Source organism: Apostichopus japonicus, chromosome 21 (assembly GCF_037975245.1).
Source record: "Apostichopus japonicus isolate 1M-3 chromosome 21, ASM3797524v1, whole genome shotgun sequence".
NCBI classification, from domain to species: Eukaryota; Metazoa; Echinodermata; class Holothuroidea; order Aspidochirotida; family Stichopodidae; genus Apostichopus; species Apostichopus japonicus.
The window spans coordinates 13,588,971-14,742,403 of NC_092581.1; the positions used below are offsets into that span (position 1 = coordinate 13,588,971).

The window sequence follows — 1,153,433 nt, forward strand, 5'->3', positions numbered from 1 at the left end:
AGTATGCATATTTTCCTTGAGGGGGGGGGGGGGGGGCGTTGATGGAGTCATGTGTATACGCAAATAAGATAATACAATAAGAGTTATAAAGGGTACTAAATATCAGGCTACATCAGTCCAATCGAATTTCTGCAAAGTGCCCTTTGATGTCGGTGCCCCCCAGATTAAAAGTGCTCCCGCCGACCTTGATACAGATCAAATGAATACTTACTGCAAACTTGAAACGTTCTCTTCCTTCGAAATAAACGTGGACAAACAGCGATTATACTTTCATGGTGTGCTCCCTTCGTGCGATGTATTTTCTTTTTTTATACGATACGAAAAGGCAGGGAGCCACATCAAATATAAGCTTCACATATAGGCCTATGTATTGCATGTTTTCAGGTAAGTTTGATTGACCACTGCTCCAGGCATTAATTTTGTGGCAATTACTCATCCATACCTTCGTTATTTACCCAAAATATTCAAGGCTTTTTTATACGTTTGCTACACATAAGTGGAATGTTAGTGCAGCCACAACGCACAGCATTTTAACCATTTCCTTATTTCACCTAGCAATAATCTTTTCTTATAGAAAAAAACAGTTTTCTTAATTTCCGTTCCATTTCGGTAATTTTTTTTATTACATATAGTTTGTACGAAAAATAAAACAGAAAATCCTGTTTTCCCTCGTTCACTACTCCTACATGATTACACGAACCACGTGCAACGGAGGCCCATACACACAGACGTAAAGCTATCAAGCTTTCAATCTACTAGGTTGGTGATTGACAGTCAAACTAATGCAGAGTCCGACAAATTGTTGGTATTGATTTTGTCTCTATAACAGTCAGTCAGTGTGTGTTGCTGTGATGGCACAGTTCAATTTCGTTTTCATACAATCACTCCACAGTGGTAGTTGGTAAAATTTTTATAGGGTAAAATGCGATAAAATATTTGGATGGATGCTACAGCTTCAAAAGATTTCTTTTAGCCCACTGGGTGGTGTCTTTTTGGACCTATAGAGATGTAATTCGGGTAGCAGACGACACAAACTTCATCCAGTGCTGACGTTGAACATACAGTAGGAGTACTGTATTGTGTAGCTTACAGAATGACAGGTGTCCTGTGTAAGTGAATGTATGTGTGATGTTTGCTCTTTCCTGACGCAACTTGGAGCTTTATTTATTTTGAAATGGAGGTGTTACTGGACGTAACATATGCTTAGTGTATTTCGGTAGCATTTTTTCGCTATTCGTCATTAAAGATTAAGGTAAAATACTATAGTCTATTTCATTAGATATGATTTTTTTTCAAGGAAGCTCTCAGTTCGGCTAAGCATAAGTGAATACAGTTTAGAATCCGTCGTACATGTTTAGAAATTAATTTTATCATAAACCTAGGTTATAGGCTACAGAAGAAACTTACAATAGGCTTAAGTAACACCACGGCTTGCCCTTAGTAAAATTTAGAAATTTGGTCAAAGTAATACTACCGTTATTATTATTACGCCAAAATGAGTGTATGGCGATCAGTGCAAATTACTACACAGTCCCCCTACCTAGCCTACAGCCTAAATCAATGCAGCCTTTGTTGGCTATGTTCCGTTACTAAATTTCCCATTCAGCCATACTAGACCTAGGCCTAAATGTAAGACCTATCTATTTTGTTAGATATGTCACACTCAACTTGGACATTAATGAGTACATGAAACATTGTTCTCTCATAAAGAGGTGCAATAATAAATCTTGTTCAGATTGTAACTTTTAATGACAACAACAATTTGGCCATCATGATGAACTTTCTAGGAATATAGTAAAGGCTTCATAATTGACACCTTCGTAATTGACGCACCTTCAAATATTACTAGCAACGATATAGCAGGCAACCTAAACTTTTTGCAGCCAACAAGAGTTAAAATTTGGATGAATTTTAATCTATTTATGGGATATGCTGATCAAATTGTGTTTTTATTTAAAAGCTTAATTTTAACACTCTCTCCCAGTTTTGCATGCTTTATCTTTTGCATTTTGAAATCTTACTCCCTAAAAATAAGCAAAATTACCTCAATATGATACCACTTCTCTCTGGGACCTGACCTTAGAGGCTCAGAGCATACCAAACAGCATCCAAAGTCAATGGATGATACTTAGGCCTATACACTACAGTTAGCTTTTTTTGTGGTCAAATTCTGCTCAATTGTACATTGCATATATAGTAGGCACAGAACAATAAATATTTTGAGATCAATACATTTCTGAGGAACTACATATATGAAAAACACATACAGTTGAGTGATTTGGATTATTTGTTGATCGGGTATATCATTAATCAAATCCTTAAGTGTGTCAATTATAAGCCCACTATGCTACTAACATAGTCCAAACTCATTGGACATAAACCTAACTTATTATTTCCCTGACTTGTTAATGCACTAATTTTGAGATTTGTCAGACAAGGTAAGTCTTGGCTTGGATGACAGTACAAAGTAGCATACTTTTTTTAATATAATGAGGGAACATTTTAAGCTATAATTCAATCATAATGAAAGTCCGCATACCTTCCTTCTTTCCCCTCCCTCCCCTCCCTCCCTTCCTCCCTCCCCCTCCTTTCCCCTCCCTTCCTCCCTCCCTTCCTCCCTCCCCCTCCTTTCCCCTCCCTTCCTCCCTCCCCATCCTTCCATCTGTTCTCTTCCTGTCTGTAATAGTAATGGGCAGTTATGATCACATCGTAAATCTATAATAATTGAGATTAGATATAATTACTTGATGATTCTAAAGAAATGCATAATTAAGGTAAAAAGAGAGAGCTCCCCAGCAAACACAAAACATTATCATAACATTTTTAAAAGAGCCTCTAAAATATGTTTTTATAACTAAAATAAATGTGGTACGTGTTATAAAAACGTCGGCATAACGTTTTTATGAGATATTAATGTTATATTAATGTTTTAACGAAAACTTGTTTTGAAATAATAGCCTGAAAACGTTTTCGTGACATATTTATTACACCACAAATAACTTATCAAAACAAAAGACGAAACGTTTTAATAACGTTTTAAAAACGTTTTTATGTTTGCTGGGTCAGCTCTATAATAATTAGAATATCAGAGAACTAATTAAGTATGTAGCAATTACAAATATAGCCTCATTCTCTGTTTTAATTTTGCTAATTTTAGGGAGCTCTCTAGCTCTAGTTGTGTTTGAAAAAGTGTATGGTTTCTTGAGAGCCAGGTAAAGCTATATTAACCTAACATAAATATTAAATTGTTTGGAAATAAAAATATCAGGAGTATAAAAAGCTATAGATCTGCCCAGCTTTTTAATCCGACAAACGAAATATTTTTAAGGTATTGAATTCAATCAGGTTAAAGCTAGCTGTTGTTCTGCTATTTCTCTGAACACTAATTAAAATATCCTCAGATAATGAATTAATTATACCAATGAGGTTATAGCTTAGCTATTTGATCTGCATATTGATCTGAACAATAAAATTAATTCAGATAATTTTTGCCAATTAGACTATAGGTAGCTAATAATATGCTGTAGATTTGAACTATAAAATATCCTCAGGTAATTGTTACCAATGAGGTTATAGCTTAGCTATTGATCAGCTGTAGGTCAGTCAGAGCGATAAAATAGCTTCAGATAATAAATTAACGGTTATAGTTAAGCTCTATATAGGTGTTGATGTGAACAAGAACATATCTTCACTCTGCAGTTTATAGATATTAATCAAGTCGTGGCCAGAGATAGATTTACTTATTCCACATGACAAAGAATTATTTACCTTTTTTTAACTTTTTGTTTGTTTTATTGTTTTGGTCATTTGGTCAATTCAAACAGTAATTCTCAGGTGACCTTTGCAATGTAAGTAAAGTAATGCAATAATTGCAAATATATGGCCTGCATTGTAAATCTTAATTAGCATTAAGTACACATGCTAGTCAACCTTTAGCCAGATCAGATATCCATTTTATTGATTTATCTTTCAGTTTATGTCAACATAATTGTTTGCTCTTTATAAATATAACACAAAATGGAGTATCTGTAAATATACAGTAGAGTCGTGGCATGCCATGTAGAGTACATGTCTACTGTTGTGCTTGATACAGTCTATGGCTCATATTGGGATCTACTGTATCTTTGACGTATGCATGTATACTGTACTATAGGTGTCAATTTACATACTGTTAATAGAGCGTTAGACTCTAACATGTACATACAGTATGTACCATATTCCATTCACTTTTCCAGAGTAAACGTTTCATGAATGTAAATTTCAAATGTACCTGGAATTATTGCTGATTATGGTCGACACGTCATACAGGATTAACATACATTAACGTTCATTATCAAAATGAATAAATATGATGGTTGCATGGCTATAGCACATCTGTAGTATCATGTTCTGTTCAAGGAATTGTGATACACATTTGGCTTATGATCAGCACTTAACATGATTTCCAGTTTAATATCAAACTCATAGACCTATACCTGATTTATTGTACCTTAAATTAACTTCCAAGTTCATACAAGTTATTCAAACTTAGCATGTATGATAAATGGTTCATTAGCGCCAACATTTACATTTACAGTCTGTAGCAGCTACATGGACATATAATATGTACTCAGCCGTGAATACCAGAAACATGGTACTGTCTCTTACTGCAGCTCGTCCTATAGTAAACCTTTTGAACCAAATAGTAGTAATTAAATTAATATGAAAAATTATATCGGAAATTGCTTGAATTTGGATTTCACCATAAGGGTAATTTTGTGCTATTCGCATGCTCTAATGTGAAAGATGTATGCAGTATATAGGCCTCTGTAAAGCTTACACATGTAGTCTGTACGTAACCCTATATGTAGAATAAGCTGATCATTAGATATTATGGAGGAGTGCACATGATGCAATTGTCAGAACATTTCCACAAATTAGCTGTTTCCTTCCCCTCCCCCCCCCCCCCTTCTCCCTCCATCATGGTTATGAGAAAATCCCTCAATTAGATGAAATAAAGTTGCCCGAAGCTAACTAATATTTGATATAAAACCTCTTAGTCAGTTAAGAAAGTCTGTAACTCTCTAATGTACAAGGTTTCAGTGGCAAGTGGTTTCCAAATTAGATTTGTTTTACTCCCTGCAAATGATAATTAGAAATGTCTTATGTTTGCTTTTTAGTCAACAAACTATGAAGCTCTTAAAAGCAGAGCACTGAATGTAAGAAATTTATTTTCTTTCAATTTTGATTGGATTATTTGGATCCATCACATTTGTCAAATATATTCAGAATTAGCCGGTTATTAAAAAACACTTAAGACGATGGCTTCATAATGCAATAAAGAGACAGATATTATCTTTAAAATAGGCAAATTTACAAATTATGACAAATGGAATTATAAAATTTCTGCTGTCCATTTTATGTTGTTATGAATTTAATCTGGCACAGCTGTTGCCAGATGCACATTTTTAATGCAAATGCGAAAAATTATCGATATCAAAAATATGCTTTCATGAGAAACTTGAGGTTGTGGTTTTATATCTGTTGATGATGAAATTTAGAGCAAGAAGTTGAAATTAAACTTTGCTGCAATTGGTTTATGGCTTTCATTGGTAAGAAATGGTCTATCAAGTAAACTTTTACATTTGTAAAGAAACTTACATATATTTTACTTATATATTTTACTTAACTTCTTTTTCTTTTCTCTTTAGGTGAACAATCTTTTATCACATCTTACATGGGATATCTATTCTGTTGTGTTTTATACGATAGCATTTTTTCATTGCATTATCTTGAACTGGAAAAATAGTCTCTTCAAACGTGAAAAAAACATCACACAGGTTTAATTTTAAAGGAATTTTCTTTTTATTTTATTCCATCCTAATACCTGGATAATTTTGACAATAATTTTGTGATGGGATATGATCTCTATAAGAAACCCTTGATGTTCAAACTAGGAAATACATACATGTATATTTTATTGAAGGAAAAATAAACTTTTCAATTGGAAACTGGTGACCTTGTGTGGATCAATTTTTCTGATGGAAGTGAAGCAAAAATTTGTTTGCCTATATATAGACTGAAAGATAAAAAATAGAGAAGAAGAAAATGGCGGAGAGTCCTGAAAGTCCTACCGGGTACATCCCGTGTGAAGTTGATCAGTTAGACAGCAGCAGATTGGACAAATTGGAATCAGAGACGTTTAGGAGAAAGATTAAGAGCAAGTCTGGTAAGTGACTCCTTCATGTAACACTCTTTCTTTTGCCATTGTTTTGTCAATACATTTATATTACCAGCTATGAAGGACAACAGAAAAATTAGCAACAAATCCTGGAAGTTGTCATGGTAACTATATTCTGCAGCATTTACGATGCCCTTGGTCCAATTATGAATACTGCATAGTACGTAGTGGTTAAATGAAAGGCAAAAAGTGATCCTTAGAAAAGAAATGTTTTTTGCATAATATGGACCTAGTCATCAACTAATTAATAGTACTGGGGAAAGATGTAAGATTAGCAAGGTTACATTGCTAAATAGATCACAGAGTAAAGATGGATCTAGCTATTGGATAGGGGACAAGCTGTCAAAGTTATACTGCCATGGTAACAAGGTTAAAATAATTATGTTTAAATTCTGACAGGACACTGAAGTTCAAGTTACACTCAGCTAATGTCCAGGTACAACATTGATTATTTTTCCCACAGCGATGTATTTCTAAACTGCAAAGTCAGGTTTTAAGACAGCAATTTAGAGCCACTTCCGTCAGTGACTTAAACTCAATCATCAGAGTTAACCTAAAACAAAATATATCCAAAGCTTTCATCCAAACTATATTAAATAGAGTTTGGATGCCATATTGAAAAACAGAACTCTGAACTTGAAGATCATGAAACCCTACTGCTCCTCAAAACTTATAGCAAAAGTAAAACAACTTAAAAGACTTAGCAGGTGGTATTGGAAACCAACCATGAAATTATCTCTGTACTTCCGCAATTTGATTTCTTACTTTGTTTAGGTAATACAAGGCTGTTTGTTGATTGTAATTTTCAAAATATATCACATAATGTTGGGAAACATTTTGAAGAAAGTTCCTTTTTGCCTCAAAAAAAAATTACATTTACTTTTAGAGAAATATTAAAAGAAAATTTGATGAGAAAAGAAATTGGTGTGACAAGAGAGATGCCATATGAAACATCACCTTGCAGGAACATTGAGTATAGAAATTTATGAGTAAGGGGACTTGGGTTAGCGGAGCAATGGTAAAGGAGGGAGAGGGTATGGGGTGGCATAGGGGGAGGGGACAATTGACCACAAATGTAAGTATTGACCATGTGATCATTAATCCTTCATTACTCTTTCTCATACAATCTCCTCTTAAAGTTCAGGGTCCAAGCTAGCTTTCATGCCTTTCTGAGCATGGACTCTGAGGTGTGTTGGTTCCTCATGGAAAATTAAAAAAAATATAAAAAATTTAAAATTAAAAAAAAAAAGTAATAAAAAAAAATAAAAAAAATAAAAAAATATTAAATATTAAAAATAAAAAAAATAAAAAAAATAAAACAAAAATTGCAGATGTCTGTTTGTCAATTCTCTCCCATTTCGGTCAGCGGGGCACACATTTATGTCGCATCTCCAAAGTGTTGCTTCGATTGCTATTATTAACAGAAGGATTTCTCTTCAGTGACTGAAATATTATTTCAGAGACTAAAATATAATTTTTAGCAGCATGATATAAGACCCTCATAGTTAATTCAGATAATCCAAAGAATTAATTTAGTGTGGACATATTGCATTGCATATATATAGTCAATTTGAGAGCTACATACGTTGTCCATATCATATGAGCTACTGAGCTACTAATATTAAACAAGGTTCTGTGTACAACTAATATATATATATATATCTATATACCAATACCTCTTTGCATTTATGATGGTATAAGTTTTGCACAGCGTTTTATAGCATAAAATAATTCATATCCAGGTTTATATAACAATTCTTCCTTTCTTATAATTCAAATAGATATATACACTTAAGTTGAGTGCAAAATGTGTATTGTTGGCATATTTGCAATATTAGTTGGTGATGAAGTCACAGATGATTGAAACCTTCAGTAGGCAAATTACCTTAAATTAACAAAACATCACTAATTATAAGCTGCTTTCCATATATATCCTGTCAGCTGATAGTAGCCTTGTATATATTGTATAGCACTGTGAAATTAGAATGCATTTACATATCATGAATGTTAGTGTTGAAATGTTCAACCAGCTCATTTCAATAGTAGGTGTGTCAGATAAACATGAACAGTAGAAGGCGCGAAGATGTAATATGAATTCTCTATATGTGAGGTAGTATAAACTGCACTACGATGATTCCATTAATTGTTGATGTACTAATAATACTGCATACCAACTATATAATATGCATTAATCATTGTGTACATGTATATGAGTGATATTTTCCCCTTCCCTTCTGCCCCCGCCCCCCATCAGGAATGTATCAGTCATATGCCCGCAAGCTATGTAAGAGTACAATTGGAGATGAAATCCTCTGGCATAAATATCATCTAAATGCCAACTACAAATTGTGGTATCAGCTTTCTGGAGAATTTTTGGTAGGTAATTGTAGGGGTTGGTGGAGGAGCGAGGGGTATATATAGTGAGAGGAGGAAAGGGATAGAACTTGGGAAGGGCAAGAGAGATGGGAGGGGCAGCATGAAATTGGGAATTGGAGGGGTTTTAGCATGCAAATTTATTTTGCTTCATGGCAGGGGGCGCTGCAAAACTGGTGTTTTGAACAAGCACTGTGTCAACCTACAGTATTTATACTGAAGGGTGTAAAAATATACAGAGTTAATGGATTCGTGGGCAAAGTTTGTTAGGCTTTAATTCTCACAAATGGTTTATATTTATGAATTATACATTACGCTTAGAAAGAAATACTTGTGGAACTGTACACAAATGTAATTAAAATGAAAGGCCTACTTCAAGGCATCATTTGCATCTTATTTCCCATGCCCACACAAACATTTCTCTTATGTACATGCATCCCTCCCCCCCCCCCCCCCCCTCAGAATATTCATCTTAAACACTTCATGTCCTTCCACCCGCCTCCCATCCCCAAAATTGGAAGCTGGCTACATGCATGCAAGGTCTGATTCATTATCAAAATGATTACCCTAAATCTCAACTTTTATATCAGTAAGATAAAAGTACGTTTGGTAGTCATGTTGCGGTGGTGTGTTATGTATTACAATTGTACGTGTTGTATACTGTGCATATATAATGTGTTACCACTGTGTGCATGCACAGGAGTATACACATTGGAGTATGTATGCAGTTTGGTTTGTTGTTGTTGTCAGAGACAAGACTTGGATACAGACATTTCCTCAGCATAATTTCCACCTGTTTACATTCAGTCTTTTGTAATGTTTACATTTATATTATATTGCATTCTGTCAGTGTGTGAACAGACTGAGTGAAGCACCTGTTTTAATACAGGTCCACCTTTTACCTCCCTCTGCTCCTGTGTATTCCTTTGTTAAAAATGAACAGCTTGAATGTAAAATAATCTGTTTAAGCCTTTGCCCTAGCTGGGTCTACTAAAGTTACAAATCTGTCAGGAAAAGTATATACATATTGTCCTCTGTACCTATTGATGAATGAACTCAAACAAACTTTCATATTTCTTTTTTTTCTCCCTGGATTGTCCCTGGACAGTTTTTGCAACAGCTTCACTTTTTATGAAGTTGTAAATTAAACAGTATGTATATATATATATATATATAAAATTATATACTGTACAGAAATATTCCATACAGTCAAGTGTTGCGCATTCAACGCATTTGCTCCTCTGAAGTTGATTTTGTTTCTCGCACCAAAGAACTGTCACAACAACCTCTCAACAGACAGTATTTTCGGGGTACTATTGAAAATGCTTAAAAAAGTCCAAAAGCAAAGCCCGTACCGAAACATTGACATACAAAACTTGTCAATCCAGTTCTAAAAGGGTACCACTGGTTATTGAATTCCATCCTGGTCCCACCACTGACTAATATCATTCAGAAGAATTTCCACCTACTTTAAAGCACAGAACATCTAAAATCAGTTTTCTCAGAACCACCTGTCATTTTATTTACAAGACCCAGCAACCTACGGGACATTTTAGTTTGGGAATCCTTTCAGGATGACATCCCATTAGGGGAAAAAACCCAAAAAATACTGGATCATCCCCCTGTACACAAAATTTCAAGATGTGCTTACTTGTCGATTCTACTGGGGCCTTTCAAAGCAACCAAACTACACGTACCTTCCAAATCAGAAAATAAACTGCCTTTCTAAAATGTCATTTACCTCATCTACTGCAATATTTGCAACTTACACTACGTTGGAGAGTCTAAAAAAACTCAAGAATGAGAATGACTCAACATAGATCCGCGATCAAAACAAAAAAGATCAACCAACCTGTTGCAAATCACTTCAATCTCCCAAATCATTCCATTGAGAATTTACGTGTTATTGCCATTGACCAAAAATGATTCATGGACAGATAAATCTAGAAAAGGATAAGAAAATTTCTGGGAATAAACCTAAAGACCACTACACGGTTCGGTTTAAACATCCGAAACGACCTGCCGTCCCAGATAAACCAAAACAATTCTTTTGAAATTACAAATCTGATGAAAATAATCCGACACGGATTAAAATAATCTGATGTTCCAAAACTTCTGCTAAATCCAGCAGAAATCAGTATTAGTTGCATTGACTTCACTCTTCTCTATTAAATACTTTCAATTCCTGCTACTCCTTTCGGTGATAATATTTCGGTGATAATATATATATATATATATATATATATACATACACACAGGTATATATAGTGGTGTAAGCTGTGCATACATTAATATGGTGAAGTATCACCATTATAACTGTCTCAACTCTTGCAGTCACATAAAGCCTCTGTAACTTGTGATGAATTTTACAAGGTGCTCTAGCAAACGCTGATAATAAAAAGAAGGAAAAAAAAGACGACCAAACAGTTTTGATCTCCTTATATTTAGAGCCCACAAAAGCCAGCCTAATATCATATCTGCTGATGGCAATTTTTCATGCCTTCCGGCCACGACAAATCTATAAATTAATGTTCTTCAGGTCAATAATCATTATAAACTGAAAATGGTAGACTGCAAGTGGTTGCCTAGTTGCAAACAGACTGACATCAATATCATAGACTTTTCAAACAAGGCTTAAATAAAAAAGAAAAAAGAAGAGTTGATCAACCGGTTAAAAAGAGTAATTTTAAGGCTCATCATTATTATCCGCGGGTGGCGGGAAAATTCGCTGCACTTGCCTGAGACTTAGACAGTGACAGTTTTAGAGATTATACTTTTAGAAATATGTTAATTCTTCTTGAATATGTCATAAACGAGTTTATATATATGAAAGGAAGTTACACTACAGGTGGTATGTAGGCTGATTGCAGTTGATTCGTTAAAAAAGAATTTATTGAATAATTAATTCCTTTGTCCCTGCATGTATTCAGATCTACATACAGTAGCTAGCAGTATATAAAGTAACAAAAGGTTATGAGGACTTTGGCAACAGTCCAATTTTAATTATTAATTAAATTATATCAAATTGTCGAAAAGACAGCAGTATTGTATTTGTCAATGTTAAAAAATTGCCATTGTTTACAATGTTATAGTTCTTATAACATGCAATCGGCCTTTATGTACAAGGTGGAAGGTTTTACAGGTTTTATATCGGGCAAGGAATCGAGGGAAGTAGAAGGGGATGGGAATTTCCATCCCTACCATCACAAAAAGTACAACTTTTCATAACTAAAAGACCTAGTTTATGGTCTTATGCAGTATGCACCATTGGGCATCTAAAATTTTCCTTTATATTTTCTGATACCTGTATACATGTGGGAGGTTGCTTCAACATTGCCAGTGTTACAACCATTGCTTTATAAAATCCATGATCTACCAATATATATACCCTTTGTTAAACTGGCATAAAATTGCCTGAATGGAAGTAGTTACAGTCTACTTAATTTGCTTTAAAGTCACCATACATAAAATGGAAACTAAAGGCTAGCTCAAGTGTTGATGTCAGCTTTAACCCACATTTGCTTATGACATATAATATGACAGGCTTAGCACTCAGTGTAGAAAGCTGTCAATATGCCAATAAATTCTGAAAATAGAACCCATTACTGGATACCATATTCATTGTAAAAACATTGTGTAATAAAATTACAGAATGTTATGATCCAAGCTCATGTGAAAATGTTATATAGTCTCATATTTCCATGAAGTGCAGTAATTATTGTTGCCAAAAATATGACAGATGAAAATTGAAGTGCATGCATGCAATGTGACAAATTCGGGAGGTCTACTTAATATGTGCCAAATTATCTCCGGAATACTTTTTCAAGGCCTGCTTAGCTTACTGTAAATGAGTTCTGGAGTGGGCAGAAAAAATCTTGAAAGCGTCAATAACTGTAAGATGTGAAGTTCTGGTTTCCCACTTATCAACCATATTTTAGTGTAAAATGTATATTCGAGTTTTGTTAAATAAGATCAGCATAAAAGCAAATGAAATCAGTCAGAGAACAGAAACAGAAATGTCTGGAGGGCGTCCATCAGGAAAATTGGAAAACATTTCCTAACAAACATTTCTGGGGGCCACTTTTGTTTATAATGTTGAACAAAGGGACTGTGCCACACACACACACACACAAGAAAAAAACATAAAAAGAAAAAAAATATATGACAGCATGTTTAATTAGGATATTGGCCTTGTCTTAATTTGCAATCACAAATTTTCTAAGTTTTTGCAGCAGTATTTTATTACATGACTAAAAACAGAAAGAAAGCATTTAACATAAGTGGTCTGCAACCTTTTAAGACCACAACCCAGTTAAATTTTGGGGTTTGACTGGGAACCATCAGCCATCAGGCCCCCCCCCAACCAATTCTGCTCAATTTATCATTATAATTAATGGAATATGCAGTTGTTGACTATGCTTTCTTGCCAAAGTATGTTGACGTCAGCTTGCAGAATCGTCAATGCACTGTGTCCAACTTACATCCATACCTTGAATTAGATTTATTAAACACTTTTTCTGCAATGTCTGAATTAATCTCATGAGTCATGACCCATCAACCCATTGAATATATTTCTTTGCAAACCCACACATTGGGTGATGATAGTTAGTAGCAGACCATTTGTATATATATTCACAATGATTAGTGTACATACTACTTTTAATTTTGGAGAAAGTATATAGTAACCTGTTAATTGTTATCAGCATTAATTAAGATATCTGTCATATTATCAGCAACATTATTATGAATGTTAATCAAAGTGGCTGGACAACCAAGTTTAGCACATAGAGCCTCATTGTTCCAGATATTTCCCCGTCCCATGTTTTCTGATACTTGTTACAACCTACAATGTCTTGCATCACTCCCTGAAACCTGTTATTAAAGGCATTGAAGGCAAACCGCGTGCGGCCATCTGAAAAAGTTAACTTTCTGTTGCTTGCAAGTGACGTTTTCTGCTTGTCGCTACAAAATGCAGACATTAACGAAACGTGATACCATGTTATCTATAGCTGGACCTGAGATGTCCATTGCTGTATTGTTTGTACACTGTGCTGTGGGTATTGACCGCAGCTGTATGTACTGACTGTACACTATCGTCTAATTACCGTCGTAGCAAGCTGTGTGTGTATTTTCTGGGATTGATGGGTGGTGTCTAACACTTCTGTTACACCTCATTCAAAACTAGGTCAGATTACCGGCATTAGACGTTTCTTTTTGCGCGAGTCTTCACACCCTTTAAGCTTTTGATAAAAACTGTCTTATGGAGCTGAGTACAATATATGTCTCTCCATGATTGCTTGCCTCTTTTTAATCTTCCTTATAGGAAGGCATATATTTATACTCTCATGACTGTACAATGTCATCAGCAAAGGCATAGCTCATATTTATTCAAAGAAATATATTTATATAAAAAAAGAAGAAAAAAGAATCGTTCAAGGCTGGGTATTGATCTTTAAGATTCTCTCAGCCGAGTTTAATCTGCTTTACATCTGGGGAAGAGTTATACTTCCTCGACCCCTTACACTCCATTACACCAGCAGGAGCAAATTTTGTACGAGAACCATCGGTTGAGAGGATTTAAGAGGGGAAGAAAAAATGTGGTCCATGATTTCCATCTGGATGTATAGTCATCGGGTGCTGCCTAAAGTTCCGTTCTGGACTTGGACGGAATTGAGAATAGTGCTCAGTGAGCTAGGAATTAATATTGAGGGATATTGGGAGTTTGGGATAGGGAAATATAGGGTTATGGGAAAAGGATACTTTATTGAACCAGGTGCATGATACAGTGAGTGGGAGAGATGCTAGAATGTATGGGCTTTGTCCAACTGATTTTATATGGTTAAAGGGGTTGAGGTCACATCGAAATGTAAGACTTCCTCTGTGAGAACACCTGAACTGTAACAGATCACATTATATTGCATGGAACAGTTTTAAACTTTAATTTAATTTTCTAGGATGGTTATGTTGCAAAGGAGAGGCATAGGGGGTGGGGGGGGGTGGGATGGGATTGTGAGATCCATGTAGTATTTTTGCATACATATTAAGTGGGCAGGAAGTCATTAGTCATTAGTTATTGCAGTTGTGTTACCATTGATCAATTTAGCTCGTATTTTTGTATATATATTTTGCATATTTTTAAGCTGCGGATTCCATTTTATTATGTCTTCATTTTATGATTGATATCAATAAATTTTACTTTACTTTATTTTTTTGGTGCACACAGTATATAATTAGTGAGAGTGCTGATTTGGTGAAGAGACAGGTGAGCTTGTCACTTGTAAATATCCAAACCCGGTGAGAATTGGAATTTCTCTGGCAACACCCTGTTTTGACTGATGTCATTATAACTTTATGGGTATATTGTACAACTTACTATCCAATGTTGCAGCATTAGAGGTAAATTGGCATGCAAACTGGACAAACTTGACTGTACTGTGGAGCACAGTACAGTAGGTCTGAACTCAATCCCAGCTTTATTGGCATCGAAAGGGACGTACAGCTTGATGGAAGCTTCGTGGTTGTACGGTGATACCGTTAAAAGCTCATGCACATAAAACAAACTTCTGCATCTAGACAAAAATGTGATTAATAATTAATGACATTTAGATAGGATTTCATATAAGTCGTTAATAGAAGATGGTAGCTACTTCTATATTGTGTATAATGTGTTTTGAAATGTAAATTATCACTCAGGAAAGATAACAAATTTGCTGAAATTTGAAAAAACCCAGATGTAATAATATTTGGTAAGGTAAAGTGTGCTGACAATGTTCATGATTCTTCAGGTAGGGGAGGCTGCACCTATTCAGTTTAAGTTAACAGTTGTGGCCATTTTTATTATTATTTTCTAATAGTTCATGTACAGTGACTTCCATTTGGTCTTAACTGTTACTAAGTGCTCAAATAATGCTTCGGGCACACATTGGACGGTATGTCCAGGGCCGCTATGACAGCTGTAGCTATGACAGCTGTAGCGGCCAATAGCTCAGATGAAATGTGATTTATTTTGTGATTTTATTATTTTTTTTATTCTGAAATTTTTCCAGTACTTAAAATCCCACAAATATTATTTAGCTCAAAGGATGATTTATAATAGTGGCAAGAAATTTGGTACATAAATATAATTCCATTATAGTTAATGTGAATACATAATTACTAATTCTTTTCTTCTCGGCACATACTCGAAGCATAATTAAAATTCATTAAACTATATGTCTTCGGCGTAACAAAGTGCAATTGAGCTTTCTTGAACAGGAAAGATAGCTGTTATAACATTTACAAAAAGACCTAAATGCTTGACAATAAATCTTCCTTAAATTTTCCTTTCATTCACAAACTATAGCTTGAGTGTCGTATCACTTGTATACTGTTGGTGACTCAGAGGACTTAATAGTTTTCATGTCAAATCCAATAAAGAATATATGACTCACTTTTTCATATCAACGCCATCAAAGGTATAACTGGATTCTCATTTTTTTTGCCCCGTCCGTCGTCTCTCTCTCTCCAGTCCTTCCACGTTTTGATCTCTGTAAGATCACACGCATGTAATAAAATGTATGTACACAGTACATATATGGGAACAAAGGTTGGAAAAATTTCTTAAAGGAAACAGTTCAATCATTAATTTTTGTTTGTTTCTTTGTCCAAGATGTATTCCTTAGAGCTTTCAATTCTCCAAGTTCCTAAGGAAATATTGAGTACATGTTACAAATATTTCTTCCTCTTCATTAACAAAAAAGAAGGGGAAAAAAAAAGAAGAAAAATAAAAGAAGAGGAATATTAATACTGTTTCTTGCCTGGATGCAACGCTAGTCGATCATTCCATTTTCAGTAATTCTACGTTATACCGTTCAGCCGTATTCGTACCTGTTTCTTTTAATTCAATAAGTATATGCATTCATCTTCATAAATGTGGCCATTGCCGAAGGCAAAATAGCGAAAGAGACGTTGACACCATTTCTCATCAATCAAATGCTCCGAAAAAGGTTTCTCACTTGGAGATACAAATATATATAGGTACATGTTTTGCAAGTGCATTTTAGATCTGACAGTTAAACATTCATTGGACTTGAATAAGAAAGGAAACAAAATGTAATTGCTGTTGTGACATTGTCGAAGGAACAGATATGCAATTTTGAAGGAATTTTATTTGAGCCCCAGTTTAATGGGAGAGGAAGCGTGAACTTGTTTCTAAAAGACCAAAATGGCTAAATATAATTTGTACCATGCAGTATCAACTGACAGGGTTTTAGTTTATTATTCACATTTGTTTGTAAGTAGTTTTTAGGTTATAAATTTCTATCTCATGAAATTTCCAGCAAATAACAATGGTTGAATGCATCATAACTGCAATGCATCTTGAGATGTGTGTGTAATAATTTACCAAGTTTGGGGACGAGCGGGGGGTGGGGGAGGTGGGGGTGGAGGCCATGGGACAGAAGCTGACAGAAGGCTGCAGGGGAAGGAGAATTTGGGAGGAGATCATGTTGGAAACGAGAAACGGGAGAAGAGTTAGCAGAAGATGGTAAATGTGCAGGAATAGATAAGTGGAGACTATAGAAGCAAGTGGAAGAGGAATTGATGGGAAAATGAAAGGTAAGGAATTGGAAAAATGAAGGTGTATTGGTAAAAGAGCTCAGTCAAGCTGGTCAAAACTCACTGCAAAGCTTACAATACCATCCCTGTTGTTTTAGAGAAGTGTATTATTATAGTCCCACATAAACTAAAGAGATGTGTTTACGCTTGTTTATCACCGGTTAAGTGACCTTTGTGTGGGTGATGCCTGCATAGTGTTATCATTTGTTACAGGTATTTATAAATATTAGTAAGTTTAGAGAATTTTTGCTGCTGTCACACACACACACTCTCCCTACATATATAACCTGAGTGGAATCATTGTGGCGATGTTATAAATCATTTGTGCCCAGGTTAAAATGATCAGCATATAACAGAACCACAGATGAAGAAGAAGTTAGGGGGGAGGTAAAGGGTTAGGGGGAGATAGGGTGGGACGAAAAGATTAATTTACCTTTAAAGAAAAAAATAGCTTTGCCAATATATGACCAGACATCTGTAGAGAAGCTGTAAAGTTTGTTCGTACTCTCATCTAGCTAGGTGAATTTCTTTTCACCCCTTCTCCATTCAAGTGAAATCTCTGGTCATTGATGGAATAGAACATATCCACCTCCCCCCCCCTCCCCTGTTCTTTCCATAAAAAAGACCTGGCAATCAGGGATCCTCTCTGTTTATTCTCTACCTAATACTTCTTAAATCTGCTTCCACCAAATCAAAAACCACCAAACTGTTCCTCTTTGATTTTCTGTTGTTCTATTCCACATCCCACCCCTCCTCCTCCTCCTCCTCCTCCTCCTCCTCCTCCTCCTCCTCCTCCTCCTCCTCCTCCTCCTCCTCCTCCTCCTCCTCCTCCTCCTCCTCCTCCTCCTCCTCCTCCTCCTCCTCCTCCTCCTCCTCCTCCTCATTCCTTCCTTCTGAGATGAAAGTCCATTCTCTACCCTCCTTCATGTTTGAATTTGTATTGGTAACACCGCATTAATAAGTAATACTGCAAAGATTCATTACAACGCTCTCATGTTGCTTAGTTTTATAATCATTTATCCCAGTAGTTGAGGTTAGTTAATTAGTTTATTGATTGGTTGGATCGATGCATTGACACAGAAAGCTATTAGAATTAAAGATCGTTTGCACAATAAATACATCACATTCATTAAGAGCTTCCTTAATCGTCTTCCCTACAGTTTGGGTCTAACCATCCAAAGGCAAGATTTAATTGTCATTTATTAAATCAGACTTTCATTACTTCATTACAATACAGTAGTACTTTGCAGTGGAAGAAGACTAAAAAATATATTAAGAAAAAAAACACAATTGTATTTTTTACTGAATAGTTGAACAATTTCCCCCAATTCCCTCAGAAGCAAATTTCACACTCTAATATACTAAGAGCAAAATGTTGGTAACGCTAACAGATGTGTCACGGCGCAACAAACTTTTGCCCTTCCAAAGTGTGAAATTTGAGGCTTTTTCCCTCTTAGTCATACCTATTTTAACATTAGAATATTTCATATCGCGAAAATGTGAAAGCGTGAGAAAACAGTTCAAATGATAAATAGAGAACACCGCTGATGTTTGCCAGAAATGTCTAATAAACTTCATTTCGCTTGAGAATTTCCAGAACTCATGCAATGTAATGAGTGCGCTCATACAAATTTCAGGGTAAACCGACTTCGATACCTTGGGGTTGACTTGCCGATAAAAACCTTGTATTATTTGGTTTTTACTGTTGTTAATATGTAATCATTTGTGATTTGGTTTGTTTCTATATCCATCTTTCTCTCTTTTTACTCTCCTTATCATATGAATGCTTCCAAACATACTCAAGCCTTCCAGGGGCCACGAAAAATTCTCCCCGTGGCAAACCGCTAACATCATGCATCTTGCAAAGAAATATGAAAAAGAGAATGCCAAAAAAAAAAAGGAAAAAGAAATCCTCTTCGCTCTTGAGTGGCCCCCGGAGCCACTTTTCAAGTTGCAAATGATAAGCGTGTTCGCTATGTCTTCGGATGATGGACAAATCAAAGCTTAGATGTAGAAAGTTCAGCCCCAGAGCATAATCTTACATCCGTCTCCCGTAAGAAATTTCACAGGAGGATGTGGGAAAAAAGGGAGGACAAATTTAATTGCTTTTATTGAACTTAAGGGATTTCAGCTTACTTATTGTGATATAAAAAAAAAAGACTCAAAAGTAGTAAGTTTTTCTTTTTTTCCTAATTGTCTTAGAGCTAAATGGGAAATTGGATTCTTGCTCTCCAGTTGTTTTACAGATTTGAAGGGAGACAAAGTTCACCTTTCAGTCAGAAGTCAAGACAAATGTAATAACTAATATATATATAAAGAGAAATGTTGTGAGTCATGTAGTAATATTGACTCATATACTCTGTAAGAAACCACAACTAGTATTGTCAAGAAAGATTAGATTTATTTAAACAACCCGAAGTGAAGAATTGACAGTCATAGATTTTCAGTTTTGCACTGGTGATGTAAATTAACACTTCATAGTATATCAACTAGGAACATTGGCCGTATTCGCACTGGTTACTGGTTGAACAGAGGATCATTTCGTATTTCGTTTTTAAAATTCTCAATAATGTTGCACCTGTGTACCTGTCAGAATTTGTACAACCATACAGACCTATTCGTCAAGCACTTCGTTCGTCCAGCAAAAACCTACTCCAGGATCGAGTTTCAAGGAATCAGTGGGGCCAGAGATCCTTCTCCTATGCAGCCCGCAAAAGAGTGGAATAACTTACCTCAATCAGTAAGACTTGTCAACAGCCTTGGACCTTCAAGATAAACCTAAAAACTTACCTGTTCCAAATTTCATTTATGTAACCTTTTTCTGCTGTTTCTGCAAAGCGCCATGAGAACCTTCGGGCGGATACCGGCGCTATACAAAGTGTCCATTATTATTATTATTATTATTATTATAAAATGTGTGAGTGACCCCTCATGCCTGGTCTATAATCACACACTCAAATAATGCATTAAATATTATATATTTATATGATAAAGTAATTGTTCTTTTCTTCGTAAATTTACTCTTTACCGAAAATTGCTGTTTTATCTCTCATGAAAGCAATTTAATTGTCGACATTACTTCGGTCAGAGTATAAATTTGTCGCCTTAAATAGATAAAGTTACTGTGTGTATTAAACAAATAAAAAGTTGGAGAGCTAGAGGCCATCTTGTCACTCTTGTTGGTTTAGCCTCTACTTCAATTAATATTTTAAACCTTAAGTGTATTCTTAAACAAACTAATTCTTCCATGAAGAGGATAAAGAGAATATATATGATCGATATCACACACCAAGTGTGCTTTCTTGATAGAAACGAGGCTGAAATCTTAAATTTTAATACGTGCTTCAAAACTTTGGGCTGATACTCCCAGCAAAATAAGTATAAAGATGATATTATATACAGACCGATAGTGATAAAAACCAGGATGAATGTTGTGATAGAGGTAAGAAAGAGATGGGGCGGATATTTTAAAATATTGTCAGAAAAAATGTCCCCCAATGCGGGATCTTCAACCACGCCATAAATCGACAACAGACTTGTTTTGCGAAACTTGACAAGCCACGATCAGTGAAAGCACTTTGAATTCATTTGTGGTATCTCTGAAGGACACTTCTGGGCAAACAACCTGCATATTCCCTCGATTACACGTAGTGTAACATATTTGAACTATCATATAATTGCAATTAATTATAATTATCATAATTAATCAGCAGTTATTTTTCCGACACTTAAGCTACCACAAATGTGGGAGAAACCCGCAAGGGCTTATTAATTACAACTTACAAGTGGCACAGCTTCCAAATCAACATTTAAAACTCAAAATTGGAATCTTTTCAAATTAGAAAGTCATTTAAGATGGGAAAACCGTAGATTGCTCTTGGATGAAAAACCCATCTTACTATGACCCGGCCGGGTATCGAACCTGGAACCTCCCAATTGCTAGGCCTCATTGCTTCAAATGCCACCGCCTTTATCCATCCACTAGGCCATAGCACCGGTAGGTTGTAACACTAAAACTTCACATTTTAGCAAAAAAGTGTTGCCTACTGGTTGTTTGGCAACTTTACACTCGTCTGGTCATCAACAAATCAGAAAGTTTCTTTGACTGTATCTTTTCAACCACGTCCGCTAGACTGAGGCTATTCTTTTGACCTTCACTAAAATTGTATCAAAGTCTCCAAAATGAAATATACCAGACTTGTACCTGTGATTCTTCTTGTAGTTATTGAAGACAAGATTTTTTGATATATTTTTCACAGTTAGCACATAGATTCATATGGTTATAGTACTTTTCAAAATCTTTGGCGATCTGTAAACAGGATAGATCTCTCGCATTAGGACTCAGCAGAGCGGTATCTATGGCTCTGTTAGGACTGATATGACAGCGCCCTCTACATAAATGCTGAAAATCCCCATTCCAGTATCTATGGGTTGTTTCTATTTATATCAATGACCATATTAAAGTGTGCTGAGGTGTAATTTGACATTGCAATTCCTAGCTATGGGTTGTTGCTATTTATATCAATGACCATATTAAAGTGTTAGTTAATGTTTGGGAAGACTTAATTTGAAAAAGGCAATGTGTATTACAAATGTGAGGAGGGAATTGTAAATGAATTTGACCAAAAATTTAAATACCTTCCTCATTTTATGGATTTAAAAAACATAGTGATTTTATAAAAATATGCCTTGTTTTAGTTTAGTGAATATACCAAAGGGTTTATTAATTAGCCTACAGGGGAGGTGCTCATTTGAAACCGACTATCCATTTGATGATTATGGATGAACTTTAGTTTGCCTTTTCTAGCTTTTTCAAAGTGAACATGTTCAGCAAGGGCGGCGGAAGCACTTTTAATCTGGGGGGGCACCGACATCAAAGGGCACTTTGCAGAAATTCGATTGGACTGATGTAGCCTTATATTTAGTACCCTTTATAACTCTTATTGTATTATCTTATTTGCATATACACATCACTCCATCAATGCCCCCCCCCCCCCTCAAGGAAAATATGCATACTAGCACTGCAATATCCAATGTGCAAATTGGGAAACAAGGAACAAGTTTTCTATTGAGACAAAATGAGGTGAAATCATGCTAGTTGCTAATGTAGGAATATGCCGAATTAGAGTTTATTTCTTGTTAATATCTTAACAATTTTTTTCCATTCGAAATAGCTTTGAGTTTGACCCACATAAATTCATTAAAAGTCAGGGGCGTAGCCGGGATTTGCAAAGTTGTGTGCACGACTATCTGAGCGGAGCGGCACCATCGGTTGGCGCGGAGCGTACAAGAAAATTTTTGGTTTTACAAACCCCTCAGATGGCCGGAAACGGCCCTTCCCGAGTGTTCATTCTGGTTCCCTGGCCTCTTGCTAACTTAATACACCTCAATTTTTATGTAGAAAAAGGGCACATTTTTAACCCTGAGGAAAAGTGGGGGGGCACGTGCCCCCTGTGCCCCCCGGTTCCGCCGCCCTTGATGTTCAGAGATTTACAATGCAAGCATGTAATTTTGGCAGCGATTCCTGCTCGCAGAACTCGCCCACTCATCAGTGTCCGCGACTGAATGGAAGAGTTTAGTGTACTTCAGCAACTGCCTGCATCGACAAAATACAAATTGAACCGTTTGAAGTACAAAACAACCATCATAGATTATTATCATGTCTGAAGGTTTACAGAATCAAGTGACCATTGCCACATACTCATTAGGAGCTATAAAAGTGCATTATCTTTCTGTATTGATATGTAGATTTCCACACAGGGTAGGGTTTGTTTGATCACAACTAATTAAAGTGTCTGACTTTAATAGTTGCAGTATGTATTTCACATTAGCACATCAGTGTCCCACATTGGATACATAATTTGGACAATGATCTGTAAATGCTTATAGTGCAGTATTGTACACCAACAGATATGGGTAAAAAATGGTAAGTAAGTAAAGTAGGAGCATCTGCCATTCATATATGCAAATAATATGCAAATCATATATGGTAAATGTTATCCACATATGAACCTGGTATTTTGTAAGTTTTAACTTTCAAGTGGATGCTTGGCTGAGTTCCCCCCTCATTGAACTCACTTGAACCCTCTGCTCTTCCCCCCCCCCAATTCCTTGCCTTCTATCTCCTCATCCCTTCTCTGTGCCATGTACCTTCCCCCCTCCCCTTCCTTTCCCTTCTTCTTCCCCTTGAAAACCTCTTCTGCTCCCTCCTTTAACCCTCATGTCCCTTGCCATTGAATCCGCCCTATGGGAATTCTACATATTAACTCATTTATTAACTTATAGAAGACTGTACAGTAATTTGTGAGAAAACTGGTAAACACTTTCAAGTCAACATAATGAAATTGTATGTTAGTATATATACCAATGCATACCCAGCAGACTATGTGATGGCTATCATTGTTAATGATTAAAGTCAACAAATGGATCGCACCTGCCTGCCCAGAAAAAAAAAAACCCTCTTGATTCATCCAAACTGGATTACCCAGCCCCGTTTGAATTTAGTGTTAAGCACTTCGAGGTAGTAATTGATGTGCCTCCAAAAAGATTTGGGAGATGTGAAACGAGATTTGAAATTTGATAAGAATGTGAGTCAGCCATTAGGCTACATAGCTTTCAGACTTAAGAGTTAGCATCTTACCAGGAAAATGAGAATTTACTTATAAGGAAGATCAGAAGGAACAGCTTTTGACATCTTGAAATTTTAGGAATTAAACAAACCAATTCATTCCTGCTGACTTGTGGAATTAAAACATTGAAGAGATTTTCTCTTTGTTCCTTTTTTCTGTTGCTTTTAAGAATGTTTCAGAAAGAGGTCAATCGTACTTTTGCAATGAGGAACCAAGTGCATGTTAGGTTCTGCATAATGTCAAAGTTTTATCGTTCTCTCAAGGTTTTTTTTATTCCATAACCATTATTTAAAAGTAATGTTTCACGCAGTGTATTATCAAACAAATGTAATCTTTGTAGCTTATAGTCTCGTGTACTTTTCAAGGGCGTCATGGTATCTCACTATCTCAACAGATAAAAGAGTTTGTTTCGCATGATCGAGGATGAAGACTTTATGGGGGTAGCAACAAGAATGAGGTTAATACGTTCTCTACTCAGACATCACAGGCTCTTTACTATACAAACAGTGCATGTGTTTTTCCATCTAATCAAATTTTTATCCAGCCTAATAATCACTGTAACACTTTACATCCCTGTAAATAGCATGACCTATGATTTAATGAAGCTGTTGCTAAGGGAAATCTGTTCTTTAGCGACAATATCAAAATATTAACGCAGAGTATGTGAATGTACAAGTAGAATGAGACAACAATATAACAAGTACACAATGGGTGGGTAGGGTGGGAAAGCAAGTGTTAGCAATTCGCGGAACTGTTACCAGCACCCCGAATACACTAAAAGAAAAACGGGTTAAAAGGCCGTCCCGAAAACCGACCCTTTGCAGGTCCAAAATAAAGATTGATTATCCCGCACTATTCTTCTAGAACAGTGATAAGCAAGCCATGTTGGAAATGCCATCGATCAATTTAATTCTGAGAATTCTTTGGAGACCCGAGAACATTGAAGCCAAGTTATTTGCAATGGGTTCACAATCTTATAATAGAGCTGTTTAAAATGTCAAAACAAAAAACAAACAAGTTAATGACTGTGTGTTATCTGCTTTGCTTTTCCTTGTGTAGAATTGTTATTTTATTTAACCTCAGTGCAAATCTCACAGTCGTGCGGCAATGTTTCTCTTTGACTAGCGATTCGGTAACCTTGTTTCTTGAGTTGCTGAGTAACGTGAGAATTAGGCCATCGACAAAAATCCTGGGTTTGAAATTAAATTTTGTTTTTGTGTGTGGAAATGGGGTTTGGATTGGCTCTATTTTGAAGGTTTGTTTTTCATTTCATTTCATATGGTATAACTTTACCACATGATATAGGTCGCGATTTAAGATTGATTGTGGTTTGCCAATGGAAAGAAATTTACTGTATCGTATTTCTCGGAAGCTGTCGCTAAAGGATGCTGATATAGTAGACATTGTCTGCACTGACCCAAAAATTAACCGTGTTGAAGTATGTTGACAGTTTCTTTGAAGATATAGGGTATATCTTGCGCAGTATCATTTTATAGCCTGATTGAGAAGGGTTGACAAGTCCCTGACGCTGGTTAACCAGAGAGACCTTGCCTCCCCTCTGCCCCTCCCCTCCTCCCCCTCTCGTCCTTAATAGTTTTTACAGCAATGATTTTTGCAAAGATGGGATACTGCAGCGGCCACCATGGTCTATTCTCTTGACACCCCCTCCCCCTCCTGTCTTAAGCACAAACATGTGTCAGGATGTCGGACAGGTCAGAATGGATATCTACTGATCTAATTACTGTACAATGGGGCTTAGAATTGGAAGGGGAGGGGGAAGGGAAGGGAAGGGGGAAGGGAAGGGAAGGGGGAAGGGAAGGGGGAAGGGAAGAGAAGATGACATTATAGAGATGTATTTGGCTCCTTGTGGTAATAGTTAGATTCATGCTCTAAAAACAGTTTTAATAACATTTGCCTCAGAATCCCCTTAGAATAGATTCCTTAATTAGATGCCTATGAGATATCTTCAGTTTTCTAAGATGACTGTAAGTTACAACTAGACAGGGAGCAACGAGATGTCCGACATTTGCCCAGGCCGTCCCACATTCCATGTCCTGTCCAGTTCCATCCGGCATGACCTTGCACTGGAAAAAAAAATAGGGTTCGAGCAAAACTGTCAATGTTTGACACATTTTCAAAACTCTACGTGTAGCTATAATCCTGGCTTCCGTAAATTAATGTACATTTTCCCATTCATATTTACCACTGAACAAGTACAAATTTCTCATTCGATTAGTAGATCTTTTCTCGTTTCACATACACTGCGTAGTTATATATGTTGTACATCTAAATATGTATTAACATTGTCACATATATGTAACTTGCATGGTTTTCAACAAGCTTTTAAACATATCTGGCTCATGACAAGCAGATATTGATAATTCTCCTTGAGTCATCAATGTGGTCTGTCAAAAGGGAGGGGGGGGGGTGGAGAGGTGTGTCATGGAGGCTGGAGCCTCTGGTCCTGGGTTGATTAGGGGTCTTGGGAATATATCTAGGGGTCTTGGGAAAATATGGGATAAGGAGACTGTAGTGTATTCTCTTTTAAATAACTGCTAAATTGAAAAATTGGTTCTTTACAACCCAAGGAGGCATCCTCCATTTTGATACCATGTCAGTGGCCATCATACAACTACTCAATGATAAGTACATAGTCAAAATGTTCCGTTTTTCATTGTGCATCAATGCCGGCTATATTTTATATTAATTACAGACCTTGTTTGATGTGTAATATATGTACACCATTCTCCATGACTTAATACATTTTAATTTGATGAAACTATTCCCTTTACCATATATAATTGACCTTTTAACTTACCCTAATTTGTAGTTACCCCCATTTTCTTAGTGCATCTCTATAAAGAGTAAACGAGGAACAAGGAGTGAAACTAAAGTGCATTTAATTAAGGATCGTATTCCACTAATGGTCGCCGGCCAGGCTGTACGCTACAGGGAAGTCAATTTCGGGGGAAATGTCAACGAGTTATCTCAGAGATGCTCAGGCAATCCTTGCCTGCAAGAAAAATAAATAAATAGACAAATAAGTAAAGAGTAATGAGCATTATGTACATTGATATTTCAGAGGCATTAGGAACACTTGGTTGCCATAGTAATTATAGCAATTTTTAAAATTTATAATGCAAATGGACAAGCATTGTTGGAATTTAAATATGATTACAATCTTAAAAAACTACTTAGCAAAGTAATACATAATTGCTAAAGACAGTTTAGGAATAGTGAGTTTATTTGTTACCATTCCGCCCTACAGAATACTGTTACTTCAGGAAAGTTAAATCAACGTATATAAATGTTGTTCTGAATCATTGAAGTAATATAGTAAAACTTGTTAAAATTCTGCAATAACTACTCAAAGTTACCTTTTGAATTGATTTGGTCAACTTTTTCAATGCTCTTTGACATTAAAATTCCTAAAAAAAAAATTTCAATCGTTTTAAGCTTGACCAAGTCAAGTTTAGTTTCAAGTAAAACTCAAAATTTTGGTTTGCATTTCATGTTTTAAATAAAATATATGACAAATTTTTGGATAATTACAAGATTTTGCCACACGCTTCATAATATATTTTTGGTGTAGGCATGCAGGTACAATATTGTTTTTAGTGCAAAGACAACCTGCTGCTACTATACACAGAATTCACTTAAGTATTTCTTTATTATCCATCATAATTAGTTTTCAATTTTGGCTTGAAATCACATTCTTAAAGACTGATATCTTTGACGAAACTGGCCGACGTAAATTTGACCTAGTCAGATAAAAGTAATTTACCCTGTAATATCTGTTTTGAATGATTGTATCCGTAGGTTTTTTAAGAAATATGATCATGATCTTGATTGAAATTAACTCGAAAGATTCTATCAAATCCAGCAAGACGTTATTAATTCACTTTGCTAACCCAAGGAAATTTAAGTCAAAGAAAAAAAAAATTGCTAATTAAGTATCCCTTTCTTTTCCGCTGGTCTAAACAAAACTTTAAATCTAGTTTTCCACGTTGCTTATAAAAAAAAAGAAGGCTACAGCTAAAATTAAACGTCAGGATTTCTATTTTCATGACCCAACAAGTGAGAAATAGATACCCATTCTAGATAATAAAAAAAATCTATTTGTTGGCTGGCTTCTGATCGGACGGGTTATTTAATGTGCTAATGAGATGTGCATAAACGTTGGCTGGCAGCAGCTCCGGTCTCACCCGAGGCGTGCGAGAGAGAGATAGCCGATGTGTTTACCGATACAAGGTAGTACTGAGCAGTCGAGTCTCCCAGGGGCAGCGTGATTCATAATGATAACGCAGGGTCAACGATCTATTCGACAGATTTTTCATTTTGGCAAAATTGATTAGCTTAGCTTTTCGAGCATCTGAGGGAATTGTAAAGTTAACATTTATTTGATGGCTGTAGCATGTAGCCGATGATGAATGACTCTCGTTATGTGACCCACGTACCAGAAGAAGAGAATATTTTGTCCTTATTTTTCGGTTGTTTTTCTCTTCTCTCTCGCACTGCGGCCGGTACGGCAAAAAACAAATTTAAATTTTGGTGCAGGACGATGAGCTTGGAAGGCAAACAAGAGGTATGCGTTTTCTCTTTGGGCCTAGAAAGGGAGTTAGAATAACGTTGGTCGATTAAAATCAAAGACAGAAGTAATATTATTTTTCATGAAGAGTGAGAATTATTCCTTATGCCTGGGTACTTTGAATCCATCTAGAGAATAGATTTGAACCTCTGGTGACTTTAAATTTAACATAGATTTTATTTTTTATGAAAATTGATGGAGAAATTATTCAGGTAAAGATAGGTTGCATGATGTCTCATAAGGATAAACTCTCGAAAATTAGAAATGTGTGTAGAAATAACTAACACATGGTTTTAAATTAAGGCACTTTCCAATGGGCAGACCGTTTGTCAAAAGTAAACCTCTAAATTTTCAGTGTGTCATCAAAGCTGTGATGTCAAGCTGATAGACAATTTTAAGATAGTTAGGTAAGACGGTTTTTAAAATTGGAAAAATTGAGGGAATGCCTGGGAATACCATTTGCAGAGAGTTTGTCAGTCATCATCGCTTTGACACCACAATTTATATTTATTATTTATTTATTTATTTATATTATTATGCAGGAGTGGGCTGGGGAAGTGGGCAATTGTCATAGCATTCAATCATTTCCATTCGGGTGTGGTGTTGCCCAGGGCTGTGGGTTGGGTGGTATGGGCTGTGCCCCTGCCCATAACTTTCTTTCAAACAGCTATACATTTAAGAACACAAACTAAAAGATAGTAGCACAGTATAAATATTTAATTGAAATGATGGAAATATTTAAGCATCATCTAAGCCCTCTTATCCAAACAACACATTTCTCCTGGAGAGAAATCAGCCAACATTTGTACTCCAACCAAAATCATAGGCCTGGTGCTGCCGCATTAGTACCTGATAGGAATATGGTCACACTCATTGGGCCCATGGTAGTAGGGGTGGAATATGGTCTGACCTTTTGTGCCCACTATAGCACACCACCTGTAGGGGTGGAATATGGTCTGGCCTTTTGTGCCCACTATAGTACACCACCTGTAGGGGTGGAATATGGTCTGACTCTTTGGGCCCAGATAGAACACCACCTGTAGGGGTGGTGTATGGTCTGATTCTTTGGGCCCACGATAGCACACCACCTGTAGGGGTAGAATATGGTCTGACCCTTTGGGCCCATGATAGCACACCACCTGTAGGTGTGGAATATGGTCTGACCCTTGGGCCCACGATAGCACACCACCTGTAGGGATGGCTATGGTCTGACCCTTTGGGTCCACGATAGCACACCACCTGTAGGGATGGTTATGGTCTGACCCTTGGGTCCACGATAGCACACCACCTGTAGGGGTGGTTATGGTATAACCCTTTGGGCCCACGATAGCACACCACCTGTAGGGGTAACCCGGTGTTAGCAGTGCAAGTACACAAGATGGCCATCAGCGGTAAAATATTATGTCAGATCATTACTGTACCAGAAAATTACCAAGACAGGGACACCACTGAACGAGCACAGAGAAAATGGGTACAATGATTTGTATGCAAATTTACAAACATGAATATTCAGATTATAGTCAACCCACAACATCTTCTTCGACAGCACAATGAAATTAACAATGGTTATAATACATTATTAAAGAAGAAAAGTATTTGACTAGACATATATGCAAAAGAAGAAAACATAAACAGCACAGAGATGTTGGTATTTTCTTGAATGCAAATTGAATAAACAAGAATTTTTGGTCAAAATTTGCCAGAAATTGGCAATTAAGTTTTAAAAAAAGAACTAGAATAAAACTTCATATCTTCTCAGAATGGAATTTGTAAAGTCAAGCATCAGCAAATTCAAAAGAATTGGCTACCTTGCTAGTTGCTACAGTACACCAGTGTCCTCGTCAAATTTCTGTGTTAATTAGACTAGACTCCTTTATGCCGATCAGCTTCATGGCTAAACTTTCAATAGTGTAACATGAGAAACACTGAACGAACAAAAATTTTACCATATTTGTTCTGAAATTCATCAATATGTAACATGAGCAAGATTATATCATAGACATATGTCTAATTAGGAGACCTTTGCTTTTCTGAGTTGGAGAAAATTTGATTAAATTTGGGACAGAACATCTGGTTATTAACTATAGTCATAACCATGGAAAAAACTCTATTTTTCCCTTCATTAGTAAGCTGGTTGCATGTAGGCCTATTGCTGCAAGACCACAAGAAGTCACCAATTGATGTTTGTGAAATTAAATTGGCAGTAATGTTTGCCACATGTTTGGGTGAATTAATTTAAATAAGTAAAAAAAAAATGACCTTGCAATAGATTTTTATCTTCTCTGTTTGTTAATCGTTCATCTGTAGAAGTTGAGCATCAGACACAGTCTGAGTGAACATTGAACACAGAGACAATACAAATGTATCAAGCATGTTAATAAGTAAAAACCTGTATATATAAAGCAACTTAATATGTGTGTGCAAACATGTAACACATGTATCAGGCTCTCCTGTAACCGGGACACACGCAACAAAGGATTGGCTACACAAGGGGACAATGCTGAAGGGGGAAACATGCATCAAGAAACGTGACAAACTTCCCGGACACTCAGCAGAATATTTCTTTTTAAGGCTGACACTTCTTTTCTTTTTTTGCTCAGCTTTGGGACCAATTCATATAAGTGTTCCATACAAAATGACAGACCTGTATTAAGAACCACATGTATATATTCTGAATCATCAACTTGATCTCAGCTCAAACACCTTCTCATGAAATTTTCAAGTTTTCTGAATTTATCTGAATCTTCAAGTGGATGTACACTCGTCAGCTTTCTCCTGTGGAATATAAGCAGAAGGTGAATGCAGATGAAGAACACTAAAGAAAAAGAAAAAAAATAGAAGAAAGCTGCTCGCATAAGGTAGCGAGCGTTTACAAGTACTAATAAACTAACCAGACCTTATCAATAAAACAATGAGCGATTGAAACTCGAAACGGTTACAATTACCTACTGAAAGATTGGAAGCTTCCCTTTATTGCCGTAAAATGATGTTCTTATGTTTTTTATTAACGTGTGATAGTCCGTGCAGAGTGCAAACTTTTCTGATTAATCAATTTGTAATTTCTTGAACAAGAAATGGAAGGAGGAAAAAAAGGAGAGAGAACTAGAAAGCAGCATCAAATTCAAAGCCATCTCGACCTATTTAATGATCGTACTTTTACAGAGACGCTCGAGTCGAGCACTGAGTTTGGCTCATGAACATTGGCGATCAAATTTAATAACGTCTAGATGCGAAATGTGTAAAACAGTGGTTGTTGCTAAGCAGAAACAGTTATCCGTAAACAAAGTCGTGAAGAGCAGTTGAAGATGTTAATAACAGGATTGGTATCGTTGATTCGTCATTGAAAACAGCAGTGAATTAGAGTGGATGACCTCCCATGCGGAAAAACAGAAAATCAAACAATTAAGGAGCTTAGTGAAAGGGAAGGGAGGGGGGAAGGGGTAATTTATCACAAATCCTATAGCAAGCTGTATTTTAGGCAAGTATAATTGCTAAACAAGTGTAAACAGGTATATAGCACTCTTCTACACACATAACCTTTAGCACTTGCAATTATTTGACTATAAATAAAATGTATAAACCACAAAACCACTTATTTAAAAAAATTACCAGATTATTCCAGGAAAAGTTATAATCACTAACTTGGAGGCAAATGTCATGGAGTTGAAACGTGTGTCAACATTCATGCTTCTTTCACTTCATATCGATAAATGAATAAGCCTAAAAAAATATCTAGATTTCAACATTGACTCTTACTAAGAAATTATAATGATTTTTCTAAAAGTTTCTCTTTTTACATTAACTCTAGAATTTTTCATTCAATGGGTGCTAATAGTTATACTCATTTAATAATTCCATATGACTTTAAACAAAGTGGCATATCTAGACATTGTTCGAATTTTAATTTTTGTTTTGCTGCAAAATATTAAAAATGGGAACATTTGCATTTCGCCTCTCCTTTATTTGAAATGAAACTCAACATTTGCATTAATATGAGTTTAGTGTCAGCTTAAGACCAGATATGAACCAAAATAACTACAAAAAGCTGCTTGAATAATAATAAAATAATACCTTTCTTGGTTATGGCCTATGTTTACTTCTTTTTTAAAGTAATTTTATAAATCTCAAATTTGACTTTTTGGTTTGTTAAATAGTCTTTCCAATTGAGCACTCGATCAGTCTTAAAACACAAATGAGCTAAATTTGAGGTTAAAACTAGGAGAGTCTAACATATAACTGTAGGTGCTCTGTAGGGGAAACTTCAATCAAGTAATTAGTCAGCTGCTAGCGTGTGAAAGGACATCAAAATAGTCGACCCACCACTACTTCTTGTACTTGGCCTCAGCGAGGATCTATATATTCTTTTCAGACCAGCAATTGTCGTCGATGTGAGGAAGATGGTCAGCCTTAGTTGCCTACATGTATTAATTGAACCCTCAAGTAATATCGAAGGGCTTAGGCTAGGTTGCTTGTAGTTCAGAACAGAGTGGGTTTTTCACATGAAAACTTATACATCACGGGAGTTTAATCAGGGGTTATAAACTTTGAGGAATGAAAAGGGGGTGAATCCTGCATGGATGAATATGAACAGGACGAAAAGGTATTGACATGAATGGGAAAGGAATTTCATGTCGTCAACATAATATTAATACACTCGAACACTGGGATACAAATGTGACTAACACAAATAATATCAGGCCATCAATATTGCATCCAAAATTTTTAGTGAACCATTTAAGAATATTTATTTTTCTCTCCTCTCTGACCAGTTGTCTCTGTTTGGTGAGTGTTTATGCCCCCATTGACTTACTTTCGGGTCTCTGGTCATGTACGTAGTCTTCGTTCGCGACTGAAATTTCCAACTGTACAAACTTGTCTTGGTTTACATATTCTTTTACAAATGGTACCTATCGGCCTGTTCACAAGTGGTGATTTGGCTAAGACTTCAATGACAGTTGAAAGTATATCCCATGACAGTACAGTTCATTATAGTTACACTATAATTTAGACTCAGTCAAATGTTTTTGACAAACATTTTCACAAACTTATTTAACAGACTGAAATTGCAACTCTTTCAGAAAAGCATTGTAGACATAGAAAAAAAGGTTCCAACCATATGTGATCCAGTGATGATGAGAATGTTAAATGAGATAATGTATTGCAGATTTGCAGCATTTTAAGTGATCAGTTAGGGCATTCCTAGCATGATTGAACATTTTAGCAGTTATTAAATGGTTTAATTGTTTGATTGTATTGCTATTAAAAATGTATTACAGTTAATTGTGGTATCTAAAACTTGTCTGCATATTTAAATGATTCAAAGTTGCATAGCGCCCTCATTTTGTGTTATTTATTTTAAATTACTGTGTAACTTTGGATGTATCATATTAGCCATAATTCAGAATAGTTGCTCATGGAAAAACTAGAAATCCAATTAACCAGATAAGGGGAGAGGTTGAAATGGAGAGGAGTATATCTTCTGCTGAAAAACCATTCTGTAACATAGATTTATCATTCAAAAATTTTCTTTGCATGATCATAATTAAACATACAGTGCTTGCACATGTAGTTGTATGTGTAATGTCTTGTAGGAACACTGAGGCAAATCCACAACTGCATTTGCCTTCAAATACGCAGTATTGTAGTGCACGTGGAAAGCTTGCAGTATAAGGAAGAACTTTTCAGTCGTTTATGGTTTTATTTTGTGGGCGGACAACACATCAGGGAGTACAGTCATGTAGGAACCTACAAAGTGAGGGCGCTTGTGAGCACCGTGAAAGAGCTCAGAGTAAGTTGGCTACACAGCTAGCCTCTGAAACTGCAAATGTACAGAGACTATATGAAACTTGTAAGTTTCAACATCCAGTCAAGTAGGTATCATTCAGATGCCATTCAGATGCCAGTAATGCCGATATTGTAGCTCGCACTACAATAATCACATGAGATGATGACATATGATATGATAATGCCTTACTTTCTTGATGGGAATGATAAGGAGGGGAGAAATGTTGTGACAGGATTGTGAGATGAATTTTACCAAGTGAAAATTAGGCGTCAATGTCATATTACCAACAGTCCATAGCTTTTGTCACTCAGATGGGGATGTTAAGTCGTGGTCCCAGGACCAGGAACGGGATAAACAATTACACACCCGCATCGTAACTCCGTTGAACACTTATCGAAATGAGAAAACTTGAAAACTAAAAGCTAGTGCCCATACATGATCATCACTTGGAAAGGATTCAAATAAGATACTGTTGGTTTCCTAACCCTTAGGATTCACTGAGCTGAAGATACTTTTCTTCCATAACTTTTTAGTAATTCCATCGTAAGCAGATGTTATTTGAGGCCATGAAAGGGCTATAGTTTCCTTTTGAGTGTTGTGTTGCCTGTGGAGCAGTTGATCGAAGAATCTGAGCAGTCTGTATAGTCCAGACACTTATTTGATGTCTAATGATATCATTTGTCAAATAGTAAGAGTAATGCATTCATTGATAGCAGTGGTTTTGTAGCAGTCAACCACATATTAAACTTAAATTTTTGTGCCTGAAGTCAGTCATCCTTTAAATGACATTACTCCAAAAAAGATCACACGTCCTAAAATATTCCCAAGATCTTAGTAAAACACAATAGCGCCAACACTTTGTCCCGCAATGTGAGGAGAAGAAAGGAAAATAAACATTAGATGATGATGATGATTATCTGAGATGGTTAACTGGCTCTGCTATTCAATACAATAGAGCTATTAGTTCTTTGTACTACTACAGTGTGGTGACCTGTTGGCATGTTTTTGTAATAGGAACACAAGGATTACCTGTGGAAGAGTTCAGACATTGGAAGGTTTAATACGCACATGGTATAAATATTGAGGAACAGGATTGTGCAACACCGTCATGGTATACAGACATACATATATATATGTAAGTACATCTGAAAGAAAATAATATTCTTTATCTTCACAGGTTTTTGCATTTGCTTGATAATTTAGACAATACAGCAGGTTGCACCGTTGATAGTAGATCAGTGATGGAGCCATTGCAGATCACTGTTGCAGTGGTGTCTTGAAGGACGGGGGGAGGGGGGGGAGAGGGAGAGGGAGAGGGGAAGGTAGGGGGTATTTAGTTAATGTAGTTAATGTTGACAGTCATCTATTTCTTGCAGAGAGAAAGGGAGTACTATAGAGAGAGTGATTATCCTACTTTTTGAGAGGTTTCTTGGAACAAAGAGGAGAAGGAAAGGGGACCCAGTGAGGCAAGGGGGTGGGGGAGGTGGGGATTAACAATATATGACCCTGAAAAAGGTTATTTAAATGGATTAAAGGATCACAAAGACTTTTTGAAAGATAGTTGAAGGAATAATGCTAGGAAGATGCTAGGTGTATAGCAGTTTGATAAGGAGTACAAATGGAGTGTAAGGGAGTATGTTGGGGCCGGGGAGGGGTGGGGGGAGGAAGGTGAAGTGAGTTAAATCATCGATGTTTTGGATTTTGAAGTTATATCTTGATGTGTACATTATGTTTTTTAGGTTTGTCTTAGCTGTTATTGTTCTCCGTAGTAAGAATTTTCATCAAAATGCAAACTCGTGTTGAAATACTATTTTTCATCTTGGGTAAATAAAGGGAATATAAAATAATAAAGGTAAAAAGTAATTATGAAGAAGAAGACATTTTCAGCTTAATAACTGTGATGACATCATTCTAGACAATTACAAAGAAAATATCACATCATTTAGAAACCATTGTATCCTCATGATAATTATACAAAAATGTGGTTTGTTGACCTAAAAATGCAGAAAATATTCAATAATTTGCTACAGAATCACCTTCGACATGTGTCTTTAAGATGCCCATAATCTGACAGTACACATAAAGTCCCTATAAAAATATATTGACCAAACTTTATCATCATTATTTTACAGTCAATCGAAATAATTTTCTTTTGGCAAGCAAATTGATATTTTTACGATTGGGGACCATATTTATTCCCTTAATAGAAAAATAAGTAGGTAAACATGATCAAATAAAACCGGTTCAGAAAGTTATTACTTTTGGACTATTAATAGCTATCGATATTATTTTGGCTTATTAATGATAAGTTTACTTGTCAAGCTGATAAAAGAATGATTAAAGTCATACTTTAGATGAATTTGGATGTGGCAATTCATAAACTAAAAATATGGAAGATCGTTACGATAGGCAGCACATCTAAACACCTTCCCGCCCTTCCAACTTGAAGCAAAGCAAAATATAATGATCGTAATAATAGAATATAGTATAATTCTACGAGCAGATTTGGCATATGTTTCATAATTAAATCTCCACTTTTAATACAGAAATGATGGCTAATGCGGTAACCTATTACCTATCGTTAGATGACATTAAGATTTGTTTGCAATGCACTAGAAATGCTAAGCACATCGTAAATATGACTTTTACTTTGAGGGAGAAACACGTTGCCATGTATCCTGTTTTTGAGTGTTCAAGTTTTCATTTTCTCGCCGAGAAACTATTTGATTTCCTCTACCAGATGGAAAACGTGTCACACTTCTCTTTGCAAGCCCTTCTTAGATTGGTACAAACAAAACTTTTTACTCCTTTATGTGGGGGGGGGGGGTGGGGGCGGTATCAATTCAAGAATTTATGAACGCCTTATTTGGCTATATATCTTAAGAATTTACGTGCATGCAAGGATAACGTCAAGTCTGCTATATTAAAGCTGCTTGGAATTTCAAATTGATATTGATCAAGTCAAAGTCGACTATGCAGGACTAGAGATGAAAATAGAAAAATCTTGGTCAAGGTTATCAAATGTTACTTCTGAATACAGACTCTGCTACTTCTGGGTTTTTGTTTCAAGGATTTTATGCACTTTGTTGTCATTTTATAGTTCCAATTACCTTCACAATGGCATGGCTAGATGCAAGATCTTATGTTTGGTTTCATTTACATATATGCACTCTTTTCAAACCCACATTAAACAAATACAGCTATTTAACAAAAGTTTGTGTGTAAATCAAATAACACACCTACATTAATAGCTAACAAATGCACCAATTCATGTCTACAATTTGTGGCTGGATCCCCAGAACCCCGCCTACATAGGATAGATAGATACTTATTCAGCCACTGATCATAAAAATACAATGGAAATTGGGTAAAGACAAGAGCTCAAAAGTCAAAACGAGTACAAAACTAAAACAGATTCAAAATATAAATGGATACCAGGATGAAAATGTTGCTAAGGACCTGGCCTCAAGGATCACAGGGCTGCACTCCTTCCCTTTTAAATGCTGGAACCCTATCCTCCCCCCCCCCCCCCCACTTAGTTGCCTCCATGCAGTAGTATATTTAAGAGAACTTGTAAATAGGAAGCTATAAGATGTATCCAATCAATTGAAACTAATCACCAAATTAAATTAGTCATGGTGAAACCACATTTGCTTACTCATGATTATTCATTTAACTAGGTTACATATATACTAGGCATTAGAGGAGAGTGTGTGATTAGCCAACAAAAAAAAGTTACTTCAAAATTGATTCTGTTTCTAGTACTTGTAGGTCCATGTGAACTAATAGATCAAGTTTGCAAGTTTTAATTTCTTTTGTATGTTTTCTTTTAGACACATGGTTTTATTGTGATAATTATAACAACTACTCATGAATATTCATGGAACAAGGTTTACATATTACTGGGTATCAGAGTCTAAGAGTGTACTATATATAGCACTTGAAGGGTGTGAAGACTCGCGCAAAAAGAACGTCTAATGCAGGTAATGTGACCTAGTTTCGAATAAAACAAGTGTTAGACACAACCATCGATCCCAGAAAATACACACAGCTTGCTACCGTCGGTAATTAGACACTAGTGTACAGTCAGTACATACAGCTGCAGTCAATACCCACAACACAGTGTAAAAACGATACAGTGATGGACATATCAGGTCCAGCTAAAGATAACAAGGTATCACGTTTCATTACTGTATTTTGTAGCGACACAAACAAAACGTCACTTGCAAGCAACAAAACTTTTTTCAGATGGCCGCACACAGTTTGGGGCGAGTCTTCAATGCCTTTAATATGTGGTTAACAAAAGTTTACATTGAAGCCAAGTTTGCAAATTGAAATCTACTCTACCTGTTTCCTCTTAGCAATGCCTTTTATGCGCATGGTTTAACAATGCTTCCTTTTAATTTGATGGACAATTTGTTTTGAAGGAGAAATGCCAGTTTGCATAAGGAGAGTTATGGTTTTGATTATGTTATTAAACCTCTGATATTGAATAACTGGTCAGAGCTCTGTTTTTCTTTCCTGAAATAAGAATTTGATGAATATACCTGGCTATTTGTGAATGTCATCAGTGCTTAATTGACCCATGTATGGGAAATTCCCCCGTGGATTTGCCTTTGCATTCAGAGCCATGTTTCTAATTTGTTTATTCACCTGCGAATCATTGAAGCTGACGTACTGTTATGATAACCGACAAGATGATGAAATAAAATTCAATGTCACCTCTCCTGAGGTGGTTTAGGAGGCATCATGTATGAATGTAGATGTTAGTCCAGCTTCAGTCAAGGACTGTACACTACTTAAATTAAACAAAAAAATGATGCAGAAAATTCATCTTCTGTGGATGAATAAAAAAATGGCTGGATTTTGTTGGTTAGTTGGAAACCAATAGATGGTGCAGTGTGATACAGAAACAAACAATTTACACAGGTACCTGATCGTGCAGTGGAAGGCTTGGCCTTTTCCTTACACGGAGTCATCTTAAAAAATATCCGCTTTATATTCAAGACACGTTCGTAGTTATATAGATTCTGTTACGTCCCTTAATGATACAGTTAAGTTCACTGACAAAGCATATATACTCGGTTTTCTGAAAGTGTTCTGAAGTCAAAGTTGTACAGGAAGAACACAGAGGGCTAAAAGCACTAATCCACGAACCTTTCAAACATGCACGGAATAATCAACAGGAGAATCATGTATACCTCATCAAAAACAAACAACATTGTAAATCCTCACATCTTCACAGTTAAAAGTTTCGTATCAATTTTTTCTTTCATCAACAGCTTTTACCTCTGGCATCTGTTCATACGAAACAAACCAAAAAAATCGAGTTCAAGCAAAAAGGGATATTCTAGAGTCTTGCATTTTCTTGGTAATCCATTTCCGCCTGGGTTTGCTGCATTTTTTACAGATTTTTCCCCTAGCGGTAGATTTCTGCCATGCAGTCATGTACAAACAACTTTTTTTTTGTGCTGTTTACCAATCTCTTGCTTATATCTTAGCAATGCTTTTAAGGCTCTCTCTTAAATCTAGCAACGCAAATTGGATCGATTCATCTCGCTGGAAGAGTATAGTAAGGGAAACGAGAAACTAATGTTTGTTCCCTGTCATAAATAAGGTCACTCTTAAGAGTTTGTACAAACAACTTCCTTCTTTTCTTTCTTTGTTCTTTTTCGAATGACAAATTTTTACTAGGTGAGAGGAATGACCAGCTCAATGTATTTTTTTGTCAACATGTTCAAGTTGCTGGAGGGGGAGGTGGGAGGATGCATGGTCAAGGAGATGGAGATTTAAAGCTAGCTCAAAGCAACTCAATTTTATATTCTCCTTATTTATAAAGTTTTTGAGAAAAAAATTTCCCTCCTGTTTTCACAAAGAAGATGGAAGCTGGGACAAAAAGCCTCATGCATATATGCACGAAGTCACATATTATGGCCTAATTTCTACAGTTTATATATTATAGTATACATCTGACATAATTATGTGAGTTAATTGAATGTAAGGTCGCAAGAAAATATTCACAGATGAAGCAGGAAGAGAGATGATCTGGAGGGGTTGCATGGGGGAATGAAGGAGGAGAGGATAAGGGTTCAGGAGGGGGGTAGGGTTTTTTTTGGGGGGGGGAGGTACATAGTTGGGAATGAATTGAGTTGTGATAAATTGCCTCCTTATGAAAATAAATAAATTGATAAAAAACAAAGAAGATCAAGCAGTGAAATATGTCCAGATGAGGGGTTTTCAATTTATTTGCTGTCAGCTATTAAACCAGATACAAATATTGGTTATAATTATTCAACGGTCACAACCATCATTTTACCATGCCTAGATTGAGCAAGGTGAATGGTGGGACAGAGCGGGGAACCGCTCAAGCCGAATATAAGACTTTAACAGACTGCATACCCAATTAATGCCAGATTGTGGGTTGATATATTCCCTTCCTGTGCAGGACTGGAATCTTTCGCTGGCTGGATTTGGACCCGGGCTAGCAGGCTGAATCCTTTCATCTATATTGTGAACTTAGTACTTATGGAATGGACATGACATTTTCTGAATTCACTGTTTAATTAAACCTATAAACTAACGTGTATAATGAATGCACATGCAGTATAGATATTACAGTGGCATTGCTGTTTTACCTTTTGTGTGTTTTTGTGCACAGTTACAGCAAAACATATAACATAAACTCATAGATGAGAAAATCTTGAAGCATATACATGTAATATTGATAAAACTAGTACATGGTCCTTGAAGTACAAGATCTCATTACAGTAAAATTTGGCATGATCCAAGTTGATCCTTTATCCAACTTTAATTATATGCACATCTATGAATACTGGAAGGTAATTGTGTGTATATTCTGAGTTTCAACATTTGGATGATGATCTTATATGAGCCTAGAGGAGAGAAAATATTCAAGCATAATTATCACAATTTACTGTTATAAATCATGTTGCAGTGGATCATTATGGACATTCTATGTGGTGATTACAACAGCACACTAAACAACAAGAGTCAAGGAAACTTGACTATTTGGACAACCTTAGATTTCTGTAGTACTGCAGTGATTTCATTTGATATGTTGCAGTGTGTTTTATGAGATCCTTAAAGCTATTTGGATTTCTGCTTTGAGAGATCTCCACAGGCTGTTTATATCCCAGCATCCATGTTTGCCTGAATCTTACTAGGATTACCGTTACCACAGTCAAACCATAACATTGATGTGTATGTGAAGCCTCCTTGTCAACTGTATACCTAGTGTGCAAAGTTCAAAAGATTAATCTTTAATGTCTCCTTATCCTCAAAGAAGTTGCATGCCAGGGAGTAGAGCTCAAATTTACTCCCATGCTATGAGATATGCCTCAAGGTGTTATGTTATATGGTATGACCAAAGAGTAAGAGAGAAAAAAAGAGAGGACTTTTACAGGGCCGAGGGGGGGGGGGGGGAGTGAGATAGATTTATTGAGAAATTATGATAGCAAATAATACCTTCTAAATTCATTGTGGAGACAAAGAACAGATGTAGAATACATGTGGGATACAAGTATGAAAGTGGAGTAATACCTCTATGAAATATTAAAGTGCAATGTCCTAATTTGTAAAAAGTGACTTTTTTTTTTTTATCTACGGCTACAAAGAGTCTTTCTATGTAAAAGGTCAACATGGCTTCAAAAAATCTCTTGAACAGTTCTGCGGACTGAGGTAGTAAAAGGTATTGGGTTGCGGGGGGGGGGGGGGGGGTGGGGGAGATTGTTTCTGATTCATAACATTCAAATGTTCAGAGGCCAGGCTGAAAAAGAAACTAAATCTGAATTAGAGCAGTTGACTGTTTTATCTAACTTTTGTGCATCCACTTGACAAGTCATATACGTTATTCACGAAATGGATTCTCAAAGATATATAGGTTTAAATTTTAATGACCTTTAACACAAGGACTACTCAATTCATGATCCCTTATACTCAATCCCCCCAGGACACAATTTAGCAACAGGGATATATCCAGCTTTTTTCATTTCCCCCACCCTTTCCACCCCTTCCCCATCCTTCCATCTGCTTTTGCGGTATACACCCACAGACATTTTTTCTACGTACAATAGACTTGAATACATTAAACCTGTGCATGCCATTGGACAGGCAGAGATTTTTCAGCAGAGAAGGTTACTGTCTGAAGAGAAATTCTTAAAAAAAATAATAATACTGCTTTGTATGCATCGCAAGTTCATTAAATATTCCTTTGAACTTTCCAGATCCTTGATCAGAGCAATTTCTTCACCGGCCACTTTCAGTCCAGGCCAAATCAGGAGACAGAATCTATGCTTTACATGCCATGCCAATTAAAGCTTTCATACCCGATTAGCTTCAAGAATAGAATTGTGTTGCTAATTAAGTGCCACTTTGGTTTTGTGGTTTAGATTCCATCATAAATTGCAGGCGTAGGTGCTTGCAACATTTCTCTAAATAAAGACTACATGAATAGCTCACCGAGAAGTAGGCAGGCAGGAGTTATCGAGTCCCTGTTGAGAGCAGAAGATCTTCAGTTATATCTTTTGCATTAGAAGATGTCTATCAGCTGTAGCATACCCTAAGGGAGAGGGGAGGGGGTGTTGCGGTGGCGACAGAGAGGAGGGGGAGGAGCATAGGCGTAGGAGGCTGCAGCCCCCCTCCCCCCCCAACCAAAAATGTTTGTGAAAATTCTGGCAATATGCTGAGAATTTTTCGGGCACCTACTGAAAGAAAAATTATTTGCTATGTGTTTTTCAATGGTTAAACTGATATTATTAGTATCATTATTATTGTAATGACTTCCCCAATAATTATAACCAATATGGAAGGGTAATAACACGGAAAATGATTGTATGTTATTGGCATGCGGTGTAACAACCGATATCATGCCAATATGATATGCACATTAAGATGTTGAACATGGTTATAATTTTGGTTATATTTTTCGGGCAAGTCGTTACAGCCCCCCCCCCCCCCCCAAATCAAATTGGGCTCCTACGCCTTTGGGGAGGAGGGTTAGAGGGTGTAGGGAGTATTAGGCATCATGTCAAAAGTAGGATGCTGAGGTGGTGGCTGCATGGTCATGTAGCCCATGCAGGCAGTGTAGGTCATGATCCATTGTGCTTCAAGTTTCACAAATTTTGCTGATTCATATACAACATTTCTCTGCATGAAAAACAAACAGACAAATGAACAAAGACAAAAACGACAATGGCAGATTCTCTTTCTAAATCCAAAAACTTAAATAATTTCACCGTATAGAATTATTGAAATACTACATGACTTATCTGAGGAATTACCTTTGAAATATTGCTTTTATGTTATTAAATTCAACATTTTTTGGAGCAGAATAGCAGATAGCAGAATCAAGCAGAATATATGTTCCCAAAATTGATTTCAAAAACAGGTTCTACTGCCCCTTAAAATTTCAGCAACTTCACAAATTTTTAAAGTCATTAATATTGACCTAAAATATACCAAAAAGTCAAATATAATAGTCATGCATGATCCAACATTAGCAATGATTTTGCTATCACCCTCTAATCAATTAATTAATTTTCTCAATGTCTGAAAATAACCTGGATAGCTGGAATCACAAAGAGAGTAATTGTTAATGAAAACTTTTAGCAATATTCAGGATGATAACATTTGATTATGAGACAGGTGGCCTTAAGTGGTGTGTCCTACCCCCCCCCCCAATAATCGTTTTATTAAATTTAATTATTCCCTCCCTCATGTCGCCCCTCTCTGTAAAACTCGTTCATAAGAGTTTGACTGGATTCGGATTACTGGAACTGGCATGCCACATGTTGACAAAATGTATGAAGCTGATAAAGTTGCAGTCCAAACAAGGCAATTTTGTGTCACAGATTTGGCATTTTATTAGCAGCTGCATGAATTTATACAAAATTTATATTTATTTTGTTCCATCATTATTCTTGCAAGCTGACAGCATCCAGATGAATTCCAAGCAGGTACCATCCAAAAACGGGAAATTGTGGGGGAGGGGGGGGGGGCAGATCCATGTTTCTCCTGTCTGCTTATATAACGAAAATGTCTTTGTTAAAATGCTTTTGGTGGCAGGTTTAGTTACTTATATATGAATCTTAAAGGTCACCATGTATTGCCTACAAATTTTAGAAGGGGCAAAACTTCTAAATGCCTTCAAAAGAAGGGCATATATCCTTGAGGTTTTGAACCTCGGAATTATTTCGAGATATTGAGAATGGTTAACTTTTCGACAAATTAGACTCATCAAGAATGAAATCACTATTCCTTCTTCCATCATTCTCCTGTTTCAGTCTGTGCATGTTTGAAATAGTTTGTCTGCTAACAAAAAGTTTACCATGCAAAATTCTTCCAGGGAACTAAATGCCTACGAATATTATCGATCGGACATCTATAATCTACTTTGTCTTAATCCCTATTAAGCCGTTGAATTATTGTGTGAATGACCGTCCTTCGGGATAATATGGTTCCGGTGGGTAGGCCTATAGGTTTGAAAGTTAACGTACGTGCGTAGGCTACTAGACCACTGATTACGTCACAGTGGATCGGGTTCGTCACACTTTTTTGTAACACACGCTTGCCTGAATCCCAGAACATATGACAAATTGAATTGATGGAGTTACGAAATGTAGACCAACAGGAATACATGTTCTCTTTTTTCCGCACTTCAGTCTGTAGAAATACAACTTTAAGAACTCTGTATTAGCCCACCCGAGTGACCCGACCCGACCCGTCCTTTCTGATCATGAAACTTGCTCGAAAATTCCAATTTCCTTAGAGTCGATAGAGTTTGATAAAGTTTCTTATCAGAGAATGCTGTCATGAACTTTGTTTTCACAAGCAATTGAAACGAAATGTACCCGAAATTTCAAAATAAACTTATTAATTCATTAGAAAAGCCAATCGAGTGATAAAATGTTGAAGTATTGACTTATCTTGGCTCGTTCGTAACGAAATCTGTAAGGCCTTCCCGTTTGTAGGGGTGAGAAAATCTGTATTTTAAGACGTCTCGTGACATTTTATGAGCTCCGAGTGGATGACTGAAGGAACCAGTCGGTGTTGACGCAAGTGCACTTACCTCCCGCCTACCGGTATGTGGTAGTGTTGAGCACAGATCAGGTATGTACAGCTTTCGTCACTGTACTAAGTCAATGGGCTATTGACATACACATTCTTCATAATCCTCAAGTCATATGAGAGTTTGCCCCGCTTTTGTAGTAGGATAAAGTACTGTTATCGTGCCCGTGGAATTTAAAGGACCTAATTGTGTTTCAATGTTGTTGTGAGTTTAAGGTAAATATTTATTCATCTTGTTTTCATTTTCGTTCTCTCCTTAGACGGTAGGTAAGGTTATAAGATTTTTTTTTTTTTTTCCCGTTTCGATCGTAACCTTGGAGTTACAACGTATCGAGTAAAAATGTCGAGTAAAGTTAGGCCAGCAGCGAATAGTTCGATTACGTCCTTGCGATAACCATCTGTAGGCCTAACTTAGGCCTAGCTGTTACTAGTGTAAGGCCTTGTTACTTTAAAACTTGGGAAGTTGGAGACTGTATCTCAGTAAGTCAGTACCCCGTGTAATGATTGGGTCTGGCCTCTTGAGTCTGAGATCAAAGTTTCAAATGTACGCCTACCGCTGGGCAGCGCACTATACACCCAATTGAAACTTGCTTTGCGTTATTTCCACCGTGTCGCGTAAGATGAGTATTGGGGCCTAGCCTACATTGGGGATGGAATGAATGTAGCCTTGGCCCTTCTTAGCCATTACCTTTCATAGCACAAAAATCGACATTATGTCAGGTTAATCATGATCGATAATATGAGTCATTAATGAAAGGCAGTCACAAACCTAATACTATATAACTACGTAAGTGATGTATATTATTAACTAAGTTAGACTAAGTCAAGCCTAACTTTTTCAAAGACAATAGCCTACATTTCTTTCTTTCTCAATTCAAGTTTCTATCTAGCTGCAAGGACAGGCTAATCCAAGCAGATCATATGATTTAATATCGCTACATAAATCAAGTTGACCAGACCTGACACACCATGGATTTTGTGGTCTGTCTTTAGATTAACAGTGTCCCTGTAATTTGTCTGTGGATTTCAGGTACTGTCTCTGTTCATTCCCAAATTTGTATAATGTCCCATAATAAGGGTGTTACTAAAACGAATGACAATTGCGTTACACATAACGAATGACAATATGTTGTACACACTAAAAAATTGCGTTGACTAAAACGAATGACAGTAATGACAGAACAGACATTTGCTTCAACCAGATATCAATAAGTACGGACAAGATAAAAACGCACCTTATAGTAAGCGAAATTGTAAGTCTGATTTAAAAAAAAAAATTTAACGTCATTTTTCCGATATTAATTGTTAGAAACTAACAATACTATAATCTTGAAACGGCTTCAGATATATTTCTATATAAATCTACAGAGGTAAAAAGCACAGCACTCAAGCGCATTCTCACACACAAACTTTCCCCGTGGTTTCTATCCGTAAATTACACCAAAACCCTGCAACCACGTAACATGCGATTTTCCTCAAATCATTTTTGCGCAGAAAACCAATAACCACATTTACTCCTCTCCGTTAATCATTCTATCTCCACTCAACACTGTCCTTCGTTGTCCTTCGTTGTCATTCGCTGTCATTCGCAAAGGATAATTAACCCTGTACAAAGTCAATTGTCATTCGGTCATTCGCTGTCATTCGTTTTAGTTTGTCCCCATAATAATGTATCTTTGAAAGAAAAAAGGCCTGTTTCTAAGCCTAGAGAATGTATTACAGAAATAGAGGTATTTGACCATCATACTTGAAACATATAACACCTGCTACCTTATCTCAAAATCCCACCTGTCTCTAATTCAAATGTACAGTAATGTGTAGACCTATGATGCCAAGGCTTAATGGCAACATGATGGTCAATGTCAATATCATATCCCTGAAAAAAAGTATGATTACCTTATTATAAATTATAGCCATCCATCATTGATGTTTAATATTGTTGTAAAAGTTGTTGGTTCAGCAGGTCAAATATGTTAGGGTGCATAAGCATTGGCCAAGATTGTCTTGCTTTTAATTACAAATTCAGTTGATTAATTAGACTATAACTATGGCATAAAGGTATCATTCTTTGATTCTTAAACTAATGAAAAGAAAAACATGACTAGCTGTGGGCTAGGTTCAATGGGTCAGCTCCAAAGTTATACTGCTTGATAGCCTAAATCATATCAATCCAAACAGGTCAGAAAGGAAAGGTTTTTCATTTTAATGTTATATAGTAGTTCATCAGTTGTTGCAACCAGGAGTTTACTTGTAGTTGGCAAACTTGCATGGCTACAGTACACCAACAGTGTTAAATCATATTATTGCAAACAAAAATGCGAAGAAAAGAGATGGGTAGGCTATTTCTCGTTCATTTAGTAAAACTTTCTTCGTCTGTTTCTTCGTCTAATGCGTATATTTCTGTGTGTACTGTTGATACAGTACCTGTTGCATGATCACTTTGGGGGAAGAAAATTCGGGCTCTGAGAGATACAGTATTTATGATCATATGGTAATTTAACTGTCATGGTTACCATAAACCAAATAGTTTTGTTGAGTTGATTTCTGGTGAGTTTTTCATTCGGCTCAATATTTCCTAGTAATACTCTTTAGTAGTTCACATCTCATTGAGTTTCTCTTCAAACCAGTACTGTATGCTATTTATAAGCAAAACTTTCAAGATTTGAGAGCTGTTTTCTTTCATATGAAATTACAAGTGAACATTGTAGGAATCAAGCAACCTTGTTTTTACTTGGGGGGTATTATTTACTTATATTTTTGAAAGAGAAAATGTAAATGTGCAGTTTTCCCTGCCATGTAAACTGTTCACATTTGGGATGATGTTTATTCATAACTAAGTACAGTGAATGCTTTCTCAATTTTCTTCTTCTCTGTAACAAGAGTGCAAAACATGTATATACTGTAAACTCCTGAATTCAAACAATATGTCATAGTTCCATTCATATATTTTTAGAGGGATTTACAAGAGACTGAATATAGACACATATTTATCAAAGTTGCGACCACAATTTGAATTGAAAGAGCCAAAGGCCATGCATGGTTGACTCGACTTCATGAATCGCATTTCTTCCGTTTACATTTATCAAGAGTCAATTTCTTTTCTCTTCTCTTCTCTTCTAAAATTAGAAAAGAGGCTCCTAGTTTACTTATAACATGTGATTGGTCATGGTTTACTTTGCTAGATAATACTTGATTGTTTTCCTTTATGAATTCAAAGATATTTCTGTTGTAATATGCCCCTCAGTGGCCGGGTGAAAGATATTTTGTTTTTGATACGTCCCTCTCCACGCAAGCCGACATTTACAGAATAGATTAATAAGAGGACAAGATAAGGGTTTGAAACTTGAGAGGAAGTAAACCTACATTAGTTTACTTGCATGATGATCAGACTGATCAAAGAGCAATATTTCAGTGGTACAACCTTCCATACATACAGGGGGGTAGGAAGCTTCCAAAAAGTGGGGGGGGGGCACAACATCAGTGGGGCACTTTCTCATTCCACAACCACCACTCGTTATGCTATAAACCGATACACACCGGCCATATCACTTAAATGATATGACTAAAAATAAATAATTAAAATAAAATATTAAAATTAACAAAGGCTTAAGATATCCAAAAGACAGTTCTTTATCAAAGGGGCACATTTGATTTGCCAGTAGGGCACATTTTCTATTTTGGAAAAAAGTTGGGGGGGGGCACATCCTACCCCCTTTATACATAAGTGTACAGTAATGACATGTAATTTCATTGAATTTTTTTAATTTGTAACAATGTCTCCATTTTGGAGAAATAATTGTCTTGCCTGCTAATTATTAGTATCGTGGTAATACCCATGATCAAAAATGGTCCCTGCGCTACCATTTTACTGTGTTTAAAGTTCTAATAGGCACTTGACACATTGTTCCATACAATGTACACTACTACAGTACAGTAGATGCAATATACACATTTCATCATCATCCATGGATCTACTGATCTACTCTACTGATCTACTCACTGTACAGTATCCTGATATTTTAACAATAAAAAAAAAGGAGGTCATTAAATAGTAACAAGAAAAGGACAAGTGCAGTAACATTCCAGGTGGAAATTCAATTTGCTGTTGAATTTTTTTGTACTGCATGTCTAAGTTCATGAATGTAACCTTTGGGGACATACTAAAGTTTAAGAATTGAACTCTTATGAAAAGTAGGATAACTAGTGCAAAACACTACATTTTGTGTAATTTAAATAATGTCTCACAGTAGGCAGTCTTTAAGAACACTGTTCATAAACCTAATAAACTGGCTTGTAATTCATTATAAATGTCTTGTGACAATGACTTTAATGTGTCTACTTCCTGTGTTAGAAGCCCCGAATGTTAACTCTCTCTCTGATACAGGGCTTCGGCAATCAGGGGGGGGGTGTCTTAGAACTACCCTGAAGTATTCATACTCCAGATCTGTCACCGGTAATGTTTATCGAGCGGCTGATAAAGCCTATGAACTTCCATCAAAGGGACTGATCATACGAAAAAAGAATCTAAACTTCTGATGAGTTTTAAGCTAAACTATTGGAATTGAGTGGATCATCATAGCCAGCTCACACAGTAGTACGTACGTCAATGGTAGTACTGTGGATTCCTGTCGGGTACCAGCCAATCCTCAATCCGATCAATCACACATAATGTTTGGGTCAATGTTTGGAAAACCCTCTGACACACCAGAACTACTGTATTATACCTCTCATTTTCTTTATCCTCCCCCCCCCCCCCCCTCCCTGCATCGATGCCCTTTGCAGTATTTGTACTATTAAAAGATTTCAATTGCCCTTATATATATTCCCCACATGTATGTCGGTTCTTTCTGATCGAAAATCCCTTTTGGTGGTGTGTGGCCATTTTATCCTATTGACTGTTTGCTTTGCTTCATCAGGTGAAAGAGAAGACATTCAAAAGAAGACTTTTAGCAAGTGGATCAACGCTCACCTTCTAAAGGTTAGAAAAGTCTTTTTCTCAACTAATCCTTTCAGATAACATTGCAGGTTGCATGCTCTTTCGGATGTGGTTTATAAGTGCGAGATAATCTGTGAGCAAATTTAGTAGTATTTCGTCCATGCATGGAAGTACGTGTATAGATCTGTGTTAGGAAACAACTAAAGATTTCTGTCTGTGTTTTCTTAAAATTGGTGTTTTAAGCTCCAAAAGATGTGTGAAAAGTTATGTTTCAGTGTCAGTCGTAAGAGATTACCTCATCAAGAATATAATTAGATTATAATGTTTGTCCTAGCTACGAAACCAAAAGTCATAAAGCTGAAATAGTGTGTGCCTTCTATTCCCTATGGATCTCAGTACAATACTGTAGTTTACCTAATAATAATAATAATAATAAGTATATACTCCAGACTTATAAAAGTGCCTTATCCAATAAAGTATAAACGCTCTAAGGCGCTGCAACTTAATACCCAAAAATACTGTAGGGTAAAATGATAAATTGGTATCACCCTCCATCACTTTGGAGATACTGAAATAAAACCAAAACAAGAAAAGACATTTTAGCTGTGCACATATACAGTGTCACATAAGAAAGAGACTTGTAAGTACTTTATATGTGTTCCACTGCCCCCCCACCCCCACCCCCACCCCATATTAAAAAGGCAATTTCAAAAGACTATCACTAATTTGTGAGACTTCCACAGACAGTTTAATGTACATGTACCAACTGTATCATATAGAAGTAGTTTATATTTCATTGAGAATTTGGATGGTAACTCATGGTATGTTTTTGTATGACAAATTTAAACCATAAAATCTGAGAACAATTTGCACTGTAAGACATGGTACACTTCGTGGTAGGAAGCAAATTGGTTGGCTGACCGCTTTATGCCTTTAAACCAAGTCTCAACCCCCCCCTCGGGAGGCCTCCCTTGTGGCCCCTGATTTGTTCTGCTGTCACTCCCCAAGAACTGTCCCGCCGCTTGCAGCAAAGATAGATGCTTTTTAACGATCCGGGAAAATCTCATCACTTACATCATGTTTTTGTCTTAATTGGTCATTGTTTTGCCTTTTTTCTGCTGCTTTTTCTTTTAATTCTTTTAGAAAATAGGAGACGTCCCATTTCCTCCTAGCCGTCCTATAAATTCTGTTCTATTTTTCCTCCTTGTGTCACTCTGGCTAATGGCAGGAAGTAATTCTTTAACGTCAACAAACGGCACCAAAAGACTTCTTTTTCGATTACGTTTCTCATGCTGTGCCTACTACCCGTTGTCAATCACCAACATCTCGGGCTTTTGTTTTACTGTGTCACATGTAATGTTTCGTGATGGTGAAATTGATTGTCAACATTTACAAGTCTGCATGAGAGGCTCAAGATATGCCTGCAGGTACCCAGGTATTCCTTTAGAAGCAATCAGAAAAGTGTCTACTGATGGAGACAGAATGTTTGTGTTTGAATCTTTCATTCCTACCGCAGAAATCCAGACATCTATTCAATCAGATAGATGCGTAAACATGTCTACTTTCTCCAGATTTAGGGAGGAGGGTACAGCAGGTGTTAGAAACTATGGGAGGGGGGAGGGGGAGGAGGTTGTTAGGTCAGGTACAGGTAGGGGCCCCTCAGAATGTAGGTGTTTTTTGTAAGTCACCTACAGCTCACCAGTTTTACATTATTGGGTAAAACAATGAATAATTATGAAGATTATCTATTAACTTAGATTGCATTTGGGTCCAAACATGAAAATATTTTTTTATGATTTTTTTTTTGCATGGAGAAAAACCACACTAAAAAACACTTGCCCCTCAAAATGCTGGTCAACAATTTTGCTAATAATTTTCCAGGAACGTGATGAATTAACAACAAATTTTGACTGGTTCACTCATTTTAAACTCTCTAAGAGTTATTTAAAATTGATTGTGTTTCTTGTATTTTTTCCCACTGAGGTTCCCAAAATGCTGGTGTATTGCCCCTCAGAATGCTGATTTTCCCTAATGAAAAATACAAAACATGACACCTCCTTTACAAATTTTTTTTTTGTTTTCCCATTCCTTGGCATATTGACAGTCAACAAATGGAAAAATATTCCCCACTTAAGTAATAAAAGAGCAAAAGTAACCAACAAACATGCTAAAGACAATAAACAATACTTTGGATTTCTTCTAACTCAACTATCTACACTTGTACATATGGCTCCTGACATTGCTGTCGAGAACATTCCAAATCTTCTTATATCAACAACTGAACGTGGTTCTCAAACACATGAATCCCTGTTGTCAGCGTACAAGTGATTAGATCGACACTTAGCAGCACAGAAGGTAGCAAGACCAGTTGTCATTGTTTCTGATGGCCACAGTTCCAGATTTGATATTGAGGTGTTGAGGTTCTTGAGAGCAAAAGAAATGCATCTTTTCATCACTCCACCTGATACCACTGGAGTCACACAATTACATGACCAAATCAATCAAAATTTGCACTGTGAATACCATAACAGCAAGGGAGAACTCTTTTCAGCGGAATGCACAGTCAACAGGGATGGTTTCATGAAGAAATTGGCAGATGTTTGGCCACGGTGGGCAAACAAACTTGAAATAATAAAAAATGCAGCAAAACGTGTTGGTGTAACCATGGAGCTATAAATCCCAGGTTTATAGCTCCATGGTGTAACTAACCATGGCCTGAGTGTTGAATGGATGCAAAAGGACAAATTTGTTCAAGCATCATCTGTTTCAAGATGAAACTGATAAAACAGCAGGACCTTCATCATCAACTTCCAACACATCAATGGTTGAGTCGCCAGTTGGCATCAAGAAGTACACCAAGCAGTACTATACGCAAAAACTGGAGAACTCATTAGAAACCATCCAGAAGCTTGAAGATTCATTCAAGAGTACACCATTGAGGGAGATTGATGGACTACTGACAATTAAGAAAGTGAAGCCAAAACCAAAGGTAACAAGTAACATGAGGGTAACTCAAGTCTATGGATCCATGGAAGGACAACAAATATAAGAGTCAGTGGAGTTATTGAATAAAGAGAGCGAAGCAAGGGACAAAGCCAGACAAGACAATAAGTTGAAGAAACAGTGTAATCTAGAGACATTTTTGAAGTACAAGTCACATTGTGTTTGCCTGAAACCAGATGGCAAGTGTGAGGCAGAGAAGTTGAAACTGTGTCCCAAATGCTTGAATGTGCTGGCTTCCCAATTATATGCAGTAAAGCTGCATGTAAAGATGAAAATGGAGTCAAGCCTGATATGATTTTGCCTGCTTGCACACAAGGGAAGTGTGTGCGTCGGCTACTTCTTGTTGATGACTCATCTGTTGAAGAGATGTCTGTAGATGATATTGAGGTTGAAGGTGCAGAAGAGGTTGAGGTTGATGGTGCAGATGACTTTGAGGTTGAAGGTGTAGATGCTGTCGAGGTTGAAGGTGTAGATGTGATGGAGTTAAGAAGGTTGGATATGAAGGATGTGAAAGTGTCGATGTGGGTTAAGGTGAAATATGAAGAAGAAGTGTTTATTGGTAGAGTTCTACAAAAGGTGGGAGATGATGTATTTAGGGAAGCCATTTGGAGTAGATAAGGGTATGCCACAGGAAATGGAAAAAGAGTCTGCTTCCATATTTTATGGTGAAGTGTATGAAGCAGAAGTGCAACCAGGGATGGTGAAATGTGGAAGAATGTAGAAATACATTTATCAATAAACATGTGTTTGTGAAATGAAAAGTTGATTAATTTTATAGTTTAGTTATTACCCTTTACAAGTTTGTCTTTTCTGATGATGCTTTATTTGTTTCATTAAAGTTTCAAATGATAAAGTTGTTTATTATCTGTTAAATATAAATCATTACAGTTAAAAACAGATTGTTCTTTCTTCAGCTACATGAAACTGTTACATGTGAATGTAGGTTCTTTAAAGTGTAATTAATATTCGTTTATACTATATGTGTGTGGTACTGTATTTTGCGCCAACCCATAAGCACCCACCCAGTTGAACTCACCCACAATGTTAAAAATCTTAAAGATAGCAAAACTTACATCCAAATGAGATCTTCATTTATATAGTAGTCATTTTGGCAGTATGTTGTGAATTGTACATATCTTAGTAAATGTAATGGACATAGAATTGAGAGAATACTGTAGAAGGAAATAGTAAATATTTCTCAGAACATTTAAAAAAAATATGAGAGCAACTTATTTAATGTAGTTAAATTACAAAATATGTGAGGTTAGTGTTTATTTTTGGTGTTATTAGTGTAAAATTATATGTTTCATGTAAAAATACAGTTTTGATATTACACTATAATGGATTTATTAATTTTTCATATTTGTTTTTATTGACCCTCAAAACGCTGGTTTAATGCCCCTCAAAATGCTGATTCTGATCAAGTAATGATGTTTTCAAAAATATCAAGTTACGTACAAAGTGCTATATTTCACTGATCATCATTCTACAAACATGTAATTTTGCAATGTAAATTACCCCCTAGTTGTCCGTTTTTGATGCAGTGCCAAGAAGGTACACTTCAATTAATAGCAAATTTTAGATGCACGGTAAGCAATTAGATGATTGTACCCATATATTTTTTTTGAAACTATAAAATAATTTTTTAGTTGTTGGCAATTTTAAATTAATCATATATATATCCTATCTAAAAAGTATAATAGAAAGTTCATGACAGGTTCAGTTTTTTTTCTAGCCAATAATATTTGTTCACCTACATTTTGAGGGGCACCAGCATTCTGAGGGGCCCCTACCTGTAGTGTTATCAATGGACAGGGGGTAGGGTAGGATGAGTGGCTGGATGAGGGGTGGTGTTCGCTATCGCTGTAGAAGGCATTTGAATTCAATGTTTTGGTTGAGAAATTAATAATTTTATCAAGCTACAGGGAAAAATTATTACAAACTTGACAGTTTTTGAAAAAGTTTCTTAGCAATGTAACTTGCAAAATGTCTTCATTGCCATGAATAAAGAGCTGTTTTCAGACCTTTCCTCTGTAAAATTTTGTAAAAAGTGGACGATACAAGTGTAGGACTAATATCTTGCATAGGGGCGCATACATGTGTAGACTATTTTGTTTACATCTGTGTAATGAACATGCTGACATGGGCCGTCACAGTGATTTTACGGTAAATTGTTTGCGCCACACGGGCAACAGAAAATAAATTTCTTTCTTTAGATTGCGGCAGGTTTTTTCCATTAATCCCACTTGGTCAGAGTGCATAAATTAAGAATTTATAGAAACATTGAATCTACTTCGAAAGTTTGTTTTCCGAAATTCAGACTTGAACAACTAGATAGCTCTATGTACAGTAAAGCTAATGTGCAACATGTAGCATTTTGTCAGAAGACAAAGCATGTTCTTTATTTATGTCACTCCTTGCTTACCTGTCCCCCCACAACCTCAGTTCTCTGGCTCTACCGTGTCTAGAGTGAAGTGGTAACTTTTTAACACTGTGCACCCTCTATGAGGTTGTGAGGAGACAGGTAAGCTCGTCACTGTTTAATATCCAAACCCGGTGAGTTTTGAGATTTCTATGTCGGTTCTTGACCCTACCATCTGGAATGCCTTTCTTTTCCTCTTGCAGGTTCACAGTGGCAGCCAAACGAAGCAGAGACTGGTTTCAGATCTCTTCAAAGATCTCAGGGACGGTCACGTGTTGATAACTATTTTGGAGCTTCTAACACAAAAGAAACTGGTGAGTAATAAATAACTACTAAGGGCAGAGCAGTTTGTTAATAGTCGCTGGTCCTCTGAGATGACCAAACATTCTGTTCGGCCAAACGAAATCAGCTTTGGAGATCTGTCTTACAGATGGCTAGCTGTGTTCAAGTTCAGACTGCATTGTAACAACAGTAATTACCGCCAAGTAGTTAAAACGATAAATTGGTATCATCCCAAAAGACTTTGTTCTATTTATCAATGCTACACATCTTCCTGCAGTCTACATATGGTTCATTGCTATTTTGCTACATTATTTTCGGATATTAAAAATAAAATTTGCTTTTCAGACAACCAAAAACTAAGGCGTGGTTGTCCATGTGTAGGACGACCAGAAAATAAAGTCCCTACGAATTTATCCTGCAAAGAGGATCTCAAAAATATATATATACTGTATATATATCGTTCTAACAAATTTACATCCTTGCTTACGCCATGTATCTTGTCAAAGCAGGATCCTTGGATCTAGAGTATATGCCAGAGATGGAATGAAATAATAATGCAAAAATACTTGAATGCAAAGTAAGGAAATTAGATCTGATGCTGAACAGATCTGTAGGCTGTTATGTACTGTCATAATTAATCCCACTCCAAAAGTACGCTGCACAAGATATACAGAGCAAATGTGTAAGGAATTTTTTGGTCTTACTTTTTCGTTGTTCGAAAAGTAAATTTGGTTGTTCGAAAAAATATGATGAATGTCCAATATGTACACTGTAGGAGAGATGAGTAACCTATGCGAATTACCTGTGTAGTGAGTAGAATATTATTATGATATATTAAATTATTTTTAGCAAGGGATCATAGTATTTATAAGAAACAAAGTTCAGAGCCTTCAGAGCTGCTACAAAGAGATCTCACCACTCAGTAGTCCTAATATTCTACAGTACATTTGTCTGTCTATTTTGATCAATAGTCAATACACATCAGTACAAATTTGACCTAATTACAGTCACTGCAGTATTTATGTGAGCCGCAGTTTTCGACTGGCCAAACATGTCCTGTTCAATACAGGGAATAATGAAGTATTCAAAGTGTCAAGGCTTTGAATAAATATTGTCTCTCAAAAAAAGATCGTTTTTGTACTGCATTAATTAGTACATCTTTGCACTTGCATAGCAATTTGACTGTCTTGACTCTTGTATATTTTACGATGTGATGAGTATTGGGTGGATTATTCCCTGCAATATATATCACAAATCATAAATTGCATGAATTTGCATAATTGCATAATTTGCATTTGCATAGTTTGCATAAAATTGCATAAATTGCTGCACTCTTACCTGCCTCCAATCAACAATTACACCCTCCTTGACTCTGATTTTGTGGTTTGTCCAAGTCAGGACTTGTAACCAACATTATGAGATTTAGTAGTACATGATAGAACTCCTCGCCATAAATTTACCTTCAAAAGTGCAGACAATGTCGAATAGAGTCATTTCCATTCGTTTTGTCCTTTTCCTCTCAATATATCTTTTGAATCGGAGTACTCACCTCTTGTATGAACTTAAAAGGAGGTCTTTGAATTGGAATTTCCATGTTTTATTTCTGATTTTTACATGAATACAGATTTTACCCTGAGGAAAAAAAAATGGTGCTGTGTGAGAAAATGAAAAAATTCAACTTAGAGAAAATCTTGCCAACCACAAATAAATGATAGTCGAAGAGGAACCTCTGAGTTTCATTACTCTTCAATATACATTTTTTTCGGCACTGAGTTGTAATACAAGAGCTAGCCCCCTGGCTATAGTACTAGATGATTCCTTACCTGTTTTGTTAGCTTTGTAGAGGCGGACAAAATTATTACTAGTGGCAGGCACATTTCTGCATAGATATTGCTTACAAGCGTTATTATTTGATAACTCAATCACGCATTTAGCCAGAAGATGGGGGCCTACGTCTTGGTTTGATAAAGTTGTCATGACAATTTGATCCTTCCACAAGTGGTAAACAGTATCGTACTTTTCTCGTTATTAACGATGAAAATGTTCAGTATAGAAGTTGTTTTTGTTTAATTGATGTCACTTTCTTACATTTTATAAATTAAGAGACTTCCTTGTTCTTCCTTGATATCATTTGATACGGTCCAATTTTCCAGTGCTAATACCACTCTATACTGTCCAGTCATATCATGCTTCCAAGCACTTGTATTGGCAGCATGAACAGTTCCTAATCTTTATCTGATATCTAATGCTTTTAACTACTCTATACTGGCCTCCCATCCCATGCTTCACAGCACTCATACTGACAGTACAAACAGTTTATTAGTTTTGTCTGGTAGAAACAAGATATTCATAGTGCTGATACTTTCAGAGCGAGCGCTTTGAAGCATGACATGAAAAAACAGTTATAATACAAAAAATTTGTCCGTTGCTGGGTGCTTGATGTTTGAATATAGATCCATGTTATGATGTAAATTTATGCATCTTATTGTAACTCAAAAGTTGCAAGGGTTAACGACGCACTGAATACAACCTTTCAACAAGGGAGCGAAATATTATGTGGCTAAATTCCAACCCCATTGTACAGGTATATCTGTACATTCACTTAGAATGTCTGTTATGTAGTATCTTCATCTAGGGAGCTCTATGCTTCACTCATTCCCAATTTCCCAGTTCATCTGCATCTGCTCCTCCTGGACAATCTATTTACAACTGATAAATTATCCTGGTCATGCTTGGGTGGGCTTTACTGGGATCAAGGAGCTCTGTGAAGGAAGGTAAAGAAATACGGTCAATAGGTACTCCATGGATCTAGTAGGCAGGAAGTATAAGTACAATAAAGATTGTAAGGGAACCTCCAGCTCTTTTGAAATTTTTGCTTTGGATCTCTACAAAGAGATGCTATTTAAGAAACACCTGTCGTGCATAGAGGAGTTTTTAAGGGAGCTCTTATTACCTGTGATGATAGCGTTGTTCATGTACCGATTTGTGGAAAGTATTGTGATAGGGGAATTTCAATTTGTAAGCAATGCAATTTAGGTTAATTTTTATCCGGCAGATTGAGTTAATTATTGTATGAAAAGTTGGGAACCGTTTTAAGAGAGCAACGGTAGAATTAATCGAACCAGGGAAAAAATTTTGGAGGATCGAGGGACAGTAGGGTGGTAGATAGTTGGTAGATGGGATCATTGTGGAGATGAACGGTGAGGAAGAAGAGGAGGAAATTAATATTCTTGTGAATACAAGTGATTGTCATACATGTATATAAATGCATGCATTTTTCACATGCCATTATATTGCATTTGTATTGCATTACAAAGCTGTACAGTAATATGAAATAATAGAATGAAACTTACATGTACATATTGTGAGACTTTTATTGGATACAGTAACTTCAGAACGGTATAGATCTACACAGCTCAACTTTATTAGAAATACAGTACTGTAGATATATGTACAGTACATGTATGCATCATTAATTATTGCAAGTTTACAGAAAGATCCCTCTAGTTCAAATGATCACACATGCATGTATACAAATATATGCTACCTACCACATGCATATAAACTTTGAGGTTTCATATTGCTAAGGCCTGGATGATACTAAACCCATGACTAGTACACAGGACTGTTATGAATCGTGAAAGATCAAAGCACTGTCAACATTGCAATTTCACAATTTCCCCGAGCTAGTACTTTTGAGATTTACCTACTGTAAGTCCTGTCTGATGCTGTTTTCTCTCGAGAGATCTCCCCCTCTCTCTCTCGAGGTTGTGGCACTTCACGCTAAACATTTATATTCCTTTGATTCTTATAGTCTTTGTGGCTCTGCTCAATATCTTGGAAGCCTGGACTTTGTAAAAGATCACGGAAGAATTCTCACATGCTTTCTAAAAATTGTGAAATTAGTGAAGCGCTAGTGGATCGGGAGAAGTAGGAGGCATTAAGCTCTCACCTGTGAATTGTACAGGTTTCCAGTTCTGAGGATCACAAAGTACGATACAGCTAGCTTATTAATTTTTGTGGACGAGATTGCTGAAGTTTCTTGTTTCTTTCTTTCCGTGGATGTACTTAATATCTCATCTTTTCATCCCAGTCTTTTGGATTCTTCATCCTGGCAGTCTTCTAGATTCTAAGTTTTTGTTGATTATATGCAAACCTGCCTTCTATACATCTGCACATTGATGGACCTAGCTTACAACAAGAATGTGCAATTTTAAAACTAAATGCTAACAATAAATTTTAAATTTGTTCTGACTCTACATGAAATTGATTTTGCACTTAAAAATCACATTTTCCTCGAATCAAGTTTTTAAGTCGTGTTCGTGAGCAACTACAGTACTCATGTGAGAATTAGATTCATTCTTGTGTGATCGTTATCGTTCTTATGAGCATCTTTCCTTCCCTCCTCTGCTTCTCCTTCCCTCCACTCCACTACATTCTACTCCCTTCCCTCCTTCTACTCCCTTCCCTCCATTCCATTCTACTCCCTTCCCTCCTCTCCATTCAATTCCACTCCTTTCCCTCCTCTCCAGTTCATTCCACTCCCTTCCTCCATACCGTTCTTCTCCTTTCCCTCCATTCCATTCCCTTCCCTCCTCTCCAGTCCATTCTACTTCATTCCCTCCTCTTCAGTCCATTCTACTCCCTTCCCTCCATTCCACTCCCTTCCCTTCCCTCCATTCCACTCCCTTCCCACCTCCCTTTCCCTACCACCTCCTGACCACTCGTCGTCTCCCATTTCTCCTTCTCCCTTCTCTTTCCCCCTGCCCTGGCATTCTATTCCCATTGCACCCCTTTCTCACACATTATACCTCTCTAGACAGACTAACATTTCTGGTTGTAATATATTACAACTTACCCTGCCTGCATTGTAACTGGCTTATAGTCTATGCCCTACTGTTTATGAGACTGAAATTGCCCCAAAAATAAGCAACAATCATGCCAGATTTTAGTAAGACTTTGTGACCTACTGAGAAAGGATCCAGGGACTTGACCTCTTGTGGTTGGGTATTGTACAAAAAGGTATGAAAGTTCCCTTCTCCTAGAAAGGGTGAAAATGTCAAATCTTGGAAATTTATAGGTAAGACTGAAATGGTTTCCCTGGTTGTAAATCTAGACACTTAATTTGCTAACAATTGTCAAATTTGATTAATCTTAGCAGATGTTTTGCTTGTTTGGCCTGGAAGTTATTCAGCAGTAAAAACAAAGTCACAAATGTGTCCTGTGTGGGGAGTATAATTGGTGGTATCTTTGAGATCCAGCAACCTGTTTAAACTAACTCCCAATTTAGATCTAATGCTTACAGTAGCAATCAACACTATGAATACACTATACATCTGGGAAACTCATATATAGTATGTGCAGACTATGATGTGGAGTGTTGCACTCATCAAATTTAGCCCTTAATAAGGTAACCCCTAATTACAAGCCCTCATATATCATTTGAATAATGTGCCATATTTCTTTCCAAAGAAGACAAATTATTTCAAATAATCGCCTTCTAAAGGCCACAAACCTGTATTCAGTGTCCTTGAAACTAAGGTTGTAAAAATGACGGAAGAACTGAAAATTAGGCAGTTACTCCCTTTACATCATCAATCTTGCATAATTAGCTAATATTTATTCATATATGAACTTAGAACTATGAAAAGACTTGTAAACTGGTCTTTTAGGGATTTTGATGGGAGTTGCAGCTATTTTAATGATTTCATGATTTCTAATGCCTAGTAGAGCGATAATGACACTATTGTTCATAGGTGTCTGTACACCTTTAAGTTTACAGTTTCAACCCCTAAAGCAAAGCAGAATGTACATCGTTATCAGAAGTATGTTAACCATTAACATTTCAACACTGACTTTATGGGGGTTTTTTTCCACTTTGGGAAACATTTATTCTAGGTATCTGCTTGCCATTTAAAATCTCAGCTTATCTCTATAGAATTCAGTACTATTTAGTTGTTGTCACGTAAGCAATAAATCTTTTATGTAAAGTAGATTCCATTTCAGATGCAAAGTTTTGATTCATGGGGGTTGGTAAACAGCTATAAAAGATAAATTGGTTGTGCTTGTTGCTTAGTGTCTGTCAGTAGACCCATTTGTGCCCATAATACTGAGGTATTTATAATAGGTCCATTGGTAGTCCATTAAAGAAAGGTCACAATTTGTTTCCCCCCTTCTTAGAATATTCTGGCTGATTGATTGATTCTTTCTCAGCTAAGTTTGAAAGTGAATTTTTGTCATAACATTGATTTTAATGGTCTAGCTATATGATTGTACATTGTTTAATTGGTTTTCTACAGTGCATGCACAACTGACCATCTGGTAGCCAAGTCTGTAGGTTTCTGCAGGTTTCCTTTAGACAAGGGTTGTTTGTACATAAAAGTGAACTGTACAGTTGAAAAAGTATCTGAGACTTTTGTGTCATCCACTTAGTGCAAATAGTAATATATAACCAAGGAAATGAAGGGGTAAGGGGGAGGGAGAGGTGTGGTGGTGGGGGTTGGGGTGAGGTAGACACAACAAGTGAATGGAAGTTTTGTGTACATATTACACGTATCTTTTGGTGAACATCTCATCGAGGGACCGGGGTAATATATAAAGTTGTGTTGTTACATGAAGACTTTCACCTTACACCTTCCTTCTTAGTGCAACCACCGACTTCAATGCAGGTATTCCAAATACAATACTATGGTAACTGTTGTATTTTGTAGAATGTTTTCAAGTTGGAAAACTTTTTAAAAGGAACCATGCATCCTTAAAATATTCAAGACGTCAGTAAATATGTAGTGACCACAACATTTAGTGGAACTTGGTGGTCGAATGGGAAAGTTAACCATTATAATTTTACCATATTTTCAACTTATAAACTTCTGAAAAGGAAACATTAAGCCATCCCAAATATTTATTTTATGTTGGTTCAAAAGGGAAAGTGTTTGAATTCTCTAAGTAATAGCATCTAATTTCAGAATGGTAAAAAAGCAAAATTTGTTGGAAGGGCAAAAAAAATTCTAAAAAACTCTAAATTCAAGTCTTTCAAGAATCATCGGACAGAGCTTAGTTCAAATTATTTTGGCGTCCACATCATGCAGAGTACTAAATATTCCTTATAAGTGCCCAAATCTGCATATATACATGTACATTTCAAAAGTCACCGTTTGCCCAATACAGCCACGTACTGGTTGTGGAACTCAGAACATCACTGTTATTGTAGTGCGCGTGCGAGCTACAATATTGGCATAACTTGCCCAGTGAACGATACCTACATGACTGGACGTTGAAACTTAAAGTTTCCTATAGTCTCTGTACATTTGCCGTTTCATATCGTCTCTGTACATTTGCAGTTTCAGAGGCTAGCTATGCCGGCAACTTATTCTGAGCCTGTCGCTGCACTCACAAGCGCCCTCAATTTGTAGGTACCTATATACTATACTCCCTGGTAGTTTAGTTTAGTAGACAAAAAGGACAAGGAGGGACACTCAAGTCCCCATCAAGGACCCTATAGGAGAGAAGAAACCTGAAGACACAAAATATCAGACCCTATTATAATGCCGATTACAATGCAATGGTGTGCTGTCCGCCCAAAAAATAACACCATGAACAACCGAAAAGTTCTTTCTAACACTGCCAGCACTCCAGGGGTACTACAATAAGTACTGCGTATTTGCAAACAAATGCAGTTCTAGTAACTGTAAGTGCTTGCTACGGATCAGTTCTTCACTGGGTTAATTGTCGTTGGATTCTATGACATTTGTGTCAAGTATATTACTTGTATTATGGCTGATCTCTCGCCAAATTTGAACAGAATTCGTTTTAGATAAACAGTTGATTGTTGATAGTGTGGTACTGGTGTGATAATTTTTGAAAAGAAGACTAGAGAAATTCTAAAAGGTGGGAAGTATCTCTATGCTTTGTAGCCTTGACAGCTTGCTACTCATCTTGGCACATGAAATTCAGTGAAAATTGTTGGAAATTGGTGATCTAGGTACTGCAGAGTATTCACAGTGATATGGTACACCCATCACTCTACGCACAACAGTACGTATGCACCATGCGGTCACTTAGACATTGTCTGTCATTCAATGGGACAGTCTGAAGCAGGGAATGGAGTGAGGGTGGGTGGGGGGAGAGGATTGGAGGGAACACATGGAATAACCTACCTGGAATAATTTATCTGGTGTAGTATAGCAAAATGCTACAAAAGATGGCTAAATTGCTTTATGACATGAAAAGATGCATAATTTATTTTTTTGTACACTATAGAACATCAGTGCTACATTTACATCTGACAATATTTAACAAGGCTCAATAGTTGCTATGCAAACTCTGAATGTTCACTGAATTGTTTTTTGACAAATGTTTAAAGCAATCTTGGGGAAATAATTTTGCATGTTACCAAAAAGAAAAAAGAAAAATCGTTCAGTGTCCATCCATCAATACTTCATTTTTTTTTAGGGGGGGGTGGGGGGGTTCAGTTGTGCAGCGGTGTATCTTCATGACAATGAAGACTGAGGTCACAACAGTCCAATTGACTCTGGTTACATCCACTTGAAAAATGTGAAACTGGCTTTGATCCACCTCTATTAGTGGAACTTAAAATTTAAACACCAGTTCTGATTAAACTCTCATGACCTAATAAAAAATCTTTTTGAGTTATCCTACAAAAAGGTGAGACTTTTTCCACATGTAAACAGACCCCCCCCCACCTCCGACTCTCTCCCTACTACTAGTTTGTATTGAAGCTGACCGCAATTGTTATTTTGTTGCCATAAATGGGTTTGCATCTTGTAAAGTAGCAGTGATGGATTGTTAGTTATGAAAAGAACATTCTGGAGGGCATACCATTGCTAAGGCTTAGATCTACTTTCCATTATATACAGTATGGGTGTATCCATACAAAGTAGGTTTTATCCAAAACGGAAGTATAGATTTATTTTTTGCCGCAGTCAGAATAATTTCATTTTCAAGGTCGACGACGTAACGCATCTAGATTAATCTCCTTTGAAACTTTAGGAATGGAAAGCACTGCCTTGATGTTATCAGCATCTTGTTAGCTTAAAAGGATAGTCCAGAGCAAAAAAATACATTTTTGACTAATGAAAGAAGAACAAATATATGTTATGCTTCCTGGTAAAACTTGTATTCAATTCCTACATTGGCATCGATATTGAGAGATGAAATTATCACATTCTTTAATCTAAAGGAAGTTGAAGTTTACAGGTCTGCTTGCTTCAAGTTTATCTTGGTAAGAAACATGTAAACAACTTTAAATCTTGTTATCTGAAAATGATAGATGTATGTATATGGAAGGCAGTTTTCAACAGGATGCTTAGAATATATGTTCTTCTGTCTAACATGTAGAGTCAAATTTATAAATTATGTTCACCTGGACAATGCCTTTCATCTAAGGACCAAACTGGTATGATGCAGGGGGAAGGCATTCTCTAATTGACAAAAGACCGTGTGTATCTGTAGTGAACACCAATTGTTGGAATATTACTACTACTACAACTACTGAGAATGCAGTTCTTATATAGCCCATAAATATTACAAACATCTCAATGCGCTGAACTAGGAAGAGAAAAAGCCAACAGTAAATAAGTGTTACTGTACTTATGTTGTAGTATGCCTTCAGAACCTTCTACTGTTTTTAATAATAATAATAATCAGCAGTTATTGTTACCAGGCTTGAGTGACCACAAATGTGGGAGAAGCCCACAAGAGCCAATGGATTACAACTTACATGTCGGGTGGCTTCCAATTCAACATTTTAACTCAGATTTGGAATCTTATAAATTAGAAAGTTATTTCATATTGGAAAACAGTAGATTGCTCTCAGATGAAAAACCCACCTTACTATGACCCGGCCGGTTATCAAACCTGGGACCTCCCGATTGCTAAGCCTCATTGCTTCAATGCCACCCCCTTTATCCACTCGGCCCCAGCACCGGTATACTTTCTACTGTTCATATTCAATAGTGCAATAAGGACTACAAGCTATTTGAGTGATGGCCATATAGGGCCCTACCCCCCCAAAAAAAACGATACAAATTATGGCACTAACATTCTTGGTCAAGACTACTGTAGGTAAGGGTACAGTAGGGAGAGAAAGGGAGGTCAGTGATACTACTGTACTATCTGAACGTACTGGATCCTACATGTTATAATGTCAATAGCACATTGATAGCCAAACCTATTGCCAATGTCAGCTTGTATGTGAAACTGCATGATAAGTGCACTGTTTACTGTACTCAACCAAGCTCCTAGTACTGTAGTCCTTAGTTCTCTGTCAATGTGCCAGAAACTATGCTATATATAAATGAAAGCAATTATTTTGAAGGTGATGACTTTTGCCTGTTTTTGAAGGATATCTGTAAACTGAGAGTTATTCTGTTCATGGTGTCATCCAGGTCAAGAGAAATTGTTATTATCTGAACAATAGTCTCCTCTGTGTATTGTATTGACGGACTTAGTGCCAACACTGATGATATTGATATTGGTAAAGTTATGAAAGTAATAACCAAAATATGCACAATTTTTTTTATAATTTTAGTCTGTCGGAATTGGCTCTGAATGGTGCTTCAGATCCATCCACTGAAAGGATTAGCACTACACTGTTAGTTTAACATACCATATATCTCCATGTACTGTAGATTTTACACAAATTTATGTTTCTCTGAACTCACCGTGTTGTGCAAAATGGATGTAAGCAGCTCTAATTGGGTGCAGATTATCTAGGAAAGTTTTATCGTGATATAATTATTTTAAGGAACGATGTTTCCAATTTTATTTGGGGGGGGGGGAGAGATTGATTGGGTGTGGGTGGGTGGGTGTGGGTGGGTGATGTGAATGTTGGATAAGACAGTGGATTGAATCCAAAAAATTTCAAGTTAACATATTGCCTACTGTAACTTGCTGATTTTCCTTTCCATTTCCTCTCCCAACCTGCCCCACGAAAAGAAGTATTTCATTCATTTAGTGTTTTTCTGAAAATATTTTTAACTGTTTTTTGTAAGTTCAATATTCTGGAAATAACATGTATTGCACATGTTCTAAGTACCGTACACTGAACTGGATGGATGGTACATTAATAGTCCAATTCATTGAAAGAAATAAAATGCAAAGAAGAGACACTTATGTCCCAAATTCTCACTTATATCATAGTGTCAACAGTAGTTTTAATGTAAACAAATCAATCCAATAAGATTTTCAGGCATTTTCAGCTACTGTTTATGATTTCTTTCCATCATCCCAGGTATACAATGGATGCTTCTTGTTTATATAGCCAACTACTGTAATACTGTCCTTTAATTGCAAAGCTAATATATTCAAACGTGTCATGCCAGGTTTTCATCTTTTTCTTCTCTTCCACCCACAGAGACGAGAGAAAGGACATTTGCGCGTTCATCATCTCGGCAACGTGAACACGGCTCTCGAGATCTTGAAGCAGAACAAGGTTTGTAGCGTTACGTCTTGCTTTATAACTGTAGTAGCCATTTCACCGACAGTAAAAGCAAAATTTTTTTACGAGAGTTAGAGCAAAGAAAGTACTCTTATGGTGGTTTTTTATTACTTGCCTATCAGTTTTCTATTAAGGATTTCTTAAAACATGGATAATGAGAAACATTGTGTGCAAGCACATGCATATGAACTTGGTCAAAATCTTTCTCAGTGTGTCTCGGTTTCGCATTTAATAATCAGTGCAAAACGTTAATTAGTGCGTCAGTTGCTATTGAAGGCTTCATTTCACACTGTGTAGTGATGGCTACTTCTTAAAGCAGATATCAAGTTTTGCTTGTGGCTTGTAATGATAATTAATCATGTATATATGCATGTAATAATACATACAATGTAGTAATATGATAGCACAGAACAGATCAGTGTTAATAATCAGTGCAAAACTTACAGTAATACACAATACAGGGCTGATAATACAATATGTCAGTATTGATAATGTAGTATAATGCGCTACTGATAATATAGCATAATATTTACTGATAATAATAAATTACTGATAATACAATATAATGTATAGGTAATGCAGTGCATCATAGTACTGGTAATATATAGGACAGTCCACTACTGATAATATAGTACAACACAGTACAGGGATCATACAATACAATAATTATGATATAACAATGCACTATGTAATGCATGACTGAAGTACAGAACAGTAGACTTTTGGTACAGTACAATTCCCGTGCTGATAAAACAGTACAATGCAATACTGATGACACGATACAATATGATGATGATAATGCAATACTGATAATATAGCACAATACTGATAATAATAAATTACTGATAATACAATATAATGTATTGATAATGCAGTGCATCATAGTACTGATATAGGACAGTCCACTACTGATAATATAGTACAATGCAGTACAGGGATGATACATTATATATACAATAATTATGATATAACAATGCAATACTAATAATACATGTAACTGTGCAGTAGTGTACTTACTGTATTTTGATATTGATAACACGATTCAATACGATGATGATAATGCAGTACAATGCAATACTGATAACATGATACAATATAATGATGATACTGTACAATGCAATACTGATAACACGATACAATACAATGGTGATAATGCAGTACAATGCAATACTGATAACACGTTACAATACAGTGATGATAATACAGTACAATGCAATACTGATACCACGATACAATACAAGGATGATAATGCAGTACAATGCAATACTGATAACACCATACAATACAATGATGATAATGCAGTACAATGCAATACTGATAACACCATACAATACAATGATGATAATGCAGTACAATGCAATACTGATAACAGGACACAATACAATGATGATAATGCAGTACAATGCAATACTGATAACACCATACAATACAATGATGATAATGCAGTACAATGCAATACTGATAACACGATACAATACAATGATAATAATACAGTACAATGCAATACTGATACCACGATACAATACAATGATAATAATACAGTACAATGCAATACTGATAATACGATACAATACTATGATGGTATGGCAGTATTAATAACAAGATACATTACAATCATGATGTAATGCAATGCTGACAACACTATATGGAATTCTGATTACACATCACAGATCAAAACAAAGCATTACAAAACAGAACCATGCAGTGTAGTACCACACAGTACAGTACAGTACAAAAGATACAAGTTGACAATGCAATACAAATTAGAAAATTACAAGTAGACAATACGATACGATATTATACGATACAAATGCCATACCATACCATACATTGAATTGACAATACAGTGATAATGCAGGGAAAATTAGTATAATGTAGTATAGTACAGCACAGTGCAGAACTTACACTACAGTTGGCCTTCATTAAGTATATATACAGCACAATGCCATACTATTAAAGTTTGCTATTCATAACCACTCTAGGAAAGTCTCTTTTCTTCATAGCTTTTCCTCTCTATACTCATAACACAACTGTATAGACAGGCTTTAATATGACTTGCATCATGGGCAAATAGAAAGTTTGTTGTCAGAGTTGGTTTGTGTGATCATATTTTTGTTAAATAAAGCCTGTACTGCTTTAAGATTTTCTCTTGTAAATCAGAAAGCTATCTGCCCAGTAGGGAGCCATTTTGGTCCAGTGGAATTAAACATTCTGATAAGCATCCTGGGGCAATCTTGGTCTATTTCTCCTCATGTCAGAATCTGTCCTGACCCAGGTCATATCGTCACATTCTTTGAATTCCTGGCATTTCGTTTCTAATGTGGTTGGCAACTGCTCTCTCTGACTGGAGGAGCCCTGTATCTTTTTACAAACTGATGTTTTGTTGTTGCTGCTGCTACTGCCTGTCAGCTATATACATCACTGCAGCAGTTAGCTATTCAGAGTCATGTGTAACTTAATCCTTTCAATTGTGGCAAAGGTTGGCTCTCCATCTCTTTGACTGATTTGTTTTGTTTGGTCTCTCTCTCTCTCTGTCACAGAGGAGAGAAAGGGAACTAAGGTTATTATTCTGTAGGCAGACTGTGAGTGTGAGTCAGTGGCACAATGTTGTGTCCAGGACCATCCTATTGATAACCTGGTACAGCTGGGACAACTTGTAAATATTCGTGTTTGCTTTTTTAATGAAATCCAGGTGTTGCTGTGCTTTGAAGTGTCTTCTTCATTGTGGTGTTTTAATCAGAGTGTTTGGAAAGATTGTCATCGTCTTCTTCTTGCAAACTTGAAAATATATTCTTTTTTTTCCTGTGGAATTTGAATTTTTTTTCTTAGAGAAAATTCTTTCCCCCTTGAGTTGGATGTTGTACATATCAAAGAAAATTTCTGCTGGAATTTCATATTTTGGAGATTATGATTGGATGTTAAAATGACTAAAGCTACAAACTAACTTTGGCACATGCAGGAAATTAGACGGTGGTTTTAAGCAACCAATAAAGGGATAAAATTTGTGAATTAGACCATTTTATGAGATTTCATCTCTTCTGTGTTGGAAGGACTCTGTCATCTTCCTCATTGAGGTATGTGCTCACTTCTAGACAATGCTCACATTTTGGGGTGGGGGGGGTGATGTCATCTTGGGGAGGGGTGTTTCCTGACTGAACAGAAAGTTTGTTTGAGTGAAGCTGTGACTTAGATGAAAAATGTTACTATCATTCTCATCATTGTAACCACATTTGTGTAGGACTTTGTGTATGTGTGTTAAAAAATGTAATTCATTAGAAGAATGTGTAGAAAACATTGTGGGGTGGGGGGGGGTTGGGATAAGGGGATGCATTAACCAAGTTGTAAGAAAGTATCTTTATATATATGTATTAAATGTGTGTTTCAAATAAATATTTTTGTAATTTTGCCAAATTGTATTCTGCAAAAGGCAGGTTTGATAAGGTTGCATCTTGACACAGTCATTTCTAAGTTTGTACAAAGCCAGTTTTACTTTTAGTAAAATAAATAATGTGTGAGTTTGGAATGGGTTTCAGGACAATTAGCTATGACATTGAAACAATTCAGTTATTCACACACATTGATATTGCACAAAAGAAACAGCTAACCATTGTTGGCTGACCTTGTCAAGTATTGAATCAATAGATAATGTATTACACAAGCACTGTGGCTAGTCTGTACACTGAAGATATTGAGATATCTGTCATGAAGGCCAAAATCATCTCATTCAGTTTTGAAAAGTTCTCTACAATCACAATAAATTATGATGAGACAGTTCATTTCCACAGGAAATTAGCCACAAATTTACAAAGAATGAGCAAATGCAAGCAGCCTTCTCTGTGTGGCCAACAATTTTACCAAACCTATACAATTGTCACTGCTGTTTTAGTTTAACCGTTAACAGAACAAATGCCCCTTGCAACATAATTTACAGAAATCTTGTTTTCCATTAAATGGCCAGTCAGTCTTGTCACCTAGCATTTCTAGCAATTTGTGGAGAATAGCATCTTTTGTAATTGAAATTTCACATATACTGTAAAGTTGCCATTTAAACATGGCCTGTTTGCACTAGTACTGAATGGCAACCTTGGTTGTAAACAAAAGGCCTCATTTACATTCCAATTTCATCAGGTCGTACACTGGACTGTAATGTGTACATGTGCAACATTTAAGCAAAAGTGTGAGGCTGTAGCGGCAGTTAACAAACCAAGAACTTTTCTGGAAAACAGTTATTTACCATTCGGTGAAATAAACGGAAAGCAGCACTATAACCTATACCCAGCATTATTTCAAAATATTGACCAAATGTAGACCAGTAGACAGTTTCGTAGATGCATTTTAGTTTGGGTTTCTTTCCAAAAATGATTCACAAATGAAGGAAACGTAGAGAATGGTGTGGGGCAATTGGTCGTTCACACTCGACTAATTATATGCTTTGTGAATGTTTGACAAGTTCTGTAAACCAAACACGTACCTACACCATCATCATCAACATTGTTGTGCATTTAAGCAGAGCACTCTAAATTAGTGAAATGATGCCGTAAATAGCTTCAAAAGCCGAAAGAGAAGCGTAAAATGCCCCATTCTCCGTTGTCCATATTAACATACATGTGGCCTTGAGAAGGTTTGCATTACTGTTTACATAATGTAAGAAAGTACTCCTGAATATTTGAGATTTTCATTGTTCATAAGAAATCATAACAATCATTTGCAACAGCTTTGTGCATTTCATGTTGAATTTTATCAAATCAAACAAGTATCACTCATCAAAATAAGATAGTAGCCATTTGTTCAAAAGCTTTGTTTTACTACAAGAGGCTTTAATGAGCCAGTAAATCAGAAACCAGGCCAAAGTTTTCAGGATATTTCTGGTGATACCTCAGACAACCAGGTCTTTGGTTTTGCTGTGCCTGAACAGCAAATTTGGTTATCCTTAAAAAATGTAGGAGTCTGTAGGTTTAGTGGATAGAATGCCAACTTTGGTCCAGTGAAACTCCCCATTGTGATGAATCATAGGCCTTCCACTAATTGATTTGTCTGACTTTAGTAGCTACAAATTTTTTATGGAGAGTGATACCAATTTATCACTTCATGTATTTGGTGGTATTTATGATAGTAACAATGCAGTCCGGAATTGATTGTCGTTCACCGGACAACCACCACAGCTGATTTTGGTCATCCGAAAACAGAAATTTGTCGACTTGGAGGACTGTACAATAATTAAAAACTGTTTGACTGTTTGGCAGGTCTTGCTAGAAATTGCCTACTGTGGCACAACAATAACATTGGTTGCCTTAATTGAATCAAAAGAACATTTAAATAAAAAGTACTTTTATGAAAAACAAGGGTTAAAAAGATGATCCTGATTTTACCCCAAATATGCTAGGTAGGTTGAAATAATGGGTCACTGTTGTTCTGAAGCTTCAAGAAGGTGTTATGGTACTTTTCCTTTGCTTGATCTATTTCTCGAAGTTAGCACTCTCATTAACAATTTTACAATCTTGGGAAATAATTTGGAAGATCAGATATCCTTAAGTCTCAGTTAACTGTTCAGCACTTTGTATTATGTATTTTTTACACTGGGACTCATGTTAAACTGGGAAAAAGAAATACATATAAAAAACTAAGGTCTGTGATCTTTGTTATGAGTCTGCTGACACTTAAGAAATATGTCCACTTTGCCATTTACTAATGTTATCATCTGGCATGTTTGGTTTATTTTGGTGTTACAGCCAGTAAAGCTCTTGTGACTCATTTGCAATGTGCCACTGACACTCTACAAAAAATTTTCACACACAGAAAAAAAAAAAAAAAAAAAAAAAAATGGGGAATATAATCTTTCACAATTTGGAGCATTAGCACTTAAAACCCTAACAGATGATTTAGAGGTTTGCCCTTTGCCAGTAATTGCAACATTTATTATTATTACTCTGGCAAACCTATCTGTACCTTCTCTGCCTTGATGGTAATAATAGCAATCAGTCATACATCAGATGGAGGATATTGGCTGATGGGAGATAAACAAGACATTTGTCAATTAGTATTGACCAGCAGTCACTATGATTGCACATAAAATCACTTTCTCTACTGTATATATATCACAATAAGATAAACATTGCCTGTTGCCTTTCTCATGCAGCATGAAGCAATTTATCCGCAAAGACAATCGGCTCTTTCGGATTACCTCGGCTCTGTGCTGCGTCGTCGATCTCGATGCAGACCGCAGCAACAAGCGAGGAAATTCTCTCGATCTGTTCTAGAAATGGAGCATTGGGGAAGGCTGAAATTTCACTAATTGCTTTGACGTAGCAATCTACCATAATTTGCAAATGAAATGTGCGATTATCTTTACTTGGGCTTATATCATACAGATATACATTCTAGGTCACCTGTCAACCTCCTGGATTATTGAGCATTTTTTTTTCATTCCATATTTTGTTGCTTTTTGTTTTATCGTGTTTTGGGTATAGTATCATTCATCAAATAATATAGAAGTGTGGGTGTTTTTCAGAGTAGTAAACATCACTTTTTGCCTGTTGCTAATTTGTTTTCTAATTATTATCTCACATCTTCACAAAATAAAATGAGCATCTCACATCTTCAGATGGACCTTGTCACAAGTATTATCTTTGAGATATTTTGATGCTAAATAGTGTGTTCTGAGTGTCATTTGAAGGATATAATTGCCCAAATTTGTGACCCACTTTCAGGAGAGTTTCTCAACCATTTACTCGGCTTACCTTACTCCCCTCCCCGTCTCCTCATATCATCGGCCATTCCACCAAGATACACACACCCTCTGGATACACCCACAACCGAAACTGTGGACACATGGTTCATTAATTATTCATACTCCTTCATGTAACTAGAACTTTGTAAGTATTTTTACCTAAAATGGTAGCAAGGTTATGGACCAATCAAGTGGCCTGTTGTTGAAAGGTTCGTTTGAACATTCAGTATCCCTGCCTTAGTTGTACATGGAAGTCTGTATGACTCTATGAGTGTTTTATGTGAATATCACATGACTTATTGTTGCTCAGAATTTCTTAAAATGACTACCCAATGCAAAATGCAGCAGTTCTGCATGCCTCTAGTCATATGACCCTAGCACTTAAGGCTATGAAACAATACAAACATATCCTCATACATAAATTATTTTACTCACTGGAAGTAAAATAATTTCCAAATTTCTTTTCAGAATAGAAATATCAGCAGCAGCATGCTTCTAAAAATGATAAAAAGTAAAGAAAGAAAGATAAGAAGGATGACTTCAAATCCAAACCAAACAAACTGGAGGTAAAGAAGAAGTAAAAATTATCCTACAAAATTGAGACTGTTGGGAAGTTCGTGTAGTATTCTGCCCGGAGCGAATCAGTGCTCCCCAGATCATACATTTCGCAAGTATTAGGGATGAAACAAACATCGTTTGAAATCCCGCCGATGCGGAGGTAAAATAATTTGCAGTGTAATCACAGTCTTACAAGGACGTGGAATAAATTGAAAATATAATTGAATGACTGATGGTGGCAGAGGGGGAAATTTGACAATGTATGATCAGAACTGGTAATGTAACACAAGTTGTAAGGTTATGAGAAAAACAGTCACAGGATTTTGTATTGTTCCTTATGAGGTTTTCTTTGAATGATTTTCAGATAGATTGAGAATGAAAGGTTTGTGGGATGGGCAGGGAAGGGGTGGGGGGGAAGATGAAGATGGGCAGGGAGAAAGGATTAAGATGTAAAGTAACATGATTTGTTGCAGCCAGCTGTTTACACGTCACTCACATTTTCAAATTTGTTGGAATAATTACTCAAAAAGCCCATTCATATTTTATGTCCGTTTTTCAGTAGAGAGGCATTTCCCCACGACGACGTTGGTTGGATTTACTCCACAGGGAAATTTATAACCAGGAATGTTCAGTTTTGTGTCAAATATCGTGTCATATATAACTGGTGTGATTCACTGATGATATACATGTGTAGAACTTTGATCAAGGAGAAGAAACCATCATTAATTACAACATATATAATAGGTGACAGAGAAGCTTGTGATGAAAAGCTCTCCAAAACAGCTAAGGAAAATGTATTCCGTATTCGTGCGGGAAGAGTTGCCTTTTCTTGAGTATCCGTTTAATGAATAGTCTGATGTCGGTTACTGACTACCATGAGACTTCAAGGTCAACAGTATATGATTTTGTCTAAATTTTTTCTTAAAATAAAATAAAACTGTTAGCAAACTGCTTATCCACTAGAGAGCCTGTGTAGGAGAATGTGTAAAAGTAAGTTGGACTGACGTTTCGATCCTAGCAGGATCTTCTTCAAAGGCTAAATGACAAGTAACAATAACAGACGGGACAAAAACACGCACAGAATACAGACAGGTTTAATGAGCATGGTGAACACAAAGAGATAGATGTAAAGGGATTAGTAGACAAGGGATGGAAAGAAGAAAGAAAGAAACCAACAGGGGAAGAGGAGAGGTAGGAGATTAACAGTGGAGGGACAAAGAAAGAATTAAGGGAAGGGGGTAGGGAATTTGCTTCAAGTTATATGGTATATATGTATATATGGCATGTCTCTAGCAGTAATAACTACCATCCAAAGTAAGTTTTAGACAAACAGAAGGACTTAATTAGGACAATAAAAACATGATTCTCAAGGATAAGTTAAATTTCTCACTAAATTTGAGTCTTATTAAATTGACTTTCTAGCATATTCTGGGGGTAATCTTAATGTTGCCACAGGCAACTGAGAATTACTGTAAATGTTGGAACAACAGTGTATTAGTCAAAGATGCAATTGAGGTTTACAGTATGTGTATAAACAAGTAACAGTGTACTCAATAAAGTATGTGTAAACAAGTATCCTGAGGCTAGACATGCATTATAAAAAAAATGTAACAGATTTAAATTTTCATTCCACACGAATCACTTAAACTAATTCACAGCTTTTCCGCTGAGTGGTTACCATAAAATATTGCCCTGCTATAACTGTTCTACAGTCTACATGTGTCTGCAAATCTGCAATTTTATCAAGACCGCCCACTGGAAATTAAATAAAGCAGTTAAGTGAATGTAATTAGTAATCCAAGCAGAGACTGACAAATAGATATATATACCTAAAGCATCAGTTGGTTTAATTAATCATTAGCAAGAAACCCTCTCCTGGACCCCATCAGCGACCCACGCCTCAATATCTCAGTCCCCTGTAACACTGAATACGTATATTATCAACACACTGTGTATGCATGTTTAGCTTTACATGAAATCGAAGCTTTGAAGTTGCATGTCTTCAGCATGAGGGTCCTATGTGAGATGGAGTGACACATGGAGTAATTCTGTGTTAGATATAATTCCTTGCATACAGAAACTAGTCTGTGGTTTAATTAGTAACATAAAAATCCTTATCGATAACTTATACAAATATTGATAAATCTTTATCCTGCTTTGCCTTTTACTTATCGTCATCAGTGCCTCTCTCCCAAGTTTTCCTGTCACTCTGTCAAATGCTTTTCCATCAGACAGAGAATGATCTGATTATATCCCTCTTAGTATCCCCCGCCCACCCCCACACACCCCAGTAAGCTGATCTTTCATTTAGATATATATCCATTCATACCTCCCTCATAGAAAGAACCTCCCCTTCAATGGCACCATCATTATCACTGCCTGATTTTATCTTTGCTTTAGCTATATTAATGAAATGGAAATATAGTTTCGTATTTCATGTTCAAATCAAGCTGCTGGGCATATTGGAACTGAGCGTCTGTAGGTACATGTTGACTATTACAGTGTAAATTAGTTGAAGTGAACAGAAAAAAAGAACATTCTCGCAGAAGGTAAACCAACTATATGATGGCGTGTGCATCTGTGTGTGTTGTATGAGTATGTGTGTGCAACATCATGGTTCGTACACACCGTAACTCAATAAGTTCATGGTAGTTTAAATTACTTCAGAGGTTGTATGTCGATCCACCTTATTGAGTACAGGCAACCAATTTGTTTTTGGTTCGATTCAGTCAAAGGTCATTGCAGGTAATGGTCAATGTTCAGAGGTCACAATCTGAATACTTAGAAACACTATAACTGAAATATAGGATTGATGAACTCTGCATCAATTGGTACAGTATATAGATATATCATGAGAAAACTATTGTTTGTTAATTGTGTGTCTGGAAGGTCATCTGTGCTAAACTTTTCGTTAATACTGAAGCAATTATGCCTGCATCATGTAAGCCAAATATTTTTTTTTGCCGATTTTGCCATCCAAGCCAGATGAACTTTTCTGAGCTGCTTGTTCTTATGTGAGTACGTTTCTCATAGATCGTATATATTCCTCTGCACCTATTCAGCTTTTCCAACCTCGCATAGCTGAGAGGTTAGTCAGAGTATTTTTAAGGCTTGATGTTTGACCTCTCACTTCCATTTTCTTGATAGAGGAGCTAATTAACGGAACTTTAACGACTAGCCATCTCACCGAAATTGACTTTTAAATGATTGCAGTCATTTATCAGGCCTCTGAGATTATCTGTACATTATAGTCACTGGTATTTTTAGATGTTGTTCAAGTCAAGGTATGCTTTGTCATGTATAAAAGAATCCTTTATGGTTGTACCCGAGCATAATTGAAACATTCTTGTGTGAGAAGCAATGTTAGATTAAGTGGTATGAAATGAAATCATTGAAAGAGGTAATTGAGCATCCCTACATTGCAGTAACCTTTTTAATTTGTGGTCAAAAACTTTACCAAACTTAATTACTCAAAGTAAGATTACAAATTGATCAAATTATTTTGACACCTTTTCTAGATTCAGGCCTTGAAATTCAGACCAAAGGAAAAGTCACTTGCTCTTTTCACTAGACATTGAGAATATAAACACATGGCAAGTAGGGTAACAAAATTTTGTCAGTCAAAAAATTGTTGCATCATTTCCATGCCTAACATATAAAGGCCCTTGTTATATTTTCCAATTTGCTTTTCCAATTTGCATGTTAGTAATACAAATAAGACCAATAACATGACTTGTATTGTAATGCTCATTAAACATGAATTTTGGTGGAAAACAAGTCAATGAGAGGTGTTTTTATTGACCAAGTCTTGTTATATTTTGAGCATCTAATACTCTGCAGCCGTCATAGTAAACTTGTCGACCTAATATGCTACATGATGCAAGATAGGATGGTAAATATTTGTAGCAATAAATCATACTTAACTTTTACAGAACTTGCAATAAAAACTTTCATCTTTTCTATTCGTTAGAATGGTTCCATTTCATCAATCAGTGGCATGACATGCACTCACCCAATGTATCGATTACGTGATCAGTCCATTTGACAAAAAAATACAGTAATACTCACATTAGAAAGAAGTCAAGCTGTCACTTATTCCTAGGCCAAGAAAAACATTACAGGAATGTAGTTAGTCAGCAGATGTTGACAAGACACTGGGCACCTTCTCTCCAAAAATATAGAGGCCCCTAGATTTACTTACCTGTCAGGATTTAAATCCTTAATGTAACATGTAAGAATTTATGGAAAAATTAGAGGTATAAAACTTTCCTTTTGCTATAACAAAGATTAAGGGTTACACTGCATGCTCTTCAATTAACTGTTGGACAAGATTTATGCTTTAGCAGTTTAAATTTCCAGAGTACCATATATGATATAAAATTATTGCAAAGCTTTTATGACTGGGAAGGCAAATTTAGTTCCACATTTCATATTCGTAGGCATTATCGATACCCCCTTCCCCCTCTCAATATACATACATGTGTACAAATAATCCACCTCCAGTGGCAAACATGCTGTGAAGATTATGATTAAGAAAATTGCACAGCTAGCATTATTTTTGTCCCAGATCGACTCATTAGATGAGGACATTTCATAGGCTTCTTCTCTTTCATATTGCTTGTACTGTACATCAGACAGTCAAAATATGTCCTTTTAAATCCTGAGCATTAATTAGAAATATCTCTCGATGTAAACAAAATGTAAAAAAAAAATGATATAAAAGATACACCCACCTGCCAGCCAGGTTCCTCATTCAGAGAAAATGCATTAATTTTTGTTCCAGACCCATAATTGGATCAGGACTAATGGATGTAAAATAATTTTATAGGATTCCTTTCACATCAGACAGTCCCCCATCCCCCCCCCCCCCCAAAAAAAAAATAAACACTTTTGACAGTCCATATTATCTGAGCATAAAGAAGAATTACTGCCAAATGTAAACAACATGAAATATATATAATTATAAGTGAAACACCGCCCCCCCACATTGCCCGCCAAACAGGTACTTTCTCACTCTGTTTAAAACTCTAAGCAAACTGTTCATTCATTGTATACTATCACTCTGGATATAATAAATTAACTCTGACATTACTGTAGGTAAAAAGAAACACCAAAAAGAAAAAAAAAGCATGTTTTGCTTTTAGGAGTGCGTCATCTGTTATAGTAACTTAGGACAATCTCGCCCTTGTGTTTGTTTTTGTTTATTTTATTGAGAGAAACCCATCCCATCATAGCACTTAATGTAAGGACCACTATCCATTAACATGTTCCTGTGCCAGCTTTGTTTCCCAAGCAGCCACCAATTAGAGAATGAATATCCACTTAGTTCTTCTTACCAATACATACCCCTGTTAATATTAACCAGATGGACTGCCATAAAGTGGGGGTATTCTGTCCTAGCAGTGTGATTGTAGATCTAGCGTTGAAGATGTTGTGCTTTGGTTACTATGAAGAGGATGATGATGTTGGCTGCTAGGTTTCAAGTGTTTGAGATTCGGAAACACTCCGTGTAGTATAGTAAGCCTTCAGATTGGTAGATTTGGAAGGAAGAGGAAGGGAGTGTTGACCTTGAAATGTTGCAGGTCAGAGGGGAAGGGGATGCAGGGGCAGGGGGGGGGGAAGAATAGTTCTAAATTCTAAAATGACACAATTTACTTCGCTCCTCGCTTACCTGTCTCCTCACAACCTTAGCACCTCATTCTACCGTGCCTATAAAGTCCTGGTAAATAAATAACACTGTGCGCCCTCTATGACCGGACCCCCCTTCCGGTCCCTCCTCCTTTTTCATTCTACCATTCCAAGTGCCTACACGCATATTTTTCTTGTGGATAGTTTCCTTGGAAAATTGTCTTGGTTTTCTTCGACGATCGCCGGAAGTTTTTTAGCTTCGGATCTTTAGAAGTTTGACAGTCCTTTCCTGACCGATAAGTATCCTTTTTATCAAAAAGGGAGGGTTTTGGGGACTGTTTTCGTAGTGCGTTTCCTCCTCGGGTTGGTTTGCGGCGGGGTTAGCAGTTCCGCGAAACTGCCTAGGTTCCCGCCCTATTCCTCCCCACGCTATAGCGTGTTGTTGTTTTTGTGTTTTCTTAGCTTGTTTACTAGCTTTCTTCCCCCCAATTAGTTTCTCTCGTCCCCCTTTTGGGGATTCATATTGCTCACATATATTCACTCTTTTTCGTATGTATTTCTCGCTCTCTCATTTTTGTTTCAGCTTGCATTTTCATGTTAGGCCACCCCGTAGCGTTACCTTGTTTACCGTTGCTAGGTTACGCTACGCTCCACCTAAGCCTAATTCCCTCCCTAGTTCTCCCCTCTTACGTTAAGCTTCTATGGTTGTTCATTTATCACTAAGAAGTAATCTTCCTTAATCCGGTTATTCAGCATGTCACGCAATCCATTGAAGTGCATCAACTGCTCTATGTTTCGCCCAGGCAGAGCCTGGGACGAACACGACCTTTGTCCAAAATGCAGATCCTGCACTCGACGAGACCCCTGCCTGGTGTGTATTAAGTTTACACCAGCTCAGTGGCAGGACATCGACCTGTGGCTTGAGGGCTTACGTAGCAAGCTCCAGGGAAGGCTGGACTCGATCCCGAGCGCAATCGGGGCGCCGGAGGTTCCAGGAATAACGGGAGATAGAGAGGAGGAGGGAGTAGTAGAGAGAGAGGTGGAGGAGAGTGGCCAGGAGAGGGCCGAAGGAGAGAAAGAGGTAGAGAGAGAGGAAAGAGAAAGAGAAAGAATTCCCCTAACGGCCCCGGCTACGTCCGGATCAGTTACGGCCAGAGGGAAGGGCAGGAGCAAAGGCAAGGCTCCTGCCAGGAAAAGACCTCCAAAGCAGAGGCACAGCTCGGCCGGGCTGGAGACTCCGTCTCAGTCCGGGCCGCAGCTAAACAGACCCACAGAGCGCGGCCCCCCGGCCGTGGGAGGCTCGGGTCCTAAAGAGAGAGCAACCGAGGGGACGCGGAGACGGAGCCGGTCCCGTTCCAGGGAGCCGGACAGGGAGCCGGAGAGGCGGGTTCCGACGGAGATCCCGGCCCGAGAAAGTAGGGAGAGAGAGTCCTCCCGCCGACCCAGAAGGGAGAGATCGGGGTCGCATACAAGATCCCCAAGACGTAGAGAGAGGAAGAGATACTCTCCAATCTCCGACGAGTCCTCGGACTCTTCCGACGATGGATACAGAAGATCCAAGAGGAGGCGCCGGTCCCCGAGACGGCGTCAGGAAGAGGAACCAGCTTGGCTTTCCAAACTCACCGGCCTGCTACGGCCCCTGCTGGAGCAAAGGACGTCCACGGTAGCCGACGTGGCACCGGGCCCTACCAGCCCCGTATCGACCATGGCCCCGCAACCGGCCCCGGACCCGGACGCTCTGGATTGCAGAGCGTCGGTGAATCTTTCCGGCTTGGAGGACGAAGGGGAGCCCATAGATCCAGATCCTCTCGACTACGATCCTATGGAGGACAGCTTTGGTCACAATTACGAACCGGAGGAAGCACCCGTGACAGGAGGAGCCCTCCCACAGGAGCTAATAACACGGGCGGCAGACATATTCAGACGACACCTGGGGTTCGAGGAACCCGAGACGCAACCGCAGAAGGCGGGCCGGGTATCAAAATTGACGGCGACCGGCGAAGCGTCATATAAGCCCAAAACTACCATACCAGTAGACGCAACCTGTTATGACAGATTTGAGGCCATTGCCAACAAGACCAAGTGGACGGCCTTCCCGGCCAGGGCAGATAGAGCGGTCAGGGTACCTGACGAGGCATGGAAGGATCTATTCAGATGCCCAACCATTCCCCAGGAGGCCAAGGAGAGATTAAAAGCCGAACAAGGGGCCTCATCCACACACGTGTTCAAGACCCCGGACCAGAGGAAGCTAGAAGAGCTTTTGGTAGAGGTGGACATGGCAGCCCGTTCGGGCATGAAGTTCGCATCGGTACTAATGCTATCAGCCGAAGTCCTTATGCGACACCACCAACAGCTCCCTGAGGACAGCAGCCAAGTATCCAGGGACGAAGCGGGCCAGCTCCTCCTGCTGCTGGGCCCCCTCGTCAGACTCGCGTACGATCAATTTGCAAGGGTCGCTACCAGGTCCGTTAAGGCCCGTAGACAAAACATCGTCTCCGCCATCCACTGGCCTTCGACGGAGGCGAAGGACAGAATGCTGGAACTACCAATCCTCGGGGAAGACCTTTTTGCGGGCTGCTTCCAAAAGAAACTCCAGGAAGAGGTAGCCCGAAGGGAGACTCTGGCCAAATCAGAATTCCGACCCCCACCTACCCAGAGAACCAGACCCTTCCGCCCGAGGGAGAGCAGAGCACCTAGGGGAACGAGAGCAGCACCCGCCAAATCTATGAGCAGAGGAGCTCTCAGAGGCCGAAGCCGGGGGGCAGCCTTCCGTCCAACCCGCCCCTGGGCCCCCAGAGGAGGCAGAGGCTCCACGTCGACCAGACGGGACAGTGACCGCTCCTCCAATCGACCAGCGTTCGCCGCCCAGCCCTAGGGGTGCCCACCTCACCGCGGCCATTCCGCCGGTGGGGGGGAGACTAACAAACTTCTCCCAGCAATGGGAATTTATTGGCGGGGACAAGTGGGTGTTGGACACAGTCAAACACGGGTACAAAATAGAATTCTCCTCCAGCCCACCTTTCGGGGGCGGAGGAAGGCAGACACTCACACCCACGGACCCCGTCAAACGCTTAGCCCTAGAAGGGGAAATTCTGGCCCTGCTGGCCAAGCAGGCAATTACAAGAGTTCCGGAAGAGACGGGACCACTCTTCCGGTCCTCCTTTTTTCTGACCAAAAAACGGGACGGCACCTGGCGTCCCATTCTAAACCTAAAACCCCTGAACACAAAACACATCAGACCAAAACACTTCCGTATGGAGACCTTAAACTTAATATTACCCCTACTCAGAAAGGGCATGTGGGCGGCGACCGTAGACTTACGGGACGCCTACCTGCACATCTTGATACACAAAGAACACCGACGATTCCGGTACGCAGAACAAGACTACCAGTTCCGGGCGCTCCCATTCGGCCTAGCCACGGCTCCCAGAACCTTCACGAGAGTCGCGGGAGCAGTAGTCGCCTACCTCAGAAAAAGAGGGGTCACCCTCTACGTATATCTAGACGACTGGTTGGTAGTAGGGAACAGTCTATCGGAAGCAACCAACAACGTCCACAAAACGCTCCAGACCCTTCAAGAACTGGGCTGGATCGTGAACCAGAAGACATCACGGCTATCACCCTCCCAGACGATCCAGTTCCTCGGGGCCATACTGGACTTCACCACCGGGGTAGCCCGACCCTCAGAAGAAAGAGTCGCGGCAGTCAAGGCGACCACACAACAGATCTTGGCACACCGGGGGTCACCAACGGGGACACGGCTCCGGGCCCTGGGACTCATGGCCAGCCTCGTCGATATAGTGAGACTGTGCAGGCTACACATGCGACCTCTGCAACTGCACCTGCTGAGGTCCGCAGACCCTACAGACCCAGACAAAACAACGCTCATCTACAGGTCAGAGGAGGTCACACAACACTTTCGATGGTGGCTCGACCCAAACAACTGGAGTTCAGGGGTACCCTTCGCGATACAGCTACCAATGACATCGATAACGACGGACGTGTCACTGTCCGGATGGGGAGCTCACTGGAGCAATCGCACAGCATGGGGGACGTGGTCCCAAACAGAAACATCTCTCCACATCAACATCCTGGAGATGATGGCGGTCAAAAGAGCCCTGGAAGCTTTCAACGACCACGTACAGGGAACGATAACCACAATCTTCACCGACAACACGACAGTGGTGGCCTACATCAATCGGCAGGGGGGCACCCGCTCAGAGAGACTGTGCCGACTCGCGTGGGAGGTGATAACAGCGGCCGAGGACTCCGGCACGATCCTAAGGGCTTCCCACATCGCAGGCAAGCTCAACGTGATGGCGGACGCCCTATCCAGGGGGCATATAGACCCCAACGAATGGTCTCTGGAACAGGAGACTTGCGACAGAATCTTTTCGATCTTCGGCAGGCCCACGATAGACCTGTTCGCAACACACAAGAACAACAAACTCCAGACCTTCTGTTCCAGACGATTCCACCCCCTGGCCTACCACACGGACGCAATGTCCCTCTCCTGGGACCACATGGATGCGTACATCTTCCCGCCGCTATGTATGATCGGACAAGTCCTCAGGAAAATTCGGAACTCCAAGGGCAGGTTCACACTAATAGCCCCGTTCTGGCCTCGCAGACCCTGGTTCGCCGAGATCCCCCAACTCCTCATGGACGTCCCAGTGACTCTACCGGACAAGCCCCACCTACTGTCCCAGAGACAGGGAACTCTCTCCCACCCAGACATCAAGGGGTTACAATTAGTTGCCTGGAGGCTGTCCGGTCTTCCCTACGACAGAGAGGCTTTTCAGAAGCAGCTGCCGCGATGGCAGCCGACGCTAGAAGGGGAACGACCGCAGCGACTTACGATTCCCGTCTGCGGAAGTTCGACCAATGGTGCCGACCGAGACAGATACTGCTGCCTGCTGCCTCTGTGACACAGATAGCCGAGTTCCTCCTCTCACTCTTCGGAGAAGGGAAACAAGTCTCCACTATCAGGAATTACAGGTCGGCCATCGCTGCCATCCACCAGGGCTTCCCAGATGGCTCCACACTGAGCAATAACCCGTACATTGCACAACTCATCAAAGGCATGGCGAATCGTCGCCCACAGATCAGACGGCTGGCCCCCTCCTGGGGACTCTCAGCAGTGTTACATGCCCTGGCAGGACCACCATACGAACCAATGGCTAACGCCTCCCTGGCTGCCCTCACAAAAAAGACACTCTTCCTCGTCGCAGTTGCGTCAGCAAGAAGGAGGAGTTGCCTCCACGCCCTATCCACCAAGCAGAATCACATCAGATTTGAGGGCCACGGGGTGAGGATGGTTCCAGACCCGTCATTTATTGCAAAGAACCAGACCTTGACCTTCTTGCCAGGAGACATTTTCATCCCGGAAATTAAGACCAGGTCATCAGTAGCCGAGGACAAACGATGGTGTCCAGTCAGGGCACTGAAGTGGTACCTGAACAAGACAGAGAAGTTAAGACAATCAACTTCTCTCTTCATCATACCACGACCACCCTACGCAGCGGCCTCCAAAGACACTCTATCCAGGTGGCTAGTAGAGATCATACGCCCGTTCACATCGGGGACCTCCCGACCAAGGGCTCACGACGTCAGAGGGGTCGCGGCCTCTACAGCCCTATTCGCCGGCATCCCGGTAGAGGACATACTCAAAGCAGCAGCGTGGAAAACTCCAACTACGTTCGTCGCCTGCTACTTGACCGACACTTTACACGCCGAAGCGGCATTTGGTAGCGCGGTGATGCGAGGTCCGGTGGGTAACAGGTCCCACCCCTCGGGCCTCCCACCATCGGGCAGTGCCACTCGGTGCTAAGGTTGTGAGGAGACAGGTAAGCGAGGAGCGAAGTAAATATTCCAAAACTTACTGGTTTGGATATTTACGAGTGACGAGCTTACCTGTCTCCATTCCCGCCTCCCTCCCCCGAGAGGGTGGTGGGACACAGCCGGACGGAGGAGCGGTCGCTCGACTTGACTCATGACTCCGAGCTTCACACCAGATAGACAGAACCACCATCCACCAGAGAGCCATCGACTATGTCTATCGGTGAGTGTACCTATGTGTTTCCGTATGCGTTTGCGTACATAGTCTTCCACTTACGTTCTCACCTAAGTTGATCTAAGGGTAACAAGTGGCGGACCGTAAATCTTTAGGCTCCTTGTTAGTGTAAGGGGTAGTTCCGCCTGCAGGGTTCAGGAGAGTGTCCCCCCTTCCCGCTGCGCCGGGGAGGGTTACACTCCCCCCTGCTAAGAAGGCGTCAGTGAATTTTTTGTTAGGGGTTCACTTTGGGAAGTTAACTCGACGGGGGTCGTTGGGGGTGGCCAGACCTTGCCACCCCCACTCCCGTGTCCGTGAGGCCACTCTTTAGGAATGGTCTCATGAGAAAGGAGGAGGGACCGGAAGGGGGGTCCGGTCATAGAGGGCGCACAGTGTTATTTATTTACCAGGACTTTATAGGCACGGTAGAATGAGGTGCTAAGGTTGTGAGGAGACAGGTAAGCTCGTCACTCGTAAATATCCAAACCAGTAAGTTTTGGAATAACTTTTGTAGGATGTGTAGATTTTAGATATGAGGGCATATAGAATGTAGTCTGGTTTTCTCTGTTAAGCACACATCTGTAAATTTCATTGAAAGCTTTTAAATTTTAGCCCTGTAATAATTTAATCTATGTTTAATTTTACCTTTACTTTCAAACAATTTCAGAATATAATTCACTTTCTATATTAAATTTTATTGTTGGTGACTTCTTGGCACATGGAATGATTCCATCTGTGGATAAATGGATTGTATGTCACTAAACTAAAACATTTTTAGCTCATTATGACACATTTTGACATTTCAGGCAAAATTGAGTTAGCATGATGACGTCACAGTTAACTCTACATAAGGTCGGAATATTTTTACACAAAACTTTAAAAGTCTGTCACTTTATGATTGCTACATGCTGTCTGTTTGTATGATCTGTTGTTACTGTGAGTGATGCTGAAAATCATCACAAAACTCTTTAATAAAAATTATCTCATTAATTTTCTTCGCTCCTCGCATACCTGTCTCCCCACAACCTTAGCACTCTCGTTCTACCGTGCCTGGAACAAACGATAACCCATTGGAATATCCCTTCAAATATATACTAGATAGTAGATCTGTTTGCTGTGTTTCTTCATATCGTTCTCAATGTTTAGTGGGCATGGAGCACTGTCCTAGCCTACAGCCATAGATATAGTTATAGCTATTGTCAAAGTTCCTCTCTCTTTTCTTATCCAGTTGACACAGAAAACCGAGAAGAGGGCTATATTTGCCCCCCTAATTGGTTTATAATGTCAATTTTCAGGCAAGGTCTGCAAACATTTGTCGTTTTCTTCTGGAGCCATGTCTGTTAAATTTTCTCTCTTGTTTGTCACATGAAAAGAATCCCCACCGATTTGATTCTCCCGGTTGCCTGTCTCTGCTTGCACAAGGTCTCCGATCTGCTCGTGGAAGCCTGTCGGGTGTTTAGTTTTGGGATATCAGGTCTCAGTCTGGATCGAGAGGTAAAAAAGATATCAAAGGAAACTGAGTGGGAAGCTGACAGATTGCAGAAAGATAAACTAACGAACAGACTTTAGGTATCTCTCTTTGATTTGCACAAAATTCTTGACGCTGTGCTACATGTATAAATGGCCGGAGCTTGAATGCAGAACCATGATTAATATTTGCTTCTTACTAGGAGTATGCATATATATCTGTATGTACTAGCCAGCAATTTGTCTGTATGGAAGAAAGGTTTGGAAATTTTTGGAAAGCTCATTGAAGCTGGGGTAGAAGCAGAGTTGTAAAGTGCAACTTACTTTGAAAGTTGGTACGGACAGTCGTTTATAGTCTTTCTGACTCGAGTAGAGACATGACTCCGGTCATTTAAAAATAAAGTGTTTCCCAATTTTTCCCCGTTTTTTATTTGTAATTGAGGTGATATTTGTTGTGACTCAGACATCACTAGATTCTTGCCACACTGGATTAAAAAGTGGGCTTATGGTGTCTTTAGTGCTTTTTAAAGAACGTTAATTTATCCAGGAAATAATATACTTAATTAAACCCTGTGTTTGAAGAATATATATATGGATATCAATAGAAAAGTTTAATATCAACATTTGTAAAATGCTTTCTGAATCAAGGTGCGCTGCCCTCAGATCCCAGATCAAAATATGACATATATACATATTTTATGCAATATAACTTTTGATCCAGCGAAGATTCTGATCAGGTTCAAATGTACAGCTCTTATGTAGATGCAAAAGGCAGATTTAAGATGCCTTTTCAAGGTGCAATGTATCTCATCTTTCGTTTAGCGTTGTACCAGTAAAGCAAGCTAGTCAATGAGTTTGCATTTCTCACATGACTTATCATACTAGTGTATGCATGTACAGTATCCTCCTTAATTAGATGTCAATTTTCTTTGTAACCAAACTCAAACAGCAAGTGAATGCACAAATGGTGTACAGTACTAATAATTTTCTCACCCAGTGACAATTAACGGAAGGAAAAGCGATATGTTATTACCATAAGGAGTACCAGAAACCTTGAAAATGACACTCGAATTTAGACAGTAAATTTAATTTCTCTCTCTCATATTGAGCCAGCTAGTCCAGAAGATTCTCTGATATAAGCGTGGAACAGGTTCTTCAAGGTCGCTCTGCTATTTTCATCTTCCGAATGCAAATTGGTCTCAAGCTTGAATTATGTACAACAGAACATATTGCATCTTCAATTGCAAACTCTGTCCCCCTCTTCAAATCGGTTTAATTTGTAAACCATGGACTTAGCAAGGATTTTTTTGTCTGGCATTTCACCTTCAATTTCTACTCTATCGCCTCAATTATGTCTCTGAGCATCTGACTCTTAGAATGTCGTCCATCTACAGGAATTTTGTGAGCCCAAAAAAAACAATTTTTTTCATAAAACTATCGCATATAGATCGTCTGCTTCTAAAAGAAGCTATTCGTCTTTTATCATTTTCTCATGCAGAACCGCCCCTGTAGTACGGTCATGTTTGGCGGAGTTGTGTCAATTTTTACAGCTAGAGTAGGCGTAGATATCCATGTAGAGCTCGTGAAAACTGAGATTGCAATCCAGGTAATTCCTCTCTCATTGATTGCATCTTTTGAGGTTGGAGAAAAAAGAGACGGACCATTACAGGAGCTCTTATCCTTAATCAAAGAATGGGATGTGTTGTTAAAGTAATCATAACCACGAATAGCATATCAGATGAAGTGACCTAGGAAAAGTATTATTGATATTTATGAGAGCATCCTAGGGAGTACAGTCGGATGCAGTCGTGGATTTATGATATATATGCATGCTCTCGCTTCAGTCTGTGGATGGCTCGCTCTAGGCTGTGTACTTTTATGAGGCCATTTTTTAGATGGATGCAATCATGGCTCGAGATTTTCTCATATTCAACTCTCACTTCGAGGAGAAGAGGATGCTGTAATAATTGAACAACAAGTTGTATCTCGATTAAGACCGAGAGGGGTGACCGAAAGAAGTAGTTACGGTTTTGGGTGAAATTTGTTTGTTACCAGACTGTTATTGGTTCTGCCAGATATTCAATCATTTATTGTCAGCGGTTTTGGTGCAGATTTTGTGTACTTCTGTCTGGATTAGCAAGATGTGAAGCTACTATACTTACATAATGTGTATAGTTTTGGTTTCAATTACATTGATAAACCTACCGTATGTAATAAATGGTGGTATGCTGGGGTGTTTTGTGTGGCAGGTGGCCATGAGTGTGACGCCTGCTTGTAAATGCGATCTTTTAATTAAGAAGGGAAATTGATGGGTCATTAAATGTTTTGTGTGGATGCTGCATGTTTGAATTCAAGAAGTCGTTTGTTGTGGAGGGCAATTTTGAGGTCAATAGATTTGAATATATGGAAACTATATATTTACTTCGTTCCCTGCTTACCTGTCTCCCCACAACATTAGCACCTCATTCTACCGTGTCTAGTATGCCCTGGTAATCATATATCAACTTTGGAAAGCAATGTTAATTCCTACAAAAAACTAATTATGTCATTTAAAGAAGCCTCAACACAGTTTTACGTTAATTTCTAATCATAGACAAATTTTAAAATATAATATGAGCTTTTCAAGCTCATTGCCGTAATGTTTTAACATATCTTTATGCCGTTTCCAGTCACTAGCTCTGTATTAAAAGTACTTGACTTGATGCACTGTACCTGGCATGAACTTTAGTATCAGTTTCCAGCTTTGACATATGAAAGATTATGCATGTATTTTTATTTAAGAGCTTGAGCTTCAATAGCTGTATTTAGTGCACCTATAGTATAATACCAGTCAAGTTGACATAGCTTCATTTTAATTTCATTACCATATAAGGCACAGTTTCAAAAAGTATGATGCGCTGAGAGGCTGCAGCATCCTGCAGCCAGTCTGTATAGGATTGTAATCTTTTGTGCTCTGCAATGTCACATGATAGCAACTGCTGGTCTGCAGAGATTGATCCCTAACTTGTTTGATATCTATGATTCAGCTTTAATTTTTGACACTGTGCTACATTCATAAACAGTCTTTGATTAACATTTTTTTTTTTGCTTTATTAATTATTATGCCATACCAGTAGCTACAGTGTTTTAGTAGCATGGTGCTGTCTTCATAATGTGATGAGCACAAGGCTTTATAAGATACTTACTGTATAGTGTAATGTGGTACTTTATTCTGTATATAGACTAATTGTTTGGAAGAGCTCCAGATGGATAATGCCCTCAAATGAGAGTGAGTGATCTATCTTCTTACCTCAGTCCAAACTATCTTTAGCTCATATCATATAAAGATTACCATAAAATCCAAGAAAGTGATTAAAATCGTAACTTTCATGTACTCACACACGAGCATGTTTTATCTCTTCAGTGCTTAGGACTCTAACGGAAGATGACTACAGTAACTATACTGCTATATATAGTTAATGTAACACAACATGTGTAACACTAATTGTTGGAAGGAGCTGTGGATCATGTTCACATATATATCGTAATGCTCATATCGTGATATCAAACCATCCATCATATTACTGAAAGTACCTAGCTTGGATCTTTCTGTGCACAATTGAGCCTTCTCACAGTAAGTGCATGGTTAACCATGGTACATAAACTTACAGCCTTGACACATTATCTGTAATACTATCTTCACAAGATGAACACTACCCTTTAACGTACCGTTGCGTATACATACGATATTTATCAGTAGAAGCTCTGTGTCATCATGTACACAGCGAGTTGTAACTCAAGTTGGTCTTCTTGCAGTGTAAGGCACGTCGTATGAGATGGTGGGGTATACCCAGAGGTGCATGGCATCCAGTCACACCACAGCAGTGACCGATATCATCCGCCATATTTCCCTATTAGTCCAGCAAACGAACATACTGACAGCATTAATTATAGCACAGGGTTAACTCCTACCTTAATCTTTGAATGATTCTATCGGAACACAACAACTCACATTTTGGAAGCAAGCCTTTGATATTTTGTTTAATATCGTGCTCTTTGTTTCCCAAAAGAAGGAAATGTAGCAAAGAAAGAAAACACTGTTGCTTGCAAATGGCAATGATATTTACGGGAAAGCTGTCCATCTGTTTTTATTTATAAAACTAAATTTAACTTGATGTATTGAAAATAAACTGATGATATGACCTTGCCATTGCTGTGATTCATTATTCAATATGTTTGGTTTCTCGAAAGTTGATTATTATTTTATTTTTCTCGATATCACTGCAGTTTTGGTTTCCATTTGGGTAGTACTGTAATTGGCTGCACCATTTTGATTCGCCATGATGCAATATTCACACATGGTTTATACTGTGTAGGAAGGAGATATGTACATAATATACTACATAGCATTATATGTTATATTGTGCTCAAACACTATTGCGATGAAAACTATGCCTTGTTACCGTGGGATACAAGTTTAATACATGTAACACAGAAAACGTGTTATTTGTGCACATCATGTATAAAGGGTTTGTCGCAAGTTGAATCCCTAATTTATGAAATTAGCCTCACATACTTCTGCTATGTTGTACCTTAGCTAGCCTCCAAAAACAGCCACTTGTATGCAGATAACTACCTTTGGGTCTTGAAACAAGTCCTGGGAGAATTTACGAATTCATTGCAAAAATCCATCATCCGAAGCAGTGCGAGTAAACAGATGTACCAAACTGTGTGGGACGTCAGTTGGAAAAAAATATATCTAGATCAATGAACAAATAAAAACGTACTTTCCAGGCAAAGCTTCAAAGAGCATCTGACAGATATTTAAATGGTATGTGATTTCGAGGAATCACTTCAGTGATTATGTAGCTTAATTGAAACAAAAGGGAGAAAAAAAAAGGGTTACAACTGGACAGCGTTAAGTGAGTCGTTCATTGAAGATTGAGCATTATATGTCAAATTTCTCGTAATGGGTTTGAACGAATCGTGACTTATCATGTGAAACCAACCATTAAGGGGCCTATCACTGATTAATTTAAAGTCAAAGTATTTCATTGCATGCATCACTACACTAGGAATATGAGATGATTTGTGATATCTTTGTATGTAAATGAGGAGAGAAAATTAGAAAATATATGGGTCATATAGTAAACCCCCCACAAAATAAAGAGAGGAAGGTACTGTGGGGTGCGGGGTGGTTGAGGGTTGCTGAAGCAAAAAATAGGTTTCAAAAATTAAAATTCCAGATGTGTGAAAGAATGTGTTACAGTAACTGAAAAAAAATAATTCTTTTTATCTCTGCAGGTGAAACTTGTGAATATCAGCAACGACGACATAGTTGACGGTAATCCGAAACTAACCCTTGGACTTCTATGGAGTATTATTCTTCACTGGGAAGTAAGTCGTATGCAATATTATCACAATAATATTCCAATTTTCAATTCAATTTCAAATTCCTTTATTCCAGTATAAATTATATAAAGTTATAAGTAGGATCAACTATATACATGTACATAAATGATACACAAATGATTAATTAATTAAAGTGAACAGTACAGAGACAAAATTAAAAGAAGAAAAATAAAAGACATAAGAAGGTATGAGTATTAATATATTTCAAAGGATTGCTAAAATATGCATGTACAACTGACTCTTGAATGTACCAAGCTATTCAGTTGTACAGTAATAGAGTAGGACTATACCAAATAATTTTCTTTGTGACAGGCCTACAACTTGTGACTACAAGTCAGAAATCCAGGAATAGAAAAGCAAGATGATTTTGAAAATGACTAGCAGCAACCTTAACACAATGTGACCCTAAGCTGTTCATTGGCTTACTGCTAAACTTTGTCAACCTCCCCCCCCTCCGTGAAGTCTAGTTATTCCATCTTTTTGATCGGTAATTGTATTTTCCCCCAATGTCAATGATGATGCATGGATATTGCTTCGCCTGTAGTTTACCGTATATGTATTGTCTTTTCATTTCACAAGATAGGTGACATTGAAATTGTACCTCCTCTCCTACCCCATCTCCAGTCTACTTATGCACTTTTGTCATCAACCATATCTACTAAATTGGTTTTAGCCCTAAGCCCACGGGACCCTGTCCACTTTCTCCCCCTTCCAGATCTACCATTCAGGAAGTCAATTTTCTACGTATTATTCGTGGAAATTTCTGTCCGACAACATCTATTTGTTTTGTTTTGATTGTGTTAAAGTGGTTTGGATCAACAAAGGAAAGTGTATATATGTAGACTGGAGACATGGGTAGAAGTATCATCGTCAGACTTTTGTCGCTTATAAATTCTCAAACCAGTGACTCTTTTTTGGTGTGATTTCCTTCAAGCAAGGATTGCTGTGACAATGATAACATAGAGCTCCACACAACTAGTCAAGAACCCAGTGTCATCTGAAAACGATGGCAGCAATTTTGAAGAACAATGTCTGAGTCAGCCCCACCCTCCTCCTCCTCCTCCTCCTCCTCCTCCTCCTCCTCCTCCTCCTCCTCCTCCTCCTCCTCCTCCTCCTCCTCCTCCTCCTCCTCCTCCTCCTCCTCCTCCTCCTCCTCCTCCTCCTCCTCCTCCTCCTCCTCCTCCTCCTCCTCCTCCTCCTCCTCCTCCTCCTCCTCCTCCTCCTCCTCCTCCTCCTCCGTGGGCATCTTATCTAATATTATGATAAATTCCCAAAGATCTTCTTCTTCCTACTTCTTCCTACTTTGTAATCTAAACCTTGTAAAAGCAAATACAGATCAGAGATTCATTATTGTAATGGATTTTAGGGATTTGTGAGAAGGAAAACATTTACTGAGAAATTTGTCAGATCTGTTTGTCTTAACCTGCCAAACAGTTTCTCTTCAAGACTGCATTTCAAATTGAATTTTCACAATCTCATGTAATCATAACATAAATATGGCTGGCCTGACGATATAATCTGTTACGCTATGTCTGCTAAAATCGCACCAGGAATGATGAAATTGGCTTTAAAACAATCCATCTGAATAGGCTTGCAATGAAAAGAATAAAATTTTATGTTACACTTTTGTTTTTGAGTAAATGCCTCTAGTAACTCTCTATTTTGGGATAACCGAATTTGCATAATGAGTACATAGATTTCTCAGATAGATTCAAAGGTATCTATTGTTCTATAATTTGTTCGACTGTCAGAATGTGGAAAAACAAGTAAACTCTTTAACACAAAATGTAACGTAAAATAGCAGTTGCAAAAAGTAGCAATTTTAGCGTTGTTTTTGATCAGTCTTCAGCTGTAGTCAGTAATAAAATCCTGTAGCAGAGTGCAGTGTTTCTTAGCTTACCTATAGTCAGTTTTCTTGTGAAAAAAGAAAGAAAGACAACAAAAACACATACCAATACATAATTTCATCAAACAGTATTTTTGTTTTGAGACTGATATATAATTCAGAGATATTCAGTACTGAACATCTGAAACAGTATCATGAGTATGATAGGTTCACTAATTAAAGAATTTTCTTTTTGGAAATATTTACATCACAGAATAACAACACAAAATGCCATTGATGGAGCTTTTTTAAACTTTTGCATTCACCTTTAGACCTGTCTCTTAGGTAAATTCAGGGGTACATATCCGATTATTTGTGAATGTTACATGATTTGTTTTAGAATTGTAAAGGATTGGTTCAGGTGTTTGACATGTCTATTTTGTATGAAATAGCACAAAAAGACAAAAAGAACAGTGAAGAAACTACCATGATAGCATTTCTGTAAAGGAGATATGACACTTTGAAGATATCAAAATTTCTTTGAAAACGACTGGTGTAGAAAGACTTACTGTGAGGGTGTGACGTCACATCTTCACTACCTTAACATTTGTGAATATATTTCTTTAAAAATTATTTACATTGTTTAACACATTTGAAAATAATATAATAAAAAATTCTTCAGATGTTTAATCTCAAATACTTCCTTTGCCAAACATGAGATCTCCTGACATATCTTTTGGTTGAAAGTCATGACATCTCACAAAATATTTAGAGAATAAAACAAAACTTTTCAGGAATGTGAGGATGTGATATCACAGCTGGTCAAATTTCAGCAGTTTCTACACAATCTGTTAAAACTTTACACTTGAATATCTCTTTAACCGAAAAAGATATTTGAACAATTTTTTTCACCATTGTGTTTCTTTTATTGTCCTCTTTCATATAACATAAACATGTATGACAACTGAACCAATCCTTTTATAAAAAAACAAAAATTCCCAATTCCAGCACAAGATGAACATTTAGGACAGATCTTTGTAATGAGATTGATAAACTTCCGACAGTATTAATTACCAAAAGTCTGTAGTAGCAAAGTAAGTTAGTAATTAGCATAACTAATTAATTTTCTTGTGGGAAGCTAAAAACAAAGAAAGAAATACAACAAGCAGAAAAAAAGTTAAGGAATCCTCTTGCAAAGTGCCATTAGGGCAGCTGTTTGCTTAAAGATTTCATTTACAGCCGTGTTCATACTTTTTTTTTAAATATGCAGAATATCTTTTGCCTATTGTATGTTTGCCTTCAATAAAAGTGTTTAAAATGGAAATTTATTCATCCCGGTGACTTACTAATTAGTTTGCATGTGGTAATGAAATGTTTTTCGTGGTGGCTCACACACAGTTATATGTCATTTTAGTGATTACAATCTTATTTTAAGAAACAAAATGCACGGTGGTATGGTTGAAACTGATTGTCAAAACTGAATGTATAAAAAAGAAAAGAAACTGATTTCTCTGTAGTAACTAGCAAGGTATGCCATTTTGAAAGTTTGCCCTGTTGGTTACAAGAAAAAATGGCCGTCACTCCTGGACCAATCATTTATTTGGCCCTCGTTCCTTTCTCCATCATCCGTAGAAAAAAGATGGGAAAAATAAATCTGTGGGAAAGACAATTATTATCTTAACATGAATGAGTCAGATTTTTTTTTTTTAAATTCACAAAAAAAAAAATACATAAAAGTTTCAGTGCAGCTGCGTGGTCTAGTTTACAGAAAATGTTGGCAACTTTGCCATCTTGAGAATAAATGGTGGTATGGATGGCAGGTTGATTTATTCCCTGCCACATTAGCATTGATTGGAACGGAATGAAAGGAGACATTGATCACACAATGCCGGGACTCAAAAAAGTGTGGGTTCTAAATTATAGAATACTATACGACAGGAAGAAGATGAAATGTTTCGTCAGTGGGAACGAGAAGACAGGAATCCTGTGTCACGTATAAGGCTGTATATACGAGACTTCCAGGTTATTATATTGCAGAAAATAATATATCGAAAATTCAAATGTGTGAGCAGTGGTCTTGAGGGATTTATTCTATTTACAGTGTGGAAGTGCATGACTTTTAAACTGCTAATTAAAGTATAGGTCCCATCGAAAATGTGTTTTATAAAGTTACTGGAATTTTAAAGCTGCATTTTGCATTGAATTTTAACCCTTAAACCCTTACGCATTCGTTTTCTTTCACGTTTGGGTTTTAGTCAGCCTGTTAAAACCGTTGTAGCCTCTCCTACTGTCAATGTGGCAAAAATTCTTTCAACTTTGACCCGGCTCAATGGAAGGGTTTTTTGCCTTGTTGACAATTGTAGGTCGACAATTCATTTTCTCAAGGTCAAGATATCTTTCTTGGTTACAAATTACGTTTCAAGCATCCGAATAAAATGCTTATTTTTCATCAGAAATATTTTATCTTTAAGAAGAAGTTGGAGATTATGTTTTAAATTAGGCCTACATTTCCAGGATGACACTATCAGAATCTGACAGAATATGAGCGAAGCAACGACATTGCAGTCAGTGATTGGTTTTATAGTGGCGTTACTCTGGGATCTGCGAGGGATACGTGCAATTTTCACGTCCCTCACCTTGTCCTCTCACCACTTGGTGCTTCGATCGTGGCCCTGTTCCTTTCACGTTGGTAGCATTACAGAACTTTTATTTACCACGACGAAAAGTTTCATCACTGCTTCCTGCCCAGCACCTACTAGGCTTTCATTCCCTTGATTAACCAATAGTTTCTGGAGATAACATTGAGCTTTTTTTCTTTTGTATCATTATTTATCACCAAATTATTGATTTTTTAACCAAAGAATTTGTCACAGCTAGGATTATCCTCTTGTTGTCTCTCTCTCTTTCTCTCTCCAGTCAAAAGCTGTTCTCTCTGGATCTGGATCTGACGTACAGGAGCAACGTCTAGAAGACACAATATTAAATTGGTGTAAAGACATCACACAGGGGTAAGATTAGTTCAGATATAAATACAGTGACGGAGCGTCCATACAGTCAGGGGGGGCGGATGCCCCCCTGACGGACTCAAATGGACTGCTGGCGCCCTTTTCAGCTTTTCCACTCTTTAATTATTCGCGATTATTGCCTTTTTTTATTGCGCTCACAAATACCTATTGACATTTGTAACATGTTGTTGGTGTAATTTTCTGACAAAAATGGCGATGACATCTTTTTATTCTTCGTTTATCTGCAAATTGGCAAGGCCCGGAAAGGGTCATTTCCGGTGATCTAGGGAGTATCTTTACTCAAAAACTTTCTGTACGCTCCGCACCAACCTGTGGTGGCACTCCGCTTAGTGTCGAAAGCGCCCCTACAGACCATTCTCGCCCCCTCTGACTAATACCCCTAGCTCCGCCACTGATAGATATGTACGTACACAGATCTAGGGGCAGATTGGCCTACTTGTTAACGGACTCAGAACGACCATGATTCTGTGTCCGTGACAACCTGTCAATAAAGTGCCCATGAGCAATATAAGATGCCACCCTTTAACCCGTCTTGTGGGCGGATTGGCATTTTTTTTTTTCAGTTGATCTACCTAACAGATGAGTCATATCCAATTATGGCCCTTTGTTTGTATTAGATCATTTTCTATCATCTAATATTACTCAGTAGTGCAGAGAAGGAATATGGTTGCTGGATCTAGATAAACTATAATGAGGTAAAGTGTCATCAAATCAAACTCATAGAACACTCTCTTTACAGAAGAGATAAAAAATTACCATGAGCTGAGCTCCGGAAGGGGATAAACTTTGTTATCTATTACTAATGGTCAAATTCTGGACATGATTGACTTTCCTTTTGGTCGGGGAAGGTGCTAGTGTCGTCCATGGCGCCGATTGTGCTGCTTGTTTCAGGGTCCTGGTGCCTCCGGTTGGATCACTGTCCCAGTAGCAGTTTATACCTCAGTCTGCCTGTGCACAGATCTAACTTCTACCAGTGATATATAGTCACTTCATCTGGATAACTAAGCACTAACGTACCAAAAAACAACACAGTCATTATTTCATCTGACCTCAATCCTGAGATTGTTGTAAAGGATGTTGCTTGTTTCAGGGTACTGGTGCCTTCGGTTGGATCACTGACCCAGTAGCAGTTTATACCTCAGGTCTACCTGTACCCTTGCACCGATATAACTTCTACCAGCGATATTTAGTCACTGTATCTGGATAACTAAACACTAACGTACCAAAACAACACAGTCATTATTTCATTTGGCTTAAATCCTGAGATTGATGTAAAGGATGTTACTTGTTTACATCTTGACTGAGGTAGAGGTAGAGGTAAAGGAAAATTAAAAAAAAAAAAGAGAATAAGGTTTATGAAAATAACGTTTTCATTCAAAGTGTTGTTGAGGCAATGAAAAGATGTTTACTGTTTCTTGACTTATGTAGTTAGACATAAGGTTAATTTTTTTTCCAGGTTTAGGTTGTTAATGATGTTTGCATTCGAATCCATGTAAAGGATGTTTACGTCAAGACTGAAGTTGATGTAAAGTAACTTTGTAAGCTAGAATGAGGTTGTGAAGGATTTTTGCATCTAAAGTGAGGTTTTGGTACATTCAAAGTATGTTCACTTCTTGACTTAGGAAGACGTAAAGGTCATTTTATCCAGATTGAGGTTATAAATGATGTTTGCATCCACACTTGGGTTGATTTATTAAGAGGATGTTTACAACTAGACTGAGGCACAGAGGTAGAGGTAAAGGAACTTTGCATCTAGAAAGTGGGTGATGTAAAGGAGTGTATGGCTTGTACATAAATGTTGATCCGATATAACTAAGTACAATGGGGGAGGGAGGATAAGGGAAGGATCAACATGTTAGTGCGTTTGCATCATGGAGAGGGATCATTATTATTTCTTAAATTAGGTTTCATCCTACAGATCTGAACTTGTCCTTGTTTCATAGAGCTCCAGATAGATACCGCATTAGTCATAATTTACATCCATCCCGTCAGGGTCCTCGTTGTGTCAACGCATTGACAAGCTATTTTCTATTTACTTCAATATTCATTTTTCAAATGGCGTGTCTGCAGATTGACAAGCACCTTTTCCTCCATACAATGTAATCTGTCTTCTGTGGCATTTGGAAGAAAGTAACCGCTTTGGTTGCTACATACTTCTGACATTCCTGCTGCGATCAGTCTGAAAAGTGAGCCTATTCGAGAACACCAACGAGGCATACCCGAGAGAATCTTAGGTTTCTATGATGCGTCGATAACATCGATACATCCCTCACTTTTTTGACACAACCTAGTGATTGCCCTGCCTGTATTAGCTCATGAGTGAGCGGTTGATTCCAATAAGTCAAAGATGTACAGGGTCTAAGATTTCAGGATTGGTTCAATAAACCGTTACTTCAATGATTTTTACCGACGAAACGAATGCAAGGCTGAGAGAACTTTTTGCGGTTTCAAGAAAAATTGTGACATCCTAGAAGGATATTGGAAAATCGTCACATCAATCATAGGGTTTTAGGACATTCTAGCTATAATGGGAAGGAAAGGTATAGGGAAACTCTTGTATGTACATGTACCTTGAAAAATATTATGTTCTCATCTTATAGCTCTCTTAGTAATATTAACTCTGGCCATGACCAGAGTAGCTAGACGGATGGAAACTATATGACGCACTTTTACATCATCGACATTTCCTAAAACAATTGTGTTAGTTTGTGAAATATAATCAATTTTTCTTTCACTACAGCACTTTTTACTTACCATATTCATGAAGTTTCTATACTTTAAACAATAGGAAATGTCTTTTCTAGTTTTGGGGCAATCATCAAGAGTGATTTGCCAATCGACATTGGGAGCTATAAGTCACAATAAGATATTTGTCTTTATCAACAATAATGCACAGGTGGAGGGTAAAGGTCATTTTTGGTCACAAGTGGCTAAACTATCAAAATGTGAAAAAACCTTCCTCAACAACTGTAGCTTTGGTAAATCTCATCTAGGTCAGTGGGAGACAAGTGGTTCCTTAAAGCAGCATTTTGCGTCATTTTCTATGATTTTTCTCAACCTCACTGATTCCACTTTGCCATAACGACATACATAACTAGCTAATCTATTTATATTTTACTTCAAATGGTGGCATAAAAGTCGAAAAATTTGCAACTTTCAACTTTGTTGTTCTCCAAGATATTTTCCGTTGGGAACCCAATAAACCTCGCCCATAATATGAATATTTAAACACTACGAACGTCATTGACAGATACGTAATATAACACCACGCTTGATTTGTGTACAGTCTATATGGCAGTTGTACCAGGGAGTTGCATAACAACTCCCTGGTACAACCAAAGCGAAGTCTTGAATCTATTTTTAGCAACGGCTCATAACTAAACCTGCATCTCTGATTGGTTGAATTCAAACTAGTGGGTTTGACGGAATTGTATGCGATTAATTTTAACTGTGAAATTTGTCGAGGACACTCTTCTCATTTATCGACATAAATCGTTAATTACTCGCTAATTAACGCTCTTGGCAGGGTGAAACTTGGATGGTATCTTAGATTGCTGTTTTATGATTTATACATGTAAAAAAATCGATGCACATGTTAAAAAAGTGGAAAAAAACGACCCAACGCAAAATGCTGCTTTAATGAGTAGCCTTCTAGTATTGGTGGAGGTCATTTGAGGTCAGCAATGGTCAAAATCTGATAACCTTGGTATGCTTGATTACCTCATTAAGTTCTGCTTTGGTGAGTCTCATACTCAATATAGGTGCCTATCTTTAAATGAGCTTGTGGTTGCTATTTTTGTAGTGGGGGGGTCAAAGGTCATTGGAGGTTATCAGTGGTCACATTCTTAAAGCTTAAAATTATGGACATGTATGATTTAAGTAGAAAGCTAAACTTTGATAATTGTCAAGATCTCCACACTTCATAGACATAAGTACAGTCTGGATGAACTTTACAGATGTAATTTTTTTGCTGCATCCACATTGGTGTCAAAACCTTGCTGATCAGAATATTTATGAAAGTTTAAAAATTGTGTATAATGTGGCAAAGAATGTCACTCAACCTCTTCGCTTCCTGGGTGCAGTCATTCCAAATCAAATGCCAGTAATTCAGTTCAATTAAAATCAACTAAATCAAAAGTACCTGCCACACTTTTGTCTAGCAAGAAATTATTCGCCCTCCTAGAGTTTAATTTCAGATAATCATAATAATAACGAAAAACACTGTACAAGTCAATGAAGCAGAGCTATAACAGTATCCCTCTGACACTCGTATAATTTGACAGCTTATGATAATGTAACGTTATGTAATTAAAGCAGCCCATCAAAGTTTATGCTCATAACCAGATTCTAGAAGCTATTTTTACAGTTTGTCTCAAAGTCATCAAAACATCTCCACAAATAGTTGAGTTGCTTTCCACCAACCCCCCCCCTAAAATATTTCCACTGAAGTATTTGTTTGTCGATAATTCTTGATTTTTGTTATTTTCTGGTTTTCTTCATCTTTGTAATTCCTAATACTTTTTAACTCACAAATTGCTTCCTTATTATTCTGCTTGAGTTAATCTGTTTTTTTGTAAAATGTGATGAAAACCATTCAATTGTTAATACCTGTACGGGCAGCCCAAGGCCTTATTCTCAGCTTTGTTTCTGTTTACTTTCGTTTTCTTTCTAAAATAACATAAAAACTTGTGAGAAACCCTCGGAGCTCTGGAAATCTCAGTAGATACATTGTCTATAGCCAGTCGATCGTGAGCCAACTTGATTTTTTTCTCTTTCTGTTTTCATTTCTTACGAAATCTTTGAATATTTTTAGCCCGTAGTATATTGGATACGTATAATTTTTCTGTCATAATTCATAAACAACCACTTTATAGTTATTATAAGTTTTCCATCTCTAACAAAAAGGGAAAGAGGCAGATCAAATCGAATACTGTGTGAGTAATTGACGAGAAAATATATGCATTCAAAGTTGCAGATATTAATACCTACACAGAATCGTTGTTAGTCAGCTTTCTCAATATTTTTTTCCCCCCCTCGTTCTGTAGTTTTACTTTTTTTTATTTGTCACCTATGACGCACCAGGTGAGTTTATTGGTTTTTCCCCAATAGCTGTCATAACGGTTACTTATCGGTCTGTGTACGTAAGATGGCTTCTTATGGGTACATCTTACGAGAGTCCTCGCCCTCGGGACACGCAATTCTGTCTTCTCTACGACCGTCGAGAACAGACGGTGTCGGAAGGTGTAATGCGATTGCGGTAACAGGATGGCATTACGATAAACTCTGACCTAGTTGTTTTGAGATGAATTACCCCCAACGAAAACAGTTAAAAACATTGGCAGCTTTTTTACCGCAGGGTAGCTTGAAGTTCGGACGTGGGCAGATTTATGAACAGTGAGATATGTGTCTGGGGTCAAACCGTGCTTTAAGTTGATTATAATCGTCGCGAGGCCTCGTGATTGACTTGTTCCGGAACGGACATAAAAGAGAGAAGGGAATGCAACACCTGGAGGAGAGGCTAGGTTAGATCCCTTTTACGTGTATAAATTTATAGCAGCCTTTTTCGGTTTTGAGTTTGATCGATTCTCTTGTCATTTCTGTTGTAAACTTCTTAAATGAGTATTGAAATCCATAACAATGTAAGCTGAATGATGAAAGAATTAATGCAAGTTCCTGAACATATCAAGTAATGAAGTAAATGTTGAAAAGAAGAATATTTCAAGTTGTTAGTTTTGGAACCCCATCTCAGTATCTTCCTCCTGATTTGAAACATGGTTGATTGAATGGAAGCTATTTCGACTGGTTGCACCCACAATATGTCACTGGAATGGATCACAGTAGAGTTGTCCCTGATGTTATATCCCCAGATGTTCTTCAAAAGTGTCACTTTCCTATCATAATCTCCTTGTTGATTTATCTTTAAAAACTGATAAATTTGGAATGTTTGCTTAGTTATTTACCAATTTTAGTTTCATGAAGTTGCAACTTTTTTTTTTTAAAGAAATTTGTAGGAAATTATGTTATCCTCTCCTGTTTGAATAAGTGAGTTAAATATCATAAAGAACAACCACAAACATTTGTCATTAAAAATATATTTATATTTAATAATATTTGCTTTTGATATTGCGCTTAATACCAGTGATAGGTTCTCAAAGCGCTTTACAGACGTTATATTACCCCTGGTCAATGATAACCTGTCCCAGAGACAATCCTTCCAGTCGGCAGCAGTTATATACTGCGCCCAATGACAAGTTACCTCACAGGTACCCATTTAACCCCTGGGTGGAGAGAGGCAAGTGAGATAAAGCATCTTTCCCAACGTAATGAACTAGGCAGGAATTAAACCAGCAATCCTTGGATCACAAGTCCGACGCCTCAGCCAATTGGCCACCACGCTCTGCATTTATGATGTCATTCACTCTGTAGTTACCAGATGCATTTGCAAAATATCACAAAAATTGAATAACTGATATCTTTGCCATGTACAAAACGCTAATGAGAATGCAGGTTTTCACCTAAATATGCATACAATTTCCAGCAGTTTCATTTATAAGCAATCAATTTCTGCCAACAAAATATCCCTTTTAAGTGTGATCAATAATAGTTAAAGATGCAAAAGTGTCTGGAATTGCGAATAGTTTAGTCGATGTTGGAATCAGAAAAATTGGTTACACAAGAAATTAACATGTATATAAGGAAAGCATTTGTAAGGAGACAATATTTTAGTAGCAAAATTCCTCCCAAACCTTTCTCCTCACAATCCTCGGCACTATTGTGAGGTTGTGAGGAGACAGGTAAGCTCATCGCTCATAAATATTCAAACCAGGTACTCTAAGTTTTGAGCTTTGCTCAAAGTGAGTGAGGGAGCTCGTAAGCATTGAATATGGATTGCCGCTGAATATGCTTTCTTCATGGTTCTAAAGTACAGTCACATTTGGAGACTACAAATTGTTATTTCACTGAGAAATTCAATAACTCGGGCCTCTGATAAACAACGATGCCGCCATATATATATTTATCTATCGTGAGGTTGACTGATTTCACGTTCTTAGTGACATAGGCTGGTGCCCTTTTTATTGATAATGCTAATAATTTGGAGGGTAACAGCAGTCGTGTTTAAGAACTGTTTCGAGGAAAGATAAGGTAGGTCGGGCTGTCACGTTGAAACTGTATGGTTTTCTTTTAGAGACCGTATTGATATCCAGTGTTGCCAGAAGCGGTAACCCCCTGAAGATCAGATTGAACAGAGGAAACCTTTGGGATTTGTTCATTTTGTTGGCTGCTTGAGGCTATTTAAGTATTTCTGTAGATATATTGAAGGCATATATATATATACAGAAGGAAGACCTTTTTCATTTTGTTCAAACTGTGTTGGTCTTGAAATTTTGCAAAAGGTTTTTACATTGCAAGGTCAAATTGATCAATAACTGATTCTTTGTGTCCAAATGTTTAGTCTTTCCTAATTTGCAGAAAGAAGTTTGTTTTTAAATAAGGAGCAAATTTGTAAATCAAATCTAAAATATATTTGCTAAATGCTTTAGCTTAAAACCTGGAAGCCATTTTCATTATTATTATTATATTTTTTGGGGTAAATGAAGGAAAATGAACTGATTTTAAGAATTTTAATCACATTGTGGTGATTTGATGTATAGTCTGTCATTAGTAATAGAGATGCTGTAGGGAGACATGATACGTATATAGCTGTCTGTTCATATTTTATGTTGTTCTTAGTCATGTAATATATGTCTGTATTCTGTGCGTGTTTTTGACCCTTCTGTTACTGTTACTTGTCATTTAGCCTTTGAAGAAGATCCTGCTAGGATCGAAACGTCAGGCCAACTTACTTGTACACATTCTCTTACACAGGCTCTCTAGTGGATAAGCAGTTTGCTAACAGTTTTATTTTATTTTGATGTAATATAAGTATGAGTTAAAGCAGTAAAATGCAGTAGACCCAGAATTTATTGCACAAGTCTGGCCCCGAGGTTAACCTGGATAAGAAATCAGAAATCTAGATGATAAAGTTGCAGTGTAATGTTTATTTCCTGTGCGGTGTATTATGTAGTGTCCTGGTTCCTATACAGTTACTGTGTAGTGTCCTGTTTACTGTGCAGTGTATCGTGTAGTGTTATTGTTACCTGTGCAGTTTACTGTATAGTATGTTTCCAATGCAGTTTACTGTATACAGTAGGTGCTGTTTCCTATGTACAGTTTACTATGTAGTGTCCTGTTTCCTGTGTAGTTTACTGTGTAGTGTCTTGTTTCCTGTGTAGTTTACTGTGCAGTATCCTGTTTCCCATATAGTTTTCTGTGCAGTGTCCTGTTTCCTGTTTAGTTAACGATGTAGTGTACCGTTTTCTATGCAGTTTACTATACTATAGTGTCCTGTTTCCCATACAGTTTACTGTGTAGTGTCTTGTTTCCTGTGTAGTTTACTGTGCAGTATCCTGTTTCCTGTTTAGTTAACCTTGTAGTGTACCGTTTTCTATGCAGTTTACTAAAGTGTCCTGTTTCCCATATAGTTTACTGCGTAGTGTCTTGTTTCCTGTTTAGCTAACAATGTAGTGTACTGTTTTCTATACAGTTTACTACACTATAGTGTCCTGTTTCCCATACAGATTACAGTGTAGTGTCTTGTTCCCTATGCAGTCCACTGTGCATAGTTTCAATTTATCATATGCAGTTTACTATGCATTATCCAGTCTCAAATTCACTTTACTATGTAATATCATGTCTCCTGCCAGCTTACTATGCAGTGACTTGTGCCTTTACTATGCTGTGACCTATTTTCTCAAGCTTGATGATTGTGACAAAAGTGTTTTAGAGTATTTCCTCTACTGCCATTTTACTGATGTAGATGTAGAAGTCGGCAGGTTCATCAAAAGAAGATGATTTAATCGTTTTGCTACCCAAACTTGAAGCTCAAATTGAAACAACCATTGTCACATTTTTCATGGTTTGTAGTTTAACATGCCTGGTTGCACATCGATCATCTTGTAAATGTATAAAATTGTAGAATAAAAGCTTTTGCTGGCTTTTCAACATTTCATGTGGAAACCTCAAGGTTAGCAAACATAATGTTGTTCGGAACGTTCAGAAAACAAGGTTGTATTTTCGATTAGCAATCCCTTTACTGAACCAACCTATTTCTCTTATTCTACTTTTATTCTCAGCTATGCCAAAGTAGACATCAAGAACTTCACCAGTAGTTGGAGAGATGGTTTAGCTTTTAACGCTGTTATTCATAGATACAGGTAAATGCTGTCATTCGTAACTTGTAATTGCAATCATAGTAAGTGCTATTTTTGGTAATGAATATTTAAATTAACTTTTGGCAATTTTTTTTTTTTTTAACTATTAATTGCAATTTTATACTTAAGCAGTTATGGCTAAAAGTTATTGCTATAGTTCAAACATGGTGAAGTGAACATAATTAGAAAGTAAATTTATTAACGAAACCATGTGATTATCTAAGTGCCCATATTCATTTTCACATTAATATCAATCACATGAAAAAAGTCAAGCAAAATTAAAAAATGTTCAAAATTAGTTCTCAAACTTGCTTCAGTCATTGCCATGGTCAGAAATTTGAAATGGATAAAATGTTTACTAGGTTGTTATGTAGTGTAATAATATGCTGTAAAATGTTAAGCAATCTTTTGGAATCCGGAAGATGGGAAAGTGTAGTGTTATGGCGTAGACAGGTAAGTGTCTCTGCTCGTAAATAAGTAAAAGAAGAAGATTTTTTTAAGATGTTTTTACACATTAATACTTCATCGCGTTCGACTTTACGTGAGGTACATTCAACCGCCGTGTAACTTTATTATAGAAACGGTCGCTTTTCCACGTTGACTGTGATGGAATTATGAAAGAAGCGATGCCGTGATTTATTTAGGTCTGAAGATTCTAAGCTGAACCTTTTGCAATTTCCATAAATTCTTCATGGCAATTTATAGTCATGTGATCATCAAAAGAGAGTCTGCAATTTTAATAGTCTTTTCGGTGGCGGAGTGAAGGAAGGGATTTTATATCTCATTTTTGGTTGTTAATGCCTCGTGAATATTTTTATCACACAAGTTGTTCATATTTCACAAATTGTTGATAAACTTTGTTCCAAATTTTGTCCATAGAAAGTTATTTACAGCTGACTGTATCTAGTTGATTACAGAGTCAATTTTGTTACAGTCTGTGCCATTGGAAACTTTACTACAAGCTCTTTAATAGCTATGAGAAAATATAAAATCATCCATATATGTAGGAATTTGAGAATATGTAAATTACTGTGACTTTGTATTATTGCATCAGATGTTGATGGGAATCTAACCAAGAGGAAGAGCGTACAGTGTTAGTGCAGGTGGCCCCGGGAGTGGGTGGTTTAGGTTAGGGGGAAAGGAGAGGTGATAAAAACAAACTCTTTGTGTCACATGGACAATAGGCTTAGTGACAATCAGCAATATCAACAATTTAAGGAGATGAAATGAGAGGGGTGTAAGGGGGGGGGGTGGGAGGGTGTATTCAAGGTTACCTAATAACATTAAAAACCTGCTGAAAGTTTGCGGTCATAAAATAGGTATCATATTGTTCATAAGAAAACGGGATTGAATTTGACTCGAAAAGATTCTGTTGCTTTGCTACCAATGAGAGTGAGTTGTACACACCTGCAAGTTTTGGCATTTGACTGACAGTTGTGTCAAACAAGTAACCGGTCGTGTGTTATTCATTAAGGATCCTTTATAATCCTGCGCAGTTGTTCCACCTCCACCACAATCACTCGTTGGGCCTTAATTTTGTTTGTTTAGCAGACTTTGGTACAAATCTGTGATCAGCAATTAATTAGTCAAATCCACATTGTGCCCAGAATGTTATTGCAAAGGTATGCTAGACTTGGTATGTCTGCAAAATATTCTGGTGGTCTAAAGCTACTTGGTTTTTTAAAGGGAGCAGTTTAATTTTCAGGGCAGTGATAATTCACATTTTCTTAAGGTATAAATTATCTCTTGCGATTGAGCATTCACGAATTGTATCCAGTTTCAAGACGTACAGCAACTTAACATGCACAGTGATATAATGCAAACAATTTCCCATGAAAATATATACACGTTCATATGACTTTAAATAGTTAATAGTTAAATAATTTAATTGGAGGTATATCAATGGAATTTTCCATGGTAGTGTTGAAGAGCTTTCATTCCTCCCCCACCCCCCCCCTCCCCTTCCATATCACCAGATGTCATATTATTTTCTCCTGTCCTCAACTACCCATATTTATAAACCATATAGGTAAACCATGATAAATATTCAACATCAGGTAGAAATGAAATGCTGAATTTGAATATTAAAGCTTGTGTCCCCAGATTGTAGACACTTACTTCTTTTACCAAGGCCTTATCCATAATTCATTGGATATACTACAACTTGCTGACAGACATTGTATATTTAGCCATCTAGTATTAAAGGACAGTCATGAATCCCCTCTCAGGTTGTAATAGCTTGGTCACTTCTCGGAATTACCGCCCGCTCTTAGCGTAAGTAGGATCTCTACTCGGAAGATTAGATGGAGAGTTCAGGAAGGCGCGAGGCTCTGGTTGTCCTCTTTCTGTTTGTTGTTATTTTGTCATCTCGACAGGTTATCGTGGTTATCTGCTTAAAACTGCATTCTCTCATTCCGAATGGTCGTCTCAAGGGGCACAACAGTCTGTAAAGTAAAATTTTGTCCTGTTTCTGCGAGACTTTCGTTTTGCAGACGACAATATAACTATCAAAGGATAGGGCTGTTTTGTTGCTCTCTTTTGCGTGAAGTGCCAAGTTTTTTTGTACTCAGGACAGAGAGGTTGCTTATTCAGAGATATTTATCCACGGTGAGAGAAAGAAGAGTTGCAGTGGCTGGACCATCCTGTTTAGTAATCAGTATGAAACAATAGAGACAATCTCTGCAGACCACCAACTGTGCCTATTGTTTGACACTGCAGAATACAAAAGATTACCTCTTTCAAAACCTAGCTGCAGTAATGCTGCAGCCCCCTCAGCTTCCCACTGTTGAACGCAGTGCATTTAGTGGGATTGATGTATGGAAGATGAGTTTGGAAATTTGCAAAAGACAACTATAAAATTTCTTCATACTTTGAATATTTATATGTGAAATTGAGCGGTTCTTTAAAGCTATGGCCCAGTTTGTTAATCTATTTACTTGATTTACTTCGTTTGGTGCTAGACATACACATCAAAATATTTATTTGTTCCGTAAGTAATTCCATTTTTATAAAAAAGAAAAGATGAGAACAAAGAAAGAATTCTCAAGAAACAAATCTCTTGGATTGTAAAGTTAATTCGAAAACTAGCTCCCCTTTTCTAGAAGAAACTCAATATTACTTCGTTGAGAATATTGAAGTTTTTATCAGATGACATAAAGAAGGATCCTATGATGGCATAATTTAGTAGCGAAGGCTCACATATCGGGGAAAGATGAAAAGATATAAGTTTTCTTATATATTCTCAGAAGATAACGTCGTTCAGTTTTCAGAGGCCTACAGTAGATTGTACGAACATGAAAGGGTCTCTGTCCTTGTTACTCTGTGCAAACTATGATTTTTAGAGCGGTATGGATCCATAAATTGATGCTTGCAACTTTGCAGGGTTTCGATAAAAGCACATAGTTGATTTAGAAGCGGAATATTATATTACGCTAAAAGCAACATAGTGAATCCGGAACTTTTAAAAATACACCCAAATTGATGTTTCTCAAAAACCAAGCGGTAAGACCTGGTCGATCAAGGGACAGCCTGAAAAGAACAAAATCCTTAAATATGTGACCTGTTGTACTGCTTTTTAACTGTTTTTTTCTTTTGATATCCTCACAGGTGTGATTTGTTTGATTTTGATAAGATTCTCCAGAAGGATCCGATACAGAGACTTGAACACGCCTTCCTCGTCGCTCAGCTCCAGTACAGCGTTTATCCTCTACTGGAACCAGATGGTAAGGTGTCACTTATTATGTCTGTGCAACATTAAATGGTGACTTTAGACAGAATTTTTGTCTTCGTATTTCACAGTCCATGAAAATAAAGTTAAAACTGGTAACGAATTACAACCTGCACTGATAGCAATGATGTTTAATGGTCGTCTATGGTATATGAATCCTCCCCCCACCCCCCCACCCCCCCTCCCCACCTCAAGTCACCCTTGATAACAAATTCAAGTGATGGCCTTTTGAATTATGCATACCCCTCTGGTTAGAACATCTGTTCTCCACCACCTAACAAACACTGTCTTCTAAATTTATCACAGATTGTTTTCTTTGTTAATATTGGCCATCTCCCATGAAGAATCCTATCCCAGGATCAAACCAAAGTCATAAACCTTTGTTTAGGACCATGGATATTTGCAGGAGAGTGAGGGGAGGGGGGGTGGGGGAATAGTGGTCAAAGCATTAAAAGAGAGAGTTCTGATAACTGTTCTCTTCTGCCATGAAAGTATCACCAGTTCTTAATTGTTCACTGATAAAATCAAATCATACATATACATACATATAGGGTAATCATGAATGTGTACAAGCAAGAACATGATTTTCATCATAAATATAAACCTGTCTGTAATAACCTTATAGTCCATCTTCCAGAATGATTCCCCCCTAAATGCCACTTAATACAAAATCTGGAGAACAATGTCCAATTCCTGACATGGTGATGGGTAACCAGCTCAGTTTTTATTGTTAACTGGTTAAATCTTGCATCGTTTGCCCATTAATCCTTAGGACACTGGTTAACTGGTCATCATACCCCCCCCCCCTGGATTTTGTTCTACTCATTTCTATGTTAAGCACAGTATCAGTACAAGGTATATCCATCAGTAGTCACTGAATTATTTCCTATCCTCACTAAACTTATGTACGTGTCTCTCTCCCATCTATCTAAATAATTTGTAGTAATTATATGTCAACTCTTCATGACTGTACCTGTCCAACCTCACCCTGTACCCTCCCAGTTCTCCCACCGGTCAGGTGAAATCACAACCAAAGTACATGCATGACAACACCCTTGAACACAAGAAAACTTTTAGTTTTTTGCAGTAACAGACACTTAAGATCTTCCTAATTTTAAGGCTGTTCCTTTTCCAAACAAACATCAATATAGTTAGATAAGACCTATAGCACTTTTATAATACTTTTGTAATTTGCATGTATAAGAATTGCTTCTGGGAGAGGGGGTGGAAAGGATTGCGATTGTCCCATTATCTTGGTAAACTGCTAATTACCTGCTTAATGTAACTCTTGGATTAAAGAAGGAATGTTTTGATTTGTTCATAAGTGACTACTGTTATTGGATACTGACCATGGCCTGCCACCTTGTTGATTACAGTATCATATCACATAGTTGTTAACTAAAGCTTCCTTGAAACTCTTCTCAAATTGGGAACTTTGTACATTGGACAGGGAAAGTTGTGTGTGTCAATGTATGTGTGTGTGGGGAGGGGGTGGGGGTGTGGGGGGAGGGAGCTGTGGGGGAGGAGAGGCAGGAAGTCAATAAAGCAAACAGCAGAATACAAATCTGTAAGTTAAAGCCTTCCTATACATCTGTCATCTTTAGTCATTGATTGTATACCTCCACCACCCCCCCCCCCCTCTCATGACACCTCCGCCCACCCAACCTCCCTTCCCCTGCTTTCTTCTTCCTCGTTGAACACGTGCGGTTCAGGTACCACTGCTAATGGCGTCATACGCATTTCTCAAAAATCCACAATTGTGGTGAACCCTGACTCGAAAAGTAGCAGAAGGACAGCTCACCTACTTGGTGAGCGTTCCTTTAACAAAGCGTGACTGATATTTGAATCATTTCGTAGAATAATTGCAGGTAACTACTTTGGAATCTTCACTTGAAATGGTCGTTCGTTATCACAGTGAGAGCATTCCTCAAGTTCCAGTGCGTTTGAGTTGAGATTCTCGTCTGTAATAAAGCAAGCAAGGATCATTTATAATTGTCTCCGAAGCTTTATTATCGGGAAAGAGGAGAGATAACGTTCGGAAAAGGAAGACGAGGTTGAAAAAATTTATTCTGACTAGATACCGGGCTGCACTTGCGTTTGGAATGTATTAAGAGATGTAGTTGCCATGTTGTGGAATTAGTAATAGGAGTAGTAGTAGTACCATGCCGTATACTGTGGTTTTAGCTGTTGGAATTTATATTGAAGAATTACTATGGACAGATGGAAAGGATGTTACATTGTGACCTGAGTCAGGGAGTTCTCACAGACTTTGCAAATGGTTTGCTAGATTTAAGTTTGGACCTTGCGAGAAAGGAGGACACAAACCAGTATAGAACAGACAAATATTAAAGTGTTTATTTATCGTTCTTGTTAATCATCTGTGGCAGAGAGAATGTTTTTTTGGTTTGGAAATGGTTCAAAATGCTTAAACGTCAGAGTGTAGAAGAAGCCTTGTGAAAAGGAAAGAAGTTGCCGATGAGTCGGAAGGCGGTGGAAGTTTCATTTCTTTTAATTTTTATTGCAATATTTGTTGAGGTGGAGCTGCCAACCCCCCCCCTCCCCCCGTGTAACCGAAAAATGGTTGGCATCAATAAACAGGTTTTTTGGGATGTGTGCTTTTTAATTTCTTTAAGGCTGAATTTTGTATGGAATTGTAACTTTGTGTGATACTGAGCAAACTATGTAATATGCGCAGGCAATGGGGCTCTCCAGCATATAAACAGAGGGCGCTGTTATGTACCAGTCCTAATGTAAACAATCTGTACTGTTTAATCATCTCTACATGAAAGTTACATGATCATTTGAAAGCTCTCAGAAGAATGGGAACACACTTGATGAACTTGCACGTATAGACATATTGGGATCCATTTTGGAAGTTTGGCCTACTGAATAAAATAAATTGAGGAGTTTAAAACAAATAAGTTTTACTTGAAATTTCAAACAAAAAAATGTTTCAAAAGATCTCCTGTTCAATAATTATGGCCAAAATTGTATATTTCTAATGATCAACTCAGGGTAACATTATTATCTGCAGTCAGAGACTGTAGCTGGTCAAGATTTGCAGAACAAGACCAATGTGACAGCTCCCCTCTGTTGATTTCGGGCATAGCTAGGGAGCCACATTGGATAGCCCTCACTCTAATTAGAAGATTCATTTGGTTAGGATGGTTTGGCTTCTCCTAATGCACCAGATATTAACCAACAGTATACTTATCAAAAATATTAATCAATGTATTAATCATTATTACTCAACCCACAATATATTAATCAACAATTATTAAACAATGATCGCTTGATACACAATATTGTATCCCATACTGTTTACATATAAATGATATATTCTTACTGTACATTGGCAGACCTTTTTAGGTTTGGCCTGACGTCATCACTTCCCATGTAATTCTCTGTGGACTTTATATTATCATACATTTCCAGCTTTATTTTGATCCCTTTAACAACTTTATGTATCGTTTGACCAGATTTTGAACTCGAATCCAACAAAATTGACTTAAAAAGATGAAACATTTGTTTGTTCAAGTAATGATGACTTTGAAAATCTTCCTACATCCTCAGGCCTCCCCTGCCCCTTCCAATAAAAATATGACTTCTCCACAATTCATCTCCATTTTGTGAGTGTCCTCTATTGAATGTACATTTATGTTACTCTTCTGTTGTGTTTCTCAGACGTGAATGTTGAATACCCCGATAAGAGGTCGATCTTGACTTACGTAGCAGCCTTGTACAAAGCACTGCGCAGTGAAACACCAGTGGAGAAGGACACTCAAAGGCTATACACTTCACAGCTGAAAGTTTCCCTCCGACAAGAGGGTAACCCTTCATTCCAGTCCATCCAAGACGTAAAAAAGAACAGATACTCCTTGACATTATCTCTGGATGGGGTATGTTTGACCGGAAACGGACAATTTTTTCCCTCTCTCCCCCTCAACCCTCGTCACTTCAAGACAAATCATGATGCAACTCGCTAGTAGGCACGGGAGACGTGTTCTTCTTCAGGGATATTGTGATTGATGTATTTGTAGTGATACAGCGTTGCATGCAGCAGATCTCTGGTTGTAATACCTCTTTGGCCGTTACTCACGGATGAGTTACATTCAATAAGATCTCACCGGGTTACTACTCTTCGGGTTGGAGAGATGCAGATAGTGTGATGAATATAGCACTGGGCTATAGATTTTCCATTGTCATGCATGGAGTAATGGATCAGTAACTGCTAGTTTAGTGTAGCAACATGATAAACAAACATGGTCAGATTACCACAAAACTAAGTTACACAGATGTATCAATATTTTTGTACACTGAACCTTAAAAAGCAGTATTTGGTATTTCTAAATAAATGAAAGTGGTGAACCTCCAAAATGTACACTGCATTATTCAATCATGCAAAAAGTGTTTAACTAGGAAACAGGTGTAGGTGTAAATGCCTATATAGTATTCATTGTTGATTGTAATATCTGTGTGTTAACTGCAGTGTGTGTGTGTGTGTGTGTGAATGTGAGGGGGGGGGGTGGGGGAGAGGGTGGCAGAGGTCATGGAAATAGCTAAGTGTAGGTTAAAATATGAGATTCATAGACTGAGGCAATTGAAACTTTATGATGATACTTCCAAACCTGTGAAGGTAAATATCCTTGCAATATTGATTATTTTCACTGTTTCACTACATACAGACTATGGTTTTGTTGTATTTTTGTACTTTTCTAGTCTCTAAGCAACATGAGTGATATTGATGTGGACACGTACCAGAGCCACATGGAAAATGTCCTGGCCTGGCTACTGGATGCAGAAGACCATCTTAACGTGCAGGAAACGGTCTCGGAGAATGTCGAGAAAGTCAAAGAACAATTCCACACTCATGAGGTCAGTTTTAAATCATCGGTTCATCATTTTAATTTTTTTTAATTTCTTTAATTTTTTTAATTTTTAATTTTTTTAATTTTTTAAATTTTATTTAAGTCTTTGCCCCTTCCCAATCCCCTTGCCACATTCAAATGGATAACATGTAAACTGGAGGATTAGTTTAATGCAAATTTAAAGAATATAGATTTAAAAGGGAGATAAGGCAAATGTTAATTTATACAAAACAGTTGTTTAGTTGTCATCAATCATCTGTGAGTAAAATTTAATCACAATTTTCATGTTTAATTGATGACTTGGCAGAATCAAAGTCAAGCAAAAAGGGGAAAAAAATATCAGTGTTAGTAATGTTTCCATAGCAATTTTGGTTTCCAAGATAATAAATCTTCAAAATATGGTTAATCTATGGAAAAGGTTCCTTTTAAAGCATAATTTATTTCCTTAGTACAGACGTTCATGTTGATGTTGACGCATTGTTATTATAAATTCTGTAAACTCAATTAAAAAACATTCTGTTGACTTCATTTAAACAAAAGATCATCCATGGGTGACAATCAACACCACTTTGTCCTTGGAAAAATTTGTAAAGCATTGTAAATGTGTCATCTGAGGCCATTAAAGTCTCAAGTATTCCCTATTGAGTTTGTGTGTTGCATCTGAGTTAGTGAGCTAAATGGCCTGTGTATTAGATGACAACAGTCCAGTAAGCCCTAATTGATAAACCTTGCATGGCTGTTTAAAGGGTCATTTAGTAATAATTAAACCCGGTGACAGAAATACAACATAGGCTGAATAAGAGTGTTTGTTTAAAGGTATAATTTTGTGCAGTAACAAATGTTACTTTGTAGTAAAAAATGGAGTTAGACCCACTAGTGATGTAAGAATGCAATTGTTCAGCAGTTAGTAGATTACAAATGAAAGATTTAGTTAAAATGTTGCAGTCTTGTTCAACACTTTTGCACCTCTTTTCTATGTACATACTTGAAGAAAAAAAAACCTATCACGCCTATCTGCTTCCATCCATTCTTAAAAGCAAACCCACCCCGCAACCCCACAACCCATCTCCTACAGTTACCCATTGTCTGCCATGACTGATAGTTCAACAACTCTTTTTCTCGTCAACATCTTCCATTTTGCTTCTCCGTTCAGACATTCATGATGGAACTGACCTCTCACCAAAACAGCGTTGGAAATGCCCTTCAGGAAGGCAACCGTCTCATCCTGGACAACAAAGTCGCTGAGAGTGAAGAGGCAGAGATCAGAGAGCAGATGACACTACTCAACAGCCGTTGGGAGGCCTTAAGAGTAGCGGCCATGGACAGACAAGCTGTGTAAGTAATTAAAGCTGTTGAAACATGATATTGACTTCAGACACTGGGTATTCAGTTTTGTTTTTGATTTGAAAGATGCTTAAAAGTCTTGAAACAGTCTCTATGTGATGGGCTATAGGCTTACGAGGACAATGCAGAACAAAAATTAGTTGATTCATAAATGAATGTCTTTTTGATGCATAATTTTGTGTCAAAGGTCGAAAGTATGTACTAGAGTGACAAGAGCCATATGGTTATTGGTGCAATTTTGATACAGTGATGTAAAAACCAAGGATTTCCAACATCTGTGTTCCTTTATTGATTCCTTGTCTTGACCTCCCTGGACAAGAAGTGTAGCCTAACACACATGATAATAGGTGAACTGATACCTAGGCTAAACCTTTTTTTTATTCATTTTAGAGGTTAATAACCCTGTTTCCATGACATAAATTACCTATCAATGCAGATGCAATACTTTTTATATAATAATTAGATTAAAATATTTAATAGATCATTTTTAAGTTATTTTTTAACAATTGAAAATATGATGTTAGAGAAATTCATTGTCAACCAAAGTTTGATATTTTTGTACTGATAACAATATTGAGAGATTTATGGCATTTGTAAAAATGGCAATAAATACCAAACGTAGTGTTATAGGAGATGTCCCACAAATGTCCCACAAATCAAACAGTGAAGCATTTGTTTCATCAGAGAGTTAATGGCGACGTTTCCCCTGGTCTTCCGATAACTTTTATGTTACTCCTCTGGAGATATACCTTACTTAACTCCATTAAACATTTCTGTGTGACTATCGAAGGAGGTAATGAGTGACAATGCTCTTTTGTAAATCAATTAACTCGTTGACCTTGCGTTTAGGCAAACCCACATCAGGGAAGAGAAGTCTGAGTACATTTTGAAATGGTTTTTGATGATGGATTTACTACTACAAAGGTATCTCCATTGAATGGCAGATTGTGGGCCTTCCTCAGATAACCAAGAATTCAAACTGCTATATTGAACTTGGCATTTTGTGAAATAAGAGAGTCCATTTCATGTTGGGCATTTCTCAGTGATCCAACATATGGTAACCAAATAGGGGAATCTAGGTTGTAAGAATAGTTTACATATGGAATCCTTGCGGAACTCGGCATAAAACACCCTGTTACGCAGCAAATATCGCTACAAAATAAGCACATTTCGCGTTAACTCTTTTCATAACTTTCAAAGTACAGCACTCAGAAAACTCTTTCTTATGTCATTTTGAAGAATATTGTGTCCTCTTTACAATGATTTGTCGTTATTTATGATGTGTGTGAACTGAACCCAGTACGTTTTAATCTGTAAAAGTAAAACCACTTCAGAAAGCCATATGCCCCACATAACATACTATTTCATGGATTGTGTCAGTTAGGAGTCAGTCACAAGTAGCTTGGTATTTAGCTGTTTTTCCTCCTGCCTCATCTAGACTAGCAATTGAGTCAAATTTTGTTTACACATTTCAGGGAGCTGAGAAATACAGTAGATTTATTGTTAGCAATGGATAGCTGTGGTTGGTGGATAGTGCTATACATATTTCATATTTTGAAATCTAGAAACTGAATACAGCAGATGCCACCCGTGGTATGCCCTCTGGTGTTCAGGCACAGAACTAGACTATATAGGCTTTGTCATCCTTTACTACACCAACTATTTTGTTATGGGATAAATCTGGTAGACCGTTAAACTACGCAGCATTTCTTGTAAAAGGTGGATCAGAAAAGTGTCGAAATTTCTGAACTGTTGACAGATTGTTTGTTATTTCTGATATGTCACAGCATATGTGCAGTATTCAAATGACTTGCTGCACTTAAATGTTTTCATCCTAGAGCTGTTGCCAGAAACCTAATTCCCGATGGTTCTTTTTTGACGTTGTTGTGAAGAAGTTTCATTTCATTTGCCAAATACAGGTTAAGTTGCCATTTTTTGTAGCAAATGGGCTTAAAGTACCCTATAAAGAGAAAGTGAATGTTCTTTGTAACAGAGAGGGCATAAATAATAAAATTGTTTTTTGTATATAGTAATGTTGGTCCTACACATACTTCTTTAAGAGGAATGTTCTTTGGTGATAATAGTAGTACTAGCCTTTCTTGCATATTCCGAGGCAATAACAATGACCACAGACCTTTAACTTGTTTGGTTCTGGACCACAGATGACAGTTCTCCTAAACGATAAAAACCAAGGTGCTGGAATTGTTAAACAGTGGCGGAGCGTCCATTCAGTCAGGGGGGGGCGGATGCCCCCCCCCCTGATAGACTCAAATGGACTGCTGGTGCCCTTTTCAGCTATATACCACTTTTTACTTATTCGCGATTATTGAATTCTTTATTGCGCTCTCATCTACCTATTGACATTTGCCACAATTTGACAGACTCAAATGGACTGCTGGCGCCCTTTTCAGCTATATACCACTTTTTACTTATTCGCAATTATTGACTTTTTTATTGCGCTCTCATCTACCTATTGACATTTGCAACATTTTGTTGGTGTAATTTGGTGATGACACCTATTTATTCTTCGTTTATCTGCAAATTAGCCAGGCCCGGAAAGGGTCATTTCCGGCGATCTAGGGTGTATCTTTACTCAAAAAATTTCTGTACGCTACGTGCCAACCAGTGGTGGCGCTCCGCTTAGATAGTGTCCAGAGCCGTATATAGCTCTGATAGTGTCGATGGCGCCCCTACAGTCCATTCTCGCCCCTCCTGACCAATACCCCTAGCTCCGCCACTGCTGTTTAACCTCTCCTTCTTTCTAAATATCTTGCAGGCTCCATGAGGTCTTGATGGACCTTCAGAAGAAACAGCTTGATGACCTGAATGTGTGGTTGAACAAGATGGAAGAGAGTATCGCTGTAGAGGCAGAGGTGGGAGCCAGCCTAGAAGATGTCAAAAGTCAAATTGAAAATCATAAGGTAATAATAACAAATCGTCCACAATTCATCCATTTATTGAAAACTGTTGCAAAGGAGTATCTTGTTTCTTCTAAACACTTAATAATGTATCTATAACCTCGCACAGAATATGTTATCGTTCGTAACATTCCGTAACTTTTTGACTGTTTATTGAAGACAATTTTTGTTTTGCCCCAGAGAGTTATGTGCAAATGAGAGTAGATGTGCAAACATACGAAAGTATCGTGGGCGAAGGTTAACTCTTGATAACTGTGATGGTTAACTTTCTCTACAGTGGTATTAAATGTTAAAATAATGCAAAAACCTGGAAAATACATCTGATATACAAAAATTTGCTGTGCCAATTATTACTCACCCGATACATTGCTTGGTGGTTATGAAGGGGCAGTGAAGGGGTCGGTTCAAGAAGTGCACAAGCTCTCGTCTCGTGTGGTTTTTCGTTGGGGTTAAAATGTTGTATATTTGATTTCCCATTTATTTGTTATTGTTGTAAAGAGTTTGAAACCCACTTCACTGTTTCCTGGTTAAACATGTATGCTGAAGTGTAAGCTATTGTGAATCAAGTACTATTAACGCAGTTTGCACTTCTTTACAAGTAACGATTTTCGATAGCACCAAACAGTCTCTTCAACCCTCGAATTTTATCGAGTAGCCCCATCTTTACCTGAATCAAGATATTCAATTTTATGTAGACCAGTTTCAGATGTTTTAAATGCGCTCCATGGATAGTGCAATCTCTTCGAATTATACTCCCCAAGATTGAAAGTTGACGTAACTTTACCTACATGAGAGGCGAGACAAATTTACTCTGCCGTAATGAGATTGACACCTTGTTACTTGTGTTACTGTTATCATAGGTATCAGTCATCTAACCTTACAGTAATTTGGGGCGTAGAATCGATCAGAAATTTATCCGACACTTTTTGTGAGCTTTTAACTTGTAGTTTGCCGTCTACCGTTGTATTGAAAGTAGTTTTCCCATTGTCCTCCTTTTTTCCCTTCAATTTTGCCCCCGTGTGTTTGGAGACACGATAATTAAATCAAATGAAATTGAACTGGTTTGTTGTTACCGAAGCTGAGGCAATGGCTTATGTCTTCAGATAGCACATTTTTTAACACAAATTTTGGTCTGGATAGGGGATAATTTGAGTATTAGTTTTGAAGTCTCTGGATTTTGTCCCTTTTAATAATACTATGGTTCCTGAGTATAAAAAGGGTTATACCTCTTTGGACTTGTATAACATTTTGACCCTTTTGTGTAGCATTATACTAGTTGAATTGCTGCCTGTGGGACTTGTAAACATTACAGATATGCAGGTCTAGCTGCATTGTTTACTTTGTGTTTGGAAATTATGTCATTGCTAATATCAATGATGATTCTTGTTTTTCACCTCTAAACAATCCAGTCATACTTACAGTTTGAAATCTTTATTTTGAGTTTCGTTGCATTACGCAGCATTCAAATTGTGGTGGGAAATATTGCACAGACTATTTCTTATCCATCAAAATTAGATCAATCAAAATGTGATTGATCAAAAATACATCATGCACATCTACAAAACTGTTTGGCTTCTTTCATAAATGTTTTTTTGAATAGAATTTGAAAATATTAAAAACGTTTTGACTGCAGTATACCTACAATGTTGTGTCCAGTATAAGGTGTCTTTGTTACACTAAATAATGTGCATGTGTCATTTGAACTGTTGTATCCTAATAGTGTTAAGAAGTGTAAAATAGTTTGTATCGAAAAAAAACCAGAACACAGTTGATAATATTACTTAAAGATTTGGCTAAAAAAACTGAACTATCCTTGGTGTCGTCATTTGCATATGTGTTCAGGGCTCTCACAGTATGTTACAAGGCTACCACAATTTTCTACAAGTGGTCAAAACAGAAACAATCACATTGTGAAATAAAAAATTGAGCACTCTGTATGGTATTTTGCTGAATTCTGAAATATCCTGGATGTATTTTCTATAATTTATTGTTCAGTGTTAATATGATCTCAATCATTCTAAACATGAAATAAACATTTAAAGTATCCAGCGCACTTCCGCTCTCATACCTTTGATAATAAGATTTTGTTTGCCCCTTTGACTGATAAATGATACAATGGGATGATGTGATATTAGTAAGGTTTGCTTTTCAGTCAATACTAAAAATCAGTGCTATTCATTGTGGTTAGTAACGACTTCAAAACTGATGAAAATTTATCTTGTGTTAGTTCGAAAAGTATCGGTGGGATGATTTAACTTCCAGAAACACGTAAAAAGAGAACTAATTAACACAGACAGATTAAAACAAGAACATATTATCTCTAATTAGTTTGTTAATTCTTGTAAGCCTGCCAGTAACTTGTCAATTTGGTTTACCGGCCGGATCTTCTCATTTCATTAATCCTTCGAGATGAAAAGTAGACGGCGCATGTTTATTCATGAGGTGTCAGTTGCAAAATGGTGGAATCAAGCCCCATTATTTAAATTTAGTCGAACGGGAAATGTGTCTTGACTGATGGATTAATCGATTGATTGTTTCTTTTTTTGATTTAATAATTAAGTACAAACTTTATTGTCAGATTTGTTCTTCTCATTACTTCTAGACCTTGCAAGCGGAACTCGAAAATGAACAAAAGAAAGTGAACTCGCTCTCTCACATGGTGGTTGTTGTGGACGAAGTGTCGTCAGAAAATGGTAAGAACATCTCTACTTTCTTTTCATAACATCTTTATTACTACATCAAATTTGTTTGTTCGTTGAAAGGAGATGAGATTTTAACCAAAAGTAAAGAAACGCATCTGTTGTTCTTGCTTTAGTAATATATGAAACTGAAGTAATAGTTATACATGTTCAAAGTTTCTGCTGAGATCATCTGCTGGGATGGAAGATAGTCTAAATTTAAGCTTCCATCCATTAAATGAGACTTGAAAAACAAAGCAATTGTAAATTTTGATTGAAATTAATGAATCACATTAATTATAAAATTACTCATTTATGTTTTATATTACTTCTGATTATTGAAGGAGTTTCCAAATATTTCTTGGTAAATTTACCTTATGATGATACTGTCATTTTAGACTGCCAGACATCAATCAAGCATGATATAAGGGTGCGTAGGAGGGGGTGTGGGACAGAATCGACATAATTTGATCCGTTTTAAGAGTTGGCGATCTCATGTTAACTTTGACGTACTCTTCATCAGCTACTATTGAGCTTGAGGAACAGCTGACCAGCCTTGGCGAGCGATGGGCTCAAGTGTGCGAGTGGACCACCAACCGTTTCACAACCCTTCAAAATCTCCTCCAGGACTGGAATGGTTTCGAAAGGGAGAAGAAGTCATTCGGAGATTGGTTGACAGAGAAGGAAACCATCCTCACGGAGATGACGCTGGTTAGAGTCGAAACCAAAGATGACATTCTCTCCAGAGCCAAAGAGCTGAAGGTAAGATATTCATGCGGCAAAAAGTGTTGAAAGTTTTTATTAGTGTGAGCATTTGTAGTTAATACCATGAAAGATGGAACAAGTAGTGATTGAAACAAAACAGCAGGTCATATTGTAAAAATGGAATTAGTTTCTTGAAAACCTTTTCCTTCATCCCTTTCTTGTTTTTTGTTTGTGTTTGTTCTCAGTAATTATTCCTTGGCTTTATGAAAAGGGAGACTGCTTGTAAGAGCATTGCTTCTGCAGTCCTCCTCCACCTCTTTGTATAATGGAATGAATAAAGTTCATCATGGATACATTATTATATGTGATAGCATGGTGGCCAATTGGCTAAGGCGTCGGACTCGTGATCCAAGGATTGCTGGTTCGATTCCTGCCTAGTTTATTACGTTGTGTCTTTGGGCAAGATGCTTTATCTCACTTGCCTCTCTCCACCAAGGGGTTAAATGGGTACCTGTGAGGTAACTTGTCATTGGGCACAGTATATAACTGCTGCCGACTGGGAGGGACAGGTTATCATTCACCAGGGGTAATATAATGTCTGTAAAGCGCTTTGAGACCTATCGCTGGTATAAAGCGCTATATATAAAAAGCAAATATTATTATTATTATATCAAACTATGCTATAACCTCAGGAAGACATTTTCTTATAAGGACAGCCAATTTGAAATACTTGTAGCCCAGAAGGGCAGCAAAATGCACCTGGCCAAACTATTTTAGCGGTAAAAAAAAACTGATGGCATTTGCAGAGTGAAAGTATATCAATATTAAAACTTCATACATCATACTTTGGTTTCAAACATTTATATTCCTTGCAAGACTCTGGAATAATATCACAATGACAAGTTTCCATCATGAGAAGAGTCACGCAGCAATTGTTGTTGTTGTTTACATTATTATTTGTAGGTTCTGGAACAGGATTTAGAAGTTCAGCATAAAGAGTTTGACAGACTCAACAATGCCGCCCAAGCGCTAGCAAACTCCTTGACCAAAATCAGTACTGACCATACGTCTCTAGAGTCCGTCCAAAACACACTCGATGAGTACTCGCAAAGATGGGACAACTTAGTCCAACAGATGGAGGAACAGTCCAAAGAGGTATGTCTTTTGACACAAAGAGGTATGTCTTTTGAGAGCGTGGTGGCCAATTGGCTAAGGCGTCGGACTCGTGATCCAAGGATTGCTGGTTCGGTTCCTGCCTAGTTTATTACGTTGTGTCTTTGGGCAAGATGCTTTATCTCACTTGCCTCTCTCCACCAAGGGGTTAAATGGGTACCTGTGAGGTAACTTGTCATTGGGCGCAGTATATAACTGCTGCCGACTGGAGGGATTGTCACTGGGACAGGTTATCATTGACCAGGGGTAATATATATAACGTCTGTAAAGCGCTTTGACACCTATCGCTGGTATGCAAATATAAAATAAAAAAAATATTAAATATCTTAGGAACTTCAGGAGAAAGTTTTCTTTTTCTAGTTTTGATGCAACATCTTAGTCTTACAGTTAAAGGAAACAGGATAACACCTTTCCAACTTTTGACCAGTTGGAAATGTGTAACATGCATGTATCTATGCAATAAGACAGTGGTGCTAGTTGAGTCGGGTCAAAGTTTAGGGAACATGGCAAGGTTTAGTGTGAAACTTGATCCATGTTGGAATCCTAGACAACGGCTTATATCAAAGCTTCACTTGGAGACATTTTATTCAGAGAATAATGAGACACACAAATTAACTTTTGTCGCTCACAATTTCAGATGTCAGATTATGAATGTAAAAACCCTCTGTTAGTGAAAAAAATAATGTCATTTTCTCCATGGTTTGGTTCAAAAAGAAATGTTGGTTAAAACTTTTGTCATCATTTATAGCAATTTGGAGACACATAAAGAAAAGAAGAAAAATAGTGAGATTTCCTGTACCAAACATGCAGTTTTGATTTACAGGCTAATAAATCCGTCCAATTTCTTTCTTTGTTAGGTGGCTCAGTTTCTCTCGGAGCAGACCGTCATGGCAGAGGTGACGAGTGTCGAGTCTTCGTCTCCAGTCTTGAAGAGACCGAGTGAAGATCTGGTCCTGAAGAAGCAGTTTGATGGAGAACTAGACAGCTTGGTGACCTGGTTGGAGGACACTGAACAAGTCATATGTTCCTCTGGAGAACCCACACCTGATGACCCATCCCTCAACGACCAAATTCAAATTTTTGCCGTGAGTAGCACCATCGGTGTTTGCCCCCTTCCCACTGGCAACTCCCCACCCCCAAGAAAAACAAAGATTTAAAAATACACGTAAGAGTTTTGTAGCTAAGGTCACTAGATTTGTAGGACATGTTTTCCTGCAGTGCCACAATTTAGATACTCATTATTAGAGTTGTCATTTGTAGTCGGCAGAAGTAAAATTTGGAAAATAAGGTAACTTAAAAAAAAGCAATGCTTGGATGAGTTCTTCAGAACCTCATAGGTAGATCCACCATTATGAGTATGAAACGGGCGCTTTGGAAGCCTGTCACAAATGTGGAGGACTTGTGCCACGTGTGTCACCCCCATCCTCCATCCCTCTCTCCATCCCTCCCTCCCTCCCTCCTGGTTCTACTACTCCTCTTGTAAATAGGTGTTGAATTGAGAAGTAGCACTTAGTAGATTACATATATATATATATATATATATATATATATATATATATATATATATATATATATAAATACTATACGTTAAAATGTGATAAAAAATCACTTTCCATGTCGCCTTGTTCACTGAATAAACAGAGAGGGATGAAAGTTTCATTAATGTAAGATATTAATGACTTTGTAAAGTTATACAAAGTACTTTAGCTCCACCAACAAGTGCACCCCCTGTCTCTCTGCACGGAAGCATCCGCGAAGTCATTTACGATCGGATTCTGCGAAGGTAGAACAACAAAAAAGGGCATCTGTGTGCTTTTGGGGAAGTAGATCAGTTTGGTTCACCCTTGGCTTTATACTATATTTGAACTTCCCTGAGAGACCAATTATATTTACATTATGGATCGCCTCCTCTTGGAGCGTACCTCAAAGAAAGGTATTGATTTATCGACGAGAGAAACAGGGCAGGTATCGTGGAAAGCTGATAGAAGGGGGGCCGTTATATAAACATCTCAGAATGCTTCATGGCGAGTGTGTTCTGTCAGCTGCATAAATGTTCAATATTTGTAATATTCAAACTCCTCGGCATGAGACTTGATGTCTTGGGGATAGATGAGAGAAGCTTGGCCAACGGCCCCCCCTTCATAACAACATTTGGAGTTTTGGCATCGATATTGATACATTTTTCAAAACTATTTGATTCTGAAAACCCACAACATTGTAGGTCATATGCTTCTTTAGGTCAAGCTTCTTTTGAAATAATGAAGTGATAAGTAAAACAAAACACTAGTTCTGTGTTTTAATGTAATTAATACTAATATGAAACAGTGATATGAAGTTTCAATGAAATTTTAATTATCTTGCATTTGGTGGGAAAAAAGTCTAGCGGTGCTTTTCCGTTAGATCATTAATAGAAGAACAGGCCTCTTTAAGTTTGGTTGCGTTACTAATGAATACAGATGGCGTAAATGTTACATAACATGAAGTTTCATCAGTTTCATCAAATAAATTTGTATATCAAAATTTAGATTGCCGTTAATCCAAGTCACCACCCTCTTGAGATTTAAACGTTGTCATTAACTAATGATTTCATGTAATGAATATTCATGTAATGAATATTCATGTAATGAATATTCATGTAATGAATATTCATTACATGAGTCAATACTTTCTCTTCCTCTCTTGTCAGTATCAGTCATATTCTTTAAAAAAAAAAACCATCATGTTGTAAGGTTTCAGAGTTTCTCATTTTCTTCATCTGTTTTTATTTGAAGTGAGACTTGACCAGTCAAGCGAAGTGAAACAACTTGATGATGATACAAGTTGAGTGTTGATTTAATAAAGCAGCAGATACTAGAGCATAATGGAAACTTCAAACCAGCTTTTGTTTGGAAAAAAAAAGGACAAAACCAGCTTGTACATTCATCTTTCTTTAATACTGTTCTTCACTATATTAACTCAGTGTGTTGATTTCATGAGATGTGGTTCCAAAGATTTCTTTAGATTTTGTTGGAATAACTGAGCATGTGTATTATCTTCCTCGTCAGACTTTGGACAGTGGACTTAGAGAGAGAACTATGAGGGTGAAAACAGTATCAGAGCTCGGAAATAAGCTGATCAACCTCACCCAGAAAGGTGAGCTTATGTATGAGTGAATCCTTGCATGAGGGGTCCCATCTTCATATAGCTGAGGGGTGGGGGTGGGTCCATCTTGTGACAGCTGAGAGTGTCCATCATCTAATAGCTTAGGGGTCCGTCTTGTGACTGATAAATGTCCCAGTTACATTGTAAACCAAACAGGTTTTTTGTGCAATATTGAAACCTTTCAATAGACTAGTTTGCCCACAATGTACATCATTTACTTTCTCTCCTACCCTGTCAGTGAGGAAGACAGCACTTTCTACGTCACCAAACACAGTTTAGTCAGGGTCCTTCATAGTAAAGTTTGGTAACTCCCTTATAAAGTACCAACAGTCACATCTACTTGCTTCTGTTCTTAACAGAGATGCCAAAATTGTCACAAAGTTGGCTCCTTTATTCTACAAGAACATTTATGTGGGTTATAGATTCTCATTCAGTCGTATTTACATGCCTTCTTTGAAATCAATGTTTTATTTTTTCGTCTGCCTATCCTCTGCACTGTTAGGGGGATGATGAAGTGGTATTTCATTGATTTTTATGTCCACCAGAGGCCTCACATTAAAGCAACTACTTCAAATATTGAGTGGTGGGGTGTTTGCAAGTTTGGCATGAAAGCCATCTATCAATCTGAAAGGGGTGAAGATCTTGATGGGGGTTGTAACAAGTCTCAAGAAAACATGTTGGTAAAAAAGTTAATGTAAGAGCATAAAAAAATGGGAATATAAAAGGGAAGATTAAGATTATTTATGCAAGGAGAGAAGATTTTAAAAGGAGAAAATTCACCATGCCTAAACGGAATCAACATACTCCTTCCCATGATCAAATATTGTAGTATTGGAATGAATGGGAAAAAATTGCCATGAAATAGCTAGCGTTTCATGTTTGCTTGCAAGATTTTATTTGAGAATTATGTAACATGTGCAATTGGAGATTTGAGATTTGTAAAGGAAGTAAAGGAATTATTATTTTTTTATTCTTTTACATGATAATGTACTTGTATCACCAGGAGGAGACAGTCCAGTGACCATTAAAGACACCCTTGAGAAATTTAGAGAAAGATGGGAGGGGGTGACAGGCCTCCTGGAAGATAGGAAGAAAAAGTTGAATCAGGCGACCATCCACAAAGAGTTTCTGGACGAACTAAGGCGACTGAAGGAAGTGTTGGATGGCGTAGAGAGATGGCTCAGCGAGCAGAAGGCACCGGAGAAAGATGTCGAAGAGATGGAAGAGATGTTGAATCAATGCAGGGTAAGAAAGGCAGAAGAGGTGATGGAGAAAATGGTCATGGAAATTTTTTGGTGCTTGCTAGAAAGAAAGAGAGGAGAGAAGCACTTATTCACAGCTAAGCATGAAATTTGCACCATGGGTAATATTAAGCTGTTGTCAAGTTTAATGAATTTTTCCAAGTACACCAAACATTTGTGTCTTTCTAACTAAGTCAAGGCTTCTCTTTTTCCCTTTTTCAATAAGTTATCAATAAACTCCTGAATAAGTTTTTTCTTTAGAAACATGAAAAGCAATTGAGATTTTTTTTCTTCTTCCCCACAATGAGTAGCTGTGACCAGAGTTATGAACTTTTAACTTTCCAGCAAAGATCTTAATTCTCTGGCTTTTCTACCAAACAGGCAAGGCAGAAGGAGTTCAATATTCATGGAACAAGGTATCAGAACCTGAACAGTTTGGCACGAGAGGTGATGTCTCACGAATCGACGCTGTCCAGATCCACTCAGCGAGACCTGAAGAGCATCAGGCAAGGCTGGGAAGAATCCAGACAGAATCTAGAAGATCGAGAGATCGAGCTCGTGGCCGCCCTGGAGAGCGCCCCCTATCAGCACTTTCAAGAGGGTCTCCAAGCACTCATGGGCTGGCTGGAGAAAGTTGGCATCGTGCTCAAATCTCAGGAATTCTTTGTCACCGAACTCGAGCAACTTGAGAGTCAGCTCGACGAATTCAAGGTATTCTTTTGGTCTTCACATTCGCCAGAACTTCGCCATAGGTTTACAAACTGTTTGCTCTGTGGCAGACTTTTACCTTGTATGTTTTAGGGATTTTGTGTCTGTATTTGTTTAATCCATTTATTTTTGTTGGCTGAAAGCCAGTGGGATGAATTTAACCGGGCCGACGGAAACTAATAGGTAATTGAAACATCCAGTATCCCTCTGGCAAAGCAGGGGCTTTGAGTTTCTTAAAACCTTCCTCAACGAAACAATTTGTCACCGAAATTCAGATTGATGAAGACTTTCTGGCTGTCTTGTGGGACTAAGAGACCTAACATGGTTCATTTAGTAGTAGGGATCACTTCTATTAACTCCTGCAATGAAAGATACTTGATGCTTGTCACGGAACAAGGTATCATCAGAATCTGAACAGTTTGGCACGTGAGGTCTAGTGATGTCTAATGAATCTACGCTGAATATATCATAAATCAGTATCACATACTATTCTTCAAAGTGATAGTAACCTGGCATAAGCAGGCAATGTCAAGCATTAATGTGCATATTTAATCCCCGCTCCTCCCCCCCCCCCTACCGCATCATTCTCTCAGTCCTTTCTTACACCTTTATCCACTCTTCACCACCGCTTTATCCTGTCATATCATCTCTTCCCAATTTCCTCCAATATTTCAATTTTCTAGCCCTTTTTATGCTGTAAACATTCATATTATTTCAAAAAAGTAGCATAAACTATCTTAGTCGGACATAGTTTCCCTACTTGACACTAAAAAAGGTCTATAAAAAGAAGGCATAACACTTTTACAAGAAATATATATTTAACAAATCATTTGGCTACAAACTCCTTGTACAGAAACTACAAACGGACATCAAGGCTCAAGAGAGGAATTATTCTTACATCGGACAGAGAGGTAAGGATTTGATGGTCAAAACGCCCAACAAATCCGACGCCATCCAGAATGATTTGGACAAGCTGCACCGTACCTGGAATAATGTGACCAGGTCAGCAGAAGAAAATGAGGATAAGGTCAAGACTGCGGTCAAAGAGTTAACAGCATGGCAGGTGAGTAGAGGGGATGCGCGTGTCGTTATCTCTTGCGGCCTCCTCGTTTATGAGAAAGTCACAAAGGTTTTCGTCGTGTCTGGGAAATCTCAAAGTATAATTTAGTGACAGTTAAAAGCCTTCAATTGCATGAGAAAGATATTACTGAATTCGTACTTGAACTTAGACAACAATAAATAAAAGAATCAGTGGAAAAAAAATGGAGAAGTAAGGATAGAGGGCAGCATGTAACAATTGTACACGATGCACTTATTTTGGATAGTTGTTGAAGAAGCATTACTGAGTAACTATTAAAAGTAACTTTTAAAGAATAGTCCATAGTGTATATTTATATATATATAATGTACATCGCATACAGGAAATGAAAACTACTCTGTCTCGTAAGTGGTCAACTTGGCCTACAAAGTCGTTTTGGATGTTTTAATTTCTTTTACTCGCTGCCTTAGTTACACTCTCATCATTCTTTACGTTCACGTTACAGGAGGAATTGAGCTCCTTGAAGACTTGGATGACTCAAGTGGATCATTTCTTGAACGTCGAAGAAGCTGCTATCGGAGAGCAGCAGCTATTACTGGTTCAACTTGAACAATGCGAGGTGAAGGATTAAATAATTTATTTAAGTAAAGTTTAATAAATATGAGTGCAATGCCCATCTACTGGGAAATAATAAACAAATTTGAAAAGAGCAAAGAAGTCTTGACAAGAACAGTAATCAAACCAGTGACATCAGGATTACAAGTCCTGTCTTCTAAGAACTGAGCTTACCAGTCCTTAGTTGTCGGCTATCTCTAAATAGCCATTTCCTTGTTGTTGTTTTTTGGGTAGGGGAAGTTGGGGGGGGGTGGGGAAGGAGAGTGGCATTTCGGCCAAAAGCCTCAGTACCTTGCATTTTGTGTAACCAGGGGTCGCACCTCAATTTTATTTAACACTTCCCAGAAGGGGGTATGAAAGAGATTGTTAGAGAAAATTTCAAATCTAGTTCAATTTCTGAATATGGAAGGATATGTTACTCATGTCTAGGAACCTATAGAAAGAAAAAAGAAAAAGTATCTTGCAAACTGAAAAAAAACACGAAAATACTGGAAAGCTTTCATTTCTCTAAAGTATTCTTAACCACAGAAATAGTTTTAGACAGCAAACAAATTCAGCACTTCTGTGAGAAACTGAGAAGTCTCTGGTTTTGCAAGTTTGCCACTTAAGCCGAGAATTTTGTAGTCTGGTTGGATGAAAGAGAGGACACTCCCTTGCAGGAGAGGGAATGGGGGAAGGGTAGGGAAAGAAAACCAATATTTGGATTGACTTTGTGAATGTCATCTCCATCGTACATTGCAAAAGACAGGTCTACCTTCTCGAAGTCTTCAGTCCGGTCCTCATCGCCATGGAAACTGACGTCTGTATAATGAATTTATGTTTGTGAAAGTGGATCATGTTTTGAATCCTGCAGAGGCACTTGTTATTTAGTTTCAAGCTATTAGTAGTTCATCTAGACAAACGTGAGGGGATTGCTAAGTAATTTAAGGGGCAGATGAAACGAACGGTCAAAGAAGTAAATGAGGTACCCGGTGGGATGGATTTCTTAGGAATTTCAGAGAAATACAGTATGTGCGAGGGGACCGATTCTATTATGAAAGAACTCCTCATGGATCAAGTGAAAACTTGAGAAAGTCATATTTGACAGGTGATATTTGGTTTGGATTTAAAAACAATGTTAGGTAAAGTGTACTCAATGGGGCTCTGCAGCCATACCCAAAATCAACAGAGGGCGGTGTGTTATCGGTGCCCGTCTAGTTTCGCGAAATGTGACAGTCGATCTCTTCGAGTAAATGCAATTTCAAAGACATTTTTTAGACATATTTTAGTAGTTTCAAGTCAAAGCTAACAGTTTTTTAAAGCACCTTAAATTGTGTTTTCTGAAGCATGTTCTTTGTTATGCAAAGCTGCACAAGTAAGTGAACCTATGAACTAATATGTGTGCATCAGTAAGTAAATTCACCTGGCATACTAGCAGCTTGGGAGCGCTTTCATGTGATCATGTTACTTTGATTCAGAGTTTTTTAAACAGTACAGATCACACACATTTGAACCGATATGACGATGATGTATGAAGGAATATCGAGAATTAAACTAAAGACTGAAACTTTACAAAAATGGTGAAGCTATGGCAATGGCAGTGTATATGAAGGAGGAGAAGAGAGAAGATTTTCTTCCTGCCCCCCCCCCCATCCACCCACCAGAAAATTAGAATTTTTGTCTTGACATTATGTTTTTCTCCTTAGATCAATGGGATCACATATAAACAGCAGAGGGATAATTAATGTAAACTATGACACAATTGATTTTGAGAAATAACAGGCTTTGTTGACACTTAACCACAAGCCCTATTTTTTTTTTCTTCTTTTTTTTTCTCTTCAAGTTTGTGGATTCTGTAGGGTTAAAGTTTTTGTTGACTTTTCCTGTTTGAATGGTGTCAGCTTGTTTGTTTTTCATATCTAGTACAGGATATGAATCAGTTGGGGTTCACTTAGTCAACTGTAAATCGTAGAGTGCACTTCCCAAACATTGTATAGTAGTGTACTTGGCAAAGTAAGAGCATAATAAATGTCTGGTATTCATGTTATACTGAACTGGAAACCTTCATCTAAAAGCAGTTTGCTCATCTAGCAAAATTATGTCAAGTTTTTGTATAATCCAGCTGTTCATGGCACATTTAAATAGACCTGTATCTTGATGACATTTATTGAGAATATTCTATTTGAAAGTGATAAGGAGCAAAGAAGGTTGGAACCTTCTCAAAGTGATAGCATTAGCATTGACGCCAATTCCTTTTTGATAACCATTACAGCTCACCGTTAAAAGTTAATCCAGTTCCTGTAGTGGAAGTCGCTAAAAGATCAATATTTCTTACGATTTTTGGATTTGAGCCATTCTTAGGAAGTTTTTGAACTTTTTTGAAATAAACGTCCTATGCAGAACAACCCTAAGAGGTATCGTTTTAATTAGGAGCGAGTTTTGTATATATGAGCAACGTCTGATGCCAGTTGGTCGTTTCTGAGCACACCTGGTTTTGTTTCTTCCACCCGATAGAACTTGGAACACGACATCAAAACTCTGCAAACCAACATGGATAATCTGATAGAGACGGGGGAGCAGCTGATCAAAGAGAGCACTCCCTTGTTTGCGGGCTACCTGGAGGAGGAACTACGAGAGATTAAAGAGAACTGGGAGGATATCAAGGTCCTCGCCAAGAAACAGGAAGCTGCCGTCCAAGATGCCCAGGAGAAGACAAATAAGTATCAGACGGAATCGAAGGAATTCACAGAGTATCTGGAGGAAATGGCGAAGGATTTTGGGAAGGATTTCCAAGTAGAATCGGAGGAGGAGATACAGATAGAACTGAAGAGAATACAGGTAGGTTTATATACCACTTTTCATTGTTATAGTTGGGTTTGATTTCGTGTTTTGCAGTTTTTTATTGTCCAAAAATTAAATAATAATTAAGCATTGGGAAAGGGTTAGCCCAGAGGAAAGGGTTAATTTTATTAATAACTCTTTTTGTTGTGTGCTGGTTAAAATATTTCTCTAAAAGAATGGTGTCTGTTGGTAAAACCGTGACCTAGAAAGAAGGAAATATTGACCAACTAAAGCATGTTTGAAATGTGAATTTCAATGCTTAATCTGTAACAATAATTAAGAATTGGGAAGAGGTAGGCCCAGAGAAGAGGGTTAATTATAATAATTTTTTTTTTTTTTTTCACAGACTGGTTAAAATATTTCTCAAATAGAAATTTACCTGTTGGTAAAACCCTGACCCTGTTTTTTGTTGTTGTATAAATGGATATAATTTAATGTTTGTCTTACTAGATTTCAAATGGATTTTAAAAAGCATATAATAGAAAAATTTTCTTCACCATGTATGTGTGAGGATGCATATCAGTTGGTTTCTAAAATTTTGTCCAGAAGTGTATTTTAACTACTTGCAATTGTTTTTTTTCTAATAATTTTACTTCTGAACAAATTTCTCGAGTTAAAAACGAAGAAGAAAGATAACTCAGTACCGTTTAACACTTCAGAATGCCTTGCAAGAGTTGGATGGAAAGAAGTCATCTTTGGATAGCATCCAGGAAGCTGCCAACGTCATCACAGAGAAATCGTCGGCCACCCTGACGGAAAAGATTATCAAGGATATTGAAGACGGAAGACAGAGGTGGCAGACTATGATTGATAACTTAAAAGCCAGGGAAAAGGTAAGAGCTAGGGCAGCAGGGTTTACTCTTAGTGGAATGGAGTGGTCTGTGTTGTCGCTATTACTTTAAAGGTATTGAAGACTCGCCCCAAACCGTGTGCGGCCATCTGAAAAAGTTAACCTTCTGTTGCTTGCAAGTGACGTTTTGTTCGTGTCGCTACAAAATGCAGACAGTAATGAAACGTGATACCTTGTTATCTTTAGCTGGACCTGAGATGTCCATCGCTGTATCGTTTATACACAGTGCTGTGGGTATCGACTGCAGCTGTATGTACTGACTGTACTGTAGTGTCTAATTACCGACGGTAGCCAGCTGTGTGTGTATTTTCTGGGATCGATGGTGGTGTCTAACACTTCTGTTACACCTCATACGAAACTAGGTCAGATTACCGGCATTAGACATTTCCTTTAAAGCGACATACTACATTTGGACCAGGGTTGGTTGAAAAAAGCTCTCTGAATGTTCCCATGAGCATACTTGCTTAGTAGTTTCATATCTCCTACTGTTGTGTATGAAGCGGACAGGCTGAGCACTCCTGATACATAAGGGTACTGTACAATGGAAAGAAAAGTCAGGCATTTCTGTTGACTACTTCCCCATGCCCCCCTCAAAAGAGGTCTGTGTATTTCCTGTAAACCTGTTTCAGGTGGTTCACAAGATGTTTCAGCCCTGATTTGGACCAAGTACACAAAAGTCAAACATGAAATTCTGATTTTGCTTGCTGCCAGAGATCTGTCAAATTGCTAGACTACAGTCAATAAATACTGCTAGAGAGAGAAATGTTTATAGGTTCATTTTATGAAATTGTACACTAAAAAGTAGACTGAAATTTTATACAAATTTTGAAAGAGCAGCTAGAAATATGATATAATGACTACCACTAATGTAGGCCTGGATAGCTTTATCGGTATTACGGTATTCCACAGGACTGGTTATGCCAAGGTCAATGGTTCAAGTCCCATTCTATCCAATAATTACTCCTTTTTTTTAAAAGTTCTATTTAAGTGAAAACAGAGTTTTTACTCTATGAAAACAGCCCCCGTGACTATCCATCACTTTTGTATATAGGTCAGGAATATGATTGCCCGTGTTTAAAAGGTAACATTTGATAGTGAATGAAACTAAGATGGATCTCTTAGTCTTGAGGCGAACATGCCGGCAAACTTGAAGGCCATGCACGTTACAATTTTAATTGAGAAGGACCTCTTGAAGAAGTACTCAAACGTTGATGAATTTTCCTCTGTGTTCTCGGTCTGGATGTGAAGATTGAGAACGAACGCCTACGGGGTCTTGTGAAGATTGAGTGGACAAATAAATTCAGATCTGCTCAGTAAAATTACGTCAAAGTGTCCTTGTCTTTCTTTCTCTGGATAAAGCGAAAAGAGGTTCGAAGAGGGATTGTTTTAAATGATACTATGTGGTTGCTTAAGATTAGGACAGAATTTTTAATATTGAAAGGTACAAGTTGCCATTTCAAAGACAAGGTAGCACTTTATAGTTTTATTTTCACTTATTACAATATGAACCCTGTTTTAAATAAAATTTACTGATAAAAAACTCTGCACAACCTCTACAGAGAGTTGTCTTCTGACCTGACAAAGGTGCAATTAGCTGTTAATGTTCACCGGTTAAATGACAGTAAATATCTTCAGCCCTTATTCTTAGATAAAAAGAAGGCTAGGCTAGTTACATCTGCTGTGACAGTGTGTTAGGTTTGGCTTGTTATACTAGCTGTAAAAAGGGTAACTCACACTTTTAGAACATTTCATACATCTGTTGTGACATTGATAAACAAACTAACAATTTGCAAAATGTACTTTGCTGGATAGAAAATTTAAAATCTACTTTTTCCATACAAAAGAAGTCATTTAAATTGATAGTCCCAATGGCAAAAGGGCAAATCTTTATACATTGGTTTTTTTCCCTTTTCCTAGTTTTATATTTATTTTTTATTTTTTATTTTTAACCAGGCATGACATTGTTTATATCAGTTCTCTCTTTACGCATTTCCTTCTCCTTTGTTTTTCAGAGTCTGAATGAAGGATCGGCCAATTGGACAAAGTTCCTGTCCCTCCTGCAAGAGGAAATGACCTGGATGTCCGAATTTGAAAAGGAATTGAGCAATCCATCAACCAGCCTGGACGCAGAAGAACTCTCCGAGGAAATTGACGTACGTTCAAGTAACATGCTTCACACTTCTAGATTTTTGCAAAGTTTTGTTCCGTCTGATATTTTAACTTTTAACTTTTAATTGAGAATTTTTTAAATTAAATCTAACTCGATTGTTTAGACCCTCTACTTGACATATCTCATGATCAACAGGTTTTGGGGCAAATTTGAGAGGGAGGATGGAAATGATAATTTCATGGTCGATAGTTTACAGAAATAACTTGAGGGCTATTTTACTGGCTGAATGTATGTTGTTTCTTTTCATGGAATTTCATGGAATACAAGGAATTTATTCCTTTTTTGTATTAAAAATGACAGGTTTTAGAATCTAGCAGCCAGAAACACACAGTAGATAGAAAGAAGAAGATCAAGGAACTAGCAGAAACTCTTGTTGCTGCAATGGTCATGTCAGGAAGAGTGGAGAAAGATTCCAAAGCGTTCTTTGACAAGATTGACGATATCACTACAAAGGTGAGATATTCCTTGTGAGATGAGATTCCCTCATATTGTTTGTGACATTTTTCACTTAAAGCTCTTACTTTCAAAGTCTAGATATTTCTTATTGAGATATAATGAGATAACTGTTTGAGAAAGGATCTCTGTTTGTTATAGACATTTTCACTTCATGCCACCATTTTGATTGCTTCTTAGTTGGCAAAGCATTTAATTTTCATTTATAGGTAAATTGTCTGCACTCTGCGTTTGATTCTCTTTGTTTGAATTGCTTATTTTGCAGCAGATGTTTTAGTTCAAGAACCTTGAGATAGTTACTTCAGAATTTTTTTTTTTGGGGGGGGGCGGCTATTCTTAGCAGGAATTTTTGTTTCTTAAACAGACAAGATATTTTCTTTGGTTATTGTCTTAACTAGAAGCCTTATACAATCAGAAGCCTTTTAACTTCCTTATTTTCAACATGAAGCACTTTTTTATCAGTCAAAAGTGACCATCTGCTCATGAATTTTTGCATAAATTAAGGTTATTTTTAAAAGAAGAAAGCACCATTACTCTTATAAAGTATGAGGAGTTAAGACGTTCCTTGAATTATTGTACAATGCTATGTGAAAGATCATTTGAATATTTCTTTGTTTTTGTATCTTACTCCGCATGAAAGCTTATAAGTAATGTCTTCTTCTTGGTGATATTTGTTAATGCAACCGCAAACAATAAACTGATGGAGGAAAAGAAAAAAAAAAATGTCTAGCTTTAAAAATCCTTTCTTAAGTAGCAAGAGATCAGTAAACTTTCATTTACAACTGTGGTCTCCTTAGCAACAAACACTTCAGAAAAGTATCATCTCATTGTTAACATTAGATCTCTTACATAGTTATTATTACATCCTTTATTATCCTATAAGACAACACAACAGTGAGCAGATCTGGAAGCCCTGCAGGAAGTTGATGCCAAAAAGTAGTAGAGTCTTAACAAACATGAAGATGTGTAGGTTTGTGCAAATGTTTTTTTGATACCATGGCAACGGCACGATTTGGACATCGTTGTGAATAGTTCAGCTCAATGTTGAATACTTCATGAACACAGAGTTGAAAAAAAAATGGCTAAGAGTGTTATCATCATTTCAAGAGATGTAGTTTCGATGTTCTGTTTTTTCCTCAGGCCAAGGCCAGACAGGAGACCCTGGAGCAGAACGTACAACTCCTTCAGTCTCTTGAGAAGGACATGCTCTCGTTACAGAACTGGATCTCTGCCACTGAACGATCTCTGAACAATCGGCTGTCCAACAGAATATCAGCTGCTGACCTGCCAGATGAATATGAGGTAAAACTATTTCTCCTTGCTGTGTTATATCTGTCTGTCTGTCTATCTTTCTGTCCATCTATCTATCTGTCCATATGTCTGTCTATCTATCTATCTGTCCATATGTCTGCCTATCTGTCTGTCCATCTATCTATCTGTCCATATGTCTGTCTTTCTGTTAATCTGTCTGTCCATCTACCTATCTGTCCATATGTCTGTCTGTCTATCTGTATGTATGTCTGTCTATCTGTCTATCCATCTGTCTATCTGTCCTGTCTATCTGTCTGCGTTGTCTGCTTGTTATATATCTGTCTTTCCAACCGTCTGTCTGTCTGTATTATTTTGTATTTTATTGGTTGATGTCTTGTTTGTCAACATCATCTGTTCAACAGATTATCTCCAGTAGATCTCTCAGACAAGAATGAGGATAAAAATAAGTCTGTCTGTCTACCTGCCTGCCTGCCTGTCTATATTACTGTCTATCTGTCTGTTATGTTAATAGTTGATCTTGGTAGAATTGTATAACATTCAAGTGGATGTCGATTCTTCAAAGTACGCATCCTATTTAGGGATGCACCGGATATCCGGTCCGGCCGGACTATCCGGTCGGATAGTGAGCAATTATCCGGTTCCGGTTCCGGCCGGATATTTTTCAAAATCCGGCCGGATCTTTTTCAAAATCTGGCCTGAATTATTCCTGAAAAAGGTGTTGGTATTAACTTAAATCAATGTAAACTATTTCCAAAAATGAATAAAAACATTCAAAGTAAGGAAAAATTAGGTTTAACATGTTTAATTTAATTTTCTCAATGGTCTGACCCACTGTTTCTAAAGATCAACCAAAATAATACAACTACTGTAATAATATGAAGCTACAACAAATACAGTTTGCAGTGAAATCATTTCTTGCAGCCTTCATCAGTTTAATATTGTGCAGTTAAAATAGACCATTTATATACTTACAGTATCAGTCAAAATACTGTTCCATTGAATCTTTACTTTCCCATTATTGTTGGCATTCATGTTTTCTCTGAATTTTCATGTGTGAAACAATCTCTTATATGGTTAAATACGTCTTTTTTTTTTTAATTCCACGAAACCACTTCATCTTAAAGTTCATTCTTAAACCTTAGAATAACTTTAATTCTCATAAAAAAGATTAACTCCAGAGCTGACAATGAAAACAATTTCAAAAGTAACCTTTCTACAGTTATCACATACAGAGACAATTATCTTCATAGGTAGTATGCAGTATTTTTCCAGCAAACAAATTTACATCATGTATCAAGCTTGTCAACAATTATATTGTAGTTATTTTATTAAAGATTATAGATTACACCACTTCAAGTCATATTTAATCTCATAAATGGGGTCTTAAATTTCACCTTCTTTATAATATGCGTATACCTCACCTAAGATTTGCTCCTTGTTTCATACTTCTACTTCTTATTAACGATTTCCTTTTGTAAAATGAAAAAAATCCGGTTCCGGCCGGATTTTATCTGGCCGGATTTCATGTACTATCCGGCAAAATCCGGTTCTGGCCGGATCCAAAAATTTGGATCCGGTGCATCCCTAATCCTATTGGGATAGGCTCTCTTCTTTTTCAAACCTTTTCTCATTATTCCAGTAGCCCACTCTGTGTATGTGTACAGAATAAGTGACCCATTCAGTGTTTTGATTCGGTAATTAAACACTTAGAAAACTTGTCAAATCGGTACATGTTACTGAGGGAGTAAAAAGATTCTCTGTAATTCTTGTAAGAATAGTAACAACGCCATCTGGCTTCAAACGTGTAGGGTGCACCCTCATTCCATTTCTGCCAAATGTTAATTAGGCATTACCTTGTCATGAGTTTTAAGTGCAGTGTGTTAGAGCTCCCTCTATAATGAAAGCTACATTTTTTGCACAATCTTTGCCCAATTTTTGGCCTATTTGTACGAAGTTCATAAAACAATCCTGTGTATGGTATTTCTAATACTCTTTCAGTACAGTGGTCCTGAAGGGACATGTGAAGTGTACAATTAATGTGCTACAATAAAATGACAGCACAACCAATTTGGGTATCTTTGCCAAAATCGTCAAATCTCAGCTATTTTTCCATCTTGAAAAACATTGTCAAAATGTCAAGTTGCTGTGTCACACATAATTGGATAACACATCAAAAATATGACAGTAACCAATTTGTAAAATTGCACCGGCATGAAATCTTTACAAACATTGTCAAATTGTCAAGTTATGCTGACAGAGAGAACATTTTGACAAAACTTTCTCAGTCTTAGAGAAAACGTCTTTTTATTTTATAACTGTAAGCATACAACTTGCCTGTCACTTCTGGACCACCATACATCAGTGTGACACAGATACTAAACTAAGTTGACAAGTTTTATTGAAATGTGGTAGTGCTCCCTCTACTTTGAATCAGCCAGATAACAACTGTTCAGTTTATTTAAGTGAAAAAACAACATTGCATGGGGAGGTATAAATTCTAATATAACTATATGCTAATTTCAAACTTTTGAATATGGAGGGCCCTTTTAAAAGCAACTTTGGGGAAGGGTGGGTTGAGGGTTGGAAAGGATGGAAGGACATCTCCCCTCTGCTCAAGAAAGAGGAGAAACAAAAAGAGGGGGGGGGTGTTGTTTGTTAAACTTTGGTTAGGTTCATGAACTGCTTATTCTCCCATCTTTCTTGTAATTGTTAAGAAAAGAAAAGAATTTTAGGAAAATTTTAAGGAATTATGTGACAAGTTTGTTAGATGTTTACGGTGGTTCATTAACAGATTGTTTTGATGCTGTTTTACTTGTTTTCACTAACCAGCATCTGAAAACGGACTTAGCAAGCCGCGAGGTTGATTTCAAGAATATCAAAGAGAGAGCTAATGTACTGATGGGACAGACTGATTCCTCAGCAACACAGAGAATGCATCAACAAGTTCAGCTTTTGAGGGTAAGCAGAAATACAGGAGAACCTAACATAGATTATTTATAGTGTTTGCTTATTTCAACACAGTTTGGAAATTTTCCTAGTTTGATTACTCCCTCCCTCCCCCCTCCCCTTACCTATTCCCCCTCTCCATCCCTCATCCAAGAAATGAAGGCACAGACCATCTTTCCTTGGTGATGGTTCATAATATCTGGAAGGCAATTCTCTCATATTGTTGCACGACAGAGATTACAAGTTACCTTAATAACGCAATAGTCCTAAGTTAAATGCATATTCTCACCTATGAAGGTCGTGCTAGTTTATATAACTTTTATCTCCAAAAGCCATGAAAAATCAGATGGAAAAGGCAACATTTCTTTGTTCAATTTTAACTTGATGTTGGTAATAAACATTAATAACTTCATATGCTGATCAAATTGCTACTCTTTATTTCTTTTAGTTAGAGAAAAAAAATTGAATTTGTTTGCAAAGTATTCTACATGGAATTTAGTCTTTTCATGCATTTTAATTATATACTGCTTTTTTGGTTGGTTGCTATGGAAATTATCATTCTTGGTTTGCACATTTTTGTTTTCTTACCCTAATAGACCAATCTAGATGAGGTCCAACTTAAATTCAGAAAGTTTCAGAAACCGGCAGATTTTGATCCAAAGATGTTGCATGTGAAGGACATTTTACAGAACGTGGAAGATGGCATCAGTGTCCTGGACATTAAGAACTCTGAACCTGAGGTCATTCAAACACAGCTGGATGCATGCATGGTAGGTCATCACAAAACATTATATAGAAAAAAAAGGTAGATATATAGAAGGAAATTGTTTGTGTAGAACAGGATTGAAATCAGAAACTCCACACAGGATCCTGTAAACCTGAGTTCATTGTTTCGAGGCTGTTCTAGCCGTTACGGTTTTTTTTTGTTCTTTTCAAGTAGTTTATCATTTGCCAGTACTATTGTTGATTTACGGTAATTTATCTGTAAGCTCTTTCTTATATTATTGTGATATATTTCTCAAGGTAAGACATCACATTCACAAACAACATGGGATGTCAACTTACTGCAAATGTCCTTTCTGTGAAGAAAAAAGGAGTTAGTCCAGTTTCTTGACTTTTTGTTATACTTCTGTTATATCTGGAAAGTAGAATATATTGTTATTGAATATCTTTGTCTTCTACACTGTTAAGTCTGATTTCTGGTGCTAAGCAGAGTGTAGCTTTAATATATGTAGGCCCTTTATCTTTTCATTTTTATTTTGTATTTGTGGATGGGACCTGTTGCAAAATTGTCAGGTGAAATTTCAGAAAAATAATTTTTTTTAAACTTATTAAACTTTCTCTTCAACTTGCTCCACATTTGTTGTCGTTGTTGAAATGTTATTCCATTTTATTTTTAAATTCAGGGCTTCTATAAGACCCTCAGCGAAATCAAACCGGAAGTGGAGTATGTGATAAAAACCGGTCGGACGATCGTGGAGAAGCGTCAGACGGACAACCCGGCCGATCTCACGGATCGTCTGAACCATCTGAAACAGATGTACAACGTCCTCGGGAAGAGGGTCACGGAGGGTAAGACAGAATGCGACAAAGCTCTGAGGCTCTCGCGGAAGATCAAGAAGGAAGTCAACGGATTCCGGGAGTTGACGGAGAATATAAAAGGAGATATCTCGAAAAAGCAGAAAGATGGTCCCGTGCCGTTGAGTTTGAACCAAGAAATGGAATGGTGCAAGGTACGATTATCGTTTTCAAATTCGTCTCTTTATTATTTTCGCAAATTTTGATTATCCACGTTAGGAGGCAAATTTTTCTTAGCAAGAATTTACAGTAGAAAATGATAGATCATTACTTTCAAACAAAACAACATTTGATTGTAGATTGTAGTAGGGACGGATGGATGGATTAAGAAGGTTTATTGGTTTTGTGTTAAGAAAGAAATCCTTGTGACTGGTCAGTTACTTCAGAGGATTCAGGTAGGGGTCCTGTACCCCCTCGCCTCCTGATATTTGTGGCACCGAAAGTTTACTGCAAACATAATTTTGCAGAAAACGAGGTAAACAGTGGAAAAAATGAGCATATTGGGGGACAACTGCATTCTTTACTTTTTACTATGTTTTCTGATGTACCATTATTTTATTATATCTGGAGTAGTTTTGTAATCTAGTGATGCATGGGTCTCCCTGGGTCACATTTTCTGATAAGTCCTGTTTTGAGGTTAAAAAGTTCTACGGTTGGAAGTTCCAGAATAACTAGTTGACCAGATTCCAAGCCTACAGGACTGCCAGTTTTAAAAGCCAATCAGCGTGTCCAGAAGTCTTTCTTTCTTACAAAATATCAACACATCCATACATGCACTTAAAAGATATACTTTACAACTTGGGGAGTAATTTCTTTCTGCTAGTTACATTTTCAGCTGTCAACAAGATGGCTAGTCAAATGTTATATCATTGATTATGGTAAAATACTCATCTTTTCTGCATTGTGGTATTTGAAGCAACAGCATCATTGATTTCTTTTTTAATATTTCATACAAAAATCATGAAAGAAAAAAAATTGCTTTTATTTCAAATAATGATTTTCAGAATCTGAAAATTTGCCAAGTTTCTTTGTATGTCTGATTATTAGGCAGTATATATAAATACTTAGAAAGGGTATAAAATTGCAAAATCAATTGCAATTTTAAGTATTTGATGATATTAAATATTCACTCGGTGAAAGAAAATCTAGGAGGATGTAGATTTGGCATATTTTGTCCACAAAAGTTTTGGCAAGAAAATGCAACTTGCTTGTTTTGTTTGATCTTTTTTGCAGTCGATGGAAAGCGAAGGTAAGAAGAAGTTGAATGGCGTTGAAGACGCTAAGAAGATGGTGGAACAGCTGATTAAATACTCCAAGGAGGACTGTCTGGAGCCGATGCGGGGAGAGATTGCAGATTGGAAGGAGAAAGTGGAAGAGGCCATGTCTGAGGTAGCTGCCAGGAAGGTCATCATTAAGGTAAGGTTATGGAAGGATACTGGAATTCTAGAAATGAACTGAGTGGAGAAGGTTGGCACAAAACACAGGATCAGTCTCATAACCATCCCTTCCCACCCCGCCCCCCCCCCCTCCCATCCGTTTCCCCGATCCCATCTGATGGCGTACAGAAAGTTTGTAGAGAATTTGCTGAAGTGAGAAGGAAAACAATATAAGAAAATGCTAAGATGCAAAGGGTAATATTCTCTGTCCTTTCTGTGCAAGCCAGGAAAATTGGTAGGATGAGGGAAGGGTTGTCTGTGATAGGTTAGGGTGATAAGAGTGTATGTAGCACTTGTATCTAAAGAATTTATTAACCAACAATAGAAAACATGATCGTATTTTCTTCTTTGAAAGAAAAGAAAGAATAAACCAGCCTTTCCAACAACTTGACCTTTTTATTGAAAGAAAACACATCCCCTTTCTCCTTTGCCCTCTTCGTCTATCTTCGCTCTCCGATATTGCATCTTGTCAACAGGATGGGTTTTTCTCCCTTTAAAAATATTCAACAGATAATAGCAAGAGCCTGTAGGTTTGGAGCATTAGTTAGTGTTTGGAAACATCTCTGTTTTAATCAATGTCAGGATGAGAGGATGCAAAGTCCCAGATCGGTTTGATTAATTATGGCGAATGGGCCCAGGAATCTTTGTCTGTTCGGTTTCCATGGTAACCACACTGAACATTTCTGTAAATGGCAGCTGTTATCGTAAATCATGAGCTAAATGTTGATAGGAGTTTGTTGTTCAGTACTCAGTGCAACGATTACTTTTCCTTTCTGGAGACTTTCAAGTAGACATTTTAAGGTCTCATTTCCCCCCCTCACCCCCCTCACCCCCCCTCCTCACCCCCCTCCTTATTCCTTATTCTTCAAAAAGGCTTTTTCTCAGATAGTTGTGATGTAATGCTATACCATGAGTATATATTGTCGTCGTAAAACAAGTTTTGAAGGAGTTGGATTCTCAATTTGCAATCACAAAGCAACTCTGTGCATTTTATTGTAGTAAACAACATCAATGTCCATTTTTTGCTTTTCCCTAGAAGCCACTTTTGTGAGAAAGTTGAAGACAGCATTTAATTTTCTCTTATTGTGGCAGTCCTATAAAAATTAACATATATAGTATACACATTTTTCTGCATTACTTTTAAATTGTTCGCTTAAATATTTGTGAATTTCTTAGATAAATTTGGATTGGGTGATTATCTGCACTGTCCATGTTGTGACTGTTTTTATTAGGTTAAAGTGTTGCTTATTTGAACATAGAGTAAAGTCTAATACTAGAGTAAACGTCTAATAATAGAGTAAACATCTAATAATAGAGTAAACGTCTAATAATCGTAGCCCAAGTTGTTCAGCATGATAGGCATATTGAATTTATCAACAATAACAGGAAACTGCCGAGGGGTAAGAGTTACCATGAAAGTCAAATTCCTCTTTTAATAAATGTTCTTGCTTGTGCCTGTGACAAACTGGAAGCATCTAACTATATTTCGTATCAAAGACAAAACCCATCGAGAGATTTGTTACACCTGCAGCATCTGAAGGGGAAAATTGGCTTTGTGACATTTAGATATGAGCAGGAAAAAACAAATCCAATAAAAGAATACTGCTCCTGTGAAGTGAGATTGCAATGAAATATGTTTATTTATAATTCACAAGGGCTTTAGTTCTTCATTTTGAGTGCGGAAAAACGACAAACCTTATCATGATGGTTTTAAATTTGTTGTTTCAATTGATAAACAGGTGTTGAGTTTTGAAGGCTAAAAATGATTTTTAAAGGAGTATATTAGGTTGAAATCATTTCCTATTTTACAGGCCCAAAGCCAGGCTGGGGACAGGGAGGGGGTATGCCCCCTATGTATACTACTGTGCCCTACGAATACTTTGCCCCTCCTTAAATTAGTGGTCCTCCCCAAACTCAGAATTCCTGGATCTGGGCCTGCTCTCTAACCTGTCTCCTCAAAAGCACCATACTTTATTTACATAATTGTCCTTTGTTTTCCCTTAATTGGAGTAATGTACTGGAGATCTAATACAGGCAGAGACCAGGAATGACCCATATCAACTTTTTCATCTAAAATCAAGTGAAGTGTTCACCAACCCCCACCCCCCCCCCCAGGTGGTCCCAGGTCATCTGTGATCGCTGTACTTGTGTTTGCAGAACATTTAAAACATGTCTCACCCTCTACTGTTATTATATAACAAATGCTGTTTCATTTAATGAGGATCACATTCAGAGAGCTAGTGTAAACAGTGCAGCAGTAAACCACCCAGGGAAGAGGGAGTGTGATTTTTACTAATGGCTAAGAGGATTTGAGTTTGATCTAGTGTCAACAGAGTCCAAGTCAATGTGGTCTTTCATGTTACATGTATTCAAGAAACTTGTTGGAGGTGATTAATGTTGACACAATTTAATCAAATCCTTCATGGGATTATCCAATGTAAAGATGGAATCTGAAATGATCCCTTCCATAAACATCTTTTTTCTTTCTCTTTTTTTTTCTCCATGTATCCATTTTCCAAGTTGTACTGTGATGTAAACCCAATTTCACACAAGCTTTTGCAGTGCAGCAATGAGCTTTGTGTGACATTTGGGTTGTATTTTCTCTACCTCAATTTACCTACTTTATTCTAAAACCAACCGTTAGTGGTGGTGACATGAACAAAGAGAATGGTGGGAGGGGATGGGGAGTGGGGGTTTGTGGAGCAGGAGGAGGATTCTGGTGATGTTGGTGCATTCAGGAGTATTGAATGGAGAAAGTTTCCACCCAAATAATATTGTTTTCCGTTATTATGTTATTAGCATAATATTAATAATCCCCAAACATTTAGTTTAAATCAGTGCAGAACAAAGTGAATTATTATCTTTGTCCATCCCTCCCTCCCATCCCTTGACTCCCACCTGTCACTCCCTCCCATCCCTTGACCACCACCTGTCCCTCCATCCCATCCCCTTGTCTCTACCCCCTTTCCCTTCCTTCCTTTCTAAACCCCCTTATTCGTCCTCTGCCTTCCTCAGGAACTTTTCGTATGCAACATGCTATCCCTTCCCCTTTCGTATTTCTCTCCCCAGTTGTGGTTCTTTCCTCTCTTATTTATGGCCTAAAAGATTCACAGTTAAAAATTATATTTTTTTGTATAAGTTTATGGTTTATACATAGAAGGTGAAGTCAAAAGTTTAAGTCAATTAACATAGCACACACTCTAATTGTTAAGGCAAGGTGTGGCGTCCTTGGAAATAGTTGCTTTTGTTCCGTTCATCGTTTAGCACCTCCTGTGGTGTGTCCGTCAAAGTCATGTTAACAGCTGATAGAGCAAACAGTTTACCCTTGAAAAAAAATTATTATAGAAATTTTTAAAATTTATTCAGAATGGTGAATCCTCACTTAGGAGTTTATAGCTTTATTGATTTGTACCGAATAATATCTGAATGGAACATCGGGAATAAAATCGGAGAACTCCTTGGTTGCATTTTCAGATTTTTTTGGAAAATTTCTTCTTTCTATGTAAAGGTAAGAGATCCATTCTGTCTTGAGATTAGGATTGAAAATTGAAACATATAATATTTCATCACAATGTGTTTCAATATTAAGGATAATAGTCTCCTATATATGTATGTATTCTTTTTTTGCCAAAATCTCTGATTTTGTTATATTTTGTTATATAATATAAGCAAAATTGTGCTGAATCATATAAGAAACCTTAAAAAGATATGATTAAAGCAATGAGTGATTCTTTCATTGTATGTAGTTGCTTTTTGTTTCAATATTATTTACTGATTGTGTGTGTTGTGTCTATTTTGTGTAGTTTTTCTGAAAGAGTAATTTTTTGGCTGAAACAGGTGGATAAAATGATAATAATAATAATAATAATATTCCACTTTTATATAGCACTTTATACCAGCAATAGGTCTCAAAGCGCTTATATAAAACACCACAGTTAGCATACTAGTTCACTGATGGTATTTGTTTTTTCTGTACAGGTATGTTTGTGTGTTTATATGCACCTAGGTCCTGTACCTGGTCCACAGAGAGACAATATTTTGCATCTTACCAGTGTGAAACTAATTCTTAAATGAAATAAATAATTTCACTGTTAATGAATGCAGGGTTTTTTAGACTCCGTTGGTGTTCGAGGCAGACTGATTTTGAAATGTTGCTTGCATCGGACATTTTGTCGAGATTTAGTTCTACTTTAAGTTTGAGGCTAATTGAATTGACCTGATTCAGCCTTATTCACAAGTTTCATTCCAACTAAAATTAGGACATTTAGTGAAACTGGACACCAACAAATTGTGTCAACTGATCCCTTCCAAACTAATCTTGACCAAATTGTGTGATAACTGTAATTAATGGGCCTAGTGGGCAGGTGTTAAAAGTCACTCTGTATTCTTTTCTATAATATTTTCAGTTATTCATGAAACAAAATGATTAACCTGTAGTTAATAATTTGTTGTCAAAACAATATTCCCTCTTCAGACACAGAGGCTTCAAACCTGTGCCAATTTTCTTGCTTATTTCTTTGTAATTCTCAAGAGAAATCATTACCATTTTTGATCTCCTTGTTTGGTGAAAAGTAGGCCTTCTCTGATATTAGGATTCAGCTTTGGGAGATAATCCCGCCTGGATCAGACTATCCAGGTTGACCTACCAAGCTTCGTCTTGTTCGACGAGGAGGCCGACATTGCCTCATGTCAACAATGTAGAGTGATATCGAATAAAAACTTGGCAATTGCAAAAATTGAGAAATTTGGTCAAACCTGGTGGAAGTAAGTACTGTGCAGGTCTATATTTGATTAAGCCCGTAGCTCTGGGCGATTGTACGGAGATTGTCAACGACATGTGTACTTAAAACGAGGCCCTGATAATCCAGCCGTTGATTGATTGCAGATATATTAATTTGCCGAGAGAGGCGCTCACGGAGAACAACGATTTTTTGAGAATGATCGTTTGGTGAAAAGCAAACAGTGAAATTTGTACGACGTTAAAAGAAAACAGAACAGTCATTCGGACAAGAACTAAAACAGTTCTCTTTTGTTACGACTGAAGATGGTTAAAATATCTCTTCCATTCGTCATTTCACTTCTGACTGGACTGGTAAATATGTTGTCTTTGTTGTCTATGCTATCTGCTTCATCAGACAAAGAGAAAAGAATAACATAGAAGAGAAAACTATGTCCTAATTGAAATCTTAAGACAACATGTTAGCTAGAGGATAAAAATTGTTCCTGTAATGAAATTGTTAAAGTTGGAGAATCTGTTTGCTCTTTCTGTATGTCTTTGATTCTCTCGTCGTCGTCGCTGGTATATATGCTGACGTCGCATTTAAACAGTTGTTATTACTTTACTACCGATGGAGTGAAGCTGTTTTTGTGTGTGGATTGTTTAGATCTTGTTTATAATATGTAAGTATATTTTCTGCCATGTTTTGGCTAGATTTGCATGTTAGTTCCCATCTAAGACTAATTTCATAGAACTTTACAATTTATATGTATGATCTGTTGAAGGTAGCTGTTTCGAGATCCGGCTTTGAGATTCACAAAAGATTTTAAGTTTCGTTAGCATCATGATTGATCTCTATCATGTAAAGCGCCTTGAAGTAGTGACTTTTGTGTACTGATTTGGCGCTATATAAGTCTCATTTATTATTATGATTATTATTATAGACAATGACAATATATTCCACCTAGCAGAGTTAAACAGACATGACTAGCTTTGTTGGATACCTGTGGCAAGGCTTAAAGTTGAATGACAAACTTTCTTACTGGTTTTACACCTCTGGACATATAATCAGTGTCCATGGCCTAGTTGGTTAGGGCAACCGCATACTGTATAGAGCGGGAGGCCTGGGTTCGAATCCCGGTGAAGGCTGGAAGTTTTATCACTGTTCTGGATTTTGAAGTCACTGCCGTCACACGAGTTCCAAATACTTTTTAAAGTTGTTTTTGTTATAATAAACATGTTGATCAGATATTAACATGTAAAACCCAGGTTTTTATTTGGACATGTAGTACTCAGGGCTGGATTTGTGGGATTTAACAAACTCAGCACAATTTCCTTTATTCTAAAATGGTTTGTTGTTGTCAATGGGTTGGACACAGTGCCAAATGTTTTATGTTTAAATGATACTTTAGGGTTTAGAGATTCTTTCTAGATTTGTCCTAGAATGGTAGGCCTTGGCATACATTTACATGACCCCGGGATACAAATTTCTGCACATGTTGGCACTGGAAAACCCCCACCCCCCTCACCCTCCAAACATTTTAACGTATATATGCAGCAAATATTAACGGCGTGGTACTGCTTTGGGGAGTGCATTCTAGTGCCATCAGTTTTGTCAGCTTTAAATTTTTGCACAACTTATTGTCATCACAGTTCAGATCAAACAATCAAATTTAAAGTGCTTTAAAATGAATCAAGTTTTGCTCAATATATTGGTTGTAGCATATTTGTGATGTATCGCCCACGTTCAATCCCGGCTTCTTCGTAGCAGCATTATTACATTCCTCCCCCCCCCCCCCAATTGCAAACAATTAAAGACTATAGGACATGACTTTGTACTCTTGAATCATGATAGAGCAAACATCCATATATATTCCTATATAGAAGAAAAGTACATTTTAGATGACTTGACCTATTTATAGTTAAAAATGAATGTGGCTCTCTGATTTTATGATTACCGAATCTCTCCTTATCTCGGTTAGATAGATTGATTCTCTGACTGGTTCTTGTTACGGTCAATTTGACGTGGAAGCTTGGTCCATGAAGAAATCCTCGTTAAACATAATCTATGAGATAGCTACGGGATGAAGATTGAGAATCGGGGAAAGATTTTATATTTGATCATGGTGTCTGGATTGAAAATGGCTCCTTTTTTTCCCTTTTCTTTTTTTTAATCACAATTGATGATTCATAGTGATGTAAAAAGGTGGTTGAAAACATTAAGATTTGAAGCCAGACGAAGAAGAAGAAAGATCAAAGTCTTTTTGTTTTCCTTTTTTGTGGTGTTTGTTTGAGTGTAGGGGAGGGTGCCGGGCGGGGGGGGGGGATTGAGATGTTGGAGGGTAGAAGTATTAAAAGAGTGGTTAATGCATCTGTGTAATTTGATAGTAGTTTAAAGTAGCGAAGGGGAGGAGTCAAGTTAAGGTAGAGAGAAGTTTAAGTGTAAAAGAATGATAAACAGAAAATAGGATTAGATTGGCTTTGATAATCCTTTGATTAGATAATTATTTATATTAGATTTATTTTATTTTTAGATTTTAGATTTATTTATATTAGATTAGATAATCCTTTGATAGGCTTTATGGGTTCCCAGAGAGTGGTCTGTTCCATATTTCAGTGAGAAATAGATACTGTCATATTGTTTCAAAGCTGTTCTCAGCCCTCACTTCTTTGAGGGATATACCACTTGTTGTGTCCCACTCTGCTCCCCCATCCCCTTTGTGTCAATGCTGTGGGTCCATGGCACTGCATATTGTGCCTATTGGAGTAATGTAGACATTCTTCCCCAATCTTGATATCAGCTTTATGCATTTGTTAGGCATTATTAATAACACTTGAAAAAGTTATGAAGAAAAATCTCAAAATTTAAATTACAAATGACCCACCTAAAGACAACCATTTAGATGTCTTCAACTAATGAATATTCATTAGCAAGTAATTAATGATTTCATCTAAATTTCATAATTGTTATCACTCCATCTGAAACTGCTCCATATTAGTAATAAACACGTAACAAATCTATCAAATGGGAAATTTTTCAAGTTTTATTCTTTATTTCAGATAAAACTCGACTAGCCGAGGCTGGCGTGCTAATGAGCTTTAATAATTATCATAAGACTTTTATATCATATTGTTTGAAAAATTAACCAAAAACATAGCCCCCCTCCCCCCCCCCCAAAAAAAAAGACCTTCATGGATGTGAATTTCAGCGATTAAATTCCTCAAACGGGTCATGTTTTTTTTATTGGAATAATAATTTACGTACAAATTTGATGTAAGGACAATTTAGAGTGTTTTCGCAGACATTTAATGCTGCAGGTTATGTATAAAGCACCATGATGTTTTATCGATTATCTTTCCACTGTGTAAATATCAATGTCGAAGTGTCAAAACTAGCTTGTTTCAACAAGACATTTTCCTCTCACGACGCTTGTCAACAGGGCTAGAAAAATGTTCAAGTGTGATGATGTTTTCATTACTTCAAAACCAGCAAGGGAATTAAATCGTTTCGATTTCATGCTCAAATATTCCCTGAGCAATTTAGACCATTTGTCAGTTGTATTACCCAGATGTAGAAAAAATCTGTGTCTCTATTTTGTTGATGTTCTCCCTTCTTTCCACCCACCCCCCCACCTTCCCCACCCACTTGTTGTGACACTTGCCTGGCTTTTAATGGCTACTTGGCATATTGAATTTGTAACAGAGCCATGATGTAGAAGATAATATTAGCCGGTCTAGTTTTGTCTCGATGAATTTCACCAGTCACACTAACAAAGTGATAAACTTGATGGTTGCATACTGCTGTGAGTCAATATACTCGTATCTCCAGGGCGAAAAGGGGGGGGGGGTGCAAGCCAAGAAATCTACGATTAGAAATTTATTGGAAAGGAGAGAAATTTAAATTAAAAAAAAAGAAGAAGGAAAAGGTTGTAATGAAGATTTAGAAATGTCAACGACAAATGCATTTGTTTGACTTTGGGCGAGAGAAACCCCTAAAACGAGAGCAAGACTCTGCATTTTTATTAGCTCTGTGAAAGCTCGGTTATAGTTTATTATCTAACCGAAGCACGCATTTCCGTCTCTCTGCGAAATAGCAAAAAAAAATGAGAGAAGATAGCAGAATCATCAAGTTATCAGCTGCCAGTGTTTCAAGACATCTCCAGCTCTAAGCATTGTTTACAACCATTTATCGTTGTCGTCGTGTGGGAGATTGTATATAAAAACAGATTACGTCTGTTATGTGGCTGTGTACAGGTGTGCAAAACACACACCAACAAAACTCCAGGTGTTGTAAAGCGAAAGGAAATGTTGTTCGAAGATTGATGTAACAGGTAGCTACTACTAGAGCTAGGAACAAATTTGTTTGTTAGCTAGGAAAGAGAAGATAAGAGAGAATAAAGAGCTAAATCGTCATGGTGATCTTTTATAAACTGATTCATGAATTTGTTTTTTGTTGTTTTGGACACACTGCATGGGGTGTATATATGGAAAAAGGGGAAAATCTGTGTGAATTTTTCAAAATTAATGTATTTTGTGTGATTACGCCATGAGCCAATTTATACTTTACTTGGAATCTTGACAATAATTAATACAAGAGAGGTGGCGTGGTTTATCCATTCAAATTCATTCAAAGTTCATTCAAATTGGATGGAATTCATCGGTCTTCTTGTAGAATTTAGTGGAATGTAATCCTGTGTTAATCAGTACAGCATTACATCTGATCACAAAGGAACTGTATGCAGACCTCCAATTGAATCTTGCGTATCCTTTTAATAATATAGCAGTTTAAGACTGGTTTGGTCATACAAGGGGTTGGTTGCATTTTGAGTATAACATAACTTCTTCTTCCATCAAAATACTGCCGAACAAAATTATTTTGATAGTCTCTCTGTTGCATTAATATAAACAGAATCTCTGTTTACAATTTCTAGACAGTCAAACAACACTTAGCAAAAACCTACCATGCTTTAATATAGGATACGTACCTAGCCTAGCCTTCTTTGCATATAAGAATAGGGGTAGAATCCACTACTTTCATGCACTGTTTTTTGTTGACCTCAGGTATGAACATTTGCCTTGGTGGATGAAAATGATAAAATCTTATAGTTTTTACAAAATACTGTCTATCAGGAGAAGTTTATAACATGAAGTCCTACAATAGATCTACTGTCAGCCAACAAATTTAAAGGTGATGAGAAGTGGCCACAAAGTTGAAATGCTAAAACTTGCTAGATTTCAAAAGCCATTTTCCTAAAGGTTCTGATCCTGCAAATTATTCCCAGACATGGGCGGATTATTGTAATTACTTTTAGAGTGACAGTAAAATGCTTCTTGACATTTGAACATTTGTGACCATTTTTCTGACCTTTTTCTGATCAATTTCAGACTTTCTAGCATAATTTGGGATAATTGTAGTTAAACTTAAACTGTGCTATCATAAACAGATAGTCATAAGTTTAAAAAAAAATATCAATTGGTGGAAGATAAAAGTTTGTTTATTGAACTAAGCAGTTTGTAATCAATTCTCCAACGAGGAGCAGCCATATGGTATCAACTAGGTAGATCTCATAGTTATAGTCCTTCGGTTACATGAACAGATCAGACAGCTGCCCTCTGTGTTCAACGTTAAAACATGTTGAATTGATGTTGAACCTCCGCCCAATAATATTAGACCTATGTGCTACGGTAGTCTATCGCAGGGCTGATACATATCGCATAGAGGCAAATAGAGGGGTGGGGAGGGGGGGGGTTACAATTATATGTGCATATTATTACAAGGTTTGGTTATCACAACCCAATGGAAAATATGGCTTTAAGGTAGGACAGTACTAAGAAAGCGTTCATGTGGTGTTAACAACGACTGTTCCATACCTTTTCTATCCACTGTTGTGTCAACTAAATGAAATAATGATCCTTGATTCACAGGATACCAATAATAGTAGCATGGGAATTTGATCTTCATTGTATTGTCTCTGTCAGTAAAATGCCCCATTCAGGGATTTCTCAAGGTTATATTTCTGAGCGTAGGTGTTGATAATGTTGTTCACGGAAACACCTTTATGTAAACCACAAAGATCTTTTGACACCTTGAGGTATGGCATAGACTTTTAACTTTTAACAGACAATTATTAAAAGTAAAATATGGCACAGTGATGGTATCACAACTTGATATATAATTGTAAATGTTGCATCCAAAATCATTCTGGAGAAAAAGTTGAATTGTATAAAGTTTTGGGTTGTGATACCACATTGTGGCCATAAATTTCTGTGAGAGTTGGGAGAGCTACGGTAGTGATGAATGGTGCGGTCTCAGTGTGTAAACGCACAGTCAACCAAGAACAAGTAAGCTTTAGAAATATTTTTTTAAATAATTAGAAGTTTCATTCCGAATGTTTTTCAACATAGCTTCTCTGGATGAGGATCATTTCTGTGTTGTAGAGGCATAGTCTTTTGTGCATATCACATCCTGCATTTTGTGTGGGAATTTTGTGTATACGATATATATGCGGGCATTTTGTGCATATGATAGGTGTGGACATTTTTTGTATAAGATATGTTCGGGCATTTTGTGTATATGATATATGGGGGCATTTCTATGTATGAAATATGTGGGCATTTTGTGTATATAAAATATGTGGGCATTTTGTGTATATCAAGGATGTACATGTAATATGTAGATAATATCATCATGTCGAGGCATTTTGTGTACAGGTATACAAATCAAATACACTCCTTTTCTCAGTGTAATCATCTCAGTGGATTAGCATACTTCAAACAGCATTTTGCACTTTTCGTAGCATCACTGTCAAAGCATGCCCAGATGTGTACAAATATTTTCACAAAAATGAATCGCCCTTATTCTATCTATAAGAGAGTTATGTGTATAGTGGTTACAACTAGTTAGCTGTGCACTATATCAAGTTATTAAAGATAATTTATTCCAGACAACTTATGATCACAGTAAGGCATAAATTTAAATGAACAAAGAGTGCATTTCTTTGTAAGAATCCTTCCTAAACAAGAACTTATTCTAGGGATACTTTGCAACTGAAGATATGGATAATTTATTTTGCTCCAGGACATAAAATTACGTCCCACAAAATTTAAAGTGTTGGTTTATTTTATTCCAAATATTGTCTAATTTCATACAAGTTTATATGCATTTAAGTAACAGATTATGTTTTCAGGTCAGTGCATGGGCATCAGGGGCCAAAGGATCGTCTTTTTGCTTGTTCAGCTAAGGGACCCTCTCTTCAACATCACTCATTATTTATAAGCACAGTCTTGTGTTTATTGACCTAATTTTACAGCCTAAATATGCCCTCAGAAGGCACCATTTGGCATTTGCATTTTACATTTTTTTTTCGGGTAGAACCCACCCCCCTCCCTCTCTCTCTCTACATGATGTACCTCCACCCCACCCCCCCCCCTTGCATCCTTGAAATCCCGTCATGCCACAATTTAGGTAACATGGTCTTTCCTTCTACTTTCCAGTATGGTGTCATCAGATTTAGAACTAGCAACTTACGATGCAAAGTGTAAATTTTAATCATGGTGTAGTGTTTCTGTGTTACACCTATTAAGTGAATTCTTCCATAGTTTATCAATCCAGACCTTTCCTAAATGTGTCCTACTTTAATACCTAATAGTACTTTGATCATTGTTTTCTTGTTATTATATATTTTAATATTTTGACAATGGTCAGTATATCTTACAGAGAATACAATCAGATTATCATATATGATAAAGTATCTGAAAGATTAGTTTATTAGGGTCAATCTTTAAACTCTTGTATACAGATTATCAATGGAATAGCTCAACAATACCCACACAATAATATTAAACTTATTCACAGACAAAAAAAAAAAAATAGAAGTATCAACTGACTTTGCATATTGATATAAATGGCTGACTTAATAAATAAATACACCCATGAAGAAAAGACAGTATTTAAAACCGCTGAATCAGCAGGTAAAAAGCATTGTATTACTACTAGGCCATTGTTTGACATGTTATTCTGTGATTTTCTGGGGGTTGATCAGTTTTAAACTATAGGGTTAAGGTGATCATTCAAAGAGATAGTTGTTATAATCTATTGTGTGAATCTTTTGTGCCACAGCGGTGTTGTAATGTGTGTTAGCAACAAACCGTGTTATAGTCTTTGCCTAGAGACGGCTTCCAGAAAAACAGTAAAGGGAAGTCACGATGTAATACCGCAACATTTCTGGCTTTCCGAAATATTAGATATCAGAACTGCATTGGAACTTTTGTCTATCCCTTAATGTTGCAGAGTTACCAAGATCAAGTTAGCAAATTCAAATTGGACTTGAGAGATATTAAAGACTGGCTGGACAAAGCTGAGAAGAAAGTGATAGAATCAGAGACCATGCCTCGAACCCAGCAGGCATCCGATGAAGAGCTTGCATTTTACAAGGTAAGATAACAAAATCAAGTATGCCCTAAGGTATATATGGGCACGAAATCTTCTAGATGAAGTAGCTCTATTTTGGTAATCATTTCACTAAATTTATGTCACCACTTTCACCTTAGATTTACTTTCTTTTGTATTTGGCGGGAGGGAGAGGGAGCGGGCGGGGGGGGGGGGGTTGGATTGGATGGAGAGGAGTACAAGTGGGAGCAAGAGTTCCTTTTCTAACAGATTAATAGGAATTTAAGCAAGAATCTACATAGTTTACCGGTGTGTACCTTTTACAGTGTAAATATTGTCAGTGGGCGGTAGCATATATATCAGTCACTTACTTGCTTCTTTATTAGCTACAGTTAATACTGCAGTCTACATCTAGCTGTGTACACTATATATATATATATACAAGTGCTCCTTTTCCTGGGTTTTTGAGTTAGATGCTGGTATTTACCTAAGGGATGGAGTACTTAAATTGTTAGCAATCTCCCAAACACTTACCCTTTAGAGTATGTATGTGTATAATGTGTGTGTCATGTATACATAAAGAATTACCTTCTATCCAGCACAACAGGGATATAGCAGTCTCTGTATCTCTCTCTCTCAGATAGTGTAATCTTTAATCCATTCAAACTGATCCAGTATTAGTTTACATGCTATGCTCTGTAGTAGACCAATACTTGTTGCACTATAAATCTATCTATCATATGGAAACATTCCATTGTGAACATTTTCTCACTTGGAGAGGATTTGTAATAGCATGTGATAGCTAAGTCAAGATAGATTATATCTCTTACTCAAGTCATTTTCCACATTTGCAATTTTGTGGTAAAAATGGAAGAAAAAAACAAAGTAAGTTTTATTTCTTTACATCTTCAGGTAATTAATACTATTTATTGTAGACCAAATTCTTCTTCTGTTTGTCGAAAATTTTCCGTCATTCGGACTTGCGAAGATTGGAAAGTTGGGGAATTTTACATTTATTTGAGTAGAGATGAATTTCTAAATACCAGAGGGTACAAAAATAGTTGTAAAACTTCAATAATGCATTTGGCTGAATGAGCCATACTGAGTGTGTAGTCATTCAATTATGTTGTATGGATATAAAATGTATTGCTAGGAAGTGCAAATATGTCAAAGCATGAAAAAAATGATTTATTTTCCTTTGCTCATATATTTTTGTACTGTTTTGAACTTTTATGTGCGAGACACTAATTTCCTTATTTGGAGCAATAAAGTTTTACTTACTTACTTACTTACTTACTTACTTACTTACTTACTTACTTACTTACTTACTTACTTACTAACTTACTTACTTACTTACTTACTTACTTACTTACTTACTTACTTACTTACTTACTTACTTACTTACTTAGCATAACTGTGTAAACTCTACACAGGAAATAACTTAAATGTTCAAATTTTGTGTAGCTGTTTTTGAAGTTTCTGACATTGTTTACTCTTAAGTACTATGGTTCCCTGTGTACAAAACTGCTATACACCTTTGCACTTGGATAGCAATTTGCCTATACTGTATAGCACAATTGCGATGCAATACCGATAAGTTAATCCCCTGCCGTTTGAGTCGTAGTAAATGAGGCTTCTGTCACTTTCCTATGTACAGTAATACTATGTAAATTGTATAAAAGGATCCATATTCGCGGCCTGTAAGCATGAAAATTGCAATGAGTTTATAAGCAGCAACCACCGTGCCTCTGAGATTTCAATTAATTAAATCTTCCAAGATAACATCGTCGTAGACAGAATGATTGTTTCACTATCGTTGCCGGTACATTTCAAGTGTCTGTTATTAGAGGAGAAGAAATTGCGGTGATTACACATTATGTAGTCTGACGACGCTCAGATTAGTAATATCGTAGCGAAAGTCAACTGTGTGTGTGAAATGGATTACATACGAGTTAAACTGGTGAACGTTAAAAGAAACTGAAAACAAGGAAAAACTGGCTGTTTTTTTCCAGATTCATGTGAGTCTTGAGGCATATCTTTTTTCTTTTTTATAATTTGGTGATTTCTGATGCGGTATCACGTATTGGGGGGGGGGGAGGCTAGCGCAGACAGCAATAACTTGACGAAACCTGTTGGATTGAACTTTCAGTTGTCTTGAATCTGAGACAGCTTAGCCTTTCTTTTTTAAAATCTGGTCTGCTTTAGTTTGTATATTTATTTAAAATTACAGACACATTTCATCCTTAATTTTTTAATCTCTTTTGACACAGTCTATGTCTGATGTCATGTTTGTCATGGTGCGGTGCAGTACACTGTTATTTTTGGCTGGTTAATTTTCTTTTTGTGATTTGATCTTCTCAGGTTAGATTACTTTATATTGAGAAGTTGGAGGGAGGAAGGGCCAGAGTAGGAGAAGGGACTGGGGGGAGGGGGATTTGGAAGGGGGGAGGGAGAATACTTTTTATGAATATTGATCATTTCCAAATATAATCTGTTTATTCTGTAGCACCCAAATTTTCAATACTATCTGAAACTTGCATATGCTTTTATTTTTGTGACATAATTTGCAGAATATCAACCAAATATCAGAGTTGCTTGGGTAATATAAAATTCATAACAAAATGTGTGGGAGTCGAATCCCCGACAGCTCTTGTAACATGAACTGTTTAAGATAGTTACAGTATGTCTGCATGAAGTATCTGTCATTTGCACTTGTAAACATCCTACAGTAAGTAAGTGGATATGTAGTACCAGTGATTGTCATATACTTCTCTGCTTTCACATACATATGGGGGTCTCTTATGCACAGATGTTGGAATTATATGAATTATGCATCACAGATTCAACCATACCTGAAACAGTTGCAATGAAGCTTTGAAAATGCGTAATGACAATTTTAAGCGACAACGTATGCAGTTTTATCCTCACAGCTGATAACTACAGTATGAGAGGGTTTTTTTTTTGCTGGGCTGAGATCTAAAGAAATCGTTATCTTTGATTGCATTAACTCAGAAAAGCAACAAAATATGCATATTTGTATTCCAGAGGGGTATATTTAACTCCACAATGAATGCCTAATAGTATATATGTTTAGTTACAGCTAGTAAAAGACAAGGTTTGATTAGAGCATTGAGAAGATTTTTACAAGACACATCCAATATTTGAAGTATCAAACATTAGGTGCATTTGGACTGGCAAGTTTGAGTCATTTATTTAGTCAAGTTGACTTTCCATAAACCTGTTAACACACTTGCATAAAATAAAATAAGCGACAACGTATGCAGTTTTATCCTCACAGCTGATAACTACAGTATGAGAGGGATTTTTTTATTTGGGGGGGGGGGGGGCTGGGCTGAGATCTAAAGAAATAGTTATCTTGGATTGCATTATCTCAGAAAAGCAACAAAATATGCATATTTGTATTCCAGAGGGGTATATATAACCCCACAATGAATGCCTAATAGTATATATGTTTAGTTACAGCTAGTACAAGACAAGGTTTGATTAGAGCATTGAGAAGAGCATCCAATATTTGAAGTATCAAACATTAGGTGCATTTGGACTGGCAAGTTTATGTCATTTATTTAGTCAAGCTGACGTTCCATAAATCTGTTAAAGGGTGTGAAGACTGGCGCACAAAGAAACGTCTCATGCCGGTAATCTGACCTAGTTTCGAATGAGGTGTAACAGAAGTGTTAGACACCACCATCGATCCCAGAAAATACACACACAGCTTGCTACTGTCGGTAATTAGACACTAGTGTACAGTCAATACATACAGCTACGGTCAATACCCACAACACAGTGTACATAGCAGCGTGGACATCTCAGGTCTAGATAAAAGATAACAAGGTATCAAGTTTCATTAATGTCTGCATTTTGTAGCGACAAGAAGAAAACATCACTTGCAAGCAACGGAAAGTTAACTTTTTCAGAGCGCGGCACTCAGTTTGGGGCGAGTCTTCAATGCCTTTAACACACTTGCATAAAATGACGGCCTCCCTCAAACAGAAACTCAAGTCTTTTGTCACATTTGTGACACTGTGCGTGTATACAGAACCGCTCATTGAAACTTCCCATTGTCTGTTCATTGCCTAAAAGTTGGCTTTTCTCACCATTTAAGGTGCCAAATCTTTGATTGTTGTCCCAGTTCGGTATTCCTTAGTGATCTTTTGATGGTGTCTACTAGATTTGGAGATTCTATCGGGTTTTCCTTTTTTTGGCTGTTCTCTGTTGACCTTAAAGTCTGTTGTTTCTGCTGTCAAACTCTTGAATGGAAGTATTAAATCCCATTATATAAGTTGATTAATTATACAAAATAACCTTGGACTTTTAGACAGATTATGTCAGTATTAAAGAAGGAACCGAGATAATAACAAAATGTTTTGTTTTCTGATAAAATGTAGTAATTAGTATATTTAATAATGGAAGACATGGAAAAGTGTGTCTAGGTGAGAAGTCTAGATCATTGTCAAGCTATACCTATGAAAGTTGCCATTGGATCTCAAGATTCTGTCCTTGATACCCCAGATTAACTGTGTAGATCTTTATATGTATACAATTTGCATCAATTGTCATAAGTAGAATCACACAGAAATACGACTTTTGGATAAAAAAAAAATTCCAAGCGAGACAATGTAACATTTTGTTTTGTGTTAGTATAAACACATTCTGATCCCAATCCTCCTCTGTCCCTCCCCCCTCTTCCATCACCTCCACCCAGGGGGGTAGGAAGCTTCCAAAAAGTGGGGGCCACAACATCAGAGGGGCACTTTCTCATTCCACAACCACCACTCGTAATGCTACAAACCGATGCCATATCACTTAAATATATATGATGTGTTAGTATGCTATCAATACTATTATGGTATTATGGTGCACATGAATAATTGAAATAAAATATTAAAATCAACAAAGGCTTAAGATATCCAAAAGACAGTTCTTCATCAAAGGGGCACATTTTATTTGCCAGTAGGGCACTTTTGCTATTTTGCAAAAAAGTGGGGGGGGGCACATCTCCCATGCAGTGCCCCCAGCTCCTACCCCCTGCCTCCACCCAACATTAGTTCCACTACACATTTTGACTTGCAATGGAACTTTTAAAGTATAAAGTTTGATTTGATTCTTGCAAAGTGTGAACACACAATATGGTGATAAAAATTCTCTGCATGCCTATTTCCTTCTGACCCTTCAGGACTCCTTTCCCAGGTGAAATTGGTATGTCCCCCCCCCCCCCCCCTTAAGAAATTGTACCTTCACATGTCTTCCTTAGTGCATCTTTGATGATTTGCGACTTTGGTTTGAAAAATTGTCCTAGGTTACATATATTTTTAATAACTTAAAATGCAGAGTGTATTTTGGAAGCAATCAAGAGAAATGATATTGTTACAAATGTACTGTTTGCTCATACTTTCCCTTTTTCTCTTTTTACCTTTTTTTCTTCTTCTGTAAAATCCATGAACCGCAGGAATAATCTTTTAAACTGGAATATTGATTTAGTTGGTTATTGCAAGGTAGCATCAATAAAATATCTCCAAGTTTGATTTTCAGAAAGTGTTGATTGGGGCACAAGAAAAGGGAACAACTGTTAGTCTTGAAATGAACCATAAGGATAGGTTATCATGATATATGCTGTGAAACATGAGATGTTTGATGCTGTGATATATGTATAAATAAAGTTCTCGCAATATTGTTGTGTACCTTTATGCATATAACAGGCCTGTGATTAAAGATTGTTGCTATGTCCTAAGTCCTTTAGAATCTACTATGCAGTGTTAAAATGCAGTCAGTTGTTTTATAAGAGAGAGAAATATAAGCTCACTATCTAATCAATGTGTTTCATTATTTAGAATTAAGGTAATTAGCATGAGGAAAGGGGGGGGGGAGTCACAGGAGGGGAAACATGCTTGCTTTTTTCAATTCTGGGTTTTCAAATGGAACTCAGTTTCCTGAGGTAAAATAAATTCCTTACAAATTTGTATTCCTTGTTATCAAGGTCATCAACATTGCATATTTCTTTGCTATTTTGAAATAATTAATTTATGTGATTGATAGCCAAACTCTAATTGTCAAAGTGTCCCCCATTCTTTTTTCATTATTATTAGCAGTCCATTCTTTTTTAATTTTCAACCCAAGTCTGTAAATGATAGAGAACATTTAAAGTATATACCTCCTCAGTGTTATAAATTGTTGCCAAGAAATTTCTCATATCTATCTAAGCATTGTCCTTCTCTAATATACATTGATAATATTATATTATTATGACTTGAGGCTTTGCTGGAACTTAAATTTAAACACCAACCTCAAGTTCACCCACGTTCCTAACAATAATGAGCAGGGACTCTGATGTGAGATTTGGGGCCGGGGGAGGTGGCCCCGGGATTCTGACCTATGTCCACTGATATTGAAATTGCGGCCGTTGGTCAGACCACATCGTTATGAAAGTTTTGGCTGTCAAAGTTATTGGGGCCATGGCTTCTCCTTCCACATAGTGTTGGGGTGTTTATATCGGTAAGACCGAAAGATACTACTCAAGAGAAAGGACCTAACACAGGCTAACCATTAAAGTGAAAGTTGTCCTAGGCCTAAAGGCCGTAAACAAAATAGGGAGATGTGATTGGCTCATGATCTGTTGGGCGGGGTTTGCAAATTTTAGTTGGAGTTTGTAGACATCAATCAAATGAAAACATCATTTTTGTGTTCTTTCAAATACTGTTACATTATAATCCTATATATTTCAGCATTGCTACAGTAAAAGTTATAACAGATCTTTCTGCTTAGCCCTCCGGTCCTCTGAAAAAAGACTGATATATACTTTTCTCTCAGCTGCGTGCAAAAATTGCCAAACAACATTTTGAACTTTGAAATCGTATATCGCTTAATAGACATGATTCCTAGCTGTTAATGGGGTGAAAATTCCAAAAATTCCTGTGGATCAGTTTCTATTTTCCTTCTCATGTGTCTAATCGATCGAAGTTTGGAATCTTTGTGGATTTACAGAGTTCCAGTCCAATTTCTAAACCCTTTGTTGTGATTTCTTTTTTGGGTCATTCGAGAATTTGTCGGTGCATAGCTATTGTAACCTACCTGTGGGTGGTAGTAATAAAATACCAAAACCGGAGATTCCCCAAATCAGTTTGTGAAGGCTAATCAGAGTTGAAACAGGGACACTCTAGCCCTAGGGGTGTAGAAGAGGTTCCAAAGTCATTCCCCCTCCACAAAACTGAATGCCAAGCTATCAAGAAGCTGTCATATTTTGGAATTGTTACTTTCGCTGGAGATCTTTGTTTAATGAGAAGAGTTCTCTTGTAGTTTTTGGAAGCCCAATTGATGTTATCTGTAGGTATGTTATAATTAATAAGCATACAGAACAATGTATGGATTCATTATTGTGTATTAAATTGGCTTTTGTCAGAGTGGTCAGCCTTCTCTCGTTGTGTCACAGTGGCCAGAATAGTATATCAAGTAATTTCCGATGCCAGTTTGTTTCGTCAGGTGAGGGGTGTCAGTTATGCAGTGAAAGCTCTTCAGCAGTGTCCCACTTGTCGAGATTGCTTGAAATGGCGAAAGAAGATTTTGAATAGTGCTGAAGGATGACCGGTGCATTCACAATATTTTTTAGCATGGCAGTATATTTCATTATCGAAAACAGTGAAAGCTCAACTATCAAGAAATTGGTCATATTTTGGAAGTTTACTTAAAATGCTAGAGGTCTTTATTTAACCTTGCATCGTTCTATATAACTTGGCTATTGATTGATCATGTCTTTAGGATGCTATTATCAATCAGGACACCACAATGGAGAAGAGAAGTTTTCAGGAGAATGTTCGTCAGTCATACCTTTATTACAGCTCTTCTGCAGTGTCTCCAGTATGAATGAATTGGTTTGATATGGTCAAAAGGTTTTGTAAAGGAATTTGAAGTAGATAACCAGTATTTTCGTGAGTTTTTAGCATCTAGAATTGTTAGTATCCTGAAAAACAGTTAATGTTAAACTGTCAAGAATTGGTCTTACTTTTCTTTCTTCTTTAACTTCCATTGCTGGAGCTCTGTGTTTAAAGGTAGTCAGTATAGGCCCCAAATTATAGCATGCTATAATTGCTAGAAGTTTTAAAAAAGTACATTCCTGGAGGGTCTTTTCTTTCCAAATTGTTTCTCAGACATTTTTAAGGAACACAAGATGACTGAATGTCTAAGTGAGGCAGATTTCCTCCAAGGTTGTAATAAAAACAGTTCAAGAATTTTGAACAAAGGTGACCATATTTGAATATCTAGCATATTTGGAGCCAATACAGCATACCTTTAACTGGAAGAGGAATTCTGTTGTATTTTGCCGAGGGCAGCTTGATCAGGGTACTTAATCAGGGGGGAGATTAAATAGGGCAGAGGGAGGATTAATGAGGCTAATAATTCCATAGTTTATGCATGTTAAGAATTGCTTTTGGTTCCCTGAAGGGCTTTCCTGCCCCTTCTGATCATCAAAACTGTTTTTCTCAGACTTTTAAGTTCTTGTACTTTGAGGGTTCGATGGAAAACTATATAAGCAATTATCAAGTGATAGATGTTGGCAGAAAAGTACTTGTTGAGGTTGGAACATTTTCATTTATTAAAACCACTTTAAATAGTAAATATTTTTAAATAGGAGTACAAAAACATATCAAATATCAAGAAACAGCATGTTATAAAACAATTCAGATATAAATGTATAAATAGTAAGTAAGATTCTTGAAAGGTTAATGCATAAAATGTATAATAAATGACTAAAAGTGATAGTAGAGTTTCTAAATGATGGATGAATAATTGAAGGAATCCCTGTACAGTTGAATTATATATTTAGGCAAGATATACAGATTTCAGCTGCAATCAATCAAAAGACCAATAAGTGGAACATGGAATGGGTGGTTTTTGTTATTCTTAATAATTGTGTCCGTCATTCTGAAGAATTCACTCCTAGCAGCAGGAGAGACCGTTCTTTAACTTTCTAGCATACTTGAGGCAGTGCTCAATGACCTTTTATCACATGTGATGTAATGGACTGCTATTTGTGTACAAACCATTGTTGTTTGGAGTATTGGGGTATGAGCAGATTGTATTTATTCTCGTTAAGTTATATCTTGTACTGGCTTCTGGACACCAGATGAGTAGTAAGAGTAAACTGGATGGGTACGAGTACAGGTATAGAATTACTCATAAGTGTGAGTACCAGGGTCTCAGCAAGAGTATGGTACTAGTATAAATATATGATTTACAAATATAATTACAAATCCTTTAGTGTGAGTACAAGGCTCTTAGCATGAGTACGGGTATAAACATATGATTTCCAAGTATAAATATGAGTACAAATCCTTGAGTGTGAGTGTAAGACTCTCAGCAAGAATACGGGTACTAGGTATAAATATATGATTTACAAATATATATATGAGTACAAATCCTTTAGTCTGAGTACAAGGCTTTTAGCATGAGTATGGGTACTAGGTATACATATTAGATTTACAGGTATAAATATGAGTTCATATTCTTTAGTATGAGGACAAAGCTCTCATTATGAGTACAGGTACTAGGTATTAGATTTCCAAGTATAATTATGAGTATAAATCCTTGAGTTTGTGTTCTAGTATCAATGCTAGAGTTCCAAGTATTATTATGAGTACAAATCTCTGAAGGTGAGTACAGCAAACAATGTATGAGTACAATGAAGGACTCACTACCAATCTTCAGGACACTTAGTCCTAAGGTTGCTAAGTGCCTTCATACTATATGCTGACACTTCATACATAGTCATACTGCAAACTTAGCATGACCTTAAAAAGAAATGCCAAAACGAGCAGGTTTTTTACCCTGATCACAGTCCTTAACTCTGAACAATCTACATCTATCTGTTATTTTCAACTCAAGCAACTCATTTCTGAAGCGACGATAGTGATGTTTAAATAGCACACTAATGGCTTTGGAAGGCTGGTGGATATTGAAATTTGAACAGTGTTTTGCTATGATCTCACCCTCTCCATTTCTAGCATCTTCAAGAAGAGGTCGAAGATTTGGTTCCAAAGGTCGAGGATGTAAGAGATCAGGCCCTGGAATTGATGAAACAAGGAGGAGACTGCAGGAGATCGGCGGAACCAGACCTCATCGCCTTGAACCAAGGCTGGGAGGACATTTGTAAAAAGATCAAGGTAAAATAGCTAGCAAATCTTTCCTTTTAATATTAAATAGAAAAATAATCATGCTTCTTTGTATGGTATATGGTACTCAACAGGCTCATCACTGTGTTGGGAAGAAGCAGGTGAAATATATATAATTACCTTGCTCAAAAATTATTCAATCCCTTTTCTTCGAGTTTTAACTCGTTTGCCACTTGGATCCCTACATGAGTAAAGTATCTCATGGTAAGATACTACAGTAAATATTTTGCTTGTAGAAAAATCAATCGTAATTTTCAGTTTTTTTAGTTTGTCGTATATTGGAGGCCATTTTAGGTAAGATGTGGAAATTTTTCCCCAAATTAAATTAACACTGGTTGTGTATTTTAGCGAGCATCTTCCTCGGGTAACATTTATACAACCCTGGGGAGAGGAGATAAAAAACTTAATCCATCTTTACCTTGCTACAGGCTTCAGCTTTCATACGCATGTGCAATTGACTCTCAATGAGAAATGGACATCTTCATCTCATTTTACTCAATTTTCACTTTTCTTGACTCAAAACTGTAAGAAAAAACATTGATCCGTGCAGGAATGTGTGAATGCTTGGTTATCATAGTCACTTCTCATATCAGGTTCTTTAGTAGGTCATCTTGGAAAAGTGTAAAAAGGATGGTTTTCAAACAGAATACTTGGTTGTGATGCTTTTTGATTTGTTTGTCACTCGTTGCAGTCTCCTATCTGGTTATGTAAACTTTTTTATCACCTTTGTTAACATCATAAACTGAACACGAAAAAGCAGCATTTTAGAGATTTGCAAGTATTTGCTGTTCTCCATCACATGATCGAAATTGATGTTATTTCAAATATTTTAACAGTTTTATGATGATTTTTTTGGGGGGGGGAGGGGATGTCATTAAAATATCTGATTTATTATTTCATATTTGAAGAGCCCTAATCTCGCCATATTCCAACAGTTGTTGCTTCTCTTCAGTAGCACTACAGTAGTGATATACTTAAGTTTGTTCCATTAAATCCAGTTCCTCAACAGAAAGAATACCTTGACAAATTGCTTTGTACTGTCCAAAAATATTCGTTGCTGAATTACAAAAATCTATTTCAAAGACTTCACGGATGTTCTACTGTATACAGCATTTAAGAAATGTCTTTCAGGTTTATTCAAGGTCTGTCTTAATTTTGAGAGATGGAGAGATAGGGTCCCTGGTTCCCTGACTTGTTTTTCAGTTTGTCACAAATAGGAAAACTGTCCTGGGAATGAAAGCTTATAGTCATTACTTACAGCAGTGGCTTTAAGTCTAGTTCTACCATAATCTAGCAAAACCGGCTTAAAAAGCAATCCATCTGAAATATTGCAGTCGAGAATGTTTAATATCAGCCCCGGATGTTAGATCAGACGGATCTTGGCGCTTGATTTGCATTAATCCATCCCTGGGGTTTTCCTGTCTCAGTAGTTTATATAGATATTTACAGAATTTTGTGAGTGTTTACAACATGACAAGAATATATTAGCTCACAGTTTCCCTCTCTCCTTTCTCATTTTTTGTTTTGTTTCTTTTTTCCTTTTTTTGTTGTCTAAGTAGTTTAAGTTCAGTGCAGGGTCATGTCTATTACTTAAAATGAAACAGCAGTTCAAAATAATAATGAGCTTTAAAGTTGAATTGATGGGAGTCGGGTAAGGGGAAGGGGAGGGAAGGGGGTAGGAGGTACAGCAGTTAGATTTACAAAAGATCAGTCAATATAGATATTAAACGCACATTAGGACCGATACAACATTAGGACCGATACGACAGCACCCTCTGTGGATACGCTGGAGAGCACCATTGTTGGCAACTCATGCCTGGCATCAGTGGTTGATATAATATTCAATGACATCATTTCACAAAAAGTTTGTACACAATTCCGTGCAATGGTTTAAATTATTTATGTACAGTCGATTTTTATTCATACCAATTATTCTCAACCAAAAACAATCTGTATTTTGGGCACCGATTTTCTTCAGTTTAGTACGACACCATGTCACCGTTGGACAGCTTCCATTCATATATGTCATTTTTCTCAAGAAGGGACAACCTATAATTGACATTTAATGTTCTTCCTTTTCATTCTAGGATCATCAGGTCCAACAGACTGAGATCGTGAAAGAGCTGGAGCAGGACCGGCGACATAAAATGGAGATAGAGGCAGCCGCAGAGAAAGCCAAGGAGGAGATTGAGAGATTGGCCAAAGAGGTCCTCGTCCAGAGCTCACAGAGTTCAGAGGGTGAACTCAAGGAGGAGGATGAGGATGGCGAGGATGAGGCAGATATGTCACCCGTGGAGGAGAACATTGACAAGATGGATCTATCCGTGGTGGAGAGTTCTGTGAACCTGGACGAGGTCTTCCAGAGGATGGAAACAGAGGAGATCGAAAGACCAAAATCCGACGAACAGTTGGAACAGAATAAACGAGTATCTGATTATCACGAGATATTAGACCAGACAAGGGTGGCCATAGATCTATGCAACCATCGCCTCAGGGAGGAGGAAGGTCTCAGAGTAGAGGACTTTGAACTTGGCATAGAAAACAACGTCAAGGTACGTTAGATTCATTTTAAGGCAACTTTAACTGGTGGATAGTCTGGGGTTAATTTGTGCAAAACTCCTCATTTTTGCATTTGGTGGTAATTCATGGTGAGTTCATGATAGATACTGTAATTTGAGTTTTCAAGCATTACGTTGAGAGTCATTGATGACAATAAAAATGAGGGGGTGAGGGTGGGCGGCAGTAGTCTATTCTTCATTGTACCCAACCCAAGCATGCTTCAGGAAAGACAGTAATTTTTATAGCTTTGACCATATAAATATGAGAACATATTTTATTCCGCAGTGATTGAAATTTCATAAATTAATTTGAAACGAGCATACAAAAATGCAACCAAACAGGCAAGTTATCACAAAAATTAACAGCATATTCAGTTTGTGGATACCTTGTATTTTCTCAAACTGTTGATGGAATATGATTCACTCATTTGGTAAACACACAAATATATTTTAAAGAGAACAGCATTGAAATTGCCATAGGTGGCAGGGAAACTGATGTTGAACTTCTAGAAAGAATCAAAGTCTCAACATTAAAGCATCCAGGTGGGATTACTAAGATAAAATGCAACTTTAACTTATAAAACTGTTCACAGTTAAAATTACAAGAACTACCACATTTATTCCCTTTTAACTCTCTCTTCCCTAGGCTAGTCAACATCCCACTGAAGTGCTGACCCATGAATAAAATACAGAGCAGACAATTTGGTGCTCTGAAGAATTTTCTCAGTGTGAATATTTAAAATGCAATAGCACCCTCAATTTGGTTCTCGCTGTTAGCATGTATGACATTTTCAATATGATAGTTGTTGTCGATAACTCAATATGGACAACACTGAAAGATTGAAGGGAGACTCCAAACTTTTTACAATCGTCATCGGATAAGTTCAAGTTTTTACTTATTGTTAGCAACTTTTAGGGTCATTTAAGAAAGAAAAAAAAAGAGCAGAAAAAAGAATCATACATTTAGGACACAAAAGTTATCTTGATTTATGGGATGTTATAATCATATTTCTGCATCCTGTGTATGTTTTTTTTGTTTTTTTTTTGGCAGCAAACTGATGAGGCAATTGAAAATCTTAGGCCAGATGTTGAGGGGATACTCTCCGAAGGAGAGAAACTGTTAGATGAGACCAAAGACGTCGACGAACATTTAGCCCTCGAATTAGAGGCAGACCTAAGGATGCTCCGTACGCACTGGAGGAAATTGGAGGAAGATGCAGATCGTAGGAAGACTGTCCTCAAGACAGTCGTGCCCCAATGGCAACAATTTGAAAAGGATGCCCTTGAATTAAAGGAATGGATCGATGAGATGGAGAAACGTCTCAATGACGGGAAAGATGATTCTACAGTAATTGAGGTAAGGAGGACAGTATCAGACGTCGGCATATTATTGCTAAAATTGAGTGATATTGATGGAAGGGAGATAGAAGGGGTGCTTATGGTGAGATAACTGAAGGAAGGAGGACAGGATGTTAGGGGGGCGAGGGATGAAGGGGGGAGGAGTGAAGGTTACAAGGAATGCTTTATAGTCGCTTCAAATGTTAGCAGTTTCAGTGGTATGTCAGTAAACTCATGCACGGAATAATTTAGTGTTGCAATTTTTAAAAGGCCCTGAACTTTTTCTCTCATAAAATACTAAGGTTCCTGTTTACAAAATAAACTGCTGCATCTTTACACCTGTAGAGCAATTCCGGATAAATTATTCCCTGCCATTTAGTGAGAATGTTATCATGCCTGTCTGGCACCCTGTCATGATGACAACTTGCTTCATTTTTGCTGTCAGATAATTTAGTTTGTGCATTGTTGTAGGTTTGACATTCTGCAGGGATGTGCTCAGGAATATTTGAGTGCCGGGCAGATTGTGCGGTAGTGTGATCCACACCCTGTGAGTGAGGGATCTTATGGGTGGGTAACCCCTCCCCACTGGACAAATTTTGCACATGAAGTATGCTTAGGTGGTGCTATTTTTCCTATTCTCTGCCATGTATTCTCCCAAATTTTTTGGTAATGGTAAAATTAGTTAAATTATCATCAAAAAAGTGCCGGGCGGAAATGTTTAAATACTGTTTGTGCAGGGCGGCAGCCTGGTGCCGCCCAGTGTGAGCACATCCCTGCTTCTGGTATATCAGGATGTTTCACATCGACGTCAACCATACAGAAGCTGTGGTGGTATTGCCAAGGGACAGATTGGGTGATTGGAGTACATGCAATCTTTATATTCTTTTCCAAAGCTTAACATTTGTAATATTGACTTCCATCCACACATCATGGAAGATAAAGCTCCCAAGTTAATGAATAGTCAGCTAAATTCTTGATTTTTTTTAGGGATGGGTACATGGGGACAATGAAACGATTCACAGTATTACTAGCAACAATTTCAAGACGGAAAACTTCTCTGTTGCATCCTTAAGCAGTATACTGTTTGTGCAATGTTTGATAGGCTATATGCATGTTTTATTTATATGAATCATCTTGACCTTACTGGCAAATATGTAATACACACAATTTGCAGTTGCAAAATTTGTGAAATGGCTTAATTATCAGTTGTGTATGAAAAAGGTAACCAGAGTCTGATAGGTCACAGAGTCGTTGCTTAGAGACTGCAGTAGTCCCCAACATTCTGAATACATACCTTTCAATGACCTTTGACCTATACCATGACAATCATCACTCTCTTTCCCGGGTACATTTCTTTGGGGTTTCAACTGGGTCAGTGATGAATCGCTGGAGACAAAGCTATTAGTACTTCAGCGCCATGATATAATAAGAGACCTCCTGCTGGGCTATTAAACCATGTCATTTGATGAACACATAATCTGAGGCGCAGGCATTTGAAACATTCGTATGGAGATAGGGCACCTCGTTACAGATGTGACTCCTGATGAAGTTCGACAGGTTTAAAGGAAAGTTCAGACATGTTTCCTTGGACTACAAACGAAAACACTTTTATAGGATGTATTATTTTTAAGAAATCTGGAAGTATTATAACAGGTAAAGAGGTAGTAAGCCTTTCTAGAAGCTTGCCTTCTCCATTGACCCTTATTGCCACCGTTACCCTCTCACAGATATTATGTCACATCTCACCTCCGAGAAATATTGGTAAAATGTAGGGTTATGAAATGCAAAATGGCACTTCAATTTTGCAACTTTTGTTGAAGAATTTTCTTCTGTTTATGTTGTACCGTACATGCATGTCATATATTTATGTACTATACAGTGTACAGTTTTGTAAGTACAGTACTCTGTCTTCCATTGGGCACCCGGGATGGGGGCTGACCCCCTCTCCCTGATTTTACCCCCTGGAAGAATATGAGGTTGCCTGCCCCTGTCGCAAACAAGTCAATTGGTTCTGCATGCCTGAGTAGGCAGTTGTTTGGGTTGAGTTATTACATTTGCATTTGTACTGATAAACAGGGATGGTGATTAGTTTGTATTTTTACAGTAATAATAGTTATTGATAATGGACATTACAAACTCACAACACAGAATCAGTGCACAGACAGAAGTAAGCATTGTATTTTGTTATTTCTGAATCAGATCTCCTCATGGAATATAGACTCATTTCTAATCCAGATGTTAGTATTTACACTCTTGTCTTTTACTTTGATTAGATCTATAGTGTATTTGCCCCAGTTAGACTCTACAAAAGATCCTGTTAGGATCAAAATGTCAGGCTCCTTGACTTTGACATTGGATGAGCAGTTTATTAACCTTCCCCCCCCTCTCTTAGACTTGTATTTGAATCCATGTGTATTGTCCATAGATGTGTATTTGAAACTGTATGTATTGGAAATGTGCTGGTATTTGTCTGAGGTATATGACTACAATCTTTTTGCAATTGAAATGTAGCAATTTTCTCAAGAGTAGAAAGATTGATAGGATCGTCGGCAGATTGAACTACTATCTGAAGGAAGGGTTTTCTAGATGACCACAACAAATAAATAAATATGACAGCCTGTGTAAAATTACAGATTGTAGTATGTCCCCACAACTCTACCATTATTGAAATTCTTAGGTCTCACCAACTCTGGGTCTTCTGTGGGTGGGGGAGGGGGTAGAGCCTTGGCAGCCCAATAATTTCACAGGAACGATGGTGTGGTGTCCAACATTGATCTGGCTCCTGGGCATTGAACTTCCACCTTTTCTACTGTGCCCCTTGTCCACTATCCCCCCTCTCCCTCCCCTCCCCATAAGTTGCTATGTGGTACCAGATTATTCCCTGTTAATTAGCACATGTTAATCCAGTGAACTAGTGTAATGGCAAGAAAAGATGCACTTCATATGAAGGATCAAGCTTAATCCTACACTTGTCAGGGTTGTCACTTCTTTAACATCAACAACACAATATCTTTATCAATCATCGAAAGTGACGTCAAACGAAGTTTAGCAGAGTTTGTTGTCCGAGACAGAAAATAAAGTTAATGTTCCAATCCCTCTTCCATGCCTCTTCAAAGCAAATAATAAAAACGACAGAGAACATATTTTCAAAAGGCATGAGTCATATTCAGTAAGGACTGGATCGAGATCGCATAGAGTTGATGGATTCGGAAATTTATTAACGATGCCGCAAGGGAACTGATGTATGTAATTTAACGAGTCATGTTACATGTAGGTGAACTTTGAAGTCGTAATTTTTCATCCTGAGTCGTAATAGTGCAAGACGGGTTGCATGGCAAATGTAGGACCCTGGTGCTATTACAGCTGTGTGAATGCAGGCTGTGCATGTTGTATTGGGATGAATAACTTTGAGCCACTCTGACCAAGCTGTGTACTGTAAACACATAATAGGATATCCCTCGGTTAAACCAAGTGATGTTTGTGGTTACAACCTTTTGTGGCTGGTCCTGATGAGCAGTTAGTAACAATTTTGTCCAATACAGGATAACATGTGTCTCACAAACTTCATTTAATTCTATATTTTCTTAGTTCCGGATCTCTGACTTTATTATCATTATTATCATTTTTATCAGTATTATCAATAAATCCATCGTTCCTGATGTAATTTTAGTGATCAAAGTAAGTACAGTTTGTTTCCATGTACCATCTCCGTTCTTTAACGGTGCAGTTTGAGCTACATTATCTGTCCTCTAATGGTGGAGTTATTGTATCACAAGGGTCTAGCGAATTCAAGGCAAAATGCTGCACCTATAAAATGATGATTATAAAGATTGTTCTTTCCGGAGGGTTGGGGGTTGAAGCCATCCAAGAGAGAAATATTAGATCATGGTCATTTCTTGATCCTATAGCGAATGAAAGATTAGGATATGGTAAGAATGGTAAACAATCTAATTATTTTGACAAAATGTACAAAAATGAGATTACCATCAGGAGGCCATGAGTTGTATTCCTGAAAGTTTAAAGTAAGGTATTCAGAATAATATTCTAGTCACTCATATTACCCACTCCCCTTCTCCTCCTCTCCCACCCACTATGAATGTTCAAGTGTTTACCACTCTTCACATTTGATATATATATCTCCATCAAACTGTCAACCTCAGTATAAGCTGGAACTGAATTCCACGGTGAGTTGTATTATAACTGACCAACATAACTTTAGTTTACTGCTTCAGTAGATACTCAAATGACTGTTAAGTAATATTTTAAAGGGGGAGGGTGGTGGATAACTTGAATATACATACTTGTAGGTCAAATTTAGTACCCATTAAGTCACGAAAATAAAAACATCTCATTGTACCAATCAATACCTTCATTAAAAAATTCCAATTAATTTAAGTAGCTGATCACCTTAAACCCCTCAGGGGCCGGGATGAAGACACTGTTGATTGAAATCAAACAGAAAGTTTTGTTGTGAAGAGTTCATGGCAGTAGTGACAATTTGAACTTTGATAATAATATACAAACATATGATACAAGTGCAGTTATGTTAGTTACATTTTTCAAGATGTGTTGCTATATTTGGCAACAATTTGTTGTAATATGGATTTAATTTTTGGAAAACATTTATAAAATTGTGACACATACTTCAATGAGTTGGTGGAAAATATAGAACACCTTTTGTTTTAAATTTGTGAACTCCATGGTTACTATGACATATTGACATATTTTTTTACTGGGTCTTTTTGTTTCTGTGATCAATGCAAGTGAAAGAATAATTATTTTAGTAATTAAGGAACTGATATCAATGTTTATTTATTTTATCAGTGCCAGCTGATTCAGAAGCTTAAGTATTGTCATTTTCTTTCAGTTAATTTGACTTATAAAAAAAATACCATTCAGTTGAGTAATTTTATTTCAATCAGTCAATCATATCAATCGATCAATCAATCAAGGCAAACATATCTAGAACTTCATACAAGAGAGAGAGAGAACAACACTGTTAAGGGATAAATATGAATAAATATACATAAAAAACAGTACATTTGTTGGGAATGGGAAAAAATGGTGGGAAAATTAGATACTAATATGTATTAATATATAACCCTGTACTCAAGTTTATTACTCTCAATGTCGACGAACATGTCAGAGAATGAAGATGTATAAATGGAGTGACATTCTGAGACGTGAAAGAATGTCACCCTATACGAAGTGATTTAACGTCAAAACATGCTCGTGGAAACAGCTAAATTGAGTGAGATAAGCATTAGATTTGAGACCACAGTATGCTTAATGAAGACAGAACTCCCAGAGGACACCGACGGTGAAAAGTCTTAACCTGTTTATCAATGGTTTTTTAACATCTGGACATGTAACTCTATCAGTCCTAATTAACCGGTTTGCAAGAGGACGCAAACGATGACATTTGAGCACAAGTGTTTTGGTCCTATCGTATGCATCGTCGTCATAGTCTTGTTATAATCTCCCAGTAGTCATCGGCATCCGTTTCTCAACCCTCTCTTGGAGAGGATGGAATTTTTTTGATTTCAGAAGGCGGATAAAGATTATACTCGTCTCATAGGGGATGGCATTTCACTTTGTTCATTACTGGAGGGCAAAAAACAAAGACTCTTTTCGTAGGGGGATGTTGTCCGTTGATCGTAAAGGAATTTACTTGCAGAGGACGAGCAAGCTCGGCTATTAGGAAGCTATTACGAGCTTAGTGTGTGGATTTACATAGCTGGATTTACGATACTCTTGCCTGTGGAAGTGATTGCCTAGTTCTGTTTTTCTTTTGTTTTCTGTAGTCAACAAAAGTTGGACATTGTTAATGGCACATCAGTGAGAGACAAAGAATTTTTTCGAGTTTCAGTCGTAATTCAGACACTACCATTATGCAGTATTTTTTTGCCTTTTCAGTCATATATATCAGTCCATAGGGTAAAGTACACATCTGGCAATTGTGACCATAGGCGTAGGAGGCGGGGGGGCTGGGGGGGCTGCAGCCCCCCCAACCAAAACTTTTGGTGAAAATTCGGGCAATATGGTGATATTTTTTCGGGCACCTACTGAAAGAAGAAAAATTTGGAGTGTGTATTTCAATTTTTTTTAGTGAAAATTCGGGCAATATGGTGATAATTTTTCGGGCACCTACTGAAAGAAGAATAATTTGCAATGTGTTTTTCATTTTTTTTAGTGAAAATTCGGGCAATATGGTGATAATTTTTCGGGCACCTACTGAAAGAAGAATAATTTGCAATGGTTAATTTGCAATGGTTTTTCAATGGTTAAACTGATATTATTATTATTATCGTTATTATCGTAACGACTTCCCCAATAATTATAACCAATATGAAAGGGTGATAACACGGAAAATATAACCCAAATTTTCGCGCGCTTCGCGCGCATTCAACATCTTAGTGTGCATATCATATAAGCATTCATCGGGTAAAGGCATGTGATGTAATAACCGATGAATGCCTATATGATATGCACATTGAAATGTTGAACGCGCGCGGAGCGGGCGAAAAATTTTGGCTATATTTTTCGGGCAAATCGTTACAGCCCCCCCAAATCAAATTAGGCTCCTACGCCTATGATTGTGACTTGAGAACTTATATAGATTTGAGCTTGTTCTATTTATTTTTACATATATATTTAAGGGTGAAAGTGAGCAGTGTAGACTGTAATATTTACATCATCTCACTGGGATCTATTCAATGTTTGTATTTGTTGGTTACATTTCATGTACTATGTGTACTATATCATAATGTACTATGTGTGTCATATTAGTACTATGTGATATTACTGTGTCATATTGTATGTACTATGTACTACATTTCATGTATTGTTTGCCATTAATCTGACCAAATTCAAGTCCCACTAGCTAGAAGCTTTTGAAGGTTTTTTTTTGTTTTGCTCATTTGGATTGAAGAACTCATGGTTTCGTCAAAGTGACGTACAATGAAATAATTGTTAACTATGTCAACCTCCTGATCATAGTCGTTGATAGCTGTAGTTTCTGATCTCAATGCAGTTGATTTAAATTATAGATTTGTCTCTCTGTAATTTGGTACTTTTGTGACTGGTTGCTTAAGACCTGTTGAACAGTGGCCTGTTTTGCACACGTTTTTGTATTCATTCCCCTCCCCCACACTCACCCTTCCTACCCCCCTTCCTCCAATCATTCATTCCATTCTTGTTTGTTTCAATGACAGATGATGAGTTAACATAGCATATTTAAAAACAAAAATTAATTCGCTGTCATTAAGCTTTTAAAACATATGATAAATTATAGCTGCTCTGAAATGAGTCGAATTTGCTCTGTCGCAATCAAAAAGAGAATCCAAATTTGAACTCTTTCAGTGACTACTTTTGGCATTTTTTTGCAGTTGTTTTGTTTGGAGATGTTTTCCCACTCTTCAAAATGTTTGCCTTGTTCAAGATGTTTGTGAATTACATCCATTTTCCCAAGCCTTCATTCCTTATTCTGAGGATCTTATTTTTACTAACTCCATTGAACTGTTCACAGTGCTGAGGATTGGTGTATGAGTCAATTGAAATTCCTGAGAGGAGAGGTGGGGGTCGCACTCAAAAAAGAATTCTTTGCTGCAGTAGGAATGCAGTGTAGAAGAGATGCCAGCAAATAAAACTAGGGTCTCCTCTATAAAGTTAACTTTGTATCATGTGATGCCATGTCTTATGACATGATATGCTCTGTATTTTTGAAACATTCATGTCTCATAACTTCTGTAACTTTCAAGGATTCACAATTACTTGTAGAATAGCAGGATCAAGAGGGACTACTGATGGATTATACTCAAACATTTGTCCTCTGCACAGTAGGCTAAACCACAATATTTTGGTTGACTGTGTCTGGCTTTCAGATTACCTTAATGAACAATTGGTGTGACCTTTGACCTCTCTTTTACCCATTCATGAAAATCCTCTCCCTGGGACTCTAAAATTGGTCTTGACTGCACTTAGTCAGAGGGAGAGTAAAAGAAATCATCAGTTTTTCGGGGATCATTCATGAAAATCGTGACAGAGACCTCCATTTTAAGCTTTGTACCCTTGGATTGGAAGTTACACAATGTTGTGGTTGTTTTTATAAGAGTGTGTTCATTCAGCATCTTCTCTGTCAAAGTTTCCATACTTGGCAATGAATATTTTGTAACTCAATCAGTTCAGTTATTATTATGATTGTTATTATTATTCTTTTCTCTCTGTTTTTTGGACCCTATTTCTTTTTGTTTTGGAAGGTCATTTTGTGTTTCTTTTTCATCATCCACACAGCTTATCACTTTCAGTTCCCTTTTCTAGTTTTTTCAATTGTGGGGATATTTTTCATTGTGCTCAATAATTCCTTGGTTTGAAACTTATCTGAGAATGACCTCCACTCAAAGAGGAGGAAAGATATAAAAGAACTGGTCGGTAAAATCTTCTGACCTTCATTTTGTAAATCACAAAAGGATTTGTCGTCAAAAGGGTTATTTTTTTTTGTGTTTCGTCGATTAATTAAGTTCAAGCTGAGCTAGAAAGTTTGCTTCAAACTAGTTTTTTGTTGATTTCTGAGAAAGGTCTTGTTGTTAGTTCAGTGCAGCTTCAATTTGTAGTTTTCAGAGACTTTCCTGTTGTTGGAGTTTTATTGGTGTCCATGTTCTCATTTCAATAGTGGAAGGATTGATATCAACAAGACTGCCTGATATGTGATTTTCATTACTTGGTTGAATATTTCAGCTGTAGTCCGATGGAAGGAGCTTCTCTGAAGGTTTCAGTTTCACATTTCTTGTATTCTTTATGATTCTTTGATGATCTAGCTCTTCCTACAGGCTGTATGCTTTAATTTTTTTTTTGGTTGGAATGGGGGGGGGGGTGCGTTTTTGTTTTGTTTTTTTGTACCATCTTCGTACTTCTTGTTCGTCTACAGAATTAGTCTTCAACTTGTCACAGTATTTGTTGAGTATTTCAATCATGTATTTGTTGTAATGGGCTGTAAGAGATTTAAGTAAATAGCTCAGCACAGATCATTGAAGGTTTAAAGGCATTGAAGACTGGCCCCAAATCGTGCTTGGTATTCATTTATCAAAACAAGTTTTTGCTTTATAGTTCTGCTAGAACAAGAAATGTTGAAATTTATATGCATGGTATTTCCCTTCAGAGAGTCAATAATTCAAGATTCTTAGGTGTATAAATTGATTTGCAGATCTCCTGGAATGTTCATATGAAAGGCATTGAAGACTCGCCCCAAACCGTGTGCCACGCTCTGAAAAAGTTAACTTTCCATTGCTTGCAAGTGACGTTTTGTTAGTGTCGCTACAAAATGCAGACAGTAATGAAACATGATACCTTGTTATCTTTAGCTGGACCTGAGATGTCCATCGCTGTATAGTTTGTACACTGTGCTGTGTGTATTGACCGCAGCTGTATGTACTGACTGTACACAAGTGTCTAATTACAGACGGTAGCAAGCTATGTGTGTATTTTCTGGGATCGATGGTGGTGTCTAACACTTCTGTTACATGCGCGAGTCTTCACACCCTTTAATCTTAAAACCATTATTAGAAGCAAATAAACACAAGACATAAAGTGGTATGGATCTGTTATGTCCAGATCAGTATAGATACAGTGGAAAAAAGTAACTTGTAGATTAAGTATTATAGCTGGGTGGAATGCGGAGATGGAGAAGAGTGAAGTAGTTGAAAGGCTAAGGGTTGCCAGATCATGTCTCTGGTGAGGCTCTCATCATCAACTATATTCTGCAATGTTTGGCAGAGGATCTTTAAGGTTTATCACCATTGCTTGTGGTCAAATCTCGTTATAGAAGGGCCTCATTCAATTATTTCATCAAGGTCTGTTCTATCGTTATTGTTGCTTGTGAAAATTTTTAATAGAGACAGTAAGGGAGACTAATCTCAAATTTTATTGCATACACGTAGTAGAGTCTCTGTTAATGTGTTGGTAATAAAGGGATAAAGTATCCATCACTCTTCTGAAAGTGACCAATCGGAATGAAAGTAAAAGTTGAGAGTAAACTTGAGGCTGAAGGTCAAGAATGAAGAGTTGTATATCAATTGAGTGGATCAAGTCCCACTCATCGCCGTTTTATTGCTTTTCTTCGGACTATACCATTTGGTAATAGGTCCGCGTCAAGTTTCACAATTGTAAAAGGTCGGCATAGGTTAGGGATTAATAAGAGGATAAATGATATTTATTCACTAACTTTAAATATGGTTAGGCAATGTGTAGTGTGGTTTTCTGAATAATTTGAGAACGACAAAACTGTTTTAGATTCTACACAAATACAGAACACCCCTCTCTTAACAGTGGAATATACCGACCGGTGGCGAGTGGGACATGATCCAATTTAGTTAAAAGTTTTAACAGCTTACATGATAAGTTTTCACTTTGCTTTAGTGTGAAATATAGTATTATTGAATTTTGTGGAAAGAACATTGGAGTGGGAGGGAGGCAGGGAGGAGGAGGTTAATGGAGGATACTCACCTCATTATTGGTTACCCCCTTCCCCCTACATCCTACCGGTCATCCATCCCACTACCAAAATGCCTGTGGACAGTGTTTGTTTTACTTCACAATTATCTTCAATATCTTCCTTGTGCCTTCTCCCACCTGTCACTCCCATCCAAAAGAGTCTGGTGAGTTAATTGACCACCATATAGTAGCATTGTAAAATGTTGCTTCTATTATGGTCAGGTGGGTCACAATCCGAGGAACGGAAATGGAAAACGTCTGATCGGAATCTGACAGTAAATGTTGGAGCTCCCTAGCTGCCACGTAGTCATTTTTTTCCCTAAATGTTAAGCAATAAATGTGTGCTTGTTGTTTAGTAACTTCAGTCAATGTGCAATCAGTTGCAATCAAATCAGAAAATGTGCAGTTAAATCATCAATAACCAGGTGTAGGCTATACACGATTGATGTAAATCATCAATGACCAAGGTGTAGGCTATACACTGATTGATGTAAATCGTCAATGACCAAGGTGTAGGCTATACACTGATTGATGTAAATCATCAATGACCAAGGTGTAGGCTATACACTGATTGATGTAAATCATCAATGACCAAGGTGTAGGCTATACACTGATTGATGTAAATCATCAAGGACCAAGGTGTAGGCTATACACTGATTGATGTAAATCATCAATGACCAAGGTGTAGGCTATACACTGATTGATGTAAGTCATCAATGACCAAGGTGTAGGCTATACACTGATTGATGTAAATCATCAATGACCAAGGTGTAGGCTATACACTGATTGATGTAAATCATCAATGACCAAGGTGTAGGCTATACACTGAGTGATGTAAAGCCCAGCTGCACAATTGCCTGACTGATCACCACTCGACAGTTGTTTTGTGGGAATTGTGCATAGTCAGGCAGTATGAGTGGTCTTAAGACTGCGACAGATCGAGGTTTGTCAGTTTTAAGTCATATCGGCTTCTGATGGTTAAATTGAACTTTAAGCCCTTTCCAGATTGGCAGTCTGCAGGTTGCAACTAAACCTGCCCAGTCTTAACAAATGTAACCGCTCCTTACTAGAAAACTGTTGTTGTGTCTTCAGGCGTCAGTCTTAAGGTCATGATTATTCATGGCAATTGAAAACTGGTGTAGTCAGGTCTGGAATAGTTGGAGTAGTGTGCGCTAAGCTTAGCACTTTCGGAAATACATTGATTGTGACCGGTCAAGGTTAAATCGTAACACTGGTCATAAAGCGCAACATTTGGGCAGCATAGATTTAGAATACAAGGATCATTGCCTTTATATTTATTTCCTCTGTAAGTTTGCTGTTCTGGTAAATTATACATACCTGTATATTGCTTTTCCTTCGAGTAAATATTTCTCTCAATTGAGCTTGTTTCTGTTAAAAGGACAGAAAAGTGAATTGAGCAAAACTTTATGATAGACATTTTTTTGCAGGAAAGAGTCTCATCCAAACTTTTCATCCCGCATATATTCTGACAATATTCTCATGAATTACAAAACTTCCCTTTGGAGCCAATGAAAAGTGTGTCGCTAATTGAGTAAATTTTCCATCGGAAGTTACAAATACAGTCGTTCTGTACTGATCAATGTTCACAGAACAGACTCTCCTTGTACGACATTAATTCAAATTAGAGGGTGTTAGTTCAATTTTTAATATGAGCGCCCTCTAAAGTAGCAGTTGAAGATTTTAAGCCGTAAATTGTGGAAAGATTTGAACAGTCTTAGGTACATTCCACTCTTCAAAATAATTCCAATGAGGATATGAGAGAGCTGTTTCACATTTTCAACTGTCTTCTGTCGTCGTCGTGGATAATGCTCGGGGAAGAGGAACCAGTTCTAGCCACCTTTGTGGTGTTGGTGTATTTCTTAGTTTGGTGCTCCCTTATCGTGTTCATGTGGATTGTGACCAGTCTCAACTACCATCGGGTATGTGCTTTTGTAATGTCTTAAAAGATGTGTAGATATTGGTAAATCAATCAAGAAGACCACTCTCGACTTAAAAACTTACATCTTTTTTCAACCCCAAAATTTGAATAAAATGGGTAATTTGGGTTCATGACAACAAGTATTTTACCATTTTATGTAATGGTTTAAATTGCATTGATATTTCAGAACAGTGGTGCTTCAGCATTGACTAAAGAAGTATGGCGCCCTCTTTCTTAGATATGTCCCTGTACGTCAACAGTTTACAGTGTAAATTTGAAACATTCCATCAGGTTGTACGGTTTCCATGTCGACAGAGTATGTGCTCACAGTAATTGTTGCATGCTACCCTCATCTTGCTGGATTGCCCAGTTTCATATAGAGTCTGTGGGTTACAGATAATGAATTACTGTCAATCCAGGGAGTTGCTTTTCAGAATGAAGAAATATAAAAAATATTTTTAAAAATGGAATAATTGAAAATTGTATCATTTTGTGTCACAATTTCTCACAGACAATGCATTCATTTGTTTATGAAGTATGTGGGAAAATGTGTGACAAATGTGTTTCGTAGCTCTTACAGCTCTAGGCAATGGAGATGTTAGTCATATTTTAGCCTGATCGATGCTTAGTATTGTTGACGTCCCCAAATGTTTCTGGATACAACAAGAAACAATGAAGTCGAAATGAATCCAAAGAGCAAGGTTTAGTTTGATGGACTTTATTATTTTATTTATTTTTTGCAGAATGTAAATTCATTGCTATATAATATTGTTCCTGAGTCAGTGGTTGACAATGGTGCCTGTCATTCAATGTTATATAAATTTTAGAGAAATTTTTTAAACTCAGTAAATTTATATTTCATTTTTATTTGCCTAATGAGTGAAGAATTATATGACCAGGGTCAATCACAAAACCTCTGGACTCTTTCTCAATTGGACAATTTTCTGGATTTTGTTGATTCCTTCTACACATTTTTCTAAACATTTATTTTCACATTTTTTTTATCAATCTATTGCCTTGCCAACATTCATAAGTACCCTTCAGATAAACTGTACGCTAGATTCTGTTGTGAAATAGTGGGCGGACTCGTCCTTGCAGTGGCTTTATTCGTAGTCAGTAATTTTAAATCGCATTGGAATTTTTCAGTGCAGGTGCTTCCGAAGGATACACTCGCAGACAAGTCTCAGGAACTTTTGGTTGAGATGGAAGGAAAAATATAACTCAAGAGAAAGTATAATATAAACATTGTAAATTGCTCTCTTCTAACAAAGTTACCAGATGTAATTTGATATAATTTGGATCAGATATTTACATTATAAATCTTAAATGTAAACATAGAACGTATTAAATTTGCTTTGAAGGTTTTCTCGTCTTTGGTTTCCAAGGAAAATGATGGACTAGTATACAGCAACCGGGAAGTGCAAAAAAAAAATGATTCCCTTATTTTGGGAGAGGTGACGGAAAAATTTGTTCTGGTAGTAAGTGAAGACAGCTTTTTTTAAAGTTGGTTTTGGTATAATTTTGGATGCCATTCAATACTAGACCCCTGTCCCCTTCTCCCCTTTCCCCAATCTCCTTTAACAGTCTTTTTCATCAGATTCACTTGTGTCAGTTTCATTTCAAATATTAAACTAAACATTGCAAGCATTTTAAGAGTTGATAAAGGTGATAAGTGCTAACATGAAAAATTTCTGGGAGACAAAATATTAAAAGCAGCTTTCTAGAGTTGGATGTGATATTATTTTTAGATGCTGTTCAATAGTAGACCCATGACCCCCCGACCTCTTCCCTCCCCTTGCTCTGCTCCCCTTTAACAATGTTTTCATCAGATTAACCTGTCACTTTCATTGCAAAATTTAAATATTTAATTTTAAAAGCTGAAAGTGTTATAAATTCGTTCAACATGATATATAGTACTAACATGAAAAAATACACAGCACACCAGGGACACAATAAAGTTGGACCAATAATTAGCTCGGTTTTAATACTGGTTAAAACAATGACTATAGTACCTGGTTGTAACCTATTTATACTGATTGCAGCAGTCATGCAATACAAGCCTTCCTTTTACTTTTCGCTTTCACAGGTCTAACAGTACAACTAGGTGCAAATGACATTATGTATATTGCTACAGTATATTGTCATAGGTAAATACTGTATAATTACTTGACGTGACCTTTAACCTTAGGAAGAGGGTGGCAGCCTGGAAAGAATTTAGAGCACTCTCTCGTGAGGTTCAATATATGACCTAGGATCAAACTCCCCCTCTCTCTCCCCCCCCTTGCCCCCCCAGAGTGATTATAAATTATATTAGATGAATGCACAGTTAGCCCATAAGCGAGTTCAGGTTCAGTTAATTTCCCTTTGCTCATTCAACAGAACACATGTATGCAGATCGACGGACAAATGTCTGTTAATGAAACTGTCACAGTTAGCCAAGTAGGAACTTGAGGAGGGGGGGGGGGGGGTTGGGTTGGGACATGCCAATTATGTGTGGAAGGCATATAGAAGGTCAGAATTGGGTGGGGGGAGGGAGGTGAGAAATGGGGGTTAGGATGGAGAGTTTTGCTTATTTAAATACCATATGTAAAATAAATTCACCATGACCTTCAAAGTGTACATATATGAAGTGGTGTTTTTCCTTGCTTCCTTGCAAACTACGGAGTTTAACTATATAGGTATGGATTTGAATGTTGACCCACCTACAGTAATTGCTTTAAGTATCAATCCTTATTGATGCTCCATGGTGCTATTTTATGTAAATCAGATCAGTTTACTTTTGATACTTTTTGCCTTTTTTCCTGGTATATGATGGGGTGGGGGGGGGGGGGTATAACCTAAACTCATTGTGCACTTGAAAACTGTATGTTGTTAAGCTCTTGTGGAGCCGGACATAATTATTCCAACAGCTCTCCCTCCATACCATCCCCTGCACGTTCCACCACCTGCCCCATATCACCCCCTGCCCCATACCACCCCTACCCCATACTTTCCCGTACCACCCCCTGCCCCGTACCACCCCCTGCCCCGTACTGCCCCGTACCACCCCTGCCTTGTACCACCCCCTGCCCCATACCACCCCTTCCCCATACCACCCTGTCTCATTCCTCACTGTATAAACCATATCTATACAGGTTCCTTGAAGAGTATTTATTACATTTTGACTGAAATCATTACTAGAGCACCACAGTTCATTTGTGTCAGATAACTTTTCAACTTCCATGTTATATTATATGACAAAAGCAACAAATTTTTAGGCATCTTTGGGGATTTAAAATTTTACAAAAAAAAATGTTAACAGCCTGTTAGTAGAATCATTATGGTATTCAACCCTCCAAATTTTTAGGACGCTTTTTTTTTTTTTTATTTCTCTTCTTCTTGTGTTGGAATATATTGTAGTACGCATTTATTGTCATGTGACATGGAAACGCTGGATTTTTCTCTGATTAGTATTACGAAACGCATTGTAGCGTCCACCCTGGCAGACAATATTTAATCAATTCTCGGCTCGGGTTTAGCTGATTAGCCTCTCCCATGGGCACAGAGTGTTGCCTTTCCCAGTGAGGATGTTAGGCATCGCAATTAGGTATGTTTCACTCATGTGGCTTTTAGAGAAAATCCAATCGCCTTTTGGATATAAATCAACTGGCGCATGAAAATAAGGGATATGGGTGGAAAGAGATACTCGTACCGCTTGCCTTGTGACAAATCAATTAAGGCCGACCCGTTTTTGCAGCTCTATCAAATCTCTGTTTCTCGCAAAATATATCACGAAGACCCGTGGCAAGTGCCGTAAGTTGTTGATTTTTGGTATTTGTTCCCCCCAACTATGGCAACACAGATATTACTCTCATAGACAGAACATTACATGCACAACTTCCCACCCTACTTTTGTCATTTTATCATTTTATCAATATAGTCATAAATATTATTGACATGTTAGGATAAAAGGCAGGGGGGGGGGGGGAGAGATGTTTGGCAAACTTAAGGATTGAACGAAGTCTGATAGCTCTTATGAATCATATCTAATCGGAGACAGGTATTTGTATATTATGAGATATATAATGAATTGATCACATAAAAGAGATTACTTAAAGAAGATTACCCTGGAAACGTTTCTTTTAAGTCATGTTTTTCTTGTTCAGGAAGAGAATTTCCTTAGAGAGGGAGAGAGAGCAAGACAGATCTTAGAGAGAAACAGAGAAAAGAAACTCTCACATTTAAGAGAACTTCAATCTCATCTCCAAGGCAATCAATTTATGTCTTATTTCATTATGGAAAAAAAAAAGAAATGGGCAGGTTTTGGAAGAAGATATTTCTAAAAGAGTCTATTAGACTTTCCCTTTTTTACTTTAGTCATGTAATCCATTTAAATCTTTAATTTTCAAAATAGGACAGTATTTTCTTCAGGCAAAATAATTCATAATTTTTTCTATGATAAATGTTACAATGATGAATGTGTGAAGAGATACGTTGTGTGTATGTATCTATGCAGATGGCACGTGCATACACCATTTATTCCTCTAAACTTGCTAAAAGATCTTGAAGAAGAAAAAAAAAGGAAAATATTTGAATTTATTGCAACTGTTTGTCAAAGTTGTGTGGAATATGCCTCGTTTTCAACATGGCAACAGTACAGATTAAAATTCTAAGAGATTAAACTTTGCAAATGCTTTTAATGTCCCGTTTCAGCTTTGCTTAGTGTGACTTACTTCAAGTCCTATAGTTCTGTTCCACAAATTTGACAAAACTGATTTTTTTTGGGGGGGGGGGGGTGAAGAAGAAAAAATTGACTTTGCTAGTAACCTAGATACACATTCTAGGTTATTTATGTAGATTTAGTCTCTCTACTTACAGTAAGTGATAATGTTTTAATTTGATTGAGTTTTTAGGTAAAAGCCAATACTTTGGGTGGCTTTCAGTGGTGCTGATTAACGAGAGTAAACTAAGGAGGCCTGATATGTCTTGTGGGTATATATGAAAGTATACTCAGTTGTTGACACTAAGGAGGCTGATTCTCTTGTTCAATGTCAAAGTGGGTCCTTTAGTGACATAAATATAGGGGGCCTTTATTGAACACAGCTGTTGCACTTATTTGGAAGAATTGTCAGCAAACCCCAACCTCCCTCCCCCCCCCCGGAAGGTAAAGCATAAATCTTTTTAAGCTATTCGTAATTGTTGGTTGCAATGGATCTTAGCATCGTGTCAGATCATGCAGAAAAAGATATAGATGCAAGTACAGAGCCAAAAATAATTAAGTATTGAGAATACATTGTCAAATGAGACCCCTTAGCGACTCTAGAACAATGCAATTCTTAAGTAGCTGAATAACAATCTTTGACTTAATACTTTTCAGTCCTTACCACTTCTTCAAGTAAGTCAACATATAGGAAAAGGAGAAGAAATTACGGTTATCGTTAATTCATCTCGTTTTCCAGGCTTTACAGCGAGAACTAGAAAAGAAGAAGACTGACTACGATGGCCTTCAGAAGAGTGGCGATGACCTCAGCAGCAAGGGAGGGCGACCGGTGGTGGAGCCAACGTGGTTGGAGTTGACACGCCGATGGCACGAGATTGAGACACGGTTCCTACAGTATCGTAGACCGGTCGCAGAAGATGTCATCGTGGAAGAGTCGGTGGTGGACGTGCAGGCCAATTTTTCGTTGGAAAATTCGGTCCTGTCCACGGAGACGACCGATACCGTCAACCAATACGTCCATGATTTGGAAGCGCTTAAGGATGCCATTCTTCGCCTGGCGGAGGTCTTGAAGTCGCCTCAACTTAACGGAAGCGCTTTTGACAACTTTTCGGAACAGGAGGACAAGTTAAAGGTAGGTTAAAAGGTTTCTTCACCCTCTGTCCGAAGAATAACTATAGATTTCAACAACACATGTGCCACCGTCCGTTCCGTCTCCACATACCATCACTCTGTCTCTCTCCCCATCCCCCTCTACCCCCCAATCTTTCCTTTTCTCCAGGTCTTCAACCCCACCCGTCGTCATTTCACCTGCGCGACCATATAATCGTGTATTTTGCTTGAGTGATTCTCGCATGAGGACAATACACCGATCTCCCCCCTCAGGTCTGACTTGTACAAACAGAGACCCTGCATTGACATGTCTGTTTCCAGTACAAAGATGTGATTAAATTTGATTGCTCCGTTCGATATTATCACGATGGACAGTTTCTGTGATGAGGGAGAGCTGCCTGTCTCTCCCATGGGAGAATCTGTTGGTTGTTAAGTGATGTCACACACCAGAAGATCATTTAATTAATGGCCGGTCAGTCAGAATTCCTTTACCAGGGAGTAACATCCGAGCACAGAGGGGAATTGTTGTCAAACTTGTTATAACCATCACTCTTCCTTGAGTTTCATTAGATGTCTGTAATGAAATTTACAGCAAAATAAAAATCTATAGTTTTCAATTTTAAGGGGTTGTTCCACGCTCATCATTCTGAGAATAGAGGAAATACGTCCAAACTGATTTATGTTTTTTACTAATATATATATATATATTGAATGGTACTTTTAAAGGTAGGACATGCGTAGTTCTAAATCCCTCCAGTCATCAACAGGGCAGATTTGGAAGTGAATGCCTCTTCGTAGCCTCCCACTTGGAATAAAATTCGCTTTCAATCAGAGAGGTTATAGGCAGAATAAAACTCTGTCTTATTTTTGTTCTTCTTCATTGTACATCATCTTCGGTGTCTATGTACCCGTCAGTCACTTTGCCAGGCATCTCTCATGATTTGATTATCTTCTTTAGATCAGGTCTTATTATTAAAGTTTTATTGAAAGAGAAGAGAGCACCCCCGGAGAGATAACAAGTTGTTAACTATCACTTCTTGCCCTTCTGAAATACCGTTAGTTGCTAAGTTCAATTCACATTTGTGTATATGGCCTGCTTTGAAAACACTGGCATGTTAAATTTCTGCCTCAGTGTAAAAATTTCCTGTTAAGCAAAGGAAATATAATATTGTTGTCTCTGTTAAATTATTATTCGACAACATGTCGATCATTATTACTTTCTGATAAATGTGGATGTCAGATATTGGAGGTTTAGACTTTATCTCAATGTTTACAGCAAAATACCTTAAAGCTCTTTCACACCTCATTTACATAGGCCTTTCCCAATTTGCATATAACACCCACAGGTGAGAGGGATAGGTGAGATGGAGGGGGGGGGGGGCAACTGATTCACATCAAGGGTTTAGGCTAGCACTGGTCAGCAGATTTTACCTCATGATGCAGGAAGAAATACTGCCTCATATTGAATAAAGTTATTTTGAGTAAATATAGGTAGCCTTAGTGTACCCGGTAAAAGTCGATAAAAGTTGCCAGTTTGTTTCATTTGAGCAGCAACAACTATACTTTTAGACTTGAAGCATGTTGGAGGGGCAGCCCAGTACAAAAAAATGAAAAAAGGAAAAGAATAATACCACCTGAAAACAACCCTTTAGAGGTATAATTAATGCAAAGCGTATTTTTATGAACAAAAGAACATGCTTTCTTTGGATATATATCCATCACAAAGAACATTAAGGATATTTATGAGTGAAAGTGTGGATGATTGGGTGACCCACAGCTCTTAAATAAAGTAAATACCTTAATCTGACAAAATTTTAAGAATTTTTAATTTTTTTAATAAAAAGGGATCGCCACCAACTAAGGACTTGCTAGCTCAGTGTGTAGAGTACTGGGCTTGTATCTCAGAGGTCACTGGTTCAAATCCCCTTTTAGCCATAAATTTCTTTGCTTTTTTTCAATATTTTAATAAACAATAAGAAACATATATATATCTATATCAATTAAACACATGAGATCGGTTGTTCAAGAGTGTGTTGTCTGTAGAAAGCTTTTCATATACTCTGGTAATTAGGTATGCCGTGCAGGAGAAGTATGCCTGTTATTATTGGATGGGTTTCGTGCAGTGATCTCTGGTCACGTTGATTAGTCCTTGCCGCGGGGGGTATTACGTTAACAGCCAATCACCTTATTAATCGATGGAGACGTTGATAACCGATCAGAAAGTACATTGACTTGGTAATAGAGCTAGAACAATTGCTGTTACATCTTAAAGCCAGTGTTGTCGAAAAATCCTCAGACTCTTTATTTATTTTTTTTCATATTGACATGTGTTTGTTTTCATAAGGTTTATTATTAAACTTGCAATACTTCAAAATTAACATGATTTGGATGCATCGTGTGTGAATGTGTGATGAAAATCAGCTACTTTTGACGTGAACAATAGTATACTAAGCATTGCCCTGCAATCATTTATAGTGGCTATATCTGCACATAGCCTAGATTGCTTATATATATATATGAATCATGTAAATCTTTTATTTCCATGTATCCAGTCCATTTATTCAGTCCATTATCATTTACTGTTTGAGGATAAAATGCCAGTTAGAATTCAATCCTTGTGGACAAGAAGAAAGACTTGATAGGATCAGTACAGTCCCAACCACCACCCCACAACCACCACCCACAACCACCACCCCACAACCACCACCCCCAACCACCACCCAACCTTAAAGACGATGGAGCAAACTTGCGAATGACATTGTGAAAACGACCAGCACCCAGCCAAAAGTTATCTGTAGCAAACCCATGTTTTATTTTCTTGCAAAGTGACAAAATATCTGTGCATGGGCTAGCTGCGTAGGATGCGTCCGTTGTAGATCGCTCAGAGCTAGATATCAGCTTAGCCTGGATTCGACATTCCCTATTTCTGGTTTAATGATATTACCATCTGCTATAATCTCATCAGCTCTTCGCTTAATTTACTTTTAAGCCATTCAACCCCCTCGGCCCTCGTGCTGCCTCCATGTAAACAAGGAAATTTTGCGAATGAATTTGAAATAAAATGTATATACACTTACAAGGAAAAGGGTGATGAGAATGTATTTCCGTTGGTCAGAGATACTTTTTTCCCATCTTGCTCTTTATAAATCAGTTAGGACGATTTGGCCTTGCTTCTGGACATTCACAGACCTGTACAATATATATATATGTAGTGTAATATTTTAATTTGATTAAATTTGAAGTGGATAGTACTCGTGGACTCGGAATTGGAAGAGTAAAGAAAAGAAAACGATAAAATAAAAAGACAGATAGAAACGTACTTGAGGGAGGCAGGAAAATGGACGGAATTATTTGAAGGAAATGTTGATTAAACCTAAAGATCTGAAAACAACAGTTTGCATTTTGACCATTTCATAGTTTGCAGAAAATCTCTGAAAGTACCTAGTAGTTGTAAAAAGTTGATTGCAATTTTATAAAGATGTGACTTTAACACTCTTAAAGGAGGACTGTAGGCAAAAATTAAATTCAAAAAAATTATTTTGCTGTGGGCTTTTAAAAACAACAATGCTATGATTAGTTCAGGTCATATTTTATATTTGGGAAATGACTCTTTAACAATCTGAGTCACATGCAGTCTCTGCAAAAACATGAGACTTAATGTCCTTGAATAACCTGTTTAATATGTATGAAAAATTTGGCACAAAATGGTGTTCAAAGTCTTTCAAGGATCCTATGTTACTGTACGATTGTGAAAGAATAAACTTTTGATTGAGTTGAATTTATAAAATTTCATGATTTTATATTAATATTTAAGTATGAACTGAGGAACCGACACTCTTCATCAATTTAAACTTAAAGGATCGTTCCAGACATTAACATGTGAAATATCTTGAACAATAGACTAGAGGTATAGAGACATATTTCAAGCAATCTTTTTTTTGTTGGTTAAAGACATATCAAGGCTAAAATTCTGCCTTAGTGCATGTTTTAACACAAATATGTTTTAATTAGTATCTTGTAATATTATTCCATTTCAACAAATCTGTCCCCCAGCCACTTTGTTGAGCGTTGTTGCTGAAGCAAACTCTTTCTTCAGATGTCAACACAATCGTTGATTATACTGAAATATTTAAGTTGTGACAACATTTGTGGCATGGAAAATATGTGTAAAATTCAATCAAGATACTGTGTTTAAGTAAATATGAGCAAAAAAGAAGAAAAAAAATTACATTTGTACGAAATTAATTACTACTTGATGCCATCAGGATATCATGTCATAATGGTGTAAGCATTATTCTTGAAGCTGCTTCTCGTCAAATCCTGATTCTTGCTTTAAGCCTACATAAATACTAACATACATACTGGAAAGTGGAAACTATATATATTTTTAATAAACAAGTTTTTTTATTTATGTAGGGTATGGTTGAGTGTAGGGTTGGTTCATGCACAAAGATGGCAAATCTGATATCTCTGCCTCCACACCCCCCCCACCTCCAGGCACCCTCCTCCCCCCCACCACTACACAGAATGCAATTCATACAAGAGACGGAGAAAGACTGTTAAGTCATATAGTCATTAAATGGTAAACTTCTTGACCAACTGGCAACATAACTTGGGTTACCTCTGAGGGGAAATGTGAACAAACAAAAAATAAATAAAAAAGTAAAATTAAATAAAACAACTTCCATCTTTTCTTCTTCAGTATAGTGTAGGAAAATATAAGATATGCGTTTTCCATAAATTGCTAAACTGGTTTCTCATCATCAAACCCGGACTCCTAAGTTTAAGCCTGCATACATGGCCTGCACTTATTCATGGCTGTACGGTTCACGCACACACAAATGAGAGACTGATATTCTGTCTACCTGGGAGAGAGAGATAAAATTAAAGTATAGTATTACTCAGTCTGTAGTCTAGCTCTCTCCGCTCGGTATATATCATTGGTCGGTCGGTGTTAGTGTGCAATTACCTGTGTCTGGGATTGGTTCATGGAGCAAAGGGTATTTCTACAAATTAAATTACTGGTCAAGTTGCAACCATAGTCCTTTTTAAAAGCACATGGTGTCTTTACTTTTGCCTGGAGTGCACACTAGCTGAGCTATTTATCAAAATTGACTTCAAATGGACCAGAAAAATATTCGAAAGTGGAAAATGAAACTAGATAGTCAGTCTCTCTGACTGAAGACGTGGGCATTATTTCGTAGAGCTTCTGCAGTTGGGTGGAAAGGACAATAATTTCAGGGTTTTTTTCTGGATCATATTTATATTAGTTCTTGGAAATTGTGATTACATCAGTGGATTAAACCACCTGAAGCCACTGATTGGGATAATATATATCGATGCGAATTATGCACAGTAAGCTGTGAGTATTCACACACAGGACGACAAAATGTGTGTGTTTATTTTTCTTATCTTTATTTTAATTTGATTTTTGTCATTTGTTTAACACATCAGTTTAGTATAAAGAGGTCAGTATTCTTATTGATCAAGTATTTCATGGTTGTAAGCATACATATTTAAGGGAATAACATACAAAGTTTCAGAATGTTACCATAGTAACTGTATGGTATTTTAAACAGCCAATTTTTATCCCGGGTGAAGTTGGTCAATTTTGACACTATTCAGTATTTTTACGATGCCATAACAAGGCATATCATCCATACGCTTGACCACGCCAGCCTCATTTCGAGTAACGTCAAATTCCAATTTGTGGTACGTTTTATGTAGTAACGGTAATACGGATGGGTCTTTTAAGAACCTTTTATTTTTCATTGAACAAACATGAATATAATTAATGGTATTGTTTTATTTTGTGAAGATAGCTATTGAAGAGACTCATTTGATTACTCAATTTTCTAGCTTTGGTAACTTAGCAACCAAATACAGACAGCTGACCAGAATGTTGCTCGGTGCTACTCAAAAGTTAGCTTCTAATATGGAACTGTCACATTGCAGTAGGTCCATGATATTTGTCTCTTCCAATAGTACCTAATACTTTATTTATACAACTCGAAACAAACTTTTTGTCTCCTGATTTATGAGTGACAATATGCAGTTAAGGTTTAAATCTCATGCAGAGTTCTTCCTTCATAAAGTAGAGATCTGTCATTTGTTCATTTGATAATGTAAATAAATAGCAGAAAATGTTGTGATTGATGGTCGGAAGTATGCTAGACTGCATGACATATAAATAGTCTATAGTCAACTTCCTTGATAATCTTTAAATGTTTAACTTTTGTAAATACCAAATGTGATAAAAAGAAATGAGAGGAAATTATGGCTGTGGGAAAGGGCAGAATTGTAATAAATGAATGACTTCTTTTATTTTTATTAGGAAAGTATATCATAGAAAATTTAAGTAATCAACACAATGTTGCCGTTATCAGGGTTTGCTTGCTATTATAAAAAAAAAATTATTTCAGGGATTTTTTTACTGATTTGAACCTGTCAATTCTTTAAGCTGTGTGTTGAGTTGAATTACTGTATTTGTTATTTGCTTAATTGTTCTTTCCAAGCCATTTTGTAAGTTCATTGAGGTTTAATAAGTGGATACAAAACTTGTTGAAGCAGCGTGATTGATAAGGCATCCTCTCTTCTCTTTGCAAGAGTGACAAAGCAACAAAATGAAACAACAGAGCTCGTATGTGATGATGTGTAATCAATCTTTAAGAACAATTGTCTGTTGTATGAAAAGCCTTGTTTAACAAGCCTTCAAATTATTAATTTTGTCTTTGTTGGATATGACTTGATATGATTGTGAAAGATAATATGACTGTCAATTATCTTTGATATCTGATGTTTCTGTAGTTTAGACCAACTCCCTTCTCTCCCAACCCTCTCCCTACCAACCCGCTCCTTCCCAGCCCCCCCCCCCACCACCCGACGCTTGGATCAAGCGTCACTCCTGAGGATGTTCAGCATTTGTTTTCTACTCAGACTATTCACTTTTCTGTCTAAATATCACATGACTTTGAGATAGAACCAAAATACGACAACTGAAATGTCAAAAAATGTTGTACAGATTTTTAAAATAATTTCTACCATAGTTTTCCCTAAATTTATAAACCTATGTCGGTCTTTCTTTCTTTCTTTCTTTCGTTCGTTCGTTCGTTCGTTCGTTCGTTCGTTCGTTCGTTCGTTCGTTCGTCCGTCCGTCCGTCTGTCCTTTCGCTCTTTCTTTGTTAAAATTTCTTTAATTATTAAAATTTCTTTCTTTCTTAAAATTTCTTTCTTAAAATTTCTTTCTTAAAATTTCTTTCTTAAAATTTCTTTCTTAAAATTCCTCAGTGTGTGTCTTTGGTAGAAAACTTTTAGTTAAAGGAACTCTTTTGGTTATGCCTAATGTGAACCATGTGATCATTTTTGTAGCGATGAGCCAACAATTTTTTTACAGAAAGAAAACATAAGTTGCGTGTTAAACATCAAGGCTGATCGTGATTCTTCAGACCTTTTGCATTCCATATCATGGAAGCCTTTGTGCTTTACTTATGCCTCAGGGTCTTATCCCTGGGAGAGAGTGACTTGTAAAAACATTTAACAAAGAATAGCGGCAATGTTCTAGGTTCAAGTTAGATAAACAGAGAACATGAAGCTATGAATATGACTTTTTGGTATATATCACATTATTACCACATTCGTTGGCCATGTTTTACGATGTACTTTCATTATTACAAAGTGCATTCATGGTGCATTTGGATCTGCCAAACTTATGCTGCCCATACTGGACTGTTAAAAGAACAGTATCTGTTAAATTATTTGAAAATGTAATTTATGTTTCTGTAATCCACCTGATTTGTATCAGGAACAATGAATTTCGGTCAAAAATGTCAAAGGTTCACCAGTAAAAGTGTTTTTAACTGTTCCAAAACCACGATTGAAGAACTATGGTTACAGAAGCTTCCAATACTCTGGGTCTTATCTCTGGAACAAGTTACCAGATCACATTCGAACATGCTATAAACTTTCTACTTTCAAAAGTCTACTTAAGACCCATTTTTTCACTTGTTCTTTTGTAAATTAATTTACTTTCTTTGTAAAGCGCTTTGAGCAGTAACTTTTGTTACTGATTTGGCGCTATATAAGTCTCATTTATCATTATGATTATTATAAAAGAAATTACAGACATACAAACATTAAACGTGTCAGACATAAAATGTTTCCTGTATTCTGCCAAACAGGATTTAGAACTTGATAGTAACGATTGTTAGACTGACCATTTTTCCAAAACACTGAAGTCTTTTGTAATTTTAAAGCTCTTCCCATTGGCATATCTCGATAGATTGGGTTATAGCCATTTTGGTTAATTAATTATCCAATATTTACATTGAAAATATCTACATCTGCGTGTTTTAACTATATACAGCCATTCTTGTTAGTGTACTACTTGGTTAACTATTATTTAATAATCTTTACATTTTACGTTCTTGAACTTCCTTCCAAGTTCCATCTATTCGATGTTGCTGCGGTGTTTGTGCATTTTAACATATATATTTATCATCCAATTCCTATTCATCCAACATTTGTTGTTTCTCATAAAACTCGGTAAGCTAGGCTTCCTAATTTGCACTCTGAAAAATCCCGAGCACGAATTTGACCTTGCCAAAAGCAGAGAGGGGCAAAGTCTGTACACGTTTGTTACGAATTTAAGCAACTAGCACAACTGACACTGTTCAAGACGCGCAAATTTGGTGTAATAGCGAAAAATTAAAAGGAATGTCAGGGCTCGGATACGAAGCGTGTTTTCTTGGATTAATATTTCTACTGAGTACACACTTTTCCTGACTCCTGAGAATTCACTTTTTTGCAGGAATATTCTTTAAAATTCTCACAGATGGTAAAACTTGTTACCAATGTTTATTTCCAAAGGTGAGAGTCTATTTAATTGTTTGTAATTCTTTACTGTTGAAGCAGCAGACAAAATCAATGGTGCATTTACTTCAACGAAGCATATGTTGCTAATAATTCATCAACATATTGTTGTATCAATGTTGTAACAGATTTTGTTAAATGCTGCAGGAAAAGTCAATTTAGTTTAATTGAAAAGAAAGATTTTAATTGTCTTACCATTAAGTATCAACATTGAGGATGAAGAGAAGCTGTTCTCAATCTCTCCTTATGCTTGTTATGTTTTTGGTCAAAAAATAAAATGAATGGAAGTCAAGATGTGCTAATTTTAACTGTATATAAAACATATTGTATCAAGAAAATTTATATCCAGGACACCGTTTGATTCAATATTTGTTGTTTGAATGTATACTGCCTACACAACTCAGCATGAGCAGTGTGTTGAAGTTTGAAACAAAAACTGCTACCGACCTAACTAAACAGACAAAGTTAAATACATGACCCAGAGAACTGTGTGCATATTGTTTGTTACATCCAACTATCGTGGTCCCGATCAGTTTTGATAAAGAGATTTTTAATGCCGATATAAAACTTTGTCTTTGGCTCATGGTTAAGAAATATGTTCATCTTATATGACAATTAAGACAAATTCTTGTGATTGGTAATAGAGGTTGACACCGTTTGCGAGTACTAGTCCTGCCAAAAAGTTTCTTCGATCTGACTATTGAACTATTGACTCTTGTCAAAAACATCGGTCTCAAATTGGAGATATATGGTAGGTACATAAAGTATGTATGGCTATGGCTTATTGACAGGTAGTCAGTGATGTGATAAAATTAATTTGACTTGTGTTGAGACACTCTCCCAAATGTGATGGTTTTCCTGACAAACCACAAGACTTTCTGGACATCCTGATCTGATGAAGAATTATTGGTGGGTAGAGAAGGGGATGTACTGTACTCTCCCCCATCTCTCATGGTGATGCCCCTGTTTCTTCCATATTTGTTGACGGTACTAATGACCTTTATGAAAGCTGAGATGGATGAACACAAGTGCTTATACTCTTGGTGAACGTCATTCAGAGTGGGGCGGACAAGTAGGGGGAAGTGGAAGGGGCAAGGAGAAAAATAGGGGAAGGGGGACATATAGGGGCAGGGGGAAAAGTAGGGGGCAGGGGGACAAGCAGGGGGCAGGGGGACAAGCGGGGGGACAAGTGGGGGGCAGGGGGACAAGTAGGGGGCAGGGGGACAAGTAGGGACAGGAGACAAGTGGGGGACAGGGAGACAAGTGGGGGACAGGGAGACAAGTGGGGGAGAGGGAGACAAGTGAGGAGGAATGAGAGAAGATCAGTGATCTAGAATTTGTTTTCACAGTTTTATAGGACTGCACAAGTTATTGTGGAAATTTTTACTTTGTTTTTACACCATTGTCTGAATGGTCATATGCATATTTCAACAAATTTTAAGATACCTCACTTTATGTAGATTTAAGTTTAATTGAAATTGTTCCCATTTCTGAGGATAATTTTGCCAGTAGTGCTTTTAAAGAGATCAAGTAATATTTCATAATCAAGTAATCTTGCTAACTTATATTGCTACCCCCCTAGTTTGAAAGTGGTTTTTATGTCACAAATTGCTCTATTAATTCAGATCTGACATTTTTGCTTTGCAAGATGACCCCACTTAAGGAGGTAGCTATGTCATTAAATTTCTATTACTAATAAGGAAATATATGCTGCCAAGCAAGGCAGATTGTCGGACAAACATATATTTGATCCAAAGCTTTACAGGTGATACGTAAAGTTGTGCTCGTCCTTTGAGCTTCGGTATTAAATCGCTGTCTTCGCAAATTGGTCATTTAATTTTACCAAAATTACCAAGTATTACCCTGAATAATTTAAATAAGATGCCCACCTAGATTTTTCTGCCAATTGAAGGTTTTTGAGTGAGTTATAATATTTGATTTTCAACACTTAGTTTGTCGCCCTGACACATTTCAGATCATTAGAGGACAGCACATATAAATTGAATGTACTCATTAAAAAATGTCGTTAGAAATCACGAACCCCATTGGCTTTCCGCTTTTTTTTTGTTTTTTTTTCCACTTCTTTTTTCTGTTATAATTTCATAATTTCTCGATACCACAAATTCACAAAGAAAACTGAAAATAGAATAAAGACTTCATTTTTAAAGATTTAAAATTATTCTTGATTCTGCCATCTTCAGGGAGTACATACATGTACTCTCAACTATGCTATGAAAACTCCAGAATTTCAAAACAAAATCCCAGATATTAAAAGCAACCATACTGAGAGTGAGCCTTCATATGTTATCGATATAAGCAAATCCAAAAACAAAAATACATGCTGCCCTTTGAAGAGTGCAAAAACTCATCAGAATGATGAAAGGGAACAATGAGCTTAACCGAGCTGATAAAATGAATCAAATTACCCAAAAATTGATGGTAGATGTAGCACATTTGGTGTTGAATTTGGCTCAGAGGGATAGAAAGGGTGCTAAATTCCAAACATTTGATTGCTAGGGCTAAGATATCAGATATATATATATATAATGGAAAAGACAGAAAAATTAGGCTAATATGCATCTACTGGTTAATATATATCATTGATCTAAAAATTCTGTAATACCTTTTTATCTGCACTTTTCAACTGTGCTAAGAAACGAAAATATACGTTTATGTGGAGAGAAGTGAACATGATCCTGAGGTTGGTGGTGACGTTAAAGCAGAAAGAAGTTTATATTGGTTGATGGGTACCATGGTGAATTCATTGACAGGTCATGTGATTTGTTTACCTGGGTTACTATGACAACATTAGGAATGCAAGTTAGGTTAAATTGTCAAAAATGTGTAAATATCACAGCAAATGTTTCAAAGACTGGTTAAAAAGAAATGCTCAAAATGTGTAGTTTATTAAAATGCTGTGGCATTTTTAGCACGTCTAGCAAACTTAGGGTCACAGGTTTTAATAGTATGTGTTATGTTACAGTGCAGGGGTTTTCAAAATGGCAGTCTGTGGGCCACATCTGGCCCTCGGAAGATTTCTTTCCAGCCTTTGAAAAGAAAGAAATGTTGCAAATAATGGGATGTGTATGGGGGTTTGTAATTCCGTAGGCTTGAGTACCCTACCAGCTTAACCTGCACAAATATATAGAACGATTTTGATTCTGTCTGACCCTTTGCTCCAACCATTATTTATCTCTGGCCCTCTAGAAAGTCACTTCAGAAACCTGGGCAGGTTTATACAGGGATGTAAGTCTTCCGTATTTTTACGGAAATCCTTTTTTTTTTTTTTATTCCAATAAAGTTCCACAAAATTGTTCGAATATCAAAGACACAACGCGGCAAAAATGCCTGGCCCGTTGCAGCAAGCTAACTTCAATTTTCACTCATCGATCACTCAAAATACCATTTCCAGTTTCGCATCATCACATTGCACTGTACAACATTGTGCCATGTGAATATCGTTGCGTACGTGCGAACTTCAAATCGCTATAGCTCATTTCTGTCGTTGAAAAACCTTGCCTAATTCATGTTGATTGGACTGCTAATTAATATCTTCGTAACTGCTGGTGCTCGACATAAGTTTTGGAATTAACGCTTGTGATATTTGTGAGCGGCGGAAATCTACGGGATACGCATATGAAAGTCGATATTTGTGATCGCATTCGAATGTGAGACTGTTTTTTATTCCGTAGTTCGCTGCGACGTATTCGTAACTTTGAGCTAGCCTAACATAACGATAGTGTGTAAGTAGTAAGAACTAGGGGTAGGATGTGTTAGCGCTAATACTTCTAAGCTAGCCTAACATACAGTAACGATAGTGTGTAAGTAGTCAGAGCTAGGAGTAGGATGTGTTAGGACGGCATTCACCTGGGGTCTCCGAATATTTTTCCGTTTTTTTTTTTTTGGCTGCACTTACATCCCTGTTTATAGTAGCTGTGCGGAGGGGGAAGTGCCTGTCCTGTGGTTCCAGAGTTAAATAACAGTTACGAAAGTCAACAATTTGTTATTAACTTTGAAGTAACCTCGATATCTGTGTCCTTAAATTTAGTGTTCATCAAAAAGAAGATGGTGTCAGTGATCAGTAAGGGTTCACTTCACGTTTGGTCTTAAAAAAAGACTTCACACTCGATCTTTTAAAAGTCTTATTCTGTGATCGATATATAGTCTGCTCAATGTCTGTCCTTATGCTTGCTTTAGTTCCTTTGAGAAAAAAAGCAACTTTCGAAATTAAGGGTCCTTTGTAGACAAACTTACTTTGCAATTGAATTAAGCATAACTGAAAATGATAACGGTGGGGGAAAAAAAATTGATTTGATAAACATGCATAGTTTAGCCTAACCAGCTCTGTAACAATTTTTAAAGGCCAAAGATGAGGAAAGGATATTGTCTGTATGCCAAGAGAAGAATGGAGGGCAAGAAAGGATGTTGGGAGCCTCAATTTATTCACACAATTAGTTTAAGTAAGTGGAAAATGGAGAAAGCTTTTTAAGTAAATGAAATCAGTGCCTCAGTTTACATAACGCCCCATCTGGTGAGTTAAATAGGACTTGTTTGTTAAAGCCGGTGTGACGGAAGTTTGTGTAACTATATGGCTGTGTACATGTTGATGTTTCTTGGCAACGTTTACCAGGAGTATCAAACAAGTGTTTCAAAATGATACAATATGGTGAATTTTAGCTAACATTTATAGAATCTTCCAAATTGACATTTTGGAAGATAGAGATACCCAAATGTGAGGGATTGGAGACGGTTTTTTCCTTTATTTTTGTTATAATTTTCAATCATGTTATTTGTGAACAAGGTTCTCTAGAGCTTTGGTCAAGTACCAACCAGCTCTTATTTGCCAGACAAACTTTTTGAAAAAAATGTTGAGAGGGCAGAAGAAAAGATGGGCTGAAAGGATGAAAGATTTTAATAAAAATTATTTTGATTAATCTTAGTTAGTTTCAAGGTTATTTATTGAACTAGATAGCTCTTAATTTATGCTGAACTTGTCTATAAATCCTTCAATATATATGTTATGTAGGTAGTATTAAATGGTATCAGGTTGGTTGCTAAGGCGATTAAGGCTCGTTTTCTTGTAAAATGCCCAGAGCAGACTACAAGTAACCTTGAACTTGACATCCTTTCATTCCTTTATCTCTACATCCTCTTTATAAATCTCTCAATCGGTTTAAACAAAACAGTGGAAATGTTGTTAAGGGGTGGGATGGTGGGGGAGAGGGGGGTCAGATCAAATGAGAGACTCAGTTTAATAAATAATAAAAGATGAATGAAATCAAATTTGATTAGTCAATTAATGAAGTTAATTACCTATAGGCTATTTATCCTCTCTTTATCCTCCTGAAAAATTTCTGTCTTGTATAGTCAGGGCCTATCAGTTCCAATTTAAATCCCTACAGTGCTTCCGTAATCGGTGATTGATGGCCGTATTTGCTTATTTTTCATGTAATCATGTGACAATTTGATTGTACATTTGATGGATCGAGTGGGTTTCAATTTCACATCATTTGATGTAGTAGTTTGTTGTGTGTTTCGATGATTGTCTACCTTTATACCATCTTATGAGAGGATAGGAGAGTGCGAGAGATCGGGAAGCCTGAAGCATGCCAGAGAATGGGGAAATGACTTCTCTTCAAAATGTTAATAGAAGTTTACGCACAATTAGAATCGATCCATTTCAGGACGATATTTTACATACAATTATGCGTACAATGTCAAAAGTGTATGCTAATGTGGTAGTAAGTGGATTCGTGTATTTTAATGGATCTATATAGACTCGAGAGATTATTGAAAACTAGAACAATGGATGAACTATCGACAAAACCGGGTGGCTATTACTTTTCAAGATAGGGTTTTAGCTGAGAGGCAGTTTATATTGAGGTAGTGGGTTTAGTCTCGTGATACAGAAACATGTCAAGTAGTACTTCATTTCCATATATATTGCTATGTAAATGTGTCTCTCTCCCCCCCCCCCCTCCAGCTTCAAATGAGGCTAACAGAATAGGCAAGAGTATGAGATCAATTGGAGTAATCTAGTTTATGCTCCTTATTTTCAATGCTGTTTTTTTTTTTTTTTTTTTTGTGATGACACCAGTAAGAACTTGTAATAATATCAAATAGGATAGCTAAGTTTTCAAGTGGATTTCTGTTTTTTTAATTGAACTGGATGCTGTCAAGAAATTTAGGTACACTGCATTTTCATTTTTTTAATTTAATCTGATAGTCCATTTAAGAATCTCCCTCTCCCTCGCCCCTCCCCCTAAAAGATTGGATTTATTTGTCCATCAAGAATGTTTAGAAATGATATAAAACATGAAAACTTAAAGGAGGAGGATTAAAAGTCCATAACAGATTTTGTAATTGTTAGGACTTGTGCCTAAAGTAGGAAATGTACATAGGCCATAATTGACTTGATGACCTATTAAAAGTATCTTCTCATTGATAATGGCAGTGAAATGTGGTGGACTAAGTTATGGAATCTCCATATACAGTACAGTAGGAAAATGGTTGTAATAGCCGTAGCCGTAGAAATTCTAGAGATAGGGGGCACCAACACTGTAAGATGGGGCAAATATTTGTGTCCTGTAAGTTTGTGTACACATAGTGGTGACAGAAATGCATGCTGGGATGTAAGTCTGCATGGGTACCCCCCTCCCTCCCCATCAGTGGCCACCGGGTAAGGGCCTGTGGCTGTATATCATAAATGAGAAAAGGTGTATTCTCTATAGATAGGGGACACCAACACTGTAAGGAGGGGCAGAATATGTGTGTCCTGTAAGTTTGTGTACACATGGTGGTGACAGAAGTACATGCTGGGATGTAAGTCTGCATGGGTACCCCCCTCCCTCCCCATCAGTGGCCACTGGGTATGGGGCTGTGGCTGTACATCATAAATGAGACAAAGTGTATTCTCTATAGATAGGGGACACCAACACTGTAAGGAGGCGCAGAATATTTGTATCTTGTAAGTTTGTGTACACACAGTGGTGACAGAAATGCATACTGGGATTTAAGTCTGCATGGGTACCCCCCTCCCTCCCTCCCCATCAGTGGCCACTGGGTAAGGGCCTATGGCTGTACATCAGAAATGAGAAAAGGTGTATTCTCTATAGATAGGGTACAACAACACTGTAAGGAGGGGCAGAATATTTGTGTCCTATAAGTTTGTGTACACATGGTGGTGACAGATTTGCATGCTGGGATGTTAGTCTGCATGGAACCCCCCCCCCCCATCAGTGACCACAGGGTAAGGGCCTATGGCTGTATATCATAAAAGAGACAATTAGGTGTTCTCTGACCCAAATAGTCACAGTTTTAATTTTACAGATTCTCTCATATCTATGCCACTGCATGGTCAGTATATAATTCTGAACCATCTACACAGAGATCAGTACCTATATATGAAGAGGCTTAGATTTAGACTTTAGATTCGATCATGTGACCTTGTGTTATTGCCATGAGATGTATAAGAACATTTCATGCTTGGTCAAGTCCAATAACCAAACTGCACTCAAGGTGATCTTATTAGAATTATTATATATATGTACTCTAGAGAGATAAGATACAAAGGTATACAGACATTAGGGAATGACAGTTTAGCTTCTTCCCGTTATCATATATTTACTTTTTCTTTTTTAGTCATATTTATTTATGATATTAAAGCCAGTAATCCATGAAATTATTTTGATGACTATTCAAGTGTTTTATATCAAAAATATTATGACACAAAATTAATATAAGTTGATTTGATAGTAGCCTCTTCTTAATTTAAAAGATGGAAAACTAATATTACTCCACTCATAAACTTAATTCTGCTACCCTCAATAATTACCAACAGATAGCTCATTACAGAACATAAAATAAAGTTTTGTAATAACTTTTTGAAGTAAAAATTTGAAAGAAACCAAAATTGTACAACTTAAAAGAATGCTTTAAAGGAGCATTAGAATGAAGTCTGAATAAAAGTTGAATGAAAAATTTGGATTTGAGCTTAAAATTAAACTTTGTTGTTAAAGCTTGCAGTGAACAAAGAATGATAAAGACTATCAAATTTAAGCTTGGAGTTGAGCTTCAAATGAGGCCTGCATAAAAGCTTGGAATGTTGAGCTATAACATGGTGTTAATTAAAACATAAACCCTGATCTTGATAAACTTGACATAAAGATTGAAACTGAGCTTGAGAATAACGCTTTGAAATAATGCTTAGAACAATGATCAAATTATGCTTGAAATAGAGCTCGAAGTTAATGTTGGAATAGAGCTTGAAATAGTGCTTGGGAATAGTGCTGGAAGTACAGCCTGGAATTTACCTTTAAATTATGCTTGCAATAGAATTTGAAACCAGGCTTGGGATAGAGCTTTCAATAAACATTGTTGTTGAGCTGAAAATGGCTTGAAATGTCATGAAATAAATTCTGGAATACAGATTGGAATAGAGCATGAAATAAATTTGCAGCCTTTTATGTATACGATAATAATCAAACCCACATTTCATGTTTGTTTTGTATGTTTTTAGCAAAATCGTTTTCAATTACAAGGGCAACTGTGAAGGTGTACTTTGCCAATAGAACTACATACTCTGGATTAAGAGTTCACCAAATGTACAAAGTATAACACAAGAAAAATTGCTTGAAAAATTACAACTAAAATATAGTCTGACTTTTTCCTTCAAATGAACACGGCATTAGCAATTTTATTGTGATTTCATTTGATGCCTAAGATGTCCTCGTATGTACATGCTCCCTTCTTTAGCGTTAATCAGACACAAAAAGCCAATTTCAAAATCTCAACATTGTTCAATCACTCTTATATATAGAATATATATATATATATATAAATATATATATATATATATATATATATATATATATACATACATATACATATATATATGTATATATATATATATATATATGTATATATATATATATATATATATATATACAAATTTAACAAAATCAGTGACAACAAATGTTGCACTTTTTTGTGCCTGCAGTCATCACTTAAACATTTGCCAATTGATCTATTGTTTCAAAGTTAATTTAGATATCCTTAAAATGATTTTCTGCTGGACCTAATTTTCAAATAAAGTTCACATACCCAAAGAGGCCATTAAATTGTCATTTATGTACTCTGTATTATTAATGTTTGTTTTTCTATTTACATATATACAATATAAAGAGAACGTCAACTCGCTATAAAACAGAAGAGAAAAAAAAACACGAATCCCTAAGCTGAACATAAAAAGAAATCAATTTTAGCTATTTGATGAATTTACATTAATGGATTCAAAAAACCAATTTACAATTTATTAAAATGAAAAACATTAATAACAGTTTTTTTGTAATGTTTCTAGCAATATTATTACTTTTCTTGCTATTATTATGCCTCTGGTTTTTGTTTTTCTTTTGATACAATGTTCAAGATGAATACAATTTTACAGTTAGTAGTTAGTTGCACTTTGTTTAAAACCTCAGATTATGTTGGTAAAGCTCTTCGTACGTCCTTCCTTGTTTTACGACGATGGCGACACCAGTTATGCTCCCTTTACAGACTTGGTTTGTTGATGTAAATATCCTCCCAGACAATACAATCAATGTGTGCAAACTGTTAGAATTGATTTTAACTTGTGTCCAGTAATAGCAGCAAATTACTTAAGGTCTTATAGTATGGAAGCCTATGGGTTCCATATCTTGGTAGATTATATTGAGGGTCTTAAACAGTGATCTCAATTTGGGGGTTTAAGTTTGGTCAAAGTTCTGTCAAGGTTATCAACCACTTTGTTGTAGTGTTGTGCATAGAAACCCCTCTTCCCTTCCCCTCCCCCTCGTTACTTCCTGTTCTCCCCCTCTCCCATCCTCCAAGAAAAAGGAGAGAACAAAGTCAGCAACATCCTGATGAAACAAGATTGTGAGATTCAAAATGTCATCACACATTCTGTTGTTTGCTATTGAAAGGTTTGTCGAGGCTTCCATCTTATGGTGGTTATAACATCCGCAAGGTCTGTCTCTTAATTTCAGAAATCTTTCTGCAGAATTATCAAAGGAAAGGGGAAAGTTGCAAAGAATGCTTTGTATTTCTGGTATTTGTATTTGCTGTGAGCATCATTGAAGATATGTAGAGATTAATTTTTAAGCCACATCCAGCTGTGTGTCATCCACAAAGTTAATGAAGGCATGGCTATTTCATTGTCTCGGTTTCTGGAGGACATTTAAGAATGTGTCATTCTTTCACACTTGCGGGCAGAATTATCACTGATTAGCTGTTCATTTAGCTTCGTGGAGAAAGTGCTTTCAGTAGTAAGTTGAATATTTTTCTTAATATTTATGACACTTAATGTCTTTCCAGTTATAGGTACATACTAAGTAACTACATTAAGGTATAGCTGTACAGTGAGGTAGTAACTATGTGCTAAGCTGTCTCAGCAGCTGTTAATAGTGTACTTAATAAACCAGGTCTTGTAAACTCTACAAAATGTTCATTAAATTGGTTCCAAAGGTTGCTATCGTCATAATAGGAAGTGTAGGGAATATACCTACTTCCAGAAAAATATACTTTATCATGATCATGTGACTTTCATCTGTCGAGTTTCGTTTTCCAGTTTTTATTCCTTGCCGGAGGCAAAAGGAATCTATGCGATGGTGATGGCATGTGTGTATACATGTATGTATGATGTCATGTGCGTATGTATGTGACACTTGCTTGTAAACGCCGTAACTCAAAAAGTTAATGGTGAATTTAACTTCATACTTGGTATGTGGATCAGTCGTGTTGAGTACAAGAAGCCTTTTGTTTTCTGTGAAGTTCAATGGTCATTTGGGGTCAACGTCTTTGTTGAACGTCATACTTAGTGTGTAGATCCAGCTTGGTGAGTGCAAGAATCCTATTGAAATTGTAGAGGTCAAAGGTCACATGAGGTCAGCAGGCATCAAAGTCTGAAAACATGATAACTCCAAACCTAAGGCTACAATTTAATCTGTGAATTCTCCAGTGATATGATTTTCTTTTGTTCAACATAGTTTGGCCAAATTCATAGTTTGGTCAAATTCAATTCAGTTTAGTTCTGTGAAGGGGCTCTAGGTCTTCGAAGATAAGAAACCTGGCATCCAGGTAATGAAATCTGCTTCAGAGTTCATATTCTTGCTTTAAACATGCAATTAAACCTCCTGTAAGGATTTCTCCCTCTAAGCTTCAAGTGGTCAATAGGTTATCTCAAATTGGACACAAACTGGCTCAATGGTTTAACAGGTTATCTCAATATGTTGGCAAACTTGGCCATTTGCTGAATAATATTTCATAGTATATATATAAACAATATCATGTAACTATGAACAACTATTTAATGGGATTTGCTAGAACCTCAAATTGGTAAAAATGTGTCTTTATTTCACATAGGAAGGCTGTTCTTTTTGGATATTCAAACATTTTGGATTGAAAGTCTATACTGTAAATTCCTAACCAGTGAATGACATGGTTGATTCCCACAAGGGATTTCTAATAATCTTTTCACGTTCTCACTTAATTCTTTGACAAATTTAACTCACTTGCTCTACATCGATAGTTATTCTGAATTTTGAGCAACTTGTATGGCAAGGAATCACAAAGCTGACTGGCTTTCTGGTTAAAAATGTCAAATAGTTCTTTTTTAGGATCCTCGCCATTAGAAAGATTCTTGTGAGGATGTACTCACAGTACCTGTGACATTGTTAGTCTTATTTTACAAAGACCTCTGTTGAATATTCATGACGCACTAAGTTGCAATCGTCAACTAATATACGAAACGTGGGGTTCATCTTGGAGATATTCATACATATACTTTCTAACATATGTATACTTCCGTGTACTTGTATACTTTCGTATTGTATACTTTAATGTACTTATATACTTTACTCATACTTTCATACATAAACATACACTTTTCTTTTAAGTGGGTGTAACTTAAATGTAAACAACTTCTGTGTCATTATACTTTGCATACAGTCTCATTTGAAAGACTCAGTTGACTATTCATGGTTCTGATTGAATATTCATGAAGTGGAAGAAAGACATGTAATCACTAAATTTTGAACTCTTTGTTATTCACTTTTGGGACTTTCCAGTTATACCTTCTTTTTCTTTAATTTGATCCTGGTCTATATAGTTTAACACAAGTATCCTCTTAAGTCACATATTAGCATACAGTATCAATTTCAAACTTCTCGCTTTTCGGCCTTTTGGCTAAGATCATGTGTAGTATCTGTTCCCTTTCGAGGGGAATGGTGATGCACACCTGACGATGATCACACAGTCACAGTCCCGATGCAAGGGGACGGCTTGAGAGCGGATGAGTCGTTTGGTAGTTTGGTTTTCATGCCCAGGTTCTTTCCTGGGCGACTTTTCCTTAAGAAAAGTATCAATTTCAAACAATGACTTGTTGAATATTTATGAGCTAAACAGAAGCAAATGATCCACTGAATCTGCAGATCGTACTTGCTCAATTTGCTGTAGTATTTTATTTTAATCTTCTTCATCTTCTTTGCTTTTTCTCATCTCAGTCTATTAAAGAGACATACGATCAACTGAAGCCGAGAGTGGACGAGTCCCGAAGGAGGAAAGATGGAGTTCTGAAGACAGCGCAGAAAACCGATCAGGAGAGAATTGGAAAAATAATGGAAGAGTTGGATATCAACTGGGAGAAGATTGATAAAGATTACACAGAAAGATATGGGTAAGATAACATAGAGCCTGTATCGAATGTGTAAAAGATGTAAAAAGTCTGAATAAAGGAGAGGCGGGTATGGGACTTTAGGGAGCAAAATAGATAAGATCAAAGGGGGATCCAAATAGGATGAAGAAGAGAGTGGATGTAGTAATATCTGTCATCGAGCCATAACTTCTAAAAAAAATAATCACTTGTTTTGTTATCTTCCAATGCAATTGTATTCTAACTGCTTTGTTTACGTTTTGAGGGCTTTTTCGTTTGTTGGTACCTTTGTTTTCATTATAAGTATCACTTTCATGCAACCTGAAGGCATGAGTGAAAATGAAGTGGCTTTAAGGAAGTACATAGACAGAGGATTGGTCGCAGCTTTTGTGATTTATTTTGAATTCAAGTACTTTAGTGGGTCATGTATCAAAGGTAAAACACTTATTTACACTTTTTTCTACAAACAAAATATATTTGACATGATCAAAACTTGATTGCATTACAAATTCATAAATTTAATTATTTCCAGTGAACAGATAGAAAGAAGTGTTGTGGGAGGGTGGGGGGGGGGGTCACCAATGTTTTTACTGTCAGCAAACAGTTGATGGGTAGTTGGACAGAGGTTCCAGAAATTCAGAATGATGGGTTGAATTTTTTGTCAGCATTTTTCTCATCAACCCTTTCCTTTAGCTGAATGACACAAAAGGATGTCAGATCACCTCGATGGACACGATTCATCGATGATCGTAGTTATTGATATTGACGTTTCAAGTTTGATGTCCCAAGTGCACTGCCAGTAAAAATCCCAAACCCCTAACCTTGCCCCTAATTTAGGAGAGATAGATTCACTTCAGTTCGCTCACCGGTCTTTGTAGCGTAACCAATGGAATGAGTCATCAGACATACCAGGGGGCAACAAATACATTTCTTTAATAGTTTGAGGAATGTCTGAATTAAAAAATTAAAAAATGGTGCATTCTATGTGACCTTAACATACACGAATGTTTACGTCCACTTGTCTGATCATAGCCGCACACTGCAGGCGTGAAACTCCGAGTAACAACATGCTGTAAGTTACCGTATAGGTAGACTATATTATGTATATATAGATATAATGTGTGTATATATATATATATATATATATATATATATATTTACGTATATATATATATTTACGTATATTTGTCATACCACAAACGACACATTCATTTCATCAATACGTCTTGGCTTGCCTCAAAAAATGGTAATTCTGTGTAAAGTTGTGAGATTCAAAGCACCCAGGGGTGCAGTCTATACAATCATAACATGTGCGAAAAATGCTCTCGCTTTATAGAAAGCCTATGATAAGCATTCACACCAGTAGAATCACTGTGGCTTCGTGGTATGGACTTGACCTGTGACACCAAGGCCCAGGGTTCGATTCCTACCTTGACCTTATGAGACGCAGTCGAATGAAACCGATGCCGATCCAATCCATCGTTTTGAAATTCCTCTGAGAGTTCAAACATTTGAGGGTTTCTTTTGTGATCTGGATTCCTGTGCAAATGAAACCGCAATGATGAGATAATGAATAATTTCAAATGTCTCTCTATTTCCTGGTAGTAGGCATACTTGCCCTTTAATTTCAGTTTTCGACATCATTCTTCTCTTCAATAGCTTGCTCCAATTGATCTATATATCAATGAATTTTCCAGGTTACTTGTGTTAATTAACCTCTCTAAAAGTTTATACTTTTCAATTAATTTATTCATAGATTTTTCCAACGATGCATGGAAAAGTGGAGACAATTCCACTGCGATATGAGAGATCTAGCCTCCTGGCTAACAGAAGCGGAGACCACAATCCAGAGATGTAAGACGGCCGAGGGAAGGCTTAACGTCGCAAGAGTCAAGGAGTACCTACCGGTAAGAAACAGAACTTTTAAAATTTCTCATTTCAATTATGGCTTGTTTAATATAGTACTATTCTATAATGTTATTCTGCACTTAGACTGGTAGAGGTATAATGTTTGCTAAAAAACTGGACATTTGCAAGCAACTCTAGACTGTTCCACCCCCACTTAAAGGTAGTCTGTATAGGCCCAAAATTATAGCACGCTATAATTGCTAGAAGTACTTCCCTGGGGGTCTTTACTCTCCAAATTATTCTCAGACAACACTCAAGATGACTGAAAGTCCCAGTGAGGAAACTATTCCTCGAAGGTTGTAATAAAAACGGTTTAAGAATTTTTGACCAAAGGTAACCGTATTTGAATATCTAGCATATTTGGGGCCAATACAGCATACCTTTAAGGTTTTGCAGTTTCGTAGAAGTTAATATTTGCCCTGTTAGAGTTACAACAGGTGTTGCCTAAAAATTTTATTTTTTATAATTTGATTAGAATTCTTCACCTTTTTAATTACAAAAAAATTAACGAGAATAAACAAAGATCAATTCATAGCAATAAGCAGACAATTTTGTGGGTTAAATAAGCTCTCTGGCTGGTGATTTGATTCTACAGGTGCTAGAAGAAGGCATAGCAAACCACCAAGGAACTGTGACGTCCCTCAACAGCAATGGAGAAGAAATAGTCCAGCAGTCATCTGCCATCGATGGGGGCATGCTCAGAGACAAACTGTACGGACTTAATGCAAGGTGGAAGGGCGTATGCGCAGAAGTGGCCTCATGGAAAGAAAGGTAGGTTACTTAGTACTTAAATCAATGAACTTGTTACAATACCCTTTTAACTTGAACCACTACACTGTGACTTGATACATTACACTGGTAAGAAGTTACTTTTACAAAACACTACCCTGTAATTTGTTACAATACAACTGTAACTTGAACCACTACATTGTACAATACATGTGTAACAATAACTTGTTGCAATACACTATGCTGTAACTTGTCACAATACCCATGTTACTTGTGACACTACACTGATACACTTGTAATAATAACTTGTTATAATACACTTGTGACTGGCAACACTGCCCTGTTACTTGCTGTAATATCACAATAATTTACTCCCTATATAAGTTGTAGGAGAGGAGGATATTTGATCATTGCCTTCAAACAGAAGAAGACTGTGAAAAGCCCTGTTATTTAATAACAGACAATACTAATTTTGAAGAGCTTCGATTCCCCCTCTTTACTTCAAGTCCCCCTCGTCTCAGCACTACTTGAAATCAAATCCTAACCGAGGTTATGATCGTGCATTTACCCTTGCAGGCTAGAATTGATTAACCATTAACCATGTGGCAAAACCTATGTAAAACACTTCAGTGTATATGCAGATGTACATATATATCACCAATGTATAGCTCTAAAACCTCTTTACTATAGTTTGTAATAAATTAATAATAATAATGTATTTCCTTGTATTAATTTCAAGTGTCTGTTCTCATCAACTGTTTCTATCAGTAATAAACAATGCACCAGATAATTTAGTTTATACACTACTATGTACTCGGTAAATGAGTAAATTCTATTCTAAATGTAGAATGTTAGTAATGTTGTGGTTCACCTTGTACCAATAAACCTACACAATCATTAGCTTCTTACTTTACCATGATACAAAACTGAGTCAGTTATTTTCTGTTGCCTATATTTTGTTAATCCTCTAGTCAGCCAGCTTGCAGTCATTGTTGTCTCATGCATTGATCAACATTGGCAGGGTTTTTTGGGGGTTATTTTCTTTTAATTTGATTTATTTATTCATTTATTTTATGATTTTTTTTTATGTTGATGACTGACATAGTTAAGGTGGCTTGCACTTTAGTCGTACAGGAGTAGCTGCTGTACTAATTGGATATTGATTGTTTTAATATCAAGGTGAAACATTGTCAATAATCAGATTAGTCAGCTTGGCTTGTCTGGTCTTTTCCTCCGATCGCTGGCCGTCGCTAGGATGGCATGTTTAGGGTATATCGTGATTTGATACGACATAATAATAAGCGCACAGTCAATGATTGATGTGTAATAGTGGGTGAATGTGATGCGACTCACATACAAACATGTTACACAACGTAATTAATCAAAACGGTAACATGTAAGCAATGTCATTTTAAAATGGGCTTAGAGAGTCCTTGTCGAGGTATGATCCTTGTAAAAGGTTGTGCTTTTTCTCATTGAGTATCGATCAACATTTCATCATTGGAGGGAGGGTCTATGGTGGGATTTGTACAGTTTGACAGAAGGACAAACATGGAGGGTTGGAGGGAAGTTGGAAGGGGAGGGGGGAGAAGAGATGGGAGTTGGAGGAGACAGTTGAGGGATGAATTGGGTGATGTATAGAGGATGGTATTAGGCAAAAATGACAGGTAATATCAGTTACTTTTTTCATGACTGGTCCAATTTGTAATCTCACAGCCAGTATTTGTTATGTGGTGCATGTTAAGGGGGAGTCACCCTATTCCCCCTGTCCAATGTCAGTCATTCAGTCAGGATTTTTTCAAAATTCAAAAGTATTTATTTAGCACAACCTTATGTTCAGACCCAATTTATAGTATAACGTTACCTCAGACTGCAATATTTGAATTGTCCCGGAGGGAGGACCCCAGACCCCACCCTACAGGGGATTTGCATTCAACCACCCCACAGCCACACCCCATTTTGTCAAACTTTTGATTGGCCTACAACCTATCCATTAAGTTTAGGGGAGTATGGGTGTGTGGAAGGGATTGGGAAAGGGATATGGGGTGGATTGGGTTATATCTTAATTTGTGTCTTATGTTTCTTAAACACAAACAAATAAAATAGTAAATGTCTCCGTTTTATAGAGGGGGGGAGGTTGGCAGATAAGGAAGGGTCTGTGAAAGTCAAAACTTTCTAATTGAAGAATCTGGGGCACACTTAGAGGTGCACTTTAAGGAGCTAATTCTGTGATTCCTCTTAATTGGATCGCCCTCATTTTGGGTACTCTTTGCTAAGTATAAGTCTGCTCCGTCACCCCTTAGGGAGGAGTTTGGTCGACTTAGTGTAAAGACTCGGGGGCTGGAGATTTCCTGTATGGTTAATTGCAAACGAGAAGAAAGCTTCGGGGAGACGGAAAGTATGCCAACGATACATCTCAACTTCTGACTTGACTCTCAAAAAGCCCAAGGCAAGATAAAGAAAGGGGAAAAAAAAGAATTTAACTCTCCTATCTCTCTCTCTCTATCTCTCTGTCTCTCCTAGTTTGAAATGATGAGGTGTCTCTGTGGCACATATCTATTAGCCAGCCCTTGAAACATGTGAATTATTCCAACTAAAATAGAAAATGAAAATTAAAGTAATGAAATGCAAGAATAGGCCCGCAGATTAAAGTGCGACTGTGCTCGACCAACTGCAAAGATTTTAGGAGCCAGTGGTGCTTAAAAGTGTAATAATTATAAAAACACAGACATTTTCGAGCATGAGTTTTCCACACTTGAAGCTGTGTCGGAATAGTTTTTTATTGATAGTAAGTGAACCAAATCAGTCTTGTAGGCTTTTCTTTTCGTCTTAGTACATTTTTCTACACATTACCAGAAAACTTCCAATTTGTCTGTATTTGGTATGCAAAAGTAGCAGGAAACACCAATATCATATTGAAAAATACTGAAATGTTTGTTATAAATGTTCCAACCGCTAAAGTGTATACCAATTGACTCGGTGACCTTTGACCTTGGTATGCGATACTATATTGTTAAGTTATGGACACATTCATACCGGAATGCTCCAGCTTCAAGCACAGAATAAGTCAGTATCATTTGTAATGTATGTTTTTGATTGTCCATGATGGCTACTGTAGTGCTGTTAAACAAAGAAAAATCACTTTCTTGGGACCATTGGAGTCCTGAACATCAATGACCCCACAGCCACACCCCCTATTCGTCCAGCTTTTGTTCAGCCTGGAACCCATCTCTTAATATTCCTTCCCCCCTACCTTACTCAGTCTGACTCAGCCTAAATATGCCCCACCCCACTCCCCCCCTTCCCCTCACCTTTGAAATCTTTTGTTTGTCACTGATGTGATAAACCATGAAGAATTGTAAATCAAACACAACTGGTATGACACTACATTCATTTCAAAATTAATTTTGAGAAAGTTTGTGGATTACTGAATGTCCTTGTCGGGACAGCGTCATTGTGAAGTCTGAGACCCTTCAACAACACTGATAATTAATCAAAGCATCATCAGTGTTCTTTGATGGTAGTAGTGTAGGGTTTGGGTGGGGGGGGTGGTGGGAACTGGGTGTATGGAGGGGATTGGGAAAGGGATATGGGGGGTGGATTTGAGGAATTAAATTTGTATCTTACATTTCTTGGACACAAGCAAATAGAAGAGTGAATGTTACAGTTTTATGGGGGTGTTTTTTATTATTAGAATGTTCCAACTTCAAGCACAGAATAGGTCAGTATCAATTGTAATTCAGTTTTGTGATTGCCCATGATGGCTATTATAGTGCTGTTAAAAGAGGTAAGGTAGACTTCAGATTGCTCTGACCAAAACAAAATCCCTTCTTGGGACCATTGGCATCCTGATTTTATGTTGGACAGTCGTACTTTACACATGTATAGTGTAGATTATCTGTAGAGTAGACATTTCATGCATGTTTTTATCTATCGATCAGCTAGTTTTGGACATGTCATAATGTCATACAGTGCGAATTATCCAGGTGTTTATGTCAGCATGGACCGTTGTTAGTAAAATCATATGCTTCAAAAGCTCTACTGTACCTCAGAATGGTTGGTTTTGAAAGCAGGAACTGGGCATTGAAATGAAAGTGGAAGGTGGTGGTGGTGGTAACCAGGGTCAAGTCACGAGGTTTGTTAATGTAATAATATAAGGGAAACAGTTAAGTACGTATGATATTAGAATGGAGGGGGTTGTAATGGGTCAGTACTCGCTTCGTCATACACCCCTCATGGGTACTCATGCTCAATACAAGGGGGAATTCTATTTGTACTAACACTGATTGACTAATACCAGGGAGCGACTGTACCTGTACTGTACATGCTGTTGTCCTCTTAATATTACTGTACTATTATTAATGCTGTTGCCCTCATAATATTACAAGTCTGGTCAGTAATATCAGAAACAAAACATTTCGGGGTTCTCAGATTGGTACAGTCCATTCTCAGCCATCGCACACATTTATGTAACATTACAAATCATACTGAGCTACAGTATTTCCCATGAAAAAGAAAAAAACTCTAGCTTGTGAAAGCAGAATTAAAAAAATTTTAAAAAAGGACATTTTCTAACTATAGCCTGTTTACCCTTTTGCCATCATACAGAGATACTTTGTTACCTTGGCATTTCCAGTTTCTATTTACTTCCACTTAAAAGATTATGAGAAAAGATTAAAATATTCCTTATGCAATAAATCATTTTTGAAGAAATTTCAAAGAGTCGGGGAGGATATTGTGGTATCAGCAGTTTCGCGTAGGTGTTTAAGAAAGATAGTTTGTCAGGCATGAATATTACCTGCCTACACCCCCCCCCCCCCCGAGTAAATTGCATTGGGAAATTGCTGTTGATTTCACAAATTGTTCTAAATTGCCTAATTAAGTCCTTGAAGTGTACCATAATTGTTCATTGTTGTTAATAATTGTTCTTTAACAAAAGAGTTAATGAGTCACTCTAGATCAAGAAGTATCGCTGACTCAGGTCATTTATATATCTAAAATGAAATACGGAAAGGGAATCGATTCTGATGGTCTGGGATTAGATATTACGAATCAATCAACTTTGAAGCATGCATTGTTTCCAATTAAAGAGCACCCGCCTATCCAGTGTGTTTGACTGCAATAATTTTTAAAGCTATAATCACAAATGTCCGAGAGTATTTTCGGTTGGTCGGAGATCAATCCAGATTAACATATATAGATAGGTTGTACTCAACCAATGCTACAAATTAATGAATAAAGGTATTACAAGTTAAGAGACCTAGCATCTGGGAGGTCATTGGTTCAAGCCGTATCCTGCTAAAGTAAGGATATTTAGATGGCTTTGTGTAATAGTAGTTGCTTTTTATATAGCGCTTCATACCAGCGATAGGTCTCAAAGCGCTTTACAGATGTTATATTACCCCTGGTCAATGATAACCTGTCCCAGAGACAATCCCTCCAGTCGGCAGCAGTTATATACTGCGCCCAATGACAAGTTACCTCACAGGTACCCATTTAACCCCTGGGTGGAGAGAGGCAAGTAAGATAAAGCATCTTGCCCAAGGACACAAACGTAATGAACTAGGCAGGATCGAACCAGCAATCCTTGGATCACGAGTCCGACGCCTTAACCAATTGGCCACCACGCTCTCACACCTGACTTTGTGTAGTGTAAATTATAAGCCATGTGGGTCCTCCCAACATTCTACACGTGTGGTTGCGTCAGCATCTTAAAGCAACTTACTTTTAAATATCATCTTGAAAAAGTACAGAACTGAAATTTGTGTAATGTTTCATACGATGAAAGATAAACATAACTGCTAAATAGTATACCAATTTGACCTAGCGTGTGTGACCTTTGACCTTGGTATGCTTACTAAACTGCTAAACTATGTGTGCATGTTGTTATTATTTACTATGATTTATGTATTTGAATTAACCCAAAAAAAATTGGAAAATGGAATTAATGATTGATCAAATTCTGACCAGATCTAAGATCTTGTCTTTTGTAAAATCAAAGGATAATTAAAATTTTGTTTTAGATATAAAGCTTGGTAAACTTGTAGAACCCTATCAGAAAAGTGATACCTTGATGCTTCCCCCAAATATATCTCATTGAAAGGATGATAAACCACTTTTTCTTCTCCACCCCCCCCCCCCCCCCGTTCAGCTTCACTACACTTAAATTATGTATGCTTTATCTTTCCTCTGGAAAACTTCCTCGCATATGGCGGTATTCAGTCATATAAACTTAATGTGTTGCTTTAATGGCAATTATATTATAAAGCAGCATCTCTAATGGAAACCAGTAAGTCACTCACAGATAACTTTTTGCCAGTATTTTAAGAAATAAAAAGAAACCCACCCCCCCCCCCAAAAAAAAAAAAAAATTCTACTTAAAGTCATTAAAACAGGAGAAACCCATTTATATGCATTCATTTATACTTGGGCTTCATTAAACTTGCATTTAAACTTGCACAAAGCAGAAAGTGAAAGATAATCATTTACTTCCGATCTTTAAATGCAAGTGTCATTTTAATTGTGTCATTGAATGTTATGTTAAGTACGTATACCCATTTCCTCCAGAACTCCTCTCACTGCAGAAACATGTTGAGTATATATGTTCAATGCTGCCTCCCTTTAAACAGAATGTGGCATTTTCCAGTGCAGTATGCCTTTGAATGTAACATATTACTTCCTGCATTGGAGTTTTGACTTTGCATCCAATCTTTCAATGCTAGAAAAATAAGCTTAATCCGTAAATTAAATTTATCATAATAATCATTCGATGATCTGATGTTCCTGGAAAGGTAGGTGCGGAAAATTTTGAGTTCACTTTTGTGGAGAGAGAAAGAGAGTGTGTTATACCAAATGAATTAAATGTGAGCTAGAAAAGGAACTTTGGGTAGCTAATACAGTGAAAATTTACTATTTATGTTTTTCCAAGTAAAACATTTTGAGAAATTTCACCAGTGAGGCATGTGTATGTTTGAAGATGTTCACCCATATCATCAGTTACCTTGGTTTCCCTTAAAAACTGGAAAGTTTATTTGCTGTTGACAGATATCTAAGGAAAAAAGTCATTTTAAAGATCATAAAGTCAGTATTAATATTTTACTACTCTTTTTGCTGTTTTAGGTTTGACGTAGGTCAAGACGAGATCGACGCGTTCCTGAAAGAGGGTGGACATTGTCAATGCTTGGTTGGACGGGTGCAAGGAATTGACCACTTCACGGCCATCTCCCGGTGACGAGAAGGCGCTCCAAGGTAGCCTTAAGAATTGTAAAGGTAGGTCTGTTGGAGTAGCATTCTGCATGTCATAATCATATTATATATGTATATATATATATATATATATATATATACATGTATATACACTCCGTATAGCATACTGCTCAACATTTAAAACATTTAAAGCCATAGTCAAACAGACAAAAGTGTATTATTTTTTTCCCCCGATAAAGTGTATTATGGTATCTCATTACCAAAATTTATGTCCAATTTTTTTATGGTTAATAAAAATCAAGGTGTGTGCCTGATTGGATTTACCAAGTATTCACACACTTTTCTGCCCCTATTCAATTTAAACTCATAAATGTTATGTCACCTATTAATAACAGTGATATTTATTATCACTTCCTTCTTTTGTTTTAGTCACAAAAATTGACAGTATTAAATAATCAGGCTATTTTCATTAAACGGAAGTCTCATGACACAAATCTTTTTGTTAAATCTTCATAATTACTGATTATGAACCATAATTTTTCTGTCTGAGTTGCATAATCCTCTTTGGCATACACTGCAATAAGCTGTCATTTATACAATTATGTTGATTTGTAAATTTAATTCTGTGAATCATACACAGTATTTAGCTGAACTTACATTAAAGCAGCTGTCAAGAGTTGGATTCAATAAAGTGACTTTAACAAACATGATTTGTTAGAGTTTTGAATTTTAAAGAAGCATTGGTCACTGGACACAGATACCATACAGGCGCGTATCCAGGGGGGGGGCGTTGGGGGCGCGCACCCCCCGTGTATGAAAAAGAGGAGAGAAAAAAAGAGAAGAAAAAAGGAAAAAGAGGGGGAAAAAGAGGAGAGGAAGGAAGGGAAAAGAAAAAGAAGAAAGAGAGAAGAAAAAGGAAGAAAAGGAGAGAGTAGAAGGAAAACGCCAAGACACCGGAAGAGAAAGGGGAACAGTGACATCATTACAGCGCTGATCCCTTTTAAATACACAGGGTAGCCAGGGACGGATCAAGGATTTCAGAAGGGGCGTGTGCCTCACCCTACCCCTTACAACCGACAACTCCATTTTTTACGTTTCCATTTTTCCCCTCTCACTCCGGATTTATATATATTATAACTATATATGGTCTGTCATAACGCGTGTGTGTGTATAAACGCCTTAAACAATTGTAGAATTGTGCTATGAAACCAACTGTGGCTGGTTTCGAACTCGACTGTGTCGTCGGGAACATGACGCATTTCGGGAAGGGGGCTACCACCCCCCCCCTTCAGCATTATTTTTTGTGATATCGCTAGTAATTTTCAAAATAGAAAGTGCTTAGATGCAACTAACAAGGCCTGGGAAGTGTTTCCAGCGATCTGGGAGGCATTTTTGGCCAAAATTTGCTTGTACGCTTCGCGCCAACAAATGGTCCTGGTTAGTGCCATTTCCAGCGATCTGGGAGGCATTTTCGGGCAAAATTTTCTTGTACGCTTCGCGCCAAATTATGGTGGCGCTACGCTTAGATAATTTGCCTACAGGCTTCGCCCCTCCCTTGGCAAATTCCTCGCTACGAGCCTGTTCGAATTTGTAAAGCAAACAGCAGACTATCACATCATATCAGTGAGCATTAAAATGGCCTTCCAGGATGAACAGCCTCAAAATTGTCCGACTTGCCCGAAAAAAATAGCCAAAAATTTGGCGCGCTCTGCGCGTACAACATATTAATGTTGATACCATATAAGCAAGCATCGGTTAAAGTCGCAATTTAAGGACATTAATATTAACAATTTTGAGGAAGCAATAAACCTTGCGCAAGATCGTGATACGTGGCAGAGGTTAATCACTGAGCATGTCGGATAGACGAGACTCACCTTACTACTACTACTAAGCATCGGTTATTACATCGCATGCCATCGTGTACCGTACGGTCCGTGAAAGTTGCGCAGGATACCGAGGGATGCTAATGTAAATGACGAAATGTCTTATGTAGATGGAGAAAAAGCATGGAGGTCCAATCATGTCAAAACTCTCTTTACATTTAATAGTAATGGCAAATTCGGGGCTGCAGCCCCCCCCCCCCCCCAGCCTCCTACGCCTATGTGTGTTGTGTTCGGTTTCGGAAATATCTGCTATTTTTTCATTTCCTTCAACAGAGTTTTATAATAGCCGTTATAAGAGGTTTTAATATTTCTACAACAATAAATTAAATGTGTCTGAATTTTCGAAAATTTCTGACCAACATTCTTCATCACACTTCCCTCTACTCTTACAATTTTGACCGGTCTCTTAGGGGTTGAAGGAGGTTTTTCTATATTGTTTGTCCATAGATGAAATTTTGTGGAACGTTATGGGTATGTTTTGAGGTTAGTTTATTCAAGAGAAACTTGAATTTTCAAATTGGGAACAAATAATGGGCTTAAAACCTTGAAAAGTGGGGCTTTCGGATATTGTTGGCCGTGGCGTAGAATCACCTACAAAAGCAATGATCCATAGGACATGCAATGAGGTCGAACATGTTTTGTGACTGGTGACAATCTTCAAAAAGGTTATGGATGGAAAAAAAACTATTGGGAAATACTTGGTTCTCAGGCAAAAAGTGTACATCTGGTTGGTTATTTTCAAGCCCGAGAAGTGCCATTTCCGGTGATCTGGGTGGTATCAAAACCAGAAATTTTCTTGTACGCTGCGCGCCAACCGATGGTGGCGCTCCGCTTAGATAGTAATTTGCGCCCCCCGGGTTAGAAAACATGTAAAAGACTGTTATCCCCATGTTAGATGCTTCGACCTGGCGCTGTTTGAATATTCACGGATACCAGTATTTTGTTCCGTTCTTACCTATGTGCAATATGCTGGAGACATGTTGTTTTGATTATAGTGTTTTTATATACTTTCGAAACAGGGGTTTTCCAATCAAAACCACGACTCATGCAGTCATTATATAGGCCTTCTTATTGGTTAGTTCGCGCTCATAATAGAATGATTCAATATTACCAAATAGGCCTATAGGGGTTTTCCACCTGTCGTAAATTGTACGAAAGTTTATTTACATGACACGACACCGAATATTTTGTTCAGTATATTAGTATCATTATAAAGAAAGAAAATTGTATTTTGATGAACGACTCCTTCCACACGGTTAAAACAACCGACACAATCGGCGACTCCGAGCAGCGGTGGTCGTATAGTGGGTACCGAATCATAACAACCATCGCGCGACATGTGCGCAGTGTTTAAGCACGGGGGATTGTCGTAGTTTTACTCTCTAAGTGTAAGAATGAAAGGATCGAGCATGAACTATTTATTCATTTCACTGGGATGGCATATAAGAGGTTCAAGCAGTTCTTAAGGTTTGTTTGTCCAACTTTGGACAATGAAGATGTGATCTACTGGGCAAGCAAAGCGAGTAAACATCGACTGATTGATACTGAACAGCTACTTAATGAATCGTCATCTGAATTTCATGATGCAGGAGATGAAGAGAAAGATTTAATTCAAAACAGTTCATATAAAATGACAGTGCAAAAATGAACTTTTGTTAACCCTTATGAAGTTACGATCCGGGGCAAAAAATCTGGACCTTGCAGAACGCTTCAACATTTCTAACAGTACAGTGTCAAACAAAATAATAACATGGATAAATCTACTGTACGTAGCACTGGGAACACTGAACATTTGGCCACACAGAGACATAATCATTCAAAAGTCACCTAAGGAATTTCAAGAAAAATGTAAAGACACGGTCATAATCATAGATGCCACTGAACTAACTGTCCAAGTGCCAAGTTCAATTCAGAAACAGAGTGAGTTAGGCTTGCACGGTAAACCGGTTTTAGTACCGAAACCGGTTTTTTCCGACTGAATTTCGGTACTATTTTTTATTTTGAGAAAACCGAAAATCGAAAAAACCGGAAAAACCAAAATGTGAATTGCAAATACTGGAAAAAAATCAAAGTTTGTTGCCTTTGGTTTCTCTTCTTTACTGTTCTTTTTGCAACATGAAAGTAAATTGCAACAAGAGAAAGCTTTTCTGATAGACGACATTGTCAGCTACGATAGGCACACGCCATAACCAGTGCTTGAGGGTGGATAGCTAGGCCTAACATTAGGCTATGCAGCCCTAATATGCGTGCATCAGTTAGGTGACCTTGTAGTATTGAACTGACCTTGGTGGCCAACGTTAGTAGTTGTGAGAAGTACACCCTCAAACGACGAGATGCAGTTCAAAATAAATTGTTATATCCAACGTGTTTGTCCTCTTTGTGTTGTTCTTATTATTTAACCTCAATTTAACAGTAGAGGTTATGGAGAAAATCTTTCAAACACAATGATCACAGTTCGTGTTCAAAAAATGAACGTTAAAACTTGAAAGGTACATTGCGCAATCCACAATACCATACAACATGTACAGTCGCGGGGGGGGGGGGCTCTGAGTTTAACAACTAAGATGCAACAAGTAACATTAGATCAATCACGGGGGGGGCTCTGAGTTTAACAACTAAGATGCAACAAATAACATTAGAACAATCACGGGGGGGGGGGGGGCTCTGAGTTTAACAACTAAGATGCAACAAGTAACAGAACAATCACAGTCCATTGTTCACAAGAGACACCTGGCGTCAGGCTTGAGCAAAGAAAATTAAAGGAGTAAAAATGTTGCATACATGGCTGGAAATTACAGATGTTGCTGTTGGGACAATTCTTCTTGTACGCTAATAGATATTATTTTCTTTGTAAGTTTCCTTTAAACATTTCTTCTTATCAGTTTTCAGACAAGGCGTCTCTCAGTTGGTTTTTCGTTTACGTGGATGAACACATGTTTCCAACTTAAACGTTAACAATTTATTTTCTTTACCGACCTAATCCCGCTTTTGCCAATGATATTTTTCAACTTGTACTTGAAAGTGTAGACGGTAAATTCTCTTCACTCCTTGAAGAGAAATTTATTTTACCGCCAAGATACCACCCGCGAACATGGCTAGAGCCTAGTGCAATTTGGTACCTTCGAACACTTGGTCAGCCACTACTGAATGAATATATTTGACCAATCACATTGTAAAGTTTTTTTTTTACAATCTCCAATTGGTCATAATGGGGTTTACGCTCGGCCCTCATCTCCGAAAATATAACATATAATATAATATAACATGACCGTGATATTTTTCTCTGAACACGAATTTGAACTTCGTGAAGTACAGTAAACACAAGACAAACGATACGTGTACGTGATGTTTAAACTTTAAGAAAAAATATCACTAACATTTCTTTTCAACATATTTACTTTAATGTTTAGTTAACGTGGGTTATAAAATGAGAGTCATGAAGGCAGTAACATTTCTTGAATGTATTCTCCTTATTTTTAACCCTTCACTGCGAACGAACAGACTTGAACCCGCTGTTGGTAAAGCTTCAAAAATACGCATCTTAGCGATCGAGATTTGGATGTTTTCAATACAATTCAGTAGGGGAAAAAAAACGGTTTTTGAGCCAGATTCAGTTTTTTGCTAGAGAAAAACCGGTTTTAAGTTTTCACGAAACCGTGCAACCTTAGAGTGAGTGCTACAGCAACTATAAGCACCACACTACGCTTAAGTCATTGATTGGCGTAGACCCAATGGGTGGCGTGATGTTTGTTTCGCAACTTTTCGAAGGGTCAATAAGCGATAAAGAAATAGTAAAGCGAAGTGGGTTTCTCACTGTTTTAAATATGAAACTTGAATGTGGAGAAATCCTGCCAGGGGACGGTATCATGGCAGATCGGGGTTTTAATATTGGAGAAGACCTTCAAGAACTTGCCTTAAAAATAAATGTTCCCCCCTTCCTGAGGGAAAATGGTTGATTCAGTGGAAAAGATATCATACGAGCTCAGACTGTGGCACAACATCGAATCCATGTAAAGAGAGCCATAGGAAAAGTCAAAAGGTTCAGATTTTTCCAGTCATTGATCCCTGTATCCATGTTTGGAAGTATAAACCAAATTTGGACAGTAGCTTGTTGATTTCAAAACTTCCAGAACCCTGTTATTTCTGATGGAGGAGACAAGTGATTTTACATTTTGTTTATGTTGATGATCTGTCCGGCTCAAATCTTGCTCTCTCAAGTGTAGTTATTATTGGCTGTACCTTAAAATGCAGTTTTTTTTATTAATATCAGTATTAAAATGCAGGTGCTATGAACCAAAGTATAAGATTGTAGGACTAGGAGTAGGATTGTAAAGTAGGATTTTGAACTTTGCATGGTGGAAATACTATCCAGTAATTTTTGCAGTGAAACCATAATGTTCTGAACAAACAATGGTATTGAAGACGATCAGAGCTTACTAATTGAAACGTTGAGTTGCTAAACCACCCCAACTCATTGAGAGATCGTGGTGTTACCTCAAACCAACATATTATATAGATTTTTGTTAATGTTAATTTACTGCCATTCATTGTCTTAAAAGTTAAATGATTATGTTTCCATGTTGTATTTATTACCAGGAGCAGATCAAGGATTTTTTTTTGGGGGGGGGTGGTCATGCGTACACTTATAAATTTTATCATCACAGATAATAACCCCTGCATATTGTCATCTTTTTTATTTGTCTTTGTCAGAGCAGCCCCCCCCCCCCCCCCCCAGATTACACATGAAGAAATTCAGCCAGCTAGGCCAACATTTCTACATGTATTATTTAGTCAAATTATAGGATGTTTTCATGTAACTGCAATTATTTTCCTCTTGCCAGGCATCATCCATTACTCTATCAACTCAAGGTAGTGTTAAAAAGAATTTGTTTTTGTAGATGACATACTGTAGATGGTATAGTCTGTTCAATACATGATAGTTATTGTGTTGAATACATAAATTAAACTTACAATAATACTGTTGTTCGGTGTCAACCTGTTTTTCATTTATTTATTTTGTCAAATAAATACAACTATAGTAGATATACAGGTTTGGTTTGTTTGGTTGGTTTGTTTACATTGTATACCCACTATAGGTCACGCGACGCCGGTCGCCGATTGTGTCTGTTCAGACAGTTTTACTTTCATATGACCAACTGACCTTTGAACGTCTATTTCTCAACACAGTGAGTGCATACATCATACTGCATATGGGTGGTATTTTTTTTTTTATAAAAGTAGGTGCTTACAATACAAGTTCAGGACCAAATTACATCATATTCCACTTACCATCAGATTCACTTTAAAGCTATTAAGTTTACAAATATTGCATTCGAACAGTACTGTATATGCTGTGTTTCTCTCTAGAATTAATCTACCGAGTGGGTATATCTACTATATATGAAAGTGCGAACCTGGTCACATATTTGTACGTGATATAGTCCACTTCAGTGCAATGGTGGGTCATTGAAACAATGAGTAACATACTGTAAGCTTAACAACATATCAACCTTAAGCTCTTTAATTAAACCAAAAGGAACATGATACTAACCCCCACCCCCCTCCCCCCTCAAAAAGCGAAGAACAAATTGTCTATACATTGTCTATTTCTTTAGCAATGTACCGTTTGCTCAATTTACTATAGTATGATGCCACCCATCTCTGCTTCATTCAGAGCCTGTTTTAATGCATATATTGTGGCATTTCCTGCATACTTTCTCATCCATTTCAACAACATATTGTAGACTCTTTCCTTGTGGCCGTGGTAGTCTACTTCAATTGCATCCAATTCAGCCGGCTGAAACCCAAGCGCGTGACCTAAATCTTTCCATTCTCTAGGTACCCTTTTCGAAAGAAGCTGAAATAGAAGAAGAAGAAGAAAAAGATCTACCCTTGTTGATCTACCCTTGTTGATTAATTTGTCTTTATCAAGGGCGGCGGAACCGGGGGGTGCACAGGGGGCACGTGCCCCCCCACTTTTCCTCAGGTTAAAAATGTGCCCTTTTCCTACATAAAAAAATTGTACTCTTGATCACCTTATTAGGTCAGCGATATTTCAGTAAGAGATCTAATCCTAATTTAGAAGTATTAATGAATTTCTGTGGGTCAAACTCGGTGAGTGCCATTATGCATATTCAATTGTCAAGAAAATCCTAATACCTTTCCAAAAATGCATTGCTATATTACATTGTGACTTTGTAATAAGCAGAAGCCATTTATAGCCTACTATGTAAATTGAGAAAGTTTTAATATCCCATAACCTACCCCATCCTTTCGTATTTTGACATATTTCATTTGCTTTCATGCATGTATCGATCGCGTGTGCAGGGACTTGGATTTTATAATGATTTCACCTCATTTTGTCTCGAAAGAAAACTTGTTTCTTGTTTCCCAATTTGCACATTGGATATTGCAGTGCTGCATTATTTCCGGGGGGGGGGGGGGGCAGTGGCGAAGCGTCCATACAGTCAGAGGGGGCTGATCCCCCCCCTGATGGACTCAAATGGACTGCTGGGGCCCTTTTCAGCTTTTTCTATTGCGCTCTCAAATGCCTATTGACATTTTTCACATTTTGTTGACCAGTGTAATTTTCTGACAAAATGGCGATAACACCTATTTATTCTTCGTTTATCTGCAAATTAGAAAGGCCCGGAAAGGGTCATTTCCGGCGATCTAGGGAGTATCTTTACTCAAAAATTTTCTGTACGCTCCGCGCCAACCTATGGTGGCGCTCGGCTTAGATAGTGTCGAAAGCGCCCCTACAGACCATTCTCGCTCCCCGATCAATACCCCTAGCTCCGCCACTGGGGGGGGGGGTTAATGGAGTGATGTGTTTACGCAACTAAGATAATACAATAAGAGTTATAAAGGGTACTAATTATCAGGCTGCATCAGTCAAATCAAATTTCTGCGCAGTGCCCTTCGACGTCGGTGCCCCCCCAGATCAAAAGTGCTTCCGCCACCCTTGGTCTTTATGATTGTTTACTATGTCCAGAATTAAATCTTGTATACAAACCTGTAAATCTGTATTAGTGATAACTCGTCTGTCTTGGTCAGGTATGCAATCAGGGATGTTCATATCAGCAGCCATTTGTCTTCGCTGAATGTGCTAAATTGCGAAGAACAAAGATAGCCCCTAATTTTCAATACGCCTATTACAGTTATATATATAATTATTATTTATTATCATAAATATGTCATACCACATCCGACACATATGCATATATATATATATATATATATATATATATATATATATATATATTTTATATATACATATATATACATATATATATATATATATATATATATTTATATATATATATATATATATATATATATATATATATGGGCCTTTACACAGTAAACCAACACGAAAATCAACACATGCAGTTTTCAGTATTGAAATTGGTATTTTCTTTGTTCTATTAGGATGAGTGTTAGTTATTTGAAGCAGGGAGATAGCATAGAAAGTTTCAACATCTTACTTGAATTTTGAAATTTTGGTCCATTGGAATCCTATGGGAAAAATAACGGGCGAACATTGACATACACCAGAAATAAATAACGGTTGTAACACATTGACATACATCACATGGCAGGCAATTTTTCATAAAGTTTAAAACATATATAGTCTTGGACATTTTCCTATGATGGCATATAGTCATACCTGCCACACAACCAAACGAGAGCAATAGGTGATGCATATCAGGCTTAGTAGCGCATGAAATAGGTAACGGTCGAACAGTATGTCAAAAATGTTCGACCGTTATAAATCAAAACGTATACAGTGCATGTAGTTCCTTTTGTGTATACAGATGCCTACCATGAAATAGTTTATAAAAACCATGGAAACTTCATTTGATGATGCACATGGGGGTATAGTGGTACGTTTGAAAAAGATTGGCATACACATGAGTTACATTTTTGTATGTCAAACTTCTTAAAATTTGCCACCTGTGCCCCATGTGCACCAAAAAATGATGTTTTCAGTGTTTATATAAACCACTACTGGCTAAGATTCTGAGTGCAGTAACATGGATCATATACATTTCAAATCTTTTGAGTTATGCCATTTTTTAACGTAAATTTATAACGGTCGAACATTTTTTACATGTTCGCCCGTTATCTATTTCATGCTGTACTGAGCGTGATATATACATCATATATTACTCTAAGTTGGTTGTGAGTTAGACATGACTGTATGCCATCATAGGAAAAGGTCAAAGACTAAGTATGTTTCAAACTTTATGAAAAATTGCCATCTATGTGATGTATGTCAATGTTTTGCAACCGTTGTATTTTCTTGCCGTATGTCAATGTTCAACCGTTATTTTCCTATAGGATTCTAACGGGCAATTTTTTCAAAATTCAAGTAGGAAGTTGAAACTTTTTACTCTAGCTCTTTGCTTCAAATGAGTAATATTGAACATTACAGAACATTGGAAATATCAATTTTAGGGGTGGAAAACCTCTATGTTATCATTTCGTGTTGGTTTACTGTGTATTTGCCCATATATGAAATATACAGTGTATACAGGACTATATATGTAAAGGACTATATGCAAAAATCTGGTGAATGTCGCTGTAAACGAACAGGAAATTATAAAACAAGACTATGGTTAAAACTTGCCTACTAAGTTGATCAAACAGGCTTTCTTGTTAGTTTCATTCCTACAGGACCAGTCTTTGTTAAGAATGAGGTTGGCGTTGTCTGAATTCTACATGCACTGCCTAGAATTAACACTGCAATAATCGTGTATGATGTACCATCATGTACGTATTAAATACACACCCACGTTTTTGAAACCTTTATGATATGAAGATATGATACGACGTATCATGCACAATGGACTATATGCAAAAAGCAAAACTGAGGTGAAGCTAAAACAAGACTGAGGTGAAAACTTACCTATACTTTTAGTTGATCAAATAAGCTTATTTGTTGTTACAGATTCGTTTCTACAGGACTATAGTTTTTCTTGAGAATTTTGTGGTAGACGTTGTCTGAATTACACTCCATGCACTTCCTAGATGGAACGTCGCAATGATATAGTATGATACACGTAGATACACACTCCTTTTGTGTGCTATTTCCTATTGACTCGCAATGTACAAAGTTCAAGTGTAGCTAAAACGATATAATTTTAGAAAATTCATGAATGAAACCGCTAATGTAAATACATTCCCCTGCGATGAACTTTGGCACAGTCTGATCTATCAAATGAAATGCTATAAAAGACAAGAATTGTTACTATTGACACTGACACAGACCTATCATAAACAAATCTACTTGGATTATTTGTGCACTGATTTTGCTTTCTGCAGACGTCCATGTATTTCCCCAAACTAAATTTCTAAGCCATGAGATCTAGAACTGAAAAGGAGGTTAGGAAGCATCATGGGTACTGGGAAGTGTTATTTCCGGCGACCTGTGAGGTATATTTGTCCAAAAAATAAAATAGTAGCCTATCAGAGAACAGACACACGTCCCACCAATATCCAAGACTTTTATTCTTAAAATAAATACACACAATAATGTAAGGTACTTCTACGGGCATATGTATGTGGCATGGAAAAATGGAATTTTTATCATGATCTATTATAAAAAAAAAAAGAACTTGGTTCCACGAATCAGTTTATGGTTCTGCGTGATATATACAGTGTAGGCTACTGGTGAGAAGTCACAACACCGTATAAGTGCCTATACACGGAAGCATTTTGCACGTTTATCGACATTTTCAATATGCCAAGAAATTGAAATGCAGCTTGTAACCAGGCGCGTATCCAGGGGGGGGGCGTTGGGGGCGCGTGCCCCCGGGTAAGAAATAGAGGAGAGGGAAAAAAAGAGAAGAAAACAAGGGAAAAAAGAGGGGGAAAAAGAGGAGGAGGAGGGGAAGGAAGGAAGGGAAAAGAAAAAGAAGAGAGAGAAGAAGGAGAAAAGGAGGGAGTAAAGAAAAAAAACGTCAAGACACCGGGAAGAGAAAGAGGAACAGTGACATTACAGCGCTGATCCCTATTATATACACAGGGTAGCCAGTGACGGATCGAGGATTTTGGAAGGGGCGTGCGCCTCACCCTACCCCTTCACCGACAACTCCATTCATATCAATTCCTTAGCGCCATTCCCTGTGCGGCACACGAACTGAGTTTGACCGCCGCAGTTTTAGGCCTATGACTTTACCATATAGACCATTTTCCTACAGCCATAACGTGGAAAGTTTATACCAAAAAAAAATTAGTGCAAACGGCACTAAACAGAGAAATGTGTTGTTCTGTTATTTTCTTAACATTACAGTTCAAAATTCCATCGGACTTGGGTGATTTACGATGCAAGGTTAATAAATATCGAACTCAAAATCCTCATTGATAACACACAGTAAATACTGAAGAAAATCACCATTGATAGCCGTACTTTGTTTGCGTAACCATCCTCTTGAATATTCATTGACAAATTTAGTTCAAGCGGTTTTTGAAAGGATTTTTTCTTAACTTTAAATTGATGTTAAATTCATTTTCATTGGTCACTATCTTCAATCGGACCAAGTACAGTCCAATCGAATGTCTTCAAAGAAAAATATGTTTCTTTCTTCGGTGGGCACCCCGTTACGTAATCTGTGTATCCTGTACGAATTAGTCGGCCAAGCTTAGAACTTTATATTAAGTATCAAGGAGATTCATTTCCTTTAGCTACATCATTGCAATTTATTTTTCTTTCAGTAGGAGCCCCCCTCCCCCCCCCCCGCCTCCTACGCCTATGTGTGTAGTGTTTGGTTTCGGAAATATCTGGTATTTTTTCATTTCCTTCAACCCAGTTTTATAATAGCCGTTATGAGAGGGTTTAATATTTGTACACCAATAAATTATTTTCAAAAATTTCCTGACCAAAATTCTTAATCATACTTCCCACTACTGGTGTATTTTGACCGGTCTGTTAGGGGTTGAAGGAGGTTTTTCTATATTGGTTGTCCATAGATGACATTTTTTGCAACATTATGGGTATGTTTTGAAATGAATTTATAATTCGGAACAAATAATGGGTTGAAAACCTTGAAAAGTGGGGCTGTCGGGTATTGTGGGCCGCGACATAGAATCACCTAGAAAAGCAATGATTCACAGGACATGCGATGAGGACGAACATGATGTGTGACTGGTGAAAATCTTCAAAAAGGTTATTGATGGGAAAAAAAACTATTGGGAAATACTTGGTTCTCAGGCAAAAGTATACATCTGGTTGGTCATTTCCAAGCCCGAGAAGTGCCATTTCCGGTGATCTAGGGGGTGTCAAAACCAGAAATTTTCTTTTATGCTGCGCGCCAACAGATGGTGGCGCTCCGCTTAGATAGTAATTCGCGCCCCCCGGGTTAGAAAATCCTGGATACACCCCTGCCATACCAGGTAACTTATTCCCTGCTGGTGTATTTGCATGTCATCATAGACAAGCTTTTTCTTGTTTGTGGAAAAACTTTTTTTTTTAAAAAGAATAAACTTTCCCTACCTGAATGAACAATTATATAACAAATAATGGAACACAACAAACAATTTTGGGGAGGGGGGATTTCATTTACATTCATTTTAATATATATCCTAGCAATAACAAAATTATATATTTATATATGTATATATTTATATATTCTTATAATAGGTTGATATATTTTTGCACTTTTGATATGTGCGAGTATCGTAATTTCCTTTTATGGAGCAATAAGGTTTTACTTACTTACTGACTGATCCTGTATGTCATAGTCTCTGCTGTGTAAATCAATTCTGTGAGCGATTGAGTTCGAACCCTGAATGCTCCTTTAATTTCAGCTGTCAGTGTGATATCTAGTTTCTGGATGATTCTTGTTCCTACTGTCCAAAATCAGTCAAATTTGAATGGTTCATACTTAAAGGAGCAATTACAGGTGTCTCATTGTCATATAAAGTCATATAAACAGGGATGAAAGTCTGGCTTCTTGATCTTGCCTGCTGACAGTCTTGGCTTTAGGGGTTGACGGTGAATCATGTCATTTGATTTTTATGCCCAGGACCTATTTTGGGTGCCTCTTCTTTAGAAAGTATCTTTTGAGCTTTCATTTAAAGGGCACTATTGCATTTGGTTGCTTTAAGGTTAAAGGAGCAGCCAAGAATGTGATTCAACATCCAAGTATGAAGAAGGAAAAAAAAACACGATGTTGACATCAGAAAGAAACACATTCTTTCTGTCTTGCAACCGCACAAAGTTTGCCAAAATGAGCCAAAAATTTAAATCACTATCAGTTGAGACATTACAAATGTTTTTTTCTGAGATGATAATATTAGAAGTGAATATATTTACTAATTTTCTTTAGACAAAAAGAGATGTCTTTGGAGTAAAACGACAAAATTAGTAACATGAAATCAATAAGTTCAGCATCTTTCTTTCCAGCAAATCTTAAAATGTTTGAAAAATGTCACCTCCCTACCCACCCCAAAGGTAACTGGAATACCCTCAGAAAGGGAGTCGACTGACCAAAACCTGTCAGTTTCTTGTGAAAAACATTTTGTTTTCAAGTTTTTTCCCTCATTTTCTGCAATTGTCATCAAATCTTTCCAGATAAATTCCACCATACTGTATTACAGATTTAGAACCCATTTGCAAAAATCTATCAATTTATTTGAAATCCTTTTCTGCTTAGAAATGAAACAGTCTGTCAAAATTTTGCTCCTCAGCCTTAATTCTTGTTAAAATTTATCAGTTTATGGTGTGTGACCCCTAAGTGTATCGCATGATAGCAATATTAGTAAGTGCTTGCATGTACAGTGCAGTTCAGCAAGTCAGACGTTTCAATACATCCAACATTTTCTTCATTAATATGGAAAGGAAAATTTGATAGTTGAAGTTATAAAATGCTATGGTATTTTAGTTTTGTATAGTATTTATACAATTTATATTTGTATAGATTTATACAATTTGTATAGATTTATACAAGTTCATCTAGATGCAAAAGATCTCCACTCAGTTGCAAAATATTCCCCCCCCCCTCCTCGACCACTGTTAAGTATCTTTGTGTAAACTGGAATAGTCATATTTGAATAAAGAGTATCGGAATTGAGTTTCTCAAGCACTGTAGTATAAACATAACGGCTCAGCAGATAACTGATCACTTACGTAGATCTAAACGCTCCCGATATCTCGGCCGGAAAATATGTAACTGTCAAAACTGAATTAAGCATACTTGAGAGAACGTGGATCACGATTTGACAGAAAAACAAACTTAAACGCAGTGAGTCACGTCTTCGCTGTTTACGATGATAAACACGCATCTGGATTCTGTCATCCATCTTTAATGTTCGACGAGAAAATGAAAATAGTCACTGTTGCCATGGCAACCTTTGTGTATAACTAAATTTTGTTACCTTTCTTTCTTACTTTTCCTCATTCATTCATTCATGTGTTTGTCTCTGCCATGTCGGGGCTTTGCAAGTAAAATTCAATTTTGGATACTGTTAATGAATCATCAATAAACGTCATTGGCCCAAAAAAATTCCAAATCAAACAACTACAATAATTTTACTGAATTAGAAGTTGCATGAAGATTAAATTTGTGTGGTTTATATCAAACAAACTCAAGTGAAGAATTTTGGGAGGGGAAAGTTTGATTTTTTTACTTTGTCCTTGCAGATAAAAACTTACTGCACTTGACTACTTTTAGTCCTTCTGTGTTAACAACATGAAACCAAAGAAACAGGTGCAAATCAGTAGTTTTAAGGTGTGTTCACTGTTTTAATGAAAAGTTCTAAAGATAAAAGCAGTATGTTTTATTAGGGCTCACTGCCATCAGTCCCCACCCCCACACCCATTATTCCTTTGGGTACTATTGGCTCTCAAATATGGTACCCAAACAGGTACAAACCATGTCTATTATTGCCAGCCTTTAAGATATTTTCTTTTACCAAGAAACTTAAAAATGACAAAATTAATTGTGTTTGATGTCAGGTAGCCACTCAAGAAATGTCTAGCAATAACAGGATAAAATTGTGTTTTCTAATTTTTTTCTTTAATTCATTTTGTTGCGTTATCAGGAGAAACAAGCAGAACAACCAGCCCAGAGAGAGAGAAAAGGTCAATTGCTGGAGCAACAAGATATCTTCTTGGCCTGTGGAAAACTAGAACATGATAAATTAACCAAACTGAAATTGAAAATCGCTGACCTGACCGCTGCATGGGACACGGTATGTAGAAATATTTAAAAAAATGTTGGAAGGGTCAAAGTCTTGTTATCAAGACCAAAGCCTTCTCACACTACTTTACATAGTCATTCAGGGAAAAATTTATCCAGTATCGCATCCCAAAATGCTATGCAAAACAGTCAAGTTACTATGCAAAACAGTCGAGTTACTATGCAAAACAGTCAAGTTACTATGCAAAATGGTCAAATTGCTATACAAATGTACAGCACTTTTTTGCACTTTTTGTACAAAGGAAACATAGAGACAAAGTTCATAGCCTTCAAATGGGCTGTACAAAATTTGAACACTAAATTATAGTCATTGATAAACTTGTCACACCGACACACCCAAGAATCTACAACTGCAAGAGTCCCTCAGGAACTGTGCCACTAAATCTCTGTGTCTCAGTGTGGGGGAAATCCCATAGTGTTCAGACACAAATCCGGTACACTTGACTGTATTTACAAGTTATCCGACAGGTCCCCGTTTATGCAACTCGGTGAAGAGAGGCAATGGAGATAAAAGTACCCTGCCCAAGGATATCTGCCCAAGTACACATTGAAGTAGTGATCTGGTCTGGACATGAAGTTGGCAATCCTTAGAATGCAACTCCCACTGTATTTTGGGACCACAGCACTTCTTCATATAAATAGACATGGGTGAATTGTAATTTGAAAGTTAAAGACAGCTGTCTCTGTTGACAATTTCACCTACCTACAGATCAAGTACAAAGCAATAGAAGATTGCTATCGGTCATAATTTAGAAAACCTATCAAAGGTTTTTTCCACCTTCATTGTAATTTTGTGACGGACACTTTGTGTATATATTAGTATTAATCACATGTAAACTGCAAATTGGATTAATTCAAATTTTTGGAAGGAGTAAATTATTTTATTTTGAAAGGCGCTCATGGAAGTTTGCAAAGATTGGTTATATAATTTTAGTCCCTCTTAAAAGTATATATCTCAATTTCTTAGTCGATGCAAAAAATGTTTCTGCTTTTTCTGCATTGAAATGGATTTTCTGTACATTTTTGATGACTCCCAAACATACCTTTAGTTAATATGCTAGTGCATGGATGGGTTGTGCAAATTTTCTGCCAGAAAGATCTTAAAGACATTGTTGCACAAATTTAAAGTTGGAAAACTGCATTGCTGTGCTTGTCTGTTTCCAGTCGACCAATTGTTACAAAATCAGGTCAGTTTTTGAGCAGTCCAATCTATGACATCACTAGTCCTTACAGCCTGGTGTCTCCTATCTCCCATCCGCACCAATCCACTCTGATCATAACTGTCAGGAAAACTGCGATTCCTTTTCATCTAACATCAGGTAGCTTAACGAATCCATTCATTTCCATCTTGATCTCAAGTTAGATGTTTTCTTTTGTTTTGATTCCTGACAGATGGCCGGGGAATTGAGTCGCCACCATCAGCAATTGAAACGACAGCTGGAAATGTTAGCTAGCTTAGACAAAGAGTTGACTGACATGGAAGAGTGGCTTAAAGTGACCAAAGAATCGCTGACGAGCCAGAAGACGATGAAGGCACAGCTAGCTCAAAAGAAGGTCAGGATTGTTTGCACCTAACTTTTAAAGAGATATTTCCGTATTCCAAACCGCCAGTCGAAAACTCCATCTCAATATCATGTCTCTTACTTGAGATATGATTGGTTGAATAAGACCGAGTTTGACAGGCAAACCTTTCCACACTTCGGGCAGTTGTTCACGATAGGTGACCTTGGATATGGTCATGGCAGATGTCCCTGAAAATCTTTATTTTCCTATTTTAATCTTTCTTGTTGATTTATCCATGAAATTTGATACATTGGGAACATCAGCTTGATCAGTCAATGTTCTCTGTATTTTGACAATGTCATCAAAATGCAATTTGTTTGGGGGGGGGGGTATGGGGGAAAATATTATTTCCTTCTGTGAATATATAGTCTAAAGCTCAATCGCCATGAAGACATCACACACTCTGATGTATTGCCAGATGCATGAACAAAATGTCACCAAATTAGGAACATTCATATCTTTGCCAAACAAAATGCTAAGAGGATGTTGTTTTGACCGAATGATGCAGAAAATTTCCAGCAAAAGTTTTGTCAAACAATCAACTTAACCGAAGGAATGTTGTTTGAAGCTGAATGTATTAGGTTATTGCATTGTAGAATTCTAACCTAATAACTCATTTGTCATGAAAACTGAATACTAGTCATGAAAACTGTATACTTGTCACGTATACTTGTCACTGTATACTTGTCACTGTATACTTGTCATGAAAACTGAATACTAGTGGTTAACGCCGGCGTCTCCCAGTCATGAGATCCCCGGTTTGATTCCCCGCCGACAACAATGTGTGTCGTCTGGCAAGGGTCATCTGGCAAGGGTCGTCTGGCAAGGGTGTTGTTCAATAACAACTTCCCGACATGGACATTAAATGGATGTGTGCCGAGAGATTGGCTACGGTCAGCTTGCGAGTCTATAAGCCTCCATGGCTTCTTTCGCGAGTTCCTGCTTGCGGGAAGATCACTATACATACATACTTATCCCCTCTTGCAGTGCTTCTAGATAAAGAGGCCAACATCATCTAAATCACATATTTTTTGACAATTTTAAATATTTAAAGTATTCGGTTGCATTTTATAACCCCTATTTTCCTCACTGGCAGAAAAAAGCAACTTTAGGAATGCTTGCTACAAGATTTTCAACACCTGTAATTATCAAATGCATCAAAATAGCAAAGTAATTTATGTACTGATAGCAAGTTAATTGACGATGCTATTAGTTGTTGAGGGTATGAACAAAGGGAGGGGTGGGGGAGGTTTTGGTGGTATTGGAGAGGGGTAGGAGGGTTTTAGGTGTTGTGGAGAGTAACTAATATTTGCATTCTGAAACAAACAGCCATAAAATGTTTTTGCTATAAATATAATCACAGAGTGTAAATGAATCCCATTTAAGAGTCATGGAGAGGAATTAGTTGGTAGTAATAACATCCTGATAAATGTTTAAAATGTTCTAGCCCTTAATGTAAATGAATGTTTTGTATAAGATATGAACACATAAAAAAGAACAGATTTCTTGAGATACATATCGTGTGGGAAGAAAAAGAATCACCGTGGTTAATCTGGTTTGAAGTAAATCTGCAATCTCTTTGTTCAGTAACAATGATGATGTTTCCATAGTAACCAATTTTTCGTGGGAGTTAGAATGTTAAGCAATAGATAAGGTGTGGGTGAGACCTCTTTCAAAGGTATTAGTGACTAGAAACGTGCGCAATCATCTGCATTTATGCAAAGTCATAAGCACTCATAAACTGACGTAATCATAATGTTAGAGGCGTTGGTAATGTTTGGGAGGTTTCGTCGTGTGATCGTTCGACTCCTGACGTATGTCCTGTCCCGAAGAACTAAGTAATTAAGTAAACATTCTGTCAAGAAGACATTGATAGAATTTGTGGCGAAGGCAAATTTGATATTTTAGAGTTATGTTTGTTTGACGGTTTTGGTTTTCATCAATATTTATTTTGTAATCACTGTTATGAGATTTTAAATATTTTTTTAATGGTAATAACGTTTAATGTACATGTGAAGAACATATTAAAGAAAAAGGTTAATTGATGTTAAAAATACAAAGAGTTGTGAATGGTTGTGATATGTATGTAAACTCTTTTGAATTATCTGTTGCTCCAAAGGTAGAAGGGAGGATGGGTGGACAAAACGTAAATATATGCAATTAACCATGCTTGTCCAGGAATATATATATATATATATATATATATATATATATATATATATATATATATATATATATATATATATATATATATATATATAAGCATAATATGTACCTTAGGTCGACAGTTTATGGTAAAAAAGTGTACCTTAGGTCAACATTTCAGTGTCGACCTAATGTTTTCACTACCATTTTAAGACACTTTTTTATTGTCGCAAATAGCTTTATAATGTTCTCCGTCCTCTAAAACGTTCATTTAAAAGTTTTGGTTAGGGTCGGTTCAGGGTTAGGGTTAGAAAAAAGGGTTAGGGTTAGATTAAATTTAGTGTGTTAGTCAATGTAACTGTCGACCTAAGGTAGGATCCATAGTTATATATATATATATATATATAAATGAAAATCGTAATATATATGTATATATATATATATATTTTTCCCTGATTGCAGTTACTGATCGATGCAGTGGTTACCCACCGGGACAGCGTCAACAACATCAACGCTGTCTTCTTGGAGATCGCCTCAGAGGCAGACAAGGTAGAACGGGAGATGCCCGAAGCCCTGAAGAAGAGGATCGAGACCATGAACAACGAATGGGAACGGATCCAAGAATCTGGGTCACAGAGTAGGTCTGGATCAGACATGGAGGACGACAGACCAATATGGATTAAGCAAAACAGTAAGGATTAACAGATTAATGAGATGAAATTAAATTGAATTTAACCAAAAAAGAAGAAAAGAATAGGTTAGGCTCTTATTACGGTAAAAAAAATGTGCGTAATATAGATGTTCATGTATAGTGTTATGCAATCTTAAGTGTGGTCTATATTAAGAAGAGGAATTGTTGCACAGTATTTAATAATTTGCTTTATAGAGTGATCCAGATTTGCATGGGTGGAAATCATATTAAACCTGTGAATGAAATAAGTTTTAGAACCTCCTCCCCAAAAGTTGCTAGTAAATAGATGTAAGCGGTTTAGAGCAAACAAAAAAAGGTGGCTATCTTTTTTCTACAAAATTGCAAAAATTTGTGGATTTCCCATTAGTTCCTACTATTTCACATCAACCATTGCCAAGACTTTTTGTAGACACTAACTTAAGTACTTCCTTCCTTACATCACAAGAAGCAAAAAGGGAAAAAGAAAAATCTATCAACAATTGATTGCCTTTGTCAATCTGGAATAGCGCCAACTATTTTAGCTCACTCAAACAGAGAAACACATATAGCTTTCATTGGTCGCCAGGGCTTTGATCTCGCTGTTTGTGCTCCTTGACTAAGGTTTCAAGCTATTTTGAAAGTCAAGTTCATCCACGATAAAAAGATTTTACAAGAATTGTTGTAGTTTATCTGTATTAACAAGAAATGGTTGTACGTGAAGTGCCTAAAACAAGAGAGGATTCCTTGTAGATAAATACGTACAACATGATTTAGATCTTGCTTAGCACGACTTGTAAGATTGTGAAACAGATTTGGCATCCCTATAACAAAATCTGTTGACTCTAGGCTGCCAAAATAAATATATTAATGTTAAGATGTGATCTTGATGGGCTTTTAGAGGGGTTTGCAAAGTTACAACATTAAACCATTTAAAGGCCTATTGAAGTCCATATTAATCATTATGATAGTCTAGAATTTGGGTCCCTTTCATTTGCAAAATACTTGAAAGCCTTTAAGTTTTTAAATTAATTGCAAAAATGACAACATTTTGTCGTTTTGCATTTGAATCGACTTGTGCTACACTTTGACTGTTATAATTCCCTACCACTGACTACATACACATCACATCAATATGTTTACTGTATCATAAAATCTACTTGTGTAGCTTCCAGCTCACAGATTTGCTTCATACCTCTTTACTTAATTATGCATTATCTTACTTCAAGGGACATTTTCTAATCTAATTCATTATTGTTATCGCCATGGTTACAGAATGGCTAATCACCATCCATTAATTATTTCATAGTTTTCAAACAAACATTCCGTGGCAGCTTTATGACACGTCGAAGCTGCGTTTCTCATTATTTTTATTCGATGTAGGAAGTGGCTGATTAATATCAGTTTCGGTATTGTAAGTTTGCAGAGAGAGGACAGAGATAGTTCTTCCTGTGATAATGCCAGGGTTCTTTGTTGATAAAGATTTTACTACTGACTATATTAAGCTAACATGTACTTTGGAGTTAGGCAATCAGTTATTTGTATTGTAAAGACCTGTATCAGTTGTGGTTAGGCTCTGTATTGTTGTCACAATTTTATTTACAAAAATAGTAAATAGTGAGCCTTTTTTTTTCGGGCAACGGAAGATCGAATCTGTGTGAGCAGCTATGATTGAGGGAGATTTGCAAGTAGGTTTGAGGAATTGTTTGTTTGGATTTATTTGCATATATAGTCCTAATTAGGGACCATTCAACACTGCAGGATTTTTCTTATGGATGCAATCTCGATTTGCCAATAGAGAACTGGAATCCAAAATTGAGTTCAGCTTCTTTTAAGATAGTAACTCTACATGAGGATTTGAAATTGTGTTATCGAAGTATCAAATTTTGTATTTGTGTGTCGTGCACTTTGACCAATGCAGGAGTACGAACCAGTTGCGGAGGTTGACACCATGGTGAAACAAACATCTTGTTTGTATTTTACGTCTTGTAAAAATGAACAGTTCTGTGTTGTCGTCTACGATGTGAATATCAAACAGTTTATTTGTTTATTGTGCATTATGAACAGTGGAAAAGATTGTGGATGCATCATTGTAAGAAGCAATTTCACACAGGGTAAAAAACATAATTTTTCATTTTTTCCTCTTTTTTCTCTCAATTTTTTTTCTCTTTATATTTTGGAACACAGAGATAACAGATACCATCACTCCTACTAAAGTTGAAATTCAACGATCCAACTTCATGGAGATCAATGGCAACGATATCTCGGACAAAGTGATGGAGTTTGACAAGATGGTGGCGGAGCTCCGTGATTGGTTGGTCCTCCTAGACAGGACGCTGCGTACACAACCTGTTACCGTGGGCGACCTCGAGGAGATTGAAGAGACCATCGCTAGACAGAAGGTGTGTTTTTTTTTCCAAACGTCCTCAAACTACCGGTTATTAAGGCCCTAAGAGTCATATAAATGGTCTCTTTTGGGAAAAGGATCTTTTTGTTGACTTGTGAAAATACTTGCAATACATCTCTTAGTAAGGCAATGTTTGTTACAGCTCATGCACACCTAAATGGTTACATGGAATCCATTGGTTGATGTCCACAATAAGGATCCCAGTGGATGAACAATTTGTCCAAAGTTTGTTTATACATTGTCAACATGTGCTCATGTACCAGAAATATCTTTATACACAAAGAAAAGAAGAAATTTGTTTTCAGCGATCTACATGAATTTCTCAAATATAGTTGGCCGTCAATGTTACGTATGTCATTAATCATACAAGATCTCTCATACTCTCATAGGAATACGAAGGTGTTAAACCTTTAACAGTCAAAAAGCTTTCTTGGCATTTACTTTTCCTTTTGGATCTTGACTGTTTTAAAAAGTATAAATGGAAGAAACACAATGATATGTCAACAAAAATTCCTCTGTACTGAAAAAGTGTCTAACAATTCGATAACATTTAGTGGACCTTCTTCAGGTGCAAGCTGATGAGTCAGAGGATGGCTTTAAAGTTAAATAACAGACTCTCATCATGCAAAAAAAAAAAAATTGAGAAAGGTTTGATCTTCTCTGAATGAAATGACTGGCACGGCCATATTAAGGACCTACCTTAAAATTAGTTTGTGAATGTTATGCCTTACTGTGTGTATAATGTCTGGAGAGTATATCTTCATCCTTTTCTCCATCTTCTGATGGACACTTCACTGTTTTCACATTTCAGCACACTTCTGATTTTCTTTTTAGTGATTTATTTTTAATCAAGTAGGAAAAAAGGTGCAGGTTTAGCTTTGCATCCTGAAGAGTGATATGCATGGAAGTTAGTCGCCCAATCCTTAAAGTTCTGCTCGGCATTTTGTAGTTACCGTAGTGAATGGCGGATTTCGAGATATTCGCTTCATTTTTAGAAATCATTCTATTTATTTTCTCACAACAAAGACATAGTTGAAGACATAGCTTTTGCACATCTGCTAATCATAGCTAATCTCCGTTGTCACTTGAAAAAAAAAAACTCAAAATAGTTCAGTGCCAAATATGATTAATTTGGTAAACCTTGATTTTATTCAATCTTCAATTCTGCAGCAAAACATCTACCCGAAATTCTTTTTTTTTACTCGTCTGGGTGGACATTTTGCCAGATCATTTCATTTTGATTTTGCTTCAAGTTTGATTTGAAAATTTCGCAATTTTGTTCCCATCTGTTTTAATTAAGGGGAAAAAATGTTTTCCATCAAAAAGCAGCAGAAATTGTTACTTCTGTGAGTTGTGATTTAATTGAAATGTAAAAGCAAAACATTCATAATTTACAAAAGCATAAATCTCACACAAATTAGTCAACATAATATCGTGATATGACCTCTGTTGTGTAAGCCTTGTATACCACTGAACAAATCCTTCCACCATTTACAGTCAGAGCTGGATTTCCTGCGAATGGCCGGCAGGTATTGCCAACTTTCATTGCAAAACCACTTAATGAATTTTGAAATGCAACCTTGAATAATATTTGTCTCTCTTTTAGGAAATATGGTCCAGCATCCTTCCAAAATTTTCAGGCCTTAGTCCCCAGGAGCGTGAAACCCTGGGGGCTTGGGTCGTAGATGTTGTGAGCATGCTCGTTGACCTGGAGGTCAGTTGATTTGCATATATTCTTGCCACCACTGTTTCCACCTGGCCTGCACTTGACTCGCTACTTCCTCTGTTTCTTTTTTTTTTGTCGTGAGAGTTTTTTTGTTTTTGCATGCTGCTGCTGCAAAAAAAGAAATCTTGCAGCCCATGTTTGCTTCTTTTTTTAGTTATCTTTTTTCTTTCATACTGTTGAATATGTATATTTAGGAAACCAATGAGGAAACACAGAGTCCATGTCATGGATATTCATCAGTTCTCTTCAAATAATGTTTTCACTCTCTGTTAACAATTTCTCTTTTCGCACAAACTTTTCTCCGCTCACCTCGATCGACTAGGTCATCATTTTTCAAACTACCAAATACTCTGAAGCCCACTCTTAGGCTTAGTTTAAAAAAATAAGTCCTTTTGAATCTTGGTTACATTTCATCATTTAAAGAACAAGTTTCATTCCAGACTTTTCGAGTGGAACAACCATCTAATATTTAAAAATGAAATATTAATTCAGACCTGAGATCATATTTAACGTTTCATTTTAGTTCATGATTGAATCATAAATTTTTGAGTTTTTAAAATTAATATTTGGCACCTTCATAATTCATGTAATCCATAGAGTGAACTGGATCGTTGGCTTGAAAATTATCATTGGTTGAAGGATTCCATTTAAAAAGAAAACAGATGATTTGATTAATTTATGCAACGACAGATAGTGTATTGAGAGCTGCTTCCAGCCTTTTGTAGTTTATTTGGTTTAACACTTCAGGTATAAACACATAGATTCAACATATCATAAATTGTAATTACAGAAATAATATATTCATGAGGTGAAAGGAAGTGCACAGAAACCCGACAGGGGCTTGAAGATGTGCACTCCCGTATACAATACACAAAAACATCGAAAATATGAACAACTACGAAGACTAGCAGAAAAGAGATAGCTAGGTTTAAACCACAAAGTAAAAAATGGAAAGCACCCGCAACCTCCCATTAAACACTCCCCTTCCCCACCCATGAAAATTTAACAGCAAGTTGATATAAAGAGACAAGTAACAGTTACCTTCTACAAGATCAATAATACCTTCCATTACATGTAATATGGTTTATTAAACTGCGCAGTCACAAAAATGTCACAAAATTCTGATAACAGCTTTTTAACCACTAAATTGACAAAACCTCTCTGGAAGGCATATGCTTGACATTTTATTTGTCTGGAAGTGAAATTGAACTTTTTAAACCGAGAACAAGTTTCTGGGCAAGTTCGGGCAGGTGGGCAGCGACTGGGTTTCCTTCATATTGACAGGTAATATATTGCAATTTTCTGACTGCCTCTCCCCCACCCCATGGCTAGTGAGAACCACCCATAGTCATTTTGGTCAAAATGATTATGTGAACATGTGGAGAATATGGGAGTTAAACAGGGTGGGGTGGGTGCATTGCATGGGTGGGGTTATCATTAGGATCTTTGCTAAAATGGAATATAAGGACACCCTTTGCCTGCACCGAGTATCAACAATATACAAAACTGGAGTTTAAATATATGACAGTGTTTATGCATGTATGTTTTCGGTGCATGTTGTTCTGTCAAAGCAACGATGATACTTTTGTTTTGTTTTTACCTGTAAGTTTTTGGCATGGCATCATGATTATTTTGTCCGTATCCATTGTATGCAATACCCCTATGTGTGAATACCTGTGAACGGCTGCTCTTGAAATGTTACATAAAGAATTGTTGATGTCAAGCACCACTTTTAAGTTTACATAAATTAACTAATGGAAGTCATGCGTCGTAGTGAATTCGATCATCTGCCCCAAAGTAGGAAGTTGCATTTTTGGATGTCGCCTAACTGTGTAAAGCTTACAATCCATCTATGTGTAGTCTAAAACACAAAGTTGAAATGAGGAAAAAGTTTAAAAGCAAAGTATTTTGGGCCTTGCCAAAATCTTGTTTATGGGTAATATTCAGTACTAGCATACTTAGTATCTCTAAGTATAAAACAGATCAACGATATAGTCTTGTGACAGCATAAGTGAGTAGCAGAAAAAAAAAGAAGTAACCAGTTGCATTAAGTTTCTACACTGTTTTCAGGATCGTCAGTTTTAGGAAGGATAAAATATAGGCTTTTCATTCCAGATGCCTTCCATTCTTTTCGGACATTTTATTTTTTTTTTTTTTGCCTTCTGTCAATTTTCATACTTTCTACACCATGCCTCTTCCATTTTCTTATTTTAATGATATTTCAAAGTGATCAAAGGCCTGGTTAACTAGTACTAAGTTTTGTATCGACTATATCTGCGCAACTGTTTTTAAACATACTATTATAATGTTCATCTCCTCAATTATATCTGGAAGTTTGCAAAAATATCAAAGCTTTCCAGTTGGATTTAACCCAAAGGTAGTAATTGATGTTTTTATGACATGATTTTAGTTTCTCTTAGAAGAAGGATCTTTTGGGTGTGCTAAAAATAGTCAGTTTGTTTTATATTTTATCGACTACCCAATGATTTTCTTGTAAAGGGACACTGTTGGTGTCACATCCCCCCCCTCCCCCCGGTCCTCAGGACTAATGATAGCTGGTGGTTCATCTCACGTTGTATTTTCTGCACATTGCCTACCCTGCGCTTGTGGTTTAATAATATACTCACCCTGGGGGATTGGTATAACTCATGAATATGACCAGACAAAAATTGTTCAGAGTTAAACATGAAATGGCATAAAAATGTGATACCCAGGATATGGTGCCTTGTGTGTTTTAAAAAGTAGAAACTGGAACACAATATACTACAATCAAGATATTAAAAAGCAAAAAAAATCCAAATATTTCAGTGTGCTAGAATCCTTGTGAGAAGTCTAAGCACATAGTTTGAACATTAAATATTTGTTGAAGACATTTGCTTTTGTAGTAACAAAGTGGTTAATACCATGCTACATATCAATCCATCTCAACCTGGAATTTTGCGGATCCGTACAGGGTTCTGTGAATATCTTTGTGGGGTTCCAGAGGTGCCAGTAGAAATGTGGTTCATACAAGGCAAAGGGGTCAACTAACATTTTACTGACTTACATACGCTGTCAAGTTATACAGACAAGGAGTTTGAGAGTGACATCTCGTCAAATACAAAAACTGAACATTTTACTAACCTCTGCACCAACCATGGTGGGTTGAGGTCTTTAGTGGTGCTACCATTGTCTGTGGGCCTGTGAATTAATCCTCATCTTCCCTAGAGCCCAGTGGATTGAACAAAGCACCAGAACCTATGTTTCCAACGGAAGTAACAATAAAAATTGTAAACGAAACATTTCTTTTTTTTTTCGAGACTAACCAAAAAAAGTCATCATTCCTATCTTCAGTAAAATTTACTACGAGTTGTACAAGTATTTTGTCATATTCATTTCATCGCCATCAAGAATTTCGTTCAATCTCAAAGCGATCGCACTTTGTGGCACACAGAGAATTCTAACACTTTGTCTGAAGTCCTTAAGTGTACCCACTTCTAACATTTGTTGACATCAAAGAAATGTCATTCTGTATTTATTTCATTTTTTCCTTTTTTTTTGTCAGCACAGTGATTCATTATTAAATATTTGCATTCTATTGTAAGTGTATTATCATTTTTGGTTCAGTCAAGCCATCAGAATTTTTAAAAGTTCTCAGAATTTTAAAAGTGTATTATAATGTTTGGTATAAAGCTGGTACGAATCCAGAATGTCCATCCAGAATGTTTAGTCAAGCCATCGGAATTTTAAATGATATGTATCACTGGTGATTAAAGGTTGTTTCCAAAATTTGAAAAGAAAAATTCTGTTGGCAAATTTCTTGTATTTCTATGGTCCATATTGGTATATGGACGATATGGTATTTTTGAAGTAGAAAATTGCTCCAAATTTTGGTCTTTTGAGATTGTGAGACCAGGGTTGATATTTTGAGTCTGATCATTTGCAGTTGTTTTATGTCTAACTTTGGGGTCCTCTTTTAAGATTTTTAGATGTTCAGAATTTTTCTCTTTTTTTGGCTAGAATATGTTTAATCACTATGATAAATAAGATGCTTCAAAGGTATGCAGGATAGGAGATGTAAGCTGTTTGAATACATCTAAATTCACTTTAATTTACCAACAAAATGTCAATATCTTGCATTTCCACCAAGATGTTTATAGATTTAACTATGATTTGAGTTTTATAATCGACATCCCAAAAACATGTGACTCTTAATCACTGTTGTCTACGTGATCTTTATCACAGCACATTCAGAACCTAAATGTAATTTAAATTCTCACTGATGTCAAAGTAACATGCCAGCACATTGGCTGAAAGGCATGGTGCTTGGATGGTCTTTCTTCACGGATGAGTGACCAAGCAAAGAAAAAAGGGAAGGAGGTGGAAAAAATGGTCTCTGAAATGCCAAATCCAATTTTGCACTTTCGACAGTTTTATGAATTCAGTTTTCTGGAAAATTGTCACAGTCCAGTGGTTCTAAACTTGTGGTTTATAAATCAGTCAAGCAATATGTCTGTGGCTTTTAGCAGTATGTTGGTACTAGTGCTGGTCCTCTTCAGTGTATCAGAAGCCTCCAGTCTACAGTACAAGCTGATTAATACTGTAAGGGAACAAGCTTTTAATAGTCATTACTGAAACAGGTTTTAGACTAAAGGTGTGTAGTCTGCAGTTTTAGTTGTCAGATTTCCAGTGATTAAACATGACAAACTTCTTTTTTTACAAGTTGGCTGCAAGTAGTAAGCTGAAATCAAAATTATAAAAGAATGTGGACTTGGAAATATTTGCCTTCTAAGAATTCAGTGTGGCCATAGCAACCGTTCCCTATAGGAAATAGAAGCGTTAGTGTTTAAGGTTATATTCTACTGGTATTGTGTGTGTTCAATTGTTCTTGTGTCACGCGAGAAGGTTGCATAAAGTTCGGTCAAGAAGTGCAAAAGTTTGACGATTTTACTTTTCTTCTCTCGATAATCTAATCTCGTAACAGAAGTTACTTCAGGACTTGGCAGTGAAGCGACCTCAACTTGAAGATTTAGTGAAGCAAGCCGACAGACTTCAGGGTGAAGTCGGAGAGCCGGAGGACCAGAAAACACTGCAAGAGAAAGGTGAGGAGGAGGAGGGCAGTATTGTATTTACAGCTAGATTTAAAGGGAAACTGTGCAGAAGTTGTTTTAATTCTCTCATAGTACAAGAGTTCCCCCATAGACAGCCATCAGGCCGAATGAGGCCATTGAAAGATTTCATTCCACCCTTCGAATAAAATACCGCCTAAATATTCTACTGATCAGGTATGCAAACCCTTAAGGTCCTAAGCTTGATCAACTTGCCAGCATACACTGCATATTGTTCAACCTAAGTATAAAGGCACAACCAACCTATTTCTCCTGTCCTCGTAGAAAATTCAGTGAGAAATCTTGTCATGGAACCACCACAACCTTCTTGAAAGTTCTTGAGGAAGACACCACAATTTTCTCCCGTCAGACTTAATTTTTAATGTTTATCCACTCTTCCCTACATTCTAATAATTCTGTCCAAAATGTTTCTTCTTGAATTGATATCAAGCAGCCAAGGATACCAATCCATTGCCATATGTCCTTGACAAATTTCTAATTCATTTTAAATATGTTATCTCAGACTAGAGAAATATTACTTTCATACTCACTGATGTGTTGTGTTCCTGTCTGAGGGTGGTGACTTAATGGATCTTTTTGCTGAACTAAGTTGTTCAGCCGTTTCATTTGTAACCGTCCATCACAATACAGACGATGCGTGCAGAATAATGTTAACACACATAACGATCAAAGCACATTTTGAAAGGATGTGAAAACGATCACGCTTGATATTTTACGCAGAGGTGTGCATCTGTGTCTGTGTGCAACAAGGGAGGTGCGGTGGCGGAGCGTCCATACAGTCAGGGGGGTCGGATGCCCCCCCGGGCGGACTCAAATGGACTGCTGGCGCCCTTTTCAGCTCTTTACAACGTTTTACTTATTCGCAATTATTGAATTTTTTATTGCGCTCTCATCTACCTATTGACATTTGTCACATTTTGTTGGTGTAATTTGGTGATGACACCTATTTATTCTTCATCTATCTGCAAATTAGCCAGGCCCGGAAAGGGTCATTTCCGGCAATCTAGGGAGTATCTTTCATAAAAAAAAAATCTGTACGCTATGCGCCAACCTGTGGTGGCGCTCCGCTTAGATAGTGTCGAAAGCGCCCCTACAGACCATTCTCGCCCCTCCTGACCTATAACCCTAGCTCAGCCACTGGGGAGGTGGTACTGGAGAGCGAATCGGCGAGAGCAGGTAGAATCGTTCTAGATTTCAAAGACAATTTTGTCTTTATCAAGCAAACATAGGTCCTTGACGACAACTTTCGAACACATCCATCTTTGTTTCATTTACAGTCGACAAGATAAAGGAATTGTGGGATGCTGCTAAAGAGAAGGCCAGTTCTCGAACTGAAGAATTACAGATCATGCTGAGCGACTCGCAGAAATTTCACGAACTGACGGAGGAGCTGATGATATGGCTGACGAAGATGGAAAAGGCTCTGGATGAGAATGAAGTCATCGGCACGGAGATTATCATCCTGCAGGGACAGCTCGAGACTCAAAAGGTATCAGTTATATTTCAGTCGTCTCTTCTATCCTCTTACCCTGAAAATCAACCATACCAAGAATGTTCACGGTCCTTATTGTATAAGATTTCAACTAAGGCCGTCTTGTTCACATTAGAGAATAAAAAAGAGGGAACAGAACCTTTCTTTCCCCCATTCAGGGAGGTTGTATCGCCGACCCAAAACTCATCCACCGTTGGAAAACGGGTGGTGGATTATCGACAAACTAAAGATCAAATTGTCACGATGATTGGTTACAAACATATTCAGCCAGTTTTATGTGATGCAGTACTCCTCCCTCCCTCTCTCAATCCCCCTTGCCTCCCCCCCCATCCCTCATTGATACAGTGTGACTAGAGCAATTAAGCAATCACTCTTCAATCTTGATAGCCCCTCGTTTGTTCAAGATCCTACTGAGAAGGAAAGTCAGTGATTATGAGATCTGATCCTTCTTTGAGCAATCAAGCTATAAAGTTGATCATCCCCCTAATACCACATCCCACTCTCAAATGTTAACAAAGGCTTTAGGGGGAGTGGGTGGGTGATCTACCAAGATTTGACTTCCCCATATTATTGCTGCTACAAATCCTATTGGAACTTCACTTAGTGGTATGTCTTTTTTTTTTTTATTACACAGGCCTACATTGAGGAGATCGAGTCATGGAAGCCCAAGATGACAGAAGTACAGAATTCTGGAGAGAAACTCTCCAAGGACTTTACTTTGGATGATGCTGGACGCATCGAGCAGGTCATGGAGAGCTTGATGTTGAGATGGACTAATGTATGCAGCAGGTAAGATGAGGACCTCAAAGGAGATTTGGGGAGGGGAGGGAAGGGGGGTGAGGGGAGTTAAAATGGAAGGTTAGTGTTATTGGAGTAGTTGAGAAGGCTTCATATAGTAGCATTGTTTGACGGGAAAGGCTTACTGGGGGGAGTGATTAGGCCTTATCTTCCTCCCACGGTTCTAGGGTTATACAACCAGTATGTCATAGATCATTCTTGTTGACAAGTTTTAACTAAAGAATAGGAGAAGGACAAGGACTGACTATGACTTACCCCTCCCATCCCTTACCCCCCCTTCTTGACTCTTCCGTCCCCCATAATCTAATATGGGTGTAATAGTATTTACATTAAATGGGACATTTCTAACATATCTTTATATACATTCTTCCTAACCAATGTATAAATAATAAGCCATTTATATGTCTATTTTTAACTCCTGAATTTACAATTACCTCTTGCTAAATCAAATATCTTTTCTGAAGTAAAACAAAACCTATGATAGCTCAATGGGGGTACCTTTAGTATCAAACCGATGCTTAACCTTGCCAAAAGGTATGGATGCTTTATTGTAAAGCCTGAAAAGTGAGGCTAAGAAAAAAGAGAATTTGAGATGCTGAGGTCTAAAGAGAGGATTGTGTGAACCTCATGTCTCTGTCTTACCAAAATCCAAATAATTTTGTTTGTATTTAATTTTATTAAGTGAATGAACAATGGAAAGCTAACTGCAAACTTATTTAAGAATCTTGAAAAGAGCAGCGAAATTGTCTGACTTGAACAGGATTGAACCTATGACTTCAGAATTATGAGGCCTTTTACCTCACCAACTGATATCTCCACCCCCTTAGTTCATGGCTATCCCCCATATATAACAATCTCTTTGCTCGCAGTGCCAATCAGAAGCCAATTTAATTCGTAAAAGACGGATCAGTGAGAAGCAGGTGACCTTTATTGACCTCCCTCCTCCTGTAATAAGTGGATAATATTCCAAATGCTTTTTTGTATTTTTGAAGTTGTCCTTTTCTCTTCTTGGCAACAACTTCCTGCTCTCTTTGTACACTGAAAATGAGATCAATCAAACCCTTCGCAAAAGTGAATTAGAACATTTCTCACAGAGTATTCTCGTTCTCGACCGTGTCTGCATGAGCTAAGGTATTAACTGGTCTTCGTCTACCTTGATTATGTGGAAGGAACTCTTTTAATTCATCTTTTCCTGTTTTGTTGTTCCTTAGATCGAATGTTAGACTACATGAGTTAGAGTGTGCACTGAATTCACTCCAGGACATCGACAAACAGGTCCACGAGTTTCTGTTGTGGCTCGGAAAAGTGGAATCGCCGATTAAATCTTTGGAGAGGAAGACCCAAACGGAGGAATCTCGTCAGGATCGGGAAAAAGTCAAGGAGTGGCAGGGACAACACCAGGTAAGGGATTCATTTTTTGCTGAATCTTTTTTTTCTTTTTCCGTCCTTTCATCTCTGTAGCTCATGATTCACCTTTGACCTTTAAAGTCATAGACAGATCAATGGAAGAGTTTTAATGTTACTGCAGAAATACTCCTTTGAAAGAGTCTGCAGTCATGGTAGTTGTTGTGAGGCCAAGTTAGAACTGTCATGCAAAACCATCATGGCTCTCCCACTATCTCTCTCTCTCTTTTCCTACAATTTGATTGGTCCACCCATTCTCAAAGAAATTCAAGTTTCAGCTCACCGCCTCCCTCCACCTCCCTCCCTCCCTCCACTTCCTTCCTTTCCCATCCTCCATGAAGGTAAAATATGAGCGATAAGTGTTTCACCTAGGGAGCCTCGAAAAATCGAAACTTCAATCTCAATGAAACACTTATGGCAGAAAGCCTCCTTTCTGTTCCTACTTGACCTCAGTTTTTGTTCATCACCCATATCTCAGAGGTCAATTTTAATTTGTCAGAAGCAGCTCATTAGCTGCTTCCTGCACTGTAAGACCCCAAAGAGACTGGTCTAGCATGTCTTAAAAGTTAATACATAAGTTATTGAACAATAGACTGGGATATTTAAAACAAAACGAAAAATGTGGAGAGGAGCAAAGAAAGCTTTGACTAGAACAGGATTCAAACCGTTGACCTGCGGGTTTCAAGCCCTGACCTTTGTCAACAGAGCTATGCATCGCTTAGTTGGTAGGGATCCCTGCGTACCCATTTCTTTGCCAGTTGGAGGAGGGGTTCTCGAACTTTCAAAGGCATTTCACACCCTCCACCATCAAATTTTGTTCGATAAGCTAGAACACAATGGCTTTCGTAGGGTTGCTGTTAACTGGTTTAATAGCTATTTTTCAGACAGATTACAGTCTGTCAACGTTAATGAAACCATTTCTGCTTCCAAACATACCGAATGTGATGTTCCTCAAGGTTCTATTCTCAGCCCACGTTTATTTATTATTTATGTCAACGACATCATTAGTGCTAGCAACTAAATTCATGTGATATTATGTGCGGATGATACTAACCTGACCTATCCTGACCCTGATGTCACTTCTCTCGTAGAGGCTGTTCAGTCAGAATTTGTTAAAATTCACATCGGTTTTGTGTAAATAAGCTTTCAGAAAATGTTAAGAAAACAACGTCGGTGCTGTTCAGATCCCATTTTAAGCTAGTAGACTTGATTATTCATAGTATCCACCTATGTGGTGCAAAAATATTGTTATCTGATGCCTTCGAGGTTCTTGCCAAACGTCTCTCTTGGAAAGATCACATGCATCATATCTCCATTAAAATTTCAAAGGTTGTTGGAATTATAAATCGCCTTCGCTACCTAGGAATATTCTTATTTTGCTTTAAAACACTCTTATTTTCCAATATGTTTTGTATTGTAATATTATTTGGGGCAGTACATATGCTTCTAGAATTCAACCTATCTTTTTCTTCTAAAACAGGGCCATTCATTCTGTTTTTAATATAGATTATATGCATCATCCAACTCCACTTCTTTGTAAAAAATGAACACCCTTTCAGTTTATGATATAAATTCTTACCACATTGGTAGTTTTTATTTACAACTGGCTACAAGCTACTCTTATTTCCATGTTTAATAGTTTCTTTAATGTAAGTAATGACATGCATTCGTATCTTATAAGTGCATGTTATCATTTCTCAATTCCAAGTTTAGACGCACTTCCCCGCAACACAGCATCCGAATCTAAGGACCTAAACTCTGGAATTCACTCTTATAATGTCTATTAAATGTCTCTCAAATATTACTATTAAAAGTGCTCATAAACATCTTATTACCAAACAACTGTGACTTATAGTTTCTTGGTCATGTTTTAGCTTTTTATCACCATTAGGTAGCTGTGACCCCTTTCTTTGTGTTTTTTCACTCTCTCTTGTATTATTGTCTCATATTTAGATGTAGAGGGCGGTGTTTATAAGCTACTCCAAGCTTCTTGTGGGCACTCCCTCTGTCTCTTTCTCTCTATAAACTTAACATGGTCTGTGTCTTATTATGTTGTTTATTTCAAAAGTGAACTGAATATAGAAGTTCTATGGATCTGACTTAATATGACTATTAGGCTAGCTGGTTACATTGTCATAAACCATCTTTGGACTCTTGTACTCATGAAGACATAATGCATTCTTGATATAAATGGTCACAACAGATTTTTGAAGGTGTGGAGAACAAGCATCTCTCGACAGTCCATGATCAAGACCAGTTTTATCACACACACACACAAAAAAAAACCCCTTTTTTCCAATGTTTAAAAATCTCTCAAATTTCATCTCTGCAGAGGAGTGAAATGTTAAAGATGTTGTTTTTCCCCATTCTTTTCAAGCATTTGAACAGGTTAAATGCAAGTTTACAGTAATGGCCTGTAGGTGTGGGGAGCAAGCATATCTCGACAGTCCATGCTCAAGACCAGTTTTATCACACACACAAAAACAAAACAAAAAAACTGCCTTTTTTTCCAAAGTTTGAAAATCTCTCAAATTTCATCTCTGCAGAAGAGTGAAATGTTAAAGATGTTGTTTTTCCACCATTGTTTTCAATCAATTGAACAGGTTAAATGCAAGTTTACAGTATTCCTGTTGTTGTGATTAAAAATTTGATAAGTGGTAGGTGAAGAAATATTAGAAATTGCCCTTGGCCAATTGAATAAGTTTCAACGTTTGTAAACAAAGACTTCAATTGTTTTAAAGGTAAAACCTGCCCTCAGTCTACAAATTTTTGTCCCTGTTTACAGAAATTTGTAGGAGTTTTTAAAAATGTTCATTTAGTTATTGTATGACTTTTCTGCTCGGTTTAACCTCTTTAACATATCAAAGATTAGGCAGTCACATGAGATCCCGGTTTGATATAAGTTAACTTACAGCTGACCCTGCGTGACCTTAACCCTGGAAGCTGTTTGGATAAGCTGGGGAAAGTATTTCGCAGGGAATTGCAGGCATCTCAAAGGAATTCAATCGACCTTTGATATGGTAGAGGCCAAATGCCATCTATTTGAATAGTCTCTCCCAGGCTTTCCAGTGGTGTTGTGTTATTTATTAAAAGTGTGAGGAAAATTCCATGCAGGGATACACACTAAACAGTGTGTAAGAAAGCTTTGATGTATATATATATCTTAATAAAATATTTCTTATGATTGAAAACACCTGAAACAATTTCCTTTAAATGTGATTCATTTGATAGACTTTAAATATTTTATTTTATAATGGAAGGTATCTGAATTTATCACATGTGTGTTGGACCTGGACAGGGTTGAATGTGGCCTCTTTTAATATTACAATTCATATTACTAATTGAAAAGAATGTTTGATGAAAGTTGAGCCATGTGTATTGTGTGAGAGATATTAAAGAAATAAATAGGAAGGATATGTGTTTGTGTGTGTGTGTGGGGGGGGGGGGGGGGGTTACTGGGAAAGGAAGTGGGAGTTAGAAAAGAGGAAATAGGAAGTGGATAAAACTTTTTGAGGGGGAGCAAAGATTGTCGAGGGTAAAGAGGTGAAACAGCTAGAGCAGGTGGTATCATTTATATTGCTTCAAAGAGATTTAAAAATCCATCAGTACAGTTGTAATGTGTATTGGGTGTGTAACTCTGCCTGCATTCTTACCAAGCCATATATATATGATTACATTTAGTTACATACCCTTCAGTATAGGGGATATATTCCAATGGGGGGGGGTCAGCGCAAAAAATATTATGTGTCCCTCAAATTTTGATTGAATGCTTTGCATCAATTTGCAAGCGGTTGAAGTCTATGTTTAAAGTAACTTCCATCTTTTCTGGGACAATTTCCTACGGACTAGCAGTAACAAATCTTGCATTTCAAGTACATTATCTTTACTTTAACTCTGTCAACATTAGTACTTAGCAAATATTGAACTCCAGAATGTAAAACGTTGTAGTTTGCAAACAGAGTGGGGTTTGTTATTTTCTGAATGCAAAGTACACAGCCTATTTGTCCTCCAAGTGTCCTATTGTCCTCCAAGTGTCCTGTCAATCAGTTATCCATATATATTAAGGGCCAACTTCTCTGTTCCATAAATCACTTTTTTTTAGCCCCAAAGGTTCCACTTTTGACACTTATTTGTTTAAACAAATCCAAGAGATATTTATGAAAAGAAAAAAAAAGAACTTGATTTTAGCCAGAGTAGCTCTGTCTGTTTACATTAGTGATGGCATTTATGGTGTCCCATAGATTGATAATTGTCTGCCTGTCAGCTGTGGTTCCATACATTTACACAAACACACACATACAGAAAAAAGCATCTTGTACTTGGCCTGGCTTCCCTGGGTGCTTTAAGGTCAATTAGATATTAGACTACTACATGCACTGCACAGGCATTTAATGGTTGTATAAACTACAGTGAACTTGTACGATGGCTGCGCTGAATATTTTGACGTGACAGATGGTAAAATTATTGATATGCTGGATGGCAAGTTGACAAAAAAAAAAAAAAAATGATGATTATATTCGGTATGTATGGGGTAATAGCATGGCACTCTGTTATCTGCTGGTGAGGTATATATACTAGTATTGGTTCTTTAGTTTAGTGTGGAATACCAGACTTGCTCAACTTGGGGACATAAATATTGTCAGACAGAATCATTCTAACTGCTTGGCTGTGTAGGAGTAAGATAGGGACTCATAGTATAGTATGCTACTGACTGTGGAAGTCTGGATTTGTTATATCACTGTGCCTCCCCAGTGTGGTATGTATGCATGTACTGTAGTTAAATTTTATAGTGATCATGATTTTGGCATTTTGTCACAACATTATGTCTCTGTGTGGTGTTCGGTAACAGTGCATTGTATTGTATTTTCTAATGGGCGTTTCATCGTTGAAAAAAGTTGGTACAATCCTGAGAAGGTATATATTTGAATTAAATGATTTGAGACAGCATTTCATTCTGTGCATACTGGCATTTCGCAAAATTAATAGTACACTTTAACAATATTGGGGGGGGCAGGGGGGAGACACGGTGTAAAGCACTAGGAAATAAGACAATATTTTTGTCTCTTAGCATATCCTTCTTCACCCCTAGTTCACTTCCCTGCCCTCCCTCTCTCCTCCCTTCTCATCTCCCACCCTCCCATGTCCTTCCCTCCTTCGCCCTCCCGCTTTCCCTCCCACCTTCCTTTCCATCCCCACCCCAAACTTTCCAATGATTTGCATTAACAGTATGATAGTCAGAAATTATGTAGCAAGGTCCTGGGTACTCAGTCAGTCATTAGCATTATGTAGCAACGTCCTGTTTACTCAGTAAAGGCATGATCATCATCTCAAAAGGGAGGGAGGGTACAGGGATAGAGGACAGAAGGGGAGGGGTCATATAGGGATGGGAGGAGACCTAAACTTTCACCAGTTTCTCTCTATCCAATATCTATTTTTAATAGACTGTCCCAAATGGTAAAGTTTGCACATACATATTGGTTGGGAGGTCATCTTGGCAGGTTGGGGGAGAGGGAGAGGGAGGGGAACATGACGGTGGGTGATTTGAATTTATTATCAGATCTTGTTTAGCAAAAGAATTGTGATTCAATAAAATCATTCATGTAAATCGTTAGTAACCATAAGAGCTTGTGTAATCAGTGAATTATTTAAATTGGAAGCATCAAAACAAATCGTTTGGGACATTTTACTTGGTTTGAATTTTGCAAGAATCGACCAAATGAAGTTCAGTCATTGAATAGCAGCTTGTGGTTGCCAAGCACTACAATATAAAACCTGTGTCATGCAGGGGTGCATGGCACCCTTCAATTTAGAGGCTGTAATTGGAATGGTTGCTGCCTTGGTAATATGTGGACTCGTTGAGACGTAGGGGGTCGAAATCCGTAACGCAGTGATGCATTGAAAGGCTTGAATCATCCACCTACTCAATCCTATGTTGCAGATTGTAAACGTTTCTACCCCACCTCCCCCTCATTGTGTCTAAGAATTGCAAATACATGTTGATACATCATACCATTTTAGGAAATTTACAAATCTCCACATATTTTCAGTTGAGCTCATGCTGGTTTGTACACCCACGAACGTTAATGCTCGTTATGATTGCACTAGAAGGGAAAATATACTTCATCTTTGGTAGATTTTAGGACAAAAGAATCTGGATATAAATTTTTGGGGGGAAACAGGTACAGAACATAAAATGCACTGGTTATTTTGAATTTTGAATATGGTAATTTATCCTCGATTATTCTAACTTCTGCCTCTGAAGGCAGCACTGTATATGATCACTAAATTTGTAGCAAGTCAACCAGACAGTTATAACCAGACATAGAGAGAGTTCAAAGTACGATGAAAAGTGATCAATCTTTAGTATGCCTTCAGAATTCTTAATTAGGTAAATAATAAACCTACTTCATTTGATTATGATGACTGTGAACCCAGACCCCTAAGCCCAAACCAATACAGATTCAAATGCAAAACAATTTCATTATTTCAAAATATAGTTTCTCTCATTTTCTCTATTTTTATCTGTTTTTTTGTTTTACCGTATCAAATATTTACCAAATTAGTTCCATTATACTTTGCTGCATATAGCAAATTTGAAAAATTGTCTAAAATCTAACCAAAATGTTTGATCGCTTTTAATTCTCTTGTTGTTTATTTACGTTAACAGCTGTTTTCAATCACTGCACGTTTTATTGCAGGAGCAGAAAAATACCCCTCTAGCCGAACAATTTAGAGTAAATATAAGAAACTAAGAAAAATAAATTTTACATTTAATAGATTCAAAGTCATTTCCTGTTTTTTAGAGCAATTTGCAATGATGTTCAGTAGTAGAAAACAACACAGCTCCTTCTGTGTGCTTTCTCCCAAGAAAATAAACCATTCATTATATATGTGTGTTTAAGGTTCTCTAACTTCTCTACCATTTTATTTTGATAAAGATATTTTTTTTGGGCCTGTTTTTTTATTTGGCATTCCATTTAAAAATATTTGTCCATTGCTGGAGGGGTTGGTACTCACATGTACCAGCCTCATTGCATTGTTGTGTAACATTCACATCAGTCTGCCGGCGAATCTATGCTGAGGTATACACATAAGTTGATTTGGCAAGCCATCTACATTTTCTCAGTAGAGGGGGGGGGTTGGGGGGGCCTTGCATATTTTAGGTTATTAAAGTGGATCCTACCTGACTTTGGAAAATCTCCTTGTCAGACTTTTACTGTGGATGATATTAGAACCTGTTGATATTCTTGGATTTGGAGTGCTCACAAAGCCTGCCCCGAAGGAAAAATCAATATGATGTTAGGACACTAGGTCAATATGAGTTTGAACCATAAGAAAACAAATTAATTTGTTTGGTAGATAGAAAGAGGGAAAAGTCAGAAATAATTTGTTGAATGAAATTTGATGGTATTTAGCAGAAGTGGAAGATGCTCTCTCTCTCTCTCTTTTATTATTATCACTAATGATGAAAAGAATAGTAAAATGTAGAGTTTGATATGTTTTTAATACATATTCATAGAAAGTCACTTTGACAGATGGCCAAATCCTGCATCACATCGGTTCATACAGCAGGGCTCGAAAATAATCTGCAGAATGAGAACAAGGCTTATTAGCAGTTCTTAGAAAAGTTAAATCAGTATTTGTCGGATGCTTGAAGTGTCTACTCTGTCAAGGATCAAAAATATTCTGGAGAATGAAAACAAGGCTAAGCAGTGCTGGGAATAGCTAAAATCAGGATCAATCAGGTGCTTAAAATAACACTAGACTGTTTAGCTAGTTATGTTTAAATTTTGTACATTATAAAATGACGTTGCAAATATCTGACGGGGGGGGGGGGGGAATAAATGGGAATTGGGAAGATTATAAGTTTATGCTGTAAAAAGTTTTACTAAAAACATATAAATGTGAAAAAATGATTAAAGATGAGATAAGATGACATAATTTGGCAGTTGGAAATTGTTTCAGACCAGTTTGACAAGGCTCCTGATGAATTCTCTTTAAGCTTTGGTATAAACACAGCTAACTTGTGGGATAGCCTTAATGGGTTATTCTATGAATACAATACAATTAAGGGTATTAACTGAGTTAGCTTCAGAACATCTCATCAGTGGTGTGCCTGCTCACCTTTCCTGTCACCTGTCACAGTGTAATGTCAGGGAGCTGTTACTGTACCTAGGTCTTGTTCACACTTGAGAAAGCGAAGGGGGGATCGGGATCTTGTTTTCCCACCTTTGGGATACGGGTAGGTGGATCAACATAGAATAAGGAGCACTATTAAAGCAAGCGAGCAAAGGTCACATTAATTGTTTACAAATCAATCAGCTAGTTGTAGTATTTACTGAGTGCCTGCCTTTATACTTGCCACAGCCTGATTATGTGAAAGTGTTGATATCTCACAACGTGTGATCCCCAGAGTGTTCACACTACAACCTTTAGTGTTCATACTACAATCATAATCGCCCAAGCAGGCCAGGATCCTCCCTGAAAGTGAGATCATGATTCTGGGTGGTCTGATCTACACTTTGTGAACTTTCACACTATAAAGTTGATCGCTCTTGGGGTATCATATCTCCCTAGCGCTCTTGAATGTGAACGACACCTTAGTCCAAGTAACAGCCATCCCTGGTAGGATAAATATTCTGGAGATTGTATGCCAAACAGAAAGCTTCTCATCCCACAAGCAGAGGAAGCAGATACAATATTGGAGACAATGTTCAGCATAAACCCCCCCTCCCACCCCCCCTGACAGCTTGAGGCAAAAATGTTCTTGTTTTGGAATTGTCTGCCAGACCTTTTGTGTTCCCCATGTGTTCATGAAACATGTGAAGTCCTACAGTTCACCTTATGTCAGTTACAATGAGAAGGTCATACTTAACTAGATTTGTACTGGTTTCTTTTGTTGTGATGTCCTAGATTATTTTTAGTTACTTCATGGTTTACCTGTCCTAGTTTAATCCAACTAATCTAATTAAACCTGTTGTTTCAGTCAGTTCCATCTCTGCACTCCATTCTTTATTGGTATCTACTCCTGTCTCCCAAATTAAAGTGAGCCGAAGAGAAGAGTTTTGGAAGACTGTAATTACAAATATGCCAGAGGGGAACCGGGAGGGAGGGGTGGAACCAATATTAAAACCTTGGTTTTTTTGAAGCGGCTCCGTGCAATACAACGATACGGTATAATAAAGCCATTCACAATCCATGAAAGTACAAAACCAAAGAGAGAGAGACTAGGTTCTTGTGAACTAATTGTTTTCATGCTCCTTTGATGTCTATAATTTCTATGTATATTGATTATCAAGTCTGTATTAAAGAACATATTCTTGTGCACTATAAGGTCACATTCATTGCCCTACATTTTGGTTTGCTGAAAATTTCCTAAAAAGTTTCTGCGAGTACTCTTGTCAATGGTTTTACCCTTCATATCTCTCTGAAGGAAATATTTGAAGGTCAAATGAGACATTTAAATACTGTCTCTGTGAAAGAAAAATAACAGGACAGGGGAATTACCTTTAAAAGAGTGTAAAACATTGAAGGGGGGGGAGGGGGTTTACCATTATGTCATCTTACCAGTATTTTAGCAACTGTGGGAGGGAGGCAATACAAAGCTAGAATTGATATGGATAAACATATGTTGACTTTTCTTAATTGAAACTAGTAATCTCTTTGATTTTACAGTTAGGGTCATATTGTGAATGTACTGTTATCCTATGTGACAGTTAGCTGGTCACATTAACAGGTTTCATTGCTTCTAAAATGTTTTATACCCTGAATTATGCATGTCAACCAAAAATTTGCACTTAAACTCACTGCCCAAAATACACATCAGCATCGCTGTTACAACTGCAGTAAAAACAAGGGATGCATTTCTCTCCCGACCTAAAACAATGACACTGTGTTTGCAGGCATCTAATATATATGTTTTGCAGATATTTTTGGAGATTTAAATGTCTTTATTAAGTGTGTAAGGTTGTTGCAGATTCAGGAAAGAAAGATCCAACAAGTCAAATATAAATTTATTGGACCCTGTGTACATATTCTGGGACCTGAAATTGAAAGCTCCATTTGTGTTTACGTTGTAACTTGGCATTGTTCCGATCCAGACATTGCAGTCTTTGTGTAATGGTGGGGGGGGGGGGGGGTTTGTATGCTCTCTTAATTGTTGGCAAATGCAAATTAATTCCTGTTTCGATCTGTTTTGGCATAACTAGTTATTAAACGGTTATACTTTCAATCTATTACTTTTCTCTTTCCATAAATGGAGCCAGATTTTGACAAAGTCAACAACAGCAAATTACAGCTGTGAAACCAAAACTTTGATCCAAAGTTTTATTTCTCCCTCACTCGCTCTTGAACCATTTACAGGATGACATCAGAACAGTTTCAGAACACTACTGGTCATTCAGTTGTGAAGGTTTCATCTTGAACTTGATCCAGTTTAAGTGACTCATAGAAACTGTTGTAACTTGATGACAACCACACTGGGAAGTTAAATCTTCCTGGGGATTTATTGCCAAAAGTTTTTGACTGCCTGTAACAAAAGTCAAAAAGTTTCCTACATGGTCTAATTAGCGAGGGAAAGTAGATTCCCTAAGGTAGCATCAGTTTGCCTAGAATGTCACATTCCAACGCCAACCTCAAAACAAGGCAGGGTTCTGTTCTCCTCTGAACAGGGTCAGTGGAGGGTTTATGCATACCCTACAGTGTGCACTTCCCAAGGTACCCAAAAGTTACACAATGGTACTGACTTGACTGACCTCACTCACTTGCCATGTGGATTTGACAAGAGCTGTTGTGCAATGAAAAACAATTTCTCCTCCTTCCATGGATTGGATGTTGGTATGGTTTTTGGGTGAACATTTATGTTATTTGCTTGGGAATGTGACAGGTCAACTCCATGTACTACAGCATTTATAAGATATATAAACTGTGTACACAATTTAGAAAGCTGTTTACAATTCATGTTGTGAAAAATATGTTTGGCAGTTCAACTGCAGGGGTAGGATAAATCCCTGTTCTTGTAAACATTTATCTTTCAAGTGATGATATCTGGATGTTAGATGGTTTATATACCAGTCATAGGGCAATGCAGATTGTTTGGAAGTCTGGTGAGCTTTTGTCTGTGTCTAATTTCTGTCTCTGTCTGGGATTGGAAATATTGGAAGGAGTATTGTTTCATTTCATTTTCCTCAGAAATAGCTATTATTCCTGCAGAATCTGTGTTTTGCCTCTTAATCATCTTTTACCAGCGTTTCACATTGATTTGTGTGGTGGACTGATCCCTTGTTTGCCATTGTTTATTTTGTTGTCTTTTCCGGAGAGGAATGATCGATAAATCGTTTAGACCAGTGTCGGTATTCAGCTTTTCTTTCATTTTGGGTCTCTCTTGTTGGATATTATCACAGGCTTGGAGTAAAGTCAAAGCCTGAGCCTTGGTATGTCACTGCATGGGATGACCTTTGACATGGATGAATGTTGTTCCATTTCGGAATTTTAAATTTCCCGTCAGTTGTACGTCACTGCCGTGTGTCTCAGAGTCAGTTATTTTTTTTTCCTTTTACATTCCATCGGTTTTTCCTTCTTTCTAAGAATGCTAAGAATATCGTGGAAATAATACTATTTCCTTCCTCCAGCCCTACGTACCTGTTCAACCGTTTGCCTACTCTTATTTTTATTTGTAACCTGTTAAAAAATTGCTTAGAAAATGAGTGTATGCAGTGTAAATATTCATGACTAGGTGAGTTTTGATTTGACCTAGGGAGAAGGTAGCTATAGGGGGAAGGGAGCTATAGGGGGAAGGGAGCTTTCGAAAAGTGTGTCCACCCCCTCTTCCAGTACACACCAACACCCTGTTCATTACATCTAAATTCTAATCTTTCCAATTTCCACTCCATATGGAATTTTCTATCGCTGCTTTTCTATTCAGTTGATCCACTTGGTCCACAGGTGTTAAACTACATGCAAAAGTATTTGCGAACTGGAGTGGGGGGGGGGGGGGTGGTGCCCGGCAGTTATACTGTTCCCATACCTCCCTATGTGCAAAAGCAATGACCGCTAATGAGATGTTTTCATTATTTTTAACAGTCAAAATCCAAGGAGGATCTCAGGGACAATGAACACAAAGCCAAGGTTTGTTGTTTCTTGCATGGTGATGAGCTAGCTTGCACATACCTTTTAAGGCAGAGATGGTGATACTGTGGGGTCATATGGCACTGGTTACCATGGTGACGGGTATACAAAAGAAAGCTGCATTTCCTCAAACTTTGATCAAGTTGAACTTCTTGTGAAGCAATGTAGTTTTATAACAATTGCTTGCTTGTTCTTTGCGCTTTGGCCATTTCTCAAAAGTAGATCTGATTATTATTTAGCAAATTGGAACAATGACTTAATGGTCGGTGAAAAATTTGTATTGCTGCATTGTATATTGCTTTGATTATAAATAGTGAAATTACCCAGCAAAGATAGGAAGGATTAACTTAAAGGCTTTCACCAGGATGCATGGGGCTGGGGGAGGGGGATAGTTGGTTGGAGTTGGAGTTTGGGTTTGATGGAAAGCAAAGAAATCTGTTAGCATTAGGGGAAACCAGATGAAAAATAAATTTACATTTTGGCAGGCAAAATTAAACATTCATTATACATAGGCTGTCCATGTGAATCTCAATCCCTTTTCAATTCCTCTCCCCACCCCAACCCCCTCCCCCTTTCCCCCAACATCCTAAAAATAATCACCTGACTCACCTGCAGGCTAAACAATTATTTTTAACAACAACAAAAACAAAGAACTAATTTTCTAACTGCTGGGATGTCAAACTGACCCTCTGAACATGTATGGTTTAATTTGTTTGCATAAATGACATTCAACTCAGGATGGTAGTTGTAACTTTTCCTATAGCATTTGATTTCTTATTGTTGGATGGTGCTTTGGTACTGCGCTGCTTTCCGATTCTTTTCTTTGTTTCTGCAAGAGCTTTGGTGCTTGCTTTTAGTAAATCTCAGCTTATATATTTATATATACATGTTTATTTATTTATATTCAGTCTTTCTGTTTTCTATTTTTTTTCATTAATTTTTTTTTCTAATGTATATTTACATGTTGGAAACATTTTCTTTTTGTGTGTATACATATTAGTTGGTTATTTATAGTAAACAATATTCCATTTTGGAATGCCTGTTGCAAACAATAACTGTGCACATATATATTTATATAGCATCGAGTGCCACATACGGTAAGATAGGTAGGCTGTATAGGCCCTAAATTAGAGCACGCTCTAATTGCTAGAAGTTTTCAAGAAATACTTTCCTGGAGGTCTTTACTCTCCAAGTTGTTGTCAGAAATTTTTAAGGAACACACAAGATGACTGACTGTCCCAGTGAGGAAAATATCCATCAACGGTTGTAATAAAAAAAGTTTAAGAAATTTGACCAAAGGTGACCATATTTGAACACCTAGCATATTTGGGGCCAATACAGCATACCTTTAAGTCTCAAATGTAGTTCACAAAACTAGCTTAGGGTTAAATGGGTCAGTCAGTTGAAAGTTATATGTTTTGGATGCTTTTATAACTTAACCAATTGAAAATAAAAACAGACTCAAACCAAATTAAGCTACCAAACAGACCCAAAGTACACTACAGTAGTTGAAACTATTGAGGTGATCCAAATAATGCAGTACCAAATATCCCCCCACCCCCGCCCCCCCACCCCTACCTTCCTCCCTTCAATCTAAGAGATCAAGAGACTGGGATATATAACAAGGATTTATTATTGCTATAAACAAAATATCCCACAGTTTTACTAAATATTTGATGCATGAACAAAACATGTTGTCACTGCCTTGCAATTATGATTTCTATGTTTCATATTTTCTACCACTGTCAGTGATGGATTATAAAATGAAGGTTTCAGTTCACTTGTTTAATAGCTTCGTCATATCTTGGGTTCTTATTCGCTAAAAGGAGAGTATAAAACTCCCAACATTTCGGATATATAAATAAGATTTCCGAAAGACTTCATCTAAGTTCTGTAATCTACAAAATTTTACACCATGAACAGAAACAAAACTGTTGAATAAAATTACAGTGGTGCAATGACAGCAGATGGTTAAAAAAAAAAATAAATAAATAAAAAAAAAAGAGACCTTACATAGCGCCAAATTAGTAGACAAAAGTCACTGCTCAGGGCACTTTACAGAGAAAGCAGATTAATTTACAAAAGAACAAGTGAAAAGATAGGTCTTAAGTAAACTTTTGGTTACATGTGCTCTGTTTAATATGAGGATGGAATTGGGTGGTGTCTAACAAATGACCTTTGACCTCATGAAGTCGGGTCATCATGTAAATTTATATACAACCAGTGATTGGATCCTTTCCAAATTGTATTCTGCTTTGTGCATTTTTAAAAACAAACTACATGACAAAATGTCTGGATGAATACATTTTAATGTTGAATATATTGCCAACACACACTCAATACTATCAATTGGTGTCCATTTTCATCAATTACAATTAATTGTTTTTTTTATGTTTTTTTTATATTATTTTTATTGTCGCTGGAAATTTGCGACCAAACTCCCACTGCTTCTTATGAGTGGATTGTTTATTTGAAGATTGCATTTTCATCATCGTAAAGTTGTTATTTGCTTCGCTTATTTAATTAAGTTAGCTCCAAAGGGTATCTTCCCAGGTCTTTTGAAAGTACTTCGTTCATTACCCAGCTCTGTTCAATATCTTTCCCAGCATTCCGCTGAGACAGTAATACTGTACCTGTAGCATCATCAGCCTGTTTATTAGGATGTCGATCAACAAACCTAGCACTCGAGTGTGAGCTAAGAGCAGAACTTAATACAGAGTGTGTGCTCTTATCAAGAAGTGTCAATTAGTTTTGAGGTTTTGTGATAAGAGGTTTTGTAAATATCCGTCTCTTTTGGTGGATAATTTACCTGTACTAGCTTTTTCTTCTTGTTAAGGGGGGGACAGTGTCATTAAGTGGGGCATTCTTTAAACAGTCCATTCTTTTCCTTCTTCTGTAATAACCATGAGCAAACTTTAAAAAATTTATCTCTGGAAAAGCCATCATCGAGAAACAAGCTGTTCAGATGGCTCAATTGTCTATAGGAGTGTTGAAGTTTTTTTCTGTCACAGCTGTGCAGGTGTTGGAATGTTAACTTGGGATTATCAATCACAAAACCAGAGGAATATTTACACTACCAGGCACAAAATGTCAGTGTTTTATCCAAAAATCAATTCTGAATAAAGCCAGAGGGAGTAAAAACATCAAGAAGAAGAAATTGTGTGTTTTTTTTCCCTAACTTTCAAAAATATGAAGTATTTCTTTTATTTGCTGTCAGTTTACAAAAAAATACAGATTTGGAATTTTATAAAGTTGCTTGAATTTTCTGGAGAATTTGTTTCGGGGGGGAATTTTCTGCCTGTCGTAATGTTAACTAGATTTAATAAACGATTTGAATGATTTGTGTTTTTTTTTTTGACCGTTGGGAACATTTCTAGCTTTCTGTGATCCTATTTGCTGTTAACATCTGTCCGGTTATCAACGGATCCATCAAGGTGACAAAGCTTTGAAAGTTTTGTGTGTTTTGGCTTCTTTATAGGTTAAAACTTTGCTCACAGGTTCTGTTTTTTAGCTTCAGTTCAGTCAAATTTATTTCAAATTTTGAAGAAATAGGCGGAAATATAGTAGTTTGAGTGTTGAAATGTCTAAGACTTTTCACCCTTGAGAGCCAAAAGTGTTAAAAGAAGTTTGCATATTTTACAGTAGCAAGAGAAATGTAGTACTTACAGTGCCAGCAAAGTCCAAGTTAGAAATCCATAAAACAAAATGATTAATAGTTAGTTAATTCTTACTGGATAACCATCTTAATTCCTCTACATCTATTAAGAAACTTTTAACAGAGAAAAAATGTAGTTTTGTGAAATATGAATGATTTCATAGGAACCATGCTAGAAGATATATATTTGTTTGTTAAAATCTCCAACAAAATAAGCAAATGTTGACCAGTTTTTACACCAATTTTTTAAGTAATTGTGAAATTTGACAAAAGGCCGCTCAGTTCGTCATTGGGTGATCTCGTACTTGTTCACTAGCAATCTTCATCAGTCCGTCCCCTGTTTACAGATATTTAAAACAGAAAATTGATTTCTACCCCAGCGTCTATGTTTCGTCTATGTTTCATCTCTCTCCGTTTACCAGCTGTGAGCCCGGAATAAAAAAAGTGCAATGATTCATGGTCTGTTTTAATTGTCCTGTTATTGATTTTTGGAGGCAACTGTCCACTGTTTCCCGATTCAGCTTTTGTATGAAAAGAATGTTTGATGTTCTTGTTAATTCCATCTAAGACATTTGTTGTTCTGCTCTGTTGACACTGCCATTCAAAAGTCTTGGCTTTGATGTTGGTTTTTAAGCTCAAGATGCTTGGTTAGTTCTGTTCGCCGGTCTCCCTCCACATAGCTCGGAGGCTTCTAGCGGCTGGTGATCATTGGACGTGTAGGAAGAAAGGAGGCTGGAAGGCTCACCCTCAAATTTGCTTCCTCATGGGGTACCATCAAACAAGACAAGACAGAATCCAACAGTATTGTAGTCACTGTTAACTCTCTGGCCGGATCTGTATGTGAACAGCCGTCAATTTGAAATGTTCTAAACAAAAAAAGAAGTCCCTTTCACAGCTCGTTGCCTCCTTCTGCTACAAATTTTCCGAAAGTTATTTGGACATTTGGTTATTACTCTTTTTCCTGGGCGATCTGTTTTGTGTTCGGTAATGTTGCCGGGGTGTGTTTAAATAGCGAGAGACGATGATTAATGCATTTGTCAATTTTTGGTGTCAGTAGTCTCTTTCTCTTTGATGGAATGTTTTAGACGGTGGAACGTAAGAACAGTTCGACTGTTCTCCGAGGGTTACTTCTCTTTCTTTTCCTGGCTAGCATCATGGATGTAAGACCCTTTCTGAATCCTCAATCAGCGGGGGAAACAATCAGTCTCGTGACGGAATTCGACAGTGCGAGACAGTAAACAAATCTGTCTTCCTACTTCATCCAGAGAGCAGAGAAAAGTTACTCTTCTTCGTGGCAAAGACATCCGCGAAGAAGGGAGAAACATATCAGACGTTCAAAGCAACTCGAAGGATTTACAGAGATATTTGGAGAATTATTTATGGAATATTTCTTCTCACAGGACAGTGTGGTTAGAGAAACGCATTTCCAAATTCCCATGGTGGGAAATATTTTGCCTGTTTTTTAAAGTGGTCTACTTTTGCGGAAAAATATAATTTCTCACTGATCATAAGTTGTTTTATGTCTATAAATTGCATTTTTCTCCCCTTCCAAGGGTTCAAGTGTGCCTTGTGAACATTACCTGAAAAAATGGTAACTTTAGAGATTGACAGTTTTGAATAATTTATACTCATCTGAGAAAAAGGTTCTTATTATGAGTGAAAAAAAAGCAATTTTATTCTCTCCTAAATTTTTGCCAATATATGACCTTCTTTGGAACCAAACAAGAAAATGTAAAAAACATCTCAGAAAGTTCTCTCCTACTCTAGCATTTTGGGTATCGTCGGTAAACCTCTCAGTGTTCTCTCTCTTTCACTCTGGTTCCACATTTATGAATTTTTAGTGGAGACAACTTTTTGAAAGTCTCCATAACTTGATTTAAGTCCTTTCCCAGGAGGATCTGACATCACCTTCAATTCCCCCCCTGCCCCTGCATACATCAATTTTCCATAAGATTTTATCATGATTCTCCCATAGTATGGTAATGTGAAGGTTTTCCTTTTCTTGGCTTAGTCTCCTCCTATTGTCGGTGTCTTTCTGTCGTGATTTATTTCGAGAGACGGACGATCAATCTCGATCTCCGTCCCCGTGAACGGAAAATCAAGGTTTCCACGAGGTTGCCACTTCTGTCGTTGTCGGATTAATGCATTTCAAAACCGAGTAACAGTAAACTCTGTAAGCCTACGGTTTTAATTCCTGCCAAAAAGACAAAGATACAAGATCATTTTAAAACGTCTGGCTGTGGATATATAATTGTTTTTGTGAAAGGAAGTAATAAAATAACATTCCTAAATCCCGAATCATGACTGACGTAGAATGGGATTTCGAGATTGTCGATTTGGACGAGATTGATAAATGGGTAAGGGTTTTGATTTCTCTGTAATGTATTATTCTGAAAGTTCATGCCATTTATGTGAGATTATTGCAGATTTTAGGTATTTATAGTAGTTATCCCTGTCACCTCATTAGACGTATATTTCAGAAAAGTAAGATATTACTGTCGTGAATTGTATAGTATTTATCCCATTATCCACTGCGGTTGTTAGGAGCAGGGTATGGGACGGGGGTTACTAAGGGAAAAGGGGGGTTCGCATGTGATAATAAGCTTCAATCTCCAATTATCGGGGATGTAAATCAAGTGCTATGAATATTCACTACATGTAAATTCTTGAGCCATGATGTCTTGATCAATGAGTGAGCTACCTATATGTTTACTCATTCATTTAAGAATATGAACTTTTTTTTCAATAATATAAAAAAACTGTGTGACCCTATGCATCAACTGTTCATGTCAGTGTCCAGTAAACCTGTATGAAGAAATGTGCCTTTTAGTAAATGTAAAGTAAGTTAAAAAATAAATGGCAACAAAATTGACAATATTTACCAAGGAAAAAATTGCCAGGCAAAATAATTGAATTTTCTGAAGTAAATGCATCTATTTCTGAGAGATCAGTGGGGTGAATTAAAGTTTGCTACAAACCCATCATTATCCTGCAAAAAATTCTTGCTGTGTAATTTCTCAACAATTTGAAACAAATTGGAAATTTATCTCGGTATCCAACCACCCACCAGGCGTACATATAGAATTTTCTTCGAAAAGAGTGGTTTTGATAAAAATCTGTAATGGACTTCCTGCGGAGGGAAGCGTAACTTTCAAGCTTTTGTATAGGACCAAATTATTATATGCATGCTGCTAGCTGAGTAGAGAGCATGCCAACACATCTTATAACCACAAAAATTACAAAGTGAAGACATTCTTATGATGTAGACTTATTAGACTTGCTGGCAGGAAGCTAGCTGTAGGTAACTATAAAGTCTGTACAGTCACTCCTTGACCTCCTGGGATGCCTGACATATACTGTTAGATATTTGTTGAGTCATAGTCAGGATGGGAGCTTGTTGAAATGGTGTGCGCTTTCAGTACCACTAAAGGGTAAAACAATACTTGTAAGCAGTCCTGTGACATGGTATATGCCTTTATAGCGACGAGAACATTGTCCTAGACTGAGTAGTCCAGTCACTTTAAGTGAAGAGCCTCAGATGTTTAAAGGGTCATTACTCGAAAAGAGGTACAGAATAACAACATGGACTGAAATCAGTTCTTCTCGACAGTCAGATCACAAAATTATTTTGTGCCTGAAGTCATCCTTTAAATGATTATTCAGTGATAAAGAATGGATGACACTCAACATGAATTTTTCAATGATATATTTGGAATGCAACGTTTCCAAAGTTGAGTTGTGTTTGCATCTGAGGAACTGATCTAAAGGTCTGTGTTTTAGACTGAGCAGTCCAGTCACTTTAAGTGAAGAGTCTGGTCACATGTACAGTATGTCCAAAGTGTCATTTCTCAAAATATAAAAGTGGTATAGAAATGCAACTTGGACTGACAGCAGTGATATTTTTTTTACAGTCATGTCACAAAATTAATTTTGTGCCTAAAAGTCATCCTTCCTATGTTTACTTAAGGCTGATCAGAGGTGTGAATAAGGGAGGGATGCTGTGGGGTGTTTGTGTGTGTCTCTGTGCTGTTTTGTGTTAATGTTATTTTTGGGGGGGGGGGTGGTTATTTGGGTTTTTACGCCTTGAGCGCTCCGCAGAGTGGATATGTGCGCATTATAAATCCTTAATTATATATTATTAATACTACTATTATTTGTTTGACCTACTTACTGCTTCATGTGACATGTGCTCATCCCTGGTGAAAGAAAAAAGTTGTTACAACCTATTAACCATCTTATTGTCCACTTAGCTTGTTGAAACTGCTGTTTGACCGTGTAATAAACACACTTTGTCAACACCCATGCAGGAAGGCAGCAGAACGAAGTTCTGTTAGTTTTAGGCCTAGAATTTTCCACCGGTGATTAATAAAGCACTATACTGCAACTAAGCAGACGTCAGTAAGCTGCTGAGGGCAAACCATCATAAGAAATTTGTATGCTCCAGATATTGTTATGAACAAACTCCCATAAACAACTTAAGAAACTTTTGACCTATCATGTTGAGGGAGGATGGTGGGGGGGGCCCGGGGGGATACTAGGGGTGAGATCAGAGAACTCAATATGTTTCAAAAAACATATCAACACATTTGCACTTCTCTTGTTCTTATATGTTTTCTCTTTTATTCATTGTGTTAAATACTTCCTTTGAAAGAGATTACCTTTGTTAAAACTGTTGTTGATAAAGTTTTTTCACATCTCCTAATACTAACATGGTGATCATGTTCACCATAAAAATATGAAATGAGGAACATTGGGTAAAACTGAGAGTATTCACTTGGAGTGTGAAATTGTTACACCTTGGCAGAATGGCACAATAAGATATATTGAAACCTGCTCAGCTTTTCCCTCTAATAGTTGAGGCCTTTGAGGGGATGGAATAAATCATTGTATCTCCCAATCACAGTAAAATTCTTCCTCTCCATCAGCATTGTTATAACACAATGTAGACAGCTTCTTAGAAACTGCTATATATCATCGATATAGGCTACTCCTAGACTGTATGCTATAAGTACAGTATGTTAGGATATACAGTATATGCATGGTTACTAGGGGATGCAGATCCAGAGCTCTACCAATGAGATAATAATTCCTGTTAGTGTTGTGTGTTGGTAAAAGTGACTGCAGATTCATTGCTGCCAAGAACTGGAGCAAGATATTTGTTACCAGTCTATGCCAGACTTGGAGATGCCTCTCAAAGCTGACAGTTTTATCACCCTTCTTGCCCCTTCTAGTTGACTTGAGTTTCTTCATCTCCTTGCGGTTTGCAATCCTTGACATGTTCACTTCACACATGAAGAGGAGAGCAGCTCAAAACCAGTACTGGAGATTCATTATGAGATGTTTTCTTGCATTTAAGCACTATTTACTCTTTGTATATGATAGTCACAGTTTTTTCGTTCTCCCGAAAAAATGAGGCCCTGTGTGCCCCAAAGGGGCACCTTTTTTATTCCGAGATAGATTTATTATTTTATATACATCTTAGAGCAGAAAGAATGAAAGATGGCTTGATACATTTCCTCCTCTGCGGCGTTATCATATGTCTTCACTTCCTATTTGGTGTGATCTGGTCCCTGGTGTGTATATTCCTCAGATATCTTAAGAAACTAGATACAGCAGGAAAACAAGCTCTTACATTACTTCTGATCTTCAAAGAATTTCTGTCAGTAATAGACTAGCTAGAATAGACTAGAAACGTCTGCTCTCAGTTTATGGGAGTCTCAAATGTCTGAATGAGTACAGGGAAGGGAAGAATACTATGGTAAAAGCTCTATAGTAATAGCCAATATACAGATGTGCTATTTCTTGGACTATGACATCGCAAACATTTTAGAAAAAGGGACATCAATATTGGCCAAAATGTTTGACATTCAATAAATTGCAGGCAGTCTGCCTTCTAAAGTATTCTCCTGAAGGTCCTATAACCCACCGAACAAATTAGTTTCACTGACATCTAGGAATGTTCAGTGTGCTCATGAAATATTGACTGCCAAAAGGTCAGCCATCTTGTTCTTATCAAAACATAAAAGTTGTCATTGTCCTTTGTTTTCGTATAATCTGATGTTGTGGGACTCTGGGTATATAAGTTCTTGTTTTCCAAAACGTATCCTATCATTGAAAGTAATCTGTTGCCTATTCAGTCAACCTATTGGCCTGATTTTATTTACTATGTTTTTTTTTCCTCCATATATTGATAACTCTAGAATCAGATGAACAATAAACTTCATACTTTCATATTAGATGCTTCAAATTATATAAACACCATGTAGAATGTCTGCTGAAATGACATAGTAAAGATACCTTGATGGTGGCAGTAAAATCTTCTTTTTACAGTTACTGTAGGGCAGGATAGGCATTGCCAAAATGACCGTTGACATTCTAGCATGCTTGCTAGCTTAGCTATTACTGATGTCCTTGAATAACCCAAAAATTCATTTGCCATGTATCAGTACTGAATACATTATTTTCTGACATCTTGGGTGCATGTGACCTGAAAAGTCTCGATTGGTCCTTTTAAAGTAGAGTAATATGCAGTGGATGGTGAAATTCTCAAGATTATCATTTTACCATCTCGTTGCCATGAATGCCATAGCTCTATCAGCAATGTGAGGACAAAAGTTTTCTTCCAGCTATATTTACAAAATTGAGAATGTTCTTTTAAGCTGGTATGTTCACCCTCTGTCCATCTTTTCTTTTGTTTTGTGCGATGTTTCCTCATTAAATTTTCAAATTGATTGTAATTCGGACCTATTCAGTGACAGGCTACAGGATGCCAAAATTTGTAACCAATTTTCGGATTCATTTTCTGGCAGGCTGTTACGTCAATGCAAATTAATAAGACCCAGGGCCTTGTCCCTCACAGCGAACTGGAATATTCTCTTACAAAAAGATGCATTCTAATAGACTCCTTTTGTTTTTATAGTAGCCTTTTATAGCTTGAAAAATTGTGATTCCTTTTAAATTTGAAGTTTCTGGAATGCCTTGCAAGCAGACAGCGATCACTCTCTCAGGGAAAAGGAAAATTTGGGATATAAATGGAGCCAGCAGATTGGCAGATGTGGGCTTTCTCCGTCAGGTTTCGTGGACTGTAGGCAATGACATTCTTAGCACATACCCAAGCAGTTGTGAGTTGTTGAGGAAAGAATTGCTGTCGATATAGTTTTAATTTATGATATCATTCTCCAGTGGAAAACATTAATAAGTAAGCTCAACATCCTGTGTATTTGTGTGTACGTTTTGTTTTTCTGTTCTGAGATACTTTGCTAGAGAAAAAGAATGAAGTCACCAACCGTGATAAAGCGAGACGAAGCAAGGACAAAGTGAGGACAACAAAGCGAGTCCAAGAAAGCAACTTACATTTGGTGTATTCGAGACGGACAAAATTTGTCTGTTACAATTAGCAACCGTAAGCATTTGCTGTGTTACCATAGTAATGAGGCGGACATCTTTTTGACTGTTGGAATACAATCTACTAAATAGGAGAAATATTGTGGTGGGAGCGTCCAGTTCTAGATGAACGTTCCCTCAGTGAGGCCATGTCATTGGAATGAACTAAGTTTATCCAAAGAGGGTATTGGGAAGACTAACAAGCTATAATCAGCTAGTAATCTGCTAAAATAGTCACAGGATAGTGTGGATTCATGTTGTGGTTTGGCAGCAGATGTTACTTCTCATCATATCCCATTTTGTTAGCCTTTTCGCTCTTGAATATCAGTAAATTTACATACAAGTATAATATACTGTATACAAGTATAATATAGCTTATCCAAGGATATATACTAGTTGTCATGGAATACTGCCCTCTATGGTGAGATTAAACTATATTGGAAATATCCAAGCTTTATTTTAAGAGGGCAGACAATGCCTAGTACTAATAATATTCCTCCTAGTATATAGTATCAGCCTATAATAAAAATTTCTTTTATTAATCTTCAAGTTTTGTGGGAGTTGCCATGGAAACTTACGTTAAACCACAACTCTTTAACAGATTTTGTTAATATTCTGCATGAGGGATCTCTTTGTTAGAAACTGAGAAAGAGTCACCAAAAGTCCACATGTACCTCTGAGAGTATTAAACTCTCTGTTTTTTGTGGCATTGTTTCCTGAATAGGTGGTGCCAGACATCTGAAAATATTGGGCATAAAGTAATACTTTTATGATGCCATTCATTTCTTGGTAAAGTTTTCAAAGTGTCAAAATCTTTCATTGATCAAATTATATTGGAGTTGTGAAAAAGAAAGAGAAAACTCTTAGAAGACATCAGGAAATGATTTATACTTTTGATATTAAAGTCCAGAGACTTTCAGAGAAAAATGACATCACCTCCTTGTTTATACAATGCCCAGACACTTAATAAGCTGTGAAACATCAACAAACAGGGGGAGGTTTTCTGACATTTGGTTTCTATTTTGCTCCATTTGCAGTTGATAAGGATTGCCATTAAAAAGTACCCCCCATTTACCTCTCTCATAACTTCTTAGATATGGTTTTTTTGTTCCCCTATGAACCCTTTAACCCATTAGAAGGTAAAAGTCAAGACAAAGGAAGTTGATTATTACCCCAAGGGAACGTTGTTAGTATCAGTCAGTCTTGATGAAAGGAAGGATATAAAGCAGACTAGACAAATGTATTCCAGTTAGGTGGTATTCTAAGAAGATAGATCTATGGGTCCCACCTGCTCCGGGTACAGCGGTCTCATGTACATATGTAACCATCTCCATGTATTTCTAACGGTCCTATTAATGTGAACAAAATACCTTCGACATGACTAGAACGATTTAATGTCTTCATTGAAAGAGGATCAAGGGAAAGAAAGCAGTTGATATTTATGGTCTGTCTTGTAAAAAGGATAACCTGAATACAGAACCCATCGCTGATAAAGGTAGCTGGTAAAAATTCCGTTCAGTGTCAGCTTGGATAAGGATGGCACGACATTACTCTCTCGTTAAAGATTTGAAGAGGCAGATTCAAACGTGTTTAGCCAATAAATACCTTTTGGCGTACCAAACGAAACTCTCAGGTCCTAGTCGTAGGAGCGCCATTACTTCGCAATTATCGCTGAAGGACGGCTACTAATCAACGACTTCCAGGTGATTAATATAGGTAGGGTAATTGAGTTAGACTCAGCGTAGTCGATGCCACAGGGAAGAGGGGGGAAAAACATTCTGTTTGGCGGAAGATATACAAACCAAAGTCAGGCAAAGCCCTTCGAGTCTGTTTCGCACAGTACATCGGAATACAGACAGATTTATTTCATTCTCAGGAAAACCCACTTGGAGAGGAAGTTAGCTTAAGCGCTTCATCCCACGGAAACCTCCGAAAGCTCTAGTCAATTGTAACCGACATCCTACCTTTGTCATTTTGCAAACATCCTGTTAAACTGGCGCGGACGCCGACAGTTAAGGAAAAAGCAAAAGTTGTCGGAACAACCAGCAGGGGAACTTACTCGATTTTCATCTGGGTGATACAGATACGAGAACTCACTCTGGGACTAAAACCTTATTGTTGTTGTTTTTGATTGGGTGGAGTGATTCCTGTATGTGTGTGTTGTGAATGGGACAAAACTGTGATCTAGCAGTTACCGGTTTAAATCACACACGTTTGTAGCTTGTTTCGATGTATTTTCTTCCTCATCACAGGGAGTTTTTGTTGAGAGATTGTTTTTAGCAGTATTTATCATCTTCTATCAAACGTGCTGTACTTTTGGAAATAACTACTTCACATGGTATCAGTTGCAGTGACTGTTTTCATTGGTTCGGCTTACAAGTATATACCTCATAGAGTAGTACGCAGGTCTCTATTGCTGCTACGAATGAACATACCGTACTAGTCAGGTGAATCGGAACTTGACTTTGGGAATTTAGATTTTGACTGGTAACCAGGACGACAACTTCTGATTCACTTAAAATTGTGGAAGAAAAGAGGAGTATTTAGTTAACTCTGAGATAAATCATAGTCTGTTTAATGATACAGCAGAAGTGAGGGGGGTCGGTTTTAATTAAAGCAGTAGGATGCCTCAACAATTGTTCAACGGTGCTTCTATGACAGATCCAGGAAAACCCAAAAGTGGTAAACATGTCAGATTCAAGGTGAGCTAAATATTCTTGTACATGTATTGTCAGGCTTTAATGCTAGCCATTCTTGCCACAGTCCTTTACTCATTAAGAAATCAAAGTCAGAATTGTTCTCTCACCCCACCCCTCCCCTCCCCCCACCCTTTCCCTTCTTGTCTGCATTCTTAGACTTTAATCTCCATTTCTAGACTGTTATTAAAACTTTTTATGTCCAGAATTGAAGAAACCTTTGGACGTTCTCAATATACTGAGGGGATGAAACTAAAAGTAACAGTGGTCTTTTTTGGCCCCTTCCCATCCTCCCACTTCCCTGCCCCATCTTATCCCCCCCCCCCCCCTCTGCTCATCTTAAGATTAGACCTTTTACGATAACGTTTGAAAACTTTTTATGGTCATGCTGGAAATCGCTTTTGAGTATCGTTGATGGATATAATAGATGACCTTTCTTTAATTTCCCACACATACAGCATTAAACCAGGGTCTTATATTACACCAGGTTTTGGGTACTGTTTACTTTTGCCTTGTTATCCCTCCATTGTAACCCTATTGAAGACCACTCTAGCCCTTCATTTCACCACTCCACATTCACAATATTGAGAATTTGATGAGCTATTGACTTGAATCGGTGGAGGTGTCAACAAATTGATTGGATTGTACAATGCTTAAAGGTGACTCAAGCAACACCATAGTGTAATATATCACCATGCTTGACTATATTTGTAAATAAATACTAAACTTGGTGCAGGACCACCAGTGCACCCTTCAACCTCCAGACCACAATTGAGATATCTAGCAGATACAATATAGTATTATACAACAGTACACTGGTTTCAAGCTACAGTACAGTGAATAGGAGGAGTTCCGTTACTTGGTTTTCTAGTTTATTGTCTTCTAGTTTTATTTTTGGACCCTTTTTTGGCAACTTTTATCGCTGTTATTCAAACAAGAGTTTTACCTGGATATTGTTTGCTCTGTTTGGTTAATCACCCCTGCTGGAATTGCAATCCAGGGAGGAGTGTCAAATAGTGCATCTGAAATATTGGATACTATTAGCAATAACATATTTAGGCTCTGTTACACTCTGGGATACTATTTCATCATTATTAATGTGCTTCATTGTGTTCTCCTGTTGATGTGTTTGACAGTTTAATTGCAGCCTACTTTACCATGAAAGCAATAAATGTTAAACTGTCCATATCGTTATCTTGTGGAACCGTGGGGAACGAAACTTAATAATAATAACATTCTACCAGGGGAAACAACTAAACCAGCTCTGCTGGATCGTACCCCCTTAAACTTCGTTGGCCCAAGCAAAGAGAAACGTTAATTTGCATATTCATAATGAGCGGTTGCTCACCATGGCTTGTTGTCTACCGTTCTGTTTAAATGGTGATTGTCCCTTGGAATGGGAATCAGACGAGGAAACGGGTTTGGGTAAGGTTTATCTGTCCAGAGGAGGTCCTCTTCCGAGTAGCGGGTTTCTGACCTGGTTCAAGGTACGTGCAACTCCATACAAAGTAACACTCTGGTCACTTGGTCAGGGCTACTCCCTCGAATTCAGGTCTAGAGGAAGATTTGACAATTTGCCAGTAGATAGAAAACTTTTAGATAAGGCGCTTGCATTTACTGCCAGTAGATATTAAGAACAATTGTACTTTTCTAGTCAATAAATAGACATGATTTCTGTTCCTAATAATAAGCCTAGTCAGTATTACAGTTCATTATCACTGTTGTTATTAGTTTGCTCTTATAAGCTTGCACAGTATTGAACTTGGTTATTGCCAGTACTTAGATTTTTTTTAAGTTACTTGGAATGTTTTTAGCAAGTGGCTTCTAGGCCTGGAATCAAGTGTCAAACAGTGTAAGATGTGGTGCACTGGAAAAGAAATAGGGAAAGAAAACACATTTTGGTTGTTGTTTATATCACTGTCAGAAACGAACATTAAGTAGGCCAAGTTTATCATTCGTAATTTTGCTCAAGATTTAGATCAGGTATCACTGTCAGAAACGAACATTAAGTAGGCCAAGTTTATCATTCGTAATTTTGCTCAAGATTTAGATCAGGTGAGTGATATTTAAGTCTGAATACTATTGCAAGGTTGGGGGGGGGGGGTAGCTGGACTGCTGGTTTTGTCGGGAAGGAAGGGCAGTTGGCTTAGCTTGGTAATAAAATGCATTCCTTGGGGGGGGGGGGGGCTGCAACATTTCACATTTTGAGGCCAAACTCATTTTGCATTGTCAGAATTACCAGATTTTTAATAAATCAAAAGAGGTTACTTGTTGCATACCAATCTTCTCAAAACTGAAAATAAATTGACTTTTAAATGAACAAAATCATTCTTGTTACTTATACAACGTATATGTGTAACTGTATTCATCTGGACCAAGTCATACATATTCAACCATTTTATTAGGTCCTTCATTGTGACTGAAAGATCTTGAAGATCCTTACAAAGCCCTTCCATATTGGTTCAAAGCTCATACCCATATTTAAAATCGCTCAGAATTTGGCCCCAAACTGTAAAATTGTGATCAAGTCACTGCTACTCTGTTTAATAGTGTAATGTTTTTGTTGTTTCTATTATTGGCATGACAAGTTGCATCATGCCTTTTGCCAGCTTGAAGAAGTAAAATTTAAAAAAAACACATTTCTATCTTGGTGAGGTACATGATTGTTCCTTTATTGATTTAGTATGATACCACCAACTTGTGACAGATTAAATTGTAAAGGTTGCTTTTCTTGACAAAACATCAGAAAGTTAATTCAAGGTCAGGTTGGTTGGGTTAAGCCCGACAGCTAATTCCCAGAAAATTTTATTTTTGAAACTGTTTGTAATCAGAAAGGTCTTTTCTGATCTTGAAAACTTCAGGATAAATAATTGCAAGTGTCACAGTTTTGGTGAAATGTTTGGACAGACTGTAATATCCAACTGTGGACTGAGAGTGTCTTTATTTTGCTAGCTGTGAAGTAGTTGTATCTTCCTGTAAGGCTACTTCCAGGTTGTAATTATCTTTGATCTACCTACCAGAGAAATACTTCTGTAAATTCAGAGAGAGAGAGTTCTAAAAGATCACCCAAAGGAATTGTGGTCAGAATCACATTTGTGTTAAAGCAGCTTTTTTGAATTCGGACGGCAATTCGTCCAAACCCTCGCCTGGTATATTACTCAAAATAAGATTAAAAATTGATCACACTTAGGCACTCATCTAGATTTTCCCACCAAATGAAGGTTCGTTAGTAGTAGGTGATTATAGATCTTGATTCAGTCCTCGACATTTTGGTCGTCCGGAAGATTTTTCATATTAGTATAGCCAACACAGTTAAAAGAAACTACATGGCAAAATTTCCAAAAATTAGATTTCCACTGCAAATTTTCAAGTGAAACTTGGCTAGTCAAGCTTATGAGCTCTTTGATGTGAGGTTTTAGTGTTCTACATTTAAAAGGATGTGATCAAAATGACCTCAAGTAGCTGCTTTTTAAAGTTAGTGTACATATACTTACTATGCATACATAACATTATTTGTCAATTATTAAAATGAATTCCAGGGTAAATTTAGGTCCACTGGTACATGACAAAACCATTTTTTATTTCTAATGGGTCATGCCCTCTCTTCCAAGCAATTTCAAATTTTCTCATGATAAAAAGGTTTGTAATTTGTGGTAAAAATAGCAGATGGAGTCAATTTCGATTAGGGTAGTATTTCTCATCAATTGTTCTAGTTCATAGATTTTACAGTTGAAGTTTATGGGAAGGTTAATATATCTGCTTCAGAACAGACTAAAATATTAAATTTTGTTTTACTTTTGGACAATGTAAATGAAATGTTGGATTATGGATGTGAGTGTTATGTAGGTGCTATATACTCTTGTTGTTAGTAATGGAAACTGCTGGTTTTGTCTATTAGATGAAGGAGGGTATTGAGCTAATGGTCGATACGACCATTAGCTCAGTACAGCTGTTAGGATCTATCAACGACCAGTTCAGTGATCGGTCTGATAGTGGTAAAACATGTACATGGTGTGACCAATATTATGTTGCAATTATTTATTTTGGTTTTCTGAACACCTCTAGTCTATGAATGCGAAATTTTATAAACTTTAAGCGGTCAAATGCAAAATGTATTAAATTTTACTGGTCATGTGACCTGTAGTACGCAAGCCTATGAATATGCAACAGATATCCTTAACCTAGTATATATTTTTATTCATTTGATACCTCGACGTTTTGAATGCCTGGCATACCGAAGGAAATTGAAATAAAAATATAACAGAGGCTTTTCTTGTCCGATCACAAGGCGATCTATGACGGATGGTAGATCACTGTGCGTGGAACAGTTTAATGGAGAGTGCTGTCCGTCCTCTCAGTAGGACTAACTAGACAGGAATTTTAAAAGCCTTCACCCGTTCTACCATAGCAGCTTAACTGGGAATTCTTGATATAAATCCAACAAAAGATTGGTAGGGAAATTCTGTTAACGATGTAATACTTCTCGTATGTGTCGAACCGGAGGCAGAATAATTTTGGTGTGGACTTATTAATGGTTAATATGCGTCGATATTGGTTTGGCAGTTTATAACAGTGGTCGGTCGACTGAATAAAAACTGTGCCTACTCTGGCAGAACGAAGGAGGAATTTTGTTTACCCTGCAGTAAATTTATAGCCTGAAAGTTGTTCCTTTTTAATTTGACAAGATTTTGGAAATTGTATTTCTTCCTTTAACAATGAAAACTGGAAAGTGTGGAATTGGTGGTTTTCTCATTTTGGAAGTAACCTTTATCCTTCAAGATGTTTTGAAGAGATTTGAAAAGGTACGGTTTCATAGGACTAGCTGATATGCTGGACGTAGTATACGATGGAATTGTACTTGAAATGTAAACATCCATATTATTTCTGAAAGCAACATTGATATTTCAAAAGGAATTGTAAAAGTCGTAACAATAACATATATCAGTTCGTTAGTTTTGATGAGTTATAGGTTCGACTTGGAATTTGGTATTTGTTGGTGATTTATAGAGTAAAACACTGATATGGAATAGACTTTGGCCACATAAGTTAAGCATCACATAAAATCCTTTATTGAAACTTTTAGAGCAAATTTTCAGAATTGTTGCACAGACTTGTCTTTAATTTATGCCAATAAAAGAATTGACTAGCTTGCAAGCTAGTGAAGTTTGTCTTGATCATTGAATATTTAATAGCAAAATCTGTACAAAGAGCAAAAACTGCCTGAGGGGTCCATGTGTATTCGTTATTATTGTTATTATTATTGGTGTAAAGTGTGTACTTGATTAAGTTACTCTCTAAAATTACCAATCATAAATGTAATAAACATACTTTTTGTACAGGCTTGAGTTTGTGTTGAATTTATGGGCCCAATCATCATCAAATCTTACTGTAAAGATTAGATGAAATACCTAAGTCAATTTTGCTGGTAATAAAGATGGCAAGTAAATGTAATATACAAATTACTCATATACATTTTTATGTTCTGTGCAGAAGCAGTCTTTGTGTGTGTGTATGTGTGCTAGTGATAACTGCTGGTTATTTTGAATGTGCTCCTTCGTAAGTGGACAAGAAAGTTGTCTACAAATGATACCAGTGTGATGTTTCTTTGACCTTTGCAAAAACGATTCTCAAAGGGAAGAGAGCTTTTGGAAATATACTGTAGCTAGACAGGAGCAAGATTCATATATGTTTATTCCCACATTACACAATGATGTGGCAGTATTTGCCAACATTTACAGTGTAAGATATCTCAGCATAAAAACCATTTAACAGCAATGGGTCCCTTTCAGTAATTTTAGTTTAAATGTGTTTTTAAGGAAGAAATAATCTCACTTGTTCCTAACATGAACTTATAATTTGTCCTAACAGTAATACACAATTGCTGGAAACAGGTTTCCAAGCAGCTTATTTACCTAAATGACCACATATTGTAGTTACCTGCATAGAACTACAAAACAGTAATGTTAACATTTATAACATAATCACACTCTTGCTCTTAAATGTATCATATTTTACATGACCACTTTAATGGAGGTTATGTTTATTTGTAGTGTGTAACCCTTAGGAACATTTAACCCCTCCCTAAAGGGTTATCAATTTCTTGTGAAAAAAAGAAATTAAGTACCTCGTTCTCATAATAGGATTAAGAGGGAAGATTTCGGCATTAGTTTATGTTTCAAGAGAAGCATAACCAAGACTTCAAGCAGAAAGCACACTCAATCTTCTTATCTACAATTTTCATGGTCTCCTTTCCTTTGTTGCTATGCCGATCTTCGAGTGGAGGAAGTAATATTCATGTGCTAATGCATCTCGTCTTAAATGGGCAATTTAAACCATCCAATCATTCGTTACAATATTAACCATAAAGTTTGGAAATTTGTCAGACAAAAAAAAAAACGCCCGATTCAACGTTCCAGTTGTTCTCACGCTTCAAGACAGATACGACCCACATACTGTACGTACCCACACAAGACAGAATGAATATATATATTTATTTTAATGTTCCTTCGGCGGAAAAAGCAGTCATCTAACGAAGATATGAATATTTCCCCCGAGGAGAGTAGAATGTACTTTCAGCAGTCAGGGAGGTTTATTAAGTCATGCGAGTCTCATTTAAAATTGACTGTTATGGATCACCAGTAGTTTAACCAATAAAGAACCGCATTATGTTTGATCCACCCCCCCCTCCTCCCCCCAATGGTACCATTAAATATTCAAATGAATAACAACATCGGTTTATCTTTTCGGATGTGTGGGCTATGCCATAAGCCAGATGGTATGAAAGTCAGTTGGCAATGTCATAGAATGGTATCATCTTTTCTATTGTATGTTGCCTTTGTCTTATTTTAAATTTGGGAGGGGGGGAGATTATTTTTGGGATGGGGGGGATTGATTGGGGGAGATAACTTGAATGCTCTCTGTATTTATTATTTTGCAACTAATGACAGGCAAAACAACATTTGTTCTTCCATGTACGAAAGATGATTCATAAGTTTTTTTCTTGCTGGTCTTTTTGAACTGGCGATTTAAATCCCAAGGTTTAATGATTAACATTTGTAGCCTCTCTTAGTGCCTGTGACCATGTCTCGGGCTGTAATTAAATAAAAATGAAAAGTAATCTCTCTGACAGCCCCCGTTTTGTCTTGACGACTAAACTCTGTTCCACCGATACACAGCTGTTTACGGGGAGAACAGATTGCAAATCTCAGGACATAATTAAGTCTTTAATTAAAGTAAGAGCATAAAAAAAAAGCATGAAACCTAAAAGTACTATTAAAACTCCTCCTCGGGTCACGTTTGGGAGGGTAATTTATGATCGTTTAACGAGTAAATGTGCTACCGGTCCAGCAGACACGCAGACGTGATGTTGTAGTACTAGGGAAGCGCTTATTCTAGTCAGATGTGTATTTCAACAAGGTGTGTTCAGTCATACTGTTTACATGTGTGTGTGTACATGTACAGTATAGGGAAGAGGAAAGCAGCAAGGTTATATCGTACTCACAAGTAAAGGTAAAACGAACATTCAAAATTGTTGTCGTTAATTTAAAACGTTCTTCAGTTTATATAGTTTCAATTAATTTGTATTTAGTTGGGAAAGGTTTTTTTTTTTTTAGTTGAAATGACTAGCAGGAAGGGGTGTTGTATTTATTTACTCTTTTTTTTTTAATACAAGTTGATTGTTTAATGTGTTCCATTGATGGTGTGGATAAGTGCAACATAACTGTGTCAAACTTGTTAAGTTTGGAATTTAATTTTTTTTACCATGCTGAAAGTTTGACGCGTTTTCATGGATGTATTTTGGATGAAAATTCCCAACCACTCTGTTACTCCGTTACCGATTCTGAGTGAGTGAGTGGATCTCTGTACCAGCGTGTTGTGTATTTGAATCAGACAAACAAATCTCTCTTTCATCGAGATCAGATTTCTATATTTGTATCAGTATCTTGTTGAAGCCCGTAAGCCACAGCATATGATGGTATACCCTCATGCATTTTAATTACCTTATTGCCGTAAATAAACCTAGTACATTCAATGGTGCAGTGTTACCAAAGGTGAGAGCTAAAATTATCTACACAGTCTGTGCATGTTTTGGCTATTAAGAGAAACTGGGACTTTTTTTTCAACTTGCTTCCTTTGCAACGTGAAATGAGCATACATGTACGTTTACAATAGCTAGTATTGTAAAACTTAAAATTGCATTGTCTTAAACATTGGCATTACATTACATTCTTTCTTCCGTGGTTTTTGTTTCTGTCTGTTAAACGCTCTGCTTAAGATCTGCCCACGAGTCATTTATTCTTTCATAATAAGTGTTTCTTTTCCTTCAACATTCGGTACTCTCCTATTTCATATTTGCTTCTTTGCCTTATCTTTGAATTTAATGAAGTTTGATTTTGTTTTCAGAAACTAGAAGCAACGTTTATTGGACTGTAATTTTCAGCAAAACTCTTACCATGTTCGTTTTTATTTTCCTCCTTTGCAGGATCTTCAAGCTGAGATAGAAGCACACCAGAGCATCTTCACTGCGTTGAACGAGGCGGGTTCCAAGGCGCCATCCAACGAGGAGCAAGAGAATGACGCAGAGACCTTACAAGTCCAGTTAGAGACCATGAATGAAAGATGGAGCAAACTTCAGGGACAGTCAGCAGAGATAAGGTTAGTCATCTTCTGTTCACTTATCTGGAGAAAAAACAATTATTTTAAAAGTTTTTCAAATCTTCAACAATGAATGGTTTGTATCATTGTAGATTAACAACAAACATTCTACAGTATATGTTACTTGCTGGGCTGTTGCCAGGTGCCTCCATTAAATATAATCAGACTTGCACATTTATGTCAGCTGTATCGTCATGATGTCAAATTCTCCTTCCCCTCGACACCTTCCCCTCCCCCCTCAGTAAATGTTCATTCTGTAACTTCTATGGTTCCTACATCTGTCATCTTGCAGTTAATGTTGTGTAGGCACAGTGATTCAGTGATTCAGTGTTTAACTGCATTCTGTCAGATTCGGTACAGGAACACTACACATGATTCCCCCACCAAATATCTCTTTCTTTCCTTCAGAGCCCCCGACACCTGTGGGGGGGGGCAGGTGGAGCATGACCCCCACCCCACTAATAACTTTCACAGCAATGATTTTCATGCTAGCATGTTGATGCCATAGGCAGCAGTTTTAACACAACTGAACATTAGGGGTAGGAGTAAGGTAGGGGAGTAGTCAGACCAATGTGATACCTGTGCCGATCCCGGCAATCCCCCATACCGTTGCAAACCCCTGTATCGAATGCATCACCTCGTCTTAATATCGCTAACCCTGTCGATTGATTGATTGATTACTTGATTGATCATTATACATCTTACCTAACCTCGCACCTCCTCTCTGGTCCAATAGGAAAAGGTTGGAGGCCAATGCAGAGGAGTGGGCCGCTCTGGTGGCATCCATTGAGGAACTGCTGACATGGATTGAAGAGAGAGATTTGGAACTTAGCACTAAGCATCCAGTCGGTGAAGATCACATCAAGGTCAAGATGCAGTTGGATGACCATAAGGTAAGGCAGAGGCATCAAGAAGCTGGTCAGTCCATTAATTATGGAACCAGCATACACTATTCTCTATCCCATATTTTCCCAAGGCCCCTGACAGACCCCAGGCCATGGGGGGGGGCTGTTGTGCCTCACAATAAAACATAATTTGCTACTTCTCAATCGGAATGGTTGAAGCAACCATTCTGGGTCTTAGAAAGAAGGGATGGGTGGTGAGAGGGGGTGGGATGGTGAGAGGGGATGCGGTGGTGAGAGGATGTGGAGTGATGAGGGGGTGGGATGGGAGAAGGGGAAGAACATGTCCATTTCTGTAAGCCAAATGGTACCGTACAGTATACATCATTATCTAAGACACCATCTTTCAGAATTAGACATTTTGGTCACCCTCTCTAACCTCTCTCAAAACAATTCATATTTCGTAATTCACTCAAAGAGTGGGTTGAAATTTCTTATTACATTTTCCAGTTGTCAAACGAAAGGCTGTGTTTTATCCCCAGTGTAAGTGACTTCCCACATCTGTTAACCTGCTATGAGTTATATGCTGATATCTTGATGTGTGTGTTTCCTAGTTAGGCTTAACCAACACTTTTAATTAGATATGGCCTTGACACAGTATACTGCAGAGAGCTTATCAGACCATCAACAACTGTTGCTATCAATCACGTAAATGACCTTAGGAGATGGTAATCAGGAAAAGGTCATTTGATATTTGGAGATACACCTCCAGTTTCTCACAAATATTCTTCACTGTTCGGTGTTGACCATTTCAGTGCATCAAAGTTATCTCTCCCACCCCTTCCTTCTGGAGTTGCATTTATGGTTCATATTCCAGAAGATACTCAAGATTGTTTTGTGAACGTATCAAGGAGCCATCTTGTCTCCACTTACTGCTTCGACACCACTAGTCAAATTCACAAGCAAGGAGCCATATTGTCTCCACTTACTGCTCTGATACGCCTAGTTAGATTTACAGACAGCATTTTGCAGAATTTGTTGGCAAGATTTGGTGACACGAGTATCGCTTAAAATAATTGTATTTGGTGAAACTAAGATCCTCTCCAAGATGTGTTCACCAAGTGAACATTAATTAATGAGTAATTAATAATCCTATTCCATCCTAAACATTTCTCCCCCAACCACTTTCATTTATCAGTATTAAGAAACGGCAAGAGGTGAATCAGCAATTTTGAACAAATAATTTTTTTGCATTTGCGAACTGTTTTTGAAAGTTATTTAATCAAGATGATTAAATAAATGCATTGCCATGGCAGTTAAGTAAACATAATACCAAACTCAAAACAAAGAATCAGCTTCAAATTAAAGAAAGGGTGTCGCCTGAACTTTCATTGGTACAATCATGTAAGCAAATTTTCTATATCATGAACAGATTCATGAAAAGAAAATGAAAAAAAACTGGCAAAAATAGCCTTGAATTTCATGAAAGTAGTGTACTTTTCAGAAAGGGTAATAAGCAAGATTTTGCTTGGAAAATTCAATGAGAATTAAGTTATGCTCTAGACAGTAGAGGAGACAGGTGCTAGATTATTTGTCCTTAGGGATACAATGTCAGATGAGGGTGGCAATAAAGCATTGAAATGTGACTGGTACCTGAGAAGGAAAATATAATTTGACAAGAATATCCTCAAGATGATAAAGAGAAAGTTGTTTGTATATTTAATTCAGATAAGGAAAAATAGGTATTCAAGTTGAGAGTTATTACAATTGTTCATCAAGTTTTGTATTTCTAAGAAACCCATGGTTAAACTTCAATACCTCTCTTCCTCACTTGTAATTCCCCGATATGTTTCATTAAAATTGACCAAGGGTTCGGCTTTTTCCGTACGTTATTCTGTTTTATTTTGTAGCATGAAGATATGATATTGAAAAAGAGTTCATATAGTCTAGGAAAATGTATGATTTGTGGTGAGTTGTTTAATAGAAAGAGAAAAGGGAGCACATTATTTCATAATGTTTCTAATTTTCTGACATTTGCTAGAAATTTAAAGACGATCTCAATCAGAAGAAACCATTGGTGGATAAAACACTCCAGACCGGCAAGCTGTATGTGTATGACCAGCCAGAGTCTATCGCAGTCAGCAAGGGTAAGATCCATTTCCTACCTTCCACACCCCTTCCCCACCCCAAACAAAAAATGAGGAAAACTGGAGGTAAACCTTGCCTGTTTCTGTTAGGTAAAAGTTCAGAACTGATTGTACTGTCACTAAAGACACCATGAAGCAGATGTTAAGTACGAGTACAAAAGCATGTGTATGAGTACAAGTAGAATTCTCCTTGATATGAGTACAAGTAAAATTCTCCTTCGTACGAGTACAACAGCATGTGTATGAGTACAAGTAGAATTTTCATTGGTTTGAGTACAAGTAGAATTCTCCTTGGTATGAGTACAACAGCATGTGTATGAGAACAAGTAGAATTCTCCTTGGTATGAGTACAACAGCATGTGTATGAGTACAAGTAGAATTTTCCTTGGTATACAAGTAGAATTCTCCTTGGTATGAGTACAAGTAGAATTCTCCTTGGTATGAGTACAACAGCATGTGTATGAATACAAGTAGAATTCTCCTTGGTATGAGTACAACAGCATGTGTATGAGTACAAGTAGAATTTTCCTTGGTATACAAGTAGAATTCTCCTTGGTATGAGTACAAGTAGAATTCTCCTTGGTATGAGTACAACAGCATGTGTATGAGTACAGTAGAATTTTCCTTGGTATACAAGTAGAATTCTCCTTGGTATGAGTACAAGTAGAATTCTCCTTGGTATGAGTACAACAGCATGTGTATGAGTACAAGTAGAATTCTCCTTGGTATGAGTACAACAGCATGTGTATGAGTACAAGTAGAATTCTCCTTGGTATACAAGTAGAATTCTCCTTGGTATGAGTACAATTAGAATTCTCCAAGGTATGAGTACAAGTAGAATTCTACTAGGTAAAAGCATGAGTACAAGGCTGTAAGCACCAGTAACAGTACTTAATCCTGTAAGTATCTGTACTAGATTTCAGAACTGTTCAAAGTATGAGTATATAAATATCCATGAGGGCAAGTAGAGTACAAATTATCTATGCTAGAAGATGAGTACAAGTAAGTAGTACTCGCAACAAGTCTGTTGAGAAGGTGTGACATGAAAGTACCGTAAAGGGCGTTAACTAGGATAAAGAACAATTGTCCCAACTGGGCTGCTACCCAATAATAGCCTAAATTTACACATAATAAAAGTACTCTATTATTGTTAGATATGTCAAGTTGCTATTACATACCTCGAAGTGGTTGCATATCCATGTTCAAGTTTTCTAAATATTTCTATCTCTGTTTAAAGTGGGTGAAGATAACACCGAGCAGCTCGCTGCAGATGCAGCTAAGAAGATGGTGGAAACTCTGAGAGAAAAAGAATCCAAGTTGGAAGAGAAGTGGAACGGTTTGAACAACAGATCACAAGAATGGCAGAAGAAATTGGAATTTGTCCATCCGGTAAGATTACACCTTGTTTTATTGCTCATCATAGATATTTATCCTACTTTTGAAGATCTTTCCATTCTCCTAGAATGATATCGCTCGATTCTCACTTTTTGTTTTCTCCGAGTCCCCTCTCTTTACCCCCATATTTCATTGTGATAGACCAAAATGGTCACTGCTGGCAATACCTTAACACCTCTGCAGGCTATGCTGCATTAAATCCTTAGAATGCAATTTCTTACTGCCTGATCTCCATCCCTCTATGTCAGGACAATATTTTCAAAACTTCCAGTAGTTTCATGCTAAACAGATTTGGGGCAATCAATATCAGTGGATGTTTCAATCAGCCATTATCTTTGGTGCCCAATGTTATCAAACTAAGAGAGTTTACTCAAAATAATTGTTAATACAAATAATTGGATCTAGGACAGGACTAGCTTTCAGCCCCTAATGTGCTTTAACCATTGAGCTGCTACTGTTACATCCCCCCCCCCCCTCCTCAGTAACTACTGATACATTTGTTTTCAGTTTAAAATTCACCCTGTCTCTTTAACATTGTATGTACATGTTAGAAGCATGGTGGAAACATTTAAAAGTTTACTAATTAATTACTAGTTAAATATATGAAGTGAAAAATGGAGTAGTACGCTAACTAATTCAAGTTTTGATGGGATTTTTACATTATTACAAGATTTATTGAAATCAAACTTGAAAACTACTCTGATGAATTAGTTAATGAAATACCAGGTCTTTGCTTGCATGTACGAGAGATATATAGATGACATGCTTGCTGTGTGATATAATATGAGATATTTTTGTGGTCATATTTGACAGAAAATGCTTGCATTCCATCAAGTTCTGGATGCACTGTCTTCCAAAATCACGGATGCAGAAGCACTGAGGGCCAGATGGCCGGCAGTGGGTGAACTTATTGTACAGAGTCTACCGCACAACACAGACGAACTAAAGGTAATTGATAGGACTCGATAACAGGAAAGCCTCAATTATATGCCAGGATTCATTGTTACATGGAAGAAATAAATAGTCTACAGGAAGCATCTCATGATATGACCTGTTGTGACCTTGTGCTGGTGTGTGACTGTATAGCACCTTGTACGTAACATGACTTAGTCGTGTTTGTAAGAAAGTGACCTGTTTGCTTTGTTACAATGTTTCAAAAATTTCTGTGGAAATGTCTTGAAAAGTTAATAATTGGATCTGTTCAAAAACTAATACCAGTATTGAACCAAAGTCTACAACACTCTCACAGCATATTTATGATGTTTGCATAGTGGTACTAGATTAATACTCTCTTGACCATACGGCTCCATCAAAATGCGTGCTACCCCGCATCCCTCCCACCCACTCTGCCACCCAACCATCCTTATTAATTTTTTACTGGTACAACCCAAAATAGAAAGTTAGTATGTCTTTCCTAGAAGTGTTCGCAGGGAGCCCTTTGACCTTGTGGGTCTCAATCCACTGCATATTTAACATGGCAGTGAGGACTACCTAATCTTATTAGCATGTATTTAAGGTACTAGGCACGCATAATTGTCAGTAATTATTTATGCAGAGTTCCAGCTTGTGCTTTATAGATCTAGTGAGAAGTGGAATAAGATTTGAAAGTTTTTTGAATGAATACAACTCCATCCTCATGTAACTATTAAATGCTTCATATTGAAAACACACCATGCAAGTTTATTGGTTATCAGTATTCCTATGGAATGTCTATATAATGACCAAAATAGATCAGCAATACTCAAACTTTCAGAGCATTCTTGCTTACTGTGATATATGTACATTTTATAACTAATCCTCCCTCACTCAATACTTTGAGTAATAATTGTAGATGGAGCTTCTCAAAAAATTTAACTGCAGTCAATTTTCTGCGATGCTGCTTAAACTTCAGATGCAATACAGATGACCTTTTAAGACTATATTGTTGGATAAGTTTCATTTTTTTCCCCCTTTTATCCTCCAAAATTTCTCTTTTGAACCTGTTCCTTTGTTTTAATTCCAGAGCTTCCAACAGAAATTAACCCCACTCCATAACGATGTGGATCAACTGGCCTCGCATGTAGACCAGTTGTCCAATGTCAACGTGGTGCTAAGTGCAGCTTCCATCGAAAAGTACAATGACCTCAAGCAGAGGCTCAAGAATCTTGGTGCGTCCGCCGAGACCAGGTCCAGTCAGCTCCAAGAGGCAAATAGAGACTTTGGTCCACAATCTCAACACTTCCTCAGAGGTATGTGGTACTTTTCTTGGGGGGGGGGGGGGGGAGTGGGGATGGTTTACATTATAAAGTATAGGGATAGTTAATTTTTTGCGGTGGAGGATGGGGGAGGGGAGGCTTGGAGAGCTTGGAGACCTCCAAAGGTAGTCTGGGCCCAGGCTAATGCATTCTTCAGAAAATGACCTACCACTTTTCCCTCATAAAAATGGGGATCTCATGGGTGTTAGGTTCTTTTCTCAAAATTTTGTGGCATTTTGAAAAGTGGATTGACAGCTTCCCCACATTTTTTTTTTAGGGTAGGGGTGTGGGGAGTCTAAAAATGTCCATTTGATATATCTTGTGGAATCTTTAGTCATGTTTGTGTAAGTCTTAGCTATCCTTTTATGACAATTTTGCTCTTTTACTCTGATAAATTTGAGAACTCCCATCACAAAGATCCTTCCCCTGCCCCCAAATATAGTCAGTATATTAAAACCCTGTATAAGCCTATTATGTCTGAACAAATTTCTATCCGCCACTTCTTCTATCCGTATACAGCCTCAGTTCAACCTCCTTGGGAGCGAGCGGTTGCATCTAACAAAGTGCCGTTTTTCATCAAGTAAGTCTTTGTGGAATTCCTCCATTTAAAATATAATCAGGATTCATGGAACTGTCAACAATTCGATTTGGTCTTCACCTCCAGTCTTATTCCGCCATGAATTTAACGGAGACAGAAGCCCCACTTTCCACTTGAAGACACGTTCTAGACGTGGCCCCCCAAATTGTTTATCGACCCTTTTCCTGAGGGAGAACAGTTGGCAGGGGTGGAGGCCAACTTATAATCTTGTTGTGTTACCTCTGAAGAGGCTATGATCTTTATACATAGGGAACTGTTGCTTAAAGCAACCCTGCGCGTTGGCAACGTGTCAAAAATAAAATCTAATGCAGCTGCAGAATCCTCTGCCACAAGGCTGAATCAGTTATCGAGCATATAGAAATTAACACTTCAGACCAGAATTACTTACCTATTGTGTGATATTGCAGAGCACAATGAATACTATGTCCTATTGCAACCTGGCTGAATTGAAGCTGCAGCCCCCCTCAGCAACCAAAAGTTTCACAGTGCCTAGATTTTGCATAATATTTGCTACTCATATTAAATAAGAAAGCAGTTTCTGACATGAAAAAGTAAGAATGAAGGAAAATTGCAAATACTGGAAAATTTGACTTTTTTTTTTTAATCTATGTTAGAAACATTACTATTTGAAAGGTGTCTGTATGGACAGCAAAAAGTTTTCAAGATACTTTGGAATCATTAACTACTGTTACTTAACATTCACTTAGTGAAGAAAAGCTAGTAAGGTTTTTCAGTTTGAGTAGTACTTTGTAGGTTTGATAAAATGGTCAGAAAATTTGTGATCGAAAAGCTTACACAGGTTTACACAAGTTCAGTTCTGGCTGAATCTTCCTGTTCAGAAATTTGTGTAGGTAATATGTTAGCTGATGCTGATAACTTCTTACTCCGTTGTTACTTCACAGCCATGGGTCAGAGACCACTCACTGGGATCACCCTAGGATGTCCGAGCTCTTCCAGTCTATGGCAGACTTAAACGCCATTAAATTCTCTGCCTACAGGACGGGAATGAAACTTAGGAGACTGCAGAAATGTCTATGCCGTGAGTCTCCACTTCTTATCTTTCAAAATTTAAACTGTTGCCATGGTGATACCAAGGTGCCCTGTCAGCATGGTGAAATGAAAGACTTTCTTTGTACCAAAAAAGATGTTCTTTTCATAACCACATTACAGTTCTTGGGATGGGGAGGGTGGGGGGGAGAGGGGATGGTTACAGACAGAGCTTCCAAATCCATCCAACTTCCCCTATTGGAAACACTTTGTGAACTTTTATATCTTCAGTCCTCCATATTTATATATAAATATTTTTTTATTTTTTTATATATATATATATGTTTTATATTATTTTTTTTTTAATTTTTTTTTTTTTATGTTTTTGTCCTCCATATCTCCAAACAGTATAAAATATCATGCAATAAATACATATTTTTGTGTGCGTCTCTACAGTGGACCTGCTGTCGTTAAATGCGGCGGACGGAATCTTTCAACAGCACGAACTGATCCTGCAGAATAATCGTACCATGGACGTGCCGGAGATGATCAGCTGTCTTTCCACCATCTACGAGACGCTGGCCATGGACCACACCTCTATGGTCAACGTACCACAGAGTGTCGATATGTGCCTAAACTGGCTCCTCAACGTCTATGACACGTGAGTTTTTGTCATATCTTTTGTCATAAATGGGTCGAATTGGGGGGAAGGGCTATCCATCCTCTAAATCACACCCTCCCACCCCATCCTCTCCACCCCCTCCAAATATTTCAGTCTTAAAGGGGTTTTATGATATTAGAGCTTTGCATGTATACTGCAGTGTTATGTCCAGCTTCAGAGCACTCAAATTGTCAGTACGAGAAGTATGAATATCATGTTTCTATCAGATCAAGCTTAGGAACTGTTTGTACTGTCAATACCAGTGCTTTGAGAGCATGATATTGGAGTACAGTTTAGAGAGGTATTAGCATTAGGAAATTGTCCCAACTGGCTGGTGGAATCGAATTTAGCCCTTGGGAAGGAGGGTGATCCTAAGCCCCATACTTTAGTATTGATGTGTGACCGTTGAACAAAATAGAAAACGATTGTCAATGACGTCTTGGGATTTGAAAGAATTGTACAGCTTCTCCGGTATTGTTAATTATTTTAGAGAGAGATAATTGGATATACAAGCAATGAAGTAGGATGGTGTTAACTATCCATGACATATGGAATTATCCACGAGTGAACATGGAGTAGTTTAACTGGGAGTTTGTACTCTGATAGTTTTTCATCATCTCACTATGAAAATGTTGACTAATGGATGATGAATCATAAACTTTCTTATATTTCTCTTTCTCCGACCAGGGTGAGAAGTGGTAGAATCAGAGTACTCTCCTTCAAGATTGCTCTGATTTTGCTCTGTAACGCTCATCTGGAAGACAAATACAGATGTGAGTTGTTCGTTTAAAAAAGCTCAATTTATTCATAATTCTTTCTGGAGTTGATTTAACTACATGAACATTCTAAAGATAAATAATGATTAATAGATGATTTCGTTCGTTAGTCAATCAGGCCATCCATTTATGTTTAGATTGCTACCTTAACTTGATTAGATGTTTATTAATGTATATACACATATACATTTATATCAATTCTTAATGTTTGTCTCACAGACGTAGTCAGATGCGTCGCTGACGAGAATGGATTCATAGACCAAAGAGGTCTGGGCCTACTTCTCCACGACTGTATTCAAATCCCCCGTCAGTTGGGAGAGGTTGCCTCGTTCGGAGGCAGCAACATAGAGCCCAGCGTACGCAGCTGTTTCAACATGGTAAATAAAGGGTTTTCTCAATTCTTAATTGCTTCTTTTCTCTAATTTTAAATTGAGGATGAGCGGTCGTGTAAATCTGTGTAGTGGCATTGTCCAGTGGGCGCATCTGTGTGACTAGATAATAAAATAAAGGGTTTTCTCAATTCTTGCTTCCTTTCTCTAATGTTAACTTAAGGATGAGCGGACGTGTATATCTGTGTAGTGGCATTGTCCAGTGGGCGCATCTGTGTGACTAGATAATAAAATAAAGGGTTTTCTCAATTCTTGCTTCCTTTCTCTAATGTTAACTTAAGGATGAGCGGACGTGTATATCTGTGTAGTGGCATTGTCCAGTGGGCGCATCTGTGTGACGAGATAATAATAATAATAAATTACATTTGTATAGCACTTAATACAGTGTTTCAAAGCACTTTAAAAAGTAGGAAAGTGACAAAGGAAACCAAGGGGGGGAAAAAAGAGACTAGGAATCAAACAGAAATGTGAAAATACAAAGGGAGGGAGAGGCACGAATGTGAAATGGGAGTTTGTTCCAAAGAGAAGGCGCAGCGACAGAAAAGGCACGATCGCCATAACGAGTGCGGGTACGTGGACCAGGAGGTAATTGCAAATGCGCATGATTGGAAGAGGGAAGCCTAACTGTAGTTGACCGACGCAAAGGAGTAAGAAGGTCAGTGATATATTGAGGGGTAAGCCTGTTGATCGCTTTGTAGGTGAGAAGTAGATCTTCCACTTACACCATGATGTACCACGGGATGTAATCATGACATGGGTATACTATCAGGACACAGTACAGTGTGGCAGTGTTGTAGCAAGGAGCAACCTACCTGGCCCCGGTGCAGCAATAGATATGCCCCCCCCCCCCACCTTAAAGAGTGGTCCACATACACTCGAGCCCCAACCAATTTGGGCTTGGGCGATTTTCAGTCCTTGACCCAGGGAGTTGGTACCTGCCACAACAGCCTAGTTATGCACACTGCAGTGTGTGGTACATGATATGTCATACCTGATATGTCATAACATTTCGTGATGTTACCAGAGCAATACAAACGTATAGGCCCCTCTGGATAGTGTAATAGGAAATGTGTCAGTGTTTCTGCCACAAATAGGAAGTCTAAAGTGAAATAAAGTTTTGCAGAAGTCACACATTAGACTTGTACTATTAACTTTCTTTGTGCTTTTTCAGTTTGATCCATTCAATTGTGAGTATTGTGTATTTGCAAAGGTCTCTCTCTCAGTAGAAAGCAATAAATGAAATAAGAAAGTAGTGACAAATATTCTTGAGACTGTATATGAGTCTTTTAATATTGTAATTCTCTATTTGCTCAGTGGTGGTAATGTGCAAAGTTGACTTCCTACAGGCACCAACACATCCAAGATTCCCTGCACAGGTTTTAGATTGTGGTAGGGGGGGGGGGTCTTGGGGTTAGACCCAATGCTCAGTGATGCTGAAATAACTACAGATGGTGGCACCATGTCCACATGATAGCCACTTATGTGAAATTTATTTGGGGACCATACTCCCCTCCCTTGGTCCCGGTCCATTGGTAGTCCTGGCCCTGAAATGTTAACTTTTAAAACCAGTTACTCTTGGGTAGAGCATTCTCCCAGAGCTTAACAAGAGCTTGACATTGTTCTAATATTTCAACAATATGTAACTAATAAATCTGCTACAAGCCAGTTTTGAATCATTTTTTTTTTTTTTGTTCCAGATGGGAAACAAGTCCCACATAGAGCCGGTCCACTTCCTCTCTTGGCTCAAGATGGAACCTCAGTCCATGATTTGGATGCCAGTGCTACACAGGATGGCTGCATCAGAGACGGCTAAACACCAGTCCAAGTGTAACATCTGCAAGGAGTGCCCCATCGTCGGATTGAGATACCGGTGCCTTAAGTGTTTCAACTTCGACCTCTGTCAGGTATGTTGACAAAACAATATACATCGGAAAGATGAAGTTCAGAAAAGGGTTGTTTGGTTAATGGAGTTTAGAATGAATCAAACAGGAACTAAGGTGATGAAACTTCAATAACATGTAAATCAGAGCAAACAGGGAGAGAAACTGCGTTGAGTCCTTCATGTTTCTAATAGAGTTACTTGTCTCTTTTGCTATACATCAGACCAGCGTTTCGATACATCCATAGTGTGTAACCAGTGTAATTGTCAGGAGTCATTGCTATGTCAAAATTAAAAGTTTTAAAAAAAATAGATGGGAGAAAAGCAATAATAAAATTACATCACTGTTTAAACAAATTAGATGCAAATAAGTAAAATTTGTAGTTGTAAAAATAGGAAAATTTTCTCTTCAAAATGTAATCACTCATCTATATTCATATTCTTTTTTTGTATTTTCAGAATTGTTTCTTTGCTGGCAGGAAAGCCAAACATCATAAACTGTCCCACCAAATGCAGGAATACTGCACAGCTGTAAGTATAAATATTCATAAAAAGTAATTAGATATATTTAAAGTTGTTTTATAAACTAGTGTGGGTTTAAATAATATAAATTGAGTTACTTGCATTCTTCGGTTTTTATACATGACTTGTTACATGTGCCATGGTTTCCATTTATACATTGTATCAGTTCTACCATACATTATTATATACTAGTCTGGGCCTAAATATGTAAACTTTCAACAACTTGCATTCTTCGGTTTTAGGCGACTTGTTACGTGTGCCATGGTTTACATTGTTTCAAACGTTGTATATGTTCTACTATATTGGAAAATAGATGTGAAAGAACATTGGAATTAATTATGCTCTTTAGTGCAGAAATTGTATAAGGATGGCCATCAAGTAGATAACTTACAGCATACTGATTACTTCTCAACCAGACATTTTTTTTATATGAGCCATTCCAAAGCAATGATCCTTCGGAAAGTGCTCATCAACCAATTTGAATACTATCTGAAGAAGATGGAGTGAATAATAGAACAGTTTTAAGTTTTAGGGGGCACATATTCCCCATGTCCCCCCTCCCTCCCATTCCTGAATATAATAGTCCCAATGCCCATGTTGGTGTGTGGTATTATTAGAATAGCTAATCGGTTCTTTCAGTAAAATTAATTTCTTCTAACGAATCTCATTTATTTCTTTATTCATTTCATAGACTACTTCTGGTGAAGACGTCAGAGATTTTGCCAAAGTTTTCAAAAATAAGTTTAAATCGAAGAAACACTATCAGAAACATCCTCGAGTGGGATACCTGCCTGTTCAATCAGTACTAGAGGGCGACAATCTGGAATCGTAAGTATCTTCTCTTTCTCCCAAGAAAGCATGAATACCATCGCTGCATCAACAAAACAGTTTAGCTGAAGTATAAAGGTTACTGATTTACACACTCGGACGATTTCACACACTCGATGCTTAGAGGATGCTGATATGTGCTATGTAAATAACTCTTATTGAGTATAAAACCCTGCTGTTTTTTGTGTAGGTCAAAGTTAATTTGAGGTCAGTAGAGGTCAAAGTCTGTAAACCATGTACACAGGATAATGCCAAAAGTTGTTAGAATCACATCTCGGTTGTAGACGTTATTCCTTGCCTAGGACTCTGTTCCCGTACAGCATTTTATCCTGTTTACCTTTTCCTCTCGGTGAATAGAATGTCTTGTATTTGTCGCTTGACATGTTTGTGGTAAAGTCTTTTTGTCAACACTGATTTTAATGACACAGTAAAGTAGCTTCGTAACAAAAGAACATGTCTCAAAAAAATGGTCCCATTTTCTCACTGATTAAGTTAAAGTTAGGGAATCAGGTATTCAAATTCATGTTGAAGGATGGGGTCATATGCATTTAGGGAACTGGTCACAAAGTATCATTAAATTATACTTGCAGACACAAGCCTAATTAACGATATTAATTAATATTATGCCATATTCTCTTCCTTTTTCTGCAGTCCTGCCTCTACCCCACAGCACTTGGCTAACCAAGACACTCATACAAGACTAGAGTTGTATGCACACAGGTATGTTGTTCCTTCAACGAGAATATGTTTAAAAATTCAAAATTGAACCCTCCTTTTAAATCAAAAAATCTTCATTCATCTCATTAAAATTTAAGACCTTTTCAATCAGTCAAGTTGAAGATGAAGTTTGAAAGCCAAAGAATCTTTCTTTCTTTCTTCCTTCCCTTCCCTTCCTATCTAACCTACCCACCCCTCAATTGCCATCAAGATCGTTTTTGAAATATTGATACCATAACTTTTTGATATGCAGAGGCAACAACCCTCTCTTGTAAGTTATTGCTGAACTAACCCATCTAGCTTGTACTTTGTAATTTTGTTCCCTACGGTATTCATATCTTACTTAAGAATGATATTATTTAATCTTATTTCTCTATAAATTCAAGCATTTCTTTATTTTTGACCCATAGATTTCTGTTTCTTTTTCTTTCTTTTTAAAAACACTTCCCCCTGTAAACTTTCTATGTAACCCTTCAACCAGCTTATTATGCTTGTATCTCTAGTAATTGAATTTTTCTTTAACAGGTTAGCAGAAGTAGAATCTCAGTCCCAGGGCAGCCTTACAACAAATTCCAGTCAACCCGATATGTAAGTTTTGAAAGCCATTTTAACATATTTCTTTTCTGTTCCTTTGCTCTATAAAGTCACATGGAAATGTAAAAGAAACATCATCTCAAGCAACCTCTGTTTGTTGGCTAGCCTGCATTGTAGATGGTATTTATGAGTTGAGGTATGGCACTGTGTCAGAAAGAAAAGCTGCAAAATACCCTGCAGCAAGGCTGAATCAGTATCTAGGAATAGAGATTATCTTGGCAGACCGGCTGTATGAAACTGTGGAGCACAAACAAATCATGTCCTACAACACCTAGCTACAGTGATGCTTTAAATGTCACCCATTGACTTTTGCCACAGTGCCCAAATGGATGGCGCTACTCCAGAATAGATAATAAAAACAATCTGTGACAACAGACTGAAATTTAAAACCATTGGGTAACTGTTTGTGCCATGATCTTCTTTACCAAATCCCAGTTTTTGGGGGAAAACCTGATCTAAATTCAACCTGTGACACATATCAGGTTTCTTTACTGATATGAAATGAAAATGTTTTTTCCCTTCCCTCCCCCCGCCCCCCAACTGAAGTCATTGTGACATACAGATAATCATGTGTGTGCATTTTCTAAAGAGGAAATCATACGGAAATTGGAGAGCAGTTGTTGTATTGTATAAGTGTAGTAACAGAGTGAAACCACAATGAATTGTGTCCATTTGGGGGCATTACAGCTTTGTTTTAAGATTAAGTTGAACAGTAGTAATGGTATCTCTTTTCTTCTTTTCTCTGTAGGGACGATGAGCACCAGTTGATTGCACACTATTGCCATAGCCTTGGTGGTGACGTCTCATCCATGGTAAGTAACATATGGTGGGGGGGGGGGTCAATTGGGGAGGTCAATTGGGGGGAGAGGGTGACCAAAGGGATTTCCCTAGAGGTTTAAGTTGTTCAAGAAAAAGATGCAACATCTTCCAAAGTGGTCACACTGCCCGAATTGTCACATTTGGAGAGAGAATCGGTTAAATAACCCCTCATGCCCTTCCTCAAACATTTAAGCTGGAGGGATGTGGGAGAGGTCTTTATATGGCAAGTGTCCACCACTTCTAGAAATGTGTGCAATTGTCTTGTAGACAGTCTTAAATTTTGGACATTTTGTGAGAAATTCAAAGAAATAACATTTGATAAATATTCAGTGATTATCAAGAAGGAAGCGTGTTTGTTAACTTCCAAAACTTAACTGAACTGTGAATACCCTGGGACTCGTTAATGAAAGTGGAAGTGTATACCTCCGTGTTGCTGAATAAACAAATCGAAGACATTTTCAGATCAACAGTTTGATATCCTGTTTTAAAACAAAGAGGAAGTCATGCTTCTTCTTTCGTTCTGTATAATAATAGAAACAAGTTGCAGTTTCAGTTGGTTACTGAATGCGATAAGTAGCTAAGGCATAGGCCAAAGGAAACATAATTATGGTACAGGGGGGATGTAGATGATGTTTTAGCAGTTCAGTATCCATTCAGGAAATCAGAAATATCGCAGACATTTCTCAAATAAATAAATTGTCAGAAGAAATCTCTTAGTGTTTATTTCATATTCCTGCTCTTTACAAGACTTTTATCATACAGATACTCCTGCGCAACCACATCATAATTTTCCCAATGGGAGTGCCAATCGCAAGCCTTAAAGGCATTGAAGAATCGCCCCAAACTGCGTGCCACGCTCTGAAAAAGTTAACTTTCCGTTGCTTGCAAATGACGTTTTCTTCTTGTCGCTACAAAATGCAGACAGTAATGAAATTAACATGATACCTTGTTATCTTTATCTAGACCTGGAATGTCCACGCTGCTATGTACACTGTGTTGCGGGTATTGACTGTAGCTGCATGTATTGACTGTACACTAGTGTCTAATTACCGACGGTAGCAAGCTGTGTGTATTTTCTGGGATCGATGGTGGTGTCTAACACTTCTGTTACACCTCATTCGAAACTAGATCAGATTACCGGCATTAGACGTTTCTTTGTGCACGAGTCTTCACACCCTTTAAATAAACACAGGGTCCTGTCATATTTATCAAATCTAATTTTGATTAGATGCAGTCTCAGAATTCACCGATAATTCTTTCTTGGGAATCTCTAGCAAACACTTGTGGGCAAACTACCTGCACGTTCCCTAATCCATTTCACTAGCACACAGTTGAGATATAAAAAATCTTTGGAGATCACACAAACAGTAAAGATTTAATATATGATATATCAGCGCCCATGGTAGAGATGCTTAAAATCCCCATTGCAATTTCACCAAGTTTCAAGCAAATAAAATTTGTATTTCGTTTACTTTGCTCTGCTCTACTCTACTCTAATTAGCAAAGAGATTGTGTTGAAGGAATTTTAAGATACATTAATATTGATGTGAGGTCATTCTTTAACAAGTTGAGATTATTTTATTGTTTTGATCTATAATATTTACATTGTTTATATCTACTACAACCTTCTTCTTGTTTATATCTATCTAGCCTCAGAGTCCCACCCAGATCATCGTAGCTATCGATGCCGAGCAGAGACCAGACTTAGAGACCCAGATCAAGGATTTAGAAACAGAAAACAAGTGAGTCTCTCACCAGGATGATATTTATCACTTTCTGAAAGTCTATAAGAATTGCTTTCTATTTTTTTGTACTATTTTTGGTTTATTACACAAAGACCCTGACATGTACCAGGGGCAGACCAAAAAGGGAGCCCTGAATCCTCCCCCTCCCCCCCCGGGCCGGGGAAGCTTTCTGGCACTGGTAGCTGCAAACATATCAACCGTGCATAGTCCATGTTGAACACATGCATTCTTTATTTATATTCAGCATATCCTCAAGCACTTTGTCATTGTTAGTTTTTTTCGGTACTCGCCACCGAGCCCATATCCTAGATCTGCTGTTGTGTACTTGTACACATATGACAGAGATTTGTTAGGTCAATTCAAAGAATATGTAACATTTCATCCAAATAACACCGTAACATATCTCATACGACACACAGTTAAGTGATGGGTAACGCTACGGTACTGCAACCAATTACGATGGGTTACATCTGCACCATTATATAATATATTTGTCATTTCTACAACAACTACAAAAACAGGACCTTAACTGATGAGCTGGACAGATTGAGAGTGGTCCAACGGGAAGACGAAGCTAAGGCCAAGCAGCTTCTGAATGGAGACGATAAGAACAGATCTCCGGGGAGGAACCTTGAACTCTTAGAGGAAGCCAAGTTACTACGGCAACACAAAGGAAGGCTGGAAGCCAGGATGCAGATACTCGAGGACCATAACAGACAGTTGGAGGCTCAACTACAACGACTGAGACAGTTGTTAGAACAGGTAGGATTGATACCGGTGGGGGGAGAGGAGGGGGGAGACTGGACTGTTACATATGGTGGTCTTGAATGCAGGGAATTGATAAAAGGTTAAGGGGACACTTAAATCGGGGAGGGTTGATGCCAGGGAAGGGTTAAGGGATGCTATATGGAACACGAGTTGGCTTAATACCAATTAGGGATTAGGGTGCTTGATACTAGTGAGGGGGTAGGGGAACTTTAGATAGAGAAATATGGGGGTGGAGGGGATGTTTGATAGCAAACTGTGGGGGGCTTGATACTTGTCAATCGGGGGGGGCTTGATACTTGTCAATGCTGTGTGGTAGGAGACACTAGACAAGGAATGTGGGAGCTTGATACCAGTTAAATGGTGTAGGGAAGGTGTTCTCAACAGGCAACTTACAGACCAATATCCAGCTCATGAAAGATTTCAATCGGGCCGGCTAAGAAAGATCGGACTCGCTAGCTAGCACTAATTTGTGGTGCAAGCCCCTCACGTATTAGGTTTGTGCAAACCTTTCCATCTGTACATGTACGTGGATTGTCGGTAAATACGCTCTTCACATTTTACCTGTAGCCTACGGACCACAGTGCCTCAAGACTCTCGTCATCAAAAACAACGACTCCAGTCACTTCACGTCCCTTGCCAAGACCACAGAGGGCGCCCCAGCATAACTCTCATGGAGGCACCAGTGATTATGATAGCGATATGGCAGGTAAGCATAGACATTACTGCAAGATCAAAGGTGTTCTTAGAACAGGGCAAAAAGAAATGAAAGCTCTGTTCTGCAAATTCCAGGTTTTATATTATTACAACAAAATGTTGGAAGAAGAGGGCTGACTCTCCCACTGACATCCCCCCCCCAACCCCATGCAAAGAAAACAAAGCTTGTTTGGGGCCATATTATTCATGAACATTTCTGTGATGCATATACATAATTGACAGAGTTAATCAAGTGCTTCTCTGGTCCAATGATAGAACTTGATTGAAAAGTTGACACAATTTTTGTTGAAAAATTCAACTTATTTGAAGTAAGTTGAAATTAATTTTCATGGCAATTTATAATTTCTACAGGTTTATGTTAGATTATTTGTAGAAAACACGTTTTGTTTTTTTTCTTTCTGCTAATAGGCGAGGACCATCAAAGGCAGTCTCCCCCACCTTATTCATCTGTCACCAGCAACGGTTCAGCACCCTTCAGAAATGGAAACAATTCTGCCCACATGAACGGGAATGCGAACCACAACGGTAGAATCGACCTCGACAAAGTTATTCAAGAGTTAAACTCCTTCCCGGATGATAAACCAACAACAGGTTTGTGACTAAATTGAAGCAAACTAATGAATACAAAATTTGAAAGCATGCACAGATGATTGATAAATTGATTAGTTGATTATCTGTTTAAAAATTTAAATTTTAAAAAATTTTAAAAAATTTTAAAATTTTTTAAAAATTTAAATTTAAAAAAACTAAATTGAAATAAAGTGACATGGAATTTTGTAATAATATTTCTTGTTTATTTCCTTTGTGCCTATGTGTCGTCATGCAAGATTGCATCTTTCGAGACCAAGTACGGGTATTCCAAACGCTTCTGTCTTCACAACCTTTATACATGATTTACATAACTCTTGTATGTCATTAAGCAGCAAACTAATGAATAAAAAATATGAAAGCACGCACGAATGATTGATGAAATTGATCGGTTGATTATTATCTGTTTTACGCATTAGGAGGGAACAACGTCGGGAGCCTTCTGAACGCAGCAGACAACATCGGGAAAGCCGTGGGTACCTTAGTGACCGTGATGACTGATGACGAACACGACCAGAAAGAAACCGAGTCGTGACAGCCAGACTGAAAACGCTGAATAATTCAGACAAATAATTTCAAGAAGAGAAGAAGCCGGTGTACAGAACATCGTCGAAACAGTAACTTTCAAAAAATTTCCAAATTCTAAGCAAAAAAGGAAGGAAACTTTTTCAACCCACAGAGAGGGGATCGATCATATCTCGGAGAAAAGTCTGGGAATCGTGGAGTGTATGGGTTACCGCGGAAATAACTGTTTGATATTGGTTAACGATATACTGAATTTAAGGAAAATTCTAAACTTACTCTTAAGGGTAGCTGTCAACGAATGGAATAAATTTGAATAAATTTGAATAATTTGAGTGAAGATGTGTAGTATAATGAATATGCAGAGGGAAGCGGGGAAAAATTATCATCTAAATCACAAAGGCTTTCTGCCCCGATTCTTGATTTGGATCAAATTGAAATTTTTTATTGAGGGCCGCAATTTATGATAATAATTTTCTTGTTTGGATAAGTCATTTTTTAAATCGTTTAAATTACAAATGGGGTTTGTTTTCGTGTTTTGTTTGTGGTATATTTTGTTATGCATCCCAGAAGACTAAGACAAAGTGTAAATTTTACGAATGAAAAAGTTAATGGAAAAAGCAATGCCTACATCGATGTGTGCTTATAAAGTTATAATTATGAAATATAACCAAACTGCATTAAAATTACAAATTTTGTTCTATATCCGTTTATATATCTCTTCCCAAAAGATTGTAATTCACGCTGTAAAATTTAGTCTCACAGTATCAGGTTCAGCCGAAGAGGTTTAACAGTGCATTAGCACACACCATGTTATAAATAGATCTTGTAGATTTGGCAAGCTGTCTATGTTCGTTACCATGGGAACCGGGTCAGCCGTTACTGAAATTGCTCGCAGCTTGAAAGGTTCAGTATTTTTAGTCACAAAGTACACTTTGCGGTGAGGGGGGCATAAATGTATATGCCACCCTACCTGAAGAAAATTGACAATTTCACAGTCAAACAAGTGAGCAAGGACAACATTGCTTTCTTTACCCTGGAATGTCTGAAAATAGACAAAACTAGACTTGCACACAATTAATTTCTCATTGATACAAGATATGTATTCAAAGATGTTTTATTTGTCTCCATGAATTTATTCTCATAGCTTTTAAAGAATACTTTTGACAATTTGCAATGTCTCCAACTACGTTTTCAGTCGAAAAGTGAGGCATGTCTTCTCTTCATTGTTTCTGGTTTTTGGGGGGATTTTTTTTCTCTCTCCCCATAGTTATTATTACTTGGTGCTAAATCCCTTAATTTATTTACAAGGCCACTTCTATACAGCAAGCACAAAGAGTTTTCAATATTAAGAGCATATATAGTTATATTCATTTGTTATTCTAAACATAGTGGGTGCTACTGTGTGAAGTCAAGCCTCAATTTAGTCGTTCAGTTAGACAAACATTTATTTTTCTCATTATGTTGTATATTATGAATAAATATTTACAGCAAATTAGTATGACGTATATATGTATATATATTCAGTCAAAACATGGAAAACCTAGCTTACAATTTAGCAAGATTCAAATTCAAACTTGACAACCTATCTATCAAATTCAGCTCTGAATTTATCAATTTTATAGCCAGACAATTTTTATGTCCAAGTATTAAAAGAAAGCTGTCGTGTCTTTGTAAAAGACAAATCATCAACCAAAAAAAGAACAAATGTATTCAATTCAAAATGAATTTCATATAAGAAACCCTTTCCTTATTTTTATAAAGCATTTCCAATTCCTACTGTAAAACTAGTTGTGGAGCCATTTGATATATCTAAATGAATAATGTAGTTTTTAGAAAATTATCTACTTATATTCACCAGCAGTTTTATCCTTTCTAACAACAGACATTTAGGAAGCTAGAATCAGAAACAATAGCTTGGACATAATGTGTGAGGGGGAGGGGTGCATGGGTGTTGAAAACAACCAAGTGTAAAATTCCCCACTCCTGCGACTCTTCCACCCCCCCCCCATATAACCCCACCGTTTCCCCAAAAAGTTCAGACACTTCAGTCTTCTTACAAGAATTCTGGTTTTGGTAAGGTGTATCTTCAAAGTCATCATCAGTGCTCCTATTTGAGGCAACATCCTCTTCTCTACCCCCCCCCACCCTGCCCCCTCCTCCCCACAGCAATTTTGCATCTATTTCAATGATGTAAGGTTATCTTTCTTCATCATATGAACAAAGAGTCAGTATTCAAATTTTCAACATTTAAAAGAAATTAATTAGATAAAACCATGTTTTTTTTCTTTCTGGCATTAAAACTTGCTTTGATGTTACAGTATATGTTTTATATATCTGTATTGTTCAGTTGTGCAGGTGGTAGGAAGACATAACAAACTTGAGCTTCATTTGTCAGATTGCGTCAGAAATTCATAGACTAATGGATGCCAAGGTCATTATTCAAAGAGAAATGCCAGAGTTTAATTTATGAATCAAAAACCCCTGAAGCTTCATTGAAGCGTTACTCTTGATATGGAATTGTTTTCATTTGGTTTATTTTTTCAGGATTCTTGCTACTGGAGATAGCAACGGGTGGCATTTATTAATTATGTATAAATTATTTTTCCACATTTGAATAAAGAAATGCGTCATTTTACTTGGTTCATTGATCTTGTCGAGCTTTTGTCCCAAAATTGTTCCCTCGAGTCTCACGAACCTTGGTCATCATAATATCCATAATGAAGAGAATTATGTAAAAGATTTGTCTCTCTTTTTTCTGACAGTGGTCATTTATTCTACAAATTGTTACGGGAATACCAATATAAATTGTGACTTATTCAAGCTGTCGCACGTTGTATATATTTAATGAATCATTTAGTTTGTCTGTACCAAATCAATAGAAATTTACCCATCATACTTTGATGTTTACCCTGTTTGAATTCATACTTTTTTTTTTTTTTTGATGTATTTTATCATTATCATTATCACTACAAAATGTTATTGTTTTTCATTGTTCCACTTGGATTTTATTAACACACCCTTTTATACAATCATTAAGCAACAGCCTTTGTTTGATTTTAGTCTCTCCTGTCAAACAAACAAACAAACAAGTATCTTTTGATTGTAGAATTCTGTTTAGTGTTATAAGACATCAAAAGTGATTTTTTTTTTCAACAACATATTCAAACAAAAATTGACTGATCATGTTTTCCAATTTGATATCAGAATCCTATTTCTTATAGTCATATTTTAAACTGCTTGTACTATAAATTGTCATAGACGAATGACTTGTATTATACTCTTCAGAGTCATACAGGCTCTTCAAACAATCACACGTTTTGTCCTTATTGGCGTCCATTAAGACTTGTAATACCTGCGAATGAAAGCCAACCGATGTTTGCTAGGATGTGGGACCTATTTTCTAGAGGATGTGGGACCTATTTTCTTGAGGAAGTGGGCTATTTCCGGTCTACTAGTCAGTGAGGTCTTGTTAACCCACTTCCCCTCCCCACCCACTTCCCCTCCACCCTATCCTTCCCCCAATGTGAATCACAGTTGCTAACAGTAATACATTTTAAGCAAAGAAGTGTCTTAGTAAAAAAAAGTGCTAGCATTTCTGTGCTTGCACTAACTGGCCTCCCTTTTGCATAAGATTATGTTGAACTCATGACCACGCTGAATACATTGTCCATTATACTGACTATATATTATGGAAATTAGGAATTCTTAGAAAGTTCCAACTGTGTTTCAACTTCCTACACTCTGTGCCCTTTCCCTTAAACAATGTCAACTCATTACATTGAGAAAAGAGAGAGATAGTATCTAACAATGGCATATGTAATAAGTGAGGAGTCCAGAGATAATTTAAAAAATGATATATCATGGTTGATTAAGAACAGGTAAACCCAGGAAATTAAGCCATTTACATTAATGCCCAATGGCAAGTCACCTCAACAATAGACTGTATGTAAATATGCAAAATGAAATTGGACCTCTCGCACCCAAAGCAAGAATCATGCCTCTGGACCAACAAATCCTAAGTATGTAACTCAATCTGTAATAATTCCCACAAACGACCAAGTTCAATGTCTATGTATCAGAGGCATAACCCCCGGGACCTAGGCCCCCAAATATGTTCAGCACCACCCCACCAAATATGGGCTATGCCTATCCCCATAGTAAAGCACCCCCTCCCCCTTTCCCTCTAAAAACAGAAGTCTAGCTATGTCCCTCAGTATCATCAGTGCAAAGATGTGGACTTTTACCTCTACATTGGTAAACTATGGCTACAGTTATTACTATTTATGGAAGATAGTTATGTCATGTTAGTTAGTGTCTAGGAGTGTTCTTCTATGTCCTACACCTCCATTCATATCCAATGTCATTGCCATTATTATCTTTCCTATCAGTTCATTGACAATTTATAGATACACATATACAATAAAAATTTAACAAAATTATGCAGTAACAAAATGATTATGAACAGATTTGGGGATGTAAGCAAATTTTACATATGTTATTATACACATAAAGTTCAGTTCGGTTAAAGTATTTCGCATATACATAGACATACAAAAACAGTGCAGTAATGGTATATACAGGATACTAGAAAAAAATTTCTCTTTTGAAAATACTAGCGATATCATGAAAGCATTTTTTTTTTAATTTTAAAAAATGCTCAAGGGGGGCGGCAGCCCCCTTCGCCCCCCCCCCCCCCCCTTGGCTACGCGCCTGTTATCAAACACATGCATCCATGGCACAAACAACTAGAACACAAACCTGCATGATCTCGTTGTTCTTGCTCATGCTTTTTCTAAGTTCTTTCCTTCATTGTATCAGTGTATTGACAATTTCTTTGTACAAAACAGTTATAAATATACAATATATATAGACAACATTTACATAGTGAAAATAAATAGATAAGCATATTTAACCTAATGTTGCTAAATAGGCACCACCAACACATAACTGTGTGCAACAAGAGGCAACTTCATCTTTTTTACAGTCTATTTTACAAATTCACTGTAGAAAACATTTACCAATACACATATTATACAATATTTAAAGTGGTTCTTCGTCCTTATGTTATCACCTTTAATAAAAGATTCACGGGGCCTATCCGGGAATCGAACCCGGGACCTCTCGCACCCAAAGCGAGAATCATGCCACTAGACCAACAGGCCGCTTAAGAGATAAGGTTGTTCACAATATAGTTAAAGTACTATTAGCTGTAGGGTTAAAAGTTCAAAGTCTGTATATTGTTAGTAGGCTAAAGTATTTTGATAGGTGTGTTCCCGCCATGTGTCAAGGTATCAAAACGAAAACAGGATACTTAGTATAGAGGTGATATTTTGACCTTTGAAGTGAATAGTCCGACGTTTCCTCAAAAAAAGTGCAAGTACGTGTCGCTTTTGGCGCTCAATGGGAACACGTTATTTCAGTACGCTTTCAGAATCATTAGGCACACTGTGCGTTGTGCATAGAACATTTTGCATGCCGCGGGTACGGCGGATTTCGAGACGAAATAGCTTTGTTGAGACCGATAGTGACTGTACGAGCAAGGATTCGAGAAGTGACAGACCAATAGAAATTTAAAAGTGGGTGTGTGGAGGGTATAGGAGGGGAGGGGCAGAGGAGAGGGGAGTAGAATAAACAAATTTTCGCGTGTACTTAGTAAGCTCAGTTTGTTGCATAATTAGAACTATAATGAGCTCAAATAACATTAAATTATGACAAGATTCATCACCCAAAAGACACCTCATCCGCATAAACTTTGAATATACTCTGACTATACTTGATGAACATCTAAATGCAGTCGATAGGCTAGACATAATGTACAACTATATTACTCCGTTATCAGCCAATCCTATTATCATGACGAAACATTGTTAAGAAGACCACTAGTATTATAATGGCAGAAATAATACGTCTGCCCCTCAAAGTTTGTTTCCACCCCCCCCCCCCCGCGATCGTTGTCCCTCGCGCTGCCACTAAATATACTGTGTTTATACACATTTACAGCAAACACAATTTCACATATTATGTTATCTAGGCCTATGTGTGATTATATTAGCAACGACGTTCCCCTGTTTTCATGCTCGATCAGCGGGCCAAAAATGTTTGCAGTACAGAATTTAGTTTCCCACTGTCAATATGTATTGCTATATAACACCTGTTTAAGTATCAAACCTTTGACGTTTAAAAAGGATTTATTTCAACATTCTTGTTGCGATTCTGGTAGATAAAAGTAAGAATTAAATTATCATTTTTGATACGTTAGTGTTTCGTTAATGTTGAGGTACATATGGTAACAGTATAGGCCTACTATAAACTGCATCAAATTTAACGGTCTATACACCCGGGATCCGGTGACACACCGCGCTTGATGGAAATTGGGTTGGGTGTGTGGAGTACTATAGCCATGAGCCTACCAATGAACAATAGCTTGCGAATGTCCACCCATAACAGCATCCTGCCCGCATGAAAAGTTGAAAACCATTGCTCTGTATATGTGGGTGTTCATTTGTGGATTGCGCCAACTTGAACTGACCGGCCTCCGGTCTCATGCTAGGCCGCTATAACTGAGGGTCATCCCGGGGCCATGGGGATTATGAAGTAATCAGTGAAATATCTGGGAGAGTCAAATTATAACGCGATCCCAAGTCCGAAACCTGCAGCATTAAAACTTTATATTTATAATTATAGTCGGTTTGGAAAAAAGTTCCAGTCCATGGCAAACTTTTCTAGAATAGAATAATAAAAAAATAGCCAGGACACATTAAATAGGTAGATATGTTTATACCGCGTCTAAAATCAAGCTATAAAGGCTAATATTTTCAGAGATAAGATATGCCATCATTTGAAGGCCACTAAAACTTTCCGCTAAATTGTTCGTGACTTATGCATCAGATCCGGAATGACTTCATCCGGTTAGCTATTTATTCATTTATTTATTCTGCAACTAGTTTTATCAATGAATCTTAAAAAGGAGATCAATATGGCGCGTGTTTTTTAATTAAAGACTTGCAATTTTAGATAGCCTTAGGAAAAGACTTAAACAAGCCACCGCCATGCATTGCTCATCCGAAATTATAACCTTGCTCAAAGGGTTAGGTTGAAAGATTTTACAAACAACTGACCGACATTAAGTTGCCAAACACTTTACAGAATTACGCTCGATGAGGACTCTATACAAATCTGTGGCTAATATATTCAAAAGGAATGATGAAAATGAAACAGCTGTACGTACTGTATTCAGCTATCGATAGGGGCCCTTGAAGAGGAGTGATTGCAATTGAAAAAATCCTGCACTATTTAAAACATGTTGTTATCCTAGAGAGCAGGGGCTCAACCACTGCCCTTTTAATACTGCGGATGCCGAGAAATTTTGATCAAATAGAGGATGCATGGATGCAAATAGAATATTTTGCAACTTTTGAAACAATATGTTACAGAATTTTCGACTTGAACCAGGTAGTTGAGCTCAGGGGGTAGGAGCCGGGGGGCGAACGAGCGCCGGGGGGGGGGGGGCACTGGGGTGTTCCCCCTCCCACTTTTTTCTAAAATAGCAAATGTGCCCTACTGGCAAATAAAATGTGCCCCTTTGATGAAGAATTGTCTTTTGGATATCTTAAGCCTTTGTAAATTTTAATATTTTATTTTAATTATTTATGTTTAGCCTGTAGGCCCTACATGCTAAGGATTTAACCGAGGTTGCTAAAGACTTTTGTTCAAGTAATGAACACAGGAGGATTTTTTTTTTGGAAAGTTCTAAATTATGTATGGACAGAAGTACAGATGTAGGTTGATAGAGTCACGTGGACAATAATAATATTGATAGCATACTAACACATCATATATTTACGTGATATGGCCGGTGTGTATCGGTATATAGCATAACGAGTGGTGCATGGTTGTGGAATGAGAAAGTCCCCCTCTGATGGTGCCCCCCCACACTTTTTGGAAGATTCCTACCCCCCTGGTTGAGCTGACTCGACGACTTGACTCGGATTCGACCGAGTTGACTCGCCTTGATATGTCACTCCAGCAGTCTGACTAGACATATAAGCTTGTTATTCAATCCAAAAGCAACCCTTTTATATTACGGTACAACATTGCTTCAAGTGATACTATATAGTATCGTATTCTTTACGTGAGAAGTGCGTCGTTACTATGGATACGATAATCTCTTGTCTAGCGTGTGCTTACGCCTAAGTAAATGTGAATAGTGTAAAAGATTCCTTCCCTGGTCCAAACAATCGTCCCATTCAGAGCTGTTATAGAACTTGTTTTCTACACTGAGAGCTTGTCTCTCATCAATGTCGAGTTTCAAGTATCAAGTTTTCGGTGGAGTGGTTTACACAACGATACTATACTAACCATACCACAATTACTGTAGAGTATATACTGTGCGTGTAAAAATGACATAAAATAACCGAATGTAATGTTTGTTTTAGCACATTATCATTTAGCACCATTGTATTTTCGGCCTTTATATACAAGAGCATCAATCAAGGTAAAAAGGTGTGAAAATATAGATTGAAGGTGATATAAACCACTTTAGAAATACTTTTTGTTAAATGTGGATATTACTCCGAGCGAGCAGACGGACGGGTTGGGGTTCAGTATGCTTATAACTTGCTCCTCATCTAGCTCTAAATCTTAACGGTCATGATATGGAAATTTGCATGTGCCATGACAGACCAAGATCGATCGATCAGCTATCATGTGGTACGTGGGAGGGATATGACAAGTCAATGGAACGATTAATTGTGGTACGACACCTAGGAACAGTCTGCCAAGGTACTTTTTAAGAAAAAGTCACCCAGGAAAGAACCTGGGCACGACAACCAAACTACCAAACGACTGATCCACTCTCAACCACAGACCCCTTGCATCGAGATTGTCTGTGTGATCATCGTCGGATGTGTATCATCATTCCCCTCGAAAGGGAACAAATAGCCTACTACACATGATATCTTAGCCAAAAGTCCAAGGTAGTGCATGCATGGGCTAGAAAACTGAGTCCACGGAACAATACCAGATGAGTAGCTCAAGGGACAGTCTGCAAATCTATGGGTTGCGAAAATGTCCCGGTGAATCGCGGGGTTCTGCATGACGTCGGAAAATTTGATATTGCTTTTGGAGATGCCCGAATAAGATCACATCAATGAAGTTTATGTTTAACACTCATACATAGGCCAATCTATATGTCTCATGTACCCTATGAATCGATATTTATGAGTGGTGAGTCGATCGGTGAATGTAGCCACAGTGAAGATCCTGGGTTGTGGGCCTCAAACTCTGCTGACCGCTGGAGTATATTTACAACCGGCCAATTGCAAGCTCCCGGCAGTCCATGCAGCCGTAAGTACCTTCAATTATTACATGATTTAGGATAATCTATGACATAAATCTGCCATTTTAGGTCGTATTTTTCCTATTCTCAAGTAACACCAGATTTCGCGGTTACATCATTATTAATAAGTCTAGATCCTTCTTTAATTAAAAGAAGCTTTTCAGAAGGTCGTTTAGTTATCCATCGCACACTTATTAAATGAAGATTGCTATAAATTAAGACTTTAATAAGACCGTCGTAGTTTTTTTTCTCCAAAATGAAGCGTATCGTGTGAGTCAGGAAGTAAGGAATTTTATTCGATTTTCAACATTTCGTTGCCCAGACAATCTCCGTCTTCATAGTATTTATATGCAAAAAGCATCAGAGAATAACTTCAACATTTCTAATTAAAACATTTTTATCCTTACTATTTGTTCGACTATATGTTCGACTGCACTATATGTTCCTTACTATATGTTCGACGCAAAAACTGCGCGGTTAACATGCTTATTGAAGTCCTTTGTTAAAGGGTGTGAAGACTCGCGAAACGTCTCATGCTGGTAATCTGACCTAGTTTCAACTGAGGTGTAACAGAAGTGTTGGACACCACCATCGATCCCAGAAAATACACACACTGATTGTTACCGTCGGTAATTAGACACTAGTGTACAGTCACTACATGCAGCTACGGTCAATACCCATAACACGGTGTACATAGCAGCGATGGACATCTTAGCAGGGAGTTGTTATGGAACTCCCTGATCTCAGGTCCAGATAAAAGATAACAAGGTATCACGTTTCATTACTGTCTACATTTTGTAGCGATAAGAAAAAAACTTCACTTGCAAGCAACGAAAAGTTAACTTTTTCACAGGGCGGCACGCGGTTTGGGGCGAGTCTTCAATGCCATATAGAGCTTATAGACCGCCCTCGGTTAAGAAAATTGCTTAGTAACGTGAAAAGTGATTAAAATAGGAAGCGGGACAATTTTTGTTTTTGCAGTATAAAAGATGTTTCTATGTATTTGTACAGACATTTCCAACAGAACAAACTAAGCGTTATATCGTATCCATGCATGTGTTATACATCCATTGTTATATGTAGCAAGATTAAGAAATGCATCAAACTTGACAATATATCTTTTTATCTCCAGCTAGATACAATATAAACAATAAGCATTATAAAGTTGGTATACAAATCTTAACAAGTTTTATAATTAAAAATATTGGAGGGGGGTGGGGAGGGGACCACCAAGTAGACGAACGATATAGTAGAGACTACTTTCAGACTTTTTGTCACCACAAATTTATCAAATGAAGTTTCTATTATCATGATTTACATTCCTAGGTTATCGACAAGCCGAGTTCAGATTTTTTTCGTCATTGTTTGCCTTAAGAAACGATATGTTATAATCAGTTTACATGGAGACCGGGGAGGGGGACTCGACAGGGAAGCTATTTCACACAGCGTTAATTGCAGTGATTATAATTTACAAAGCGCGGTTTCAGTGTTAATGATTCTACTATTTGTTCCACCATCATACATGTGTATACAAAACTAAAATACAGAACACGAGTAGTGATGTGCCCCTCCTTGCATTGTTGGTGCCCGTCCACGACCCAACTCAAAATTCCTGGGTACGAGCCCTGCCCTCATACATTTGATAAAATAGTCAAATCAACAAAACTGACATTGGTTTCAAAGGGTGTGAAGACTCGCGCAAAAAGAAACGTCTAATGCCGGTAATCTGACCTAGTTTCGAATGAGGTGCAACAAAAGTGTTAGACTCCATCATCGATCCCAGAAAATACGCACACAGATAGCTACCTTCGGTAATTAGACACTAGTGTACAGTCAGTACATACAGCTGCCGTCAATACCCACAGCACAGTGTACAAACGATACAGCGATGGACAGGTCCAGCTAAAGATAACAAGGTATCACGTTTCATTACTGTCTGCATTTTGTAGCGACAAGCAGTAAACTTCACTTGCAAGCATCGGAAAGTTAACTTTTGCAGAGCGCGGCACGCGGTTTGGGCGAGTCTTCAATGCCTTTAAATGAAATCAGAACCACAAAGAAATTACTGGCTTAAAAAGAAGGATCGAACCGAAGACTGAATTATAGTACTGTACTACCTACTGAGTTATCCAACCCGCAGATGGTGGCGGCCCCTTATTTGTGCACAGTTAGGAAGCCACAGTATACCTGCTTCTCGTGTAAAAGCACGAAATATCATGGAAGGGATTTCATGAAAAATTTGTTGAAATATTATCTATGTATAAGTAAGTTATCTATCTTAGAAAAGGTAAAATCAATCAGTTAATTTCGTTCTCATTAAAAATTTTAAGTACTTACATTTAAAGCTAAGTTATTCTTTTCTTTTGTCTTTTCCTCTTTTGTTTTCATTTGTTTTCTTTGTTTTTCCCCTTCAATATGAAATTAGTCATTTTCACATTGGAGAAACAGGTGCACAAAAGTATATTAAACTACACATATAAATAGCAAGCATGTAAGGTATCTATCTTAGAAAAAAATTGTAAAATCATTCCATTAATTTCGTTCTCATTTAAAATTTTAAATACATTAAAAGTTAAGTATTTATATTTCTTTTGTCTTTTCCTCTTTCTGTTCTTTCGTTTGTTTTCTCTGTTTTTCCCTTCAATATAAAATAAGTTTTGGATAAGCAAATGCATAAAAGTATATAAAACTAAACATATATATAGTATCTTTTTTTTAAATAAAATATTAATACAAATAAGGCAAGCTCTGTGAAATTCTGCCATTCTGCATGCACCTACAAATTATATTTTACCACCTTAAGTTGGTTAAAAGGAAACATTTTACCTTGTTTAAATGCTCAAATATGATACAAAACATCACAAAATGTAAACAAAATAGGACAGGTAAATACACTAGTCCACTTATACGAAACCTAAGTGTTGATTAGTCAATCATAGTGAACTGTGAAGCACCTACATTAAACTCCGCCTACACTGACTCATGAGGATGATCTCGGTTAAAGGTTACAGTGAGCTAATAACGATGATCATTGAACAATTTCACGCATGCATGATCAGGATAAGCTAAACAAAGATGCACTAAACATGAAAAGTCAGGTTGGCCAAGGCCATCTATTACCGGTAGCTTTGAAATGTAACAGATCCCCCCCCCCCCTTAATGGCTCATATAATGAAATAATTAACAACAAGCACACCAGGATGAAACATGTTCCTTTGACTAATATGGAAAAAGTGACGCCCGGGTATATAGAGCCACAGTTTATTGGAATGTTAGAAATCAGCCCTTTGTGTAAGTACTAAGTTAAACATGATACACCACTTTGAAAAATTATATCAAATTTTCTATACGTGATATCACAGTTCCTGTGCGTCGTACTTCGAATATGATATCACACTTCGAACGTGTTGACATGCCACACAACATCATTCTTCGTATACATGAAAACGTAATTCGCACATGACATCGCACTCCGTAAATGACGTAATACTTCTTACACGATATAACATTTTAAACATCGTGCGAATGCAATTTCCCCGCACCGACATAAACGGCATGCTGATAGCAAATCCTATGCGCGACTTCAAAAGAATGTACTGTTTTGCACCGGTGTGAGGATATCCCCTACGATGTCAGTATACGCGTATTTGTCTAGGAATGGCATGAAACGTGGGAACACTTCCGTGAATGCATCCTTGCCCATAAATATGTCAAGATGGGCATAGTTTGGGATAAGCAATCTCTCGTAATACTGATTGGGATTAGCTTCCTGACAAGCTTCCATGGAAGCCTTGGATGTTTCTGGATCCCAGCATTTGTTATCCGATCCGCTGCAGAACATCGTCGGAATGTCAAGATAGGTCATCTGTTTCTTGTACTCGGGATCCAATACACGTTCCTTGGCGTTTGCTCCCGGCATGTACTTGTCTTCGCCTTTAAACGTAACCAAGTGACCCTTATTGACACTTTTAGCAAAATGTCTGAAAACAGTGGAACTGCAATAGCCGAACGACTCGTGTAGTGTATCATGCGTTAAGGCATTAAGATTTTTATGGTTCCACAACAGGTGATAAATGAAGGTAATCCGGTGGCAAACTGGGTTATCACAGTGTTCCTTGAAGGCTGTTGTTACATTGGCGACGCCTTCAAAGAATGGAATCGTCACCTTTTTGATCCAGTCATCTGAGTTATCCGAAAACGCAGCCATTCCATCCACACCAACACCGTGGAGAAAGCTGGGAAGTTTTACGGCAGACTTGAACGAGTTGAACTTACCAGCGACAAGACAGGGACCTGTTTGAGAACAGATTATGCTCCGTACTTTACCTTGCAGCTGTCCCTGTAGAAGACTCGTGAAGAAGGTGATGCCTCCAGCACAATGGACAAAAACCTGAAGGTCTGGTTTACCTGTCTTCTTTAAGACATAGTCGACAGCCAGAGGATAGTCGTACTGTCCAACTTCGTCGCACGTCCACTGCTGTCGACATCCAGGTAAGATAACGGAAGCTCGCCAATCAAGGTTCCATACGTCATACTGTTGCTCGACGAGGAACTCGATGAAGTTTTTGTCGATTGTGTCAAGGGCGTAAATGGAAGAAGAAACGCCAGTGCCATGGACAAGAAGAAGAGGTCCTTTTGTTCCTCCTTGGTATCTTGTCAAGAGCAACTCATATTCATCATGAGTTAAGAGTTGTGTAACCTCAGGCTGGGCGTCACCGAGCTGTAGTTGTCTCTTTTCTCTTGGAGGTGCATCGGGGTTGAAGATGTTCTTCGCGGTCGCTAGTGGCCCATAGACATCCCATAACACGCCAGCAAAAAACTTGCCGAATTTGGCGTTCCATTTGATCCGTTCTAGCTTAGATCTGGTATTGAAGACTTCCATCGTTTTCAGTTGTTTCCGGAAATCACTGAGCTTTATTTCCAATTTTCCTTTGGCGATGACTTTACCGGAAGGTTCGTCACCTTCATGAATATGAATAGCCAATGTCGTCGTGTCGCCAACACCAAGCTCGAAAGCTGAATCTTTGTGCACGCTTTTGACCCCGTCGAAGTAGAACAACTTGCCCTCTGAACTCGAAAGTACCATTCGATATATCATCTCTCTTGTATTTACGTGGTTCTCACTCTCGGCAAAAAGTTGGAAGTGGCCGTTGGAAATAGTTAGATGAGACCGTGACAATCCTTTGCAAGTCACAGTTCCGTAGATCTTCGCGACATGCCGCGTGTCCTCCAGAAATCTTTTCACGTTGTTTGTTTCGACAGTGAGAAGGAATTCACATGGAAAACTTTCCTTTTCGAAGTCAAGGTTGCCATGCATGCGTTCTGTGAAGCGAATTCCGGGTTTCACCATCACACTAGTGGGATCTGGGAAAACCAAGAGAGAAATTTTTCGTTTACATAGTCGATCAAAACCTTATGAATATCTATATAGGTCTTTCGAACACATACCACACATAAGGCATAAAATAAGTGGTACAAAACACTATTGGCTTTCCGTTATTATATAAACTACATATGTTCATTCCAGTAACAACATTCTTTGCGTCCTTGGATTTGGGTTTTCATGCTTTGACCTCTGTTGACCTCAAATGAATTTCGAACATCAGTTACATCACATTAAGCAATATTGTTCTTGAACTGACTTGTACTGAGGTGAATCTACGTACAACCTATGCCGTTCATGAAAGCTTCATTTTTTTATATTTCCATGGTTTTAGACGTTGGCATCTATTGACCTCAACTACATCAAACGACTGTTAACCTGCACACCAACGATCGGGTTGTATTCAATAAAGTGGATCCAATAATCCACTATGAAGTTTGTTTAACCTTTACTTTTGGAGTTACGATATTTAGAAGTTTCAGACAGAAATAACCTGTGATTTCTGCACTGTTCTTTTACGCAGTGCGGTGGATGAAGCCAACGGACAACGTTTGAAATTCCTCCAAACTTTGCTCCTGGAATTTTCTTTTCAAAGGCCTTGCCCTCTGTTGCCATGGAATGATCTTCTATCTGCTCAAGAACACTTTAATTCTTGTGCTCACTAAGGTGGATCCACGTATCAAGCCTGAGTTAGTTATCGTGGTTGCAAGCACTATGACATACAGACACACCCACGGCGCCATCATTGTCCTATAAAATAAATTATGCCTTCAGCAAGGACTTCAACCATGAGGCCGAAGACAAGGACAAAAGTAAGTTTAAATGACAAAAAGAGGAATTTGATGAATTGGGTCTATTTCTTACCTATCTTTTTGAATGTTCTGTAGTCGATATTCCATCCACTTTCTTCCGCCATTTTACTCAAGCATCTTTCGGCTAATACTGATATGGTCATCGTTGGATTAACGCCAAGGCTTCGAGGTACTATAGCGCCATCTACAACATATAGATTTGGGAGCAGTTCGTCAGTATCTCCCTTGAACACCTGTCCAGCGTGGTTAACTACTCCATTCTTCCCAGAATCGGCCATGCCACAACCTCCAAGAGGATGAACTGTTACTATTCCTTTTTTGTCGCGTATCCTCGACACCAGCCCGTGCCAGTAAGGGTTTGGTATGAAGAAACCCTTGAGTCCATGGGTAGCCATACGAGCAGCCTTGCGCACCTGATGAAAGTGAATAAATAAATCTACTATTCTTCATTTTCTTGATATAAGAAAAAACAACCACAAAATTCGAAGTTAGAGCAAAGGAAGATGGGTTACGATATTCAAGGGTGTCTTTAGGCAGATTTTAATCCTTTTTAAGTCATGATTTAGAAAGGGCAAAAACAATGATAGCTAGTGATGTTTCTACAGCTATTCCGATTTTGGAGATATCCCGCCTTTAAACCATGTTTAAGGTCTGGAAAGCTCCTTTGAGGCCAACTTCACGGTGATATCAGCATCTCATTAATGAAGGCCTCAATGTTAATGACAATCAATTGTTTTAAAAATCGTAAGAGCGAGAGAGAGAGAGGGAGATCGATACATAACCAACATCGATAAAAAGTCAGAAACGTGCGAAGCATGGGACTTTTTACCACTTTGTACCTCGTATTCAGCAGATTATGTAGGCGGCAACTATTTTAGTGTCAACAAAATTGCCGAACAAACCCCATCCCCGACCCCACCCACCACCGTCTCCTCCGTGGATGCACCTCTAATCTGGTGATAAAATGCGTTGCTAAACGGCTTTTTGTGCAATGGATCCTAAACCCATTGTATCAAATATACATTCAATACGATTATCTACGAACCTTTTCGAAGTTTCCTTCGTGACCGACGTTTTTATATTCTACCATTACACGTCCGCTTTTATCATCCAGTACCAATGTACCATCGGACTTGTCATGACTCATCGACAAAAAACAGAGGGTGTTCTTCCATCCTTTGCCGCTCCAATGCCTAACCTTCTCCCGCCAGTCGTTTTCCCCCGGTGTCGTATCTTCTCCCTTTTCTATCCAACTCACGAGGAATTTGTATGGTGCATCTGCACTGCTCGGAGGAGTACCATCCTCCAGGACCAGACCCTCTTCGAAGTGTTCCTTCGGTAGTCCCCTCATATCGATGACACTAACAATAGCGGGGCCGGGAGCTTTACCCTCTTTCAGATTCTTCAGTTCCACGCCAGCTGGGCGGATCTTCTTTTCGCCATTGTAACTTATGTTCAGTGTATCGCCATTTGTCGTGAAATTTTCTCCAAGTTTCCTTGAGAGGTGTAAACCTCCATAATCTCTAGACTGCATGAGAATATTTGTTGAACCTAGGGCTCCGGCGGCAAGAATGATTTTGTTAGCGCGGACAATGAGATCCCTGGTCTTAAAAGCCTGTTGTATGTGAGGAACGTAGTGGACTATCCAGGCGTCTTGAGTGTCGTCTCGCATTATGTACTTCACCTCAACCTGTGGACATGATTTAAAGTAGTCAACATTATGTTTGTCTTATAATCTCAACATTCTCATGGAATTTGCATTCAGTTCCTACATGTAATTTTTCTCTTCTTTTTTGAGATACTGTTATCCGAAGTAACCACTTCCTAAAGTGAACTTGAAGCAAACAGGTGAGATGTCAGGTAGTTGCGCAACTGACGATATGATACGTGTTGCCTTGCTGTATTGGAAGCTGGCTTGGACGGAGTTACAACTTATCCTTAAAGGTCATCAGTAGCAGCCTCAACTTTAAGCACGCTACAAATTGCTAGAAGTTACAGGTTCCTTTGCTTCCAGCAAGGAACCAAAACAAAATAATTTGATCCACTCTCATCCTCATTCCTCTTTCATTTGGGACTGTATGTATGCGATCATGATCGCGTCAAGCATCACGAACCTCTTCGAATCCCTGCACATGATCTCAGTTAAGATGGCATACTCAATACAGAGACATATCTGAACAGTGACGAAATTATGGTATCAAACAGGATTATGGCTTGGATATCACAGTTCTTAAAAGGAAGTATATGTGGTGCGAAAATGTGATACCATTTTAGGCCTTCCAAGAGCAGCGTACGAAAATTGTTTACTATTGCCTAAAGAGGTTTGAATACAAGTAACGGAAAATTCGGGCTCTCATAGCAAGAAACCTTGATGGTCATGATACGGAAAATATTCAAGAACGTTTAGAGATCATATTACTTTGACGATTAAGTGTGTCAGTCAATGGGGCAACTTATATGGAGTATGCTACCTCAAGGGTTGATGCCCACCAAACTGTACTGAGTTTCTATACCGATGCACACTCACCTGTGTGTAAATTTCGGCATTGTGGGACTTTGCATCAGGCAGGTAGTTCATGTTGAGTGTGTTCTTCGCTCCGGTGTTGCATCCTCCGCAGCAATTTCCGCATCCGATGCAGGCTGGCTGTGGAATACCCACGTGATTTTTTCTCTTGGAGACAAAATTGACGTAAAGAGGAGTCCTGTAACAGAAATTATATGAACATGATAAAAGTGACCAGCTATCATACATATGCTAAGACGGGTTTAATCTAGTTAACTTGGACACGAGTTAAATGCGTTCATAGTTATTGACTCTACAAATGTGTTATTATATTAGGTTTTTACTCCTTGTCATTACAAGTATGAAAAACTTTATATCATCAATATCCATCGAAACTTAAATCAAGATGATCAAAGATACCGATGGTCATGTCGCGACCACCAGAATAGATGCCATAAATTTCCCTTCAATATTGGGCATATTAAATATCATTTACATTTTCTTTAAATAACGACGTTTCCAGGGTTTCTGACCTCTCCAAAGTTTTCGGAGAAATTGGCTTTGTGATTTCTTGCCCATAGGTAACATTATTTAATTACATTGGTTTCAAATTGACACGATTTCATCGTAGAGTTACTGTTTTTACAATTATAGCATGTTCAAGATCCATGGGGCATTGACTAATATTTTTGTTAACCATGAATCTGATCTCCACCACTTTCAATATGGTTGTTGTACTCATCACAGGTCTTTATTAATAATTGAGGATCAAACGGATTGATGTCATGTTAACATGGTCATAAATCAGCTTCTTGCATTCCCTTTTTGCCAGATATAATAATAATAATAATAATAATAATCAGCAGTTATTTTTACGACGCTTAAGAGACCACAAATGTGGGAGAAACCCGCAAGGGCTTATGGATTACAACTTACACGTCGGGTGGCTTCCAATTCAACATTTTAACTCAAATTTTGAATCTTATTTTAGAAAGTCATTTCAGATGGGAAAACCGTAGATTGCTCTTGGATGAAAAACCCACCTTACTATGACCCGGCCGGGAATCGAACCCCGAACCTCCCGATTGCTAAGCCTCATTGCTTCAAATGCCACCGCCTTTATCCACTCGGCCACAGCACCTGATATAAGATCCAAACCTGCGTATTCATGCTTAATCGTGCTTAAATCATGCTTGATCGTGTTAACAAGGTGTTCACCTTTTAGCTTCTGGTGACCTCAAATGGCCTCCACCACAAACTAGGTATCTTCTCCTTAATATGGGGCACCCACACATCAACGATGAGACTAAACAATGTTTTTCTTTTTGAGATACAATGTTTACAAGATTTTCACATTTTGAACTCTGGTGACCCCAAATGACCTTTGAACTCTACTAAAACATTAGGGTTCCTGAACGAAATATGAGGCATTTAGTGTCTCCATCTTGAGACATCGTGTTCACAACCAGCGTCACATACACACGCACATAGACACACGCCATCAACATCGTATATATATTCCTGTAGTGGCGGACCCACATGCTGTCATCAAGGGATTAGGGATGGGGGCGGTGGGTGGTAGGGAGAATGAAGGGAGCTGAGCAGCTAAACATGAAACATGTCATTTAAGAATGAAACCACCGAACATAATCGGCTCACACTACATATGCCTTGCCACTACCCGTATTCCCTCGTCACGCCCCGCCTCCGCTGATATCAGTAAACGCATTATGTTCAACACACGACGTACTGAAATGGGTTGAAGAAAACAGTATCGTCTGACCATACAACATGTTGGCGTTTTCAAAAGTAATATAAACAGAGAGGTTCACTCTTTCAACCTGATTTACTTTTACAGTCAGTTTTGGAATTGATGGGAAATCCGTGAGATTCGTAAAACAATTTTAACGGAGACATGTTTTAGGAAGTAGTTAAACTATTTCCTATACGTAAACATGGAGTTAGGAATATGAATTTAAAGGTAACCTGTGGGTTTAAAGACAAATATATGTAAAAAAAAAAACACCAATAAATCCATCATAAAAGCACTATTACTAGACCATAAATTGGTTTAATCCTTCCAAAATGTTGTCATATTCCAGGTTTAAAAAAATATCGGTAAAAAAACAATGGTTAAGAAAAAAAAACAATCAACAACTTTGCAATAAATCCTCCGCGGTCCATCATTCGTATACCCACGCTTCAAAGTAATGCCCCGGTCAACTTCAGTTTATTATTTTTATTTTTATGCATCCATTATAACTTTCACCGAATTCGACCAAACTCATAATTTATATGCAGTTAAGCATTTTTGTTCAGCAACGATAGAAGCAGTGTATACACGTGTGCATCAATCATTCCAACTCGTTTCCCGTGTAATAACCATGAAAACAATGAGTCCATGCATGGTGTAACTATGCGAACGGTAGACTGCATACACCATTGTTGTATTGTATAGTGTAGAAGTTGTATTAACATCATGTTATTTGACCATGTCAACCTGTCCTGCATGTTATAAGCTCAGGAACTTTTAAACTATGCATCAACTTTAATTAATGTTACCTTTTAAAGATATCATCAACTTCTATGTCTTCGATATCTTTAGCGATGTGTTTTGCCGCTGTTTTCATGGCTTCCATTTTATGTAAAGTTGGCGCATCTTCTGGGTAGACTGTCGGTTTCAACATATTATACACCCGATCTCGGTACACACCATTGAGGTTATCCACGTCATCGCGTATTTCCTGTGGCCATACCTGAAAAGATGCGGAAAGATATTTCGAAATAATATTAATAATAATAATGTTAGAGTCACAATAGAGTCACATTATAGAGTCACAAAATAGAATCATAGTGCAGAGTCACAATGAAGAGTCAAATATAGAGTCCCGTATAGAGTGGCCATATATATGTAGTCAAATACAGAGCCACAATATACGCCGAATATAACAATCATAAAGAACCATAGACTCACAATATGTAGTTATAATATTAAATGACACTATTTAAGTCACAACTGCTTAATATTAGAGACATTAGAGTCACAAAGTGTCAAACTATATGTGGTATGTATATTTTGTGAATGTCTTCTTTGTTCATGTCTTTCAGACAAAGTCCAGAGATGGGCATGGGAGTTACCATGCTAACTGACTAACAACTTAACACACGTAATGTACAGAGCATTACATGTAAGGCGTCTTTATATAAAGCAGACACGGATTCAGATAGAGCCCCCACCTCACTCCACCCACCCATCCCACACCATCCCCCAAACCCACCCATCTTCTGCCTTTTGTGGCACTTACATTAACTAATAACTTAAGTTGGATCATAACCAGCAGATATATTTATCACGCTCTGTGCGCATGCATCCTTTCCTTTTCGGTTTCCTGAAAAGGAAACCATGGAGTCACTTTTATACCGACCTTGCAATATTAGGAGAGGAACTGCGGATTGCAAAGTCGTCAATGACTATTACGCGGATCGCAAAGTCGAGAACTACTATTTACGGTGTCCAACACGGGCAGCATACAGAAACGTTGTACTCAAAGCCGAAGCCAATGTGAATTAATCAGGTCACACCTCCGGAATTTATGCATGCTAAGTTCTTCAATACCGCCCTTAATCCCTTTCGGAAAACAATTCATACTGAACTTTTCGCACGAAGTACTATATAGTATTTACTGTGTTTAGGTTGTAATGAAAGTAATGTATCTCCCACCACACCCGCCTATTACGAGAAATCCTGGAATCCGCCACTGATAAGACACAGAACCTGGATGGAAGTGAAACGTAGGAAAGAAGAAACCTTGATCTTAAAGCATAAAAACAGTCGTTTGTTATATAAACAGCTGCATGGCGACGAAACAAAAATTGTATCTAACTCGGCAGACAAAAAAATGTTTTTTTCAGGACCAAATAATCACCGTGTTGGCACTTGATATGGATTGTACGGAAGTACACGTTCATCCACGCAATTAATTGGTTGAGCTCCCTATAGATGGAGTTCCCAGGTTCACTGTCAGTAACGGTCCAACCACGCCACATGCTTGTAGCGAGTCAATTCATTTGAAGGTCGAGTCCAGTCGTTATACCTGTAACTTTCCTAACCGTTGAGTCGAGTCGAGCCATAGACTGGAGTCACTGAGGTCACTTGAGTCTGAGTTAGACATGTGCTAAAAATGGTCACAAAAGCATAAAAAAACTACAACATAGTCCAGTTTTAAGTAATCATTTGACAGTTTGTCAGTCTGTGGATATTAATCTTCGAGTTATCCATCACTCTGGCACAATATTCTGTCTGGCTGAAATACGACGGATCAACCCGATTTCGCTAAGTGTTTGTTTGTGTAATCCAGAATTGTTGCCGATTCAATTAGTAGGCCCGCGAAAGGTCTCTGTTCCAAACTACACTCATTATACTGTTCTCCTAACACGAATGAGTTTAAATACTGGCTCAGTGATGAACGTTATTGTTAATATATGAAAGGGCTTGACAATACATATCAAAGGTGTTAATCATAAGCACCCAAAACCTTTACACGTTCTCGATGTAGTCGAAAGACCAATCAATGGCTGTGGAACCGGGTTTCCATGTATGGCGTGTAATTGGGGGCAAAATAACCAACATAATCAGTTTCCCGAAGTTATTACAAAGGAAACACAAACAAAAAAATCTAGGTCTCACAGTTCTGCTGTTCCTGTTTCCTTGGAAATATTGCAGCAGTTGTTTTTTTGACATTTTCTTGTCAAATACTAATTGGGATTTGCATAGAATAATCTAGTAACCTGGGTCGTGTAAAGTTGGATGTGAAACTCGTTACCTTCAGCGAGGTGGGCGCTAAATAGATTTCCTGTATTTGCTTATTTTAAACGGATGAGGTTTAGCATTTTGAAACGCTTAACTCAAAACTCACAATATATTTATTTTCGAAGGCTGCTCTTTCATTGTTAAAATGATACAGAGGTTCCCTGGTACTTCCATACATAAACATTATATACCGACACACAGGACATCGGCTGTCCTATAATTGAACTGTTATGTTTGCTTTGACATAGATAATACACACTGAGTGCAGCGATGTCGTTATGCTGATTGTTTGCATCGGGTTAAATTAATCTCCAAATTCTCATCAAGTAGCTGTCACCGTGACATCGGTGTAATATTCTACACCAGGTTGAACACTGGTCTGACTCCTAAACACCCCTCCCCCCCCCTCAAAATCCCATCCCTGCCTTCCCTCTCTAAATATAAACGCTTCCATCGAAGTCTCTGCATTACTTGGTTATTGAGACAGAAAGGTTCGAGTGTTTTTAACTTATTTCTAGAAAACCATCGAACCTCTCGATCACAGTTTCGAACCCCGTGGGTCAGCATGCATTCAAATCCACAGTGGCGTTCATGAGAAACCTCACCGCCGAGCCCACTGCATTGTGAGACCGCAATGTCGTTAGGACAAAAGAAGCAAAATTCAAGGCTGTACTTTCTTCACCATTGAACATTGGTGTTACCCCCTTCTGCCCATCCCCCCCCCCTCACTATCCCTTCTTCGAATCTCAAACCTGTATCGAAGCTCTTGGATTGCTTGTGAAAACCGCAATGATCGAGTTTTTCACAGTATTTCTCGTAAAAACCAGTTCCTCCCCCACGACCGTAAACTACTTTACCTCATCTTGATAGACTCGTGGGTCTGTATCCAATCCCACGTTAGCGTTTATGAGAGATCCACCGCCGAGCCCACACCCTTGTAATACGGCCACGTCATCACCCATTACGACGTCAAAAAGGTTTGTTGGACTCCCTGCAAATACATGAAGAAGAGGCAATGTTAAGGCGATATACAAATATACATATGCAAATATGTAAGTATGCAAGTATACAAATATACAAAATACAAAAATGTAGGTACGGGAGTATGGAAAGTCGTTTTCACATTAAATCCAGACTTTCATGTAATCTGCAACATTTTTGCTTATTTCAGAACTTAAAAAATATATCTGAACTTGAATTTCAGATACCTGAACTAGAATTTCAAATGTCTGAAATTCTGGGGTAAAAATATCTGAAGCTTATGTTAAGATAGCAGCAAAATGAAACTTGACTAACCAGTTTAACGAACTTTTATTACAATGGAAGTTTAGTACTGGATTGTCTACGAATAAAAGTACCACACCAATGCATTATTCAAGCATATTTCATGTATCGCTTACAGCACTCAGATTTAATTGACACATGAGGAACAATGGCTCGATCTCATACCTAATGAAAAGTGACCAATATGTTTAGGAGAAAAACATCATGTTAGGTATGTTACCATGCACGATGCAATTTTTGTTTACGGAAATGTCAAGTATTTGTAGTGAAGCAGAGGTCAGAAGACTTGTTCGACCTTCACTGGGTGGAGTTAAGGGTGGGGTTGAGGGTGGGGAGGGGAAGGGGAAGGGGAAGCGGAGGGTGGGAGGGGAGGGGATTTGCATCAACCCCCATTAATAGGTCGATTTCTCATTTCTATAATAATGAAGTCAGAGGCATCACTCGGGATGGCCAGCATATCCATCTTTCCATGCAGTGATGTTGGGTGGATGCATGCATGCATTTTAAATGTTACATCGAGAACACACAGCTTATAGGCTTTGGTATAACAACATCGATTTGATTTATCAGTACATGGTTCAAATTACCAACAGCGACAACCTTTGAATGACAAAACATGTTTTTCAGGTAATAAAATCGGTGTCTTCTCGGAATGTTTGATAGGTGGTTACAACTTTCAGGTTGGAAGGCCTATTTAGTACCCTGTAGTGTAAAACTATACGACTAAGTTGATATATGGCACACGTACAGATGAAGTCCGTGCTTCAAAAACAATTTACTTTAACGAGCATATGTCTTTCTGTATAGCTATTTGCGACAATGTTGCATTCGCTCATCGAGTTCCTGCATGCTAACTTCTTTCCACGGGAGCTTGCTGAGCTGTATATACTGTAAAGTAACGCCCGTTCTTGCCTTCCTTAGTAAATACCTACGATACAATGTAACGGTATTGGGGAACAAACGATGGAGAAGAAACAATAGACCTCTCCCCCTAATCCCCCTCCCCCCCCCCCCATCTCCCTCTCTATCCGGGGATATTCAAAGCTAGTGTAAACCTTCCACGGTACATTACGTGACGTGAGGTACTGGAACAAGTGGAATTACAAAACAGTTTAGTATAAATTTAGTTTTCTGCAAACGAGGTATATGGTGGGATTGGGGTGGGTTGCGCAGAGGGGGGGTGGGTGTAGTCATGCAGTATAGTGTAGAATCTCACCGCGGAGCTTTAACATAAAATTTGTATAAAAAATCCTTCCCATACGATATTCAGGGGAACATTCCACACTGTACACCACAGGAATCTGCACAAAATTTCACTGCAGTCCGTCTGGCAGAACAATTTTGTACCAACCCCATCTTTATACCACCATCCATTACACAGGTTTCAGATAAATAAGATTATTTTCTCCGTCGAGCGACAGAAGAGGAAATATGTCTTCTCATGGGAGTTAAATCCTTCAAATGTGAAATAAAACCTTTCAATGCGTTGCATCCGATTTCACTTTTCCACCTTTTACAGGGTGACCCTATGCACCCAGGTGTCGAAGTGATTGGTTGCGCAGACAGATTCACAATACCAAAGAATGCCCTTTCACACGACACCAGAGAGGGAAGATGATCGACCAGGAATTCATTTGTGTAGTAAATCTAGAATGCCTGGTTAACGTGATTACGTGCGTATACCGCAAAGGGAACAAACCAGAATACAAACGCATTGAGATTTCGATGAGTTCATTGCACTAAACTTCTGCTTGTAAACCAGAAATAGCTGGTCTTGTACTCAATGTGATGCATCCACACACCAAGTATGAGAAGATCAACGCATCCTGAAGGTGTACTTAGCGGTGTTTTGTACACAAGTTGTTCGGTATCCAGAACATCTGGAAATATTTCGTTAAAAAAAACTGACTTCCTTTCTATACCTGTTTTACACATTTCTTGCAACACAATGCAATACACGGCTACAGTGCTATTTGTTACAATGAAGGAACTAACCAGCGTGAGGTATACAACACTGTTTACAATAGAATGGAAGTTTTTCTTATTATCCTTGCAATTCCACAAATAATAAATATACCGTTCTTTGCAGAGTGGTAAAGATTTGGACAATGAAATCCAATGTATAACAAACAGTTTACACCTTTGGAAACAACGTGTTCAAGCAATTAACTCCGGTTCCACAGGTCTATATTTATATGTGTACTACGCAGTGTTATTAATAAGTAAAAAATAAGTGTATTTACAGTGTTTTCTCTTCTAATTCTGTTACTACGCGTAACGTTAACGCCCCGCCTATACTACCTTTCATGTGTTGCCGCTATTTCAGGCACTCTTTTTTGATGTACCGGTTTTTGCATAGAGCATTTGTTCATTGCTTTTTGTAGTCTGTAAGGGTATAGGCTATAGTATAGCCTTTGCCGGTATATGTAGTGCGCACTGTATATGCTGCCCCATAGGATTAACACGGACAGACGGGGCTGTCTTATAAAGTCATTCGAGCAATTCAACCGCACTTAAAAGTAGAAAATTACAAAACCTGTTCATGTTTAGTGTAGTAAGTTTCGTAGACGTATTTCACAATTCTGAAATCGCTGAAAAGGCGCATTATAGGCATAAACAATAACCATTTCAAAGACTCTGCTAAAAAAAAATAGCGAGTATAAAGAACAATCAGTAATAAAAGAAACGTCGTGTGTCTCGCTTGGTATGACCTCTTTATTATATGTTATTTTATTATAGTCAAGTTAAAATTCAAATATGACAAAATATTTCGAAAATTCAAAGGGTAGGCTAATCAGGATCGCTTTTGCTTAGTAAGAAAGTTTCCACGAAAACTTTCTTGCATCACAAAATTAGGACAAAAGAAGTGCGTCAATTATTACCGTCTATCTCTTGCTACAGTTTACATAAAATATATCGTCCTTGCAATTTAAACTACTGTATCCCGTTATCTGTTTCATAACAAATCCATAACAAAGTGTGTTTAATCACCTATCCCTAATTAGTACAGCTTCATTTTCACATTGAAGAATGCAGGCGCCGTAAATCAGAAGTCATTCCTTGCCATATTTTCCAGAAGAACATTAAACAGTAAAACTGAAAACAAGATTTCTAATCGTTGCCCATTATACTGCATTCATGGGATAAGCAAGGTTCTTGCACAAATGCGGACTTACCTATCAAGTACAAAGTTCTAGAAAGTTTTCTTTTGACAGTTATTAGGTTTACAAGGTGTTACCTCAAATGACCTTACCTCAAATGACATGCTCCACCAATTGTAATAAGATGCTTGTTCTCAACAAGAAGGATCTACATACCAACTATGAACTATAAGCAAGATGTACCTTTTCGGAGTTGCTGTGTTAACATGTTTTACATACTTTGACCTCTATTGACTTCAAATGACCTTTGAGCTGTACCAATTTCTTTCTGGTTCTTGTATATATTCATATAGGCCTACGTTTGGTTGGGTGGCGTCTTTCTTGGCGCAGCGTGCTCTATGGCCGGTGGACAGAGCGTTCGAAAACAGTATAAGGTCGCCATATATCATGATGCTAATCTACTCGAAATCAATTGTGAACCTTAATTGACAAATAAAGAATACCCCCCCCCCCTGGGACCTTCGTCAGCAATACTTGGCAGTTCAATGTCTACTGAACTTTGGTTCGTTAGCTAACTTTCTAAGTTTATGCATTGTTTTTATAAAAAAAAATATGGTCTCAACAATTAATATTTCGTGAGCCTGACATGCGGCCTCTAATGGTCGAGTATGCATACAAATTATTATACAAATAATGAATGGTTATGAGTGCAATAGTGCAAATATTTCATGAGTTGAAAGATGGAATGTTCCATTCAACGAGGCGCAGCCGAGTTGAATGGAACAAATTACATCTTTCAACGAATGAAATATTTGCACTATTGCACGAATGGAAACCATTCATTATTTGTTTTATACAACATATTATATTAAGATGGGTAAAATGCACTCATGCAACAGATTGTTTTGAACAGGCAGGTTTCTCTGCTCTCTTACCATTCAAAAAAATGCTACCAAAAAAGTATAACCCATGGTTCTATTTCATAGAGTGGAATAGAGCGGATTTTGCATGCAATCAACGAGCAATTGACCAATCAAATGACCAGAATACAATTAGGTGTTGTATAAAGCGCAATATGCAGCGGAAGGCAATGTAAAGCACATATAGTTTCAGCAGGCATTTAAACGCATGCGCTACAGAAATATGTCAATTCATTGCCGTAATCATTTGCATTCGAATATTCCCCATGCACATCCGGAAATCCTGTTATCCGTTTACGCTGGAATTCTCTATTTGTTCTGGCTTCCTCCAAATTTGTCTTAATAAGTAGAATATGCCTTTATTTGGACGTAATTTGTCAACTGAAACTATATGCATTTCTTTATTTAGTTTAACAACCTTAACAATATACCACCCACTCAGCAAACGGAGGTGCAACAATTCCCAAAAGAGAAAGCGCTTGTCTGAGATTATTTGACGAAAGCATGACGTGACGTCATAGGTGACTAACGCTAAATAGTCTAGCTATGCTTCACCAGGCGTGACCACAACTTCAATAACTTTCCAACCGAATCTCATTCATGGTGTTACATAAAATCACGCACACACACCAAGAAAAGACTTTCCGAGCCTTTTTATTTAACGATTAGATACCCTCGACAAGTACCTCCGGAAAAATGCAAGGAATTTGAGGTTAAAGTGATTCTGTTCGTTTGGTAAAAGGAAATACGTGGAAAACAAGTGGCCGACATTTACACAATCCCACACTATGCTTCAACTCAATACGCATTTCTTGACCTTAACAATTTAACAACCTTTAACAACCTTTCGAAGGGGTTAGAAGAAGTACCGTATATAGTTCAAACCTATATGCATCCCGTTTATGAAGCAAAAATAACCGGTTAAGTGAGATCATTAAGCCGCCAGTTAATGTAATAGATTCCTATTAACACGTTCTTCACATTTTTCTTCCGTCTACATTCCTTCCATGGAACGCCAAATATGAAACTTTGATAATTGATATCAAGGCTTTCTCGTGGATTAGACTTTTTTACAATCGTACAAAATTTGATAGAGGGTCAATGACTCCATCAACGTTAAATTCGTGTTTCTCAAATATGTCCACTGCTCTCACACCCTGTTTATGTAACGACAACTTATTCCATGTGATTTTCTTCTCACTCCACTCACGTTCTCTCCCCTCCTATCCCCATTTCTGTACCCCGAAGTAATGCACCCTCCTATCCCCATTTCTGTACCCCGAAGTAATGCATTCTGTGTGTTATAGTTTAATATTGTAACGTTCACTTCTTAGCAATTTCTTTATACTTATATATATATACAAATATGACGACCTGTATATGCGATATATGTGGCGATCTGTACACCGAATGTTATTATTGTAGTGCGCATGCGCGATACAATATTGGCATTACTATGGCCAATGGACGATACCTACATGATTGGACGTTGAAGCGCCCTCACTTTGTAGGTACCTACATGACTATACGGTTTGCTATCCGCCCAAAAAGTGACATCATGAACAACCGAAAAGTTCTTCCTAATACTGCAAGCACTCCACGCGCACTACAATACTGCGTATTTGCTGGCAAATGCAGTTCCCTAACGTGTATAAACTAGAAAGGCTCTATGCACCTATACTTTCATACTTTACACACTTTTCACGGAAAACCAATTCTCAAAGCCTGAGAACCTTTAAATCCATGATAAGCCTTATCTTTTGTATTCCTATTGTGTATTGGGTAACACGTGTTACGTAAGAGCGCTTTGTAAACCTGAAATGAATGCAATTTAACCCACTCCCAGCAGAAACGGTATAATCTTCTCACGTGTGATTCATAAGTTTTCTTGTGCTCTTATTCTTCTAAACAACGGACGAAATACTACTTGGAAAGTCATTAAGATTTGGGAAACCTGGCGGAATGCTACACACAAACCAATACATCGTCGTTAGTCTATGCATGTGATGATTGCTGATATGTTCTTTTGTGTTTGACATCGTTACGAAAGAACAGAAATATTTCTATCTGAAAATCTTCCTCCGCCCCTGGGACACCCCCCCTCCCATACATGGTTCTCCACTAGGGCGGTCCCTGTTTCCCAGTCAATAATAGCTTATCCCCACCCCCCCCCCACCCCCATTAAAAATATCCTACTCACTTCTGGACTCGCATAAGTGATGGTAAGTTGGAAGTTGACTATACTGTGCTCTCTTAGTTTAGTTCTTTGGGGGTTTGTTTTCCTTGACTTGGCAACAATTACTGGGACCTTCAGTCGTGTTAACCCACAGAACCAATGTAAATGGACAGCAGCTGCCTGGTTTAACATATGGCTGGATTATTAATTGGGAGTTCAACAAATTCCGATCACTGACCAATAACAATGCGATAAAAATTACACTATTTCTATATTCATCATCAAGATCGATAAAACTTTCTGATAATGAAGCAAAAGAAAAATAGCTTTTTTTTGCACTTTGCGAAATGATTTTGCCAATCTCTGCATATATACTTATGTGTGGTTGCGGTCTGTACTTTTGCATGTGTAAAATTGACTGTCTATGTAAATATAGCATCGTATCAATCGACTGTTAAATTGGCAACGTATATATTTATAGGCCTATTGTGATTCCAAAGAGATATGAATCCAAATCAATTCTCTGACGAACACGGTACGCAAATCAACTGAACGTGCCTTGAATACGTCTTTTACTGATTTAACCTTCACGGAACAGCTAAAATTGAGTCAATGTTACTTAACTTGCAGGACTATATTTTCAATGATCGTGTAATATCCCATGAAACATTGAAAAGGAAACTGGACATCCCAAGTTACATTGAAATAGCATTGGATATCCCAATGTACACAGTATTGCTCTATAGCAGGGGTTCCCTAACTGGGGTGCATGAACCCCCAGGGGGTGCGTGAGTCCATCCCTGGGGGTTCGTGAGACGTTTCTGAAAGTCAAAACTAGAGTACTTTTTGTTGAACTAAAATCTGATATATCATATAATTTAGTAATGTACAAAAGTCGTACCTATATCGACAGACTCTTTTCGCGTTCCATACGCATATATGTTGCCATAGTACCGTGCCGTGCATTTTTCATTACATTATTACACTATGAACTTGATCTTTTACGAAGCACTGTTATGCGTATTATAGTATAATAATGACTCAGATCGTGTCTCGAAAAGTTGGGGGTTCGTGGACTACTCTGACATCCACAGGGGTTCATGGGGGGGGGGGATAAAGTTAGGGAAACCCTGCTCTATACGCTAAACAAAGTTTACTGTTGTGATTTTATAGATTCACCGTAAAGGCAAAAAGTTGGGCTAATCTTTTTCTGCCATATAACATTAACAAACCTTGTCTATATTATATATAAGTGTGCATTTTGAGGATGATGGGTGAGGTAAAATAATACTCAGCTTCTCACTTTCATGATAGTCGGGAATTCATCCCTTGTGAGGAAACAGAGTTATAAATATTCAAATAAAACCATCTTGTAAACTTGGTCAATTTTATAAGTGTCGCATGATTACATTTGGGATATCACATCCGTCTTTCAAAACAACCAACCAACTCTCTACTGACATCAACCCGGCGTGATAACAAACAAAACTTCAAACCTCTGGAATTCAAAACGAAGAATATTGAGTATCATTTCTCTCGCTTTTCTTTCACACTTGTATTACATTTTAATGTAATTTTATCATTACTCAATTTGATCGGGTTGCCATTTCAAATCAAGAAGTAAACTTATAGGAAATATTTAAAGACCCTCGGCCATGTCAGTTTTGGGGATTGAAGGTAAACAATTATATTAATATTCGGCTTGAATTTTGGGCATGGTTTTGAGCTAACTAAGCTTTTCAAGGGGTTGAGTTTGGGACTGACTTGATCCAATATCATTGTTTTCTTTTCATTAAAGCAACCTCGGAGGAAAACTGTTGTATATATATATATATATATATATTTATATATATATATCTATATATATACATATATATATATATATATATATATATATATATATATATATATATCTATATATATACATATATATATATATATATATATATATATATATATATATATATATATATATATATATATATATATATATAGGAATAACGGAAAAACTGTTAAACAACTATGCTGCATTTAGAGAAAGGCTGGATCTCGAGTGAGATACAATAATTGAATTAGGTAAGTGATTGGAAGTAAAACAGCCAGAGCTTTCGAGCAAAACTATAGCTCTTCTTCAGTGCATGATCACCGAAAGTGACAAGGAGTAGCAGGAATTAAAACTTTTTTATAGAGAAGATGTCGGCATGGTTGTAAAGGCAAAGCGACTTACTGATTTCTGCTGAATAGAGCAGAAGTTTTAGAAATTCGGATTATTTTAATCCGCGTCGGATTATTTTAATCCGATTCCGTCGTAATTGTAAAGGAATTGTTTTGGTTTATCTGGGACGGCAAATCGTTTCTGATGTTTAAACCGAATGGTGCCGTGGTCTTTAGGTTTAGTTCCTAGAAATTTTCTTTCGCTTTCCTAGATTTATCTGTCCAAGAATCGTTCTGGTCAATGGCAATAACACGCAAATTCTCAATTGAATGATTTTGGAGATTGAAGTGATTTGCAAAGGTTGGTAGATCTTTTTTGTTTTGATCGCCGATCTATGTTGTGTCATTCTCATTCTAAGAGTGTTTTTTGACTCTCCAATGTATTGTAAGTTACAAATATTGCAGTAGATGAGGTAAATGACATTTTTGGATAGGCAGTTAATTTTGTGCCGAATTTGGAACGTGCGTTTGGTTTGGTTGCTCTGAAAGGCCCCGGTCGAATCGACAAGTAAGCACGTTTTGCAATTTTGTGTACAGGGCGATGATCCTGCAGTTTCTGTTTTGCTTTCCCCTAATGGGGTGTCATCCCGAAAGAATGCCCGAACTAAGATATCCCGTAGGTTGCTGGGTCTTTTAAAAGCGATGGCAGGTAATTCTGGGAATACTGATTTCAGGCGTTCGGTGCCTTGAAGTAGGTGAAAATTCTTCTGAATGATATTAGCCAGTGGTGGGAGACCAGGGTGGAATTCAGTAACCAATGGTACCCTTTTGGAACTGGTTTGACGAGTTTTGTACGTCAATGTTTCGGTACGGGGTTTGCTTTTAGCCTTTTTGATGGCATTTTCAATAGTACCCGGAAAATACTGTCTGTTTAGGAGGTGTTGTGACAGTTCTTTAGTGCGTGAATCAAAATCGACTTCAGAGGAGCATATGCGTCGAATGCGCAACGCTTGTACGGAATATTTCTGGTACAGTGACGTGGATGGCAACTGCTTGGTAAGAGGTAGTTGTGCTTGTTCGTAGGTTTATTGAACAAATCTGTTTTGAGTGAACCATTTTGTAGGGTCACGGTGGTGTCCAGAAAGTGAACGCCATGTCCAGAAAAATCAGCAGTGAATTTGATAGTGTGATGAAACGAGTTTATGTCATCAATGAAGAGTTTTAGATTAGCCTCACCATGGGTCCATATCATAAAGATATCGTCAATGTAACGTAACCACGTGTGTGGTTTCAAGTTTTGTCGAGATAAAGATTCTTTCACAGTATATATATATATATATATATATATATATATATGTGTGTGTGTGTGTTTAGGTGTTGCAGAATAACCCCCCCCCCCCCAACCAAAGTCACGAAATGCTTTATAGTGGTCTTCAAGGAAGTTTGTTTGCTTCAATCTTTTGCTTTCTAGATTCGCTAGAAGTTATACATAGCATACAATTGGGAAATTTCAGTTTAAGCTTCCTTTATGGCGAAGGTGATCAAATCAGCGTGTTAGAGGGGCCAACCAAGTGTTCCTTAGTTAGAGCCAATGATGAATATTATTTTCAGCCATTTTGTTCCTGCGGTGATAGGGGGGGGGGTCTTTTTATTTTGGGGAGGGGGACTGAGAGGGGAAATGAATATCGAGAAACGGGAGGAGGATGGTTTTCAGTATTTATAGATGATTTTCATAAGGGCCATGCTAGTACAATTGCTTACATGCGTTGATACGCTCATGAGATATATACCTAAATTATTAACTGTAATGTTACAGTAACTGTTTATTTTTTTTTTTGACTTTATATCTACAAAAGTCAGACCAGAATAAGGCCAACAGGGCACGAAACACAAAATGTTATTTCGCGGAACTAGAAGCCTCAGTGCTAAACCCCTAACACCGCGCGGAGGCAGCAGGGGCTACCATGCCATATAATTTTCACAAAAGTGATTTTCACACAAGCATGGTGCCGCTGCAAATGGCTATTTCAACATCACTGTACATTCGTCTGCTTCCTTCCCCGGTGCCGGGATGGTTTGCCCCCCCCCCCCACACTTCCCAACCGTAACTCAGACTCACAAGTTTTCGGGATACATGCATCGCAACTGTGACCTTATTGTGGTTATGGTGACTGATTATCCCGGATTCTGTATCACCATGGTAACAAGATATCACGCCTTCATGCAAGTCCAGTCCTATAGTATATTACATTTCTCTTTTTATTACTTATTCATGAAAATGCCATCTTCATCCAACTTGTCTCAAGTAGGTTGATACATAGTCCGCCATGTTATTATATATCAGGCAGGAATAATGATAATGAATACCTGCAAGAACTGAATGAGAAATGACCTTTCTATAGTCGTTCGCGCCACATAGAAGTATGGCTTATGTATGGTGACCTCTTTTAGTGATTCACAATGAAGCCTTGTCATATGAGATTAATCGATGGCTATACTGGGGTTGTAACAAGCTTTTCTAATATTTACGTGTTTGATGGAGCATCGTTAGAGAATTAATATAAAAAAGAATGCCAGTTTTGTTTATGCTATACATCGATAGGCTTCTCCATAACATGAATTAAAGACAATGGCGATGGGTATAGTGCGATGTGACGGGGGAGGGGGTGGACAAAGGGAGTGGGGTGGACAAAGGGAGTGGGGTGGGTGGTGTGAGGAGGCGATCAAGAATGAAAGGCAAGTAACTAACTTCTCCTTATAACAAACAAGTTGAATAAATAATGGCTTGGCTGTATGGGAATGTCGACATGAACGAGAATTACAGAAGTTTGTTTCGCGTAAGAAACCCATTGGTATACAAACAATAAAATGTATCATATTGACACAATTTACCTTTCCGTGTGAAGCAATAAGCAGTTTTTTTTATCAACCGCAGAATTGTTATAATTCTATTTCCCACGCAATTAGTCATTCGTCGTCAGTTTGGTGGGCCTTTTTGTTACCATTTTTTTTATCATTACTGATACCGGTATTTGATTCCTCACATGTTTATTCATGCATTTGAACGACCCGGTTCGCTGTGCAAACGCTTCCGAGAAAAAGTTTTAAAATTAAACATGTCCTTTATGCATTAAAATATTTATATGAGCAATTTATTTGCTTGTTATGCATAACGCAGATATTTCTTCCTTTGGTGCCTGTGTTGCTTTGCAAATTCTTCAGTTCGACCCTGATGAATCTCAGGTGAACTCAACTTGAATGTTGGTAGTATACGCACAAAATTAATGTACGTAGTATAAAACTAATTAAAACAAATATAAATATAATTAATATCTTAAAATCAATATTCTTCGCACCCAGGCAACGTAACAGCTCAATCACCGCTGAGAACTCAATCAATAAATGAATATGTGTATTAATTTTACTATTGATTGATTGATGGATTCTTTCTGAGTATGGTTCATATAAAGAGCGTGCAAGAAAGTAAATCCACCTTCATAGAAGGAAACGTTTCAGTACGTAACATGCAAATAACTTGACAATAATACAAGAATCATTTTATTTTTGTCCTATCCGATGTTCCAAAGTAAATACGGGTCAGTTATATGATTGGTCGTTTTTACACCGTGCACGTAACACCGCATCCACGTTTATGATCGAATGTTAGGCCCAGGGAGCCTCTATATCAGAGGTGGGCAACCTTTTTGAATGAATGGGCCAGATATAATGGGTGAAAAATTGACTTGGCCGCACCTAAAAAACGACCTGCTGTTGATTTCAAAGCTTTGATTCCGAGTACTTTCAAGCAATAGGTGTGTGTACTTAATCTGTAATCACAAAATAATAATAATGTCAATACAGTACAGTTGATAAATAATGGGGATAATATGCCCACCTGACAGCATCATTAGTGCCGATAAATTCAAAGCAGCTAGCTCGTTTATTGTGATCATGTAAAAGGATTTTTTTTTTCTTGAGACATCTCACGGGCCGCAAAAAATCACTGGTTGCCCACCCCTGCTCTATATGGTAGCTCACTGTTTGAACTGACAATATACGTGAACGTTCATATAATGTGGTGCGCTGTACGTAAATATGATAAATCAAAACGACAGTATCATCCCTGTAATATACCGACCCATCACCCGCCCCACAACGGCAACATACACTACACAAGCAGGGGAGGGGTGGGGTAGGGTAAGGTGGGCGGACTGGGACATAAAGTACTACCGCGGTTAACCCATCTTTCTACGTTGCAGCCATTAAAGGATTAGTTCAGGTGACACAAATGTTTATTTTATATGAAAGAGGACAAAAAAAGAAACCCAATAGTGGAGAAATTATTCAAATATCTTTTTCGGTTAAAGAGATATTCAAGTTTAAAGTTGTTCTATCTGATTGTGTAGAAACTGCTGAAATCAGACTAGCTGTGACGTCATATCCTCACATTCCTGAAAAGTCTTTGTTATTTTATTAAAATATTTTGTAAGATTTTATGACTTACAACCAAAAGATACGTCAGGATATCTCATATGTGTCAAATGAAGTATTTGAGATTTAACATCTGAAAAATGTTTGAGTACATTTTTTTAGATTTGTGAAAAAAAAATGTAATTATATTTTAATGAAATATATTGACACATGTTAAGGAAGTGAGGATGTGACATCACACCCTCACAGTTAGTCTTTCTACACCAGTCATTTGCAAAGAAATTTTGAAATCTTCAAAGTATGATATCTCCTTTACAGAGAATGCTATCATGGTAGTTTCTTCACTATTCTGTTTGTCTTTTTAAGCTCTTTCATACAAGATAGACATGTCAGACACCTGAACCAATCCTTTAAACAAACTGCACATTTGGCGATTCGGAAGAAACTAGCACCTTCCTCGACCAAGAGGACATCGGCGCGTCTTCAAAAGTGCACCAGGAGGTAGACCAATCCACCCCAGGGGAGGGGATAAAACTTGATCCGAGAATAATACTTACCGACGAGGTCTTTCTTTCCTTTCACGGTCATCTGTACCTCTTTGAAGGCTTTAAATTCGGTTTCGGGAAATTCCCCAGGCAGCCATTCTTTGCCCTTCTCCAGGACGCATACTTTCTGACCTGCGCGTGCGCATCGACTTGCTGCGATTGAACCGCCATATCCAGAACCAATGACGATGACGTCATAACTTGCTTTTATATCACCGGTCGGAGATGACAGTTGGTAATGAGAGTAGTCAGGACGAAACTGTGTCAAAAAAATAGAAGAACATCATTCTCATTTGGGCAAATAATTCATTCATCGATAGTCTTATTTTAAATAATTTCGTGTTGTTTAATTTGTCTTGTTTTGTTTTGTGGTGTATTTTTTGGTGTGTGTAATATTCAAGAGACAGATGGCAGCCTAGCAGGTCATCTAACCAAGTTGGCGCGGATATCGAGCGGACATTACATTATCTGTTCTCGCCCGTATACCTCGCAACACGCCCACCCCCTCGCTACCCCACCCCCTTCAGAAACGTTACCATCGCAGAAAAGATACAGGCTGAAATTTCATGGTAAGGAGATGTTCTAAACAAAATCAGTCCTATTTCTTCCTTCATCCATTCAATCCTTAACGTGTATTTCAGCCCATCCTCCACCCCTCATCCATCCCTCCCCCTACCTCCCGTATCAACATTCACAGCTAGAACACACAGAGACGTGTGATTTTTGATATATTCTACGCACTAGTATGCAGTGACACTCCCCACATTGGTGAAACATCCTGGACCAAAAGAGAATATACACTTTAGCGGAATTCTCTTTTTTTACTTTGCTTTATTGCCAAAGAAACCATATATAGCAGTTTCCGTTGTTTCCGTTTCAGAAATATGATTTTAAAGGTCGCACCAATTGTATCCTGGACCAACCTAGCTATAGAATTGGCCTCAGTTGCACAGAATTGTTACAAGTCCTGCTCTATCCTAAGAGATCATATAGGAGCCTGTATGTCTATATATAATACGCCATCAAACCATGTAAAAGCAATGGCATGTCAACCCTGACTGATTCCGAAATATAAACGTGACCAAAAAAAGAAATCGTTAACTTTGGGATACTTTCTGAATTTTGTCAAGCTCTCGTCACATAAAATTGACCCCAAGACTTTTAATGAGGGCAAACTGGCATTCACACCTTTACTTCGGATGACATTTCATACCATTTATCGATGACAAACTCTGTAATGCATTGTAAACATGTTATTTGAGGTCATAAAATTCTCATTGTTCCCCTTTTGGGTGTTAGATTAAAGGGCATTATTGCGTTAATCTTTTTCTTCTTTTTTTTTCTGGGGGGGGGGGCATTTCATTGTCACTTACATATCAGCAACTTACGATTGATGGAAGAAAGAGTTTTGCTCAGCGAACCCCTTATTAACGAGGAATTAGCGTTTTCATAACCAGAACACCAGTACAGTTAGCTTTGTGATTCATTGCCATACAATTTGCTCAAAATTCAAAATAAGTATCTGACTGCTTGATGGCCAGAGTGGGTAAAGCCTGATCAAGCCGTGCCAAACACGGCTCCTGCAGGTTAGCAAAATAATTAAAAAAAAAAAAAAAAGAACATCAAATATTAATACACATGTAAGGGTAAGCAGGCAAGTAATACACACTGCAGAGTGGAAGCTTTAAAAGCTACATGGGAAACTATAGTAGTTAAATACTGGGAGGCGGCTCCAGACCTGGCACCCCCCCCCCTCCCCCTCCCGGGATGAGACCTTAAACTGAGAGAAAAGAAAAAAGTTCTTCCCGGGAGCTGGGCTGTTCCCCGGAAGAGAATTATTCTTCCGGAGTTCGACTCAACTATCTCACTAATGTAGATTTGTCCAATAATTAAGTGAAAGCCAGAAACGGTTTGTAGCAATCCCTTGTGGGCGTCAACCATGTCATTCACTGGTTAGGATTTTACAGTATAGAATTTTAAACCAAAATGTTTCAATATCCAGAAAGAACAGCCTTCCTATATATGTTAAATATAGACACATTTGACCAATTTTGAGCTAGCAAAGCCCTTTGATAGTTGTTGAGAGTTACATGACATTGTTTAAACACCGTGAATAATTTTTCTAGAAAATGGCAAATTTTCCCCCCATTTGAGGTTACCTGTTGACCCCTTGAAGCTCAGAGGGTGACAATTGATAGGAGGTTAAAGTGCCTGTTTAAAGCAAGAGTATGAACTCTGAAGCAGATTTCATTACCTGGATACCAGGTATGTATCGTTGAAGACCTAAAGAGCCCCTTCACTGAACTAAATCTGACCAAACTGTTGATCATAATGCGTACATTGCTGCACTATACTATATGAACCATGCATACAACTTATACGATATACTATACTATACTGTGTTTTGATATCGCACAAAATAAACTTGCACAGACTACATGTAATCTATAGTACTCGCCAATGCATGACGAAATGACAAAGCTATTGTGTTCAAATTTCTATTCGCATCTACCCTATTGTTCTCGTCTATAAATATTTCTTTCCGTTGATATTAGGCCTTTGGAATAATCCATGGTATGTTCAGAAAACTTCGCTACCCAGGCTAGGCGTTAACGTGTTGACTAAGTGTTCAATTGGTATCCAGGACTGGGTATGCTCGGTCACGTCCGAAATACGTGAAACGGGATTGACAACACGTTATTGAGCTCCAAGAGCGGTGAGGTGGCAGAACGGGAGAGTACACGTCTGCAGTACCTGAGGTCCCTGGTTCAAACCTCGGTGTCGACACTGACACCAATTTTCACCCGGCTCCTTTCTCGTGGTAGGAAAGTGGCTACACGTGGAAAGCGGTACTCACGTCCTTCGGAGGGGACGTTAAATTGCGGTCCCGGGAGCAGGACTACACACCCCTGCCTCGTTACTTCAGGGCACTATTCGAAAAGAGAAGGCGAGTTTCGCCGGTGTCCTTCCACGCACAAAAACTTGGAACCTCAATAATTTCCGACTAAGGATTTCCTTAGTCTGCTGAAGCACCTTCGGGTGGAAGCGTAATACGAGGTGTATCATATCATATCATTTATTGAGCTCCCCCTCCCCCCGTAAACTGTGATGGTTTAAAACTAATTGTATGCATAGTCAACCGATAAAATTCCACCTGTTTTCATTGCCAATATTCGATCGAGATTATACTCGAACACTACACTAAAGCAAAGTTCTATAAGCTAAGAGGCATGAAACCATAACCTGATACTTACTGTAAGTATACATAGCGCAATGGAATGTATAAACTTTGGCAAATGTTACCATAAAATTCTTTTGCACTAACTTAGGACTTTGAAGTGTCGATGATATGCCATGGTCAATTAGAAAAGGCATGTTATACAAGTAATTTTTCTCTATAGCTATTCAAGTTTCAAGGACAAGTCAACTCTAAACCATGCCTCAAACTTAGGAAGGCTCCTTTAAAGCCAAGGCAAGGGTGACGTCATCGTTGACAGTCTAGGTCTACCAGTTGATTCTGTAAGCTCTGATGTATTGATGAGCCATTAAGTAAACAATTCTTACTCTCTTCCTAAAATTTCGCCCGACCGACACTTTTCATACTCTCTCATTAATCACATGAAAAGAGGAAACAATTTACAAAATGTAAGTTTGGAAAAGTTTCGATTTTTTTTATTAAAGAAAAAACCCAGTAAGTGTTGCATTAAAATTTTGCCCAGTTTAAGATATTTTACAGACAAACAGCATTCACAGCGTGCCATTCCGTCCTGAAATATGGTATAATGCAGGAAACACCTGTTCAACTGCTTTTTATTAATTATCTAAAATGGTTGAATTACATTTAGCAAGGTCTTGAATTTGGTATCCTATATCTGATTTTCTCATTTTCATTTGAAATTGTATACACCCAACGGAGTAACAGCGGAGAAAAAAAATGTCGTGGATCCGGTAAGATGAGAACCCAAAAAACATATGAACTCTGCTGTCCCTGTATATGAGAATTATTTACAACAGGTTCTTGTTTCCTTCGAGCGACTGATTGTGTTTCGTTTATTATCAAATTATCAAATAAGATTTACCCCCAATGGTATATAACAAGTGGTATGACAGATGTAAAATTCAATTATTACATTATTAATAATTTATAGGTCGTTATTCCACTTTACATAGGCTTTTGCCACCTGTATCGAAAAATGCTAGTCTTGGTTTGGTGACATTATTTGGCCTTACTCTGATCTGAGGTCAATCGTGTTGCTTACCAACTCGAAATCATGCGATATCCACTCAAGTAAAATGTCGACTGAAAGGAGTGTAGTGTAAATAAACAGGTTATCATATGTTACCAATAATATGGTATGAATAAACTAAACATTTCCGTTTGGTTTTTAATTCAATATAGCCTTACGTGGTATAAGACCAGATGTCATCGTCATTATGAAACATGACCAAATCATCCGAAAAAAATTTAAACCCTTCCTCCTTCGATCACGAAACTTATAAACAAACAATTTTTGGGCGTTGTCAACAATTTTTATAAAGTCTACCGAGTATTTCCTCAAACATAGATATGCCACTGATCAATCAATTGATTCGTGATTGATTGATGGATGTTATGAACTTGAAATGAAATAGAAAGTGATTAATGCATCTGTTCGATTCGAAACATTCTGTCGAACAGACATGCAGTTTGTCATGTTAAATATTCATCGCATCTATTAAGGACAAACTGGAAAATGTATCCAGAGTGACAAGGGGTGGGGGGGGGCGGGTCCAGGATTTCAACAAGAAAGTCAAGAGGCTTTGCGATTCGTTGCAGCATTTCGCAATGAAAGTCCCTGTGATAGTTAGTGTAATAAGTTTGGATGCACATACCACATATAAAGTTCAGTACAGCCTAAATTTTGGAGATATCCTGTTTTGAACTCAGATATATATGGGAAAAAACATCGGGGTTCTTGTACTTACTATGGTGGATCCACATATCGAGTTTGAGGTCCATCCAGTTTTACAAGCGTTTTAGACTTTGAGATATGTTGACCTCAAATAACCTTTGACCTCCACAGAAAACAGCAGCGATCTTGACTCACTGAGATGAATCCACATAATAACTATGGGGTTAATTCAAGCTCTGATTTTGAAGTATAAGAGAGTTTATGAAGGTTTCAGACTTCGAAGTCAAGGCTCTAACGACCCTTTACCTCTATGAAAATTAAATGAGTTTCCTGTGCTCACTAAGGTGGATCCACATATATTTAGTTTGAAATTCGTTCGTTGCACAGGTTTGATCCCGGGATAGGATCCTTCAGAGGAAACGACCAATAGAAACAAGGAGAACAATCTGTTAATAAAGGGGTCTTTAGATAAGTTCTTGTTGCAAAGTTTACTGTTTAGGAAGTTGGGAGAAATGAATAGGTGGGTAGGGTTAGCAGCATCAAGGACAGACAAGCCTAATGCTGATATAGCTGAAGGAGATTTTAACAGAGATGCATCGAATGGACTTGGGTCAAGCAGGCGCGGCGGAACGGGAAAATTATCGGGGGGGCTAATGTGTGGAGACTATCTAAGCGGAGCGCCACCATCGGTTGGTGCGGAGCGTACAAGAAAATTTTGGGTTTTTTCAAACCCCCAGATGGCCGGAAACGGCACTTCCCGAGTGTTTTATGCTGCGACGACCTAGCCCTTAAATATGGGTCTCAAGCCTGCAATTTCTCAGATTGCACGTAAAAGTCTGTAAAAACATTGTAATTTGTATATTCGATGGTGTTTTAAAAGAGTAGCTAGTACTCGTAGTGTTCTCGCAAAGACGTTTTTGAGTGTAGTAAGGGCAGTGGCGGAGCTAGGGGTATTGGTCGGGGGGGCAAGAATGGTCTGTAGGGGCGCTTTCGACACTATCTAAGCGGAGCGCCACCGCAGGTTGGCGCGGAGCGTACCGAAAATTTCTGAGTAAAGATACTCCCTAGATTGCAGGAAATGATCCTTTCCGGGCCTTGCTAATTTGCAGATAAACGGAGAATAAATAGGTGTCGTCGCCATTTTGTCGGAAAATTACACCAACAGAATATGACAAATGTCAATAGGTATATGAGAGCGCAATAAAATAGTCAATAATCGCGAATAAGTAAAAAGTAGTGAAAAGCTGAAAAGGGCGCCAGCAGTCCATTTGAGTCCGTCAGGGGGGGGGTCGGGCATCCGCCCCCTGACTGTATATATGAACGCTCCGCCACTAAGTAAGGGGATGTTGGAGAACTGGCTCAAATAAGGCAAGTCATTGGCCTAAGACGAAGTTGTGTTACGCTTACCGGTACTCACACTCACTGCTTCCACTTTTCACGGGGCGTGAAGACGCGGTTGGGAGACAATGTGGTCTATAGCCAGGGGACGGGCCGAGGGTCCCCCAGCAATTACTAAAATTATTACACCTATATAGTATACGTGTGCATCGGACGGATCGACAAGTATGCATTGAAAAATGGGCAGATGCACGTTTCGGAGCCTTGGTAAATATTGGGGGGCTTATCATGCATTTGCCCCCTCAACTTTTTCATTGGGGGCTCAGCCCCCCCAAGCCCCCCCCCCCCCGGTTCCGCCGCCACTGCTTGGGTGTGGAGTTTTTTTCAGGGATATGTTTAGTATTAGCGGAGGGCGGGGGGAGGTGAGGCAATGCTGTCATAAGTAAGAGAAGGCTTGATTTTAGAATTGTAGATACGAATTAGAGTATTTGGGGGGGGGAGATGTAGATTTTAGAGAGACAACGAAGATAGTTTAATTTCTGCCACCATTTAGCTGCGATAGTGTCACGGTGGGGGTTTGAAGGAGAGTCTATGGTCAAGGAAATTTTTTTTTCAGTACACACGAGGGTACAGTTAAAGAGGGAGATGGGTGTAGATTGGTTTCTTAAGGGTGCACAGGGGTAGCTGAAAGTAACTAGCTTTGACTTGAGTGTGTTGATTTTAACATATACGCAAGGTTGTACTAATAACACCTTTTAATTTTTGGTGTTAAAGGGGGGGGGGTGGGGTTACACTCCTTCCCACACGCCTTGGATAAAACCAGATCCATTGTTGTCACACACGAGAGGAGACTAACTGTGTATCTCCCTATCTCCGTTGACAGTTTATTCTTGTAATTTTATTTGCTGGCCATTGGCTTTATATTTCGATTGATTTGGGGAAATTTTATGATGTTGCTTCACATGTGATATTGTTACACGTAGATAACCCATAAATTAATTTAGACCCTTTCCTATCCACTACCTCCCCCATGCCAGCAATATTCCTGAGTACGGGCACTGTAGCGTGTTCGATCGCATGATGGCTAAGGTGCGTAGATCTCATAATGAAATGTTTATGAATTCCGCAGTTTCTTGAATGAATTTAAATTTTGAACAAGTATACTTCCCTAGTGGTATACAGACCTTCATTAGTTCCCAGACATTGTTGGGGAACGGGTGCTTCAAGTGTAATAATCAACTGCTTTCAAGGTTGACAATAAATCTGTAATGCTTGTTCAAAATTTCAAGATGAACAGAATAACTTACCACGAATGGATACAAAGTCCACAGGTGGGAAGGCTTTATGTTTCTTTATGGCTTTTTATCGTTTTATGAATATATACAATGAACTTTACCTGGTGCAAAACAAGGTCGAAAAGTTTGTGGAATCGCCGTCGGGAATACGAGCCAAATGTATGTGGTATGGTTGGGGTGGGCGGAGGGGGAGGGGTGGTAACATAGGGGTTGTAAATTTGTATGTATATACACGTACATTTTAAATCGTAAATGTGTTAGTGGGGTTAGTAACCCAGACAAATTTGACTCGACTTTTTGCTCCTGATATGTCTGGCTATATGAACGGTGTTACGTATAGTCATATGGTGACAGAAGGAAATTTGTATCATACATTATAGGACGTGAAAAGTGAAAGTAAGATAACGAACACCTATGCATCCAGCGTGTCTTCATATAACGTACGTTTTCTATATACATTATAAGCCTATACAATATTGTACATCAGTGTATGGAAACATGTATCTTCATATAATAATATTTATCTAGTTATGAGTGTCACTGAGAATATCATACAAAGTACAATAACAAGGTGGCTTTCACTCTTCTTCGTTTATACTGTGGAACGCGAATTTAACATTTTTTTTTAAATTTGAAACAAAGCATGTGATATTTTCATAATTATGTCCTGCGTGTCTGAATGATACAGGATAAATTTGCATATGGTGTTATATATATCTCGAGTCATTTCCATGTTTGTGATTTTAATTACAAGCAATCATGTGAAATATTTGCAATTTGGCCTACTGTCATCACTCCTGGCAGGTCCCCGACATCGAGTGGGTGGGGTGGGGGTGGGGTGGGGGTGGGGTGACGTTGGACCATAATTTACTATGGTATGGGATAAGGAATAATGTCTTCTCATTTTCATAATATACTTAGTAAAATGTAGGCCTATAACCACGAGTTTTGAAGACTTCGATAAGGGGGTCCAGTGACTTATTATCCCCCGAAGCCACTGTGTGTGTTTGTACTATATAGTTGTTTGTGTTTGTGTGTGAATATGAAGTCTGGACAGAGGGATGCTGGCATTAACGTGGTATTATGTGGAAACCTAAACCACACGTCGACCCAAAAAGCAAATGATGGTCATGGGTGTCTCCTCCAATTTGAAAAGGTATTGGTAAAATGAAGCATCATTAGATACAAAATGGTGCTATATTTAACAACTTGTGAAACAATATTAAAGAGAAGAACTTTCGACTGTGAAGGTTGTATTGCATACAATTGTTACAAATGATGTACTATACCCTAGCATATTTTGTAATATCCAGTATGCCAGTACCTCATTGTACTTTTCGGGGGGGGGGGGGGCGCTGGAGTATATGTGGTTGCGCCCCGAGTGATGGTTAGTAGGTGGGTGTCAAAGCGTCCATCTGAACTTTAGTTCAGTTTAGTTTAGTAGGGTAAAAAATGGATCAGGAGGGACACTCAAGTCCCCGTCAAGGACCCTGTATAGGAGAGAGAAATACTTTGTCTTTGAGACAGTTTTCTTTTTACAACAGGTGTTTTGAATATCTGAAGTTCGATGTGAATTTGTTTGTTGGTTGATGCTGAGCCCACCCACGAATATTTTGAAGACGACAGTAACGCATCGAATCAATAAAACGTATGTTTATATATACTACCTGTTTGGTTTAGTTTTCCTTCATCCTTCCATATAACCACAAATAAGTACGTTTTGTGATGGTGAAGGGGAGGACGGGGGGGGGCGATTGATTACTTGTGACAGTTTTGAGACATGCCGATTGCGTTAGAGCCGTCATGAGCACATAATGTAGGCATATGTATATATGGCTTAATGTGTACAATATATAGGTTTATGTACATATACAGCTGATTATGTACATATATAGGCTTATGTACATATATAGGCTTATGCAAATATATACATATATAGGTTGATGTACAACCTCATAAACACAGTCTACATCAAAAGTACAACACAGAGCGTATGCAACTGTATGGTGTTTCGTACACGTATGTGGGGTAGCACTAGAAACAAGATTCGTAGTGCCGGTCGGGGTCCTTCGCCCAATTGATTAAGGACAATATACTGACCAACCATTGTATTAACGAAAGTTGTAAATCCCTTAAAATGTGGTGATCTGAAAACCCAGCACCCTGCCCTATATAACTTCAGCGACAAATCCATTCGCCCATCTTCCACCCCCGTAATATAAAGGTCATCAGAGGGAGCTTCCTGCTTGACATAAAACATATTTTATCCCCCAAAAAGTATTGGTACTTTCCTTAACGCTCTGGCCTTCAACAATATTTCTGTAATTTGTATATATTGCTTAGATTGATATTGGACAGTTATAATTGACTGGGCGAATACAAAATGTTTTGAAATTTGCAGTTACATTTTTGAAATGTCGATAGCTTGTGACCATTCTTAAAACTGTCTAGCATATTTCTCGACAGCATTAATGGTCCTAAAAGGCTGGACAAGACGTGCGCAAATTCTCCACCTTTCCCTTGGACCAAGAAGTTGTACAACTGCCTTACTGTATTTAGACCCTGTGACACCATATGGTTCACCTCTGACCTCTCATGTTGCGAGTGTAAGATTCCTCGGGTCAGTTCTCTGTACGGAGCCATCCATGCACGATTAAGCTTATAGAAAAGTGTGGCAAAATAAACGTCAATGTAATCAAAATGGCATAACAACAACTGGGTTTCTATGGAAACGCTTCTTTCTCGCATCGCGAAAGCTGTAATAAATACATATGTTCCTTTTCAACATATCGAAAAGAAATTTTGACCTGGACTATTCTTTCAATGAAGGTTAATTAGCAGGTTGCAAGGATTGCAATGCAATGGTTTGTTCAATGAAAAGTGTATATGAACGTTTATCTTTCCAATTTATATACTTGTACTCTTCGACTTGACCCGTTGTGCGCGTAGTAGTCAGGGTATGATTACTACCATTGATACCAATCATACCATGGACGTTATGCACTGGCTGCCTAACCAAGCAATTGTCTGGTCTATATCACTGCTTTGTGTAACAGTTGGCTACCAATCGCATATCGTAGCCTGGTAAATGTTTCCTTCCGGTTGCCCCGATTATTTAGGGCAGAGCATTGTTATCTACGCAGGCAATGCGACAAGAACAGATTGATAACCAACTCTGAGTCAAACCGGACGAGAATGCACGTTTCCATGTTATCATGTCCCGTGGTATATAAGAACACATGGTATATAAGAGCGTTTGCGACTGGTATAGCATTGGGCAGGTATCAACTAAATTTGTAAGCTGATGAAGATACAAAGGTGAACATGGTGATTACATCGAATGTATAAACAAAGCCAGTGTGCCGATGTTAAAATCAACTACGTTGTTTATACAAGGCAAATCGGCAAACATGACCGAAGTCATGCTAACCTTTGGTTAGGCCAGGGTTAAGAGTAGCAACTTCCTGGTTAGGCAGCTACACACAGGCTAATGACTCCTGGATCTGTATTACGGTACGCGATCCTTTTCCTCGAATTTCGCAATGAAAATACTATATCCGAACGGAGGCCATACAAACACAATGCCGGTGGAAGCTACATTTAATTAACAACCTTGCGAAGCGTGTGATTTGGGCAGAGCCCGCCGGGAAGTGTCCAGGTGGGGGAGAGGTGCCAGATATTTTATAAAAGAGGGGCGTGGCCCTGGATCGTTAAAACCGATTCCACTGACGTAACCAGACTTTTTTATAATCTGGGGGAGAGGGCTGAGCGGGGGAGGGGCAAAGAGTTTGGGTGGGGTGGAGTTTCGCGCATGACCAGTTCGGTCATTTTAGGTATGTTTGCAATATTACCCATTCTCAAACACTTGAAACCATTGCAACGGTACTGTTATTTCTTTACCCAAAATGAATTCACATAAAAAAAATTACTTGCCCGAATCGAACATAGAATTTCAGAAAATAAAAAAAAATAAAAAAATTACATAGGGATGGGAGTCTGACAATTGGGTTCTGTTTCTCGTCCTTTCAATTTTGTTTTTGTCTGCAGTTATTAATTTTGGTCTGGACAATTCTTTGGGACAAGCTAAAACGAATGACAGCGAATGACCGAATGACAATTGACTTTGTACAGGGTTAATTATCATTTGCGAATGACAGCTAATGACAACGAAGGACAGTGTTGAGAAGAGATGGAATGATTAACGGAGTGGAGTAAATGCGGGTTATTGGTTTTCTGCGCAAAAATGATTTCAGGAAAATCGCATGTTACTTGGTTGCAGAGTTTTGGTGTAATTTACGGATAGAAACCACAGGGAAAGTTTTTGTGTGAGAATGCGCTTGAGTGCTGTGCTTTTTACCTTTGTAGATTTATATAGAAAGATAACTGAAGCCGTTTCAAGATTATAGTATTGTTAGTTTCTAACAATTAATTTCGGAAAAATGACGTTTAATTTACTTTTTAAAATCGACTTTCAATTTCGCCTACTATAAGGTGCGTATTTATCTTGTCCGTACTTTACTAGATCTAGATACCCACGAAGTCTGAACTGTGATATCCAGTTGAAGCAAATGTCTGTGCTGTCATTACTGTCATTCGTTTTAGTCAACGCAATTTTTTAGTGTGTACAACATATTGTCATTCGTTATGTGTAACGCAATTGTCATTCGTTTCAGTAACACCCCTATTCTTTCAACAGTACAGTTTAAGCTATCTCATTGTCTATGATTTACTACAATTGTGATTTCAAATAAATTTGTATATGAAGCTCAGTTTCATCGACTTACGATTTATTCATTCAGCCACTACAAAACTGTCTGTCCAGCGCCATAGATCACCAGTTTTATTAAATCTGTATAGTCGCTGGAAACAATATTTCGGTTAGGCCGTTTATCACGACTGATCTGTCTGTGTGCCGGTTGACACGTGCAATGTTGAAATTATGTAAAATATCATTCTACAGCTTCCAAGTAACAATATCAGATTAACTTCGAACGGTCGATATAACGATGGTATAAAGTTATAAACATACACGATATAACAACATGGTAGCAGGTTATTCTTGTTGGGTAGCGTGTGTGACAGAGGGAGGAGTATGGGGGCCTCGTAGCGAAGACAAAAATGATTGCATAACATTTAACTTGAGACGCAATTGGCTGGTATGAATTTGAGACATTCCCGTTAATTATGGATTAACGTTAACCACGAACTGGTTTAACTGAGCCTCTAAATGCATTTTGTAATTTTCGTCCAATATTTTATCAACCCACCAATGTCATTGATTGGGGGGGGGGGGGGTTGACTGGGGCTCCCCCCTCTAGTTACGTCACTGACCGATTACCATGTGGGGCAGGGACTGGGATCTCCTCCTTCAGGAAAAGAAAATGATGTTTAGACTATACGTAATGTCTACACACAAGGTTGTGATATTAACTACTTTTGAATTTTGTGTTTTTCTTTCCAGTGAAATAATCGAAAGGTAAATAGTTGAAACTATTGACTTACCTCTGATCCAGTGCTCTGTTTTTGTCCCATGTTTAGTCAGTACATTTTCCTTAGTAGTGTTCAGGTTAATACCACTCACTCACTTACAACAACGCTATTTACACGTACAGAATTTTTGAATGCTGGTTGTGCAACTTTCTCGCAAAGCAAAAACGAAACCAAATTATTCAAAATCTCCTTTGGAAAGAAGGCACATAAAAAGGATATATATACGCTGCTGTGTGGAATGTCCAACTGTTTGAAAATACACACACACACGCACGAATACACTTCCTGACCGAGAGTGGCTAAAACTGTTTATAAGCACGAAGGTACCTATAATACCTACATATATACAAACACGCGAATTGCAACAACAAAAAGGTCATCCAGTCGAGAGAAATAATACATAACACATATGGTAAGCCTATACCACCCTACGATGATCAATGAAATGTCCATAAGTTGTAGTAGTCGTCACTCAGTTCGAAGAGTACGTGCAGTCTGTAGTCAGTTCGAGGAAAAAGGCAAAACTGAACAAATTTTATGTAACCGCTGCCTCGAAACGGAGTGTAACCCTTCACTGCGCTTTAGCAACTTCCGTTCGGTCTTATGCAAACTGTTGGCACCCACTTATCTTCCGGTTCTGCTTTTTAATGTAGGTCTAGGACAGTCTGGCCTGCAGGAACAATGGGAACAATATGTCTGCTTTGATAATAGCAAAGCTAATACGCTTTTCACACTACATTAAGCAAATAACCTCGCGCCTGCAGTCATATCGTCTTTCCAAATTCACCTCGCTTAATATTACTGGAGGGTTACCTGATCCAGATATCCGTTACCTAACATTTGCCGTAAGTAACATATCACAATAACTGTGTTTGCTTCAATAACGTGCCCAAGATGTCAAAAGCCTGGACCCAATTCTACCCCAACCCCGCCCCTATATTGATTTAGGGGTCAAAAGCCTTGACCCAATTCTACCCCCATTGTACCCCTGTATTGATTTAGGGGGTCTAAAGCCTGGGCCCAATTCTACCCCCACCCCACCCCTATATTGATTTGGGGTCAAACTCCTGGGCCCAATTCTACCCCACCCCATGGCCCTGTATTGATTTAGGGGGTCAAAAGCCTGGACCAAGTTCTACCCCCACCCTAGTTTGATTTAGGGGACATGAACTTTCATGGAAGGGCGTCTGGAGAAGTAGTCTATAATTTTTCCCTGACTGAATACATAACATCCACGACTGACGATGGAGCTGGGGGTTGCTCCCAACTTGATACCTTACCTTGGCGTACGCCATTGCGTGGATTGCTTAACTTACTTTTACTTCTCAGTTTCTCGCAAAAATACCAGGTTGCTAAGTTGCACATGGGCCGAAATTCCACTGACATTAACATAGGCGTAGGAGCCCAACTTGATTTGGGGGGGGGGGGTGGGGCTGTAACGACTTGGTCGAAAAATATAACCAAAATTTATCGCGCGCCTATGGACATTACACGCAATTGCGGGTTCCTCAGTTTACTAATGCCTTCCTAATTTCTATCATCCTTCAAATATTACCAATTACATCGAAACGACTGATTACAAACAGCTAAATATGAATTGATATTTGTACAAAACAACTACAACTAACATAATCATAATAATAATAATCAGCAGTTACTTTACGACAGTCTAGTCGAGTTGAGAAACCCACAAGGGCTTACGGAGTACCACTTCCACGTCGGGTGGCTTCCTATGCACATTTTAACTGAAATTTGGAATCTTTTCAATTTGGAGAATCATTTCAGATGGAAAAACCGTAGATTGTTATTGGTTGAAAAAACCCACCTTACTATGACCCGGCCGGGTATCGAACCCTGGACCTCCCGATTGCTAACACTCATTTCTTCGATTGCCACCGCATTTATCCACAGCACCGGTTTACTACAACTACGCACGAAACAAAGAATGATAAAAAAAAAGAAGGAAAACAAAGATTCGAGAATATTCGATGGCAGAGCTATTCAATAAAAAAACACAACAATGGAGTAACTTTAAATTTTGAAGATCCGACGTCATCATGAGGAATAATGTTGAGGAAGTAGGCCTATTTCATTTAGGCATTTCCTCGGATGATTCATTTAATCTATACCGTTTTACGATTCAAAAGATCTGAACAGTTTATTGCTATTTTGATCTCTGGTTCACATGGATGCTGAACTACAATGACAGTGGCGTAGGAAGGTACTTTTGAGTGGGGGGGGGGGCTGAAGACTGATGGCCGGCCTGGGGGAGGGGTCTAAGGGGAGGGGACACCCCCTCCCATTTGGAATTTTTTGCATTTCCAGGTGGCATCAGATGCAATTTGGTGCAATATAGCACACTTCAACACCCACTCCATTTTGTAAACTTAATTTTGTATTTTCACCTGGCCTTAGATGCAATTTGGTGCTCCAAATGAGATTTTTGTTCTCATTTGGAAATGAAAAAGGGGTTTTCTGACTTGCGGAGCGGGGGGGCGGAATGATACTTCCGCCCCTCCACATTTTTCACTGGGGGGCTGGCCCCCCCAGCCCCCCCGGTTCCTACGCCCTTGCATCTTGATACACCCAAAACAATGATTCGCGCAAATGGTGCCTACGTTATAGTAACGAGGTTTCGACGGAATCCAGATCTTATCGTCAAAATGTATTTCCTTTTCACATATAGAAACAGTTGATGCACTAGATTTGCTCGAATATTGTGGAAAATTATTTATACTAGTTGAAATGAATTACAACTCACAGCTATTTAGTCACTGCTTGCAAAGTTGTTCTTACTTTTAGACAAAAAAATATCCTAGCATGTTCGCAAATGCTGTATAATATCTTACAAAGCCCAACCGTCTATATCGTTCCCCATGCTAATTTTAATTAGACAGAAATTTTGGGGAGATGGGTTTACAGATATGTTTAGGTCCCGGGGGGGGGGGGCAGGTACTCCCAGTCTGAGGGCTATCAACAATTTATGGAGGGCACAATACATGATGTGCTGTTACTTCAGTGTGAAGTTTTTGATCACATGATGGTGGGACAAATTAAGGGGATGAGAGAACACTAGTCTGAAAGCACATAGGTGTGCCCCCTGCACCCAGCCTTGCTACTGGACTGCTGGGGAGTCAATTTTCTTGAACATTTGTAAGGCAATTTAAGTCTACAAAAGGTGAAGCTCAGTAATTGATCTTAGAAAAATTGCTGCAATTTTCAACTGAAAGGTACCTCTATCACAACAATGAAACAACCAAGATGCCATTATTGCTGTATATAAGTTGATGCAGGTCAACATGCAAACAAATTTTGGATAGAACCTCCCTGCAAAATTTATTTCTCTGTGTACATACTGAATTATTTTCAATGCAATCAATGGACATATCAGATTGTCCAAATGGAAACTTGTACAGTATAATTGCAAACTAAAAGTCAGCATGGAAGTATAGATAACCTCCCACAAGATATCCAATCCCCCCACCCCCACCCCCGCAATAAAATGGTAATAGGCTTCTTTTTTTTTTAATTTCGCTTAACAATAATTGACATGCAGTCTCTAATGTCTTAAAATGTAGGCCTACATGCTTTTATTGAAGAATATTAAAGTTACAATGGAACATGGCACCATCAGAGATGTAGGCCTATAAACGTATATTGCAGCGTTTTTAGAAGTCTGCCACAGTACATCCTTGTCTACTTACATTACAAATAGGTTCTTTCTTCTGTAATGTTATGTTTTCATATTGTAAATTAATCTCCATATTGTAACTCCCGGATGCCTTCGATGATGCATGGTAACTCACATGTGCATACTTTAAGTTGTCATGAAATACAATTTATCACTTCATAACCTCAAAATGGATGCATACATTATTTGAGTTGAATTCTACTTGCATATCCTAGCAATTGGATATAGCTAGCTAGGCTAGTTACTACTGTTGGCAGTGTTGCATTAATACAACTTATAGTTATAGTTCTAGTAGTAATCAGTACTAGTTAACTTAAAGCTAGGCGAGACAAGCCCGTCTGTGTCACTGCTAGTGAAATGCTAAAGGACAGACGCAGTATCTTGAATATTGATTGATAAAACGCTTCAGTGACATCCTACGAATAGTATATTTGTTCAGTTAAAAGCCGAATCTCAATTTCTTTTAACCTTGAAAAAGTTGTTAAATGTGCATTTATGCTCCGTAGATAGGCACTGTTACGTGTTGCTACGTCGCAGAACAGATCGAGTAGTAACTAAACATGATAAAGATTCCGTTTCGTTTTTCATTCCGCAAACGTATAACGCCAAAAGGACCACAGGTGACGTTGCCACCCTATACAGAGGTTGCTACTATCTTAACAGGTGCTACTTCCTTAACCAGGAGGTACTAACTTAAACAGGAGGTGCTAATAACCTACATGCTATGTGCTAGCACTCTGAACAGAAGGTGCTACTACTACTAGTACTACAGGCGATGATGTATCGTCACTTATTAGTAGCATCGCCACCTGTTGTCTTTTTGGCGTTCCATAACAGTGGATTTTCAAATTCAGGCCCCTGGTCTTGGAAACGGAAGTACGTCATAGGTCAACTTATCTGTCGTCGAAACACCTTGAAAATACAATAGGGAAGTAAAAATAGTTACACTGTGTTGTCAAATGGTTGAATCGGTCGCTCTGCAAAAATTCCAAGGTCTATGTTGATTGGTACGATTGCAGTAATATACAACCAAATTTTTCATCTTTTGTCAGGGATCGTCTTTTCATTAAAACAAAAACCTAGGTTTTTGTTTCACGGAGGAAACAAGACGTTGTTTACACATACCGATGATGAGTAGCATTTCCGCGAAATGTAACATTGTACCTTGTGTACATTTGGTATTAATTAGACTTCATCAATTGCTATCGCGTCCATTCGCGTGCCAGACGGGAATACGGAATCGCCAATGTTTTTTTTTATAGCCGTTAGATATTGTGTGAATCTATAATAACTAACATTAGTAGCAAAGAAGTCTGAATTTACCTGATACTTAAAAGAGAACCCACCTGAAATACTAGGCATAATGCCATAAGTTCTAAGGCTAGTAGTAATAGACTACTATAAGGCTATGGTTCAGTCTGGACTTAATGTCAGGCTTGTCCAAATTGATGTTTATTCCAACATACAACCTATGTGGTACTTCCCAATCAATAACATTCTTGGACTCTAAGAGAAGAAAAAGTTGCTTTACCAAAATAATAGTCTAGGTCAATGCTTTTTACTTACACTAACTTGCATATTGAATTCTAAACCCAAACAGACCAGATCTGTTACTTATTTGCTAAATTAATTGAGGGTGTGAATTATATAGAATAAAACATTTCCCTCTTTGCCAACCAATAGTACATCCGCTCTGCAGATACTTTTGATCTTTTTGGCTATGTGGTGAATTCATGTCACTGTGAAATGTAACATCCCAATGTACATACAAGATCAAGGTTACCACAGTTTTAATAATTTTCTTATTCGAGTGCTATGAGTAGGCTATTATGGATTTATACTTAGTTACCACAAACTTCCTATCACATGGTATGCAAAGCATTTTGTTAATATCATTGTGTTGAAACTGCCTAGTAAGCACTCAGGTAATAACCTAACACTTTTTTATGCTGTACAGATATCAATCCTTTAATCCATCAAAACTCATGTATGATAGAGGAGAGTAGATCCCATGTGTATGCTAGTTCATTTCTTTGTATTGAAAGGTAAGGTAAGGTTTGATAAGCACCAGAATAATATTTCAGTTTTTATTTTTTTTCTATAGATCTACATATGAAATATCCCAGAGTCTTGACTTTGAAGAGAAAGTTCTGTTTATTTGAGTAAATAATCATCCTCACCTCCAGGGGTAGAAGAAGATGGAGAGTGTGAAAAAGATTTGTGTGTATGAAACGGATCAGGTGAGCTTTGGTGTGGTCATTTTCTCTTTCTGTTTAAAGTGGATAGTTGTATATGTAGCTTAACTCCATCAAGTATGCTTCCACCGAAACACTTTTGTTGCATTCATGTTAAAGCAGTTTAGCATTAACTTGAATGTGTTTGCATGGCAAAACACATTGACATGTAAAGTGACTTAGCTACTATAACCACTTGCTGAGCCTAAATTTGTTTCAGTTTACTTTTGAAGTTTGGAAAATTGAAATGTGAAATTGAAATGTTAGAGAATAGTTACTTTATATGATTGCTGTTTGCCCATAGATGATGATGTGTGACTTACGTTAATATCACATGAATATTAGTAAGTAACTGCATGATAACCCTTCCAGTTTTGTGACCACTTTGTTTGGGGGCAGGAGGGGGGGGGGTGATATATAGTTAGATTCAGTTTAACTGATGCAATTAACAGGATATATTTAACCTTTTATGAGACTTGTGTGTTAAGTTTAAAAATATGGAAAATATCCCAGATTTACATCTCAAATTGAAATAGAGCATTTAGCTGTGTTGATATTAATAATAATCATATTTAAATATTATTAAATATAATCATCATTAATAATAAGCTTAGTAATAATCAAACAGTTATTGTATGGTGCTGAAGCAACCACAAAAGTTGGAGAAGGCCACAGGGGCTTATGGATTACAACTTTCACGGCGGGTGGCTTCCAATTCAACATTTTATCTCAAATTTGGAATCTTTTCAATTTAAAAAATCATTTCATATGGGAAAACAGTAGATTGCTCTTGAATGAAAACCCCACACCTTACTATGACGTAGCCAGGTATGGACCCCAGAACCTCCCGATTGCTGAGCCTCATTGCTTTAAATGCCACCGCCTTTGTCCACTCGGCCACAGCACTGTCATGCAGGGAAATGTAACTGATTAGTGCAGACTGATTGTGCATTAACAACGTCTCTAATTACAAATAATGAAACTTATAACAATACATAAACTATACAAAAGAAATGTCTTTCCTTCCAAAAAACAAACAAGCAATACATTACTCACAAACTTGTTTACTTCTTTACACAGAAATTTTACATTGTTGGTTCTAATGGAGCAGAGACAACGTTTCGAATACTGGAAGTGGATCGATGTCACCCAACTAAGCTTGTCGTATCCGATGACAAGGTATTAATAAAGCCTTATTCAGAAGAGAAGCTACAATTTCTGCAAGCTCTCTTCTCTGCCTCACGGTAGTTTGAAATTTGGACTAATAAAACAAACGTTCTTGCATGCCAATTTTTGCAATTGAAAGGATCACATATGTCCAAAGTTCTCACATAAAGATTTGAATGAATGTTGATGCCTCTTAGGTACTAAAATTATCAGACTTCGGAATGCAATAATGAGTGCAACAGTACATTCAGTGTATAATTTATCGGGTATCGCAGAACATAGTAAAGTGCAAAACAAATTTTCTAGACCAGTGCAGAGATGTATAGTAGTGTTTGTGCACATAAACATATTACTTTCAATATTTTGTGAGAAACAAAATAAGTGCACTGCAAAACTGCCACATGATAAATGGGAAAACTAACTCAGTCCTTTTTAACAGATAATTAACATTACTATATGATATTAACAAAAAAGGTAAATATTTAAAACTTGTATGAAGCACAAAGTCACCTTATTTGTCTCTGCGATATAGGCTGAGTTTGTGACTATAAGCTATGAAAATGTATTTTAGGCCTAAGCTACATACTGATGTTTTGAAGAAGAAGTCTTTTCGAAAGGTATCCAAAAAAATTTTCATTAAGTGTACTTCCCAATTTCTCCCATTAGTGATTTGGCAGCCTAACATTCACTCTTGCTGATGATTAAGCACCCTAGTCTAGGAATAATGTGTAAACAAAGGTCCATGGATATAAGCCAATGAGGGTTGGAGAATGCGCCAGTGTTGGGGTAGGGGGAGGGGTTATGTGAGATTAAATATACTAAACAATAGACCATAATACCATGCGATCCTATTTAGTCACATGTTCATTCCAGAAATTAATCCAAAAATAATTTTGAATTATTGATTCTCTCAGTGATTCTCTCAGGCTGATGATCAAGCACCTTAGTCTAGGAATTATGTGTAAACAGAGGTCCACGGATAGGTGTGAGTTCATTGATGAAGTACATATACGATAGATCCCTTTACATACAGTTTAAATAACGTCTATAGTAATCTCCCACCATTTATTAACAGTGTAACACCTTACAATATGACTAGGTGAAACCAATCAAGGCAAGCATAATCTTATGTGACACATAAATTGTGACTTGTCACTAGGAATGTCTCGATACTCATTGACCTTCATTCTGCAAAAAAAAAGAATGAAATATATCTTCAATACTAAAAAAAATTCAAATATTCTTCTTTTTTTTGTAGGTAGAATACAAGAAACAAGAAATTCAAGATAAAATTAATCAATTTAAGCCAGAGTCTAAGATAAAAGACAAGCAGAGGAAACAGCATGGGGATATGCCAGACATGTCAGCGTTTGGTATTGTTGGTGAGTTTGTTTTTATATTTGTCTACAGTGAATGAAAAGGATGACCTTAGGAAAAATTGTTTGGTCTTGAAGTGTATAAGTCCAAATAAAAAAAGGGACAAATTTGAGTGTTTTATAGTAATGTTTCTATAGCTGTTATATAATCTAACCATCCTGGTTCAATTTGCATCAGTATCCTACTTTTTGTTTTTCGAGATGTTGACAATAAAAGTTGTCACTGCCCATACCAAAAGTGAACTTGAAGCAAACAGGTGTGATGTCATCAATGCACACTGACAAATAAATGGTTATCAATAGGAAGTCAGTTTTGATGATCAAATGATAATTGATGAAGGAGAAGGGATGATGAGGAGTGGTAAAGGAAAGGGGGGTATGCAAAAAATTCAACAGTGAAGAGATGTAAAAGATACGTAAAGAAAATCAAATGTGTCAAGTTTGTTACTGATGAATAATTTATCGATTTTAATTACAAAGTCAGTTTTTACCATATTTTGAATTATTTTTCTGAGTTGTATTGATTCTTCATCTTTGTTAACTGTATACATATTTCAAGAGCAATAGAAAAAATGAAGAAAAAAAAACGAAAATGACACTAAGTTGTAAGTTTTATCTTTACAACTTAGTATCATTTTCATTGATTTATGTTTTGTCAAATTTTCATCTGAGGTTATCAGTAAGAATAAATCAAGATATAGTTGGAGAAGTATGAGTGATGAGTTGGTGGGAGGGGGGCGCGTAGGGCTTATAAGGAGGGAACAGCAGTAGAGAAGAAAGCAACAGTGAGGAGATGGATGCAATACTCTGGTACAAGGATGAAAATAACTCTTTATATCAACTTTTGGTAAATAACTTTCCAAATCTTGGTATAATTTTTAACATTTTTCAATGATCTAGGTTTCGTGAAATTTTTGGAAGGCTACTACATGATTCTGGTCACCAAACGAAAAAAGTAAGTTTATAAAGTGAGAGTGACTTTAATCAATTAACATAGAGAATTCATTTCGAGACTGATAAATTTAATAGCATCGTAATTTATGTAAAAGCGTAATATTTTATGGTAGAATTGATGTAGACATTTTCAGAGTCAAAGAATGTTTAGCAGAGTGGTAAAATGTAAAGATAGAAAGAAAATCATGGGAAATTTGTTCAATTAGGACTGAATTTCATTATTAAATTTCTGTGTATATCTTTAAAAAAAAAAAATTATTTTTAAATTATGAGATATGTTGGAAAGTATCCGTTGCCCCAACTTGTACCATCCTGGATACGTTGACATAACCAAAAGAGCTAAGGGAGGTTCTTAAGTAGATGAAGAAATTTATGTTGATTTGATTTTGTGTTTGTTAACTCACTTTACTTAAGTCTCTACTTAAGTCACATCTGGAAGCTGTGATAATTGGAAGATGATAATAACGTTCATCATATTCCTCCCGTTATTTTGATCTCGACAGCGTTGCAGTCATCGCAGGTAACACGATCTACAAGGTTGAAGACACTTCAATGATATACATTCCAAATGTCGGAAACAGATATCATAACAACGAAGAGTTACGGTGAGCATCTGTTTGGTCAGAGGATAGGAAGCAATTTTACTGCAGTAGTTACTTTCCCCTTTCTCTTGAATCTTTGCTGAAGTATACTTTTATTTCTGCCAAATCATTCTTGATGCAGATTACTCTTCCTAAATATGTATGCAGCCGTATAATTTATTTCACAATTCCGAATTGTGTTTCGAAGTTCCAGGACGGGTCGAGCGATCCGAGATCTTTAACACATTCCTTAATTTGAAAGTTGGTTCGAGCCGACTGGTTACCACTAAAAAATGTATCCAAATCGAATTGTCGACATGAATCACTGTGCTATATTTCTTTGGGAGAAGCTTGACAAAGTTGTTCGAGGCCCCGCCTGTTTTTTTTTTTGGGAGGGGGGGGGGAGGAATTTAGTTATTCAAGTTATGACTTGCTTCATCGTTGAAAGATGCAAGCAGAAGGATAGATCACATTCTGAATAACCCATGCTGCATTTCTAGAAAACAAAGGAAGCAGACTTGCTGTTAGTTCTTGTAGGTTTTTGGAAACTATTCTGGTTAAGTTCATGTCTTGCTCCCCTTCTAGTGCCAGATTATGTACTAAGCTGTTTATTTCATAAATTAGAAAATTTATTTAGTACACTCCTGTAAAACTGGGCATGTGTAGTAATGAAACATTGTAATTGAGCTTTGATGAAAGTTGAAGATATCATCATTTCAGACCTGGATTCACTCAATCAACTTTTACCAGCCAAGGCTTACAAATTGTCCCAAGAAGCATTAAAAAAATTTTGAAATAGCTACTTAATTACTTTGGATGTATTTGTTCTGTAAAAACCCGGTCTTGTTGGGGGTTTGTAATAAAAAAAGATAACTTTTAAACAACATTCTTTTTCCAACCATGTTTATTTTAGTGTTCACTTAGAAGAAGAATTGACCCAAAAGTTTTGATATTTCAGTCGATCCGTCGTTAAATGAATCTCTTCAATATTTTTCTTTTCCCTTCTAGATACCTCAAAATATTCCAGAATATTGACTTATCAAGTAATTTTTACTTCTGGTAGGTGACATGGTCTAAAAAATTTATGTGAATAATGGAGGATAAATGGTCTGTTTACTGTAATAAAAGTTATGAAAATCATACAATCTTGATAACCACAAGTAGCTTCCTGATCATAGCATGTTGTGTTGGGGATACGCAATTAAATTTTTTTTTATTAATTACGTATCTGGTTGAAGAAGAGTGGGATGATAATCATTTCACATGAACAGCAACAATTTCTATGTTTCTTTTCCCGAGGCTTAAACTGACAGCTTAGCAAAATTGATGGGAAATGTTTATGCAGGGTTACGTACAAAAACCACATCCTGGTTTAGTATGTTTGAAGAGATGATATTTTGGTATGATATTTTGTAAAAACAGAGTGAAATTTGCTGAATATGTCTGTTTTTCTTTATATTATTTTTAATTATTTACCCACGGAGGACAGCAGTATTTCTAAAAAGAAAAGTTGCGGGTTGGTGAAAGATAAATTCGGAGAATATTGACAGCTTAGCAAGCACTCCAAAATTTTATCAAGTTTCTAAGGATTTAACAACAAGAAGAATATATAAGCCAGAGTAATTTGCTTTTGAAGAAACTTCCACCTGGATGACATCACCGACAACTAACTGTGATTTATTTCTTGGAGTAAGGGACGGGGGTTAAAGGGTGTGAAGACTCGCACAAAAAGAAACGTCTAATGCTGGTAATTTGACCTAGTTTCGAATGAGGTGTAACAGAAGTGTTAAAAACACCACCATCGATCCCAGAGAATACACACACAGCTTGCTACCGTCGGTAATTAGACACTAGTGTACAGTCAGTACATACAGCTGCGGTCAATACCCACAGCACAGTGTACAAACGATACAGCGATGGACATCTCAGGTCCAGCTAAAGATAAAAATTAAGGTATCACGTTTCATTACTGTACTGTCTGCATTTTGTTATGACACGAACAAAACGTCACTTGCAAGCAACAGAAAGTTAACTTTTTCAGATGCCCGCACACGGTTGGGGCGAGTCTTCAATGCCTTTAAGCCTGTTAAAATAGGCCACATTCAATCACCCATATCCTAAGATAGGGTGAGATAACGAGAAGCGGATTTCAAACTGTTACAATGTGGAGAGAATTTTTCTCTTTAAGTCAAGTGCTATATTTACTGCCTCCAGAATTTCCCCATAAAGATTGGTTCTCGAAAAATGTTAAAAGGAATGAGAGAGAGACATATAATGAAGCATTTTCATCAAATATCACTGAAACGTGATTTTGTTTTTCATCTTCTCCTCAGCTATACCTATGACTTGACCCGCTCTCTACAGTATAATCTAACAGGATGCAATACAAAAGGTTGGCAGAATTAACAGCGCTTATTAATTATTTTTGATGAATTTTCAATTATTGTTCTAAGGATATGATCTTTTCCTATGCACAAGTACGGTTTCAAATCATTTTTTTTGTATGACAGCTGAACTATGTAACACTTTGTTGTACTAGTATAAACAAACTTAGTACTGTTTAGCATCTTCTTGGGCTCCAAGGCACCTCCTCCCAGCCCCGTCCCCTTGATCGAGAATATGTTTAAAATTGGAATTTTCTGTAAGAGGAAATTGTGTCAAAGTTGGAGGAACAAAAGAGAAAGGCTACTGTAGCTGCAGAATCCTGCTCAGCTGAGATGAATCAATATCAAGCAACAGAGATTAACTGTGGGGTGCAGTAGACTATGATAATGTACTACACAGCCTGGCTGCATTAGGCTGCAGCCACCTCAGCATGGCCATCCCATGGTTGTTGCATTTGTTTTGTGTGAAGATTTGTATATAAGTACTTTATCAATAACTTTACACTACGATTTAAACGCATCAACGATAGCTGCATTGCAGTTTACGATATTGAAATTTGAAACGACACAAAAGTATGGATTTTGTTAAAACCATCCCAAGATTTCCCTTCCCCCGATCCCCAATGTTTTCAATGTTATGACAGTTTTAGCTCTTCTTTGACAAAAAGTTTCTAACTACTTCATTGCGCTTCTTTGCAGGCTCTCCGAAGGAGAAATTTGTCTGGAACAAGTATCATTGGATGTCGGCTAGGAGAATGATTTCCCCTCCTTGGACCATGGCTATCATTCATGGATTTGTGGGTCAAGTCAGTATCCTTTTCAAGATAAAGTAAAACCATAATCAATCACAGATGTATAACACAGATCCTGTTTGTATACAGATTTTAATATCCGTCCATTCGTTATTCTAAAACAAATCACTGTTAACAAACTTCTTGTCTCCAGCACAAATTCTGTGTTGGTTAATGTTGTTGGTAACATTTAGTGGGCCGGAAGTGCTGATTCCAGCAGGATCTTCAGAGGTGGACTGTTACACTCGTCGGCAAAGTTCATCTCCCCCGAGCCCTTCCATCTCTTGTTTCTATCTCGTCTCGTGTGGTCTCTTCCTGTCATCTAACTGCCCTTTATTCTGTCTAATCTCACTGTATTCATTGTTGAATGTTCCAATATATTTTACTTTTGCAGTGTATTGTATTAACACTGCACATGTGTTATCACCCTCCACATATACCTTCACTGCAATGTTGAGTACATTTGTAGTGTATTGTGTTAACACTGCACTTTGTGTTATCACCCTCCACATATACCTTTGTTGTCCTCTGTGACTGCCATTTGAAATTTGGCATCTCGTTTTGCCTCCTTCGTTTTTTTTCCAGTATAAGGTCAAATAACTATCATGTGAAAGTAATTTACTAAAACTTACTTTTTGTTTATAATTTCTAATCTTGAAACTTTGCAACTTAAGTTTTGGCTTGAAAATCGTTTTTGAACCACTGACCTCAGGTTTACAAGCCCTGATTTCAGGGTTTCAACCCTTGGTTCTACTGACTGGGCTATAATTGCACAAAATCACAGCTATTTGTAGAGTTTATGGCTTGAAACCCTGTCAGTTTTCTGTTTCTGTTTTTTTTCTCCATTTTCTTATGTACTTTGTACTTAATTTCTACTAAGACACCATGTCAAAAAGAAGAGCTGCAGCAGCTGCAAAATCCTCTGCAGCAAGGCAGCAAGGTGAAACTGTGGTGTCTATTGTAGGAAACTACACAGCACAAAAGATTATGTCCTACGCAGCCTGGCTGCAAGATGCTGCATCCCCCTCAGCATGTTTTCCAAGCAATGGAAGGAAACTCTTGACAGATATAACCAGATTTGATGGTTGTTAAACTGTAATAGTCAAGTGCACTAATGTTGCCTTCCTTAACCCTTGAATCTAGATGTCTCCATCTTCGGTAGACCTGTGTACGTTGCGTTGATAGCTCGAAGATCAAACCAATATGCGGGAACACGGTACCTGAAAAGAGGATCAAATGCTGTGGTAAGAAAATGTTGTATCCTTTAGTTTTTGACATAATGCTAGTTGCATATCTGTACTTAAACTTACACAACCCCTACTACACTTTCTATAAAATTTCATTTATTTTTACCCGAATTTTACATGTTCTGGTACAAAATGCTACCAAATAATACGTATTTCTTCAAATGGTACAGACAAGCTGCTGGAAAGTTCAACAAGAAAGATTATTTATTATCTTCATTTTTAGTTTTTGCTATAAAGGAACTGACTGAATGAATGATGGGTTTATTAGACTTGGTAGTCCAGCCACTTTGTATGATGCAGCATTTGATGTTTAGTTATTTATCAAAAATTAAATATCATATTAAAGGAAATTTATTCTGATTGCTAATTTTAATCTCCTGTCTCAAAGAAAGTTTGTTTTTTGGGGGTTTTGTTTGCATCTGAAGTACTAACTTCTGTAAACCTGTGGAAGAAAAAAGGACAACAAATTTCAATTTGTCATGAAAAGAAAATGTATGTATTTCTTTTTCAATTTCTTCAAGGGAGATGTAGCAAATGAGGTTGAAACAGAGCAAATTGTCTATGACGCATCATTGACCAGCTTCCAAAGAGGGCGTTACACCTCTTATCTGCAATATCGTGGATCAGTTCCAGGCCTGTGGTCACAGGATATTTCCTCCATGGTTCCTAAACCACCAATCACAGGTCATTATTCAAATACGGATATTTTGAATCTGCCGCATTGACGAATTACACTGAGAAAAAGTGTTCGGTAGTAACCATATGAGCCCCGGTTTATTTGTAATTTTTTTTTTTCCAAGACAACTGTCTTGTCGTACAACTCAAAAAGGTCTCCTGTGAGCTTGTCGGCAGAGAGATAAGTAAATTATGTAAAATTAAAAAGTCAAATTTCATCCCTGTTTTTGTCCTATGTTTGAATTATTTTTTTTCTATTCTCACAGTGAATGTTTCTGATCCTTATTTCAACCTTGCCGCTGCTCACTTTAATCGGTTGCTCAAAGTGTACGGCTCACCAATCATCGTCTTAAACCTGGTCAAGGTAGGTACAATGTTTTCTCGTTCCAAAGGAGAAAGACAGATTCGATAATTCATTGTGCCATATTATTAGCTTAAAGATTGTTGCTTTCATACAGATAAGTCTGCTGGTTCAGAAGGGTTGTATAAATTCTCACTGAAGTGTCAAAACATTTAGATTGTTGGTTGATGTCAGTACACACCACCTTTGCCTTACATCTACCTCGTCAGTCGCAGTAAACGGCTGATCAGTGAAGCCTGAAGGAGTCAAGGTTAATGTGTGACGGAGTGGGCTCTTGGTTTGATGACAGGCTGGCTCAGGTATGAGCTGGCTCTGGTACAAGCAGGTTCAGGGTTTAAACTAGCTCAGGTAAAAGCTGGCTCATGTACAGAAAGGCTCATGTATTAGAAGACTCATGTACAAGTTGTTACATACATGTACAAACAGGCTCAGATACAAACAGGTTTAGGTACAAGCTGGCTCATGTATAAACAGGCTCAGGTTTGCAATAGCTTAAATAGGTACAAGCTGGCTCCCATACAAACAGTCTCATGTAGCAGAAAGGATCATGTAGAAATAGTTACATGCACAAGTTGGCTCGGGTACAAACTGGCTTAGGTACAAGCTGGCTCCGGTACCAACAGTCTCATGAATAAGAAGGCTCATGTAGAAATTGTTACATGAACAAACTGGCTCAGGTACACACAGGCTTAGGTACAAGCTGGTTCAGGTAAAAGCAGTCTCATGTATAAGAAGGCTAATGTACAAGTTGTTACATGTACAAACAGGCTCAGGTACATGCAGGCTCAGGTACCAGTTGGCTGATGTACAAGCAGGATTAAGTACAGGCAGGCTCAGGAATGAACTGGCTCAGGTAAATGCAGTCATCGTCCAAAACTGTGAAGGGATCAACATGTACATACTACTATCTTTCAACTTTTCCTGCTCAACAGAAACATGAAAAGAGGAAACGTGAATCAAAGCTGACAGATGAGCTACTTGGCGCAGTACAATATCTAAACCAATTCCTGCCACCCCAGCACTGTATTAGATACAAGCATATCGACATGGCTAAGTACAGTAAAAGGTAAATATTGTACAATATCTAAACCAATTCCTGCCACCCCAGCACTGTATTAGATACAAGCATATCAACATGGCTAAGCACAGTAAAAGGTAAATAGTGTACAATATCTAAACCAATTCATGCCACCCCAGCACTGTATTAGATACAAGCATATCGACATGGTAATAAAGTACAGTAAAGGTAAATCGTGTACTCACAATAACCTATTGTGATCTCTCCTTGTAATTTGTTTTCTCCTTGCAAAGTGCAATTATATGAGTCATTTGTAGGATTCAAAGAAAAAGCCTTGACAACCTGTAGCTGTTAGTATAAGGTGTCAGGTTTCATAGTTTGTTGAAGGTCACAAGAAGCTCTGTGGACATGGTATCTGTGAGAAAATTAAATAAAAGAATGAATTACGTGGTCTAAGAACTACGAATATGGAGTAAGTTATTAACTATGAGAGTTTAGTGTAGAGAGATGTCCCTCTCCCCCTCCCCCTCCCCCCCCTTAGAAAAAAAAAACCAAAAACAAATTGAGAACAAGTAAGTATCATTGACAAGCAAAACATCATCTTTTCCAATGGTAACATCTATTTGTATATATCTGAAAGGATGGAGGAGGGGGGGGGTGGGGTGGGGGGTGTTGGAGTTGAGAAATGGGAATGCAAACTTTAACCATTGATTCTTCGTAAAAATTTTAATATCATTTCGCAATCATATCTTCATAATAAATATAAGCTATGTGAGCCAAGATATGACTTAAGTCCTGAGGGATTTCAATCATTTCTAGCGTACCAAGTACAAAGTGTTTGAAACCAAACTTATAGTCAGTTTTGTCGGAATGTTAGGTAGGAGTGGTTAAAGTGGCTTTAGAGGAGAATATACCCTTCATACTATCCCCTCCTTCCACCCCCACCCCCAGTTTTCATCTTCATCCAGAATAATGAGGTGTTCCATTCATTAAGATGTCATCCTCACTTTCATCTGTCTTACCGTACGTTCACCTTGTCAGATACAAGTGGAAGTTTCTTGATTATTCTTGGGAAATCCTGGTTATTTTTAGTAAAATTTTGGGAATGTTTTCCCCCCTTCAGATGATTTACCCTTAATATTCCGTTTTAATTATAGCCCTAAATTAGACGTTATCGCCAAGTTGGAGAGGATAGCAGAGTCTGTAGTCGAAGCGACTGGACTCTTCATGTACGGACCTCTTCTGGATCCGGGCAAACAAGACCCAAAGAGGAAGTAAGTGCTTATGATCTTTGGTATAATTGAACCAGACACTGCTTTGTAGAGTGCCAGTTATGAAAACAAATATTATCTTCAAAGAGTGTAAAATAATAAGTAAAAAGTCATACTCATAATAAACAACTTTGCCACCAAATATCAATTATATATATGTCTATATATCTATTTATATCTATATATAAATATATATATATATATATATATATATATATCTATATATCTATATATATCTATATATCAATATATATATATATATATATATATATATATATATATATATATATATATGTATATAGTATAGTATATATTAAGTAAATAAATGTCAAGACAAGAACAACAATTATTGTTTTCTACAGAGAACTTACAAGCCCCCCCCCCCTCCCCTCAAATCCCCCTTTTCCTGGGATAGTATTAACACTGTTACGAGAAAGAGAAGGAACAAAAGTATAAAAACATTATATTTGTGAAGAGAATACATCGTTCAATTGTCCACTTTTCATCCTTGGTTTGAGACTTGCTAGGCTCATATGTTACATAGAGAAATTTCTGGTTCCCCACTACCTCCCCCCACCCCCCACCCACCCACCCACCTTCAGGTGGTGATATTGATTTTGTATTTTAATTTTAAATTTGACCTCGTTTATTACAATGTTCTTACAATTTATTGCATACCTTACTGGAACTAAATTTTTATTTTTTGTTTTCTCAATGCAGCTTTTCGAAGGAAGGGAAGATAATCTATAAACAGGTATGACATCATTATGCATATTGATTCAACCATTGTATTTAAACTCTTCCTGCAATATAAAACGTCATGTAGGTGGGGGGGGGGGGGGTGGATAAGCTACAGATTACGAAGGAAAAGACAAAGAGCAAATGACAAATTCTAAGTAGAGAAGCATAGACCTAGCTGTATTAAGAATCCACCTTTTGAGATAAAATAGCAATTTTTTAAAATTATTGCAATTGATTAATTTCTAAATAGTTCGGATGGCCTTACATTAGATTATCATTCTAGCTTCCAGACTCAGAATGCTGAAAATTGTGAAATTTTCTGTAAGTACTTTTCTGGTTGGTTCAAACTCTTCCACATTATGACTTGATTCATTTGAAAAGTAATAATATAGCTTTTAACAAACTGCTTTTCTACTCAAAAAAAAAAAAAGGCTAGGTAAGTATTAGAACGTATAAACATTCGATGATCTGACATTTCTATTCAAGATCTCTTCAACACTAGGAAAAAGATCTTGCTATGATTGGGACTTCATGCCTTTAGTCTCTTATTTGAACAGTCCTGGATTAAACTGACTGAAGGGAGTGTCATTATTTGTGGTGGTAAGAGTTAAAGGTGCAAGAGCTTCATCATTGGTGATTAACTATAGCATACCTTTTTAAATTATTTAGGTTTCACAGTCTTGTTCAAGGCCAAGGCCCTCTCACAAGACTTCACAGCTTAACCCTGGTCATTGGTAACTTGTAACACCTACACACCAAAGTGTGCACAATTCAAACAATCTCTCCTGGGGCACAACAGTGCACCACAGCCACGTGTCCCCCGGGAGACCTCCCATAAGGTGCAGCCACAAACCGGTGCACGCAACTATTTTGGCAAGTTACCTCACAAGTCCCCATTTATTATACACTTGGGTGAAGAGAGGCAATGGAGATAAAGTGCCTTGCCCAAGGACACAACACAATGATCTGGCCAGGACTCGAACCTGTAATCCTTAGATCACAAGTCCACTGCCTTAACCACTTGACCACAATGCCCTCTTGTGTCAGGGGTGGTTGGAAGGAGTTTGAGATTGGTTTGGGATGACACTGGGAGATCCAAGATTGTCATTGGGATGGTGGGGGGGGGGGGTGAGGTGAATAACTGATTGAATGCAAAATGGTATCATATTTGTGCATCTTTTTAATTAAATTAATGTTTAAGAGTTTTCCACTTTTTTATTAGTCTATGAGAGACCAAGTTATTGATGGGATCAATACTCCCCATTCATCATTTCAGGGGCCTTTGCGTTTTAATTCTTCAGTTAACAAGAGACTGAAATGACGATTGCAAATGTACCCTAAATAACTTGCTTTTCTTCTGATTTTAAGGAATTCTAAACTTTCAGGATACAGAGAAAACATTGGATGTAGAAAGAATGAAAGAAAGTAAAAAAAAGTAAGTCTTTGAAAATTCGCTGTTTAGAGTGAATATGCCATTGATGAAGCGCATGTTGTGATTTTGTTAAATTGTAGACGGGAGTCGTTCGAACAAATTGCGTGGACTGTCTGGATAGAACAAACACAGCGCAGTTTATGATCGGGAAGCAAGCACTGGGAAACCAACTTTTTGCTCTTGGTTTTATTTCAAAGACTCATCTTGAATTTGATACAGACTGTCTCAGGTGAGTTCATGATATGCATAATACCTATGCCAATATGTAGCGATCATCTTAACTGGTAATAAGTTCTGTGTTCTTGCAATAGTAAATTACCCCCTCAGTGGTTCCCATCTAACCCTCTGTTACCGTCCAAGTCAGAAATTGTTTACTGTAAAAAGTTTCCTATAAGTGGTTCCCATGCGGTTGGATAGTCAGGAAAAGGTACGGAACGGGAAACACCTTTTTTATGATAGGTCATGTAAGCACTTGAAATGTTGAACTTTAGCCTGGAAAAGTGAGAAAAATCCATCGTTTGAGCAAGTTCTTCTTATTTATGTGTTTTCATGACTACATGAAAAAAAAACATTTCTATTTCAGCAAAAAGAGTTTATTTTTGGATGTATACTCTCCTGTGATTTGTTATTTCTATCATAACCTTCATGCAATTTTCTGAAGGCATGGTGTCTAGCCTATTCATTCATAGCATATGTTGGTAAGGGTATATATATATTCATATGTATATATATAAATATATATATATATATGTACATAAATATATATATTGATATTCATAGATATATATATATATATATATATATATATATATATATATATATATATATATATATATATATATATAAATATATAAATACATATATATATAGCTATGATTTAATATTTTTATTAAATGTTTCCATCTATAAACTTCCTGACTGTGGTGTTTGGAAATTAGTCAACTTAAATCAAGCTCATTACAGCAACCTGAAGCTTCCTGCATGCCTACTATGTCACAAATCTATATTAATGTAGGTGTTGCCGTGGGAAATAAGATATGTAACTGTTCATATTTTGACACTTTGTCAAAGATAATCATCAAGTGTTTGAGAGTCTCTTGCCTTATTGCTCACTCTGACCTTTGACAGGAAAGTCCAATTAGTTACTACTTTCAACCTGATGTTTAAAAGTTTCCGTTCTTACAGTTTCGATAGTTTGCACGTTCATATCTATTGGTAAGAAAATCAATCTAGCATCTAGGTTAAAAAGAATTCAGAAAGTGGCTGGATTATTTTTATTTCTATTTACAGAGGGAAAAAAATATATATATATATACAACAACAGAATAAATATAATAAATATAATGCCATATTTCAGTTCCTTGTAAGGAAAAGTATAATAGAAGGAACAGTTGGTTGATATAGTGCATTGCTGTACAAGGTTGTCGAAAGTAAACTTTGTTTTTTGGTATTTCTTATTAGTTGTATTAGTTGTACTTCACATCACTTCTTTAATATTTACAATTCTCCGCTAAATTAACTCGCTAATAGCCATTAAATTTTTTATTCGTTCAATCTTTTCGTTTGACGAGTGTTATAGTAGCTTTTTAAGTGGAGATGTAACCCAACTGAAGTGATTTGAGTTTTAGGAGTAACTTTGTTGACATGTTAAAGAGAAATGCCAACCAGATATTAACTGAACTGATGGAGATGCTTGTGATGAGCAAATCACCCCCCCCACCACCCCCCCCTCTTTCGACACAAAATATTAAAAAGAAACAACACTTGAGGAGAGGGTTTTCATTTGAAATTAAAGCTTAAATGTTGTTTTAATATCAAAACATACATTCGTTCATTCGATTCCTCTTTAGTTTTTTTTTCATAAATAAAACCAGAATTGAGAAAAGACTTTTAAAATGGTCAATCTTTCCTTTGATGGGAGTTGCAGCTATTTTCTGATGCATATTAGAACGATTACTGATTGTTCCTAGGAGCTATCTTCTACCCTTTCATGTTTTTTGCCCTCCAACATGCAGTTTCAAACTGATAAAAAAGTTGCACGTTATCAACCCAGCAGAGCAGAGAGATGTGAGCTTAAATGATTACTAGCGCCATGGTATAAATAGCATCTTACAGTTCTGCTCCAAAACTCACAAAACGGTTCAAGTATGCTTCTTTCTTTTTGACCAAATCACCAACAATTTTTATTGACATAGCTGTACCTTTTTATTTTTGTAGGATGCTGAGTGAAGTCTATGAGGAGATGGGCGATACAGTAGCATTCCAGTACGGCGGATCCCAGCTAGTTCACAGCGTAGACTCGTACCGAAAACTATCTCCATGGATCGCACAGTCAAGGGACATTAAGCAAACCGTTTCAAGATACTACAGGAATGCATTTTCAGGTGAGCTTTCTAGTGAAATGCATTGCTGGCAAGAGCCAGGTTGGGGTCCTGGGCAGAAATATGTGACCGGGTCCCCTTTAGAAGTCTTCAAATTTTCTTTCAGTACATTTTTGTCAAAATGACAGTATATATTCTCTATCCTATGTTTCTCTGGATCCCTTAGTTGACCCCGGGCCCCAGCCTGTAGTCCTCCTCTCCCCCCCCCTTCTCCTTCTCCCTTGAGCATGGTATCAGATTGAATGTTAGGTTGACTGAGCTACTAGTTTGTAGAAATATTTTCCATATGAAATAACTGAATAAAATAATCAATTTTGTAACAGCCAAACACAGAAAGACAAATATCATTTGAAAGCGTGTGTCTATGCAACTGATGGGAAATTTTAGACATCTTTTGAATTGTTTATTTATTTGACATTGGAAGAAATTGTAAATTTTGGCTTCTATTGAGCCCTTTCCCTCCCCTTCCTCTGCCAGGTTGGGTGGAGGGTAGGACCCGTCTTTCATACTCCTAAGAGCATCTGTCCATTCCATCATCCTTCATTGTTCCCTGTAAATAATAAGAATTATCTCAAAATGGTGCAATCAACCAGATTGGTAGAGTGTTTACTACAAACGGGATATCAGTGCTGTGGTTGAGTGGATAAAGGTGGTTGCATTTGAAGCAATGAGGCTTAGCAATTGGGGGGGCTTATAGGGCTCAATCCCCAGCCGGTTCATAGTAAGGTGGGTTTTACATCCAAGAGCAATCTACAGTTTTTACCCATCTGAGATGACCTTCTAAAGTGAAAAGTTTCCAAGTTTGAGTTAAAATGTTGAATTGGAAGCCACCCAACGTGAAAGTTGTAATCCATAAGCCCTTGCGGGTTTCTCCCACATTTGTGGTCGCTTAAGCGTCGTAAAAATGACTACCTGATATTATTATTATGATAACACATTTTTTCCACAGATGCAGACAAACAGAATGCGATAAATTTATTCCTCGGTGTCTTCAAACCAGAACCGGATGCAAAACTTCACCTGTGGGACCTCGAAACCGATCATTATCTTCACCATACCATCAATCAACCAAATATGGAATCTTATTATGAGAAAAGGTAAAAATTATAAAAATAAATACACAAAATACATTGTACAGGTTGTCTGTATCAATTCTGGAAGCCACTGAATAGATGAGGTACAGCTGTGTTCAAGAACTTGACAGCTACATTACTCCCAACCCCCTGAACATTTTTCATGTGGGGCTTTTAACTGGAAAAGATCAAAGAAAAGCCATGTACAATGCATTACATACCGTGTAACCAGAAAGACTGCAACAATACAGTAGCAGACTCTTAATGTCCTAACCAGGATTTCTGTCAACTTTTGTGGTTAATTTTGATAATTTTAAATAATTTCTGTCAATGAAGATATCTGTAGTTTGATTATGCCAATGTATTTTGCCCTCCTTTGATGGGATTCTCAAAGCTTGATAAATTCGCAAGTCCTGCTTTATGGTCAGAGAAACTTCATTTCTGTAAAGTACTTTGTCCTTAAAGAACTCCAAAATTTTATGCCATTGTCCTTGTGAGGATGCCATTCCAGTACCAATTTTTTTTCCCTGATCGGTTGAATGCAAATACTTTGTACAATGCCTTTGTACAATCATTAGAAAGTTTGTTGAGCTCCCAACGTGTTTTACCTCGTTATAATTATAGTTTCCTCATTAGTAACTTACTCACCAGGCAGATCTATGTTGGGTATCTGTAAGATATGTCATCTGTTCAATGAGCCTTATATTACCAAAGTAATTTGTCATCCCAAAGGAGTGCATAACCTGATTCTTAATTAGGTTTATAGGTTATAATTCCAATAAGATCAAAATTGGTAACAGATGGTGGTAAAAGTACATCTTACTTACCCCATGCCATCCCCCCACCCCACCCTCCCCCTCCACCCAAAGAAAGTGAAAGAAGAAAAACTATGGGAAGAAAAGATGTTTCTCTATTGACAGAGTTTTCAGTAAAGAAACCTTGGGGTAGGGGGTGACAAGTAAATCATCTGGAGGAGTCAGAGGAGGAGAAGAAAATGTTGATCAAACCAAACAGTACTTTTCTATGCAGTGCTAAACTTGGTTATGCTCAATTCTTTGCAGTTTTCTCATACAACGTGTGAACTGAATTCTCTTTGTTCACCAGTGGATGCAAATTGTGTTGAGAAATTGTTTGAACCTCCTGTTTTCTTTCTTTTTCTTATATTTCTGTGTCCTCTCTTGAAACTCATTGTTTGGGATGGGGCGATTGAGGGTGGTAGGCACTGTAGATTGTCGCTGACAAAGGTAACAAACTGTCCTCTTCAGGAACTGTGTGAAAAATGCAATGCTGATGGGGCTGCAGCATCCTGCAGCCAGGCTGTGCAGGATGCAATCTTTTGTTTTGTGCAGTTTCAAGTAATAGTCAAGGCTGGTCTAATGTTTGATACTGAGTCAGCCTTGCTGTGGGCAAGCTGCAGTTTTACCGTCTTGACAAGTGTGGTCTCTGTTTGATAGCACCTACATCCTACATGTTGGCAATTGGTTTATTTCGCTTAAAAGTTTGTTTCATGTATTTCCCAACCTTGCTTGAAAGTATACTGACATTATTGGCGTGTACTCTTAAACTGGCAGGAAATTAACTTGGCTTTTGACATGGTAGGCTCTGTTTGTGAGAATCGCATGCAGGGGATGTCTTTGAAATAAGATCAACTCTGCTGGTTAAATAACAGCTTCCTGTCAGTCCTCTGGAGTGGAAGTTACCCTGAAAAGCATTAAACATTTTACAACACACTTCGAGATAGATATATATATATATATATATATATATATATATATATATATATATATATCTATGTATATAAACATATTTATATATGTATATATATATATATCTATATGTATATATATGTATCTATATATATTTAAATCTATATATATGTATCTATATATATAGAAAAAGTCAATAGATGACATGGTCAAATCGCTGTCGATGAAGATTTGTCCTATGTATTTATCGCAACTTTTCGGAAACCACCTATCAATCCTGATCCTTGAGAAAGTTTTGTAAAAAACCACCGGAATGCTCATATAAGATAGAAATAAAGGGACAAGAAGGGGTACTCCAAATATATGGCACCCACCACCACCACCCCTCCCCCCCGGCACAGGTCTGTGTATGCTAAGTTGCTTATGAAGTATGTTTGATCTCCATTTCTTGATTATTACAAAGAGTGACTGTATTTTATGTCACAGTTCTCAGTGCCGTGGACTTAAACCTTGTTTCAAATAGAATTTTTATTAACTTAAAGATTCCTTGAAAACCTTGACACTTTTTGTATCATATTTTCTTTTCTAATCAATGGTTGATATGATTTTCATCTTTATTGCATCTATGTGTACCTTCACAGTCATACTCATTGGTTTGAAGACAAGGTTATCCAATCATTACCATTACCCTATGAGGAGACGAGGCACGACCCCAGGACAGCTATGGTACCCCCGGACGATCCCGAAGATGTTTTCAGCGAACATTACAACCCCGCCGAGTTTACACCCTTGGCGGATTTGTTCTGCATGAGTGTTCTGCCACACTCGACCAGGTACAAATAATTTCTCATAGCGTCAGTAAGTAGTCTGTGTCGCAACCATGAATGTGTAAAAGAAGGAACTATTATTTCATCAACGTTTGTGTTGTCATTAATTTATTTAGTTTTCCACACCTTGACGTAAAATAATAAATCGGCCGCAGGAAGGCTTGTCTACAAACATGCACCATTAAGTAAAGAAAATACAGAAAAATAAATGAATCTGTATATTTAGACTGGTTATAATATGTCAGATAAAGTACACTTATCATTCTTGTATGAACTAAAACAACATATGATATTGCTGTTGTAAAAGTTGCCCCAGATGTCAATTTAAAAGTATTTATACATTGGACAAGCTGTCATAATATGGTAATAATATGGAAATAAATCTACTACTTATTTATTTATTATTTCTTCAGGAATAGTGTGATATCCAAACCTTTTCAATACCAGTCCCATGCCCTTATTTGAAATGATCCTGTTTAAGAAGAAAAAAACATTTGGTGGGTAGGTTTTGTCAGAAACAACCTTGCATGTGTGTCTGGGTTCAAACCATACTCCAACCAAAGCTGTTTTTTTTTTGCTCTTTTAAACCTTATTGTATAACTTGCTTTTTAATTTTCTAGATAAAACAAAATTGTTAGCAAACTGCTTGTCGACTAAAGAGCCTGTGTAAGAGAATGTGTAAAAGTAAGAGGGCCTGACGTTTCAATCCTAGCCGGATCTTCTTCATATGCTGAATGGTTGCCTCCAGGCTGAAGAAGATCCTGCTAGGATCGAAACGTCAGACCCTCTTACTTTTACACAATTTTTTATTTTTATTTGACAGGGATTTTATGCCAAAGACTGCAATTGATTTGAGTCCATTCACTGTCAGGATAAGTCAACCACAGAGAAAGGAAGAATCCAGGTTAGTGCATTCTTTAAAATATGTACAATTTCTTCTTATTCTTCATCTCACAAATTTTTCTCTACATTTCCTTAAAAAAAGGCTCACAACTGTTTCCCCTCTAACAAAGACATGAATCCCCATTTTTTTTTTTTTTAATTTTTTTTTTTATGGGAACTAACCTCTTTCCCAGATGCTAACAATTTCCATTTATGCTAAACTGTATTGTTGCCACAGCTTACAGCATCTCTGCATCAAATCATCACTGTTGCTATGACTACGTATATTAAAGACAACTAACAGTATGTCGGTGCTTGTGTTTGTAAGATATTGTTTCAAAGAGAGGATAGTCCACTGGATCTCACCAAGGTATAGCCCTTACTTTTGCCTTACCCCATACCATGCACAACTGAAAATCCATCCCATCCCTTTTGCCACCTTCCCTCCCCAAAAACTCAAATGATGTATACAATTAAAACAATGGATCAAGAACAAGCATGATTAGAAAAGAGAGTCATTGTGGAGGGTGTGAATGGAAGGTACCTAGGACACTTGTGTTACCACTAAACTTCCTACCCACCCTTCCTCCCACCCCCCCCCCTCTTCTTTCTAGGACATGTTGCTCCCACTCATATAAAACAGGCATCGTTAGTATGTCTGAGTTTCTCATACATCCTCTTGCAATCACTTGGGCCATCTAGTACATCCACCTTGTTGCCCTCAAAAACACGAAATGCGTCTCTTCGTAACAGGCAACATGGCATCTTTAATCTGTCGTTTTCGAGGGATTCAACTAAGCCTAGTCCGGACGGATCCTCGTCGGGCGGTGACTCATCCTCCAGCGATGATTCAACAAGTGAAATTTCTCCTAGCGAGTCTAAGCATAAGGATGTGACAACTTTGGTGACCATGAAGGTATATACAAACCCCCCCTTTTTTTTGTATTGCATTTGGTTGAAAGTAGGTCATTTAGAGTCATCAGAGGTCAAATCGGGAAACCCTTGTAAACATGTTCACCATCACTATACATTACGTTAGATTCATGAAGAAAACTGCTCATGTTACATCATCAAAACCACAATGCATTTTTGCATTCTGGTTTTGTATTGCATTTGGTTGAAAGTTGGTGTCAGTTTTTTTATCAAACCATGTTTATATGCAGACATAATTGGATACACCTTGTTCTAATTAAGAGATTAAACTGTTGCAATCTTTGGGTGCTCCTAATTAGTGAGCTTTTAACAGTTTAATCCCCAAATCTACTGCAACATTGTATCGTGGTGTTGTCATCACCCTTCATTTCATATTTTATGTTTATGCCTATTACATCATTCCTCGGTGTGGAATTTGGTGGTCTGAATCGACGGTCTGCAAACTATGGTTGACGACCAAAAAGTGGGTTTGCTGGACATTTTATAGACATCAGAAAATTTATCTAGATTTTTCAGAGCTTCCTAGCATTCATACTCCAAGCTAGATTTCACGCATTTTTAACATCAATTCTGAGGGGTGGGAAGGAGAGGGGTGGGTGGTGGCTCAGTCCCCATGGATGCTACCTAGACATTGGGCCTAAAATTATGTAGACATGCTGGTCTATGGCATCAGACAATATTTGCAAGCACTTTATCTTTCCTTTAACAGCCAAGGATAATACTACCAGATTCTGACGTATACTCAGTTTCCTGTATTGCAAGTTATTGACTGTAAAATAACTTTAAATAACTGTAAAATAACAACCTTTGCGATACTATAAAGAAGATATTTGAGATACTTTAACTTCTCCCTTCTTGAATTTTTTATTTTTTTATTTTATGGAGGGGGGGATGGGGGAGAAGGAAGGGGAGTTGGACAAGGCCTGATAATAAACAGAAACACGATAAATTGATGTACATCCCATTAACTGTGCAGACAGGTTGTGTAAAAATGTACCAAATTTGACAGTAAACAGACTGCCATTGATTTGAAATGGAATGTGTAGTGTGAGGTAAGACACTACTCTTCTCCCAAAGCATTTTATGCTATAATCCATGTTGAAGTCAGAAAAAGTGGAAGTTTACAGGAAGTCTGCCCAGACATTTCTAATTCTGATCTTTTTTTTTCATCCATTTTATCAGGACATTTTCCCAACAATGCAGCAAACATATGGCGTCCAGCTATTGGAGCCCTCCAAGGAAGATGCAGCCTGTTACCAAAGGTAACATTTTTTTTTTAATTGGTTTCTTTGCTCTGATTTATTTAAGTTTTGTCTATACTTGACACTGTTAATATGGTTTCAGTCTTTTTAGCAAATTTAGTTTTAAAGAGCTTTTTTAAAGAGTTTTAAAGAAGAATGTTGTAATCAAGGTGGAAAGTATTAAATGTCATGGTGGGTGCAGCTTTTCTTCTGTTTCATAGAGAAAAGTGGTGGATAAATTTACCGAGACCATAAATGGTAGGAGAGAACAGGGTACCAATGATGTGGCTGTTGTGCTATCCATCTTTAAAATAAAATCATTTTTGTGTCAGCATTGTGGCATCAGGAAGCAACAAAAGTCACCTGACATTCTCAACACATGCAGCTTTTCTCCCGTTTTTAATAGAGGAAAGTGGTGTATAAAAAATATACCCAAACTGATGGTAGGAGAGTAAATTGCCATGGTGGGTGCAGGGAGGGCAAGAATGGGAGGGAGGGAGGGAGGGAGAGAGGGAGGGGGGAGGAAAGGGGAACCAATTAGGTAGCCAGTGGGCTATATCCTACTGTCTCAAATGTAGCATTGTGGCACCAGTTAGCAACAGTTAGTTACCTGACATTTTCAATACATGCAGATTTTCTTTTGTGTTAGCAATGTGGCTTGAATTATGTTTCTTTTTATTGGGGGCACAATTTGACCAACCATTTCTCCCTTGTAGCACCAATTTTGAAATTATTTTCGGGTGCATGTGTCCCTTCCCCCCCCCCCCCCCAATGCATACCTGTCATCAATTCCATCTCTTTCTCAATCTAGTTGCCATAGTGACATAAGTTTATTATGAGTATAGTATTGTATTGACTAATGAGGATCCTTCTTTTTCTTTCCTTTTGTGTCCAAGGTATGCTACCATGGCAACAACAGCAACCAGTGAGATGAAACAGGTGAAATCAAAGAGTGGTGCCACTGTTCCATATAGTCCAATGACATCTCCTACATTGTAAGTGTCGATTGCAAAAAGTAGTTTCTCAGTTTCTTGCGGTTTGTTGTTTTTTTCGCATGAAACCGAGCTAGTGATTGACAAGTTCAAACTTAACAAATTTTTTTTACCAGATATCCGCCAGATGAAAATTTTGTTAACTTTGCCCAGATCTTTGTTACTGAAAGTTTTACCCAGTCAACTGCTTCGTTATGGGATTTCAATTTGAATTAATATGAAGAAGTTAGCAAAATCAATACAAAATGGCAAGTTCATTCATATTAAAGTTCACTCCCAGCAACCGGCTTTCATAAAAAAAAATCAAAGAGAGAAGAAATACAGTTTCTGTAAAACGTTATTTAACCTCACATTCCTATCCTAGCGGTATCCCTTGCAGGGGAAAATTTAAAAAAAAGTAAAAAACCAGTGAAAATAGACAGATGGGACAGTCTGCTACAGACAAGTTAATTGGTGTATTGAAAAAAAATTTAATAAAATATAATTAAACAAAAAACCTTGACAGTGAGATGAAAGGAAACAGGTGATGAAATCGGTAATCTTCTTCTTGGCTCTTTACTAAGCTTCTCCTGAGTGTCAACGATCTTTTTACCATTTTAACAAATGTCCAGTTGTGTCGGTCCGTGACCCGTCGGGCAGTGTGCGTTTGCTGCAGATCTTGCCAGTTTTATGGCCCATCGGCTTCAAACGGGAAAACTGAACATGTAGCATTCCCACGACTGGCATTCATGTGTTTCAGGCTTATGTTCATTACTTCTGATTCCTATAGGTTTTGATCACAAATAATTCTATTGCTCGAACTGTTTCTCTCTTCACCTGTGAGTCAAACTTGGAAAATCTCTCTTCCACTCTTGTGCTCTTAGCTAATCAAGCAGTCGATGTCCCGAAAGAAAGAAAGAAAATGTGTTCTTTTTGTTCTCTCTTGTAGAAAACCCCTCAGTGAACTTCCAAAAGATTCCGTCTTTGAGGTAACACCACCGGTAGTGGCGAAGAAGATCCTCCCAGAGTACAATGCGTTCTTGAAACGAGGAACTTTAGGTGGAGTGACCTGTAGTAGAGAAAACTACCAGGGATACATAGAGTACTTACGAAAACATTAATAATATATGTGTGCTAGATGATGGTTTCTAGACGTGTGGCCTATCTGGCCAAATCAGGCCTGACGAAAGATTTCAGTCTGGACCGCAAAAGAAATATTGACCCGCAATCTTGTCCCTTAAGGCCCTAGGCTTGAGCAACCAACCGGCCCACCCTACACATTGTACGTTTTGTGGAAAAATTTATTATGAACCCTTGCACTAGACAAGCTAGTGTGTTTCATTCCTTAGAAAAAGAACAGAGGTTAAAGGAAAGGGGAACCAGAGATTAAGTGACAGCACAGGTCTCCGATTGGTTAAAAGCACCATGTGGAAGATCTAGTCCAGTTTGAAAATTCTCAATGAAATGTGGCGATATTTGTTTTTACTCTTTGACAAGTTTTTTTTACCGAAAATGCAGACAATGTTCTTTAGAGTCACAAATCGATGCCTTTGATCATTTTTTCTCCTCTGAGAAGAAGCGGCATTTCCCTCCCATGTAATGGTTACATAGGCAAATATATTGGTGACATTTTATAACAAACTTTTAAACCAAAAGGTATTGTGGGTAATCTAAGATTGCAGATCGCAGTTTAATTGATCCTGTCAGCCATTCTTCGAAACTGCTCTATACATATTGTGCCTGCTACTAAAATTCTTTTTTGAACCATGTCTGAGTTTTCAGGCGATGTAATTATAGAGTAGTTCCTTTTTTTCCTAATGTTCTAAGAATTGACAGACTTGTAATTGTAGTGAGACAATTGTATGCCATTAACTTGTTTTGTTTTTGATTAAAAGATTTGGTGCTATAAGGAAACATTGTAACCATTTTGGTCTATCGTACTTCTAAGAGATTCTTTTGTAAATCAAAGTACTTATTTAAAATATACACTAGTAAATATTGTCATTTGGAATATTAAATTATCAGCATATTCTGGGAGACTAAATATTGCAATACAATGCTTTTATAAAAGCAAATTTATAAATTTCTCATTAATCAAATAAATCTATATAGAATAATTATGAACAAAAGACACCCAAATAGAAAATGAAAAAATAGAGAGAAATGCTAGGAAGAACAAAAATGATATAAATATTCTGTTGCAGCAACGATTTGAGTAACCAACAAAATAACACAATGCAGAAAATGATTGATATTTTATTTGTAAGTTTACGACATGCGTACAGTAACTGTGCTGTATGGTAAAACTAGATCAGTCTGAAGGATTGAGAGTTGGTCAAATGGAGAATTAAGACCGCTGACCACTGATCAAGTCATCAAAGACAGGTAACCAAGGAGCAGAGTAAATAAAATAATATCTATAAATAAATATAATTGTGATATAAACAAGAACGTATTTCTTGCGGATGATCTTAGAGGAATGCTAAATTGAGGACAGTAATATTGATTGGAATCAGACGTTGTAAACTGTATATATAATTTATGTGTTTCATTTGTACAGATACATAGCATCGGTATTACAAAGGTGACAGCTTGGAGGCACACAAAGTAGGGAGCGATATTAAACGGCTGGTATACACAGCACAGGATTTATCCTGTCCTGCTGGTATACACAGCACAGGATTTATCCTGTCCTGCTGGTATACACAGCACAGGATTTATCCTGCCCTGCTGGTATACACAGCACAGGATTTATCCTGTCCTGCTGGTATACACAGCACAGGATTTATCCTGTCCTGCTGGTATACACAGCACAGGATTTATCCTGCCCTGCTGGTATACACAACACAGGATTTATCCTGCCCTGCTGGTATACACAGCACAGGATTTATCCTGTCCTGCTGGTATACACAGCACAGGATTTATCCTGTCCTGCTGGTAAACACAGCACAGGATTTATCCTGTCCTGCTGGTATATACAGCACAGGATTTATCCTGCCCTGCTGGTATACACAGCACAGGATTTATCCTGCCCTGCTGGTATACACAGCACAGGATTTATCCTGCCCTGCTGGTATACACAGCACAGGATTTATCCTGCCCTGCTGGTATACACAGCACAGGATTTATCCTGTCCTGCTGGTATACACAGCATAGGATTTATCCTGTCCTGCTGGTATACACAGCACAGGATTTATCCTGCCCTGCTGGTATACACAGCACAGGATTTATCCTGCCCTGCTGGTATACACAGCACAGGATTTATCCTGCCCTGCTGGTATATACAGCACAGGATTTATCCTGCCCTGCTGGTATACACAGCACAGGATTTATCCTGCCCTGCTGGTATACACAGCACAGGATTTATCCTGCCCTGCTGGTATACACAGCACAGGATTTATCCTGTCCTGCTGGTATACACAGCACAGGATTTATCCTGCCCTGCTGGTATACACAGCACAGGATTTATCCTGTCCTGGTTGATTCTTTCAACTCCTAGTCTAACCAATTTTATGTTGGGTTGCAGCAAAGATTGGTTGAAGTAACCAACAAAATGACACAATGTACAAAATTTCAAATTGTTGTTCCAAAATTTTTGACATGCTAAAACCGCTGAACATTTTTTAGCATGACTCCCTGCACGCTCTAAAATTAACAAGCCCCAGACATTGGGTAAGTTTAAATTTATCACAAACAATTTAGGATTAATATTTTATCCTTGATAACCAAATTTTCTTGCTTAACTGATTAACATTAATTTCTGCTGAGATTTATGTAAATTGACGGAGAGAGAGATCAAGCAGATTTAATTGTTTATTGTTTTATGCTTTTCCTTGTTTTGTCTTTTTTACTTTTTTGGTGCAATTACACTGTAAAGGAAGAATATGACTTGTTCCTGAAATGTATATTATATTTAACAATAAATTACACTTCTATCAAAGGTACATTCTAAGATAACAAGCAGTGGGGTCCTCATGATATTGGATATAGGGAGCCAAGCTCTACATCCCCCACTCCAACCCCACCTCTGCTACCCACTGATCATGAACCTTTATGGAATTGCCTCTTTCTCATTTGCATTCCTTCATCTTTTACCTCCTGTTACCTCGTTTTTCCTGTGTAGAAGGCAAATCCCTAAAATGGAGTTCCCTGTCTTGCCACGATTCTAGAAGTAATATTTGGAAGGGGCTGAAGACGCCCCTCCCCCTCCTCCTTTGAACTTTTCATAAGTCATTCGATATAAAAAAATTTTTTAAAAAAATGGAATTTGTGGACATGGTTTTGGGGGCTTTGCCACATATTTGGGAGCAGATGTCCCCGATATCTGAATTTTGAAAAGGCTCTTAATAATATCAGTTTCACAACTACTAAGGTAAAGTTCACAGCATGGTAGTTTGTCTCGACTCTATCACCAGGAAACAATACTTTAATATCATTTCGTTTATTTGATAATAAGCCTTCTTATTATCGAAAGTTATTTTCTTGAAGTACAAATTAACTTCAGGCAAGTCTTTAACAACGGAAACGACCCGAAAATCCTTTCCGTCCAATACCTTTGTCTGCGGTCGATAAAAGAAGCTATTATCACTTTGTTATGATTATTTCCTATACGTCCAAACCAACACTTCAGTCGAAACATTTTAAGTCCATAGTTCTTTCCCGCTCGTAGTAAATTTGCCGAGGCAACGTGAAGAAATAGATTGAAGTAACAGACACAGGCAAGGGCGTAGGAACCGGGGGGCTGGGGGGCGCCAGCCCCCCAGTGAAAAATGTGGAGGGGCGGAAGTATCATTCCGCCCCCCCGCTTCGCAAGTCAGAAAACCCCTTTTTCATTTCCAAATGAGAAAAAAATCTCATTTGGAGCACCAAATTGCATCTAAGGCCAGATGAAAATGCAAAATTGTTTACAAAATGGAGTGGGTGTTGAAGTGTGGCTAAATTGCACCAAATTGCATCTGAGGCCACCTGGAAATGCAAAAAAAATCCAAAGGGGAGGGCGCCCCTCCCCCCTCCCCTTAGACCCCTCCCCCAGGCCGGCCATCAGTCTTCAGCCCCCCACTCAAAAGTACCTTCCTACGCCACTGATCGAAACATTTTAAGTCCATAGTTCTTTCCCGCTCGTAGTAAATTTGCCGAGGCAACGTGAAGAAATAGATTGAAGTAACAGACACGGGTAATTGGAACAAATTCCTTGTGAATATGAGCTTGTTGTTTTCAATCAGCATGTGCCGGTGCAACGCTTTAGACTCAGTCACCTTCCAACAAGAATTAATTGTGTAAAAGTAAGAGGGCCTGACGTTCGATCCTAGCAGGATCTTCTTCAGAGGCTGAATAGAATTAATTGTGACCCTAATAGGCTTACACCACAGTGAATCTGTACGTACAGCATGCGTAACGTTTATCCCTTCCCCGTACAATCAAATCCTTGTGTTCTCGAACTTGCAAAGATAAAAGATTCTTATTTTGTTGCTCATATACAATTATATAGATCTTGTCCATTGTAAACAAATCAAGGAAAATGTTATCACATAGCATTTATATATATAGTTGGCCTGTGTGAACCCAGTCTCCGGTGGCAAGCGTGCCTTAGCGTGTGATATGTGACTGTTTTGTCAACATACCTGATTAGTTTATACAGTCCCAGCCACTTGGTTGACTGAACTGATCTGTTTACGGTGGCATATTCCTATTATAAGAGTCTATCTCAATCCGCCCGAGTTTTCTCCAATCTCAGAAACAGTGCCACAATGCAGCAGGAGAACATATTTTTGGGGTATGTCATCAATCAGGTAGGCTGTTTTTATTGTGGCTTCCATGCTGAAGAGCATGAGAGTACAAAAAGATTGGTAAATTAGGCAGTTTTAGAGCTCCCTTTAGGTCTCTCAGGAGCAGTGTACGAAAAATGTTTACTACTGAGTAAAGAGGTTTGTTTACAAGTGACGAAAACTTCGGGCTCTCATAGCAAAAAATCTGCACTGTCATGATATGGAAAATTGATAGTGTCATGAATGGCCAACTTGTCAGCTATCCAGTGATGGGTAGCATTTAGCTAGTGAGAACGGTAAGGTAATAAGGGCGGTAAAGAAGAACTTTACATGCATAGACTTCGGATGAGTGAGCTGATGAATTCATTTTGGCATCTGCTTTGAGTACAACGTTTCTGTTTGCTGCCGTGTTGAACGAAGCTAACCGAATTTGCGATCCGCGTTCTACCCATTACCACTTTGCATCAGTGGCGGCGGAACCGGGGGGAAGGGGCTTGGGGGGGGTTCAGCCCCCAATGAAAAAGTTGAGGGGGCAAATGCATGATAAGCCCCCCCAATATTTACCAAGGCTCCGAAACATGCATCTGCCCATTTTTCAGTGCATACTTTTCGATCTGTCCGATGCACACGTATACTATATAGGTGTAATAATTTTAGTAATTGCTGGGGGTCCCTCGGCCCGTCCCCTAGCTATAGACCACATTGTCACCCCAACCGCGTCTTCACGCCCCGTGAAAAGTGGAAGCAGTGAGTGTGAGTACCGGTAAGCGTAACACAACTTCGTCTTAGGCCAATGACTTGCCTCATTTCAGCCAGTTCTCCAACATCCCCTTACTTAGTGGCGGAGCGTCCATATATACAGTCAGGGGGCGGATCCACCCCCCCCCCCTCCTGACGGACTCAAATGGACTGCTGGCGCCCTTTTCAGCTTTTCACTACTTTTAACTTATTCGCGATTATTGACTATTTTATTGCGCTCTCATATACCTATTGACATTTGTCATATTCTGTTGGTGTATAATTTTCCGACAAAATGGCGACGACACCTATTTATTCTCCGTTTATCTGCAAATTAGCAAGGCCCGGAAAGGGTCATTTCCTGCAATCTAGGGAGTAACTTTACTCAAAAGTTTTCTGTACGCTCCGCGCCAACCTGTGGTGGCGCTCCGCTTAGATAGTGTCGAAAGCGCCCCTACAGACCATTCTTGCCCCCCCCCCCGACCAATACCCCTAGCTCCGCCACTGCCCTTAGTACACTCAAAAACGTCTTTGCGAGTACACTACGAGTAATAGCTACTCTCTTAAAACACCATCGAATATACAAATTACAATGTTTTTACAGCCTTTACGTGCAATCTGAGAAATTGCAGGCTTGAGACCCATATTTTAGGGCTAGGTATTCGCAGCATAAAACACTCGGGAAGTGCCGTTTCCGGCCATCTGGGGCTTTGAAAAAACCCAAAATTTTCTTGTACGCTCCGCGCCAACCGATGGTGGAGCTCCGCTTAGATAGTCTCCACACATTAGCCCCCCCCCCCCCCAATAATTTTTCCGTTCCGCCGCGCCTGCTTTGCATTACGCGCTCCCCTCACAATTTCGCAAGGTCGGTTAAGGGTGTGACTCCATAGTTTTGCCTTTCGGGAAACTAAAAAGACTTACAGCTCTATATACCCTCTGTTCTCGTTATCAATTGTCGGCATCTTGGAATCATATGCGTCCTGGTTGAAGTAACGGAAGTTACTGTAACATACTCGATGTATTTATGTAAACCATTATCACTGTAACTAACACCAGCCTTTTGAGTTACCCTCACTACATCCTGTTTATTGTAATAGTAGAACTTCCTGAGTGTAACTAATAATAATTGCCTCTGACCCATTCCTCCACATCTCGCACCACCTCTCTCTCTCTCTCTCTAATTGGTATGTTTTTATTTAGACAACTGTTATGTATTGTTATAAACGTAGTTTAGTTTAGTATAGAAAAAAAGAATCAGGAGGGACATTCATGTCCCCATCAAGGACCCTATATGAGAGGGAAAAAACTGAAGACACAAAAACTCAGACCCGATTACAATGCTTAATTAAAGTGCTTGTCCAAAGCATTCTTAAACCCATTGACACTACTTGCAAGTATACAACTTTCTCAGGCAAATCGTTCCACTCATTCACAACCCTGGTAGAAAAAAAAAGTTATGCCGAATATTAATCCTACTTTGTGACTTTTGGAGTTTAAGACAATGCCCTCTGGTACAACTACTAACAAACACGAAAAAGTCAGTGAAGGATAAATTGTCAAAACCATACACAATCTTGAAAACCTGAATCAAGTCACCACGTACGTATATATAACCTCCTAAGCTCCAGTGTGGTGAGATTCAACAGTTGTAACCGCCTATAATAAGGAACACTCTTTAAGGAACTAAACACTAATCATCCTAGTAGCCCTTCTTTGGACCTTTTCGAGTACTTCCTTATCCTTAGCAAAGTATGGGTTCCAAGCCTGCATAGCATACTCCAGATGAGGCCTAACCAACTGCTTATAAAGCCTAACTACTATGCCCTCTTTCAGAAAACTGAAGTTCCTCTTGATCATATACCTAAAACCCTATTACCTCTTTTAGCAGCTTCAAGACCATGTGAGAAGGTTGCAGAGATGAGTCAATGTAGATATCTAGGTCTCTTTCAACAAAGACCTCCTGTAACTCCACACCATTAAGATTGTAGGTATACTTTTGGTTACTACTACCAAATTGCATCACCTTGCATTTATCAATATTAAAAAGCATTTGTCACTCCCTGAGACCAAGAAGAAACCTTATCCAAATCCGTTTGAAATTTCTCAGAATCGCTTTGGAAGTAGGCCTAGTAGCACTGGGAGATTACTCTGAATACAGATGTCTAAGCACCAACAACTACTCTACTAATAATCTTCGTACCAAGTTAATTACAATTCTAGTCGTAATTTTTATTGTGTCAAAGAATAATTCGATCAAAAGCTCATTTTCATCACTATATTTGTGTTTTAAAAATGACAAATAATGCCAAGTCCGTTTGTGGCTTCGGAAGAAGGAGTGTATCCCCTGCTGACTAGCTCCCCACACAGCACATCCCCTCCCACCCAGGCGTCGAAGTTTCCATATGTGCCGTCGTTGTGTGGGACCAATACAATTCGTTAAAAGTTTAAGCAATGTATGAAAAAGAAAACTGTCTTTACCAGTTGCTGTTTCAGAATTCTTCCAGCCACTTTCATAAATTGATGAATTGCAAGTGTTTAAAGTGGGTCATTTAAACTTAAAGTGGTTGAGATACACAACCTTGACTGACAGTTTTATTTTTTTGTCTCCAACTGAGGTCTCAGTCTTCAGAAGACTGAGAACCCAATTGGAGAACATTTTAACCTTCCCAACCATACCATTAACGACATATGTCCCTACAGGGGATTGAATCCTTAGGTAGCCGACCTGACCTAGTACGAATCAGCAGAGAGAGGATGTGGATGCAACGCCTGCGCACATTCAACCTCATGGGCTCAACATTCAGGAAGGACATGACTAACTTTTCTTCTGTTCCCCCTCCTTTTCCCCTTATTCCCCCCCCCCTACCTTCACTCCTCTTCTCACAGCTCTCTTCCGCCCCTTTTTTTCTCCACACCTTTCTGTCTTTGTCCTTCTCCAGTTTATTCCCTAATAGTTCAGGTGTCAAAAATGTTTATCTTATATGAAAGAGGACAATAAAAGAAACCCAACAGTGAAGAAGCTATTCAAATATCTTTTTCGTTTAGGAGATATTCAAGTTTAAAGTTCTATCTGATTGTGTAGAAACTGCTGAAATCAGACTGGCTGTGACGTCATATCCTCACATTCCTGAAAAGTCTTTGTTATTTTATTAAAATATTTTGTAAGATTTTATGACCTACAACCAAAAGATACGTCAGGAGATCTCATATGTGTCAAGGGAAGTATTTGAGATTTAACATCTGAAGAATGTTTGATTATATTTCTTTAGATTTGTGAAAAAAAATGTAATTATTTTTTAATGAAATATATTGACACATGTTAAGGAAGTGAGGATGTGACATCACACCCTCACAGTTAGTCTTTCTACACCAGACATTTGCAAAGAAATTGTGAAATCTTCAAAGTGTGATATCTCCTTAACAGAGAATGCTAGTTTCTTCACTATTCTGTTTGTCTTTTTAAGCTCTTTCATACAAGATAGACATGTCAGACACCTGAACCAATCCTTTTGTCCCTCCCGTGCTTATCTCCTACCTCTCATCTTCCCCTGTTGCTTTCTTCTCTCCATCCCTTGTCTACTAATCCCCTATCTCATTGTGTTCACCGTGCTCATTAACCTTTCTGTATTCTGTGCGTGTTTTTGTCCCTTCTGTTATATTACTGTTACTTGTCATTCAGCCTTTGAAGAAGTTTCTGCTAGGATCGAAACGTCAGGCCAACTTACTTGTACCATGGGCTTGTACCATCCCAGGTTTATAGCTCCATGCTTGTACTCATTCAGAATTCTTATAATATGGGGATTTCCCAACTGACGTAATGTGTTGGTCATTTCAGTTCAGACTGCACTGGCTGTTTGTCACATCAATCATGACACTAGATCAATGGAGGCCGTAAACCACAAACAGCATATAGTTTGAACAGATTAAAATACAATACGAAGTAGTGGATCTCACGGTTGATAATATTGACGGCATTTTTTTCTCCATAAACAGGCAAGAAATTTGTACCTCCATTTTATATTGCATTTGTACATCTCCCTGTAAATGCCCAAACTACACACAGCTAGTTGGCTTGCGAGTTAGGATAGACAACAGTAGCCTGTTAGTGTTAGGCCCAGCGTTAGGTTTAGGTTACAATTACATTAGGCCTAATATTATAAGATCGGGGGGAAATGTATTTAGGCGATGCAGTAAGAAATTGTGATGTGGTAGTAGACATTATGTTAGACAACTACTATAAAACGGTAGCCATGTGCTCTCATGGGAGCCTCTGCTTGCAGGAATTCACCAATAAATAATGCTAGTAGTAGGCTAGGTCTAGTACTATAATTAAGTGGACAAATTTCAGTCTATAACACTAAGTTTCTAACTAAGCCCAAAGATAGGCTACTGTGTATGCCTTGGTTCTAAGTGTTCTGCTAGTTAGGCCGATAAATATTTCATTACAGTAAATAGGTGCATGACTTCTCAACTAAGCATACTCCTGTTCTGCCTACACTATAGCCTGGATTGGCCTAGGTCAAGTCGACTTGCTCAGAATGTTGTTGTGATATTGGAAATGTATGTGTTACTGCAAGGCTAATAGAGATGATAGTTGTATGTATGTATTTGTATGTATTTTAGATCCTCCTGCAAGCAGGAACTCGCGAAGAAGCCTCAAGCTGACAGAAGTCAGTCTCTTACATTCATATTTAATGTCCATGATCATGAATTGTCAACAACTCTGTAACTGGATGATATACATTAATCTTGGAGTGACTCGAACCGAGGACCTCATGATTGGAAGTGTAACGCCCCTGTACCCGGCCGAGTGGTAGCGTGGGTTATCAGGCAGCTGGAGGCCACCTGATGTCAGGGCAGGGGAAAGGGGGAGGCAAAGACTAATGGTAGCAGGGCTTGAACCAATGTACACAAAAATAGAGAACACAATATTTTAACAGCACTGGGTCTCATTCCCCAATTTAATTAATGAACTTAAAACATACACTTGGCAAAAATAAGGCAGTGTCTTTCTGCCGTACACAAATAATTGCAAACAACGAGCAGAGATTCAATTTAACTAAATACCAAATAAACTACATACCAGGGCGTGGGCAGCACGGCTCTTTAGAATCACGAGGATGAATACCCTGACACGGGGCGGCAACGGCAGACTGAACAAATACTGCTCAATGTGGTCCCGCCCTGATTAACTTCTACAATACCTCCGGGGAGAGCCCTAATTTGACCCTACCTCCGGTGTCTATTACATGCAAGGAAGCCAACCAGGACAGGAAGTTATTAGTTATAAAATACAATAGGAAATGGCGCCCCGTAGTCAGCCCTCACTCCCTGACCCGCTCTCTAAAATAAATAAACCTTGCCTTTAAAATAACACTAAACTGTAATAGCAGTGCTGCTCACTGCTGGTTTCCAGTTCTCTGCCCGAACCTCAGCGAAATAAATTTAAGTCTTCCAAAACACAAAATACATAACAAACAACATCGTCTTAATTGAACAAGGTATAGAGAGCAAGTGATAGTAAAATAGATAAACACTAAACAGAACAACTCGTGTGATAAAAGAGCGAATGCCTGGAATGCTGGTGATGGCAGACGACCAGGAGAGCGAGAGAGACCTGCATAATAGAACAAAAATAAGTGGAAAGGTGAGTGAAAGGGGCAACATATCGCATGGTAAATTATTCAAAACTTGTGGAAACATATTCTTAGTAGCCTTGGGCGTGTTCGAAATACGGGGCACATGCATCTCAAACACCCCAGGGCGTAACAGAAGGCACCGGCGTTAACCACTGAGCTGAACACTCCATAGATAACACTCCAAAAGATAGCACTCCAATAGTTGAATCTAAGTTTCAATTTAAAGTCGTAATCAAATTGCCTTTTCTCAATCTGACATTGACAAGCTTTCCATTGATTGCTGATGGCGGAGCCAGTGTAGCCGGCTATGTGGATTTGTGTTTCTAGTTGCCATGTATTGTGCAATTGTGCTTAGACAATTAGTGCTAGACCTATACTATAGGGACCTATTTGCTGACACATGATTTATGTACCATTCATGCAAGTTAACATCACATGGGAGTTTTAATTGCAGAATACATCCACAATATTGAAGGTCTAGTCCTATGTCAACACAGTCACTTGACTCACTTGATAGGACAAACATTTTGGGAGTAACACATGGCCTGTATATGCCTAATCAATAATCACAATGCACATGCAAGAATCAGAAAAAAAAATTGAAGTTCGAAGGGAGTTACATGTGTGATTACATTTTATCTGTTCAAGTGGTGTATGAACAAAAGATACAATTAAACTGCAATTTGCACTGGTTCTTAACCCATTTCCAGCAATATTACAAATGCAGGATTGTGGGTCCTGAATGCAAAATGTCAGCCAGGGACCTAAAGTCTTGAAACTGTTTGCATCCTGTGCAACCATTTTTTTTTTTATAGAACAAATCAACACATTGACTATTAACAAACAGCTAAGAACGAATTATTATTTCTTCTAATCCTAACCATCTTATTTGACAACAAAATTACAAATATTGTACAGCCAAAAGCAGCACTGACCACATTTCTAATATTACACAGTTTTCCTTGCTAGAAATAGTCAATAGTGCTTTACAGACTATTTGCTAGTGGATCTTTATTAAACCATTGCATGTATTCTCGGACTTTCCATAACCACTGAACCCAAACGTTTGTTTCGTTTTCTTTGGTTTCGTCTATTTGGTTTATCGCTTTCACATATAAACACAACAGATTCAACATACCATGTTGAGGAAGTTCAACTATTTTGTATGTAAACCAAGTTTTCTTTAGTTTATTCTCTGTCTGTGTTAACTGTGTATTTAGTGTGTGATATAAAAAAAGGTTCTGATTAACAACTTCCCCTTAGCAACTAAGAAAACTGATTTGCCTTTGGAAGATATCATGGGTTAAAAGTTGTATCAGGTGTTGACATTATAATGTCAGTGTGTGATGTCATCATACCAATCTAGCAGGATTAATCTCAAAGCTTGTTATATTTTCTTTGTGAAAATCAAGCACAGCAGCCAGTATGTTTGGTAATGTTTGGAACTTCCTCGCTTTTTGCAAAAACAGTCTGAGTGGCAAGTTATATTGACACCCAACTGTCAACGAAACTAAATATGTAATGAATAATATACAAACCAACATCCAATGACTCCTGGCTGTATGAAGTCACCCTTGGACTTGTTCTAGTCTTTGGGGAGTATATGAAGGAAGATCTAAAATATGACATCCACCAAACAGAACACATTTTCTCAGCTGTTGATGGAGTTGTTCATCATAAGGGGGTCTCTGTCACATTGTTCTTCTGTCACATGCGTGAGTGTAACAGGTATTTGTTATTATGCAGCAGCACTGATAATGTTGTTGTTATATGTACAGTAAATCAACCAAAGTATTGTTGGGTATACCAGTCAAGTGCTAGAATATTACATACAATGCATGCATGAATTGGTTGCATTCATATTTAAACTGTGTAAATGTACAAAATAAATACATGCATACATACACCCATATATACACACATGCACGCACGCTTACGACCATACATATACGCACACATACACCGGTACACGCAAACATGTACACACACAAATACTACATACATACAATCGTATTTATAACACTATTGACAATTGCAGCAAATGTTACACTTTGAAATTTCAATTTCTACAATTAAATTGTGTCAGATAACTTGCACGAGTTAGAAGTGTTGTCAAGTGCTGCAATGAAATGCAAACATGGGAAAATTTGATGGCAACAAGTACCTTTCAATTATGTCAACACTGTCAAGTGACGTTCATTAATAACAATGTGAAAACGACACTTACAACTTGTTTAGTGAAAGTAAATTTGATAAAACTACAATTGTAAAGTTGCTGCAAATTATCCCTTGTAAGCATAAGTAACACACTGCTATACAAAAATTCCCTCTTGGTTAATACTTAATTAGGTAACTGAACATCTTTGCTGGCGACTAGTGTCATTGGATCGTAATATCCTCATTGTGTATGGTGTCAAAGCCCATGCGTAGTTCTAATAGGAAGTATTCAATTTACTTGTTAGAATATCATATTTGACATAAACTACTATTGTAATTTGACAAAAACTACTATTGTAAAGTTGCTGCAAGTTATCCCTTGTTAGCATAAGTAACACACTGCTATACAAAAATTCCCTCTTGGTTAATACTTAATTAGGTAACTGGACATCTTTGCTGGCGACTAGTGTCATTGGATCGTAATATCCTCATTGTGTATGGTGTCAAAGCCCATGCGTAGTTATAGGAAGTATTCAATTTACTTGTTAGATTATCATATGCAGTAGGTGTATGACTGACACACAGTTGAGTTATGAGCCATTTCACTGATACAACAAACCATTTCCTCTTGACTGATGTCGGAAAGTCCAACCTCCCCACCCACACTCTTCTCCCATATAGATCCTTTTTCTCTTTTCTCCGTCGGACACGACAAACGGGGAATAATATGTCGATCATCGCATCTCCAATTGCCATGCAATGTGGGCAAACTGCTGTACAAGTGCAAAGTAGCATAGCATCTTTTGTACACACACAGGGACCATAGCATTAATGTTTAGAACATAAAAAAAACTGCTGCACAAACTTTTGAACACTAAATTATTCCTTGGTAAAATGATCTGTCCACATTTGGCCCTCTCCAGTAGATCCACAATTCATATATGATATTGCAATGGGATTGGTTTTCCTAGGTAGCTTCATAGTCATATGGCAACTGATCTTTGTTACTTGCCTATCCTCAATCCCTCTGGGTTTTAGAAAGGTTTAAAGTAATCAGTTAGTGTATACTTAACTCTCTCTTAAATGAGAGCATTTGCTATTATTCAGAGAAGGGATTAAAATGTTATTCTGTACAGGACAACATCTTTGCTTATTCCAACAATATTCCATGGTTGCACAACGCGTAAAGAAATGTAAACTTGCAGTGAAACTTTCAAATATTCTACAGTTCGGGTGCACCGAGCCAGTCAGTCTTATTGTGTGGTACGGTTCTACAAAGAAATTAATTACCGTAGTGGGGTGTAGTAGTAGGGCTTGCAGTTGCAGGGGCTGCAGTATTAGCGTTTACATAGTAACATGAAACTGAAGAATGATCATGAGATGCAGATTCTTGGGGGGGGGGGGCAGGTAGGTGCCTGACCATGTAACCTCGTACTTGCATGATTGATGATCATGTCAAAGGTCAAGAAAACTAAATATTAGTTTTTGAGCCATTTTCTGCATATCGGCATTTAGGAAAAAGTCATTAAACCACACGTTATGTAGAGAATGATGAGACAAATTTTAAACTAGGACATATTTAGGTGTTTAGGGTTGGGGTAAAAAGTCAAAATGACCTAAATTGTGCGAAAAGTGTGTTGCAAACTCCTCCTAGACAGTAACTAGGACCAAGTTTGAACTTGGTGGACCATGTTAACTCATGCATGCGGGATGATGACGTCATATGTCACAGGTCAATGGTCAAGATATCTAAAAATTGGTTTTTAGCCATTATCTGCTTGTCAACATGCAGGAAAATTCATTAAACTAGATGATATGTAGAGAGTGATGAGATATTTATATACTACAGTATTGGGTATGTAGGATAGTCATATACTGCAGTACTGGGTAGGATAGTCATATACTGCAGTACTGGGTAGGATATAAACTGCAGAACTGGCCGGGTAGGATAGACATATAAACTGCAGTATGGGTAGGATAGTCATATACTGCAGTACTGGGTAGGATAGACATATACACTGCAGAACTGGCCGGGTAGGATAGTCATATATAAACTGCAGTACTGGATAGGATAGTCATAAATGTACTGCAGTACTGGGTAGGATAGTCCTATACAGTGCAGTACTGGGTAGGATAGTAATACTTCAGTACTGGGTAGGATCATCATATACTGCAGTACTGGGTAGGATAGTCATATAAACTGTAGTACTGGGTAGGATAGTCATATAAACTGCAGTACTGGGTAGGATAGTCCTATACAGTGCAGTACTGGGTAGGATAGTAATACTTCAGTACTGGGTAGGATCATCATATACTGCAGTACTGGGTAGGATAGTCATATAAGCTGTAGTACTGGGTAGGATAGTCATATAAACTGCAGTATTGGGTAGGATAGTCATATACTACAGTACTGGGTAGGATAGTCATATAAACTGCAGTATTGGGTAGGATAGTCATATACTACAGTACTGGGTAGGATAGTCATATAAACTGCAGTATTGGGTAGGATAGTCATATACTACAGTACTGGGTAGGATAGTCATATACTGCAGTACTGGGTAGGATAGTCATATAAACTGTAGTACTGGGTAGGATAGTCATAGCTCTGAGGGAGCTGCTACTCTAACAGCTCCCTGGTCATATTAGTGCAGTCCTTAGTGTCTATGTAATCATACATGTATTGCAACATAGAGTGTAGATCATTGCCTTATATACCACATACAGTATCTATACTGTACCAAATATTATATGGTGTAACCAATATGTAGCCTCACAGCATCCCATTAGCTATGAGCAATCATCATTTTCATCTACAGTATATTAGCCTCCCTGATTATAACTTGTTGTATCACTGTCTCACTTCCCTTTGCCTGCTTCCTGTATGGCACAAAATTAATAATGTCATATGAGAATCCATGAAGTGAGTCATTTAGCCTTAGTTAATTGCCGAGATCCCCTATTTGTTGATAGCAACTAACTTTGCAGAAGACTTCATGCATACAGTGATGCAGTCGAAATTGAAACATAAGTCAATTGACAGCTTTTTTTTTAGACTGAACGCCTTTCAGTGGTAATCCTGTGACTAAATCATCGTATCCATGATATATTTGTATAGCAGTAGTTTGTACGCATTAAGTATGATCACTTAAGCATTGATCTTGGAAGCACATATACTAATTTCAAATATTTAGGAGCTTTTAGCGTTTGCCCAAGTACCATTGGAGAACAGGAAATGCTCCTTGTCAAATGTGGACATATCAAAATCTGACAAGCCATGTGCTTCATCTAACACTTTCTCTGCAAATAATTTTGATGTTAAGCTTTTTTTGGCAATATTTCTTTGTGGAAATTAGTTCATTCTTCATAGTAAAACATAAACTTTTGTGGGAATACACACTGTGGAAACCTCTTGAGGATTTTATTTCTCCAGTAAAGTCAACAACCATAAATCTGTGATTGGATTTTTTTTCTTTAATTCATCTCCGCTTTTTGACAAAAATATGAGAAAATGAAGTTTGTGGTGAGTTGCTTTCTATGTAAAAATTTGTGTCCTTAAAGTAAATAATTGCACGGTAGTGACTACTGGCTCAAAACCACATTTTTGCATAATTTAGTTTGCCGTCTTAATACACCTGCCAAGTATTTCTCCATGTAAGATGGCAGTTGATCAAACTATTAAAGACACTTCCCTAGATTTTATCACCGAATGGACAACAGTTTTAATAAAGTAAAGTAAATGGATAAGGCGTGGGACTACTTGTCTCCGAATGCGATCATCAATATTTCGCCACCCAGACACTTTTTTCCGTTGCATTCATCAAATATGAAAGGAAAATTGTACTCTCAAGAATTTTGACACATTTTTTAATATGTTAAATTAAGTGCCAAACTTGAGCCGTCAGGTGGATCAACTAAATTGTAGTAGATTTTAGAATAGAAAATCATCAAACTTTTCTTTCAGAATGTCCTCGAAGTGATGATCTATAAAAACAATCATTTTGCAGAAATTTGATGATTACATTACAGTAACATCAATCACGTAATATACCTTTAAGGACCACCGTATAAATTTTGGAAATGTGTCAAGTTGCAGCTAAATCATGTTAAACATCATAAAGGATATTGCCAAGTCTTCCTGTCTGCCAATCACAGGATGTTTCTAAGTTTTTATTTTTCAGAAATGTGTCTAAGGTGCAGCTAATCCATGTTAAACATCATTAAGGATATTGACATGTCTATGCCTTTCTGCCAATCACAGGATGTGTTTCAAAGTTTGTCTTTTTGGTCATGCAGTTTGTAAGTTGCCATTGTTGTACAGATGACTCCCATATTGGCAAGATGTAACACGCACTATGAAGTTAATAGGTAATATAAGGTATAAAGTAATAATAACAAGATATAAAGTTTACTAGTGGCGGGGGGGGCGGGGGAGGGGTCACCTACATAGTTGCTACCATCCACAGAGAATTTTTGCTTTGTCAGTTCAGTTTTTTATTCCCTTTATAATATCTTCATAGAGGTATTAGAGACTGGTAACATTTACAATAAATACAAAAAGAAGATTGATGCGCTACTGGGCATATTAATTCATACTTGATAACTGAAGTTACCTTGGAAAGTTGCAACCACTAGAAGATACTTTAAGGAATTCTCTGTTTTGGTAGAAGAAGAAAATCTATGATTTTGTTTTTGTATTATTAGATTAATTGCAAAAAGTGACAAAGGAATTCAAAATTTCATCCCTTGAAGAAGAATGTGTATCTTTGATACCATATTTTCTGCTGGTTTAGTAGTTTATACCTAAGATGACTTACATACTTAGTCATTAACATCATACATCATTGTCAGAGCTCTGCTGTATTGTTCGTTGATTATAATGGAATTGCCTGTTGGCATTAGGGAGCTTTACTTTTTGGTTTCCCGAAAGGGAAACTATAATGGAGTCACACGTACCAACCTCTCACTTTCACTAATCCTTGACAAGTGATATTTTTGAGTTAATTTCACTGTGAACCATATCATCTTGTAGGCTATCATATTTAGTGTTGGTGGTGTCTACTTTCATAGGACAATACTGGATTGCTGTCAATTGATGCTATCTTCTCAGGCTACAGGTCAGTCCCCTCACCCCCATACCCACCACCCCCTACCTCCAGTGTTCAGCATTACAACAATGTCAATGGAAGATGTTGAACCTCCATCGGTTTACAGTAGATCCTGTTCTTGGGATCAGACCTGATGCTCCCAATCGCTGAACAGGAAGTTAACATTTTTTGTATTTTTTTTAGTTAGAAGAAAAGGTGCAAAACAGCCTGTGTGATGTACAGTGCTACTATAAATGCCATTGTCAAACTTTATGAATAACGAACATACATTGGGAACTTAAAAGATCAATGCTGACCCGGGTCAATCTGGAGAGAACTCTGCATTAACATTACAAAATTTAAACGCAAGTGCCGGCTCTGATTCTCCCTCGGTCCTATTCTATCGTCCAAATTTTGGGACCCTTAAAATCGAACCCTAAACCATGGTTCAACTCTCTCTGTATTAGATTTTATCAACGCTCATTGCCACGTACGCCTTTGCTTTTGCTAAAAATTGACCTAACAATATAAAGAGGAAGTTTAGTTTATTAGTTGTTAACTTGTTATCATGCTGCTGCCTGCCGATGATTTGATTGTATTACAGATAGAATCAGGTTAAGTATTTCAAAATACTACTTTTTCAAAATTTGTAAGAAACTTAATTATTTTTACCCCTGAAAGCCAAACAATGGTTTGTGTTATAATAGTGTAAGTTGCCAATGGGGTGGTAGGTGTCTAAGGAATCTATAAATAAGATAGAAGGTCTTGTCAGAAGTTTGGCTTTCATTATCCATGTCCGTTGTGTATTAATTACTTCCTGCTGATAACTGTACTTACTGATGAGCTGTATATATATATATATATATATATATATATATCTGGAGTCATTTTGTATGAAACTGAAAGGATATGCACAGTGCATGGTGCAGACTTAAGTAATTCTTTGTACTTGTACTCATATTGCTAGCATAGTCTAACTTCAGTATGATACTTGTAGGCTGTCTTGTTGATTTGTATTCGTACTTTATATGAGTGTTAGCTCAGTGGGTTACGCCGGTTAGTTGTTAATAACGCCTGTGCCTCAGTGGTTAACGCCGGTTGCCTCAGTGGTTAAGTGGTTAGCTCAGTGGTTAATGCCGGTGCCTTTCAATCATAAGGTCCCAGGTTCGAGTCATTCCCAGATTAATGTATGTCATCCAGTTACAGAGTTGTTGACAATCAACAATTCATTATCATGGACGTTAAATATGAATGTAAGAGACTGACTTAGGTCAGCTTGCGGCTTTGATAGGCCAATTAGGCTTCTTCGCGAGTTCCTACTTGCAGGAGGATCGAATATACATACATACATATACACACACATACATACATACAAACATACATACTTGAGTCATTTTTGGGCATCGATGGCAAAATGATGTACTTGTATCTGAGGTTTGAACCTTGTACTTATCTGTGTACTGAATGCAAAGTGGAAAAAATAAGCAGGTGATATGGGAACCACCAAATTCTTTTGGTTTACCATTTTTTGTGGGTAAATACTGTATGAGAGGTTCAAAAGGAACAAGAGTAAATAGCATATTCCTTTTTTTGATATTTAAATGGGTTTTTTTTTTAATTAAATGGAACAAAATGAACTTTGAGGAACTAAATGAAAAGGTATTGCCAACCCAAACAGAAAAATAAAAGGCTTACATTATGTATCTGGGTTTGAGACAAAACACATATTTGAAGGATTAATTGCAGTTTTCCCCTCCAAACTTCAAATTCTTTGGGTAACGGGTATAAAAACCAGAACTGCAGTTGTGTCTACATGGACATTGTTGATGTTATATTTTCCATTTTATGGTGAAATGTTCCCTTCCCTACCATCTCCCCAGCATCTTATTTTCTTTTAAGGTAACATGTTTAAGTACGGGTTAAGGTTGTATAAATTGACAGCATATAAAGTCACTTTTGTATTAAAATTCCCTGAATAGTCTTTGTGATTTTAGTATTAACACTATAATCATGAAGGAATGTTTTAACTATTAACATGGATGTTTGACTTCCAATCTTCTTCTCTTTTCTTATCACTTTACAAATTATTCTTTGATCTGAATGTCAGTACAAGGGGACAATTGCTTTACTAGTGTCTAGAACATTTATTATTCTTACAGCTTTTGAAAAGTGGATTAATACTGCAGATGGGGTTCATTCTTTCAAATACAGATAAAGCTATTGTTTGACCAAATTTGAAAGTTTTGCTTGTTTTTCTTAGTATTTTAAGTTTTGGTGTTCCGGAATAGTCCTGCATTAATTAAAAATCAAAGCTCAGATGCATAGGGGCTGGCAGGATGGTGGGGGTGGGGTTGAATCATAGTCCCTGGTGGGGGGTGGATCATAGTCCCAAGTAGAGCCCTGGTATTCATGCTGTCACCACTACTGATGAGCATAATAAGAACCGAACAGCTGTCTTCTGATTACAACTAGTGTTGGATTGGGTTGCATGCAAAGTTAGTTTATTTCCAGGCTGTGATTGGGTTCCCTAAGTTGTTGAAGTACGGCAGTTGTTAAGTGGTTGTTCACCACCACATGTTGCAAACTGCCAGTCCGTAGTTATTTCCAGGATGTGATTGGGTTCCCTAAGTTGTTGATATACGGCAGTTGTAAAGTGGTTGTACACCACCACATGTTGCCAACTGCCAGTCCATAGTTATTTCCAGGCTGTGATTGGGTTCCCTAAGTTGTTGAAATACGGCAGATTGTTAAGTGGTTGTACACCACCACATGTTGCCAACTGCCAGTCCGTAGTTATTTCCAGGCTGTGATTGGGTCCCCTAAGTTGTTGAAATACGGCAGATTGTTAAGTGGTTGTTCAACACCACATGTTGCAAACTGCCAGTCCGGACGGACGCTACATGTCGGGTTTCCCCAACTGACTATGAAGCGACTTAATACTGTCAAAGTCTTGATTGAGAGTAGACTGAATTAGACATGCACATTGCCCCTACTATGGACAAGTGAGTCGGATCCCATTTTGTCAGGTAGTATGCAGCATTATGACACTTAGGTTGATAGCTGCCAAGTGTACCCTGGCAATGTGGTTTTCCTGAAGTAAGCAGGTACAGTACTAGGAAGACTGCTCTGAAGCATTGACAACAAGCAGTCATTGTTTCCAGCTGTTTGTTAAAACCAAGGCTCCAGGCAATCAAAACAATCGTTTTGTTGATTGTGTTCTAAATTCTCTGATGTTTCTTTGCCCGATTTGATATCATATAATAATGAAACACCGTCATGAACTTTCAGTCGCAGTCACGAATATATGTAACCATTCCGAGACATTTGTTCCCCTGCTTTATTTGCTTCCCACCAACAGCCAAAACACAGGTACCATTTCCCAACAACCCCCTCCCCATCCCCGCTTTCCAAAACACAGATTCTTCACGTGTATGCTGTGGCATGGGGTATTACCATGCTACAAACCTCAGCTGATGTAATGTAAGCATATCTAAGCATGTCATCTTTGTGAGTGCCAGATTCAGCAGGATTTGGGCATATTTTTGTGAATGTTCACGATTGCAAGAGTTTACCAGACCAATATTTCGAAGGTCAGGATAACGTGTGGTTTCTGTGTTCCAAAATCTCTATGTAAGTTTCGTTACTCAGTTCAAAATAAAACTGACATTTCTACTTATGTGGTGAAACAGGAGATGTGTTAGGTGTCCTTGAAGTTAACTAGGTATTTGATTATGAAGGTTTATCTCGAAGAAATATTGTTTTGAATTTCATGTTTCAGTTGTCTGTTTAGTGGGCAAGATTTGAATTTTCGTGACGTCAGAAATCGGCAAACATTTGTGAGGTCACAGGGTCAGACTCCCAACTGTTAGTGTATTCTGACCCCAAGGCACAGCCAGAGTCAATGATCCTACTGCTCTAGACATACAGTAGGAGAGTGATTTTCTACAACTTGAGGTACAAAATTTATGGAACACAGATGATAGGTTATACTTGTAAGGAAGTATCAGGGTCACCCTGCGGTGACCTGTTAGCAATATTTGAATCAAAGTATTTCAAACCACTACTCTGATACAACTAAAGGTAAACCCCCAGTTTGTCATGATTTGTCACATTTGCGAAGAAAACCCATCAATATCATTTCAAGACCAAACAAAAATTAAAGAATGTGTAAAAGTAAGTTGGCCTGACGTTTCGATCCTAGCAGGATCTTCTTCAGAGGCTAAATGACAAGTTACAGTAACAGAGGGGACAAAAACACGCACAGAATACAGACAGGTTAATGAGCACGGTGAACACAATGAGATGGATGAAAGGGGATTATAAGTAGAAAGCAACAGGAGAAGAGAAGAGGAAGGAGATAAACTGTGGAGGGACAAAGAGAGGATTAAAGGCACAGGGTAAGGAATAAACTGGAGAGGGACAAAGACAGAAAGGTGTGAAGAAAAAATTAAAGAAAACTGAGCTACAGTATTATCAAAATGATCTCCTTGGAAATTGCGCACTGGTTTAGAACTATGTAATCATGGATTCATTTTTACAAATAAAGTCATTACTTGGCTTTTCTGTTTATTTACATTTTTGGCCTCGTCAAAGAGGAATGGTCTGTTATTTATTTATTTTATTTTTTTGGTATACATAACCAGCATACATGTTTATTTGTCTAAAATAAGTGACAGGTTTATCTTGAAAGTCCAGCTATTTCCTTGTTACACATGTTGCACAGCATTCAATTTTGTCACATCATGTATATAACGTTTGCAGTCTTTAATGAAAATTAAAATAACAATGCCCGGCGTTTACAACCAACGGTTCTTTACGAATAGTGTTTACAACGAATAGTATTTCAAATGAATTATCAGCTATTTTCCTTTTCTGCGGTAAGTGAAACAGCCACTGCTTTCGTTTGCAATAATGGCAGCAGCGTGGGTGTACTCTTGATTATTTTGTCTTTCTCTATCATGAAGCACCTGAAAATATTATTTTTAGTAGTGCTGGGTTATAATTATGGCTTGTAAGTATACTCAGCTTACAAACAAACAAAAGTTGAAATCAACTGCACTTTAAATTCATGTCTTGGTTTTGTCACTCAATTATTCTGTTTTTTTTTCTTGGCTCTTGATATCAAACTACTACAGGTCTTTGCTACTAATCTGAGATGAAACGTGTTAAAGAATGGCATCACCTGGCAAGACAGCAGCCGCCTACATGGAGGCTTATCTGAAGTCGACCGAGGAGCGTGAACCGTCCCCCCCTCCCGATAAGATGGAAGTACCCCAGGGGCAGCCCGGTGTGGTCTTCCACCAGGCTGCGGTCTATTCCAACCCAGCCCTGCTGGTGGAGATTCTGAAGGGTTCTCAGAGAAAGTGTATGAATTTCACGGATAAAGATGGCAGAACGGCTCTCCATGCAGCCTGCTTGGGTGAGATGGAGGAGACCGCAGACAGCATCAAGTGCGTGACGTTGCTGTTGGAGGCCGGAGCTGATCCGAACATTGTCACATCGCAGGCATCCGGAAAAAGGGTGAGCAGGATATTTACTTCGCTCAGATTCTTATCACCTGGCTCCAGTTCACATTTAGCAAATTCCCATTAGAAACCTTAAATATGCACATTGATGACTGCCCATTTTCCCCTGCAAAATCTACCATGTATGTAATTAGAGAGTGTGTTTTGTCACAGACTTTGGTTTGGGTGTCCCCAAAAGTGGGATATAGGGGACACAGTTCTAAACTGTTACCAGTTGTGTACTGTATGATACAGTAGGTAGATTGCAATGTGCAGATGTAGATTAGAGATAGGTAAAGTATTGTTTATCAAAAATCTCCAAACCAGTAAGTTTAGAAGCACCATTTATTTCCAATATATATTCATTGATGGTAGGATTTATGAAATAATGTCTTTATAAGGGATTATTAAGACACACAGTTTCCAGAGTTGCTAATTGGTTAAAACATTATTTTCTGGTTGAAACCAGGTTGATTCAGGTAGACACATCATAAGGAAAGCTGCCTCGATGAGAAAAGCAGACATTTGGAAGTGGTGGGGTGGGGCACAGGAAAATGAAAGTATTATTTGGGGGGTCACAGAATGTGGTTAAAGCATGCTAGCATCTGAGTTTCAGCGGGAGGACCATGTGGAAGCCATGTTGGTGGTGGGGGGGGGGGGGGGGGTCAAGGAGGCGAAGACCCATGAAGCTTTGTGGTTTTCATCATTTCCAGAAATTATATCAGCTTCTGATCAGCAGAATTTTGGAGGGACACTTAAGTAAATTATAGTCAGTAGAAGTCAAAGAGTTGTTTATCTTCCTGCCTAATATTTTTATTGGACATGGCATATCCATTCGTGGGGGAAGGGTGGGGGGTAGGCACCAACAATTTGGGGGCAAATTCCGCCACGCCCCCATTGGTGATGCCAAAGAACACGTTTTCTCTGTGTTCTTGGGGGTTTTCAACTTCTGTTGCTAAAGATGTTGCATGTAGAGTTATGTTTTTGTTTGAGATTGCAATTTTCAATGCAAGGTATGCCTTTGTCATACATCGATTCATGAAGGTGTTTTAAACACTGGATAGTAGAGTACGTCTGTTGTCAAACAAACACGGTTGAACACCTCTAACAAATGTGAGGAATTTTCACAATAAAAACAAGGTTAAAAATACTTGAATGTAAACTTTGATTTTAACTTCTCTATCAGGAAGGTCAAGGTTGCCTATAAAAATATATATTTTATCAAGTCTTCTTTGTTGACTTATATTACTATAAAGTTTGGAATTTTCCTGTTTAGCCCGTCTTCCCTATGTGTGATCCAAACACTTGAGGGCATGTTAGTATAATTGTTGGGCAGACCTTAGCTAACAATCTTACTTATTTTTTAAATCTTGGTGGATTTTAAAAATCTTGGTGGTTTTTAAAAACAAGTAAAACAGTCTTTATTAAATAGGCACGTGTAAAGTTTCTAGTTTCTTTACCTATGTTTAGGTGTATTTTGGTGGGGGGGGGGGGGGGGTGGGTGTGAAATGTTTTTTGTTGGTGGCCTGGCCTTGATAAGCTCTGCTTCTGCCAGGTCTCCCCCACTTCACATCATTTGTATATCAATTGATTAATTCCTATGGAATGTATTTGTATTGTATATTCAAATGCATGTTCACTTTGTTTATGTTATGGTGAAGTGGCAATAAATAGTTTTCAATTTCAATCGGAATGCACATGTATGTAAAGTGAGACAGATTAGTATCAGCATTTTAAATACCCATATCCCATAAATCTTGGGTTCTTAACAGTTTAGAGCATGAAATTTATATGTGGAGCATGCCTTGGCAGTCTGAGAATTACCTACGACCTCAACCACTGCAAACATGTATGATACTCGGACGATCGTAAATTTGTGATAAAACATAGTCAACTTAAAGGGTGTGAAGACTCGCACACAAAGAAACGTCTCATGCCGGTAATCTGACCTAGTTTCAAATGAGGTGTAACAGAAGTGTAAGACACCACCATCGACCCCAGAATATGTACACAGCTTGCTACCGTCAGTAATTAGACACTAGTGTACAGTCAATACATACAGCTACGGTCAATACTCACAGCACAAGTGTGCATAACAGCGATGGACATCTCAGGTCTAGATAAAAAATAACAAGGTATCACGTTTCATTACTGCCTGCATTTTGTAGCGACAAGGAAAAAACTTCACTTGCAAGCAACGGAAAGCTAACTTTTTCCGAGGGTGGCACGCGGTTTTGGGCGAGTCTTCAATGCCTTTAAGGAATGTCAAAGTCAAATTTTGTACATATGTAGCATTATTTCAAAACAGTTTCCTGTTTGGTAAAAAAAAAGGGCAAAAGGTAACACAGAGTTGATGTAAAGTTAGCCTTGTCATATATCTGCTTGGTATAACATTTCTTCCTCTTGAAGTCTAGATAGAAATATAAAGGTAGCATGAAGCTAAGATGAGGTCTAACTGGTTGAGAAGGGATAATTCAGTAATTCCTATATATAGAGAGATTCCTTATAAATTTCAGGATTCATAACCGGAAATTGTCCACATGTAGTAGATCCTCTTTCAAAATTTATATTTTTAACTTGATTTCTCTCTCAAGGATTTCCTGTAGTTTGTTTAACTTTCAGATTGCTTTGATTTTCATCCCTAAACTAGTTGACTAGATCATGTGTTCAGAGTTCACCGATGTGTTAATACTTATATATGTTTACAAATATCACACAGCAAGAATATAGAAAGCAGAAGGGATGAAGGAACATGTGTTATTGTACATTATCCAAGCTTTATCCTTCATTCAACAAACACAGTTGTAAACTATATTATATGAAAATATTCAAGTTTTCAGGACCAGGGGAGCCACACTCCCTAAAAAAATTGTTTTAATTAAATTTAAAAAAAAAACAAAGAGTAAATAATATTGAAGGAGTTATTATTATTATTACTTTTTTTTTCATTCTTCAACTGACCCCAAGCTTGATTTGTTCTTAAATGTGTGATTTAGAAGGTCTATGTAGGGCCTGTAACTAGATTCACAGAAAACAGTATTTTGCAGTAAATATTGTACCATATATATACATGTACAATGTACCCTTACACCAGAAGGGCAGTTGAAATCACACACCAAATGTAAACAGTACACCTAACTAACATTAAGAACTGCACATTTTAGGGTAACCACATAATAGTTTTGAGGGGTGAGATCTCTAGCACATTTGGAATTTTCTATAAAAGACAAGGCCTTGTAATCAGTAAGCCTATAGGCAAGGAACATAACCAGTCATCCACTGGACTATGGGGCTTCAAAAATAAAAGTCAGAAGACAAAAAGGAGAGAAAAGAATGAACACACGTAGGATTTAGCCAGTGATTCAATCTCCACGCTGTTTGCACCTACTGAGGCAACTTGTTAAATGGTGGAAGAATTAAGTAGAAACGGTCTCAGTAAAGGTGCGCAAGAAACAGTTACATAGACACTTAAAGACCAACTATGGAGACTTTTCAATGAACATAAAATCCCACCATTTTTCATGTATGTAATCCTTAACTGACTCCAATTACATTGCTGTAATTAACTTTACCAATTTCGGACGTTAAATACGTGAAAAATGGGACGAAAAGTCAGCTTCTATTTCAGACATTCCTGAAACATTCCTAAGACATCAGGTGACCATGTGACGTCAACGTTTGTATACCTCACTCACAACTATACTTTTAGTGTGTAAAGTCGTATACTTGAGCTGCCAAAAACATCAACGATATTACTCCTTTTTCCTCAAAATGCCACAATTCTGTGTTGTTGGAGGTTGCAGTTATACCTCATCCAACAAAAGCATCAGCTTTTTTAGATTTCCGAGTAAAAGAACCGACGTAAAACGCCGCAGACTTTGGATCAATTTTTTGAGATCCACGCGGAAAGATTTTTCAGCACCCGGAGTATCTCATGCCCATGAGTCTACATGCATGACCCTGCTTCTGTGTATGCTGAAAATTATATACTGGCGATAGTTGTGTCCACTGGCGGATCAAGGGCCTTTGTTTGGGATGGGCCAAAGTGGCATTAGAGTGATATGGGGGAGGGGTCTAAGAGGAGGGGGTGTCCCCCTCCCCTTTGGAAAATTTTCTATTGCTGAATGCCCTCAGATGCAATTTGGTGCGACAAAAGTGTACAATGGTGATGTTAATTTACTGCTAAAAAAATGTTTCCCAGGTGTAATTTTCTAAAATATTTATAAAACAAAGTTGGGATCATCTTTCTCAAGAAATTTTATTTCTCATAGGTTATAAATTTCTTACAACCAGCCTGTAACTGCAAAATGGTGTTAAACTGTAAATCCTCATGCTCATACATTTACATAGCTCCCAACTCTTGAGAAGTCAAATGCTGGTCCATGCCACGAATCGCCGTCCTGGGGGAGGGGTATAAGGGGAGGGGGTGTCCCCCTCCCCTTTTGAATTTTTTTGGAATCCTGGTGATGCCTACATGTAAAATGGTGGCACTTAGAAAGGCTTTTGTCACCCAAAATTTTCTGAGAAATATGCATTTTTTTTGTGTGTAACATCAATAAATTGAATAGTAGGTGATAATTCATTCTTTCCCGTGGCATGAAAATGTTCGCTGCTCGCCCCAATGAAAAGAAATATAGGCTAATTTGAGGTTCAAATGATGCTGTAAAGGAGGTTTTATACTCTATAATGCTAAATGCTAAAGAAATGATGGTTGCTAAGTCAAAATTTGATGCAAATTTTTTTTTACAATGCGGTTTTTTCGGACGCTTGTGCAGGTCAGCGGGTTTGGGTGTTAGAATGCGGGTCTAATTCCCGCAAATTTCGGGTCAGTTGGGAGCTCTGCATTTAATTTTAAACCAGAAAATGAAAAGGTTTAGACTAGTCCAGGCGCGGCGGAACGGAAAAATTATTGGGGGGGGGCTAATGTGTGGAGACTATGTAAGCGGAGCGCCACCATCGGTTGGCGCGGAGCGTACAATAAAATTTTGGGTTTTTTCAAACCCCCAGATGGCCGGAAACGGCACTTCCTGAGTGTTTTATGCTGCGAATACCTAGCCCTAAAATATGGGTCTCAAGCCTGCAATTTCTCAGATTGCACGAGAAAGTCTGTAAAAACATTGTAATTTGTATATTCGATGGTGTTTTAAGAGAGTAGCTATTACTCGTAGTGTACTCGCAAAGACGTTTTTGAGTGTAGTAAGGGCAGTGGCGGAGCTAGGGTTATTGGTCGGGGGGGGCGCTTTCGACACTATCTAAGCGGAGCGCCACCGCAGGTTGGCGCGGAGCGTACAGAAAATTTTTGAGTAAAGATACTCTATAGATTGCAGGAAATGACCCATTCCGGGCCTTGCTAATTTGCAGATAAACGGAGAATAAATAGGTGTCATTGCCATTTTGTCGGAAAATTACACCAACAGAATATGACAAATGTCAATAGGTAGATGAGAGCGCAATAAAATAGTCAATAATCGCGAATAAGTAAAAAGTAGTGAAAAGCTGAAAAGGGCGCCAGCAGTCCCTTTGAGTCCGTCAAGGGGGGGGGGTTGCATCCGCCCCCTGATCGTATGGACACTCCGCCACTGAGTAAGTGGATGTTGGAGAACTGGCTGAAATGAGGCACGTCATTGTCCTAAGATGAAAGTGTGTTGCGCTTACCGGTATACTCACACTCACTGCTTCCACTTTTCACGGGGCGTGAAGACGCGGTTGGGGTGAAAATGTGGTCTATAGCCAGGGGACGGGCCGAGGGTCTCCCAGCATTTACTAAATTTATTACACCTACTGTATAGTAGGCCCTATACGTGTGCATCAGACAGATCGACAAGTATGCATTGAAAAATGGGCAGATGCACGTTTCGGAGCCTTGGTAAATATTGGGGGGGCTTATCATGCATTTGCCCCCTCAACTTTTGCATTGGGGGCTGACCCCCCCAAGCCCCCCGGTTCCGCCGCCACTGGACTTGTCTACCACTGCTATTCCTCTCGATTTTTTTTTAATTTCCAATCATATGATTTAGCGGATGTTCGGAAACACTTTTTGGCTCACCTTTGGGGGGGCCATGGCCCCCCTTGGCCCCCCTTGGATCCGCCAGTGGTTGTGTCGGACGATGGTCGGACATAGCTAATGTGAAATTGACCGTAAACACGCCCTGGACGTCCTTACATGTAACATTATATCACGCAATTGACAGTAATATATTTACTGTAAGAGATGACTGTATATATATACCGTGCCAAGGGTATAGCATTGTTAGTACATGTACGGTAGTTAGTTACAACTCTCACCGGCGTTGGATCACAGCATGTGTAAATAGCCATGTTAGGATTTATCTATTTCATTTGTTGTATTCCAGTATCATGAGTTTGTGATACATGTGTAATATTGTCCGTTCTGTTATTCCGACATCTGCATGTTCCAAGGAGTTGAATAAAAACGGTAGTATGTAGCGATCGGACGTTTTATTTCGTTAGTGACTGTCTTGTGATTGTGGGATGTTACTGGTCAAGGCCTGTTTCAACTAGACCTAACTCTATGGAATTACACACAGTCACGGTAGTTTTTCGCCCAGGATTGAACAAGAAACGTGGATTAGGATATTCACTGCTAAATTTGTTTATTGACAGGATACTTTTTCTGTGTTTGTACTTTTGGATATTAAATGAGTAAGTACTACGTAAGTATATTGTACCGTACGGACCTATTGACGCTACGCTATGTAAAAGATGCCTCCATTTGAGTGGAAATTTTGCTAATAAAATAACCAATTTAACTAAAATTTCTGCTTATAATTGTCTTAAAACTTGTTGTTAACCTTCATGTGTTCTTGTTTTAAGCTAACAGCTTTTCAAACGCTTGAAATTGGAAGTCAAAAACAGTACAATTGTTCGCTATCTGTGTACAAACAGTGCCTATATCAGCGTTTGATTTTCGCGGTATACCAACTTTGACGTCACACGGTGACCAGAGGCTCCTTTGGGTCAATCTCTGTTTTCAGACATTCCAGAGGTTCATGTCACGTGACTACCCAAAATGTCCATTTTCATGGTCGTTTTTGATGGGTTATAGTAGGTTTTCGAAGATTATTTTTTACACATGTTGATTATGGGTATGTAAACTCCTAAATTAATGGAAAATCTCAAAAAAAAAAAATTGCCTCCATAGTTGGTCTTTAAGATAAGGATGCTGATGGCAAACAGATCATGCAGGTTTGTCTGTGCCTATTTGGCATATTAGCATTCTTTGTCAAAGAAATTTAGCCAATGGGAGGGAAAGCAACTGCCCCCCCCTCTACAACCCTTCCCATCCTACATTAGCTCCCTCCCCAAGTGTACTCATTACAGTACTTCTTGGTGCCTGCTGAATCCCAAAGTTGAAATAGAAAACCATCATTTATAGCATTCAAACTTGGTCAACTAAAAGGAGAACACTTGTAACAAAATATTTCTGTTTGTAAATTACCCACTTTTTCCACATTTTCAATATTTAACTTCATTATGAACGAAACTCGAAAAAAGGATTTTATTTACTCTTCCTTCCTGTGCATGCTCCAGGTATCGAAAGTGAGAAGCGAAAACCAATAATAAAAGTTTTCAAGGTGATACATTTCTTTGTCCCTTATCACCTCATTCAAAATTTAATAGGTAACTTCCTCTTTAGCACATTTATATATTTAAAAAGGAGATTGCCGTGTTGGTTGAGAAAAAAAAAATTATCATGAAAAGCTTTCCTTATTAACCTTTAAATACTTCCTTTTGTCTGTGCAGTCAGATGATAAACTTTCACTTTCCTTAGCTATAAAAGTAGCAGATATATACTGTCGATCAAATATACATGAGCAGCACTCCCTCCACAAACTCGTCACGTACTGTAACTGACGAGATCTTGGTCGATCGGATTGTTGTTGAATAAGCCTACAGTGGTATTTTGCTGTACAGCGTGGTTGCAGGTCCGTTACAATGTCTCATCCCTTCGGATTATGGGTAGGTTTTCACATGTTACAGTTTTTATCTGTCTTATAGCCTTTAATTTTGAATTTATTCAGAGAAAATTTTCAGTGTTCACATTTATTGTGTAGTATTTCATAGGTTTATGGATTTTGTTTTTTAAAACTTAAAAATAAAATAATAAAATAATGAAGATAGTGTGACTTAGTGTGTGTACAAAAACTGCATTGTATTGTGCTATGCGATTACAGGATAAATTATTCCCTGGTAAATATAGATTTTACAGTATGGACAGAGACCGGATAAAGTATTCACCGGTATAAGCCTTGGATGTAAGATTATTTTGACCCAAATGATTGTATTGGGAGAACTATGGATCGTTAGAAACAGTGGGACTTCGGACCCAGTCTCAAATCCAGGACTTATATCAAGCACTAAACTTCATGCCTCTCTTACCTGTACATAATACCTGTACATACACACTACAATCTACCTAGCCTAAAATCCAGGGCTTATCAAGTGTTGTCAATGAGTGCGAAGGTAGTTAAACAGTGGAAACAGATCTATGCACTTTTCTGAGACAAATAAATATTTAAAGGATTGGGATCCTGCCAACGATATCATATGTACCAACGTAAACACAATGCTGTATAAACCGTGTTCTCTGTGAAACTGAGACAGCAAATGTTTAACAGTTGTCTGATCGTCAGAGAGGACCAAATTCCTGTTTGGACAACCAATATCAGGCTCTGTACGTGGGAAGTTGTCAAGCAATATTTAATTTATTTTATGAAATACCACCAAATCAAACCTACACGGCTCTGTGACAGTGTCCGTATTGTTCTTTCTTTGTCTATCTTGCAACATTTCTTGGACAACCAAATTTATTGTTTAGATTGTGACCAAAAGTTAAGACCTGGTAGTCCAAGGGACAACCAGAAAAAAATCTTTAAGAAGTCTATCCTGTGAAATGTTTGGTTCATTTGTTATTTCTATCATATGTTAAAGCATTTTTTATATAGCCTTTTTTTAAATATAATTATGTTGACTATGTGCATAATACTTCCCCCTCACCTTCCCCCCCCCCAAAAAAATAATATATATAAAATTTATACCTCAAAGGATCAGTTGTAATGCGAGTCCAAGGACACAATACACAAAAATTAAGTGAGTAAATCAAGCCTTTCATGGTCAAGAACTATTCATTTACAAAACATTCACATATTCAGGAAGAATAGGTCTGTATCAGGACGGACAGTATTTTCTTCGGAAAAAAATTAGTCTCAACAGAAGAAGCAAAAAACTCTTAGATCCAAAGCTTTTTTTCCCCTCAAATTAGCTTGCAATTTGTTTACATGAAGGGAATGTATGGTACAGTGTATACATATTATGCATGTGAGGAAAGGTTAAAGGTCAGATTGCTGTACAGTATAGTTAGTAGCAAACTCATGTATAGCCCAGCAAATTAAAATCAAAATCTTTTAAAAGTCTAAATTCTATGTTATCCATCTCAATTTCTCTTGATACGATTTATTAAAGTATACGCACACTTTTTAGTTTACATTGGCCAGCATTATGTGAAACCAACTCCTGCTGATGTCTTGTCAATGTAACCAGCGTGAATCCTTTACGTAGGTTTTGCAGCCATTTCCTGATCAACTTTGAAGAGGAAGGAAGATTGGCCACAACCAGAGAGACAATTTGTCTGAGCTTGAGTCACTCTTGTAGAATCCTTTCAAAGTCTATAATTTAGACTGTAATAACTGTTGGTTGTGTGTAATATCTACAACCAAGCAAAGGAGATGTGTTAGCAATACTTTTTAAACTTTTTAGTTTGGTGTTATTTATGTTAGGGGGGGGGATGCGGGAGGAGGGGGGAAGGGAAAGTTGTTGACCATATGAACTGGATTTAAATATATTTCTAAATATTCATATTTAATCAGTTTGAAATTTTAGTAGCTACAAATCATTAAATCTGCTTGAACAATTTTGCAAATTTGTGAAAACAATTTGGCAACTGCTCACAAGTATAGTATTGTAACATATTGGTGATGCTATAACATTATCAGAATCACATGGTGACAGTCCCAAGTATGAGGGGCTGGTCCTTGGGGCTGGTCCTAGGGGCTGGTCCTAGGGGCTGGTCCTAGGGGCTGAGTGATACAGTATACGTACCTATACTTGAACATATAAGTAACCTCTCTTGATAGGTATCACATGTGGCACTCTTTAAGTATTTCTTTAACATTTGTGTACTTGTTGAATTATTAGATATAAGTGATGATATTATTTTAAGAGAAATGACCAAAGCTATAGAAAAATGACCGAAGATATAACCTGTACTTGACAACCAAACTTGAACTTAACTAATACCAATTCCCAAACGCAGTTTTCTGTCATTGATGCTGTAATAAGTTGACCACAACGAAATGATTCAAAAGGAAATAGATACTTCACTTGATCGTGGTTAAAGATTCCGTCTGGAGTGACTTGTCGTGCAGCAGTGCTCTACAAGTACTGCACCAGCTCTTTATATGTTAACAGATACTTTTTAAGAAAAGTCACCCATTCAAGAACCTGGGCATGTAAAACCAAACAACCAAACAACTGATCCGCTCTCAACCCCAGTCCCCTTGCATAGAGACTGTGATCATCGTCAGGTGTGTACCAGGGTTTGCTACCAAACGGAACATGATACTATTTTGAGAAAAGTCACCCACCCATTAAAGAACCTGGGCACCTGGGAAAATCCAAACAACCAAACAACTGATCCGCTCTCAACCCCAGTCCCCTTGCATCGAGATTGGGACTGTGTGTCTGTATGTTAGTGATAACTATAGTGATAGCTCCTTTCATACGTAGTAGTGTTGGAGTCTGCATTTAACCAGTATACTCCCTGATTTAAATAACAGATCTATTACAGTACATATATGGTTTTTCATGGTTCAGTATGTTTGAAACTAATCTACAGGGTGCAGTTTATAGTTACAGTACTTAGTTCTCAGGTACTGTATGACCAGGGAGTTGTTCCATAACAACTCCCTGGTCTGACTATCTGTATGCCACATTGTGTACTGCTAATAGGTATGGAATGCATGACTGTGTTAAATAAAGCAACTGATTTCCAAGTTAGATATGCCTACAGCATCTTTTTGTGTTGAGTTTAAGTAAAGTTCAAGCCCAGGGCACTTTCACACGACTTTACAACTTAACTCTGGTCATTGGTAACTTCTCACACCCACACACCCAAGTGTGCACATCAGTCTCTCCTTGGGCACCACAGTGCACCACATCCACGTGTCCCCCGGGGGCTTCCCATAGGGTGCAGCCACAAACCAGCACACACAACTAGTTTTACTAGTTACCTCGCAAGTCCCCATTTATACACCTGGGTGAAGAGAAGTAATGGAGAATAAGTGCATTGCCCAAGGACACAATTCAATGATCTGGCCAGGACTCAAACCTGTAATTCTTAGATCACAAGTCCACTGCCTTAACCACTTGACCCTATGTCCTCCCCCCCCCCCTTCATTTCAGTGATTTTGACAAAACCTACTCAAGTATTGCATAAAAACTGAGATTGTAATGCAGGCATGAGACTCTTCCGCGGAAACGCGGATTTCAGATTTTTTTTTTTTTTCATTTTCGCGTTTTTTCTCGTAATTCGCGTTTTTTATTATTTTTTATTATTTTTTTTATTTAATTTTTTTTTTTTTTTTTTTTTTTTTTTTGCCGAACATGCTGGACTGTGAAGGGAAGGAACACCGAATTTGACCAGTGGTGGAATCAAGTAGCACAAAGCAAGCAAAAAAGCCTTTTCTTGGTTCAAAAAAGCTAATGGATAAATTATACAAGCAGAAATTCCACAATTTTTTGGCGAGTTACGTGATGTGATAGATTCCATCTAGAGTCCACCATTTTGCATTTAAGCCCTCCTTACCTGACAAAAAAATTCTAAATGGGAGGGGGACACCCCCTCCCCTTAAACCCCTCCCCCAGGACAGCGATCAATAAATTTCAGATTTTTTTTCCCCGGCTCAGTCTCATCCCTGGTAATAGGACTCTCCAAACAGATTTTAAATGCATAGTCAACAGAGAGGGCACCGCCATATTAGGTGCATAATCAACAGAGAGGGCGCCGCCATATTCGATCCCATCTAGTTCCCTCTTAAGTCTACCGTCTGTTTGTTATGAGTTATAGTACTGGAATCTTCAGCAGTAGGGTGGCAGTGCTACAAGTAGATCACCAGATGTGTACAATTTTGGCCATAATTATAAATCAAACAAGATATCTTTTGAAACGTGTCTGAAGTTGCAAGTCAAACTAACAGTTCTATGCACAATAGCTAGTATTTTAGATGTTTTTCGTTCTGCTAAACCGTACCAGTCGAGACACTATCTAGCCAATCATCCGTCAGAAAACAGAAACAGAAAATTTGAGGTATCCCTCTAAAACAAGAAATATAACATTTGGTCCTGATGTACACTTTAGTTTTTTCATGCCAGTTTCATTTTCCAGAGAATGGCCTTGTTTAATATGAGGTTCATGGCAACAAGGACAAAATTGATGCACAGTCAACTGTTTTTTGTTTTGCGTTTTTTTGCAAAGAAGTCATTATATTCGACTAGAATGATTTCAAAAGATTACATTATAAGCAACTGCATACTCAGTCATGCAGAAGCTCTAATTCGAGAACACTCTCGATATTTTCATTGTTAGGCAGCTAAGACAATAGTTTATATTAATTACTTTCGCATTTGATCGATCTCGTAAAGTGCATTGACTAAAAGGCAAACCAGACAGAAAAGATGGTATTTAACTTCCTTGCTAATCTTTCGTCATATGGAACAATACCGACATAGCATTATATGTTCAAAATGGTCACCAAAAAGTTGTACTTTTTATGCCATATTGTTATCATTTGAGGCTTTGAGCATATGTATACATGTAGACATTTTGAGGATCGCTATTAAGTCATTTAATGGCCTTTAAACTAGAAAAGATTTCTCTCCTTGTTTTATTATTATTTATTATTATTATTTTTTTTTGAGTGTTTTTATCTTTGCAGTAGTAAATGTGGTAAATTGTACCATATTTGATTTATTTCTACTCATAACTATAATATTGAGGAAGGCAGTGCTCAGAAATGTAAGAACTCAGAATGGGTTATATGGAACCAAAAATTTTACTCATCATCTACACATGTTGTCAAGTTCACTGTTAGGGTTGTGAGGTAGGGAGATTTTATTTTGACAGTAACATTTTTACCAATGGTTAATACAATATTTTGAAAACAATTTAGCAGAAATACAGTCTTGTTGAAGGCACTTTTTAATCCTTTTTCAGTTTTTTCAATATTTTCAATATTTGTTTGTGGAGGATAGAAATTCCCTTTGACATGTCTGTCCTCCTCTCCCAACTGCCACCCCCTCCCCCCCCCCCCCGGCCTCCCACCCTCTCCGCAATAAAAAGAAAAGAATAAAAAGCAAACGAATTAATGAAACATTCACCAAAGGGTTGTAATACAATTTGTCACAGGAAGAAGATATCCTAAGGGAAGAGGCAAACAATATAAGAAACTAGCTAATAAAATATGAATAATGGAATGTAACCTGTCTTACCACAGCCATAGCACTCTCACTTCAATATATGCCTAGAGTGAATTGGTAACATTTTTAGCCCATTGTATGCCCTCTGAAGTTCTAGTTTGATAATTTTGCAATCTCATAGTTAGTGAAATATTCTAAAAGTTTGGGGAAATTGCCAAAAGTTGCTTTAAGGATATTTATTTCTTAAGTTTTAGTACCAAGTTAAAAGGATCTACTTTTGATTATTTTGCACTCTCATAGTTAGGGAAATATTCTAAAAGGTTGGGGAAATTGCCAAAAGTTGCTTTAAGGATATTGTTAATGTTAATATGCAGTGTCATGCAGTTATTAAACTACCTTTTGTCAAGTACAGTATATACTACATACATACACTCACCCAAACACCCACACACACACACATGTTGGTTTTACATTCCAACCGAGGACCCCATTGTATTTTCCATTGTTCAAATCCACATACCCTAACCTAAACAATACCCCATACAATAGAAATTCTTCCGAGGACGTGGTTATTCTTTAGAAATCACAACCGAGGACCTGGAATTCTTTTGTTCAAGTCCTCGGTCAGATAGAAAAACAAACGCACACATCCACACACACACACACAAACTTGTTACTGTGTACTCCATATTTCTTAGTAAACACCTTAAGTTTTAGTACCAAGTTAAAACATAGAATATAGAATTCGTCTCAATGTTTGTAGTTTTTTTTACACTCTGTTTTTTTTTTTAAATTTTTTTTTAGACTCCACTCCATATCGCTGCCAGTACCAGGAAGTATAACATAACAGAGAAACTTGTGCAGTATGGAGCCGACCTGGATAAGTTGGATTCATCCGGTCAGACGCCTCATCTTTTAGCGGAGGAAAACAAGGACTTGAAGATGGTGGAATTCTTTATGTTCAAGATAGGTGAGATTAGCTGAGCCCACGAATGGTTTTTCATTGAAGTATTAACAGTAGATGTTAATTTCATTCATTCTGAAATGACGCTACAAAGTGTAGCTAGGCCTAGTTTCATCTGCTATGACGGGGGAGGGGGGGGTAGGCCTAGTTATGCCGTGGTTAGAAGTGTAGGATTATGGTACATACGCATAAATCTGGACATGTTCCTCTTCAGTTATGGCACTTTAAAAAAATGTGTGTTTTGTCAGATAGTTTTATACAAAGTTATAATAAATACGATTGGAAAACTTAAGGACGTCCTTGGCTGTGACTCGGCCATCTAGCTACAAATACAACTTTGAGCACAAATATGTTATTTATTTCAGTTTGATTGCAATCAGTTTTATCAATCAGTCAATCAAATAAATATTAAGATAATATAATATTAGTATAAGTTCACATAGAGTTGGACACACAGCAGACAGATAAATTGATAAGGGAGACGGAGCTAAGAAAGTTTAACCAACAAAAATTTGGTGGAATAGAAGTCTCCTGAGAGTCAGAAATGAAATGAAAAACAAAAAACTGAAGAGATAACTGACAACAAAGGCACTATGAAAGTATGAATGCAAGGCAGACTCCTCCCCACCCCCCCCCACACCTACCCCTCCATGTACCTCTTCTCAAATAAGGTTGACCCAACTCAGACACCATCCTACATGAAGTGAAGGCTTATGAGAGTTTTTCGAAAAGGACAAATTTCATATTAATATTAAATCTTGGCCTATCAGCAAATTGACCCATAAAAAAAAAATAGTAGCATTTACAACTTATTTCCTTCATCATTTGGAATGAAACCCAAAAAGCTGTTCTTTGCACCTTATAGAAATGTAAATAATTAATTTTTGTGCTCAATTGTGTTTTTTACCATCAAATCTGCAAGCAGGTGAATTCATTTATGGAAACATGTCTACTAAAACCTATTAAGGCATCCTCCCCTTTTTTTATTTGCAGCCAAACCTTGCAAGCTTTTATTGCACTGTAAAGTAATGAAATTGAATCCAATCTCCTTTTTTTTATTGTTGAATGTCACCTTGTATTAGATTAGTGTATTATGTGATGTTATTCATACGCTGGAAACTAGAGGCACACTTTTGAAAAAACTAGTTTCCATTGCATTTGTCGTTGCGTATTTATGCTTAGGTAAACCAAATCAACATCAGTGATGAATCAAACACTTTTACTTTCTCTCGTTTAAACTCTCCCCAATCTTTTTGTTTGTTTTTTGTATAGTTTGTATAATGTACATTTGATTACTTTAAACAAGAGGAAATTGATGTGAAAGGATAAGATGGACATGTTTTGTAGTGTGCCAGACACAACTGAATAGCCTTCGACATTGCCCAACTTTGCTATGTCAGACAAATTTATGTTTTGCTCCCTCCCACTTTTCACATATTAGTTTTGAAGTTCATACAGTAGGTAATGTTAATTGTGAGGTGATATATATCTTAAATATTGATAAATAGTGATAAAAATAATTTGATAACATCTGTGCACTTCATGATATTTTTGCAAGGGGGAGGGGGGTGGGGTGGGGGAGGGAGGGAGGGAGGGAGAAGGAAGAGGTAGGGGAAGTGAGAGAGTATTTTGCCATGACAAACTACAGGTGGTGGGCCTTGTATATGATATGAGCAATGCCAGATTCTCTTTCATATTACATTGATATGTGTAGAGTAGCTCAAGCAGTTGGGAGGTTCATGCCTTTATATTGTGTTTCCATGGCAACTGACGTAGGACGTGTTGATGAAATATTTTCTTGTCAACTTTGTCTTTTAGTGGTTCTTGCTTTTAATTTGATCAGTCAAAAACTGTCAAATTTGATCTAATTTTTTTTTTTTTTTTTTTTACGGTCTCTTGAATTTTTCAATTTGCAAGTGATTATTAATCTGGTGTCACATACCAAATGTTATCCAAAGTGGTATGCAAATTGCTTTGTACAGCTGAAGTTGGAAAATGGTGATGTATAGTTGACAGATTGCTTGCAAATTGAGGCAAAGTCCTACACAAACTTAAGTGCAAAATGAAAACCATTTTTGTATAAAACAGAAGAATATATTTCTATATATTTATCATATGTATTTATTTTGCAGTGCTTTTCGTGAGAGCGAGTGTGAAAACAGTCGTAAGCCCTCATAACATGCCACACAACATGTGAACATGACTAAATATTCCGTGCTTATTATAAAAGGGATCAAATCTAGAGACAAGACAGAGATACTGTATGCATGATTTTTTGTTCTATTGTAGAGGAAAGAGCCATCCTTCGCTTAGAACTGGAAAGAGATTTGCTCGAGGCTTGCTCAGATATCGACAAATTAATGCTGTTGCTTCAGAAACTCGGATTCTCTGCCATAAACTGTGACTATAAGGAAACACTTCTCTACAGGTAAGGGAAAAGTTTTGATTACGTTGAACAGTAAACAGAGGATAGACAAACCAAATAGAAGAAGGATAAACAAAACTAGTGGACAGAGAAATTGTAAACGATTTCTTAAAAAGGGCTCCAGTATGATTCACACCAGTTTCAGTACCAGGAAGGCCCGTAACCAATATTGGACTTAACTATCCTTCAATAAATGTAGGATTTGTTTGTTGCAAGTGATGTTCAACGAAAGTGCGCAACATCCGCTTTCACTTTGAACTATAAAGTACCCCACTTTCTGAACGCATGCCAAAACCAATCCGTGTTTGAAGTAGCCAGATCGTTCAAGAGATGATATCTTTCGATTTCTGTTATGATATTTATTTTGCTGTGTGATCACTTGTGTTGTTATGAAGAGTAAGTTAAGAAGTACATAAACCGTGGGAGAGATAAATGAAGCAGAGAATGCATAGTCAGAACCCATTTGGGATTTGAACTCTGGGATAGACTAAGATCGTAGGAGTACAGTCAGTATAATGTGAACGCTGCAGGATTTGATCCAGGATCTGACCTTTTACTTCAGTCTGTTATATGTTGCAGGTGTTTATCTGACACAATTACAGTAGTAGGCATTAATAGCAGCATTGCAGTGTGTGTGTGGGGTCTGATACCTTGCACTAGGTCTAATGTGAAAACACGGATGTTCAAAATCAGTTCTGTCTCGTTTTGACACCGAGGTGGGAGTCTGATCCGTAAATGTAAATCCTGTCTGTCTGCTCTGAGTCTGTAAATTAGTTACATAAATCTTATTGTAGACTGTACAGGCACATTCAAGTCTAGGTTTCTTCTTAACTCCAAAGATGTGTAAAAGTAATTTGGCCTGACGTTTCGATCCTAGCAGGATCTTCTTCAGAGGCTAAAAAATCGACTGTTGAATTAAACTGAGAAATTTTGGTACCAACGCTTGGACAAACTACTGATTACTTTTGTTGTCAGTGCCATACATTTGTGTGCTTAAGTCTGCTTTCACACTGGTATTTGCCTTCGGTGGTACCCTTGCATAATTTTGATGAAAAATGGGTTTTTTTTGGCACATTATTTGGGTATTCTTAAAATCAAACTATTACAGATCTGTGTGTTGCAACTGTTTCTCCGTCCTTTAATAGTCAATGAATTATTCACCAGTTTGTCTGATTGGGCGATACATCAGAACAAAATTGAATTGCAACTTAAATATACTTTCACTTCCATTCTTCTCCATAACCTTATAAAGAGTTAATGAGAGAACAAAAGTAAGTCTTATTGTCTTCGTTCCCATAGCAACCTGAGTGCTATGATTTATCAAATTTGTGGTTTTTTACTGGCATTTCCCTACAGAGCAACCGCTCTACAAAACGAAGAAGTCGTCAACTTTCTCATCTCGAGAGGAGCAGAAGGGAAAGCCAACCAAGACACCAAGGAGACACCTCTCCATCTCGCCTGCTTCAGGGGCTACTTTGAACTCGCTGTGAAACTTCTCAAGGTGAGTGGAATCGCCATTTGAGTTATAACACAGGAGTCAGCTGAGATGATCTGGAGACATTATTTAAAGGGTGTGAAGACTGGCACAAAAAGAAACATCTTATGCTGGTAATCTGACCTAGTTTCGAATGAGGTGTAACAGAAGTGTTAGACACCACCATCAACCCCAGAAAATACACACACAGCTTGCTACCATCGGTAATTAGACACTAGTGTACAGTCAGTACATATAGCTGCAGTCAATACCCACAGCACAGTGTACTAACGATACAGCTATGGACATCTCAGGTCCAACTAAAGATAACAAGGTATCACGTATCCTTCCTGTCTGCATTTTGTAGCGACAATGGGAAAAACTTCACTTGCAAGCAACGGAAAGTTAACTTTTTCAGAGCGTGGCACGCGGTTTGGGGCAAGTCTTCAAAGCCTTTAAACACATATTCTCAACAGCATAAATTTACAGAAAAGAAAATCCTCGCCATACATGCTGTAGACACAATGACCATAAGAAAATTTAATGCCAATAGACTGTCAATATTAAGAGTATTTAGTTGAAAGGACAGCCCAGTAATTTTGATGATTACCTGTGTGACAGGAATAGTATAGCGGGGAAACAATGTCGTTATGACCGGCTTCCACCCTGGAAGTTTACAATTTACAATTTGGATTCATTTACCTTGTAACTGCCCACATGTAGTTATTTTGGCATCCCTCAGTCAAAACTGTTCCTTGAAATTGCTTGATTTTCATGAATGTCCATGACAAGTTTCAGTCAGAAGTTAATCATTGGATGCCATCTTGACACTGGTTTCATGTTTTCCTTTTCTATGCTTTCAGCACACTGTAGGTAATAGTTCTTTGCAAAACTAAAAAAGACTGTTTTTGATGGCTTTTAGTAGCACTTAGCAAGGCATCTCCTACAATAACTTGTTGCACGTACCCATAAAGTGTTGTAGTGTGTTTTTGTAGTGTGTTTTTTTTGCATCTACTGAAGTTGAATTGGATGATTTTTTTTTTTTAGAAATTTCTCAAAATCAGACATATATCCATAGTTGAAATGATTGAAGATTTTATGTTTAAGCTGTGAATGAAATGGGAAATTTCTAACATTTGATGTGGAGAGTAGCCTCACAGTGATTCATTCCTTAGAGTAACCAGTTGGTGTGGGTTTATAAGGAAATTCTAGATGAGGAGTTCCAGGGAGGTGGGGGGGAGGGGGGACTTCAAGTTTACTAATCTAGAGTAACAAATAATAAAATAGATCCTGTCAAAAATATCTAGTGTGTACTTGTTCAAGATCTAGTTATGCTGAAAGTATCAAAACGAAACAAACTTAAAAGCTAGGGTCTGCATCAATTGGCAACCTTCATCGCTACGAACTAAACGTTGTATATAATTCATAAAACCTTATATTTATTAGATTTGTTGAAACCTTGTATGTGAAGAAACATTCCACCATGATCTCTCCCAAATGGCATGTGGTTCTCTTTTATAGCTGCCTAGAGGAGTTTCTTTCATTCAAGCATCGCTACAGTATCAATGCCAATAATGGTGGTTGGGTTTGCTTCTATTAACTGTGGATGGTGGGTTGTGGGGGACGGGGGGTGGAAGGGGGTTAGTGGAGGTGAGCTGTTTATCACAGCCAACTCTATCACATATAGGCCAATTATGATGTGGGTTCAAACCAATGTATCAATTTTTTGGTATCATTTTTTGATTTTTTTTTTTTGTATTTTGATTTTGATTATTGATTATCAAAATTGATTATTGGTCAATTGATTATTGATTTTGATAATTTTGATTTTTTTTTTTTTTTGGTATAATGCCTGGTATTATGCCTGGTTTGCTTCTTATAACTGTGGATTGTGGGGTGGGGTGGAAGGGGGGGGATTGGTGGAGGTGGGTTGTTCATCACAACCAACTCTATCACATTGGCTAATAATAATGATGATTGGATTTTGCTTCTCCTGGCTGTGGAGAATGAAGGGAAGAGAAGGAAGGAGATTTGTTTATCATTTGCATCTCTTTTTCATAGAACAATCACGATGGTTGTGTGCTGCTTCTCTCAGTATCGCATTTATTTTGTTCAGTTTAATTTATTTCTCTTGTCATTTATATATCAGCAATTTCCTTGGATGTCCAGCGAGCTGACAAATGATAATGAACTTCCGCTCCACTCAGCAGCTAAACAAGGCCACTCTAAACTGGTGCGACTTCTCCTGAATCACGACTACAAAGCATTGATGGATCAGGTCAGTTTTATTTTGCAAATGTTTGAAATGAAAGTGTGGTAGGCTTAGGTGAAGTGTCGTTGATTACTTTTCAAAACTAAGCGATGTTCCTTTAGGTTTTAAAAGCATTAGTTGAGACATTAGTTTATGAGCACAGTGTTTTAATGAGTTTGGAGGTGTTACATACGACCATCAGAAAATGCAAGTGCTAATTATATCAATTTTAGGTCGTAAATACAGAAAAAAATGCAGATAATTTTGTTTACTAAGCCAGGGTAGGGTGTCACTTTAAGTTTTATACAGTGAAAAATCATGTTGTATACAAACCTTGTCACCCAGCATGGGTAAGAATATTATAACAAGATAAGAAACGGTGATTTTTCTTTTTAGCTCCTACTGTAATGTGGTATTTTATTTGTTCAATATTTCAGAAGCTGTTGGTCAGGGATTCCTCAAAACCATCAACAATGTCAAAATATAAAGCAAGTTTCAAGTCCTATAAGGGAGAGTTGCCATTCTATATCGATCAATGTAACATCAACAGCCAGACGGCTTTGTACTTAGCCTGTGCGGCCGGTCACACAGAGGTCGTGGAGGAACTCCTTGATTACCAACCACGTAACGGTGGTGGTGCTGGCTCCCTGCTCCCAAACGGAAGTTCTAAACCGGCCATCAAGGTGGACACTTACACTGTCGAGGGGAGAACCCCCTTACACTGCGCCGTGTTATGTGGCCACATAGATATAGTATCGGTCCTTCTCAGGCATGGTGCAGACCCAAACAAACCGTTGCAATCCCTCGGCCATCTCATGGCTCAAACACCGGTCGAAGAGGGTCAACACGAACGTTTCGAAGAACGGGTCCACATAGCACCTACGGATTCGTCGGTCTTGTACGCAGCCTTTCAAAGATCAGACAGTAGTCTGGAAATCATCAGACTGCTCCTTAGTTACGGCGCCAGAGACGTGGACGGGAAGGTGCTGCTGTCTGCAAACTTATCGAGAAATAAGGATGTGATATCGCTCTTGCTGGCCTACATGGGCGTACACAGGGACCAAGATTCCACCATCAACGAGGCCTGTCGAGAGAAATTCAAACGTCTTCTCCTACCCATGGTGGGGATGAAGGCGGGCAGGCAGGCTTCCGGGTCGACGCTGGGCAAGTCTCTAAAACGTCGAAAGAGCCTTACCGATGATCATAAGTCATCCATCTTGAGAAGGAGGAGGACTTTGGCAAGTATAAAACGACCAGCGGGGATACATTCTTCTTTCGATACACCTGTGACCATTAACTGGCATGATCACAACCTGACAGATATCTATAAGGAATGGCTGGTCGAAGCAAGCCTTCGGTTTAATCCAGCACTGAAACACTTGGACAACATCGGCAACTGTATTCACGACAAGGTTTCTGTCATCACTAGAATAGATATCTCGGACAATTGCTTGCGGAATGTACCCTTGCTCATCTTCCAGCTTCCGTCTTTGCAAATGCTGAACCTTAGCAATAATAAATTGGTTCATCTCCCCGTGGATGGTCCGGAACGTATCCCAGAGGAAAATGGGGATGAAGAAGCCTCCATCGTAGGCTGGAAGTTGCCCTGCCTTAAGGAGTTCAAACTGGATGGGAATAGAATAAGTTCTGTGCCACTTGATGTATTCAAACTTCCCTCACTAGAAGTCTTAACCTTGGTTGGAAATGCCTTGAAAGAACTTCCATACGACATGTGGCGGGCTCCAAGTCTGAGAGTTTTGAATGTATCCAAAAATAGGTTGAAGGAGCTGCCTATGACCGCAACGGACACTGATGATGTTTTCCCGATGGAATCGTCCATGGATACACTCAGAATGGATTATTCTCTTCCAAACGGTGGTAGGACCTCAGACAGCGAATCGGAGAACGCCTATCTCCCAATGGATGAAAGAGAGCATTACGTCGACATGCACAATAATTCTTATCTCAACGGTAGGGACTGTGAAGATAATGCCAAATCCCAGTCGGGGAACGTCGCCTTCGGTAACTTTAAACGTCACCAGCTGTGTAGTTCGAGCAGCATGGTGTCGTTAACGATAGAGGAGAAGCCAACCTCCGAGGAAATATGTAACTTGAGAGAACTTGATCTCTCCCACAATGATTTTGAAGAAGTGCCACCTGGATTGGCCTGTTTGGCTCCTGGACTCGCCAAGCTGGTGTTGTCCAACAATGAAATCAAGAACTGCGGACCCATCAATCGCTTCCCAGCCGGTCTGGTCGACCTCTACATGTCCAACAATCTAGTCAGTCAGATCACAAACTCCAGCAGGAAGTTGTCCTGCAACCAGAAATCCAGCAAGTTCATGCTCTTCCGTGGCGTCCACCAGACCGACGAGAACTCCAACAGGACTGACCTCTGCTACAGTCCCTTCGTCGTCCAGAGTCCGACTCCGAGCAACGGGTCAAAGCACATCTCGCTGGATTCCTCGTCACTGTTACCGTCTTCGACTAAAACGAGTCAAACTCCAAAGAGTTACTACTGTCAGCATCAAAGACACCGGGTTTTGGCAAATCTAGTCACGTTGGAACTCTCGCACAATCGACTGCCATCATTGGTTATCGCCACGACTTCCTCTTCATCGTCACCACCGTCTCCTGTGGAGGGTAAAGATGATGTTTTGACTTCTGGGGAAGGAGACCCAACTTCATCTCCAGGAAAGGTTAGTAACCTCATGTATTTGATTTGATTTGATTTATTTTGTTTTTTCACGTGCAAATATACAAGGTGAAAGGAAGTCTTCTATAAAGCATACAATAGCTTAACAATGTAGAAGACTCCCTGAAGAAAGAAAACAGAAGAAAAAATTAAAGATCAAATTAAACGTTTCGACAATAAATCAATTATATTATATTTTAATTAATATGATGCAATTATTTCTTTAATATAACATTTTCTAAATGTTCTACACGATAATTTATTTTAAATAGTGTCAGTAATAGAATTCCAGGTTTTTATTGTTCGATTTCTGAGGCTTAACATTCCTGTTGAGGTATTCGTGTTGTGATAATGCGCATGATTTGCGTGTCTTGTGTTGTGGTGATGTATATCCGAATTACTGATTAAATAATTATGAAATGCATTAGGTAGGAGTCCATTCCAAGCCTTATAAGTGAAGGTGGCAAGATTTACACATATTATGTCATTAATTTTCAATACATTCAGATCCTTGAATAGAAGGTTGGTGTGATCACGTGGTGCAGCATGTGATATGTGGCGGACAGCTTTCTTTTGTAATATAATAAGTGGCTTTAGATTAGTATCACGTGTACCAGACCAAATTATTGAGCAATAAGAAAAATGTGGGACCACTAAAGTTTGATAAAGGGTCTTTAATATGTGTTGTGGCAGGTAGTGTTTCAATTTCGATAATATTCCTATAGTCTTTGCAACTTTCCTGCACACTATGGAAATATGATCACCCCATGAAAGTTTATGATCAATATGTACACCTATTTATGTACACCACAATATGTACACCACAATATGTACACCCATGTATAATTTTTTATTACATGTAGAACTAAAAATCAAGTCAAAAACTAGTTTGGTTTATTTATTTCTTATTTTTTATTTTTTATTTCTTTGTTTGTGTGTATGTGTCTGTCTGTTATACATTTGTATGTCTTTCCATTTTTCATTTTAATTGTACATTTAATTGATTTATTAAGTGTCTTGCATGATTAATCAGACAGGTTACTAATCTGAGGATCACATTAATGGATGACTTTTGGCAGAACTTTAGATTTTGTTATGATATAGTCCAAGAAAATAATAAAAAGTGAAATTGGGTAATATTGCTACAAATATTCTGGTTTCTAAGATATCCACCTTCAAAATATGCAAATCTCTCGAAAGCTCCTTCAAGGCTTCATCGATGATGACGTCCACTCTTCGTTGCAGACCTAAATATTATTGTTAATCCATTGTTTTATAAATTCTAATAACTGAAAACAAAACATGGTCTTAAACTTCATATACAGAAAACAGAGCACCTTTGGATTACATTCGACAGCATTTGCCCTCGACAAATTTTGTACTCCATTATATAGGTATCATTTGATGACGTAAAGGCTCATGTTTTCCCACGGAATTTTGTGTCGCATCTAAAGAAAATCGACCTTATGGTATCAGACTATATTGACCGATCGATATATATTGACCGATCAGTATATATTGACAGATCGATATATATTGACCGATCGATTTATACTGATCTCATTCTTTCCCGTTTTCAGTCGAGCCAGCAGTTGCAGGAGACCTCAGAGATTTATCTTCTCTTCCCGAGTCTGAAAGTCCTGTCCGTGTCGAGCAACAACCTCTCTTGCATTCCCGCAGACATTCAGTACTTCAGCCGGCTGAACAGTCTGAAGATCGACAGGAACGACCAGATACGAGAGTTTCCCCCGGAAATGGGACGACTGAAGAACCTCATTCAGCTGGAGTTTGACGGATGCCCAGTAAGGGACGATTACGGTAGAGACATGAGGGTTTCAGATATTCTCTCGTATCTCAACTCCATCCTGGAGGAGTAAGTTGAGAGAATGATTACGATTTGGGGAGAGATTCTGAAGGGCTGTTTTTTCCCGGAAAAGTTTTTTTTGCAATCTGAAATATTAATTTGAGTGTAATTTGTAAGCACAATGAGTGGGTTTATCAAGTTGTTTGATGCTGAATTCTCTTGTGTTTATTCACTGCTTTGTCATTGTATAGTAGTTTGATAATTCATGACTTGGATCATTAAATGCTCATTGTTTATAAACATGTCCATTTCACCCAAATCAGATTTTTTTTTGTCATAATGGAAATTCTACTGTTTTGAGAAAAAATTGACAGTAATATTTTCTAGGGTTTTTAGGAAACTGTTTGTTATATTTTACTCATTTATTCGATAATTGACAAATGGCGAGAGAGAGGGCAAAATCAGAAATGTTTCCTAAATTAAATCCACAATGTATCCTGCATTTTAGATGATTGTGGTCTGTTTTTGTGGTACCATGTACAGAACTGACCAAACTAGATATACGTTCTGCGATGTTCAACTCAGCTTGCGATAAAAAGTAAGGCGTTAGGTTGCAGCGTTATCAGCGTTTAGCAATAACAATAAAAGGAAGTTTACATTGAGTCTTCTATGACTTCCTACCACTTTGAATCTGTTTATAATAGTTCCTTACTTTTGCTTTTTTTTTTGTCGTCAGTGCCAAACCTTACAACAGGATGAAGTTAATGTTTGTCGGTAAATCAGACATAGGTAAGACCACCCTACTTAACGAACTCAGGAAGGACACCGCCGTCTTTGGACGCCATCCATCCGAGGTAAGATATATAAGTCATTTCACTTGACTTTTTCTCAAGTACTTTTGACATTTCTGAGATTAAAGTTGCTAACATGCTCCTTAAGTTAATTCCTGGTCATCAAATCTTGAAAATAAATGATATTCTGCAATATTTTGTCCATACTTTCTACTTACTCTCAAAACATTACATAACTGACATTGTATACTTTATATATTTGGCATATCACCTATTTTTCCATCTCTTTCTATCACCCTCAACACATTATATATATTTGAATATTCACTGCCAATCAATAGTAATTTTCACAGTTAGTGACTATTTTATAAGATTTCCAAGTAAAGACGTTTATGTCGTTAATAATGAGAAAAGCCTGGATGGAAAGTAAACCTTTTGTCCACAAAGATTATAATTTTGAATAATTTTTTGGCCTTCTTTCTTATTTGACTTACTTGAATTGGTTTTGTACACTTCAAATGTTGAAACATTGTAGCTAATCAAAGGAGATGATACTCCACAAACAAGCAAGTAAGAAAGTGAAGGGCAGGGAACTTGAACAGAATATACTCCACAGGGGTAGATTGAAATGTTCCCCATCTGCAGTGGAACAATCCAATGGATATTCATTAGGGCCATTGTCATTTAATATCATGTCAGTTTTAGTTATGAGACATAACCAATCAGCTTTTTAGCCCATATTTCGAGTTTGTCTCAATCGATTTTCGATGCTATCAAAAAAAAAATCCAAAATAAATTTCAGTAAAATTATGTAAGTAATGTAGCTGGCTAATGTTTTACATTGGAAATATAAAGGATATAAGAAAAGTTGACCATTTTGCAGTTCTCCATTGTGCATATTACATGTGATCAAGATGTTGAGAGAACTAAATGTTTGCGTGAATTGGTTACATGCTTATTAAACTTCATTAAAGTGAGAACAACATAAAATTCTTATTACCTTTCAAGTCTATGTACTAAATGCAACTTTCTCATATATTTTGTGTTGAGTAGATTTTGCCCTCTTTTGCTGAGAGATCTGGAAGCCCAAACATTGGAGGTAAAACCTTGAAAGGGAACTACCTGTCGACGGTCGGAGTGGACGTCGGGGAATGGACATACTGCAAGAAGAGAGGTGGCAAGAAAGTGACCTTTAGCACCTGGGACTTTGGTGGTCAGGTAAATTATATGTATTTGGATCATTTTGTGTATTACTTATGCTCCTCCCCCCCCCCCCCCATACCTATCAGAGCAAGCACTTTTGGAGGTCACATGTTGCACAAATTTGTTCATGATGAGAGTGACTTTAATACACATGATAAAAAGTGGAGTTCCTTTCTTTGGGAAGCAAACAGTTGTTATATGAAGTCACATCCTAGTTATATCCCTGGTTATATGGAATACTTCCTAGTGATCCCTGGTTATATGTAATACTTCCTAGTGATCCCTGGTTACATGTTATATTCCTAGTGTTTCCTGGTTATATGGAATACTCCTAGTGATCCCTGGTTATATGGACTACTTCCTATTGATCCATGGTTACAAGTTATACTTCCTAGTGATCCCTGGTTGTATGGAATACTTCCTACTGATCCCTGGTTACATGTTATACTTCCTAGTGTTTCCTGGTTATATTTAATGCTTCCTAGTGTTTCCTGGTTATATGGAATATTTCCTAGTGATCCCTGCTTATATGGAATACTTCCTATTGATCCATGGTTACATGTTACAATTCCTAGTGATCCCTGGTTATATGGAATACTTCCTAGTGTTTCCTGGTTATATGGAATACTTCCTAGTGATCAATGGTTACACGTTATACTTCCCAGTGATCCATGGTTACATGTTATACTTCCTAGTGATCCCTGGTTAATTGGAATACTTCCTAGTGATCCCTTGTGTTATGGAGTACTTGACAAAGTGAATATTGGGTGGCAGAATATTACATCCAGACCCCAATGGAGGCAGGATGCTTCCAAACTGCCACCATGCTTCTCCTGAATGGAGGCAGGATGCCTCCTAATTGCCACCATGCCTACCCCTAAATGCAGGCAGGATGCTTCCTAAATGCCACCATGCCTTCCCCTAAATGGAGGCAGGATGCCTCCTAATTGCCACCATGCCTTTCCCCAAATGGTATTAAAAACTGATGAAAAACTATCTACCATTATGTTTTTCTTCTCGACCAGAACGAGTTCTATGTGACCCACCAATACTTCCTTACAAAGCGTTCCATATACCTGGTGATTTTCAAGATAACGGACGGTCGAAGGTGCTTAAGCGAGCTGCAGCAGTGGTTGGTAAATATTCAGGTGAGCCCTGATAGATGATGTAAGGGTAGCAACAGTCTTGTTTTCCAAATGTAGCATAATCATGCTAAAAAATATGGTGTGTAAAAGTAAGTTGGCCTGACGTTTCGATCCTAGCAGGATCTTCTTCAAAGGCTAAATGACAAGTAACAGTAACAGAAGGGACAAAAACATGCACAGAATACAGACAGGTTAATGAGCATGGTGAACACAAAGAGATAGATGAAAGGGGATTAGTAGACAAGGGATGGAGAGAAGAAAGAAAGAAACCAACAGGGGAAGAGGAGAGGTAGGAGATAACAAAATTATGGTGAGAGATGGGGAAGGTTGGGGTGGAAGTTGGGGGAAGTGGGTGGGGAGATGATATACATAACTATATTACCCTATACCATTATTCTGAATATGCTGGGAATTGAGAAGTGAATATTGAATATCATCCATTGCTAATATCTATTGACAAATATAGAAAATAAAATTGTCAAGCGGAGAGAATGAAGGGAAATAACAGTTAGAGCAAAAAGTGATAATTGGGGGCGATGCCGTAAGCGGGTCTACAAAGATGTTCCTGTCTGTTTCCACAGGCCCGAGCACCAAACTCCCCTGTGATCCTCGTCGGCACTCACTACGACGTGCTCCATCAGAACAAGAAATACTCGCGCGAGTTTTGGCCGGACCTGAAGAAACTCATCGAAGATCGTTTTGTGGTGGATTCCCCTCAAGATATGGGTCTACCGAACGTTCACTGTTGCATAGAGATCAGTTGTACGGCAGCCGGCAGGTACCATAACCTCAACAATCTCAGAGAGAAGATTTACGATGTGGCGTTTACAATGAAAGGTATGCAGGGAATTTTGGATTCTTTGTGTCTAGCGTGTATGTATGTATGTATGTATGTATGTATATTAGTTCCTCCTGCAAGCAGGAACTCGCGAAGAAGCCATCATTGGCTTATCAAAGCCGCAAGCTGACCGAAGTCAGTCTCTTAGATTCATATTTAACGTTCATGATTATGAATTGTCAATTGTCAACAACTCTGTAACGGGACGACATACATTAATCTTGGAGTGACCCGAAGTGACCGTGTGAGTGACTCGTGAAGAAAACAATATTAGTCTCTTAACATTAGTCTCTTTAATGATATATCTTGGGGAGTTCTTAGCAGCTGACCAAGAGGCTAAAACTGTTCTACGAATATATATGGCCCTTTGAGAAAAATCAGCCCTCAATCTTGCACTTACAGGGTATGCAGGACCTTAGGACCTAACCCTTTGGGGACTCCAACTGACCTACCCTGTACATTGCTCAATCTAGCAAAAGTGACATTTTCCTTCTGCCTGGTCCTCTGCTTCAACAAATGTTTTTTCTCTGGCACTCTTAGAAATTAAATCAAGAATTCCTGATTTATATTGTGCTATGAATCTGTTAGTCCCGGATTTTATTTATCTTGAGTGGATTTGAAGTAGGACTCATTTCTCTTTGTACACATAGTTTACATTCCAAATAAAGAGTTGTATACAAACAAAATCCACATATTGAAAATGTATGAATAAATCTGCAAGTTTTAAACCAGTCATTTTCGTAACTTTGTAACTTTTGATATTGTTCCTTGTAAATGGGACTTAAATCCTGACTTAAAAAAGTCAGACACAAAGCAGGGGTGAGATTAAGGAGAAGGGGAAAATATTAATTGGCTTTGTGTCAACCGATTGCAAACATCGTATCCTGTAAATTAAAATTTACAAATTTCTTCTATATTTTAAAACAAAAATGTAGTACAATTTGAAACTAAAATGTGTTGTTTCCATTTTTTTAAACATTTCTTTGCTGTTATAATATCCAGAGTCCAAGAGAGTCAAAGATAAGGGCACGCTCCTAGATAAGAAAATACCGACGTCGTATCTTGCTCTGGAGAATGCCATTCGTACAATCGTGGGTAACATGAAGAGAGATAGTCGAGAACCAGTGATGAATACCACGGAATACAAGTATGTTTAATATTATCAGCAGAAGTGAAGGAAAGCACTTTCTCTTAAACACTGTAAATTATATAATCTATGTTATATTAATCATCATTGTTATGTCCATTCTTCTGATTGAAGTAGAATTGAGTTGTACACTGCTGGCCCTTGGAGAGTACACTTGTAAATCAGTACTGGGTATAGCAGTGTGTTTTTGTTCCCATCTTCTGAAATTATACAATATCAGCTGTTTGCTTACATTTACCTTCTATTGTTAGTTATCTTAGTGCACTACTGGCCCTTGAAGAGTACACTCGTAAACCAGTACTGGGCATAGCAGTGTTCTTCATCTTCTGAAATTATACAACACCAGCTGTTTGCTTCTATTTATCTTGTATTTTTTGTTATCTTTGTGCACTGCTGGCCCTTGGAGAGTACACTCGTAAACCAGTACTGGGCATAGCAGTGTTCTTCTTCTTCTGAATTATACAAAACCAGCTGTTTGCTTCCATTTATCATCTATTTTTTGTTAGTTTTGTGAGAGGATTGTTAAACCTATTACACTTTTGAATATAATGTTTTATACAACACCTAATTATATTCCGGCCATTTGATTGGTCAATTGCTCGTCGATTGCATGCAAAATCCGCTCTATTGCACTCTATGAAATAGAACCATGGGTTATACTTTTTTGATAGCACTTTTTTCAATGGTAAGAGAGCAGAGAAACCTGTCTGTTCAAAACAATCTGTTGCATGAGTGCATTTTACATCCAATTATCTCCAAATTTGAAGGTGTATAAAACAAATAATGAATGGTTTCCATTCGTGCAATAGTGCAAATATTTCATTCGTTGAAAGATGTAATTTGTTCCATTCAACTCGGCTGCGCCTCGTTGAATGGAACATTCCATCTTTCACCTCATGAAATATTTGCACTATTGCACTCATAACCATTCATTATTTGTATAATACCCCTTGTAATTACTATTGAATTCATATTGTCAAAGGTAAATAAAAACAGAAATTTCAATTTTTGCAATTGACAGGTTGTTTTTGAATGACAAAATATAGGAAAAATGTCATTTTTGTGGAAAGATTGATCCTGGAGGCCTTAACCCCTAACCTCCCCCTACTTCTTCTTCCCTCCCCCCTCCCCCCCCCCCCCCCCCAAATAATCTGGTAGACTTTTGCCATGAGCTGTCTGCTCGTGTTTGCATCACTTGAGATTTGATCTAGAACTACTAGACACATTCATTGGCAGTGTAGAAACATTACATGTTTTTATAGTTTGGCAGCTACTGACATTTTTTCACAATTCAGTACTTTGGGGAAACTATGGCATAAACAGAAGTGGAATAGGAGTTAATTGCATGTCACATTTAATCTCCGTTAAGGTTATCAAGATGTAGCATTGAGGTTTGTCAATTAATTTAATATATAAACTTATGAAATAATAACAGATAATAATGAATGAATAAATATATTAAGTAAATTTAATCTTTACAGAATGAAACTGTCATTTGATTTTCCATCAGTTGTGTGGTTAAATGTTTCAGTTGTTAAGTTGTTTCAATTGTTAAGGTTTTAAATTTATTTTTCCCAACTATAAACAGGACTGAAGTTGCCAGAGTTATGGTGGAAGAATCGGAAGTTTCATTTCACAATAAAGAAGAACTAATGCTTGCTACAAAATTCTTGCATAACAATGGTAAGGTTTGCATCCACTTCTGACACCATGTTATGATCTTCATACTTCGGACCAAACTCAGTCGCAATGAAGGCTAAAAAACAAGTTACATAACGTTAACAACATTTATTACATCCTCGTGCTTTGCCTGACAACCACAGAGTGAGCTGTCAGGGACCTAAACAATGCCACTCTCGTTACAAATGTGACCAAACTTGTCAGTAAGACATATGTTGTAAGATATTTCCAACATGAAAAGAATTCTTATTATCGAAAAACAGACATTTCCTTGATGCCCTTCATGTGTGCATAAATGTATGGTCTCAGTAGTCAGATGCTGATGGGGCTGCAGCATTACGGCAACCAGGCTGGGTTTTGTTTTGTGCTCTGCACTTTCACACGATATGGCATTGCAGGTATACAGAGAAAATTTACATTGTTAGATAATCATTCAGCCTTGCTGCAGGGGAGTTTGCAGCAGCTGCAGCTATCCTTTTTGACACAGTGCCTTATTCTAATTTGATAATACTCATCAAAATATACTCAGCATATTAGACTTTTAAAAATTAGTGATATTTGTGTGGTTTTCAAAAATTATTGTTTGCCATTTGCCTTATATATAAATATAATTTTTTTTTTCAGCAGACTTACTTCTTAAATACTGAAGTAAAGAGTCCATTCCATGTCCCACAAAAAGAGATATATAATTCTCTCGTCCTGAAGAGGGTGCAAACAACTTCCTGTCTTTAAGTTAGGATGATCAATTGATAATAATAACATGCAAAGCATAGAATCTAATGTATACATTAAACTAGACCATGTTATGTTGTGCAGTGGTCCTATGGTGAACTTTGGGTTGTCCTTGTGAAAAGTCTTAACATTTTAAGAAAGTGTATTTCAGAATACATTGAAATAACTCTTGAACATAGCAGAGAATTTTTTTTCTAGGGGGTGTTTTAGTAGAGGAATCGAAACCTGTGACCTCAGTATTGACCTCTACCTAATGGACCATCCAGCCCTTTGTTGATATAACATTTTTTCCTTTTCTTGTTTTTTTACTTTGCAGGAGTTTTGCTTTACTTTGAGGATGCTCTGCTCAGTGATTACTTTTTCTTGGATCCTCAGTGGCTCTGTGACATCCTGGCCAAGATTGTCACAATCCCCGAGATAAATCCAGAGGCCAGACAAGGTGAGCATCAGACAAGCTATTATAAGAGTCCCATACCACCCGCCCCCCTCCCCTCCAGACATGAAATGCAGATTGGGTGGTTGACCATTCTGATAGATATATATTTACTCTCTCATATGAAATTAATACCAAATATGAAGAAATGATAAACATTATATTAGGAATTGCCTTAAAACTGTACCGCACCCCTTATTTATCTTTTCCCCTTCTGCATGTCAGACTTAATGTCAAGACTAAACTTTTAAACTCTCATGTTTAATTGTTAAACATTAGTGTAATGTACTTGCCTTTCCATGGCAGGCGTCATGCTGATTCGAGATTTGGAACAAAAGTTCATCAACTCAAATGTCAACGCCTTCATCCGGGGCCTCCTGAACAAGTTTGAAGTTGCTGTCGAGTACGACAACCAGCATCTTCTCATTCCATCTCTCCTCCCGAAGAGAAATGATGCGATTAGTATCCAGATGGTACGGATTCCACAGCCAGACGATCACATAGATGAACAGGTGTGTAAACCTTTAAGCGGCCATTTTACTTCTTGGTTCTCTGTCTGTTATCTGTTGATAAAATTACTTTTGAAGTCTTTTAAAGAGTGATAATGCCAAGGAGGTGATCGGCTTGTGCAGCATAACATTTTAAAAATGTACATGACGGTGTTAAATTAATCAATAGATGTGTAATACTGGGAGAAAACTCTATAACTCTGTAGAACATAAGTCAACACTCTACCAAGGCCTAAATCACTTTCATTAATGTTCTTATATGTCAAATAATATATCTCGTTATCAAGCAATTATCTAATGATGAATGGCGGACTAACGTAATTTCAAGAGAATAGTCGATAGGTAACTTATTTTTGAATAATAAAAGAGGAATGTAATTTAGTCATCGTGTTAAACTTTGCATTCCATTCCCACGTCCTGTTTTTCAGTGGTGGTGGGGTCATATTGTGATTCGTCGTAATTTTTTTGAGTAAGATCATGGATGCAAATGTTCATGGAATGCAGCACACTTTCATCAACTGTATTATTTTCGTGGTCATATGAGCATACAACTCTCCCTGTTTTCTTTCTTAGGTTCTTGAAGGAGAAGGCATCATTCAGATTTCTTCAACTAGAAAAACTCCTGAACCTCTGACCTCCCCAAGCAGTGTCCAACAACCTTTATCTAGCGCAGTCAGCTGGAACAGGAAAGCATTGAAAAAATTCACTGGTATCTCGACCAAGATCACAAAGGGTGAGAAGGAGGACATGTCCTCGCCTCCCCCGCCTCTTGTTCCTCCAGGCCGTCACGGTAACCGTTATTCCTCTCCTGCGGCCATGCTAGTGGAAGATGTCGATGACTCCTTCAGCCATTCGGATGTGGCGTCATCGATATCCTCCCCACCGTTAGATTCTCCCAAACTGTCATCATCGACTCAGACGATTGACAATTCCACGGAGTGGACCAAAGTCAGCCCTCTGGACATATCTCTTCTGACCCCACAGAAGGAGACCCCCGTCGTCAAACCTTCGGTGTTCGAAGACTTCAAGATAACCACCTTCAAAATTCGAAAGCTGCCCCTCCGTCGGCTATACATCTTCCAGTACATTCCCAGTGGCTTTTGGTCACACATCATGTGCAGGTTCCTGTCCAACGAGCAGATCATGCAGGTCGTACGGGCCATGTTCGAACCCAAGAAAGAGGTTCAGAGCTTCCTGGGAGAAGAAGCGGTATCGGATCTGCCGAATCACTACAAGTGGCAATGCTGGCAGACGGGCATGGAACTGAAATTTTTCGACACGACTATCTTTCACATCATGCAGATAACGGATACGATAACAAACAGCTTTACCAAGGAGAGGAGACCCGACATGATTTACATGGTGAATCTGACACAGGGGAACGATTTCGCTCAAAGCGAGGTGTCCCTGATGCGCATCGGCCAGGTGGAGATCCTGATCCCAAACCAAGCTGTGCAGATATCTCGCAAGGACTGTACGTCGCGAAGAGAGAGGACCGTCCGGATGGAGAAGTCTTCCGAGCATGTCTCGCAGCTGCTCTCTCTCATCATGGATCTGGTGGAGATGTTGATCGACAACTTCTACCCGACTCTCTGCGAACCCCTCGGCACGACTTTCCATGGCGAGCTCTTCATCACCAGGGTCGTACCTTGCTGCAAATGCTGGAAAGAGTATAACAAGACTCTCTGCAACGACGTCAACGACAAAGAGTGGGTCTTCATCGACAATTCCGATTCGGATTATCAGTACTTTTTAGAGGAAGATTCTCTCCTGATGGGATCCTTTCACAGGAAGAAACAGACCCCTATCTGCTGTGCGATACCCTGCGTCAGTCCAAAACATAAGCGATACGCACAAATGGGGATGCAAAATGGCGTCAATCTGCAGCCGCCTTCAAGACCTGTATCCGTGAACAATCCCAAAGGATGCAACCATCGCTTCAATAACGGGGAGTCGTCTTCGGTGCCCATGATCAGCAGTGCTCTGGAAGCCAGGGAAGATACTCACCTCCTTCCATTGGCTAGATCTTTGACGGAGGTAGACGAAGCGTCCTTCGAGGAGAGTTTCAACGAGAACCACTTTTCGGCCAGCGAAGAGATCATTGCGTCGTCCTCTGTCAAGGTCTACGGCTTTCTGTTGGAGGAGTTGATTTACGAGGGTATGAGGTCACAGACTACTGAATGTCCCAGACATGGAGAACTGCCTATAGCAACTCTTGCTCCTGATGTGGTATGTAGTTTTTATAAAATTTAAATTTTTGTTCCTAGTCTTCAATTTCCTGTCAACTCTGACCTACGTTAACAATCAAACCTGTGGAAATAAACTGTCGGTGTCTCAATTCCCTTTTGAAAGCCAAACTGCAAGTCAGAATTTCCTGAATAAATTCATCGGAAAGTAATCTATTCAACAGGATAGTTTCTATTCCGAGATGGTTCGTTTATTTCCTGATGTTATTGTTGTTTAATACTGCATTGGCCGAACCAGGATTTCAAGGAAGAGTTGCCCTGGGAGACAAAGTTTCTGTAGATATCAGAATTAACTACTGAAAGAACAGTGCATGAGAAATATCTGTAAAGAGTGAGAATTCTAATGCAACAAACTTGTCAAATTTGGCCGACATGTTCCTTGTTTTGAGCAAACTTATGTTTGCAACTGACAAAAATATTTTAGAAAGATGAGCCCGGCCCCCTTCTGGATCCACCCCTGTACTGTAATGTATTCATTCGCAAAATTCAGATAGAATTGTATGATTTCTTTTCAAAAATCAACTTTTTCCATTCGGTTGACAGTTTTTTTTAATGCTACCAAGTATTTTTCCAACCTCCTAGTTTTGTCCACAAAATCAAACGTTTAATAATTCCATTGGATCTTGCGCATTTCAAATCCCCGACACTTTTCATATCAGCATTTAATAGGGACTGTCAAAATCATTTCCTCCGGATTCTAACCGGTCAATTTCTTCCCATTGTTCACCTCTTGCATAGTTCACATGTAAATATCGATTCAGAAATATTCAAACTTGTACTTCATTATTTAAAGCAGTCAAATTACCAAACTACATTCTCACAGGATATCAAGAACTTGATTGAAAAGTTTGCTTACTTAGGCCCTAGTTTAAATGTAGAATGGTGAGGGAGCTGTAGCATCCTGCATCAAGGCTGCATCCAGGCTGCATCCAGGCTGCATCCAGGCTGCATCCAGGCTGCATCCAGGCTGCGTAAGATAGATTCTTTCGTGTTGTGCAGTTTCATACAATAGGCACTGCTGGTCTGCTAAGATAATCTCTATTCCTAGATACTGATTCTGCCTTGCTGCAGGGTATTTTGCAGCTGCTGCAGCTTTTATTTTTGACACAGTGCCTTTAAGTATTGCATCTTAGTTTTTTTTCTTTTTGCTATCTTATTCTGTGGTAGGAAATACATATATTATACACATACATCTATCGAAAGAGCATTTTCCGAACCTTCATCGTTTGTATTTTGCTTTTTCTCTCGCGATTAAAGGTGTTTCACGACCTGGGACAAGGTATACTCGTCGATGACGCTCAGTTGGAGAAGAAGCGTCTCCTCGGTCGCGGTTCGTTTGGGTTAGTCTTTGAGGGTAAAATCTGCTCTGAAGACGGAAACAAAACAGCTGTCGCTCTGAAGATGCTTCAACCTTATCCCCCCGGGGAAGGGGCCCGTCGGACGGATCGCCACCGATACGAGATGGAGAACTCCAAATGGCAACGATTTCCGATCCGCTTTGCCTGCGAAGCTTATCGTACCGTTCGAAAGGAGCTTTCAATTCTGATGAAACTCAGCCATGTGAGCATCGTCCCTCTTAAGGGAATGTGTCATCACCCGCTGTGCCTTATACTGGAACTTGCTCCAATGGGGGCGCTGGATAACTTTCTGGAAAACTACAAACGAGGCGGTGCAAGATTGACTGCCACCACGATAGCTAATGTAGTCACTCAGGTAAGTGTGTGTGTATGAAACCTTCTTGCAGAGCAGATGACCTTTTTATACGGATTTATCCAAATGTATTTATAATCTATCAAAGACAGAATTTGATTTTGCTTTTTTTTATTTTATTTTATTTTCAATCTAACTCTCTTTTGTAACAACTAAGCAAGAATTTTAACAAAGACCCATAAACTTAGTGAAAACACTTGAAACAGGATTTTTCCATTGATCAAATATTTTAGTTTCCTTAACCATATTCTCCACTTTCTGAGGTTTTCTACTGTCCAAGGCAAGCAAGCGGACCTCAACTATGGGGTCTTCTGAACACTTAGCTATTCCATTCAATCAGGTCACACCTTTATAGGGCCCTCAGAGTTTCAGTGTTACAAGTAGCAGATTTTTTTCCGTCCCTTTTTTTTGGGCAGACCAGAAGGTCTGCAAATATGTTATTCCATTCTAATATTCTCTCATACATAAACATAACTGACAAAGGACTCTAGGAGGACATTTCTGTTATAAATAAATCCATTGGACAAAGAGCAGATGACCAAAAATGACTCGCCTATATTCCATATGTTTACGTATAGATATAATGCATATTCTAGTTTATTGTTTGACCGTTCAAAACCGTGACAATTTATTTCCTACTTTCCATTTTTGCAATAGATTTCCGGAGCTGTGGAATATCTTCATCACAATAAAATCATCTACCGTGACCTGAAAGCAGAAAACGTCCTAGTGTGGACATTCCCAGAACCGCACTCGTCCGAGCTGGAACCGAACGACCTGAAGGTGAAACTCGCAGATTACGGGATCAGCACCACGGCCCTCCCTACGGGGACTAAAGGGTTTGGTGGCACCCCTGGATTCATGGCTCCTGAAATAGTGAAGTATGATGGCAAGGAAACATATACAGAAAAGGTCAGTCCAAGAAAGGAAAAAAAACATTTGTCATTAATTAATAAATTATAATAAATACATCATTTATATAGCGCTCAATCACAAAAAGTATCAAAGCGCTTCACAAGAAACAAAACAAAAAACCATAAAAAGGAAATAAATACAGTGAAAACAAATAATAACTTAATAAAAAGAATCCTTAAATACCAACACAAAAAAGTAAAAAACAATAAGAGATTTTTAAAAATACAACAGGAGGTTATATAGAAAAAAAAACAGTAGGAGGTTATAAAAGTACAATAAGAGGTTATAACAAACAAGAGATTATAGAAAGGTAATATTACGTAAAATAACTTTAAAAAAAATACGTCTTCAAACGACTTTTATATATTGGCAGTGTTGGACTGGTCCTGATGTCTTTTGGCAAATCATTCCATAGCTTTGGACCAATGTAACTGAATGCTTGTTCGCCAAGGTCAAACCAGATGATCCATCTACTAAATTTTGTGATTTACACATCCAACAATAATACAATCAATCAATCAGTTTAGTGGTTTATTGATCAATCAGTCAACAAAGTGATTTTGAACATTAGGTAATGGATCAATAATTCTAGTGATTTCAGATTGATTGATTCAGATTCAGGTTGTCATCATCTTTGCACATGAAAGATATACTTTGAAAGATATACAGAGATGGAGAGAATTATAGCAATAATGTTTGGTGAAGTTCACTGACCAGGGTTACTGAGGTTTGTTAACAAATTGCTTTGCAGTTGATTGCAACTTAATGTCCTGCTTTAAATTAGCTCGTTCATTTGGTATCAGGTTGCAATTTAGTGTCCTGCTTTAACTCAGCTCGTTCATTTTGTATCAGCAAGCACCTTAGTGTCCTGCTCTAACCAAGCTCGTTCATTTTGTGTTAGGTAGCAACTTAATGTCCTGCTTTAACTCAGCTCGTTCATTTTGTATCAGCAAGCACCTATGTGTCCTGCTCTAACCAAGCTCATTCATTCTTCATCTTCTTGCAGGTCGACTGTTTCTCGTTTGGGATGTTTATGTATGAGCTGCTGTCCCTCCAGAAGCCCTTTGACTCAGCGATTGGCCAGGGGGTGGGTCGACTGGCCCAGGTCATAAAGCATTACATCATTGAGGGTCAAAGGCCACCCCTCTCCCACAAGGTATTAAATACAATAGAATGCTCTAAATAGTAGTCATTATGAAATATAAGCTAGCTTTTACATTAGTGAAATGTTTTAGTGAAATCCTAGCAACCATCAGTTTCAGTGTCACCTTTCCATATATAGTTGTGCCCAAATTTGATGTCCATGATAAACCTTGCAAGTTGCTTAAATGCCAGTAGTACTATATATTCTTTTCTCCAATCCTTCACACGTAGGAGAAATGTTGAGAGCACACCTAGCTCCCTGTTATTGTTTGTTCCTTGCCGGAAGCAAAGGAACCTATGCAGTCAGGTTGGAGTGTGTGCGTGTGGTTATGTGTGTGCTCTTGTGACACTTGCTTGGGTCACGATAACTCAACAACGGAGTGATGGATATTTGTCATACTTGCTGTGTAGATGTATTATAGTGAGAAGGTGTGTCTTAATGTGTTGGCTCTGACCTCATGAATATTAATGAAGTTATAGGGTCAAACATAGAAATGTTTACATTGAAATAACTCCTCAAAAGTAAATCAGATTATATCCAAACTTGGAATACAGTTGTTGGTTAATAGCTGGTACATGTGGGCATATATATTATGATATTGGGTGATGACATACAGCACTTTAATATTCCATAAAGCAATGAAACATAGTGCCTGCTGGGCTCTTGTTCATAGACCTCATTCATAAAACGATAACATAAATTTTTTATATAATGTTCTTAACTAGGAAAAGGCCTATCCAACATACATTTTGGATCTTATGCTATGGTGTTGGTCTCAAGAGCCCCGTAACCGACCTTCCATGCAACAGGTGAAGGAGGTGGCCAGGTTGTCCGAGTTTAAGAGCTTGTTGGACGTCTTTTCAGTGGATCATGGGGTTTCCATTCGAGATGCTTGTTTACTAGAGTTATCATACGAAGGAGGTATGTACACATTATAGGTATAACACTAACTCATTGGTTAAAGAGAGTTTGCTTGTCTCTTGTCTGGAAAATTCACCAATCAAGGGGGAAGGTGAAGAGGTGTTGGGTTCGGTTGGGTTGGGTTGGGTGGGTAATAGAGGAGAATAGTGTGCATTAATAATTGGTTTGCACCGGCCAAGTATCAGTAATACTTGAATAAGTAAATAATAGCTTATAGTGTCCTATTGAAAGGTAACTAATGTATTAGTAAACTAACTTACTCTCAATGGCATTATACTAGTTATAATTAGTCACCTCATTCATCTCAAGAAATATTGATATTATGATATACTGCACGCTCTAAATGAACTTCATCAGGACTATGATGTGAAAAGAGAAAATATTTCCATTTGAATGTAGAATCTTCTTGAAATTGTAACACCTGTTTTTTCCTTACAATATGGATAATTGTGAATTTGTTATTTTCCTGTCTAATTTAGCTTCGACTAGCGTCCTATGCATGAGTCAGAATACGAGCGAGTCCTCCAGTAAGCTCACCCTGTTCCCCTTGGAAAGGTTACCAGGTGATGAGTCCACCAGCCTGGAGGTAACCATCTCAGGCTCTGTGGTTCAGTGTATCTGTTCCGTGGGAGATATGCTCTGGCTGGCCCTGGCATCGGGATATATCAAGGTCTACAAGTAAGTAGAGGCAGTGATCAGTGGATGGTGTGAATAGCCTGACTTGAGAAATCAAAGACCAGCAGTGATGTTGGGAGGGCAGTGGGTAGAGAGTAATTTGATGTGGTGGTTGATTTATGTTTCATCCATTAAAGGTACTTTTAACGTATTGTTGGTATTCAGCCGGAATAAAGTCCTCTTCGTTACACTACTTTGATGTTAGGTGCTTGCACAGATTTACAGTTAATCATATTACCAATATTTTCTTGCAATTAGTGACCTATGCAGACAGGCTGGGGGGAGGGGATTGGGAGGGGGAGAGGGATGGTTCAGGCAGACATGAAGTAGGAACATAAATTTGAAGCAGTAGACAAATTTTGAAGTTTTATGTATCATGACTTTCTTCAAATATATTTGCCTTCCCCTCACCACTTCCCCCCTCCCCCCCATTCCCATTTTTTGTAATGTAAGGTAAGTAAATAGCTAGATATACTCCTGGCATTTTGCTACCCTTTCATTAAACGTTAGTAAGTTCCATCATGAGAATAGTAAAGTCGATATCAGAGAGAACAATGTTAAGTTTCTGTTTCTTTGTTTCTCATTTGCTTCAATTGGATTGATGCATTAGAGTTAAGTATCGGTGAGTAGAGTGTCTCTCCTCTTTAATAAAAGTGCATGAAAAAAATACAAAACACTGGGATCCAGACACAAATAATTATCCTTTTAAATGTTGTTCACTTTAACCATACTGGTATTAACTGGGTATACACAATCATATACCTTCAGGTTAAAGGGGTCATATTTATGTTAAATTTATGTTTAAAAAATGGGATATAACCACCCTTACTCTCCATTCCAGGTGGCTTTTCATTTTAAACCCTAAATGGTAAGATTTCGAAGGCCTCAGACATAGGTTGACGATGAAAAAACAGTCAAAATAATCCCAGAGGCTATACCTATGTTAACCTTTGTTGACCTATATCAAGGACTATTTGTATCCATGGCAATGAACAATTGGTTTCCTGAATTATCCTGGAGATTTCACAACCACATATATAAATTAACCTAATTTCACAAAAATGCACCGATATTCCAGTTACTGAATATCTTTATTATTTATAAAGATACTTACTTAAAAACAAAATATTAAAATCATCCTGTGATAATAAAAATAGGTCCAAGGTCTTTATACTCTGAATTCAGACATTGCTCTCCAGTAACATGGTTGGAAATTTTCTCTCATTTGTTTTGTACTCCTGTCATTATATTTAGCAGTAGAGCTATTTTTGATTCCTTGCCCGAAGGCTCTAGGAATCTATGCGATGGTGATTGTGTGTGTGTGTGTGTATGTGACACCCTTGGCTCGTAAACACGATAACTCAACAATGGAAACTTAAAGTCATACTCGGTACATAGATTCGCCAAACTGAGTAGAAGAACTCTATTGATTTGGTGCTCATCTCAAGAATATTAATGAGGTCACAGGGTCAAATGTAAACATTTTCAGAATTGAATCATACTTTTTTGTGAAGGTGTTGGTAGATAGCGGGTACATGATAATGTTTGTTCAATGTGATATTATGCACATTTATTAGGGGGCAGTGCTTGAGTTGGTTTTTGCTAAAAATAGCTGGTAAACATGATAAGTTAACATACTTAGTAGGTAGGTCCACAGTCAGTGAAAGAACCTTGCTGATCAATTTAATCAACAATGACGAAAGCTTGGGATTATAATCTCAATTGGCAAGGAATCACAATAAGCCCACTGGCTTTCTGGTTAGGCTTTCTCGTTAAACGTCCAAAGTTAGCTGTTTTGCTTCCTTTCCGTTTGATTTTCATTGTATCTCTTTCACAAATCACCTGTGCACAGGGTATAACTTACTCATTTAACGGTTTGCTGGAACTCGGTTATCTTAATTCAATCCCAGAGGTTACCAGAATAATTAATATTGTTTCCATTTTGTTTTTTCAACTATATATAAATGTTATCCCTACATATATAAAAAAAAATGTTTTTTACAAACCCCAGTCTTTAATGCAGCTCATCTTTGCAAAATGAACCTTGTTATTCTGCAAAATATACTATTTTCTTAAATTATTTGTTTTCTTGCTTTAATTTAAAAAATAACACATCTCAAAGTCAGTTTCTTTATCAAAGCTGGTATCTTTAATTCACCTATAGCTAGCCTATAATATACTTGTGAAAAGAAAACACCCAATGCTGGATATTTACCTACTTAGCATATAAAAGTTGGGGCAGAAGTTGTCATGATAATATGCAGGATAAGTACTGCTCATCTCACTATGTAGCAAATATTCATTCCTTGTGCAAAGATTACACCAAGATACTTGCTGAAATGTGGGAAGTGGGACATGCAAACACATCATTGTTAGATAAACCCACTTTTCTCACTGGATAAACCAATGACTGTGATGATAAATTTGGAATTTCTGGAATTGGAATAACACATTGAAATTGATATTTGTTCCGTTATCTAGACTAATGAATATGTATGTATTTTGCTGCTATTCTCCTTAACAGTATAAACCACCCACGCTGAGTTGTTACTTTGTCTCTTTTTATGGATTTTCTTTGATTTTCCTTATCTGTTTACTCTCTTGTACTTATGTGATTTTTCAAATTTTCTATTTTTTGTTAAGGGTCCAGACTCAATAAAGTTTTTACTTAATTCTGGTTCCTCCACTTCCATTATAGCATACTTTGTTTATTGTTTATTATTCTTTAAAATCCGTTCAATCACAGGCATGAGTTGCATATAATAATAATAATAATATTCCAAACTTATAAAGAGGCTTATCCAATAAAATATAAATGCTATAAAGTACTGCAAATAAAGGAAAATACAAATGAAGAAGTAAACAAACAGAAAAGTAGCACATAGACGAGAAGCAAATATTCACAAAAGAGTAAAAACCGCAAAAAAACAATGGAAAACTAGCAAAATTAACAAAAACAGAAGAAGAAGAAAAAAAAATGCAAACAATTAAGCAAAAGCAGCTCTTAAAAAAGGCATTTTTTACATGTTTCTGAATGAATGCATACCACACCACTCATTGAATATTTGTGTTCATATTTGTCTGTATGTTTGTATGTGTGCATGTTTGTGTTTGGTTATTCAGATGAAATGAATATGCATATGTTTTATGATTTCTAACTTCCTTTTCCAGTGGTGAATCATGCCAGGAAGTGGTTGAGTACTACTGCCATCAGTCCCACAGTAAGAGCCATTCAATCACTGGAATGAGACACATCCCACCGTTGCAGATGGTTGCCATAGCAGCAGACAACCAGCTCATCCTACAGAGAGAATCAGAGGGTTTGCCATCGGAAGAGGCAGGGTCCTTCCAGTATGTCGAAATGGTCGGTGAGATTACTGCCCTCGCTGTCAGTAACCACAAAGAGAGGTATGTAGCAATTCATCAATCTTTCGTAGATTCATCCATCTGTAGCCAGTTGAAATAGTAGCCCCTCCCTATCCCGAAGAATAATGTTGGTGCATTTCCTGTGCTCCAACTCCCCCTCCCTCCCTTACCGTTGACCCAAAACAGTTTTAGTAAATCACCAATGCTATATGGAGAAGAAACCTTGGAAGGTAGTAAATGTAACCAGATTCTTCTATCCCAGCCTACCTGCAAATGTTAAAAAAGTTTTCAGACAAATCTAACCAACTTACATGCAATAACATTACAGAAACTGTCCCTGTGGGTTGGATAGCGAGGGGAGGGACGGATGGAGGAGTTAAAATCAGTGGAGTTTATGTATAATTAGTAAAGAATTTACAACAAAGACTGGAATACTTTTCAGGGGGTTTGTCGTCTAATAGACATCAAGCATCGAATAATTTTCTGTTCTTAATTTGTAGCTCTATTCAAGTCTGGTGTGGTCATGAGGGAGGTCAGGTGACAGTAGTAGAAGCAGATAACCTAGCTCAGCCCGCTCAAGTGTTGTCACATTTTGAAGAGAGTAATCTGGTGGCCAGCGTCCAGCATCTGGTGACAGACCCATCATCGTCACCGCCATGCGTGTGGTCTAGCGTCTACCCAGGTGAGAAAGTAACCCCTAAGACACTATGCTCATCAACATGATATTCCTGTCATTTACACTGCAGCAATTTTACTTTTGTGTTTCCATTCCTTAAACGATCCTTGATTTTTTTTTGGGTGGGGGTGGGGGTTGGGGGAATGCTCACAATTCATTCATAGCTGATGAACCTAACTCTAGCCTAGTATGTTGCATATAAGAACCAATGCAGAGTTGTTGCTTTCATGAAAGTTTAAGGTTATCAGTTAATTTGACCTTTTTGGGGTGAGGGGGGGGGGGACAGTTCCAAACACTTCCATGGGATGGTGTAAAAAACAAATATTACAAATGTTAATGGAGTAACCTTAAGGAGTAAAAGTGATGAAGTAATTAAGAGTATGTAATTAAGGAGTATTTATGAAATGTCACCAATGAAACACACACCCACCTGATTTAATCCATGTCGTGTGTGCGTTTAAACTTACAACAAACAAGTTCTCTTCAAATATTCTGACATCAGTCCGCCCTTACCTGTCTCCATTCAACATATGCACTCCAAACTACTTAGTTTACAGCACTCTCTTACATTTTAGCACTGCCTAGTCCCCCTCGCTTCCACCCCCACTGACCCTCTCCAGGGTCAACGCCACTTCCTCTTCCAAATCTACCACTCTGGAGGATTACAACAGCTGTTCCATGTTTTATCCCCTGGATCCTTGTTGGTATTAAAGTTTTATTTTGTAGAGTCATGAGGGAGGACCTGAATTTAAGATTAACTGTTGAATGAAGATAGGTATGGTATAATGTCATTTGTCAATCCTCAAACCAGGTCTAATTTTAGATTTTTAAATTATTCTGTATTGTATAATATTGTATTGCATTCTATTGTATTTATTGTATTGTATTGCATTGTATTGTACTTTATTGTACTGCATTGTGTATTGTATTGTTTGTAATGTATTGTTTTGAATCGTATTGTATTGTACTGCATCGCATTGTAGTGTTTTGTATTTATTGTGTTGTATTGTATTGCATTCTATTGTATTTATTGTATTGCATTGTATTGTACTTTATTGTACTGCATTGTATTGTATTGTTTGTAATGTATTGTTTTGAATCGTATTGTATTGTACTGCATCGCATTGTAGTGTTTTGTATTTATTGTGTTGTATTGTATTGCATTCTATTGTATTTATTGTATTGCATTGTATTGTACTTTATTGTACTGCATTGTATTGTATTGTTTTGAATCGTATTGTATTGTTTTGAATCGTATTGTATTGTACTGCATCGCATTGTAGTGTTTTGTATTTATTGTGTTGTATTGTATTGCATTATATTGCATTGCATTGTATTGTATATTAAATTCAGCTATACTTTTCCATTTGGCATTTAGGGAACATTAAGTAACAAGGAGAATATTGAAACCATCGATCCAGTAATAATCTTGACAAGAGACGATGATCAAGAGAAGCAAAGCAAAAAGTTTTAAAGAAAAAGTGGGATTGTCAGTAAAAAAAATATAATAATTGAAGAAAATGAAGAGGACTTGTCACTGACCAAAGAGGAAACACCTCAATATATGAAGAATATGAATTAATTTGAGTATTTTTTTTTTCTCTTTGTTTGCAGATGCCATTGTCTATCAGTGGAATGCCAAGACAAAGGAAATTGAGAATAAAGTTGACATAATGGAAGTCTTACAGAATCAAAGGACCACCCGGAATGGCAAAATGATCAACTTTAGTAGAAATTCTGGAGGTGAGCAAATCCAGTGAATGTTTAAGAGATGCTCAAGAATTCATTGAATTAAAAGACCATATGAAAAAGAAACCATGCATACCAATAACTAATTAAACAAGTAATTAATAGCTCAAAGGTAGCATACTCCTTATAATTTCCTCCGTTGGTTCGTACACTAAGTCCCTCATAGTAATGTCATCTCTAAGTCCTTTTAGAAGTTCTCACTAGCTAAACCCTACCCATCACTGGTTAATGACACAATGAACATTCATGTCAACTTAATTTTCCTTATCATGACCAAGAACATTTTTTGGGGGGCTATTAGAGTCTGAAGAATTTTCATTGCTTGTATACAAACCTCTTAACTCACCAGTGATCAATTTTTGTCTAAGCTGCTCTTGGAAGGCCTTCAGTGGTCTAAATTTTGCCTAAAATGGCCCGATTGTTCGCACCACATTTTCCGCCATTTGTGTTCTCCAACATCCAAGACGACAAAAAAAAAACAGATCTTGTTCGATAACACACTAGTCTGATTGATTGCTTATGAGAGTTGTGAATTTGGACCAAACTGTCAAATATTTATATCACTTTTCACATCTGCACCCAAATGTGCTATTAAGCTGACTGGTATAGTTGAACCTGTGGGAGCAATATCACACATTTATAGGCAAATGTGTGGGGATGGTGATGGGAGGGTGGGACCAGGGGGGGACTGCCCCACGGGTAACAGCTTCTTAAAGGTATGTTCAGGGTTGTCTTTCCCGATTTGCAATCACATGAGAGTTTTAACGCATAGTCCATTTTATCTAATTCAACAATAACGTTGGCATTATTTCCCTCCCTTCCAGAGGGTCATTTCTTGTGAAGGAAAATATCAAAAGATAACACAGTTTTATCATTTTTCTGTGACTCAATAAGAATTGATAACAAAAGAATGTAAGTTGGCATCTCATCTGAAATTTCCTTTCGTTTTCTTGATTATCTTCCGTATTAATAAATTGTCCTGATCCTGGTCACACTTCGATTCCTCCAATCAGTCGATTACTATTATTTAGAGTCCATGCAATACTTTTTTTCCTTCTTCTGACACCAGTTACCTCGTACCAAGTCAGTGCGATGTGCCTTCAGAATCAGATCCTCTACGTCGGGATCAAGTGCGGACTGTTGATCCTGATAGATGTCGCCACCAGGGAGGCCCTCCATGTCATAAATTGTCACCAAGGAGCGGTGGACTTCATCCTCGGTTACCCTCGCGAGAACTTCTTCGACGACGGATCGCACGTCGCCGTCGCGGACGCCATCGACGTTCCGGTACCGAGGAAACAGACCAACAGCGGGCTGATCACCGTCGGGAAGCGGTTCGCGGATATATTCAGCAGTTACGGCAACGCGCCGACTCGACTGCAGGATAACGAATGGGATGCGGTGTTCCTCCTGCTGTGGAACACACAGCCATGGGAGGTCAGCCGCAGTTTGGAGATTAGAGAAAGCGACTGCTGAGTATGAAAATCCTTTGAGGTGAGGGATTATGTTGTATCCATGACAATAGGTCATGAAGATAGCAGGATGACAAGATTAATCTTGCAACATTTCTGTCAGATCCCACCCTCACCCCCCCCTTCCCCTTCCCACTGTTTTCTTTGTTCAGTTGGAGTGAGAACCATTGTTAAAGCTGAATTGTTAACAGCTTTGACACCTTATTTATATCACAATTATTGATAAAGTTTAGGATATATCCATTGGGAGATTCATTTCCATGAAAGAAAGAAAACGCTTCTTCGCATAGAAGAACATTTCCATGGATATTTGCGAGTGGGTAGTACCGGATACATAAAGGAGTAACCCTGTTCGAACCCCAAGGGGGGAGGGGTTCCATCAGGGGATATAGCCGTTATTGGACAAACTGAAGAAGGGGAGCAACAGGGTTTATCATTAGGACGTCTTTCTTTACGATGGTGCCAGAGGTTGCTTGGCAGGTATTCTGGTGAGATGTCTTTATTTTGATATTTTTGTATATAAAAGTAGTGAGTAGGGATGTGGATGTGTGGCTTTGAATATTAAGTCATGAATATTCATCGATTTTATCTGCATTGCAATATTCCTTCCACGCAAAGATGCACAATGAGAAATTTCTGAACATAAGCCGTTTGTATTTTTTGTTCATGATATCACACAATCGGTGTTTGTTTTTTGTTTTTTGTTTTTTTTGGTCTCATTTTTCATTTAAGTAACAACTTTGGTCATCACCAAAATGTGTTTCAAGCCAAACTGACTATATATTGTCTTGCCTTTTCCTGTCATTAATCCACCCTATACTTAAAGGCATTGAAGACTCGCCCCAAACCGTGTGCGGCCATCTGTAAATTCAACTTTCTGTTTCTTGCAAGTGACCTTTTGTTCGTGTCGCTGCAAAATGCAGACAGTACAGTAATGAAACGTGATACCTTGTTATCTTTAGCTGGACCTGAGATGTCCATAGCTGTATCGTTTGTACACTGTGCTGTGGGTATTGACCGCAGCTGTATGTACTGACTATACACTAGTGTCTAATTACCGATGGTAGCAAGCTGCGTGTGTATTTTCTGGGATCGAAGGTGGTGTCTTAACACTTCTGTTACACCTCATTTGAAACTAGGTCAGATTACCGGCATTAGACAGTGGCGGCGGAACCGGGGGGGGCTTGGGGGGGCTCAGCCCCCCAATAAAAAAGTTGAGGGGGCAAATGCATGATAAGCCCCCCCAATATTTACCAAGGCTCCGAAACGTGCATCTGCCAATTTTTCAATGCATATACTTTCAATGCACACGTATACTCTATAGGTGTAATAATTTTAGTAATTGCTGGGGGAGCCTCGGCCCGTCCCCTGGCTATAGACCACATTGTCACCCCAACCGCGTCTTCACGCCCCGTGAAAAGTGTAAGCAGTGAGTGTGAGTACCGGTAAGCGTAACACAACTTCGTCTTAGGCCAATGACTTGCCTCATTTCAGCCAGTTCTCCAACATCCCCTTACTTAGTGGCGGAGCGTCCATATATACAGTCAGGGGGCGGATGCCCCCCCCCCTGACGGACTCAAATGGACTGCTGGCGCCCTTTTCAGCTTTTCACTACTTTTTACTTATTCGCGATTTTTGACTATTTTATTGCGCTCTCATATACCTATTGACATTTGTCATATTCTGTTGGTGTAATTTTCCGACAAAATGGCGACGACACCTATTTATTCTCCATTTATCTGCAAATTAGCAAGGCCCCGGAAAGGGTCATTTCCTGCAATCTAGGGAGTATCTTTACTCAAAAATTTTCTGTACGCTCCGCGCCAACCTGTGGTGGCGCTCCGCTTAGATAGTGTCGAAAGCGCCCCTACAGACCATTCTTGCCCTCCATGACCAATACCCTAGCTCCGCCACTGCCCTTACTACACTCAAAAGCATCTTTGCGAGTTCACTACGAGTAATAGCTACTCTCTTAAAAAACCATCGAATATACAAATTACAATGTTTTTACAGACTTTTACGTGCAATCTGAGAAATTTCAGGCTTGAGACCCATATTTTAGGGCTAGGTATTCGCAGCATAAAACACTCGGAAAGTGCCGTTTCCGGCCATTTGGGGGTTTGAAAAAACCCAAAATTTTCTTGTTCGCTCCGCGCCAACCGATGGTGGCGCTCCGCTTAGATAGTCTCCACACATTAGCCCCCCCAATAATTTTTCCGTTCCGCCGCGCCTGGCATTAGACGTTTCTTTTTGCGCGAGTCTTCACACCCTTTAACCATTTTCCATTACGTCTTCTTACTTATCATTTGGATCATGTGGGAGAGGATTTCCACCCCTATCCTTTGACTATCTTCAAGAAATAGCAATGGAAATGATATCGATTATTAACGATCTCACTCGTTAGTTCTTGATGTATTCCTGTATGATTTGAATGGGACCACACACTCTGGTTTGTCACATATAATTATGTAACGTTGGCAACATTTTGTATTTTTATTTAATTTTGGTAAACTATCAGACTTATCTTGCTCATTAGTTTAACTTTATATTTCTTCTTTTCCAGCTTTTGAAGATTTTGGTTACCAAAGTTTGTAACCAGATCTTTGAGAGACTTATTTCATGTCAGACTTCAACTATTTATCTTTTTTCCTGTTTATAGTGTGTCTTGAATATCAGGAGATTTTTATTTCAAGCAAATTACATCGCAAACAAAATTATACTGAGGCTTTGTTTACATTTATTTAGGAGTCAGATCCAAAGACCCAAAAAATGGACCAAAAAATGGACCAAAAAATGAGAAAAAACTATCCACATCGCTTTTGTATCAATCTGCATTCCTTTTATCAAGTTGTGTAAATATTAAGTTATTTGAAAGATTGGGTATCGTGACATTGCTACATATTTGTTCATTTCCATACTGCACAAATCTGAAGTGAAACAAAATTTAGGTTAGAAAAGGGACGGAAGGGGGTGGGGGTGGAGCAGGGCGAGGAAGCTACAGACCTGGGGGTCAATTAGGGCACCAGGGACATACGGATAATAATAATGTATTTTTATTTTCGTAATATTTTTATTTTTGTAATATACTCAAAGGGGAGTAAAGACATCAAATAGGTGGTACCTGGTGATATAACTGTGTTTTTTTGCATGTATTGTTTGAACTTATATTTATCTCTATTCTATAAATGTATTTAGTGATTTTTATTTTATTTTATGTTATGTTTTATATTATGCCTTGGTAAAATTTTGGAAATTTATGTAAAGTCATTGTATCTTATTATTGTACTTCAGAATATGTCATAATAATTGTTGTGGTTTTAGGAACAAGGTTTGTAAATAGCACCAGCTGGAAAAAAATATTACAGAGCAGACTTTTATTTTCTTAGATATCATGATTTTATGTGTAAATATCTTTAAACATGCAAGGTTACTGCCGTTTGTAATTCGTATGATTCTTCCCAAATTCATGACAGAAATTTAGATAAAATTGATTTAAGAAGGGAAGAAACATTTGTCAAAAAGAACAAACAAGCAAAGTTTAAATGTGAAACGAGACAAGGTACGTGAGACTGAGAGCAAATGGAACAACAGAAAGTTTTTTTTTTTTACTATGAAGCATTTTACTATAAGGCATTTTACTATGCAGTCACTTCATGAAAAAAAAGACGTTTTGGCATAGTTTTCTATAGAACACGAATAAATGATTTTGATAAAAGAAAGATTTACCACTTTTATGGACATTGCATCATAACAAATTGGTGTTAATAGCATCCAATTAAGATATATAAAGAGATATAAAATTCAAGGAGGTTATTAGATAATAAATGTCGTTTTTATAATATTTTACTCACATGTAGAATATCCTATTGTTAGGTATCGGGTGCTGGTTTGGTCAAGAGGATTTAGGTCACCCAGGTTTGTGTCCTTTGTCTCTTGTTGTTTGTTTCCTTTTATATCATTGTTCCTTTTGTTTCATAAATACAATAGAGTGAATCATACATGAAACATGCAGTACACAATAAAATTAATAAAATGAAGAATAGACCAATAACTAATTGAAACTTTGTACTGATATGAATGTGGTGCAAATTTGGTAACAGGCTTGATTGACTCCACAATTTTCATTCTGCATTTTAGAGGCACATTTCATAGAGCTACCAATCCGAACAATATTTTAGTTTAACACCCTCCTCCCACCCCCCCCCTTCACCCCCTCCCCCTTTAAAATTGTAAGCTACTGTAATGTTTTAAGAGATGTCAGATAACACACATTGGATCCATAACTAGTCTGTGCAATATGTTTATATGTTCACCAACTAATTATTCTTGGTTCATATTTTCATTCATTTGGTTTTATTTTTGGTTATCTCAGAACAATGGAATAAATATTGTATTCATATTAAGATATTAAATGTAATCTGGCTATGCACTGTTCACATCATTTGTTCTTTTCTGTTGACTCGTTTGTTTTTGATTTTGTAACAGCTCCCCCAAATCGCAGAAAAAATACTACAAATATTAACAGCATAATAAACTAAATCATTCCTAACTCTTTCCTAAACATTGCAACCTGTCACAGACTCACAGTATCTTGGGATTGTTCTGAATTTTGAGGCTTTTTTGTAGTTTTTTCAAAAAAAATGTAGAGCTCAACTTGCAGCTTGCATGCATGTAGGCGTGATAATAACCGTGAAAACATTTCTCAAGACTGGGACCTTTGATATCTCACACTTGGCAGAGGTGTTCCCAATATCTCAGTGGTTAACGCCGGTGCCTTTCAATCATAAGGTCCCGAGTTCGAGTCACTCCAAGATTAATGTATGTCGTTCAGTTACAGAGTTGTTGACAATTGACAATTCATAATCATGGAGGTTAAATATGAATCTAAGAGACTTGACTTCGGTCAGCTTGCGGCTTTGATAAGTCAATGATGGCTTCTTTGCGAGTTCCTGCTTGCAGGAGGATCTAAAATACATATATACATAAATACATATGGAGCACAAGAAACCCACTGCTTCTTTTGGGAGGTTCATTTGAGGTAATAGCAAAGGCCAAAATATAACAACCTAATGAATATGGTATCTCAAGATTGGAATTTGGGTTATCTCATATTTGTTGAGTGGATGTCCCACATTTAATACAAGTGGGTTTTTTTTTTTTTGGGGGGGGGGGTTCTTCCAGTGTTGGTCAAAGGTTATTTGAGATTGGCAGAAACCATACTGTGAACATCTTGTTATCATGATATCATAAGAAGGGTTCTAATTATAATTAATATAATGTAAATATTTAAAGTTGAAATCTTTTGTGCACCTTTTGTCTGAAATGATCCACTACTCAATTACACAATTATGAATGACTTATGGACCATAGGGCAGCATTTTTAGGCCCAATAAACTTACGAGCTACATCAGGGGTGATACACAGATCTTCAGTCCTCCAACGCCGGATCAAATCGGCAAGACAGAGTACATGTATTCCCCCTACAGCAGACACAGCTTCCCCCTTACGATCTGATACATCAGCTGTCGTCTGCTAAGTCTAATTCTGCGTCTAAGTCGAGATCGTCTATCTCCTGAAAGAGGGATTCGTCTACCTCTACTCTGTCACCTGAAGGAGGATCAACGACGGATTATTTAGAAATGCTGGTCTCGGAAATTACATATTCTTTCCTTGTATTATATCTATGCTTATTCTTTGCTTTAACTTTTTCAAGCATTTCTACATGGGTTCCATCTCGACCCCTTCCTCCCTCCCTCCCTTCACCTCACCTCCCCTCCCCCTCTCTCAATGCAAATATGTTCCTACACTCCTATGTATAGGCACTAATTGACTGGAAAACCGATCCTTCATATGTATGGTCGGGTAGAGGACTTTCTTAAGTAGTGATTCATGCTAACAAAAAAACGTAATCTACGTCAAGGCTGACACTAATCCATACACATATACATATATATATAAAAATACATGTACATCAACATACTTTTGAAAAGTAACTAGCTCTGGAGTGCATGTATGTATAACAGACTTGAGAAGCTTATTTATAAAGTGGTTTGTAAACATACATGCATCATATGCTGAAAAGTGTAACTTACTTTCATCCAAAAGGTCCATATCTGATGTATCTAAATTTTGGTCTGTCATGAAAAGTTCCTTTCCTGTTATGCAAAATCAAAATTCAACATGGGTTATCATGTTTAGAATGTAGTCTGCGGCTAGCGAGGTCTTCTAAACCCTTATTAATGCATAACCTTGCAGCAAGGAAATGCGTGGAATTTATGTACTTTGGGGAATTTTGTTTACAAAGCCTACTTGTGGTAAGATAAGTGAAATATAATTATGGACAAAGTACATGAAGCGATTTCTGATCATTGATTTCCCATATGTGAAGCAACATCTATGTTTGGTACAAGATTTGACTGCAGTCTGCAAGATCAATTTGGTAATATAGAAATCAAATATAACTATATTATAAATATATAAGTCATTGAGGTTAATGTGAAAACAACCAACAAAGATATCACGTTCACCTGTAAGTTTTTTATTTCCACCTTCGTTTTGTTGTGTCTTGCTCTTCAACTCTGCCATCTCTTGATCAAACTGTTCCTTCCAAGATAGAAACGACTCTATCGTGACCGGTGTTCCTTTGAGTATCTTATCCTAAAAAGAAAAGGGAGATACTTTTAAAGGTAACTGTTTGTATTGACAGACGTCTTGATGTAACACACAGTGCAGTGAAATGTTACAACCCACAGTACATGACAGTATGTGACCACAATATAAATCAAAATTAAATGTTTGTGCCGTGACAAAGGAACTACACGACATTCAAACTTCAACTTAGACATTTGGATTGTTGGTGAACATGTGAGTAGTAGAAGTAAAACAATTTCTACAATATGATAATCACAGAAAACTATCCTCCCACAATTTGGACACATGAGACTAAATATTTTGTATACTGAACTAGTAACAGATGGGACACACAACAACAGATTGCTTTCTTATCAAGACTCTCAATGCAACTTAAGTTATCATCTGGCTGAACTATTCAGAAAAACTCATCACTACCAGATTTCCATACTTTTGATAAGGTTAATAGGACTAATGACCCCAAACCTGCGACCAAAACTGCAATGAACGAGACCGTTAGTTATACGTCATAATATAAAATACAAACTTATGTTGACACTTTCTTTAATTTCAATGAAAAATGTTATCAAACTCAACGGGAACAAGAATTTAACCAGATGAAAGAGTTACAGTACTTCCAATTAATAATAGACAACAGTTTGAGAGCATGGTGGCTAACTGGCTAAGGCGTCGGACTCGTGATCCAAGGATTGCTGGTTCGATTCCTGCCTAGTTCATTACGTTGTGTCCTTGGGCAAGATGCTTTATCTCACTTGCCTCTCTCCACCCAGGGGTTAAATGGGTACCTGTGAGGTAACTTGTCATTGGGCGCAGTATATAACTGCTGCCGACTGGAGAGATTGTCTCTGGGACAGGATATCATTGACCAGGGGTAATAAAACGTCTGTAAAGCACTTTGAGACTTATCGCTGGTATAAAGCGCTATATAAAAAGCAAATATTATTATATTATTACCCTCTCTTCCTCTGCAATTCGTTTAACCTCCTCTTCTCGCTCTAATTCTGCTTCCTTCTCCTTCTTCAAGTTATCGATCATGTCATTTAGAAACTCCTGGGTAGCAGAAACCAATGCAAACACCATGGCCATCCCAAGATTTTCTTCTATCTAAAACAAAATCAAGTTCAGGTTCGATATTTCAGTTTCCCATATACATTACCATTCACAGGTTTGACAATCTTCTTTGCACACAAAAGCCCCCATGCTTATACATGTAGAGTAGACTTGGTATGGTACCTATGCTAAAGAAGGCGTCAGTGGTCCATGCTTGACAGAAGTACATTCCTCAAAATCTGGGCAGTTAACTGGCTGATTAACAGTGGCATTAGCCATTCGCCAGTTGAAAAATCGAGGGTCTGGCATTTTTCTGACGACAGACATCAATAACATCAACACACAGTAAGTCAGTTAACAACCGTCGGTCAAAGAATTGGCACGATTTCTGAATTTAACATAATGTAACTTCACATCTCATAACAGATAAAGCAGTCTAGGTCTTATTAATACAGCGAGGGCGATGTACACAAGCAATGTCATGCAAAAATTGGAGGGAAAATCGTCACTAATGTTTAAAGGGATGCCGAAAGAATATGTATGTGCCACCACAATGACTTGTACATATGAAGGCAACTGTGGAAAGCTATAGACCTGCATAGCAATGGGAAGAGCTACATCATGTAGCCTACATGTATGCTAGTGCTTGCTTATCTCCAGCTGAATGTGTTTGTTTACCTGTTGTTCGAGGATCTGCTTCAGGTTTTCTAGGTGGCTTTCTTGTAGAGATTCATCTGGAATCACCTGATACTCCGGTGCTTCATCTGGATATGTAGGGGTATAGGTGAACTGGAGGGTGACCTCAAGGGGCCCTGGTGAGGCAAACATGGCAGACAATAAGATAACAGACCCACCGGCTACATTTTCTTACTACATCAGGTTGACTTTAAAGTGGTCTGACAGTCTGAAGCAACTTGACTCTTTGTTGAACAACCAAAAATCAATTAAGAGTCCCTTGTGTTATACTCAATGGATAGTTCTGGTTCATTCACCTTTGGATCACCATATAGCCATTAATTAATAACTAGCCCTTCAATTTTAAAGACTCACCATCTTCCAAATCGTCTGTTTCTTCTGAAGACACAGTTATCTTGAAAGTATGGAATGGTTCGTCAGAGAGCACTAGTTAAAAAGGAAAACGAGTATTAAAGACATAAACAAAGTGATAGGCCCATGCAGTTGTCCATTGACCTTGTACTTTAGTACTTTTGTATTGCATACCATTAGATCTCCTGTATGTTTTGTGTTTGGCCTACGAACCATACTATTATTATGAAAATCAGTAGATCACACAGATTGCCAAACTGTACAATGTCTGTTCAGATTTACATCTAGCCTGTCCTCGCAAGTAACATTGGCAATGACATGTAGGTCATGCCTATTTATCTTGTAGTCTTGTATCCAAGTTAGGCCATGTCATCCTGCCTATTTATTTTCCCCAGGCGTAGATCTGTTCGTTTCGTTCGTCTTGGTATGTTAGTCTTACGCTATGTCTTAGCCAGGCGGTGCAGTAAAAGCTAGCCTAGCCTGTGGAACAGCATAGGCCTATGATAGGCTAGATTCAACGTGTTGCCAAAAAGACAGGTCCTGTCATATTATACCTGTAAATTCATCAGGATAGATGGATTCCAGCGCCTCAACTTCATTCGTTTGTTCTTCTTTGTAGTCAGTCATCAGTACAGTGCGTCTCCCATCTATATTCTGCAAATCTAAAATCGCTGGTACATCATTCGACGGAAGGACTCTGCTAAGTGCTTATTACTAGTTTCTACTACGACAGGCGTAAGTACCTACTCATGGTTAACCTTACCGTTTTCTGTTTTACTTTTCGTGTATCATGCTTCCTCAACGGGCAAACTATATGAAAGATGACAAACGATAGTGTGAACCATGTCTAACCACACAGTCACGACCATATATGTATAGCAGAATCTATGTCCCACAGCTTGAGGGCCGCTGGGGCGACATCATCACATGATGATACGACACAAGCTTTCCACAAACGATCGTCAGCTGTACTCATAATTATGAGCTGGTTGAAGTCCATCCCAGTCCAGGTTTTTATGTTGTCAAGCCAGGTTTTAATCGGCCTGCCTCTCCTTCGTACCCCATCTGTCAGTCCTTGCAATATAGTGTTTGCCAGCCTGCCAGGTGGTTCTTCTGTCTCATTACAAGACCAAACCACTGAAGTTTAATTACTTCTTTTCACCACCCAGTGTTGAAAAGAAGGTTCCTGTTCCCCTGTGAAACTCTCCGTTGTTTGCCATACTTGCTTGTTCGTGGTACTGCGAAGTGTAATGGATCTGGAGAAGTCTCCGGTCTACAGTTCATTTCAAAAGCATTTATTCGCTTTTTAAAGTCCACGTTTCGCACCCATACAGGAACACTGTTGTTACTAGTGCTCTCAGGAGACCCATTCTAGTTTTTCATTGTGATGTTCTTATGATCTTATCCCTCCAGATGGGCTTCAGATTTGCCACTGAAAATGCTGCAACTGCGATTCTGATCTTAATCTCTTGCACTGACTTTGCATCATCCGTGATTGTTGCCCCTAAATATTTGAACTGAGCCACTGTTTCAAGTTCTTGACCTACAATATGTACCGTTACTTCTTCGACAGAACCCACCTTCATGACCCTCTGTTCTTCTCAGCATTGGTTTCCATGCCAAGTTGCTTTGCACTTTCCTCTAGTCTTCTGGTAAGAGGGGTAAGTTCCTCCGGTTGTCCTGCTACGAGGACATTGCAATGTCATTTGCAAATCTTAGGTTGGTAATAGTTCTTCCCCCAACGTTACTCACTGTCCCCTCAAATACCCATCCAGAGTTTCCATCACGATATATTCTAGGAATATATTGAACAATGTTGGTGGATAACAGACATCCTTGCCGGACCCCAACTCGGCGGGTGTGGAACCAATCGCTGATTTCATCTCCCATTAAGACAGCACTCTTGGATGCTTGATACAGGGCCACGATCGCATTTACAATTCCCTTGCTAATGTTAAACTTCCTTATATCTCAAACAATCCATTTTACCAGACCCGGTCATAGCTCTCTTGAAGTCGATGAAGTTATGGAAAGTGGTTTCTGGTCAGTACAGTATTTCTCATTCATTAGAGTAGAATATAAGTTGTTATATTCTGCGCTGCTATGGTCACGACCCGTTAGTGTCGACAAATTATTTTGGAGGGTCGAAAAATTATTTTGAAGAGTCGCCAAAACTGGGGAAGAAAAGTTGCAGTAATTTGTAGAAAAAAGGTGGCAAATTGTTATAGGCATAAATTTCAAAATTTGCAAAATATAGCAACATTTTGAAAACTAACCTCTTCCCTTACGCCCTTTCCCATGAAACAACCATGAGGGACGTACATTCACCATTTTTCAAGGGGAATGGGTAGAGTCATTTTGGCCTTTTGGGACCGACTACCTTAGTGAAACCGCCTTCGTTGCAACAAAAGCAGCATCTTGTTTTGTAAAATAGAACTGCACACTGGTGTTGGCTAGGAGTACAGAGTGAAAAGCAATATGCCCCGGCCGGAAATTCCAGCATAAATTTAGAAGACAAACAATCATGTCAGAAGTCTGAACTACTCTAAAATAAAGTGTTTCTCTAAGCCCTGGTGAGGGCCCAGTTGGCAAAGCCCTTAGAATTAGCTGCAACTTATTCAGACATTTTTGGCACCGAAATAGCATCGACTTGGGACTGACTTTTGTTTGATATTCACTATAGGAGACCTTGGATATATATCGATAACCGCCTCCCTGGACATCTCCCCCTGAAGTTATCATTCAGCATAGGTACATAGGATAGGACGTCACCAGCCCGGATAAAAGGAAAGTTTATATATGTTTGGAAGGAAACCCCGTAACTAGACTTAACTTAGTGTCACAGGTCAATGAACAACAAAAATGTGTCAGTGACGTCAATGAACTCACTCGATCATGTTTTGACATTTTAAGACCTATATGATCCTATCACTCTTCTGATTCAGTGTGTGTCTTCCAACTTCTAAGTGATGTCCATTATTGATGATGACATCACGAGCAATCTGATTGGCTGAAAATTCCGTACCTGTTTGGGGAAACAAAAATTCGCAACCCGGTACCGCAGCTGTCGCAAGTTAGAAATTGATAAAATTAATAAGGTAGAATTATTATTTACAGTTATGTAAAATGATTTCTCCAATATTTCTCAGCCTAGGGTTTCTCGTGACTACCAGGCGCGGCGGAACGGAAAAATTATTGGGGGGGCTAATGTGTGGAGACTATCTAAGCGGAGCGCCACCATCGGTTGGCGCGGAGCGTACAAGAAAATTTTGGGTTTTTTCAAACCCCCATGCAGATGGCCGGAAACGGCACTTCCCGATTGTTTTATGCTGCGAATACCTAGCCCTAAAATATGGGTCTCAAGCCTGCAATTTCTCAGATTGCACGTAAAAGTCTGTAAAAACATTGTAATTTGTATATTCGATGGTGTTTTAAGAGAGTAGCTATAACTTGTAGTGTACTCGCAAAGACGTTTTTGAGTGTAGTAAGGGCAGTGGCGGAGCTAGGGGTATTGGTCAGGGGGGGGGGGGCAAGAATGGTCTGTAGGGGCGCTTTCGACACTATCTAAGCGGAGCGCCACCACAGGTTGGCGCGGAGCGTACAGAAAATTTTTGAGTAAAGTTACTCCCTAGATTGCAGGAAATGACCCTTTCCGGGCCTTGCTAAGTTGCAGATAAACGGAGAATAAATAGGTGTCGTCGCCATTTTGTCGGAAAATTACACCAACAGAATATGACAAATGTCAATAGGTATATGAGAGCGCAATAAAATAGTCAATAATCGCGAATAAGTTAAAAGTAGTGAAAAGCTGAAAAGGGCGCCAGCAGTCCATTTGAGTCCGTCAGGAGGGGGGGGGGGATCCGCCCCCTGACTGTATATATGGACGCTCCGCCACTAAGTAAGGGGATGTTGGAGAACTGGCTGAAATGAGGCAAGTCATTGGCCTAAGACGAAGTTGTGTTACGCTTACCGGTACTCACACTAACTGCTTCCACTTTTCACGGGGCGTGAAGACGCGGTTGGGGTGACAATGTGGTCTATAGCCAGGGGACGGTCCGAGGGACCAGGGTCCCCCAGCAATTACTAAAATTATTACACCAATATAGTATACGTGTGCATCGGACAGATCGACAAGTATGCATTGAAAAATGGACAGATGCACGTTTCGGAGCCTTGGTAAATATTGGGGGGGCTTATCATGCATTTGCCCCCTCAACTTTTTCATTGGGGGGGCTTCGGTAATTAGACACTAGTGTACAGTCAATACATGCAGCTGCGGTCAATACACACAACACATTGTACATAGCAGCGATGGACATCTCGGCAGGGAGTTGCTATGGAACCCCCTGATCTCAGGTCCCCGTCCAGATAAAAGATAATAAGGGATCACATTTCATTACTGTCTGCATTTTGTAGCGACAAGAAAAAAACTTCACTTGCAAGCAACGGAAAGTTAACTTTTTTTTCGGATGGCGGCACGCGGTTTAGGGCGAGTCTTCAATGCCTTTACGTACACTTGGCATGTAGTTCAACCCTTGGTATGCAGGGCAGGCAAGACTCCAGTGAAGCAAGCCTTATACTCAACGCGTACGTTCACAACCGGTGAAAGTGTAAAAGGTTAAGAAATATTGATACAGGGCATACAATCAATTATTATTTGACGATTTATTTTATTCGGCAGGATGTGTTCTTCAAAGATGAATCTAACACCAAATGTGTCGCAAAATATGTCGAAATTTTTACGTTATTGGACGGATTTTTTTTTGTTCGTATTGTCTCTAATTACCCAACCATCAGTATATATTGGGTGTTACTAAAACGAATGACAATTGCGTTACACGTAACGAATGACAAAATGTTGTACACACTAAAAAATTGCGTATATGTATTGCCCCCAAATATGTGCTAGAAGTCATCCATTCTCAAATTTCAACACGCGATTTACTGCCCCTTTTTAAGAATAGTTATTTCCACATTGAGATTTCTAATTGTCTATGCTAACGATGCTCAATGGCTGGGAGAGATTTGGAGATCAAAATATCCAGGGAAACATTTTTGAAAATTTGGAAGCAATATATATGCTGATGAAACTAGAGTTGACATTGTCGTTTTTTCTGTACCAATAACGTACCCTTGACACACCTTCCCTTATTATCCAATCAAATGCAACTGCCCAGTGTTTACAACTGCCTTTCCATGTGGCAGTATACGGCAGCTATCTGACTTTAAAGGGAACGTTCAGTAATAAAATATCCATCGAGAAATGGTCACGAATCGATGCCTGACTCATATATTTCATAATGAAATTGAAATATTTAATAAAATAAAATTAACATAAACTTGGAATAGTCGTTTAATAATTTTGCCTCCCCTCAAACTGCAGACCTGGATGTACATAGCTAACACCTGTGTGCACTATTACACATACAGTTTAAATTCGCACGTAGCAGTTATACTATTAGTACTAAAAGCAAACACAGGCATGTACATATGCCAAGGCTAGTCTTCGCTGTGCTACCGGTACCACACACAGACGAGCATCATAAATACGACGTTGAAGTCGCGTGATTAGGAATCTGTCACAGTCACCCGTAGGACTCTATTTTAAGTCAAGGAATTTTGTCTCAATACTAATAACAGATATGGCATCTGAGTTGAAGGTAAGTCTCTGTAGTAATGCAAAAATACGTATCTGACATTCTGAACTAAGTTTAGGCCTAGGCCTAGGCCTAATTTTATGTATCCTAACCAGATCCTACGCATAGCCTTGGCATAGCCATTGGTATCTAACAGGCCTTTCTAGCCTAAGCCAGTATCGAACTCTTTGGACCTAAATTACAGCCTTATTTTGCTGGTTTACTTTAAGTGTCAAGTAAATTAAGATGAAAGATTAGTACTAGCGTAGGTCATTTGGCCAACGATTTGCAGACAGCCATTTTTATTAACTTATTACTTTGACTTTCCCTAGGTAGGCCATTATTAATATGAAAGATTAATCAACAGACAAACTGACTAGGCGACTGACATTCACAAATGCATTGACAGTGGGTTACCAAGAAAGGTTCAAAATATTTAAGATACTTAAAATTTGCAATAATACTAGTAAAATTAAGTGACTTTCTGGCTGCATTTCCACCAAGGTGGAAACTAATGCCTGTCAACCCAAGGTTGTAGGCTAAACCCTTTAAAGGTAGTCAGTGAAGGCCCCAAATTCTAGCACACTATAATTGCTAGAAGTATTTTCCTGGAGGTCTTTACTCTCTAAAATTGTTCTCAGACATTTTTAAAGAACATACAAGATGACTGAATGTCCCAGTGAGGAAAATTTCCTTGAAGGTTGTAGTAGAAACAATTTAAGAATTTTGACCAAAGGTGAAAATATTTAAATACCTAGCATATTTGGGGCCAATACAGCATATATTTAGGGCCTCAGCTAGGCTGAACCAGTTGGACCTTATGAAAAATTTAGATTTGTGTCCACTGCCGGGATGATCCAAAGACTGCAAAACAAAATTCAGAACTTACAAACTTGTTCATTATCTACATGAAAAGGTATTTCATCACACAATAACAAGTTCCAAGACATTAAACAGCAATAATGGAAATTAGGACTCACTCATATTTAAGTTCAGAAACAGTGTACGCAGAGGTGTGACCTGACACCATAGAGCTTCATGTGACCAAATCAAACACATTTAAAAACTTCCAAATTGTGTGTTTTAGTCTTTACTTTTCTTTCTTGTTTTGCTCCTCAAGTAACAGTAGCCTTAAGACTAATCCTTCTAGATTGGGCTTTGTCTGTGTCAATTTAAATCCAACCCCTTCCTGGAAGCAAAAGACTGACTAAACTAGACAAAATAACTCTCAGAAATGATCTGAGATTCAAAGCTGTTTATCGAGAGAATTTGCAACCTTTACTGATCTCCTCTGACAACCTCCCCCTCCCCCAATGCCCCAGCCCCCCTCATTGCCCCTCCCCTTCCCATATGCAATAAGAGAGTAGATTCTTTATGAACTGACCTTTTTATATTTCCATACTGCCATTCCTACCCCCTCTCCCCACTGTCTGTTTCTCCCCCTCCCCCTTACCTTGGTCTCATGCCTTAATTTTGTGCTGAGATCATTGTGATAGTGCAAGTACCATAATTGTAAAATCTACATTACATTAGCAGGGTGTTATTGTCACTGTGTATCGCATTCCTACGTTCATACCAGCAAGTTTTATGTACACATATAAGTTGAGGCCCAGGTTAGGTTCTTGCATACATGTAAAGTAATCTAATTAGATTGTTCATTGCCAGTCAGTATCAGAAGGTTTATTAAACTTCTTCTCATTAAAGCGTCTGTATTATAGTCATTAAAGCCAAGAGAATACATTGTTAGGGGCATATTTTTTGTAAATGCCACCCATCTTCCCCTTCCCCATTAATCTTTGTGCATATAGGTGGAAGGAGGATATGTGTAAAGTCTGTGGGCTGTGAAGCATGACTCAGCAATTATCATTTAATCATATTTCATCATTTATCATATTTGGTCAATGTTTCAATTTACAGTACCAGAGTGGATTTGGCAACGAATTTGCATCTGAGGATCCTAGATGTCCTGGAACACTGCCAGAAGGCCAGGTACTAGATTAAGTGCTTTGATAACAGTAGGGTCATTTGGTTATTCAATGAACCTGACTATATCCCATACCAAGATGCTGTATGCAAAACATGGCCAACTTAGGTACACAAATGGTAATATTTGTAGTAGCTTTCCATACATAGAACATGTATATTGTCATTATTTAATTGTAAATCAACTTTTACAACACAAAATTATTCTCTGAGGGTGGGCTGGTGGAAAGGGGATGGGATTGGTATTTTTAGCAAGGTTATGCAAAAACCCCAAGAAATTTGTAAAACTTGGAAACAAAGTATTTGTAATAGTTAAAAAGTAGATTAAATAATTAATGATTCAAACTGTTAGTATAAAAAACCAAGGGCGTAGGAACCGGGGGGCGAGAGGGGGCGCCAGCCCCCCAATGAAAAATATGGGGGGCCGGAAGTATTGTTCCGCCCCCCGCTCCGCAAGTCAGAAAACCCCTTTTTCATTTCCAAATGAGAAAAAAATCTCATCTGAAGCACCAAATTGCATCTAAGGCCAGGTGAAAATGCAAAATTCTTTACAAAATGGAGTGGGTGTTGAAGTGTGCTATATTGCACCAAATTGCATCTGAGGCCACCTGGAAATGCAAAAAAATTCCAAAGGGGAGGGGGACACCCCCTCCCCCAGGCTGGCCATCAGTCTTCAGCCCCCCCACTCAAAAGTACCTTCCTACGCCACTGTAAAAAACAATGCTCCTATATATTGCAGATCAGGATTCACAGTTTGCCTCATAGTTCTTAAATAACTATGACAGTTTTCCTGCATTAATTATTCACAAATAAGATGTAATTGTTGTGATCCTGGGAGGTTTGGGCATCTGGACCCCCTCTTCTGAATTACTTCTTGACATTAAAAGTAACTCTAAACTTAATATTGCTCAAAACAAGGTACATAGCATCGTACATCTCAGCCAGCTTGCTGTGATGCATTTTTTGTTTTTTTCTCCCAATTTTTACTTATATGCTCCACTCTATCGGTAATAATTTTGGTTAAGATCTATGTACACCAATGCTTGTCTCCTGGGCCCACCTCTTTGGAGAAATCCTCATTCCATCACTGTAAATAATATTGATATATATGTATATATATCTCCTCATCATACTAAGCAAAAATAGTAATAAACCAACTACTTTTTGTAATCGTACAATTGTATGTATATGTGATCTTCCCGCAAGCAGGAACTCGCGAAAGAAGCCATGGAGGCTTTTAGACTCGCAAGCTGACCGAAGCCAATTTCTCGGCACACATCCATTTAACGTCCATGTCGGGAAGTTGTTATTGAACAACACCCGTGCCAGACGACACACGTTATTGTCGGCGGGGAATCGAACCGGGGATCTCATGACTGGGAGACGCCGGCATTAACGCCGGCGTTAACCGTTAACAATTGCTGCATGCATTTGTCTCCTTTTGCCATTTAAATTAAAATATACTGATATTCTTCCAAATAAATTTCCTCTTCCACAGCAGTTAAAATATTTTTCACTGTGCTAACATATTTACTCATTGTATGAACTCTTGCCCACTCAGAACAATCCTCAGAAGTGTGCTTATGGACTTTACACTGAACAACTGTCGGGAACGGCGTTCACAGCTCCGAGAGTAGCCAATAAGAGATCATGGCTCTACAGGATTCGACCATCTGTCATACACAAACCATTCAAACCTTACCCACATAAATACCTGACAGACGATTGGAGCAGCTGGCAGCCAAACCCAAACCAGGTAAATGTAAATTCATAAAGCTTCATGATTCATTGTAATTTTCCACAAAAATTTTTTTTTGACAGTGATGTATCATTTTGTTGTAATTATGTGATTAATGAATTATGTTTCAAGATCTTCAACAATTTGCCGTATGTATTTTTGTTTTTGCATTGCATTGCAGGAAAATCATAAACAATTTTCTATTCTGAAACACATGTTTGACTCTTAATATTTTGTGGAGCTTGCCAAGCATAATGCAGACTTTGTTAAATGGATGACATTCAAACACACAAATTGCTGTAGGACTGAGAATAATTGACAAGTAAAATACTGTCAACTTTTTCACTTTGTTCTTATCTGAAATGGGGACATGATCACATGACCTTATATAACAGTAAGAACTGTATGAAAAATGTGTAATAACAGGTTGTTAAGAAAGAGAAGAATCCTAGGTGATATCCTAGTTTAAAAACAAGCACATTTGTGCATTGTTTTGATAAATCCTACTGAGGTGAGTGAGGATATTTATTAACTTCAATTATTGCCAACATCAAACATAAAATCTTACTCTGCTGTATTGAAAGGAATTAAAGCAGCCTTTTCCATTGATAGAGGTTTAAAAACAATATATTAATATTTGGGTGTGTTTGATACTAAAATCACTTGGCAATGGAGTTTGTTAACCTGACTAGTAAAAGTCCAAAAGTTCTGAAATTTAATTTTTAATTTTTTATATTTTTTATTCATAGTAGTATAGAAAGCCATCAGGGTAACAAATAGTGTGGAAATCAAGTATAAAATTGAAGATATGCTGTTTATAAGTAATTGAATAATGGTAAAATGACTGTGGCTTTTGACGACTGACACCCATATGGAAAAAAATGGCTGTATAGGGACCGCCACCAACTAAGCACTGGTTAGCTCAATCGGTAAAACTCTGATCGCTTCTAACCCAGAGGTCGCTGGTTCGAATCCCATTCTAACCATAAATATCTTTGCTCTTTTCCAAGTCATTCACTATTTTCCAAGTTCATTTTATATTGAAGAAATCTAGCAGAGTATCCAATATTTTATCAGTTGCTCAGTCTCGATTTTTAAGTCATATATTATGGTAGGTTTTGATAAACTTGCTGGAAATTGCCAACCAAAATGGTGAAAGCTCCTTTGAATGAATCACGTAGTTAGTTGTTACCCTATCTCCTGTGCCGCTGTATCGTAAATCACTGAACCGATGAAATATATCTGCTTCTTCTACCGCACAAACTACTGTATGAATACTAGCATGAGAAAGGTCAAAGGTGACTTTTAATGTTCAGAGCCAATCTTTTGGTTTGTGTGTAAAGAAGATACTGAATGATAGGTTCTAGTTAGGAATTATTTATTCTATTTACAGCCTGAAGAATGAAAACCCTGATGAGATGCTACATGGATTTAGTACAAAAAAATAAGAGATGATATCGTTTGATATGATGATGTTTAAGTTGGCGTTACTTATCCTTTAAATTGTTTCTCTGTTTGAATAACTTTGTTGAAATTGTCGCAAGTATGTGTGGTACAGCTGATTTGTACAAGCCATGAAACAAGCCCTATGGAAGACTTTATAGGGCCCTCTCTCAAGTTTTGAGACCTTGGCAAAGAGTCTGAAAGAGGAAGGGAATGTTTCCTCACAAAATATTCATGTTTCTTATCAGGTTTCTCTCACATATCCTATACCCAACAAAAATACTGGCATTACCATTGGGTTCATTCTGCACCAATGAACATTATTTTTGCAAGCATACAGTAGTTGTGTTACAAGTCTCTTCCCCCCGTCCCCCTCCCTCCCCCCGTCCCTCCCCATTGTTACCCACATCCCTTCACTGCCTCTATAAGATTACTGATTTCCTTCCTTCCTCTTCCTGATAGCAAAAGTAAGTTTCTCATTTTCAATTTCTACAACCCACAATCCTCTTCTGAAACAATTTTGAACTTTGCATTATTTTACACTAAATGATGGAGAAGAGATGGCAAAAATGTATGTCCAAATTTAAGAGGTATTGAAGACAGATGAAAGCCTTGTTCTAAAGATGCCTTAAAAAATTTAAAGCATATTCCCTTGCTTTCTAGTCACTTCGCCCAACAACCATTTCGCCCAACTGCCATTTCGCCCAACCAGCCTGGTCATTTCGCCCAACCAGCCTGGTCATTTCGCCCAACCAGCATGGTCATTTCGCCCAACCATCATAGTCATTTCGCCCAACCAGCATGGTCATTTCGCCCAACCGTGTTGGTCATTTCGCCCAACCTTATTTTTACTAATATTCAGTCAGAATAATATTACTTTTTCTATTCCACTAGTTCAATTTGATTTATTTTGGGTTAGGTTACTTCGTAATAGGTAAATAAAAAAGTGAGGTCCGCTCGATATCGATCGGAGTCGGAGAGTTATTTCGGGTATAATGGGAGGATTACACTACTTTAGGCGTTTACGCATACAATGGAAGTTATATTATTATACAAACACAGGGGAATCGGTCTTCATAAAAACCTATCAAACCTAACCCCTAAAACACTGATCCATCCTACTGACTAACAATTCCCGAACGTTTCCTTATTAAATTGAAAAAAAAATATATATAAAACCCGTTCGTAATATTAAATTACTATATTTAATCAATGTAACCACTTTATCAATGTAACCACATATGTAATCACATATGTAATCAATTTAACCACGACTTCAAGTTTCCTTAATACTCGGTTCGTATCCCGTTCCGTTAACAATTCCCGAACGTTTACTATATCAAACCTAACCCCTAAAACACTGATCCATCCTCAAGATTCCTTAATATTCGGTTCGTATCCTGTAACGTTAAAATTCCCGAACGTTTCCTTACTAAAGTTATACAAAGTAAAGGACTTCAAGTTTCCTTAATATTCGAACGTTTACTATCATACCTAACCCCTAACACACTGATCAATCCTCAAGTTTCCTTAATATTCGGTTCGTATCCTGTAACGTTAACAATTCCCGAACGTTTCCTTTTGAAATATCATATTTAATCAAGGTTGGGCGAAATGACCAGACTGGTTGGGCGAAATGACCAGGCTGGTTGGGCGAAATGACCAGGCTGGTTGGGCGAAATGACCAGGCTGGTTGGGCGAAATGACCAGGCTGGTTGGGCGAAATGGTAAGGTTGGGCGAAATGGCAGTTGGGCGAAATGGTTGTTGGGCAAAGTGTCCTGCTTCCATTCCCTTTCCCTTTCCCCTCCCCCATCTCCCCCCCCCCCTAAAACAAATACTCTCCTGCTTTTCATAATAATGACCAGTCCAGTTCCAGCAGCAATGCTTGAATACTGGTAGGCAATCAAGCCTAAGTTGAGATTTTTCCTTTTGGCTGTAGTGAAGTATTGGTCAGTTTCAATATACACACTTCTACTGGGTTCTCATTTGTTACCATGCAAAGACCGAATTTTGAAATGCACTCTTAAATTCTGTTCTTATCGTTTCAGCTCCGATGGAATCCATTTGACATCCCAAAAAGTGACAGTAAAGTTGACTTTCTTGATGTGAGTCCAAAACTTCTTCTTGTCCTTTTTTCCACATATTTCAAAATCAAAATCAGAAGTACAATTTTTGTATAATTCAAAGTGACTTATCAGATCAGTTTTAAGTATCCTGAACCAGCAGTTTTGTGGGCCCATGTTTCCTCTAATACTTTAGGCCACCAGTGTCTGTGGGCCCATGTTTCCTCTAATACTATAGGCCACCATTCTCTGTGGGCCCACATTTCTCTAATACTATAGGCCATCATTGTCTGTGGGCCCATGTTTCCTCTTTTGATGAAGGCCACCCTTCTCTGTGGGCTTATCTTTCCTCTACTACTATTGGCCACCATTGCATGTGGTCCCATGTTACCTCTGATACTATAAACCACCATTCTCTGTGGGCCCATGTTTCCTCTACTACTATAGGCCACCATTCTCTGTGGGCCGGTGTTTCCTCTAATTCTATAGGCGACCATTGTCTCTGGTATGACATTTGTTAAGGTGTTTCAAGAAGGCAGACATTACTTATTTTCAGTAGATCATTGAAGACAAAGACAAAATTTGTTATTTAACTAAACTAAAACTGCTCTTATATTATCTAACTAATATCTGACAAATCCAACACTTACCACTTTTCTATTCCATTTTAGAATATATATGTTAGTACTAGATTTGATTATTGCTACAAAGTTAACTGGCAATTTATCTCCAAACCTTGTGGAACATCAGAGATTTTTATTTTCTTTCATTTTCTATAGTGGTCCCAATATTTAACAATATATTCAAATGTCTGCAAAGAACATAATGGTATTTCCTTGTTGTTAACTTCAGTTGATACTCGTCCTAACTAACATTGAAGGGGAAAATTGCAATGTGTAGTTTCGTAGTCTCCTCATAATGTATATCATTACTGCTGCACGTAAAGAAACTCTGCTTCAATCCACGTCAGCAGTCATAGGCTGAGTTTTTTAAGTTTTCTTAAAGTTACTGCAGTATTTGAGCTTGTCCTATTTATTTCCAAATGTCAAAAAGATGGGGAAACTAAATCGTGGATTTTTTTTTTGGCATTGACACCACCAGGGCATGGCAACAGTTTGTGGAGGAGGCGATCCTCGCTCACGTAATGGCATCTCCATTCATATTTATGCCTGCAATTCATCTATGAATAATAGGTAGGTCTTGGGTAGATACAGTATTTGAATACTAACTTAGTATATATACAGTATATGAATATATATAATTATATGAATATATATATGAATATATAATATTTGAATATATGAATATATAATTTATAATACAGTATATGAATAATAACTTAGTAATAATATGAATAATAACAAGTATTTACTTAGTAAGGCACTGTGTCAAAAGAGGGATGCTGTGGGTGGGGGGGGGGGGACTGTAGGGAAAATTGCTTTGTGCTGTGCCATTCCATTTCCCACAATAGACACTACAATATGTTGTCTGATATTGCTTCAACTTTTCTTTTTGAAACAATGAAAAGAGCTAATCAGGAACTATGAAATTTTAAATGAATTTTTGAAAGCCAAGAAATTATAGGTAATATTTGGGATTCTAATCAGTGACCTCAGGTCAGTGACATGATTTCTTTGAATCTCATTTTCTGTTTTATAAACAACAGCCCTGTCTGTATGGACCTGTTGACGAACAAAAGTATAATTTTCCTCATTCTTTGCAAAAGCATTTAAATATTCCTGTGGAAAAGAAACTCTAATTGTAAGAGATTATCTAGGTATCATAATCATAAGGCATCGGCTTGTGCGTGTTAATAATGGAAATTATGGAATGGAGGGCAGGGCTGTAGGCCAACATTCAGAAGCAGCCAGCAAGGCTTGCAAGACAAATTCGTAAAAATTCTACATCGTCTCATGTATAAAGTAGTATGACGCTAATCAATTGTGTGAGAAAAGAAATGAAATTTACCTGTTATTTCAAGAATAAAGTAATTTTCACTTGTTGTTAAAACCCTTGCACATTCTTCTGCTAGTTTTCATAGTTTTTAGCTAAAAAATATAATTTTACTTTCACTTTTGTAGATGCCTTTACAATTCTGATGGAGATTATCTCATTGGTAAGTTTTTCTTTTCATGTTAGCATTTAACAGAAAGGGTGACTCACTGTAACTTGCATTCAAAACTAGTGAATTTAGATGCTGCACAACCGACTTTATTGTCCAACCATACGTTGGAAGTGACACAGATGTTCACCGATATTGCTGGTATTATATTTGACAAGCTTATCAGAAAGTAACCAGAGGCAGTAAGAATTCATTTAATGTGATCTTTCTTGTTTTTTCTTACAGTACCACAACAGGGAAGTCTGTACATCACAACAGAGTTTGGCAAATTGAAAGTGGATCCCAATGAAATAGTGGTCATACAGGTAAATTTACATAAAATTTGCATATATGTATAAATCAGCATTGCCAAGCATACTATGTCGAGTACTGGACAAAATATGATTACAAACTATGACAGGTTCTTCAGCTTAAATTCTAATAAGCCATTAATTATCGAAAGTATTTTCCTTCCAAACAGTAGTTTGCCTCCCCCTCATGCCCCTCCCCCCCCCCACCCTCGCATGTTTTTTTAGATTGGCCTAACATTCCAATTAACTTGCTAACAACCAATAAATCAAATAGCTTAGCTCTATTGAATTGTATTTAGTTATGTCTGAAAATATTCTTTGGTCAGAGGGATGTCAAATTATAGCCCGCTAATGTGCTAGAAATTCAAATAACGGTCACTCATATTCACACTTCAAAGGTACATTAACTGCCATTCCCCAATGTATTTAACTCACTGAGACATTTGATTGTCAAATTTAACATTACTCAATATTTGTGCATAATTAGAAGAGTCAAACCCCTCCAGAAGATACTGTACTTTTGACAATTTGTATTCAATTTTTAGCATCTTAAAGGTTGCGGTCGAATACTGATGACCTATTTAGCATAATGAGCTGCTATTCATTGGCGTCATGGCTCACATTAAATCTTTGAAATACCTATTTCTATCATGTTGTATATCCCCACATTACTTTTCCATTCTCAACACAATACCTTAACATAGCTCACTTGTCTAAATCAGATGTGTTATCAAATATAATAGATGTGAAATAACAAAAGAAGAAACCATACTTTGTAATAAATACTGATTTTTGAAAAAAGGGTCCATTTTTGTGAGAGGAGAATATCTCATCCTTTCCCCCCCCCTTCCCCTTATTCCACGACCACATTTTCTTCCTACTGACTACTACTGAGCAAGATACCATTTCATGTACCATAATTCATATATATATATATATATAAATATCACATTAATATTCAAAACACAGTGTTCCACAGCAGTACAATATTTACACATATACACAAGGTTCCTATGGGTTTTCCAGACAAACTGCTACGTGACAACTTTGGGCTTTTTACCTTATCTCTGCTATCTGTTTTGTTTTTCAGATTCGTTATCATGGCATTTGTTTACGATGTTAAATTTGATAATGTACAACTTTGACAAATATTTATCCTGTGCCTTATCTTCCTGAACTTTGACCTTTACTAGGTTTCATTATCTATATTCAATCTCTTGCACGTAAACTTGGGATTCCAAGTGAACTTAGTTCTATTCAAAAGAAGAAAGACACATTTTTTTGGGGGAAATTAACAAAACAAGGTTATTAAGGTGTTCATCGGTCGAATCTATTTTTCATACTGAAGCCTCAATTTACAGATGCCAGATACAACATTGACACTACTCAAATTTACAAAAATATTAATAATATTGTTGATATATTGATTTAACACCCTTGACCGTCTCGATACATGCAGCCTCTGTCGTGACAAAGGTATTTTACTCGAAGGAGGTGCTATTACACACATACACACCCTCAGCCTACTTACAATTTTTGACTCAATACAAAAATACAACCCTCATTAACTCAAAGCATAGAGTAAGTGATAATTGTCTTAGCTGATGTTCTATTGATTTGTAGTGAAAGTTTGTACCAGCATGGATTAGAGTATTGTAGACCACTTCTGTCCACTTAATGACCTCATTTCTGGCCACTCCGGATCTGCACACAAGTGTTATTTCAGGATGGTAGCAATATCGACCAAAAAATAATGGACCAAAGTAATTTACTTTAGAGTGTCACTTGGTAAAATGTCTTCACTGTGCAGTTATTTTAAGCAATTCCTTTTTTTTTATTGTAAAAGTATAAAAAAAAGAAGTCCCAAACCATGTTCTTAAAAGAAATAGTCCTTCTAATTGTGTTATATTCTGCTTTTAAAAGAAGAAATGAATTGTGTCATTTATGCTATCACTAGGGAATCATAATTTTGTGTTAACACCAGTTCCATTCAGTTTAGCTTAGATGTGAACAGAACTATCACAGGTATGTTTTGGGGGTTTTTGTGATAATTTTCATGACTTTTTTTGTTTCTCCCATCAGCAAGGGATGCGATTCAGTGTTGCCATTACGGAACCATCGAGAGGCTACATCTTAGAAGTCTGGGATGGACACTTTGTACTCCCTGATTTGGGTCCAATTGGTACGATTATTACCCCACCACGCCCCCCCCAACCCCTCCCCTCACTGATCACTCTACACTTGACCTTAAGCTTTCCAGGTTTTGAAAACTCTAGATTGCTGGAGTTCCTATAACTGGTTGACTTCCATAAAGTGGATAAAATGGACTCAAAATTTCATATTGAACATTTTATTTTGAATGGATAGTTTAATTAGTTTGTTTTGATATAGTATAGCCATGTGTCATGTTGGGGTCCCTGTGAAATTATAGGAATAAATATGCTTTATGTTGGTATTGAAATTATTCCTATTTCTTGGCATATATTCTCATCTACTGTAAGTAGTTTAGAAAGCACTTAAAGAAATCTGTGAATCTTTCTCTCATCCAAGGGGGTGTGTCTTTTATAGGTGATTATTAGAAATAAACGTGAAATGTCTTTATAAACCCTATGATGGAATAGAAACTTTTTTTGTTTTCATTTTAACAGAGATTCACTGATGCTCTCAAATTCCTAGAATAAACTAAAAATTAATAAATCCTGGTTTTGTTGATATTTTGTAGTACAGTTTATTTACAACATTAAAAATGATATCTCTTTCATCAAGTAGAGTTAATCCCGAAAGGTTAATTTTCAACATAACAGTATTTCTGTTTGACCTTTGACCAGGCGCTAACGGACTCGCCAACCCGAGAGACTTTTTGAGTCCAGTCGCGTGCTACGAGGACGTCCAGGTACCTTACACGGTCGTGTCCAAATTTCAAGGAAAACTCTTCTCAGCAGCCCAGGAACATTCTCCGTTTGACGTGGTAGCTTGGCACGGGAATTACAACCCCTACAAGTACGACTTGGCCAAGTTTATGGTGATCAACTGCGTTGCGTTTGATCATGCAGTAAGTATGCAGAGACCTGTCATTTGTACTAACCTGACTGTCTGCAAAGCTTTGGGGTACAACCCAATAGAAGGTCACAAAACTTTGGGGCACAACCCAATAGTGGGTCGCAAAGCTTTGGGGCACAACCAAATAGTGGGTCGCAAAACTTTGGGGCACAACCCAATTGTGGGTCGCAAAACTTTGGGGCACAACCCTATAGTGGGTTGCAAAACATTTTTGGCACAACTCAATAGTGTGTTGCAAAACTTTGGGGCACAACCCAATAGTGGGTCGCAAAACTTTGGGCACAACCCAATCGTGGGTCGCAAAACTTTGGGGCATAACCCAATCGTGGGTCGCAGGACTTTTCTCCAGACATCGGAATTTATCTACAGTTTTCCGAGCTTTCAACAGTGATTTGTTATTTTTAGGTTTTGTAGCATCTCTTTCATTCTGAGCATTGATTCTGATTGGCTGGGGTCTGGTGGGTGGTCATGGTTCTGTCCTTGTGGAAGATCCTCGGTCGTGGGCCTGAAGGTTTGCGAACCGCAGTGTTATAAACCAATTTCTAACTCTTGTTGCACACACAGAGAGAACACAATTAGAATGTGTGTGTAGTCTATCGGCTAGTATGTTTCTTTAGGAGGGCAGGGGAATGGGGGGGTGGGTGGGAGGGGAACATATATATGTGGAGGGGTCGGCCAAGCACATGTGTTTGTAGGTGGAGCCTCAGAACTGTTTTACAGTTGTCTGATTTTGCACTACCATACTTAGTACACATCTCATTCTAAGAAGAAAAAAAATTTGTTGATTAAATTTCTGTTACTAATTTGAAGCTTAAAGATAACTCCAACTTCCAACTTGAACATCATGCAATGGAGAAATGTGTTTGTGTTTTGTTTGTCTAATAAAACCTGAAAAAAAAATCACTTGACTTATATTTCTTGCCTCTTCTCCTCACAGGATCCCTCCATATTCACCGTCCTGACCTGTCAGTCAACGAGACCCGGAGTTGCTATCGCTGATTTTGTAATCTTCCCTCCTCGATGGTCTGTCCAAGAACATACTTTCAGACCACCTTATTACCACCGTAAGTAAAAGAAAAGGATTCCTTACCTTTTATTCTGTCTCGAATTTCTGTCATTATTTGGCCAAAGCAATCAGTACAGCATGTAGAGTGTCTTCAGTAGATTTACAAGGTTTCCAGGTTCTAACGTCCACCGGGCACAAAAGTATCTTGATACATTCAGGAATACTGCCATGGCATTACAATGGATTTGTGTCTTGGGTGGATTTAGGTTTGTGTATAAGGAAATGTTAATTTCTTATTTGTTTCATTTCCTGTTTTAAATTTTCCTTTAGGAACTTTGTTCACCAAAGTTAGGCCAAAGTTGTGAAAGTGTTCAGATTTCTTTTCATCAAATTCATTTGAGCCCTAAAGATTTTTTTCTTCCAACCTGTGTTTTTTTTAGAGAAAGATCTTTTCATGTAAAGTTACTAATGGTATTTAAATGTGTGATGTCACTTGCTTTTGCCAACAAGCTAAACACGTAATATTTCTTAAAGACCATTTTAAGTTATGCTGTTCGTTTGTAACATTGCATTATGTTAATGGAATACGACAGTGTACAATCTGCAAACTAAATGTGAACCTGGTACTTGAACTGTTAATCATCTGAAAACACTCTTATCATTATTTTCATCGATGGAAACAAACAATTATCTCTCTTTCTTTTTTTTATCGGGAGATTAAAGATAATACATTATCATGTGCAAATAACTTGTGTTATCTACATCAAGCATTGCCTGATATTTTTATCATTTTGAACAAACATTTTGTTGCAGAATAGGGGAGAGTTATAAATCCAGGGATGAGATATTGAAACCTTAGCAAACATATGGTTAAAAAACAGGTTGAAAGTAAATGGGAATAACCGAACGATCTGTCTAAAAGAGTTTTGCTGTAGTCAAATGCTGGTAAACAGAAATATCTTTTGGGGCACATATATTGGCTGATGGTCAACCTGGGGAGGGGAATGGTTGGGTCTGTAGCCAGCCTGTCAATTTTCGAGGGGCAAAATGGTACGAACCGCAGAATTTTCGTTTGAGGGGGGCATTTTCATTGGATCCACCATAGGGAGGTCCATTACTGAAACCATAAATTTGGAGCAAAATTGGGGTCATAATCAAAATTTGGGGATGGCATTGCCCCAGAATCCCCCCATGGCTACGTGCCACCCTGGCAAGGGTCTACTCTCTCTAATGAGAAATGTTTGTTTCGGTAAGATGACATAGATGGAAACTAAATTTGTGAAGGACAAGTTTAAAGGTTGCGAGTACGTAGAAATTTCTTCAGGTGCGCTACAAAATGTTTGCAATTTGGATGAAAGTCGAAAAAATGGAGGGGGAGGGGGGCATGTGCCTTGTCATTAGAGTCACATACTGTTTCACATTATGCATGTGCATTTGGAACAGATAAGAACTGTTCTAAATTGAAGACTTTGTTATGTTAGGAAACTCTTAGGAAACTGTTTATTGTCAGGCAATACTGTTAGGATAGGAGGGTGACATGTTCAGGACACAGCAGTGAGGCATTACTGTATTAGTATAACTTAGTATTGTTATAATAAAAGTCACTATGCATAATATATTGTATTTTGTCTGTTTCTTGCAGGTAACTGTATGAGTGAGTTCATGGGTCTTATCAAAGGACGATATGAAGCCAAGGTGAATATGAGTTTATATTTTCTTTTCATTTTTCAACTATTTAAAATGATATGATTACTAACTTGTTGTTGAAAGAGTTGGCAGCAAACTGCAAAAACGTCAAGTACAACCGTGAGGGAATTTTTACAGTTGGGGTTCGAATAACCCATAAACTTACTTCACTGTGTTTGGAAAAGAGCATTTCGATAGGGAAACAAGGGACAATATCAGATCTTTCTATTTTTCTTTCCTTTCATTATGGTGATTTCCCTCCCCGCCCACCCTTTCTTTTAATTTTAAGGTTGTAAAAAAGTTTAGGTGGATATCAAGAAGCTGAATTTAATACTGTTATTATTTCTTATAAAAAGGAATCCTGACCAGCTTATGCTGTCATATATATGGCAACAGATTATTTAACACACAATGTTTTTGATTTCATTGATAATTTTGTTTCTTTTCCAAAGGTGAATTTGACTTGAATTTTTTAATTTGTCGATATTTTATCATAGGAGGAAGGCTTCCAGCCTGGAGGTGCTACTCTGCACAGCATGATGACCCCACATGGACCGGACGCTGACTGCTTCGAAAAAGCCAGCAATGCCAAGCTGAAGGCTGAAAAGATTGCAGGTGGCACAATGGTGAGGATAATTCTCTTAAAACTCATGCCATGTTCTTCTTTGTTGTCATCCGACATAACAATAGGTCACATCTATTGTTTATTATGTTAATAAGAGTGAGTCAGTCATATCTCCAAATAACCTGTCAAAGAGAAAAGCTGCAGCAGTTGCAAAATCCATCTTCAAACAAATATCACAGAAAAGAGAACCTGGCTGCAGGGAGGCTGCAGCCCCCTCAGCTTCTGACTTTTTGGCACAATGCCAACCCATAGAAACAACATCATCTAGTTGACTGTTGACAGTTGACCATCTGTGTTGCATTAGTGGTTAGTGGTTGCTCAGTGGTTAACGTCGGTGCCTTTCAATCATAAGCTCCCCAGTTTGAGTTACTCCCAGATTAATGTATGTTGTCCAGTTACAGAGTTGTTGACAATTAACAATTCATAATCATGGACGTTAAATATGAATCTAAGAGACTGACTTCGGTCGGCTTGCGGCTTTGATAAGCCAATGAGGCTTCTTCGCGAGTTCCTGCTTGCAGGAGGATCTAAAATACACACAAATACATTAGTTCATTGTCATGGTCAGTCACCTCTGTAATAAATGTTTTTATTTCTAAGCAGATAATGGATCATCTATGTCGTGAAAGTGTCAATACTACACTAGGTCATTGCCATAGCATCATGTGTGATTATAATATTAACATTGTTACCATCTTTCTCTTGAAATTCATATAATGCATTCCCTTGTTTTAATTCTTATCCATTCCAGGCCTTCATGTTTGAATCGTCGATCGGACTAGCAGTCACCAAGTGGGCAGATTCGATTTGCCAGAAAGTGGACGAGAAATATTACGAGTGTTGGCAACCGCTCCAGAAGCACTTCAAAGGAGCAGCCAATTAGAAAAGGGGAGAAAGTTGAAATATATGAGGTACCTTGGTTTTATATACTGACAGAATATAACTTTCAGAAAGTAGAAAGACCAAGTTTTTCTACACACTGTCAAATTTTGAAAAAGGTCCTTTTTTTGGGCTCAGTGCTGTCCTGGCCCACAAAGGACATTTATCAATATTGTTTCCTTTAGAAATTGTCTATGGTTTAAAATCAGATTCCTGTATCTATATATAAAATTAAGGTACCTAATAAATAAAGCTGAAATAGATATAATGTATTGGAAAAATAACGGAAAGAGCATTTTCTCCTGCTTAGCAATATTATCAGGCTTTTCCAATCCCTCGTGTGAAGTGATTCATTTTTGGTTTAGGGATAAGTTTCATAGTCAAACTGTGTTCATTATGCTCCAGGGCTAAATGGCTTTTAATTCATTTGTGTCATAATATATCACACCACTTAAAGTTGTGGAAAACAACTTCCAGCCATCATCACTTTTATGTAATGTTGCTGCCAAAAAGAGGCTTTTGATTATTTATTCAGAGCGAATAATTTTTATGTACCAAATATCTGGTCCAGCTGGAAAATCAGGCCAGATAATGAAAGAGTATCCAGCTTCTGTTTAGTCTGGATCTACAAAAACAACATTGCCTGGAATTATCTCTAATAACATCTTTCCATAAAATTAAAAAGCAGCCTTTATTTAACCATTTTATTTAACATTTTGAACTCTTTTTTTGTTTTTGTAGTACACAACAAATACGGTATAAAGTGGCATCATGTTTTAATTATTTAATGATCATTGGTTGTTTTCTGACCAAATTTTAATATGTAAGTTCCAGCCAGGTCCAAGACTGAATTTAATACATCCATATACAACTTTTGAAGAAGGTTAATTTCAAACCCGTTGTTGTCGACTTTAACATTGGGGCCAATATTTCAGACAACCACTATAAAGTTTAGCCAGAAATATAAAACTATATCAAGCTTTGGATGTTTACTTCTGGATCCTGTAAAACAAAACTTCAGCAGTTCTTTTAATTTGTATAACATCAAACCTACCTTTTCATGTGCTTCCAATTGTTATAAAAAAAAAATTAAAAAATTGGGCACATCAGAAGCAATATTGTTGCTTTGCTTTCAACTGAAACAATGATACTGAAAGAGGTGTTTCATTTCAGACATTATATTTATGGAGATGAGAAAGAAATAATAATAATAATAATATTAAAATACTGTTTGCAGTAAACGTTACATCGTGTCTGTCATTTTTAAAATTGTTCAAATTTACTGTCCATTAATATTATGGATAGAAAAAATAAAAGCCTGTTTATCCATGATTTACAGTCACTCATGATTTACAATTAAATATTAATTAATTAATTAATTACCTGAGTCCATTCTATCTCTATATCTTTACAAAATGAGTTAATAAGAAAAAAAACATTTCTGTTTTGTATGGATATTTGTTTTTACTTCTACTCTAGAGAAAGAAGTTGGATAAATTGTTCAACCAAGTTTCTAGAGCAAAAGCAAGCACAAAATTGATCTTATCAGCTTTTGCTAAAATTATTTTGAGAAGCAGCCCGACGACATTCAAATTCACAGAGGCAGCCGAGTTTTGCCACAACTGCTATTGGTGTAAAACAGGTTAATGTAAGAGATAACATTGAATTAAGGCACAATGTCACATTGGTTTAAGTATGTGGACACATGGTTATACACCCTCCCTCTCTCTCCCCCACTCCCCCACCTCACTTTTCAACACAATATCGCACAAAAATTTATAATTAGCACAACGTTGCATCTAGGCTAAATATTCTTCAGAATACATCATCCATCTGCTTCAATGAACCTATTGCTGTGCCCCTCTTTAAAATACTGGATCTGCCTCTGTGCCCAACCCTCTGGTCATCACCCACCCCTCACTTTCCTTGCCCCTTTAAGGCCAAAAATAACGGCTCATGTCCATGTGTAGGTCCCCGGGAAATTACTTTAGATGAGTTGCATCGAAACACCTGGATGGTCAATTTGTTTCAATAAGAAATTCAACTTTTCCGCCATCAAATTTTGTGAAAAAAAACTTTTGAAAAAAGGAAAAACATCTTTCATAAAACAGTTATGACCACAAAGAAATGATTTGAATTGAGATAAATATGATGACTAGGAAAAGCAACATGTTATCATCTAAATACCTAAAATATAACTTAGAAAATGAAGAACTAGAATTGTTAAAACACCAGTGTAGCTGTCTTTTTCAAAACTACTGCCATAAATATAAAAGAGAAAAATAGTTTGCATAGAAAAGATAAGCACACTTTTCTAGGAATAAATAGTATTTTAATTGTACAATATTTTATAATGCAGCATAAAAGTGCGAATTTCCACCTCAAGGATTAAAAAAACACACAACTCAGGCAAAATTATCCTCATTAAAGAAAAACTTTGTATCTTTGGTACTACAAGATCTGCATAGCTGATAGACCCTGGTTGATAGCTTGCTGCTCCCACAGACGAACACACCTATATTATTACACCTATGGTGGAAAAAAAAAATAAAGAAAATATGATGTTTTGTACCAGTTTACAGGTGTTTGGGGTCGGAGCGGGCATAGAGATGAATTAATAGCATTGAGGTAATAGTATTATAAATAATAGCATTGTAAATAATAGCATTTGTAAAGAGGATATATTGAATAGGTTCGGTAAAAACTGGACCTAAAAACATATGGAGTCATGGGCGTCTGTGATGGGTGTTGAAGGGGTGTGGGGGGGGGGAGGCAAATCAAAATAGTAAATAAGAGAGACTGTATATCTACTGCTAAAAGCCTGTGTAGGTAAAAAACTAAATATACAACTGTTGCAGTTCCTGAAGTTTTGATCCTATAACAACCACCTTGTAATGCATAGTCTGATTTTAGCTGTAGTGATATTAAATCCGTTAAATATTGAATACTCACTTGGTTTGACATTTCGCAATTTCTTGAAAGATTGTCTTCATTTCGGGCCTGCCCAATGAGACTCTCTTCAATAAAAACTTTGGTAAAGTTGACAAGTTTGGAGTTGAGTTTCCTGTTAAAAACAGTCGGACGTTCAAAACATCGGGACAGTTTTCTCTCCATAACTGCAAATCAAGACGGACAGACACGTGTTTTCATTATCATTCAGTATTATTCATTTGATTTATTGTTATTATATATACTTATGGTATAAACCAGACTAGAATTCAGTCCAGGCTGGTGCTCCTGTTCTTGTGTTTGAACTCTAGTATAGAAGTAATTGTTAAGGAATTGTTGGATATATGGTTAAGAAGTGACTCCCAGCAATGAGCAGTCCTTGGCCTCAAAGTTGAATTAAAAAACAATGGGAGAGATACTAAACAAATGTAAAATTCTCGCAAATTAATTCATGAATAGGTGAACGCAATCACTGTTTCAAACCAGAGGAGAGTCCCTTCTCTCCGGCTACCCCTCCTCCTCCCCCCTCCCTCCCCAAAAATGTTCCTGTCTGTCTTCGACCATATTTACCTTCCAATATAAATCGGTAATCATCTCTGCGAACCACTGGAAGCAATCTACTTGACGACAGATCCATATCAAATATAGCGACCTCAATTTAAGGTTACCCAGAGATGCCCTCATCCTAAACCAAAAATAAGTCAATAAATTAAACATAAAATGTATGTAAGAAATGAGAAAAAGGATCATTCTAGACACACACACACATATTGATGACTTCAGCATTAGGTCACAGACTCTCCTCCAAACATGGGGGTAGATGGGGCATATGTCCTATCAATAAAACACTCGATAAGTGGTTTTCATAACCTCCCTTACTACTGAACCAGGTTGACTAGCCTATATAACCGAACATAATAAAAAAATAAACTATTGTTAAAAGTGCGAAATGTAGCACAAATTCAATCTAACCACCAGTCCTTAACTCCTCCCCTAAAGTACAATCGTGGATCTCCCTCCCGCCTGCAGACGTTCTTGCATCTTCAGCCCTCCTCTTACCTGATGGGCGCGCATCCCCCCCCCCATACCCATATCTGATGTCACAAACTACATCAATGCCCTGGATATCCTCCTACCTGAGTTCATTTAAGACTGCCGCAAAGGGTGTGATACCTACTCCGCCGGCAATACACACACTGGTGTTGTACTTAAAGACATCTTGGCTGGAACCACCAAATGGTCCGTCTACGAAAAACCTGATGGAAAATAGAGAACACTCGTTTACCAAACGAACTTAGATTATTGCTCAACACATCAGGATAACAACTGTGCCAGAAGGGCGTACATCTACATTGCTGCATAGTATTTAGAATTTTTAAATTGCAAAAGGATTCAAAGGTTCTAAACCACTGACTTATTCCGAGATATTGAGTCAAGCCGCGATTTTGTGGCATTTTCTTTCAAACAAGCCTTACAAAATTTTCAAGAAAGGGAAATTTCTCAATGTTTTTTTCAGGATGCTTATACGGATTCCTAAAGCTCAAAAATGGATTTTCCTCAACTTTAAAGTGGAGTTCCTTAAAACGTTACGCTTTATTTAGCCTTATTAATAGTAGTGAAACAATTAATAAAATTGTATAGAAAAAGTGGTATTTCTTCCAAATGGGAACGATTAAGAACACAATTTTGCCTGATATATAAAGAGAAGAGCGCTATACCCTATTTACATAGTTTCGGGAAGGATAGAAAAAGTCGCCATTTTGGCCAAAATTTGAAAAAATGATAAGGGTATAGCCTTATAAAATATTCAAGAAAAAGATCAAATTTCTTTCAGGATGCTTCTACGGATTCCTTAAGCTGAAATATGGATTTTCCTCAACTATAAAGTGGAATTCCTCGGAATGTTACGTTTTATTCAGCCTTATTAATAAGTAGTAAAACAAAGAATAACATTGTATAGAAAAAGTGGTATTTCTTCCAAATGGGAACGATTAAGAACACAATTTTGCCTGATATATAAAGAGAAGAGCGCTATACCCTATTTACATAGTTTCGGGAAGGATAGAAAAAGTCGCCATTTTGGCCAAAATTTGAAAAAATGATAAGGCTATAGCCTTATCATTGTAAGGCTATAGCCTTACAAAAAATTTCAAGGAAAAAAAGTGAAATTCTTTTCAGGGCCAAAATTTTAAAAGAATGATAAGGGTATAGACTTACAAAACTTTCGTAAAATTTGGGCAAAAATGTGCAAAAATGATAAGAGCATAGCCTTACAAAATTTTCAAGAGAAAAGTCAGTGCACCCAAAGGAATGACGGAAGGTTAAGGGGGGGGGGGGGGAGACAAAGGTGGCTGTTAAAGAGGTTTCATAAAATTTGGTTACAGGTGACCACAAAATAACATTGACTGTACAATTCACCACACTGACCAAACTGGCATTTACTTTAACCTGTTTTCATTCTGCACCAACCATGAAGGTCAAAGCTGCATTACAATACATACCGTAGATGATATTCCTACATACCCCCACCCCCCCCCCCCCCTCCCCCATCACCCCTTGCCTGTAAAGGAATTCTGTTTAGGTCGTTGTAAGATGGGAAAAGTAAAGAACCTCAAGTATGGACATATTAGACCTAAGGAATGAGGACCATCCACTTTCATGCGAAAGTTACATATCGTATTCCTATAATGCTGGTAACTGATAAATAAAAACAAAATGTCTACCTTGGTATACTGGTGGCAGCAGCTTCAATGTTTCTATGTCTCTGCTCCAGTAGTAGTTCCTTCACAGCAGCTAAGAACGAAAATATTAATAATTTATCACACTTATGATGTATTATATCATCAAGCTGCAGCATGTAATTTCATGTCTCGTTTAAACAAATCAGTAAATAATTTTCCTTGTCCAAAAGAAAGTTTCGTGGATTCTACAAAATTGTTGTTAGTTTTATTCGTTTTATACCATACATGGTTGCTGAATACAAACATCACGGTACTGGAAAGGACAAAACAATTCACTAAATATTGAAAACGCATAGACCACTCTCTCGTCTGCGTATGCCACTTTGTGAATTATAAAACAATCGCTACTTCACCATTTGAAAGTATTACCTTATAGTAACAACACATCAGAAACTTACATGTCCAGTCACCTTTGACCCTGATATGAATAGTAAATGTAGGGTTACATTTTGTAGGGCACTGCAAAAAAAGAGAAAATAACCTCTCAGTATTTCGTGACATAACATTGGTTATACATTGGCTAGTAACGCAACCAAACAATGAGAAGCAAACATCATTATCATATTACAAACACGCCAATCTTGGCCACGAAAACTCTGCTTTCTATTGTGGTTAAAAGGCAAACAGACCTTGCTACATATTAAGAATAAGATTCTATCTACATGGTAAAAATTGCACATGAACCATTTGTCTTCAGAAACGTTACTCGAAAACTTATTTGTACGTTTACAAGCGACAATACGTTTACTATCCCCCACCGATAAATGCCCCATCAGAATGCCCAATCTGAATGCCTCCATATCGGAGTCTTCTATCCACTTCATGTATTAAAATACTTACCCTTGTTAAAGTGAATGGGTGCCATTCAATGTGGGAGACCTTATCGCACATTAATAAGATGTACTGTGAGAGGAGAAATGAAAAACAAAATTGTATAAGTATTCATCACATCTAGAATAACACTAATTACGGTTATTTTAACTTCAAGTTTTAATTTTTGGTTTGATCAAAAGTTCATGATATATTTTATTGATCATTATTTTTACTTTCATGAGTATATATAGCCAGGAATTGAGTTGAAGGGGCGTCAACAATTTAAGGAGGGGAAAAACACTTGTGAACTTTTTGTACACATGATGCGGGCACAGATGAAGAGAGTACAATGTCGCCCTCTCTTTTCTATACTGAGTTGAAGAGGTGATGAGATTCTGTGAACTTCAGTTTTACCCTTTGACCCCATCATTCCTCTTGGTGATCAACATGTGATGGCAACTGTGTTAGATACATACATGTACATCAGAACGTAGCTTTTTCGTAACTGCAAATATCGAAATCATTTCGCTGTTTGAACAGGTGCCATGTCTATGCAATGTATATCACTAACTACAGTTCAATTTAGTTCAGCTCTTTTGAAGTTTTAACTGAAGATGATGGAGTTTTTAAGAGGATTTGTTTGTTCCTTGGGCACCACAATACAAAGAACTGAAGCACACACTGCCAATGTCTCTTCTCATTTGGAATTTAGTGTGTCACGCTGGAAAAGTGGTTGGTCCCTCCCTCTTTAACCCTGTTCAACCCCAGTCCCATTTTAACCCTCAGTGTAACCCTACTCTATCCTGTAAGGGCCACGTCATTGATAGATCCTTCTCACTCCTTCCAATTTACTTTTCTATTACACCTCGTCTTTATTTTTCTCACCTGTCCCGGTGAAGCTTTGAACTTTTCCTTTTCAAATTCTAACTCGACCACATCGGCAGGATGAAAGATAACTGACTGGACGATAACCGGATACCGCGACTGAAGATTCCTCCATACTTTGTCAGCAAGATAGATGAGTATCGGTATTAATACGTAGCACCATGTCTACAAAACCGAAAATCGGAGACAGATTTAGTTACAAACCGTTAGTCTTTGCTCCTTGAAAGCCATAAGAGGCTTTGGTCTCATTAAAATTAAAATGAAGGTGAAGCAGAAAATAAAAATCTTTACTAATTGAACAACATTTCCTGACAGTACCATTTTGTGTTACTATGTAAAGTTCATTTAAATTAGTACTCATATTGTAGTTATATCTCGGCTACTCCAAACTCCTAGAAGTATTTGCTACTCCCCCAGTGCAAACTGCTACCGGGAGAGCCCCACCCCACTCCAAGCTTTGTCTTACCACTTGGCACTTACATCTTAAATATGACTCTGCCCGAAGGCTGACGAAATAATTTTAAAAGAAATGTTTCAGTCTCATATTTTTGAGTATTTGATTTGGAGCAGAAAGAAAACATTCTAAACGAAGGCTATCCAAAGATTATAATTTATCAAGGAAAGTATTTGCAAATATCGCCCTCTATTCATTCGTTCCTATAAATCATGTGACGATTTTCTTGGAATGAAACCGGATTCGATAGTAATAATTACCTTAAGTTAAGTCTAGTATGAAAGCTACAACGGTAAAAACATAGTCATAAAAAAAAGTAATAAAACCACGCCTCAATCAGAACACTTTATATCAGTAAAACTCTTCACAGGAGAAGAACATTGTTGATATATAACATTATAGGTCATGTTTTTATAGATGGACAAGATGGCAAGAATACAGCAGTGAAAACGTACACAACTTTTTTAATGTACTGGTGGCTCACCTCTGATCGATGGGGTATAAATTTTGGCGTTTCTATGCATGATGTTGAATTTTCTGTAAATATCATATCCTCTTTACCCCAAACGGGTTCTGGTATAGCGCCAACGTCCATGGTACATCCGGGTACGTGAGTTTGAACGTTACACTGCTCTTTAAGCAAACCTCTAAAAAGAGACAATAAAAAGATGCAGAACTTATGATAAAAGCATAAACTACTCACAAACTGCTTGAAAAAACATAGTCTGTGCACTATACGTAGTCTACCACAAATTCCAGCATTTGAATGTTTTTTCAAAGTATGGCATTCTGTTTTTATAAATTTCAATTTTTTAACGAGCAGGTACTTTTCAAATAACAAAACAACACTTTTAATGACCAAAAAAAGGGTAAATTTCACAAACAAAAGTTTATGAGGTCACTTTTCAGGTTTCCGCGAGGCTCGTGTCTCCTGTCCTTTCTCTCCAGCCAACCCCCCCCAACCCCCCAACCCCCCAACCCCCAACCCCCCCCCCCCAGGATTGAAAGAAGATTATAACATAACTTTTACAATTAATAATTAACTTCCATAGATGTGTGACTATTTTCTTGGCCAATTAAAGATATGAAATGACATATTTACTGTGTGAGATGAACAATTTGTGCCATCTTACCCTAATGAATGGCTTAATAACAGCAGGTAGTAGACCGGGAAACAATGGTGAACATACCAAAACAATTGAAAGGAATGCTTTCTGTAAAACAAAGAAAACGAGAAAAACTGACATTAACATATGGCAAATTGCGAATATAAACAAAATACCATTTCACGATGGCTAACTGCTTTTGCACAGTCGTTATATGTTTGCATTTGGCAGAGGGGGAGGGGAGAAGGGAGGAGAGGGTAGGGGGAAAACTATGACATTCTCGATCGATATACGTGCGTACTAGAAGCTGGGCATGCAAATGAGGTTTATCTGCAGGTGGGTATGAGGGGGGGGGGGGTTACCTGAAGGTGGGGCTGGAGGAGAGGTTTAGCTGAAGGTGGACATGGAGGGGAGGTGTACCTGCAGGTGGGCATTGGAGAAAAGATTTTACCTTAAGGTGGGCATAGAGGGGACGTTAACCTGAAGGTGGGCATGCAGGGGAGGTTTACTTGAAGGTGGACATGGAGGGAAGGTTTACCTGATAGTGGGCACGGAGAGGAGGCTGATCATAACCAACAACAATACCATCAGAATACCACTCACACCAGCCACTTAAGAGAAGAGAAGAAAAACAATAGGGGTTATTACATTGTCTAAATGACACTGTTTGCGTAAAGTCGTTTTCAACATATATGCTCTCAGGGTAAAGTTTGAAATTTAGAGAAATTGTGGATGCCACCTCTTCCTAAATAAACGTAACTGTTCAAGCAACATCGGTATTAAGTCTCTCTGAAATGGCATAAAGACTTCGAAGAGATTTCCCCTAAATCACTATAAGTGTGACGAAGTTTTAAAGACAAGTTCGGAATTCTCTCCTTCAACGCTAAGGCAAACATAGAGCCTGCACATTAGTAACTAATCATGAACATAAATGTCCGTACTTCAATGGATTTATCACTGCAAAAAAACTCTGTCATTAAAGTGGCTTTAAACTTTTATAAGCAGCAGGAAATATAAGAACGCATATCATCCCTGGAGAGACCACAAAAGGACCTGGAGAAAAGTACCTGGAGAAAAGTACGAGCATTTTGAGCCCTGTAGTATAGAGCAACTCCAGGCTAAAGCGAAACTAAAATGGACGTCAAGACAGAAAGAATCAGGAACGATTTGGATTCGGTTCTGATTGCACAAAAAGCAATTTCACAAGTGTTCCAATCTTTTTGACGTGATGGCCCAATTAATGAAGAAATTTGGCAAAAATTAATGAAGTCGAAAAGAGCAAAGTCATTTTTAGCCAGGACTTGATTCGAACCAATCAACCCTGGATCAAAATTCAGTCAAAATACCTGAAGGACCTAATACTAATGAAAGAGTATATTTATCTTGCTTGAAGCTGACAATATTGTTACAAAGTTTGCATATAAAATCAAATACTTACATGTTGTTAGTATCAATTTGCACGGATTCTGTAAAGAAGTTAGAACATATGCAAATATAGTAAAACTGATGCAAATATGTAAATTAAGTAAACCATTTGGATGTGCCACCATCTCAAATAGGTAATGTGTATATTTCAAATTAATGTCTAACAACAGCCAATCCTCACGTGACACAAGAGAACCGTTTTGTACACAGTTTAATATGTCGAGCAATGTCATCATGCATGATACAGCCCAATGAATGTGGACCGGGAAAACCCTAGGGTTAGAGTTAACCTCTAGGGTAAACCCTAACCCGAGAAATACTGCATGACATGTAGTATCATGCAATACCGTACTTCTTGGGGCAATGCAACTTGCCAAATGATAACTTGTCTTGAGAAATGAAACAAAATGAGGTATTGGTGCCAACAACGTCATGGGAATGAATATTTAATACGTGACGTTATACAACAAGGGACATGGACATCGTCGGCTATCAGATGGCGGTATACAAAAATAACTTATCGGACCTACAAAACATCTATACGGTGATTTCTTTTATTGAGAGCTTCTACATTATTTCACACTCTAACTTTTCCCCTTCCCATAACCGTGCTATATAGAAACATTATGAAAAACATGTGCAATGTCGCCCTCTCTTTTCTATACTGAGTTGAAGAGGTTGATGAGATTCTGTGAACTTCAGTTTTACCCTTTGACCCCATTATTCCTGTTGGTGATCAACATGTGATGGTAATTGTGTTAGATACATACATGTACATCAGAACGTAGCTTTTTTTTAACTGCAAATATCGAAATCATTATGCTGTTTGAATATGTGCCATGTCTATGCAATGTATACCACTAAATACAGTTCAATTTAGTTCAGCTCTTTTGAAGTTTAAACTGAAGATGTTGGAGTTTTGAAGAGGATTTGTTTTTTTTTCCTTGTGCACCACAATACAAAGAACTGAAGCACACACAGCCATTGTCTCTTCTCAATACAATCTCAATTGCATTTTCATGGAATATGAAATACCGGTATGAGCTCTACAATACTGTCTGAAGTCTACGGTTACCCTTTAAAGTAGGATGTGGTTACAACCATGATGTCATCGCTGTCATTCGTCAGTTTTACTTATAGAGGAAATGTACTTCAACGTAGGTAGTGATTATTCTAAAGGTTGGCGAATTATTTATGATTTCCCGAAACAATTAACATTATTATAATTTGAATGTAGGCTATATAATATGTCTTTTACTCATAAATCTCATCTTTATAGTGAAAACACAATTCATGAAAAAAAAACAGTTTGAAAATTGAAATTGTTTTTTAATATCCCGTTTGGGGTAAAGAGGATATGATCTTTACAGAAAATTGGGTATTTGATGAAAGATTGAAATAGTTTTAACTATTCTTAACTCACTTATATGAAAACAAAATGACAGTGACTGAAAATCCAGCCATTTGGACTGTCGAAAGGTCGATGATACGCCAATGCCTTACAAGAACATATTTCACTTAAAATATATTTTACTGTAAAGTATTTGTATACGGCTTGACTCGTAGGGTAATTTTTATATACCAACACAGAATGATGTTACACTAAAAAAAGTTGTATTGTGTCGATTTCACTATCATCGGTCCGTGTGACAGTGTAGAATATTTTCTTGAGCATTTTATCATGGATGTTCTCAACTACTAGAAAGTCTACGACGGGAGATACTACATTGTAGTGTAGAACCACACCCCACCCTCACCCTCACCCTCACCCCACCCCACCCCACCCTCACCCCACCCCCCCCCCCCCACGTGAGCAGCGAACGACTAATTTTTAAAGGTAATTGGTAACGTTGTCAGTTTAAAACTTTTGCATAAAAAAATCACATTCCCTTATAGTTCTACTCACCTCTCCTTTAAATGTCGCTACGTTGACTTCTGAAAATTCTTCGTTAAAATTTGTAGAAAAATGAATTGCATTGCATATATGGGCTACCACATGAACAACTGTTGGAACGACAGAAAGAAAAAAGAATAAAATAAACAGCAAAAGGGAAACATTTCACTATATTTTTTCTTCAGAGAAAGGGCCTATCTATTAGTATAGGCCCATATCAGTTAGCGTTAAAAAAATACGGTTCCCCACGATAACATATAAATGCTCTGTGTGGTGAGGGAAATATCGCACAAATTCAGTTTTGTGATTTGTCACTGAAGTCACAAGCCCTTTTACTTGAGAATGACGAAACAAATGTCCATGGGTTCCTTATCCATGAGACTGCCATCTTTTGTTTGTTACCAAAATCATGCATCACCTTTTACGTACAGGAGATCTAACCCCCCCCCCCCCGCCATCCTCCATCCCTTTCTGATATCACTCTATCACAGATGGTCTCTTATAAGAGTCCATGGTTATGACATCAAGCATTTTTTTCTTGCAAAAATAATAATAATGATAAAACAAGATGTCACTCTCCGCAACTTCCTCAATATCCCCCTCCCCGGCCCAATCTCCAAATCCCGGCCCAATCTCCCCCTCCCGGGCCCAATCTCCCCCCCCCGCCCCAGCCCAATCTCCTCTTCCAGTATTGTGCTTCACTGGCAGTTGCACCTACTACGCTAACGTAACAGACCGTGACACGATTTTTGAAACGTTTAGTATTTGGGTTGTTTGTCAAATTTAAGAAAAATATCCAGCCTCATTGTTTTTGTGACGACAAAGTTTTAGCAAATCACAGAACTGACATAACATTTTTTTTGTGTGTTTCGAGACCGGTTACCTAGGTGACAACAAATAAATAAGGCACACATGTCAGTGTAACTAATTACTTCAATGGTCAGAGGCGAGTCGTGTAACCAAAATACACGTGATAATGTGGTCAAACAGTATTTTGATCTGGTTGAATTGGTTCTAAACCACACAACCACAGCCGAATGGAAAGAGTCAAGTACAATAAAACACATTTCTTTAAATAACATTTCTGAAGATGACAGTAAATTATTATTTATTATTATTATTTCTTCAAAGTGCAGTGACATTTTGCTTTGTCTAGTACGAGGCTTACAATCTTCCTGCATTACACATTAGTATAAGCCACCTTTCTATGACAGGCCATGATAAATTTCATATTTGTCAAAATAAACAATGATTTATCCCCCTCGGCCGTTTTATAAACTACATAAACATTGCAATATGCTGGTGAAAAAAGATGGCGCTGGTGTACCTGTTGCCATGAGCAGAAAGGAGGCGCAGACGACATGGATGAAGTGTCCACGATCAATACCGCGACGAATAAACCTCTTCGTCTGTGGAGGATATTAAGAATCGTGCGTCAAAGGTATATCCATGTTGTATAGGTATACCACAACACAATTAGAGTAGTGTACATCCGCTCGAAAAGTTAACCATTGTCGGAGAAGAGAGCTAAAAGTATAATGTAATGCTTGTTTCAGCATATTTTCAGTTGTTTATCAACCTTACGTGAAAGAGCATAATTCATAGTACAGATGGTGTGAAAAATAGGGAGGATTGAAGGTGATATAAAGCTTTTTAGAAAATATTTGGTTAAATATTGATATTACTCCGAGCGAGCAGATGGAAGGGTTGAGGTTCAGTATGCTAAACTTGCTCCTCTTCTAGCTCAAAATCTAGACGGTCATGATATGGAAACTTGCAAGTGCCATGATATGGCAAGATCCCAGCTATCATGTGGTGGGTAGGATATACCAGTTGAAAACTTCTATCTATTTTAGTGTGTAAGTCAATGGAACGATTAGTTGTTGTGCGACACCTTTAGCGACTATTGTTGTTCGTATGCTCTGTACAGTGTGACGTCATCACCAACCAATGTTTGTGATTCAGAAATATCAGCCCTATATATGTTCGACAATGTCGATCTACGACATATTCACAAACATGACTTGATTACTTTTGAGTTACATTATACTGCATTTGTGGTTCAGTGGCAACGAAGAAATCGTACGTCTAGATTACACTCACAGATTACATTACACAGAGAGCGGATTCACATAATTACATTAGACACAGAGCGGATTTGATGTACGTTTCATTCAAGAAAACCATGTTTTTTCCAACAAAAATAAAACAAAGTTTTCAGAAACGTTGTTTTATATTTTAAAAATAAAAAAATTCAAAAATAAAGTACGATTACACATCTTTTTTTGACCTGCGGCTAATCTCAACAACTAACCAACCTATCCGTACCGGTAGGACAAAACTCCATTCATCGAGACAATGCATCCGTTGTATGTGTACAGGAATAGGTGAGAAAATGACGAATGATCGGGTCACAAAATGCCACACGTTTTGAAAATCTTTAACTTTAAAGCGGCACATATAGTTTGTAAGAGAGATAGTATATTTGAATTCATGTATGTAATTCTGTTTTCGCCAATTGCGGGAGCTATTCACTCCCTGGGCTCACGTTTATTTACACTTTTGGTTCAAGCCCCATCCTTCAATGGTGATGTCTATTTTTGAAATGTAAGTGAATATTCTCGAGGCACTATAAAAGTGTGTTGTGAAATGTGTGTATATAATAAATAAAACTGACGCTGCACGAAGCTGATAATAGATACATGCCAACACTGTGATGTTATGCCCAACATTTGTTTCAGCATGATCGGGATGGGGGGGGGGGGGGGGTGGAGACGAACAATTAATGTGACGTTACGAGTTGATTGAAGTACATATGATGTACCAGACCAGTGTAAAGCTTCCAATAAGCACACGTATTCTATAGTATAGTCGCACGTGCTGGTACTCGCCCAGTGGATTTGTACTCATACTCGGGGGCATGTTACAAATCTAGTATAAATACGAGTACAACATAAAGAACTCGTGTATAGCGCCATCTACTCGTATTCGTACTCATGCTGTTATAAATATTCGTATACACTGAGTCTATGATGAATCACGGAACAATGAGAGAGGGAGGGGGAGGTAACATATGGTCCGATGGCGGGCTTCCGTCTGGTCTGAATTAAACCACACAGCAGAGGGTCGCAAGGTCAGCAGGTCAAATCATGTTAATGCAACTATAAATCTGGTAAAAATTATTTTACTCGCACAAACAGAAATTAATTCTTTTAGAAACGAAATACGTGATTTTTGAGAGTTTGTACTTCCAGTGACTTAGAATTACTTTCATGTGAAAGCGGTGTTTAAAAGTAATAAAATATCTTAACAGTGTGTGGTATTTGTGCCTTCTTTTTGTTGTTGTTAACTTTAAAAACTATTTTAAGTATCTAAATATGCTTTAATTCTTCTTGCACTATACATATATATACATTATACAAGTTACACAACATTATGGCAAATTAACAATACATACCATAATGGTTCCCTTCCGCTACCTCCTGAATGAACACCCTACCGCCCCCCCCCCCCCTCCACACACACACAACCCGAATACAAACCTTCTTACATGTTTCTTAATAGTTGATGGTTGGATGTCGTAACTTAACGATTGAAAGTAATGGGAGTGAAGATAACTAAATCAATTTACCATTTTTGTGCCTCTGAACTTCACCAGGAGAGTACGGCACATGGGCAAGAAAATGGCGGCGCTGTTTAAATTTAAGACACTCGCTGAACCTCTAGACAAACATAAACTGACCTAAAAAAGATAGAAGAACAACAAAGACACAATAAAAAATGAGAAATAAATACTTGATGGAAGTCAGTAAACTTACGTGTTTTATGGATTGGTTCTATACTGTTGAAATGTTCATAGAACTAATTTGCGTGAAACATACCAGCACGCGATAATCTTACGATATAATTTGAACTAAATTGTTTACAATCCAAAACAATCGATAAATAGAAACTGTGATAAGTTCATTTGAAACTTTAAGAATTTTTCTTTATTGAATATGCCACATGTGGAAACCAATTAGGAGGTTTTCAAACAGTTGAACTAACAAAAAGAAAAGATTTCTAGATTCGATAAGATTCGACAAAATAAAACAATTCCGATTGTAAGTGGCAAGTAGACCGATAGCAGTTCATCTGATGATTATGGAACGCCAAAAGGGCCAAAGGTGATAAACTTAAGATAAGAACATGACGGTTATGTTAGTGCACTGTCACAACATTACCATGTACTTCCATTGTGGTAAATTATAGTTCATGTTTGAACATGAGTGGCCATTATTTGACTTCTCTAGCATATATTTAATGACAATACTGATGACCTTTGAAAGGTCGACAGTTGTAAAAGGACTCATTCTGAACATTTTATCCCACCACCTCATCGTCTCGACAAAATAACTTTGAGGTTTAGAACCCTTCAGCAAAACACTTTTGAAACTTGCTAGCAAGTTGTAGCATGTTCATATTTGGAGACAATATACTGATGATCTTAAACATTTGACATGCTCGAGTCCCCTCAATATGAATTTCTGGATGAAATCTCTCAGCTAACTTCAACATATGATGTGTCATTATACCTTTTATCATAATTGTAAAAGGAGATAATTTGTCGTCGGGCTTATAAAGGAAACGCGCGGAGGAAGAGATTTTCAGCTTTGAAGGAGAAAGCGCAATGACATACATAAAATAATGACTAGTAAACGACTTGAACAAGTCTATGTCATTCACCACGGACGCTCGTCTGTAGCGTGCAACTAGGCTAAGTTATATCATCTATAATAAATATCCTGGCCTCTCGAACATGTTTATAATCTAAATCACAACGATGCCTTGACAACCTATACCTTCCTATGACATATTGATGAGTAATGTTGCATGGTAGAAATCACAACCTGCCTTGTATATGTGGCATTTTGAGAGGCGAATAACCTCATAAACTTATAAATATTAATCGTAGAAAGCCATTGTTTGGTTTGGGAGTTACGACATCAAGTATTTGACCACATAAATAGACAAAGTGTTGCGTGTGGAGTGGTTGGTTTGAGTTAATGTGTTTTTCTATTATTATTATTTTTTCCAACCACATTCTTTAACTTATAACACAAATACAGTGCTTACTTCGTAAGTCTCAGACGATCGAATTCGATTCCTCGAAACCCTAATACTATCGATGCGGTAATGGCATTGTGAAAATGTTATGAAGTCTTGTTTATATATCAAATGTTGACAAAGGTATGATAAAAAGTTTAAATCCTTCCTCGGGGATTTAACTTTCTAACAGAATCATGGACATACCGAGTTTTAATTTTCCTCATCTCCATTTTGGGTTCCTTTTGATTCTTTATTTAGATTTTTTTTTTACGCTATTCGATACGTTTTTTTTTACGATACGCTTCTTACGCTTGGTGATGAGAATGGTATATAGCTTATTTATATTCGTTTTATTCGGTGCGCAAAAGTTACACCATGTACTGTTGTGAACAATTGCAATCTTGTTTTAGTAATACACGCTAGGTTTGGATGGAGTGCCGACCAAATTAATAAAATAAGCAGTTTGCATGGTCTTTGACACAATCTAATCGATGCATATTCAACCATCCGGGGATTTGCATAACGAATACTGTGAAGCTTTACATATTCAACAATTACATGAATAATCTGAGTAAGCTATTATGCTTAAATAGTCCACGTTATCAAAAACGTCTCGCAAATTTAGGGGGAAGCGATTTAATACGAAGGAACGAACGATCGAACGATATGGAATATCTCATTTATAATGGGGGGGGGGGGGAGGGTGCACAATTATGTGTGGGTATGTGAAGGCTTAGTCAGATGTAGAGTTACTAGAGTATAAACAACCTAACACAATAAACAACTTTAATTCGACATCAAGATGTTCAGAGTTTGATATATGTTACAGCATTAAACATCTGACCATATAAATCGAGAAGGATTGGCTACAAGACATACGGCGATTTAGGGAACGTGGTTTTGATTTAAACCGCATTCTATAATTTATAGCACAAATAGAACGATTTCTTGGCAATCCTCGGTGACAAAGGGATTAGATTCCAAGAATCCCTTTATACCATTCTTGTGGATTCATTTTGAATATATTACTTCTGACATGCCTTATTCCCTTTGTTAATTTTGATACTGATGTCAGAAGTTTAATATCCTGCAGTATGCTTGTTTGTCCATATGCACAATTTTTAAATAATGCAATATTTAGCTGTAATTTCTCATAGCTAATAATTTGGCATACCATCTCTGACAAATGTTCAAGAGGAAGGTGGTGGGGGGGGGGGGGGTGGGGGAAGAGAGCGGGTGGCAGTACCAACCCTTACCCTTCCCTTTTATTTCCATCCACAGATACCCTTTGTCCTTAAATTAACAATAATAATATCGATAATTGCACGTAAAGGATTGTGTACACAAAAATGAAATATCTAATATCGTATTTTAGATATTCGCATACCAATTTAATACACCTTTCATTTCAACATTCTAATTTCGACCACAAACCACATGTTGTTAAACATGCTGCCCATATGTTACCACACTGATCGTCTTATTTACACACATGCAGGGATAAGGAGGGGGGGGGGGTTAAACCAGTTTGTTTTTCATTTCAAAATTTCAAAATTTGATCCATTTTTCAAATATTTCACAAACGATCGATATCTCACTGACTGACACAAGAAGTAGGTCAAAACTGTAAAATTATATTGAGACATGGTGAAAACAAAATGGCACTGGTGTATCTGTTGCTAAGAGCGGAAAGGAGGGGCACGTGATCAGGTATTACGCCAAATAGAGCCAAAAACAAGGATGTAAAATAGGTCACATGGGCCGGAGACACACGCATCGCGACCCACACTGTCCCTCCTAGTAATTTCCGCCGTAAATATAACAATCAGACTAAATGAAGTCTAACTAGTCTGAGAGCAGACTTACAGAGAGTTTTTATCCCTTGCAGAAACAAAATGTTCTTGAAGGCAAACGAGATTTTGGGCCGAAGTTTGTTTAGTCGAGGGCCGCAATGAAGTCTTCTCCGGACCGGATTTGGCCTAAAGGCCCCCCCCCCCCAATCCTATAGTGATAGCCCCTGATATAGGTGTGTTAGTTACGTATCGTACGATCTTATTATGATTGAATTGATATAATTTCAACTTACCCCAAGCATATCTCTGAGATAGAAAAATTTAGCTTCGTGTTTGTAGTACTGGTATGTAACGTAGAAGACGGTAATGTTGACACATGACCAGAAGACCTGCGGATATTAAATAATGATAGGCCCTATTATTAAAGAAATATGGACTGGAAGTTTAATCATTCTTTGCAGTTGTTAAGGATAAAAAACACTCTCTGTATAATATCAAACGTATGCATAGAGCTTTTAAACACATTGGTGATAACAATGGTTTTCGTGTGTTTCTTCTAAACAATAAATATGGGGTTTTCACCTTTTGTGATGTTTGGACCATGGGGGTATTACTTCGTGATATATTTGGACGTTCAGGCCTCAAATCGTACCCCGTTACAGAGGTAACACTTTCTACACGTCCAAAAGCAAAAACTCGATTATACAGAAACGGATCATTAACGTCAGCATGCCACGAAGCTTACATAATATATACAGAACAGCACGTGTTCACGGAAAACTGTCGCTATATACCTTTTTTTCGCGGCCCAATTCGCTGCACGTCATATTTTGTATACGAGAAAGCCAACTCTTTCCTTTCATGGGCAACGAGACATTACACCGAGTCATTACACCATGCGCAGGTGAAGTCACACAAGCAATTAAGACATTCCCTATAGGCATGAAAACTAATCAAGTTCATTGTACTGATACCTATAGCAGGCCGCCTACACAGCTTCCCCAATAGCCCAACATCGCGGGCTTCTGATGCAAATATTCTCCTCCCATTGTTGTTGTGGTCTGTTTGGGGAATATTAAAATTCCTGGATACAAACACTTTGACTGTTAAACAAATTGATCACGTACGCCAGATTTACAATGTGTACTAGACTGCACCGCCATAAGATATCCTACAGCAAGGTGTAGGTGGATGCATGCATATTCAGTTAGGAATGGTTTATTGCTATTAAACATCCTTATTCCCTCTTCCTCCCCAACCTCACCCCGTATCGGATTAACAGATGCTCGCCCTCCCGCGTTAACAACTTGATGTCAAGTTCATGTCTCGCCTGTCAGTGCTCACGGAGGCCCCTTAATCTCGGGGAGCATTCGTGCTGCGGGACCCTCATTTTGGGGACCCTTCATCTTGCGGTTCCGTGATCTTTTTATTGAATATCCGGCACCCCCTACCCCTCCCTCATCGACTGTCGGTGGCGACAGAAGAAGACGACGACGTTCTGAACGAAACTTCGAATCCTTATAACTGTCACACCTCCCCCAAGCTCACCCGCCCCCTCCTGTAACTCCACCTATGGCAAACTTTAAATTGACCAGAAGTGAATAAAAAATATATATATAGCGCCACGCACATTGTAATTACACCTCTTCATTCAGCTTCTGATAATCTCTCGTTATACAACCTGACCTTATAAAGTTACAGTAGGCAGACCATCCGCAATATTCTCTGTTTGAAATTTGGTAAAAACAAAAAGACAAAACATACAAATTTAACATCAAAATCCTCAAAGGAACAAAATGTCGACCTCATTTACAGTCATATTGGATGCTAATTTACCTTAGGGTGCAACAAGACACGTTTTATGGTCGCGGTCATGGCGACTCTTGACATATCTGTATTTTGTATAGACACATTCCAAAACAAGTTTGTTTTCGGTTTGCCAAATATAGGTGCGACCAGGCGTAGGTGTGATAGTATCCCGGCAATCGGAAGTGACGACAGACGAAGGGCATTCGCTAGTTCACGCTGATAACCGACGTTTGTTTGTACACGGATCCCCGTCCTTAACAATGTTTTTGTGTTATTATCAATAACAGATTTTTTGAATTTAGGGCTATGTCGAAGTGATGCATACACCATGAGTTATGACGACGCATCGTTACCATTTACGTACGAGACGCATATAAACACTATCCTCTGTGTCAAGAAAAAGATACAACATCAAGTACATACATTAATAAGACTGTGACAGACAGACAGACAGACAGACAAGAGTCCAACATTTGCCCTCGACTTTCACATTTTAGACAATCTTTGTCGATACCACTCCAACCAATCATTTTACCCAAGCGCCCTTCCCTTGAATCCGTGGTTCCACAATCTACCCTTTCCCATTCCTGTCGAACGCTTCATATGACGAAGTTCGTTAATAACCGTCGTCCATATACGTTAGCAACCGGCACCCATCCACCACCCCCCCCCATCTCCCGCACCATAACGTTGCACTCCTTTTACAGGCGTTATTAGCGACCCCCCCCCCCCTCGTTGTACCGTAATGAATTCTACTTCTTCAAATGTATAGTGGTCAACTTTGTCAAATGGCTGCGCATTTTGTTCTTCGGGTTAGAAGATAACAAAGCTTCAATGTTCCGTTTTGAATTATAGTAACGACTTGATCAAGTCTAAAACAACCGCAGATAACTATATTAGCTGATTAGTACTTGAATGTTTGATCATTTGTTACATTAGTTCATTTCCTGTAAACCTTATCTTCCCAGTTCGCTGATCTTTGTAGAAGCTTTTACTAGATATCAGTAAAACTAGATATGTGAGCTTGATTGGCTGCGTGAAACCGATAACAAAAAGACAAATAAGCAAAAGAAAAATAGGTCTGTGTACTCTACAATCACTTCCCCACTGTGAGTATAGTCGCTGCCCCTCCCAGATGGAAATTATGATTCATAAACATCATTATAGTTATCTATATTTTATCAGTCTGCTTCGATAAATTCTTTGAAATCAATATACAGGAAACAAGATTTTGTTATCAACAACGTATCAGTCCAAGGTACATGTTTTTTCCATTACATATATACTCGCGTTCTGGTGGTATCCCTAACATCATAGACTACACTGTAAGGGATCATTCCATTACATGGGTGCACCGACTACAAACGTAACAAAACATTTACCGCGACTGAAACAAAGAAGCTATTTATATACAAATGTTATAGACATTGTCTGTCATCTAATAGGTATTTACCTTTTCAGTATGCGAATAACCTATGACCTTATGTCATTACGCCCTCCTTACCCGGTGGTATGAGATTATTTTTCATTTTAATTTAAGGCTACTTTTGATCGGTGCCTATACTGGTCGGTAAAACATGAAAGAAATTATCATACAGGGGGGCATATATGTTGATATGAATCAGTTTCAGCTTTCTTGAGACACAAGCACAGAAATACTAAATTGTCTATAAAATGTTTCATGGTTGGTGTACAGTTTTGCAAATTCTGAGATATCCCCGGAAAATTTATTTTTTCTATAGAGTCAAAGAAAAGTAATATCAGTCTTTGAAGAAGACAAAAATAGCTATAGCCGTTTTTGGGCCACAAGTAATTTCAGTTTACGGAAGATATTTCAGATCTTTCAGATACGAGAAATGTTTCAGATAGTCTTATCTCCCCAGTCGCTTTATAGAGATACTGGTCATACATGTCAAGGCTGGCCCGCACCAATTTATATTAAAGGTACCATTAACATATATGGAGAAAATTTTTTGAGCTACTACTCAATATGCTTCCAGTGGCGTCGAGAATCAGGTCGGGCCCTAGTACCTCATGTCACCGGGTCCATTTTCTTTTCTAAGTCCTCACTATAACATAAATGACAAGAAGTTATTCATAACCCTTATTTCCATGGCCCCTTGATTGGCCCGGGCCCACGAGGCTGCAGTAGATCTCCTAAACTCTCTTTTTCGACAGGCTAGCATATCACCCATAACGAGTAACCCCTTCTTTATAGTACACAAGTGTATATGATTATTTAGTGTATATGATTATTTACCTTCTGTCATGTTGACGATGCTATGTTGTCGCAACTGATGCAGACGGCCTCATGGGATTTGTTCATCAATAAAGTCAAATCTTGGAGCTATAATTACGCAGCAATGACTTATGGGACCGTAAGACGGACACGGACTTAAAACTAAATCGGAGATATAAAGTTGTTATTTCCACTTTAAAGGGACTGTGTAAGAAGTAACCCAAGTTGGCTATATAAACTTGAAGCCTATATATATATATATATACACGATAAAATAGCCATAACATTTCAAACAAATTAAAGTGCACTTTTGAGCACTTCTTCTGGGAATTTAGGGAGTAGGCCTATATTTGCATTATGTTCTTATTTTACTTTTGTGAAGATCTTTGTGTTCATACGCCGTATGGACTTTGCCACAGGGAAAACTGAACGTTGCAGACTGATTGAGCTATAGCTTTGCACTGAATTTCTGTTGATGTAACCAAGAGATAAGTCTTGTTGCGTTAGTAAAGTCGGTCCCTTTAACACCATGTTTTATTCGCGCTGAATACGTATAATGATATCATCGTGAAGCTATTTCAGTTTACGACAGTCGGTTCGTCCCCGACTCCTTCATAAAGGCTCCCAATTGTCCATTGAGTATTAGCGCATTGGCTGTTCGTCATCGCGGGGTCAAAGGTCAGTGATTACACACGGGGAGTCTGTATGTTATAATTATTATCATGTTTCTATGCCACGTGTAAAAAAAAACTACCGATATGAACAGAAATAAATTGAGTATCTACAAATAAGTCAGAGCCCCCTTATGAATTAGAAACAGCACGACCTTTCATCTGTGTTAGCTACCTAGGCTTAAAATAAGAAATGTGCTATTGAACTCTTTGACGAACTAAAATGAGTTGTTCATGGCCGAGAATTTTAAAAAGTCAGACGGATGGGGCTCCCTGAATAAAGGTGGCAACTCGTTTGTTATGATATGTTTTAACTCTTGTATGGCAGCCTATAAACAGTAGCTCCCGTCTGTCAAAATGTACAGTGTATTATATTGTCCGGAAACCAATAAACCATATATGATTGAACCACAAACTAGGTGAATTGACTCTTCAAGACGATATTGATTTAACACATGGATTGTATTTATATACATATTTCAAAACTCGAAGAGCTTAAACGATGTTTACCCCCACAAACCCCTAAACATACGCTTACCTACCGGCCCTCCATAGCTATGCCTTCGTCTGTATGTTTTCCTAAAACTAGATTTGTCATGTTTCTTTATTAACATGTTGTAACGTCGCCGAGAACGTAACCGTAACAAACTGTGCGTTATTTTGAGCATTGTCGTTATGGGATCATTTTGCATTTAGTGCATTTATGTAGTTAATGAAGCATTCTAATATGACGTGATCATGCAAGTAAACAACAACAGAAAACACTAAATAATTAATTAGCGTACAAATATTCAAACGACGTTATAACGTCATAACAACGTCATTACATGTAGAGGGCCGTACTTTTAAAGCAACATATAGAGACGTATGAAGATATATACTTAAAGCCATATATATTCCCACGACATACAATTATATACTTCGCCTGATTCGAATACGGGTCACCTTTTAAATTTGAATACATGTCACCTTTAAACTTACCAGGAAAACAATGTGAATATAATCCCAGTTCCGTCGTCTGCAGCAGGTAACATCCAACGACGGTTGTTTTGATAGCTGACGAGGCCGAAAGGAAATCGTCACCGGTTCCGCTTCGGGGACACTACCCATCTCATCGACGGGAACAGCAACATACAGAAGGGTATAGCAACTATATAGACAATCCTACGAAAGTCATACAAATCCGAACGATCTGATGTCGCGTTTCATCCTGAAAAAAAATTATGAACAAAATGACTACTCAATAGTGCACATGCAGTGTCAGGCAAACTTGACATACAAACTCCCTGACGCGATGAAAACAGGAGTATACTTGTGTGAATTATTCCCTCACTCATGAGTTTAATGCCTACACGGCATTGTTTGACTCTGTATAGCCGTACCTTACAGACAACAAATCCTCTCCCCTATTTTCTCAACAAGAAAAAAAGAGAGAAAAAAGGCAAGCCTGTGATATCCTTTGTCTGTAAGTTACACTAGACTTTACTTGGTCACAAGTTCTTTGGTAGGGTAGTGTTGTTGTGCTAACCGCACTCAACTCGCCGCAAATGCAACCAAGCGTAACAGGAAATTCTACGATACCTTGCGAATACTTTGTGGTGACTCTATGCGGCAAACAGACTATAACACATTCGATAACAACCTGGCAATTTATAGCCGATATTTTCTCATTCTTTCTTGGCCGATTTGGAAAGTCCAATTTGAGGGCCGTTATTGAATGATGAATATTAAGTGGTGGTGCTATATATATATATATACATATATTTTGTACAAAAGGGACAGCGAAGTTTCAATGGAAAGATTAAAATGGAAGAAACAATAGTAAACCTTATTATAAACTATATAAAAACCCATTATCACAGCATTCTGCATTGCTTCAGCTGGGGCACGTATTGCTTGACCTTCGCATTCGTCACTACCAATAACCAGTGTTCGTACAGAGAGGAAGGAGAGCGACGGGAGGGATGGGTGGGAGGGGGCGGGCAGCAGTGACAGGGTACCAAAAGCACCTATTCATTGAGCCAAAGTTTCATCTTGCTATTTTCTCACATACAAATTTACGATTTTGAACGAACCAATGGGCAAAGTATTACGTTGATTATTATGTAGGATGCATCAGCGGGTGGAGAGGAGAGGGGTAGGAAGATGGGGACCTGTATGTTGTGTGGTACCTAACCACCCATCCCTCACCCAAAAAGTGGATACACCACTGCTATGAACAGTAAAGTAAAACGTAAAATCACACGGATTTCAAACTTATATAGACAATGACAAACTAGCATGTATTGAAGGTACCAATCTGGTTAGGCTATGAATGCGAAGTAATTATTATCAACAATTTTTCAGGAGTGTCTATAACGGCGACTGACTGCGCCCATGCATTTGATTGAAGGTTTTCTACGTGATTATATGTATACCCCAATCTTCACCTTCACCCGTGTCAATAATGGAACAACAAGACAGGCATTACAAAGGAATATATAAGTGGAAGTAAAGACGTGTCTTACCGTATGGTATGGTTTATAGAACCCTAATTATATATGTGAGTAATCAACGAGTAACGTGATTATCCGGTAGCGCATTCGAATTTGATTGAAGTGTGTATTTTTAGTTCTATGTACGTTTCGTTACGTCCGATGACGTCATAGGTCAAGAGGACTTATCCTGTACAATGCACGTTAGTCAATTGTTTTACCAATTCTGCGCATGCGTCACATACCAGCAACCTCTATTAAATATTGAAAAGCTCATATGGAATGTTAAAGCCTCATATTGAATTAAAAATGATAACTAAAAGCAGATGGCTATATATGATATGAACTGAGGAGTTGACGTCATCTCCAAGTCAGTTCTAAAAGAGTCAGTCTTGAAGTGAGACAGGAAACGTTTTCATGTGATTATCTTGAAAACTAAACGATTAATGTGCACCTAAACGAGTGGGTGTCTAAGTTTTATCCAGCTGCAAGTTTAGTTTAAAGTAATATTCGGAAGGATTGGTAAAGTCGTCGACCAATTTAAAAAAAAAATATTGATAAATATTGGTTGTCATTTTCAACTAACTATTATTTCTCTCTCCCCTAGCGTGGGGAAAGAACTAGCTCACTCTCAAGGTTGAAATATAATGGCGGGAAAAACAATCACCGAAAATTATAGAAGAAAATTCTGACCTATCCGTAGGGATTCTGCGCATGCGTCACATACCAGCACGCAAGGTTGACTTAATTTTGTTTATTATATTACTTGCCAAAACTTTTACTCGTTTTCAAGGACTCGTCCTTTTCCTTTGTTCGATGAATGTTGATAATACAATGGTTAAGTTTAGGTTAAGTTTACACCAAGATCTAATTAATGAACAATGCAAGTACACTGGTGGACAAACGTTACGCTACAACTGTAACCTCATTTAAGGTCACGTTAAGGTTACACTCAAAAAGCCTTATTAACCTGAGATCAATGTCACTTTAAAAGCGATAAATCATGGTCGTTAAAAAACACGCTAATGATATTCTGGTTTCTGTGGAATTTCCAAGGAGAACCTTCTTTAAAACCGCGTTGGGTTTTCAGTCTAAGAGTCTTCCCACTCCAAACTTCTTCCACAATAAACAGATACACGTACTGAGGTTCAAGCCCTTAAAGGGACATACACCTGTATTATTAGTTTAGCGAAGAACTCATTTCAAGCAACTAGTCTTTAGTATTTGGTCATCAAGGGAGTGCGCCAGTCAGAAGCAACAGTATCATTCATTTATGTATAAATCATGTAAACAGGGATCACACTCTAATCTCATCGATGCTTCACAGAAAGCGGCAAGGAAGGAAATTCCAAGAGAAATCTACCTTGTTCTTTTTTATGAAGTCCGAACTTTTCGTCGTCCCGGACACTTTGTATAATAGTGCTTTTATCACCCTCAACCAGATTTGGCCTGAATATGACAGTCAAAACAAAGCCTAGTTCCTTTTGTTCATCTATAATCCTATCCATACCCCCCCCACCCACCCCTTCCACCCCACATTCCCCGGTCCTTCTATCTATCTGTTTCCGATCGCTAATTTTCTATTCTATCAGTTTCTGAACTGTCCAAAGTATTTATTTGGTTACCCACTGCGTCAACTACAAGAACCGATTACCTCTTGTGTTGCTACTCTGGACAGACACGTATTGTGTGTGTCAAATATCCCTTTAAATATCTACATCTGTGGGTGGGTGGAGTGTTATTTTGAACACAAATGCTTAATGGTTAGTTTCAAGAACGATAAACAAGATTGGATTAGAAAAGAAAATGTCACTTGACCACTTGCCCACTTAGTAAGTAAGTAAGTTGTTGTTGATATGACAAACTACAGAGTTTTTCGGGAACCAAACTGTACCGTATAGGGGGTAACTAACCTAGACGAGTCACCTCTATAAATATCATATTTTGTTTTGATACAACTTTGCTACTTACTTGTTATGTACTAATCAATAACCTTTTTCAAGAGTGCTTAACATGCGTAAGGTTTACTCTACTCAACAAATTGACTAATAATTTCTGTAACTGTTATCTTTCCTAATGATCTTATCGATCCAGAATTTCCCTCCATCTCTTCAAAAAGATATTCTCCCTTCAGCCTTCATCTTGTATGGTAGATGTTGGGTGGGAGGTGGGGGAATGGGTGGGTTGTGAGGAGAGTTGTGGAGTGCGGTGAGGTTACCGGCCATCCTGCATATACGCATTATATCGCATCTGTAATCGGGTTCTTTGTGGGCTACTTACACCTACATTCTTGGAATATAGGACTAAACGTACTTGTAGCAGTACTGTAGTCATGACGTCATATTCAAAGTTTTTTTCCTGTAGTGTTGCCAAGGTGATTACGGTGACGACTTATTTTACACAGGTGTGCAATACAACGGAAAATTTACAAACAGATTATACAGGCAGTTAGTTTGTTGAGCCATTAGGGTGATTACTTAAGTAGCCCTACCTGCAGAATGGGTAAGGTAAGAGGATCAACAGGGTGAGTGACTCATAGAGGTAGTCACTGTCAACAATATCGACAACTAAGCTATGAATATTCATCATTACGAACTGGCCGCAGGGCTGCAAATAAAAAGTTGCAATTTTACACCATAACTATCTTTACAATATTTGAAATGGTAGGTTCGCCATGAACTATTTTGTCAAACCAAGCCTAGTTTTAACACCATTTTCTGAGGTTCAGGTAGTCTTGAGGTTCCAGAATGTGCACCCCCCCCCCAACCCGTATCCTTATTTATACGAAAACGTGTACCAGGACCTCTCCGACGCAAGAGGCCGGGTGGGAGCCATTGTTTCTCCTCCGCAATAATTTTCACAAAAGTGATTATCATTTAAGTTTTGTACCGCCAATTGGCGGCATTTTCAAAACAAGTAAACATTTGATTTAACTAAGTCATGTCCCTTCCGCTACCTCAAACTTGTGCCGGGTTCCTGTGTTATGCTAATAGTACAATGAGTGTATACCTCCCTCATTGGCTGTTCCGTTTACCACCTTTCGACTGCGTTGCGGGGATACAAGAAAGGAAAGAAGTGATAACTCCAAACAAAGAAGGGCATCAAATTCTCAAAAGTACGAAGATCGTTAAAATAAAGAAGAGGAACTCACAGTACGAACTCTATAGGCTGCGTTATCATGCTGCGTTATCAGCTATTTTCATAACAAATTTACGCATCAAAAACAAGGAGAGAAAATTGTTTTATACCCGAGGGTGGTATTATCAGTAACACGAACATTGGTTAGGTGTGTCATTACCAAATCACTATCAGAATAATATACAAAGTAATTCCGTATGACTCATCCGATACTTAACCCACCAGGTGGGTTTATGTTATGATGACGTCATAAAAACCACTGTGGTTACATACAGTTGCACAACTTTATAGGCTACAAAGCTTGGTTTTGGTTTTGACCAAGATACTGCCGAAGGGTAGCAACTCTGAAACAGACTAGACGTTAACAGTGAATTACAACGCAATGGATTAAATCTAGTTTAGTAAATAACTGACAAGGAAAATCAGTAGCACAATACACCTTCTATGATAAACTATACAGTATAGCCCGGTTGGCTCAATAGTAGGCTATACGACTTTCACAAATTGCTTTAGCATTGTTTAGCCCTTCGCAAATACGTAAATACTTCCGTTGCCAATATCCCCTGCACCGGGGTTTGGACTTGGTGGGTGGGGGGGGGGGAGTGAGCAGTAGTTAGACCAATTTTTAGTGGTGATGAAATTACCCCTTTGCATGGCAGTTGCACCAAATTCCTCGCCAAGTACCCTTGCTGTGAAAATGATCGGGCATTTCTGTTGCAGCCCGACCAGTCCCCCGGCATGTACCTACATGACATGCACGTTACAAGAAAAGATCAAAGTACTCTCAAACTATATATAGATGCCTACAGTGGAATTAAGACTTTCCTTACCGGTTTCGAACCACTGGGCGTACACACACACACACACACACACATATATATATATATATATATATATAATATTGAAATTGTAGTGAATTGGAAAAGCAAGAACAGTGAAAAAACTTCCAGCCTCCGCCGGGAATCGAATCCGGGCCACCCGCTTTATATGCGGACACCATAGCCACTAGGCTATGGGCGCTGATGGTATGTCCAGAGGTTCAAAACCGGTAAGGAAGGTCGTAATTCCACTGTAGGCGCTTGCAGGGGCGGCAATTTGTTTAAAACATTGGGGGGGGGGCAATTGCTTGGGTGCAGGCGCGTAGCAACTTTCATCCCCAAAATTGTTCGCGCGCTTCGTGATATTTTGTATATATATATATATATATATATATATATGTATATGGTTTACTGGTTGCTACAACCCTATTTTCCTCTTTTATCGGCAAACCAAATTTCATTAGGGATGCGGTCCGTCTAGCTATAATTCATTTCGCAAACAGTAAAAACTACTTCCGGTAAAAGTCTGTGACGTTTTTGGGTGATATTTAGTATCAAATTGTGACACGGAATTTGCCAAGGGAGGGGCGAAGCTTGTAGGTAAACTATCTAAGCGTAGCGCCACCATGAGTTGGCGCGAAGCGTAAAAGAAAATTTTGGCCAAAAATGCCTCCCAGATCGCTGGAAATGGCACTTCCCAGTCCTTGTAATTTGCATCTAAGCATTTTCTATTTTGAAATTACTAGCGTTATCATAAAAAATTGCTCAAGTTGGCCCCCTTCGCCGCCCCCGCCCCCTGGCTACGCGCCTGCGGTTAGAAATCTTGTAGGAAACAGGCCAAATGGAAATCCAGTGAACCATATCGATGTGAATCATATATATGATTGTACGTACTTACACTCATACACAAGAGATGTACAGACATTATGATATCATGAGTGACAACTTGCTATACGGTCACAGATCACAGAAACGACTAACTGAGTGTCTTTTACCTCATGCAGCATGTGTTGGATGAAGTTTTAGCCGCCGCCTAGTATGATTTTGATAAATAATCTCACGCATTATTTTCTATTTAGCCAGAAAAAAACTATGCCACCAAAAAATATTGGGGGGATATTAGATACTATTTCCCCCACCTGAAATATTGGGGGGACATGTCCCCCCCCACCCCATGATCGCCGCCCATGGGCGTTTGCCACCTGTATCGAACAAATACTAGTTCTGTTTTGGTGACATATTTTGCCTTATAAATATATATGGTTTGTGTGTGTACCTGAAACTCGAGTAACAATGTATATATATTTTTATACACAGACAATGCACTGATTCAAAATCAAACGAAAATGCAGCTCTCAGACAAATAGTTGTAAAAGCTTCATAAATAAGAAAAAAATAATTTATCTTACCTGTGGAAATAACTGTCATGCGGACATGCCTCTTGACTATCTTCGAAATAAACATGGGCCTAACCTTCTTACATTAGAGGAGAGACAGTAGTGAAGAAGAGGAGTCTGCCGAACAAAATTAAATTGACCTAAATTTGAAAGACGATCCCAGGTACATATACAAACATAGGACACGCCCATGAACTAATGACCAATCAAAAAGGACTTCTAAAAATACCGTGACGTACTTAACTACGAGTAATAACCTCGCAGCATCGTCCAAACAGCTTCCTCTTCCTGAACTAAGCCTGGTAAACAAAGAGCTTAAACAAATTAGCTTCAAGGTTCCAAACAAATTAGTCCAAAGAAACCACAAAGTTACAAAAGTGTCCAGATTACATCATAATTCGTTGCTCATCGACAAACAACACTTTTAGCCTATATACGGTAGTACTCCTGTACTTGAATTATGTACACATCCGTTTCGATTGTTGGACATATGGTTTTAGCAACCTTATCTAGTGTAAGGTCAGATTTGGAAATGACAAAATTAATACGTAAAAAATATATCTTTTATTAGTACTTACCTTAAAGAAAGCATCGTTTGACTTCGCACCATGATATAATGAAGGCCAGATGAAAAAGCTTGGACGGTTTAACTCCGAGCTGAGGCCGTCCCACTCTTACTATATAGTAGTATTGTTTCTATAGGTGCCCAAGGAAAACCGGCAACCGGTGAAAAAGATTATTAGGTGGCAGTGACCGAAATCGTTATACTGAAATTTGCTGCTTTCGTGGAAGATTAGAATCAGAAATGTTGGTTTTGGTGATCATATGTGGGGCCTGTCAAGGCAGAGAGCTTAGATACATAGAGGGTTAGCAGGCGACTGCTCTTTGGTCGAAATATTATATGAAATCTTCAATAATTTAAGAACGAACCTTTTCATAACCTCGAACACTTCTCTCCTTTTCTCATAACGCAATTGCAAATTAGATATATACTACAAATCGGCCAAAACGGTCACGTTTTTTTAAATCTTGAAACAGACACTGTAGAGCCCTATTTACCTCGTGTGTTTGCCAGACGTACAGAGGTGTAAAATGTCAGTTTGCGGTTTTCTGAATAGAGAGGTATTCTCGACAGACACCGAGATCAAGTTGACAGCTGGCGGACGCGAAACAGACAGCAACAATATACAAATTGCTCCTTAGTTGAAGAACTTGCACATGTAGTTTCGAGGAAAGTGTTACCATAGTAACGACTGGGAGCCGAGGACAGATACCGTCTATACTTTTGAGGGCTGACAAGTACAGTTACCGAACTGGCCTAGCCTAAGATGCGTATGTAGTTAAAAGAGAGCGCAATTATGGACACAATGGCGAGAAAGGAAGTAAAATAGGCCATATATACAGTACCGTTTGCACACTGTGTTAGCATTTATACATGAGTGTTCGCTTACAGCGGGAGTATTGTATATAAGGAATTTTGTTAAAAGGATTCCAACCTTTGCTATTGCATTTCGAATCCAATTTCAATACTGTGACCCTGCGCGGGGTGACAATGGTCCTTTCAAAAGACATACATTTGTAAATGGGGAGGGGGAGGGGGATCAGCAGAAGGGTGATGTTGGTAAGATTCGTCGAGAATGGTGTAACCTTCTCCCCCTCCGCTTTCTTGGTAGCAGCAACCATGTTGTATTTGGTAACTTGTTTTTGCAGGGTTTACGGATTTTCTTTATCTCTTTATCTCTTATTAAAATATTAAGTATTCACAATAATGGATCACCCCTCTATAGTCATTATACAAAATGACACATGCACGTAGAAACTGCATGTAGATCTGTGCATGGTACGGAAGTGCTTTGGGCTATACATACCATTGTGCCAGTATGACACATTCGCTGAACAGGCGAAGTAACACCTTACAAATGCCGAAAATTGTCTTATGCAAATTTGAAACCAGTTTACATAATTATGGTCTACATAAGAGATTCGAACATCTTTCTCTTATCACCCTTCCCCATTCCATCGGTCTCCGCCTGTCACCAGTGCCGTATATGTCTATATATACGACTCTGCCTGTCACTACTTCGCCCCGCCCTCACATGCCCCACTCATGACGTCACATAATCGACTAAGCGATAAGTTACACACAGAACTCACCTGAATGAGCTTGTAAAATATTAAACGACAAATGTAAATATAATAATGTATAAACTATTTACGTCGCCGTATATACGTGTTTAAATCATTTATGAAAAAAAAACGAATAAAACAGAACACGTTTCAGCGAGTGGAGGGTGGGGAAGAGTAAGCTTATAGCCTGGGAGGGGGAGTGGGTAGGTACGTGCTAGTGTGTGTGACGGTGTAGGAGGATTCCACAATTTTTATTTTGTGGAGTGTCTAAATCACGCATAACTGTAAATATAATTCTTATCATATCTATCACACAGCGATAACATTTATTAACCTTCCAATACATGGTTTCGTCTTGCGTCCCCTTATTGTGTCTTGGCTTGTTTTACTTTTTCTTTGTTTTGTTGTCGCTCTGGTACTCTCAATGGATTTCGTTTTCCCAGGGTCGCATGAACTTGTCCCTGGACGTGTTTTTGACCTGATACCCAATACTATCCAGCGGTGTTCTTGACATGATGTACTCACTGAATAGAAACCACGTATATCTGATAAGCCTCGGTGTACGTGAGCTAGGTGAGCGATAGTGGATGGACGATATTGGTCATGTTTCAAGAGTGTGGTCATTTGATTTATTATTATTTTTAATAATCTAAATATTTGATTATGGCACATTTCATCCTACCACAGAACATTATGAGTGAACAAGTGAACAGAAGTCTTAATAGCAAATCACATATTACTTAACAGAGCCCCCCCCCCCCCCCCTCCAAATAAAATCAGTATTTTCAACATGGTAAAGTCTTTATTCGCAAGTCGAATGTTAAGATACCTTATTTATTCTCAAATATTTCTTTCTGATATATATAATTATTCAATTTATCAAACTTTGGGACCAACAAAGAAGACCTGACACAAAACAAATATAGGTTTAGCATACAAAACAAGGGTAATACTGCCTGCCTTTCCTCTGGAAATGCATGCCGTGTATGTATGGTCATGTTCTTTCAAATAAATATTGGGAAGGGTCATCGGACAAAGTATGTTTGCAATTTGCTGACGTAATTTCGAATACATATGGTAGGTGATCAGATACCTTCTTGTAGGTATTGCTTCGAACAGGTCATCTGAAAGGAACCAACTTCAAATTGAAGAAGGTCTCTCTTCTAATAAAATCCATCTGCATGTGGTTTGGAAATGTGTTAAGACTCGGTTCAAATTGATCACGGAGATGGATAATTACCAACGGTATTTATTTATTTAAAAAAAAAGAACAAGAAATGTTTAAAATCTTGTGCCTGTGGTCTCTTATCCACGGCTTATACATATATATAAGCCTAAGTTCCGATATTTAAAGCCGCACTGTTTGAAAACATGGCTATATCGATACTACAATAGACTACTGGTAGCAAATGGAACATGTTATCCAACGTTTTTAACTATTTGCTATTTGTAGTTTGGTTGCCAGGAAAAACAGAAGGATGAACTTCTTTAGCGGTGATCCTCTTCAAACTAAATATAAAACAACAGGAATAGTGCTTAATCTGTAATCACAGTAGTAGCAGGGCTTGTTAGACGAGCATAAGTCCACTTTTTTGTACCACTTCCGACGGATTTTACTGCATCCATATATACATGTTGAAGGTCATATTGTTGCAGATATGCAACAATATAAAATTAAATGTTGTCGTTGCTTGACAGACATACTGCTATGTGGCGACCTTGTACGTTAAAACTACACTGACAGCAAAGAATGAAAACATAGTGATATGCGACATTGTACGTTAAGTCATATGGAACATACAGGCTTCTGTAGAGGATTAAACGATTCATAATTCTATTCAACTATATGACTTTCACCGTTATCTACTAGATAGAATTAGGGATATTCAAGGTGTTAAGTCACTAAGTAGTCCATAGTTTGCTCAAAGTGTCTCAGCGATACAATCCAAATGAGAAATGCAGCTTTTAAACAAACATCTGAATAAATTGGTATTGCTAAATTGTCGACATTACCTAACCTCCGCCCTAAGAAACCCCCCACCACAATGCATTAGCTATATCTAATCTTTATTTCAAAATGCAAACATAACGCCCTCCCCCCACCCCGCCCCTAGAAAAGAAAGATCCAAATTAACCAATTTATGGTTTGATTACAGAATGCGATTTATGCATAGTACGCAATATGAGGGTTCTATTTACATTGTAGAGGGTTGGGAGGGGGTACAAGATTGATGGACAGTGGAATTTGATTTGATCATCTGTGCATTCTGCACCACAAATTTCAGTATTTCAGAGTTTTAAAAAGAGTAGGCACTTGTTACTTATGAAAGGGGCACTTTTTTCGTCTTATGGAACTATTGGGGCACGTGCCTCCTGTTTCCCGGCTCCACCAGCCCTGACTGGTTGGGAATTTAAAGAATTAACAGTAACATTACAATTAATCTTAATAGTAAATTTACTTAATTTTGGTCATCAAGCCCTCTGTGTGCTAAAAACAATGAAAGCCCAGACCTATTGCAACTAGTCATCTTTGCAACGTATGGGAGGGGTAAATAAACAAAAACACAGGAAATGACGTCATTTTAGGACAGGAAGTAGATGGACGGGAAAATTGAGAGCTGAGAAAGCGGTAAAAATGTATTCCGCACGATGCAAGCCATGGGACATATGGACGTGATGTTAGTGGAACACTGCAATGTTTACCGGAAGTGACATATAATGACGTATTATTAACAGGGGTTGGGGCGTTTGTCGGTGTAAGCTAATACATCTGGATACAGATTATATTCGTCAGAGATATTAAACCTCAACCAATCAGCTCTTCAAACACGATAAGCGGAAGTCAAACCAGCGAAGAGACCAGGCCTGTAGCCAGGAATTCTGGGTTAGAGGGGCACCAAAAATTTAAGTAAAGACATCATGGATTTAAGGAAGGGCACAGTATCATGGTCCTCTAACTGAGGAAGCTTTTGACTTTACACATGATGGTGACACAAATAACGGGACACGGTGGTCTGCGCGGGGCGAGGGGGGGGGGGCCGAACAGACCCCTGTGCCGGCCTGGCTGTCGAATGTATGCATATGCATAGGACCATTCATCACTTTGAGAATGATGCAGAATGCTTTCTCCATCTTCAAGACCAGTCGGGGGGGGGGGGGGGGATACAAGAATGCGTACGACGATGGGGTATAGTCCTCTTACGTGGATATATGTATGAAAAAGAATGAATCAAAGAATGACGTACGCATAGGCTACATTTATAAGCACTATAAGTGTGAACCCAGACTAGACAGGTACTTTTGCCAAATTAGTCTCACAATGTTATATCCAGGGTCTGAGCCAAGAGTTTGGAAAGAAACGGATGTGACCCTGGGGTCGTTAAAGCTGACCCCCCTTACTTCGGGGCCTGGGTTTATCCTTCCTATATAAATTTAAAAAAAAAGTCAAATTCAAAGGTGTATTTAGATCAGAAATTAATTGTTATGAGGTTAAAGGGGATGGAAGTTTGCATCCTGTCACACCCGATCCACTCCCCTCGATCCGCGCGTAACATCTGTCACTCAAGCAACAACAACAACTAATACATCTGAGTAAGAAGCAAAGATGCATAAGGGAAAACATGCCCTTGTGTAAACTAGCTCACGTGGGACGTTCATACTTCTCATTGTTCCGGTTTGCGGTACTCTACACTTCCTTGCACCCTGGGAAAATATAATATTCACTAATTAAAGAAATATTGGTCTCGTTTCTTCCTACTAATTGATGGGAACCTGATAAGAATCTAAACAATATATATAATTTTAATCTAAAATTAACCCAATGTCATATTGCAAGGTCGATTAGATTTGCAGATATTCACATATAAAAAGTGGTCAATTTCTTTATCATTTCGACATTATAGGATATATTAACGAAAGAGGCTGGGCTTTTCGGATTTCCGAGTTTTATAAAGACTTATTGTAAACAGGTAATCAGTGTTGATAACAAACGACTTAATTGATAACTAGGCAGGCGTGAATCATCAGAGGCACAATAATAGTCTTAAGTTACTAACTTCATTGAGTCGAACGTCTTAAAATAGAAAACCGTCAGTTTTGACTTTGTAAATGACCGAACTTTGATTGTTTACAAATGAAGTTTAAACTATATAACACAAAATATATATATGTAGTGAACTATATATCTAAAAGTACTATATCAGATCCCCTAATAACACATTGAAAAATGGGCGCATGGGCATCGATTTTCTATTTATTTTTAAAGGGAGCGTGAATGAAGAAGTATGGATGGGAAGGAGGGGGGGGGGCATATACCCCTCCCTGCAGATGGATACTAAAGCGCATTTAGCCACGTCCTCACTGTTGTGGTTTGCAGCCCTTAATCGATGATGTTCACTATGGAACCCTAAGACCCGCCCTCAACACAAAAATTTGCTCACCAGTATTTAAACTGACTCATAAAGAGAGGAACCGCACTTTGAAGAAATATCGACGTTCATGCTTCGGTGAAAGAAAAATGTTGATCACGAGAAGGAGGGGGAAGATGTACAGGAATAATGGTTTACCCCAAGGTAGGGGAAAATGTGCATAAAGATGTTGCGAAATGTCTGGGGATGTCGGAGGGATACAGTCCCGGGCCCCGGGGCAATTAGGGAACCAGAAGAAAAGGAGGCCAGTATATAGATTTGATGAAGAAAATGCATTCTCGATCTCACAATATACTGCATTAAAAATGAAGATTGCAAAAAGGGGGCTCCATGACATCATTGCCCCGCCCCCAAGGCCCGACCTGGTCTTCGGTGGCTCTGGAGACAGGGAGTCAGATCAATGTTCAGTGTTGCAGAAAGTGCTCAGTTTATATCGAAACTACATCGTGGAGGGGGGGGGGGCAGTACTTCAAGCTAGCAGTCGGAAGGGTGGGGAGGGGGGGGGGGTTACTATGATCAAATTCCTCTTCTGGCCCACAACCTAAATGGGCATGACATGTAAATTTCTAACTGTCATGATGGGCTAAGTCATCAACTCTGGGAGCACATGTCAGTTTAATGTTGTTCTATTTACTATGTTCTAGCGGCCTTGGAAATTGACGAATCATTGTGTAAGCCAATTGGGCAATCAACAGTGGTAGGAGTAGGAATCCTGTATAAAGACTGAACCCGTTCATGATAACTTAAAGTAAATATACTGAGAACAATTCTGATTTATTCGAGTCCCCAATCTCACCGCACCCCCCCCCCCCACCCATTCCGTACCACTTACTGCCATGTTTATGGAATTCAAGATAAAAACCAGGGAGCTGCTATATGACAAAAGACAGATCCATGGTTAAAAAGGATTAAACCTAAAACTTAAGACTACCGGTATGCGTATTGAAATAACTGCTCCCGCGCGTGGCAGCCTTTGTGTTCGAGGACGGTTGTCTTCGTCATGTGGCCAACTAATGATTGGACCCTAATAAAGTAACTTCAGGATCCAGGATTTTAAGGAGGAGTTAGCTGCCTCCCATGTGGGAGTGTCTAGGGGGTAATCCCCTCTTTTTTTTCTTTTTAAATTTAGACTTTAAATTGTAAATGGTTCATTTCGAGGCATAATTAGGCTATAGATTAGGTCTAACATGTAAACTTCTTCTAAAAGTTTTATTGTAGGGTTGGATCCGTGTTGGAATGTATCCTTTCCCAATGATACAAAGAACCGTATGCAGCTTTTGGAACGGTTGGCATAAATAGAGGGGGTTATAGCAATACTTCAACAAAAATCATTTCATCGATGTATACGAAAGTCCGTGTCATTGTACTGTTGCTAACGAGTAAGCAAGAACTTGGCATGATGTTTGAGCTAAATTTTTGTACACTTTTTGCCGGTGAACAAAATCCAAACTTACAGCGTTGATGCTTTAACGTATTGCCAACATTTTGAAACTAACATTATGATAACCTACAATCTAATACGGAAACCTTACAGTTCCGAAAAGTCAGAGTTACTTACTTGCAAATTGTCGCCATTCCACAAGGGCAGAGAAATTATTGATCGAAGCTAGATGAAAACGAGTTCAACCGAATTCTAAAGAAGATGCGTCTTTGCCATATATAAGGAAGCTCTAATACCATATACGGCAATTCTCGGTGACCAAGATCATGCATAATTCATGTTTTAACGTGAGCTTCGGTAATGGAAACGACTCGGCTTATTTCCCGCTCCATCTCCGATTTGCCACTTCCGGTTTGTGCATCGGATTCGTGAAAGTTGCGCAATAACGGTCGTTTTCGACGAGGAGAGTTGTGACTGGTACTGTTGCTTAACGAGTAAGCAAGAACTTGGCACGATGTTTCAGCTAAAAAGTGTACAAAGATTTAGCTCAAACATCATGCCAAGTTCTTGCTTACTCTTTAGCAACAGTACCATAAGAGATAACACCCATAAGCCAGGGGCGTATCCAGGGGGGGGGCGCAACAGGCGCGCGCCCCCCCTATTGGCCGTCACCAAAAAAAAAAAAAGTTTAGCAAAAAAAAAAAAAAAAAAAAAAATTGATGACGACCTTTATGTGAGATGTCGGTAATCGCTCAACCCCCCCCCTCCCGTATGCTTTATTTTTTGTTTGCCAAAAAAAGGTTCTGGCGAAGTTCGGCGGCATAATAGTTTTAGAAACATAGATGGTAATTGTGTTTGTATTATCACTATAAACACTAAATGACATGCCAGCCATACTAAATTGTGCATTTTGTGTCCATATTTACTGGAAATGTTACTTATTATTAAGGTCGAAAAATGGATCACATATGGCCATGGGTGGAGGGGGGATATATCCCCCATGAAAATGGGTGGAGGGGATGTAATGCACCATATCCCCCCCCCCCCCACCAAATGCCAGGGATAAGAATATTTTAATGCCTACATTTATGCATCTTCGTTAATGTACGGCTCTTTTTTAGCTTCATTTCTCGCCTACCATAAACGCAATGCGATCTTTTCAAATAAAGCGTCTTTATAAAGCAAAAATAGTTGACTGTAGGCTTCATTGGCCCTATAACAACAAAATGTATTATTGCGCCCACGGTATTGATATAGTACATATATGCACCCTCATAGTATTCATATAGGCCCTATAGTAGGCCTACACACGTACATGTTCCCTCGAACAGCTGAGAATCTCATGTAACCAGGGTAATGCTTAATACACGTTTCACCTGGATGCCCTAGCAATCGGTACCTAGGAATGTAACTATGTGTAATTGTGTATTGCATGTGTATAGGCCTATAATAGCCTGCATGAGGCCATTTTCTTCATCGAATAATATAACAGAGCTCTCGAACATTCTAACGTTGCGCCTGAAACAAGATTGACAGGGGCAATTTTCCCAAAATAACACCCGAAGTTAAAAAAAAAAGTATTTTGGATCCTGATTATGAGATATTTCGGACATGACATCCCTATTTTAAAGTTGGGTATATGCCGCTTGGAAACCTCGGGAAGTGCCGTTTCCGGCCATCTAGAGGGTTTGTTAATCCCAAAATTTTCTTGTACGCTTCGCGCCAACTCATGGTGGCGCTACGCTTAGATAGTCAACAAGGTCATATCCCCCCCCCCCCCACTCGGAAGTACGGATCGCCGCCCATGCATATGACACCATTTTGCATTTCAGCCCTTCTTTGAAAGCAAAAATTGTACACCCCTCCCCTTAGACCCATCCCCCAGGACGGCGATCATTCATGCCTGGCGCCCCCCCTATTGGAAAATCCTGGATACGCCCCTGCATAAGCGACATAACCCCTCACTGATTCTCCGCCCCCAAAAATTACTGGAAAACGAGTTGTTGTTAGCTAAAATCTGACAGCCTTGGTTATACATCTGACAAAACAAAAACAAAACAACGAAAGAAAAACATCACTTTAAGAAGGGAAAAAACAAGAAAAACAAGGAAACGATTTTGAAATGACTTCTCCATGCTTGATCGAAATCCTATCCGCTGGAGTGTTCTTCATCAGACTACGTTCCGGGAAAGTACCAAGAAACAGAACTGATTCACTATAAGACCAACAAACGTAGAGGACTAGGGGTGGCAGTGGATCTGGCGGTTCCGTGAGGTGGTGGGGAATTCTTCTTTATTATACCTAAAACTATGAAATATACCTGATAAGACACTAAACAGTAACACTTTTTGAAACATTTCTCAGTGCTCTGTTGATGCTATACTAGTAACTTACCTATTTGTCTAGGACTCCCAAAGCCTTAAACTGATTATATTATCAATACGTGACATGGCACCTCCCACCCCCCTCCCGACTGGTACCCTGGGCAGAACACGACCCTCACCCCCACCCCGCTTAGAATGCCACTGTCTAGGAGAGAAAGAAGTCAAGGGAAAACAGAAAGCACTGGTTACTAGTTCTGGTAACAACAAGACAGGTATAGAAATGGAACATAAAACATAGAAAGTGTATTAGCATCGTTGTTTTCGACTGAGTAAAGTACAAATTGAAGAGTTTTACATGATCATATTCACAGTCAGGTATTTTGAAAGCGCAGAGATGCTTTACCAATGTCAGCAAGAAAAAAAAATAATAATAATAATACAATAAAGAATGATAACATTGAAAACGAATCCCCTCCTGGGCTACACATACGAGAAAGAGACTTGAGAGGTTATTAAAGCACACTATAATACCCCATCAGATCAGTTTCAATAAAAGAAATATAACTAGTTATTCAAGAGAGGTAGAAGAAAGTTCCTTAAATCCAATATTAAAAAGGGGACGGCAATTCCCCCCCCCGCTTGTTAATCCACCCCACAACAACAACTTCCCCCCATAATCCCCACCCTGTCATCCTCAAGCTTTAAGATCAATGCAGCTAAAATAAAAGGGAAAACAAGTTGAAACTCACGGGGATCTAGAGGTAAATTGTATGGCAAGAATTCAAAATCTCCACAGGATTTTTTCTGAAGCCTATACCTGGAATATTTCCAGTTGAAGCCCCCCCCCATCCCCACCCCAATCACATCTCACTTAATGCCTCTTTTCTTGCCCTTTTAACATTCCCTGCTTCAAATGATGGAGCAACCCACCTTCAATTAAATAATTCCAATTGCAACTTGTCCCAACATATGGAATAGACAGAATGTCCCAGACAAACCATCAAAGCAGAGCACGACTGAGGTAGAGTTGGACACATGAAGTGGGTGGGGGAGAGTGGGGAAGAGTTTGGGGGTGGGCGGGTGGGGGAGGAGAAACGTGCCAATTTATCTTCTTAATGTCGTTTCCATACAGGAATAAATGAAGCTGTAAGAAAAGAAAGTGAAGATGCTCAGAAACCATGGCCAAAGTCTATACATGCTATTCGATAGTCAAATGCCATTGGGTATGAACTTTGTTTGCATATACCCAGTGGCATACCTTGAATAGTTGGCATGCAGGGCAAAACCTTTGTCACCATGTGCGGGGGATGCCATGCTGTGGGGGAGGGTCCTGTGAGAATTTTTTGTTTATGTAAAGTGGCTTTGATGCAAAAAAATCTTTGGCAAAGCTTTGAATTGATTATGGAACTCAGGGCACACTGCCACACCCCCACCACCCCCCCCCCCCCCTTGCTTAGTGCACCAATTCATATTCCATTCTGAAAATGCACTACACTTTTCAATGTATACATTTCAATGGTACACAAGTGCACTATAATGGTGAAAAGTTCCAAAAATGTGCCCTGACAGCCGTGCGGGGAACAATCGCACAGGGAAAAAGGTGAACGGAATACGGACCGTGGATGAATTCAGACCTCTGTAGTGGCAAACAAAGATCTGTCTGACTTGAAGGAGACGACAATGGATCTGGGACCAATTTAAAGGTATTTAAACAAAGGCATGTTGGTAAATAAATGGCATACCGCATTCTTAGAATTGAAAATTTACATAATACAGTACTGAAATATACAAAATAAATATCACGGTCCATCACAACGTTCTCATCGTTACTCAAAATAGGTCACCAGTCTCTCTTACATTCCAAGAAAATTCCCCCCCCCCCACCTCTGTTCACTTTGATTAAAAGGGATATTCCGATTGCTGGAAATTTTCAATCTATTTTTAGGTCAAAACCGCATCCTCGTAGCAATTTGTATTGCGACTGTGTTTTGTGAAGGCATCTGGCAACAGCTGCGTGACTGATGTCAGAGATAAATCAACAAGAGATTTTAATAGCTTGAAACACGAAAGATTTTATAATAGCCTTAAAAAATATCCATCATGATGACATCATAGCCTGTGATCACTGGGATCTAGTGATCACCAGGCACGTAGCCAAGGGGGGGGGGGTTTGTATGTTTTTATGATATCACTAGTAATTTCAAGCTTAGATGCAACTTACAAGGCCTGGGAAGTGCCATTGCCAGCGATCTGGGAGGCATTTTCAGCCAAAATTTTCTTGTACGCGTAGAGCCAGCTCAGTGGCGCTACGCTTAGAGTTTTCAATGCAGCATCTACGGCTCTGATAGTTTGCCTAAAGGTTCGCCCCGGTCCCTTGGCAAATTCCTGGCTACGCGCCTGGTGATCACTGTGATCGCTGTGATCCATTTCCTGGAGAATGGGAAGGCTTAGCCAATCAAAATAACTTACATTAAAATCAACCATATCTCACATAATTGAGACAAGATATTGAGATGGGGTTTTAAACTAACAGATTGCAATATTTTTGTCCTCTTCAACAATTTTTATTTTACATTGTCTTCCATATCACTTGAATCCAATTTCCCCATCTTTTCCCTCCATTTTCTCAATTTTTTAACATATCTCTCCACTTCAGCGGTAAAGGAACACACAATTTTCAGAATCATTCAACGAAACAATTATTTAACTTTAATCTGTCTTCTAATTTGGATGACACAACATGATGAGTGACTCTGACATTTTCCATGAATACAACTTTACAACAAAAAATTTGTCCCAGCAGTTAGGTAGAATATGAAAGGCTGTGCATTGTTAGTGAATAAACTATTTTTTTTTCTTGTGTTAGAACAGTGATGTGCAGTGGATTTCCAAGGGAGGGGAGGGGGGAGGGGGAGAAGGAAGGGGAGAAAAATATTAAAAGCTTAGACATAAAATGTCGCATTGTTAGGCATATTTAGACTATAAATTAGGTCCAGAAGAAGTTCTAAATGCAAGTTTGTACCGATAAATACACTACTGCACCTTAGGGCATCCTGAGCCTGGAGAAGTGAACGTAAAATGATAATCCACTGACTGATGATGAACCCCCCCCCCGGACCCTTCGAACCCCTTTCCACACACCACTGTAATTAAGAAATTATAAAAAAAGATCTTTGCAAAGTTAATCACAAAATTCCAGAAAATAAAAAAATCCTTTTATTCTCGATTACTTTCTTTATCACGCATTAATAGCGTTTGCGATCAAGTGGATAAGGTAATTTGTACTTGCGATCTAAGTATTGCAGGTTTGAGTCCTGGCCAGATCATTCATGTGGTGTCCTTGGGCAAGGCACTTAATCTCCATTGCCTCTCTTCGTCCCATGGGGTATAGATGGGGACCTGTGAGGTAACTCATGAATATATAGTTGCACATCGGCTTCACCCTATGGGACGAGGTCAGGTAGATGTGGCACACTGTCCTGGTAGTGTCTGTTTGAATTATTCACTCTTTGGTGTGTGGGTATGACAAGTTACCAATGAGGAACTAACTCTCGTAATGTCATATGAGGAGGCCCTTGAGCAAGACCCTGGTGGGGGGGGGTGGGTAACATGAAACTGTTTTCTTTTACTAACATATTTTGTCACTTTCATACTTATCTCAATTGATGCATTTTCTATTTCTTTTAGAGTAGGGGGTTGGGGAGGGAGGGGGGCGGCCGAACAATCAGGAACTAGGATACGGCACCCTCTATGCCAAATGTGGATACTTTTCTGTTTTAAATATTTACTGGAATGACCCTGTATACCTGTACCTCCACCTACCTAATAGGTGAACTGATAAAAACAAGAAAACAAAAAATGTTGGAATGGTATCGTTTTCACAGAGAACATACTTCTTTTGTTTTTAATCTCACAAAATCTTTCCGTTAAACTACTCAGAGTAGTTGGAGGGGAGGGGAGGGGAAGGGGGGAGGGGGTGAGGGGAGATGACCTGTAAGGCTCCTGGTGGTCACACCCGCCACACCCCTCTGTCAAGAGGTTAAACACTCTCCTGGTGTGCACTCTCTCTGATGCTCTGTATCTTTAGTCTCTTTCTGACATCCGCTATCTTCTGCCTGATGACGCCCATGACCAGGGTTTGGTGGACCTCCGGGAATTCCGAACAGACTCGAGCTGGTTAGAGGGAGGAGCGAAAGATTAGAAAGTAACGTACGCCAGTAAAACTCTTTCAATTAATCAAATCACGGTAGCTGGAAGACTTCAAAGTGGATGGAAGGTGATGGAGTGTAAGGGAGAGTTTTCCCTTAAGACTCTTTGCCTTATTTTTCTGGGAATTACCATACATATTATACCTGCATTTTCATTTGGGAACATGTGGTTTCAAAAAGAGTTTGACACCTCCAACAATTTGCTTAAATTAATGAAGTTAAAAACAGAGCATAGGATGTAACTTTCAGCAAAAAGTTTTTGTAACAAGCTTTAAAAGGTAAGGTCTCACAATGAAACAGTGTTATTGCAACGCCATCATAGAAAATATCCCAATGGCGGGGCAGGGTTGGAAAACCATGCTGAATTTCCAGCACACATTGTTTTTCTAGTACCACCTGATTTTCTGCTATTGTTGTCGAAGTGGAAAACTGAGCCGTCAAAAGTATAAAAAGGAAAGTTGAACACTCTTGCTGATTTGGGGAAGTTTTATACCTTTAATTTATTTTATTTTTATTTCTTATTTACTGTTTTATTATTTTTTGGCGGGGATGGTAGTTTCCGGAGAGGACCGTGCATTTCCCACAAACCTGGTCCAGATAGTTTGTCAAGTTTTCAACCGTACACAAATAAATCTCCAAAAATGACTTACAAACGATGGCTTGCACAGCATTCTGATCCAGTGGTGGACGAGGACTAGCATTTTCCATGGAATTTTTTCCCATTGCTTTCTGACCTCTTGCCGAACTAGCAGCCATTGTCTCCTTCGTGAAGACCATTTCCATTAGACTCCTTGTGAAAAGTCGATAATTCTGCTGAGCGGTTTGCAAAGCGGTTTGGATACGACTGGAGGGCAAGAGGATGCCGCTGTCTGGCCAGAGTTCTTCCTGTAGAAATCAAAGGGTTAAAATAGCAACAAGAATGACACGTTACAAGTGGAGTGTTAGCTCAGTGGTTAACACCGGTGCCTTCCAATCATAAGGTCCCCGGTTCGAGTCACTCCAAGATTAATGTATGTCGTCCAGTTACAGAGTTGTTGACAATTGACAATTCATAATCATGGATGTTAAATATGAATGTAAGAGACTGACTTCGGTCAGCTTGCGGCTTTGATAAGACAATGAGGCTTCTTCATGAGTTCCTGCTTGCAGGAGGATCTAAAATACAATACAACATATACAAAAAAATACATTACTTGGAGGAAATCAGAATTGTGTCCAGATATGCTAGATAGTCTAATAATGGTCAGTCATATTCAAACGTCTACCAGCATTTTTCTGACACCCTTCAATAATAATGTCCTCCACTGCAGTTCACTTAATGCTTCCTCAATGTACAGGAATAACATGGAGGTGTGCGCCCTCAGAAAATTTAAAATTGGGGAAGAGAGGGACAGAAGGATTACCCTTGCTTCTTCCTTGCATAAAATCATAATGACTTCACCCCCAAACCCCATCCCCCCTCCCCCCCTCCACCAACCCATTAACACAAGTCACTGAGTAAGCCCTAAGTTAGACATAAGGAACTTTTCTATTTTTGAGCATTGAGACATATAATTGTTCTTATATATCTAACATTTCTCAATTCATATAATTTGGAGGGTATGAAGCAGCAGAAAATTAAATTTGGATAGAGAGGGGTGGGGGAAGGGGTGGAGTGGGGAGGAGGAATGACCCTTAATCCTGCAACCTTGACACTGAGTAGGCCTACTTGAAGTTTGACATAAAAAAATATGGAAAACTTGCAGCATTTTCTTCTAGCTCTTCATCTTCGTCTCCTTCATGTTCTCCAAAATCTTCCTGTCTCTGCTGCTTGACTCGAACCGGTTTCTTGCCACTACCGTTGACTTTCAACGGAGTGCCGGAGCATGCGCTACCTGTAGAGGGCGGTCTTGACAGCGGTAGTCCACCGGTGCCGCCCTGAAGTTGTGAGGTAAGTTGTCGTATATTCTGAGAAAGTTGCTTCACATCTGCTAAAGTTGTAAACGAAATCAAGTAAACAGGAAGATAGGTGAGCAAAGAAAAAAATACAGGAAGTGCATGTTTGAGAGTCTACTGACTAATTACAAGTCAACATTGTTGAGGAAAGGTTTGTTTTTATAAATTATACCTTATGACAAAAATCTTGAATATCATTTAAAAAACAATAATTGATGTTTCGAGAATAGATATGACCCTTGACCTGTAGATACTTCATGCTATTTTGCAGTGCAGATTTACGCATGGTTTCTCATTGATGGTAACATGAACTACACACACAAGAGGCTTCTTTGGTGGTAAATGATTCATTTTTACAAATGAACAATTAACGCACTGATTATGTAAATTTACCAAGCACACATGGTCTGGCTATTTTCAGTGAGGTCAGACTATATCATACCATACAGGGTGAGTGGAATGGGGGGGGAGGGGGGAGGAAGGGAGGAGTAATTAAACAGTGAGGAAATGTGTCTAACAGTATGTTATACCACAAGGTTTCTAAATATGTCATTTCCTTACATTTAATCGACAATCAACTTATCAATGTTATATAATGACGAATATGCAAATTACAATCACCAGAACAAAAATAAAATGAGGTCAGGGGAGGGGTCAACACCCAAGTGGTAGGGTGAGGTATTTCAAACAAGCTCTACTTAATAACTTTCTTCAATGTCTCCTTTCAACTTTACAGACTAGCTGATGTATTTCAATCAATCAGAAGTCTAATAAATGAAGGTAGACAGAGCAGAGGGGGTGCTTAGGCGAGGGTAGAGAGGGCTGAAGGGGGTGGTAGGGGAGGTGCCCCCCCCCCCGTAATTAAAACAATTTCTGCCCTAAAGATTCTTGTCACATCTCTCCCTCCGATGTCAGCTTTAAATACTTACTAGAACTGAAAGTATCTGTGAGCTCAGCTTTCAATCGTTTGTTTTCTCTTCGTAGCGATTTGTTTTCGTCCAATATCTTTTGAATTTCTCTGATGATGTCCACGTGGTGGCTACGATGTTGACTTCCGCCATCGTGATCCAGGTCGCACGTCCCGCAGGAGCACAAGCTGTCTTCGCTGCTACTGCTATCGTGGCGTTTTCTCTTCTTATCGACGACGGGCGAGGCGATATAGGTCGAAGTTCGCTGTTTCTTCTTATGTTTGGTCTTGTATTGGTTCATCTGTGAAGAACATAAAAAACGTGAAGGAATCTATTCAAACTGTACAGAACTGTGATAATTAAAAACAATTGTTGAAAATTACATTTATTTAATACAAAAAGATGTCATATCTTTTAAAAGTTTACTTACAGGACCATCTTTTCTCACTTGGAGCGGGACACAGTGTATATACAGTGTTGAAGTCAATTACTTTTACCCGAGTGCCAAGTACTTCCGAGTACATGATGTTCTGTGCACCAAATACCATAGTCCGAGTACTGCTTTTAACAATCTGAGTACTGACTATGAGTATTTCTTCCCGAGTATTTTCAAGTAATTCTCTAATACTTTTTGAGTAATTTTTTTTTAACTTATGAAGTATACAAGAACCTTTAATGCTTGATGGTCATTTTGTTAGCAAATGATGCAACAGTTGAATGTGATGACCTTGTTCAGATCTTGCTATTGTGTGCCAAAAAAACAAAAAAAAAAGTCTCTTATTAATATTGGAATGACAAAGCAAACAATATCCTGACATGTTACTAGCTGTTCCATATGTGAGCAAAAACACCTTTGTAAAGCCTATATACGTACCAATTTTTACTTGGTAATATACAAGGATTCATGTATGACATCACAAGAGCAGAGAAACATGTGTATATTTGTATAGTAATACAATGACATTATTATTTACTTCTTAAATTATAATATCTTAATATTCATAACGATCTTTGCATATGGGTGTGTGTGTGAGTGTGGAGGTATGTTGGCCATGTGGGGGAAGAGGGGGGGGGTGTAACAGGGCTTAGTATTGGGTTAACACTCGCTAAGTGCACATTATGATGGATCAGGCTTCTGCTAAGGAGCAGTCTACATGACATTGATGGTATCAAAATGGAGGCATCCTACATCAGTGACAACAGTTTTACCATAAAAACAGGTGAAAACTTAGAGATGGGCTTAGGATGCAGTGTACACATACTGTAGTATATAACTGCATGTTCATGTCACTGAATTTGTTAATCCATCAAAAGTTCAGAAACTGGTATGTGCCTAAAGTTTTTTTTGCAATAAAATTCGAAAGCTCTCTGAAGTCTAATGCAAGACTTGAAATATTGTTTTTCTCATCTTATTTCTAATAAATAATGCAAAAGAAATGCTTAATTTATATATAGTTTTTGGACTTGAGGACCAATTCAAACCCTGAATACTGCTTTTTAAGACCCAGAAGGATTCCTACCATGATGCATTGGGGTGGATCCCAAGTCCCAACTACACTTGATCTCCCATCCTGCCCAGAAACAAAAAACCGCTTGTGTTAAACAGTGTAATTCAGCCACCAGCACCCTCCACACACACAGACACACACACGCGAGTATGCACGCATGCATATACACAACACCAAAATTTACTGCTTGCAATCTCAAATAACAAAGACCATTGATTTTCAGCCCACATGACACAGATTTAGATGTACAAGCTGGCAAAGCCAAATATATCTATATATATCTATATATATATATATATATCTATATATATATATCTATATATATATATATCTATATATCTATATATATCTATATATCTATCTATCTATCTATATATATATATATATATATATATATATATATATATATATATATATATATATATATATATATATATATATATATATATATATATATATATATATATATATATATATATATATATATATATATATGTACATATATTTGGCTACCTGTATATATATATTTATAGTCCTAAAAATATACTTTCTAGACAAAGGAATACAAGACCACTTCCTGACGGTCTTTTCCAATTACAGCTAATTTTCGTTCACATTCAAACGAGACACAAGCAGGCTTGTTATTCTGACGAAGCTAAAAATAGGCTCAGCTCAAGCTTCATTTAGCAGCCCTAAAATAGCATTTTGAAATTGGAAAAGATGTCTTTTATCTTTTTACTTTAATACACCTGGCATAGCAAACACCCCGATCATATATATGTACAACTCCAGTTCATAGAAATTGTGACATATACACGTATGTTGATACAACTAAAAATAGTTCTTTTCACACTTCGTTTCTAAATTAAACTTTATAAACAATGGAAAGCAAAGAGTCTACACTGACGGCCACATTCATTATTTTATGCAGACCTCATTTCCGACACACGTGCAGGAATACAGGATGAAAATATCAGACAACAGCTGTATGCTTCACTTTGTCCTAAAAGCACTTACAAAAAAGCAGTTACTATGCATATTCCTTCCTTTAAACATGATTCTTTATCCATAATTTATCGATCAATGCATTTCTCTAACACGTATATGAAATATACATCGAAAGATTAACTCATATATATATATGCGAATTATCTTCTAGAAGTCACACAGCCACTGAAAGAACCCTTAAATCATCCATTTGCAATTTTAAACATTGTCCCCATACTCTTTGTACTAACCTGTGGTATATAGATATTTCTAGCGTCCAGACATCAGGAGAGAGCTGCAATATACTGTATATATATATCGAACACACACTACAGATGAATGCAACAACAATTCCACTATGCCTCGGCAGCAATGAAATGAGCAACTGATGTTACCCTGTATGACATACAAAGCAATCCCAATTAATAAAAGTTCATTGGTACAGCAGCATGCCTGTTTGCCTGTATCCTCCACCCACCGATATATATTACATGTTAAGAGGTTTGCAATATATACTGATACTGACCAATGTCTTGTCTCTGCCATTAACAAGGGCTGACGATCCGCAACTCTTTGCCGAGGTCGCTGTCGTGGCTGCTGTCGTCGCTGCTGTCGCTGAAGCGGGAGAGGTCTTCAGTTCCCTCAAGTGATAACCAGACGAACTCGACGATCTTCTTCTGGCACCGTTGTTCGACTTATCTAAGACACAAGGACGAGGGATTCTGAATATTAAACGGTACAACTCATCAGGGTGGGATGAGACTTGGATGCGGCCAGAGATGTTGTTTTTGTCTTCAGCTATTATAGTCAGATCTAACATTTGATTCAGTAAATATGAGTTGCAGAAGACTGTTCATTCTTGGGGGGGGGGGGGGGTGTGCAAACTGGAAGGGGCATATATGGTTTTTTTAGTAACGAGGGCGCTCTCTAAATACATAAATTAACAAAGAGGTACTTCTTTTTTTCTTACCAAAAAGAGGGAAAATAGGGAGTGGAGGGGAAAGGGGTGGGAGGAGCAGGTGCTCCCTGTTCCCGGGCAACACTACCTCCGGTTCTTCAATTCCTTTTACATAGTTGTTTAATGGTCACCATCTTCCAAAACTAATTTTTATCACATGGATCGATCAGGCACTCAACACTGTCAGTGGCACAAGATAGACAAGGTTACCTGTCATAGATAGCTGGGGGGCAGGGGAGGGGGTATGGACGGGGAGAGGGCCTGTATTTCACATTCGAGCTTATACCCTTCTTTTATCCCGCCAATCTATGAACAATTTACTGATGTATACCATCATATTGAATACTCTCATGTTAAAATTTTCAGCCTCATAAACCAAATGTTTCATATTTCTTTTTCCTTTCTCTGTAGAAAAACTGCACATAGCTATACTCTACTAAAAATATGGACAAATTTGACATTCTGAGCCTTCGGAGCACTGCAGCCAACTGAATATGTACTACAAGATTTTAACAATGTTCCTTTCTCCATTGGGTGACTCCCTCCTTCCCTCCCCTTTTCCCCAGATACATTCCTAAAATGATCCCAGAACTTTTTGTGTATCATTCCATGATTTCTAATCTATGCTTTTTTTTATTTGTTTCGAACAAGAAAAACACATGAGAGCTTCCTTGTTGTAGTACATGATATATTTAATTATGAAAATGTAACACAAACTAATGTACAGGTCATTTTACTCTCTAGTTTAGACAATTCTTACTAGTAGTAATGATAAGAATAATAATAATCAATACTAAATGATAAAATAATAATCAAAGTAGAAACAGTAACTTGAGGGCAGGACTTTTAATTTTTCTAAATCAAATGTCCGATACCACATGTATATATATATACCTTAATATTAACTAATATGTACACATCTTAAAAAGATCACTCATTTTTTTATTTAGCTTCAATTTCATTGAAAAATGTAAAATCCACTTACTCTTTTTTTTTTAATATATATAAATGTATATATATATATTTATATATATTTTAATTTGAAACATTGAAACAAAAATACCTTTAGCTGAACGAAAGAAGAAAAAAAACAAACAAATAAACAAGGCCTTTCTTTCTTTCAAGGATATAAATTGATCAAAATAATATTTTTTTTAAGTCACAAACAATTTCATGAGCTGCTTATGATGGGATGATGGTAGGAGAAAACCCAAAGAAAACCCCAAAAACTTTGAAATCTTGTTAACTTCATATGACCTTTGACCTTCACCAATTTCACTGTGGTTCTTGTATTTTATCAAGGGATATCCACAAGTATGAACTTAAATCAAAATGTACTTTTTCAGTTTTTTGTACTTTTCCAGTACATGTACTTGTACTTTTCAGTATCATGTTTGCAAGCCAAGGCTTCACACATATGCACATCCACATTAATACCATCAGCATCAACCTTTGGCAAGTAATATAAAGGTAGGGAAGGGGGAGGGAGGGAGGAGGAGGAGGGAAAGGGAAAATGAAAACGGTGGAAAGGACAACTGGACGGAAGTCCGAGTGGAAAAAACAACAATTATTGACTGGAATGAGACTTGGATAATTAAAACTGAGAAAGTTTGATACAAGAGACTTCTAAACAGCCCCCGAACCTTTATAGGATGGCTTTTATAGTACTGTGTAACGTCACTGTGATAAACACACAAGTAGTTAGGCACATTTGATATACTATATAATCTTGTCAGTACAATTTTGCTCAAGTTTTTTTAATTTTTTTATTTTAATTTTTCACTTTTTCATGATTATGAATATCATAGATTTTTTATCTTTTCTAAAGGTACAAAACTCAAAGACATTTATTTTTTAAGGCAAGTATCAAATTGAATAATTGAAGAAGTCACCAGAGAGTTACAACAACTTTACATACATTCTTCCAACCCTACCCTAACCTACTTTGCCTCCCCATCCTACCCTACTCCCCCTCCCCCACCTTCATCCAACAAGTAAAAACAACTACAAACAAATAAGTGGAATAAGATAACATGTAATAAAAACTTTGATAAATCTCTAATCACATTTTTTAGAATGAAAATTTTTTTAAAGTAAATAATGCCCAAAATGGATGAGTTTCCCCTCCGTCCCCCCCCCCCCCTCACCATCTCTTCTTCTCTCTTTACTATCCATGAGAGGAAGAGCAAAACAAGAAACAGAAACAAGAGGAAACAGCTCAGTCTGTCAAGGATGACTGGAAAAGGTGCAAATTAAAAATTTTTACATTGTAAAATTTAGACTGTTAATAAACACTGCTATTCCATCCATATTTTTTTTTAATTTAAAATTTTACCAGAAATAACCATTTGAGAGGTAATGCAACACTTGATAGGAAAAACAAAGGACTTTTATATGTCCTCAATAACATGTTTACAATGCATTGCAAATTTATCCAGGATCAATAGTGTTAAAGGTCAGCCAGGGGTGCTCGGGTTGCCAGTATGAACTTAAAAGAACATGTTTTGGATGAGTCATTCCAAAAAGATAAAAAATCATAAAACGATGGATTAACATTAAATATTGAGGACTGCACTGGGGATCTGACATCATCATCAATTTAGCCTTAAAGGAGCAATCCCAAGATTTATTGATACTTTAAAGGTGAATATAGCTATGGAAATATTACTAGCACTCCATTGTTTGGTTTTTCTTGGTCTATGAATTATCAAGATTAAAATCTTTACTCTTAATGCTTAAAGGCATTAAAGACTCGCCCCAAACCATGTGCCGCCCTGTGAAAAAGTTATCTTACCGTTGCCCGCAAGTGAAGTTTTTTTCTTATCGCTACAAAATGCAGAGAGTAATGAAACGTGATACCTTGTTATCTTTTATCTGGACCTGTGATGTCCATCGCTGCTATGTACACTGTGTTATGGGTATTGACCGTAGCTGTATGTATTGACTGTACACTAGTGTCTAATTACCTACGGTAGCAAGCTGTGTGTGTATTTTCTGGAATCGATGGTGGTGTCTAACACTTCTGTTACACCTCATTCGAAACTAGGTCAGATTACCGGCATTAGACGTTTCTTTGTGTGCAAGTCTTCTTCACACCCTTTAAATGTCCATGGTGAGACACAAACTGTGACTGACTATCTACGACCAGTTAGCTTTTAGTTGGTTTTTATGTTAATTAATTAAAAATATAAACTATAACTAGCAGGTGAAATAATAAATGACAACCATTTCTTACTTCTTTAACTAATACCACAAGGACTAATACCACTAGGATTAATTATTAATAATACCATAATTAAAATATAATAATTAATATAATACAATATAATAATATATTATATATGATCTGTAATATATATAATGCATAATAATTAACTCTATAATATATAATACCACAGGATTAATTAATACCAACAGGATTACTTAATACCACCATGACTCCACATGGCGGAAGGTTTGTAACATTTCTTCCAGGATAACTGATATGATACTAGAATGGGGAAACAGCCTCTAACTGACTTTAAGTTTGATTTACTTTATAATTAATCTAAACTATTTCATTAATTGGACTGAATACCATTGAAACGATAAGGTTGCCATCATAATTTTAAGATCTGTCTGTAAATATAGTATCAACTTCCAGCAATAGGATATATTGTTCAGATGATACGTTAATTTATGACTTGCAACGAAATAACTAGATCTTTGTATCTGAGGAATTCAATATGTTTTGCTGCAAATTGACAAAATCATTTATTTATCAAATGTCATCATTTTAAGAATTTACCACAAAATAAACAATTAATCACTTCAATTAAACATCTTACAACAGCATTTTTAATCATGCTTGGCATCAGAAATGTCAACATATCAACACTTTGCCACAAAGTTATTGCAGCAAACTTGCAGACAAAGATCTCAACATTTTGATGGCACCTCAAAGTTTCCATACAATCTCAAGCTAACGAATTGTCTGAGGATATCTGCTTAACAAACCAAAGTAACAAAATCAATTCAAGTTCTTCTTATTCAATAATGCAGTACCTAGCTGTCTTTCGACCTACATTATTTTTAACAACATAACCTGTAGGTTTCCATGAATCCAGTCTGGAATGCGTCCAATCATATCCATAACAATTATGGATGAACAACAAACTAAAAATATTGTCATTCATGCCAAAGGAAAGACTAGATCACAACAGAATTTTCAATCGAACGGTTGCCAACTTTTGGGGGAAGATTTTCGCTGAAACTGCAAGGGAAACGGCTTGAACAATGTATGGGGGAAATACCTAGTGTGGTTAATTCTGCTAACAACCATTGTTGTGTACCAGAAAGCATGACTTTTAGGCACAAAATTATGTCCAACAGGTTACAGAAAAAGAGGACACAAAGCCTACCTGTGTACAATTAGTAAATGGTGTGTTATGTGATAGATTTAAATATTACAAACAACCGCCCGCAAACACAGCTAAGAATTTCCATTTGGGAGAGAAACACTGATTTTATAACTGTTCTTTCACACACAAGGCAGGAGACTTGATCAAGTCTAAATATGACGTCATCAAGCCACATGAGCTTTATTATTTTCTCTATTCAATAGAAGATTTTTTTTAGCATGGGTTCCCTTCAATGTTATACAATATTTCTATACTGATTTCACTGTATTTGAGAAGGTACTTTATTACTCTTTGAACACTAGGAGGGGATCAGCAATCCAAGCAGCTGAACTACCCGATACGATTGGAATGTTTTTTTTTACATTTTTTATCTAACAATTGGTAGAGGAACACCTCTAGTTATGCCCTGCCACAAGATCCTGTTTTCTTCAGATAAGAAATGGGAACCCTAGGAAGATAAGAGTGTACATACTAAGAGCCTAAGAGGAGATAGGTAACTGGTTTAACACACCCCATTTCTTAAGGTACTGTGTCAAAGTAGGATGCTGAAAAGGCTGCAGCATCATGCAGCCAAGCTGCATGGTGTTTGATCTATTGTGCTCCACAGTTGCACACTATAGTCACTGCAGATCTGTGGGGATAAATCCGTATTTGTTGGATATTAACTCATTCTAGCTGGGCAAGATTTTGCAGTTGTCGTGCCTTATCTCTTTTCGTCTTAACGAAGAATTGCAAAACTTGAGAGAAATTTGATCCAGCATCATGTCTTTGAAAGTGATGAAAATGCAGAAAAACTACATCGGCATAAATTAATGCAATGTAGTGAAACATTTACGTTTTTTTAAAACGTGAGTCACAACATTAAGATCCAAAGTTTCTGACCCTTGTGGAAATATCGCAATTTTAGGTATTTTGGTGAAGGGATTAATCAAGGTCAAATGAGGCAACGCCAACAATGTTTTACTCTCTACCTGTACCTTATCAATTCCTACTTTGTCTGAAAATTTTTCTGGAATGAATTTTAAATGAAACTGAAATCTTACTGAAAATGAAATCTTACTCATGCAATGCCAAGTCGAATGAATAGAAAGTCTACGTCATAGGTAACACACTTATGCAAAGGGACGTGCGATGACGAGTCAAGGTCAAAAAAACTACCGCAGTTAATCAACAGAGAAGAGACGAATCATGCTTTTTATAGAAAAATCTCGATTTTAGCATTTGGTAATAAACAATGTAAACTGGTAGTCCAAAGTCAAGATCTTGACCCCTCTGAGCAACCTGTAACATCTTCTCTAGCCTAGGCATTAACAAAGACTGCAACTTACTCTTTGAAAAGACAAACCCTGACGATTGTTGCTACAATATTGAACGGTGTGATACATAATGCAATGTTGTAACAAACAGTTCTACATTCTTACGTAGGCCAAATGCACAGTTTCATAAAAGACTGGTACATACACACCTTACATAGGCCATTACACTCAATATTTATGAATATGAAAACTTGGGTAAAAAAAAAACAAATAAAAATACAGTTTGTGCTTTGAACAAATAAAAACAAAGTGAACATAAATGTACATAATTGTATTTTGTTGTCATGGTAATATGCTTCCCTTCCACATTCTCCTCACCCACCCACCTGCCCTCCTCTCCCCTGGCACCAACTCTCCCCTGGCACCAACTCTCCCCTGGCACCAACTCTCCCCTGCCCCACCTACCTCTCCCCTGTCCCACCTACCTCTCCCCTGTCCCACCTACCTCTCCCCTGCCTACTCCCTCCTCTCTCAAACTGCTGAAGTTTCACAGACTGACCATAATATTGCCCCCAAAAGGCAAGAATCTACAAATATCGGTCTACATAAACTTAAGATGAGTTGCATAAATCATTTAGAATATCTCGCATTTCAACTTCTGAATAGAAGACCTCTCCCCCCCCCCTTCCCCCCCAACTTCCCCCAGTCTTTTGACTTTTTCTTGGGAGGGAACCTCTCACAGACATACTGTAAACTGTTCCAGTATGCACACCAGTGTAGTGTTATGGCATAAAGAAACCCGAAGAACAGGTAAAATGCAAAATCATGCTCATGGGTGGAAATTCCTCACATTTTAAAATACCCTAAATTTGCTTCACAGGGTTTGAACTTATTCTTAGGTCCTTATTAAAATCGTTCATCTTATACTCAGTTTTACTGCGTCTTAAATTTATCTAACAACGAATAATCCTTTGGCTTAAAAGTTAAAATTTTGGTATTAGTCTTGCATTTCAGCCATTTTTACCGACTGATTTTTAGAAAATACTGAGTAAAAATTATTTCCAATAAAAATAAATTATAGAAAAGATCGACACTGATCCCAGACTGCAATCGAGATGGGATCTTCATTCTACTTATGTCCTTTGATGACAATAATAATCAAAATAAAACAAACCTTTAACACCTAATATTAATATTAGAGCTTTCACTCTTTTTCCCTTTTTTATAATAATAGCATTAACTAAAACAATGCATTGTTTTAAACCATCAAATTGTTTTGGTTGTTCACCCTGTTCTAAAATTATTTTTTCTTCTTCTTCTCCTCGAAAAGAAATTCAAGGAAATGTTCAGGCACTTTTTTATCTTTGACTTTTCTGAAAGAATACTCTTAAAATATCTCTGGGACTGAACCAACATTCTTCCGAGCAACTCTGCTTCCTTCAGATTGCAATAATTTGGAAAACCAAAACGAGAAAACATCTAAAACAGCTTAATAAAATCATGACACAACTACCTTTCCAGGATATTGGTATAGCAACCAGGGGGAGGGGGTTGGAGGGTTTTGACACGTCTGAGAAAACTTGTCAGGAATGCTTTTAGAAAATAAGTACTCCGCCTGCCTCTCTAGAAAAGTATTGGTCCCCCCCCCCGCTCCCCCCTCACAAGAAGAATCCTGGCTACGAGCCTACGACCCATCTGTGCAGGGCTTGAATGAATGATGGGGAAAAGGAATCTTTAAGAGTGAGTTAGGAATTATCTTTGATTTGCATTGAAATGGAAGGGGTACTACCACAGCAATCTTCTCAGCTTTAAAAAGGGCATAAAGGCAAATTTCACAAATTGAAAAAGGCACCAAGGTATATTTTCCAAGTGGTAGTAAACATCTTCAGAATTTTTTAAATTCTTTGGTTTTAGATTATTCCCCCGATAATTTAAATCAGACAGATCTTGATTTATTTACATATATAGATGATCATGAAATGAGATCGCTGAGCCACGACCCTCTTTTTTTGGTTTAAGTTTCTCACAGCTGCTTTTGATAGCCGTTTTCTGACACAAAACTCGACGGAGCTTCGCACATTTCCGAGCCCTGATTTATTTCATTATAAAACTCACATGGCAACTTGACTTTTAAGGGGCACAGAAGTTTTTGCCATCGGTAAGGGTTGATTATTGAGGGCAGTTTGTACATCAAGTGGTAGGGGCACTGGGAGTGCAGTTGATTAAGTAGAACCCTACATAAAACTGTAAGATGAAATTTCAGGACAATTCTAAGAAGCTTCCAAACACAATCACTGAAATTGTGAGCTGTCCCTTCAATACATCTATGGTATTAAGGTTCAAGCTGCATTTTGTGTTGAAGATGCCAGGATCTGTTGGTACTTAGACAGACCAGAAAAACATTCCGGGTAACGATAAACTGTTACTGAGAACTCCTCGAACCAAGGTTAACAACTTGGGAGTGATGACATATCAAATATTGAAAACTATACAACGTTCACTGCATTAAGTTTTGTTTTAAAAACTCACTAAATATGCATATTCAAATGGTTGCAATGGCATGGAGTGTCTTTGGGGAGTGACCAATGACGCTTCAATATCCTCAATGACACAATGTCACGAACCTCCGCAAAATGTAGCTTCAACGAAATTTGCTCTAAGATCGACTTAATCCGGGTATCTGTGCTCTCGTTTCCTCTTGTACGGGACCGATCCATTTTCTGACGGGGATGGAGAATGCCATTGTTCCTCCGTTCTTTCCCTCTTATTGGCTGTTGAATACGAGGTGCTCGGCTCGGCCTCTGGGACGGATTCCATACCCCTGACGGGTAACCTGCTCAGACTGTGGCTGCGCCGGAGGTCGTCGCTCGGTTCGGGGAACCTGCCGACCTCGGTAAGGTTCAATGCCGACTGCGAGAGGCGTCTTGTGAGATGGGAGCGGAGAGCTTCCTTGACTGTCCTTGAAAGTTCTTTGGTTTCTTGTTCGCTGTGTGTAGTACTGTTAGTTCTGGCCTGCTGCGAATGTACCAAGACCGTCTTCTGCGGGGATCTCAGCACGTTCAGACTGTTGGGGTTAGGATAGTGGCGCACGGGCAGGTCCATGCTGGCGCTCCGCTGAAGTCCCCGGAGACGCACAAACTGATTCAGACTAGTACGGTCGGACACTGGCAAGAAGGTTTGATAGAGACCTCCTCCGTGGTGAAAGACACCTTCTGGGGGGAGAGCGGCAAGTGGAGGGTACCCGGAAGGGCCGGTGCTGCTTCCGGGAACGCTCTCGGGTAAGGAAGTTCTGGTTACTGGATAGAAGGCAGACGGGAATAGATTCTGTCTGCTCGGGATGCTTTTGGTCGTTGCTGCTGGTGCTGCTGCCTGCTGTGGCATTGAGGGCGCCAGCTGTGGTGGGTCGGTCAAATTAGATGTTTGCTGCTGAGCCATCTTGAAAGCTTTAGATGATACTGGAATGGGTACTGGTATAGGGCAAGGGACGGGTACAAAGACAGGGTACGGTACCATGACGGTTGTAGGAGGCAGGAACACGCCATCGTCGTTGCCGAACACCCCAAACTCCGGCCGTAATCTGTGCGGCTTTGACTCCTTTGGTTGTTGAGATGTACTGCCTGTGAAACACCTTGGTGATCCCGGCTTGACCTTGTCTGCTCCCCAGTGTTTCACCGACGGATCGGACTTCAGAATGTCATCCATCGTAAATGACCTCTGTGACCTCTTCTCACTCACCTGACTGTTCCTCTCTTCCGAGCTATATCTCGCTCTCAAAGACTCGCTAGCACACGGAGTTTCAACCCCTCCGTCTTTACCGTTAACGTTATCGCTAACACTTTGCTGAATGTCATTTGCATACCGCCTTTGTAACATCTTTTTGATTTTTGTATCTCTGTCCTTGCCGGTCAACTCGGACGTATGCAGAGCGACACATTTCGGACTACAGAAGAACATTTTGACTTCCTTGTGGTCGACCTTGTGCATTTCCGACGACAGACAGACTTTTTGACACTGGACGCAGGGCTTGCTCCCCGTAAAGTACGAGCGTCTGAATGCTGCAAAGCATTTCTCACTGCAAAACGCCCGTGAGGCCATGGCCGTGTTGAGGGTGTATCTTTTGGAACCGGAGGACTCGCACCAAGCACAGATGATGATCTGCTCCTCTACAGATTGGCCACAGGTATCTGCGAGAGAGCAGCCAAAAAATGTGATTGTGGGTATCTATCTAATGAGATCTTTCCTAGGCGGTATGCAAATGACTCCAAATTAAGATAAATATGGACTTGTAAAAAGGCTTTTTTCCCTTTGATGCAAAAAAAAAAGAGAGAGAGTAAAAATAAAACCAGAAAAACCAAGTCAACCAACCGAGAATTTTAATGGCACCGGTGTCAAAGGTGGGATGATGGGAGGGGCTGCAGCACCCTGCAGCAAGGCTGCAGGGGATGTTATCATATATGCTGTGCTGTTACTGCTGAGATAATCTCTATTATTTAGTACTGATTCAGCCTTGCAGCAGGGGATTTGCAGCTGCTGCAGCTTTTCCTTTTGGCAGAGTGCCAAAGTAACTATTGATTCTATGTTTACAAAAATGTAACGAGTACAATTCACTTGAGAGTAAGATAAGCGAGTATTTCATCATTAAATTTGAATCGAACAAAAAAAAATTGAATATTCATGCTATTGTGATACACTGTTATGATATTTTTAATATAAAAAAGCATCGACAAATTGACCAAGTCAATAACACATTAGTTTTCACTAATTATGTGACAGATCAGTTTCTATATTTATAAACGAAGCCCTAGAGTCAAAGATTCAATCGTGAGTATTTCAACAACATCAGGTACTTCAACAACATCAGGTATGAGGTGAAATATTTCAAACTTTATGCACATTGGACTGGCAAACATTTTCCCCATTTTATTTTTTCTTAGCTAAAAGGAAATGTCCTGCAATGACCTTGTATCATTAAAACAGTGAAACTTCCACACAACAGAAATGACAAGGTTTTCGGCACAGACAGAAAGCAAGATTAATCATAGGTCATCAAAACAGACTGAAGAACATTGTCAGCCTTCTTCCGAACATGCAAATTTCAAACAGTTTTCTTTAGTGATCATAGCACAATAGACATAGCCACACAATTATTGTTTCCAACTTTCCATTCTCAACAATGGTATATAAGATTTTGTGTCAAGTCATCAAATCATTTGAAAAACAAACTATTAATGTTTGTGATAGTAAGTGATAGACAGTTTTATTTTGTTTTATCTGACCTTAATATGGAAACATCTGTGCTAACACTTTCCATTTAAATAGGCTGTGATTGTTACTGATCACGGTCATTGATCTGTATTACTTTACAATAGTCATACATTAATGAACAAACTTATTGAAATATTGAGAAAAGGTGGGACAATTTGAGGGAAAAGGAGAGTAAGCAGGGAGAGGGGGAGGGAAACGGAAACAGGATGCTGTACGGTTAAGAAAATAAAAAATTATGCTTTATTGTTTTGAGTTAAAAAACAAAAACTTGACAATTTAAAGGTGCTATAGAAAGTGGCAGATACAGTGACCAGATTGTTTCACTCATCTTTGCAAATTGAAAGGTTATTAACCAGCAATGGTTTGGATGATATGGCAATAAGCCATTGGTTTTACAACTTAGAAGCAGAATCATCAGATGACTCAATATGTGTGGACACATGTGCTGCTGTAAGGGGGAGGGGAGGGGGGAGCCTACTGTATGCATGACAGAGTTACTGGGATTTTCAGGATATCTCTTTGTTTTTCATCTGAGTTTTCTACGAAAAACTACATTTTGCATTTCAACCCGACCTTTCATACACTTTGTAAAAATTTTCAACCTGTACGAACGACTTCTGTACTTCGCATTATGAAGTCTGTTATTTCATATTCTGGTCCTCTTGGACTAAGACCTGTGTTTATTTAGCACGGTTTACAGAGACATTTTAACACAGTGTTGAGTATATAAATAAGTGCCAAGCCTTATGCTATGTTTGATTCTGAGTGAGAGAAGAGCATTGAATGCAATCCATAACTTATACTACACTTTGTTTAATATTCGTTAATCTGTCATACGCAGCAGCATATGTATAGGTTTTCCAACTCAAAAAAAAAAAGGTGTTCATTTCCTTCTGAAGATATGATTTTATAGTTTATACATTTTGAACCTCTCCATTACATTGTCAGGTCAGACAGAATGACATTGTGAATAAAACAACTCAGACAATTGTCAATAGGTGATTCAACTTTTTTAAAGCAACATGCTGATCAGGATTGATCTTTAGAGGCAAACAATGCCTTGAATATGTCAGGTAGGGAAATGTTTATTTTATTAAAAAATGAGAAAATCTTATCACACAACTACCCCTCCACCCCAAAAGAAGGTATGGAATACAAAAAGAAGAGGGGGGGGGGGGGAATTCAAGAGACACTTTACTTTTCAGCAAATCCTGAACGTATGTCTCTGTTTGCTAACTTCAGTAGCTGCTCATTTTTACAAAGATTTTTTACATTTTAATTTGTACGAGGAGAATTAAGGACTTTTAACCCATCAATCGTATCCGAGAATATCAATAACAGAAATCAAGGCTTAGCTCTCTAACTGTAGACCTGTGTGATCCTATGTGCGACTCAAGCATAAAATTAAACTGATAGTGTTGTCACTTTTCTTGCACGTATACTGAATTTAAAACCTTCGGGCAACACGAGAAGCCAAGCAAGGTACAGTAATACCTTATAGTGAAATATAACAAAAATATCAGAAAAGTGACACACTAGTCTGAAATTGACAATCAAACCTTGAAATCCCTTTTGGAAATTGAGATTTTATAAGATGTTAGCATTAATGTAAGCATTGCATGTCATGTACAGTGCAAGTCCACATGAAGGGATATCAATGGACAGTTCTGGCATACTGTCTGTGTATACGTCCAGGGTAACGAGGTCACTTTGATTCTTTCCATTTTCAACATTGCAATTCAGCGTATAGTTTACATAACTTTCTTAAGTTGTCAATGAGTATTCACTAAGCTGTTGGTAACCAAAAGAATGTGTGAAAGTCTCAATGTGTGTTTGCCAAATTTTAACTTTTGACCTTTCCAGCTTTACTGCCCTAAAACCTCAGTGAAAATAACACTGTTCTATGCAATTTTCATATTAAGAATCATTATTTTTATTAATTTATCTGTGGTTAAACATTTTGAGCTGAATAAAATTTGCCAGATCTTTTAACAAGTCTGTAGATTCTACAAACTTCACTCAAAATTTCCAAGCCCTGCCCTACAGATCATGCGCCAATCAAATCTCTCTGTTTTGTTTACGACCGTTAGGCATATGACTTACGGGTCGACGATACTAGTATATATAGGTTAAATTTTGTGTAATGAACATGCTGATAAAGGTGGTCGCAGTGATTTAACAGTAAATTGTTCGCACAATAAGGGCAACAGAAAATAAATTTCTTTCTTTCCATTGCGGCGGCTTTTCTTCATTAAACCCACCTGGTCAGAGTGCATTTAGAATAAGAAACATTGTATCTTCTTCGGAAGTTTGTTTTCCGAAATTCATCAGCAAACACATATTGAGACTTTAAGCACCATGATTTGTCCATCTTTCTGTTGAGAGTTTAATATCACATAACATCCAATTCTACAATCAATCAAAATATTTAGCGAGGTAACCAAGTCTTCCTGCTTGGGGTGGATAGTTGAGAATAATATCTTCCTGTACCTGGTTTAACATGGAGTCGAATTACCCAAACAGATTGGTATAAGAAACTCTCGTGTTTACGTAGTCTCCTAACAGAAAACAAAATATTTTCATCTTCATCCTAAAATTATAACCATAAATCAGAATTAAGAGAGGTCAATTTTCCTGTTGTTTGAATTAAGATTGTCCAAAAAGATGTAAATGAATGTCAAAAAACTTTTGACAGTTAGAATTAAATCTTAACTGCTCAAATCAGGGCTGGACATAAAATTTGATCTTGCTGGCCAAAGTCAAAGTGTATACCCTGTCCGTGGACCGCTCAGGTATGTACATACGTTATTGAAAATATTCTTTAACGTCCCACACTTGTAGAAACGATTCTAGAAGAACAGGATTTTTTTGGCGATTCTAATTCTGTCTGTTCCCTTAAAGGTGAAACTCCACCGATGTACACAGGTCTACGAGCATATAAATAAATATAAACTGCAAAAGACAAGTCTTTTGTCAATGTTTGTCTAAGAGGAAATTTGGTAAGCTGATAGTCTCGTTAGCTTGTCCCCCTGATCTTGTGGTTATTTTTTAATCTACCAGCAACTCTGATACTTTATGTAGATTCTGGCTAGCTAACAAACTAATACCATGTATCATGTAAAAGGAGATACATCTTTTATAAATAGCATAGCAAAACAAAAACCTTTACGAGGTTCCCTTGATACTGTGCCTTTCTTCACAAGCAGACAATGTAGACAGACAATGACTGCGGTTGGAACCTTTGCCAAACGTGAAAAGACAGAGGTGAACAATCCTAACATGTTATGCATACACTGTATGTAGGCACAAGTACCCAGCATGGCTTTATTAAACTGTGGGCATCGACCATATCGTTCACTCAAAAGGATTTTACAGTATAGAGTTTTAAACCAAAAATGTTTCAATATATCCAGTAAGAACAGTCTTTCTATCTGATAATATAGACACATTTGACCAACTTTAAGCTAGTTAATCCCTTTAAATAGTTGTTCAGAGTTACATGACATTATTTATACACTGTGATATATTTTTGAGAAAAGGGCCATGTTTTCCACCATTTCAGATAACCTGTTGACCCCTTGAGCCAGTTTTCGTCCATTTGCGATAACCCGTTGACCCCTTGAAGATCAGAGGGAGAAATCCTTACATGAGGTTTAATTGCATGTTTAAACAAAGAGTATGAACTCTGAAGCAGATTTCATGACCTGGATTCCAGGTATGTTTCATTGAAGACCTAATGAGCCTCTTCACAGAACCAAACTGAACTGAATTTGACCAAACTATGTTCACCAAAGGAAAATCATAGCATTGGAGAATTCACCAATTTATTGTAGCATTACTTTTAGAGTTATCATATATAAGAGTGTTAACTTGTGTGCTGAGCTGCACCAGAGTTGCAGCAAAAGTCACTTCAATTGAAGGTCATGTCAGGTCATTATTCTGACTCAATTCTCCTGACTCGAGTCTAATGTCATTGACTACAGTCGCCGTGCTATCTCTGAGAACGGACTCGTCCAAATGGACTCCCTCTAGATATTGAGTGACTCAAGTCATCACTTGCTAACACCCCTGAACTGCATTAATGTAACCCACCCCACCTCCCACCCCCTTCCAACTTTGGCACTGTGTGCACAGTTTGATTGGATAAAACAAATGATGTTAAAAAGCTGTAGTTTACCTTGGGTCAGATGTCTGCAACATTGGTAACCATATGATTGACCCTAATTACATAATGAGATAACCTTTAATCATGCTCTTTGGTTATAAAATTTTTCTAGGTTCCACTTGTGCAGTTTGTGTGGAACAAATAACATGTTTAACAGACAGAAGTGTATGTTATGATCTCTACTTCAAACCTTGTATTTGCTAACAGAATTGTACAATACTACTTGCGACCGACTCATGCTACTGCCTGCTGGTGGTCACATGTCGATGGTGCAAAAAGCTCATTATCACAACAGCTTGTGAATTTTGGTAGAACTAAAGAGAGGACCCTTGGCTGATTTTGATTGCAGCAGCTGGGAAGCCTCACTAGAAGGTTTGTCATATTTTAATCCATTTAAAGAGAAGTTTTCACATCTATTTTAAGTCGGGCTTCCGTAGCGAAATCTGGAGAAAAAAAAACTGAAAAAAAATTGATATCAAATAATTACCTGTTGGTTTACCCGGAGACATTTCTTCTGACTTCTTTGACACGTCTGGTGCCCCTTCCTCTTGTTTAACACTCACAGCTATGGAAGACAAATATGCGAACAATTACATCGGTGACATTTTTAATATCAAAAATATCTTCAATACTTGGCTTGTTAAACGTAGCGTGTCTTTCTCGGCTTCATGGTTTGTCTGTTCCCTTGTTCAGCTTGACATTTATTCACTGTGTTGTCATACTTAAACTATTCAAACAAACTTTTTTTTTTTTCTTCTTCTTCCTTGAAAGAATTGATTATTTAACCTGGCAAAAAGACAGACACGACTGTCTGACACGGGGATGCCATTTTATGGTGTTATGTATGACTAGGTGGTTTCCTCAAAACCATTCAGTGAGATTTATGTTGTGTTAGGATTCTAATTTCATCAAAGTGAAATACGAAGGTCGTTCCCCCCCCCCCACCCCCCCCCAAAAAAAACTTACTGGTTTTGGGATTTACTGGTGAGGATACTTACCCATCTCCACACTACGTTTGCACTCTTCCCATCATACCTACGCTACATGACTGGAAGCGTTTTAGCACTGTGCCTACTTTCTCCCACTTGTAATGTGTCACATCACATTTTACTACTGTACAGCATTCAAATAAAATTTAAAAAATCTTGTAATTAAAAAATCTCAGCAAGGGATCAAGCTAGCAAGATAGGAGTTGCACCAATATGGTATGGACCTATTAAGAAATTGTATTATGAATTTTTTTGTCATTTCCACTTTCAAACTTCATTAAACCTCGTTTTGAATGGATATTCCAGTGGTAGATGACTCCTGTTTTCAAAAATATGGGATAAAGTTTCTACATCAGCTGGCGGAAAAAAATCCTGATACAATTCTGTTATCATCATGCAGATCAACTTTAATAAAGTTTTGTAAGATTTTATGACAGTGTTTACACCAAGGCACAACAATTGAGCTACAAATTGTTTCCCCCTTTTCTCCCACCCCCAACCCCGCCCACCTCTTATAAGATACAAATCATTTATCAATAGCAGAAATATTTCTGTTTTTTGATGAACCCTTTACATTTGGAGTACATTCAACATCTATGCAAACATTGCAAGGTATCACATGTAAAGAGAAACCAACAAAAAGATCATGAACGTATAATTAGAGCTTTTCAAGTCACACCACTCACTGTTTATCTTGTTCTAAGGGTGGCATTAACAGATTGGAACTAAAAAAAAAAACTTTTTTATAGCTTGCTAAAAATTATCAAATATGTTCTAAAGTCCTTTCTTCTGGAGGTTCTATTCACAAACATGCTGTTAAGTAGTACTTTTAAAGCATACCAGTTATTGACAAGTTTTGCCCCGATTCTATAATGCATAGGAATGTGCTGCAGGCCTAGACACTAACAGAGTTAATTTTTGTTTGAAAATGTGACAGGCTCTCCCAATGATTTTTTGTCATCTGTTGTGACATGAATTGGAAAAAACTTGTGACACGGTTTTTAAATTTGGTTGTGAACTGTGAGATATGAAAAACACAATGCACTACAGTATATCAAACATACAGAACTATTAACAAACAAAGAAACAAACAACAATAAAAAAAAAAAAAATAAGGAGTCCCTTTTATCGATCTTGAGTCATTTGGCCCAAACAGTGCAACATGCATTCCAATGTCTTACACAGCTAAGCTGGGAACCATATGGGGAGCCTACTCATCATTTAATAGAGCTATTTATAACAAACATTTCCATCTTTCTCTTTTAAATCTTTCTATACCTGAAGTTCCACCTTCCTGGTCTTCGGATGCGAAATGTTGAAGCTGGAGATTTTCCGTCAGAGACTTGTCCATGCCATCGTAACCGTAGATACCCAACAACTCATTCATGGTGTCTTCGGCGTAGTCCTACAAAAGGGAAATGGAAACGAGGGACATTTTAAACTCAAATGAGCTTCAGTCCGAGGTGACCTACTGCCTTCAACATAGATGGATGTACAAGCATGTGTGTATGTGTGTGTTTCTGTATAGTTCCTGTGTGTTTATACATGTATGCATATATAGATGCAGCGAATAACATAAGTGTTCAAGTTTTGTGTCATGCAATTTGAAGGCTCTGGATTTTGTCCGTTATAAAATACTATGATTCACGTGTAAAGTAACGGAGCCCTACACATCTTTTGAATTCTATATAGCATTTTGACCGTTTGGTATACTGTAGCATTTTGACCGTTTGGTATACTGTAGCATTTTGACCGTTTGGTATACTGTAGCATTTTGACCGTTTGGTATACTGTAGCATTTTGCGATGCAACGCTGGGTAATTTATTCCCCGATATGGCAACTTGTATACATTACTGTATGTGTATGGAGTTAAATGAAGCAATGAAAGTTGTTTATAGACAAAAACACACAAAATGCACTAGAACAACATGAACAGGTTACCTTCTTTAATACACACTACACTACAGTATAAACACTGATTTGTTTTCTTCCATCCTTACATACTGTACACTTGCACTGCAGAATATACTTACAAAATGTTTGCCTTTTACAAGGTACATTTATTTTTGCTTTGTGTGAACTAAACCAATGTCAAAATGCTAAACGCTAAATTAAATGAGCTAAGAGTCATATATGTACAACTAATTGCGCACTGTCATGCTTCACTATCTTCAAGGTTCCACAAGACTTTGGCAAGCAGACAAGTAAACACCTTAACTGGTATTAAAGAGCAACGTAAGATAATAGAGCTCTATTAATGTTACATTTAATCTCTCTTCCTACCGACGACAATGTAGCAATGTATACTCACTGCTGATATTTTCATTAGCATACTTAACCTTCAAACCACATTTAAATATGCAGTAATGTAACAAGCAACATGTATATACTGTCAATGCCAACAAATAGAAATATTGTAACAAGTTACCATGGCAAAATTATCATAAAAAGACATCTTTAAATACACAATACAATATCTGCAATGGGTACTTGTCATGTGATTTCTATACCCTTACTTGTTGGCTCTTCATAGTTTACACAAATCATACTGCATGTACTGTACGTAGCTTCCAATATTAAAGCAGCATTCCATGGAATCAATGTTAGCGAAGTAATATTTAATGTTAGTGTTTCCATTGCACTGAGTCACACTGAGAGATGTTTATACACAGACAACAATTGATCATAACAAATGATAACGAATGATAAAATATTGCAGCTATGCACGTTCCACTGACAGAAATTTGTCTGAAAGATCGCAGGAAATCCAAGGAAGACTGTATATATTCCATATTTATATATGCCTACTGTACAGGACCAAGTAAGTTTTTCACAAAAATGGGAAAATTATACATGTTATCAATTAGGCAGTAACATATGATTCCACCCAATTATAAACCTTTCTAAAAATTCATACTATTCATCGTATCATTCATATGCAAATGAGCAATTTTTTATATTTTTTTATTCAAAATTTTCACTTGAAACTACTTGTAATTGAAAGTTTAGTCAAACTAATGACTTGCAATGTTATGGATTTTTTTAGTATCAAATTATATAACAAATTTCTCAACATCAATATTAACAAGAGCTATTTTGAACAAGTTTAAAAAAAAAAAACCAGGATTTTAATCGATTGTCCATTCATCAATTATAGCTCTCTTATTATTAAGGTGTTTGCTTTTGCCTTCAATTGCAATAGTAAACCACACACGTAACTTGTAAACCGAACCACAGGGATCAAGCTTACATGATTCCACTTCCTGAATCTGTGATCAAAGGTCTTATGGAAAAATTGAGCTTACTATCACACGATGCTATTTAGATTAAAAGCTTAGACGTGCACTCAGGTAGAGTCCCCACACAACATTACGAAACCAACATTCATAGTACATACAAAAAAGTATGGATTATCATTATCACCCTCGAAATAGAACTCTTATAATACTCTACAAAGTCTCCCTTATGTAAGGACACAAATTAGTGTTAAGGTTATCACTGCAAGGGTGCAGTAGTGAAGACTGAACTACAGTATATATATGTGAACACATACATGTGTGAAAACCCAACCGTTACGAAACCTTAAGTATGAAAAAGTAAAAAGTATGGATTATCATTATCACCTTGAAATAGAACTCTAATAATACTCTTCAAAATTCTATCGTATATAAGGACACAAATATTGGTGTTGCGGTTATCACTGCAAGGAAGGAGTAGTGAAGACTGAATTACAGTATATATATACTGTATATGTGTGGACACATACATGTGTAAAAACCCAAACTTTACGAGACCTTTTATGAAATAGTAAAAAAGTATGGATTATCATTATCACCTTGAAATAGAACTCTAATAATACTCTACAAAATTCTACTGTATGTAAGGACACAAATATTGGTGTTAAGGTTATCACTGCAAGGGAGGAGTAGTGAAGACTGAATTATAGTATATATATGTGGACACATACATCTGTGACAACCCAAGGACTTATGAGTGATGATGCTTTCCTGTCCCCTTTACATACGCACTCCAATCTTCCCAGCCTAAATACTGCTCTGCACCCCTCCCACCCTGCCCTTCCCCCCATCACCCTCTCTAAGGTCATCAACCTCTTCTATCAGAATGTACTATGCAGAAGCTCCACGATGCATTTAATTAACATCATTGTTGTAAGCTAGTAAGATCAGAGACTTCAGAGTAACATGTATACGACACAGGTACAGTAACAGAGAAGTGAGATAGATGTTGCTATTTGTGGGTAGTACCAAAAAATAAACCCATTATGAAACATCGTTTTTGCATATAACATTGGATATATAGATTCCATGCCTGGAAAGACTTAAAAACACTACAGTACCTACTACTGTCTGTAATGAAATAAATTTAATCAAACTGTTAATATAAAAACATTAAATGTACCTTCATCTCCACCTCTTGTGGTTCTGTTTTGACCTCTGCCGCCTCTGTTTCGGTTTCATCCTGTTCTCCACCTCCTTGCTCATCTAATGCCTCGTGTTCTTTAGTCTCTGCATCACCGTTAGTCTCCATCGTAATCTCACCGAACCTTAAGGCCAAAGGTCATAAAGCCACTATCTGAAAAGTAAGAATTTAAGAAGAAACCCTTGAATTTGACCATTCTGTGGTTCAGAATCTGTTCTTAGTTGGCACTGCAGAATATCTTAAAACTTGCAACGTGTACTTTACCCAGAGCCTGAAACTTACTAAGCTGCTTGAGTGCTTCGAATCATATAGACTTGTTTTGATGAGAAAATGAAAAGGACATAGAGGGCACACTACCTGATTCCTCTACCCACTAAAATTAAAAACAAAAAACCCAAACGCCACTAAATGCAGCGTTTGAAGTACGATATATATATGTGACAGTAGACCAATCTGAAACTTGACAACCATGAAGTGAGAAACTGGATTTGAGCCGATGCAAAAAACCCTCTTGCAAGATTCTTGAGGCAAGACTTTGCAGTGGCTGGATTTGAGCCGATGCAAAAAACCCTCTTGCAAGATTCTTGAGGCAAGACTTTGCAGTGGCTGGATTTGAGCCAATGCAAAAAACCCTCTTGCAAGATTCTTGAGGCAAGACTTTGCAATGGCTGGATTTGAGCCGATGCAAAAAACCCTCTTGCAAGATTCTTGAGGCAAGACTTTGCAGTGGCAGGTTTGGGAAGAGGGAAGAGTCAGGGGCCAAGAGTAAAATTAAGCATTTGAGGTACAGGAGCTACTTTCTGGGAAATGTGGCTCCGCTCGTTCACCTAGGCTTTTTGGTAGACCTAGCAGCCACTTTGCATGGACCAGGAGCCAGTTTGTAATTTAAAAAAAACGTATGCGTGTAGGTTATACCTTGAACGTGGTGGAGGGCTTGTTCAGTCCATGAACATCTTCCACAAAAAAGGCCAACTGCAAAGCCTGTCACATATGAGAGACTATTCATGAGCGACAATTGGAAGTACGTACTTTATGTACAGCAGATAGATAAGAGAAGAATGAAGTCAACAGTGATCTAAGCAGAAGCGATATTCTCTCTGTCCATCATAATTACGTAAAATGTTTGGCAGAATGTGAGAATGAGGGATCATAATTTTGCTAGAAGATTCAATTATAATATGCCATGAGCAATACCTATACATCATCAAACATTGCCTTCTAATTAAGTACTTCAAACCTTCAAGAAGTCTAGTCTTGGCTCGACATGTCCATTTATATTTCATCCACTTACAGATCTACAGATATTTCAAAGCAAAAGAAGGGATATCTAAATAAAATTAATACCCACACACCATAAATATGTACAGAAGAACAATAACGGTCCACAAACGGATAATACTTGAGTTTATATTGACTGTTTCTCTTCAATGTTATATTACAAAATGACTCAAAGAAGCATTTTCTGCTCTAGAACACACACACACACGCACACACACACACACACACAAACACACAAACAAAGAGACTGGAAAAACTAAGCTTGAACTGCATTGATTCAGTTAGGGTGTGTACAGTGTGTACAATATATGTAGTATTGTGTATTGACTAACGAGTGACTAATTAATAGTCTCAAGTCGTCGAACATATGCCGTTGGGTGCAAACTTAAGGATAATATTACCAAACCTACTTTACCAAGTACTGCTCAAAATGTATTCTTAACCCTGAGTGAACAATAGATCATATAAAAATATTAATAAACAGGAATATTATGATTAAGAAATATGAAAACTATAAATATTAGCATAAACATCATGTACAGTAACTAAAAAGGTTAACAAATGGATAATGGTTGCAACTGAATACTGATCAAGCACAAGTATAAAGACCCTCTCCAAAAATTTGTTTTCGCAATCTCACCGCTAATTAGCGAGGACTTAACGATTCTATTCGATTCTAAACACATTGGCACAGGACAGTGTTGCACAATACTGTATATTCAACATTGAATCATTACTGTACAGTAGTTCCAATATGCAAAACAGAAATTTTCTAAGCTTTCAACATTTTCTTTCTTAAAATTTCTGACAAGAAATCTGGCTTGTGGCTTGAGCTATTTATTAATGAACCACACTGTCATGGGATTTCAGTGTCAAAAATTTTGCCATAATCAACAAAAATTGCTGCTTTAGGGAATTTATCTCAATGGATAGTTTGACTTGTTGAAGAAGAAGACATACAGTAATTTACATTAAGGGTAAACAGGTACTGCAGATTACACTGGACTGTTGATTACATTTGGAGTGTTGTTTATGTTGGACTGTTGATTACGTTGGACTATATATACAGTAGATTACGTTGGACTGTTGATTACGTTGGACTGTTGGTTATGTTGGACTGTTTATTATGTTGGACTGTCGTTATGGTGGACTGTTTATTACATTGGACTGTTAATAATGTTGGACTGTTGATTACGTTGGACGGCACACAGTACATGCTGTACAGTATATGTCGTCTTAATTGCTAGAAACGTACACACTTTTCAATCATTTCCAGAAAACCATGTATTTCTAAATATTGAAAGTTTTCACAAAACATTCATATGAGTTAGTTAATACTGTCCACATGACCAGCAGTGATATGAAAAACATTTCCAGGTTTTCCAGTTATTTGAGTATGTGAGTCTTGATTGTTCAGGAGTAGGCACCATGTCCAAAGAAGGACCCAGAGGGGGCTGCAGCATTGCTATGGGAGCTGCAGCATTGCTGCAGGTCTGCAAACTGTTACATTGTTTGATATTGGTTCATCCTAGTTGAGCAGGACTTTGCAGCTGCTTGCAGCTTTTCGTATTAACACAATGCCTTGGTGAACATCCCACTTATTTTTCAGTGAAAATGTTATTTTCTATTTAAAAAATATTCTACTTTGCTTGATACAAATGATAAAATCTACTGAGTCTACTGAGGTGATGACATGTTAAGAGCCAAATGAAACAATATTAATTACTTGCCGGATAACAGTTTAATACCTCAACTTCCAAACAAATAATGTAGCAATCTTATCTAAATACTTGGGAAGGTTTGATAAACTTGCTGACCACACTCGAAAGCCTGCCAAAAGTCTCAAAGCATCTAGACCATTAATACTAAGTAAAGTATAAAGTTTCCTGTAGAGCATGTTTGATCTAGAAAGATGTTAAAAGCATAAACACTATCAGCTGCTATTGTAGTTTATGGTTATTTTTACTGCCGGTAAGAGCCCTGCAGTAACCCTGGTCAGAGCCTCTTTACTATGGTCTGTAAAACTATTTAAACACCTGCGGTAACATACAAACCATACAATGAAAGACTATATACATATATATACACAGTGTACTGTATGTGACATACAGTATTGTACAGTATATAGTAATAGATTGGTACACTCATAGAACTCTACTAACTGTAGTTGCTGACCACACTCGAAAGCCTGCCAAAAGTCTAAAGCATAGACCATTAAAACTAAGTAGTTTCCTTTAGAGCATCTTTGTTCTAGAAAGATGTTAAAAGCATACACACTAATCAGCTGCTATTGTAGTATATGGTCATTTTTACTGCCAGTTAGAGCCCCGCAAGAACCCTGGTCAGAGTCTCTTTACTATGGTCTGTAAAACTATTTAAACACCTGCGGTAACATGCCATACAATGAAAGACTACATACATATATATGTACAGTGTACTGTATGTGACATATAGTATTGTACAGTATATAGTAATAGATTGGTACACTCAACAGAACTGTGTTAACTGTAGTTATTTGCAGAAACAACAACACGGATGACTCACAAACTCCTAACAATCAAGTCTACAGTACAATAAGACATGACCAACCGATACAGTAGGGTCTGAGTTTCAACTGCTTTGTCCAGCATTCCAAATGACAAAGCTGGCAGAGGTACTGTATTTGGGTGATATTACTGAACTTTTTCAACAGTTTCCCCATTATGTACATGTTATTTTGTACTTGTATTAAACCAATATGAAAATATAGTGTACAGTACTTAGTATTATGTATAGGGAATCATTTATTCGGTATCGCATAGCAAAATGCTGTACAAAATGGTCAAGTTCACTATACCGAGTGTAAACATGTAAACAAGAAGTTTTCTACACAGGAACTATAGTACTGTACATATTCAATAGGAGATGGAAAAAAAAAAAATGAAAAACCAGAGCCTTTGAAAATGTTACACAAAATTTGAACACTAAAATATTCCTTGTAGTTGGTTGTGTATGACGTTCTATAACAACCTTGTTTATTAATATAAGTTTACTACTGTTTGAAGTCCAACAATTTACTGTTGGAAAGCTTTTCAAGTAAAATCCATGAACTGTTTCAACTTTACATACAACAGGTTTATGGTACTAATTTATTATGTAAATCATGGATATGATATTACTGTCGTAAGATTGTTTATCTTGAATAAACTGAGAATGTACAATTTGATAAGGTACTGACTGCACTTACGACATACTGTAGCACATGCATGGATACTACCGAGTAATACCCAACAACAATGGCCATATATATTGATCAGCGACATCAAACACTATATATGTATATATATATAGTGTATATTTTAATGTTGAAACAACAGTCTTAATAGTCTTGTTGATACACTTAAACAGTATGTTTACTTGGCAGTATTAAAATTACTTCTGACAAATCTAATTTGGTAGGGGTTGGTAGTTGAAAGGCATCCACAAACAATTTTTAGCCAGGGGGGAAATTTCCGTTGGAATCAAAGTGAGGATTTTGAAGTTACTTGGCATTATTTTTCAACACTGATCTATCAAAGATGATTTTGATTGATTAAGCAATTGCGATGGAGAAGATGAGAAGATTGGTCTACATTTGAAGCAGAATTTTCCCACTTTAGGATGAACAACTGTAATAAAATCGATTATATTACTTCATTTGAATTACTACTTGCTCACTCTCCCGATCACCTGTACGAAATTTTGAATGAAATAAATTTCACTGTTTTTTAAATTTATGTGGAAAAATAGACCTGATAGCGTAAGTAGGAAACAATTGATCCATGATTATGCAGATGGGGATCTGTAAATGACCGATGATTTAAAACATATCATTGCTCTGACCATTACATGTGTATGTCATCTCTTCGACTACATTACTGGAAAGAATTGTTTTAGTTCATGATATCTCAGCAAGTATAGCTTTACTATTGACGATATGTTTATAAATGGTGATTACTTTCTTTCAAAACAAGCTGGTGGTGTGATTTACAAATCAGTTTTGGAAGGATGCATTAAATTCACTCCTGAATGTCTCCTTATCTCATGCACCTTAGCCTAATATACTGTACTGGTAACATTCTTGCACTGCACCTCTGATCACTCCTTCAGGACTGTACAGTACATTAACTATTAAAAAACTTTCCCAGTGGGGCAAGTAGTTTCCAGAATTCATTTGCCCAGATAATTTTTTACTTGCCTTGAAATAATTGTCATACTTTAATTGTAATATGCACTGTTGTTTGTTTACACTGTCACATGTGTTCAATCACTTATGCGGATCATAGTGCTGCTGAACTTTGTGATGATGATGATGATTATTTGCATCCTTGTTTTGATGTTTTCATTCATTCATTTGCAATTATTGTAATCTACCTTTATTGTTGTACATGTGATTGTCATATCATTACCACGTGATCACTTGTTGAGATCATAATCTATGTTTGTCTTTAATCTATGCTGGCATAGATATCTTTACACCAGGATCGATTCTGAAAAGATGATTATACGAAAACTTAGCTGGTTTAGATATTTACAAACACAAACTTACCTGTCTCCCTAAACTGCACTCTCGCTCTACCGAGTGCAGGTCATCTGGCGACCTCGTTACCACCACCCTCTACCAATTTTGGTCTACCTCCCTCCTCATTCTACCTTCCAAAATTGTCTAAAGGCTCTGGAAGACTGGAATTACATAGTTTTTGTATTCCTCATTAACACATAGATCTGGAAAAACTCTTTTGGACTCTATCCAAGCATCCAAAGTATTTTCCACATCTTTTACCACACAAAGATTGGATGAGTAATATTCTTTTATTTTGGGCACTTTTGGGGAAATTTCAAAATTTCCAGGGTTTCCCACTTGCTTCTCCCCCATGCTTTTAGTGTGGGTACCAGTTTTGCTATTATGCATCTAGGTCCCTCACTCTCTCCCTCTTGATCTAAGATATCGATGCTGGTAACAACTTGACATTTAGAAATACCTCTAGCTTCACATCAATTGCTCCAAAAATTCAGTTTCTTGGAAGCTGTTTTTTGGTTCCACGGAGGAAACAATATGTCCTAGCCTTGGTGGCAGCATACAATGTAGCTTTGAGATGTTGCCTTCGTAGGACACAAGTCCTCAAATCCTAAAACTGAAAGCTACTTATTTGCTGAAATACTTTGCCCTCTTCAACTTGACTGTATCTACAGTACTAGAGCATACATTGCCAGTCTGCCATTGACTTCACATCTCATTAAATGACAATATTACCAGAGCTCTTACATGAGATCACACTGAAGTCATGTTCACTGTATCAATTCACTGGCTGGTCAAACTGCAAGCTAGGTCTTTTAGTTAGTTTAAAATCTTGAGTCACTGCATGACGAGGTGCACCACAAAGCCTTAACCTCCTATATAAATCCCAAATGGAAACAATCTTAATCCAAAGTCAAAGCTGAAGTTAACCATTGGCATTGCTAATAGAAACCTTCACCTCAAAATTTGGCATATATACAGTATATCATATGGGCCACTGCACAAATCCGGGTATAAACAGCTACCATAATGGCATGGGATTATGTCTAGGTCACACCTTAGTAACTTTCCAAGAAAACAAAGGTTAACAATCTATCTTTTCACTGTTGCAAAATAGATTGGTGATCCACTTCAAATGATGTGGTACTAGAGATGTTTGTTTTGTGTACGTGGAATTATGGGTAAGAGTTTATCAGGACCATCAATATAAATAAATCTATTGGAAAGTTATATTTCCTGACGCACATCCATTAACACACATCTCCAAGAACTGGTTGATATACTGGTGACCACTAAACCTGTAACATTGACAAAATGTATGAAAATCAACAAAAAAGATCTAATTTTGTTAAACAATTTATGAATAACCATTTTATTCAGGGTTTCAAAGAATCTTTAGAAATGTTCGTACATCACATTCCTTGGGCTGCAGTCTGTGAATAGACTTCAAACACATCACAGGTACCGTAACCATCTACTCTGCATCAAAACCCAATAGTCAACAATTCAAAAAAAAGTCTCCCATGACTCTCCTACTGTTAGTTGGGTACCTAGTAAAAAGACAGCCTAGCCACATTAACATGAGACGTGGACTCTGATGCCTTGCTATATAAACTGTGGAAATAGCAGACATATGTCTAAGACCGACAAAACCTATGCGCCGGGTCCCTGCTACTGTATTCAGGCTACCCTCCTTCATGACTAAGCCTGTTGGGCTACCAACATCCAAATCTGCCAACTTCCTTCCATGCACAATAAAGTACCACTAGAGCTGTATTGCACAAGTGCACAAAGCATTTAATTAAATTGAACATAAATGTACACACTGATACCTGTCTTGTGCTTGCAAAAATGCCTGACAGAAATCCACCATACTTTTTACACAATTTGTAAACAGTGCCCACTCAGACCTTCAAACAAAGCACCGACAATGTAATTTACCTTGTGATGTTGAATTTTTTTAATACAAACTATATACATGTATACAGTAGCCTATCACTCACATGCACAGTGTTTCTGGGGTTCCAGTGAGACTAAAAGTTACAGCAGATGGAAAATCCCTACCAAATCTCTTCAAAACTATTTTTGTCTTTTAAAGAACTGCGTAGAGCATCATGTATGCAGTTTTGAGGCTTTAAAAACCATCAATGTCTGATAAAATGATTCAAGTTTGAGAAATCAAGTTTGCATATCAAAATTTGCTGCTGGTTGGTTACCAAGTATTTCAAGCATGGAGCACTTACCATCTTGGCTAGGCTCAGTTGTTAGTATATAGCGAGCTTACAGTAGGACAGATTTTGTTAATGTAACTGAGAAAATTGGAGAAAATGATTTCATTCGGCTTGGTAAACATAGTGTAGTTAAATGTTTTAGTTAGGAAATCCTTGTGTCTTTTCTACATGAAATCACATTTGTTCATCACACAATGTCATTTCATAACATTTTTGCAAATTGTTGCCTCTCTGTTTGATTACATTTGCTACAAGGCTTGCAGCCTCAGTGTTATGTTACAGTGTTGAATGTAGTAGTTCAAACAGAGCTAATTATTCAAAGGAAGAAAGGGGAGCAATAGACTAGTAGTTTTCCAAATAAAACACAAACACCAAGTTTCCTGCATATCTTTTTGGTGGGGAGATGATCTAAAATAAAGAATCCTAAGTGCAATATAATACAATGGCTTCTATCCATTATCATCACATGAAATGTCAGAAATGTTCCATGACATAATGTGACGAAGAGTCCATAATGTTGGTTGCAAATGGTTTTCAAACTGGTTTTCACACTGGAAGGAAATTGCAATTGTGTGTTCTGTTTCTATGGATACGTAGATGCAAAAAGTACATACCACAAAACAAGACTTAGGCTACCTGAAATTGATTGTTACCTTACGACTAATAATATATGAAACCATTCCAAATATCGAGCTTAATTACCGATACAGGAAAAACATCTATCATTCTCTGCCGTAATAATCATCAAGTAGGTTAGCAGTTTACTGAGTGTACAGTGTTATATCATGCCTCATTCTGTTTACAAAACGAAAGTTTGTTACCATTTGACGTGTTAATAAACAAAACTAAAATGTTTTCAGTTATTACCTTAGGGCTAATTCCTGTTGAAAAGAAGTAAATTATCATAACTTTGTGATTCTAAGGAACCTGTCAAGAGTGAATGAGATGGTTTTGGCAGCTTTGCTATGCATCGGTTTGTTAGTATATTTTAGTATGGTGTATAATGGAATACATATATTACACTAGCTTCCTGTGACCACTCAGTCTGTCTAGGCCAAAGTCTAACTAAGTTCGGCTAGGACTAGTATTAATTATTATAACTCGGCAGTAATGTTTAGCTATGTGTAGCACTAGTTTACATAGATGTTACATGATAGAGCCTAGCTTGGAATAGTTTATCTTACTCCAGCTTATTTGTATAGGCCTAGGCCTACTTATCTAGTAACAGCCAAAACGTAGGCCCGGCTAACCATAATGGTATAGTACACTGTTAGGCCTTGTACTTGGTCTACAGCAGGCCTAGCCTAGGCACTAACTTTGTGCTACTCCAACATGCCAAATCAAAGGGCAGACAACTCACAAAGGGCAGTGAATTCGACGATGACAATCGTCTGAAAGTAGACCGGATGAATTTCACAAATTACGAGCACACACTCTGAACTGGATAATGGCCATCTCTTGCCTGATGAAAGAAAGAAACTGAAGATCACACAAAAATGACAGCTATTTGACATTCGCAGGTGTCCTTTGATGTAACAACAGGCATTTGTGGTCGCGGAGGAGGGATAATCATTAAACGTATATCAAAGTACGTATATATCTGTGTAAACATACATGAAAACGGCGCCCTCAAAAACACAACAATGGTTATCATATAAAGATCACCGTTGACACAGTTGTGACAATGACAAGAACGCTTTGTCTGGTTAAAAGGACAACCTACATGATACTCTAATAACAAAATAAGGTTTTTGAAAGGCGCCCCTCACTAGTCCAGAATAAGGTCTTAGAAACATTGACGAAGGTTACCAATTTCGGTAGTTAAATAATCATCTCATCCCTACATGAACTGTAATGGGGATGAGATATTGCACTGTTTATATGCTAAAGTGATATTTAACTTTTTGCCTACCTCACACCCCTTGAGGAACTGTCCTGCAACAAGGTGGGGTACCACAGCCTCCACAGGGTGACACAACAACATGGGTCGGACCTACCATTTATTGTGGGGGAGGGGGGTAAAGGAAAAAAAAAAAAAAATATATATATATATATATATATATATATATATATATATATATATATATATATATATATATATATATATATATATATATATATATATATATATATATATATACGTGCGTGTGTAGTGCGTGTGAACAAAAATGTGTGTTACGATGAAGGCTGATTGACTTAAAAATTGGTGGGTGTGTGCTAGGGCATATGATGTAGCGCCCCCGTGACGCATGACGTCTTACGGTTAGAATAAGAAAACAGAATTTTCATCACTTATTGGATACCAAAATGACAAATTGGTCCAAACCCACGAACCATGTGGGATATCAGACTCAAGTTTACAGCGCAATAATTACTGTCAAAGGTCACATCTTCGAAGGAGGTCAAAGGTCAATTTTGGCCAAGTTTGAGCAAAAAGTGTGCCACAAACACCTCTTAAACTGATATACTGATGGACTTGAAATTGGTAGGTGTGTGCATGGGTATGCATCGTAGTGCTCATCGACTTGTAACAATAATAATAAAAGTAAACACTTAAAAAGCGTCTGTATACGACAGGAGTCGCACATGTCGCTTTGCAAACTAATGACCAACAATGAAATAAACAAACAAGTTAGTGATAATATTTGACCTGGAAAGATAGGCCTTAGTAAGTTTGTTTTGAATAGACGCATGGTATTGGCAAGGTTATGTGAAGGTTGTAAACTGTTCCACGCTTTTGCTGCAGCAACACAGAAAGTGCTACAGCTCACTTTGTAAGGAAAGCAGAATGGTGTCTGTTATCATGTTGTTGTCTCCTTTGATGTTGTTGCTTCGATTAATGTTATTGTCTCCTGTGGTCTGGTGGCGCTGTTCACTTTTATGACCATCAAAATGCGTAACCAATTCAAAAGAATTTAGTGCTTCAGAACCGGCCAAAATGTCCGAGAGAGACCGACTAGCCCATCTTGTAGGGCAGAACCTACGACAGTCTTTCAAACTAAGAAAAAGAGATCTATGTGGTCAAGTTACAGGCACATACCTAGCCTAACGTTAGGTATATGAGCCTCTCGAGATCAATATTCTCAAATGATGCAGACAAGTCTAAGAACACCAAGAGTGTGAACTTTCCCTTGTTCGTATAACCTAAATAGTTGAAATTTCAAACGGTTTCAAAAATATAGTACAAGTTTGCATCAAACCGTGCACCGTCCTTTTATACCAATATGTCTTAAAAGAGACTCCTCTCACGATTACATAACACCTTATAGTTCCATAACCCAAACTGTCGTTGCGCCATATGAAACTGATTCACTTCAAACCGAGAGTCCTCTAACGCATTTCTGAAAGGCTTCGACGCAAATCACCAGAAAAAAAATGGCATCACTTGTTTTTTTAGTCTTCTGACACAAAATGGTCGTAATCAGGGGCGTATCCAGGATTTTCCAATAGGGGGGGGGGGGGCGCAAGGCATGAATGATCGCCGTCCTGGGGGATGGGTCTAAGGGGAGGGGTGTACAATTTTTGCTTTCAAAGAAGGGCTGAAATGCAAAATGGTGTCATATGCATGGGCGGCGATCTGTACTTCTATGGAGGGGGGGGGGATATGACCTTGTTGACTATCTAAGCGTAGCGCCACCATGAGTTGGCGCGAAGCGTACAAGAAAATTTTGGGATTAACAAACCCTCTAGATGGCCGGAAACGGCACTTCCCGAGGTTTCCAAGCGGCATATACCCAACTTTAAAATAGGGATGTCATGTCCGAAATACCTCATAATCAGGATCCAAAATACTTTTTTTTTTAATTTCGGGTGTTATTTTGGGAAAATTGCCCCTGTCAATCTTGTTTCAGGCGCAACGTTAGAATGTTCGAGAGCTCTGTTATATTATTCGATGAAGAAAATGGCCTCATGCAGGCTATTATAGGCCTATACACATGCAATACACAATTACACATAGTTACATTCCTATAGTACCGATTGCTAGGGCATCCAGGTGAAACGTGTATTAAGCATTACCCTGGTTACATGCAGATTCTCAGCTGTTCGAGGGAACATAAGAGCCGTACATTAACGAAGATGCATAAATGTAGGCACAAAAATATTCTTATCCCTGGCATTTGGTGGGGGGGGGGGGGATATGGTGCATTACATCCCCTCCACCCATTTTCATGGGGGATATATCCCCCCTCCACCCAGGATCGCCGCCCATGGCCATATGTGATCCATTTTTCGACCTTAATAATAAGCAACATTTCCAGTAAATATGGACACAAAATGCACAATTTAGTATGGCTGGCATGTCATTTAGTGTTTATAGTGATAATACAAACACAATTACCATCTATGTTTCTAAAACTATTATGCCGCCGAACTTCGCCAGAACCTTTTTTTGGCAAACAAAAAATAAAGCATACGGGAGGGGGAGGGGGGTTGAGCGATCACCGACATCTCACATAAAGGTCGTCATCAATTCTTTTTTTTTTTTTTTTTTTTGCTAAACTTTTTTTTTTTTGGTGACGGCCAATAGGGGGGGCGCGCGCCTGTTGCGCCCCCCCTGGATACGCCCCTGGTAATGACTATGTTTTCGAAATAATACCGAATATTTATTTCAGTCCGATATTAAATGGTATTTGTAGGAAAGCAACAACAATAATATTAATAATAATAATAACAATAATACACCTATACACTCTAAAAACACTTGGGTTAAAATTGACCCAAATTGGGTCACTTTTTGACCCAAATGAAAGTCAGGAGGGAACCTAACACATTTGGGTCAAACTGACCCAGAAAATTAGGTCAGAATAAGTGACCCAATTTATGGGTTGTAAATTTGACCCAGAAATATTGGTAAATATTGACCCCGGCAAGGGTTATGATGGAAATCAACCACATTTGGGTCAGCTTGACTCTTATAGGAAAAAATACATAAATACAAAAGGCTTCATTTGACAATGCAATTTATTGATGTAACTCCTTCAAAGAAAGTGAACTGCTGAAAAACTGCTAAAAACTAATGTAAAATTGCAACAAAACTGAATGTTTCATTAATATGGTACCATAGCACAAGATCTAAAGGAAGGAATTGTTTGAAGCGTTACCAATTAATCAAAAATGTTTTTTACCCCAGTGCAATTTTTACATAAACAATTTCAACATTTTATTAGACTTGTATGGATAAAATACAATTTGCTGAATGAATGAACGAACACTTTCTAGCTAGACATGTGTGTGTCTTCATAATGATATTTATCAGCTAGAGCATAGACTAGCTCGCATGGGGAAGTATTTGCCTTACTTACGATGTAATAACAAAAGAAGAAAATGACAACCAAAACATGGTTGCCAATTTTTAAAAGATGGGGTGCTGGATGGTCAGTCTTGAAAATGTTCACTAAATTAGGCCTCGTAAAGAAGATTCCCCTCCCCCCCCCCCCCTTTTTAACACTTATCCATGGATTTCATTAAACGGCGGCAAGCCTTTAAGTAATGAGTCCATATATTATGTGTAATATTTATACTGCTGTTGTACATAACCCAGCACAGGTAAATATTGTATATGTAAATATGTGTAGAATGGATACACATATTTCTGTATTCCAAGAGCCGTTCAATTGAAAATAGTCCAAGCAATTTATTTAGAGCAGATAACTGGGACTGGGACAATCCATATAATTTGCTTCTAAAATTTCATGACAGCAAAATATTTGTGAGCTGCAACTTTGGAACTGGAATTTATGAGATGAAAACAAATATGATCATACAGGCTGAAAACGTTTTGCCAATTCTTCTTAGAATACAAGCATATCTTTGCTTTGTATATGAGGCAAGTATGCCTTGGTCCCATAAACGTGATTCAACTAACAGTTGAGATTTCAACTAAAATCACACAACTTCAGATGATAATAAAGATTGCTCGGCATTGAACAAAATTGTGTCCAAATTCTTTCAACTGTCATGTAAAAAGGAGTTGTAATGGACAGTTGAATCGATCGCCAAGTTAATTCTAGTGTTGCACTGTGCGAATAGGTCTGAAAATTTTCAGCCCTACTTCCTTCCGACTTTCAAATATGTCTTCAATGACACAACTGAAGATGACATTTTCCCAGGTAAGTTGTATACAACAGTCTGGAGGAACTGCCAGGTGTTGTATGATTGCCATTGATAATTCATATCAAAAACATGAAAACATTTAAAACATAAATCAATGGCATTAAGCAGCGACTCCTGTGGAATGGCTTCTCTCTCTATGATTATGTACGTTTGTTCCGGGCTAACCCTGCTGCTTCCAATAGCTAGAACGAATGGTTGCTTTTGTTTCACCCCTTCAAGGTAGTGTGGAATATTGGTTCCAATCTGAAATGAAAAAGAAAAGGTTATGGAAGCAAACTTCTTAGATTTATTCAAATGCTGCCTTCCATATAGAAAGGATCATATATTGCAGTACTCCCCAGAAGGCAGGTTGATAGAAGCAATCTTTGTTTTGATTAAGGATGTGCAGTATTTAGCATTTCACAACTTCAGTGATGAATAGTGCCACAATTTCATAGTGGGTTTTAGAGGTGCCAGGTAGGAATTGTCGGGTCTCTGTAAGTTATTTTGAGGCTCATCTAGGAACCCTTGACAATTGATTATGGATGAACACAGTGTTCAGAAGTTAACAAGACACTTATACTATCACACCATACTGCCTGGAATACCACAATGTCCTATCCAATCGGTGTGAATTAGATTGTACACTCTTCTACTGCACATTCAACATATTCTGCATTCACATTTATATGTATTCATATATCATGTGTATACTGGAATGAAGAAATCATTGTTACAACTCTACCTGTAATAAATTTGGTTAAGGGTTTGTACAATGCAACCTGGTGCAGTGGTAGTGGGTTATGGTTCCACAATTTCTGGGGCTGGTGAGGTTCTTCAGGCATTTGATTGGCACAGCTGCAGAGCTTTAGTGACCGATGCTTTGATAGTCCCCTTCCACCATTCCCCTTGGGAAAGTGGCTGAATGCATCGTTCATGTCTTTCAGATGGGAACATAAAATGGTGGTTCTAGGAGCAGGGTAGGATTGTATCTGATGAATGTCTTGTCTCACCAATTGATGTACACTGCTCGCGAAGAGAAGGCAAGCTCTTTGCCTGTTTCATCCATAATTTTATCGTCTGTCAATTTTCCTAGATGAACCTGTAACCGACGATGATCTTATAAAAGGAATTTTTCTACTTCAAATTTAGCTTTCAGCTCACCTTTTGCAAATCTACAAATGAAGTGAGGGCATCTTCAATTGTAGCCCGTTTTCCTTTGCCCTTTATCTTCTGTGACCCAACAGGTAGAATGCATGGAATACACTGCAGTGCAATGTTGCATACTTCATCATCTGTAAAGAGGAAAAATAAGAACCTTGGGGAAAGATTCACAGACTTAACACTCATGAAGGCACTGATTATGCCCGTGTTATAAGGTAACACATTTGTGGGAATATATGATGATATATCAGTTAAAAAATGTCTTTCAGTGGAACAATATGCATTATATAGTGTGGATAGGATCTCTGACGGCTCTACAAATCCACCAATTTCTCAACAGCATCTCTGATTGTGATCCAAAGTTGGGTGGATGCCAGGCCAATGAATGTTCGTCGATGAAGCAATACAATATTACCAGAATTCTGATGCGAGAATAGAAAACATTTGTAGCTTATAACAAATCCGATGTCATCTATGTTGACTGTGCAGGGTTGTGCCCATGCCAGACCTGAGGCATTGTGTACTGAAATATGGCAATCAGGCATAATACTTGACACTATTCTGTTGCCTGACCACCTTAATCCCCTGACTGACTCCCTCTTCCAAATACACACCATTTTCATTATTTCCCCTGACTGAGGTGAAGCTCAACTGGGGGCCAATTGAAACATCACTGGCAGTGCCACATGAAAACAGTTCACATGCATTTTACCTGGGTTAATAAGTTATTGCAACTTAGTTACCTGATAGTTGACTGCTGTCTTGAACAATCCCCAGGTGTCGAGACCAATCATTTTGCTTGTCAGCATAATGCAGTAGGTTCCTAGCGACTGCAGGTGTCCATAACAGGAACAATTTGTCCCCACACTTTGGCTTGATGACTTCAAAGTCCAGATTAATCTGAAAAAGGATGAAATATGTGACAAGTCTGCACAGAAAGCATTTTTTTGTACCCAGACTTGGACTGTGAACAGAGCTGCAAAATAGTCTTGGAGGACCATCCAACCAAACTGATGTAGATGTCCCATATCCTGGCACTGAGGTGAATTCTTTTTGCTGGCTACTGCTACAGAGCATAAGACCATATCATCTCAGATGTTTTGTTTAACTAGAGATACAGGAGTAACGTGATGCTCTTGAAAATGCAACTGAGAGTACATATCCCACAAAGCATACCAAATATTTGTTTGCATCGATTTGAACAAAATCTTCCATTTTGCTAAAGCAAACTATGAACAAAAAAATGAAATTATACAGCAGGTATTATGCCTTTTTTTATTTTTGCGTTGTGCTTATAATTCTGCCCTTCCTGAGAACAAAAACAGTAAACCATTGAGTTAACTGATCCCTTTTTTGTTTTTACACTTCATCGTACCATTAGCTCACCGACAAAGTTGGATGTATTCCCAGAGGGGGTGTCTTTCGAGTATTGACAGAGGCCATTTATTCTTGCCCTATCCTTGATCTGAAGGTACGAGCAGATTTCCTCGCTGATTTCTTGTCTCACACATGAGAAGACCTACAAATGAAATTTGCCTGCTTATTACCCTAAGCTTGCCACATCACAGAATAAAACAACTATCTAAATAAAACCCACCAGTCCTGAAGTGTCCAGTAGTCTAGGATATTTTGCAAAGATGGCGACGCCCTCTGGATTTTCTCTAATCCACATGAGCCTGGACTTCGCTGTTTTTTGGTGGTATTCTCTGACTTTACCCAGAGGTTCTTTATTGTGTTTCATCCACTGTACCATCGCCTCAATGGCAGCAGGTTCGATGTCATCTGGAAAAGTTAACAATAATTGCCCTATGAAGAATGGATATACCAAGGAATCATGACAAAGATATTGTTCTAAATGTGAATTCTGAAAATCTGCACATTACAAAGGAGATGAAAAGGTATGCCAGGAATGAACATCCTATGCATGATATGTAATTTCTTCTTACTCTTGTTAACATTTCAAATGTTAACTTAAAAAAAAACACATAAAAATACCTTCATCACTCTCCAGACTACTGACTGATGAAGCTGTGGAGTCAGAGTTTGTTTTGTTGGCCTTCCGAATGCTCACATGATTCTTCTTTGCTGTTCTCTTCCTCACATTCCTGAGTCTTTCTTCCAAATAACCTGTAGCTGCATGCTGTCCAATGCTAGAAGTGTACCAAGCTTCCTGTGAAAACAACCAATGAAGGTAAAATGTTTTGCCTAAGGACACATGGTCAGAACTCAAACTCCCGATCCTAAAACTACTCAGCAGTTATGAATAATGAGCACCTAGCTATATGCTCATAACAGAAAGTCAATGTAAATGATGATTTCGCCCCGATTCATTTTGGTTTGAGGCAGACTGTATCGTGACCGGACACCTCCCCCGGACAGTGGGGAATGCCCGGGGGGGGAATTGTCCGGGTGGGGAATTGATGCGGGGTGAGATGTCCTAGAACCGAATGTAATCCCATCCATACGACCTGACACATCTATAATCAATGTTCTCTAGCTTCCAGCAAACAAATCATGAAACCAAATTGAACATTCAACTGAGAACTCACCAATCACATCAAAGTTGAAATTATTTAGTGAAAATAAAATGACAGTATTTTTTAATGAGCCAAGTTGAGGGGGCACATTCCTCCTCATCTCAAATGCATATGATCACATGGGCCGGGAGAGAACAATCTCCATGTTTCTCAGAGTAAATCAATTCATTTCTTGATGTTCCCAGTTTATGCCAAATATATATTTGTCAAAGCTATTTCATTGACCCACTGACTTAAAACGAAGGGTTTTCTGTATATGGTATATAGGCTACTTGGATAACATGTTGACAATTAAAAAGAATGGTAGTATCCAACTGGCAACAGCCATCCTTCTACATTTTAAAAACGTAATCCAAAAAAAGAAGTGATCTAACATGACAAAAATTGATACTAACATAACCATCTCCATCTTCTCCCTTCAGTTTGGGAAACTCATTTACAATGGATCTTGCAAGAGCCTCTTTTACATGGGATGTGGGCCTGAAATATAAACAATTTTGTGTAAAATAATGAGTTGCTAAATAAAAGTAAACATTGTGAAAACTAAAAATGTTTGTTCACCACTGGTCACCACTAATTCTCAAAGACATAGAATTCAAATCACCTTTTATTGAGTCTACATGTACATACCTATCTCCAAACTGTTCTATCAGGTGTGATACAAACATCCTGACAGCTTGAATCCGATATTTGTGACTAAGTAGTCCTTCGTCCATTTCAGACTCAATGATATCTCCGCCGTTGTTATCATTTAGTATTTTACGGATATCCTTTGAAAAGGAGAAATCGAGAACAAAGCTGGTGATTGGAGCTTAGTTGTGCTTTGCACTGTACCTATTAAAGGGGAACAACAGCCCCCTTACAGAAGACAGATCTGCCTGGTTAATTGGGTGTGTAATGATTGATGTGTGCACCATTTCAACAGTTCTGGATGAATTGTTTCGATTACTGTAAAAAGATGGCAGACTTATTAATGACAATCACATACCAATGCAGATTTATACAAGGGAGAAGTACAGTACTTACAAAATGTAACTTCGGTCTCTTTGGGGTATTGCTATGTTCTGGTGTTGAGGTGGTTATCAAAGATTTAGGTGATTGTAATGAAAAAGTTGGAGACTGCAATGTAGATTGATATGCCTGGCTATCCTGAGTCTGCAAAAAGAAAAAAAGAAAAACTCTAACAAATGAACCATTTAACGCTGGTCATTTTTTGCACTTCAAACTTCCCAGCGCTGGCTATTTTATAACTCATATTATAAAAGTGTCATTTGTCTTTAAATTTGCTGCAAAAATTCTTGATGTAAATTGACTTCTTGTACCATTTTATACTGTATCTTATCCCCCTTGATCTTGGAAGCAGGTCTCCCTCCTCCAGTCTTATATCCCCATCCCCAGGTTAGTCATGAATCCTTTATTTGCAAGCTCTTCAACAACACCAACTACAACTTTTCCACTTGCAAACAATTTCTCTGGGTCAGGATTGGTGGTATCTGGGTGCAAGGGCCGCACTCGGATTTTGGTGGTTGGTTTTCCTCCTTGCCAGTATACACTTCCCAGTGTAATTAATTTAATGCATACGCTTCCATACCCCCTTTTATTCACTTTGTGGGCATGTACTGTACTGGATGAACCCCAATGGTCCCTGCTCTCGTTGGGTGATGTTTTCATGTGAAGTGTAGGGTGACTAAATCCGGAAAGGGTCTAATAATAAGATGCCAATATTTGATTATGGTACGGAATCGGGTTCTAGACATTATGGATATTAAAACTCTGTAAAGTTGTTTTGTAAAAGTAGAGCTAAAAATGCACAGATTTCTTCAGGTGTGACTACAATCCACTGGCGATCTGAGGGTTCATCTGACCTGCATATAGATTTGTTTCAGTAACAATATGATCAATAAGACCTACTGCACCATCAAGTAGAGTCCAAACACTTCAACAGGGGTGACATTAGGTCTTCGAGTTTCAGTGGATGGAGGTATGTTTTGAAAACTGTGGACCTCATTCCAGCCCTAGCCATAGTCCTTATAGGTATGTTGGCGACCCTCACTTCCCTTCCTAAATCCATATAAACCTGACAACCAACACCTTTCTCACTCTTACTTGGTCCCATACCTGCGCCATTAACAGGTGGCCCAATTTCACTTCCGAAGCAATACTGTACCACATATGTTAAGATTGATAGGCCCAGGCATAACGATTGACTAACATCATTGTCATCTTTGGATTCTGAGGAATCTTTAGGGACCAGTAAATGTGAGCAGCTTTCAAGAATTGCTGTTCGGTACTGTGACGAAAAAAGATCATGACCGTGTAACTAAAAAATACATACCCATTCAAAATTTGTATCTTGTGACAACACAGAAAGCTGGATCATTTGGAGGTCCACTCTGAATCATTTGGAGAGGGTGGTAATCAAGCAAGTCATCAATACGACAAATTTCTGTTTTTCGTGGCTCCTGTGCTTCAACTTTGTATGCATGTAGGTGCCTGGAAAATCCAGTTGTCAGCCATTCTTCATAAATCAATCTAACTCCAGACTCTACTGCAATAATGTTAACAAGTTTACCGAAGACTGGATCTAGTTCAACATTCTTTCCAACAACCACCATCTGATGTTTCTTGTATGTGTGTCCAAATACTTTGCACCAATTTGCAAGGAATACTTCGTCGTATAAACCTAGTCTTAGCCTTATGTGGACAACATCTGAGTCTGTAATTGATGCCACAAGAACTGATGACCCTGGACCGATTTCAACTTCATCCCCAACGAGTGACAATTGTGACAAGAGATTATAGCACAGCAACATTTGGTTCCTGTAAGCTAATGTCTTTGCAATATTTTGAAAATTACACACTATGTGTGAAAGTCTCCTTGAAAAATTGTGTTTAGCCTCAAAGCGCATAGCCCAAAATCTTGTTAGAGGACCAAGTTTCTGGATGGCCATTGGGTAGTGTATCATATGATGATGTTTTGGTTTCAATTGCCTTGCATTACCAAACAGTTCAAGAAAATGTTGGTGATGATCTTGAATGAGGTGTTTGAGGTACACTGTGTCTCCCCTACTTATAACTGGTGAAAATATTATGTCCATGCATTTAAGCAACAAAATTAACAGTTCCCAGTGCTCATCATCCTCTGGCACTAAATCACCCATCATAAGTGGAAAGTGTCGTATCAAACACCACATTTGGGCAGCATTTTGCCCTGGAGCACCATCTGGATTAGTCATACTAGAAGCAGAGAAGATACATGGCTTGTTCTGGTTATCACCAGAACCATAGTTGAAACTAACAAGCCTACTATTCAACAGATTAATGTTGAACAATCTTTTGTCAATAAGAGCTTTTACCACCAATTTGAGCTCCAGTGGGCACACACCTTCTAGAAGATCATGCATGATATCCGGAGCAAAATTTTGAGTGACATGATAGTGGTGAATTTTGTTTAGGGGACTGTCGGACCTCACACCTGTATTTGGAAGGTCTTGAGCATTCACATCCATTTGATAGTTGTCTTTAGTGCGGAGTAACCCAACATTCTCAGATGTAGATAACTGGGCTTCAGCTCGGTGCATCTTACAAAATCTGCACGGGTAATTGGCAGTGAATCCTTGGGCAAAGCCAAAGAGAGAGTGTAATCCAAGGTTATCACCTGTAACTTGTGCTAGTCCAACACGTACAGTCCCTTGAAATGTGGGTGCTTCAATTTGTATACCATCATGTATTAATGAATTAAGATCTTCAACTAGTGGGTCAAATATTGGCTCATACCCATACAGTTTAGCATCACCAGCATTGAACAACATTACTAAATGACAGTTATTTAGCGATGATCTAAACTTCGGATGTATGTTGGTTATGGTGCAATAAACAGCACCAAGCTTGTGAGTACCAGCCTTTGGACTAAGTGGGTTTGCAACCTCAAAGTCATCAATGTAGAAAAGCAACTGAATGTTCCTTTTGTGCCTACAGAATATATTTTGTTGGCTGTATTCCCCATCATGGAAATCTCTCATTAACCCATCAAGACTGGGCTCATGCATTTCGATGTTCTCTAAGAAACCTTTACTTTCTAAAATAAGTTTCATCAGTGGTTTAATGGGCACATACTGAAAAGAAACATTTTTCAACACTTGAGAGACATTTCCTGTCATTCTGTTCCTCCTTTGATAGAATGCTACTGCAATAGGGATCTCCTTAGGTGCCAGGAATACACCACTTTGTGTGAAATACTTCTTTCTCATGTAAACCCCTATGAATCTGTCAAAGGTGTTTTCACATTTTTCAAAATCCTCCATCAGGGAACAAAATGAAAGATCATTAGGTTGAATCATGTTTTGCTGAGCAAACTGGGAGGTTTTGTGCTTCAAGTAGCCAACGACATCATCTAATAAATCAGATGTATGACCAACTACACCGTCTATTGTTGACTGTACGACACTGCTTGAAGCCAGCAATTTTGCGAGAAAGATGGCAATCCTTTGTTCTATCTCTGCTTTGTCAAAATCATCCCAATTTTGAACATTTGGAATAGGTTGCTCATCATGGTCCCCACGCAATGGCTCATTATCATCTGATGAATTATGATCGCTAGCATTCAACTCATCAGCATCATCAAGCAAGGGAACTTCATTTGCTCCATACATTTCATGTTTTTTTTCCACATGGGATTTAAATGTAGATACATGGTTCTTGAATGTTCTCATGCAGCCATCCTGCATACATGTGATGGGTCCTGTGAAATACCTCCCATTTACTAGTGAATGAATGTTCTTAAAATGCCATATTAGGGCCTTGCTGTGACCTAATATCAAATGGCCACATCTGAAACAAACAAATCCCATCTTGCCCAGTGTTTATAATCAAGTTCAGCAGAATTTAAGAAGTTGAACATACCACCACTGTTGTTTCATTCTGTTCGGAATTTAGCTCCTTGATCTTCTTAGCAGCCTTCATGCGTGGTCCAAGGGGAGGTATCAGCTCTTTTAAAGTTTCCATTTCTAATAGGACAAAGATTTCTTTGTCAATGAAATTCTCTGAAAACCAAGAAAAAGGGGCATTGAGACAATGAACATTTGATTGATACAGACTACAGAGTTAGCTTACAGTAGCTATATACTTGTATGCACTATGTGGAACCAACCAATGGCTTAAGAAGTTCATTTGGCCATCTAGGCAAAAATCCTGAAGGGATATTCTCCCACTGATTGAATAATTTGAAATGTATCCTTTGTCTCTTTGCTAACATCAAATATCACCATATTTCTCAAACCTGGTTTTGATGATAAACTATATATAATATTTGTTCAAGATTGGAGATGAACGACTCAATTTCTCACTTCACAGCAGGGTTGTTGATTTTTCCTATTAAAAAAATGATTAAAACCAGATTGTGTTTATTCAAATCAGATTAATTTTTTTGAATTTCTTAAATCCAAATATCAATTTATCATTTTAATGCCAAATATTCCACAAACACTCATACCCTCTTATATTACCTACAAACAGTGTTTAATTTCAGTTAAGCACAGTGTTTAATTTTGAATTCAGAATCATTAAGGACCTACTTATGCCTATAAATCAGTCAGTCCCACGAAGGGATAAAGGAATATAGAATCTAGGTGTTGTGAAGAAGCTACTGTTTGCACATAGAAAAATACTGTTTTAATGATGGACTGGTGCAGTCCAAGGTGAGTGTACACAGAAACGCTTTTCTCGTACAATCCTATAATAATTCAGTAGTAGGTGTGCAAACTATAAACGACAGTATAGTTTGAATGAATTGCACAGTTTTAACAAATGATGTGGTTGAACTTTTTTTTTTAAATGCCAAAAAATTAAACAAGACAGTGAAGAAACTAGGCCTAGAGTAGAGTGATTAATATTCAACCTCTTAAGAAATATTATTATTATTACACAAAATTTATATAGCGCCTTATTCAATTAAAAAATTGCTCTAAAGCGCTTTACAGCAAAAGATAAAAAATTTGTTCAAAGTATAAAAGTTAAAAGGTTATAAAAGATTAGATTGTATAGAAAAATATATGATAGAAATGTAAAAAATAAATAGAAGAATTATGACTAAAATACAAAATAACACCTGAATTAAGTACGTGCAGCAAATATTCAGGTAACATAATATTACCAATAAAAACGTATTAATATGCCATTTTGGTTTAGATAAAGTATGTACATTTTGCGTACCAGTAGTCAACCCCACAAATTGTTTTGTATTTTCCAGAGGAAGAAGCATAATTTAAATGTGATTCTATAGAAGGATATAATTTTTGAACTATTTGTAGGTAGGCCTAATCTATAATAAAATTTTTTTAGTTATCATTGTTTTTTGTATAGATGAGATTTAAACTTGGCAGCCATTTTGTGTTGTTCTATTATGGTAAACTTGGTCCAATTTATTATTTTTTATCATTTTTTCCTATAATTTTTTAAACGATGATGATTCATGACATACAGTATACAATATTGCTATAGAAAAGATTTACACATTGTGTGTGTGGGTGAAAACAGTTTATCACAAACAATAGCTTTCAAGTTGGGAAATTTTGGTAGCCCACCGGACTACTGCTACTCAGTGTTCTGACAGTTCTGGTAGTCCAACGTATATTTGGTCGTCTAGGGCTACACTCCGCTACAGCCTACTGAACTACCACATATTTCGAACCTTGGCAATTATGCCAGGGCCTATATAGATTGAGGTTTGCCTGGTGCAGGCATCATAATCCGAATATTTTCAATGAATGTTGAAGCAATTTAGCTGAAAAGTGCACAGTATACAGGCACCCAGTGCTACTTACTTACAACAACGCCCCCCTCCCCCTGCTTAACTGTACATACTTAATTTGTAGAATTAATATTCAAGTACTTATCGTAGGGTATATCAAGATGCCCGAATAATGCGGGGGCCGTATAATGCATATAAACCTAGGCTACCTAACAATACGTTCCAATATTACCGTAGCAACATGCTCAAAAAGTGCTATGAACAAATAAGATCTGTTAGGCCTACTTATTTTCAACCATAATATATGCAAAACGGGCTGTTTTTTTCACATCTTGACCAAAAAGACCTAACATTCTAGGCTAGGCCTAAATGTTAATTTTGTATGAAAATTCAAAATTTTCATTGCCAAGAAATTTTTAAATGAAATTGTTGTAAATTTATTCCAAGTTCTGCCTCTTGTTTGGTCTTCTTTGTCTTTTTTTTGGTAGGCCTAGGCCTAGTCTGATAAGCTATGTTAGTAAACTTACTGCTTTATCAGATGTAACATTAGGCCTAGGCTACAGTAGGTCTAGGCTAGGCAAAGCTATTTTTGTTATTTAGGCCTAGGCCTACAGTAACCCTAAAATTCTGGTAAAAACGCTGATGATTTTTTTTGGTCACTGGGGCTTGTTCCATAACTAGGCCTAACGTTAGGCCTATAACACTATGCGCAGTAGTGCCTAGCCTAGGCCTAACATTAGGCTACTGTAGGCCTACGACATTACGCATATTCCAAATGTTTCACACTTCAGTAGCTGCCCTGTGTGTACAAAAAAACCCACTCCATTAGCATGTCTAAATCTAGCCGTCATGCTCATGATCGCTGACCCTCATGATCGCAAATAGGCCTCGCCTAGGGGCCTAGGCCTCATCATATTTACTTACCAAACTTGGCACAACATTGCTTAGGCCTAGGAGCTAGGCTACTTATGCATTGTCAACAATGCTTACTTATGCAGTTGTGCATCGTCATATTTATTTTAAATATACAGTTCAATTAGGATTGTGGATTTATCTATCAGATACTAGAGGTTCCGTACATGTATACATCATCTCAATCTCAACTGCAATAGTGTACTCTTTACAGGCCTAGCCTATGTTATGGCTTAGCGTTAGGCTATAGGCTAGTACGACTACGAATTAGTCACCGACTTAGCCATACGTTAAGTCTTCGTATGCTACTTCAGCATTTCTTGAAATTTAATTACATATTAAAAAAGATATTTGCACATGATACCATACCTTGAAATGAATTAGCCCATTCCATCAAGCCCCATTCTTCTAATTTATCTTTCACGAACGAATCCATTTGTGCTTCTAATCATGTTCGCTCTGTCAGCAAACTTGTTCTACAGCCAATTTGTCTATGGCGCGCGCGCAGGGCCAATATGATCGGACGGTCAATGTGTGTTCGTTGATTGGCTGATCTGACATGGTGCACTCATATTCCTATAATGTTGACCAATCATAGTCCAATATTATTTTGACTCGTTGATGAAAGTCAGTTTCGGACTTAGCATTAGGTCAGCTTAGTGTATGGTACAACCCAAATTGGGTTATAAGACCATCGACCCTGCGTTTGGGTCATGAATATGACCCAGGTGTTTTAAGAGTGTATAGCGCAAAAATCTGCGGCCGAGTATTATAATGCACTTTACAATAAGAGAACAAAGTGCATCTACTATGCAAAGCAATACGACAAAAAGGATATGCTAATAGATTTCAGGTAATGATAATGACTGCACTAATTTAGGTTTCTTTGTTCATAATAAAAGAGGGAGATAATGATGATTGTAAGTACGTAGAAGCAATCTCCATTAAAAAAAAACAATTCCTGGATTTTTGTTGTTGTTGTTTTATTTTATGACTTTACATACTAGAGGTAGTCTACATGCTAAATTACGCCTACATATAGAAAACCCTCCGAGGTTGGTGTGAAATAATTGCACTGATTCAAATCCTTTGAAAACTTCATCGGACAAATTGAGTGGGTATTTACTGTATATAGACCTAATAATGCAACGTATAAGTTAGGGACGGTTTCTTTTATTATTCGAAAACCAAATAACTCTGTTAGAATCATTGCTCATTATTTCGTGGAAACAATAACATTTCTGACTACAACCGTTAACCGCGAAAATGTATCAGAGACACCGTGGAAAGGCATGCACGTATGCCATTTGGGGGTTATTGTTTGCCTATACTCTATCGCAACTCTGTGCATAATTCTCAACTCTTTCAATCCCGTGATTTTAGATTGTTTGGAGAAATCACCTGATCTTTATTGTCCATTATGGCGGTTTCCGATATGAACATTGGATTTGTTATCGTGGTCAGAGATCGTTTCATTACTTTTACTCAAATTCCAGATGATGTACCATTGTATTGTAGCTAGGAAAGTTTTGTGATTACATGATCGACCTGTCACGGTCGTAAATCGACCTCAGGCTCAACAATTAGCCTGCAAAGCTTCTTAACACCATTATAGGCTCTTTGTGTAAACACTGTGCGGAAATATGTTGATGTCTACAGTGTAGTTAATCATACAGCGGTCACACAAAGACTCTCATACAAGAAAAAATATGTGGCAGGCGTGGCAGACTAATTGGTAAGAAGAGGTCATTTTACGACCAAGGCAGGTCGATAACGTAATCTCAAGAAACTGTTCTATGATTGCGTGCTTTAGTTGGGTCTACACAGCAGACCATTAAGTCTTGATAAACTCATTCTATACTCATCCGTTCTAAGCCACCGTTACGTGCAAAAGAATTGGAAGCATTGCGAACAGTAACATTATCAGTCTTCGTCTATTGATCAAGTGTGCCATTCATCGTGCGTGCATAGCATACAATGTGACAGGAACCTCGGCAAGTGTAGTGATGGAGTTTTGGAGTTACATTGCATTATACAGTAACAGCTGCTGGTCGAATCATGTGATATATCTGATCTTGAACACCACGTATAGGAAGAGGGCTTTGCGCATGCTCAGACAATAATAACTCAGGGAACATAACAACGTATATGAAAGCTGTACGATAAAATGCATAAAATATTTTTTTAACGGTGTACCGGTATATCTCTCAATTTGCATTTCACGTTGAACATTGTAAATTCAGCTGCTCACATAAAGATAATGTTCATGACAATATACTTCGTTACCGTACACTTCACCAACCTACACAAACACAGATGTGTTTTACATTCAGACAGAGGACTCCATTGTTTTCCCCTATTGTTCAAATTCATGTACCCTAACCTGAACAATACCCCGAACAAAATAATTCGTCTGAGGACGTGGTGATTCTTCTTAAATGACGTCTGAGGACTTGGAATTCCTTAATGTCCTCATACAGAATACAAAACAATTAGTGCACACACACAGTTTCGAACCTCTGGACGTACAATCAGCGTCAATAGCTTAGTGGTTAGGATGTCCGCATTTAAAAGCGGGAGGCCCGGGTTTGAATCCCGGTGGAGGCAGGAAGTTTTTGCACTGTTCTGGAATTTCCAACTCACTACAATTTCAATTATATATATATATAGATATATATATATATATTATAAATCTTTATGTTGGCGGAAAATCCACAATTAAAAAACCAGCCTTCACCGGGATTCTAATCCGGGCCTCCCGCTATATATGTGGACATCCTGACCAACTAGGCCAGGGACGCTGTTTGTACGTCCAGAGGTTCGAAACTAGTAGGGAAGGTCGTCATATATATCTATCTATATATAAGCCTGTTCCGTTATCTTCTAAATAGTTAGGTTATACTCAGTGTAGGTCACGTTGTAGAAACAGAAGCATTCCCACAGTGAAGGGCCGTTATCGAAAGAGATTTCAGTGAAAGAATTTGAACGAAAAACTAGGGAAAGAATATCACTAATTGTTTGAATGTTTGTTAAGTGAGAGGATGAGCCTCCAGAAACCTTACTACTATAGATACCATTATACTCACAAAGTGGAAGAACAGTTCAATACAAGTAATAAGAAAATCTTGTCAAAACTTGCTTTTCTAGTGCTAAAATATTACATCATTTGTGTTTTTCGTGTTTCCTTTAGTGGGTTGCCGTTTACTGTTGACGTGTCGGTTTCCTTTTCGTTTCTTCTCTTTCATTTTCCTGTCTGGTATTATTTTGTCTTTATTGGTTTGGCTTCTTTGATATGTTTATTTAATGTCTGTACATTGTGTGCAAGCCCAGCTCTTCGGAGGATACACAGAGAATAAGTTAACCGGAACTAATTATTATTACCGTAGTATTTTTAATATGTATTTTCCCTTACTTGTTACATTTAGTCTCTTGCTCAATATGAGAAGCAGAGAGTATCTGTCAACCCACTTGGATAGCTTAAGTCATCAGTTTGTTCTTATAGGAGGTACGATGGACTGTGAGCAATAGTAGGGCCCTGACCCTGAGGAGGAGGGGCGGGGGAAGGGAACAGCAAAGATTTAGGTGGCAATTTAAGCAATACTTAACATTGTTCACCCACCCTCCCCTGAAATCTAAATCCTCCCACCCCCCTCCCCTCTAATCTAAATCCTGATTCAGGATCCCTGCTAAGAATGATGAATATATGTGGCAAGGTAAGCAAACAATTTTCAAAACAGACACAGACATGGTTAAAAGCTCCACCATAATCTTTAGAAAGGCTTCTCCACGATAATCTTCAGAAAGCTCCATCATGGCTTTCAAAATCCTTAGCATTCAGATTTTATTCACAGTATTCAAAAACACACAGAGAGACATAACAAAGGAAAACAATCGAATTTCATTGATATCAGCAATTGTTGTTTTGTTTTTTCATTTTATTTACCACAACCACATATTATGCTTTATGCGTTACATAGGCAAAAAAAAATATAGTGATTGTTGCCATTTTTTCATATTTTTTAACTTTTTTTTATGTTTTTTTTTGGTTTCTGTGACACTCTCTGGTCGACAGATGACTAGTTTTAACTCCCCTTTTCTCTTCTTTTTCTTCATCAAAGCATGCATTACATTCGAGCATAACTCAAAACGGAAAAAAAATCTTTACAAAACAAGTTTGGACTATTTTTCATTAAAACAAGATAACAATCGGAACGTGTTGGACCATTGGCAAATTTTGCACAAAAAGGATACAAAAAAAAAAGAAAAAAAAAAGAGGAAAAAAGATAAAATAGGATATTAAGAGAAACAATTTAGTTTTAAAGCTGCATCTGAGGTCAGATGGTAGTGAATGTTTACAAGTTGCATCTGAGGTCATAGGTCATCGTTAATAAATAGATGCATGGCAGGTTACTTAAATAATTCTTGAAGTTCATCAGCTCTCTGTAACAACATAATATGCTGTCCTGTGAAGAAATTTTATCTATCAAAAATTACAACTTTTTTTTTCTTCTCAAAACTGATAGCTCCTCACAAAACACCAACCTAATACTGGTTTTAAGATAAGTTTATGTCTTCATAACAGTTGGCATCTTTAATGGTGATGTCGGCTCTCTTTCTGTATTTTGTATTACATGGTACAATCTCTCTCTACCTCAGGTCTATAGCAGATGTAAGGTTCACCCTTTGGTTTCAAAGAGAAGTGAAGAGTCACTTATTCTATGAATACGAAAAACCCTTCTTGGGGTCATCCTGCTTTAACCTTTCAAAAGATTCAATATTTAACTTACATTTGAATATGATCCGGTTACGATCGAAAAGTCTGACCAACCAACTTCTACACTTTTAAAAATATTAAATTGATCTGTGTAAATGCTGCTACAGAAATTGAAGGGGTGGGTTGGTGGAAGGGGGGGGGGTGTTCCTTTATTGACCTGAACCAGGTTTTGATGTCACTGTGGCCTTATGAGTTTAGGACATTAATTGATTTCCCCTCTCATGCCAATCCACTGTGACATAATCCTGTAATTTATGGGTTCAAAAATCTCTGTGACATATTTCCTTGTACAGATGGCCCACAGATGTCCCAGCTCTATTCTGAGTCTACCTGGTATTGACTGTCACCAGAGTCAATATCAATGACTGAAGCATTGAGGAAAGGTTATCAACTTAAAACAAGCGAATAACATGTTGTACTTCATCAAAAGGGTCAAGCTACTGCCTACAATCTATTGCTGACTGATATACCATACCAACTGTGATAGGCTTAAACATCCTCCCCCCACCACCCCCCCCCCCGCAAAAAAAATATAACTGCTTTTCTATAAATGAAATTACACTGGAGTTGTTTTATGTGTGACTCTACCGAAGCATAAATTGAAAGTTATATTGTTACTAACAGCTAATCAAATTAAAAGTATGTGTTACAACTCTCTGGTCTGGGTTGTAAAAACCGACACCCCTGTATCAGAATCTGGAAGTCCTCTCCCTGCAATTTTTTTTATCCAAAATATGACAGGTCAAATGGTGCATTTTGAGGCAAATTTAGACTACAAATTAAGCAAAGGTTGTGCTGATTGCTATAAAATAACTACTTTTGAAAGTTGGGTGAAGATAAGGGAGGGGGTGGAAATGAACGGGGTGGGGGGGGGTTGTGACATCTGATGGAATGATGAAAACCTTCTTGTGCCTTCACACAAATCACTGTATTGTCAAATTAATAATCGATTGTTGATTTGTCAATGAGTTTTGCATACAAAAATTCAAAGATTTTTTTTTCTTTTTTTTTTTCTTGACAGTCTTTAGAGGACATGCTAAATTGTTGTTAATTTGCAAATGAGTTTTGCACACAAAAATTCAAAGAATTTTTTTCTCTTTTTCTTGACAGCCTTGAGAGGAAATGCCAAATGGTTGTAAATGTAAATCAATAAATATTGGGAAAGAACAGCACTAACATTTAGCTACAACTTCGGAAGAGACCAACAAACCACGTAACGCTATTAGTCACTGCCATCTTGATTGGCTCTCAAGACTTTGAATGTTTTTTATTATGTATTTTGTTCTCTTTCTAAAAGTTGAATGCCGTTAAACACTCAAAATGCTGTAACGAATGAATTGCTTAATTTCAGAATTATAGTACAAATGTGTGCAAAACTATAAGACAGACACACACAGCATGAACAGAAGAAGAAAATCAACATAAGTCAATATGAACTCACTGCCATTCATATTTTACACGGATAAAGAAATAACTAAATCACTTTTTCAAGTCCCAGTATTTACTGTATAAAACATAAATCATCTCAACTATCTGCAAATGATCCAAATGCTACCTTAGCACCTGATATCAGATACTTATGTCAAATACAATACCAGATATCAAATACTAGATATCAAAAATAAATACCAGATATCAAACACCAATACCTGATATCAAACACCAATACCAGATATCAAACACTAATGCCAGATATCAAATACTAGATATCAAAAATAAATATCAGATATCAAACACCAATACCTGATATCAAACACTGATACCAGATATCAAACACCAATACCAGATATCAAATACCAACACCAGATATCAAACACCAATACCTGATATAAAACATCAATACAAGATATCAAATACCAATACCTGATATCAAATACTTATACCAGATATCAACACCAATATCAGATATCAAATACCAATACCAGATATCAAACACCAATACCTGATATCAAACACCAATACCAGATATCAAACACCAATACCTGATATCAAATACCAATACCTGATATCAAATACCAGATATCAAACACCAATACCTGATATCAAACACTGATACCAGATATCAAACACCAATACCTGATATCAAACACTAATGCCAGATATCAAATACCAAAACCAGATATCAAATACCAATACCGGATATCAAACACCAATACCAGATATCAAATACTAACACCATATATCAAATACCGGATATCAAACACCAATACCTGATATCAAACACCAATACCAGATATCAAATACCAAAACCAGATATCACATACCAATACCAGATATCAAACACCAATACCTGATATCAAATACCAATACCTGATATCAAATACTAATACCAGATATCAGATATCAAATACCAGATACCAAACACCAATACCTGATATCAAACACCAATACCAGATATCAAACACCAGTACCTGATATCAAACACCAATACCAGATATCAAACACCAATACCAAATACCACTATATGATATCAAATTTTCAAACCTGATATCAAATGTCAATATCTGATATCTATATCCAATACCAAAATCTGATATGTAATATTAATACCTGATATCAAATATCAATATCTGACTTTAAGCAATGATATCTTATGAATAGCTTATCAAGCTATTTGGCAACAATTTCTGCTAATTTAATTTTTTTTTTGTCCTTTCATGACTTCTTTCCATGGTGCTTATCTTGGCTTGAACATGCAGTGCAATACATGTAAAAGACTAAAGTTCATAAGGTTTTGCAAAAACTAGGCTAGTTTGCCAAATAATTGTCTTTCACATAGAAACCCCCCCCAATGTCAGGGAATTATTCAGATAGTCAGAAACCTGAAATAAAAATACTTTTGTACATTTTAGCACAATAAACTTGGGAGGCAATAGGAACTGATTCTGTAGATGTCAAGGTGTGTTACATATAATGTCCTACTACTACTACTGGCTGTATAGCACTTGGCAATCACACCTAGCACATTTGTATCAGTGAGAAGAAAAGCTCTGAATTGCGATCACAATCTATGTCTGGTTTATAATGTTTTAGAGAAAGGATAAGAAAGGCAATACTTGAATATTTTTTAATGTTACTTGCATTAATGATGTACAAAATAATCCAAACAAGTTAAAACTGAAAACAGGCGTAACATGGCAGAGCCCAGCCAATGTATTCACAACAAAATTTGATGCAATTAATTTGAACATTTTATATTATAACTTTAGCAATCGCACAAAAAACCAACACTTATTAGCATTCAAATGTCTCTGACGCTTAATTTCTCTCCAAACACGGTTGTCTCTCGTAGAAGATGTCTGAGGAGTCCAGTCGATTATAAAAGGGAGGGGGTGAGGATATATAAGGGAGGGGGTGGGGGATATACATGGGTAGTCCAGCTGATATCCACACAATATACAATGACATAATTTCATTCACAAATGTAATTTCAGCAGGTAACAACATTCCCTGAATTAGGGCTCTGAACATTGCCTTTGACTAATGAAAAAATTGTGAAAATTTTTTAAACTGTAATTAATTCAATGTACCACAGTGTTATTACATACTTCATTTTTGATGGTCATATTTATGAATTCCATCCTGTACACCATCGTATATCAACAATGTATCATTGCTGATTCGTACCAAAATAGTCGGTCGAATTTAAAAAAAAAGAAGTCGGTTTTGATGACGATTTTACAGTTTCAACTGGTTATCAGTGTTTTACTTTTATCCTCCAGAAACGAATACTTCCATTATATATCAAGGTTATGTTAAACTATCCTTGACATTCTGGCATGAAAATAGGTTGAAAAAGATCATATTATTTAACTTTATAACAATGTACTTTTTTTGGCACCGTGGGTAAATGTGGAAGCCAGTACATTTAACACACAAACTAGAGGTTTAAAAAAAAAAAGGCTTTTACAGAATGCGTATTAAGCTGTAGAAATTCATAAATATCGGATGTCGATTATGTTTGTTTGACTTCAAATTCTTAAATGATGGCGGACACCCTTTGTGTACAACATATTGTTTGACCAACCACGGCAACAGACTCTCATAACTAATCGTGGCTTGTACAAGCAATTTGTGTGGACGGACAGAAAGAAAAATGGCCTAGCCTGCTAGGTGCTGGTTTTGCTATTGGCTAATTAAAAAAAAAAGGGTGCAAATTACAGAGGTCGAGTCTGGACGGGAAAGGACGTCGAAGAAACGCCATTATCTTAGATAAAAACTGAAATCTGAACAAGGTGTGTAATTACTGTACAAAAATCATAGATGAGACATGGATCAAACAGTTTAAGACATGCATATTAGAAATGAGGAAATATTTATCACCTAATTAATTTTTTTCCTCTGGCGTACATTTTTAACGAACTTCTCCTACAACAAACAAGAAGAAGTGGAAATAGAGGCATTCTGCGAAATTCTTCCCGTTCTTATACACCCAGGGCCAGAGTAAAAATAATTTAAAACCAAAGAATTTGTCAATAAAATGGATCAGAAGGATGGATGGCAAGATTTGTTGTCAATTATTTGATAATTAACAACGAGAGCTCTTTAAAGTTTGGCAAAACTCCACAGATTGTATCGGCAGAACTAGCTTTCAAACATAGCCTCTCGTTCGGAGCATACCAGTAATTTATTTATCACGATTCCCTTTAATGTGTCCTGTTCATATGGTGGAGTTCTACACAACCGCAATACCAACGATGAAAACGTCAGTCATGAATTTGTTGACGCTGAACGGAGGATGGAAAATGTTTTGTTGTTGTTGTTGTTGTAAGTATCTACGCATAATCATTCTGTTACGTACGGAAATCTTTCACAATTGCTATCATATATTCCTAGGTAAAGGACTCCGATGAAGTATTAACGTGTTTACGAGCAGAAGGAAATAAATTAGAAAGTTCTTTTGTGACCAACTAGCCCTTGCAAATTTACAAAATTAAAGCAAGAAAACGAAACAGAATTAAAAGAAATTTTGGGGTCCGACTTCCTGGCAGATCAACCGAATCAAACATTTGACCTAGAACTATAACCAATCAGGACGAGTTTTGATACCATGTGATTTACATAACAAAAGACGACCAAATCGGGAATATGAGCAGTAAGCAAAGCCGTAAAACAAATCATAAATAAAATAAAAAGAAACGTTGTCCTGACATGAAAATGTACCCATACTGCAATACCATTTACCTCTTCTTTGGTACACTAAAAGCTCTTGATTATCCCTGAGCATATGAATGAATGATGCTTGTCATAAATGTGCACATATCATGTACATTCACAATATGGGTTATGAATATGCATGATGCGTGACATGAATATGGAAATGTCATGCATGTTCATCCCCCATTTATCGTCACCCTTGCTAGGCAACGTCGATAGGAAATGTTCTTGTCTGGTAGGGCTACATTCATAGGAAGTGAGTTCTATTTTTGTTCATGGAACAGCACTTTCTACAATTAAGTCACAGTGATGAATATGCATGATGCGTAACATGAATATGGATATGTCATGCAAATTCATGCCCCATTTATCGTCACCCTTTCTAGAGGAAGTGCGTTCTTTTTTTGTTCATGGAATGGCATTTTCTACAGGATGTATCTTTACAATTAAGCCACACTCTAATGAATATATATATGATGATTGTCATGACTATGCATAAGTATGGGTACTAATCCAACCATGGAAGCCTTTGTGAATGCTAGTCAGGACTTTTAAAACCGAGATATCCATAAAATATAAACAAACACGATTTTCATTCAATTGACCGTGGTACAATGAAATTTATCGCAGAATTGGGCTTGACCTTTCAAGAGTAGATCTTGCATGAACTTAACCTCTGACCTATGCAAATTAGATATACAAAATAATTCAATAATTTAAATTAATTCAGGAACCAATCACAATCATTTCGTTTGTTTCCAGAAACAGAGAGATGCAGATGCAGCTTGACAAGAGCACAGATTTCATAAATAATGAAGACAATTGGATAAAACAAAAATGAAGTTACGCCCTTACTACTTTTGATGTTGCTGTTGTCCAACTACATGTTCTTAACGTTAAGCGGGTGGCAAACAGCCCACCTGAAAGCGACCAAGCTCAAAACCGGCGGTCGTAACGAGGAAAGACAACTTACGACAGAGAAGCTGCTTTTAAGCTGATGCCGTTCTCACCTATCTGTACACTGGAGGAACAGAAAGTGGTCGGACCATTTTAGATACTGTGTCAAAAAGAAAAGCTTCAGCAGCTGTACGCAGGCTGAATCATTTTCAAGCATCTTATCAAACATCTTGGCAGACTCAACAGTGCCTATTGTGTGACACTGTACAGCAAACAAGGGTACATGCTTTGCAGCCTGGCCGCGGGATGCTGCAGCCCCCTGAGCATCTTATTTTTGACACAGTTTGTCTTACACTATTTTTCTGTCAATGTGAAGGCATTATCAAGGAGGTCTGTCTGACCTAAAAGCAACGATGAATCAAACTAGAATAAGAAAGCCACTAAATTGAACAAATTTATCCTAATGGAGTAACAATATCAAAGGCTGAACAATAATTAGGAAAACTCTTGGCATATCATCATGACACTGGCTCGAAAGAACCCTTTCAAACGCAAAGCAAAAGCCGTAAACATTTTCTGGTAATGTGATACATCTTTCACAATTATTCATTACAGTGTATCATCCAAAATTGGTCCCATCATTGAAAATTCGAAGAGCACTGTTTTTCGCTTCTTGAGGTCAAAGTAGACAACACAAAGACTTATGCTACATGCACACATATATATCAAACAAGGTGTGTGAAGATCTACCGTTCAAGTCATGCACCTCAATTTCTTCACACAATTTCCCAGCTGGGACAATATTCTTTATATACTGTATTTTCATGTCATGCTACAAAGCACATACAATGACAGTATGAATATCCTGTCTCTATCAGATATTGGTTAGGAACTGTTCATACTGTCAGTATGAGTGCTATGAAGCATATGTGAGGACAGTATAGAATGCTGAATGCTGCTGACACTGCTGTTCTAAGCATATTACCAAAAACCTTGTAGTAACCATGACAACTGTAGTTCCCATCACAATAGATATATTCACAACCTCTGAACTTGATCTGAAGAAAGCTTAGATCAATGTTTGTTCTATAAACGTGAAGCACATGGAAGCGCTGCGTGGTGGTATTAAGGTTCATCGACATGCACTGTAAACTCGCGAACACAACAAACGTCACAACAGTACTAAACTTATACAAGTATTGTCTTCATAGCTCTGACTACCTCACAAAGCCTTTATAATACCCTATAAAGCCTTTATACTACCTCATAAAGCCTTTATACTACCCCATAGAGCCTTCTCTCTCACACACTCAGTTGTAATAGCTGCAAAACAAACTTGCATAGATACATACTGATGCCGACTATATACTTCCTTTATGTTAATTTCCACACCGGCATTTTTCTTCACTGGTCAGATTTCAAGTGAAAAGAACTATTACATAATGATACTGTCCTCACAAAGACTCCCTCAAGAGGCAAACTCACTCCAAACAATTATAAAATGGAAACCAGATTTTGGGTGAACCTCAAAGATCACAAACATCGAGGTTTAATGAAACAAATTCTAATTCAGCAACTGTTGAACTAACATAATCAGCTCACTGAATTTCACACGGACCTCACCGTTTATATACACGTGAGGTTCACTGAAACTCACTGTTATACAGGTGTCAATGCAAACCAATGCTTCACTTTGTGAGGTTCACACAAACCTCGTTCTAGACAATCTTACAGACGTTTCGAGAGAATTTAAAATTATGTGAACATCAATTCAAAACATTTAACGGGATAAAGAGAATTCCCAACAACATCATTTGAAAACGAAAGTCGACAAAGATTATTCCTCATCAACCCTACCCAGCGGAGGCAATTGATTCACAGGAAAGATTTTTCAAAATGGTTCAAATTTCCGTTCTTTTACAACCTCCACATCTGTGACGTTGAAATATTTACGGACCTCTAACACTTCACTCTAAATGGATACATCTAATAAACCATCCTACTAAATATCGTAGAAAATCTTTCAGTACCGAATCTGCTTATCAAAACTAGATATTCTTTTGTATCCCAGAAAACATTTTGCCAAATACTGCTCCAAAATTTACCTTTATAGAAAACCTTTTATAAGGAAAAAAAAGAAGAAAAAAAGACAAGAATAAAGATGGAAAGATTTTAAGAATTTTAACAAGGAATCATAATAATAATAATAATAATTATGTCCTAATAAGGAAGTTTTAAATGCATGGTGGAAATGTTAATTACATTAAAAATACACAAAAAACACTGTACAGAAGGAGAATACCAGTCAGTATACACTGAGGAGAAGAAGAAGAAGAAAAAAATGATATGCAAGTAAAGTAAGCCTATGTACAGGTAATATATAACTTAAATATTCATATAGTCAACTTTTGATTATTTTTAAATGATACAACAAAACTGATGAGAAGAGAATGAATTGACAGCACCAGAACAGGGATGGGGAAAAAAAAAAAAAACTTGTAAATAGGCAATGCAATAATACACAAGGCACGAGCCTTACATCCAAGGGGAAACGGTAATCAAGCATTACAATTTTTTTTACATATATATATCTTTAAAGTCACCACCTCCACTGTAGGGTAGCCACTCCCCCTCCCTCCCTCCCTCCCCCTCACTCCCCAATCCATGCCCCTCCTTAAGTTGTTAAGTGTCTTCAAACAGGAACACCAACATAGAATTAATGATTAATTTATCTCATCTACAGTATAAACCTACAAAGTTATTTTGAACAGCAGGAAATTATAAGAAACCAAATGTGTCACCTGATACTACAGTGGTCCAATGGGGACATCAGAAATTACATGAGAACATTGCAAAAAAAGTTAAAATTCTGACTTATATCTTGACAGTCTGACTTTTCAGCACAATATGTCTGCTTTTCATGACAAACGTTTCACTTTGACGTAGAAACTTGAATGTCAAGATGAAAAGGATGACTTAAGCGATCTATGTAGTTTGAATATATCTGTATGTCCCTCTAAGGCCTCTGTATGATACCACCTTGGTATGGCTGAGATCTGTCCCAGGTGGGATCCGTTCAAACAGGCTGTTAAAGTATCCCCCTGTCTGACTTATAGAACCAACAGTATGGAATACAAACAAGAAACGATAGGTGTACTAAAACGTGGATGAGAATTAATTGCTGTTTGTGACAAGAGGGAATATTGAAATAATTATTCGATATGGAACCACTGATGTTATACTGGGTTCATATTCCAAGTTAGACGACTACCACTTTAAGTATGACGTGTGTGTTTCAGCTCAATAGCAGTATCTTAATATCTACAGTGTATAAATGTTATTTATCACTCCAAATATTCTCTCAACAAGCCTACCCGGTGCAACATACATAATGAAGTTCTAAAGAGTATTGTAATCATCTGTGGCATATATCAGTGAATGTAATGATTTGTGGCATATACAGATCCGTGAAATCATCTGTGGCTGGGACCAAACTAAGTCATCATCTGCAGCAAACCAGAGTATGTAATCATGGGTGGCACATACTACTCTATGTAATCTTCTCTGCCATATAGCAATGTACGTAACCATCTGAGGCAGACACCAATCCGTGTAATCATCTATGGCAAACACCAATGTATGTAATCACAAGTGGCACATACTACTCAACGTAACCATCTGTGGCATATTGCAATGTATGTAATCATCTGTGGCATATTGCAATGTATGTGATCATTTGTGACATACACTTATACTTGTGACATATAACATACCCAAACCATAACATTACATGGTTACATTCTCAATTGGCACTAAAAAGAAAGTGAACACATCTCAATACAATCATAATGTAAACTAAAGGTCTTCTGCAATCATCTTTTCATAAAATGCAGTTTCCAGACCTATATGGATTCTTCCTTAGAAGGTCAATAGTTTGCTTCCTCCTCCTTCCCCCCCACCACTCCCCCTCCCATCTCTCCCCCCCCCCGCTACAAGAGAAGACTGGACAAGCAAACTCAACATGGATGGATGGATGACTTGGAAAGAAAGCAGACCGACACACAAAATTTTGTGAGACAAGGGAAACTCAAATCTACCACTCTTGAAGAACCAGCTGCGTAGAAAAGCACTCGAGTCTCAATATATACAACAATTAACTTCCCCTTGCTCCACACAGTACAGAATAAACCTGCTAATATATATATATTGCCAAGATTTCTGTCAAATTTCATCTACGTTGTAAATTATTTTCAAGGTATTACTACTGACCACTGTAACCATGGAAACCAGACAAACAGTTCCGTTACATCACTCCTCTACCTCCTGCATTTAAAGTCAACGTCACTTATTCTTTGCCCTGAACCCGTCAGAATAAAAAACAAGTCTTGCAGACGATTTCTTTCAGAATCATAACAATCTCTTTCAATCATCTTATTATCAATCTTTCAATCTGCTTAATTGTGATAAGTTAATGGCAAAACAGTGCAAATTCATGTTGATAGGTGGGATAAACTTCACAATTTTTTTAAAAGGTAAATTCCCTTCTTTTCTGGTTTTTTTTTTAAGTCCTTTTTTACATATTTTATTATCAATCTTAATTTTTTCTCTTTTTTTTCTTTTTTTCTTTTTAACAATCACATTTTGGAATGTCTTACATAATACACTCTGACCAATGTTTTCATTTGCGCAAACATATAAAGACACTTTTCCACAAATACCTTAACTGTTATCATCAAAAGCTACTGCATCGATTCTAGCAATCGCCTCCAAAGAGAAGTATCTACTGGATTGTATGATCCTCGATTATATACACATGAGGAAACTGTGGTATCCTATCCAAACTAAAAAAGTATCATGGTACTGTGGTAGGGAAGAAAGTACTGTTGGCACAATGTAGACAATTACTGATCACAGGCGAGTCGGTTATCCTTCTGGAAAGTGGCATAAACATTTGCCAAATAATTCAATGAAGGGTGAGAGCTTTTACCGATGCTAAAGAAGTTTGTCCGACCGGTGGCTGTGGTGACCCATGGCCCTCTGAATTTATCCTGTTTAATGTTGTTAAAATGATTTCTTTGATGTTGAGGATGTGAAGGGGTAACCGACATATCTGCTCCACATCATGCGATGATGATGGTGGACATTTCGTACGTAGTGTTTCACAAGAGTAGCAGACTAAACTTTGATCGTTATGTAATGCCATCGGTCATTGTCTTTTCGTGTTATTCCACGAAAGACACGAACTTGCGATAATCACTACGGACCCTCCGAGTGAGACTAACATTAACAGTGCTGAACATATTACATGCAGACATTCAGCGACTTCTTTCATGAAATTTAGACAAAAGTCCCAGAAAGCTAAAACTACTTCTTAGAATGAACCATGACTACAAATCATTATTCATCAACTCACTTCCCTCATTTGTACCTCCAGTCCTCTCGACTTACCCTCTTAACCTTTACACAACACCCCTCCTACATTGTTACCCATTTAACCCATCTTCCCCCTCATCTCATAGGTACATAGTATACAGTGTGATGGTCTGTATCATCTGCATTACCTTAACTTATCGCATACATTTATCCTATCCTTTCTGCCATAATGCTACTGTTATACATACAAAGTGATACTGGCCTCACAATTTAGTTTTACCCGATGTCATCAAAACTGACAAGCTCCCCTCACTTCCCCCATCTTCAGTCGATTGAGTTTCTCTTTGCTTTGACAGTTTTTCTATTTCGTACCTTCCATGATTTAATCGATAGGAACATTGTCGATAATGCTGTTGTAAATTATTATTCCAAGCGACAATTTCAAGTCACAGACACTTCTCAGAGACTAAATGATTCTGTCACCAATTAAAAGGTTTAATATAACATTTATATCTTTGCCTTTTGGCTTTCGTTTTATCCCAAAACATAAATACAAATGCAAATTGGAGAGATGAATTCATGTAATTTGTGTGTGTGGTTGAGTTCATGTCATTTCTGTGTGTGGTTGAATTTGCGTTGTCTGGATGTGTTGGGTTCATCTTCTTTGCATGTGTTGTTGATTTCATGTTTTGTAATTTATTGGTGTCAACAGCTCTTGTAAGAGCTGTTAGAAGTTCATATTTATGTTGATACATACTTTTCAATCCATTCCAGTTTATATATCCCTACCATATGAGATTGACAAACTAACACCCAGTGAACCATCCAGTCTTCTTTAAGAATTCATGAAAACTCTTTAATCAGCTCAAGATGGCCTCATGTATAACATTAATAAAATAATTTGTAATAAAGTACTAAAAAAATATAAAAGAGACTAAAGAATCAAATCAGCCTTTAAATGAACATTTCAGCAAACAAACTCGTCACATTTCTTCATCCATCCTCCAGGATCGTCACTAAATGGCAAAGAAATGCCTCTTGTCTCTTCTCCATATTGCTGAAAGATCTTTAAAGACAATTTCTACCAAAGATTATAGAACATCCAGGAAAGATTAAACAACTGAATAGAATAGAATGGACTCTAGCCAAATAATACCTGGAAAAGTTCTTCATTCCAAAACAATTCTATTTGTAACAATAGGATAGAACAATACTGAATCCAGGCTAGAAGAACATTACTGTTCATTTCATATCCAGCTAAAGAACAAAGGATATGTGTGCTGAACAAACCGTTCAGAGGTGCTAGACAATTCTCCACCAAAGTCACTCTTTAATATCACTGCTGTATGAAGGACGATGACTGTGCATGGCTAATTACTACAATTACATAATAATCCCTTCCGAGAAGGACACTTCCTTCATCTTAAAACACAAGAACGATTTAATCAAGACTTTATCGATAAAGTAAATACCCAAATATTTAAGACATACTAGCCAGAGAATCTGTCCATCACCGCAACAGCTGAACAAAAGGCAACTAACCGAGGGGAATGATTAAAAAGTAAGACGATAAAAACACAAATTAATTAGGAGCTAAACTGTAACAATTTTTGTTACAATAACGTTGTCATTTTCATGCCCATGCATTCAGCTACTTCCTTTCTTAGTAGTTTTTATTATATACCGCAGACATTTCAGTTAAATAATAACGGCCAGTTGACACCATGCTGTACTACTGGAACAGATCTTCACTGTACAGTGCATACTGAAAACTGAATTTATGTAAACTATGCTGTTTTAATGACCCTCCCTTGACTAATTTCACGCACACCCTTCCCTACAAACTCCTATTAACATAGATAAACACCAATTCAAATCCAGTGGGATTTTAGTTGCCAATGCAATGAATATTGAATAGTATTTTGCTTAATTACAATTAATTACAGATCTCTCGTCGTTTTTCTTCCTTTCTATTTCTTTTTTTATTGTTTTTGGTTTTTTTAGCTTTCTTTCTGTTTTCAGGAATAATCAGCAACTTCTTGCTGCTCTCTTGAGTTCCCAATTTTTTTTTTGTATTATTATTAAACCTGCTACTTCATAGCAGCTGTTGGAAACTTTGACGGAGAGAAACAGCTGTGAGTGCACTGAACCTATCACCAAAGCAGCTACTAATGAGAGGTTTTCTAGAAGTTTCTGTGGATTATCTTTGTAATGGAAAGATTGTCAGTGAATTATGAAAACAGATATATCTGCACAAGTATGCAGTGTATGATTTCCTATAATCTAATAGTCTATAAGACTAAGTTTGGCAATCTTCACAGCCAGGTCCAACCGCATTTGTTTATATAATGACTATTACTGGATAGACATTAATTAATCCGACCAACGAGGAAACTGCACACTGATATAAAACAGTGTTTTATGGTCCTGTTGCAATAACCGTCCCTCAATTCCATTTAAAACGGGACACGTTTACTGCTGTGTCATTCCCAACATAACAGTAGTTATCAGAATACGTCATGTGATCCTCATGTGTGAAGAATTACTGCAGATCTTAACTCCTGCATAATCATCTGTGGTCTCTACATTTACTACCTATTCGTGACATAGGGGGGTGACAGTAGAATTATATGTCGTACTCAGCTTGGCTGCATGATACGGCAAGCCCCATCATCTTCCTACTTCTGACATGGTACTTAAAATAATACTAATACTTTTGAGAATTCCAACCTAAATAGTGTTTTGTGCTTTGATTTATCTAATGCCAACACTGAGGAATCAGCTGTGAATTGGTGTCACATGGCAAAATGCATGTCACCAAGTGCAGCTGCTGTTTGATATGTAAATGCAAATCTACAGTGCATTTCGGGAGGACAATTTAGAGACATAAAATTATAGACTTTTTGCACACTATGACTCCAAAGTAGATATCTGAGATGATTAACAATAACACATATTTAAATAAATATGTATATTCACAAGAAAGGCGGCCCATTCTAGAATCATAACTAGGATATTCGCACGATGCGAAACTTGATTCAAATCTATGCAAAATGTCCGCTACAGTGTTATGTCCAATACGGCGTATGGATATATTTAACTTTGTGCTGCTTGCTTATGTCATGAATATTCAACACCTCTAATACGTCCTGTTCTAATTATTAAAGGTGGTGGAGGAGGTTTAACAGCATTGTATAATAATTTGATCTAAAAGATTTCTTAAATATTACATCAACCTCAACATTTTTTTTAAATTTTTTGTTGCTGTTATTTGTATGCAATAAAAGTTTTGAATTTAAAGAAAGTTTAAGAAGCAGGTAGTACTACTTTGGATAATTTTGAGTTCAACTTGAATGCATTTCTCCTTGGAATATTTGGCAGCAACAGTTTCTCTCAAATTACCTCAAAGAATTACTTCTAATCCGTCCACCTAACTTCCATACCAATATGAAATTGGAAACCCACAGTCACTTTTTGGCTAGTCATGCAACCGATTTCAAAAGATAACAAACTAATTATATATTTTTAAATCACTTTCACTCCCTCAAAAAAAAAAAAAATCAAAAACAGAATTGTAGGACCACCCTTGGTACAAAAAAAAAGGTGCGTCTAAAAACAATTGGTACCGTCTCAATGCCCATGAAAAGAATAATAGCTTTTTCCACTCAAACGTCTGTCAGCGCCGAGAGCAATGTTTCTAAGAGGCCGCTCCAATCACAGCGCCTTCGTGCATAGAATCTGTTAACTAGGGATGCAACTTCAAGGAGACTGTACGCTTGGTGACTCGCGAAGAGGAGGAGGAGGAGGAGGAGGAGAATGGTGACGACGACGACGACAACAAACTCGATCCAAACACTCCTGCAAAAGCACCGAGGAAGCACACACACAAGTGCAGAGGAGGACTTCTAAATTGACAAGCAAGATTAATAACGGAAGACGTCACTTCATGTACTCCATGATGGCTCGTAGAACGTAGAGGAGACCGGCTTGCATACGAGCTTCTAGCACCATGAGATTGACATGGACCTGATATAGAGTAAACATACAACAAAAAAATATATATATATATATAGAGATATATAAAACAGCCAAAAATATGATGCTTCTTGGAGCAATCTCTAAACAAATGAACACAAAGAAAGAAAAAAGTTCTTTCCTCCCCTCATCCCCACCCCAGCAATAAAAGAAGAAATGATTGAAAAAACTGAAACAAGAACGGAAAGAAGTGATCGTTTTGTTTCTCTTTAGATCAATGACATTGTGAGGTGTGGCGGCTTTTGGAAATCTTAGAGAGGAGAAGTAATCTTTGAATAAGATCTATCAAATCTTTTATGACAAAATAAACATAGTGGTGTGAATATGGTATCCATTCTAGCATGATCAATGAGATCTTACGGCGAATACGATTCAACTTTTTACATATCCCACTTGAATAAATCCACTCAACCTGGGGCAACATCTCCCACTTAAAGCCCATTAAACCCGGGCAACATCACCCACTTAAATCCCATTCAACCCCGTAAGAAGAACAATATCTCACATATAAAACCCATTCCATCTGTAAGTGGAGCAACATCTCCCACTTAAAACCCATCCAACCTGTAAGTGGAGCAACATCTCCCACTTAAAACCCATCCAACCTGTAAGTGGGGCAACATCTCCCATTTCACTAAACCCATTCCACCTATATAAGTGTGTCAACATAATTTTACTAATCCCATGCAACTGGAAGTTGGGGGCAGGGGGACCATCGCCCACGTTTCTATACACCCCTTCCTCCACATGTAACCAGTATGAAGACAACTCTCTCTCTGACCTTCTCTGAATCTTTGAAGTCTTTCCAGAAGTGGCTGTAGTCTTTGTAGGTGGTCATCTCGGGGAAGCAGCAGACGGATTTGATGTATGTCTTCAAGCTACGGTCCAGCAGCAGGTTGACCTCTGAGTAGTCGTAGTCGTCGTGTCTAATGCCGAACAAGGCGTGGACGTAATTCCAGATCGCTCTCCTCAGGAGAGATGTGTCCACCATTGTGTTTTGACCCATGCTAGAGGGGGGAAGAAAAATCATCAAAAGATGATGACTTGGGAGTCTCTTCCGGAACATGAAGGCTATGTGTGAGTTGTACATTGCTAATGAGCGAAGCCAACCCCCCCCCTCCCCCCCAAAAAAAACCCTCAACTTTTCAAGTTACTACAAAAGTTTCCTAGATCATTACTAGACAGTAACCAATGAACAGAACAATGGATTTTGTGTGATGAGTCATCAGTAATTATTTTAATTATTGATTATTCTCGCTTATTAAGTTGCTTGATCATATTTGATCATTGAAATATGACTGTCACAGGTTAATTATTGTTCAAGCATGTGACGAATAGACAGCTTTTACCATATTGCTGAAAGCACTTTCTCTTTTATGTTTAGGACCAGTCAACAAAAAGAGGCCTGGTCAGGTCATAAGGTCAAACACAGATGTGGACTTATAATCTAGTGATAACCATCTTGAATTATTCTCCACCAAAACATGCTCCATTGCTCCCTCATTGTTTTCATTTAAGTTTAAGTCTAGCATTTCCAAGGGTTGGGAAGCCAACTGAAATTTCACCAAGGTCTGTGTCTAAATTGCCTGTTAATCAACTATTCTTATTCAAATTTGTCCACCTTTAGATCTGTCAAAGGAGCAGAAAGTGGTGTTACTGTCAATAAAGGAAGACCTAGTACGAATCAGCAGAGAGAGGCTATGGATGCAACGCCTTCGCACCATTCAACCTCATGGGCTCAATATTCAGGAAGGACATGACTAACTTTTCTTCTGTCACCTCCTCCTTCTCCCCTTGTTCCCCCCCCCCCTCTCTTCCACTCCTTTTTCTCCACACCTTTCTGTCTTTGTCCTTCTCCAGTTTATTCCCTACCCCCTTCCCTTAATCCTCTCTTTGTCCCTCCAATGTTTATCTCCTACCTCTCCTCTTCCCCTGTTGGTTTCTTTCTTTCTTCTCTCCATCCCTTGTCTACTAATCCCCTTACATCTATCTCTTTGTGTTCACCATGCTCATTAACCTGTCTGTATTCTGTTACTGTTTTTATTCCTTCTGTTACTGCTACTTGTCATTTAGCCTTTGAAGAAGATCCTGCTAGGATCGAAACGTCAGGCCAACTTACTTTTACACAATAAAGGAAGAAGGTTGTAACTAAAGTTTTAGCATATTGCAGAACGTCTGTAAACTTAGAAAAGGTCAAAACATCAGCTTCAGGTATTATTTTACTTTGACAACCTTTGATAAAAACATATGAAAAATATTTTGTCCAAAAAAAATAACTTTCCAGTCAAATAAAAACGGATATGCTATAAAGAGATAATCCTCCTGGTTGGGATTATCTTTTTGCAACCACATGTTGTCGTTGTACAATGGAACAGCTTTTAATGGGGTACTGATGGTGAGTCAATACTCCCCCTTGGCCTACTCGTCGGTTTTCAAGGGTGCCTTTTAATATTTACATAATGCAGACAAAATGCATTGAAACTGGTGAGGAGTCCAGTGATAAACTTACGTATTATAAGTTAGATTGGAGGTCAGCGATAGTTTACCATCCAATAATGAAGCAATGTCTGGATAGTATCTGTTGACCAATGAGAAACCGTGTTCTTCCCACGAGTAATCCTATTGGACGAGAAAGGAAAAAGTTATGTTATGAAAATTGTGATGGAACCTAGAGGTTCAAATGGCATTTGCGGTCACTCACATTAATCTTTCAGAAAGTTTGGTCAGAAACAGAAGGGAGACTTCCTTTCAGAAAGCTGGAGTAAGAAGATTCTTATTTGAAATGTATTTTTGAGTCAGAGCTATGTTGACAGATAGCGAGACATGATAGCATTTTATTATCCATTAATCTGGATATAAATTTTTCCAACATAAATCAAAACAAATGACCCCATTACTATTGATTCTCCCCCCCCCCCTGATATCTTCAAGGGCAAAGACACGGTTAAAGCAATAAACACAGGCAATACATGTAAAAGGAGTACTGAAAAGGTTTTACATTGTTGTTATAACATGAAGGAAGCAATATATAGCAAAGAATTGTAAGATAGGAAGAGGGAAAATCAAAAAATCAAGGATATTATTTTAATTCCAGTGTTTGTGAGAGAATGTTATATTTCAGTAGATGTTGTTGATGGTGACCTAAAAATTGGCAGATACCTCTTAATAACCGGTGGTGACACTACATTGAAAGACGAAAACCTACAAAAAGTCGCTGTCATCAAATTTCACTTTGCAAAAGACGGTGTTGGTGTTCGCATAGATCTCGTTACCAGCAAACTGGACAAATTAAATTCAAATTTTCACTTCTTGCAGGTCTTGGAATAACTAAGATCATATTTAAAATTACAAACAAATTTCAAGCAACTTTTTATGAAAAGTCTGTTAACTATTGTTAATGAGATGTACAATATGATCTAGCACCGAACTACAACACACACGTACATGCGCAGTGACAGTATGAACTCTTTTTCATTCAATCTGTAAGGCACTGTGTGAAAACAGAAAAGCTGTAGCAGCTGCAAAATCCCCTGCAGCAAGGCTGAATCAATGTACACAATTGAGTATATCTTTGCAGACCCAGCAGTGACAGATGTGAAACTTTTCAAAGGTTTAAATAATCTATCCTTCGCAGCCTGGCTGCAGGATGCTGCAGACCCCTGGGATCAAAAATAGATGGCAGGTTGTCATCAATCATGGCAGGTTAGTTATTAATACTCTCCGTACCTGCTAAATAACACATGTTTAATGTTCATTAACTCAACAATCTGGCTACCATCACCCAATTTTTTTTTCTTTTTTTCAGAGAAATTGACAATCATTTTGAATCAAAACATCCATTTCTCATGAATACTGTGTGTTTTCTTTCATTATCGTAACATAAATCGTGCATTAACCACCACATGTCAATATCTGATCTCTCATTCAGAAAGTCTCTGCCCTTAAATTTTACACTTTTCTGAGAAACTCAATCTATAAATGTCAAGATATCCCTGCCATTAACACTCATGTCTTTACTCTCATCTTGATTAACCGAATCCGGCGTTAATCAATCAAGTCAAGAATAATATTTCATTCAAAGGTTCACTTTTGACGCATCAATATATCCCTGACATGAATATTCACGAGGTTTTCCAGAGGGTGATCCTTTCATATCATCATTCAAACTTAATACTTAACTCTTTTGATTTTATTACTGCCATAACAAATATTCTGTTAACCATGTCTTGATTGAGTTTTATTTATATTTTTTTATTTCTTGACTTTTAAATTATTTAAATTTTAAAATTATTTAATTTTATTGCTTGTCAAGTAATCCTATAAACAAAAATGGGCACATTTTGCTGAAGATACTTTATCTCAGAAAAATTAGATTAAACTTCTTTGTATTCCTCTTCTTGCAATAATTTCAAACAATATGAAGCATGGGACAGATCACATTTGACGATACTTGATACACAGATTCAGACATTAATGTGCATTGGGAACATAGTTACGACCTGCGGGTGATGTGGTGTAATCAAGTTATCAAAGAGCAGAGTACAAAAGGCGTGGTGGAGACAGACAATAAGCTTGAGACAAACGTTCCACAAACTGTCTGAGATTTGAAGACTTTGTGTCCAGGCCAGATCCCAATTGCAGATCTCAACGCTACAACTGACAGTTGGATTACCGAGTGTGGCAGGATTCAAGTACAGTGTAACGAAATGTAATTGAACCATCAAGCCACACAACTGGAAGTGGAGAGGCACCATAAATGAGAGTAACATGTAGGGGGCACCGAGTGAGGGTAATGCCAACTGGTGCCAGTTGTAACAGTACAAATACTGAGTGTGAAGCCATGTTGTCGGCATGGGGTTCAGTGACCAGCCATAGGGTGGGGGTGGGGTGAAGGGGGGGGCAGAGTCTCCTGACGACTTGCGGTTTACATCATTTCCAGATATTATATCAGCTTCAAATGAGCGGAATATTTTGGTAGGTGGTGGGAAGTAAATTACAATCAGTAGAAGTAAAAATGCTGTGTATCTTCCAGCTTAAGTTCTTTTTTGGGACATGGCAAATTTCTTGTTGGTGGTGAACACCAGGTGGGCCAAACAATTGGAGGGGATGGTGGAGGGGCACATGCCACCCTTGGTGACACTACTGACCATCAGTTGTAACGTAGCAACTATCAACAAGGTTCAATAAACTTTCTACAATTTGATGACTTTGGGTGTCAATGCTGAATCCCAGATGTATAATTCAACAACTCCATCTGATGGTCAGACACTGTACCCCTCCCTCCTGTACAGTGTAATGATATGCGATCATATGTGTAATGATATGCGATTCCAACCCCATTTGATGGTCAGACACTGTGCCCTCCCTCCTGTACAGTGTAATGATATGCAATTCCAACCAATAGCTGTCTCGGGTCATTTAATGGTACGCTGTATAAACTACCAGTCTGATCACATACCTGGGCTCTGAATGTCGGTAATTTGGACTCTTCCCCTCTCTTGGCAAAATCTTTGTACTTGAATTCTGGATCTCGTAGATAGTTGGACAGGTCGGACTTGTCTCCACAGCACTGCTCCTCTCCTTTTGGAGCCACTGTAATTGGAATAAAATGGAAAGAAATGCTCTCATTTTTATCTTTATTCAAAAATTCAAATTTATGCCAAAAAAATTTCACTCATAGGAAGTGGTAGAGCCCTTTTCAATGTTGATTGGATTTGCTATATAAACTAGCTTAACAGTGATAGAAATTGCCAGGCATCATCTCAAGATCTTGCTACATCAGCAAAATCTGGCAAACGCAATGACCAATTTGAATTGACTTTGATTTGACTGGCAACCTCCATTTTCAGTCTTTGAAGAGCCCGTTGGTAAAGAGAGATGTTTTCAAAACCTTACAAATGTTATTTTCTCAGACCCAAATGATTTGATTACGACTAGAGCAATTCGTCCGGAAAGAAAGAGTGAAATGACATCAAATCCTGACAACAAATTACAAAGTGAACCTCAATTTGATTGGCAACATTTTTAATTTTCAATCTTTGGAGAAATCTTTCGGTAAGAGAGAAAGCTTTCTCACAATCATCAACATTTTGTTTTTTTCCCTGATGCCAATCATTTTTACTGCAACTGCGCCGAATCCATGGGACCGAAAAGTGACATCACATGGAACCCTGGAAAGAAAACAGTTACCAATTTTTGAACCTCAAGTTCTAAATTTTCAACCCCTGGGAGAACACCTCAGAAAGAGTAGAGCTCATTTAAAACCTTAAAGGATCATATGTTCTCGGACACCGATAATTCTTATTATATACGTTGCCGATTCCAGCGGACCAAAGAGTGACATGAGAACGTCGACCTGTGCCGTTCCTCAACGACCAGAAACAAGTCTCGAATCTCCTGTCCTCCATCAATCGATGTTCTCCTTAACTTACATTCCAGGCTCTGCCTCTCGACTTTCTCGAACTGCTTGATGTGTTCCTCCTGAGAGTCCTCTGCATCACTCTGCTCTGTTAGCTGCTTCATCCGTTTCATCAAGGTTTCAACATCTGCACTGGCTCCCTCCAACTCCTGACAAGAGAACGGGCGAGAGAGAGAAAGAAAGATGAGACATTGACAGCAGAAAAATCAACCTGCTTTCCCAAGAGTGCTCTTTTACATTTCTTCATAACAAGTATCTTCCTTTTTTGCTACTTTTCTTCCGCCAGCTCGATGGAAAAAAGAAGGACAGAAGAAGAAGAAAATGGAAAAGGAAAAAAAAATAAAGAGATGAATAAAAATACATGAAATGCCCAGATAAAATTCATATCAATTTCAGCAAGCTAAAATTCCAACACTGACTTAGAAAAGGAGAATAAATTTAAGATGAGAGCGAAAGGAGGGTGTCACAATCGTTTGTGATTGGAGTTTCAATTGCATACTGCTGCCAGAGAGTGTAATCATCTAAGGTTTGCCTCTCAGAGGTGAAGTTTCGGAGCTTACAGGAGTCTTGAGAACAAATAGTGAGTCAGTACATGGAGTAACTTATAACTACGGGAAATAAAAACTGCATATAGTGGACACTGTTTCAGAAGATGTATTCAGGAGCTTGGTGCCAGTTGAACCAGAGAAAATGAAACAAAAATGTTCATCATGTACAATTATCAGGGGTGATCCAGGAAGGGCCATGGGGCTGAGTACCCCCCCCCGGTCTGCCCACCCCTTCTCGTTCGCCTTGCAATTTAGCTGTTTAAGCATAGTTGTGATTATAACACTGTACTGTACATAAAATAGCACTTTTTGCATGCTCCCACATTCCCACCTATTTACTGAATGTTTTCATATCAACATGCTTAGTTTCGCTACCAATTTCAGTAACTACCAACACCTTGGCTCCCCTCCATCCACTCCCCCCCCCCCCTTTCAAACTTTCTGGATCCACCATTACTGAGCATTAAGACCTGCTATTATACTTGTGTAGGGACACATATCATGTTGCATACTCATTCAACTACTTACAGCTAGACAGTGAGATACCATTTCAGACAAATCTTAATTAGTTTATCATTTTAACTAATAACAAAATTACCTATCTATCAGGTTTTTAATAGCTACTTTCAGTGGTTAACGTCACATATGTTTTGCCAAATATAGTATTTATAACTTATAATGCGAATGACAGATGTAAATATACAGAATATTACATATAACAGAAATATACATATAACAAATAGGTATGCATAACCATCATCAAACATCAAACAGATGAGAAACAGATGAGAAATCAATACATCCAGGTATTAATGCCATCTAAGGTCTGTTCAAGGAAATGTTTGTAACATGATTGCTTTGACCCATGCCCCAGAAAATGTCATTACATGTATAAGGAAATTTGTATGTTTACCACTACCATACACAAAGGAATGACAACCAGTACAGAGAGAGGATATCCCTGACATACTTTAACATGAACAAGAATAATTTTATTCCTACAAAACATCTACAAGTAAAGGTAACTTAGGGTTGACATGAAAGATCTTAAAATATATGATTTGTTTTCTCAAAAGAGTTTTCTTCATTTTATGTAACTTCTAACCAATGTTGTTTCCAAACATTGAAACCTTTGAATTAAATGTCTACATCAGCAAATCAATGGTTTTTAATATTGAGGATTTATAAAGCGCAGACATACTGTATCCTCCTATAACGGTGCTCAAGGCGCATCACAATATTACCCTGGTCAACTATAACCTGTCAAACATAGAGACAATCCCTCCACATGGCAGCAGCTAAACAGCGCTCAGTGGACAGTTTATCTCACAGGTCCCCATTTATACACCTGGATGTTGATGTAAGCTGATGAGGATATTGTTGCAGGAAAAGGAAAGAGGTAACTGTACATAGGGAAGTAAGGCTTGGATAACTCAGTCGGTCAAAGACATGACTTGTCTTACTGAGGTCAGTCGATCAAATCCCATTTTAAGCTGATTGATTTAATTTGCTCTTTTAAAAGTTGTTATTAATAGCAATGTAGTGTTGGATTACAACCCTTTGAGAATACATTTATCTTGGCACCAAACATCATTGTTACTGAACATACCTTATTGTTACCAAACACCATACCTTAGTGTGATGTCATAATTACTTAGGACCATACCTTATTGTTACCTAGCATTTTACCTTGTTGCTACCTGACATCTGACTTATTGATACCTAGCATGATACCATATTGCCAACTAACACCATACCTTAATGTAACCTAGTACCATACCTTATTGGTACCTAGCACCATACCTAATTGTTACCTAACAGGCTAGCACCATTCCTTATTGTTACCTAGCAGGCTAGCACCATACCTTATTGTTACCTAGCAGGCTAGCACCATACCTTATTGTTACCTAACACCATACCTTATATTGTTACCTAGCAGGCTAGCACCATACCTTATTGTTACCTAGCAGGCTAGCACCATACCTTATTGTTACCTAATACCATACCTTATTGTTACCTAACACCATACCTTATTGTTACCTAGCACCATACCTAATTGTTACCTAGCAGGCTAGCACCATACCTTGTTACCCAGCAGGCTAGCACCATACCTTATTGTTACCTAACACCATACCTTATTGTTACCTAACACCATACCTTATTGTTACCTAACACCATACCTTATTGGTACCTAGCACCATACCTAATTGTTACCTAGCAGGCTAGCACCATACCTTGTTACCCAGCAGGCTAGCACCATACCTTATTGTTACCTAACACCATACCTTATTGTTACCTAACACCATACCTTATTGTTACCTAACACCATACCTTATTGTTACCTAACACCATACCTTATTGGTACCTAGCACCATACCTAATTGTTACCTAGCAGGCTAGCACCATACCTTGTTACCCAGCAGGCTAGCACCATACCTTAATTTTACCTAGCAGGCTAGCACCATACCTTAATTTTACCTAGCAAGCTAGCACCATACCTTATTGTTACCTAGCAGGCTAGCACCATACCTTACTGTTACCTAGCAGGCTAGCACCATACCTTATTGTTACCCAGCAGGCTAGCACCATACCTTATTGTTACCTAGCAGGCTAGCACCATACCTTACTGTTACCCAGCAGGCTATCACCATACCTTATTGTTACCTAGCAGGCTAGCACCATACCTTATTGTAACCTAACACCATACCTTATTATCTTACCCATACCCTATTGTTACCAAGTCCCATACCTTATCATACCTACACCATTCACCTGTTACAAGAAGGATTGTGACTGTATGATGGCATATGGTAAACTTGCAGTAGTAAGGGCAATAATATTCATTTAAGAATTAAAATGTTAATGACAATCTTGCTGACTTTGCTCAGCGGTTTAGTTCTATCTTTTCAGCTTCATCATTTCATGGATACTTTGACCAAAATTCCACCAATAATATAGAGAGTTATACTTGTAAAGAACTTCAAGTCCTTGAAGCAAGGAGAAAAATTGCCCTAAACTTGTGCATGCGTTGAACTTTACTGTATACTTCAGCTAAACATGTGAAATAATTCACAAACACAAACATCTCAAAATACAAAATTTATGTTTCTTTATTTGACTGTGCCAAGTTTTGGCCATTTTCCGTTAAGGTTTGTGCTTGACAACCTGGTTACAATTTTATTTACAAACACTACAGTATCTGTCAGTGTAGCTACATACATATAACACAGTATGCCCAATTTAGGGTCAGACGAGATTGCCGTACACCCCCATACTACTATGGGATATGTTTAATCTAGCCTTACGGAGTCTCCATGCAATGTAACAATGGCAATAAATGCTATCTACCATAACAGTGTGTAATTTGCAATAAAATTCACTATCAAAAGGTAACAATCTTTTTTACAACAAAAGATATAAAGGTATTTTTCACCTGTGTACACAACTGGGCCTTTACTATATCTAAATCAATTTGTAATCAATTTGCTAGTTCTATTTTTGGATGCATTTGTTGTGTGATGCAGGTAAACTCACCTGCTTGAACAAGTTTTATTTCCCCTCTAGAGTAGACCAGAACCTTGGTCGATATCGGGCTATTTACTTGACATTTCCATAAAATTTGTCTTTCTTTGGAATGATCACCCTAACAGTATTATCAGCAAGATTATTTTTTGTTCAAGGGAGCATTATTAGTGCTTAAGAATATTCTGTAGCCGACATTTACCCCAAGGTCATCCCACTTGGAAAATACAAACAAGTTTCACCTGCTTGGGTTGGGATGTGTGTGTGTGGGAGTAGGGGTGGGGGGGGGTGAAGTTTTGGGTAACACAGAAACAAAATAGTGGGCCACCAAAATTTAGACTAATGCTAATGAAATCTAGAAAATGTAGTGTTCAAAGTGCAGTAGTTGTGTGGATGCATGTAAGTGGCATTTCAAGTACACTTTCAAGAATGGAGGGGAAGGGGCTGTGTCAAAAGTAGGACACTGAGGGGGCTGCAGCATCCTGCAGCCAGGCTGCGTGGTAAGGTATATAGTCCTTTGTGCTGTGTGCAGTTTCACTACAAGTCTGTACAACAAGTCTGCCAAGATAATCCCTATTGTTTGATATTAAGCTTTGCTGCAGGGGATTTTGCAGCTGCTGCAGCTTTTCTTTTTGACACAGTGCCTCTGTTAGCTCTTCTATACTTGTTTCGATAAATTGACAATCTTTTTTGAATTTTTTTTGAAATTTTTTTTTGAAATTCTTTTTCTTGAAAACAAAATGAAGTGGGTTTTAATAGAAGGAAACAATGATCTTGTCACAAAAAATAAACTGCTAAATGTATTGCATAATTGGTAAAAGATTGGAAGAAATGATCCATATTGTTGTCCCTTAACACTGTCACAATACACAGCGAGAGAAAGGGGGGGGGAGGAAGGAGAAATGAAAATCATGGGAGGTTTAATAGTCAGTGAGGCATTTCTTTTCGTTTGCCAAAACCAATATAAATTCTTTTCGATTAGTCGCATGAAATGCCTGGAGGAGACGGCTAAAATTGAAGATTATGGATTCAATATTTCAGTAACATTTAGCTGATATTTTCGTACACTCTTTCATCGTGGTTAGTTTAATGGCAGCACTGTTTGATCATCCAGCCTGTATACAACTCAAGCTTGAACGCAAACAATTTAACTTGCAAATTTATGCCTAAAAATATTTATAATAATATTAATATCAAGCAGCTGAAACAGCATATTTTTTTGGAAAATATATTCCGAAGTCACGTTGAGACAATTAAGTGGGTGTTTTTAAAATGTGAAATTTGTTTTGAGTGACTATTGAGTTATCACTATTAAGAACACAATGCATACTACTGGCCCTTGCTATGTATAGCACATATACTTTTAGTTGAATACTTAAAGAATGATTTTAATCTCATTTTAATTTTAATTTCTCAGTAAACACGGCAGATATTGTGCTATAATCCAAGCAAATAAAAACGTTCTGGAGCTTTAATAATAATATCAAACAGTATTGAAATTAACAAAAAAAAATTACTTGATTTCAATTTAATATACAAACTCAGGATGCTGATTATTTTAAATTTAAAATGGCTTGCTGCGGAACTGTTTACAAACGCAGCAATTTTTGAAAAACTTGGGTAAAATCAGTTTGCTATAAATGAATCTTAGAAACTCCAGTAATAATTTGAAGTAAGTTTACAGTGCAATATCTGGCTACCTTCTATTTTAATATACTTCAGACAACTGATAAAGCATATGGTAATTTGATAACAGTTAAAAAACAACATGTATATATGGTACAAACATATGTAACTGCCATATTTAAAAGGAGAAGGAAAAGGGGGAAATGTAAGGGAGAAGGAAAGGGGGAAGGAAAAGTGGAAGGAAAGGGGGAAGGAAGGGGGAAGGAAAGGGGACTGGAAAGCGGGCAGGAAAGGGGGAAAGAAAAGGGGCAGGAAAGGGGGAAAGACAGGGGAAGGAAAGGGGGAAAGGGGAAAGGAAAGGGGCAAGGAAAGGGAGAAGGACAGGGAGAAAGGAGAAGGGGGAAGGAGAAGGGGGAAGGAGTGAGGGAAAGGAGAGCGGAAAGGAGAGAGAGAAAGGACAAGGAGAAAGGAGAAGGATAAGGGGGAAGAAGAAGGGGAAGGAGAGAAGGAGAGGAGAGGGGAAAGGAGAGGGGAAAAGGACAGGGGGAAGTGAGAGGAAAGTGAATGTACTATCCTCTGTATGAGGACCCCCCCCCTCACCTACTGGCCCTTGGACGAAATCATAATTCGACGGTGGGCTACTCCAGTCTCTATCGCACAATACACATTCATATGTTTTTGTGTGTTTGCTTGTTTCTTGTTTTCTTCATTGCCTTTTTCTTATCTAATCCACTCTGATATAGTTATGACATTGATCATTACATAAATAATTATGTTGCTAAATATAGCTTATATTCCACCTATGAAAATTTTGCGGTCACCTTAGAAAGTATATGATTTGAACACTTCCTGTTCCTCACCTATTACAGTTTTCCTATACATTAACAGCAAAATGTATGGAAAATTAGGCAATTAATCAAACTAGATACAAGTTTAATGAAAACATGACAGGCCAGACATTAACAGCTTTTTGTTTCCTTCATAGGTTCAACATGTACACGACTGCTGTTATTGCTATCAGAAATAGGTAAAATATTTCATAATTAACAACAAATATATCAACTAATTACACCATTGAGTTGTGTTCGTCTATTTACTTCTGAATGTCAGATCACTTAGTACCTGATATTAAATCTGGAAGGACAATTTCCATCGTTCGTACTAATGGTTAAAACAAATTCTTTCTAATGAAATGTATATAAATATGTATTACCCATTTTTGGATTTATCAAAAAAGTTGTATCAGGAGCATCCATTTTCATTGCTTCACTTCAAACCCCTTTCTCCCAACCTTCTCCTCCAAACCCTCTGCCCTTCTGACTCCTTCCTTCCTCCCATCCCTTCTCCCTCTAATTCCTTCTTCCTTCTCCTCCCCTCCCCACCCACCCACCCTGTATCTATTCTTAATATATCCGTCCCTTAGCACTTTCCCTGTAACCCTCATCCTTGCCCAATATGATCCTCACTCTTCTTCCTCTTTCCATTTTTACATTTGTCCAAACCAGTAGCCTGTTCATACTATTTGTGGCGGAAATTTAGAACGCCAAATTACACAACACAGATGGAAATGTATTTCACTCGGCTCCAGCATGAAGTTTACTCTGTTGTTGACACACACTTGTAATGAAAAGGGCTTTTGGCAATGAGAAAATAAAAACAACCAAAAGAGCTCAAGGCAAAATAAATATAGTCATTTAAATATTAACAGAGATATTCAATCAAAATATGAAAGCAAAACTGACAATAACTCTTTTTATTTTTACATAAATAATGGATCACTTAAATAGCTTCTATTACAAAATCTGGTCATTGTACTTTACATAGAAGAAAACAAAGTCTAAAGATATCTACAATCCCAGGAAGTACAAGCATTTTGGCAAAACAGACAGACATCTCAAATTTGGTACAAATGGCTTCTGCTGCTTATCCCGCTAAAATAGATCAATAGATCGAATTAGGCACAGTGTCAAAACCAAAAAGCTGCAGTAGCTGCAAACTACCCTACAGCAAGGCTGAATCAATATCAAACACAATAGAGACTACCTCAGCAGACCAGTAGTGACTATTGTGTGGCACTGCACAGGTGATCAATAGATAGAATAAGGCACAGTGTCAAAACAAAAAGCTGCAGCAGCTGCAAACTACCCTGCAGCAAGGCTGAATCAAAATCAAACACAATAGAGACTACCTCAGCAGACCAGTAGTGACTATCGTGTGGCACTGCACAGGTGATCAATAGATAGAATAAGGCACAGTGTCAAAACAAAAAGCTGCAGCAGCTGCAAACTACCCTGCAGCAAGGCTGAATCAAAATCAAACACAATAGAGACTACCTCAGCAGACCAGTAGTGAATATTGTGTGGCACTGCACAGGTGATCAATAGATCAAATTAGGCACAGTGTCAAAACAAAAAGCTGCAGCAAGGCTGTAAACTACCCTGCAGAAAGGCTGAATCAATATCAAACACAATAGAGACTACCTTATCAGACCACAGTGACTATTGTGTGAAACTGCACAGTACAGCACAACAGTACAATCATATCCTATGCAGCCTGGCTGCAGCCCCCTCACATCCTATATTTTGACACAGTGCCTAAGGTGTTTGTATAGCCCACCTTTTGGCATGTGCGCTGCTTTAATACTTTTTTGGACCAAACAGCAAAACAAAGTTTTTTAGTTTTTTTAAAGTGGGCGATACAAGTGTAATTCGCTGTGATCATGTCCTTGACATTTCAAACTACATTAAAGTTCCACAGAGCTTACTATAAATAGTCTCTCGCACTCGAGAAGTCGAGAGGAGAAGTCAAGAGGACAATATTCGCAGAGCACGATGGATATGATGCGACTCTGATGCAATGAACCAGCTCCCCATCTCGCTGTCGTCTACGGCAACTAAATCATATTAAACCGAGGAGGATGTTACTGTTCAGCTCTTCAGGAAGTTGGACTTAAAGGAGCACTAATATTACTTGGTCAAACTTTGTCTACAATATTCTTAAACCATTTGATGCAGTTCCTGCAAAAGACATTCTTTAATTCTATTTACTTTGGGGGGGGGGGGGTGGTGGTTCTTTGTAATAATGTACAGTTCCAAAAAAAATGAAGGTTCTTTTTTCCTCTGCAAGTCAAGTTTTTATCTTGGGGTTTAATGCATATGTATTTCCTGTAACTTTTTGTTTAACTTTCAGTATTTTTCCTTTTTTGATCCCTTTGCAATAATTTAAATTACTACGAAGGTTTCATGAAGGTAATTAGTTTACATAGTCAAAGCTTCCTTCCCAAATAATGGAGAATAAGGATTAAATCTAAAGTGCCACATCTTACTTAATTCTTGCACAAAAGTCACAACAAATTATGTTAAATAAATTCTGAATAACCAAATTCTTCAAGTCATAATGGAGAGACCAAAATTACCCATTAGTTTGAATTAATAAATGCTTTTAGAAATACTGGGTAGTTCTTTAATAAATTTGAAACAAATATGTGAATCATAATACAGTAACAGCATTAATACCTAATTGTTATTATATGATTTTTACCACAGATCCAGAGGCGACAGATGTTCAGTGACCACCGATGATAAAACATATTTTACAGTAATTTTTTTTGGCTTTCTTTCTATTTCTGTTATGTACAGTATTTGACAATTTGATCTGACTTTACTGCCAATACTAATTCCCCTGGGGGGGGGGAGGATACTGGTCACATGCTTAAAGAAAAGAATGCTGTTGACATAGCAGGTGGTAATCAATGGCAAAATAATATTCTCTCCCAGAAGAAGGATATTGGATTGGAATTATTCAGAGGTAAAAATAACACTGACGACTTTGTAACCACCTCCAGCAGCTGCTTCCATTACTACAACATAACATCTCACACCGCTGTGGAGAGGCAATTCAACACAAACTCTATCATTACTTTGTAAATATTAATACATTTATGTCGTAACAGATATTAAAATACAATTGAAAGAGCCTTGTTTTTTCCTTTTCCCCAAAACAAACTTTCACACATAGTGCATGGCTAGGCTACGGTAGCAGATATTCCTCGCCTAGCTAACTTGACACATACGAATCGGAGCAGAAGTTTTTATTGTCATTGATTTGATGAGGTGAGTTACTAGCAATGTACCTAGCTTACTTGACACATAGGAATCTGGCCACAAGATTTTATAGTCATTATGTGGTGTGGTTAAGTAATAGCTGATTACCTAGCTTTAATACTTAATACATACAAATTTGATCACTATTTGTGTTTTGTTTGAATTGGTAAAGCTAATTAACTAGCTTACTGAACACATATGGATCTGGGCAGAAGTTTCCCTGTCTTTACTTGGTGAGGCTAATTAATAGGTAATTGCACCTGCTTTGACGAGGGAAATACTTCACAACATTCCGATACAACAATTAAAATAGTAAAGGGACTGCCTCTGATGAACGAAAGGAATGAATGAAATAAAATAACGTCTCATTTTATTCATGTCAGATGACCAGCTGATATTAAGATTATCCATACAGGAAAATATTCTTGTTTATTGAGATATATATATATTGTAGGATGTCAATAAATAAGAGAAAGCTACATTCAGTGAATGTAACATTTCATTAATAAATTTCAAAGATCATCAGTTTTGCACCAAAAAATATTTATGCTAAAAGGTTCAAAAAATGGTCACCTCTCTGCAGAATGTAGTACCCCATTTAATTGCCAGATTGAAGACCATTTCTGTTCAAGTCAGACATTTTACTGCTCTAACTTAATCACTCTCTTTAAACGTCTTAGAATAGTTCCCAGGGTCAAAACCATTGATCATTTCTAGAGTTCTATAATTTGGAGGCAATTCTATATAGAAGCCTTTTCATTTTATAATTCAATGTTCCAATTAAGTTGTGTGTCCATCTGCCTGTTTTACTTGTGTTAATATCTCTCTGCTTTCTGCTGGAGGCTGGGGTTAAAACGGTAGAATCTTTATCGTTTTTAAACTAATCCTTGAGCAACTTTATTTTGAAGTAGATCTGCAGTTTGTTGATTGTTTTGGGTTCTCTCTCTTTGGCATTTCATTTACTTTGTGAGTGAAACAATGCGACTGAATCAATCTGGTGCATGTGAACCTAGCCTGTCGAGCATCACACAAAGTTATACTTCATTTCTCTATGCATCATCTCCCCCCCCCCTCCCCTCCCAAAGGCAAATTTGAACTCCTATTGTTCAGTTTTAACTGGATATTTAAGCACTCTCTCTTCAAGGAAATTCTGACTAAAAGAAAAAAATGCCCAAATGATAGCATATTCTATTCTAATTTTGAACATACTGTGTTAACTTAAAATCAAATTTAAAAAAAAAAAAAATTGAGCAGAGGCATCCAAAAGTTATAATATTTACTTCAAATATTTAAGACATTTGATGCAAGGTTACCCCCTACTGTACGTACGTCTAACCTTGGCTGTGCTACTTTAACGAGAGAAAACTTCATTCATGTCAGAAAGAGTCTGTTAAATTTTTCGACGCACGAATGGTAACTGCTTTCAAGCGAAATGGGGAACTTGAATTATGCTGTCTGCCCTTTCATATTGATTACCTTCGGGGAGACAAAAATTGTCGGAAATCAAATTAAAAACCTTTCTGGAGTATCTAATCGACACACTTTTTGCAGTGCGCTCCTCTGCAGGCAATCACACAGCCTTTTTCTATTGTAATACTTTCCTTTTTGCTTCAGGATATCTATATATATATATAGATATATTTTTTCTTTTCCTGACTTTGAACGATGTTTCAATGCCAGTTATATTAGCCTCTAAACTTAAATATCACATTATCTTCCTATTCAGAGGACGCATCTTGACTTGTAAGTTTGGAAAAGAAAGAAAAAATATTCACAATGCAAGTTATTTTCAGCCGGAACTGTCGTCACATTTCCCGCTTTTTCAAAGATGATACTAATCTTTCAAGCAGGCTTTCAAAAGACCTCACAATGGTGTTTTTATAAATGGAGAAACAAAATTGGTGACAAGTTTGCCAAGTGAGGTCACAGAGTGACCTAGCACTTCTTCTCTTTTCCTGTGGCATGTTGTCATAGAAGCAGGAATCTGCAGACCTGGTCGGGAAATATTCTCAGATTTCGCCCTGCATAGCTTAATCGATAACTTATAAATGATTCCTCCTAACTTTTATCTTGCAGAGTCATGCACGTTCACACAGTAGACGGAAGGAGGGGCGCTCTGCAGTGAACTCTGTCTTATTTGGAGAGACCTTCGGCACGCCAAATGGTTCAAATGTCACAATGTTCTGAAGTTTATCAAATTTGTAGTGTTGATATTTCCCATGGAAATCAAGTACATGTCAATTTCGACAGTGGCCACATTTGTTTACATCAGCTGCATATCAGCTTAGAAAAATCTTTCAGAGCACCCTCCTATCTGGTGAGCTCTCTGGAGTCCAATACTAACACTCTGTACCATCTCTTCTAGGTCAGTTACATGTGGATCTTGCTATTGAGCCCACTTTTGACCCACCAGTGAATTTACTGAGAGTCTTACCATGTCCTCATATCAGGTGGTTCCTGATTTCCAGCCCACTAATCTTGACCCACCAATGATTCTCAAGAGTCCTGCATGCTATCATAGCTTGTGGTTTTCTCTGTATTTTAGCCCAATCTGCTTGCCCTACAATGATTAACTATTGAGTCCTTTATATTCTCAAAGCAGGTGGATCTTGTCTTTCAGCTTATTACTCTTGACCAGCCATTGACTTGTTCCTGTTAATAACACTCCCCCTAACCCTCCCCTCGTTTGAAGGACTATTTGAGACCATACCTCTGGCGTGTGGTTGTTATTCGTCATGGACGGTGACACATCTTCCGACTGGGTGGGTGACTCCATGGTGTAACCGCCCTCCATGTCCACCTCAAGGTTAACGCCACATCCATATACCAAACATGGAAGTGCACAAAAATGGCTGACAATTACTACTGCTTGCACCAGCTCCGATAAAGACCAGCTATTTGGAGGCTGTAATAATGGCTACAAAAAACAAAAACAAAACAGAAAAATATTATTAAGAAAAGAAAAATCAGAGTGAAGATCCCCGGAGTGGTTACTTGCCTTGACAGTTATATGCAGAACAAGCTCTCAAATAGGCAGGTTTATTATGTCTTTCACAATGAGAAGGAAGCTCATTGACCGGAGGAGCCGGTCATAGAGGGTGCACAGTAAAAAAGGATACCAGTACATTCTAGGCATGGTAGAAGGAGGTGCTAAGGTTGTGGGGAGACAGGTAAGCAAAGTACGTAGTAAATATATGTCTTGCAGAATGTTATATCAGGGAGCTGCTACTTCCTTTACCTTTTAACCATTTAACCATTTCTTGAGATATCATGTTTACAATGATTTCAGGTTTTCATCTTTGTTGACTTCATGTGACATTTGACCTACATAAAAATATGTAGACATTTTGCCTATTATAAAAGTAATCTTCCATATACATGTATATAAACCTTCACCAATTTTGGTCTTTGAGAGATACATATAGTTTTCACATTTTGGCAACTGCTGACCTTATATAACCTTTGACCTCCACCAAAACCATGGGGACCTTGTACTCATTATAGGGAGTTATGAGATCTCATGAAGTTTCCTATCTTGAGATATTGTGCTAACCAGGCTTTCAGAGTTTGACCTCTGATGACCATTAATGACCTTTGACCTACACTAAATTGTGTAAACTCTTAACAGCAAATAAGGCGATCATACCATGCATATATGAGCTCCTTTGTTGTTCAGGATCTGGAGATAAGCATTTTTGAGATTTTCACATATTGCCCTCTGCTGACCCCAAATGACCTTTGGTCTTCACCCAAACAATAGAATACTTTTACTAAATAAAGAGAAGCCACATCCAATAACGATTCCCATCTATAGATATCGTGTTAACCAGGATTTCAAGTTTTGAACATTTGTGACCTTAAATGAACTCTGACCTACACCCAAATTGTGTAAAAACTTTAAACAACATAAAGCGATTCTAACAAGAACATATGAGCTCCTTCGATGTTCAGGTTCTGGAGATGTTCATTTTTTGTCCTCTGTTGACCCCACATGACCTTTGACCTTCTAAGGTTCTTGTATTAATTATAGGGAAGCCACATGCCACATATGAGAACTGCAGATGTTGATGTTCATTTTTTTGTCATCTGGTGACCCCACATGACCTTTGACCTTCTAAGGTTCTTGTATTAATTATAGGGAAGCCACATGCCACATATGAGAACTGCAGATGTTGATGTTCATTTTTTTGTCATCTGGTGACCCCACATGACCTTTGACCTTCTAAGGTTCTTGTATTAATTATAGGGAAGCCACATGCCACATATGAGAACTGCAGATGTTGATGTTCATTTTTTTGTCATCTGGCGACCCCACATGACCTTTGACCTTCTAAGGTTCTTGTATTAATTATAGGGAAGCCACATGCCACATATGAGAACTGCACAGATGTTACCATTCTTGAGATACCGTGTCTACAAGCTTGGACATACACGGACGCACGCACACAAGCCAACTTGACTGCATAGGTTACTTGCCAGCCTATCGCAAGTAACCAAACCTAAAACTCATTTAATGCTTAAATTGTCTACCATTAGAGTGAGAAAAGCTGGAGAATGATCAATGCGAAAGTGTACAAACACACCGATAAATCATTAATTTCTGATCTTGGATTAATACCAGGCCTTGACGATAACGGTCGCCAACTCGCCATTGGCAAGTAGAATTTAAGCAAAGAACATGAGAAATAAATAATATTTTCCAGAGTGTATTACATAGGACTATGAATCTTTAGTTTATAGAAAGTATTGATGTTTGTAGTTATATACTATACTGCAAGCATGGAGATTTAAACATAGCGATAATATTGGCGAGTGAATTTTGCATTTTGGCAGTAGACTAGTCACGGTTGCCAAATGGCACTTACTACTTTGTACAATACAATAGTACTTTTGAATATACTTGTCAAGGTCTGATTCATTCTCAAATTTCTTCAACCTTTTATTCCTTTCCTTATCATATGTTGAACTAAAATATTAGTGCTCAAAATTTAACATTCCCAACAGCTTTGATAAGATTGATCCGGTGGGGGGGGGGGGGAGGAATTGAGGAATAAATGGTAAAATGTTACCTCTATCATATTCATATCCACATGCCATGGTTGATGAGCCGCACACTTAATTAGCTCGTATAAATTCTGCAATTTCGTTGGAATATTGTCAATGCTCTCAAGCCATGCAGGATCACCACCCTGGTTACGGAATTCATTTTCCTGCAGCTTGACAAGGTAGGTGCATCGATGCCTTGCTGCAGCCTGCCAATGGAAAGGGAAAAAAATAAACAAACACTGCGATGAAAGCCAATCCTTGCTTGACATTTCGGGCGATGAGAAAAGTAAAAGCTCTTATTCAAAAGCGAGAGTCTTTCGGAGGATATTGGTTTACCCAAGACAATACTTCATTCGTGGCTACAAATGTAAGTAAAGTGATACTTGATTGCCTATCAAGATATTTCACTGCATAAATTTCAGATTAAAATACAGAGGTTTTAGTAGAGACCCTTGTATGGTAATATTTTTGATCTATAATGAACAATTTTTCTACAAAAACTGGGTGTCCTCAAAATCCAGAATAAGTTTGAATTGCAAGTAGTACTGTCAATAAGGATAAGGATACACTTGTTCTCATAGGATAAACAGAGGAAAAAGTTTAAAGAGGAAGGTACTGTAGGGGTACAGGACAGGTACAAGTAGAGGCGGTACAGGAGAGATATAAGTCAAGTGATGACAGGGTAACACTTAAAATAACAAGAAAACATTTTTTGGTATGTACGTGTTTGGTTGGCAAATTCAAGAAATTTTACCCCAGAATATTTAATAATCCTAAGATTATGAATGAACACTCTAAGGAATCTAATGAGATTATGAAGTCACCAGCAACTATGTTAGCAATCACGTTCATAATTCTAAGGCAGCGTATTAAATTAATTCAGTGCTTTCTATTACTACTATTCTTAAAATATTCAGCAGAAAACAAAAATATTCAAATATTCAAATGCTTGATATTTTTTTCATTGTTTAAAATAAAACTTTTTGCTTAATGAGCTGCAGTTTTATGATAATAACAAACAGTACCACATAAATATTGTTAATCTATTAAAAGTTAAGCAAAAAGTTGTTCTTAGTTGAATTATTTCCCCCTCCTCTCCCCTATCCACTCCCCCTACCCTCCTCCCTCCATGTTCTAGACAAACCATCCTGCCAAAACCAATGAGTATTCACAATCATACATCAATACCTTCCACCTGATGATATAGACTGGCCTTTATGCAAGGCTAAGTGAGGCTCTCTATAATTTCATTTGCATTGATTTGAATGTGAAACGGTTCGTTTTCAAACCTTGGTATTCCGAATGCCGCAATGTTGTTAACGATTCTAAACCGGGTTCCACCCGATGGATATGCATATACTGTATGTTAAGTGTGTGGGTCATCATACAGGTATGTACATATTTTATTTACAATATGAACATTTTGTCTTACCATTGGGGGCAACATTATTCAATTACAGCTCAACAATAATTTTTTTTTAAACCTTGGTATTTGGAATGCCGCAATGTTGTAAACGATGGATACCGGGTTCCACCCGATGGATATGCATTATGTTGAGTATGGGGGTCATCAGACAGGTATTTATTTACAATATGAACATTTTGTCTTACCATCAGGGGCAACATTATTCAATTACAGATGAATAATAGTATTTTAAAGAGAAAGTTGAAACAAGAGGGAGGGATGAAACAAGAGGAAAGAAATGGGAGAGGGGAGGAGGGGGAAAGAGTAAGGGAGGGGAGAAAGAGTAATGAAACATGGCAACATGGGGTAGAGTAAGGGAGGGGAGAAAGAGTAATGAAACATGGCAACATATTATAGAAGCAAAAGAGCCCTGTTTAGTAATTTAAAATGATTAAAATAATGTCGATTTTTGGGGGTAAAACATCATACATGACAACATAAATCCAAGGGGAATTTCCTGTGGCCTAAGATTATAAACAACACCCCACTGCCACATACTCCACAGAGATTCACATACTAGTATACAATACTATTGTAATATAATATTAAAACACTTAATATTATAAATGTTATCATAATATATCATTGTATACCATGTAATACTATATAGGCTATGAAACAATATTATTGTGTATGTTTGATATAATATTATTATGATACAATATTATTGTATAATACTATGTGCAATGGGTACTACTTTATGCAACAATATTATTGTGGATGTTTGATATAATATTACTATGATACAATATTATTGTATAATACTATGTGCAATGGGTACTACTTTATGCAACAATATTATTGTGTATGTTTGATATAATATTATTATGATACAATATTATTGTATAATATTATGTGCAATGGGTACTACTTTATGCAACAATATTATTGTGGATGTTTGATATAATTTATTATGATACAATATTATTGTATAATATTATGTGCAATGGGTACTACTTTATGCAACAATATTATTGTGGATGTTTTATATAATATTATTATGATACAATATTATTGTATAATACTATGTGCAATGGGTACTACTTTATGCAACAATATTATTGTGGATGTTTTATATAATATTATTATGATACAATATTATTGTACGATACTATGTCAATCGGTGTCCTCCATCCCCCCCCCCATCCCTCCCATCCCTGTATTCATTCCACTCCCAATTTGATAGGAATATTATACACATTTCTATAAAGTGTGTTAAAAAAAGGTTTGTGTGTATGCCAATATTTCATAACCTGGACAGACCATTTCCTCACCTCTGGCAGAACAGTGTACTGTGTGCCTATAGCAAGTAACACATACAGTATCACCCAGGATCCCACCAGTGTGTAATGTATATTGTTGTTATACTCAGGCAGATATATACCACTTTGTTGACATATATTTATTTGAGAAACAGAATTCAAGGTCATTGCCATAGCAACCAAACTTGTGCAGTAATATGTGAGGAACACAGGTGGATTTAGAATTTTTTTTTTTTCAATTTTTCTTCAGGCTACACTACAAATCTTTAATGAACCTCCACTATGATAGAGTATATAATAACATAAGTAATACACATATTCACCTTTAACCTTAATTCCCTTTGGAATGGGAACAACATTTCTTGAACACTTTTTTCCAAGTTTACATTATAAACTGTACACCACACACGAATGCCAAACATTTTCTGGAATTCATGATTTCTTGAACTTCCCAAAGAGTCAATGAAAACACCATTTTGTTCTTGATTAGATTAGGATGTACCCAGAAAGTCAATATTGAAGTTAACCCCTTCCTCACCTCCAAGTACAAGAAGTACAACGTTACAGTGCTACCCTATCTTAATCTGTGAATGAGACTGGGAAGCATCTACTGTAGAACAACACCGTACACTTTTGAAGTGGTTTGAAGAGGCATCTCTTGATGATTATACAGTAGTCATTCAATGTTACAGAAATAACCTTTCTTCCTACTGTATCTCTGTTGGTATATTAAGCTCTTCCAACCACATACTTCAACCTTCAGTACAGATGTTATTGTGAGCATCATATGGATGGGAGGGAAGGGGGTGGATGGAAGGGAAGGGGTGTGGAAGGAAGGGGTATGGAAGGAAGGGGTATGGATGGAAGGGAAGGGGTATGGAAGGAAGGCCGGGGTATGGATGGAAGGAAGGCCGGGGTATTGATGGAAGGAAGGCCGGGGTATTGATGAAAGGAAGGCCGGGGTATGGATGGAAGGGAAGGGGTATGGATGGAAGGGAAGGGGTATGGATTGGGTATGCATGGGAGGGAAGGGGTATGGATGGGGTATGAATGGGAGGGAAGGGATATGGATGGAAGGGATGGGTATGGATGGGAGGGGTATGGATAGGGTTGGATGGGGAGAATGGATACAGATGGGGGTGAGGGTGTATGGAGGGGAGGTAACAAGAGGGGAAGAGGAGGAAGGATGGGAACATCAGGGAGGGAATTGGAAGAGAGGTGGAAAGAAGGCAAAAGGAAACGAATGACAGGGTAGTTTGTTGGATGAGGTTGGGTTGATATATCACTGAGGAAGGGTGAGGAAGCTAGAAGGAGAGGAGGAGGTATACGAGAGACTAAATCTTACCATTATTGCAAGGTAGTGTCTATATTCAAATGGAAGTGGGCCGTCTTTCTTCATCATGAATTCTTGAGTCTGCTGGAAGGCGCTCAGGTAGCGAGGGTGCAGACCCAAGACACTGCTCAGGTTGTCCAATCGTTGGTTTTGGATGAAGACTTCTATGAAAACATCTTTGGCATCCTACAGGGGAATATATAGGTATATTTATACATACATGTGATTACAAGTCAAGCATGGCTTGTTCATTATGCTGCAGGGAGGGGGGGACAGGGGGTGTTCCAATATTAGAGTAGGTATGTAAGTTCTAATCTAAATCATAACAAGACAACTTTTCAACAACTCCATTTCACATTTTCACAACTCCGGAAAAGTAAATCATATCATCCTTTCATAATGTGAAAATTTATCCATTTTCTTCTTTTCCAAATCTTTATCCAAATTCTTTATTCCAAATTCTTTATCCAAATCTTTCATTTTCTTTGTATATTAGACGGACAGTTCTAGTTACCCTTTCAATAGCCCTGAAACAAGTTCTAACAACAGGCAGTTCTAATAAGTTATAATAAGTTCTAATAACTCACTGGTTTAGATATACTGTATACCCATATACTGTGATGCTGTCTTACCCTTCTACCACACTCCCTGTACATTATCTGGTTTTAAAACCAAATGAGCAAAAATGTGGGATCAAGCACACCCAACACGATAGATGGTAAAAAATAGCCATCAGGCTGAAACAGGAGGGCACCGTGTAGGGGTGACACCTGTAACTGCAATTTATAGTTTGCATCAACCAAAAGAATATATTGTAAGCAAATACTGTACACTGTTGATGATTGGACAATACTGCTGGACTGTGGCAACTACAGTGTAACTAACCTTTACAATTTGCATCCAACACATTGGTAAGAACATTATATACAGTGGGACTGTATGGCCGGCCCAACAGTTGTATAAACTACACTTTCTAGTTTAAATGTGTTCTAAAGGGAACATGTTCTCAACCAAAAATAAACTTACGCTAGACAAAGTAGCTGCGATTTGCCACGACTACATTTTCTATTTTTCACATTTTGGATAAAAATGAAGTTGAAAAATTTTTTGATGCCAATGTGACTTACCAATTCATCTGGTCCGTTGCTGACAGGAATCAACTGAAGTAGAAAAAGAAAGGGATAAGAAAGGTTAAAGTTCATCTCCAAAAAAAATCAATCCACTGGAGGTGAAATATAAATCTGAGATAAATAATTGGTCTATAATACTTCTAAATCTTGTTAACATTTGAGAATGTACAGGGGGGGGGGGGATCTGATACCACAAGGGGCAATCACCTTCCTACTGTGAAGGCTCATGTACTCAGGGTCAGAGGTCACAATCATGATCTCCCTTTTGGCGAGCATCCTGACCCTGACCCTTGACCCTGCTAGGGTCATGAAGATTGTAGTAGCTCGGGGATCATGCAAGCCGAAATCTTTGGAGATCTTTGGTTAGTTGCCCCTGATACCACCTAACAAACACAGGTCGGTGAGAGTCTAAGTGAGTTGGACTGAAAATATGAACTGCACCTTAATGCTAAATGACAATATATAGTGAGTTGGACTAGAAATGTGAACTGTACCTTAATGCTAAATGACAATATATAGTGAGTTGGACTAAACATGTGAACTGTACTTTGATGCTAATGACAATGTATAGTGAGTTGGACTGAAAATATAAACTGCACTGCACCTTAATGCTCATGACAATATTTAGTGAGTTGGACTAAACATGTGAACTGTACCTTGATGCTAATGACAATGTATAGTGAGTTGGACTGAAAATATAAACTGCACTGCACCTTAATGCTCATGACAATATTTAGTGAGTTGGACTAAAAATGTGAACTGTACCTTAATGCTAAATGACAATATATAGTGAGTTGGACTAAACATGTGAACTGTACCTTAATGCTAAATGACAATATAGTGAGTTGGGCTGATGATGCAAAATTAGGAGAACCTTAGCAACTCAATATACTACCCAAAATATTAAAAGCATGTTAATAATTCATGTCCGTTATAATATTCAATATTCAATATCCACAGCCTCATATTTTCCTACTGTAGTCTGTCTTCTTTAACCAGCTACTCTCTTCAATTAGATAAAATCAAGTTTGACTTTCATAAACAATGCTAACGGCATTGTTCTAAAAAAAGCAACCGCGGCGTTATTACCTGCTTAATGAATTCACACTATGCGCAAAAGATAATACACCTCTCTTGACGTAGCTGGCATTCCTAAGCAGTCATTATAACTAAGACCAGTGATAACTCAAGATATTTAGAGTGACACAAACACACACAACAGTACTACTGTATTCCTTCTGCCATCTATTGCATTTATTATTATCAACTTTTAGTCCTAAGGAATGGCTTTCAGAATTCCCTTTGGAAGTCTGCTAGAAAAGTTATAACATCTCAACAGTCAGCATGGATGCAATCTAGACTTTTTATTAAATGAACAGGGACGTGACACAAGGAACTCACTTCATGGCAGGGGAAGAGTGGGGAATGGAGGGGGAGGGGGGGGACAGGGGAGGAAAGCAGCACAGACAGAACTCCTTGCACACTAATGAATATAACAAAAAGTAAGATTTCCTTCAAATTTCCCTTAAAATTACAGAAACAATTTTCTTACAAAATGTCGATACTGGATGATTCTCTCTTCATTAGTTGAATGTTACACCCAAAAACAGGCGTGTGTGCCCAATTAACCTTGAGACCTGCCACCTTGAAATAGTGTATCAAATTCATGAGCTTCATCACAAATGGATGTGTTCTAACTCTCATGATCAAATTATTAAGTTAGATGGCTCTATATAGGCAGGGTCTATTTGATTTTTGGTTTCTATTGGGGGGGGGGAGGGCCAGAACAGGCATCCTATCACAGGTCAGTCATTTATGTCAACTCCCCAAAGTAAACATACTCATTCATGTTCTTCCATTCAGTCACTCTGTGAAATTCATTCCATTAGTTGATTTATGGTTAATAGCAGTCTGAATTAACGGGGCTTTGAAAACCTCGCAGGGCCTGGATAAATGTTACACATGGGGTGGCACTTCGGCCCACCTAATTCCCCTAAATCATGATGTCCAGCTCCAGAGAGGAGATGGTTAAAGGGAAAGCAGTCCAAGTCTCGAACAGAGAGAGAATCAGGCGCAAAATAGTTTACAGTGAAAAAGTTGTGAGAAGACAGGTAAGCAAGAAACAATGTTATTTTGTTTGTCCTAAATTTGAAAGGAAGTTTGTTGACAGAGGAGACTAACCAGAGAGAATTGAATTAAATAATCATTTTGTTCTTTCCTTCATCCAATATGCTTCTTTCATCATCACAGCTATATCTCTCTTTCAATCCTTGCAACAACAAGAAAGCTCTTTTATTAAATCAACTTACTATTCATAACAACTTCAAAGTTATGGGGGAAAGGAAGGAAATACAGTATTTCCATTTTTGCGTACTCAATGTATATTTCCAAACATACTTTGTTGTGCAGTATTTGTGTGTACGCTGTAACTTTAACCGCACTTTCTTCCAAGCATTGAAAAACAAATCAATATGAAACCTATATAGCAATCGAAAAAATTTAAGCCACCATATTTGTAATAACCAATCAAGCAGTAATACTGTTTATTGCAATCAGATTATATATATGTAACTGGAGCAAAACAAACTTACGCGGCATTCCAGAGAGCATGAAATTTTGTGTTTTTCTTTTCAGCCTATTTTTGCAGTTTGTTATAATTTACCTCACGCTCGTCAATTGATGTTATTAAAAAGGTTTTTTTCCCCCCTCCCTTCCCCACAGCTTCATTTTCATTAGTTAATTATGTAGCAATAGCATTGCACAGTGCCAGTCTATCAACTAATATTTACAACATGAAATATGGCCGATAATTAAAACACATAAAGCGAGAGCAGGACCCAAGCCGTGCTGCGGTAATGAAATTTTAACGATCACATTTGCTCGAAAAAATGCATCCGTTGCTTCCCCAGGGATGGTGTCAACGACTCGTTAATACCCTTATACATCCATAAATTGTTAACTCTTTGGAAATCATCTGCATAAAATTCATAAACCAAACCAAACCAAATCTAGCTCAGAGATGATGAGAGAGTATGTGTTTGTGATAGGTGTCTTTCACGTATTAAACAAAACACTATTCTATACAGACTATTAGTTAAACACAAAGACTCTTCCTTCACTTATTCGCCTACATCTCGATGAACTACAGAACCATAGTTACAAAGTGGGAAAGCCATATGGAAATACTATGTATCTTGCATGCACACTGTATTATAAGTTCAAGCCAATTAAATATGTAGGGGGCAACAGCAGTAATGTACACAAACTTGTCAATCAGCAAGTCCACACTATAAACTATATGAATATATGTAACTACAGTATCATAGACCTACAAAATGGGCTTTCTTTAAAAGTTAAATATTGAGTATTATCTAAAGTTTACACTATGCAATTAACTACAGAATCATAGTTACAAAATGGGAAAGCTAACTATGGAAATACTATGTGTCTTGCGTGAACACTGTTATATAAATTATCTAATGTCCACACTATGCAACTAACTACAGTATCACAGTTACAAAATGGAAAAGCTATATAAGGAAATACTATGTATATATCTTGCATGCACACTGTATTATAGATTCAGGCCAATTAAATATGTAGGTTGCAACAGCAGTAATGTACACAAAATTTGTGACCAGCAACTCCACACTTTAAACTATATGAATATATGAAACTACAGTATCATTCATAGACCTACAAAATGGGCTTTCTTTAAAAGTTAAATATTCAGTAAATCTTAAGTTCACACTATGCAATTAACTATGTACATTATCACAGTTACAAAATGGGAAAGCTAAATATAGGGAAATACTACGTATCTTGCATGCAACAGCAGTAATACACAAAATTGGGGACCAGCATCAAGAAAGTTTAATTTCCCGTTTCCACGGGCTATATAAAATTATCGTTGCCAGAAATAAAATACCCGCTTAAAAAGCAGCAATCATTAACTGATCCCTGGAAGCTCTTGGGATGTCAGAAAAGCTGTTATGGCTGAGATAATTTACATCAAATGTGAAAAAGAGACTAAACCATGTAGAGAGAAGAAACGTTACTTGGCTGGGAATGATTAGCATCTCTGGGAATTGGGTTGCACAGAAAAGCTAAAATGGAGAGATTCCACTGTTCAGCTATAACAGTAAGCTGGTTTGTGACATTACTTGTCAAATAGAGGTGCCAGTGAGGTTCGAAATATTATATGAGATTTTTGGGATTTTCACTGTTATATTTAGCAGCTTGAAAACTAACTATGATAAAGAAGTTACTGTCATGAATGAATAACATCCTGCAACAGCTAAGAAACTATAATTCCACTTTAAGGTAATTTATCAGATTTAATGGTCCGTCACACACAAGGGAAGACTTGATCAAGTCTTAATATGACATCATCATGTTGTTATGCTTTGTTGCTATGTTGCTATGTTGTTGCTATGTTGTTATGCTTTGTTGCTATGTTGTTATGCTTTGTTGATTACAATGTTAACCTTTTGTAATGGATTTTCCGGTTCCTTTCTAACTTCCTTTTAAAAAATTTTCATTTTCTTAGCAATTTATGAACACTAATACTGAAAATTAATGCAATTCCTCCTTTTTTCTTATTGCACACCTGTCAACTTGATACATACCTCTCACGCCATTGGTGAATTTTTCGTGAGATTACAAAACAGCAGTGCTTTCAGTAATTTATCTGAATTCCTTTGAAAGGTCAAGAACATCAGTATCAACACATTCAAAAGAAAATGTATCTTTACCATTGTTATTCATCTACTGTAGACAGTTAGAGGAAGCAGTGAGAAATTTGAAATATTACTGTAGCTTGTTTGTCGTTAAGTGCATTTTTTATGGTTTGGCCACTTTAATACCGTTTGCAGTAACAGTAAACCTTCGCTTATCATAAAATTGGGATTAATCAAACTATTTTACCAGCATAAATTTTTCACCATAGGAACGTTAATTAATGACTAACTAATTGATTCTCTTCTTAATTATACAAACAATTATCGGTATGGCTCATTTTAATATTAAAAAAATACTAGCGATGAGCAAATTCCAAATGTCAAATATATCTGGTCTTTCCATAATTTGGGATGGAACAATTATTGAAGCTTGTGAGCCATTTTCCTCAGGGATTTCTGTTATAATGCAATCTATCAAAATTTTTACCAAAACTCATTTCTTAAAACAGAGGAGGATGTTTAAGCAAACCATTGGCGATGATGCATTTAAGAGTTCAGTGCAATAAATATTGCAATATTGAAACTTGTACCTGTTACCCACTTTGGTGGTAAAGACCATCACAGTAGATTTTAATGGTTCAGATCAAGATATCAAAAATTCAAATACTCTTAACTCAATTAAAAGAAAACTCAAGCATTACCTTTTAAATAATAGTACAAACCACCCACGCTGAGTTGTTACATTGTCTCTTTGTACGGATTTGCTTTTACCTTTCTTCGCTTCCTCTTTATTTTTTTTCTCTGTATTTCCTTATCTCTTTACTCTCTCTGTACTTATGTGAGTTTTGAAATTCTCTTTGTTTGTTAATTAAGGGACCAGACTCGAAAAGTCTCTACTTACTTCTGGTTCCTCCACTTCCATTATATAGCATAGTTTGAACTTTGTTTCTTGTTATTTCATCATATTGTGAGTAAATCACTCATTGACTCTGTTACTGTTTATATATGGAAAGTGGAAAATAAACTTGAAACTTACAAAATGACAGTACTTACCTGACCCCTACACTGCACATACACACTCTGATCTACCTAGCCTACACACTGGTAACATTCTTGCAATGTGCCCCCATAGTAGATTAGAGACAGGTCAGAGAAGAGCAGAGTTAATATATTGATTGCCACCAGAATATCGCTTTAAAGCTTGAGCGCATGATTTCACAGACAATATATAAATTTAAGCCTGACAGATATTAACGTGAGCATTTCATTTCTTATCGACAAGGTACCGAACCTGCTTGATTTGCATTGAGATGCCATTACTGCCATTTCATTACATACCTCGGTGGTGTTAATGTAATGCAAATCTACGATGTGTTACGTTTCACACGGAAAGGCCATTTCTACAAAAGTATTAACCCTTTGGCAAATGTTTGACAAAAAAAGACAAACAAAAATGCTTGAAATATTATCCATCTGTTAGCTAAATACAGTTTCAGAGGAATTGACTGATGACTGACGAACAGTATAAATTGATCAAGGACTAAGAATAAGATCCTGCATTAGAGCAGAACAAACGATCAAGCAACTCAGAAAAGCTAGCTCTGCAGAATTGATTACTTTGACAGGAGCAAGAAGTAGGCAAGGTGCAGGACAGAAAGGACAATGAGGAGGGGAGGGAGAGGCGAGAGGGAGTGGGTGGATGGATGGGTGGGTGGGGATAGGAAAGTTACCAAAAGCATAGTCTAGTTTAATGCAAAAGTACAACAATAGGCTAGAGACAGAACTATAAGCTACAATGTCACTTAAAATTGAATTAATAGTGTTATAGCCCAACAGGCTTTTCGTAGCCGGAATATTCAAATAGGGACCTTCAGACAGAAGGTGAAAAGGATGCTAGGATATTGGAATAGAGACCTTTCCACAAAAGGTGAATAGGATTTATCCACGTCTGAGGGTCGATGATACACTACAAATATTATAAAACAATAGTGAAAATCTTCCCACACTTAGAAGCGAACACGTAACTAGAATACTTGAAGGAAAAGGACGAAGCATGTATACAAGGGAGAGAACCCCTCTATCCGCGTACAGAGCGGGAAGGGAGGAACAAGGCTACAAGATATGCCCCAAGTGAAACTCCCGACACTTAGGAGGCACACGAGTAGCGAAACCCATGGAGAAACATGAAAATATGTACAAATATATGAAGGTTCAAACAAGAAACAACAACAACGTAATCGAACCGCCTATCCGTCCTAGTATTGGATAGGGGTTCGCGGCTTACAAGATACGTTACAAGGAGAAACACTTCCGACATATGGAAGCAACGTAACTAAACATATATGCATCGAAAAACTTGTAAAAAGGACGAAACATGTATATAAGGGAGAGAACCCCCCTAACCGCGAACCAGCGGAGGGGGGAACAAGGCTACGAGGTACACCCCAAGTCATGAGACTGAGGGAGCGCACGTAGCAACAACTGGAGGAAACATGAAAATATACAACAATATATGAAATCAAGGATACTCCCGTCTTAACATGAAAAACAACGAAACGAGCCGACCATCTCGACTAGTTAGGAGATATCGGAACGTGGCTACAAACTATGCTACAAAAGTGAAAACCCACACTAAAAGCGTAAAAATTAACGAAGTACATGAAAGCAAAACATCTTATGCTAAGTAAGAAAAGCTGAAACACATGTACATACGGAAAACATGCCTATCCGCGTAAACAAGGCGGTATAGGCAACGCTACAAATTACGCTACAAGGGAAAAACCCACACAAAAGCGTAAGAAGTAATGAAGGTACATGAAACAAGCAAAACATCTTATCTTTGAAAGTAAGAAAAGCTGAAACACATGTACATACGAAAATACATGCCTATCCGCGTAAACAAGGCGGTATAGGCAACGAACGAAGTAGTCTCGCAGAGCTACTACCTGTTACCCTAAAAACGTTACGTAAGAAAAAACGAACGCATGGGCGAGAGTGTACACTAAAAACAGCCCCCAAAAACACCCTTCCCTACAAGAAAAGGATACTTATCAGGCTGGAAAAGATCCTTGGAAGTGCAGAAGTCCTGATAGGAAACTTCTAGAGTATAAATCCAAGGTATTCCGGGCGAATTTCGCGAAAATTTTCCTAACTCCGAAAAACACAGTGAGACACTTTGTGGGTAGAAAAATGAAGGAAGGCCATTAGGGCCAGTGAGGGTGTACAGTGTTAAAAGTTTACCAGGGCATTCTAGACACGGTAGAATGCAGTGCATAGGTTGTGGGGAGACAGGTAAGTGGGGAACGAAGTAAATAATCTGCAACTTTGATCGTCCTGAACTATCTGAGCAATCACACGTGATATACATGTTTGTCATGTGAGTCAAAAACAACCAACTTCATATTAATATATATCACGTCCCAAGAAGTACTGTAGGCTGTAATATTAATTAAATATCACAGTGCAGAGATGCTCAATGAACTCACCCTAATTTCCATTGCAGCAAATTTCAATTTCGTCCTACTGTTTGCTTAAAGCAATATATCAGCATAAATGGTCATAATTTATATAAATATTACTGTTGATCAGCAAAAGTGGTCTTTCCTTGGCAAACAAATAAATGCCAAACTTTTTATTAGTTCTTTTGAAAATTAATAGTCAGTAATATGAGAGAGAATATTCCCACTCTCGAAACAATTTCAGACCAATCTTGTTATCTGATTAAATTATTAATTAATAATTTCTTCAACATAAGCTTAGCTGTTGGGTGTCTTCCATGAACTAGATGGCCTGCTACTGTATATGTGTATTATAAATATGCACATTACAAATGGGAATTGATGTGATCCAGTAACACCGATACCACTTAAAACCTATACTTTACTTCGGTCGGTATGGGTTTCCTGCACGTTTTAAGATGGAAGATGTATGTTACCAATTGTACATGTTACAACACAAAAACATGTACACAAAATAAGCCACGTAGCGTGTGTAAGAAAGTGGGCGGGAACAAACGTGCAGATCGCGGAACTGCTACCCCTGCAACAATAACAATTGGAAACCTTCTTGCAAAGGTCGCTCACACAAAACAGCCCCAAAATCCTTCTGATGGAAGAAAAAACTCCTGAATCCTCAGCTACCGTAAGGATGAAATCTGAATGAAATATTCCGATCGAAGAAACGTGTGCAGGCATTAAAAATGGAAGAATGAGAAGGAAGGGTAATGACCAGGGGTCCGGTCATAGAGGGCACACAGTGTTAAAAGGTTACTAGGACATTCTAGGCACCGTTGAACGGGGTGCTAAGGTTGTGAGGAGACAGGTAAGTGAGGAGCGAAGTAAATGTTACAACTTACCCAGAAAGGCCAACAGAAAGAGAGGGTCACAATCTCAAGCCTCCCTGCCCTGCATGGTGTAATTCACACTGTACGCTATGATAGTAACCAGATATATCTCAAGACTTTTAATACTCATGTTGCAATTTCCCATTCTACTTAGCAGGCCTCAACCAGGAGGCGCAAAGCCAAGGGGGGAGGACGAAGGGGGCGACCGCCCCCCCTTGAGCATATTTTTTTGTATGTTTTTATGATATCGCTAGTAATTTCAAGCTTAGATGCAACTTACAAGGCATGGGAAGTGCCATTCCAGCAATCTGTGAGGCATTTTCAGCCAAAAATTTCTTGCCAACTCATGGTGGTGCTACGCTTGGATAGTTTTCAACGCAGAGTCTACGGCTCTGATAGTTTGCCTAGAGGTTTGCCCCTCCCTTGGCAAATTCCTGGCTACGCGCCTGTCAACCAGTCAGAAGTATTGTCAGATTGGCTTCTTAAAACTTTATAAGCATTGAACAGTACGCAGTACGAAGCCTAGGCATATCTTGGCAAGTATGAATCCGACGTGAATTTCACAAGTTCAAATGCAAAGATTTTCATGCTAAGCATTTATCTATAAATTGGTGATGCACTTTAACACTGGTTATGCACTTTAATACTGGTTATGCATTTACTGTACCTCTTGCTTCAGTAGGAAGATGTAAGTGCAAGGGGGAGTGGAGGGTGTGGGAGGGTGGGTGGGAGGGAGGGGGGCAATCCTAACATGATACCAATTTATAGACTGGGTAGATGGGACCGTGCAATGATAGAATTGAGGCAGGTAACACAAGAGTTGATAAGAAGTACAAGAATGTTTACAGTTCACTGATTACATTGTACACATTGAACATAAGCTACACATACAGAACTTACATGTATGCACAGTATTTGAACATCGCAATAATGGAATGAGTCACCACTACTGTAGTAAACTTCTATGATATACTACTCTTGGCTAGATTCCTCCTTTTTTCTTTGTTTTTCTCCTTTTTTCTTTGTTTTTCTCCTTTTCTCATTGTTGGCTATCATTTCAAATTCCTGCACATTTAACCTTCGACCTGGAAAGATTGTCAGTATATTCCACATTTTTAATACACTAAAGGGAAAAAGCTATGTTGAAGACATTAATTTTGAAAACAACTTTTATTCAGTGACCTAGCTTTTATGTATATCAGCTAAAGTTAATCTGATAGTTCACTCCATATAATACCATTTAAAACATCATCTTCAATATGGAAGTAATTGAGACATATTTAATATCTATCACAGGTCTGACAAATATTATAGACCATCGCAGTAACTGACAAAAGTTGCAAACACTTTCCAGCCTCCATTTTGGAGACAGAGCAAATTGCAATAGTCAGTGCTGTTAAGTTGACTTTAATTTGGGAAGACTTTTGTTGAAGACGTTGTTTAAATCCTGACAAAATTGATGTATGTAACATCAGGGCCCCATAATCTAGGCTTTTTACTGGCTCAAATGCCAGTGAATTTTGCCTTTTGCTAGTATAGAGAAAATGGCATGGCATTTTTCCTGCCTAGTAGACATAAAGAACATATACTGTAATACACACTTTGTAAGTAGGTCAACAATCTTCAGTGCAAGAATGGGTATGATTTCTGTAAGTCCATAAACCCTGCATTAATGCTTATTATCAGCAGATCTTCATATTGGGTTACTGTTAAAGGCTGTAGAGTAAACTAATGTCTGTTGTAATTTAAGGGGGGAAAAAGGCCAGTAAGAACTAGATTTTAGCAAACATGGCACAAAATGTGATAATCTACCCAGCCTGTAAACATTCACAATTAAATGGATTAACTCTCGGTACAGATATGTAGTCACATGACACATATATCCATCATGATGACTCTCAATTAACATGTTACGAAACAGTTCAATTCAGTACAGCTTATTTGCTGCTCATGTTTTACATATATTCAAATCTAGGATGGTTTAAATCTTGTGTACTTGTAGTACTACAGAATCACCGTACGATGACTTTAACGGAGTGCCAAAAAAAAAATTGCCACTCGATGTATCCTGAGCTCTGAGGACGTGACATGTTTGTGTATGTATGCTACTACAAGGCCTGACTATGACAGATTTGACTAGACAAATGATTACCAAAAAAAAAGAAAAAAGGATGTGTAATTAATTACTTCCATATGGTAGGTAAAGTTCATCTTAATGATCAATCTTTCTTATATGATGATACTGTAAGCTGTGCAAACTATGTATAACAACAATAAACGATAGGACTGCACTAACATGTATGTAGTCACCTCGGTGACCAATTCAACAGCATTGGAGAAGTTTCGCTGAAGGTGAATCCATGCAAAACTGTATTCATGTCAAAAAAACAATATTTCAAGGTACGGGAGATATTGGGACCAATTTCAAAAGTTTCCAAGGTAATCAAATTATGATGAGATAGACCCTCACAAATGGTAAAGATTCGCAAGGGAAAGGTTGTGTGATATGCATGATCTGGAAGTGGGTCAAGAGGGGGAGGGGGTCAAGAGGGGGAGGGGGAGGGGGTCAAGAGGGGGAGGGGGTCAAGAGGGGAAGGGGATGGTTGAACAGTCCCACAATATGTCACTAATTTGCAGACCATGTTAGATGTGAAAGAGCAATAAAAGAGGAGACAGATGAGAGGGGAATGCAAAACACAACTATATCACAACAGGTGCAAAATCACTTGACAAAGAGGACAAAGACCTCTTTAGAACAATAGAACCTAACTTACAGGTTTGGGTATTTAGGAATGACGATACTTAAATGCAGGAGTTGTTGTGGATGAAAAAGACAAAACAGACTTTGTCCTTGTATCGAAATATTGCACAAAGACAAGTGAAAATCCAAAGCTAAAAGTATGTTGTAGAACTTTTGCCTGCTAGATTCTGAAAGAAGAGGGTATAAATTACCCTAGAAGGGACGTCTTTGAGGGCGCATTGCAAGATTGGTACTTGTTCGTGGGCTTCGAAGATCGGAGTGCTTATTGTATGTACATTGGAAATTGGGTAGGAGAGGAATGAAGCAACTGAATAATTGACATACGACACTTTCCAAGACAAAGATTTAAGTATTTTTTCTTGGTTCTCCCTTGGACAAACCAAGGCTTCCGTTGTCCAAACAGCAAATTTGATTGTCCACAAAACTGCTGCAATATAACAAATGACTAATATGGAGACTGCAGCATAGATGTGTAGGTTTGGTTAATCACCAGCATTGTGGGGCTTCAGTACTGTATCTTCAAAGTGCTGAACGATGATACTAATTTAAGCGTTTTCCCTGCAATGCAATCTCAATTGAATGTACAGTAATAACTAGTCTCCGTCTCGGCCGGTCCCCCCCCCCCCCTCTCCCCAGCTGATTTTGGTCATCCAAACAGAAATTTGGTTGTTTCGGAAGACAGGACAAGTTGGACAACCATTATAATTTTGTCCTGCTAGCTATTGGAGAAAGCTGATTGAGAGGACTATCGCTTTTCAAGTTTGATATTAAAATAAAAAAAATGGGAAAAAAAAGAGAAAAGGAAAGTCGCTTTCACGTTCAGCTGAGAAATGCACATCATCATACCGAAAATAGACGATCACAGAATGGAGGGATATTTAACTTTCGCTTCAAGATACAAAAAAAACATGTCCTAAAATCTTTAAAAAGAAAGTTTGACCTCATCCGTTCCATTTCAAGTTTACACTATCATCACCAATGCTCATGAAATGTAACATGCTAAACTGAATGTCAACCTTCTTTTCTTTCCTTTTAAGTTTTTTTTTTAATTAAATTTTTGCAAATATAAAGTTCCTTTACAGATCATCATTATCATTATCATTTTAAATTCCTATCAAAACCAAACTAACAGCTATGTAGGTCGGTCTGGCAAGCCAAATATACAGTATATAGTGTGTGCACAGATGCCTGGCACAAAAATATCTGGTTTGAGCGAAACCATCTTCTTCTATTTTAGGTTTCTAGTCTGTAGAAAATGTCTGACGGAAAGGCGGGGATGAAATTTACTGCATGCCTTGACAGAGAAACGTCTGTCAAAAATTGATGCGTCTAGACAAATTACCCGCCCGGAATTTTCGGAGTTACATATCCATTGGTTCATTAGAACTTCGCCTTGCGACATTTAATTTGGCTAAGTACACGGTCTACAGGGGAAGCGAAACATTTCTTGATACATGAATGTTGTACGACAAGGAAAGTAACATCAAATGATCGAAAAGTTACCAGAATAACTCTTGCAACATGTCTGAAGTATTTTAACGTTTCGTTTTGTAACGTTTCAAATGAATTTTCGTATACTATGTACATCGTGCTGAAACATTCCAATTTGAAATATGAGAAGGGAGTCACTGACCATATTGACGAACAGCCCCTCCCCCAAGTAGTTATTAAAGACAAATCTTTCCTCCATTTAAGAGATATCAGTTTTAAAACTCCTTCACACCCAAGACTGAAGACTTGATCACGTCAAAACGATGACATTATCAAGCCACATATGCTAAAAATTTTGATAGTTTACTTTTTTTTGGACTATAATATTTGTTTTCTGTTAGAGACATGGGTATTGCAAATTTTTGCTGAAACCCCCCATCCCCCCCCCCAAAAAAAAACACCGTGAGTTAAGACCTTCCCAGTGGTTACTTGCTTTGACAGTATATGCAGAACAAGCTTTCAAATAAGTTTACTTATTCTGGTATATAACTGCAACTTGGGAACTTAACTCATTCAAAGCTTCTTCTGAATCATTATATGTGAAGGATTGTAAACACAAAACTGTCACAACAAGATCATTATATATCAGTGACCCAATTGCTATACCAGAACCAGTTAACTCCCTAGAGATCATAGCAGTGTTTTTCAAATTTGTCAGAACATTTCTACCAGTAAGAAAATATTGCACAACTACTTCTGTCACTGTACATCTATAGATGATCAGATCATAGTTGACCTGTTAAAGGAATTGTCTGGTGGAAGATTTTGATACATTGTCCTTGTAGTTATTATTTTTCTCTTTCTAACCATGTAAAAATTGTCCCCATTCGACGTTTTCTTCTTGTAGAAATCTGGTTTTCAAATTCACCAGTTTCGCACCAAAAGTACCGTTTGTTCGAACGCTTCAATATGGTGATTGACGTAGTGCTTGCAGATAGGCAAAACAGGCGACTTGAAGTTAGCACTCCCAATTCCGCAGCAAATAAACTCACGTGTAAGCACATTGGATTGCCTCATATATATAACGTACATACTCGCGAACGTATATACTACGATGCTCAGTTGGTGTACTTGTATAGCGGTACACATAGTGCACTCACACTCAAACCACATTTCATTAACTGTTCTTCGAAATCGCTGAAATAAAATTCACGGATCAAATTAACAGTCAAAGGAAACTTGTAAAGTACTCGTTAAACCGAAAGATGAAACTTGGCGGAATCGATGTCATCGCAGAACTGTCCGATTGTAAACGTTACAGTAGCCTATACACGCGAACATTCTTCGCGCTGGAGCTGGATACCGCGATGTATAAACAACCAAGAGCCTGCTGTTAAAACTTATCTTGTGTTACACAAAGACCACGAAACCACCGATCTACTACATATACGGCGGCTTAAGGAGTTTTTTAAATCATATCTAATTTATAAGAAATTTCACCGGAAATTATTGAAGAAATTTATCGAATCGTTGTCAGAGCAGAATGTAGCACTGGGAAGCTTAGGCTTCGCAGAACTGTCCGATTGTCAACGTTTGAGTATAGCCTACATGCGAACATTTTTCGCGTTGGAGCTGGACAGCGCGATGTATAGCCTGAACAACTCAGAGTCTGCTGTTAAAATTTACCTTGTGTTTCACAAAGACCACGGAACCACCGATCAAGTACATGGCGGCTTAAGGAGTTTTCGAAAACATATCTAATTTTTAAGAAATTTCACCGGAAATTAAGGAAGAAATTTATCTGTATACAAACGCTGTTTTTGTTGTGATTACCGTATAGGTACTGTGCGGAGGGTGGGTTATGACGCAATCTGCTATGGCAGAGCTGACGTCACGTATTGTACTGTTCAAAACATATTTGAAATGTCTATCTATAACGATTAAAAAATCGTTTCTCTGTCAAACGCAACATTAGCGTTCTCATACTTTGACAACATGTTTGGAAAATTATTTACTATTTTTTAAGGTAACTTCTTTGGGCCACCAGACAATCCTTTTAAGGTCAAAGTGGTGAACACTGATACAGTATGGTAAGGTGATAGGGAAATACTTCTAAAAGTATGGTTTGAAATACTACTGAAAGTAGATGTTTGCCAGTACAATTAAGTCTAGATTTCATATGCATGTTATTTGCTATACACTGTGTCCTTTCAATGAATTTTCATCATAAGAGTAATCTTCCATGTACATATAAACCTTCACCAATATTGGTATTGAGAGATACATATAGTTTTCATGCTTTGCCCTCTGCTGACCCCAAATGACCTCTGACCTCCACCCAAAACAATAGGGTTTTTGTACTCATTATACAATTATGCAATAGGCAAAATATGAGAGTCAATAAAGTTTTCCATCTGGAGATATCATGTTTACAAATAATTTAAGTTTTGACCCCTCTTGACCTTAAATGAACTCTGACCAATACCAAATTAAATGAACCTTTACACTACATAAGGCTATTCTACCATGCATATATATGAGCTCTTTTGACGTTCAGGTCCTGGTGTTTTTAAGATTTTCACATTTTGCCCTCTACTGACCCCAAATGACCTTTGACCCCACTCAAAATGAAGAGGGTTCTTGTAATATTTATAGGGAAGCCACATGCCATAAATGAGAACTGCAAAGGTTTCCCATCTTGAGATATATTTTCTACAAGTTAGGACATCAAATACACACATACACACATACACACATGTTTGTATTACATTCAGACCAAGGACCTCATTGTATTTTCCATTGTTCAAGTCCACGTACCCTAACCTTAACAATACCCCATACAATAGAATTCTTCCGAGGACGTGGTGATTCTTTAGAAATCACAACGGAGGACCTGGAATTCTTTTGTTCAAGTCCTCGGTCAGAAAGAAAAACAAACGCACCCACTCACACACATGCACACATACAGACGCCAACTCGACTGCATGTAGGTTACTTACCTGCCTACCGCAAGTATTCAACAACAAAAATAGAAGAATAGGACTTAAATAGTACATGAGACGTACCTCTTCCGATGGAATGAAAGCTGAAGATCCCCTTCCACATTGTCGAGGGACTTGAATACCTTTCTCCTGAAAAGAAGGCAAAAGAAAAAAAAACTCTGTTAAGTTCACTTATCGCTAATGACTCTAATAACCAGCACTTCACCATCGCAGACAGTCAGAAGTGGGACGAAAAGAGAAAGCGAGGTTTAGAAATGGCTATTTTTTAGTTTTATAAGGAAGTTGTAACCTGAGAGAAAAAGGGCAAAATGGAGAAACTTCTGTCATTCATAGTATTTTTAATATAAGGGACAAAATTCAGAGCCTTTAAAACTGCTTCACAACATTACAACATTCCCTGCAGGCTGGTAACATTCTTACACTACTACACCCCATTGACCCCAATTGACCTTCTCTAAGGTCACGGCCCTCTTCCTTCTAGTGAAAACTTTGAGTACTACCATGCTACTTTTATCTGTGCTTCTGTGTTACTTGAGTCAGTCAGTCAAATCTTTTGAAGAAAAGTCAGTCATAAAAGTTCTGAGGCAGTCAAAATATGAATCGACTAATCAAGCTTCCACATTAATGTGGCATGCATCATTACAGAAGGTACAATATCTGTTTATGGAGTGAAAGTAAAACAAAATATATTCAGTTTTTTCAATACAGAAAGGAGGACACTCCGGTCTGGGGTGAAACTTGACTGTCTAATGATAATGATCAATCAACCAATTTTTATCGTTAATGGTACATATTACTCCTAAAGACAAGCTATTAAGAAACATCCATCATGCACTACTCACATTTACTACTTGTTTATGCTGTTACAAATGTTTGTGCAACCTTTTCATTTGTATAGTACTGTGTATTGTCAACAAACCAGTCAGCAATGCAAACCTTACTTCCAGTTAACCACAATAAAATCCCAAAAAACTTTAATTGTTTCCCTAAACATTGCTGGTTTGATTATTTACGGTACTAGTACATATACGGAGTATATATATACTTACCTGTCTCCATTCTACATATGCACTCAAATCTACCGAAAGTCGCCTACAGAAGTTTGTAACAGTTTAGCACTGCCAACCCCAGCCCCAAGTCCCCCCCACAAGTTCCCCAACCCCCAAGTGACCAACATCAGTGCTAAAGTGTCACAAACTTTTGTAGGCTACTGTAGGTACATTTGAGTGCATGTAGAATGTAGTAAGGAGCCAGGTACAGCAAGAGAGGAAAGAAGTAAATTCCCTATTTTTGTAATGAGTAACAAAGTGATGGCTACTCGCCCCCAAAGTAACGAACATTCACTGTTCAACTATTCCCAACATTAAAGACCACTGAGTATCCCCAAACTTGACGGGTTTGGGAATTTACTATTGTCTCCGTCTCTACATAATGTATTCACTTCCCTATCTACCTAAACTACATGACTGGAATGTTTTAGCACTGTACCCCCACTTATGGGATCCGTCCCTCCCCCCCCCAACACTTTATCTTTTTTCCATGATCTACCGTACATTTGAACAACTTTGCAATTTAAGCTACCGGTTCTACTTCTACCAAGTTTTCTCACTACCTTGACTTTTGATGATCGTTCCTTTTCTTATTAGACTTTGTCAGGACCAAGATTCTCTAGAATCACGTTTTCGAGCACTAAAACATTCCAATCATGTCGTTTCCGTAGATACCGACCGGAGGAGCCGGTCGCTGAGGGTGCACAGTGTTAACAGATTACCAGGGCATACTAGACACGGTAGAATAAGGTGCTAAGGTTGTGGGGAGACAGGTAAGTGAGGAACGAAGTAAATAAGGGAGTGCATATATACGGGAGCGTGAAGCATCCTAATCTTACTGGTTTCGATATTTACGAAAGACAAATCTACTCAAACATTGTCACCTTAAAGTTTGCTCTTAAAACCTAGAGTGTATTTATGTAACAATTGCTAACTCTTTTGCACTGTGCAATTGCTGACCCTTTATGAATCTGTCTGATTACAAACGTGATGCTTAATCACCAGAGGATTCTTTATCCCTGCTGAATCCGTCTTCTAACTTCAATCAGATGATGGCTACTCCGGTTTAAAAATAACTCTACTTTTGATACATTGTTTATAATCAAACAACAAAGTTTCTGACTAAATTGCTGCTAGTCAGGTTGGTCACTTGAGTTTGAATAATTCAGAAGCAAGAGAGAGCAGGTGGTCTCATTTCCTTCAGGAATTTCCAGCATAATAAAAATTTATAATATAACACTGTCATATAAAGACATAAATCACAAAAATTCACAATTTTTTTGGCCATTTGACATTTGAAGCTCACAGATCAGGAGGCAGTGGAGGTAAGAATTTGTAATAATTGTCTAAAAAGTGTTACAGCTTGTCCAAATTACGATGGTAGGACCCAAATATCCAGCAAATGACAAGAGCTTTAAATATTAAAATGATATTATTGCCCATGTATTTATTGTTTCACCTTTCTCTGGATTTGAGAGTACTGATAATGAAATATAATTACAGATTTGTACTAATCAGATAGCCACATCGTCAGCCCAGACCTGCCATTTTCTGTACAATGTGATCCTAGATAAAGTAAATCAAATTTGAACATTTAATAATTAATACAATGCGGTATATTTTCCTCAGATTCATTTATTTGGCAAACCATGAAAGTAGGATAAAACAGAAGACCAAAACGTTGAGTTGATTTACAAAACTGATTGTAAATACGCCAGGTGAAGCTGTCGGAAATACTGTATATTCAGAATATCCCAAAACCTACTGGTTTGGATATTTACGAGTGATGAGCTTACCTGTCTCCTCACAACCTTAGCACCACCTTTTGCTGTGCCTAGAACGTGCTGGTGACCTTTTAACAAGCTGCGCCCTCTATGACCGGGACATCTGGTCATTGCCCTTCTTTCTCATTCTACCATTCAAAGTGTCTAAAACGGAGTTTTCGAGAGGACTTTCTTCCATCGGAATTCGTCCCAAACGGTAACTAAGGATTGGGAAGTGTTCTTCCTCTGGATTGCTAAACAGCTTTACAGTCTATCAACAGCCTGATAACTTAAAGGCTTTTTTTGGTTTTTTAGAGAGACCTCCGCCCTAGGTTTCTTCCGTTAGCGTGACGGGGGTAGCAGTTCCGCGAACTGCTTTGTTAGCTAAAATCATGCCCTGGAAATGGCTTTGACATCTTACGTTTAGATGGAAGCCATGACTGGATTTTTAAAGTCAGTGGCGTACCTAGAATAGATGGCACTCGAGGGCGGATCCTTCCTTTGTCAACCCATGCAGGGGATGCTGTCCTGGAGGAGGGGCTAAGGGGGGTCTTTATGTAAGGTGGCTTAGATGCAAAATGGTGATATCTTTGGCAAAGCTTTGAACTATATGATCAATATGTGCCCGCTTTGTATGCCACTAGTAACAGTGAATATACAGAAGAGTTTGAATGTATACATGTATAGGAGATAGGAAAGAGAAGAATGCAGTAAAATATACCTTAACCACAGATCTGCAATTAACCACAGATCGAAACCCGCGATTTGTACCGCAACTTAGCTAGGATCTAGGGAGGAACGCCCCCTTCTTCATTGTTTGTAATGTAAACGCAACGTTGTTGATACAGGATCAACTTCCGAAGTTGTTTGTTAATTTGCACGCAATTTGACAAAACTAGGCAATTAATACTTGTAAGGGCACCACATACACAGCTTCCACTGATTTTCTTCTAGAAACCAAAACTCAACTTTTTGGCGGTTGAACTCGAGGGTGGGGGTCTGATACTGAATAATGGGTTTTAATGTAAATGCAAGGAGGTTCAAAATCAGTTCATCTTGATTGAATGCTGAAGAAGTAGCGAGGGGTCTAATCTGTAATGTAAAGGCAGCATAAGTGCTGTACGAAATCACACATTACACAAAATGCTTTGTGGGTATAATTTCACAGACAGTGGGTGGCAAAGTGACAAATTAAAATTGAAATTATGCTCATAATCCCCCACATATTTCATGAGTTTAGAAGAAGATTTGTCAAACTTACATATAAATGCCAGCAACTAAATATTTAATTCCCCAAAACTTACCTGGTTTGGGAATTTGATAACTATGTACTAACCTGATATCACATTTGCATAGATCCCCTATTATTCCATTCTGTATCTGGCATATATATCTTTGTCGGTACCAATAAGGCATGATAGGTTTTCTTGTTTTAAGGTCTGAACTCATGATTTTACATGTGATCTTGAGTTCACCAAACAGGCTTATGACTGCTTAGCAACAACAACTACAGTACTACCTATTGAACAACACTGGGGATAGATGCCAAACATGTCAGCAAAACAAGATACTATTGGCCAGATTTTGTTGTGGTACATGTTATTCCATACAAAAAACTACATACTATTACATCACCCTGCATACAAACACCCAAGATATGATCAATAAAAACTGGCAGGTATCCAAAAAAAACCCATAAAAATTGCATGCCCGTATTCAGTTGAACCATGATCAAATAAATAACTGTACCCTATTGTACAACAGAAACTTAAATTTTATACTTTATATACCACTAAATTGCACAACCTTACAATGCTTTTAGTACTATTTAACACTGTTACAATACGATACTCATGTGTGAATCGGTGAATGCGCTGGAATGATCTCCATAATCCATGCTAGATGATGTCATAGATATGCTTAAAGGGTGTGAAGACTCGCTCAAAAAGAAATGTCTAATGCCGGTAATCTGACCTAGTTTCGAATGAGGTGTAACAGAAGTGTTAGACACCACCATCGATCCCAGAAAATACACACAAAGAGCTTGCTACCAATTAGACACTAGTGTACAGTCAGTACATACAGCTGCGGTCAATACCCACAGCACAGTGTACAAACAATACAGCGATGGACATCTCAGGTCCAGCTAAAGATGGCAAGGTATCATGTTTCATTACTGTACAGTCTGCATTTTGCAGCGACACGAACAAAACGTCACTTGCAAGCAACGGAAAGTTAACTTTTTCAGATGTCCGCACGCAGTTTGGGGCGAATCTTCAATGCCTTTTTCTGTACATGCCCAGAAGTAATTTGAACAGAATGGAATAAAAAACCTTACACAGCTTCATAAAAGCAGTACACAGAGAGTTTGATTCCTAATACTTTCCAACCACACTGCAGTCTTTCCTTCTTTCTTCTTCAATTTGTTTCATATATCAATAATTTAGCTTATTTAATTGCATTTAAAGGAATCGTTTGTGAGGAAATTTTCTTGGTCAGTGCCCCACCAAATTTAATAAAATTTCCTTGATCATCACATTAAATGAACTTTTGTTACATTTTTTACTACATTATTAATTGTCAATAGACTTTTAATATCAAACAGTTTCTGAAATTGAACCAAAAACACTTGGAACAACCTGCTTTGATACAAAATATTTTTAAAATTTGTCTCTTCACAACATAAAGATCAAATTTTTGCCCTTCCTATAGAACTAAGCAACTTAATAAACTTAGCCAACCAACGACAGCTTTCTGCAAGCCATTGAACTTTGAACATCACTTTTACATATGCAATATTTTCCAGTTTGTAAGCAAAGCTCCAACAAAATATGAGAAAACAATAAAAATGAGCCTACAAAAAGTCAACATCCTGTGAATTTTTTACATCAGTAAGTTTCACTTTCCATGATTTCAAAAACAATCGATTAAAATGAAGGAGGAAAATTTGTAATTGAGGGAGCTTTTGTCATAGTTGTCCAAAAAATAATGTGCTGTTCCATTTTGAACAAACAATCATCTGTCCGTAGATGGGGTATAAAAAGAAAACTGTGGTATTGATTAAAATACACATTTTCTCTTCTTAGTGATGACACAACTTTGAAGACGAATATTTTTCTAACTGCGATCAGGGTTTGCTAGGTCAAGGGTTCATTTTTGGTGTCTGGTATCAGACTTCACTGAATGTGATAATGTTGCTGGCAGTTTAAAGGGACACTACCCTTAGTGATGACACAACTTTGAAGACGAATATTTTTCTAACTGCGATCAGGGTTTGCTAGGTCAAGGGTTCATTTTTGGTGTCTGGTATCAGACTTCACTGAATGTGATAATGTTGCTGGCAGTTTAAAGGGACACTACCCTTAGTGATGACACAACTTTGAAGACGAATATTTTTCTAACTGCGATCAGGGTTTGCTAGGTCAAGGGTTCATTTTTGGTGTCTGGTATCAGACTTCACTGAATGTGATAATGTTGCTGGCAGTTTAAAGGGACACTACTCTTAGTGATGACACAACTTTGAAGAAGAATATTTTTCTAACTGCGATCAGGATTTGCTTGGTCAAGGGTTCATTTTGGGTGTCTGGTATCAGACTTCATTGAATGTGATAATGTTGCTGGCAGTTTAAAGGGACACTACTCTTAGTGATGACACAACTTTGAAGACGAATATTTTTCTAACTGCGATCAGGATTTGCTAGGTCAAGGGTTCATTTTGGGTGTCTGGTATCAGACTTCATTGAATGTGATAATGTTGCTGGCAGTTTAAAGGGACACTACTCTTAGTGATGACACAACTTTGAAGACGAATATTTTTCTAACTGCGATCAGGATTTGCTAGGTCAAGGGTTCATTTTGGGTGTCTGGTATCAGACTTCATTGAATGTGATAATGTTGCTGGCAGTTTAAAGGGACACTACTCTTAGTGATGACACAACTTTGAAGACGAATATTTTTCTAACTGCGATCAGGATTTGCTAGGTCAAGGGTTCATTTTGGGTGTCTGGTATCAGACTTCATTGAATGTGATAATGTTGCTGGCAGTTTAAAGGGACACTACTCTTAGTGATGACACAACTTTGAAGACGAATATTTTTCTAACTGCGATCAGGATTTGCTTGGTCAAGGGTTCATTTTGGGTGTCTGGTATCAGACTTCCTTGAATGTGATAATGTTGCTGGCAGTTTAAAGGAACACTATGACTGACAGAAAACCCTGGATGCTAAAATGGCCACAAATCTTCAATAACTTAATAATATACAGTAGTCTCCCCAAAATTTACTGGATGAAATTAGCTACGGAAAGGTCGCTAGCAAAAACGTGTAGTTTCTTCCTACGTGGTAGATTCGGAAGGAGGTGTAAGTGGGCGGTGCCCAGGGATCGAGGGCGCTGTGCTAAAACGTTTCTAGTGTGTAGTTAGGTAGATGGGAAAGTGCAGATGTGGAGTGGGAGACAGGTAAGTATCGTCGCTCGTAAAGTGCTTTTCAGTTGTATACACCTCCTTGACAGTTTGTGAATATTTACTCTGCACTTGGGTTCACCTGATTTTGGGATAATCTTTATGTTAAAAAGTTGTCATGGTGACATAAAACTTGAGTGAGGTGTTTTTTCACTGAATTCAGGTATTGTTTCAAGCAATTTATGCCTGGTTTTGCATCACTAACCATGCATGGATGGCCCACATTTTTCTCCAAAAACCATCACTTCCTATAGGGGTTGCAGTACCCAGTCAGCATAACTGCGGAACCAAACAAAATGTTTCCAAGACAACACACTGATATTTTCCTTTACTAGCCAAATTTTAGGCCTTGGCCTAGTTACTACATATAAACCACTTCACTCAGATTTTGCTCAATCATTTGAATCTGCTTATTAGCTACTGTTTTTCATATTAGCTTACAGTACATACATCCACTGATAAACAACAAAGAAACTCTCAAATTTAGCTTGTTCAGTCCTACAAACTTTCATCTGCGACATCTCTCTTGTATTTACCACATGAACTTACAATTAGTCTAGCTAGGTATGGTACAACGAAGTGCTAAGGTTGTGAGGAGACAGATAAGCGAGGAGCAAAGATAATATTTAGTCTAGCTAGGAATTAAGGGAGAAAAATATGCACAACATCCTTCTCGTCCCCCTGCCTGCATCCTTCTTTGACCCTACCTCCTTAACCAGGTAAAGTTCCAAAAAGCTAAAATCAAAAAAATATAGTTTGGCTGTGACCTGCATTCTGAGTATGAAACAAAATGATAGTCTAAAATAAAAGACAGAACCTCCTGCTTCCTTCTCAGCTTATTGACCTAATGACTTGAAGACTCAGCTTAATGATTTGACACCAGTTTATCAATGCACAATCTTCCCCTCTGACAAGAGGCAACATGCCCAAACATTGTGGGACTAACTAACATCCTTACCCCAGCCAGGCTGCAAAGAACATATATTATCCTGGTAGAGTGGTTTAACACAATAGGTACTGATGGTCTGCCGAGATAATCCCTATTGTTTGATATTGATTCAGCTTTGCTGCAGGGGATTTGCAGCTGCTGCAGCTTTCCCTTTTAAAACGATGCCTTACTTGAATTGTGCCATGAACATTTTCTCTTGTTGCGCGAAAACAAATATTTGTACACACATGGATCACAACACCCCCTCCTCCCTGTACTTAACAAACAACCTAACTTATATTTGAGCAGACTTGAAGAGAAAATTCTCTTCATACTGAAATGACCAATTGCCATTACACAATGCTATATAGAGAAGGCCAAAAAAAAAAACCTTAGGTATCGTAAATGTTGAAAAATATAAATACAAAGCCTAGCCATAGCTTAATTTCCATATCAAAGCAAGAGTCCCTGGCACTTGGATTGAAACATCAGACCCTCTTATTATACATTTACATATATTTACATGATACAAGTGAATGACTACTAAGTACTGTACACTGTGAAAGGCAGACTGTGATCGTGGTGGTACTGTAGCTAAGTACTCCACGGCGCTTCTCCTATATGACAAAACAGTCTGCATGCACCGTGTGGTTTATAACTCAGGGAGGTAGAGTATACAACTGTGCTCCGAAACTGACATCCCTGCGTAAATTGTTTTTTGTTTATTTTTAAAAGCCTGTAATCTTCTAGTTTTGTTGATATGTTTACATTCCATGTACAAACCAGGAAAACTCCTACCATCATAGTTACCTGATTTACGGGTTTGACATTTGCCACGCTACGAAGCACCCGATCATTTCCACGGCAATGGAGGCGTTTCGAGGTACGCGTATCTTCCTTGCCGCTACGTGCGTGTAGTGCAGAGTTACCAGTGGCAGTGGCTATTTTTGGCGTTTATTAGTGTCTTAAATTTTGATCAACTGCAGGCCTTGTTGAGTAGCATATAAACTGTTGCTGGAAGGTACCAAAAAGATGGGAACTCAACAAAGGCACAGAATCAAAGATCCTTTGTACAACCACTTAAAAATAGACAACTAAATACTTTCTTTTGATAATTTAGTGTCAAAACCTTACATGTCATTACCATACTTCTGCACTCTTCTCTGCTGTACAGTCTGGTCTAAGGGTTCCCATTTTACTTTTCAAATTTCAGTTTAAAAAGTTTCCAGACTTTTGTGCCTTGCTGACCTCTGTCCCCCCCTTCTCTTTCCCCTTGCCTCCTTCTCCACCACCCCCCATTAAAAACAATATTAGATTCTTTTGTAGACTAAGGTGGATCCACATATAAGCAAGAATAAACACCATCCAATCTTTAGTTATGGGGTTACCATGTTCATAACTATTTCAACTTTGACCTCATTGAACTTCCACAACCTTTGACCTCCACAAAACTCAATATTACAGTTCTTGAACTCACTAAGATGGATCCACATGCCAAATAATGAAGTGTTAGGTTTATTCTGTTCACATAAACTTCACAAGATTTTTATAGGATTTCACTTACATTTCAATGGGGTTGTTGTACTACTCACTATAAGATGAATCCAGATACCAAGATCAAAGTTCAGCTTTCATGTACATCGATCACCACCGGTCCAGCAACAAGTTCACATGATATGTTAAACAATGAATTTTACACTGTCATGGAATGTTAGCTTAAATAATGTTCAAAAAAAGCCAAATATCAAGATGAGTTTCAAAAAGAATATATACTTCTTTTGAGAGATCTTTTGCTGCAAAAGAAAATGCCACATATTTTTTCCTTCTGGTCCAACAAACAGCAATCAGTTCTGTTGACAAAGACCAGCTTACAAGATTTTTAACTCCTTTCTAAATTCTGTCCTATTGTGTCTGCATAGATCCTTATAATTATTGCACCTTTTAAAGTCTGCTTAAAGTCTGCCTCTTTTCACATGTAATCCCAAAGCTTACAGTGTCTTTCCCTATGGAGACCCTAGATATCCATCAACTGCACTTGAAAGCACATTTCAACCACTACTATAAGTGGATGTCACAGCTACTTGGCTTTCTATAGAGTAGCTGAACACATTCATAAGTATTTATCATGACCTCCATGAGAGGAATGTTGGAAAACAGTATTTCTGCTAGCAAGGACTTATTCTTGAACACTCAACAGATCAAGTATGTACACCTATGTTTAAATCTACAATTTCAGAATGTATCTAAATATGATGTTGTCATCTGCAAGTTGTTTACTACAATAATTATATCTTTAGAAAAGAATATATAGATTGCAAGACTTCATACTAGTTCAGTTGGAAAAGGAAGCAGGCAATGCCACCTCCCCCCCCTCATATGAGACAATGGGGAGGGGGTATACTCTAGGAGGGTGAGTAGGATTTGTAGGGATGAGAGAAACCAAGCAAGTGGAATTTCACATAAATTTCTGGTATTAGGATACAAACTGTATACAATTAAACTACAGCTTCAGCTATGTCTATAGAGATTATCAATATTGAGATTATCAATATCAAGATTGTCAATAATCGGAGATTATCAAAGAGTCAATAGAGATTATCTTTTTCCAGACCACCAGCGTCTATTGTGCGAAGCTGCACGAAACAAAAGAACTTTTGAGTTCATTCCTCCATCTAATACAGCTGTCTATTATACTTACGCACTCTGACGTACCATGTCTACAGTACACAGCCTGTCTACAACCTACTGCACCCCCCCTCCCCCTCCCATACCACCATCCTACTTTTGAAACAGCTATTTCCCAAAAGTAAATGGCACTATTACAGCCGCTGAATGATCATGTGTGTAGGCAAGAAATGGACAAGAATAGAACCATTAAAGGGATACATTCTTGATCATATAAAAACAGAAGAAATGTCTTACAATGCTTGTGGAAACCATGTATCAATATCATGTCCGTAGCTCAACTTTAATGCGACCCATATTGACTGGTTTAGCCATCCCGCTTACTCCAGAAAGTGGATGACAATGGGTGGTAAATGATGCCATCATTGTAGTTGTTCTGCAAATGCCATTATAGCAGCAACATTCATGTGAATAACATCATTAGGTGACCTCTATCAAATGACAATGATCATCACACCTCACAACATATACAGTACCACCATGTGACCCCCAAAGTAGCACTCCTGTCGAGAGGTAGCATTCCACCAGGCGTGAAGCTTATCAAACTTTGAACCTACAAAGATTGGAAGTAATCTAAAAGTGCACATAGGTCATTTCGTGGAGTTGCTATACCAATAAAAATCAATGTGGAAGGAATCATACCCCAAGCAATCTCAATCTTGCGATCGCAAGTCAATTAAAAAGACCTGAGAAGGAGGAACGTGGTGTAAGCGGCCGATTGCCGGCCATTCTTTTTTACTCCATTAAAGGTGATCTGATTAATCCGTAAATGAAGCGTAAATTTTCCGTCCTGTTGACAGGGTCGGCGGGGATGCAGAGATTTCTTCTTTATTTTGCCTTCTGTATTGAAGACATTTATTAATGCCAAAGAGGCTATATCTACAAGCAGTATTTGCAGCAGCAATGCATGATGGGACTCGCAAATGCCAAGTGTATTTAATTGAAATGACCTGGTCTATATTGACTCTGCGTGGTACGAAATTGAACAAGAAGCTCAGATGCAATATTACATATTAGAGAAGGTAGACCATAGAGGAAATTGACCGACGTCAAGAGAGATGCATCGAATGAACTCATCTGGATGAATAGAATTCCATTCAGAATAATTGATACAAATTTAAGGGATTCTTGGATGAAACTGCTGTATATGTATCTTTGGGGTTTTAAAAGAAAGAAAATAGCTCCAAAATTAGAACTCAGAAATTAGAACTTTGTACTCTGTCTGAACTAGAACACTTAAAGGAGGCTGCAGCCTCCTTCAGCCATGCTGTGTACGATGTCATATTTGGTGTGCAGTTTAACACTGTTGGCAGGCATGCTTGTCTGGCGAGGTTATCTCTGTTGTTTCGAATTGATGCAGCCTTACTGCAGGGAATTTTGCAGCTACTGCAGCTTTTTTCCTGTTTGTCAATGAACCTCAATACCAAATAATACATAGTCAGCTTTAGTTAGTACTGTGAATGACTATATCCTTTGGTCCCTGGACAATTGTTTTCTTTTATATTTACTGCACAATAAAGTATCTAACAATAGTAATTCCAGCATGATAACAATGACAGCTAACCATCATAAATGTCACAAAGTTGTTAAACCCTTCTGTACTGGTCGGTACAATCTGTGTGACACCTCTCAGTCAAACACAGAATAGACATCAAAAACGATATTAAAACACTCGAAGCAGACAGCTCTGAGATGTAAGGATAGCTCATTCTTCTCTACTTTAATTGTTATTTACTATCTGAAGTTCAAGTATATGCATATAATCAAATTACTTGTACCCTAGATGACATGCATGGGTTGTCAAATGAGTGATGTCATAGTGCCATCAGCTGGTGGAATCTTTCACGTTTCTTCCTTGTTTTTTTCCATTTCTAACGCACACTTATTTGAATCAAAATAGGTATATTAACAGAAAAAAAGAATAAAAAAAGAAAAATATGTATATGTAAAGCATAATCCCATCTTGTATTGTAGGTTCTGTTGGTGCTTCTGTTAAAGTGTATTATGGTGTCTATGTTAATGCCACGGTACAGTACTTTTAGGTACAGTTGAAAACTCAGCAGTACGTACCTTAAGCAAGGTCTTTGCACATATAGCAGCTCCACGGAGGAAAAACAGCGCTCGATCAAATAAGAAAACACTAGTGAAGAAAGCGATCGTGGGCTAAATCATTTTAGACTTGCTTATCATGTTTTCAGATTAGCGAGCAAGTATTAAGTCTCTCTAAAAAAAGAGAACATCAACCATAATGCTCCTAAATTGAAGCAAAGACTGTAACTAATCTAGTAATGTATACTTCCATTTATAAGCACGTCAACTTTTGTTTGATACTTTTGTTTGATTTATCTGTCTCATCCCGCTCAATCCAATCAAGGATTATTGTCATGATTATTGTGTAAGCGCAGGTAGAGGCTACCTTCATCCCAGGTAGTAGTCCTATTTATTTCAACCTACAGGAACCTCAAAATTTAATGGTTTATTTATTTCAAAAATGGTAATATATAAATATACCTGGGAAAGCAGAGAACTCCCCATAAACAATGGTATTCCAACATATTGTGGCAAAGAGCAACATTGAAAATGTAATTGATTGAAGACCCACCCTCCCCCCCCCAAAAAAAAGTTACTGGTCTAGTTATTTATGAATGACTATACTTACCTGTCTCCTGTACATACTGTATGCACTAGGATCTACCCTAGCCAAAGTACTGGTAACTTTCAAGATTACAATGCACCACGACATGGCCCTCTGTTCCTTAGTACCACGATGTGCCTCCACTTCAATGGGTCATTTTAAAACTTAAACATTCATGAATGCTATTTAAAGTATCATACTGTGGCTTCATCATTTATCCCCCAACCCCACCAAACTTACTGGTCTGGGTATTTACGAACGAAGGTACTTACCTGTCTCCCTTACCTAATCACACCTACCTATATGGACTGTATCTAAGGTCTTGACCATATCTAAGGTGTCCTCCTTCCAAATCTACCATTCTGGATCCTATCACGCATGCTCATATTGGAAATTTCCGACCTTCATTTTTACGCCTGGGTTAACTTTCTTGTTGAGACATTTTGAAGTCAGAAAGAAGTTTCTTCATCTAGTTCACCTATAACAAATAACTGCTCAAGTATCCCCTCAATTTTTCCATGTTTTTGATGTACTTGTATTTTATCATTCAGGATCGCCCCTTAGTTGAAGGTTTTGTTGCACATGAGTGAAGTAAAGACTTGGCTTAACTTGAAAGGTATGCTGTATTGGCCCCAAATATGCTAGATTTTCAAATATGGTCACCTTTGGTCAAAATTCTTAAGACTGTTTTTATTACAACCTTCGAGGAAATTTTCCTCACTGGGATATTCAGTCATCTTGTGTGTTCCTTAAAAATGTCTGAGAACAATTTGGAGAGTAAAGACCTCCAGGAAGTACTTTTTGAAAAATTCTAGCAGTTATAGCGTGCTATAATTTGGGGCCTATACTGACTACCTTTAAAACATACAGTAATGACTCGACCTTCACTGCAGTATCCTGTACACTGAATTCATAGTGACACTCTTCATGAACATTGAATGGATTGCAGACTATTTCAGAGATCACACAAAAGAAGGTTTTTTTTTTAAATTTTGAAGTTTGAAAGCAGGATACATAAAGTAACACTTATGATAGTGACAAAAAAAACAAACAAGCAGAATATAAAAGAACAAAATGATTTTAAATTTTAATGAATAAGGGAATAATTGTGGCCCTAGGGGATCCTTTCACTGCTGTTTTTTCTTCTTCATTCAGTTGTAAAATGTAAAGATTGATGTGTAGAAACTTCCGATCTTATAGTTGGAAAAATTTGCAAAATGAGATTGGTTTCCTGAAAGAAAATTTTTGGAACTGTGGAGATTATAATGTTCAGCAATATATTAAATCACTGTAAACGGATAGTATACTCACGAAACTGTATAAATGTTACCAAAACAAAACTTCAGAAAATTCAACTAAATTTCCAAAAACTTACTCAAGTGTAAGGAGAGTGACAATAGAAATGGTAAGAAAGGGCTATCCTGAAAACCTTCCGAAATGAAAAGGATACTTATCGGGATGCCCACGAAAGATTCTAAGAAGAAATTCATTATTCCAATTAAGTGAAAAAGGCCTCAAAATACACAGTTTTGAACGAATAAATGTAGGCATTTTGGGTGGTAGAATGAGAAGGAAGGGCATTGACCATAGGGGTGTGTCATAGAGGGTGCGCAGTGTTAAAAGGTTACCAGTTCATTCTAGGCATGGTAGAACGAGAGTGCTAAGGTTGTGTGGAGACAGGTAAGTGATAAGCGCAGTAAATAGGATAAAATTAACACACAAAACGGATGTCTAGGCACTTTAGGAGGTAGAATCTGAAGGGCATTCACGGGAGAGGTCCGGACATAGAGGGAGCACAGTCTTAAAAGGGATACCTCTTTGTTCTAGGCACGGTAGAACGAGAGTGCTAAGGTTGTGGGAGACAGGTACAGTAAGCGAGAAGTAACGTAAATTTATTAAACCAATAATTTTTATTAAATAATTTTGTACTGTGGGCATTGTCATGCATGTAATTAGTGTCTTTGAATTAATTTATAAGCTGAATGAAGCAATGCTGCCCTACAAGGATGGAATTTCAATGACTGTTTGGGGCACACAACTAACTTGGGGCAAACAAAGCAAACAAAAGTACAGTATGAAATGCTTCCCCGAAAGGTAATGAGGGCGGTAATGAGGGCAGTATTGAAAAACGTAGTGTGCATATATTCCGGATGCGTAACCTGATTAATTCACTTTGGCTTTGGCTTTGAGTACAACGTTTTTGCATGTTGCCATGTTGAAAAATCTGTTATATTTAGTAATAACAGATTTCCGATCTGAGTTATAGTCATTGCCGACTTTGCAATCCACAGACCCCCTCACAATTTTGAAAGGTCGGTAAGACTGACTCCATAATTTTCCCTTTTCGCGAAACCAAAAAAGAGCAGACACTTCAAAGACCGATGCAATGTGACTAATTACTGTCACAGACAATACAACACTTTTACATTCGTTTGTTCACATACATAACAAAGAATAATACAGAGACAATTGTGAAAGAAAAGAAAAAAAAAGTAAATTGCTAGTTCTTGTAAATTCCCTATTCAAAAAAACAAGAGCTAAAAATAATTGAAGGCCATTTCCTTGTGATAGAACTAATTTTGTTAAATCATGTGTACACACTCAGTTTGATTTGGCAATACTTTTCATCAATCAAACCCAACCCCCACCCCCCCCCCCCCATATAAAAAACAGCATTGGTTTACCATCAATGCAGTTGCTCAGACCACAGATAAGCATCTTCTAAGGCATTACAGTATATTAATCAATGATTCCATTAAGCTTTGGAGCTATATGACATGCTTGTCACCATAACTAGCGCTAAGTGCATCCAAACCATTAATCAAAAAAATACATCTGGATTTTCTTGCATGATAGGACAGGTGATGATACATTCCAATGAAAAACTAGCCAGGAGAAAGAGGATAGTAGACAGGCATTGGGGGGGGGGAGGGGAGGGGAAGGGAAGGGATTAACAAAGGTAGGACAGTGCTAAAAACACAACCAGATCACTTCAGGCACAGTACAGTGAGTACGTATATGAAATTTACAGATAGATCAATCTGTTTCTCATAAAATTCTGAAAAATCGTTTTTCTGAAAAATTCTGCAAAAATGTTGTGTTTATTCTGGGCAGGTAACACCTGATACTGTATAGTAACTTAGTCAACTTTCTTTGACTCTACTACCACATTTACCCAGTCTAGAAATTGGTCACATTTTGAACACTACATCCAGCTGCAGTACATATATAACTCATTTCCTGTTAGGATGGTAGATTCGGAAGGGGGAGGTAAGTGACCTCAGATAGGGTCATTGGAGGTGCCAGTTAATAGGCCAGGTAGATAGGTGTGTGTAGGTGAAGAAGACAGGTAGGTGAGGGGTGAAGTAAATTCCAAATCAACACCCACTACTTTCATCATCCCTTTCTGTTGTAGTAGGGATTCCCATGTTTCTAAGTTTCATTTCTCATAAAAAATACTGAAAAATGCTGAAACACCACAGATGTACAGTATGCAAAAAAGAACTGACACAATGGGTGGTGTACTGTATATATATACAAATTATTTTTGTGTAGCAATTTGACCACTCTGCTGCACAGCATTTGGCTATGCTACAGGTGCCAGTTTAAATCCCCAAAACAAATATACATATAACAGGTATACGGACAAAATGGAGAGATAAGGAAAGCAAAGTATGTGAAAAATACAGTGAAAATGAAAGGATACTAATAGAGTGCTTCTTTAAATTGGCAGGGAAAGTAGTCCTGTGTCCAAAGATCTAAGATGTGATTCCCAAAAATCAGAAAAAAACGATCGAAAAACGCTAAGCAAATTTTCTAACAAAACGGGTAGTTTTCTTCCTGGGTGGTAGAATCGGAAAGGGGTGTAAGTGGACGGTGCCCAGGGAGCGAGGGCGCAGTGCCAAAACGTTCCCATGTATAGTTAGGTAGATGGGAAAGTGCACATGTGGAGTGGGAGACAGTTAAGAGAGGAGCGAAGTTAATTGTGTGTACAGGCTGGAGTGCTATGGTTGTACAGGGTCCAGGTATAGTACTGTAAGGCAGGAAAAGAATTTGTTTAAATATCATAATTAAATGCCTGTAACTTTAATGGAATTTTCCAAAAAATTTATACTGAACGGTAGTCTCAGAATTACGGAAAGAAAATTTATGAATTACTGTACAAAAAACTAGTTATTCAAAAGTGAATGGAAACTTGTTCCGTGAATGTGAGAGAACAGTTCACGACAGTAGCTCAGACTAGTTCTGTATCATCCTGTATCTGTATGCACAAGTACTGGATGCATTAATACATACCAATAACCATATATGCATGGCTTTCACATTCACAAGCTATAGTGCACTTTACGTATACAATTTGTTAGAGAAGTCTTTGACAACCAATGATCCTCCACATTAACCTGGTCAAACTAATTTTTGTTAGAAATGGTTGGTGTACAGTAAATTAAGAAAATTGTAGCATGTCTATTCGGAAGGATTGTGCAATAAGGAATTCCCCTTTGGAAGCATACTGTCATTATGCAAACACATGTAAAATACCGTGGACAAAGTGAAATTTATCTATCAACATTCTTATATGAAACATACATTTTACTCTTGCCCTCCCCCTACCCACCCCCCCCCCCCACAAAAGGAGTGTTTTTGATTCAATCAAATCATATCGCAGTGTTAACTTTATTCACAAGCTTAAGTGAACTTTATGTATACTATTTGTTATGTACAGAGAAGTCTTTGACCCCTGGCCTTAACCAAACGTTATGAACCTGTAAGTTGAATCTTATGAATTCTCCAGTGGGTCCACATCGAATACAATTCCACTGGAACAACCAATGATCTTCCACTTTAACCTGGTCAAACTTATTTTTGTTAGAAATGGTTGGTGTAAATTGAGAAAATTCTAGCATGTCTATCCGGAAGGATTGTGCTATAAGGGATTCCCCTTTGGAAGCATACTGTCATTATGCAAACACATGTAATATAAAACTCTCACACTGTGGACAAAGTGAAATTTATCTATCAACATTCTAATATAAAACATACATTTCACTCTTGCCCTCCCCCCTACCCACCCCCCCCCCCACAAAAGGAGTGTTGTTGATTCAATCAAATCATATCGCAGCGTAAACTTTGTTTTCTGTCTCTAAAGAAGACATTAACAGTCAATAGCTGAAACCTCCAAAAACTCCTTGGTTTGGGTATTGTACTGCACTCCACTCTTAACTGTCGCGAGTACACTATTGCACTTTCGCATCTACCCTAATGACTAGTAACATTTTAGCACTGCGCCCCCATTGACCCTCATCACCCATCACCTAGTTTTACTTCCAAATCGACCATTTGTGAAGTAAAGAAATCTTCTTCTGGTTTTAATTTGCTTTGTTTCAAATCACACTTAATTGGTGTTCTTCAGCAGTGTTTTGGGCTTTCATCATCTGGAAGGAACTTCCTTAAAATCAACACGCTATTCGAGTGATGCCTAAGTATCATTTGACTTTTTCACACATTTTTTCGATGTTGTTTTGTCTAAGGCATTGCGCCGTTCTACGTATCAATTGTTACACTGTGGTCTTATAAATGTACCAGATGTGCGTTAATTGTGTGTCTCTTACATTGCAGTGTCCTTTTCCAACTAGGCTCACACTCTGTAGGTACTGTATACTGTTATCCTTTTAAAGGTTACACATGTTACATGATTTAGTCTCTGACTAAACTCAACTGACAAAGCACTGTACCTACAGCCTGTAACACTGTATGCATAGTCTTTTCACCCAAGTGAAGTGGAAAGAAGATATGAGAAGTAACATCATAACTGTTAAACTACTAATATGTTGTACCATGGAGGATAACAGTTACATGGCTTTAATCAAATGTTCAATTCAAGTACCATACTCCAGGTGGACAATTTGTTATCACATTAACCTGCACATGACCTATCACTAACCTTTTCACACTTCAAAAGAATCCCAACATTGTAGAGCTCTGTTGTTTATCACCACAAGGTCCCTGCTGCAGAATGGAATCTTCTGTTGCCTAAATACTTTAACACCTACTGTACATGTAGTGTATTCACAGTGACTAACATTTTCAATGATATATGGAATGATTTTTATGTATGGTTTCTACAAGTCCTTGTAACTTGGCCTTGCAATGATGCAATCATATGATCATTTATACATGTGAAGAAATTGGCAAGCTCATGGAGCTAAAATGGGATGTAATAACTCCATGGTATGCTTCAAATCTCACAAAACAAAAACAAAAATCTGGCTAAACTCATTTTAACATTAACAATTAATACGAGAATGTTTCAGTAAATGTCTATTGATGTACAGAAAAATTGAACATATTTGAAGATTGATCTATTTCTGAAGGATGCAACAGTGTTGAGACAAAAGACAGAAGGATCGATTGTTAAATGTGTTTCAATTGAATGTTAGTACAATACCATCTATTGTATTGTAATAGTTTCTGTATGAATGAATATGAGACTGTGGGCACAATATAGAATGAATACATGTATAACACTTCACTGTATTGTAGAGTTAAGAAAGCTAATCCACCACCACACTGTAAACCACACTGTAAACCAGTACAGCTGCACATAGATGGAAATCAATATATCTTCAGTCTTCCAGTTTATAAAGAAGAGGGTAAGTTAGTAGTATAAAAGGTAAACAGACACTTCACACACAAAAGACTAAATCCCTCCCCTGTGAATAGGTGAAAGGACTGGCAAGTTAACACAAAACTTTTAACTTTCCCCCCCCACCCCCCCAACCCCCATAGTATTCTGTTGTTTTTTTCTTGTCAATATCCAAATTATAAGATCACTCCTATAATACTCTGCTTCAAGTTTATTTTTTGGTGCAAACTTTGTGCATAAATGTCAACAAAGCAGTTTATCTCAATAACAGCATGAAGGAAATAGAATAAAATGTCACAGGGATTTTTTTGGTTCCTCTTTCGTACCCAAGAAATAAAGTTTTCGGCAAATTATAAACCAATTTGGAATGATCCATTCTTTTCAAACATGTGTCAATAAGTTTCACAGCTTATAAAAGTTTTCAGTAATTATGTCTAAGCAAAATCCTCTTCAAATAATGGATGGAACATTTTCATTACAAATAACAATCAGAAGCTGAAGCAAGGAAAGAGAATTTTGGCCCAGGGTAAAAACTACATACACTTGACTATTATGATAACGCTACTCAATAACAGCATCCACTGACTCTCATTTTAATAACTACATATACGTGTATATACTTAGAGGCTTGGGACTATGCCAATGCCCTCTTATATTACTGACCATGCTATTAACAGAAGATAACTATACCATACTGCTCTACATTAGTCTTGCTCAAATATTGTAATATTGTAAAACTCCACCAGGAAGGTCTAAGTTGTGTTTTAATATTCCAATTGTATCTATATAGCAGTGCTGCCAGTTCTGAAAGGTCAAGCTGTTGTTATTAAGTCCAGTACAGGAAAACTGATCTTAATATGTTAAGTCCACACTTGTACACAAACTACAGTACGGTAACCAATTGCAATACAATTACTGCCAGCAACTTCAACTTTAATAGAAAAGGCTATATTGTGTTTGGTAGGAGAATGCTGGAAGCCTGGAAGATGTGGGAAGGTCCATCTGGATATACCAAAGGTGATCTGGGTGACCCTGATGGTGTGTGTAGTTTGCCTTGGAATCACTACTGTATGGGGTGGTTCTTTGTACTGAGTACATGGGTTTATACAGCAGTATATATATATAGGTACATTCCATCTGAAATTGCTCCAAGAATCAAATCATTTGGGATTTTGTGGGCACTGACAGGATTAAACCAGTTATCTCAAGGTCACATGCCCTATGCTCTACCAACTGACCAAGATCCCTTTAGACAATTCTTTGCTTGGAGGGGGAGGGACAATTCTTTGCTTGGAGGGGGAGGGGCAGGTGGTGGGGATTAGGGAGTGCCAGTTAGAAGCCACAGTAACTTATATCCTATTTAACCGGTAATACGCCCAACTTTCATTCTATACAACCTCGAAAGCAGCAGGAAAGTGATTTATTGTAAGTTGGAGGCTTGTAATATGAAGTTTTATCTATCATACTATAAATTACTATGGCTATTTACATGTCGTTTGAAATTTAATATTCCTACATAGTATTTTATTCTGTGACTATACAAGTACAGTACATATGAGATATCATATAATTTTTTACCAGGCTACAATGTCAAACCCTCATTTTACTGCCCATCACTTTATCGTACAGTTAACAACTTAGTGAGCTCTCATATAAAGTTACTGTAGAAGGAAACTACTGATGCCTGGTCATTATCCATTATCCATACATGCTAAACATATATACATACACTGTCCATCTTATCCTTCCTGGAAGGAGGTATAAAAGGCCTAAAGGGACTCTCAAATGAGTCATAAATATTCTAGATATATCTAGGCTTAGACGGTCACACTCACAATAATGAATAACTAAAAACATTATAACACATTTTTTAACATTTCTGTGACAATTTTGGAATAATTAATTCCAAGATATGCATATCTAACAAGAGACCCCCACCCATACAGTTTGTTCCAAACATTGTTAGGACGTCATGCAATGTTTATTGGGTATATACTTAGTCACACCATCCAGGCATTCGTTCTGGCATCATTTCATAATGTATTTCCTTTACCGTGACAACCTCCAATTTTTTTTCTACTTCATTTTTCCTTGCGATAGGGAGATTTTAACGTAATGGCATCCATTGCACAACTGTTTTCAAGTAGTTGTATCTCTACGTAATTTGTACAATATGAATTTACACCACTCAATGGCCCGTATGATATCACCACCTGCGTACTTTATTTATATGTATACATATGGAATGAGAGGCAATTAAAAAAATACAATACTTCAACCACTCAACCACTGTTGCAGGCAGGTTTGTTTTATTAATCTATCCTAAACAAAAACCTTTCAGTTTATTTGACCTGTGGTTGGTGTACTGAAACGGAGAGTGAAGATGGTGCAGATATTCTGTATCAGTGTAGAAAAAATAGTTGCCAGAGAAGACTCCTGAACTGCAATATATCACGGCGATGAAAAAAGGATGTTCCAGGAATGCAAAAGTCTGTGGGACACTGCTTAGGTTGCTTCAGAGATGGTAGATTCAGGAAGAAGAGAGAATGGATATGATCGAAAAAACGTGTGTAGGAACTTGAAATAGTAGAATGAGAAGGAGGGACAATGACTGGGGAGGCTGGTCATGGAGGGCACACAGTGTTAAAGGGTTACCACAAACCTTATAGGCACGGTAGAATATGTGCTAAAGTTGTGAGGACACAGGTAAGCTTGTCATTCATTAATCTTACATTTTACCTCAAGTTAGTGGATTAGGTAGAGGAAAGTGCATAAGTAGACCGGAAACATAAAAGAGAGGTAAACAGTAAATGTATTTTTGTGCTCAGATAATAAATTAGATGGAGTCAATACACTGATAATGCCTTTGCTCTTCAAACAAAGATCCTGAGGAAACCGTTCGATCTAACTACTGTAAATCGAATAAGAATCCACACAAAAAAGGAACGATGTAGGCACTTTGGGTGGTACAATGAGAAGGAAAGGCATTGACCGGAGGGGCCGGTCATAGTGTTCATTCTAGGCACCGTAGAATGAGAGTGCTAAGATTGTGGGGAGACAGGTAAGCGAGGAGCGAAATAAATTGTCATTGTTCTTCACATGTCATTTAGATTTATATGCTCTTCAAGACCATCTACTGTATATTGCCCAATGTTCAAATTTCCATGCAGCCTTCAACGGCGATCCTGAAAGGCATTTTGTTCACGCTATCACACAATTTAACATTCCAGCATGTCTGCAAATAATCTGAAAGGTCAAAATTTTCAATCAGTTACAGTATATATATATACAGTAGTGAAAAGATATTATTGCACTTCAGAATGCTAACCAACTGAAGGCTATACTCAATTCATGACCTTTAAGGCTTTTCAATATATACTGTTTTGAATAGCAATTATGCCATATGGTGCAAACTGTTTGACAAAAACTTTAACATTTTTTTTTTTAACTAGCTTTCTAAGTACTGTAAGTCTTTCTATTAATCACCAGATAACTTCATAGGTAAAGATATATTTATTTTCATCCACAAATTCACAGTACATTAAACATGTAGCAACAACTTCACACAGCTTTGAAATGGAAAGCATCATAAATTTGCTAGGATGCTACGCAGTTGTGCCATTCTGCAGGAGCAAGGAACGCCTTCAATGCCTGGAGGACTTCCAACAGTCTATGTATCAGTGACAACGTAATTCAATTTGACAGCCAAAATGACTTATTACGAACCCATATATTCAGAGGTCAGAGATGTATGTATCAAATTCTACAAACAATTAGAACACACCCTCTCTCTCTCTATCTCTACTGATGCATCATCATCTTTCCTGAATGAATATCAAGATACAGTAGTGAACTGAATCCCTCTTGGCCATTAGAAATTTTTAACAAACAATTAAACTTTCTAGGACTTATTATTAAGGATCTTCACAACCCTAAAGTATTCTCCTGCTGCTACCCCCTTCCCCCCCCCCCCCATCCTACCATGATGTTAAAGTTCAGATAATCATGGAGAAGAATCTTTCATCTGTTTGGACGCTGCAGCACTAGGTACAGTGCCAAATGTCACAGAGGAAAAAGCTATTTTAGCACTTGGAAGAGGCTAATAAGCCAATTATCTGGCCAGTCTATTATGTCAGATGGTCATTACTTTCTATTGATATGCTATCTCCAGACCAAGCCACAACCCAGTGACCACACAAGTCAGTATTTGGAGTGTACATAGCAAGGTATGCAATCAACTGTGTTATCAACAATTAATGGAATGTGCATTACATTCTGTTGAAGAGGGAACTATACTGTATGGGACACCATGCTGTACAGGACTACACTGTAGGCATATATATTACTATTGCATCATTCAACATGACTTTACAGCTAAACAAACTCAATTCTAATTTAGGTCAAGGGTTAATAAAGGAGACACAAACTCCAACAATCATCATTGTTCTGTGCAATGTAGATGTTATGAACATGAAACTGTACCAAACATCTAAGAAATTCCTTTCTCCTTTTTGAGATATCATCACAGATTTAAAGATTCTAGACACACACACACACACACACAAACGGCTGACGTCGGACTTGATCGACTCTAAATAGGTCGTCATTCGAGCCAAATGTGCTTCTATTCGATCGGTTACATTTTCCTGTCTCTATTACAATGTTTATATTTCGTAAATGGAGATGGGTTTTTGCAAATGTTGAATCTACAGTAACAAACCTATTCACATGACCTAATGATGTCATTGGTTTAAAGTTCCTAGTGGCACTACAGTATGACATCACAGATTTACAAAATGACAGCTCGCAGACACAACTTTTAGACTACGATATCTCCCTCAAGGAACAAGATTTTTCTCAGCTGTTTGGAGGCAGAGGGTGGGGGGGGGGATGGAGAGGGGGGGAGACTGTTCTTCACATTGATCTCTGTCATATGAGACAAAGAAGATGAAGGTTGGGTTTGCATCCCGTTAGAGGCTCAAGTGTCAAAACACTATAATACTGAGATTCATCATTACAGGTATCTCTACTGTACACATTCATCACTGGAATTTTTACGCTGATTAGATTTGCCCTTATTTGTCCTTGCAAGAGGCTGACTTTGTTGATAACAGGAAATGTTCTCTTTTGTCGGCTTAAGAACTGTATATAGGCTATAACCTACATTCTGCTGCAGTTTTCTTTTTCTTTCTTTTGAAAACATTTTGCTATTTTGTCAATTATCTGAAAAGAAGAAAGTCACACCTTAAGACTTCTCCATTTCAATTTCTTTATTCCAGTATAAATTACAAAATTTTATAAATCGGACACATAATAATGGTACACAAAAGACGTAAAAAGTACAATCATGAAGTATGAACAAATAAGAAAAAAGATGGAGGATTAGAAGGTTGAAAGATTAAAAGGATTATAACAGAGATTCGAAAAACCCATTTTTGGGGGAAAAACCCATTCTAAAAACCCATTCTGAATGGCAGATTCAGCAGGGACAAGGGCAGTGAGTGACCATTCAGTGGGGCTATGGGGGTTGCAGTGCATATGTGTAGGATATACTGTAGGTAAGGGAGGAATAGACTAAATATATTACATGTTATATAAAGGCACTGTACTGATACCCTCTCATTCAACCTCTAACTGAACTTGCACACATCTGGAGAAACTCTTGCAGCCTCACTATTAGAGGTAGTCAATAGATCAATTGCTTAAGTGTGAAGTTACAGGTAATCCAAGCAATACTGGTTTGGATTTATTGTGTTTCCAAGGTGTCAGACTTTGCCATCTGTTGACATCAAATGACCTTTGGCCTACTGTAAACTAAAACGGATAGGATTCTTGTATTCACTAGAAGGTAGATTTACATAGGAAGTTCATGTCAGCTGTTTGTTTGGAGTTACGGTGTTGAACAAAGTTTTTACATTTTAACTTCTTTGAACCTCTACCAGAAAGAAAGAAATATCGAATCTTGACACATGATCCAGATTTAGACATTAGAGACTGTGTAGTTAAGGGCATACCATCCTTGCAATAATTCTTTTAGTATTTCAAGTTTTGTTTCATGATCTATCCTGTTTAAACTACTGTATGCATTTAATTCCCTAACTTTGGGTGGGGAGGGTGGGTGGGGGAGAGTTCTCCAAGTGATGAAATGTGAAGGAGTTCTCTCAAGGGGAAGATGTTCACCAGTCTTCAAGCCAACAAAAGTCACAATCATCAATATACCCACAGTACTTAGGGTAGCATGCACATTCCCATCATGGTCTTGAAATTCTATTAGGGATTTCCAGTTCTAATTTGGTACATGTCAAACAATGGCCAAAATTGTCTACCTAAAATGGTGGATTTGACAAAATGGAAAGCATTTCAATCATCCAGTCTGTAAAAGCAAATAAAGTGTACTGTACAAACTACAGACTATTACAAAGTGTAAACATCCATTGTGCATTACTTGTTGTTTTCAAGTACTAGTAGAATAATAAGCCTTTCTCATACAGTACCGTTGAATATGTAAGGTTTACAGTACTTTTAAGTTTAGCTTAAGTACTAACTATGAACACTTCCGTATTATACAGTACCGTATACACACCATCCAATGAAATGTCCAATGGTTTTAGACTCCACAGGTCTGTTAGAAGATATACAGTCACAATCGCAAACATGAGAAAGTATTGCACCGGGAGACCGACCAGAACTCTGTACAACTGTTGGCTCTAACCAGAAGAAAAAATCACTGCTAACTATGCTAATTTATTATTGAACCTGAACATACCTATTCACAATTGATACAAAACAACACAAATTCCCAAACTTGAATGGTCTGCATATTTTTATTGGATCCTCAAAATCCACAGCACTGTAATTTTAAATACCATGTCTTGTGTGAACGCAATGGAGAAAGATTACTGTACATCACGTTTTAACTTACCTCTACAGTCTGTATTATTTAAGTGTTTAATAGTGGAGACTGTATGGAGAATGGAAGATATTTATATAAATATTACGGTATTCATCCATCCTTAGTCATATTAAATATTAGTCTCGTTATTTAAAGAATTAATACAAAAGTCGGTCACGATAGAAGTATTTTTAGTTTGCAAGCATCTTTCTGTGAAATTAGTTTTAACCATGTACTGAACTACTGTACAAGTACTGGTAAGGTGAGTTTAAGTCGTTATATATATATACTAAAAGGCCTTTAATAGAGGTCTGAAACTGAAGCCTGTGCAATATAAAGATTTACTGTAGAGAATGGTACTGTGGATTCAGATGGGATCTTGATCGAGTGGGTCAATGATGGGTCCAGAAGTGGGTCAATAATTAAGTGGACCAATAAGAGAGTGAGTGAGTGAGTGAGTGAGTGAGTGAGGAGTGAGAGGGTGAGTGAGTGATTGAGAGGGTGAGTGATTGAGTGAGTGATTGAGTGGGTGAGTGAGTGTGTGCATGCACGGTGGGAGGGTGGGTGAGTGGGTGAGTGAGTGAGGAGTGAGAGGGTGAGTGAGTGATTGAGAGGGTGAGTGAGTGAGTGATTGAGTGGGTGAGTGAGTGTGTGTGCATGCACGGTGGGAGGGTGGGTGGGTGAGTGAGTGGGTGAGTGAGTGAGTGAGGAGTGAGTGAGTGAGTGATTGAGAGGGTGAGTGAGTGAGTGACTGAGTGGGTGAGTGAGTGAGTGAGTGTGAGAGTGTGTGTGTGCATGCACGGTGGGTGGGTGGGTGGGTGAGTGGGTGAGTGAGTGAGTGAGTGAAGTACATTTTAAAGAGAAATCAAAGTGTTGTAATTGTAGTGTACCATACTACTTCTTCCATCAAATGTCAAAGATGGCTTTCACACTGTCTGTCTCCCAAGGAAATTGATATGAAGTCACTTAAATAAAGTTTAAGTGAAGCCATGAGGATTGGTTAAAGCCCAGCTGAATATTCATGAACAGTGTGTGGTTAATTAAATTGTCAACCATGTGCCAATCCACTGAAACCTACTGTTGGCATGACATCAGCAGCCACTATGATCTGTGTCCTACTTTTACTTGTAATGAGGTACAGTACTGTATATATATGAATGTCTTTCCTTGTTTGAAAGGTTGGAATAGGAAATGAGTAAAATGAAAACATTGCTGTTTGCAGATTCTTGTCGTTATCTTAAAACCAATAGCAAAGATATCTATGCTGTATAGAAAATATATGAAAATTTCAATCACAATGGTCCAAACTAAACAATTTTTTTTTTTTTTGGGTACCATTGTCTACTAAATAAGTTATAAATCAGTATTTAAGTCCATGGAAATTGGGCAGGGACGGGCAGGGATGGGGAGAGGGGGGGGGACAGCTCTACATACAAGGGACCATTTAACACTTTGTGATACAAACTACAAACAAGGCCTTTCTATTTGCAAAGAGATAAAGCCTTTTCTTTATCAGCTATCTTGCTCATGTTTGTTTTCTGCCAGGATCGTGATTGACAAACACTCTCTGATAAAAAAACAAACCTGGTGTCACTAGGTCACATAATCTGTCTGTGTTTGCATACCAGTATCAGAGTTTAACTTGTCATTACTTCATGGTTAAAGAGTTGACAGATAAGGCTAATTTCTGAAACAAGTCATTTATTTTGTGCATGTACAGTTAGGAGCCTACAAGTTCAGACTTGCTGACTACTTAAGGCCGGTCTCAACTTAAGTATAGATCTGTTGAAAATCACAAAAAGAAATTGTTACTGTACATCAATATGATGAACAAGTTCTGAACTTGAGTTTTATATTTGAGCAACTTAGTTTTTCTTCCTTTTCTTGACGAAAGGCAACATGCAGTGGTACGACTATTTTGTAACTTTTGTGACATTTCGGTTTATCACTGCATGTCGGGTTTCCTTCCTAACAACATGTTTTGTTGGAAAAGAACAATTACAAGGGTTTAGCTTTCATGGCAGATTACTTTTGTTTTCAAAAGTACAGGTAAACACTGAAATGTTAAAAAAAAATGCCTATTTTTTTTCCTTGATATTAAACTGCTTCAGGACATATCAACAATATACAGTGCTGTCAATACCATGATGTCACAAACATCATTGAAACTACGACAAAAAATGAAAACCACTAGTTATTCAAAGTTACTAGTACTGAGGCTTTGAAGATTGTTACACTACTACAACCTTCTGTGTATGGATTCATTCTAGTGCATAATGAACAAGTCTTAACATACAGTAGAAGACATCAAACTCTTATAGACAATTGTAGACAATTCAGGAACTAAAGAAAGAACAAAAAAAATCTAAATATAACTACATCTTTGTCATAGAGAGTTCACCTAGGGTACAATGTTTGGCAGGAAGTTGGAATGTAAAGGGAAAGATGCTTGGCCACATCGTGATCATGCCATAGGTAGGAATGCAAACACAAGATTGCTTTACATTCATAGAGTTCAAAAGCAAGATCCACAAAAATTTGCAGTTTTTGAAAAACTGCCAAGTCACTTACAGGTACAGAATCTGATGGTGGAAAACTAACAAGGTATTCTTTACATGAGTCATTTTGCTACCATTGTTAAGGTCCATTGAGGTTTTCTGGAGGTGGGAGGGTGTGGTGGGGTGGAGCAGGTGGGGTTGTCCCACTGGCTCCACTGCAAATGCTGGTCACAACATCACAGCTCTTGTTTCTTACTGTAGTAATTCAGACTTTACATTACAATATTCTCCATTTACCATTACTGTACTGTAGATACTAGTGTTTAAGTTCAAACTATTTGGGATCTTTATAAACAATTGGGTTTGTCCTTGTAAGAGGTCTCTATAGATGAGGACCTTGCACATTACAATATTTTTCCATCAGATACTACAGTGTTTAAGTTCAAACTATTCGGGATCTTCATAAACAATTGGGTTTGTCCTTGTAAGAGGTCTCTATAGATGAGGACCTTGCAAAAAGACATGGGTGTGTCCATCGTGTCGGTCCAAAGCAGTGACGAAACCAAGTCATTAAATAAACTCAAATTATGCTAACATGCTTTGTGGTTCCTTCTGGGTACCTCAGTGTAGGAGAAACAATGGAAAGTGATTACATCATCACGACAAAAGTTAAGAATTAGAGTGAAGAAATGCACTTACCTTAAGGGACAGTAACAAATCTGAACATTTGTTCTTCACATCCTCAAACGGACATTGAATTGAGAGTCTCAACACTTGCAAAAGAATACGAAGAAATCCCGCTTGCCAATCCTCAGAGGCAGATTGAGACGAATTGGTGTTTCCCTCGTCGTCGTCGTTGCCGTCTTCGTCTTCCTCTTCGTATTCCTCGATGTCTTTGTTGCTATCCGATTGCCAAACAACGATTACTTCATTAATCCATGTCTCCAACTGTTGCAAGGCTTGTGTACGTTCATTGATGTCTCTGGAAGCAATACAACTAAACAACCAGCTCTCGTCGGGCGCCAATTCAGCAATTTTAGACGCCAAATCCGTGGCCATTTAATGATGCAACTTTATGATGGGAAAGAGAGGAAAGGTCTGACAGTATTAGAAACTATTGTTTGGACGAACAGAGCAGAACAATAGAAACTATTGTTTGGACGAACAGAGCCAATGAAAAGGTGAGGGTCATACGGGAAAATGATTCGTCCAAGAACCACTGATTGCCTTGCAGTGTTTAATCTCTCACAATGAGATCTCTCGATGATTAAGCAATCCTGGTTCTAGCAGAGTGCCACTCCCCCCCCCAAACCCCTCCCCACCCTATCCCATCCCTCTTCTCCCTTGCCCGTGCATTGTATTACTTCTGGACACCAAACGAATACTGTGGCTTTGAATAACATATTCCAGAGACTCGTCAAGGCTGTTTGGCAATGACATCATTTATTCTTCTGTTGCCAGATACAATCACAAATTATCACCAAAATTAAAAAAAAAAAAGAACCTTGTGAGGATGTTGTTGGACTTAAAGATGTATAAAACTGCAATTTTGACAAACACTGAACTTCAGCTAATTACCATTTAAATTTACTTAATACAGTCAATAACTTCTGACGAAACTAGATACTCATATGTCATGTTTGACTCCTTGTGACTGTAGATCTGACAGACTAACTGCAGACCTGGCAGACCAATCCACAAAGGTTTTACACCAGGTATGGGCAAAAAATGTAGTTTGCAGGCTACAGTGAAAGTTTGTAGTCATTCTGTGGGCCACATCACTTGAGGAGGAACCTTAGAGCACACCCATAACAATAAAATAAATTGCAGTTAATGCTCAAAAACAGATCACTAATTTCTTCATGCACTTTGTCTGTTTGTTATATAAACATCCTGTTGCAATTAGGTCCTATTTACAAGCTCCACAATGCATGTACACATGTCACGTTTGAAGGTTTCCCTTTTCTATAAAGGATCGGCAGGTCAAATTAAAATGGTTCTGAAAAGCTTATGGGCCACAGAAAATTCCCCCTCCCCAAACAAGGCATGCGACCTGCAGGGCACACTTTTACCACACAAAAGTTTACATAATGAGAAAGCAAACAGATCTATTCAACACTTGAATTACAGAGCAGAAACATTTTTTGAATTCATCATCTACAGTAGAGCTGAAACATTTGAAAGTTCAGGTATTCTATTACTGTTTCTTCTTTTATTCCTTACATATCTTTAAAAGAGTTTAAAAAATGCAAAAAACATGTAAAAAATTTTTTTAAAAACCCTACAATTCCAAGCAGTTTTCTAATTTTGCAACTTAGTGAACTCTGGCCTCAATGAATTTTACACTCTGTCATATATCTCAATCAAGAATGCAATCAACCAACCTCCTACAAGAGTGACACTCATTGGAGATATGGTATAGCGTAAAGGTTCAAGTGCAGCGATGTAGTACCCGGGGTGAACACAGACTGATAGCTGTATCTGGTTGAACCTCACCTACTTAACCCTTGGTTAGGGGTTGTTTAGTGTTAAAGATAACCTTACACCATACTAGGCTTTTACCTAGCCTCTAATACTTTTTTGAAAAAGGCCTCAGTTAGTATTTTCTACCTTAAATTACCCTCTTTGTTGCCTCTATTATGTTCCTCCTAAATTGAGCACTACAAGAGCATTTAAATTTCATTACATGAACTTTAAATGCAATTTTGTCATCTCCTTCAAGTCAGTTTAAGCATTTAGAAAAAGATCAATATTTTCTTTTCTTTCCTTTTTTTGGCATTGGAATGTTCTTGCATAGGCTTGACTTGAAATAAAACACTCAACTAATTACACTATTAAATACCACGGAAGGTTTAAGGTTTCATCTGGGTAAATTGGTCAGCATCCCTCAGCTACAGTCAGACCCATTTATCTCTCCCTAAATATAGCATATAGGCATAGCTGTAATTTTTTATGAACAGGTGGGCCAAAAGACAAAGCAAAAACAAGAAAAGCCAACTGTACAGGAAGATGATGAGTTTTGCAAATTATACAGAAATGAAACTTATAGCCAGCTAATAATATTTGACAATATTTCTATGGTTTGAAAAGATTTTCTTTTAATGAATCTATTTTGAATATGTTACTCAATCAGAGCAAGGAAAGAAATTCAAATAATGTAAACTACTAATAATTATAAGAAGTAAATATATATGTCATATGCCTATTTCTGCAGAAAATTGAACTTCCCCTAATGAGTAACCCAAAATTATGTATTTTCCATTCTAAAATTGTGGCATCAATAATCAATAACATAGAGACAATATGTGTTTGAATTTGGTGAACCCCAGCACACTTTAGTAATGTTAATATCTTCTGAATACATGGCTGTGAATTAATGCACATTTTTTGTATTTGGGCTTTACTTTGTTAACTAAGAAATGAAGAAGTTGCTCGTCAAGTAAGTGGAACAATCACAGTGGAACTATGATCGCAAGAGGCAGGTCAAATTGTCCTTGGCAAATATATGGTACACTATCTACAATTTGTGAATGGTTTATATCTTTGCAACGGAGCAGTCATCCATTCCTGATTGTTTTTAAATATATAAAACTTCCAACTTTCAGCTAATTTGTAGGGCCTATGTGCCACATTTGTTTGTGCCTCCATGGGGCTCAGGTTAATGTCACTTCACATCCTTTAGCTTCACAATAGCCAATTTATCTTACATAAAATTCATTAGAAATGATACCAAGTGAATCTGCTCCCAATTATATCGCCTAGGCTACTGTATTAGGAATAAGGTACACTTTAGCCGCCCATCAGACTCTTCTTTTCTTGGGACCTCAGCTCAGCCACAATATACTATTTGTAGTATTAGTAACTGCTAGAACCTAATGTGCCCTAGTTGATTTACTGTACATCTAACGATAGACTAGGCCTACCTAGGACTGGAGTACACTGAATTAAACCCAAAACAAGATTGCTTGAAGTTTGTTTCTTGGTATACTGTAAAGGATGACCAAGCCGCATATCAATTATGATTTAATGAGACTGTCAGACGCCTTTTAGTGCAAGTGCTAAGTTTCTTTTGTATCTGATTAGCCTACATCAGGCCTCACATCAGGGCAGGTCCATTCTCAATCTCAGTTAGGCACAGTAGGTTTGGTCATGAAACTGAATTATCAGTGAATAGAATAGGTTAGTCTAAGTAAGGATTAAACTTAGCTAGCCCTAATAGTTCAAACGTTTTGTACTTTCTGATAATAAAATATGGCTAGGCCTATGCAAAGTTACAGCACTGCTTGTAGGTAGTTAATATGTAAAAGCTACAGTGCAAGCAGGTATTGTAGTCTGCTGGTAATATTTACTGCACCATGTGCCGTACCACAGTTACCACTGCCAGATTGTATTCACATGTTGTTTGTTAGGCAACAGTAATCCAATGGTCACACGTACTGGCAAAGACACTGACAGCATATCATGGGCGAGCACACACTACACACTCGACTTCATTAACAAGCAGTCTCGGTAACGTAGATCTTTCCAAGACAAAAATTCTTCACCTTCTCTAAATTGGAGTCCAAAATCAAGCTGTTGCCGTCCAAATGAAAGACGTAGATAACTTCCACACGGTTAAAGTCAGCTTTTCGACAATACTTCACAGTTATGTGTTTTACATAGAGAAAATATACCGGCAGTTTCCACAGTGCCTCCGGTGCAATAAACAAACTTGACACTACAGTATATAACATACGATAGAGCACAGAGACCACAGAGATTGAAGTTCTTTATATGCCGCATTCGGTGCTAGTGTGAACAAGAATTTAAAATCATAAAGGGTTTGTTTGCGCCGAAATCACTCCAAACAGATCATTTAAGTAAAAATTAAATTTATATACCTACATTTTATTCGATTGCAGTGAGTAACCCCAAAAGTAATATTTTTATTGATCACTTAGGAAACTTCCAGATTACTGTCATCTAGTTTTTGTATTATCTGAGGGGGTGTGATACCGATTGTCCAATCAGATTTTGTTTGCCTCTCCGGAAAATCACTTAAATTACTTGACCAGAATTCGTACAACCGAAAATGCTACGTGAAACCAGTCAAACATGTTACAACATTATATTAGAACAAGAATGCATATCATAACAAGTTATTACCTTTAGTCGATGAATCACTTACTGTATTACCAAACGCGATGCAGGTGCAAGGTGGGGCAGGGGGAATCTATAATCTAAATTGTAATTTCTTCCCTCAGACCTCCCTGTATGCAGGAGCCGGCTTCACAATCCCAAAGTCACATCCCTCCATGAGACTCCATTGTAAAAACCCTGGACCTTGTTCTGATTACCAGAATATTCCACTGGAGCATAGGGATTGGAAAGTTCCGAGAAATTGTCAATGGGACAACCGTTGCTTTTTCTTTAATACAAACTCACATCTTGTCTTCGAGGAAGAAGACAAACCTAAGGGAAGGAACTCCCTGGCAGTGGCACCACAATCTTCTCAATTCTCAAGTACGCAATTGAAATATTCTAGAAGATTTGGCGGGAAGGTCCAAACATTTCACGGCAAACTTTATGGTCTGATCATGTTTGTAAACAGGGCTATAAAACTTTCGGATCAGATAAACGAGGACCTTAAATAATTCCTTTATAAAGACAGGGGCGACGGAGTTTGGAAATGTAGAGAGGGTACGTCCCATGCCACCCCTCCCCGCCACCGAGAAAGGGCCGATTCGTTGAGAAACTGGAATTTGTAGTAGTGGAATTTGTAGTACATAACGAACATGTAGGGTCACTTTCTCGAGACTTTAAGCAGTTAACTTCCTCTAATCAAAAGTCACATGTCCCACTGTCTTTATAAGATTGTCCCGACCCCCCACCTACACCCCTCCCGGCCAGAGAGAATCCTCTGACGCTGCCTCTGGCTATTGAACATAGTTTTTCTCCTTCTTCTTTATTTAGGCGGGGAGGGATGGGTGGGGAGAGAATAGTTCTTCATGTAGTACAGAGGTGGAGGGCCATTGGTATTACGGGAGGATTGTAGTAATAGGGAGAAGGTATTTAAGTACACTCACAGGGGCATATGTTATATAGCGCTTTTGTTGAATCAAGAACTCTTATACACCATCTTAATCTTTAATGTGTCCTGAAAATGTTTGGTACTTATTACATAAAAGTGACAAACGGTCAATAGGTTGCAATATAAGACGGGTTTTTTTATCTTGGTAATTTTTTTAAATCATTGTTATATAATATCGCCAGTTAACTCACAACTTTGAATAAACATGACTTATGACCTATATGTAGAAAGCGACGGTATAGCTTTAGCACGTATGAACAAAACGTGAAGACCTACACGATATCAAGCATTCGTCATTGCAATATTGCCCTCATAATATTTTACAGCGTTCAATATCGTCGTGCACAGGATTTCAAAGGTGAATGAGTGAGTGTGTGTTGGGGGGGGGGGGTGGGGTTCTTAACACCCCAACTTTTTGGGCAAGGGATCAAACCTTTTATGGAAGGACGTTTTGGGCGTGGAGGAGTGGTATCATTCTTCCCCGACTGAATATAAAAATGCACGCGATTGAACGACTACACCCCACCCCCCCCTCGACTGACGATGGTGGTCCCCCTTCCCCACTGTCGCAGCTGTGTGTGGTTGTATGTGACCACCGTGTAAACTATGCTAATTCTCTGTTAGCATAATAAATAATTCCATCTATAGGAACTTTGTACTTTTTTGTTTTTACCAATCCTTACTAGAAAGGTCTTCCTTTTTTTAAGAAAATGTATATAGGCTAGTTGTTATTGATATAGCAGCTAATGAAATATGTGTTTTCACACCTTTTCCGTAATACTCTTAAAATATAGGTTTCCTGTGGGTAAACCCGCTTAGCTGACTGTATGACCGGTTCAGTAACAGGCTATAGAATAGAATAATCCATATGGTTCAACCAAAAAACAAACACAAGTACATAAAATGGTTTCGAAAATTAAGGATTTGAAGTTGGCAGTAAATGCTGTTTGGAATTTGATCCTAAAATGTCCATTTTGTTGGTACTTTCTACCATATTTTTGGAAAATACTCCTCGTCATTAAAACGTGAATTCAGATTTACTTACCATCGACTTCATGTCAATTAAGCTAAGAACCATTTTTTGTTTGTTTTACTTTTAATGATGAGTATATATTTGGAAATTAACCAATCTATATCACGTGACTGTAAGATTGTAGATAATGCGTCACGGATGTTACTTTATTAATCAGTCAATTTGATATTCATTATAGTTCATAACATTCTCAACTATGTCTCAGTGCCTGAAAGGCTGGCTGCGTTTATTGGCAGAATTTTTGTCTCCACATCTAATTACGGCTAGATGAACACATCGAGTCTAACCCAGCCAGTTGGGACAATTTCGTATGCTAAAACCTCTCTAAACTGTCCTAACTGGGCGGTCTTATGGTGTAGTTATCTCTTTACCATGAATGTTATTATGTAGCCTATAGGCTATGCGAACGATGTATATGGTTGTGTATATTCTCCGTCAAATAGAGCGTATATAACAATATACTACCTGCAATTGTCCCCACTGTTAAATGTTGTATACCGATAGTCAGGACGCTTGCGATAAGACGTAATTTAAGCGACTGTTTGTGAAAAACGATGCGACGGTTTTTTAAAGGGTACCGCGAACCCGTGAATTGAAGTCTCATGTGAACATTTCCTAATATTATCGGGCTTTATATAGTCTCATTTCATAAGTCACCTATAAGAACATGGGCACGATAATACAAACATGCTACCGAACAACGAGACTGTGATATCTCCGTCAGATGTGTTTCGCTATTCCCCTTGAGCGATACAAAGTCACCAAAGATATAGTACCTGGGCACGAAAAAACAAACAACGAACCGGCTGATCCGATCTCAACCCCAGTCTCCTTGCATCAGGACCAGTGGCGTAGGAAGGTACTTTTGAGTGGGGGGGGGGCTGAAGACTGATGGCCGGCCTGGGGGAGGGGTCTAAGGGGAGGGGGAATTTTTTTTGCATTTCCAGGTGGCCTCAGATGCAATTTGGTGCAATTCAACACCAACTCCATTTTGTAAACTTAATTTTGTATTTTCACCTGGCCTTAGATGCAATTTGGTGCTCCAAATGAGATTTTTTTCTCATTTGGAAATGAAAAAGGGGTTTTCTGACTTGCGAAGTGGGGGGGGGGGGGCGGAATGATACTTCCGCCTCTCCACATTTTTCACTGGGGGGCTGGCGCCCTCCAGCCCCCCGGTTCCTACGCCCTTGATCAGGACTGTGACCGTGTGATCATCGCTTCTCGGCCTTTTGGCTAAGATCATGTGTAGTATATGTTCCCTTTCGATGGGAATGGTGATACACACCCGACGATGATCACACAGTCACAGTCCCGATGCAAGGGGACTGGGGCTGAGAGCGGACCAGTCGTTCGGTAGTTTGGTTTTCGTGCCCATGTTCTTTCCTGGGCGACTTTTTCTTAACAAGTATCATCGTCATGTGTGTATCACGATTCCCCTCGAAGAGGAACAGATACTAATCATGATTTTAGCCAAAATGTCGAGAAGGGGAACATATAGTCTTATACAATATTTTAGTCACGAAGCGTCGACTCTTCAGTTGGCCACGTAGAGTTTCACATGTTTTAAATGCTGTACAAGCTATATGTCAATTAATATAACGACTTTGTGTATTTCAAATAAAATAAAACGTTTAGCACAAACTACAACAGTTTTCAAGCAATAAACGCATGCTTCCATATCAAATGCAATATTTCTAACTACCCTCGTGATTAATTAGACATATTATGTGTATAATTAAGCAACAAAATCACCTAAGGGGAATATAACCCACAAAATTTTCACAACACCTTCACTCTACGAATATGCAAATTTAACAGTGTCCCGATGTATGTTTATGGATACAAAACAGTAATAAAGTGAAACTGTTCACTCACGCAAAGGTTAAATAATGACTGTCAAGTCATTTTACACACCGTTAAAGACAATTTATACTTAATTAACGTTCTGCAACTAAAATGACATTCAACTGTTATTCTACGACCAATGGAGAATGTTAATTTACGGTATTGTTGTACGTTTACGTCCATAACGTGTTATTTTACAAGAATGGACAGTGAACGTAAATTAACGACGAATGCACATGCTATATAACTTTCGCCCATTATTTTAAGTATAAACACTGTTACATCGTACTAAAGGCATGATGCGTTTCTCTGTGGTACCACGATCGTAAACCACGGTTGTAAACAATCCAATCATAAGGTCCCAGTTCGAGTCACTCCAAGATTCATGTATCTCGTCCAGTTACAGAGTTGTTGACAATTGACAATTCATAATCACGGACGTTAAATATGAATCTATGAGACTGACTTCGGTCAGCAAGTTGCAGCTTTGATAAGCAAATGAGGCTTCTTCGCGAGTTCCTGCTTGCAGGAGGATCTAAAATACATACAAGCTGCAATTCGTTCTATTATTGAAGGGGTGAAATTTTCGTGAGTAATTTGGGATCAGCAAATTCAAACGAGATATTCATAACATTTTAGCAGATTTAGCAGGGCAATACTGTTGTACGTTTTTGTTCTAGTATTGTATGAATGAAAACCACGAAGTGCATATACGGTTGGTTCTTTGTTTCTTTTCTTTTTTTTGCAATGGGGCATAGTACATCCCTAGTAATAAGTAAAACGATCTATGGCATAGAATAAGTTCGTGGCAGTATTTCTCCTTTGAAGGAATACAACTTTCTAATATTGTCACAAACTATAGTCTGCTAAGAAGGAGCATAATTATGCTCCTTCTGTGTGGTATGTTACCGCGGTAAATTTGAGGTATATTTTTTCCTGTGAGTGCAAGGAAAGAAGGAGATGGGGGAGGAAAGGAAAATACAACGTTATCCAATTATCGCTTATGTTCCCCCTCTAGAGAAAATCATGTCACACATCTGTGTTCCTTGTATCTCCAATAAAAATAATGTTTTCATTGTAGAAACCCTTTGTTCTTGTGTTTCAACAAGTTTGTAAGACCAACACGTCTTTCGATGTCCTTAATATGAAATACATCAATCATAATAAATCACAGCATAATGTACTGAAGTGATAATGAAATGTTATACCAGGGAGTTGTTCAAATATTGAATGGCTCTGCATACGGCCTTTGCGACTTCTCCGCGGTCACCACAACAACCTAAAATCACAGTTATCAACGAGCTTGGAATGTTTTGAAGAGCTCCCTCTATTTAGCCAACTTCCTTATTTTTGGTTTCGATGATAATCGTAACCTCATGCAGGCGGATGTGTGTATGTGTTTGACGCCTTGCTTGTGAACACGATATCTCAAGAAGGGAAGCTGCGACCAATCTAATATTTGGTGTGTAAGAGTATATAGGCAAAGGCTTGGACCAGCGGTTAGAGTGTCCGCCTCACAATCCTTCGGTTCCAGGATCAAAATTCCGCCAGGAGCCAGATTCTCTTGACCTATTCAAAAATCGCCACAGTGCAGTGTTGAGGTGCGGAGTCTTCCGTGGATTTGGTATTTCTGGTTTGTGAACTTGGGTAAAGGGCTTTATTTCTGAGGCTTCACTTGGTTTCGCAACAGCTTGGTTCGTCATGGCTGCACTGCAGTGATGTAGAATGGGGTGCCTTTGCCTACCTCGGTATTTGAAAAAGTGTTCAGATGCTAGTGTTATGAAACAGTAATACCATCTCTTTGATGTTACCGAAAAACTCCATCGAGACACCTTACAGGCCTCTTATGTATTTATCTAGGTCATGGATTCAGTTTTCCCACGAGAAGTTTTTAACTATCTTATTGAATCTTGGTGCAGGGCCTTTTCCCAAAATAGATTCCATTATGTCTGTGGAACATTCGAGAAGGTTCTCTCACGTGGTATGGAAGTTTCCATAGAAAGGGGGATGGACTTCCAAACTCCCAACCAATCAGGGCAGATCAGTGCCAGCGCACTTATTTTTATATCATTAAGTTAATACAGGATGGTCAGGTCATTGGCTGCCTACTGATTATGCGCAGAGGGATTTTTATAGAAGTAAGGTATAAAAGAAAAAGGAGGTCAGAAATTTATTACTCTGTCAGCAAATTTATGACTTGGTCAGCAAATTTATCACTCCGCCGAAAGTTCATCACTCCCTCTAATTGCGTAATTGACGGAGTCAAGTCAAGTCAAATCATTGTAATTTAGTTTTATTTGTAAGAGAATCGACAGAGAAGAAATTATACCTAATCATTAATCAAATCCGATCTTGTCAAATTGTTTTTCTGTGAACTCATTGTTTTCGCCCGTTCTGACATCTCCTGAAGAAGCATAAATACGGCATCAAGATATCCCAGTACCTTTCTATCGCGAGTCCCGATATAGTTTTACTATCGGAGGAGCCGGGCTCGTCACAATATTACACTAGACGTTAAATGGCGGTCCCGGGAGCAGGAATGGGAGCGAATTCACACCCCTGGCTCGTTATCCTCTGAATACTTTTCGAAAAGAGAAGGCTTGAAATAAACCAGTGTTCATCCACGATCTAACACGGATAGGGTGTCAAAAAAGTTAGCCACTGTAAGGCCTCCTGATCCTTGGGTCGCTAAACTAAACTAACCCACATTGAGTAGAAGAAGCATATTGTTATTAGAGGTCAATGTCATTTGAGGTCACCAGGGGTCAAATTGTGAAAAAGTTTATAATCTACCGTACCTCCCACCGATCAACCTATTAGACAATATGTGCGTTACCCCTACTAGAACACAAGAGGCTGTTGGCAATTGGAAATTAGCTTAAGGGCATCTGTAGATTAGAATCCGAAGTCGACCAAATGTCCATTGACTAGAGTGTGACGCTAACTTTATACGTCGCTGCATATATACATGCCTGTATAATAAACGTATTATTTTTACATACAAGGTTGCTATTGGAATGGATGATTCATTGTAAATCATGGGTATTATATCTTTGCTTCCGTTGTTGAAGTTTTCCGTCGTATTTCGCTATTGTCGAGATTCACTGCCAAATAAACAATTCACGTTTGGATGTAGTAACGTTGGAGAAATGACCAGGCGCCGTTTACGAAAATTAACTGTCGCCCAGGTAGATGTTTTAAAGGCAAACCAGATGCAAAACATTGGGGACCAGGTGGTAAAATCGCCCAGCGTCTGCTTAATGTACGGCTTGTTGGTGTACTGTATTGAGTAGAAGAAGCAGGCCTCGAAAAAATACGGTTGCCAACTCGCCATCGGCGAGTAGAATTTTAGCTTTGGCGAATAGAAATGCACTACGCTCGACACTTTCCGAGTGACTCGTTGGATAGTGAAACCCGAATATTATCAAGACTATCGTTACAAACATTTCACAGAATGATGAAAGCAATACCTTGGAGAAAACTTGAAGCAAGCCTGTTTAAGGTGTAAACTGAATTTTATCAATGACCAATCTCAATGCGAATTTACTGTTTAAACTGGTTCGCTATCTGCAAGTGCATTATGTAGGAGAAAAGGCCTAATGTCTTTGGTAGAGATCAATCTGTAGGTCTAAGCTGAATACAAGAAAGCTAGTTTCCATCTCGGTCATCAGCTGCCAATATGAATATTGTTTGTCATATGATCAATGTTTCTTGAGTATACTACTTATTAGATTGAAGTATGTTGTTCATCCTGGCTACAACCCACAGCCTAGTGTGTCACATTCATATAAGACTATTCATGTATAGCATCATCGAAACCGCACTGCAGTTTTGTTGTCTGGTTATGATAGTGTTCTACTTTATTAAGCAAGAAAACTTCCGCAATATATAACAACTATATGATATGCTACTTTATATGGATCAAGTTTACGGTTTATACGTAATATTTGGTATGCACTGTACATGTTCTGGCGCACGGACATAGCGCAAAGCCTCACGGTTACAGAAAATTTCGGAAATGAGGATGTTTGCGTGGCTCCAATCGAGTTTATATTTCCAGCTCCACTGAACACCGGCAGTGCAAGTATAGCTTTAAGTTGGTATGACATCGTTTAAGCACTCAAGCACGTAATTCAACATCACAAAATGAACTTAAGAAACATATATCTAAATGTGAATGGCAGATATGGTCGAAGTGCAATGTGTGTCCATGTTAGTAGGGGGTGTGTCCAAGCGCCAGATACACGGGGTGTACACATAGGGAGGATTCTCCCAGACCCTCTAGTACATGGGGCTTGAACGACCCTGGGGTCATATAGCCGGCTCTTCTGTATCCGCATGTGATATGGGTTATCATGATATATGCTTCAAATTAAACACAAAATGAAAAATCATATAGGGATAAGTTCAACATTATAATCTTTAAACTTCAGTCGATAAACGATACTTCCTATTCTATACTGTATAATGGCAAAGAACGCGTTGCAAATAGGTCTATACAGCAGTGTATAGAACTATTTGCATATTATTGCTTCCTTCTTGGTTAAAGCGATTTATAAAGCTGCATACATGTTCTTTTGTCCCCTTTGTGTATACTTGCATGGATTAATTATGCACAGCACGCGATATTTTCAGCAACAGGGGATTCCCACTTATATCACGGTATCGTTTTTATTGTGAATATTATGTCTTTATTAGACATTTGTCCATCGAAAACACCGTGACCTCAGAAGGTGTTAACATTAATGAACGATATATATATATATATATATATATATATATATATATATATATATATATATATATATATATATATATATATATATATATATATATATATATATATATAACAAAGGTCTTCCAAACGTATGTCCACCTAAATCTAGCCATCCATATTGAGTCATAGAAGTTGAGAGTGGTTAAACTAGACGATTCAATTTCTCACTCACGAAAAAATAGCACAGGCTTTGAATTTTGCATACGAGTGGCCATTTTTTGAGTTTCTTACAATTTTGGGGGTAATACCGATACGCTATAATTAGATTGAGGATATACGTGACACTTCTACGGCGACAATCCACGGTTTGGGTAATGAAGAAAACCTGTATCAAAGTACGCGATTATGATCAAAGTTCAGTTTTAAGTTTGTTGTGTTCCTTTTAGGCGACACAGAAGGCCTATATCATACCATATTTGCAAACAAAAGACAATTAATGTATATGCATTATGGAAATTCTAAAACTTATATCATACTATATTTACATACAGGATACATTTAACGTATGCATTATGGACATTATAAACCGATATTAATCGTTTTGCACAACTATATGCATTTCGTAAATTCAGAGCCTTAATTTGTTTTCAACTTGGAATAAATCAATACAAAAATTCAGGCTGAATCAGTTCAAAAGGAATGTCACACATAATAGGTAAGTATAATCTAAACATTCTTTTAATGAATATTCATGACACATTATAGCCATGATTTTTCGAGGCTATAACAGCAAAATCAAAACTTTCAGAAAACAGATCAATTGGGTATATTGTAGCCTAGATAATCAGGCTAACATTTTAGCAATCTCTTCAAAGGGGTTTGAAACTTCTGTTTTCAACATATTTTAAGATATAATTTGAATTATTTTTCTGTCTCATATTATCTGCTTTATAAGGGATTCCATGGTATATATAATGTAACCTCATATTTCCGTGGGTAGATAGCGGGGAAATACCAGTCATGGCAGACAATACAATCAACCATTCAGTGTCGTGTATATGGCGCTTCGAGACTGCGGACCATCTTCAACAAATCACGAAGGATTGTTATAATCTGGCGTATATTTGGGGTGTAAGTATGGCCACACTCGACCCAACACGGAACATTGATGATGAACAAACTGGGTACGGCGAGGATGTTTTAACAAAAAAATCCTGGTAATCAGACTCGTGCAAATCTAATCGGTAAAAATGCTGTAAATAAAAAAAATATAAAAAAAAAACCAAAAAAAAAAAAAAATTGAAGGAAAACCAAAGAAAAAGGAGAAGAGAAAAACAAAAAAAAAAAAAAAACAAAAAAAAAAAACAAAAAAAACACAACCCCCCCTCCCCCCCCAAAAAAAAAAAAAAAAAAAAAAACATTCGCGGCAGTTTACCCATATAACATCGTTGCTAACTGGTGGAATCCCCGCCCATTTTCATATTTCAGAACTACAATACACGTAGCTCTATATAGTTCAAACGAAATAGCTTCTAAACACAAGAACCAAGGAAGGGTGTATGGAGTTTAGTAGTTTCTGATATATTTTTTTTTAGCAGAAACTATCAATAATTTTGCCTTGTAAAAGTTAAAGTTAACAATTAATCTAATAAGAATGGATAAGACAATGACAAAAGATAAGACAATGTACATCTCTTGTAAAAGTAAATTTTATTACACAGCCGTGCTGATACTTGAAAAAAAAAATTTGCTGACAATGCATGAATCAGAATAATTAAAACTTAATGATCGTGTGTCGTTAGAATGACGCTAACATGACTTCATACAGGAACTTGAATTGGGAAATTGTTTCAAAGATGCATAAAATAATGCAAACGAGTACATTTTATCTCCAATAAATACCTAAAAATGAATATTCTGAAGCATGTCATACAAAGAAAGACAACTATTTCTAAAAATAGGAGCTTAACACAGTTTGAAACAATACTCTACATTTACTAACGTGAAATTGTAAACAACTGCTCTGTTTATTAACTTGCAATTCAAGCTGGTTAGTATTCATATTCACCAAAATAATTATTTTAAATGTTCATTAAAATAAAATAGTGACTGTGTTACATTAAAGGGCTGCATGGAATAGGTTTTGGTCCATGTAGGAAATAGTCTTGGCAGAATATATAGTTTACAAGCAGCATCTAAACCAACAAAACTTGGCGTTCCATGAAAACATCGGCCGACTGCCGAAATCAAGTCAGACAACAATTGCCAAATGATAACAATATATATATATATATATGTATATATATATATATATATATATATTTATATGTATGTAATATATGTTTATTACATTTCTAAACAGGCAACAAATTTGATGCATCACTTCGCTGACTAAACTCCAACAACTAAAATTCTGGTCAACATAATCAATCTTTAGTACGATATGAAAAGCTATGATTATTAAATTTGTTTTTTAATTTTAGCTATTTCAAGAACATTTTATTCTCTAGGATAATCTTCATGTAATATTTGCTGAGTACTGCCAAACTTATTTTATAGTTATCGTTTCCCCCCCCTCCCCTCCCCACCCCACCATCCTTCTCTCTTTGTGAATAATTATTAAATAGTCATAAATTTCATGAATGAATGATGACATCTGGACATATTGAACTTTGAACACAAATGTGTAACATGAAACTGTTTTGTTGAATAGAACAACATGATTATGTTTGTACCAAACATATCTTGATTAAATATTTTTTTCAAAATTTCATATAATTCCAAAGCAATAATAAAGAACAAAAAAAAAACAGTAAACAGAAACAAAAGAGGAGTTGATCAACTTAAAGGCTACCAGAATTTTAAACTGACTAAAATTTTCAGGTAGAAGGAGAAACATCTATCTGGAATTTTTATATTCTTCTCGACTTTCTGCATGACACTTCTCCATGAGTGCAAAATGATAAAGAGGTAAAGATATCAAGAAAAAAAAATTAAAGGGCGCATGACAAAATTTCTAGGAAAGAAACATTAATGTAAATGAAAATTGAGCGACAAACGTTAGCAAAAAATGATGTTCATTTATCACTACCAAATCCTGTGTGCAAATAAACCGATCAACAGATATCATATATTATATTGAATATGAATTTAAAAAAAAAAATTAATTGTGATGATTCATTACATGACACATATTCTCTAAATATATTACTTTAAGTGGCATAATAGGAATAATTTAGCTAATCTAGCTAATTTCCTTAAAAGATAATACTAAACAAAAGGAAGATGAGTCCAACTGACGAAATCGCAATAAAATAAGTACAGTGCTGCTTGTACTGAGAACATTGTCATACTTTCATGGTTCATTGCAAATTTATAAGTTTTACAATTTTTCTGTTATTTTTATGCTATTAAAATGAATAATATTACCAAAATTTCATCTTAGAATGAATGTTATGCCCAAAAAAAAAAAAAAAAAGAAGTTCCAGATGTTTAGTCCAACAATATGGCAGTTAACAGCATAGACGACAACCTAAGTGCATCTGAAGGTACTGTATGCCAAAAAAAAAATTTGATATTTGGGTTGCCATGATTAGATTCTATTAAATATTATACCATAAAAAATTCTGGTTTTCAAAATGACTATAACTTTCATAACTTAAGTAACTATACTAAACTATAACTTACATAACTAACTATTTGTAAGTATTTATGCAAAATGTCTTTTCTCACCAACCAATTCCTACACCACAGATGATAAATTTCAGCAAAGGCTCTTACTTCAAATTGCACTGACTTACTCCAATTTTAGATTTTGCAAAGAGTTGTTCAAGTTAACATAATGAAAATAAGCTCTAAGTTGTCAGTACTTTTTTCTTTAATACTTCTGTGAGGCAACAATGATGAAAGCCTAAGGGTTCAGCTTAAAGATGGCCAGTGGTGTCTTCAGAGAGTTGATCTCAAGTGTGAACGAATACTTCACTCTCTTCAAATATTGCAAAACTATCCTGACAAAGGAAAAATAACACAGGCAAAGCTTAAGGGTGTAGCACACCCATAGAGTTTAAATACATAGAGGTACTTTCTAGAATACTAAGTGACAATGTTTAATCAATAATACAACATCTATCCTTACAAAGGACAATAAATACTGTACTAAAAAGAACAATAGCTCTTTGTTCTCTGCAACAATAAGGTTATCCCTAATATGATGAATACTACTCTCCATTGTAGAAAGACATAACCGTTCTTGTCGAAAATTAAACCGAGACACCCTACACCAATTGAATCAACTCTAAATATTAATACTTAAATTATACAAAAATGATACGAAAGCTCTTTTCTTTCTTAAATGAATACTATGAATACTTCAAAACATTATACCATCTCTGAATATTCCTTTGTTCAAATTGAACGAACAATGGAATGTTTTGTCCTTTTCTATTGTTATTTTTCATCTATGAAAGTCTCTTCAGCAAGATAAAACCAGGACACATTATATGAAAGCTCTTCAAAAGTTCTACTCATGACCTTTGTTTTTTCTTAAAGGAATACTACGAATACTCCAAAACATTAATCCATCTCTGAATATTTGTTTTCAAATTGCAAGAACAATGGAATGGTTAAATTTTTAAGTCATTTTTTAAAGCATGGTATACATATATGGTCAATAATACAATAGAGGTGTATTAATTTACATAAGAATACATTCTTGTTTTTTTGTTGTTGTTTTTTCACTTAGAAATTTGTCAAAAGCAGACTTAAAATGAATACACAATGAGTATAAAGGCCAAAGTGAAATGAAGGTCGCAGTGACAGTTGAAAGAACATTTGGAAATATTGGCTAAAATTTTTCAATATTTTAGTAATTAATGACAATTCAAGGATAACAGATTGCAGGCTACCAGCTCTACATAAATAATGTTAAGGCATAACGTACACACTGAAATATGTGTTTACTATGTGCAAGAGTTGGAAAATTACCAAAAAAGACAAATTTGGACAAAACATTCATACCAAAAACCACTTTAAAACAATGTAGTGAATTACCAATTTTAAAGTACTGCTTTAATTAAGAAACCATCAGTTTTTTTGTCATGATATGCAAATGAGGTTAATTAAGTAATACATGATCTATAGTATGTTGAACATGAGAGTACAAACTACAAAAGGCAAAAGGTGTTCACACTGATCACTCGGCTGAGGTTTGGTTGTCTTTACCTTTTTTACATTCAAGCAAATTATGACAAATAATTTCCAGATACCTGAAAATGTTTTGAAAATGCAACGGTGTTGGCATTAAGTAAAGTTGAATTTTAATTTTCCCTTGCCTTCGTGAAAAGTACCTTCTAAAAAAACTACCAAAACTGATTGAGAAAAGTGTGTCCCTATACAGCAGGAATGTGTAAACATGGAACAAATAACATGGAAAAAGTTGTCGATGGAACAAAATATGAAAACTATTATTGATAAAGTATGAACTTTTTAACCACTAAGTTTCTGCTATTAGTTTCTATTATCATCGTGTCAGTTTAGCGGTGGCTGAAGTCGGCCTGGCTTGATGTGTGCGGATAGCCTGAAGGTGGTACACGCTTCCACCGGCTTTGTTCCATTCCTCTTCGAATTCCCTCTCCAGGATTTCAGCGTTTGCCCTTCGGGTCAACCCAGTTGCTTCTAAGGTCATTTCACACATGTTAAGATCATCCTTTCCTGTAAATAGAACAAGAATATTTTTGCATTTTTTTTTTTGTAGCATCTGCTTTCTTTACCTTATTAACATTCAAGATCCTGAAAACAGAAAATTCAGGGGGCAATTTTATTTTTGATTGATGAAAGCGGTGCATATTTCTTAGCATCTCTGGGAAATTTGTATTAAGCAACTCCTACCTAGCATTATGGAGATGTGGGTACTTGAAAATTTTAACAGATTAGTTCGATATGTGAACTTGAAGCAAACAGGTGTGATGTCATAGCTGCACCCTATGATGTCATAGCTGCACCCGGGCAGCAGAATGGTTTGGTTTTCTGTATTTTTCTCACTTCATTGTTGGATTGGATAGTGTTCAAAACACAGCTTAGCAACCAGTTGATCTAAGAACTTACCAGCAACTAAAATAACCGGAACCTTATTCGGATGAATTTCCATTTGTCTAGCTATCCAAGGACCATCAAAATGGGCGAACCAGAATCCCCTCTGGCCCATCTCACCCGCGGCGAACGGCACGCGAAAGTAGCGCTGACCTGCTGGCTGTTTAACGGTCGGTTGAGGTCTAGGAGACTGTGCCAATGTATCAAACTCCATAGCTACGGGTGAGTACGGAAATCCTAATGGTTAATCCTTTTGTAATTGTTATAATAGACAGCCTGTACTTATGGTAACATTAAAGTTCTTGGCAAAGGACTCTTTGAACGATGGCTAATAGTAAGGAGACCAGACGTGCCCCCGGTTTGCCAGAGACCCTCCCCGGATTGCATGGGTCGTACCCGGATAAAAAGTGAGCCTTGATTTCATTTACTGTCACTGATCATTCCAAAATTTGCAAGAAGGTCCACAGTTATTTAAATTTGAAAAATAAAGAAGAAAAGAATGCCTGTTTCTAGATAATGTATAATATAGAGAGGTGTGCATTTCATCACCATTTCTTGAAACATAGCAACACCAACTATCATGGCATAGAAATACAGCAGTGAATTTGATCAAACTTAGTTTTGTACCAATGGTTATAATTTAAAATATGCTAAAAATTCCCAACCAAGTCCAGAAAAGAGTTTGATTACAAACATGTTGAGGTTCCCACTGCATCATTGGTCATTGTATCAAATAATTTGTTTAAATGTATCCAACCCCCCCCCCCCCCCAAACAACTGGCTCTTCGTCAGCTGTATTCCAGATACCCATTTAGCAACATGCACTTTATAAAACTTAAATTGACTGCAGTTAATAAGAGAATTATCCCAGAACTAATCATGGTAACACCCTAACTTTTCAGCAACACACTGACAAGAGAAAGTGATTCTACACATAGAAAGCCAAAGCAACTAAAACACAAAACAAATAAAACAACAGAGTCATTAAAATGACACATAATTATAAATCAAAATAATAATAAAAAAAATAAAAAACTGTTAACTGATTGCCTATGTACAGCATTGTGTAGCTGAATGTGCAAGTGTCCGTTTCTTTATGTAAAACTAATTGGTCTTTTTAAATTTTCACACATAACTATTTACAGCTGCTACCAGACAATATTTTTCAGCAAGCAAACTTGATAGGGTCACAACATAACACAGGAGATCTGTAGTTGACATGTTCAAAGCCAATTGTACCGAGGTTTTGAAGAGGCAAACCTTCCCGACTTTACAAAGATATTTTGAGATTTGCACTCAGGAGGCATACAGTCCTCACAAAACATGTAAAACAATATTCCACAAGGTATAATTTATCCGTTACTGCATAGCAATATGCCATGCAAGAGGGCCAAATTACTATGCAAGTGCATTGGTGTATGGCAGTTTTGTATACAGGGACCTTAGTAGTAGTGTATAAGAGACAGAAGTTCAGAACCTATGAAACTGCTACCCAAAATCTGAACTTATTCCATGTGACCTCTAATTTTATTAGTTATTTTTATTATTAATTTCATTATTTCATTATTTTTACTATTTTATTATTTTTATTTTTATTAGATATTTTAATTAGTTATTCCATGTGACCTCTATTTTTGAAAAGTGAAAACCAATTAAAAAAATATAAAAAAATAAAAAATCTGTGATATTTCTAGATGAAAAACTGACCTGACTGTATGACGGGTTCTGGGGCTCGTTTCTGCTCCTGCTTCTGAGCGTTGGTCTTCTTATTTTTGGTCTTCCATGCGTGGTAAGTCTTCAACCTACGATGGAACTCTTCTTTGCATGCTGCCAGCAACTCCACATCTGCAGGGCCAGAAAGAAAAAAACATGGAAAACTGATGTACAAACTGGTGGCATTTAATAAACAAGCTAGCAAAAAACAGGTCTTAAAACGGGATTTATATTAAAGAAGACACCAATCCAACCATCATCATTGGTCTATGTGATCAAGACAAACAGCTAAGGAACAAAAAACGATCTATTCCATTTGTGACATGTCACATGTTTAATGTTCCTTTACACACAAGACTAAAGACTTGAGTAAGTCTAAATATGACATCACCGAGTAAGATATGTTTAAAGGTTTTTAATTTTTTTTTCTGTATTTAGGTCAATGGTTATATTCTGTGAATATTGACCTATTGACCTAAAAATATTGACCTAATGACCTAATGATGACATGACCTAATGATGACATGACCTCCATGTCCACTCTGTCGACCAGATACCATGAAAATATTAAGAGAAGAACCAAAGCGAAGGTAAACGAATTGCAGATCTTAGTGGCAATACAAGAGATTTACAAAGTGACAGCCCTACGACACAACTTCTTAAACTAGGATGTCTCCCAAGCTATGCAAGATTTTATAACCTGTTTTAGTTTGGCATCAAAAATTTCTCAATCATATAACCTTAAGATGACTTTCAAATTTGGGACTAACTATGACAAGCATTGTATATTTTCTGTAATGCCAGAACAAACTACAGTAATACACAACTTTCCTTGGCTAGCTATCTCGTACCCCTCATTACACCTCAACCATACTGGAATGGTAGTAACACCGATCGAGAGATTTGAATCCTTCTTGTTCACGAAATGAAACGTATGAAGAAGGAATACATGAAACATCAAAGAGATAATGCAAGCGATCCAGATATCTTGGTCTTGACTTGCGTATTATCGAATTCATTTAATGAGATATTTCGAGAGAGGTTCCTCTTACCGGTAGAAGTGTTAATCATATCTCTAAGTTCAGCATACTTCAACTTGGACAAGTCTCGCTTGGTAGGGGCAGATGACTGAACAAGTATTTCCGATCTGTGAGAAACAAGTCATAAAGAAACTCTACAACTACAACAACAACAGAGTGGGAAATGGAAGCAAAGTTGAAAAAAATATTAATAATAATCATAACAATAATCAGTAGTTATTTATACTCCGCTTAAGCGACCACAAAGGTGGGAGAAACCCGCAAGGGCTTATGGATTACAATTTACACGTCAGGTGGCTTCAAATTGTACATTTCTAACTCAGATTTGGAATCTTGGAAGATTTGGAAAATGAATCCTACACGTAGACACTCATTTCTCTGATCACAAATTTCGCGAAAAAATTACGCACAGATTGAGAGGCAGAGATATCGGACAAGTGTGGTCTTGATTATCCCTGACTCTTAGACATCATTCTTAACCTACGACGTCGCTCACGTACGACGCATCCTTTCTCTTCAGTTGACCATTGTTACATCTTGAATGTGAAATCAGAGATAAACTTTATCATATAAACTGTAATCTCACACTGAGACTGCCGGCTCTTCCACTTGAATGACTTGAGCCTGGCTCTCGGCCGCCAGTCGATGCGCCATTTCCTGGTCCAGACGTTCTTGTTCCAGTTGAGCTTGTCTGAGGAAAGTCAAGAGATGATCAAGTGTTTAACTAGCAGAGCCTTGACCAATGTTTACCTTCTTTCACTTACATTTATTCAAACTGGTAATGCCATGGTAATGACAACTAGTTTAATGGTAACACATATTTAATGGTTCAATGGTAATGACAGCTAGTTTAACATGTAGACAGAGCATTTGATTTGGTAGGAACTCCAAACGACACTCTGTGCAGCTGCTGAGTCTGAGAGCTTCGTTTACACCGGACAAACAGCATTTTCTCTCTCCACATCTAACACCTATCTTCTTCTTCATGAATCTCCAAACACATCCTATCCCCACCCTTTCCATCTCTTAATCCTCCTTCTCCTCTAATATACCTGTTATTCTCTTCTTCCAACTTCCTCTTCATTAATTCCCCCCCCCCTTCCCATCCGAATCATTCCCATCCCTATCAACACCCCCTTAAGCCACCCTTACCATCTCCTACCCCTCCTTGCCCCTCTACTATACCTCCTTTTCTCTTCTTCCAACTTCCTTTGCATTAATCCCCTCCCCACCCTTCTCATCCCAACCCTTCCCATCCCCTTCCACACCATTTATACCTCCTTTTTCTCTTCTTCAAGCTTCCTCTGCATTTATTCCCCACCTCACCCACGCTTCCCCACCCCACCCACCCTTCGCATTTCCTAATCCTCCATCCCCTTCTAATATACCTCTGTTTCTCTTCTTCCAGCTTCCTCTGCATTTTTCCCCACCCCACCCACCCACCCTTCCCACCCACCCACCCTTCCCACCCACCCTTTCCATTTGCCTATCCTCCATCCCCTTCTAATATACCTCTGTTTCTCTTCTTCCAGCTTCCTCTGCATTTTTTCCCCACCCCACCCACCCACCCTTCCCACCCACCCACCCTTCCCACCCACCCTTTCCATTTGCCTATCCTCCATCCCCTTCTAATATACCTCTGTTTCTCTTCTTCCAGCTTCCTCTGCATTTTTCCCCACCCCACCCACCCTTCCCATCCACCCACCCTTCCCACCCACCCTTTCCATTTGCCTATCCTCCATCCCTCTTCTAATATACCTGTTTTTCTTCTTCCAGCTTCCTCTGCATTTTTCCCCACCCCACCCACCCTTCCCATTTCCCTATCCTCCATCCCCCTTCTAATATACCTGTTTTTCTTCTTCCAGCTTCCTCTGCATTTATTCCCCACCCCACCCACCCTTCCCATTTTCCTAATCCTCCTTCCCTTCTAATATACCTCTGTTTTTCTTCTTCCAGCTTCCTCTGCATTTATTCCCCACCCACCCACCCTTCCCATTTTCCTATCCTCCATCCCCTTCTAATATACCTGTTTCTCTTCTTCCAGCTTCCTCTGCATTTATTCCCCACCCCACCCACCCTTCCCATTTCCCTATCCTCCATCCCCTTCTAATATACCTGTTTCTCTTCTTCCAGCTTCCTCTGCATTTATTCCCCACCCCACCCACCCTTCCCATTTCCCTATCCTCCATCCCCTTCTAATATACCTGTTTCTCTTCTTCCAGCTTCCTCTGCATTTTTCCCCACCCCACCCACCCTTCCCATCCACCCACCCTTCCCACCCACCCTTTCCATTTGCCTATCCTCCATCCCTCTTCTAATATACCTGTTTTTCTTCTTCCAGCTTCCTCTGCATTTATTCCCCACCCCACCCACCCTTCCCATTTCCCTATCCTCCATCCCCCTTCTAATATACCTGTTTTTCTTCTTCCAGCTTCCTCTGCATTTATTCCCCACCCCACCCACCCTTCCCATTTCCCTATCCTCCATACCCCTTCTAATATACCTGTTTTTCTTCTTCCAGCTTCCTCTGCATTTACTCCCCACCCCACCCACCCTTCCCATTTCCCTATCCTCCATCCCACTTCTAATATACCTGTTTCTCTTCTTCCTGCTTCCTCTGCATTTATTCCCCACCCACCCACCCTTCCCATTTCCCTATCCTCCATCCCCCTTCTAATATACCTGTTTCTCTTCTTCCTGCTTCCTCTGCATTTATTCCCCACCCCACCCACCCTTCCCATTTCCCTGTCCTCCATCCCCCTTCTAATATACCTGTTTCTCTTCTTCCTGCTTCCTCTGCATTTATTCCCCACCCCACCCACCCTTCCCCACCCTTCCCATTTCCCTATCCTCCATCCCCCTTCTAATATACCTCTTTTTCTCCTCTTCCAATTTCCTCTGGTTCTCTGCCTGTTTCTTCTTGTCCATTTCCAGTTGTTTCCTCTCTTCTTCCAATCTCTTCCTCTCCTCTTCCAGCTGTTTCTGTAACTCTTCTTCCTCCTTTCTTCGTTTTTCTTCCATCTCTGCTTTCCTATGAGAAAAATCAAAATAGTTCAATTACATATTTAATGTTTGCAGTCTTAGCCACCAAAAAAAAAAAAAAAATTGCATCTCATCTTGCACGGGAAAAGTTCTGAGTCTTTCTTCAGATATTCAAGTTTGCTTTCTCCGTAACTCTATTTAGAATCCAAACTTTGAACAAGCCATACGCAGTCGTTCGTTTGAAACCTCTTAAAACTATCACAACCATGTGACGACTTCAGCTAATGCTCAGGCCTTCTCCTTTCAACACATTTCAAGAGAAATATCAATAGAAGCATGTCAAGAGAAATATTAATATATTATTTATTATATATTATTAATTAATTATTAATAAGTCAATATTAGCCCTCCCATTCCAGTTCACAAGTTAATTCTTAAACCTATCATCTTATCTGATGTACTCCGGTACCCTGTTCACCTTAAACTATATCTCTGATAATATTGGAGTCATTCAAAGTTTCGAGAAGATAGCGCAATGTTTTCATCGAGTGAACTGAAATTTCTGTGATGACCTATTAAGATTTGTTGATATAAATTTGCACAAGTCATTTTGCCATTGTTAATTTACTAATCAAATGTATCGAACAACTTTATTGTTTTAATTCAAACAAAATCATCTCGTCTTACTTTCGACGTTCTTCTTCCTCCAGTTTCCGTTTCAATTCTCTCTCTGCTTCCTCCAATTTCCTGATTCTTTCCTCCTCTTCCTTTCTCTTCCTCTCTCGTTCCATCTCCTCTTGGATCCGACGGAGGCGTTCCTGTTCGGCCGCCTCCGCTTTCTTGAGATTGATCAAACTCTTGATGTTCTCTGCTAGTTCCATCGATATTTTCATGTGCTGGTCTTCCATTTGCTTTCTGGTCATAACTGTAGTCTACATTATTCATTAGTTAAAATAAATGGGGGGGGGGGGAAACAAACAAGGATACTTTTAAAATCTGATAGTCCAACCAAAGTCATGAGAAAATATTTATGGACTGATGAGTCATGTTTTGTAAAATTTTTGTCTAAAGCCAAATACCTTTTCCGGAAAGAGAAAAAATATCTACCAATATGGCGGCAAATTGTACAAGCAAACACAACATAAGTAACTTCAAAATAAGATTCCTCAGACAGTCTAATGATACAAACTCTTGTAGGCAAAAACTATAAACTGTAAGTGCTAGGGAATAGTTGCCATGACAACAATATTTCTCTTGAGATCTGACATCATCAAAACAGCAATCACTTTGTTACTTTTCATATCACAGAAGATGTATTTCAAATTGTGAAAATTTTTGTTGCATTGCAAAACCGAGTATAAACAACCTATCACATCTTCATAGTTGAGTTACCTAGCCTAGCCTACTTTACATATAAGAATTGTAGCTGAAGCTGTATTAACTGTCATTAGCTGCTGAGGTTTGCCAGACTTCCCAGACTTTGAACAAGACATACTAAAGAAAACCGGAGTGAATCTGGTAAAAAGTGGAAAAGGGTTACAAAAGACAGCTTCTAATTACTCTTAATATGAGCGTTACTTCAATGTCATCAACAGTTCAAACCAAGCAGTGAAAACTGATTTTGATTTACCTTAATCTGTTTGATATACTGTTCAATCTTCGCGTGAGTTTCCTTTACTTGAGCTTTGGCTTTCTTGTCTTTTATGTCCTTAGCTAAAAAAAAAGGAGGAGAAAAGTCTTTTTTATCATAAAATTGTGAAATAAGTTAAATCAGTGGCACAGGCTGGACAGTTAAAAGAAATGATAATCTTAAATAATCTTAAACATCCAACTATAACCTACATTCTAGAGATGATACAAAAGTATGATTCCTCTTTTTAACCCCACCCACTAACCCCTTCCCCTTTCTTCTTTCTCTCACAAATTGTTGAGCTCTATACGGGAATAAACATACAGTGGCCTCACATAATACAGCGCATTATTACAGTAGGTAGCATAACACGTACCCTAACATACACCTAACGTAACATATCATACAATACTATAGTCTGAGGAAAGCAAAACAAGATTTAAATATCGAGAAGTAACAGCTCTTTTTGAAACTCTCTTTGTAAGGAATAAAACATGGACAAACAAATTATTTTTATTACACTGAAACACCTCATCATGTTATTTTTGAAATTATTCGGATTTGGCAGTTTGCCAAAGATCCCATAGATCACATGTTGGAGTATGAACAGATTTCATTTCGAGTGAGAGTTATCGCGATGACATCATCCTTTCTCCTGCATGAAGAAATATATTTTAAATATAAATAATAAATGTATATTTTAATTTGAATCTAGAATACTGACCGATCTTAGTCATCTTCTCGACTTCTGAGAAGAGTTTCTGCGCATTCTTCATAGCGATGACGCGAGGGCGGTGTTTGCGAAGAGCAATTATCATTCTGAATACACTCTGCATCTTAACCAGGGCGGCACGTCGGTAGAGGATCTTATTTTTCACTGTCGATAAATAAAGCCAAACTCTTTCATGATTTGCCTTATCTTCACAGAAAGAAATAGGCTTTCTAACAATACACTTTTTCAAGTGTTAAAGAGAACGTACCTACTTAGACATTTCCATCAAGGGGGTCTCGTGTGATAGACGACAGCAGAAGCAAACAATGGGTAACACCCACTTGCCTATTAATCCAGAAAATCTTTTTGTCATCCATTGGGAATGCTTTGCAAAGCACTCTTAACAGCTTTATTTCAAAAATTCTATTATAAAGCTGCATTTGGGCACTATTTGCTACAACATGGTGTGATCGCAAATGACAATTAATGGAACAACCAGGTACACAACAACAAAAAATAATAAAGAAAAAACAAAGAAGGGTCATATAAGTTCACGAAAAATACCACCAGCAGTGGGTGAAATCAGGTGTACCATTTAAACATAGAACAACTTTTAGGTCACAAATTTTTCTGTATTGTACTGAACAGTTAACAACTTGTACACTAGAATCAAGCAGCTGGCTGTAATGACAGAAATATCTTGAGTCAGATTAAGGGGTAGCCAACTATAATTCATATATGTCCAAATATTACACCTCTTGGTAAGAGTGTCCCATATTTACAACCGAATTATGAAGTAAGGAGCTTTAAGATAAATATTAAAATACTAACCCTCCAATACCCCAACACTCTCCCCATTATCTATCCTCCCCCCACCACTTTTTAGCAGTGTCTTAACAAAGTCTACCCCCCCCACCCTCACCATCTATTTTTCCCCCATTCTGTTTTGGAGTGTCTTATGAAAGTCTTCTTCTTCTTCTTTGGCTGTTCATTTTTTGTATCATAATTTCAAACTTTTTCCAACAAGTGACCCCCTTCCAAACCCAAAACATATACTATCTTTGTCTGTTCAAAATGGTTACAGACAAAAAAAAAAGGAAAAAGACCATAGTCATTTCCTCCATTTCCAGAAGTTTACCAAAACGGGACTTTTCAACTCACATTTGATTCCCATCAGAGTTCCATACTGTGCCTTTCTCCATCGGGCGCAGCGCAACCAACGTTTCACCTTCTCCACCAGGACCTTCAGACTCTCCGGGTCCGACCGCAACATCTCGTCAAACTCCGCAAACTTCCCCGGTCGAAAAAAGATCTTGGTGAGTCCGAACTTGTAGTCCTCGTCGTTGAGACCCAAGGCGTGGAACAGGGCCTACAGGTTACAAAAAGAAAAGGCAATGTAATTAAAAAGGAAATCTTGAAAGGGTTACACTGGGAAATCACTTCAAGAATAGGCTGAATAGTTTCAAACGTTATCGTAGATTTTTTTTTTTTTTTTAACATTTTCGAGTTTGTATTGCTGTTGTAAAATAATGTCTTTCTGAATGAGTCATATGACTAACTTAGCCTAATAAGCATATAGCCTCTAGCTACACAAGGGTCATTTGAGGAATAGTGAAAAGTTGTCTCATATGAGATTTTCAAGATGGATGCTTACTGATGCAATTTTCCTGGCCAAACTGACAACTCATGAGTTGATGCCTTTAGTTGTAAACGATTTCTATCCAGTCTAAAGCAAAGTGGTCATTCTTTATTTCCCATCATGCATCAATAAGCCCCTGCACCTAATGTCATTACTAATGTGCCTGTTACTATGCACGAGCAGAAATTTAGGACAGGCCTAGATTTGCGAATTGTGAGTGGATTTTGTTTTGGAGAGTAGAAAATTAAAGGCGCTTACTTTTTCTCTGCCATCAGACATTACCTTTGTTACGTCAGGTAATCTTCAACTAATTCGGGCCACAGAATTACCGACCGCTTAGAAACTCACAGACCCCATAGATTTTAAAAATAGAAACCTGTTCTCTGACTCACCCTACAGAACATCCTGGGATCGAGAGTAGATAACTCCTTGGGGAGGTAACTCTCGTACATTCGATACAGGGTAGCAAAGTTGGTTCTTGAAGGGAACCCACCCTGCATCAGGTCCAGCACGGATACCATTCCTGTTGGGAGGAATCGTTGAAAAGGAGAGGTTTGTTTATGACTGTCTTTTGCTCTTCTTTGTCTCTTAGTATTATTTACAGGCCATCATATTCCAAGTCATCAAAGATGAAGGAAGAGGCACAAAAATTGCAAAAGATTTGTTGTTGTTGAAGTTTTTAAGTTCTGTTTATGTTTTCAAAGATTGCAATAAGGCAACTGAAAACAGCTTTTAGTTCGTTGCCAGTTCTTATTTTAATTGAACTATTCAGACGAGATAATGTCTTATTCACTGCGATGTTTGACATGTAAAATCACAAAATTCATCCAACCTTCAAAAAAATTATCACATTTCTGCAATAAAAACAAGGACTAAACAGTTTTAAGCACATTATGTAGAAAGTTTCTTTACACTTATTTTAGCTGGATAAACAGTTTAGTTTGTATTTTTTCCCCATTTTGACTAATAATAAAAATAAAAATAAAAATTAAAGAAACCAACCTGAACATTGCAGTTGGCTGAGGATCTGGGCTCCTTCATAGTCGTTGCAGACCATTTTACCGTTCGGTTTGATGCAACGGATGAAAGAAGATCCTGTGCTGGTCAATTTCTGCATAAGCTTTCCGAGTTGCACCTTTGAATTAAAGTTGAAAAAAAAAAATTAAAAAAATAAAAGAACAAAGGGATATGGATTAATATAAAAGGTCTCGGTGTAACCCTGGTGTCATGAATGACACAGTGGGTTTGTTGTTTTCACTTGCTAGTAGAAGCAGTTTCTGTCAATAGTGTAGATAGTTTTAATTAAAAAGAGTAAACAGATACTTCCTGCCTCTGCTGAGTATATTGCAGTTTAGTGATGGTTATTTTACTTTCACAAAGCCTTTTTGTATGTATCCTTGCTACTTATCTCTCCTGAGATAAACTGAGCCTGCTAGACAATAGCGCTTGTGGTTTATACCTGGGACAATAGTATTTAGAGTCACAGTGTATGGTGGAAAGGGTTACAAAATAGCCCAGTGCTGGGGTAGGGAAGGCACATGGTGACATGAATATTTATAAGGACTAATCCATCATGTAATTACTGATTGGTCATCTTATTAGTTGGTCAACGGGATCATTGCTAGAAGTAACCAATAAGATGAGGGGAAGCCATGTGGCCCAGAGTTGTTGTCACTTGTTGTCACTTTGTATCTTGATTTAGTTAGAGTTTGATTCTTCACCTGGAGAGAGCAAGACTTCTCTTGCTTGATCTATTGTACTTATAATATTTTTATTAAAGGAAAAAGTGTTGTATAGATAGGGAGTTTCGAAGATGTTCATCATGTAAAGTTATATTCTTAAATTATGATGAGGATGTCATATTAGTATTTTTTTGGGGCCACTGTTCTGGATCTTGCCGAGATGGTTACCATGGACTTTTCATATTTTACTTAATTGCTGTTCTTGGAGTCTACCTGTACTTTGTATTTATCTAAGGAACCGGATGCTACCACCGAGCTGTACACGTCACTATAACCCTAACTATTTTATTAAATTGTCATACCGTTTTGTAAATCGCTGGACTGCAGTATATTACCAAGTCCATTATGGAGCACACTGATGTACACCGGAACCTTAATTCGCGAAAATGAACTTTCCGCGTTGAAACAAGAAAGCGAGCAGTTAGCGACAGCACCAGTGTAAAACCAGATAAGTTTAAGTATTCTTTTATTGTAACATTTGTCATGGCCATAGACAATAAAATTAAGTTTTCTAAGTTCTAAATGTTCAGTGTATAGTACAGTACACACTGTAACCTTACCATTGTTAACATTGTCTTTATAACCTGTGCTGCATCTTGATGTACAGTGTTCAGTACCACAGTAACCAGCATGTTATGTAACTGCAAGTATGCTTATTTAAGAGTTAATATTTAAGAGTGTGGTCAAGTTGACATATTTTGTAATGTAGATACTTTTTATTGTTTTGTGCCATTGATACCCTTATAACATCCCCATTTCCCATAATTGGAGGATTGAAAATATAAGTAGTTCATGGTACATTTCTTTGTGTTTTGTGTCTCTCATTGTAAACCTGTGTAGAACTGACTCAGCAGTTGTTTTGAATATATCAGCATTGAACCATTCGGACATGGAGATAATTTTATCCTGTCTTGAAGCCTAGGCCCACTTGATACACATATTGCTGACCCATTGTCCTAATTACCTTGACCGAAGGAAAGGAGGGGTTACATCAATATTTCCCTATAAAGTTGAGATCAGAACAGAAGTAGGTTTCTCTTCTTGCAGGGTACACAAACGACGAGACATGAAAAAACCGCTGGCTTTTTGCTTGGCAAATCTCGCAGAATTATTTGAATGGTGAGGGATAACTATAGAATAAAGGTGTAATAGGAAAAAAGAAACACCAAATAGAAGAACATCAAGAAATAACCTTTTTTCTTGTTGTTTCTTATCCTACTTAGGTGATAGGTGAATTTTGACTGTACTTAAAATCAAACTTAAACAGAAACTGTTAGCAAACTGCTTATTCACTTAAAAGAGAATGTGTAAAAGTAAGTGGGCCTGACGTTTCGATCCTAGCAGGATCTTCTTCAGAGGCTGAATGACATGTAACAGAAACTACAAGGGACAAAATACAAGCACAGAATACAGATAGGTTAATGAGCAAGGTGAACACAAATGAGATTGATGTAAGAGGATTAGTTGACAAAGGGTTGGAGAGAAGGAAAAAAAACCAACAGGGGGAAGAGGAGGGGTAGGATATACTCTGTAGGGGGACAACGAGAGGATTAAGGGAAGAGGGTAGGGAGTGAACTAGAGAAGGACAAAGACAGGAAAGTGTAGAGAAAGGAGGTAGAAGAGAGTTAGGAGAAGAGAGGGGTGACAGAGGGGGAACCAGGAGAGATTTTTTTTCTGTAATATTTGAGATTTACCTTGAATTTTGCTCCTACACTCTCAAAGATCAGTTTTTGCACCTTCTTGTTAGATCTCTGGGGGAAGAGACTCTTGAGGAATGAATCCTTGCTCTCTTGGATGATGGCCTCAAGAGATGCATGAAGGGCATCGTTGTTCTTATCTATAAATTCATTCTTTGAGTTGAAAGAACAGAAAAAATCATTAGCTGAAATACTCAAAACAAATGAAACGGATAAATCACAATTTTATCCCCATGATGAAAGAAAGAATAATTCAATCGACTTGTCACGACAATGATTAGGAATCAACCGTGAAGGTGAAGAGATTAGAGGGGATGCCCCACAACCTCTAGATGCCCCGTTGAAAAGCTTGCCAGGACCAAATCAAAAGTGCTGCAGTGCAGTGTTTTTGCGTGGCGCCTATGAGTTTCTGGTGTGATAATTGGGTAAATGTGTTTCGAAACACAGTAGTGGCAAACCTAATTGTGTTATTTCAACAGAACAAACAAAATAAAACCCCAAAACTAATCAGTTCCACAAATGTGAATTGTTCTAAGCCAGAAGTGTTTCCAGCAAATATTCAATGAAAAGGCAAGAACGTCCATTGCAGTTATTCATGAAATATGAACATTTTATCAGATTTTCAAATTTGGTGACTATCTGAAAGATACCAAAACTCACCGTTTGGTAGCAGACGGCACCTGCAAAATGTCTGATAATGAATCCTTCGTCATCTCTTAGGTTACGGTGACTGGTCAGTTTTGATTTCCTTGGTATCTATGGATGGTGTAAAATGATGATCGAAAATGCTGTGATAAAACTGAAAATGGTGCTCCAAAAATTACTAGAAGTTTCAACATCTTGTAGAAAATTTTAACTCTATCTATAAAACAGAGGCAGTTACATGACCCAGGAAACGAATTATACAAACTTTTAGGTAAATACAGAATGGAGAATAAACGTTCTAAAAAAAAAGTGATTATTGGTCAGTGTTATGTCTCGGGTTCAATTTGACCGATTGAGAAGGATAATAACACAACGGTTTTGATCGCTTTCTGCTTTATTGCTTACCAGACTCAAGAGGTCACTTCCAGGTCAATACAAGGTGTACACATATAAATTATCACCCAATACGATTCCATACGTAAACAAGGGTGCAAGTGAACACTACGATCACCATATCAATACATTACAGTCAGGAAATTAAAATCAAACAACTGGTTCCAAACATTATCCAAGTTGCTTTCTTTCTATACTCTGGTTTATTTCACAGTATTTTAACTAAACAACAACATACAAGCAATGAAAGAGAAAGATTTCCAGCAAACTAAACCAAACAACATTCCACCCTCTATCCTGGTTAAGCTTATCAAATATGTGTAGAGTTGCTCTCTTGAGACTTACAGTAAGACGGAAGTGACTCTTGTGGGTCTGATGCACCGAATGAGTGAAGTTGTTTGGGTTAGCCTTTGGAACTTTACTCTCCTCATCAAGGAGGTCCATGATACCAGTCTTAGCTTCAATCAGGTCTGTGGGGTAACATGAAAGGTAAAATAATATTAAACGATCTAGTTAACCAATGAATGGTGACATCAGAGATCAGAGAAATTGAATAACATTCAGAATATGAGTGGATACTCCCCCATGTTATTAAGATATATTTGTGGTTATAATCATGTCAAACGTCTACTAATTAAGGAGATGTTGACAGGTTAAATCTAATCAAGGAACTTTCTTTGTGCCTCACTTAAGGGGCTTTCTGTGTCCCTCAATTAAGGAACTTTGTTTGTTCCTCATTTAAAGAACTTTCTTTGTCCCTGACTCCCTATATCCCCCACAAACAATGGAAATGAGCCTATTTTAAAACACAATTAGAGGAACTTGGATACAAATAATGATCACAAAATGAAGAAGAAAACAGATGCATGTTAATTGGAAGATAAAAAACTAATAAAATAAGCAAACAAATAAATAAATAAAATAAATATGAATGAGAATTGAAGCGTACCAATGCAGTCTTGGTTATCCACGTAAGATACTTCGTTGACTCCTAGCCCTTCTTTGGCATATAATTCTTGTTCCTTTTGTTGAAAAAAAAAGGAGAAAAGTAAAGTGAAGCTAAAAAATAAACTTTTAATTCCAAAGCTATAGTTATACAAAAGTTATATGTACTTTCAAAAGAAAGAAATGTTACGCTTTTATCCATATTTTATCAGAAAGAAGTGTTAAAACAATACAGGCATGTAAACGCAAATATGTAACAATATAGCAATACAAGAATCCTGATACTCACAGCATCTGCTTCTATGTGAGTTTCGGAACAGATTAAACAGGAGGAAAGACTACTTGAGGGAAGACGAGATGGAACAAACCTCTTTCAAAACTCTTTGGTTGAAAAACTGTTGCAACTTTTCGTTGCAGTAATTGATGCAGAACTGTTCGTAGCTGTTGACAGTGAAGAACTCGAAACCTGCGATGTCTAAGACGCCGATGAAATTTTGTGACTTTTGGAACGGAAAGCACTGGTTGACTCGATAGACGATGTTATCGAAGAGATGAGAGTAGATGGCTTTAGCGAGGGCATCACGAGCATTATTGACCTGCTCCGCCTGTAAACGGACCCTGTGATGTTAGAGGAAAGAGTTACGGCCATCAATGGGGTGTTGTAAATGTTGCTAAAAGGTCTCGCCGACCTCTCTTCACTATTTGCGAAAGTGGTCAGAGGCTGAGGTACTCTAGTCACTCTAGTCTGTGACATGTCCTGGGAGCAGGAAGGGGTACGACAATTACAGGTTCATCATATTTCTCTGAACAATCACTGAAAAGATGTTTCATATCAGCTGGTATCAATCCATGATCATCACATGGATACGGTTTCAAATGAGCTTCCATTGGCAATCCTAGCTCCTTGGGCTTCGCTAAAGTTACTTTAAACTAACCTACATTAGTACCTCTATGTGAAGGTTCTCTCAAGGTTACACTTACTTGATCACACCCGAGGCAGAGTTCATCTTTCGACAAGTCAGAGCCTCCTGTAACTCTTGAGACTTGAGACTCATGAGGCTGGCCGTGAAATCCAACGAGTCTTTGGTTTTATCAGATACAACGGAACCTCCTGAAACAGAGAAAACAAGAATTGTTAAAATGAAACATATTTTTCCCATAAAGATTCATTGCGCATATATATGTACATATATGTTTATATACACCTACATTGGACATACAAATTTTGAAATGTAAACAACATGTGAAAATGAATTTTATAATCATTAGCAAAGTTAAATGTTTGTTCCATTAGTTTGTATAACATAAACGTACTGAAAGAGTTCAAAGTTGGCAACTTTAACAAGAAGTTCCTTGCAGGGTATTATTTTACACTTATTTTATACTTCATGCGATTCCTCTAATGACTCATAGAACACACAGAACATACAAACCAGTCTAAACAGATCTGTATGATACCATGAGTCCTCCATCGTATCACTATTTGATAATGCTGTTTCATAGATGTGTAAAAAAGTGACCCTTCTCCATTATTTTGTTTTGTTTCGGTATGTGTACTCAAAGCATGCATGTTTGTATATATGTGTTTATTGTTTATATGTGTATATATGTGTATATTGGTACTCTATGTACTAAATGTGTGGTACTCCATGTACTAGCTATGTGTACTCACATCTGCTTAGCAACAACACTCACCCTCTACTGCATCAATACTTTTGAATGCTATTGAACACTCACGTCTTTTACACTATATGTGTATATTGGTACTCTATGTACTAAATGTGTGGTACTCTATGTACTAGCTATGTGTACTCACATGATCTGCTTTATAGTAACACTCACCCTCTATTGCATCACTACTTTTGAATGCTATGTTGCCTAGATGTAGTACAGCGGCCGTCACTCTCATTATTTCATCCTGTTCCTTCTCGGTCAGTCCAATCTTTGCCATGGCCTCTTTGACTCGGGTGAATCCCAACACATCGTCCATCTTGATGTCAAATAAACCTCCTTTCTTCTTGTACTGTGAGTGTGTCAGGACAAAATATAGATACATAAATATCAATATAAGGAGATGTAGACCAAACCATCATATTGATGCTAACAGTGATGAAAAATTGTTAGGAATAAATCTAGTTTTAGTTGGAAGATATCACAATTACAAAGTCTACATGTCAGGGGGCTGTCATTATGTCATTGTTATATATCATAGTGCCAGAGGGAGATGAAATCACTTTAAATCCTTTATTATTATTGTTTTTTTTTTCATTCATAATTTAACACCATGATTCAAGTAGGGAATTGACTCTGATTATTTTACATCTGATGCTATCTATCCAGAAATCTACGCACAAAACCAACTTAACTTCACATTTGACTTCATGATGTCTTCATTGTTCTTTGTTTAACTTAACACTTGGAAGGTCATTTGTTTCTTACAACAAATATGCCTAGAGTTAAACATTGGTCATTCACACATTCATGGGTAATTTCACTTTTGAAATGGCTGATATATTGTTCAGAAATCATTCTGTATAGTCTAGATAACATTGACTTATTTTGTCTCCGTATTGTTGCTTTCACACTTTTATCTTTAAAAAAATGCCACTTTTTTCTTAATTTTTCATAATTATATTGTAATTGGTTATAGTTTTGTATGCTATGCAACTAAACATAAGGCCCATCACATTAGAATCTGGCTGAACACACCCAACTAATGTACATTTAAAAACAGTTAAAAAATATAATAAAATAAGGAAAAAGTGAAATTTGAAATAGAGAGAGAAAAATTGCAACATAATCAACAAGAGGAAAACCTTGTGATGTGTACCATGCAAAAACATGCTGAAATAAAAGCAATACTTATATTTGATATTTGACATCGAAAATAACAATATTATTTCAATAATAATTGCAAAAATAGAAATGTTCCTAAACTGCTTTTCAGTTTGTACCAATGTTCTTTATATTATTATTATGTTGTCATTATTAATACCACAAATCAGTATTCAATCCTGGAAGCATAATCTCCTAAATTGGTATTGGGCAAGCCTGGGTAGGGCAGTTGGGAGGGGGAGGGGAGGGGGGAGAGAATCTTGTGACAATCATGTAACGATACATCCTGTTCTCTCCAATATTCCTTGCAATGTAGCATACAAGATTAAGATACTAAACATAGTTTGTGTCAAAGATATCATAGATATACCCACCAGTAAGCACAAACATCCTAGTTTTAAACTGGTTGTAATTTTCTTTTTTTCGATGGATATAATCATATTTTTGGGGAAACTGTTCCACATGAAGAAGCTACACTTGTATAAATCTACATTATTTATCAGGGTAGTTTCCATTATTAATTTACTTTATCCTTCCCCTGTTGTCACCGACATAATTCTCTCAAGATTAATAAAACAACCCTTTCTCGCGGCAAACATTCAGGGAACAAAATTGTCCAATATTTTATTGAAACAATATAGTATGTCAGTATTGCAAATGGTAATCCCACATATGTCACGCACTAGTACACAGTGACAAAAAAGACCATATTTAGTCAAACCCTCGGGAATCCTTGTTTTATCGTCATAATTAGACGTACACTGTTTCATCTGAGTGATTGTTTGTACAATCTAAACAAAACATTGAAAGGAAATTTTTTGACAGAGAAAATTGGAAATTTACATTGTTTGGTATAATACTGTCCCCATGGGGGGGATGGGGGGAGTGAGAAATAACCTTGAAGACAAATACAACATGTGTTTACGGACAACAAGAGATCAACAGAATACATTGCGTGTGTGCTTTGCATGGTGGCAGCTGTCACAGAAATTAACAACACAGAAGACGGTGCCTAATTTAGAAGTTTGGTCAAAAGTTTAACATTAAACTACATATAGCATGAACGTTTAAATTTTAGAAAGAAAACCTACGAATAAGCACTTTGAGAAATATTCAAAACAGCCAATCAAGTAATGACTACCAAAATGTCAGTTGCTCAAAGGAACAATTTTTTTTTTAATCATAGAAAAAGTTGTGTTTCAGTTAACAAGCATATTTGTTCAAGTACTCTTTCTGCAGAATCATCTCCCCCACTCCCCCCCCCCCCCCACGCCTCACCCCAACCTATTGTTTTGCTTCTTGCCTTGGTGAAATTCACACCCAGAACTGTTTCATCATTTCATAAGGAATATCATGATGTTATGAAGTAGTATACCAAGGACTAATTCAAGTACAGAAGGATATAATTAGTCACAGGAAAAGACTTAACTGTTCTAGGTTTTCCAAACTGACCAATTAATCAAACTAATTAAAGATTAGATATTTCTCTACCAAACTAAAATACCTTGTCCAATTTAATTCCACATTTTTACAACTGCACAAATTATTATTGTTTTTTAAAATAATTTCTATTTTTAAAATAGAACTACTATTATTTAATAGAAAAAGGGAAAAAAATACAATAAAACAGCTGAAAGTTTTACATAAGCAAACAAAATTTATACTCTTGTAAAATGCCATGCCACATAGCAAATAAAACAGAAACGCAACAAATGATACTTTAAACTCACCAAATATATTGTAAAATATAGGTTTAAAGCTCAGTCAAAGGGCAAAATGAAAACATACAGAGGTTAACATCTAATAGCTGAGGACCAACAAACTTGAATATTATTATAAACTATTATCATCTTTAAAGGGAGTGAAGACTCCCGCACGAATAAACGTCTGATGCCCAGTAATCTGAAATAGTTTCGAATGAGGTGTAACAGAAGCGTTAGACACCACCATCGACCCCAGAACATACACACACAGCTTGCTTCTGTCGGTAATTAGACACTAGTGTACAGTCAATACATGCAGCTATGGTCAATACCCACAACAAAGTGTACATAGCAGCGCTGGACATCTAGATAAAGATAACAAGGTATCACGTTTCATTACTGTCTCCATTTTGTAGCAACAAGAAACTTCACATGCAAGCAAAGCAAAGTTAACTTTTTTCAGAGGGCGACGCGCAGTTTGGGGCGATTCTTCAATGCCTTTAATATAGAGTTGCAGGCTTTCCACTTATGTATATACCTCATCTGTGCATGGTGAAACTGATATCAGTATAAAGCTCCCAAATATGCTAGAGTGTCAAAATATGGTCACCAATGTTCAACTTTTAACATATAATTTACTGCCAACCTCAAAAGGGTCTCATTCCTCTCATGCGATGTAGGATCATCCCTAAGTGAACGTCCTCTATTTCTGGGAATAATATATTTAGAAAGCTAGAACCTCCAAAATGCTACTTTACCCAAGAAAATCCTGTTGATAAAAATTTTCATTTGGGGGGAAAAACTAATGACCTTTATTGTTTTATGTACAGCTACAAAATATTAACATTATTTTGACTTGCCTTGTCACATTTGTGCAATGCAAGGTTTTAGTCAAACATTATAGTTTATATTTGTCGTAGTATTTTCATACATTGCTACCAGGAGCTTAATGCTACCGTGTATAAAGTGCCCTTTCATTTTACCTACCCTAGATCTACCCAATTTATCTACCCTATAACATGAATAGGTGACAGTTTTTCAACTCTACCCCCTTTTCAATGGACAGATGTTTCAAAATCTGCATCTCCAACTTCACGTAATCTCAGCTGTGAAAACATTTCATTTAAGGAACATGGATTTGATTGCTTACCCACAACAACCATTGCTACATAGGTCAATGTACTCTCCATATGCATGTTTTTTCTTTCTGTTGTCAACTCTTTGTGAAACTTTAATTATAAATAACTGCAGATAACTGTTGAACTATGTGAAAAATTAAACAGAACAGCAAAGGTGCACATACCTGGTAACTCTTCTTATCGTCGGGCACACCCTTGGCAGTTTCCTTGGAAGTGAAGTACTGAGTGTTGCCATATTTCAAGTACTGTAACAAATAGAGAAAAGGCATTAGAAGCAGCGGGGAGGGGGGTTCATTGGGTACAACATCTTGGAGATGGGTCATGGTGTGTGATATTTTTTTCCAAACAATGCGTACGAAAGTACAGACAGACCAGAGAGATAAGAATCTAGCAGAGTGTCTGGAAGTATCATGTCTGGAAGTATCATGTCTGGAAGTATGCTCCCAAAAACTGGGAGACATTTCACCAACCGCCCCCCTCCTGCCCCCACCCCCAAAACATCCTAACTTTACAGTTAAAGCACAGCGTTTTCCTAACAAAGTTCACTGTTGCCCACCCCCCATCCCCTATTGTTGAAAATCATCTCTAGTGAATGGAAGGCAAGGTGACGGGGGGGGAGGTTGGATAGTTCAGTTTGAAAAGGACTTAATTTATATTTATGATTAAGAGATGAATAAATGATAAGACCTAGGGTGAAAGGTGAGAAGAACACATTGCCAAAGTCCTAATGGTCTCGAAAGGCATTCTCAGTAGATGAATGGTCAATACAATTCAGCATCAACTCCGAAATTGTAGGAAGGGGTTAGCTAGTTCAGTTTGTAAAGAACAGGATTTGTATCCATGGTTATGTATGAGTGAATGAAATCAATAATGACCTGACCTAAGGTCAAAGGTGAGAACGACACATACCTGAAAATTGTCTGGCTGGGTGATCCTGAGCATTTCTCTGGTCTTCTCCGGAGCTCCGGCACAGAGATAGTAGAAGATGTGATAGTTTCTTTCATTCTTACTCTGCCAGCAGACTCTCGGCTTCTCTAGGAGATAATGAGAGACGTGACCTCCAACGACCTGTGGCTGTAATGAAGAAGTAACATTCCAGTTTTAAAGAAAGACAAGCAGCACACGAAACGGAATAATTTATCCTGTATCGCATAACAAAATGCTATGCAAAATTGACCAATTGCTATGCAAAATTGACAAAATTGCTACGCAAACTTGACATATTGGTATGCAATATTTACAAATTGCTATGCAATATTTACAAATTGCTATGCAAAATTTACAAATTGCTATGCAAAATTTACAAATTGCTATGCAATATTAACAAATTGCTAGGCAAACTTTACAAATTGCTATGCAAAATTTACAAATTGCTATGCAATATTGACAAATTGCTATGCAAACTTGAAAATTGCTATGCAAACTTGACAAATTGCTATGCAAACTTGACAAATTGCTATGCAAACCTGACAAATTGCTATGCAAGTGCAAAGATGTATAGCAGGGTTTTTTTTACACAGAAACCATAGTAATTTATTAGACAAAATTCAGAGCTATCAAACTGCTACACAAAATTAAAACACTTTATTCTTCTGTGATGAGATGAAACCAAATTTATGTACAAGCCTTTGAAGATCCTGCTAGGATCGAAACGTCAGGCCAACTTACTTTTACACAATCTATTTTAGTGTCATAATAAAACGTTTAACCAATGCATTACAAATTTGTCAAGAACATAAAGTTGATTTCATACTTGGTCGCTTCCTTTGTTATCTGAAGCAAAAAGATTGTCCTGTGGCTGTTGTTAAGAATTTACAAAACAATGAATAAACATTATCAATTAGAAGTTTTAATATATTATCAATTAGACCTAAATTTCTAGTCATTCAGCATATTTTCCAAGGTGAATATTTTGAAAAATTTAACTGAAAAGAGAAACATGGGGGCATGCATTTTATTTGTTTTGGTCATAAACCATAAGCAAGTTTGTAACATAATATCCTCCATTAACAAGCTACCAAAATTCCTAATTGCAGAAAAGTCTTATTAATGAGGAATATTTGGTAACCACTATCGTAGGTAACACACAGTCGTTGAGCAGAATTACCTTGGCGTTAAAGTGCATCTCAACAAATTTTCCGAATCGACTGCTGTTGTTGTTTCTGACGGTCTTGGCATTGCCGAAAGCTTCCAGTAGTGGATTGGCTTCTACGATTCTCTGTTCTATGATGCCAGCACTCTGTCCATGAGACTCAGTCAGGTACCTGACACAAAGTTCAAAAATTAAAAAAATTAGTAAGACAAAAAGTCAAGCAAAATATTTTGTAGCAACTACCTCCACAACCCCAACCCCCGCCCCATTCATGAAAGAAAAAGAGAAAAAAAATATCCAAAATGTCACTACTAATTCATAGTAAATTGTGTACAGTAAGAAACATCTAACCCACCAGGAAAGTGTCACAATGGAACTTCCAACATTGGACTCTTGCAATTTGTCATTTCTATGATTTTGGAAAACGAAGAGTATGTTTTAATTTTTAAAGACAAAACTGAGTGTAAACTGTTACAAAATCTGTAAATTACGATGACAGAGATACTGACCTGAGCATGTACTTGGTAGTCTCGGTCTTGCCAGCCCCTGACTCTCCACTGACTATCACAGATTGGCTAACCTTATTGGTCACCATGTCACGGAATGCTTTGTCAGCTAAGAATAGGAAATTATGGGAAAGTTGATAAATATCAATTATGCAAATGATGACCAATGAATTTCCAGTGCAGTGGCAGGAGACTCACACTCATCAGGCACTGTGTCAAGAAGGAAAGCTGCAGCAGCTGCAAAATACCCTGCAGCCAGGCTGAATCAATATCTAATCATAGAGAATATCTTGGCAGACCAGTAGTGACTATTGTGTGACACTGCACAGGAGATCATTAAATAGAATAAGGAACAGTGTCAAAACAAAAAGCTGCAGCAGCTGCAAATACCCTGCAGCGAGGCTGAATCAATATCAAACAATAGGGATTATCTCGGCAGACCCAGCATAGTCTATTGTGAGAAACTTCAATGGCTATTTGTGTGTGAAACTGCAAAGCAGAAAATGAATACTTCCTACCCAGCATGGCTGCACCCCCTCAGCGTCCGACTTTTGACACGGCCCCCTTGCGCATTGCAACAAGATGAGGCAAGAGGTCACCAACTTATTACCCTCTGAATGTCTCAATTTTTCCAGTATTTACCTCTGAACACGATATGCCATTAGTTGTCACCTTCTCTATTCCAATTATGTCAAGCATTAGGACACCATACAGTGATCCTACTCAGTAGTTTTCTGTTTTCATAAATGTTTAACTTCAAGCAAGATAGAGGATGACTTTCATCATACCTACTGCAGCCACATGAGGCCAGAGGTCACCAAGTAAATTACGCTCTGTAATTCTCGATTGTTTCAGCTTGTCGACAGCTTATCAATTGCAATACTACAAGTGATTCCTATCTCTGTATTTTCAAGCATGTAACTCTAAGCAGGGCAGGGGATAGTGTTCATCTTTACCTATTGCAAATGTGTGAGTAGGTAAAACACCGAAGTAATTTCCTTCTCTGTTTCATATCAACAAAGACTACGGCAGAAGATTTGTTTTCAGTTTTTCTATTGATTTTTGATTTTATATTTGATTTTTTATATAGCGCTTTACACCAGCGATAGGTCTCAAAGCGCTTTACAGACGTTATATTACCCCTGGTCAATGATAACCTGTCCCAGAGACAATCCCTCCAGTCGGCAGCAGTTATATACTGCGCCCAAATGACAAGTTACCACACAGGTACCCATTGAACCCCTGGGTGGAGAGAGGCAAGTGAGATAAAGCATCTTGCCCAAGGACACATTGTATTAATGAACTAGGCATGAATCGAACCAGCAATCCTTGGATCACGAGTCCGACGCCTTAGCCAATTGGCCACCATGCTCTCAGTAGCGTACACGCAACAAAGGTAAAGATTATGTGATTTCCCTTTCTATTTCACTCGCTGACATTTCTGAGCATGAAAGACGATTGTTTTCAGCAAGTACGTGAGGTGGTAAAGGCATCAATGATCTCTAATATTATATTTCATAAGTATATCACTTTAAGCATCTTACCTATTGCAAATACATGAGGAGGTAATACACCAAGTGATTTCCCTCGGTACTTCTCAATACTCTCTGAGGAATATAGATGAGGCATATCCTTATAAGGATTGACTGCTATCAGGATATTGGCTACATAGGTCTGAAAGACAAAATAAGAAAAGAACGTCATTTAGAGTAGGCATGGGAAGGGAGGTAGCCATGGGGTTGGGAAATGAAGGTACAGGGGTTGATTAAGGGGGAAGGGCGGGGGAGGGAGTGACACAAGAACAGCAGAGCCATAGTACCAATGGGTATAATTATGGCTTTTAAAGTCGTCTACAGATGCAAAATTATCTCAAAACTGTTTTCCTAATTTTTAATCTCAATTCGATTTTCTTTAAAAGTGAACTGTTTTTTTCTTTATTAATAAAGCTTCTATGCGAGAAATAGTACCTCAAATTAGTTAGATTTTTTTTCAAATTCATGTGACTAATATAAAGCATGACATATATTGTTGAATGACATACACATGTGTTTTTTGTTTTTTTATCAACATCAACTGAAGAAAAGCAGCTTAAAAGTGAAAGATATTACTGCATTTATATCTTACATAGATACTATCCTTCTTGTAACGTAATCGAAGGTTGTGTAGCAGTGTGGCTTCGTTCAGATACATAAGGGAACCTGCAGAATGGAACGGAAAGAAAAAGAAAAATATACTAGTGATAAAATTCATCGATAAAGATTTGATAAACCTACCAACAATCAAAAAAGATTCCATCCAACAATATATGATGTCGTAATTTTTTTAAGCTTGAATGTGTGAGCCACAAAGGGGGACCCACCATTTATACGGTCAACCATATTTTTTTGGTTATATAAAACTTCAACGACATTTCTATTTTTCATAGTTTCAGGATTTGAATCTAAAAACCTGCAAAATTTAGCACCACTTTGAAGTAGTCTTAATCATACAAAAATTTCCTTTGAGAGACATCCCCACCCCACCCCCACCCTCTTTACACCCTGTACCAGGACCCACATTGGTAATGGATCATTTGGCCCATCCTGAATGACCACATTGGATATATCAGCATCTCGACCCCCCCCCCCCCCACCACCAAACTAGTAACACAGCTTCTAGCACCTCTGAACCTGTTAAATCTATCCAAACCATGTTTTAACTTTGCTTAAACAGATTCCAAAGCACTTTCCTAGGATTTTTCAACCCTCCGAATTATAATTCCTCAATATTTACGAGAATAAAATCAGGCAACCTAATCCCTCAGTGAAGGCTAATGGCTGAAGGAAGATGTCTGTAAAATGCTTGTCAAAATTTGAAGATGTTGTTGTATTTCTCACACTAAAAACTATCATAATGAAAGATAATTTAATAGTTCTGTCCTTACAATTATCTTCAACTTCTTTGCTTTCATCATCTTCTGCCGAAAAGACTCGGTCATATGGAGCAGTGACAGGCTGGAGAAGAAGAAAAAAGGAAATAAAAAGTTAAAATTCTGTTTTTCTTTTTGACATTCATTTTTTTATGTCAACTTCATTACTGAGGTTCCTTTTTTTGGTCAGAAGGAATAAAAGGAGTTTAGGATATCCCAAGATTCAAACAAGTGACAGTACATATATTAGGGATGTCAGGATCGCCATTGAGCCACAATACAGTTACATCACTGGCCCACTTTTTGAAGTCTTCATTTTTGATGAAAATGTCTCGAAAATGAGAAAACAATTTTTGTTTGTCCCTGTACCCCATAATTTACACCTGGGTGCCAGGGGTGTAGCCCCCCCCCCCCAGATTATCATCTCCTGTCTGACATGTTCCTAACAACTATCGTACAAGTCTGGTACTCTGCCAAGGGAGCTATCCCTGCCCTAAGATGGCATAAAATGATCAACTAATAGGTACAGTAATGCAAGGAAGCACTATTAAATTGAAACACTAATTTTGGTCACTGACATACCGTCACAGGTTATCAAATTTTTCCAAGAAAAATTGCATGATGGGTGAGGAACAGACATCACAATTTATGAGAGCACTATCCTATATACTTGCAGCAACTGTTTTATCCTTTATCCCCTTGGTTACCAAAATAATAACATGGACATTGAACTCAATTTTTTTTTTTTTCAAATTTATGAAACCTTCCTGTTAAAAGCTAATGAACAACATTGTTATGAGGTATTAGCAGACATACAATGCAATTAGGAATAAAAATTCAAAAGAGCACCCTTTTTTTTGGAGGAGGGGGGGTTGAAAATTGAGAAACTATGATATAATATTTTATATTTTATTTTTTGAGGATAGTAATAAACTAAAACAATCATCGCTGACTCATACTTCTCTAAAAGATTTTTCTCTCTGAATCCATTTTCGTTGAGCTTTTATTGTAAATTGTTCTTATTTCTTACTTTCAGTTTGGTGATTACACTGATACCATGCCTGATATTTCATATCATATCCAGACGAACATGTACAGCTGTCATGACATGAGACTAAATCAAAGCTATGACTCAACGGTGCAAAGTTCAATAGATTGCAGACTACACCTAAATGCACTAATAATAATGCAGAAATGTATTGTGTACCTACTATGCAAGTACAATACAAAAGGCTGTGCTGAACAGACCTAAATTTATTCAAAATTTGGTATTTGTTCACACATTTTGCCATAGTACAGTATGCTAATACTGTTGTGTACATATTAAAGGGATTTACTGTATAAGATGGCAAAACAACAATAAGCAAGACACAGTGCTTGGTGGTGTGGCATGTTATATAACGACTGACCTTTCTCAAGGTCTAGATATCTTATAAAATAACTTTGGTGTAAAAGTAAAGAGGGCCTGATGTTTTGATCCTAGCAGGATCTTCTGAAGATCCTGCTGGGATCGAAACCTTTTACACATTCTCTTACACAGGCTCTTTAGTGGATAAGCAGTTTGCTAACAGTTTTGTTTTATTTTGAAAATAACTTTTGGAGTACAAAGTTCAAGAAACAGTGCTTGGTGGTGTGGCATGTTATATAACGAATAACCTTTCTCAAGGTCTAAATATCTTATAAAATAACTCTTTGTGAAAAGTAACAGGGCCTGACATTTGGATCCTAGCAGGATCATCCTCAGATCCTGCTAGGATCGAAACGTCAGGCCCTCTTACTTTTACACAATCTCTTACACAGGCTCCTTTAGTAGATAAGCAGTTTGCTAACAGTTTTTTTTATTAGAAAAGAACTTTTGGAGTACAAAAATCTCTCCTAAAATCTCAAGATATAGTAAATTATGTTCAAAGTATCAAGTATTGTAATTTTTAGATACACTGTGGTTGGTTCAGTATATATCTACGTATCACGCATTACAGGAGGTCTCATTTAAGCAGTTCCTTTACAATAGTCACTCAAACACTGGTATTGTACAGTAAATGCACAAAAGACTAGGAAGTTGCTTAATATAGGGCAAACAAACCTTAATCATCTATTTTTAGTGAAATAAATATTTTACTTGCATCTAACATTTCTATAACACCTTAGCAACCCTTTTGTTCATTGTACCTGGCATAGAATTTATATTTAAAGAACTGTATGGGTTTGGAATTTACAACCTTTAAATTGCGTTCACAAAGTTTTCAATGGCATCTCGTTGTTCAAGGGATATATACACAGTTTCAGTAGCCGATATAGGACTTCCTGCTTTCTATAAATTTAGTCTCTCCCTCATTAGTAAATTTTCCAGTACTTGTTGTTAACTTTAAGGTTGTATTAAAGTTTTCAGTACATGATACCCATGGCAGATCAAACAGTAGATTCCCTCTTACCCGAAGTCATATTCAAACAAGATGGAAGTGTCCCCCTCCCCCTCCCCCATCCCTTATGCCATGCCCTGCCCCTTAAAACCTTTTGTCAATCTCAACTACCCTTGACCAAACCAAGAGGATAAACAACCATCAATCATGGAAATTAACTGTCAATATCTTTACCTTGTTTGGTTGGTTGAATGGCTCCACCGTGATGGTCTCCGCACCGATATCTAAAATCTTTCCCAACTGGAATCCATCTTCCACGTGGGGCACCCACACCTTATGGTCTCCGTCCATCCTGACGATGCCTAGCTTCTATCACCTCTTTTCTACAAAACCCTCTAAAAAAGAGGAAATATTAGAAAACGAGACTTGTTATTAGTCTCTTCTAATTCAATCAAACAACAACAACCAATGCCAGCCCTTCTAAACCACCCCCTCCCCTCCCTCCCTACATCTCTTACTCACTACCCTTTCCTCTACCTTCCATTCCCACCCCCCCCCCACACTACTATCATGAACATAGTGTTACACATTGTTCATTTCAGTTCCATGTTTGGTATAACAATGTAGACACAGCCAACCTACTGTACCTTCCCTCCCCCGCCCCCTCCTTTCAAAGTAAACTCTTTATTATTGTAACATGTCTCATTGATCTTGCCTTAATTATGAAGTTCTTTCCAACATGTTCACAACTTCTTGGAAGTCTGTTCTGTTCCACCAATCCTATACCAAATGGCCCCATATCCTTGGAAAAGTCAAACAAATATGTATGACAGGAAATTTGAAGACAATATTTTTTTATATATTTTTTATGAGAGGTAACTCCTCCTTTCCCCCCCCCCCCCCCTTCCCTCACTCACTCCTCCTATTCGCCTCGCCTTAGGTAAAGCAGCTTTATATAGTTTCCTGAAGGTATTTTGAACCACAAAAAAACTAATATCATTTAGTCTATTGCTTGGTACAGTTCTGTACTACATTCAGCATTATCAATTGCACATATATCAGTAGTAATACTCCCTGTAAGTAGCAAATGTCTGATAACCAAGTTATCAATGATGTGTAGGAATTTGAACTTTTCAAAAGAAAGCAAAAGGGAAAAACCTATATACTCAAAGCGTTAAATTACACGAATGATGGAGATATCTATGTATAATAACAACACAGGAAATAGAACGGCAACGTTTCCATGCCGATTTTGACATTCCCACCGCAATCATGCAAGGTCACTGGATTATGATTATATTGGAATAAAACCCTCAGAGCATGAATTATGAAATATTTTAACCAGAGATAAATCAATTTCAATACTGCAAGACAGAATTGTGTAGCACACTCTTTGCTTAGTAGTCATAAAGCACTTACTCACCTGCAACTACAAAACCCAGGGCATGCCATTTAAATGTTAAAAGTCTGTTCCCAGACACACACATACACGCAAACACACACTGATAAAACCCTGTTCAATAAAATATAGTATATAAGCAAGAGAATCAACAACAGTACACCACATAACACAAGATTGGCCTGTATAATATTTTTACATGTGTATTACTTGTATTAATTACTGTAAGTACTTCAAGAGGACGGCTTGCAAGTCAAGATTTTACTGTTATTATTTTGATAAAGTATAGAGAAAAGTAACCGAAGGACATTATATACACACATACATTGTTTTGCAACTGAGTGACGTGCAGCAATATCATATCTATATAGAAAATATTGATTAATACAGAAACTATAGACAGTATAAAGTTAAAAGAAAAAAGAAAAACTTAGAAAAAGAAAAAAAGTTGAAGGTTTTTGAGGTAGTCTTGTATGAGGCCAAGGGCCTCTCACATGACTTTACAACTTAACCCCAGGTCATTGGCAACATGTCACACCCACACACCAATGTGTTCCCAATTTAAACAATCCCTCGTGGGGCACTACTTGTTCCCTAGGGACTTCCCATAGGGTGCAACCACAAACCGCGCATGCAACTATATTTAGAAGTTACATCTCAAGTCAAGAAGGTGAAGAAAGGCAATGGAGATAAACAAGTGCTTTGCTCAAGAACATACTATAATGATCTGGCCAGGACTCGAACCTGCAAACATTAGATCGCAAGTCCACTGCCTTAACCCATTTGACACCTTGACTACACCTATACTCAGCACAACTGTTTTCCTAACAGTTCACTAATTCATTATTCATCAAACAAACAAATTGGTGGTGGTGATTTATAAATTTTTATTAGTGATATCTCATAAGAATGTTTTATGCCAAAAGCCATAAAACACACTGTATGTCGCTCATTTGATTAAACCTACATTCTTACTGTACATTAGGGAAATTTGTTTCAATCCTGTTTAAATTTTAATGTTTAAATCCTGTTTAAATAAAGATTGAACTTGATGTGAACCTTGAAGAGTTACTTAGCAACCAGTATCATCACTTTTCAATGCAGTGCACAAAATACTACACAGTGACTGAATTGTGAAGATCAGGGGACAGAAAAATCCAGACTTTTGCTAGTTACAGTTACCATGGTTACAATGACTGCCTAAATGAGGACAGGGGACACAACCTTATCAACCTCACTGTATGAGACTGTCCTTGGTTACAATATAAAGTGTGTTAATTTACAGACAATTAATTGAAACTGCTATTTTCCATAATCTGATGCTCTGCTTTTAAACTGATTGTGCTGATTTAGGAGTTACCTAGCAACCACCATTCTGTATATATATATTGCCTTATAATGCATAATAGGCCTACTATTAATTACTTAAAAGTGGGACAATTTCATTTTCCAAAATTCACTCTTAATATACTATTACATATAATATATTATTGGAGCCAGTGTTGTAGTTTGCAATATGTGGTGACATTGCAAGAAACAAAATCTAAATCATATAACATACTGTACGTGTACTACAGTTTTATTCACAACTAATTGACAATAAAGGGCTAAACTATTAAACATTTCTTATACTGAAATGATGCTATGTATTTTATTTGACTTGCTCTACTCTACCTAATTTCCTTTTATTTATTACTTAAATACTTGATTTTGAAGTGAATGCGCATTTTGGGTGTTACTTAGAGTGGCAAGCATAAATGAGTTGTCGCTTCTGAAACATAATTTATCTTAATACTTAGCATTGTTAACATATGATCATCAACTGTGATCAATGATCCATTTGTCATAAAAAATTGATTGATCTTGGCCAACATAAACTTCTACAGGACACCTGTGTTAAAAGACATACTTGCATTATAATTGTATGATCAAATTGTGTACACATATTATGTACACATTGAAGCTACTGTATTGAGCCAATCATTGGCTGTGTGTGAGCAACATATATGAAATATGCTGTACTGTGTCTAACAGAATTCACTAACTGTAACCATTAAGTTGACATGCTGCTGTTTACAGTAATGTATCTGAAATATATTTGACATTTGATACAGTTTGTAAATCCAATGGGCGGGCTGGTGGGGTGTGGTTGGGGGACAAAATTGACAGTTGGTGAGGACATACAATTACTATGTTTTTTCCCTGCCACTAATTTTCAAGTGTGTGCATATTTGGTACTCATATTGTGCTGTATTTAAAAGATTGCCTAACACGATTCTGTGCCACATAATATTGTTGGGACCAGTTATTAATAAAAGTTGCCAATTGAGGGTTTCCTAGTTTTGAAGTGACCAGTTTTATTACAAAAACATAACATTTGTAACACATCATTACATGTACAATACATGTCTAGATCCTTCCTTCTTTTACCTATAGTACAATACAGCATTCAGTCCATATACTTTACTCTTTGTGTTTCTTTTTCCCCCCACATTTTGTGAGTATATCACCATGAGGTATATAGATGGTGGCAAATGTCTACAGTGGATAACTAACTTTCTTATCAGTTTCAAACCTCTGGACTTACAATCAGCAGCCTACTTGGTTACGCTGTCCGCATATGATGGGGGAGTCCCTGGTTCGAAAAGATATATATAACATAGCTTCAGATGTTAACTTCCTGTTGCAAAAGTGCTCAATACATAGAAGTAGAGCAAGTGCATAATATAGTATACCTATACGGTAACTTACAGCATGTTGTGTTACTCGATTTTTCACAACTGCAATGTGCGGCGATCATGAGACAACAGTTGTCTGATGATCGCCGCACATTGCAGGCGTGAAAATTGATTAACAACATGGCATGCTGTATTAAAGTTGCTGTAAAGGTATACTATATATATATATATATATATATATATATATATATATATATATATATATATATATGTATATATATATATATATATATATATATATATATATCTATATATCTATATATATATATATTATATATATATATATATATATATATATATATATCTATATCTATATATATATATATATATATCTACATGCACATCATAGCAGCTGTTCAATATTTATACAGTATACTAACTGTACAAATAATACTCATCTATCTACTTGACAACACACACTGGGTAAACCGTGAAAAAGTCAGATAGTTACCACTGTATTACACTGCAGTACAGTATGAGCTATGCTGGTACTACCAAACACTGATAAAAAACTAACAGATGTGCTTCCATGATTTAAGTGCTTTTTTTATAAGAAGTCGAATGGATTGGAAAGTGAATGAATGGTGGAAACAAGGAAGATTATATTGTAGCTCAGTCGACAGTGTTTATCAAAATGAATAACAAAATGGCTACTGCGAAGGACTCTGAAATAATTGCACATACATGTCTGAGGGGATGAAGGTTACTGTGTACACATTTCAGAAGGAAATGGTACTACAGTATGTACAGTTATGAAAGAGTGTACACAGAAAAGGAGATTGGCATCATTGTATACCCCCAGTCTGCCTACCTGACTTTATGTGGCCCCTGTATTATTACAGAACGATCCATACACAAGATGTATTATGTTATCTGTCGAAAGTGGCTTGTAAGTGACTGAATGAAACTGTTTTGGCAGGATGTTTTAAATTATCTTCCTCTAGTCTAGTATTACCATTTAAATGACAAAAATATATTTCTGAACTCTCCTAAATTTAGCAATCAAGGTCAAGGCCTAGATTTTTTACGATTTTAGCCACCTGATACAGATTGCACGTGCTGAAAAAATATTCTGGCTATCATCAAGTTTTGGAATATTCAATATAAAAATGGAGAAAATAAAAAATATCGAGAGCAGGGAATAAGTTCATGTTCAAAGTTTGTTTATAGCTGTTTTGAAGGTGCTGAATTTTGAAATGTATAAAACACTACGGTTTCCATGTAAGAAAAATGCTATACATTGTTACACTATACTGTACAGTATGTCCCATTTGCATAGCTTCCTTCTGTACGATACTCTAACTGGATGAATTATTCTTGACTGCAAGCTTATATTTCAGACATCCTATAGGTTGTTACTTTAAGCTGAATCTTGTGATGAAAATGCTTAGCAACCATGACCGTAATGATTAACAATAACCATAAATGTATCATAGCATTTATCAAGTTAATACACAGAATGTTCACAGTTTCTTGTTAATCACTTGCCTTTGCAGGTAGTGTGAAGATGGAATCATCAGTGTCCTAAGTGTGCGATATCATGCCACTGGGTTAACTGTGTATTGTAATACTGGGAATTAGACATTGAACCCAGTGTAGATAGGACATGTCTACTCAACTGTACCATAGATAAAGACAAACAGTGTGTGTGTGCATGACAGTCAGTCTGTACATCTTGGGTAATTACTTCAAACACGATATCGACTCAATTCAAATATTCAATTATTGTAGTTGGAGAGGAGATTTATTGCTTGAGCGGTTGGTACTTGATGGGCACAGAAAGAGCTATTCATCGACATACAAGAATATATACTACCTGGGTGATTCCTTGATAAAGGGGTTTAATTAGTAATATAGTTCTATTACAGTAACAAAGGTAATAAGGCAAAGGATCATAGAGTCCATGGCAAAGTAAAAGATCCTAATTTTTACTTTTCCTATAAATCACAATTTAGAAAGAAATAACCTTTTCGGAGTTTGCTAATATTTCTATATGTTCAGAGTCAAATGTACCCACTAATTCCTGCAGAGTCATATTTCCCTCTGCTAGATGGGGATGGGGGTGCAGATTGCAGTGGCATGCACCACATTTGAAAGGGGACATGAGAGAGTTAGGGAGGTGGTGTGGATCCCAGTGGAATGCACTACATTTGAAGAGGACAGGAGAAGGAAGGTGGTGTGTATCATGGTGGCATGCACTGCATATGAAAGGGGTGTGGCTGTGGGGCTATTGAATGCGACTCCCATGTGAAAGGGGGGTTCTGGACCAGTGGCGGAGCTAGGGGTATTGGTCAGGAAGGATGAGAATGGTCTGTAGGGGCGCGTAGCGTACAGAATTTTTTTGAGTAAAGATATTCCCTAGATCGCCGGAAATGACCCTTTCTGGGCCTGGCTAATTTGCAGATTAACGAAGAATAAATAGGTGTCATCGCCAAATTACACCAACAAAATGTGACAAATGTCAATAGGTAGATGAGAGCGCAATAAAAAAGTCAATAATTGCGAATAAGTAAAAAGTGGTAAAGAGCTGAAAAGGGCGCCAGCGGTCCATTTGAGTCCGTCAGGGGGGGCATTCGCCCCCCTGACTGTATGGATGCTCCGCCACTGTTCTGAACCTCTGCAGGTTTTTTTCCAGGTAAAAGTTTGACATCAAATTGTGCAATCTGAGGCAAATTTAGACTACAAATTAGATCAAAAAGAAAGGTTAGAAACTGTTAATGAATACTTTTGAATTCTGAAAAGATCTGCCGACCGAACCTTTCCTCCCAAACTGACACTAGAGGTGGGTGACCATTGCCCCCCTCCCTTGGCTCCCTCTTAGACATGCCACTGGCAGATTGGAGGGATGAGCAAGTTGTAGGCAGAGGAAGGATGTTTAATAGCAATATTAGGCAATCTATCTAAACATAAATCCTAAATAGACCAAGAAAACCCAGGTTGGTTGAGATGAGCAACAGGATGTTAGAGTCTTTAAGATTTTTGAAGAAAAAGGAAAAGAACAAACAACAAAAGGGGGCTTAAGAATGAAGGGATGTTAACAAAGGGAGATCAAATATCTTGATAACCATCTAAAGACAAAAACATCACATCAAGTTCTTTATTAATTCAATACACATTTATTAGAAGTTTTAATTGCTACGTGGCAATTTTATGAAGGCTGGGACAATCTAGGTTTGTTTTTGGAAACAAAGCAAAGATGGTATCCTTTCTGTACCAGATTAGTATACAGCAGAATGGCGTCTTTACCGACAAATTTTTGAATCAATGGGTGGAACGATTTAGCAAAGTTTAGCAAGCAAGCAAATTGGGATCAAAGTCTCTTATTTAACCAGTTGGTATGTTCCATTTATTTAATAGCCTGGGTATTTTGCAGCCAAAATGGTTGTTTGTCATTGTTGACAAAACACTTGACTGCTATAATTGTGTAAACTCTCCTTCTTGCAAAACTTCAAATCAATTAAAATAACTTTAATATGGGAAATGAAATGTCGTTCTCAAATAACTTGAGAACAACAATCAGGTTTGTTGCTGTACAATTATAGGTTAGTGTATGCATCAAATAGGCCTAAGTCTATCCACTAAACCTCTTCAGTTTCCACATGAACTCATGCAGAAAGTTACTGAAGTGTATTTAGCAGGTTTTCACGTTATGCAAACTGAAGTTCTATCTGCCTTTCACTGGCACATAGATGTTCTATAGATGTTAGGCTTTAGTAGTATTATTACTGGTTAATGTTAAACTTGTTCTGTCATTCAAATGTGACTAGCCTAGGGCAGTTCATTATCTTTGAGATGTTATCTTAACACTAACAGTAATCTAGCAACTACTGAACTGTCTTCTGCCTTACATTTAGATATTCTGAATAGCTGTATATTAGACTAAGTTAGCAGTTCACCGACTTTGACAGATACATATAACCAACATGCCTACGATATACCATGGCTTTGCGTAGCCCAGGCCTAAGTTAGGCTACTTTCAGTTGAGCCTAATCAAACGATAGACTTCATAAAACACAGTCAGCTCTTTCTCTTGTTATAATCAAAGGAATCGAATAGCTATGAATCTAAGAATATTGTGCCTAGATGAATTCCTCACCAACAACGGCACCAAAATAAACCAAGAAATGGCCAGGAAATTCTACGCCAACAACTTCCGAGATCACTCGTAAATACCCGGTCACAGTTATCCGTGACCCTACGATGGTTAGCATACGTAATGAGTCACACAAGCCCAGTAACATTAGGCTAGACCACAGTCTGTACAGTACTAAGCATACAGAAGATCGTAAAATCACGAACACGCACCGGTACCACCTGTTCCTCTGTTTACAATACAATTATTAATGATGACGTAATGGGTGGCAGTATACAGTTACAAAACGTTGCGATAAGCGGTAACGCCCATTAATTAAGGCTCACAAAATTTCACAATAGTGTTGGACAAAGAGTGGGCGTATATTCATGATTTGATTACTCGAGAACAACACCATTTATGGTTAATATGCTTTACTATCCTAAATCAAATTTTTATATGACGTGCTAGGGCTGACGTATAAACCCAAATTCCGTGGCTAAGAATATGTTTCCCTTGTAGAGAATCGGGATACACACCTGACGATGATCAGTCTCGATGCAAGGGGACTGGGGTTGAGAGCGGATTAATCGTTCGTTTCTTTGGTTTTCGTGCCCAGGTTCATTCTTGGGTGACTTTTCTTTAAACAAAAAGTTCCAAACTAATTGTAAAATAATTAAAACATGATTTCTAAAGAAAAACTGTTTGAAGAGATATATAGGCTAGGAAAGTTTTTGATCTAACACTTTCTGCGATTTCAAAGCCCTTATTTTCTTTCAGTCCGATAGGCCCCAAATTATAGCAAGCTATAATTGCTAGAAGTTTTCAAAAAGTACTTTCCTGGAGGTCTTTAATCTCCAAATTGTTCTACATTTTTAAGGAACATACAAGATGACTGAATGTCCCATTGAGGACAATTTCCTCGAAGGTTGTAATAAAAACAGTTTTAGAAATTTGACCAAAGGTGACCATATGAATATCTAGCATATTTGGGGCCAATACAATAAACCTTTATATTAATGTCTAGTATAAAAGTACTAATAAATTCATATTCATATTGATAACTAGGATTATAACCAGAGTGCAAACATGCATTGTTGTTTCGATGATGTAACATGAGCAGTTTTCTACATTAATATGACGTAGCCTATTGTATAGTGAGGGTCCACAACCTACTTGATCTTAGAAATACAGTGAAAAGCAGTGTGACGTGACGAACAATAAATTCGCAATGACACAGGCTGTCCTGAAATGACCATTGACCTCAACAACAGGCTTCTTGTACTAAATGTGATACATCAACATACTAAATATGACATCTGTCCTCGATGAAGTGTAAAACATGGTTTTCACAATTTGACCCCTGGTGAACTCAAACGACCATTGACCTCCGCCCACAACATTAGGCTTCTTGTACTCAATGTGGTACAATAACATACCAATATGCGATCTGTCCAAGCTTCCCTTGCGATATTATGTTTAGGAAGGTGCGTTAGTGTAGAGAGACAGGTAAAAAGGGAGTGAAATAAATGTTTGGCGATTGTTGACATCAAATGACAATTTACAATCCTCTAAAAGCAATAATAGGCTCTTTAAATTTGATATGGTACATAGACAAGCCAAATAGGAGATCTGTCCAAGATTTCCTTCTTGCAACATAATTTTTACCAGGTTTTGACAATATGACCTCTGATGACCCCAAATGACCTTTGACCTCCACCAAAAACTATAGGCTTCTTGTACCCAATGTGGTTCGTATACATATTAAATATGAGATCTGTCCAAGCTTACCTTCTTGAGATATCGTCTTTACAAGGTTTTCACAATTTGACCCCTTCTGATCCCAAATGACCTTTGACCTTCACGAAAAACAATAGGCTTCTTGTACTCAATACACACCAAATATGAAATTGGTGCGACCTTCCCTCCTTCAGATATCATGTTTACAAGCTGGGCGTTACAAACGCACGCACACACACACACACACGTCATCATTTGAATTGAAAGGTTTGATTATCACTGAAACAAAAAACGTGACAAAAACAAAATTTGGGAATTGCAAACTAGGCTGTCAATTAAAGTTTTCGAAATAAAGCATCCGCAAATATAGGTACTATACAATGTACACGGGGCGCCTCGAAATTTTGATGTATTACCTCGAATTGTTTAAGTAAAGGGTGATCTGAAAGTTTCGAAATTTCATCTCGAAAACATTGGCATTCCAACATGATATTGCGATATTATGTCCGAATATTTGCGCTTTTGCAGAGTCAAAGAATTTATCTCAAATTGGTGACATTTGATTTCACAATTTTAAAGTAGTTTTACTGATAGCGGAAAATTTGACGTTTAATTACATAAATCCTAAATTTTGGGAAAAAGACTCGGACCGGGGTTTTGTAGACTTGGGTAACTGCATTTAGTCTCCTAGAATTAACGTTTGTAGTGTGTCCTGAACGTTATACAATATTTTAGGGTATTTATTACTGTTGTTATGGGGTTGCTTTACCTGTTGAGCAATTATCAAATGACGTAGTTCATAGACGTCAGTCGGTATTTCACGCCGTCTCCGTGCATCTTCGCGCGCGATTGTCAGTCAGATGTCTTTACAACACCATTTGGAACAGTCCATCGCCTCTCATCGGCACTTATTCACCAAATTCTTACCCCGTTCCAGCGAGGGTCCAGAAGTGTGTACGTGTGTGGGGGGAGGGGTTGGGAGGGGGAAGGGGCAGGTTAAATTCCCACTTTCAACCCTGCACAAAAAAATATACAATAAAGTAGTGACTTGTACAACCCTACAAGGTAAAGGTAGTGGATCAAGTTCATTGGTGGTCGTCACGTCATCGTTAATGAACGTACAATAACAAACTAGGTATTCAGTATGTTCGTACGAAGTTACAGCAGAATATGATCACAAACGAGTCATATTCATTTGTACTATTTCGTACGAACATAACGCACTACTTTATTTAGCATAACTAATTTAAGAAAACCATGTTTATCGTTGTTTGTGTATTTTTGTACTAACGGACACGAACTATGGGGGGGGGGCGCAAGGATCCCGGCCCCACCACATGGGTTCGGCTTGCCGACTTGCAGGCTAAAACCCACCGCCATCCTTTTTAAAATCCTACATCTGTCTGTCGTTGGTATTGTTCAAGAAAAGTCGTTTCTAAACTTGTCCACCTATTACAGTCGCTATAAGTTTTATTAATTACGTTTCTTTTGAATCAAGTCGATGATAAACTTAACTCGCCCTCCTCCTGCACCTTCTTTTTGACATGCTTCTGAAGTGATTTAATCTATATAACTGGCGCCTTAATTGACTTTTACCCCTTCTGGGTAACTTTTATCGTTGTTTTTAATTGCATCGTGTTACGTTCATTATTTAGCATTTTGATTCGAGTTTTAGAATATACAGAAAGATTGATTTATAGACCACTCCAACCCACGTCTATCTTTTCTTTCATTATGACTCGACACCCTCAGGAATAAGAATTCATAAAATGTCTAATCCGTAACAGTACTTTGTTAGGTTGGCTGGTTATGGGATAGGTCTTTATCCTCAGTACATAATTGATAAATGTAATAACTGCAAAACTCCCCCCACCCCCACAGTATTATGTGCTCATACACATGTGTGACAAGTAGATCTAGCACATTACAGGAGCAAATAACTACTAAATAACAAAAATCGGAATTAAAAACAAACAAAAAATAACGAAAAAATAAGTTGGTTTGTTTCTCTCTTTTATTTGTTTGGCATTTCTTAGGAAAAATAGGAACCAAATCAGGATTGGAATTTTTCTCAAAAAAAAAAAAAAAAAAAAGGGAAAGAAAAGGAGAAGGATAAAAATTTGTTAATAACGAAGTACATTAGATAAACTCACATCCATTTAAAACAACATCTATACTACAGATTAATTTCTTCTCTTTAATATTACTCTCCAATCAACTGCTGGTACCCCTCCCCAACCCCTGACCACCCTCCCATCCTTTCCAGCATAGTCACCAGATTACAAATAAATAAACTTCTGCAACATATCATGACATTTTACTCAAAGAAAAGCATGTCGTCCGTTACAAACAAACCAAACAATTTCAAGATTCCGTTGGAGTTGTCCCAACCCTAATAATGGTATAGGTATATATATATATATATATATATATATATATATATACCATTGGATTCAGGTTCCACTCAACCCCATCCACCTCCATTCGATTCTAAACGGTTTCATACCACTCTTCAACTGACGTGATTTCTCTAGAACCGTTCGATACATTTTAGTTTCCCCTTTTCCTTTACTCTCACACACGGACAAAAAAACAAAAATTAAAAACTGAATCATGCTGACAAAATTTTTGGTTCATATACAAATGATAAAAGATGAAAAATATTTCTTCGAGTTTTAAAGAATTTTTTTTTTTCTCTATTCACAAATTAAAATCTATTTATTATTCAAGACAAACAAAGGATTTCTATTTAAAAACAGTAGCACTATTATTTCCATTATTTTATTTTCCAACTTTTTTGGTCACTTTTCAGCACAAAAAAAAATCAAGAAGTGAATCCATGAATGGCACGTGAAGATATGTCAAAATACTTTGTACTCTCAGTGTACTCCTCATTTTGCATGATGTTGCAATAAAACTTAAAAATAGAGAAGAAATATGGGGGGGGGGGTGGTGTGTGAAAGAGGATGCACAAGGGGGGGGGGGGGAATGGTAAGTTGCCCATTAAAATATTGTCGATGGTAGCTTTTACAGCAGTCATCGTTAAACAAGTCCCTTTGTCTTTTTCCTTTGTTTCTTTCTTTTCTCCTTCAGACTTACAAAATGAGGAAAAATAATTTCTTTTCTTTTTCTGAGGATCGAAAAAAAAAGTGATAACTGATTTTTTGATTTTCAAAATCTGAAAGACAACCAAACCAACACTTCTATAAAAGAAAACTGTTACCACCGACAACCTCCACAAAACTATTGGAGGGCATCTGCTACTAAGTAACATAAAAAACATTGAATATTAGATCAAAAGTTTGTAGCAAGTTAAAAGGGGAGAAGATGGAAATAGTGGGGGCGGGGGAGGGGGGGGGACAGTGTTAAGTTATTGATTTCTAGAAAGAGAATTATACAACAGCCCAAATGACTTTGGCATTTCTGAGGGTTGCGTTAATATAACAAGGAGAACAGATAACTTTTCCTTTGACAGAGCGGTGAGTAGATTTCAACGTCCAGACTAAAGCCAAGAGGTGGTAATAATCACAGGGTTGGTTCAAGAAATAGAAAGCAACTCATTTACTCATGATAGATGACCAAAAAATTGAATGAGATCACATTTTACCAAATCTCCATCAACTGAGAATGAGGCAAGAAAAAGATGAGAAACACTGCTGGAAAATATCATTTTATGGGCAAAAACTTAGGAAATAATGATACACTAATATGCACAGTCAAACAGTCTGTAGAATGTAGATGATTTCAAACTGGTCGCAAGATTTATGATGCCATTGCCGAGTGCGCTACAGAGGGCTCTTTGTCCCAATCGTATCTACTGTCGGTATCTGATATTTCTAACGACCTCCACGGAGATCTATTTTAATTAATATTGTCTATAATCTGAAAATAGTAAGTACAGATAAACAAATGACATCTCAAGACTAGCTATGACTTTAAAATTATTAACTTGATGTTAAAATTAAATATTAACTTGTGCTGATAAATATTAAAATTCAGTCCTGTTTAGACTTAAAACAGATTTATCTTTTACCTAACCATCCCCCCCCCTCTGCTCCCACCAACTCCTACCCCACCCACTTTGTGCCTACCCTGTTCCTGAAAATGGCAGTGACGATCTCTACATATAGTCTAAACCTTTTAGCACTTGAAAACAAAGCTTTTTCATAACACCTTACTACAAAAAAATAACTCGTAATGCTGACACTTTTAGCTGAAACTGACAATATTAACACATGTAGCAACACATATCAACACATTGTAGGTATTATTATTATTCACTATTTCCTCTCCATTATCAAAACATTTCAACATCTCCTTGTTGACTCAATTTTTGACATTCAACATGGTTACTGGAACTAGTTCCTCACCTCTCAAACTAGTCATCGACTTAATAAAAAAAAAAATGACTCAGAAGACAAGCTGCACAAAAACTGGTTTGTGTAACGAGAAATGGGAGGGTAACTGAGGGAAATGCTCAGAGTATCATGGTAAAAATGCACTTCTCTTGGGCGGGGGGGGAGGGGAATTGTCATATGATGATGATTTCTGTCCCCGAGTAATGGCTACATGAAACCAACCACCAGACTAGGATTACAGGAAAACTTGTTCAGATAAATTGTAACGGTGAAAACATTAGTAAATCGAATCAATTTGTGACGGAACCCCTAGCTTTATACCCCATTACATCCATTAGTAAAGACTATTGCTAATACTGCCATATGGTTATGTAGCACTCTCTAAGAAACAGATATAAATATGCCAAAACAAGGCATTCTGTTAAAGTAATGAGTATCGAGTATCATTTCAAGTACAAATTTTCTGCTCGGCAAATGTGCTGTGATGTTCTTTACCTTTGTTGATTATCTACCAGCCAAATATTTATTTACCAGCCATTCTTTTAGCGTCGATAAACAGGTCTGAATAAGAGAGATGTTCACAGTCTCCTAAAATGTCTGAAGTATGAAAATTACGTCTTGATAGGAGAATAATAAACAGGCCTGGAAGGCAATTATTTTACCATGCTTAGCAGCCCCATATATATAGTCATGTGGTAGAAGCTTTCCGATTTATGATTGTAGCTCATTTTGGATATTTGTTTCTTGAACTACAATCTGTACAAAGAATCGCAGGAATATTGATTAGCTCTTTTCTACTCTGCCAATGCATTGTTTTTTTGCCTTCTAGTTTTAACTCTGGCAGTTAAATCAAACCCATGAAGAAAACAGGATTAAAATCTGACCCATTCGTAACCTTTCATTGAAATTGCCTGTCATAATCTTTACTGCACGAGGAATAGATGGATATATATTTATAAACCGTTACTTTACAAGTCTTCTCTTCAAGGTCGTAAAATGTTAATTTGACAATCTGGCAGTGACTGTGGTTCATATCTTTTTAACTACAAATAATCCAAATCTGAAAAATGAGATTTGTGATGATAAAAAGTTGACATTTTCACAAAGTATGTCTTTGACCAGCGGGCAGATTGGGGTCAAACATTGCTACCAGCACAAACGATTCAACCGGCGGCATTTGGGCTTGAAACAGGATGCGCACTCAGGAGAAACTTCAACCTTACACCACCAAGAGTAAATCGTCAAATTTGACCCAGCAGAGAGGGTAACCCTGTAGTCCAATCTGCTACTTGGTCCTAACCCTAAAGTTGTTTCATAGATGTGTCGTGATCATGAATAGTACACATATTGCTTGTCATACTAAGTTTTCTTCGTACGTATCCGATAGATGCCAAATGTGTTGATTCTCGAAAATTTTGATAAAGTTGAACAGGTCGAAGAAAGATTAAAAAAAAAATTGCTCCATCAAATATTTGTGAAGAAGAATGAAAAGGGGGAAGAAGTACAAGACACAGATTCCAGATAATCCAAATATCAGTTTTGCAAAAGTAAACCATTAAAAAGTTAGAACAAACTTTACCAACATGATCAGCAAACAGTGGACATCTCTTTGCTCTGTGGAATCTAAAGTCCCTTCCCTCAAGACAACTCCTTAACTCACACAATATTTTTTTCTTTTTTTGGGGGGAAAAATCGCTTGATGTAGTATACAGACATAACTAATTTACGTACAAATACTTGTTCAGACTTCGTTTTTTCAAGACCAATCAGGATAATTTTTTTGGTTTCTCCTTGATTTAATGATACGCAAGGTACATTCGCCCTGGACCCCCCATTTTGGGGGGGGGGTCGTTTCGAGTTTTGTATTTTATCTTCAACCGATATAGCTTGACTAACACTCAGTACTGTATGAATCCAAACAAACCGGTCAAAAAATGGTACAAATTGTTGCTATCATAACAAGCTTAGAAATACTGCTCGGCAAACATTTCTCCAAAGACAAAGAAAAACTCCAAAAATTTGCACGGATCCAGTAGAACATTTATCACCTATACAGTTGTAACATTTTTCTTACTGCGTTTATCGACTACATTACAAAGTGGAAGAATTGCGTACCGCAACCTAGGCTTCTATGAAAAGGTACAAAAACACTTTTTTTTTTCTTAAGGAAAAGGACCAAACACAGGATTCTACTGGAAGGGGGTTGTTCGTACATCTATCCCTTTTTCTTCCTTCTAGAAAACTTCAGTTTTGGTCTCTGGAATTATTATTTACCCATTTATCTCTCTCTCTCTCGTTCTCTCTGTACTGCCATCCATGAGAATCAAACTGAGTCAGGTTCTTTTGATTTGGATCGAAGAAATCAGCTACGAATGTGACATCGTGGAATAAAGATTTGACGGCCTGGACAAAATTGAACCTTGCAGGCCTGAATCGCTAGGATTGGTCATGGTGCCTGGTCACATGATGGAGTATTGTATGTCACATGTTCTCTAAAATGGGCCCTACAGAATGGAAACACAAAAAACATAGAAAATTATTAAAAGGCAGAAAAGGTGGGGTTTGGGGATCTTTCCTCAAAAGTTCAAATTTGCTGACTTTTTGATACCGAAATTTCCTTACAAGATGAAGATGGTTAGTTTGTTGTAAAGGGAAGAGGTGTGACAGGGTGGGGAAAGGGAGAGGGGGCAGGGAGGGGGAGAATACTTAATGATGTCTAACTAGTGCCGAATCATCAATTCCTATGACAAATTAAATCTATGATTAAATTCTCACATAAATTTCCCACTCAATATTATGATCATATTTTTTCGAATTGGATTCGCAATCATTAGAAAATGGATCCCCATTTTTCAATTCGTGAACAAGAGAATAAGATCACCCCAAATATATGTTAAATTGCAATATGAGAGCTTACAAAGGGGTCAGATGATTGAGCTTGTTGTTGAGGGGGTCTCTGGTAGGGGTATCCCATTGGTTGGGCCATACCCATCGGTTGTCCGTAGCCAGGCATAGCAGCGGGAGCCATTCCGACTGGCCGCACTCCGACGTTCATTCCCGCATTCATGCCAACAGCCTGTGGAAAAATGCAAATTAAAGGTGACAAAACGTTAACAGCGATATTTTCAAAATTCAATAAATGAAATTGAAGAAAAAAGAAGAAACAAAGACAAAAGGGTTACCACAGAATTTCAAAATTAATCGGTACCTTCATGGAAAAATAAAAGTTTCTGTCTAAGTATTGGTTAATACAGAGATACCAAAATAGACGATAGGCTGGTGTCCTTCCCGAGGGAATCTATCCTAAAAGCGAATTCAAATGTTGCCATCTACTGACGACCTCAAATGACCTTTTGACTCCCACCAAAAACCACCCGGCCAATTGTAGCTGTTTTACGGGATGGCACGTGATTTGGTAGATGGACAGTACGTTAACGCCATTCTCCTATTAAAGACCACCAGCATACTGACTGATCCTTTATTCAGCCAGCTGGTGAATACTTTGATTTTTGGAATTTATAGTCACTCTGTACAAAGATAACTATTCATATCCTAACAGACAGTTTCCCACAACTAGAATCTCACCTCTGCCTTCCTCCTTCCCCATTCCCTTCCCCCTCCCCACTCCCCCTGGGTCATCATACCGTCAATCTCTTTATACAGGAAAGGGAACTGCCAGACCATCTACAGTACTGCTTTCTCTTCACACTCTAAGACCAGCATCTCCAGACAACTTTCTCTGTTGCTAGCTATTTTTTCGAAATATTTTTTGTCTTTACCGGTGTAATACTGTAGAATAATTCTTATTCAGAATGATTGCAGCAGTAATACATTTTTTTCCCCTCAGTAGCGATCAGATTATTATTCATAGCTTTTTTTCTTTCTTGGTTTTCTCCCCCCCCCCTCCCCCTGGTCCAGTCCTCTTATCTGACTGACTTTTACCTTAACTTTTGACCATATCACATGTGACTGTATTCAAATTCTCTTTCCCTTTTAAAACGAGCTAAAAAAGTACTATGGCTATAAATACAACCACATTTTTTCTATCACATTAAAGCATTTAGGTATAAATTTCTTTCCATGTAAAAACTGTTAAAACCTAACAATCTGTTTTTGGTGAATGTGCTATTCGTTCATCTCTTCATTAATCATGGCGATGAAATTGATAATCACTGGTTAGTTGAACAGGATTCCTCGTAGGCTTGTGATCATGATAATTTTAATTTCAAAGGCAGAATGTGTCCTAACAGTCAATAGAGAGGAAAATGAAACCACATTTTGTGATTTGTTTTGTAACCCAGCATGCATTCCCATGTGAAGAAAGCCTATGAAACATGCACATGGAGCTGATAAATTAAATGAAGTAACATCAGTAGAAATCAGTAGCAATGACTGTCTAATGGCGGCTCGACTCTAGAGCTATCCACACATACAATGGATTATATGAATCTCATTCTGTATTAACAGCCGACATCCCGTCTTTATTTACAAACAATTCCTTTTTAACTTTTTATTTCAAATGCTGGAGAAATGTGAACTATTCGTTTTTGGGGTCGACTTTTGATTTTCTTTTTGTCCAATAAAAAGAGACAAAACATACATTAAATATAATTACATATATCAAATCATTGCTGAATTGACCTAAAGCCTAGAGTTTGTCCATATTTCAACAACAAAATAATAAAAAATCATTTTCCTCAAAAATTGAGGCTTACCTTAGCATCGTTTGATATCAACGGTTAAAAGCTTTCAATTGTGTGTAGATTTGCATTTATTTTGTGATGAAGTTTCCATATTTATATATATATATATACCAGTAAATATGATTACAATATACAGAATACAATCAAGAGATATAACTGAGTAATTCTTGTTTTCTGCTTTATATGCTCGACTAAAAGGGGAAATGTATAAGAAATGTCGGAATAAAATTTGACCATCTACAGGTAAAAGGGTCAGACTTTCTGATTGTATGATGATGGAGCATGGAGAATGAAATGGATTAGTTGAGTTTTAAGCGACACACGCACAAGTGACCTTGCTTCTGTTCTGAAAGATTCTAGTAGGCAGAGCGGTAATGAGAACTACTTTTAATGTCAAGGTCAAGTCAGGTCAGTACCTGTAAGCTGAAACATCAACCCTTCCAAAAAGTTACACATTTCAAATGTATTTGATTTAAATAATTGATTTTCTATTGAAAAAAAAAGGTTGCTTTTTATCAAAAAGAAAGTGATTAGAATACACTACGTTTGTTGGATTTGCTTGTATTTTGAAGTATTCAATGACTATTACAGCTGTTTAATTTAAGCTTAGGTATTTTAAAGTCTGACAAATCACATCAAACTTACTGACACTTAAAATAATTTTTAAAAAGATAAAGTAAGAAAGAAAGCAAGAAAGAAAACAAGAAAAAAAAATGAATAAAAAAATTTAAAAAAAATATATATATATAAATAAATAAATAAATAAATAAATAAATAAATAAATAAATAAATAAATAAATAAATAAATAAATAAATAAATAAATAAATAAATAAATAAATAAATAAATAAATAAATAAATATATAAAAAAGAAAGCATGAAAGAAAGATAGACAGACAGACAGACAGATGTTAAATACTTAATTTTGATCAGAGATGACAAAAGTCAAAGCAAACAGCAAAGGAGACACTACAATACATCAATCTGTCACATTTTGTGGTTTTGTCATTTAGTAAACAAGAAATTTTCTAATTTTAGACTACATACAAGTGACGGGACTTCTAACGTAAAACATTTAATATCCATCAAAGATTCAATTTTTGCATTGAGTTTTGATAAAAATGGCCTGTGCTTAAATAACCAGAAAATGATGTTTAGTGGTTACGATGTCTAACTTTAAGTCGTAGTGTGGTGAGCAATACATATTAATATTCATGAACTTGTACACACCAAGTTGAAAAGGGGTTTATGTATTGAATAATGCCGCAACATGTAAAGAAAGGTAACAGGAATCAGTTACTATGTTGACAAAGTCGATTTAGTGAGATAGTATAATAACTTCTGTAACTGATGAGAGCAAGGTCATAGGTCAAAGTGGAGATCTGCTAAGCTCATTTACATATCAACGGTGAAGAACTGAGAGTTTCAAACATAGAAATACCATTTATTATGTATGGGGAAACAGTCACGAAGGAGGAGTCATTCCAAGCATTTTGTAAGTACCATTCTGTATGAAAGTACTGGATCTAACATGCATATGTATATATATATATATGCATGGAGTAGAACCTACAAGGCTGGTGAAGCCACAAGACTCATTTAGCATACAATACACGATGGCTATCCTATTTAGGGGTTAATCACATTTGGGATATTTAACAATATGGATGACCCATGTCAGACCAGAAAACCATGGATTTTCACCTGGATGAAACACCAGCCTCTCTTTGGCCGGCCAGGAATGGACCACATGACTTCCCATATGCTGAGTACCATTGTTTCTAATGCAATTTGACCATAGCTCTGGATTCATGGCAACATAACACGGAGTGCTAGCTCAGTGGTTAACGCTGGTGCCTTCCAATCATAAGGTCTCAGTTCGAGTCACTCCAAGATTAATGTATGCCACCCAGTAACAGAGTTGTTGACAATTCATAATCATGGACATTAAATATGAACCTAAGAGACTGACTTCGGTCAGCTTGCGGCTTTGATAAGCCATTTGAGGCTTCTTCGCAAGTTCGCAGGAGGATCTAAAGTACATACAATACATATTTAACTGGATATCCAACAGTCCACTTAGTTAAGCCTACAAGAGTAAACCATTTAATTCATTAAAGAATATATCCCCAACCCCCCACAAATGCTGTTACATTTGCAAAGCTTACGCCTTATTTCATTAATATTCCTGATGCGAGTTTGATGGACTACAGTAAAAGAATGTTTTACAGAGGTACAAAGGGTCTCTCCATGAGAACGCTTTCACTAGATTGTGTCAATGGAAGTCCAATGCAAAATTGAACTGTCAGCTTCCAAATCCAAAGAAAACGTGTCAGCTATGTGGTGGGAATCAGACCCACTCGGGATATACTGTAACCAGAGTACAGTAAACCTTACATCCCTTCCTGTTTTCTTACAATAATGAATCATTTCCCTTCCATATAATGGTAATTGTCTTTCACCACTAGTAAATACAGCTGATCAATTACAAACAGCAATAAAATGCCTTCTTCAAGTAAGATCATTTTAAGAGAATCTCAACACTGAGAGACAAAAAAATAAAAAATAAAATGTACAAATGAAGAAATGTTACACTGAGGGTGTAAAGTTAAAGGTGAACGAGTAGCAAGGGGAGAAAGAGTAAAAGTAGGCGACCGTTAGTGAACCGTTAGTAATTATCGTTATGTTTAATCACAGCAAGCTACAGAGGAGGTGTATTACGCCTCACCAGAACCTGCTGCTGTTGCTGTTGGATTACAAAGTGACCCGAAAATGCATTAGCCCTCCAGTCGGCCGGTTGACTTCCCTGCATTGGAATACACAGCAGTGGTTACATAAAGCTTCATAGCAACAAGACAAGTTGGACCAAAATATTGTAGAAACCGTGGCGAGTGTTTATAATAGATACTTAAAACAGGTCAGCTACTGATTCAACTTAGAACATACTGCTAGGTCTGTATTCAAAATATGTTTTAACAACGAATAACTGATTTTGGTGTTAAACATCATCATCCAGAAACTTTCATATGCAACAACTTCCCCCTCCCTCTCCCCATCCCTCCCTACCTCCCTCCCCCGACCCAAGAGTAGAAAGGAACAATAATAGATCAGCAAGGTAAATATAAAACATGAATATTTTGGACCAAATCTGAAGTTGACTCCATATTTCAATTTCAGATTTGTTGTCAAACAAAGGGTTGCTTGTCAGATACGGATACGATAAGGGTATGGATTTCTATGTGACGAACAGAGAAGAACAAATTAAGCCCTACACAGGATCACCCACTCCAAATGTATTTAATCACCAATGCAATTCTTATCTCTTCTCTTCTATCTCCATAGCACTTTCATCTCCTAAGCTGTTTCATCTCTATTGTTCTACATTTCATCCATTCACTGTTCATTAGTCCAATTTAATTGTCTGCCCATATGAAGAAGATCCTGCTAGGTCCAAAACGTCAGCCCCTCTAACTGATACATATTTACCTACAAAGGCTTTCTTGCAGCAGATAAAGCTGTTTGTTAAACAGTTTTGTTTTTCTCTCTATTTTGCTTTCTAATTTCCAATCAGGTCGTCAAATGTCTAGACCGCAAAGATGGTTGTACGACAAAGTTTAATGAATTATGGACACTTTCACCCAGTGTATTTTCAATGTAAACAAATTGGTTAGAATACAGACAACCAGAGCATTAGTTTCAAGTTTTGGAAGAAACATTTAGTAACTCTCAGATCACAGGATGACCCTTCTTCGATAATTTAACAATCCCGCTCTGAGAGACCTGTAGCAAGTCTACGTTCATAAATATTTTCATTTGCATGTCCCCATGGGAAACAGGTTATGCAAATATATAATTTACATACAAATGGGACGATGCTCTTTACTAGAAGATAAAATCAGCCATGTCACTGTCCTCGCAGTAATATTACATCAATCTTTGATTATAACATGATATCGTGGTTCATTTACATATCATGAATATTCAGTTTAGAGTTAGGAGGTGGAGTAACTACTTTCATCTCAAAGTGGATAAATGAATAATACAAAGAGGATAGACAAGATTTTGCAACAAAACCATTCAAATATATATGAGAAACCCAGCAAAAAAATGTGTTTATAACGTCAGGTAGTTTGTTAATACTTGAGAGTTAAGTAGCTGGTTAACGATCGTGGAAAGCAAAGCACCGGAGAAGCGGGAACAATTATCACCAATGTCTTAAATGTCAAAATTGGGTAACAAGTAAGAAAATTAAACAAAACGTTGACAAGGTACACAACCCTGTTGCGAAGCTGAATTTCAAACTGGTTTCAATTGAGAATACGTAACATTTTTGCTTTCTAATGCATGGATAACAATCTTAGAAGGAAACTGTACCAGAAGCTGTATACAAAAAAGAGTCTAAAATATCAAAACGGGTAATTAATTGGAAACTTTTCAAATTTCCAACTACATGTGGGACGCTCTGGAGAAGATCAACTTCAGATTTCAATAAGGTTTACGCTTTTATTTTTAAAGGAAAACAACTGACGGAAAAAATGCACCAGAGAAGAGGGACCAATTACCAGTCTAAGAATGTCGAAACTATTTAAGGAAAATTTGCAAATTGCAAATTAAGTTTGTCCTTTGCTTTTGGTCCAAGTTAACAGACAATCTTAATGACACGTTTAAAGTTTTGTTCACTCTAAAACATCCTTCTGAATGTAAAACTGATCCAAAAGTGTTTTTTAAATTTTTTTAATATAAATTTCAGTTCAGCACTACTGGTTTGTTGTTAAGGTTTGCAGAAAAATGGTAGAAACAGGTACAAACACCCACATGCAAAAAAATTGGTATATAGGTCACTTGTCCAACCATACATACACACACACCCATCAACACACAAAAAACAAATTGAGAAGAGCCCAGGGAACATGCAGAGAAAGTCTTCCAAACAGACAAAAAACGTTGGTCAGAAAGTTTAATGAAACTTGGGGAAAGTCTAAAGCAGCTGGTTGCCTTTCCTTGACTTAAAGAGCTACATGGTGTTGGTGTCATTCTTATCAATTTCACTTAGGTATGGTGTCAAAAAAAGAAAAGATGGTGTCAAAAAGAAAAGCTGCAGCAGCTGCAACATCCTACTCAGCAAGGATGAGTCATGTATTTTTAGGACTGAAGATATTACAATGCAAACCCAGCTGCCTAAAGAATAGCAAAACATAGAAAGAAAAAAAATGCAAAACATAAACCAGAAAATATTTTTTGGATGATGAACAGAGTGTAACAATTTCAGAGAACAAATGCAAAGGGGGAAATTGAAAAAGAACGTGAATATCTATGTATAATTTTTTCTTCTTCTCAAAAACACCCCTGTCAAAAATTGGGCTCTTTTCAAACTGTTGACACATTATGACAAACAAGACTCACCACATTTGGCTGCGGGGGTGCACTACCTTGTTCCTGATAAAGCCACAGACATAGTTGGAAAAAGTGAAGACGAAGTGAGTGCAAAGAAGGCGATACACTGAATATCTAACTGTTTAATGGGGTGGAAGAAGGGGGAAGGGGAAGGATACTCTCTAATGTTCATAGCAACAAAAAAGGTATATCTGTGTCTCCATTCAAAGACCAAAATAATTAATACAGATCATCTGAACAAACCTTTATTAGGTCAATTTCCTCCCCAAAGCTTGTGCATATGTTCAGTGTAATATTAAGTAACTAAATGATATGGACTTTTATGTTTATTTCAAATATTCCATATCATGTGGGGTCTACACCTCGGAAATAAATTTTTCTCTTCAAATTTTCATGCAACAATTTTGAGGCTCTGAACACTCTCTTATAAAATACTATGATTCATGTGTACAGAAACTGTTATAAATCTTTGTACTTGTATAGTAAGTTGCTCGTTTGGCATAGCAAATTGCTACGAAATGCCTGATAAATCATTCCCTCTTCAACATCACATTGCCGTTTCATTTTTGTATACATACTGTATGCTTTGTTTCCTGCCAGTGACTACACCATACCTAGCAATGCAACATATTTACACCACAAATCTCTACGGTTCTATAATATTTCAAATTTGTTTATAACTATTAATAAGGAGGGCACATGCAAAAGCAATTGATGATTTTTCAAAACTTTCCAATTTTGAGGAAGAACTACTCTAAAAGTTAGTGCATTTTGACATGATTCTTTTTTCCCCCTCTTACGGTGACAAATTCATTCCATGACATTGGAGGAGGGGGGGGGGGCGGCGGAGGAATGTAATGCATGAGGGAATGCATGATAGCACATGATGAAACACAGGCTCATAAATGAATGTATCATGGTTGAAGTTGGCGGTACTTTTACTAGATCTGTCCTGAATTTAGCTGAAAAAGCTATAATTTCAGCAATCTGAGAGGAAAATCTCAACTGAAAATGAGTTTGAGTGTTTGTCAAGTTTTGATAAATGGTGATCTATGAACAGGTGCTATTCTCTCTGTCTTATTCTTTTTTAATTTTTAATTCATAAATCAGATGTTGGCTGCAAAAAAGGGCAAAGGAAAACATTACTAAATGTTTTTGTAATGTGAAATAGGTTCTGAAAAGGAAAAGAATTTTCATTTTAATTTAAAAAAAAAAAACAATATCATAATAATACGGAAAAATGGGGGAGGATGTGTTCCAGAAAAGAAAACATGTCAACTTTTTTTATCTATGAGATGATTAATAATTAATAAATCTCAAAGGAAAACAAAATACATTATTATCCTAACAGGAAGTACTTTGCCATACAGAAACATTGAGAAACATACGGTCGTCCAAGTAAAACACTTCTCACAAACACCACCACATGCTTTAATAATAGTAATAATAACTTTTGTGTAAAGATTGTTTGCCAAAGAAACTATGAGAAATATCAAAATCAACAACCCCAACCAAAAATTAAAAAGACGTTGATGTGAGCAGATAAATAATCTTGTGGCAACCTCCAGTTACCTGGCATGGATGGTAAGCAAACCTTCAAAATCATTTTGACTATGCATTAAAAAACTGAGAAAAATAATTCTGCAGTTATGTGATAGCAGTACTTGTAGATTTAAAACACCCAGGAGGAGCAAAGATTACTGTTTATACACCAATAATCATGCTAATTGCAGTTAAGCTCTAAAAAAAAAAAAATTATAATTTTTTTTCTCTTACTTGGTAAATAATTTATGGTGGAGAAACATTTCAGAAACATAAATTTACAAGAAAAGTTGTAAAATTGATTATACTTTTGGACCTTTGTGTTGCTCATGTAAGTATTTGTCGACATCAGACTGAATAACATTTTACAATCTTCTTAAACCTATTTTTGGTGATAAGTTTATCTTCTGTTGTACTTTACACCTTTTTTTCAAAACAGTTCATACTGTGAAATTCAAAATCACTCAAGAAATAAAACAGAAGCAAGTGTACGCTTAAGAGATAATACGACAGGCTAGGGGTGACGCCACTTCCCCTTCACTGCCCCCATCCTCGGCCCCTGTTAACGTTACATTTTCTATAGGAGAGTTAATTCTTCAGACTGATATACCTTCCCATATTGCATATTTCAACACCCATTTCCTATCATTCAAAACCAAATCTGGCTTTCCAAAAAAAACTAAAACTTCAAGGATTTGCAAACATTGATTAAGAAGGAGAAAGAAACGAAGACAAACATGTAAAATTAAGGTATCACTTGCAATTTTGGTAAAATTTGTGAAAAATGTTATCATCTTTAATTTGATAACGAGTAAAAGATTGTTTAGATGAGTGACATACCATGTACTGTCCTGTCATCGGTGGCTGGGGCCAGCTGGTAGTGGATGCCACCTGTTTGGGTTGCCAACTCTGTCCACCGGTACGAACATTGGAGTTTGTCGATTTACTCCACTGGTGGTCTGACCTGAGGTACAAATGATACAGGGTTTAAACATGTAGTACAAAGCAGGTAAAGCAATATTACAGTATGGTGCAGTCATTCACAGTCGTTTTCCAAATTATGAACAAATTATGCCAAACAGTCGATAGAAAAGAGGGCAGGAACCTCGCCTAGGAGTAACCTCAAACTATGACATCATTGGCATGACATCATTGTTTTGTATTATTTTGTATCATTTCTAATTGTCAATTACGCCATGAACATTCTTTGATTGGTGTGTGCGCATTATAAGTCGTATTATTATTATTATTATTATTATTATTATTGTTATGACATCATTGGCAACCAGGGTGACCGGATCTACCAAAGTGATAAACTGCCAGAACCAGATTTACAGATCAGCCAAATATAAATTGATATGCTCATTACATAATGTATTTCAACTAGCCCATTAGCAAAGCAGGTGTGTCCAGTTAATGCTTTGGTTAAAAGTGTTCATCAGTATTTCCCAAGACCTACTACAGTCTTCCCGTTTCCCTCTCAAGCTTCTCTATACTGTGTGGCATACCTTGGGAGCATTGCTGCTTCCACTAAGAAAACCCAAAACTGGTTATTACTTAAACTGTACATGTTGCATTGAGGGTTTCCATCTTCACAGAGTCACACGACATTTGTTCCCAACTGGACACCTGTCGATAATAGTTACAACAGCTTAGCTTCTCCTAACCCAAAACACAAAAATTTGTGTCCCACAAATTAAAAGGTTTCTTCTTTTAAACATCTCAAATCTTACTTTCAAATAAATAAAGTGATTCTCATGAACACCATTTTGGGCAAGTAATGCTCTATTGCAGCTTCTAGTCTGTTATTTTGGTGTAATTTCCATGTAAAAATACTTACTTAGCAGTACTATCCTTTTCTTTGTTCTGTGAAACTCCTGTCCACTCCTTTACCCTTCCCCTCACCCTACCCTCCCTCCACCCCACCCCCTGCCTTCATTCTTGTCTTGAATGTAAAAGAGGCAGGAACCATGAAGGTATCTTAATGCTCTTTCGTGTAAACTATTTGAGTATGGCAGAAAGTGAACCTATTTAAGAGATTGTAATGCAAAGAGACTACTTGATGTTCAAGTAACTTAATCCGAACTAATCCATGTCATTTTCACTCTCACTTTCACTTCACTGTCCAAATTCGAAGTAAATCCACCTGTCATACATTAGATTTTGAGTGTTTTATTTTATATTCCTGGCTTTTCAAACAAGAAAATAACCTGTAAGATCCAGAAGAGGAGGGTGTGGTGTTATTTCCAACACCTAATTACAAAAATGTCACCAAAGTATATTATGGTGCATATTCGAAACATTTAAACACATTGCACAAAAGCTGAACAAAGAAACACAAGATGATAGACACTCTTCGTTTTTGATGAAAACACAACTAAAATACCTCCAGTTGCGAGAAAAAGTCTGACTCCGTTTCTAGAAAAAATAGACAAAGTACCACTTCAATCCACAAAGGTTACGAAAGGAGAACATTGGAGACAAGTATGGACCGAGCTAAAATATCCTACCATTCAAAAACAAATACTTTTGGGCCAAAACTGACAGGGTGCCACAAATCTATTACAAAATGTAGCTGATTGAGAACCACTACAAGAAGAGTTGTTCTATCAGAAAAGTCTGGACATATAATTATATCAAAGAAATCTTTCTAAAGAGGGAAAGAGAACATCAAAATATTTAACAGGAGAAAATTAAGACAGGGGGGGGGGGGAGAATACAGCCACTAAAAAGGAGCATACATTTGAACTCTTTACGATATTTTAGGAGCTGTCTAACTGACGATATCTTTCAGAAGTCAGAAACTTTTTCTATTTGCCTTTCACAAATTTGTTACATACTGATGGGTCCAACCACACAACATTAAATATATTTTCTGAAACTTCCCACTTGACCAGGTAAACGATGCAATCCATCTCCCAAATTTTTCTACTTTCATATTCCAAATTTCGGGAAAAAGGTCTACTAAAGACTGACTGGATGAATTTTATTCCTTTATTTTTTCATCTCTTTATATATTTTGTTGGAGTACTTTCCTTTGTTTAGCATATGCTCCTTTAATGTAAGGGTTGGGGGAGGGGAGGGGGAGGTTGGGGTTAAACTGGCATCAAACAATCAACTAATTATCACCAAGAACCTACTTTAGGCGACCCAAACCACTCAGATCGAAATCAAGTGGATCAGAAGATCTACAATTTCATCAATAAAGAAAACAAAGAAAAAATAAGAACAGAGATGAAAATAAGATAAAAAGAAAAAGCAAATTCAAAAACTCATATGAAAAGTAATTATTTCTCAAAGTCTTCTCTAAATAGAGTTGGAATAATGATTTGATTAGTATCAAATTGTAATGAAATACAGTGAATGTGATATTTTTTAATATACTCCCAGACACATCTTTATTTGTTTTACGCTGTTTTTACTAATATTTTTCTTTTTTTTAGTGGACCGCTAATCTCTGATATTCAACTTATTAACATTGTTAACAATAAAGTAGATCTAATCTTTCACCCCCCCCCCACCCCCCAAAAAAAAAGAGAAAAAAAAAAAAAACGTGTTTTTATCTGCTATGCTTTTGAAGATGTCTATATACTTCATAATGAAAGTTAAAGCAGGCAGGAACCATCAAGTAAGGCAAAATTTCTGATGTTAGCCCCTTAATAGTCAGGACCTTATTGTAGGAGTTTATCCAAAATCAGTAGCAAAATAATTATGGAAAACTTCTTTTTAAACTTTCTCTATGCATCATGGAACTCCAGAATGAAATATCATATAATGACCTTGAAAAATCTGTGATATATTGTAAATGTTTTTCCTAGTTTCATTTGAATTGTATCTGAGGAGCTGACTTATTGATCCATTTGCTAGGTTTGGTAGTCCAGCCACTTTCATTAATCAGCCTCCAATCTTCAAACCATTTCAAACCAGAAAGCCAGTGGGCTTATTGTGATTCCTTGCCAATTGAGATTATGATCCAAGCTTTCGTCATTGTTGATTAAATTGATCAGCAAGGTTCTTTAACTGACTGTGGACCTACCTACTAAATATGTTAACTTACCATGTTTACAAGCTATTTTTAGCAAAAATTAACTCAAGCCCTGCCCCCTAATAAATGTGCATATCACATTGAACATACATTATCATACACAAAGTATGATTCAATTCTGAAAATGTTTACATTTGACCCTGTGACCTCATTAATATTCTTGAGATGAGCACCAAAAACAATAGGGTTCATCTACTCAGTATGGCGCATCTATGTACCAAGTATGACTTCAATCCAACTTGTCCTAAAAGGATCATCTGCACTGATGGGAATTTGCTTTTAATGTTTTCATGGCAACAGTCCACAAACTTTTCAGAACCCATGACCTGCTATCCACCAGACCGCCACCTCCTCTCACAATCTATCTGAAAACTGTAGATAAATTTTCCGAAAGTCTCGAAATATTCTGTGGCCCCACTTTTGGGTCACTGCCAATATGCAAATAAATATAGTCACTAAAAATTCATATTCTTAATCACAGGATAACTTACTTCTTTGGTGATGGTCCACCTTTGATATCCAGATTGGTTGCTAGGCTACTCAGAGTAGAGTTGAGATCCATTGAACCAACAGCGGCAAAGTTATCAGCCTGGGGGGGAGGAGGGTTTTTGTTCATCGGTTGTAAAATGTCCGCCATTGGTTGGCCTGAAGAGAAACAGGAGGGAAAAAAACAAAAGGAATAACAAATTAGAACATCAGCTTAGATGTCAAATGACCTTTATAGTGACTTGTACAACCCACCTATCATCGATAACACACGATGCAATCAATGTCTGTGTGCACCGGTAAACGAAGATTAGACCAGCTTGCAAACCATTGGAAAGCTTTGTCCACGACTTCCCACCAATTCTTTTAGGCGAGGAACACATTTACGAAATTGTGGGCATATTTCCTAGCATGAGACAACATCCAAATTATCCAACATCCAGCACGAAAACTAAACTTGCAACAACTGTTGTAACTGACTGGCAGAAGGCTGATCACTAATTTGATAATAAAAAAACAAAATCCAAATAATTATTCAATTGAAAAACAGATCCATTCTGGAATTCACTTCCTTCATAACCTAACACTCGCCAAAAGTAGACAAAAAACTGGCTTCTCGCCAAAACTTAAGAAAATTATTCAAAAATTAATATTCCATCACAATAATTTCCACTTAAGTGATCATCAACACATCCTGAGCATTTTTGTTGTTGCTTTCTTTATAAAAAAAAAGAAGAATCTCCCAAAATGCACACAAAACTTGCCCTGTCCTGCCCTTCCCTCCCCATCCGGCCCCTTCACACTCCCACTTGGTTAATCAGTTGACTATCATGGTCTACAGAAGCCATTTTGAGTCTGTCTGTGAGACTTGGTTCTAACACACAGTTCAATTATATGTATATCACTATCGCCAAAAGCCTGCAATATAACTAGACTTTACAAAAGTTAAAGAGTGTCCATTTAATGATGTTCCCCATCACGTGATATGATACTGGTGGTATATGAATGACAACATGCTTTCAAAAACAGTATTGCAAAATATGAAATCGCTTTGAAAAGCAGAATTTTTGATGAAAAGTAATAGAGGGGTCACAACTTGTGTCCCCTCTCTACCCTCAAATCCTCCCTTACCAACACTTTTGCCCCCCCCCCCGCACTCTCACTCAAAGATGAAGACACAAATCAGAAATTGTGTAATTATATAGAATCCAAAAATTGGAACTGGTATAAACAGATGTGGTAAATAAATACTGAGATACAAAGATGTCACAAAAAACAACAACATAAAAACAGAGATAAAATGCCCATCAAAGTCATCGTATGGAGGTGTATACTGTAGCAAGAACCTGATGATTAATACACTTAATGGATTAACTTCTCTAAATCACAGCTCCAGTGAGAATTTGAAATCTTTTTAAATTCGAGGACCACCTGTAGGTTTGCACAGATGTGGATTAGCTTAAGTGATATCTTTGAATGGAATGGGTGATAAAGTAGGACTTGCAAGCAATTACATAAATTACATAAAAAAAGTTGAATTTGAACTTTGATGACGAAAATCTGCCAGTGTTTGGATCTTCGCAAATTATGTCTATGTGAACATGAAGACTTGAAAATTACAGTTAAGAAGAGTCATTTTATGGTTGATAAAGTAGGACTGGCAAGCAATTACGTAAAACAAGTTGAATTTGAACTTTGATGATGAAAATCTGCCAGTGTTTGGATCTTTGCAAAATTATGTCTATGTGAACATGAAGACTTTAAAATTACAGTTAGAAAGACTCATTTTATAAGGGTGATAAATTAGGACTGGCAAGCAATTACATAAATTATGTAAAAAAAGGTGAATTTGAACTTTGATGATGAAAATCTGTCAGAGTTTGGATCTTTGCAAATTATGTCTTTGTGAACATGAAGACTTGAAAATTACAGTTAAAAAGAGTCATTTTTATGGTTGATAAAGTAGGACTGGCAAGCAATTACAAAAATTACGTAAAAGAAGTTGAGTTTGAACTTTGATGATGAAAATCTGCCAGTGTTTGGATCTTTGCAAATTATGTCTATGTGAACATGAAGACTTGAAAATTAGTTGAAAAGAGTCATTTTATAGTGATAAAGTAGGACTGGCAAGCAATTACATAAATTATGTAAGAAAAGTTGAATTTGAACATTGATGAAGAAAATCTGTCAGTGTTTGGATCTTTGCATATTATGTCTATGTGAACATGAAGACTTGAAAATTACAGTTAAAAAGAGTCATTTTATGGTTGATAAAGTAGGACTGGCAAGCAATTACAAAAATTACGTAAAAGAAGTTGAGTTTGAACTTTGATGATGAAAATCTGCCAGTGTTTGGATCTTCCATTTTGGGAAAAAATTGCAAAATTATGTCTATGTGGACATGAAGACTTGAAAATTAAAGTTAAAAAGGGTCATTTTACTTTGGGCTTGGTAAAGCTTTTTTTTAGTTTGGTGACTTTCTTGTTACCAAAAATATTAAAAATTGAAAGAAACCATTATCATTAAAAATTTTACATTGATAGCTAGTTGGTAGCAATTATTTTATCCTTAAATATCAATCACCAATATGTCTATACAGATATGAAAGAATGTAAATTACAGTTAAAAAGAGTTATTTTACTTTGGGCTTGAAAAAGCATTTTTTGGTTTGGTGACTTTCTTGTTACCACAATATGTTAAAAATGCAAAAATGTATTTAGTTATTTTTATAGCTAGAAGTAATCATTTTATCATTTGTAGCGATCACCAATTTGTCTATACAGAGATGAAAGAAATGAATTTCCGATTAAAAAGAGTCATTTTACCTTGGATCTGGTGAAGCTGTTTGAGTATGGTATAAGTCATCTTGTTACTTAAATATATTAATAATGCACCAGTAGTCATCTATTTTTCATTTCAATTGCAAAGGATTTTCTGTATTATTAAGTGTTTAGTTTTGTGATTAATATTAATATGGAAAAGGGTAAGGTCATCACAGTTTTTAATTTTTTAGATGAGTGCAATTTCTTAATTCCTATCTGAGTTACAACAAGTTGTAAAATGAAATCTAGGGCTTAGTAACAGATTTTTGGTAAATACTTAGTATTGATTATTTGAAAGACAGTTGACTAAAACTGTCTGCCTTAAGAAATTTAATTCAATAGTTTTTCTGACCGGCTGTAAATTTTCTGTTGGTCCCTGTGTCCCCAGGTAGTAGCTCTCATTTGAATTTGTACAATATAGCACTATGTCAGTAAACAAGATATATACATGCACTTTTCAAAACAAGCAAAAACATCCACAAAAATATGTACGAATAAAAGCAAACAACTGAAAACATGAAAATATTAAGGCACGCAAACAACAACAGAAAAACAAAATAACATTGAATGGATATCAACCATCAAATTTCTTCATTTTAATCATCTTAGTACTAATTTTTCTCAGGAACTATCAATGGAACGAGAAGATTATCGAACTCAAATTTGGAGAAAATGTTCTCGAGGCACAAAAATTTCAACAACGAAAAAATGTCCACAAAAATGGATTTAAACTTTTTTATTCCTTTCCCATTCTCTTTAAATTTGATGGGGATCATAAGTCAACGGATAAAAAAGAAAAAGAAATCACAGATGAACAATATGAACTGATGAATATGAGTGAGTAAACTTTCTTTTTTTGTTTTGTACAAGATGCATCGTCTTCTCTTCACAGATGCACATTCCTACCTGGGGCTACTGCTTGCTGCACAAAGGCAGTCTGTGGAACAATCGCAGGCTGTTGAGGGCTCCCCACTGAAAGTATAATTGACTTGTTTTTACATCTTTCTTCATCAATTCCAATCTTAAATAGCCCCATCATTCCTAAACTGGTGTACTTGTACTCATGCTGTTCAACGTGCACTCCTACTCATGCTTAGAGTTCTGTACGCATACTAGTGCTAATGGCATTGTACTCATACTCATACCAAGAGGGACTCTTAATTGTACTTGTACTCATGCTGTTCTACTTGTACTACAAATCTGGTACACACTAAATGCTATCATCAAATATTCTCACAGACTTACAAGCATTTGGTCCTCTTTCCAAAACCTCAGAATTATCCAAAAACCCAACCAGTTTACCCCATGGCATTAAAGGGATAGGAGTCTCATACTTAAACTTAGACTAGGAAACGTATCGATCCAACTCCAATCTTGATAAGTCATTCCGTTGCTGAGATATATACAAATTTTGAGTCGCTTAATCACACGTTACCAACATAAAAATATTAAACATTCTTTCACAAACTTGAATCATCTTCCAAGGTTAAGTAATCACTTCAGTTTTAAAGAAAAAAAACACAAAACCAGCTGTTTGTGTAGTCCATGAATGACATATCACAGCTTATCGCACAATGCACCCATCCAAACAAAGGCAATAAACTGTTATATCTTATACCTCAACAAAGGGAACACGTTATGAGGCTGGGAGTTGTGTCAATGTGCCTCGTTTCACAAGCTTGGTAGAATTACTGTTTAATTAAATTGTTAAATTGTTTAATTAAATTGTTTAATTAAATTAGTTTAATTAAACTGTCTTAATTAAATTGCTACAAAATTTCATTCTTATTATTATAGCTTGTACAGCTTATATAGCTTGTTTGTTCCCTATACCGTCAGATATCCATCACTCATTGTACACACATACACAACAAAAGCTTTACATAACATCAGTTTTATCAAAATCTTCGCAGGATGAAGATTGCAAACGTTTTAGTCAAGAGATGACAGCTTGTACTTACTTGGAGCCCCGAAAGCATATTCAAAGTTTGCACCGATGTTGTTGTTATTTGGGAAGCCTGAGAGCAAATAGAGAAAAATAACAACGAAATTATACATATGAAAACTGTGTTTATCACAAACTGTTACAGAAAGTAGGCAGTTTGACAGAAATTTTAATCTGTCATTATTATGGTGCCAATCTTTGTCAGAATTAATCGTAAAAACTTCATAGCTGAACAGAAACGTATCTCTAAAGCCGTGGCAAAGTTGTGATATCATCGAATAGAGCTGAATTTTACATTTCTAGTTGCCAGTGGTTTCTGAATCTCGATGGTAAATGAGCGATCGTGATGTTCATCTTAGAAGACTGTAATTGTAGGTGCTCGCCCCTCTGTTCTAAGTGAAGAATCATGAACGGTATAAACTGACAAATAAACCTAACGTAACAGGGATCAGACCAACTTTTGATAAGATCCAAGGACTACCATGAATTTACAATAAAGAACTTGATCTTGAGGCAGTCTTCTCAACTCCTTTCCCCCTAAAAACAGTCATTTTGCACTTTGAGGAAATAAATTTTTCTCTATACTACATGAAAATATTAGTAATAAATTAGTATCAACAAAGGGATTTTACCAAACACTGACCAGAATATACCACAAAACATAGATACCCTCAAATGGGTGCAGCTTTGGCACAGTGCCACAAAGGAAAGCTGCAGCAGCTGGATATTCCCCTGCAGCAAAGCTGAATCAATAACAAACAATAGAGATTATCTTGGCAGACCCACGATAGCCTATTGTGTGAAACTGCAGTGCCCATTGTGTAATTTACTGCAAAGCACAAACAGAATATGTCCTACGCAGCCTGGCTACAGAATGCTGCAGCCCCCTCACCGTCCTACTTTTGACACAGTACCTTAAAACAAATATATGGGTAAAATGCCAAATGATTCTTTACTAAACTTAGGTAGAGCACCCTTCATCTTACAGATACCAGACATAATGAACAAACAACAGTAGATGTTGTTTCTACTGGACATCAAGCAATATCCAATATATTTGTTCCTGAAGTTAATAGAAATCCCTAGCAACCCTCCTTTTCTTCACATTGACAAAAATGCCGATGCGACGGGGAAGGGCAGGTGGGTGGGAACTCCAGAGATCCTTCTGATGTTACCATACCCAAAGGAGCACGCTCATACCTAAGCAATGTTTTACCGTTTAAAGAAACTGTAAGTTTCTCCCATTTTGGTGACAAAAATATCTGTTTGAAAATGATTCTTTTAATCTCCGAGGATAATGGCTAAAATGGCTAAAACGGCCAGCAATGTAGTTGCCCCAGCATGGAGAGATGCTTTGAGAGTGGCACTAAATTTGTGTTGTAGAAGCTTCAACATTGCATGATAGTTGACATTGGAACTTATTTGAGTCAGTGCTGATGACATTTTATCAGGAATAAATTAGCATTCAAATTTAGTGTAAGCAGATTTCCATTTTGTCTTGTAATAAAAGACTACGGTTTCGGTGTTCAAAAAACTGCTATATAGCTTTACACTTGTTTAGTCAATTTGACCATTTTGCATAGACCTCTGTTATGCAGGAATGTGCTCACACTGGGCGGCACCAGGCGGCTGCACCCAGCAGTTCTGAATGCCGTCCAGCACAAACAGTATCTTAAACATTTCCGCCCGGCACTTTTTTGATGATAATTTAACAAATTTTACCAAAACCAAAATTTGGGAGAATATATGGCACAGAATAGGAAAAATAGCACCACCTAAGTATACTTCATGTTCAAAATTTGTCCAGTGGGGAGGGGGTACCCCCACCCATGAGATCCCTCTCCCAGGGTGTGGATCGCACTACCGCACATTCTGCCCGGCACTCAAATATTCCTGAGCACATCCCTGGTTATGTGATACCAGAAAACTTAATTCCCTGACCTAATATCTCACAATTTAATTTTTCTGACTGGTTGTAATGTTCTGTATACTAAACTGAAGTATCATAGCAGCTATAAAATATTATAACAGGGCGCTGGAAAAGTTTCCATTCTTTTCACGAAGATGGTAGAACGTTACCTTTTAGGAATAGCTATTTAATTATCGTTTCAAAGATTGTACAGTAAAATCAACTGAATGAATTAAACATTAAGTGTGCCCCCATTCCACCCTCCTGCCAGGCCCTGCCAATCCCTTGTCAAGATATGTAGGACCTCTTTTTGGCTGTTAGTAAAGCGGTACTCGTTACAATCCTACTTCTACAACACAGTTTTTTCCACAAATTAATGTTATAAGGGAAACGCTGTAGCACAACTAATCGTACAATTACACCACATACATGTATTGACAAAACCATTCAAAATGCACAGTTAAGATGACACCATAGTTCAACCCAGGAACCACTGGCATGTACCACACAAGGAATAGGCTTGCAAATGGGTAGCAGATAGGTACAGGTAAAATGGATCAGGTTTTTTCAAAGAAAGTAGCCTTCACGAGGTGTTCCGCTTCTATAGGCTTCCATGTGGAAGACGAAAGCAGACAGTAACTACCCATCATGCAGTGCAAAAAATTATGTACGGCAAGACGAGAAAACTGACCCATAATCAGAAAAAGAGCGAAAACTTTCAACAATTTACAGCCAAAGATTACCACTTTGCTATTAATAATTGCTTAACATTGTTCACAACCATTTTTTCCCCCCTTATTAAATTGATCAAAATTGATCAATTTTAGTTGACGGCAGACTTTTCAAAAATTTCATACAATATAACTGAGCACTACAAGTATATAAATATATATATCTACACCCCCCATCTCTCGCTCTCCCCACCCCCCCTCCAATGTTTTAACTATGCAGTACCTGATGAGGCTGAGCTGATCCTAGCTTGTGAACGAACAGCCATGGATGGGGAGGATGACGACGATGGGACCACTGAGGGGGCCAGAGGGACACAACCAAACACAGACTCAAGCTGGGAGCTGTTGCTCTCAGAATCAATCACGCTATTCAGGACTCCAGAGTCCTCCTGACTGGTAGGGAGAATCATATCATGATCAATATCCAATGACAGGGGTACAGGATTGGGGGCAGAGGTGACTTCAGGAGTGTCAGAGGGGCCATCCATCAAACTGGCAAAGGGGTTGGTTATAGACAAAGGATCTGGTTTGGGGTCACAGATTGTGAAAACAGACAGGAAAATACAGTTCATGACAAAACAAAAGTAGCAAAGGAGGAGCCATTCAAAAATTCCAAAGTGTACAATAGGGTAGGAAGAAGAGAGAAATTCAAACCAGAAGATAAGAGAAGAGAGAAGTGGTAAAGAAAAAAAAACGTAAGTCCAGAGCAGCAATGAAAAGAGAAAAAACAAAGAAAGAATAAATAAACAAATGAAAAAATTAATATTGAATTGGAACTGAAAATAGCACAGAGTGCCAAAAGAGAGAAGAAAAAATACAGCAAGTGACAAAACGGTGAAATACTGAAAAAATTAATGATTCCATCTGTTATACTTTTGGTTTTCTCCTTCCAAAAAATCTACACATTTTAGTGGAAGTTCTGAACTTCTGATATGTAAAAGGGGGGGGGGGGGTTAAAAGTCTTCTTTACAAAACGCATCACATACACATGTATGAAACTACCGTCGAGAGACGATATTCTCCCCTTGAAGTGATGGGTCTTGGAAGCGAAACAGATACGACTGGAATGTACCAATTCTCTGGAAGAGGTTGTTGTGAAATACTTGACAGACCAAATGACCTTTGTAAGAAAGGAGATCAGGGCTTAACAATTAGGAATTTTTTAAAAAATGATGTAAAGGAATACAAAACTCCTTCCAACCGGAAACCTTTCATTTTTTTCTCCAAACCGCAAAGAAACATGCAAAGCATTTTACTACTCTTTTTTCAGGATTAAATAATGTATTTATGATATTATTACTATCAGGATTTCATCTCCCGTATATATGTACGCAACTTCATGTCAGAAGTGGAATGAGTGATAATACATCGAGATCAAAACATAAAGCAAGCTAAAACTACTGATGTATAGGCGAGGGAACGCAGCAACGAGGGTAAACTATATCTAATTCTACACACACAAAGTATAAAAGGTTATACTTATAAGACATGTCTGTCCGAGACACATAAATGTTCCCTTCAGGAAGCTGAAACTACCATCAAGGTTATTATATGAATGATTATGATCTTACTGTCAGTACAAGCTTAATCAGTAACACCTTTCATGAAAGATTAATCTTTTCGGAATTTGCCGCTCGGAGAACATTTCAAACCACTGCGATTACCGAAGGTAACAACTGAACAACAAGATTTTGTGATTAATGGTGGCAGCAAGTCTTTAAAGAAAAAGCAGCCAGGTTCGATCCACTCTTCTCGTTTGAACTGTTGATAGCTCCATTCGCAACGAAAATTGGCTCTAAAGTACATGCTAGAGAGAGTATGACACAATGGAAGCTATTGGTCCAACTAGCACGGTCATAAGACATTTTGTCATTGCTTCGATAGAAGAGTGATGTAATTGGATTGATTTCATTGAAAAAATTAAAAAAAATTGTGCTATAATCTCTGATACCATGTAAGTAATCACTATAAAAAAAAAATTAAAAAAAAATTGTGCTATAATCTCTGATACCATGTAAGTAATCACTATGTCCTACACCCAGCATTCCTCACACCCCTATCCCAGCTCCACACCCCCCCCCCCACCACTTTAATGACAGATCTCCTACATCCCCCTATATGTACATGGTAATGCTTGGAATATCATCTACTGTATCAAGGAAAATTATCTGACCAAACTACGAGCCTTTTCAGGCAGAGTGGGATCGGTGAAGGATTACTGAAGAGCAGTGACAAGGTGGGGAAGTTCTAAAATCTACAGCACTATTACACGACAGCTATGTATTAAGCTAAGGACGTACAGCAGTGCACTGAACATATAAAGACATGTGGTGGTGCTGCTATAGCAGCAGTAACAGCAGCGGTAGGGTTTGTCAAACGTCAGTTACTTGTAAAAACTTGGTCCAAGAATGAGAGCGATTCCGTGTAGCTGCCAGGGGCAGAGGAGCTAGCTCCCTCGGAACGTTTCAGGTTAGAGATGCGGATGGGTGTACTGGCTGATCATGCCACGAGTTAAAAAACAGAAAAAAATAGGAGACCGTTAGCAAAAAGATGAGGATGACAGATGGAAATTACATCATGAGAGGGAAACCACAACCATCGAAACTCCATTTCTCTTGTTTCCTTTGAAACCCCCAAAAAACTAAAATATTACAGCTTTCGGATATTTTTGTCAGCATTTCCAGGTTAGAGATGCGGATGGGTGTACTGGCTGATCATGCCACGAGTTTAAAACAGAAAAAATAGGAGACCGTTAGCAAAAAAGATGAGGATGATAGACGGATATTACATCATGAGAGGGGAACCACAACCATCGAACTCCATTTCTCTTTTTTCCTTTGAATCCCCCCCCCCCAAAAAAATACAGCTTTCGGACAGTTTTGTCAGCATTTTCCAGTTTTGCCTACCTAAAGAGTTAACGGCCTCTTATGAGGCTCTAACATTGTAATTGAGTACAAAGGCTGATACGAGGTATCCTTCCCCTTCTCCAACATATTCCCAGCTGGAAGAGGTGGGGGAGGTGGGGAGGGAAAACTAAAAGACATGCAATGTTTTCTACATCTTGCAAAAGCTTTTGTTTTGGAAACATACATAACAATGGGTTGAGATCATATTGTGAATGTGGAATAATAACATTTGCAGCTGGATCTTAACAGAATGTACTTAATTCTAACGCTCTTCTACAACTCGTCTGGTGCGACAGAACTAAATCTATTCCAACTGCATGATATAGTGACTGGTGTTTCCAACAACACTGCGCTACAACAGCGACGTAGCCAGAGGTTCAAACAGGGTGGGTGTGGGGAAGGATAAATTCCACTTTGAATTGTATGTACAAGCACACTTATAAAAGCAAAAAACATTTCTTGATGGTCTTTCCCAAAAGAGAACAATTAAAAACTACTGAATCAGCCCACTGTTGCAACTCTAGCCTAGGAAGTGGGAGTGGAGAATAAAGAGGAATGTTCAAAAAGTGCCCTGAAACAAAGAAAATTGTCAAAAAGGGCTAAAGACACTTGTTTATCTGCTGCATAGTCACTCCTTTCACAAGATGGTTACAGGTGTTGGATGATAGTCTTACCGGTAAACTGGAAAATTCTTTCACGATAAATTTTACTTCAAAAGTCACAAAATATAGCACAACTTTGGGTCCACCGTTAATCAAGAGCGAACTTTCTCAAAGGATGACACTCCCTCAGGGGGTAGGAAGCTTCCGAAAAGTGGGGGGGGGCACAACATCAGAGGGGCACTTTCTCATTCCATGACCACCACTCGTTATGCTATAAACCCATACACTATCATATACTATCAATACTATTATGGTGCATGTGACTCTATTTAAAATTAACAAAGGCTTAAGATATCCAAAAGACAGTTCTTCATCAAAGGGCACATTCTATTTTCCAGTAGGGCACATTTACTATTTTAGAAAAAGTGGGGGGCACGTACCCCCCAATGCCCCCCGGCTCCTACCCCCTGCACTCCCTCCCAAAGACAGAGACGGTATGGGATCATCTGGCCCCCCTCCCAAATGTCCAAACTGGATTGGACAGAGCTTAGCCCCCCACCAATCTTTACCTCCTTCTGGTGCCCCTAACGATATGCATCATTTTCAAGTCCTTTTTTTTGTTTCCATCTGCTCACTCTATGACCCTTTGGAAAAGTCTCAAAGTAACACTTATAGTTATTCCATTTTAAGCTAAATGTGTTCAATTAATGTGACCAGTAGCCACACATTTTCTAACCTAATTTAAAAACTTTTTTATGAAAAATGAGACCTTTTATGCCAGTTACGTTTTCAATTTTGGAAACAAAATAAACATTAACATCTGTTTCAGGGTGTCCATGTGTATTACACCCAGCCACACATTTTTGTTTTTCAATCATTTTATAACTTTTTATAACAAATAAGGACCTTTCTACCAAACTTAATTTTGTTTCCATTTCTTATGGAAAATTAACATTTATTACGGATAAGATAATCAAAGGATATAAGCAGAGACACCATCGATCTATCAAAAGTAACCTTCAATATACGGACAGGGTTCAAAATTCCAACGCAGCATCAGGGCTAATATGAAGTTCAAGGCAAGTTTAATGTCCATTTCGGCATTCCATATCTGATTATAACCGGCTCATATTTACAGCTAATTTCTAATGGTTGTCCAGCCGTCTGAGACAACTTAGATTCTATTCGTCCATAATCATTTTTGGAGGTAGTTTACATCAAATATAGATTGCATTTGAACTAAAGACTATCAAACATGTAAACTGATAAACTGGTACCACCACAAAAGTTGCTGTTCTATTCACCAAACCTGCACATCCTCTCCTATAGTGTATATATTGGTCATTGTTATTTTTGCTACATTGCTTCAGACATTGAAATTTGCTGTTCCGACAATCAGAAAGGGTAAGACCAGAAGGCCAGTAAGATCAGAAAAAATCTTAAAAACTTTGCCGTGATATATCGTAGCTGACCCAACATCACCAAACCCTCAAAGAGATTTATAAACTAAAAGACCCACCATGCCATGAACTTTTTCAACAGAAACTCTCAATACAGACAAAATCTTTGTTTACTTAATTAAGGAGGAAGAACAGGGTGTTATTAAGGGTAAAGGGACACAATGAGGGTGCAAGAACTTGTGACAAAGAAATCTGCAAAAATCCTAAACATTATTAAATGTCTTTTAAAATAGATTTTGCATTAGCAAAGGAGTATTTGGCTACAAAATTATTTTTTAGAGCCATAGACTACAGAATGACAAAACCCAATGGTTTTGATAAATTCACACATCTTTTTTTTTTAAATATCCAATAAGGTATTCAACATTTTAGTAGAGAAAATGGAAGTTGTAAATGGAAATGATGCTTTTGTACTATGATTTCAATTGCCCTCCTGGTGCAGGGTACATATGTACAATGTTACAACATTTTCTGTTAAGTTAGAAATGGGCTCTGTGAGGGTAATTTAAATTACCCATATCAGACAAATGTTTATGAAAAAGAAAATATTTATTTCTGTTGCATTTTATTTTTCCTAACTGTGTGCGATATATCGCACCTCTCGTAGGCATTTTAGGCTTGCGATCGCACTCACACACCTCAAACAGTCCTACTAACAGTGTCCCCTTTAAGTCAGTGTCCCCTGTTAGATAGTTTCTCCTTTCAGACGACAGTTTCTCCTTTCAGACAATGTCCCCTTAAGGCAGTGTCCCCTTAAGGCAGTGTCCCCTTAAGACAGCCTCTCTTTTAGTGTCCCTTTCAAAGCATGTTTCCAATTCAGATGATACAATTGTCAAAGTAACATGGGATGATGAGGAGAGGAAGTGTGTTAATCACACAATATTTTTCAAATCAAAACTCTGTAACTTGGATTCAATTTCAACATTTTAGTCAGGGTGAGGTGTAAGCTTTTAATGATTTTGATGTTGAGCATGTATCATGAGATAATTAATCCTTACCATTAATTAGTGCTAACAAAGAACTTAGCTAATTGTCATGAGAAAAAAAATTGGTAAGATGGGCTGCTGAGGCATAAAAAAACTGTTTCAATTAAAATGAGTCAAAGCTATATTAAGAGAATTTTTTTTTTAAAAAGAGAGCAAAAAGAAGGAATTAAAAGACAAGCGAGATGAACAATTTACCATTTGTGGCAGCACCCCACGAAGACTGCTGGGCCTGTTGATTTTGTGCCATCTGGGCCTGTAAGACAGCGTTGATTCCTGGGTTGGTGTTGAGACCGATGAGGTCGTTGGCGCTGCTAGACTGCGGTGGTGGAGGCTGCTGTGCGGGGGCTAGAAATGGTTTGATATGGCTGAGTGAAGGCGCTGTTTTAAAAAGCTGAAACTACAGTTGTTGTTATTATCACTGTGTAAATTTATTCAAATAACTGAACTATTACTAACCTAAAAGCCTAATTTTACTACTTTTTTTTCACTCCATATTTCTGGACCCAGTTGGATCAAAGATTTTTTATAATTCTCAAAGAAATCATTGTTGCACAGGATTCAAAACATCATCCTTAGAAATAGCCAAAACAAAAGCCTTACATATCATCAAACCAACGAACGAATGAGAATTCTCAGAAAACGTAAATGAAGTCTTTTCACATTCCATATGTGTCAACATTTAATTTTGTTAAAGGTTTTCATAGTTTCAACTAGTCAGTTTCTTTCAAAACGTCTAGTAGGACATTGATCAGTTCACATGTCGTATAAGTTCAGTATATAATGATCAGGCAAAGAGGCCTGTTTCCTTCTTTCTTCTTCAAATGTCTTATGTATTTTACTTTTTATGTCACTCCAGTCTTTTATTCTTTTTAACCAATAGGAAGTCACAATTTCCCCTGTGTGTATTAGGAGGAGGTTGTGTGTACTTTCAATGCTATGCCATCTGAATTGTCTGAACAAGCTATAGATTTGCATGAGACACTTTTTACACATGATATGTTATGCAAATGATGTAACATTAATACTACACTTTCTGATCACAATATTTTGACAAACAAACAAAAATCATGTAGAGGCAAAAATTCTCTTTTCTGAAGAAGGATACTTTTCATTATTCATGAACTTAATATTTCATATTCTAAGATGAATCCATGAAAAAAGGATTATTTTGGAGAACAAAAGACGCAGTTTGCTCTGCTTGACTGCCTGAAAAAGCATTTTTTTTAAAATTTAGTTTGAACGTTAATAAGTAGCTAACTACAATGACTTTAGTGAGTAGCAGCAATACTGTCAACTGTCTTTGCTCATTTATCTTAAAGCTGCGTTAGAGAGTTCAAATATGATACACACTGGAAAACAGAAAATAAAAGAGTCTCCTTTAACTTTCTGGTTGTGGCAAAAGATACTTGAAACAGAACCAACTGCATCTACAGATTTTGGCAAATTTCCAAGTACATACGGTTACCAATAAATTTTGATTTTCTTGTCTTCCCAGACAATGCAACTTCAACGATGTTCTCATTAAGAGAGGAATTCATTGAAATATTTTCGCTACTTGGTAAGTTTGGAGTGATAATTCCAAAGATCTGAAATCCAAATTTGGTGGTGTGATTTATTTTTTTACCTCCGTCAAACTCATTATGCAGCTTTTATACAAAACTGTCAAGTGAGGTTGCTATGAATGAATGATGTATGGAAAAATGCTTGACTTGAATTCTGGTCACATTATTAGTGGCCTGCAAATAAAATCATGTCAATCTGATTACCTGGCGATGTAAACAGATCTTGAGATGGGGCTGTCTGCCGGGATGCTTCCAAGACTGGAGATGGTGCACCGAATGGGTTGGAGGGGGCCAATGGTGCCGGCTGCTGGGCAGGCGGTGGCGTGGCTTGAACGACTGGCTGGTGAGAAGGTGATCCAGTGGCAATTTCTTTTAAACGAGCTTGCTGAAATTGATAAAGAGAGATAATTGTTTACTTATATTTGAGACTGTTCCTACATCGTGGAAGAAAATGCCGGTGACTTGGGGGTACAAAAGGGACCGGAGAAGATGAAATGTCAAGGAGCACAGAGAGGTGATGGGTGCATGCACCACATGAAAGTGAAGAAAATCCCCATATAAAGAACTGTGTTGGAAGACGGGGAGTACTAACAAAATAATGGTCACAAGTGGAAAATGGACCAATCAAATTTGGATCGAGAACTCGACGATGAAAATTCGGCCGACATATTTTAAAATCAAGGGGTATATAACTGATTTTAGAGCACGCAGCAAATGCTGTACACAACACAAAGGTACAGTAGGAATGACAGAGATATGTTTTGCACAGTTTTAAGTGAAGAGTTAATAACTCTATTTTAGATTCATAAAAAAATTACTTCAAAAACATTTGGAAAGCTGCATTTTTCCTAGTGTTTCTTGCGCAGTAAAAAAAAGGAGAGACACATTTGATCATCTCTTCCTAAAACTGGCAATAATTATGATCTATATTTTGTCGGCAAATTTGTTTTCTCTCTAAATAGAAGCAGTTGCCCCCAGTCTTCAACACAATTCTTTCTCTCATACTCACAAAAACTTGACCGTTAGATGTCTGATCTTGTTCCATCTGAAAACGACAAGACATCACATTAAAAAGCGGAAAGTTTGGACAAAACTGACCAATCGAAAGTGGGCTTCATACTGCCCTTTCTTTGCTCAGATAAGAAGATCTGATGTCTGTCACTTTTGACAATACATCAACAGTCAACGTCAACAGTCAACGTACAACACGAACAACGTGAATATCAGATTAAACTCGAAACAAGTTTGTAAATTCTCTTACCTGTTTTTTTGCTTTTTCTTTATTCTTTTAGTATGTATAGTTTAATACTTGATGATGATGTTGGCTTGTGACTATTAACATAAATTATACATAATTTATGCATGTACTTCATTTGAGCACATTTGCATTGATGTAGAAGTAGTGAATATGCATGACCTGAAACTGAAATCACTATTTTGTTCTCTTTATTCTTTTAGTATATATAGTTACTTGATGATGATGTTGACTTGTGACTATTAACATACAATATACATAATTTATGCATGTACTGCATTTGGGTACATTTGCATTGATGTAGAAGTTGTGAATATGCATGACTTGAAACTGGAATCACTGTTTTTTTTTTAATTCTTTTAGTATATATAGTTACTTGAAGATGATGTTGGCCTGTAACCATTAACACACAATATACATCATTTATGCATGTACTACATTTGGGTATATTTGCATTGATGTAAAAGTTGTGAATATGCATGACTTGGAAACTGGAATCACGGCAAATGCTGGCGGGCAGTTGTTTAGCTAGTTAGTACTACGGAAGAGGACTGGGGAACAGTACAATTTATTGCTCATGACCACACGTTCTGCTGTAGGGCTCAGTAGCCAATGAAGTGCGATGCAAACTGATATTGTCTAAAAACAGCATAAGAATGCAACTAGCGTCCTGCATAAAAAACTCATAGTGTTATTTGGAAATAAAACAACTTCTTGAAAAAAGTCTTAAACACTATAGTTGATACTAAAAATCTTATAGAAATGCTTTTAAGTTTGTCTCAAGTAAACAAAAGGAAACCCCCAGAAAATGAACACAAAGGCTCATAAAACCATGTATTTTGCCTAAGTTATACAAGAGATCAATTTCTGAATCAGACATGGAAATGTGTGCATGAGGCCAAAGCAAACATGCTTAGAATCCAATAGAATTAAATCAGTTTAAACTACTGTATTAAACCTTTAAGAGACTAGCATTAGTTTGATCATATGCCATCTTTATATTAACTTATGTTCCTCAATAGGTTCTGAGTGATCATTTAGAAATTTTGGTGAGAAGCAAATGCAAGCAGCCAAGAGGTGGCTCGAGGAATGAACTTTGAGCGAGTGTTCAAAGCGTTAAGCTTTTCAATACCAACTTGCGATGACCAACTTGCTCAAGACCCAAAAAGGTTTACTTGCACAAAATATGCCTCACATTGAGCAACTGAGTTGATTCATTGATCATTTGTTGTATGTCCACCAAACAGCTTAAATATATATTTTTTTCCCCCTTTCTTTTTTTTAGCCATTTAATGAGCATTTAATAATCAGTTGTTTTGGAGATATCAAAGGCTGTAAACACAGAGAGCCAGAGGAACATAAAACTTATCCTTCACCATGTCTGGGAAGTTATACAGAGACAGAAAGAGAGAGAGAAATAAAATGTCACACATAACTTCTCAGAGAGAATTTCCAACAGAGCAAACAGAGAGACTGCAATGACTATAAGCTATCAAGAAACTGAATCGGCAGCGCAGACAGAGACGGAGAGCTGAGAGTAATTTGTGTTACATCTAAGATGTGAAAGATTAACTGTAATTTTGAGCGATAATCTCACCTTCAGGGCTGCTAATCGTTCCTTCTCTTCCTCGAGGGCCCTCTCTTTCTCTTTGTCGTTTGCCGATAGGGCCGTGGAGAACGCCGTCACCACCTGCTTGGCTGTGTGAGGTCTGAAAAAGAAGGAAGATGTCCAGAGTGATGGAAGAATGTAGTGAGATCTAAACTTGAAGGGAAAAATGGAGGGGGTTGGAGGGGGAAGGGAAGAGGTAAGGGAAGGGGGAAGAGAAGGGGAAGGTTAGGGGAGACAGGGAAGGGGAGAGAGGGAAGGGGAGAGAGGGAAGGGGAGAGAGGGAAGGTGAGAGAGGGAAGGGGAAGGGGAGGGGAAGAGCGAATGGAAAGGGGTAAGGGAATGGTAAGGCAAGGGGAAAATGAAGGGGAAGGGATGGGGATAAGTGACAGGCTAGGAAATTGCATAATAAATCCTATGTTATAACTGGCTATGACAAATTCATTTACTTTATGGTTTTCATGTGACTCGACGAGATATTTCTTCATCGTAAATACGTTTCACTCCATACCTATCTCAATCACGGTGAAAAAGACAAGTTACTGGCCCAACCAACAAAATTATTTTTATTTTTTTTGGGTAGGAGGAGGAGTAAGAGAATACTATACTTTTATTTTCAATTTTATTACATGAAAACCTGGAAAAAGAATATATTTTGAACAGGGGTTTCTCCTAGGATAAGTAGAGACTATGCAACCATGATTTTTACAAGCTGATCAAAACATACAAAATATGCTCACTGAGCTGTAGTATATAGTCCCTTCATATTAGAATACCTTACACAGTCTCACACGAAACTATTTACATAAGTAATAGTAGAACACAATAAACAACATCTGTCTGGTGGGAAAATCCCTTTTCTTTAGTATGAAAATGACCATGTGTTTACACACTGCAAGTAAGCTGTTTCTTCTATATGGTTTGCATTTATATGCATGTAAAACCCATACAATTCAGTAACTCAGTCATAGCCACAAAAACTTAATGAAGCTAATCTTTACAGTAGCCTAAGACACTGTTAAAGTTTGATACAGGTATTAAACATCAATCAGAGTAAATTTCAAGCCAGAAATCCACTCCAAAATTTAGATAAAGTCATGTCACATTACATTAGTCAGCCACTGGTCAGCAAGTCACTCACAAGTCAGCTAAGTACGGTCAAGTTATTCGTCAGGTCAAGTTTGTCACAAGTTATATCCAAGTCCCAAGAAGTTTCTGGGCAACAAAAGTTCATCAAGGTACCTACGTATAACCTTCTAACAAAAGCAGAGTCTATCTAGAATATTTGGGCAAGGCCAAAAATTGGTCACCCTTATATGACCTAATGACCATGTTTAGTATAACCCTTACTTGCTCCAGTTTGCTTTTGTTTTGCCTTCCAGGGACGCCAGGTGACCCTCCAAAGCCTCCAAGAGGCTGCTTGGGGCCTGTAAGCAATTCAGAGAAAGAACGATAGTTATTGAATATTCACTGATATTTGTCAAATATATTAATCAATAATTGTGAAAGTCTAGCCTACCTCTTCAGGAGATGTGACACTCACTAAACAATCACAGAGAAATCCCATCCTCGAGGCTGAACTTATTTCCGAATCAAGTTATAAATTATCTTAGCCATTGTGATCTTCTTATTTACAGTACATCCTGGATTGTATTTGAATGAAAACATGAGTAAAATTCATCCATCAGAATTTTTTTTTGTTCTGTTTTTTTGTCCCAAGCAACCTGAAATTCGGTTGCATTCACAGACCTGTCCGATAATCAACAAACTATACAAAACAAATTAACCAGAGAAATGCTTGCTCTTTGAACTTAAAACTGACACCTGGAGAGCGAAAATGCTGAATTAGACTTTGAATGATGTTGTAGGTAACCCATCTCTTTTAATTACATATTTTTGCAAGTTCTAAAGAGTCCACATTTCCTTCTGGTTCACAAATGTTACTCAGACGGAGGTGCCAACAATAAATTGGATTATGTTGCTGATGTAGAAAAGAGTCATTCCAGAGAAAAATATGTCTAGATATTTTAAGACAAGTTGCAAGGTAAAACATGAACATATACCAAACTAGAGTACAGAACTCTAAGACAATTTAACATACCAAACAAGACTATTTTGAGCTGGTGCTCTCAAGGCAATAAATATGAAATCAATTTCATCATGTTCTGTGGCACAACATGGATGCCAAAATTTTGTTTCTGACCGTGTACGGAAATATCATGAATCGCAGTACCAAGATAGAAAGCTTCTGTTTTACAAGGACGTAAACCAGTCTAGAACTTCTACATGCACACAAAATTAGCAAACTTAAAAAAATATATAATTTTTTAAAAATATTTTGGGGAGGGGGGTTCAATTCACCCATCACCTATTGCTGAGTTCAAGCAAAGTATCATGCATGAAGTTTTATAAATATTTAGTAAGGATACTTTAAATGATTCATGCATGTCTATATCTGGCTACAAATGGGACAAATATTCAATGCTTCTCCATCAATTGAGTTTAATATCACAGTCATACTTCGTTTAGAAGAATGAATGCCAGTCTAAATGTTAATAATTTTCCACAACACTTGGCATGGGACATTTCTAAGCTCTATCTGAGACAAACGAATCACTGCATCATACAGTTGTCCGGGGACACGACTGTCTTTTTATATTTTTGCTCTGGACTCATTGCACACAGAATTACAAATGTCACGTAAAGAGAAACTATGCTTGATGATAAACCTCGAAATGAGATATCTTTTTCCCCCATAATTGAAATGATTAAATATAAGGAGGTGAAGATGAGGGAATTTCTTACATGTACACTGAAATTTAGAATCCCCCCAAAAAATTCAATAAACTTTCAGGGATAACCTGAACCTGAACTACTTGGTTAATGGTAGAAAAGAATTTAAAGGGAGTGAAGACTCGCACACAAAGAAACGTCTCATGCCGGTAATCTGACCTAGTTTCGAATGAGGTGTAACAGAAGTGTTAGACACCACCATCGATCCCAGAAAATACACACACAGCTTGCTACCGTCGGTAATTAGACACTAGTGTACAGTCAATACATGCAGCTACGGTCAATACCCATAACACAATGTACATAGCAGCTCTGGACATCTCAGGTCCAGATAAAAGATAACAAGGTATCAGGTTTCATTACTGTCTGCATATTGTAGTGACAAGAAGAAAACTTCAAAAAAAAATTAATATCACTTGCAAGCAATGGAAAGTTAACTTTTTTCAGAGGGCGACACATGGTTTGGGGTGAGACTTCAATGCCTTTAAGTTTCACTCCCTCTTTTCAAAGTACTTAAACTCTTCCCCATCATCCATTTCACAATTCACAGAATAGGCCGCATAAATTTCTAAACTCCATGTAACTTCTCTCTACGGTCTCACCCTCTCATTTCTTATCGTAACAGAACATCTACAGTATAAACTCTAATACTTGATGAAATGATACAACACACACTAAAGCAAATTCATAAACAGCTCATGGGAGGAAATATACAAAATATAAATGTACCCCATTTGCTGTAGCTTTTAGATAAAGTAAGCATCGTAAGTCATACATAATGAACAATGTAAGCACTGGGGGAAAAAGCAATGTGTTAAATACAGTATTTATAAAGTAACATACAGCAATAACAAAATTTATGAGTTAAATACACTTTTCATTACCCATGTGATAAAGCTTTGGTAATAATGGTACAGATAAACCAAGAGGTCAGGTAATGGAGTGGGAGGGGTGGAAGGGGGTTGGGGTGACACCATAGTGGCTCATCTGCAGTAAAAGTAGCTTGTTCGTTGATAGGACATGATAATAAAAATAATACCAAATTTATATAGCGCTCTAATCAGTCAAGACGTGCTCCACAGCGCCTTACAATGAGAACAACTTACTGAACGAAACAGCTAGACTTGATAGGCTATTTGGTATAAATATGATTTAACTTCACACCGAAAAATTAGTTAAGGAGTAAGCGTCTCCAGTGTTTTGTGGTACAGAGTTCCACAGTTTTGCAGCTGCCACAAATATTTTGATAATTCAGAAATTACAGAGACATCATATATCATCTTCAAATGTAGATCAGTTATGGTGGTTAACGGAAAGTGGAACATATGAGCAATAGGGAAAGGGGGGAGGGGGGTGCGATTCACATCCTACAGAATCAACATATATACTTCATAAACATGACAATCTGTCTCAGGTTTACATTGAATGCTCAATGAACCTCAGTTGTATATACATGTACCAAAGAATTGAGATGCATGCATTAACACTATATCTGCATACATTATGGGATGGGGAGGGGGGTGGGGGGAGGGCAGAGAAATGCTGTTTGACTCCCACATTGATGGGAATACCAACAGGTCTGGCCTTAACAAAGAAGCAAGCCAAAGATGGATAAAAAAGGTGGATAAATTCCCAAAGTGATTTAATGAGGTCATTACCAAGTCATTTAGATAGAACGGCCCTCCCTGTTTTGTTTTGAGTATATTTTTTTAATATTACCAAACAATTTGAAAATTTAATTTGAACAATTTCTGAAACTAATTGGAGATACTGTTATACACTGTAAGAGCAGGACAACCATCTTTTCTTGTTTTCTAAATTAATTAGTTTAAACAACAAAGTCAGACAGTAGTCACTAAATTGGACTTTTGCATTACTCCTGTACCTTTTTTTTAAACTTCCTTGATATTCAATTATTATTCTCTGTGCCCGCTCTCTGTTGAGTTGTACGAACACATCACTTGTATAACTGAACAGGGTCCACATTAATCAATGTTAGCAAAATCTTAACAACAGTTTTGAAATAGGTTTAAGACTTTTCCAATTAGAGCTTTCTTTCTCTTTCAAAACAGGTACATAACTCTGATCTAAATATGAAGGCTATTTCAAAATTTGAAATTCTTCTGACCATTTGACCACAGACCCTTCACTGCCATACCCTGACAGTGTACCTCACCCTGCCCAGAGCACCCACTCCTATACCTATCAAACTTTCACATCATTGTGGATGTTATTTTATTTCTACATGAACATCACAGCAGATTTCCAAGGCAGACAAAATATCTTATTTGTTTGTTCAACTTAAATGGAAGGAGGAGAAAACCCAACCATTATCATTGACCTAGATGTGATAGAGATGTTTGCAATGAACAACTACCACTTCCCAACCTTCCCACCCCCACCCCACGGCCCACCTCCCAACCCCCTTCCTGTTCAGCTCACCCCTCACGAAAAAAAAAAAAAACACATTCTACTCTACTCCCTGTTCAATGCTTCATTTTGTACATCCCATCTATCTGACTAAAACATTCTGTTTTGCATGTTTTCATTTTTATTTGCCTCTGAAGATGATCAGGCTAGGATCAAAACATTCCTCCCCTCCCCCTCTATGGTACTGTACCTTTCACACATTTCACACATTTTTAGCGCATATCTCCAACTTTAAATGTCATGAGAAATTGTCCCCAAGTGTGTAGAATTTCATGACAAAATATTTGCTAATTACTAATTGTTTTCAAAACAACTTTCCTGGAGGTTTGGAAGTTTCAAATTACTTCAGGACATTAAGGAAAGTCCAATTACACAATCAATTGTCTCAGTAAGAAAAATTTTTGTTATTGAAATTTTGCCCAAAGAATTAGATATTAAAGTCTGGGTATGAGCTACCATCAATTGCCCCCCCCCCCCTCTTACATATCCATTCATACTGACCACTGAATGATCAAACCTAAGACCCTCAAATTATCATGAATATGCAGCACAGCAGGTGAGAAAAGCATTATTGTTTTCAAGAGGAATATAAAAAATAAAATAAAAAAATAAAAGGTAGGTTATAAATGAAGAGTAAACAACCATTCCGATATTAAAAAAACAAAATTAAAGGCAAGCAGTGTGAGATATTATTTCTAATTATTCAGTGAGTGTTATATTAAAGGGTATGGAATGATCTACATGGCTAAATATAGAACCGTACTAAGAGTGTTTCAATAAAGCTGATTTATAATGAATGCATTATGCTGTCTTAATATTACAAGCCACTCTTCTCAGTACGTAATACTTTACCGTACCTGTACCCTATTGCACATCCTGTTATATCATACTTAGCAATTCCTTTCTTAAATAAGTCTTAAGTATCTCATGAATTTGTTATTTTATATTGCACAAAATGCCTGGTATAATCCTTATCAATATTTCTTAACAATTCTCCCACGCTTCCCCCTCCCCCCCTTCCCACACATCTATGTTTTAGATTTATTTTTTATTAAACATACATTTGTTCTTTCTTTGCATCAAATTTTAATGTGAAGTCTTGACTGCTGATAAATGTCATATACTTTGCTATACAGTTATCAAATATTAAAACAATACGGATTATCGCCACGGACCTGCAGAGACTATAGTGTGCAACTGTGGAGCACAATAGATTAAACACTATGCAGCCTGGCTGAATGATGCTGCCACAATAATGAGGCTAGTAGTCTAAATTAATTGACCAATTTCGTTTAATACGTAACTGACACCATGAAAACTAAAACCTGAAATTACTTTAATACTAATAAAAGGAGAGAGAAAAAAAAGGGACAATTATATCCCATATGTGAGTGCCTTCAAAGTCATGTTCGGTGCAAATATAAATAACTAAACTATGCCACTCCAGAAGAAAGAAGAAGGAAAAGAAAACCCCAAACAAGAAACAGTTCCCAAATCCTGTATTTACATGACTGATTAATCTAGTAGTAGGGTAAGCCAGGGAGGGGTTAAGTGACAGTGGGCAAAACTTTAGAGAAAGTGGAAAAATTGGGAAATAAAATAACACTGCCCACACAATTTGGTTTAGACCTTTTAGTACTCTAAAAATATCTGATATTCGAGGAAGATGCTAAAAGATGTTTAGTCAATTACTTTCTCTGATAAATCCTACATAAGGGTTAATTTACAATGTTGCCTCCCTTTTATTTGGTATTTAAAGAACAGTCTCATCAGTTTGGAAGACCCCCCCCCCAAACTCCCCTTAAATGAATTCTCCAACAGTTGAATGAACTTTTACAAAGAAGGAAGGTGTTTTACTTTCAGTTTGAAACCTAATCAATTTTTAAGCAATGATTTAACTCAATTTAGTTCCGTGCTCCCAATTTCAAAAGCAGCCTTTCAGGTGTTTTAGGGTCAAAAATTCCAACTACAATTATTGAGTTTAATGTTTGCCTTTTTTAATGAAATGTGGAAAATATGTCATTAACAAAAAAAATTCACATTTCAAATAGTAAGTACAAAAGGAGGTAATAAGTTCTTTTGGATATGAGAGCTAGAGTTGTTGCCAACACATTTTTGTCAGATTTTAACATGAATTATATACAATGTAAGCAAGAAACACAGAATGAAAATGATACATTTTCAAATATTACAACAAATTTTTGTTTTTACAATTTTTTTTAAATAAAATATTTTGGTCAGGTGATAATGGTGGATGACTCACAATGGAGGATTACAGAGATATCAATCATGAATAATATATGACGATCCATTCATTCAAATAAACCTCAATTTACAGAGGTCCCACTATGTAAAGTTATCAGCAACATGGCTCTATATTAACAGTATTAAACAAGAAAACACACTTGATTATAAAGTACAATTTTTCCATACTTGAGACATTCTGATATCAAATTTAGATTGCATTTTGAATCTTCTTCGAATTTTTCAAAACGTTCAAGGAAGAAAACGTGATAAAATCTTTCTTCTTTCACGAATTTGAATAATCTTGTCATTGGTTGCAAAACTAGCCAAAAAGAGGTTAATGCTGATAGATTTACTTTCCTTTGCAGTTATGGTCTGGATGAAAGTGTATACTAAATTTATAGAGCCCTCTATAATTCACAGAATAAGTTGTAAAAAAAGGGAGAGTAAATCAAAAGATAGCTCAAAACGAAAAATAGGAATGTTGTTAAATAATCAAATTTAAATATTAATTCAGCAATTCATTCTCTCACTTCAATTTTTTTTTTTTGAAGATATATAAACCACTTTCCACTTTTATTTTAGTAGAAAATGACAAAATTGATGACTTAAAATATATACCTCTAATATTATCTTAAACATACAGTAGAGGAAAATATGCCCAATTCTACACTCTATGAGAATGTACAACAAACCCATGTTAAGTTTGTCTTTTTGCCGTGATGCCAGAGTTAGTAAATGAATTGCTTGCTAATTTATTACCATTTTATTGCTCTCAAAATCAAGATGGCATAATTCAGAAATAAGATTTAAAAAAAACAAAATATTCCACAATACCCGCCAAAATCAAAATAAAGCCGCTTTAATTAGCCCTCTTTGTTTTCCATCTTAAACGCACCTAAAATTTAAGTAACTAAAGACGAGAGGTGAAACGGTAGATTTCCACGGTCCGATTAACTACTACCCCAGAAAATGAGGTGCCCTTATGAGGGGCAGACAGGAGTACTTCCGGAAGGAGAGCAAAATTAGTAGGTGGTATAAGTTAGTTGAAAAATCAGCCAAGTTAAAAGGTGCTTGCATGATCGAATGTATGATCGTGACTACAGAGCGACAACTCACTTTCTTGAACTCTTCTGGAGCATCACATAACTATAAAGTTTCAAAAGAATTACACAAAAACAATCGTTAGAACATTGAATCTTGACGAAGAAACGTGCAATGGACGTTGCGCCTTGTATGGATGAAAACTAGGTTGTGCTTTTTAATATAAAACATTGTGCAAATTATTGAAATATAGTATGTACAGAAGAAGGCATCTGCTTAAAAACTCATCAGTATCGGTCCAGAAATATGAAAAATTGCTAAAAACTGCTAAATTTGCTACATTTCTGACAAATATTTTTCAGGGGCTCCACATTATTTCCCTGGCATTAAGAATTGTTAAATGAATACAAAATACAAATGTATGAAAAGACATGTTTTTGCAAATGGCTGTAAAATGGGTTTTGGCATTTGAACAAGAGTGACCATATTTTAAACTTTCCTAGCATATTTGGAACCAATATTGATGAGCTTGAAAGATAACACCATATAAGGCCAAAGACATTAATGTGCTCGTATTATTCTGACAAAAATTCTTCTATGTTAGTCTGCTAGATTATCAAGAAGGTGTAGTTTGGAAAACAGACTGCTGTCTTAGTTGTCACTGGCCTCATCCAATTTGAAAGCAGAAATGTTCGTCTGAATGTCAGCAACACATACCAATACACAGCACTGGTTAAAAAATGTCTTTCAATGTCAGTCAATACTCAAGACAGCTACTGACTATTCATAAGAGAACTTCTGATAACATTAAAACGACTTCAAATTATTTGGTACGTAGTAGTGTTCTTTACATTGCCTGATGACAATGTTTGGTTACATCTCAAACGAATCTGCTGAAACGATAATTGACTCACGACTACAGAATATTCATAACAGATCAACTGGAAGATTGTGACATTAAGATTGGTCTAGCAATTACCAGACATAATTTATCTTCGAGATTTCAAAAAAACATTCAGTCTCCCAATAAATATTATCATAAAAATAATGAAAATGGTAATCACTTCAAATGAACTCGGCAGACATCTACTCAACATTTATAAGCCACACGTGAATGCAGGACGGACAGACGGACACTCAGACAGATAGACAGTCGAATTGAATCTTCCATATCACTGATTTAAGGTCATTAGTAAAGTCCTCAATTTATAGAATGATATATTATAGAATTTAAAATGCTAAAAACTGCCAAATCAATTAGGAGCATTATACTGTGATGTTCTCACCATCAAATCATCCCCAGATTTCACAGAGTGCTTACATGACTCAGACAAGTTTGAGGGCTATGGGGGGTGGCAGTAACCTTCATGCTTGGATTTTAACATCATTGATCATTATTTGCCTTTGAAGATCCTATCAAAACGTCAGACCTTGTATCGTTTTTAAGAATCTAAAAGTATGCCTTCGTTCGATTGCAATCCATTGATTGAAAAGTGTGATTAATACTAATAACTTAGACTTGGTAACACATCTGCAGAACTGATCATAGAATGCAAAGAGCTACTTTTAAACACTTCATGTTATGGTAGATTTTGTGGCTACTCTAAATAACAAACAATTCATTTTTAAAATACCCAGGACAAGAGTACCAAAGTCATGAGTAGACAGGTAAGTGAAGTCAATGTCATCAGTATTTACCTTTTAAATGTACTCATCATAAAACTTTGCTCAAAGCTTCCCAAAGTTATTTTCCTGGCGTTGTAATCTTTGTCAACTATTTTTTATGACGTATATATGGACTGTTGTCTCATTGGTGATAAATATAGCCTACACCGAAGCAGACATTCAACACAAAGAGTTCAAGGTTTGACCATAGCTGGTAATCTTTAGGCACTCTAGCATATATCAGAATCAATACAGCTGTCCACTAAAGAGGTCTATACTATGTCCGATCATGAGTTTGGTACAACAAAATGGACAAATCAATAAAAATCGATAAAAATCAATACAAATCATATTACTCTAAATCCGACCAGTACAGATACGTACGTAGCTTCAATTATCAGATCGGCGCAAGACGACTGCTCTTTTCCCAAATCTAGGTTTCTGAACTGATTGCATTTCAAATTACATACAAAGTCCACAACCCTTGGCCAGCCTATGTTTGTGTTTACAAAACTACAAGGTATTAATATGGCTTGAAACTACCACTACTTAACAACACAATTTGGCTCACAGCATAAAAGACCTAAGAAATTCATGATAGCAATTTAAATTTAATTCTTTGTACCATCAATCTGGATTATCTTGGATGGTGTGTATACATTTGTCATCAACTATAGGAGGTGGATCATACGTTGTAAGAAATGACAATTTACTTACCAACGATTTATCAAAGCATCGGTATACACATAAGTTACTAACTTTCATTTGGCAAGTATTTTCTTTACATCAAGTCAGATGCCCTAGAGACGAGTGCATTGAAAGCATTTTCTTGTGAACGTCTAATGCCGGTAATTTGGCCTAGTTTCGATATGAGGTGTAACAGAAGTGTTAAACACCACCATCGATCCCAGAAAATACACACACAGCTTGTTACCGCTGGTAATTAGACACTAGTGTACAGTCAGTACATACAGCTGCGGTCAATACCAACAGCACAGTATATAAACGATACAGCGATGGACATCTCAGGTCCAGCTAAAGATAACAAGGTATCACGTTTCATTACTGTCTGCATTTTGTAGCGACACAAACAAAACGTCACTTGCAAGCAACAGAAAGTTAACTTTTTCAGATATTTAAAATATTTATAGCATAGAGATTACTTGGAAGAAAGTTTAGGTGAAGCTTAGGGGTATTATTTCTCTGAAAAAGGGGCAAAGTGGGTGGAGGAAGGGGGAGAGGGAGGAGGTGAGGGAATTATAAGAGAAAGCGACAGAACATCCTTTAGTGTTGTAAGATAATATGGTATAATCCATACATGTTCTTAAACATGACCTAATTCACGGGAAAAAGACACGCATTTAAGTTATCGTAAGCACAATCCTTGGATGTTTACGTCTTGCTTACGGTCACCTTAAACATCGGAAACCCGTACATTTTGGAACAACGCGTTAACGATGTGATTACGCATCCGTAAACATTGTAAACACGGAACAACAGATTTCCATTACGTTTATGACAACTTACATATCGGAAGTTAATAATTACTTTCGTATTTATTAAAACTTATTTCTTCTCCACGTTTACGTTGACCTTAATCTCGCCACGAAGAAATTTACGACAGGATTACGGATTATCTTACACATCGGAAACTCGTAGTATAGATACAACGCGTTTACAACAAACTTCGCCAAACTTAAGCATGACGTTAACGTTGATTGTTCCATGAAATAAAACACTGGACACAATTCTCATGTCAATCTTTCCGATAATGATATTACCCTGTGACTGCATCTCATGAACAAAATTTCAACATTTACGTTGGCTGAAACGAGTGCAGTTAAAAAAATTACTGTATATTTACAATTAACTTACAAATACCCAAATACGTTCATTTCAGCGTTTACGTATTGATTACGAAATCCTTAAACGTCAAGTTTAAGTTATTTTCGTTCACCTGAAACAGGCACAGTACGGCATGTTTAGGATATACACGTCGGAAATTCCGAAGCATGCACACCACGGGATTACAGCATGATTACACCAACTTACGCATTGCGTTTACGTTGAATGTATTCTCCACTGAATTCGAAATTTACGGGAAGATTACGATTCACTTACGCGTCGAGCGCAGAGCATACACATACCACGAGTGTCAGTACAGCATGATTACATCAACTTCGCTTACGTTGACTCAATAAAGATTCGGAATTTAAGAGATGATTAATATTAACTTAAGCGTCGGAAATTTCAAAAAATACACAGAACGGGATTACGGTATGATTACAACGCCCATATACGTCAAATTTATACCCACGGGTAATTTTTACCGAGACAATCATCTGCCTATTCGGTTCATTATAATATGTTCGTCTGTAATTATAGCATGCTAAAGTACTTGCTAGAAGTTTTCAAAAAGAAAGGTTTTAACTCTTCCAAAGTGTTCTCTTGAAATTCTAGTAAATGGACATACAAGATGACTGAATGTCCAGTGAGGTAAATTTCCTTCAGGGTGCACGTGGTAATATGAAAAAGTTAAAGGATTTGACCAAAGATGACCATATTTGAATGTCTGACATTGTTCTTATACAGCATATATCTTTCAACGTGAATGTGCATGGCTTGCACATACATACAACCATATCATACCTCACATATTGTATTGTATTTCTCATACTTTGTTCAGTTATAATATATATATATATATATATATATATATATATATATATATATATATATATATATGCAGCCGTCAAACCAACAAAACTCCTCAAGCTAATTCTATGAGAGTATCAGCAAATTTCCTCGTGGTTGCTCATTTTGGTAAGTTATAACGTAATTCACGTTGCGGGCCCTCGATCATAATATAACAACAAACAGCTCGCCCTCACAAAGAATTAAGTTTGGCGCTATGGCATGGCTGATCGATATTCTTATCACTACCACTGGAATCATGAGAAAACAGATGAGAAGACACATACACGGGTCTCCTCATCTGTCTGTCTAACTTTTTTATGTATAATTATTTATGTGTTAAAGTAAGTTGGCCTGACGTTTTTTATTATTTATTATTATTATTTATGTCCGATTAGTATGGTACGTGTTTGGTTTATCTGCTTCTTGATGCATATGCAGATACAACAATGAAAATACACGACACGGCCTGCCTTATACTGTATCAAACAGAACAGTGCATCCAATTGGTTTATTGTAGAGAATTTGTGAAACCGCAATGAACAACCCTCATCTGTTGATCAGGGAGGTGATATTTTAGACCTCCCTGATCAGTCGCTGTTCATCCTCCAATCAAACGACAGCAAAACCAGCATGAAAAAACGCGCTTGTTTTCAAACGCGGTCAAAGCTGCTTACATGACAACAGGAGGGTTAATAATGTGACCGCGAATAGCGTACGAAATGTATGGCTGACTAATACCAGGGAGTTGCATAACAACTCCCTGCTGATACTATATACGTTTGAAAGTAATAGTATACTCTTACTGAATTAACGTCTGCTTTCTTATTGTTCTTTGTTTTCTTTTCACACGGGGAGGTTGTTTTCTCCTTTGATAATTTTCGCACACGTATCAGCGTTTGCTATACATTCTCTCATACCCCATTAAGGGAGTATATGAACTGGAAAATTTCCAAAAGGATGGCGATCCTCCTGCGTTAATGTGCTTCCTAGCTAATTACTAGTTAAATCAGGGAGTTGTAACTCACCTGTTAAACAATCTGGCTATAGGTCGGGTCGTGAGCATGAAATGATGGGTTAATGCCTAGAAAGCCACAGTTTTAGGGTAACATTAACAGCTCATATGTATAACACTGCTACCATTATGTGCACATGTATAACACACTTATAGAGCGGTGATCCTGAAAACATAACTTCAAAGCTAATACTTGCCCGTTGAGCAATTTGTCGGTGGCTAAATGGATGAAAGGTAGTCTGCATATGCCACAAATTATAGCACGCTATATATAACTGCCAGAAGTTTACAAAAATTACCTTCCAGGAGGTCTTTACTTTCCAAATTGTTCTCATACTTTCTAAATTAAAGACATAAAATGACTGAATGTTAATTTCCTCAAGGGTGGTAATACAAATACAATATTTTTTGTTGTTGTATCAAAGGTGACCATATTTGAATACCTGGCATATTAGGGGCCAAAACAGCAAACCATTGGAGCGGGATATACTGGTTTTGTATTGGGGTGTAAAATCTAAACAATTGCAAGTAAAAGATTCAAAGTAAAGAACATACTTTACCAAACACGTTTTACGAGGTACAAAGTATATATTAATAAATTTGTAGTTAAGACGGTGCATTCTTTACTGCAGGAAGCGACAACTTAATAACGATTTTGCTCTCCCTTTCCTCTCTTATTCATTGCTGCAAATGTTTCTGTTGCAGCGATAGAAAGTAAGTGTAAATAAATGACACATGTTGACGCCAGAAATGTGTTCCACGTTCATTTCTATTGAAAATTTTCTATTGTAGATAATGTTATTGAACTCTGAATTCAAACATGGAAACGTTTTACAAACATTCACCTCAAAATTAGTGGAACAATGCCACGAAGATTAATATATAGAATGAAAAACACTTGTAGGTAGGGCCTATTGCTTACCGGCTAGATACAGACGTAACGATTAAAATGAACATATGCAACGTATACTGCACGCAGCCGCGTACACTAAACACACACATATATACATATGATCCGTATTGTGCCACGCTTAGGGAATTGTGCCCACGCTTGGGAAAGTATGAGTGAAATATATAAGGCTAGTTGTCATGAAACCTGTTCTTAAATTTAACAATTTGGAAGGCATTACACCATGTACAAACGAGAAGGCCCCATGATAAAAATGCAAGTGAGACAAAAGCCTATACATCATATACTTTCTTATATTCTCTTTCAAACACTCCGACCCCCCCCCCTCTCACCCGTTTAATTTTCGAAGGTGTTTACGTTGCTACGGGAGAAGTTTGGGTGTCCAGTTAGGTTCAAACTTGTTATATGCAACTAATATAGGTTATGTAGAAGGATTAAAGTATGCTGTATTGGCCCATATATGCCATATATTCAAAAATGGTCACCTCACCCCTGGTCAATATTCTTAAACGGTTATATTACCTCGTTGGAAGAAAAATTACCTCACTAGACATTCAGTCATCTTTTGTGTTCATTAAGAATGTCTGAGAACAATTTGGAGAGCGAAGACCTCCAAGGAAAGTATTTTTTGAACATTCCTAGCAATTATTGCAAGTTGCTTAATTTGCGGCCAATACAGTCCACAGATATAGTCTCAGATACAGACATATGTACGATTAACATATATACATAGACAACATATGTATAATGTACGCAGCCGCATACACTACACATATACATATTGGTTAACATGCATGTGTGACAGTAACTTTATTGTGCCCACGCTTAGGAGAATTGTGCCCACGCTTGGGAAAGTATGACTGAAATATAGTAGTCTTCACAGAAACTGTTCGAAAATTAAGCGACTTAGAAAGCATTAAAACCCAATACAAACGAGTAGACCCTTTAGGAACTGCACTATTTAAGAAGCCTATATATTACATACTTTCTTGAATCCTCTTTCCCACCCGACCCCCCCCCCGGCACATATACATGTATACACATGTATACATATTGGTTAACATGCATGTGTGACAGTAACTTTATTGTGCCCACGCTTAGGAGAATTGTGCCCACGCTTGGGAAAGTATTAATGAAATATAGTAGTCTTCACAGAAACTGTTCGAAAATTAAGCGATTTAGAAAGCATTAAAACCCAATACAAACGAGTAGACCCTTTAGGAACTGCACTGTTTAAGAAGCCTATATATTACATACTTTCTTGAATCCTCTTTCCGACCCCCGACCCCCCCCGACACATATACATATATACACATATACATATTGTTAACATGCATGTGTGACAGTAAATTTATTGTGCCCACGCTTAGGGGAATTGTGCCCACGCTTGGGAAAGTATCACTGAAATATAGTAGTCTTCACAGAAACCGTTTGAAAATTAAGCAATTTAGAAGGAATTAAAACCTTATACAAACGAGTAGACCCTTTAGGAACTGCACTATTAAAGAAGCCTATATATTACATACTTTCTTGAATCCTCTTTCCGACACCCGACCCCCCCCCGACACATATACATATATACACATATATATATTGGTTAACATGCATGTGTGACAGTAACTTTATTGTGCCCACGCTTAGGAGAATTGTGCCCACGCTTGGGAAAGTATGACTGAAATATAGTAGTCTTCACAGAAACCGTTCGAAAATTAAGCGATTTAGAAAGCATTAAAACCCAATACAAACGAGTAGACCCTTTAGGAACTGCACTATTTAAAAAGCCTATATATTACATACTTTCTTGAATCCTCTTTCGGACCCCCGACCCCCCCCCCCCGACACATAGGCCTATACATATATACACATATACATATTGTTAACATGCATGTGTGACAGTAACTTTATTGTGCCCACGCTAAAGGGAATTGTGCTCACGCTTGGGAAAGTATTAATGAAATATAGTAGTCTTCACAGAACATGTTTGAAAATTAAGCGATTTAGAAGGCATTAAAATCCAATACAAACGAGTAGACCCTTTAGGAACTGCACTATTTAAGAAGCCAATATATTACATAATTTCTTGAATCCTCTGTCCGACCCCCGACCCCCCCCCCCTCCCGCGCCTCTTCATTTATTTTTCGAAGGTGTTACATACCGGGAAGTTTTGGTCTCCAGTTAGGTTCAAACCTTGTTATATGCAACTTCACTAGGTTAAAGCCCAATACAAACGAGTAGACCCTACACTACTAAATATTACTATCATACTAAGTATGATTTATTGGTCCCATATATGCTACATATTAAAATATGGTCACCTTATGTAAAATTCTTAAACTGTTTTATTAACCACCTTGGAGGAAATTTACCTAACTGGGAAATTTAGTCATCTTGTTGTGTGTGTTTATAATGTCAGCGAACAATATGGAGAGTGAACACCTTCAGGAAAGGACTTTTTTGAAAACTTCCAGCAATTACAGCATGCCGTAATTTGGGGCCATCACAGACTACTTTTGATGAGTATACGTATTTGAACTCGACGCCCCTCACCCCACAATCAATTTCCTCTCCCTAAATCTATTACGCCTGATTGACTCTGCGATCAATTTCATATATAGGTTGATGATACCTATACTTACTTTTAATTTAACATAATATGTTGATTACATATATCAACTGAAAATTATAGTGGGGGATCATAACGAGGAAGAAACTGTACCCATCAGCCTTAGATTAAAATTGTATGCGTACGCTTATGAGTACGGAATTTCCGACTGTGGCACTCTACTTTTCATAAATTCTTGCTATTTGTGAGTGACCTACAATTTTCGGTTAAAAACTTGACCTTTAATCAGTCATATTTACCACGTTTTCCTTGTCATATTAAGAAATTGTATCTCGCGGTTCTTATACTCCACCTTACAAAACTTCGTGTGATTTTGAATACTCTAAAAAAAAATGCCTAATAAACTACTGTACAACATATACAATTAAAACGCTCAATGTTATTCTACGGAAGCTTAAAATGGCCATCAACATAAGAAAAACTTTGCCCATAAAGTGAAATTTTTCAGTAAATTGTTAAAATAACAAGATAAAATCTTATCCAAAAAAAAAAAAAAACAGAAAACTGTTGGATTGTTTAGTTGCTTAAACTGAGCAATTGAACAATTTTTGAAAAATGTTTAATTGACAACTTATCATATCTCGTGTATTGGACATTTTGCTGCAAATTGTTCACTTGTTCACTTCATTCCATCTGAGCAGTTGAAAAATTTTCTGCAAAATGTTCAATTGACAACTTATCTTATCTCGTTAATTGTGACATGTTTTTAGCAAAATGTTCAATTGTTCACTTCATCCCAATTGAGCACTTGTAAAATTTTCTGCAAAATGTTTAACTGGCAACTTATCGTATCTCGTCAACTCAACATTTTTCTGCAAAATGTTTAACTGTTCACTTCATTCCCAATGCTCAGTTGGAATGAAGTGAACAATTTAATTTTTTTCATGTGAGTGATAAATAGCCCCCCCCCCCCCAAGAAAATAATATTAAGCGCGCTAGGAAAAAGCACTGTATTTTGGGGTAGTTCACTAGGTCTTCGAATATAATTTGTTGAAAAAGAAAAGTTTTCCCCTTTGTTACATTAACAGAGCTTTTTTAGTTGGTAGTCTATGTAGCCTATCAAGCTGATAACTTATACTCATTGCTTACTCGCTAACCAGAGTGATTAATAAATTTGTGAAGTGAGGGCCAGTGGTAAAAATGTACCAAAAAAACAAAAGTGCAGTCGCGAAAGATGGAGTGTCTGACTGACTGACTGACACTGACTGTATCGTTGACGAGTAGGGTGTGGGGGGGGGGCTGCGGGTTACAAGGCAGCAGTCGGAATTTTCTGGCTCCAAATCCCATCCAGTTGGAATTTCAGCCACTAAATCTCTCCCCCCCCCACCCACTCTCAATCATCAGGCCTTAGTTACGTCCCTGTGTATAATACGTATAAACGACGTTCATTACTGTTTAGTTTTTACGGAAATGTCGAAAATAATTTATATCGCTTGAGAAAATAAGCATTATGCCAAAAAATTGGCATATTCATGTGTGGTGTTTGTAAAAATCACGCACCTATATGCAAATATATAATAGCTAAGATTGTCCTGTGTCCGTTATATAATTCCATTAAAGAAATGCATACCTGAGACACGGAAGTATTATCCTGTAATACATTCATGCTTGAGACACATGCAAGTCTTAAATAAACAGAAAAGCAAGTCCCAAACATATAGACCTTCCTTACCGGTATCGAACCTCTGGACATACAATCAGCGTCCATATAGCCTAGTGGTTAGGGTGTCCGCGTACAGAGCGGGAGTATGGCAAGCCGTTTTAACATTTACCTCGCAATTCGACTTAAGTCGAATACATTTCACTTAAGTGGAATTCAATTTCACTTAAGCAGAATACTATTTAACTTAAGTGGAATTCTATTTCACTTAAGTGGAATACCATTCCACTTAAGCTTAATTGTATTTTACTTAAGCTGAATTCATCAACTTGTCACTGCATTTTACTTAAGCTAAATTCTATTTCACTTAAGTGGAATTGCATTCCACTTAAGTGGAATTGCATTCCACTTAAGTGGAATTGTATTCCACTTAAGTGGAAATGCATTTCACTTAAGTGGAATTGTATTCTACTTAAGTGGAATACAATTCCACTTAAGTGGAATGTCCTGTCTATTTCACTTAAGTGGAATACAATTCCACTTAAGTGGAAATGCATTCCACTTAAGTGAAATGTGATTGGATAGTCTATTTCACTTAAGTGGAATGTGATTGGCTAGTCTATTCCACTTAAGTGGAATGTGATTGGCTATACATTTACCGCCAAACTTTGCCCATGCCTTTGCGCGCCATTATAAACAACTTGCCGCGATACGTGTACGTACGTACGTGGTGTCGATATGTGCACAATGAATATCGGCTGTCCATCGGGGTCCAGCTAGCACTGAACATCCGTGCAAGGTGTGTACGTACGTACCTGACCTGGTACCTGACGAATACCATTACCAAAATAAAGCCATGGCAAATACATTATAAGTGGTTGGAGCTACAGCCGAAAACGCATTGACAAGGGCAAGAAAACGTTTCACTTTTTGTGGATTTTGGGTTTTGGATGGAATCTTTTATTTCGTCAAAAGTTTCACTATCTAAAAAGTTACGAATTCTGCTTATGTTACTTAAACAGATGTAAGTCGCCTCTGTTGTGCATCATACTGATTGTTCCCCTGTGCAAGTGAGGAAACAACACTTCGAATTGTGTCTCTAACAACAACAATTATTTGATCGCATTCCAGCAATGTTAGATGTGAATGATTAGCCGTAGCCATGATGTACACGTGCAACGAGGATCGACTAAATCATCATATGTGATGAGCAATTGAATGCGTTACGACGAACATTACCCTAAATTGTATTTATATGTAAGCCACATATCAACATTTCCACTTAAGTGGAATTGTATTTTACTTAAGCAGAATAGAATTCCACTTAAGTGAAATTGACGCCCAAAAGATGTTATTCCACTTAAGTGAAATTGTATTCCACTTAAGTGGAATACAATTCCACTTAAGTGGAAATGCATTTCACTTAAGTGGAATTGTATTTCACTTAAGTGGAAATGCATTCCACTTAAGTGAAATTGTATTCCACTTAAGTGAAATAGATGGGCTATTTAGCTTAAGTGGAATACAATTCCACTTAAGTGGAAATGTATTCCACTTAAGTGAAATACAATTCCACTTAAGTGGAATGCAATTCCACTTACGTGGAATTCATTTCCACTTAAGTGAAATAGAAATGTCCATTTCTACTTAAGTGAAATTGAATTCCACTTAAGTGAAATTGAATTCCACTTAAGTGGAATACATTTCACTTTAGTGGAATTCCATTTCACTTAAGTAGAATGTATTCCACTTAAGTGAAATGTATTCGACTTAAGTCTAATTGCGAGGTAAATGTTAAAACGGCTTGCCATACGGGAGGCCCGTGGCTCGAATCCTGGTGGAGGCTGAAAGTTTGTTTCACTGTTCTTGATTTACAAACTCATTACGATTTTCATATATATATATATATATATATATATATATATATATATATATATATAAATAGTAAATAAACATACATAAGTGCCGTATAAAGGCAAAAATAGAGCGCCTACATTACAATACGTAGTGCACACAGCGAAATCCATATGCATGTGCCGGATCAAGATAATGGTTTTATTCTCCAATAGTTATATATATGAAACGAATTTTCCTGAAAATTATTGCAAACTACATCTCGATCAAGTAACGTTAAATACACAAGTGATATTTAATATGTTGAATGTCAAAAAATGGAATGTAGCTATATCATTACGCTGTTGATATGGAACTGAATAAAATTAAAATTTAAATACTGCCGCATTTTGAAGAGTGTCAGAATTTCAAACCTTTTAAAATGATAACTCGTGGGTCTCTGAAAATAATAGCAAGAATGTGTTTGTGATTACTGTCAAAAAGGCGTGATATACTGAATAACATGTAAATATCAAATGCTTTTGTCACTGTGACACGCTTCACATTGTTTAATTGTTTATTGTAAGATTCCAGCTTCTATATGATCACTGAGTCAAAGCATGGTTAAATGATCGACAAACTGCTATATTCAGTTTCCTCCGACTTTAACATAAGTTCACGAGATCGTCAACAAGTTTTAGAAGCGGCAGTTCACGGCTTCCATACAGATTTGAATTTAGCTGCCTATTGTTGCTGGACCGTAGAATTCGGAAATATCAATATTAATGTTGGATGCTAACTACGGAGCTACAGAAGCGTAGAAAGGACATTGTACCATTGTATGATGGAGGTTTTTACCTCCATGATTGTACTAACAAATTTATGGACTAGTAGAACATAATGATAATATAATAATTGCAGTTTCCATGAACTGATATGTGAAAAGAATCGCTTTGCGTTGAAGACTTTTCGAAGACAAGACAAAACAAACAAAAAAACTATGGCTTGGAGGATTCACACTGAGTACATAGCATCGCACAATTTTTGTCACTTGAAATCCAATCGAGTTTTCCCTTTGCTGTTTTCGCCAAGTTAGCTTCCGAGAACCCGCGACGTTTAAATGAGCATTTACAATAATTAGGGTACTTTAATTAGACCTCCTTTAACGCTATATTGGGGACCCAATGCAACCATGTGGTGCACCCCACCCACTCACCCCCCCCCCCTCGTCAGGTTCCCCAATATGTGGTAAACTTAACTGTTAATGCAAAGAATCGTTCCTAATTTTATTATGAACCTGTTTAATTGCATATGCCTTTGTTATAGAATGTAATCCGTTAATTTTAATTGGAAAGTTAGGTGATCGAGGAACACATTGACATCTCATGGATACAACATTGTCCCCTAAACTGATCCAGAATGGTCGTAAAATTCATCTAATATTACAAATGAGTCATATTTTGGATATTTGTGGATGTCTCCTTCTATCCAACTATATGTACCCCCTCCGAGTTTAGTCCTGAGATAGAAATTAAAATATAATTAACCGGTTCTTTGGTGATGCCGTTTTTGCGGCTTTAGAAATGGTCGGGTCCAGAATAGCTATTTAGGGCATTTATTTAAAGACGGGGACAGGGTGGGTGGGTGGGGGGAACAAGCCTCGGAACTGGGATATCGAACAATCGGTACTCAGTGTCAGGCTTCAAAAACCTCGCCTAAACTTTGTCGGTCATAGCGGTGCAAATCCATATTTGAGATTTAAGTAAGTTTTGCTTAAATTTTGTGCGAAACTTTTCCAACCTCCAACCTCCTACCACATGCCCCCCTGCCCCGCCCCTGCCCCTTCCCCCTCCCCTCCCCCCGTTTTAAATGCTCCTCTTACCATTCCCATTGTCCATATTCTTTTTCATAGATTAGTCGAGATAGATTTCAACAGTCCGTTTTTTGCTCTGCCGATTTCTCTCAATATGCCGTCAAGTGATATTCGAAGAAAAGGCCTATATCATGCACGTAAAGCGATGAAACGCACAAATACCCACCGCAATATATGTACGAAACAGAAAAGTATACTGCTCACTTACTATAAATACCATTTCCAGATAAGGAAGTGAAATTTCCGGTCACTTCACAATGATAAAGTTTACTGTCTGTCACTTTGCAGTTCACTGGTTGGCTACTCCAGTTGGTTAGTAACAATAACGTATTCAGTATAGTTAATTACGTCACAGCCTGGGCTTACTAGAAAGCGGGCAATTTGAAATCAGTAAAAGGCGGTATCACAAGTAGCAACACGTTGGTTTGATTCACACCGCACTTGATCCTCAATCGAGTTCTACATTGCAAAGAGCATTCAAAATGGACGATTCCGGCTTCCGTGCGTTATTGCAGAAGTAACAGAAAGCTCCGTCCGTGGAAGCAAGGTTGCCAGTTTATAAAAGTACACTTTCAATTCGATCCGTCGCTGGTTTTTAATGATGTTCCGCAGGAAAATGTCATACGTGTATTGGAAAAAGAAAAAACATTTATAAGTAGCGACAGTTGGAACTACCGCGGCAGTATGCACATGTTGTGACAGAAAGCTCGATGCAAACATTTGAAGGAAGAATTAAAGGCACTCCGAGCACTACTGGCTGAGAAGGAACAACTTCTTTCGGAAAAAAAAAACGAAAACGAAGTTCTCTGTGCTACTATATTGTTCGGTACGTAACACTAGGCCAAGACTTATTAATGTAATTTTTCAATCACTAAAAGTCACCGTTATATAAACCCTAGACCTGTACAGGCATTCGCTCCTTTAAAAACGATAAATTAAAAGAGTTAAAATATGACAGTGAGAGAAATGATATAATAATCTCCTTTTAGATATCTGTAAAATGTTTCATGCACAATTTGCCAGGGTAGACTGTTATTGATACATTCACGTTCTAACCTTGTGATGGTGAACGTCACCCGACCACGTACCCCCTACCTCCCCCAACCCATAAACAAATCTGCTTTGTAAACCGTTGAAACATACAGTGGCGTAGGAAGGTACATTTGAGTAGGGGGGTTGAAGACTGATGGCCGGCCCCGGGAGGGGTCTAAGGGGAGTTTTTGCATTTCCAGGTGGCCTGAGATGCAATTTGGTGCAATAAAGCACACTTCAACACCCACCACATTTTGTAAACTTAATTTTGTATTTTCACCTGGCCTTAGATGCAATTTGGTGCTCCAAATGAGATTTTTTTTCTCATTTGGAAATGAAAAAGGGGTTTTTCTGACTTGCGAAACGGGGGGGGGGGCGGAATGATACTTCCGCGCCTCTACATTTTTCACTGGGGGGGGCTGGAGATATTGACAGTTGGAGCTAATATATTTTTCGACAAAAGTAAACTATATGCCAACTGGTCTTTATATATGTCGAATTCATACTTATTCTTGTGTCTTTGTTTACAGAAACTTCAGTGTAGATTGAGCGCAATGAAGAGCATAGACTGGTCAGAGGAGAGAAAAGACCGACTGTACATTGATGTCAACTGAGTATATGTCATCCGAGGAATCTGACATGGAGAGCGAACGAGCTAGGGTACCGTAGTGCAGGAGTTCACTTGGGAGTCGGAAAGACTGAACAAAATGAGCCTGGACTCATCCCTTAGCGAAAAGTCCAGAAAAAAAGGATACCCACCGTTAGGAAAGGAGACGTATCTTTAAAATGCGTACCGACTGACGCCCCAACTTGGGCTGTTAATTAGGCTGAACAATAACAATGAAGGTATGACCCCCCTCCAAATGGTGAAAATGGTCATTGTTTGATGTGCCGGATTAAGCTTGTGGGAGGCCCGTGGCAAACAGTTTATTGGAGCTTCCATAGAGATACATTGGTACCGGATAACGCCGGATGTATAGCTCAAAAAAGACATCTATTTGCCCACGGTGGTTATGATACGTACATTAAAACATCACATAAAAACAGTCATTGATCAACAGCGTAAAGACTGCATATCGAAGTCCATTTCGTTTGACTTCTTTGAACTTTTTGTACCATATACAACGTAGAATAATGTAACGTTATAACAATATTTCTTTGAATTTTTTACCCAACGTTTAAACTCGTGCCCCAGTTGCACGTGGATAATCCTGTCCTGAGCATTTGTTGATTAATGAGGCACCAGGAACAAACAGCAAACGCCGTTGTTTCGGATACAAACAAGTTGCAGTTGACGATTTTGTATAATAAAGAAGAGTTTTCTCTAATTTAACATTTGGTGTAATTACATGATACCTTTAAAAAGAAATCCTGCCTGAGATAAATGCAACAAGGAAGAAAGAATATGCCCATAATAATAGATGTCAGATTAATTATTATTTTTTGGTTAGTCTTTTGCTTTAATGGAAGCCTTTTCCTTAAATTTCCCTTCACAGCTAATATATTCCATCAAGGGATTAAATGTTAAGGATTAAGTTTTCCTTAAAATATTTTCAGGAAACAAAAGCCAAGAAAAAAGCATGATTCTATTAATTGTTAACGAATCATTTAGTAAATCATATTTTAAAATAAGACATAGCTATAGAGCATAGGCCTAATAATTTGTCGAAATGTTGTTGTACTTTTACGTTTGTCTTTTATTATTCGTGCATGGCTAATTCCAGACTTTCAGGGTAAAAAAATTAGAGATCTTGTTTGGGCTATCATTGCATTTTATATCAAAATATATGTTAATTACAATAAAATTTAAAGTAGCAACAAAATATTAAGCGTGCTACGAAATGAGGCAGGAAGTGGTGTTCTGTGTCAAGTTCGTTCCACATAAAAGAGGCTGGTACCGTTTCCGGGCCTGGGTGGAGGGGGGGGGGTCGAGGGGCCGATAACCATCATGGAAGAAGTGCCTAGGCGTTTATATCATCTGAGGATAAACACACCGAATTTTAAACATAAATTTGTTTGGTTCAATTTAACTGCTGATATGTTAAGTTACTTCAAGTGGGTAGCTGGTTTTCAGAGGTTTTGATTTGCAAACTAGTAACTAAAAATAGAAACATTCCATATTTACTTGTGTTTTTCCTTCTTTCACCTGGCTTTAAAATCGTTGCATGTGTATATAATTGCCACAATGTAAGTAGAGTAATATTTGGGCATCAAAAAACATTCTCCGGACAAAAATGCATGTTTTGAAATTTGAAAAGGAAAATGGCTTCTCGAGGTTTAAACTTTGTATTCAAAAAGCTGAATACACTATGATGTAAAGCAATATTGAGTTTCATTTAGATGTATTTACACATAAGAAGTGGTATTTCGTTCATTTACATAATTTTTGTATAAGTGTAATAATAACAAATAAAGGTTTACGATGCGATATGAGGTGCATATAAATAAAAAAGTGGAAAATCAAACGAGTGTGATTTTATATTTATTATTTTTAATTTTCTTTAAATCAAATGTAATATTTGATAGAGGTGGTCCGTGTATTTCTCAGCCTAATCAACCCGATTAAGACTCCCTAAACGTGGCGAATAAGCCCAGCCCCTGTATTGGTCGTAAGTAATGTGTTTACGATGACCACGTTTCTCCGTATATATTGGTGTAATCATGGCGTTTACGATGATCAATGCGAGAAGTTTACTGCTGGATTCAAACGTAAACTCCAGATTAACGGTCATGTTTAAGGTAGCGAATCTGTTGTAATTGTGACCGGAAACGTAAAGATTACCCTTCCCTGAAACCGCACGATTAAGTGAGCTTCACCGTATTTGGATGACACTTGGCGTTTACGGTCACCGCGTACTCGGTAAATAAGTCATCGCGAACGCGGAAAACTCACGCGTTTAAGTTGGGTCGTAAGCTTACCTTAATCACTAGTTTCAGGAGTGGAAACGTAACGGAAACAGGCTGGAACTCGGAATTTACGTCGCAATTACAGACCGAAAACGGCGATTTAAACGCGTGTTTTTTTCCCGTGATTGTTCTAGGTCAGGACTTATACCATCTGACAAATTAAGCAGTAGTGCGAGGTGTGGGGAGCGAGTTGGAGTAATTACTTTGACAGTTTCTTGGCATGGCATTCTTCTTCAATTTTTGCTGCTTTTTTTGTTGTTGTAAGGAGCGGATATGGTATTTTTTATGTATTCGTCAGGCATTATTACAAGATTCTTTCTATGCAACAAACTTGTGAAGGTAACAATGCATAATTTTTTTTTTTTTTTTAAAAAAGGAACCCAATATAAACACCAACTAAACCAACCTGCTGGTACGTGAGAGACACAGCTCTCATGAAAGGAAGCAGAGGCTTCCAAGGAAATATGAAAGGATGAGTTGCGAGAAGGAAAAATAAAATCCAGGAGGTATAATTAAAGAAAATAATCAAAATAGCAAACAAATTCATAAGGCAAAATATTTAACAAGGGAAGAAATAGGAGATAGTGAAAACAATCTCTGGAAGGAAGGATGTTATTTGAGGTTTAGCGATGTAACCATTATAAAGAAAACCATTGTTTAGAACTTCTCAATCTTTTGATGATAATTAATTCATAAGTTAAGGTTTGACCTTTTCATACATCACCTCTTGCTAATACTAGAGTGGTGTACAATGTTGGTTCTTTAACATATGTTAACGTAAAACTATGGCGAATAAATTAAAGCCAAAAAAAAAAAAATAACATGACAAGGGAAAATGGTAAGCTTAGTTACGCTAATGTAAGCTGAGGTATAATGGTAAAAGGTAAGCTTAGTTAAGCTATTTCTAAGCTTAGGTATAATGGTAAAAGGTAAGCTTAGTTAAGCTATTTCTAAGCTTAGGTATAATGGTAAAAGGTTAAGCTTAGTTAAGCTATTTCTATTCTTAGTAATCAAGGTAAAAGGTAAGCTTAGTTAAGCTAATCCTAGCTTAGGTATAAAGGTAGGCTGAGTTAATCTAATCTAAGCTGAGTTATAAAGGTAAAAGTTAAGCTTAGTTAAGCTAATTTCAGGAAGAAAAGGTAAAAGGTAAGGAAGAGAAACTATTTCAAGCTTTGGACAAGCTTTAGACATAGTAAGGTTAAACTAAGAAGTGGAGGGGAGGGGGAGGGATGGGTGAGCAAAACAATGTTCCTGGAAAATTAAATGGTAAGGATCATTTCCTGATTTTAAGGATTTCCAGGATCCTCCAAAAATGAGTATTTCTGTTCGCCATTATACATTTGTAATTTTCCAAATTTTCCAAAATTGTAATTTTCCAAGGGCCCTAAGGGTACAATCAAGAATTTGTAGATTTCACTTTTAATCGCAAGACAAGACTACTACTCAGACAAGGTTGTTCTTTTCTCTTGAATGATTCAAAGAAGAATGGTAAGGCTGATTTCCAGACTTTAAGGATGTCCAGGATCCTGCAAAAGTGAGTAATTCTGTCCACCAATTTACACCATAATTTGTAATTTTCCAAGGGACGGGGACAATGGGCAATTTTCCTATGCACAAGAATTTGTAGATTCACTTTAATCGCAAGAATCTACTACTACTCAGACAAACTTGGTTCTTTTCTCTCGAATGATTCAAAGGAGAAGAAATGGCTGTCAATACTCCTGCCATGAAATTAATTTCTTTGTATCAATTTTGAACAAGAACCGGAGAAAATCTTATCAGAAGGGAGTATTACTCTAGAATTATTTCTGCATTTGTTTTCTTTTCTTTTTTTTCTGAGAAAATTTTGATTGCCTAACTTTGAACATGTATCTTTACATAATTTACATTTAACTACTGAAGAGTTTTTAGATCTGCAAGTTATTTTGCCTCCAATCCTTGAAACTGGCAAGTAATAGATTGACGAGCATTAATAGAATTAATACAATTTACACGTTATTTAATTTATTGATTTACTAACTTTCAAAATTGAATCCTAGGCTGGATATGACTTAAATCCTGTGTTCTTGGTAAAATGTATAAAAGTGATGAAAGAAGGGGTCAAAGGCACTTTTGGCAATATTTGGAGGTTATTTCCTTAATACACTCATATTCAAATCACAAGTGGTTTTACCACACAGCTGAAAAATCTAATGCTTCCTTCTATGCATTATGTAACCAATATCAAATTCTTACAATCAGTTAGATTTCTTTCCCTACCTTTCAGAAACCAGAGTTTCTTTACCAATTTTCCTTATTTTATACTTTATTTATAAATGTTTCAGAATTGATGAATGTAGATTCCTTTCCCTTTTAATTATATATAAATAATACCTAAACAGCTCCCCACCCCCCCCCCCTTTCTGTTTTACAGCCCTCTTGACCGTCATGGTATCAAGTTAAAACCAACCAGTGTTATCTACAAATATGCCAGATAGTCAAATTATGGTCACTTATGTCCATACTACTTTAACCTATGCTACATCTTCCAGTTATCAGTCAGTGTTACAGGCCAGTACAAAGAAGAAGCACAGAAATGGGGAAAAACCCCATCTTTATGATCTGAGATGTTTAAGCCATCATTCATGTCATCAATACATTTTAAAATGTTGACATAGGATCCCTATGCAGCCATCTGTGGAAGTAATCTAAACCTGATTCATCTTTAAAGTGACATATTAAAGAAGAAGAAGAAGAAGAGTTTAACTCAACAAAAAACTGGAATTTTGTTTTTTTAAACTCTTCTTTGCTTCATGGTTCCTGAAACTGATGCTACACCCCTCCAGTGCAAATTGTGAGGACTTTTTTTTTACCTCTCTCTGGTTGTGCCTCAGACAACCAGGGTTTATTTTATGGTTGTCAGAACAGTATATTTGATTATCTCCAAAAAAAGGATCATAAAAAATAAGAGAAGAATGACTACTGTACTATGTACACTGTAGGAGAGATGGGAAGGTTTGGTGAATAGAACATCAGCTCTGGGTCAGTAAAGTTTCTCTCAGGTGAATCATATGACCCTACCACTGTTATTGTTTAATTCAATACCTTCAAAAGTGATGAATGGGTGATACCAATTTAACCAGTTTACCTATTTTGGGGATATTTTACTTCCAATGCCATCTGAAATAAATGTCATCTGTCAGATGTCCTCCTAAGCTGATTTTGGTCTTCCAAACAGAAATTTGGTTCGTCTCAAACCACTGTTAAAAATTTGTCCTGACCTCTATCGGACAAATATTTGTCGTTTTAAGACATATTTTTTGCGGTAACTCGGAGATCAATAATGGTTCAATCGATATTTAAATCATTACGGATAATCAATATCTATCAAGCCATTGCATATAAATTACATTTATACACAATGGTTTAATTTTATCTCACAAAAATGTTGCAAGCCAAAATGACCCAAATAAAGATGTGAGACTCTTCTTCGGGACAGATAGATAACATGTTTCCATGAATGACATATCAGTCAACATCCCATTAATTAACATGACAGAAAGACTGATCACCTCATTCCTTAAAAAAAGCAACCAGACAAAACTCGGTGATAAATATCCTTAAAACAAGACCGGCTGAAACAAACTGGTTGTTTGTACTTGAAATTCTTTGGATTGCAACTAGTCAAGAGCTCAACTTCCTGACAAAAAAACAACAAACGGTTCCTTGTAATCTCCTCTCCCAGATCAAATTCCTTTGTGACTTCGTCTGGTTTAAATACTACATCCAGTTCATACCAAACGCTGTCTGTTCATTATGATTAAATACCGAGAGGCAAAAATATGCTATCTGGTTGGCGTAGGAAGTGAGCTTTTCAGACTGTTTAGAGATGTTTGATTGCGTTTCAATACTCAAAAATATAATTTAGTATCAGTTTGTCACACAGGCAAACTTACTTCCATGCAATTCAAAATGTGTGATAATTTGTAAGATACAGTGTGTTTGTTGTAGTAACAGTGTAAAACACATTCCTTACAAAAGAGGAACAAAACTCATTCGTTAAGTGAGACAAAAATGAAGAGTCGGAGAAGTGAACTCAATCAAACCCATGACATCAATAGTACCAGTTTACGACCTATCTTTGTCATTTTTAACGATAGGTAAAAACCCAAATAATGGTTTGGATTTTCTAATATGGAGTGTCGTTCACATAATTTTTTACTGTCAACAAAGAAATCTTTAGAAATCGTGCAATTTGCACAGACATTTCATTGATTAATTGATTAGAAATTGTTCGCTAGATTCTAGCTGGAAAGTGAGAGTGCTGAAGTTGGTAGATATGCTGGTGAGGTTGTTGAAACATGTTTACATCGTACTTACTTTGGCAAGATCTGGAATTTCCCCTTTATCGACACCGACTTGCTGTAAAATAAATACAAAGGAGAAAATATATATATTATATTCTAGCTGCTACTACAGTTTGACACATAAAGTAAACCACCACCACCAAAAAAAAAGGGAAAATTTCTGGTCCTGTTATACCAACAGCAAGTAAATGTACAGAGTCAGTTTTTCTTTTCTGGACAGCCCCTCATCTGACAAAAGTATGATAAGTTTTGCCATGGTCATCTTACAAGGGTGCCACTGAGTAACACTGTTCACTGTGACCACACACTCAGCAGCATTACCATAGGGGTATCCCTGGATTAATTTTGTCAGGCCTCTCCCATTCACAAAATCTACACCCTCTAAATTTTAAACCTAGTGCACAAGTTTTGAAGCTATACACTTGTAGTGACTCATTCACTCAACATGGCAGCTTTAAAATTCACTCAAAGACAACTGTCAAGGGTAAAGGAGGAAGCTATGACCTTTGGCCTGCTACCGTTACACCTTTCCTTACACAAACAAGAATATCCCTTCACATATTCCAAAACTTACTGGTTTGGATATTTACGAGTGACGAGCTTACCTGTCTCCTCACAACCTTAGCACCTCATTCTACCGTGCCTATAAAGTCCTGGTAAATAAATAACACTGTGCGCCCTCTATGACCGGACCCCCCTTCCGGTCCCTCCTCCTTTCTCATGAGACCATTCCTAAAGAGTGGCCTCACGGACACGGGAGTGGGGGTGGCAAGGTCTGGCCACCCCCAACGACCCCCGTCGAGTTAACTTCCCAAAGTGAACCCCTAACAAAAAATTCACTGACGCCTTCTTAGCAGGGGGGAGTGTAACCCTCCCCGGCGCAGCGGGAAGGGGGGACACTCTCCTGAACCCTGCAGGCGGAACTACCCCTTACACTAACAAGGAGCCTAAAGATTTACGGTCCGCCACTTGTTACCCTTAGATCAACTTAGGTGAGAACGTAAGTGGAAGACTATGTACGCAAACGCATACGGAAACACATAGGTACACTCACCGATAGACAGAGTCGATGGCTCTCTGGTGGATGGTGGTTCTGTCTATCTGGTGTGAAGCTCGGAGTCATGAGTCAAGTCGAGCGACCGCTCCTCCGTCCGGCTGTGTCCCACCACCCTCTCGGGGGAGGGAGGCGGGAATGGAGACAGGTAAGCTCGTCACTCGTAAATATCCAAACCAGTAAGTTTTGGAATATTTACTTCGCTCCTCGCTTACCTGTCTCCTCACAACCTTAGCACCGAGTGGCACTGCCCGATGGTGGGAGGCCCGAGGGGTGGGACCTGTTACCCACCGGACCTCGCATCACCGCGCTACCAAATGCCGCTTCGGCGTGTAAAGTGTCGGTCAAGTAGCAGGCGACGAACGTAGTTGGAGTTTTCCACGCTGCTGCTTTGAGTATGTCCTCTACCGGGATGCCGGCGAATAGGGCTGTAGAGGCCGCGACCCCTCTGACGTCGTGAGCCCTTGGTCGGGAGGTCCCCGATGTGAACGGGCGTATGATCTCTACTAGCCACCTGGATAGAGTGTCTTTGGAGGCCGCTGCGTAGGGTGGTCGTGGTATGATGAAGAGAGAAGTTGATTGTCTTAACTTCTCTGTCTTGTTCAGGTACCATTTCAGTGCCCTGACTGGACACCATCGTTTGTCCTCGGCTACTGATGACATGGTCTTAATTTCTGGGATGAAAATGTCTCCTGGCAAGAAGGTCAAGGTCTGGTTCTTTGCAATAAATGACGGGTCTGGAACCATCCTCACCCCGTGGCCCTCAAATCTGATGTGATTCTGCTTGGTGGATAGGGCGTGGAGGCAACTCCTCCTTCTTGCTGACGCAACTGCGACGAGGAAGAGTGTCTTTTTTGTGAGGGCAGCCAGGGAGGCGTTAGCCATTGGTTCGTATGGTGGTCCTGCCAGGGCATGTAACACTGCTGAGAGTCCCCAGGAGGGGGCCAGCCGTCTGATCTGTGGGCGACGATTCGCCATGCCTTTGATGAGTTGTGCAATGTACGGGTTATTGCTCAGTGTGGAGCCATCTGGGAAGCCCTGGTGGATGGCAGCGATGGCCGACCTGTAATTCCTGATAGTGGAGACTTGTTTCCCTTCTCCGAAGAGTGAGAGGAGGAACTCGGCTATCTGTGTCACAGAGGCAGCAGGCAGCAGTATCTGTCTCGGTCGGCACCTTTGGTCGAACTTCCGCAGACGGGAATCGTAAGTCGCTGCGGTCGTTCCCCTTCTAGCGTCGGCTGCCATCGCGGCAGCTGCTTCTGAAAAGCCTCTCTGTCGTAGGGAAGACCGGACAGCCTCCAGGCAACTAATTGTAACCCCTTGATGTCTGGGTGGGAGAGAGTTCCCTGTCTCTGGGACAGTAGGTGGGGCTTGTCCGGTAGACTCACTGGGACGTCCATGAGGAGTTGGGGGATCTCGGCGAACCAGGGTCTGCGAGGCCAGAACGGGGCTATTAGTGTGAACCTGCCCTTGGAGTTCCGAATTTTCCTGAGGACTTGTCCGATCATACATAGCGGCGGGAAGATGTACGCATCCATGTGGTCCCAGGAGAGGGACATTGCGTCCGTGTGGTAGGCCAGGGGGTGGAATCGTCTGGAACAGAAGGTCTGGAGTTTGTTGTTCTTGTGTGTTGCAAACAGGTCTATCGTGGGCCTGCCGAAGATCGAAAAGATTCTGTCGCAAGTCTCCTGTTCCAGAGACCATTCGTTGGGGTCTATATGCCCCCTGGATAGGGCGTCCGCCATCACGTTGAGCTTGCCTGCGATGTGGAAAGCCCTTAGGATCGTGCCGGAGTCCTCGGCCGCTGTTATCACCTCCCACGCGAGTCGGCACAGTTTCTCTGAGCGGGTGCCCCCCTGCCGATTGATGTAGGCCACCACTGTCGTGTTGTCGGTGAAGATTGTGGTTATCGTTCCCTGTACGTGGTCGTTGAAAGCTTCCAGGGCTCTTTTGACCGCCATCATCTCCAGGATGTTGATGTGGAGAGATGTTTCTGTTTGGGACCACGTCCCCCATGCTGTGCGATTGCTCCAGTGAGCTCCCCATCCGGACAGTGACGCGTCCGTCGTTATCGATGTCATTGGTAGCTGTATCGCAAAGGGTACCCCTGAACTCCAGTTGTTTGGGTCGAGCCACCATCGAAAGTGTTGTGTGACCTCCTCTGACCTGTAGATGAGCGTTGTTTTGTCTGGGTCTGTAGGGTCTGCGGACCTCAGCAGGTGCAGTTGCAGAGGTCGCATGTGTAGCCTGCACAGTCTCACTATATCGACGAGGCTGGCCATGAGTCCCAGGGCCCGGAGCCATGTCCCCGTTGGTGACCCCCGGTGTGCCAAGATCTGTTGTGTGGTCGCCTTGACTGCCGCGACTCTTTCTTCTGAGGGTCGGGCTACCCCGGTGGTGAAGTCCAGTATGGCCCCGAGGAACTGGATCGTCTGGGAGGGTGATAGCCGTGATTTCTTCTGGTTCACGATCCAGCCCAGTTCTTGAAGGGTCTGGAGCGTTTTGTGGACGTTGTTGGTTGCTTCCGATAGACTGTTCCCTACTACCAACCAGTCGTCTAGATATACGTAGAGGGTGACCCCTCTTTTTCTGAGGTAGGCGACTACTGCTCCCGCGACTCTCGTGAAGGTTCTGGGAGCCGTGGCTAGGCCGAATGGGAGCGCCCGGAACTGGTAGTCTTGTTCTGCGTACCGGAACGCTAGGAATCGTCGGTGTTCTTTGTGTATCAAGATGTGCAGGTAGGCGTCCCGTAAGTCTACGGTCGCCGCCCACATGCCCTTTCTGAGTAGGGGTAATATTAAGTTTAAGGTCTCCATACGGAAGTGTTTTGGTCTGATGTGTTTTGTGTTCAGGGGTTTTAGGTTTAGGATGGGACGCCAGGTGCCGTCCCGTTTTTTGGTCAGAAAAAAGGAGGACCGGAAGAGTGGTCCCGTCTCTTCCGGAACTCTTGTAATTGCCTGCTTGGCCAGCAGGGCCAGAATTTCCCCTTCTAGGGCTAAGCGTTTGACGGGGTCCGTGGGTGTGAGTGTCTGCCTTCCTCCGCCCCCGAAAGGTGGGCTGGAGGAGAATTCTATTTTGTACCCGTGTTTGACTGTGTCCAACACCCACTTGTCCCCGCCAATAAATTCCCATTGCTGGGAGAAGTTTGTTAGTCTCCCCCCCACCGGCGGGATGGCCGCGGTGAGGTGGGCACCCCTAGGGCTGGGCGGCGAACGCTGGTCGATTGGAGGAGCGGTCACTGTCCCGTCTGGTCGACGTGGAGCCTCTGCCTCCTCTGGGGGCCCAGGGGCGGGTTGGACGGAAGGCTGCCCCCCGGCTTCGGCCTCTGAGAGCTCCTCTGCTCATAGATTTGGCGGGTGCTGCTCTCGTTCCCCTAGGTGCTCTGCTCTCCCTCGGGCGGAAGGGTCTGGTTCTCTGGGTAGGTGGGGGTCGGAATTCTGATTTGGCCAGAGTCTCCCTTCGGGCTACCTCTTCCTGGAGTTTCTTTTGGAAGCAGCCCGCAAAAAGGTCTTCCCCGAGGATTGGTAGTTCCAGCATTCTGTCCTTCGCCTCCGTCGAAGGCCAGTGGATGGCGGAGACGATGTTTTGTCTACGGGCCTTAACGGACCTGGTAGCGACCCTTGCAAATTGATCGTACGCGAGTCTGACGAGGGGGCCCAGCAGCAGGAGGAGCTGGCCCGCTTCGTCCCTGGATACTTGGCTGCTGTCCTCAGGGAGCTGTTGGTGGTGTCGCATAAGGACTTCGGCTGATAGCATTAGTACCGATGCGAACTTCATGCCCGAACGGGCTGCCATGTCCACCTCTACCAAAAGCTCTTCTAGCTTCCTCTGGTCCGGGGTCTTGAACACGTGTGTGGATGAGGCCCCTTGTTCGGCTTTTAATCTCTCCTTGGCCTCCTGGGGAATGGTTGGGCATCTGAATAGATCCTTCCATGCCTCGTCAGGTACCCTGACCGCTCTATCTGCCCTGGCCGGGAAGGCCGTCCACTTGGTCTTGTTGGCAATGGCCTCAAATCTGTCATAACAGGTTGCGTCTACTGGTATGGTAGTTTTGGGCTTATATGACGCTTCGCCGGTCGCCGTCAATTTTGATACCCGGCCCGCCTTCTGCGGTTGCGTCTCGGGTTCCTCGAACCCCAGGTGTCGTCTGAATATGTCTGCCGCCCGTGTTATTAGCTCCTGTGGGAGGGCTCCTCCTGTCACGGGTGCTTCCTCCGGTTCGTAATTGTGACCAAAGCTGTCCTCCATAGGATCGTAGTCGAGAGGATCTGGATCTATGGGCTCCCCTTCGTCCTCCAAGCCGGAAAGATTCACCGACGCTCTGCAATCCAGAGCGTCCGGGTCCGGGGCCGGTTGCGGGGCCATGGTCGATACGGGGCTGGTAGGGCCCGGTGCCACGTCGGCTACCGTGGACGTCCTTTGCTCCAGCAGGGGCCGTAGCAGGCCGGTGAGTTTGGAAAGCCAAGCTGGTTCCTCTTCCTGACGCCGTCTCGGGGACCGGCGCCTCCTCTTGGATCTTCTGTATCCATCGTCGGAAGAGTCCGAGGACTCGTCGGAGATTGGAGAGTATCTCTTCCTCTCTCTACGTCTTGGGGATCTTGTATGCGACCCCGATCTCTCCCTTCTGGGTCGGCGGGAGGACTCTCTCTCCCTACTTTCTCGGGCCGGGATCTCCGTCGGCACCCGCCTCTCCGGCTCCCTGTCCGGCTCCCTGGAACGGGGCCGGCTCCGTCTCCGCGTCCCCTCGGTTGCTCTCTCTTTAGGACCCGAGCCTCCCACGGCCGGGGGGCCGCGCTCTGTGGGTCTGTTTAGCTGCGGCCCGGACTGAGACGGAGTCTCCAGCCCGGCCGAGCTGTGCCTCTGCTTTGGAGGTCTTTTCCTGGCAGGAGCCTTGCCTTTGCTCCTGCCCTTCCCTCTGGCCGTAACTGATCCGGACGTAGCCGGGGCCGTTAGGGGAATTCTTTCTCTTTCTCTTTCCTCTCTCTCTACCTCTTTCTCTCCTTCGGCCCTCTCCTGGCCACTCTCCTCCACCTCTCTCTCTACTACTCCCTCCTCCTCTCTATCTCCCGTTATTCCTGGAGCCTCCGGCGCCCCGATTGCGCTCGGGATCGAGTCCAGCCTTCCCTGGAGCTTGCTACGTAAGCCCTCAAGCCACAGGTCGATGTCCTGCCACTGAGCTGGTGTAAACTTAATACACACCAGGCAGGGGTCTCGTCGAGTGCAGGATCTGCATTTTGGACAAAGGTCGTGTTCGTCCCAGGCTCTGCCTGGGCGAAACATAGAGCAGTTGATGCACTTCAATGGATTGCGTGACATGCTGAATAACCGGATTAAGGAAGATTACTTCTTAGTGATAAATGAACAACAATAGAAGCTTAACGTAAGAGGGGAGAACTAGGGAGGGAATTAGGCTTAGGTGGAGCGTAGCGTAACCTAGCAACGGTAAACAAGGTAACGCTACGGGGTGGCCTAACATGAAAATGCAAGCTGAAACAAAAATGAGAGAGCGAGAAATACATACGAAAAAGAGTGAATATATGTGAGCAATATGAATCCCCAAAAGGGGGACGAGAGAAACTAATTGGGGGGAAGAAAGCTAGTAAACAAGCTAAGAAAACACAAAAACAACAACACGCTATAGCGTGGGGAGGAATAGGGCGGGAACCTAGGCAGTTTCGCGGAACTGCTAACCCCGCCGCAAACCAACCCGAGGAGGAAACGCACTACGAAAACAGTCCCCAAAACCCTCCCTTTTTGATAAAAAGGATACTTATCGGTCAGGAAAGGACTGTCAAACTTCTAAAGATCCGAAGCTAAAAAACTTCCGGCGATCGTCGAAGAAAACCAAGACAATTTTCCAAGGAAACTATCCACAAGAAAAATATGCGTGTAGGCACTTGGAATGGTAGAATGAAAAAGGAGGAGGGACCGGAAGGGGGGTCCGGTCATAGAGGGCGCACAGTGTTATTTATTTACCAGGACTTTATAGGCACGGTAGAATGAGGTGCTAAGGTTGTGAGGAGACAGGTAAGCGAGGAGCGAAGTAAATTTAGTGGGATCTTCTGACTACTTCGCATCATGCAGCAATAATACTACTGCAGTTATGAGGATTTCTTCCTGTTCCTAGCTTATTGCAGTTTGGTTACATTTTACCGGACATGACAAGAATTACTTACAATGGGATAGCAATTTGATCAAAAGCTAGAAACCATCATATGTTATCTTACCAAGTGAATGTTAATGCATGGGTACGCAACAAATTTGATTTGAGCCCCCAACAGTGTTTCGGCCATACACTTTTCTTGTTTACGACTACTTTATCACATGCCCTAAAGTACGTGTGGAAAAATACTGTCCAACCCAGCTCTATCTCCCTACATATAGCATACGACAACCAAATTTCCAACCAAATTTTCTCTTTATATATATATCAACAACAATACTCAGGCGCGTAGCCAGGAATTTGCCAAGGGAGGGGTGAAACTGTAGATTCTGCATTGCAAACTATCTAAGCGTAGCGCCACCATGGTTGGCGCGAAGCGTACAAGAAAATTTTGGCTGTAAATGCCTCCCAGATCGCTGGAAATGGCACTTCCCAGGCCTTGTAAGTTGCATTTTAGCATTTTCTCTTTTGAAAATACTAACGATATCATAAAAACATTTAAAAATTTTTAAAAAAATATGCTCAAGGGGGGGCGGCTGCCCCCTTCGCCCCTCCTTGGCTACGCGCCTGACAATACTTCAAGAGATTTCCCCAGCTTTTGATGAATTCAGATCTTGGATAAGCTTCACAAACAATCTCTGACCATAATCACCATTTCGTATCACTCAGTTTGCAAGTTCGATTTTCCAACACTACTTAATCTATCAACAAAAGCTACAAAAAAGAATGCCTTTAGGCCTACTGAAAAACATCCCAGCTAGAAAACATCAATAACTGGTTATTCATGTCCATCCTGTTTCAACAAGAGGTCAAAAATTCACTGGTGAAAATTTGTGCCAAAATTTGCTCTTTTTTATCTGATTGGAAAAGGAGAGCATTTAAGGGCTTTAATGCTGAATTTTAAGCAGAATCTGGTCAACATGTGATAAGGACAACTATTGGTCACAAAGGAAGCAAAAAAAGGAACAGATTATTTAGATTTTGTTTAGTTCAGTCACAAACTTGCCGAGACCAGAAATTTCCACCAACTACATAATCAACAAATGGACCATATTGAGAAGAAAATAGTAACTGAACATCTATGACATATGATAATAGAAGGGGCATTTAACAGTATACCTCTGCAACTTTAACTATATAATCAACAAATGGACCATATTGAGAAGAAAATAGCAACTGAACATATGATAATAGAAGGGGCATTTAACAGTATACCTCTGCAACTTTAACTATATAATCAACAAATGGACCATATTGAGAAGAAAATAATAACTGAACATCTATGACATATGATAATAGAAGGGGCATTTAACAGTATACCTCTGCAACTTTCAGAAACTCTGCCACTTTCTCCATTTTGATCAAGAACTTCTTGTAGAGGTCCAGCGCTGCTTTGCATTCTTTCTTCGGCATATCAAAGAACTTGTCTGAAAAAAAGGAACAAGAAAATGGGTCCAATAAAGATGGGGGAATTTTTTTCTTCAAGATTCTGTTTTACATGAGCCAAAAATTCTTGAAATGACTCTCTAAAATTGAAATGTTTGTTTATGATGAATCAGACAATGATTAAAGGCAAACAAACAAAACTGTTTCTCCTTGTTCAAACAAAATTGTAAGAAATGCAAAAAAAAGTAGAAGAAATAGAAAGTGCTGCTATAAACCAATCAGGTCTGGATCGAAAGGAGAGAGAGCAATTTCAATACAATAGAGCATGGCCTACTACCATATCATGGTGGCTTCAATTATGACGCTTTTAAGACTTTGAATAGGCAAAGTTTACTCACTGTTTAAATTTTATTTCTAATATTTAATTGTCTAGCCTTTTCAAACATGTTACCAACATGCGCATCAAATTTTGTGTGTTTTGACAGACTTCTGGGTAGTTTCCATGGCAACAAGAAATGGTGCCATACCAGGATCTGTTATGATACAATCTACTTTGATTAAAAGAGTTGGAATGCGTCCGGGAATTGACTGAGATGATCTTAGATGAGTTAAAATATTATCCATTGTTTTAATGCAAACAGGAACAAGTTCATTCAATATGAAAGTTCCAGAAACAATTACATGGGGTTATTTCTTTCATTCTTTGCATTGGACACAAACATATAACATTCTAGCAGTATTAAGTCAGCTAACACAAAATCAGTCACTTTGATAGCGATGATTTGGACATAGCTTTGCAAATTTACATCATCATTCAAATTCACTTTTGTGATAAACACACATTGGAAGACTTTGCTAGCAAACTTCAAAATATATCGTTGCTAGGGATAAAAATTTCTGAAATTTCTGAAAGTGCATCATTATGGTGTCCCATCATCATTGTATTGTCCCTTGGCTGTACGATAGTTGTGAGTAGAAAAGGTAAGACAAGGTGGGTGGGAGCTACGTTAATATCATTGAAAACCATCTGAAATAACAGCTATGTACAACTCTAAAACATATCATGTCCTCGGCGGAGTGCTTTAATAATCACTTCTATAAATAGATTTGACAGAGACACAAGAATAATCTTTACCGCACTAAATCAACATACTCCTTCCCATCCGTCTGTTTCTGTACATCAACAGACATCTCTTTACATTCTGTAACAGAGCAATCATACCAGATCAATTCTGGAATGAAATTTTTTTTCATTTTCAAAATTTTTTCTTCATTTTCAAAATTTTTTCTTGTTTCCACCTTGATGGGTTTTCGAGGAGTAAAAAGAAAAATGATAGGATGTATGCCCTTTTTGCAAATAATGTCTTCTTTTAGGAATATTTAAAAATAGTTTGTTTCTACTGTCAGCATCAAAAGCAGTTTTCAATTATCCCCCTTTTTCAGTGAAAGGGATGGCAACTATCCCTGACATGACTCCAATATTGTGTATGCAGTTTAGTGTTCAAACTCATGAATATTGAAAATTTGATATTCAAAATATTATTAGGAATACTGATATTCCTAATATTATTTAGAGTACTGTCTTTCATCTACTTAATTTGATATTCCTGATATTCCTAAAATTATATTTACTGTTCTGCATGCATGAAAATGTGTTATTTTATGAATACAGTATATTGTCCAAGATAGTGACAAGGATACAAAAGAATATGAAAAATACAAATCGCTTCCAGAACAGACAAAGTTGTGTGGATGCTATTTATCGGAGGGAAGAAATATTTTCTAAATGTGGGAGAAAATGACACCTCTGTATAGTTATTAATTATCCAAGGAATACTAAGTCAAGCCAAGATTTATCCAAATATTCAGTTCAAATAGGATACAGACTTGTAATGTCACAATGATTACTTTCATTACATCTTTCATTCCACTGCAGTGTTTTTCCTTGTCATACTCATACTATGAGTCATAGCTGGGGCCTTGTACTTGAACTCACAGTGTAAGGTTTTATACATATATGCATGTGCTAAATGTTCCAATCTTGCAAATTTGGTACTCTAAGACGTAATTATGCATCTGCACTCAACCTTCTTGCTGTTTCATAGACAGTTCGATTGTAGACTTTCATTTTGTACTCACATATTCACATTGTGAGGTTATGTACAAAAACAAAAACTCATTAATGTTGCAAATTTTGTATTCTGGTAAACTCAACCTAACTTGTTTCATAGACAGAATGATTCCACAAGGCTTTCATCTTGTAGTCACAGACTCACATTGTGAGGTTATGTACAAAAAACAAAAACTTATTAATGTTGCAAATTTTGTATTCTGGTAAACTCAACCTAACTTGTTTCATAGACAGAATGATTCCACAAGGCCTTTCATCTTGTAGTCACAGACTCACATTGTGAGGTTATGTACAAAAAACAAAAACTTATTAATGTTGCAAATTTTGTATTCTGGTAAACTCAACCTAACTTGTTTCATAGACAGAATGATTCCACAAGGCCTTTCATCTTGTAGTCACATATTCACATTGTGAGGTTATGTACAAAAACAAAAACTCATTAATGTTGCAAATTTTGTATTCTGGTAAACTCAACCTAACTTGTTTCATAGACAGAATGATTCCACAAGGCTTTCATCTTGTAGTCACATATTCACATTGTGAGGTTATGTACAAAAACAAAAACTCATTAATGTTGCAAATTTTGTATTCTGGTAAACTCAACCTAACTTGTTTCATAGACAGAATGATTCCACAAGGCTTTCATCTTGTAGTCACAGACTCACATTGTAAGGTTATGTAAATTTACAAACACTCACTAATGTTGCAAATTTTGTATTCTCATACTCAAGCTAAATTGTTTCATAGACAGAATGATTCCACAAGGCTTTCATCTTGTACTCACAGACCCACATTGTAAGGTTATGTACAATTACAAACACTCATTAATGTTGAAAATTTTGTATTCTCATACTAGACCTACATTTCATAGACATAAAGATTGTGGGCTTTCATCTTGTACTCACAGATTCACATTGTGAGGTTATGTACATATATACAAATACTCATTTAATATTGCAAATTTCGTATTCTTGTACTCAACCTAAATTGTTTCATAGACAGAAGGATTCTGGGCTTTCATCTTGTACTCACAGATTCACATTGTGAGTTTATGTACATATACAAACGCTCATTAATATTGACAATTTTGTATTCTTGTACTCAAACCTAAATTGTTTCATAGACAGAAAGATTGTGGGCTTTCATCTTGTACTCACAGACTCACATTGTACCGTTATGTGTATATATACAAAGACTCATGTTGCATACTTTGTATATATTCTAACGACCAGCAATGCTTCTGTACTCAATCTAAGTTGTCTTATAGACACAAAGAGTCTTTCATCTACTTAACGAAATACCAGTAATCTTAAATGATTAACTTTACTGTAAGAAACTGCAACCTTATGATATAACAAATCAACCATCATTGCTTCATTCATCGACCAAAAAAACTCATCAAATGCCACTTACAAGCACGAATCGGATGTAATACCCTTGAGATGTGCATTTACTTAAAGGATACTTTACCTGCATAATATATATGCTTACCTAGTAAGTTAATAATGCCGTCGTTGTAACAAGCGAACAACCTGATGCAGTCTTTGAAGAGGAGTAGAAAAGCACTGTTGATTACACCGTTACTCAGTATCGTCGAGTTCACCTGTTGGATGGAAACCAGAAGACCAGACCGATATTAGTTATTGATCTTAATTTTAAAGTAATCTCCAAAATTCAGACAAATGCTTTGAATGTCAAGGCTTTACCACTCGAGATATTAAGTGGCTTAAAGCCAGTGGATTTTTGCCATTCCCCAATAGAAAGAATAAAATGCACTTTCCTGCCAGGAAGATGTTGAGAACGTAGTATTACACATGATCAGTGTAACAAATGTCAGTGCTCAAAAACATCTGTACCTAACATAAGCCCTGTATTATTTGCATGTTATCATCAAATACAAAAGTGGGCTGCTCCTTTTAACCTGGTAAGTAACTGAGGTGTGCTGGAATTTAGGAAAATGACAACAGGAACTTGAATTTATCTATTTTATTTTAATAGCAAGAGGCTAAAATGTTTTGAAATCCTTTGCCTGGATATTAACCCTCGTTATGAGAGAGTACAATGAATGTGCAGTGTGAGTGTATAATTTTAAATTCATGGAGGCTCGGTACTACTACTTCAATTACAGAATTACAAGAAATGGTGAATGGGGGAAAAAAATTTGATATAAAGGTATCAGCTAGAGATGGAAAGCTATAAATTTTATGCAGGATTACTGTAAATACATACATCTTTTACAGAAGCTTTCTTTCCAGTCGTCCTTGGTTTAATGTTTATACCATTTGATGCAATATCACACACGATACGATATTACAATATGTCTAGGCATAGCAATACTACCGATCAAATACATTTCATCAATTTCAAGCCCATTATTGTTCACTTCTAAAGTGTAAAATCTAGAAGGATGTCATACCTTTACTTCTTCAGTTGCTGTCTCCTTCCCACCTGTTCCTTCTAATTCCCCCAACCCCTCCTCCTCTTTCCCCTTCTCCCACCCACCTTTTCTGTTCTCATACCAATCTACTTTTTCAGGCATAGCAATACTACCGATCAAATACATTTCATCAATTTCAAGCACATTATTGTTCACTTCTAAAGTGTAAAATCTAGAAGGATGTCATACCTTTACTTCTTCAGTTGCTGTCTCCTTCCCACCTGTTCCTTCCAATTCCCCCAACCCCTCCTCCTCTTTCCCCTTCTCCCACCCACCTTTTCTGTTCTCATCCCAATCTACTTTGTCAGCAGTCCTGTAATAATGTTTTATTTCATTTAATATTCTGTAGGTTTGGAAAAGATTATTGATCAAACTCAGCTACTTTATGACCTGGAGGGGGCATATAGCCATGGCTTACACCAAGAGGCTTGCTTACACCAAGACTGGATTTATTAATTCACCACGGATATTTCTCTTGAGCAGACAGTGGTTATTGCGACATACCAGATTAACAGTGCTTCGAGGTGAGTAACAAAAGCGTGTCACTGATATCTACGGCAAGTAACAAGATTGTACGCTTGCCGATACATTCCGGAGATTGTAGGAATACACCACCTGATAATTTAAGTTGACAGTATTTTCTCGGTAATTCCATGTCTCTCTTGGTGATTGACCCCAAATTACTGTAAATAGATTTTTGGGTTGAAAGTTAAGTTTTTGATGCTCTTTGAAGCTAATCTTCCTTCACTATGTAGATGGTTAACTTCACTGTTCCTGATGCATTTCTTCAAACAATGTTTGGAAAAGTTAAGAAAACCAATTTTGCACTCTACAATATGCCTGTGAAAGAATGTTATGAAAGAATTTCCGAAAGCAACATTAATTTATGACAATAAAAACGTTGAACTTACTTCAAAGTCTAACAGGGAATCCAGATGAGTCTGAAGGCTTGGCAAAGCTTTAAGAAGCTGTAATAGAAAAGAATGTAAATAAACATTTATGTTTATTGATTCTAAATTATAAATCTATACCAACACCAACTCAACCATTTCCAGCATCCATGCCAATAGAACCACATATAAGAGCACCATCACCTCCAACAGCAAAACCATCATACCAAAGCATCCTTCCGACAGCATTAGTAACCACTATTCCCCACCAGCAGTAGAACCATCATCAACACATCATATACAAACAAAATAACCTCCAACTTAAGCTACATATCATGATGCACCACTTATCTGAAAAGCACCACTTATCCCACAAGCACCACTTATCCGACAAGCACCACTGATAACATAGTCTCTATCAGCATCACCCCCACAGCCATCAGCATACCAGCAACATGGAATCCACTAACATCCCACACCCGTACCACACCCCCATCAACATAAGTACCACCACTGCTATCGGCAGCAATGTCTCCAACAACATTACCTTCACTACTATAGAAGCATTTCTTAAAGCAACACCAACCAATACACACCACTAATAGCATATCCTCCAGTAGTACTAGCACCTTTCTTAAGAGCACCACAAGGACAAGCCCAATCTCCTTTAACCCTTCTACAACATATTAAGGACTACCAAATTACACATTGGTACAGTAACAAATATTAGACTGACAACTTCAGAAAACTTTTAAATTTGAAGAGCTATCCCAAAAAAAAACACCAAAAAAACAATTGGTTGTTTTTTTATCCAAAGTCTTATACCAAATTTAAAAACTTTGGTTGCTTTACAGTATTTCCAGCGTGAACACAGTCATACCTTTTCTGTACTCATTGTTCGCACGACTCCTTCCTCCTTCCTGAAAATGAAAGAAAGGAAAAGTTTGACATTTTGATTTTCAGATGGAGAAGTCAATGCGAGCCCAATAGGAAATAAGGAATTACACATTAGACCAGAAATACAGCCATTTGTTGAAACCCTAATAATGAGGAAGTCCACTCACTGGGTGAAGAAGACCTTACAGTAATTGGTCATACCACCAATTGCTCAGCCAATTGTTTTACTTTTTAAACTTCCTTTAACCCAAAATACTTTCATACTGTATATAATGTATTAGTAACATTTTTCACAAAAAAAACAACAAATAAATAATTACCTGAATGAGATGATTTAATCCCATTATATTTCACTCTCTCATCAATATTTCTTTCCTAATTACCTACACCTCCCCTTCACAGCAACGAATCCCACTCCCACTGAATCACTTTCTGAACACCCACTGGGTACCATACCACCCACCCACCCTCCTCTTCCCCCCCCCTCATCTCCCTCCCAATTTTCAAAAAGAAAATACCATCCTCATTCTTCAGCTCAATGATATTTTAAGCTATTGAATACCAACAAATAACACCAAAGTATCAGTGCTAGTTTGAGTAGTACCACTTAAGTACATGTATAAATACATAAACTAATCTCTGGATAAAAATCACCTTCTGCACTCCATTCAAATTAGGATTAAATCCTGTACAAATACAAACATGAACTCTGAACGTTAACTTGGCTATACCACACACAGTATCTTGAGTTAAATCTTGATCAGGCATTTAGTTTATGCTCCGTTAGTATTGTAAATTAGTACTTGTCAGAAACTGTTAGGTACTTTAAAGGTCTACAGGCACCTACAAACAACATTGCCCTAATCACTCTAATAGGCATTAAAATCATGAAAAATATTAACTGCAACTCCCAACAAAATCCATCAAAGATTGATCATTTTACAAGTCTTTTCTTAAATCTCATTTGATTTATGAATGATGTAAAGCCGGGAGTGACTGCCTGATTTTCTGTTATAATATATTCCTTTGTATTTACAGCCTTTGTTTGAAGGACTCTGAACATTTTATTACCTGCTTTGAAAAGAGGAACATCACTTTATTCAAATGCTATGTAGGCTTGTAATTAGGGTTAACTTATTTAGGGCTAAAATAAGAAATTTTGATGAGGGCAACACTCCACGTCACAGTTTGTATGTATTTAATGAGGTTCCCTGGATTTATCAAAACTTCAAATGTGCACATCTTGGAAACAAAAAGAGCTTTACAAAACGTTCAACAGATTTTGCACCCAGTTGGGATAATTTTTTCTGTACTGTAGTGTCATGTCCAGCTTCAGAGCACTCGTATGGTCAATATGAGCACTATGAATATGTTTCTATCAGATCAAGGTTAGGAACTGTTTGTACTGTCAATATGAGTGCTTTGAGAGCATGATATTGGTGTACAGTTTAGAGAGGTACTAGCATTAGGAAATTGGTTCAACTGGCTGGATTTCGAATGGGAACATCACACACAATAAATGAACTGAATATGGGGCAAACTAGATGTTTGTAGTACTTTAACTAGCTTAAAATCTAGCAAGCCGATATTGTTGTTTTTGTTTGTATGTTTAATTATCCCCATTAAGCCTGCTAAGAAGCTATTCTTATGCTGCTTGGAAAGACCAGAAGGAGAGAAAGAGAGAGATTAAAAAGAGAAAGCTTTCCTTGCTTAAATCAAAGACTAGGTGATGATAGTATCTGACATTTTACAACAGGTTGGTCAGCTCAAAGTGTCAGAAGGCCTACATTTAATTATTCATCACTGTGGGCTACTAAAACTGTCCAGAATATCCTTTAATTAAGGAGGTAGTGAACAGTAAGTAGCCCAGGGTAATAAATAATTTACCATGCTGACTATGAGAGATACCCCAAAACCAACCAGCATGCAGACTAACTGGTACTGTACATGAAAATATCATGTCAACTTCTTCTCTTCCAGATAAAACTGACTCATAACCTAACGGAAGCCAGTTTGTTGATTCAATTAATATCGAATGGAGTAAATAGGAACTCCAGTACCTGAACGAAAATTTGGTTTGTGATGTCAACAGGGTCAAGTTTGGCTAAACAAAACATTCTCAAAGTTTGTGCTAGACATGCACTGAAGAACTTCCTAGTAGTAGTTTGGGATGGCAGAGGGTAGTGACCTTAGAGAGTCATTGTGGCCGGAGTTGGTGGGGGGGGGGTGAGGGAGGGGACCTGCAAGAATGTTACTAGTTTGTAGGCATGTTGGATCTGAGTGCATCTATATTGGGGACAGGTTAGAGAAGAATGAAGTAAATTGCAATTTAGTATGTTTGTAGGAAAACCTATCCACTTTTAGTTATTTGCAATGTACCTCATTTCTTTCAGTGGAAAATTCTTCTACCAAGTAACCTTTACTTATAAACCAATGTGGATAAACTGCCTTGACACTTAATAAGTCCTTCTCAAAACTACCTTTCCATGGATGTAAAGTACTGTCTGAAGAGAACTGGTCGGACTCAAGGCCACCCTCTTCATGTGAAATTACACAACTTGGGACAGACCAAGGGAGACAGGCGCAGAAGAGATCGACTAAAAGACAACAAGCAAGAAAGTCTGAAGTCTTGGGCACCATTCTCTACTAGAAACCATATATACATGTATACTGAGGACTGCTGTCAAAGTAGATTGGGGTAAGAACAGCAATGGTGAGTGGGAGAGGGGAGGGGGTGAGAGAGGGGGTGGGAGAAGGAGTGATTGGGAAATGGAAGGAAAAGGTGGGAGGAGGCAGAGGATGAAGAAGTACATGTATTACAAAATGTTGAAATACACAGGGAGAGAGATATTGTTGGCAAAATAGTAACATTCATAAATGCACTTCAAATATTGCATGCCCCACCTTAATTATTCATTTTTTAATACTACTTTTAATACTTCGTTTATACATCATTCAGAAAACTAGGGGCAAAAAACACATATGCAGTATATATGCAATGCTATGCAATAAAGTATCGAATAGTCCAACATCAGGATACAGAAAAACATCAAACCAAGGCAAACATGGACTCAAAACAGAAAATACTTTTAGAATGAATTATACGACGAAAGTAGAAAGTTAACTGATGTGGAGGGTCTGCAACAAAGAGGAAAACTGCTACAAAGGATAAGTGTGCCCATTTGATATATAGCAGCTAATATATATATATCGATTTAAACAGAAAGTCACCATCAAAAGGGGAATAACTAAATCTATGTAAGTTCTGGTCAAGAAGGGTAATGTACTGTACAATACACAAGAAGCTACAAACACAACATTTTATGCAGAATACATTACTTTAAGGGGACCAAAATCACTTGGTTAGTCGGACTGAACACAAAATGTTAAAAGCATACACAGATACTTCTCATTCCCAGCTCTGTCTAGAACTCCACAGTCCACACAATAATTATTTCTTTTGGATGGTCGGTTAAGTACTAAACGATGGAGATGGTTAAATGCCTCTAGGAGAGGTATCAATGTTTAATTCACACTTGATCATTCAATTTCTGAATTATGTGTTAGATTATATATGCTAACCAAAATCCTATTAATATTGATGCGTAAAGAAAGGATTTTAAGTTGCATTTCAGTACTAAAACTACACCAATTCTACTTCCTCAAGAACACTCAAGAATTCATTACTATTATTGTAGACAAACCTTCCACCCAAATGTTGTAAATTTAAATCCTTACACCCCCCCCCTCACTCCCCCATGTAGCTCTCTCTCTGTTACAAATTTGTACTACTGGATGGTAAATAATCACAACAATTAATGAAATAATACCTACTGTCACACTCCTTACTTATACGCAATGCAGCTTAGACCAAAGTTGGTTTTTGTGTTAGGATATGTTTTGTTATATTTACACTAAAATGTAAACAGACTTTTCCTACGATATTAAGTTAACATATATGGGACAGTATAACTAACCGTACACTTAAGTACATTCAAATCAATGAAAAAATTTATGCTGCAATTGCAACTTGCTATTTACTTCAAATTCTCCCGACTATGAAATCCTTCATTCACAGACAACATTTGCATGTAAACCTACAGTATAGGGAAAAACAGCCCTGTTTCAATGAATAAATCATGTTTGGTTAATTTGCTTCTGTTAATTGCTTCTGTTTCTAATTCTTCTGTTTGTAAAACACAGTTTTGTATTTGTATCCATATATAATGTTCTTATGTAGAAAGCTGGAACTAATACTGCTTTCACAATCTTATTTGCGTAGAGTAGTTCTGCCAATCAGAAGTTTGTTACTATACAAAGATACTATGTTATCACATCTATGTATTTAAATGCCACAGAGGGTACTTCGGTACAGGGAAGTTTTCTGCAAGCAAACTTACGTTTTCCTTGAAAGGTAAACATGGACATAAAAAGAAATGAAGCAAAGAGAGACATCATACAAAGCAAGGATTATAAAATCAGACTAAAGATTGCAAAATAGAGGAAAATTCAAGCAATGGAAAATTATGCTACTTACATGACCATTTTTATGTGAAGACAATTTACATGCATTTCAAATGTTTGTGCTTAAGTGCACACAAAGTATTTTGCACAGCTACTGTAGTGCACATGGTGGTAGGCAACTAAAATACTATGGGCCAATGACCAAATGGCTGGAAATTGCCTCAGTACTACTGTACTAACTAGCCTTTGTAATATTTGTGTAGGAAACAACAAGCTCATTCCTTCCGTCCAAATGTCGATTCTGAAGCACTTTCCAATCCTGCTTTCAATACAATTTAGGTTTAATTACCGTGGTACGGAAAAGAGAAAAAAAATATTGATATTCCATGTTGCACAGGCAGGTGTCTCTTATCGCCTATTACATTAAGTGCATGTATTGTACTTAATACAATCGTATCAGTGCAGGTAATACTGTAGGTTGTCAGGCATGTATTCAGTACTCAACACTACACAGAACATTACAGCTTCTGGGTTTGTTCTGAATACCTAACAAATGTTACAGTATTATCCTGTGATAACCCGTTCCCCCCCTTCCCCTACCCCAAATACTTGATGCCCTTGCTCTAAACTGACGGTTAACGACCTATGGATCAAGAACCCATGTTTAAGTGGGCAAAGGATTTTTGATGGGTCGCGAGACGGCTGTTCTAAACTTTATATATATGGATCCCGTCGTAATATGTCAGACTCGATGACAAAGTATTAAATATTTCCTGTAGTGAAGTGATATAAAAAGGTGCCTTACTGTTTAATTTAATTTTGGGAAATACACATGAACTATACAGTTTTACAGTGAACAGACAAACATTTGAGAATATTTTTTTCTTTTTTTACATTGCACTTAATTTTTACATGTTAACGTTTGATCCACAGTCATGTTGTTTTTCGTTTATTGAAAATGTTTCCATATTTGCAAGAGTCTTCAAACTGCCCAACAAAATGCAAAAAAGGCTGTAACTCTCTGTCTACTGAACTTGCCTTGCTTTATGTCAAATTATTTGTGTTTACAAAACTACAGTACGGTCAAAAATGCATGAGGTATGATCCTGAGGCACCAACTGACATTTTTTGGCAATTTTTCTTTCTCTTTTCTGACATATATCAAACAATGACTGAGTTACCAACAACTCAAGATGACAAAAACAAATAAGAAGCCTCCCCCTCTCCCCCCCCCCCAAAAAAAAATACATGTGATACTCTTAAACCTTCATGCTGCCTGCAATCCAATCTACGAAACGACTCCAAAAGGCAGACACCATGTATTGATGTACAGTATAACACTGTTAATGTGTACAGTATGACAATGGTTTTGATTACAAAATTCTCATTCCAGTGATGGGCAATAATTACTGATTGGCTGTAGGTTTCAATGCTCTCGAGGTAGGCTTCGTATGCTAACGTTAGATATACAGAATGATAATTCAACATGCAAATTTGCATTAAGATCACTATATAGTGGTTACCTATACAGTACGGTACATAATAATAACAATTATATATAACAATAATAACCATAATTATAATAATAATAATGTTAGATACAAAATGATAATTCAACATGCAAATTTGCATATAAGATCACTATATAGTAGTTACCCATATAGTACTGTACATAATAATAAAAATAATAATTATAATAATAATAACGTTATAACGTATACAGAATGATAATTCAATATGCAAATTTGCATAAGATCACTATATAGTAGTTACCCATACAGTACGGTACATAATAATAATAATAATAATTATAATAATAATAATGATAAAACAGTGGTTTTATATAGCACTAAAGCAGAAACAAGAGGTGTAGTTGCTCGGGGCTCTTAACAAACAAGTCAATCGCAATCAAATGAACAAGTAAAGGGATGAGTCTTTAGGTAACTCTTAAACGTAGAAAGTTTGATGCAAAATCTAATCTGGTCTGGTAGCTGGCTCCACAGATAAGGAGCAGAGTAGACAAAACATCGGTACCTGTATATATTTAATTAATAGTTCTAAAACTATAAGTTCATTGTCATTTTTACTGTTCAAGATGGTTAAAGGAGACACAACATCATTGGTCTCTACAGATGTTACAGGGATTACTGTCCTTTAAGCAACCTTCCCCAACACAGCTAAGGAAAATCTTATATAAAGTATCAACCCATACCAAGAATAACCAGGCACCTCGCAGCTTGAAAGATCACTCACCTACATGTACACAATTACATATAATTTGCGAGTTTGCAAGGTAATCTTGCAAAGGATATAATACCTGACAAAGACATTTAATCCTGCTCGAGCACCATTCTTTAATCCCCCACAGGAACCTGTCCATTTAAATTTACATATTAGCTGCACAGCCAAGACCCTGCCTCAAATATTTGATACAAGGTATAGATTGGCAAAGACTTTCTTCAACTATTTTTGCACAGTTTTACTGTACCCCACACATGAAAGAAAAAACAAAGTTCTATTAATACCAACTGCTGAATTGATCTTGGATGACATGCTAGGTTGATCATTTACAAATAGAATCTCAATTGATGGGGTACAGAGCAGTGAACACTTGGTGTCACTATTTTAAGTGACCTCATGCACGTTCACACCCTCTCAGTGTTGCTCTGATACCATGTGGGCTATTCTTGCATTTCTTCCACCCTCCCCCCCCCTCCCGCTCACCAACTCTTTTCAACTGAGAGTACCAAATCTACTCTGATATCATGTGGGCTGTTCTGCATTTCATCCACCCCCTCACTCCCCAACTCTTTTCCACTGAGAGTACTAAATCTATACCATGTGGGTTATACCATGTGGGCTGTTGTGCATTTTATCCACCCTCCCCCCCCCCACTCCCCAACTCTTTTCAACTGAGAATACCAAATTTTGAAAATGATAAATTGTTGCAAAAAACTTGTTAAGAAAGGGGTGGGAAAGTGGATGGGGGAGGAAGAGATGCACACAGTCAGTTTAAGCTTGGAGAATTCCTACTCCTTACCAAAACCTCTCAATTATCAAATCTCTCAGAAACAAATTATTTGATTTGATGAGTAAATGGGTTCCCAGGGAATAATTTATCTGGTATATATGTCATAGCAAAATGCAAAGACAAACTTTCAAATGAAGGGAATGTTTCAGTGCAGGATATGTTGCTAAATATAGATATATCCTGAAATTAAACATATTCACCTTTAAATTTCTGGAATATATTATTTAGTAAGTTTTTCATCAGTCTGAATGTAATTTTTTAATGATACACCTGTTTTAAGATCTCTTGGAATTTTTCCCACAAACTTGGTTTGTTTTAACCTTCATATCAACCAAACAACAACAGAGTACAAAAGGAGAACATTAAATATCACTTCACCTTTGGCAATCTTTAAATTATGCCCACCCATTTTTTGAGAGCAATAAAAAATTTCTGTCCTTTTTCTGTACCATGATTTGGGTGACTGATAGATGTATGGATATGTGACTTGACTATATTTGAGGTATCATGTACAAAATAAACTCCCAAGTGATGCTTCTTGAGCTATAAATAAAGCTTTGAAGATTTTCACATTTCCGGATCTTGGCTGACCTCAACTGACCTTTGACCGGCATCAAACCTAATAGAGGCCCTGGACTCGTTTTTTTGGATAAACCACTTTGCCAAGTGTGACAATTGTCAGCATTTCCCATCTTTAGGTTCCCAAAGGGCAACTAAACCCCAAGAAGTAATGTTAGGTTTAAAGAAATGAAAAAACCTGTAATCATGGAAGTTTGTTTCTCTGAGATTATGTCAAATCATCATCATTGAAAAAGTAGTCACACCCTGGATAAATAACTTACCCTCTCTTGGCTCTGCAGAAGTCAAACGCCATGTTCCTGTATGAGTATGCTTTTTGGTTTAGATACATGGAGTATTTTCTAACAAAAGTTGACATCTCATAACCTAAAAACGGAGAAGAGAAGAAACTAGTTTCCATTCATAATGCTAAAGATAAAAAATATAACAAAATAAAAATAACATAGTCAAAGCAGTTTTTGCATTTGGTTAGTAATTTTAATACTAAGCCTACCAAGTATTACTCAGAAATATGACCGTCACCATTGAACAAACTAAGACAATGTTCATCACAGATTTCTTAATCAAAAGTTAAGAACTAAGTAGTCAATGTTCTTTTCAAATCTTTGCTAATCACTTCTACAGACTTTGGGAGGAAGAATGCTGGATCTCCAGTTGCCCAAAATGCTACACAAACATAGAGATACTGCAATTTTAATACCTACACATAACATCAATCAATTGGTATTCTCAATATTTCAAAATGAGCAAAATTCACAGACCTCAAAATATTACTAAGCAAAATTGTAAACACATAGCTCTTTGAATTAATGTTGCCAAGACGACCATAAACCTGGAACAGGCAATAAAGGGGTAGGTATTTGATATTAAATGTGTGTCCTCCACAAAGTTATCTTTACTTCACCTGTATTTGACCCCTTCTTTGATACTAAAATTCCCAGTTATATTACTTTCCACTTTTGACTTGCTTCAGAGTTATTTATCAATTTTGGCTGTTACTGTATGTACTGTTTGAGATTGCTATTTCTACAGTGCAATACCAGCTAATATACATACATGTAACTGCTATGGGATAAATTGACAATTGCACTTGAAATTTGAAGAGTAACTCAACAAGTATTACAATACAAAGCAAGTGGTACACAACAGGAAATGTCAACATTTAAACTAATGGATCTTGAAAAGTGAACTATTTTAGAGGATTCATTGAGATGCTTGCAGATCAAACAGAAAACCAGAGGGATGGGTGAGGGGGGGGGGTGTGACATGGGAAGGAGGGGTGCAGCAGAGAAGAGATGATGGGACAGTGACAAGTTGTCAGTATCAAGTCCCTTGAGTTATTTCCTCAGTGTTTCCTGAGTGTTTAAAGGATCTAAGACCTGTGGAATGGCAATATTATATAATACTAGTGAGAGGATTAGGATTTTGCACGTTTTTACTGTTTGACGGCAGTTTATGACCCCAAATGACTGTGCAACTATTTTTGGATGAATCTTTATTTCCCCCTCATATATTCTACAATTTCACCATGTCCAGTAAACATTCAGCACCGGACCTTTCAACCACTGTTGACAGATGGACAGACACATGGGCTGCGATCATGGGGGGGGACATGTCCCCCCAATATTTTAGGTGGGGGGATATAGTATCTAATATCCCCAAATATTTGGTGTCATAGTTTTTTTGTGGCTATAAATAGAAAATATTGCGTGAGATTATTTATCCAAATCATATTTGGCGGTGGCTAAAACTTCATCCAACACATGCTGCATGAGGTAAATGACTCTTCATGGTCGTTTCTGTGTCCTGTGACCTCATAGCATGTTGTCACTTATTACTATCATAATGTCTGTCCATCTCTTGTGTATGAGTGTAAGTACGCACAATCATATATATGATCCACATCAATATTGGATACGCACCTGTTTATATATCCCCCAATATCCCCCAATATTTGAAACAAATCGCCGCCCCTGGACAGACATGCAGACGGACAGACCGACAGACAGAGATATTGCCATGACAATAACTATTTGAGCAAAGCAATTCATAACAGAGTAGATGACAGTATGGCTAGACACTGAATCGATTGTGAAACAGCAAGATTACTGCCGGTTGGTCATTTTTAACTACGTTAAAAGTAACTTGATACTGAAATATAATGGTGTCATTATTACGCAAAGAACTTATAATATCTTACCTTGTGTACCACCTTTATCTGTAAATTCTTCTAAATTAAAGATGGTGGACCTCGTTGCCAAATACCTCAAAAAGCTCTGCATTTAAGAAAGAGAAATATGAAGAGAATATTGTAGAAACTCGAGGAGATTGCTTGGTTAATGAGAAAGCTAAGGGGCTTACAAGAGGGATTCCTTGCCACTTTTCATATGAGCATATTTAAAGTAACACTGCTGACAAGTTTAAATCATTGTTGACTTTAAGTAATAAGCAAGGTTATTACACTCATGTGGACTTCGGTTAGACTCAAATGACCTTTGACCTCCGCAGAAAATGAAAGTATCATTGTAGAGCTAGAAAGGTACATGTACATACCACATGGGAATTACCTTTAAGATATACTTTTGAAGTTATATAACAATGTGATAAGCGTTTGAAGTCGGGTGGCTTCAAGTGACCCTTCTCAAGTATGATGTTGGTATGAGGTCCAAGAAGTCACACTGCATATTACTTGTGTTACTGTATACAGAGTCAAGGAGAGAGTGAAAGGAATAGCTGAATGCAACTCTACAATTCCACTTTCCCTATCAAAAAAGTACTGTTTATTAACATGTAGGAACTTCTAGGAAAGTGGCTCCATACTGTACCTCTCAATCACTCCTACTCCCAAAGCAATGAGTCTGTCTTATTATTGACTGTCTTTCCTACTACTATATACTTAAAACATTAATATTGGATATAATACCTTTAACCCATATGTACACTACTTGATTGCAAAGACACTACTGTCCCTCCTCCTCCCACTTCCCCTCTCCCTCCCACTTCCCCTCTCCCTCCCACTTCCCCTCTCCCTCCCACTTCCCCTCTCCCTCCCACTTCTTCTCTACCTCCCTTGCCATCTCTCCCCTTCCCCTCTTCCTCTCCTTCCGCCCAATTCCCCTCTACCTCCCCTTCCCCTCTACCTCCCACTTCCCCTCTACCTCCCCTTCCCCTCTCTCTCCCCTTCTCCTCTACCTCCCCTTCCCCTCTCCCTCCTACTTCTTCTGTACCTCCCTTGCCATCTCCCCCTTCCCCTCTTCCTCTCCTTCCGCCCAATTCCCCTCTACCTCCCCTTCCCCTCTACCTCCCACTTCCCCTCTACCTCCCACTTCCCCTCTACCTCCCACTTCCCCTCTACCTCCCCTTCCCCTCTCTCTCCCCTTCTCCTCTACCTCCCCTTCCCCTCTCCCTCCCCTTCCCCTCTCTCTCCCCTTCTCCTCTACCTCCCCTTCCCTCTCCCTCCTACTTCTTCTGTACCTCCCTTGCCATCTCCCCCTTCCCCTCTTCCTCTCCTTCCGCCCAATTCCCCTCTACCTCCCCTTCCCCTCTCTCTCCCCTTCCCCTCTCCCTCCCACTTCCCCTCTACCTCCCACTTCCCCTCTACCTCCCCTTCCCCTCTCTCTCCCCTTCTCCTCTACCTCCCCTTCCCCTCTCTCTCCCCTTCTCCTCCAGCTCCCCTTCCCCTCTCCCTCCTACTTCTTCTGTACCTCCCTTGCCATCTCCCCCTTTCCCCTCTTCCTCTCCTTCCACCCAATTCCCCTCTACCTCCCCTTCCCCTCTCTCTCCCCTTCTCCTCTACTTCCCCTTCCCCTCTCCCTCCCACTTCCCCTCTACCTCCCACTTCCCCTCTACCTCCTCCCCTTCCCCTCTCTCTCCCCTTCTCCTCTACCTCCCCTTCCCCTCTCTCTCCCCTTCCTCCTTCCTCCTTCCCTCCTTTCATAATCCTTACTACAGCAATATTGCAGATGAACATGAAACTTACAAATATTGGGTCATTATGTAAATCAATAATTAACCAGGGGATTCTCCATTCTCCACCCTCCCTGTACCTCGCATCATCTTCTCATGCTCCCTCCCTCCCCACTCCTTCCAAAGTACAATACAATATATAAGTTACTACCTGAAGTTAACACACGCTGGGTGTAATGATGCCTCTGCAAAACACTGTGTGTACACTACTTTATAGGGAGTAAAGTACTGTGTACAAAGTACAGGACGGTAGCCTCAAAGGGAACTCATTATCATTCTGAGTATGTATACAGTACTTTAAACTCAAAACAATTTAGCAAACAGAGGCACCAATATGCCAGTCAATTAAATGAATATTTATGCTTTGTCAGCAATCTAATTGTGACTGTAATCCTGTTATCATGGGATTCCATTACGGTACAGTATAATACAGAAGCGAACAGTAACACATTGAGTCATCAGATACTTAACCGCAGAATCAAGAGGGTGCCAGACATTGACCACAAAAAAAAAAAATCCTGCATATTGTAAACAGCATATTTTTTACTTTAAGGTAACATTGTTCTCCATTATGTGCATCAAACCTCTATATAACAATTGATACAAACAAAATTACTCAGAAATTGTCAAGCTTTATTTCAAGGACAATATTCTGCTGATAATAACGTTCATAGTGTCAACATATCTGCGGAATTTGCTGTTCTTGATTTTGCATTTAAACTACAAGTGTGGGATTTGAATGTATACTTGAGTGGGTGGATGAGGGGGCTGCAAACTATAGTATGCAATTATGTCTTGTTACTGTATGGTATTATAAACAGCTGAATAATATATATTACTGGCACTGCGTAAGTTCTAGAGCATTAGAGTACCAGTAGTAATCTGTGTGTGTGCTAAGGGGTGTACAGTGCTAAAACAGTTACCACTTCACTTTAGTCATGGTAGAGCAAGAGTGCCTGATGAAGTGAGAAGACAGGTAAGCAGGAAAGCAATGTAAATTGATAAAATTCCTAGATATCTGGCATAAAGATTATCAAAGTCCGAGCAAAGTATATACTGTATACAGTGTTCTTGAAAACTGAAAATGTTACCAATTGATCTTTTTAAAGCTAGGGGTAGACAGAAATTTATGTTGAATGGAAAGACACACAGAAAAAGGAGAAGGTTCAGTAAATTCTGAAAACATGCAAGATTCTCAAAATTCAAGAGACAGGTCTAAATACATCTTTCAGCTGAGAGCATGTAAAATGGTCCTACTAACAGACTCAATTGATGTATGGTAGTGTACAGGTAAATTTGCGTGTCCCCTAAATTCCTGTATAGTGTAATACATGTGTAGTGGCAGTGAACGACACTGAAAGAAAAAGTCATATTGTAACCACTTTTTCAATTGCAATATTAATCTACAAAGCCTAAAGTAATGGAAACAGCCAAAATTGCTGCAGTGAAACAAGGAAACATCATTTTTATATTTTTAGACACTTTTGGCGGCTAATGCCACCAGTTTAGCAGAATTATACTGTAAACTTCAGCGCATTCATGAAAGTAAGCAGAATTTTTCCTTGCCTCAAGGAGTTTGACTACCAACCTACACAAGTATTATTCTTTCTGTTTCTGGTGGAATCTGGTCAACTCATTAACAAAATCACATTGCTGAAGGATAAAAGTACACCACTGAGCAAAATCAGAAAAATTGTCATCACCCCTTATCCTTTAAAAGAACATTAATGCCCTTCATATCACAAATTTACCGTATACCATCACACCACTGATCCAGCTGGATGTGTAAGACCGTAAGTACTTCCACCATGGAAGTACATTATACAGCACTTCCATGTTTCGATCAAACCATTTGCAAACCGAATGGATTAACTCTTAGGTGGATGCTATCCCTGGGGCTGCCAATTCTCACTCTATTACAGTAATAATAAACGATAATATCTATTGCTCTCATCTTTAAACAAAACACTTCAAACCAGGAGTCGTACTTCCCAGGGAAATCTACCCAGCGAAAGATTGTTTACTATGTACAACACACTTGTGCCAGGCGGTAACAGTCAACAGCTGTAAGCTTTCCTGTGGCACTATACTGTCAGGTCACAAAACCCTGCGACTGGCAACACAAGAAAGCCACAGCCATCGGCAATATTCTTGGCTGAAATATTTATTGTGGAATAAAAGAGTTCAAATTCCGGTTCTTTAACAGAATACATTCCTCTTGGAGATATACACATGTATAAAATGTTTGCTGAAAAATAAGTTGAAATCATAGCTTTTGCAGACTCAAATCTCCTTTTCATTTCTTAAGTGGCATTCCTGAAGATTGATAATCTGGGCTTACTTTGATGGGTACAATTTGTCATCATGAATTTTATTAAAAACTGAAATATTCGGGTTTTGAACTGTATCTCATTTGCATAATTTGTTTGTACGATCATCTTGAAGTGGTACAAAGTTCAAAGCAAGAAAATCTATGACATTGACATGGCAACCACGCCAAAAACAAAACAAAAACAAACAAACAAAGAAAAACAAAGAAGCCCTAAATCTAAGATGGGAATGCAGACCTTTTCATTGTTCAAGATTTTGCCAACTTTCGAATTTTATTGGTCATTTGTCACTGATTATGCAAAATTTCAACACTATTGCTTATTATTTTTGTACTAAAGTAATCTTTTCTTTCTACAGTACATCAATTTTACTTTCATTGTGTGTGTACTGTTTTTTAATGAAGGCATATCATTATTATTATTATTATTATTATTATTATTATTATTCAAGCTGACATTTACCTGTCATCACATATATTGTACTGTATTATATATCCTTACACAAGGTCCTGATCAAGATCATACTGTATATGTATGCAAAACACTACTGAAGAAAATAAAATTTCAAAAAAATAAATTAAAGAAAAAGTTAAAGGCGATGTATAACAGTTGCGTCAGTTTTATGAAAACTACCCCACCCAAACCCATTTTGACCTGTGGAATATGACTGATCAAAATATGATCTGATTTCAGACGTAATACATCCTTCCAGGCTGTACATGATTTATATACTGTTATTCACTTTCAGTACTGTTATTCATATTACAGTCCTCCAGAACACTTTGCATTGTTTTAACTCAGACACACCCAACTTACCCTGACAATGAACTTTGAACACAGGCCTGGAGACCGTTCAGATATAAATCATCACATACTGACTGCCATTGAACCATATTATGTTTATCTTCCAAATCTGTGACTTGTCAAAATGTGATTTAAATATGTTGCCTGTGTTTCAAAACGTGTGTGCTTACAGTAGTACTACAAGGTAATCCAGCAATTTATCCATGTGTGTCCACTCATCTCATGGCAAGTAATAGTGCTGGATCTTTAAAAAGAATGGTGAGCGTTCACTGTATTTATATTTGTTTCTTGTCTACAGTGCTGTACACTTCCAGGTGACGACGATATGGATCCATTGGTACAATTACTCCCCAAAAACTGACCGGTTTTGGTTTTTAGGAAGGATGATACTTACCTGTCTCCCTTACCTATGCACACTAATATCTACCTTAGCCTATTAACTGGTAACATTCTTGCACTGCGCCCCCAATGACCCCGTCTAAGGTCACTGACCTCCTCCTTTCGAATCTACCATTCAGAGGCCTATGAGTGTTTGGGAGTGCAGTGAATGTTACCATTTATTAGGCTAAGGTACTGTAGATAGGTGTGCATTATAGGCACTTGGGAGACAGGTAAGTGAGGAGTGACGTAAATCTTTATATTTCTAACCACTGCAGTCTTTGTTCACCTCAGTGCTTAACACAGTGGTAGTTCATGATCAGAAATGTTTTTAACAAGAAGCTTAGCGCTGTCAGTATAGTGCAACAGATCTGCGCCTTCCTCCAATAGGAAACAATTGAAAGAATTGGATATATTACATGACTGCAACGAGACATTCTTCAAGTTCTCTACAGAAACTAATTCTTTTGCAAAGAATGAACAAATTCTGAATACTGTAAAGACACATTATATCCAAGACTATCGACGACTACCTGGGATTTGCATAGAAAATATGAGCTGACATGTTTTGAATGATCCTTTTATACTTACTGTACCAGTTTGTACTTTAAAAGTATATTATATTCAAACAGTGGTAGGATTACAGCAAAATATGGTAAATCCAGACCCTTTACCGTGCAATGTTACTGTACTGCATATATGTCACATAACAAAGCAAACCGCAGTCATAATACTGTAGTAATTACTGACCATCTTATTAAATAGGAAACTGCATGTGCAGCAATTTCTTGGAAACTGGAACTGTTTAGATATTGTTTACACAACCTCTAGTCCAAACATGTTCAAAACGTCCTTGTTTTTATTGCAAAGATATAAAGCTGCAGAGCTAAAAAGAAAAGGAAAAAAAAACTGACCGGTGATTCTTTTCCAAATATACATGGGGCACACTTATTATGAGGCAAGTTAAAGCAGGGGTACATGAGAGCAAATCTAATATCTTGAACATGTTTTTTAAAACTACATACTTTTATACTACAGGGTAAAATGGTATTTAGACTTTTTTCTTTACCTTAATCTGTGCCCTCATATTCAATAAGCTTTCTCTTCTAAAGTTACAATCCTGGTAGTCCCTGGATTCAAAGACCTTTTGGAAATATCAAGTGCTGTAATATCAGGTTACACCAAGTGTAAGGAACCAAGTATCTTAAGAATGGAATCAGTTTCACAATTTGTGTGGATACAGCATCTAGGGTACAGTGAACATTGTGTAAAACTAACTACAAAACTTGCTTCAAAGTTAATCAGCAAATCCGGAGTTCACTCACCTTCTGGCTGAAATTTGCCTTGAAAACCTGCCTTTTGGTGCCATCAATCTAAACATTACATTTTACTGAATTTTCCTTAGCACTACTCAAGTTTTGGGGCCAAACAGAATTAATGCAGCACAACATTTGACAACTAAAAAGTACTGTAGATCTCAATTTTGACCATGAAAGCTTGGCCTGAAGAAGTTACATGTCTGCCAAACTTGAATGTAGCAGACAATTGAAAAGATTTCGCTCACGAAAATGTAATGTTTCTTCCTGGCTGGTAGATTTGGAAGGAGGATTTAGGGGGCGGTGCCTAGGGAGCGAGGGCGCAGTGGTAAAGTATTCCAAATGTGTAGTCAAGTAGATGGGAAAGGGCAACAGTGAGTGGGAGACAGGTAAGAGAGGAGCGAAGTAAATGCAAGTGATCTCTTTGCTTGCTACCTATATAAAAACTCATCTTGAGAAATCGAAAGTGTGCAATAGTAATTTCAAAATAGTTCGTATGGCAGTAACAGATAGATTTGTGTCTAAATACAGTGAGGTCTGAGGAGGATTTAAGTAACTAACACCATTACTTCATATTGGCAAAAATGGTCATGGAGTAATCCTTCTAAAAATACATCGAGTATATTAACTGGATGTACTCAGGATTTCAAAGTTAACCATCTTCCACCAGAGTCTGTGTATCCAATTGTAGATCAAATACAGACTTAGATCTGTATATTCCATGTATTGATGATGTGAATCCTGCAATGTAGTACGTCAGTATATCGTCGTAGCAACTGAAGCAGCAAATGCTGCAGAAATCTCACTACTTTGCACAGTGAAAGGTTTCTTCCGGTGGCTGAAATATATTGCTAAATAACAACCAGAAAGCCAATCAGCTTAAGTGATTTCCTTGTCAAGTTTCATATGAGAACATTAAATGTAACTACAGAGCAGTTTCTTGATGAATCCACATACCAAGTAACAAGGGCATTCATGTTGGAGTTATTCTATATAAAGAATGTTTCAGACTGACCTTTGTCAACCTCAAATAAAATTTTACCAAAACAAAACAATGGTTGTTCTGAAGAGAGTGGACCCACATATGAGCTATCAACATTATTCAAGCTTTACTGTTGTTATTGAGTGAACAAAGTTTCAGAGTTTGCCCTATGTTGACTACAAGTGACCTTTGACCTCAACCATATTACATGGGGTCCTTGTTGTTACCCAGGGTGATTGACACACTAGGTTTGAAACTCACTCTTCACTTTCTGAGATATCTATTTTACAAGGTTTCAAGCTTTGTTGACCACAAATGACCCTTGACATCCACTAATTTCAATCGGGTTCTTGTACTCAAGTGGATCCACATACCAAGTTAAGTTCATCCAAGCTTCATTTATTGCATTTTTGTGTTTACAAGGTTTTCAGACTCAGTATTTACAATAATATTATTTTGGTACATGAATATATATATTCCATATTGAAGTTCATCATCATGTTTCTTCATAGGAAAGAACCCGTCGAAGCCCTCTACTACGCAAGTTATAATGGCTATGTACAATTGTCATTGGTTTGATTTTAACATGTCGTATGCCAGCATCGACGAATTCGGCAGATGACAGTCCTGACCATGAAATAATATTGTCGACCCATCGAAGACGAGGTCTGCCAGGGCCCCGACGAGTACCGGAAGTGGTGGATCCTTAAATGGAGTCCGTTAAATAAATTCAAGTAAAGTAATCCCAAGGTAGCCAAAAACATACTGTAAGCTATTTCAGAACTATTTGATAATTTGGATGGTAGAATGAGTAGGGCCGTAGTCCGAAATGGGCTGTTCACCATGAAAGGGTGGTGCTAAAAGGTTAAAAGATGCACTAAACAAGGCAAAAACACAAAAATACACACTTGTTGTGAGGAGACAGGGAAGTTAGGAAGTGAAGTAAATGTTTTGCAAACAACATGAAATTGATGATGATAGCTAGTGCTTTTTTAACACCACACAGGAGAAACAATTAGTTTTATCACTGTCAGGGTACCCAACATTGGGGTGAGGGGGTGGGGAGGGAGGGATAGTGGGGACTGACCCCTGATTAATGGTCACAGCTATTGTTATACAGTGGCAATTTCAAGACCACTGAATATGGATATATGACAAGCTGATCAGGAAGAACTCTAAAAATGTTGCTGACAGCCCCACAGGTTATATCTGATTAGCAATTGGTTAACAAATCTTTTGTCGTCAGAGACTACCTGTACCCAGCACTGGACAATGAGCCCTTTGAAAATCCTTCATTTTCAGGGAATAATTTTATCTGGTATTGCATCACAAAATGCTATGTAAAATGGTCAAATTTCTATAAATACACGTCTAAAGACATATTTATTATTTTGACACAGGAACCATACTATTTTATAACATACAAATTTCAGAGTATGCAAAGTTGCTGGCACACAAAACTTGAACACTAAATTATAATAATTCCCTGATTTCCTCTCTGATTTAAGGTTTCAATATTTACCAGCATTTTCTTCCCCCCTTCATTCACAACATTTGGTTCATATTGCATTTTAAAGCCTAAATTGTAACTTTCTATAAAGTATCCACAGACCACAACACTGTAAGGGTTCATTTACAGTACAAACATGTCTGGACAAGTCCTACTAAATGGAAACATCCCATGTTATTTCAATGCAGATTGTTGTACATTACGATGCAGTATATATTGGACTCTAAAAGGAATTCCTGCCCGTTAATTATTTTCTTCGTCCTATACACTGTACGGATACTCTGCCAAGCACGCAGTAATATTGCACTCCATGGTAGTAGTGTAGATTGAATCAGGTGATTGACAAGGGTCCAGAATTTTCAAAGGAATTTTGCTTTCGTCTGTACAGTATCCAGTAACAAGCACTAATTATGACACCTTTAAATCTTCCATGTTTGTGCACATTTTTTTTTTTTTTTTTTTTTTTTTTTGGGAGGGGGAGGTTCCAGGTACCTACCTAACAGTACCTGCAGAACTTTTGGGTTCAATAATGCATGATGTACCATGACATTTGCTTAATGATGTAGAAATGGGTTAGAAATGAGACCTGTAGAAATGGTGTGATGAATCGATCAAAAATAATTTTAACTTACTGGTCTGAGTACTTACAACTAATGATACTTACCAGCCTCAATCACCCTCCCATCTACCTAGCCTACAACTAATAACATTATTTTATCTACCTAGCTTACAACTGATAACATTATATTTTACTGTATTGCATGCCCCCCCCATGCCCCCTTCCTCCACCTCTCCCACAGTTAATAAACCTGTAAGAGAGGAATGAGATAAATATGAATAAAATCTTTTGTTTTAATGACTTACTTCATTTCCATATACCATAAGGTGATGACATGTAACAAGTGTCTTGAAAGAGACTACCCAGTTGGCATTGAGAGACCTGTCTATGATCATGTCGGCCAGCTCTGGAATGTTGATGTGCTCGGTGTTTGTGCATTGTAGCAAATCTACATTGAAAGAAGACATGAGAAACTCAACGTTAACGGCACTGGCTCACTCACATTTTGCTTAGAAAAGCATTCCTTTTCGTCTTTAGAAAAGCATACATCTTCGTCTTTAGAAAAGCATTCATCTTCAAGATTGCTAACTGTTTTATTGCAATAATTTACATTGATACAAGACTGGCATTATATTTAACTTAAAACCATTTATCCCCTTTCAAACTTTAATCGCCCTTCTCTGACACCCCACCTCTTTGGCCCCTGCTCCCTCCCCCCCCCCCACCCACAAATTATACCAAGGCATGGTGCTTCTAGATAAATTAATACAATCAGTTTCCATTGACATATGTATCCTCAACAAATGGTGTTACTGACTCTTTCTTCATATTAAAGCTCTGATTAAAGCGAAACCAACTCACATCATTATAAATAAACATACATCACTGTGCTATTTAAGCTTGCATTAATGAGTGTCCCTGATCAGTGCAGTTTACATCAATGTATCCTCAATAATAAGAGCTACTGTATACTAAAGCACAGAGTGAAACATCTATCTTTTCTGTGTTACCCTGTATTTCAGTCGTCAAACAAACCACATAGTACAGTAGCTTTTCCAGCTGTCCATGTACTGTATCTTTCTTTATGTTAAAAACTGAGCATTTGTAAAAGGACTAATTAATTGCCAACAGCTGCTTGTGACTGCAAGATTTAGGCTTTAAAAGCTGCAACATCAAGGGATGACTTTAAGGCACACAATTAATTTAATTTAAAAATCGCTGCTATCACTACAGATATACTGTACAGGTAAGGCTGCAAAATGTCCTCAAATGACATGTTTACAGGGTAGCACAAATTAGTCAACTTGGCAAATGGTGTTGAGTGTCATTCAAGGATGTTCCTTTGTTAATGTGAATATATATATATAAAGAACTTGTCATTTGTTGAGTTATATTAGAATTTATAGAACAATAGATTAACATTCAGGCCTGCACTGAGGAGCCAACACAGACATCATCAGTTTAGCTTTAAAGGAGCATTCCAGCCTATATATTAAAGGTAAATATCTTACAAATCACAGCTGTAGAATCATAACCATCACTTCATGTTTTAGTGTTGTCTTGGACTATAACTTATCAAGACTAAATATCTGCCCCAAATTCATCCTTCAACCCATGTCCCAATGAGAACACCAGCCAGTGACATGAATTACTGAGCTGACAAAATTAAATAACACCTCTGCTACAAGTGTCCATAGCCTCTCAATTGTAACTGTGATTTCTTACTGTATAGTAGTCCACAACATCTAACCTCCACTGCTCATGTTTATGAAAAAGTGAAGACGTACTGTTTCATCCGCGGGCCTACGAAGCTTAAGCCATTTTTCATCGTTTCTCAGAAAACAATTTTGAAAAGTACAATGACAGATCAATATGTACATACCAAACAACATACACAGTCGGAATATCATACTGAATTTCCCACGAACATGTTTGCTACTGTCGTACTGATGACTTCCTGTTATTGATCAAATAGCGAATGAACAAGCACTCCTGATACATGTGTCTACTTTACAATGGACAGAAAAGTCAATTACACTCTTCTGATGTTTTCTACTTTAACTCTCACCTTTCTACTTTAACACATACCTGCTTTCACTTTCTCCTTTTTGTTTACCCTTCAATATTTACTATTTTTATTTTGTTATTGCGTGATTCCTGGTGAAAGCCTTGTGAATGTTGAAAACATTCAATGCAAAACTGAAGCCTTCAGTTTCTCATGACTGCTGATAGTTGACTCAGTTTTTGCAAGGTTTCTTTATACCCTGCCATCAGATTGCATAAAATTTTCAATTCAAAACTGAAGCCTTCAGTTTCTCATGACAGCTTACATTTGACTCAGTTTTTGCAAGGTTTCTTTATACCCTGCCATCAGATTGCATAAAAATTTCAATGCAAAACTGAAGCCTTCAGTTTCTCATGACAGCTAACATTTGACTCACAGTTTTTGCAAGGTTATTAACCCTGCCATCAGATTGCATAAAACTTTTCAATTCAAAACTGAAGCCTTCAGTTTCTCATGACTGCTGATATTTTGACTCAGTTTTTGCAAGGTTTCTGTATACCCTGCCATCAGATTGCATAAAACTTTCAATTCAAAACTGAAGCCTTCAGTTTCTTGCGACTGCTGATTATTTGACTCAGTTGTTGCAAGGTTTCTTTATACACTGCCATCAGATTGCATGAAAATTTCAATTTGAAACTGAAGCCTTCAGTTTCTTGTGACTGCTAACATTTGACTCACAGTTTTCGCAAGATTGCATTAAAATTTCAATGCAAAACTGAAGCCTTCAGTTTCTCATGACAGCTTATATTTGAATCAGCTTTTGTAAGGTTTCTTTATACCCTGTCATCAGACTGCATAATAATTTCAATGCAAAACTGAAGCCTTCAGTTTTTCATGACTGCTGACATGTGACTCACAGTTTTTCCTCCATAGTGATCTAGTGTTTGCCTTGATTGCATTGCTACCATAAAGCATAGAACTGCAATCCTCCTCCTCTAAGACTAAGACAGGCCAAGTTCAATTTTCTCATTCTTCTGATAGGGTTAGATAATCACAGACCATCAATCTTCCTGCCTGCTTTAGATTCCTAATGTACTAAAGTGATAGCAGGAAATGCCCTTGAGAGAAGCAGCACAATTTCAAGTCAATAAAGTAACTTGACGAGAGAATAGTTAATGTCTCTTCTAAGCGAACACCTACTGTAGCCTGCAATGATACACACTATACGGCTATAAAGAAGCTGCTGCATTTTGGCTTTACATATAGCTGTCCCGCAATGAGATAAATTTAGTTTACTTTACACAATACATACCCTTCAAATATAACAATTAAGGAGACCTGTATGTATGGTTGTTCCTTTGACAGCTCCAAAGTTAGGGAATTATTGACTGTTTATGAAACAGATGCCAGCAATTGTTGGAATCTGCAAACTTAATATCATGTATTATGCCTTATTTTATGTTTTAAATTGATAGCAGGAAATGCTCTTGACAGAAGCATGACTTTCAAGAAAGAGAAACGATCTCGATGAGAGATGTGAACACCAACAGTAGCTGGCAACTTGGACTTGATACATACAACATAGAGAATTGAATTTGTTGGCATTGTAACTTACCCACATTCATCATTGTGCCCAGCAATGTGATATTTTTAGTTTGTTGCACCCTACTGAACCTGTACATGTGATATACAATAGTGCTGATAGTCGACTTCTTTTGTAGTTGATGAAATACATTACTGTACATTTGATCATCTAAGGCCAAACATTCTAGGCTAGGCTTTAGTGTTGTTTTTAATAGGTAAGGCTATTTTTCAAGCAGATTATGTGTAGCGCTAGCTTGTAGTCGATTAATCAAACTTCCAAAGTGTAATCGCGACTACTGGCAATTAATCGATTACGACTATAAGCACTAATATAAACATGTATTTACTGTATGTATACTCTTTCAATCTAACCATTACAGACACCCACCCCTCCTGGAAACGGTGCCTGCCACCAGTTTCAAGCTGCTTATCTTTCCTTTAATAGTTGACCACTGTTTAGTACTGGCAGACTGTAATTAATTCAACCCAGATGCAACTTTATGGTGCCCAATATTTATAGCAGAATTTCAGTGTATGGTCATAATTTGTTGACAATTTTAACTGAGTATAACACAATTGTTCAATTTTGAGAACACAAGTTGGTGGATCAGGATCTTGTCCCGTTGAGGGGGGGGGTGAGGAGTGGGAGGGGAGGAATAAAATTGACATTGACCATATTCACATTTGAAACAGGTGGTGAACCAAGGTCAAAGATAGAGAATTACGCAAGCGGGGAAAAGGTCAAGTTGTTTACAAGTCAATTGGCTAGTTCCAGAAATCTTGTGATCCCCCGAACGTTCACACTACGATCTTGATCACCCTTGAGATGTCAGATCCTCCTACGTTCTCGAATGTGAAAAAGGAGTAGGGCGCTCACCGATTGACGCTTACTAAGAGGGTAACTCATTTTTATTCTGCTCGATTCTCAAAATCCACACACTTTTATTGTTTATTTGCACAAAGTTGCCAAAAAACGCAAATGGTAGGTAGGTCAAACAAAATTTTCAAATTGTTTGACTTTCTCTAATTTGAAATTAACCTTATCCACTTTGGGGCTAATGAAGTGCATTATAAAGGGATTTGATTATAGTATACTGATAACATTGAAAAATTTACCACAACAAATGAAGCAATTAAAATTGTAGATTTTTGTTGTAAGTTTATGATCACAATACTCTATACACCCTTATACTGTATCATACATACCCCCCCAAAAAAAAACCTGTGTGGAATACGTCCCTTAATGTATTCAAAGTACGTTTACTATGCACAAGTACTGCAGAGTTATTTTCAGTATTAAAGCATTAATACATGTGTTTGTCAAATACTGATGTAAACATTGTGCATATTCTATTCTGCACACAAGCTTGAGAGAATGTGATATAAAAGCAACACACTAATACCAATTTATCTTCGATGAGGATGGTATTAATTATTCACGTGTCAAGAATTTCAAAAATGTGCTAAACCCCTTATACAGTAGCTGAATCCTAATTAAATCTGAGATCCTTCAGGAAGTGTTTCACTTGCTGGTATAAATTATAAAAGGTTGTAAGAAAAAAACCCTATATCATGTGTTGGTAATCCTGTTCTAATCTGGAGCTGTGTAGCTTACATGTAAGAAGAACAATCAAAAGGCAAGGGACCAAGCACAACTCCCCCAGTCCCCTCCTTCCACCCATTTGGCATGACAAAGATCACAAGGCACATACTGTGGTGGAAATACTGTATCTTTAGCTACTTCATATGCCTTCATTACATACATTAATGATTTCTTTCATGCACCATTATTTTGCTAGTAATGCTGATATCTACTTTCACTTTACTCCCAACTTTCTCACCTCCCTCCCTCCCCCGCCCCCCCCCCCCAACCACCCCATTACAAAACAAAGTGTATCATGGGCTACTGAATTGGGTTATTTATGCCCATTTATAGTCATAAAACTTCTTTCATTATGAATCTCCTCTTTAGAGTACTAATTTTAATGGGGGGGGGGGGGGGGGGGGAGAAGTGCAAAAATGTTACCAGTTGTTTTTTGTTATAGGCTCAACAGTAGGCAGGAGAGTATACTGTATATATAGGGAGACAGGTACAGTAAGAGAGGAGTGATGTAAATATAGTGTTCCATAATATCTTCCTCACTATATTTAATTTTCTCTTTTCCCTTTCTATAACCTCCATTCTACTGTACACGTGTGCGATGCGACATGCACACAATAATTAAAGGACTGAAATTGTTACAAGTCATTACACCTTTACACTTAACATACACTGTACCAATAAACAAACATAAATACAAGTTAGCTATTCCACTACACATTGTTTACTGTAGTATATAACAAGTAAGTAAAAGTTATGCAATACAAGTTCTATGAAAATTACATCAATTGGAGATTTGCATCAATTTAAACTTTCGTTACTCAACATGAGTTTTGGAATTCCTACTGAATAACAAGTATTTGCGTCAAAGTTTGTTGACCTCATAGTGTATGCTTGGTGACATAACATAGACTACAGGGAATTAGTTATATGGTATCACATGGCAAAATGCTATACCAAATTTCCAAATTGCTAGGTCTCTATACAAATGCAAAGATGTACACAGGAACCTAGTATTTTATATGAGACAAGTGTAGAAGCCTTCCAAACTGCTATGTACACAAACATTGAAAACTAAGTTATAATTTCCTGGACTAATGTATGTACACTAACTGTGCACTGACTGTACTGTACATGAATGTTTTGCATAGCAATTAACAATTCTGCAATCCCTTGTACACATAACTCAAGGTTATGAAAATAGGCTGTCATATCAAACTGAGCTGATTATCAGCTTTTGATCCATGTCCATGTTACAGTATTATCCAGTAGTAAATGAGAAATCATGTTCCAAATACTGCCAAGGTCATCATCGTAGACTAAGTTCTATATTTAATCTAAGGAACAGATGGCAAGGTTAACAATACCCATAATTACCACTACCTAGGTGTCAATTATACCACTTCTGTATTATGAACCGCAACAATGCATCAAAGCTTACAATGTTTATATATATACTCTACACAGATCCCTGCACTACACGGTTGGCTGCATACAGTATGTGTATGTCAAAACCACTCACTATATAACAGTATTCCATTTACTGTGATCAATGTGATCAATGCTCTTTGCTTCATATGTTTGGTTCAGTACCTGCAGCCAATTAGCAACAGGTAAAGGATAGTTTAGTATAGTGAAAGAGCATATTTATAAATCACACTCATAAATTTATAAACTGTCACATTTTCACATTAAAAGCTGTCACATGTTCACCTCCATCAGAGAGACTGGGCTGTTTATTGATATTTTACTGATAATTTAATGCAAGTCTAGTTTGGTCATCTATAGTACTTGTGCATTCACAGATCACATCCTTCACAACCCTACCTTCATCCCCCTCCCCCCCAACACCTCACCTCACCCACACCACAAAATAAACATTCAATCTAAAATGCTGTTTTATCCAATGTTATTTTTTGGCTAAATACTGTATATTACATTTATTCATCTCAATTCCAACTTTATTAATATTGTACAAATGTGGTCTAAGGGTTTCATATCTCTCTACTGTACAGTAAGCAACTTTAAAAAAAATTTATTTTGACATTACTTCACTGAACATAATATTTTCCCTGTACATTAGTCCATATAATGACCAAGAAAATGTTAATGAACTTCTGTACCTGATAGTTCTGGTATAAACTTCCACCCATATCTGTCTACATCTATCTCCTATGTATAGTGGTTCGCTTAATCATTCTTATACTTAAATATATACAGTCTATCCGCTTAATCATTCTTAAACTTAAATTATATACAGTCGATCCGCGTAATCGTTCTTATGCATCAATTCGACGTCGCTCGTCGACATTCATCAACTGTTTCAATTTCTCAATCAGACCTTTACAGGTTCTTCGGTTAATGATGTTTAGATTTTACAATACAGTTCCCCTGAGTTCCCACACTCATTTCCGACCGGTCTGGTCATTCAGTCCACATCTGTGACAACCGTAGAAATTAGATTGGTCACCTTTTTGGGTCAATATGTGTCATAATAACCCGAGCACGCTTTACGATCTAAAATCAGCACCGCCATTACCCTCTCATAATCTATCATTACCGAGCAGACTATGAATTTCCTTTTGGCTACTTGATCACCTGCAATCATTTTCAGGCATAATGTCCTTCTCTGCAAATCCTCTCCATATGTGTGTGTGTGTGATTCAATTGTCATTGTGCGTACATACATACATGCATACATACATACACACAGTATCAATGCAGAGGAGCTACAGACTACAGGGACGGTACTGTACTTTAAAAGTGCCACAGTAATACTGTACCTATAGCATACTTGCATGTATATGTACAGTAGTAACTGGCAACAGTTAAGTGCTTTTTCTTTGGTAACCTGACAACTTCTTGAATAAGGTCATTATAAATTGATGATGAAAGTCATTTTCACTTTCCTCCCCCTTTTTTTTTTGGAAAGGGGAGGGGAGGGGGGAGAGTTAGCAATTTAATACTTAAGGAGATAAAGCACAATACAATTCAAGTTAATCAGCAAGGGGATAAGTGATATATATTTCTTGGCTATAAATACAATTTTATATTTTTAATTTTATTTTAAGTGCTAGGGTGGAAATAGTTTTTAATATAAATTCCCTTAGGTCTATGTAGATCTATGTTCACAAGGGCATATTTATAATGAACCATACAAAAGTATTTGTCATAATACAGTAATGCATAAATTCTCAAATTCTTTGCCAAAGTGAGTTTTTGTTTACTCAGCAGTTTTTCAAGTTAAGACTATAAAAATATTTCTTGAGATATTTATACTAAATGAGGTTATTGTTATGATTCCATTTCTTCCACTTCATTTAAATAAACAAAGATTCCCTAACTACTACTAGCTGCACGTGTCACACCTACACTACACATGTTAATAGTTTCTATTCAACGTGACAGATACAGACTATACACGGCTATGCCGTTCCATGCAGCCTTCACCTCTTTTGTGAACCTGGATTATAAAGGAATCATCAATGAAAAATTGAACTTTACTGAAACCTCTTAATGAATGGCAACTAAATTAAACTTTTATTGTTCAGTCAAATTCTACGGCTACATGGGTACAATATTAAGGTCATACAGAGAATCAAACCGATTCTGTGGGAAGGTATGAATTTCCTGAGCGAGATACTGCAGAGGCCAAATGGAAGTTGTAAGTGGTGCATCCTCCTTTGCAATGGCAGTGGAGAGGAAATATGTAATGATATTTTGAAACCAGTCTGTGTCAATTTCATTATATAATTTAACAGACTTGCTGCATACACACATGTACAGTATAGTACATGTACATTCAAATCTACATGAAATCAAACGTTTGCGCCGCTGTGTAAACTTCATTTATTCATTCATTCCCAGTATAAATATAAGATTTATAAAGAGGATGTAATATCAGCGGTTAACAGACTTGTAGTACAAAGACATTCGCATGAGCTGAGGCCTAGCAATGGGTGGTCCAGTGAGAGGGGGGCGGTTCATTGAACCAGGGCCCCCAATGTCCAGGGACCCCTCTGGGGGTTGGTTTCCACATGTAGAACCAACAGATCAGAACATTGCTTGTCAAGTAAGAAAGTCACAAAGAACTTCCTGATTTTTACATTTATGGCTGTCAGCTGTGTTTAGTGCATTTCAAGTCGGGGTGAAGGGCCAACCGCATCACTCTTGAAGGGGCCCCCTGAAACCCTAGCTGCACCACTCGAATGAGTACACAGCCTAAATAAGCCAGAGTAAGAATACTTGCACTAGTTTTACAAAAACCAAGGTATAGTTTACAAAACACTAGAATATCAGTACAGACTTACTGAAAGTCTTGTGGCTGTTTTAATCAAATTTCATCACTTCACTTATAGACTAATATTTCATTTCCTGCTCTACCAGCATAATATGTTGCATTACCTCAATTAACTTGTTAACAGACTTATATTACCTCTTCAGTCATCTAGAATGTAATTAACATTTGGAATTATTACAGAAATTTGACTGCTTGGAAAGGCAAGGTAAATGAACTAAATTCTAACAGAACTTTAACTAAGAGCTACTACACTAAACATAGAACTGGTTAACTTTATGCCTAAGTTGTATAGTCTCTGTTGAGTCATCATCAAAGTTCACACTTGACCGCAATACACTGTTATGCTTATAAACGGTAACCAGTACTACCACAGTATAAATTACAACACATTTGTCAATTATTAAGGGAAGAAAACTGTTCATTTTCTAGTATTAATGTGACTATGTGACCCTAAAACTGACACAGCACACTTGCAACGTTCCCAGGAGAAATTTAGGCTTACCAGAACAAATGCACCATGGGGGGTTGGTAACCCAACTGGCACAGACTGTGCAGGGATGCATCATTGAGGTCATACCATGGTTTACAGGCTTCACACCTGGTCCAAATAAGATCTTTCACACTGTGGGTGAATTTTAGCCTCAAACATGTGAAATTTCTTGCTATCCTCATTATAGTGATATGTATTCCAGGATCCATCCCTATTACTGTAAATCTGTTCAGCAACAGTCAAGGTTGGTAAGCAAAGTCACTGTGTGCACTGAACAGTGTTTATCAAAAACCGGATGACTCAATATTTACCTCATTAAACCATTACATATTGTTCAACCCACACTCCACACGACAGACACAAACTGAGGGAATGAGTAACTATACTGTACTGTACAGTATCCTGCTGTTGTGGTAGTCATGAATAAAGGGTACTTTTGAAAATATGTCATATATCATTTTATATATCTGTGCTTCTACTTCAACCCTTCCCCCCCCCTTATTTTTCCCCTTCTTTGCCCCCTTTCCATTCCCCTTTGCTTAATCCCCACAGAAAGGGCACACTCATTACAAAGTTACCTCGGCATATATTACAGAAACAAAGAGTCATTGCACTGTTCAGTATCCTGCTGTTGTGGTAATCATGAATAGAGGACTTTACAAAACAATGGTCATCATTAATATTTGCAACACATAGACCTATGCATCTACTTCCACTGCCCCCCCCCCCTCTCCCCCCCCCCCAATCCACATTTGCATTCATCACCCAAGATAATAACAAACCTAATCTGAGCAACCCATAATTAGCCAATGTTTCTTCAAGATAGGCTGCACAATATTAAGGTTATAGTAACTGCGGTGCCTGTTTATGCTGACATGTGATTGTATACTACTGTGTACTGATATGGCATGATAAGACTATGACAGACATAGACAGCTTTTAGCTAAAACCTGGTATCGTATCGATCTACAACTAAACGTCACACTATGGAAACCACCTGTATTACTTCCCACTTATGAATGAAACCAACTGCTACCTTGAAAGTGAGAACTATGATATAAAAATTTGACAGGGCATGATAATTTTGTGTACATGCAGTTTTGAAGGCATTGAACCTAGGTTTTTTTTTTAATTAATATGATTCCTGTCTACAAAAACTGCTCTGTGTACGTATCTTTGCACTTGTGTAGCAAATTTGCCTATTTTGCGTCTATAGCATTTTGCTATGGCGGATATTTTATTCCCTGTTTGGATAAGTCCACTTTTGTTTGTTTTGTCAAGGAGTATTAGGTAGAATTTAACTAAAGAATATATATCCTTAAATTTCTAATTGCAAATACCAAATGAAACAAACAATTCTCAATCCTAACCATCTTACATCGAGATGGTGATCATATCATTCATCACCATGTAAAAAACAGCCCAAAATTAGCTATTAAAACTGTAAATTGGATAGCCACCCGACATGAAGTATTTAAGTTACCTTCTGCTTCTCCCACGTGTACACTCTAAGTGGCTTCTTCACGTTTTAAAATAACTGCCTTAAAGACTTGTATTGTTATTATTTTTATTATTAAATGCTCATGCAAGCATGACACTGAGGATTGATGTGTTCGTCACACCGTTTACATTGTGCTACTGTATAATATACCATACTCAACACAGGACTTACAGACTGAGTGAATACTAAAGTGTACCCTCTTAGGTCAGTTCAATCCTGGTTCAGGCAGACAATACTCGCCCACCTTTTGTGAATTTGGCACAATTGAACAATACTTATAAGCTACACAACACAATGACCAGAATGCAGTTGTTCAGACAGCTAGATGTAGATGCATACTGTACATGTATGTATCTAGATTGATTACCATTGAGCAGTTTAGCTTCAACTATGGTCTGTTGACTCTGTTCATTTAGATTAAATCTCTCAAAATGAACACTATTTCAGGTTGAAATACATTTCACATTGCAGATTGGGCATCTTTAATCCTTAATACCGATACTATAAACTGTGCATGGTTGGCAAAGGCATTTAGTATAGACCTAACTTTCAAGGTATATAATAAAGTTACCTAAATCATAGCTTTGGCAGTTATTGTATGCATGGGTTATTCACATGGTTTTCTGGGTGAAAGCTTAGCCTTGAAAAGATAGTCCAGATGACAATTTATTTTGACTGATTAAAGAGGGATATATATGTGAAGCTAGTGGCATGACAGATATAAATAAATAATATATAGAATAGTGTTGTGTGTCGTGTATGTAATTGGTAAGAACAAGTTCTTTAAACCATTATTTTCTCCTTGATGGCTAGTATTTAATAATAGTATTTTACATATTGAGTAATTTTAATTTATTTTCAATTTATAATTTTGGAGGGTTTTTTGGTGTTGAAGTATTTCCTCTCCTTTTTTGGTGTCAGACTTGGAGTAAGAGTGTTTCCTTTTTCTTTACATTACAATTTTGGAGTTACAGTAATTCCTTTAATTTTTTATCCATTTTTTTCTGTCAGACACGGAGTATTTTCTTCATTCCATGTACTTCTGTAAAACTTGAATACATAGTTACATACAGGATCTGGTATTTGAACAAGATCTTCAAATGAGGCAGTTTAGACAGAATCACATTTAGTCATTTCAGGATGGAGAAGGTCCACTATTAGCATGATTGCTAATGGACTGGCATAGATCCAATGGTAACAGTATACACACTGTAGACTGGTTTCAACTGTAGCCGAGCCATTTACATCTCAGCCATCTGACACTATGGTAGTGCAGATACCGTTGACCTCTGCCTAAAATGGGATACTTTAGGCCTGCAAAAGTACAATCAGGTAATAAAACATTAATTCATTCAGCACATGTAATTAACCTAGTTTTACTTTTTCCCACTGGTTTGGCTCTGGTACATTGCTCTAAGTATTAAAAGGGATCCAGAATTTCACTGTCATGTCTGAGACGCTCAGAATGCCCTTGTTAACTTTAATTAATAAGCGATATTTAAGTTACAAAATAAGTAGTTCATCTGGAAAAAATTATCTTTCGTGTAGTTCAGAGTATGCTCTAATTGATAACCTCAAAGGTTTTTTCCAAATGAGTAATTCAATTTTTCTGTGCATACCCCAATAGAGTAGTTACATTTTTATCTCCAAAAAAAATAATTTCGTTTTCATATCATTTACTCTAAGATATTTAATTGCAAGGCCACATGGTGGCATTTTATTTATTTTCATACCATTACCACGTCAAAATACGTGTGTGAAAACAACTGAAATCTCTAACCTATGCCAACCTATTACAACCAATGTTAAACTTTATGCCAACCTAGTATAATCCAATTGTATAGCCCCCCCCCCCCCTCCCACCAACAAAAAAACAAAACACACAAGGGTACATGCAGGACTCTACCTCAATTTTGCTCGAATTTTGTTCTATAGTTCTTCCAAATTTACTGAAATTGATTATAAATCCTCAACGATGGAACCCATCCAGCTACTGTTACTAATTTTAGCTGATTTAGGTTGTTGCATGATCATTAATATAGCCATAGGCCAAACTAGGCTGGCCTCATTCAATAATGTATGGCCTAGGCTAAGCCTGACTTAGGCTAGGTTTCTTGCATATAAGCTCAATATAAAAACACTGAAGATTTGGTTGTCACTTTTGCACTGGAACGAAAAGAAAACAAAGAAACTACTTCAAGTTATAAACTGCAGCAAGGGCTTTGCCTTATCGCGTAATAATAAATTAGTATCATAGTCCATAGCCTAAGCAGTATTTTACTAACATAATGTTAGCATATGATAGGCAGCCTATGGTTTGCAGGGTTGCTTCGACGAGACAACTCCCACTTACTCATCATGAACAGATACTTACAATCTAAATGTTTTTTCTTCGGTCCTAATATCTCTTCTGTAGTAGCTTTAAAGACAGACTTCGCCAAATCTGACCCAGTTATCGTGTGTCTGGCCGCATTCATGCGGTCCAAAACACTCTGGCCGGACATACTGGACAAGAAAAGAAGAAATATTCCAAGTAAATAGCGAAATCGCTCGATCGGCCTAAAACTTATGTAGGCTTCACAATATATGCAGGTTTGTGCACAGTGCAATACCACAACACAGGCGCCAATGCACATTGATTTTCTTGTACAAATGTATAAGTACGTGTTGTGCCGTGCAGTGTGTGTGTACCATGCAGGCGTTAGTGATGACCCTTGAACGTTGACAAAGACGAGATGTGTGACGAAGTAGGAGGTTTATAAACGACCAAATCATCTACAATTCCTTAATACATGATTATCTTTTCACTTTTTTTAAATCTTCTGAAAATCAATTTTTCCACAATTCTGTCAAAGATTACACTATAAAACAAAGGTAAAAATCGGGGTTCTTACTTGTAACATTGCCTAATTTCTATGGTTACACATTTCTTCGCGGATAATACTTGATGAAGGTGTATTTGACTTTATAGATAGCAGACGACGTGTGAATTATTTGGGTAGCGGGAACCACAGTGGACGAAACAGATGCCAAAGGCTTGATCTTTGAATGACGTGGAGGTTAGGGAAAGATGGAAAGGGGAGGAGAGCGAATGTGAAGGGAAGGGAAAAGAAGCTAAAACAAACTAAAATAACCTTTTTAAAATTAATTAACTGCTTTTCCGGGCAATGGGAGATGTTATCGGCGCATACCAGTTGCGCACACCACTGGCATGTTATATTTCGAAAGGCGCTAGATACCTGACTTCCAGTCGCATACATGAATCACATAGGCCTAATACTAACTTCACTTGCTTTCGAATATATAAAAAATCCGAGGCAGCTGCTTGCATAGTGCAATGCAGTATAGGAGCCACATAGATAATGTTTTAAGTTATTCATGATTTATCTATAAGGAGTCATGTCACGGTATCTAACGCCACCTGTACTATAACTAATAATATATTCAAAAATCAATATAAATAATTAACAAGTAATGAGTTGTCCAAGTGGTTGAAAAAGTAGGAAGATAAGAGGCTGTCCTTTTATAGGTAAGTATTTCAAATAACAAGTTCATCATGATTATGAAAACTTGACAAAATAAGGGACAAACCTGATCATAAATAAGTGCGAGCAAAAATGTACAACCCATGCGTGGACGCCACGATTTATATATTTGGGGGGGGGGTAACAGGGGGGGTGGAAAGTTGGTTAGAGGGGAGCTCCATTGTGATAATCTGACCCTGGTTTATATTTTAATCTATTTGCTTCTAGCCGAGATGATTTTACAGCTCACCAATGGAGGTTTCCGTGTACAGACAAATAAATTGAGAGTAGATGGCGCTATAAAGTTAAGCTTTAATTTGAACACGAAATCGTATGACAATAATTTAATCAAGAATGCAAAACGCATTGAACTTTCGATGACTTCATTGCACTAGACTACTGAAATAGCTGTAACAATATAAATGGCCCGAACCACTATTTTGATGTACGATTTCACTATGGCATGGTATAAACAGGACAGTCTACTGTAAGTGGCAATACACACCTCCACCAAAAACAATAGGAATCTTGTACTCAATGTGATGCATCCACGCCAAGTATGAGAAGTATCCATGATTCCCATCGTTAGAAATCATGTAAAAGGGTTTTCAGAGATTGACCTCTGGTGACGTCAAATGAGATTTGACCTCACAAGCATCAGGATTATTGTACTTAACATGACAAATCCATGTAACATGTATGAAAAGTATCCATGATTTCTACCATGAGAATTCTTGTTTTAAAGGTTTTCACGCCTCGACACTGAAATATTTTTAAAAGTACTCGCTATTTGGCGACTGTGACTAAGTGACTAAATATATACTCGCCAAAACGCAAAATTCACTCGCCACTATGACTGCTGTTTAGGTATTCATAGTACAGATCTACAACATCAATAGTTGCTATGTACAAAGTTTAGACACTTAGGCCGATGATGGTGGAACTTAATTACACATTGGAAAATTATATTTCTGTGCAGTATGAAATTTAACTTTTGTTGCCACCAAAATTAAGTAAAGTATATAAAACATGTCGCAGAATCATAAAGCAGATTGGCCCTAATGTAGTGTCTCCAACAAATAAAATAGAAACATCTGCAAAAATACCTTCTGTAACATTAGGGATCATGTAGTATTAGGCATATATACTATACAGTATCTAGGTGTGCGCGAGTCTTAATTAGTCTGTACAGTACCTACATCACTGCTACTTTGAACCGCTATACTCGATTAGCGCGATTCGAACATTTTCCCAATTATTTATCTTGTCAGTTTTAGCTGCAGATTCGGTAGGTTTCAGATCGATATTACTCTATTATACACTGCCTAAATCAAAGCGATCTTTTACGCAAGGAAAATCTAAGGTTGAAAGAGCGTAACGCACATGTTATATAAAAGGCTAATCGGTTGGAGATACGGTAAATTATGAAACAAGGTTTCCAAAATGGATGTCTGGTGACTCCAAGTTGCCCTCCACAAATAACAATATGCTTCTTGTACTTAACGTGTCACAACTACATACTAAATATGAGATTGGTCCAAGCTTCTCTTCTGTAGATATCGTGTTTACAAGGTTTTCACAATTTTAACAAATGACCTTTGACCTCCTTTAAAAACAATAGGCTATTTCTACTTAATGTGGTACACGTAATCACCAAATATGAGCCTTGGTCCAAGATCCCCTTCTCGAGATATCGGGTTTACAAGCAAGGCGTCACACACACGCGCGCGCATGCACACACATCATGGCACACACACACACCCATACACACTCATACGGCTACATAGGTTACGATTATCATCGAAACCAAAAAGTAGTAACACTATGCTTAAATATACGAAAAGCCTGGTTGTCTGTTTTTTTACCAATATATTTTGGCATGTCTGTTCTTTTCTTCTTGTTTTCAAGTACAATGTTTTGGCTGTTTTGTGTTAGAGAAATATATGTTTGCTACTTTTTTTTTTTAAATGTATCTTGAATTTTTGAGATATATATTTCGTTTCTCACTTTTTTTCGAGAAATATGTTTCGCTTGTTTGGTTTTTCAAAATACATATACTTTGGCTAATCTGATTTTGAAATCTCTGAGTTTTTAACTTTTCGATAAATATATTTTGGCGCCTCCGTTTTTCAGAGAAATACATTTTAACGACTGTGATATGTGGAGAAATATATTTCGAAAACAAACCAGAACACATTGGTTACAATGTCAACAATGTTAACATATACTATACCTTGAACATATCAAAACTAAACCAAATATAAAGTAAACGATTTGAGATTCTATAAGGGCACTATGACATCACAGATTAACAAACTGACAGCCCCCCCCCCCCCTCCCCCCAACACGATTTATACATTTTATGGATTTCTTCCAAACGGAGCAAGATTTTTCTTAGATATTTTGGCAAATTCTGCATCATAAAGGTCTCAGTCATATGAATCTACATATAATGCAGGTTGGGCTTGTATGTAAGGAAGCATAAGATCAAGTTTGCCATTCACGAATGGCAAATTCACGTTCACTGTACCGTTCTCTCATGCAGCCGGGCTCAACGGTTTCCGGTATATAATACCACGATGTTTCTTCCCAAGTGAACAGAAATACTACCCATTATCTTAGTCAAAATGGAGGGCGAAGTGTATATTACCGGCTACATGGTTACTGCAGCCGACGGTTGACAAACATACAGCCAAACACAATCACAGCTCACTTAACACCATATCAACAGAAATGTGACAATAGGGGGTGAACCAGGCCAGGTGAATCAGGGCCCCGCACTGTTCAAGCCCCCCTCCCCCGCAATGGTTGGATTCCGACAATTTGATCGGGAACGGATCACGACAGTCATGAAATTTTTATTCAAATCAGTGCCAATAGGCCTATGCCCTAAATGTCTTAATTAACTGCCCAATTAATTTCACATTTATGGCTTTCTGTCAAGTATACAATTAAGAAAAATCGAAGTAATCGCACTTCAGTGACGTAAGCTCTTATACTCTTCTACCGTGGCGACTTGAACCGGGCTAAAGCTACTTCCAATGGTTATCAGCGTTCCAACATATATACACGCGTTATACACCGTACGATAATACATGCAGCTGCAAATATATACTAAAAACAATGAAATGTGTTTTACTTACTTGACAGGGGTGTCGGACCGTCCGTTAACAAGATACTGGAAAGTTTCAAGGGTATATTGTGCAGCTTTCTTATGCGCCTCCATCACTACGATATCCCATATATATCCGATAATAGTGGTTCCTCGTCTTCGTGTATTTAAAGAAAAGACAACAGCACACCGGTAACTTGCAGCTTAATCGAATGATTTCCTTCCTGACCGTGGATCCAACTACGGTTCCTATTTTGCAAGTTTTTTTTATGATGCTCTTTCAATGTGTATGTATATATAGACTGTACACATGATCACAACAGACCAAACCAAGTCCAATTTAGTATTCATGAAATGACACATTTTCATAACGCGTTAACGTGTGTAAATTCGTACTTGTATTTTTGAAACCAATTATAGCCCACAACCATTTTGATCAATTTCAATAATGGGTCATTTGCCACTCATATACCCACTTGGGGTAACAGCAATGTGTTTATATACAATCTATCTTACAGAGAGCCATAATGTGTTTTGTTATGAAGCATAGGCTACAAATCAATATATGCAACTGCCAAACGTTAGGACCTCACGATGATCATATATATTGTGATATATACATATATATATATTGTGCATTGTCGTGAGCATGCATATCGTCGCGCAGCTAGCTATACAGATGTTGCGCTACCTAAATTCATTAGCCGCTTGACGAAGGGAGACTGAAATTAATTGAATTTAAGGAATATCAATGCTGCAAGGTTAGAACGTTTACCGTCGTGGCATAATATAGCCACGCGGTGCAGTTCACGAGGTATATTACTTTAGGGGAAGGGGGAGGGAGAGGGAGAGGAGGGGGAAGGTGTGGGTAGGAGGAGAAGGGCTAAATTCCCAACTGATTCATGTAAAGTCATGAATCTTTATGGATGGGCCAGATGCGAATGAAGGATTTTGTAAATCCTTGGTCATCGTGATACGATTGCCTAACTTAGTCAAAAGTACCTTGATAGATAGTATGATCTTCGAATTTACTACCGTGACACTGAGGACCGAGTATCATATAAGTCAATCGAAATTATGTCTCAGCGGGAGAAATGATGCATTTTAGCGTTAGTGTAAAATCTCAGTGTTGACCGTACGTGCTTTCAGTAAGTTTAGTTCCGGGCATATTGATACCCTTTAAAGGGAGTAGATATTGTCGACATTCACTCTAGGCCTTCTGAGAACTGCATTTACCTGCAAATACGCGTATTTTAGTGGGCGTGGAGTGATTGCAGCATTAGGAAGAATTTTTCAGTTGTCCATGGTGTTATGTTTTGGGCGGACAACACACCTAACCAGGGAGTATATAGTCATGTAGGTACATACAAAGTGAGGGCGCTTGTGAGCGCCGTGACAGGCTCAAATAAGTTGCCTACGCAGCTTGCCTCTGAAACTGCAAATATACAGAGACTATATAAAACTTTAAGTTCAACGTCCAGTCATGTAGGTACCCCGGTATCTTTCACTTGGCAAGTAATGCCAATATTGTAGCTCACACGCGCACTACAAATAATCACATATCGACGTATGAACAAAGATTCACTTTCGTAAGTGGAATATCTTTGGTATGAACTACCCAATCACATGTTGCTTTAATTTCAACATATAGATACTTTGTTGGGATGATCGCGAATTATATGGTAGGCCTATTTCTCGAAAGATAGCCTCCTGTCGGAAAAAAGAAGAAAAGAAAGTGGATTCGAATTGAGCCCAACACTTATGCTCGTGTGCAATGAACTTGTTTACATCAATGTACAAGAGCGAAGGAGGGAAACAGTTGAGATTACGATTTTCTAAAAGAACACAAAAATTGGGGTAATATCTCCCAGGAGTAATTGTGCTACGGAAGATATAAGAAACCACCAATTAAGTATCATGATACCATCCACTGTAACATAATTAACATAACCCTTTCTTTCAACACTGAAAAGTCTATAATTGTTAATATTAAATTATTCATATAATGAATACGTTAGAGAAACATCTTGAAAGATAAAAAAGGAATATATTTCAAGGACATGTAGGCTATCGTGTCAGAATCAGTCTTTCTTACGTCATTTCATTCTGGAAGTTTCATGGCGAACATGTAATCTGTATCTCAACAACTCGTACAACTACCATCACACAAAATGCTGGTGGTACTCCGCTAGCTTCAACTTAACTCCAAGCACATCCACCTCATAGCGCATTTCTATGAGCGCACTGCACTAGGCCTGCAAGTCCACGTTAACTTGCCAGCAGTACCAGTACCACAATGGCGAAGTTTGAGTACGACGAGTCAGGCGGAACGTCGCTATATTTTCTGGTTTCATTTTATGTTCTATTTCTTATACCTTTCACATATTACCTGTGGCCTTCAAAAGAGAAGAAAGGTTCGTATTACACTCGTTGCGCGAACCATTTTGAACAAATTTGCCAACACATGTAGATCCAGCTGTTCTCTAACACAGTTTACATAGCCTAGGCCATGTACACAACATTAGGCTTGGTTTAGGCTACTCAGGTAAATATCCAGCCTATTGCTAACGCAAGGCTTGTGTTCGTTCAACAAGACAATCAACAATGTCATGTCCCATGATCCCATACTCCATAGCTGTATAAAATTGCAGCTTATCATGCTGACTGCTACTTCTCTGACTTAGCAATGTAGCATATGACAATGATGCACAAGGCCCAGGTTGACCCTAATTTACTAGGTCTAACTTCTACTTTCTAGTTCAAACTCTAAGGCCTTGCAAAGTTACAGCTAATGTGACTAATGGAGCTCAGATCCTAGCCATTGAATTAGCCTTCTCTCAGCATAGTTATCAATAGACTTAGGTTGAGCTCAATTTGGCCTTCGAATCAGGTAGAGTGGAATACGATACACAAAACATGAAAAGATATAGAAATTGTTGATTGGTTTCAGTTTTGGTTAGGCCTTGACTATGTAGGCCCTATTTCTTAATCTTAGCTGTACATACCACATTCAGAACACTGAGGGATGCATGTAATTTTGCTATATGATTTCAAACACTCTTGTCTGTTTCTGTTAAAATTATATAGTAAATCAAGGAACATCTGATACTTTAAAGAATAGCCTACCAATTTAATGTAAAGTTAAAATAAAAGTCAACTAGGCTACTGTAGGCCTACTGCAACTGTAACCAAATGCATAGCATTGTCCTAGTAATAGTATTATTGTGTAAATGTAACTGGCATAAAATATCTTAGAATCCAATCCTTTCCCTCCACATTTCTCAAACTTTCTTTTGAAAATGAATGTAATTTGTTAGTATTCAACCTGTGATTTTCCTACAGAGGATCCAGAGAAGTTGAGGAAACAATGCCATTGTGATGCTTGTGAGGATAAGAGAGAATCATTAACAGAACCTGCTGCGGGAGCGACATTTAAAAATGCCCTGAGGTACTTGGGTCTTGTCATATTTCTTGCTTATTATTGTAAATATAGCTCAGTGACTGTTATGAAGACTAACTAGGAATTGTTACCATCATTTCCATCATGTACAGGGAATCACTTACCTGGTATCACTATCAATGCAATGCAAAAAATTACCAACAATGTGTACCAGTTTATGTACAAAAAAGTTGCAAAATTTTAGTATTTTTAGGTTTTCATGATTTACAAAAGTAATCTATTCAAAATGCAAATACACTTATAAGTATTCCCTGTCTTTTTGTGCATGAAAGTCATTACTTGATCAAAGATATTCTGTGTATTGATCTATTTATTATATTGCCTCCACAGATGGTTCATCCTAGTGGTCGCTTGGATTATATTTATTGCAATAGCCATAAAGGCATCCCAAGTAGAACGAGACCATATAGAATATGATCCGTTTGAAATTCTACAGATCGATAGGGTAAGACAAATCAAGTTTTGTTTTGGATCGACTTTAAAATTTCTGACACGCGCCTCCTGTAAATGTTGTAGTTCCAGTTGAAGTAATTATTCTCCCGTTATGTCTCATCATATTTTAAATGTTTGGTAGGTCAAATGCTTCTGTAGAAAGTTTATGGTGGTAGACCTCGCAAGTCAAATTGCTATACATGAGTACTGTATAAATTTCTTCGCCAAATCATGTAGTCTAAAAACGGTGTGAAGTTTGCAAATATTTGAACTAAATCCTGTAAGTTCTTTTTGCTGGTATCTCGGGTCACAAGAAAGAGAACAGAGACACTTGGTATTGTTCCCCTCTCTCTCACCCCCATCCCAAACCCCCCACCCCTAACACCCAAGAAAACTTGAACCTATGCTGACTGCTATGCTTGTTTTGAAAATGTTAACTATGATTCTTGAATTTTGGCATTTTGGTATGTTTGAATGGTTTCTATTGACTGCTAAGATGTTTACAAACATTGTTCTGTTTCTTTGTATACTAGTGCTAGGACAACTTCACTTTTTGGTATTTTTGTTTCCATACCTTCTCTAGGGTGCTTCGGATAGAGAAATTAAACGTCAATACCGCATTCTTAGTTTAAAATACCATCCTGACAAAGAGGGTGGAGACCCAGATATGTTTATGAGGATTGCCAAGGCCCACGCTGCGTAAGTATTGTTCTTTCACGATACGCTTTAATCTGAATCAGTGGATTCAGTATATTAAAAGATACAACAGATCACCATCAAGGTCCTATAACCTCTTCCCTTTTGTTTCAAACAGTTTAACAGACGAAGAATCAAGAAAGAATTGGGAGGAGCATGGTAACCCTGATGGACCACAAGGTAAGGAATGGGATCATCTAGGGCAGCTTAAGGACTATGCACCCTCTTCCCCTCCATTCACCAGCGTAACCCCCCCCCCACCACTGTAAAAGAAAAGGGGCAGCCAACATCTACATCTAAAAGATTTGAGAAGTTAAGCTGGCAGGAACCATTTACAAATCTCTCATGAGGAAGTTACGAACCATTTCCAGTCCAAAGTGCAATATGTTGTAGGAGGTGCTATGAAGTGTTTTCTTTACCTAAACTGGTGCCTTTATTGGCTTACCATATTTGACTTGTTATAGGAATAACTAGACCTCGATCCATGTCATGTTGACAAAGAAGTAGTGCTAGAGCGTATTCCTTTGAGGAAAGCTTTGATCGTCTCAAGAGGCATGGTGCCAATGTTGTCTTGTCTTGAAAAGATGAAAGACGTTTATAAAGAATCCTGAAGTCTTCATTGCATGTAACAAGAGTGAGTTCTGTATATCTATTATCTCACTTACCTGTCTCCTCACACCTTACACACTCTTGCTCCACATTTTTCTAGATTGACCAGGTAACCCTTTTCTTCCCCCCTTTCTCGTTTTGTAGCCACCCAGTTTGGTATAGCACTGCCTGCATGGATAGTCGATCAGAATAATTCAGTGTGGGTAAGTTTTTTATTCCAGAACTCTAGTGATCAAGTAGCAGGACTGGACAAACAGGTTAACATCATTACTTGGTGAATAGACAACTGCAATCCTGTTTACCGAAATCCTAAAGACATTGGTCTTTTAACGAGGATATGATATGGTGGTGTGCATTCAACATTGCAAGTGAATATGTAGAGAGTGTACCCAATGCCAAGAAATGCATTAGCCTACTCTAAACCAAAGAATCCAACAATCTACCAAAGAATCCCCCCTTCCCGCCCCCCAAAAAAGTAAAATGCAGAAGAAAGAAAAATATAGCCAAACAAAAGTGTAAACAGAGTCTTTGTAATGGTCAGCAGAGGTCAAAGTCTTCAAATCCTTGTAAAAATAATAATTTCAATATTAAAACTTGGACAGAGTTCATACATAATGTGTAGACTCGCCTTAGTGAGTACAAGAATCCTCTCATTTGTTGAGGAGGTCAAAGGTTAACAGATATGAAAGTCTGAAACTTTGTAAAACATCTTAACCAGGTTTAATTCGTACTGGAAATTGTAGGTTCAAGTTTCTGCTGGAAGCTTGCTGACAGGAATGGTCAGAATTTGAAAATGATAATGTACAATGTCATATTCAATGTTTTCATATAAACTGTTGCAGAGAGTTGGAGTGTGAATTAAAAAGCAACAAAATCAACGTGAATGTTTCAATGAAATGTTTGACAAAGGAAAATTTATTCAACGCTTTTCTAAAATAGATAAAAGTGAAAACACTCGATGGCAAAGAAACTCTCTCTTAGAAGTTGTAACTGTTGTCTGCATATAATAAAACTACATTTTATAGGTAAAGCATGACACTTTAATTATTTTGTTTATTTTCTGCAGGTACTTGCTGCCTATATCCTTGCCTTCATTGTTATTCTTCCAATTGGTGTGGTACGTTGTACATTTTAACTCTTTTATTTTGGTTAATTTCCATTTTGATGAGAAATAAAACTGAAACGAGACAGTTGAGGGAGGGCAGAAGAGATGGAGATATTCAAAGTGGAAGGGAAAAGAAGAGCAATGTAAGCCTTAAAGGGTGTGAAGACTCGTGCACAAAGAAACATCTCATGCCGGTAATCTGACCTAGTTTCGAATGAGGTGTAACAGAAGTGTTAGACACCACCATAGATCCCAGAAAATACACACACAGCTTGCTATCGTCGGTAATTAGACACTAGTACACAGTCAGTACATTCCGCTACGGTCATTACCCACAACACAGTGTACATAGCAGCGATGGACATCTCAGGTCTAGATAAAAATAAGCAAGGTATCAGGTTTCATTACTGTCTGCATTTTGTAGTGACACAAACAAAACGTCACTTGCAAGTAACAGAAAGTTAACTTTTTCAGATGGCCGCTCGCGGTTTGGGGCGAGTCTTCAATGCCTTTAAAGGCAATGTTTAGTGTGATGGAGAAATAGTTTACAATCAGAATTGTTCAATATAACTTTGGAAAAGCACAGACCTAAAACTCATGCACTATTTTGCCGTTACTTTTATTTTCATATTTAATTGTCATCTAATGTATTCATCAAAGCGTAACTATTACATCCAAGTTTTGTCATGTTTTTATTCTCATATTTCTTTCGTTCTTTAGGGCACTTGGTGGTACAGGTCCATCCGTTACAATGCAGAGGAGATTTTAATGGACACTACTCAACTCTTTCTACATTATATATATAAAACCCCTGGAATGAACCTCAAACGTGAGTGAAATTGTCATGTTGTTTTCTCAGGTGGCTGTTTGTACTCTGTTCAAAGGTCGTGTTTATGTTCCGAATATTTTTAGGAGAGAAAAATTGCATTTTCATATGATACTATACTCAACACCGTACTTTATTGTGAAAGAAAAAAAAATTGATTTTTTTTTTTTATATTTTATGATTACCCCTCCTTTGACAGTAGTTATAAGGATAATATTACTTGAGTTTATACTCTGGGGAACCACAATTTAGGGCTAATTAATAGAAAACCAATTAATAGATAACTTATGAACTGAATTGTTTGTGGATCTTCAATTTCCAAATTCACAAAGCCACTGCATGTTGAAGGGAGATTTCCATCTTTTGTTAACTTGTCGGGACCCGTACAACCCTAGTGTGCACATGTTTGATATGTGAGTAATATAGCACTAAATATTAAAGTAGTTTTGAGCATTACTTTTCAAATTTAATGTACATCTTGATTTCTGTTACTTTCCAGGTGTTATGATGATTTTATCAGGAGCTTTTGAATTTAGAAAATCTCATAACAGTCAAGTGGTACAAAGACCAAGTGACAATGAAGAACTGCCACCGGTGAGGATTCTAAGAAGGACGATTTTTAAAATTCATTTTGAAATGTGACATACCATGAAAATCAACCTTTTTTTGTACTGATTTCACTTCTATCACACATTTTTGATGTTCGAAGAAGTTCCCCGACAAGGCTCATCAAAGTAGTTGGACTACCAATTAATTAAGCAATAGCTCTTTAAGAAGCAACACGCACTCCAGTGACTCCACCCAAAACGGAGGAAAACTGAAAATCGTTTAGAATATTGTGTGTACAATGTGTAAAAGATTAACCAACCATGTAGAAATGACATTGAATAACATTTATTTTGTGCCTTACAATCCCAAATGAAAAAGAACATATTTTGGTAAGGGTTATAAAAGCAATGGATTCAAATAAGTGACCTAAGAAAGTTCTCTTGAAAAAGGGGAATACACAAAGACCAAAAAAAAATGTGATATGTACAGAAAAGCACTAGAAGATCAGGGAGATGGTCTCACATAGAAGGCGTGCTCGAGTAAATTTTCAGAAAATTGAGGAGTGTCTTTCATTTTCCTCATACCTCTACAGCTACTAAAGGAATTTAGCAGCGACATCGGCCTCAAGAATAAGGAACAACCATTCTGTCAACCATACTCTGTGAAAGCCAGGATACTACTGTATGCTCACTTAGCAAGGAATGATCTGCCCCCTAAAACATTGGACCAGGGTAAGAAAACATTAATGAGCTGTTAAGCTTTGCTTTATTTGTAAATGTATGTTTGTATGTATGTATTTTAGATCCTCCTGCAAGCAAAAACTCGCGAAGAAGCCATCATTGGCTTATCAAAGCCGCAAGATGACCGAAGTCAGTCTCTTAGATTCATATTTAACGTCCATGATTATGAATTGTCAACAACTCTGTAACTGGATGACATACATTAATCTTGGAGTGACTCGAACCGGGGGACCTTATGATTCGAAGGCACCGGCATTAACCACTGAGCTAACACTCCCATAAATAACAACATGAGGTGATTTTAAAGCATCTAACATGGCACTGCCCGTACTGAAAAGGAAACCATCTAAGGCATATAAGTCAGTAGAAAGTTGTTTAACCCGTTCACCTTCTTTAAAGATGACATTTCTTTGGCCAACCCCCTGCAGACCCCTCTACTGTCACAGACCATTGTTTATCAGAGTGAGTAGTGATCCTGTGGACCCGCCGCATTGAGAAAGAATGTTCAGCATAACAAGGGAGATTAGTCTTGAAAATTTCAGAACCTGATTAAGTCCCTGTAAAGGTTTCCAACTATTGTCTGTCTCAAATATGAAGGGAATGAGGCTATTATTGCTATTACCTCAACCATTGACAGGTTTTTGTCTTTCTCTTATTGGTTTCTTTGCAGATAGATTATTGATTGTTCAGAAGTGCCCGGTTTTGGTGCAAGAAATGGTCAATTCAGCCAATCAGATCACAGCATGGGCCAAATACCAGCGAGGGCGTAAGATGATATATGTTAATGTATTGACGTAACTGATTTATCGATATTCTTCGACAGATTGGTCATGTCGTCGATAAAAAATGATATAAAATATAATATATAATAAATTTAAAAAAAAAAAAAAAAAAATTCAAGATAGATTCCCAGACTCATGATGTGCTTAATTCCAATTACTTCGTTTTTGGTTTCAGCTGGTGTAAATAAAATTCCACAACTTACTACAGTAGAAAACATTATGAAGTTGAGTCCGATGATTGTACAGGCCACTAAGGAGAAGACAAGCCTGATGCAACTCCCTCACTTCACAGAGGATACCTTGAGAATTTGCCAGTCTAAAAAGGTGAGAAATAGCTCTTTTGGTTTGTTGAATATTACTCAAAACTTATTCAAATTCTTCGAGTTGCAAAGAGAGATTAAAAGGATTTAAAAATCTATTTGCAGAGAGTTTACTGGTATGGAATTCAATTAATTCTGCTAACAAGAATCTTTTAACATGTTGAAAAGTTAACCAAAATTTTAATGCCAGTACTTATGCCCATTTTTTTTGGGGGGGGGGGGGGGGAGAGTTGGAGATGCCAATGTATAAAACATAAAATGTCAAAGTTAGCGGAATCAAAGAGATTTAATTACCCCCTCATTATCCACCTCCACTCCATCTCCTCCAGAAAACGTCATTGTTTATTTCTCTCTTTCTCAGAGAAACGTGAAAAATATTCAACAATTTGCGAGATTGAAAGATTCTGATAGAAGGTAAAGTTGTTAAGTTTGAACTTTTTACCCCTTTAATGTTTTGTATGTAAAGTTTATTGATCTTTTTCTGGTCTTCATTTTTTATTCCTTGCCGGAATTGTAACTCTGAACAACTATTTAAAGTGATTTGCTCGCTCAAAGTTGGCAAAATGTGTCTATATTTCATATTGGAAGACTGTTCTTTCTGGATATTAAAACATTTTGTTTAAAATTCCTATACTTTAAAATCCTTATGAGTGAATGACATGGTTAATGCCCACAAGGGATTTCTACAAACCTTTTCTGGTTCTCACTTAATTCTTGGACAAATTTAACTCACTTGCATTATCATTAGTCAGATAGTTTGAATTTTGAGCAAATTGTATGGCAAGGAATCAAAAGTTAACTGGCTTTCTGGTTTCTTTACCTCTTTAATGTTTGTTTTTGGTCTGTTTGCAGGCATATTTTTAGGAATCTTTACGACCCTCAGTACCAAGATGTGCTCAACGTCTGCGCTGCCATGCCAGTCATTGATTCTTCAATCACATTCAAAGGTAAGAGCCATCTCTCTGTCAAATCATCTTCGTTTTTTGATCGGTTAGATGCCCAGGTATCGAAGATGTCAGAAACAAGCTCCAAAGGATGTGGTCTTTGTTGACCGACTGTTGACCGACTGTGTAATATATACATAAAAAAGAGAAATTTCCGATTTGGACACCGGGCCAACCGCATCGGACTCGAAGAAAATGTACGACTCGTAGGGGCTCTGCCTTTGACTATACAACAGTTCAAAGCCGGCAGAAACTGATATTTCAATTCAAGTTTATGGCAAATTTCTTTCCGATACGTTTGTACAGAAATAAATTTGGCATATTGTCAGTGAAAAACAAGTAACTTTTTGAAAGGGGAACTAGAAAACAAGCAACAAGCAATAACAAAATAAGCTGTTGTGAGATCAAATATAAATAGTGCAAGTGTGGAAGTTACACAAAACCATGAATGATGATACATACACAAAGTACAGGCCAAAATAGTAAGAATAGAAAAGACAAATATTCATTTTAGAATGGTATGGAATTTTTAGGGAAAAGTGATAATATTTTTTGTCTGGAATGAAAAGGGTGATTAGCCAGAACAATAAAGGGGAATACCAAACATAACATTAGTAATTATATTGTTAAAATGTTTCATACAACATGTATAGTACGATAAGATGTATCGCTTCGTTACTAATTTTTGATCAAAGCATTGCTAGCACCTTTCGAGTAAGGTTTTGTAAATGTGACGACGTGGACTTTTGGCATTGTACATTTAGTATTTAAGTTCTCAAACATGGGGTGCGTTTTTTGTTTCGTTCCACCACAGTTATTGACGATGAGGACACCAATACCATAACAGCAGGTTCCTTAGTAACAGCTACTGTAACGCTGAAAAGATCTTCACTGGAGGTAATATATCTATTTCTTTTATTAGACGTGGTAAACAATTTGAGAAAATTCCCTGTTCACATTTTTTGGGTGGAAATATTGTTATCTTTCAAGTCACTGGATCATGAGTATAACACCACATTATGTAAACCCCACAAACTTTTCTTTGCTAATGGGATCAGTTGCACCACTTTTTTGCTCCTTATCTGTTTTGATCTGTTTTGATATAATCTGTTTTGGTATAATCTGTTTGATATGATCTGTTTGATATGATCTGTTTTTTAAATTTTATCCTGAGGAAGACAGACTTGGAAGTTGGTTTAACTACAGTTACTTTATCCGGTATTTGATTTGATTACAGATAAACTACGACGAGGGTAACACACTACCCAACGGAATCCCAGGAAAGGAAACTGTAAAGGAAACTGTTGTACAGGAAGAGGAAGTTAAGGTATGTCATGAAATCTTAGACATTGGTTGCCTTCTAGATAAAGTTTAAAGGAGTAAGTACTATCTGAATTGGCCCAAAAAAAAAAAAGTCTCAGGCGTGCTAAAATGATTATCATTATATCTGTATCAGTAGGGTTGTGCGGGATCCCGGTAGTCAAGTGATTCCCGGTATCCCGATCCCGGTATTGACTAATCCCGATCACCGTGCAATGTGTAACTACTACCGGTATTGGGAAAACAACCGGTTATTACATTCGTTTCGGTATCATTCCCGGGAATCCCAGACATAATAAAAAATATCTACGTGTTACTATTTGAAATAAAGAAAACAAAACACGATTTTTTCTGGTTTCTGTGTTCTTAGTTTGAATAATATCTGATCAACTTACGTACTGGCCTAGACTAGGCTATATATTAACAAATCAACTTTTCACGTAGTAATTTGGACCTAGGCTACACTAAATATCGAACGTTACTTGCGCTCAACATGTTACGGGACCTCAAAGTTATTCTGAAATTTTCGTTATTTATTCTTCCTTCAAACGATGATTGTCAAGGTTCCCATGTACAAAATCTTACCCTTATGCATTTCACCTCATTTTGTTATAATAATTTTAACGATTTTATAAATTTTGAGCCAAAACCGCAGGGAGTATATCCAGTTTAAATCCATCTTCGCACGGGACTGTATATTATTATAGCCTAGGATACGGTACTGGTACACAGCAGTGCAGTACTTGAGATTTTGATGCTGTAATGAAATGGATTCGTTTATTAATGCGGGGGGTTCCACGATGTCATTTATATTTATCTTTCGCTACTTTTTTAATTTTTAAGAACTTTTGTACGAAAGATTGATATTGCACGTATTCAAAGTATATTTCCTGGAGTAAACAACAGCTGATTAACGATAAAAATAAATCTGTACTATTCTTATGTATGTAGTTTGTAATCCCGTATTTACGTAGCCCCTATGTTATATTCTAATTGTCTGAAGTTCCAAACACGTGGTGACTTGTTGATAGTTAAAAACTTTTCATTGTGAACTTTTGAACTTGAAGGGGTTGCCCTATTCCAAAATCATGGAATAGTGGGGAAATCCCAATTTATGTTTGTGTACGGATTACAAGTTTAATCCACGTGCGAACGTGTTAATCTAATATCGTACGTCGAGTATGAATGAAGGATGGTGTGGGTTGCTTTTTTCCAAGGTTTGTGCTTTTCTTTTGGAAGTGTATGTTAAAAAACAAAGGCCCTAATATAGCGTGTTATTTTTTTTATTTTTTTTTATAAACGTGCGTGTAAGAGTATGTACATAGCCTAGGCTATGCATATTGAATGTATGACATTGACAGTCTCGTAACTAAGTGCTTTGAACCGTGGATGAAAGTTGAGGAAAATACCGGTTGTAGTTACGATACCGGTATTCATGTTGCAACACTACCGGTTGTGTGAAATCCGACTACCGCACAACGCTATGTATCAGCCTTCCTGTCTGTGGTAGAGAAGCATTATTATGTTTTGTGTTGCTGTTTTTTTTTTATTGGTACCCGATCTGATGGATAGTTTTCTCTTCTGCTATCTTTCAGCAAAGCGAGTCTCCAGTAGCATCAAAGAAGAAACAACCAGACTGGGCGACTGGTAAGAAGAAGAAGAAAGCCGTCCTGGCTAAACAACAGAAGTCAAAGAAGGGGGGTAAGAAAAATAAAGCAGCTGGAAATGAAAACAAAGAGAAAGAAGAGGAGAAAGAAAAAGAAGATGAAAAAGATGAAGGAAACGTAAGATCTCTATCAACGTTATTAAAAATATTCTGCTTCTTTTTTTTTTTTCTAACGAAGTCTCTCTTAATCCATATCCCAACCGACCCTCAAGTTTTTCTCGATCAATGATGGGAATAATCTATCCCATATTGCAAGATGCTTTGCAAAATGGTGAAATTGCTACGCAGTTACAAAAGATGTGTAAGTAGTCGTTTACACAGAAACCATAGTATTTTATAAGACACACAATATCAGAAACCTTCAAAACCGCTGCACTACTTTAGAACTATATGATTCCCACAGTGTACTGTATGGCAGAGTGCTAGCAAGTTCACATATGTATTCATATACTAGCACGGTTTGCCCCGGTATTCATTTCGTGAGGTGGGCCGCCTCTCTGTTTCCTTGAGACAGCCTCACAAAAATATTACCAACATGGCCGCCTCCTCACTGCTTCAGAGAAGGAATAAAAAAATTGCAACGATTGCAATCTTTTACCCCATGCCTCATCTGACATTGAAAAAATTGCCTGTGAAACATTAAATTATAGCAACAAAATAAAAGTTCTTATATCTATTCAACATAGCATTTTTATATAAATTTATTGTAGGATGATTGACATTAAGATGTTTCCGAAAATGTTCCAGGTGACCATACCCCCCCCCCCCCCAGCCCCAGGTATGCTCATGCCATCTAGTGTCACAAACCAGTTACTGGCTTTCACATGAAAACTTCCAGTACTAGTATAATTGTGAACTAAAACTCGGGTATATACTCATATATATACTCATACTCGGGTAAAACTGGCATAGATTTCAGGTACAGAGTTATGACTCATACCTAGTCTGACATCTACACCTTGTGCATTTAACCTCTCAATTACAATTGATCATATTTAACCTTGACTTTATTGGTAGGAATTTTGTTGCCTTTCGTTTCAGAGAGTCGAAGAAGTCAGTAAAAACTCGGAGAGCGAGGCGGAGAGTGATATAGAGGATGACAGGAAAGATGAAGCAAGGTTCGGATGTTTACTTGTTATGTTTTGTAATTATTCATTTTATGTTCTAAGTTGTATTTAGCACTTATAAAAAACAAAACAGATACCTAGTTTGTATTAACCACCCCATGGAACTTCTGAAAATAATATCGGTAGAGGTCTTGCTAGGAACGTTGTGATGGTGATGTGTAGTTTGGGAGTAACAGTTAATCCACTTGGCTTATCAAGAACAGTATTTCAAAGATCGGGATCATTCATATAGTGACAGTCCACAGTCGTAAAATTTCCCAATATGAGCCCAAATTTGTTAAAGTAGTGCATCGTGTCATGCACTCAGTGTGTAGAATAACTCAGTGTGTAGAATAATACACCAACCATATTAAGGTTTCCTAAAGTTACATTGTGGCAGCATATTGCTTAATGTGTTGAAATGTAGTCACCTTAAACAAATAAAACTAGTCCCTTTAAAATTAATAAAAGTAACAAAAAAAAGAAAGAAAAGAGAAGCAGACAGTATCGGTCATCAATTTGCCTCCAAATATATTTATGTTAATAATTGCTAAAAATTTCAAAATTTACATTTCTGGAGGTTTTTGATCCTCCAATGTGTTCCTAGAGAATGATGGGTGTGAAAGTTGGACAATTTCAGTTTTTTTGCGTGTAAGCCACAGTATCAAGAAAGGCTGCAGCAGCTGCAAAGTGCCCTGCAGCCAGGCTGAATTTATAGTAAAAACAATACAGATAATCCCTGCAGACCTGCAGTGACTATTGTGTACAACTGTGGAGTTCAATAGATTATACACTATGCAGCTTGGCTGCATGATGCTGCAGCCCCCCCCCACCCCTCCCTCATCATCCTTCTTTTTACATAAACCTAAATGCCTTGAGATGTGTGGGCAGTAGAAGCCTTGTTGAACTTTGTGATTGACAATTGCTGGATTTCTCTAGGTATATATGTAGGCCAAGAATGATAACCTTCTATAGGCCAAATCTTCCATGCTCAAACTTGTTTCTATTTTACATCATCTTCCTGGCAGTGATGGTAACAGCGATGCAGACGTCGAGAGCGACGATGAACAGTGGGAGGAGCTCCAGGCCGGGATTCCTCGAAAGGAGAAGGTTCTGGAAGGAAGATCTAAGGAGTCTCATGAAGTCCACTGCCCGTACCATCCAGATGTGAGTCGTATTTTCACACCCTACATAACGAAACATCTCCGTTTGCATATTAGCTCATAATGAGATATGTGTGTAGAGTAACACTACAGTAATAAATGTTAGTCCCCCCCACCACAATAAAGACCTGAGGAGAGGTGAGCTACAGCCCCTTGACCCAGAGTCATTTAAAGGCATTGAAGACTCGCCCCAAACCGTGTGCCGCCCTGTGTAAGCGTTAACTTTCTGTTGCTTGCAAGTGAAGTTTTTCTCTTGTCGCTACAAAAATGCAGACAGTAATGAAATGTGATACTTGTTATCTTTAGCTGGACCTGAGATGTCCATCGCTGTATTGTTTGTACACTGTGCTGTGGGTATTGGTCGCAGCTGTATGTACTGACTGTACACTAGTGTCTAATTACCGACGGTAGCAAGCTGTGTGTGTATTTTCTGGGATCCATGGTGGTGTCTAACACTTCAGTTACACCTCATTTGAAACTAGGTCAGATAACCGGCATGAGACGTTTCTTTTTGGGGGAGTCTTCACACCCTGTAAGCAACCTGTGAAAATATGGGGCATTATGTATATGGGAATAATATGTTCTCATTTTGGGTAATATACTTATAGAAAAATGAAAATCTCCAAATTGGGCCTAGTTACCTGATTTTTCCTTAATGATATATACACCTACACTGTAAGCAATGGTTATACACCAATGATCACCAACAGTTTCACTGAATAAGAGTGGAGATAATTTAGTTGATAAGGCTTGTGATTCATTGCTTTGGCAGTCTTCCAAATTTTAAAATGCCCCTCCCTCCATCCCCCAAAAATGAATAAAGTGAAAATACACCTAAGTCCAATTTTTTTTTTGCAGGTTAAACAAGAATGGTGGTGGGTTTATATTGCTGACAGGAAGTATTTGAAGTTCATAACTGCGCCAACCATGGTATATGATCTCACAGATGAAAAGGAGGTAAGTATTCATCTGTGTTCATGTTTTATCAGTTCATTTTATGACCCTGCCTCATACCCCAGCTACAAAAGATTATCAGTGGCCAATGCCCCCCAAAAGGCAGAAAATCTATGAGCTATTGTTATTATTAATCATGTGTAGGTTGCATAATTTGTTAGGTTAGTAACATTGTGCAGTGTTAACCAACAGTGCCCCTGTTAAATCTGTCTGCCAATGCACCAAATAGGCAGAAAATCTATGAGCTATTGTTATTATTAATATTGTGCAGGTTGCATAATTTGTTTGGTTAGTAACATCTTGCAGTGTTAACCAACAGTGCCCCTGTTAAATCTGTCTGCCATTGCAATATCCCAGACTTCATCGTATAATATAATTTAATGCCAGCATTGGTAAAACTATGTTACCACTTCAAAGAACTAGGAATGGAAAGAAAAAAAACTTGGTTGAGATGCCACGAAGTAGGTGGCATTGCCTTAACCATGATGTGTTGTAAACACCACAAGGGTGTCATCCGTCCTTACCAAGGGGAGTGCTAACCAGCTCTCCTTTTCTAACAACACAGTAATATTTTGGTAACCGTACCATATATATCCACTGATTCCGTATACAAACTGGAAATGTTGTAGTGAAATTTTCTAAGATAATTTTGGCTACTAAGGTAGGAGGTAATGCTAGTTCCATTGTAGTATCACCTGTCTAAAATCATACAAAAATTGCAATTGCCTCTTCTCTTTCTGTTATATTTAAATAAGAATAATGACCAAATAGTGTTTTTAACAGTATTATGCAAATTAGATATGAATATTCATTTTTGTTAAAAGATAAAATCTCAGACCAGATGTAGATGTGGTTTTATTTGCTAAATGTGTGTGGTGTTGTCTGTATGCCATCAGCTTTGTGCATTTCAAATACCTTTTGATGCATCACATGACATTTTCTCTTTTCTACAATGTCTCTATGTTTTGCATATCATTTGCATATATTAGTGCTTACTTCGCATTTTGATCACATATTCTTACTTACAAAGAAAAACATAACAAGCAATGATCTTTTGGTAAGATTGAGATCATGTGGATTTGTTCTTTTGGTATTTTTTGTAATTGAAACAGTGGGAGGTAAGATATTATGGGACAATGGGGTGGGGAAGGGGTGTGGAAGCGGGGTGTTGGATCAAGTGGAGGATGTCAAAGAATCTTTACTTTGTCAATTTTCCACATGGGTCAGCATTTAGTCCAATGAAAGAATAACTCACAAGTCATTTGAAATCTACAAGTCTACTGAAATTTGAAGTCTACTGAAATAAGCTATAATACCATAGGAAGGGGGAGGGAGGAAGGGGAGGGAGGAAGAGGAAGGGAGGAAGGGGGAGGGAGGGAGGAAGGGGGAAGGGGGTGGTGTAGCAGTAGGATGGGCAGATAATGGGGACTGGTTTTGTTTTGTACCCTAACTCATAACTGAGACATATGCAATATATTTGTAACACCTACAACAAACTATGCATTTCTTTGTTCATCACATGTGGTACATGGATTGGCAACCTTTGACATTTTTTTTATCCTCCCCCTCCCCACAGATTCAGTTGCAGTTCCCAGCACCTCCAAAGGGTACCTACCAATACACATTATGTGTACGATCAGATTCTTACCTGGACTGCGACCACCTCAAGTTATTCAAGGTAAGCAGAGCTACATTTACAACTTAAGTTGCATTTGCATAAATGGTTGTCATGGTTATTGAAACACTCTTTCTCTCTTTTTGGAGACTTCCCGAGTAATGGTATGTGAGTTTTAAAGGATGCAGGCACCATTGGTTATCTGCAGTACTATTCATAATGAGAAAAGCTGATTGTAAATACATTGTTTATGTAAATAGTTTCTATGTTTGTGTGCAAAATTTGAAATTGTTTTCTGTCTAAGGCTGTCTGATTAATAGAAAGTTTGTGGTCTTATTACCCAACCATCAAACAATGCACATTTGACACAGTAGAGTCAGACACACCCTCTCCTAATGTATTGTTGGTTAGTGGATGCACCTTCTACCTGCATGTACACTTCAAATTTAGCAAGATGTAGGTGGCGGGTTGATGGGTTGGGCAGGGAAGGAGGAGAAAAGGTGGGATAAGGGGGGGGGTAGGTAACATTCTTGTCTATTCTAGAGTTATGTTAAGTGGAGATCCACTGGTCCAAGAATGGTATATGATAGTTTACATCTGTGGATAATTCTTCTGAATGTTTAGGTTGTGGACTGTCGTCAGTGTGCAGGGGTGGAGGTGGGGGGGGGTCGTCCTTTGAGCCAATATGTGTATTCTAACCTCCCAGGTAAACTAATCATGCCATTCCGTTTTGAAAAAAAGTTAAGATTTACAAGCTCATTGGTGACCCTCATCTTTTTTCTCTGCCATCAGCTCGACGTTGGTGAAGCAAAGAAAGTTGTGGAGAGTCATCCACAATGGGAGGACTCGGAAGAAGAGGAGAGGGAGGAGGATGACAGCGCCGTCTCTGACTCATCAGACGGAGGCATCACAGAGAGCGATGACGATGACGACGATGAATAAACCAATCGACGACCCGCCCCCGCTGGTCTACGGTGGCCGTGATACAAGCTGCAGGTCTGATCCGACTTTTGCCACGAGAAGTTGCAATGATACTAGCATAGTGGCTGCTTAAATATTCAAGATGAGTCTGATGTCCAGATACAAAGCTACGAGAATGAGAAATATGTCAACGACTGACAGATGATCAAGCTTCTCTGTTTAAGAGGACTTCTCTGTTTAAGAGGACTTCTCTGTTTAAGAGGACTTCTCTGTTTAAGTGTATTTTTCTGTTTCAGAGGACTTCTCTGTTTCAGAGGACATGGTAAAGAAATTAATTAATGCATTTAACCTGTACAGAAAACTGGTGAGCCTTGTCGAAAGCCCTTCGTGGGTTTGTTCGTTGGGTGACCGCCGCTAAATGTAAGCAACGATTCTAAAACTTGCAATACATTAAAAAAATGGCAATATCTAGAGAAGAAGGCCAATGAAACAGCAACACTGATGGAGTTCTTTACATCTCGGAAAAAAATTTAAAAGTTAATCGCTGTACCTTTAAAACTTGGCCTGCTTATTTTACCAAGCAGAATTTGTTGTTTTCCTGTACTTTCAAGAAGAGGAGATCAGTAAAATAAAGCATGTTTAGTCAGAACAGATGAAAGATATCAAACCATATTAAATGGAGGAAATTTTCCTCCATGGGATAAAAGATTGCTAAGTGAACAGAGGGTTATTGTAAGGCACTTTAACATTTACAAGGACTTCTATGGAAAGATGCATGCTTTGCAAACATCTACTCGAAAAAGATAAGAAAAAAAACTGTTTGCCATCAGCTGAGAATGGTTCATGAATACATAAATATGCAATTTCTCTTTCAATTAGATGTGAAATTTTGCTGGTTGTGCTTATAATAATACAATGATACAAAATACAAGAGCATCATACATATTATTCACTTTCAAAGAGTTAAGTCCAAAGGCTTTGAGAAATGTCTGTTCCTTGTTTAATCATTCATCGAAACTACTAGACTAAAACCTGCAACAGCTTCAGAGCTTATGTAAATAGGCCAATTTACATATAATAGATGGGTGGGGGGAGGGGTTACATTGACTGGACTAATTTGTAAAGCTTATTATCAGTCAATTGTACATTCCTGATAGAGAAGAGTGTAAACTTTGTACAGAAACATAAGACATATTATCTTGGTGGAAGGCAAGATACGTTTTGTTAATTGTAGAAACTAAATGAATTGACCTATTTTGAGATACCAGAATAGTAATGTGTCTTGATTTAGAGGAAATGTTTTTGTAGGAAAGTTTCAGAATAATTTTTGACATAAGACCATAAGTTTAATATATGTTGACTAATGCCTTTTTCTAACCTTAAGCCTGATTGGTCAGTAGTAGATTTAATGCCGATGACAGAGAAAACCTGCCATAGACAATCTACACAAATCAAGCATGGTGTTGTATTACGTATTGGCCAATGACGTTCGTAGCTTTTAAATATTCATATTATGGGCAAGGTTTATTTGGATCCCAAAGGAAAATATCTTCGAGAAAAACAAAGTTGTAAATTTTTCGACTTCTATGTCACCATTTGAGGTAAAATTTGCATAGATAAGCTAGTTATGTATGTTGTTATGGCATCATGGAATCAGTGATGTTGAGAAAAACCACAGTAAAGGACGCAAAATGCTGCTTCAAAGCGTTATCTATGTCTTAAGATGTTTGAAATCACACCATGATGGATGAAAATATGGAAAAACTTCAAAAAGAGAAAAGTATTATGATGAGTGCACATTATTCAAAGGTTGTTTACTTATTAGTAGCTCACGTATTAGGATGATCTAAAGTGGTCGAAACCATAGAGATATGTTAATAATTATATTGAGGGTATGCAATTACGTGGAAGTATCACATTAGCTCGGTCAGAAAGGACACAACATTACAACCTAACGCAAAGTCTAGCTGATAGTGAGCCTCCTTGCCTGCATATTTCTGTAAGGAATATCAAGTTTGAAGCGTGATCCCTACGGGTGTGATAGCGATGTGTTTCGACGCACAGATTTCCCCAAACAGGTGTTACATAAACGGATGTGTTTTCCATAGGAGAGATAGTAAACGTTTTACATTGCAATCATACATGATATTGAAGACTTTAGTAAGTCTGAAACTAACATTGTAGCTTCACTTGTGGTTGAATTATTATGCCCTCTTTTTCGATTTCTTTAAGTATATTTTCTATAACAGAGCTGGTATAAACTTTGGTGCTGAAATTTCAAATTTTGTGACATTATCTAACCTTGATGTTGATTTCAGTTCAGCAGTTGTTTTTATCGATTCTTTCAATTGATAATTTGACAGGTTTTCTTTAATTTTGCACAAAAAAAATGCAAGCACCTTTTTCAGGTGCTCTGGTTTCACACATTGTCAAGATAAATGTTATGCATGGTCTTAATTGGAACAGAGCAAGAGCTTTCATCTACTTTTTTACGGTAGTAGTTCTTCACAAACCTTCTCGGTTAATGATATGATAAACTTGCTTTCTCCTCATATAAAGTGTTGCTTATTCATGTAAGTGATTATTCAGTTAAAACTATTCTTGATTGGAAAGAGGAACCACCTCCTAGTTGTCTTCATATTGATTGATTCTGTTCTATCAAATATTGAGAATTTAATCTGGTACAACAGGGTAGCTTGGATCATTTCATATTGCTTATATAGATATATGACTCTCATATGTTAATGGAATATTTTACTACTATGTGTAGGGTATTCCTTGGTTTGATGTTGAAAAGGGACATGCAATGCCTGAGGACATACATCTGTGGCTGGATTGGAAGTAATTTTAATTCTGAACAAATATATTTGACTGTTAGCTATAATCATAGTTGACCATTATTGGAGTGAGATTAGTTTTGTGGGGGGGGGGGGGGGGGAGGGGAGGGGGATTGTGGGAGTAATGAGATCAGGGTGGATTATAAAACAATGATCTGGATTGTCAGGTGTATTCAAAGAGGACAATTACAAGAGTGGGATGGGTAGGTGGGGTGGAGGCAATTGTTAGCAATGAGTGTAACATGATAAAGTGGCACAAAAATAGTTTTTTTTTTTATACAATGTTACCTTGGCTTTTAGAAATAAAACACTTCTTACCATCAATTTATCTTCTGGTCGATTGATCAAATGAGAAATTTGATTCCAAAAATGTATGATGTTGCTCAAACTTTCTTCTTGATCTCGTTCGATTCTCTTTGATGTCTAACAAAACATGTTGGTTTTCCAATTCACAACTGGAATTCTCTCAAACATCTAACCATTACTTTTAAAAGTTGACTGAAAGCTGATAATGATCGTTTAATTTTAATTTAATGTTGCAATTACTTGATATATATCGAGTTACTTGATGTCTCTGGATTTGTTTTTTTTTTCCCTTTTCTTTTTTGTTAATCAATTAGCTGATGGTAACCCTCTTAAATGAGAATGTTTTTTTTTTTGTATCACATATTTATCTCATATTTGTTGTTGTAAACAATGACTTCATGTATCATAATCATTTGATGTTACATTCTATCATTTCTTATGTAAATATTAATATTGCTCTTCGTTCATCGGATATTACAATCCGCTCTGAGATATCTCACTTTGAACGTCACATGTACGTATGCTTCCAATGTTAAAATTTCGAGCAACAGAGTCCGATCATTTGCAACAAGGACAATGATACACACATCCTGTTGGAGTAAAATCATCTCTTTTCATTCCTGATGGTAGCCTAATCATTTTCCTCACAAGTAGGTGATCTATTCCGTTCAAGATTCTGTCTGTTTGGAAGAATTGGCAACAGCAAGCAAAAAAGTACAATAGTGAACACTCATGTTTTGTTCAACAAATATGATTTTGTTGCATTAGATACACTTTGTAACGAAGAATGGCTAATTGTTTGAAACAAAGTTTGGGCAGTAGGTGTTGTTCTGGCCTGTTCCTGATTTTGCCTCTCTTTGAGCTGGATGTAGCATTGTGTTTCAATGGCTAGTTATCACTGTGTTAGGAGATGGCTTAGGCCGGAGTAAAGGATCGGTAATGACTTTGTCTGTGTTAATAATGGAACAAATGAGTACAACTTCCTTGAGTTGATTTGATTCTACCTTTTTTTCTTGTAAACAATGTTGAATTGTGATTGTGTTATTTTTTCTTTTGGATTATTATAGTAATTTGACTAATTACAGCGACCTAAAGCTGTTTAATCAAGTTTAAAAGCCAGCAAGAACCTATGCTATAATTATAACATAGATTGTGTAGTTAGTGGTGAATCTGAACAAAAGGACAGTTTGTGCTTGGTGAAGTGACTGTTTGTAAGTACAGTTAACAGATTTGAAAATGTTGGGGGAGGGGGAGGGGGGGAGGAGGAGGGCAGGTTCATATGAACGATATTTCAACCTGTGGAATTATTTTGCTTAACATAGGCCTAATGATGGGTAATATTTCAGATACAGGTAGCAGTATTTTTCAAGAGAGAGGAGTGGTTTCAATCAGAATTTTTTTGTTTTCAGTAAAGGTCAAACATGATCTTATGCAGATTATTTGAAAACAGAAGAAGTCAAGACTGGTGTTAACATACTGTTGTACTAAGTCACGATTGGTGTTTAACAGTGTTCTCCTATTAAAGTCATGACTGGTGTTTACAGTGTTGTACTAAGTCATGACTGGTGTTGCAATCTACTAAGTCATGACTGGTGTTAACATAGTGATGTACTAAAGTCATGACTGGTGTTTACATAGTGTTGTACTAAGTCATGACTGGTGTTAACCAACAGTATTATACTAAGCCATGACTGGTGTTTCATTACACCATGACTGGTGTTAACATAGTGATGTACTAAATTCATAACTGGTGTCTCTAAATGTCATGAGTGAAATGGCTAGATCAAGTTTGTCAACTTTTCCCCATAGAGGTACGAGAGGTAATTCGGTAAATTGCAATAGTAAGGTCATTAATGTTTTCTTTAAGGATAGTGGTAAGGACAATCTCACAGATTTTTTCTCAGCGGTTTAGTTCTATCCTTCAGCTGTGTAATTTCATGGATGGTTTGACCAGATTCCACCAGAAATGGAAAGAATTATACTTTTAAAGGGTCAGGAGTCAAACTGCTCGAAGCAAGGAAAAATTTCACGACTTTGCAAATGCATTGAAGTTTACAGTATAGTTCTAATAAATGGTCAAAAATGATTCACTTAAGTGTCTGAAAATACAAAATTGATGTTCTCTTGTTTCACTGTGACAAATTGTGCCATTTTCGGTGTAGTAGATTAATATTGTGATTGAAAGAGTGGTTACAATTTGACATACGAACACTGCAACTACAGTGTCTAACAGTGCAGCTACACATGTATAAGACAGTACACAAAGTTACCAAACACTGCCATACAGTGACTATAGAGTCAATAACTAGACTTGAGTCAGGAAAATCATCATCAAAAAATTGATCCAACCTAAAATGAAGTGACTTGTTATATCTCTTCTAAGTCTGTTGGTATTTTAAATTTCACGAAGATAATCAGTTGTTTTTCTAATTGTAAAGAACTGTTTAGATTTAGCTAATAATTTTCATTCGCAAAGACTTGATTCAACCTTAGAATGAATTGACTTGTAATACCTCTTCTAAGTCTGTTGGTACTTTAAATTTCACAAAGAAACTAATTTTTTTTTTTTATGCATAAAGAAATGAATGTGCAGATTTGGCTAATGTACCTCATTGAATATAATCTACAACATTTTGTAACATCAAAGATGTTGCAAAACGGGGAGAAATGTTGGCTTGCTTTTGCGTGACATTCTTGCTCAATATTTCACTAATTTTTTCTGATGATGTTACAAAGTTTCCTTGATGGAAAATTGTGAGGGACAAAAAAAAAATTAAAATGATTAAAGTTGAAACTGTTTTAAAGGTGATGGAAAAAGTTTCTTTTTAAAAGATTTTGCTAAAAGTAAACATCATCTGATTGAAATAGAAGAATTATAGTGAAGTTACTTTACATTCCTCAGTGTTGTGTACATTTTTACTGGGAAGCTGTGAGAAGAGGATTTAATATTTAACAAATATGAAGACAGGAGGACCAACAGCCAAGGCCCACAAAATAAAGTGGTTTGATCTAAGGGCCTGTTTTTCCTACCATTCGGTAGGTAAAACAATTTTGAAGGGCTACATAAAAATGCTAAATAACATTTGAAGTTACAAAACCCATATACCTTGTATGGTAAGAACTATTGTAGGACAGCCACTATTAACAATTTGTGTTTCTCTGCTCAACTTTGCGTAGCTAGTTGGCCAAGTGACTGTTGAGAAACTGCTTCCACTGTGTAATTGAAAACTTTGTTGGCACTGCCGCAAAAATCGAGACATTATTTAAAAGTTTTTAAATCCACCTGAAGGCACACGTACGATAGAAGAAAAATGATATTGGGATGTATGGTAACCCTATACCACAATGAAGAGGAATTATGACGTGGTCCCACTATTTATGAATCCATGATATGGTCCATATCTGAGGTGCTCTAACTGAAAGGACACCTGCATGAACCCCTCCCCCACCCTCCCCTCCCCCAATCCTCCCCTCCATCTTACATGATGGTTCTTTCCAGCCTAATTTGTTTGGCAGGTGCTTTTGTTTTATCTCATGATATAGCAACTTTGATTATTATTATTGTTTCATTCCATAATTGGCAGTACTTCAACTCTTTACAGATTAAGTTTTGATTGAGCTTCTCATGTTTGGAGTTTTATCTAACGTAAGTTTAATTTCAACAACTTAACAACACAAAACTTGCGAAAAACAGCAAAATTTACCAACATGAAAATAACAAACATTTTAAAATCGAAAGAAGAAAAAGAAAAAAAAGTGACGTTGTTGAAACTCATATTATGTGATAAAATGCAATGATCTCAGCTTAATACAGAATATGAGAAACTTTAAAAATGATAACACTTTTTAACTATATAACTGTTTTTCAAGCACTAACAGTTCAACTGAATTTATAATGCAATAGTTTTTGTAAATAATATATGAATATCGTTGGTATTCTATTGGCACTTAAAAGTTTGATTGAATATCAAGTTAAAAATGATTTTTTTGTGTTCATGGATGGAAATTTCTTGGTAATGTTTTTTGATCAGGTAGTGACACTAAAGATGTCATGCTCCCCTAAGAAAGGTCGCAAAAATCCCTCTAAAAGATTAATCAAATATTTTCAACTACATTTCCTATTCAGTAAGCATTTGACAAGTCGCAATATTTCAGAATTAGGGACTACAAAAAATGATAAATGTTGGAGTAAAATTGTAATAAGGTATCAATCTCTTTACTCTCTCTAAATTGACTAGATAATATTTTGCTTCTCTTTTGAAAGCAAAGTTAACATTTTGTAGGATTTTAACTGTCCCAGGATGCTGCACCATTTGATGTCATAAAATTTTGATTTTTTTTGGGGGTAAGGACCCACAGTCCCCCCATACATGGGAGTTGCCATTCAACAACCTAAAGGGCCACATCCCTTGTTTATGAAATCCTTCATCCCTCTCTGGTCCATTCATATTCAACCCCTTAGGGGAAAGTTTTGTATTTGACCCCACCTTCAAAATCCTGAGCAAGCCACTGCTAACTATTGAGAAGTCCAATACAGACAATTCTGCGCCGATACATTCAACGCCGTGGCTTATGCTTCACGCTGGCGAACCTTTGAGGATTTTGTAGAGCTTTGTTATATTACAGGTGTGATTTGGTGAGCTAAAGAAACAGATTATGTCTTCATTTAACTCATTTTCCCAGTCCAGGAAGGTTTGATACCAAGATTGCTGCCAATTTGACACAAATTTCATCTTTAACCAAAACAATTCCTGATTGAAATGAGAAGTGAACCCAACCACATCTTTGTTCCTGTATGTAACTGGTATGATAGAGGCCTCTTGTGAGTGATGATCTCTCTGTATGAGAGAGATACAGAAGCCTTAGAAGTCATGAAATAGTCAAGAATAAATGAAATGATTGAAACAGCAAATCTTCTTAATCCAAGGTGTTGTGTCCTCAAGGTGAAAATTTCTGAATTACAAACAAGACTAGAGATCATGAAAAACAAGAACAGAAAAATTGGAAAACTAATTATAATAATACTGAATACATTAAGGTCAAAAGCCCCAATTCAACTGTTAAAATAGCGATACGTTACGCATTCCATCGTTAGGACAAGATGAAACTCCGTCATTGGGCAAGGATCTGTGTGGTGGTTGTAACCGACATGACTTGATAGATTCTGAACGTCTTATTTTGGAAGACTCTCTTGAAATATTGCACCTGTTCGGGAGTCTGTCGTCTGATGACTTCACAGAATCGTTCTCTGATGGTTCCTGGACCTGCTTCCTCTCTCCGTCCTTCCTTAGTGTAGTCTGGAGGCTAAAAACAGACACCAAAGAAAAACGACAACGACGATGATATACATTGCAAGTGGATCTCGCCATTTGCTACCAGAGAAACGAAAAAAGAGTGGTTGTATATTTCCTGCCAGTAGACATTAAAGACTCGCCCCAAACCGCGTGCCGCAATCTGAAAAAGTTAACTTTACGTTGTTTGCAAGTAAAGTTTATTTTGTGTCGCTACAAATGCAGACAGTAATGAAACGTGATACCTTGTTATCTTTCATCTAGACCTGAAATGTCAATCGCTGCTATGTACACTGTGTTGTGGGTATTGACCATAGCTGTATGTAGTGACTGTACACTAGTGTCTAAATACTGACAGTAGCAAGCTGTATGTGTATTTTCTCGATAGATGGTGGTGTCTAACACTTCTGTTACACCTCATTCGAAACTAGGTCAGATTACCAGCATGAGACGTTTCTTTGTGCGAGAGTCTTCAATGCCTTTAAGAACATGAACATTCAAATCAATACATTAACTGATGAGTGGAAGTGGCAGGGGATTTGATTCTAGCAAGTAAAAATTTTATTTTTGACATCTCATTTTCTTTAGTATGTGGCATGAATGGTGAAATTTTAGGCCTGCCTGCAACCCCGTCGACATTTCTGATCAAATTCACTCAGTTTTATCATACACATTCACATTTACTGACTAGTGGATTATTCCCAACAAATGTCTTTCATCCTTGCTAAACCAATCAGCCTAATAATTTAATGACAACAACCATAGAATTTTCTATTCAAAATTAAGTTAAGATATGAATGTTACAAAAGTGCCATAATTTATGCTACATTTTGAAGAGCAATGGACTAGTCTTTGTATTATAGGTATGTTGTTCTAACTACTCCACAAACTTATAGTGAAAACATTAAATACTGTGCTCTAATGTTGTTTGTGACAACTTGCTAATTGCTTTAAATTATCTTAAAAGCTACCAGTTATTTGTTCTATTCAACAAATTAATTCCATTGCAGAAACACTTCATTGAAGAAACACAAGCTATAAAATTTCTGACGTTACTCATCGATATAAAATATCACTCTGTAACATGAGACACATCATAGTGTCCGGGATTAAATCAACACAAGCTGTAACTGGCACCAAGAGGACTTACAATCACTGCCAGTACGATATGTAATTGAAGTGTAGTATTGAGCTTATCATATAACATATTCATGAATATTTATGAATATTCATGATATAGTTGGCGATACTCACATGCCCATTGGTTACGTCCATGATATCGATTAATCTGCACCCTTGATTGCTTCTAGCCAGACAAATGCTATCTTCCAAAATAATAAAGTCTGTTCCTATCTCTGAATGGATATCGTAAACCTCTTTTACTGACCGTTTTGCATAGACCTGATAAAGCTAAAGAGAGTGAGAGAGAGAGCAGGGAATTACCGTAGATGACTTGTGACGAAAGATCCCATGATTTTCATCTACAATTCATAACTTACTTGACATGCCACACCCAAGGGCATAACACCATCATGCCCTGTGTGGGCTGTGGCTGAGGGGTCAGTTTGGTAATGTTTCATACTATGTTTGGTATCTCTTCTAGGTTTCTGTGGTGAGTAATTTTTATTAAAGTACAGAGTTGTTCTTTCCAGTCTAACCCAAGAAATCAAGCAGCATTCCTTAGTTTTGTACTCGTTATATCAAGGTAATTCAGGGGAATTAGAGTGGTTGGGAGGGGTGCAGCACTGGAGTGGAGTCCTACCATCCCTTCTGGGGACAGCAGGGTGTGAAGATAGGAAAAAGAATGGGTACGGACAGCTTGACTAAACATAAAAACGATGTTTGTAATACTCTGTGATTGGAGTTGTAGGGTGGGTGGATCTAGTCTGTGAGTTGTATATTAAAGGCATTGAAGACTCGCCCCAAACCGTGTGCGGCCATCTGAAAAAAATTAACTTTCTGTTGCTTGCAAGTGACGTTTTGTTTGTGTCGCTACAAAATGCAGACAGTAACTGAAACGTGATACCCTAATTGTTATCTTTAGTTGGACCTGAGATGTCCATCGCTGCTGTGTATACTGTGCTGTGGGTATTGACCGAAGCTGTATGTACTGACTGTAAACTAGTGTCTAATTGCCTACGGTAGCAAGCTGTGTGTGTATTTTCTGGGATGATGGTGGTGTCTAACCCTTCTGTTACACCTCACTCAAAACTAGGTCAAATTACCGGCATTAGACGTTTCTTTTTGCGCGAGTCTTCACACCCTTTAAGTTAAATGCAAATGTAAAGAACAGGGAACAATGAGTAACTCATAACATAAAACAATAAAACATTCATACTCTCTTATCACTACAAGTTATTAGTAGATAATGAAAGTGCCCCCCCCCCCCACCAAAAAAAAAAAAAAAAAAAAAAAAACGAAATTTCTTACTTGGAAAGTCACATTCCTAAGCATTTTATCTTCAAAGTGTGGATGGTTGGTGAGTTTCCTCCCAGTGCAGAGTTTGACCCCGGCTAGGAGCTGCATGCTACCACTAAAAGAAGCCTCCTGAGGTGTCTGTTGACTTTTAAATCAAAGATTGTAAGATTCCTAGTGTCATAGATCAGTGTCCAAAACCAGCACATAAATGATAAAAGATACTTTGTCACTTTGGAAATTCAGGGTTTAATAACATCCAAGAGTCTGTTTTTTTCCTGTACTATCCATTTTTATCACATTTTTTTAATTTTATGGTTAGTTATATAATTCTTCACCTCCCCCCACCCCACCCCCCTTTATGATACCATATCAGCTGATGATACCTTTCACCCATTCTTGACATAACATTACTTACGGTCAGTGACTCTTAGAGGGGCCACCACTCTTCATGAACTTAACTACAAGAGGTTGCACTTTCTAGCGAGTGCATCAAAGACTGTTGTCAGAGAAGGTGAAATTTATGCCCTCCGGTGAGTGTTAGGAATCTTGCCAAAGAGAAGCCAACTTACTTGATCCAATGCATGAGTTCTACTGTATCAGGATCATAAAACTCTCTCAATATTTCCAGTTCTGATGACATAGTTGGTAGCGACTGTTGAAATATAAGGAAACATTGATTCCAAAAATGCAATTATTTTTAAAGAAAAGCTTGAAATATAAACAATATCAGTACAAGAAGAGAGAAACAATTCGGTTCCCCACTTTTACTAAGAGCATATTGCTACAGAACAAGCTTGGATTTGGAAGGCTGATGAGGAATTTTGTTGTTAAGTTTGGTTTTATATGTAGTTTGAAGTTGATACATTTGTTTCCCATAGTTGCCATCAATTTAACTTGACATAGCGACAGATAAGTTCTGATCGGAGGCACTGATGCCACTTTAACAAGAACGATGGCACTTTCTGAGTGTTTACAAGCTAAATGGCTATCCTTGACATTTTCATATAGTGGTTTACATTATTCAATAATGTTAACCTTCTAAGTTATTAAATCATCCATCTAACCACTTATAACAAAGCTAACAGGAGACCGATAAGGAGGTGGGTTGAGGGGAGAAGAAAGCGAAGTAAGAGTATGAGGTAATATGTACCAATGTGTGTGCATCTTTGGGAAAGCAGTTTCAAAAGAAAGATTAAGTAGTTACATTAGTAAAGTGAATAGAAAATTAAGATAAACAGATACCAATATACCAGGTATATCGATATACCGACGCACCCGAACTAGTACTTACTCTGGACACCAGGTGAAAAATACTGGGTATTACCGGGTATTCCTGGTAAATAGATATACCACGCACCCGAACTAGTACTTACTCTGAACACCAGCTGACGAATACCTGGCATTACCGGGTATACCCGGTATATCAATATACCGACGCACCCTAACTAGTACTTACTCTAGACACCAGCTGAAGAATACCTGGTATAACCGCGTATACCTGGTATATCGATATACCGATTCACCCTAACTAGTACTTAACCTGGACACCAGCTGACCAATACCTGGTATTACCGGGTATACCCGGTATATCAATATACCGACACACCCTAACTAGTACTTACTCTGAACACCAGCTGACGAATACCTGGTATTACCAGGTATACCTGGTATATCGATATACTGGCACACCCTAACTAGTACTTACTCTGGACACCAACAGTGACAACACAATCACGACAACAGAGTTCCTGATAATATCGACCTGAAGGAGTTCAGAAGAGATAAGAAAATATAAGAAAACATATCACTGATGATCAACAGATTAAAATGGATCAGGTTGGTTAAAGCTGAATACATTTGAATCACAGTGTTAAAAATATTTTCCTCTTCAATGTATATTTGACATTGCCTATCACCAAGATATATATCCCTTTAACTGGTGTAAATATAAACTTACCAGCCATTTAGACTCGATTCCAACCTTGGCTAAAACAACTCTCCACGTTGACCGACAGCCGACCCCAAAGGCTGAGATGACACAGACCTGTGGAGTCCACACGTATTTCATTCTCATCACCACCCAAGCCATGACTCCAAAGAGGGCGCTCTGCATGGCATGGTAGCAGAGCTCCGAGTTGGAGGTTATAAAATACTGTCTAGCTGCAGAGGCATCATCAACTTTTGTCCATCTGAGGAGATGGAAAGACCTCAAAAAACCTGAAGGACACGTTTACGATGATATCAACTGACTAAAGTTAAAATGAGGTTGATACCATCCACTATATAATACTCTCAATGAACCAATATTTGCTAGTATTGCATTGAAGCTAGCATGCTATAAAGTCCAGTTATGGGCACTCATGTGTATGTTTTCCCTTCCTGGGACAGCTTATTTTTTTAATTTAAGACTCCTCCTGAATGTCTGGGAATAATTTGGAAGGACAGAAACCCCCAAAAGACTTGGAGTCAAGGCCAATGACCTCTCACATTGCATCTTTTGAAAACCTGACTTAGTTGGTTTATGAATATGAATCAATATTTTGCATGCACATTGCTTTTCAGACAATGGTAAAGGTAGTTGATGAATTGTATTATTTAACCCGAGACACAATCGGGATTGCTTTCATAGGCTACTGATTCATTCACACAGTCACTATCATAGAATACAGAATATATGAACACAGTGTCTCTATCTTTAAATTGGATGATCATATAGATGCATATGAAAGACAATCCCTCCCCCCTCCCAAAAAACAAAAATTATAATGAAATAAACATTTGCTTTAAGTGCAATAAATTCCAGCAGTAGCACATGTTAAATCACATCTAGTAATAACTAGAAATACATATTTGTATTAAAGAAAATAAGATGGAAAATAAGAGGAGAAATATTAACTAAAAATATCTCCGAAATCTTTAATTTTTAATGACTGCAGGCTTTGTGATATAATTTTACTTGACTTACTCAATATATAAGTCTTGTAAAGTTAAAATTAAATCAAAATCTTGGTATCTCTCAGGCAGAAAACAATTTTGGTTTGCTGGTTATGTGTTCATCCTATGTATTTCTATCACACACTGTAGGTTAATGATGTTGGTTGGGTGCATAAATATGTGGTTAGGAAAAAGGGACTTGGAGATTTGGAATAGGGTGCAAGGTTGGGCTCCAAGGGTGGAGGGCCAGCAATTTACCCTCAGCCAAACATTTTGGGTGAAATTGGTCAAAATTGGGGATATGTGGTCAGTTCTGTAGATGGTGAGCAGATTTCTAATTCTAGATAAAAGTCTCCTCCCTTCTCAAGCTAAACTGGTCACGTATGTCTACCATGGGTGTATGTCACTTCTAATTACACTTACATTCTGTACACCGCCGTTACCATGGTGATAACAAGAAGTCCGAACATCGTGGGCAGATAACAGAGGAAGACGACCCCACTGCTGAGTTCCTCCAACGTCGTCCAAGGCATAAATTGAAATGCAGAGTTACACATGTAGAGTAGGACATCAAATTCACTGTAAAACAGAAACCACAGTAAATATGAATATTCATGAAGTAACCTTAATTAAAGGAGTACCCAGTAATCCAAACCTTCTTTGCTGTGAAGGATATATATATATATGCCAAGAAAATGTACTCTTTTGGTTCCGAAAAAGCATTTTCTTTTGAATACAGCTACCCCCCCCCCCCCCCCCCCTTAAGTTTATACCTTTCTGTAATAATAATGTGAAATGAGACCGATTTAACTAATATTTGCTAGTTATTTACATTGTTTCTAGAATGCTAGAAATTCAAAGTTTGGACAAACTTAGGTAATAGGATTGAATAACACCAAGACAAGGTAGGACAATTTTTTTCATAATCTGTACCTACATGACACATTAATAATTGGAATACTACTTAATTGTATTAATTAATTGGTTAAGCCTTTCAAAATCTCTTACCTTCCATTAGAGTAATCAAACTTTGATGACAAGAATCGGAATATATGTCCGTCATCCTCTGTTCCAATCAGATACTAGAGAAATCAAAAGACAAAACTTCAGGTATGTCATTAACACTAAGAATATAAGGGGAGGGGGAAGGGGAAGGGGAGGGTGGGGGATTTAGATAGGACAGTACTTTTGAATATTCATTAGACTTGTGTTATCTCTTCAATACCAAAGCACACAAGAGAAACATTCAAATAAAATAATTTATTACAAAATATTTGAAACTATATGAAGAATGCTGCAATACAATCGGAGTAGTTGGTTTTACTGGTCTTGAAATTGCAGGTTAATTTTTTTTTTGAAGATGATGATAAATTTTGTATAAATGGGTAATTAATTACCTATAAGAACAATAACACATAACAAAAAAATCTGAAAGGGGAAACTGATACTCCAATAAATATGCTAGAATTACTTAATATGGTCACCTAGTAAGTGTCATCATTGCTAAGTCTCTCATAGTACACATAGATTGAAACGAAACGTGATATCAAACATCATAAATAATTAAATAAATAAATAAATAAATAAATAAATAAATAAATAAATAAATAAATAAATAAATAAATAAATAAATAAATAAATAAATAAATAAATAAATTGAATTGAATTGAAGTTATTACCTTTGTGATGAGAAAGAGAAATAGGAAATAACCAGTAGCATGAAGTAACCTATAACAATTCCAGAAGAGGTTCTTGAAGAATCCAGGCCCCTTGCTCACATCTGGCTATAAAAGGACCAAAAAAAAACCCAACATAGAATTTATATGAAAGTGGTAACATACTTATCTCAAGTTTAACGCTTATGCTAATCAGGGGAATAACCCAGGATATAGCATAGCAAAATCTACAAGATGCTAAACAGGTGCAAAGATGTTTAGCAGTTTTTGTATTCACAACCTATGTTTATTTTCAGCATTTTAAAATAAACAAACATAATATCATAAACAAACATCAGCCGGTGCCTTTCAATCATAAGGTCCTAAGTTCCAGTCACTCCAAGATAAATGTACGTCGTCCAGTTACAGAGTTGTTGACAATTGCCATTCATAATCATGGACGTTAAATATGAATCTAAGACTGACTTCGGTCACCTTGCGGCTTTGATAAGCCAATGATGGCTTCTTTGCGAGTTCTATCTAATATACTAGGAGGATCTAATATACATACATATGTCAAAACATTGTTGGCTGCGAACATCCGTCACACTTTTTAAGTTCATACAAAGTATCTAACCCCCCCCACAAGAGGGGAAAAGAAAGGGTGGGTGGGGGAGAGGTGGAATGTCATACACTAAACTGACACACTGAGATAACACTATCCAATCCAGAAAAATTATGCCTTGTTGCAAAATTGAATTAATTAAAACTCCTGAATATGTATAAATTTTTCCTTTTTTAGTTGTAACTAAATCAACAACATAACAGGCTGCAATCGGGCAAGCAAATCTTGTACTTACAAATTTAATACAAAAAACCCATCCCACCCGCTCTGAAAGAAAGAAAGAAACAATCAAATGAACAAAAACCGTTTCACTTTTCCTCTTTATGGAATTTTGCTTATATGTAGTCTTACAGTGCCCTAGATACTTTTGGTATCACAAAAACTTCCCATTAATTTTATTTACACAAATCAGATCAAATATAATTCTGTAATTAAAATGGGTTTGTTATTACCAGAAAATGCAGTTGTAGACATGCTGCTAAGGAGAAGCTCTGAGCAACTGATGCTTTTAGCATCGCATTATTAAACTGCATGAATGCCACCAGCGGTAGGATAATAGCAATGCTCATCAATAGAGACTCCACCTAGAGGAAAAAAATGAAGTGAAATCTGATGGCATCCATTTTCATGTTTGAAGAAAGTCAAACAAAGTTTGTAATCTCCTCACATGCATATAATTTATAACCTAACGATTGATCCTTCAATAGCCAAAAAAATAAATAAAAATAAAATAAAAACTGTTAAAATTGTTAAATTCTTTGGACTGCCAAACTCTTAGGTTGCATAGCAAATAAGAGGAGATTGAAATCATAGACAATTTCACTACGATCATACTTTTTTAAAGATTCAAAAAGGCCAATCAAAAGGGCCGACCCATAAATCAGGAGTTGAATTTTGCAATATGTTTTCTGTATTTCCAGCAGTCATTAAAAGAATCAACTAAGTTAACCTTGGTATCTCGAAATAGTTTGCGGTTTTTGAAAGGATTTAGATACTCTATCATGAGTATGCATTATGTACATACACATTATTCATTGTCTTGTTTCTTTGCAGACAATGGTATATAATTAACACAAAACAATGTCTTACTGAACCACAGTACACTGAGTACAAAGACATTAAGCCAGGTCCCCCAAATCATGGAATGCCCACTGTTGAAACCATGGAGTGCTAACAGTGCAAAGACTGAAAATGCTTGTGACATTGTAACTAAAATGTGTAAAAGTAAGTTGGCCTGATGTTTCGATACTAGCAGGATCTTCTTCAGAGGTTAAATGACAAGTAACAGTAACAGAAGGGACAAAAACACGCACAGAATACAGACAGGTTAATGAGTACTGTGAACACAATGAGATAGATGTAAGGGGATTGGTAGACAAGGGATGGAGAGAAGAAAGCATTGTAACTAAAATGAACCATCAGGAAAAGTTCCAAAAAGGACCAATGGAACACATGATTTTTTGTCTTTCTTCAGTAATCATCAGCATTACTTTTTTATGCTTATATGCTAAACAGGATGAAATAAAGTAGTTTTTGTTTGGAATTAATTTAATGCATTTTAGTACTTTTGTTGACAAAGCAGGAATATTCTGTAGAGGGATCAGGGACATGGGTTGGGACGGAATAATGTGCAAAACTTTCGCCTCTTCTACAGGTCATGGTGGGTACATTTAAGAGTGTCATGATAGTCCATCCCCATCGACTATCAAGATTCCTGAAATCTGAAAGAGCCCCAAGATAGATCCTGCTTATAAAATAAAAAGAACACAAGAGATATTAACAAGTATTCTACCTTCCTTGAGGGGATGATGCTCAGAAATGCACAGATATATAAGCTGATTGCCTGTAGTAACAGTATAAACTGTGAAAACTGCCAGGTAATTGTAAAACAAATGGAAGAAACCACCACGGCTGCCAGCTTTAGACTCTGTAATTAAAACAAATAAAAAAGGTGGTTTTAAAGGTCATAAATCTAGTATAAATAATCACAAAGATATGATTATATTAATACATTATAATAATAGGTATTCACTCACAATAATATCTATCATATAACTTGAGTACCTCTTGTGGTTATTTCACAGTACGCCAATGAAAAAACATCGAGGTATCAGTGACAATCCCTTGAAATCCAAAGGGATTGTGCGGGGATCAAGAGGGCGATTTTTGACACACGATGACACAGATCTGTCAGTCTTTCCCTCTCTCACACTGGGGAAACTCCATCACACAGGTTCACGTAGGAATCTGTGACAGCTTGTGGCAAGATATTCAATGTGTGAGACAGAATTGTCCAAGTTTTCCATGTAGGCCAATAATTGTTTTATCCTTGGTTTGGATTGTGTCAGGTTTGCCAATACAGAAACACACATTTTCTCGCTCACTTGTCACAAGTATGTGTCAAAGTCCATGTTTTCCACACGCTTTAGGAATTCATGAAAACATGTGATTTCAGCAAATTCATGTACAAATGTCATTGTTAGGCTGATATAGACAACTTCTGTCAATTATTTTTTATCAAGGACATTTTCTCAAGGGTGATTTCGCCAGAAATGTTGGTGAACAGCAGAAGTGATCGTAAACTTTGAAGAAAAAGTAGTAGTTAGTTTCACCCTCCCTTTAAAATCTTATAAATATTATCCAATATTTTTGAAATAAAAAGTACCTCTCTTCCTTCCTTAGCAGATGACCTCAGGTACAGGGTTACCGAGAAAAGTTGTACGTACAAAATCGGAATGGCAAAACTCTCCCGGAGTGGTACGGTAAAATCGACCCTCGTTGTATGAGACCTGTCGGTAATGCAAAGATATTTTTTTTAAGTTCAAAACAAAAACCATGTACTGATCCTCATGAGGAGTGAGTATCTACCATTTATAGGACTGAGCCACTAGGACTGAGCCATCATGACCCCTCCCCCAACCCCCCAAATATATTTAAGTCAATTTGCTTAGAAGTACTAGTCTTAACTCAAGTAGGCGGCCTACACATTTGCATGTATGTAAATGTACACACATGTAGTATTTGTGGTTTCGTATTCATATAAACATCAAGATTCATTGGATCCTGGTAGGATCGAAACATCAGGCCAACTTTCTTTTACACATTCTCTCTAGTGGATAAGCAGTTTGCTAACAGTTTTATTTTATTTCTAGTTTAAGATTCATTGGATTCAGTACATGTATGTGCTCAGCAAACTCTTTGACCCACGACCCAGTATCTTCTCTAAGGACTGACCCACTGGCCACCACGACCCGCCCTACCTCCCCCTCCCCCACCCCAGACACTCTGACTCTTCCTCATACAAAAAAAATACCATGTACTGACACTCATGAAGTGTGAGTACAATTACAAGATATTGAACCTTGTGTACTCTTAAATTGTACTCAGTTACTTTTGTACCTTACGTGTCTTCCTGGAAGACAAACGTATACTGAGTGGATGTAGAAAGGCTACACAGAGAGGATGAAGAAGATATGAAAATGCCTTGAAAAATGTTTCTCTGATGTAAGAGAAAATTCTGACTGACGTAATGAAACTATCATTTCGGACAAATTTTGAATGATTTTTTTTCTGGTTGTCCTACAAACAACCTGGTTTCACCTCTTTTGGTTGTCAGAACAGTAAATTTGGTAGTCCCCCCCAAAAATGTAATAAAATATAAACAAAGAATGACAATTATGTACACTGTAGGACAGATGTGTAGGTTAGTGAATGGCTAGAACACCAGCTTTGGGCTACTAAAACTCTACTTAGAGTGGATCGAAGGTCAAACCACCGTTTTTTTATTTGATTTCAGTATCTCGAAAGTGACGAAAGGTGATACCAATTTGATCATTTCACCTATTTCGGGGTCTTTAGTTACAATTACACCATCTAAATTTGATGTAAACAGCATGACATGCTGATTTTGGTTGTCCTAACCTTGGAGGATAGCTAAGAATCTCCCTTGCATGATCGACAGTGCCTACAGTCACAATATAGTATAAAAGCAGTGATGAGTTTGCTCCTACATATTGTTAACAATGATAGATGAAATGTGTAGATAAGCTTGCGAGTGAATGAATGAGTGAATGAATGTAGTAACAGAGTCTTACATAACCATCACACAAGACAAGCCGACAACGCTCATTGCTATTTTTACCATAGTAACAGGGAAATTCGGTCTTCGTAATAGAGCAATACAAATTTGGAATGATCTATCAAAAAAGTTTTAGTCTATACCTTCAAAACCCACATTCACCAGACATTTGGAAAAAAAATTTATAAACTCGTTCTAGTATTATATAATCTATTCACGTATCCATATCAGCATCATCAGGTTATCATTATTGTATATTTAATCCTTACGTACTCTATATAATGTTTTATTTATATTTGTACATTTTTTTGCCCTTTTCTTCCAGGGAGTCTCCTACTTTGTTAAGTCTTTTTAAGACTTCCTTTTACCATCGTACACAATTGGGGATAAAACAAATAAATGAATTTAATGAGTTAGAATATTTCGGTGAAGAAGTTTTTGTACTGTACCTGTTACAAACATAAAATGCAGAGGCAAGCAGACCTGAAAGCCATGAATTACCCAGCAACCAACCAAGCCCAAATAGAGTTATGAGATAGATGCCATGCAAAGCAAAGATGAAATGAATGTAAAAGATGATTGGTGAAAGGTAGTCCTGCAAAGATGAAAAGAGTTCAGAGGGAGCAACATTTTTATCATCCGATAGCACGAAAATATGCAGTGAGTGAAAGTAAGCCGAAATTTGCTTAAACCTTTTGTCAGAAACTATAATTTGAGTGAGGGCCTGCTTCCTGTTATCCAACCTTTTGTTGATTTCTTCTTCATAACCAGTTTTATAGCTTTTCCTTCATTCCTTTTGATGCTACACTTTGCTTTAAACTTGTCGCACACAGGAACTGGAGGTACAGGTAGCATAGTTACCCATTAAGGAAGGAAAGGATGAGATACCTATAAAGATGATTTCTCTACCAACAGTCAACAAATGTCACACTACAACCCTGGAAGCAGATTGGAAGTTAAACTTCACAGGTTTGTAAAGTAAAACGATGATCAAAGGTTTCCATACGAATATTTTATCCTGCTATAAAGCCACCAAGAATGAACATAATTATTAATAATGAATATGAAATGGAATGGTAATGAAATGAAGAATATCTCTCAAGAACATATATATTTTAATTATAAATATATCTTTCCAAAAAAATGTTGTGTTTACGTGTCGTGAAACACTGCTCGCAAAAATCCATAAAACACTTCTCAATTCCTGTAAACTGACGTACACTAATACAAGAGCTTGCAGTGCTAGGTAAACTTAATGATAACCAAAGTCTGCTTAATCTCTGTAATCAATTTCAACTTTACACATGAATTAATGAATTTTATACGGAAATAAAATATTTATGCATCTTTAGGGCCTCTTGAAAGTCATCACATGGGGACCATCTTACCCTCCAACTTTTTATTTTATTTCTGCCAATGCCTGCAATCCTCCCCCCCCCCCCCAAAAAAAGAAAAAAATTGCCATTCAATTGATGGCACATATGCAAACATTCTTTTCCAAATTACCCAAAGCCCTGAAAATGCTTTCTGTAGATATTAAATATCTAACGAAACATGGAGGTCACAATCGTGGTGCAACAAATTTCATGCTAATGTTCTTGCTTGTGTTACTTATATTTTACATTATTTTGCATCGTAACTTGTCAATTCTTCAGTCATACGCATAAATGCGGTCTGATGATCGGATCTCTCCCACTCCAAGAACACACCAATAAATTTCATTAATGGGTAAGACTTCAGACAGACAGATAAATCTGGGGTTTTTATTTTTTATATTTTTACTAGCTTATTTTCTTGTTACTCATATTCCTAATACTCCGAATATATGAAAATGAGGGAGTGAAAACAGACTTACTGAGATAAATGGTAAGTTTCTGTACATTGCAGCCAGCAGAACCTCTTGGTATATATTGAACCTGTTCAACACATTGATGGTTCTCCAGCTCTCCGTCGTGGTATCATGTTGGAGGTTATACCATCCTGCGCATGATCAAGGTGTGATGAGAAAACAATCAGATGGGAGAGATGTTGGTGGGGGCATAACGGTTGGAGGGGGGGGGGTGGGATGGGAAAGAAAGAAAGGTTGTTAGTTTTTTCACAAGTTAAAAATTGAATTCTACTTTTACATGAAACTTTGCAGAATATGAGCAACTAACACTCTTGGAAAATGGTTTTTGCAATTACACGAGTCGTGAGATGCAAACCTGTTTATTTCCTCGAACATTTTATCCTTTAATTTGAACGTTTAAGTATACTGTACTGGTTCAAAACTTTGTGGCAAGAGACAAGCTTAAATTTAAGAAATTCTGGATTTTCTATAATTTGCTAATTTTGCCAAATTTCATGAATAAATGATCAACCTGTGCTCTAATTCAAAACTATCTGAAGATGATGTTGGACACATGACTGGTTAGAGCCACATTCAGTATTATCTTAAATCATTGTCCTTACTTTAATAAATTCCTCTAAAACCCTTTACTCAAACACCAAATCCAAACAGAAAATTAAGTGATAGCTATTTAGAACTCCCAGATCACTTGACCATGAAGTGAAATCAGGGAGCTTCCCAGAAAATCTTTAAAATAGTCAGCTGCATTTATTAAGTTTTCGTCACCCTCAAGGAAGTTTAATCAGCAAACTTCTCATGTTTAAAAGGAAAGTATCTGGTCATGTTTTAATATTAAGGTCAGTCAACAATCTGTAAATATTACACTCAAATGTGGGAAAGAAATTGAAGATGGACAGCTGGTTCAAAAAGACTTTTTCTTATTCAGTACTATATGTGGGGTCAGTGAAAGTGGTATATATGTTGTGAAGGTAATGGTTGCTTGGGGTAATATTCAAGTGTAGCTCTGATTAAAAGAAAGTGTCACTTTGAATCTTATTGTACACTTAAGCTGGTCAATTTGTGCAATCTTATGTTAACCCATAGGGTAGTGCCTTGGGGAGGTATAATAAGAAGAAGCTTAATATATAACCTTGCCAGAAAGATGGGGCCTGAACCATCATTTTGTAGTAGGAATAGTAAAGACCTGCTTCTGTTCTGAACGATATTTCTCTCTCCACCTCCTGAAGGACAAAGGAACATTATGCAGATTGATCCAATGCTAATTACATATGCAAATTAGTCCAATGCTAATGACCGTAGTAAATGCAACGAGAAAAGGTTGGATGAATCATAAACAGGAGTGTTAGCTCAGTGGTTAAAGCCAGTGCCTTCCAATCATCAGGTCCCCGGTTCGAGTCACTCCAAGATTAATGTATGTCATCCAGTTACAGAGTTGTTGAAAATTGACAATTCATAATCATGGACGTTAAATATGGAATGTAAGAGAATGAATTCGGTCATCTTGTGGCTTTGGTTAGCCAATGAGGCTTCTTCGCGAGTTCCTGCTTGCAGGAGGATTTAAAAAAAATAATACATACAAATGAATAATAATGGGACAATCACTCCAAACTGTGAGGGTGGAGAGAGTGAGGGAGGGAGTGGGGGTGGGGTGAGGATTGAGGACAAAGTAACTAGAAACTTGAGATATCTATATGTAAAGACATTTTAATATGATTAATGGTTGTGCAACAAGAACTATCCTGATTTCCCCTGTCAGTGATTACAGGAGGTTTGTGTAGGGTGGTTGTGAGGAGAAGGGAGAGGGGGGGTGGTCAGAAGTTATGAAATGACAGCCTACACCCTAGCAGATGTTAAAGTTCTTTGTGTCTAATTGTAATGCTACTAGTACTTAGTTTTGAATGCCAGACTATTGCAATCAATGAGTCTGAATAGAATATAAAGCATCTCAAATATCACTGTTTTTGAGGTTTTATTTTGGCAAAGAACTTAAGCAACAGGTACTCAGCAATCACGTCTAACTTTTGTTAACTACAGTATATGTCAGCTTTGCCATCCAATCTCTCAACTACTTCCACCTGGTTGATTAACTGGACCAACAACTAACGCATTAACGAACATGTCTGAGCAGTGCTGTACAACCACAAGGTAATCCTCACTTAATTAGGGGAGAGATAAACTGAAATTTGCGAGTGGAACTACCTGTACATGTATTTATAAGGTACTGTATCTCATTACATACCGAGTGGAATCTCTACCCTTGTTCATGTTTGAGACATAAGGAATATATGACCCCACAATCGCTGTATCGTTTGTACAATGTGCTGTGGGTACTGATCGCAGAGCTCTGTATGTACTCACTGTACACTAGTGTCTAATTACGAGGGGTAGCAAGCTGTGTGTGTATTTTCTGGGATCGATGGTGGTGTCTAACACTTCTGTTACACCTCATTCGAAACTAGGTCAGTTGACCCGGCATTAGACGTTTCTTTTTGCGCAAGTCTTCACACCCTTTAAGGTTGCAACTGATCAAGCCATTGCCATCTTTAAGTTGTGTTAGCTTCAGTCGGGAAAACTGACCATGCACTTTCTAGAATGAGTCAGCAGTGTGTGGTGGTTGTCGAGTAGAGCTGCACTGTTTCTACCAATGTAGCCAATCACAGGAATAAGCATTAGCATGTGATCTATATGAGCACCCCTCGTTAGCAGAAAAGAGTCATTGTGTGTGTGTAGGTGGGGGGGGGGGCAGTTTTAAGTCCATCATTCCTCACGAATATCGAAAAGTAGGACACGACTGTTGATTTGAGTCAGTTACTTTACACAAAGTCTTGCATAAAGCCAAGTGAAAACGCTGCAAGAAACAGTCACATCAAATACAGCCAAATCATAAAAGGAGAAAAAGGAAAATTCTGTAATGGATGAAACATCTTCTTTGTTCAGGAACAACAATCGATGTGTTGGAGGTCTTGAATAGTTTAAATACAGGCATGATCAAGTTGGGGGTTCACTAGGGAGGAAGGTTAATTATGTGTTTTACTATCATACTCACCATGATATTAGAAAACCACAATCTATTTTCATGAAGTGTGTAGAGATACCACGCATAAACGGCACCGACCAGACACATCACTACCGTACCAAGGATGAAATTAATGTGGCCCAGATAGCAGCTGAGGGTAACGACTTCAGGCTCTCCATCTTGGAAAGGACTAGAATCGCCGTCGCGTGAGTTCTGAACTGTTTCTAAAGTTTGGCATTCTCCTCTACTCGTGGTTTGTTTGTTATCACCAGATCCAAAACTTTCCTCTTCTGCCCCTGATAGTCTCTTTCTCATTTTTCTCAAAACATGAAAAGAATTGTGAGAAGAACAAAAGATCCATACATCAACTCACTATGTAACACACAGGCTGCTTAACACCGAGCTGCTTAAAGCACATGCATTTACCACATGGTACATTCTCTCACTGCGAATAACTTTACTGGTGATAAGAGTGGTTCAAGCGCTACTTGACAAACAAAATTGTTTCCTCTTAAATTTTTGAAAGTTTCTCTGCAAAACAATTATCAACCCAAGCAGACTTGGGGGTGGGAGGTCAAAGATACACACTTCAGAAAGTTTAGAGTCTAAACACCCCATTGAAAACGCTCAGTAATTATACCACACCAAAATGGTTTTGAAAAGCCCTACTAATTTACGGTGAACATTTCCAAAAACAAGCTTTGTTCTCTTCCGTTCAAGCAGCATTACAAAGGGCATACCTTGTACTTTCCTTGAACTTGATATAAAACTGAATGTTCAATCATCGATTCTTTCAATCGGAACCAATACCAGCCAACTGAAAGCCTCGTAAGAAAAAGGTTGGATGTCATTCTTCAATTAGCAGGAGATTTACACTGCAATGTGTGTAAATCTCCATGCATGCTGCATTACACTCGAAACCGTACACAACAAACAGCATGAAATGAGGTCCATTGGAAGCCTATTGCTTTGCATTTTTGTAAGAGTTATTTTGCCAAAGGCATCCTAACATGTTAATTCAAGTTGTACTGGTAGTCTGGTAGCTAGTTTTTGAATCATGAAAATGTATCCTTCTTTAGCAAAAGACAGAAGTTGTGAAGGGCCTAGCTCTCCGAGTTTAGCGTAAATGTCCACGGCAAGTTCCACAAAAAGATTAACGGTGTTGCAACAAAATATTCCTAATACCATTGATTATGGGAGTATTAACATACTGTAGTCCAAACCCTAACTAAGTTGTAACATGAATTGAGTTTGAAAGTTATGGCCTAACACAGTAACACTAGCCTAACTATAACTAAGTTAGCAATAGCAGTAACATAATTAAATATGCTAGTCGGCCTACTGTAGGGCCTAGTCTAGTTGTAACATAGTGCTCATCAAATTGAATAGTGAAGTCCTAATCACATCTGCCTTGTTGACGTTACCTTCTTCAAACAAATCATAATTGAAAGTAACATTTTGCTAGCCCCATGCATTTGGCCTATGGATACAAACTGTTTCTACTGAGACTTTGCGTTAGGCTATGATAATTAAATTAGCCTAGGCAAGTCCATAAACTTACCTTTGAAAATTGGTACCACGAAAAGGCTACGAACTGAGGAGATTGAAACGTTTCTTACGATTGCTCCCAGCTTGAACTGGCTCTGATGAACACTTAATGTGGTTATGCCTAGGTCACATAATTTGCACCAGCTTACAAAATTTGCCTCGGTTCAAGGTTTGGCAAACTCTCAGTTTTGGCCGCGAGTAATTGACTTCAGGTGACCGATTGACCAAGCCTACGATGAACATGCAAATCTTACGAGACTGTCGGAAGCTAGCAGCCATTAACGAAATAACGAAAAGGACACTATGGTGACACACAACAGGGGGCAACTGGGGATACTTATTAGAGGCGTGCAAGGAGATGTTAGTGTATTTTTTGCCTTTCAAATTAGATATTTCGAGTTATGGAGTGATTTGAGGGGGTGGAAAGTTTCAAGAAAGAGACGTGGTATTATATAGGCCTAGGTTCACTTTTATCGGTAACAAAGCTTACTTCTTGACCAAAAATGACAATATTAAGAGTTTACCGCTATTTCAAATTCGAAAACATCCTAAAGTTAACCCAACAAGTCTCCAAACAATGCTAATATTTCAAAATTAACTTAATTAAGTTATGGAGGTCAGAGTATTGATCGAAGTGCTGGAATAGTACCAGAAAAGGGTATCGAGGTCCTCCACTTTTACGTAGCCACTGTCGGTAACAAAACTTATTTCTTGATGAAGAAAAGACCGCATGTAAATATTACCGCTATTTAAACTTCGAATTCATCCTAAATTTGAGCTAAAGAGCCTAAAAACTATGCCTTCGCTTTTTTCAATACGAAATAATTCGAGTTATGGAGGATTTGATGGGCATGGGATGGTTCCAGAAAAGGGCGAAACACTTGTATATTGCGTGGTATCAGTAAAACTTCTGATGCCAAGCAGTTTGTTTTCCATTCATGTGTAGTTTCAGCGGATCAGTCGTTCGGTTGTTTGGTTTTCGTGCCCAGGTTCTTTCTTGGGGTGGCATATACCTATTAGAGTCTATATCCATCCGCCCGATTGTTCTTCTATCTCAGGAAAAGTGCCAAAAATCAGATGGATGATGGAGAACATCTCTTCTGACCTGTTATCAATCATAATCTAGTTATTTGTGGCTTGCATGTTAAAGAGCACGATTGGAAGTACTTGTGGTGCAAAAATTGGGTCAATTGAGGCAATTTTAGACCCCTTTAGTCCTCCCAGGAGCAGCGTACGAAAATTGTTTACTACTGAGTGAAGAGGTTGTTTACCATTTACGAAAACTTCAGGCTCTGATAGCAAAATATCTGCATGGAAAATTGATGGTGCCATGAAAGGCCCACTTGTCAGCTATCCAGTGTTGGGTAGCGTTTAGAAAGTGAGAACTTCTATCTTACTAGGAAACTTAAAGAGTTCATTACTTTTGTGATTGAGTGTGTAAGTCAATCGGGCATTTTGGGCGTTGGCTTCCTTAAGTTACTTTTCTCAAAAAAGTATGGATCGACCATGGTTCGTTCTGGACGTGACATTGCCCCTTGAGCACAATCGCGAGCGCACACAGTATAGGCCAGGGTTGTCCAACCTACGGCCCGCGGGCCACAGTCCGGCCCGCCGCAGGGTTGCGTCCGGCCCGCCAGAGATGCTCTACGGTGCAAAATTTTAGTGAGCAGATTTATTGATAACAATTTGAAGCAATATAATCAATCTTTCGAACCTTCTGGGTCCAAAAAACTGCATACAGGTCAGTTTGTGTGACACTCAGCGGAGGGGGGGGGGGGGCGGCTGAACTTTATTCATCTGTTTTATCAGGAAGGAAAATAAATCAGTGCGCTCCGCGCGCAGTGCTCACATTTTGTTGCCTTGGGTTTCGGGCAAAAAAAAATCGAAAAATCGAGCGTAGGGTTCATGCGGCCCCCTCCTTCATAATAATTATTCCATGTGGCCCTCCTCTGCAAAAGGTTGGACAACACTGGTATAGGCCTACTATTATATATAACTTCCGAAACTCGCAGGTACACAGTGCGCTAAGACCCGATGGCCTATGTGTATATATATTCCACCTTGTTGACAGTGTCGGCATCATGTGCATATTCCTTATAGAGTCGAGAGTTTAGGCTATGAAGATATGGTTCGGGAAAATGGGGAGGGGACACTCACGGGACATCACAGGCCTTAATGTATAAAGTTCACAAGTGTTTCTTGTAAACTGTAAATCAATCTTCATCTCAAACATATTGATTATACTGATTTGGGTTACTGATATGTTTCTTGAGCAAATATATGCACAATGCATTTTGTTGACTAAAGGTAAACAACCTAAACGAATCAAAGGTTAATTCTATCGAAAACATTAGTTTTCCTTTGTTATTATTTTGACATTATTGACATTATGCTAGTATTCCTCCCATGGTGAAGTTTAGTTCTGATGTTGCGTTATTTCCGCTTAAGTCTGTAGTGGTATATATACGCCAGTTCCCGGCAAAAATCGGTTCAATTTTTGCCAAATTAAGAGCAGCTTATAATTAATGTTGTGTAAACGGCAATCATTTTGAAAGTTTGTAATTTTCATGAATCAATCGTGTTATAATGCTAAGGAATTAGCCCGGGATTAAAAATGTTAAGGCATTAACCAATTTATAAATTAACCTTAATTTTGACGGTGTCTTATAGGTTTGATCAAACTTTGATCAAACTTATTTTGAGAATTACTGAAGAAGAGATTTACTGAAGAACACGTTGTGTCCTTTGTAAGAAAATTTTGTTTGAGGAATTTTTGTTAACACTGTCAGGGGGTCGATCAAAATAACACTCTTAATTAAACTACTTAAGGAATCTCTAATTATGTAACTGCAGTATCTCATTTGCATAAATGTGTGTGTGTAACAATAGACTTAATACTAGTAGTCATACCTTTAAATTCCTTGGGCGGTTTTTGGAATGTTGCCCTTTGTGGAAAATTAGGCATAGAGATATACTCACTTCGCTCACTGACGTCCCGCTGTAGAGATTGGGAGACGATTTGGTCGGGGACCAGCACAGTGAAAAAGTTATAATTTTTGAATGTGAAGTCAACGTATTGTGAAAGTCAACGTATTGCGTGAACCAGGTGTTGGATTGGAGCGGTGACCTGGTGGTAACTTGTGACCTGAGAATTAGGTCAAACATTGGCCGAGAGGCGACATGCGATGTTCCTTTCGACTGCTTGAGAGGCAGAGATAGCGTTGAGTCTTTATCCTGGAACTGGAGAGCAAGTCGTGTCGAGCCTAACCTGTATTATTCGTATTATTATTATTATTATTCATTTGTATTCTAAGTATTATTGTAGGAGGCCTCAAGTATCTAATGGTTTCGTATAATAAAGTAAATTTTTGTGTTTAAAACTCGTATCGCTTCTTTTATCGATTCTATGTGTCAGACCTGCACCTGTTCCAAGGACCTTGTTTAGGGGGACCTTGTGACAAACACCACAAATCGCATCTGGGGTGGGCACGATTTTTTGGGGGAGGGCACGTGCCCCCCCCCCCTTGGCAACGCCACTGCTCGGTATTGGTTTGGAATTAATTGCTGACCAAACCCTAAAACATTTGTTAAAGTTAACTATACAGTAAGAATAAAAAATATATAAAAAAATATATAAAAAAAAACCACGGAAAACGTTATATTGAATTAATAACACCTATAAAAAGAATCCCTGAACAACACAAGTGTATTAGTTCATTTCTGCTGTGTTGAAATCTTTCTTTATCTATGTATACTGATTACTAAACAAATGTCTTATTTCAGCATTGTAATTTCCATCGGGTTTGTCGCAGTTTCTTTGATCTAGGTACCAGTATAAACACGAGTTGTGTTAATGTCATCTCTGCAACGGTTGCGCGAACGGATCAAGAGTCCGACTGCAGATTACAGTCACGTTAAGATTGCTAAGTAACGACGAATCTTATCAACAGGGTATTTAAATACTCTTAACTCTGCTTAACTTTATTCATTCAAGCAAGCAGCGCTGTTTAATCACAATCAAATTTTAATGATAATTGGAACGATTGGAAAGACACATGGCGGGGTTTGAAGATGAACAGGTGATGTATATATAATCTTTCGCTATTGGGGATATATCTTAGGTGTGTAGGCCCTATATATATATATATATATATAGGCCTATATATAGAACTATATATAGGCCTATATATGTTATATATAGGCCTATATATAAAACTTAAGCCTATATATAGGCCTATATAGGCCTATATATGTAGGTCTAAATAGACCATAGGCCTATTTAGACCTATATACATATGCCTATATATAGGCCTATATATGGGCCTATACATAGGCCTATTTAGACCTATATATATATATATATATATATGCCTATATAGGCATATATATAGACCTATATATATGTTTATATATATATATTTATATATATACATATAGACATATATATATATATATATGAAATGGCAATGAGTTGCAAAATCCAGAACAGTGAAAAAGTTCCAGCATCCACCGTGATTCGGACTTTTATATGCGGACACCCTAATCAACTAGGCTATGGACGCTGATTTTACGTCCAGAGTTTCGAACCCTGTAAGAAAGGTCGTAATTCCATTGTAGACATTTGCCACCTGTATCGAACACTGCTAGTTCTATTTCAGTGACATATTCCTCCTTACTCTAGAGATCAATCATGATGATGCTTTAACCAACTCGAAATCTTAAGAGATACTTTGATCAGATTCTGTTAACTGAAAAGGAAATATACGGCAAAGGCAAATGAATGATTTCATGCCATGAAATATAAAGCTATAAGGTTTTCAAACTCTTTCTTTCTTTCGTTCTATCTTATCTTTTGTAGAAAAAGGACGCCAAGGAAGATGGCACGGACTTTCTCAAATTCGACGATATTATGTGCTTTATTGGAGAATTTGGTCCCTACCAGATAAAAATTGTTTGTTTGGTTTGCTTAATAGGTATTCCAGTTGCTGCTAATAATTTAAGCCAAGTGTTTTTCACGCAACCGTCAGATCACTGGTGTGCAGTTGAGGAATGGAAAGATGACGTAGACGCATGTATGGACCTTTTGACCAATCAAAAAGCTTATCTAGACTGTCTATACAGATACCGGAATTCGTCAATTCCGATTGAGGAAACGGACGACGGAAAAAGCTACGCACAATGTGCCAAATATGACGTGGATTACGGTGTTTGGGAAGCGAGCTTTTGGGCTGGAAATGCTACGAACGAAACGATAGAATGTGATGAAGGTTGGGTCCATGACTCCTATGAATATCAGCGGACCATTATATCCGATGTAAGTTTACTGAAAAGTATAGAACGGCATAGGAACCCGGCGTGGGTGGAGAGGATGTTCCCCGAGGGGGGGGGGGGGTAAAGGCGGTGTATACTCACAACAGTTATTCCACGCAGTAAACAGATTTCAGTGTAATTCCTATTTCTAATATGTATATTTTAGTACCTGAAATTCGCTATGAAAGAACAAGAAATGCCGAGAAATGCTAAAGGGTTTCGCATCTGTACTCCCTACTGGGCTACGACTTTGGCGTCCTCTTGAACAGCCCCCCCCCCCCCCCCCGCCAACCAGAAGCATTCTTCTACACCTCTACAGTGTATAGGCTAACGTATAGTATGTCATTTTCAGTGTATAGCTTTCGCTATAAGATATTGGAATAGTACGGTATACATGTTATTTTCAATAATATCGTGACAATACACTTTAGATAAGAAGTTTCCACCATTTGTGGTTTAGTATCGACCGTTCTCGAGAATTGTTTGCTTTTCAGTGACTCCAAGCAAATTAGTTGAATAAACATCTTAATTCCAAAATATATATACATATGATAAAAGAAAAAAATAATATTATTGGTGCACCTTTGGTACAAGAAAATTAGACTTTGAATATAAATTCAACATGACCTTTTAAGTATTATATAATATGTCGTTTAAACGTTTTCGACCGAAATTATAATCGACAACCGATTGTCTTCTAGATACGAGTTTATCGACTCCCTGGATTGTCTTATCGAACCTTAAGGGTCAATATCATCCACTTAGAGGCCTCATGAACTCGATAGAGTTAAGATCACATGTGATCACAATCTCGCTTTTAAGATGTCGGGGGTTACTGAATAGTGCATCAATTCGATTAAATAAAGTTTTTTTTATTGCCCATGGTCTCTCTATATATATTGCGTCACTCCTATCACAAAAAATCATATTAATTATATTTTATTAATTATATATATGTATATATATGTATATAGGCATATATGTGTATATATATATATATATACATATATATATATATACATATATATATATACATATATATATATATATACATATATATACATATATATACATATATATATACATATATATACATATATATACATATATATACATATATATACATATATATACATATAAATACATATATATACATATATATACATATATATATACATATATATATACATATAAATACATATATATACATACATATATATATATATTTATATATATATACGTATATATACGTATATATACATATATATACATATATATACATATATATACATATATATACATATATATATACATATATATACATATATATACATATATATACATATACATATATATATATACATATATATACATATATATATATATATATATATTTATATACATATATATACATATAAATACATATATATATATACATATATATACATATATATATACATATATATATATACATATATATACATATATATATATACATATATATATACATATATATACATATATATATACATATATATACATATATATACATATATATACATATATATACATATATATATACATATATATACATAGATACATAGTCTTCTCGTGTTTTAACATTTTTGTGTTCGTATATTACATACTGTTTAATATCGTTTATTTGTTTTCTAGACTTTTTATTCCTTTGATTTCTCTGTCTTTTTGTGTCTCTTTGTTTTAGGTTTTGTAAAGCGCCTAGAGGCCTTTTGGTATTTGGCGCTATATTAAGAACTTAATATATATATATATATATATATATATATATATATATATATATTCTAATGTCGTACAAGTTTTTGAATATAATTAAAATATTTTGTTTGGTTTCTTATAGTTTGACCTAGTGTGTGACCAGAAGACGGCAGCGGATTTAGCTCAATCTATCTATTTCGCCGGTGTTCTTTTCGGATCATTTGTGATGGGATCATTGTCTGATATGTAAGGATACCGTTAATATACATTGTTAGTTTAAAGGTGGAGCAAGCCTGTAAAGGGGGGGGGGGGATCCAGGGATGTCCTCCAGAAGGCAAGATCCCCCTCCCCTGACACACAGGTGTTACTAACATATTATTTAGCCCAGTTTGTTGAGATAAAGAGGTCCATAAACATCAGAACGCTACTACGGGCATTTATGGTAAATTGGAGAATTTCTTAGGTTTGGGTAAACACGTTGTTTATTTAGATTTACTCTCCGTCTCATAAAAAAAGCTTGATCTGTATGGACCCTGGCTACTGTTCGAACATTTAATGTCAGATTCTTATAGATTCCTAACGTTTTTACCGTCCCTTGCAACAACGGCAAGGAGCAATTGGTTGCTAAGGAGCAACGAATCCTGTAGTCTGCTTCTTTTGTCTATGTACATTCGTGAACAGTCCTGATAAGCTGCGTGTGGAACAGTTGCAGTTCGAGTTTTGGGAAGAAAATACTCAAAATTGCAATTTTGGAATTGAAAATTGCGGTAAACAGTGCAATAATGTACCATTTAGCTAGATTCCGTTGTTCGCATAGCTTCACTAGGAATATGGTAGCTATGGGATCATAACATTAGTTGTTTTATGGAATACAAATTCAAGGCATACTATAAGAGTTGAGTGCTACAAGGAAGCACGTCACGTGACCCTCCGTGGTTGGTACGTTTTTGTATACTGTGGAGTGATCCCTCCAGATCATCTTAAATTCGATGCCTTCGGACTATAGACTTCTACGAAGGTGTTTGGACGCGTTGATACATAGAGGAAATAGAAATTATGATAATTGTTTATGAAGATGTTCGTCGTATACCGCATGACGTAATCACGGCTATAAACGGTCAAGCACGATCATCCTAAACAGGCACGTATCCAGGATTTTCTAACCCGGGGGGCGCGAATTACTATCGAAGCGGAGCGCCACCATCGGTTGGCGCGGAGCGTACAAGAAAATTTCTTATTTTGATACCCCCCAGATCACCGGAAACGGCACTTCTCGGGCTTGAAATGACCAACCAGATGTACACTTTTTGCCTGAGAACTAAGTATTTCCTAATAGTTTTTTTTCCATCCATAACCTTTTTGAAGATTGTCAACCCGGCACACATCATGTTCGACCTGATCGCATCTCTTGTGGGTCTTTGCTTTTGTAGGTGATTCTACGTCGCGGCCCACAATACCCGTCAGCCCCACTTTTCAAGGTTTTAAGCCCCATATTTGTTCAGAATTTGAAAATTCACATTTCTCGTGAATAAACTCACTTCAAAACATACCCATAATGTTGTACAAAATTTCATCTATGGACAACCAATATAGAAAAAACTTCCTTCAACCCCTAACAGACCGGTCAAAATTGCACGAGTAGAGGGAAGTGTGATGTAGAATGTTGGTCAGAAATTTTCTAAAATTCAGACACAGTTAATTTATTGGTGTAGAAATATTAAAACCTGTTATAACGGCTATTATAAAACTTGGTTGAAGGAAATGAAAAAATAGCAGATATTTCCTTCAACCGAACACTACACACATAGGCGTAGGAGGCCCGGCGGCATTGGCGGAGCTAGGGTATTGGTCAGGAGTGGCGAGAATGGTCTGTAGGGGCGCTTTCGACACTATCTAAGCGGAGCGCCACCGCTGGTTGGCGCGTAGCGTACAGAAAATTTTTGAGTAAAGATACTCCCTAGATCGCCGGAAATGACCCTTTCCGGGCCTGGCTAATTTGCAGATAAACGAAGAATAAGGTGTCATCGCCAAATTACACCAACAAAATGTGACAAATGTCAATAAGTAGATGAGAGCGCAATAAAAAAAGTCAATAATCTAGAATAAGTAAAAAGTGGTAAAGAGCTGAAAAAGGCGCCAGCAGTCCATTTGAGTCCGTCAGGGGGGGGGGCATCCGCCCCCTGACCATATGGAAGCTCCGCCACTGCGCGGCGGGGGTGCAGGCCCTAATTCGCCATTACTAATGTAAAAGAGAGTTTTGACATAATTAAACCTCCATGCTTTTTATACATCTACATGAGACATGTCGTTGTTTACATTAGCATCCCGCGGTATACTGCGCGATTTTAACGGACCGTACGGTACATGATGGCATGCGATGTAATAACCGATGCTTGCTTATATGATATTGACATGAACACGTTGAACGCGCGCGAAGCGCGAGAAAATTTTTGGTTATTTTTTCAGGCAAGTCGGACAGTTTTGAGGCTTTTCATCGTGGAACGCCATTTTCATGCTCACTGATATGATGTGATATATCTGCTGTTTGCGTTACAAATTCGAACAGGCGCGTAGCGAGGAATTTGCCAAGGGAGGGGCGAAGCCTGTAGGCAAATTATCTAAGCGTAGCGCCACCATAGGTTGGCGCGAAGCGTACAAGAAAATTTTGGCCGAAAATGCCTCCCAGATCGCTGGAAATGACACTTCCCAGGCCTTGTAAGTTGCCTCTAAGCACTTTCTATTTTGAAATTACTTAGCGATATCATTTAAAAAAATGCTGAATGGGGGGTGGCGGGCGGTCGCCCCTTCCCAAAATGCGTCATGTTCCCCGACGACACGGTCGAGTTCGAGACCAGCCACAGTTGGTTTCATAGCACAATTCTACACACGCGTTATGGTAGACCATATATAGTACATATATAGATCATTAGTGAGAGAGGAAAATGGAAACGGGAGTTGTCGGTGTAAGGGGTAGGGTGAGTCACACTTTTACGAAATCATTGATCCGTCACTGGCTACCCTTCAGCGCTGTAATGATGTCACTGTTCCTCTTTCTCTTCCCGGTGTCTTCGCGTTTTGCTTTTACTCCCTCTTTTTCTCCTTTTTCTCTCTTTCTTCTTTTTATTTTCCCTTCCTTCCTCTCCTCCTCCTCTTTTTTCCCCTCTTTTTTCCTTTTTTCTTCTCTTTTTTTTCTCTTCTCTTTCTCTTACCCGGGGGGCGCGCGCCCCCAACGCCCCCCTGGATACGCACCTGCTAAATATCACATACAGATTTATCTACTAACAAAGAGGTACTCTATCAGAATGATTAGTACTGGGTATTAGAAAGTAAATTGGAAAACAAGAACAAACTATCGTTAAAAAGGGGATTTGAACCTATGCGAACCATTTTATCATATATGCTTCAGAAATGATATAGTCTGTTATTAGCTACAGCTCTATAATACCATGTATATAGCTTCCATTTGATGCAAGATCACACAATATTCTCGTTAGAAGACGACTATATACACAAAATAAGTATATTATTCTATATCTTCGTTATAGATATATGTTGTTTTTCCTTCTAGTTTTCATTTTAAACGATGGTTTTACTTCACATTTGAAATAACAAACACAAGTGTCTAACGTGAAAGAAAAAATGAAGACAGAAAACAAAAGAGACACTTGGTTTCAAACTTGGCATATGTATATAGGCTAGATCGTACGAGCATAGATTTGTTGGCATCACGGTAACAGCTTGGTACACTATGAAACTATTTATACAAATCGCTACTTTTAAACCATTTCTCTCTATCTTGTGTCATTTCGCAGAATTGGTAGACGTGTCTCGTTAATACTGACCGTCTCTCTCGTCATAATATTCCAAATAGCAGCGTCTTTTGCGCCGTCGTTCTGGTCATATTGTACTTTCCGTTTCTTCGTCGGAGCCTTTAACATCGGTGGATTTTTACTCGCTTTTGTAATAGGTACCCGCATCACTTTTATTTTATTGGTTAAAACGATATTCTCTATCATAAATAATAATATGGACAATGGAACATTTATAGGCATTTTGATACCCTTTGATGCCCTTTGTTTTACGTGTAGGTTATGTACGACGTGTTTACTTCCTATTGGTCCATAATAACGTGTATTACGTAAGGAACGTTTCGCTTTAATTCATGTATATTATTAACTATACTAGACTATAGTGCTCTATACACATTAATAGCATTCTGGTTACTATGTATCCTACCAGTATAGGCTATATACTACGTATTGCCAAGTTCAATCTGTATTATCATTTTATTTGTCCCCTTTTTAGTCACCGAATTGGTCGGACCATCTAAACGAGTATATACTGGGATCATCATACAACTATTTTACGCGGTCGGGGCAATGCTTCTTACACTATTCGGTTATTTGATTAGAAATTGGAGGGTTTTACAACTCACTATAATGGCACTCTTTGTGTTGTGCTATTTTACATTTCCGTAAGTATGCATGTTTTTATAGTAATGAGATATGTTTCACTTAAGATGGAAACAAGTGTATGTCAGTGTTTTACAGATTGGAATGTAGAGATGAACATTATCACGGATCTGTGGATCGCTTGAACGTTTTGTTACGCGAAATAAACGTAGGATACATAAACTAACCTCTCGCAAGACGTATAAGTTAAAATGTATTCAAACGTGAAGAAATTATACAATGATATCGTTTTTTGTATGTTTGTTTATAATATCTTTGGCGACATGAAGTAAGCACAAGCCCGTAGCCAGGAATTCTTATTTCGAGGGGCACCAACAATTTAAGCCTTGGAGTGCATGGCACCAACGAATTAACGAGGTGTATAATACATGAATGATGGAGGCAAAGTGGAGGGGACGGAGGGAGGGGGGGGGGTAGCACGGTCCATTCGCCCCGGCCCGTCTACGGGACTGAGTTAGCACAACATTCGAAAGGGAAACAATAAATATTAGACAAGGATAAAAAACGATGAAAAAGAAGACTCGCATGGACTCTGAATAGTAAGCTTTTAAAGTAAACAAAAATGATAATATTAACGAAAAAAATAATTATTCGCAAAATATGTAATTTATGCACACTTCCTTCAAGAAAATTGTTGCAAAATTTTCTCGGTAACGTTTGTTGTCGTATTTGGTGTCACTCATTTACCGCGATAAGTGTTGATTGTTGAATTAATTTGAATATTCATAACACATTGCACCGATTTAGCGTACAACTACAGGCTATATAGTTTAAGACGTCCATCGAAAAGATGATTAAAAAATAAGAGATGAAAATTTATCTACTCATTCTTTATCTCTTCTTGCAAAGGGCAGATTCGTTCCAGAATCAGCGAGATGGCTCGTCGTAAAATCAAAGTATGACAAAGCTGAGAAAATAATCAACAAAATGGCAAAGGGCAACAAAGCGACTGATAAACTTCCAGCCAACTACATGTCAAAGGTTAAGAAGTGGAATGATGCGGTAAGCCATCATGAATACTTCACTGAAAACAGTTTTAATTTTCAGATATGTTATGTTATGTTACAAACTTGTAAATATGAATGCTGAAATAACAGCCAAATTTAAATACTTCAATTTGTTGAAAACAAACTCGGCTATTTATTTTACTTGGGGCATAACAGGACAAGGGGTCAGTAGGGTTGGGTGGAGGAGGGGGGGGGGTCATCTACATTCTCGGAGTCCGGGTTCAATAAGAGGGCCCGGGAAAGGATAGGATTCAGAATACAGTGGTATCGTAAATTATTTAAATAAGATATGAAACCAACTGCAAGTACAGTTAGTTTTGCGCCTTTAGTCTGTCGCGAGAAAAATTGTGTTTAAAATTGGGCTTGAGATTAAATTAATTCCTTTCCTGTGCTCAAACCACCTCCTATTTAAAGGCAAATGTTGCTAAATGATTCATTGGAATATCTGCAAAATAAGGCAAAGATGTTATGACAGTAATTATTGAAAATAATAAAAACATTTGGCATAGGGGACAACAATGTTGACTGTTGCTAAGGACAAAATTATTTAAAGAACCGTCAAGGTATACAGATTGGCAAGGCCGTTATGGGCCACCGTAGAATAGGGTCATTGCATCAATCATAAAATACCATGAACATTGCGAAAATTCCAACTTTGAGTTATACCTGAGTTAATTCATATTTTTCATGTTACAAATAGTAAAATTTCCATGATTTTTGTATTAATGCTTCCCACATGGAAATATAAATGTTAACAAACAGTAAACTATAAGTAGGTCTATAGAAATGATTATGAGTTATACACAAGAACGTATAAGGGAGTATATTCCACTGCAGGTTACTGTTGTAAATGTCAATGTGTTGAAAAGTTCTGTATTAAATCTTCCTGTACCAGTCAAATCGACTCATGTATAGCTATGAAGATCCATTTCATTTCGACAATCGTTGTACTAATAATAATAATGGACATTTATAATGCGGCGGTATCCGTCAAAAAAAAGAAAGACGCTCATGGCGCAGTGACAGCAAAATTAAACAAAAAACAGTAAACATAGTACAAGACAAAAATGCAAGCAAAAATGGGCAACAATGAACAAGTAATTAAAAGCCTAATTAAAAAGCCTTCTCCTGGAAAACAAGACGTCGTCTCCTCTTTGTTTTCCTTTATTTTAATTAGGCATATGGGGTCGGAGGGGGGGGGGGGAATATGGGTGTAAGCTTCCGGGCTTATCTCCCATGGCTGCACTAGCACTGGTGTCATTGCATTGGAGATGTGCCAGTTTAGGTAGGGGCGCTGTGGGTATATACACGTAATAATATAATATGGGCGGGCTTTAGATGGGGACACTTTAATTTAGTTCTAGTCAAAAGACTGACGGTGTGTTCCCCGGTAGCCCGTCTTCCCTTCCATTTCCCCCTCTGGTTAAGTTTTAGCAGCTGCAGCAACTGCCAGAGAATTTAAAATATAAACACCCAAAATAAAGTACACATTATAGGTAACGTACAGTTGCAATTATCTGCTGATTATCGATGCAACACAAACGACATTTCTTAATTGACTTTAGACGTTTGGTATCAGTAGTCTTATCTCAGCCTTTATTTAAAAGGTTACGTAATCTTTAACAGACCTAAGATATAAACTGTGTACCCCCAATGTGATATGACTTCCATAAGTTATAACCTTCGTACTCCAAGGCCGAATACAAACACAAAATTGAAGTTGCAATCGGAAAAAAAATAGATAAAGGGCACTTGTTATTATTGTTTAGACAATAATTGATACAGATAAGAACGTAAACACGAAAGCCAAACAATTCGTTAATTTAGGTTTAGATTGGAAAGTATAGGAATTCTCCCTGCAGTTGTTACGTTATTGAATTGCATGCGTTACGTTTTGTTGTGCGTAAATCGTAGAATATAAAAACAATTAACATTATTTTATGCATATCATTGTCTCCTAAAGCAAACATCCGAAGAAAGTAATGTGAGGAATCCATCATTTATAGATCTCTTCCGCACACCAAATCTGAGAACCACAACAGTGAATTTGATGTACAATTGGTGAGTTGGGGGAGGGGGGGGGGGGAGGCGAGTGGAGGGAAGGGAAAGGGAGAGGAGAGGACAGGAGAGGATCGAAGTGTAGCTGAAAGGGGGAGGATGGGAACGGGGATGGGTAAGGTGTTGGAGTAGGGAAGCAATGAACTCAAAATTATACGTGCATAATGAGCTCATCACAGTTATTGTTATTGTGGAAGACGAAAATATCTACTTTGAGTTGGGGGAAGGGGGGAGGGGGCGAGTGAAGGGAAGGGAAAGGGAGAGGAGAGGACAGGGGAGGACAGGGGAGGATGGAAGTGCAGCTGAAAGGGAAGGATGGGAACGGGCATGGGGAAGAAGTTGGAGTAGGGAAGCAATGAACTCAAAATTATACGTGCAAAATGAGCTCATCACAGTTATTGTTATTGTGGAATACGAAAAGATCTACTTACACTTCACGGTAGCTTGGTTTTGTTATAGCTATCTAGACCACTGGTCTAAATCATGTGGTATATGGCTCATCATGGCATCCGTATTTCTGTTACACACACAGCAACACAAACAATAACGTTAGTAAACGGACGTGTATTTACTTATTACATGAGTCATTGACAGTTTCTTTAACTGTGTTGATATCACTTTTACGAAGTTAATTTCATTGAGAGGAGACTATGAACATCATCCCCTAAAGCCCCTGCCCCCCCCCCCTATACATTCACGTGACACATATTTGCATCATGGCATATTATACAAATAATGAATGGTTATGAGTGCAATAGTGCAAATATTTCATGAGTTGAAAGATGTAATTTGTTCCATTCAACGAGGCGCAGCCGAGTTGAATGGAACAAATTACATCTTTCAACGAATGAAATATTTGCACTATTGCACGAATGGAAACCATTCATTATTTGTTTTATACAACACCTTCAAATTTGGATATAATCGGATGTAAAATGCACTCATGCAACAGATTGTTTTGAACAGACAGGTTTCTCTGCTCTCTTACCATTGAAAAAAGTGCTATCAAAGAAGTATAACCCATGGTTCTATTTCATAGAGTGCAATAGAGCGGATTTTGCATGCAATCGACGAGCAATTGACCAATCAAATGGCCGGAATATAATTAGGTGTTGTATAATACAAACTAATGAATTAGTCTGTGTATATTACTCATGTGATATATACTGTATATATCACACGAGTTCTCTATTCATAACCGCCATGAAGTATGTTTTTGGTAGGCCTTTTAGCGGCAGACAGACAACCAGTATGTTTAACAGTTGCTGCTCTCCTTGAAATATCGTCATATACGCAATTAGCCATAATACTAAGCAACCAATTTATCTATACGTGTTTGGATGTATATAGGAATTAAGTAAATCGGAAAGATAATTTTTTTTAACGACGTCACTAAAAAGAATTTAAACATTGCGTCGTCTCTTTCGTGTTTCATTTCTTCTGATCTTCAGGGCAGTTTGTAGTATGGTTTACTATGGACTCTCTCTTAGTACATCCGATCTCGGTGGTAATATTTACATCTCATTCTTTATATCGGGAGCAGTAGAAGTACCTGCATACCTTCTTTGTATACCAGCTATCGAATCTCCTTTAGGGAGGCGCTATTCAACATCTGCCTTCCAACTACTTGCGGGAGTGGCATGTCTAATAACCATTGTTATTCGTGAGTATACGTATTATAGTTCTATCATTTTTTAAATACATTTTTTTTTAAATAAAGCGTCGCGTTTACCGAAAGTGAGAACTTTGTATTTTAGACAAAAATATGTCAATTTTTGTTTTAATACTGCTGCTCTTTCCTGCGATTTTCAAGAGTGAAATACCCTTTGACAAACATATTAAAAATATGCATTCATCGAGGTTACGGAAGCGAGCCAAAATGTCGCTTTATAACAAACTGGCGGATATTGCCTGAGCTACATCGATGACGAACTGTTTCACCAGTGTTATTCCGTGTGCAACTGCTTCCGCCATCTCCTAACGATTTTGCAGTTTCCCGTGCAGGAAATAAAAGGGTTTAAACTTTAGCGTAGATTTTGATCACAGAAACGAAGAATGATGAGTCAAAAAGCTGCCCCAGTATATTCAAAGAGCCAGGGCTGGGAGAATTTCACATTTCGGCAAAGAAGTTGCGGACTTTGCACATAAGGTTTTCTATTTCGGCACGCGAAAAATGGCCTCCTCAAGTGTCGATTTTTGTTCCTTTTGTTTAGTCACCACATTGATTTTCGGTATTTGATTCCATATGTACCGTTTTACCGCTCAAAAGTCCAGAGAAAATGTTACAAAAGCGTCTCCGACGTTGTACATGGTATGCAGCAGACACAGTTACGGACGGTACTGAATTTTCTCTCCACGTACCTTACATGCTCTGAGGTTACTTATGACAACTGACTTTGTAAACTTAACGCTTTCCTTCCGTCCTCCCACACTCGTAAACAGAAATGCACTACTATCCCAACTTGAAAGGTGTAGGAACTAAAGTACTTACTCGAGTAACTTGACCAATTTCTAACTTATTGCCAAATGTCTGCAAGTAGGGGAGCTAAAACTTACACATAAAATGCATAAACAATCCCGAAATGATAGTTAAACAGCCCTAAAAATAATACACAAAATACGATGGAAAATTATAATGTCAATTATATGATGACGGTACTTTGCAAATGAATATGTTCTAAATAGCATACACAAGCATCAGTGCATAATTCAGTATTGACTTGTTGTATAGTAGAGTAACGTTTAATGACGAATGTAGTTCTCTTTGGGTGGGCGATTATACCTTAAGGCACTATAGAGACTATTTATGTTCGTATCCACAGGGAGTTGTTATGGTATCCAACATCTTGTAAAAGCTGTAAGCCCTTTGCAAAAAAGTCTGAATAGTGAACGTGCTCCTTCCCCCAATTCCCAAAGGAGTTCGGTCCTGCCACACCCATTAACTCGTCGACTAATACTTCAATTTATGTATAACCGTGGAGGTAAAAACAGAACTGATCCATCTCATTTTCCCCCATAGCTATTGGTCCATGGAAAACTACGGTCGCGATGATTGGTAAATTTGGTGTCAGTGCGTCCTTCGCACTTGTTTATATTTATGCAGCAGAGGTCTTTCCAACGCCCCTCAGGTCAGTGTAGTACTTTAAAATCTATTCTATGACCTCAGACAGAATTGTAGTGGTTTGTAGTCCCTACGAATGAAGTATCATCGTTTAGAACTGATATTACATGTTTCATGCTATACATGTATGATATGCTATGCTGTGATACGCTATGCCATATTATGTCATAGTATGCTATGCTATAGAATGCCATGGCATGCTATGCTAAACTATGTTTAATTATGTAATGTCTGTTTTACTCTAAGCATGCCATCGTCTTCATCATGCCCCACTGATATACCTTAATATAATCATAATCCATAAATTAAGAGAGAAAAACAGGAATTTATAATAAATTACATATTTTCTTTTACTGCGTATACCATCTATTCAACTATATACAGGAGTGTAGGCGTCGGAATTTGTTCAACATCCAGCCGTATCGGAGGAATTTTATCACCTCTCATTTTGCTCCTGGATGAGGTTTGGGAACCCCTTCCACTTATCATATTCGGCTTGTCGGCAATCCTGGGTGGTTCATTAGTATTACTCCTACCAGAGACAAGAGGCAAAGATCTCCCAGAAACAATAGAGGAGGGCGAGCTGTTTAATTCGTAAGTATTAGTTCGTATTAGTTCATGAGCATTAGTATTGCGAATTATAAACGAACACCATCCAAAGTTTTATGAATTCCTATTGGGTTGTGTCGGTCGACTTAATTGAGTTGAAATTTTGTCTATACAGTTATCAAAATTATATGAGAACTGCAACGTCTCATTTTTTTCACAGGACTGTCCATAAAATCAACTTAATGGTATCGTTGGGTGATTTGCGATCACTTGAGAAAACATTTTCACCACATGTTTGCAAACAGACTAAGAAAAAATAAGACGTCTGCAAATGTTTTATTCAAAGTTAATTAACAGCAATTAGTTAAGCAATTCGCCATCCCCTTGCGTATTAATGACTAGATCTGACTCATTCCTAATATACAGACTGACAGACAACCGACTAACGGACAAAACCAAGCTAATTGACGGAATCCCAAGATTTGGATGAAGAAAAAAAAAACTAGAAGTAAATTTTTATTTTCTTTATTTTTTTTTCAGGAGGAAATCAACGAAGTCAAAAGAGGATGTTGAAAAGGAAGCGGTTCATAAGACAGAGAACGGGAATTACCTAAATCCTGGTTTTGAAAAGGAAGATGAGATCCAGTGATATTTACAATTACACCTTGAGATATTTGTTTATATTTAGTTACTGAGATAACACGTTACCAGGGGCGGGATTTGAGTTGTGAAAGTGGGGGGGGGGGGGAACTATCTAAGCGGAGCGCCACCATCGGTTGGCGCGGACCGTACAAGAATTTTTTTGGCTTTACAAACCCTCCAGATGGCCGGAAACGGCACTTCCCGAGTGCTCTAAGCTGCATGTACCCATCCTTGAAATATGGATCTCATGTCTGCAATTGTATCTAGATAGTTAATTATCGTTTAATAATTTGAAGAGGATAAATAGTAGAACATATGGTCAGATGGTGACGTACAACTTTTGTTATACGTCACTATCTAAGCCGACCGCCATCATCGGTTGGCAAGGAGCGTCAACATTTTTGATGAAAGGTACCCTTAGATCGGTAAAATTAACACCCATAATAGGCTTTAAATTGCATCTAAACAATTAATATGAACGTGTGTAAATTTAGGGAGGACGGATAGAAGAACTTATATGGTGATGTACAACCGAAGCTTATACGTCACTATTTAGGCGGTGCACCACCATCAGTTGGCGCGGCGCGTCGAAATTTAAGCAAAAAGGAAATCCTAGATCAGCAAAAAATGACACCTCTGGTAACAATCTATCGCATCTAGACAGTTCTTTCCCCCTAAAATTATTAGTATATTGTGCATTAGACCGATCAAGAATATGTTCAGCACCCACTTCGAAATTCTCCCCGCGGTCCCCACTTCTTGAAGCACTTGGCAAATATTGGGGGCTGAACATACCTTTACCCCTTTTACTTATTTCATGGAGGATAAGCCCCTCAAGTCCACCGGTTCCGTTACTGTGTTAGTGCCAATTAGTAATTTACATTATTCGATTTGCATGCATCATTCCAGGATTTCGAGCAGTAAAGAAATTACATCGGCATTGCCATTGCATATTGTTGAATGACACGGGGGGGGGGGGGGGGATGTCATGTGTCAGTGTATTGAATTTAATTATTGATATACCCAATATGCAAATCTGGCTTTCGTAAATCGTTTCTCTGGATTTAGTTATTCAACGCATTCAGTAGAGCAGCAACGTTGAAAATCAATTCCTGAAGCTAGCACTGTAGCACATTCTGCGGATTCATCACATGCAGAATTGAATCGCTGGTTTGTTAGCTCCAGGATTCGTAACCTGTGCTGCGAACCATGTGCTAGCTCTTGCTCCAGTTCAGGCGCGGCGGAATGTAAAAATTATTGGGGGGGGGCTAATGTGTGGAGACCATCTAAGCGGAGCGCCACCATCGGTTGGCGCGGAGCGTACAAGAAAATTTTGGGGTTTTTCAAACCCCCAGATGGCCGGAAACGGCACTTCCCGAGTGTTTTATGCTGCGAATACCTAGCCCTTAAATATGGGTCTCAAGCCTGCAATTTCTCAGATTGCACGTAAAAGTCTGTAAAAACATTGTAATTTGTATATTCGATGGTGTTTTAAGAGAGTAGCTATTACTCGTAGTGTACTCGCAAAGACGTTTTTGAGTGTAGTAAGGGCAGTGGCGGAGCTAGGGGTATTGGTCAGGGGGGGGGCAAGAATGGTCTGTAGGGGCGCTTTCGACACTATCTAAGCGGAGCGCCACCACTGGTTGGCGCGGAGCGTACAGAAAATTTCTGAGTAAAGATACTCCCTAGATTGCAGGAAATGACCCTTTCCGGGCCTTGCTAATTTGCAGATAAACGGAGAATAAATAGGTGTCGTCGCCATTTTGTCGGAAAATTACACCAACAGAATATGGCAAATGTCAATAGGTATATGAGAGCGCAATAAAATAGTCAATAATCGCGAATAAGTAAAAAGTAGTGAAAAGCTGAAAAGGGCGCCAGCAGTACATTTGAGTCCGTCAGGGGGGGGGGGGCATCCGCCCCTGACTGTATATATGAACGCTCCGCCACTAAGTAAGGGGATGTTGGAGAACTGGCTCAAATAAGGCAAGTCATTGGCCTAAGACGAAGTTGTGTTACGCTTACCGGTACTCACACTCACTGCTTCCACTTTTCACGGGGCGTGAAGACGCGGTTGGGGTGACAATGTGGTCTATAGCCAGGGGACGGGCCGAAGGTCCCCAGCAATTACTAAAATTATTACACCTATATAGTATACTTGTGCATCGGACAGATCGACAAGTATGCATTGAAAAATGGGCAGATGCACGTTTCGGAGCCTTGGTAAATATTGGGGGGGCTTATCATGCATTTGCCCCCTCAACTTTTTCATTGGGGGGGCTGATCCCCCCAAGCCCCCCCCCCGGTTCCGCCGCCACTGCTCCAGTTATTCTGCATGCTACATGTTACGATGTTAAACACAAATTCGACTTAGATTCGAGACAAACATGCCTATTTGATAGAGCTGTTGTGGGGGAATAATTTGGATTATGGTTGTGCACATTTTTCTGCAAAATTGGCAAAAAAGTGAACTAAGGTCTGGGAAAAAGTGGGGGGGGGGCAAATGCCCCTCTTGCCCCCCCCCCCGCCCCCCGTAATCCCGCCCATGCACGTTACGGTACTTATTACAACTGTAAAATTATAAGAATAATTCCTTTATACATGCTGCAGTTAATGTACATTTCCTTGTTTTGTTTTTTTCTATAAATAACGTTTCGTAAATGAAATAATTCATTTTTGAAAGTGAAATCGTTAGTGTGGATGTAGTAGTAAACACAAATTGTAGGTGTCCGCAGTTTTCAATAGTTGGTTAACGATATGCTTAATTTTTATAATTTTTTTAAAATTCTTGAATTGTTTGAATTCTTTAATTGTTTTTAATTCTTAATTGTGTAATTTCGGTATAATTTGATAGTCAGTTATAACTTTAATGATATAATAGTCTACACATTCCCTAATGGATGTGTGATGAAATTTCTGAATTTAGTGTTTCTGAATTTCGTCACATCTTTCTGTTTGTTTATACTCTTGTAGTTTTTCCTCTTCAAATGACAAATGACGAATATATTGCATATACTGTATCACTTGTTAATCGTGCTTTAGCACATCAACCTTGTAGTAGGTAGATGATATATTGTACTTCATCCCATACCAGGCCGTACGGAGGATATGAGATCTGCAACCTCTTGTTTGTTTCTTTTGTCTGAAGGGACTTTTATTTACTATAATCCATGGAGTTACTTACACAAGTAATAAGATCCAGTTGTATTTTCTTCCTGCACCATTTTAAACCATTCGCAAGAACGAAGACCCGGTACAAAGAATAACACCAAACACAGACTATGATAAATATCTAGTTCCGGTTAAGTTGTCAAAGATCTCTGTCATATAAACCAAACAAAGTTGATGGTTGGGATCGGCATTCCTTTCGCCCTGTTTACTTTGGAAGAGGCAAAGTAAAACACAAAGTCGATGAGCGCCATCATTTAATAACACACACACACACGCACGACCCAAACGATATCGTTCGATGTTGTTACTTGTTCACGATATCAAATGCAAACTTCGAAACCCTCCTATGTTTGATTAGACTTCAGATTGACTTAGTTAACACGATTTAGTTGAAATCAATTAAAATTGACCCGGCAGTGGGGTCGGTGAAGCTGACTCCCATGCAGGGGAACTTGGTGTCTCCCCCCCCAAAAAAAAAAAAAAAACAATTCAACGTGAAATGGTACATTCTGAGACATAGTTTGGGCTATAAAATCACTCCTTGAATTTAAGGGCCGGGTGGACACCGTACAACCCCTGGACCCACTCCTTTAAATAAATTCTAAACGAGGTCGAATTTACCTGGCCGTAAACAGACCTGAGTGAACTTCGAAATGGCAGAGGTCAGGAACTGGGACGTCTTGATACAAACAAAAATTATGCAAAAAACAAAAACAAAAATGGACTATTGTAACAGTGTGTAAACGCAAACAGAACAAACTCATTATTTGCAAATTGATAACAATTGTAGAAGTGCGTTTACAAGCTTTAAAGCGACAACTTAAATTCGTTTTTGTCTTTCATGGGGTAAGCGTGGGGGGGGGGGGAGGGGTCCGACCAACTCCAAACATGACACGACATAATTTTCTTATCGAAATGTCAACTTTCTGTACCAAAATGTTACTATGTTCTTAATATTTAACCTTGTTTCTTCAAATTTATACTAAGTTCTAAAAACAAAAGTGATATTTTTTTATACAAATTTCGACTTGTTGCATTAAACTGATAAATTCTTATCCCGAGAGTTTAACTATTCAATGTTTTCTGAAGTTTATTTGTTAAAACATCCACTTGTTGTCAGCATTCACGCCTAATGTGTTTTGTTGTTTCGAAGCGGCGACATTTTATTTCGACGGTTGGAGATGTTTTATTCTCGAAATTACTGTTTTTTCTCTCTCTAAAACATTGTGGCTTTTACGAGAAAATTTTCACAAATCCATGTCATTGCTTGATCTATATCTTAACTTTTCAATTTAAACTTTTCGAATGTCTGGTGATAGTTTGAGAGCCAAAAGTCGAGAATCCACCAATTATGAGGTATATGAACCAAAAACAGCAATCGTTTTATTGCCTGGCACTCTGTGTGTGCTAATACAGGGATTCGACCGAAAGATCTATAGCACTGCCGTGGATGCATCCCCTGATATAGTTGACAAAGGGTTATCAAATTTATTTTGTTAACTGTATAATGTATTCCTGCATATGCAGTAATACAATCAATACTATTTCAGACCGGTTACTGTCTATTACATAAACAGCAGTAATGAATTTCAATAATTTAAATTAAAACGACTGTTGCTAGCTAAAAATCATCGTGAGACCCTTTTCATTCGAGCACAAATCCAGATGTGACCAAAATCCCCGTATAGGTTACAAACCCACCTTAAAAGGCGGTTGGAGACTTAATTCTATTATGGGATGTTAGTGAAAGCTTAAACTAGTGAGAACTAGTGGGAAATGTTACTTTGGTTACGTTAAATGTGTTCCATAATATTACATGACTATAGATGCATGTAAAACTCAAAATAATAAGTTTGACTAATGGACCATGCATGGCAGTAGTCAGCGCAGCATATATAGGAATTCCCTGCCTCAATTAACCTTGTGTTTGGTGTAGGAGATATTCCATTGGAATGTATGTTTGTATGTATGTATGCATGTAGTTTAGATCCTCCTGCAAGCAGGAACTCGCGAAGAAGCCATCACTGGCATATCGAAGCCGCAAGCTGACCGAAGTCAGTCTCTTAGATTCATATTTTATATTTTAACGTCCATGATTATGAATTGTCAATTGTCAACAACCCTATAACTGGACGACATACACTAATCTTGGAGTGACTCGAACTCGGGACCTTATGATTGAAAGGCACCGGCGTTAACCACTGAGCTAACACTGCCTTGTAAGGTAAATTTGACAGGTTAGGTTTGAATGTTGTCGCATTATTTTCGCACAGCGTTCCCTTAGTGAAAACTATCGATTATTGATTATCTGATTACGATTTTTTTGTTAATAGGTTCATACAACCAACCAACATTACTAACGTAAATTGAACTTGAAAATGCACATTGTCGTCACTAGGAAACAAGTCTTTGCAAACAATTACTTTCAAGTCCCTCAACTAAGTGTATTTCATTAAGTAATCATATGCAAATCAAATGCTGCGAGACTTATGACGTTGTAATTGACTAATATTGTTTCCCGACTGAAGATATTACTTCTCAAATATAGATGTGTACTTTTATGTCTAGACACGACACCTTCGACTATGGACTATTCTTAAATAGAGCTACGTGCGTGAGTGACAGAATATATCATTAAAACATGACGGAATTCTAATCTTCCAAAGAACAAACAAGAAACGTACGATCAAAGCAACGTGCCTGCATGGAAGTTTGACTCTCAACAAATTCCTTACATCGTCGGTTGTATTATATTGTATTATATGTACAAATATATATATATATATATATATATATATATATATATATATATATATATATATATATATATATATATATATATATATATATATATATATATATATATATATATATATATGTGCGAATGAGTATTTGACTATAATGATGAGCACGTGTTCCCCGACAAATGACATGTCAAATGACAAAGTCCATTATTAGCTGTCGTCATAAACAGGTAAATGCAAATATATATTTACTTTTAGCTACACATGTATTTTGGCTTTGAAGCAGTTCTTTCCATTAAAACCAGTCGATCTTGATTCCTTTCTGATTTTTACTACCAGAGGCAGGAACAGAGGTAAGTGATATATCTAATGAGGCTCAGCGACCCTTTGTTCCAGTGACTTTCGCTGTCGTTGTTTGTTGCCCTGTTATAAAAAAAAATATTTAGAAAGTAGGATTTATTTTAATTTTTCATTTAAATTTAAGGAAACGCAGAAAAGAAGGAAACTGAAGTATTATGAAATTTCGGTTCATACAATATTCTCTTCTTAATATTTGTTCATGAAAAATCTGATTTGGTTAGTCCGCTAATCGAAATATGTTTGAAAAGCTACAGCATTAATAACAGGCCTGGTAGTCTGAACTGGACTTTATTTGTACGGTCTCTAGAATGCCCACCCCTCCCCCCTCTTTATTAATTCCACTTGTTTTGCTAAGAGAATTAAGCGCTGTTCAAGTTTCTGAAAAAATGTCATTATTAGGAAACTGTGAGGCTTTCATTGAATTACTATTAATTACTGGACTGATCAAACGTTAACAGAAAGTTACAAAATGTTAAAAACTCTTTCTCAAAACAGATTTAAAATGTCAGGGAAAAGATTCGCAGGAAAAGTTGCGTTGATGACCGGTGCAACTCAGGGGTAAATATCTTATTTTAAAATCTCTTTTGGACACTGTGGGTAGTATATAGAGCATATATATATATTATAAGCATTCTCTCTCCACAGACTCCCTAAAGGACGACGAAGAATTATTTCTCGGACTCCCAGACACAGGGAGTATCACAATGGACATCAATCCTCCCATGGTTGGGGCTGAGGTTTACGCCCACATAACTTATTAAAAATGTTGTCATTTTTTTCCCGCGGACCCATTGGGAACTTTTGCCCTCACGAACTTACACCAACGTTTCCAAGTAGGCATCGGATCTCAGGTTGAGAAACATTATGGACAGAGGTTCAGCAAACATTGTAGTTATCAATTATAAATTAGGCCTATAGGCTCACGATGTATTGTTTTCAGCTTACGAAGGTTATAGAAGACGATTTCAAATCAAACGTGACGTTAGCCTGTACATTTTGTTTGGTTGTTCTTCTTGAAACTCAATTGTGATCATATTGCAACATGACCAAAGACATTATCAAACTATTTAGTTGTTCTTAAAGGTCATCAGCAGGGGAAAGGAGCCGGGGGGAGGGGGGGGGGCACTGGGGGCATGTGCCCCCATTTTTTCCAAAATAGCAAATGTGCTCTACTGGCAAATAAAATGTGACTCTTTGATGAAGAACTGTCTTTTGGATATCTTAAGCCTTTGTTAATTTTAATATTTTATTTTAATTATTTATTTTTAGTCTGTACATGTTATTTCTAAAATGGCATCCCATATCTTTTTGTAGCACGGTTAACAATAACCAATTTTAATAAATAGTATCGATAGCATACTAACACACCATATATATTTAAGTGATATATGTAGGGACAATGATGTCATCGGGTCCCTTTTTTCATGTCTTCGTTTCCCTTGGTATATGAAAACAATGAGAATACATACATGGGGGGGGGGGGGGAGGGGCGTTGTGGTCAAGTGGTTAAGGCAGTGGACTTGTGATCTAACGATTGCAGGTTCCAGTCCTGGCAAGATCGTTGCGTTGTGTCCTCGGGCACTTGGGGGGGGGGGGGCAGTTCGATTAGAAGTGTTATGTCAGAACGAGTACGAGAATAAGGCTATAAGGACGAGTACAAGTATGTAAGTTTGTACTAATAATACTAGTCAAAATAATACACCGAGTACAAGCACGGAAGACATAATCTCTCTCTCTCTCTCTCTCTCTCTCTCTATATATATATATATATATATATATATATATATTAGAATAAGAGTATAGGCTGTAATGATTGCAACGAAGCACCTCCATGTAAACACATGAGGTTTACCCATACAAAAAAGTCCTGCATAAAATCCTGCAGGATCCTGCGGGATTTTATGCAGGATTTATGCCAGGATTTGACCACATCCTGCATGCTTATGAAGGATTCCTGTACATGCATCATGGAATCCTGCATGCATATGAAGGATTCTTGTACGTTTGGAAGGAATCCTGTTCCATATACAGGAATCCTATAGGATTCCTGCAGGACTTTTTTGTATGGGTTAGTTGACTACAAGATATAGGTTATAGAAGTAAGAAATGTGGCGGTTATATGACCCGTCAAAAATATAACCTTTTGGTAAACAAAATCCTATATTAATAATTGAAAAATCAAATCTTAAATATCGTTTTTGATATCTGAATTCATGTCTAGACGACGGAGAAAATAATCACTGATATAAATAGCTCTATTATAAATTGTTTGCTGTATCTAATGCTATGTATACATTATCAGCGCAGACTTTACCTTATAAGTAAACATTATAAAACATTTTCTTATCTTTGTATGTTTTGTTTCTATTAATAGTTGTTTACGACCTACCGTGGTATTTTATATGAGAACAATGTACTACTTATCGAACACGACATCAGTTTCGAAACATCACGTTACCACAGCATGTTGTACAACATTGTCCTTGTTAAGATCTTCATGACATTATTTCGAACTAAGAATGTTTGATTTGAAGAACACGGTGGATTAGATCGTGATCCTAGTTAACTTTTTCTCATCTCAGTGGAAGTTTTATCTAGTGTGTGAGTCATTGTAATTATATTGGTAAGAAGGGCGTTTTTCTTCACGATGTCAAATGCCACTGTAGCACAAATAAACTTGACCATAATATATTTTTTTTACTAACGTACATAGGCGTACGAGGCGGGGGGGGGGGGCAGGGGGGCAGACTGCCCCCAAATTTCCAGAGGACAAGAAATTCGGGCAAAAGTCCTGAAAAATTCGGGCAGCCTAAGGGGAGAGAAAAAAATATATATATATATATATTTTTTTTTTCTCCTCTTAGGCTGCCCGAATTTTCAGGACTTTTGCCCGAATTTCTTGTTCTCTGGAAATATATATATATATATATAAATATGCAGTAGCTTGCCCGAATATTTTTTTAAATTTTTGCCCGACAATTCCATGATTTTCTTTATTTAGCATCATGATGCCCGAATATTTCCGTGTAACACCACCGTAAGCGCAGTTCATCTGGGCCACCACGCTTTTTGCACGATCAATTTTTTTCTAACTAGTCAATTGTATACCTGGACCAAGGGCGGCGGAACCGGGGGGGGGGCACAGGGGGCACGTGCCCCCCCACTTTTCCTCAGGTTAAAAATGTGCCTTTTTTCTACATAAAAATTGAGGTGCCTCAAGTTAGCAAGAGGCCAGGGAACCAGAATGAACACTCGGGGAGGGCCGTTTCCGGCCATCTGAGGGGTTTGTAAAACCAAAAATTTTCTAGTACACTCCGCGCCAAACGATGGTGGCGCTCCGCTCAGATAGTCGTGCATACAACTTTGCAAATCCTGGCTAAGACCGTGACTTTTAATGAATTTCTGTGGGTCAAACTCAAAGCTATTTCGAATGGAAAAAAATTTGTTAAGATATTAACAAGAAAAAAAACTCTAATTCGGAAGATTCCTACATTAGCAACTAGCATGATTTCACCTCATTTTGTCCCAAAAGAAAACTTGTTCCTTGTTTCCCAATTTGCGCATTGGATATTGCAGTGCTAGTATACATATTTTCTTTGAGGGGGGGGGGGGGGGTGTTGATGGAGTGATGTGTATACGCAAATAAGATAATACAATAAGAGTTATAAAGGGTACTAAATATAAGGCTGCATCAGTCCAATCGAATTTCTGCAAAGTGCCCTTTGATGTCGGTGCCCCCCCCAGATTAAAAGTGCATCCGCCGCCCTTGACCTGGACATCCCCAACATGAGTGTATATAAGAAACATTTTCTTTTTCATGGATGGTGGGGGGGGGGGGTGCCTACAAGCCTAGAAGTACAGGTTTGTCATATTCTTTGTTATATTTTATACTTTTTTGTGAGACAAATTGCAGTCTCACCCGACACAGCGACATTATCCCGCCTACGTGTCGTTGAACAATGTATGTTTTTCTGGAGGTAGCTGAGTACTGTGTTAAAATAATAAATAAGGTAACTAAATAGGAGCTTAAAAAATATACTGTCCCATTTTTTCCCCTTCAAAGTGATGTTACCATTTTTTCTTCTTCCAATTTACCAAATTTTTGGGGAAGTGTAAATTTTTAAAACGTGAGATTATAAAATAAAGAATGTTCAGATGCAACTTGCAAGGCCTCAGAAGTGCCGTTTCCGGCAATCTGAGAGGCATTGTTTGCCAAAAATTTTCTTGTACGCTACGCGCCAACCGATGGTGGCGCTCCGCTTAGATAGTGTCACGGGAACTTTCGGGCACAAAAAGTTCTGCCCCCCAAACTGAAATGGTCCCGTACGCCTATGCTAACGTAACACTTTCTTGTTTACTAAAATAAATAAATTTTACTGCTGAGATATTTTCTATCTCGGGATTGCAACGAATAGACAATTAAATCCAAATTGTACGTAATGATATAAAGCTGATCATTAATTATAATGCCAAGGGCGTCGAGGGGCAGGTTAGACAATCAGGTCACCAGGTTCTCTTTTAACAATTTCACTTAACTTTATTCTGACAATAAGCGTACGTTATTCTTTATCCCACATAGGACTTTTCACCGGCCCACTAATGGACCACGTACCCCGGGCTGTATCCCTTTGTTCCTTTTCTTGTCAGTCCCGATAATACTAAGGATTACAGGATTAAAATATTAAAATATACTGGCGTTCATAACAATATCACAACAACAAGTTAGACTTTGTGGTCGTTCAGTCTTTGAAAATGTAAAATGAAGGGTGTAGTCGAATTGGTTTCATAGAATTGCCTCTACCACATATAATAACATCGCATCACATGACATCACTCACAAATCATCACGTCATATCACGTCACACCACAACAAACCACATGACATCACTCGCATCGCATCGCACCACATCACGTCACACCACATAATCTCCCACCACTTCACTTACACCGCATCACATCACGTTACATTCCATCACCTAATCTCCCACCACATTACTCCCATCGCATCACATTTCATCACATAGTCTCCCATCACATCACTCACATCACGTCACATTTTACCATGTAATTTCCCACACCAAATGACTCACATTGCACCACAGACCATCGCGTCATATATTGAAAGTCGCTAAACTGCGTGAATGAAGAATGTTCCAAAATGACTCCATAGAATTGCCTCTATACCATGTCACACATGTCACATCATTTATCTTTATATTACTTCACATTATATGAAAGTCGCTAAAGTGCTTGAATCAATGATGCTTGCTGACGGTAATTATGAATCAAGTTAGTTTGCGTAAAAAGGCAGCTTGATTTGGACACCTTCTTTTACAACAACAAAAGAAGAGTTTATTGTTTTCTTGTCTTTTCTCTATATAAACTTTAATTTTCTCGTTTTTTACTTTGGAAGAGACTAGACTCTAAAAGTTATCTTACTTCTGGTCCAACTGCCTCATTGCTATAACTATGTATTTAAGAAATGTACTTCATCAGTGGCGTAGGAAGGTACTTTTGAGTGGGGGGCTGAAGACTGATGGCCGACCTGGGGGAGGGGGTTTCCCCCTCCCCTTTGGATTTTTTTGCATTTCCAGGTGGCCTCAGATGCAATTTGGTGCAATATAGCACACTTCAACCCACCCACTCCATTTTGTATATAATTTTGCATTTTCACCTGGCCTTAGATGCAATTTGGTGCTCCAAATGAGATTTTTTTTCTCATTTGGAAATGAAAAAGGGGTTTTCTGACTTGCGAAGCGGGGGGGGGGGGGCGGAATCATACTTCCGCCCCTCCATATTTTTCACTGGGGGGGGGCTGGCGCCCCCAGCCCCCCGGTTCCTACGCCCTTGTACTTCATTGTGATTTAATGGCAGAAATAAACGAAACAAACAAACAAGATGTGATGTGATGATATGTGATGAGATGTGATGTGATGTGATGTGATATAATGTGATGCGGTGTTATTATGTGATGTTATTCTATCTCCTGCTATAAAATCATTCTTTGTTTCATCAGCGGGATTCAAAACATATACCAAATATTTTGTTTATTCTCTCAATACAGCATCGGTCTTGCGACGGCACGACGTGTAGGATTGGAAGGTGGTAAAGTTGTTGTCAGCAGTAGAAGAGAGGAGAACGTGAAGGAGGCAGTTACACAGCTACGTGAAGAAGGAATTGAAGCTAGCGGAACAACGTGCCATCAAGGAAAATACGATGACAGGAAGAAGTTGATGGACTTTGTGAGTTAAATATCAGTCATTGTATTTATTAGAGAGCGTGATGGCCAATTGGCTAAGGCGTCGGACTCGTGATCCAAGGATTGCTGGTTCGATTCCTGTCTAGTTCATTACGTTGTGTCCATGGGCAAGATGCTTTATCTCACTTGCCTCTCTTCCACCCAGGGGTTAAATGGGTACCTGTGAGATAACTTGTCATTGGGCGCAGTATATAACTGCTGCCGACTGGAGGGATTGTCTCTGGGACAGGTTATCATTGACCAGGGGTAATATAACGTCTGTAAAGCGCTTTGAGACCTATCGCTGGTATAAAGCGCTATATAAAAAGCAAATATTATTATTATTACTATTAAATGATAATTATGGGAAGTGAAGTTATAAAAATCTGGTGAAGCTCATTTCGCGGACATATTAGTCTGTTCAATCGGTATTGCGTATAAGCATTGGAGTATAAAATATTTTTAGTGTCACTTTTTCACTATGTGGAAGGTATTATGTAATGTGTGTGGATGGATGAAATTGGAAATAACCAGTCAGTTTTACTCAAGAGAGCTCTATAGTGTGCCCAAACATGGTCTAACGCTGTAATAAAATGAAATGATGCTTTATGTAGCCTAGATTGTCCAACGAGTTTAAGATTGGAAGCCACAACAGCTACACGCAGCTATAAAAGGCTTCACACAACTGAGTGGTGTGAACATGCTTTTTTTTCTCCGCGGTTATTAGTTCATAGGGCACTGTTGTTATGGAATAATAAATAATATCGATTACATACTCCAATATTGCTCGTAGGTATATTCTTAACGTCAAAATATGATTCCATGTAAGGTGTAGCATGAGAGATGAGATGTTGGGTACATAGAAGAGTATGTTATAACATCTGCATCAGTTAAAAAAAATAATTAGTAAAAAAAACAATAATAAGTTTCTATAGATAAGTCGAGAATCAGGTACTATACGACAATTTATAAGCTAATGTTTGTCAATAGAATTGCTTCCAACAGCTGCATTAGGCTTCATAGAGCAAATACTAACTAATCTATGTAAGTAGACCTATAGTAGGCCTATTCCAACTTGAACCAAAACGAAGATAAACATTTAAAAATACTGTAACTATAAATAATCATATTTTATCGATTCTTCTTTGACTGATTTCGAGATTTGATTTCTCGATTTTTACGAAGAAATAATGTTGTGTAAAAGTAAGTTGGCCTGAAGTTTCGATCCTAGCAGGATCTTCTTCAGAGGCTTTAGCACAGGCTCTATTACACAGGCTCTCTAGTGGATAAGCAGTTTGCTAACAGTTTTATTTTATTTTGAAGAAATAATGTTATATAGAACAGTCTACCCAAATGAAATGGAGCTTTAATTTATCAAAACGCTCTCAAACACTACCATATTCCTTCAGGAGTCTAATAATATTGGCTCTGCAGAGATATATAGTAGCAAATCATTGTAGGTGCAGTCGGAATGATTAATGTTAGTCTGAATATAGGCCACACATTATAGGATGCTATATTTGCGAGAAGTTTTCAAAAAGTACTTTCCTGGAGGTCTTGACTCTCCAAATTGTTCTCAGACAATTTTTAAGGAACACACAAGATGACTGAAATGTCCGTCCCAGTGAGGAATATTTCCTCGAAGGTTGTCGTAAAGAAAAAAAACAGTTTCAGAAATTTGACCAAAGGGGACCATTTTTGAATTTCTAGCAAACTTGTGGCGCCAATACAGCATATACTTTTGACGTCTTGAACTGACGTTCTGATGTAATTAAGCTAACATTTCAACACACATTTTATTTCAGGCCAAAGATAAATACGGCGGGTTTGATAGTGTCTTCATGTGTGCAGGTGTTAATCCTCATATTGGGAATATACTCACGGTAAAAAGAAACTCATTATTTTGTAAACTTTACATTCAGTTTCGAGTTAATTTGGTCAATTTATTCTCAGCTGGAACAACTAATGTGAAGCAATTACTCTTTTCACAACTATTTGGTAAAAAAATTCTACATTTGATAGACGCGGTCTACATATATAGATTCATGACAGACCCACTATATGGATGTTAATCTTACAACATGATTCGCAAATTTCCTATTCACTTTACATCAGTTTTAATGTCCATGTTATCATGCAACTATAGCTGAAATCATTTCTGGCGATGAAAGATCTTTGTTCGAGTTACGTAATCTCTCGTGATCGAATTTCTTTGTTGAGGAAATGTCACGAGGGATTTTTTTTTATCATGGAACCTTAAGAAAAACTGAAATCTTCTTTGATTGCATTTTGAAGGTTTTGTTTTGTATACATACAGGCTGTGACAACTTGTGACAATATATTTTTGACATTTCAGTGTTGTACAGAACGAACCTACTTCACAAAAAACCAAAAATTAAAGAAACAAATCTATAATTTGGTTCACTTAACAGATTAAATATTTTCAATGCTGCAACCACGGCCAAGTTTTAAGCTTTTGTCGCTTCAATCCTTTTTCCGTAATGAATGAATTTAGAAGATTAATATAGAATATAAATTTGCTCTTACTATATCAACTTTCTTATTCAGGTAACAGAATCGCAATTTGACAAAGTAAGATCTCTTTCCTTTATTCCTTTCTCGTCGATACACTTGATAAGTGATAACATTATATATATATATATATATATATATATATATTTATATATGCCTTGGTTTCTGATTATATTTGCTTTGGAGTCTAGCAGTTCCAAACTTGTAGGAATCCATGCATGCCTATTTCAGCAATTTCCTCTTCAGTTTGGCCTAACCATGCTGAAATGGCGTTGTCGTCCGATTTAATAATCCAAGCATCCTTCCCTTCCCTTCCCAGGCTTTTGCTACCAATGTTAAGGAAAACTTTCTCTTCATCCGTGAATGTTTACCGCATTTGGAGGAAAGAGGGTAAGTTGAAGTTGCCTAACTTTGAGAAAAAGAGAATAAGAACTATGGTAAATTCGTACGAACTCGACCGTACAAATCTCTTTCCAATTCACATCGTTTTGAAGATCATAGACGCCATTTCATCCCACTAATTATCTCTACTCCCTAAATGTAATGTGTACTATATATAGGGAGATGAGATACTGTATACTTCATCCGACATCAGAAATGTAAATGTGTGCGTGAATGCGCGCGCGCTTGTGTGTGTAAGTGAGTGAGTTTGTTTAAAAAAAAAAAGTGTGTCGCGGAACTCCTCCAAGACCATAAGTCCAATTTATCTAGTGTCCCATCGTATTCCCTTTGACGTGATCAGATTTTCACTGCTTACGTTCACGTTTTGATGTCTCCCATCATTCCTCTCATGTGGCGATCACGTCACCTCGACACCTACACTGTCCTCCTCCTCGCCATTGTCTTTCACTCTGTACTCCGGCATCATTATACCTCTATATCCTGTGCTAAATTATACCGTTCCTACTTTTTCAAGCTCTTGTCAGGAGACTGCATCTTTTGGTAATAGCTTGTTCCTTTTTTGATGGGCTGACTTCCACTGTTTTCAATGTTAGTGGCAAAAATTGCCATCAGATTGTAGTCCCACGTTTTACGTTTTTACGTTTTACGTTTTTACGTTACGTTAAACATATTTTTACGTTAAGTCTGTATACGTTTAATTTACGAGAGGTATATAAGTTTCGTTGATTGTCTTGATATGAATATCTAATTATAGATAAATTAAGTTTATTGTTTCCAACAGTGGTGGAAGTATCGTCACAAACGGGACTGCAGCAGGGAGTGACGTTGGCATGGCTTTTATAGGAGCGGTACGTATATATGCTATGCATGGGCTCTAAGCATGCAGCCAATGGGGTGAATTTTTCGGATAGGCATATCTAAAATAGCATCACTGGCTATATCTGGGGGATCCCAATTTAACAAAAAAGTACTATACGGACAACATTGACATTTTGTCCGATATTCAGTACGTTTGTTGCGTGTGACAATCTCATTCAAAATAGTATGTTGAAATCGTCTGAAAAGCTCTTTTCGTTTGCAAGATATACATATTTGAAAGTTTTGATAAATCTGTCGAACTAATTAAATATATGCAAACTATGACGTAGAATGTCGCGCTTATCAAACTTTCAAGAATAGTCATGAGGAAAACACATTCGGAGATTCCTGAAGAAATTAGCATACATTTCCTGTAAATGCCGTTTTCGAGATAACAGCGTGTTAAAGTTGACACGTTTTGTTCCCAAAGTGAACTTGAAGCAAACAGATGTGACGTCATAAAGCAGTCCAATCATTTTTTTTTAAATGATTTTCTCAAAAATGTATTTACATCCAATTGCCTTCCCCGAAACTGCAATACATCTCACTGTGGTCACTGTACAGTCATTGATATCCTTGTTAACTGCAATTTCCACCAATCCAAGGTCAAAACAATAAAGGGAAAACTAAAGTAAAGCAACCATTTTCGTACTGTTTAGAATTTTTCGTGGATAGAGCTAAGTTTAAATATCATTTACTCTCAACCTGGAGATCACATATTTGTATGCTTCGGTAGAGTGTTGCGCGCAGGTCGTCCGTGACCAATATGAAAAATACCTCTATAATATTCTTCTATATATATATATACGTTCAAGTACAGACTGAAGGCCAGTTGTTTCAAAAGCCAAATCTGACTCGTCTGACAGTTACGTCATGGGGTTTCCCTTCTGGCACTTGTCATATAGCTTTGAGTCTGTTATGAAAATTAAAAACTCACTCAGTTTTACCTCATATTTTCCCGCCCCCTTTAATTGACTCCGAAACATGTAGAATATCAACGTAAATGGACCCAAGTTCAGTACGAGAGGACCTTTCATTGAACCAAACATTACATTGCATTTTTGTATCGCATTATACGTTTACAAGTTGAATAAGATCAATATTACATCATACCTCAACCGTTTGATGGAAGGAGGCCATTCGCCTCTCCAATACATCTCTTATTCAGGTTGTTTTTTTTCTTTTCTCTCTCTACACCCCTCTCTCCACCTCTCTCTCTCTCTATATATAAATGGTCAGGATATTCGCTTGTACACAGTATCTAAGTTTACCTTGGCAGCAATGGTATACCTCGTAGCGGTTGAATGTTTCAACAGGCACGTACGAGTGAACTGTGTTATACCTGGACCCATCGACACGCCTTTCCTTGCAGGGGTAAGAATACAATCTAAAAAAAAGTTGGGAAAACCCTTCTCACACAACACTGGATACATGGTCATATGTATCCAACCAACGGTGGGGAAAATTTGTCCCAAAACAAGAAACGTGCAGACAATATTGACCAAATTATCAAAAAATTGGTTAAACATTCTTAAGTTTACTTGTTTCACATTGCTTTTGCATAAGAGCATTGGAGAGTCGGATCGGTTGCCGGGGACAACTATGTCACTGGGATCCATTTTGAGTCTCATTTTGCTAATGTTTAATTATGAAAATAAGCAGTGGCGTAGCCACAAGCGGGCTTTGGGAGGGTGGACGGAGGGCATCTAATCCCAGTCGAAAAAACCCTTCTCAAACGGGAGGGGTCTCCCATCCCCCTTAACCACTCTCCTTAAATTCGAATTCGTGATAGTGGGTACAGACTATGTGTATATGGTTTCATGAAAATTCAGATTAATGTAAGCGTTACATATAGTTAAATTCTCTGCCTCTTTAAATGGGGACAAAATTTTCGCCTAGCCATTTACCCCACGGAGGATGGCTATTTATATGTGTATTTCTGGGCCCCTTGATTCTCACTGGGCACTTGGGCTGTAGCCACCCCCCCCCTCTCTCTCTTCAGACTTGTAGGCACTATACTACTACTCGAATGGCATTCTGTCACTATCTCTTCCCCGCCCCCTATGTGGCTGGTTTACTCTTTTACAAAACATCGAATGTGTATAATCCTCCAACATAGAAATCGCTGTGATATTCCTTGATTACAGTTTAATTTAATACAGAAGAAGTCGTATGATCTTTCTAATTATGATGATCTTCTTATCCTTCTCAGGGAGTTCAAAGTGATCCTTTTAATAAGCATCTCAAAGTACGCGGCATCAAAAACACAGATCCAAGCGGAAGGTGAGTTACGGAAATGACTTGAGTGTATCTTTACTCTGAATTTGAGATGATCAAAATGAGGCCAAAGTTTCACTCATCTCGGAGAGTTTGATCAAGGGCACACATGGGACAACGTAGAAGACAACGTAATTTCAACACGTTATTTTATCGCTCGTATATGTACAGAATAGAACAAGCTCATAAGTCATAGGTAGAGGCCTCGTAAGAGAGTTCTATCTAGAGGAGTGGGGGGGGGGGGGTTGGGGCGGGTCGGGGCGAGAGGGCGTAAAATTTCGAAGGGCAGTGGAACATTGACTTTGATATGAGAAGGTAAAGCACACAATCACCTCAAAACACCCCTACAAAATGTACACTCTATTAGGAAGAATTCACCGTTTGCTTAATAAGGCTTAGTTGCATGGTGTTATGTGAACTATAGTAAATTATTTCATTAATACGTACATCTATACGTACTTCCACTATTGATAAATGGTATGTTTCGTTTATTCTGGACTTCTGAAACATTTTCCTTAATTTCTCTCTACATTCTTTACAGATGAGGGAAAGCATTGCCTTAATTCTCTCTTCATTCTTTACAGAATAGGGAAACCCTCGGAAGTAGCCGCAGTTGTTGCTTTCCTCCTATCTGAAGATTCTTCTTACGTGACAGGTGAAAGTATCGCCTGCGCAGGTCCACAGTCCGCCAGTCGATTTTTATAATAATATTAATCATTTTTCTTCTTCGGTAAGCAGTAACAGGTTACGACCGATTGAATTTTGTTATCCTTCATATCAAATACTTTATCTTCAACTGTAGACAAAACAATGTTAAGCCTGACTGCTATAGTTTCCTCTATAAAATGAAATTCATTCTTAACGTTGAAAAGCACATTGATTCGAAGCGAAACTCTACTAGCTCTGCTCGTAGAAAATACATGGCATTATGGACTTGTTTTTCTCATTCAATTAATGAACTTTGCGACTCTTGACTTAACCTCTGCTTATCATCTACCTTACTGTTACATTTATGTAGTAGCGTGGACAATCTCTGATGTTTTTTCCCCGCTGTTTTATTCCTCCCTGTGCTTTGTTTACTCGTGTGTGGGTGTTTATGTACGTACGTACGTGTTTGTATGCATGTGCGTCTCTGTATTTGTATGTGTATATAGGTGTGTGTGTGTGGATATTTGTATGTGTATGTATATGTAATTTTTTTGCGCGTGTGTTTGCGCGAGTTTTGTATTCACTGAAGGTTTGTTATTCTGGATGTGTATACATATATTTCGGTATAAAAGGAGAAGAAATAAATACTCAATTCAGAATCAATTTTTGCATTATGTTAATAATTCCTTTGTATCATTCACATGACATACCTATGTTGTTATCAGAACTCTAAATATAATCGATGTACCATATACATGTTTAATAATCATGAATAAATGAGATGGAAAAACAAATAGTACAAGGACTCTCTTAGCAGTTTAATTTCTTTGTGCTTTAATAATAATAATAATTATAATAATTATTAGGTGCAACACAAAAACTCAATATGACTACATATAACTTTTGTGGTTTAAGGTAAAATGTTTACAAATACATCATCAAAATTATTAAGGATATAAATGCTATATGGTATCTCATCCAGGTTTGTCTTCGCTGAAAATCATATTAAAAGAACATATTTTGGTTCAGTTTATTATAACTTATAAAACAATGGATTTATAATAATGTTATTAAAAGTGGAAACTGGAATAGCTACATAGAACATTTTACTAGCACTGAAATTTCTTTCTTTAATTATAATTTATGACAATATCAATACCAAAATTCTGTCTAAGGTAGAACTATAATGGTTCACCTGTATATATTAACAGCATATTCGATTCAGTACGATTGAAATATTTCTTAAATTTAGGGTTTATAGAAAACAGTTTACAGTGTTTCTTTTTTCTATCAATATTTAATAACCAATCAGCAATATTATAATGATGCTATGATTATTTTTTGATGATAGATTTTTGTAAAATTGCCTTGTTGTTTATGTATCTTTGTTGTAATTTCAACCATAACAAACACAACTGTTAACCAAGGGCGGCGGAACCGGGGGGGCACAGGGGGCACGTGCCCCCCCCACTTTTCCTCAGGTTAAAAATGTGCCCTTTTTCTACATAAAAATTGAGGTGTCTCAAGTTAGCAATTAGAGGCCAGGGAACCAGAATGAACACTCGGGAAGGGCCGTTTCCGGCCATCTGAGGGGTTTGCAAAACCAAAAATTTTCTTGTACGCTCCGCGCCAACCGGTGGTGGCGCTCCGCTCAGATAGTCGTGCATACAACTTTGCAAATCCTGGCTACGCCCTGACTTTTAATGAATTTCTGTGGGTCAAACTCAAAGCTATTTCGAATGGAAAAAAAAATTGTTAAGACATTAACAAGAAAGAAACTCTAATTCGGAAGATTCCTACATTAGCAACTAGCATGATTTCACCTCATTTTGTCTCAAAAGAAAACTTGTTCCTTGTTTCCCAATTTGCACATTGGATATCGCAGTGCTATATGCATATTTTCCTTGAGGGGGGGGGGGGGGGGGCGTTGATGGAGTGATGTGTATACGCAAATAAGATAATACAATAAGAGTTATAAAGGGTACTAAATATAAGGCTGCATCAGTCCAATCGAATTTCTGCAAAGTGCCCTTTGATGTCGGTGCCCCCCCCCCAGATTAAAAGTGCTTCCGCCGCCCTTGCTGTTAACCAATGGCATCCGTGCATCCGTGCATATAGAGAAACATGAAAACAAAGATGAAACATGAAAATTAGACAAAGACAAAAGTAGATTTATTCACCTAGTTATCAGTCAACATAACTAACAAGAAATAACTCACTTTTTATCGCTCTTGTCTTCACTATTATACGAAATAAGAAATATTGACCATTTTAATTAAAATAAACCATCTAAGATCTAATAACATATAAAAGTCAAAAGGAAATTACACTTCTTCTGTTCCTTCATTTGCCTCTGTTCCTTTCATAGATGTTCATACTCCTACCTTAATTAGTCGGGTAATTTAAAATCCCCCCCCCCCTTGAAATCCCGTGCACTTAACTGACACTGGCAAGAGTAAAGACTAGGCTCTCAACCCCGTTTTTATCCACGGGCCCCTTTCAACTATGAAGACATTTTCATGGACGGACTCCCAGACATATAGGGTACCTTATATCATCGCAATGTAACAGAAACCAAAGTATTCATTTTATGCAAACTGATAAGCCGAATTATCAGTGGCAAATATAGGTGTTATTTGTTTCCAAAACCTATACATGCCTAGTAAGACGACGGCAATCAAAATAAAATTAACGACACGAATGTTTAAAATAATCGTTGTTTTCTAAGCCTATTAGATGACAGCAACCAAGAGGCAAATAAGCAGAATTATCAACGGCAAAAAATTTGAAAAAAAATTTGTTTCCCAAATTCGATGCATGCCTATTTATGACAGCAACAAAAAAGCCAAGAACGACAATCAGTTTCGAATAGAATGTCTTTAATTGTAAATGGTACATAGCATGTCAAAAAATATGATCACTTAGACTTTACTCATCAGACGTTCCGCAAACACTTCAGTTATAAAATAAATAATTTCCCCCTACGATGCTACGGTGGCTTAATAGGGACATAAGAAAGAAAAAAATGAAGATAAAAGCCAAAATTCTGACTTTTTAAGTCAATTTTTTGAGATTAAAAGTCAATTTTTTGAGATCAAAAGTCAAAATTTTGAGATAAAATGTCAAAATATTGAGATCAAAAGTCAAATTTGTGAGATTTGGGCACACCTATTATTATTTTTCCTATGTCCCTATTAAGCCACCGTACGTTGCACTGTTTTGCAGGTGAAGAAAATTAAGAACACGGCATGAATTCAAACAATGCGTTATTTTATCTAAGTATTGGTTTGAATGTTAAATAAATACCACGTGGTTGGTTTTCGAAACTCATTGCAAATCATATTGCGACACGACTAAAGACAAAATCGAAAACACTCAGATGTTTGTAACAGAATTGTGGATTACAGATCACCGTTGAGATCTTGGCCGGCCCCGATTGGTATAAACCGGGCCCTCTTTTTCTTGTCTTCTTTTTCCCTTCGTATGTTATGATTACAATCAAAATACATTATTCCTTATCCCATATTCCCCTATTTAAGCTGGCTCCCTTATTGACACGGACCCCGTGACTGGCTCCCTTCTCACCTCTCGTCAATCCTGCATATTGCTGAGTCGCACTTGTATGACGGGCGCATCAGTTCAATTAGAATACCCATTGGACATGTGCGTACAAGAACAAGGCTGTAATGGCCGTGTATAAACGAGTACGTAATAGCACAATAGTTCCTGTACTACGCTAGTCATAATACATCGAATATGAGTATGAGTACAAATCCTCGAGTACAGGTATGAGTACAAATCCAAGAGTATGGGTATGAGTACAAATCCTAGAGAACTGGTATGAGTACACATCCAAGAATATGGGTATGAGTACAAATCCTAGAGTACGGGTATGAATACAGATCCTAGAGTACAAGTATGAGTAGAAATCGTCGAGTATGGGTATGCGTACAAATCCTCGAGTACAGGTATAAGTACAAATCTTCGAGTACAGGTAGGAGTACACATCCAAGAGTATGGGTATGAGTACAAATCCTAGAGTACGGTTATGTGTACAAATCCTACAACATGTGTAGTTTCATTCAGTACAAAATATGGGTCATAAGTACTTTCTTTTTAACGAAAAGTCACCCAAGATAAAGGTAAGACACGAAAACCAAACAATTCTCAACCTGAGTCCCCTTGCATCGAAAAAAAAATCAACAGTTATCTTCTAAACATAAGGATGTTTGCTTTTTTTTTGTATAAGGAGAGTGGTGAACAATTCGTGATCCAGGGATTGCTGAATCCATTCCTTCCTATAGTTCATTACGTTGTGTCCTTTGGCAAGATGCTTTATCTCACTTGCCTCTCTCCATCCAGAGGTTAAATGGGTACCTGTGAGGTAACTTGTCATTGGGCGCTGCAGTATATAACTGCTTTCGACTGGAGGGACTGTCTCTGGGACAGGTTATCATTGACCAGGGGTAATAGTACGTTTGTAAAGCGCTTTGAAACCTGGTATAAAGTACTATATAAAAATCGATCATTATTATTATTTTTATTATTATTAATAAAGTATCTGTAAGTCGTATTAGCCTCCAGTGCATATTCGAACACAAGGTTCTAATGAAGAGTTCGCAAAAGTGATTTTGGAATGACTTTCCATAATTAGGGGTATAACCCGGTACGTATTGTGTAAGTTTAATTAAACCGAAAGGACGGAAGCATAATAAACGGTTGGTAAACCAAATCCTACTATTAATAAGAAGAAAAAGAGTCTTAGAGATATGAATTCAGCTCTACAATAGTGAATTTCACAACACCAGGTAAAGGTTACATTACTTTTATCTCTGAAATGTTATTTATACATTTATCAGTACACACTTTACACGATAAGCAAACGTTCCAGTTATTAATAGTTGTTATCGACCTAATATTCTATATAGAGGTATAATATGTACCACTTATACAGCACGACATTAGTTAATAAGTATCACGGTATCACTGCACGAATGTGTTTTTAATAGAATAGAAAATTATCGATGTGTTATTGTTTGTCGAGGGAAATAATTTCTTTGTTACAACTGGAAAAGGTGGTGGGTGAAAATGACATTCTAGTTAACCTTTTCTCACTTACGTAGGTATGTTATAATATGTGACATTAGATGGTTTTAACTTTTATTATCAAGTATTATTTTAGACGATGTCACTTAACACGGTATCAAAAGGGAAATTGACAAATATATTAGGAAATAAATTTCTTGTTTACAAAATCAGTAAATTATAGAGCCTACATCTGAAATATTTAAACCACTGCATATTTTAAGTGATTGGCTAACTAATTTCCTAAGTATTTAGTTTGGAGTAGATAAAGGCGGTGGCACTTGAAGCAGGTTCGGGGTTTGATCCCCGGCCGGGTCATAGTATGGTGGGGTTCTCATCTAAGAGCATCGTCGTCGTCATCATCATCGTCGTCATTGTCGTCATCATCATCGTCGTCATCATTGTCGTCATCATCATCATCGGCATCGTCATCATCATCGGCATCGTCATCGTCGTCATCGTCGTCGTCATCATTATCGTCGTCATCATCGTCGTCATCATCATCGGCATCGTCATCATCATCGGCATCGTCATCGTCATCGTCGTCGTCGTCGTCATCATTATCGTCGTCGTCATCATCGTCGTCATCATCATCGGCATCGTCATCATCATCGGCATCGTCATCGTCGTCATCGTCGTCGTCATCGTTATCGTCGTCATCATCGTCGTCATCATCATCGGCATCGTCATCATCATCGGCATCGTCATCATCATCGGCATCGTCGTCGTCGTCGTCATCATTATCGTCGTCATCATCGTCAACATCATCATCGGCATCGTCATCATCATCGGCATCGTCATCGTCGTTGTCGTCGTCGTCGTCATCGACGTCGTCGTCGTCGTCATCATCGTCGTCATCATCATCGGCATCGTCATCATCATCGGCATCGTCATCATTGCAGTCGTCGTCGTAGCCGTCGTCGTCATTGTAGTCGTCGTCGTAGCCGTCGTCGTCGTCATCGTCGTCGTCATCGTCATCATCATCATCATCATCGTCATCGTCATCATCATCATCAAAAAGAAAGAACCACTTCGTATCCATGAAAATGGTCACGTTTGAGGTTTTTCAAACAATCAGGGCCCATCAGCCCCTGGTCCACCGCCCATGCCTTAGGCATGTGTATGTATTTGTATGGTTGATGAAGCCATCTGGGACTCCAATATTTCTTTTTGCATGTATGTGTTTATTTTTTCCTTTTTTTTTGGAAGGGGGGTGGCAATTGGTCAGGTTATTTGTGACACTCGAAAGTAGCCGGAGTTGTGGCTTTTCTCCTATCTGAAGATTCTTCTTACATAACCGGCGAAAGTATCATCTGCGCAGGTGCACAGGCCGGGGAGCGATAGTCATAATCATGATCAAAATCTGACGTATTGTTCGGTTAATTGTGTAAACTATTTATAAACACTGCCACCAATCCAGCTTGTAATCCTATTCAACATTTAATTTCCCAAAAATTATTTTCAACATATGATGTTCATCAATTAAAGTGCCTGGACTACTTAGTCTAGCAAACAGATTATAAGGTCAATTCCCCAAATGCAACACAAAACTCAATGGGAAAAAAACATATGAAATTTATGGCCGCAAATAACAAGTTTACAACGCATCACGAAAATTATCAAGGATAAAATGGTATTGTATCTCATGTATCCCTGATACATATAAAGTTGAAACAACATGTTTACAAATGTTTACAACATGTTTACAACATGTTTACAACATGTTTACAACAGGTTTACAACAGGTTTACAACAGGTTTACAACATGTTTACAACATGTTTACAAATGTTAATTTAATTTAATATACAACGATAGACTAACATTAGCATTTAGGAGAGCTGACGTCTTCGTCAAGTTAGACTTAAAGGAGCTTACCAGAGATTGATGAACAATTTAAAAGTGAATGTCTTGACAAACAGGAAAAGCAATATTGGAAAAATTACTAGCACAGTGTTCCTTCCTTTTATAGATATTTAATATAATCAATAATTTAATAGTCAGGAATTATAATTAATTTGATGATATATTTCTAAACAATTGGCGAAGTTAGATTGTTCCTACGCCATAATATACTTTGCTGAGTTTAAACACAATCCTCTAAATAAGAAGCTTTTTTTAACAGAGAAACGTATGAAATTATATTCTTTTTCGTGTTTGCACAACTTACTCTATATGCCGTTGGACAATCAAACGGACATTTATCGGCTAAACGATGGAAACTTTATACCCAATGTTTGAAAATGTTTCACTGGTGTGGTTCACAAAGAGAAAATGCGAATGGAATCAGAATAGAGAGTGCAAGAGGGTTCGTGACCCAGAAGTCGATGTGGTCAGAAGTGTCAGGTTTTTACAATCTTCTCTAATAAACATATCTTATTATAGTTATAGATGTGTTGCTAAGTCGAGTCTTTATAACAATGGAATGGTGCGGCGGTTCGCGAATGCAACTATGGACGGCCGTTACCGACAAAAAAAAAATACAAAACGCAAAATCAAATTTTTCCTTGAAATCTTACATAAATCGCGAAATCAATTCACTACCAGATCAAAACAAACTTATGAACGCAAAATTAAAAATAAATTATCAAAACATCTATTATGGTAAAATTAAAATCTTTAACAACCAAAAGTTATGTTTCCAAATTATATATATATATATATATACATATATTCCAAAATTAATAAGAAATTTCCCAAATCAAATTAACGTACGAGCCACTTACAAAAAGAGGGCGTTTGTTAAAAACAAATTTTTGCCAACGAGAAACTTTAATAAAACCTGCCGCGAGCCAATTTGCGAAATCAAAATAATAGAGGGCGTCATCACTTCTCTGATTTTAGTGATATGTCCAGTATACCCACCTGAATCAGAATTGACTCACATCCATAAGTATCACTGCCAAGGCTTTACGTGTGGGATCTAATAACAAGAGGAAAGTTTAAATTAACTTAAAAGGAAGGCTCACCATAGTCTGCTCAGTTATAGACCAAATAATAAACTTGATAACGATACCTCTAACTTGGACATGGGGCTGTATCGTTTAGATGGTATAATTTCGAAGTGCGTATAGGAGAATGTCGGTGTCAGAAGTATTCAAACTAGCTAAGTTATCCCCTAACGTTAGACCTAACTAAACATAGCCTATATAGAGCCGAGAGATCAAATCCCGTTGAATGTCGGTTGATTCATAAACATTACAAAATAGGTGGACTGAAACGATTCAGTTTCAATGATAGGTCGTTCTCAAAAAGTTGATCATATCAAACATGGCTTATTACCTCACATTGAACATACTTATATAACTATGATATGAACGAGACATTCACTGATATAAAATACATCTTGATAAGACACATTCACTGATATTAAATACATCATAATATTGTTATTCCATCATTCAATTTTCATTCAACCTATTCGTATAATGGTATAGTCGACTTTTGATCAACTGGCATTCAACTGCAGGACTTGATCCGTGCTGAGTACTTAGTTAAATATGCTAAGACAAGTTACAGTAGTTTGAATTTTGTTACTAACTTAGAATCCATACCATGCCCAGATATATATGCCGTTTACGGTTTCTGCTATTGCCCACACGAGACAAGGGCTTATTCCTTGGCCTATGTACGGCTTCGCTCCAGTGCCACATCGAATGAAAAAAAGGTTCGTGACGTCATAACTTACTACATTGCCAAGACGCCCACTGTTATTTGTGATTTCGCATATTTTCTGTTTGTAGCGCTGGTTATATTTATTGTAGTGCGCATGCGCGCTACAATATTGGCATGACTTGCCAATTGAACGATACCTACAAGACTGGACGTTGAAACTTCAAGTTTCATTAATCTCTGTACATTTGCAGTTTTAGAGGCTAGCTACGTAGGTAACTTATTTTGAGCCTGGCACGGCGCTCACAAGCGCCCTAACTTTGTACGTACTTACATATGACTATACTCCCTGATGTCTTGTCCGCCCGAAATATAACACCATGAACAACCGAAAGAGTTTTTCCTAATACTGCAAGCACTCCACGCGCACTACAATGATACGTAGTTACAGGCGATTGCAGTTCTAGTTTATTTCTCGTTGACAAACATTTGTTTTTAACAGACGCCCTCTCTTATTTGAATATACCATCGAATGTTACTTTAAACAAAATCACCTACTTTGCATATGCACATCCGCTATGTTTTATTACACATATACCCCCTAAGTTACCCCAGTCAGTATCCTGAAACCTTTCCTGCAAATTTCTGCATAGTCGTCTTACGTAGGCTAGTTGATGATCAGTAAATAGGGCAAGTGATTTGATAGACATGATGCACGTATATTCTGTATAGATTTATTGTATTTTATAACGTTTGAAGTTCTGGTTAACTTTATTCTTACACTTGAGCACTCTTTGGATTACCGTCAAAACGTCAAACGTCTGTGTTATTCTTTCAGTCTCAGCGCCCTTGATGATGATAAATAATGAAATAATTGTATTTTTTCTCTGTTTCAAATCTTTGAATTTAGGAGATTATGAGCCAAGGTAAAATCCAAATACTTAGACCGACGTGACGCACATGGCATAATATCATTCCTTAACGTTACTATAGGGAAGTTATATTAATCAGTTGATATTAATTTTAGATTCATTTTGAACAGAATCAGATTGGTCGAGATTGGTTAATTCTCGGGTGTGGGGAGGAGGTTTTGGCTTAATTAACCCTTCAGATGCTGTTACACATGTTAGATGAATCGATGCATATATACTTATACAAAACAAAATAGAGGGTTTAAAACTGAAATTCAATCTTGTATCCTACATACGAACGAAATTAAGTAACACCATAACCATTAAACAAGCATCAAATTTCTTTTTAGAACCAGGGCATTCCGATTTCTAACGACTTGCACTTTTACATCCAATCCGAACAAAGAAATGGTGCGTTATAAATAGCTATAAGCTTACTCCATACTCAAGAGAGGGGAAAATGTTACAAACAAAGGGAAACATTTAACTAGTATAATTTAACGAATGATATACACCTTAACACAAATATGCATTGCCCAACATTACAGAAAATGATTTACAATTGTCGACTGGATTAAGTGAATAAATGTTGACAAACTGCGAAGGTACTCACTAACTTAGCCGAATGGTACATTGTCTTTACTCCATGCGTTCCTTAGAGTACAATTTATATTCGACGACCCAAGAATGGGAACTAATAACCAGACAGCAAACATGCAGTGCGGTTTCGATGATGCTACATGAATAATCTTATATGAATGTTCAGGGGCGGATCCAGGGGGGGCCCGGGGGGCCCGGGCCCCCCTTTTTGAAAATCCTGATTTTTTTTTTTTTTTTTTTTTTTTACCGCGTTCGAGGGAAAGTGCCCCATGCGTGATCAGTGGCGTAGCTACGGGGGGCCTGAAATTGCAGACATGAGGTACATGCTGCTTAGAATACTCGGGAAGTGCCGTTTCCGGCCATCTGGGGGGTTTGTAAAGCCAAAAATTTTCTTGTACGCTCCGCGCCAACCGACGATTGCGCTCCGCTTAGATAGTCTTACGTTCAGGCGCGGCTGGACCAGTCAGACCCCCTCCCCCTGTCACAAATCCTGCATCCGCCCCTGATATGTCATTGAATATTCCACAAAACAACTTTTTATGTCCACGAAACTGTCGAAACATGATTTTCACTACTGGTAGAGATATAAAATATTGGGAATTCTGAATTTCCTGCAAACATGCGGCTGTGCCTGTTCAATACTCACTACTGTATCGCCTTAAAAATTGATGAGTGGAAATAGTTTCTCCAGGACCGTATCGTATCGTGGGTATCGAGTGCGTCTGATATACGAACGTACGTAGTACGTACGTACGTACGTCTATGATGATATGCACTGTACTGTACTGATAAAAACATAGGTGAATTTCGCTCCATGGGAGTGATCACTGAGCACATTCCGGTATAAGAGTGAATTTCCACTCCATTGGAGTAAATCTTAACTCCTAATAGAGTTATATTCACTCATATTAGGAGTGAGGGTTAACTCCAATAGAGTTAAATTTTACTCTTAATTTGAAGTGCGCCGAGTGATCACTCCAATGGAATGAAATCCACTCATTTGTTTTTAGAGTGTTGCTAGATACATGAAGAAGAAATTTACATACCAATACATGTTATCGGTCATCGATTGGCACAAAAAGCCAGATTCTGATGACAGCTACCTCAAGAAACCCAATAAATGGCCTAATAAGCACCGAGCCATCAATGTGGACCATTACCGAAACATCGATGCGTGTTAGTCTTCCACCCCCTTCCTCTAATGCTATTTAAGTCCATATGTGGGCATATCCTGCAAATCTACCGGTAGCCCACAGGGGTTTGAGTTGGGAGAAAGGCCTTGACAGCTTGAAACGACAAATGATGCCAACTTCCCTCAAGTTAAAAGTCTGGCTGAGTTGGCAAGGCCAGTCAGCATGAAAGAGAAAAAACTTTTTTTGCATTTCTGTCACCAAAGTTGCACATCTTTTTGGTTGCTATTTTGCCTCACAGGTGCCATCTCCTGCGATCTAGGGGGTGCTGAAATCTCAAATTTTCTCTGTACGCTCCGCGCCAACCAAGGTGGCGCTCCGCTTAGATAGTAAACTCCGCCCCCCACAAGAAAGAACAGCCCCCCATGGCCCCCCACTCAAAAAATCCTAGCTACGTCACTGTGCGTGTAATTTTTTGTAAAATAAATTTGCAAAAAGAGTACACCATCATTCTGATAAAGTGAAGGTGAGAGGGGCACTCTGACTGCATCAATAGTATCCATCTGGAAGGGGGCATCCAAGATGAAATGGCCTGGAGTAGCCTGGTAAAAAGTAGTTTGCATCACCACCTACTCCCCAAAGACGTAAATCCCAGCTCATTGCTCGAAATTGCAAATATATGCCCGGCAAACCATGAATACATGATTTATTGGAAATAAATTTTACTCCAAACTTTCACGAAAAGTAGCACCAGATTGCACCGAGGACCTCCATATTTTGTGAAATTTTCCCAAAGGGGAGGGGGCACCCACTCCCCTTAGACCCCTCCCCCAGGACGACGATTAGGCATTTCCCATCTGGGCCCCCCCTTCGGCGAAATCCTGGATCCGCCACTGAATGTGACACACTAAAGGCTATAGGGTATAATTAGGATGAACAACATACTTCAATCTATAGGAAGTACAGCAACAACGTACTGGACACATTGTCTGTCCTTTACCTCTCCCATAATTATTGATCTATGTGATGAATATGCTGAGCAAGTTTCCCAAACAGCTCAGAAATAATCTTATTACAGTTGCGAGATAAATATCAGATTTAATCTTCCTTCCCACAAAAGGCTGAAGATTTGATCAAGTCATTAATCCACATAAACTTCTTTTTTTGTTGTTGTAATGGAGACAGGCTTGCGAATACTTACACTAAAATATTGTTCCTAGTGATAGCAGTGGTTTCTACGAAGCTCTAGAGAGGACATGGTAAATTTGTTTTTTTTAATTACGTACGAACGTATTAATAATAAGTAGGTACGTAATAATTATTACGAACTTAACGTAATAATACTACGTACGTACATAACAATATCACGTATGTACGTACGTTATATTTATAACGTACGTACGTGATATGTATTGCGTACGTACGTGATAATTACTACGTACGTTCGTAATAATGATCACGTAGACGTACGTGATAATATTACGTATACGTACGTAGTATTATTACGTATACGTATTTACATTATTTTTTCCCCATGTCTTCTCTAGAGCTTCGTTGGTTACAGTGTAAACAATGTTAACATTTTACCTTGTAAATATGAAAAAGAAAGTAAAGTGTTTTAAATCTTAGTGGCCCTATGACGTCACATATTTACAAAAGAGTCAGCTCCCTGACACGTCTTTTAAACTATAGTACATCTCCCAAACAGGGCAAGATTTTCTTTGCCTGTATGGGGATGATGTTCTTTACAGAGTTCCCTGTCACCTAAGCTAAAGGATATGGATGGGTTTGTAACTTTTTATCCTCTAACCAAACCGTGTTATAATGAGATATGTGCTATTTAATGGTATTACGTGTTATTATGAGATGACTCGACGGATATGAATACATGTAACAGTCTCTCTCTTCCTATGACAGGTCTTATAGAGATTATTGTAGCTGGGGTTCACCAAACAGTGACCTTGTGAGTACAAAATAAATAAACCTTGCACTGTTTACATAAGATAGCTCTTTATTGTGTTGTATACCTAATGGTTATAACGATTGAACTTGGCCTGTGGTATAGTCAGATAGGCTGTATCTGTTCTCTTTGTTCATTACTCTGCATTGACAATAAAACTGTGCCTATACTTACTTGCTTTATCGTCTGTTAACCTATATACGTGTTATCTCCTTATTATCCATGCACAAAAACTAGTTCATAGTTTCCAGGCTTCTAGACTTTTCAAAAGTGACGTAGATAAGGTTACAGGGGTACAGTTCAATAGTGTGAGCTGGGAACCTCCACCGGGGCTTATGTTCATTTAAATTGCCCAAATTGACGCAAAGCCATATATGTGTCAAATTAAAAAGAAATTATACATACGGACAGTTAACTTGTCAGACTTTAGAAATACAAATGTTTGTGAAATTAGTGGACCATGACATAGTCATTCAATTAGTCATACAACCCCCCCCCCCCCAAAAAAAAAAAACATGAATGAAGTTTGTGTTCCGTTGGCTATACAATTTTGAACGACCTTGGACCCCCTAGATATCGGGGCCCTAGTTAACAGGCTAATGTGGTTAAGATCATGTGTAATACATGTTATCTTTCCAAGGGAATCGTGGCACTGCACTAGACATCTTCGGAAGTCTTCGTTAATTCATGTTACGTAGGAAGATGATTTCTGGTGGACAGGAGCCCTGACCTAATCCATCCGTGCCCATTATCCAAGTATGCTAAATAACACCATGAGTTATAGTCCTCTTGGCATCCTCTTGGGGGAGGGAGGCGGGGGGGGGGGAGAGGAGACTAAGTATCCCATTATGATAGACAAGATGCAGAGGGAGGAGTTGTTGTGAAATGAATCAGTTAAGTGAACTTGATGCATCACCACTATGATCACACAATCGCTATCCTAAAGTAAAGGGAGGCAGGGACTGACGGGGTATCATGTCGATGAAATAATGGTTTAGTTCTTCGTGCCCGGCTAGAATCTTTATAAGCTATAAGTTACAATACGCTAATTATCATAGGTATATGCATTCATGTTTCCCAAATGGATATGTTCCCCAATATTTTCCCAATGGCTATTAGCCGTAGGATTGTTAGCTCAGTGGTTAACGCCGTTGCCTTTCAATCATAAGTTCCCGAAATCGAGTCACTCCAAGATTAATGTATATCGTTTCTTCGCGAGTTCCTGCTTGCAGGAGGATCTAAAATACATACATACATACATATTCCCTCTCATATATGCTGTGAGTATGTACAGAGTAAGGTATAACCCCGTGTGTAGGCTTGACTCTAAATTTCTATCATGAAGGCCACATGGGAGTACGGCAAGTTGTGTTTCTCTGGCTTCTAAGTCTTTGTAAAACATGCCGTAAAGAAAAAGAATTCTCCCAAGCCTTCGCCGAAGTTAAATTTTCGTACTTATTCTTCAAATATACCGGGGAATTGGTCAACACCATTATGTTTGCCATAGCAAATAACAGACCAGACGGTTTTGACCAGACTGTGACGTGTCGATAAACAAATAAATATTTGAACTATTGAGACCTGTCAATAGCCTTCTTGACCATTAACTGTCAACTTTATTATCAATTCGGTCGTATTTTCGCCGAGATGGGGTGAGGGATCGAGTCATGGGAATCAAGTAAAAGATAAATATAGATTTTGGCAAAGTTAACGTTACTCGATTCCACCGCTCGGATTTACAAAGTAATGAATTGCGATGTATATACCTTTGTAGTATTAGAATCCTGTTGAACATGGGACAGAAATCGACAATCTGACCAATGCGTTGACCTTCATTCAATGGAATTTAAATGGTCACCTGACACTGGATTAGTACGAAGCTCTATTACGTACGTACATAGTAAATATTACGTACGTACGTAATAAAATGATTTTTTTCTCTTGTCCTCTCTAGAGCTTCGTAGATTAGAAATCAGTCCCAGATAAGAAGTAGTACAAAACGCAAACTTTATGCTTTGTTTGAGTCGATTACTGTGAGGACGGTTTGACCAAAGATCAGTCTTCGACAGTCAAACAATGTCCAAAAGAAAGATAAAAAACCTTGATGGTGGTGTGGCGTTCTGATTACTATGTTTGTTCTGTAACCAAACCGGTATAATTCTTTGAACCAATTTGGTGTTATCACAAAGCTATACATATTGTGACTAAATATAAAATAGTATATCTATAAATACACCCGACAGGACAAACAGAGAAACGAACGGTGAGTTAAAAGTTCCATGCGTGGATGTAGCTTCTAAAAGGTATCAATGCCGTTCTAAAAGAGCGAAACAAATAGTGTTCTAACAACAATCAATTTTCCGCAATCAGCTTAGCAATAAGCAAGAAAAGGAAATCATTTCCAATTAAACGATCCTAGCTACCCATAATACCGTAACCAAGGGCGTAGGAACCGGGGGGGGGGGGTGCTGGGGGAGAGCCAGTCAGAAAACCCCTTTTTCATTTCCAAATGAGAAAAAAATCTCATTTGGAGCACCAAATTGCATCTAAGGCCAAGTGAAAATGCAAAATTATTTACAAAATGGAGTGGGTGTTGAAGTGTGCTATATTGCACCAAATTGCATCTGAGGCCACCTGGAAATGCAAGGGGACACCCCGTCCCCTTAGACCCCTCCCTCATGCCGGCCATCAGTCTTCAGCCCCCCACTCAAAAGTACCTTCCTACGCCACTGACCGTAACACTGCAATGTTTGGGAGGGAGACGCAGCTCCGGGGTTGGGGGGGGGGTGGGGTGGGGGAGATGAGACGAGATAAAATGGAGGCCTAAAGTGGTTGCTGTCTCCAGTCGTTTGGTTACGCATTTTGCGAGGGTTGTATATGCATGATACGTTTTCAAGGTACATGTACTGGTAGAAGTAACAACTGTTGGAGACCATTTAACTCACTCTCACTCAAATATTCAAGTAAGAACATAAAGTACAACAATGTAATAGTTTAAATGAACTTAATACTTGATGAGACAATTAATGCATCCATGCGAGACCAAATAGGGTGCAATATTGGGGTGGCGTGGGTGGGTTGATGCAAGGTTCGTAGCTATACCCCTTAACAAAAATCGGACTTGGTTCCAAGTGGGCAACGCGTTCAAAAATAACAATCTGTAGTACACAAATGTGTATTGAAAGAATGCTAACGATAGCATCATTTTGCATCTAAGCCCGCTTACCCAAAGAAAATATTCTCCCTTAGGCCCTTCCTAACGACAGCCAATATAATATGAACCCCTCAAAATCTGTAGCGCTGGCAACGGGCCTGGGGGAGGGGGAGGGGGGGGGGCACAAACCTCGAGGGAGAGTGGGACATGTGATCTGGATTTGAGGAGACAAAACAGAAATATGCTTCAAAACCTTCCGAGAAAATGGATCATTTTTATTCTTTCTCCTTACCACAATTTTAATAACAAAATGATAAAGGCTATGTTTTCATTTGTTTATAAGAACTGGCCAATTAATCCCCCAGAATAAAAAAGTCTGGCATGCAGAATATGTACAGGAAGAATGAATATTCCTTAGTGTATAGGACATAAATATATAACATGTAATAGCCGTACAATCTAAACAATCGAAACTGCTGCAAGATTATTTGAAAAGTTCCCCAAATCGCACCATTTTAGATCTAAGGGCCCCTCCATATTACCACAATGTTTGAAAGAGTATAGGGCTGTCATCCCTCCGCGGGACGAATTAACATCTTAGCCCACCAACCCACCCCACCAGTACCAACAAAAAAGTTGGTTGTGCCCTCTGTCACAAATAGACGGTACGTTATGTTAAGATGCATATTAATTGTAATAATCAAACCTCGTGTTATTCTCCATACTGACTGGTTTCAATAACCATATTCGTACAAGTTAAAAGCAAAATTGATTGAAAGAACGTTTTAATTTGGCAGTAAAAAGGAAATGAAGTCATATTTCGGTGCCCACTGGCCGAGCCATGCATGTAGACGCCATCTTTGATAAACTTAACAGTAACGACTGGATCCCACACCTCCAGCACAAGTAATACTCTCGCCATTAATAAACGTCGAGTCCTCGGATAAAAGAAAGGCCACTAAACTACCAACCTCGGATGGTTTTCCAAGTCTGTAAACAAAAATATGTAACAAAATTGTGACCTGCTTGTGACCTGCAAATAATATCAGCGTTTCATGAAGAAATGGAAAGAAAAAGGAATATGTTTGATGAATTTTCATTACTTATTTAGGAAAATCACCCCAGTCTCTATATAGTATTAGGTTAGCTTTGATATACAAAGAGTATACATATTAACATCAAACCCGTTCAAGCTATACTCCGGGATGAATAACCGACCAAAGACTGATCCAATAATCGCAGTTAAGTAATTTACCTTGAAGCTTTTGGGTCTATACTCATCTTCTTTAGATGACCTTGGTACGCTGCGTCCGACACACCCTGTACGAGATAACAAATAAAGTTATAGGCACCCACCACCATGGTAAAATTGCCAAAATAAATATATTATTAAAGTCATGGGGCTCGTAACTTTTCTGTAATGGGTTATATAAGCGATTGATTACGCCTGATAGTGTACATCAAGTAATTTCTTTTAACACCGCCCTAAACTAGTTTAACTAAGGAATGACTTATTGTTAGTTCTGATTATAATCATGTCGGGATTCATTTTTCTACTGAAATAATAATCCCATTCATTTCAGAAGACTGCAAACTTGTACGTTAAAGCTGTACAGCTGCACAATCTGTGCATGGTACGTAGATGTTCGATTTCAATCGCACAGATTGCTGCTCAACCAGTACTGCATACTCTCCTAACCCCCCTCCCACTCACCCTTCACCCAATGCCCTCCAAACGTCTCCATATGTCTATACCCGCGTGTTCCAATTCTTAGGCGTTCACTTCACTATATAGGTTCAAACACATTTTAATTATTTATCTTGTTAACCGTATCTTGTTAACCGTACATGGGGAGAATTAGGTGATTCCATTAAAATGTTTGCATTTTTAAAAATCTTACTCCTTTTAGGAAATTGGTGTCAATCAACCCTGGCAACACGCAGTTGATTCTCACATTTTTGGCAAAGCTATCCCGAGATACGTGGTATACCATAGCCGCTTGGGTGAACTTAGATACTGCATAAAGTTGGAGGTTCTACAAAAAAACAAAAGAAAATGGGGAAGAAAGAAAAGCAACTCATATAAAAGCTCGTGGGAGGACATAAACGTATTAAAAGAAATAATTCAAACTAACATAATATACAACAAATATATAGCAATACAAAGCAATATATGATAATACATGTATGAAAGATGAAAATGGCTTACTACGCATGGAGTGGGGCGGGGGGATGGATTTACATAGATGGGGGAAACGGATTTATATTGGGGGAGAACGGATTGATCTAAAGGGGGGGGGGGTGGCCGATGGACTTAGGGAGGAGAACGGATTTACATAGGTAGGTGAGGGGGGGGGGGTGTGGCGGAACGGATTGTTATAAACCACTGGAGATGAAACGTTTATAAGTAATTTTAAGTGCGTGCATTTCGCATCAGGGTTCACTTATCGTACATTTGCATCTCAACCTAAATTCGGATGATTGCCTGCTCCTCTCACACAACCGTTTCCTATATATTTTATATATTGATATACTAACTAGCATATGGTGTTCGTAACGATTGTGGTTAAGTGGTTCACCGGAGGTAACACACCATCCCTATTCCACCTTCGAACCTTGCAATATAATTTATAATAACATTTAAAAAAATTAAAATAGAAGGAGTGTTAGCTCAATGGTTAACGCCGGTGCCTTTCAATCATAAGGTCCCGCGTTCGAGTCACTCCAAAATTAATGTATGTCGTCTAGTTACAGAGTTGTTGACAATTCATAATCATGGACGTTAAATATGAATCTAAGAGACTGACTTCGGTCAGCTTGCGGCTTTGATAAGCCAATGATGGCTTCTTCGCGAGTTCCTACTTGCATGAGGATCTAAAATATATACATACATACATAATATAATTCATTGATTGTACTCTTTGGAAGACATGCTTTCCAAGTGACGAAGCAAAACATCCAAAATACGATTACCTTTCCTCTGATTCATGTTATACTTACTTTGCCTAGGGTACCGATGCCATAATCGCATGCGATTGCAGTTGAATTGGTTACTATGCTGCCCCTACTTTGAGAATAAATTTAAAAAGAACAAATATCTCACTTCAACACAAATGCCAATTAATTTAATGTTACTACATCTTAAACAAAATAGTCCATAACAGACAAAACTGCATGCTTCTTTTGAAGATTAATAACATTTCTATGTTGTAAATTGCAAAGAATAATTATAAGGTACAATTTTAATTATATTCTTTATCTGACGTCACATCTGATGACGGTTGATCGGTATCTAATGACACCTGATAACTTAAGTTAATATATATGGTGTACTTGTTCATACCGTGTTCTTTTACCCTAATAATATTAACGACAAAAACCTCGTGACAAGCAAACCGTGTGGCACTCTACTTTTCAACCCGATGAATTGTGCTACACCTATTAAAAAAGGACGTTATAGCGGAATTTGGGAACGTATACCATTAGGACATTATTTGTAGACATAAAATTTGCAGTTTACACACAGTACAATTACCATTGATCGGTTCTGCGAAAAATGTCAGAAAACCATTCCGCAACATGACTGGAAAATTATGTGTTTGCATGATTAATTTATTAATTAATATATATATTAATTGTCTAACAACCTACCCGCGTTTTTCTAAAAAGGGTACCAACTCTTGTATAAAAAGGAAATTTTCCTTAACGTTGACATCAAAAGTCTATGGAGGAATGAACGACATTTAAAGTTGGTTAATCTTTGTAATATGCATATATATATATAGGTTATGTATGTTGTATAGTGTAGGAGAGAAAATATTTAACTCAACTCAATATGGAAACATATGACAAGCCCGCAAAATGTGTTCACTACGGTCACATCGATACATGTAACAAAGGCAATTTTTTTACTTGGTATGTAAAGGATATATACCTAGTCCTATTTTACCAATCGCGATTCTTACCTTGTCAAACAAATCCTCCGTCACCTAAGAAATTACGAAAGAGAAAGACAAAAAATGAAAAATGAAAAAAGAGAAAAGAAATCAAATTGATAATGAATGACTATAAAGAAATAAAAGATCATTATATTTTATATTTAGGAGAGAAAAAAAGAGAAGAAAAAAGGGAAAAGGAGGGGAAAAAAAGAAAAGGAGGAGAGGAAGGAAGGGAAAAGAAAAAGAAAAAAAGAGGGAAAAAGGAGAAAGGAGGGAGTAGAAGATAGCCAAGACCTCGGGAAGAGAAAGAGGAACAGTCATAGTTAAAGCGCTGATCCCTATTATATACACAGGTAGCCAGTGACAGATCAAGGATTACGGAAGGGGTGTGCGCCTCACCCTACCCCTTACATCGACAACTCCATTTTTGACGTTTCCATTTTTCCTCTCTCACTAATGTATCTATATAAATACTATATATGGTCTATCATAACGCGTGTGTGTGTATGGACGCCTTAAACAATTGTAGAATTGTGCTATATGGAACCAACTGTGGCTGGTCTTGAACTCGACCGAGTCGTCGGGGAACATTTCGGGAAGGGGGCGACCGCCCCCCCCCCCCCCGAGCAAATTTTCTTTATGACATCGCTAGTAATTTCAAAATAGACAATGCTTAGATGCAACTTACAAGGCCTGGGAAGTGTCATTTCCAGCAATCTGGGAGCATTTTCGGCCAAAATTTTTCTTGTAGGCTTCGCGCCAACGCATGGTGGCGCTTCGCTTAGATAGTTTGCCTACAGGCAATTACTCGCTACACGCCTGTTCGAATTTGTAAAGCAAAGAGCAGATATAACATCATATCAGTGAGCATTGAAATGCATTTTCCACGATGAACAGCCTCAAAAACTGTCTATGTGTGTAGTCAAAGGCGTAGGAGCCCAATTGGATTTGGGGGCTGTAATGACTTGCCCGAAAAAAAAAGCCAAAATTTTTCGCGCGTTCAACATATCGATGCCAATATCATATAAGCAAACATCGGTCATTATATTGCATGGCATCGTGTACCGCACGGTCCGTCAAAGTTGCACAGTATACCGCCAAATGCTAATGTAAACAACGAAATATCTTATGTAGATGGAGAAAAAGCATACAGATCCATTTATGTCAAAACTCTCTTTTACAGTAGTAATGTCGGCCAAGCTTACAACTTTATTTTAATTACCACGGAGATCATTTTTAAGCTATTCATTGCTATTTATTTTTCTTTCAGTAGGTGTCCGAAAAAAATTGGAAAAAATTGGGTTGCGGGGGGGGGGGGGGGGGGCTGCAGCCCCCGCCTCCTACGGGACCTACGCCTATGTGTGTAGTGTTCGGTTTCGATATACCTCATATCGGAAATATCTGCTATTTTTCTGTTCCTTCAACGAAGTTTTACAATAGCCATTATAAGAGGTTTTAATATTTCTACACCAATAAATTAACTGTGTCTGAATTTTCCAAAATTTCCTCACCAACATTATTCATCATACTTTCCTCTACTCGTGCAATTTTGACCTGTCTGTTAGGGGTTCAAGGAGGTTTTTCTATATTGGTTATCCATAGATTGAATTTTGTGCAACATTATGGGTATGTTTTGAAGTGATTTTATTCACGAGAAATGTGAATTTTCAAATTCTCAACAAATAATGGGCTTAAAACCTTGAAAAGTGGGGCTTTCGGATATTGTGGGCCGTGACGTAGAATCACCTACAAAAGCAATCATCCATAGGACATGCAATGAGGTCGAACATGATCTGTGACTGGTGACAATCTTCAAAAAGGTTATGGATGGAAAAAAAACTTTTGGGAAATACTTTGTTCTCAGGCAAAAGTGTACATCTGGTTGGTCATTTTCAAGCCCGAGAAGTGCCATTTCCGGTGATCTGGGGGGTATCAAAACCAAAAATTTTCTTGTACGCTCCGCGCCAACCGATGGTGGTGCTCCGCTTAGATAGTAATTCGCTCCCCCCGGGTTGGAAAATCCTGGATACGCGCCTGTTAATATATCATTATATATACATGTTGTGACTTTCACTAAAACCTGTATAATACTATCGTTATCAGTACAAATATATGGTTGAATATTGTACATGCTGCGAAGAAATTCTCACAAATGTTAAAATACTGTTAAGTGGGCAAAGTTTGCACTTGAAGCTTTTGCTGCCAGTCTTATTTCAACAGTACTGTTGTAATGTAAAACTGCATCATTGTCGTCGTCATCGTCGTCGTCATCGTCATCATCATCATCGTCATCGTCATCATCATAATTACATATCACACAAGAAGGATTTAGAAAGAAAAAACTGGTCTCGTTCTCAGTACCGTGAGGATGTTTCCATGGTGTGGGCTCACGCCAGCGCTCATAAATACAGCATCAATTCCACCATATTTACGAACTGTCTGTAAAACAAGAGGAAAAATTTATATAGGTATTTATCCTAAAAATTATTATTATTTTTTTGGTTTTTCGCTTTGCCATTCAGTTAAACCTTCTTGAGTCTAATAGAAAACAACTTGATTGGCTAAGATCTTTTCTTGGGTTCCAGATCTTCCAGCCCCCCCCCCCCTCCAAACATTCCCACCCCGTGTGCGGACGAGCCTATTGAAATTATTTATGTTCATGTCTAATGATCTCCATTGGTAATGCCTTGCATTACTGATTCGTTAAAATGACCAAATATCTTTAAATGCAACCCCACCCTCCCTCCGCCGACCCCCCCCCCCCCACACACACACATTCGGACCGAACCATGTTTGTTACATTTTTGCAAAGTAATTATGCTTAATAGACTCTAAAAGACCCATATATAGTCGTAAAACTAACACGTCAGATGGTTTATTCCAACCCTCTCACCCTTCCACCCGTACCGGTAGAAACCCTCCCAATCATCCAGCCATCTATATCAGTGTTTCCCTAACTTTATTCCCCAAGAACCCCCTGTGAATGTCAGAGTTGTCCGTGAACCCCCGACTTTTCGAGACACGATTTGAGTCATTTTTTATACTATAATACGCATAACAGTGCTTCGTAAAAGATCAAGTTCATAGTGTAATATTGTAATGAAGAAAAACAAGAGATGAACAAATATTTATTTAAAAACTTCAAGATCAGATCAGGCCTTTATCTTCACGACGTACTGTCATGCGTATACCAAAGTCATGCGGCCTGTGTCTGTTTCATAGTTCAGTTATTTATCACTATTACGGTACTAATATATATGGCAACCTATGCGTATGGAACGCGAAAAGAGTTTGTCGATAGGTACGACTTTTGTACATTACTAAATTATATGATATATCAGATTTTAGTTCAACAAAACGTATACTCTAGTTTTGACTTTCAGAAACGTCTCACGAACCCCCCAGGGCTGGACTCACGCACCCCCCTGGGGGTTTCATGAACCCCAGTTAGGGAACCCCTGATCTATGATCGTTTGCTTGTATAACTTACAAAATCTAAAAGTTTCCGTCTGTCTTCTCTCTCCCCCTGGTGACAAGTCATTCCGTGAACGTCGATACCTTCATTTCGTAACTCAGTCACGGCCTGTTTAACGTTTGTCTCTTGTCTGCTACTGATGACAAGTTTCCCTCCTTCCAGTCCAACCCGCCTTGCGGCTTCCAACCCAATACTGGATATAGAAAACCTCGTAATTATTCATAATTATTCATTATAATTATTCATAAAAATGCATAATTATTCATGACCTGATTTATATAATCAACTGCGCGTGATCCTGTCTGAGACCTTCAAGTATCGTTTATCAGATATTTTGATTTGGTGAGGCTTAACTTGACTTTTTACTTCCATATTCCATTTCTTGCCAGGCTCGCGCAAACGTCTATTGAAGTGTTTTCTTTTTTTTTAAAGTAACAACGGAGAACTGACTGAGAAATTATAATCAATGGAAAAGATTTAATAAATCTAAGGCTAGAACGGGATTTGAACCCGTGACCTCTCTCTCTCTGTGGATGTACAACTGGCCAGGTGAAATGAACGATTACCGAATACTACTGGGGCGTGAGCTCTGGTTACACGGTATATACAAAGTACTTTGGTTTCTGACTGGCGCTCCGAAACTGAAATGGCTATATTGGGATGGCCAAAAAATCAAGGGCTAGGTAGCTGAGTTATATAAGAGTCCTGGGTATATGTAATTCACAGGTGACTAGTTATATGTGTAAATTGGTAAATTAATGTGCAAAAAAATGACTTTAAATCGATCCAGTGTTCAAAGTATAGGCTAGGATAGGGTCCCTCTGATATGAAAGTCAGAGTTGGGGACTCGAGTCAGGGACTCGGACTCGAGTCCGACTCGAGTCGCAAATTTTAGGACTTGAGACTCGACTCGAGACTCGGCTGTCAGAGACTTGGGACTTGACTTGAGACTTGCCCAAAAAGTTAGCAAAGACTTGGGACTTGACTTGAGACTTGCCTTCAAAAGACTCGGTTTTTCTACTAGAGACTTGTTTGTATTTCACAATTTTCTAATCATTAAATAACTTCATAAGTTGATATCGATAATAAATAATTATGGTTTCGTGTACGCAGGGCCGTCTTAAGTGATCACCGGGCCCTGGGCCCGGCAATGGAGCGGGACCCATCAATCAAGTGAGTTCGAAAAAAGTTGCGTGAAAAATTGACATCCTTGACAATCGCTCAAGCATAGACATGCCTGCATTTACCACCCCTCCCTATGTCGCGCATAAAGCATAAAACTTTAGCTGAATAGCATACGTGATATATCTAAAAAATGAAATACATTATAGAAGAGAAATCTTCCAGTTGCCCTCCATCCCTTCCCTAACAATACTGGACTTACCATTTGTCACACCCTTGTGTTGAGTCTTTCAACTGAGAGGGAGGTGTAGGCGGTTTTACACTATCTAACGCAACGTAGTCGCCAAGAACGTGAAGTATTTTTAAGGGAGGGCCCGAGGAACATGAACTTATAGCATGCTCCTCATGGTGAAACATATTTGCACCTATTAGGTGAATTGAGTGTACTGTTAATAGTAGGAGAGACTAGCGTAGGTTCTTATGACCAACTAGACCGGTTTCTGCTTTCAAACTTCATAGGAGGAGCTTCATCAGTAGTAGCCTTTGAATATTTTATATTCGGCCTGGGCGTCTCATTCTCAAAATGCATCTATTTTCTGTGCACAAGTTTTTATGGACTCATGGTGCAGCTATAAGAGCATCTAAAAGAGCTTCGTGTGAACCTTGAGAGTCAGCTGATTCTTCGTTAGTACGAAACCTTGAGTTAACAAGTTAATCTTTGAGATTTTGGGCCCTATTGTAGGCTAGAATCGGTTCTTTTGGAAACAGTTTGGATAATTGTTGCGTGTTGCGAGATTAAGTGCCAATGTTTCTAAAGTGTTTTTTTTTTCAAATGCGTGGTTTTGATATGGGGTGTAAAGGTGAGCTTGAACACAAGTGGTGGTTACTTTTGTTTAGGTTTGTTAGTGAGGTATTGCCCACGGTTTTCAAATTTTATGCCTTTCGTGGCTGAGGCAATTTCCTCTTTCTTATAGTTACGGAGTAACAGTTTCTCTGTGTAAGCCTTCGGGGCATTGTATATTCCAGGGTTGCCAACTCAGATTTGAATATTTAATGTCAAACTCTCAAGTGTTTCACCAACTCTCGTCACAAGTTGTCAAGTATCGAATTCAATCAGGCATAATGGCCTATTCAATAAGTTTTCCTCCCAGATTAAGACACGGGGTTACTGTGATTGCGGGGCCCCTGACAACGCGGGGCCCTGGGCCAGGGCCCAGTGGGCCCATGCGTTAAGACGGCCCTGCGTGTACGCTCGAATTACGAGCGCCCAACGACGACTACATGCGTTACCATAACTACCATTGGCTTGGTTGAATATTCCATCCAGGGCTGCTGTTTGGCTGAAAGTTGGCCTTTTTCAATAAAACAGTGGCTAGCAAATTTTGAGGTAATTTGTTCCGTGGCGTGTGCCCCGGTTTTGCTATTCGGCTGTTTAATTTATACCACATAATTCCTGGAACACTGTTACATTATTCGTAGCCTGCATCATTGTATTCAAACTTCAAAGACTTGAGACTTGACTTGGGACTTGCTCATAGGGACTTGAGACTTGACTCGAGACTCGACCTCCAAAGACTTGAGACTTGACTTGAGACTCGCTCAAAATTTTCAAGGTGACTTGAGACTTGACTTGAGACTTGCTGGTAAAGACTTGAGACTTGACTTGAGACTTGCAGCTAGGGACTTGTTGACAACTCTGATGAAAGTGTTCCAACGTCAATAGGCTTATGTGTTGATCTCGGACTACCTTATGATTCAAAAATCAACTCTCATAGTAAGGTTTAGCATCTTGATAAACTAATATCTTATATTCAACTTTGGCACCTAAATGGAAGGAACGCATGGAGATAAAAAAAAATCTACTTACCCTTGCGTTGCCCCAGTCATTAAAATCACCTTTCCTAGAAATCTCTCAATAGGCATCTTGACGTTGCTTCTTTACCTAGTCTGCAAATGAACATAGAAACACTTTTCACTACAAGAATATAGCCTATGTATATCAGTCGTTCTAAGATGTATACGATCTGAAAATAGTTTCAAACTGTTAGATGTTGTGTAACTCGTTCTATTAATACACCGACACTGTATTCCGGAGGGCCAAAGTTGCATTTTTGGTAAAGATAAATAAAAACAGCGTTCGCGCAGCGAATTACCAGGAAGAACCATTTATGCAAATCATCTCTGCATTCATGAGAATTTGTGTCTTTTTATACTTCGCGAATTCTGCAAAGTAGATGTCTGGTAGTAATTTAATAGATTCTTGTTAACTAGGTTAAAAAAAAGGGGAAAAATGTTTACAGTATTGTAACAAGAGAACCTGCAGTGCATGGTCACCATGCAGTTGCTCCTGGTAACTTGTTACAATCTCACATCAAAGTGTTTCCATGGAGACATATATAAGGTGGCATATAGGATGAACACTATACGGCGTTTATATTAAACAACCGGTTGAAATGAAGAAGAACATTATAATTTAAGAGTTAAAAGAAAACATTGAAACATCCCACCTCCCCCCTCCCCCCTCCCTCCCTCCTTCCCCAAAGACAAAGGAAAACCCAACAACAACAACAAAAAAATCACTAGACCTATCGAATTTAATGTCAGTTATTATACGTGGCCATTACGGAATAGTTGAGCTACTTTGTAACTTTCAGAACAAGTCCATACTTAAATAGAAATTCTGTCACATTTACTGAAAACTTACCGTTCTTAAGCCACCCTAGTATATAATCAATCTTGTTTCATTCTGTAACGACTAGGCTTGATGTTTACATCTACACTTGTGCGACCTTTAACCAAAAATCCCACTGTGAAATACTATTACAAAATATTTCCTATATATAATATAAACAACGCTTAATCGTTTAACTTTTATGAATGGTTTGTTCGTTTTCAAATGAAAACCTAGTTTAACTTGGATGTCTTATCTTATCGTTCCTGGTTCGAGTTTGATGGACTGGATATTATTTAATGTTTTCAGTTACCGTATAGCCTAACTCTCAATATTTATTTCAGTATGGTACTACTACTCTATATATGGCTTTGGCTGGAGTTATCCTGATATGACTATATTTATTTGAAAGAGGATCTCAACACGAATAACCCCCTTCTCTACGACTCTAATAGGCGTATATTGTAGATATGATAGCGAGATATGAATAAAAAGAGCTTATTATGCCATATATAGGCTACCAGGGGCGGATGAGTGACATATATGGGTTAACCGACTCGTTACTGGTGCGCCGCTGGGTCCGAGGAATCGGAGATTACCCCCAGGTTGAAATATCGAAGGCGCACACTTTCCCAATAGTCGAGGTGCCAAATGCCTGGTTGTTTTCGAGTCCCTAACGGCGCCATTTGAATCACTGAACATGTACGAATTTACGTTTTAAATAGCGGCGATTTTAAACAAGATTCTAATCTATAAACAGGACTCTGAAAGAATCCATTACTGCAAAGCAGGACTGTAAGACATTTAATTATAAGTAACCATTTTAAGAAAAATAAATTAAAACCCTTACATGAATGAAATATCCCCTTGACGCGTGAGTTGATATAGCACTTCGAGTAAATCTTGTTGCTGCGGGGAAGCTTTTCTTAGTCACAGTGAATACTGTTTCTGTCACGGCTTATCTGTTCTGAACTTGAAATGCTATGATAGCTTGTCTATTGATGCCAAATTTGTAACAGTACAAACAGGAAGTACAAATATAGCTCTCTGTATAGGCAGGGTTGACCCTGACGTTTCTGCGTTTGTAGCAATATCTGTCAGCTCTCACGTGTACTTTATTTATTAGCTCAAATGGAATGTATGCCCTAGATTGGTTAAAACGAACAGTGTGGCAACATGGTGTAGCCTATAGTGAAGGTTAATTAATTAGTGAATTTGGCCCCTATGTAGATAGTGTCCGGTTAGCCATTGTGTACCAAAGTAAAATGTGTTCGGATGTATAAAATAAACTGAATTGTCTTTTCTACGTCACAGTAAATTTGGTGTCAATTTTTGGTGAAAAAATCTCGACACGCTGCTTAATTAATTAACTTAATTAATTAACTAACTGAAGAGATAAGCTTCTGATGTAGATCATGCTAGGATCGCAACATCATAAGCAGCAGTAGCATGTATGTCGGTATACCGTGAGTTGATCACTATAGGTATGTACATGTTCCTCCGTACTTATTGAAGACAACGAGATATCTTTTGTCAGAAGTTTGAAGTCAGTTTCTTGCAGCTTAATTTGTGTCTGTTGAACCACAAATTCGTTTAAAAACAAGTCTTTTGTTAGATAAACAACAGAAATGTAGCCAATCATTAAACGTCGGTGTGTGTTCGAATGCTAATAACGTTGTCACTCGTATTACGGCTTGAGTGACCTGTCGGCGCATGCGTGGTGAGTTAATGTCCTCGTGGATGTTTCACCTTTTCACGGAAGAAGAAAAAGAATGTTTGTGAGCGCTATCATCACCCCCGATCGTGTTACTTGAATTCAGAGATATGGTACAGCGCTGAATAAAATATTTACTTTGGTTCAGAGATCTCACGATTGACCACGCACAGTAAGACCCATATGACTGTTGAACGCTGGCGAGCCCGTTGTATATAAGTTACATGTTAGAAAGCGTAATTTTGCATCCTGACTCAATTTCCAAACATATTTAATGTCACTTCTTTCATTACGTACTGTATGGGAAGGGATAGAATGGGATGCATTATGCATACCAGGTTGCCTTTCATAAAAGTCACCCAAGAAATAGCCTGGGCACGAAAACCAGACAACTTGATCCACTCCCAACCCTATAGTCCCCTTACTTCGAGATTTTAGCGGTTGCCAGATCATTAAAGGTTTTACGTCCAGTGAATCATCATGAGTCCCCTAGACAGGGTAAAAGATAATACACGTTGATCTTCAATGGCCAAAAGAGCCATAACTCCTTCACGTAAGTTTGGAATTTGTAGTTTCGTGTACCTTTCTTTCATAACAATATTCAACCACTCACCTAAAATTCACTCAGGTTACTTATTTGCTAGCCTATATGAACTCTCAGTGTACGGCATAACTCCTAAATACGCAAACACGAAGCAGTTTCACCTATAGTCACGGAAAACTTCTCAACGTATAAAAGTATTTTCTTAAAGGCCAAATAATGACGTTTATAAATCATGACAATCCAAGCTGAGAAGTTCTAAAAAAAAAAAAGGGGGGGGGGTCACGTCATATTGCTGTAAGATATATATAATCAGATTCTGTGTGTATATAGCATGATAATGGCATGACCATCATACCAAAATATATATATATATTGGTCTGATGGTCGTGCCATTATCATGTATATATAAACATATATATCGTTTGAAATATTAAATATAGAACAGAATGTAAACAATTAATCTTGGATAATCATAATCTTGACCTTTGGAATGAACTAGAGATAACATCACTAATAGCTAGTTTCACCTTGGCATTGTAAAATCTTTGGCATTAGTAATGGTCAGTAAATAACCTACCCTTGAAAGGGTGAAGATATCTTTTGAGTTACCATGAAAAATGCTATTTTTTCTGTTTACTCTTAGGATCACCAAAGATATTCTTTTACCAAAATAGAGCCCTACTTGTACTTGTACGGACACGCGTCACGTTTGCCTCGGCCAACTCCCCCTTCCCTTCGCTGATCCATAGACTACTGCTGAACATGGCGCCATTGTTCAATATTGCCGGTAAGTAGCTTGGTTGGGTATATTATATGTGGTTCGAACATCTGACGTTATATGACATAATTTTCACTTTTGAATAATGATTTCGAACTAAAATCAAACACCATGGTCTTCAGAATTGCCACCAAATCCATTTCCAAAAAAGTCAAATAGTGACCACTAATGCTCAGATTTCAGTATTTTACATCACTGAGACATCATTGAATGCATCGAAGTTAAGCTGGAGGGATCCCTCAGTGTAGAAGATGTACGTGTATGTTGGGGGGGGGGGGGATCTCGGCTCCCTCCGCAACTCTCGGCTCCCTCCGCAACTCTCGGCTCCCTCCGCAACTCTCGGCTTCCCCGCAACTCTCGGCTCCCTCCGCAACTCTCGGCTCCCTCCGCAACTCTCGGCTCCCTCCGCAACTCACGGCTCCCTCCGAAACTCTCGGATCCCTCCGAAACTCTCGGCTCCCTCCGAAACTCTCGGCTCCCTCCGAAACTCTCGTCACCTCGCTACACTCGTCACCTCGCTACACTCGTCACCTCGCTACACTCGTCACCTCGCTACACTCGTCACTCAGATCTCCTTATTGCACGCTCACCTGCCCTGACTTCAATAGCAACTCGACTCAAATAGAACCCTGACTTCAATAGCAACACGACACAATTAGAACCCTGACAATAGCAACTCGACACACAGTCAGTCTCGATGCAAGGGGACTGGGGTAGAGAGCGGATCAGTCGTTCGGTAGTTTGGTTTTCGTGCCCAAGTTCTTTCCTGGGTGACTTTTCTTAAAAGGTACCTATCGTGGCATTTCGGCTGAGGTTCTATACAGCAACGTTTCTCGGGCTCCTACCTAAGATCATATGTACCATTATATCCCCCTTGTAGCTCAACAATAAAATACACCTGACCGATGATGATTACAATCACAATCTCTATGCAACCAGGCTGGGCCTCACCCACCACCCTGTAAAGGGCAACAAACCTATGCTGTATCCTAACTTACTCTAATTTGATTAAATGTCTGATATTTAATTGAATTATTGTCTCCACCCGAGAAGCACCCTAATTGTCCATTAATGTGGCTGAAATTAACACATAGGGTACTTAACATAATCTACAATATAAATAGGTCTATTAGAGTCATAGGTTATCGCTATGTTTATAAAAAAGTATATAATTTGGTCAAATATCGATTTAAAAAAAAATCCAAAATCAATCGCGTTAGTGAGCTACCTTGAGGGGGAGTTGAGTTTTAACCCCGAGAAACAACCTAATTGTTCATAAATGTGGGTGAAGTTAATACTTAGGGTATTTAAAATAATAAAAAATAAATAAACAGGTCTATTAGAGTCATAAGTTATCGATATGTAATTCTTAACTTCAATCGAAAATCGAAACTATAAAAGTTCCACAATCAATCGCCTACTGAGCTGCTACCGAAAGGTGGAGCAGTGTTTTAAACTCGAAAATCATCCAAATTGTCCATAAACGTGTCTGAAATACATGCAAAGTGTTTTCAACAGACACTGGAATAAAAACATAGTCCTTTTTATAGACTCTTTACCTCTTTGCAGAAAGAAACACCAGTTAAGATTGTCATTATAGTAAAGTCCATATGAAGCCTCCGTATCGGTTTTATACGGTAGGTGGAGCTTATTTTGGTGGGCTCAACTGATTTCATGTCATTAGCTTCCCTGCAGTGGAGAAGTTCAAAGCTTCAATCCCTGATGCATTAAGAATACGAGTACGCGTACTCTTACTGCAATTATTGTGTACTCTAACTTCAATTATTAACGTCAGGCCAACTAACTTTTACCAAAGATAAGGTGAAATATCTTTGCTTTTACACATTCAATTATTGTTGTAACCTCTCCTCGTTTGAAAATGCGGCTGAAAGTGCGGCTCACATTACGGTGGTCGGAGTGGGCTTGCTGTTGCACATGTAGTCAACTCGGTTAACGTTACGCCTACGTTACGACGTACGTTAGGCCTAGCCTAGAAACTAATTTCAAGCTGAATTAGAGCCACTTGCAAGAACAAAGTTGTCAAATCCTCCAGAAAAATGTGTAAAACCTAGAGCTATATGTCTGCAGCTAGGAGTTTCGAACCTGCATATATGTTAGCCCTTCTGCAGGCCTAACTACAAACTTCTTAACAGTCCAGTCACTTAATTTTGTTTCACACAAGCCTCTACTAATTCTGCCATGTTTTGCCTAGGCCTAACGTTAGGGACATCACATTTCAATTACTGTAAATGTAGTGTACATAGCTAACACTCTTAATCAGGCTAGTCTTTGCTAGACTAGGCAAAATTGTCAGAAAATGGACAAGAAATACTGGTCTCAATTAAGCTAGGACTCTGAGACTCCATTATATTTTCCCACATGCTCCCCAATATTGTATGAATTCATTTTATGATATCATTGCACAGTGCACACACATATCACAGGGGTGACATGTATGTATCATATGTTGCTTTTCATATTAATTATGATATTAAAGGGTGTGAAGACTGGCACACAAAGAAACGTCTCATGCCGGTAATCTGACCTAGTTTCGAATGAGGTGTAACAGAAGTGTTAAACACCACCATCGATCCCAGAAAATACACACACAGCTTGCTACCATAGGTAATTAGACACTAGTTTACAGTCAGTACATACAGCTGCGGTCAATACCCACAGCACAGTATACACAGCAGCGATGGACATCTCAGGTCTAGATAAAAGATAACAAGGTATCACGTTTCATTACTGTCTGCATTTTGTAGCGACACAAACAAAACTTCACTCGCAAGCAACAAAAAGTTAACTTTTTCAGATGGTTTGGGGCGAGTCTTGAATGCCTTTAAGTTGAAATTATATAATATCCCGAGTTTGAAATTTGAAAATCCCTCCACACTTTATATTTTTGTGGAAGACAGATTGACAGGTCTGGGGTTGGGGTAACAATATATTAAGTTCCACTGAATGATATGTAAAGTTATATAAAGCAATAAGGAACAAGCATGGTGGTTTTATTTCTAGTAGTACTTAAATTATGGATGGACTAAATAAGGATGTATAACATGTATACTGCTTAAATACTAACATTTTGTTTTGGTTATATTCTTTAGGGAACATCCGTGGGAAACCACCCTCAGCATGAAGCTGATTGTAAAGATGAGATCCTTTGACGAAAAGGTGTCAAAATGTAAACAAGTAACGTCTTCACCTGAACTCTCAAGATCTGCACGAGCCATTGTCATGCGAAACTACAGAGCAAGACTTAAAGAAGATCCTTTGAAATATCAACTCTACTGCCAGTCTGAAAGTCACAGGTCTTGGATTCATCGAAGACAATTGACCAATGAACAGAAGAGAAAATACACAAACAAGTCTAAACTACGAATGAGAAGGCTGAGGGAAAGACGAAAAGCCGAGAAGAATGAAAATCACAAAGCAGGATTAGTGATCGAAACCAAATCAACCCAGTTAAAGAAAGAAAACCAAAGACAACATTGGAGGATGCAGAAACATGCGCATCGGGCTAAAATGTCTTCTGAAGAATTCAAGAGAGATAAATATGTGTCGAAAAATGCTAAAGTTCCATCTTCACCCAAACTTTCAAGGTCGGCTCGTGCCATTGTCATGAGGAATTACAGAGCGAAGCTGAAAGAAGATCCTCAGAAATATCAACTGCACCGCCAGTTAGAAAGTCATAGGTCTAGGCTTCATCGAAGACAACTATCTGAGGAACAGAAAAGGAAATACAACGAAAAATCGAAACTACGAATGAGAAGGCTGAGGGAAAGACGAAAAGCTGAGGAGAATGCAAATCACAACTTAGCAGAATTAGGGATCGAAACCAAGTCAACCCAGCTGAAGGAAGAAGAGCAGAGACGATGTCGGAGGATGAAAACACAGGTTCCAAGAGCTGGGACGTCTTCTTCTGAGGAGAAGAGACTGGTACGAGACAAGATGCTCGGGTCCATTGCTGACGAATCATCGAGCAGCGAGCAAGAAGGTTCGGATTCGGAGGATGCAAGAGCAGCAAGACGTAAGGCCACGTCCATGGTGAAGACTGTAATACCTAAACTTTCAGCAGATCATTATGCCAAAGTTGTTGCAAGCCTGATCAACACAGCAAGTCCAGAACAGCTCACAGCTTTGAGAAAGCATTTAGTAACAATATGATAGAAGCAGTAGCAGTAGTCCTGAGGATGTACAGTGCTTGTCGCTTGAGATGGGTAAATGAGAAAATGCCTGTCCGTCAGTCAGAGAACTCTGTCTGTGATATTTCTACACATCTGGATCTCTGGCAAAAAGTATAGAGGATAGGTGTATCGTTCAACAAGTATGGACTGCTGACCTGGTAAACAATGACTAATTAGGCCTGACTGCTTCCCTGGAAAACAATGACTAATTAGGCCTGAAGCCACATAGTTTTCCTTTACTACATTCTTGCTCTGCCAGATAATTTTTTTTTTTACAATTTTCAATTGCAGTGGCATTTACAGCATTTAAAAGGTGAACCAGAATGTACTAGGAGTGGTGGAAATTCTAAATCCCCCAACTGTTTAAGATAAGGGCATATGTCTTGATGGAAGGGTCAGAGGCAGATCAAGGAACTTACAAAGTAGTTTCACATGTCCAATGGTGCATTCTGAGGTATTTGTGGAATAAAATTAGGTCTTTATTTTTATAATAAAGATTGTGCTGATACATTCCCCAGCTGATGATGGAGGTGGGGGAAACCCTTATGCAAGCCACTGTGGAAAAGTACATAGCCAGGAGATGCAGTATCAATGGGTCAAATGGATGAACAATAAATACTGCAGTGATATCAATATTATGTTATTTAATTCATTCAAACTCATCACAAATAAGGTAGTTTTCATTTTATTTCAACTTTTGAAGTCTCAGCTAGGAAAAATCTTGATTATCTGTAAGCAAGTAGCTTTCTCTTATCACAAAGAAACCTTTACAGAAAGTATAATAGAGAGGGATACAAAATAATTGCTCAAAGCAAATTATAGTTTAATATTACTACAACCAGTGATTGTAGATTGCAAATAAATGACATTTTTCTATGTTTAATAGATTCTTCACAGACTTGATGTCCATTTATATCTTGGTAATTGTAAAGATGTGAAATTAACTTTGTTCTGAAAGAATTATAGACTTTGGATATCTTCCAAGAGGGATGTTCGGGGCTAGTGAAATGCACAAGAATTCAAAGAGGTCAGGTGTACCAAATTCTAAAATCCCACAATTGATTTAGGTAGGGCCATGTACATTTTATGGAAGGGCATCCTGGGCCTGAAGAAGTGGTCTAATTCTTTTCCGAATGACTACAAAAAATGCCCTCTCCCAGCCTCCTCATTGTACATGCCACTGGTTGGAAACATAGACCTAGACATTTTTGCAGGCACAAACATTTTCAAAAGGTCACCCGACCATTGTTAAGAATTTGGGTATAACATACTTGTTAGGCAACCTGGTATCACTGTAAAATTTGTAGAGAGCTTCCATCAATCCTCTTGAGAGTAAGCCATCCTGTGAATTCCTCTTCTGATCATACCATCATACATCTAGGGGTGTCTAACTGTTTTAAACTATTTCAAACTCCACACCATGATGACAAATCTGGTACGACATTGTTTTTGAATTCAAATAATGAAATGTTTACAGTGGAAAAGAGTGCTCGGACCTTGATGATAAATCATCCTGACAGCAGTACTATAGAATCCATTCACTTGGTGTAGGCTAAGTTGAGTAACCCTTGCCCATATATTAAAAATTCTACCTTCTTATGGAAAAGTACTTTGAATTTAGTTCAGTGGATTTATGGTAATCTTGCTGCTGCCGAACGGCTTCATTTGGGTAGTCGTCTCACATTTTTTTTTTAACAAGTTCTCTTGAACAGTTACTGTATTATGGGTTGGGTACAGTGGTTGGGGGGTGGGGGGGGGGGGGTGAGGCCCTCATCTGTTTTCTTCCTTCACAGCACCATGACTAATTATATAATATGCAAATGAGGAGTGCAAAGATTTGTGGGTATAACTGTAGCCTATATCACGAATGTTACCGGCCAAATCATTGCAAATCACATCATCGGAATTATACTTGCCTTCAAACACCTGAGGAATGGAAAGATTGAATAACGGTACTTATTAAGTGGTAAATTTTCTCAGGAGAAAGTTACACAACTCGATCTGAATCAAACCCCAAAACAGTATTTGTACCTTTTCTTCAATTTCATTTATTTAGCAAACTTATGTACAAATGTACATTATTTAATACAAAATCAAGAACGTTTTAAAATCATCTTTGTCTTTTTGAAAACATCATTTATAATTACTGAAAGGTGTGTTGGATTCATGACAATAACCATACACATTTTGTCAATGTTTACCTAGACTACTCAACTGTAAATATATTTCTTTGGAAGTAATTATGTTGCCAATATATGAATCTGTCCCATAACCCCTACATCAGCAATAAATAAGCAATGACCCCAACAGTTCAGCAACCACCCACTGCAGAATGTAACCGGCTGTAGTAAACAAGGTAGCTGGGAGTGCGTATCGACAGGAAACGGGAGGAGGGAAGTAAATACATTCACAACCACAGTTGCTGAAAGAGAATTGTTTTACATGTAAATGACAAGTATATGTTGCTGCAGAGGACGTGTTTCTATGCCAAAAATAACCACCTTACCTTACTCCCCCTTCTTATCCTGATGGACTTCCACCCCCCCCCCCCCCCTTCCCCAATCTGCTGAACCACATTTGACAATAACCACTCAAAATGAACACCACTTTAGCACAATACATGGTATGTATGCAACCAACTAGTCCTAATTTCCTCAATTGACACTCCTGCACATATGGAACAATTAATATTGATTAATAACAAAACTTGCTGGAAGATTGACCATGAATTGATGAAATGCACCGAGAAATCTTTCTTGACATACATTTACAAAAGCTCCCTTCCAACATATCCCCACTCCACTGACAGCAAATAGCATATAGGAACTGACATATTTGAAACACAAGCTGCAGTAGAATACCTTGGATCTTGGAAGGGTGAAGTCCAACATCCTTAGGCCAAGAGTATATCAACATTATTTTTTGTACCCAAAGTCATCTCTTAATGCAACATATGGGAGACCCAGCAGGCATTGTCACGTGACAGGCTAAATTACTGACATGTTACTGGATACAAAGTATGAGAGCGTGACAGTAATCCTCCCAACCCTCAAAGGATGAAATATTTTAAAAGATTTATAAATGAAAGAGTTTAACTTGGCAAGCACTGGCAAAACGATGCATTTGTAAGAAATAAGAAGGAAAAAAATGATGATAATAGTTGAATGAAAGACGTGGAGTTCCCTGAGGAGCAAGAACACTGCACATTACACATCCCGGCTGGTTACTTATCAGTGAACACAGTTTCTATGTGTTGCAGATTATCTGGAATAAAATAAAAGGAATAGAAACAAGGAGGTAATTAGAGATTAGGATTTAATGTGATAATAAGGTCTACCTTTTTTACTAAATTTTGGGTTGGGTTGTAACTGAGAGTCCTTTTGACTATGCCATGCACCATGTGACTTAGTTAATTTGAGTGTGTCAGGCAGACATGTAATTGTGGCACCCATTCCAGTTCCCAGGACCACCGGGCCTTTCTCGTCACACAAGAATGTACCTCAGCATCTAACCAGCTTCTCAACTACTGAGGGAGGTGAAGAGCACCCGATCCATCACCACTGAATTGCAGCTACGGTGGATGAAGTTTAGAAACCATCAAACGAATTGAACCAACGTCCAGTTCCCAATCGGCAAACCAGAAATACCAATCCACAGCAGACCTTGGTCAACGACTCTACAAGGCAGCAATTGTGAATAGGCTAAAGAGAATCTGCTTCCTGGTTGGGATTTGAATCAGGAACCATAATGATTGTGGAGCAGACACTCTAACAGCCACACCACGTCCTCACCTTAGATATATTCACATATAGGTGGGATACCACCCATCATGCATGCCATAGGGCATGCATATGATCATAACCAGTTTTTTGTTGGCAGTTTGAGGGTTATTAACATTTCAAATCTAGCAAAAGAAAATTTAGTGTCCCACAAGTTACCATTTCATGGTTTGTGTTTCATTTGTAAATCTCTGATGTTTGTGCAGTATGTGATAGTTTTCGGTGTGACTTTGGTGGGCCTAAAGAAATAGAATATATTAAGAACTAATGCAAACCTACATGAATTTGAGCTTTATGGGTTACAAGGGTAAGTCTGATTCACAAGTACAGTAACAGCAAAAAGACATGACATGACCTCTCCTTCCTAGTCACAGCATAATAGAAACAAATAATTCCTCAAAAAGCTACAGCTATTTTGATACCATAAAAAAAAAAATCATTTGATGGAACAGTTTTTGAAAACAATCTAAATGCATGCATAACACTTTACAATATGAAAGAATTTACCTTACTCTCCCTGAAGAGGGCATTTCAGATTCATTCAGAATCGTTCACCCCCCCCCCCACCCACCTCTCCCACACCAACCCTCCAAAAAAATGTGCTATCACAGCTAAAATCACTGTAAATCCTTCAAACAGGAATATCACACATAAATGTTCTTCTTTTTTTACACAGTCAAGCATGAAAACCCTTGGCATTTGTCGTCAGCAAGTTTAAAGTTAAAAGAAGACTTACTGAATACAGTCTGAACAGTTGTGCGTAAACAGTCTTTCATGTTCAGATCTGGTCTGTTAGAGGGCGTAATTTCCAGCTGATAATCTGGGCCGTACTCCAAGAAAAACTGCAAACAATTATTACTTGTATGTTAAATTCTGCTACCGTTAAATCAAAGGAAATGTGGACATGGGTTTTTTAAAACCTCTTCATTTTTAGAAGGTCATCGGTTATGCCAGCAAATATACCAGAAACTTGTAAACTGACACTCATTTGCATATTATTCTCATAGTATTTTCTATCATTGTGAAATCTTATTGTCTAAATTTTGATTGTCTTCTGGGATATTTCCTGCTTGCAAAACATCTTTGCCATTGGGGATCAAGTCCCACCTTTAACTGATTCTTGGCATGTGAAGTGTCGTTCCCCATATATCATGAGAGCGGAAAAAAAACCCTCGACAATTAAGCTATAACTGTAGAAATCTTTTGGTGACATTAATATAAAATAGGTGAGGGATGTTAAGTGACATTTCTCAATATAAATTGAGAATCATGGTGAAAAAAGGGAAATTGATCCTGTCAAATTCCTACCTGGTGATCTGGTATCTCAGATTTCAGCCTGACCCCAAGGGCTACTGCAGTCAGTTGGGTCCAACAACGTGCTGTATTAGGAGTATGGTACCCACCTGTTGAAGTGAAGGTAATACTCTTGTAACAGGTATTTCACGTAATGGATGTGAAGAGTTTGTCAAAGAATAGAAATAATTCACTATTGGCTACTTGATGACCAGCCAATTTAACAAAATATGTGCTACTTCCAGGTTAACATATTTCATTTTCATTTATTTGTTTCCACATTCAAAATATATTACACAATAATAGAAGAAAATGTATGTGACAAGTGGAGGAGGTCTGAGAAAGCCGAGGCTCTTACGAGGCAGACCCCCGTACAAAGACAATAAGAAAAGGAAAAAAAATAATGAATAATGCATGCAATGAAACAAAGGTTGCACACACAAATAAACCATGTAACTGTACTTACGTTACATAAGATAACATTATACAATTTAAAGAAATATGTCAAAGAATTGAATGCTTTCCTTTCCTCTCCCCCCCCTCCATTTTCCCCTAGCTCTTGACCATATCACAGTTTAATCTTCTAAACATCCTTCCCCATCCAACGGTGGCTGGTTGCTGTATGAGAATGGCCAAATGGTGACACCAGTGGCCTGGAGAAATGTTAGGATTGCTTCAGTTGTTTTTCCTTTCTTCCCACTTTCCCATTGCTCTGGAAAGTCGTGAAAAGTTTGTCACAGATCATTCACTGTAACTGCGGCTGCTGTTGCACTCGGACTACGAGTCTCATAGCAAGGACTGATTGTACTCACCACCACCAAGTAGTAATGTTGGTAGGTTCCATCTTAGGATGAAGTCAACACAATTACCAATTCCCTTTAAAGTTAAATTGAAAGAATTCATGGGATCTCCAACAAGGCAGTCAGCTCCACACTGTATAACTACAGCAGAAGGTTGGTAAGCTTTTTGAACCTCAAACATAACTCTGATGAGATCAGAAAAGAAAAACTGAATGATCATGCATGTCTTTTTATCTTGTATGTGCCAAATTCCATTTAAAGTATGACTTAAGGCACATAATTAATTTTAATATGAAGTAGACCATTAAGAAACACTGCTAGCAGTCCAACTTGTATATCTATGCCACAATTAATTTATTGAGAAAATGACCCTTTAAATATCTATGGCTCAACAATGAAAGTGGCTGGACTTCACAGTCTAACCGCACAGAGGCTATTATATCAGTTAGTCATATGAAACCCAACCTCAGTGCGAAAACAAGACTTTTATGGCCTCAAATAACACGTTTAACAGTGCATTATAAATTGGTCAATTACAAATGGTGTTAAATGTCATCCAAGGGTCCTCTGTAGTTCATATGAAGTTAAAACATGTTTTGGTTGAGTTATTTGAATTTATAAAAAGATGAAATCAACATTTAACATCAACTATTCAGGCCCGCATTGAGGAGCCAACATCATCATCAATTTAGCCTTAAAGCAGTATTCCAGAGTTGTATATATAATCAAGCTGAATATCTTGAAAACGGGAACAGCCAAAGAAGCATTCTAGATTCTTCAACTGTGACATACCAAGACTAATACTCTGTTTCAAGTCATCCTTTAAAGGGTGTGAATACTAGCGCAGAAAGAAACGTCTAATGCCGGTAATCTGACCTAGTTTCGAATGAGGTGTAACAGAAGTGTTAGACACCACCATCGATCCCAAAAATACACACACAGCTTGCTACCGTCGGTAATTAGACACTAGTGTACAGTCAGTACATACAGCTGTGGTCAATACCCACAACACAGTGTACAAACGATACAGCGATGGACATCTCAGGTCCAGCTAAAGATAACAAGGTATCACGTTTCATTACTGTCTGCATTTTGTAGCGACACAAACAAAACGTCACTTGCAAGCAACAGAAAGTTAACTTTTTCAGATGGCCGCACACGGTTTGAGGCGAGTCTTCAATGCCTTTAAAGTTGAATTGAAAGAATTCATGGAATCTCTGACAAAGCAGTCAGCTCCATTATGTACACCTACAACAGAATGTTGGTAGGCTTTTGCAACTTCCACCATATATAACTCTGATGAAAATAAGAAAAGTGGCAAAAAGCAATTGATGGCTCCAAATTTTCAAATCTGTTCATAATTTTCCCAGCCAGTTTTCCATTGTTCATTTACCTTACAAATCAGACAAGAAAAATGTGCAATGTTGTCTTGCAAGAATCCTTATTACTTCTGAGAGTACGATTCCTCAAGTTACAAATCTGTCCTAAAGTTACTGGAACATGAATATAACACAGACTACTAGTATGGAGAAACACTGACCAAAATACAATTCAAAAGATTTGGGTTTGTAGAAAAGTTTTTGGTTTTGTCTATGAGAATCATACCTGAATATTTGAAATTCAATACTGACCTACAGCAATGGAATCAATGAGACAAAATTAAAACTAAAAAAACAACTTTTCCTTCAGATGTCATACAGCTACGTCGATCGATGCACATTGGCAAATTATTAATCCAAACATAATTGACATATGAAACTTCCAACTTTCTTTCATTTCCTGCTTTATTTAGAATGACACTTGAAAATCAAACTAATGAATGGCATTGTATTTTAGTTTTCAGTCTGCAAAAACATGGAAAACTTGATAAATATATATTAATTTAAAAAAAAATTAAAATTATAACATACCTTTTAACAACAGTATAAAAGACTACATCGGTGATCCCATCCTCCAGAGGGACATTCACGCAATGGTATCGTCCTCTACCAAAGCCTACATCTTCCACACTTCCAGTACCTGTAGTACAGATGGATTATAAAGCCACAACAGAACATAAGAAATGATGGAAGCTGCATGTTGTATTCTAGTTAAAACAATTTGATGGCATAGTATCTTCTGTACCTGAACTACAAGTAGAGTACTTAGAAATTAATTTAAATAAATACAAATAAAAGGTCAGAGATGTTTTATTCTCTTCTACATCTACAATTAACTGCTATTTTTAGAAAAACCTTCAAGAATTGAAGGAATTTCCTATTGACAAAATACTATGTATAATTTGAAGGCCTACGAATGAAATCGGAAGAGATTGCATTGATCTTGTGGACTGCAACGTTTTCTTTGTAGCACTAGAGAGTGTTCAACTCGTTAACAAGGAGCCTTCAAAGTGACACAAGGTTAGAACATACCATGTGCACTCAGGGCATCTGACTGGGTTGCCCCTCAGAAGACCAGGGTTTAAATCCTATTTTATTTGTCCGAACAGCGAACTTGATGTTCGAAAAAAAAATTATAGCAAAATAGCAGAGTATGACCAATATGTACACTTGAGGAGAGATGTGTAGTCCTGACGAAGAGAACACCAGCTTTCGGCCATTTCACTCCCCTTTCGTTGGATCCTAGACCTACCACTACTATTGTTATTTTATTTCTTCATCTCCAAAGTGACAGAGGGTGATACCAGTTTATCATTTTACCAATTTGTGGCTGTTTAGTTACAATGCAATGTGAATTTAATGTGGACTGGCGGTCCACCTGGTTGTCCCAATATGGTCGTCCCTGGCGATCAGACAACTGTTAACCATTTGCCCCAGTACTGCATATTGGTCTTGTAAAGAGAAGAACTGAGATGATGGTATTTACCTGGGTAGAATCCAGGAGAATATTTGTGAAAGGAAACGGTCATGATCCTTGAGGTGTGAGCAAAAGCATCTTGCACAGCTGAAGGAGAAAGCGACACCAACATAGTTAATAAAAGCAATATATTTCATACATTTGATACAGAAAAGTCTAGGAATATGACCCAAACTGAATTGCATCGAAATTAACATTGCTGCACTTTGATGCAATGAAATAAATTTGTTTGCGCTAAAGCCGTATTACAGTATGCATATTCAGTTTGTTTCAAATATTTCATATTTAATAGATGTTGATAAGTCTAGGAATACAGCCCAAACTGAATTGCATTGAGATTAACATTGCCGCACATTGATGCAATGAAATAACAATGTTGGTACTAAAGCCCTATTATGCATATTCCACTATAAAGACGCACAAAGCGATCGCCTATAACGAGGGCCTGCATCATCTATTTCAGGTTTAGCGTTTCACTGGGTGAACAGTGTTATATCAACAAACTCGTTCTGTTCACAAATGAAACCTGTGTCCTCTGACTTGTTTATAAACAGAACTTGAATTTGCTCATTCCTTGCAAAAATGCTAATTCCTATGGAAAAGAAGTACCACAATCATAATGTTGTCAAAAATGAAATAGAGGAGTTATGTAAGGTGTCATGAGAAATTGGTTTGATTGTGTTTATCATGGAAATGCATAATACAGTTTCATAGGCTGGTTCAGAGGGAACCTAACATCTGACAGATGGAAAGTACCCTGGCTAAATTTGCATCAGGTCCTATGTAGATAACCGCATTTGAAGTTGTCTACTAATCCCCTTACATCTATCTCATTGTGTTCACGGTGCTCATTAACTGTCTGTCTTTTGTGCTTGTTGTTGTCCCTTCTGCTACTGTTACTTGTCATTCAGCCTCTGAAGAAGATCCTGCTAGGATCGAAACGTCAGGCCAACTTACTTTTACACATTCTATTACACAGGCTCTTTAGTGGATAAGCAGTTTGTTAACAGATTTATTTTATTTCGCATTTGAAGTTGACAGATTTTTCAACAGTTCTAGTGAACAGGTGGCGATCAGACTGATGAACTGCAAGACCATCAATTTATAAACATCAACTAAATTAATGGTGTACTGAAAGAATGAGAGACAAGGACTAGGAATGGACAAAGATGCTAAAAGTGACTTTACCATCTCCATGGTGCAGATCAAGATCGATGTAAAGGACCCTCTTGAAAGACTCTGTTAGTTTGAGGAGACTGATGACAATGTCATTAACATAACAAAAGCCAGCAGCTTCATCTCTGAAAAGAACAAAAGGCTTAATTACCAGCTATTCAGGACAATCAAACAAGGAGTGGACTAAAATGATATGTGTAACCATCGTATAAATAATCGTTTAGAAAAAGAACCATTTCTATCGTCAAATGGGAATGAAGGTAAAATTCTTCATATTTCCCAAAGTGGATGGGATCATGATGTTATACAATAAAAGATTTGGCAAAAGTCTTAAAGGGCATCAATGCATTAAAACTATATGTATATGATTTAACATACACCTATTGTAAATTCCATTAAAGTCTCTGTTTTGCCCCAGTCAACACTGTCACTGTCACTTAAATTTTCTTTTTATCATGTCTTTCAGAAGAAAACTTAATCATTCAACAATGGTTTTCCAATCAAAATATAGAGAAGAGAACCGACAGATGTGTCCTAAGTTATAAACTATCTTTATATTCTATGAAATAGACAACTGAACCAAAGTTCAATCCATTCATAAACTTTTGTCTCTCTGATGAGTGCAATAAACTCTTCATGCATAATACTTAATTTACACATCAAAGTCACTTCATTACATGTAATTGAAACTGACAAGTGATACATACAAAGAAAGGTTAAATGAGTTATATACTGTATCTACAGTAGAAAGGAGGACATCATTTCTACTTCAATCATCACCAAAAAAAGATCAGTCTAACCTTCTGCTATGATGCCAGCCTCCTGTCCAGTTGATGGCTACCTGATACTCCTTTGATGTCAGAGCTTGAACCCCGCTCAGCGATGCCCCCACGATCATCTTAGCTACCTCAAATATCCTAGGAAATGATGGACAATCACAACCTGAAAGTAAAATATAATTTAGAAATGTTCAAGTTTGTGTCTTGAGGTAGAAAAGGAACTGATCAATATATAACACTAGTATTTTACTCACCAGCCCTCACTAAGCTCTCAGGCAACAGCTGTTTTAAAGGTCATTAATATAATGTAGTGATATATTTTTGGCCTGGCCTGCATCCTCATTTCATATTCTCTGTCCAGTTCCATTAAATTTGAGCAAGGGCGTAGGAACCGGGGGGGGCTGGGGGGGCGCCAGCCCCCAGTGAAAAACGTGGAGGGGCGGAAGTATCATTCCGCCCCCCTGCTTCGCAAGTCAGAAAACCCCTTTTTCATTTCCAAATGAGAAAAAAATCTCATTTGGAGCACCAAATTGCATCTAAGGCCTGGTGAAAATACAAAATTAAGTTTACAAAATGGAGTGGGTGTTGAAGTGTGCTATATTGCACCAAATTGCATCTGATGATCTGAGGCTACCTGGAAATGCAAAAAATTCCAAAGGGGAGGGGGACACCCCCTCCCCTTAGACCCCTCCCCCAGGCCGGCCATCAGTCTTCAGCCCCCTCACTCAAAAGTACCTTCCTACGCCACTGAATTTGAGAACTGGTATGCAGAATATTCCTTGTTTGATACCTTTAAGTACAGTTTAATGGCTTTTAATATGTGCTTGAGCCTCGGTGCAACACAAGAACTTAAAGTTTGGATTTGCTAAAACGATGTGGACAATTGGAGTCAATTTTGGTAGAACAAGACAGTACCCATAGAGGGCAGGCTACGAATTATAGAAATTTTTCCCTCTTCGACCTTCTTGAACATGCTTACAAATTTCATACTCCATCTGAGAAGGCTGATATTATGGCTGTTCCTACCTTGAGGATGACTGGACAGAGTTCTAACATCTTTTCAACCTTCATCATTATATTAAGAAATATTGATATACCAAAGGATAAAACAAATGCCTGATATAAACCCATTCTTCCTACTATATATATATTCTCAAATTGGTTCTCCTTCCATCTTCCCTCTCGGCCAATTCAAACTACTATGCGTACAGTAGTTTGGAAGGTACATTATCAGACTCTAAAAGCAATATTTTCAGATGCAGTAAAGTCTTACTAATTCCAAATTCTTCCTTTTTCTCCATCCATTTCTCACTGTCCTCTTCCTCGTTCAGAAACTCTAAGAGGTCGACATACTCTTGAGAGTGGAAAGTCAAGAGGTGTTCCTTCCCGCCCTCAATGGGTGGCAGTACTGTTATTGGTCCATAAGTAAGAAGTCCATATGCTTCGATGAGAGTATGGACTCTACTTGCCTAAAAAAGAGAAACCATAATGTTGCATGTGGTTTCCTTAATTATTACCTATACTGTAATGGTACAGTCCATAAGATACATGTGTAATGCATATTAAGATAAACGTATGGCCGACAAAACAAAAGGATGGCCTAATATAGTACTAATCTCATTGACAGAAGACCTCTCCTCACAATCTCTTCTACCCTGGACAATGGGCACTGTTGGAGTACTCTCTTCAGGACAGAACATTGCACCCGTGGTTCAACTCTTTAAACCCATTTATATAAGAGTGAGCACATGTATATTGGTGGAATAAGTGGGCAATAGCACTTTGCTCTGAAAATTGACACACAGTGAATAATTCAGAATCCAAATTATGTGAAGCAGTTTTGTAGGTCTCGTATGAACTACAAATTGAATTGTATCCGATGTACAAAGACTGCTATACATCTTAGCATAAATTGCAAACAGCAATCTGACCATTTTCCGACATGTAACATCACATAAATTATTACCTGTTCTTCAACTTTAGGCTAAATGACAACCCTTGTCATTGAGCCTTTGAAGAAGATTCGGCTAGGATCGAAACGTCAGGCAAACTTACTTTTACACATTCTCTTATACATGCTCTCTAGTGGATAAGCAGTTTGCTAACAGTTTTATTTTATTTTAATTACTATAGGAGAAGACTTTCAGATTTGCAGAATGTCTCTTGATTCCAGTAAACAATTATCAAAGCCAAAATGCACAAACCCTGTGAAAGACCCTTGGTAAAAGATTGCAAAGATCTATCAACTGTGGACTCCAGATATAGGCAACTCTTCGCAATGTTGGTGCAAACTGTGCTACTTGATCAGTTGGTATCTTCTCTTTGACCTTTGACACAGCTGGGGTAATTGCAGTTGGGACTTCTTTTTCTCTTAAATTAGTGACAGGCGAACTGGCTAATCTCTTGACTCCTCTCTGGAGATTTCCTTCATCTCTTTCTTGGTGATCCTTGGTGGTGGATTGTTCACATTTCTCCATAAGAAGTTCAAACCAACTTACATGATGCATTCCAGTCTTGAAAGGAGAGTTTGATGCAAGTTGATGTAGCCATCATCTTTCTGTGGAAGGGAAGCAATTGCTCACTCTCCATTCAATATCCATTCCAGGAAAAAAGGTTTAATTGCATCATGATGGAATATATTAATAAGTGCTAGGGTAAGCCTAGCAACAAGCAAAGGGCCTACAACAGTGCAAGATCTTAACATTTTTAAAGGCTTAATTGACCTCTTAAATAGGGATCAATGCATCAGACTTGGTATGTTCAAATACTGTTGGATTGTAGTGTAGGTTTCAACATAGAATAATGTATGTAATTATACATAATTTACTGTATCACAGGTTAGTCTTGCAGCTAGATACTGTTTATGATAGATCATGAGGGTAACATATACTAGTAATATTTACTAGCAGGGCTTCCTTTCATATTTGCTATTGCTGCAGCTACTAAATACTAGTAGAAGGATTATGCCAAAGTAAGGTGTCCCCTTAAAGTTTAAGGGAATAAAGACTTGCGCACAAAGAAATGTCTGATGTCGGTAATCTAACCTAGTTTCGAATGAGGTGTAACAGAAGTGTTAGACTCCACTATCGATCCCAGAAAATACACACACAGCTTGCTACCGTCGGTAATTAGACACTAGTGTCGTCAATACATGCAGCTACGGTCAATACCCACAACACAGTGTACATAGCAGCAATGGACATCTCAGGTCCAGATAAAAGATAACAAGGTATCACATTTCATTACTGTCTGCATTTTGTAGCGACAAGAAGAAAACTTCACTTGCAAGCATTGTAAAGTTAACCATATAAGTTATAGAGGGTGGCACGCGGTTTGGGGCGAGTCTTCAATGCCTTTCAATCTTAGTTTAGGCTAAGGCTGATATGTATTTCAAAAAATTCACCAATTTATTTGTATATTTATGATGCATTGTTTGTTTGTTTTTTGTAAATCAAATCAAGGGCACCCCTACAACTTAGTCTGTACTACTACTAGTCTTAAGTTGGTAACAAGTAGTACTGCCGTATAGTACTAGTTATACAGTAGTTCTTGACTAGCTAGGCCCAGAGCCGTATATAGACGGCTCTGGCTAGGCCTAGCAAGTAGCAGGACTAACACCAAGCCTAACATTAGGCGATTATTATTCAAAGTGATACTAAGACTTGACATTAAAAAACGATATGTCAGAAATTGGTAATTTGCTTGAGCACCAGTACCTGCAACAACTGTGACAACCAAAAGTCAAGAAGTATATTTCGTGGCAGGTGGCTTTAAATCACGTCAGTCAGACAGCTACTCACTGTAGCAGTATTACAAATGAATGGATCATTCCATACATTCGGACAAATGGAACGACCCAGGCAGTGGGACTGGGTTGATCTTATTTGCATACATCACCCTGGGCTGGCAGATTTTATTGTTATACAGCAAGTATGTGATTCGAAATTGCCAATTAATCGTACCTGCATGGCCTAAAAAATATACTTGTTAGGAGTGATCCATGTGGAGCAGATATGACAACTCGTGGGGTTGGGGCAATTAATGAGGCGGAGAAGCAGACGGAAGGGGTGGTGATGAAGTATTATGGGAATGGGTACATGGAATGGAAGGGAGTGGAAGCATAAGGGGTGAAGAGATGTTGCAAAGGGGATGGAATGGGGTAAGAGCTAAGGCAGGTATATAACAAAAATTGAGCAAGACATTATTTGTCCACTGCTGTCTACACGAACGATGTCACTTTAGGCAATAGGGATAGAGTTCCAACGCCCACTATAACAAAATGGATTCATGTGTTTGGAACATGGCAGATGTTAAGATATTGGGTATTCAGAAGATTTTGAAATGGTTTAGGGTAAGGGTGGTCGGGCCAGAGGGTATAAGAGCCAATCAGAGCCCATACAACTTGAGGAAAGAATTAAAGAACAAAAGTTTCTTTGCCATTTTATTGGTGTAACTCCTCAAAATACAGAAATGCCTTCCTATCAGGACAGATATTTAGTTTCTATAGTGCCTTTTACTTCTTATGGCAAGCAAACCTTTCTAAGCAAACAGCAATATTCACCCATGAATGGTTTTCAGTTCCTGAGATAACCGACCACAGCATTACCGGCTGAAACATATCACTGAAAAAATTTCTGGTGACTTCTAAACAGTTTCCAGATGGAAGTACCAACTGTTTTCAAAGTGTGCATTCATGCTTAATTTTATATCTAAACTTGGAGAATAGAAACAGAGCACAAAATGATTAACCTAACATTGTTCCAATTAACTATTATAATTGTTATGTTATTTATTAAAATATTTTTTTTAAATCTTTCAGATCAAAAGAAAGCCAAATAACCTGATGAAATGGCACAATTTGATTGTATCAATTTAACATGTACTTTTTTATCTATAACTTTTATTTTTGTTTGGCAATGAAATTTTCCATTGTGGAAAGTTAACTAGAAGGAAAAAACACTATGTAAGATAAATCACTGTGTTAACTTTTATAGACTCCAGTACTCTCTGAAAATCAAGGTGTTTGTACTACTGTACATACCCTAAACAATATAAAATGTTCCCATGTGCGAAGTGCTAATTTCATTCCCGTATGTAAAGTAGCACATTTGATTGCATATAATATATATATATATATATATATTAGGGGGGGGGTGACAATATTTTAGGAAGATATGGGTAGTGGCTGTGAATTTGGAAGACAGCCTATGCCATATCACCATTCTACCCAGGATAGTGGTCAGACTGCCAAAATTTTCACACATAAAAACAATTACATTATGAAATAATCCTGCAATCTGTACGAATTTACATTAATATCTACAATTCTGTTAATTATTGCGTGTTATGTTTTCCCAGCAGTCAGACAGCTTCTATGAATTTTCTTTCAGCCATGATGCGTTCACACACTTTCGCTTCAATTGTCCCTCCGCCGCTCACCGGATGCTGATTCTGATGCTGTTCTGAAACACGGAAATGAATAATGATATATAGCAACGAGAAAATGGAGTTTACCTTTAACATAACATAAGCCTCTGATTGCAAAAAAAGAAAACAGATTGAAAATCAGATTTCGACTTGAAAAACCTCACACACCAAAAGTGTCCTATGCAAAGGATGTAATTTCAAATCCTTGGACAACACAAATTCATATTGAGATAACACTTTTTCTTGATTCTGCCAAATATATTTAAAAAATTTGAAACAGCTTTACAGTCAGTTAAAAATTAAACCAATTTCAAAACTACCAAACTCAAAATATATAAAATTTATGCATTAATGTAGGAAATAATTTAATTTAACATTTTGCTTTAAAAATGTGTTAATTTAACAAAATACTGAAAAACGCTATGTACAAAAGCTGTAAAATTTTTCCCTATGTTCAGAAATTCATGTTCATGTTTACATCGATCATTGCTAGGTGGTTTGATAATTTGAAATTGCTTTGAACTGAAACAAATTGACACAACGCCACTTATATTGTGCAGCTCAGTTTACAACATTTATTGCAAAACACCGATGGGTTAAAAAAACAAACACTCGGGTTCCAACAAGCGATTTTCTCTTAGGAATGAAAAATGTTTCTTTTCAGTCTGAAAACTTAACTGCATGGAGCAAGAAACATTTTTGGAGTAGTTTTTGTTTTTGTTGAGATAAGCAGATGAATGTATATTCCCTACAAATCCACACTCTGTATAGAGGTAGATGAAGCTTACCTATTACACCGAGATTGTCAAATCTTGAAACCGAGACTCCTCATACATTCCTTATGTGCTTCAATCAGATCCCCACATTCTGCCTCTCCTTTTTCTATAATGCTGAAAATTAATAAAAATACAACAAACATCAATAAAAAATAATATTAAAATAAACTTTTTGGGCACATTCATCCTTTTCTTTAGGTGAAATGATGTAAAAGAAAGAAAAAGTTGCATACATGTGCATTGTCTATTCAGTGATGCAATATACTATGAAAAGTAGTACAACCATTTATAAACTCCACCAGAATTTTGTGTGTTATGTTTCCTGTTTCTTTAAAGTTCTGCAGGCTATATTTGAAAGAGTTTTAAGAAATCGTCACTTACAAATATGCTAATTGTTTGCCACAAGTTCAGGAAATGTTTTGGCCTTATTTCCCATTTTACAACACCAGCTGTTTTAACATACATTACATTATGTACTGCTAAATTTAACTATGCACCAGAATACTAAAATGTACAATAGCAATATGGATTGGCCAAATTGGGAATGAAGTACCCACCTCTCTGTGAAGCTGCAAATGTATAACACAGTATGCCAATGAAGGCCCTGTACAACACACTTTATACTTAATTTTAAGTAATCCACTCATAACCCCCAATCAGTTTCCAAATATATATGTTTACTGCATTTACCATAAGTCCTACTCATGAGTCTTGGATACAGCATGTGTCCAGCAGTGTAGCAAAAATATGATAATCGTTACTACAAACTAAGCCTAGTCTGCAAGTACAACAATGTTGCTTGCAAGCTTTGCTGAAAGCTAGCTTATATCAGGGAGTTGTTCCATAACAACTCCCTGCTTATATATTATTGACCTTGGAATAGAATACTTTAGTAAAAGTAGGCTAATCACGCCTTCATCAAGGTAGCACACATAAGTTTTAGTAAGCTAGGCTTAGGCCTATGATAGGTTGAAAAGTAAATCCTCCTGTTTATATACCATTCATCTCTTGCTTTCTTCGTCTCTGGACAGGCACAACATGGCTTCAGTTTAGGTTTCTCCACCTCTTTATCGGCTGCCACCGATTTGTCTTCAATAGGTTCAGGCATATTTAGACCTAGATAGCTTGAGAAGTAATCAATGGAAGGCTCCTGTGGCGTCTGAATGTGTGATGGTGATATGTGCAAAATTCAAGCAAGTGCGTGTAAAGTCCATGTGAATCGCATAGCGATTATGTAATAGTATTTGAAAGCAAGGCGAAATATTACGTAATACGAAATGCTAGTGTGTTATAAATCTTTCTTAGATCATGACATTTTAAATTCCATATTTGTCATATATCTCAATAAATTAATCATTAAACGGAATATTTATATATGTAATTATTATTCTGTAATTATAATTTGTTTGAAGTCAGTGATTTTACCTTGTTGCTTATTTCTCAAGTAAGTTGTATGATATATTTCTCTTTATTTCTCACTTTACTGTCGTAGCTGTGGAAGCTTTGAACAGTCGTTAATAGGCTTACTTTCAGTGTTTACGAAACCACCCTGCGTAGAATTTGGTTTGATAAAAATTCATTTTGCAAACAATGGCCGATGCTACAGACCGTGGAGAGGTACAGAACCTGAATATAATTTAGAAATCAGTTTGTACTTATGGGAGGAAACTTAAGAAAAAATACCAGTTGTTTATTCCCGCTAGGTCGTATGATGAGGCTAGGCCTAGTCAGCTCACTCAGCTGAGGCGAACTAAGTTAGAGCCTAACTACTTACCGCAGTACTATTAGGCTACGTCCTAGTACTAGTACTGATTAGTGAGTAATTAGTATATCGTCTGTGATCAATGTCATTACCTAGTGAACATATAACCTTTGAAACCTCTCGTTTCATTCTTAGGGTTCACTTTTGCAGTGGTTGTTTTTTGAGCCCAGCTCCTAATAAAAAAATATATATATATATTAAAAATTAAGACCATTAACTTTGTACTATGAGTACGAGTATGAATTAAGGAGACCAGACAACTGTACTGTGGGCGTATGAATACAGCACCTTAAACTTTAAAGTTGTAACACCCAGTATGTGCTGTGAGTTTATGATAAGATAGACAAAAGAGTGACTCTAATACTTAATAGGTCTGCCTTTCTTACAGAAATAGTTTGCAGATATGTTTACATTCTGTGATGAGAATTTCATCATTGTACAACAAAATTAAAATGCCAGCACGATATTCTGATAATTTTTTGTGTTAGTTTAAACCAATATCCAAAGGACTTATGAAGCTAGCAATAGCCTATTTAAAACCTTGTCTTTATGGTGAGCTGTTTGCAATGAGTATTTATGGAATTTCCAGGAGGGCTTGTTATCTTTACATCTGGTCCTTTCCTCTGTGAACCATACCTAACATAAAATCTCCATCTGACGGACAAGAGACTACCTCGACATCTGGCCACTTTCTCACATACTGACGAAGGTGAAAACTGTACAGCATTCATCATCACTACAGTGCAGCCATGTTGAAGGAAGTTCTTTGAAACCAGTGAAATAACATAAGCAACCCCCATTTTCCAAATTCGGAAACCAGAAATACCAGCTCTACGCAAGAATCCACAGAAAACGGCCAAATCATTCCTATTGGGTTTATAACCAGAAAAAAAATTGAAGTGCGGCGAATACTGTAACAGCTCTATACCACACTTTAATGAATGTTTCGGTTCACACACTTCTTTTGCACAATCTAAAGTATTTAAATAAGCTGTACATTTCTGTTTACATTCCATGCTTTTGGAACAACTGCTATAATAAGTACTATCATCAAGTTCTTCTGTATGTGTTGTAATGTTCACGTTCCTCTATGATTCCCTATTTGTCGGATATAAGGTGAAAAAGTATTGCTTGTTCATTGTGGTAAAACTATTACTTACTGAAGCAAAGTTTTGTATCCTGTAAGGAAACAGTTGTAATGATGAAAACATGTTTCTAAGCTCCGTCCAGTGATTTACTGGTTAAATAAATTCATAACAATATATATGTAAATATACTGTATGAATATTTATTATAAGAGACTGAATCTGAGATAAACTTTGTTTCATTTTCCACTTTTTCTTTATGAAGGATGATGATGCTGGTGAGACCGAGCAGGGAGCAGCATCAAGTGATGCTGATGCAACAAATGAGTCTGGTCCGGAAAGCGAAAAAAAGAAAAGAATATTTTCTAAAGAATGTAAGTGAGTTTGACAATTTGAAAGGTGGAAGGTATGTTGAAAGAAATGTATCAATCATTCATGGTCCTGACAGTTTTCCCTGCAAATAATTTGTTTTGGAGTTTTTGACCAAATTCAAGTTTCCCAAGAGCTTTTTGGAAGTTTACAAGATAAATATTTAGTTTGATGCATCAAAGGAAGAGTGATGAGTCAGGATATTTTTACTATGATCAAACATCAGTAGGCCCTCTAAAACACTGTTTACATTTAACTAGTACACAGGCTTGTAGCAGTACTCAGATAACCAGTTTGTTAACAGTCTTTGAAACATGAATGATCTAAAATTAAAAAGACTGCAGATAATACTGTTTATTATTGTGTTCTTGAGAAGGATGTTACTTACAAGTTGTAGCATCATTCTTTTACATTCTCTCAAGAAAGAAAACAAGTCTCTGACATAACAAAGATCGGAAAAGAAAAATTGAATACAGTAATTTTGTACTTTCCCATCATGTTTTTAACTTTCTTTTCACCCACTTTCTACTCCCTTTCCCCAACAGTGCGGTGTATGATGTATGGGTTTGGAGATGACCAAAATCCTTATACTGAATCTGTTGAGCTTCTAGAGGACCTTGTAGTAGAATTCATCACTGAAATGGTAAGAATAGTTAACTTTGTAAACACTTCAACCATACCTCCATTTTTCATGATTGGCAGATAAAAATCTCTTGTAAAGCCAAACCATGAAATGTGGAATATAGAAGGATAATACCGTGACATCACCACCGCGGTAATGATTTTCTTCCACCAGGATTTCAGGGGATGTTTTAAAAATGAAAGGACCAAATTAGTGACAAAGAGACAGGGAACTCTGTAGCTGCAGCTTACCAATCTACATGTAGTTACACTATACAATATTGCATATACCAATTCCCTGTACAAATCATTACAAAAGTGGTCTCAAATGATTTGAAACCTTGAATCTCAAATCCCCTACTGTAGCCAAACTCTTTCAATATCAAATATGCACTCACAAGACTTACAGTACATCGTGACCCTAAAGTCTGCACTGAGTTGTTAGTGACCAAGACTGAAGCCTTTATATAACCTCTCAGCCTAACACATGTTAGCAGTACTTTTCCAATACATCAGCTGTACCATTACAATACATTAACTGTATTCCAATATGTTTGTCTGAATTAGCAGTACTAACTCCCATTATGTTAGCGTGCTTTACCAAAAAGTTAGCCCAAGTTAGCTTTACAATATCCCATATGTTAGTCTGTACTTCATCGCATATGTAAGCCTGGACAAACAGTGGGCAAGGTCAGATGCTGAAACTACTCTATCTTCAAGGTAACATGAGTAAATACATTTAAACATATAATATGGAAAGCTTGCCTATCCAGCTGAAAGTGACTTTCTTACAAGCATTTACTATGGGGAAGTACTACTGCATTAAAGGTACATGGTACTCATTTTACTACATGATGAAGGGAACATTTCTGGCATATCCTGTATGATAAAGTATAAACTAGTATTTGCAATACCAAATTGGGGCCACCACTTGGTGATAGTGTTGTTACCACTCCTCACATTCTTAATTTAGAGTGACAGGGAACTGGGTGGTTACATCAAAAATGCTAACATTTCACTTCCAGTACTCATTGTGACTTGATGATTAAAATTTCAATGTTTTTTTCGTGATCATTATTTTACATCTTGCTAATAAATGGAATCATCTTTTGCTTTCCCTCATCTAGACTATAAAGGCAATGGAGACAGGCAGGCCAGGGAGAGTGCAAGTGGAAGATTTGATCTTTCTGATTCGCAAAGATCCTAGGAAGTACTCACGAGTCAAGGAATTATTGATGATGAATGAAGAATTAAAGAAAGCTCGAAAAGCCTTTGACGAAGCTATCTATTGAAGCAAAGAGGAGAAAACTGTTTCCCTTAATGTTGCAGAAATGGAAAAGGTGCAGGAGCAGACTGAAGGTGCTCCAGGCCCTCAGATGAGAACAGAGCGCCAACCACCAGTGGCACAGTCAGAAGTGAAGGGTGGGAGTGGGGGGGGGGGTGTCTTGGTGCCACTCAGAAGACACAGAGTACAGATTTTGGCCACTGTTTGAATACAACCTATCTTACTTGGATAAGGGCCACAGAATAGTTACAAAACTTGTTGGCAAGGATACTAAGTATTGGATTTCATTCCAGTAAGTGGCTGGCTATGTTGACTAATTGGCCCCATATTGCTCTGTGCCTGATTTCCTGACTGGTCTAGTCACTCATAGTTTATAGTTCTAGCGACTTTCTAGCGAGTGTACATGGTGGAATTCATTAAAAATAGAGGGTTTTTAATCCTTGGTATTTATATAACAGGGAAATGGCTTTGTCATGTAGGTGTTGTCAATGGATGCTTTTGTTGCCCCAGGGCTCAGGTGACATCGTCGAGGGTGTAGAAAAGCTACCCGCGGGGTAGAAATGAACACATCTCAAGAGCAAAATGAAAAATTAGAGCAACATGTTTATAAGATGGTATAGCAACATGATGCTGGCTTGCCATAATACCCTCATCTTGAATGGCTATACCATTATCTGTAGAGGTAACTCAATAAAAAGTTATATAGGGGCCCTCCTTTTTGATCATCTCATGTTTCTAACACTTTACTTGGCAAGATGTTCAATGCACTTCATCTTTGGCAAGTTTGATTAGCTTCTTAGTATAGCTATGTTACAGATTGAGGGGGGGGGGGGGTGGGTGGGGGAGGGGAGAGTAATGTGATTGTGAATACAAAGTAGTAAGTACTGCTTTTAAGAGACCATATTTCACTGTAATATTATCTTTATATGCACATACAGTATGTGACATACTGCAGTTATCCTAGACATAGATCATTTGAATGATCATTTAAAGTATACTTGACTGAAATGTCATGTTGGTAGCTCTAGCCAAAAAAGAAGAGAAAAGAAAAGATCTATTTAGCACAGACCTGTAGTATGAGTACAACAGCATGATCGAAGTACCTTCCCCTCAGCATGATTACAAGTCTTTAAGCACAAGTACCAGTACTTAGTTTTGCACTAGAGTGTATGCTAGATTCCAACATGCGTTGAGTTTGAGTACAAATATACGATTTTATTCATAAATGTTCTTAGTTGTTTCCTTTTTACATGATATGTAAAAAAGCTGTAAGATACGGCCTAAACTTTTCGATTTTTCTTTTAAATTGAGCATTTCGCGTGATGCGTTATGATGATCACGTGATTCACATCAACCTCTGACATCCTTATGAAGATAACATGCACTGAGCGCCGTTTACTGTGATGCACTGTACCGCACTGACTGCACTGTACTGCACTGAGCTCTGTGTACTGTACTATACCGCACTGAGATAAAGTCAGTATTTACATACATATAACAAATTGAAATGTGGCACCGTAACAAGCCAGAAAAGAGAACAATAACCTCTCATCGACTTTCCAACTTAAAACATAAACGTCGAAGAGGAAGAGAGGAGATTAAAATCACTAAGTGAGACATTATTCAATGGTATTTTCATTTGTTTAAACATCGTGTCAGTAGCCTATTACTTATAGTATCGCACACACATTGCCACAAGCGCACCGCTGTAAAGTTGAGCTAGCAAGATTGATCTTGAAGGCGAAACCACGTACATGTTTGGACAGACCACGCGTATATGTGTTCAGATGCTGGATTTTTCTCACGCACAGTGTACCCTTTTTCATAACTTTCTGGTGTGCTATTTGAAAAATTAAAACAGTTTGTTGTTTAGTAAAATGTTAACTACACTCTGTGCAAAATGTTTTTTCTCTGTCATTTTGCTACTTTAAAAACCGGTGTGCATTCATGATTGTCACCAGGATTCGGTGTGAAATGAGCTGCTGGAAACAGCTTCACCGAACTCGGACTGAAGTATCAGCACACGTAAAATAGTCTCCCAGGTTTTTTGGCGTTCCATAGCCGGACATCGATGCTAACTTCGCCGTACCTTGCATGTATTTTGAACTGTTTTCTATGAGTGTAAATAAATCAGCTTAATACTGTAAATTACAAACCTGTTATAGACAGTAGATGAAACTTCATCGGTCATGAAGGCATAGGACAACCGGGACGTCAGGTTGAATTCGTATTACGCTGTAGCCTATTAACCTTAACTTAAACACAACTTCGTCACTAAGTATTATCGTTAGTGTAGCATAGATTAGGCTTTTGCGTCAGCTTACAGTGGTACATAATATAGCTGCAGTAGCCTACTTTATCAAAGTTTCCGTTGCAAAGTAGTAGTACCTGGACACACTGGAGGTGAATTTGCAAGTCGGCTATATCCATGCCACATGCAAAGATAAAAATAATATTTGAAGGGTATGAAACTAGCTACTAAAATTGAAGTATTAGCAACACTGTAAACTAATGACACTGACCTCCAGTCAAGTTGGGACAAATAACAACATACACAGCCCAAGATCGGTCATGGATACCCAAGGCACAACAAGTGCATCTTCAACTGACACAAAGCCCAAACGACGCATGCCAAGAATATTTGGATTGCCAGTTGTCGTCTTCCAGCGATTTGCCATCAGTTTTGCATTCTTGTTTTGCACCTTCTTGATAGCGAATTATTTCAAAATATTTTCCAGTCCTTTACAGTTTGACGTAATTTCTCGTCTTACATATATGCTGTGAGGGGACTAGTATTTTCTATGTTCCCACTGGTGTTTCTTGTTCTGAGAATTGCAACTATGAGAGCAGTTAAACCATTTGACCTTGGAAACAATCCAGTGAAACAGAAAACCCACTACACATTTGATGTCTACACACGTGTTCTTCAAAACACCATGGAACAAACGATTCCTCATGTTGTTAACGTTGCAGCCATATCAACCTTTCTGTCTGCTGAGTACTTTTTCCTTGTACCGCTGTGTATCTGTTGGTTTGTCTTTGGTCGCTTGGCATTCTTGGTTGGTTACCTTGATCCTAAAGTTCCAGCAAGGCGGTTCTATGGCTTTCTTATTTCATCTTTCCCAACTCTTGTTGGGTTATGCTACTGTTCTGTTCAGCTACTCTTCAACTAAAATTGCTCTTGATATTCCTTTGAATATTAATCATATTTTTTACACAGGGTACAAGAGAAAAAAAGCTGGCTTGCCACATTGTTGAAAATGTGCTTTTTTAACTGCTTTTCATCTTTGTTATGATCTGGCAAATTGCACTACTAATTTAACACTTAAGTAGAACTTACTTTGTTGCTGATTCTTCAAGTGATGTTATTGAACAGTTGATGCAATTAACCGTTAAAACTTATATGCATGTATATGATTCCAGAATAAGTGCCAAATATAACAGGGATCTGTTGTTAACCACCCCCCCCTCCCTTCAGTAGCATTCTTCTATACTGTTATGAGGGTTCTTTGATGTTTTATTAAAATGTTACATATTCCATCTCTTGATTGAAGTTGCCATTGATTAATTGGTTTTGCCTGCATAGTTGACTCAGATCTCTTTGACATCTCTTTATTTTTTAAATAACTGAGTACTTCAGTCTGAAGAAAATGTGCAGACATAGCTTTACAACGTTGAACAATCATCTAATGAATAAATCTGTAAGCTGTCAGGAGTGGGTTTAAATTCACATAAAAGTTACTAAGTTTTCTTCATCATTTAGTGGTTATTCAGGTTAATGAAGTTCATGGTGAAGGAAGTTAAGTATCAACAGAGCATCAAAGATTTCTAATCTAAATTTCAAAATATACCTGTACAATTTCACATTAAAAATTACTAGCATCTGTATTCAATAGTGTATATCATTTTAGATGTAATATCTGTTTATGGTCAAATTTTTGATTCCAGGTATTCCTCTTGTTAGATGGAACAAGATACCACAATTGTTCAAGTCATGTGTTTTGTCAAATTCTAAACAGATGCATTGTTACAGTAAGTACTAACCCAACCAAAAGCTTTGAATATTTCTGTTACATTTTCTGGTATTGTCCCATAATGTTTCATGTCTTTTGCATGCAGATCTTGCAAGGGCGTAGGAACCGGGGGGGGGCTGGGGGGGGGGGCGCCAGCCCCCCCAGTGAAAAATGTGGAGGGACGGAAGTATCATTCCGCCCCCCGCTTCCCAAGTCAGAAAACCCCTTTTTCATTTCCAAATGAGAAAAAAAAATCTCATTTGGAGCACCACATTGCATCTAAGGCCTGGTGAAAATAAGTTAACAAAATGGAGTGTGCTATATTGCACCAAATTGCATCTGAGGCTACCTGGAAATTCCAAAAATTCCAAAGGGGAGGGGGACACCCCCTCCCCCAGGCCGGCCATCAGTCTTCAGCCCCCACTCAAAAGTACCTTCCTACGCCACTGAGATCTTGTGCAATGCTCTTGCATCCTTCTATGCCAAATGCAACAAAAGCAGAGAATATGTGATGTTCATGAGCTAGTTATGTTTGAAGCAAAGTTGGAAAGTGGAAACTGCTTCCCTGTCTGTGCTTAATACCATGTACTGCAATTTCAAGGGTTCATTTTTGAAAGTCTTGGATAAATATTTCCCAAACAGTGCAGCAAGTCAGGTGGTTTGAACTAATCCATTACAGACAACCCATTCTATTACAAATCTAAATGCCTTCTACTGTAGGTAACTGAAGGCCTAGTCTTTATCATCATTTCTCAATAAATTGAATACCTGTTTCAATTTCCTTTCTTTTGCTGGTGTTGCTGTAATCTTTTAAAAATTGCAAAAATAAAACTAAATTTTCAGTAAGTTTTAATATTTTATGCCACCATCTTAAAGATAAACTACTGTAAACTTAATGAGGTCTATGTTACATCCATTAGTACTGAATGTGAAGAAAAGATGACAATATGTGCGTAAGTTAAATACGTGAGGAATCTACATTACTTTAATGTCAATGATGGCTGTCACTACCTCCGCTTTTTCAAATTTGACATTTTAACCATTTGAATCAGAAGAAAACATATATTAGGGTGGGTGGGGTAGTGGCAACCTTAAAGAGCTATTTGTTAATTTGCCAATAGTGTTGTTACTGTTAGCTATAAATTCAAACCTTGCAAAGCTCTTGAATAGACAAAAGTTTTGGGAGTGGTATTCAAGCAATTTGATAGCCTTCTGTGTAACTAGCTAAATTATATAACAACTGTAGTTGTTGAAATCTATCATACACTAACATTTTCTTTCAAGTAAATCCATCCTGTTATTTGTTGAACCACTGAAAAATGAAATGATACAAAGAATGGGTTTATAAATTATATTTTTTTCAAGGTATTTTATATTCTATTATACATATCTGAAATTGTCTACATTTATAAACAGTCGCAAGAACACTGTCATATAAAGAAATAAATTGGACGGAAATATCTCAAGGTTGTTTCATGTATTTTCTTTTAAGTTTCTTTCATACAAAAACTACTGCAACAGCTTTAAAAGAAAAGCTTGTATCAAACAAAGTTAATGATGGCTAATTAAATTAAAATGATGGCATAGCACACTGTTCGTTCTTGGACGGAGAAAGTTAACCCAGAATTAAGATAAAGACTGCCTTCTATCAAAGAGTTAAACTAAAGTGAGAAAACATTCAAAAACATACAGTAGCTCGAAACTGCAAGCTTCACTTAACTTGTGTTGGCTCATCTATCAACTTCAGTTAGCCATGCTTGTACAATCCCAGCGATTCACTGATAAATAGCTATCTATGGTGATCCGTAAAACTAAAGACCATGTTCCTGCCACTTAACTTGAAGCCTGCATTCAATAGCAACGGTCTAAACAATCTTTTTATCATTACTACCGTGTAGTAAATAATCACAGTCATGACAATGCACTTTTTCGCAAAGATTTCAGCCTTTTCCTCAGTGTTTGAGCCGATGAATTATTCAAACCCAAAACAAAGGTGTTCCATTCTTAGTTATCGTTTTGGTCGAGACATTAATGGGACGCATACTTGCTCTCTTGACGATTACATCTGTTTTGGTTTGCATTTTTCAATGGCATGATCTCTGCAAATGGGCCAAAAGTTTTGGGTAATGTACATTGTCACGATGCATTGTTTTATTTTTACATATAATACAGTACCATATAATTATTATATATAATACAGTACCAAAAACGATTGTAGAGTGAGGGTTCTGTTAGTTCTGTTAGTCTAAAATGGAATGCATAAATGGGGCTTTAAAGGGTGTGAAGACTCGCGCAAAAAGAAATGTCTAATGCCGGTAATCTGACCTAGTTTTGAATGAGGTGTAGCAGAAGTGTTAGACACCACCATCGGTCCCAGAAAATATGCACACAGCTTGCTATCGGTAATTAGACACTAGTGTACAGTCAGTACATACAGCTGCGGCCAATACCCACAGCACGGTGTTCAAACGATACAGCGATGTACATCTCAGGTCCAGTTCAAGATAACAAGGTATCACGTTTCATTACTGTACTGTCTGCATTTTGTAGCGACACGAACAAAACGTCACTTGCAAGCAACGGAAAGTTAACTTTTTCAGATGGCCGCACGTGGTTTGGGGCGAGTCTTCAATGCCTTTAAGGAATTGTGCAATGGAGTAAATTGTGCAATGGAGTAAATTAAATTATTTAATAGATAATACTTTGCAGGGCAAGTCACAGGTGTCATATTATAACCAGTAATGCTGTGACAGAAATTTGCGTTTCTTAAAGTTGAAACTTTGGGAGGACATTTTTATAATTTGATAGCAAATGTGTCAACAGCATTGGGTCCAGTTTTCCTTGAAAATAAAAATATATTCATTTATATATGAAATGGGTACCAAAAGGAATCAACTTTAAAGAATATGAAATGATAGATGATAAAATATAAATATTACGGTAAAGGACAATGACTATAAAACTAAAATGGTGAATACTCAAATTTGGGTGAACTACAGTTCACCATTGTAACATATACCTTGCTTCATGTACAAATTGATATAAAATAAAAATGTTTATAATTGTACAAAACAAACTTATTACGAGAAAATCATTTCATTTCCGAATTATTTCTCAAATAGTTCTTTCCAATTAGGAAATCTACTAGTCTTCTTGTCCAGACAGTCCACTTGCCAGTGTATTTATACTCTTCCAGATTTGCCTGAAAACGAAACAAAAATGAGAAACTTGTTAAAGCGAAAAGCGGGATATCAAGAGGAACACATTCATTAATTTAAGAAAACAAGAACAGGGAGGACAGAGAGAAAGAGACTGCTTCACCTCCGAGGGTGGGGTCCCCCCCCCCTGTACTCAGCCCACAGAGCTCTTTTCCCACAATGGCCAAATGTATTACCAAGCCAAGAACATAGTAACCCCGAGCCCCATACTTCCCATCAGAAACATCCTAAAAGGTCTGCTGGAAGCTATATGAGATTAAAAAATATGTAACTTTGTAGCCAGCTTCAAACAGTTCCTCATTATATGGAAATCACATGATGCAAACATCTTTGTAGAACATCTAGGGCTATATCTATACATTAATCGTTATGATCTTTGTATTCCTTGCAGCAACCAAGTTACATGGATACTGACCTTTTAAATTGCTCCCAAGCAAAGCTAGCAAAAGTGGTTTAGGATGCTTATATAAATATAAATTCTATAAAATAAATGCTGAATATCCCAAAAGGTATCATAAATACCAAGGTCAGCACTGACCAAGGAGCTACTGAATCAGTTTGAACTACAACAATAAACAGTAAAAAATGGAGGTTGAAAGATATTCAACACTATGTAGCTTCACATGAATCCTTAATTTATTTCCCGAATTCTCACCTTATGTCTGGTTCAGAGACGTCAAACCTTTCAAATATTTTGTCGATATCATTCTCAACATGCTGGAATAAATAAAATAACAAGGAAATTTCCAGAGAAGTGTGACAAAAGAAAATGTGCAAAAACATTTTTAGATAAGATTTCATTAATTTACAACTATATTTAAGCGGTTTCAAACAGATTTAATGGTTACCCAAAAGAGCTCCTGGCTCAACAAGGGGTAAAAAAAATAAAATTGTTTTGTTTTCCACTACTCTGGGACTTAACTTATGGTTTGCGGTTGATCTGGCAATTTTAGCAAAATAAGACATCCTTAAAGATATTTCTTTCCTCAAATGGAGGCTAACGAGCAAGTTAGTAAAAAGACTCATCTTGATAATAAACATCCCATTGACTGGACACTTAAATGCATACCGTATTAATAGCAAGGAATAGTAACCTAAACATTCAAATGTTTGGACTGTAACTTCTCTATTTGAATGGAAACTTGACTAGGGAAGCAAATGAGCTACATCGGTATGGGATTTTATCATCAAAAACTTTACCACAATCAACTATAAGAGCTGCCTACCCCCCCCCCTTCCCCCAAACCCCACATACTTTACCGTACCTGGTCATGAAATATTTTGATCCAGGTTTTCTCTAAAATTGGTTCATGTGAATAATTATGGGATATTCCATTGTAGAAGGCCACAAATGAACCTCCAGAATGAACATGTTTTCTTGCAAATCTGCATCCTTTCCGCATCCCTTCAAAATTGTCAGGTTTGAATGAAGATTTTAAAATCCCCCCCAGTGCATAATAATGACAACAAACCTACACATCTTACAGAGGTGATAGTGAGTTCTAATTTGCAAGTTACCTGTTGAAATCTTACTACCCACCCTAGGTTAGGTGGAAAGATTTAAATGTTGCTGGATGGAGGGGCTCGAAGAGCCTTTGGGAAGTTGCAGGATAGGGAGGATTGGAAGGGCTATTAAAGGGTCATAGTGCAGAAGGGTTTGGGAGGGGTTTAAGGGGAGGGCGAGGGGTTGCAGTAAATAAGATGGACTCTAACCTGAATTGTTTTCTCCAGGTATTCGTTTGTACTGAGTAGCTTCAAGATATCAGCTTCAGTATCTCTCAGGTTTTGCTCCAGGTGATGACAGACTGAGCTGGGAACGTACTCCGCCTTCAGGTTCTGCTTCAACTGATTTATCTCCTCAAGTCTGAAATACCAAGCATAAACAGGAAGTTCAATAACAATAAGCATTCGTTTCACAGATAATCTTCATAGTAAAATTAAGGTACAGGCAACACAGAGAATGCTGAACAGGTGGTGAAGGGGGGGGGGGGGAGTGGAGTAAGGAAGACATCCTACATTAGCAATGATTATAAAGTTTATTGCCAAATAACCCTGTTGTTGAGAATTTAACCCTTTTGTTGAGAGTCAGAGGAACAGAGTGCTCTGTTTGGGTAGGGAGTAAATGATGGGAAGACTGCTAACCAGCAATGACAATGAGTACAGGGCATGTTGCCAGGTAAGTGAGGTAACCCTATCAATGAGGGGCATACTTTTGGCAAACGGGATTCATTAAGCTTATATTTTACTAATGTATTACATTTTTATTTTCTCTTTTGAATTATCAGATCACAGTCATTTCCTGTCAATATGTGATGCTATATAGAGACATAAAACTTGCAAGATTAAGGGCAATAACGTCAAATTAAGCTACAACATACTATTCACACATTTACTTGGCCATTTCAAAAATCTACTTACAAGGTATTCATACTTAACTGTAATTAACCCTTCTGTTCACAAGTTTCCATGGTGATACCAGCAATATTTCTTTCTCTTTACAAATTTCATCGTTTCTTAACATGATAGTTCCATTAATTACACATTGATAACAACATACCATAGTACACACAACACTGAAAGACAATACTGAAGTAACCACAACACACATCTTAATAGTACAGAAAGTCCACACCCTTATGGTCTTCATGAGGGTACTTTGCCTACTTTAGTTTCAATGCATCTTTCAAAATTGTCACTGAAATTAGGCTGGAAATAATCATCTCAGCACTTCACACAGTCTAGGCAAGATTTGCTGACTTGGTTATTTTTGGAGTTATCTAACTATTTCTACATTTTACTCAGCAGAATCAGACTAGATACATACAAAACTTGTATTCAAGCATTCTGGTTATGTTACCTTTTGTTTACTTGGATATTTGCTAAAATTGCACCAGCTATCTGTTTTAGCAGAATACATAGAATGTGGTTTGGCTTTAAGATTACATAATGGAGGTTTTGTAAAGCGCATTGAAGCCATCACGTATTGTGCTATACAAGTTGCTTGTTGTTACTATTATTATTATTATTATAATGACATTGTGGGGGCACTTACTTGGTGGTAATATCGGCATGCAATTCTAAGACTTGGTCTGTCAAACTTTGAGCATCGCCTTCTTTCCTGGGTACGTTGACTGATGTCTGTGGAAGTTTCTGATCGGGTGGTAATTGCGAGAACTTTTCCTTCTCTTCTCTCACCGCCTGCCGTAGTCTGATTCGAAAATGATAAAAAACTGTGAAAACCACTCCAGTCTGTCGCATTTACTTTTGGTAGGATTTTGAGGATGGCCATGGGGTGCCCTTTTTTAGAAGGCCACAAATGGGCCTCATGAATGAACATGATGGATAACAAATTTGCATCCTCTCCCCATCCCCCAATAGAAAGGCAGGATTGTCAAATGCCACCCAGTGCATGCAGAGTGATAATATCCATGAACCAACATCAATTTGCAGATATCATGAACACTCTTACAAGCTAGCTGCAATTGTCTGCAATGGGGGATAAATTGATTGCTGAACATCTACACACACAACATGAAAGGTTAGACTGTGGTTTACTGGAATTAAGTTATAATACTCTAAGAAGCATAGTTTTGCTTGCTAAACAATATCATTATTTAGTCTCTGGCCATTGGAATACCATTAAAGCCAACCCACAGTATCCGATCATCTCACCTGTCATTCTCCGCGAGACATTCTTTGGCCTCGTCTTCCAACTTCTGAACATGCTCTTGACCGATTCTAAGTTCTCCGGGTAGGACCAGCCCACTACTGGTTAGACTCTGTACCTGATGACCTAACAGCTCACTGTGTCTGTGAGGTTGGGTGTCCAAGAGTATCCCTAAATATTGGTCGTACTGGCTCTGAGATAACAATGAAAGAAGACATTAAGACTCTCTAAGCATAATGAACATACCTGACTCATCTCAATAACACTAGTATTCAGTTTAAATGTAATACTTAACAAATAAAATCCTTAGAATTTAGTATTCATGGTAAAAAGTAGATATACAGACAGAGCCATCACAGTCACATATTGCACCGGCCAATTATTCAAGCCCTTTCCACATCAAAGCTGCAGAAACAACCAAAACTCATTAGTTATTTACAAAAGAAAAAAATAATGTTTCTTCAACTTGGACCTATTTTACCTTTATGTCTGCAAGGATTTTGCCAAAAGTAGGTGTTTCTTCATTCAGATCCTGCCAAATGTTGGAGTATATCTGAAGTTTGTGAAAGTTTGGTCCACCCTGCCTCTTGGTGATATCCAACTGCATTAAATCCTAATGAAAAAGGAGAAGAGTGAATTGAATTGATAACCTTGTTTTGAAAAGTAAGAAGCAAATTTGAGGCATTTCATAACTGCTGTGACATTTACCACCAAACAGTGCATTTTGCACTTGTGTATTGTATGATCAGGGAGTTAATAGCATTTTGCTATGTGATAACGGAGAAAACATTACCTGGATTTCCTTCTAACAGTCTAATCAAGCAAATTAGATAAACTTGTCAAACCTGAAATATATTTAAAAACACAAAGCAATGTATTTAGGGAATAAGTTATGGTATTGCAGTGTAAAATGATATCCGGAATATACAAATTGCTACACAAATGCACACATACATAGCAGTTTCTGTTCACATCTTGTATTTACTTTCAGTGGCAACCAAAATCCACAAACTTTCAAAATTTGCATCACAAGATATGAATGTGTTAAATATTAAACAAAATATCCAAAAACTTACTGCATAAAGCTTTTCCTCTAGATGTTCTACTGCTTTCTTCCCACTTAAGACATTCTTCTCCATAACATCTCCTTTCCTAAGGACTTCATCTTGAAAAAACTTGAACTGTTGATATTGGTCCTTCTTGGTAATCCCAGCTAAATGAGATGGCACAAATTGGTGAGTCTCCAATCCTCCACTTCCTCTTCTCTTCCCTTCTTTTGGGGACTTTCTCCTCGGTGATTTCTTGGATGCCACCGGTAACATCAACTCTGGTAGCCTTAATTCCTCTACGTATGCATTATCCGATATGTAACCTTCCTGTGTGTTTGGCCTCTGGGGATGCAGGTCTGAGGCTGGAAGTCTGTCCTTTGATTCACCGCCCATGGGCGATTGACTTTCACCTTTCCATGGCTTTGAGGAATTAGGCTTGTGGCCCTGTGTTTGTTTTTGTTGGACATAAACACTTCCAGATGTACCTACACTAAAATTGCACATTGCATCAATAATCTGTTTGTCACCCTGCACATGTTTCCTGTGGGTGGGGATTTTGCTTGGTTCCAATAACACTGGCACTTCTTTGCCCGAGCTTTCCCAAGCAGTATGAGATGCCTTATCCGGTGGTTTCCATAGATGATCGTGGTTCAGATGTCCCCTGGTATACAAGTAGATATCACGCTTCTGTTCTCGGAAAAGTCCCTCCACTACATCATGAAGACGACGCTCTTTCAAATCTTGACTGATTTCTGCCATCACACCATGTGAAAATCACCAGCATTATGGGTAACAGATGATGTGTCTTCGCATAATTTGAAGAACCATGAATGTTTCCTCAGGTAACAATCATCAAAAAGCATTCAAGCTGATACCATTCGGTATCTAACATCTGAAAAAAAATTGAAAAAGATAAATGTAACAAAGGTTGAAAAAGTATCACCTGAAAAGCTTAAGACAGATCTATGATTAAACCCTTGAGGATTAATTTTAAACATCAAGTAATAGCCAAATCACCTATCGCTATGGTGTTAATTTTAAAAACAGCATATACATTGTTGGCTGGATTACTGATAATTGATTGATACATATGGGAATTTTGACATAGGCCTACTGTACATTGAATATATCTTGGTTCTGGTTATACTTTTAACAAATTAATGCTTCTTATGGTACAGCCTACAGGCCTAACTTAAGTTAAACTGCATATGGCTACTTGTTATGTTTTAAAGCTCAATATTATAAAGCACTAACCTGATTGTATTCCCATTTACTGTTAGAACTATCCAAGAAATTACGTCAGAACACAGTACTCACAGAAACAATATTTTGGCCTTAACTTTATCTAACAACTGGTGGAGCCTGAACCAAGCAGCCAGTTGTTGAACGTCTTAAATACACGTCTGGCATATCATGGCCAGGCTCCATTCCATTGTAGGCCTACTAACACTAAAAAGTCAGGCAGTATAACTGGGTACAGCAGATGACAAGCCTACACCGTAGATTAAGCCCTTGCCTTGTCGAATTGAGAGGAAGCATTATATCGATATGCATATAGAATAAGTAACAGAATATCTATTTTTAAAAGTCCATTCAAGTTTAAAGCTAGTAGTACAGTTACAACCCTTCGAAGTTAGTGCCATTGGTTGGGGCCGACTAAGATAAGATCAGTATCTTAAACTATAGTATACTACTAGTAGGGAGTAGGGGCCTAACACAGTAGCACTAGCAGTGACATATGGAAAAAGCAATGGGTTACACCTTGAGTGGGCGCTCCCCTCTTATTTATGTCTTGGGTAGGCCTAGGATTTGTCATTTAGTTACACATTAAAATACAGGATAATGTCTGCTACATAGTAGAAAAGTATACATTTATTAGTCCAGCAAATTCAAAATGACAGTGAAATCACTTTGAAAAAACTAAATTGGCATACACTGCAATCAGACTGCGGCAGAGAACAGTTTCCTTGGTCACACGGCACCAGCTTCTGAAACATAACAATGACAGACTGTGAGAAACTGCTCTATGGTTCGCCGTCAGGGTAAAAAAACACAAACCGGAGGAAAGGTCATCACTGCCCAGTATTGATCGTATCTACGTAGCCTAGCCAAACGTACATGCAGTATGCGTAGTCAACTGTAATGTATCATTTCCAAGTGAAATTTTGGCATAACGAAAAGATTGTCATTATCAAATACTTCTTCCTCACGAATAGAGATGTAGCCGAAAAGGTAAGGACTCAAAGGATCATTGTTGTAGTTGAGTCCTGCAATTCAGAGTTTAAGTCTCGACTGCCAGTCCCAGACAAGTTTGAGTACTCCTACTAAGTACTAGTCCAGCCTCCATTGTATGAATTATGTACATTACCTCTAGGCTCTAGGCCGATATGAAACACTTCAATGCTTCAACCCCATGCACACAACCATAGCTACAGTATATTATTAGTGTATATATGTGCATACTCAAGTAGCATGTTAGCTGAACTTATCATTGGCTGTATAGGCCCTAGTATATTACTTCAATCATGGTCAGTTCTCCACCCTGCTACTGTGCTAGTAGTAATAGTAAGGTAACTAGCTGTCAATCTAATGTTCATATGCCTTGGTGAAATGATGCTTTGCTTTTTTGCAGGTTGTAATTTGCAATAAATGTAAAATACATCTGAACTATTCAAGTTTATAAATGTTAATGTTTTAATGCCTAGGTTTGCTTAGTAGTACTGTATACCTTACATATAGTGGCATTGCTGTTAGAAGATGAAGGGGTGGGGATTGAAGGGATGGCATTTGGGTGCTGTGATGCATTGTTAATTAAAGCCATTCTCACGTATTTTTTGTTGTTACAAATCTCTGCTGTAAATTGTTTTCGACTGAAACAAGTAAAACTTTGATGTGAAATTATTTAGAAATAATTTAATATTCAAAACAAAAAGTTAATATGTGTTAATGGCACTTTCTTCTCATTTGTGTTTCAGTATACATGTCTCACGAGATCAGATGTTGAAAGAAGGAAGTCAATTCATACAGTGGGAAAGTGACTTTCCCAAGAGCGTGCCTGAAACTTTTGATAACATGATCAGATCTGATATAAGATATAGGTAAGCTTCCACAAGAAAAGAGGAAGCTTTTGATAGAAAATGAAAATGGAAATGAGTTGTGCCAATATCAATGCTATAGTCACTGATAATATAAAGAAAAAGAAAAGTAGAACTTTGGTCACTGACAAACGCAAGGCAAAAATGAAAGTGCTAACATCTATCGTAGCTGTACTCTAGAAGTGAAGGAAAACAACCCTCTGCAGAACGAATTGTTTGGTATCACACAAAACCTGACTTTGAATTCATCAAAGCCTCTTCAATAATTGCAGATGGTTTCTGCTTTCTATAAAGACATGTAGCCAACAAGCTAATATAACTGCTTTGAAGTTTTGCTCACGGTTGCAAAAGGTGGGGGAAAGGAAGGGGGAATGTGGGTGCACAATGTTATTCATAAATTGTACTCCGAGTCCATTGTGCAAGTTTCCAGCGCAGTACGTTTCTCTGATGGGTGTACTTCACAATATACCAAGGGTTCCTTCTTTGACATTTAGTTCCTGCACCTTTTTAACTGAGCACCACGTCTTTTGATCCTGTCACTGTTAAAGGGTGTGAAGACTCGCGCAAAAAGAAAAGTCTCATGCCGGTAATCTGACCTAGTTTCGAATGAGGTGCAACAGAATTGTTAGACACCACCATCGATCCCAGAAAACACACACACAGCTTGCTACCGTCAGTAATTAGACACTAGTGTACACTCAGTACATACAGCTGCAGTCACTACCCACAGCACATTGTACAAACGATACAGCGATGGACATCTCACGTCCAGCTAAAGATAACAAGTATCACGTTCATTACTGTCTGCATTATTGAGCGACACGATCAAAACAGTCACTTGCAAGCAACAGAAAGTTAACTTTTTCAGATGGCCGCACGCGGTTCGGGGCGAGTCTTCAATGCCTTTAAAGTGGGTCCTTTGACAGTGCACACAAAAACATAATAAAAGACAAACAACCAAAGCCAATTGATTCACACAATGTAATCCTCTAGAACAAATTATTACACTATTTCTCATTACAAAACATTTGTTAAAGTTACGATGACAGATTACACTGTACGAGATTACTCTTTACATCTATGTTAATTGTATACCTATACTAGTATTGCATTCAACGTTCAATTAGGGTTAAAACTGAAAAAAAAAAAGTTCTGCAATGCATACAAAACTTTGAAAACAGAAATAAAGGAAATGAAAACTTTAATTACTGGCAACTGCTTTGATTGATAATTGGCAAGATATATTTTTGGAGTATTACCCACATAAACACACTAAATGGATCAGGTGGTTAAAATTACATATGCACCATTAACAGATTTGCATGAAATTCTACAAATATTTGTAATATTTTAGCATAAAGAAGATTGTCATATCTCTTCTCACACGTGTCGTTGATATCTGCGTGAAAGAACTTTAATACTATGCTTCATTTATTTGTGTAGCACAAGAAATAGCTCTTGTAGTATGTTGCTATGCTACATCCAAAGGATGTTGCTATGGAACTCCTGAAGTATCTCTCTATCCAACACCTGTGGCACATTGCTATGCAACCTTAAAGCATATTACTATGCAACTCCGGAAGCATCTCTCTATGCAACACCGCAGCACGTTGCTATGCAACCTCTGAAGCATCTCTCAATGTAACACCTTAAGCACGTTGGTATGCAACCTTAATGCATATCTCTATGCAACTCCTGAAGCATCACTCTATGCAACACCTATGGCATGCTGCCATGCAGCCCTGAAGCATCTCTCTATGCAACCCATGAAGCATGTTGCTATGCAACTCCTCAAGCATCTTTCGATGAAAGTTCTAAAATGAATTGAATGCTTTGCAACACCAGATAAATGATTCCACAAGGAATATTAAACAAGATTTCTTTGGTAGACCCTTAGATATGTACCTTTACCATACAACAGTGAACATAAAACTAAAAGTCTGAGCTTGTAATATGAAAAGGTGAAAAATGTATGACCAATTTGAAAGCTTCCACTTAAATTTGTTGCAGTCAAGCAAAATTAGTTTTTTGTTTTAAGAAAATGAAGTCAAAGTGGAAATAAGAATGTCTAAATATGGTTGTGATTAAACTAGTTCAGAGTATTAATTTCACCTGATTGGATGTATTTCGGCCAATCAGTGAACAAAGCAATACAGGCTGACATGTCATCTGTTAGGGGAATCAGTTAACATTTTTAAAAGTTCTTTCCTTAGTTTCTGACCTTCAAAATTATTCCCACACATTGAGGAAAATGTGTCCATTTTAGACTTCAAAACTTTGTTAGTGAGGCAGATTCCTTTGATCACAATATTAACCATGTCCTTTGAACTTAAGTCACCATAACTTTAAATTTTAGCATATTTAGGAACAGTACTTATGATCACAAAGTTTTCAGGTTGATAACACAATACCAGATGATGATGGATAGTTTAATATTTTAGCTGGCATTGCAACAAGATCTTAAGAACAATACGTACAGCATTCCACCAACTCTGTACTGTTTCAATGTAACATGACTGGTTCACAGGAAGAGCATTTTTAATCTTTATTTCATAGATAAGAATTTGAGCGACCTCCTTTACAAAAGTGGTGTAGAGGACCCCATACCATGTTTCTCTTTTCAAAGCAAACATGTTCAGTTACAAAGTAAAACTTGAAAAAGTTAAAACAAAGAATGAAATACACCATTTTAAGTCATTCACCCTTCATATTTAGTTCCATTTTATACAGTATGACACTTCACAATAAATAGAGAACCAATGGTGCAATTAATAAGTAAAATACTCAAAACTGACCTCAGTTGACCATTGTTAGGGCTTTGACCTCAAGTATAAATCCATATATCGATTGCCCAAAGATTCTTGTCTGCATGGGAAGCATTTCATACAATGACCGTAAATGACCTTTGACCTCAAATTTTCTGAATTCCTTAAAAACTCCAACTACTTAACCACCATGGTGAGAAATGTTGTAGAATAAACCATTCTATGGAAGGTAAACAAAATGTTTGTGGAAGTCTTTTAATTACTTTTTAATCTAAATGAGTTTTTGATATCAAATTTCTTGGGCAACCCACTTGACAAAGAGGGTTTTTAGCACTAGTAATTTGGAGCACCTTTGATGAATATCCAGCAAACAAAATTAGCGGATACCAACAAAATGAATTCATTGCCCCAACAATTGTTGTCAATTATTTATTTTTATATAAATTCATTTAATTTTGTGTGAGAAGAAGCATTTTTTAACTTGTAGCAGGACAGATTGCCTTGAAATGAAGAAAATACAAGAAAGGAATCATATTTGATAACAAAATTACTACAATGACTCAAAAACCTTAACCAAGCTATAATTTTCCAAGTTGAAGGTTTGTGCTTTTTTGTATTCAAAAGACGAACTCTCCACATATTCCTGTAACAAAAATTTATAAAATTTCTGTCTATTTAATTTGCTTATCACTGTTTACTACTCATTTTGAAATTTCGTAGATGAAATCTCTGGTTTGATGTCCTCGAAAGTGTGAAAAGTATTATTAAGATCGGCAATCGTGGTACAGACCCAACTTAACATTTCCTAACAAATGGTGAACATTTTTAGAAAGAGAAATACATTAGAACTCTCCTGTTTTCCTTTTAAACTACCAAAAAGGAGTAATTTCTTTTTGTTTTCTAATATAAAAGATTGAATATTACTGCTGAATTTAACTTTTTTCTTTTCTTTGTTCCGTTCTTTTTTCGTTAAATTTCAGATGATTCTGATATTTGAAAGATATCATATTTCAGAATTCATTTCTAACCGATTTTTTACACCACCAGAGACAAAGCCCAGTAGCAAACGAAAAGTCCAATATAAACATATTGTGTAATTTTGGTAATTTTTTTTTAATTTCCAAATATATTTAAAACAACCCAGAGAAATGTAGCAATTGTTATTCCCAAAACATTTCTTGCACTACAAGAAATTTAATAAATTTACATTATTGAAGCAAAATTGCAAGAATTTAAAAACAATTTAAATTTATTGCTTGGTCCTCTAGAAATAAACACTGCAACCTACCTAGGCCAGTGGGTGAATTTAATGAGATTGAGATCTTACTTAAAGAAGCTTACTTTGAGCATATCAGTTATGGCCAAATGACTATTTTCATTAGAAATTACATTCATAAATCTCACAAAATCATTTCAGTATATAGCAAAGAATCAAAATGTTGCAACACGAGCAGAAACGAGACAAACTTTGGTTCTGATTATGAGTCAGTACAAGTTGTACAACACTACTAACCTTACTGCTGTTCACTTCAGAGATTAGGTGCTAGATAAGTTTTTTTGATTGATTGACTGACCTGTTGATTCGTAAACTTTACGAAGAGCTCTGTGATTACTTACGGTATCGATAAATTTAGGGAAAAAAAAAATGTTCAAAATGCATATCTTCTCGTCAACGTATGAAAAATGTAAAAAACCGTAGAAAGTACCATGTTCGTATAACAGCACTCTGGAGTCTGGAAATTCAGACAAACCATTCCATGAGGTATTCATGGCTTTTCAAACATAATCTTTGTGCAGTTAAAAAGGCAGAAAAAAAAACATTGACCAATTTTTTTGTACGGTTCCAAAAGTCTGGGTTTAACAGTCTTTGTACGAATCAGATCATTAAATCTCTGTAAACTAGGTTGATTACCGGAATAAAATCTACAGGGCTTTTCTCTATCTTACGATCGATAAACTGCCTAATACTCTGTAAGTGTTGCGAAAAAGGAAAGTTTATTACCGTTGATTCCTGGAGAAAAATGGCAAAGAAAACTTGTGACTGAAAGCTTGTCCTTAACTTTCTTCTCCAAGTCTATCTACAAGACTGAGTATCAATCGTCCCAAAATTAGTGGGCCCTCTAAATTTCATGCACAATGAGTGTCCAAAATAATGTTATTCATGTAACAAGTAAACGTTGTTGTGTCTTTAATGATCTTTGGGACATAAAGCATCGGGCAACGGATGAGATCGTCGCAACAAACCAACATTTTTATCCGTTTGCACTTCATAACAGTATGCTACAAAGATTAATATGTCCGGGTTTTAGGAAAAAATTAACAAAAGGGATCAAATAGAAAAAACAATAACTATTTGGAAACAATTACCAGAAAAACATTTCACACAAGAAAGGAATAATATTTGATAACAAAATTACTGAAATGACTCAAAACCCTGAATCAAGTGTTTCTTTCTTTTTCTTCTTCTTGAAAAGGACAAATTCCCCACATATTGCTTGTGTTACATTATATTTTTTGGGTCTGAATGCATCTAAATCTATCTATCAAGCATCATTCAGCATACAATTTTCTATATTTCACGATATTACAAGTTGGGAGGAAAATTTTGAAGGTTTTGTGGAAAATATTTTTTTTTGTATTCTTTGTAAGTTTCTATTGTTGGCCAATTCTCTCTGATTTTTCTGTTTGAATGATACAAACAAATTATGTATTAAACAAACCAAAGAGTTCATTAAGATATCTCCATTACTTGCCCCCCGAGGACAGAATGACCAACCTCCTCCTGTCCCTATCTCCGTCAGTAAATATTTATCACTCGTCTTTTTTATCCGTGCCGTTAGATGGACTGTTTTCGTGGTGAGAGTCCCCGTTGACTTGTGGCAATGAAGACACCGTGCCATTTGGTCCATTATTCGGGCTGTGAGTATTGGAACCATACGTCGATCCTTTTGAGGCAACTGCAACGGACATCATTCGATGAAAACCAAGTTGAACTGTTGGAGGGAGATACAAACTATTATTTTTGACCAAAACAAAGGATGGAATACTTCATTTTGTTTTCATATATATATATATATATATATATATATATATATATATATATATATTCAGCATCACAAAACACAAACTTTAAGACAAAGAATCTTTAGGGTAAAAAAAAAAGAAGTAAATATTGATTCAAACATCGTAATACAGCCTTTGAGACTTAAATTGTACATTGAGAATCACAAAAAGTACACAAAATACTTAGACTGGAAAAAAACTGTTATGAATATCGTACGTATCTGGAGAGAAACAAAACAGTTTTTGACACAACCAGAGATGTTCATACGATCTGGAATTTAACATCACAGGTCAAAAATCTACCAATTATATGCAGACCAGATTGGTGTCAAGCATCTAAATTTCAAAAAAAATAATTGAAGTGACGAAAGCCTACAGGTCGTCCAAAGTCCGATCCTACACAAATAAATGTTACTTGTGAAGAGAGAAAAGTAATAATGGGAAGGAAACGAAAGGGGAAATGCACCATCTGGAGACATTTCTCTCTCTAGAAAGAAAGATTGGAGACGAAGATGGGTTACTTACGAAGAAAGACGACAAGTACAGCTATCAAAATAGTGAGCATGGAACCAGTCAGTAAGAGTTTCAAGAGATAGTAGATGATGAGGGTTCCCAGGCTAGCATACCAGAACATCGCTACCAGGGTAGGCTGTATCCTCGGGGGGATGAAATGTTGCTTCATTGTATCGTCATAACCGTGAAATGTATCGTTCTTCATGAAGTAATCCATCGCATTGTCCTGAGAAGAATTAAATGGTAAGAGAAGAAAAGCAGGGTTAAAGATATGATTTTGCAAATGGTGTGAGATCATCGTGTGCTTTATGTGCAGTCCAGATAGTGGGACTGTTTACAATTAGGAAACCTGGACAGTTTTTAAGTGTTGTTATGTCAGTTTGTCCAAACTAGTCCACACATGATAAGAGCATAACTAGATCGATGTAAAGCTGATGAAACGTCAATCGTTCAGGTACGGTTTTACTGCTACTCAAAAGTTGGAGGCATTCGTTCGCTTCCACTTTGGGCATTTGCTTCCAAGTACTGACCTGAAGCAAAACAGGCAGTATCTGTAATTGTAGGCAATACCTTTACGTGTTAAATTGAAATGACATTTAAGATTTTGGTACTATCACAACAAAAACCCAACAAAACCTTGGCAGGTGGCTGACTTAGCACATGTATGGCAACGGCTAGATGCCTCCGTTGTGAACTATTTACATATCATTGCATTAATATCAGTGAAGTTCAGAGCAAGGTCGGGCCTCGGGATAATTAACCAGGCCCCAATATTTATGACATATTTCCAAGGTCCCCTAAGTAATCCCCAGCCCCAGGACTTTATCCAACCCCCCTTTGACCCCACCTCCTGTACCATCTTACTACAACTTTATGACACAGAGCTCAATTCCAAGAGCTTCCATTATTCTGCAGGGAAACATCAAGTCAATGACATCACAATTGAACAAACTGACAAATAAATACCTTTTCTTGGTATAATTGATGGCAGTAGTTGGACGTTTCTTCCTCACTGTCGGTGGGAACTTCATCCATACTTCGTATTCTGTTCATAAATACATGAAAAGTAGGAGAGTTGAGTACAGCTTTTTTTTATGTCAGGCCAATACTTTCATGGATGGTGGACTCAAAATATTTCCGCAGGGTGCATCACTTATGGAAAGCAGTACTCACTGCAAGGAATACACAGGCACACTTCTTCTTACTGTTGTGATGGAAAAACCTTTGGCAAACTGCTTTTGTTATTGCAAAGAAGAGTCTGCCATGTGGGTAGGCATAGTTAAAAAAAAATTAAACGGCACGATGCTACAATCCCAGCATTACCTTCCCTGAGGCAAACTGAACTAAGAACTAAAGAAAACAGATGGACGGACAGGCAGACAGGAAGATTAATGAGAAAATTGAATACATGAATATGAATGATGGCTAGAAGATACATGAGATAAGTTGGTACAACGCTAGTAATTTCTAATACTTTTCTCTCACTTCATGTCTCAAGGCTCACTCGTACTGACAGTATGGATATTTCCCAACCCTCACTGCGCTCCTACTGTCAGATCGGAGCGCATATGTAACTATGGAAACACGTAAGCGTGGGATGAAGTAAAAGTGACAGTATGAACAATTTTCAAGCTTTATCTGATAGGCGCAGGATATTAACACTGCTCCTACTGTTAGATCGGAGCGCATATGTAACTATGGAAACAAGTAAGCGTGGGATGAAGTAAAAGTGACAGTATGAACAATTTTCAAGCTTTATCTGATAGGTGCAGGACATTAACACTGCTCCTACTGTTAGATCGGAGTGCATGTGTAACCATGGAAACACGTAATCCTGGGATGAAGTAAAAGTGACAGTATGAACAATTTTCAAGCTTTATCTGATAGGTGCAGGACATTAACACTGCTCCTACTGTTAGATCGGAGTGCATGTGTAACTATGGAAACACGTAACCGTGGGATGAAGTAAACGTGACAGTACAAGTGGTGCTTTGAAAGAATGATATGAATGTGCAGTACACCACAAAAATGATTGAAATTGTCCCAGCTGGGGGGATAGATAAGGGGACCATAGACATTGAAAGAAGCATAAGGAGAGATAGCCAAATGCTAAGAAGACAGCTAGAGATAAGCTGGACAAATTAATCGTGGATTATGATGAGAGCAGGTTAAAGTTTAAAGCTAGGACAAAGTACTCACTTGACAAAAGCATGGTAGGTTACTCTCTTGCCGAGGAGCAAGTCATAGACTGTGGCAGAATCATTCTTTTGACAGGCAACAGTTGCGTCCATAATCACAGGCACTGGTTGGATTGGAAGTGGGGGGGCGTGGGGTGGGTGGGGAAAAGAAAAGAAAGCATGTGATCATTTATGTAAATTTAAAATTATGGAAAAACTAATAGAAGTCAAGAAAAAATCAACATCTTCACAAAATGAATATCATGAAAATATGAGATGCTTCTCATAGTGCATGCATTTCTTCCATCTCTAGTCACTGATGGGACTTCATTCAACCTCACTTGTTCGAGAAAATTTGCTAAAAAATATTACTTTTATGATCTAAAGTCTCCTGGGAATAAACAGCATCATAATGGAGGAGGTTAAATGTCACGTAATTTGCGGAGAAAGTAATTTTTTTAAGACTGAGATGCCTGGTTTTCTACCTCTTCCTTTCAGTCCTTCTACTGCCATGCAGAAACCTTTGGTCCGAGGAGTCAGATGGTGCTTCAATATCGGTAAACCTTTCTTCTCGGCGAAAGCCTTGCTCTTTTCATATTTTTCTGGAGTAAACCTTGTTCCTTCACAAAACATTAACATCTGTTGGAAAAAAGAAACAAATATTACCACCAAATATAAATAAATATAGAGTGAGGGTTGATCCAACCCTGTACAAGACAGACATCGATTTCGATTGGGGGGGGCGGGGAAATATGACTTTTATGGGCTCAAAGAGCATGTTTACAGTTCATTACAAGTTTGTCACAGAAAATTGACAAGTCATTGGTGCTTTGTTGTTAATATGAAGCTTTAAAATAAATAAACAAACAAACAAAGACTGACAGAAGACAGAAAGAAAGACGGAAATACATAAATAAATAAATAAATAACATCTAAGCATCACTTTATCCTTAGAGGAACAATTCATATATCTAACATAATTTAGAGCTGAATATTTTGGAAACAGGTATACCTATAGAATCATTTTCTGTGTCATCTTTCTTTTCGTTAGGACTATAAACACATTTTCCTTCATAGATTTTGTTTCCATGTACTGTACATACATTCATCCTTTCCTTGCAACAAACCATCTGAATTATTTCAGCCGTCCACCTACAGTAATACCCATTCAATGACTTGCATGGTAGGATGGCACTTAAAAGCATCCATTACAATTATACTCATAATCCTGATAAGGTACCAATTATCATCCACCTGATATGTTGTAAAAACAAATTGGGTTTGAATTTAAGCTGTTGGACTTTGATATAGTCCTATCAATATCTAAAACTTGAAGGGATTGGCTGATAACTTCTTGACCTACGTCATAGAGACTGTGGTGAGAATGATTCTCAGAAAGACTCTGCTAACTTGAATGTTATTCTCCATTAGGTACAGTTTCTTCACATACAATGGCAAACTCTTTGACAGCAACTCTTATAATTTCAAGACTGATAAGAACAAGTGGGGCTCATAATTTTTGCTTAAATCTTTCACGACTGATCGACTTTGTTTTGCAGCAGTCTAATACTTTTTGTGTGTCTGAAATTATATCAAAGCTTTCTCCAAGACTTTCTGAATACTTTCAAAAATGTCACTGCTTATAAGTCACTGTTAAAATATTACAAAAAATTACAAACTGGGAAAGTGGAAATGAAAAGCTAAATTTCTAGAATTTAACATAGCTTTAGAGCCTCAAACCACCGCACAGCCTACAACCAACCCCCCCCCCCCCCCCCGACAACATCCATCCAAACTTCTCTGCTCAAAAGAACAAGAAATGAAAATTGAAATACTTTGAGAATCTGAGCAAAAGAAACCATGATAACATCCCATTCCCCCACTCCGCTCCCCCAATTTAGTGCCATTTCCCGAGCAGCTAAATGGTTTGGAAGTGATACGTGGTACTGAAGCTCTATAGAAATATAAGTCTACGTAAATGAACAGGACGTAGGGTAGAAGGTTTAACAAACCAGTGTCAAATATTGTTAAACCTGGCTTAAAAGTGTATGGAGTTAACAACCACTGAATATATTCATTTTCCCAAACATCTATTACTGTCCATACCTTGGCTGGCATTGGAAAATCTGCGAGAAGTTTTACTCCCTCTACGAGTTGCTCTCGATCTTTGACAAAATCTCTTTTTAAAAACGGCATCTCTAGTAAGTAGAATGACCATCCGACCAGGGGAACATATTTCAGTTCATTTTTCATAAAACATTTGGCACTCTGTATGAAAAAACAAAAATGTACAAAAAAAAATAAAATAAAATGAACACAAAATTAACAGTGAAAATAAGCTGCGAAAAAAAGACGATTGCAGAAACTATATATGAATAATATCACTATGTACACAGCTGTTGCCTCTATTAACATCACCTGCATACAAAGTAAAGAAATTACATGTTACTGAATGGGGAGCAATTTGGATCAGCTACAGTATGTCTAGTCAGGAATAGAGATTGTCTGAATAAACCCCCCCCCCCCAAAAAAAAAAAATTGCATAATGAAATTTTCCATACGTTAAGCCATAATTACTAGACCGTAGTGGGGATGACATTTGACACAACAAATAGCAATACTGATGATAACATTGCGGTCCGCAATGGTTTAGGCCTACGGCACAGGGTCGTTTCAATGCAATAAAGGTACAATTTAGATCTTCAAAGATGACTGGACCAAGATCAACCAGACATGTACACTTCAGAATCGATGTCCAGAAGAAGCAAAACCTAGCTAGGACTAACGATTTGATATTTCAATCTAAGTAAAACTTTCCATCGACAACAAGCTCCGGAACTGTAGATACAGTAGTATTTCTCCGCCGTCTGGAAGAAATCCCCCTCTCCGCAAAAATTTTGTCTTTTACTTGACCCCCTTTTGGACTGCACCCCATAGTTGCTTAGAATCTAAATATTAACAAATATATCCACAGATGAAGATGCACTTACAAAGAGTTGACCGTATCTATCTGCTACACACCACGTTGCCAACCAATCAAGTTCAAAGGTATGGTTCATTACTAGAAGGCCATGTTGTTTATTCATAGCTGTAAAGAACTTGTCATCACAGTGAATGTATATATGCGATCCAGAATATGTGTCGTAGAGAAACACCAGTTCTGAAAAAGACAAAAGACGACGGACGGACTTCATTGCACGATTTATTCTGTGAAGTCACACATGAATGTAAGGAATGACTGATTGTGTTTTCTCTTAAACCCCCCCACACCCTGTCCGACTGAACGCGACCTGACTCGACGTTACGATCGCAACGATGATTAACGTGATTAGCATGGCGGTGTGCTTTTGACTACGATCACAATTTAGTCAGCTTTTTTGAAGTTGTGTTTTGTCTGCCTCAGTCGAGCCAACTCAACATGTCGGATGTCTGCAATGAAAAGTCGGCAATGGACGTACTGTACAGTGTGCGTCAGTCCATGACGACTACTGCTCGGTGACTAAACCAGTCACAGGGGGAAATAATTTGCATGTGACCTAAACCAGGAAACTGTACTCCTTCAGTGTGTGTTCCTCAGGCGCGTAGCGAGGATTTCGCCAAGGGAGGGGCAAACCTGTAGGCAAACAATCAGAGTCGTAGATTCAGCATTGAAAACTATTTAAGTACATAGCGCCACCATCGGTTGGCGCTAAGCGAACAAGGAAATTTTGGCAGAAAATGCCTCCCAGATCCCTGGAAATGGCACTTCCCAGGCCTTGTAAGTTGCATCTAACCTTGAAATTAATATTGATATCATAAAAGCATACAAAAAAATATGCTCAAGGGGGGTGGGGCGATCACCCCCTTCGCCCCCCCCCCCCCCCCCCCTTGGCTACGCGCCTGGTGCTCCGCACTTGCTCAGTGTGCAGGAGTCAGTAGCAAGGTACGGCTGCTGGTCATGACGACTACAAAGAACTGAGTTAGTCATCTTCAGCCCTGCCCTGTGATAAGGAAGCTTTCAAAACTGAAACAATTTTATAACCAGATCTGTGATATGTGATGTTTCATTAAGTACCGTACACGATAAAGTGACTTCAACAAAACGGAGGGTTTTAATTGCATTAGTGAAAACTCATATATTTCACAGATTGTGGCACAATATTGTTACCCCTGGAAATCAAAGGAATAAATTTCAACATTTTATTTTATATTTTATTACGTCTCAGCAATGGAAACAAACTGCTAGTATCAAGAATGAAGAGTTAGGACAGAATTTAACTTACAGTAAATGTTTGTTTTTTAGTTTGCTCTGTCGTATAATTTTTATTCTGGGACGACGATGTTTTTAATGAAGGTTGAATTTTAACCCAATCTTACAGTGGCTTTTAAGAGCATTGAATACTTACGAGCCCAATGGAGGTATACCAGGTATCCGTTGGCTTTTCTGTACAGGGATTTACTGACTGGCCATAACAACAATGTGAAAACTTGAAGAATGTTAACTATAAGTCCAGAGATAATAAAAACCACAAAGAAGTAGAGATGGGTAAGAATGGATTTCTTGACATAGTTCAATAGCGCCATTTCAAAAGGGAAAATAAAGGAACCAAATTTTGCATAGATATTTCGCAGCTGTCGTTGAAACCGTTCACCGTATTCACATGGATTTTAAAAGCAACCATCCATCCATGTCATCACCTTATCTGTAGGAGTCATCCACCGATCCTGAAAGTGATGAGATAAAGGGAAATGTAAAGGTCACTGAAATTTCCTGCTTCTGAACAGCTCATGAGACGTATCATTTTAATAGGAAGATTTCAATATCATTCTCACAACTGCAATCTAGTTTCTATTGTTCCGCTTAATTCAAGTTATATGTACTTTACTGACTAACATACATTGCAGCCTGTCAAATTTAAAATTAATTTCATTTTCATATTCACTCCAAATACTGTAAATACAGTAATTAACATAAAAATGTCCCAACAAAGAGTCAATAATGTATTGGGCTGCTGTAATAGGTACGACATTTTCAGCCATTTGGCATGTGTTTAAAATCTAAAAGAACATCTCTAATTTATGACCTTTGACATTCAATCCTATGTCATTACTCGCAGAGGCTCCAAACAACGTACCCAGACATACTGTACACCTGCCAAGATTTAAGTCAATGAGGCACAGTATGTGACATCACTGACATATACATTTTTCCTAATACACACATACACACCGAGACACTGAAATTTCTTTTAGACCCCTGTCCCAAAATTCCCCAAAAGTCCATTGTCAGGCTACCCTATATGGTCACAGGCTACCCTATATGGTCACAGGCTACCCTACTGTATATGGTCACACTACTGTAATGCTCACTAACTCACAATTTTTCAGTTTGACAGTGTCTCAAAGAGATGTGAGGTGGGCAGGTGGCAGGGCAGCAAGTTTAGTACCATTTCAATGAAGTACACTACAATATCCAGTACAATACATTTATGGATGAAAGTCAAGGACTTCAATATTAACCCTGGACATTTGAACTACTGTACCTCCATTAACTGTAACTGAATTATAAAATTGGTCGACCTACATTCTGTATGTTCAGATTCACTGTCAAAATTTATTTAATGCGGAAACAACACACAGAATGCACATGCGCAACGTTTTATAGTACAATCTTACACCACCGTAAACTACTGAGAATCGGGTCGAACAGTACAGCCATCAAAGAGCTCTCCATTAGTCGTCACTATGGCGATGGAGGACTAATATCTAATGTAACATATCAAAGTGACATTGCAAAATGAATGCAACCGTTTAGATGCTGCAAGTTGATTTATGTTTAAGATATACGTCATAAAGGTTAACAGAGATTCTTTTCCCCTGCTCTCCTGCTAATAAGGAAGTTGGATTCTCTTTTTCCTTGATAATGAATGAAGACAATTTTACACGAAGAAGTAGAAAGTTAGAAGGACCAATGTACAAGCTGCATAATGACTATATAGCAACAAAGCTCTGCTTTCATACAGTCTGTATATGATAAAACAAAATTCATTTTCCAGGCGGATAATTTTTAAACAGTTTCGTTGCTTGTTCAATGGAGTGCCAGCCTGCCAGGAAGTAATGGAAAAGATATAACTAAGCCCTTAAAAAAAAAAAAAAAAAATTGGAAGGGTGAGTTTTGAATCATTCAAACAATAATCTACAGAAGATCAGTTAATATTGAAAGATTTATATCTTTGTAAACAAAAGTATCATAAACCCTTTAAGTTGATTTGCAAAATGTCAACAGTGTTTTTCTTCATAAAACTGGAAATAGAACTGCAATATGAGCAATAACGGTGACTACAGTAGTTATCATATTATGGTTTAATAGTAAACACTCTATAGGAGCAATAACTTATTATCACAGGTTTTTATGCACAGGTCGCTTCATTAAACACCCAGCAAATATTCCTGTGCCTGAAGATAATTAATCACACACACACACACATATGAGAAATACAAATATTAGTAGTAACCAATTTAGTTTTCTCTCCATAGAAATTCCAATGTTAACAGTACTGGCAGAGAGCCGCTGGTATGTACAGTTTGGGTATGTATAGTAAGTACTGTATGTACATATGTATATATGTATGTGTACCAAATAAATTACCAACTTTATGAAATTACTGTACTGTACAGAAAGGTCATGCAAAATAGGGTATGTACACACTATGAAGTACAATGTGCTAATATTATTTAATTTAAAATTTATATTATTAATAACCATAGTGTATATATAGTGTGTAAAGAGAAAGTCGTTACCACAGCAACCACCCTGTTAACCCACTTACTGTGGCACTAATTACTGTACATACAGTACAGTGCAGCAATGGACTTACTATAAATAGACCTTGCATGATTACTATGAAGCAAACAGATTGTTAATTGCACAACACAATAAATAAAATACTGTACAACAGGAACTAACCTGTAAAGCTCCCCCGCCCCCAACAACGGGAGACAGAGGCAATACCCACCGACCCACCTCACCCTAGAAAATATTAACAAAGCAGTGATTTTTACACAGGCAAGGTGACAGCAGCACAGGTTGTATTTTCAACACCATCTAAGCAATGATTCTATACCTGCCTACTGAAGTACACTCATCCCTGATCCCTGAGAGACAAATTTCCTTATGGATGACATAAATTACTAGACAAAATATTAGTCTTGAAATATCATACAGTAGAAGTTGAGTGCTTGTTATGTGCAGCTGTTCTGGTTATCAAGGTATTCAACTGTATAATATGTTACTGTATATCTCTGGTAGGCTCCTTTAATGCTAATTTGATGATGCTACTGTTCAGTAGAGGGATTATCAGTGCACAGGCGGCCTTTAATGTTAATGTTAAGTTCTAATTATAGCCCATCCAAATCATGTTTACCATCATTCATTCATTTCTTTTGTAACCTGATATGAACAACAGAGCACATTTGGTTGACTTCCAACAACCCATTTGACATTGACATTTTTTAATGCACTGTAAACGTGTTATTTGAGGCCATAAAAGTCATTAGGATTTCTCCTGAACATTGAGTTTTGTGTTGAATATGAGAAACTGACACAAGTGGTCTGTGTGTTAGACTACTGTATGTAGTCCAGCCATTTCCATTGATGAGCCTCAGATGTTTCGTGGGTCATTTCTCAAGACTTCAAAGTGAAAGATTGCTACAGTGTTTTCTAGCAGTCTACAAGTTCTACAACAAATATTAGACTTCATTTTGTTTCACCCTTTATTAAGTGACCTTCGATTATGTCACAATTTACCTTTCATCTAAGATTTGGATGAATCAATAAATCATCTTGAAAAAGTTTTTGACATGTTTGGATAATGTTACTTGAACACCTTTGATGCAGATCATGCAACATTCTGCAAACAAAAGCAATTAACTGAATATTCATTAGGGACAATCAGCTCAATCAAGCAATAGGAAATGTTGACAGAACTTTGCTGACAATGTACAACAATTGTAACAGTACCATGACATACCGTGTTTTCACATGTATTTTAATCTTTTCTTTCCTTATTGAAATTTTGATTACAAAGATGAAATTAACAGCCTGGTCAATAACACTACAGGTACGTCCCCACTGATATGGACCTGTAAGAACCGACAAAGTATTGATGGGGTACCAGATTGGAGAGTCCATTAAGACTTAAGAGCCATGGTCTTAATAAGGTGGCAAGAAGCAAATTAGTGATTGTCTTGGATAAAACGTTAGTACTGTTTTCCGCTTCACGATTTTTTGTCTAGAATGAGGACACTAAAGATCAATATTTAATTAGCTGGTAGGTTTTAGAGAACTAGTCCTTCCTAAGTACCATTTTCCATTTGGGGACTTTTTTATTTGAGAATGCTATACTTCCTAACTTAAACAGCTTGAAGTCCTTATCGTATTATTTTAGAGGTTAAACTAAAAAAAGGTGTTTCTGCTAGAACTTTATAACATGAATCCTTCAGCAGTATACTCTTTTAGATAGGAACAAGTGCTATAAATTTAACAATTGGAGGAATCCACAACCCCTCCCCCTCCCCCATCCCCCAACCCCTACCTCCTCTCATGCTTGCCTCATTCGGAGTTGCCAATCTGCAGTGTTTTATGCTTTTTTTCTAAGAAACTGAATCAGACAGTTATTTCAGCAAAGTTTCTCCACCACTCCTACAGTACAGTACAATCTGTACCATTAATAGTACTTACCAAAGTCCTGCCTATCAGTACAATTGTGGTTAAAGCTGCTGATAAAGTTTGCACGTTTGAGCTACTGTACATTATCTTCAAGGAGTAAAAACTACTTTTTGATGTAAGTACAGATAAAGTTATATACAAAGTTAATCAGTGGTTAGCTAGTAGTGCTACAAAAGTAGATACAAAGGATAGTATTAGTTAGATTAAAAGTATTAAGCTGTGTGATGAAGACCTCTTACAAAAACTTTTTGGGAAGATATCAGGTTGTTACTGCAACACGGTGGCCAAAGGTGACTGAAGGCTTGTATGTTTATATACTGTATATATGTAAACAGCAACCTCTGTCTTGTTGTACTTGGCTTGCAGACAACAGTACAGCTAATCCAGATATAATAGGGAATATTACAAAGTGACCTCCTGATGCCATACAATGTATTAATATCATTTGCTCACAATGGCTCTATCAGACTTCTCCTGTCTTGATGGAATATAGATCAGAAACATTTTGACAAGCCTGACTGTTTGGCTGTTAGGTCCACCGAGTTCTTCCCGGACCCCTTACTGACCCCTCTGCACTTTTCAAAGGCCCCCTAATCCTAAGCTTGACTAGTTTTACAAAACAAACTGACCAAAGGTGGCTCCATTGTAAACACCAGTGTACTGGCATTCCAGATTATTCTCAATTAACTTCTCTCTTGTAGTACTGTGTTCATGAATATATGCACAGTGGTCTATCTTTACAGAACAAGCTGGCCAACCATACAGCATTATCTTACTAACTGTAATCTCTAGATTTCTGGCCTGTTTTAACAGTATCACAGATCATATTATTTCTGGCATTCCCTAAGTTTCACCCTGCGCAATGCTAGGCGTTTCAAGTTAAAGCTTTATTTTGCATTGCATTTCTCACAGTCTACATGTACTGTTGCTGCCATGCAGATTATAGTATGGAATATATTTAATGTATTCTATACAGGTAAGCTCCTTTAAAACTCTTATAAGTTGTAACCTAAAGATTCATACCAGATCTATTCCTCAGATTCTAAATGCATTCCTGAATTGTAGTGTATTCCCGACAGTCTTTTCCCAATCAATTGTAAAATAACAAATTTAATTATATCTTTAAATAACATACATCTAATCCTTCCAGAACAATGAGACTTTTAGCCACAGGTGTGGTAGACTGTGATACATTTAGTAGTTTGAAACCGAAACAAAGATCTAAATCTCACATGTGTACGTTTATTTCCACAAGCGTTTCTTCTCGTCTGTGGTTATGTAACATAACTTACAAAACCATGGAATGCCTACAAGGACAATATTCTACATAGACCATCAAGCTTTCTAATAATAATAATAATAATGATAATAATAAATGATCTTATAACGCGCTAAAATCTATGAAGTATTCAATAGCGCTGTACAACCCAAATAGAACGCCAACTTGAAAAAATGAGTCTTCAAGCAAGACTTGAACTGACTGAGAGTGGGAGAACTCTGCACAGACATGGGCAGATTATTCCAGAGCTTTCTAGGAAATTTCTGTCTTCAGTTGTGAAAGTGCTAATTAATAGAACAGTTTGGATGTGTTGTGATTCTATCAACCACATACAGGGAATCTCTACTATAACATAACAATTCCACATACTCCAATTTTAAGAAATTACAAGTTAGCATGGTGGTGGGGTAATTTATCGTGCTCTTAATTAACTCAAATGTCACTTAAAATCATATGCATTTATCTTTGATGCCATAGGTGACCAAAGTGTGTAAAATGAAACTGCAGGAAAAGTACATTGTAATTTTATTGTTTTGGAAAATTGAGAAAAAAACAGTTCTCTTACAGTACAAGAGCCCATAACAGAAATGTTGTTGAACATACAGTATGCTGACAAAAAATCACAAAATTCTCAATAAGACAACACTGGCAATGTAAAATTTTGAAATATTTCTGCATAAATAGTAGAACCCCTTCCCACACTGATAACTATTGGGAAAAATCGTTGAGGTATTTTGGATAAGAGTAGACAAAATCAGACCATTTTATATTTCTTAGGCTCTGCAAAGTTGGAACTTTTGGCACAGTAAAGAAAATCATGCATAGACTACAAACAGTACTGTATGCACATGTATGCAAATGTTTAAACAGGTAAATTAAGCCCTGTGCAATGGTAAACTTTTCAACATGCCCGCAATAATCGCGTAAGCCTTCCTTAGATTCTATACAGCAGTATAACACAGATGAACTGTGCTTAAATTTACTCGTGTACAAATATTACGTACAGTGAGAAGAATATGCTGGTTTCATGCTGGATTTGAACGATGGAATTCAATGTGTCACCAAATGGTTTTCATAATAAGTCCCGTCAAAGCTTTTGTCTCTCAATACTATGAACGGATATTTCCAACAAAACAAAAAGAAGACACAACATAGAATAATGAACAAAGGAATGTAAAAAACACCCGCACTAAATTCAAACACATAAGATGGTGGAAGTTTCGATTTCCGACCATACTTTCTCCAAGGCATTATCTGCTTGCTACCTAGGTTCAACCCTTTTGATTTTAGTTTCCTGTACATCTATTTTCTTGTAAAGTTTATCACTAAACATAACTCACTGCAGCAGAGACCACATTCCTTTGTATTTGCGCAGACTGCCAGGAATTTAATCCTGACTATTTGTTGATTACCCAATGCCGTATATTGTGCTTTTCAATCTCCTCCAGACAAAACATTATTGAAAAAAAATAAAGTTGCTCATGTATTTAATATTGAGTTCCATAATATGAAGGTTTAATACTCCTCTGTAAAAGAAAGGAACTGCATAGTATTGGTATTTGAGGCATTTAATTAACCACTCCTTCATGGCTGGAAACAATTCAACAACTGCATAGCCTAGCCATGGGGCCTACCTACCTAGTAGTACTTGTAGGTCTGTTAATTCAGGGTTATTTGGGTACACATTTCAGTCTTATATTCATGAACTTCTATACATGAAGATAAGAACTATGTTGAAAAATAAACAGTAGGAGCTAGGTAGTCAGGAGCACAGCAGTACACTGAAAACTAAAGCCTAAGTTGAAGGTCAAACTTACCAACACTGACTGTTTGTGTTAGGCGATTGCTGCTGGAGTAGGCCTATGTTGAACTAGGGCCTAGGCCTATGTAGTATGTTTGTGATCAATACCAATCAATATCAATATTTCAGTTAAACGATACGTTCACGAACAAACACTATGTGATTACCTGAAATTTGATTTCATCCAAAGTTGAGACTATCTCAGAATAACATTTACAAGCTAATACTCGTTAATAATCAGCAATAAATCATCCGATCACATGTTCGTCGTAGCCTGTACGTGTACTAAATAAACTAGTCTTTCGCAGTACATGTCGTCTCCATTCACGTAAGTATAGTAAGAGTTGCGTAATCAAATGATAACCAACGAGGTAAATGAATCTGGAGAAACTATCACACAGTAAATACGCGCGTACGCGCGTACCATGTATGGAGGATCATGTGATGTGTTCCAGGGTGGTACTAATATACTACTCTCCCTACCAACCTTAAGCTATTCCAGGATTCATCACAGGATTCATCCCAGGATTCATCACAGGATTCATCCCAGCATTCATCACAGGATTCATCCCAGGATTCTGAAGCTATCACAGGATTCATCCCAGGATTCAGATTCAGAATCCTGGGATGAATCTGAATCCTGGGATGAATCTGAATCCTGGGATGAATCCTGTGATAGCTTCAGAATCCTGTGATGAATCCTGGGATGAATCTGAATCCTGTGATGAATCCTTGGATGAATCTGAATCCTGGGATGAATCCTGTGATAGCTTCAGAATCCTGGGATGAATCCTGTGATGAATCCTGGGATGAATCTGAATCCTGGGATGAATCCTGTGATAGCTTCAGAATCCTGTGATGAAACCTGGGATGAATCCTGGGATGAATCCTGTGATGAATCCTGGGATGAATCTGAATCCTGGGATGAATCCTGTGATAGCTTCAGGTTGGTATGGTTCCATGGAGAATTCCGTGGTTGCACTGAACTAAACATTTCCCCACATTTCCCATTTCTACATTCACTTATAGCGTGTAGTTATAACGTTAGGCCATATGAGACAAAGCTTGCCCCTAGAGCTGTATTAATAAGTAAGATTATGTAGAAAGCCTGCCTTCATTCAAGAGAATAAGGTTGAACGTTAGCATATTAGCACTATTTCGTAGGCCTGAAGTACCAGTACCTTCTTATGCCGTTAGTTCCCATGTCCGAACCGACCAATCTTTCACGAAGTCACTATCAGGCGGAGTGTATAGCCTAGTGGTTAACGCCGGCGTCTCCCAGTCATGAGATCCCCGGTTCGATTCCCCGCCGACAGCAATGTGTGTCGTCTGGCAAGGGTGTTGTTCAATAACAACTTCCTGACATGGACGTTAAATGGATGTGTGCCGAGAGATTGGCTTCGGTCAGCTTGCGAGTCTACAAGCCTCCATGGCTTCTTTCGCGAGTTCCTGCTTGCGGGAAGATCACATATACATACATACTATCACTGTTCTCGAACTGCTACAGAGAAATATCAGTATAGTACCACCCTGGAACACATCACATGACCCTCCATACATGGTACGCGCGCACCCAATTGACATGAATCCTCCAGAATCATTTACCTCGTTGATGATAGCATAGGTCGATGATTATTCGGAGGGGTATACCAGCCATGCAAAAACGTTCGTTGATCCCCCAAAGTATTCTGCTTTTAGGTATTTATTGTTTTCATTATTTCGATCTTTAACTACAAAGGGATAATGGATTCGAAAGAAACTTGGTTTACAATTTCTTGGTCGTCTTATTGATCTTTCTTATCTTTTACCGAATGTCGATTAAATTCGCTTCCGTCATCTCGATCAGTTGCTTTCTGGGCATCATGCCTCGAAATCACATGGAAATTCGAACAACCAACTAGTTACACAATATATACAGCTAACTTCATGTCAGAGAAAAGTCGAAAATTTACATGTTTGGTGACAATGAGTGAACTTCAGTCCGAGAATGCAAAAACTTCTCTCTTACTGAGATTACTGATGTGCAGTGGGACATGTAACTTTGATTTGAGGGCCTTTACCACACAATCACATCAGAAATTCCCTACAAGATGGTCCCTCAGCAAATGAATGGATGTTTTTCAACAAAAGAGTTCGTATAAATTACCGTACGATTTTTTGTTAACTTTTCAACAAAGGGGCACTTTCTAATTATATTTTTCATTTACATTTCTCAATACTGAAAGGCGGCACTTTTAATATTAAAATGGAAAGAACACTTTTCATTTAAGACTTCTAGGGCCAGTGGCGTCGCCAAGGGGGGGCCAGGGGGGGCACGTGCCCCCCCTGGAAAACCTAGTGCCCCCCCCCGGGTGCCCCCCCATCTGAGATTTGGGTTGGTAAAAAAATATATATATATTTTGTTATATTCAACTCCCATCATCTGAGTTGGTTTTTCATAAGGACAAAGAAGCACAGTAATTCGTATTTTCTTCAAATGAGTTGCGAAAAAATTAACAAGTTTATCCTTGAACGTCGGGTATCGAAGTCGTAACCCGCGCCATCACAACAGGTGTCGATATTTACATTGAATGTGTCAGTGCTCACGCCATACCAGCGGATATACAAGTCCGCTTCGCGAGCTACATGACTGTGAGAAGGGAGGGTACTGCAATATGTTGCCTTGGTCTGAGGTTGACAGGTTAGGAGCTGACGAAATGTGAGAATGTGAGGGTCCGCAGGCACCATACTTGCCTATATTTGTGGACCCATATATTAATCCTGTTGTGTAAGGGGTGCAGAGGTCATTTGAGGTCAGATGCTTGTAGGAACAAATGGCGAATGTTCACACCTGCATACTGAGCCATACTCGATGTGTGATCAAACTTTGGATTGCATGGTGAGATCCCTGATAGGAGCCAATAACGATGCTGGAACCTGTTACATCTTAATAGATAATGGGCGAAAACGAGAAGGTCAAGAAAGGATTCGGGGTCATGCACACATTAATTCAACAAATGTAGCTTCTATTGATAGGGTTAGGCATAATATCGACAGCATGTGGTTCATATCCTCCGCAAAATTCTGCGCCTTGTTAAAATCATTACCTCAAAAAGAGCAATTTCTGGAGATATCTTCAGATCGAATTTAGCATCAAATGTGGCAGCATTTTGCATCTAGCCCATCCTCCGTATGCGAAAATTTTCCAAAGGGGAGGGGGGCAGTGGCGGCGGAACCGGGGGGGCTTGGGCGCTTGCAATCTGAGAAATTGCAGGCTTGAGACCCATATTTTAGGGCTAGGTATTCGCAGCATAAAACACTCGGGAAGTGCCGTTTCCGGCCATCTGGGGGTTTGAAAAACCCAAAATTTTCTTGTACGCTCCGCGCCAACCGATGGTGGCGCTCCGCTTAGATAGTCTCTACACATTAGTCCCCCCCCCCCAATAATTTTCCCGTTCCGCCGCGCCTGGAGGGCACCCCCTCCCCTTAGACCCCTCCCCAGGACGTTGATCCGTATCCACCTAAGTGCCCCCCCATCAAATGCTGGTGCCCCCCCTGTGCCCCCCCAGACTGAAAAGTCTGGTGACGCCACTGTCTAGGGCACTTCTAATTTATAATGAAAAAGGCAAGTTTTGAGGTTTTCCCCAAACCTGAGTCTCCCAATACTCAAAACCTTTTGTTACAATTTGAGGATCACGAAGGAAACTGCCGTGTTTTAATGAAAATCTCTAGTGGATTCTTATTTTTGTTGCATAAATTTGTATTGGGTTAGACTCTGCTTGTAAAATAAAGCCTCGGGTAGTGGTTGCTGTTAGGCATACCTTTACATTCTGCGCAGGAATTGCCCAAAAACGTAAACGTAACCCGTATCATTGAAACCTCTCGAAACCATCCTGGCTTGGAGGAGTCACTATTTAAACAGCTATTGATAATTCCTGGGAAATGAGGGCTTGGTGTCATTATGGCTACGGTGCTCTTCTTCGGGACGTTCAAAAATTGTGCTGTGTTTCTTACGTTCTCAAGTATTTTGAGTTGTTTCGAAATTAAATACCGTAAAAATAATGTGAATCACTTCATTTTTCAATTTTATTTGTGCAAATTTCTAGAACTGTGTACTTACTTTTAACGTTATCGCGCAAATTTGGTGAATTATAATAACAAAGATTTTTTCGTTATACCTTCTTTAAGCTGTCGAGAACGGTATCACCAGATTTTGGCAATTTCGACGTCAGACAAGTCAAGTTAATTTCAAGCGCAATCATGTTGATTGAAGCAAAACAATACAGAGGGAGGTGACCACTAGAATTCCTTTATAGAGAACTCTAGTGACCACTAGATGATGGCGCCCTCTCAATATTTTTCTCTGTTCAATATGTGGTGATCTGGTATTTCCAGTAACCCGTGTAAAGGGCTCTGATTACACAGATCAAAAGATGTATAGGGTACCGTATACCTAAAATTAGAGGTGTACGTTCGCTCGCTCGCTCGACAGGTTGACCAATGTAGGCAAAATAGCTACAATGACCTAATGTAATGCTTGTTTTAGCATATTATCAGTTATCCTCATTGTCTCTGTTGCCGTTATGTGAAATAGCATAATTTAAAGTACAGATGGTGTGAAAATAAAGAAGATTGAAGGCACTGAATCGATTCAGTGTGCTAAAATTTGCTATCAAACTCTAAAACGGTAATTATATGGAAATTTGCAAGTGCCATGACAGGCCAATACCTCAGCTATCATGTGGTGGGCAGGATATGCCAGGTAAGATATATATAAACTTTGTGGTGGGCCTTGAGTGACGAGTTTAGTGTACAAGTTAATGGTACGACCCTTGAAGTAAACGAGAGCTTTAAATACACAGCCGTGATATATGAATTAAAAGTACGCCACCATTCAAAAGGCGCACCACGATGTACATAGCTGTAAGCATTATGTTTATATATATATATATATATATATATATATATATATATATATATATATATATATATCTATAGTTACAATCAGCTAGAGGAGTCAAGAGCCAGATCGGTTCCGGGACGATTCACCGGGCCCCTCTGCATTCTTTATCTTTCCTACTATAAAAATTAGAATCCATTTTTTATCCCATAGTTTTCCGCCCCTCTATATTTTTGGGCCCCTGATTGATCCCGGGGTCCGGGCTTTCCTCAATCCCCCTCTTCGATCTCGACAGGCTCGGGATGATATCGAAACTAATTCTCCGAATGATCACTACGTACCTTTTCATCTAGGAGCAAGTAAAAACAATCTCCATGCTTGATGTGAATACATCTAACTTGAAATATATAGCAAAGTATCAAACACGATCCTCAAAAAAACGATTTGTTATTAGTTTAAAGAGAATATAGAGAGTATTTTGAAACGCTCATAATAATGTTGCATTGTGGCATATTCAAGGGAAAGGACTAGCATATGGTCAATTCTTTTTGGCGGGAAAAGTGGGATTGAGGATAAGCGGTGGGGTAGGGAAGGAGAAATGGATGTGGATCATGTATGAGATAAAATGCTTTTGATCAAATTTATATTCGTATCTATCAAGGCATCGATTATTCAAACACTCTTACCGTGAAGTGTCGTATATATAAATGAACGAACCGGTGATGTTATCATTGTTACTATGTTAAGTTTTTTTTACAAGAAACGTTACAGGACCTGCAGACAGGCTGGTATGTCATTTTTATGTAACTAGTTTCATTCTTTTTGAAAATAGATACATTAATGTTCTTAATATTCTCTCAATTAACTGTATAACGTTAACGAGAGAACTTATATGTAGTGGCTAGTGCAGGGCTGGCCATGTAAAGGAAGACCAGACCCCCCCACCCCTCCACCATAAATACCGAAACTTTGCACTCATGCAACGCTCAAAGATTGAATCTATCGAAGGCGTAGTCCCTCCTGGGAAGCCTTTCACTTCCTCTATACTATGTGACTATTATACATCAAAGTCTGTGTCTGCATGGTTTATATAAGTTGCCAAGGCTTGTCAGCAACATTTACAGAAATTTAATTTCAACCATTGACCAATAAAATATAATTTACAAAATCTGTACAGGATGAATTTTATAAAACCAAAATATTTTTTTTTCTTAAATATTTTTTTATTTGAAACACATTTCATGTCTTGGAAATAAATTCGTGAAGTTCAAAGTTCACAATAATCTAATTTCAGATATAATTCCCTGTTTGACCTAGTTATTGTATTCCTTTTGCTCCCCACGGAGACCTCAAGAGATAAATTTACGAACTTTATGTAAAAATAACAATATTATGAACATGTACAAAAGTCTCGGTGTGTGGTTTCCTCGACAACTTTAATACCAGTGCGTATAGTGAGCATGGCGTAGTCATGAATATACATCCAAGTTCGAACTATTATCAGCTAATGATCTAAAATAAAGCGGTCGCACTTTCAGAACATGTATAGATACACGAAACGCACTTTTAAAGAATGGATCCTGTATTGGTTTAGTTTGGTATTCGTGCTTCGGCTCTATCCGCGTGGGAAGAACAAAACAGACAGTCTAGATCTAGACTACGTAATGATGAAAGGCATATCCCACACGAGAACACGGGGTGGGGAAGGGGTGGGGGAGGGGGAAGCAAGTGGAACCCACCTCCACGACCTTGAAAAGAAAAGATGCTGGTAAAGTAAGAATGAAAATTGTTGCAATAACCAATTGTCGTCTTTCGTCATCCAGTTCTTTCTTTTCATCAATACAATTCGTACATTTAATTTTTGTAAAAATTCCTCCTTTTATATTATTCTTTTCGATTTTTTTAAGACTTTAGCAACAAATTGAAGAGACAGTGTAAATATTCGAGCATTGCGTGGCTTCCTACAGGTATTTAGTTTTACCACTCATTGGTGGGTGTATTCATCGTTAAATTGATGTTTACTCTGTGCGTATATTGTTTATTGGTTAGATAATGGAAAAGGAAGTCATAGGTTTTAGGCGAAGTACTCCATGTTTTTTTTTCCTTTTCATGTGAATTTTTTTCAAATGAACAACGATTAGCATGTCTAAATCTTTTCTGTCGCAATTTGCAAAAACCAATCGTATATAGTGCGCAACCTCTGTGACATTCATGCTGTGAAACATGAAATAGTATAGTGCATGACTTTAGACAACACGGTGGGATGTTATGGTTACTATACTGTTAGAGCCTCAATAGCTAGGTATTAACCAAGTTAAATATATACATTGAACATTTTGTGTCTCATAAAGCAGTTATGAGAACTTATGGCTAGATTCCGCAATTTACTTGCTGTGACGTTGGTGGAGAAAAGTAATAAATTTCGTTTTCAGGTATGTATTGCTGGAGTGTGATACCTTCAGATCGGGGGAGGGAGCACGGTGGGGGAAGGAGGGAGAGGGGAGCCGGAGGGGAAGGGAGGGGAGGGATGGGTTTACTCCTTTTACCGATTAAAATAGAGTAGCATAAATTATACAAGACCACATGCGAAAAAGAGGATGATTATCTTTAAACTTAGAAGGGATGAAATAGACAGTGTGAAAGAGAAACCTTGAAAATGACGTCACGGGAAAGTGGGAGAGATGAGAAGGGGGTAAAGGAGGGAAACCTGATTCCTTTCCGTCCTCATTTGGTTGTGTTACTGTTCCTGATTGGTTATCTGGTTACTATTGGACGATATGACCGACAGAGTATTAATGTGCACTATCGTCATATAAGTATAGAGACAACTTTGGAAAAATTGCTGACATCATCAGATCATTGTTATACAAATATTAAGCATACCGGTTGACATGAGAATAAACTCTACTTATGATTTATTTTTCTTTGGTTAACTATTTTGAAAGATTCATCTACGACCAATTAATACAAGTTGTCCAAATTCATAGCGGAAGTAATTGTCTCGTATATAGGTATCATAGCTGTGAACGTTAAGGTATAAGCTAAATTTTAAGGTCAGCTTCACTTTTCTGATTATTTGAAAAGCTCGTCTGTTTTGTTTTCATAGCCTCCATTTTCTCTGTTTATTCTTTAATTTCACAAATGTCAGCGAAGTTTGCTTTGTACTAAGAACATGTCGAATGCACGGTATTCCTGACGTCAGACACAGCCCATACAAATGAATGAATACATGAATAATAAACTTGGTGAAGAAACTTTGTTTTTTAAACGTACAAATCTATCTAATTTTTCCAATTATTGTTAGGTTGCAGTGGCGGAAATAGGAAAGAGGTCCGGGCCCTGGCTCCCTCTTGACTGTAAACATGATTGTGCTCGATAGAATATACAGTTAAGAAAACATAGTTAGATTCCCGGCGGGCACTCCTAAATTGTTACCGATGCTTTGTTATGCACCGTTATTTTCGGTATAGTATTTTCATATTATGATGTTATTTTGTGTTTTAACCCCCTCAAATCAAGGTCACATGTCGTCCTACTAGCCCCCTTTCTCCCCCAGAGGAGGTGGAAGTCTGGGATCAGACGATTTTCAACATTTTTAGTTTAGACACTGTAAGGGTATATTTCCTAAGAGTTTCTTTCGAAGACAACCAGCTCCAACCCCCCCCCCCCCCCCTTTAAAGATCTCCTTCACAACACTTTAAGTTTCTTTTTTATGTAACTATATATTCGCATCACGCACATTTAAAAAAAACTTTATTATCAATTCTCCTTTTTTGGCAATGAAATCAAATACCATCTATAACAAATCCTTTTACGTCACTTGTCAAAGATCATAAAAATTGTATGCCTCGTCGAAACATGAGTGTTTGATCTTTTGTTATGGGTCTGTTCTATATTAAGCGTTACTTGGGAGAATTGAGTATTCGGATGGATGGGGTGGGGCAGCACGAGGTTAAATTCTCCCTTCATTAACAATTAGAACTCTCCCTGCATAGTTAACCCTTATAATGCTAAAAAAAAAAGACTGGATTTAACTAATGCGCTACATGACTTGATTAAAATTGGAACTATTCGATACGCGTACCATTTCTGGTGACTAATATCACTATATTTAAAGAAACATTTCAAGGTCAAACTTTAATTTATCTGTAAAGGTCAACTTTTAGATATACTCAAAAGTAATAGTTACCACATCACCGGCTGGTAGTGACCTTGATGTTGTAGCACATAGGTGAAGACAAAATAATGTCGTACAGGTTAAAATGAGAGAGAAACTCAATCATGCATCGCCATAAAGGTCTTTGTGATAAAAGAGGTTTGTGATTTGAAATTCGCCATCAAACAGCTAAGAGAACACTTTTAGCTTGAGAAAATATATTGGTTTCAATGAGAAGATAAGACTTGGAGCAAGTCTAACTGTAACACCCATCAACTCCGTGTTTTGAACAAATTTGGACTATATCCTTTTCTTTCTGCTTAGTTTCTCATTCTTCTTCTTATTATTATTAATTTTTATTTAGTTATATATTTTCCGTTTATTTTCCATGACATATTTGCCAATTTGTAGCTTTATTAATATCTAATATCGACATCAGTTCCCCTTGTGACCATCGAACATAAAACCAAGCAAAATTGAAACGTTCAACCTTGTAGTGGCTCTATACGACATCATGAACTAACAAAATGACACTCCCCTTATCCTAGACTTCTAAACCTTGACATATCCAAAAATACAATTTTATTCAACATTTTGGAGGAATTCTTCATCGCAAGCATAACGTACCTCTTAAATTATTTAAGTGAAAAACTTCGGTTGCATTTGCTTCTCCTTTAAATGTTAGATTATCCATGATTTACTGCCACTTCCGTTTGGTAAATTCTCCCAGAGCAATCAACTTCATAATTTCATTACCAGATGCTCGGCAATTGTACTACACGGCAATGTTCCCTCGATTACCTCTAGACTACTTGTCAGGCTGAAAGGTCAATGATATAAATTGAAGGGTTTAGAAGCATGGATGTTATGGTAGCAATGCTACAATACACTCCTACAGCACTGCACTACCCCCCCCCCCCCCTCCACCCGTTCGGTGCATTTCCCCATTTGGGCAATGGTTTGTGTCTGCGGGCTGACTGTGCCATTCATCAAAAGTATCATTCAATCATATGTTTGTGACACTGATCGTTGTACGGTTGTACATAGGATTGGCTTCGGGCTGTATCAGTCATGGTTAGGGCTACGTACGTATCACGTGATTGTTCATGGTCAGAAGGACATTTTTTTTATTACGGATCGATCCTACGATCAATTTGCATGGGTTTCTCGTAGGGTTATTTGTGTCAGTGTCAGTTTTTTTTTTTTTTTTTGGGGGGGGGGGCGTCTTTGGCGTTAAAGGCGTAATATTATTTTTCAGCATTTGTTGGGACCAGTTTTCTTGCGGCCTGTTTAGACCAGCGCGGGTCGACCTTGTGGTGGTATTATGAGATTGGTTGGGTGGATGCATGGTGTGAGCGGGGTCAGTTGAGCAGGCCAGTTGAGCTGTTTGTGGCTGTGCCTTCACCCACCCCAGCCCGGTCCAAAGAAGATAAAGACATGCATAGCCTAGATATTAATTCTGCAACTGTTCCCATACTAGGAACTCTCCCGCTTCATGCCGCACATGCCACCGTCGATTTCGTAACGGCATGCTTCACTATATATGTATGTATGTATGTATTGTAGATCCTCCTGCAAGCAGGAACTCGCGAAGAAGCCTTATTGGCTTATCAAAGCCGCAAGCTGACCGAAGTCAGTCTCTTAGATTCATATTTAACGTCCATGATTATGAATTGTCAATTGTCAACAACTCTGTAACTGGACGACATACATTAATCTTGGAGTGACTCGAACTCGGGACCTTATGATTGAAAGGCACCGGGGTTAACCACTGAGCTAATATAGTGGGACGACGTTGTTATTCACCAAGTGCCGAAAAAGGTTTCAACAGTTTGAAATAAATCCATATAGCTGTTATATTACGTTAAAATGTTGTCGCTGGATTGTCCAAGAAGAACGTTTACCGAAAAATGGCATTCGTCACCTTCACGGTTATAAAGTCTCGTCGTAAAAAAAGGAAATCGTCAAAACAACTTTAAACGAAATCATGTTATACATCGCTTTTAGAACATTCAATATGAAGTGGAAAATTGAGAAGTATTAACTACAAGGACCACCTACCCTGATAAGAATTAAAGAGATTTGAAAGAACTCTCACAGGTGCGAAAGGCGAAGTGTATACGTGCCGAGAATGAAGTAATCATATTTCAAGTGTTTACCGTAAAGAGAACACTCTATTTCATTCCGACAGTGTGTGCATGGACACGCACAGAGTTTACCCGCCTCTCGGTGATAAACAACACCAAAGACAAAACCCCCCAAAAAGCGAGAAACGCTACCAGACTTTTTGGTTTAGCCATGCAGGGGTTGTAGTACGGGGAGGTGGAGGAAGGGGGTTGGGGTTCAATGGGGCAAGGACATAGGGCAACGGGCATGAGGCATGAGGAAGTACATGTTACGGGCATAAAGAGATTTTACTAGAAGGAACACTTTTTAATTTTCGTTTCCCTAGTTCAGTTTCACAATTGTCGTCAAAAAGGGGGAGGGATGAGAGGCAAGTGACATGTCACTGCACCAAGGCTCTAAGCTTGATGCTTGTTTCAGAATGAAGCCTACACGTTAAATTTTGCCACGCTGTTAACATGGCGACCGTCCCACGTAGTTTTCTTAGTTTAAGGTAAAAAACCCCAATAACAACACTGTGGTCAGGAAAAGCTTGCAAACATGTCGAGAATCCATTCAGCATGTGGATGAATGTTCAGAATACCTCTTTACAAAATATTGCCTTGTAAATAATAATCATAATAATTAGCACTTATGTTTACGACGCTTAAGAGACCACAAATGTGGAAGAAACACACAAGGGCGTATGGCTTATAACTTACACGTCGGGTGGCTTCCAATTCAACATTTTAACTCATATTTGGAATCTTTTCAATTTAGAAAGTCATTGCAAAATTGTGAGAATGAGGTGACGAGTTTTGCTTTGTGATCAACAATATATATGTTTTGTGATAAACAATATGCTGTTACGTAATTCCGGCGCCATTATTGAAATCAGGCAAATTTTACACAAGAGGGATTATATCAAAGAAACAGCTGAATAGCTGTCCAGGTTGAAGAGGACAATACCAGGGGAAAAAACAAAAGATCAAACTCGATTGTAATGTTCCACACAACGCACTGATATATATATATATATATATATATATATATATATATATATATATATATATATATATATATATATATATATATTAAAGGCATAGTTCCCAATGAGCAAGCTCTAATTTTAGTTTATGAAAGACAAATTTAACCTAAACATCTTGAAGTGACATCTTCATATAATGTCTACGTGCCGTTTGAGTATAGCCCATATAGTCTTTGTTCATTTGTACAGTTTATACCAAATTTGAACTTGAAGTAAATAGGCATATATCATATAGATGCACATTGACAAAACATGTTTTATTATGATATTATTATATTTTTCACTCTATATTCAAGGTTTGGATTTTGATTTCGCAAGGCTCCAAATTTTACTGCAGGGATTGTTAACTTATGTGTACAGAAGCCTGGCCTATCAATATACATGTGTGTATTTTCTAACGCATGAACTCAAAAAGTTCACATTTAAAAAAAATGTTTTTTTTTGTTATTGTATTTTTTTTCAGTTTTGCATGCACGACATTACGCCCGGTGACATCTTAAAGATGCATTCCAGAAATGTAAATATTTTAAAGATTAATCAGCTTGTAAACGCGAACGGATACTGTATAGAATGGATGCTGGGTGTATGCGTGCGTGTGTCTGTTTGTGTGACTGTTACATACCAACGCTATAATTCTGCCGTAAGTCAAAGTCATAGACCTTCAATAAGTATATGCGGCTGTCAGTCGCGCAGGTATACATAGCAGCTACCACCTGTTTGAACATACGTTGGGACGTTGGAAATCCATTCGAAATGATTGCTTTGAAAACAAGGAAGATGCCAATTTTGAGTGTCGGAAGATCACATCAGTTCAGGGATTAGTTTTATTAAATAATTCTACATGTGACATCACAAGGAGGTCTTTCACAATTCGCAACATTATTTAAAAGGTCTCACTCATATCCTATGTGCTATTTTTTTTATTACTTTTTATTCTCTCCAACTTTGTGAAATAAAGTCGAGCAGCCCGGGGTTTAAATCAAACATTCAAACATATAGCCGTTTTTTTATTAAAGAAGTAGTTATGCAACGTTTTGTCTTAAAATATTACGATTTGCAACCCAGTAACGTAACTACTGGGAATATCCCCCCCCCCCCCCCAAGAAATAATCTACGTCATTTCAGGCAGCCCAGCAACAGCGTCTCACTCCTCACACACCTTTTAAACTAAATATACTAAATAAAAATAAGCTAAAAGTAATAGAGTTTTCCTAAATATGTCGGTTAATGATACAGACAGATACTGTCGTATTCACCCAAACCTTTCAGAAAGAAAAAGGTGGTTGGCCACCAAGAATGTCTACCCTTCGATATCTAACGTCCTGTTAGTGTCACCTTAAAGGGATATTTCGTTAAGAGTTCCTTCATTTAACAAACTTTATTAGAAATTTTCTTCATCTTTAGTTCAACTATGTCTTATTAATATCAATTAGGGGTATCGTGAAAGTACTTTTCTTTCTTTATAATTTGTTTATATTTCCTTAATACATCTGGTAACAACAGAGCTAGTGTTTTCGGCATGGCAATTGAACTTCTTTGCTTCTTAAATGTACAAATAATTGAACCCACTGAGGAAAATACTGTCACATTCAGGCGCGTAGCCAGGAATTTGCCAAGGGAGGGGCGAAACTGTAGATTCGGCATTGCAAACTATCTAAGCGGAGCGCCACCATAGTTGGCGCGAAGCGTACAAGAAAATTTTGGCTGTAAATGCCTCCCAGATCGCTGGAAATGGCACTTCCCAGGCCTTGTAAGTTGCATTTTAGCATTTTCTCTTTTGAAAATACTAGCGATATCATAAAAACATTAAAAAAAATATGCTCAAGGGGGGGGGGGGCGGCTGCCCCCTTCGCCCCCCTTGGCTACGCGCCTGGTCACATTTGCATATTAGTAGGAAACGGTTTATCTTCTAAAATAAATCTACATGCACACAACCATATCAACAGATAGGAAGGAAGTATTGAGATGAGGGTTTCAACTAACAGTGCATAATACTGTCCTCTTCCGATATAAGTATCTACTGTCTCCCATTGGAATATGCCTTCAAAGTTTTATCTTGTGTTATATCTGGGTGTTTGGTTTTCATTTCATGCATACCCGTATACTAATTCATCTGTGCATTTATCCTGTATTAGTCATATTGCTTTAACGCAATCTATTTTGTTAATCATTCCGAACATTTAGCCGTTGGCAAGAAGTCAAAAAAGAATTGAAGAAATGGGAACATCTTATCAGAGTTATGTGACCTTTATATTCCATCTTGAGAAAGGTTTGTGATATTAATATTTTTGATCCTTTTAACTTCTTCTTGTGTCCCTCCGATCCGTGCTTTTAAAGTCGTATGAGTGACATAAAGTTATACAGCCAAATGGTTGTGTAAAACTCCCAGTAGGAAAGAAGTCCCTTTGGGGTTAATATTTGAGATGAAAAATTTCAATTTAAGAACGATTTTTTTTTAAACATGTGTCTTTTTCTTGCTGACATCAGTGAAAAGCTTGTGTCAAAGCTTGCATAACGCTATGACAGAAGTTTGCTCCTATAAACAAAGGGTGTCCCGATTCCATTATTGAAATATTAGCCATTCATTTCGATCGTAAGCGCAGTACTGGAAGCTCTCTTGTGGAGGATCCAGTGATTTCTCGAACGGTATTGAGGGAGAAGGGGGTGGGTTGGGAGTCGGGGGGAGGGGGGGGGGGGGGGGTACACACATCGCTAGATATCGAATTTACTTCCAGAATAGCCGTGAAAAAATGAAAATATCTGTTAAATGAAGCAACGCACAGGCGAGAAGCGTGAAGCTTAAAGCAATTTCCCACTGTATACCATATTCTGAGTTTCTATATAGCTAAAGTCAACAAAAGTTCGGAAGGGGGGTCCCGAGCGCCCTTCCTGCATCCGCTCAAGGTCTCGTTCAGTGAGTTTCTGCCCAAATTATTTACAGGAAGGAGAGATAGAGAGAGATAGAGAGAGATAGAGAGGTAGGGGGGGGGGAGGTGGAGAGAGAAAGGAGAAAATAAATCTATATTGTCTTATTGTTGCTGTTTCTCCAAGTATAGGCTTCGTTTGTCTACTCTCAAAAGTTTTGCCAGCTCAATAAGAGTAAAATTAAGACTGATTAACCAATTGAATCGCCAAAAAGGGATAATTGGTCAAAATTGTCTGGTATTTTCACTTAACCTAAACTTGTACCGAGTGTTGAGTAAATTTGCCCAACGTTTTTTTTAGAGGGAATTCACTATACAGGGATAAACCGAAATAATCTGACGTAAGACAAATCACTGAAAAAACAGCTGGAAACGGAGTCAAATAACGCGTCTTCATTGTTATCGTTTTCACCCTAACGTCATGATGACGTCACCAAATTGTGATTCATTTATATAATTACTCCCTTCTAGATTTAGAATGGGAAAAACTTTAACTTCTTTAGAATGAAACAAGAGCATATTTCCATTCCTTTATAATAAGGCCTCGTATAAACTGCAATGTCACGGTCAACCTGCATATAATCACTGCATGGTGCATCTGTGAAGGAACAGGCAATTTCTTCGACCTAACTTCAAAATTCACACCGAGTCGACAAACCTCTCCATATTTCCCCCCTTAGATACGTCTCACCTTCGTATTAACCTTACATGCTTTTGAATTAAATCTATGAACTCTATACGACAGAGTCGGTTACTTTCCAGCAGGCAAACCAGTCGCGAAACCGTCCACCAATTTTGAGAAGGACTCCTTCTGATAGTAAACAAATTACTGTCTACGACTGCGTGAAGAGGGACGATACTTTCGATAGCAATTATTTCTGACATGGAATGGCACTGGCGCACACCGAGAGCGTATAACGATTGGCCCTGCGCGTTGGTCTTTGTAACGATACCTCAAGGTGAAGCAACCTTATCACGCGTGATCACGAGTGTAGAACCCCGGCAGGGAAAAAAAACCTCAAAAATTCTATAAACGGCGGGAATATTCGTGGCTGATTAGTGTAATCAAACTAATTATGAATGGGATTTGTACTACGCAATTGTTGCATTAATCACATACATGAAAGGTAGTAACGTGTCCTTTATTCCCACGCACCCTCTGTGTCACGTGACCATCGGCGTATACATTACCCTGGACCGACTGTGCCAATGAAGAGACGCGCTAAAAACGTACCAACCATGGAGGGTCATGTGACATGCTCCCTTGTATCACGTCACTCTTATAGTACTCCTTGAATGTGTATTCTACAACAACTAATGTTCTGATAATCCCATTGCTATTACATTCCTGTTGAAGCTACGCGAACATTGGAATCTAGCTAAATGGTACATTTCCCCCAATGTTTCCCACGATTTGCAATTCCAAAATTGCTAATTTGAGTAGCTGTAGAACGCAAGCAGCTGGAACGAGAAGCAGACGACATGATTCATTGTTCCTTAGCAACACAAGACCCCTTGCCGTTTTGCAGGTAAACACGCGCGTATGACATGATATATACTCCATAGGCTTCCTCAACTATTTCTAACAATGGTTACACATATCAGGTATCGTACCTCATATATTTACTCAACTGTTTCATACAATCAGTTACTCATATATGGGGTACTACCTCAACTATTTACCAAACTGTTTCTATTTGTAAAACTGTTACATACAATTATTGTTACCCATATGAGATCGTTTCTAGAAAATTCCAAACAATATCTTATTATATTTAGATTGTATATAGGTTGCTATATGCAAATCAGACCAACATATAGGTACTTGAGGTACTATAGGTACTATAGGTACTATAGGTACCTGGTACCTAGGTACTATAGGTACCTGAATATGAAGATGTGTTCTCTATCTCTTATATAGAAACGAAATAGATATTTCTGATAGTTTTCGAAACAATATGAATAATCATCCTTCAACTATTGGCCATTAAAATGTGTTGTGGTGTAACGTACATCGAATTTAGAATATCCTTGAAGGAGGACTCCACAGTACGAAAACGTACCAACCATGGAGGGTCGTGGGACGTGCTCCCAGGTGCTGCTAACATATTATGTCACCCTTCGTCAGTTCGCCAATAGATAAGCGTTCTGAAGAGAACAGATAACCACTAAAACGGTCATTTACGGTAAATTTAGAATAATTGCTTAGTTAGGATTGGATGATAACATTGTTGAGATTTGTTTTCCATTTCATAAAAAAAAAGCTTGATCATTATAAACCCTGGCTGCTATTCGAGCACCTAATGTCAGAATCTTATAGATGGCTAACGGCGGTCACTCCTATAGTATACTATAGGAGTGACTACTATATGAGGTATACCTCATATATGACTAACTGATTGTAAGAAATAGTTGAGTAAAATATTTGTGGTATAGTATACCTCATATGTGAGTAACTAATTGTAAGACTAAGGAGCACCGAGTATCTTTGTGAGGTAGTACCTCATAGAGTAACTATAATTGTAAGAAATAGTTGATTAAGCATATGGGGTAGTACCTCATATATGAGTGCCTGATTGTAAGAAATAGTTGAGTAAATATTTGAGGTAGTACCTCATATGTGAGTAACTAATTGTAAGACTAAGGAGCACCGAGTATCTTTGTGAGGTAGTACCTCATAGAGTAACTATAATTGTAAGAAATAGTTGATAAAGCATATGGACTAGTACCTCATATATGAGTGCCTGATTGTAAGAAATAGTTGAGTAAATATTTGAGGTAGTACCTCATATGTGAGTAACTAATTGTAAGAAGTATTTGAGTAAGTACTTGAGGCAGTACCGCACTAGTAACTATAATTATACGAAGCAGTTGAGACATAGTCTGAGATGACAGTGGCAATTTCGTTTACCTTACATGTCACTGAGAGCCATATCCGTTACAACGCAGTCTAAATGCGCAACTCTATATGAAAGCAGTTTCATTGGAACCTATAATGAGACGTGTTTCTGGAGCGTCTAATAATTGTTTATCTGAAGATATGATGAGGATTAAACGATTTCCAGAATACTTACGAAAAAATCCCTTTGCTATCTGCAAGTCAGTGAAAGTTGTTTCATTTAACCACAAAACAATTTCCTGTAACCGCTTTCCATCCTATTTTGCATCACCTTGAGGCGGGATATTTCGTTGCTTGTCACGAAGAAAGCAATGAACAGTGGCAGAATACCTGATTACAGGGTGTAAGAGATAAAACCAAAATATGTAAAAATGGAAAAATGAAAATTGTGAGCAGAACTCCCAGTGGGGAGTATTGTATTCCCCATGGTCAATAATTACCTTGGCCTTGCTTACAATAATCAACATTGTTGAACGTACCATGTATAGTACGGAATTGCCATCCGAATAACAAGAGTCAAGGTTTGTACATATACTGAGGAACAGTTAACACGACAGGGTATAGTAGACTGTGTATACTTCCATATATAAACTGTGTGTGTATAAAACTCTAGTATTACACAGTAAGGTATAGGCCCATACGTTGAAATGTATATGTATATGGGGTATCCAGTCAAAACGTCCCTTTACCAAAACGTCCCCGCTTTTTTAAGATCAAAACGTCCCCGCTTTTACCCAAAACGTCCCCGCAGTCAAAACGTCCCCGTGAGTCAAAACGTCCCCGCTTTTATAATCAGTTGGAATGCAAGTGTGGATGTTTTTAGTTCAAATCAAAGAGTAAGGATAGGTATAGTTTAGGTTGAAAACACAGTTTTTAGGAGTGGGAAGTGCCGGGTATGAGGGCGGAAACATTTTTGAGTATAATTTTCTGAGGTAAGATACTAGAAAAGGGAATGCAAGAGGGCTGTAGGGTAATAGGATTTTTTTAAACACGAGTTGGTTTCTGAATGAATGAATATATACGATATTGAGCGAAAGGAAAAAGAATTTTTGTTTTGTTTATGTACAAGTTACTTTTAGAATATGCGAGACGGACTGGATGAAAGTGATATATATTTTCGTACAGCACATACGTTTATTTTTTTTCTGAAGACACATTATATTTTTGATTTTCGTGATTGTTTGCCTATTTTGCTACCCTTCTCCAGAATTTATTCTGCCTTCTTATTTTTTGATGGTCTAGAAGTGGGACTACGGCTAAAGCCCCAGCCCCTTTCCCGTCTATGTCCTAAACGATAGATAGTCCTTCATGATTTATTTAGTGCCTGTAATCCTGTAATCCAACTTGCATGCCGATAACTTAGCCAAATAATAACTTAAAATTAATATATATTAACAACTGTGAATGAATGTATTAGACGGGGACGTTTTTACTTACGGGGACGTTTTGACCAAAAGCGGGGACGTTTTGGTACGGGGACGTTTTGGTAAAGGGACGTTTTGACTGGTAAGCGTATATGGAGTTATTCAACGCATTCTCTGAGTATTATCTACTGTGGGACATGTTAGAATTAACTAAGCCTATATGGTCTATGAAAACTAAAGAGAGTAGCAATATTATAAGTAAAATTAAAGATATATAAACAACACGATGTTAAAACAAACATTGTTAGAAAATTATGTCCCTTAATTCCCGATACCAATGTATGATTATAAGGACAAACGTTTTCCGTAGTTAGCATAAAACGGTTTTTTTAAAATTATTATTGTTATTCAAATTCTCTCAAGTTAATTATTCAAGCTTCAACATACTAAAGTATGTTCGCTGGTAACCTGATACCTGTTCAAAGTCTGTCAGATTTTAGCAAAATATTGAAAATGATTCTTCTTATATAGCCTTGACCAGTGGCGTGCGCAAGTGAGGGACCCCCCCTTTCCCGACCGTCAGGGATATTCAAAATGTCCCTGAGTACGAGTAAAAATTTACAAGAGGGAGTGTGCGTAAAGGTATAACCATGCCTGGGCACTACACAAGTCTGGTGCATAAAGAAATATTACGTTTTTTGATACCACAGTATAGTTTGCCACAAAGACACTCCCTGTAAAGACGAGACCCAACCCCCACCCCCATTAAGGGTCATCGGCTCCCCCTCCCAATTTAGCATGCTAAAAATTGCGAGAAGTCTTTCAAAAATTTTCGCTAGGGCTCGGGTCCTAAACATTATTTCCAGATATATAGAGGAGGGTCCATGTCTCATTAAAGCAAAACGTTTTCAGGGTGACAACAAAGTGCTTGTTGAAATCTGAGTGCTGGTGACCAATATCCAGCATATTTGTTGAGCTATAACTGAGGACACGTTTAGTTCAAAGATACATCGGTAACAAGCATGCCGCGATTGTTTAACACCGGGGCCTGACAGCAAAGACTGTAAACACAACTGCCGTTAAGATATTAATGATGAACTGCGCATTACATCCATAAATTAATCATCCGATGAAATAATTTACAGTTCCTTGTAACAAATATAACGAAAATGCGGGCAAACAAAATCGACCTCGCAGAGTGAGTGAGTGATACTATATTCCTTGTCAGCTATGTATGGGTGAAGATGTTGTCATACACGTATCACATAATATGTGACCGATCGTGCGTTATCTGTTTGATCAAATCATAGAATGTTATTTACTTACACTGTCTTTCCACGATCCAGCATAGGCCTACATATGCCCGGTAGACTATCATGTGTTAACCGAATACCGGACTGCCCTACAGTGCAAGAAGGTGATACCGTTACTTACTGTCGCGTTGTACAGACTAAACCATTCAATGTCAAGTTTCGTAAATGTATTTACAAAGGAAGAAAATGAAGAAGGAACTAGGCCTACTCAGGCTTGAAGTTCACGTCGTCCCTCTTTCGTGACAAGATCACAAGAAATGGAAAAACCATATGTTACTTTTAGAAGAGATGGATTACAAATATTGGGTAAAGATGTTGACAGCACCATGGAACGATTATCCAACATATGGCCGGCCAGATCTTATATACTCACTCTTTGATTAAACATTCTTCATTTTATTCTGCTACTCCTTTCCACTCGGTCGTGCAGTCATGACAACTAGTACCATATGAATCATATATACTTATGTCACATACCTACAATATCAGCTAGAGTATCGTTGTGTACTGTTATATTCATTTCATCACTTTTGGTCCTATTGGCGTTCCATAATCAGTATGACTGAAAAGTGGGAGGAAGGCGGTGTGGTAATGGATTGGTGTTGACAAATCTTTTTGTTGATAAATTTTTATGTCCGTTTTGGTAACTCGAGGCTATCGTGCATTTACTGCAGATACATAGTGAGCCCCCCCCCCCCACCCTTTACTCTGCAACCCTTCCCTTCCTCGTCAGCGTAAATAAATCACTCAAAAGTAGGTCAAGATATATAGGCTATTGTGAATGATATTCCTACATAACCAAGTACATTGACTACATGGTGTTCTGTGGTTTTCTTCAGTATTTCACACTGCGTTTGCAAGTTAGTTCGATCTGATCACAACCGGCTAAGCGTCAAGCTGAATTTTCCTCTTAATTAGTACATACCCCATCCCCACCCTCCTCATACATACACACACACTCACTACCACACTTGCACGCATCGTTATATCACTGTCACCCTCTTCCCGCGGTCCTTCCCCATTTTGTCTTTCCTTTTTCTTTGTTCTTTTTCTTTATTCTTTTTCAAAGTATGAAACCAAAGGAAGATCTTCACGGATTCACACATTCCACTTTTCATGAAGAATGTGCCTCAAAGGCATGTTTCAGTGTTCCATTACATATTTATTACAGAAGCCTATCCAATCAGCCTAACGTGTTGCTTATAACTGTACTCCATAGCTGTTACGATGGACGATATTGTGTGTTAACATCCCTCGTCGTGTAATACGATCTTTTGATAAGTACCAGACGAACTACGAATGGAAATAATTAAACCTTTATTTGATGTTTTGAAGAGTTTGGACAATTTCCGTCATAAAGTTGTCACTCAACTTTGGAAACGTTTATAATGGACATCGGGTTATAAGTGACCGGAAAATAAGACACCTTGACGGAAAATAGCAGAAATCTTTATACTCTTGTGACCTACGTCACAAATGTCACATATCGCAAGTTTAAAGGTGAACTCAAGGTGAATCGACAACTAGCCATGCACCGTCCAACCCCTGCAGTGATGTAGGCTTTGATTACAAGCAGATTTCGAAATGTTAGAAACATGTTTTTTCTCAAATTTAGCAAATCTTTTAGAGAAGAAAAAAAAAACCCCGAAGACTGCAGTTTAATTTAGTTCATATTTTTTTATTGGTCATGATTGCGATTATGTAGGTTGTAGTCATGGAGGATTGGTTCCCGTTGATTTCGGAAAACTTTCAAGTTCGGCATTTTGGATTAGATCAATTATCTGTTTTTCAGCTTTGTAGTTCAAACGCTAAGATACACGGTAGGCCCCAAGGCCTATATTGTATATCGATCGCACAACCTTTAACCTAATCAGTAGTGTAATATATCTATTCCCTTTCGAAGTTACTAGAGATACACTACTCACGTAACATCGTCATGGTCGGTTACAGTCTCGATGCAAAGGTTATTGGGTTCGGGTGGAACATTTTATTCGTGCAAAGGCTCTTTCTTGGTTAAACATTCTTAAGAAAACACTGGGAACCCACAGTATTGATATTGTTTTGGGTTGATGGAGATGGGGGGGGGGGGGGGGGAGTATGAGTCCAAAGTGTGTTGGCCTAGAAGTGCTGCCTATATGGGGATATCAGACCAGCTCGAAAAGCCATACAAAATTATTGAGAACCATGACCCCCCCAGTCCGCTCCATCTCGTGGGGCCCACGTGTAGCGTTTGTTTGCTACTTGTTTTACCATTTGATATTAATCGAATGGCGGCCAGTTGTTTGGGGATGATCCCCTCTTCGTTTATTTGTGTGTGTGTGGGGGGGGGGGGGGGGTTATATCCTAGATTTAAATGTGGTTGATATGTGGCACTCGATTTCAGAGATGCATGTATGCGGTTAAGTCCTCATCAAGTTGATCGGACGCGGAATATGTTTCGTTTGCTACGATGTAAAGTGGTATTCTGATGGCAGACAAAGAATTGAGGACTCCATCTCAATATCTCTTTTTCTAACTCTAGATATGGTTCTATGCATTGCAACTATTTTTACAAGATAAAACCCTACCTTACCGTCCAGGAAGTGAATGATAGAAGGTGGTCTGTGACGTCACTATCATGGCTTATGTTCTTAAAGACCTTTTTCCTTTCTTTTTATAATGTTATCGTCGAGTTATCTTTTTGAATTGCATCACTAAGCACCTTGATTCCTCAGTGGATCATGATTTGTACGTTATTAAGAAAACTTATAATATATATATATATATATATATATATATATATATATATATATATATATATATATATATATATATATATATATATATATATATAATAAATGACATCTGGGTTCATCTCATCAAACACCACCCGTTCTTTACCCCTTTTGTTAATTGTCCTGACCCAACGCGTACTTTGATAATATTTCTTGCAATCACGAAAGGCACGACGTTATTCCTACAACTTCCCCCCCCCCCCCCAACTCTGTCATCTGTTAATATGTCCGGATGCCCTAGTACATTCAGTTTAGTACTTTGTATATTCATTAGTTTTTGAGTGACGAAAGAAACCTGAATATGTACGATACTATAAATTCAAAATATTCAAATACTGTCATTTTACAGTAAAGACGAGATAAAGACCGTCAGAGCGAGATAAAAACATACTTCCCTGGTCTATACTGTCAAAATATTTTGATTACATCTCTTGTTCAAATATTTCACTTTAATTGTTGAGTGACTCTCCACATGTCGCTCAATTGAATATTTCTGCTCGGTAGGCGGCAATGACGAAAGAGAAGTTGAAGTTTACGAGATAGCAAATGTCAGAGGTCAAATCCCGCGCTTCCTCCTCCTCGTGCTTTACATCTTTCGTCAAGGCCTCCCGAATTATGTATGACTCATGGTTAGAAATACAGCACCAATGCTTGCCCCGAAGAAGGGGAGGAAAACAGGGGAGGTAGAGGGAGGGGAGGGGAGGGGATCAGCCTCATGTGATGAAGATTAAATTAAAGGACGTTTGGTCGTCTCATTAAGCAGAGATTAATGAATCATATTGTTGTAAAATACCAAAAAGTACAGTCCTTCTACGAGGTAGGAGGGTGTTTATGATTGTGGAGTATACTAGCTGTTGTTGTCAAGGTGGAAGGAAATGATGAACGCCTAAGCTGCAACATTTTTAGGTACTTCTTGTCCTCTGGTAGCGATTTCCAAGCGTGCAAAATACATGTCAGACAGCAGTTGACTTTCTTAAAATTAAACTTCTGTACTTGTCTAAAAGCCATTTTAAAAACAAATTCTTCTTAATACACAGTTTGATTTGTACTGTCCAATATTATCCCAAATTTCTTTGATGAAAATCCCCCTTGTATAGTCGGCTCCACGTTGAAAGTACAGTGCGTTAACTATATACAGCCAGACATCATTGGCAGGAACACACGCTGGTGCTCCCCATATCTCAGCAAGATCTGTCACTCATATCAGTAACCCTTAGGTAACAAGATCCCCCAAAAATTGATATTCTCCATGGAAACCCTTACCATAACGTGTACAGGCTCTTTTATCGGTACTGTGTGTCTATCGTTAAGTGGGAAACTAACAATCTTTACATAACTAAGGTTTTATCAAGAGGTCCTTGCGAGAAACCATATATTTATAATGAACCCATTCTACAGTATTTTCTCGACCTTTCGAAAACTCCCTTTCGAACAAACTGTTGCTGCTCTCGACAGGTTTAAATAGGTTTACGTAACACAGTTATTAACTATTCCATTAGATTGTGTGAGCTAAGTTCACCACATTACAAGGTCTCAGGCTGAACACCATGACTTGTCATAATCGATGCCGGTCCAGACTGATCGATTGTAGTTTTGGGTTAAATACACTACAGGTTTGATACTATAGTTGACAAGTGACTCAACTAGTAGCCGCAAGTCTAGCAGATATGTGAGCATTTCTTCGACCAGTTGTTACTGGTGGTCATCCATCCATCCATCCATCCATCCATCCATCCATCCATCCATCCATCCATCCATCCATCCATCCATCCATCCATCCATCCATCCATCCATCCATCCATCCATCCATCCATCCATCCATCCATCCATCCATCCATCCATCCATCCATCCATCCATCCATCCATCCATCCATCCATCCATCCATCCATCCATCCATCCATCCATCCATCCATCCATCCATCCATCCATCCATCCATCCATCCATCCATCCATCCATCCATCCATCCATCCATCCATCCATCCATCCATCCATCCATCCATCCATCCATCCATCCATCCATCCATCCATCCATCCATCCATCCATCCATCCATCCATCCATCCATCCATCCATCCATCCATCCATCCATCCATCCATCCATCCATCCATCCATCCATCCATCCATCCATCCATCCATCCATCCATCCATCCATCCATCCATCCATCCATCCATCCATCCATCCATCCATCCATCCATCCATCCATCCATCCATCCATCCATCCATCCATCCATCCATCCATCCATCCATCCATCCATCCATCCATCCATCCATCCATCCATCCATCCATCCATCCATCCATCCATGACGAATCCCCTCCCCTACCCCTTCTCCAACAACTTCCCCCATCAACAGATCTCGTTCGTCACAATTGTGTGACTAGAAACCATTTCCTCCCATCCAGCAATGACTGAAAGCAAGGTGTCAAAAGACTCGGAGAAGAAAGAAAAAACAGTTGTTAATCAAGAACATTTTTTCTCCTTCGTTTTTGTTTGATAAATATAGGCACTTATGGAAAATCCATTTCCCTTACAGTAAATTACAAGAAACAAGATTTGAAAACAAAACTAACTTCTTCAATAGTTTACAAAGTATTTCAGCAAAATCAGTGAATATAAATAACAAACATACAAAAGTTCTACGTCGTTATTATGGCCGACATAACAAACGGATGAAATGATAAATTATTTTGATAGAACGATCAAAGTCAGAATATTGTATAATCTACATAATGGTCGATTTTTGCACCTCTGCATAATGGAATGTTCCATCATATACCAGCATCATCTATTCGTGTACAGCTTTGACCATTTGCTCCATTACGAACGTATGGATTGTGGTAGTCCAGTTGTTAATCAAGAACATTTTTTCTCCTTCGTTTTTGTTTGATAAATATAGGCACTTATGGAAAATCCATTTCCCTTACAGTAAATTACAAGAAACAAGATTTGAAAACAAAACTAACTTCTTCAATAGTTTACAAAGTATTTCAGCAAAATCAGTGAATATAAATAACAAAACATACAAAAGTTCTACGTCGTTATTATGGCCGACATAACAAACGGATGAAATGATAAATTATTTTGATAGAACGATCAAAGTCAGAATATTGTATAATCTACATAATGGTCGATTTTTGCACCTCTGCATAATGGAATGTTCCATCATATACCAGCATCATCTATTCGTGTACAGCTTTGACCATTTGCTCCATTACGAACGTATGGATTGTGGTAGTCCATCCTTCAGTCACACCCTCTCTACACAACCCATCCCTCAGCCATGCCTATACCCAAATCAATATGTTCGTAATCCCTCAAGTTTGTAACTATGTTACGTTATTGCGGCATCTTATATATTATGTGCATGAGACTGGTTTAGACTTGTCGTAAGTCGATTTATTGATACATATCTATGAATGCCAGCTTGTAATCCTGCAAGTTTCCTATCTATGGTATTATATATTGCTACAAGTCGTTTCTATAAATAACGCTAAATTTGCTACAAAAAATATATATACCTGCTCAGAATAGTCAAATGACGGACTCGCTATTAATAAAATAAGCTATAATATAAATTAAGAAAACGTCAAACACATAGACAGCATTTTCAAACATTAAGTCATAATACCTACATCTCATGTTCATCGCTTTTGTTTAAAATATCAACGAATATCTCACGTAGTCAAATAAAATCTAACACCATATAGCTAGACCACATAAGGTCAGCGTATACTTTTAGTCAAGCTAATGCATGCTGCTATAGGCCTGAATAATTAACAGCGAAATGTTGAACAGATTTCACAGATTTCACAGTTTCAGTTTTGTTCTTCAGTTTTAGCAGCTAGACTAGATATGCAATCTCGAATTAACACCCCCTGGAGCCCTATGCACCAACAGCTTATAAGACCCCCCCCCCCCTCCACCTACTATAATGACATTTTGCAGGCATAAAACAAAATATAGGTAGTTGGTTTATCTTGCATGGCAGTGTTCATGGATGACCCTTGACCTTGAAGACCTTGGATAATCAGGCACTGCAGATATGGTCTCCTTTTTTGAGCCAAGCCCTCAACACGCCACTTCGTCTCACAGACATTTTTTTGTCTGATCATTGAAGATGTTGAAGGGTTTAAACTGTTCATGTTTTAGATACTTCCGTATATCAAAGATGAATATTGCAATTTTGCAGTAATTGTGCACTCTTTACAAAGCCTAACGCGTATTGTTCATAAGATTCCAATTCAACAAATTATGATATTCTACTGTATAGCTATTGTTTCACTCCCACGTCACTAATTACTGATCACCTAAACGTGTTCATTCGATGATGACGTATTTTGACGTAATTTGTGCACATACATTTTCGTTACATTTGCATACATCGACTACAACAACAAAATGATCTAAAACACAATACACAATGATTGTTTGGTTACATTGAACTTGAAATGTTAAAGAAAAAAAAACATCAACCCACAATAATCAACATTTATCTCATGTAATAGAGATTATATGATGAGCAACCTTCCCAAACACATAAGAAAAATCTTTTTCTGTTTGGGTGAGATACTTTTTAAGAAAAAAAAATCACCCTAGAAAGAACCTGGGCTCGAAAAACCGAACGACTGACCGGCTCTCCACCCCAGTCCCTTTGCATCGAGACTGTGACTGTGTGGTCATCGTCATGTTTGTATCACAATCTTCCCTGTAGAAAGGGAACATAATGCCAGTGGCGTAGGAAGGTACTTTTGAGTGGGGGGGGGGGGGCTGAAGACTGATGGCCGGCCTGGGAGAGAGGTCTAAGGGGAGGGGTTTCCCCCTCCCCTTTGGAATTTTTTGCATTTCCAGGGGGCCTTAGATGCAATTTGGTGCAATATAGCACACTTCACCACCCACTCCATTTTGTAAACTTAATTTTGTATTTTCACCTGGCCTAAGATGCAATTTGGTGCTCCAAATGATATTTTTTTCTCATTTGGAAATGAAAAAGGGGTTTTCTGACTTGCGAACCGGGGGGGGGGGGCGGAATGATACTTCCGCCCCTCCACATTTTTCACTGGGGGGCTGGCGCCCCCAGCCCCCCCGGTTCCTACGCCCTTGCATAATGCTACACATGATCTTAGCCAAAAGGCCGAGAAGATATTGAAAATCAGTTCAGGTCAGCGCCATTTAGTGTATACTGTTGGACGTATGGTAGTAAAGTGCTACTGCATAGGAGATAAATATTTTAACCATCGAAATTTGCGGTAAATGTCACCTCGTCTCGACGAAGGTATATAAGTTAACTAAAACATTACAAATGTAAGCATTATAGGGGCCCAGTGACATTTAAGAATACGTGATATCAGCGAAATACTAAAGGTTTTTCTTCTTGTTCTGGAGTTGAACATCATAATCTTTCTCTGCCACATGCATGGGTTAACGGTAAGGGTGAGATCAGCTTCTCCACTGTGTGAACGAGCTGCACTGAAATAAGGTGCTGGAATTCCTTAATACCCCCACCACCCGCACTCCCTTCCATCTCTACCCACCACCCCCTGGCCATTTTCCTAAATTAAATTACTCCTATTGGTTTTGAAACTTCTCTTTCAAGTCGAAAACTGTTTCTTTAACCAGCAGCATTGGATAAGTATAGCATCCAATCAATGTTAATCAAATCGTAACTTGCCCCCCACCCGGCCACCCCACCCCCCTCTCAATATATATATATATATATATATTCACGCGTTTGTGAGTTATTGCAAACAATTTATTACATTTGATTGTTTACCCTTTTACTTGATGAATAAAACACAACATTCGGTCGATCGTATATGTACCAATGTAAAGTAAAGAGAAATCAAGAAAATCCCACTAAAACATTCTGTGACTGTGCTAACTTGAAGCGATGATTTGAGGCTCTTTCCCTTTCTTTTCATTATTCGTTCACCTTTTGACCTTTATCCTTCGACAAGTTCTGAAGCCTTTAATATTTTTTTTTCACGAACTGTGTATGTGGAACCTTGTCAGTCATTTTATACAGCGGAGCCAGATAAGGTAATGTTTTTCCAAATAATCACACAACCTTTGAACTATATGATGATAAATAAGAATCGAAGAATATGCAGCATTTAATGTGAGAAAGATTTGATTGAATTTACTGTCGTAAAAGTGTACACTTTGATATGACAGATATAACCATCGACAACATATATATATATATATATATATATATATATATATATATATATATATATCATATCACTCATAGTCATACTTTGTTCCTCGCCCTAATGATATTCAATAGGTTGTCGATGGTTCCCCCACAAATTAATTCCTATCCTCTGCATTCCCCATAGTCCCCGGTCATCCAGAAACAGATTTGAGCAAATTTTAAAGGAGTCACTTTTACCGCTAAGTTTCTCTCACGTGTCGATCCATCCTCCAGGTAGAATATCTGGTGTCCAGTAAAGATGCCGACTACATTCCTCTCCCAGTTTCGGGTGAATTTGTTCCATCTACGGACGTATATCCCCGCCCCGATACTCTGTGGTGTTCCGTCGCACTGTTGGTATAAAATCTCCATCGTTTCTTCCATGACTTTACAGAATCGGTAGTTCAAAGTCGGCCTCGCGATCTCATCGAAGGAACTGAAATGGATCCGCTTACCTTCTCCGACATTCGCAACGGATCCCACACTGACGTTGAGAAAATCACGATCCGCCTCTCGCTTCAGTTGGATGAGGGCGTAGTTCTTATCAACCGGAAGCTCTGCTTTACCTTTCTTACCCTTCGGGGGTTTTGATGACCACTCCTTGGGAACAAAGATCTTCTTGACCGGAATCCAACGGAAAGCTTCCTTCCAATTCTTTCCCATCTCTTCATCCCGAGATAACTGTCTCTTTTGGCGAATGCCGACTTCAAAGTCTCGTATTTTATTGATCATCTTACGGCCGTTGTGGACGCAACTTGCAGCTGTCAGGACGTGTATTTCACTGATCAAGACGCCGGAACAACCGGACGAAATCTTCACATTTGTCGTAAAGGGAGTTTGGTTCAACCACTCCCTGTCGGTGATTGTAAAGCGAGTGTCGTCGCCGACGATAACCTCTCTCCGTCGTCGACTGTCAGATTTAGTCTCTTTCTCTCGTAATTTCAATCTCCTCTCGCCGTCTCTCCATCTGTTGAGGTAGCGTAAAAAATCCGAATCCAAATCGATTTCGACAACCTTATCTGTACCTTCGTCAGTAAATACTTCGTACGCAAACTCATTTACAGCCTTTGTATCTGTTACTGTATCGTTCACGTAACCTTTACACTCAGGTCCACAAAATAGAATATCTTCTAAGGTATTTTCCTCCTCATCTTCAGTAGCTGCCTCTCCTTCGTGCTCTCGTAGAGGGGGAGATGGTTTACTCGGAAACTGGATCGTGTGCCATGTAACCACCCGCTTTGAGGTCCACGGTTTACGGATATTTACCAATCCTGAGGTTGGAACAGCAGCGGTGTCTCTATCTACCGCTATGCAATGGTTAAATGCTAAAAAAAGGGTTAAAACAACGGAAACCCACATGTTTGAAAAGCAAGGATGAATTTCCCTTTTGTAATAGGAAGAAGGAAAAGAAACGTTTATAATTCCATTTACATTACCGAAGAAAATGTTTTCGACTAAATCGTAGTTCACGTTGCATCTCTGTACGCTATACCGTACGTCTCCGTCGCTGCGATTAATTCCTTAAAGCAAAACACAGTCTTGTATATGAGTTGCGAGTAACTCATTCCTTTATTTTTAAAATTACAAATCCAATAACTCCAATAAATCGAAATCTTTGTTTTGAAATCAGTAGTGATTTGAAGAGGAAAGAGTCCCGTCGTTCGAATAGTGAAACCAAACAGCATTTAAAACGAAACGAATTCACACAGCGCGTCTGAAGGAGGCACCATGAAGAGGGCGTGACCTAACAATCATGAAGAAGTAATACAGTGTTTTGATTGGATCGAGGCAAAATACGTCATGCCAGGATATCGCTCTGGGGTGCAAGAAAATTGCGCGAAGTTCATATTTAGCAAAAATGTGAGTAGTAATTGCAGGATAGGTTAGATTGTGTAGGCCGACGACCCACTGGGATACTGCAGGTGGTTTTCTCCGGTTCCCTGCGGGTATCTATGGCTAGCCAGCCAGTTTTGTCAAAGAAAATCGCCGCTGTGATTTTTGATGACAACGTTCCAGCCATTTTTAAAGTGATACAACATTTTCCCACAATGTGCTACCGTACTATACTAGATGGTAAATGAAGGTCCACTTGTTTGTACATGTTTAGATACTCACTTGACGGTAATACCGTCATGATCACATCGTTATAGTCTCTCGATGTAAGGCGATTGGGGTTGAGGGGGGAGGGGGTGGGGGAGGGGGGGGGTGGGTGGGGATCAAGCTGTTTGGTTTTCGGACACAGATCTTTATCTTGGGTGACTTGTATTACAAAGTGAATTGATCACCCTTCCTAAGGAAAATATAAACTTATATTATTCACAGCCTAATATTCTCTTTCATTGCATTTTGCGTATAATTATAGCATTATCTACCTATTTTGGTTATCCCTATATCAGAATATATATCCCTACGTCAATACACTGTGTGCACTAATGCATGAAGTTGTCTATCACTTTTTTAGCTCATGTGAGTTAAGTTTTCATACATGCGATCATATTTTATAAATTTTAGGTCACCAGGTCACGAGAGGTAAATTACTGAAAAAACGCAAAAAATGATACCCCTGCTATAGAGCGTTTGTCCAAATCCGCTAAAATGTTGTGTATATAACGTTTGAACAAACGTTTGAAAAGTTGTTCAGGAAAAAATATGTTTGTCGTCATGTGATACCCCCCCCCCCAAAAAAAAAGGCCTTCTGTAGAGTTTTCAATATTAATGAAATGTAGGCCATTTATCACATGCAATGATCATGCAGTTTGTTTTTTTCAACTTTTTAGTATACGTTTTGGTGCCGTGAATGGCAAAATGTGTTCCGTCATTTTGGGAAATAATAGTACCCTTGGGCGACTTGATCAAGTCAAATATTTACTTGTTATTCAAGTATCCTAGTTCTATTTCATTCTCTCTGCAAAAGGACGACTTGGCAGATTTGCATCTTGAACTTTTCCACATTTTGTGTGTGAATACGACATGTCAGAGTTACCTTTATCGTTGAAAGCGATTCCGATTACTGCTCTTTAACGTTTCTATGTGGTACCTCGATTGTAAACAAGTTGCAAGTCGTTATATTATTGTATGAGAGCAATTTTCGTCAGCAATTTTGGGTCAGCACAATTCAAACTTGATATTCACAACATAATGGCAGATTTAGCAGTGGACTATTTTTTTTTTTTTTACATTTTCGTACTATTATTGCATGGATGAAAACTACGAAGTGCATGTACTGTTGGTTCTTTGTTTTTGCAATGGAGCATGGTTTACCCTAGTAACGAGTACAACGATCAATTGCATAATTTAAAGGGTGTGAAGACTCGCGCAAAAAGAAACGTCTAATGCCGGCAATCTGACCTAGTTTCGAATGATGTGTAACAGAAGTGTTAGACACCACCATCGATCCCAGAAAATACACACACACACACAGCTTGCTGCTGTCAGTAATTAGACACTAGTGTACAGTCAGTACATACAGCTGCGGTCAATACACACAGCACAGTGTACAAACGACACAGCGATGGACATCGCAGGTCAAGCTAAAGATAACAAGGTATTCACGTTTCATTACTGTCTGCATTTTGTAGCGACACGAACAAAACGTCACTTGCAAGCAACGGAAAAGTTAACTTTTTCAGAGCGCGGCACACGGTTTGGGCGAGTCTTCAATACCTGTTACACCTCATTCGAAACTAGGTCAAATTACCGGCATTAGACGTTTCTTCTTGCGCGAGTCTTCACATCACCCTTTAAGTTCGTGGCACCATATATAGGTTCAATCAATGACAATTCAAACCTATGAAACTCGTTATGCATGGCGTGTGTGGGTATGTGTATGGTTTGGCTGTGTGGTGTGCGCGCTGCCTTCTTGTAACACCCAGTGTCTCTAAAAGTGTATGATTGGCAACCCTTTATGCGTGGTATGGTTGCCCATATTAGATAGGGACCTTATTGACTTTATTGGAGGTCAAGAGTCATCCGAAGTCAACAAGATGAAACAGTGACAGCACTATATACCTATACCTTATAAACCTCAAGAACGGAAACTTGTAGGTCACCCATTCTGTGTTGGACAAACCCCTTGATATTTGGGGTTAATTAATTAATTAATGAATGCCAGTGTCATTTGACGTATAATCTAGCTCAAATGTGAACGTGACCATAGCTAAGGAAATGTAACATTGACAAGTCTCCTTCTTCCTACGAGGTGTCAGTTTTAAGTAAATATGTATTTAATTTTTGTGAAGGTCAAAATTCATCAAAGGGTCAACAGAATCTGCTGGACTCAAATAAACACAACTTTTTCATGATATCTTACGAGGATAACATTGGTTCTTACCCTGTTACGATGGCATCATCCATCCAACCTCAATACAGCTTTGCATTTTGGTTTAAAGATACTACAAAGGCAGCTGTGTATTTTCAGTACTCAAGAACAAAAATTTGCGTTAATTATAGCCTTTTGACTTTTTAAATTTATTTCACATTTTTACCATTGTTTATTTCAATCAAAATAACAAAATTAAAATTGATCTTTTTATCTTTTTTATCAAAACAAATGTTTACAACTTTTCATCATTGTAACAAACTATGTATGCTAAGAAGGAGCGTAAGGCGAGCAAAAGTGGAGAAATGGGAGGAAAGGAAATGACTACGTTATCCCGCCTATGTCTTATATTTTTCGCACAAAAAAATGGATAAACTGCTCAGATAAATTACAAATCAAAATAAAATAACATTTTCAATTTGAAACTATGGGTCACGTCCCAGATTTGGGGAGCAGGGCCTTGAGAACAAACTCGCGTTCTCAGCACGGAATGTCAAAAGAGTTAGCATTCGCCGAGCACATTTGACAGTGACAAATATAGGTACTGCCCGGAATTTCACAACATAGTTTACTATATATACACAAAATCTCTGGCCTGCCTGTTTCGAGTATAATTTCTACACGTTTAGAGATGGTGTGGCGCTCTTTCAGAACTTCTATATTCGGAAAGCCACGACAATGGTCACTGCCCGACAATAGACGATAACTATATAGGCCTACGTGGGAAAACCGAAAAAAAGGTCAAATTATAAATTTCATAATTTTCAACTGATTTGGAGTTTGAGTTAGTATATTTTAGAAACAGTGGCATGCACAGAATTTTTAAAGGTGGTGAAGGTGGGGGGGGGGGTGGGGAGTTCAAATTCCCCCGACTGCCTTACGTAGGGGCCTGAACCTTTATGAAAATGCCATAGTCAAATCAAGGATTTTATAAGGATGGGTGCAGGGAGCTAGGGGTACAACATTGGGGTTTTCGAAGCCGACTATCATGTAGGGTTCAGAGGTCAAATATGTTACATTGCGAGTGATATTTAGACTATAAATTATAGGTCCATTTAACTATAGCACTCAATGCAAGTTTGTGCTAATAAATAATTTATGTGAGGTTTAAAGGGGGGGAGGTACCAGTAGGAGGTACACACACACATGTTCACTGATAGAAACACACACGCACAAGTATAACGCTTTATCGACAACACTACGTCTCGAATTCATAATAAATCGTTTCCCAGATGAAATGTCGATCTTTGTTCATAAAATTAAAAATTTTGAGACATTTCGACATGTATTTTAAATTAGCAACTGCCAAATTAGTCCCTCAGCTCTGAAGCTGAATATTACATATAGCCACAGTCCTGATGCAAATGAGACTTTGGAACAAGATAAAACAGGAGAGATCTGTTTCTAACTTGTACTAATTTGTTTTTCACATAGCTGGCTTCTCGTTTAAATAGACTTCCGCTAGCCTTTAAGCTTTGCTGATGCCTTCACTTTAAAACCAGATGATAACGTTGTGTAAACTGTAAGATGTGTGTGTATGTATGTAAGAAGTACTTGATTAGTTGATGCTTAAATGCTTCCTTTCTATATAACATGCTAAGGTAAACCGCATCGTTTATCCTAGCCAATATAGTTCGTAAGTAAAACAAATAGTAGGCTATTATACATATGAAGGAACGAGCATTGTTAGACACATCTATACTATCATTCAAACAAGATAATGACGTAATGTTTATTTTAAGCAAACTATATTCAGTTCTTATCACACCACACATGATGCCGAAGTCCACTGCATGAAGGTGTTCTACAGGCTGTACTAACCGAAGCCGTATAAAAAGACCGTTATGTACACTGTTGTATACTCCTTACCATCCTGGATGAACCGAGAGTCCTGCATATAGACACAGCTCTAACAGGACTGTTCCCCCACCCTCCAACCGCACACTTTCCCAATATACCCCCCTATTTTTCTCACACCCCGCAATTTTGAGAAAACGATAGATTAGGGAAAAGGGTTACGTTTCCTTTTGAAGCCGGACAAGAAAGTGAACTATTATGACTACTGTGGAACGCCATATGTGTCACAATGTTAGGAAACATATCAGTTAACATTTGCATGCTATAGCCATGTAGATATGTTATGTTTCAGTAACAGAGTATCAGAAATAACATCAGTTTCGTGCTGTAACTCAATATCAGCATGTCAAGGAGGAAATCAACAGTTGATTCAATGCTCTGAGAAACATGTTCTTAGTCAAATTGCATGGAACCCATATTTTGCCAAGAATAAGGAAGTACTCGAGAAGGTCCACAGGAGGGCTACTAGGATGATTATTTCCTTAAAGGGTGTTCCTTATTATAGGCGGTTACAGCTGCTGAATCTCACCACACTAGAGCTTTGGAGGTTACGTGGTGACTTGATTCAGGTTTTCAAGATTGTGTATGGTTTTGTCAATTTATCCTTCACTGACTTTTTCATGTTTGCTAATAGTAGTTGTACCAGAGGTCATTGTCTTAAACTCCAGAAGTGACAAAGTAGGATTAAATATTCGGCATAACTTTTTTTTCTAATAGGGTTGTGAATGAGTGGAACGGTTTGCCTGAGAAAGTTGTACTTGCAAGTAGTGTGAATGGGTTTAAGAATGCTTTGGACAAGCACTTTAAGCATTGTAATCGGGTCTGAGTGTTGTGTCTTCAGTTTTTCTCTCCTATAGGGTCCTTGATGGGGACTTGGATCCTGATCCTTTTGTTCTAAACTAAACTAAACTATATAATAGTCTACTAACATTGTGAAACAGGAGGTAATTTTCCCGCAAAATTTCGATATCTCTCCCTCTTTCTATCCCCCTTTCCGTTACCAGATAAATCTTACAGGAGAACCGAAAAAAAACAAACAACGAGAAACAAAAACAAAAGCAGAATAGTATATTCCGTATTTTTATTGAAAATAATTCAGTGTTCAAAATATACCCAGCGTTGGAGCAATTATGCATGATGAATAATCCATACAGGCTGTCTGCGGGACAGGGTTTTTTGTTCTGCTTTCTGAAATATCGGAATTGAATTAAAGGAGCCGTCATTTCTTCATTTTTCTCAAGTACAATGTAGGTGTTTCTCAGCAACGCTATTTCATTTTTTTGATGAAGTTTTTACTTGCCAGATTTAAATTAAAGAGTCATTAGCATAACACTAAACTAAATGACACTTAATTATAATAACAGCTCCCGCCCAACTTCTCTACGCAAATTAGGATAGACCGAGACACATCTAAGATGAAAGTGTACGTTTGGCGTAAAGATCATTATAAGTGCTAGTGAGTTTGCAAGTAACAGATAATTTTCGAGAAATTTGGAGATAGTTGGAATTGTTCAAGTAACAAACAATATGCTTTGTGCTGCCAGTTTGTACTCATAGTGACGTCATAGTGACATCAAGGGAGTTGAAGTACGTTTAAATTATTAATAAACATTGCTGGAACTGATATCAGTACTAGATAATCGTTATAAACTACGGTATATTATAAAAGACATTTGTGTACATTATTTCTGCCTAAGAAAGCAAATAAATAAATAAGGAAATTAGACTAAGCATTCAGATTGTCGATTGTGGTGTTATAAAGTTTGTCTTTACATGATCATAAAAATATGAAAGGACATACATATGGAAACTTTTAAATTTGAAAACGATCGTTGCTTTTCCTTATATGAAATGAAATTTGAAATCTTTAGTTTATTGTAATGGTACTTTGTTATCAAATCCTGTCTAAATTGTTCTACAATCAACGAAACTGGTTGTCCTAGGTCGAGTGAGACGAAAGAGGGGGAAGGGGATCGATGGGAACAGCCCGGGACTAAGAAGCAACTACGGAACCAGGCAGAGGATACTGGATAAAGAATAATGTGTCTTCCTTTTCGTGTAGCATATTAAAGGGGAAATGAATACTTCAAAAAGGTGACCCGGTTGCATATTGTCCCCTGGGCCCAACCTGGCTCTTGGCCCATAACCGTGGAGCAAAGCATTTGTCTGAACGAATTAACAGTTCCGGAAGCCCCACTCACGGGCCGGAAACGTAGCAAAGAAACCAAGTTGGCGCAAACCGGTTGCAATATTCAGTCCCAGCAGTCCAAGTAAACCAATCGCCATGAAACGACCTCGAAAGCGATTCTTTGGCTCTGTAAAGATGATGAAATAAGAAAGCGATGAATATTCATAAGATTAGACTAAATATCGGCGTGGGTTTTGGTATAAAAGATAAAGTATAATAAACCGGAAGATATTCATTCCCACCCACCAAGATTGCGCATGCGCACTCATGATCAGGTATCGTGCAAAGAATAACTGTTGATACAATTTAAAGCAGTCTGTTGCGGTTATATAGTCTGCAATTTAACCAAAACCTATATAGAGCAGGCGCGGCGGAACGGGGAAATTATTAGGGGGGGGGGGGCTAATATGTGGAGACTATCTAAGCGGAGCGCCACAATCGGTTGGCGCGGAGCGTACAAGAAAATTTTGGGTTTTTCAAACCTCCCAGGTGGCCGGAAACGGCACTCCCCGAGTGTTTTATGCTGCGAATACTTAGCCCTAAAATATGGGTCTCAAGCCTGCAATTTCTCAGATTGCACGTAAAAATTTGTAAAAACATTGTAATTTGTATATTCGATGGTGTTTTAAGAGAGAAGCTATTATACTCGTAGTGTATACTCGCAAATACGTTTTTGAGTGTAGTAGGGGGAAGTTGGAGAACTGGCTGAAATGAGGCAAGTCATTGGCCTAAGACGAAGTTGTGTTGCGCTTACCGGTATACTCACACTCACTGCTTCCACTTTTCGTGGCGCGTGAAGACGCGGTTGGGGTGACAATGTGGTCTATAGCCAGTGGACGGGCCGAGGGTCCCCCCCCCAGCATTTACTAAAATTATAACACCTATATAGTATACGTGTGCATCGGACAGATCGACAAGTATATGTATTGAAAAATGGGCAGATGCACGTTTCGGAGCCTTGGTAATTATTGGGGGGGCTTATCATGCATTTGCCCCCTCAACTTTTTCATTGGGGGGGCTGAGCCCCCAAGCCCCCCCCCCCCCCCCCGGTTCCGCCGCCACTGATATAGAGTATAACTCAGACTAAGATTGTTGCAATAAATCAAAACAAGGACACCCTACTTAAGTGTTTTCTTTCTTTCATCAAATCACCGGAATATTTCTCTAAAGTACTGATAAGGTACACTAACCTCCCGTGTAGTATCCTTTCGCATACGCAACTCGACCAGCGAGGTAGATTATACCAAACCCTGATGCAAGACGCTGAAGGTAAAGGAAAGTAATGTTAATTATTCGACGACACTAGATTTGTAGTGAGACCATATACTGGTACTCATGCGTCTACCTGTATAATCGATGTACTCGCTCTCATTGATTTGTACTCATATGCGTACTCGTACTCGCACGCGTACTCGTATGCGTACTCGGGGTATTTTGAAAATCTTGTACACTAGAGCAAGGTTATGCACTAGCTATTGTTCATGAGGATTGTACTCAAAGAGGTAATCATAACAAAGGGACTTGTATAGCCTACTTGGTACCCGTACTCATGCTGTTGTACTCGCACTACAGGTTTGGATGTCATTAGAGAATTACCTTTACATCAATATATTAGTGAGAACAGAACGACATGTAACCTATAGGGAATGTTAAGACCTGAGTGATGGTGACGATATTTATCTTCAACTTACCGGAAAATTTGTTCCACCGATAAAGAGTTGTGACAGAAACACCGGATACATTTCTAGGCTGTTAAAAAGAAATTATTTCCACAAAACTTTTACTTTTGTTCTCTGACTGCTTCGGAAGCATTTTCTATAACAATGTAAAACAATAAATGTGATACGGAAATTAAGGATTATAGCGCCCCACCAGGAACTCATTGTATGGTTAGTTCAGAAAAGTTTAACGTGATATTCAAACTAAAAGCAAATGTATAAACGTTGTCAAATAAAGTTCTCATTTAATTAAGAATATTACATTAAAACTTACAAGTTTTGATGTGCTCTTTGTACGCAGTTAAATTCATTACTGTCATCAGAGTACATCGCCGGATACTAACCAATAGAACAATAGAAAACAATACAATATATGTGAAATAGTTCGATGCATATCCATGATATACCTAAATAGTGAGGTCAGATTTCGGGCCAATTTTGAATGGTTAAAGTTAGGTTACGATTCGGGGAGAAATGGGAAAATTACAGGAGGGTGCTATACAAAAAATGCTATTTTGCAGTTTGAGCATAATTCACTTTCTTGTGAGCGAGTAAGCAAAGAGACGCCTGAACACTTGTTTTGTCTTCATATTATTAGTTGATTCTAGGGGGCGGAGGGGATGATGGTCCACCTATTTTATACTAGGGGGCAAAAGTATGATGTTACCCCAACCCAGTTCCTCCAACAATTGCGAGAGGACAGTCAAGAAAACCAATATATACGATAATTTGAATGGTCTGTTTCAGTTATCTAAAGCAGTACATATTAAATTGATACTAAAACAACGTTTAGAAGAGTATATCATTGCATTTATACACGCACCCGGTCGACAAAATATGACTGCGTCAAGTTACATCAGTATGTGTTTGCCCCACGAAATCCTGGAAACGGATCGACGCGCCTGTATGATTACATGTAAATAGAAAGTTTGTCGACTGAGCCTATATCTAAGAATTTTAAACTTGACTCATAAAGTTAATAATATGAAATTTCAAATTTCAGGATAAAGCAATCTGCCATCATGGCGTAAACCACTGCCCTTTCCGTTGATACTGTTAACTGTATGACACAGTTAACAGTATCAACGGAAAGGGCTGGTTTACGCCATGTGGGTTAACAACTTTACCATATTTATGGTGTCCATACCTCAACTTTGAATTCTTTCCGAGCCTTGATCACATTTCGGGACAGCCACATGTTGACAAAGAAGCTTCCGGCTCCAACCAGAATGACGTAACCATAATCATCCGATAGAGTGCTCAGAGTGCCCGGCATCTTCAAGTGGTGGTTATATACTTTCTACAGAGAATCACTGTAAATTCAAAGAACTTATTTAACGGTGTTACTGGGTGCGGAAGGGGAATGACGGGAGTGGTAGGATCTCATCTATGTCGGTGCTTTAAACTATACCGAGAATTCAGTCAAATGAACTTTCACTTTTATTTTCAGTGAAAAGGTAAAACAAAATATCCAATATCAGAGTGATAGAATTACACCCCTGTCCACCCCCTCCCTCAACCTTTTCAGGCTTCCTTTCAAATGGCTCATATTATAAAACACAGGCACTCAAAGGGGTACTACACAATTGCAGTTGAAATTATGGGAATGATTGCACCAGGCTGTGCATCTATAATCCCCCCTTACCCAAACAGAAATTCCTCTTATATCCCTCTCCTTCATCCCCTCTCCTTCATCCCCGTTCCTGGAAGGACATAGCCAAATGTGTTGCCACCAAAATATCGAACCCTGCCTACAGGTCTTGTGCCCACTCATCAATACTGCTTACATGCCTTCTCTATAGTTAAAGAAAGTTAACGCGGTTTTACGTACAACGTATCCACAGTAAACTAATGGACTGGACAAATATGTGACCATTCCTACAGAATGGTCTCATTTACTCCCCCTCCCCCACCCCATTGTAGTAGGCCCTAAGCAATAACATATGTACGTACAATGGCCCACTAAATGTGGAGTAAATTAGTACGTCCACCACCACCACCACCCCCCCCCCCCCACACACACACCCAGCCTAAATTCTGTCCTATTTAAACTGAAGTTAACGGATTTGAACATGGCTTTTCAAAAACTTGTCATGCACGTGACGTGGTTCATTTAGGCCTATGTCATAAAAATAAAGTAGGCCTACCGATTACCCCCCCCCCCCCCTCGTTTTGAAGTTAGTTTTGCCGTTAAGGGTCTCTTACTGTCAAATTATAGCTCTAGGCCCTATATAGTAGTTTGTTTTTACTGATGAAAGTCACCCACCCAAGATTAAGAGCCGGAACACACACACACACAAAAACAGCTTGATCCACTGGTTAGTCTCTTTATATGGTTATTGAGGATAATAAAATACTTACCAAATAAAGAAACAGAAATCTTCTCCTGCGTCGTGGTTGTATTTTTTACTCTTATAGTCTTCCAGATAACAGCGTCCGTGATATGTAGCACGTGAACCCAAAACTAAATACATACACCATGGGAGTCAGTAGGCAGTTATCAGAATCATATAAGCGTATAGGTTAGACTATTAAATCTTAGGTGTGTGAAGAAATATTGCATCTATTTTAGGTTTGTGTACACACGACGGTTCAAGACTATGATATATATATATATACCAGACTAAAGTTACCGTTCGTCGCGCTCTGTTTACATTTGACAGTGTTCGAGATATTAGACAAAAGCACAGCAATCACTCTGGCAGGCTGAAGCTTATGGAACGCCGACAGGGCAATGTATTGTGTTGTTTACTTCTATACTGTTTGTTATCATGTTGTTGCCTCCTTTGATGTTGTTGTCTCATTTAATGTTGTTGTATCCTACAAGGTTGTTGTCTCCTTTGATGATGTTGTCTTCTTTGGTGTTGTTGTCTCCATTGATGCTGTTGTCTCCTTCAACGTTGTTGTCTCCTTTGAAACTGGCGGCGCTGTTCACAATTTGAATACGTATTTTGACTTCATTAAAGTGAACAGCGCCGCCAATTTCAAAGGAGCCAACAGCATCAGAGTAGACAACAACGTTGAAGGAGAAGACATCAGCATCAAATGAGACAACAGCATCAAGGGGACAACAACATGATAACAGCAGCATAGAAGTAAATAACATAATACATTGCCCTTTCGGCGTTCCATACATCCGATAATTGAAAGGCAACAATGGAACCGACCTCCTCAGATTTTCCAATTCTAAAAGAAACAAATCATATGTATGATTATGTCAAATATAGTTTTCTTTGTTTCTAAAGATCTAAATATATCTATTGGTCAAACTTTCGCGTCCTCTGACAGCAGAATGTTTGAATGTCTTTTCTGTACCTTGGTCAACGTTACCGCCTTCCATTGCACATTTCGTGTACATATTCTTTCATCGTACATGTTCAGGAGTGTAAGCTCAGTGGTTGACGCCGGTGTCTTTCAATCATAAGGTCACGAGTTCGAGTCACTCCAAGATTAATGTATATATGTCGTCCAGTTACAGGGTTGTTGACAATTGACAAGTCATAATCATGGACGTTAAATATGAATCTAAGAGACTGACTTCGGTCAGCTTGCGGCTTTGATAAGCCAAGGAGGCTCCTTCGCGAGTTCTTGCTTGCAGGGGGATCTAAAATACAAACAATACATACATGTTACACAATCCCTTAACAGTGCCCTTATTCCAACGAGGTCCAATTTTGAACAGAGGGCCCTATCTCGAAACTCCTACGCGAAGCTCTCGGGTTGTTACGCCGAAAAAAAAAATGGTAAAAAAAGGATAAAGAAAAAAAAAACAAACAAAAACATAATTAAAACAATAAAACAATAAAACTCGAATGCAAGTAATTGATTGATTCGAATCAACATGCAATTAACTACCAGTCGTGGAATACTTTCAGATAGAACTGACACCGGACAAGATAAGAAAATAACCAAAAAAATTGAAGATATTTCAATCAATTATTTAGCTAATTTATCTGGAAATAAGAACAAATAATGACAAAATAATAATAAAGGTATACAAGTAATGTTGTTTCTCAACTTTTCGGTCGAGGTCAATCATATATAGTTTACGCAACTTATACATATTGTAGGCAGTTTTTCACCAAGTCAAATGTTTGTCAAGTCAAGTCAGGTCAGTAAAATTGTTGTCAAGGCAAGTCATGTCAATTCATGGCAAGTAAAATATGTAGTCAAGTCACAATTCATAAATCATTATTTGCAAGTTAAGTTAAGTCACACAAAAACATGTGATCCGAATCTGACTCGAGTTCAAGTCATTGATTCGAGTAGTCAACAACACAAGTCAAGTCATATCAATGCATTACAAGTATACTATAGTCAAGTCGTAATTCATAGTTATTGTTTTATTTGCAAGTCAAGTTAATAATTATTAGTTTGTGAACTTAAATCAATGCCATCTTTACTTCATGTTGAAAGGTTCACCAGGTGCGTAGCCAGGAATTTGCCAAGGGAGGGGCGAAACTGTAGATTCGGCATTGCAAACTATCTAAGCGTAGCGCCACTATGGTTGGCGCGAAGCGTACAAGAAAATTTTGGCTGTAAATGCCTCCCAGATGGCCGGAAATGGCACTTCCCATGCCTTGTTAGTTGCATCTTAGCATTTTCTCTTTTGAAAATACTAGCGATATCATAAAAACCTTAAAATTTTTTGTAAAAAATATGCTCAAGGGGGGGGGGCGGCTGCCCCCTTCGCCCCCCCTTGGCTACGCGCCTGAGGTTCACCACATTTAGGTTCAGCATTGGCAAAACACATATCTCCATTACTGTAAATTTAACTGTAATTAAAAAAAAAAGCCTGAGACAAAAAGATGAATCTCAGTTGGCTCGATGATGTCATATTCAGAATGAGCCAAGTCTTAAATTAAGTTAATTTAATTAAGCAACTCTTTTATGACAGTTGGATCACCTGCCTTGTAGCTAGAGGCTATGAAGAAACATCAAATATGTGGTATTTCCCATAAAGGGGTAAGATTTTTGGGGTGTTACTAAAACGAATGACAATTGCGTTACACATAACAAATGACAATATGTTGTACACTCTAAAAATTGCGTTGACTAAAACGAATGACAGTGAATGACAGCACAGACATTTGCTTCAACCGGATATCACAGTTCAGACTTCGTGGGTATATTAAAGCCACGCAAACCGAGTGGACGCGAAGTGCGTGGCTTACAGATCTAGTAAAGTACGGACAAGATGCAAACTCACCTTATAGTAAGCGAAATTATAAGTCTGAATTTAAAAAGTAAATTTAACGTCATTTTTTCCGATATTAATTGTTAGAAACTAACAATACTATAATTTTTGAAGCGGCTAAAAATTTCAGGAAGAGTCCTTATATTGGACATTTCTATGAAAAAAAGAGATTTTTTTAGGGGGGGGGGTGCAAAAGGGACTGGAAAAGGAGAAAATTTGCGCCAGTTATGGAGCTACTAGGCTGTAACAGTGGCGTAGGGAATGTGGGCATCTTTCTATATAAATCTACAGAGGTAAATGTCAAAAGCACAGCAATCAAGCGCATTCTCACACAAAAACTTTCCCTGTGGTTTCTATCCGTAAATTACACCAAAACCCTGCAACCATGTAACATGCGATTTTCCTCAAATTAATTTTGCGCAGATAACCAATAACCGCATTTACTCCACTCCGTTAATCATTCTCTCTCCACTCACCACCGTCCTTCGTTGTCATTCGTTGTCATTCGCTGTCATTCGCGAATGATAATTAACCCTGTACAAAGTCAATTGTCATTCGGTCATTCGCTGTCATTCATTTTAGTTTGTCCCGATTTTTGCTAACTTGCTTTGGGGAGTTGTTCATGACAGTAGTCTCTATCACATAGATCAATGATGATGGATGGGTTTGTGTTTAGTAATACACACGGGGTTAGCGATGCGATTGTACGCAACCGCCTCCCCACCCCTTCCCACTCGCCCCTTGACTAAACACGCCCATACACATCACCGTACGCACCACCCTCTCTCGACCCAATCTCTATTCGGAGTTGGCCAGTGGTCGCTATACATTATCTTGTTGTAAATGCCTCCAACCATGGAGCTATTGCTCCTACACACCATATGATTTCGGCACTGCGATTCCTCGAAGTGTTACGTTATTTGTTTCACTCCCTCTTATCCTTCAAGAAAAAAAAAACTATTTAGCTTACTGCACAAAACAAAATTCGTCACTTCTACAGATTTCTGCTGGTTCGTGACTTTGCAAAGAGCTGCCAAACAATGTAGCTCACATTCAGACGATAGTATACGCCCTCAACTTGTGTTTGGTTTGTTATGATCGAATGTTTGATTATTCTCTGCTGAAGTATTGCGTTCGTGTGTTGTGCCTCAGTAGGTTTGCATAGGTGTTATACTGTGTATTTACGTACGTACTAAGTACGTAGAGTCGAGTCTGTACACGCAAGTACAGTACAGTACAAGTATAGTAAGACAGACTGTGGCCACAGGAAAGATTGACCACTTACCAAAGAAGACGAAGTTTATCCATCACAATCTTGTGGAATCTTCGACTAATTTTTCCTTGAACCGAAAGTGTGCTTGGGAAGACAGTTTGAAGTTTCATTTTATAGCGATATTGTTGGTTGTTTCACCAAACTTGTGTGAAAAATACGACACATTTTTGAGTGTCTATTTTGAAAATTGATTAGGCTACAATGGCTTGCGCTACGATGAAAAGATCGTTAGATTTCGACCCCTTACACAGCCCAGGAGGATCACCAAAACGACGAAGATGCTTAACAAATGTTTCTCCTTCTACATCATCACATATAGGCTGTCGTCAAACATCGCCGTTTACTTCTGTTACCCCAAAAATCTCTCCTAGTAAGTCCTATAATATGCAAATAATGTTCGAGTACATTTAAATTTCAGTTAAACTTTAGAAGGCCTAGCCTAACCGACCATAGACTGCAAAGTTCTGTTAGGCAGTAGCCTAAGTTATGCAATACAATTCGTCCAATGATTCGATCACAAGAATGTAACGTTACGCTAGATCCAAAGTCAGGTTTGGTACTTGCGTGACTAGTAGGACTAATATTGGTCTAGGCCTTCTGGCCTAGCTGTATGGATTTCTCATACTCATACTTGTCATAGACCTAGCATAGGCTTAATTTATAAAAAGAAAATGTGGACGAAAAGTTGCTGCATATTATCGTCATGCTATTCGAAAATATGTAGGCTAGCCTGTGTGGTTGACAGCAAATTTAACATTCTGACATTAAATGTTGTCATTTGTGGTTCTAGGATTAGGAAAAGTTCTGAACATTCACAGGCATCAAGTAGCATGGTGGGCTCATAATTGACGCACTTAAGGATTAGATCAACAATGTCTATCAAGGAAAATCCAAATCACTCAACTGTATGTGTTTTTCAGATGTGTAGTTCCTCAGAAATGTTATGATCTCAAAATATTTAAGGTTCTGTGCTTATGCACAGTACAATTGAGCAGAATTTGACCACAAAATGTCTGCCGTGTCAAGTTCTTTCATACCCTAAATTGTAACATTCGTCGATAAGCTAACTGTAGTTTAGGCCTTAGTATACATCCATTGACTTTAGATGCTGTTTACTATGCTCTGAGCCTCTAAGCTCAGACAGGTCAGGTCCCAGAGAGTAATGTTATCATATTGAGGTAATGTTGGTTATTTTTAGGGTGTAAGATTTCCAAATGCCCAAAAAATGTGCAAAACTTGGGGGAGGGTGTTAAACGCTTAAAAATTACCACAATCTGGTCAGCAAATAGCTGAAATGGATTCAAACTCATGAAATATGTAATTCTGCTTGACTGCAAAAAGTTTAGGTGGCCTGCTGTTTCGTTGCTAGTAATAATTGAAGGTGCGTCAATTATTGGGGTGCGTCAATTATTGGGGTGCGTCAATTATGAAGCCTTCACTATACAATGCAGTGTTATAGGGAAAGGTACAACTCTTATAGGCCTAACCTACTGTACCATAGTCGATGCAAGAAAAAGCCATTGTTTTTGCCCCATTGGTTCAATTATTATTCCACATGTTACAATATAACTTAAGCAACTTCTTCATTGCTGATCACTTTCACTTTAAACAACAGTCAGGTAGCCTTTGTGACTTGTAAGAATTACAGAAATGGAGATTTGCTTTTCCAGAAATTGTTGCAGTAATTGTTACTTGGCCAGCATGAATAGTCAAGAAATTCACTCTGATTGGCTATAATAATGTGATTGATGTAAGGATTAGACACAGATTGCCTTAAGTGTTGTGATCAAACTGACCAAGTAACATTTGCAGCTATAACTTCATTTCATTTCATTTATTTCGTCTACACATCAGAACAATAGAACAAAGTGGTATAGTATAAACAGGACACTAGAAAAAAAATAGTAGTTTATCGAGCTAGCCACCAAAAAAACCAAATAACAATGAAAGAAGGTAACAATTTAGAGTAGAGAAAATTAAAAATAAACTTCAGAGATAGAATTACCTGACTCAATTAATTGGAAATACATTGTGCCACACTAGTAACATGTAGGTTTGATGGAATTTTTTAGCTGATTTGGCTTCTGCTTCTGTTATATACTCATTAAAAAACCCCTCTCGGGTATCACAACGAGGATGTTGGTGCGTAGCGCAGCAGTGCTAATAATAATGCGTGGGCAATCTTGTCTTAAACACCTCAAGACTAGGGCTCTCTTTAACGGCCAAGGATTGTGTATTTCAGTCTTTTATAGTACTAGGATAGAAACTATACTGAAAAGCACGATGATTATGTGGAATTTGTGTACAGCGGCCACGCCTCCCTGGTTTCAAGAAGGGATTAGTCTCGGCTTACAGACTTTTGCCACCTTATTAGAATTTGCAAAACTTTTGTTGAGAAACTTATGGTTAATTGCCTTGTATTCTTTAATTGCTCAGTTCTATTACATCATGTTGGCATTGAATCCACTTTATGGTGACTTTTTATGTACTTTACAAATGTATCTCATTCAGACTACCATTTCTTTCTTTCTATCAAAGGTCAGTTGGCTCAGAACATTTGTCAAGAATGGAAACGCATCAAAAGGAGAAAACGTTTAGAGGAGTCTTTCCCCGAAGATGTAGCCTCCCATTCTTCAGTTACGTCACAGATGCTTTATCCGTCTTTTACACCCCAGACATCCTCCCTAGCGACCTTCAATCCTGCTGTCGGTTTCCCCGCTTCTTCTTCCTTTAACTTCACATCTTCAGCTTCTCATCATCAAAGTGCAGATGAGGAAGCTGCTTGTTCCTCACGTGGCAAGGAGCAACCTCTATTCACCCTGAGCCAGGTAATCATGATCTGTGAACGGATGCTCAAGGAGCAAGAATCGCGAATGAAGGAAGAGTATGATAAAGTTCTCTCCTGTAAATTAGCAGGTAGGTTCTCATATTCTAAGTAACATAGTGGTACATGTATGTGGTAATCAAGAAAAAATCTTAAAAAATGGACAAAAAGAGTAAGAAAGGGTGTCCAGTATATGGAGGAGGGTCTATGAGGGGTCTAGCAGGAAGATTGAAAATATTTGTTGATTGAGAGCTTGTATGAAAAATGGTGGCATCTTTTGCAGCTTTTCACTTACAGATGAATCCAAGTTTCTTCATATTAATATCTTTAGGTAACTACTGTACACTACATCAGTTTGTTCCTATTCATTGCATAATGGAACAACAGCTGATTTGTTTATTTTTTGGGACGGGGGAGGGGGGTGGAGTATTTTTTGGCTCAATGGTCCAATGCCTCGCTGGCTTGAACCTGGCTGACAGTAACACTGGTATAAGGATATATTTCATCACTCTTCAACGAATACAGAAATTTTGCATAAATACTATAAAGATTAAGAATGGAATCTTAAAAGATTTTGTGGTTTTTTTCCTGTCCTTAGAACAATATGACTCGTTTGTAAGATTCAACCAAGATCAGATGAGAAGACGGTTTGGTGACAATGCCGCAAGCTGTAAGTAATATTGTTTTAAGGGGATTAGGAAACATATCTTGTGCAGTGCGGTTTACAAGTGCGAGCAGGATCTTGGCACACCATCAGAAGACCACTTTGCCATCAGTCTGTAGTGATACTGTAAACTCATTGTGGGAAGGAAGTTTGTCTTTCATATATCAGTGCTTTAAAGTACTACTACAGACATTATTCAGTTCATTTGTTGTGTGTGATAGCTTCATGCAAAATCTGTGGAAAGTTTTCGAAAGCTTTTCGTTTCTAAGGTAAAGGTTTTAATAAATCTAGGCAACTCATTAGATGTGTGCAAACTGTGACATGAAGCAGGTTGTGTTCATCAAAATTTCTATTTTATTAGCGGTTCAGAAGTCAAACCCTAATTACAAGCCCATTTATATCATTTGAATAAGAAGACAAAATATTTCAAAAAATCGACATAGGACACAAACCTGTGTCCAGTGCCCTTGAGACAAAGGATGTGAAAACAGAGGGATAACATAACAGAATGTAAATGTTTATTCATAAATCACTCCCTGTACATCATCAATGTGCATAATTAGCTAACGTTTATACATTAATAAAGACTTGAGAAAAGACTTGTAAAGTGGAAAATCTTTAATGGGAGTTGCAGCTATTTCATGATTTCTAATGCCTATTAGAGTGATTAGGACAATATTGTTCCTAGTTATCTGTTGAACTTTAAAATTACATTTGGCGATGAATTTGCCAGATGTGTACAATCTGGTGATAATATATAAGCTCATGAGAGAAAGAAAAAGTCTGAAAATAATTAAAAAAAATGTTTGTTTAAATTCAGTCCACCAAACTTGCATCAAGAAATAAGGGATGAACTTGAAAGGTTTTAGAAATTAAGAAAAACCAATAAACATTTAATTTGTGGAACACTAAAGTGTCTACATTTAGACTGCTAATTAGGAGCAGCCAGTTCTAATGATACAGTGCAGATCTCTTGTCCTAGGTTAAGGTGTATCCAAGTATACTGTACATACACAAGGAGGTGTCGTATAGTGTGTGGTGCCACACAGCTCATGGTTTATTCATAGAAATAGAAATGAAGATCACAATAACAATGTAGCACCTGTAAAGTTATGTCTCCTTCAGCTTAGGTAAGTTGGCGGACTATCAGTAGGAGAACAGTGTGAGTACTTGACGAGTTCTACTGTCAGTAGAATTCCCTTGTGTATGCCTCATGTGTACAAGGCTCTTAGCACAAGTACGAATACTTACTTTAGCACTAGTATCTACATAAAGTTTCAAATTGCCCCCCTCCCCCCCCCCCCGGGTATGAGAAGAGTACCAATCCATGATGGTGAGTATGGGGTGTACACAGCTAACAATGCTACAAGCAGAACAGAGTACAAGTATGTGCTGGCTTCAATTCTGGTACATGTACAGTAGTATACTGGATTTTGCAAATACTGTATGAACAACCTTCAAGCAGAGTTTGAGTACTGCTTTCAACTTTTTGTTGTTGTTCATTTTCAAATTGCTCAGAGCTGGTGATGAATTGTTAGGAAGCTACTGTATACTTAATAAGGAGGGCGTTGTGGTCAAGTGGTTAAGGCAGTGGACTTGTGATCTAAGGATTACAGGTTCGGGCCCTGGCCAGATCATTGCGTTGTGTCCTTGGGCAAGGCACTTTATCTCCATTGCCTCTCTTCACCCAGGTGTATAAATGGGGACTTTCGAGGTGACTTGTAAATATAGTTGCATGCACCGGTTTGTGGCTGCACCCTATGGGAAGTCCCCCAGGGGACACGTGGCTGTGGTGCACTGTGGTGCCCCAGGAGAGATTGTGTGAATTGTGCACACTTTGGTGTGTAGGTGTGACAAGTTACCAATGACCAGGATTAAGTTCAGCGTGGCGAGACTTTATTGCGCTATATAAGAACTGTTAATTATTATTATTATTATTATGAGTCGCATCACACATACAGCATGCTTTCCTTTTGTTTTGCAGATGTGTCATGAGGGAAGAAGCAAGGATGGTGAGTTACCAAGAGGATGGCAGTGGAAGCAGTTTACAATATCAACTTGGCAAAAGAGTTAAGAAAACAAAAAAAATGAAAAGTTAAAACAACTCTAAAAAAGTTTTTCTTTTTAATTAAAGAGGGGCACTGTTGTGACCTTCAGTGTGTGACTTGCGGAGGATTTGTCTTCAAAAAAACGAGAGTAGTTGAAGGTCTTATAACAAATTTTAAAAGCGTAACATACATGTAGGCCTACTATGCCGTAGTTTTGACAATCATATTTAAATTGCTCTGCAAGATAGCCAAGACAAAAAATATTTGCTTCTTTTTATAAATGTATTCTGTGGAAGTCAGATTTAACTGTTCAACGTTGTGAAGGCTTATAATGACCGAAGTACGTCATCACAATGTCTTTGTATATCACTCGATATTATGTCACATTTTCTTCAGGCATACAGTTTGAGCTTGTCAAAAGGGAGTTAAAAAATAAAAAAGAGCTGTTGAGTTAAAATTTCACCGAGAATTGGTTTAATTAAGGTAGAGCAGTTTGAACAGACAAACAGCGAAGATCCTTTTCACTAATGGAAGTTGGTGAATCAAAGTTCTCATTCGGCTTTGGATAATCGAACATGTATGATAAAATAGGTATAGTATACAACAACGTTTGAGAAGGATGTGGTTCTATATGTCAGTTAAGAAAATTAATGCAAGTTTTTGTCTAGCCCACCTGACCCCTTCCCATCACCACTCAAGATAAAAGACAGAGAAGCAAGTAGTACACACATAGGTTGCTCTTGTACCAGATTAATGCTTATTATACCCTGTCAACATTTGACATTTATGTGTGTCAGCCTTTTTGGGACTGCAGGAAAAAGGAGGTGGGTGGGGGGGGGAGTGGTGGGTTGGGGTTATTCATTGTGATGCTGTCTCAGGTACTACTGTTCTTGTAAATGGCAGACCAGAGAGGAACGTTTAGTGGTCAACTACTTGCAGAACATCTTTGCAGTATAAATGTTTGGGCTCATTCACATGGCAAAATTAAAGCATATCATAACATAGTGCGTGCTACCTACCACCATATACAATTTTCTTTTGGTGTGTGTGTGTTTATGGATTTGCCTTTTTCCCCAGAGAGCTAGATTGATAGATAACTGTGGTACCACTCCTTGTCACAGTGCATGGCGAGTTTAGACATCTTAATAGATTTAGGTATATTCCTGCATGTGTGTGGTGGTGTACAGTTAACTTTGCGTATCCTCCAACTTCAGGAACTGTGTTTTACGTAAAATAACTGCGCCAATAGTTGCACTGTAGTTGCCGTGCTTGAAAGTCAAACTATAACCACTCTTTCAAACACAATTTTAATCTAAAAAACCTCAGTGAAAGAAGGTTCAAAATTGCCACTGTGAAACAATGAATCAAATAATTTGTACAAAAGTTGTATTTTGAGACCCTCACAAGAATGATTTCACTCATTTATGGGAATTACAAGGCAATGAGGTAAGGGTAAGTTTTCCTCGCTTCGAGCTGTGGGACTCCTAACTTTGAGAATTCTGTTTCTGGCTGTATCTGGTCAGAGTATTGATGAAATCACAAAGTTGAAGGATAGAACCGCAGTGCAAATTTAATGGGATCGTCATGAACCCCCCGTCCTTTTAAGAGACCACTTGTGCCGGTCTTATTTTCACAAAGTTACTGTATACCATCCCATAGTCTGTGTGCTACATCAGTGGAAATGTTGCTCATGATATTTATGAGTGCCATCAGCAATGGATATTTTTTTTGTAGATCTGTGAAGCTGGAGGTAGCCAGTCTATCATCCAAACATTTCACCGTTTTTAGTGGTGAAAAACAAAGAAAAAATAAATACACAAATGTCATAACTCACTAGATAGGCCTCTCATTTGCTGGATAATGGAGATGCAGATTGGACCAAATCACTTGTAAATGTGGCGATACATTTCTCCAGTAGTATGGTATGTTACCAGTTACTGTGGTTTGCCTCTATGGTATCTGCATTCTGAAGTGCTACAGTAACTATGCTTTAGATAACAGCTGTCTGGCGATCTGGACACTTCATTTTTGTTTGGGATGATATTCTGCAACAAAGTTATAAATGAAAGCAGGCTACTTACTGTTTTCTGCGCAGATATATTCATCATTGTGGTAGAAATTGGTCAATAAAAATGTGATTGCAGTTTTTTTTTTTGCAAACTAACCGTTTACCCCTGGGAGGAACATTTCACAGCTATTTGGTGAATTGTAGAATATGTGACAAGTCAAGTAATTTTCTTCATTTACAATAATTGCAAAATGTTTACTAAAATTTTATGAAATTCAAGCAGTTAAAAATGCAACAAATTCTGACCCTTATTTGCCACCTGTGCTATCATTCTGTACATAATGCATCAGAGTACACAATGGTATTGCTACTTAAGTTTGTCACATTTCATACCTCCTGCACTGCAACTTAAAAATTTGTGATGTTATCTTAAGTATTATCCTTTGCACTCATCGGTAAACTGTAGGCAGTTGTTAATTCTGCTTTAATTTGAGTTCCATTTCAAATGTACCGCAGCCCAGTTCACATAATGTGCAGCAAAGTGTGTACACAATGGTACTGCAACGTAAATGTGTGATGTTTCACATGTTCAGTGTACATAATAGTGCAACGTGTGCATATTTTAATCATACTAAAAACTTTTTTTTAAATTCATGTACTGTATTAACTTTTGCCATCGTGTAAAAACTGATGTTCTTTCTTTGCTTTTTAACACGTTTGTTTTGTCAAACTTGACAAGATGGGGTCAACTGGTGTCAATATTTGATCAACACCATCTTTATTCAATTAAAGGAGCTTCATAAAGGCCATGTTTATGGTAAGATAGTCAGATTTATTAAAGAATCGCTGAAGTGATGGCCTAATTCCAATTTAAATGTGAGATTCTCAGCCACTGTCGGCAAATAACTGATTTTGGAGATTTTTATCATTCTTAAACGTGTCTTGGGCATTATACTTTGAGTCTGTTACGTGGCAACTCTTTTAACATTTTCTCATCAAAAGACAAATTTTCAGAGAAGGAAAAAAAAAGAACAACGCACACACACGCACACACACACACAAAAACAAACTATAGAAGACGGATGGGGTGGGCAGTCTGGTATGATACAAATGCATTAAAACTTGGGGTGTGGGTTGTCAGTGGGTGCATAAGCCATCAACTAGCATGCACAGACAACCTGTTTCTACATGAAATAGTGGCTCTTCAGTGGGCGCAAATAAAGCCATAAACTACTGTAGCATACACAAGACAACCTGTTTCTACATGAAATAGTGGCTCTTTAGTGGGTGGAAAAGCCATGAACTAGCATGCACAGACAACCTGTTTCTACATGAAATAGTGGCTCTCCAGTGGGCGCATATAAATCCATAAACTAGCATACACAAGACAACCTGTTTCTACATGAAATAGTTGCTCTTCAGTGGGCGCATATAAAGCCATAAACTAGCATGCACAGACAACCTGTTTCTACATGAAATAGTGACTCTTCAGTGGGTGCATATAAAGCCATAAACTAGCATACACAAGACAACCTGTTTCTACATGAAATAGTGGCTCTCCAGTGGGCGCATCTAAAGCCATAATCTAGCATGCACAGACAACCTGTTTCTACATGAAATAGTGGCTCTTCAGTGGGCGCATATAAATCCATTAACTAGCATACACAAGACAACCTGTTTCTACATGAAATAGTGGCTCTTCAGTGGGTGCATAAGCCATAAACTAGCATGCACAGACAACCTGTTTCTACATGAAATAGTGGCTCTTTAGTGGGCGCATATAAATCCATAAACTAGCATACACAAGACAACCTGTTTCTACATGAAATAGTGGCTCTTTTCAAATAACTACAGCTTCATTAAATGTATGACTAGAATTGGCAGGATAAAACCTCCATTGAATAGCCACTTAATCAACGAAGAACTGCCATCACTGGCAATTTTGCATTGGTTATCTTCTTCTCGTAGGTTCCAAGGGGGCATGGATGTATTGCAGACCCTATGCATACCTTAGTCATTGATGGTCTTTTGTAGCATATCCCTCAAAAAGGGGATTAATCTACAAAAGGGGGATTAATCTACAAAAGGGGGAAGACTACGGTGGCTTAGTATCAGCATATCTGCACAGAATCAGTCTCAATTGGAAATGGACTTACATGAGTTGGTTAGGGCAAAGATGTTCAGATTTCAAGCAAGGGTAAGAGAGGATGGGGTGGGGGGATTTCCTGTTTTCTGCAGAGCTTCGGGTAAATGCTGTATCTCGGGTAAACACAAACCTTCTCTGTGAGTGTTTCTCTTTTCTCTTTATTTTGTGCTTTGCTTAGTTTTCTTTTATTCTTTGAAAATCTTTTCTCCTAAAACTTGTAAACAAAGTGAGTCAAGGTGACAGTATGTAGCTCAAGCTTGCTAGAGTGTATTAGATACTTGATGTCATTTTAAGTTAATTCTTCCTTCTTCAGGTTGTATGCAGTTCAGACTCAGGGGGGGGGGAGGGGTGAGTGAGATTTCAACTTCATCTGTAAAGGTTTGCTATTCAGTTTAATTGTGTGAAGTCTTCTTGTGTCATGGATACTAAAAGCCTGGCCTTCAGGTGGGAAAAAGAGTTAAGGATACGTATTAGAACTATGCTAACAATGATATTGGTTACCACGACGATCCCATTAGCCGACCACCATTGGGTCGGCACCGATAAGGTCCAAGAAAAACGTATTGGACATCTTGAAGGAGGAAAGTAAACTTTCATGTTTTTAACATTTAAGCTATGTTTGAATGTCTGAAAAATGTGTGACTTCTATTATATTTTCATTTAACTTTATCTTATAACATTATTATTTTTTGTTTTTCTGCTTATTTTATGGTTTAACATAAATGTATATGACACATTTAAACTGATGGTTATTATTCAATAAAGATGAAACATTAAACATGCATGGTATTGGAAGATGTGCTTGTAATATTTTATTTGCTGTTATTAGTTTACCAATTGTACTATCTTGACTTGTTTGGAGTTTCTTTTTTAGGAATTAATGCAATTACATTATCGGTGAAATCAGGTCGGTTGGAAAGTCTGCACAAAGCATAAACAAGTAAAAGTGTTAAAGATCCTGCTAGCTAACCACATCTACATACTTCTAAGGTCTGACCTCCTTCAGCGCACACAGTAAGTTTCAGTGATTTATAACTGTATATCAACGTGTCTGGGACAGACTACTGTTGAATTCTATTGGAAACACTGGTTACCGATGAAATCTGTTTTTATTTTCCTGGCTCACGACCCTCCACAAAATCCCAGGTTTTGGAAGTGTCAATCTAAAGAAAACCAGCAAATATATCCATGATCTGCTTATGTGACAGGAATGTGCAACTGGCATGTTTTCAGAGGAAGGTGAAGCACCTAACATTTGTCGAGGATTCATACTATTGGTATTAAATTTCCAAACCACTGTTTAGTTGTTATTCAGCCAAATGTGTGTAATCTGCTCCAATAATCTTTTATTGTGACAAGAATAACATGAAGTGACTCTTGATCAATAGAACAATAAATAGCTTTAGCAAACTCGGTCGATTAATGGATGAAAGAATAAACAGAACATGCTGATAAAGTATCTTTTGAATAATAGAAGTGTATTATCATTCCCTTATCATGTCAAACAGCTTTCTTATAAGGTTACTTGAAATGTCCATTCTCCTAGAGACACTGTTAACAACATTAACAAATACCTTAGCACATTGTAGTTCATCATACACCAGTAAACAGACAAATATATTACAAAGAAGCTTAGATACATCTTATTGGTCATCAGAAATACACACAAATATGCTATAAAGAAAATTAATGGACACTCAAGAGGTTCAAACTTTAGAAGTATTTTACTGATGTCCTTGCAGCATATTCTCCTACTATGACTATTTAAAGGGTGTGAAGACTCGGGCACAAAGAAATGTCTAATGCAGGTAATCTGACCTAGTTTCGAATGAGGTGTAACAGAAGTGTTAGACACCACCATCGATCCCAGAAAATAAACACACAGCTTGCTACCATCGGTAATTAGACACAAGTGCACAGGCAGTGCATGCAGCTACGGTCTATACCCACAACACAGTGTAAATAGCAGCGATGGACATCTCAGGTCTAGATAAAAGATAACAAGGTATCACATTTCATTACTGCATTTTGTAGCGACACAAACAAAACGTCACTTGCAAGCAACGGAAAGTTAACTTTTTCAGATGGGGGCACACGGTTTGGGGTGAGTCTTCAAAGCCTTTAATTGTCTTAAATCAACCCTTCTCAAATGACAATGATATAATGTGAAGGCGCTGAACTTTGAAGGGTGAGTTCTTTTATTAACACTTACAAGCAACGCTAACTAGTCCATTTAAGTATGGAGGTGACACTGACGACAAATATGATGGGAAAGGTATGGTCAACTCATGTTACAAATAACAAGCAAATTACTTGAACACCTTCCTCAAGGATCTCATAAGCATAATTAAGAACCTAATAAACTTCAGACTTCCTGACTGATTCATACTCTTTGTTCTTATCTTCTAGAATAAAATTCAAATTTTTGAAGTATTTTACTGATGTCCTTAAATAAGCATATTCTCCTACAGTACTATGACTATTTAATTGTCTTACATCAGGGAGTTGTTATGGAACATCTCCCTGCTTACATCAACCCTTCTCAAATGACAATGATATAATGTGAAGGCCCTGAGCTTTGAAGGGCGAGTACTTTTATTAGCACGTACAAGCAACGCTAACTAGTCCATATAAGTATGGAGGTGACACTGACGACTAATAAGATGGGAAAGGTATGGTCAACTCATGTTACAAATAACAAGCAAATTACTTGACCACCTTCCTCAAGGATCTCATAAGCATAATTAAGAACCTAATAAACTTCAGACTTCCTCAATGGTTCATACTCTTTGTTCTTATCTTTTAGAATAAAATCATATTGGCAAAGCATGTCCATAAATTAAAATGTACGGAAAAGGAGGGGTACCACTAAAACAGACAATCTTGAAAATAGTCTGTTTGCTATTTCCACCTGAATGCTTCCACTCACTTTAAATACTACACCTAGTACAGCAATCTCACGAGAGGAGAAATAATTGGTTGGGGGTGCCTGGATACCCAGGGTATATCTACAGTTGTGTCAGAGGTTTAGTGTGAAAAGATCACTGAATTGGTAACAATTAGAAAGATGTCAAACCTAGACAATGTGGTGCATTTCATTATTTGAAATGTCATGAATTGTCTCTTAATATTAACCGCAGCTAAACCACTTTTTTATGATAAAACAAAAAATGTTTCCTATGACATATCAACATCATCCCCCTTTGGAACCAGTTTTTCAATCAACGGCTGTACCCGCTACCATGGATGACTGCCTGGACAGCAACTGGTACAGGCCCTGGCAATGAAAACAAGAAAATGCTCCCGTTTTCCTTCTTGACATTTAAGTTGACTCAATGGTATTAGTGAGCAACGAAATACCCTGGTCAATTTATCTCTTGGACAGGGGCAATGTCCTCTTTGTTTTATAAGAAACTCTTATTTCTAACCCTTATACATTGGCTGCCGCAGTTCTTTGTTTCTTGGCTGGTTTTATAAGAGACTCTTATTTCTAACCCTTATACATTGGCTGCAGCAGTTCTTTGTTTCTTGGCTGGTTTTATAAGAAACTCTTACTTCTAACCCTTAAACATTGGCTGCAGCAGTTCTTTGTTTCTAGGCTGGTTTTATAAGAGACTCTTATTTCTAACCCTTAAACATTGGCTGCAGCAGTTCTTTGTTTCTAGGCTGGTTTTATAAGAGACTCTTATTTCTAACCCTTAAACATTGGCTGCAGCAGTTCTTTGTTTCTAGGCTGGTTTTATAAGAGACTCTTACTTCTAACCCTTATACATTGGCTGCAGCAGTTCTTTGTTTCTTGGCTGCGGCTTCTTTCTGTTTCTTTTCCTCCCTCACTCGCTTCAGTGCTTTCATCTTTCTGGTTTGGAGGTTGCCCAGATCTTGCTTCTCCATGTGAACCCTTCCATGAGTAGTCTTGAATGCATCTATGCTGATGTTCTTCCTCTTCTTTGGCTATTAGTAGGATCAGAAACAAGCGAAACGGTTCGTTAGTTTTACTACAAAACATCTCCAATTCCATTTTCCACTGTGACAGTACAAATAGCCACAACTCGTAACTTTCAAGAGAGTATCTGAATCAGTCTTAATGACTTGTCGAAGAACCATGAAAAAAAAGAAGACACCCTGTCTTTTTATTCAAATGCCATCGACATTGAAAATGCTACCTTATCATTGACATGAAGATTGTATGAAAAGGTTCCTGTACCATGTGACATATATCAGGGGATCTGTACATCACAAGCAATTGACATTATAGCCATTTAAATTGGTATATATATATCAATTTAAATTAACTATTTGTTTCTTTTCTGTTTTGAAGTACATTTATATCGCATTTTATCTGTCATAGACCAATATAAAAATGGCATATGTTGATTTAAACTGGTATATATGTCAATTTAAATTGGTATAATTTTATTCCGCATGACTTGCCATAATTTCACCCGTCACTGATGCTACGGTGTAACAAATTTTACAGATCGAAAAGGTAATTAATACTAATTATATATTACTGTACTTTACCTTAGCTGTTTTTGGCACCTTGAGTGACCTCTTGTATAGATCTGTGGTAGCCAGATGTGTCCTTCTCATAACTAAGTCCATAGAGGGTCCAATTTCTTCCAATTCTACCCGCGGTGTTTTGGTCCCAGATTTCTTCAGTAACGTCCTAAAATAGGAAATGAAACGAGATCACTGATGTGACAGTATATGTGTGAAATGAATAGGGGAATTTATAATATCACAACTATCTTGAAACTATTGAAAATAAATCTAGCATTCTGCACTGAAGTTGTAATCTGTTTATACCATATATGGTGGGGGGGGGGGAGGGGGAGGGAAGTGGGTGCCAGAAGCCTGCGTTCCTCACATACTGTGTAGCCAGGGATCACATTCCAGTTTAATTCGATAAAATCCGATAAAATGTTGGGGAAGGGACTCCACAAGAAAATTCAAATCTTCAAATGTAAAAGGAAGTAAACCAGTAAAGGAAAACTGACTGGGAAGTTGCATCAACTTTGAAATTTTGCTAGAACAGGATGGCCCTCAGAGATACAAGCCCTGTGCTCTACCAACTTTTACAGGTCTTCTCAAAGTGTGTCAGATTATAAACCAAAGTCAAGTTTCTTAAAAGTCAAGTCAAGTTTTCTTAAAGTCAAGTTTTCTTAAAGTCAAGTTTTCTTAAAAGTTTAATTTTGTACAGCAGGTTTCAATGCAATCCATTTTAACTGAAGAAGGTTCTGTAATCTGGACCCAGTTCTTGACACTGTTATTCCATAGGACAAACATCCTCCCTTTAATCCGAATCATTCACTGCTCTTCATTAAACAAACCCAAAAATCTTACTTGTAAGACTTCAAGACTACTTTGCCATCCACAGCAGTGAAGGAGAGGACATGCTCTAGCCCAGCGAGGCGGACGTTTTGCACCATCGGACCCCGGAAGAAATCTACGATTTACAAAATGAGACCAAAGTGCAATAAAGATTATGAAAGTTAAAGCAAAGGAAGATTAATGTTTACTTTTATGATTGCACTTTCATTACAGACCAAAGTGCAATAAAGATTATGAAAGTTAAAGCAAAGGAAGATTAATGTTTACTTTTATGATTGCACTTTCATTACAGCAGAGAGAGTGGATTTCCATTTTTTCCCTTCACAAAGCCATCATTCCCTGCCTTCGTAAGAAAAACAATCGGTTTACAGCCTCGTGCCTTTATATATGGCCAGACTTAGCAACTGCGACTTGCAACTTTTCTTTAGAATTTACGGCATGCCAACATCCTTGCAACTTTCAACCCAACTTAAACTATTGACAAAGCAAAATGTATCCGAAATACGATTCACAATCAAATTTCCAAATTCCATCCAACAAGTTTTCCCCTCAAATGCCTTTGTTTAAAGCAGAAGGGAATCAAAAAATGAATTATGAACATCTTTACGGCAAGAAAGTGTTAACAAAACTGCTTATCTATTGCAAATGTGGGATTAGGCATTGAATGGCAAATGTTGGTCGAAAAAGTCCCCAGAAAATCATTTGCACACTGAAGGATTAATTGAAAGCCATTGGTTAAAACCCAAAACTTGCTTCATATAAAACTTCTTTAAAAATTTAAGCAGTTGTAGGAGCAAAATATATACAAGGGAACATGTCATAATCCTTTCAAGAAAATACCATGTTTTATGCCTGGTAATTGAGACAAGAATACATTACAATTATTGAATTTGGATACTTACTTATGAGGAAATACTTCAATCTCTTGTAACTGTGATCTGAATTGAACAATTCCCCAGCAAAAACCAAGCAAGGTTTACTTCCGACTGTCAACTTTGTATTCTACGAACAAAAGAGAATGTTTCTTAAAGACTCATTGATCTTCAACTTTTACAGGTGAGTATTTAAGGACTGTCAGGGATATAGTCGATTCTCTGAGAATACATAACTTCACAATGACTGTCCAGAGCCATAACACTGATGTGAACATTGAAAAATTCATAAAGTGACATTTTCATAATTACTGCATGCAAACAACATCACACTTTATTACAACCTCAACTTATTATTTACATTTTTCACTGTTCTCTATCTTCAAGTTATCTCTTTTATGCTTTTAAACTAAGATAAATGACAGTGGATTTTACTGAACATTGCCAGTAGCAAAAAAGGCATCAGTTGCCCTTTTGGACATTTCAGAACAGAAATAGTTAGCAGCAGAAAAATTTGCATGGTTTCCATACTTATCAGCATTGCCACATATTGCCAGCATGGCCACATATTGCTTATTATCAGCAAATATTGCTGGATTGCTCCGATAAGCCTGAACAAAAAGTTTTCAATATTTTGTGGATAAGTAATATGTATTATCTATCTGAGACATTGTCCAACTTGTAAAAACCTTTGACGCAGAAATGGAATTGTCAGGGTCCACATTGGCTGAATTTTTCCAACATTTAGTTTTTACAACATTAAACATTCCCCACCCCTCTCTGCTTCACACCAACCAATCCACACACATCCTTTCATTACCCTAACTGATCCTCTTAACAAGCCTCTCAGTTCCTAAACAATAATGATCGTTTTTTTCATTTTACCTTGAAAGAATTCATCGACTGGAAAGATTCTATTCCGAGTTCAAACATGTCAAGGAGATGATAATCATATAAATGACCTGCAGGAACAAAAACAACAAAAACATTTTCAATTCTATACAAAGGAACTACTGTAGCTATATCTTATGGCATAACCTACCACTACAACATACAGTAAAAGCTGGTTATTAAAGTTACAGTACTTGGCACATTACCCATGTGTGAAGTCGGTCTTCTCAAAGACCTTCGGAAAACGTCTTCTTTTTCCTACTGACTTCCATAGGGTCGAGGATTGTCATCCATTGAAATGTTAAGCCACAAAAATCTGTTTATGTTAGTAGCAACTAGCAAGTGACCCCAAAATACAGTATTATTCCTTGAAGAGATGAGAAATCTCTTGCTGTAGAAATTACGCACTATGGGAACTTAGATATAGCGCCGTTAGAGATCTTGAAAGAGACTTCCCTCTCACTTTCATGGGGCCGCGGATTGTCATCCATTGAAATGTTAAGCCACGAGGAGCTGCTTACGTAAATAGCAAGTGACCCCAATATACAGTATTATTCCTTGAAAGAGATGAGAAATCTCTTGCTGTAGCAATTATGCATTGTGGGAAGATAGCTCTAAGTTAAAGATCTCGAAAATCTTGAGCACTGTATTAAATTTAGCACACAGACGATATTGAAACTGCTACTGTACGTATGCTAAAACCATTTTAACCTGAGCTAGAGAAATACCTTCAGCTACCTTGCTAGCTATATGGTGAAATGCTATATATGGCTTCAAGTTTATATTCCTTGTATAGAGTATATCAGTCATACAAAGTCATTGCCATAGCTGCAAATCCAGCCGGGAGTTACTGTAGAACACATAAAATTCTTGAGTATAAAAATTGAGTATATTATGGACACCAACAGACAAAGTTTCCCCTGACCCTCTTTTAACAGGGAACAACAACGACAACAACAAAAACCAGGAAAATAAAATTAATGCTGTCACGCTTGCATTGAACATTTGAGATATCAAAATTTTGTTATCACAAAATAACAAAAATAATATGGATCATCACAAACAAGGTCGACAATGTGTTTGTGTCATAATTACGCCATTCTCGTAAATTCATAGAAAATTACTACAGTATGTCACACTGGATAATTTATTTCCTAATATAACAAAAATCAATTAATGACACTTTACAGCCTATACTGTACCTGTAATCCCAGCTCAAATCATAAAGTGTAGCAGCAGAATTTCAAACATGGATTGAATACAGTCAATATGTCGAAGTACTTACCCATGACTATATTGTGGGGTCTCTTCTACATGGATTGAATACAGTCAATATGAAGTACTTACCCATGACTATATTGTGGGGTCTCTTCTACATGGATTGAATACAGTCAATATGAAGAACTTACCCATGACTATATTGTGGGGTCTCTTCTACATGGATTGAATACAGTCAATATGAAGTACTTACCCATGACTAAATTGTGGGGTCTCTTCTACATGGATTGAATACAGTCACTATGCAGTTCTTACCCATGACTATATTGTGGGGTCTCTTCTACATGGTATGAATACAATCAATATGAAGTACTTACCCATGACTATATTGTGGGGTCTCTTCTACATGGATTGAATACAGTCAATATGAAGTACTTACCCATGACTAAATTGTGGGGCCTCTTCTTGTTGTGAGAACCAAACACAAAGAGAGATGTATCATTCTTGTTGGAAAAAAATTCCTGTTGATGAAAAGCACCAGTGTGTCTATCATTAGCTATGTATCTTGCAAAGGCTGACCTCTCGGGAGTTGCCTGATTATTGAGACTCTCTCAGATCCCAGTTTGTCCAACAGAAGAAGCAATCTAATCTAGGCCTAAATGAGAACTGGACATGTTGACCTTCTAAGTGGCCTATTGACCGGTAAAACCTCCCATCCCATGTTATATATTTGGATGATGTTAGTTGACAGACTCGTAGTGTGTTCATATTCGTACTTGTATTCATGCTGTCGGTTTTGTACGACAAATCTGTTTTAAATTGATAACCTTTAATAGAAATAAAAAGTATCGAAGCTGGTTGTTATTGCAACCCAAAGTCCTCAGCACAAAATTAATCATCCTTTTCCTGCGATTTTCTAACTACTGTACCACAAGAGATATTCAGAATTGTTCCTAAATATTACTGAAATTGCTATAACCTGTACTTTACAAAACAAATATGAACAAAGCCATGACGACAACTCTAATGTTTCTGTTGATATATCTTAAATATACTTGAAATATGGAAATTTTGATCAGGTAATATTGTACTTTGGACAAAGAAAAATGATTTTTAACCTAGCAGAGCCCTTTGATAAGTTGTTGTTGTAAATATTTATAACCAAGAGTAAGGAATCTCATTAAAAAAGCTCCTCATTGAAATTATCATTTGATATGCAACTCACCAAAGAAGTAAAGTCTTCAAATGGCCTAATGTTATTCTTCCTGTAAAAGGCAGACAGAAATGACAGTAAGAATTTTATCAAGTTTTGACTATATTTGTTACAGCAATACTTCTGACTGGAGCCTCTTTCCTCTAACCACTACTTCCTACAGTTTGTAATGATAGGTCGGCTGGGGTGTAACTGGGGGATTAACTGGGGGTGTAACTGGGGGTGTAACTGGGGTGATGTAACTAGGAGTTCCATTGAGGGAGGGAGCAAACAAAGTGGCAATCCAAACAACTGTAAAGCTTCCATGATCCAATTTTCTGCTACAAACGTGGTACGGGATGCATCTCTATGTGAATACCACGGTCCCTTACACGATCTGGAACAGTCATGATAAGATCATCAATTGACTACAGAAACAGTGTACATAGGATTTCCTAATTTAACAGACCCTGTGCCAGTTTCCTTGGCATTTTTCCTTTCTAGTATGGTAGAATACTGAATGAAGACTTGAAAACAATTTAACTGATGCTTTACTGTTCCTTAGAGCTGTATTAAAACTAGTTTTTTTTTTATTACTGTGTTTATGTTTTTAGAAACAATGAAACATCACTGAACACAAAAAACAGCGACATGGACTTTTCCGTAATTATGGAATCTACAAATAGATTGCTAATTGTTGGCTTCAACATTATATTTTGACAAAAGTAAAGTACAAATTTGTTTTTTTCATTGGTGATTACTAAGAGCTAAGTATGTAATCAATAACTAGACACTGTACATATAATCTGTTTGGTCATTCAGATTTTTTAATTTTCTTTAAATGACAATAATTACTAAGAAAATGATTTTACTGATTCCTCATGTAAGATGGACATCAAAACTGTGGAAAGTTGAATCCTTAGTTTATGGAATGACCAAAGGGTCTAGACACTGTAGCTGAGATACTGTACAGGGATGGATCTAGGATTTTACAGAAGACGTGGCAGAGGGGAGGGGGAGAGGGTCACCCTGGGGTTGTTGAAGCCTACTCCCATGTAGGGGGTAAGAAGGTAGTCCCTGAGATAACTTAAATTGCTGGACATAAAATGGTGCATTCTGAGGGGTATTTAGACTTCAAATTAGGTCTAAAATTAGGTATAAATGCAAAGATGTGCTAGTATTACTGTAACTGTACTTCTGAATTATTGCATGAGGTTGAAAAGGATGCACCTGACTTTGATAGGTACAATCTTGGACCTCTACAGCAATTTATTACCAAGACTTTCAACTGTACATGCTGATGAGACTTCCTTTGCTGTTTATTGTGGACAGTTAGACTACAGGTGAGCTTACTTGGTAAACATGACTGCATTGGGCTTCTTCATGATATATATTTCCTTCAGTGCATTGTTAACTACGTCACTTGTCTGACTTCCACGGATGAACATGGCTGTTTTGGTATTTTCTATGATTTGAGACTCCTTTGCATCCAGAAAACGCTTGGAGCGTTTGTTTTTCGGCTTGCTGCAAAAGAACGTTGAAAGAAAAAAAAAGATGAACAGCTTTTATCGGCACAGCATTGTTGGGGAATGGAAATAGGATATTGACCATCACCACTTGGATTTGAAACTATGTCTACAGAACGGGTACCGTTATTCTCCATTCACGTTACTTTCCGCTGAAACAAAACGGTGTGTTCCGCACACAAATTTGTCAGCGGAAAACAACGTTGTTTTCAGCGGAAAGTACCGTTTTTTTGGCAGGAGCAGAATGGCTTACTGTAATGATTAGGCACATAGAAGGATTTAGGAGGATGGAGAAGATAGAATTTGAATGTAGCAGGATCAAATGTAGCTCCGAGACTAGATTATTAGGATAGCCTACTGTAGGTTGTACTGCCATCCTTATCGACATGCTTTGATACTGTCTCATGTTATTTTCATCATCCTGAATTTGGTATCCTAAAATTGAGGAAAATATAGTGTACAGGTAAGTGGAAAAAAAAAGTTGTTTTTCCGCACAAGAATTTTTTCAGCTGAAAGTAATGTGCGTAAATTACCGTGTGCAGAGAACAACTGAAACCCTACAGAACAATATATACAACATATCAGTTCCATGACAATATGTTTGGCAGTCTCTTGGTTTACCGTTGTGTAAATTTTATGGACTGCATTTTACACTGGCTAAGGAAATACTCGGTACTCAGCATTTAGCATCAATATAATATTGATAGGCCTACTGTAGGTCCTAGGCTAGCTACTTCGTTCATCTTTGCTAAGTTGTCACAAGGACATGTATGTACATTTCTTCCAGATTCGCTGATATTTTGACCAGAAAATTAATCGAAACTTCTCACTGCGGGGAAGCTGTTGAATAGGTAACCAACTTTTAAAATTAGGCCTATCTATTGTTAATTGTTAGGCCTACAGTACTGTTCGAATCTTCAGTAGGGTATACCTGTACAGTATATTGCTTGTATAGCTTAGGCCTAGGCGACCGACAACCACACGGATGCCACGTTAGGCAATACAAGTTGGCATAAACACAGAAAATTCACGCGCAGATGCGATCATTCACACATAATTGAGTGTAAAATTTACTTACACGATTCTATGCATTGTCTTGCGTTCAGTTTCTCAATTATAGTCAGAAATAGTTCTTAAAATTTGGTAACTTGGGGCTCAATGGTATTGCGACACTGTCACGTTATCGTTTCATGTAGGCGGTAGCACAAAACTGTTACTAATTGCAGTCGATTCATGTACCGAAAATTAAATAGTTGACGCGGTATGTACGGTAACTAACTTCGCATGTTCCCTGGATTTGTGTACTGTGTTATATAAACTTAGTTCCACTGACATTGCAGTGTTCGTCAATCAACTTGCAACCCCATGTTTTAATCCCATTTTTTACCGACAAAGCCTTAAGTAACGGAGAATATATAAAATTGCCACTGTGAAACAAGGAAACATCGATGTTGTATTTTGAGACACTTTCCATCGAATAAGCGGAAATATAATGTAAACTCCAACGCAAGCGCGAAATCAGGGATTTTTTTTCCAAGTTGCTTCGAGCAATTGAACTCCCGACCTTCACCAGTATAATTCTTTCTATGTCTGGCAGAATCTGGTCAAACCATATATTATATCACTTAGCTGAATGATAGAACGAAACCTGCATTGACCAAAATCAGCAAGATTGTTATTTTTTGTAAAAGAACAATTAACCTTTGTGATTGCAAATGTACCTGAAACAATCATACTGGGTGAAACTAATTACTATAACTAAATACAGTGGCGTAGGAAGGTACTTTTGAGTGGGGGGGGGGGGCTGAAGACTGATGGCCGGCCTGGGGGAGGGGTCTAAGGGGAGGGGGTGTCCCCCTCCCCTTTTGGAATATTTTGCATTTCCAGGTGGCCTCAGATGCAATTTGGTGCAATATAGCACACTTCAACACCCACTCCATTTTGTTAACTTAATTTTGTATTTTCACCTGGCCTTAGATGCAATTTGGTGCTCAAATGAGATTTTTTTTCTCATTTGGAAATGAAAAAGGGGTTTTCTGTCTTGCGAAGCGGGGGGGGGGGCGGAATGATACTTCCGCCCCTCCACATTTTTCAATGGGGGGGGGGCTGGCGCCCCCAGCCCCCGGTTCCTACGCCCTTGACTAAATATATCACGAAGACAATAGCAAACCTGACTTCTTGTTCCGTCAACTTGCTGTAGTTAATCTGCATAGGCTAAGCAATAGTCCTAGTATATTCAATATTCCATATTATCAGGGATGGACTTTCGCCGCCGCGAATTACCTGGACCTCCGGGCAAAAAAAGTGTTCATTCGCGCGCCATATCCAATAAATGAATGTGTGGGGGTCGACCCTGGTCGAAATTGACTTAGAATTTGTTTCTAAATTTGTCTGATTGGAAAATGCCCTCACATTGGTTCTATACAAATATTATTATATATATATAAATTCAGTATTAAGGGTAATTCGAAAAAAAAGTGTAAAGAAGCAGATAATAATCCGAAAATAATTTAGTTTGAGAAAACTTGTGGTATATCATATACACGGCCTCTTTTCAAAATGAACGGGCGCAATGGTCATTTAAGAAAGAGGAAACGGCCAAGGAGTACGTAAAAACCTTTCTACAATTATCCCGTTAATGGTACTCTCTATGCTGGCTTAAATGGCTTTTTTGATTTGTTTGCTTAAAATATCACCAGTATTACATTATGGCAAAACTTGTTCGCGGGTCACGGTAAACATCTGATTTTGGATAATAATGAGGCTAATGGCCGAGTCACTGATGCTCATTTACATGTGGTTGGACTCTGTAGAGGGAGGGGGTAAGAATGGTAATAAAGGGGTAGGGTTTCATATGGAAATTGAGCTCCGATAATTGAGCATGCTCACTACTTGATTATCCTTTAAAAGTTATATTTTCACGTGGGACATTTCAACGTTTACTATTAGGTTGCATGCATGGGAAAAGTACCTTAGAGGGGAGAGTTCAATGTGCACACAAAGATAACACCACAGATTTAGATGCATATAATTCCATAAAATATTTATTCAGCCGACAAAGTTTTAATAAAAATGTAAATAAGAGGATATAAATTGGATACAAATGTTATTGTGTCCAAAAAGACGAAAATATGGTTGACGAAATCATTAGATTATATGCATAAACGATAGCAAGCTACAGGAATTTGGTCTAGGCCACCGTACCCAAACCCGTATATTGCTTACTAGCCGTAAATACGGGATTGCTAAGAAATTACGTGACAAGAGAGACGAACCAATGGAGGGCAGTATTGATATTATTGAACCGGGTGGCGAAGGACAGAATCTACCAGCGAGCCCACCTTTAAAGAACTTTCTACCTTTGTTCAATTATTTTACCCCCACCCCACCAAAACAAAAACAACTAACCGACTTGAATTTAGAATGCGAGTGCAATTGCTTAAACCAGGACACCCAACTAGATTTGTTTCACCAATTATGAGTGAGTAACCGATCTTTTTGTACGGATTTATAGAACTGACCATTCAGTTGTTCACATATAGTTAAATGAACCTGTTATTGCAATTGATAAGACAATGGACGAACATTAACCTAAGTTATAGCCTAGGAAATGATGTCGTCATCAATTTATCATTTAAAGGAGCCTTCCAACCGTTTAGCATATTTAAAAGCTGAATATCTTGCAAACCAGAATAGCTATTTAGAATCATTTCTAGCTCTAAATTTGATTTTCTTGCAAGATTATACCGTGTCAAGATTAAAATTGTGTCTTTGGTCACCATTAAGACACACACACAATTACTTAACTTAACATTTTCGCCTTTTACAGCATTTTTTTTGGGGAATATGGTTTGACTAATCACACTTATGAACTATGTTGCTTTTATCGATATTTAAATATGAAACAGTACCAAGACTAAAAGATGTCTTAAATTTCTCAATAAGCCTATATGCTGAATGCAACTGTATATACTGCCAAAAACACAATTATAACAATGAAATACCGTTACTAACAACGATTGAACTACAAAAGCACTGTCAGAATACTGACTGGTAAATAGAAGAACGAAATGTAAATAACCGGAATTGCAAAATGATAAGAGTGTATATTTAAATATCTAATATTTGTATTGGTTTTAAAAGTAAATTAATTTGTTATAAGAGAAAGCTTCTCCGTGCCTTCCCCATCATTCCATACAATCTTAAAGAAACACAATAAAAGCAGATAAAGATGAAAAAGCGATTGAAGTTAAATATCAGAAATGTACAATGAACATGACAAGAATGTGCTATAGTTTGTTAACATTAATCACAAGAATCTGGACACAATTTTAAACGATCGGATTTCATTGGAAAAAGCAAGAATCTCACTTGGAATAATTTTGGTTTATCATTATATTCTACCGTATACTAGACTATACCGGTGTTTGCTCAAAAGACTATGCGAAATATTGACTTCACGGACATTATAACTTTTTAGTTATGTAAACGTAAACCCTCCAACTCCCCCACCCCAACTCTCATCCCCCCAAAACCTTTTTTTTTAAATATCCCTTCAGTAATTTAACATAATTTCCAAAATTATCGATGTATTGCAGATTTGTTTTTAATGAATGTAAAAAAGCACTTAAACCATTCTCAAAATCTCGTCTGTGCATGCATGGCAACCCTCAATCAGTTATCATACTGTGTGCCTAAGTGGAAGAGTGGATCTGCGTAATCTGTAATATTCTGTTTACATTATAAAATAAATATAATAAAAGAATTCGCGAATAACTATTAAAAAAAGTGCTCAATAGTACTGCCATCAGATTCCCTTTATCTCAACAGGCCAGCAGTTGTTTTCTGGCTACACAACATCTAGTTTGTCTCATGAAATCGTCTGTAACACCGGCTTTCTTGGAAAGGGGACGACACTGACGGAAATAAAATTAAGTTTTCTTCGGAGATATAATAGCTAAGTATACACAGAGAGCCACTTTGGTGAGATTCAGAGATAAGTTTCTCCAGAAGATAATTCTATTTAGATACTGTTACGGAAGAAAATCAAGAAAAAATGTAAAAGTTTTGTGAAAAACATCAACAGTTTCCCTCAGTTAATATAGGAGTGCGGCATCGTTTTAATAATGACAGGGTACGGTCCCTCTTTGTCCATTATTTTGCTAATATCACTTTTGGTATTAAAAATGCCCTGTTGGTGAAATATTATTAAGAGAAATTAGAAAGGAACATTTTCTTTTAAAATTAAAATGACATAGTGAATTAGAAAAAAAGTGTTGAAAATCATTAAAATACTTTGAAATTGTTAAAACAGAATACGCAGAGGTCGAGAAAAATTGTCACATTTCCCATGTCCTTCAAATTTGGTGCCCCCACCCCTCGCCTCACATCATATCGTACGTTGTTCCCAACCCCTCTGTCGCACAGCAACCCCCGGCCCGGGAATACACTCACCTGTACAAGTAAGTCCAGGAGTAAACGTTCCGTCTTGGCACTGTGTCGTCACAGTATCCCTTGGCACATAGCCATCGTCACATTGTAGTATGACTGTGTCACCGTGAGAAAGCGGTTCCTCTTTACCTCGAGTTGAATGTGAATTTGCAGGGAAGAAACAGGAAGCTACAGAAGGAATTAAATATTTAAAATTGTAAGGAGACTGGAGTTGAGAGCCGATCAAGATGCTTGAACATTCTTGCGCAGATTATATCTAGTTGGGCCCGGTGCCTTTTCTTACAATGTGTAATGTATGAGTCCGAATCCAGTTGTGTAGCCTCTAATACTCCTTCGCGAATGTGTGATTCATGATCCTCCATATAGAGGCTATATGTTGTTTAGATTGAACATAAATTTCTCCTTCGATTGAAATTTTGCATGTCGAAATTTTCGACATAACAAGGTTATCTGTGTCAGGGTATAATGTTCCGAGGTGCTGGTACTTAAACCTATACGTGGCACGTTTTTATAGAGACTATTTTTTATAGGGTGAAACGCGATCCCCGTTAAAATACTACATAGAAAGGTTAAGTATTTATCACTATAAAAGTCAGACAATATAAGTCTATTGAATAGATTGAACTGAGTGGTTTAATTTCCATGCAAGTTGTTATTCGGATACATACGTTAGTCGAGGGACACAGATGATTGTGCAATCGACGGTGAAGCCTCACTTTGACACAGTTTACCTTTTACCCTGTTGGACATTAAAGGGTGTGAAGACTCGCGCACAAAGAAACGTCTCATGCCGGTAATCTGACCTAGTTTCGAATGAGGTGTAACAGAAGTGTTAGACACCATCATCGATTCCAGAAAATACACACACAACTTGCTACCCGTGGGTAATTAGACACTGGTGTACAGTCGATACATACAACTACGGTCAATACCCACATCAAAGTGTACATAGCAGCGTGGACATCACAGGTCTAGATAAAAGATAACAAGGTATCACGTTTCATTACTGTCTGCATTTTGTAGCGAAAAGAAGAAAACGTCATTTGAAAGCAACGGAAAGTTAACTTTTTCAGAGCGCGGTACGCGATTTGGGATGAGTCTTCAATGCCTTTAATTAACTTACCGACACATTGTGGTATGGCTTGGTTGTCCCATCTACCGTCATAACAACTAGCAGTCTTGACACCTAGTACAGTATCAGTTGTGTCTTGGCATTCATAAGTCACGTATTGTTCGTGCTCCAACAGATTAGTCTCAACCCCATGTGGATCTACTGTCTTCACGTCAGCTGATAACCCTGATAATGTTCTGCAAGGTTCTAGAAATAATAAAAAAGTGAAACAATAATGAACAGATGATTCTATAGTTGGTACTTATGGCATGATAGTGCGATTATGATTACAGCGCGACAATTTGATCTGTTGATAAAAAAGAAAGAGAGACAAAAATGTATATCAGTAAAGAGCTATATTTAATGTGTACTGTACAACTCCTAACAGATAGTGCTCCAAGCTGGGAGATTTGACATCTACCTGTTCCAGGTAGCATGTCTGTGCCCTAATTTGGCTGGGAAATGTTCATGTACGAATCCGGCGAACAGACAAATATAAGGACTAACAACACCACAGTATAGAATGTGGCCGGTAATAACGCACATCATATTATATATATATATATATATACTAACCTCTCACTTCAGTTTAAGTTCTTAGCAGCAACTATTATCAATAGTATCTATAAAGCAACATTTGTGAAGGTTTTGCATGTTCAATATTTGCATATGACCGTCGCAATGTCATAGCGCCATATCGGCTTCCTCCCCTGTCCCCTCTACCCTCCTTACCCTCTCTAGCACGTACCCTTTATACTCCGTTCATACCTAACAATTTTTTTGCCCCCATTAGGACTTCTTCAATGACATTTAAATACACGCTTGTCTCACAACATACCGTACACATTGAACGTTCTTAGATGCTGCATTGTTGTGGTTAACACATTTGTAGTGGCTATCATCGTAGAAAATTACTTAAAAGAAACAAACAACAAGCAAACGGCATCACAGTTCTTATAAGGTTTATCATAATTGAACACTACAGATAATGTTTTTAGCAACATAATCTCTCCACATTCCATGAAGTTACTTGGCACTTCCAAGGCCTTGTAAGTTTCATCTAAGCTTGAAATTACTAGCGGTATCATAAAAACATACAAAAAAAAATGGTCAAGGTGGGGGGGGGGGCGGTCGCCCCTCCTTGGCTACGCGCATGCATCGGGGATAGCTTCGAGTTATACCATGTGCAGAGTATATAGACAATAATTGTATATTTATTACAAAGATAAAATGTTACCATGGCAAGTAAAGTTGTGTATATCCTCTGTCCATTGGTAGCTTCCACCCGTATCAGTGCAATGGATGATGGATACTACTGGCCTTACGACCCATTTTTCACCGGCACACGTAAAAGAGTCGATGAATGACCATTGTCCGTAGCAGTAATTCGGTGGTTGCAAGTTTCCATATCTCTGTGGAGAAGCATAATCCAGCCTTCCATCTATGCTTTCTTCGCTCAGTTCGCATTGGTCGTCTGCACATTCTGTTTATATTGTAAAGATAAATATATTGTTAAACGACTCTCGATCACCTATAACGAAACACATGATTAATGTAGTCACGGAAGTTTCCAAATGAATCTACATAAATAATTTTTTTATTTATATAAAATTACATACGAATATAAATTGTCACTGGAAGACTGAAGAAGCAGACTATTTCACAGGTCATATATCAAAGTTGTTTAGTCCGTCCTCTGATACAATTCCAAAAGTAATTAAGGGTGGATTTGTGGAAGACTATATCGGGGCTTAGTAATTAAATACATTTGTTAACTCTTTCAAGTTCAGAAAGAAAAATGAAATGACATATTGTTTTGGGTTTTACGTGTTATAGAAGCCAAGATAAACCAACATGCATGACCTCAATTTAGTATATCATGATAATTGAATCGGGTTTGTGCCTCATTTAACGATACTATACTTACGTTCTATTGAACATATTATTTCAGGATCGAAGCTTCCATCGCTACACGTCGATGTTCTTATGTCCCGTGGTATGTACCCATCTTCACACTGTAGTGATACTACTGCCCCATGGACAATCGGTTCTACCACTGCCGAATCGGTAGGTGATGTATTATTTGGAAAATTGCAGCCGGCTATAAGTTAAGCATAAACAAAGAATAAGAATAGGAAAAGATTAATTAAAGACGTAAACGAAACGGTTTAGGCTTTGTACCACATGATACCCAGTTAAACCAAGGATGTGTAAGAGACAACATCGATATATTTGAAATTAATCATAATTTCTTAGATTTTGCAATTCCACTTGTTAACTTCAAGTGACCCTACCGTTGGTTCATGACGATACCCAGTCTTTTGAAATGACTTGTTTTCTTTATTTTGGTACACTCGTATCCACGTTAATTTGAACACAGTGACTGTAGTATATATACACATTCAAAATATGAGTTAAAAGTTAGGTCGATGGGTTTTCTATTTGTTAACTTTTAGTCTTACCTAAGCAGTTGAATTGTTGATGTGTGTCCCATACGCCGTCTGTACACCCTACCTGTGCACTACCAGTTCCTGAATATCCCGCAGGACAGGAGTACATAACAAAATCTCCAGAATCAATCGTTTCTGTCACATCTCCAGCAGAGTTCTTCGATATAACATTCTCACCGGCATCGACAGTGCAAGGACCTAGGAATAGAGAAATTAGATGGAACTAAGACGTTTGGTCACTTTTTCAAGCAGTTCGAAGAAAGAAATTTGTATTAAATGAAATACCCGACTATACTTTTTAAGAAAAAGTCGCCCAAGAAAGAACCTAGGCACGAAAACCAAACTACCAAACGACTGATCCGCTCTCAGCCCCAGTCCCCTTGCAACGGGACTGTGACTGTGTGATCATCGTCGGGTGTGCACCACCATTCCCCTCGAAAGGGAACAGGTACTACACATGATCTTAGCCAAGAGGCCGACTATATGGTCACTAGATATACATGAAAGACTCTTGCACAATTCCTGAATTGATGACAGCAAGCCTACTGTTGATAATACCTTGTCCATCCTACAAACGTGAATGACAGCTAGGTGGTGTGGTATAAACACGCCCCCCCCCCCCTACACACACAACGACAATAGTTCAATGGTATAACGGCTGCAAAGGCAAAATTGAAATATTTCAAGATATTTCAAGGAGGGAGGGACATCGTTTTAATTTAAATTTATTCTCTTAAAGTTTTCCACCTTGTGAATTATTGTTGAACTTTAATAAAAAATCGGGCACTTTAGAAACCTCACATGTTTTAGGGCAAAATGTATGTATTTTGTATATTTGCCATAATATTGTTTTTCTTTCAGATTTTATACTAATGTCATGTCCCATCCGTCGCCAGGAGTTTTAGTTTGGAATCTGCTATTCGATAATAGGTTAGCGTCGAGTATAACAATGGTAATGGTATAACAATGGTAATGGAAATGTCGGCATAGGTTAGAGATTAATAACAGTATAAATATTCTTAATTCACTCAATTAAAATAGGTAGGGATGTGTGAAGTGTCGTTCCCAAAATAATTGTTTTATTTTATTATTATTATTATTACTAATTGTTTTAGATTGTATGCAAATACAAAACACCCCTACTTAATAGTGGAATATTGTGACAGGCGAAGGATGGACTGTGATCCCAAAATTTTGACTTTTAAATTAGACTTTCCAGCATATTTTGGAGGCAATACACATGATGACTTCTCATACATGTAACAATCGAATATATAGTTTCATATTACGTATTACTGTCCTACCAGTGCATTTGACGTTGTAGACATCTGGGTTCCAAGCTCCTCCAGTACACCAGTACGTATTACCAGTATCGGAAATGGTATACGCCGGGTCGTCGCAGGCACAGTTGATAATGGACGACCATTCTCCATAACAAGGAGGTGTGCCACCACCGAAGGGTGATACATCGCAGGTCACGTGAGGAGAAAGAAGCGTCGCATCATAGTGACATTCAGGGGCTGTACAAGCTGAAAACAAAATGAATATTAAAATATTGGACGTTTTCACTCGTTTTCATTCTATAACCAGACTTGGATGAAAGTATAGCTACATGTTTGGATAGGAAAGTAGTCACATAGCAGATCGGTTGATATATTACGACAGAAAGCTAAGCAAATGTTAGCTCGCTAGAAGGGTTCACGTGTTTTTGTCTTCATTCATAAAGTTCAAGTTTGCACTATAGCCTTTATAATTTTTTTGGAACTGCTTGCTATACCTAATGAAACTAGAGTTCCGATGGTATACGAACCCAATTACAGGCATCGATTGAGATGAATACAATGAACATTAGTGAACGAAGACATAAACTCAACCATCATCTTGACCTTAAATGCAGACAGAAATTTTGCGAAGGACAACTCCCCCACAACAGCTGAGAAAAATCTTGCTCCACTAGGCCGATATTCTTGTTTACAAGTTTTGTCTTAGGGCTGCCATTTTGTAGATATGTGGTTGTCATAGGTGACTCTATACAGCAATAGCTTCTGAAACTATACCATTAGATTTCTCTTTCAAGTGGTTTTCTTTACAAATTTTATAGGTTAAAAGTTAGTAGTTTTGATAGTGAAACCATGATGCCATTATTATTAGAATGTTAAGAGTTTCACAATTTAAAATTCAGGTTTTTGCAAACCTATCGTCATGACAGAAAATGAATTTTGTAAAAACAAATAAAGAAAAAAATTAAAAGAAAGGCATGCCATGTGATTCGATGATGTCATATTAAGACTTGATCAAGCCTTCAACCTTGTGTGTGAATTAAGGAACACTAAATCAACTGTGGTATATTCTAAATGGAATGAGAATTGGTTAAGCTGTTTAGGGAAGTTTTTCATGACGGTGATTTTTCTTTCTGTTTAACAAACAGTTATGGCTGGACATAAAGTATAAATGGTTTAAATTGAGAGGATAAAATGCGTACTTTTTGTAAACCAAAAGTGATCTTGAAGGCTGCAAATGGAACTGTGTGAAAAAGATGTTCGTGGAAATACTCAGCAATGTATTACTTCAGATACGAATCGAGTGGTAACTTATATATGATATTCTGTCGGTTTTCTGATAAAATCTTATAACCATATTTAACTTTAGCAAAGGATTCAAGATTCTTTACGAAACCCTGAAATTAAGTTGTTATTTCTTGTGTTAATAGAAAGATTTAAGCTTGTACTTAGCTGAAAACAATTAAACATAATTATCTACGATTCGTAGACAGGCAAAATAGGATAAAGTGGGTTTTCAGAACCAGTCTGTGCGATCTGATAAACGTAAGCAAACAGCTTTTGATTCAAACAATAGAACTGTAAACATTTCTGGCTCATCAAAGCATAAATCCAAAATGTAAGCAGGTAAGGGAATATCCATTGAAGTTTCCTAGGGCAATTAACCCGGATGTTACTATCTCCAGGGCTGCTTTATCGCACCACACCAGATTTAGTTCTGATAGGAGGGCCTCGCGAATGCCATTCTGGACTTGCTTCAAGTCTTACGATTGAAGACAAATCGTCAAAATAAAGCACTAAAACGATATAGATAACAAAACTGAGTTTAGGCTGAGTTTAAAGGTTTGATATATCATATCGCAGTCCAAGAAAAAACAAAACAAACAAACTTGAGTGGTCTTTTTGTTAGAGTACTTTAATTGATGAACTTCAGATGTTGAATAGAAAGTAATACAGTGGATAGTAACACAATCTGGACTAATACCAGTCAATGGTCGGCAACTAATCGAAACCAATTATGTATCTAAAGTACCCTTTCATGAAATATCATAATCTATAATGATGAAGATGAACTACTTTTAATTATTGTTGACAAAACATTCAAGCTCTCAAGATCACAAAAACTCTTTGGCTATGTTAACCTTTATTTTATTTTACTTTAAAGCGATTCAATTTTTTACATTCTCTAACAACGTGAGCAAAGTTTGCACCCCATCCATCCACCCACCCACCCACCCACCCACCTTTCAACCCCCTCACCCCCATGCCCTTATAGACATGTTGATCAATTTCGTTGATTACATAGTCACTATATTAACAGAACAAGAAAATATCAGGCCTCCTTAAAGTTTTGCAATAAGCTAATCTGGGCAGACAATGGGTTTGAGAAGGAATTAAACCAACCGACCTGAAGCTAAAATCCAGTTAGTCAACGTAACTATATAGTCTTCTTGGAAGTCGCATGTAAATGATTAAAAATTATACCGGACTTTGTAATCCAAAATTGTCGGCGTTCTCTTTACTTGAGAGTGGTGTATAGCCAGAAAGCTAGCTGGTTTAAAGTACCTATTTTAGGGGGAAACTACCTCTATACAATGGATCACTTCAAACCTTATCGTTTTATCTCTATGTCTACATATATACATACATATAAGTACTACATAGTATATCAACTAATACGGTACAGATAAGGACTTCAATAAACAAAGGGAAGGTGACCAACTCTAAGGTATCAAAACGGACAGTACTGAATGAATTGCCAGTCCAAGAATTCTTGCTTGAAAGTAGCTGCCAGTTTCTTTATTAAATATCACAAAGCCTAAAAAGCAAATATATAGCCTAAAGCACATGGAGTTTATTGTATTTTTGGTTGCAGTATATTTAAAACAGCATACGCCTGTACCCTCGTTAACTGATTCCGTTACTATTCAAAACTAAACGTGAAAACTAAGACAACAGCTTCTCAACATTGATGATAGTTAATGGACGAACGAGATGTAAGTGACTGAAAAAAATCCCACAAAATGGAGAAAGTATAATTGTAAAAGTATCATTATCCTATAAGGATATTCCGGGTAAAAGGGTTGCTGTCAGTCTTCTGCATCTTTCGGTCAAAACTAAATACTTGTTGCTTTTTGAATTGCGAAAGTGTAACTTTGTGAACTAAAATGATTTCTGGCAATTGCAAAGTAAATGATGTCATGCATCATGGCTCTTGAACTATAAGTAAAGTGTTTCTCTTTTACCTAATTCTTTAAAATATCTGAGTCATTCATCCACAGACGAAATAGTTTAGCCGACCAAATATTTGATGAAATTAAACCTAACGGTCACGTTTCGGTAGAGTTGTCGAGTGCCAAGCTGTCCCGCCCCCACCCTCTTTGCACTCTTTATTTTTCCTTTCGAAATGGAAGTACACAATATACCTTATCCTAATATATTTACCCGGCCCTTCCAATTTTTCTCGTATCCCTTGATTGAACCGGTGCCCGTGGCTGTTGTCCCTATGTCCCAATTCTTGTCAGTCCCGCGTTAAAGCCAACAATACATGGAATGGATACATGGAACAGACTTCGACAGTGACCCTAACCGACAATGAACATACTACCATACAGTTGGAATACATTTAGTGTTTCACAGATGAAAGAAATGTGCAAACCTGTCGGTTTCTGTCTGCAATTGCCGCGGTTTGCAACAATGCGAGATTGTAAAGCTGTTATACATTTGTAAGTGTTGATAACGGGGGGGGGGGGGGGGGGAGGGGTAACGACGAGTCTCAGGAAGTACTGGTTCTAAATGTTCTACTTTAACTTCTTTTTTGGTTCGCTTTGTAAATTTGATCTCCGCATGAGTATGCAACTTGTTTCAAATCGTTAGGTTATCTTGCTGTTTCCAGTGCGTAGACTGATCGTGTATGGGCTGCAGACATTATCCAATGCTGAGACCAGTGTTTATCAGGTCCATAGCCAGGCTGGGGCTTAAGGGGACGTTGTACTCCCAATATTTTATATGTAAAAGATACAGTATCGTGCTGATGGTGCTCGCCGCATACAAACAAGCAAGCCATAATAGCTATGATTCTCTACTTGTACTATAACAGACTTTATAGCATGCCGAATGGTTATCATTTCCTTCGTAGTGCCACCACTTCCAGATTTCCCGGCTTCCGCCTTACTTAATCATAAGTCGCTAATGTGCGACGAATGTTACTGAGTACCTTGCCTGTAAAAGGACATACGAGGCAAATACGGATGTGATGAATCATGCATTAAGTAAACTGTCTGTGTAATACTCGCTTGAAATGGGTAAGGGGGGGGGGTGAGCGCGTGGTTGGGAAGTGTGGGGTCGTGGTCAGTGGCGTCGCCAAGGGGGGGGGGGGCAGGGGGGCACGTGCCCCCTGAAAAACCTAGTGCCCCCCCGAGTGCCCCCCATCTGAGATTTGGGTTGGTAAAAAAATATATATATTTTGTTATATTCAACTCCCATCATCTGAGTTGGTTTTTCATAAGGACAAAGAAGCACAGTAGTTCGTATTTTCTTCAAATGGGCTGCGAAAAAATGAAAAAGTTTATCCTTGACCGTCGGGTATCGAAGTCGTAACCCACGCCATCTTAATAGATAATGGGAGAAAACGAGAAGGACAAGAAAGGAGTCGGGGGTCATGCACACATTAATTCAACAAATGTAGGTTCTATTGATAGGGTTAGGCATAATATCGACAGCATGTGGTTCATATCCTCTGCAAAATTCTGCGCGTTGTTAAAATCATTACCTCAAAAATAGCAATTTCTGGAGATATCTTCAGATCGAATTTAGCATCAAATGTGGCACCATTTTGCATCTAGCCCATCCTCCGTATGCGAAATTTTTAGGTGGACCCCCTCCCCTTAGACCCCTCCCCCAGGACGGCGATCCGTATCCACCTAAGTGCCCCCCATCAAATGCTGTGCCCCCCTGTGCCCCCCAGACTGAAAAGTCTGGTGACGCCACTGGTCGTGGTGGGGAGGAGGATGTAGGGTGGAGAGGAGGGGGGGGGTGAGGAGGGAAGGAATTTTAAGGAAAGCGGATCGGTGCTCGAAAAACTCATATAATAAATGTACAGCCTACAAGAAATTCCGTTACGTCATGCCTTGAATGGCTTCCCCTATATATCACTTTGACAAGTTAATATTGGGCAGTTCTATATAGGCTATGGAAATAACTATAGGTAACATTTATACGAAATATCAATTGGATATGTGATGTATGATATAATAGCTTTAGGCGCACAATACAATAGCTCAGTACAACTTATGGAAAATATATATAAGCTTCCTCCCAATGGACATCGTTATATTGAGCCCAGTCGAATCTTACTGCGAGTTACTGCGAATATTAGGTATAAACACTAAGTATGAAAGAAGCTTCGAGAAACGGCGCGTATTATTTATAGGTTACTATCGTTATATAGGGTATACATACTGCATTCTTTACTGCGGTAATAATCAAGAAGAGCTTACTGATCGGTATGCCGACATTGTTAGGTTACGATAGGCCTATACTTACTCTGAGCAGTCACTAAGTTCCTTGAAACAATGTGAAGAACAGACGTCCATAACACAATAAACTTCATGTTTGTGACTAGGAGTTTACCCTGACAGAGATCGTGGGTATTGTAATGAATGTATACAGGACCGTGCTTAGATCATGTCCAGATTTGCACATAATCAAACTTTGGGTTTGGACTTTGTACGTTGGTAAAGAAGAAGAAATATTTTATTGTTGATAAGAGAGGTGGGTACTAGGGCAAAGTAAATAGGAGTGTCAACACTTTAGCACGTTAAATCTAACTTTAAGATATCCCTCTTATAGTATTTATCATTTATTTGCCAAGCCCGGCCCTATAGGTAAACACATGAACTAATGCAACGTATATATAGGTATACCATGCCACAATGAGAGTACAAAAACCAAACAACTTGATCAATTCTTAACCCTTACATAGAAACTGTAACCGAGTGATTCTGACGATGTGACGTCACTAGTGGAAGGGAATATAGAACCTACACGTGATCAGGTTTTATCATGGTAGTAAATTTATTAAAAACAAAATATGCATTTCGATACAGTATTCGAAGCCTCATATATGGATGAGTTATACGTTGTTACATTTATTTGTATATAAGAAAGACAGAACAATTAAGAAATGAGCAGAATTATGGCCAAAGTACAGTTAACATATTTAGCAACATCACTCTCATAAAGATTAAAGATAAAGTTATTTTATTTAGTTATAACTGCTTCACGTATAATTCAGGTTACATATTTCTTAAAATCGTGTTCCAAATTTGTCACATTGCATAATTTTTGAAAATGTTTAATTTCTTTGACATGACTACAAGATTTATCAGGAGCAAATTATTTTGATAGTGACCAAAGTTATTGAAGTTCCTTTACGAGATTTTGACGATTTGTATATTTTTAAGGAAATAACTAAAAATGTTTACCACTGAACTTAGCGGCAGCGGTTCCAGAGGTAAGAGTTTCGTGGTTCTGAGGAAGCAGGCCATCCCAGCACTTGCACTAGAAACCCCTCAAAAATGTCCATTCTTACAATTAGAAGTTTCTATGGTAAATAAAAGTACATGTTTGCTTCAATTTTTGGTATTTGCCCCCCCCCCCCCCCAAAATGTCAGTTTTTAGTCACATAAAGCTGTAGTTGAAAGTACTCTTCTGGTGAAATGTGAAGAAAATCTGTAATTAAAATAATTTTTTTTTTAATTTGGTTTTAATTTCAAATACTGGAATTTTGCATCGGAATGCAGAATGGATCCATTTTGCCGTAAAGTTTGAAGGTAACGGTGTTGTGTTCCTGATTCAATTCGGAGTCACATAATTACACTGCCCCTCGACGATGGCCACATCTCATAATGAACCGCCGCCCTTGATTCGATCAGTTTAAACATTTCAGAACATGAATGATATACACATTCAAAACAAAATCTCTATGCAGTGAAGACAATGTGTTTCACATATATATTCTTCTTGTTTAACATTTTTGCAGAGACAAAGAAAAAAGATTAAAAGTTATTGTTCATATAGTATTGCAAAATAAAAAACAAACCAAACGGAAATATGACGAAAGGGTTATTAACATGTAACACTAATAGAGTCATTGAAAAATGATTATCAATGGATTTCATCAATAAAACAGTTTCATAACATAGGTGATACACGATTACACAAAACAAAAGTTTGCTTTGCAGAGAAAAAAAAATCAAAGATTTGTCATACATATAATATTGCAAGATATAACGAATTACTCACGACAACGGGAATAGAAACGCTGGATTCCATCTAAGTTGTTCGTTAGTATAGCATGTTAGTACTTATATGTTTAATTGATTTTTAAACAGTGAAAATATTCATAAAGAGCCTCTTACGTCATATGAAATTCTTAACGTTCTCGTTTGTTCTTCAGTTGAAGTTTGTGTTTGAACTTTAGATTGATTACCTGTACGAACCCTCTCACTGTGGGGGAAGTATCACGTAAGCTCAAATATATAATCATTGAAGAGGAACGGGGTAGGGCGGAAAATGTCGAAAATTATCATTTTTTTTCTTTGACATCACAGATAGTTTTACAAAGAAAAGGAGTATCATATGCCTGTTAACACAATTGTAAAGTTAAAGCGCGTACAAATACGATGGCATTTCTTTTGGCAAGCAACTGTGATATTTTAAACCACTACCTAAGAAATGTGTTTACAATATGTTTATTTTGCAAGATGGGACGTGCGGTACCCTCACCAAGCAAACAAAATTCTTAATATATATATGTATATATATATATATATATATATATATATATATATATATATATATATATATATATATATATATATATATATATATATAATATCATGCTCTGAAAGCACTGGTATTGTCAGTACAAACAGTTCCTTACCTTGATCTGTATATAGAAACATGATATTCATCGCTTCGGTCCATGAAACTGATCGAAGGAGAAATGACTTAACATCTTTCATTTATATTCAATTCAGCAATAATCTCACTTATAAAGTCCTATGATATTGAAATAATTGTCCGGTGATAAAACCTAACGCAGAGAAAGATTCAAGTCGAGGAGAAAGCGACGGCCTCCTGCCATACAGGATTAGCGTGTACTATACATACAGTATGCATACCTTGCCAGTAAGGAATACTGCTGATGGAGCTAACTAAATAAATACATCCCATAAAGCAGTTATCGTTAAGACCACGAAGGGTTTATGAATTACATCAACAAGTGGGGTGGCTTGCAATTCAACATTTTAACTCAAATTTGGCATCTAAAACTAAAACTGTGGGTGTGTTACCTCATTGGTTAACGCCAATGCCTTTCAATCATAAGGTCCCGAGTTCGAGTCACTCCAAGATTAATGTATGTCGTCCAGTTACAGAGTTGTTGACAATTGACAATTCATAATCATGGACGTTAAATATGAATGTAAGAGACTGACTTCGGTCAGCTTGCAGCTTTGCTAAACCAATGATGGCTTCTTCGCGAGTTCCAGCTTGCAGGAGGATCTAAATTACATACATACATACATACGTACAAAACTTGAATAGTTTGCATGTGTTACATCGGTGGCGCCATGGCTGTTTAGTTTTGCATTTTCATTTCATTTTCATCTAGGAATGATCTAGCTTGTAAAATTTTACCGTTAAAAATGAAATGACATGTTACATCCATGAACAATACCTGTGGTACATCGAAACATAAAGAAAAAACGTAACATTAATCATTATCTTAGGTTTACCTTTTGTCGGTACGCATGTAATCACATTAAATGAAGGAATGGAATGTTAAACCAATGAAAGTCAAACTAATATATCTCACTGGTAATCGTACAGTTAAGAATAAGTAACAGCTTGGATATAACATCGGGGCCACCGTAGCATCTTCAAAACTAACTTCTTCTGGTGAAGACCCAGACTGGCCACCGATTTGTGGCCCCCTCGCTTCACTGGTGTCAGTTCATTTGCAAGCTTTAAAGTTTCCATCGTTACTTGTGCATATTTTGAGATGATTTTAAAATTAGGTTTCGTAAATATGTGCATTATCTCCTCTTTAAGGCATCGTTTCGAACCACCACCATGTGGCGGAGTCTACTGAATGTGCAAGTTTAAGACTTTTCTGTTAAAGTAGGTGAATGAAAGGTTTATTTGGTATCTTTGTTCAAACATTGGTTAATGCACGTTTTCATCGAAAATTTGCAACAAAACGTGAAGCATATACCGTTAAGCTTTCAGTTTTCGTCAATGTTACGTTTTGTCCTGATGAGAATTTCTTCGAGTGTTCCAGCGAGAACATATATCGAACTTATAGCAATACCTTTGGATTGAATAGATCCATCTGGGAGATCTTAATAATAGAGTATACTGTCAGTTGAATTCACATCATCCCCACCTTCCTGAAAAGAAATAAGAAATGTCAACATGCACATTTTTAACATGTTTTAGAATAAGAAACTGCTTACTAAAATATAACTATATACAACAAACAAAACGATCAACGAGACTTCTTACTACACGAATCATTATGAATACACACCACAGTAATATCTCCATAATGAATTCTCGACCATTATGCCGGGACGCTGAAACATGCGTGTGCAAATATACCATGCAGCAGTGGCGTAGGAAGGTACTTTTGAGTGGGGGGCTGAAGACTGATGCAGGCCGGGGGGGGGGGTCTAAAGGGAGGGGTGTCCCCTTGGATTTTTTTGGCATTTCCAGGTGGCCTCAGATGCAATTTGGTGCAATGTAGCACACTTCAACACCCAATCCATTTTGTAAATAATTTTGCATTTTCACCTGGCCTTAGATGCAATTTGGTGCTCCAAATGAGATTTTTTCTCATTTGGAAATGAAAAAGGGGTTTTCTGACTTGCGAAGCGGGGGCGGAATGATACTTCCGCCCCACCATATTTTTCACTGGGGGGGGGGGGGGGGCTGGCGCCCCCAGCCCCCTGGTTCCTACGCCCTTGCCGTGCAGTCACCAGAGGAATGTCATATAAGACAAAGTTTAAACGTTTCTGAAACATATGTTACGGTGGCTGTCTTTTGGTTTGCATTGTCCATTTCTATATTCTTAAAAACTGATTAATATGAATACATTGATACAGAGTGTGCTCTGCAATAGAGAATCTGTTTTATCTCCATATGGTGCTCTATGTATCATGAACAATGAAGCATGGTGTCATCAGTTTAAACTAGTGACTTAGATCAACTTGGCATTTAAAGTTTATTGTTTCACCAACAAAGCGCTATGAATACATATTTTCTTTGACGTTATAACTTATTACAATACCTATATGGAAAAGAGGTATAATTTTTAATATTTCAAGTTAACTACTTGGAAACGATTGCTAATATTAGCTAATATTAACCAGTCAGTTTTTGTCTCATAGTATGTAACATTCCTTTTAATTTGGTGTTTGTTACTTAATTAAGAATTTCTAAGTAATACTCACGAATGGTATATATGAAACGTTTTCAACGGAGTCTCCCATGACTCGACTCTTGACTTTACGACCGTTTTCATCGGCATAACCATCTGCCGGGTAATCGGGCGTCGGATATCCGTCAACTTCGTCGGTTCCTTTTGCACCGGCAGGATACGGAACAAAATCGGTCAAGCGTCTTTTACTTGTCAAGTGAACGGGCAGCTCGCTTAATGGTATATCCATCGTCATCTCCGCCTTTGTTTTTACGATTCGCTTTGCGAGAAGTATAATGCATGACAAGAGGATAATTACAACAAAAAGCACAGCTAGCGCCAATCCGACCACTGTAGCATAGCGTCCCCCTACTGCTCCTTGGTCAACTGTGTGACGAGAAAAGAAACATTGATACAATGAAATACGAACATGGACGGTGTTCAAAAGTTTGGCCCGTCGGGCCGCGACTTTCTGTAGCATTGTTAGTCAATTGACAGCTATATTTACCAGTTTCGTGAAGTTTCTTTTACGTAATTTATTGTATATACATGAAGACAACCGTGTTTCCATACAAGAAAAAGAATAACGTTCATATAAACGTTGAAGAATATACACTGGTTGAATTTAACGTATAGTTTACAAGACAGTGTTAAAAAAAAATACATTTAGGCCTGCACCATCAATTTAACATTTAACATTGGGCTAAAGAGATATTTCACAGACATTTAACATATTTCAAAGGTGAACAACTCAATTACTGCAGTCATATAGTAACATTCCCGAACCCTCAAATCTTTAATTTAGAGTTAGACTATGACATATCGAAAGTTAACGTATGTCACCTGAAAGACATCCTTTAAGATAGTCGGTTTTTTATTGTACCAAAATACGCCAGTTAGAAAGACTAAATACGGTCACCCGTGCTCAAACTTAAAAACAAAACAATATGAAAAACAACATTTCACTGTTTGCTCACAACCTTGTACTTCACTCAGGCAGCTAATTCTCTAATTTAGACTGTAACCTTTTTGAGCATAGTTTTGACGTTCAGAACCCAAATAAATGAAAATTTTGTATAAAATAACCGTAAATTAATAACATAATGACAATTGGGAAAGAGGCTTAAATCCTTATTTTTTTTAATACCAAAGTCCCAGCGCGATAGTAAAGTAACACACACCTTCTTCAATGCAGTACATTCCTGGCACTGAGTCCTGGTCAATAAACCCATCTTTACAACTGCATTCATATCCGTTCATCTCTTTAATATCACTACATGTACTAACGTTCTCATGGCAGACATTATTTCCCGTGGAGCAATGTTGTAACTGAAACACTAAATTGCCAAAAAATAAAGCGAGAAACAAATGTAAGTTTATATCAATATTTTGTTTTAGCTAATTCAAAGAAAAAAAATGGGTATACCTAAATTACTATTTTTTTTCTTTTATAAGAAAATCATTCAGTCTGATGTAAGGTTTGAGGTCAACTTTATATGAGAGCAATGATTTAAAGTTACAAATAATACAGAAAAAATCTAAAACTGTAATTTGATTGATTTATTCTTGTAAATATTTTATCATAATTCATTGAGGTACACGATTAGTCTATACATCGATAATTATTCTTTCCTTATTATGATGCAGTCCACATAAACAAAAAATCACAAACTTTCCGAAGTTTCGGACAGTTTCATAGATATTATTGTTAAATTATAAGAAGTAATGGTCTTGTACTAATACACTTTAAACTAAACAAAGCCTCTCACAGTGTTATTGCTACTTAAATTTTAAGAATTCACTGAAAATATCACTTTCCATTGCGTTAGCTCAAATTGTTCATTGTTCTTCTCACCTTTCTCTAGGAAACAAAAACTATTTGAACCATTGGCGTAATGGTCATCGCTATTCCAATAACCACTTTCCTTCCCTTCCCCCGAGTTAAGGACAAATTTGACTGATCCCTACTAACATTCGTTTACTTTTTCTTAAATAATAATAATAATAGCAATAATAATACTACTAATAAGAGAGAGAGAGATACTTGGTATTTTTACATGGAACAATGTTCTTACTATGGTAATTAAATAATCTAAGAATTCATCAAAACGGGTATCAAATTAGTATGATGAAACGGCACCTACTTTCAGGTATAAAGTGACCATTGCTAAGTTCGGTATACGTTCAATCAGACACTTTCTGACAATCATGCGATTTACAAATATCAAAACAAGTTGATAATATTTTCAAACATACCTTCAGATGTTATATTCCAAGTTATGGTTAAATTTAACCCAGTTGATTTAAGACCTCCTAGCATTTTGGTAACATCAGCTGCCACGACTGTTATCTCGGTGGAATATTCCGTAACTATGTCAGCAATCACGCTTCCGTTCATGAAAGAGTTCACGTAACATCCCAAGAAGACAGCTCTTAAAGTAGATGTATTTCCAAGCATTATGTTAGTGATCTTGAAGAAGCGGAGACAAAGAGAAAGAGATAGAAAGGCAGAGAGTAAGAATCTTCAAAAATAGATAGAAACTTTAGATAGAAACTTTATTGTCCATTTCAGAAAACGGAAATTATTTCCCGTCGACAGTAAACATAAAACATTAGTGAATACAAACACAATCATACAATAAACAAACTATAAGTGAACAGCTACGAGAATAAAACTAAATAAGCAGAACCAGAACAGTAACAGAGGCAGCACAGAGGGCTGCAAAAAGTGACAGATCACACACTGTGGCCAAGTCGCTTTGCATGTATGGAGCTTCTCATTGAATCTAAACCAAGGTTTCAATTGCAATTGTGCATATTGTACACTGTCCTGCTAAGAGATATGAGTTACAGGTATTTCGTTAATGAACTTGGGTTGCATTGTTTTACCAAGAACAGTATAAAAGAAAATTCAGATCAGAGACGTAAAATTGACACAATTGTAACAAGTCAGAGCTACTAATAGGGACGCCATATACTGACAATACGAAACAAACCACTCCGTCTAATTATCGACATTCATAGACAACTCATATGTCGGTTTATATATATATATATCACAACATATCCATGTGTTTATTATGGATTAATACCGGCTTACTCTTCCCTTCTAGAGGATTCTCCAGATAATACGAGGTTGTTGCTATTAGTTTGTCTGTCGTGTCCTGTCAAGCTCATATTATCACATCAAGGAGGAGACACCTTGCCTAGTATCAAAAGTCAAAACTTCATAAACGAACACAATTAGACTTCATTAAGAATGTTCAAATAATATCAAGAAATACTTACTTCTTCACATATCTCTTCTTGGAGGTTCATAAAAGCGTTTGATGTACGATCGTTGAGATCTTCATCGAATAGTACATCGAGGCTTATGTGGGTGACGAAAAAGGCAATTCCTTGATAGAAATAATGACAAATGAAAGCATAACTTGATGTAGATTGTAAAAAAAGACGTTTTCCTATGCTGAACACAGGATAATTGAAAACAGCAGTTCAAAGGTTTCAGGTATGACCCATGAAAATTATTTTAAAACAAATATTTGACGTGGGAGGATTTAAGATGCCTTGATTTTGCATATGCTAACCACATTTGGCTTTCGATTTTGAAACAATCTTATAAACTTACAATCTAGTTATCCCTGAAAACATTCTTAAGACAAACACTTCACACAAGTATATGTGAGTGAAGAAAAGTATTACGTTAATATTTAGAAACCTACAAATGTATTCTGTATTTGATTAGGTTGTTAAAATAATTCGATAGGCAGCAGCAACCAAATAGGTTTCAACCACAAATATCTCTTAATAAAATTTATATCCAAGTTAAGTATCCAACTTTAGTAATAAAAAAAAGATACATGTATGGATATTGAAAGAAATATGGGTATATTCCCTAGTTTTGTGAACTTGAGATAAATTGTAAAATTGGTAATATTGTAAGAAATTTTAAGAAGCAGAAACATTTAAAACATTGCTTTCAACTACATCTCTTTGTAATTAGCCATTTGATCTGAGTGTGTATTCACAAATAAAATAAAATAAAACATTTTGGAAAGAAAAATACATATTTACAGGATTACTGAGTTGAAGTCTTTTCAATCGATACAGCAAGTTAAAGGCCAAAATTCATTTGCCCAAATCAACTTCTTTGCTTCTAAAGATTTGGTAACAAAGGAAATTGAGTCATCCATGAGTGGGCACTGGATATCTGTGTGCGCTATTTTGTAGTCTAGTAAGACATACTTGCAGGAATAACAAGAGGGCAATCCATTGATGTGCCGATCTCATCTCCTCCATTGTCTCCCCCAAGTGATTGTTGGGTAACATCTGAATGCATCTGGTTGCCATCTTTGTTGATAGGCTGGAATCCAGTTTCTTAACGTATACTTTAAATTAAAGTTTAGTAGAAACCATATTACCTAACCATCACTGTTGTTTCATGCAAGGCATCGAGTTTGGGCTAATTTTCACCTCTGACATATATTGTCCTTACAACCTAACCCTTAACATCCATAAAGGTATTCTAGTATTTGTCTCATAATTCTCTACTTATCGTGTGTGTGGTTTAATGTTTTTCCCCTCTTGTTGAGAAACAGAAAATGGCAAAACACCAAGTTTTATGTTTTTCACCTTTGACCTCTGACGTTAGACCTATTACGTCATCAATTACACAGGCACAAGTTTACATGGTCAGGCATCTACCCACCAAGTTTGAACTTGCTTTGAACTTTGTCCTCGACCCTAAACATAAAAAACTGCACTACTTTAAAGTTCGTCTTATCATTCTCTACATATGATGTGGTTTAATGCCTGTTTCCTACATGTTGATAAGAAGAAAATGGCTAACAATCATTGTTTGGGCTTCTTTACCTTTGACCTTTGACCTATGACGTCATAAATCATACAGGAATGAGACACCTTTGACCTCTGAACTTTGACCTATGACGTCATAAATCATACAGGAATGAGTTTACATCGTCAGGCACCTACCCACCAAGTTTGAACTTACTCCGACTTACGGTAAAGGAGGAATTGGTGACACACACACTCTATAGCAAACTTTAAGCCATTTTGAACTTTGACCCCGACTCTAAACAGCTAATTCTGTCCTATTGTAAATTTATTTCCATACTCTCCACATATCGTGTTGTTTAATGATTTTGTCCTACATATAGACAAGCAGAAAATGGCAAAACACATAGTTTTAGGTTTCTTGACCTGTGACCTTTGAACTTTAACCTATGACGTCATAAAACGCGCAGGCACCACGCACACAATTACGCCCCATGCAAACACACACACACACATACACACACGCACACACACATACTTCCTCCCTCACATTTCTGATGTGGGGTTAAGTGCAAAATCTCATCTCCCTACACAGTACATGTAGGGAGATGAGATAAAAAATGTTATAGACGCTTAACGTTATACTAACCTATGCAATCACGATCTCTATAGTACAATCCTGGTCTGCAGTCGCAGGTGTTTGTTCTCTGGACGCATACTTGTTTCTCTTGCGGGCAATCAGAACTCCTTGTGCATGCAGCTAGAAGCAGAGATACGAACGCCTTTATCAGTACAGTTTAGAGCACACATATTAAATATCTCCATCTTTCATTCGATTAAATAGGTTGGTCTCCGTGGTAACAATAGTTTACAGCACATGTTTTCAAAATTGTTCGAATCCGGTATCCTAGCACGGTAGCAACTAACTATATTAATTAAAAATGCCAAATGAATGAAACCTTAATATATTTATTTTTTATTTGAATATAAAATTTATCTGACTGTGAGAATGGATATAAAGATTCGTATTGCAGGAGAAGAGCGCACCCCATTTTCTCTTTAATTCTTCCATTTCGATCTTTCACCACTAGCACTCTAGGTTGATTAATGGAACATTGTTGTGATTTTTTTTTTAAAAATATTATTCTATTGTTACGCGTATTCACATATTGTGGCAAATTTATTAACAACTGACCCCCAACCCCATTGGGGGGGGGGGAACGAAGGAAATGTTTGTAAGCTCTACCACCATTTCTATTTTGTTTTCCTCTGAAGTCATCTGACAGTGATTTTGGTTACTTGAAATGCACACCACATTTACATAATACAGTAATACTAGCTAGATAGGACGCATCCTTGACCAACCTGATTTCCGAGAGGTTGGCACCGAAGCAGACGTGGTAATGGTCAATTCACTTCTTTCAGTTACAGTTTCAGGGCTAGGAGGGAGAGAAGAAGAGGGATAGAAATCTGCTTCCGTTGTGTCCATCTGTGGTTCAGTAAAAAGAGTCACATTATTATCAGATGTGTATAGAGACGTCACGACTTCATTTGTGGTTCTACCGGACGTCGGAGGCGAAGCTTTTGTGGTGATACGTGGAGTCGTAACTGTTAGTTCCTCTACCGAAGTTGCGGTATCAGATGCGGTCGAAGGTGGTCCTTCTGACAATGTTGTGCCATTCCCAGGAGAAGCCAATTTCGATGTGACGAGCTCAGATGTGCTTCTTCCAGTAGAAAGAGTCTGGGTAACATCCTTAGTTGCGAGACCAGCAGTTGTCGACATTGGCAAATCGTAAGTTGTAAGATTTTCTGGTAACGTTAATAGGGATGTCGCCACTTCAGTAGTGGTTTCTTCGGTCATCAGTTTTGGAGAGGCCGTTGAGATTGCCTTTGTTATCACTTCCATAGTTGAAGGTATAAAAAGGTTTGTTGTAACCTCCTCCTGAGTCGTTCGCCTGGATGTTGAAGTCGCATTCGTTAGTTCTGGAGAGTCAGTTTTAGTCATGCTAACTATAGTCGTCGAAAGTTCCGCTGTAATAGGGATCGTATGTGCTTCATCGGTTACCATATTTGTCGCAATTGAGACTCCGGGTGTAATTAGTGGCTTTGTTGCCATGCTAGTGACCTCTCCTTCCGTTATGGTTGGTAAAGTACTCGTAAGCACTGCGAATAAAAGTGAAGGAGAAGGACTGATAATCTGTCGATAAAGTACGGATATGTTCGTTCACTTTAAACGTTCAAATTACGGTTATGTTCGTTTTCTTTAATGACGTAGAAAGTATGTCGAATAACTAAATATGAATTGGATATCTGGCAGCATCACGTTGGATCCATGAAAAGCATTAAATGTGTATTTTGGGAGTCGTACGTTTTCTTTCCACGTTGTCAATGTGAACAAAATGTGTTTTCACAGCAATCAAACATTCAATGAACTGAAGTAACGATTATCTATAGTGGCATATTTGAATTTTTATCTGGTGTATATTCCAAAGAACTATATTATCTTCGACCGAAAATTCTTTGGTTTTGTCCGAAAAATAACTTTTAAATGCAATCATGCTTTATCTTTTATGTTGTAAAACCGTTACTATCGATCTGAATATTTTGTGAACGATGAAACATTGAAAATGAACACTGAGACTCTAGAATGTCTTTTGTTCGTGACGCTCTGCAATCATTCGATGTTCTAGCAGCTAGTTCGTCGAATATTGAATATTAACCCGATTCCTGTGTGCAGTTAATCACAGGTGTTAGTATCCCATCATCGCATGAAGAGTAAATCATGTCTTCTGGTAGGAAGCCAGCGATACATTGAAAGTTGTGACTTTGGCCATGAGGAACTGATTCACCACTTGTTAATGTTGAAGAACTGGCATTTGCAGGAAAGGTGCAAGATGCTTTAAAAGAAATGTGTGCAAATGGGATTGACTGATGCAAATTGATGGACACTCTTAAATGTAGCTCATAGCTATGAAAACAAAAGCAGCCCTGATTCTCAAATGAAACATCCAACTTTCCATATATGACCATGGAAGTAACAACGTATCTACACCCAAGACTATGCTTTTTGCAAGCTATCATTTGTCACCCGATAAATCATTCATGACACCATGCAATGGACAATAGTCCGTAATCTGTGATGTCATTATTGCATACGCTTTGCAAAATATTTACTGTCTTTGCATGATTTACTTGATTTGGCTTTAAATTATGGTACACTGTGGAATGTGTATCAGAATTCGCGGATTCGTCAAAGTGAATGTCATTAACGATTTGGATTTTACAGGTAATAAATTTGTACCTTTAACAAGAATGCGAAAGATATGTTTGACTATATTTGCCATGGTGATACCATTTAGTATATTTTCTGTTAAACCTGTCATCGGCAGATATTTTTTGACTACAGAAAGCTTACAGAAAATATTTGAAAAATAATCCAATATATATCGTTTTATCTCCAATGTCAACAGTTGTTTCGGTTAATCCGGCATCTGTTGAGTCGTTTGTGTTCATAATTGTAGGAGTAAGAGTTGAGACATCAGTCGTTTCCACAAATACATCCCATGTTGTCGATACATCCATGTCATTAAAGTGATCGAAACCAAATTTCGTTTCAAGTTTTATTCAATTGTACCTAAATTATATCCATTACGAGTTATATATTCATTTTAAGAATATTATTCCCCTTTCTCCTCCCCCTCATCCGCCAGACAAATACAATTTTTAGAGGAGGAAAGGTCTAGTAGACTATCCAGAAGGTTAATAAATATATGTGGTATAAGCAGACGTAAGGTTATGAAAACACTTGATTAACCACTCTGTTGACCCCGATATTTGTCTTTTTCAATGCCTCAGTTTTGTAGATCTCGTTGTTCATATATCTTCAAAGGCTTTTCTGTATTCATTTGAGAGAGCCATTGCTATGTCAGAATTGCATACGTTGTTTTCATTGCTTAGATAAATAGTAAAACCAAGTATGATGAAATGAATGCAAAAGATACAGACCTATCTGAGACATTGTTGACAACGAGACATTGGCCGTTGTTAATGTTGCTGCTGGCGTATTCATAGCCACGCCATTCGATGTCGACGCCAATCCGTCTGTTGCCGTCATTTTACCTCCAGTTGTTTCGGTTAATCCGGCATCTGTTGTTACTTCTGATGTTTGTTCCTCCATCGTAGTTTCTTCATAAGTGGTCTGCGATTGCGTTGTTTCAGCTGTTTATAAATACCAACATAGGGATAGATACATTTTATGGGGACAGTATGGCTTGTGTCTGTCACAATGGCTGTTCTATACGCGGGTGTTTTTCGTACTCAGAGAGGCGTGTGAAAAGGTTGCCCTCTGAGTTCCTATCTGTTTATACTGTGCGCTGTAATCCTAACTCTGTACACTAATAACAGTAAGAATTTTAGAGGTATCGTTAGCGGGGATAAGGAAACCAGACTTAATTAATATGCTGATGATACTGCAGTTATCCTCGACGGGAGTAAGAAGTCATTAGACGAAGTGCTTAGAATTTGACATGATTTGAACTCTCTTCTGGATTTACAGTTAATCTTGAAAAATGTAATATGTTTCCACTTGGCCCTTATTTTCAAGGCCAGCCTGTTTCGTATAGGATATTACTATCAATGTATCACTTGGTCCAGTGACGATGTTAGGTATCACTTGTACTAAATGATCGGGATGACCTTTTCCTGCTAAAAGTTTTGCCGAAACGTTCACGCCTAAAAAGCTGTGTTCGGATCTGGTCGGGATCTCACTCAAGTAGGTTATAGTGTTATTGTTAAGTGACTGATTTTTTGTGTGTGATTATTCCAAGACGTTCAATCTGTAGGAGAATCGTTTAAGCCACCCCCACTGCCAGCGTTTCGTCACCCCCACCTTACATTTCTACTCACTTCCTCCAGACCCCAGACTCCATATTCTACCTCCGCAGGTAATTTCCGTTGCGGAATACCTCGGTGCCAAATATTCCCCCATATTAACCCGGGCATGCACCGTCATTTAAAAATGGGCGCCGTGGTTAAAAATTCCCATAAATAGATTGCTTACACTTATGGGTAAAGGCGATTCAAATATATGTTTCTTCTGCTAGAAAGAGATTGAACACGCGTGTACACCTTGGGAAGGGGGGGGGGGGGGGTTGGCGGTGTAGTGATGCATCCAACTTTATCAACTGGATGTCGAATTAAGATTTCTGAACATAGAAAGTTTGTTTTTTCTAAAGACGATATCTTTTTCGGCTTCCGTAATCATGAGTGCCACCCATATAAATGTCTTATCTTAATAATTAGGCATCGCACTACTTAATGTAAAACGTATAAAACGACATGTGGTAAAAGGAAAATAAAATTGTGTTTCGTAAACTCCAAATTATAGGCTATCGTAAGTCAAACGTGGGTGTCCCTCCGAGGTTATGACACCACAGTTGTCATAAAACCACATTTCGGAATGAGATCTGTAACTCCATAGATTATCTACTTGTTAATTGTTCTTCATTAGCTTGAGTGATCGAGCTTCATTGTGAAAAAATGAAGAAATAACGATAATATCCAAATTGCTTTCTGAAAACATTTCATGCCGATGTTAACAAAACAATTTTTATTAGCAAAATTATCGACTGGAATGAAAGCGTGAGTCACTCTCTAACTTAATTCTTTTAATTAGACAATCTATGTTAGAAGAAGTGATAGTTTCATTTATTGTAATTTGGGGGTTTTGCTGACACTCAATCAAAGGTTATACAATTGTAAATTGTGGAGCAAATGCAAAAGCTTTCTCTTCAGCTGCGGTTCACACTTTTTTGCACAAGAGTGCCAATTAACTCCTAAAAAAGAGCTATCACCCAATAGAAAAAACAAATGTAAAAATTAACAATGTATAACTATCTTAGTTGTTTGGTTAATTATATACTACATGGTTTACTGTTAATAAACACCTCCAGTTTACTGTTAAAGATCCCAACAAGGAGTAATTAGAATAAGGAGACGCATTGAATATCTATAAAGACCGCAACTTCCGACGGGGTGGGTGAGGTTACGGCTGTGGTTACGGGGTTAGGTTACGGGCGAGGCTACGGTGAGGGTACGTGGTGGGATGCGGTTACCCCATCATGCACCCTAACCAGATTCTATATACGTAACGGCACGGTTTTAGTTGGCACCTTTTTGTATGTTATCTATGAAACAACAATTTCGAAGTTACGACCGAATGCTGAGTTTCATATTTGATAATCACTCCTAATGTTACTCACTTTGTGAAAAGTATGGCATGAACGATATCGTGATGCAAATTGATATCAGCCACCTGTAACGAGCCATCTCATTTACCGTGTGATGAAAACTCTTCCAAATTGAATATTCTGCTATCCTCTGGACACCAACATGTTCTTCATCACAAGATATCTTCACATGAATAATGTTTTACGTATAAGCTTGCCCTACTTAGTAAAGTTGTTAAAAAAATCACGAGGAAAAAATGGACTTTGTATAGTGATAAAATGTATTTGGCAAAATAGTGTCATGTTAATTTATTTTACAGTACATAACTAAAATAATGTACGGATAAGCTTGGCCTAGCGGTTGCAGTCGCTAAACAAACTACGATAAAAAGGACTTTGAACAACTTTAGCTAAAATGAGTAAGTTTTATATATTTTAGAGTAGCCTACACAACTTAAACTAAATTGGCATGGAATTTATTTTCTTTAGTGGAATTTACTGTAAAAGTAAGTTGTGCCATTTTGCTTGTACTGAAATTGCTGCCCCCTCACACCCTTTGTGGTACTGAACTGAAATGAGAGTGATTAGATATGTATATAGTGTACAATAGTGGGAGGGGTACCATACGTTAACATAGTAACATGCATTTGGACAAAAACTAGTTTGTGTAGGTAAGTATTTAGGTGCATGCATGTTAACAAAACAGTTTTTTTCGAGAACTCTAGCGTAATGGAAGTTGAACCTTGGTGTAGTATTTCTGGACAAGGACTATGTAATAAATACATTTATTATTACATCATAGTGTCAAAGCCACAAATATGAATCGCTACGAACCATTTACACTGTACCAACATAATAGGATAAAGGATATCATCCGCCAGACAATTCAAATTTAAGAGGGGGAATGGTCTAGTAGACTACACAGAAGTAACTCAATATATGCGGTATATGCAGACGTAAGGTTATGAACACACTATGTTGACCCCGATACTTGTCTTTCTCAATTGCCTCAGTTTTGTGGATCTTGTTGTTCATATATCTTCAAAGGCTTTCTGTATCCATTTGAGAGAGCCATTGCTATGTCAGAATTGCATACGTGTCTTTCAATGGTTTACTAAAATACATCAGATAAATAGTGAAACCAAGTATGATGAAATGAATGCATAAGATACAGACCTGTCTGAGAATCTGTTGACAACGAGACATTGGCCGTTGTTAATGTCGCTGCTGGCATATTCGTAGCCACGTCAGTAGTTGAAATTGCTGTCGTTCCTGTTGGTATTTCTGACACCATTGTGGTTCCTATAATTGTAGTAATGCCATTCGGTGTCGACGCCAATCCGTCTGTTGCCGTCGTTGTATCTTCAATGTGAACAGTTGTTTCGGTTAATCCGGCATCTGTTGTTACTTCTGATGTTTGTTCCTCCATCGTAATTTCTTCATAAGTGGTCTGCGATTGCGTTGTTTTAGCTGTTTATAAATAGCAACATACGGATAGATACATTTTATGGGGACAGTATGGCTTGTGTCTGTCACAATGGCTATTCTATACGCGGGTGTTTTTCGTACTCAGAGAGGCGTGTGACAAGGTTGCCCTCTGAGTTCCTATCTGTTTTTACTGTGCGCTGTAATCCTAACTCTGTCCACTAATAAGAGTAAGAATTTTAGAGGTATCGTTAGCGGGGATAAGGAAACCAGAATTAATCAATATGCTGATGATACTGCAGTTATCCTCGTCGGGAGTAAGAATTCATTAGACGAAGTGCTTAGAATTTGAGATGATTTGAAGCTCTCTTCTAGTTTTACAGTTAATCTTGAAAAATGTAATATTTTTCCACTTGGCCCTTATTTTCAAGGCCAGCCTGTTTCGTATAGGATATTGCTATCAATGTATCACTCGGTCCAGTGACGATTTTAGGTATCACTTGTACTAAATGATCGGGATGACCTTTTCCTGCTAAACTTTTTGCCGAAACGTTCACGATCTCACTCAAGTAGGTTATAGTGTTATTGTTAAGTGACTGATTTTTTTGGGTGATTATTCCAAGACGATCAATCTGTAGGAGAATCGTTTAAGTTACCCCAACTGGTAGCTTTTCGTCACCCCACCTTACATTTCTACTCACTTCCTCCAGAGCCCAGACTCCATTTTCTACCTCCGCAGGTAATTTCCGTTCCGGAAAACCTCGATGCCAAATATTTCCCCATATTAACCCGGGCACTGTCAGTTAAAATTGGGCACCGTGCTTAAAAGTTCACATAAATAGATTGCTTACACTTATGGGTAAGGCCGATTCAAATATACGTTTCTTCTGCCACCCATATAAATGTCTTATCTTAATAATAAAGCATTGTACTACTTAATGTAAAACGTATAAAACGAATGTGGTAAAAGGAAAGTAAAATTGTGTTTCGTAAACTCCAAATTATAGGCTATCGTACGCCAAACGTGGGTGTCCCTCCGAGGTTATGACACCACAGTTGTCATAAAACCACATTTCGGAATGAGATCTGTAACTCCATAGATTATCTACTTGGTAATTGTTTGACGTTATTCGATAACAGCATCACATTTCATTAGCTTGAGTGATCGAGCTTCATTGTGAAAAAAATGAAGAAATAACGATAATATCCAATTTACTTTCTGGAACATTTCACGCCGATGTTAACAAAAATAAAATCTTATAAGCAAATTTATCGACTGGAATGAAAGCGTTAGTCACTCTCCAACTCACTTCTTTTGATTAGACAATATATTTAAGAAGAAGTGATAGTTTCATATATTGCAATTTTGGGGGTTTTGCTGACACTCAATCAAAGGTTATAAAATTGTAAATTGTGGAGCAAATGCAACAGCTTTCTCTTCACTTTACAGTTTACACTTTTTTTGAAGAGTGCCAATTACCTCCCCCCAAAAAAGGAGCTATCACCCAAGAGAAAAAAATGTAAAAATTAACAATATATAACTATCTTAATTGTTTATTTAATTATATACTACATGGTTTACTGTTAATAAACACCTCCATATTACTGTTAAAGATCCTAACAAGTATTTCGAATAAGGAGACGCATTGAATATCTATAAAGACCGCAACTTCCGACGGGGTGGGTGAGGTTACCCCTGTGGTTACGGGGTGGGTGAGGTTACGGGTGAGGCTACGGTGAGGGTACGTGGTGGGATGCGGTAACCCCATCATGCACCCTAACCAGATTCCTTCTACGTTACGGCACGGTTTTATTTGGTGCCTTTTTGTATGTTATATATGAAACAACAATTTCGAAGATACTACCGAATCCTGAGTTTCATCTTTGATAATCTCTCTTAATGACGTGTACTCACTTTGTACGTCGCAAAAGTATTGCATGAACGATATCGTGATGCAAATTGATATCAGCCACCTGTAACGAGCCATCTCATTTACCGTGTGATGAAAACTCTTCCAAATTGAATATTCTGCTATCCTCTGGACACCAAAATGTTCTTAACTACAAGATATCTTCACATGAATAATGTTTTACGTATAAGCTTGCCCTACTTAGTAAAGTTGTTAAAAAATCACGAGGAAAAAATGGACTTTGTATAGTGATAAAATGTATTTGGCAAAATAGTGTCATGTTAATATATTTTATAGTGCATAACTTATATAAAGTACGGATAAGCTTGCCTACCGGGTGCAGTCGCTAAACAAACTACGAAAAAAAGGACTTTGAACAACTTTAGCTAAAATGAGTAAGTTTTATATATTTTAGAGTAGCCTACACAACTTAAACTAAATTGGCATGGAATTTATTTTCTTTAGTGGAATATACTGTAAAAGTTAGTTGTGCCACTTTATTTGTTTGTGTTAAATATATAGTTGTGTACATAAACCAACGGACAGCCCTTTTGGCAAACACTTTTGCGATACTTTACTGTACATACTGTTCAATAGTACGATGCATTTAACCTATTTAAACTATACTTCCGGCAACCGCTTTACTTCCAGCAACTGCTGAAATATCAGTATCAGGCATTTTTCAGAGGCTATGCACTGTCTCTGTGCCCGTGTGTCTATAGTAATAAGTATTAGTTGTTTTTGTTGTAGTATTAATATTACTAGTAGCAGTGGTGCTACTATATAAGGAGTAGCATTAGCAGTGGTAGCAATAATAGCAATAGTAGAAGCAGTAACAGTAGCAGTGGTAGCCATGCAAACCGTATTTGTTTGAAGCACTTTTCAGATGCCGTACTTCAGAAACAGGGACATAGCAGTAGCTACTGCAGTAGCGATAAAGTATCATTGACAGTAGTATTAACATTAGTAACAGAAACAGCGGTAGACGTAATAGACGTAGTAGTAGTATTAGTAGTAGCAGTTCTTCTACTAGCAGTATTAGTTAAGAGTAGTACTAGTAGAAGTACTACTATTAGTTGTAGTAGTATGGTAGTCTGGCTACTAGTAAAAAAGAGTAACATAAACGGTGATAACAGTAGCAGCAACAGTATGAGTGGTTGTGGTAGTGGTACTATTAGTATTCGTACTAGTAGCAGTACTTCTACTAGTAGTAGTATTTTAGAGTAGTATAGTAGTAGTACTACTCCTAGTTTTAGTAGTACTAGTTGTTTGGCTACTAGTAGAAAGAGTAACATAAGCGATGATACTAGTAGCAGCACTATTAATAGTCGTAGTGCTATTGGTACTATTAGTAGTAGTTATGCAAAACACGAATCAGTAAAATAAATTTGATAGAGTATCTGCTTCTTCCACTTATTGTAAAATATTATGAAACATTTGCAATATTGTTAAATGATTGGCTTCTTCTTTAAGGGTAAACAAAATTCAGTTTTTAGATATCTGTGCAAAAAAATCAGCAAAATTCTATGGGCACGTAGATTGGTGTATAGTTCATGAATACAAGCGTATATTGGTGTGTATAGTTCCGAGTACAGCGAATGAGAGCAAATACTTAAATATCTAAGTGTCATTGGCGCTATTTATCAATTTTAAACTCGAAAGGCCACAATGACAAGTGTTGAGTAGTGACGTCCGCATATTTTATCGATCGGCGGATGTGGTTTTGGATAAGGAAAGGCAGGTAATGGTAGAAACCGAACTTATTATTGATAAAAACGGTACGTAAGAAAACATGAATACAAGCTAGGTAATAATGTTAAGTTGAATAAATATTACCGCTAAGATTAGAATGAAAATTTTTAAGTTTTCAGCAAATCAGACCTATTGTTTATGATATCGTCTCCTATAATGTATCTGATGTTTTCCTTTCTTATTGTGATTGGTTTATTATTAATATCATTTTGTCACTTATAGAACTGCACTTAAACATGTATAATCGAACCTTTGGGATAAATTGATGGTTAGTTTATTTACATCGCAAAATATCTTTTGAAAAAGATCGGAATATATAAATGGTAACTCTGTTAGTTGCTCAAATTTCGTTTGAAATATTACAGATAATTATTTTCGTTTCATACAATTTGTGGTTTGGTCGTTCAGTATCAAGAAATAGTTCTGATACGTCATCCTGGTCATCTTTATTATTATCTTCAAACATTTTTATTAATACAATTTTATTGACGTTTGTTATCGCCCCTGTGTGCAAGACGGTTCCGAAGAAAGAAACGCAACTGTAAAGTAACATTTATGAGCTACACTAACAAACTCCAACTTCCCAGTTAAGAACACCTGAAACAGTCAAACATAGTGAGTTTGGACTTTAACATAGCAACAACGGAGTCCTGCACGTAAAACTCGCGTTATTTAAAGCGTTCATGGAACATATGAAAACTACACAAACTGTATCAATAAAATATAAACATTGACAAGGAAGTACACTCGAATTTTCACCTTGAATTGAAATATTTTTCTCTTCTGCTTTTATTCAGTGTTAAAAGGTGAATGGTTTGTAGGTCTTACATTAATTAGTCACCTCATCGACTTAAAATCATGGAGTAAATAGGAGGGCGGACACGCAATACTGCCAATGCATTGGCTCTGTGGTATACCAAGGAATGACGTTCGCCATGACCGAGACGGGCATGAAATATGGCGGAATAATACATGTGCGTATTACGCAGATTTGGTAACGGAGGATGACTCTCCATGCAGGACGGAACAGCAGATGCCCTGAGCTTATCTATATCCACATGTGTCGTTAAAATGCAAACGATATGGACAGTGACTTGTTACTATATAATAACTATATGAAATTCGATGGGATAGAACATTTACAAACTCAACCCCAACTCTGTCATCCTTTCTGACCACGATTTAAGTTTCCCAGTAACTCACGGTACACCCGTAGTAATCATGTCGAAAGCTCTATAACATTAACCTGGTGGAGACAGACCACAACCAACGGTGGCAAAAAGCGTTTAAAAACCACACTTCTAATTCACGTTTGACTTAAATCAAATTACTACTGCTACTGTTACTGCTACTGCTACTGCTACTGCTACTGCTACTGCTACTGCTACTGCTACTGCTACTGCTACTGCTACTGCTACTACTACTACTACTACTACTACTACTACTACTACTACTACTACTACTACTACTACTACCACTACTGCTACTGCTACTGCTACTACTACTACTACTACTACTACTAATTAATTGGCCCTAACTTAGACCGAAAACGTATTTTTTGACATATTTTCTCCAAATGTAGAGCCATCTCTCTACATATGCCTGTGAGGCTCCTGATTTGATTCCTTGTATGTCTTAGCTAGTTGTATGAGATAGGGTCAGTTGACTTGACATTTTTCACTGTTCTCAACATTTTTTTGAAAAAAAGGTCAAAACGACCGGTTTTTTGAATGTAAACAAATCTTTGAAGACAAAAAAAAAAAAAAAAAGACCATGTGACCCCCTCGGAAAAATGTTGTTTATTGATGCAGGCTGTCTTATGTGCAAAATAAAGCTATGGGAAGCTCTCTAGTGTATTCCTATCTCGAGAAATGACTTTCTAAAAACAAGGTTTTTCAATGGTCCACAGTTGGACCACCTGATGCCAAGGAGTTAAGGGGGAGTTGAAACCTTTTTGCTTCCTCAGCCCTAGAAAATAATAATACAATGGTTCCAGTTGTAACGTTGTGCATCTCACGAGGCCTGTAGCTAGGGTTCGACTTTTTGTGGGGGCTGGGACCTGGGGATGGAGGGGGGCTGATGTTCGTATTGAAATGGGTCTAATGGTAGGGGAAATCCCTCCCCTATGAGGATTATGTATTAGATGTGGGGTTAGATGCCAAGTGGTGATTGCATTTCCATCATTACAGTAGTGTAGAAAAAACATCCCTTCTCCTTGCGTGGGTGGTGGGGGGGGCGTGTTTTACCAAATGTTAGCCATTTGGAAGTAATTTCAGGGGAAAATGTGCCCTCTTCTTCTCCTTCACCTTCAACTTTACATTCTTCTTTCATTTTGCTTATTAACATAGTAATGGATCATGTGCAGTTTATGAACAATGTCTAACTGTTGCACCTTTCAAATAAACAAATCAAAGTACAACATGTGTCTATCAGTTTGATTGTCACACACTATTATATGTTCTGTGCATCTGATACTTAAGGTATATGAAACCTCGTGCTGGAAAAATGAATAAGTCGTGTTTAATATACTTTTGGACTTGAGCAGGGTAAATTAAGAGTAACAAAAACAAGAGTTTATGCATGAACATATTTGCTTCTTGGTTAAACATGAAAGAGGACCGTTCTTGTAAACGTTTGTTAATGATTGGAATAGTCATTGTAAACTTGTATGGATTCGTGATATCGCAGGGTGAGTAAACTCCGTTCCGGATCTAATTACCATCCTCCCGGACGAAACATAGTACCATTTTATTGAGCTCACTGTCAACTCTTTAACAACTCACTTGCTTAAAATAAAAAAGAAACTTTTGGATTTACTATCTAAACATTGTTAAGGGATACTCTGGTGGTGTTTATCGAAACTGCCGGCCATTTTCTGATTATCGATAAAATCCGAAGTTTTGTTTCAAATGTGGTCATATTTTTGTGAAACATCTAGTAACAGCAAATTGAATGATTTGATAAAGGCAATTGAGTTGAAATTGATGTGGTATTTCTTTTTTTATTGTATATAATACTCTAATCTACAGAGAAAAATCATAATGGGCCTACTCTAAAAAAAAAATTGCATCTTAATACAATTTAATTTTGCTGCCCCAACCAAAAAATGTTGTGAAAATTCGGGCAATATGCTAAGGATTTTTCGGGCACCTACTGAAACAAAAATAATTGCAATGTATTTTTCAATGGTTAAACTGATATTATTATTATCATTATTATTGTAACGACTTCCCCAATAATTAAACCAATGTGGAAAGGTAATAACACGGCAAATGATTGTATGTTATTGGCATGCGATGTAAAAGCCGATGCATGCCTATATGATATGCACATTAACATGTTGAACGCGCGAGAAGAGCGCGAAACATTTTGGTTATATTTTTCGGGCAAGTCGCCACAGCCCCCCCCCCCCCAAAATCAAATTGGGCTCCTACGTTTATGCCTAGTTACCTAGTTCGTTGGGTGTATTTAACTTGGATAGAGTATACATGCTTCATGTGTATACTTTCGTGTCATTACTTTGCTAACACAAAATACCGAGGAAGTTATTTTGACTAAATGTAATCGTTACCACCCTATACCGTCTTGTGACCTTCAAACTTATGTTCTTGAAATTTAGATAAGAACTAAATTCATAGCAATATCTATCAATTCATAGCGTAGACATAGCTATGAAGACTCTACGTGCGATTCTAGTCTAGCCAAATGTTTGCCACTTCAGCCGTTAGCATTCAAACTGTCAAGTTGAATTTGATAAATGGTATCATCGATAGGCCAACAGATGAAATACATGATTACTAATATTATATTCTCTGGTTGCTGCAAACCATCTGGCTATATTCAGCAGAAGGCTCTGTTTCTTTTAAACAAATTTCCCATTCATCCTATAGAAAATGGAAAATATTAACGGACTGAAAATTGGTCTTAAATCGGTCTTAAGCGCGTGAATTTTCGTGACGTGATGTATTTTATATGTGCAGGTCAACGATGATTACTAACAAGGTAGTACTTGCCCAACCCGTGACTCTTTTGCGTAACATATATTGCAACGTCCTAGAAAAGTGTACTCGGAAAAAGCCTCTAATCCAAGTCCAGATTCGAGTATTATTGCTCTGGAAATACGGACACGTTTAGTTATCTTGGGACAATTGGATTGTCCAGTCACGAACGATAACGACCGACGGCTGAAGCTTTCCTCGAATGGGCGAATAATTGCTTTTTGACTACTTCGTTATCACGTACATCGCAGTGAATAACATAGTACTTCAACCGTTACATAAAAAAGATTGATTGCACTAATCACTATAACCATTGGCTTCCAAATGATAGTTTCATCAGTGATCCACAATTAAGCAATACATACCATTACTTAAATGACTGAATATATTCTTACAGCCTGCGATACAAGAACTCAGTGCGAACTGGAATTATCAACTAGTATAGATGTTTCAGTTACATGTGTCATTTTACCCTACGGGCCAACCAACCCACCGTGTTATGGACACGGATCCCGTGTGGTAGATTGTAACTGTGTTAATCCTGAATCGAAATTATCGGAAGTTGGTGCTACATATTGGTGCAATGAAACCGGTGACTGGGATGGAAACCTCTTTGAGCTTCAATGTAAAGGTGAGTAACAAATTGATTAACTTAAGCGTTCCATCTTAATCAACTTGCGTACTTTTTACTTGTTATTTTTACTTTTTGTGACTAAATTCTGGTACTGTAACATATAAATATATATGTTATATATGATATATTATATACATACATACCATTTTATCTGAAACCCTTATTGATGCAGTTTTAGATAAAATAATCATAATGATCATTTTCTTTTATCGTAACGTGTATTCTGTACACAATGTAGATCCGTGCTATACCGACGCTGGTTACAACGTCGTTGCAGAAAATCCTGCAGGCGAACAAACTGATATCATTCAAGATGGTGAATACGTGCAATACTCTTGCCCAGAGAGCTTTATAAGCATTGGCACACCAAGCGTTCAGTGTTTCGATGGAGTATGGGGCGATCACGAAATATTTGAATGCAAAAGTAAGCAATAATGATTATCTACTATTTGTTTGTTCTATTGATATTCTTCATTCTCATTACTGCAGTATCGTCCTTTGTATTGAAAAATGTTATCAGGCCAATAACCTATCTTTTCCAAAGCAGCTTAATATTTTCCGCTTGTCTTTTTTTGTGTGTGTTCAGGATCAAGTGTCGTATAACGAATGTCAACTACGGATGTCTTGAATGTCCTGAAATGTATTTACTATGTGTATAGCGTCAAAGTCATACAATGGTGAATATTTTTCATTATATATTGTATGTGGTTCGCAGTGATGTATTTAAATACGTCATAGCTGACAAGTGTCTCTAAGTACATTACTAATTAAACATACGACCACTCTGAGAAATATATCATTTGGAAGTTGACCTTAGCAATGATTTCATTGTTATGTCTAACAGTTTGCTTGATATTAGCGACAAAAGACATATCAAATATCCCCAATCATGTCCTCTGTGAGTGTGAAGATGTTTCTTAATATTCTGCTCTCCACTTTTCATGGTACAGAATCACTATTTTCTTTACCTAGGTAAAAGTTGCGTTATCTTTGCACCCACGAGTTTTTCTTACACGTATCACGCAGTGTTACAAACACAATATGTCCACTTTGAATTGCGTAACTGCAATATCTATCTTAATGTTCACAGTTTTTACTTTTAATATCAAATCATTCAATTACAAATAAACGTAACAATTTCTTCTACTTTCGAAGCTCAGCAATTAGAACTTGAATAAAAAGTATAAATTCACAGTAAAACAATAATATACACGAAAGAAATTATTCTTCATGCAACCTCCGTAGCCAGTCGCCAAGCCTAGTCACACAGTAAACTTTGTTTACCATGCATAGGCATGGATAGGTAAGAAAATTACATGATGAAAATTCAGTCCTTAATTATGATGTTGGTGCCCATTTTCGATTACTTTCCTCAATGATTCTGAATCAGCTATGGGCAATTCCTTCCTACATCAGTTAGCACAAAGCAATGATGCCATCAGACGCAATCGCCCAATTTCCAATCAACGTTTGTCTTTATTCGTTACTATTTGTAGGGGATCCATACGAAATATCAGTTATAACCTGTTTTCAACAGGAACTAAGATGAAGGTGTTCAATTTGCATGCAGACTATGGTTCAGAAGTCCATCTGTCGAACGTACCCCCCTCGTTATTATATTCTGATCTGATTGGTGATTAACTCAGTACATCAGTAAATAAATATATACTACGACTTGTGTACACAATGATTCTATTGTAACATTATAAATAGTAATGTAAACTGATTTATCGTCTGTGTGTGTGAATGATATTCAACACTTGCTATCGTTTTGAATTGAACAAGATAATCGTCTTGATACTAGTCAATACACAGTTCACAGTAGAAGTAGTAGTACATTAGTTTGTCTATGCAAGTTTCATCCCAACTTATGCGCTATAATACTTAGTCGATATTCTAAAACACCATTGCCAACGTAGTTGACAATGATGACAGTTAACAAATTGTGTCACCAATCACATGTCATCTTCAAAAAGCAACAATAAGAACATATGTAAGCAACGAAGAACACAAATTGTTCAAGTTACACAACAAATTGTTGTCAAACTTTGCGATGTTTTTGCTTATGTTTCTTCTTATAATGTTGGAAAGAAATGTTGACGTGCATGTTGACTCTGTTACCTCCTTTCAGAGGACTGCTCTCTACCAAGCGGTTATGTATTTAATGGAATTCGCCCAGACCGAATAAATGACGGAACATTTGTATCGATCAGATGTGAAAAAGGACAAGCGTCAAATAAAGTTGTGATGGTAGAATGCAAAAACGGTAAAATTACAGTAGAATCCTGTTTTCAAGGTGAGAATTCGCACAGGGTTGACTAATCACATGTTCAATATTTCACTGGTGAACCGATTCACGCAGAGAATGCAGGCAATGTTGGTAACGTGACGATAACAATGAATATTCCATGCATTAATTAATAGTTGTTCTAGGTCACGTCTCATGTTAAACCTACTATAGCAAAAAATGTACTTCAGACGGTACTGGTATTAAAACCAGAATAACCATTGTACTGATGATAGTCTCAAGATTAATATTTACAGACTGTATAGTTTGATTATTTGTCATGGATTTGTAAATAAAGTATTTGGTGTTATTCTTTCCCAATTTGAGACTAGCGTTTACGGAGAGCCGAACATTCCGTTAATGTCACACATTAAAATGAGAGATCAATGAAGGGATGTTAATGAGGATATACAAACCAGCACGTTAAAGTGTAATATAACTACGAAGATTTCCATTTGAGCGTATCAAACTTTGATACTTGTAT

The 1,153,433-nt window shown here is 37.6% G+C and overlaps 32 protein-coding genes, 1 long non-coding RNA gene, 2 other non-coding genes and 1 pseudogene across 84 annotated transcripts; 15 read left to right on the forward strand and 21 right to left on the reverse strand.

Annotated features, from left to right (window-relative positions):
- The first annotated feature begins 812 nt into the window (after nucleotides 1-812).
- On the forward strand, nucleotides 813-237,867 carry LOC139963062 (dystrophin-like). Of its 2 annotated transcripts, none has more exons than XM_071963541.1 (41): nucleotides 813-1,252; nucleotides 5,691-6,208; nucleotides 50,192-50,253; nucleotides 55,840-55,950; nucleotides 67,293-67,370; nucleotides 93,092-93,184; nucleotides 97,941-98,032; nucleotides 107,224-107,304; nucleotides 110,908-111,023; nucleotides 114,713-114,927; nucleotides 115,748-115,903; nucleotides 117,050-117,231; nucleotides 120,017-120,161; nucleotides 122,761-122,851; nucleotides 123,360-123,598; nucleotides 124,505-124,696; nucleotides 125,572-125,799; nucleotides 127,759-127,846; nucleotides 128,859-129,100; nucleotides 129,478-129,807; nucleotides 130,658-130,867; nucleotides 131,349-131,462; nucleotides 133,952-134,275; nucleotides 134,938-135,111; nucleotides 137,141-137,281; nucleotides 137,599-137,751; nucleotides 138,892-139,053; nucleotides 141,853-141,981; nucleotides 142,566-142,739; nucleotides 143,376-143,702; nucleotides 144,781-144,963; nucleotides 157,991-158,134; nucleotides 168,103-168,261; nucleotides 170,358-170,822; nucleotides 171,880-172,185; nucleotides 190,032-190,424; nucleotides 211,807-211,979; nucleotides 213,712-213,862; nucleotides 214,459-214,634; nucleotides 221,712-221,861; nucleotides 237,728-237,867. In XM_071963541.1, exons 2-40 carry the CDS (start codon nucleotides 6,088-6,090, stop codon nucleotides 221,821-221,823), a joined length of 7,032 nt encoding a protein of 2,343 aa, XP_071819642.1. In that variant the 5' UTR covers nucleotides 813-1,252; nucleotides 5,691-6,087; the 3' UTR covers nucleotides 221,824-221,861; nucleotides 237,728-237,867. The 2 variants fall into 2 exon arrangements, with proteins under 2 accessions (XP_071819642.1, XP_071819641.1); XM_071963540.1 differs by having other exon boundaries at nucleotides 813-1,109.
- Nucleotides 80,315-83,652, forward strand: LOC139962840 (uncharacterized). Its single transcript, XM_071963204.1, has 2 exons — nucleotides 80,315-80,589; nucleotides 81,043-83,652. The coding sequence occupies exon 2, from the start codon at nucleotides 81,044-81,046 to the stop codon at nucleotides 83,162-83,164; it is 2,121 nt and encodes a 706-aa protein (XP_071819305.1). The 5' UTR covers nucleotides 80,315-80,589; nucleotide 81,043; the 3' UTR covers nucleotides 83,165-83,652.
- On the forward strand, nucleotides 225,117-228,911 carry LOC139963183 (uncharacterized). The gene is made up of 3 exons (XM_071963744.1): nucleotides 225,117-225,191; nucleotides 225,319-225,627; nucleotides 227,350-228,911. The coding sequence occupies exons 1-3, from the start codon at nucleotides 225,117-225,119 to the stop codon at nucleotides 227,635-227,637; spliced, it is 672 nt and encodes a 223-aa protein (XP_071819845.1). The 3' UTR covers nucleotides 227,638-228,911.
- LOC139963064 (dystrophin-like) lies at nucleotides 237,742-312,746 on the forward strand. 6 transcript variants are annotated; one of them, XM_071963542.1, is made up of 32 exons: nucleotides 237,742-237,877; nucleotides 239,278-239,439; nucleotides 242,056-242,284; nucleotides 244,448-244,662; nucleotides 246,274-246,381; nucleotides 251,357-251,474; nucleotides 252,779-252,990; nucleotides 253,628-253,782; nucleotides 255,003-255,192; nucleotides 267,277-267,321; nucleotides 289,538-289,710; nucleotides 290,447-290,603; nucleotides 292,594-292,699; nucleotides 293,937-294,088; nucleotides 294,908-295,042; nucleotides 296,097-296,322; nucleotides 296,848-296,908; nucleotides 297,829-297,965; nucleotides 298,370-298,574; nucleotides 299,262-299,347; nucleotides 299,570-299,727; nucleotides 301,437-301,643; nucleotides 302,078-302,149; nucleotides 302,832-302,968; nucleotides 303,620-303,688; nucleotides 304,211-304,273; nucleotides 305,028-305,091; nucleotides 306,749-306,840; nucleotides 307,365-307,605; nucleotides 308,179-308,317; nucleotides 308,734-308,916; nucleotides 309,333-312,746. In XM_071963542.1, exons 2-32 carry the CDS (start codon nucleotides 239,278-239,280, stop codon nucleotides 309,446-309,448), a joined length of 4,413 nt encoding a protein of 1,470 aa, XP_071819643.1. In that variant the 5' UTR covers nucleotides 237,742-237,877; the 3' UTR covers nucleotides 309,449-312,746. The 6 variants fall into 6 exon arrangements, with proteins under 6 accessions (XP_071819643.1, XP_071819644.1, XP_071819645.1 ...); XM_071963543.1 differs by lacking the exon at nucleotides 267,277-267,321; XM_071963544.1 differs by lacking the exon at nucleotides 246,274-246,381.
- Nucleotides 312,747-314,528: 1,782 nt separating this feature from the next.
- Nucleotides 314,529-314,600, reverse strand: Trnap-ugg (transfer RNA proline (anticodon UGG)). Its single transcript has one exon. It is a non-coding gene; the product is annotated as a tRNA-Pro (tRNA).
- Nucleotides 314,601-321,473: 6,873 nt separating this feature from the next.
- LOC139962454 (uncharacterized) lies at nucleotides 321,474-363,932 on the reverse strand. The gene is made up of 10 exons (XM_071962418.1): nucleotides 363,614-363,932; nucleotides 361,735-361,836; nucleotides 359,922-360,579; nucleotides 346,907-347,153; nucleotides 333,141-333,274; nucleotides 330,036-330,229; nucleotides 327,498-327,672; nucleotides 326,016-326,660; nucleotides 325,023-325,383; nucleotides 321,474-324,139 (listed from the first exon to the last, which is right to left on the reverse strand). Exons 3-10 carry the CDS (start codon nucleotides 359,949-359,951, stop codon nucleotides 322,359-322,361), a joined length of 3,567 nt encoding a protein of 1,188 aa, XP_071818519.1. The 5' UTR covers nucleotides 359,952-360,579; nucleotides 361,735-361,836; nucleotides 363,614-363,932; the 3' UTR covers nucleotides 321,474-322,358.
- Nucleotides 363,933-364,472: 540 nt separating this feature from the next.
- LOC139962455 (polyphosphoinositide phosphatase-like) lies at nucleotides 364,473-392,637 on the forward strand. The gene is made up of 24 exons (XM_071962420.1): nucleotides 364,473-364,607; nucleotides 365,705-365,840; nucleotides 366,915-367,013; nucleotides 368,260-368,383; nucleotides 369,278-369,332; nucleotides 369,835-369,936; nucleotides 370,921-370,971; nucleotides 372,246-372,304; nucleotides 372,996-373,106; nucleotides 374,231-374,331; nucleotides 374,856-375,018; nucleotides 375,276-375,373; nucleotides 376,303-376,436; nucleotides 377,546-377,662; nucleotides 378,380-378,413; nucleotides 379,913-380,061; nucleotides 382,050-382,216; nucleotides 383,163-383,310; nucleotides 385,634-385,825; nucleotides 386,643-386,723; nucleotides 387,455-387,617; nucleotides 388,817-388,896; nucleotides 389,772-389,870; nucleotides 390,796-392,637. The coding sequence occupies exons 2-24, from the start codon at nucleotides 365,799-365,801 to the stop codon at nucleotides 390,965-390,967; spliced, it is 2,541 nt and encodes an 846-aa protein (XP_071818521.1). The 5' UTR covers nucleotides 364,473-364,607; nucleotides 365,705-365,798; the 3' UTR covers nucleotides 390,968-392,637.
- Nucleotides 392,638-400,183: 7,546 nt separating this feature from the next.
- LOC139963048 (leucine-rich repeat serine/threonine-protein kinase 1-like) lies at nucleotides 400,184-896,000 on the forward strand. Of its 5 annotated transcripts, XR_011791490.1 has the most exons (27): nucleotides 400,184-400,342; nucleotides 414,365-414,749; nucleotides 429,032-429,197; nucleotides 431,481-431,619; nucleotides 432,973-433,117; nucleotides 435,240-435,368; nucleotides 435,779-438,040; nucleotides 439,617-439,909; nucleotides 440,577-440,694; nucleotides 441,685-441,849; nucleotides 442,860-442,982; nucleotides 443,561-443,816; nucleotides 444,820-444,964; nucleotides 446,553-446,647; nucleotides 447,693-447,815; nucleotides 448,116-448,321; nucleotides 448,892-450,547; nucleotides 451,822-452,277; nucleotides 452,932-453,186; nucleotides 454,196-454,345; nucleotides 455,059-455,254; nucleotides 455,734-455,932; nucleotides 459,101-459,337; nucleotides 459,796-459,977; nucleotides 461,586-461,714; nucleotides 462,790-464,331; nucleotides 895,954-896,000. XR_011791490.1 is itself a non-coding variant. In XM_071963512.1 (26 exons), exons 2-26 carry the CDS (start codon nucleotides 414,402-414,404, stop codon nucleotides 463,194-463,196), a joined length of 8,580 nt encoding a protein of 2,859 aa, XP_071819613.1. In that variant the 5' UTR covers nucleotides 400,184-400,342; nucleotides 414,365-414,401; the 3' UTR covers nucleotides 463,197-465,976. The 5 variants fall into 5 exon arrangements, 4 of the variants coding, with proteins under 4 accessions (XP_071819613.1, XP_071819615.1, XP_071819614.1 ...); XM_071963512.1 differs by lacking the exon at nucleotides 895,954-896,000 and having other exon boundaries at nucleotides 462,790-465,976; XM_071963514.1 differs by lacking the exons at nucleotides 400,184-400,342; nucleotides 895,954-896,000 and adding an exon at nucleotides 407,211-407,665 and having other exon boundaries at nucleotides 462,790-465,976.
- On the reverse strand, nucleotides 466,391-472,740 carry LOC139963053 (RWD domain-containing protein 1-like). The gene is made up of 7 exons (XM_071963530.1): nucleotides 472,495-472,740; nucleotides 471,944-472,015; nucleotides 471,572-471,705; nucleotides 470,798-470,947; nucleotides 469,720-469,849; nucleotides 469,285-469,347; nucleotides 466,391-468,799 (listed from the first exon to the last, which is right to left on the reverse strand). Exons 1-7 carry the CDS (start codon nucleotides 472,565-472,567, stop codon nucleotides 468,711-468,713), a joined length of 711 nt encoding a protein of 236 aa, XP_071819631.1. The 5' UTR covers nucleotides 472,568-472,740; the 3' UTR covers nucleotides 466,391-468,710.
- Nucleotides 477,380-495,571, forward strand: LOC139963052 (homogentisate 1,2-dioxygenase-like). The gene is made up of 13 exons (XM_071963529.1): nucleotides 477,380-477,600; nucleotides 479,494-479,565; nucleotides 481,121-481,315; nucleotides 484,790-484,846; nucleotides 485,906-485,997; nucleotides 486,886-486,920; nucleotides 487,152-487,231; nucleotides 489,299-489,398; nucleotides 490,045-490,268; nucleotides 491,214-491,340; nucleotides 492,925-492,977; nucleotides 493,466-493,594; nucleotides 494,345-495,571. The coding sequence occupies exons 1-13, from the start codon at nucleotides 477,583-477,585 to the stop codon at nucleotides 494,474-494,476; spliced, it is 1,314 nt and encodes a 437-aa protein (XP_071819630.1). The 5' UTR covers nucleotides 477,380-477,582; the 3' UTR covers nucleotides 494,477-495,571.
- On the reverse strand, nucleotides 495,220-527,242 carry LOC139963050 (NADPH oxidase 4-like). 10 transcript variants are annotated; one of them, XM_071963520.1, is made up of 20 exons: nucleotides 527,226-527,241; nucleotides 526,745-526,862; nucleotides 526,179-526,283; nucleotides 519,321-519,549; nucleotides 513,914-514,009; nucleotides 510,371-510,481; nucleotides 508,067-508,148; nucleotides 506,752-506,849; nucleotides 504,859-504,886; nucleotides 503,959-504,031; nucleotides 503,448-503,528; nucleotides 502,799-502,961; nucleotides 501,861-502,025; nucleotides 501,003-501,065; nucleotides 500,561-500,621; nucleotides 500,145-500,214; nucleotides 498,558-498,677; nucleotides 497,992-498,106; nucleotides 497,425-497,588; nucleotides 495,220-497,001 (listed from the first exon to the last, which is right to left on the reverse strand). In XM_071963520.1, the coding sequence occupies exons 4-20, from the start codon at nucleotides 519,447-519,449 to the stop codon at nucleotides 496,878-496,880; spliced, it is 1,743 nt and encodes a 580-aa protein (XP_071819621.1). In that variant the 5' UTR covers nucleotides 519,450-519,549; nucleotides 526,179-526,283; nucleotides 526,745-526,862; nucleotides 527,226-527,241; the 3' UTR covers nucleotides 495,220-496,877. The 10 variants fall into 10 exon arrangements, with proteins under 10 accessions (XP_071819621.1, XP_071819620.1, XP_071819624.1 ...); XM_071963519.1 differs by lacking the exon at nucleotides 527,226-527,241 and adding an exon at nucleotides 527,097-527,115; XM_071963523.1 differs by lacking the exon at nucleotides 526,179-526,283 and having other exon boundaries at nucleotides 527,226-527,242.
- On the reverse strand, nucleotides 536,723-577,142 carry LOC139962492 (uncharacterized). Of its 4 annotated transcripts, none has more exons than XM_071962497.1 (9): nucleotides 576,852-577,075; nucleotides 567,425-567,598; nucleotides 564,283-564,409; nucleotides 562,503-562,580; nucleotides 546,498-546,670; nucleotides 543,498-543,777; nucleotides 542,373-542,600; nucleotides 541,284-541,514; nucleotides 536,723-540,598 (listed from the first exon to the last, which is right to left on the reverse strand). In XM_071962497.1, the coding sequence occupies exons 2-9, from the start codon at nucleotides 567,551-567,553 to the stop codon at nucleotides 540,465-540,467; spliced, it is 1,380 nt and encodes a 459-aa protein (XP_071818598.1). In that variant the 5' UTR covers nucleotides 567,554-567,598; nucleotides 576,852-577,075; the 3' UTR covers nucleotides 536,723-540,464. The 4 variants fall into 4 exon arrangements, with proteins under 4 accessions (XP_071818598.1, XP_071818597.1, XP_071818596.1 ...); XM_071962496.1 differs by having other exon boundaries at nucleotides 542,373-542,603; nucleotides 576,852-577,074; XM_071962495.1 differs by lacking the exons at nucleotides 536,723-540,598; nucleotides 541,284-541,514; nucleotides 542,373-542,600; nucleotides 543,498-543,777; nucleotides 546,498-546,670 and adding an exon at nucleotides 548,040-556,769 and having other exon boundaries at nucleotides 576,808-577,142.
- Nucleotides 580,990-593,683, reverse strand: LOC139962912 (uncharacterized). 3 transcript variants are annotated; one of them, XM_071963313.1, is made up of 10 exons: nucleotides 593,315-593,683; nucleotides 590,188-590,327; nucleotides 586,312-586,440; nucleotides 585,916-586,055; nucleotides 585,681-585,765; nucleotides 584,744-584,918; nucleotides 584,346-584,530; nucleotides 583,492-583,648; nucleotides 582,749-582,879; nucleotides 580,990-581,848 (listed from the first exon to the last, which is right to left on the reverse strand). In XM_071963313.1, exons 1-10 carry the CDS (start codon nucleotides 593,379-593,381, stop codon nucleotides 581,540-581,542), a joined length of 1,518 nt encoding a protein of 505 aa, XP_071819414.1. In that variant the 5' UTR covers nucleotides 593,382-593,683; the 3' UTR covers nucleotides 580,990-581,539. The 3 variants fall into 3 exon arrangements, with proteins under 3 accessions (XP_071819414.1, XP_071819415.1, XP_071819417.1); XM_071963314.1 differs by having other exon boundaries at nucleotides 593,310-593,682; XM_071963316.1 differs by lacking the exons at nucleotides 590,188-590,327; nucleotides 593,315-593,683 and adding an exon at nucleotides 587,621-588,898.
- Nucleotides 596,842-690,380, reverse strand: LOC139963285 (sestrin-1-like). Of its 5 annotated transcripts, XR_011791538.1 has the most exons (13): nucleotides 689,946-690,140; nucleotides 686,101-686,472; nucleotides 655,913-655,978; nucleotides 639,632-639,664; nucleotides 638,517-638,690; nucleotides 634,468-634,650; nucleotides 632,109-632,315; nucleotides 619,613-619,748; nucleotides 618,640-618,773; nucleotides 615,691-615,800; nucleotides 613,963-614,188; nucleotides 599,702-613,172; nucleotides 596,842-599,661 (listed from the first exon to the last, which is right to left on the reverse strand). XR_011791538.1 is itself a non-coding variant. In XM_071963947.1 (12 exons), the coding sequence occupies exons 2-12, from the start codon at nucleotides 686,458-686,460 to the stop codon at nucleotides 613,086-613,088; spliced, it is 1,716 nt and encodes a 571-aa protein (XP_071820048.1). In that variant the 5' UTR covers nucleotides 686,461-686,472; nucleotides 690,286-690,380; the 3' UTR covers nucleotides 596,842-613,085. The 5 variants fall into 5 exon arrangements, 4 of the variants coding, with proteins under 4 accessions (XP_071820048.1, XP_071820045.1, XP_071820046.1 ...); XM_071963947.1 differs by lacking the exon at nucleotides 689,946-690,140 and adding an exon at nucleotides 690,286-690,380 and having other exon boundaries at nucleotides 596,842-613,172; XM_071963944.1 differs by having other exon boundaries at nucleotides 596,842-613,172.
- On the forward strand, nucleotides 693,718-693,794 carry LOC139963303 (U2 spliceosomal RNA; annotated as a pseudogene).
- On the reverse strand, nucleotides 703,808-742,283 carry LOC139962562 (unconventional myosin-VI-like). 2 transcript variants are annotated; one of them, XM_071962675.1, is made up of 28 exons: nucleotides 742,068-742,283; nucleotides 734,069-734,229; nucleotides 731,490-731,559; nucleotides 730,691-730,764; nucleotides 730,111-730,240; nucleotides 728,570-728,675; nucleotides 728,076-728,232; nucleotides 726,878-727,042; nucleotides 726,133-726,213; nucleotides 722,134-722,305; nucleotides 721,273-721,402; nucleotides 720,660-720,909; nucleotides 720,296-720,368; nucleotides 719,692-719,816; nucleotides 718,969-719,064; nucleotides 718,306-718,461; nucleotides 715,872-716,004; nucleotides 715,262-715,392; nucleotides 714,392-714,599; nucleotides 713,243-713,395; nucleotides 712,519-712,601; nucleotides 711,576-711,820; nucleotides 710,779-710,937; nucleotides 708,493-708,597; nucleotides 707,919-708,013; nucleotides 706,861-706,998; nucleotides 705,169-705,369; nucleotides 703,808-704,775 (listed from the first exon to the last, which is right to left on the reverse strand). In XM_071962675.1, exons 2-28 carry the CDS (start codon nucleotides 734,183-734,185, stop codon nucleotides 704,585-704,587), a joined length of 3,744 nt encoding a protein of 1,247 aa, XP_071818776.1. In that variant the 5' UTR covers nucleotides 734,186-734,229; nucleotides 742,068-742,283; the 3' UTR covers nucleotides 703,808-704,584. The 2 variants fall into 2 exon arrangements, with proteins under 2 accessions (XP_071818776.1, XP_071818775.1); XM_071962674.1 differs by having other exon boundaries at nucleotides 722,134-722,314; nucleotides 742,068-742,282.
- Nucleotides 745,784-866,287, reverse strand: LOC139963212 (phosphatidylinositol-binding clathrin assembly protein-like). 9 transcript variants are annotated; one of them, XM_071963784.1, is made up of 24 exons: nucleotides 866,128-866,287; nucleotides 861,835-861,965; nucleotides 848,286-848,428; nucleotides 838,336-838,411; nucleotides 836,399-836,501; nucleotides 828,045-828,084; nucleotides 827,186-827,242; nucleotides 825,329-825,440; nucleotides 821,641-821,747; nucleotides 813,117-813,158; nucleotides 790,681-790,710; nucleotides 783,445-783,521; nucleotides 782,086-782,197; nucleotides 780,243-780,278; nucleotides 779,438-779,618; nucleotides 777,867-778,016; nucleotides 769,094-769,150; nucleotides 768,039-768,104; nucleotides 764,316-764,469; nucleotides 760,620-760,743; nucleotides 758,247-758,279; nucleotides 755,572-755,649; nucleotides 751,059-751,217; nucleotides 745,784-750,645 (listed from the first exon to the last, which is right to left on the reverse strand). In XM_071963784.1, the coding sequence occupies exons 1-24, from the start codon at nucleotides 866,208-866,210 to the stop codon at nucleotides 750,634-750,636; spliced, it is 2,163 nt and encodes a 720-aa protein (XP_071819885.1). In that variant the 5' UTR covers nucleotides 866,211-866,287; the 3' UTR covers nucleotides 745,784-750,633. The 9 variants fall into 9 exon arrangements, with proteins under 9 accessions (XP_071819885.1, XP_071819889.1, XP_071819890.1 ...); XM_071963788.1 differs by lacking the exons at nucleotides 777,867-778,016; nucleotides 866,128-866,287 and having other exon boundaries at nucleotides 861,835-862,150; XM_071963785.1 differs by lacking the exons at nucleotides 768,039-768,104; nucleotides 866,128-866,287 and having other exon boundaries at nucleotides 745,857-750,645; nucleotides 861,835-862,146.
- On the reverse strand, nucleotides 817,319-820,202 carry LOC139963214 (uncharacterized). The gene is made up of 2 exons (XM_071963791.1): nucleotides 819,928-820,202; nucleotides 817,319-819,474 (listed from the first exon to the last, which is right to left on the reverse strand). Exon 2 carries the CDS (start codon nucleotides 819,471-819,473, stop codon nucleotides 817,353-817,355), a length of 2,121 nt encoding a protein of 706 aa, XP_071819892.1. The 5' UTR covers nucleotide 819,474; nucleotides 819,928-820,202; the 3' UTR covers nucleotides 817,319-817,352.
- LOC139962573 (translocation protein SEC63 homolog) lies at nucleotides 868,325-891,339 on the forward strand. The gene is made up of 22 exons (XM_071962689.1): nucleotides 868,325-868,510; nucleotides 869,439-869,544; nucleotides 869,887-870,001; nucleotides 870,572-870,687; nucleotides 870,803-870,864; nucleotides 871,438-871,496; nucleotides 872,360-872,410; nucleotides 873,119-873,227; nucleotides 873,724-873,818; nucleotides 874,366-874,504; nucleotides 875,184-875,279; nucleotides 875,471-875,619; nucleotides 875,977-876,029; nucleotides 876,468-876,562; nucleotides 877,374-877,456; nucleotides 877,797-877,886; nucleotides 879,475-879,663; nucleotides 880,587-880,663; nucleotides 881,680-881,818; nucleotides 882,673-882,771; nucleotides 884,345-884,446; nucleotides 885,176-891,339. The coding sequence occupies exons 1-22, from the start codon at nucleotides 868,393-868,395 to the stop codon at nucleotides 885,323-885,325; spliced, it is 2,292 nt and encodes a 763-aa protein (XP_071818790.1). The 5' UTR covers nucleotides 868,325-868,392; the 3' UTR covers nucleotides 885,326-891,339.
- LOC139963325 (U6atac minor spliceosomal RNA) lies at nucleotides 883,202-883,331 on the reverse strand. The gene has a single exon (XR_011791557.1). It is a non-coding gene; the product is annotated as a U6atac minor spliceosomal RNA (small nuclear RNA).
- LOC139963049 (protein C-mannosyl-transferase DPY19L3-like) lies at nucleotides 892,650-912,270 on the reverse strand. Of its 2 annotated transcripts, none has more exons than XM_071963517.1 (17): nucleotides 911,933-912,270; nucleotides 910,344-910,632; nucleotides 908,427-908,517; nucleotides 907,304-907,428; nucleotides 905,898-906,043; nucleotides 904,036-904,159; nucleotides 903,163-903,297; nucleotides 901,823-901,954; nucleotides 900,770-900,874; nucleotides 900,099-900,172; nucleotides 899,514-899,669; nucleotides 898,114-898,345; nucleotides 897,862-897,918; nucleotides 896,726-896,808; nucleotides 896,169-896,301; nucleotides 894,993-895,148; nucleotides 892,650-893,751 (listed from the first exon to the last, which is right to left on the reverse strand). In XM_071963517.1, the coding sequence occupies exons 2-17, from the start codon at nucleotides 910,626-910,628 to the stop codon at nucleotides 893,560-893,562; spliced, it is 2,226 nt and encodes a 741-aa protein (XP_071819618.1). In that variant the 5' UTR covers nucleotides 910,629-910,632; nucleotides 911,933-912,270; the 3' UTR covers nucleotides 892,650-893,559. The 2 variants fall into 2 exon arrangements, with proteins under 2 accessions (XP_071819618.1, XP_071819617.1); XM_071963516.1 differs by having other exon boundaries at nucleotides 911,875-912,267.
- A 3,469-nt stretch (nucleotides 912,271-915,739) lies between these two features.
- Nucleotides 915,740-933,270, forward strand: LOC139962950 (organic cation transporter protein-like). Its single transcript, XM_071963368.1, has 11 exons — nucleotides 915,740-915,940; nucleotides 916,720-917,175; nucleotides 919,048-919,151; nucleotides 922,718-922,872; nucleotides 923,211-923,379; nucleotides 924,232-924,379; nucleotides 926,348-926,445; nucleotides 927,894-928,105; nucleotides 929,462-929,570; nucleotides 929,948-930,157; nucleotides 930,653-933,270. The coding sequence occupies exons 1-11, from the start codon at nucleotides 915,917-915,919 to the stop codon at nucleotides 930,759-930,761; spliced, it is 1,794 nt and encodes a 597-aa protein (XP_071819469.1). The 5' UTR covers nucleotides 915,740-915,916; the 3' UTR covers nucleotides 930,762-933,270.
- Nucleotides 933,271-936,864: 3,594 nt separating this feature from the next.
- On the forward strand, nucleotides 936,865-950,786 carry LOC139962951 (dehydrogenase/reductase SDR family member 4-like). Of its 2 annotated transcripts, none has more exons than XM_071963370.1 (10): nucleotides 936,865-937,022; nucleotides 937,525-937,587; nucleotides 943,094-943,271; nucleotides 945,073-945,150; nucleotides 945,836-945,859; nucleotides 946,119-946,189; nucleotides 946,983-947,049; nucleotides 948,299-948,433; nucleotides 949,272-949,342; nucleotides 949,921-950,786. In XM_071963370.1, exons 2-10 carry the CDS (start codon nucleotides 937,532-937,534, stop codon nucleotides 950,039-950,041), a joined length of 801 nt encoding a protein of 266 aa, XP_071819471.1. In that variant the 5' UTR covers nucleotides 936,865-937,022; nucleotides 937,525-937,531; the 3' UTR covers nucleotides 950,042-950,786. The 2 variants fall into 2 exon arrangements, with proteins under 2 accessions (XP_071819471.1, XP_071819472.1); XM_071963371.1 differs by having other exon boundaries at nucleotides 949,878-950,108.
- Nucleotides 950,787-966,589: 15,803 nt separating this feature from the next.
- LOC139962889 (dehydrogenase/reductase SDR family member 4-like) lies at nucleotides 966,590-978,632 on the reverse strand. The gene is made up of 10 exons (XM_071963276.1): nucleotides 978,491-978,632; nucleotides 976,837-976,916; nucleotides 973,863-974,040; nucleotides 972,734-972,811; nucleotides 970,400-970,423; nucleotides 970,086-970,156; nucleotides 969,435-969,501; nucleotides 968,336-968,470; nucleotides 967,690-967,754; nucleotides 966,590-967,424 (listed from the first exon to the last, which is right to left on the reverse strand). Exons 2-10 carry the CDS (start codon nucleotides 976,890-976,892, stop codon nucleotides 967,304-967,306), a joined length of 795 nt encoding a protein of 264 aa, XP_071819377.1. The 5' UTR covers nucleotides 976,893-976,916; nucleotides 978,491-978,632; the 3' UTR covers nucleotides 966,590-967,303.
- Nucleotides 978,633-982,349: 3,717 nt separating this feature from the next.
- LOC139963098 (uncharacterized) lies at nucleotides 982,350-987,556 on the forward strand. Of its 2 annotated transcripts, none has more exons than XM_071963613.1 (3): nucleotides 982,350-982,497; nucleotides 983,787-985,043; nucleotides 985,080-987,556. In XM_071963613.1, exon 2 carries the CDS (start codon nucleotides 983,815-983,817, stop codon nucleotides 984,844-984,846), a length of 1,032 nt encoding a protein of 343 aa, XP_071819714.1. In that variant the 5' UTR covers nucleotides 982,350-982,497; nucleotides 983,787-983,814; the 3' UTR covers nucleotides 984,847-985,043; nucleotides 985,080-987,556. The 2 variants fall into 2 exon arrangements, with proteins under 2 accessions (XP_071819714.1, XP_071819713.1); XM_071963612.1 differs by lacking the exon at nucleotides 982,350-982,497 and adding an exon at nucleotides 982,508-982,613.
- Nucleotides 986,255-999,379, reverse strand: LOC139963096 (histone deacetylase 8-like). The gene is made up of 11 exons (XM_071963610.1): nucleotides 999,266-999,379; nucleotides 997,754-998,106; nucleotides 996,823-997,018; nucleotides 995,571-995,712; nucleotides 994,783-994,895; nucleotides 993,604-993,681; nucleotides 992,649-992,757; nucleotides 990,751-990,923; nucleotides 989,954-990,048; nucleotides 989,382-989,487; nucleotides 986,255-988,130 (listed from the first exon to the last, which is right to left on the reverse strand). The coding sequence occupies exons 2-11, from the start codon at nucleotides 998,054-998,056 to the stop codon at nucleotides 988,090-988,092; spliced, it is 1,356 nt and encodes a 451-aa protein (XP_071819711.1). The 5' UTR covers nucleotides 998,057-998,106; nucleotides 999,266-999,379; the 3' UTR covers nucleotides 986,255-988,089.
- A 3,846-nt stretch (nucleotides 999,380-1,003,225) lies between these two features.
- LOC139963100 (transcription initiation factor TFIID subunit 13-like) lies at nucleotides 1,003,226-1,008,100 on the forward strand. Its single transcript, XM_071963614.1, has 4 exons — nucleotides 1,003,226-1,003,369; nucleotides 1,004,865-1,004,973; nucleotides 1,005,514-1,005,611; nucleotides 1,006,717-1,008,100. The coding sequence occupies exons 1-4, from the start codon at nucleotides 1,003,343-1,003,345 to the stop codon at nucleotides 1,006,879-1,006,881; spliced, it is 399 nt and encodes a 132-aa protein (XP_071819715.1). The 5' UTR covers nucleotides 1,003,226-1,003,342; the 3' UTR covers nucleotides 1,006,882-1,008,100.
- Nucleotides 1,008,101-1,012,224: 4,124 nt separating this feature from the next.
- Nucleotides 1,012,225-1,020,892, reverse strand: LOC139963095 (uncharacterized protein C6orf118-like). 2 transcript variants are annotated; one of them, XM_071963608.1, is made up of 8 exons: nucleotides 1,020,756-1,020,892; nucleotides 1,018,849-1,019,713; nucleotides 1,018,254-1,018,385; nucleotides 1,017,778-1,017,965; nucleotides 1,017,158-1,017,313; nucleotides 1,015,819-1,015,969; nucleotides 1,014,761-1,014,822; nucleotides 1,012,225-1,014,089 (listed from the first exon to the last, which is right to left on the reverse strand). In XM_071963608.1, exons 2-8 carry the CDS (start codon nucleotides 1,019,578-1,019,580, stop codon nucleotides 1,014,032-1,014,034), a joined length of 1,479 nt encoding a protein of 492 aa, XP_071819709.1. In that variant the 5' UTR covers nucleotides 1,019,581-1,019,713; nucleotides 1,020,756-1,020,892; the 3' UTR covers nucleotides 1,012,225-1,014,031. The 2 variants fall into 2 exon arrangements, with proteins under 2 accessions (XP_071819709.1, XP_071819710.1); XM_071963609.1 differs by having other exon boundaries at nucleotides 1,020,692-1,020,801.
- A 21-nt stretch (nucleotides 1,020,893-1,020,913) lies between these two features.
- Nucleotides 1,020,914-1,027,147, forward strand: LOC139963101 (uncharacterized). The gene is made up of 2 exons (XR_011791500.1): nucleotides 1,020,914-1,021,053; nucleotides 1,021,797-1,027,147. It is a non-coding gene; the product is annotated as an uncharacterized lncRNA (long non-coding RNA).
- Nucleotides 1,022,884-1,042,548, reverse strand: LOC139963097 (1-acyl-sn-glycerol-3-phosphate acyltransferase gamma-like). The gene is made up of 9 exons (XM_071963611.1): nucleotides 1,042,389-1,042,548; nucleotides 1,034,820-1,035,138; nucleotides 1,033,425-1,033,594; nucleotides 1,032,541-1,032,702; nucleotides 1,030,920-1,031,073; nucleotides 1,030,457-1,030,559; nucleotides 1,029,224-1,029,302; nucleotides 1,028,270-1,028,483; nucleotides 1,022,884-1,027,674 (listed from the first exon to the last, which is right to left on the reverse strand). The coding sequence occupies exons 2-9, from the start codon at nucleotides 1,034,995-1,034,997 to the stop codon at nucleotides 1,027,493-1,027,495; spliced, it is 1,242 nt and encodes a 413-aa protein (XP_071819712.1). The 5' UTR covers nucleotides 1,034,998-1,035,138; nucleotides 1,042,389-1,042,548; the 3' UTR covers nucleotides 1,022,884-1,027,492.
- A 27,260-nt stretch (nucleotides 1,042,549-1,069,808) lies between these two features.
- On the reverse strand, nucleotides 1,069,809-1,073,878 carry LOC139962861 (serine protease 23-like). The gene has a single exon (XM_071963246.1). It carries the CDS (start codon nucleotides 1,073,233-1,073,235, stop codon nucleotides 1,072,000-1,072,002), a length of 1,236 nt encoding a protein of 411 aa, XP_071819347.1. The 5' UTR covers nucleotides 1,073,236-1,073,878; the 3' UTR covers nucleotides 1,069,809-1,071,999.
- Nucleotides 1,073,879-1,079,114: 5,236 nt separating this feature from the next.
- LOC139962938 (glutathione S-transferase 3, mitochondrial-like) lies at nucleotides 1,079,115-1,084,582 on the reverse strand. Of its 2 annotated transcripts, none has more exons than XM_071963355.1 (6): nucleotides 1,084,319-1,084,582; nucleotides 1,083,105-1,083,257; nucleotides 1,082,232-1,082,296; nucleotides 1,081,931-1,081,988; nucleotides 1,081,430-1,081,502; nucleotides 1,079,115-1,080,366 (listed from the first exon to the last, which is right to left on the reverse strand). In XM_071963355.1, exons 2-6 carry the CDS (start codon nucleotides 1,083,231-1,083,233, stop codon nucleotides 1,080,227-1,080,229), a joined length of 465 nt encoding a protein of 154 aa, XP_071819456.1. In that variant the 5' UTR covers nucleotides 1,083,234-1,083,257; nucleotides 1,084,319-1,084,582; the 3' UTR covers nucleotides 1,079,115-1,080,226. The 2 variants fall into 2 exon arrangements, with proteins under 2 accessions (XP_071819456.1, XP_071819455.1); XM_071963354.1 differs by having other exon boundaries at nucleotides 1,083,105-1,083,270; nucleotides 1,084,319-1,084,580.
- A 3,712-nt stretch (nucleotides 1,084,583-1,088,294) lies between these two features.
- Nucleotides 1,088,295-1,098,906, forward strand: LOC139962434 (akirin-2-like). The gene is made up of 4 exons (XM_071962372.1): nucleotides 1,088,295-1,088,797; nucleotides 1,090,966-1,091,343; nucleotides 1,091,850-1,091,921; nucleotides 1,093,900-1,098,906. The coding sequence occupies exons 1-4, from the start codon at nucleotides 1,088,629-1,088,631 to the stop codon at nucleotides 1,093,908-1,093,910; spliced, it is 630 nt and encodes a 209-aa protein (XP_071818473.1). The 5' UTR covers nucleotides 1,088,295-1,088,628; the 3' UTR covers nucleotides 1,093,911-1,098,906.
- On the reverse strand, nucleotides 1,095,864-1,110,395 carry LOC139962433 (ribosome production factor 2 homolog). Of its 7 annotated transcripts, none has more exons than XR_011791242.1 (10): nucleotides 1,110,226-1,110,389; nucleotides 1,108,975-1,109,145; nucleotides 1,107,655-1,107,694; nucleotides 1,106,869-1,106,950; nucleotides 1,105,206-1,105,282; nucleotides 1,104,351-1,104,450; nucleotides 1,103,461-1,103,563; nucleotides 1,102,639-1,102,783; nucleotides 1,097,784-1,102,068; nucleotides 1,095,864-1,097,149 (listed from the first exon to the last, which is right to left on the reverse strand). XR_011791242.1 is itself a non-coding variant. In XM_071962370.1 (10 exons), exons 1-10 carry the CDS (start codon nucleotides 1,110,237-1,110,239, stop codon nucleotides 1,101,883-1,101,885), a joined length of 918 nt encoding a protein of 305 aa, XP_071818471.1. In that variant the 5' UTR covers nucleotides 1,110,240-1,110,395; the 3' UTR covers nucleotides 1,095,864-1,101,882. The 7 variants fall into 7 exon arrangements, 2 of the variants coding, with proteins under 2 accessions (XP_071818471.1, XP_071818470.1); XR_011791241.1 differs by having other exon boundaries at nucleotides 1,095,864-1,097,712; XR_011791240.1 differs by having other exon boundaries at nucleotides 1,095,864-1,097,433; nucleotides 1,097,646-1,102,068.
- Nucleotides 1,110,396-1,112,173: 1,778 nt separating this feature from the next.
- LOC139962783 (complement factor H-like) lies at nucleotides 1,112,174-1,125,145 on the reverse strand. Its single transcript, XM_071963104.1, has 8 exons — nucleotides 1,124,984-1,125,145; nucleotides 1,119,464-1,119,688; nucleotides 1,118,172-1,118,357; nucleotides 1,117,637-1,117,810; nucleotides 1,116,947-1,117,192; nucleotides 1,115,722-1,115,916; nucleotides 1,114,602-1,114,766; nucleotides 1,112,174-1,114,177 (listed from the first exon to the last, which is right to left on the reverse strand). Exons 1-8 carry the CDS (start codon nucleotides 1,125,048-1,125,050, stop codon nucleotides 1,114,167-1,114,169), a joined length of 1,269 nt encoding a protein of 422 aa, XP_071819205.1. The 5' UTR covers nucleotides 1,125,051-1,125,145; the 3' UTR covers nucleotides 1,112,174-1,114,166.
- Nucleotides 1,125,146-1,125,490: 345 nt separating this feature from the next.
- LOC139962782 (uncharacterized) lies at nucleotides 1,125,491-1,144,491 on the reverse strand. Of its 2 annotated transcripts, XM_071963102.1 has the most exons (10): nucleotides 1,144,284-1,144,490; nucleotides 1,142,120-1,142,413; nucleotides 1,138,722-1,138,934; nucleotides 1,136,082-1,136,879; nucleotides 1,135,366-1,135,476; nucleotides 1,133,211-1,133,320; nucleotides 1,132,179-1,132,392; nucleotides 1,131,104-1,131,259; nucleotides 1,129,957-1,130,309; nucleotides 1,125,491-1,128,894 (listed from the first exon to the last, which is right to left on the reverse strand). In XM_071963102.1, exons 1-10 carry the CDS (start codon nucleotides 1,144,354-1,144,356, stop codon nucleotides 1,128,847-1,128,849), a joined length of 2,370 nt encoding a protein of 789 aa, XP_071819203.1. In that variant the 5' UTR covers nucleotides 1,144,357-1,144,490; the 3' UTR covers nucleotides 1,125,491-1,128,846. The 2 variants fall into 2 exon arrangements, with proteins under 2 accessions (XP_071819203.1, XP_071819204.1); XM_071963103.1 differs by lacking the exon at nucleotides 1,142,120-1,142,413 and having other exon boundaries at nucleotides 1,144,284-1,144,491.
- Nucleotides 1,144,492-1,153,433: the final 8,942 nt, after the last annotated feature.

Coding starts and splice junctions, on each gene's coding strand:
- LOC139963062 (XM_071963541.1), top strand. CDS start 6,088: ATGGCGGAGAGTCCTGAAAGTCCTACCGGGTACATCCCGTGTGAAGTT. Junction 168,262..170,357: donor ACATTTGTAAAAAGATCAAG/GTAAAATAGCTA, acceptor TTTTCATTCTAG/GATCATCAGGTCCAACAGAC. Junction 214,635..221,711: donor GTGGCCTCATGGAAAGAAAG/GTAGGTTACTTA, acceptor TTGCTGTTTTAG/GTTTGACGTAGGTCAAGACG.
- LOC139962840 (XM_071963204.1), top strand. CDS start 81,044: ATGTCACGCAATCCATTGAAGTGCATCAACTGCTCTATGTTTCGCCCA.
- LOC139963183 (XM_071963744.1), top strand. CDS start 225,117: ATGGCATATAAGAGGTTCAAGCAGTTCTTAAGGTTTGTTTGTCCAACT. Junction 225,192..225,318: donor ATGAAGATGTGATCTACTGG/GCAAGCAAAGCG, acceptor ATAAAATGACAG/TGCAAAAATGAACTTTTGTT. Junction 225,628..227,349: donor TAGGCTTGCACGGTAAACCG/GTTTTAGTACCG, acceptor GTGCAACCTTAG/AGTGAGTGCTACAGCAACTA.
- LOC139963064 (XM_071963542.1), top strand. CDS start 239,278: ATGGCCGGGGAATTGAGTCGCCACCATCAGCAATTGAAACGACAGCTG. Junction 292,700..293,936: donor GTCTATCGCAGTCAGCAAGG/GTAAGATCCATT, acceptor CTCTGTTTAAAG/TGGGTGAAGATAACACCGAG. Junction 306,841..307,364: donor GATTTAGAAACAGAAAACAA/GTGAGTCTCTCA, acceptor CTACAAAAACAG/GACCTTAACTGATGAGCTGG.
- LOC139962454 (XM_071962418.1), bottom strand. CDS start 359,951: ATGGGACAAAAACAGAGCACTGGATCAGAG. Junction 327,673..330,035: donor GTTGATGATATCTTTAAAAG/GTAACATTAATT, acceptor TTTCTGTTACAG/GACTCCTCTTTACGTCAATT. Junction 325,384..326,015: donor ACGAAGGAAACTTCGAAAAG/GTTCGTAGATAA, acceptor CACTTTCATCAG/GTGCGCAAGGCTGCTCGTAT.
- LOC139962455 (XM_071962420.1), top strand. CDS start 365,799: ATGGAGAGTGTGAAAAAGATTTGTGTGTATGAAACGGATCAG. Junction 374,332..374,855: donor AAAGAGGATCAAATGCTGTG/GTAAGAAAATGT, acceptor AATTTCTTCAAG/GGAGATGTAGCAAATGAGGT. Junction 385,826..386,642: donor GTTCTGCCACACTCGACCAG/GTACAAATAATT, acceptor TTTATTTGACAG/GGATTTTATGCCAAAGACTG.
- LOC139963048 (XM_071963512.1), top strand. CDS start 414,402: ATGGCATCACCTGGCAAGACAGCAGCCGCCTACATGGAGGCTTATCTG. Junction 443,817..444,819: donor TGTGGCGTTTACAATGAAAG/GTATGCAGGGAA, acceptor TATAATATCCAG/AGTCCAAGAGAGTCAAAGAT. Junction 455,255..455,733: donor AGAGTTATCATACGAAGGAG/GTATGTACACAT, acceptor TGTCTAATTTAG/CTTCGACTAGCGTCCTATGC.
- LOC139963053 (XM_071963530.1), bottom strand. CDS start 472,567: ATGACTGACTACAAAGAAGAACAAACGAATGAAGTTGAGGCGCTGGAA. Junction 469,850..470,797: donor GAATTGCAGAGGAAGAGAGG/GTAATAATATAA, acceptor TTTTCTTTTTAG/GATAAGATACTCAAAGGAAC. Junction 469,348..469,719: donor TGGAAATAAAAAACTTACAG/GTGAACGTGATA, acceptor TTTGCATAACAG/GAAAGGAACTTTTCATGACA.
- LOC139963052 (XM_071963529.1), top strand. Junction 485,998..486,885: donor AATTCATCTATGAATAATAG/GTAGGTCTTGGG, acceptor TCACTTTTGTAG/ATGCCTTTACAATTCTGATG. Junction 490,269..491,213: donor GCGTTGCGTTTGATCATGCA/GTAAGTATGCAG, acceptor TTCTCCTCACAG/GATCCCTCCATATTCACCGT.
- LOC139963050 (XM_071963518.1), bottom strand. CDS start 514,564: ATGCCTATAGGGAATGTCTTAATTGCTTGTGTGACTTCACCTGCGCAT. Junction 502,962..503,447: donor TTATTAAGCCATTCATTAGG/GTAAGATGGCAC, acceptor GTCTCTTTTTAG/AGGTTTGCTTAAAGAGCAGT. Junction 500,215..500,560: donor GGTCAAAGGTGACTGGACAT/GTAAGTTTCTGA, acceptor TTTCGTTCTTAG/CTGCTGTGAAGGAACTACTA.
- LOC139962492 (XM_071962495.1), bottom strand. CDS start 567,553: ATGGAGACTAACGGTGATGCAGAGACTAAAGAACACGAGGCATTAGAT. Junction 564,410..567,424: donor CACAAGAGGTGGAGATGAAG/GTACATTTAATG, acceptor TCCCTTTTGTAG/GACTACGCCGAAGACACCAT. Junction 562,581..564,282: donor CCAGGAAGGTGGAACTTCAG/GTATAGAAAGAT, acceptor TGTCTTCCATAG/CTGTGAGTGTTAAACAAGAG.
- LOC139962912 (XM_071963313.1), bottom strand. CDS start 593,381: ATGGATTCGTTCGTGAAAGATAAATTAGAAGAATGGGGCTTGATGGAA. Junction 586,441..590,187: donor AGAATGAAACAACAGTGGTG/GTATGTTCAACT, acceptor TTCTTTTTGCAG/ACTCAGGATAGCCAGGCATA. Junction 586,056..586,311: donor AGAGACCGAAGTTACATTTT/GTAAGTACTGTA, acceptor TCCTTTTCAAAG/GATATCCGTAAAATACTAAA.
- LOC139963285 (XM_071963947.1), bottom strand. CDS start 686,460: ATGGCCACGGATTTGGCGTCTAAAATTGCTGAATTGGCGCCCGACGAG. Junction 639,665..655,912: donor CTTTCATTCCATCGGAAGAG/GTACGTCTCATG, acceptor TTTCTACTTCAG/TTGATTCCTGTCAGCAACGG. Junction 618,774..619,612: donor CGAGAGGCAGAGCCTGGAAT/GTAAGTTAAGGA, acceptor TTCCAATTACAG/TGGCTCCAAAAGGAGAGGAG.
- LOC139962562 (XM_071962674.1), bottom strand. CDS start 734,185: ATGGACGGAGACCATAAGGTGTGGGTGCCCCACGTGGAAGATGGATTC. Junction 711,821..712,518: donor AGTATATCAAACAGATTAAG/GTAAATCAAAAT, acceptor TGAATAATGTAG/ACTACAGTTATGACCAGAAA. Junction 708,598..710,778: donor TTGGAAGAGGAGAAAAAGAG/GTATATTAGAAG, acceptor GACTTTCCTCAG/ACAAGCTCAACTGGAACAAG.
- LOC139963214 (XM_071963791.1), bottom strand. CDS start 819,473: ATGTCACGCAATCCATTGAAGTGCATCAACTGCTCTATGTTTCGCCCA.
- LOC139963212 (XM_071963781.1), bottom strand. CDS start 862,096: ATGTGCATTGGCGCCTGTGTTGTGGTATTGCACTGTGCACAAACCTGC. Junction 755,650..758,246: donor CACCCCCGCAGCCAAATGTG/GTGAGTCTTGTT, acceptor ATTCCAATGCAG/GGAAGTCAACCGGCCGACTG. Junction 751,218..755,571: donor AGCAACAGCAGCAGGTTCTG/GTGAGGCGTAAT, acceptor ATTTTTCCACAG/GCTGTTGGCATGAATGCGGG.
- LOC139962573 (XM_071962689.1), top strand. CDS start 868,393: ATGGCGAAGTTTGAGTACGACGAGTCAGGCGGAACGTCGCTATATTTT. Junction 873,819..874,365: donor ACAATGAAGAACTGCCACCG/GTGAGGATTCTA, acceptor ATACCTCTACAG/CTACTAAAGGAATTTAGCAG. Junction 875,620..875,976: donor GAATTTGCCAGTCTAAAAAG/GTGAGAAATAGC, acceptor TCTCTTTCTCAG/AGAAACGTGAAAAATATTCA.
- LOC139963049 (XM_071963517.1), bottom strand. CDS start 910,628: ATGAGAAAGAGACTATCAGGGGCAGAAGAGGAAAGTTTTGGATCTGGT. Junction 908,518..910,343: donor TGTGGTTTTCTAATATCATG/GTGAGTATGATA, acceptor TTTGTCCTTCAG/GAGGTGGAGAGAGAAATATC. Junction 900,875..901,822: donor GTCTACAACTGCATTTTCTG/GTAATAACAAAC, acceptor GTCCTTTTATAG/CCAGATGTGAGCAAGGGGCC.
- LOC139962950 (XM_071963368.1), top strand. CDS start 915,917: ATGGCGGGGTTTGAAGATGAACAG. Junction 915,941..916,719: donor CGGGGTTTGAAGATGAACAG/GTGATGTATATA, acceptor TATCTTTTGTAG/AAAAAGGACGCCAAGGAAGA. Junction 922,873..923,210: donor TTTACTCGCTTTTGTAATAG/GTACCCGCATCA, acceptor TCCCCTTTTTAG/TCACCGAATTGGTCGGACCA.
- LOC139962951 (XM_071963370.1), top strand. CDS start 937,532: ATGTCAGGGAAAAGATTCGCAGGAAAAGTTGCGTTGATGACCGGTGCA. Junction 945,860..946,118: donor CAGAATCGCAATTTGACAAA/GTAAGATCTCTT, acceptor TTCCCTTCCCAG/GCTTTTGCTACCAATGTTAA. Junction 948,434..949,271: donor ACACGCCTTTCCTTGCAGGG/GTAAGAATACAA, acceptor TATCCTTCTCAG/GGAGTTCAAAGTGATCCTTT.
- LOC139962889 (XM_071963276.1), bottom strand. CDS start 976,892: ATGCCTATTGAGAGATTTCTAGGAAAGGTGATTTTAATGACTGGGGCA. Junction 970,424..972,733: donor ACCATGGAAACATCCTCACG/GTACTGAGAACG, acceptor GTAATTTCTTAG/GTGACGGAGGATTTGTTTGA. Junction 968,471..969,434: donor GCATCGGTACCCTAGGCAAA/GTAAGTATAACA, acceptor GTTTTTTTGTAG/AACCTCCAACTTTATGCAGT.
- LOC139963096 (XM_071963610.1), bottom strand. CDS start 998,056: ATGCATCATGTAAGTTGGTTTGAACTTCTTATGGAGAAATGTGAACAA. Junction 994,896..995,570: donor GGCTGGCATCATAGCAGAAG/GTTAGACTGATC, acceptor TGTTCTTTTCAG/AGATGAAGCTGCTGGCTTTT. Junction 990,924..992,648: donor TTTTATACTGTTGTTAAAAG/GTATGTTATAAT, acceptor TGATCTCATCAG/AGTTATGTTTGAGGTTCAAA.
- LOC139963100 (XM_071963614.1), top strand. CDS start 1,003,343: ATGGCCGATGCTACAGACCGTGGAGAG. Junction 1,003,370..1,004,864: donor ATGCTACAGACCGTGGAGAG/GTACAGAACCTG, acceptor TTCTTTATGAAG/GATGATGATGCTGGTGAGAC. Junction 1,004,974..1,005,513: donor AAGAATATTTTCTAAAGAAT/GTAAGTGAGTTT, acceptor TTTCCCCAACAG/TGCGGTGTATGATGTATGGG.
- LOC139963095 (XM_071963608.1), bottom strand. CDS start 1,019,580: ATGGCAGAAATCAGTCAAGATTTGAAAGAGCGTCGTCTTCATGATGTA. Junction 1,018,386..1,018,848: donor TAGAGGAAAAGCTTTATGCA/GTAAGTTTTTGG, acceptor CTTTTTCATTAG/GATTTAATGCAGTTGGATAT. Junction 1,017,314..1,017,777: donor TGTCTCGCGGAGAATGACAG/GTGAGATGATCG, acceptor TTTTCGAATCAG/ACTACGGCAGGCGGTGAGAG.
- LOC139963097 (XM_071963611.1), bottom strand. CDS start 1,034,997: ATGGCGCTATTGAACTATGTCAAGAAATCCATTCTTACCCATCTCTAC. Junction 1,031,074..1,032,540: donor ATTTTCCAATGCCAGCCAAG/GTATGGACAGTA, acceptor TTTTTCCAACAG/ATGTTAATGTTTTGTGAAGG. Junction 1,028,484..1,029,223: donor ATCAATTATACCAAGAAAAG/GTATTTATTTGT, acceptor AATTCTTCTCAG/GACAATGCGATGGATTACTT.
- LOC139962861 (XM_071963246.1), bottom strand. CDS start 1,073,235: ATGTGGGTTTCCGTTGTTTTAACCCTTTTTTTAGCATTTAACCATTGC.
- LOC139962938 (XM_071963355.1), bottom strand. CDS start 1,083,233: ATGCCGGGCACTCTGAGCACTCTATCGGATGATTATGGTTACGTCATT. Junction 1,082,297..1,083,104: donor GGAAAGAATTCAAAGTTGAG/GTATGGACACCA, acceptor TCTATTGGTTAG/TATCCGGCGATGTACTCTGA. Junction 1,081,503..1,081,930: donor TCGGTGGAACAAATTTTCCG/GTAAGTTGAAGA, acceptor CTTTACCTTCAG/CGTCTTGCATCAGGGTTTGG.
- LOC139962434 (XM_071962372.1), top strand. CDS start 1,088,629: ATGGCTTGCGCTACGATGAAAAGATCGTTAGATTTCGACCCCTTACAC. Junction 1,088,798..1,090,965: donor TACCCCAAAAATCTCTCCTA/GTAAGTCCTATA, acceptor TTTCTATCAAAG/GTCAGTTGGCTCAGAACATT. Junction 1,091,344..1,091,849: donor TCTCTCCTGTAAATTAGCAG/GTAGGTTCTCAT, acceptor TCCTGTCCTTAG/AACAATATGACTCGTTTGTA.
- LOC139962433 (XM_071962370.1), bottom strand. Junction 1,106,951..1,107,654: donor TTGAAGACTTTACTTCTTTG/GTGAGTTGCATA, acceptor TTTCATCAACAG/GAATTTTTTTCCAACAAGAA. Junction 1,102,069..1,102,638: donor AGGTGCCAAAAACAGCTAAG/GTAAAGTACAGT, acceptor TCCTACTAATAG/CCAAAGAAGAGGAAGAACAT.
- LOC139962783 (XM_071963104.1), bottom strand. CDS start 1,125,050: ATGAAGTTTATTGTGTTATGGACGTCTGTTCTTCACATTGTTTCAAGG. Junction 1,118,358..1,119,463: donor CTACAACGTCAAATGCACTG/GTAGGACAGTAA, acceptor CTCTATTCCTAG/GTCCTTGCACTGTCGATGCC. Junction 1,117,811..1,118,171: donor TCAACAATTCAACTGCTTAG/GTAAGACTAAAA, acceptor CTTAACTTATAG/CCGGCTGCAATTTTCCAAAT.
- LOC139962782 (XM_071963102.1), bottom strand. CDS start 1,144,356: ATGGCTCGTTACAGGTGGCTGATATCAATTTGCATCACGATATCGTTC. Junction 1,133,321..1,135,365: donor TAGAGATCGTGATTGCATAG/GTTAGTATAACG, acceptor ATTTCTATCAAG/GAATTGCCTTTTTCGTCACC. Junction 1,132,393..1,133,210: donor AAGAAGAGATATGTGAAGAA/GTAAGTATTTCT, acceptor CGCTTCTTCAAG/ATCACTAACATAATGCTTGG.